This window comes from Pleurodeles waltl, chromosome 2_1 (genome assembly GCF_031143425.1).
Source record: "Pleurodeles waltl isolate 20211129_DDA chromosome 2_1, aPleWal1.hap1.20221129, whole genome shotgun sequence".
Lineage (NCBI taxonomy): Eukaryota > Metazoa > Chordata > Amphibia > Caudata > Salamandridae > Pleurodeles > Pleurodeles waltl.
The window spans coordinates 463,386,396-464,539,828 of NC_090438.1; the positions used below are offsets into that span (position 1 = coordinate 463,386,396).

General features: G+C 45.0%; 1 protein-coding gene across 1 annotated transcript; it reads right to left on the reverse strand.

Annotated features, from left to right (window-relative positions):
- Positions 1 to 260,918: 260,918 nt before the first annotated feature.
- Positions 260,919 to 761,348, reverse strand: LOC138265628 (glycine receptor subunit alpha-4). Its single transcript, XM_069213515.1, has 8 exons — positions 761,235 to 761,348; positions 724,649 to 724,716; positions 603,997 to 604,220; positions 546,009 to 546,091; positions 543,281 to 543,418; positions 525,022 to 525,236; positions 441,168 to 441,317; positions 260,919 to 263,874 (listed from the first exon to the last, which is right to left on the reverse strand). The coding sequence occupies exons 1-8, from the start codon at positions 761,311 to 761,313 to the stop codon at positions 263,581 to 263,583; spliced, it is 1,251 nt and encodes a 416-aa protein (XP_069069616.1). The 5' UTR covers positions 761,314 to 761,348; the 3' UTR covers positions 260,919 to 263,580.
- Positions 761,349 to 1,153,433: the final 392,085 nt, after the last annotated feature.

Sequence of the window (1,153,433 nt, forward strand, 5' to 3'; positions counted from 1 at the left end):
AGTATAGGCACTCGCTAACATGGAGGCCTGCTGACGTCAGCAGACCTCCATGTTAGCGACCTGCTTTTAAATAAAGCAGTTTTTTTTTTTTGAAGTGTAGCCCGTTTTCCCTAAGGGAAAACGAGCTGCACTTTAAAAAAAAACGAAACCTTTAGTTTCGTTTTTTTTCAGGGCAGGGAGTGGTCCCTTGGACCACTCCCTGCCCTGAAAAAATATTTTGGGCTCCAGTCACAAACTGGAAGGGGTCCCATGGGGACCCCTTCCAATTTGCGATTGGGTTACCATCCACTTGAAGTGGATGGTAACTGCGATGCCATTTGCGACCGCATATGCGGTCGCAAATGGTATTGCATCCCAATGCGACTCGCAAATAGGAAGGGAACACCCCTTCCTATTTGCGAGTCTGAAATGCATTTTGCGAGTCGGTAACGACTCGCAAAATGCATTTCTGCATTGGGATACGTGTTTTGCGATTCGCAAACGGCAAATTTTGCCGTTTGCGAGTCGCAAAACGTTTGCTACATCTGGCCCTAGATTCTGTATTCAGTTTAGCTGCCTATTGGCTTTGACATGACATTAGACATGACATTTGATATTTCGGTTAGGCTCCTATTGGCTTTAACGTGGGGTTAGACATTGCAGTTGAGACATTGCAGATGAGCTGTGTTTTTCCAAGCTGTGTTTTTCCACATGATAGACCAAGCTGTGTTTTTCACACCAGACTAGACCTGATAAGAGAGAGTACATTTGGTGTTTTCCTTTCTACTCAGCCTTGGGAAGAGGAGAAGTCTAGGAGATCTGTCCAGTCTTCAAAGGCTTGCGTAGTTTTACCGAGTCTGAGAGGAGGGGGCACGCTTTTGGAAGGATGACTCTGGACTACAGCAAGAGGTAGATTTAATCTGCTTGACTTCAGACAGGAACGTAGACTTCAGTTGCCTGTCTCCCATTTGGGTAGAAAATCTCTTTCTCACAGTTGACCGGATTCATCAACTTGCAGACCCCAGAAAGATGAAGCTGAGCTATAGGCCCTACAGTGATGAATTTTGACTTTTATGCTTTGCTTTGAAGTTATGCTATAGTATAATCACATATATTTGCTGTGTACATTGCAACTGAGAAGTACTTTGATATATTTTGCTTTCATTGCTGCAACTACTTTTGAACGTGTGCTTCCAATCTACTAATTTCGTCTCTCAGGAACCTTGCAATAAAGAAATAATAACAATAAATGTCTTCTTTAAACTCAGAAGTGCATTCCAGAGAGGTTCTGTAAGCTTGGTTTTGAGATAAGAGCAGGAAAGCAGAACAGGGAGGCAGGCAAAAAGTTAGGGGTGACTACCCTAAGGCTGTCAGGTCTAATAGGCTTCATCACTTGCAAGTCCATGTATCGGCAGGTATTTAACCATAGTGCGCATGCATGTGTGTGCTTGCGCATGCACATACACATACACACACCACAAAATTTTATTAACTCCTTTTTGCTACTCTGGGCTGCCAATCTCTCTCACAAGCTAGTGCCTTCACCCAACCGGTACCACCAGGAGGAAGGAGGGCAGATGGCCATGCCTTGGGTAGCCAAAGGGATGTTTGCAAGCTGTAATGGCAAGGGGGAATAAGGGAATACCAGGATACTAGGAGAGTAGGCAAAGATAACAAATGGTGTGCCTGGCGGGAGCAGATCAGTAAGAAAGAGACACACAGCTGGGGAAGGGGGCCATCGGGTTTGCTTGCATGACCATGTGGAGAAAGCCATTGGACAGGCTATAGAATGGAGTTCTCATACCTTCCACTGGTGGTCGAAGCACTAGTGATGCTTGCCAGTTACCAGTGGGAATCTTTGGAAGTTTTTTCCTTGCTAGAAAGGCTTATAGAAGAACTCTTTTGATGCATTCTTCCACCTGCACAGTAACAATAAAATGGGTGGTCCCTTCAAGTGTATCACAACACACTCTTGTGCTCTCTGTACAGTGACTTTGATGCACAGTGCTCATGTTTGTATTTTCCCTGTGGCATTTCATGGCCTCCTGCAACACCAGGATAAACACCCCTAAGGCCCCATGGTCCCACTACACTTAACCCCTTAGCAGGCTCCTAACTAAGGGGCTAAGGCTCATAATTGGGCTACTCCACTCATTGAAAATAATGACCAGGTGTTACATGTTTTTGGAAGGTTTAAAGAGACAATGCATCGTCTCTTTGCCAAAGACACCTTTGTTTAAGCTAGGGATAATGAGTTATTAAACTTAGGTCAGGGCAACAAGGATCTTTTGACGACTTACATTACAACCTTTTGTAAGCTGGTTACAGAATGATTTATGGGAGTGCCAGAAACTCCAGCCTAAAATCTTGATTTGTACCTGCACTCATGCAGGACTTTTGGTAAAGCCTGTAGGTGTACAATATTGTGAATAACTACATAATCTTTGTATGCTGAGAGCGGTTGGTAAACTATTCTTCTCGTTGTTTCCAGTGCACTACATTCACACCAACACAAATGGTCCATGGAGTGCAGAACCTCTTACTCAGTGTAGCAGAGCAAAAGCCCACCTTTACCTAGAGGGCAGTGTATGATTTAAGGGTTTAGGGTTTCTTGATCATGGTCTGCCCTCCAGAGGGATAAGAAGTCCAGCATTGCCTTCAGGGTTGGAACCAGGTGAGTGCATGACAAAGTGTGAGCAATCAGTTTGGGTAAACGTTAGATTTGGCTCAAGGCACCACTAGGCGGTGTTTCTACTTACAAACCTACAAAAATATGTCTAAACAAATCCTCATTTAAGTCAATCAAGTTGTATGTTCATTTTCATGAGGCACCGCAAAAATTAGCATGTAATTTATGAAATATTTTCATATTTTCATGTTTCTTGAAATGAGCCATCGTAAGTCTCACGTAAGCAGCCAGTGCCCTAAAATCACCAACAAAAACTTATCAACAATCTCTCCGATGTAAGGCAAACCGTAATTGCCAAGCCATGACATTAACACTTCCCTAAATGCAATGTAGAGAGGCACTAGAGAAATGTCATAATAAAATCAGTATGCCTTCAGAAACCATTAAATCTAACCAGAGCTTTTAAATTAGTAGATCAAAAGGCTTTTTGTCTGTAAGAAATTGTAGTGAAGTCCTCTCTGCTGTGTTTCTCCTCCTGCATAGCTAACTTCAGAGAAAATAAACCTATGACTGTACAAATTTGACTTTTCTAGGTCACATTCAAAATTTAGCAAGGATCATTTTCTAGCAGTGCTCTTCAGCAATGTCTTTCATTTGTAAGCAAAATCTTAACTGCTTTGCCAACTACTTGCGGCACCAACCAAACCTTAGTTCCTTATTTTTTCTTTTTTGTCTAAAGTCTACCTGTTGTTTGCCATACACTTAACCTGTGTTGATGCGGCATTCTCATTTTTGCCTTGTTTACATTTTTTCTAGAGCTTGATTATTTTGCAGTCTCTTTCGGTGAGACCAAACACAAAAGGTCAAAAAAGGGAGGTGATTATTAACCTCATATAGAGAAGCATTTTTATCAATAACACACATAGGTCCACGTATCTCAAACTTTCACGCAGAGCACCACAGCAAGCCATCTGCTGTTCTGTGTTAAAAAGGAAAGGGCAGGACTGTGTTATTTTTAACATTATCTGGTGCATTCCTGTGCTTTACTTGCTCTGGTGCTGTTTTGGCTGCCTAACGCCAATACAGGCAGGATCGTTCTTCTTCAAGAAGGGGCACCTTCCTGCATAAAAACATTATTCAGTGGCATTTCCTCTTTCTAAGTGTGCTGCAGAAATTGGCAACAAAGAGGAAAAAAATGTTTTCCTTGTTGTGTCTCCCCTGGAAGAGGGAAGCATTGTGATGCACTCCACACCAAAATCCATGGGTGGATACATGGGAACACCCATGCTCCACACAATGGAAGGCCTACCTGGGGCAGAGTAATGCAAGGTAGCAGTTTGGCATGCTTTGCGTTACTCTAGATTTATCAAGCCATGCAGGGCCAAACCTCACTTAGGTTTTGCATCAACCTTGTGCCCCCTTTGCATTGCGCAGGGGTGACGCAAAATCTTTGAGCAATATGCCCCATAATGTGCAACCATTAGAGCTTCGAGGCACCCCTAAATCAACAACAATGATAATCCAGATAGAGGGCTTATCAGAGGCAGAAATGAAACTACTAAATGCCATAAATGTTCTTTCAGCCTAATTTTAAAATAGGAATGTGAAGTAATGAGACGCAAGCTAGGAGTCAAGATGTTCCAGGGCTTGTCACCTACATCACCAAGCAATTAACTGACATATCTCACAATTTCCATTTGGAGCAATACGTTTTGGGTCACTAAAAGAGCGCAACTCTCATGAGCAGTTTTTTTAAGCTGAAATCATGGTTTTACGTAGCTAGGGAAAATACAGTGTATCATAGTCTTTGAGGGAGGAGATGGTCCCAGTCATTTTGGAGGAAAGAGGAGAGGTGACCTTAGTATCCCTGAGGGAAAAGAAGATGGTGCCCAATGCCCACATGCCTTCAAATACTTTCAAGGACAGGTAATTGGTCACTATCAATTAGCACAGCGTGGAGGCTCGGAGGGATGCAGGAGCCTAAAAGACTAGTGTAAGGTGTCATCTGGTGTCCTCAGAGCAGGTGGTATGCAATACATTCCACCAGGTCATAGTCACAGACAACTGTTAGAGTAACTACTCAGTGGTTCTGGTTCCCTTTGAGTGGAAGGAGGGTCTCATGTTCTCTAAAAGTAGTTGTAATCCATGCCACGCCAGTAGATTGTCTGTTAGGCAGTGACCTAAAGCGCACTGTTTGGAAGTGAAGTTCGACTAATACCTGGAGATGTTATTGTTGCCTAAGTGGGTCTGCATGACCACGCAGTTCATGGCTGCCCATGAGGGGAGTTGTAAAAAATTGGGTTGCTGGTTGAGTAGGGAAGTACCCTATTCAAGAAACAGTTGCACTCTTTGCCAGGGTGAACCACAATAAGTCACTAAAGCAACCTGTGCTTAAACCTCTGGTAGCTTGGCACAAAGCAGTCAACCTTAACTTAGCAGCAATGTGTAATGTGTTAATGGAGTACGCAAACATTAATAACATGTGATAGAAATGGGGCCTCTGGTTGGCAGTCAGTTTGCAATCTGTCCTATCAGGGACCCTCACTTTAGTCAGGGCAATGGAGATACACACTCAAGAAAACCCCTGCTCACTCCCTTCCTAGCTTCGCACAAGCAATCAGACTTATCTCAAAGGAAATGTGTAAAGTATTTGTACCAACACACACAGTAATACAGTGAAAACACTATAAAATGGATACCACACCAGTACAAAAAAATAGGCAATAGTTTTCTAAATCAAACAAGACCAAAACGACAAAAATCCAACATACACAAGACAAGATATGAATTTTCAAAAGAATAAGATCCTACTCCATAGAGAACAATAGAAACGTTGCTGTTATACAAAGTACTTGATTTGCATCAAAAGCAAAGCTGCACTGCCGAGTGTACCTCAGAAAAGTCAGCGATGCATCAATTCTTTACTCGCAAGTATGGCCGTGAGTCGATTCTTCTCTGGTTGGGTCATTATTCTCTCCCACAAGAGAGTGATGCATCGATTTGTGGACAGACACCTCGGATCTGCGCAGGCGTGCGTTCATTTTTAATGACCAGGGATGATGTGTGACAAATCCAGCCTCACGGTGTTAGAAAACTGCTCTGTGTGGGGTTTGTGTCGTTATCAGCAGATGCAAGCGGGTGTTGCGTCATTTCACCAGCTGCGATGTGCCAATCTCCTTGTCGCAATGCTGGTGGAGTATCGATTTTAGAAGCGAAGCGGGTGACGCATTGTTTTTAAGGCGCGTTGCAGGATGTGCGTTAAAGTTTTCCCCGCATGGTGTTCTGTGTGTGGATTTCAGTTCTTGTTTTACCAATTTCACCTCTCAATGGCCCAGGGACTGGATGGGGCACCACTTGGTAGGGCTGGAGTCTGAGCAGAGTCCAAGTGCTGGCAGAGGAACTCTTTGATGGCCCTGAGATTTCAGAACAGGAGGCAAGCTCAATCCAAGCCCTTGGAGATTCTTCACAAGCAAGAATATACCACAAAGTACAGTCTTTGTACTCTTTCAGGCAGAAACACCAACTTCAGGCCAACCCACCAAGGCACAGTCACATGCAAAGGGGCGCAGTACTCCTCCTCCAGCAATTCAGATCTTCTCCTTGGCAGAGGTCCCTCTTGATTCCAGAAGTAATCTTGAAGAAATCTAAAGTCTGGGGTTTGGAGCCCAATACTTATACCCCTTTCTGCTTTTGAAGTTGCCCAACTTCAAAGAAAAGTCTCTGTTGTTTACATGATCCTGCCTTGCCCAGGCCTGGCCCCAGACACACATCAGGAGGTTGGAGACTGCATTGTGTGAGGACAGCCACAGCCCATTCAGGTGTAAGTGACCACTCCTCCCTCCACTCCAGCCCTGATGGCTCATCAGGATGTGCAGACTACACCCCAGCTCCCTTTGTGCCACTGTCTTGAGGAAACAGCCCAACTGACAGTCTGACACAGACAGGGAATACACATGCAGGCAGAGTCACAGAATGGGTTAAGCAAATAAAATCCCCAATTTCTAAACTGACAATCTAAAAACCAACTCCACTCAAAGATGAGTTTTTAAATTGTGATTTGAGCGACCCCAAACTCCATATTTCTATCTGCTCTAAAAGGGAAACTGCATATTAAGGATTTTTAAAGGCAGCCCCCATGTCAACCCATGAGTGCGATAGGCCTTGCAAGAGTGAAAACCGAATTTGGCGGTATTTCACTGTTACGACATGTAAGACACATCAGTACATGTCCCACCTTTAACATACACTGCACCCGGCCCATGGGGCTACCTAGGGCTTACCCTAGGGCTGCCTTACATGTATAAAAAGGGAAGGTTTGGGCCTGGCAAGTGGATACACTTGCCAGGTAAAATTGGCAGTTCAAGACTGCACACACAGACACTGCAGTGGCAGGTCTTAGCCATGTTTACAGGGCTACTCATGTGGGTGGCACAATCAGTGCTGCAGGCACACTAGTAGCATTTGAGTTACAGGCTCTGGGCACCTCTAGTGCACTTTACTAGGTACTTACTAGTAAATCATATATGCCAATCAGGGATAAACCAATCACCAATACAATTTACACAGAGAGCATATGCACTTTAGCACTGGTTATCAGTGGTAAAGTGTCCAGAGTCCTAAAGCCAACAAAACCAGGTCAGAAAAAATAGGAGTAAGGAGGCAAAAAGTTTGGGGTGACCCTGCAAAAAGGGCTAGGGCAAACAACATGAAAACACAATACAAGAAAAACCCCAAACTAATTGAGAAAAATAGAATACAATTAAAAATAATTATTTGACAAACAAATGACAAAAAATGTAATCAGTAGAACCACACATTTGCAATTTTTTAGGTTTCAGGTAGGTATAGCGCTTGAAAGCACAAAGTGCCACTGGCAGTTATCTGGTTAAGCCAGAGTGGGTGAAAGTCACAAGTTCATGCCGACCATGATGGAGCATGGTGGGATACAGGAACTAGGCTAGTCCAGTTGCAAAAGTTACCTTCTAGAGTTTAGTGCGAAGAGTTCCATTTGTGGTAGAGTAGGCTGTGATGAGCATGGTGTAGGAGGCTGGCCTGGCTTGTAGTGGGTACCAGAGGTACTTACACCTTGTGCCAGGTCCAGTTATCCCTTATTAGTGTAGAAGAGGTGTTTCTAGCAGCTAAGGCTGATAGAAGGTAGCTATGGCAAAGCAGCTTAGGCTGAACTAGGAGACATGTAAAGCTCCTACTATACCACTAGTGTCATATGCACAATATCATAAGAAAACACAATACACAGAAGTACTAAAAATAAAGGTACTTTATTTTCATGACAATATGCCAAAAGTATTTCAGTGAGTACCCTCAGTATGAGGATAAGATATATACACAAGATATATGTACACAAACCAAAATTATGCAGATAATAGCAAGAAAAGTAATGCAAGCAGTGTAAAGTTACAGTAGATTGCAATAGGAGCACATAGGTATAGGGGCAACACAAACCATATACTCCAAAAGTGGAATGCGAACAACGAATGGACCCCAAACCTATGTGAGCTTGTAGAGGGTCGCTGGGACTGTAAGAAAACAGTGACGGTTAGAAAAATAGCCCACCCCAAGACCCTGAAAGGTAGGTGTAAAGTGCACCTACCACCCCCAGAGAGCACAGAAGTGGTGGTAGGGGGATTCTGCAGGAAGAGCAAACACCAGCAATGCAACAACAGTGGATTTCTGGACCTGAGTACCTGTAAGACAAGGGGACCAAGTCCAATAGTCGCGACAGTGTCGAGAGTGGGCAGGAGCCCAGGAAATGCCAGCTGAGGGTGCAAGGAAGCTGCCACCAGTTGGAAGAAGCTTGGAGTTCTGCAAGAAAGAAGAGAGCTAGGGACTTCTCCTTTGGAAGACGGATGTCCACGTCGCGATGAAGCTTGCAGAGGTATTCCCATGCAGAAAGACTGCAAACAAGCCTTGCTAGCTGCAAGGGTTGCGGTAGAGGTTTTTGGGTGCTGCTGTGGCCCAGGAGGGACCAGGATGTCGCCACTTGGAGGAGGAGACAGAGGAGGCACCCAGCAACTCAGGGAGCCCTCACAGAAGCAGACAGCACCTGCAGAAGTACCTGAACAGGCACTTGGAAGAAGAGTGAACCGGAGTCCACGCGAAGTCACAAAAGGGAGTGCCACAATGCCAGAGGACAACTCAGAAGGTTGAGCACTGCAGGTTAGAGTGTCGGGGACCCAGGATTGGCTGTGCATGAAGGAAATCCTGGAAGAGTGCACAGGAGCCGGAGCAGCTGCAAATCACGGGGTACCCAGCAATGCAGTCTAGCAGGAGGGAGGCAGGGACTTACCTCCACCAAATTTGGACTGAAGAGTCACTGGACTGTGGGAGTCACTTGGACAGAGTTGCTGAGTTCCAGGGACCACGCTCGTCGTGCTGAGAGGGGACCCAGAGGACCAGTGATACAGTCTTTTGGTGCCTGCGGTTGCAGGGGGAAGATTCCGTCGACCCAAGGGAGATTGTTTCAGAGCTCCTGGTGCAGGGAGGAGGCAGGCTACCCCCAGAGCATGCACCACCTGGCAACAGTCGAGAAAGCCGGCAGGATGAAGCGATACAAGGTTGCTAGTAGTCGTCTTGCTGCTTTGTTGCGGTTTTGCAGGCGTCCTGAGCAGTCAGCGGTCGATCCTTTGGCAGAAGGTGAAGAGGGAGATGCAGAGGAACTCTGGTGAGCTCTTGCATTCATTATCTGGTGAGATCCCCAAAGCAGAGACACTAAATAGCCAGAAAAGGAGGTTTGGCTACCTAGGAAGGAGGATTGAATACCAAGAGAGGTAAGAGCCTATCAGAAGGAGCCTCTGACGTCACCTGCTGGCACTGGCCACTCAGAGCAGTCCAGTGTGCCACAGCCACATCTGTTTCCAAGATGGCAGAGGTCTGTGACACACTGGAGGAGCTCTGGGCACCTCCCCTGGGAGGTGCAGGTCAGGGGAGTGGTCACTCCCCTTTCCTTTGTCCAGTTTCGCGCCAGAGCAGGGCTGGGGGATCCCTGAACTGGTGTAGACTGGCTTATGCAGAGATGGGCACCATCTGTGCCCATCAAAGCATTTCCAGAAGCTGGGGGAGGCTTCTCCTCCCCAGCCTTCACACCTATTTCCAAAGGGAGAGGGTGTTACGCCCTCTCTCAGAAGAAGTCCTTTGTTCTGCCTTCCTGGGCCAGGGGTGCCCGGACCCCAGGAGGGCAGAAACCTGTCTGAGGGGTTGGCAGCAGCAGCAGCTGCAGTGGAGACCCCAAAAAGGCAGTTTGGCAGTACCCGGGTACTATGCTAGAGACCCGGGGGGGTCATGGAATTGTCCCCCCAATGCCAGAATGGCATTGGGGTGACAATTCCATGATCTTAGACATGTTACATGGCCATGTTCGGAGTTACCTTTGTGACGCTGTGACCTATGTACATTGCACGCGTGTAATGGTGTCCCGCACTCACAAAGTCCGGGGAATTTGCCCTCAATGATGTGGGGGCACCTTGGCTAGTGCCAGGGTGCCCACACACTAAGTATCTTTGCACCCAACCTTCACCAGGTGAAGGTTAGACATATAGGTGACTGATAAGTTACTTAAGTGCAGTGGTAAATGGCTGTGAAATAACGTGGACGTTATTTCACTCAGGCTGCACTGGCAGGCCTGTGTAAGAATTGGCAGAGCTCCCTATGGGTGGCAAAAGAAATGCTGCAGCCCATAGGGATCTCCTGGAACCCCAATACCCTGGGTACCTCAGTACCATATACTAGGGAGTTATATGGGTATACCAGTATGCTAATGTGAATTGGTAAATTTAGTCACTAGCCTGTTAGTGACAAATTTGGAAAGCAGAGAGAGCATAACCCCTGAGGTTCTGGTTAGCAGAGCCTCAGTGAGACAGTTAGGCATCACACAGGGAACACATACAGGGCACATGCTTATGAGCACTGGGGCCCTGCCTGGTAGGGTCCCAGAGACACATAGACTATAACAACATATATACAGTGAAATATAATGGTAACATGCCAGGCAAGATGGTACTTATCTACTCAAACCCCTCCAAACGAAGGACAATAAGATTAGCCATGACCTGATGAGTCTTCATTGTCTAAGTGGAAATATCTGGTGAGTCCATCTGCATTGGAGTGTGTACTCGCAGGTCTATGTTCCACTGTATAGTCCATTCCCTGTAGAGATATGGACCACCTCAACAATTTAGGGTTTTCACCTTTCATTTGTTTTAGCCAAAGTAGAGGTTTGTGGTCTGTCTGAACAATAAAGTGAGTGCCAAACAGGTATGGCCTCAACTTCTTCAGTTACCAGACCACAGCAAAGGCCTCCCTCTCTATGGCAGAGCAACGCTTTTCTCTAGGGGTCAACCTTCTGTTGATAAAAGCAAATGGTTGATCCTGGCCCTCAGAATTCAGTTGTGATACGACTGCCCCTACCCCTAATTCAGATGCATCAGTTTGAACAATGAATTTCTTGGAGTAACATGGGCTTTTTAGGACAGGTGCAGAGCACATGGCCTGTTTGATCTCCTCAAAAGCTTTCTGACAGCTAGCTGTCCACAATACCTTTTTAGGCATCTTCTTACTAGTGAGATCATTAAGTGGGGCTGCTGTGGTGCCATAGTTTTAATGAATCTCCTGTAATACCCAGTGAGGCCTAAGAAGGCTCTCACCTGGGTTTGAGTTGTGGGGGGAACCCAATCTATGATTGTTTGGATTTTCCCCTGCAGTGGTGCAATCTGTTCTCCGCCTACCAGGTGTCCCAGATAAACCACCTTTCCCTGCCCTATCTGGCACTTTGAGGCCTTGATAGTGAGGCCTGCCTTTTGCAGGGCCTCCAAAACTTTTCAAAGGTGGACCAGGTACTCATCCCAGGTGGAGCTAAAGACAACTATATCATCTAGATATGCTGCACTAAAAGCCGCCAACCCTTGCAGGACTGTGTTTACCAACCTCTGAAAAGTGGCAGGTGCATTTTTCAAACCAAAGGGCATCACTGTAAATTGGTAGTGCCCTCCTATAGTTGAAAATGCAGTTTTAGGTTTAGCATCCTCAGCCAATTTGATCTGCCAATACCCTGCAGTCAAATCAAAGGTGCTTAGATGCTTGGCAGATGCCAGTGTATTTATGAGCTCATCTGCCCTGGGTATAGGGTGAGCATCAGTTTTTGTTACTTGATTGAGACCTCTGTAGTCTACACAAAACCTCATCTCCCTTTTTCCATCTTTTGAGTGAGGCTTTGGTACAAGCACCACAGGACTTGCCCATGGGCTTTCAGAAGGTTCAACCACTCCTAGATCACGCATTTTCTGAACCTCTTGCTTTATGCAGTCCCTGACATGGTCAGGTTGCCTATAGATTTTACTTTTGACAGGCATGCTGTCTCCAGTATCAATTGTGTGTTCACACAAAGATGTGGTGCCTCGCACAGTTGAAAAGAGTTCGGAAAACTGTCCAAGGAGATTTATGCAGTTGTCTTTCTGTTCTGCAGTCAGACAATCTGCCAAAACTACTCCCTCCACTAAAGCATCATTTTCAGTGGTGGAAAAGAGATCAGGGAGAGGGTCACTCTCTTATTCCTGTCCCTCATCTGTTGCCATGAGCAGGGTGAGATCAGTCCTGTCATAGTAGGGTTTTAGGCGGTTGACATGAATCACCCTTAGGGGACTCCTGGCAGTGACCAGGTCTACCAAATAGGTGACCTCGCCCTTTTTCTCAACAATTAGATGGGGTCCACTCCATTTGTCTTGGAGTGCTCCTGGGGCCACAGGCTCCAATACCCACACCTTCTGTCCTGGTTGGTACTGGATCAGAACAGCCTTCTGGCCATGCCATTGCTTCTGGAGCTCTTGGCTGGCCTGAAGGTTTTTACTGGCCTTTTTCATGTACTCAACCATTCTGGATCTTAGGCCAAGTACATAGTCCACTATGTCCTGTTTAGGAGCTTTTAAAGGTTGTTCCCAACCCTCCTTCACAAGTGTTAGTGGACCTCTTACAGGGTGTCTAAAGAGGAGTTCAAAGGGGCTGAAGCCCACTCCTTTCTGGGGTACCTCCCTGTAAGCAAAAAGGAGGCAAGGTAACAGAACATCCCATCTCCCCCTGTGTTTTTCAGGGAGTCCCATTATCATACCTTTGAGAGTTTTACTAAACCTCTCTACCAGACCATTAGTCTGTGGATGATAAGGAGTGGTGAATTTGTAGGTTACACCACATTCCTTCCACATTGCTTTCAAGTATGCAGACATAAAGTTGCTACCCCTGTCTGATACAACCTCTTTAGGGAAACCCACCCTGGAAAAGATTCCCAGGAGGGCCTTTACCACTGCAGGAGCTGTAGTGGTCCCTAGAGGAATTGCTTCAGGATATCTTGTGGCATGCTCCACAACCACCAAGATAAACCTATTGCCTGAAGCAGTAGGGGGGTCAAGGGGGCCAACTACGTCAACCCCTACCCTTTCAAAGGGGACCCCAACCACAGGTAGTGGAATAAGGGGAGCCTTTGGTGTGCCACCAGTCTTGCCACTGGCTTGGCAGGTCACATAAGACTTGCAAAAATCTTTAGGCCCATATTTATACTTTTTGACGCTAAACTGCGCTAACGCAGTTTAGCGTCAAAAATTTTTGCGCCGTCTAACGCCATTCTGAAGCGCCATGCGGGCGCCGTATTTATGGAATGGCGTTAGCCGGCGCAAGCAGACCGGCGCTGCCTGGTTTGCGTGGAAAAAAACCACGTACACCAGACAGCGCCGGCGTAGGGGGAAAATGGCGTATGGGCGTCTTAAAATGGGGCAAGTCAGGTTACGTCGAAAAAATCGTCGTAACTCGACTTGCGCCATTTTTTTTCGACGCCCATCCCCCATCAACATGACTCCTATCATTGTAAAGATAGGAGTCATGCCCCCTTGCCCAATGGCCATGCCCAGGGGACTTATGTCCCCTGGGCATGGTCATTGGGCATAGTGGCATGTAGGGGGGCACAAATAAGGCCCCCCTATGCCACAAAAAAAAATTGAAAAATAACAAAAATTATACTTACCTGAACTTACCTGTACTTCACTGGGATGGGTCCCTCCATCCTTGGGTGTCCTCCTGGGGTGGGCAGGGGTGGCAGGGGGGGTCCCTGGGGGCAGGGGAGGGCACTGTGGGCTCATTTTGAGCCCACTTGTCCCTTAACGCCATCCCTGACCCAGGCGTTAAAAAGCGGCGCAAATGCGCCGTTTTTGGCCACGCCCACTCCCGGGCGTCATTTTTGCCCGGGAGTATAAATACCACGTAAAGGCCTGGGAGTCATTTTTTAAGACGGGAACGCCTCCCTTGCATCTCATTAACGCAAGGAAGGGGTTCACGCTAAAAAATGACGCTCACTCCGGGCACTTTGGCGCCCGAAGCGTCTAACGCCATAGTATAAATATGGCGTTAGTTGGCGTTAGTTTAGCGTCGAATTTGCGTCGAAAAAAACGACGCAAATTCGGCGCAACCAGAGTATAAATACGGCCCTTAGTGTCCTCTGACATCCTAGGCCAGTGAAACAGGGGGACAAGCCTTTCCCATGTTTTGATCTGGCCCAAATGCCCAGCCAAAGGAATGTCATGTGCAAGAGTTAGGAGGAACTCTCTGTACTGCATGGGAATGACCAATCTCTTGGCTGCTCCAGGTTTTGGGTCACTTGCCTCGGTGTACAAGAGGTTGTCCTCCCAATAAACTCTATGTGAGTCACTGACATCCCCATTTTGCTGTTTGACAGCTTGCTGTCTGAGACCCTCTAATGTGGGACAGGTTTGCTGTGCCACACTCAGCTCTTCCCTGGCAGGCCCCCCTCTATCCAAAAGCTCAGCAGTGTCTGCCGCCAGCTCATCTGGTGAAGGTTCTGCACAGGAGAATCATCTGTAGAGGGAGGGATAGTGGGTAGGGATTTACCCTTGCTACCCCTAGCTCTAGGGAGCACTTGGTCCATTGTTCCAGGATCCAAGTTACCCTGTCCTTTTTACTTTTTGGCCTGAGCCCTTGTCAAAGCAAAAATATGCCCAGGAATGCCCAGCATTGCTGCATGAGCCTCCAACTCCACTTCTGCCCAAGCTGATGTCTCTAAATCGTTCCCTAGTAGACAGTCTACAGGTAAATCTGAGGCAACCTCAACTTTCTTTGGACCAGTAACCCCCCACCCCATTTGAGTTTCACAACAGTCATGGGGTGGCTAATAGTGTTGTTATGAGCGTCTGTGACTTGGTACTGCTGACCAAATAGGTGTTGTTCAGGGTGCACCAGTTTCTCTATCACCATGGTAACACTGGCCATGTGTCCCTGTAGGCCTGAACCTCAACACCATTTATTAGGGGAAATTGCTTGTACTTATCCATATTAAGGGGACAAGCAACCAAGGTGGCCAAATCAATGGCACTATCAGAGACTAACACAGCCTCTGTGGTCTCCCTAACAAGGCCACCCCCAACTAAGTTACATAAAGTGAGCCCAGCTACTACCTTGGATTGGTTATTAGTAGGTCTGCTCCTACCACCACTGCTACTACTAGGGGCACTAGAATTTGCAGTAGGGGTTGTGGTAGTGGGAGGTTTGGTGTTTTTCTTTGGACAACTGGCATCAGTTGTCCAATGGCCTTTGACTTTACACAAATAACACCAAGGCTTTTTAGGTTGATTATTGGAAGAGGATTTGGACCCACCACCCCCACCAGATGATTTTTGTGGGCTTGATGATGACTCGGTTTTACTTTTGTCCCCACCCTTGTCAGAAGACTTACCATCCTTCTTCTTGCCATCCTTGTCACCCCCTGTATGCACTTTACTGATCACTCTTGTTCTGACCCATTTGTCTGCCTTCTTTCCCAATTCTTGGGGAGAGGTCAGATCTGAGTCCACTAGATATTGGTGTAACAAGTCAGACACACAGTTATTCAGAATATGCTCTCTCAGAATAAGATTATACAGGCTTTCATAGTCAGAAACTTTACTGCCATGTAACCACCCCTCCAAGGCCTTCACTGAACAGTCAACACAGTCTATCCAGTCTTGTGAGGACTCTTTTCTGGTGTCTCTGAACTTAATCCTGTATTGTTCAGTGATTAAGCCAAATCCATCCGAGAGTGCATCCTTCAAAACTGTAAAATTGTTAGCATCACTTTCTCTAACAGTAAGGAGCCTATCCCTACCCTTTCCATTGAAAGATAGCCACAATATAGCAGCCCACTGCCTTTGAGGGACCCCCTGTACCATACAGGCCCTCTCAAGTGCAGCAAACCACTTGTTGATGTCACCCCCCTCCTTGTAAGGGGGGACTATCTTGTGCAGATTCCTGGAATCATGCTCTCTAACAGGATTACTATCAGGAATACTGCTCCTGCCACCATGGGGTCCTAACCCCAATCCCTGTCTCTCCTTCTCCAGGTCTAGGGATTCCCTATCTAAGGCCAGCTGTTGCTGTTTAAGCTTCAGTCTGGTCTCTTCAACCCTCAACTTTTTGAGTTCCCTTTCTAACATGTTGTCTTCAGGGTGTGTGGGTTGGGAATGCTTGGACACAGAAGATAAATTGGAAACAACAGAGGAGGATCTGTCCCTAACTGACTGAACCCTAATAACTTGGCCTCCAGGAATAAAGACTCCCCTACTATGATGGGAATCTCCATTACTACCAACATTACTAGGTGTCTTGCTAGGGGGCAGATCTGGTACAGAACCCTCCCCACCTCCCTCAAGGAGATCCCCTGAGTCAGAATGGGAACCTTCTATTAACCTCTCATTTGATGTGCCTGCTTGGGACTCATCATTCACAATAAGCATGTTATATAGAAACTCTTTTGTAGGGTTCTTTCCTATCACTAAACCTCTATCTAAGCAGAGACTCCTTAGGCTCTTGTAATTTAAATTGTCATAAGTAGTCTTGACCATTTTAAGAGTAGAGTCTTCTACAGACATGATAGTAAAAGGTTTAGAAATAGTGAGAAGGAAGAAAACGTTTCAGAACTTTTTAAAGAACAGAGAAAAAAATGTTTTCTAACTTTTTAGAAACTTTTAGAAGTTTTAGTAAACTTTTCAGAACTTTGTAAAAAGTTAAAGAGGAGAAAAGCAAAACTTTTTGGTTAGGTATACATACACTGAACTTGTTTTGTATATTATTCTCTTATGAAAAGTACACAATGACAAAGTGGTAAGTAGTTACAAGTGCTTATCCCACCATGCACAACCAATGTAGGAGGCTGGCATTGCTTGTAGTGGGCACCAGAGATACTTACACCTTGTGCCAGGTCCAGTTATCCCTTATTAGTGTAGAAGAGGTTTTTCTAGCAGCTTAGGCTGATAGAAGGTAGCTATGGCAAAGCAGCTTAGGCTGAACTAGGAGACATGTAAAGCTCCTACCATACCACTGGTGTCATATGCACAATATCATAAGAAAGCACAATACACAGAAGTACTAAAAATAAAGGTACTTTATTTTTATGACAATATGCCAAAAGTATCTCAGTGAGTACCCTCAGTATGAGGATAAGATATATACACAAGATATATGTACACAAACCAAAATTATGCAGGTAACAGCAAGAAAAGTAATGTAAGCAGTGTAAAGTTACAGTAGATTGCAATAGGAGCACATAGGTATAGGGGCAACAAAAACCATATACTCCAAAAGTGGAATGCGAACCACGAATGGACCCCAAACCTATGTGAGCTTGTAGAGGGTCACTGGGACTGTAAGAAAACAGTGAGGGTTAGAAAAATAGCCCACCCCAAGACCCTGAAAGGTAGGTGTAAAGTGCACCTACTACCCCCAGAGAGCACAGAAGTCGTGATAGGGGGATTCTGCAGGAAGAACAAACACCAGCAATGCAACAACAGTGGATTTCTGGACCTGAGTACCTGTAAGACAAGGGGACCAAGTCCAATAGTCGCGACAGTGTCGAGAGTGGGCAGGAGCCCAGGAAATGCCAGCTGAGGGTGCAAGGAAGCTGCCACCGGTTGGAAGAAGCTTGGAGTTCTGCAAGAAAGAAGAGAGCTAGGGACTTCTCCTTTGGAAGACAGATGTCCCACGTCACGATAAAGCTTGCAGAGGTGTTCCCATGCAGAAAGACCGCAAACTAGCCTTGCTAGCTGCAAGGGTCACGGTAGAGGTTTTTGGGTGCTGCTGTGGCCCAGGAGGGACCAGGATGTTGCTACTTGGAGGAAGAGACAGAGGGGGCACCCACCAACTCAGGGAGCCCTCACAGAAGCAGGCATCACCCCTAGAAGTACCTGAACAGGCACTTGGAAGAAGGGTGAACCGGAGTCCACACGAAGTCACAAAAGGGAGTCCCACGATGCCGGAGGACAACTCAGAAGGTTGTGCACTGCAGGTTAGAGTGTCGGGGACCCTGGCTTGGCAGTGCAAGAAGTAAATTCTGGAAGATTGCACAGGAGCCGGAGCAGCTGCACATCACGCAGCACCAATCAATGCAGTCTAGCGTGGGGAGGCAAGGACTTACCTCCACCAAACTTGGACTGAAGAGTCACTGGACTGTGGGAGTCACTTGGACAGAGTCACTGAGTTCCAGGGACCACACTCGTCATGCTGAGAGAGGACCCAGAGGACCAGTGATGCAGTCTTTTGGTGCCTGCGGTTGCAGGGGGAAGATTCCGTCCACCCACGGGAGATTTCTTCAGAGCTCCTGGTGCAGGGAGGAGGCAGGCTACCCCCAGAGCATGCATCACCTGGAAACAGTCTAGAAAGCCGGCAGGATGAAGCGATACAAGGTTGCTACTAGTCGTCTTGCTACTTTGTTGCGGTTTTGCAGGCGTCCTGAGCAGTCAGCGGTCGATCCTTTGGCAGAAGGTGAAGAGGGAGATGCAGAGGAACTCTGGTGAGCTCTTGAATTCGTTATCTGGTGAGATCCCCAAAGCAGAGACCCTAAATAGCCAGAAAAGGAGGTTTGGCTACCTAGGAAAGAGGATTGGCTACCAAGAGAGGTAAGAGCCTATCAGAAGGAGCCTCTGACGTCACCTGCTGGCACTGGCCACTCAGAGCAGTCCAGTGCACCACAGACACCTCTGTTTCCAAGATGGCAGAGGTCTGGGACACACTGGAGGAGCTCTGGGCACCTCCCCTGGGAGGTGCAGTTCAGGGGAGTGGTCACTCCCCTTTCCTTTGTCCAGTTTCGCGCCAGAGCAGGGCTGGGGGATCCCTGAACTGGTATAGACTGGCTTATGCAGAGATGGGCACCATCTGTGCCCATCAAAGCATTTCCAGAGGCTGGGGGAGGCTACTCCTCCCCAGCCTTCACACCTATTTCCAAAGGGAGAGGGTGTTACACTCTCTCTCAGAGGAAGTCCTTTGTTCTGCCTTCCTGGGCCAGGGCTGCCTGGACCCCAGGAGGGCAGAAACCTGTCTGAGGGGTTGGCAGCAGCAGCAGCTGCCGTGGAGACCCCAGAAAGGAAGTTTGGCAGTACCCGGGTACTATGCTAGAGACCCGGGGGATCATGGAATTGTCCCCCCAATGCCAGAATGGCATTGGGGGGACAATTCCATGATCTTAGACATGTTACATGGCCATGTTCGGAGTTACCATTGTGACGCTGTACATAGGTAGTGACCTATGTACAGTGCACGCGTGTAATGGTGTCCCCGCACTCACAAAGTCTAGGGAATTTGCCCTGAATGATGTGAGGGCACCTTGGCTAGTGCCAGGGTGCCCACACACTAAGTACCTTTACACCCAACCTTCACCAGGGGAAGGTTAGACATTTAGGTGACTTATAATTTACTTAAGTGCAGTGGTAAATGGCTGTGAAATAACGTGGACGTTATTTCACTCAGGCTGCACTGGCAGGCCTGTGTAAGAATTGTCAGAGCTCCCTATGGGTGGCAAAAAAAATGCTGCATCCCATAGGGATCTCCTGGAACCCCAATACCCTGGGTACCTCAGTACCATATACTAGGGAATTATATGGGTGTACCAGTATGCCAATGTGAACTGGTAAATTTAGTCACTAGCCTGTTAGTGACAAATTTGGAAAGCAGAGAGAGCATAACCACTGAGGTTCTGGTTAGCAGAGCGTCCGTGAGACAGTTAGGCATCACACAGGGAACACATACTGGGCACATACTTATGAGCACTGGGGCCCTGCCTTGCAGGGTCCCAGTGACACATAGACTAAAACAACATATATACAGTGAAATATGGGAGTAACATGCCAGGCAAGATGGTACTTTCCTACACATGGAGAGTGTGGTAAATGGTCGGTGTTGTGGTGTAGAACTGCCCAGGTGTCGCAGAAGGTCTTTGCTGTTATGTGAAGATCTTGTTGGGCATCAAATCCAAATGTTTGATGGAGAGTCAAATTGGCAGTCACAGTGGACTGTAGATGCTCTGGCACAAAGTGCTGATCTCTTGTTGCCAGTTATCGAAGGTGGTCTCTATAGTGTGAAGAGTTAAGTTCACCAAAGATTATCATTGGCGGTTGGCAGGATGCCAGTGACACGGGCCCATTTGTGATCATAAAGAGCCAAAAACCTCAGGATTTCTGCTTTTCTTCAAGGAGGAACTCAACTAATGCCACACCAGGTGGAGGCACCTTTTGTGGTACAGGGACTCAAAGTGGCAGAAGCCAGCAGGGCTCATGCAGGTCCAGTTGTAGGTTCAGACTGGTCCAGTTGCAGCAGGTCAGCTAGGCAGTTGCAGAGAGGTTCCTCAGGAGCTTGTTATGTTCCTGTAGCTCAGAACCAGAGGTCTGTCAGCTGAGCGTTGGAGTCACTTCTGCCTGAAATGAAGGGTGCAGGTCCAGTCTTCCTTCTCAGTAAGTGATGCAGGCCTCAAGCAGCAGGGCAGCAAGATGTTCTTTTTCTGTAGTACCCATAGGTCCATCAGAGGTGGGCTGAGGGCCCCCTTTTTATATCTGGTTCCCACTTTGAAGTGAGAGAGGCTTCTGGACCTTTCCTCTTTAGGGCTGTCTGAAGTTTCCTGCCTCCTTACCCTGTTCACAGTCTATCTGGCGGCACAATTGGCTAGTGTGAATTCCTATGTGTATGAGATGAACCAGGGGCTTTGAGGTGCGAATTTGGTAGCTGACAGCTCTGCCCCATCTTGTCAGAGATTTGTCATCCTGCCAACATCCAGACCTTCTTTTGTGATTCTGTCTGGGAGGAGTACACAACAGTCAACTACACCTAGTCATGTGACTCAGTTACATGCTGCAGGCACCAAATGGTTTGGACAAAAAAGTCAGCTTTCTAAAAGCGGCATTTTCAGAACTGTGACTTATAGTCCGACTTTTCCATTAAACATGATTTTATATTGCAGTTCCTCAGACACCAACATGACTTTCCTACCTGCCCCCACTCAAAAGTTATCACTTATTAAATGTAACAAGGTAACCTAATGTTATCCTTTGAGAGAGTTAGACCTCCTAGTAATGAAAAATGAATTTGTGAGTTTTTCACTACCAGGACATGTACAACTTAAAAGCACATGTCAAACATTTTATTTACAATGCGCCCTGCCTTATGGGCCTTCTAGGGCCTACCTTAGGGGTGACTTATATGTATTAAAAAGAGAGTTTTAGACCTGGCAAGGGGATTATTTTACAAAGTCGACTTGTCAGTTTAAAACTGCCAACAGGTATCAATGGCATACCTGAGACATGTTTAAAAAGGCTGTTAAAATGGGTGGCACAAAGAGTGTTGCAGGGCCACTAGTAGCATTTAATTTACAAGGCCTGGGTACATATAGTACCGCTTTACTAGGGACTTACAAGTAAATTAAATGTGCCAATTGAGCGTAAGCCAATTTTACCATGTTTAACAGAGAGAGCACAAGCACTTTAACAATTTTAGCAGTGGTAAAGTTTGCAGAGTCCTATGGCCAACAAAAACAAATTGAGCATACCAAGAGGAGTGTGGGCAACAGACTTGGGGGAACATCACCCTAAGGCTGACAGGTGTAACATGTGTACCCACAGATGGAAGTGGGGGGAACTACCCAACCTCCTGGGAGTTCTCATCACTAGGCAGGGCGGCATGCTGAGGCAATGACCATCCGTGAAGCTCGGCCTGCTCTTTGTGCTACAGCGACAATCATCCACAACTCTGTCCCTGCTTCTCACTGCTTCTTCCAACCTGAATGGACCTCTTAGCGCTGGAGAATAGAAGGTAACTTTTTCAGTGGGACTAACCTAATCCCTGTATCAGGCCCACACTTCACTGCGGTGGGCCTAAACTTGCGACTTTCACCCTCTTCCACTGCCACCCAGCAAGTCCTGTTGATTTTTTTATGATAGGTGGGCCAAGACCTGGGGGGGCAGTTCAGCAGCTTCCTTCTAGGTTTAGCTACAGTGTGGGATAACCGTTCGTAGCACTGCAGTGCAGTAACCAGGCCCCGGTGAGAATAAGTAGGTTAGTGAGTTTTGTGTGAATTCTTCTTGCATTATTCATTTGGAATTTGGGTGCATTGATTTTATGTGCATTTTGGTGTTTCTTGTCATGCTAATAACTCACAGAAGCAGGCCTTGTTGTATGTGAATGCTGACAGACAGTCTAAGACCAGGCAAGCTTAGTAGGCACGCCTGACAGCGACCCCTCATTTAGTCCTCTCAAAAAGTTCCTAATGTGCATTTAGTTTATTGGGCTCTGAGGCTGACAATGGGTCAGGGGAACAGATCGGTCCAGAGTTGTCTGAGCCCCTTTCTTGGGGTACAATAATGTACAAAAGTGTATGTGCGGCAGATCCCAAAGGTGAAGCCATCCGTTGTTGCAGAGCTCCTCATGTTCCCAAAAATGTCAAGATAAGGCTGTTGAATAATGTACTTGCAGAAGAGATCAATTTTTCTTTGGTTGCAATTCAGGGGTGCGACCAACACTTCAAGCTACACTGCAGGCCCCCACAGTCCTAGCTGTCCTCATAAGAAATAACAGGCATTTACAATTCAATTGGTCTCGCATTTACTTGAGTTAGAGCTATTGGCATTGAACATGCATAACTGGACTTTTGTTGACATGGAGGATGTAAATAATAAACCCTGTGTTCTTCCCATCATCAATTGAGTTGGTGAGCCGTGTATCGTGGCACCAAACACACACACATGCGGCCGTTTACAGTTTTAGGTACAATAGAGGTGGCATCAGGGAAAGAAACAAGCAGGAAACAAAGGCATCTAAGACTGACATCGAAACTCACAGCGAGCCAAAGTTACATTTCTTAAAGTGTACTTTTTTCATGTGGGATCTTCGAGCTCGGTTGCCATGGGTAACAGTCTTTTGCTGGCAGTGGTAGGAGCGAGAGTCGGAATAGGTGAATATGTAGTTGAATTCAGAAGCAGACAGGAAACCAACAAAGCTCTGCGTTAGTGTGCATACCTGGCTCGACTACAAAGCATAAGAAACGACAGGGGGAGAGCGGAGGTTGCTCCTCTGAAAACAGAGTTAGTGAACAGAAGGACGAGGATGGTAAGGAAGTAAACTGCGACCGCCAAGGCATAAAAAAACACACGTATGAATTGCAAATGTAATGACGTTAACGGAAGGACATAGGCATAGCTGGAAAAAACTGAACCCTTTACATCTGCAAGCAGTGGTGTCAGTGAAGGAGCAAAGGCGAATGTGGGAGAAGGCCTGAGAGTGCACGCATGAAGAATAATGACTTTGAGAGCGTGGATGTATGTGTGAGAGACTGCGCCTGTGAAACTGCGTGAGAGATGTTTGTGAGATGAGTATGTGTGCAAGTGCACATGTGAGTATATGAAGGCGTGGGATTGTGTGTGCGCTCAAATGAGAACAAATGACGGCAAAGTGTGTTAATGAAATTGCACACTTTTTAATTTGTGTTCCTGTCCAAAGAGAAAATTTGAAAGCGTGCAAGTCCGTTTCTGCGGTGTGTCACAGCAATTGAAGCAGACTCGTTTTTTAAGTGGGGCTTAAAAACAATTTTTACGGGGGTTGCGCGTAAACAGAAAGAAGAATTTGACAGTGGACGCCTACCATAAAACTTTCCATCCAGTCAGGGGATCCAAGTCAGAGTACATCCTTTGTAAAGCGCCAAGTGGAGCCAGGAGGCAGCGGCAAGAGGACAACAACAAAATAACTATGTGCTTTATGAAACTTCGAAACAGCATGGCTGCCATGGAACAGAAGGAGAGACAAAGTAACTGGTAGTCATGCAAAGCACTCTAATACCGCTGATGAAGTTAGCACTGTCCGTCGAGCTTTATGGAAGTTGAAAGCAGCATAGCTGCCACTGAGCAGAAGGCGAGACAAAGTAACTGGTAGTCATGCCAAGCGCTCCAATACCTCCTATGGAGTTTGCGCTGTCAGAAACTTCAAAGCACCATGGCCACCATGAGCGCGAAGGAGAGACACAAAACAAAAAAGAAGTTCACCCACACTAAAACGTAGCGTCAATCGTGCAATAATCCATGTATCAGGGTCAGTCTGCAAGGCTGTAACAAAACTGCCTCAAGGCGGGACAAACGTGAAGCCTTTATCAACGACATCAAGGGATTTTTGCAAGGGAAGCCCACGAATGAGTGAAAGTGATGGACATTAGGTGGACGTGGTTAAAGCCCACAGATAAATGACAACACATTGAAAAGCAGTGCTTGCACGCTGCTATGCTCAACCTAAAAACGCAGCCTAACAGTTGCCGCTTCTGCAGAGGCTGGCTGAGTTGGAGTGGGTTCCAGGTCTTACAATACATAGTTGGTGGGACCCCTTCAGAGTTCGGTGAAGCCTGTCAGCAGCACAGTGAGCAATCCTCCCCTGCCTTCATCCCAAGAGCAGAGAAACCTGCTGGAGGATGAGGTCCAGGCAGAAGACACATGGAAGGCGTGTACACACAAGCATCCTAGATTTATCTTCTGTTTTTTTTTTTCATAATGCATTGGGGAACCGAAAGAGTGAATGTGAGTGAAAAATAAAAGGAATGAAAATAAAGTGAAAGGAAAAAGAGAAGAATGGGAAAGGACAAAGAAGCAATACAAAAGAAAGAGAAGCCAATAGAGGATAACTATAAGAGGGAAGTTACCAAAAAAGTGGTAAAGGCACCAAAGAAAGATGTTATAGACAATAAAGATGAGATAAGGGCTAAAAAAAGAATTGAATGGGAATGATAGACATGAAAGAGAAAATAGTGAAAAGAGAGCAAAATGAGACAGTAAAGAGAACAAATAAAATGGGAGGGAAGAAAAACTGACGGAAAAATAAATTAAAAACAAATGGCAAAGAGGAAGAATAAAGGGAATTGAGGGCAATGAAAGGAGGCAGAAGAGGATGAATGACAGAGTAAGATAAAGATGAAAAGAATGTGGGACAAGGCGTGAAAGAGGGGCCTGAGAAGAAAGGTAACACAGAACCGGGGCAGACAGTAAAAGAGGGAGGGAACCATCCAGTTAAAGGTTTAGGAGGTAACAGATGGTAGCCCTATGACAAGCAATGTGGGCCCTCAAAATTTCACCACAGATTGCTACTCTGAGTTTAAGTATACAATTCAAGCAAACCGAGGATATTGAGGCTAGTTGCACCACTATATATCTGTGTTGTGTCTTTGGCTGTAAACTGTCTGAATATGGTGCTCTTCCATTGCTCTAAACAATATCAAGTACATGTTGTAGCACCCTGGCAAAATGGATAGAGATTAAATGGCAGTATTTGTGGTATTGGGTCATGTGTGACGTAGTATCATGGTATTATCTATAACCAGACGACTAAAATTGCTGACTGAAACTGCAAGGTTATTAAATAAGGGTAATCCATAGCAGACACTAGATAAGGCACTTTGTGCAGTCATAAGAACAATATGGTATCAAACAAAACCACTGGTAAATTAAACATTCCTTTCTTAATTGATCAGCACCCCTTTGATCCATAAGTGTTGTTTGGCTCCTTCAAGATTTGGATTCATCGCTGCACTAGAGTATTAGAGTACCCTAAAATAGTCAAGCAAAGTTTATATTGGAAGGAATCTGCCATTGTATGACAGCACACGTAACATGCAATTTTGTCTGACAGTAAATAATACCACCCGATTTTCTATTATTCTATTGTGAAATCAACAATATATACGATACTTCACTTTCCAGCACATACATTTTAGGAGCTTATACAGGATTTGCCAATGCAAAGAAATATTGCTTCTGTAGTGGAATTTTGTATATATTTCCACGTGCAGAATAACCCGCTAAATACCCTTAGGATGTATGTTGATTTAAGTTTCAGAAATAACAGGGACACATTCTGTCAGCAGCACATCAGCCTCATTATCAAAATCAAAAACAGTGACATTGTTTTTAATGTCCTCTATTGTCACTCTAATGATAGTGTGTGTTTATCACTCAGGGTTATCAGTATACCTTTTATGAGAGTAGTATCATAAAACTCATGAAATTGAGTTCTGTGCGGTAAGAAGTAAAACACCTTTCATGACTGGTGTCAGTTTGAGGGTTTGAGGACCACTCACCATACCTTGCGCGAGGGGGGGAGAAGGGCTAAAACTTTGCTAAGCCACAGTTGCAGTTTTGACTCATCCTAAAGTGGGGAACAGGATTAATGTGCCTCCTGCAAAGTCACAACATCTATCCAAGAGTGGGTGTGGTGTAAAGGACAGAGCTGCTGACTTTGCAGCTGGGGGGCCAGGTTTGAGTCTTGGTGTCAGCTCAACATTCTGTGACTCAGGACTAATCATTTAATCTCCCTGTGCCTAATAAGCGTTCTCATGCCTTTGAGTCGAGTTTGCAGTCGATAAAACTGCAAAAAAAATCCTGAGGTCACATTACTGTATCTCAGTGGGTTAGTGCTTTTGTTACAGAGAGCCTTTTGGTATCTGCAGTTCATAAGTTACAGTCCTAGTATAGTATAGTGAGCTATGAGCCATCAAACAGCTGCAGGCAAACTGCAAAGCACAGGTTTCTGCAGAACCTTATCGTTTTTTTCCACAAACTTTCATTAGCCTAGGATTTCTAAAAAAAAAGGGTTTTAAATCCCAATCACTGCGTTATGTTTTAAATCTCAAGTTTGTAGTTCCCCAGGCCATGTACTCTTAACATTTAATTCCCACAGGTACGGATGTCATGTGACTCACACACCATAAAGTCCTCATTTTCCTTTGTAGCATTTCCTTTATATTGAGTTGCACAGTTAGATTTTTTATTGTCTCTGTGATTTGCACATAATGTAATGCTCTCTGACACCCTACACTGGGATGAGTAACGCAATGGGCTATCGATATATATAGGGGCTGTGGAGTGGTGCATGCATAAGCAAATAAGGGCCTTGAGGTGTATACACTACACTGGAGTACACTGCATAACCATGAGTGCCTTTACATAATGTGCATACTCCTGGGTGCCCTTAGATGCTTATGTATGGGCACAAAATTGTATGCACTGCAGGGGAGTACACACCATACCTTTCGGTACCCTTTCATATGTACATAGGGGCCCTTGTTGCCCTTACATGAGTAAGTAAGGGTACTGAGGTGTATGTGCTGCACTGGAGTGCACCGCCTACCCCATGGTGTCTGCCCCTGACGTAAGTATGTAAGGGCACTGAGGGTCATGCACTTAAGTGCATAAACCTCAGTGCCTTTAAATGCTTATCTAAGGGCAACAGGGGTATGCACTGCACTGCACTACAGTGCAGCACATACACATTGCTGCCCTTACATAAGTATGTAAGGGCACAGAGGGGTATGCTCTTCACTAGAGTGCCATGCATACACCTTGGGGCCCTTACATGAGTATGCAAGGATACTGGAGTGCAGTGCATACCTCTGGGTGCCTTTACATAAGTTCATATCGCTCGGTGACTTGACATACTTATGTTAGGGCAACGAGGTGTATGAGCTGATCTGTTGTGCAGGGCATGCCCCTTGATGCCCTTACACTGAGGGATATGCACTGGAGTGCAGTGCTTACCCTTCAATGACCTTACATAATTTATTTTCAGTGTGCACGTTTACAACTTCATTTTATCACAGATGTGTGTCCATCATAGGTCCAGGAGGGCTTGACCAGACCATAGGTTCAGGATATCAACAGAATGAAAATCGATACACGTTCAATATAAATGCAAGTTATTTACTTTGTCAGTGGTTTACCTGAAACTACGGTATGGATTCCCTCTGCCTGCACCTTAATTGGACTCTGTGTTCTTGAAATGTTGACTGCATCTATCTGCACCAATTTTTGTGCATTTGGACCTCGGCCTTTCATGTTGTCATGTATTACCTGAACTTACAATTATGAATACTTGTTTGAGGCTCAGTGGGGAAACTCAGTGATCTGTGATGAAATACACCATTAAGTTTATTATTTCTCAGTTCTTTGGAAAGTGTCACACAGGTCAAAAGGAACTTCTTTTAGAAATGTGAAAGGAGGTCCCATCATGGGATTGAAAGCTGTTATCTGCACCCTGCACATGTCTCTGTTGTAACTGCTTAACAAATTGCATTAGTTTGATTTCTCATTTTGACTTACTGTGTGAAACTAGGCAAAGGGCAATCATTTAAACCTGTTTTTGTCTGTATACTTGCCAATAACTCGAGTGGAAATTTGAATATGCTCACTACCAGAATAGGTTTTGTGAGCATCTGTATATGACACATTTGAATGCTTATTAGGAACAGACTAAGGACCTTATCAGTAAGACGTAGTAAAAACATTTTATAGTTACATTGTGTTCTTCTTTTCGTGTGAAGTAATCTATCTTCAGCCAAGCCTGGCTACACATATGCAGATTCTAATCTCTTTGTCTACATCAGCTAAAGGGCCTGTTGTGGTTCAAATGGTGTCATTAGGGTTTTGGGAGCTGATAAAACCTTTTGGTTTATTGCATCCTTCTGTTTCTTCAAGGGGAGCCATCTTCAGCAAGCCTGGCATCCCACACCCAGGTTCTGATCTCTTTCATTATGTCTAACTTACTTGTTTATATTTGCCAAAACACCTGCTGTGTGTTACATAGTGGCTCAAAGGTGTCACTGTATTTAATCTGCCACTTTGAATCAATAAACAGTCGTGGAAATAAAACGTGATGGCCTTATGGCCTACATGTCACCTTGTGGTTTAGTGCACTAATGCAGCCACTGTAGGGATCTGTCTTTCATCCATGAACACAGACTCTAATCCCTGAAACTGATAAAATGAGTACCACTGAAACTGGTGATGGCAAATATTTATTATCTGTCAACGATGCCAAGAGACTTTCTTGAGTCTGAACTTTGAGCTCAGAAATCAACTTGAACTGGCCTCGACTGTGGTAGTGAAAACATGGCATCATAAGCAGACAGTGGTGTCAAAGCCTCTGATTTCATGTGCCTCGTACTGCATTTCCATCAAACCTGGCACATAAAACTGGCATACACTAACTTGGTGTTAGGCCTTTGGTATCTGAGAAGGAGATGTCAGTGGATTATAGCGCCCCTTGGAAGTTGGTACTTCATCCCAGTATTGGGCTATTGGCAGGGATGATTGTGAGAGGACACTGAATGAAACCTACATCAAGAATTTTCCTTCAATCACTCAATCCAGGTCTCCATTGTCCAGTTGGGGAATCTGTCATACCTTAAATGTTGATCTGCCAAACACCTAGGGCCAGATGTAGGAACCACTTTGCGAGTCGCAAACGGCAAAATTTGCCGTTTGCGACTCGCAAATGTGTGATTCCTATGCAGAAATGCATTTTGCAAGTCGGGACCGACTCGCAAAATGCATTTCAGAATCGCAAATAGGAAGGGGTGTTCCCTTCCTATTTGCGATTCGCAATGGTATGCAATTCCATTTGCGACCGCGTATGCGGTCGCAAATGGAGTCGCAGTTACCATCCACTTGAAGTGGATGGTAACCCATTCGCAAACGGGAAGGGGTCCCCATGGGACCCCTTCCCCTTTGTGAATGGACCCCATATTATTTTTTCAGGGCAGGGAGTGGTCCAAGGGACCACTCCCTGCCCTGAAAATTCCGAAACTAAAGGTTTCGGAATTTTTTGAAATGCAGCTCGTTTTCCTGTGAGGAAAACGGGCTGCACTTCAAAAAAAAAAAAAACCTTTATTTAAAAGGCAGGTCGCTAACATGGAGGCCTGCTGACGTCAGCAGGCCTCCATGTTAGCGAGTGCCTATACTCGCAATGGGGTCGCAAACTGCGACCCACCTCATAAATATTTATGAGGTGGGTCTTTGCGACCCCATTGCGAGTTGCAGAAGGTGTCTGAGACACCTTTCTGCATGTCAAATTGCGACTTGCAATTTGCGAGTCGCACAGACTCGCAAATTGCAAGTCGCAATTTGATTTTTTCCTACATCTGGCCCCTAGTTCTGTTCAGTATTCATACTATTTGCGCTAGTTAACTGGCAGCTACATATGTAACCAAACTTGTCAGCTGTCAGCTTCCTGCCTTGAGCTGCCTGACAAGCTCTTAATTGTGTTTCCATGTGGGTCAGTAATTTTCTATTAAGTGTCCCTGGCTATATGATTGTTTTGGGGGTATTTATTTTATTTGAGCTTGAAACAAAATATGTCTCTGGACTGGAGGAGAATGTGTTTAATGATATTGAAATACTAAACAAAGTGGTACTTGCTTTATCTATTTTGTAGTTGGGGGCCTAGAAAGCAGCATGAAAGGAATACTTGACACTCTCTTGATGGATCTGTCTTATGCCATCTAATTTTTTTAGTAATTGCCATGTACGGTGTTACCACCTGTCTGGGCCTTGATGAATTGATCAACCAATACAGTAAAGAGGCAGAGATGTGCTATGGGTAGCAAACACTTGGAGTGCTTGTTTCCATTGGCTGGATGTGCTTGTCTCAGGGGTAAATTTGCAAGCAGTCCAGTTTTACGATTGGGGAAAGTTTTGACTTGTTTCAAATGTTTTCTTCAAGCTTGTGCTTTAAAATGCTATATTTGGATTCCCCTTTTTCAACAATTTGCAGTTAAAATCAGGTGTAAAATCTACAGTTTGAATCAATTTTTTCAGAATTGTTATGCAGGAGGACAACCCCACCGCACTCTCCTTTTACACTTCAGGCTCGCTCCCATATTACATTCTAATATAAAAGTTCTGCCCCACCACTTTGAAAATCCACCAGCTGCCACTGTTAAGCACAGGTTAATTTAGCTACTTTTGTGGTTCACCTTGACAAGAACTCTGGCTGTTGCTTGAGAAGGGCTCACATCCGCTCAACCAACAACCCTATTCTTCACAGTCATAGTAAAAAAAGCAACAAGCAATATGTCCTAGAAAGTTGATAACCTCAATTTTGTCTTGGCTTGACATAAGTATCCTGTAACTCAGTGTTTTACAATTGATATGCTGTTTAAAAACTACAACCTCTGCTTCAGCCTTTTAACAACTCTCATTCCACCACTTTGTTGTGGTAAGCCTTTCAAACAAAAGGAGGGATGGAAGCAGACTGCCCCACATCCCAGCACAGCGTGCCTCTTTGCATTGTGGTAAATGCAGTACCCAATTGGCACTTCAATATTACCTGCAGTTTTTCACCAAAGTTGGTGCAGATAGTACTGTACTTCTCTAGACATGTGTTTCTGGATTTCATCCTTCACCAATAGAGATTAAAAAAACAGTTTCATCTGGAGTTGCTGGAAATGCTGCCTGAGTTTTGACAGGTCTCAGTACCACTCACAGGCAGACAGGTGCATCTCCAAAGGTTTGTCAGTTTGCTGGCTCAAGGGAGCCTTTTAAACAGAAGAGGGGTTGGGAACAGTTTTTCACCAAAGTTGGTGCAAATAGTGCTGTACATCTCTAGACACGTTTCTGGATTTCATCCTTTACTAGAAGAGATCAAAAAACAATTTTGTCTGGGATTGCTGGACATGCTGCCAAATTCTTCACAGGTGTCAGTACCACTCATAGGCACACAGGAGCATCTCTGAAAGCTCATCAGCTTGCTGGCTCAAGGGAGCCTTTTAAATAGAAGGAGGGTCAGGAACACACTGCCTCACTTTCACAACTTACTCGTTGCTTGAGCCTGGAGTCCGTTGAACGAGTGACGAGGTTCTTGTTCTTGTAGGTTCTGCCTTGGTCCAGATAGGGGCGACTCTTTCTGGTAGCCACGGTGCTGCAGGTGATGGGAACGCCAAGGGCAGTCTGTGTCCTTCAGAAGGAGTGCCAGAGGGAAAAAACCCTAAAAAGGGGACAAATCCTCAAAAAGGATCTTCTGGAATAAGAACAAAAAGATCAATAATTTCAGAACACGAGACCAAAAATGAACAGGAAAAAACTGGAACAAAAAGCAGAACCAGTATCTGATGCAAGGGAGAAGGAGCGAAGCCCACCATCCAAAAGGAAGTGTTGCAGCGCAAAAAGGAAAAGAATCACAGCCCTTAAATACATAGAACAGGAAACGACCAGCAGGAAGTAAAAGGACACCATATTGGATAGGGAACAATACATAGAAGGCAATAGACAAGGCACCATAGTGAGTAGGGAACCAAGGTATGCTGGGAAGAGAGGGGAATGATGGGAAAAAAGGATAACATAAAAGGGGAGAAAAAACGAGGGCGACAGCAAGAGATGGAACACAATAGCAGGTAAGTGGGGGAAACGCTGTCATTTAATGGGGGTGCGCTGCGCCAGAAAAGAAACGAGGCCCCATGCCCAATTTGGGGCCTTGAGTAATGCAGAAGTGGCTGGGGCCGCAGCGCGTCCCAGTGACACGCGCCGTGGCCCGAGCCGAGTGTTGGGCTCGTGCCGTGCGTCGCAGCGCAGTACTCACATTCCAGCACAGTTTGCCTTTTTGCATTGTGGTAAATGCAGTATCCAATTAGCGCTTATTTCAATATTTAACTTTAGTTTTTCACCAAAGTTGGTGCTGATAGTGCTGTACGTCTCTAGACACACGTTTTTCTCGATTTCATCCTTCATCAATAGAGATCAAAAATGATTTCATCAAGGGTTGCTGGAAATGCTGCCAAAGTCTTCACAGGTCTCAGTACCAGTCACAGACACACAGGTGCATCTCCAAAAGCTTGTCAGCTTGCTGTCTCAAGGCAGCCTTTTAGACAGATGGTGGGTTGGGAGCACACTGCCCCACATCCCAGCACAGCACACCCCTTTACATTATGGAAAATGCAGTACCCAATGAATGCTTACTTCAATATTAACTGTCGTTTTTCATCAAAGGTGGTGCATAAAGTGTTGTACATATCTAAGCTCATGTGCTTCTGGATTTCATCCTTCATCAGCAGAGATCAAAAAACGATTTTATCTATGATAGCTGGAAATGCTGTCAAAGTCCGCGTCAGGCTCCCATGTGCATCTCCAAAAGCTCGTCAGCTTGCTGGCTCAAGGGAACTTTTTAAACAAACAGGGGAAGGAGCACATTGCCTCACAACTCAGCACAGTTGCCCCTTTTCATTGTTGTAATTGCAATACCCAAATGGCACTTACTTCAATACTAACTGTAGTGTTTCCAGTGTTTGTGCTGGCAGTGCTGTACATCTCTAGACACATGTTTTTTTCTAGATTTCATCCTTCATCAGTAGAGATCAAAAAACCAATTTCATCTGGGGTCACTGAAATGCTGCCATAGTCTTTGCAGGTCTCAGTACCCCTCACATATAGACATGTGCATCATCAAAAACCCATCAGCTTGCTGGCTCAAGTGAGCCTTTTAAACAGAAAGGTGGATTAGGAGCACTCTGCCTCACATCCCAGCACAGTTCATCTCTTTGAAGTAAGCATACTGCATTTACCAGATTGCAATGGATTGAATTGTGCTGGGATGAGAGGCAGTTTGCTCCCTCCCCCGTTGTTTTCAAAAGGCTTCTTTCAGCGAATGAGCTGATGAGCTCTCTTGGGATGCATCTGTGTGCCTGTGGAGTGGTACTGGGACCTGTGCAGACTTGATCAGCATTTCAGTAACCCCAGATGACTTTCCTCTGCTCTCCTACTGCTTCAGCTCTCTACTGATGAAGGGCTAAACCCACAAACATGTGTCTAGCACTATCTGCACCAACTTTGGTGAAAAACTGCAGCAACATTGATGTAAGTGTACTGTATTTACCAGAATTCAATGGGGTGAACTGTGCTGGGATGAGAGGCAGTGTGCTCCCTCCCCCCTTGTTTTCAATAGGCTCCATTGAGCCAACGAGCTGATAAGCTCAATTGGGATGCACCTGTATGCCTGTGGAGTGGTACTGTGACCTGTGACTTGTGCAGCATTTCAACAACCCCAGATGACCTTCCTCTGCTCTCTGCTACTTCAGCTTTCTACTGAGGAATAGCTAAACTCAGAAACACATGCCTAGTGATAACAACATTATATGCAACAACTTTGGTGAAAAACTACAGCAGCTTTAAAATAAGCATACTGCATTTACCAGAATGCAATGGGGTGAACTGTGCTAGGATGAGAGGGAGAGTGCCGCCTCCTTGTTTTCAAAAGCCTTTCAAACAAGCATCAAATCCAGGCTCAGGGGAGACTCTTTACAAAGCTGTAACATTTGCCACCTGACAAGGATTGGTGGACAGGGACTGCTATCGTTTAATCCATACTCTGTGAAAAACCTTTAAAGTTTCCGATGTTCCTCCCTTTCTCAGTACATCTAAACAAGCCAAGACTGTGGATTGGTATTTCAACTGTAGAGCAAAGTTGGTTTTCACCTAATCTGTTGCCAGAGTTGGCACATGTTTTAAATGACAGTGATCGTTCAGGCGAATACCTATGGGATGTATAATTGGCCCCTGAGTTAAAATCTTGATTTGAGTGCAGATAGGAGTTTGTGCCTGAATTAAGACTTGCACAGGAATTAATTGAGAGCAAGTATGGTCTTTCTGACAGCCCATGTATTGTTTCCTGTTTTGTAGGTGAACTAATTATGTATTGTAAGCATTTGATGCTACCTGCTACTGAAAGCTTTTTTATCTTATTTGTCAGAGGACCATAGTGTATTCTTTCCACAATATCCATTAACCATGTTTTGAGTGTTGTATTGGACCAAAAGTAAGTGAAATCTGCTTTAGAGTTTTCAGAGCTGTGTTTGCTCTCTGTTCCTGATGTGTCCATTCTCCCTAGAATGGTGGTAGCAAGGGCAATGGCAAAGATATTGGAAGCCAATTTGGATGTTGCAGCTGCTACCACTGGCTGTCCCTAATTGAGTTCCATAGGTATGCCAAAGCATACCACCTGGCTACGAAAAGGAAAACACATCTAATGGAACTGCATTGGCTCTCCTTGCAGGCCAACACCATCTTCAAAGCCAGCTGTATGGTTTTCGAAGCCATCACAACCAGCCCCCCCAATTATTTTGAAGACAAGTTCATCCCCACAGCTAGGAGTGCAGACTAAGAAATGTCGAAAAGAAAAATAAAAGACAGCAGGACTTTTCCATCTGTGCACCCAGGCTCTTGAACAACATCCGTATTTCCATTAGGAAAGCCCCAAATATGCTCCAATTTAGAAGAGTCTTTTTAAAGAACACTACACCAAGAAGCATTAATAGTCCACAAGCCAGCTGCTCTAGTTACTGCTCCTGGAATTTATGTTGGGCTTTAATCATGTACAGGACTCCGCTATTTGCTGTTTGGGATATAGAAATGCCACATACATACAAAACATACACACACATAAATATACATACCTTTCATCATTACTTTCTCATCCAGACGAGATACTTCAGTTGTTGTTACAAAATGCCTCATTATCCGCTAATCCATGCATTCAATAAACATTCACTCTATATTGAGTACTTGGCTTTTTATGGACAAAATGTTCTTGCTTTTTGGAAAATGCATACTCAGGGTCTATGCACTCTGAAGCAACATCAACGTTTTTTTTTTCAGAGAAAAGCTACTTATTTAGTAATTCATGTGCACATATATTATTTCCTGCCAGAGGGATTAGAATTAAAAAACAGGCCTCTCTAATTTATTACTGACATGTTCAGCTGGCAGCAACAAGCAAGTGCAAACACAAAATAATGAGCTATGGAATGCACTTCTGGAAAAGCAAGTACATGCTTATCCTGTCCTGAGAATATTCACACAGGGAAGATGCTGAATAAAAGAAAACACTAAGACTAGATATACATATTCCCTTCTGGTCCTGAATACTAATGAAAGCAGTTTGAGCGATGAGGATGAAGAACCTCCCAGTGTACAACTGTAATTGTTCTTTAATCGTGTTATTGTGGTATAGGATGAATAGAAGCCCGAGGACAAATAATAATAATGCCTTCGATAGAGAGAACCAGAGGAACATTTTGTCAGTATGCAGTGTGCGTCTCCATCGATCACATTAAAGGTGTGATAGTCCATAGAACCTAGCGTAATTACAGAGATACAGTCCGACCATCCATAGAGGAAATTACTTTCGAAATTCAAACTTTTTTAGGTGCAGAAGGGCTGATAGGTGTATATTGATGAAGAGGATCAAAAGATGTAAAACGGTCCCAAGTGCAGACAAGTTCTAAATTAGGATGTGAGCAACCATGCAGGAGTTTCTGCATGAAGAACTAAAAAAAAGCTTCAAAACAGTCCACCAAAGTTGCGGTCTCGAAGTGTTACGTGCAATTTGCTTTAGTTTGATCATTCTTGTCCCGCTGTTTTGGAGATAGTGAGAGAGAGATCACATTTTAGTAATATATTAATGGTATTTAAGTTAGCATATGGTGATAAGTTTACGCGCATTTAAAGGACGAACAGAGAAAATAACATGAGTTGTAAAATGTGCATGTTTTCAATATGGTGGGCCATGTGGCCGCCATTCGTGTTGTGCACCACAGTTTAACATGAGAGATTTTGCATTCATGTTGAATGGAGTACTAAAATGAGTTCACACTAAAGTGTTTTTATCAATACGTAGATTACGATGAATGAAACGTACTTATATTGAATTAAATTAATTTTATAGATGCAAGTTATATGAGTGCAGAAACAAAAATGGACGCTTAAATTAATTTTAACATGTCATAAATAATATTTCCAATTAAATGATGTGCTTTGCATTTCGATTTCAATTGTAAGGTGTGCAATGGGTTTTACTGAATTATTAATTCCAATAATGTGTATTTAGACTTCTTAGCTTGACTAGGCGTGAATTTTTTTTTTTGCAGCAGTAATGGGAAATTATTTGTTTATTCTGTTCTCCCTGACCTGAATTATTTTCCTAGGATGTTCATGTGATGTTGAATGTTGTATTGTATTGAAGGCAGAGAAACATATTTCAGAATCAACAATGTTGCATTATTTGATCAAGCTGTTGAACAAGACAGGATATTTGTTGTTCTCATGTGAAAAGTATACGTTTAGTTCATTGTCTATTGTGAGAAAGGATCTCAAGTAACAAATAACTAGAGAATGTAATATTTTGTCGGGAACGTGTAAAGTCATGGGATTAACAATGTACTTTAGCTGAGAAGATTTGGAATAGTAGCATAATTGGTCGTGCCATGTGCTGCCATTGGATGCTGAATCTGATGTCCGAAGTGCGCCCATCTAAAGGACCAATAAATGGATTGTGTATATTTTAATTAGTGAAAAACGTTAAACTTGGAGTCGGTCTTCAGATCGTTTTGTCCCCTGCATCGATGTTGATTAGAACTGTGTCTGAGTCTGTTTGAGTCTGCTGTCACCCTCCTATTCTCTGTAATCAGATGAGTTTTCTCATCTTAGCCTTAGTTGTCCTTTTCTCTTCTGTGGTTCAGTACTAATAAGCCCAGCTAATTCTGAACTGCTGATTTGTCTTATGTGCAGCAGGTGTTTTGCACTGCCCGATGCTGCTGTCAACTGACGCCGGAAGAAAGTGACTGTCCTGTCTGAAGAACTGCTCTTGTTTGCTGTCCCATGAGGAGAGGTATAACTAAATGTAGTTTCTTGTTTCCTTTTTAGTTAGAAAATAACACCAGTGTAATTTGTACAGTGAGTTGCCCTAGTTTTAGATGTTTTTCCAAATTATATTTGTCTTTTTTTTATTTTTGCTTTTGTTCGCATGTGTTAGCCTGTTCCCACGCAAGTCTAAATCCATGTTAGTGACAGGACTGGCCCAGCTCTGAAACCTGAAATCTGAAATTGATTATGATAAAAACTGTATTTTGATGTTTTAATGATATCATCTTCATCGGCTGTAAAAAGTCTGATAATAATGTGTATTTTATGTTGTTGCTAACCTATATAATTTTTTGGGGAGTGTTTATCAGTGTTGAGGTTTAGCAGGTTAAATCTCTTCAGACATTTCAGACAGCCTCTGGCTTTCATGTATGTTTAGAACTTAGTTTTGCATACCATATATGTGACATTGATTTTGGGATTGTGATAAATCTTTGAAACTTTATTCAGTTTGGAGTTTGATTTATTATTAAATTGTTCATGGTGTTGAATATTGTTTATGGTTAATGTCAGTGATTCTGACTACTACACTCTTTGCCAAGTCCACAGATTTCAATTGACCTTCAGAGGTGAGAAAAGGTGTGGTGCCTTACCTGCACGCTTAGGTGGTTTATAAACTGGAAGCTGGGAGAAAAATATTTTCCTGGGCCAGCACGCCATCAGTTTTTGGTAGCAGAGTTACAGTTTTGTCTTGTGAGGAGGAGAGTCCGAATTTGCCCACATTATGAATTGTCATGGTGTAGTGTAAGAGTTGATGAAATCCCAGCATTGTGTTACAAGGGTACGGTATATGTTTTGATTAGGGATTTCACTTCCAATGCTTTGGCTAACTTGCAGTGAAGTGGGATGTATGAAGTGAGTTGAGTTTGGAGTTTGCATACTCCAAGCAAATTCAGTAAGGAGTTTGCATACTCCAAGGAAGAGAGTGGGGAGTTGGTGTACTCCAAGTAAATTCTGAGCATTGTGCTAGAGAATTGCCCACATGGTTGCTGTTGATGGATCCTGCGAGGTCTAAGACTCTGGAGTGTTCTACAAGTGTATGGAGACACTTGGTTAAATTATTGTCTGAAGGTAAGGTTTCGGTCGATTGAGAGCTGTCCTCAATACCAGTAGACTTCCCTTGACTCCATGGAGGATTTGTATCAATCAGGGTGAGGTTTGTGGGTCAAATCTTACTTGCATTTGTGAGAAAGCCATAGCCAGAAGAGAAGCTATTTGTCCAAAAGGCCACACTTGAAAGTTCTGTATAGTTTTCAAAGTGTTTGAGTCCTGCCTATGGTGAGTAGACAGGTTTTGATTTTTGTGCTCACAATATTTGCATTTACATACATACATTTGTGTGAGAGGTGTATGAGATGGCTCTGAAGTGAGTCACAGCTGTTGAGTGAAGTGATTGTGACAGCATTTGGCCCGTGCTGGGATAGGTCAGTTGGTGAGAAAAGCCCTGCATGGATTGGTAGACAAGACTGCACTAATATATGTTGAGAACAACTTGTGAAAAGGACTGTGGGATTGAAAATTATTATTACTTGATTTCGTAGATTTTGTGTTTGTGAGTTAGATTTGTGTGGAAATCAAGTTTTTCAGAGCTTTAAGTAGTGTGTTAAGAGTAGATGTGTTTATTCCAGTTAGAGAGGGTGAGCCTACTCTACCTGAAGGTACACCAGCATTCGAGGTAATGGAGGAGAGAGGAGTTTCAGCATGTCATTGGGTAAATCAATGGTGCAAAATAACTAAGAAGGAAGGCACCTTAGCTTTTCCTTGTTATGGAACCTTCAATTTGAGAATTTTGGAGGATTTGAGGAGGATGTTGTATGAATCAAAACCCCTTCCTCAACTGGCACAATTTGAAGCACTTGCAATTTGGGAGCTAGTTGTGAGACAAAAAGAAGCTCAGAAATTTGAAAAGAGAATGAGAAAATCAGACAAGATGCTAGTGGAAGGTTGATGGGATGCAGAGCAAAGAATATGGTAAGCAGATACATCACGTGCAGTGAAGCTATTTCCAGCAATTGCTCAGAAGGTGATGGACGTGTTAAGCCCAAAGCCAAAAGGAAATCTGCGGAAGATACAGAACAGAAATTGAGTGAAAATAAAAGGGTAGTAGATGTTGACAGTGATTCAGATGATGAATATATAAATCAGTTGCTGCAAAATCATTATCCACCATATAAAGCACTCACATCAGTGATCCAGAATGTAGTCTCGCATATTGCCACAGCTCCAATTGCACAAAGTCAGATTCAGATTACTCCAAATATGTCTACTGCAAATGCTGCCCAGGTGCCCGCAGTTTATTCAACCATTCCAAATGTTAATACAATATTCAGTGTTCCAGTTCCATGTATATCACATCCAATTCAGAATGCAGAAATGACTCAGTTTGAATCTACACATAATGTACAGACCCCTGCAGAAGTCATGAACCAGAGACAGACGATGCCAATGTATTCCCCAGTAATGACACTGCAGAATCTTGCCCGAATCAGTCAAATCAGACTTTTGATGCAGTATTGACTAGCCTAAGTAAAGGATTAATCTAATAAGTCAGACACATTTGTCAGGACCAGTAGCATTGACTGTAATCACAGGTCGAGTAGTCCTGTTGTATGCCCAGGATAATACTGAGAATGGTCCTCAGATTTCAGATCCAGTATTGGCAATTAATTCGCCTTTTGGAAATACTGCATAAATGGAGAAACTGAGCACTACTGTGCCAGCAATGATCCCTATGAATTTTTTGGGTTTACCTCAGACACATAACCGAGTGAATCCACTGATTGGTGTGACATGTCCCCCATGCTCAATGGGATCATCTGTGACAAATGCAGCACACACAGAAGTGCCAAAGCATAATTTTCAAATTATTGTTTATGTGCAGGAAGGAAAATGGAGAATATGAGAAATAGGTACTATCAGACAATGAAGATAATTGACAATTGCCGCAAACCTATGCGTTATCAGACTACAAGGTTTTGATTTTGTCTCATTGTAAATGAGAAAAGTTATTTTGTGACAGCATAGATTGCCATCAGAGGAGAGACTGAGAGAGATCAAATTTGATTAAAATATTAATGGTATTGAAGTTAGCATATGGTGACACAGTTATCTGCATTTAAATGACTAACAGCGAGTTAGCAATAAGAAAGCAGTTCACAACACACCTGATACATAAAGCTTAGCTTTAGATTGGCAGGGATATAGGGAAGCTTTGTATGTATAGGCCGCAGTCAAAAGCTGACAACAAGTTTGTAGGAATGAGTGAATGTAGACATGTTTTTCTGTTCAAGAGTGTATGGGAATTTATGTTGAATGGATAAGGCCCCGCTGTCCATTCAACATAATGGACAGGTGTTTATACATCTGTGGTAAGAACGCTTATTAAAAGTTGCTGAAAGGCTGGTAGAGTACATGCTATTTGAGAGTGTTTTTTATGAAAACTTAGCAAATAGACAACATTGGCCATCCAGATGGGATTGAGAGACCGAAAATGAGATTTAGAAGAGGAGAAAGTGGTTCAGAGATTACAGGAGGTATTTATAGAGCTTTTATTCCATCAGTGGATGTGAACTTGAATGACATAAAGATAATAGAGTTATCAATGATAAGTCATCAATAGTAATCAAAAAACGAGTGTCTTGTGTCCGTGGAACAGTGAAGTGCAGGTCATAAATGTTAGCGCTCAGCAAAAAGTCCTCCACGGGCATGAGAAGTGGAGGCCTTGCAGTGCAACAAATTGCCACATGCGCATATTCACACTTACTTAAAGTGTTTTTTAATATTAATGGGCTTGAATATCACTATTCACAATTATCAAAAGCATGGTATTAATTTGACAGCCCAACTGTTACACTTACCGTACACATACAGGCCACAACATATGTTGAGTGGAAAGATAGACCTACACTATAGTTCATAAACGTCAAACTAAACACCTTACCAAACTTGGCATGGGCAAAGCTCATGGCATGGCTTGGTGGGCCAAATGGTCACAAATACAACAGACAAATACATGCAGCATGGTATATTGGGTGAAAGAAAATAAGCTTTAGAGTTTAGACTTTCTTTTGGGTTTGTGAAGACTAAACACATCGAAAAATTCAGCATGGGAGAAGGTCTCATCATGGTGAGTGGCAGTGCTGCACGCACCTTACCCACATAACAGACAGAGCTTAGGTTGGGTGCAAAAAAACAGACCTTCTGAAAAATATGTGAACATAAACTAGACATATCAAAGAACTTTGCATGGTCAAATGTCCTGCCTTGACTCCAGTGAGCTCCATTGTAACACATATCACATACACTTACAGGCCACAATTTATGGTGGATTTCAAAATCCAACTCACTACACTGTATTGTATATCAACCAAAACACATCCACAAACCAAACGTTGATATATTTTAAAATGCATAATGTTAGAAATTGGGTCTTTGGTTGGCATTCGGGTTACCCCCTGTCTAAGCAAGAGCCCTCACTCTAGTCAGGGTAAGTCACACACAATCCAAATTATCCTGTGCCCACCCTCTGGTACCTTGGCACTGAGCAGTCAGGCTTAACTTAGAAGGCAATGTGTAAAGTATTTGTGCAATAAATCATACAATAACACCATATAGCACCACAAAAATACACCACACAGTGTTTAGAAAAATATATAACATTTATATGATAAGATGCAGGTCAAAACGATTAAAATGAAATAAGTATATGTTCAGATATCACTGTAAAAGTGATATAAAGGCCCTCATTACAACCCTACCCTGTCCGCGGCGGAAATCCGCTATGGGTATTATGACCCACACAGAGAAATCCTCCACAATACAGACACCTACACATGTCTGCCACACCAAAGGTGAGTGATAAACTGGCGCATTGTCACGCCAACAGGAATACGCCCACACTATCACGACCCATGAATCAAGGCAGCGGTCATTCAACCGCAGAAAACCATTGGCGGGACACACCGCCGCACTCAAAATACACACACACACTTATAAAACACAACCACATTGAACAATTCAAAATACACACACCTGACACACATACACACACCACACCCACACACTCACACCACTATAAAGCACACACCCATATTACCCACAACCCCTTACAATGAACATTTTTGAAGAAGCAAAGAGAGAAAAAAGCCACACCAGTATCTAGAGGCACACAACACCATCACTCATACACCATCCATGCACAAAAAACCACACACCCCAAAACATCACCCCACACATCACATCACACATCACCTCACACATCACTCACACCACATCATGGCACCTCAAAGACACCCCAGGGTTTCTGAGGAGGAGCTCAGGGTCATGGTGGAGGAAATCATCCGGGTAGAGCCACAGCTATTCGGATCACAGGTGCAGCAGACATCCATTGCTAGGAAGATGGAGCTATGGCAGAGAATTGTCAACAAGGTCAATGCAGTGGGACAGCATCCAAGAACATGGGATGACATCAGGAAGAGGCGGAGCGACCTACGGGGGAAGGTACGTTCCGTGGTATCCAGACACCAGGTAGACATACAGAGGACTGGCAGTGGACCCCCACCTCCTCCCCCACAACTAACAACATGGGAGGAGCAAATCTTAGCAATTATGAATCCTGAGGGCCTCGCAGGAGTAGCAGGAGGACTGGACTCTGGTAAGGCAAATCTTTACTAACATAGCACCCACCCTACCTGCATGCCATCACAAACTCCTACCCCTACCCTCACACCCATCTCCCCACCACCTCACATATACCCCACTATCACAACCAACACATCCCAATACCAAGCCCTGCATGTTACACCAATGCATGGACAGCCATCCCAGACCTGCATGGACACCCATTACTAAAGCATGTCCAAGGGAGAGACTCACCCAGGGCACACAATCACCACTCACACAAGGGGCAAGGCGATATTGCAAGCACAGTAATAGAGGGAAACACACCCATTGCACAAGATGGCACACACAGATAAAATAACAATGCATTTACACCCCAACAGGACCCCTACCCAATGTCACTGGACAGGAGGTGCCAGCCATACCCAGTTCCCCCACAGAAGAGGGCCAAACTGATAACAGCAGCTCTGCACGTCTGGATCAAGATGACCAATCCGGCCCATCAGGGACCTCAGGACAGTCGGTTCCCCTGCCACAGTCCCAAGCCACCAGAGAACCTCCCCCCTCAGGAAACACCACCACAGCACCCACCCAGCGGGCCCATGCCACTGTCCCAGGACCCGTCAATCAGCAGTGTGTCCACCACTACAGAGACCCCAGGCAAACCCACTAACCCAAGCAAATCAGGGATGTGGGGTCAGTGGCAGTGGGCATATGGTTCAAGGGACAGAGGCACAGGACAACAGGGAAGCTGAGAGGACTGCTGTGTGACAGGGGGAGGACAAGCCCAGGGAACCCACTCTCCTCGAGGCACTCTCAAACATCATGAGAGCATACCACCATTCCCAGGATACCATGGGCACGATACTCGCCAAGTTTCAGGAGACCCAGCAGCTGCAGGAGGGACAGTACCTGGCTGATCAGGGAGGACTTGAAGTCCATTAACACCCCCCTGGTCACCATTGCAGGGCTGCTGGCAGACATGACCAACACCATGAGGAAGACAGTGGCATACCATCGGGCCCCTGACACCAGCCCAACGATGAACAGCCTTCCACGTCCTCCGGCGCTAGTGGACAGGAGGCCCCGCCACAGGACTAACAGGCCACCAGCACCCCACCCCCTGCAGAAGGAGAACCACCCCGCAAACGGTCTCTGCGATCCAGGCAGAAGCCAGAGAACATTGCCAAGACCCTATCCAGGAAATCAGACTCTCCTGATTGTCACCCTTCTGTCCCGCTCCGTTACCCTGTCCGCCTTGAACTGCTATTGCTCCCCTTCCTATGCCCCCTTGGACAATGCACCTGTGATACCAAGAGACTGGACTCTACCCTGAACTTTCCTCCACCATCACCCCAGCCCCTTCCACATACCCCTATACACATTAGACCATAAATAAACACCCTTGAATCACAAACCTATCTGGAGTCATTCTGTTCTTTCACAAATGTATAATTACAACATCATCCATAAACATCAATGTAAATGTTCATTTGCTCATACCAATGTTGGGCAGCAGTAAATATAGCAAAAGGCAGAATTAGGTACCCAGATCTGTGAAATGGAAAGCCAAAAGTGAAATGTCAGTGTCCATAGACAGAGGTTAAGAGGCTGAGTTGTACAATGTCCTACAGTAGTCAGATATGAGATGAGCAGTGCCAGTCTCTTACCTGTGTGTCACTGGAAGTACTGCATGATGATGTTCGTGCGGTTGTCAATATCTTCTTCCTCTGCCTCCTTTTCCTCACTGTCCACAGGCTCCACAGCTGCCACAAGACCTCATCAGGCCCATCCTCCTGCAGAAAAGGCACCTGGTGTCGCAATAACAGGTTGTGCACCATGCAGCATGCCACGATTATCTGGCACACCTTCTTCGGTGAGTAGTATAGGGAGCCACCTGTTAGATGGAGGCACCGGAATCTGGCCTTCAGTAGTCTGAACGTCCTCTCAATAATACGCCTAGTTCGCCCATGTGCCTCATTGTAGCGTTCCTCTGCCCTTGTCCTGGCATTCCTCACTGGGGTCAGTAGCCATGAGAGGTTGGGTAACCAGAGTCACCTGCAAATGTCGAGGGATGTCTGTTAGACACACACTAACCCTTAGGGACTACCCTATACCCAGACACCTATTCATACTGTGTGGGGACCTTGGGCTCACCTATTAGCCACACCCGGTGCCTCTGGAGTTGGCCCATCACATAAGGGATACTGCTATTCCTCAAAATGTAAGCGTCATGCACAGAGCCAGGATACTTGGCATTTACTTGAGAGGTGTACTGGTCTGCCAAACACACCATCTTTACATTCATAGAATGGCAGCTTTTTCGATTTCTTTACACTTGTTCATTTCTGGGGGTGGGGACAAATGCCACATGTCTACCATCAATGGCACCAAGGATGTTGGGCATATGTCCCAGGGCATAAAAGTCAGCTTTCACTGTGGGCAAATCCTCCACCTGGGGGAAAACGATATAGCTGCGCATGTGTTTCAGCAGTGCTGACAACACTTTGGTCAACACTGTAGGAGGCTGGACTGGCTTGTAGTGAGTACCAAGGGGTACTTGCACCTTGCACCAGGCCCAGTTATCCCTTATTAGTGTATAGGGTGTCTAGCAGCTTAGGCTGATAGATAATGGTAGCTTAGCAAAGCAGCTCAGGCTGAACTAGGAGACGTGTGAAGCTACTACAGTACCACTTAGTGTCATATGCACAATATCATAAGAAAACACAATACACAGTTATACTAAAAATAAAGGTACTTTATTTTTATGACAATATGCCAAAGTATCTGAGAGTGTACCCTCAGTGAGAGGATAGGAAATATACACAAGATATATATACACAATAGCAAAAATATGCAGTATAGTCTTAGAAAACAGTGCAAACAATGTATAGTTACAATAGGATGCAATGGGGAAACATAGGGATAGGGGCAACACAAACCATATACTCCAGAAGTGGAATGCGAACCACGAATGGACCCCAAACCTATGTGACCTTGTAGAGGGTCGCTGGGACTATTAGAAAATAGTGAGAGTTAGAAAAATAACCCTCCCCAAGACCCTGAGAAGTGAGTGCAAAGTGCACTAAAGTTCCCCTAAGGACAAAATAGTCGTGTTAGAGGGAAAATGCAAGGAAAACACAAATCAGCAATGCAACAACGATGGATTCCTGTCTGAGGGTACCTGTGGAACAAGGGGACCAAGTCCAAAAGTCACAAGCAGCTCGGAGATGGGCAGATGCCCAAGAAATGCCAGCGGTTGGTGCAAAGAAGGTCTTACTAGGCTGAAGAACTGTGAATACTGCAGGAACGACAAGGGCTAGAGACTTCCCCTTTGGAGGATGGATCCCCCACGCCTTGGAGAGTCGTGCAGAAGTGTTTTCCCGCCGGATGGACGCCAACAAGCCTTGCTACATGCAAATCGTGCGTTTGGCGTTTTTGGACGCTGCTGGGGCCCAGGAGGGACCAGGAGGTCGCAAATTGGACCTGCCGAGAGAGGGGACGTCGAGCAAGACAAGGAGCCCTCACTGAAGCAGGTAGCACCCGGAGAAGTGCCAGAAACAGGCACTACAAAGATGCATGAAACGGTGCTCGCCGAAGTTGCACAAAGGAGTCCCACGTCGCCGGAGACCAACTTAGAAAGTCGTGCAATGCAGGTTAGAGTGCCGTGGACCCAGGCTTGGCTGTGCACGAAGGATTTCCGCCGGAAGTGCACAGGGGCCGGAGTAGCTTGCAAAGTCGCGGTTCCCAGCAATGCAGCCCAGCGAGGTGAGGCAAGGACTTACCTCCACCAAACTTGGGCTGAAGAGTCACTGGACTGTGGGGGTCACTTGGACGGTGTCGCTGGATTCGAGGGACCTCGCTCGTCGTGCTGAGAGGAGACCCAAGGGACCGGAAATGCAGCTTTTTGGTGCCTGCGGTTGCAGGGGGAAGATTCCGTCGACCCACGGGAGATTTCTTCGGAGCTTCTGGTGCAGAGAGGAGGCAGACTACCCCCACAGCATGCACAAGCAGGAAAACAGTCGAGAAGGCGGCAGGATCAGCGTTACAGAGTTGCAGTAGTCGTCTTTGCTACTATGTTGCAGGTTTGCAGGCTTCCAGCGCGGTCAGCGGTCGATTCCTTATCAGAAGGTGAAGAGGGAGATGCAGAGGAACTCGGCTGAGCTCATGCATTCGTTATCTAAAGTTTCCCCAGAGACAGAGACCCTAAATAGCCAGAAAAGAGGGTTTGGCTACCTAGGAGAGAGGAAAGGCTACTAACACCTGAAGGAGCCTATCACAAGGAGTCTCTGACGTCACCTGGTGGCACTGGCCACTCAGAGCAGTCCAGTGTGCCAGCAGCACCTCTGTTTCCAAGATGGCAGAGGTCTGGAGCACACTGGAGGAGCTCTGGACACCTCCCAGGGGAGGTGCAGGTCAGGGGAGTGGTCACTCCCCTTTCCTTTGTCCAGTTTCGCGCCAGAGCAGGGGCTAAGGGGTCCCTGAACCGGTGTAGACTGGCTTATGCAGAATTGGGCACATCTGTGCCCAACAAAGCATTTCCAGAGGCTGGGGGAGGCTACTCCTCCCCTGCCTTCACTCCATTTTCCAAAGGGAGAGGGTGTCACACCCTCTCTCAGAGGAAGTTCTTTGTTCTGCCATCCTGGGCCAGGCCTGGCTGGACCCCAGGAGGGCAGCTGCCTGTCTGAGGGGTTGGCAGCAGCAGCAGCTGCAGAGAAACCCCAGGAAGGGCAGTATGGCAGTACCAGGGTCTGTGCTACAGACCACTGGGATCATGGAATTGTACCAACAATGCCAGGATGGCATAGAGGGGCCAATTCCATGATCATAGACATGTTACATGGCCATATTCGGAGTTACCATGGTGAAGCTACATATAGGTAGTGACCTATATGTAGTGCACGCGTGTAATGGTGTCCCCGCACTCACAAAGTTCAGTGAATTGGCTCTGAACAATGTGGGGGCACCTTGGCTAGTGCCAGGGTGCCCTCACACTAAGTAACTTTGCACCTAACCTTTACCAGGTAAAGGTTAGACATATAGGTGACTTATAAGTTACTTAAGTGCAGTGTAAAATGGCTGTGAAATAACGTGGACGTTATTTCACTCAGGCTGCAGTGGCAGGCCTGTGTAAGAATTGTCAGAGCTCCCTATGGGTGGCAAAAGAAATGCTGCAGCCCATAGGGATCTCCTGGAACCCCAATACCCTGGGTACCTCAGTACCATATACTAGGGAATTATAAGGGTGTTCCAGTAAGCCAATGTAAATTGGTAAAAATGGTCACTAGCCTGTCAGTGACAATTTGGAAAGAAATGAGAGAGCATAACCACTGAGGTTCTGATTAGCAGAGCCTCAGTGAGACAGTTAGTCACTACACAGGTAACACATTCAGGCACACTTATGAGCACTGGGGCCCTGGGTTACCAGGGTCCCAGTGACACATACAACTAAAACAACATATATACAGTGAAAAATGGGGGTAACATGCCAGGCAAGATGGTACTTTCCTACACAACCCCCCCCCCCAAACGAAGGACAATAAGACTAGCCATTACCTGATGAGTCTTCATTGTCTAAGTGGAAATATCTGGAGAGTCCATCTGCATTGGAGTGGCTACTCCCAGGTCTATGTTCCACTGTATAGTCCATTCCCTGTAGGGATATGGACCACCTCAACAATTTAGGATTTTCACCTTTCATTTGTTTTAGCCAAAGTAGAGGTTTGTGGTCTGTCTGAACAATGAAGTGAGTGCCAAACAGGTATGGCCTCAACTTCTTCAGAGCCCAGACCACAGCAAAGGCCTCCCTCTCAATGGCAGACCAACGCTTTTCTCTAGGGGTCAACCTTCTACTAATAAAAGCAACAGGTTGATCCTGGCCCTCAGAATTAAGTTGTGATAGGACTGCCCCTACTCCTAATTCAGATGCATCAGTTTGGACATAGAATTTTTTAGAGTAACAAGGGCTTTTCAGGACAGGTGCAGAGCACATGGCCTGCTTCAGCTCCTCAAAAGCTTTCTGACAGTTTGCTGTCCATAATACCTTTTTAGGCATTTTCTTGGATGTGAGGTCATTAAGAGGGGCTGCGATGGAGCCATAGTTCTTAATGAACCTCCTGTAATACCCAGTGAGGCCTAGGAAGGCTCTCACCTGAGTCTGAGTGGTAGGGGGAACCCAATCAATAATAGTTTGGATTTTCCCCTGAAGTGGTGCAATCTGTTCCCCACCAACAAGGTGTCCCAGATAAACCACCTTACCCTGCCCTATCTGGCACTTTGAAGCCTTGATAGTGAGGCCTGCCTTTTGCAGGGCCTCCAAAACTTTCCAAAGGTGGACCAGGTGATCATCCCAGCTGGAGCTAAAGACAGCTATATCATCCAAATATGCTGCACTGAAAGCTTCCAGCCCTTGCAGGACTGTGTTCACCAACCTCTGAAAAGTGGCAGGTGCATTTTTCAAACCAAAAGGCATTACAGTAAACTGGTAATGTCCTCCAATGGTAGAAAATGCAGTTTTAGGTTTAGCATCTTCTGACATTTTGATCTGCCAATACCCTGCAGTCAAATCAAAAGTGCTTAGATACTTGGCAGATGCCAGTGTATCTATTAGCTCATCTGCCCTGGGTATAGGGTGAGCATCTGTTTTGGTTACCAAGTTGAGACCTCTATAGTCTACACAAAACCTAATTTCCTTCTTTCCATCTTTAGAATTGGGTTTTGGTACCAGTACCACAGGAGAAGCCCATGGACTGTCAGAGTGCTCAACCACTCCTAGTTCCAACATTTTCTGAACCTCTTGCTTTATGCAGTCCCTGACATGGTCAGGCTGCCTATAGATCTTACTTTTGACAGGTAAACTGTCTCCAGTATCTATAGTGTGCTCACACCAAGAAGTGGTGCCTGGCACAATGGAGAAGAGTTCTGAAAATTGTCCTAGGAGATTTATGCAATTATCTTTCTGCTCAGCAGTAAGACAATCAGCCAAAACTACACCTTCCACAAGAGCATCTTGTTCTGTGGAAGAGAAGAGATCAGGTAGAGGATCACTGTCTTCTTCCTGTCCCTCATCTGTTGCCATGAGCAGGGTGAGATCAGCCCTGTCATAGTAGGGTTTCAGGCGGTTGACATGGAGCACCCTAAGGGGACTCCTGGCAGTGCCTAAGTCAACCAAGTAGGTGACTTCACCCTTCTTTTCAACAATTGTGTGGGGTCCACTCCATTTATCTTGGAGTGCTCTTGGGGCCACAGGCTCCAAGACCCACACTTTCTGCCCTGGTTGGTACTGAACCAAAACAGCCTTCTGATCATGCCATTGCTTCTGGAGCTCTTGGCTGGCCTGAAGGTTTTTACTGGCCTTTTTCATGTACTCAGCCATCCTTGATCTGAGGCCAAGTACATAATCCACAATATCCTGCTTAGGAGCTTTTAAAGGTTGTTCCCAACCCTCCTTTACAAGTGTGAGTGGACCCCTAACAGGGTGTCCAAAAAGAAGTTCAAAGGGGCTGAAGCCCACTCCTTTCTGGGGTACCTCCCTGTAGGCAAAAAGGAGGCATGGTAGAAGGATATCCCATCTCCTGCGGAGTTTTTCAGGGAGTCCCATAATCATGCCTTTGAGAGTTTTATTAAATCTCTCCACCAGTCCATTTGTTTGTGGATGATAGGGTGTTGTGAACTTGTAAGTTACACCACACTCCTTCCACATGGCCTTTAAGTATGCAGACATGAAATTGCTTCCCCTGTCTGATACTACTTCCTTTGGGAAGCCCACCCTGGAAAATATTCCCAGGAGGGCCTTTGCCACTGCAGGAGCTGTAGTGGTCCTTAAAGGAATTGCTTCAGGATATCTTGTGGCATGGTCCACTACCACTAAGATAAACCTATTGCCTGAAGCAGTAGGAGGGTCAAGGGGGCCAACTATGTCAACCCCTACCCTTTCAAAGGGAACCCCAACCACAGGCAGTGGGATAAGGGGTGCCTTTGGAGTGCCACCTGTCTTGCCACTGGCTTGACAGGTTTCACAGGACTTACAAAATTCTTTTGTGTCCTCAGACATCCTAGGCCAATGAAACAGTGGTACCAATCTGTCCCAAGTTTTCATTTGACCCAGGTGCCCAGCTAAGGGAATGTCATGTGCCAGTGTTAGGAGGAACTTTCTGTACTCCTGAGGAATCACTAATCTCCTGGCAGCTCCAGGTTTAGGATCCCTATGCTCAGTGTACAAGAGGTTGTCCTCCCAGTAAACTCTGTGTGAGTCACTGACATCCCCATTAGCCTGTTTGACAGCTTGCTGTCTGAGACCCTCTAATGTGGGACAGGTTTGCTGTGCCACACTCAGCTCCTCTCTGGCAGGCCCCCCTTCACCCAAAAGCTCAGCAGTGTCTGCTTCCAGCTCCTCTGGTGTAGGTTCTGCACAGGGAGGGAATTCTTCTTCCTCAGAAGTAGAATCCACTGTAGAGGGAGGGATAGTAGGAAGTGGTTTGCTTCTACTAGCCCTAGCTTTAGGGAGCACTTGGTCCATTGTTCCAGGATCCAAGCTTCCCTGTCCTTTTTGCTTTTTGGCCTGAGCCCTTGTTAAAGCAAAAATATGCCCTGGGATGCCCAGCATTGCTGCATGGGCCTCCAACTCCACATCTGACCAAGCTGATGTCTCCAAATCGTTCCCTAATAGACAGTCTACAGGTAAATCTGAAGCTACCACAACTTTCTTTGGACCAGATACCCCCCCCCAGTTGAGATTTACAACAGCCATGGGGTGGCTTTGTGTTATGTTGTGAGCATCGGTTACTTGGTACTGGTGTCCAAGTATGTGTTGTTCAGGGTGCACCAGTTTCTCAATCACCATTGTGACACTGGCACCTGTGTCCCTGTAGGCCTGGACCTCAACACCATTTATTAGGGTTAGTTGCTTGTACTTATCCAAGTTATGGGGGCAAGCAACCAAAGTGGCTAAGTCAATAGCCCCTTCAGAGACTAAAGTAGCCTCTGTGGTCTCCCTAATCAGACCAACCCCAACTAAATTACCAAAAGTGAGCCCAGCTACTCCCTTGGATTGGCTATTAGTAGGTTTGCTCCCACCACCACTGCTATTAGTAGGGACACTAGGTGTAGCAGTAGGGGTTGTAGTGGTAGGAGCTGTGGTGCCTTTCTTTGGACAACTGGGATCTGTTGTCCAATGGCCTTTTATCTTACATAAATAGCACCATGGTTTCTTTTCCTTGTTCTGATTAAAGGAGGATTTGGGCCCACCACCCCCCCAGAGTGTTTTTGTGGGCCTGATGAAGACTCATTTTTAGATTTGTCCCCACCCTTGTCAGAAGACTTATCATCCTTCTTTTTGTTGCCATCTTTGTCACCCCCTGTATGAACTTTTCTGTTCACTCTTGTTCTGACCCATTTGTCTGCCTTCTTTCCCAATTCTTGCGGAGAGGTCAGATCAGAGTCCACCAAGTACTGGTGCAACAAATCAGACACACAATTATTAAGAATATGCTCTCTCAGGATCAAGTTATACAGGCTGTCATAATCAGTAACTTTACTGCCATGTAACCACCCCTCCAAGGCCTTCACTGCCTGGTCAATGAAATCAACCCAGTCTTGTGAAGACTCCTTTTTGGTATCTCTGAACTTTATCCTGTACTGTTCAGTGGTTAAGCCATAACCATCCAGGAGTGCATTCTTAAGAACTTGGAAATTGTTAGCATCATTTTCTTTTACAGTAAGGAGCCTATCCCTACCTTTTCCAGTAAATGATAGCCATAAGATAGCAGCCCACTGGTTTTGAGGGACATCCTGTACAGCACAGGCCCTCTCAAGTGCAACAAACCACTTGTTAATGTCATCCCCCTCCTTGTAAGGGGGAACTATCTTGTGCAGATTCCTGGAATCATGCTCTTTTGCAGGATGACTATGGGGAATACTGCTGCTGCCACCATGGGTATCTAAACCCATCTTCTGTCTTTCCCTCTCTATTTCTAAAGACTGTCTATCCAAATCCAGCTGTTGCTTCTTGAGCTTCAGTCTGGTTTGCTCCACTCTCAATCTATTGAGCTCCCTTTCTAACAATCTGTCATCAGGGTGGGTGGGAGGGACATTTCTAGATACAGAGGTATGATGGGAATGAACAGAAGGAGACCTGTCCCTTACAGAGGGCACCCTAACAGCTTGGCTACCAGTATAATGTGAGAGCACACCATCAGTATGGTGTGATTCAACCTCTGTACCAACTATGCTAGACTGTCTAGTAATGGGCAGGCTGAGAAGTTTCTTTCCTGAACCTTTTCCTGGGGGAGTCCCTGGATCAGATTGAGAACCATTAGCTACTTGTTCTACAGATTGGGCACTTATGGCCTTATCCTGTACTCTAAGCATATTAATTAACAGTTCTAAGGAAGGATTCTTCCCTACACTCAAACCTCTCTCTATGCAGAGACTCCTTGCTCCTTTCCAGCTAAGGTGATCATATGCAAGTTTGGACAGTTCAACTTTTTGGCCTGTGCCAGACATTTTTAGAGAGAGTTAAAGTGATAGACAAAGAGAAAAAAGTTTTCAGAACTTTTTGGAAAGACAGAAAAAAACTTTTTAATCTTTTAAGAACTTTTTGAAAGTTTAGAAGTACTTTTCAGCACTTAGAAAAGAGTGAAAAGAGGAAATGCAAAACTTTTTGGCTATGTGTATATACACTGACCTTGTTTTGTATATTTTTCTCTTATGAAAAGTACAATGACAAGAGTGGTAAGTAGTCTCAAAGCACTTATCCCACCGCTGCACAACCAATGTAGGAGGCTGGACTGGCTTGTAGTGAGTACCAAGGGGTACTTGCACCTTGCACCAGGCCCAGTTATCCCTTATTAGTGTATAGGGTGTCTAGCAGCTTAGGCTGATAGATAATGGTAGCTTAGCAAAGCAGCTCAGGCTGAACTAGGAGACGTGTGAAGCTACTACAGTACCACTTAGTGTCATATGCACAATATCATAAGAAAACACAATACACAGTTATACTAAAAATAAAGGTACTTTATTTTTATGACAATATGCCAAAGTATCTGAGAGTGTACCCTCAGTGAGAGGATAGGAAATATACACAAGATATATATACACAATAGCAAAAATATGCAGTATAGTCTTAGAAAACAGTGCAAACAATGTATAGTTACAATAGGATGCAATGGGGAAACATAGGGATAGGGGCAACACAAACCATATACTCCAGAAGTGGAATGCGAACCACGAATGGACCCCAAACCTATGTGACCTTGTAGAGGGTCGCTGGGACTATTAGAAAATAGTGAGAGTTAGAAAAATAACCCTCCCCAAGACCCTGAGAAGTGAGTGCAAAGTGCACTAAAGTTCCCCTAAGGACAAAATAGTCGTGTTAGAGGGAAAATGCAAGGAAAACACAAATCAGCAATGCAACAACGATGGATTCCTGTCTGAGGGTACCTGTGGAACAAGGGGACCAAGTCCAAAAGTCACAAGCAGCTCGGAGATGGGCAGATGCCCAAGAAATGCCAGCGGTTGGTGCAAAGAAGCTCTTACTAGGCTGAAGAACTGTAAATACTGCAGGAACGACAAGGGCTAGAGACTTCCCCTTTGGAGGATGGATCCCCCACGCCTTGGAGAGTCGTGCAGAAGTGTTTTCCCGCCGGATGGACGCCAACAAGCCTTGCTACACGCAAATCGTGTGTTTGGCGTTTTTGGACGCTGCTGGGGCCCAGGAGGGACCAGGAGGTCGCAAATTGGACCTGCAGAGAGAGGGGACGTCGAGCAAGACAAGGAGCCCTCACTGAAGCAGGTAGCACCCGGAGAAGTGCCAGAAACAGGCACTACGAGGATGCGTGAAACGGTGCTCGCCGAAGTTGCACAAAGGAGTCCCACGTCGCCGGAGACCAACTTAGAAAGTCGTGCAATGCAGGTTAGAGTGCCGTGGACCCAGGCTTGGCTGTGCACGAAGGATTTCCGCCGGAAGTGCACAGGGGCCGGAGTAGCTTGCAAAGTCGCGGTTCCCAGCAATGCAGCCCAGCGAGGTGAGGCAAGGACTTACCTCCACCAAGCTTGGGCTGAAGAGTCACTGGACTGTGGGGGTCACTTGGACGGTGTCGCTGGATTCGAGGGACCTCGCTCGTCGTGCTGAGAGGAGACCCAAGGGACCGGAAATGCAGCTTTTTGGTGCCTGCGGTTGCAGGGGGAAGATTCCGTCGACCCACAGGAGATTTCTTCGGAGCTTCTGGTGCAGAGAGGAGGCAGACTACCCCCACAGCATGCACAAGCAGGAAAACAGTCGAGAAGGCGGCAGGATCAGCGTTACAGAGTTGCAGTAGTCGTCTTTGCTACTATGTTGCAGGTTTGCAGGCTTCCAGCGCGGTCAGCGGTCGATTCCTTATCAGAAGGTGAAGAGGGAGATGCAGAGGAACTCGGCTGAGCTCATGCATTCGTTATCTAAAGTTTCCCCAGAGACAGAGACCCTAAATAGCCAGAAAAGAGGGTTTGGCTACCTAGGAGAGAGGAAAGGCTACTAACACCTGAAGGAGCCTATCAGCAGGAGTCTCTGACGTCACCTGGTGGCACTGGCCACTCAGAGCAGTCCAGTGTGCCAGCAGCACCTCTGTTTCCAAGATGGCAGAGGTCTGGAGCACACTGGAGGAGCTCTGGACACCTCCCAGGGGAGGTGCAGGTCAGGGGAGTGGTCACTCCCCTTTCCTTTGTCCAGTTTCGCGCCAGAGCAGGGGCTAAGGGGTCCCTGAACCGGTGTAGACTGGCTTATGCAGAATTGGGCACATCTGTGCCCAACAAAGCATTTCCAGAGGCTGGGGGAGGCTACTCCTCCCCTGCCTTCACACCATTTTCCAAAGGGAGAGGGTGTCACACCCTCTCTCAGAGGAAGTTCTTTGTTCTGCCATCCTGGGCCAGGCCTGGCTGGACCCCAGGAGGGCAGCTGCCTGTCTGAGGGGTTGGCAGCAGCAGCAGCTGCAGAGAAACCCCAGGAAGGGCAGTATGGCAGTACCAGGGTCTGTGCTACAGACCACTGGGATCATGGAATTGTACCAACAATGCCAGGATGGCATAGAGGGGCCAATTCCATGATCATAGACATGTTACATGGCCATATTCGGAGTTACCATGGTGAAGCTACATATAGGTAGTGACCTATATGTAGTGCACGCGTGTAATGGTGTCCCCGCACTCACAAAGTTCAGTGAATTGGCTCTGAACAATGTGGGGGCACCTTGGCTAGTGCCAGGGTGCCCTCACACTAAGTAACTTTGCACCTAACCTTTACCAGGTAAAGGTTAGACATATAGGTGACTTATAAGTTACTTAAGTGCAGTGTAAAATGGCTGTGAAATAACGTGGACGTTATTTCACTCAGGCTGCAGTGGCAGGCCTGTGTAAGAATTGTCAGAGCTCCCTATGGGTGGCAAAAGAAATGCTGCAGCCCATAGGGATCTCCTGGAACCCCAATACCCTGGGTACCTCAGTACCATATACTAGGGAATTATAAGGGTGTTCCAGTAAGCCAATGTAAATTGGTAAAAATGGTCACTAGCCTGTCAGTGACAATTTGGAAAGAAATGAGAGAGCATAACCACTGAGGTTCTGATTAGCAGAGCCTCAGTGAGACAGTTAGTCACTACACAGGTAACACATTCAGGCACACTTATGAGCACTGGGGCCCTGGGTTACCAGGGTCCCAGTGACACATACAACTAAAACAACATATATACAGTGAAAAATGGGGGTAACATGCCAGGCAAGATGGTACTTTCCTACAAACACGTTAGAAAACATTGGCTGAGACATCCCTGATGCCATGGGCACTGTAGTTTGAAAGGAGCCACTTGCCCAGAAATTTTGCACTGACAGGAACTGCACTAGAGGGAGTATTCCTGTGGGATGGCGGATAGCTGACATCAGGTCTGGCTCCAGTTGTGCACACAGTTCTTGGATTGTGGAACGATCAAGTCCGTAGGTGATAATGATGTATCTGTCTTCTCTTGCCAACAGGTCCACCAGGGGTCTGTACACTGGAGGAGGATGCCATCTCATCATCTGCCCCAGTGGATGTGCCATATGGAGGTGAATGGTGATCAGAGGGTCATGTACCACATAGGTTGCACAAGTGTGTTTTCAGTAATGTGAGTAAATCTGAGTGTGGCGTCGTTTGTTCGTATATCTGCCAAAATGTGCTGTGATGCAGTTAGGTGCCATGCCATGTGCCCCCCTGAAATGGTGGCTGCCTGACCTGTAAGGAGGGACAAGGGGAAATGAGGTAACTGCACTGGCGTTGTGCAGCGTCGCGGTAGGCGGTCGAAGACCGCTGTGCAATTTAGCATTGGTTATCATTGGGCCCTGTGGGTTCCAGGAGCCAATGACGATGTACGCCAGCGTTGATGGTACGCACCGCAACGGACGTGACCGCCATTTTCTATCTATTCACTCACCTGATACCTGACCTTCAACAGGAGAGGACCTACACTGCAAGTGCTGCTGTGACCTCAGTCTGGAAGCAACAATGGCTCATGTGTCTGGGGAAAAGGCCCCTGCCTTCACCGCGGAGGAGTTGGACAAACTGGTGGATGGGGTCCTCCCCCTGTACACGCTACTCTATGGTCCTCCAGACAAACAGGTGAGTACACTGTGAGCATGATGCGTGGGCAATGCCTGTTTGGAGTGGTGTGGATGGAAGATGCATGTGGGGGGGCTGAGGCCTGCATGTGAGGATGGTTAGTGTATGTGCATCAGGGCAGGGATGGGAACTGATGGGCAATGAGTATGATGTCCCGGATGGGAGAGTAATTTCCTTTCATCCTGTACCTTTCCTCTAGGTCAACGCCCACCAGAAGAAGGGTATTTGGCATGCCATCGCCAAGGTAGTGCGGACCCTGGGGGTCTATCATAGACGGTGCACCCACTGCCGCAAGAGATGGGAGTACCTGCGCCGCTGGAGCAAGAAGACGGCAGAGGCTCAGCTGTGGCTGGCCTCCCAATGTGGAAGGGGTGCCAGTCGCACCATGACCCCCTGATGTTCCGGATCCTGACAGTGGCATATCCGGAGTTGGATGGGCACTTGAGGGCATCACAGCAGCCACAAGGGGGTGTGTCCAGTGTCATTCAGCTGACTCTGCGCGCTTTAAGAAGTGTCTGGGTGGGGGATGTGGGCTATGGGTTCCCCCAGGCCATGGCGAACTTGGTTGGGTAGGTCCCTTGTTAGGCAGGCTCTGAGGCACTCCAACCCCAATAGTGTTAGTGGGCATCTACAACTAGTCAGACTCCTGTGGGTTCCAGGTGTGCAGCAAATGGTGTTAGGCATAGTACCTCATGGGCAGGTGATTTTCCTACTAACTGCTAGTGCATGGCCTAGTGCATAGGGCTGCTCCCTGTGTGTTCACCAATGGTAGTGGTATTGCTGGCATTGACCATGTGTCTCCTCTGTCTTTCCCCCCCTTCTTGTTTTGTCACCCTGTCGTTGTGTGCATTAGCATCATCTGGCGGAGAAGCAGAGGCACCGGTGACAGAGGGAGCTGCATCTCACTTGGGCCATGAGGGTGAATCTACGGAGTCTGAAGGCACCAGTGGGACAGAGGGCGAGGGGAGCTCCACGATGGGGACAGGAAGGGACACCAGCGACAGCGACTCCTCCTCTGATGGGAGCTCCGTTGTGGTGGCGGACACCTCTGTGCCCACCCCAACTACAGGTACAGCTGCCACCTCCCCTACCAGCACCGCCCTCCCAGTAGCCCTTCAGCTTGTTTCCCGTGCCCGCTCACCCAGGAGGGTGGGCATCTCCTTTGCCCTAGGCACCTCAGACCCTGCCCCAGTCAGCCCTGCTGCTCTCAGTGAGGAGGCTATTGACCTCCAGAGATCCCTCACTGTTGGGCAGTCAACCATTCTGAATGCCATCCATGGTGCCGAGAGGTATTTGCAGCAAACAAATGCATACCTGGAGGGCATTCATTCTGGCGTGGCGGCCCAACAGAGAGCATTTCAGGCTCTGGCCTGAGCACTGATGGCAGCCATTGTCCCTGTGTCCAGCCCCCCCCTCCAAATTCCACTACCCAGACCCAATCCCCTTTACCTCTGCCTATCCCAAGCACACCATCAGACCAGCATGCACCACATCAACACACAAAAGTGGCTCAGGAAAACATAAGCACCACACATCCCACAGGCACTCACACAAGCACCATACCCATGCAGACACACCAACATCCACTGCCTCTACTGAGTCCCCCTCCTCCACATCCTCCACCTCCCTCCCAGTCTCGTCTCCACTCACACCTGCATGCACTACATCCTCAGCCACTACCTCCATCACCAGCATGCCCATCACTACACACTGCTCACGTACAATAACCACCCCCACCTACTATTCACATGTCGCCTGTGTCCTCTCCCAGTGTGTCTGTAATCCCTCCTCCCACAGTACACAAACCCAGGCACACACCCACTCAACAGCCATTCACCTCACAACAGCCTCCAACCCATGCACCTTCACCCAAATTCAGCAGACATACACCTCCTACAACCACTACCTCTTCCTCCACTCCCAACCCCCCTCCATCTTCCGGTCGCAGTGTGTCAAAAAAACCTTTCCTAGCTAACTTGAACCTCTTCTCTACACCACCCCCCGTCCTTCCCCTTGGGCCAGGGTGTCTAGATCCCAGCCCAGCACCTCAGCCACCTAATCTGCATCCGCTGTGGTCCCTGCTACTCCAGTACGGTCTACGGGGGCACCCGTCAGAGCTGCCAGTGTGCCACTGACAAAAAAGAAGGACCACCCTATTCCACCACCTGCAAAGGTCAAAAGGAGGCTGGCTTCCAGCAGGGGACAGTCACACCACCCACCCAGCAAGGCCTCGCACAAACACCGAGTGGACAGTGCCAAGGTCCCTGCAGCGAATGTCAAGATGGGGAAGGGCCACAAGCCAAAGGGCACATCATCTCTGGGCACGATGTCGCCTGGTGAGGGGCTGGTGACCACCAAATCAGCAGGGATGTCTGCCACATGCACCACAGTCACCACCGCCACCTGCATGCCACCTGCAACGCCCCCAGCACCGCCGCTGCCACAACATCAGTCTGCAGCATCCTCCCCAAGGATCATCCATCCGAGGCTGCCGAAGACGGTATGGTGTCTCCATCCACCACAAAAGTCACTTGCACCACGGCCAGCACTGGCAGCATCTTCGCCGCAGCCACCGCCGCCGGCACCACTATCAGCACTGGCATGTGCACAGCTGATGCCACTCTGTCGGACGTCAGCACCATCTCCAGTGTGCAGCCGTCAGAGTCTGCAGGTGACGTCCTGGACTTTGAACACGCCACTTGAGACACCACCTCCAGCACTGACACGAACCAGCACTTGACAGCCTAAGTCGCCACAGGATGGAGTGTGGGTCTGCCTCCATGGAGTATCATGCTACTTGTTCCAGGTACATTGTGTGGCTGACACACCCAGGTGAGACAAAATCAACTGCCACAACCCAGGTGCAGCATCACTGGGCACAAAGCCCCCTCCAGAACCAATGGAGAAAAACATCCACTAACACAGTCCTTGGCAAGATGAAGCACTCTGGGCACAAAGCCCCCTCCAGACCCAGTGGAGAAAAGCATCCACTAACACAGTCCTTGGCAGGATGAAGCACTCTGGGCACAAAGCCCCATCCAGAACCAGTGGAGAAAAGCATCCACTAACACAGACCTTAGCAGGATGAAGCACTCTGGGCACAAAGCCCCCTCCAAAACCAGTGGCGAAGCCATCCACTTGGAGACAGTGGCCTTGCACTCCCCAGGACCAAGCAGTGGGCAACCCACCCACTTGAGAGACTTGAGAGACTGTGGCTTTGAACTCCCCAGGACCAAGCAGTGGGCAACCCACCCACTTGAGATACTTGAGAGACTGTGGCTTTGCACTCCCCAGGGCCAAGCAGTGGGCATGGAGCCCCCTCGAGGAGCAGTGGCGTCATACCATCATCCGGCTGAGGTGCACTCCCTCCCCTTCCCCCTGAGGTGCACGTTTTTACGACCTGATGCCCCTGCAGCGTTCTCTCCGTTTTGAGGCAGGTGTCATGTGTGTGCTTCTTCCATGCTTTTTGGGACCACTGGTCCACGGACATTTCATGGGACAGTGTACGGACTTGTGTACTTGCTGTAAATATTTGTGTATACTGATTATTTGCTGTTCTCTTGGGCTATCTGATTGTTCGAATATTACGCTAGTTAAAATCATTTCGTTTTGCCCTTGCGTTCTTCCAGGGGGTGACAGAGTGTATCTGTGATGTTATTGGATATGTGTGTGTGTGTGTGTGTTGTTGTGGGTGGGGGGTGGGAGTGTTGCATTTTGCGTGTGTGTGTCTCTCTCTTTTCCCTCCTCCCCTCCCCGGTGTGCTAGGTGTAGTACTCACCGTCGTTGTCGCCGCCGCTGCCTTCTTTCCACTTCGTGGTGTATTGTTGATACAGCAACATGGGCAGGACCTGTGGTTCAGGCTCCATGGCATCCTGGTTCTTTGTTGAGTGTCGAGAGGTGAATGGTTTCCCTTCTGTGTACTGTTTCCGCCGTGATTTTGGTAGCATTGGAACCGCCCGGAAAAGCTGGCAGATTAGTGCCTTGTAATAGTGTGGGCGGTACATTGTCTTCCGCCTGTCTGTTGGCGATGACCGCCGCAGTGTTTGTTGCTACCACCGTGGTGGACAGAGTGTTAAAGTGGCTGTCTGTGTTGGCGGTTTCCGCCATGGTCGTGATTGCATTTTTTTAACCGCAGACCTGTTAGCGGTATTTCCACTACTTTAACACCACCCGCCAGGGTTGTAATGAGGGCCAAAGTGTCTTAAGTCTTTTAAATACAAACAAAGTCTCCCTCAAGCACAAAGTACCTGGTTCACGTGCAAAATCTCTAAAAAGAACAGCAGAGGAGGAGATGCATGGAAACAAAGGGGTGTGCGTCTAATTATCGGGCCCCACACGGCGATGCATCATTTAGTTTTCATGCAGGGATGGCTGTGCGTCGATTTCCAGTGCTCGGTCGTGGATCCTCTTCAGATCGCGGGATTTTGGACACCCTGGGGACGATGTGTGGATTTCCTGCACTGGCAGGATGAAGTCACAGGAGCTGCGTCGATTCGGTGGGCGTTGCGTTGAATTTTCTATTGCATGGCAGGTGTTGTGTCGATTCCTCCCTGGAAGTCAGACTGAGTCGTTCTGGCTTGGCTGTGCGTCGAATTTCCGGTCGCTGCGCTGGTGCTGATCTTCTCTATGCGAAGTCAGGCTGCGTCGTTCCGGTTCAGCGTGCGGTGAATTTTCGCTGCAGGCTGTGCATCATTTTTGGCAGGCTGTGCATCGAATTTTGACGCACAAGGAGTCTTCTTGTAGAGAGGAATTTCTTTTGGTCTTGAGACGTCAGGGAACAGGAGGCGAGCTTCATCCAATCCCTTGGAGAGCACCTCTTCAGCACAGCCAGAGAGCAGCAAGGCAGCAGGGCAACAGCAAGGCAGCAGTCCGTCACAGAAAGCTGACAGGTGAGTCCTTTGAGCAGCCAGGCAGGTCTTCTTGGCAGGATGCAGTTTCTGGTTGAGGTTCTCTTCTCCAGGAAGTGTCTGAGTTGGTAGGGGAAGAGGCCCTGTTTAAATACCCAAATGTGCGGGAGACTTCAAAGAGTGGCTTAGAAGTGCACAAGGTCCCCTTTCAGTTCAATCCTGTCTGCCAGGGTCCCAGTAGATGGTGAGGCAGTCCTTTGTGTGAGGTCAGGCTACAGTCCTTTGACTTGCAAGTGTCAGGCCCTCCACCCTCCCAGCCAAGGAAGACCCATTCAAAATGCAGATGTATGCAAGTGAGGCTGAGTATCATGTGTTTGGGTTGTGTCTGAGTGAATACACAAGGGAACTGTCAACTAAACCCAGCCAGGCGTGGATTATAAGGCAGAGAAGGATTTAAGTGCAGAGAAATGTTCACTTTCTAGAAGTGGCATTTCAAAAATAGGAATATTAAATCCAACTTCACCAGTCAGCAGAATTATGTATCACCATTCTGGCCATACTAAATATGACCTTCCTACTCCTTTCAGATCAGCAGATACCACTCAAACAATGTATGAGGGCAGCCCCAATGTTAGCCTATGAAGGGAGCAGGCCTCGCAGCAGTGTAAAAACAAATTTAGGAGTTTTACACTACCAGGACATGTAGACTAAACAGGTACATGTCCGGCCTTTTGCCTACACAGCCCCTGCCCTATGTGTTGCCTAGGGCATGCCTTAGGGGTGAGTTATATGTAGAAAAAGGGGAGTTTTAGGCTTGGCAAGTACTTGTAAATGCCAAGTCGAATTGGCATTGAAACTGCTGACACAGGCTTTGCAATGGCAGGCCTGGGACAAGGTTAAGGGGATACTTAAGTGGGTGGCACAATCAGTGCTGCCGGCCCACTAGCAGCATTTAATCTACAGACCCTGGGCACATACAGTGCAGTTTACTATGGCCTTATAAGTAAATTAAATAGTCCCATTGGGTATGATCCAATGTTACCATGTTTAAAGAGAGAGAGCATATGCACTTTAGCACTGACTAGCAGTGGTAAAGTGCACAGAGTCTTAAAACCAGCAAAACAGTATCTACAAAGTGGAGGGAGGAAGGCAAAAGGTTAGGGGTGACATCCTAAGGCTGTCAGGTCTAACACATAACTAACTTAAAAGTATGTGTGGGGGGGCGCGACTAATACCTGAGAAGGATGGTCACATAGGGCCGGAGTTCTGGACCTGAGTGGCTCTTGACCCCGGAAAAATGTAGTATTGGGGAACATTCCCATCTACATTCATGAGGTCTCGCTGCTGTGAGTAAACTGGCACAACAAATGCCCTGAAATAAATGCACTTTTCGGCTGATTTGACGTTTTGTGAGCCAAAGATAAAAGTGCCTGGAAGAAGAACTTCTGTGGAGCTAAGATGTCAGAAATATTAGAAAAAAGTTATAATAATGTTTGTTTCAAATTTGATAAACTTAATAGTTGTTTATGTTGTCAGATATGTTGAATTAATATTCCAGGTAATTTGTACCTTATTACTATGGTATTGTATTAGTGTATAGTAATGTGTAGTTAATAAAAGTGCCACTGCATCTGCTGCAACATTCAAATCATGCTGCTTTTAATTGCAAGGTAACCGCAATTTTGACTCCTGGTTAGTAGTAACATATAGCAATATTTGGTGCTTAGAGAAGTTATGACAACTTTTGGCTTAGGTGCCACTGCATTTGCTGCGCCATTCAAATCATGACCCTTTTGCCTGCAAGGTAACTGCACTGGTGACTGCCAGTTTAGTTGTAAAATATAGCAATATTTGGTGTTTAGGGGGGGTTCTTAGAGCTTTTTGGCCCCGGTGTCACTGCACGTGCTGCACCACTAAAATCATGACCCTAGTGCCTGCAAGGTAACTGCACTTGTGACTGCCTGTTCAGTAGTAAAATTCAGCAATAATCTCTGTTTAGGGTGTTCTGACACCCTGTGGCCCTGGTGCCACTGTACCTGCTGCACCATTCAAATCATGACCCTAATACCTGCAAGGTAACTGCACTTGTTACTGCCTGCTTCTTAGTAAAATATAGCAATATCTGGTGTTTAGAGGAGTTCTGACAACTCTTGACCTTGGTGCCACTGCACCGGCTGCACCATTCAAATCATGACCCCAGTGCAGTGGTTTTCAAACTTTTTAATTCCGTTGCCCGCCCACCCCTCTCCCCCCAGTGGGCAGATTAATACAAATCATTACAGTAGTCACACGAAAATAAAGTTTACGTTTTAACATTGAAAGCCTCAATGTTCTGTTTGTTACAATTTACTGAATCAACATAAACAATACATTTTAAATCCAGTGCTAAAAATGTGCTACTTTTGAGACATTTGTGGCCAGAGAAAGTCAGATAAACAGCTATAGTCTAAAGAACGATGTAGTACAAAAGGTTATGCATCGCAAGAGTTTGCGGTTTGCTGTAAAAGCAGCCTTTTCCCTTGCAGCAAAAACTTTGTGGCCCTACAGGAAAGCTGGATGCTGTGCCCTTTCAAAAGTGACATCACTGTGGGAAACAGGATCTAATCCGAAGGATTTAATCGGAAGATCCCTCAGAGCAAGACATAACAATTTATGTCTAAATTGAGTAACAGCTGGACAGGAAGTGTAATGCGCATAAGCGGCATAGGGGGTCTGCCCAGGATTGCTTCCACACGAAAACCTGATCTTTTCATGAAAAGACACCCATGTGGAATAAAAGGAATGAGTGTTGGAAGGGCACTGCATTATGGTTTGTGAGGTACAGTTGTGGGCTCCAAGTGGAATAGGAATGAAGAACTGTCCATTTATGCCTTTTGAGGGCAATTTCTGCTTTGTCAAGGGACCAAGAATGAAGTTCAACTGCCTTATTAGTGATTTTTGGAAGGTGGGGAAAACAAGATTTAGGGGGTCATTACAACCTTGGCGGGCGGCTGAGCCCACACTCCTGCCGCGGCCATTAGGAGATCCCCGCTGGGACGGCTGGCGGAAAGTTGGTTTCTGCCCGCCGGCCCAGCGGGGATCACGGGCGCAACACAGGAGCCAGCTCCAAATGGAGCTGGCGGTGTTGCTGCTGTGCGACGGGTGCAGTTGCACCCATTGCGCTTTTCAGTGTCTGCACAGCAGACAGTGAAAAGCTGCACGGGGCTGTGGCAGGGGGCCCCGCGACTCCCCTTTCCACCAGCCTTTTCATGGCAGTTCATACTGCCATGAAAAGGCTGGCGGGAGGGGGACTCGTAATCCCCTGGGCAGCACTATCCAAATGTAAGTTGCTTAGTGCTTGCTGATGGACTGTTAGCCAGGAATTTCTTTGGTTGGGCTACCTCACCATTTCCGACCAACACAGGGCAGCAAGTGTATCTGGGGAGAGTGAGATTTAAGCTTTCAGGATAGTTTAATGATGCCACCCATCCTAACTGAGGCTTGATGGAACAAACCAAACTCCAGTCTCACCTGTGGTTGTGAAATATGTTGCAGTATCTGAAAAATGTGTTTGAACAGGGAAGAATGAAGCTGGTTTAATGTAGTTGCATTGTGCCCCTTTATTAGTTCAGAGCCATAGGAAAGTGAGGGGAGGGATTTAGCCCCGATAACCTGGAGTAAATAACGTTGTGATGTACTTCCCATCTTTTTTGCAAACAAATCATAGTTTGTTGGCCAGGGCTCTTCTTTGGATTAAGTTGATCTGGTGTCCATTACCACTCCCAGGTAGCTGCATGATTTGATCAGTTCTAGATTCTTTCTGGCTACTTTCCACTTGTACATGGAGTGGTTGGCTCAGGCGTTTGCTGAAAAGCAAATTACTTTTTTTTTTGTATAATTAAGTTCAAGCCCCAGTGTTTGGATGTATTGAACTAGGTTGGTGATTAGGCACTGAAGGTGCAAAGGAGGCTGACCGCAAGAAGACTGGTCATTGTATTCATACCGGCCCTGAAATCCATCTGCTTTTTTGGGATGATATTAGCTGAGGAGGCCCAGGCTCCCAGGTCTAATAAAAAGTTGTGGGCAAATAGCTTGGCTTGGACGTCGATAACAGCAGTGAATCTGTACTTCGCTTGGTCCGTCCTTGAGCATGATTTATAAATGATATGCAAAATATTTCCTCTCCAGGATGCTGGAATTATATTAGTAATGAAGGCCTGGTTGAATAACAGGGTGAGATGTGCGGCCAAGAAATCTTCATCATGCTTGAACAAAACATTTGTTCCGTCTGATCTTAGTCTCTTGAGGGTCTGACTGACTTGTGAAACATTCAGCCATGGGCTTTCTGGGGATTTTGGTGGCGGAGCTTCTGAAAGAGTGCTATTCCCATTTAATATGGAAGTCTGCATCTCATTGTCAGAGACATGCCCCAAGTGTGTGGCTGTTCTGTGAGCTATCCAGTCAGCTTTAGAGATGCCAGAATTGTGATGGCAAAATCAGTCGTCTGCAAGTGTGTTGATTTTGACTCAGAATTGCTTGCTATTTTTCAGTTGACTTGCATTAAGGAGCTTTAGCCATATATTTGTCTGGTATGATTTTTTAGCTGTCCCAATTGCCTTGCTATAGGTGAACCTCAGAGATACAATTTGCTTCTTCGTAACTTGACTGATCTTTGGGTATGCTCACTATTTAAATATCTTTTTTTCAATAGAAGTGATGTAGTAAGCCAGACTACCCCATTCTGAATAGTTTTGAATAGCTTAGTGAAATTTGATGAAAAGTTAGCAATAAGCACCTTTATCAGAGACTCCCAGGCTTGTAGCGGTGTTAAACAGATTCTTTCTTAGATGCTGAGAAGCCAATGGACAAGGTCCCCTGGTCCCCTGGACATCACTAAGAGTAGCACTGGAGATTTTCAATCTAGGTAATTGTTTTATATGAATGACCATGGCAGTCTACCACAAACCATTTGTGCATGTGAAGTTTAATGGACAAATAACCAATAAAGTTTGTCTGTTGCAGGGTACCAGTCCCTTCTCCTTGTTCTGCTCTCAATTGAACTGTTCCTACACTCCATCAGAATTAATGAAAAAGGTAAGGCTATCCCTTTCAAAGGTGGCTCCCAAAAATTGGCAGCTGTAGGAGGATGACCCTCTATGTAGTGAGCAAAACTAGGCACAAACTAGGCACACAGTGCAGGGGGTCCAGGCAACCACACGTTGGTTTCCAGAGGTAAAAATCAGATCACCTAATGCTCCAATTTTTAAGTTAGCTGGTTGAGCCGTTAGGCTAATCCAGGAGATGTGCTAAGCATTTGTTGTAATCACAAAATCAATCATGCACCACACACACTCAATGAATAACTCAAGACCATAACTTATAAAAATACTTCAGGCTTTTATATAATTTTAAGACTGAAATGGTTAAGATATGTTGAGTACTTTTTGAGTTATGATTTTTCAAAGTTTTAATAAAGTTTGTCTTTCTGTGTGTAATTACGCACCATTGGAATCAATGGAAGGCCACCTAGAAAAATGCACATGAAATCACACAGGTGAGTTACCAGTCTCTTCTTTTGCAGGATGGTTGATGAGGTTGGTGGGCACACCATGCCAGCTGGAGAGTCTCGGGTGGATCCCGGTTCCAGTGGGAGCAGTGCTGGAAGTATCTTGGCACAGGCACAGGGCCACTTGGAGGGGCCACCTGGAAAATTAGCTGGTTTGCAGATTAAAAGGTGGTGCCTTTGGGTCCCCTTGGGCTGATGAGGTCACAAGAGGTTAGGGACCCAGGGCACACAGCAGGTTTTGCGATGCAGATGTGAGGGCAGCCAAAGTAGGGCGAGTTGGAGGTCTTGGATGCTGTGCGCAATGGAACCCTTTGGAACTGGAGGTAAGTCTTCTTCCCGGGGCCTTGCAGGACGACGGGGGTGCTCTGGTGGGAGATCCAGGGTGTTCCTGAAGTCCCTCGACTTGGGCTTCCTCCTGGTCCTGTTACAGCTCTAGGAAAGGTGTTTTTGCTATTGTCCAATGTGCACTGACCAGTACCTGGGGAATTGGCCATGGGAGGGCGCAGTGCCACCAAAGTTGGCACACTTGTAGATCTCATCGGGGATGCCATTGGTGTATTGTCAGGTACAGCTGCAACTTCTGGTTGCAGAGATATAATCCAATTGGTGAAGTGACTCTTACTAGTTTGCTAATCCTTTGCAGGTTTCTCTGGTTTTTTGAGTGGTGTGTCTACTCAGGAGGGATACGTAGGCTATTTGCACAGCCTGGAGGTCCTCTAGGTTTTATTAAGTCAGTCCAGTGGTCAGCTCCTCCGCAGCAGTGATTGTCCGGACTCTCCTGGAGCAGCAGGTCCTCTGTTCTCGATCTGTCGGGTTCTTTGGTGCTGTCTTCTTTTCTTCCTGATGAATCTTGTTTCTTGGTCTGAGGGATCCCACTAAATACTGAAATAGAGGAAACCTGGTAGTATCCAATGGGACACTTACCCTTGGGTGGCTACACTCACTACAGTGACCACTTCCTGTGGGAAGGGTCACTACCCTAAACCTCATAGGCTATTTTCCTGCCATCCAACATGGAGGAAAATGAAATGGAAGGTCCATTTCTCCTTCAAGACCCTAGTGGTGGTGCATGCTCAGTGAGACCCCCTCCTCCTACCCTTTGTGTGGTTTCCTGTCTTTGCTTCCGCCAAAAGTGGGGGTTGACAAAGGGGGAAGCCATCTGCTGCTAGCAGCAGGCCTCAGGGCTCGAGTTTTAAGGCAGTAGACCTTTGAAGCTCACCACCAAGAGAGTGAACATTCCTGAGGGAGGGGGTGTCAGCTCCTCCACCCAGGAAGGGCATTGTCTTACAAACCAGAGAGCCAGGGCTCTCCCTGAGGTTTGTATATTGGCTGCTTGGAGGTAGCATGCTGGATGGAACCAGTCAGCAATCATGCCAGTTAGGTTAGCTTTGCAGGGGGCACCTCTAAGGTACATTTAGGGAATACATCCAAATACTGGTACCAGTTTGGATTTATCATCCTGAGTTGTTTGATACCAAACAACCCAGGGTGCAGAGTGGCCATCGTGTAGCTGGGGAACTCGTGCTTGACCAGTGTCCAGTACATGTATTTAAAATGGCTGCTCTGTTCACTGTTCACTATGTCCTGGGTTTGGCAAGGACACAGTGGGTGCATATTGCTCATGCAACTATGCCCTCACATATAGTATGGTGCAACCTGCCTTAGGGCTGGAAGGCCTGCTAGACGGGTAACTTACCCATAACATATGCAGTGTAGGGTGGACAGGGCACACAGGCAGTGTGCCATGTCAAGGTTGCCTCTTTAAGTTTGCCCCAGTACACTCAGCCTGCAATAGTAGTGCTGGGCGCATCTGAGTGCAGGGCCCTAGAGGGTGGCACAATCAGTGCTGCTGCCCTCAGGGGCCTACCCTTCATATCCCATGCCCTGGGTACTGGGGTACCTATTTACTAGGGACTTACAGTGATATTTAAGAGTGTATCCAATTGTGCCAAGCATCACAACCGATTTAGGGAAAGAGCTCTGGCCCAGGGAACCTGTTTAGTAGGGAACCTGGGCCCTGCAACTTCTAGGACACATCAACATCTGGCAAAAAGTGTGGGGCTTACCGTGCAAAAAGATGCCTCCTCTCACAGCGGCCTATGTGGACGATGTTTTGACCCTTTGTACCGAAGCAGACACAGCTCTCCTGGAAATTCTTAAGATCATTGCAAATTATGTTAATGTCTTGGGATACTATTAAAATGAAGAAAAACTGACATTTTCCCCTTGAACATGCTTTATCTACATTATATATCCACCAATTCTAATTTAAAATGGCAAGCAATTAGATTAGAAATTAGATTGAAATATCTTGGGCTTCAATTTGCAGACACAATAGAAGTCACCAGGGTCCATATAGAGGAAACCTTGGTGGTTAGAATCAAAAAGTTAAATGAGGCATGGTCCCAAAAATTCATCACGTAGTGGGGTCGGTGTTGAAACGGTGAAAATGATGCTTGCCCCACAAATGAATTTTTCCTTAAGCATGTTTCCAGCCAGCCTTTCCACTTTCTTTCATAATTTAGGCAATGCAATATTATCATCTTTTATACAGAAAATTAGAGTGCAACTATATTGTTGCAGAAATTACAATTAAATAAATTCAGGGGGGGCCTAAACCTCCTGAATTTTAAGAATTATTAAATAGCTTTTTGGCCTGACAAACCAGCTGGGGGATTCACCCAAATACTATTAACTATCCGGCATAGGTTCATATAGAATCAGATCTTATAAGGCCTCTTTCACTTATCAACACCTTGACAACTAAAGAACTTAGGGCCATATTTATACTTTTTGACGCAAAACTGCACCGACGCAGTTTTGCATCAAACATTTTACCGCCGGCTAACACCATTTGTTTGCACTGCTCGGATGTCAGATTTATACTTTGATGCACGGCGGCACAAACCACTGGTGTGAGTAATTTTTTTTTACTCAAACCAATGCGTCACGTCGTAAAGAAAAACGACGTTAACATGGTGAAAATGACAGTGAGACGGTTTACGACGTCGCAAACCGGATACGTGCCGTTTTTTTGATGCAAGTGCATTAAAAAGCGGCGCAAACACAGCAAAATGTATTAAAGGGAGCCAAAATGGATCACAGATGCTTGCACAGACCCGAGGAAGATGACAGCAGACCAGGAACCAGCCAGTAGGACCCATAGAAGACCCAGGACAGGGAGAAGAAGAAAAGAAAGTGTTGCTTCAGTGCAGAGGAGCAGGAAATTCTGGTGAAAGAGGTGGCGGAACACCAGCACCAACTGTTTGTCACCTCAAAGTTGCCAATCAGTAGGAGAGAGGTAATATGGCAACAAATTGTTGACAAGATAAACAGTGTGACAGAAGTACAGAGAACAGTCATCAAGTGCAAGAAACGCTGGCATGACTGCAAGCGCAGGACAAAGGAAAAGATGGCCAGGAACAGGAAGGCAGCACTGCAGACTGAGGGTGGGAGTCCAGCGCCGCACAAATGCAATATTGACCCCTTCAGGGCCGACCTAGCTGCCTACCACAGTGATGTGGCTGCTATAAGTAAGAAACAGCAGCTCCTCCTTGCTGCAGTACTGCCCTTAGTAGCCTCTCAGTTAGCAGCTACCGGGATGTCTGACTCCACGTCTTCAAACACTGAGGTGTGTTTTGTCCCTTTACAACCACCACCACCTAGGGCAGAGAAGACTACACACACATCAGAAGATGAAGACTTGGGACAGATCACCTTCACCCGTAAGAGTACCCGGTAGCACTAGTCCCTGCCACATGGCCACCTATAACCAAAGTCTTGTGCTTTGTAACATGCCAGTCTTGCAACCACTGCACTCAAGCACTGTTCTTCAACCCACTGTTTATCTTGTCACCCTGCCCTGTGATTGTCTCTCACTAACTCATTGGCAAATCCTGTCCCTCTGCACTGTCTGACACTTAACCCCAGCATGTCCAATGACAGGTCCTTTTGCACTTGTGTAGGATCACAATGGAAGGTGTCACACTAATGGACTCACAATCATGGACAATGCACATATAGCACTACAGCACTTTCAAATAAATAGCACTTACACAGTGCTCTCTGTGTAATGTGACATATCAACAGTGATGGCCATCAGTGATGTTTACCTCAGGTCAATGATTATAGATTGACAATACAACTGACTTGAAAATGTTGGCTGATAACTATGCACTGTGGTCTGGACTGTACCATCATCTGCCCTTCCTGAGGGTTAATTCTGAAGAAAAAGGAAACTATACCCCATAATGTTATGTGGGACAGAATAACGCTTCCTCAAGGAATGTCTAAACCAAAAATGATTGCCTTCAACTTTTTCTTCAAGCCAAAACTTATGTATGTGACATTTGACCCAAATTTTACATAACACACACCATACTGCATGAATGGATGTGTATGAGTGTACGTACAGATATGTAACCTGGCTGGACATTGTAACAAATGGGGTGTGAGTTATGTATACCATACTACATGAGACCATACTACCACTCACCTTATAAGGCTTCGCTTGGACATCAGGCTGCAGGCAGACTTAACACAGTGTCCTCAATACCAATTCTGGTCGCAAAGTATGTGAGATTGAAAACATACATCAAAAATTAATAACACTTTGGGATACATAGTAACCTTGAGTGGTGGGTGCAATGGATGGCAGAATCTTAGCAAAGTAGTTTTGGTGTAACTGCCAATGTAACAGCTCAATTGGGATTTGGTTGCAGGATGGGACACAAAAGCTAATACTAAAGAGATGCTGTTCACCCATGCCAAGGCCCTGATCCCCAAGCATGTGACACAGACTGTAAAGGGTTACCTAAATATGTATTTAACAGTGAAAACAGAAGCTAAAACCAGGGGAAACACCTTACCTAACCTAACCTATCCTAACTAAACATTACCCACAAATGGCCCTAACTAACCTAAGCTAAACTTTCTTATCACATTTAACTTAACACTCTAAACATAAACCTCCACCCCCTTTATAAGACGGGGCACATGGAGGACAACATATACTAACCTAAACACATACTATCTAATCCTAAACAAATATATATATTTTTTGTATTTTTATATTTTATATATATATATTTTTTTAAACACCAAAATCCCAACATCATCCCACACCCACTCACACACACATAATAAAAAACAGATATTAAAAGTATCATACCCCCACCCCCCACCCACTACTACTAACTAAACTAACAGCCTATTCTAACCTAACACTGAGCCCCCTAAACCCACTAATGAAAAGAACCAGGAAAGAGGAGGGAGGGGAGGGAATCATGGCTGAGGGTAAAATGTTTACACGTTCACCCTCCGAAAGGTCTTCCTTATGGCGCGCACCCTCCTATTCACTTGTGCCACCTCCTGCTGCAGCCTGTTCATTTTCCTCAACATACGGTCAATGTTCCGTTGCATCTGCGGAAAATCTGCTGGGTCAATGACTGCATCCCAGTCTGGGTCCCAGTTGAAGATGTATGTCCCCTTGTCGGTGCCATGCCTGTAGGAGGAGGTACAGGTGGTGCTGTGACAGGTCCTGGAGCAGTGGAGGTTGACGGTCCAGCAAAGGTGCCTGCTATGGTTGGTGCCACCTGGGTGGTAGTGGGGGTGCTGGTGGCTGTGGTGGACACCGAAGGGCCCCCTTGGGCAAATGCCCTCCACACTCCAGAGGCTCTTTCATGGCGATAACACCTTACTATGTTGCGGAACCCAGACTCCACATCCAGAATGTGTCGGTAACGCATCGCCCTGAGATGAAACTCCCGCATCTGGATGGGATTCATATTGGCAGCTGTTAAAAAAATATAAAACCAAACATTAGGTACTTCAATGTGTGATATGGCTCCAGTAGTAAATCAGACAATACATTCTAATGTACCAGAAACAGGCCATATCATCATACAGATCACTGATTGTCCCTGAGGAAGTACATGCCAACGCAGCCTACACAAGTCCTATCAAACAGCACAGCAATAATCTAAAAGATGGGTAACAACTTAAATGACCTATGCATCATTGTTCAGCCATTGGTCACGTAAAAAATGCTGCAAGTCCTCTACATGTGACAGGCCAACTAATGACAAACTTCTGGATGACAATCAAGGGCCACAAGTTATGTGAGTTGTAAATGGAATTGCCAGGATAGAATGCAGTTGCTAATCATGAGTGGGTATCCTAGTTTTGAACAAGGGACTTACAGATTTACATGTCTGTGTACTAAACTTGGATCATCAGTCATAGGTACACTTTTCATTACCCTACGCCTGTGCCTGAGGGCGGGGTGGACAAGCAACAAATATTTTCAAACATCAAGGACACCCAGGAAGCTTTGGACAGCTGTACATGGGTTTGGACAGTCCACCACAGGTAAGGAGGATGTCCAACTAGGATACACCCAAACCTTGGACATTCCCACCCACATTTATGTTTGGAAATGCAGCCAATTGTCAACATAATTTCCTACCAGTAACACAGGACTTACAAAAGCAGATAGATGCAAGAACACATCTGGCCATGAGCTGCATGCACACCTAGGCCATTGTACTCAAGTGCCTCATACATGTAGCACAACATGTGGAGCTACATGCTGCTAGGAAGTCAAACATACAGTCAAACATGTTCATTAGTGAATAGAGACGCTCAAGTCTGTGGGTAAGACTTTGGCATCCCTATTCTGTGAGAATCAGGGTCTGACTTGCTGACTAAATCACAAATATGGCCCTCTGCTACATTTTCTTAATACACGTTTTATCCACAAAAGTCACCCTATTCACATGGCCGTGCCTACAGGGCTGCCCTACAATGCTAAAATATGACTATACGCTAATAATTGCCCAACTCAAAGATGGGAAAAAATTATACTCCATTTAAGGAACATATCTGATCATTGACCAGCGCATCATACCTTGCTATGTGTCCAACACACAGGAGTCAATCACACAACAGCAGCAAACACAACACAGAACATAAATATCAACACTTAATAGAGATGTCTGGGTCTGCAAATCGAGCCACCTCTCTGATAGTGTATGGGGCAGGTCCACCTGCAAAGCATGGAAGGGAGAAATGTGCTCAATGTCTGTGCACTGTACAACACTTCCAAATACAATTACTGTGTGTAAGATTAAATCAGAAAATCAAGTCTCTCAGACATGATGATACTGCACCCGACATACCACTGCAAACATGTACAGACCCGGGCACTCCAGTGAGTGATGCACACATGCAGTGGCCCTACCATGTGGTGGCAAACATGCTCCATCATTTGTTTGCAGACTCATTCAAGGAGTGTATTCCTCTCATCATGTGTATCCATGAGAGACATGGAAAACCACTTTCCTGGAGGACTACAGTACCAGTCACCCAGCTATTGTGACTAAGACTGATGTAAAACACACAGGTACAATGTACAGAGGGTTGTTACCCCTCAATTTGTATCCTTTTTTTCATTTTATGTGCCACAGCTATGGTAAGTTGCACCAAACATTTTGATATGAACCTGTGTGCATTACTTTTGGCATCCATCCCTAATTTAATTGTGGCATAACAAAGTCCAAATATCAGTCTAAGATGTTACCTGAGGTCAGCTATAACTTGTTATGTATGTGTCAGAATCCAGTTCAGACATGTATCAGAAATAATTGAGGGACACATTATTTCTTGAAAATATCTGGAATAAAATCATGTCTTTTCTGGTACACTCACAGACCATTCATAAAACATATGTTAGAGCCACATTTGCATCATCTGTTTATGTGAAGGCAGCACTAATTTACAGGCTCCGGTTGTGTTTTGTAAGTTTGTGCAGCTGTTGTGTCAACAAATGACGGTAATGTGTAGCAATTATTGTATAACTCACGACAACTGTATGTTTAACTTGCATTCCACATGTCCAAAAACATTGCCTGCAGCATATGAAAAAATCTGCTACTGTCACAACAGAGCATTTGAATGTGCACATGACTCTGATTTGTACTAACCAACCGGGCCACCAATAACAATCCCCAGGTGGTCCAGCAGGTCTTGCTCCCTGGCAACCAGGTCAGCCCAACGGTGTTTCAGCTGGTGGTCATTGCGCGGTATGTTGTAGATTCTTTAGAGATGGTGTAGGACCTTTGCCCACCGGAGCCTCCTTGCCTCTGTGTGATACCCCTGTATCACACACCCACCTGATTCTATTATTAAAGGTAGGAAGTGACACACCAGCTAAATAAATACCCCCAGCTCCTCCTCTCCCATTCTGCCAAGACGAGGCCTACCCATCATGCTTGCAAAAAAAAATGTGATAAAGGGGTACGGAGGACAATGAAGGGAAAGTAGGAGAGGGAAATGAAAACAAATTAACACAAAACAGCGCAACTATCCCCAAACTAACACTACCCACAACAGACTCCCAACAGTAAAAAGACAAATGTATATACCAGAAATGACAAAAATACACTTACACAGGATACCACAGACACTTAGGAAACACCAAAAGACAATTTAAAGACCACACAGGAGACAAATTCACAAAATGCACAGAGAGACAAGTCAAAACACAGCCACACAGTCACGAAATATCACAGACTGCAAAGTGAAAGTGAAAGTACATCCACTGTACCAATTCTGTAAACAGGATATCCTATTACATCACTTCCTGCCTCAAATGCAGTGCGTTTTTAATCTCATGCGTCAAAATACTATAACGCTTACAGTCTGTGGGTAATTTTTTTTACACACATGCTTAGAAATTACCCTGAATCCATATTTTCAAATATTTTTCATACTTAACCAATTTCATGGGGTACAGTGTGGGAATTACTGCCCAGGGCCAATGGATGTATCATGGCAGTGAGCATCATTTTTTGACGCATATGTGTCATTTTTTGACGCATATGCGTCAAAATATCTGTCTTTGACTGGGTTTGGGTAATTTCTAATTTTTAATAGTACATGACAGGTGTGACAATACAGAAATAGGCTGTTTTCACCTACATTGTGCATTCCGGTGTGTGAGCACATGTGACAGATCATACTACTGCGGACCATGATCCTCTAGTTGCACTCTTCACTGATGCAATAGATGGCCAAACGTGTGGAATACAAATAGGTATTACCCAGTTTGGGCATGTTTTGCATCAATAGAGGATAATAAGACTACGCAACTCAATACAGTAACTCAATGCCTGTGTGCCAATGTGTGTGAATTGGCTCTTACTAATGTAGTTGTCCCACTATGTGAACATCACAAGACGTGTTTTCTCAAATCTGCTTGTATGCATGTGTAGTCAATGTGTCCAACCATCAGATGCTATTCAGTGTGGAAATGAGAAAGAAAATGTGTTTGTCATACACGCAGCAACAAATGCTGTGTGAACTTCCAAGGTTTTTTGGGACATAAGCATTACCAATGACAAACCATGCACAGGATAGATAGAAGACGGTTGATTATGACAATGTTCCAAGGCTAAGCCATCACATGTCCTGGAATGTTAAATACCACTTCCTAGGTACTTGTTTGTTTACTACCCATGAGTCAGGCATTGTAAAATGCTATGTGGGTACGGTGTTTGTGACACCGAGTGCCAAAAACAATCCACAAATGTCATGTCACGACACTGTTTGAGTCATATAAAGGAGCCATGTTTCTCCTATGGCAGTGGAGGACCAGCAGACCAAGCAACACGTGTGCACATATTTTCAGTGGTTAATTGCACAAAGGTGTCCAGTTCAAGTGTGTGGGACCATGTGTAGCCTGAGTCATTATTGGGGTCCATGTTGTCACAGTTACGTGCAGGTCTAGTCATGAGTCTGTGGAGCCATTTCCTGCATTTACAAAATATCCTTCACAGCTGAATTGAAGGAAAGCCGAAGAGGAATTTAGAACACACATGGGGATAGTCCAGCTATGGCACTGCAGACGTGTTATGAGCCTGGCAACAGAGCAACCTTGGTGTGCTGACATAGTTAATGGATCAGGAATTTTAAACCGGCAGGTTTCCTCACAGCATTTGTACACAGGGTGGCCTCTAAAATTCCCACTGCAGCCGGGAACATCAGTGCCTCTGTGCTGATTAATCTCACAGCTATTCACCACGCAAGCCCCATCAATATTTTGGGGGCAATGTGAATCAGCGTGTGGACTGTCAGGGTACTAACATGTGTTGACATTTCATGCACATTATCTGACGTTGTTTGTTGTGCTGGAGGCACCATACCCAATCCATGCATACAGCCATGGTACACTGTCACTATTTGTCACTCATGCATACATGAAACCCAGACAAGGGATGGGCCATGATTAGGCTATTTGAAGACAAGTTCCACCCCATGATACAATAAGTAAAGTGATTATGCTACACAATGTATTTGAGTATTCATTGTAGACCTACATGACACAATGCCCCAGGAGGAAAGTGAGGGAATGGAAAGCAACTATGAGACAAATGTAGCCACAGGGAACTTTTATGGTGACGCTAAGACAGGCACCAGTCAGGCTAACAGGATGCAGGGTCAATCAGGAACAAAAATGAACAAGGCAAATACACAGTGAACAGACTGAGACTGGTCTAAGCTGGAACAACACTGTGGAAAATAAAAACTGTATTTGTCCTGTGTGTTGGAACGTAACACAGTAACCCAAGGCCTGTGTTACACAGGTTATTTTTACGGCAATGCATAACAGTGTCATACATATAATGACAGTTTCTATTCCATTCCAGGCAGCTTCAAGGGCAGTGCATGTTCAAATGGCTGGTGTCCACAGGTGTGTACAGCTTCAGTCTCTCACAAGTCCTGTAGGTGAGAATCAAGTTCAAAGGGGCAACAGTACCTTACATATGGGAAGCAATGTACAGGTGATTACAGGTCCTACAGACTACAAGGCAGTGCATTATTCAACCAGATGTCCATGCAGACAGAAGAAGAATGACTATGGCATACCATACTAAAGAGGGAAGCACACTGGATTCAGAATGTGAGTCTGGATGTTTGTAGATGAGGGATTATCTGGTTACAAATATTCCATTTCGGGGGCACTCTGAAGAAAGGTGGGGTGAGACAGGGAACATGGCAGTGACAGGACTTATGACCTTGGCTGGCATGTGCAGGGGATGTCTTGTGAGCAATGCTAGTCATGCCTGGGGCACTCATGCTATCCATTTGCTGCCTACATGGATTTCTTGTCACACAGACTCCTTGCAAAGGTAGCTGATGTGACACTTACTGATGTCAAGGGGCTGGTCATACCTTCTTGTTACCAATGCAATGGCACATCCACTGCCTCATGTATTAGGTATTTATTGTCCATATTGAATGATGGTGTCTTAGTTGTGTGCCATATGCTGCAATGAACCATGTTGCCAGCATGTACGTGTGAAATAACTGTGCTCCTCTGCTACTGCCCTTCAAATGTGAAATGGACAGGATATATGTAATTTACAGTTTGTGTGAAGTTGGGTGTACATTCATACCCATCAAACAAGATGTGGATTTTTCTATATCATAATCTGTATTTCTGCAATGCTCCATGAGGCTACACTCTGATTATGATTCTTAGGGATAATGTTATACAAAAATGATTAACCAGACCATGATATAGTGATTAGAATATGTGTTTATTGGCATATGGTAAGACAGTGGTGATGGTGAGTAGAGTTAAAAGAAATTTTGGACAATATGTTGTCGCCGACACAATCCTGCAGCTGTGTTTGGATGGTCACCCTCATGTTGATGGACAGCATCCTCCTCTTCCTCCTCTTCAGGCATTTGTGGGTCGGGTTCATATAGGGGAATGTTCCTCCTTACACATATGTTGTGCAGGATGGCACAGGTCAAGATTATTTTGCACACCATTTCAGGTGAGTATAGGAGGCTGCCTCCGGTGATGTTGAGGAACCAGAATCTTGACTTCAGGATGCCAAAGGTCCTCTCGAATATGGTGCGTGTCCTCCAATGTGCCTCATTATAGGCACGCTCTGATGCTGTGCTTGGGTTTGCAAATGGGGTCATGATCAATGGCTGGATCCCAAACCCCTGATCAGCTGAAAGAGAAAATGAGTGAAATTTTTTTGATGTTGCTTGCTCCATGATTCTCACTTTGCATGGCAGTTGTTCTCTTGTGTTGTCTGTGACTCATCTGTGTTTGTGTTATTGTGTTTAATCCTAGGCTTCTAGCATGTAGCATCAGCATTGGGTTGTTTCCTTATCTGAACTGGTGTTTGGCTGATTGACCGATGTCAGCGGTATTTTTGTAGAGTTGCAGTACATTGTGTACTCCCTTGCATTATGTCATGTGAAAGAGGTGTCATTGTGTCTTAACTGGGGCTGACATGATACTTCCATACACAGATTCAATTCCACAGTGGTGGTAACACGGTTGCATCTATATGGCCTGGACACCCCATCCAATTTAACATATGCAATAGAATTAGTTAAACATCAGTGAGGCCCTTAGATTTAGCAAGGTGACAATGTACAACACATCTCCATACATTGTCAGCACTGACATGTTGACAATTGACTATGCACAAATATCCCATGTGTGACAAATTCTCTGCAGACCTATTTCTCTGCCCTTGCCAAGTCGACTCAGGTTCAAACGTGTACCTATACTACTGAACATGTTCTAGTTCAGCTGGCTAACTTGTTTGTGAGGTTGTCATTTTGAGTGTCAGAAGGTCCATATGCCTGTACATCTGTTGTGTGTGTGTGAAATTGTCTCAATCCGTATGTGTAGGAATGTGCACTTTCAATATTGTCACATCAATATGTGTTCTTAGCACAATCCGCTTGCTTATTGGTAGTGGGCAATGTCAGAGCAGGAGTGATGTGAGATATTGGTACAGCCTCAATGATTCCATGTCACCTTCATTTTAGTCATCATCATCCTCTGTGTGTCATGGTGTTTGACCTGCAACAAAACACATCACACACCCCTTACACAGTACTTATTGGTTGGAAGGGTGTTTGATTGAGTGTTATTTATGTGATATTGAAAGATTAATCTTCCAAGTTGTACTGCCAGTTAAGGCCATGTCATTGTCATTGTGTTGTTTTAAATTGTTCCCTTGTGTCTGTGGAGTGGCATCTGTTGTTATTTGGATCTGTCAATTGTCCATAGGTGTGTATCCAAATGGGTGAGGATATCAAACATGCCTAGCGGTGTCACGACCTCAGTGTGTTCCTGGCCACGTGTCAATGTAGTGGTGTATGTGTTGTTTGTCCTAGAGGGTTGTTGTGCAGTGTGTATATAAGTAGGTTTCTGTACTTACCAACAAGTAGGCCATTTACATATCGTCCATCCTGGAAGTGTTGATTGATGGTGCAGTGGTGGAAGATGAATAAATCATGTACACTCCCAGGATACTTTGCCATGATGTTGGTGATCAATCCCCGGTGATCGACAATGGCCTGCAAATTGATAGAGTGTGTGTGCTTCCTGTTGCGGTATAGATGTTCAGTTGCAGCAGGTGGCACAAGGCGTACATGTGTGTAGTCAATGGCACCAAGTACGTGTGGGAAGCCATTGATTTGGTAGAAGCCCTGTTTGGTCTCCTGCTGCTTCTGCTGTGTGTTGGGGAAGCTGATGTGGTGGAGTGTGAGGGAGATGATGGCATCCAGTACCTTAGGTAGGAAGGCAGAGAATGAGTGCTGTGAGATACCGGCAACCAGGGCACCAGTGGTTTGAAAGGAGCCACTTGCCAACATGTGGCATACAGCTAGCAGCTTGGTTTCTGGTGGAATGGCGTGGGGTGTCTGCAAGCTGGGTGCCAACTGTGGCTCAATGTTGCGCAGCAGTTGCTGAATGGCTTGCAAGTTGAACCTGTACCTCTGGATGATGTCTTGTTGCCAGAGTCCCAGAAGGGTTTTCCTGGTGCGGAATATACTCTCCTCCCTTCTGCTTTGCCTTTGGGGTCCCTGCGGGTGTTGTAGAAGCTGCTGTTGTTGGTCCTGTGCTCTGCGTTGGCATGCATGCTGGATGAAAAGCACCTCCATGTCTTCCTTTTGGAACTCTGCTGTTGCTTGTGTGTGTTTTCCTTAAGTACTGGTGTGTTTGCCCCATTTTAATGCCTGCCCTGACCCAGGCGTTATTTTTTGTATGCAAATTGGGCTGTGTGTCATTTTCTGACTCCGCCTCCCGGCCGTGCGGGATTTTCGAACAGTAGCATAAATATGGCGCACAGGTGTTTAAGTCATTTTTTGGATGGGAACGCCTACCTTGCATGTCATTAACGCAAGGCGGTTTCTCGCATCCAGAAAATGACGCACACAGTGGAATTTTGGCGTTCGCTGGCTTGGGCGTCAAAGTATAAATATGGTGCACAGTTTGCGCCAAATGTGCGTCAAATTTTTCACGCACATTCAGCGCAAACGGAGTATAAATATGGGCCCCAGAGTCTCTCATTCCTTCCAAGTTATCAAGGAATCAGGCCCATATTTATACTTATTGGCGCAAACCAGCGCCGGCGCTGGTTTGCGTAAAAAAATGTACCACCGGCTAACGCCATTCCTACGCGTCATTCGGGCGCCTTATTTAAGGATTGACGTTACCAGGTGCTGCGGGCTGGTTAGAGTAAAAAAAAATTAATCAAACCAGCCAGTGCCGGAATAGGGGAAAATGGGGGTTGTGCGTCAAAAAATGGCGCAAGTCAGGTTTGAGTCAAAAATCATGGCTCAAAACAGACTTGCGCCATTTTGTGACACACAACCCCCATTGAAATGACTCCTGTCTTAGCAAAGGGTGGCAAGGGTGGCAAGGGGTGTACCTGGGGGCAGGGAAGGGCACGTCTGGACTGCTTCCATGGTCAGAGACCATGGAACTAAGCCCACAGGTCCCTTAACGCCTGCCCTCACCCAGGCGTTAAAAAACGGCGCACATCAGGGTGTGTGCTGTTTTTTGAGGCCCGGCCCCTCCTGTGCGTCAAAATGACGCGGGAGTATAAATAAGGCGCACAGGCCTTAAAGTAATTTTTTGGATGGGAACGCCTACCTTGCATGTCATTAAACGCAAGACGGTTTCCCGCATCCAAATAATGACGCACACGGAGGTTTTTGGACATCCGCGGGGTCGGGGGTCGGGCGTCGTAGTATAAATATAGGGCAAGGTTTGCGCTGAATGTGCGTCAAAATTTTTGACGTTCATTCGGCGCAAACCAATATAAATATGCCCCTCAGTTTTATCTATAAACTACGTGGACACATGTTTTCTTCACAAAATTAAGGACTCAGAATTTGCCTCCTTGTGGTTTAATAGTGCCATACGATTAGATTCTATCTTGGCCTTCTAAAGAGAATAGGCATCCCTGGGTATTTTTTATGTTAGAGACATTGTTTAACCTGATAACCCTATTTCTTTGCTATGTTAAATGAAAGATTCAGCCTGCAACCTTTGGATTTCTATATTTTTTTAAACTAAAAGTTCCTCTACTGGACACCAAACATCCACATCTAGCGGACTGGTTACACTTTCTTAAGGAATTAATTTTCAAGACTCGCACTACTTCAATAATCTACAGAACCTTACAAAAACAATCCAAACCAGAGACAGTCCAGATTCAACATGCATAGGATGATTCTTGTTCAATATTGAACTCATTTGCTCCACTTCGTGAGGTAATATTTGCCATTCTCTTTTTCATCATAGAATTTTCCCTCTGATACTACAGTGTAAGTTTTGAACTGTCTAAAGATCCTATTGGCCCCCTGAGCGATTACACAAACAAGAGCTACCACAATCAGCTGCTTGCTAGCACTCTGACCACCCTGCAGGTGACTTGGACCACTTACTATTCTACTGTAAACATGTACGGTCTCTATGGAGGGAAATTGAGACCACGCTGACTAACAGTTTTAATAAAATGCCCCCAAATCACCTATAAGTCACATTGGGGATACACGCCTGCTCTGACAGATCTTTGATGGAGATCTGCCTGGGATCGCTTCCTGATATTTTGCCTTCTATAGGCATTAAGACCATACTCTCCAATTGAAAAAAAGTACAATAACATTTCTTATCATAAATGGTGGGCATGGGTACGTCTTATTATGTGTTGATGATACTCTACACAATGATACCTTTAACATCAAGTCCTCACGTTTATTGTGGTCGAAATTAGACCTATACTTACAAAAGGTTAACCTCTTGTATTGTTTACATGATCGTACATCTTTTTCCCTTTTTTCTTTTCCATTCTTTTTTCTAACTTTCTCTCTCATATCTCCTCTTCTTTTTTATCCTAGGGACTCAACTTATAATGTTACTACCATAAGTGTATCTTTGTAAGTGCTGTGTCTGTGATTTGATGTAGCTAACTCACTGTCTCTGTCATTATCGTTGTTCTTTATGCTGATGAATTTCTGCTACAACAAACATACTTGAAAACACAAAAATGTGTATTGTGCGTGTGTCGGTTTCTTAGATGATATTCACCTATATTTGAAGTTCATGAACACAATGTAGAGAAAAATGTTGACACATACCTTTTATAAACATTTTAAAAAAAAGACTCTTGCCTTAACATTTATGAGATCTGTTAATCTATGAATGGCAATGAAATTCCCCGAATACACAAGCGTTACAGTTATTTTAAGACTAAAGGGCTGTCAGCACCCTAAAAATACATGGAATTTACAACTTATGGTTCAATTTTAACCTTATCCTTCACCCCGTCACAACCACTTACATTTAACTCTAACGCCACACCAAACACCAATCATGTTCATACACGTACAATACTACACAATGTACAATATCAGAAATTAAATCTACCATGATACACCTGGCTGCAATTCACAGTTTGTCAAAAATGGGTAACACCATACAATACTCAAAGTACTATCATACACTGACATTTAGAAAGCGTATTATAAAGTATGTTAACAAATTATGACCTCAACAGCAAAACATCTTGTCATATCTTTCATGCCAGATGATTTCACTACACCGAGAAACAACCACACAATCACCATTTCATTTGGTTTTACTCCTCCCACCTAGTCACACAATGATAACAATGTTGCACACTCATTAACATACTCATTTTTTGTGATGATGTAGTAGAAGTGAATTTGAGTAGGTTAGGGGTGGGATATTAGATTAAGGTAGTACATTGTGAATTGTGTCTTTTTATGTTTGCTGCAATTGCCACTATTGACACCGTCATAAAGCAGACTGTTATGTCTGCAGAGATTTAATATAAAAAGCTCAGCCTAAAGAGAGAACACGTAGAATTATCGAACAAATACCACTGATGAATTACGATATTGGTACATGAGTTACCATAAGAGAAATAACAAACACAGCTAAGAACAACAAAATATGTCACTGATGATATTTGTTGGTGCAAAGGAATCACCGCACAAAGCATACGTTGTGACGCGTTAATGAGATAAAAGCCAGTGCATTTAAAAGTAAGATCAGGTGAGTAAACAGTGCAAACAGTGAAATTATGTGAGGAGAAACAATGCACGTCAAGTAAAGTACTTTAAATTAACATTTGGGGATGTACAAATCAATCAGGGCTTCCTTGGCATCTTTGAGGAGGAGATATTTGTAATAACACTTTCTGTAGTAATGTAGGTGAATTATTTCTTATTTATTAGTTTATAAATATGGCATACGCCATGAATATTTCTTCCAATGTTTCTCACTTCATATTCCTTTCAAATGCATTTTCAGTATATCCAGATATAGGGGGTTATTACAACATTGGCGGTAAAAGCCGCTTACCGCCGTGCAGAAGACCGCCAACACACCGCTGCGGCTGTGGAATTCCGCCACAGCTATTATGACCCACAGCACGGAATCCGAAAAAATGAAGACACCCACACAAGTCCGTCACACCACAGGTCAGTGATAAACTGGCGAAAACTAAACCTCCACCGTCACGCCAACAGAAATACGCCCACACTATCACGACACACGAATCCACGCAGCGGTCTTTCAACTGCGGTATTCCATTGGCGGTACACACCACCGCGCTCAAATTCACACACTCTTACAAAACACAACTACATTGGACAATTCGAAATACACACACCTGATACACATACACACACCACTCCCACACATCCAATACAATATAAAACACACACCCACATCACCCACAAACCCCTACGACCACAATTACAGAGAGAAGGCCAGAGAGAGACACCACCATCAACAAACTAGCATCCACAGGCACACAACACCATCACCCACACAACTTCCACGCACAAAACACCACACACCACTACATATCACCACACTTATCCCCACACACACCACCCCACACATCACCCACACCACCCCATGGCACGGCAAAGACACCCCAGGTTCTCGGAGGAGGAGCTCAGGGTCATGGTGGAGGAAATCGTCTGGGTAGAGCCACAGCTGTTTGGAGCACAGGTGCAGCACACCTCAATTGCAAGGAAGATGGAGCTATGGCGAAGAATAGTCGACAGGGTCAATGCAGTGGGACAACACCCAAGAAATCGGGAGAACATCAGGAAGAGGTGGAACGACCTACGGGGGAAGGTGCGTTCCGTGGTCTCAAGACACCACCAGGCGGTTCAGCGGACTGGCGGCGGACCCCCACCTCCTCCCCCACAACTAACAACATGGGAGGAGCAGGTCTTGGCGATTCTGCATCCTGAGGGCCTCGCAGGAGTCGGTGGAGGAATGGACTCTGGTAAGTCAAATCTTAACTATTACATCCCCCACCCTACCTGCATGCTATCACATACCCCCACCCTCGCCCCCACCCCTATCACTCCAACTCCTCACAAATGTACTGCTATCACAAACCACACATCCCAACACCAAGCCCTGCATGCAACAACAACGCATGGACACCCATCACTAAAGCATGGCCACTGCACATACCCATACACCCCCCTAAACCATCATCACACAAGCTCACACACAGGAATGCCAGCACTGGGGTACACGGTCACCCACCCATTGCACAACATGACACACACAGATGCAATAATCATTCCTTTACACCCCTGCAGGACCACTACCCAACGTCACCAGACAAGAGGGTCCAGACATGTCCACTCCACCCACAGAAGAGGCCCACAGTGATGACAGCAACTCTGTCCGCCTGGATCTAGATGACTAGCCCGGACCATCGGGGGCCTCGGGACAGTTGGTTCCACTCACACAGGCACAGGCCACCACAAACCTTCCCCCCTCTGGAAACACCAGCACAGCACCCACCCAGTGGGCCCATAACTCCGTCCCCAGGACACGTCAATCAGCTGTGTGTCCACCACTACAGGGAACCCAGGATAACCCACCACCCCAACAACAACAGGGACCTGGGGGCAGTGGCAGTGGGCACACGGTCCAGGGGACGGAGGCCCAGGAACACAGGGGAACTGGGAGGGCTGCTGTGCGACAGGGGGCGGACAGGCCAAGAGAACCCACTCTCCACGAGGCCCTCTCCTCCATCATGGGAGCCTACCACCACTCCCAGGAGACGATGGCAACGGTACTGGATAAGTTTCAGGAGACCCAGCGGATGCAGGAGGAACAGTATTTGGGGTTTTCCCTGCCAGAAACAGGATGGCGGGAACGGGCGTCGTGGGGCCCCTGGGGGCCCCTGCTCTGCCCATGCCACTGGCATGGGCATGCAGGGGCCCCCTAACAGGGCCCCAGCATGCAGACAGTGAAAATCGCGACGGGTGCAACTGCACCCGTCGCACCCCTGCAACACCGCTGGCTCCATTCGGAGCCGGCTTCAATGTTGCAGGGCCTTTCCCGCTAGGCCGGCGGGCGCTCCCTTGGTGGGCACCCGCCGGCCCAGCGGGAAAGGCTGAATGGCCCCCGCGGTCTTCTGACCGCGGAGCGGCCAATTGGCGGGGTAAGTTTGGCGGGCGGCGGTCTTGGAATGACCCCCTTTATCTTGATTCGTTCACATCTTATTATATCTAAATACAGTTAGATTGATATACACAAAAGGATCACGGCAACTCAGTGTCAAAATTGTGCATGTTGTAGCAAGTAGTCAAATTAAACTCATAATTGTTTATGTTCTGTATGTGAAAAAGACAACTGAAACCATGTGGTTATGAAAAAAACGTACATTTATTTTTCAAGATAATTTTCTCTTATGAACAAAAAACATCTTTTGAAAACATAAACAGTCACTTAGTGACTTTTTTTAAAAAGACTGATTGGGTTGCATATATTTTATGGGTTGGTGATTTTAATATTGCTACTTGTGTGTGTTCCGATACTCTGATTTGTGCTTTTAGCAATGACCAATATAACAATGTTGATATCCTCCAAAGTGCAGAAAATCGTTTTGCCTCTAGACTGCTGTCAGTACCAGGAGAAGCCACCACTGTAAAATCCCATGAAGAAGTAGGGTTAAAAATGTTGGAAGATCTGACTGGCTTGGCCCCGTTATTGCTTTGGAATAAAATCTGGAGAACACCGGAAGCCGGTTTAACTAGAATATGTTTTTACTGACTGCCTGGCATTAGATAGGTCAGACAGCATATTGTCGTTTTCATATTTGAAAAATTCATTCTAAAAACTAGGTTAATCCGAGTTATTTGAAAACCTCTGCATTATTGGGCCCAAGGTCATGTGTCAAGGAACGCTATTTGGCATATCTTAGGGACATTTGCATCGAAGCAGCCGAGGCCAAGAAATCAGTTGTCAACTATGCTGCAGTTTCTACAACACATGGGTCCATATTTATACTTTTTTAGCGCCGCATTTGTGTAATTTTTTGGTGCAAAAGTGGCGCAAACTTACAAAATACAATTATATTTTGCAAGTCTGCACTGTTTTTGCGTCAAAAAAAGATGCAAATGCGGCGCTAAAACAGTATAAATATGGGTCAAAATACCCAGTCATACTAGCCATACCTATGTTTGATTGTCAACCCCACTCATCGCCACTGGCTTACTCTTCTGAGAATGGGTATGTTGCACTGTAAGCCTGTTTTTCCCTTGTCAGAGTCATGGCACCAGGTTCTTCTACCCTGTGTGTGTGACAATATTTCCACACAGGTCACATTATGTTGTTTTGTACCTTGTATTCTGAACCTGCACTTTCTTTCCTGTCCCCTGTTTTGCGCAAAATGAGTCTGAGGCTTCACAATGAGGGATTAATGTACTTGAAATGCTAAGAGACCCATGAAATTTGCTATGCCATATTAAATTACATTAGATCAGCCTTTCGTATCCGGAAAAGGTATGAATTTTAGTCATCTATTTTATGTTACATTGGCTTGTATTATGGTGTTTTGGATGAGGTTTAATGATTTTTTATAGGTGGAATTCTGTATAACTTATTTGATTAATGAATGTAATTGTTTTTATTGCCAGTTGTTTTTTTTAATGTTGAAATGGTAATATATTGCATGAAATTTGCTGTTCTTTTATGGCCTTGGCTGAATAACGTTTTGTTTAACTGACTGAAAAAATAAACTAGAATTTACACATATATATATATTATATATTTTTCACTTAAAAGACCAAACATTACAGGGACGATATAGTTAGGCTCACATTTTTAACATACCAAACCTTATAAATTTACCAGTCATGGTTAGAGTTATCTGAAGTAAAACATTTGTTTTGTTTAAGTGAATTTCTATGTTTTTTTAAAAATTCTATTTCCTAGCTAAAAGTTTCCTGTAACCTTTGTTTTTTTTCAGTGAATTTGTAAGGTTTTTTTAACGTAAAGTAATTTTCATTACTATATGTTAATCCAGCCACCGCCATGCACAGCCTTCTGCCGTGGTGGAAGCAGTTGGCCACAGGGCCTGACCTGTGTCCAGACCCTGTGGCCAGCCACCCAACTCCATGCTGCGTACGGCCCTTTTGATGTGAGAAGTGAAGTTGCCCGTGGCCTTTCTTTCTGGGTGTGAGAATAAGTGTGACAGGGTGTATCTGGATGTGAGAGTGGCTGTGAGAGTGTCTGTCTGGGTGTGAAAGTGTGTGCATCTGTGTCTCAGTGGGTCTGTGAGTGGATGTGTCAGTGTCTTTGTGGGTCTGTGAGTAGGTGTGTGAGAGTTTCAGAGGGTCTGTGAGAGGGTGTGTGAGAGTCTGAATGGATCTGTGAGTGGATGCAGGAGGATCTGGGTGCAGTTGTGAGCGGGAGCATGAGGGTCTGAGTGGGTCTGGGAGTGGGTGCATAGGGATCTGAGTGGGTGTGTGAGTGGGAGAAAGAGATTGAAAGAGAGTTAGAGAGAGAGAAAGAGAGTAAAAGAGGGAGAGTGTTTTTTTGGATTTGATGGATACTTAGACTGAGATAAATCTGGCTAAATTGAAAGAAAAATACATTTGTCAATTAAAAACAGATCACTTTTCAGTATGATCCCTAAACTTTTCAAGTTTAAAAGAGGGAAGTGATCACGGTCACAACTTGAGAAGAACCCACAACCCTCAACTGTCATTGTGAGGGTCTGTGACCTTAACCATTAGGCCACAGGTAACTATTCTGCATCAAAATGTAACTATAACATTCAAACCACACTTGTGCTGGTCTAACTCTTTGAAGTCATTGCTTGGAGAGACCATGTAATGACAATCTCTATCTCTCTCTCTTTTTAATCCCATTATTCGATAGGAGAGAGAGAGAAAGAGAGTGACAGGACTGCGTTGTGATTCTCAAGGCCCCTCGTTCCTAGCCAACCCCCCACATCCTGTGGGAGCTGGCATTGCTCCCACAAGAAGGGAGATGCTTTTAATAGCAACTCCCTGTTTGTAGGGGCAATGTTTTCATCTGTCTTCCCTGATCACATATTTGCATGCAGGGAAGACAGATGAAAAGTCTGCTTTCTGACAGCAGGAGCTGTTTGACCGCTCCTGCTGTCAGAAAGCAGGCTTTGTTTGCTTTTGCTTGGTGGGAGCTATAAGCTCCTACCAAGCAAAAGCAAACAGCTTTGTCCTGGGGGAGGGCACCCCGAGACATAGCAGGAGCTGGCCCTGGGGGTGGCAGTCCCCAGGGCCATCAGTGGCTCCATGAGGGGAACCCCCCTCCAATGTGCATAGCCCCAGGGAGGTGGTGGTCCTTAGGTGTTTAGGGGGTCAGAAACTGACCCCCTTCACTCTTTTGTTATAGACCTGGGGAAGTGGTTGCCCCAGGGCTGTGGGGGGCCAGGTTGTCCCCTGCGTTATATTACTCTTGTGACCCGGGAAGGTGGCAGTCCCCAGGTCAGTGGGGGAAGATGCGCGGTCCCCGTATGATATTAGTTGTAAGCCCTGGGGAAGTGGTGGTCCCTGGGGCTGCATGGGGACACATGTCTCCCCACACACAGTTTAATAAATGCCCTGGGGAGGTGGTGGTGGGGCCCCCTGCACACAATGTACTAAATGCCCCCTTACATTTGTTTTTTTTTAAATGTTTTTTTCTTCTGGGACGCGTCTGAAGCTGAGTCCCTGCATGGCTGCCACGACATTCTTGTTGAATTGTTGGCAACTAATCAGCTCTCATCATGTGATCGGGAGGGGTCGCAAATCCTTTCCACCCTTATCTACAAATTTGGATTTACTTTAATTTCTCTAAAACTGCAGAACGGATTTACACCAAATAACAAAAAAGACACTTTCTGGACCAAAAGCTACCTTTCTGCAAAATATGGTGTAATTCCATCCAGTAGTTTCAGCGCTATCGCTGTTCAAAATACCTATGGAAAAATGAATGAGAAAATGTGTTTTGCCCCGCCCCCGTTTTTCCGGGCTCTCTTTGACGGATCACCCCAAAATCTTTGAGACAGCAGCTGACATGACTTGTGAATTTGTTTGAAAATATTTGTGAAGATTCATCAATGGACAGAAAAGATCTAGGCAAGTAAAAAACATTTTTTCTTTAGTTTGCTAGTGATAATCATTCTTGTCTTCTATATATCTTTGTACTGAAATTTTCTCCTTCTAAAGGGCTTCTCTCACTCCACGAACTGTTGTAGCTCATGCACCTCAAAGTATTACGATAGGGGGGTGGAGATGGTCTTTTTTGAGAGGTGTGGCAGTACGAGTGGGCATCTCTGAATTGGGGTGAGGGTCTGTATGTGTGTTGTGCTAGCTTCAGGTGTACTGGTGGTGTGGGATTAGTATTTGGGTGTGGAAAAGCTTTTGATTTTGGATCAGTGTTTGCGTTTTGGTGTGGGTTTGGGTGGTTGGTTGTTGGTATTTTTGGGTTTGTGCTTGGGTAAGGGTATTTGTTTGCATAAGCGTGTTTTTTAGTGTGCTTGGTAAGGGTGTGGGTTTGGGTGAGGGTGTTTTTGTTGGTGTGTGCTTGATTGAGGGATTGGGTTTCTGTGGTTGTTATGGTGAGGGAGTGGTTTTGGCTGGGTGCTTGGTAGAGGATGAAGATGTTGTTATGGGTGTGTGTTGGCGTGTCTGTCCTTTGCTGCTATCTGTGTGTTGGGTGTGCCTGTGTTGTGGTGGTGATGCTTTGTATTGTGTTGGTATGGTTTCTTTTGAATTTATTTTCATAGAAATTAGGTGATTGATGCTTTAGGTGAGTGTGTTTGTGTTTTCTATGTGTGTGGGGCTGTGTGAGTATAGTGCTGGTATCTGGGATTGGTGGTGTTTGCTGACAGGAGGTTGATGGGGATATTGTGGTTGAGATGGCGGGGCAGGTAGTGGTCAGTGGGAGTCAGTGCTGTAATAGTTGTAATTAGTGGTGGGTGCATGGGTTTATGCAAATCTCACTATGTTTTGGATGTGTCTGTGATGGTGGTTGTGGTGGTGGTACTTTGTGTTGTGCTTGTGTGTTTTGTTTTGTGTTTGTTTCTTTATATATGATGGATGGTTGATGCCGTGGGTGAGTGTTTGTATGTTGGGAGTCTAGGTGTAGTGCTAGTGTCAGAGATTGGGGTTGTTTGTTGAGAGGAGGTTGGTGAGGGTATTCTGCTTGGAGGATGAGTTTGGGAAGACAAACGGACCACAGAGGGTGATCATTTATCTGGGATTGTCTCATGTGGAGTCCTCAAATTCTGAAGATGGTGTGGTACCTTCTCCAGCCTCCCCCCCCTTTGCTGCTGAATCCTTTTGTCTCGGTGGTGCAGACATCATTGTTCCCCACCTTCGTGGCAATAGTCTCCCTCTATATCTCAGAAGAATGCTTACAAGGGAATGGGTATTTAATTATTTTAGCACTGTTTCTTAATATTTTCTATGCACTTTTCTACATTCATAACAATTGATGATGGTTTGCTCTGACACAAAAATTATGATGTCTCTTTTCTTTATATTTCCAATTTTGATTTTATACAATGACCCTCGTAGTAGAAAGAATCTCATGTAGTAGGGTTGTGAAGCAGTTCCTTCTGTACTAAACAGCATTTCAAGTGGAAGCACACCTTTTCAATACTTATAATACACCCTTAAGGTAGGCCATACAAGACCAGAGGCCAGGAAGCATGGCATATTACATTTACAACATTAACTTTTATTGTCTAAACATATTTAGACGTCTTTAAATTAGCTATGTTCTTTGGTGTAGGAGTAGCACTCCCATACTCTTAACACTGCTTAACTTATTTAATCATGATGTACAAGTTCAGGTATGGAAAAGCAAGAAGGATACTCACTGCACTTTTGACTGTAATAAAGTAACATTCTCTGCATTTAAACATTTTAATTTTAATTTTAAAGTAAAAAAGTAAATCCTTTATATCACTTTTCAATGTGCAGCATAAACTTTCAGGGGCCTGACCTGAAGTTTCTTGCTGCACCTGAGATGTAATTTTCTGTTGCCATTGAAAGTATATTTGTACGGAACAGTGCAGAATAGGGGCTTAGTGTTGAGAGGAGTCGAGAATACTGACAGTATATTTTGATTGTAGCTGGTATCTGCTCCACTTGCCTTTCAAATGACAATGAGAAATGCACAAACAAAGGAACATGGCACCAGGCCTCCCTTCAGGCTTCAGGAAGGTTTCACTAGACAAACAGGACACACACTTGGGAAAGACAGAGGAGCTCTCAAGCCAAAGGTACTTTCTATCCACCTACAGGCTGCCACTGGGTATATAGATGGCATCCTCAAAATGTACACTCACATCCCTAATAAGCTCGGTGAAAAACAGATGGAGGATAACCTTGCGGTCTGAGCACTAATATGAAGAGTTGACCTGCTTGCCTTCACTCCAGGATCCCAGCATAAACTCCAAGGGTCACATGACTTACCTCATGTATGACCTACAGGGACACCAAAATTGACAAATGCAAAACAATTGAGCAGAAAATATGCCTCTGATGCTACCTTAACAACTTTAATGCTGTTCTGCAGGGGGCTTCTTGACCGGATGAAAGTGAACACAAACTAGACTTTTCTCTTGCATCTACAGGACTCAAATTACTTCCCACCCACAGTTCCCTCCAAGATCATGGATACTAGTTAATGGTCTACAGTCTATTGTTTGGAATAAACTATATATATGTAAACCACAGGAGAGTTAGATAGAACTACAACTTCTATCTTCTTTGTTGCTGAAATTGAGTTTACGTCATCTCCAAATTATCAGCATTACTGATGTCATATCACTATAGTTGAAGGACAAAACAGTCTTCGAAGTAGGTCCAGTTTTAATTGTACATGTGCACTAAAACAGCACTCAATCTTCTACTAACTCTCTTAAAGCATCAATATTGGCTCAATGTGATTAATCGGTCACTTACTACAAAAAATTGTATTTGCATATTTTAAATTACTATATTAATATAGGCAGGTACAGAAGTCCTTGACATCACACTTTCATGTATTTATCACATTCGTAGACATGGTTTTTGAAAGACAGATTCCCTCAGCGGGACAAGGCTGCAGGTTGTAGCTGAGGAGGACACATCTGGTTATGTAAAGGTTTTCCCTTCCACTATCAAGACTCCAGACTGTCTGGGGTGACAAAACACAGACAGGATTGGTGTTGAATTCTTTTGTGTGTGTTAGAGGCAAAGTCCTTTGGAGTGCAAGTGGGGCTGGTTACAGTACTTCCCAAGCGATTGTGGCAGACTTACTGATTTTCCCTACCCTTAAGCCCCTTTTGTGTCACTTTCTGGGAGGAATACACAATCCCCAACAGCAGATCCATTCTCATTCATGTGACCCAAGACACAGGAGAAGGCACAAATGGTTGGGACTAGAACAAACCCACTTTCTAAAAGTGACACTTTAAGAATTGTGACTTAAAATTTGACTTTACTATTAAAGGATTTAAAATTACAATTCATTTGAGTGTAAACAGCCTACCTCTATCTGTTCCCAATCAAAAGTATGCAAATATTAAATGTAATAAGGTAACCCAATGTGTCAGCAACTGCCCAATCGCTGGGAGAACAAGACTTCAATACGTCCCTATTCTCCCTTGCAGGATGAATACCATCCCTGTAAGGCAGAGTTCTTCAAACTGGGGTGCGGGCCCCCCTTGGGGGGCCTCAAGTGATCCCAGGGGGGCGCCAAACTCTGGCCAAAAGAAATATTATACAGATAACATGCCTTTGTTTTAAGCAGAAGCATGTTATTGCAGCTTTAAAAAGGTAACAGTACTTAACTGCAATGTTTAAATAGGTTTAGACCTATTTAAACATTGCCATCTTTCTAAAATAATTGTGAAAAATTCTGAGGGGGCCCAATTATTATTTTTTTCAACTGGGGGGGCGCGGCATTAAAAAGTTTGAAGACCACTGCTGTAAGGGAAGTTTACATTAAGAAGAGGAGGAGGAATAACTTACGGGTGCTGATCCTGGCGTCCGGAAGAAAAAAGAGGCTGGACTTGGAGACAGCGTCTTCGCAGTGGCAACCGGAGGCAGAGCTAGGAGAGAACAGAGCCAAACAACCGGAAGTGGAACATCTTGTGGACTTACTGGAGCTAAAGAAGACAGTGGGAACTGCCCCCTTCACTGTGACCCAGAGCAGGAGACGATGGAAGGGAAGAAACCTGAAGCAGACCAGGAGACGACTCAGGAGGACGTTTGCCGTGGAGCTGCATCTTCACACCATGCTTCAGGAGGAGTGTGGCTCCATCAGGTGGATGGTCGGTGTGGGGACTGAGAAAGACACTTGCTGCTATCCGACCACCCAAGCAGTTCTAACAAAGACAAAAAATCATGAGGTGGGGGGGGCTCTGTCTTTTTTCAGGAAGGGCTAAGCATAAGTCTTGTTATCCTATTGATGAACTGTATACATTTCTTTATTTCTTTATTTCTTTAAGACCTAAAAGGGAAACAAACTTTTCTATCTCTCCCATTCACCCCTTTAAGCTTTGAGTGCACACTCCTGGTATTTCCGGTGATGGTATCAAACTAAGCAGGAGAACCAAATACTCATTACTCCTTACAGTGCATCTTTCGAGGGAATGGCAAATGGACCTCCTCCGTGGAACCTAGAAGAAAGAAGAAAAAAAGAACAGGCATTAATCTTCATCTGATATTTTTGTGGAGGTGCCGGGGAAAAATAAATATAAAAAGTACAATCCCTAACTAGAGAGCGACTAATTCTTGAGAAGCACTGCCAAAACCTCACAAGTGGTGGAGAATGTGGGTAGCTGCCATCTGATACAGGATGGAAAGCGCTGTACAACAGCTCCAGGAAGGACTGAGATGGCTGGAATCAGTGCTAGAAAAACACATGGCCCAAGCAGAAATAGACAGAACTGTCTTCACAAATGTTATTTGTTCCCAACGGGAGAATATGACCAATATGGCTGAGAGCCAAGGACAAATAAAGTTGGGACTATCACAGACTAGAGCAGGAACCATCCCTGGTCCATTGGTGCCACTACAAAAAATCATGTCCGGGGAAGATCCTATTGCTTTCTTCCTGAATTTCAAATGGGCTGCTAGGGTCAGTGCTTGGAATTTAGATAACTGGCCATTTTATCTGGCTCCACTCGCTTATCAGGTTGCTAATTGCAGATGGGACATCTGCTTATGCCAATATCAAGAAGGTGATTATCAACTGATTAGGCATGGACGATGAGACTTCCCAATTAAAGTTCAGGAGAGAATGGGGACTAGCAGGCGATACACCAAAAATCTTTTTGTTTTAAACTAAAGGATGCATCTGACAGAGGGTTTAAGCCCTCTAAAGCTACTAAAGAGGAAATCATTAGAAAGATATACTGAGAACAATATCTAGGGGCCTTACCTTATCCAACCCAAAGATGGCTTAAACAACATCCCTGTCTCACTGTAGAACAAGCCGTGAATATGGCCACAACCTTTGCTCGGGTTCATTCCCAGGGTTCTCCAACTGAATGGAAGAAAACAAACAAACCTGTGTTCATCCCTACAATCAAAAGCCCCCAGAAAGACCACAACCAAAACTATACCTTGAGTCCCACAAATAAGAAGTACTAAATCCGACCAAAATTCTGCCACTGGGCCACAATGTTTTGATTGTGGGGAATGGAGCCTCATAGCTAGATTTTGTATTAAGAGACGGAAAAGCAAAAAGAGGAAGAACAAATGGATGTCAGTTATGCTCCCTGTTCCATCTTATGTACTCAAGAAACCGGACACATATATTACGTGAGTCTACTACTCAATCATAAGTTGGTCCCTTCCCTTTTAGACTCAGGGTGTAGGCAGTCTGTGATTAGGACAGATCTAGTCCTTCCCTCACAAATTCTTCCTAACCAAATGGTAGCCAATCACTGTGTACATAGGGATACCAAGACTTATACAATGGCATGCCTAGAACTGACCAGCCCTATCGGACAAACCCATAGGGTCTAGGTGGGTGTTATGTCCTCTCTACCTGAAGTCCTGATTCTAGGGACTGATAACCCTTGCTTCTCAGAACTATTGGAGCAAAAAACTGGACCAGGCCCGAGAAATTCAAAATGTATAGAAAGGAAACAGGCAGCCATCTTCAACCAGAACCCTGAGTCTTAGATAAACAATTCTGCTTTGCCCAAGTAAACGTCAAAACATTACAAAACGCTTGGCAAAATGCGGAGTAGACTCAAGGAAAGACAGATCCAATTTTTCCCCATTTTGTCTTAAAGGGCTACTATATAGAGTAATTGGACCTCAGGATGAGCCTCTATTCCTAGTCCCTCTAAACCTCAGAAAACGGGTTCTGTTTTTTGCTCATTCAAACTTGCTGGCTGGACACAAAAGGATAGAAAATACTAGTGATTCTATCCTAAAATGCTTCTATAGGCCTGGTGTTTACACTGACATCAAACGCTATTTCCAACAGTGTGAGATTTGCCAGAAGAAGAACCCATACTGACCCCCACTAGTGCTGTTAATACTCATGCCTATAATAGACAAACTCTTTAAAAGAATTGGAATGGATCTGATCAGTCCCCTTCCCCGTACACCTTGGTGGTATCAATATGTATTAATCTTGGCTGATTATGCAACCAGATACCCGGAAGCCATTCCCTTAAGGACCATTAATACAAAAACCATAGCCCAACATCTGTTGGAAATATTCTCTCAGATGGCGTTCCTCCAAGAAATACTTACAGACCAGGGTACCACTTTTGTCTCCACCTAATAAAACAAGTTTGTCAGCAATTGGGTATAAAACAAATAAGGACATTGGCTTACCATCCACAAAATGATAACGGCTCCCTGAAGTTAACCCTAAAAAAACATTTGTCTGAGAATGGGAAGAACTGGGATCAGTTGCTTCACCTTGGCCCTCTTTGTTCTATGGAGTCAAAAACAAAGCAGTCTGTGGTTTTAGTCCTTTGAGTTTCTCTTCGGATGACAGCCACACACTCTTTTGTAAATCACGAAAGGGGCATGGGAGAAAGATGACAGCAAATGTGCAGAGTCCCTTCTACAATATGCCACCCAGTTAAAGTCCCACCTGGGGAAACTGTGGGCTTTGGCCCAGGAGAACTTAGAACAAAAACAGAAATGTATATATGACAACGGAAAGAAGTGGAGGACCGATGATGTAAACTCAAAAGCGAGAGGCAAGGTCCTTTTAGAATAGTCAGAAAGGTTGGGAAGGTTACCTACCATTTGCAACTGTCTCCGAAAAAAAATATATATACCATATCAACCTCTTTAAAAAATGGTTTGGGCCCCACCCTAAAATGTGTAGCTTACCTCCCTCCAGCACTCTTGGGGAAACCCACATCAATGAAGACTTGGCCCCCAACATGAGAACACTCCTAATCGAAGCCCTTAAAGTCTTTACAAATATATTTTCTGACCTTCCTGGAAAAAACCACATAACTGAACATACCAGCCCAATCCCAAATGGAGTGATTATCGAACAAAAACCCTATAGAATCCCCTAAGCTTTTCGCAAGCTCCTCCAAACAGAAATCCACAACATGTTATGAATGGAAGTTATAGTACCATCAACCAGTAACTCGTGTTCTTCCATTGTTCTCGTTCCAAAACTTGATGGCAGTATGAGATTCTGCATTGACTTTAGAGCCATCAATAAGGTAGCTAAAATGAATGGGTACCCTTTGCAGAGGGTGGATGAGCTAATCGAGAAACTAGAGGAAGCTACGTTCATAACCACCATTGATTTAACTAAAGGTTATTGACAGGTGCCATTGAACTGTCAGGACCAAGAAGAAAACACCTTTGCCACCCAATCTGGTCTGTACCAATTTACTGTTGTTCCCTTTGGCCTACAGGGTGCTCCCGTAACCTCTCAAAGACTAATGAATACTGTACTGCATAATCATCAGGCATACTCCTCGGCCTATTTGGACAATATAGTAGTGTTCAGCAAAACCTGGGACAATAATTGACACTACCTCTCTCTAGTTCTTTCTGAGCTATACAATGTCCATCTACATATCAACCCCAAGAAATCCAGATTTGCGTACACCATGTTCAAGTACTTAGGTTATTTGCTAGGGGACGAAGGCTGATGCACAGACTGGGAAAGACCCTTGCGGCTATCCTACTGCCCCAGTAGTCTAACAAGGATTAAAAATCATGAGTTGGAAGGGGGGCTCTCTCCTGCATGTTGGGGAAGCACTGAGCATAAATCTCACTATCCTAATGGGCACCGTATACATTTCTTTATATTTTTCTTTTTCCTCCCAGACCTAAAAAGGAAACAGACTTTTATTTTCTACCCATTTACCCCTTTCAGCTTTGAGTGCACACTCCAGGTGTTTCTGACCCTGCCTAGTAGTAAGTTACCCTATAATATAGCTGATAACCAATATTTCATGGAACATCAGTGGCAACACTTTTGTGCACATGTATTAATACTCAGTCACATAATGCAATTTATGTTGACATTTTCAGTAGATGTATATGCACAGAAGCTATGCAGATGCATCTAAATGGGAAAATAGAAGAAAACAATACAAAGTAATGAAGATAATGCTACCCAATTCTCCTGTATATACAAATCACACTAAGGCCCGTATTTATCCTTTTTTTGCGCCGCATTTGCGTCGTTTTTTTACGCAAAAACGGCGCAAAGTTGCAAAATACCATTGTATTTTGTAGGTTTGTGCCGTTTTGAGTCGAAAAGCGGCGCAAATGCGGCGCTAAAAAAAGTATAAATACGGCCCTAAATATATGCAAACAAACACAATAATATTGTATTATGGAGTGTAGGCCTGTCTTTGAAAATATTGATTTTTGCAAATATTAATAAATTGGAAAACAACGTTTCATTTAAAAAATGTGCTTCTATTTATGTAATTTGAAAACAGGAAATTGGGCAGTCTAACATTCAGCAAAGTACAGATGTTGCAGCTCTGTTAGCAATTATGCATAAGGTCACACCTCCTCTGATTGTCCATATGCCTTAGCAGCAGTGTATGGGAATTAATATTGTTTTGACCAAGTGCATGTATTTTTATATGTATTGCTGACTATACCACATCCCTTACGTTACACCTCTAATTTTCGAAAGGGTAGACTTCACATTGTTAGTGTTGTGTCTTGAGTACCAATTCTCAGACTTCTTTTGTTACCCTGAAAAAAAATTATGAAGCATACAAAGAACCTTACACTTGCCCCCTTTTTTCTGCATAGAACACTATACAAACAACCTTACATATGTCCCCTTTTTGCTGCTCTGTGCTCCCCATCACGCTGTGGTTAGGCCACTACCTAAATGTGGGCAATTAAGGGGATCAGGGTACGTTACACCCTCTCCTGCTTTCCGGAGGACTTTCCAAGCCGGACCTCAGCTGCTATTTGGTCAAGTGTTGCAGGTCCTCCCACTACTTCCGGAAGTGCAGGGTACTGCACTTATGTACTCCCAGGATCTGTAGTTTCCATGCGATGGCCCTCCAGATTTTCTTCTTCTGATGCATGCTGAACTGCACATAGCAAAAAACGAGAAAAACAAAAAACATATAAAATCAGACAGCATCAAATATGTGAAATGAAAAATGCATTTTGCATTTATTATTTAATGTTAATCAACATGTACTATGTCCATCAAGACTGACAAATTTTCTTCTGTCGAACATACAAATCAGGTAGGAGAACCTTCGCCAGCATGACAAATAAAAACCTCTATCACAGAGTATGTGCGGTTTGACTGCCAAGATATAAATCAGGATCTAAGTCAGATGGTAAAAATATTTAACCAGGAAAAACATGATTGGTGTATTTGGCCTGAGTTTGATCATGGTCAGCCTCAAATTGCTCCTTAGTTCTTATCTCCTGTGACCATTTACTTACCGTTGGTGCTGGTCAGCTGGGCAGTTGCAATGAGGTGTCTGGAATCTTGTTGTGTCCCTGTAGCTCACACAGGAGGTCTGTAGACTGACTCATGGGGTCACTATTGGTAACCTAGAACCAGGGCAAGGAGGTCCAACCTTTTGAAGAAAGCTAGACAGGCCCTTCAAAACCAGGCAAGCCCTTCTGTTAGCAGGGCAGTCATTTTTCTAAACCTTCCACAGTTCTAGGATTGTTCTCAAGAAAGGTTCTGAAGGTTCTCTTTTTTTATACCTGGGGCCAGTCTTTGTGTGGGAAAATTCCTTGACCTATCGCCAAAACTGATTCTGGTGAGTTCTTTCAAAATGGGTTCTACTCAGTTCTTGGTCTAGAGGCACAAAGACAAGGCAGACTTGCTGTCAAGTTACTTTGTGTGTGGTGTGAGCAAGGTCCTCTGAAATAAAATGTAATCAGGGCAGGCTACTGCCTCGCCCCAGCCATCGCCTATGGGAGGAATAGGCCATACAACAGTGGAAAACCACTTTAGGATTTGTTCAATGTCAGGACATGTAAAACTTAAACACATGTCCTACTTTTTAAATACCATGCACCTGCCCTATGAGCCATTAGGTTGCACCTTAGTGCTGCTTATACATATTTAAAAGGAAGGTTTGATGCCTTTTGGCTTCTGATGGACTCAGTAGAACTGTGACATATAAGTTAGAGCATTCTGACGTGAATGAAGATTTAGAAAGTTGAGTTTGCGTTTACATGCAGACAAATAAAGATGTTTAATACACAGCTCCCTGTGTGACATTGTCATTGCTGTGTATTCAGGCTGAGAAAGGTGTACAACTGGTGACAAGATAGGGGATAAGTAACCCAAAGATTGACAGTACTCTCCAAAAGAGTTTGACATGGGCCACATGTGCCTCAGTTGAACTGCAGAACTGATGTTAGGTGTATGTGGAATCAAAGCACAACTCCAGCCAGTATGAAGTTTTTGAAGATAACTAAAGCTTCACTGAGAAGTCTACACATCATTGGCCAAGAACCTGCTGGGAAAGCTGTAAAGAGAGGTACTGCGCTATTATGCAATCTAAAGCTATACATCATATGAAGTTATAACACTGAAGGTGGCTACAACCAGGTTTTGAAAGAGCAGCAAATAGGGGCAGCAAATTGCATGATGATGCTGCGATCAGAAGCGATGAGAGGCCTTGATCAAATAGGTGTCAGTACATAGAGATGCCTAAAAGCGAGTCAACATACTATATGGTTGTGGTGAGGTGGCATGAGAAGCAATGCCTGAGGCTGTGCTTATGAAACAGTCCATACCTGAAGTGGCACACCACCAAAGCTGCTGGGTGGTGGCTCAGAACAACTCCAGAGGTCTCCAGAAACGTTAGGAGCTCCAATGGAGAAGAAGAAAGAGGTCACAGTTCCACAGACTGTCCAAGATGACCCAGAGACCAGCATAGCACAGATCCTTAGAGATGGCAAGAATTAAGCAGGTCCTAGCGGACAACAAACAGTATTGGAGAGAACTCAATATTCAGTGTCAGCGAAGCCCGTAAACAGTTATAATGCAGCCACCTTCCTGAAACCACCATCACCATTTGATACCACCAAACAGCAGAATATCAACAGATGAACTGCTTGGATCTAGACACTTGATTTCATTGATGCGCTAAAAGAAACAGATAACTAGAAGATTATCAGTTACCTTAGGATCCTTGCTGGTAAAGATGTAAAAGATGTCATAAAGAAAATTCAGCGAGCTGTCTGAATGGCACACCGTCAACTAAAAAAAAACTTGAATCTCAAATTCAATCCAGTGTCAAATGTAGATTACAAAAGGTACATTTTCAGTCAAGAATGACAGAGAGTTGGTGAAACCATAGATGGATAGGTTGAGAGACTGGGTATGCTCATCAGTCACTGTAAGTACAATGAGTAGTGAGGAGTAGTGAGGAGGCTATATGTCTATGAGTTATTGGTGGAAGCCTGTCAGATTCATTCAGATGATGCTTGCTGAAAGAAACTTCTAGTCCGGAGTGAGTACTCATGGCTGCCAGAGCAGAAGCACATGCTGATTGACATTGAGGTCAGAGGTGCCCAGAAAGAGTCAGTCATGAACATGTTTGTAGCAATGTGTTTGTGTGTGTTGTTAGTAATCCTTAGCAGGACACTATACCTGCAACATATTCCGCTTTGCATTAGTATCTTGTGTCTCCTTCATTTGTTTCACATGGTCTTACAACTCAACATAGCAAAATGTGGAACAAAAACAAGCAGACAATGACTTTGTGATAGGTGGATTAATTGAAATTTGTATCTTTAAAATAGAATTGGGCATGGTTGAAAAGAGCAGTGAAAGGTTCAGTCATGGTGGATGAAATCATTAGAGTAGATGCCATATAATTGTAAGTCCAAAGTCCAATGTACTCCTCCCATTGGCAATGGAAGGTGATTGAAGGACAGTCAACAGAGGAAATAGGTGGCACACAGAGGAGGTTCTTTAGGAAGAGGTCACTTGCTGGCAGTGGTGGGTGTCTTTAGCAACACAAAAGGATGATGGGCGGAGTGCTGAAACTTTTTAAACACTCTCCCCCAGGCACAGATCTGGGTTTAATCCATCGCTCCAGCTCACCATGCCACTCCAGTTTGGACCCGGCCATAAATCTTTCATGTTGCTAAAAGTGGTGTGCCATCTACACCGCCAGGAGTCTTGGCTGGACGTCCCAGCTTGCATGGGCAGGGGGAGATCTGCTGCTAGAGAGGCAGGGGTGTCTAAGGTGGGTTCTTCCTATGACAGGGCCTCCTTCCAGGGGCTGGCATCGATGAAAGGCCAGGTGTTGCTGCACCAAAGGAAGGTGTAGATTGCTGTTGACGATCTCTGATCAGGGTACTGTTAATGTCACCCAACACCCTTGTTAGGGAGTTCATGTTGGTATTATGGGCCTCCCACTGTTCACACATATCTCCATGGATGTCCCTCTGCAGCTGCTTGATCTCCTGGAGTTCTGCAAGTACCAGGCCCATCATACCTTGGGACTCCTTATAGACCCCCAAGACGTGGATGAAGGGGTCCTGCCCAGGAGCATCCCCAGTGGCCCCATCCCACTTGTCTACAGCATCCTTTCCACATACCCTACTCCCACAGGCCTGTGCCCTTGCCACAGAGTGCCCCCTCCCACTGGTTCCAGGACCATCATTGTCTAAGGTAAGGTGCTACGACTAGGGATCATGGACTGGCGGGCACAAGATGGTAGACACTGTCCTAGGGATACAGATTGGGGGGCGAATGGCTGCCTGTGATGTTGAGGCAACTGGGCTGGGAGGTGATGATGTGGTCACAGTGAGACTCACTGTTGGGGTTTGACCAGGTAGTTGAGATGGGCCTAAAGTGTCCTCCGTGTCCTCCATGTCCAGATATCCAGGAGTGTCTTCTTCACTGAGGGCTTCATCTATGGGGGTAGTGGCAGTCTCTTCAGTGGCCTCTGAGTGCCCATTGGCAGCTCTACCTGTTGATGTGAAACATACAATGTTACTGATTGTATTGTGACATCTACCTTCCAAAGTTTACAGTGATATTTTGCAAAACCCTTGTACATAGTTGATTTCTAGATTATCCTATTGTGACAGGTACCCATTGGTTGTACTGACCTGAGATTGTGGAAGCATGCCAATTCCATTAAATTCAGGCAGCTGCTGAATTGTGCACTTGGGAGGATGGGCTGAGAAGTACATTGTGCCACCAGTGCAGGCAGAACAGTGGCTGGGCAGGATGTGGCTTTGACCATTTTGGAGCCTAGTTGACTGTCATGCAGGAAGACCCAGGACTTTTTTGTATATGTGATTGGAGTCATCATGTGATCAGTGCAGTGTGATTGTGTCTGCTACCAATACCATTCTGGTGATTTATCTTGAGGGCTTTCGGATCATTTTGTTTGCACACTGGGTAAGCTGTCCTTCCTGTCCTCAGTAGTTTCATCTTGGGTTAGCTGTTCAAGAAGTATCTAGGTGTCCAGACACATCTCTGAGTTGAGCATGATCTCTATCTGAGTGAGTAAACTTCAATTGAGAGTTAGCAGTCAAGGGATTTTGGACAATTGACCACTGTTCTACTGTTTGGAGTCATCTGTGAAGTGCCTCTTGGGAGTTGTAGTCATGTCACTCTCTCTACCTCCCAACACTTGACAATTGGTATCCTTCCAGGTGCTTAAACTTTATTTGAGAGTTTACTGAAAGATTAATTCTGACAAGTGGACACTAGGCTGGGGATTGTAGTTAGCAAAACAGGGCCCATTGGGCTTTGCAGTTATGTCACTCCCTCTACTTCCCAACACTTGACAATTGATAACCTCACAGGTGAATAAACTTCATTTCAAAGTTCACTAACAGATGCATTGTGACAAGTGGACACTGGGCTGGTGATTGTAGGTAACAAAACAGGGCCCATTGGGCTTTGCAGTCTTGTCACTCCTTCTACTTCCTAACACTTGACAACTGGTAACCTCCGAGGTGAGTAAACATAATTTGAGAGTTCACTTACAGATGAATTGGGGTAAGTGCACCCTGGGCTGGTAATTGGAGTTACAGGAACAAGCCCTCCTGAGAGCTGCAGTCATGTTACTCCCTGTACTACACACAGTGTACAAATGTTATCCTCCCATGTAAGTGCACTTCCAGTGAAAGTTGATGAACAAAGACACTCCCTCTACTTCTTACATATGAGAAATTTCATCCCCCCAGTTGAGTACACTTCATGTGTGAGTTCCGAAACATATATTTTGGAGAAGAGAACCCTGGACTGATGGTTGGAGTGACGTTAAGAGAGCCTCATGTTATTTGAAGTCATGTAGCTCCCTGTACTACACACACTATACACATGGTGTCCTCCCAGGTGAGTACACCTCAATAGAGAGTTGAGACATAGGGGTCCTTGGACAAGAGAACAGTGTGCTGGTGGTTGGAGTTACAGAAACTGGACCTGCTGGGAGCTGCCGTCGTGTCACTGTATATAGTACACACGCTATACAAATGTTATCCTCCCAGGTGAGTATACTATAATTGGAAGTTAAACAAACAAGGGTATTTTGTAAAGAGGACGCAGGGCTGGCTGAGTGGAGTAACAGTAATAATGACTCCTGTCCCTGGCAGTCATGAAGACCCTGTACTACACCCAATATTCATATGTTATCCTTCCAGGTGAGTACACTACAATTGGGAGTTTGAAAGCAAGGGTATGTGGAGAAAAAGACACATGGCTGGCTGAGTGGAGTAAAAGTAACACTGTCTCCTGGCTGGAAGTCATGTTGGTCCCTGTACTACATACATTTGAAAAATGGTATCCTCTTAGGTGGGTACACTACAATTGGGAGTTAACAAACAAGGGTATTTGGTGAAGAGGACACAGGGCTGGCTGACTGGTTTTACAGTAACAGTGTATCCTGGCCTTGGGAGTCGTGCTTGTCCCTGTACGACACATACTATTCATATTTTATCCTACCAGGTAGGTACATTACAATTGGGAGTTAACAAACAAGGTTGTTTGGTAAAGAGGACACAGGGCTGGCTGAGTGGAATTACAGTAACAGTGCCTCCTGGGCTTGGCAGTCATGTCAGTTCCTGTACTACACACACCATTCATATGTCATCCTCCAAGGTGGATACACCACGATTGGGGGTTAACAAACAAGGGTATTTGGTGAAGAGGACACAGGGATGGCTGAGTGGAGTTACATTAAGAGTGCCTCCTGGCCTTGGCAGCCATGTCAGTCCCTGTACTACACACACTTAACAAATGTTATCCTCCAGGCACTGATGTCAATGTAGAGACTGGGTCTGAACAGACAAAGTGAAAATCCCCTGACTGCTGTTGTTCCTACACCTCTAACACAGATCACGGACACTTCTACTGCCTGTTCCCAGTTTCCAAAGACGCTCTCAGGACGTGTGATCAGAGCACCATGAAGGCTCATTGAAGGGCTATATTTTTGTATACAATTGTACAAAAAATATGTTTTTATTTAACAGAGGAGGAGAAGCAGTGTCTTGTGAGTTAGTAATGACAACCAATTTGGCTCCTGATGGATTCTGTAGAACTGTGACGTGAGTGTTAGAGCATAGTGAAGTCAATGCAAGTTTAGAATGTTGAGTTTGCGGTTACACACAGATGAATAAAGATGTTTAATATACAGTTTTGTGTGTTGGTGAAGTCATTGGCGTGTACCCAGGCTAGGTAAGAAGTTACATTTTTCTAGGTCAAAATGGCAGTTTAAAACTACAGGCTACAGTGGCAGGCCTGAAACATTTTTAAAAGGCTCCTATAGTGGGTGGGACAATGAACGCTGCAACCCACTAGCAACATTTAAATTACAGGTACATGTAGTACCATTTACTAGGGACTTACAAGCTAATTATATGTGCCAATTAGGTGTAGTCCAATCTTACCATGCTGGAAGGAAAAAGCACAAGCACTTTACCACTTGTTAGTAGGGGGAAAGTATGCAGAGCTCTAGGACAACCAAAACAGGAGTTCTGCAAAAATAAGGAAGTGAGGACAAATAGTTAGGGCAATATCATGCCAAAGATGCCAGGTCAAACAAGTACATTGAGGATACGAGCTTCTTTGTGGTCTACCTTCCCCATTTTTTAGCAATTCAAAGTTCTTATGGGGCTTGTAGTTTGGTAATTGCACAAGGGGACACTACTGAGAAAATTAAAAAATGGTCAGACCATATCACAGGAAAGATTTTAAGCTCATATATAGTTTCTGATGGGAGATTACAGAAAATCCTGTGACCACACCTGCAGTAATTGAATTTGAACTGCCCAACCTGGATAGCTACACTGTGGTTGAGCTTAGACAGTTATGTAAGGGAAGAGGACTGCAAATTAAGAAGGGCTCCAAGACGTTGGAGCTTCAGAAAGCTCTGAGAGCCTGGACAGATGCACATAATTTACTGCCAGCAACAGAGGATGGGAATGGGAAGGATGATATAGATGAGCAAGAGCGAGTCCTGGATACTGGGGGTGAACAGAACTTGTGGAGCTTCAGTCTGCGGAATTCCACAGAGTTACATTAAAACTCTGCAAGATTCCACAGAGCTCAGTCAATGGGCAGAAATATGCATGTCCCGCTGCAATTTAGCACTAGCAGCCTGAGCAGTGCAGCAAAAGTCTGTATGAATAGAACCATACTGTGTGCAAGAGCATGCAACCATTTGAATTGATTTTGCTGCTGCTCGAGCAGAAATCTACCTTAGCAGTGGCAAATCTACTCAAGAAGCAGCTCTCTCACGGCGACCACCTAGGTTAGAAAAGGGTGCTAGGGGTCACCAAATCTTGCTCTCATTTCTGGAGCCTTGTAGGAAACAAAATCCAACACGTGGCGATTAGTGGAAGTTAGCCGTAACTCTGTATTATAAGAGTAACATGGAGTTGTTATTCCACCCATACTATGGGCAGATTGGCGCTTGCTGCCGACCCCCTAATGGCTACCAGCCCTGAGATGCAGCAGTTACTGGAGGGTGATGACTTATCTTTTGAGTTAGACCTTCTTGTCACAGCAGAAAGCAGCATATCTTCACATGGCCTGTCCCCAGAGGAGCTGGGGGATAGGAAAGCCAAGAGGGAGTTTCAGTTGCAAATGTCCAAACTCAAGATGGAGAGGAGACTAGCTTTAGAGTGATTGGCTCTTGAAAGGAACCTCGGAGACTTGCACCCTAAAGCCAGTGGCCAGCAACCATAGTGGCAGCATACCCACAGTGTCTGAAGGGGACAAGAAAGTTTACATACCCAAAGATCTGGTGCCCAGCAATATGGTAGAAGAGGACATACACAAGTGTTTTTCTGCCTATGAGATGGCACTTAAGATGCATAGTGTCCCAGAACTATTTTGGGAGGCATCCCTCTGGAAATACATGTCTACAGTGAGGAGGAATTCCTTGCTTACCCTGGAGGTGAGGGACCAGATGACGTTAAGTTCAATGAAAACCATCCTTGTCACCAAGTTTGGACACACCCCAGGGAGGTACTGTTTTAGGTTCAGAGATAGCCAAAACATGCAGAATCAGTCTTGGGTGGATTTTCCAGATTACACCAGCAAAGCACTGAATAGTTGGGTGCAGGGCAGTAACGTGGATGATTTTACTGGATTGTTTAATTTGATACTAAGAGAGAACATGCTCAGTACATATGTTGTGGAGTTGCACATGCACCTTGTTGACAGCAAGCTCACTCACGCCAGAGAGCTTGCAAAGAAAACAGGCCTCTAGATCAGGACCAGAGTGTTTAGGAAGGTACCTAGGGTTGGCACCAATAAGGGTGGTTCAGGTTCCCCGAGCAGAGTGAGGGAAAGATCAAGGAAAATACAGAAAAATCTCACGCCAGAGAGCTTGCAAAGAAAACAGGCCTCTAGATCAGGACCAGAGTGTTTAGGAAGGTACCTAGGGTTGGCACCAATAAGGGTGGTTCAGGTTCCCCGAGCAGAGTGAGGGAAAGATCAAGGAAAATACAGAAAAATCTCACGCCAGAGAGCTTGCAAAGAAAACAGGCCTCTAGATCAGGACCAGAGTGTTTAGGAAGGTACCTAGGGTTGGCACCAATAAGGGTGGTTCAGGTTCCCCGAGCAGAGTGAGGGAAAGATCACGGAAAATACAGACAAATCTCAGAACAAAGGGAGAGGAACAAGTTCCCATGTCCCTTTCGGGAAATAGGGGTAGGTTCTGGTGTGCAGTGTCCCCGGGAATCCCATTCAGCACGCACACATCAATAGCAGACATACACACACACTAACAACAGGTACCCACTGAAAATGCACGCATATGTAAAACACTCACATAAACAATCACAGGAACACACATATGCACTACACACTCCCATAGCGGGCACAAACAGATGTCACACACACACATGACCGATAACAGCACAGACCCACTGCTTAAATTTAGCCAGTGGTTGCAGGTGGGACCCACAGCCATTTATTTTTCTCATCGTACTTTGACCCAGAACAAGATAGATGAAATGCAAGGGAGAAAAAATGAGGAAGAAGAAAATTGAAAACCTATGACAAGGGAGAAAGCAGGAATGAAAACTAACCTGCAAAAGTGAGATTAAAAAGGGAAGGATTGTCTGGTGGTGGCTTAAAGAAGCATAAGGTAGAAACAAGACTATGGACCTCATTGCGAGTCTGGCAGTCCAAGGACCACCAGATTTGCGGTGATGGTGGACTGCTGTACTCCAAGAGGTCTGACCACCAGGAGACCACTGTCACGGCCAAGAACAAGGGGCCAGATGTAGTAATGTCAGGATATGCGATTCTGAAATTACGAGTCATGCGACACGCAATTTCAGAATCGCAAATCCTGATGCAGAACGGTGTCTCAGACACCGTCTGCGACTCGCTATGGGGTCGCAAAGACCCATCTCATAAATATTAATGAGGTGGGTCACATTTTGCGACACCATAGCGAGTCCCTGCATTCACAGGGATGGCGGCCTGCTGAAGTCAGCAGACCTCCATGTCTGTCACTGCTTTTTCAATAAAGCAGTTTTTCATTTTTATTTTGCAGCCCGTTTTCCTTAAAGGAAAACGAGTTGCAAAATAAAAAAAATAACGAAACCATTTGGTTTCGTTTTTTCAGAGTAGGCAGTGGTCCATTGGACCACTGCCTGCTCTGAAAAAACCTTGTGGGCAACATTCACAAAGGGGAAGGGGTCCCATGGGGACCCCTTCCCTTTTGCGAATGAGTTACCACCAGTGTGACACTGGTGGTAACTGCGAATTGCGATGCGAGTCGCAAATAGGAAGGGAACACCCCTTCCTATTTGCAAGTTGCATTCACAATTTGCGAGTCGGTACCGACTCGCAAATTGTGAATGTGCATCGCAGACGGCTGTTTGCATGGCGCAAACTGCGATCTCGCAGTTTGCACCATGCAAACAGCTTACTACATCTGGCCCAAGTTTCCCGATGGGCTGATGGCAGTTGGACTTGTGGTCAGCCCTGGTGGTGCTGAACTCAGCTCCACCGTGCTGATCAGGACTCCTGTTTCCACCAGCCTTTCCATGGCGGGGACCCTGCCATGGAAAGGCTTGTGGAAACACAATGCCAGGAGGGCCCCTGTTCTGCCCCTGGCATGGGCAGTGCAGGCACCCAGGGGCCCCCTTGTCCAGCATTGCCCGAATGTGCATTGTCTGCTTTGCAGACAGTGCACATTCTGATGATGCTGTAGTGCTACGGTATTACCGCAGTGAGGAGGCAGCCATCACATCGGCTGCCCCCCACCTCGGTTGTATTATGATGTTGCTGCCGGGCTGACTGGGTGGAACATTGTATGGCAATGTACCCGCTGGTCAGACCAGAGGGAACAGTGCTACGATGTTGGTCTTAGCTCCCTTTAGTACAAGCAGAGACTTTGGAGGAGCATCTACACCCAATTAACTCAGTGTGTGTGCTGTGGCGATCTGACGGCTACATTTAGACCGTGGCGGTCAGACCACCAGGATTATGCCGACTCTGCCTGGATCGGTGATCCCAACAGGTTGAATACGGATAGAGGTTGCAATCAGCCAGGGCAGCGCTGCATGCAGCGCTGCCCTGCTGATTATGACCTTGTTCTCTGCCAGCCTTTTCAGGATGGCTTTACCATGAAAAGGCTGGTGGAGAACAGGTGCACAGGGCCACGGGTGGCCCTGCACTGCCCATGTGTGAGAGGAGGCCTCTTTTTGCATGGTTAGCCCCTCACTTTTTGCCTGATGTTGACATGTCCTAGAAGATGTAGTGCCCAGAGCCCATGCTAACCAGGTTCCCTGGGCCTGAGCTCTTTCCCTAAATCTGTTGTGATGCTTGGCACAATTGGATACACTCCTAAATATCACTGTAAGTCCCTAGTAAATGGGTACCCTAGTACCCAGGGCATGGGATATTAAGGGTAGGCTCCTGAGGGCAGCAGCACTGATTGTGCCCCCCTCTAGGGCCCTACGCCCATATACACCCAGCACTGCCATTGCAGGCTAAGTGTCCTAGGGCAAACCTAAAAAGACAAATTCAATATGGCACACTCCCTGTGTGCCCTGTCCACCCTACACTGCATATGTTATGGGTATGTCACCCCTCTAGCAGGCCTCTCAGCCCTAAGGCAGGGTGCACCATACTATATGTGAGGGCATAGCTGTATGAGCAATATGCCTCCACTGTGTCGTTGCCAAACGTGGGACATAGTGAGTGAACAGAACAGCCATTTTTAGTACATGTACTGGACACTGGTCAAACACGAGTTCCCAAGCTACATGATGGCCACTCTGCACCCTGGGTTGTTTGGTATAAAAAAACTCAGGATGATAAATCCAAACTGGTATCTGTATTGGATTAATCCCTAAATGTACCCAGGGGTCACCTTAGAGGTGTCCCTTGCAAAAGCTAACCTAAATGGCATGGTTGCTGTCTGGTTCCATCCACCATGCCACCTCTAGACAGCCAATATATAAGTCGTGGGGGAGAGCCGCGTCTCTCTGGTTAGTAAGACAATGCTCTTCCTGGTTGGAGGAGCTAACACCCCCTTGCTCAGGAATATGCACTCTCCTGGTGGTGAGCTTCAGAGGGCTGCTGCCCTTGAAACTCGAGCCCCCTGGCCTGCTGCTAGCTGCAGATGGCTTCCCCCTTTGCAAACCCCAATTTTGGTGGGAGCAAAGGTGGGAAACCACTCAAAGGGTAGGAGGAGGAGTCTCACTTAGTGTGCACCACCCCTAGGGGCTTGAGGCAAAGTGGACCCTCCATTTTATTTCCCTCCATGTTGGATGGCAGAAAAATAGCCATTGAGGTTTAGGGCAGTGACCCTTCCCACAGGAAGTGGTCACTGTAAGGAGGTGTAGCCATTCAAAGAGTAAGTGTCCCATTGGGCACTACCAGGTTCCCCCTAAAACACCCACTAAATTCAGTATTTAGTAGGCACCCGTAGACCAAGAAACTAGATTCATCAGGAAGAAAAGAAGACAACACCAAAGAACCTGACAGCACAAGAACAGAGGACCTGCTGCACCAGAGGAGACCCCAAGACCCCAAGATCCCTGGTTGCTGCACCAGAGTCCCAACAATCGCTGATGCAGAGGAGCTGACCACTGGACTGACCTCAAAAGTCCCAGGCTCCTCTAGGCTTTGCAAATAACTGACATCTCCCTCCTGATCGGACCTGGAGCCCAGGAGTGCACGGTGAAGGAGTTGGAAGCTGTGAGATTGTGTGTGGCGAGCGCAGTTGACTAGTTACCACTGCTGAGTGTATGCCCCGCCTCCCAGCGGAAGCAGCCCAGCTAGGTTGGGTGTGGCTTGTGGGGTTGGTTGGAGTTGGTTGGAGGGTCCTACTCGCCCGTGCTCACCCCACACCCACGCCCACCACTCCCCCCAGTCAGACATACCGCAATAGAGCAAGCAAGCATGCAAGCAAGCAACCAAGCAAGCAAGCAGGCAAGCAAGCAAGCACCAAACTATATAAGTATATAACCAGCATATAACCAGTAACCAGCATGCAACCAGTAACCAGCCAAGCCCAGCCTAGGTCCCGCTAGGTTATATCAGCCACCTAGCCATCTAGCAACCACGTTATTCTGCCCATCCTGCCCATACCTTCCTTAACTGTGGACAGCAGAGATGAGATCAGGTAAAATTCGAGGCAGGTCGTCATTTACAAACAAGAGAAAGGGTTCAGAAGGATAAAGGCTACAACCCCCCGCCCCCAACACTTTCCACAATTATTAGCATCCTGGAGAGTAGAGCTACAAGGGCTAGGTCCATGGACCCGAAAGATACCAAAACCCCTAAAGTCAGCTCTCCTATTCCAGGAGGGTCATGGACCATCACAAGTGGCCAGGAATCAGAACTTCATCCCATAGTGGGGGAAGCCTGACCACACAGAATCCTGCCTCCCCAAACAACTCTACAGATGAGATGAGGAGGACAATGTCCAGTGGGGAGTGGGGAAAGAGGGGAGACAGTCACCCCTAAGGAGCACTAGACCTAAATATTTTCATTTCCCTTCTAGTAGCGCGAAAAACGCAGACCAAGAGGATACAGAATTAAGGACACTGGAAGAAGTTGGGGATATATGGTGTCCCACCCAGATTACCCAAGCCTCCAGGATATTCCAAAGAAGTGACTCAAACATTCCCACTGCCTCCCTGGAGCCCGTAACAGACATATGGGTGGCAATCTTGAATTCGATGCAGACAACAGTAACAGCCATACCGTTCCAGTCTCACAAAATGGACATTCAGGTAGACTTGTTAAACACCCTTTCAGTTTTCGTTGCAGGAATCGATGGGAAACTACAATAACTAAATTCTTTAATAACAAGAACATAACAAAACCAAACTAAGGACTTCACCATTTGCTCCTGTAAAGAGGTAGTAGATTAGATAGGTCAACTGCCAGTAATCTTCAAAGACATCTTAAAGGAGATCCGCCGCCCAAGCAAAGAAGAGAGCATGGTTTTGGCGTCCCTTCTGCCACTGGGGTTGCCCACAACCCCCAAACCTTCAACACCTTCAGAGGAGATTCGGAAAAGCCTGCAAGACCACTTAGCCTCAAGGCCATTCAATCTGGAGGGGGAATGCTACTAGGAAAATAGTGCTGATCACTCAAGGAAGTGCTCTGGATCATTCTCCCCAAATAACAGAACTTAGAGCTTTAGAAAGGCAGTCCGGCCACTGGTTGACCAAAACAGAGAGGAAGCGGGCAAGGAAGGGCAGAAAGAACACTCAGGTGGTGTCCGGATCGGATATGGAAACCCTACCTCACATAGTGCAGGGGGAGGTTGTGGGGACAACAAACCCTCTGACAGAGCAGCCCCGCACATTAGACCAAGAGGGGCCTTCGCCCCAGGACCTGGCAGTGGTAGGATCAGAGCTGTTGGTTAGGACCGCAGGACCCCAGGATCGACAAGCATCCACCGCATTGCGGGCCCAAGCACCCATCCAGGTTAAGTCAAGGCCCACCCCAACAGATGTAAAAACCAAAGTTGAGGGTGCAACCCAATAAAATGGAACCATCACCCAAGGGCAGACTTGGTGGAGACCAGAACAGTACAGTCAAACCTGGAGGACAGTTCAAACCAGGCCATGCTTGACCGCGGTTTGCAGGTGTTATGGATTCCAGAGTATAAATCTAGAGGTCCACAAGATGTGCTTAATCGTTCCACTATTCTCAAACTAATAAAAGCCCTGTTAGATCTGGCAGCAGTGAGCTCTGAGGACATCACCACTGTTAAATGTATTCGAGTAAAGAGTAGCTGGCCCACGAACCCTATGGTGGCAATATTTGCTTCTCCGGAATTACCAATGCAAATCATAAAAAATAAAAGCATCTTGACAGACTGGGGAATTGAGGTATGCTTCTGTTTAGGAGAAAGATACCCATACCCGTTAGCACAGAGAAGCAATATGAACAGGAAAAAAGTAGCCACTCGGTCCATCCTACAAGGAGTATCTGGGAACCCACAGACTGGAGAACTTGGCCAAGAGTCATCAGGACAAGGAGCGGTATCGGCACTAGACTTACAGATCGAAATAAGGGAAGAGGAGGGCTGGAGAAGGATAATAGTTCGAAATTCCCAGAGAGATGGCCACCTACAAGATAATTGGGCCTGGCTCCCAACAGTGCTAGCCTCCAGATTGCCACAAAAAGCCTGAATGACAACCCATCAAACAACTTTGACACAAGGATCATTAAGCATCTGCTCATGGAATACAGGGGGTCTGCAATCGAAACTGGAAGATGCAGAGGTCATCAAATTCCTGGGCTCCTTCGATATTATAATGTTGCAAGAAACATGGGCACTTATGAACCTTCCCCTAATTAATTACAAAGAGTATAATATACCTGCGGTTAAACATAACACGTTTGGAAGAGCAAAGGGAAGTCTGTCAATATATATCAACTCTAAGCTTAAGGCAAAATCATCCAGAGGTCAGACGGGAGATCAGCCTTTTTAGTGGGTTCGCCTGGACAATTGGGCAAAAAACATACAGGACCCCCTGATTCTGGTCAATGTGTACATTAACCCCAAAAAGAAAAACTTGGAAGCTAACATTCTGTTAAAACATCTGCTTCATATAATAAATGCATACAATTCGGCCTATTGGCTAGTGTCCGGATATTTAAATCTTAACCTATTCCATGATCCAAGCATGGACCATGTACAACTAGCAGTTCCATTACCCATTCAAAAACTACCACTACGGAGAAAGCAGGACAAAATTGGTACTAAGTTAATTAAGAGCTGTGAGATAGCAGGCCTCTCCATTAAATGGGCTGCTACCGTCTGATACACCCCCAGCCTGGACAAGAGCCACAGAAAGGGTTGTTTCATATCTGGACTACACTCTGGTAAATGCCCCCCTGTTCAAATGTGTGAGAGACTTTAGAATTCCCTGAGAGGGGCAGGGCAAGGGGGGCACACATGGGGCATAGAAAGGCCATACTCATGCCGCTGTCAATATGAAGGAGGAAAGCAGGAGCAAATAGGCTCCTGACACAATTACAGAAACACCCAATTGATGAATCAATTTTAGGAACACTACGGCAAGAAAGGAAACCTCTAAAGAGGGCCATCTGGCTTTTTAGACAAGTGAAACAGGAGACATTATGGGGAAAACTACACTATGCATCAACATTGGCAAATTTGAGCCGGTTCTGGAGCCTGATTAACAACATTGAGAAAGGTCCCAGAGCTGCGAACAATGCAAATGTCACGGAGGAGGCATGGATGGGATATTCAAAATCCCACTTTAAAGAAATAACCTCGACAGATACCAACATAACCCCATGGGAGATAATTGAGGATAACAGGGAGCCAGAGGAGTCCATTGCATTCAGCCCTCTCGAAATAATTAAGATAATAGAAAAAACATGCCAAGACTGTGCTCCTGGTCCCAATGGCCTGCCACAGGCCCTATTTAAAGTGCATGCATCAAAATGGGCAGCCTTCTTTGTCACAATGTTCAATCATATTTTAATAACAGGTTCTGCTCCAACCAGTTGGAAGGGTTCGATAATTCACCCCATTTACAAGGGAGGGAAGACCTCCCTACCTTCCAACTACCGCCTAATCGCCCTTTTAGTTGCAGACCTAAAACATTTTTCAATAGGTATTTTGCAGCATTTACAACGGTGGGCCAAAAAGACAGGGCACGCTGACAAACCTCATGGCTTTAAGCCTGGTAATGAATAGAGCAAGGGCCACAGGGACACTCCTTTATGTGTGCTTCGTGGATTTTAAGGCTGCATTTGATTGTATCCCTAGAGATAAATTATGGACAAAACTACAGCAGTGGGGGCTGCTGGTGAATTTATTAAGTGCTATTATTATGCTCCATTCTAATACATGGGTTAAAATCAAACTGGGAGACGGCTCTTTTCTATCCAGGCCTATCAAAACCACTGTCGGCCTGAAACAGGGTTGCGTATTAGCACCGTTTCTCTTCAATCTGCATATATCAGTCTTATTCCCTGCACTGGATGAGCAGTCAGCCCATCCACCAAGTCTAGGGGTTGTCAAGTATCCAACCTACTCTATGCAGATGGCCTGCTGCTGCTCAGTAACTCCAGAGTAGGTCTACAGAAACTCTTGAACTACCTAGTAGTCTATGTGCTAGCTAATGACTTAGAAAGTAACTATGGGAAGTCCAAAATAATCCCCTTTAACCGTAAACCAACCTTACGTCGCAAGTGGTTCTTAAATGGGCAGCACGTTGAAGAGGTAGCAGCATACACATATGCAGGATTCAGGTTTGACTCTAAGGGCACATTCACAGCACACAAAGAAGCAATAAGAGAGAAGGCTCAAGCTTTAAACCGGGCATTCGGTAACTTGGCAAAATCCCTTCCCGGTCAGCCCCTAAAACCAACGACAATGAGAGCAAAATTACTGCCAACCCTTGCTGATGGGACAGAAATAATGAGGGGTACGGAGGTAGCTATACTGGATAAGCTTTTAGTGAAATCCTATAAACAAGTCTTCCAGCTACCCAGATCGGCCTCTCTGGCCCAGGTCAGACTAGAATTTTTCTTAACAAAGCAATCCCTGGCAAGGTCAGCAACTTTTGTTAATGGCTGCTTCAAACTTTATTCAGCTCCCATGGGGACTTTAGCAAACCTAGCCTGGCATGAAATCAACCTTGTGAGGGTAACAACTTCAAGGATTACTGGGAAAAAAGCATAGCTCGGCTAAAACTGGGTGATTTGTGGGACAGCACATTACCAGCGTTAGCCTTCAGAAAAGGAGTCAACAAATCGGCTAAGATCTTAAGTCAGCTAGAAGACATGGAGGTTCTATCAAACTGATCCCATGGATTGCTAGTCCTAAATTCATATGTGTGGGATGAGGAACCTCGTATTCTATCCACCACATTAGCGCAGAAAAATAAGTCTGCCCTCTTGCGGATGAGGTTGGGAGATTTAAAAACTGTGGATTTCCTCTGGAAATGGAAAAGAGAGGCAGGATGGCAATCACTGGTCTGCAGACAATGTCATCAGACTAGGGAGACCTTATTCCATGTGGTTTGCATCTGCCCAGTTCTGGGATGCCAGAGAAGGGAATTACTGAAAATGAATTTAAACTTCTAGGTACTGGTCAGTGCACATTGGAAAAAAGCAAAAACAGCTCCTGCAGAGCTGCAACTGGACCAGGAGGAAGCCCCAGTGGAGGGACTTCAGGAACACCCTGGACCTCCCATCAGTATGCCCTCATCATCCTGCAAGGCACCCAGAAGATGACTTACCTCCAGCGCCAAAGGGTTCCATTGTCCATAGCTTCCAAGACATCCAACTCACCCTGCATCCGGCCGCCCTGAGCCCTGTATCACAGAACCTGCTATGGGCACTATCTTTAAGCCTGCAAACCAGATCCTTTTCACAGTGGCCCCTCCAAGTGGTTCTGTGCCTGTGCAAAGAGACTTTCCAGCACTGCTCCCGCCAGAACCGGGAGCCACCCGTGACTCTCCAGCTGGCATGGTGTGCCCACCAACCTTATCGACCATCCTGCAAAAGAAGAGACTGGTAGCTCACCTGTATGATTTTATATGCATGTTTCTAGGTGGCCTTCCATTGATTCATATGGTGAGTAAATACACACATAAAGCCTAGCTTTATTAAAACTTTGAAAAATCATAACTAAAAAAGTACTTAACGCATCTTAACCATTTTGGTCTTAAAAATTATATAGAAATCTAAAATATTTTTATAAATTCTGGTCTTGAGTTACGCACTGAGAGTGTGTGTTGCATGATTGATACTGTGAGTACAACAAATGCTTAGCACATCTCCTAGATAAGCCCAACTGCTCAACCAGCTACCTAAAAAACTGGAGTATCAGGTGATCTGATTTTTACTTCTGGAAACCGGCATGCTGTTGCCTGGACCCCCGGCACAGTGTGCCTAGTTTTGCACACTACATAAAGGGCCAGCCTCCTACACCATGCACTTGGCAAGGGATGTGCAGGGATCCCCCTGCCCAGCACTATCCTAATGTTCACTGTCTGGTGCACCCTGCAGGGGACAACATTCCCGTTGGTGCGATTTTGAGCCGGAGACAATGCTGCTGCCAGTTTCTCGCTGGACTGACTGGCAGAAACCTCGGTTTCCAGCCATCAGCCTAGCGGAAAACTTAAAATAGGTCCGGTGGGGTGGTCACCACTACAACGGCAACCACACTGTCAGGAGTATGGCGGGTGGGTGTTCCCATCCACCGACTTCATAATTAGGCCCATTGTGAGGCAATATCTCTCACAAAGTTATTGATCTGCCTCACATAGATCTAGACTGTAAGAACCTTTTGTCTGTCCAATCTCTGTCTAAGATGTGTAACTCACATTCAGTGACTGGGGATACATTTGAGCTTGCTCTATCCTGGATGGGAGCAAAGTTAAATGTGTCCAGTTTGGGTTTTCAAGAGCTCCTCGGAGGAGTTTGTTTAAACCTGTAATAAACAGATATTTTGTGGAATGTTCTATGTTTATATTCAAATTTGCAACAGTGTAACTATAGATCTATGGTAAAATTAGGGTGATGTTCATCACGTTGTATGGGAAGTTTTTAAGGATTCATAGGGCAATTACTATTTTCAGATTGTATAAATGATAGCCTTTTACCACTGGTGTCCTGAGACTTTATTGTACTATTGTACCAATACCTGAGCACACCTTTAACACTTCAGACTCATGATATTGAAGTGGAACATCCCAAGGCTTATTCAGGGAAATAGTATGGGATAGAGATTCTGAACTCAAGTCAATAATTAATAGCAGTCAATACATTTTTGTCCAACCAGTACATTTACTTGAAAAAACATACTTTAATCACAACACACAACTAAATAGTATACATTAATCATAGAGGAGACAATAAGGCGTTTAACCATTATATTGATTAAAACATATTGTGAAACAAAAATATTGACTGTAATAACATTGTGTTGTTTTTAATATCATTACAAAAAATATAGGGCCTGATTACGATTTTGGCAGACGGAAGGCTCCGTCACAAACTTGACAGATTTTCCATCCACCATATTGCGATCTTCATAGGATATAATTGGATCGTAACACAGAGGAAGGGATATCCATCATGGTTGTGACAAAGTAATCCCTTCCGTCAAGATCGTAATCAGGCCCATAGTTTTCTAAATTATCGTTGTATATAATGTAATTTTTATGATTGTTTCATTGTGTTTTTTTGTAGCATTTATTTAGTGTTTTATGTAAGTTTTGGTGTTAATTATCATTTCTAATTTATTTAATGTAATGTGTAAATATTATGATTATTTTTATATACTTAATTAGAGTGCATTTTTGTTGCTTTAAGTTGTATTATGTAATATAAATGGGGTTCTGGGTTTATAGGAGAAAAGTGTGTGAAGATTTTTAGATATGTGTGCATAATTTTTCTTGTTAAATTAACTGTATGCGTGATCATTTTATATATTATTAATTTAGTTTATAATTTTATTTTTAAACTTTTTGAATAAGAAAATATTGGTCCAAGTATTTGGCATAACTTTATTTTTTTGTTTTGTGATATTTATCTTTTCTCATCTTTTGATATTTATTTAATCATTTTGATAAATTTGATATATAATTTGCAAATTATGTTGACAATATTTTTAAGGTTTGATTTTGAATACTATTTCAAAAACATTTGATCTATAGAGTGAAATTCTTAATATATTTTGGTTTCATTTGAATATTTATAGTTTATTAATAATAATTTATATTTCTACATTTGTATGTAGTAATGTATAACAGTGGTTCCCAACTTGTGGTCTGGGGACCCCTAAGGGTCAGCAAAGCTTCCTCAGGAGGGTCCGTGACTGCTGAGAAAATTAAAAAATATTAAGAGATTAGGTCCCCACCTTTCAGTAATGACTCAGTGGGGGGGGTCCCCAGATTCCAATACTAATTCAGTGGGGGTCGTTGGTTTCCTGAATTGATAAAGTGGGGGTCCACAGAAGTCAAAGGGTTGGGAACCACGGATGTATAATATTTACATTGTTAGTACAATTTTTTATTTAAATTTGGAAAAATAAGCATTACATAAATTATTATTTAAAATGTTATGCATTTTAGAATAATTTTTATTTTATATTAATAAAACAATGATGTATTTTTCATTGTTTATTAAGTTTAATAATAAGGTTTTCAAATTAGAATGTAAGTGATGATAATTTATGTTTATTGGAGTAATTTGATTCTATGTGTGTTGTAAAAAAATGTTAATATTTAGAATTGTTTTACTATATGCGTTTACCGTTATGTTATTTTGGGATATGATTTTTTTTTTTTAAAGTCATAGTATTGTATGATTTTATTTTTGTAGTCATGGTGGTTATAATTTGTTGATTTGGTTACTTGTGTTTTTTAAAGTGCTATTTGTTTGTTTTGTTTGTTTGGATGAAAATGATTAGATTTCAATTATAATTAATAAATATTATTTATATTTGTGCTACTACATAATTTATTATTGATATATGTGTAATCCTTTTTTCTTTTCCATAGATATTCAAATTTCAATTTGTTTATTTAAAACATATATGCATTTAATGATTATTTTAAATAGTAGTTACATAAAATTATATTTTTTCATGGCGTGTTAAATATATATTATGTTATCTTTAGTTTTAAAGACCTTCCAAAAAATATTTTATATTGGACTTGCAATAGGAAATGTGACCGCTTTAGTGTTAAAAACCTACCCTGAAATAGTTAGGTTTTGAGTGGGAATAATAAATGTGAACCCCTTATGGTCAAATACTTCCTCTAAATGATTCAGATTGGAGTGGTAAAGGTTGATTTGCCCACTTTAGTGACCAACACCCCTAAATGGCTTAGGTTGGAGTGAGAGTAGTAAATGTCATGACTTTCATGTCTAAGACCTTTCCTTAAATGGCTTAGATTGTAGTGAGAATAGTACATTTCACCTCTTTAATATCCAAGACCTTCCCTCAAATGGCTCAGGTTGGAATGGGAATTGTAAATGTGAACACTGTAGTGTCCAACATATTCCCTTAATGGCTTAGATTGGAGTGGTAGTAGTAAATGTGAGAACTTTAGAGTCAAACACCTTCTCCTAAATGGATTAGGTTGGAGTGGAAACAGTAAATGTGTACCCTTTAGTGTCCAATACCTTCTGGAGTGGAAATAGTAAAGTCACCCCTTTAGTGTCTAACACCTTCCACTGAATGATTTAGATCAGTGATTCTCAAAACTTTTATTTAGACCCACAGGCAATTTTTTAGAATGACAAATGTTCGTGACCCACCTATCTTTAATGGACATAAGGCAGGAGATTTTTTAATGTAATTAAAGCATAGTGTGGTAGTGCTTTGCTATTTACAGACAACACGTTTCCCATTGAAAAGGCCACTAAATTTGCACATACACTTTTACTGATAAAACTATATTGCACACAAATGATAATGTGTGGAATTCCTGTTTCAGTAAATATTTATCATTTGTGCATCACAAAACAAAGTGTTTTGAGTTGTTTTGATCCTTTTAAAAACTTTGGGGCTGATTATGAGTTTAGCGGTCGAGAAAACCTGACCTCCAAACTCCTGATGAGTTTCCCACTGGGCTGACTGGAGAAAACCCTTTACCAGTGGAAAACAGACATGGAGGCGAGTCCAATGCCGTCGCACATGGGGCCCTGTAGCACCCTTGGAATGTGCGCTGTCTGCTAAGCTAACCATCACATTTCAGAATTACAAAAATTGTTCTTAATTCAGTTCATTAACAAGTATTTACATTTCATCTTGTGCTAGAAAAACTGACACCCCACAGCTTTTTCTTTCACATTCCCTGTAGCACAGCATGATTGTCACACAATTCACTTTATTTTAATTTCTTTGACTGCAAAGTGAGAGGAGCTTGTGAAAAACAACCCACACATTAAAAAATAAGCAGCAATTTGTCAGAACACATAGCCTGACAATTACCCGTTCTCTTTGAAGCCCAGTAATTGTGACAGATAAATACAGAATGTAAATGCATCTTTACTTATTGTTTGCATTGTCCCAACCTTAACACCACTCCCTAAGTGGCTTAGGAATTCATTATGAGTCTGACAGTCAGAAAAGCCAAGTGCCAGACTTGCGGTGAGGACAATGCCACGCAGCTGACAATCTCCCCTCCAGACCCATTACAAGGTTTCTACTGGGCTGACTGGTGGTTACCAAGGCTTTCTCCGGTCATCCCAGTGAAAACTGTGCGGTAGCATTGGTCTCGGCTCCACATGCAGATGAGGTCAATACTGATGCATAGGGGCCCCCCCAGCACCATTGGAATGCGCACTGTCTGCAGTTCACATTCTGATGGTGCTGGGCAGAGGCATGGGCAGTGCAGGGACCCCCCTGTGGCCCCCGGCACTTGCTTTCCACCAGCCTTTTCATGATGGAGTTCCCACCATGAAAAGGCTGGTGGAAAGTGGGGGGGCAGTAATCAGTCAGGCGGCGCTGAGTTCAGCACCGCCATGGCTAGTTATAAGCCCGACTGCCACAACCCTGCTAGAATCCATGATCCTGGCAGTGGCGGCAGTCTCCTGGTAATCCAAATGCCAGGGTTGTAATCTGGTGGTTGGACCGCAAGGAGTACAGTGGTCCGACCACCATCATGGGTTAGGTAATCTTTCGACAGCTAAACGTGTAATGGGGCTCTTAGGTTGGAGTAGGAATAGTAAATATGATGCTTTTAGATTCCATAACCATCCCCTAAATGGCTTCAATTGAAGTGGGAATAGTTAATGTGACCCCAATAATGTCCAACTGTCAACATCAGGGCAGTGCACGCTCTACGGGCGACTGGAATGCAAAAATCCAGCACTCCCAAGATAACGTAATTCATGCATTATGCTGATGTGCTGTTGGTTAACCTTTTGTATTGCAGAGTTTAATCCTGAAGACTTATATTCAAGGTGTTTATAAATACTGTTCATTTGCAATGTATTGCTGCATGCTTTCAGAGTGTGTCAGGGTGTGGTCCCTTTCCAGGGCCTTCTAGAAGCTTCCTCTGCAGCATGACTGGGTGTGGTTGTGGGCTGGGCCAAGACTCTATATAAGGGAACCAGCCCAGCTCCACATGCTCACTATTCACAGGTCCCGGTGCAGAGCAGCAGCAACTTCCTGAGCTCCTGTTCCGGAGGCCTACTTTAATCTTCCAGGCCTTGCCCTTCACTTTGTTGGTGATTCTTGATCAGGGCGGTAAGACGGAGGTCAGGCTGGGCCCCGATCCCGTTCTCGAAGGCTTTCGAGTTCTTGGGCCTAATTTTCATGATAAATGATTTTACCTTGTGCGTGTGAATGTGCGCTTGGCTTTTTCTGGCATTTGCATACTAGCATTCGAATCGGCAAGACGCGTGATTAATTTCTTGTGCTCAATCCATGTTATTCATTGTGCGCTACCATTTCATGCCATTTACAAGGTAGCATTTGAATCGGCAAGACGCGTGATTAATTTCTTGTGCTTAACTCGTGATATTCATTGTGCGCTACCATTTCTTGGCATTCACATGGTGGCATTCGAATCGGCAATACACGCGATTCATTTCTTGTGCTTAATTCATGATATTCATTGTGCGCTACCATTTCTTGGCATTCACATGGTGGCATTCGAATCGGCAAGACACGCGATTCATTTCTTGTGCTTAATTTGTGATATTCATTGTGCGCTACTATTTCTTGGCATTCACATGGTGGAATTCCAATCGGCAAGACGCATGATTAATTTCTTGTGCTTAACTCGTGATATTCATTGTGCGCTACCATTTCTTGTTATTCACATGGTGGCATTCGAATCGGCAAGACGCGCTATTCATTTCTTGTGCTTAACTCGTGATATTCATTGTGTACTACCATTTCATGGCATTTACATGGTGGTTTTCTAATCGGCAAGACGCGCGATTCATTTCTTGTGCTTAATTCATGATATTCATTGTACGCTACCATTTCATGGCATTTACAAGGTAGCATACGAATCGGCAAGACGCGCAATTCATTTCTTGTGCTTAATTCATGTTATTCATTGTGCGCTAACATTTCATGGCATTTACATGGTGGCATTCGAATCAGCAAGATGCGCAATTCATTTCTTGTGTTTAACTCATGATATTCATTGTGTGCAACCATTTCATAGCGTTTATATATTCTTGTGGAAATCAGCAATGTGCGCAATTCATGTTTCTGCATTTTAAAAAACTAGGGTGGTCATTACAACCCTGGCGGTCGGTGTTAAAGCGGCGGTAAAACCGCCAATAGGCCGGTGGTAAAAAAAATGGAATCCCGACCGTGGCGGAAACCGCCAACATAGACAGCCACTTTAACACTCTGACCGCCAGGGCGGTAGCAACAAACACTGCGGCGATCACCGCCAACAGACAGGCGGAAGACAAGGTTCCACCCACTGTATTACAACAGGCCAATCCACCACCTTTTCCGGGGCGGATTCACCGCAAACAAAAACACAGCGGAAACAGAACTTGGAAGGGAAAACGCTCACCTCTACACACCCCATGAGGAACCAGGACGCCATGGAACCTGAGCTCCAGATACTCCCAGCATTTATCTTCCTGCTCCTCTACCAGGAACAACAATGACCACAGTGAGTACTGCACCTACGACACAGGTGAGGGGGGAGGGAAAAAAGAGTGACACACACACGCAACACTCCCACTCCCACTCCCACCCCCACCCTCACCCTCACCCACTACAACACACACACAAGTACATGCAGCAACATTACATTTACAACCCCCAACCCTCCCTGGAAGAATGCAAGGACAAAAGGAAATGAGTCAAACGTTTGTAATCTATTCAAATACAGTAATCAAAAATATATATATATAAATATTCACACTATAAACAAATATATACACCAAGAATACAAGTCCAAGGTATTCCACCATCATAGTCCGTGGACCACTGGGCCCAAAATGTATGGACGAGGCCCGCACTCAATACCCGATCAAAATGGAGAGAGCACTGCTGGGGCATCTGATAGATTTACAACAGGCACCTCAGGGGGAATGGAAGGGGGTGCACCTCAGACGGATGAGTGCACGACGCCAGATCCAAGAGGGGGCTCCATGCCCACTGCTTTATCATGGGGAGTGCAAAGCCACAGTCTCTCAAGTCTTTCTAGGGGGTGGGTTGCCCACTGCTGCATCCTGGGGAGTGCAAAGCCACAGTCTCTCAAGTCTTTCCAGTGGGTGGGTTGCCCACTGCTGCATCCTGGGGAGTGCAAAGCCACAGGCTCTCAGGTCTTTCCAGTGGGTGGGTTGCCCACTGCTGCATCCTGGGGAGTGCAAAGCCGCAGTCTCTCAAGTCTTTACAGTGGGTGGGTTGCCCACTGCTTTATCCTGGGGAGTGCCAAGCCACAGTCTCTCAAGTGGATGCCTTACTCCACTGGTTCTGGAGGGGGCTTTGTGTCCAGAGTGCTTCATCCTGCCAAGGACTGAGGTAGTGGATGTGATACTCCACTGGTTCTGGAGGGGGATTTGTGCCCAGAGTGCTTCATCTGCCAAGGATAGAGGTAGTGGATGTGATACTCCACTGGTTCTGGAGGGGGCCTTGTGCCCAGAGTGATTCATCCTGCTCGTGGCGGCCTCAGTAGCATCGGCAGCTTTGGCGCTCATTGGCCTGCGGTTCTGGTGGAGGCTGTGTCCTGTTCAGCGGTGCTGGTGGCTGCAGTGTCCTGTTCAGCGTGCTTGTGGTGGCGGTGTCCTGTTCAGCGGTGCTGGTGGCGGCGGTGTCCTGTTCAGCGGTGCTGGTGGCGGTGGAGTCCTTGGCAGCAGTGCTTGTGGCGGCGGTGTCCTTGGCAGCGGTGCTGGTGGCGGTGGTGTCCTGCTCAGCAGTGCTGGTGGTGGCGGTGTCCTGTTCAGCGGTGCTGGTGGAGGTCTTGTCCGCCGTGCAGGTTTTCGCTGACTTCCCTGTTTTTCTGTGCCTCTTCCCCACCTTGGATGGTGGCGCAGCTGTCTTCCCACTCCCAACTGTACCCCTGGGAGATGCTTTGGTGGTAGATGTTTTGCCTCTCTCCCACTGGGCACTGGCCAACTTTTTGTGCTTTTGAGGTGGGGGACTGTCTGTGGTCTGGCTCCTTGGCACATTGGCTGCCCTGCTGTTCTGCTGTTTGGCGCACTCCAGAAGCCGGTTACTACTGGAACCATTGTTCCCGCAGATGATGTGGCTGAGGTGCTGGGTTGGGACCTAAAAAGGTGGGCCCTAGGAAACTGAAGGGGTGGGGGAGGTGAGGGGAAGAGCTCAAGGTTGGACAGGAACAGTTTTTTGGACACACCACACTGGGACGGGTAGATGGAGGGGGTTTGGGAGTGGAGGAAGAGGTAGTGGTTGTAGGAGGTGTACGTTTGCTGACTTTGGGTGAAGGTGCATGGGATGGAGGCTGTTGTGAGGCGGATGGCTGTTGGGTGGGTGTGTGGCTGCGTTTGTGTACCTTGGGAGGTGGGCTCACAGACACACTGGGAGAGGACACAGGGGATGTGTGAATGGTAGTGGGGGTGGTGACTGCATGTGAGCGGGGTGTGGTGGTGGGTCTGCTGGTGATGGAGGTAGTGGCTGAAGATGTAGTGCATGCAGGTGTGAGTGGAGATGAGACTAGGAGGGAGGAGGGAGACGACGAGGAGGGGGACACAGTGGAGGCAGTGGATGTTGGTATGTCTGCATGTATATGATGCTTGCGTGAGTGCCTGTGGGATGTGTGGTGCTTATGTTTGCCTGAGCTTCCCTTGTGTGTTGACGTGTGTGCATGCTGGTCTGATGGTGTGCTTGGGATAGGCTGAGGTACAGGGGTTTGGGTCTAGGTGGAGGAAGTTGGAGGAGGGAGGCTAGAGACAGGGACAATGGCTGCCATCAGTGCTGAGGCCAGAGTCTGAAAAGCTTGCTGTTGGGCTGCCTGACCAGAATGAATGCCCTCCAGGTATGCATTGGTCTATTGCAACTGCCTCTCTACACCCTGGATGGCATTCAAAATGGTAGACTGCCCAACAGTGAGGGACCTGAGGAGGTCAATGGCCTCCTCACTGAGGGCAGAAGGGCTGACTGGGTCAGGGCCTGAGGTGCCTGGGGCAAAGGAGATGCCCACCCTCCTGGGTGAGCAGCCACGGGGCACACGCTGAGAGGCTGCTGGCTGGGCGGTGCTGGTAGGGGGGTGGCGGCTGTACCTGTAGATGCAGTGGGCACAGAGGGGCCTGCCACCGCAAGGGAGCTCCCATCAGAGGAGGAGTCCGTGTCGCTGGTCTCAGCTCCAGTCCCCGCTGTGGAGCTCCCCTCGCCCTCCGTCCCACTGGTGGCTTCTGACTCCATTGTGTCGCCCTCCAGGGCCATGTAGGATGCAGCTCCCTCCTGCTCTGCTGGCACTGCTCCTCCACCTGATGATGCTAATGCACACAAGAACAGGGAGACCACAAAAAGGGGGGGGAGACAGAAGAAAGACATGTTGAGTGCATCCAATACTGCTACCGTTGGCGGACACGACAGACACAGAAGCCCCCTGTACTACGCCGTGCACTTAGAGTTCCCTAATTAATCACAGGGACATGGGTTACAAGGCCTATGCCCGATTGCTGCACACGTGGAAGTCACAGGAGCCCGAGTAAGTGTAGTTGGCTCTGAACACAGGTGGGGTGGGGTGCCACAGGGCCTGCCTTAAGAAGGGACCTTGCCTACTAAACTCGCCCTGGCCTAGGGGAACCCACAGCCCACCTCCCCCAACCAGACACCTACAATGCATGCTGAATCAGCAGAATGAGAGTGTACTCACCCCCTTGTGGCTGCTGTGATGCCCTCAAGCGCCCATCCAACTCCGGATACGCCACTCCCAGGATCCGGAACATCAGGGGGGGTCATGGTGCGACAGGCACCCCTCCCGCATTGGGAGGACATCCCCAGCTGGGCCTCCACTGTCTTCTTGCTCCAGCAGCGAATGTCCTCCCATCTTTTCCAGCAGTGAGTGCTCCGTCTGTAGTGGACTCCCAGTGTCCAGACTTCCTTGGCGATGGCACACCAAATATCCTTCTTCTGGTGGGCACTGACCTACACAAATAGTACAGGGGAAAAGGAGAAGATATAACCGTCCGCACTGTCACAGTAATTGGCCCGCATCCCTACCCTTGCCATGACGCACATGCACTCACCGTCGTATCATGCACACCTCATTCTCCCCATCCACTAGTTTCTCCAACTCCTCTGTGCTGAAGGCAGGGGCCCTTTCCCCAGACACATGAGCCATTGTCTCTTCCAGACTGAGGTCACAGCAGCACTTGCTGTGTAGGTCCTCTCCTGTCGAAGATCAGGCATCAAGTGATTGTACAGAGAGAAAATGGCTGTGATGTCCGCAGCGGTGCGTACCGTCAACGCCGGCGTACATCGTCATTGGCTCCTGGGATCCATAGGGTCCAATGTTAACCAATGCAGGATTGTGCAGCGGTCTTCGACCGCCTACCGCGACGGTGTACAACGCCAGCGCAGTTACCTCAAATCCCCTTGCCCCACATTACAGGTCAGGCAGCCGCCATTTTAGGGGGCTACATGGCATTAATTTTGACTGCGTCACACATATCTAGGCCTTGCTAAAACACTAATACAGACTTATATCGATTTTCAAAATTTTGCTATAAAGTTGTGTTTACGTACCTCAGTGTTGGTTGACTCTCTGCTCGCTGTTCTCCTCCATAGAGCACGTCCGCTGGGGCAGGTGAGGAGATGGCGGCATCCTCCGGTGTACAGACTGCTGGACCTGTCATCAATGGAGGAGCGACATGTAATTGTCACATACAGACTTGATCGTACCACAATCCTAGAACTGTGTGCCCAGTTGGAGCCAGACCTGATGTCAGTTATCCGCCATCTTTACCGCCGCGGTCAGAATGCCCTGCGGGGCACCGCCGGCCTGTCGGCGGTGCTCCCGCCGACCCTGGCCCCGGCGGTCTAAGACCGCCGGGGTCAGAATGACCCCCATAGTCTAGTAAAGATTAATCAGATATAATTTTGATATTGTGTGTTTTAACCTTTTGCTTCCTACAGGTCTCCTTCCCAGCTGTTCCCTTCCTAATCCCCTTTCCCCCACTTGGACTCTCTTAGACTCTGTGACATTCTATTCAGAGTATTGGAGCTGTCTTGTGGTGGACATGTTGGGCATGTGTGCAGACCCCGAGGATCTGGTGACTCTGACACCAACCCATTCCCTAAATGGCTTAGGTTGGAGTGTGAATGGTAAATGTGACCACTTTAGTGTTTATCACCTTCCCCTAAGTGGGTTAGGGACTCATTACAAGAATGGAGGTCGGAAAAGCGGACCGCCAGACTTGCAGAGAGGAGACCGTCACGCAGCTGGTGGTCTCCCCTACAGACACATTACAAGGGTTTCCACTCAGCTGACGGCGGTAACCAAGGCTTCCGCCAGGCAGCCTAGTGAAAACTGTGCAGTGGCATTGGTCTGGGCTCCACGTGGAGCCAAAGCCAATGCTGTTGCACAGGGGAACATCCCAGCACCATCGAAATGAGCACTGTCTGCAGTGGAGTCAGTGTGCATTCCGATGGTGCTGGGCAGGGGGGCACCTGCACTGCCCATGCTATAGGATAGGAATAGTAAATATGCCCTAGGTATGGGCAGTGCAGGGGCCCCCCTGTGGGCCACAGCACTGGCTCCTCACCAGCCTTTTCACGGTGGGGTCCCCACCATGAAAAGGCTGGTGGAAAGTGGGGCAGTAATCAGTCAGATGGCGCTGATTTCAGCACTTATACACTCCATGTACTCCCCGTCACCTCCTCATTACACAACACCTAACCAGTAAATCTCTTTTTTAAGTTATTTTCCACCACAATGTCACCAAAGAAAAATCCCTGTTTCACAGATGACCCTTCAAGAGTTATGGTGGATGAAATCATCAGAGTAGGGCCATGTATTTGGAGCCCAAGTCCAGCAAACTACTATTGCTCAATAAATGGAAATGTGGCAAAGGATAGTCAACAGAGTGAACTCTGTAGACAGCTACCCGGGCACAAAGGACAACATCAGGAAGAGCTGGAATGACCTCAGTGGGAAGGTTCGTACCATGGCGTCGAGGCACCAGTGTGTGGACCCCCATGTCCTCCCCTACAACTAACATCATGGGAGGAGAAGGTTTTGGCCATCCTGTATCCAGAAGGCTTGACAGGAATCTTTGGGGGAGTCAAGCTGGGTAAGTCACAACAACAGAAATGGCACCAAACTGTATTGGCATGCATGCTCACTGATCACCTCTTGACACCTACTATGTCACCCCACTGAACATTTCGGTGTCCAGCTGTCCATAGACCCCTGTCTGGCCTCCAACATATCAAGTAGACTCACCTGGGGAAACAACATCTCTGTATAGTGGGTGTTGTACATGGATTGACAGCACTAGAAGCCCCAGCAGGCACTATTTTACCATCACTAAAACCAAAACAGTATAGCCTAAACAAAACCACCTTGTTTGTCTAATCTCCATTGGAGTGTACCCACCTGAGAGGATCACATTAGTATAGTGTGTGGGTAGTACAGGGAATGAAAGGACTGCTAAGTCCAGGAGGCACTGGGACTCTCACTACACTCAGCCACAGCTACTATGACCATTCTCCCTCTAATCAGCCATTCAACTGTTCTCACCTGAGGGGAGCTCAACTTTAAAGTATGTGGGTAGGACAGGCAATGACAGAAATTCTAAGGCCGGGAGGCACTGGGAATCTCTCTTCACTCAGCCACAACTGTGTTCTCTGCTACTATGACCATTCTTCCTCTAATCGGCCTTCAATCTGTAGTCACCTGACAGGAGGAGAACACTACAGTGTGTGGAATACAGGGAGGGAAATGGTTAGTAATCATAGGAGGATCCCTTACTCATACTCCAAGCAACAGTACACTGTACACCTGCCAAAATACCTTTCCCTGGAAACATACTCATGACGTATACACCTGGGAGAGTCAAACTGAAAAATTGCATGAGAGAGAGTCACATGACTGCTGTGGCCAGGAGGTTCTGTCTACCCAATCTAATTACCCAGTCCACTCTGCATATGGTCAAACATCCCTGGTGGTATACTAATTATGAAAGTCCACTCACTTCAGAGGACGGACAATGTGAACTGTAAGTTGTGATAAGAGTAACATCTAAATAAATTCAAGGAGGGCCAGGCCATGTGACCCCAAACATCAGGGCACTGTCGATATGATATTGTGCCATAGTGGAACCAGTGGAAGGGAACCGGCTGCACCAAGGGGACAGGCACGTGGGGGTAGGGTGCGTGGGAGGTATGGTGCTGCCCAGCAGCAAGAGGCTGATGGTGAGGCCCCTGGCCAGGATACCATCAGCCAGGTTTTAGGTGCCTACCAACTTTTCCAAGGCATGATGGGCCAGGTACTGTACAAACTCAGGGAAATCAAGGAGCTACAGACGGATTTCCATTGTGAGATGCAGGAACAGTGGAAGGCCCACAATTCCAACATGACCTCCCTAACAAGGGTGCCAAGGGACATTGACACCATGAACCGGGATAAGCAACAGCATCCCACCCCTTCCTTTGGCGCATCCACACCTGGCGGTTCATTGATGCCAGCCACTGGAAGGGAGGTTCTGCCAGGGGAAGCACCCGCCTCAGACACCCCAGACTGTGTAATTACTGAGCCCCCTACAGGTGGGGATGTCCAGCCAAGCATTCAGGAAGCACCAACCACTGCCAGTAAGCAACCATTTCCTGATGTCACTTCTTTGTGTGCCACGGACTCAGGCTGTTGACTGTTCCTTAACAACTTTCCACATTTCATTCTAGTAGGATACTGGACTCTGGACCCCACATTTTGTGGCCTCTACTCTATTGATTGCATCCACCATGGCTGATCCCTTCACCTTACTTATTGATTTTTATCCAGGATCAATATTTCTTTTTGTTGAAATGTAAAAAAACACCCCTATCACTAAAACAGCGCCTACTACCTCTCTTTTTTTATCTGTCTAGAATGGTGAATCCTAATCACATGTAATGTACATCCTTAAGACATTAGGAGACAATGGATGGAGGGAGATGTCTCAGGCAGCGTCAGGCTGAGGATGACTAGCAAAACAATGTCACAGGTGTGTGGTCACGTCAAACATTTTATTGTACTGTATTCTACAAAAGGTGTAAAAAATGTCTGCCCAGTCATAGCAAAGAACGTCCCAGCCATAAGGAATAGACCAGATATTCTATTACTAACATGCACCAGAAACGACCTGTAAGACCTTGTCCTGAGGCCTGCCAATTTAAAATATGCAATGGCACAGACAGAGGACAGTACAAAAGAGCCTGAGCTCAGGCACTTCCCATAACATTGAACAAGCACCTGATGGAATGTCACAAACCTGTTTGAGTATTGTGGCACAGGCATACTGGCCTGCAATGAGGTAACACGTTGATAGCCACTAACAGGTCATACAGGATCAATATCATCACAATGTGAAGGTAGAAGGAATGGATTGCACAGGATGACATGTTACAAGGCCACATGATCACACCTATGAGACCATTGGACCAAAACGCCACGGCAAACAGGTCTATTGTGTAGCTCAGATTCCTGCCCTCCCACTGTCCAGGCAGCCTTAGCATTTGACTTCTACACTCCAAATCTGCAACAATCAGGACCTGCATCAACCTATGTCCACTTCACATGTCAGACCAGCAACAACCACCTGCCAATGACATAACTCTTAAATGCCCACATGAAGATGGCATGGTGAAGAGACCTCGAAGGAACAAGTGACATACAAGGTGTTTAGGCAGATAAAGGCATACATAAGACACAAACTTTATTTCAAACTTCAGTTGTTTCACTGACAGTGCAATGTGACTGCCCCAAACAAAGGAGATCCTAAGAGAGTCACATCTTCAAGCCTGATGTAGCCAGCAAACCATGGCTGTATGATGCATAGCATGAGATGCCCTGTCTCATGGTGATAGAGATACTCTTCTCAACAAATACTGACCCCTACAGTACCCCATGCAGTCACACTAATCAAAGAACATCAAATACTTACACTCAAGTGAAGTACTGATTGATCAGATCTGCATACATGTCTCATTTTCATCCTCATCATTGTCATCCTCACTTGGCATTTCAGGATTCCCATCTAGTGGCACTGCCAGCTCCCCTTCATCAGGGATGTGTGGGATGTTTCTCCTCAGGGCAAGGTTGTGGAGTATGCAGCAGACCACAATAATCTTACACACTTTTGCAGGTGAGTAGAGGAGGGCTCCACCTGTCTTGTCAATTTGTCTGGAATATTGTCTTCAGAAGCCCAAAAGCCAGCTCCATGACATGCCTTGTTCTTCCACGTGCCTCGTTGAATAGAACTTCCCCTGGCAAAGATCGGTTCCTCACTGGTGTCAACAACCAAGAATGGTTTTGGTATGCAGAGTCCCTGTAATAGAATGTGATATATGTAACCATGAGTCCAAAGCATTTTCTTACTAGCAGCAGACATAGCATACAAACACAGATGACATATGGTACTTCCCGCCCAGCCAGGCCCTTTCTGGGTACAGTTGTGTCATCAGCTGTGGAATAGCGCTATTCAACATGATGAAGACATCATGAACTGAACCCGGGTACCTCGCACAGAATTGTAGAGGTCCACAGACAAACTACTTGAACATTGTTGGAATGGTAGTTCTTCCTGTTACAATAGACCTGTTCATTGCCATGCAGTGGAACCAAGGCTAAATGGGTACCATCAATGGCTCCCACAACATGTGGGGTGTGTGTCAGACCATAGAACTCTGCATTCACATGGTCAAAATCCTCACATTGAAGAAACTGGGTGTAGCTGTTCAGGTGTTTCAACGTTGCTGAGAAAACATCCTTAAAGACCAGACAGAACATAGGCTAGGACATCCCAGCAGTTAGGGCCTCTGTATTTTGGAAGGAACCTATGGCCTGGAAGTGCAACACTGACATGACTTGTGCACTAGGTGGTATGCTATTTGGATGAAGGAAGGCTGTCATCAGATCTGGCTCCAACTGACAACAAAAATCCACGATTGTCTGCCTAACCAGGTAGTAAATCTGGATGAAGTGTCTGTCTTCCATGGCCTGCAAGTCTGCTAGTGGACGGTACACAGGAAGTTGTCTGATCCTTCTCCTCCCAGGGTAGCTATGTGGGGAAAAAGGTAGTTGTTACCATCTTTCATTGTGTACGTATGCGAACTGTGACATGTCATGTGAGTCACAGAAAACACGATACATAGCACTCATCAAGACTAACGCTTTAACATTTTTGTAACACGTTACCCCCTTTCTTTTCAACATCCTCTATCTGGACAGCAACAATATGTGCATCTAGCTTGAAACTCTGACTGTGATTCAATGCCCCAAATCCTGGAATGCCCATGGGGGAGAGGGTAGTATCTCTCCCCCAAATACGTTGTCATATGTGCAGGACCTTATACCGATATGTACACTAAAATGATTGACCTATAAGACAGGACAAGGCCAGCACACAAGATTTGCCAGGACAGCACTTTTTAAAATTGTGATGCAGCTGACATTGCCTTAAATTACATTGTATGCCTCTGAAATGGCAGCTGCCTGACCTAGTCCGCTGGATAGTAGGAACTGCCCGCGACCGCCAGCGGAAGTCTTCACGGTGGTAAGGGAATGCTACCCCAGCAGACTTTGCCACTGGATAATATTGCTGCCTGTGGGGGTCTTGGGCCAATGGCAGTGTCTGCAGGCGGTGACAGTCGTGTACATGGCAGATGTGACCGCCATCTTCTGCTGAATCCCTCACTTGACTCCTGACACTGCTGCCAGCAAGACCTCCACTACCTGAGCTGTTGTGTTCCACCACTGTGAGCAATCATGCCTCATCCAAAAGGTGATAGGGCCTTCTCACCAGAAGAACTTGGTAGATGAGGTCCTTCCCCTGTATGGACAGCTCTGTGGTGCACCAAAGGAACAGGTAAGTGCCCCATGTGTACAATTTTCTCTGTACCTCCACTCATCTTAGCTTTCAGCAGCCGAGGCTTAGGCCCATTTTGTCAGATTGTATCCTCAAAGCCCTGTAGGGGCTGACAGTGTGCAATAATTGTGGAGTCCGTGGGCATTTATCTATGTCAAGTGACAGGTTTGGAGTCCTGAGACAATGTGGTGAGTGTGTATTGGGTGTTCCCTGACCCATATTGTGTTGGATGCACATGGCTAGGTGAGGTGTCATGACAGCCATACCCAGGCAACTCTTGCATTGAAATGTGTTTCATGTGTGGTCACATGTGATTGCATAACAGCAGGAGGCGTGAATGCATGTTGTATGTGTCAGTTGATCACTATTTGTGCTCTTTCTGTGTTTGCACAATGATCTCCGGCCGCATCTGGCTTTGTTGGGCTGTTCTTCTGCAGCCAGGTAATGACTCACAATGCCCCTCAGCTCTGCACATAGACACCCAATGGCAATTGGCTGTAGGCTACAAGATGTACTGCGATGCATCAATTTAACAGATATGGGGGGTCATTACAACCCTGGAGGTCAAAGACCGCCAGGGCTGTTGTGGCGATTTCACCGCCAACAGGCTGGCTGTGCAATCCAGGGAATTATGTCGCACCGCCGGGGCCGGCGGTTTCCAACCACATTTGCCCTGGCGGTGATAATCCGCCTGGGCAGCGCTGCCCAGGGGATTACGAGTCCCCGACCGCCAGGAAAAGGCTGGCGGTGCAATCCAGGGAATTATGTGGCACCGCCGGGGCCGGCGGTTTCCCACCACATTTGCCCCGGCGGTGATATTCCGCCTGGGCAGCGCTGCCCAGGGGATTACGAGTCCCCGACCGCCAGGAAAAGGCTGGCGGTACGGGGAGTCGCGGGGCCGTGTGGCATGGGCAGTGCAAGGGCCCCCTAACAGGGCCCCATGCAGCTTTTCACTGTCTACATAGGACAGTGAAAAGCGCGATGGGTGCAACTGCACCCGTCGCACGGCCGCAACACCGCCGGCTCCATTTGGAGCCGGCTCCTGTGTTGCGGCCGAGATCCCTGCTGGGTGGAAACCAGGTTTTCGCCCGCCCGCCCAGCGAGGATCTCATAATGACCGCAGTGGGGGTGCAGCCGCATTGGCGGCCACGGGCAGTCAGATCTTGGCGGGCGGCTTCATAATGAGGGCCATGGTGTTTTGTGTAGATCTGTCAGCTCAGCCTGCAGAGAGAGGGGCCTGTCTATTGTTACTCAAGAAAAAATTCAAAATCTGGTCTGGTTTGATTTCCTTTTGAAATGCCAGTGTGATACTTTGTCCATACCCTGTACCCTGGCACAGCATGTGATGTTGCTAAATCATGCCTCACTGCCATTATGCAGCTTAGTGAGCCTCTGTTCACTGATTAATATGGAATTGCATTGGAGGCAGGCTGGTGATCTGCGAATAATGTGATCTTTTCAACTCTGGCAATGTGTGTCACATAGCCTTGACAGGTCCCTTGATCCCCACAGCCCTGTTGTCTCTTTCATCCAGCACTGCTGTGTTCTGTGCATGCTCCTTGCACTTTGGACATTGCACATCTGCAAACAGTGTGTTGTTAACTGATTTGCCATGATAGCTGACTCTCTGGTTTGGGCATGATGCTGGATGTGTACAATGCTTGGCCACGTTTCTCTTAAGGTACTCTAGGTTTCATGAACACACAGGTGTTGAAGTTTGTATTGTAATGTTGATGTGACACACAGTCCCCCCGCCCCCTGAAGTAGCAGGTGCCTGCATCTGTATCTGCAAATGTCCACACATGGACAGGCTTGACTCTTTGTGTGCTCAACATGTCACTCACTTTATTATAATCAAAGCACAATGGGTCAGTCTTTAGACTGGCTGTTACCTCTAGGGACTGTATACAGTGGGTGACATTCATAGGTAGTGGATGTTTGTGTATGTTCTTTGCTGGGTAGTTTACATGTCACTTGCTACTTTGTGTGATGTGTTCCATTGTTGTTCCTGGTCCATGTCAAATGGCTAGCTCATGTCCCAGAAAAGTCACAGTTGACCTACCTGGTCAGTGCAGGGCCTGAGCTGGGGGTGTGTAGGGCACCCTATTGGGGAGTGTTTGTAATCACATCCCTGTGTCCAATGACTGCTATGTCCCACAGGTGGACAGGATGGTCAAGACAGAATGTTATTAGCTCTGTGCACTGACATGCATGTGACTCAGCCATTTTGTATGGGACTTGTAGACATACTATGCTGTCTTATCATTAGCATGCATGCAGGTCAATGCCCATCAGAAGAAGGGGATATAGAAAGCCATTGCCAATAAGGTGTGGACCCTGTGTGTCCACAGCTGGTGGAGCGCCCACTGCCGGAAGTGGTGGGAGGACCTGAGACCCAGGGCTCGGAAGACCGCAGAGGCCCAGCTGGGGCTGTCCTCCCAAAGAGGATAGGGTGCCCCTCTGACCATGACCCCCCTAATGGCCCGCATTTTGGCGGTGGCCAACCTGGAGTTGAATGGGAATGTGAGGGCAGCATAGCAGCCACAAAGGGATGAGTACAAGGCAAATTCATGCATGACCCTTTGTCAGGTGATTGAGTGAGGGACAGACTGCTGCTCCCCCTGACAATGTGGGATGTGTCACAGTTCATCTGGGATCGAATTAGTATAGACGGGCTAAGTGTTTCCAACTGGTGTGCCCATCCTTTTGGAGCTGGGACCTGGGGCTATACTGTGGGATACCATCAGTCCAATTGCACAGCAGTGAGCAAATATGACTGTGTTTAGTGTACAAATCTTCTGCTTTACCTACTTTGGTGGGTGTTAGTTTCCACCAACAGATCACTCCTCCCAAATATCACAATCCAAAGGTAGGTAGGATGTGGCTCACTGTCCACTGCCATGTGTCTGGGAATATGTGTAGGTTGACATCTGCAACCATGCACATGTTTTCTCAATTGTATGTTGGGTGCTGGTGCCTCACAGCAGTCTGTGATGTATGGGTGTCCATCAGAGATGTGAGATGACTTACATGGCAAATTCTTGGCAGCTGTAACGTACTACGTTTCCTAGGGAAGTGGGAAATGTGCATTGTCATGGGTGATGTGTCATCAGTTTAGCGAACATTCCAGTTGCCTACGTGTCTGCATGTGCTCCATTCCTGCTAGGATACATGACTATGCATCAGCTAGTAGGCATATGCAAGCCATGCAGATGCAATGTTTTCTATAATCTATAACATACGTGTCCATGGGGTCCTGTTGTTGTAAAGGTTCATCTGCAATGGTTGTCCATTTACTGTGATGCTCTAGACAGGACTGTGTCATCATCATATGTTGTCAGACAGATACACTCATGCCTCATGGTATGTCAATAGTCATGTGTAACTGCAGTAGCCATGATGGATATGGCAGGTATGGCCAGGGTGTGGATCCACTTTATGATAATTTTTACCCTTGATGTGGAATTTTGGATGTAGGTATACATCATGGATTGACTTGCAGTTATTTCTGCATCACATGTGTTTGGGCACAGGGATTCATCCGTAGACAGATGCTATACTTTCCATACCTGATATATGGGTAGTGATATAGGTTCTCATTGTACAACAATTTGGTGTCCTTCAGTTAGTGGTTGAAAGATCTGTGTCCCTCATTCCTGCACGGTACAGTTGTCTACTACAAGCACACTCAGAAGTAAACATGGAAATGGGGGTGAGACGTTGGTGGGGGCTATCCTCGGCCTTACAGGACCATTCTTGTGTGTATTCTGGAGAAGTCTCTCCATGATGTTTAGGACCTGACTTCATTGTTGTTCCTTGCTACATCACATGTGGTGTACATCTGAGTGGCCTTGCTACTACCTCCTGGATTCATTTTGGGCAGGTGTCACTTGTAGGACTGTACATTGTTGGGATCTGTTTATAGTGACATGGGTGTTTCATGTCTCCTAATCCAGGTATGGCATGTTTGAACCAATGTTGTCTGCATTTCCTTAGCAACATCTGTTATTGTTGATACATTATATCAGTGCAAGTTGGCTATGTGCATAGGCTTGTGGCTGTGTAATTGGTAGGATACCTTACAATGAGATCCAATTGTTGGCTACTGTTTCACTGGGGTGTGCTGTATGTGGTACAGGTTTGGGGTAGATGGTCACTGAGTTGTGGTATGGTATGATAGCTAGTTTTCATACATGCTATTGTAGTTGTCTGATACCAAGATTTGCTCTTGTGTTACCGTTGTCATTCAAGATGGCATGCATGGTTTTGTATTGGCACATGATGGTGCCACTTTGCTGGTACTTTATTTGGGGGGCACTTGACATGATTGCATGTTATGTCTCTCAGAGTTGTGACTGAAGTGTTTTTATGTCGATGTCATGACCCTAATTCAATTTCTCTTGGCAGCATCAGCACCAGCAGGTGAAGGAGACAGGGCCACGCGGAGTGGGGACGCATCTGGCCACAGGACCTTGGGTCAAGACACCACTGACACAGAGGGACCCAGTGGCCCGGAGGGTGAGGAGAGTGCCACGGGGGAGACCAAACATACTTCATCATCATCAGATTCCTCCTCCAGTGGCCACTCCCTAGTGGTGGCGGACCCGTTGGGGACCACCTCAGTACCATCTTTGTCCACCACCCCATACTTTCATCACCCTCCTTGTTGCTCCCCAGCCAGTTAGCTATGCCTGCTCACCCAAAAGGGTGGGTGTCTCCTTTGCCACAGGCACCTCTGCCCCAGTCCGTTACCCCTGCTGCCCTCAGTGTGGAGGCTATTGACCTGCTGAGGTCGATCTCTGTGGGTCACTATGTCATCCATTGTGAATGCCATCCAGGAATTGGCAACCCAAATCCAACAGAGCAATGTGTTCCTGGAGGGTATTCACGGAGCAATGGCTGGGCTACAGAGTTGTTTTCAGGCTCTGGCCTCCACATTGATGGCAGCCAGTCACCCGTTGTCTTCTGCCCCCCCCCCACCTTCCTCTTCCCAGTACAAATTCTCCCTTCTCAAACCCATCCAAAGCACACAGACAGGCTTGCATGCATCCACCTCAACAGACAAGGGTAGCACACACAAACATAAGCACCACAAGACACATCAGCATTTACACAGACAACATTCACCCGCAGACACAGAAACAGTCACAATTTGCCCTGACACCCCCAGCATCATGCACACTACATCTGGCACACCCTCAGACACCACATCAACAGTCACTGATACAGCCACCACACCCATCCTACTTGCAGACGCCACCCCAGCAGACCCTCAGACATCCACCCTAGTCACCACATCTGCAGACCACACAACCACAGACACACATACATGCAGCACATCTACCATACCTGCAGTCACCACCCCAACAGACACCCACCCACACACCATGGCATCTGTGCTGCTTTGCTTCAAACTGAAGTAAAATAGTGGCAAGGAAGGCAGCACTCTTAGTTTGAGTATTGAATTTATTAAGGCAATTCCCAGATATCAAATAAAAGCACACTAAAATATGAACATGAACATTTAATATGAATGCACATGTAAATGCCAAAATACTCCCAGCAGTTAAACAATAACTGGCATAAAAAGTGCAATACATCAACAATGAATATATGCAGTGAATATATATATATATATATATATATATACACACATACATATATATATATATACATATATATGTGTGTGTGTGTGTATATATATATATATATATATACACAGGCAACAGCCAAGCTAAATAATTAAGAATAAAAATGCATCACCATGGGGATCGAATCCAGCATCATCCTTGCCAACATCAAGCTCAGCAACCCTGGACAGCCGAGACAGGAGAACCTTCCTGATAGGAAATGATTTGGGCAATGTGCCCACCCCAAAATGAGTTTCTTCTGCCTCAGTGCCAAGGTTCACCATCTTATATACCTTAAACAAATGTGAGAGAAAATTCTAGCAATCAACCCCTTCCTTCAGTTATTGACTTCAAATGCTGGCTGTACTCTGTCTGCATCAGAAACACGCAAATGAAACAGGCCCCACCCCAATCCGCATTCCAGAAACAGAGGAGCAGCACTTTTCCATAATGAAATCATTGAGAACATTCCCAAGCTGAGACTGTCTTATCATGTCTACTATCCACATACCCCTGTTATGTTCCTGCACAGTGTAACCCGGTGCTGGTGAGAAGAAGTGCAAACAAGTTCTCTGTAGAAAACAAGCGTGGTGTGGAAAAACCCTGTGCCACCGATGTGACGGGAGGCACCTGAAGCTAGGCACAAAATGGAGTCAGTGGTCAAGATGGAGTCGGTGGTTGAATGCAGATAGCATTACAGCATCCCCCTGCACAAACCCCTGCCCAAAACATATAAACACCCTCACTCATCCATCCACACACCAATTACACACAAGCACACCTCCCACAAACATGCACCAAACATATCCACATCTACACGTCAGACAACCACTCGCTCAACCTCCAAATCCCAACCTCCTTCTGATGACCATTCTCCTGTATCTAAAAAAGATTTCTTTTGTGAGCGTGACCTTACCCCTGTTCTCCCCTCATGCCTCCCCCAAAAGGATTGTTTCCCTCCCAAAGTCCATCCCTTCCACCTCCAAGGCCACCCCTGCCCTCCCTGCAAGCAGCCATGCTCCTGCCCCACCAAGAAGAAGCCCACCCCTCCATGGAAGGCTCCCCCTCCGAAGCCCAAACCCACACCCCAATCAACCCTGGGGTGCCTGCCTGCCCGCCCCCTTGATGCCCCCACCTGTGGAGGTTACATGAAGTAGAGGCCCAACAAGGTGCCTTTTGGCCAAGACTGTTTTTGTACTGGCCTATGGCCTTGAACTTTGGTTGACAGACATTATATTATAATAAAACCAACCTGTTGGTTTATTGGCTACACCTTTGTTCTGCACTTCCTTCTCTAGCTTTCTTTTGTTCCTGAGTGACATTGGTTGTGAGCCTGTAGTTGTGGGCTGTTTGCTCCTCCATGTGGTGTTTTTAGCAGTGTGTGAGTTTGTGTACAGTGCTATTGTCCCCCAAGGGAAGGGTGTGTATTGTGTTATGGTTATGTGTGTGTAGCTGCGATGTTGGTGTCATCGTATTGTGTTGTGTTTATTGTGGGATGTGTTTCCTTTTGTGTTGTGCAATGTGTGCATGTATGGTGTATGACTTGTCCACCTGATATGGTAACTGTCTACATCTGGTGTGTGTGTTCTTGAGTTTTGTCAGTGCAGACATGGTGTGTGTTGAGTTGTGCTAGTTTGCTTTGCATTTGAGTGTGCATGTGTCCATTTACGTGTTTGTCCCTTGCAGCTGGTTGGTGTAGGGGTATGTCCCATGGAGTGTGAGATGTGTGTGCTTTTTTGTCTTGCCTTTCTCCTTTGTGTGACTGTGTATGACAATTGGTTGATATTGCTTGTCCCTGAGATCCAATTGGGGCCAATTCCTGTAAGCATGTTGTGTGTGGCCCTGTTCAACGTGATATGTGCCCCGGTGCAGCCTCCTTCTATGTATGTTCCTGATGCTCCTATTCCAGCTGTGCAGGTATTGCTGTGGTGGTGCTCTTTGTGTCTTTTGTTTATTTGTCTGTGTGTGTATTGTGCATAGCATTGTGCTTCTGTTGTGCGTGTGTGATGTGTATTTTGATAGCAGGGTTGTTTAATGGTGGTGTTTGTGCCATGGCACATGTATGTATATGTTTGGCCAGTCCTTGGCCAGTGATGGGTGTGAATGTATTTGTAAATATGTAGTAGCAGTTTTGTTGCTGTGTGTGTGAATGTTGTGTGGCCTTCTGTGTCCCTGAGTCTGTGCCGTGTAGCCGTGCATATGTATGTAGTATTGCCGTGCCTTGTGTGTGTGCTGGCTGAAGTATGCGTGTTGTGAATATGTGGGTGTCCGTGTTGTAATATGTAGGTGTGTATGCGTTGAATGTTAGGTGTACCTGCTGCCCGTGTCGTCCCCTCCCTACCATGTGTTTGCTAGTGGTACAAGTTCTTGCTGTAATATCAATGATACAGGTAGGTGTTTGCACTTATGGTTGCTGTCATCCACATCGGCGCTGAATCCATTGTCTGTCGGTGAGCAGGAGCAGCAACATGACTTTTAGGAGTGTCTCCATGGGGGCTCTGGACTTGAATGGCTGTCTGCAGGTGAGTGTCTTCCTTTATACTGTCCATTTATGCCTTCTGCTATGTGTCGGTTCTGCCGCAGTGGTCACATTGGCAGTGTGTAACCTCTTAATAGGTCCGGTGGAAACATAGGCCCTCATTCTGACCCTGGCGGTCGGTGATAAAGCGGCGGCCAACCCGCCAACAGGCCGGCGGTCCAAAATATGCAATTCTGACCCTGGCGGGAACCGCCAACACAGCCCGCCGCATTAACACTCCGCCCGCCACGGCGGAACAAACAAACAGCGCGGCGGTCCCCGCCAACAGCCAGGCGGCAGACAATGTACTGCCCACCCTATCACGACCCACCAATCCGCCACCTTTTCCGGGGCGGGAGCACCGCCGATAAAAACACGGCGGAAACAGACTACGAACGGGAAAACGCTCACCTCCACATGCTCCACGCGAGATTCTGGCAGCATGGAACCCGAGTTGCAGGTCATCCCCGCACTCCTATACCTGCTCCTGTACCAGGAGCACGCCCGGCGGCGCGGAAGACATCGGTGAGTACTGCACCTACGACACAGGGGAGGGAAAAGATTACCGGCACACACCCACCCACCCACACCCACTACAACACACACATCAATGCATTCCCACAGATCACTGTCACAACCCACAAACCCCCCCCCCCTCCGACATAATGCAAAGACCAAAAGAAGAGATCCTAAACGGGCAGATATATTGAAAAATGGACAGCAGTAATCCCAATAAATAAATAAACTATATTCAAAATATATACAGCTACTAAATGTAGTCCAACCACTGTCCGTGGACCACAGGGGTCCTGAGCAAAGGGGCAAGGCCCAGTCCCACGACAAGAACTCCACGGAGAGAACACTGCAGGGGCATCAGAAAGAAAAAAGGACAGGCACCTCAGGGGGAAGGGAAGGGGGGGCACCTCAGCCACTTGAGTACACGACGCCAGATCCACGAGGGGACTCCATGACCACTGGCCCATCCTGGGGAGAGCAAAGCCACAGTCCAAACAGTCCATACAGTGGGTGGCCTGCCCACTGGGCCATCCTGGGGAGAGCAAAGCCACAGTCCATACAGTCCATACAGTGGGTGGCCTGCCCACTGGGCCATCCTGGGGAGAGCAAAGCCACAGTCCAAACAGTCCATACAGTGGGTGGCCTGCCCACTGGGCCATCCTGGGGAGAGCAAAGCCACAGTCCAAACAGTCCATACAGTGGGTGGCCTGCCCACTGGGCCATCCTGGGGAGAGCAAAGCCACAGTCCATACAGTCCATACAGTGGGTGGCCTGCCCACTGGGCCATCCTGGGGAGAGCAAAGCCACAGTCCAAACAGTCCATACAGTGGGTGGCCTGCCCACTGGGCCATCCTGGGGAGAGCAAAGCCACAGTCCAAACAGTCCATACAGTGGGTGGCCTGCCCACTGGGCCATCCTGGGGAGAGCAAAGCCACAGTCCAAACAGTCCATAACAGACTCCACTGCCACTGGAGGAGGCATGTTGGCCAGAGGACATCCTGCAGCCCTGCCCGAGACAGATCCTGCCCTGCCACGTCTTCCAAAGGGCCAGCGGTTCCTGCCTGGAAGGGACCAGTTCAGCGGTTCTTGCCTTGAAGGGCCCAGTTCAGCGGTTCTTGCCTTGAAGGGCCCAGTTCAGCGGTTCTTGAGACGGCGGTCCCCAGCGGAGCGGTGCTGGAGACGGCGGGGCCCAGTTCAGCGGTTCTTGCCTTGAAGGGCCCAGTTCAGCGGTCCTTGCCTTGAAGAGCCCAGTTCAGCGGTTCTTGCCTTGAAGGGCCCAGTTCAGCGGTCCTTGCCTTGAAGGGCCCAGTTCAGCGGTTCTTGAGACTGCGGTCCCCAGCGGAGCGGTGCTGGAGACGGCGGGGCCCAGTTCAGCGGTTCTTGCCTTGAAGGGCCCAGTTCAGCGGTTCTTGAGACGGCGGTCCCCAGCGGAGCGGTGCTGGAGACGGCGGGGCCCAGTTCAGCGGTTCTTGCCTTGAAGGGCCCAGTTCAGCGGTCCTTACCTTGAAGGGCCCAGTTCAGCGGTTCTTGAGACGGCGGTCCCCAGCGGAGCGGTGCTGGAGACGGCGGGGCCCAGTTCAGCGGTTCTTGCCTTGAAGGGCCCAGTTCAGCGGTTCTTGAGACGGCGGTCCCCAGCGGAGCGGTGCTGGAGACGGCGGGGCCCAGTTCAGCGGTTCTTGCCTTGAAGGGCCCAGTTCAGCGGTTCTTGAGACGGCGGTCCCCAGCGGAGCGGTGCTGGAGACGGCGGACATTCTATGGCCAACTGCTCATTGCCTGGTGGTGCCCTCCTGGGCAGCGGGGATGGTGCTCCTTCAATGCCCACCTGGGCTGTGGGTGGTGGGGCCCTCCTGGACAGCTGGGCTGGGTCCTCCCTGGGCAGCGGCTATGGGGGTGGTGGGCTCTCCCGGGGCAGCTGTGCCGGTTCCTCCCGGGGCAGCGGCTATGGGGGTTGCGGGCTCCTCCTGGGCAGCTGTGACGGGTCCTCCATGGGCAGCAGGCCTGCTGCCTGACTTCTCCGCCTTGCTGCCCTTGCCCTCCTTAGTCGGGAGTCTGTGGCCCTTTCCTCCCTTTTGAGCTGTGGCTGTTGACGGTGGCTGGCTAGTGTCCTGGGGGGATATAGAATCCGGGCTCCGGCGGCGGCCCTTCCGCCTTCTGCTCCTCTTCCCAGGGGGTGGGCTGGCTGTCCCCTTGCTGCTGGGCGAAGATCCAGACCTGCGGGCTGGTGGGCTCCAATACCCCTGCACCCTTGTCAAGGGGGCTGCAGGGCTGGTGGTGGCTGAGGTGCTCTTCTTACCCCGACGAGAAGGAGGGGGGGGCTCAGGGTCAGGAAAGAAGGTAGCAGTAGAGAGATAGATTTTCTTGGGACAATGGATATTGGTAGGTACAGTGGGAATGGGAGTGGAGGGAGAGGATGTGGTTGTAGGCGAGACAAGTTTGCTGTCTTTGGGTGCAGGTGCAGGAGCGGGAGGCTGTCGTGAGGTGGATGGCTGTTGGGTGGGTGGGTGGCTGCGTTTGTGTGGTGTGGAAGAGGGGGTGACAGACACAGTGGGAGAGGACACAGGGGACGTGTAAATGGCAGTGGGGGTGGTGACTGCACGTGTGCGGACTGGACTGGAGGGTGTGCTGGTGATGGAAACACTGGCTGATGGTGAGGTGAATGAAGGTGTGAGTGTAGACGTCACAGGGAGGGAGGAGGAAGACGAGGAGGTGGGGGTCACAGAGGTGGTAGTGACTGTTGGCATGTCTGCATCGGAATGTTGCTTGTGTGAATGTCTGCGTGATCTGTGGTGCTTATGTTTGGATGAGCTGCTCTTGGGTGTTGAGGTGTGTGCAGGCTGGTCTGATGGTGTGGGTGGGACAGGCAGAGGAACAGGAGACTGGGAGGAGGGAGTTAGTAGAGGGAGGCAGGAGACAGGGACAATGGCTGCCGTCAGTGCTGAGGCCAGAGCCTGGAACGATCGCTGATGGGCAGCCTGACCCGAATGAATGCCCTCCAGGTACGCATTGCTGCGATGAACCTCCCTCTCCACCCCCTGGATGGCATTCAAAAGGGTAGTCTGCCCAACAATGAGCGTTCGGAGGAGGTCAATGACCTCCTCACTGAGGGCAGCGGGGGTAACAGGGGCAGGGCCTGAGGTGCCTGGGGCGAAGGAGATGCCCGGCTTCCTGGCAGAGCGGGCATGGGGCGAACGCTGAGGGGCTGCTGGGAGGGCGGAGATGGTGCGCTGGGTGGCGGCTGTACCTGTAATGGCGGGGGGCACGGATGGTGCCACCCCCGCAAGGGAGCTCCCTTCCGAGGACGTGTCCGTGTCGCTGCAGGGTCCAGTCGTCCCCGTTGTGGAGCTCCCCTCGCCCTCCGTCTCACTGGTCCAGTCAGACTCTGTGGCATGGCCCTCCTGGGCCATGTGAGATGCAGCTCCCTCCTGCCCCGATGCCACTTCTCCTCCGCCTGATGATGCTGATGCACACAAGCACAGAAAGACAAACAAAAAGGGGGGGGGAGAGAGAAATAAAGAGATTTTGAGTACATGGATCACCGGTACAGTTAGCGGACATGACAGACACAGATGCCCCCTGCACTAAGTTGCGCACTTGGGGTCCGCTACGCATTCCGTGGAACATGCCCTACACGCCTAGAGTTGACAACTGCACCCATGGATGACACTGCCCAGGGATGGCTGTACTGGCACACTACTGAGGGTGGTGGCTGGGGACACAGGGGCTTACGGGGGTGCCCAGCCTACAGATATCGCCCTGGCCTAGGGGGACCCACAGCCCTCCTCCCCCACCCAGACACCTCCACTGCGCGACAACAGAGTAGATTATGCTTGTACTCACCCCCTTGTGTCTGCTGTGCTGCCCTCACGCGCCCATCCAAATCAGGGTAGGCCACCGCCAGGATCCGGAACATCAGGGGGGTCAGTTGACGGCAGGCACCCCGCCTACGTTGGGAGGCCATCCCCAGCAGAGACTCGGCGGTCTTCTTGGTCCCGCGGCGGATGTCCTTCCACCTCTTGCGGCAGTGGGTGCCCCGTCGATGGTGGACCCCCAGGGTCCGGACTTCCTTGGCGATGGCACGCCAAATCCCGATCTTCTCATGGGCGCGGACCTATGTGACACGTACAGGGAGGGAGAAATACCACATTCAAGTTTGTCTGCATTTTCGTTGCCAGTGGCCCAACGCCCCCCATCCCCGCCAGGCCCCCCGCCATGCCCCCCGCCAGGCCCAACATGCCCCCCATCCCCTCCAGGACCCCCGCCAGACCCCCCGCCAGGCCCAACATGCCCCCCATCCCCGCCAGGCCCCCCTCCAGGCCCCCCGCCAGGCCCAACATGCCCCCCATCCCCGCCAGGCCCCCCGCCAGCCCCAACATGCCCCCCATCCCCGCCAGGCCCCCCGCCATGCCCCCCGCCAGGCCCAACATGCCCCCCATCCCCGCCAGGCCCCCCCGCCAGGCCCCCAAGCCAGCCAGTGGCCCCAAATCCATATTGAATTAAACTCACTTGTTGGTCTGGAGGACCGTAGAGTAGCGCATACTGGGGGAGGACCCCATCCACAAGTTTCTCCAACTCTTCTCCAGTGAAGGCAGGGGCCCTTTCCCCAGGCGCAGCAGCCATTGTCCCTTCCAGACCGAGGTCACAGCAACACTTGCAGTATAGGTCCTCTCCTGTGAAAGTTCAAGTCGCAAGTGAATAAGTAGATAGAAAATGGCGGTCACGTCCGCGGCGGTGCGTACCGCGGCGGTGCGTACCGCCACCGCCGGCGCCCTTCGCCATTGGCTCCTGAAACCCATAGGCTTCAATGTTAACCAATGCGGCTTCGCGCCGCGGTCTTCGACCGCCGACCGCCGCGGTGTGCCACGCCAGCGCATTGACCTCACATCCCATTGTCACACTTCACAGGTCAGGCAGCCGCCATTTCGAGGGTCCACATGGCTCAATTTCAACTGCGTCACACAGGCCTAGGCCTTGCATAGCCACTCAGACACGCCATTCACTGCAAAGAGATTCGTTTACTGTGCAAGCTGTGAGTACGTACCTGTGGGTTGCTTGACTGTGTGCTCCATGTTGTCCTTCCTAGGCACCGTCCGCTGGGTTTGGCGAGGAGACGGATGAATCCTCCCGTGTACAGGCCGCTGGTGGACCTGTCGACAATGGAAGCACGCCACATTATCCTGACCTACCGGCTTGACCGTGCCACTATACAAGAACTGTGTGCCCAGCTGGAGCCCGACCTGATGTCCCCCATCCGCCAACCCACAGGGATTCCCCCTCTGGTGCAGGTCCTGTCAGTACTCCATTTCTTGGCAAGTGGGTCATTTCAGACAACAGTGGGAATTGCTTCTGGGATGTCTCAGCCCATGTTTTCGAAGGTGTTATCCAGAGTGTTGTCTGCCCTGATGAAATACGTGAGGAGCTACATCATTTTCCCTGAGGTGGGCGAATTGGCTACAGTGAAGGGTGATTTCTATGCCCTTGGACATATTCCCAACGTCATTGGTGCCATTGATGGGACCCATGTGGCTTTGGTTCCCCCAAGAGACAGGGAGCAGGTGTACAGGAACAGAAAAAGTTACCATTCCATGAACATCCAGGTGGTGTGTTTGGCTGACCAGTACATCTCGCATGTAAATGCCAAATTCCCAGGGTCAGTGCATGACGCCTACATCCTAAGGAATAGCAGCATCCCTTACGTGATGGAACAGCTAGAGAGACACCGTGTATGGCTATTGGGGGACTCTGGGTACCCCAACCTGTCGTGGCTACTGACCCCAGTAAGGAATCCACGGACCAGGGCAGAGGAACGGTACAATGAGGCCCATGGGCGTACTAGGAGGGTGATCGAACGCACCTTCGGCCTCCTAAAGGGCAGGTTTCGGTGCCTGCATATGACAGGTGGATCCCTAATGTACTCACCTAAGAAGGTGTGTCACATCATCGTGGCCTGCTGCATGCTTCACAACCTGGCTTTGCGCCGCCAGGTGCCTTTCCTGCAGGAGGATGGTCGAGACGGTGGTGTTGTGGCAGCTGTGGAACCTGTGGAGAGTGACGAGGAGGAAGACGACGGGGCTGAAACAGACAACAGGGACAGAATCATTGAACAGTACTTCCAATAGGACACAGGTAACAATTCAAACATAATTTAGTAAATGTGAACTACTCTCCTGCATCTCTGCTGCCTGTCTATTTGCCCCAGTGTATGATGACTGAGTTGTGGCTTTTCCCTCCCTATTTCAGATCTGGGGTCCCCACTACGAGTCCTGTGCTTCGCTTCCCCATGGACTACAGCTTTGTGGCAGCTGTTTGTTGACTTCACTATGTACAAGGACATATTTGCACTGTCATGTCAATTACAATATTTTGAAATCACAGCCAGACTCCAGATAGTTTTGTGTAAAATAGGTGTTTATTTCAGTGCTCAAAATGGGATGGGTGGTTTCAAGTGGGTGGGGGCTATGGTGAAGGAATGTCCATGGCAGAGTCCAGAGTAACAGTCACACAGGTGCATTGTCCAGAGGCCTGTGGAGAGATGGAGCATGGGCAGTTCAAGGATGGACAGGGTGACAATGTGGGACAGTGGGATGACATCAGGTGGTATCCTTTGCTGGCGGGGGTCTTGACATCCTACTCTGTCTTCTTGCGAGATCTCAGGGCCCTCTTGCGGGGTGGTTCTTCTCCTGCAGGAGGTGGGGGTCTGGTGGGCTGCTGTTGTGCGGGGGCCTCCTGTCCACTAGCGCCGGCGGAGGTGGTTGGCTGTTCTTGGTCCAGGCTAGTGGCAGGGGCCCTTTGTTGTTGTTGAGTGTCCGTCCTGGTGTTGATGAGGTCCTGCAGCAGCCCTACCATGGTAACCAGGGTGGAGGTGAGGGCTCTGATGTCCTCCCTGTACCCCCGATAGTGTTCCTCCTGCAGTACCTGGATCTCCTGGAACCGGGCCAGTACCGTCGCCATCGTCTCCTGGGAGCGGTTGTATGCTCCCATGATGGTGGTGAGGGCCTCGTGGAGAGTGGGTTCCCTGGGCCCGTCCCCCCCCTGTCGCACAGCTGCCCTCCGAGTTGCCCTGTTTCCCTGGGCCTCTGCCCCCTGGCCGGTGTGCCCACTACCACTGCCCCCAGGTCCCTGTTGTTGTTGGGGTGGTGGGTTATCCTGGGTGCCCTGTAGTGGTAGACACACCGCAGATTGACGCGCCCTGGAGACAGAGGCATGGGCCCGCTGGGTGGGAGCTGTGCTGGTGTTCCCAGAGGGGTTTGGGTCTGTAGTGGCCTGTGCCTGTGTGAGGGGAACCGACTGTCCAGAGGTCCCCGATGGTCCGGCTGGTCATCAGTGTCCAGGTCGACAGAGCTGCTGTCATCGCTGACGGCCTCTTGGGTGGGGGGTGTGGAGAATTCTGGGCCCTCCGTGGCGGTGTGTTGACGGTCGGGTCCTGCAGGGGTATAGAGGTATGGTTATAGTTTCAATGTGTGGCATATGGGTTATCTGTGGGTTCCCGTGTCCCCAAGTGCTGGCATTCGTGTGTGGGGGCTTTGGTGAGGGTGGCTTGTGGGGGGGATGTGTATATGCATTGGGCATGCTTTGGTGATGGGTGTCCATGCTTAGTGGACGCATGCAGGCCTAGGTTTTGGGATGTGTGGGTTGTGATGGTGAGACATTGGCAGGGAATAGGTGTGCTGGGGGTGGGGGTGAGGATGGTGTTGGGGGTGAGGATGGTGGTGAGGGTGAGGGTGGGGGTGAGGATGGGGGTGGGGGTGAGGGTGGGGTTCGAGGATGGGGGTGAGGGTTGGGGTATGATTTGGCATGCAGGTGGGGGGTAAGCAGTAGTGAAGCTTCAACTTACCAGAATCCCTTCCTCCGCCGACTCCTGCGAGGCCGTCTGGATGCAGGATGTTCAAGACTTCCTCCTCCCATGTTGTAAATTGTGGGGGTTGAGGTGGGGGTCCTCCGCCAGTCTTCTGCACGGCGATGTTGTGCCTGGATACCATGGAACGCACCTTCCCCCGTAGGTCGTTCCATCGCTTCCTGATGTCTTCCCGATTTCTGGGGTGCTGTCCCACAGCGTTGACCCTGTCGACAATCCTCTGCCATAGCTCCGTCCTCCGGGCAATGCTGGTGTATTGGACCTGTGTGCCGAAGAGCTGGGGCTCTACCCGAACGATTTCCTACACCATGACCCTGAGTTCTTCGTCTGAGAAGCGGGGGTGTCTTTGGGGTGCCATGGAGTGGTGTGTATGATGGGTGGGGTGGAGTATGTGTAGTTAAGTGTGTTGAGTGTGGTGGTGTGTGTTGTTTTGTGTGTGGATATTGTGTGGGTGATGGTGTAGTGTGCCTCTGTGTGATGGTATTCTGTGATCGCTGATGTGTCTCTCAGTGCTTCTTTTCGGATTTTGGTCGAAGGGGTTTGTGGGTGATGTGGGTGTGTGTTTTATATTGTATTGTGTGTGTGGGAGTGGTGTGTGTATGTGTATCAGGTGTGTGGAATTCAAATCGTCCAATGTGGCTGAGTTTTGTTAGTTTGTGTGTATTCTGACCGCAGCGGTGTGTACCGCCAATGGAAAACCGCGTTTGAGAGACCGCCGCGTGGATTCGTGGGTCATAATGGTATGGGCGTATTTCTGTTGGCGTGACGGTGGAGGTTTGGTCACCTCCACTTTTCCGCCGACCGCTGGTCTGGCGGTCTGTTGTGGCTGTCGGATTTTCGGAGGTTTGGCTGCTGCGGGTCAGAATGACCGTGGCGGGTTACCGCGACCGCGGCGGAATTATGGAGGATTTCTGACCGGCGGTAGGCGCCTTTTACCGCCGAGGTCAGAATGACCACCATAGTCTCTGCCAGTCTGTTTGTGCTTCCAGGGGACTGCGACGGTCTTTGCTGCCTGTCAGTGGCCGTGGACCCCTGGAGGTCTTCACTGTGCTAGACTGCCAAACTCTTAATACAGCAGTCCGTGCCGCCAGCCCGTTGGTAATCTGTTAGATTACCTTGTGTCATTTTTTGTCCCCCCAAACGGGGGAGAGCACCGTTTGCAAACATTATGCCTTGTGCAGGCATAATGTAGAGGAAAGGGTTGCAAAGTGACGCAATGCATGCATTGTGCCACTTTGTAAAAGTAGCATGGAGTTTTTTTGCCTTCTAACGCTACATTAGTGTAAAACAAATTATGCTAATGTGGTGTTAGAATGGCGCTGGGACGCTTAAAGATGCCCCTTAATTTTTTTACAAGAAAAAAAATACTTCTAAGGCACATGTCAATGGCCAGCCCAACCACAACTGTGGCGGATGTTTGGTTTTGGGAGGGGTGGACTTGGTATTGGAAGTGGTGAGTTGGAAAGAGGAAGGGGTGGATTTACATTTAGGAGGGAGGTCTAGGAAGTTGAAGGGTAGGCAAACGTTTGGAAGGGGTACCCTGGGACCTAGAAGGGAAGTATGTGTGGATACTAGGGATGGGTTGGGAGGTTGGAGTTGTGGTCTTGGGTGTGAGAGGGGCAGGAATCTTTTTGGGAGTAGGGGTTTGAGGTTTGGGAGGGTTCAGGGCCAGGGAAAAGGAAGGGTTCTCAATAGGAAACTTAAGAGTAGGTTTGAGAAGGGGTGGGCTCTTGGAGGAAGAGGGGGTGACTGGGTCGGATATGCTCTGGGTCTGTTGTGGGTACAGGTGCATGTGTGTCTGGTAAATGTGCTGCAAGTATGGGCATGTCTACTAAACGTGGTGTGTGTTGGGTGCTTGCTTGTGTGCATCTTTGTTTCTTTGGTGTGTATGAAATGAATGTTGTATCAATGGTGGTTGCTTCTTTGGAAGTGGTGGGTGTGTGTGTTGTGGATGTTGATGTGATGGTGGCTGCAGGTGTGGTTGTGTGTGATGTGTGAATGGATGTGATGGGGTGCACGTGCGTGTGGGATGTATGTACTGACTGTGGATGTGGTGGGATATGTTGTGTGCATGTGTGTGAAGTGTCATCTGTGCTGTATGAGGATATGATGGGGAGTGGTGTGAGTAAGTGAATGTGGTTTATTAGTGGTCGGTGTGGTGGTGATTCAGTGATGGAGTCTGTGGTAGTGGGTGTAGTGACTTTGTGTTTGGATGCATGCCCATTTTTTTGGGAGAATTAACAAGTAAATCTAACCATTGTGACAGCCTAGTTGTGTACAATATAGGTAATCACACAGTGGTTATATATTTCACATTTGTCATCATATGACCAGTGCAGATACAATCGTTCACCTACAATTCCTAGACACCACCAATTGTTTCAGTTGAGGAGACCAGGAGAACATAAAGCAAAGTAGGCAGAAATGTCCCTGAGCAGAGCATTGCATGTTGATTGCTCACTCCATGTGAAAAGGACATCAGTTGTGATATGTCAGACAAGTGAGAATGGTCAAAATCCCAAATTTGTTATGTTTGGTTTGCAAAAACAAAGCCTCATGGTAGTTGTAGTCATTTATATGTCTACTTGTCAAGATCTACAAAATGGTTAGCGGAACATACATGTTCACAAACTGCATTTGGGATGGACCATATAGTTACAGATTGACACATACAATGGCTCCTGAAATTATTATTTTTCTAGGACTACACTTACAAACTCTGTTGCAACAAGTCGCATGTGATGGTAATATGTACATGTGATCGTATCTGCAACAACACACATTGACAATAATAAGACAACTTCACTGCTACTTTGTGGATTGCATGTTAGGAAACCAGGTAGACAACACAATGGCAAAAGCTGGATTGGGCAGACCGAAACACAATTCCATCTCCCAAGTTAAATGAAGAGCCCAGCCTGGGTCACAATGGTTATAAAGTCAGATGTAGCGGTGTAGGGAAATGGCCTTTTCTACACGGTCAGAGCAATGCATAGAACACCCACGCAAGTGTTACCCCTTTGCCTGAACCATGCATGTGCCTGAACCAAGTAAATGCATGGTTTAGGCACCATGCATATGTGTGGTCCATGCACCAGTAGATGCGTCAATGTCACTCCCACAGTCGAAGGATGCATTGAGTTTTCACATTCGTTGATGGCGATGTGTTGGTTTCTAAAGATCAGTGGTGAAACCGCAATGTGTTGATTCCAAATCTGATGCACCGGTTTCTCCATGCTGTCGAAGGGATGCGTTGATCGTCCTTCAGCGATGGCAACGATGGGGTGGTTCGAGTGCTCTGTCAATGTCCTGTACGAAGCTTCCAGCAGGCAGGGGATGTGTTGGTCGATACGGCGGTTCCAGAGATGCTGTTCGGGACCCAACTGCGATGCAATGATTTTACTCTTGCAACGGGTTTGATGCTTCAGTTGCCCCTTCCAGCAAGCAGGAGATGCATTGATTTCACTGGTGCAAGTATCTGGGTCCATTTCCATTGAAGCAAGCACAGGAGCAGGGAGCGAGACTTTGATTTCCGAGTCTCAACAACAAGAGGCAAGACAACAAGCCTTTGGACATTACTTTGGGGTGCAAGGCAGAATCCAGCTCTCACTTAGCAGGGTCAGAAAGCAGCAAGTAGCAGGACAGCACAGCAAAAAGGAAGTCCCTCCAGGTAAGCAGTAGAGCAGAGTAACAATCCTTGATGAAGCACAGCAGTTTTTCTGACAAAGTCCATTTGTAGGTCCAGAAGTGTCTGATTTGGTGGGGTTAGAGACCCATTACTTATACCAAAATATGCCTTTGAGGCCGGGGTGACTTCAAAGAAGGGTCTTTGAAGTGCACAAGTATCCTTTCTTTCTCAGCCGTGGATCCAGCCTATCAGTAGTGGGTGATCAACCATTTGTGTGGGTGCAGGCACTGCCTATTCATGTGCAAATGTCAGCCCCTCCCACCCTTCCTGCCTAGGAAGAGCCATCAGAATGCAAATAAGTGCTCAGTCACACCTAATCTTCCTGTTTGTGGCTGTTTAGAGGGAATGCACAAAGTGTAGCTGTCACCCAACCCAAATTTGTATTGGAGACAAGCTGCAGGCACACAGAGCTGTAAGAGCAGAGAAATGCCCACCTTCTAAAATTGGCTTTTGTACAATAGTAATGTTAAATGCTGCTTTACCAGTAAATGGGATATATCATTACTGTTCCAATGATATGAAACATGACATAGCTACTCCTTTTGAAACAGGACTTACAGCTTAAAAATGTGATAAATTGCAATATTATCCTATGACAGAGGTAGGCCTCACAGTAGTGAAAAATGACTTTGGGAATTTTGCACTGCCAGGACATGTCAACTTCAAAGTACATGTCTTACATTATATTTACCTAGCACCCTGCCGTATGGGCTACCTAGGGCCAACCTTAGGGGTGACATATTTGTAATAAAAGAGGAGTTTAAGGCTTTGTAAGGGGTTTTAAATGCCAAGTCAAAGTGGCAGTCAAACTGCACACACAGGCTTTGCAGTGGCAGGCCTGATACATGCTTAAAGGGTTACTTCAACGGGTGGCACAATCAGTGCTGCAGGCGCACTAGTAGCATTTAATTTGCATGCCCTAAGCACATACAGTGCACTTTACTTGGGGCTTATAAGTAATTTAAACATGCAAATTGTGGATAAGCCAATCTTACCACGTTTTGAGGAGCAAGCACAAGCACTTTATGTCAGGATCAATGGAACGCTCTTATCTGAGAAGAGGAGCTGTTCCTTTTGGGTTGCAGGGATGATAGGGACTCACCTCTTATTTCCTTGTTGTTTAGTTGGCCCTATATCCAGCTGAAGATTTTCTTGTAGGGGGCATGATGGAAACTTGCTGGATATTGTGGGAGCAATAGGAAGAGTTGTGCTGGTAGTTGTGAGGATGAGTTGTTTTTAGGGACAGATACAGAATTCTGTTTTAGTACAAGAACTTCTTATTCAAAGCGTGTCTCAATGAACCAATTATCCATGCAATTACATTTTCCCACTACTAACTTACTGGAACGCTATGAAAAGAATCTCACCTTTTGGCTTGACGTGTCTCCTGATTTAACACGTATATGTAAATTGTGGCTGAGTCCATCTGGTCATGGGGTATTGTCTGCAAAATAGTTGACTTTTTCAAATTGGTTCCTTTCATGAAGACTCAGTGCACCCGATGCTGCACTGATACTAGTGCAAATCAACAGGGGGCGTGCTTGTGCTGATTTCTGTTTCCTATCAAGGCATGTTGTGCAGTGCTGTGGTTAGCGTTTACCTTTTGATCTTGTATTTTCTTGTTTCCTACAGGTGTCCGGGAGTCACAGAAGAAGGTTCTGGTCTTTGGAAGAAACTACTCGCAGTAAATTCTCTGAACTTAGGTTCTTTGAGGGTCAGAGGAGGCTTGACCAGACTCTGGATTCTCATTGCAAAGTGCTGGTTCAAGGGTGGAGCAGGTTTAAATAGTTTATGTCTTTGGTCTGTGATGAGTCATTTAGAATGTTCATGATTACTGAATATGTTCACCATCTAGTAATGAGTCATTTAAAACCACGTGGCTGATTGTTTTTATCACCTTACTGATGAGTCATTCAGGATGAGGTTACAGACGGTTTGTGTTCACTTCATTCTGATGAGTCATTTTGGAATGCTTGTGGGGAGCTCATTGTGCAGGCTTGATTGGGTCTCCACATGTTTCTTTCATGAGTTATCAGCATGCTGTGAAACTGGTCTAGCAGGGGCACTAGGAACAAAGAATTCCAGGCATAATTATGTTCTGGAAAACAAACTTCAAGTGTCAAACAGAGTTCAAACAGGGGTGCCATGAGACTGTATTCTGGTTATTAATGCACACCATTAGCTTTCGAGAAAATGGTCAAGCATGATTCCTGATACTTTAGCACTGGTTAGCAACAGTAAAGTGCACAGAGTCCTAAAGCCAACACACATGAGGTCGAAAAAAGAGGAGAAGGAAGGGAAAAGATTTGAGGTGACCCTTCAGAGAGCGCCATTTTCCAACAGTCGAGCAGCTGAACGGTGCAATCAAGTCTCAACTGGCAAAAGTCTGTGAAATGGCCTGATGCTTTACCTTTGGTGTTGATGAGCCTTTGAAGTACACCTGACAGGAAGATGAGTTTACCTCCTCATGAGATACTCATGGGAAGAGGCATGAGACTGCCTGTCGTACCTGCAAATGCATTTGTGAACAAACAGATTACATGGTTCTCGACTACTGCAAAGGATTAGCTAATGTGGTTCATTCTGTTTCCCGACAGTTTGAAGCTGTCACTGCGAATCTGTTTCAAGTGCAGGGCCACAATTTAAACCTATGGGTCTGGGTGATCATCAAGAAACATGTGAAATATTCCTGTCTGGAGTCAAAGAGGAAAGGCCCCTACCAGGTGATTTTAATCACAAACACCTTTGTTAAATGTACTGGCATATCAAACTAAGTGCATACATTGCATTCTCAGAGAACCATAGTAAGAAATAGTTTTCTATGAGCCAGAACTGAGAACACTAGTGACATACCATAGCATACTGGACAAGTCACACAAGTATGAGGAACAAAACAGCAAGGAGAAAGGGTGAAGAACTGGAGAAAAGTGAAGAAATCCAATTCTCAAATCTCTCACATAGTGGCTTTGGAGTTCTCCATGTAGAAGGTGGAGAAACGAGCTCAGACTGAAGTGATTGTTCAGACACCTTCAGAGCACGATCCAGGAGAAGGAACAACCACCAAATCAAGAACAAAAAGAGATGCCCTGGATGCTAGATGGCTGATAGCCTACAGTTGAAAGAAGTTGAAGTCCTTACTGACAATACTTGATGAGGCGATAGACTCCAGCAGTAAAGGTGATACAGCAGGAGATGAGCAAACTCTGAGAAAATCCAAAAGAGTCAGAGTATCTTGTTATAAGTATTTAGCACCTGAAGGACTTGTTAAGTGAGCCAAGTGCTAAATATCCCAACATCAGATTTGCTTGGTTGAAACAAAGAACTAGCTAAGCCACCTTCAAGTTGTACTGATTACAGTTAATGAAAGTTACTTAATGAGAACTCATTCAATGAACTGTGCTAATAAACTGAAATAAAAGTGATAAGTTGCTAAGCAAAAAGAACTAAGAAGATTTATCTAGGTCCGAGGCTGCAGTAGAAGAGTAGGGATAACATTTTTGAAGAACACAAAGTGAGATTAAAAGATTATATGAAGATTGCTGTAAATAAAACTGCACGGAACAGAATTACAAAAGGAAAGTGCCTTTACTAAAAAGCTTGAACTTACATCCACGGGCAAAAGAAATGGGGACGGCTTGGCATTATTTTAGACATTTTATTTTTATAAACACTGTTAAGGCATGCAAGGATAATATAATCTGCTTAATGAATCCATTAGAGAAAACTTTTATTATGATGTTAGAAGTGAGAAGTACGCACTTAGTACTAAGAAGAAGGAGGATGTTTTGAAGAATATTTGGAAGAAGGAAGAAGATGAGTATAGAAAAAAAAAGTCTTATCCAAGACTAAAGTTAGAGAAGAGACCTAAGGGGAAAATATGTGTTTTCAAAAGAAGAATTCAAAATAGAAAAAGACCTGTAGGGAATTGTAAGCACACATTTGAAGGAGGTTCATGGGAGATTTTACAGGGAGGCGATCCAACTTTAGCTGGAGATTATTTCTTTTTGTAGAGAGATTGCATACTTTAGATTACCAGCTGATTAGGAGGGTATTTGCAAATAAGATTTGCTTTTTTCAAAGTTGCATCATGTATCCTGTTTAAATGTTTAATAATGTCACTTGCACACCGGTAGTGTTAGTGAAGGAACACAGTTAGTGGGAGATATATTTGGAGCTATTATTCCAGCAGTAGGAGTGATACTAAATGATGAAAAGATTACAAAGCCTTCAACAGTAGTGGACAAACTAGCACATCTAGAGCTTTATTAGTTGAAAACACTGAACTAGTAGCAATGAAGTCAATGATTTTGCAAAACAGATATGCTTTAGACATTGTACTAGCAGAAAAGGGTGGAGTCTGCAAGATGATGAAAATAGAAAATTGTAGCATGTACAAAGCTGATGAGAATAAGAAAACTGTATGAGACTTGACTCAGAACCTTTAGCAACTACTTGTATAGTAAACAGCTTCACAAAGGGAATTTTGCAATAGGTAATTGGATTAAAGTGGCAGGAGAAGGAGGCCGGAGGAGGAATCTTCAAAGCTATAGCAGTACCACTGTTAATTGCTGTTGGTTTCTGTCTACACTAGGGCCCTCATTACAACCCTGTTGGTAAATGCCGCCTACCGCAGTACTGACGGCTGCCAACATACCGTGACCGTGGCGGTATTCCGCTATGGGTATTATGACCCACACTGAGAAAACCGGGACTATACAGACACCCAGACAATTCCGCCACACCAAAGGTCAGTGATAAACTGGCGGTAGCGAAACCCACACTGTTACGCCAACAGGAATATGCCCACAGTATCACGACCCACGAATCACTGAGGCGGTCTTTCAACCGTGGTAAACCATAGGCAGTACACACCCCGCGCTCAAAATACACACATTTACAAAACACCACCACATTGGACAATTCAAACTACACACACCTGACACACATACACACAAACCACACCCACACACTCACACCACTATAAAACACACACCCACATTACTCACAACCCTTTCATTGAAAAAAAAGATTGCCAGCAGAGAGAGACACAAGCCAGGAGCACCCACTCAATCTGAGGCCACAGAACACCATCACCCATACAGCATCCACGCACCTCACAGCACACACCCCAACACATCACCCCACACACACTCACACATACCACTCACACTACACCCATGGCACCACAAAGACACCCCAGGTTTTTAGAGGAGGAGCTAAGGGTCATGGTGGAGGAAATCACTCGGGTAGAGCCACAGCTATTCGGATGGAAGTGCAGCAGATGTCCATTGCAAGGAAGATGGAGCTATGGCGGAGGATCGTGGACAGGGTCAATGCCGTAGGACAACATCCAAGAACAAGGGATGACATCAGGAAGAGGTGGAACGACCTACGGGGGAAGGTGCGTTCTGTGGTTGCAAGACACCAGGTAGCCGTACAGAGGACTGGCGGTGGACCCCCACCTCCTCCCCCACAACTAACAACATGGGAGGAGCAAGTCTTGGCAATAATGCATCCTGAGGGCCTCGCAGGAGTAGCAGGAGGACTGGACTCTGGTAAGTCAAATCTTCATACTTTATCCCCCCAACCTACCTGCATGCCATCACAAACTCCTAGCCCTACCCTGACCCCATCACTCCACAACCTCAAACATACCCCACCATCACAACCCACGCATCCCAATACCAAGCTCTGCATGTAACACCAATGCATAGACCCCCATCACAGACCTGCATGGACACCCATCACCACAGCATGCCCAGTAGAGAGACTCACCCAGCCCACAAAATCACCACTCACACAAGGCCAAGCTGACAGGAAAATCACAATCATACAGGGAACCACACCCATGCACAAGACGGCACACGCAGCTACACTAACACTACATTTGGATCCCCACAGGAGCCATACTCAACGTCACCAGAGAGGAAGTGGCAGCTATATCCAGTGCCCCCCCCCCCGAAGAGGCCCACAGTGACGACAGCAGCTCTGCATGCCTGGATCAGGATGACCAACCTGGCCCATCCGGGACCTCTAGACAGTCGCTTCCCCTGCCACAGTCCCAACCCACCACAGAGCCTCCCCCTCAGGAAACACCAGCACAGCACCCACCCAGCGGGCCCATGCCACTGTCCCAAGGACACGTCAATCAGCAGTGTGTCTACCACTACAGGGACCCCAGGCAACCCCACAAACACAGGATGATCAGGGACCTGGGGTCACTGGCAGTGGGCACACGGTTCAGGGGACAGAGGCTCAGGACAACAGGGAAGCTGGGAGGACTGCTGTGCGACAGGGGAAGGACAGGCCCAGGGAACCCACTCTCCACGAGGCACTCTCCAACATCCTGGGAGCATACCACCATTCCCAGGAGACCTTGGGCCAGTTACTGGCCAAGTTGCAGGAGACCCAGCAGCTGCAGGAGGGACAGTACCTGGGGATCAGGGAGGACCTCAAAAACACCATTGCAGGGGTGCTGGCTGACATGGGCAACACCACGAGGGAGGAAGTAGCACACCAACAGGCCCCTGACACTAGCCAAACCGATGAACAGCCTTCCATCTCCACCGGCGCTAGTGACAGGAGGCCCCGCCACAGGAACAACAGGCCACCAGCACCCCACCCCCTGTAGAAGGAGAACCACCTCGCAATCAGTCCCTGCGATCAAGGCAGAAGCCAGAGAACATTGCCAAGACCCCTGCCAGGAAATAAGACTCTCCTGATTGTCATCCTTCTGTCCCACTCTGTCACCCTGTCCACCTTGGACTGCCATTACTCCCCTTCCTATGGCCCACTGGACAATGCACCTGTGATACCAAGAGACTGGACTCTACCCTGGGCTTTCCATCAGCCCAGCCCAGCCCATTGCACATCCCCCTCTGTTTATGAGCACGTAAATAAACAACCTTGGAACAAATACTAATCTGGAGTCTGTCAAATAATTCAAATATGTATTATTTCAACATTATCAAAGCATTGCAAGTCAAATGTACAGTTAAATATACTTTAGAATGAACTTTGGTAGGCAGCAGTACATATAGCAGGAGCCAGAGTGGGGCACAGAGATCTGAAAATAGAGAGGCCAAAGGGTACAGTCAGTGGCCATAGCCATAGGGAAATAGACTACCATGTACAATGTCCAACAGAAAACTGAAAAGTAAAGTGAAGTTATAATGTCTTTCCTGTGTGTCTCTGGAAGTACTGCTGAATTATATTGCTTCTGTTGTCAACATCTTCTTCCTCTGCCCCCTCTTCCTCACTGTCCACAGGCTCCACTGCTGCCACAAGACCATCTCCAGGCATATCCTCCAGCAGAAAAGGCACCTGGCATCTCAAGGCCAGGTTGTGCAACATGCAACATGCAACGATGATCTGGCACACCTTTGTGAGTGAGTAGTACAGGGATCCACCTGTCAGATGGAGGCACCGGAACCTGGCCTTCAGGAGGCCAAAGGTCCTTTCAATAAACCTCCTTGTATGCCCATGTGCTTCATTGTAACGTTCCTCTGCCCTTGTCCTGGCATTCCTCACTGGGGTCAGTAGCCATGAGAGGTTGGATTAACCAGAGTCACCTGCAAATATCGAGGGACAACTGTTAGACACACACTAACCCTTAGGGACAACCCCATACCCAGGCACCTACTTACACTGGGTGGGGACCTTGGGCTCACCTGATAGCCACACCCGATGCCTCTGGAGTTGGCCCATCACATATGGGATGCTGCTATTCCTCAAGATAAAGGCGTCATGCACAGAGCCAGGATATTTGGCATTCACATGGGAGATGTACTGGTCCGCCAAACACACCATCTACACATTCATAGAGTGATAGCCTTTTCTATTCCTGTAAACTTGTTCATTTTTCCAGGGGTGGACAAATGCCACATGAGTACCATCAATGGCACCAATGATGTTGGGGATATGTCCGAGGGCATAAAAGTCAGCTTTCACTGTGGCCAAATCCTCCACCTGGGGAAATACGATGCAGCTGTGCATGTGTTCCAGCACAGCTGACAACACTCTGGTCAACATGTTGGAAAACATTGGCTGAGACATCCTTGATGCCATGGCCCCTGTTGTCTGGAAGGAACCACTTGCCAGGAAATGGAGTTCTGACAGGACCTGCACGAGAGGGGGGATACCTGTGGGCTGGCGGATAGCTGACATCAGGTCTGGCTCCAATTGGGAACACAGTTCTTGGACTGTGGCATGATCAAGTCTGTAGGTTATGATAATATGTCTGTCCTCCACTGTCGCAAAGGTCCACCAGGGTTCTGTACACCGGAAGATGCTGCCATCTCATATTCAGCCTCAGAGGTTGAAGCCTATGGAAGACAATGGTGAGCAGGGGGCCATATTCACACACTACTGCACTAATTATGATTATTTTGCTTTACAGAACCAGTATGTGAATCCGTCAGTCTGTTGCTGTGCCAATGTCTGCTGTGACGCAGTTAGGTGTTAGGTGCCATGCCCTGTGTCCCCCTGAAATGGCGGCTGCCTGACCTGTGAGGAGGGAGAAGTGGAAATGAGGTAATTTCACTGGCGTTGTGCGCCGTCGCAGGAGGCGGTCGAAGATGCCGCGTAACTTCGCATTGGCTATCATTGGGCCCTATGGGTTCCAGGAGCAAATGGCGATGTATGCCGGTGGTGAAGGTACGCACCGCCGTGGACGTGACCGCCATTTTCTATCTGTTCACTCACTTGCTACCTGACCTTCAACAGGAGAGGACCTATACTGCAAGTGCTGCTGTTACCTGTGTCTGGAAACGAAAATGGCTCATGTGCCTGGGGAGAGGGCCCCTGCCTTCACTGCGGAGGAGTTGAAGAAACTGGTGGATGGGGTCCTACCCCAGTACACTTTACTCTATGGTCCTCTGGACAAACAGGTGAGTACACTGTGAGCATGATGCATGGGCCATGAATGTATGGAGTGCTGTGTGTGTAAGCCACATGTGGGGGGGGGCAGAAGTGTCCTGACCAGAGTGCTGCATCTAAGGTGGTCAGTGTATGTGCATCAGGGGATGGGAGGGATCTGGTGGGCCATAAGTATGACGGTCCGGGCAGTCGACTAATTCACTTTTCTGCTGTTTATTCCATGCAGGTCAGCGCCTACCGGAAAAACACCCACTGCCGCAAAAGGTGGGAGGATCTGCGCCACTGGGCAAGGAAGAGGGCAGAGGGCCAGCTGGGGCTGGCTTCCAACGAGGAAGGGGTGTCTGTCGCACCATGACCCCCCTGATGTTCCGCATCCTAGTGGTGGCCTATCCGGAGTTGGATTGGCACTTGAAGGCATCACAGCAGCCACAAGGGGGTGAGTACTAATTCAGAATCCTGACTTTGCATGCGTTAAGAGTTACCTGGGTGGGGGATGTGGACTATGGGTGCCCCTAGGCCAGGGCGTAGATGGCAGGGTAGGTTCCTTGTTGGGCAGGCTCTGAAACACTCCTATCCCAATAGTGTTAGTGGGTATCTACTACTGGGCAGGGTCCTGTGGGTTATAGGTGTCCAGCTAATGGCGGTAGGCATGGTACCCCATGGGCTGGTGACTATCTTAGTAAATGTTTGGGCATGGCCTAGTGCATAGGGCTGCTCCCTGTGTGTTGTGTACGCCAACTGTAGTGTTGTTGCTGGCATTGATCAAGTGTATCCTCTGTCTCTCCCGCCCCTTTTTGTTTTGTCACCCTGTCCTTGTGTGCATTAGCATCATCTAGTGGAGGAGCAGAGTCACCGGCGACAGAGGGAGCTGCATCCCACATGGGCCTGGAAGCCGAATCAACCGATGGTGAGGGCACCAGTGGGACGGAGGGCGAGGGGAGCACCACGATGGGGACAGGATGGGAGACCACAGACAGCGACTCCTCCTCCGATTGAAGCTCCCTGTCAGACACCTCTGTAGCCACCCCAACAACAGGTACAGCCGCCACCCCCCCACCAGTTCCGCCCTCCGAGCAGCCCCTCAGCATGTTTCCCGTGCCCGCTCACCCAGGAGAGTGGACCTCTCCTTCACCCCAGGGACCTCAGGCCCTGCCCCAGTCAGCCCTGCTGCCCTCAGTGACGAGGCTATTGACCTCCTGAGATCCCTCACTGTTGGGCAGTCAGCCAAACTGAATGCCATCCAGGGTGTTGAGAGGCATTTGCAACAAACAAATGCATACCTGGAGGGCATTCACTCTGGTATGGCGGCCCAATAGAGAGCATTTCAGACTCTGGCCTCAACACTGATGGCAGCCCTTGTACCTGTCTCTAGCCTCCCCCCTCCAAATTCCTCTACCCAGACCCAATCCCCCCAACCTCAGCCTTCAGACCAGCATTCACCCAAATCAACACCCAAGAGTGGCTCAGGCAAACACAAGCACCACACTTCATCTCACAGGCACTCACACAAGCACCATCCCCCATGCAGACATACCAACATCCACTGCCTCCACTGTGTCCCCCTCCTCCTCCTCGTCTACCTCCCTCCCAGTAGCGTCTTCACTCACACCTGCATGCACTACATCCTCATCCACTAACTCCATCAACAGCACGCCCATCACAACACACCCCTCACGAGAAGTCACCACCTCCACATCCATTCACACATCCCCTGTGTCCTCTCCCAGTATGTCTGTGACTCCTCCTCCCAAAGTACACGAACACAAGCACCCACCCACACAACAGCCATGCACCTCACAACAGCATCCAGCTCATGCCCCTGCACCCAAAGCCAGCAGACAGACACCTCCTACAGCCACTCCCTCCTCCTCGACTCCCAACCCCTGTCCCTCTTCCCAAGCTGTGCTTTTGATGGCGTTGGTACTGCCCTGGAAAAGCTGGTGGATAGGCGGGTAGCGATGGGGTGGGCAGTACATTGTCTTCCACCTGTCTGTTGGTGGTTACCACCGCGGTGTTTGTTGCTACCGCCGTGGTGGTTGGAGTGTTAAAGTGGCTGTCTGTGTTGGCTGCTTCCGCCGTGGTCGTGTTCCTTTTTTTTCACCGCTGGCCTGTTGGCGGTATCAAAACACTATTGCAAAAGAGGATAAATTGAGAAATGAATAAACAGACAAAGAAAGATTTATAATTAAGTGACCACTGTTAGAAATGGGGTCTCTGGTTGGCAGCTCTATACACCCTTGTCCAAGTAGGGACCACAATCCTAGTCAGGGTAAGTCACACACAATCCAAATTATCCTGTGCCCACCCTCTGGTAGCTTGGCACTTAGCAGTCAGGATTAACTTAGAAGGCAATGTGTAAAGTATTTGTGCAATAAATCATACAGTAACACAGCAAAAACACCACAGAAATACACCACACAGGTTTAGAAAAATAGATAATATGTATCTGAGTAAAATAAGGTCAATATGGCATAGATTCAATAAGCACAAGTTGAAATATCACCTTCGCAAGTTTAAAAGGAGTCTTAAATCTTAGAAATCCACAGCTGTCTCCATATTACACAAAGTACCTGGTTTGCGTGAAAAATAACACTCACGGAAACCACAGGGGAGGAGGTGCATGGAAAAATATGGTGTGTGTCGGATTTTCTGATGCAGCACAGACGTTGTGTTGTTTCTTTCCACTCTACAAAGGGCTTGCATCATTTTTCATTGTGCAGTCTTGTTTCCTCACTACAATGTGGGGATCTTTTTGACGGCCATAGACGATGTGGGGAAATCCTGGGCACGCTGGAAGAAGTCACAGGTGCTGTGTCAATCCGGTAGGACAATGCGTCAAATCTTCTGTTGTGTGGCAGGCGCTGCGTCGTTTTTCCACTCGTGGAATCAGCTGCATCATTCCGATTCTGCTGTGCGTCGATCCACTAGAGCTGTACGTTGAATTTTCAGTCACAAGGCAGGCGCTGCGTAGAATTTCCACTCGGGAAGTTGGGCTGCATCTTTCTGGTTCGGCAGTGTGGCGATTTCTCAGTCGCAAGGAAGGCTTTGGGTTGTTTCTGGCAGGCTATGTGTCGATTTTCGGTGCACAAGGAGTTTCCTGAAGAAATAAAAAGTGTTTTCGGCCCTGAGACTTCAGAAAACAGGAGGCAAGCTCAATCCAAGCCTGTGGAGAGCACTTCTTAGCAAAGTCAAAGGGCAGCAGGGCAGCAGGGCAGCACGGCAACAGCAGGGCAGCAGTCCTTCTCAGCAAAGCAGTCCAGATGAGTCCTTTGGGCAGCCAGGCAGTTCCTCTTGACAGGATGCAGGTTCAGGTCCAGAAGTGTCTGAGATGGAGGGTTCAGGGACCTGGTTTATATCACTAAAAATGCCTTTGAAGTGAAGGAGACTTCAAAGAGTGGTTTTGAAGTGCACTAGTTCCCCTTTCAGTACAGGGTCCCAGTAGGGGGATTTGGCAGTCCATTGTGTGAGGGAAGGACCCTAGCCTTTGATATGTGTCAGGCCCTCCATCCTTCCAGCCCTGGAAACCCCATTCAGTGTGCAGATGAGTACAGGTGTGAGTGAGTGTCCTGTGTTTGTGGTTGTCTGTGTGAAATGCACAATGAAGCTGTCAACCAGCCCAGCCCAGATGTTGATTGGAGACAAGCTGTAATGCACAGATGTTTTTTAAGTGCAGAGAAATGCTCCCTTTCTAAAAGTGGCATTTCTAAAATAGTAATATAAAATCCAACCTTACCAATAAGCAGGATTTTCTATTACCATTCTGGCCATTCTAAATATGACCTGGTTACCCTTTTCTGATCAGAATCTACCACTCAAACAGTACATGAGGGTAGCCCTAAAGCTAGTCTATGGAAGGAGCAGGCTTCACAGTAGTGGAAAACAAATTTAGGAATTTTCCACTACCAGGACATACAAAACACACATGTACATGACCTGCCTTTTACCTACATAGCACACTGCCCTATGGGTTTTCTAGGGCCTACCTTAGGAGTGATTTATATGTAGAATAAGGGGAATTTATGACTTGGCAAGTACTTTTAAATGCCAAGTCAAAGATGCAGTGAAACTGCACACACAGGCCTTGCAATGGCAGGCGTGAGACATAGTTAAGGGGCTACTTATGTGTATGGCACAATCATTGCTGCAGGTCCACTAGTAGCATTTAACTTACAGGCCCTGGGAACATGTAGTAAATCAAATATGCTAATTGGGAATTGTAGGAGGCTGGACTGGCTTGTAGTGAGTACCAAGGGGTACTTGCACCTTGCACCAGGCCCAGTTATCCCTTATTAGTGTATAGGGTGTCTAGCAGCTTAGGCTGATAGATAATGGTAGCTTAGCAGAGCAGCTTAGGCTGAACTAGGAGACGTGTGAAGCTACTACAGTACCACTTAGTGTCATATGCACAATATCATAAGAAAACACAATACACAGTTATACTAAAAATAAAGGTACTTTATTTTTATGACAATATGCCAAAGTATCTTAGAGTGTACCCTCAGTGAGAGGATAGGAAATATACACAAGATATATATACACAATAGCAAAAATATGCAGTATAGTCTTAGAAAACAGTGCAAACAATGTATAGTTACAATAGGATGCAATGGGGAAACATAGGGATAGGGGCAACACAAACCATATACTCCAAAAGTGGAAGGCGAACCACGAATGGACCCCAAACCTATGTGACCTTGTAGAGGGTCGCTGGGACTATTAGAAAATAGTGAGAGTTAGAAAAATAACCCTCCCCAAGACCCTGAAAAGTGAGTGCAAAGTGCACTAAAGTTCCCCTAGGGACAAAGAAGTCGTGTTAGAGGAATAATGCAGGAAAGACACAAACCAGCAATGCAACAACTGTGGATTTCCAATCTAGGGTACCTGTGGAACAAGGGGACTAAGTCCAAAAGTCACAAGAAAATCGGAGATGGGCAGATGCCCAGGAAATGCCAGCTGCGGGTGCAAAGAAGCTTCTACTGGACAGAAGAAGCTGAGGTTTCTGCAGGAACGAAAAGGGCTAGAGACTTCCCCTTTGGTGGACAGATTTCTCTCGCCGTGGAGAGTCATGCAGAAGTGTTTTCCCGCCGAAAGAACGCCAACAAGCCTTGCTAGCTGCAAATCGGGAAGTTAGCGTTTTTGAACGCTGCTGAGGCCCAGGAGGGACCAGGAGATCGCAAATTAGACCAGCAGAGAGAGGAGACGTCAAGCAAGACAAGGAGCCCTCACTGAAGCACGTAGCACCCAGAGAAGTGCCAGAAACAGGCACTACAAGGATGCGTGAAACGGTGCTTGCCGAAGTTGCACAAAGGAGTCCCACGTCGCCGGAGACCAACTTAGAAAGTCGTGCAATGCAGGTTAGAGTGCCGTGGACCCAGGCTTGGCTGTGCAAAAAGGATTTCCACCGGAAGTGCACAGGGGCCGGAGTAGCTGCAAAAGTCGCGGTTCCCAGCAATGCAGCCCAGCGAGGTGAGGCAAGTACTTACCTCCACCAAACTTGGACTGAAGAGTCACTGGACTGTGGGGGTCACTTGGACAGAGTCGCTGGATTCGAGGGACCTCGCTCGTCATGCTGAGAGGAGACCCAAGGGACCGGTAATGCAGCTTTTTGGTGCCTGCGGTTGCAGGGGGAAGATTCCGTCGACCCACAGGAGATTTCTTCGGAGCTTCTGGTGCAGAGAGGAGGCAGGCTACCCCCACAGCATGCACAAGCAGGAAAACAGTCGAGAAGGCGGCAGGATCAGCGTTACAGAGTTGCAGTAGTCGTCTTTGCTACTATGTTGCAGGTTTGCAGGCTTCCAGCGCGGTCAGCAGTCGATTCCTTGGCAGAAGGTGAAGAGAGAGATGCAGAGGAACTCGGATGAGCTCTTGCATTCGTTATCTAAAGTTTCCCCAGAGACAGAGACCCTAAATAGCCAGAAAAGAGGGTTTGGGTACGTAGGAGAGAGGATAGGCTAGCAACACCTGAAGGAGCCTATCACAAGGAGTCTCTGACGTCACCTGGTGGCACTGGCCACTCAGAGCAGTCCAGTGTGCCAGCAGCGCCTCTGTTTCCAAGATGGCAGAGGTCTGGAGCACACTGGAGGAGCTCTGGACACCTCCCAGGGGAGGTGCAGGTCAGGGGAGTGGTCACTCCCCTTTCCTTTGTTCAGTTTCGCGCCAGAGCAGGGCTAAGGGGTCCCCTGAACCGGTGTAGACTGGCTTATGCAGAATTGGGCACATCTGTGCCCAAGAAAGCATTTCCAGAGGCTGGGGGAGGCTACTCCTCCCCTGCCTTCACACCATTTTCCAAAGGGAGAGGGTGTCACACCCTCTCTCAGAGGAAGTTCTTTGTTCTGCCATCCTGGGCCAGGCCTGGCTGGACCCCAGGAGGGCAGATGCCTGTCTGAGGGGTTGGCAGCAGCAGCAGCTGCAGTGAAACCCCAGGAAGGGCAGTTTGGCAGTACCAGGGTCTGTGCTACAGACCACTGGGATCATGGGATTGTGCCAACTATGCCAGGATGGCATAGAGGGGGCAATTCCATGATCATAGACATGTTACATGGCCATATTCGGAGTTACCATTGTGAAGCTACATATAGGTAGTGACCTATATGTAGTGCACGCGTGTAATGGTGTCCCCGCACTCACAAAGTTCAGGGAATTGGCTCTGAACAATGTGGGGGCACCTTGGCTAGTGCCAGGGTGCCCTCACACTAAGTAACTTTGCACCTAACCTTTACCAGGTAAAGGTTAGACATATAGGTGACTTATAAGTTACTTAAGTGCAGTGTAAAATGGCTGTGAAATAACGTGGACGTTATTTCACTCAGGCTGCAGTGGCAGGCCTGTGTAAGAATTGTCAGAGCTCCCTATGGGTGGCAAAAGAAATGCTGCAGCCCATAGGGATCTCCTGGAACCCCAATACCCTGGGTACCTCAGTACCATATACTAGGGAATTATAAGGGTGTTCCAGTAAGCCAATGTAAATTGGTAAAATTGGTCACTAGCCTGTTAGTGACAATTTTGAAAGAAATGAGAGAGCATAACCACTGAGGTTCTGGTTAGCAGAGCCTCAGTGAGACAGTTAGGCACTACACAGGGAACACATACATATAGGCCACAAACTTATGAGCACTGGGGTCCTGACTAGCAGGGTCCCAGTGACACATAACAAACATACTGAAAACATAGGGTTTTCACTATGAGCACTGGGCCCTGGCTAGCAGGATCCCAGTGAGACAGTGAAAACACCCTGACATACACTCACAAACAGGCCAAAAGTGGGGGTAACAAGGCTAGAAAGAGGCTACTTTCTCACACAACCCCCCCCCAAACGAAGGACAATAAGGCTAACCTTGGCCAGTTGAGACTTTATTGTCTAAGTGGTGATAAGTAGAGAGTAGCTCTGCAATAGACTGGTTACTCCCTTTATCATCCACTATATGGTTACTTCCCTGTGGGGATGTAAACCACCCTGTTTGAAGTTTTTTAGCTAAGCAACAATGTGAAGATGTATTTTCAGAGTTTCTATCAGTAAGTTTTAGTTTAGAGCAGTGGGAATTGTCCACTGAACCTATTTGTAATGATGGAAATGCCAGACAGGGATGCTGTCTCAATAAAGCCATAGCTGGGCAAAAACTTTGTCCATATGGCTGGAAGAGAGAACAGGGATGCTGTTTCTCTTTAGTTGGAGCAGGGCAGGGATGCTGTCCTATGAGCTCCACACTAGGGCAGGGATGCTGTCCTAAGTGTTGTGAGGCAGTGCAGGGTTTCTGCACTAAAGTTTCTCTGGGAGGGTTGGAGGGATGCTCCATGTTAACTAAAATGGTGCTCTTTTTGTCACCAATGTTAGTTATCCCACAGAGAGGTACTTCTACCTCAGGGAGTCCAGCTTTGCCAGCTGATGATTCTCTTGGAACAGGTGCCACCCCAGGAGAGGTTTCTCCCACCACAGGAATGGTATCCTGAATGGTAGGGTGGTTAGGGGATACTGTGATACCCTTTTTACCTGTTGATGGAGAGGGATCCTGAGTTTTCAGGCCTTCTCTCCTTTGCTTTTTCGCTTCAGTAGAAATGAGAGGGAACAATTCCTCAGGGATGCCCAGCATGGCTGCATGGGCATAAAACTCTACATCAGCCCAACCTGAGGCCTCTAGGTCATTACCTAAGAGACAGTCTACAGGTAAGCTAGGTGATACCACCACCTGCTTAGGGCCAGTAACTCCACCCCAACTAAACTGAATTATAGCTAAGGGAAGAAACTTAGTGGAGTTATGGACATCAATAATCTTATACTGTTGTCCAATGATGTGTTGATCAGGGTGCACTAGGTTTTCAGTCACCAAAGTGATACTGGCACCTGTGTCCCTGTAGGCCAAGGCCTCAACACCATTTATTGAAACTGTCTGCCTGTACTTATCCATTGTAAGGGGACAAGCAGCCAGTGTGGCAAGGCCAATGCCACTAGGTGTGACAGAAACTGTCTTGGGACTGACTACCCCAGTTTCTACTATGGACCCAAAAGTGAACCCAACTACACCCTTAACTTGACTGTTGCCAGCAGTCCCACCACTAGTACCACTACTGCTAGGGGCACTAGAGCTTGATGTATTAGTGGTGGTAGGCTCAGGGGTTTACCTGGACAGGACTTATCCCCTGGCCTATGGCCTCTGTTTTTACACACAAAGCACTAAGGCTTTTTAATGTGTGCAGGTTGGGAAGAAGAGGAAGAATTTGTTTTATCCCCACCCTCTGAAGAGTGTTTAAGATTTGAAGTGGGATCTTTGGTTTTACCCTTATCCCCATGCTTATCTTGAGATTTTTCACCATCTTTCTTCTTATTGCCATCTTTGTCACCCCCTGTATGAACTTTTCTGTTCACCCTTGTTCTGACCCATTTGTCTGCCTTCTTTCCCAATTCTTGGGGAGAGGTCAGATCAGAGTCTACCAGGTACTGGTGCAACAAATCAGACACACAATTATTAAGTGTATGCTCTCTCAGGATTGTGTTATACAGGCTTTCATAATCAGTAACTTTACTGCCATGTAACCACCCCTCCAAGGCCTTCACTGAATGGTCAATGAAATCAACCCAGTCTTGTGAAGACTCCTTTTTGGTCTCTCTGAACTTTATCCTGTATTGTTCAGTGGTTAAGCCATAACCATCCAGGAGTGCATTCTTAAGAACTGTAAAATTATTGGCATCACTTTCTTTCACAGTAAGGAGCCTATCCCTACCTTTTCCACTAAACGATAGCCATAGGATAGCAGCCCACTGCCTTTGAGGGACATCCTGTACAACACAGGCCCTCTCAAGTGCAGCAAACCACTTGTTAATGTCATCCCCCTCCTTATAAGGGGGAACTATCTTATGCAGATTCCTGGAATCATGCTCTTTTGCAGGATGACTATGGGGAATACTGCTGCTGCCACCATGGGTTTCTAAACCCAACTTCTGTCTTTCCTTCTCTAATTCTAAAGACTGTCTATCCAAATCCAGCTGTTGCTTTTTAAGCTTCAGTCTGGTTTGTTCCACTCTCAATCTATTGAGCTCCCTTTCTAACAATCTGTCATCAGGGTGGGTGGGAGGGACATGCCTTGAAACAGAAGTATGGTGAGAATGGACAGAAGGAGACCTGTCCCTTACAGAAGCCACCCTAACAGCTTGGCTAACAGAAACATCACTACCAGTATGGTGAGAATAAATGCTTTTGCTATGATGTGAGACAACACTATTTATATGGTGTGGCTCATCATCATTACCAACTATGCTAGACTGTCTAGTAATGGGCAGGCTAGGAAGTTTCTTTCCTGAATCTTTTCCTGGGGGAGTCCCTGGATCAGATTGAGAACCATTAGCTACTTTTTCACCAGATTGGGCACTTATGGCCTTATCCTGTACTCTAAGCACGTTAATTAACAGTTCTAAGGAAGGATTCTTCCCTACACTCAAACCTCTCTCTATGCAGAGATTCCTTGCTCCTTTCCAGCTAAGGTGATCATATGCAAGTTTGGACAGATCAACATTTTGGCCTGTGCCAGACATTTTTAGAGAGAGTTAAAGTGATAGTAAAAGATAAAAAGTTTGTCAGAGCTTTTAGAAAGACAGAGAAAAAAAACTTGTTTAACTTTTAAGAACTTTTTGAAAGTTTAGAAGTACTTTTCAGCACTTAGAAAAGAGGAAATGCAAAACTTTTTGGCTATGTGTATATACACTGACCTTGTTTTGTATATTTTTCTCTTATGAAAAGTACAATGACAAGAGTGGTAAGTAGTCTCAAAGCACTTATCCCACCACTGCACAACCAATGTAGGAGGCTGGACTGGCTTGTAGTGAGTACCAAGGGGTACTTGCACCTTGCACCAGGCCCAGTTATCCCTTATTAGTGTATAGGGTGTCTAGCAGCTTAGGCTGATAGATAATGGTAGCTTAGCAGAGCAGCTTAGGCTGAACTAGGAGACGTGTGAAGCTACTACAGTACCACTTAGTGTCATATGCACAATATCATAAGAAAACACAATACACAGTTATACTAAAAATAAAGGTACTTTATTTTTATGACAATATGCCAAAGTATCTTAGAGTGTACCCTCAGTGAGAGGATAGGAAATATACACAAGATATATATACACAATAGCAAAAATATGCAGTATAGTCTTAGAAAACAGTGCAAACAATGTATAGTTACAATAGGATGCAATGGGGAAACATAGGGATAGGGGCAACACAAACCATATACTCCAAAAGTGGAATGCGAACCACGAATGGACCCCAAACCTATGTGACCTTGTAGAGGGTCGCTGGGACTATTAGAAAATAGTGAGAGTTAGAAAAATAACCCTCCCCAAGACCCTGAAAAGTGAGTGCAAAGTGCACTAAAGTTCCCCTAGGGACAAAGAAGTCGTGTTAGAGGAATAATGCAGGAAAGACACAAACCAGCAATGCAACAACTGTGGATTTCCAATCTAGGGTACCTGTGGAACAAGGGGACCAAGTCCAAAAGTCACAAGAAAATCGGAGATGGGCAGATGCCCAGGAAATGCCAGCTGCGGGTGCAAAGAAGCTTCTACTGGACAGAAGAAGCTGAGGTTTCTGCAGGAACGAAAAGGGCTAGAGACTTTCCCTTTAGTGGACGGATCCCTCTTGCCGTGGAGAGTCGTGCAGAAGTGTTTTCCTGCCAAAAGAACGCCAACAAGCCTTGCTAGCTGCAAATCGTGCGGTTAGCGTTTTTGGACACTGCTGAGGCCCAGGAGGGACCAGGAGGTCGCAAATTGGACCAGCAGAGAGAGGGGACATCGAGCAAGACAAGGAGCCCTCACTAAAGCAGGTAGCACCCGGAGAAGTGCCAGAAACAGGCACTACGAGGATGCGTGAAATGATGCTCGCCGAAGTTGCACAAAGGAGTCCCACGTCGCCGGAGACCAACTTAGAAAGTCGTGCAATGCAGGTTAGAGTGCCGTGGACCCAGGCTTGGCTGTGCACAAAGGATTTCTGCCGGAAGTGCACAGGGGCCGGAGTAGCTGCAAAAGTCGCGGTTCCCAGCAATGCAGCCCAGCGAGGTGAGGCAAGGACTTACCTCCACCAAACTTGGACTGAAGAGTCACTGGACTGTGGGGGTCACTTGGACAGAGTCGCTGGATTCGAGGGACCTCGCTCGTCGTGCTGAGAGGAGACCCAAGGGACCGGTAATGCAGCTTTTTGGTGCCTGCGGTTGCAGGGGGAAGATTCCGTCGACCCACGGGAGATTTCTTCGGAGCTTCTGGTGCAGAGAGGAGGCAGGCTACCCCCACAGCATGCACAAGCAGGAAAACAGTCGAGAAGGCGGCAGGATCAGCGTTACAGAGTTGCAGTAGTCGTCTTTGCTACTATGTTGCAGGTTTGCAGGCTTCCAGCGCGGTCAGCAGTCGATTCCTTGGCAGAAGGTGAAGAGAGAGATGCAGAGGAACTCGGATGAGCTCTTGCATTCGTTATCTAAAGTTTCCCCAGAGACAGCGACCCTAAATAGCCAGAAAAGAGGGTTTGGCTACCTAGGAGAGAGGATAGGCTAGCAACACCTGAAGGAGCCTATCACAAGGAGTCTCTGACGTCACCTGGTGGCACTGGCCACTCAGAGCAGTCCAGTGTGCCAGCAGCGCCTCTGTTTCCAAGATGGCAGAGGTCTGGAGCACACTGGAGGAGCTCTGGACACCTCCCAGGGGAGGTGCAGGTCAGGGGAGTGGTCACTCCCCTTTCCTTTGTCCAGTTTCACGCCAGAGCAGGGCTAAGGGGTCCCCTGAACCGGTGTAGACTGGCTTATGCAGAATTGGGCACATCTGTGCCCAAGAAAGCATTTCCAGAGGCTGGGGGAGGCTACTCCTCCCCTGCCTTCACACCATTTTCCAAAGGGAGAGGGTGTCACACCCTCTCTCAGAGGAAGTTCTTTGTTCTGCCAACCTGGGCCAGGCCTGGCTGGACCCCAGGAGGGCAGATGCCTGTCTGAGGGGTTGGCAGCAGCAGCAGCTGTAGTGAAACCCCAGGAAGGGCAGTTTGGCAGTACCAGGGTCTGTGCTACAGACCACTGGGATCATGGGATTGTGCCAACTATGCCAGGATGGCATAGAGGGGGCAATTCCATGATCATAGACATGTTACATGGCCATATTCGGAGTTACCATTGTGAAGCTACATATAGGTAGTGACCTATATGTAGTGCACGCGTGTAATGGTGTCCCCGCACTCACAAAGTTCAGGGAATTGGCTCTGAACAATGTGGGGGCACCTTGGCTAGTGCCAGGGTGCCCTCACACTAAGTAACTTTGCACCTAACCTTTACCAGGTAAAGGTTAGACATATAGGTGACTTATAAGTTACTTAAGTGCAGTGTAAAATGGCTGTGAAATAACGTGGACGTTATTTCACTCAGGCTGCAGTGGCAGGCCTGTGTAAGAATTGTCAGAGCTCCCTATGGGTGGCAAAAGAAATGCTGCAGCCCATAGGGATCTCCTGGAACCCCAATACCCTGGGTACCTCAGTACCATATACTAGGGAATTATAAGGGTGTTCCAGTAAGCCAATGTAAATTGGTAAAATTGGTCACTAGCCTGTTAGTGACAATTTTGAAAGAAATGAGAGAGCATAACCACTGAGGTTCTGGTTAGCAGAGCCTCAGTGAGACAGTTAGGCACTACACAGGGAACACATACATATAGGCCACAAACTTATGAGCATTGGGGTCCTGACTAGCAGGGTCCCAGTGACACATAACAAACATACTGAAAACATAGGGTTTTCACTATGAGCACTGGGCCCTGGCTAGCAGGATCCCAGTGAGACAGTGAAAACACCCTGACATACACTCACAAACAGGCCAAAAGTGGGGGTAACAAGGCTAGAAAGAGGCTACTTTCTCACAGGAATGAACCAATGTTACAATGTTACCATGTTTAAGGGAGAGAGTATGTGCTCTTTAGCACTGGTTAGCAGTCATAAAGTGCGCAGAGTCCTAAAACCAACAAAAACAGTATCAGAAAAGTGGAAGAAGGCAGGGAAAACGTTGTGGGGATGACCACCCTAAGGCTGTCAGGTCTAACAATGACATTACCAAAGAATATAATAGACTCAAAGAAAGGGAACATTTTAAAAGAAAGAGAAGGGACTCAACTCAAGGCGAAATTTTGTGATGGTTGGAAGCCATCTGATGGGGGAGGTTGCAAGAGTGTTTTAAATAATGAAAACAATGCAATTAACAGATAGAAATAAACATGCAGACGCCAGGTGAAAAGTTGTATTTTAAATGCAATTCTGAGCTGTAGGTTTTCATACAGACATGTATTAAGTTGAGAGAAACTTTAGAATGCATTTTCTTTCTTTCTTTTACCCTGGTCGATAATGTGAATGTTAAACTTTTAATTAATTACACAAATGTACTAGGATAGAAAGTTTAACAGAAAGTTGTTATACTTCAGCCTTCCCTTATGAATAGTTTTCATAAAATATAATGTGTTAAAATGTTTAGTTTAAGTTCCATACAATGTTTCTTCATTAATACGTTTTGCTACCTGAAGTGTATGGGAAAGGAATGATTTCATTGAGAAATGCAGAGACCTAACCATGGGCAGTTTTTGTCTTATAGCAACTGTATGGTAGGAAATGTATGTCATCTAGCTAAAAGGAACTAAAATGTTTCTTGTTAGAATTTAATATTTGAGAGTCATTGTCTTTAGACTGCTTAGATGACAGAAGCTTTCCTGTTCCTATTATGACACTGCTGCCTGATTGGATGAGCTGCTGAGAGATGGCAACAAGTTGTAGTGTTGAAATGTGAAACCATAAAAATGTTTGTTGCTAGAGTAGGCTGTTCAGACTCTCAGATTTTGCACATTTACTTTGCTGATTCCATACTCTTTGCAGAGCCCTTTGCAGATACTTCTCAGATTTATTCTGAGAGACCCTTTTTATTTCCCCTGCCTGAATCTACATTGCTCTACAACTCTACTGAATTTCTTGAACCTCTCTGCATGGGAAGTTCTGCTTCATTGATTTGGGATTTGATGCTAAAGCTTTGACTCTCAAAGTTTGAAATCATAACTGTGATGAACAAATGTATTTTTATCTACAGTTACTGTTTAAATCTTACTTGGGTCCAAGGCCTGTCTACCTTGGGCCAGCAGTGTGAGTGATGTCTTTATGTTCTGGATGAGTTGGTAAGATTTACACTCTAAACTGAATATTTATCAAAGTCCCTGCTTCACTCCCACCAAGGGGTTACTCATTGCAAGTGAGAGAAATTTCAAAACAGCAGCTGCATTCATTTGAAAGAAATGTAGATCCCCATCTTGCCTAAATGACTTAATCTGATTTCCATCAGTGGTTTTCTGGAGCCAAACCTGGACTACAAGAGGGGAGTTTTGGCTGTCAAAAAGTATGGTTAAGGCAATACCAACTCTTGTTCTAATGCTGCAATATAAAAAACGAAATTCTCAATATATATTGTACGCTGCGTAACTTACATTGACAGTGTTTAATTTGAGAAGGTGATTACAGGCTGGCTCAATTAGCATGCTTTTCTGAGGCCTGGAACTTACTTTTCTCAGAAAAAAAGAGAGCGAAAGGCAGCAAAGGCAGAAAGAAAGAGAGTTTTAAGAAAAAACAGTGGCAAAGAGAGAAAGCAGGTATGGAAAAGAACCTGAAAGAGTGAGGTAAAGGGGCAAAGAGAGTATTATGGTGGATGAAAGAGACATGAGATGAAATCAAGAGTTGTTTTTCGGCAACCCTGAAATTCAGTAGTTGTGCCAGTGGTCTTTCGAGAAAAAAATGCCATCCAGCACTCATTCTTTTACTAATAAGCACTGCATTAGCTCCAGCTTGAAGTACGGTATGGAGCTGCCATTACATGTTTTACCTTTAAAGCTGACTTCCGCTCTTCAGAATATCTTGCAGGGCAACAAAAAGTCTGAGAAGCAACTCATACCGCAGCCTCCAAATTTTAAATAAGTGATGGTCAATTGATTTTGTGTTTGTCTGTTGCGCCTTACAACTAGCTGCCTGTCTGTGGATAACGGACCAAATGTTTCAAAAACCCAATCTTTGTCGGTTTCAGGAAAAAAATCGTTGCCTGTACACTTGCATAACTGTATTTCAATGTCTCTTGAATACATGTTTTCTTCTTTGACCTATGCTCATTTTTAAACAAGAGAACCCTACATTTCTTTATGGAACAGCTAAAAAAATAAACAGAAATGAGTCAGTGAATCATGTCTTTATCTCTTGCATGCAAGTATTTTGCCACACTTCTTTCAAAGACCATCAGCCTCCCCTGCTATGAGAAAAGGCTGCCTTGGGCTGCAGAAGGGATTCTATACTACAGTGAGCAGATTTGAATGAAGCCCGGTGAGCAGGACTCGGACCCCAACAAAGGTAAACATCAGAGATTCTAAATTAAAATAATCTAGTCAGATGGAATTTCTTATAATAATCTTCCATTTGAACTTCCATACTCTGATACCCACTACAACTGCGCTTTCTTTGCCTCTGACAGACCTCTGTTGTGTATCAGGACAAACATCCCTTGGTTTGTTTTACCTAAACAAGAGAAAAAGATTAGGACAATACTTTACCCGTGTCCGCTGTATCAGACTGAGGTGGGATCTGTATTTTTTCTGATGAATTTCTTTTGCACAGTCCATGGTCCTTTACTGAGAGCAGGAGGCAATAACGCAGGGAATGCCACTCATAAAGATGAGGATGTTGCTAACGTAGAAGGTGATATTTGGGGCTGTAGCAAAACTCCATATCTAAGGAGTCATGTAAATTCATTCATCTAATTTATGGACCATGGTATTTTCTGAGATGCAGCTTGAGTTCCTCAAATGTTGCCAGATCTCCTCCCCTCTCCATGCCCCGACTCTGTATTTCATGTCTAATAAAGTGTCGTCGGAGAATGGAGATTTAGCGTACTGAAAGAAGACGATAGCGCTGAGATGATGTCTTACATTGGAGACTTTAAATAAACAACAATTATTTCCCGCTTTTGGCTCACAATAATCATATTACTTATTTTCGTAGCAACTTTCTTTTATGTCACTTAAGTCTGCGCCACCCTCTAGTGGCTGTCTCTAGTATTTAGTGTTATGAATTAAGATTTTTTCATTTTGCCTTAGTTCTCCAGTATTTCACACAATAGTTACTAGTGTTTATACTCAATTACCTTTATTCAATGGTGTATTAAAGGTACCTTGGGGCCCAATGGAAGCAAGCAAAATGCCTCCGTGCAGTGAGAGACACGCCTAATTTTAGGTACAAAGTGCCCCTCACACCGTGGAGGCCTTCCTTTTTTCACTGCAAGATGCATGTTGCATCTAAAAAACCCTTTAAAAAGATGTCTGTACCACCAACAGAAAACTACCACGCCATCAAAAATAAGGGATTACATGACCGTCTCCTGCTTTCTACATGGCAGTACAATTGTTATGTAGTTTATGATCATTTGAGTGCCTCTGTGTTTACCACGTGTTTGTTTCCACACAAACTGGTCTCATCATCAAAAATATAAATACAAGAAGCGTGCATGCGCGAGTCAGTACACTACTTAGAACATGATAGCGGTGCATGCGTCTTCATTCCTCCTTCTGTCAGATACCACATGTGATTGTCCCAAACCCTTGTAAAGGCCGCTGTGTACAACACAGGGCCCACTTGCAGCAGCTGCCCGAGTCGATTCACCTAGATGAGTCTGTTAACGCGTCCCTTTATGATTAATTTACTCTCTTTGGGACTCGTTTTAGGCCAATGAATCTTTTGACCCTGATTGAAGACACCTTAGGACGAGATAGCTAATCAACATGTCACTCAATATGTCAATAATGTCATCAAAGTTCACAGTAATAGGACAATTTAGATTAACCAAAGACATTTAATAAAACTCAAAACCACCATGACCTTTCAGTCATTAATAACCACACAGGTTTAGTACATTTTGTGAAGTTTATTCCTTATTGATTACAAATCTATTAGCAAGTTTATTAGTCTCAAAACCAAGAAACAAATTAGCATAGTCACAATATGGCAACTCTGATAAGATTTAATCAAAGCAAGAATCAGAAACATTAGAATATAACACAGCATCAGCATTGGTTATTTTTAGCAGAATATCATCATAAAGTTATTCAACAAAGCATAGATTTGGTCATTTGTCTATTTGCGTCAGTTTTAGTGAACCCCTCTGAACTAACCTCGAATTAGCATTGGCATGTTGGGCTTCATGCAAAACAATTTAGTAACATCAATTTAGAAAACCTCTAGCTATGGTCTCTGTCAAAAAGAAGCAGTTGGTACCTAGAAAGGAAGAGCAAACAGACAATTACAATTTCATTGTCATATAGTTACCCTCCGTATTTGGGTCAGCACTCAGGTTCGGTCTTCGTCTTCAGTACATCAGTTGGTTCGCCATCAGGAATTCAGCAATCAGGTAAAAGGGGGCACTTCCCTCATAAGGAGGTAAAGTGTAAACGGGCAATTTATAAGGCAAGAATGGTTTTAAGAACCAAACAGCAAAGTCTCTATGCAAAGTGACAAAGTGTCTGGGTCACAGCAAATCGCATCAGCATCTCCCCTAACTCTCTCTCTCTCCTGTTCTCCCTAGTTCTGATTTACTTCCTGGTGTCAAGGGTTTTTATCCCCTTTTCGTTGTACAGTCCCCTAAAATTTGGTTGGACAAGGGGTTGCACCCCACTATCTTTAACCAATTGTCTTTACATTAGCTCATTGAATTTATCACCCCAGAACAGTTCTCACGTATTTTATTGGTCCTTATGGTTGACGTCTTTAGCGGGTGGAATGTCCCATATGATTTCATAGTCTTGTGGTCCTTTGCACATCTTCGGTCAGTGGCTCCATTGTCTATACCAGTTCAGGCGAACTTGTACCTGCTATTTGTCTACAGTGTTGCATTCAGCTAAAATATTTCTACAAGCAAGTTGAATTTCATGAGAATGGATCTACTACAGTTACATTCAGCTTCTAGTTTGGAAAAACAAGAGTTCATGTCCTTCAGCAAGTCAGCACACTGCACGTTAGAAAAACACATTTAATATGAGAGTCAGGCAGCTAGGCCTCCACCCATGCTAACTAAGGCCTAATGATTTATTAGCAAAACCTTTACATATACCTATTATTATTATTGTAAAATCATATCATTATATAATATTTCAACTTTATTAGTCAGTTTAATTATTCCTCGCATATGTTGGCGGCCACTACCCGTGGGCACATTTCAAGTGCACGTTTTAGCACAATACATTAATACATTTTCTATGCTGCATTATTACACATTAGTTTATAATCATTTAATGTTAATATTGATTATGTAAGCTACGCTCTCTCAAGTCCGACATAACTAAATGACAGGCCACGCGCTCGAATAATAGTCTGCTATGCTCCGCTGTACTGCTCCTGTGACACTTCACTGCGACGCACAGTGATACAGCATGACTGCGCTCATGACTCATCCACATAACGTATCAGGGGGCAACAGTCAAGGGTGAGAAGTGAATTTGTTGTCTTTTTGATGAAAAGGTAAACATGTTTTTTTTTCCTGTCGTGAATCGAGGGCCCCGTGGAGAGATGGACGCAGCCGAATCTCTCCACGGGAAGCTTCGGGCCAAAAGGTGATGGCCTGAGGCGGGATAGGCTGGGGGGGGAGGAAGGGGTGGGATTAGAAGGGTGGCTATAAGAAGGGGGCGGTAACGGGGATCGGCCTCTTTGCAGCTTTTGAGCTGCCCACAGTGAGATGTATTGCGACATTGTTGTAAGGTGCTGTAAATTTTATAAGACAATGATAAGACAGGAATGTAGACTAGGAATGTTAGAGTAGGAATGTAGAATAGGAATGTTCATGTGGACCTAAGGTTTTGGCAGTGACCATTATGTCAGTTGCTGCAATGATCTTGGTGAACTAAGATGTATATTGCTATGTCATGTCATGAGTGCTTTGTACTACAGTAAATCTTACCAGACACAACTTCTTATGAGTGTGACCACTTAATTCATATTAGTGATGAGCAGGAATAGTTATGACGGTACACACTGACCTGTAGAACATCCATCAGTAACAGCTAGTATAATTGTGTTGTGGCCAGCAATTCAGTGTTGACCGCTTTGAAGTGAGATTGAAGTGTCTTGTGAGTATCCCATGGCTGTCTACAGTCCCCAGCTATTTTCTTGCTGTTCTCTGGGCAAAAGCTAGTCTTGTGCATGTGAATCCACATGTGCTGGATGCTCGTCGGAGCTGCGCGTGTCAGAGCTGCGCAAGAGAGAGGATAATTTTCATTCACTCTTGCGCTGATGTTAGTTTGTGTGTGGTGCAAGAGCATCCTGACACAGTTCACCCTGTGCCCTAGAGGACCTTCTCCAATTAGGCATCATTCGGCACGCCACATCATCATGTTTGTGGCATCCCACAGCCCTCTTGTGTGGGCTGATTATTAGGTCCAAAAATGTTACAGGAAAGTCACAGACATCACTGCAGACATCATTATTTTAATATGCTTTGCCTGCACGCAGTGACAGGCACACCTAATTTTACTAATTTATCAACAATTTTCAATGGTGTAACACAACCACAGTGACAGGCGCACCAGAGAGACTACTGCACTACAGCAAGTAAGATTTCTTTCTCCATTAGCTTGCACCACCATTTCTTCAGAACTATGAACCAATTAAATGGAAGCAGTGGTTTAAGCTGTTTGAAAACAGGTTAATTGCAGTGGATGCCACCAGATACCCATCAGTGAAGAAGTTAGCATTGTTATATGGTAGCCTGGGGCATGCTGCACAAGAGGTGTTTGACAATTTGCCAGTCTTGACTCCAATTCGAGGTCAGCAGGGGACAATGATGGTGAGTGGCATCAATTTGAAGAAGCGGTGGAAAGGATGCAGAAGCATTATTTTGAGGAACCGAGTGTAATGCTTGAGAGGCACACATGTTTTAAACAAAAACAGAACATGAAGGAGAGCATGGAAAAGTAGGATTGGGCATTAATAATATTTGCAGAAACATGCGTATTTGGAGAAACCATTGATACATACATTCATTACCATTTTGTGCATAACTGCTATTCACATAAAATTCAGGAAAGGTTGTTGGCATGTAGGAACCAGACTCTCAATGAAGTTATCGATTTAGCGAAATAGAACGATCTACAATCTCCTCAAAAGCTTTCAATGCTGATGTCCCTGTGAACCTTTTCAATACCAATGATGGTGACACAGAAGAATGCAGGGAAGCCTTATGTGCAGTCAATATATGTGGGAAAGGGGAGAAACAATTTGCAAAGAAACAAAATGTTCATTGTTACAGGGGTGGTTCAAAATGCCATATTGGTAATAATCCAAATTGTCCTGCAATTCGAAAGCATTGCATATCTTGTAAAAACGTTGGTCACTTCCAAGCAATGTGTAGAGGTAGCAAAGCACCAGTGAAAGTGAACAGTTTGGAAATTGTAGAAGATACAGGTATTGAAAGACTAAACAATGTAATTTTAACAATTAAATGCAATTCTGTTAAGGATTCAGAGGTTGTAAAGGGACCTTTTGTAGAAGCTAAGGTTGGAGGTGCTCCTCTGCAAGATATTGCAGAATTGGGGTCTTCTATAACAATCTTGAGAGACTTCCCATTTTATGATATGTGGAGTAATGAAGTGAATCTTACTCTAACCGATGTGAGTCCTAAAGCCTTCAGCGAGAAGGACATCAAAATGATTGGGTACTTAAAAACAAAGCAGAATGCTTAGTAAATTGCTATTCACAAAGGTTTATGTCACTGTCGAAGGGAAGAACATCATTGGGTGGAAGGTTTTAGCCAGGATGGAATTGCATTTAGTTTAGTTCTGAAAATCCAGTAAGAATAGTTAAAGTGCCCAGGGATTATGTAGATAGGATCACTAATGAAATACTAGAGGTAGTTAGTGTTGAAGGAGATTCTCAAGCTTTTAAAAATATTTTGCAAACATTTGGAGATGTTTTTCAGGAGCAGGTTTGTGTGGTCAAAGGTTTTGAGCATCACATCAAGCTCAAACTAAATGCTCGTCCTGTGGTCCATAACGGCCGCAACATGCCCGTACTAGTATAAGGGAGGCTTTGAAGAAAATATTAAAATAATTGTGTTCACAAGGTATCATCGAGTAGACTGAGTCCTCTCAGTGGGTTTTTCCCATAGTTGTATCGAGAAATAAATCTGGGGAGTTGAGATTATGTGCCAATTTGCACACATTAAAAAAAGGTTTAGTGATTGATTGGCATCCCATACCTACAATTCAGGGTTTTTTAGCAAATTTAGGTGGGGCTAAATCGATTTACATTCTGCATATCACCAAAATGCCCTCACACGAGCCTCGTGGGAGCTTACAACATTTGTTACACTGTTTGGAGCATTGAAGTGTTGTAGACTTCCATTTGGGTTGGCATCAGTGGCAGGAGTTTTTCAAAAAATAATGGATACACTTTTTGGTGATATGCAGGGTGTACAGGCCTATCGGGATGATATCCTGATATTTGCTAAAGATAGACAGACTCACAATTGCATTTTAGAAAATATATTAAAAGTGTTGTCTGAAACTGGTATGATAATCAAATGTAACAAATGTCAATTTCGCAGTCAAAAGTTAGACTATTAAGCCACAACATACCTTCATCAGGAGTAACACTCACTCTTCTCTTGTGAAAGACATTGAGGAAGCAAAGGCACCAAAAGACAGAGATAGCCTTAGATCCTTTCTTGGTCCTGAAGAATTTTATGCATGGTTTGTACAAGGCTTCTCTCATATTGTCGAACTTTTCAGAGCCTTACTGAGGAGGGGAATGAATTTTATTTGGATGGATGAGTTGGAGGATGTGTTTCATAAGGTGTAGAACGTATGGTTCATGCACCAGCATTAAAGGCTTACACTGCTGGGTTCAAATGTGTGGTCACTATGGATGACAGTCTGATAAGATTAGGGGCAGTTCTCAGCCAGTAGTCAAATGGTAAAGAATGGACAGTTGGCTTTGCCTCAAGAATACTTAACCAATCTGAACAGTATTAAAGTACCATGGAAAAAGAGGCACTTGCTTGTATACGGGCAGTGCAAAAACCTAAATCATATATTTTAGGATTTAAACTGGATTTGTTCACAGATCATAAGCCACTCGTGCATATACTCAGTGGTATAGGATCTAGTAATACTTCTGCCAGACTAATAAGACTACTGTCTAAACTTTAGGAATTTAACTTTCAGATCAAATATCTCCTTGGGAGTAAGAATTTCCAAGCTGATTGTTTATCACACGTCTTTAGATGGTGATGATAATGATGAGATACTTGAGAACACTGAGAGTGCAGTCGCAATGTTGGTAGTGAGATTTCTGAGGAGAGGTGGTTGGAAGCAAGCCAGTCTTATGCAAACTTGGGAAAAGTCATGCAGTTTATTGCGCAGGGCTGGCTTGAAATATTGTGTTTATCTGGTGATCCCAAATCATTTGCTAAAATTTCAGAAAAAGTATCAGTAGTTAATGAAATAATTATTTGTGGAGAAGTATTTGTACCACCTGTAAGTTTGCGACATGAACTGATTGAATTAGCTCATGAAGGACACCTAGGGATTTCCAAAACATGTAAAAGGCTGAAACAATTTATTGGTCGCCATCTTTAGTTGTACTGTAAAATGTAGGTTTGGTAAATGCCCTGATTGCTTAATTACAAATAAACATTGGAAGACAGTAAACTCCTTTGCAACTAGTGCCATTTCCTGCTGCTGCGTGGGACGAGGTGACCTTGGATTTTTCAGGTCTTTTTTGCTTCCAATTGACATGATGTATCTAATTGTTTTAGTAGATTATTATTCAAAATAGATTTATTTTTCATTTACTGAGCCCTCAAATACAAATGTTGCCATCACGTTTTTAGAGGATGTTTTAAGGTAGAAGGTTTACCAAAGGAAATCATTACTGATAATGGTACTCACCTTGTTTCTGAGGATATGTGGTCATTTTGTAAACATCATGACATAAAACATGACAATGTTGCTTTATATTCCCATGGTTCCAATGGTTTAGTGGAAAAAGTCAACAGAATTTTGAAAGAGGGAATACTAATAGCAGTAACTTCTGGGCAAGCAATGTTTTGAAAAACAAAGTGTGGAATCATAACATAACTCCCCATAGCACCACGGATGAAGCTCCTTTTACATTAATGAGAGGATACAAAGTTCATACAAGTTTGTTTCCTAATTGGTTAGAGAGTAAAACTGGGATAAAAAAATAATGGAATCTAGCGAGAATGTTTCTTACCCTGTTGCATAGAAAAAAGTCAATATGAAGGGATATTTTGATCGGAAACACCATTCCCATGACAAAGATTTTAGTATAGGAGATTGAGTCATGGTTAAGAATCCGAGAAAAGCTAAGAAAGATGAATTAAGATTTTCTGTACCAGTTCAAACTGTGAAGGCCACCAAAGGCTCCATTTTATTAGGAAGGAAGGGTAGGCGGACAGAAGGCAACTGGTCAAAATTTCTTCTTCACAAGCTAATATTATCAATCAAAGAAGAAATATGGGCAGTGAGTCTGATTAGCAGACTTGGTTGCAACAACCAAATGTAATAAACAGTTGAGATGTTGAGGTTCATTTACCAGTGACAGCTACCAATGACTTTCCAAGGAATATGGCATTGTCTCATTCACGGGTGAAAAAGATACCATACAAAATTATGTGATGTATTTTACATATAATTTATTTATTTATTTTGTTTTCTTTTGTTATCACAATATTGTCCATCTTGTTTTCATCAGTTTTGTGGCGGGGAAGTTGTTGTAAGATGCTGTAAGCTTAATAAGACAGTGTTAGAATAGGAACGTAGAATAGGGATGTTAAAGTGGGATTGTAAAATTGGAATATTTATGTCGACCTAAGGTTCTAGCAGTGACAAGTATGTCAGCTGCTACTAGGATCTTGGTTGACTAAGATGTATATTGCTGTGTCATGTCGTGAGCTCTTTCTACAACAATAAATCTTATCTGACACAACTTCTTATGAGTGTGACCACTCACTTCAGGCGTCAACCAAAGATGGGGCAAAGGAACGTGTGTGGATGTTAAGGCAATGTGACACACTGAGGGACCCCTCGTCCTCCACTGAGGAAGACATGCTCTGCATGTGGCAAAGCGTGCCACTTTTCAAAAATGTGCAAGTCCATCCTGGCACCCAGGCACCTGCCAACAAGAAAAAGAAAATGAACACATCATCTGTGAGGCACATAGAATCCAACAAATGAGAAAGACCAAAACCAGATGACTCAGAAGATGCTGTCTCAGCAGTTCTAGAACAAGTTCACTTTATGTCAGCACTTGAAAGTCCCAAGTCACCCACCATAAGAGCACAACCGCAGTGCCAGTTGCCTCTTCAAGGACGTCTAATAGATTGTCTGCATCATACCAAAGAATGAATATTGACAATTGCACCCTCTGCCTGCGTTAGAAACACCAATGATAAAGATTTACAACATTGGCAGTTTTGTGCTGATGGACCTTGGAGGTACTTTCATAACTAGTCTCACACCAGCAAAAGTCAATAAAAGCACGTTTACTTGGTACCAAATGAAGGGCACCACACTAATCAGTTGCAGTGCCAATGAGGCTCTGACACCCATCACATTTGCATTCCAGATGCAACAACAATCTGTCACACAGATGCTGGAAGAGTTTGCAGAAGTGTCTCAGGGAATTGGATATCTACAGAAAAAAGTAGTCAAGCCCAAAGACCCCAGCAACAGCTAGTAGTGAGTGCTAGGCTAGCCATGCACCTGCCACCTCAGGTGACAAAGGAACACCCACTGGAATCAGTGCGTGGTAGCCTGTGTAATTAGAACAAAAGGCCAGGGCACACCCAGAGTATAACTTTGTATGGCAGATCCAAGTGGTGCTTCAGCAATTGAATCAACGTCCGGCAAACAGGTAATATTCAGTAATTTATTACAGGAGAGTCCTCCTCGACTGACACCGACGCGACCGGCACGGTTGTACTTCTATTACCACAAGGCTTATCATACTTCTTCTTTGCTACTATACTCCACATCATCGACTCATCAATAGACTTACATCATCCTAATGGATTCTTGGGACTCTGTTCCATCTTATTTTTACTTATATACATCCGTATAGCTAAAGCCTTGATAAAGTCTTGAAGACGAAACATGGTCATGTAAAGTGGGCTGTTTTTGCTGTTTGAACTTGTATTCTATGTGGTCACTTGATTGGAATTTTGACCATTGTGTGCTCACCTGTAATAAATATCGAGTGTTACCTGTTTGCCGGACGTTGATTCAATTCCTGAAGCACCACTTGGATCTACCATACGAAGTTATACTCTGGGTGTGCCCTGGCCTTTTGTTCTAATAGGTTCTCCAAAATTGACTTAAAGTCTGGCTATCATAAGATAAGACTCAGCAAACAGTCACGATACGTAACTAAATTCTCCACACACATAGGATGGCAACAGCACTGTTGATCATATTTTGGCATCTCAGCACTGCAGAAGTATTCCAAAACTGTATACAAGAAGTGCTGTCTGGGCTTCTTGAGTGTTCAACTTTTGAGGCAAAGTTCTAGTTTTCACCACAATGGTCCATCATCACCACTTGCAAGCGTTGCTACAGAGAATATAACAGAGTGGATTAACCCTTCATCAGGAGAAATATGAGTTTGTTAAAACAATACTGAGTTCTTCAGCTACCTGTTCTCAGATAAAGGTGTTTCCCAGACTTCAAAAAGGTTTCAGACTTTCAAGATGTGTATCCTTCCACAAATGTGTCAGAAGTAAGGACCTTCCTGGGGATGGTCACCCACTGTGGGAGAGTCATTCAACACCTCACCGTTTTCACAAAGTCACTGTGTGAACTTCTCAAGAACTTCTTGACATGGGTGTGGGGCCCAGAGCAACAACAAGCTCTTTGGAAGACACCAAGGAATGCTTATTGACTGAGACCACCATGAAGTACTTGACTCTGTCAAATCAACCAAAATAATGCCTGATTTAGATATTGGCAGACGGGTTACTCTGTCATAACAGTGAGAGATATCCTGTCCGCATAAATCAAAATCCCATTATATCCAATGGGATTTAGATTTCTGTGGACAGAATATCCATCACTGTTGTGACGGAGTAACTCGTCTGCTAATTCTAAATCATGCCTATAGTCATCAGTGCCACCCACAGGACTTGGAGCAGTCCTTAACCCAAAGCAACCAAATAACATCTGCCCCTCCATTGCTTACACCAGCTGGGCGCTCACAAGCACAGAGTAACAATGCACCCAAATGGAACGAGAAGCAATCACATTGCTATGGGGCTCCAGACATTTTCATATGTAACTCTATGGAACTGTGTTTCAAGTCTTAGGAACCATAAGGCGTTACAACCATTATTCCACAGATCCAAATCACAAGTCTCTCCTCAGATCAAGACATGGATTCTACAGCTTCTTGAGTACTCCTTTGAAGTTGTATACAGACCTGTCCATGAAAATCCCACTGACTTCTTATCTCACTACTACTGAGCTGCCAACCTGGCTGAACAAGACAATGCCCAAAGGGCACATGAATAAATCCATATAGTGATTGATAGCTCATGTCCTAGACCCCTCAGGACTGTGCAAATTGCCCAATCATCCCAAGGGGATGAGTACCTTTAGCAGATGTGACAAGCTGATGAGGATGATAATTGGTGGCAGATTATGAAAGGGCAAGTGAGCAGGATTTCAGATGTCACAAGACAAATTCAAGCAATGTACAACATCTGTAGCGAGCTGCCAGAGGCAGAAAATGGTGTGAGATTGCAAGGAAACTGTATTGTCACCCCGAATCAACTCATAAGGGCGAGTCATGCAGGCCATCCAAAACACACAAATTGTGTAGACAAAGATGAGGCTTAGGCAAAAAGTCTGGTTTCCAGACCTTGACACCCATGTGGAAGAGACAGGTAATGACTTCTTATCATGCCAACTGATGGGGCAATCAGACTTGCCCTCGTCAGTTATCAACAGAGATGTGCCACATTCACCATTGACCGATCTGAGCTCTGAATTTGCCACTCTTTCTGGGAGTCAGCACCTCCATGTGGTTATTAATGACTTCAGCAGGTATCCTGAGAAAGAAGTAATTTGATCTACATCAGCTAAAGAAGTATTTCCAAAACTTGAGAAGAAATTTGCCACTCAAGGAATACTACTGTAAGTCAAAATGGAGAATGGGCCCAGGGTAGAAAAAAGCTGCATACTTCCAGTTCCTCTACATTAGGAATCAGAAGATTACACTCCAGTGGCTCCAGTTGAAATTAGAAGTAGAGAGATATGTGTAGACCCTTCCTAAGGCAGTAAGAATTACTGATCTAGCTAGTGGTCATGTAAAGTGGGCCATCTACAAATTCTTGCAAGACTACCAAAACACACCACACACCATCACCAAGACAACCCCTGTAGCGATGCTAGGAAAATGTCATGTGAGGGAGCTTGTCCCAAGCCACCCATCATGAATTCTATTTGATGACAACCCCAATGACATTCAAGACAAATTAAAAATTATGATGCTGTAAGTCAATGCAGATGAGCCAAACGTCCCACATGCCAAGTAGGTGACCCCATGCTGCTACGAACGTGCCCAAGAGGGAGAAGGTTCAGAATCTATTTGAACCACATCCCCGTCATGTCGTCAAGATTTAAGCCACTATGGTGATGACAGCACAAGGGGACTGCAGCATAACTAAGGAATTCTTTTACATAAGAAGATTTCCAAACAAACTGCTTAACAAGGAGCATTGACTGAAGGCCAAAAAGACTCACCACTCACACCCCCAGTTACTTTCATTGGCAGTCCCCAGGATCTTCTTGATGGCCCTTAGCAGAGCATCCTAGATTTGGAGATGACATAAAAGACAGTGAGGGGTACAAGGTGTAGGAGCTACATGTCCTTCATAGCTCACTGTACTATTTTAGAAGGACTACAATTTATGAACTGCAGGTAGAAAAAGGATCTCTTTGTTAAAACGCAGTATTCCATTTACCCAGTTGCATAAATCTGTCTAAACCTATAACAACCAAGTGCACATTGTCTGTTTAAATAAATGTGAAAATATACTAACTGCAGTGTCTTTTTGTGCTTGCGACATAATTAAATGTTTATAAATACAGATAAAATTACCAAAAAATAAATATGGATAAATACAGACAGAGATGTTAAAAAATAAATACCATAAAGCCGGGATCCCTCATGTAACCACTGTGTGGAATACACATAGGTGGTCATTACAACCCTGGCGGTCGGTTTTAAAGCGGCGGTAAGACCACCAACAGGCCAGCGGAAAAAAAATAGAATTACTACTGTGGTGGAAACCGCCAACAAAGACAGCCACTTTAACACTCCGACCGCCACGGCGGTACAAACAGACAGCATGGCCGTCACCGCCAACAGACAGGCGGAGGACGTTGTACCGCCCACACTATTACAACCTAACAATCCGTGCTTAACTCATGATATTCATTGTACGCTACCATTTCATGGCATTTACAAGGTAGCATACGAATCGGCAAGACGCGCAATTAATTTCTTGTGCTTAATTCATGTTATTCATTGTGCGCTAACATTTCATGGCATTTACATGGTGGCATTCGAATCAGCAAGATGCGCGATTCATTTCTTGTGTTTAACTCATGATATTCATTGTGTGCAACCATTTCATACCGTTTATATATTCTTGTGGAAATCAGCAATGTGCGCAATTCATGTTTCTGCATTTTAAAAAACTAGGGTGGTCATTACAACCCTGGCGGTCGGTGTTAAAGCGGCGGTAAAACCGGCAACAGGCCGGTGGTAAAAAAAATTGAATCACGACCGTGGCGGAAACCGCCAACATAGACAGCCACTTTAACACTCTGACCGCTAGGGCGGTAGCAACAAACACTGCGGCGATCACCGCCAACAGACAGGCGGAAGACAAGGTTCCACCCACTGTATTACAACAGGCCAATCCACCACCTTTTCCGGGGCGGATTCACCGCAAACAAAAACATGGCGGAAACAGGACTTCTTAGGGAAAACGCTCACCTCTGCACACCCCACGAGGAACCAGGACGCCATGGAACCAGAGCTCCACATTTTTCCAGCCGTAACTTCTTGCTCTTCTACCAGGAACACGAACACCGGCAGCGAAGACCACGGTGAGTACTGCACCTACGACACAGGGGAGGGGGGATGGAAAAAACAGTGACACACACACGCAACACGCAGCACCCCCACCCACACCCTCACCCACGACAACACACACACTAATACAGCATGATACAATACAGTTACACCCCGACCCCTCCGGAAGAATGCAAAGACAAAAGGAAATGAGGTGAACGATTGTAATATATTAAAATTCAGTATTCAAATAATATACATACACTAATTACAAATATATACACCAAGAATATTAGTCCAAGGTATTCCACCCTTAAAGTCCGTGGACCACTGGGCCCACAATGCATGGGCGAGGCCCACACAAGATACCCGAACAAGACGGAGAGGACACTTCAGGGGCATCAGATAAAAATAAAACAGGCACCTCTGGGGGAAGGGAAAGGGTGGGCACCTCAGCCAGTTGAGTACACAATGCCAAATCCACGAGGGGGCCACATGCCTACTGTCCAATCCTGGGAGTGCAAAGCCGCAGTCTCTACAAAGGGTTGGTTGCCCACTGTTCAATACTGGGCAGTGCAAAACCACAGTCTCTCAAGTCTCTACAGTGGGTGGGTTGCCCACTGTTTAATCCTGGGGAGTGCAAAGTCACAGTCTCACAAGTCTCACAAGTGGGTGGTTTGCCCACTGTTCAATCCTGGGGAGTGAAAAGCCACAGTCTCTCAAGTCTCTACAGTGGGTGGGTTTCCCACTCTTTAATCCTGGGGAGTGCAAAGCCACAGTCTCTCAAGTCTCTACAGTGGGTGGTTTGCCCTCTGTTCAATCCTGGTGAGTGCAAAGCCACAGTCTCACAAGTCTCTACAGTGGGTGGGTTGCCCACTGTTTCATCCTGGGGAGTGTAAAGCCACAGTCTCTCAAGAAGATAACAGTCTCCACTGGTTCTGGAGGGGGCTTTGTGCCCAGAGTGCTTCATCCTGCCAAGGACTGAGGTAGTGGATGTCTTTCTCCACTGATTCTGGAGAGGGCTTTGTGCCCAGAGTGCTTCATCCTGCTCGTGGCGGCCTCAGTAGCACCACAGCTTTTGACGCTCATGGGCCTGCGGTGCTTGTGGCGGCGGTGTCTTTGGCTGCGGTGCTTGTGGCGGCGGTGTACTTGGCAGCGGTGCTTGTGGCAGCGGTGTCTTTGGCAGCGGTTCAGCTGCTGGCGGTCCTGTCTTGGGCAGTGGGGCTGCTTCTGGCGGTCTTGTCTGTGGCAGCGGGATGCTGCTGGTGACTTCTGGGGCAGCAGGGCTGCTGCTGGTGGTACTGTCTGGGGCAGCGGGGCTGTTGGCGGTCGCCTCCTGGGCAGCGTGGCTGCTGCTGGCGGTCTTGTCTGGGACAGTGGGGCTGCTGCTGATGGTCCTGTCTGGGGCAGCGGGGCTGCTGGCGGTCGCCTCCTGGGCAGCGGGGTTGCTGCTGGCGGTCCTGTCTGGGGCAGCGGGGCTGCTGCTGGCGGTCCTGTCTGGGGCAGCGGGGCTGCTGGCGGTCACCTCCTGGGCAGCGGGGCTGATGATGGCGGTCCTGTCTGGGGCAGCGGGGCTGCTAGCATTCACCTCCTGGGCAGCGGGGCTGTTGCTGCCGGTCCTGTCTGGGAAAGCGGGGCTGCTGCTGGCCGGCTCCTAGGCAGCAGGGCTGCTGCTGGCGGTCCTGTCTGGGGCAGCGGGCTGCTGCTGGCCGGCTCCTGGGCAGCGGGCTGATGGCGGTTTTCTCCGCCGTGCTGATCTTCCCAGACTTGCCGGATTTCTTGTGCCCTTCCCCACCTTGGAAGGTGTTGCAGCTGATTTCACACTCCCACCTGTACCCCTGGGAGCGGCTTTGGTGGCTGGTGTCTTCCACCTCTCCCGCCGGGCACTGGCCAACTTTTGGTGCTTGACAGGTGGGGGACTGTCTGTGCTGTGGCTCCTTGCCACACTGGCTGCCCTGCTGCCTGGTGCACTCCAGAATCCGGTGACTACTGGCACCACTGGTCCCGCTGATGTTGTGGCTGAGGTGCTAGGTTGGGACCTGAAGAGTCTGGCCCTAGGAGACTGATGGGGTTGGGGAGGTGAGGGAAAGAGGTCAAGGCTGGCCAGGAAAAGTTTCTTAGGAACACTGGGACGGGTATATGGAGGGGGTTTGGGAGTGGAGGAAGAGGTTGTGGTTGTAGGAGGTGTCCGTTTGGTGACTTTGGATGAAGGTGCATGCGCTGGAGGCTATCGTGAGGTGGATGGCTGTTGGGTGGGTGTGTGGCTGCGTTTGTGTACCTTGGGAGGTGGGCTCACGGACATACTGGGAGAGGACACAGGGGATGTGTGAATGGTAGTGGGGGTGGTGAGTGCACGTGAGCGGGGTGTGGTGGTGGGTGTGCTGGTGATGGAATTAGTGGCTGTAGAAGTAGTGCATGCAGGTGTGAGTGGAGACAAGACTGGGAGGGATGAGGGAGACAAGGAGGAGGGGGACACAGTGGAGGCAGTGGATGTTGCTATGTCTGCATGTGTGTGATGCTTGCATGAGTGCCTGTGGGATATGTGGTGCTTATGTTTGCCTTAGCTTCCTTTGTGTGGTGAGGTGTGTGCATGCTGGTCAGATGGTGTGCTTGGGATAGGCTGAGGTACAGGGGATTGGGTCTGGGTGGAGGAAGTTGGAGAGGGGAGGCTAGAGACAGGGACAATGGCTGCCATCAGTGCTGAGGCCAGAGTCTGAAAAGCTCGCTGAAGGGCTGCCTGACCAGAATGAATGCCCTCCAGGAATACATTGGGTTGTTGCAACTGCCTCTCTACACCCTGGATGGCATTCAAAATGGTAGACTGCCCAACAGTGAGGGACCTGAGGAGTCAATGGCCTCCTCACTGAGGGCAGCAGGGGTGACTGGGGCAGGGCCTGAGGTGCCTGGGGCGAAGGAGATGCCCACCCTCCTGGGTGAGCGGGCACGGGGCAAAGGCTGAAGGGCTGCTGGGAGGACGGTGCTGGAGGGGGGGTGGCGGCTGTACCTGTAGATGCGAGGGGCACAGATGGGGCCGCCACCACAAGGGAGCTCCCATCGGAGGACGAGTCTGTATAACTGGTGTCAGCTCCTGTCCCCGCTGTTGAGCTCCCCTCGCCCTCTGTCCCACTGGTGAAATCAGACTCCGTAGTGTCGCACTCCAGGGCCATGTGGGATGCATCTCCCTCCTGCTCCGGTGCCACTGCTCCTCCGCCTGATGATGCTAATGCACACAAGTACAGGGAGACCACAAAAAGGGGGGGAAGACAGAAGAAAGACATGTTGAGTGCAAGCATTACTGCTACTGTTGGCGGACATGACAGACACAGAAGCCCCCTGCACTACGCCGTGCACTTGGGGTCCACTATTCAATCCCAGGGACATGACTTACAAGGCTATGGCCGATATCTGCACACATGGATGTCACAGGAGCCTGAGTAGGTGTAGTTGGCACTGTACCCAGGTGGGGTGGGGTGCCACAGGGTCTGCCTGAAAAAGGGGATTTAACTAGCACACTCACCCTGGCCTAGGGAAACCCACAGCCCACCTCCCCCACCCAGACACCTCCACTGCGCACTGAATCAGCAGAATGAGAGTGTACTCACCCCCTTGTTGCTGCTGTGATGCCCTCAAGTGCTCATCCAAGTCCGAATAAGCCACCGCCAGGAACCGGAACATCAGGGGGGGTCATGGTACGACGGGCACCCCTCCCACGTTGGGAGGCCATCCCCAGGTGGGCCTCCGCCGTCTTCTTGCTCCAGCGGCGAATGTCCTCCCATCTTTTCCAGCAGTGGGTGCTCCGTCTGTGGTGGACTCCCAGGGTCCGGACGTCCTTGGCGATGGCACGCCAAATATCCTTCTTCTGGTGGGCGCTGACCTACAGGAATTGTACAGGGGAAAAAGAGAAGTCATTACCAACTGCACCGTCACAGTCATTGCCCACATCCCTACCCTTGCCAGGACGCACATGCACTCACCGTTGTTTCATGCACGCATCATTCTCCACCCCCTGTCTTTCATCCACACCACTCCACACAGCATTGCCCATACAGAATGCTCACAGTGTACTTACCGGTTTGTCTGGAGGACCGTAGAGTAGCGTGTACTGGGGGAGGACCCCATCCACAAGTTTCGCCAACTCCTCCGTGCTGAAAGCAGGGGCCCTTTCCCCAGACACACGAGCCATTGTCTCTTCCAGACTGAGGTCACAGCAGCACTTGCAGTGTAGGTCCTCTCCTGTCGATGATCAGGTATCGAGTGATTGAACAGATAGAAAATGGCAGTCACGTCTGCAGCGGTGCGTACTGTTACCGCCAGCGTACATCGTCATTGGCTCCTGGGACCCATAGGGTCCAATGTTAACCAATGCAGAATTGCGCTGCGGTCTTCGACTGCCTAACGCGACGGTGTACAATGCCAACGCAGTTATCTCACATCTCATTGTCCCACTTTACAGGTCAGGCAGCCGCCATTTCAGGGGCCCACATGGCTTTATTTTTAAGTGCGTCACACATACCTAGGCCTTGGCTCAACACTCATACAGGCAAATTTCGGGTTATGAATAGTTTTCTGAGTAAGCTGTGTTTACGCACCTCTGAGTTGGTTGACTCTCTGCTCGCTGTTCTCCTCCATAGAGCACATCTGCTGGGGAAGGTGAGGATATGGTGGCATCCTCCGGTGTACAGACCGCTGCTGGACCTGTCGACAATGGAGGAAAGACATGTAATCATCACCTACAGGCTTGATCGTGCCACAATCCTGGAACTGTGTGCCCAGTTGGAGCCAGACCTGATGTCAGCTATCCGCCATCCCACAGGAATCCCCCCTCAAGTACAGGTGTTGTCAGTACTCCATTCCCTAGCAAGTGGGTCTTTTCAAACTACAGTGGCCATAGCATCAGGGATGCCCCAGCCTATGTTTTCCAACGTGTTGTCCAGAGTGTTGTCTGCCCTGCTGAAACACATGCGGAGCTACATCGCTTTCCCTCAGGTGGAGGATTTGCCTACAGTGAAAGGTGACTTCTATGCCCTGGGACATATCCCCAACATCATAGGTGCCATTGATGGGACACATGTGGCCTTGGTCCCCCCCGCAGGAGTGAAAAGGTGCACAGAAACCAGAAGAGTTACCATTCGATGAATGTGCAGATGGTGTGTTTGACAGACCAGTACATCTCCCATGTGAATGCCAAATTTCCTGGCTCAGTGCATGACGCTTACATCCTGCGGAATAGCAGCATCCCTTATGTGATGGAGCAACTACAGGGGCACCGGGTGTGGCTATTAGGTGAGCACCTGGAACCAAATCAGTGGGAATAGTTGTCTGGGTCTGGGGATATCCCTAAGAGTTAGTGTGTGTCTAACAGCTGTCCCTCACCATTTGCAGGTGACTCTGGTTACCCCAACCTGTCATGGCTACTGACCCCAGTGAGGAATCCCAGGACAAGGGCAGAGGAACGCTACAATGAGGCCCATGGGCGAACTAGGAGGATTATAGAGAAGACCTTCGGCCTCCTGAAGACCAGGTTCCGGTGCCTCCATATGACAGGTGGTTCCCTATTCTACTCACCAAAGAAAGTGTGCCAGATCATCGTGGCCTGCTGTATGCTTCACAACTTGGCTTTGCGACGACAAGTACCTTTTCTGCAGGAGAATGATCCAGATGGAGGTGTTGTGGCAGCTGTGGAGCCTGTGGACAGCGAAGACGAGGAAGCAGAAGAAGAGGACATCGACAACAGGAACTCTGTGATCCTGCAATACTTCCAGTGAGACACAGGTAAGAAGACAAACCTGCCTACTACATGTACTTTAACACTACTACCTCTCTACTGTCTGTCCTTTTCACCCAGTATATGGTCACTGAGTTGTCACTTTCCCATACGATTTCACAGATGTGGGTCCCACTGTGTGACATCTGCTTTGTTTCCTCATGGACTAGAGCTGTGTGACATAGGTATGTTGACATTACAATTGAAAGAGCATTTTGTCACTGTAATTGCTAACACACATTTTCGAAATCACAGACAGACTCCAGATTGTTTTGTGATTTAAGGGTGTTTATTTATGTGCTCAATATTGGAGGGTGTTGTAAAATGGTGAGGGGTGATGGTGGAGGAATGTCCATGGCAGAGTCCAGTCTATTAGTCTCACAGGTGCATTGTCTAAAGGGACATAGGCAGTGGAGCTGGGGCAGTTTGAGGATGGACAGGGTGACAAGGTGGGACAAAAGGATGACATTCAGGGTGGTCTCATTTCTTGGCGGGGGTCTTGGCATCATTCTCTGTCTTTGCCCTGGATCTCAGGGACCATTTGTGGGGTGGTTCTCCCTCTGCAGGGGGTGGGGTGCTGGAGTGGTGGTCCTGTGGCGGTGCCTCCTGTCCACTAGCGCCAGCGGAGGTGGTGGGCAGTTCATCATCCAGGCTAGTGTCAGGGGCCCCTTGGTGTGCCACAGTGTCCCTCCTGGTGTTGAGGACTTCCTTCAGCACCCCTACAATGGTGCCCAGGGTGGAATTGATGGTTCCTCCCTGAAACCCAAATACTGTACATCCTGCAGCCGCTGGGTCTCCTGAAACTTGGCCAGTACTGGTGCCATCGTCTCCTGGGAATGATGGTACGCTCCCATGATGTTGGAGAGGGCCTTGTGGAGAGTGGGTTCCCTGGGCCTGTCCTCCCCCTGTCGCACAGCAGCCCTCCCAGTTCCCCTGTTTCCCTGGGCCTCTGTACCCTGAATGGTGTGCCCACTGCCCTCTGGTCCCTGTTGTTGTTGGGGTGGTGGGTTAGCCTGGGTTACCTGTAGTGGTGGACACACTGCTGATTGACGTTTCCAGGGGACAGAGGTATGGGCCCGCTGGGTGGGTGCTGTGCTGGTGTTTCCAGAGGGGCGAAGCTCTGTGGTGGCCTGTGGCTGTGTGAGGGGAACCGACTGTCCCGAGGTCCCACATGGGCCGGGCTGGTCATCTAGATCCAGTTGGACAGAGCTGCTGTCATCACTGTGGGCCTCTTCTGTTGGTGGTGTGGACATATCTGGACTCTCCTGTGCGGTGACATTGGGTAGGGGACCTGCAGGGGTGTAAAAGCATGATTATTGCATCTGTGTGTGCCATGGTGTGGAATGGGTGGGTGACCATGTACCCCAGTGCTTGCATTCATGTGTAGGACCTTGTGTGATTATGGTTTAGGAGACTGTGTGGGTATGTGAAGTGGCCATGCATTGGTGATGGGTGTCCATGCTTTGTTGTTGCATGCAGGGCTTGGTGTTGGGATGGGTGGTTTGTGATATTGGGACATTTGTGAGGAGTTGGAGTGATGGGGATGAGGGCGAGGGTTGGGGTATGTGATGGCATGCAGGTAGTGTGAGGGATGTAATAGTAAAGATTTGACTTACCAGAGTCCATTCCTCCAGCTACTCCTGCGAGACCCTCAGGATGCAAAATAGCCAAGACTTGCTCCTCCCATGTTGTTAGTTGTGGGGGAGGAGGTGGGGGTCCTCCGCCAGTCCTCTGTACCACAAGGTGGTGTCTTGAGACCACGGAACGCACCTTCCCCCGTAGGTCGTTCAACCTCTTCCTGATGTCATCCCTATTTCTTGTGTGCTGTCCCACTGCGTTGACCCTGTCCACGATTCTTCGCCTTAGCTCCATCTTCCTAGCCATGGAGGTGTGCTGCACCTGGGTTCCGAATAGCTGTGGCTCTACCCGGATGATTTCCTCCACCATGACCCTGAGCTCCTCCTCAGAGAACCTGGGGTGTCTTTGCCATGCCATGGGGTGGTGTGGGTAATGTGTGGGTTGGTGTGTGTTGTGATGTGTGGGGTGATATTTAGTGGTGTGTTGCGTGAGGTGTGTGGATGTTGTGTGAGTGATGGTGTTGAGTGCCTGTGGATGCTTGTTTGTAGATTGTGGTGTCTCTCTCTGTGCTTCTTTCGGAATTTTTGGTCATAGGGGTTTGTGGGTGATATGGGTGTGTGTTTTATATTGTATTTTGTGTGTGGGAGTGGTGTGTGTATGTGTATCAGGTTTGTGTATTTTGAATTGTCCAATGTGGTTGTGTTTTGTTAATGTGTGTGTATTTTGAGCGCGGCAGTGTGTACCGCCAATGGAATACCACGGTTGAAAGACCGCCACATGGATTTGTGGGTCGTGATAGTGTGGGCGTATTCCTGTTGGCGTGATGGTGGAGATTTTGTTTTCACCAGTTTATCACTGACCTTTGGTGTGGCGGACTTGTGTGGGTGTCTAAATTTTGGTGGATTCCAAGCTGTGGGTCATAATGACTGTGGCGGAAATCCGCAGCCGCAGCAGTGTGTTGGCGGTCACATTAACTGTTCCGTTTGAGATAGTCTATCTATGATGTAGCCAGTATTTTACATTCTACATGTTGATTCAGACCGTTTTTAGCTGTATCTGCAAGCCAAATCTATCAGTTTTCTCCAATGGCCAACAGGCGGTCCACATTTACACGTCTTTTTGTGGGTTTTATAACATCAAGTACAAACCAGTGCATATCGTTGGGGGCATGTTTCATGAGATTGTAATGTTCAACCATAGGAGCATTTACTGTCACGGTTTCGGGCGGGTCTGATCAGGACTCTGGTTGGGACACCCCTTGAGGTCACCGAATATCCTAAAGAGGTAGTGTACTGGGGCAGAAGAGCAGCTAAAGGCATACACAGAAAGGACAGCTATGGACAGGCACAGGAAACAGGAAAGAAAAAGCAGAGCAAACCTTGTGTGAACAAACAGGAAACGGATTACTAATGGACAAACACGCTGGGGTTGTACACAGAGTAGGGCGCAGAACCTCCCACAGTGACAGGGAATGTCAATGCCTCTGTTCAGTTTGCTCTTACTGATAGTCACCCTGCCAGCCCCATAGAAAGGAGGCAGCAGAATTGATCCTGTCTCTGGACCCTAGAGCACAAACAAGGATAGTACTTACATACACAAAACAAGCTTGTGTGGGTCTAGCTGTATACACCGTGGCGATTCCTGGAAGAACAGTAATAGCACACTGTCACTGTTAGGCACGAAAGACAACGTATAACACTAGACAAGGATGGGGGCTGGAATTGCTTCCTGGAAACCAGGAGCCAACCCCAGAACAAAGGAGGACACCTATACACTGGTGAAGACTGATAGAACACTTACCAGACACAACTACCAAGAGGAAACAGAAACAGAAGTTCAAACTAAGAGACAGAAGCAGGAACTGGGAACAGGCTCAGGCTGAAGCAAAGCCAGGACTAGGACTGGAAAACAGGGCGCAAACTTATGGCTGGAACAAACAGAGAGCAGGCTCTGGCTGGAACAGGCAAGGACAGGGCTGAAATACAGGGAGTAGGAATAAGCAGTAAACAGGACTGGGAAACAGAGAGCAGGTTCAGACTGAAACCAGGCAGGAGCAGAACAGAGAAACAGGGAGCAGGCTCTGGAAGAAACAAACAGGTACAAGGCTAAGAGATAGGAAGCAGACTCTGGCTGGAACAATCAAGAGCAGGGCAGAGAAACAGGAAACAGGATCAAGCTGGAACAGAACAGGAACAAAACTGGAACACCAACCAATAAGGGGTCCGTAACACAAAGGAATTGAACTCCAATGCACGACGGGGATCTTAAGGAAATGGCAGCTTATAAGCAGTTCCAAGCTGGGCTGCACAGGAGAGGTTTCAGGTGTGTGTAATTTCAGACATTTGCAAGTCCTGGAAGAGAGGATCCGGTGAAAAGGAACAACTGGACTTCTCCCATAGAAAACAATGGGAAACAGAATCCAGGCTTTCCTGACTACCAGGCTGAGCATTATGGGATTTGCAGTCCCAGGAAGCAAATGTAGTACTACACAAGTGTACCCTGGAGATAAGAGAAACAAACAGGAGTCAGCAAGGGACTCTAGATAAGTGTTTGAAGTGATTCCCAGGCTTCCGACAGTCCCCTTACAGCGCCCCCTAGAAATGGGACGACAGAGTCGTAACATTTACAACATTACACCGTATTCGTGATTGATGTTGAATAATCTGTTTTCTGACCTCCTGAGTTGTTTTACCAATGTAAAACAAAGAACGTGGGCAATGAATACATTAAATAACATTTTTAGAACCACAATTAGAAAAATGTTTTAGCTACCAAGCTCTCTCATTTAGACAACATGTTTTTACAATTTTAGTGGAAGCGCATGCACTGAGTTCCCACACAGGTAATGTCCAACCCATGGTTTAACTCAGGAGGGCAGAAAACAGATTATTCAACATCAATCACGAATACGGTGTAATGTTATTTATTGTATTCAATGCCCATGTTCTTCGTTTCACATTGGTAAAACGACCCAGGAGGTCAGAAAACGTATTATTCATCATCAATCTCGAACACGGTGTAATGGTGAACATTACAGTATTATGAAACATAAGAAGTTTGTACTTGATTTTATAAAACCCTCAAAAAGACATGTAAATATGGACCGCCTGTTGACCAATTAAAGAGAACCAATGGATTAGGCTTGTAGATACAGTTAAAAAGGGTCTGAATCAACAGGTGGAATCGCAAATACTGGAAATGTCATAGATAGACTATCTTGAATGGAACAGTTAATGTGATGTATTCCACATAGAGGGTTATGGATTTTAACCGCCTTTCATGGATCTGTGCCTGCAATTGCGGACACTGCATCAATATCTAGCAGTTCTACTAGAGAGGGTATGTTCCCTTTCAGGGTTTTCTATTGGGTCCTTTTCTTTCTTATGGTTGGTATGAGGGCTGTGAGTCCTATTATCTGCACTTCCATTTCTGACATTTAGTTGTATTGGTTTTTGTGATTGCTGGCTAATAATGCCCTGAGAATAATTGGCTGGGTCAATCTTTTCTTTCTGTTCTATGGATACACTAGACTCGGGGGCTACCTACAGCAGGGTTGTGAAAGTAGATTTAGTATGGAAGAGCATTTAGATAGGCCATTATTACATTTAAAGATGGCTGCCACAGTTATTGTATTGGTCATGTGATATGTGACTACCTGAATGCTCTGTAATAGGGAGACAGACAGCGTGTGTATCTTACTAACATGGACTGAGCTGATGGCTCAGATGGATATTTTATTTATTAACTTACTAATGTCCACAACAATAAACATACCGTAATTACAACAGCCTCCAAACTCTGGGTATTAGTTAGGCATTTTTACCAGTTTAAGAAGGCCACCATAGTCACTGGAATGGTCACATGACTTTCCACTTCCTTATTTAAACTCCTCAGGAAGACCAGCAATGTTTGATTCTGACTCGCATGTGTTGAGCGGATGCAGATGGAGACAGACCGTAGTGGTCCCATATTTGGAAGGTATGAGTACGTTGTAATGGAGGCAGCATTTTTCTAGAGTTTATGTTGTATGACGGTTAAGCAATTTTAATATTTTAATCTTTGTGGATTTATTTACTTGGGCTTGTAGGTTGAAGTCCCCTTGTGTGTTGCTACAGAGTCTATTTTTGCAACCTGTTGTAAGTAGCAGAATATAGCTATTCTGGTTGGGAGTCTGACACAGTTTAGTTTATGGTGCACGTTTGCTATGTTTTTAAAGTATTTTTTAATTTTCCTTGTCATATAGGTGGTGGCTTATACTTGTATCCACACCTGTGTTTATGGTGTTTTCTTGGGTTCAACAGGAGGCACATATGGCATGATTTCATAGCTTGCACGTACTGTTTTATAATTAATTTTCCTAATGTGTAGGTATTATTTAGCAACACTGAGTCCTGATGATGGTCTGGCGGACCTCTGACTGCCACCACAGGCCGAAACGTCAACATTACCTTCTCATTGTACAAGCTGAATTGAAAGTCCATGATATTGCTTGAACTGGGACTGAAAACCAGGCAATTATTCTGCAGGACTGTGTCATGAGGAGGGTTATAACCCCTTCTTGGATCTTTTGCTGGGATTCAATCTTGTGATCTACGGGGGTTATACACAGTGTTTTTGTTTATGAGATGTACATTTTTTGGATTTGCTGTACATTTTTTGAACTTCCTGAATCCTAGTGAGTACTATATTGGATTTTAACAGTGTGGAGTTGTCTTATTCATTAATTGAAGACTGGATCATATGTACACATACTATATCTAAACAATTCTTCTAGAAGCATTTTTAGGTGAGACACTTTTAGAAAGTGGGAATTTTCTTGCTTAAATCATCTGTGACTCTGTCTGCTTGTCTTTTCCATGTCTGGGTCAGACTTACAGTTGGGCAGTTTGTGAATCTCCACTAGACAGTGACACAAAGGGAGCTGAGGCATAGCCTGCATGTCCTGGTGGGCTATGTGGGCTAGAGTGGAGGGAGGAGTGGTCACTTACACCTGAGAGGGCTGTGCCTATCCTCACACAATGCAGTGTCCAACCCGCTTCTGTATGTCTGGGGCCAGGCCTGGATAAGACAGTATCTTGTGAACAACAGAGACTTTCCTTTGAAGTTTGCCTACTTCAAAGCTAGAAAGGTGTATAAGTAATGGCCCAAACCCCCTGATTTTTAGATTACTTCTAGTACCAAGAGGACCCTCTGCCAAGGAGAAGAGCCGAATAGCTGGAGGGAGGAGTACTGCCCCTTTGATTGTGACTGTGCTTTGCTGGGTTGGCAAGAGGACAAAGACTGGACTTTGTGGTATATTCCTACTTGTAAAGAATCTCCAGGGGCTTGGACTGAGCTTACCTCCTGTATTGAAGTGTCAGGGCCATCAAAGACTTCATCTACCAGCACCTGGACTCTATGCTGAGACCCCTACCCTGCCAAGTGGTGCCCTATCCAGGCCCTGGACCCTTGTGAGGTGAAGTTGGTAGAACAAGGGCTGAACGCACCACCTGCAATGCGGCTGTAAAAACGACGTGCCACCCGCCTCGCAGCTGGGAAATCGACACATCACCTGCATCGCGGCTGGAGAAATGATGCGAACACCTACTTTTGGCTGCTAAAAACATTGCAAACCTCACACAGCGTGGTTTTCCCTCACCGTGCGGCCGAATTACTCATGCATCGTTGCTGAGTGTCAAAATCATCGTGAACCAGCATGGATCCAAGGTGCCCCCTCTGGAAATCGGCATTGCTTTCTTGTGGGAGAGAAAAACGATGCATCACCTACCTGACTGGGAAGAAATGACACATGGCCTTACTTGCAAGTAAGGAATCGACACATCACTGACTTATCCTGCTCACGCTCTCCCATGCGGCTTTATTTTTAATGCAAACCATGTACTTTGTGTAAAAAAAATGTTTCCATTGTTTTCTATGGAGTATGAATCTATTCATCTGAAAATTCCTATCTTGACTTGTGTATGTGGGATTTTTGTTGTTTTGGTCTTGTTTGATTTATATAAATATTGCCTATTTTTCTAAATGGGTAAGGTGTCCATTTTTTAGTGTTTTCACTGTATTTCTGTGGTGTTGGTACAAATAATTTACACAGTGCTTTTGAGATAAGCCTAACTGCTTGTGCCTAGCTACCAAAGAGGTGAGCAGGGGCTATCTGAGTGTGTGTCTCCATTGCCTTGACTGGAGGGAGGGTCTCAGCTTGGACAGAGTGCAACCTGACTGCCAACCAGAGACCCCATTTCTAACACTGAGCAAAATCTTGAAGTCTTTAGTATCAAATGCTTAGTGAAAATGACAGAGAAAATGCATATACAGCAGAGAATAGCTTTTATTTAAAGCACATGCCACCCAACCAGGAATAATATAATTTCAATCAGTGTGATATATATCTTTACAAATTGTGTCCTACACATCTCTTATATACTTTATTGGGTTTCATTAGGCATCCAACATGAAAGCGCAGACTACCGTTAGAATCTCACAAATGGTTATACTCATATAGCGCACACGAAACAGAAACATATCACAATCATGCACTTGAGGTGATCCAAAGCAACATAGCTAGAAAAGAACAGCTGTCACTAGTACTATCAATCACCATACCAACATACAGTCAAACAGATAAACAGATAAAGCTAGTATAAACGCATCTCATCATCAGACAAAGAACATTTCATTTTAAGAAACAGAAATGGATTGTGAAGCATGTAGGCAAGTATAGTGCGCGACTCTAAGCAATGTACAATCGAATAACTGCAATCATAGAAAAAACTGGGTAAACATTCATCCCATGAACTCAGAAACATTAAATACCAAAGGCCATCCAAACTCACTGTACTCCCGCACTCCTGCAATCTATTTTGAATTCTTACAATTAACAAACTCTACTAACCACACAAGCAAACACCCGCAAAACAACATACAATATCAAACAACGATCACTCAAATGACATAGCCGACCCTCCAATTCCGCACGAAAGAGCGTTCATCTAGAGAATACACCGCAATGCATTTACAAAAGCGGTTGGTGCTATACAAATGCAACATAGCATATTTAAATAGCATATGCACATTGCAATGTTCTCTGTATCTCTAGCAGCATAATATGCACCACTGCTCTAAAACCACTCACTGAAGTCAAAGAAGGCACCAAATATTCAGTAACGACACCTCTACTGTTTGTTAAACCACATATGCCCTCTATGGGTTGGATCAGGGGTTGATTCACTCCATGGATCCGAATGTAAAATGGAGGTGACAGCCACATATCCGTTCGCTGTTATCAATGTTTCTTAATTTGACTCAAAGAGCAATGTTAGCACTACTGTCCTATCGACTTGTATCTATTCCTTAGTTCTTTAATATCTGGTAACTCTTTACCTCCCCTGTAAATTTATGACATTTTGGAATTCACAAAGATTTTCAAAAGTACTGGAAAGTGGTGAAATTCACAGCTTTCCTGATGTACTTCGAGACAACTTAACTTGAATTCCCATTTATGTTCTTGCAAATGCATTTTGGCAGGTGTGTTTGTATGTATTAACAATGTATGGAGAAAATTTCTTGCATTTGTGCAACTTCACTTTGTACGCAACTTCACTTTGTATCGTTCTTTTTATTTCTCCTTAGGAAAACATGTCCAAATTGAAATCCCTTTTCTCACTCCCACCTTGGAAATGTGCCCTTGACAGGAGTACATTTGGGATCCTATCCAGACAGGGAATGAGATGAGAGAATGTTTGTGCGTGAAAATTTTAGTGAGTCAAAATTTTGAGATTGCAAAATAGCTATACACTCATAAATACGGGTGGCTGCATGTAAGAGCTACATATGTACAAGAAGCATTGAGGACCAGAACCTAGGCGAGTAAACAATAGCCCATAGAAGCACGTTGGTGCCTTGAGGGTAAGATTCAGATTCACATTTAGGTACACAAGAAGTACCACCAGTGTTTAATTTGTAAATGGTGCGGGTGCCCAGAGACCTCCTCTTAAACACGCGGCTGCTTCATTTAAATGGGCGAGCACAGAATAATACTGAGGCAGCGTAATCCTGACGCAATCTCGGGCGCCTTTAATTATTTAAAGCCATTGCCTGGTCCTTCAGTTCACTCTTGCAGCTTTCTACTTTCTCCCACTGTGACGCTTTTTCGTTTTTGTCTTCCTTCGTCTTTCCCATATGTGTCATTTGCTCGCACAAAATGCTTGAGGCAGAAGAATAAGCTCCGGCCCGGAAAAATAAATGCCGCTGCTGAGCATCGGAAACAACAAGCACAAATTAAGCACAGAGTGCCACGGGGGATGCAAATGGCGTGTTCTAAGTCGTACATTCAAGCTCGCCAGACATTTATCTTAGAAGATGAAATTGAAAACCACTGAAAATTTACAAGTAGGGTTTGTATTTAATTGTTAATTCTGTATAAATTAAGGATTAGGCGTGGGAACATTGTAAATCCCATGGGAGGGCGCGTGGCCAATGGTTAAGTAGACAGTGGCAAATTTGTCGGTTTGTGAGTGTTAAGCAAAGGTACCAAGGTTTTTCGAAGCAGTATGAGCACCAACACGTTCATGGTGATAGAGACCCATGTGTAAATGCTGACCTGGGTGCAGACAACATTTACACCAGTGTTCGCACTTCCACCCTTTAAGAGCTCATCGTGAAATGTGTTTGCTACTGTTGTTCCCGATCACAATACAAGCTTTTTACAGATGGCAACTTCCCATACAAGATGCAAAGGGCATAAACACGCATAAAACGACTTTTATGCACAATAAACTCCATATTTCATCACTTGTGTAAACGGGGCATAAATAACATCTTGCTGGTTTATTTGTTATTTGCGTTGGAAGTTGACTGCGCATGACCTAGTTAGTGCCAAAAATGCTGATGTTTTTTTTTTTTTGGGGGGGGGGGCTTTTTTAAGTCCCCCAAAATGCCTAAATATGTGTTAATAATAGGTTTATACCATGGTAGTGGACCCTGAGATTATGTCGCACTACATGAATTTAAACTTTTCAACTCTTATTGTACCATTAATGACTATTTATCAGCACTGTATGTGACATTAACTTGATTTTCTTAAATTAAGTACGGCTAAACACAAAAGCCAACTTGTGAAGGCGCTTGAAGCAACGTGCAGGTGAATTAATTTAACCGTCCTCTGCCTATCTGAAAGAATAATACATTTGCTTCCTTTTATTTCAAATTAGTAGCTCGTGTACCTTTGCGCTGACGAATTTAGGTTTGTCCCTGGGACGCACAGAAATGGAAACGGGTTTTGGAATGACACTGTAGGGATTACTTCTCTTTGTTTGGCCTTATATGAATGTAAACATAATTGTGACCTTTCATGCAAACCACAATAAAGCCTTCTTAATGCAAACGAAGTGTATAAAGTAGCAATTTCTTCTTTACATGCAGGCAAACATCGAATCCCCCGGAGGACTACTGTTGCATCCTGAACTAACAAGCTATCAGAAGATATAGAGGATTTAAAAACATATTTGAGCTTTGTGCCCCGAGAAACAATACGCTGCCTGCTTTCTGCACAGAAAAAGAGTCTCTTTTAATTGTGTTTAAACAAGAGACAAGTTAGAGAGAAGGAATCTTGCACGATTTATCCTTGAACAAAGATGAGAAGCTATGAGCGAAATTGATGTTCAGCAGACTAGAGAAAACAGCTACGGGCTCTGCTTTCCTTGATCTCAGTGCTGCAATTCGACAGGTCAGTTTGTTGCCGGAAGTCAAGGGTTTTACAACAGATGTTTTCGCGTGGTGCAGGAAATATCCTCGGTCTGATGAAGCGGGCGGCTCATTCCCTTTGTACACCAAGGAAATGAAGCCACACAGTGAGCGGCAGATATTCCAAACTCAGTATGAATTACTTTTCACTTGAATATCAGATTAGCATTTATTATAAATGTGTTCATAGTGTTAAAAAAAAAACATCTTGCAGTTTTTAGCAGAGTTTTCTCACAGCCCCAAATCCAGCCTGTAATTTTCGGAAAATGCACTTTTTATTCCTGAAATATCAACTTTAGCAAACAACCGAATTGTGTTTCAAAAACATCAGCTCATAATTTTCTTCAGTAACACATGTTTCCGCAAATCTCAGATTTTCGTTTTCAGTAAAGGCATTGTTTGTCGACAAACACTTGTCTTCCCATTTACGTAAATCAATACACATGCCAGTCATTGCACAGGTGTGCCCTCACAGGGCATTCTTTTTTGTTTTGTCATTTTTTATTAGAGAATTGCGATAGTTCCAAAAACTGTACAGATTTAGAGCATATTAGATTACACCACAATGTTTTTAGTGAATGATACATGGAGTCAGTAACTTTTCCAAGCATTGTGGAGTGGGGGTGATTGGGAAAGGGAAACAAAAAAAAGGAAAAGAGAGAGATAAAGAAAGAAGGGGGAGGAGCAGAGGTTGAATAATCTTGAAATGAGAGAGTTGTGCGTCTCAGTTGCTGGGGGGCATCCTAGATACTATCTTGCCGGAGGGTTCTGAATAGTCCTGGCGAATTGTTCCTTCATGACAACAGGCAGTTTATCTGCGGACCTATAGCCAACGTGTGGGCTGGCTTATCTGTCTTTCGGGTCAAATGCTAGATGCTGAAGACCATAAACCATAACAGGAGAGGACTGCAGAGGGCTGAGGAGGGCTATAGGTGCGCGGTGTGTTTTTTTTCTGGGACAGTTGAGGCTGGGAAAAGTGTAGAGAGTGCGGAGAAGAACAACCATCGCCGGGGTGTATCACCGGGTCTTTGCTTCTGGTTTGAAGGACAGGTGACCCACAGTGGAGCTGAAAGAGGGCACGTGATATGGAAGAAGGACATGAAGGAAAGAAGAAAAAAGGAAGAGGAAAAGAAGAAGGAAAGGAAAGAAAAAAACGGGAAGGTAAAGGGGGTGGGACAGCTGGAGTAAGGGAGGTGTTGACGGTAGTTAGGCAAGTAGACGCATTCGGGGGGAAGAGGCTAGAGACGGGTAGTATTCTGTGGGTCCAAGTGATGGTAACTGTAATGAAGCTGAAGCTCTGTATTACGGTACATTGGAGGGGAATGGGGGATACCCCGGCTGCAGGGTAGAATAGTCAGTTTTGATGAAGAGGGGTAGCTTGGAGAAGAAGGGACTGGGTGGTGAGAGAGGGATCAGTTTCATGAGGGGGGTGAAAGATGCAAATATTAGGTTCCAGGGAAGAAGGAGACCACAGAGAGAGGAGGCATACATTTGAAGAGTGACAAATGCATGGTCGGGGGATAGGGGTGAAAGGGGAGTATAGTGACATTGATCCAGGGCCGGAGGGCACCCAAATCCCTGTCTGTGCTGTCGGAATGGAGGGGTTTCGGGGTGGTAAGGAAGGGGGAAGGGGGTATAAAGTCAAAGGAGGGGGAGGGTTGGAAGGGGGGGAGGAGGGGAGGGAGGGGAAGGAGGAGAGCTGATGTCACAGCTATGGCAACAGTGACGGAGAGGGACGAAGAGTGAGGGTGATCGGCAGTGAGTGGTCTATGGTGCCCTTGTGAGGAAGGGAGTGTACACCTGACTGAATAGGGCTGCCTGGTCCAGTAAGTTATAAATAACACGTTTGTGTGCAGCTATCCTAACCATTGCCGCAATCCACTCTTCTGGGGCAGGGGAAACGATCGACCTCCAGTGGTAGAGGATGCATTTCTTTGCTGTCACTAGCACTGTGTGTAGCAGCCTCTGTTGTGGTCATGACAGGATGGGGAGAGGTCCCGTATCATGTAGGAGTATGAGAGAGGGGGAGAGCAGAGACCAGAGCAGTAAAGAGGCATCTAGGGTGGAACACACCGCGTCCCAAAAGGGCTGGTCCAATGGACATTCACATGTGATGAGGAGCAAGTCGCATCGGGTCTCCGAGCAGCGGCAGCAGTTTGCATGTGGTAGAAGTCCTACTCCATGTAATTTCGCAGGGGTCCAGTACCAGTCATGGATTATCTTAAAGAGACAGAATTTCAGTCAGGCTTCTCAAGTGCCCCTGTCCAGGGCGTCTAGTACATCTGATCAGTCTTCCACGTCATAGTTCTTTTGTAGGCAGGTTGCCATTTAGAGTGTAGCGTTTCAAGGAGAGCTTGTGAGTATAGATGCTGTGTAATTACCTCGCTGAGGCCTGCCATTACACCTCTATGTTGACCCCATGTTTTAATATAGGCAACTACTGGTGAAGTCCGGAGCACCCAAGGGGCGGCTCCCATACTCTGTTGGAGACAGTGCCTTAGTTGTAGATAGCTCCATTCTTGCCATGGGTACAGATTGTACTCTTCCTGTAGTTTTCCAAACAGTTTGAGTACACCCTCTTCAATAACCTGGACCATGTTGCCAATGCTGGCCACGCTCCATTGCGGCCAGCTGAGGGTAGCTCCCCCTACATACAGACTGTCATTTCCCCGTAGGAGGGCCTGAGTGTGTAGAAAGGGGTGTATTCTGAGTAGTCGATGCACTCTACACCGGATGCATGCATCGCCTTCAGGATCGGGTTGGTTGGGCCGGTTTGAGAAGAGCCGGTACAATACAGTCACTGATCACTGCATCTATTGACCATAGAGTCAAGAGGAGCACCTGGAGGGGTAGCATGCCCAGAACGTAGGTAAAACGTTCGAGCGTGACCATTCTCACCGCTTGTACTCTGCCCCACATGGAAAAGCACAAGTGTGACCACTTCTCAAAGTCCATTTTCATGCGTGCATTGAGAGGGTCCAGGCTATCTGCCACTATACGTTCTAGTCCTCCGTTGACAAGTATCCCCAGATATTCAAGGCGGTTCGGAGTCATCAGAACGGAAAACCATATATCGCAGCCCTTGTCATCACTAGTGAGAAAGACAACGCTTCGCTCTTGTCCCAGTTCACCCAGTAACAGGATAGGATCACAAATCCATCAATGATCTCAAGTAAGGGTGGCAGGGATTGCCCCTAATCTGTTAGGGTGAGTAGGATGTCATCGGCATATAGGTACATTTTTGAGGCTCCCCCCTTCAGAGGTATTCCTGTAAGCAACTGAGATTGATGGTTAGTAGCCACAAGCAGCTCCTTTGCCAGCAGAAACAAAAGTGGCGAGAGAGGACAACTCCACCGCGTCCCTCTACGAATTGGGAAAGGGTCCGATAGAAAGCCCCAGCAGTTAACTTGCGCCATGGGGTGATCATAGAGTAGGCGGACTTTGGAAATGAACTGGCCTCCCAGTCCGAATTTTTCCAGGGTAACAAACAGATAGTTCCATTCCATGCTGTTGAACGCTTTTACAGCGTCTAGGGTCAAGGCGAGAGCTTTGTCTGGTAGGTTCCTGGATTCCCACAGACTTATGGTAAAGAGTGTGCTGGTGGTTCCTAGAAGTACGTCCCGGTACAAACCCCACTTGAGTGCGGTGAATCAAGGACGGAATAACTTTGTGCAAGCCGGCCACCAAGATACTGGCCAGAATCTTGATATCTCTGTTCAGGAGAGATATGGGCCGATAACTGCAGCAGAGTAAGGGATTCCGTCCTGGTTTCGGTATGACCGCTATCTTTGCTCTGTTGGATATTGCACCCAGAGAGCCCTCTCGGCATGCCTCACTGAGGGCCTCATGTACGGCGCTAACCGCCTTCTCTCCAGCCCACTTATAAAATTATGCAGGAAAACCATCCTCCTCTGGCGATTTATGATAAGGAAGGTTGGAGATGGCTTGTTCTATTTCTATCCTGCTTATCTCTCCATCAAGAAGGGCGCGGCCATCATCCGAGAGGTGGGGCAGGCTAGTGTTATTTAAGAAGGCCTGTATTTGGGCGGGGCTAGACACTGAATCTGGGGTATATAGACGTTGATAGAAAGAGGCAAATTCATTAACAATTTCCTGTGGGCGAGTAAGTATCTCCCCACTAGAGGACGTGATAGCCGGGATGGTTTGGGCAGCCTATCTCCGACGGAGTTGTGCCGCCGATAGTCATCCAGCCTCTCACCTTGCTCGTAGTGCCGTCCTTGCAAACGTAGCACATATTTGGCTTGAGACGTGTATGACTCATTGAGGGCCATGCGGGCACGTTCCAGGTCTTGACATGTAGGGGTAGATGGATGGGTTGTGTATTGCCGCGTGATATGTCTTATGTCATCCTCTAGAGTCTTCTGATGGGCCTTTCTGTCCCTATTGGCTAGCGCAGCATCTCGCATCTTTTGTCTTCGCAGGGTCGCTTTAGCTGCAGCCCATAGAACCCTCCGAGAGTCAACAGTACCAGTGTTGTCACTCATATAGGTGGACATGAGGGCCTGCAGTTGCACTTTGCCCTGGGGGGAATGGTAGCGGTGAACGGCAACACGACAGGGCTTGTGGCCTGGGGAAGGTAGACCCGTGTTGACAGATAGGTGAATCAGGGAGTGGTCAGAGAGAGACCACATTCCAGTATTCGGGTGTCTTGAATTTGGGCCACTACACTGTGTGATACAAGGAAATAATTGGGATTGGGTACCATGTACAGGTGACAGGAAAGTGCATTCCCTGTCGGTTGTGTGTGTAAGCCCCCAGTAGTCCACCAACCCAGTATCTGCCACCATATCAGTCAGAATAGCCCTGTCATAATTGCTACTAATGTCAAGGGGACCAGTCCTATCTAACACTGCATCTCTGGCCAGATTCCAGTCTCCCCCTATTACATAGCGGGTTGCCCCTATTTAAGCCAAGAGGCAGTTGATTTATAAGAAAAACAATTGTTTAGGACTGGTTGGCACATATACGGAACCAACGCATATCGAGGAGTCTCCCATCTTTTATATGGCAAACACATATCTCCCCTCTGGGTCATGACATGATTTTGTGACAGTTAGGGGCAGTGTCTTATGGAGCAATATTGCAACCCCGCATTTCCTTGAGACACTACTCCCTGGCACCTGTTGTGCAGGGCAGCAACTAAAGAGTGCCTTTCCTGTACTGGATTCAAGATGTGTCTCTTAGAGAAGAGCTATATAAGCCCATTTAGATTGGAGGTAGGAGAGTATCTTCTTTCATTTCACAAAATGCGTCAGACCATTAACATTCTGGATATGATCTGAAGTGGGCTGGCTGTGGTGGGGAAAGGACCAGCCATGATGGAACCAGAGAGGAGGGGGGGGGCAGGTGGGTGGAGATGAGTTATGTGTGTAGAGAGGGGGGGTGCTGTGTGGTATGGTGTGGGTACGGACAAGGTGGGGTGGGGGAGAAGTTGTCGGGCGTCAGGTACCCACCTGTGTCAGCAGAGGGGAGAGGCATGGTAGGGAGCAGAGACAGGTGGGGGTGGGTATGGGGGGTTGGTACAAGAAAGAGAGAAGGAAGGAAAGAGGAGGGGGAGGGAATAGATGAGATAGCGAGAGAGGGGAGAAAGATGGAAAAGAGAGAGAGGGAGCAAGAAGAAGATTAGATTAAGACCGGTAAGAGAGGGGTGACATTGGATCAGATGGAGGAACAAAGCCCTATGGGTCGTGATCTGTGGACTGCGGGTCTAAACCTGTGAAGCCCACACGCTCGGCTAAGTGGTCCTCGATTGGGGGCGGGGCGTGCACAGCCCACCGTTTTATGTAGGGCAAGTGAGAATATTATATGAGACTAAGCGTAATGGTAGAGGATGAGGGAGAGAGACAGGTCATTGGGGGTGCTGGTAGGGGCATAACCCCTGTGTCAGCTATCACCAGGGCAGGGGTGGGGGGGATTTGGAAAGCAGTGGTGTTACCCTTGTTTGCATGAGGGTCTCTAATAGTCACTAGTGACAATGATGATACATTGTTGTGTGGTTGCAGTGGATGTGGTGGAACTGGGAGGGCTTGGTCTCCTAGGACTGGTGGCAATATGAGCAAAAGGCGTGTCAACGGGGGTGCGTCGTAGTATAGTAGTGTGCACTAGAGCACAGTGCATTTCGTTCTTCATTATCCCTGTGGCCATACTGTTGTGCTTAGTTACCTGCTTCTCCCATGTATCTTGCTATCGTGTGTAGACCTCAATACTCCTATCAGTTGGGGTCTGATATACCAACTAGGTGGTGAGCACATCGATAAGGGGAAGGGGGGGGAGGGGGAAAGAAGAGATGTCGGAAAACAGTGAGAATGGGACAGTGCTATATAAAGCACCGAACAGTGTTATACTAGGCATGGCAAATGAATAAGGCACAGCCATAGCCTGGTTATCACACGTCTAGAACATAATTGAAAACATCACAACATCATAACATCAACATGTGATCAGATACTCATCCGCCCTGGATTTGGTGGTGAAGTCTCTGATTCTCGAGCGGACCTCCGGGCTCTCTAACAGCTCATATCACAGCTGCAATTTCAAGTGGAAGTTGAGATGGGTTTCAGGGGGGAGTGAGACTTGTCCCTGTCTGATAACTTGGTTCGTAGTACCACCACTTGTAGTACTTGCCCCCCGTCATCGTGTGTCCTTGCGAGTCTCTCTAAGTCTCTGCATCTGAGATGATATTGTGTTTCGTGGTGGCCTGTTCCCCCCAGGATGGTTGGAGGGGGTGCTGCACTCCAAATGTCAGTAGGTAGTTCCTTAGCCCGGGCCAGAGTAGTTGTAGCCATGGACTGGGGTGGTAGGCTATCCAGAAAGAGTTGCAGGTCCTCCAGTTTGTAGAAGTCCTTGAATACACCGTTTTTGGTGATCCACACTCTCACTGGCTCAAACAGACCAAATTTCACATCTAATTGGCGTTTATATGATCTTCCACAGTTGCCACTCGGTCCTCCAGCCTCGTCACCCGAGACTGGAAGCCCGCTATGTCTAAGCGCATAGATTTAGTCTCTGCTGTCAATGAGATTATAGCAGAATCCATTCCCTCAAGTCTGTGACGCACAGCTGTGATCTTTTGAAGTAGGCGGTCCATGTTTGCTTTCGGCACTGGGTCAGTCATGGTGTGAGACTGAGCGGCCAAGTGCGAGCCTGTGGCAGAGGTCATGGATCGTGAATGTTGGAGGGCTTCGGAAAAGAGTAGTTGTCTTGCTGGCTTGCCTGAGGATTTACCGGCTGTCTTGCTGCCTGGCATCACAGGACCTATTACGCGTGTACAGTCCACAAGTCTGAGGTCTAGAGGCCACTCTTCCAGTGATTTCTCATGTTGCAGTGTCAACGAAGAGGTGATGGGAAGGGGAGGAGAGGGAAGAGGGAGTTGACACTCTTGTCACCACCAGTGGCGGTCTGGCGCGATCTGTGTGTCCGAGGCTGTCTGGAGTAATGGCATCGCTTGAGGAGAGGGGGGTCAGTTTCCTTTCCTGTATATTGGGATGGCACCGGTGATATAGCGATGCGGGGCTTGTGGGTCTCCTAGATCATGACATTGACAGTAGCTCCCTGGGTAGGGTAGGTTTCTTGGGAGAGAGGAGGGGTAGCTGGATGTCGCATCCAGCACAGAGTCTCTGGCCCCTGGGGGGGCTTCCTCCTTTGGGCACCTCCCCTGACTGGGCTGTACCGTTGGGGGGTCCTTCACCTGGTCACAAAGTTCCTCTGGGGATGGTACAGGAGGAGGGGAGTTGAATCAGGCGTTATTGGGCTCTTGCAGTCGTATCTTGCGGATTGTCCCCGCTCTTAGGACCTCGTCATTTTTAGCAGTCTGTGTTCAGGCTAGTCAGTGTCTATAGCGGCGGCAGTGACCCCAAAGATCCTCATGCTAGGGCTTCGTCGCGGCAGCCTGTCATTGCAGATAATAATCAGGCGTCCCTAGTGAGGGCAGAGAAGAGGAGGACATCTGGTTCTGAGGGCCAGATAGATAGTGAGGTGAAGCAGAGCGTTGTGGGGGTATTGAGTACCTGGCACTAGCATCCAGATGAGCCTCCCCCCCCTCCTTCGGACTGCCAGGCAAAGACATTGTCGCAGGGCCTCATGAAGCTTTGGAGGAGGAAGGGGCTGAATAATACTTCCTACCGCCCGTGGCAATGTTGTGGTAATGTCGACTTCTCCGTGTATGGCTGTGTACTCCCCCCCGGGGCTACAGCCCAGAGCAGCTCCGCATGGAGAGAGCCCAGCAGCTCTTCCCTGAGCTGGATTGATGGGTAGGTGGCGGGGGAGGACAAGAGGTAGAAGAGGTCCCCAATGTAGATGGGAAGGGCTGGGGTCCCCTCCTCCTGTTTTCGGTATGGTTCTGATGTCGGGTGGCGCCAAGGTCAGCTCTCTGGTGCTGCCTGCTGTCCTCCTGCTGCCATGCACCGCCGTTACGATTGACCACGGGCCCGTGCAGTCTCGTAGGCTGCTCCTCCGCGCTCCTCTCTAGATGCTGCGGAATGCACCCCTCTCCCAGCACCCCTATCGGAGAGCATTGTCAGGATGTTCCGCCGGGCTCAGTCAGGAGGATGCACGGTCCCCGTAGCAGCCCCGCTCCCTCTCAGGGCCCGCCGCCTCAAGTTCAGGTGGCCATATTCGCCTGTGGCTAGACCACCCCCCCACTCATAGGGCATTCTTAACCTTCACATATCGCCATGATCCTTCATCACATGCCAGTGAATTTAACTGTATGCCCGAGTACCCATATTTTTTTATTTGATTATTTACCATTCTCAAGAACCATCAGGAACAGATCCATCAACATTTTGCTTACCAGTTCTGCTTCTACATGAACAGGTTGGATCAACAATACAATCTTGTTCGCATGTGAGCAGTTATCAATGCCTTACAGCCAAGTATACCCACCCTGGAGTGTTTCTTCCCCTATGACTAATTCGGGATTGACAGCAGGTGTGCAGTGAGGGGGCCCAAATGTCTTTCGGCCTTGAGGGTTGGGTAGCATCTTAGCATAGCATTCCAGTTGGGCCCTACAGTAGGCCAGATCTGACAGCCATTGTTTCTTAGTGGGTTTTCCTTGTTTACTCCAGTGAAGTGCGACTCTCCACTTTGCCAGCAGGAGTGCCACTGCTACAAACGTGCGATTAACCCGCTGCAGGTCCTTGACCAATCCCAACAGGCACACTCCAGGATCACAGCCCACAAGCTCTAGCCCCATGTCTGTTAGTTCCTGTTAGACTTTTCATCCTTGGCGTGGTCTCCCTTAAATTTTTGCCTCTGTTTCCCAGGTTGTTAATATGTGCTAGACTCTGATTTTGCTGTTTTTGTTACTCTGGGCACTTTACCAGTGCTAACCAGTGCTAAAGTGCTCCTTTACAAAATATGTATGTAACTGGCTTAGCCATGATTGGCATATTTGATTTATTAGTAAGTCCCTAGTACAGTGCACTAGAGGTGCCCAGGGCCTGTAAATCAAATGCTACTAGTGGGCCTTCAGCACTGGTTGTGCCACCCACATAAGTAGCTCTGTAATCATGTCTCAGACCTGCCACTGCAGTGTCTGTGTGTACAGTTTTTAACTGTAACTTCGACTTGGCAAGTGTACCGATTTGCCAGGCCTAAACCTTCCCATTTCTTGCATGTAAGGCACCCCTAAGGTAGGCCCTAGGTAGCCCCAAGGGCAGGGTGCAGTGTATGGTTAAGGTGGGACATATAGTAATGTGTTTTATATGTCCTATCAGTAAAATATTGCTAAATTCGTTTTTCACTGTTGCAAGGCCTGTCCCTCTCATAGGTTAACCTGGGGGCTACCTTTAATTCTGATTAAAGCGTAGATTCCCTTTGGGAGCGGAAGGACATGTGGAGTTTGGGGTCTCTGAGCTCACAATTTAAAAATACATCTTTTAGTAAACTTGATTTTAAGATTGTGTTTTTGAAAATGCCACTTTTAGAAAGTGAGCATTTTCTTGCTTAAACTATTTCTGTGACTTTGTTTGTGTATTCCCTGTCTGGGTCAGTTTGACAGTTGTGCTGGTTGCACTTCACAATAGACAGTGACACAAAGGGATCTGGGGTGTAGTATGCATTTCCTGATAAGCCATCTGTGCTAGAAGGGAGGGGAGGAGTGCTCACTCACCCCTGAAAGGGCTGTGCCTGCCCTAACCCAATGCAAACTCCAACCCCCTGGTGAGTGTCTGGGGCCTGGCCTGGGCAAGGCAGGATTCTACAATCAAGAGAGACTTTGCTTTGAAGTAGACTCACTTCAAAGGCGAAAATGGGTATAAGAAGGGCACCCAAAACCACAGACTTTAGAACACTTCTGGAAACCAAGAGGAACCTCTGCCTGGAGAAGATCTGAAGAGCTGAGGAAGAAGAGCTGCCCTGCCTGTGACTGTGCTTTGTGGAGCTATCCTACAGTTGCTGGACTTTGTGTGCTTTCCATCTTGTGAAGATCTCCAAGGGCTTGATTTAGAGCTTGCCTCATGTTGTTTGAAGTCTCAGGAACAGCAAAGAATTCTCTCTGCCAGCACCTGGAGTCTCTGGAGAGACGCTTACCCTACCCTGTGGTGCCCATCCAGTTCCAGGGACCTTGAAAGGAGAAGCTGGCAGCCTAAGAGGAAGAAATCCATGCACAGGACGGGGAAAAGATCGACACAACTCCGATCTGTGGCTGAAAAATCGATGTGCCACCGGCATTGTGGCTGAAAATCGATGCTCGCCCACAACACGACCGGAAGATTGACGCACGGAGCTGGGGAAATGGCACACAGCATCGCTGACGGAGGCTGGCGAGATCGCAACCCGTGCTACGTGGTTTTGGGATCATTGTGCCACTGGATTTACGACGCAGGTACCGCTGGGTGCGTAAAAACAACGCAAGGCCTAACTGGACCAGAGAGTGCTGACCGGATTGATGCATCGCTCTCCTGCGAAGTGAAGAAACAACACGCCCCAACCCGACGAAAGGAGAAATGACGCAAGGTCTCACTCCTGAGTGAAATCAACGCATCGCAAGCCCTTTTTAAGTGTAAACAGGGGGATTTCTCTAAAGGGCCACAAACTGATTCCCAGGGTAAGGATTCCCAACCCCTCAGTGAGAAGAATCCATGGTTCTCCAAAGGGAAGCCAGTGGCAGGTGGTCCCCCACGTAAGTGCTATGCATGTGACCAGGTGGGTCACATGAGGGGGGACCCCAAATGCCCCAAAAGTACACCGGCACCCACTGGTGCACCATACCAGGGTTTGACCAGTGTAGCACTTGGGGAGGAGTTGGTTCCAGGTAGTTGGGAGCCAGCTGAGATGACCATTGACTCACTAGGGGACAGTGAGATTGTCCAGAGAACCCTTGTGCCTGAGAACACTAAAAAATACAGGCAGTGGGTGATCATCAATGGACAGAGGGTGGAGACTCTGAGAGAAACAGAAGCCAGTGTGACTACAGTAAGGAGTCAGCTGGTGTCTGAAGAGCAGATTGATCCCTGGGTACTTCACCAAGTAGTTGCAGTGGACAACTCAGAGCGCCTGTGCAGAGTGGCGCAGGTTCCCTTTGAATGGGGGAGGTCTCAGGTTCCTTAAAGATAGCTGTGAGTCCAACCAGGCCTGTTGGTTGTTTCCTAGGCAATGACCTGGAGGTTTCACCTTGGAAGGAGGTGGAACACAGGTCTCACTTGGAGATGTTGGGTCTGCCTGGGTGGGTATGCATGTCCACCCGGTCAATGGCAGCCCGGTCAATTGCAGTCTCCAAGGAACCCCTTAAGGGTCCTGCATGTCAACCGCCTCAAACCTCACTTTGAGCAGACTGAACTGTCCATGCTCCTTGAGACAGATGATGGGGTGGAGGAGGAGAGTGAGCCCCTGGAGCCTGAATCAGTGGCCCAGGGGACCTCCAAGAAGAGGAAGGGCGGGGGCACGAAAAACCGGCCCCAGAAGTTCTCACAGTCCAGTAGCAGGCAGAGCCTGAGGGTGACGGCCCAGAGCCTACTGGGGAACAGGAGGTTGAACTGGGGGAGGTCCCTGAGCTGTCGCAGTGGCAGCAGGAAGGGGGACCCACCAGGAAGGCATTCTGTGAAGCACAGAAAACTTGCCATTCTCTAGCGGGCTGGCGAGGAGCCCAGCACTCACCTGATCTATTGGGAGGATGGCCTCATGCATAGTGAGCCTAAGGTTCCTGAGCCTGGGTCAGCTCGTATGCTGGTGGTACCCCAGTGCTTCAGGGCCTTCCTACTGGGGTTGGCTCATGATGTGCCTTTGGCAGGACATCTGGGGCAGGACGAGACCTATAAGAGGCTTGTCTCCAACTTCTATTGGCCCCAGATGCTCAAGCATTCTGCTGTACACTGTAGGTCTTGCCCAACTTGTCAGGCACGTGGCAAGAGTGGGGGGAAATGTAAGGCTCCCCTACAACCTTTACCTGTGGTTAGTACTCCCTTTGAGAGGGTAGGTATTGACATTGTGGGGCCTCTGGACCCCAAGAAAGCCTTGGGCAACAGGTTCATCCTGGTCTTGGTGGACCATGCCTCCCGGTACCCAGAAGCCATTCCTCTGAGGTCAGTCACTTCCCCTGTGGTGGGTTGTGCACAGATGTTTTTTTTTTACCTGCATGGGGTTCCCCAAGGAAGTGGTATCTGATAGGGATACCAACTTCATATTCACGTATATGAAGTCTCTGTGGAAAGTGTGTGGGGTGACCTACAAGTTCACCACACCTTACCACCCCCAAAGTAATGGCCTGGTTGAGAGATTCAACTGCATCTTGAAAGGCATGATTCAGGGGCTGTCAGAGCCCTTGAGGCAGAAGTGAGACGTCCTCTTGCCATGCCTTCTGTTTGCTTACAGGGAGGTGCCTCAAAAGGGACTTGGGTTTAGTCCCTTTGAGCTCATCTATGGCCACCCTGTGAGGGGACCTTTGAGTCTGGTAAAGGAGGCTTTGGAGAAAGCTCCTAGTAAACCCCCTCAGGATGTATTTAGCTACATATTGGCTTTGAGAAACCAGACTGCACTCTTCAGTAGTCTCGCACAGAAGAACCTAAAGCAAGCCAGGAGGATATTAAACGGTGGTACGACCGGAATGCCACTCTGGTCGAGTTTCAACCTGGTCAGAAAGTGTGGGTGATGGCGCTAGTGAAGCCTAGGGCACTTCAGGATAAGTGGACTGGGCCATTTGAGGTGGTGGAGCGCAAGAGTGAAGTCACCTACCTGGTGGACTTTCAGTCTCCAAGGAACCCTTTAAGGGTCCTTCATGTCAACCGCCTCAAACCTCACTTTGAGCGGACTGAACTGTCCATGCTCCTTGAGACAGATGATGGGGTGGAGGAGGAGAGTGAGCCTCTCCCTGACCTCCTGTCTGCAGGAGAAAAAGATGGGTCTGTGGAGGGAGTGATCATCTCCCCCTCCCTGACTGAGGAGCAGCAGGGTGACTGTCGCCATGTGTTGGGACAGTTTGACTCACTGTTTTCCCTGATCCTAGGAGTCACACACTTGTGCACACATGATGTGGATACTGGGGACAGTGCACCCAATTAAACACAAAGCTTACAGGGTGACTGACAGGGTCAGGGCATGCATTAAGGATGAAGTCTCCAAAATGCTTATGCTAGGGGTTATTGAGCACTCCAGCAGTCCTTGGGCCAGCCCAGTGTAATTGGTCCCCAAGGCTGCCGCACCTGGTGCCACTCCAGAATTCAGGTTCTATGTGGACTACCGGAGATTCAATGCGGTCAGCAAGACTGACGCACACCCCATCCCCCGAGCTGATGAGCTCATTGACCGGTTAGGAGCTTCCAAGTACCTCAGTACGTTTGACTTAACATCTGGGTACTGGCAGATTGCCCTAACTGATGGGGCCAAGGAGAGGTCAGCATTCTCCACCCCTGATGGAAACTTTCAATTTAAAGTGATGCAATTTGGGATGAAGAATGCCCCTGCCACCTTTCAGAGGTTGGTCAACCAGGTGTTGGCTGGGCTGGATGAGTTCAGTGCTGCCTACCTGGATGACACTGATGTTTTCAGTTCCACATAGGAGGAACACCTGCAACACCTATGGAGAGTGTTAGAGGCCCTGCAGAAGGCAGGCCTCCCATTTAAGTTGAGCAAGTGCCAAATAGGGCAGGGTTCAGTGGTGTACTTGGGACACCAGGTAGGGAGTGGCCAGGTGGCACCCCTACAGTCAAAAATCTATACAATTGTGGCTTGGGAGCCTCCCAAGACCCAGACTGAAGTGAGAGCCTTTTTAGGTCTCACTGGATACTACAGGAGGTTTGTCAAGGGGTATGGTACCATTGTTACCCCCTTGACTGAGATGACTTCGAGGAAGCAACCCAGGAAAGTGATCTTTACAGAGGCTTGCCAGAACGCTTTTGATGCCCTGAAGGCTACCATGTGCACAGCATCTGTGCTGAAGGCACCGACTTCTCCAAGGAGTTTGTTATGCAAACAGACACCTCAGAGCATGGTATTTGGGCAGTACTCTCACAGCTTAATGAAGAGGGCCTAGATCAACCCATAGCCTTCATTAGCAGGAGGTTACTTCCCAGGGAACGTAGATAGAGTGCCATAGAACTTGAAGCGTTTGCTCTGGTTTGGGCACTGAGGAAGCCAAGAACCTACTTGTTTGGGACTCTCTTCCTGGTTCAGACAGGCAACAGGCCCCTCTAATGGTTAATGCAGATGAGGGGTGAGAATCCAGAACTGCTGAGGTGGTCCATTTCCCTGCAGCGGATGAATTACAGCGGGTCCATTTCCCTACTGCGGGTGCTTGCAGCGCTGCCCTGGGGATTATGACTCCCCTTTCCGCCAGCCTGTCCATGGCTGGAAAGGCTGGTGGAAAGGGGAGTCGCAGGGCCCCTGGGGGCCCCTGCACTGCCCATGCACTTGGCATGGGCAGTGCAAGGGCCCCCAGGCACAGCCCCACCCTGCTTTTCACTGTATGCACAGCAGACAGTGAAAAGCACAACGGGTGCAACTGCACCCATCGCACGGCCGCAACACCGCCAGCTCCATTAGGAGCCGGCTGCAATGTTACAGCCGACATCCCTGCTGGGCCGGCGGGTGGAAACTCTGTTGTAATGCGGGTGGCAGGTTTGCGGCTCAGCGGTCCAACCTTGGCGGGCGAAGGTTGTAATGAGGGCCTGTGTGTTTAAAAATGCCACTTTTAGAAAGTAGGCATTTTCCTTCTTAAACCATTCTGTGACTCTGCCTGTTTGTAGATTACCTGTCTGGGTCAGTTCGACAGTTGGGTTGTTTGCACCTCTCTCTAGACAGTGGCACAAAAGGGGTTTGGGGTGTAGCCCACATATCCTGATGAGCCATCTGGACTGGAGGGGAGGGGAGGAGTGGTCACTCACACCTAAATGGGCTGTGCCTTCCCTCACACAATGTAGTCTCCAACCTCCTAGTGTGTGCCTGGGGCCTGGCCTGGACAAGAAAGGATCTTACATACACTTGAGACTTTACTTTGAAAACTTCAAAGTCAGAAAGAGGTATAAGTAGTAGTCTCAAAACCAGTTCCTGGACCCCTGGAAGTGAATTCCTGGAGAAAACACAGTCTAACAACGCCAGACGACCGTGTGCGGCTTCGCAAAGGACGCCGCTGCCCATAACAGCAATGCCGCTTGCCCTGAGGCCACGCTGAGTGCGATGAATGCGACGACCCTGTGAGCTGACACCGCTACCCCAGAACTGTGACGCCACCTGCCCCGAGGCCATGGACCTCCTGGAAGTCTGAAAACACTGTTGGTCTCGTGTCGCTGCAGCAGCTGATCCTGCCTGACTGCGCTGACACCGGAGTGTCATAAGTCCAACATCCGTGAAGATCCGATACCATTGCAGTGCCTGCGGTGCTGTGACGTCATCGCAACCCTGTAAGGGTGCCCGCAGCATCATGACTCCGCTGGACTTCGCATCTGCCAGAAGCAAGGGACCGACTTTGCATCTGACACTGCTTCATCTCCACTGCCCTGTAGTGAGGAACCGATGCCGCTGCACGACACTGCAGTCCTTCTGCCCTGTGGCACTGGAACCAGCAATGCATCGGATCCAGCAAAGCTGCTCTCCCCGACTCCGTGCACCGGCCTGTTTTCTACTTGTTTCTTAAGGTGCTGTACCTGGGAATCGAACGACTCTGCAAACTGAGCCATTGGCGTCTCATTCTAGGAACAAACTCTGTCACGACGCCGCTTAATACCAACTTGTAGTATTTGTGTCTCAAGGCACTGTTTTCTTTCTTTTAAGTGCAAAAGTTTTATTTTTAACTGTATATTGTGGATTTGTGTCGTATTTGGTCTTGTTTATTTAGATAAAATATTTACTATTTTTCTAAACCTGTGTTGTGTCATTTTGTAGTGGTTCACTGTATTACTGTGTGTGTTTGTACAAAAACTTGACACATCATCTATGAGTTAAACCTGCCTGCTCGTGCAAAGCTACCAAGGGGGTCAGCGGGGCTTAATTGAGTGTGATTCTCCTTTACCCTGACTAGAGTGAGGGTCCTTGCTTGGACAGGGGGTAAGCTAACTGCCAACCAAAGACCCCATTTCTAACAGGCGGGATAGCCATTGCTGGTTGGTGGGTGAGGGGCAGTTTGGAACCCAGGTTGCCTTAAAACACTGGCATCCACTATCCGGATATCAGGGCATGGCATTAGGGTACCGGGATGAGTGTGTATGAATGAGTGTGTGCACGTGCCAGCTGATACCCGTGGCACCGCATCTTGGTGCAGAGTGGACGTGCAGGAGTGAGTGTGGGTGAATGTGAAGGCAGAACTATGGTGCTGCTGGTCACGTTTATCCTGGCATGCAGTTCTTACAGTTGGCAATACCTCTTACTAGTTTGGCCTCGGCCAAAGTGCTACGCAAAGTGTTGTAAACCTTGTATGTACATTTTGCTGCTAATGTTGTAAACCGGGGTGCACCGTGAATTTATGTGTTACACTGTGGAGAATTCTAGGGTGGGTCTTCTGCTGACAACGTTTGGCACCTTATGTGGTTGCGGGGAGGCAATATACAATTTTCCTTATGTGTATATATAGTACTAGTGTTTAGCACAGCTGGGCTTTATATCATGACTTCCATTGTAAAGTGGGGTATAGGCCCAGAGTTACATTATACCTGTACTGTGTTAACAAGGTGTGTGTTGAATATAGTCTTTTTTTATACATACACTGTGTGTGAAGTCTCTTTTGTGCTGTGCATTGTGGTTGTGCAGGGAAGTTTTGTGTTTTTGCTTTACATATTGCCTCTGTAATAAGCCTGACTGCTCTGTGCCAATCTACCCAAGGGTGAGCACAGGTTATACAGTAAGTGGAATCACCCACCCTTGACAAGAGTGGCGCGTTCTGCCTGGCTAGAGTCTTGCCTAAGCCAAACAGAATGTTCTGCCACCAACAATATTTAACAAGCAAGCATTTATTCAAAGGCTAACTGAAGTAAAAGAAAGGAAATAACTATGGTGTCATGTACTGCTTACCTTTAAAACACCTTAATTTTTAAAGACATCTTGCAGCAAATGTGTAAAATTATGTAAAGTCTGTTCAAGATTCAAAAAGTGTATTTCATTAACATGTAGAACCATTTCACCTTAGTATATCAGATTATATCAATGTATTGAGATTTTTTTTTTTTTAATAACATGTTTTCAAAAAAAGAATTTAGAAATGTTCATTCTTCCCTCACAGTTACAACAATGTCAATAGTGAACTAAGAGGCAAGTCAGTCATGTGCACTCTTTGGGTGGGCTATGTTTCTAGTTTACATGAACAACATCATAGTTAATTAAATCAAAGGAGAAGGTTTTGTACAGCACACATCCTGAAGTCATGTTTTTCTAGGCCCTCTTGTGTGATAATGAAGAATAGAGAGAGAAATGGAAATAAAACAATTGCCTAGGATCAGAACATTTGGTTAAGTGGAGAATATCAAGTTTTTGGTTTCAAATTATTCAATTCAGACACTAGATGTGTATGTTTTGCTTCCCGAAACCCACCATTGTTCCTACCCCATTTACCTCACCATGCCATCTCTCACCAAAACCCCTCCCCCCTTGAATGCTATTCTGCAGGCATTAATTCAGCTTTTGGTCACATCACAGACCAAACTTTGCAGAGAAAATGTTTGTGACAACCCTTGGCCCATATGAAGGTGTGCCTCGTAAAGCATGACACATGGGACCTCAGCCTTCTGTAGCTGCTTTTTAATGGTCAGGAATTATCTGCGGATTGCCTGCACCACCTCTGTAAAGTCTGGGAAATAGGCTATCTGATTTCCCTGACATATAATTTCCTTCTTCTCTTGCACCAATTGGAGCACTCTATCTTGATCGTGATAGTTCAACAGCCTAGTTGTGATAGGGTGCAGAGATGCTCCAGAGGATGGTCGCGCTATAAGTGATTGATGCACCCTCTCCACAATATGCAGGTGCAACAGGTTCTCAGAGGCAAAGAATGCGTTGAGCACTGTTTCTACATAGGTCTTCATTTTGCATGTGTTGGTCGACTCAGTGACTCCTGTGAGACAAAAATTGTTTCTGCAGAAGAGTGCCTCCAAATCCTCCTTCTTTGTCTGTATTACATCCAGGACCCTCTCTGTGTTCAAGCATTTCATGATAACGGCTTGTAAGTTGTCCTCAACTGATGATATCCGATGTTCTGTCGCTATGAGTCGCGTCAATTATTTACCTAGTTTTGCTGCCTTACGACCCATGTGCTGGGTTAAGGAGTCTATATTTCTGACTATAAATTGTAGACTGTGCTGCATTGTCAACAGTGTGGCCACTAGGGTGATTGTGCTCTGCAAGCTCAGGTCTGGCTCTTAATCTGAGACTGTAACTTGGGCAGATTTGGGAGTGCACCGACTTTCAAAGTTGCCTCGTTTGGTTTCAATCTGCTTTCCCAATGTTCCCCAGTTGGACTGACACTGAACCCTCTGTAGTTTTCACTGCCTATCCCTGCCCACAACTTGGGGTAGTATCACGTGCAATGGGCCATCCTCCAATGGTGCAGCAATGCAGGTATGGCATGATGGGGCATGTTCCCCACACCAGCTCGGGCATAAGATCCCAATGCTCAAAGTCACTATAGTAAACTCACCAAGAGCACAGTTTGTACCGACTTGTATGCACCGGGGGAGGGGGTCACCTCTTTTCTAGGATCAAGCAGAATATTGGGTATTGCTCCTATCTCGAAGTGCAACTCACCAGGTAGGGCCCCTCACTGTACCTCCTCCTCCCCTGGGTCCCAACTTCGTCCAGCAAACCATGGATGTTGTGGCTAGTAAGTAGTCTCATGAAGCGGCCTGTATCTGTGGCTTCACTCACTTGCCAGGCATACTGCCTGAGGGAGGGCAACCAATCTGCATTCAGTCCAAGCTATGCACTCCCCTTCTCACTTCTCTAACTACAAGTCTCTACCACTACATCCTGGCTCCTCCGTGGCTGATGCGGTCTCTTTCGGACCATCCGTTGCATAGGCAATCAGCTTCATCTCAAGGCACCCGGGTCTCTCACCTGCAGGTTAGTCAGGCTTCCAATCCTCTCAGTACTGCCCCCTGTGCTCCGCTGCTCCATCAGTCCCCCATGTAGTGCAGCCTCCAATCTCTCAGCTTGGCCTTTAGACGCAGCTTGCCTCCATTATCAAGAAGGGTGCACCAGCCATCATGAGGGGCCAGAGGAGTCTCCCCTGCCTCACCGGCACACATCTGTTGCTTTTTCATATTTGTCAGATTGTGCAGCCCAGCCAACAGAGTTGGCTAAAGTTCGGCCATCATATCATGGGTTCTCTGATGGCACTGTCATATTATCCATCTTGTCTTTGTTCATGACTGAGGGTGCTCCAGGTATCCTCCAAACATCAGTTAATACCATGACCGATTTTAGGTATGCTTCATATGCCACCCAAGGCTTTGGTGTGCCCTATTGACTTTTACACATCCTTTTAATAATAAATATGCCAGGCCTTGTGAATTGATCATAGCATTTCATAAGAAACAGGTCAGCCCTACAAGTGTGATCAATGGTTTACCCCCATAATTAACTCACTCCGGCTGTTTGGAGGATGCACTTTACCTTAAACCAAAAAGTGCAATACAATGTGTCTGTAGCAGAAGGACAAAAATTCAACCCTATCACATCCTGTACTCAGGGGATCCAATGTGTGTGGAGCTTAAGCCCCTTTCTCAATATCACTTGAAAAGCTTTTTCTTTGTTGATGACGTAAGGTCTGCAACAACTGCACTGTCAAGCCCGACCTAAAAATCTGTGTAGATTAGTGATGGACATGGCCCTTTTTCCTTCATCCTTCCTGCTTTCTGAATTCTTTTTTCTTGACATACGGACTTTACTACTGTTAACTAGTGTTAAAATGCTTGCGCACTCTTCTTAAAACATGTTAAAATTGGCTCACACCTAATTAGCACATTTAGTTTACATGTATATCCATAGTAAATGCTACTAATGGCCCTGCAGGACTCATTATGCTACCCACTAAAGTAATTTTTTAAAACATCTCATGTCTGCCACTGCTGCCTGGAGTGCATTTTTAAACTGCCATTTTGACGTGGAAAATACACCTTTTGCCAGGCCTACACTAGGCACAGGCAGAAAACTCCACCCCGGTTGCAGAGATTTTGGAATTCAGGCACTAGTGCAGAGTTCACAAATTCTGCCATCCAGTGTGAAGCAGAGTTTTTTGTTTCTGTTTGCGTGCACGAGATTTGTTTTTGGCGCTCGCTTGTGAGCACCACAATATTCTTAAGTCACTAGCAAGTGCGTGTGAGATTTCACACCTGCACGCATGGCTTCTGGCTAGGATGACACCAGTATAGTGCCTCTTGTGAACAGTAACACACCTTGAGAAGACTTTCTACTCGAGGAGCAGCTACATCTACTCTAAAACCCATTTTGGAGTGGATTTTGTTTTTCAGTGGACTGTTCAATTTGCTTTTCAGTGAGAGAACCCTTTTTATTACTTTTTCCCAACAGGAAGGAAGTGCCTCAGAGACTCTAACTTCCTCTTCCTGTCCAGAAGACTCCTCTCAGTGTTTTGTCCATCTCCTGGTCACTTTTCAATTGGATGTCTAGGTTGAAGGATCACTCTCTTTGTCTGCTGGATATATTCCTTTGGATTTAAATACTTTCTATTGTATAAGGGTGTTGTTTGTTTGATAGGGAATGCACCAGTATGTCTTTGTAATTTTATTTGATTTTTGTATTTCATTGTGGTGGGTTTCCCGGAATTTAAGTAGGGGTCTAGTTATTTTTTTGCATTTCATTTTTCATCTTTAGTAAAGGGAACATGTTGCACAGTTCAGTACCTTTCCCCCTGCTTGTTCCATTTGCAATATTCATTTATTTTACTATGTGGCCTAGTCTTTCAATGAGCCATCCAGTGATTCAGCCCAGTACTAGTTATCAGTGAAAGAAAGAAATGTTTCAGTGGTATATGTCTGAAAACGTTGGATTAAATAAAAAATGTTGGCTATTGTTTGTATTTCATATTTTATTTCTGCAAAAAATGCATATGTGGAGTATTAAACCAGGCATCATTTCCGTGTTTTCCCCTGTCTTTTTGCTTCTGATGTCCGTATTTTTGACTGTGTGCTGGACATGTAATGCACTTTACTAGGGACTTAAAGTAGCTCAGAACATATGAACTTTAGCACTGGTTAGCACTGTTAAAGTGTGCAGAGTCCTAAAACCAGCAGAATCAGTGTCAAAAATGTGGAGGGAGGCAAGGAAAAAGTTGGTGGTGACCACCCTAAGACCCTCCTCATTCAGCTATGCTAGGACCGCCCCTATGCCATGCTCTGAAGTGTCTGTCTACACAATGAATTCTTTGGAGTAGTCAGGGCCCTTGAACACAGGTGTCGTGCACATGGCTTCCTTCAGGGAGTCAAAGGCTTTCTGACAAGCCTCTGTCCAATTCACCAACCTAGGTCGCTTTTTGGATGTGAGTTCTGTTAAGGGGACCACTATGGTGCCACAGCCCCTAATACATCTTTGATAATATCCTGTGAGTCCTAAGAAGACTCTGACCTCTCTCTGGTTTCTAGGTGGTTGCCAGGCCTTGATTGTTTCAATCCTGGTCCGGAGGGGCTGCACCTTGCCACTACCTACTAGGTGTCCCAAGTACACTACGGAACCCTGTTCAATCTGGCACTCACTGGCCTTGATGGTCAGGGCTGCCTGTTTTGGGGTCTGAAGCACCTCCTTGAGCTGGAGCAGGTGTTCCTCTCACTTGGAACTATAGATGGCAATGTCATCTAAATAGGCTGCGCAGAACGCATCCTTGCCAGCTAGGACCCTGTTAACCAATGGTTGGAGGGTAGTGGGGGCATTTTTCAGTGCAAAGGCATTACTCTTAACTGGTAATGACCTTCAGGAGCACAAAAAGTGGATCTCTCTTACATGAGATCAAAGGTACTGAGGAACTTGGCAGCGCCTAGTCTGTCTACAAGCTCATTAGCTCGGGGGATGGGGTGAGCATCTGTCTTTGTGACAGAGTTGAGACCCCAGTAGGCCTTGGGAACCAACATCACTGGAATGGACCAGGGACTGCTGAACTTCTCAATCACCCCAAGAGCCAGCATCTTGGCAACTTCCTCCTTGATGCTGGACCACACATTATCTGACATTCTGTAAATGTTATTCTTTACAGGGGAATGTCTTCTGTGTCAATATCATGGACACAGAAGTGTGCGAGTCCAAGGGTGAGGGAAAATAGGGAAGAGAACTGTTCCAATAATTGGTAGCAGTCTCCTCTCTGATCTAGGGTGAGGGATTCAGAGAGATTGACATCCTCCACTGACCCATCACCTTCCTTGGCAGAGAGGAGGTCGGGGAGAGGTTTACTCTCCTCTTCCATGCCCTCATCTGTCACCAGAAGCATGTTGATCTCAGTCCTCTCAAAATGAGGCTTACGTAGGTTCACATGGAACACCCTTACGTGGTTCCTAGGGACCTGGAGGTCCACTAAGTAAGGGGCCTCCCCTTTATGCTCCTTGAACTCAAATGGGCCAATGCAGTGGTCCTAGAGAGCCATAGGCTCTAGTGGGTCTATTACCCAAACTTTGTGTCCAGGCTGAAACTCCACCAGGGTGGCCTTCTGGTCGTAACAGGGTTTCATCACCTCTTGACTGGCCTCGAGGTTGCTCTTGGCCTTCTTCCAGAAGCGTTGCATCTGGTGTCAGAGGGCCAGCATGTAGCTAACCACATCCTGAGGGGATGCCTTGGGAACTTTCACCCACCCCTCTTTTACAATGCTTAGGGGTCCTCTGTCAAGGTACCCATAGAGAAGTTCAAAGGGACTGAACCCTCCCTCCTTCTGGGGTAACTCTCTGTAAGCAAAGAGAAGGCATGGCAAGAGGACGTCCCACTTATGCCTCATGGCCTCAGGGAGGCCTGTGATCATGCCTTTCAAGGTCTTGTTGAATCTCTCCACAAGACCATTGGATTGAGGATGATAGGGTGTGGTGAACTTGTAGGTCACCCCACACACATCCCACGTGGCCTTCATGTATGCAGACATGAAGCTTGTGCCTCTGTCAGAGACAATCTTCTTTGGGAACTCCACACGGGTAAAGATCCCAATTAGAGTCGCCGTCCTTTGAGGGATTGCCTCTGGGTAGCAGGTGGCATGGTCCACCAAAACCAGGATAAACCTGTTGCCTAGGTCAGTTTTGGGGTCCAATGGATCAATGACCTTGATGTCTAGCCTTTTAAAGGGGATGCCAATGACAAGGAGTGGGATCAGGGAGGCCTTGAGCCTTTTCACTGTCTTCCCACTGGCCTGGCAGGAGGCACAAGACCTACAGAATGCATCTGAGGCCATCCACATTCGGGGCCAAAAAAAGTGGGTGACAAGCCTGGCCCCAAATGTCCTCCCAGGGGAATGTCGTTAGCCAGGCACAGTAGCAAGGCCCGGTCACATTGGGAGACCACTAGCACACGTGTTGCCCCAGCCTCCGGTACCTTTGGCTCACTGTAAAGGAGATCATTCTCCCAATATAAAAGGTGATCGCCAGAGGATTCACCTGCTGCTTGAGCTGAGGCATGTTGCCTCAAACCCTTAAGATTGGGGCACTCTCTCTGCACCTTGCAGAATTCTTCCTTGGGTGGCCCACCCTCAACATGCCAGCCAGCAAGCTTGGGTAAGTCACCTAGAGCAGGCATGTCCTCCCCGGTTGGCTCAGGGGCCTCCTCCTCAGGTACCCATCAACCACCGCAAGAACTTTTGGGACCGGTTTCTTGCACCACTTGCCCCTTTACATGACAGCTGTCTGGGCCATTCTTCCAGGCACCAGACGCCGTTGACTTCCCTCCCGGGGAGGCATGGACCTTGTGGTCATGCACACCCACCCAGGCAATCCCAACATTTCCAAGTAAGACCTCAGCTCTACCTCTTTCCAGGTAGTGTGCTTAAGGTTGTTGCCTAATAGACAATCTACAGGCATGGCAGGACTCAGAGCTTCTTTTAGAGTACCACAGACTCCCCACCCTAACTCAAAGGAAACCAGAGCTATGTGTACGTGGCTCTCGTGATTGTCAGCGACTATGACTTGGTGGAATGTGTTCGGGAGGACCTGCTCTGCTGACACCAGCTGACCCCTGACAGTAGTCATGCTGGCTCCTGTGTCACGCAGAGCTTCCACTTATTGCCCATTGATGGTGACCCACTGCGTATACTTGGAAGTATTTGCAGGCATGAGGGCTTTTGGCACCATCTCTATGCAACCTCCAGGGACGCTAGGGTTTCCTCTATCTGTTCCCCAAAACTAACTGGGACTACCTCCTCCCTGAGAGCTACCCTAGCCAACCCAGGTGTCTGCCTGCCAGTGGGAGGCTGTGCCCTCTTGGAGTCGCCCTTAGAGTGACCATACTTGGAGCACTCTGCACACTGGGGTACAAACCTCCCTGTCTTATTGTCAATGAACCCTTCCCACTTGGAATTAGACTGGGACTGTTTAACAGTATTCCCTTGGGAATTATTTTGGTGGCCTTTTGTGAGCTCCTTTTTTGACGTTTGTCTCCCCCCTCTTTCTTCCGGTAGGAACCCTGACCACCTTTGTGGATATCCCCCACCCCCCAGATACCTTTTTGGACACTCTGGTGCTAACCAAGGGGTCTGCCTCCTCAGCAAGTATCCTGGGATCAGTCAGCTTACTGTCAAGCAGGTGCTAGTGCAACTCTGTAAAGCAAGTACTGAGCATATTCTCTCTCAGGATCATATTATATAAACGCATATAATCATTTACTTTACTGCCACACATCCATCCATTCAGTGCCTTGCTAGAAGAATCATAAAAGTCCAACAAAGTCCAACCAAAACCAAGTTTGGTTGGAGAGTTTGGTACTGTCCCTGAATTTCTAGTGATACTTTTCAGGGGTCAGTCCAAACTTGGCAATTAAAATAGCTTTCATGAGCGTGTATGTGTTCTGGTCCTTTCTTTCTAATGTGAGGAGTGTGTCCCTCCCAATTCCTGGAACATGTTTCCACAAGCCCGCCCTCCATTGCTCTTCAGGAACCTCATGAGCCCTTAGTGCAACTTCATAGGCATCAAGCAATTTGTCAATGTCATCTCCCACCACATAACTTGGCACCACATCTTTGGGTATACCAACCTTTTTGTCTCTACCAGGTCCTGTATGTATGCTGCCACCATCACTGCTGTGCTCAGACTGCCTAGACTTGACGTCCAGCTCTTTCAGACTCAGTTAATGAGCCAGAAGTAGTTTTTTTTTGCAAAGGCCCTCTCAGCTGCAGCCTTGGCTTGTTTGGCTTCTCTCTCAGCTTTCCTCTCATCTGCCTCCATGTTTAATCTGGCCAATTGCAGTTGAAATTCGCTCTCCTCCCTCCTTTCCTCTGTGGTCAGGCCGTGAGTTGAGACACTGCTCCCTGGTTTAGCAGGGGGCACAGATCCAGGGGTGTCATCCCCCTCTCTTGTTGGCAAATCCTCTGGAGAGCTATCCTCTAGCTCTTCCACCTCAACATTCTACTGTGAATGGGCTTATGCCCAGGCCCTCAGTGCCTTTTCGTACTTCTCCTTAGAGGCTCCCTGGTAGGTACTCTTATACCCTTGCAGAACTTTTTCAGCTGGCTGACAGTGTATGTCTCCAGCTTAGCTAGGTCAAACTCTCCAGATTCTCCTTGAGACCCTGCCAGAGACATGCTGTACAGGATTAGATTAAAATGTCAAGCAGGAGAAATTGAAGCAAAAAGAGAACAAATCAAATTGACCTTTAACTGTGGGTAGGTAATGTACACATAGCTATTGTATCTCACTGCACAAATACAAGTCCTATCCTCACCACTGATCACCAGTGTTAGAAATGGGGTCTCTAGTTGGCAGCAGTACACACCCTTGTCCAAATAGGGACCACAATCATAGTCAGGGTAAGTCACACACAATCCAAATTATCCTGTGCTCACCCTCTGGTAGCTTGGCACTGAGCGGTCAGGCTTAACTTAGAAGCCAATGTGTAAAGTATTTGTGCAATAAATCATACAATAACAAAGTGAAAACACCATTAAAAATACTCCACACAGGTTTAGAAAATTATATTATATTTGTCTGGTTAAATTAAGGTCAAAACGATAAAGATTCAGTAAGCACAATTTGAGATATCACTTTTTCAAAATTAAAAAGAGTCTTAGGGCCAGATGTATGAAAATATTTTGCACTCGTAAACGGTAACATCGGCCGTTTGCGAGTGCAAAATAGTGGTCTGCAATGCATGAAAGGCATTCGCAGACCACAAAGTAGAAATCGTAAAAATTGCGATTTTTTTGCGTTGCGACCTGGATTTTGCGAATCGCAATTTGCGATTCGCAAAATCCAGGTCGCAAGGCAATGCTGCAAAAAATCGCAAATTGCGATTTTTCGCAGAATGGTATTTTGCACATGCAAAATACCATGATCTGAAACCAGGTGGTAACCTGGTGCAAAATTAAAAAATGCAGTAAAACTGCATTTTTAAATTTAACATGTAAAGCACACATGCCCTTTTGGCATGTGTGTACCTTGCATGTTAAAAATAAATAAATTGCGGTGCAGGAGAGGTGGGCCTTAGGCCCCCAGCACCCTGGCCTTTTGCATTTCCAAAATTGCGATTTCTGGTTCAGAAATCACAATTTTGGAAATGCAAAAAATTCGCAGCAATGGGCCAACAGGCCCATAGCTGCGAATGGGGCCGGTATCGCAATTTGCGATTAGGTAATAGCATTTGCGATTTTTAAGAAATCGCTATTACCGATTCACAAATGTGATACATGGCCCTTTGCGAGTCGGTAATAGCGATTTCTTAAAAATCGCTATGACCGAATTGCAATGGGCCGTGATCATACATCTGGCCCTTAAATCTTAGAAAGCAATAGAGTAGGAGATGCGAAGAAAAATAGGGTGTGCATCTGATTTTCTGGCGCGGCACAGATAATGTGTTGTTTCTTTCCATGCTGCAAGGGGCCTTGTGTCATTTTTGCACATTTTTGGTTCCTCACTGTGATGCGGGGATCTTTTGATGCCCAGGGACGATGCTGGGAAATCCTGGGCGTGCGGGAAGAAGTCACTGGTGTTGCGTCGATCCAGAGTGGCGATGCATCGAATTTTCTGTCGCACACCAGGCACTGTGTCGATTTTCCACTCAGGGGATCGGCTGCGTCATTTCGGTTTGGCTGTCCGTCGATCCGGTAGGGCTATGTGTTGAATTTCAGGTCGCAAGGCAGGCGCTGCATCGAACCTTCACTCTGGAAGTTGGGCTGCGTCATTTTGGCTCGGCTGTATGGCAATTTCCCAGTCGCAAAATGGCTGTGTATCGTTTCCGGCGGGCTGTACATCGATTTTCGATGCACAAGGATTTGCCTGAAGAGATGAAGGGCCAGATGTATCAAGCTCCCGGTATGCATTTCTTAAATAACACATTTTAAGAAATCGCTATTTTAGAAATGCAAAATGGGATGTATCAAAATTGCGAATCGGTAATTGCGATTTCTTAAAATTTGCAAACGCAATTTGCGATTAACAAATACCGAATCACAAATAAATAGTGATTTGGTATCTGAACATCGCAAATTGTGAAAATGGCAAACCGGGACAGCCTGATGACATCACAACCAGGAAGAGAGTCAGCCCATGCTGTTTCCAGGAGCCACATACACAGGTGCAGGCAGAGAGACATAACCCAGCACCATAGAGCCAGCTTTGTGAGCCTGCCAGGACCAAACGGCAAAATGGCCAATGATGTGAAGGTGAAGGACAAAGGAGACAGGAAGCGCACGCTCAAATTCAGTGAGCAGGAATTGGAGGTGCTCACTGAGGAGGTGGTCAGGAACCATGACAAACTGTTTGGGAAGAACTCACTTCAGGTACCTGAAAGTGAGAAGAGGAAACTGTGGTCAGAAATCCAGACCAAAATAAGTGCAGTGGGTGTTGTGCAGCGCTCTGTTGAGGAGATAAGCAACCAATGGTATGACTTGTGTTCCCGTGTCATAGAGAGGGTAGCCAGCAGGCTAAAGGAAGCAAGGAGCACCGGAGGAGGACAACGCACCCAGACACTGTCCACACCAATGGAAGACATGGTGGAGTCCACACTGCTACCTGAAGCTGTCAGTGGTGTCACTGACATTGACACCTAAGGGACACCCAGCACAAGCAAAGGTAAGGCCAGCAATGATGTGTATCCCCATATGTGAATGTACAAATGCCCCTTAGAAGATAGCTATTAGTTAGATGAATTGTAATAAGTAGTCCATGCCACATCTTACATTCAACACAATTATGCCTTATGTGAGTGGTAGTCCACAACCCTAAAGTCAAAATACCACATAAATAGCAAGTTAATGTTCAGCCACATAGAGAAACAACACACACAACTCACAGTGATACGATGTCAGTGTACAATTATTACTATTGTGCAATTTCTTGTGATATATTCATAAATTACATGCTGCACATTGTAGTTGCAGACGCCCCGGGCCCTGCTGCAGCAGAATGTGGAAATGTAGGGGATGTCGAGACACAGCCACAGTCCGACTCAAACAACAGTGAGTCTCTCAGTATTGCACCAACTAAACGCAAGGCAAGGGTGTTACATCTCCCAGAGTATAACCTGGACTCAGAGGAAATGCCGGATGAAGTCCCCACACCATCCCCAGTGGCTTGACCCACACGAACACAGCATCCCCTGCCCCAGCGTCAGTCAACTCCCCTCAGGAGGCGTCACAAAGCGGGCATACAGTGCACAGATGAAGGAGAGGGCCCATCAATCTTTAGTGGCCTTGAAGCTTCCATGCTGAAAGTACAGCGCCTGCAATGCAACACATGAGGTCAATGGACAGGCAATTGGTGTCAATCAATCAGAACATGGGCACAATGCACAGGCAGTTTGAGTCTCACAATATCAATATAAGAGTACTGCACAAGCAGATGGATGCACTCAATGAAAACAATGGATCACTGCACAAGCAGTTGGAGTCCCTGAATGAGGGACAGCAAACAGCAGCAGAACACACAAAGGAGTTGACAAATGCCATTAGGGACCTCTGCACTGAGATTCAGCAAGAGCGTGTCAGCTACCGTAGACACCATCACCAATTTATGGGACGGTCTGATGGGTTCTGCAGATCGGTCAATGGGCTTGCTAGCTTAATTGCCTTGATTTCATGACGTGCTGTGGGCATACAGGTGGAGATGGCACATTGCAGTTGGGACATTGCACAGGGATTGGTGCAAATAACCGATGTCCTGGATGCAATGCAGCCAGCACGCAGTGCTACAAATAGCGAACTGGGTGGTGGGGATAGTGAGGAGCTCTCTAGCTTCATCAGTCTTACAGCCCCTGTGATGGATCGTTAGCATCGCAGTACCAGACACAGTACTGCCTGTGAACCCGCTACAAGAGGTGCCAGAGAAGCCACTGAGCACTCAATTGGAGTGCGTGGACGTAGGAAGTAATGTTGAGGGCTTCAGGGGACTACCGTAACATGTAGCCATACAGTTATACTATGATGCTAATAGTGTGACACTGTTAATCACACATGTTTGCCTATAGTTCATAGCTATGTCCTATTGACACATCTGTTATCTGAAGTCAAGGTAATAAAGTTGCTAACTACAGAAATACATAATATTGAAGTGTTGTCATTACTTACATCAGAAATGGTTGTGCGTGATGTCAGCACGTCTTTGCCTGCCCTTTGCTGCACTGGTCCTGTCTTCTGGGTGATAGGGTGGTAAGGGATCACCATCTTCATCTGAGTCCGGCTCCATTGGTTAAACTAGTATGCCCCTGGTTGTTGTAATGTTGTGCACCATAGTACATGTAGCCGCACCTTTGCAGGTTGTCTCTGGGCTGTACTGTAGTGCACCCCCACTCTTATGGATGCACCTGAAGCAGCTCTTCAGCAATCCGAAGGTCCGCTCCACCACACTGTGGCCCTCATTACAACATTGGCGGTAAAAGGCGCCTACCGTCGTGCAGAAGACCGCCAACACACTGCCGCGGCAGCGGAATTCCGCCACGGTCATTATGACCCACTGCTCGGAATCCGCCGAAATTTAGACACCCACACAAGTCTGCCACACCAAAGGTCAGTGATGAACTGGCGAAAACAAAACCTCCACCATCACGGCAACAGGAATACACCCACACTATCACGACACACGAATCCAGGCGGCGGTCTTTCAACCGCTGTATTCCATTGGCGGTACACACCGCCGCGCTCAAAATACACACACATTTACAAAACACTGCCACATTGGACAAATCGAAATACACACACCTGATACACATACACACACCAATCCCACACACCCATTACAATATAAAACACATACCCACATCACCCACAAACCCCTACGACACAATTACAGAGAGAAGGCCAGAGAGAGACACTATAAACAACTACCAAGCATCCACAGGCACACAATACCATCATCCACATAACTTCCACACACCTCACACAACACACCACTAAATATCACCCCACTTATCACTACATACACCACCCCACACATCACAAACACCAACCGATGGCACGGCAAAGACACCCCAGGTTCTCTGAGGAGGAGCTCAGGGTCATGGTGAGGGAAATCGTCCGGGTAGAGCCACAGCTATTCGGATCACAGGTGCAGCACACCTCCATAGCTAGGAAGATGGAGCTATGGCGCAGAATAGTGGACAGGGTCAACGCAGTGGGACAGCACCCAAGAAATAGGGATGACATAAGGAAGAGGTGGAACGACCTACGGGGGAAGGTGCGTTCCGTGGTCTCAAGACACCACCTTGCGGTTCAGCGGACTGGCGACGGACCCCCACTTCCTCCCCCACAACTAACAATATGGGAGGAGCAAGTCTTGGCGATTCTGCATCCTGAGGGCCTCCCAGGAGTAGATGGAGGAATGGACTCTGGTAAGTCAAATCTTAATTATTACATCCCCCACCCTACTTGCATGCTATCACATACCCTCACCCCCACCCCATCACTTCAACTCCTCACAAATGTCCCAACATCACAAACCACACATCCTAACACCAAGCCCTGCATGCAAAAACAAAGCATGGACACCCTTCACCAAAGCATGCCCACTGCACATACCCATACACCCCCCTAAACCACCATCACACAAGGACCCACACAGGAATGCAGGCACTGGGGTACACAGTCGCCCACCCATTGCACACCATGGCACAAACAGATATAATAAACATACTTTTATACTCCTGCAGGACCCCTACCCACCGTCACCGGACAGGAGGGTCCACACATGTCCACACCACCAACAGAAGAGGCCCACAGTGATGACACCACCTCTGGCCAACTGGATCTTGATGACCAGCCCGGCCCATCGGGGACCTCGGGACAGTCGGTTCCCCTGACACAGTCACAGGCCACCACAAAGGAAACACCAGCACAGCACCCACCCAGCGGGCCCATATCTCTGTTCCCAGGTCACGTCAATCAGCAGTGTGTCCACCACTACAGGGAACCCAGCCTAACCCACTGCCCCAACAACAACAGGGACCTTGGGGCAGTGGCAGTGGGCACACGGTCCAGGGGACGGAGGCCCAGGGACACAGGGGAACTGGGAGGGCTTCTGTGCGACAGGGGGAGGACAGGCCAAGGGAACCCACTCTCCACGAGGCCCTCTCCAACATCTGGGAGCCTATCACCATTCCCAGGAGACGATGGCAACGGTACTGGCCCAGTTTCAGGAGACCCAGTGCCTGCAGGAGGAACAGCATTTGGGCTTCAGGGAGGAACTCATATCCATCAATTCCACCCTGCGCACCATCGTAGGGGTGCTGAAGGACGTCCTCAACACCAGGAGGGACACTTGGGCACAACAAGGGGCCCCTGACACTAGCTTGGACGATGAACTGCCCACCACCTCCGCCGGCGCTAGTGGACAGGAGGCACCGTCACAGGACCACCACAACAGCATCCCACCCCCTGCAGAGGGAGAACCACCCCGCAAACGGTCCCTGAGATCCAGGACCAAGACAGAGAACGATGCCAAGACCCCGCCAAGAAATGAGATCACCCTGAATGTCATCCTTCTATCCCATTTTATCACCCTGTCCATCCTCAAACTGCCCCAGCTCCACTTCCTATGCCCATTTGGGCAATGCACCTGTGAGACTAATAGACTGGACTCTCCCATGGACATTCCTCCACCATCACCTTTGACCATTTTACAGCATTCTCCAATATTGAGCACTAAAGTAAACACCCTTAAAGCACAAAACAATCTGGAGTCTATCTGTGATTTCGAAATAGTGTATTAGCAATGACAGTGGCAAAATGCTCTTCAAATGTAATGTCAACATACCTATGTCACACAGCTCTAGTCCATGAGGAAACAAAGCAGATGTCACACATTGGGACCCACATCTGTGAAATCGTAAGGGAAAGTGACATCTCAGTGACCATACACTGGGTGAAAACGACAGACAGTTAAGAGGTAGTAGTGTTAAAGTACTTGTAGTAGGCAGGTTTGTATTCTTACCTGTGTCTCACTGGAAATATTGCAGGATCACCGAGTTCCTGTTGTCGATGTCCTTTTCTTCTGCTTCCTCGTCTTCACTGTCCACAGGCTCCACAGCTGCCACAACACCGCCATCTGGACAATCCTCCTGCAGAAAAGGCACCTGTCATCGCAAAGCTAAGTTGTGAAGCAACAGCAGGCCACGGTGATCTGGCACACCTTCTTTGGTGAGTAGAATAGGGATCCACCTGTCATAGGGATGCACCTGAACCTGGCCTTCAGGAGGCCGAAGGTCTGCTCTATAATCCTCCGAGTTTGCCCATGGGCCTCATTGTAGCGTTCCTCTGCCCTTGTCCTGGGATTCCTCACTGTGGTCAGTAGCCATGACAGGTTGGGGTAACCAGAGTCACCTGCAAATGGCGAGGGCAACTGTTAGACACACACTAACCTGTAGGGATATCCCCAGACCCAGACAACCATTCCCACTGACTTGCTTCCAGGTGCTCACCTAATAGCCACACACGGTGCCTCTGGAGTTGCCCCATCACATAAGGGATCCTGCTATTCTGCAGGATGTAAGCATCATGCACTGAGCCAGGGAATTTTGCATTAACATGGGAGATGTACTAGTCAGCCAAACACACCATCTGCACATTTGACCCTGCTTGCAGGTAGGTTGCTCCCCGCTCCGCCTTCCGCGCCACCTCCTTTCCAGTTCCCTCTTTGCTTTTTTCCCCGCCAATGCGTCCCCTGCGGCCCCTCCCACCTCCCCCTCCTTCTCACCGTTTCTTCTTTGCTTTTTCCCCGCCGTTGCGTCCCCTGTGGCCCCTCCCGCCTCCCCCCTCCTTCTCACTGTTTCCTCTTTGCTTTTTCCCCGCCGCTGCGTCCCCTGCAGCCCCTCCCACCTCCCCCCTCCTTCTCACTGTTTCCTCCTTGCTTTTTCCCCGCCGCTGCATCCCCTGCGGCCCCTCCCGCCTCCCCCCTCCTTCTCACCATTTCCCCTTTGCTTTTGCCCCGCCGCTGCGTCCCCTGCGGCCCCACCCCCCTGCCCTCTCATTGGACAGGCCCTCCCGGCTCCCAGCTGCCACTCCCACCCTCCCCTCCTCTTATGGCACACACTCATGGCCCCTTCACCTGCCACACCTGCCACTTCTCCTGCTCATCACCCCTCACACCACACACCAACCATTGCGACCCCACCTTCAACAAACACAACACCCCCAACACAAGACTCACCCACCCTGCCCCCACAACCAACCCCGCAGCACACCAGCCCACATCCAGAACACACCCCGCAACAACACCCTCATGCACCACACCAACGCCACCCACCACAACCACCTTAACTGCCTGCTCCTCAACATCCGCTCCCTTCACAAACATGCCATAGAACTCTGGGACCTTATCACATCACACTCACCTGACATCACCTTCCTCACGGAAACCTGGACCAACCCCTCCTCAGAACCCGACATAGCCATAGCCACCCCCAAGGGATACAAACTCCAACACAATGACCGCTTCAACAGGCCAGGCGGTGGCATCGCCATCCTACACAGAGACACCATCAAAGTCACCACCAGCTCCCAAGACACTATCGACAACACTGAACACATGCACTTCCTAATCCACATTAACAACAACTCCACCCTCAGAGGTACACTAATCTACAGACCACCTGGACCACGCCCCGCCTTCTGCGACACCATCGCCGACAGCATCAGCTTGCACGCCCTCACCTCAACAGACTACATCATCCTCAGTGATTTCAACTTTCACTTAGAAAACCCACAAGACCACAACACTACCTCCCTCATAGACAACCTCACCAACCTCGGACTCAAAAAACTGGTCACCGCACCCACCCACTCAGCAGGACACACGCTTGATGCAATTTTCACCTCTAGCCAACTCATAGCCTACACCCACACTACCGAACTCCTCTGGACTGACCACCGCTGCGTCCACTTCTCCTTCACTAAACCCCCCACACACTACCATCAACACACCTCACCCTACCGCATGTGGGACAAGATCCCCACAGAAAGACTAAACTCCCAACTGGCCCATAACCCCCCCACACCAACGACCCCAACACAGGAGCACACAACCTCTCCAAATGGATCACTACCTGCGCAGACACACTAGCCCCCCTCAGAAAACACATCGCCACCCGCAACATCAAGAACGCCCCATGGTTCTCCACTGAACTCCAAGACTCCAAGCGCAAATGCCGCCAAGCTGAGAAAATATGGAGACTAGAACCTTCCACAACCAACTTCTCCACCCTCAAAACCACCATTCGCACCCATCACCAACTCATATGCACTGCCAAAAGAGATCACTACAAGACACGCCTTGACAACAACTCTCAAAACAGCAAAGAACTCTTCACCATCATCAATGAACTTGCCAAACCCAAAGCCAGCAACATAGACCCAAAGTCGAAGGCGAGACCGTCGCACTCATCCTGCTAGACCTCTCCGCAGTTTTTGACACCGTCTGCCGCCACACACTCCACACATGCCTCCACAACATAGGAATTCGCCACAAAGCCTTAGACTGGCTCACCTCCTTCATCACCGACCAGACCCAGAGAGTCCACCTTCCACCCTTCCACTCCAACACTACCAAGGTCACCTGCGGAGTCCCCCAAGGGTCCTCCCTCAGCCCCACACTCTTCAACATCTACATGATCCCCCTAGCTAACATCCTCCGAGCACACGGAATCACTATCCTCTCCTATGCAGATGACACCCAACTCATCCTCTCTCTCACCCGCAACCCCACCACCGCCAAAACCAACCTACACGTCGCTCTCCTCGACACCGCCAACTGGATGACCACTAACCACCTGAAGCTCAACTCAAAGAAAACCGAGATCATCATCTTCGGCCCCAACAAAACCACATGGGACGACTCCTGGTGGCCCACTGCCCAAGGGCCCACACCCAGCCCCACAAACCACGCACGCAACCTCTGCATCATCCTCAACCACTCCCTCTCCATGGCACAGCAAATCAATGCTCTAACCTCCTCCTGCTTCCACAAATTCCACACTCTATAAAAATCCTTTAAATGGATTCTCCCAGAAACCAGAAAGACAGTCACCCACGCACTCATCAGCAGCAGACTGGACTACGGTAACGCCCTCTACGCCGGCACCACACTCAAACTCAAACACAAACTCCAGAGAATCCAGACCACAGCCGCTTGCCTCGTCCTTGGCCTCCCCCGCCATGAACGAATCTCACCACACCTCAATTCCCTTCACTGGCTCCCCATAGACAAGAGAATCACATTGAAGATCCTCATCCACGCACACAAATCCCTCCACAACACCGGCCCAACCTACCCCAAAGAAAGAGTTAACTTCCACACTCCCACATGCTACCTCTGATCAGCCGACCTCGCCCTAGCCACAGTCCCCCGCATCCAACGCACCACCACAGGAGGCAGGTCTTTCTCCTACCTTGCCCCCAAAACCTGGAACACCCTCCCCACCGACCTCCGCAAAACCAAGGACCTACTGGTCTTCAGAAAGAAGCTCAAGACATGGTTGTTCGATCAGTGACCCTCCCTCTCCCCCCACCCACGGTTTCCCTTCCCCTAGCGCCTTGAGACCCTCACTGGTGAGTAGCGCGCTCTACAAAAATGTTTTATTGATTGATTGATTCATGGAATGATAACTCTTCCGGTTTCTGTACACCTGTTCACTCCTGCGGGAGGGTACCAAAGCCACATATGTCCCATTAATGGCACCTATGATGTTGGGGATATGTCCCAGGGCATAGAAGTCACCTTTCACTGAAGGCAAATCCTCCACCTGAGGGAAAACGATGTAGCTCTGCATGTGTTTCAGCAGGGCAGACAACACTCTGGACAACATGTTGGAAAACATAGGCTGGGACATCCCTGATGCTATGGCACTGTTGTTTGAAATGACCCACTTTCAAGGAAATGGAGTACTGACAGCAGCTGCACTAGAGGGGGGATTCCTGTGGGATGGCGGATAGCTGACATCAGGTCTTGTTCCAACTGGGCACACAGTTCCAGGATTGAGGCATGATCAAGCCTGTAGGTGATGATCACATGTCTTTCCTCCATTGTCGACAGGTCCACCAGCGGTCTGTACATCGGAGGATGCCGCCATCTCCTCACATGTCCCAGCGGACGGTGCCTATGAAAAACAACAGCGAGCACAGAGTCAACCAACTCAGAGGTACGTACCCACAGCTTACACAGAACACGAATCATAATCCGAAATTTGGCCTGTATGAGTGTTGAGGCAAGGCCTAGGTATGTGTGACGCAGTGAAAAATTAAGCCATGTGGGCCCCTGAAATGGCGGCTGGGACAATGGGATGCGAGGTAACTGCGCTGGCGTTGTACACCGTTGCGGTAGGCGGTTGAAGACCGCGGCGCAATTCTGCATTGGTTAACATTGGACCCTATGCCAATGACGATGTACGCCGGCGGTGACGGTACGCACTGCCGCGGACGTGACCGACATTTTCTATCTGTTCAATCACTCAATACCTGATCTTCGACAGGAGAGGACCTACACTGCAAGTGCTGCTGTGACCTCGGTCTGGAAGAGACAATGACTCGTGCGTCTGGGGAAAGGGCCCCTGCCTTCACATCAGAGGAGTTGGAGAAACTTGTGGATGGGGTCCTCCCCCAGTACACACTACTCTACGGTCCTCCAGACAAACAGGTAAGTACACTGGGCGAATGCCGTATGGGCTATGCCTGTGTGGAGTGGAGTGGATGAAAGATTGGTGGGGGGGAGATTGAGGCGTGCATGAAACGACGGTGAGTGCATGTGCCACATGGCAAGGGTAGGGAAGGGGGCCAATGACTGTGACGGTGCGGACGGTTATATCTTCTCCTTTTCCCCTGTTCTATTCCTGTAGGTCAGCGCCCACCAGAAGAAGGATATTTGACGTGCCATCGCCAAGGAAGCCCGGACCCTGGGGGTCTACCACAGACGGAGCACCCACTGCCGGAAAAGTGGGAGGACATTCGCCGCTGTAGCAAGAAGACGGCGGAGGCCCAGCTGTGGATGGCCTCCCAACGTGGGAGGGGTGCCTGTTGCACCATGACCCCCCTGATGTTCAGGATCCTGGCGGTGGCGTACCCGGAGTTGGATGGGCGCTTGAGGGCATTACAGCAGCCACAAGGGGGTGAGCAGACTCTCGTTCTGCTGATTTTGCGCGCAGTGGAGGTGTCTGGGTGGGGTAGGTGAGCTGTGGGTTTCCGTAGGCCAGGGCGAGTGTGCTAGTTAGGTCTCCTTGTTCTGGCAGACCCTGTGGCACCCCACCCCACCTGTGTACAGTGCCAAGTACACTTAGTCAGGCTCCTATGACATCCATGTGTGCAGATGTCGGCCATAGCCTTGTAGGCCATGTCCCAGGGATTGAACAGTGGACCCCAAGTGTGCGGCATAGTGCTGGGGGCTTCTGTGTCTGTCGTGTCCACCAACGGTAGCGGTAATGCATGCACTCAACATGTCTTTCTTCTGTTGTTCCCCTATTTTTGTGGTCTCCCTGTTCTTGTGTGCATTAGCATCATCAGGCGGAGGAGCAGTGGCACCGGAGCAGGAGGGAGCTGCATCCCACATGGTCCTGGAGGGCGAGACTGTGGACTCTGAATTCACCAGTGGGACGGAGGGCGAGGGGAGCTCCACGGCGGGGACAGAAGCTGACATCAGTGATATGGACTCGTCCTCTGATGGGAGCACCCTTGTGGTGGTAGCCACATCTGTGTCCCCCGCATCCACAGGTACAGATGCCAACCCCCCTACCAGCACTGCCCTCCCATCAGCCCCTCAGCCTTTGCCCAGTGCCCGCTCACCCAGGAGGGTGGGCATCACCTTCGCCCCAGGCACCTCAGGCCCTGCCCCAGTCACCCCTGCTGCCCTCAGTGAGGAGGCCATTGACCTCCTCTGGTCCCTCACTGTTGGGCAGTCTACCAATTTGAATGCCATCCAGGGTGTAGAAAGGCAGTTGCAACAAACAAATGCATTCCTGGAGGGCATTCATTCTGGTCAGACGGCCCTTCAGCGAGCTTTTCAGACTCTGGCCTCAGCACTGATGGCAGCTATTGTCCCTGTCTCTAGCCTCCCCCCTCCAACTTCCTCCACCGAGACCCAATCCCCTCTACCTCAGCCTATCCCAAGCACACCTTCAGACCAGCATGCACACACGTCAACACACAAAGGAAGCTCTAGCAAACATAAGCACCACACATCCTACAGGCACTCACGCAAGCATCACACACATGCAGACTCACCAACATCCACTGCCTCCACTGTGTCCCCCTCCTCCTTGTCTCCCTCTTCCCTCCCAGTCTCATCTCCACTCACACCTGCATGCACTACATCTACAGCCACTACTTCCATCACCAGCACACACACCACCACACCCCGCACACGTGCAGTCACCACTCCCACTACCATTCACATGCCCCCTGTGTCCTCTCCCAGTGTGTCTGTGACGCCACCTCCCAAGATACACAAACACAGCCACACACCCACCCAACATCTATCCACCTCACAACAGCCTACAGCACATGCACCTTCACCCAAAGTCACCAGACGAACACCTCCTACAACCACAACCTCTTCCTCCACTCCCAACCCCCCTCCAGCTACCCGTCCCAGTGTTCCCCAAAAACTTTTCCTGTCCACCCTTGACCTCTTTCCCTCACCTCCCCCACCCCGTCAGTCTCCTAGGGCCTGACTCTCTAGGTCCCAACCTAGCATCTCAGCCACAACATCTCCGGGACCAGTAGTGCCTGTAGTCACTGGAATCTGGAGTGCATCGGCCACCAGGGCAGCCAATGTGGCACGGAGCCACAGCACGGACAGTCCCCCACCTGTCAAGCATCAAAAGTTGGCCAGTGCCCGGCGGGAGAGGGGGAAGACTCCAGCCACCAAAGCCGCTCCCAGGGGTACAGGTGGGAGTGTGGATTCAGCTGTGACATCTTCCAAGGTGGGGAAGGGGCACAAGAAACTCAGCAAGTCTGGGAAGAGCAGCACAGCGGAGAAGAACCGCCATCATCCCTGCTGCCCAGGAGGCCACCGCCATCATCCCCGCTGCCCAGGAGGCCACCGCCAACACCAGCCCTGCTGCCCAGGAGGCCACCGCCAGCACCAGCCCAGCAGCCCAGGACAGGACCGCCAGCACCAGCCCTGCTGCCCAGGACAGGACCGTCAGCACCAGCCCTGCTGCCCAGGAGGCCACCGCCAGCACCAGCCCAGCTGCCCAGGACTGCCAGCACCAGGCCCACTGGGCCAGACAGGACCGCTAGCACCAGCCCTGCTGGGCCATAAGGGACTACCAGCACCAGCCCCGCTGGGCCATAAAGGACTGCCAGCACCAGCCCCGTTGGACCGCCAGCAGCTGAGCCACTGCCAAAGACCCCGCCACCACAAGCACCACTGAACAGGACACTGCCGCCACAAGCACCGCTGCCAAGGACACCGCCGCCACAAGCACCGCAGAACAGGACACTGCCGCCACAAGCACCGCTGCCAAGGACACCGCCGCAACAAGCACCGCCGGCCCATGAGCGCAAAGGGCACTGACGATACTGAGTCCGTCACGAGCAGGATGAAGCACTCTGGGCACCAGGCCCCCTCCAGAACCAGTGGAGAGATACATCCACTACCTCTGTCCTTGGCAGGAAGAAGCACTCTGGGCACAAGGCCCCCTCCAGAACCAGTGGAGAGATACATCCACTACCTCTGTCATTGGCAGGAAGAAGCACTCTGGGCAGAAGGCCCCCTCCAGAACCAGTGGAGAGATACATCCACTACCTCTGTCCTTGGCAGGATGAAGCACTCTGGGCACAAGGCCCCCTCCAGAACCAGTGGAGAAAGGCATCCACCTGAGAGACCGTGGCTTTGCACTCCCCAGGATGAAGCACTGGGCAATCCACCCACCTGAGAGACTTGAGAGACTGTGGCTTTGCACTCCCCAGGATTAAACAGTGGGCATTTGGCGTCATGCACTCAACCAGCTGAGGTGCCCCCCCTTTCCCTTCCCCCTGAGGTGCCTGTTTTATTGCTATCTGATGCCCCTGCAGTGTTCTCTCTGTCATCTTTGGGGATTGAGTGTGGGCCTCTCCCATGACGTGTGGGCCCAGTGTTCCACAGACTTCAATGGAGCACTACCTGGACTACTATTGTTGGTGTATATATTTGTTTATAGTGTATATATATTTTTGCGTCCTGGATTTTAATATATTACAATGGTTACACTCATTTTCTTTTGTCTTTGAATTCTTCTGGAGGGTTTGGGGGGTGTAACTGTAATGGGATCGCTATCTGCGAATCACAAATCTTTGTCACAGTTTGCATCATGCAAATAGCGATTTGGTAAATCATGTCGTTATTTGCGATACGCTGTTTGTGACACGCAAAACCATGTAATATTTGCTCAAATTCGCAATTTTAGCGCTTCCTTATTTTCACACTGCGAATGCCTTTCATACATCGTGGAAGGCATTTTTGCATTCACAAATGGACAAATTTTGCACCGTTTTCGAATTCAAAAAAGTTTGATACATCTGACGCAGTCTTTTTGGCCCTGAGACTTCAGAAAACAGGAGGCAAGCTCAATTCAAGCCCTTGGAGAGCACTTCTCAGCAAAGTCAGAGGGCAGCAAAGCAACAGCAGGGCAGCTGTCCTTCTCAGCAAAGCAGTCCAGATGAGTCATTTGGACAGCCAGGCAGTTCCTCTTGGCAGGTTGAAGGTTCAAGTCCAGTAGTGTATGTGTTGGTGGGGCCAGAAACCCAGTTTTTATACCCCAAAATGCCTTTGAAGTGGGGGAGACTTCAAAGAGTGGTTTTGAAGTACACAAGTTCCCCTTTCAGTACAGGTCTTTCTGCCAAGATCCCAGTAGGGGGTTTGACAGTTCATTGTTTGAAGGCAGGCCACTAGCCTTTGAAATGCAAGTGTCAGGCCCTCCATCCTTCCATCCCAGAAAGACCCATTCAGTATGCAGATAAGTGCAGGTGTGACTGAGTAACCTGTGTTTGTGGTTGTCTGGGTGAAATGTACAAGGTAGCTGTCAACCAGCTCAGCCCAGACTTTGATTTGAGACAGGCTGTAAGGCACAGATGGATTTCAATTGCAGAGAAATGCTTCCTTTCTAAAAGTGGCATTTCTAAAATAGTAATATTTAATCCAACCTCACCAATAAGCAGGATTTTGTATTACCATTCTGGTCATACTAAATATGACCTGGTTACCCCTGTCTCATCAGACTCTACCACTCAAACAGTATATGAGGGTAGCCCTAATGCTAGCCTATGAAAGGAGCAGGCCTCAGAGTAGTGGAAAATGAATTTAGGTTTTTTACCCTACCAGGACACATAAAATAACACATGTATATGCCCTGCCTTTTAACTACATAGCACCCTGCCCTGTGAGCTACCTATGACCTACCTTAGGGGTGACATTTATGTAGAAAAGGGGGAGTTTGAGGCTTGGCAAATACTTTTAAATGCCAAGTCGAAGTGGCAATGAAACTGCACATACAGGCCTTGCACTGGCAGGTCTGAAGCATTGTTAAGAGGCTACTTATGTGGGTGGCATAATCAATGCTGCAGACCCACTAGTAGCATTCAATTTACATGCCCTGGGCACATGTAGTGCCCTTTACTAGGGACATACAGGTAAAGAAAATATGCCAATTGGAAATGAACCAATGTTATCATGTTTAAGGGAGCGAGCATATGCACTTTAGCACTGATTAGCAGTGGTAAAATGCGCAGAGTCCTAAAACCAGCAAAAACAGTGTCAGAAAAGTGGAGGAAAGCAGGCAAAAAGTTGGGGGATGACCACCCTAAGGCTGTCAGGTCGAACACCACTGGTCAGGGGGCAGCTGATCCTGGGATTATATGCTTTCCAATGATCATACAGATCATACAATGGTGCTAATTTCTTCCTTCTAGGTATCAGAGAGGCAAGCAGACAGCAAAAATAAATGAGCAGTGCAACTGCTATCTTAATGTCACTTTTCGTTTGTAATAGCTTGAGAAAATATATCTTAATACCACACTATTCAATTCCAGTAAGGTTTCACTTTCATTGTATATGCAATTTTGGTGAGATACCCCTTTTTCAATAAAGCGTGGGCCTTATCTTGTCCAAAAGACATTAAAATAAGTGATGCCTGAAGTGGGCTGACCCAGAAAACACTAGGTGTGTATTTGTGTGAATTGGTGACATGATTTCTTGCAGTAGCCAAACATGTAAAATGGCTGTGAATTATAAGAAGACTACAGAAATAGAAGAGTGAGCACGCACATTAGTAAGGAAGCTCAGAATTGAGGCTTGTAATGTAATTTTGGCAATATAGCAGTTAACATACCATCCTGGAAATATCTACATGAGTAGGACTCAGTTTGCATTTTCACAACTGCACCTAAGGTTATGATGGCTTCTATTCCTCTTTGAAATATACACAGCATTGCTTAATAGTATGTAAAAAGTGGAAGACAGCATCATGATAGGTTCTCCTCAGCTCCACACCTGTTATCATTCGCCAGTCTGCATGGACAGCCACTAAGAGATGTGTATTTTCCAACAAATGTAATAATCTTAATGATATTCAGACGCCCTGACAATTTGGACGCTTAGGGTTCAAAGCCCAACAGGTGCTGCAAACTCTCATAGGGTAATCAGTTAATTAGAGACAACCCACCAGAACAGATACAATAACATCTTTTATAGAACAACAGTGGTCATGTTAGAGTCATCTTGTACGATAATAATTTATTTGTTAAAAACACATCTTTTTAAAACGTGATGTAAAGTTTGTCCCAGATATGGTACATGTCCTTGTCAAAGTCCTTTTGGGCATTTGAATTGAGAATATACAGACAGAAAAATCCACCTAGTTTCTTGGGAAGCTTATCCCTGCTGGAAAAATTGAAGGCATGCCAGGATATTCGGACATCTATCTCAAAATGTTATGTTATGTTTTGTTATGCTATGTTATGTTAATCAAACTTGATAAAGTGCAGCAAATCGTATTAAGGGTATATCTCGGCGCTCAGCCAGCACACGTAAATCTCCAGAGACTAAAATTGCCACGTTTTCAACATTTGTTGGAGTTTAACAAAGTCTAGGCAACAATGGAGATTGAGAGGCAGTTGATTCCAGGCAGTAGGGGTATTGAAAGGAAAGGCTCTGGTACCATGGCTAGCGGTTCGGACATGGAGGTCAGTCAGACGCTCCTTATCACTCGATCTTAAAGTGTGGGAAGGTCGATAGCGATACAATTTAACTATTAGGTAGAAAGGGGCATTGCACATCAAGGACTTATGAGTAAGACAATAGATTTGAAATAAAATGTGTTAATTAATGGGAATCCAATGAAGATCTCTCAAAATAGGAACCGAGGGACAGCCTGCCCGAAGATTGCTGACCAGGAAGGCTGCAGTGTTTTTCACCACCTAGACCTTAGACAGTAAGATATCATTAACTGCCATAAATAGCACATTAATCCAGTCCAGGTGGCTTTATGACCAAGGACTGGACCAACATTTTTCTGGCTGAAGATGGTAGGAAAGACCCTCCTCAGAGTGTTTCATAGTTGCAAAACAGGAATCACATAATGCTGTGATGTGATCATTCATGGAAAGTTCTTGATCTATTATAACACCCAGATTTTTTACGGTGTGACATGGTGATTGAATTGCCCCCCACTCCATAGGCCACCAGTTGAGGGTCAAGAGGCACTGAGCTTTTCCGAACAGCAAGATCTCAGGTTTTTCACCATTCAGCTGTAGAAAGTTGGTTGTCATCAAGGCAGCAATATTCCTAAAACAGTCATGGAAGCGGTGTGCTGCATCATCAGTATCCTGCCCCATCGAGATGATTAGCTGGATGGCATCAGCAAATGAGATTATATCAAAGCCACAAGATTTAACAATCTGGGCCAGAGTAGCCACATAGATGTTAAACAAAGTTGAGCTAAGTGATGAGCCTTGAGGCCCCTTATTAATGGAAATAGAGCACAATTTGAATGGGCTCAGCATGATTGTTTGAGCACGGCTCTCTACAATGTCTGCCAGCCACAGTAGAGTCTTGCCTTTGATACCAATCACCTGCAGCCTGCTGATCAGTACTGTCTAACAAAACAAGCATGGCACGGAAACTAGCATCCAAATTACATTGTAAAGCCGGTAACTGCCACCAGTGCAGTCTGAACCTGAATGGGAGGGATCCAGAATCTCATGATCCTCCATGAATGCCATAAGCTGCTTATTTACACAGCTTGCCACCATTTTCCCCAAGAAAGGTAAGATTGGTAAAAGGCGGTAGTTGGACAAACTGTTTGGATTCGGTATTCATTTTTTTCAGAATAAGAGAGACCAGAGCAACCTTCCAAAGTGGTGGTACTTTAGCTGATTCTAGAGGGAGATTGGATAGCGAAAGAATGGAAGGGGCTAACATGGTCGGAAGGTTCGCAGAGACTTTAGGAGGACAAATGTCTGCAGGTGAACTTGATCTGGCATTCATTTGATCCAAAGTACAAGGTTGAAATCTGTCTAGGATCTGGGTAGTGCCCTTGGGAGGAAGACTTACCAAGGTTGAGTTGGTCTGAGTTTGGCTAGAAGTTAACTTCTTATGTATAACTTCAATCTTATCCTCAAGAAGTTTGCCGAGGAGTTGCAGAATTGTTGAGAGACAGGGATGTCCAAGATGGAAGCGCAGGCTTGGTGAACTAATTGAGCACTTCATAAAGTCTTTGGTAGAATTACCTGCTTTCTCAATTCTGCCAGATAGATACCTTCTCCTGAAATTTCAGATATGGGCATGGTATTGGGATAGTTCCTGTTTAAAAACAACTGTCAGTTGGGGTTTTAGTGTGGTGCCAGCGGCTATCCAAGCTTTTTCAACCGACTTCCAGAGCAGACAGTTCTATAGAAAACCAAGGGACATGCGTCTCTTTCAGTTAATGAAAATAATGAAGTACTTCACATTGAAGTAATTTGAGCCAGAGATGAAAAAGTATGTTCTGCACCTTCGCTGAGACAGAGTTATAGAGTAGCAGGGCATTATTGCTCAAAGTTAATGGCATTACCATGATTATGCTGCTGAAAAGTGGGTTTCTAAAGGATTGAATTATATTTCCTCATAACTTTCTCCAGGGGTAACTGAGTCTCTATTTTCAGGTCCCTTTGCCCCTGACCTGGGACCAGGACCTGTGATCTGGTTAAGCCTGTGGCCCGGCCTCTTAATTGTGGGCCCTGTGTGTTCTGAAGAACTGGCAGGTGATGCATGTGTGCCTGGCAGTCAATCAACTTAAAACCTTACTCCCACACGCGGCCACTGTATAGTTCTGACAGTGCGGAGAAATGGAGAATTGCTGCTGAAAGAGAAGAGACGGTAAAAAGAAGCAAGAGTGGATGGAAGAAGAATATTGGTGTTTTCCTGTGGGAATTGAGAGCTGGCAACATGATGAAAAATGAATCAGAAGCCAGGTTACTATTTCTGCAAGGTAGGAGAGCAGTCAGGACTCTGTGAAGCAGGAAGTCAGATGAGTCCAGGTGCTGTCGCTTGTCTCAACCGGAGACAGAGAAGAGAACCAGGCCTTTCTAAGAGGATTTGGAGGAAAGAGACGAATGGATGTTACTAACTGGGTAACGAAGGCCCATATTTATACTTTTTGACGCTAAACTGCGCTAACGCAGTTTAGCGTCAAAAAATTTTGCGCCGTCTAACGCCATTCTGAAGCGCCATGCGGGCGCCGTATTTATGGAATGGCGTTAGACGGCGCAATCAGACCGGCGCTGCCTGGTGTGCGTGGAAAAAAACCACGTAGACCAGGCAGCTCCGGCGTTGGGAAAAAATGACGTTAGGGCGTCTTAAAATGGCGCAAGTCCGGTTGACGCTAAAAAATCGTCTTAACCCGACTTGCGCCATTTTTTTTCGACGCCCATCCCCCATCAACATGACTCCTATCATTGTAAAGATAGGAGTCATGCCCCCTTGCCCAATGGCCATGCCCAGGGGACTTCTGTCCCCTGGGCATGGTCATTGGGCATAGTGGCATGTAGGGGGGCACAAATCAGGCCCCCCTATGCCAAAAAAAATTATAATAAAAAAAAAAAAAAATACTTACCTGAACTTACCTGAATGTCCCTGGGGTGGGTCCCTCCAGCCTTGGGTGTCCTCCTGGGGTGGGCAAGGGTGGCAGGGGGGGTCCCTGGGGGCAGGGGAGGGCACTCTGGGCTCATTTTGAGCCCACTTGTCCCTTAACGCCATGCCTGACCCAGGCGTTAAAAAGCGGCGCAAATGCGCCGTTTTTAGCCACGCCCACTCCCGGGCGTCTCTTTTGCCCGGGAGTATAAATACCACGTAAAGGCCTGGGAGTCATTTTTTAAGACGGGAACGCCTCCCTTGCATATCATTAACGCAAGGAAGGGGTTCACGCAAAAAAATGACGCACATTCCGGGAACTTTGACGCTAGACGCCTCTAACGCCATAGTATAAATATGGCGTTAGTTGGCGTTAGTTTAGCGTCGAATTTGCGTCGAAAAAAACGACGCAAATTCGGCGCAACCAGAGTATAAATACGGCCCGAAGTATTTTCATGTGTTAGGGCGCGGTTGACAGGTTTGAAAGGGTGGCTTTAGTGGCATTCTACGTTTTCTATATCTCTCCATACTTCCCCTTGGGCTGTCTTTGCTTTGCTAAAAGATAGTTTGATGGATAACGTTCTGGGGCGGGAATGACACAGGGAAGAAAGGAAGAGTGTTCTCAATATTATACATCTTTCTTTCATGTTTTAGTGTAGATGCGTTAATGAGGCAGCCCTACAGGGGAATGAGGAATCCTTTAAAATGCTGTGCTGTCGGGCACCGCGTCGTAGTCCCCGACTCATGCCTTACACAGCCCCATATTAAACTAACTTTTTTTAGTGGTACAATGGTGGAAAGCAGTGGATAAAAAATACATCTCTTAATGAAACTGCAAATATTGTAGATATTAATGAAGGTCAACACAGATATAATGCACTTCCAAGAAACAAAATATTAATATGCAGTTCTTTCCATACAACAGACATACTCATGTTTTTTATAAGAAAGGGAAACAAACAAGTCCCTTAGAGCCTCAATTGACCCCACCCCCACTTCTCCTTCCTGTGGTGTGAAAAAAACAGCTTCATTTTTCAATAAATATCCCTTCCCTGAGCGCGCCGGCTGCTGACCCAGCACACTTCCTTCGCTGACTTTTTCTGCTTGTGCATCCGAGTGATGATGATCCTGTGGAAGTGGCGCGAGGTGCAGTTTATCATAGTTCGTTCTTGTCACGTTTGCAGAAAACGCTTTGGAAAGGGAGCTCGTTCCAGGCCCAGGGAACACCTGCAAAATATGCGGCCTCACGCGCCGATCTCAGGAGCTCAATTATCGCAAGGCATCCAGGAATGCAAAGAGCTTCGACTCAGGCTATGTCCGACAAATAAGAAGATTTTGTTTAAAAACATGCTATTGCAGACCAAAACGCCTCTAAGAATAACACTGTGTTTACACTGCTGCCATTTCCCGACTCTAAAACCTATTTCACAGGTGTAAAGTATAGAATAATTTCTAGAATGGCTTGTTTCCTGTATACCCTTAGCCCTAGGTTGCCCACCAGGTCACCTTAATACATTTCTAATAAATAGATCATTGGTTGGTCATAAAAGGATGATGAAACCATGAGCAAATGTGTTATAAGCTGTACTTGCATAACCATTTATTTATGATTCCACACATTTATTCCCTTGTGAATTTTGTAAAACAGATCATATCTACGTTTTTATCGATGATGCGTTATTAGTATAATACCATGTTTGATTGTCAGCACACAGATCTTAATGATTCTCCAACCTATGAGCCCAGTTGCGTCGAACTTCCACCACGCAACATGGTGCATGCACGACACAACTCAAATCTGTGATTTATGAAACCTGAGTGGCTTCATAAATACCGACTAAAGCAACGCAGTGTAAATCGCTGAGTTGCATTACTCTGCCCCAGGGAGAATTACATGAGTGTTTCGTGGGTTTTCCCATGCAACACCCTTGGATTTTGACGGATTTCCTTATTTACCAAAAATGGTAGACCTGGGAATGTGGCAAAATGGAACGCCTTCCTAGGTGAGACGTAAAGAGTAGAAATATCTTTAGTCTACTCACATTTTCCTCTTTCTATGAGTGCTGCATTCTGCAGCAACCACAGAAAGAGTAAAATGCCTCAGGGGACTGTTTTTATGCAGGAAGCTGTACCTTTGTGCATAAAAACAACCTTCCTTGGAATGGACGTACCCTTGTAAGGATGCCTATGTTGCGCTAGGCTGCTAAAACTGCACCACCGCAGGAACAAATGTAGGAATGTGCTGTATTCTTTTTGATGCGGTGCATTCCTGATTGTGTGCCGCAGGGGCAACGCAATCCTTTCCTAAATCTGTCCACAAGCCATATTCTTTTTAATACGGAGCATTCCTGCCTTTTCTCTGTGATGCAGTGCAGGGCAGCAAAGTGACGCTGCCCTGTGCCACAAACTCATAAATATGACTTTGTATCAAGGAGCTCATTACGAATGATGCAATTTTACCAGAACCTCTCCATTAGGATAAGGGTTCTTTGATAAAGAAGTGAATGTTCACCATACACCATCCAGCACAATGGGCTTTGCCATTTGACAAACTCCTTCTTTAAATAGCTCAATTCACCAAAACATGGCAAGAGTGGTATTTTAAGATTTGGGGTATTGGAACAGTGCCTAAGGTATACTTTGCCTGGTAGAATGTTATAAAAACGTTATTCTCTACATAGTGAGAGAACATTGAGAAACAGTATTGTCCAGCTAATTGTGAAGAGATCTTACATTCCTCTAGCTGAGGTTTATCTAATCACAATATAGGCCGTGTGCTCTTTTTATAGCTAATCTAACCTCAACACGAACCATTTGTTGTTACAGGGGGTATAAAACCATATGCTCATAAACCAGACTTCACACTATACTTCTATCTCTCTGGAAGGTGCTAAATAACTGCATGTTCTGATACATTCAAATCTTACAAGGTACACAGAAGGTCCAGTTCTTCTCTTTATGTTGTTATACCCATATTTGAATCAGTTTGCAGTGTGTACATAACAAGGCTTTGACAACAAACTTAGGATACCATAGCACGGCAAACCGATCGTTACTTGCAGGCATTGATGAACCTTTCTGTTCACCAGAGCTTCAGATCATGGCATGGTTAGAGAGAGAAAATTATGTGAGGTTGTGACCTAGTCTCGTTCTTACGCCAGCGTAAAGATTTTGTTAAAGCTGTTAGGTGTCTTCACAATAAAACCATATCTTCTAAAAGAAATGTCTTCTCACTCGAAATTTGATGCAATTGGCAGCATTTTGCCTGAATCATTTTACCATAACCCCAACCCACTTAGAACCTTAGGTATGAAACAATGTTAGGATTGTGGAAAATACTAAATTGAAAGGAACACCACCACAGGGTAGCCGTGTGCACAATTTGCCATCTGTCGATTTTCTACTGATACCTGTAACTGCTAAGCTCTAGAAAAGGTCTAATTTCTCCAAGCTGAAGAGTCTTGGACAAAGGCCATTGCAGTATAAACAGAAGATGGGGGTAATGCTAGTCTCTCATTCTAGTTAAGTCTCTGATAGTTCACAGCACAGCGTGGATGTCCTCCGTTCTCAGCACCTTGTAGGTCAGCCAGTAAAAGATGTTGAAAATGAGAAAAGTGAGGGGGAAGGTGGCTCTGGAGACGGTGTCGATCCGCTTGGCGCGGTCCACAAAGCGTTTGTGAATGACTTCTCTGTCCTTCAGGGGTGGAGGTGGAGGCGGAGGCGGGCTGTACACGCTCGAACCTTCCATGGCTCCCATGTCTCTCAGCTGCAGACAATGGCCGAGGCCATAACCGTGGAAATAAAAGCGGCTCTCCCTCATGACGTCCTCTTCCTGTGCCAAAGCAAGAGAATGACACAACATTTTTGTTACACTGGCAACTCACCCTGTACAGACAGCATCAGACACACTGCAAACGTCTTGGGTTAACTATCTCTCTTTATTAACCAGATTGTTACTCATTAGTCATTTATAAAATGTTGAGTATAATTCCAAATAGCAAACAAAGAGCAAAACAGACAAAGGAAGCTACTTTTCTAAATGTGCAGTCTCTCGCCATGGCAGCATGCACAGGTGCATATTTTCACAGCTCCACATGTGCAGCGTAAGAGGCGGGTGTATCAGGAAAAGGCACGTACAAAAGTTAACGGAGTGGCAAACGCACTTTACATTCATTCATACATAATCCCATGAATTATTGACTGCCTACAAAATCACAAGAGGCTCGCCCAGGAGGAGCCACCGGAAGGTTATGAAAATCCAGCGCTAATGAGTTGAGATAAATAATGTATCCGTGGTTTAGTACATTGGACACTATGATTTATGCAGCGGTGAGTTTTATATTGTACTCGCTGTTGTGTTTCTGCTCTGCAAGCAGTTTCCTTTTTTTAACCTTGCCGAAAGGTACAGCAGAGGTTATAGGGGGCACTTTCTATCTTTAGGAATGTGATACTGAGTCAACTTTTATGTGCATATTTGGGTAGCCTAATTACAAATTTTATTATCTAAACTCACATGCACTGGTTCAGCCGATTGCTGTGCTGGGATAGCGCCTGTAAACTACCTGTCCCACAAGTGTCTTTACTACAGGCAGGGCATCAGCAAAGGACTGTTCCAATGCTAAGTGGCAGTTCTCATGCAGCAGAATAATGCTAAATAATACTAGCGATTTTATTTTTCACATCTAAACACAAAATTTTGAACGACTTTAGTTTTTTTCTTTTATAATACCCTCCTGTAACCTTTTAGTCGCCGGAGAGGTTCTGGAGGTAAATACGAATGAAAAACAGTGTAGGTGGTGAACACTTTAGAGAATAGGGTAGGTACCCTTGGCTGAGGATCTCCTCTCGTGACCTCTGATAGTCTGTATGATTCAAGTAAAAAAAAAGCCTGAATAAAGAACTATCCCAGAGATTTCTGAAGTACTTGTTTAGTTTCGAGCAGTCTCTACCGCTGCCACCTCGCCGCTCCTCTCAAGCACTACAGGCACAGGCTCCCGGCCTGCCCTGCAGCCAATCCGAACGCTACTGACAGTAGCATTCGGATTGGCTGGGAGTGCCCAGAAAAGGTGCTCCCAGGCAGACTGGAGTCCTGTGCCTGATCTCTACAGCCTCGCAACTGTGTTGCTGGGCTGGAAAGACCCCTGTGCATATGTGTGTTTGGCCGACCTGAGACGGCTGGCCAAAAATGCATGCGCACTGAGGGGGAGTGCTCTCCCCCTCCCTCCCATCACAGCCAGTGGCCTCTCCCTTTTACTCTAAAACAATAATAAACATAGTTTGTTATCATTTTGTAGTAAAAGTTTTGCAGCTGCTGCTCTTGGCGGGGGCGGGGGAGGTGACCCACCTCCACCATAGTGGAGGAGCCATACCTGGTGAATACCCTACACTCACCCACTCCACATGACTAATTGGGCTTGGGTACGTGCATGTGCATCCATCAAGTCAGCCTATTTTCCCTAGCAAAACCACCACTGCAGTCAAACTCTGTTACAGACCAGGTAAATGTTAATGTAGGCTATGTAAAAATTATGTTATACTACATTATTTTAAAATGAATGGCCATGAACCCTGAGCTGCCCAGGGACACCAAGAAAAGGCCTCACAAGTTATCAGCCATCCGCTTATGGTGGCTCATGTGCTCTTGAACCTGAAAATGAAGGATCACACACGTTGTTGGCATCATAAATCAATACCTTTCACACCTCACTATTCACTCAGAAGGAAAGTAAGCATAAAAACTCCTAGTGCCCATCAAAGCCAACACAATTCAGATCTTAAAACTAAAAAAAACGTTTTTCTAATTAAGTTGTTTTTTCACAAATAACTAGAGAAAGCTGGTCAGAAAGCTCGTGTAATATTTTGCTCTCTTAGAGAACCTCTCATTTATTTCAGTTTACAAATCTCATAACCCACTGCTGTAACATATCAACAATTGCTAAAAAAAAACTGGTTACACACTCTTGTGATGTCATGAAGGGCTTCCAGGCCAGACTGACAGGGCTCTCTTGAAGCCTTTAAGAGTAGCTCTGCTTGTCTGCTTTAATTGAAAGTAGGAGGGTGAGGATGGTAGGTAAAGTGGTGGGGCATTGTCGAGTACAGCAGGTAAGTTTTTTTTTTTTTTTTAAACTTTTGGGAAAGGGAGACATTACAGAGGCAATGTTATTAAGGGCTCCCCATTACTCCTCTGCCACTGCATTGCAATTGAATACAGGAGCAGATGATTTTGAGGGCCATATATAACAGAAATATATAAATGGGTAAAAAGAGAATTACAGGGATGTTTTTCACCTCAGGGTTCTGAGTGGCATCATACACAACTCAAGGTTTGCTCCCGTTGCCTATTTGATGTCACTCAGAACCCCTCAGTGAAAAACATTCCCATAATTCACTGTTACCCATCCGTTATTCTTTATGTTATATATGGCTCTCCTAGAAGGCCTCTATCATTTATTTCGGTTTCTGAGTCTCATAATGCACTGCTATGACATAGCAACAGTTGATTACAAAATTGGTTACCTACTGTTGTGATACCATAAAGACTTTCCAGGCCATGCTGAGAGGCCTCTTTGACAGCCTGTCAGCACAGCTCTGCTTGTCTGCATTGACTGAAAGCAGAAAAAAGAGCTGAAGTAGGGAGAAGGAATGCAGGGAAGGTGGTGGGGGGTTGGTCAAGGATGGCAGGTAGGTTTCTGTTTTTTTAAAACTTTGGGACAGGGATACACAACAAGAGGCCTTGTTATTCATGCCTCCCCCATTACTCCTTTGTCACTGTAGCAGTTGAAAGCAGAGGCAGATGATTTTGGGGGCCTTACATAACATAAAATTATAGACTGGTAAAAAGGGAATTATGGGGATGTTTTTCACTTTGGTGTTTTGAGTGACATCATAGACAACTCAAGCTTCACTCTCATTGTCTATTTGATGTCACGCAGAACTCCTTGGTGAAAAACATTCCCATAATTCACTGTTACCCATCTATATTTCCATATCTTCTTACTTACTTTTTTTAGTGGTCCTATTTCAGGGCTTGGTACCATCCATAAAACAATACCTGATGTAGTTCATCTGTGGTGATCAGTTATTTCTACGGTTTACAAAAAAATGGGCCAAGACTGTTAGATCTGGCATCCTTGGTGTGGTCTCCCCGGTCTTTTTTTGCCTCTGATTCCCATGTTTTGACTGCGTGCTGGACTTTGTTTTTGCTGTTTTTGGTACTCCGGGCACTTTACCACTTCTGACCAGAGCTAAAGTGCAAGTGCTTCTGTGTAAAGTGTATGTGTAATTGGCTTTTCATTGATTGGCATATTTGATTTACTAGTAAGTCCCTAGTAAAGTGCACTAGAGGTGCCCAGGGCCTGAATATCAAATGCTACTAGTGGGCCTTCATCACTAGTTGTTCCCCCCACATAAGAAGCCCTGCAAACATGTCTCAGGCCTACCATTGCAGTGTCTGTGTGTGCAGTTTTACACTGCCACTTCGACTTGGCAAGTGCACCCACTTGCCAGGCCCAAATATTCCCTTTTCAAACATGTAAGGCCCCCCTAAGGTCGGCCCTAGGTAGCCACATGGGCTGGGTGCAGTGTATGATAAAGGCGGGCCATGCACTTGTGTGGCTTTACATGTCCTAACAGTGAAATACTGCTACATGTGTTTTTCACTGTTGCAAGGCCTATCTCTCTCATAGGTTAACATGGGGGCTGTCTTTAAATATCCTTAAAATGCAGTTCCCCTTGGAGAGCAGATAGAAATATGGAGTTTGGGGTCCCAGGACTCACAATGTAAAAATACATCTGTTAGTGAAGTTGGTTTTTGGATTGTTAGTTTGAAAATGCACTTTTAGAAAGTAGACATTTTCTTTGCTGTAAACATTCTGTAACTGTGCCTGTTTGTGGATTCTCTGTCTGGGTCAGACTGACAGTTAGTCTGTTTGTGAATCTCCTCTAGACAGTGACACAAAGGGGGCTGGAGTGTAGCCTTCATATCCTTATGAGCCTTCTGAGCTGGAGTGGAGGGAGGAGGGGTCACTTAAACCTGAATGGGCTGTGCCTGCTGCCGTCACACAATGCAGTCTCTAACCCCCGGTGTGTGTCTGGGGCCTGGGCAAGGCAGCATCCTGTAGACCACATAGACTTTCCTTTGAAGTTTGCCTACTTTCAAGGCAGAAAGGGATATAAGTTATGGACCCAAAACCCAAGACTTTAGATTTCTTCAAGATCACTTCTGGAACCAAGAGGAACCTCTGCCAAGGAGAAGAGATGTAGAGCTGAGGAGAAGTGTTGCCCTGCCTGTGACTTTGCTTTGTTGGACTATCCTGAAGTTTCTGCTTCTGCCTGTAAAAGGTGATAAAGACTGGACTTTGTTGTGTATTCTTGCTTGAGAAGAATCTCCAAGGGCTTGAGCTGAGCTTGCCTCCTGTTTTGAAGTCTAAGGGCATCAAAGACTATCTCTGCCAGCACCTGGACTCTCTGCTGAAACCTTTGCCCTGCCAAGTGGTGCTCTATCCAGTCCCTGGGCCATTGAAAGGTGAAATTGGCAGAACAAGTACTGAAATCCACGCACAGAACACAGTGCAGTAAAAACTTTCGATGCACCATCTACAATGCAGCTGATAAACAACGAGCCACCCGCTTTGGGGCTGAAATCAGTGCTACACCTGCATCGCGGCTGGGAGATGGACACATCGTGGCTGAAGAAAGCACGCAACACCCGCTTGTGGCTGCTGATAACAACGCAAGCCCCACACAGCAGGGTTTTCTAACACCGTGCAATTGGATTTCTCACGCATCGTCGCTAGGTGTCGAAGTCATTGTGAACCTGCATGGATCCGAGGTGCCCTATCTGGAAATCGACGCATCGTTGTCTTGCGAGGGGGAAAACTACACATCTCCTACCGACCAGAGAAGAAACAACGCACGCCTCACTTGCAAGTAAGGAATCAACGCATCGCTGTCTTTTCCGACGCACGCTCACCTATGTGGCTTTATTTTTTATGCAAACCAGGTACTTTGTGTAAAATCAACTTTTCCATTGTTTTCTATGGATTAAGACTCATTCTTTTGATAATCCATATCTTGACTTGTGTATGTTGGATTTTTGTTGTTTTAGTCTTGTTTGATTTAGATAAATATTGCCTATTTTTCTAAACTGGTGTGGTGTCCCATTTGTAGTGTTTTCACTGTATTACTATGTGTGTTGGTACAAATACTTTACACATTGCTTCTGGGTTAAGCCTTTCTGCTTGTGCGAAGCTACCAAGGGAGTGAGTGGGGGGCTAACTAAGTATGTTTCCCCTGTGTCCTGACTAGAGTGAGGGTCCTTGCTTGGACAGGGGATAACCTGACTGCCAACCAAAGACCCCATTTGTAACAAAGGCTATCTAGACAGTCACAAAATGTGAATTCTTACACAATATTACTATTGGGAAGTTAGAAAATTGGTGGGCTTCTCTGAAAGGAAACTTTAAGCTATTTGTTTTAGAGGTAAATGCTCTCCTAAAAAGCATCATCACCATCCCGTTTCACTACAGCACAATTCCCTTTAAAAATACCTGTGTTACAAGACATAAGAAATATTTACAGAATAGCATAAAATTACTACACTAGGTAGTGTTGACTGCTTGACAGTGTTTCCAAAAGAGCAGGTTTGATGGTTGCATTGCTGACAGCTGATGGAGGGAAGACCAGCGAAACCTCAAGCAAACTACTTCTATACTTTTGCTAGAGTATGGCTGGAGGTGAGAGGGTGAATTTACTAATTTTATTCTATGAAGCACAGTTAATAAAGCTGTGCTGTGTTAAGTGATCTGGAGAGAGCAGGATAGTGTCATATCTTTCAAGATATGGTGCTGCTGGTCCCTTCCCAAATATTGGCACGCTTTCAGGCTGCCTTGCTCCGTGCACTAAACTTTGCACCATAGTGCCAAGCATAGGCACTATGGTGCATAACTAGCAAAGGTGTTGTAGTGGAAGTATAGCCTTCTAATAGAAAATATTATGCAGGCATACTGTAAAACTCTTTCCACTTCGAATGTGTGCTGTATAGTACAGCCCAGATGTAAAGCCTGAAAAGTTAGGAGAAAAAAAATCTTATTTCCTACTTGCACCAGACTAAAGAAAACATAATAAGCCTTCATAAATCTGCCCCAAGATTATTATTCAGTTTCTACCTATAGACAGGATCCTCTCTCTAGAAATCTTTTTGTATAAATGGTAGGCTCTTAAACTTTGTCCTGAACTTAATACCACTGCCACAAGTAAAGGATCTATATGTCTTACTGTAAACCCAGGAGCAGGTTGCGGTGCTTTATAAGGGTGAGGCGGAGGGTGCAAGGGTGTGGGGAATTAAAAATAAATAAAAAAAATACCCATACCGTCACCGCTGCTGTCACTACCATACCGCTCCTCTGCTGCAGGCAGACTGCAAACACAGGCTCGCAGCCTGCCTTGTGGCCAATCCTGATGCTGCTCAGAGCAGCGTTATGATTGGCCGGGAGCGCCCAGCCACGGCGGTCCCAGGCACACTGGGAGCCTGTGCCTGCTCTCTTCTGCCTGGCAACACAGTGCAGGGTTGGAGACAGCCTACTGCGCATGTGTGTTTGGCCAGCCCGAGATGGCCGGGCCAAACATAGATGAGCAATGAGGGGAAGTGCTGGGCACTCCCTCCAAGTGCTTGTCACTGCCTGTGGCCTGCCCCTTTTACCAAAAAACTATAATAACAAAAGGTTTGCAGTTGCTGTTGCTGGCGGGGGTGACCCTCCTCCGCCCTAGTGGAGGAGCCGCACCTGTGTAAACACAAAAACTTTTGACTTGTCTGTATTCTGATTTCTGGACTTCTCTATGATCTGAGGTGATTATGCTTGCTTCTACCATCCTGTGCATCTATTAAAAGGTGACAAAACAAATCCATATGTGCTCAGCATATAAGCCATTTCTATGTAGTAGCCATGTTTCCAACATTGCTTTAGCTTTAGGTAAACACAGCTCTATAGAATGTCAATTGATCTTTGTATATAAAGTAAACTCATTGAACTGCTTGACTGAATGCATACCTTTAAGGCAGGTGATACTAATCACTTTTGGGCTCAACATGTGCACCACATGAAGCAGAATATTCAAATAGAGCATGATGCAGGCCTGCTGAGCTTGTGTAGCATCTCTGGGACTTGAATATTCTCTCTGAATCCAGAGGGAAAGGCAAACATGCTCTTCTGTTCCAAAAGCCTTGTGAGGCTGATATGGAGTCAGATTCCTAGCTTACCACTGTGCCAAGGGTGGTGCTGTACCCACTGCTTACTTTCCTGCTGGTGTAGCAATGTGCACCCATGTGCTGTGAGAAGCTGTGTACTGAAAATTAGGCTATTGTTTTCTGACCACATGCAAGAAACGTGCAAAATAATTATTTCGCGCCCAATTAAATCTATGGTATGACTAGGACAAAGTCGCTTTTTGACCATAATGGAAAGGCTTGATGCCTGTAAACTCTCAAATGTTTACTCATTATGAACTGAGCATAGAAAAGAGCTGCTAAAGCCTGGAGAAATAAAATTTTTTAAAAGGTGCAGACTTTCACCCTTTCTTAGACTGAAGTGGCAAAACACAAATCACAAAGCCTGGAGCATTGACTTCCCCTTGTTATGTTACGTGTATTTTTAGAGTGTGCTAATCAAACCAAGGGTATCCTGGACCTGTAGCAGGTGAGTGAGCCTAGCACTGATGGGCATCCTTGAAGAGCCAAGTCTTCAGCAAGAAGGGAGGAGGAGGAGGCTTTGATGTGTTGTGGGATGTTATTCCAAGCAAGTTCTCAAGGGCCCAATAGTTGACCTCCTGTTTTCCTACTCAAAGACACAAAAACGAAGGATTCTGGACTCATTGAAGGCCTAGTTGATCACTAGGGCTGGACTCTGCCGGGTCCTCGATGGGAGACAGACCTGGTACTTAGATCCAGCCATGAGGATTTCAAGCCTGGAGAAGTGACATGGAGGAGTTTTCTCAGCAGCTGGAGAAAACAGTGCAGAGTGTTTGAGTTAAAGTTTGGTCGACAGAGAACACATCCACTAATGTAGCAGAGTACCCTGTTTGCCAAACCAACAGTCCTCCCTCCCAATTTACAGTCAGGTGGACCATCTTCTTTCTGATGGCAGTGCTCCTGGTAGCTCCACTGTTGGAAGGCTTACACCAACAGGCAGAACGGACCTGTCAGATTAAGGACATCAGACTGCACACCATATTTAGAGTGGATGTCTGATGTATTTTTTCTGTCTGTCTCTCCCAGGAAAAATCTGGAGATTTTGAACTGAGAAAAATGGAAAATGACCCACTCACCCTGGGAGAAAACTCCCAGGTTCTGGACCATTAGTGTTTTGTTTTTCAATGACAAACTCCTGCTTTGTGAGTTTGTTCCTGAAAACCATATATGTTTTGCGTGTGACGACCCAAAAGGCGCCAACAAATATGCATTGCCTTCAGAGGATTCATCATCACAATGGTTCCTCTGAAGGCACAGAGATAATCTGTGGGATGGTGGTGATCTCAAAATATGGTGGTCTTCTTTCCTTCAGGTTGATGGATGCAATATCTATTGCGACCCTGACAGAGTAAGGACCATACACTAAATGAAGCTCTTAGTCATATATCCTACCTCCAAGGTGCTGAGTCTCGCCTATGGAGATTGCACCCTAGGCATGCAAGCAAATATAGGTTTGTCCAATTTGGAGTTTTTACTGTGCTGAAAACAGGTTCAGCAGGACCTCATGATAATGGTATCTGTTATGGGGGGGAAACGCCCTTAAAGCCGACTCCGGAACAACTAAGTACTGGTTAACGAAAGCGGAACAACGCTTTCCTTAACCACGACCTTGTTGTTTTGTGCCTTAACCACGCATGTGCTAAACAACGTGCATGCGTGGTTAAGGCACAAACAAGGGAGTCGGCTAAGGAGGACGACGCGACGAGGCAACAACACAGGTGAGTGGGGCGTGGTGGGGGTCAGGGTTTTAGTTTTTGGGGCGGGGTGGGGGGGTCAGGGTATTTTCTGTTTTAGGGGTGGGGGCCCAGGGGTTTAGGTTTAGGGCCGGGGTATTTTCTGGTTTAGAGCCAGGGGGCGGGGGTGGGGGGTTGGGGTGTTAGGTTTAGGGCCGGGGGTGGGGGGTTGGGGTATTTTCTGGTTTAGGGCTGGGGCAGGGGTGGGGGGTCGGGGTTTTAGGTTTAGGGCCGGGGGTGGTGGGTCAGGGTATTTTCTGGTTTAGGGCAGGAGTTTTATGTTTAGGGCCGGGGGTGCGGGGTTGGGATATTTTCTCGTTTAGGGACGGGGGCGGGGGTGGGGGTTCAGGGTTTTAGGTTTAAGGCCGGGGTGGGGGGTCGGGTATTTTCTGGTTTAGAGCCGGGGGCGGGGGTCGGGGTTTTAGGTTTAGGGCCAGGGGTGGGGGGTGGGGTATTTTGTGGTTTAGGGCCAGGGGGCGGGTGGGGGGTCGGAGTTTTAGGTTTAGGGCCGGGGGTGGGGGGTTGGGGTATTTTCTAGTTTAGGGCCAGGGGACGGGGGTGGGGGGTCAGGGTTTTAGGTTTAGGGCTGGGGGGGGGGTCGGGGTATTTTCTGGTTTAGGGCCGGGGGATGGGGGGTCGGGGTTTTAGGTTTAGGCCCGGGGGTGAGGGGTCGGGGTATTTTCTTGTTTAGGGCCGGGGGTGGGGGTGGGGGGCCGGGGTTTTAGGTTTAGGGCAGGGGGTGGGGGGTTGGGGTATTTTCCGGTATAGGGCTGGGGGCGGGGTAGTTTTAGAGTCAAGGGTGGGGAGTTGGTGTGGTTTTAGGCGAGGGGTTGCAGTAATTTTTAGGGGTGGGGTGGGGGGTCAGGGGGGACGCATGCAGGAACAATGGATGTCTATCACTAACGCCTTTACCAGGAATGCCTTTACAATGAAAAATCGTTGTTAAGGCATTCGTGGTAAAGGCATTAGTGGTAACTACGAGGTTGTTGTTCCGACCTCGTTGTTCAGGCATTCGTTGTTCCGGCAGGCCACGTTCCGACATACATCCGTTATGGGGTCCTGCCTTGCTTGCTTTCAGCATTGCCCTGTTGGAGGATTTTGAGGACCAAAAGTTGTTCATAGTTCTAAGTTCAAAGATAATACTGTGCAACTTGACAAGGCAACAAATCTATCCCTCTGACAAAGTGGACTTAGTGCTGCAAAATCCAGCTTTGTCCCACTTTGTGCTTTTGGCTACAAAATCAACAGTTTTAGCGGGAGCTCAGTGATGACATATTGAATTTTAGAGGGCACTCACTAACTTATGTCATGGACTTTGACCCATTGTATGATTTTAACCTAAGTCAGAATGCAAAACTGAGGACTTGGAGACCTGCTTTATGTATCTGACCTCTGCTCCATTATAGTTGCCTTGATATTGCACCCATGTACAGGCCTACCACAAACTCAGACTTTACATTGATACTTTATTTATTTAGGTGCTTATTTCTTTAAACCTTAAAAAAATCATATTCCATGATCTCCATATATGATTTGTAATGTTTTGGTGTGCGTTTGGTTATTCATTTCTTTATTGTTTTCCAAATTGGTTGGGATATTTATTGTGTTGTTTTGTGGACACTAGATTTGTTGGTATTTCTTGAACTTAACACACATTTCCCTGGGGAATTAAAAAAGTTGCCCAATTTCACTGACACTTGTGTTGAGACATAACCATTTGTTGTTTATTGAGTTGCTTAGGGAATCCCTTCTCAAACTGACGAATAACCCACTTCCTGACCTTCTTAGTGGAGGTGGAGTTACACAAAAATACTAACATGAAATGCATTTATCACTTTGGCAGCTACCTGTGCATGCATTCGGGCCCCAGTGATCTTTTTTAGGGTAGAGCGTGTAAGCGCTATAGAGCCTGTTGTAATCTCTATGTGGGATTTTAAACACACCCACTCTTGCTATTCATTCATTGCTGTGCTTGTCTTAAATGATTCACTTTAATTGATGCATTTTGTGACATGTCCCTCCTTTGTGTGCTGAGTTCCCTCCCCTGGAACTGAGTGAACATTCCTGAACATTTCTGTTGGCCATTACATTACATCACAATTCCTCCTGTTGCCGCGTGTGATGGTCCCTCCTCCGGTTTGCCTTACATCCCAGCTGTGACCCTTTCTAGATATTCAGGCAAGGAGGAACTCTCATGCTCATGGCAGCCGTGGTTCTTTGAATTAGCTTTCTTCTGTCAACTGTTTTACACTTCATTTTCAGTTTATGTGTCAAGAAAAGACCAGTTAGGAACTTGCAATGACAATTGCTCTAACTCGAGCAAATGCGAGACCTGTTGCATTGCAAATGCTTCTTCCTAGTTGATTTAGCCACCTTTCTCTGCTTGCGATAAAGAAAAACCTTTGCCTTCATATTAAGTATTGAAGGAAAGCAACCTATCCTACATATCAAGAGGTTCCTCAAGCTTCCACCTTTAAAATTGTAATGCATGCCATCACCCAATTTCTAAATATAGCCACGTAACCCCAAGACTAATGAAACAGTACTGACACCATTAAAATGTAATTCTGTTGAAGTTCTAAAGTAACTAACAAACAATGGGGATCAAAGTTCCCTTCCACCCCACTGAATGACTGTTGTTTCCTGACAGAAAACAAAGGGAAAAACTGTAAGGAAATACATCTTTGTGGCACGTTCCTCCAGGACCTGTATCATGTTTGCACTGGATAGATGATATTTACATGTTTGGACAATGAGCAACGAGAAACTGCTAAATAGTTTGTATCAGCTTTTACCTTTCGCTAAAACAAGGACATTATTTTGCTATTCAGTTGGAATGTTTTAAATTGTTATAAGTTATATACAGGGAGGTAACCAGTGGCACAGTCTGCTTTAATGCATTGCTTTCAGTGTGCATCTGTTGTGGAAACATCTTCCTCTCACATTTGGAGCAAAGCCTACATCCTGACCAACTGGATAGTTGTATGACACTCTATTAAACCAACAATGTTAGTTGTTTTACATTTTAAATGATAGGTTTAGCACAGCACAAGACAGCTGTACCTGTACCTTGCAAAGTCTATACTCAGATACTCCTTATCTAATCCTAAAATGTGAGATGAGCACAGTCATGTTTAAAAAGGTAATGCAAGTATTAAGATATTAGAAGGCAGCTACACACTTTCACAACTATACAGTGTTTGAAAGCCTATGTTTGCTAACTTGTGTTCGGAAATAATTTGGAAGGGCATTCATGTGGCATGTAGCTAATAAAGTCAAATAAAAACCAAAAGTCACATTGGATATGCAATTCCATTTTCATATTTTACAAATGTTACTTTTATAATGCTGTCGTCTTCCTGTCTAGTAAGCATTGTGGGATAGATGCAGCTAAGCTCTCGCTGACTGACATGTAGCTGAGAGAGTGTAGATTTATATAACCTATATTAGAATAGAATATCTATATTAATGTGTGATGATGTTGCATAGAAAATGACAATAATAGTGACTTTGCTTAAACGTGCATTTGAATAATGACTATTATATGTGTGGCAACCAATGTATACGCAAACTAATAAATAGAATCATTAATGCTATGGTTATTCGAGTTATATTAACGATTACAATATTGCATTTATATTAAAAACCTTATAGGCCTTAAGTTAGCGTGAGCTGCAGTTTAGCTGCCTGGCTCTCATATTAAAAGCATTTTCTGTTTTCCAGTGTGCTGACTCGCAAAGGGCCATGACCCTGCAAATGTTCTTTTTCTTCCAACTTGGTAGATGCATGCATCTTTGTAATTCCGTTCTCATCCGCATGCTTGCTGCTTTAGTATAAGTTTTATGCACAAGATTGAAACAAATGTAGATTAATGTAATGTACAAGGACGTTTAAACCATGGACAAAGGAACTCATGACCCGAGGAAACGTGCCAAGTGATGAACTAACCCCCGGATGTGCCACTTCCGAAGACGTCAATTATGAAGACCAATCAAAGTGTTATGAATTATCATGGGGTGACAATTGGGATTACTTAATGTATAATTTGATAGGTTAAAGATAGTGGGGTATAACAAATGTCCAATAGAATTTTGGGGGAAGGTATAACGAAAAAGGGATAAAAACCCATGTCACAGAAGGGTCGAGAGAACTAGGTAGGGAATGCTATTGATTTTATCCAGAAACTCTGTCACTCTGTTTGGTGACTTTGTGACTTATTAAACCATCCTCACCCATAGACTGCCCTCTATGCTTCTCCTCCTTATGAGGGAAGTGTCCCCTGTCCTTTAGTTAAGTTTAGACTAATGGCGTTTGACTGCTGTCCTGAAGATGAAGACTGATCCTGTGCGCTGACCCGATCCTTGGAGGGTAATTATGACAATACAATTTGTAATTTGTCTGTTTACTTTTCCTTTCTAGGTACCAACTGCTCGTTTTGTTAGAGACCATAGCTAGATGTTTTCCAAATTTGTGTTCTAAATTGTTTTGCATGAAGTCCAACATGCTGATGCTAATCTGTGGTTAGGATAGGAGTTCACTTCGACTGACGCACATAGACAAATGACTGACATTACGCTATGCTGAACTGAGACTTATATGATATTTGTTGTATTCTAATCTATGTTCACGCCGTGCTATGTTCTTATGTTTGTGGTTCTTGCATTAATGAAATCTTATCACAGTTGCCATATTGTGACTATGCTTTTATGTTTCTTGGTATTAAGATTAACTCTTCTGCTCGTAGATTGTAATCAATAGGGAATAAAATTCTTAAAATTCTATCAGAAGGTGTGGTTATTCATGGCTGAAAGGTCATGGTTGCGCCGACAATTTGATTAATGTCTTTATCCAAAGTAAAGTACATTGTGGTGGTAAATATTGATGACATTATTGATATATTGCTTGACATATTGATCAGTTATCTCGTCCTACAGTGTCTCTCCACTGGGTCACAAGATTCATTGGCCTAAAACGAGTCCTAATGTGTAATAAATTAACATAGAAAGACGCGTTAACAGTTCTGGTAGCAGAGCAACGGTTTTGGCCTTTGGGGGCCCTAGGACGGAAAATTATTATTTAATTTGTTTTTCTGTGATAATGCAAATTGGAGGTATGATGGGTTTCTAAGTTCACCATGACTTTCCCGGGATCTCGGAGCCTGCCTAAGTGAGTTGGGGATGTTCTCGGCGCCATAATGTGTGTGGTTTAGGGTTCTTGCGCTTGCTTAGCTTATGCCTTTTTGCAGGTGATTGTGAAATTTGTGTGTATCTAGGCCAATTAAATGTTGTTTTAGTAGGAGTGGGCGTACTCCGTAGTATGAGAGTAGGGAGTCGGCATACTTCACATGAGTGTGGCGCTTGGTGCTCAAAATTATCCACGTGGTTGGTTGTTCATGTTCGGACCCGTCGTGGTCGAAGACTCTGGAGTATGTTGACAAGTGTAGGAGACACTTGGGTTTATGTTGTAATCTGTGCGGTTTAGTAGGTCAATCGGGCGTGGTTGGCAAGTCAAGTTTGAATTGAAATGTATGTGTGAAACCTTCGATGGAGATTTGGCAAGTTCTAAAGTGCACTAGGATGAGCCATTGACAAGTCGAGAGTAGAATTTGCGGGTCGAATTCTGCTTGCGTATGCAGGGACTGAGAAGGAGAAAGTAGCGGCTGAAGCTTCAAGTTAAATCTCTGTAAAGTTCTGAAGCGAATGTGTTACCCTTCCTGTAGTAAACCGGCAGATTTGTATTGTTGTTAAAGGTGCTCGCAGTAATTTTGCATTAGTTGTGTGAATTCAGTGAGGAGGGGACGAGCCGCAAGACTTTGTCAGCTGCCATGTGTATGAGTGTGACGTCAGTGGTGCCGCGCTGAGATAGGTCAGTTGTCGAGAAGGGTCGCGCACAGATTGGCTGCCGTCCGTGAGAGGCAATAGGTTGAGAAAGGTGGGTGAAGAGTGTCCTGGGAACTAAGTCACTTCTGACTAAAATACAAATAAGAGAAAATTGTAAAATGAATTTTGTCAAGGCATTCAAAAGCGCTCTGAAAGGAGACGCATATATTGTAGCTACTAATGGGGAGCCTACACCACCCGAGGGTACTCCAGCTTACTTAGTTATGGAAGAAAAGGGTGTCGCGCCTTGTTTATGGATGAAACAATGGTGCAAATTAACAGAAAAAGAGGGATGTCTAGCGTTCCCAGAACATGGGACATTCAATACGAGGGTCCTAGAAAACTTAAGGTGGATGTTAAGTACACAGAAACCACCTCCGAGACTAGCTCAATATGAGGCTTTAGCGATTTGGGATCTGATGGCTCTCAAACATAGACAAGAAAGGTTTCAGAGAAGACTGAGAAGGGCAGAAAAATCCTATGCTGAGGCTAGATGGGATAACGAGCGTAAAATGTGGAGAAGGGGAATTGTTGACGGACTAAAATTGTTCCCAGCAATAGCACAGGGAGAAGAAACCCAGGGAAAGAAAGCCTCCTGTAAGACAGATAAAGACTCGAGCAATTCTAAAGAAAATAAAAGACCTTGGGAAGAGGAAGATGATTCAGACGATGAGGAATTCATGGACAGATTATTACATGATCGCCCGCCACCTTATGCGGTGAGCGACAGTGCTCCAAGCACTAGTGTGGATCCTGGGAACCAGACGCAGGACAAGGGAGTTGCTGATACGGAACAGACTAGTGATACGGTTTTGATACAGAATGGTGTCAGTGTACCCACTGCACCAGACATACCGATACAGTTGCAGCCTCCACCACAGATACAGAGAATCTACCCAGACGTTCACGTACTTGAGACTACTACAAATCTGATAGTGCCGCCAGACCCGATATATACGAAATCAAAATTAGTGCAGATTGAGTCAACTCCGAAATTACTGTCTCAACCACAGCCACAACTGATACCAGGGTAAAACCCAGTAGCTGGTCCACCATTAGTGCCTGTCCCGGGTACTTTGGAACAGACTTATGGAGTTGCCGGTCCGAGAAGTCTGGGACCAGGTCAGACACCTGCCGCCATATCATTACCGATTACTGTGGGTCCACCAGTGCCATTGTATGCCCAAGGCAAAACAGACGTATGAAACCAGGGAGTAATGAGTCAAGATGCGATAAGAGGAGGGTCTATGGGAACTCCCCAGATAATGGCCCCAGGAGAACAAGCAGTTGAAAAGCAGAGGTCTTCAATAGACATTAGCCCGGTAGGAGCACCCATAGAAGCAATGCGGCAAGCAGGGCTAGGGGTTTTGACTCCGCAGACAATGAGTACAAACACCTCACAGTCACCGATGATACATGCAGGGAGCATCTCACTGCAGGGTTTCACAGTTCAACAGCTGAACGAATGGCTAGAAAAGACATATACTTCACAAAAGGCCGCAGTGACACCGGTCGAACCAGAAAAAGAAAGGCAAGATGAGTACCTAAACTTCGTAAGATTAGGTGCAGAAGCTGCTGAATTAGTGGAAGGTACAATGGGGGTAAATAGATTGGAGTCATACACAGAAGCAGAATTAAGATTCCTATGTCCTAAGATTACCAAAGAAGTGGGCAAGGTGCATCAGAGACTAGCGAACCTGGCAGATAAATACAATATTGATATCGAAAACACTAAGCACCTGAAAAAAAATTACAGATTGGATTTTGACTCCAAAGACTTTGAGCACATGAGGTCTGCGGGAATGAAGGCACATTTGAAAGAATTGTTGCAAAGTGCGCAAGTTTGGGGTGCACTGGAAAAATGGGAAGGCAGATGGGCAAAGAAAAGAGATAGGGAAAAGGGTGACAGTCCAGGGTCTAATCAAGCCAAAGCCTCACCCGATGTGCAATCAGTAAAATACTGCCTATGAGAGAAACAGCAGGTGGTGTCTTAGTACATGTGCCATGGTCCAGAGGAGACATCCTATCTTTTACTAATGATTATCCTAGATTGAGGGAGAAGCCGATCGAGTGGTACCAACAGACAGACAGGTTTGTGAAACTTGCAAAGTGTCTTTGGGAAGACTTGAATACCTTGTTTGAGATCATTGTTCCGCCTGATTTGTGGCTTGAGTGCAAGAGAGGAGTAGACTGGTCGACGAAGGAGCCGGCAAGGGACAAGGTGACAGGGGCACCCTCTGAAGAGGTGATGAAGTACTATCATAAGGTGATTGAGTTTTTGAAGCAATAGGTGTCGCCGAAGGTGACTGATTGGCAGAAGATTGACCGGACCTCTCAAGAGGTTAAGAAGTCAATACATGCTTACTATGAGAGATTGTCAAAGGCATTCAAACACTACAGTGGTACTGAGACTATTGAACCGAAAGACATGAACCACCTTGTGTTCAGATTCGTCGAAGGGTTGAGACCAGAAGTTAGCCAGATGATTAAGAATCATTTGATTTGTTGGCAAGCGAAGCCGATTGACGAAGTGTTGCAGTATGCGAAATATTGTAGCGAAGAGATTGAGGTGAAGCAGAAGAAGCTGAAAAAGAAAGTGATGGTGATGCAGATAAGGGCTGCACAGGCAGGAATACAGGGAAATGGAGTTCAACAGATGATACAGCAGCAACCGCAAATGAATGGTGCGTTTCAGACACAGCCGAGAGGTCGAGGCGGAGGGTTTGTGAATCGCCTTCCAGACTTGAATACTGTTGTGGTTCAAAATGACATACAAGGGACGAAAAAGATGTCACCATGTCAAGCGTGCGGGGGCGTGGGGCACTGGAAACAGGAGTGCCCGAATATGGTGCAGGATGGTGTTGTTCAGCAAAGCACTAATGTTGGTACATTGCAGAATGTAAGAGGCCCAAAAATAAGACATCAAAACACGAATTCTCAGAACAATCTGGTACAAATGCAAGGGGTACAGCCCATGCAGCAGATGCAAATGCCGCGTTTTCAGCCAGCGCAAATGCAACCAGTACAACAGCAGGTTCCCATGGTACCTAGACAGCAAATGCAGTTACCAATGGCTCTCATGGGACAGCAACAGGTGATGCTTCCTCAACAGGTCACAGGCCAGGTAATGAGTCAAAATGGTACAGTACAACAGTTTCCATTGCAAGGTGAAAACGGCACGAATGGAGAGTGGTCAGATGATAGCTCAGACAGTGAAGAGTGCAGGCTTGCAGCATCCCTAGAGGTGGATCAAAGGGGTCCATATGTGGAGGGCAAGGTGATGGGTCACAAAGTCTCATTTCTGGTTGACACCGGAGCAACACGCTCTACAGTCAGAAGTGCAGAGGTTCCAAAACTACCACTTTCAGGGCGTACCATAAGGGTAGTCGGAGTAGCAAACCAATATCTGACAAATCCGATTACAGATCCAGTGCAAGTTGAGATAAGAAATTTTCAGGGGCTACATAGGTTTCTAGTCTGTGATTCAAGTTCGGTATCCCTACTGGGAAGGGACTTATTGTGCAAAACAAAATGCTCGATTACCTGTTCCAATGATGGAATCAAAGTGCAGACAAATAGTGACGATGAAGGAGATGAAGGTCAGTTTTCAGAAGAAGACACAGGAACAACAAATGAGGATTACCCTTTAATTACCCTGTTCCCAATGCTTACCATGATTGAGCTACCTGTCGAATTACAGGGAACGGTAACAGAGAAAGTGTGGGACCTAACAGGAAAAGAAGAGGGACTAATAAAAGGTGTGGAACCAGTTAGAGTCCAGATAAAGCCAAATGCAGTGTTTCCCCAGGTGCCTCAATATCATATGGCACAAGATGTTCTCATTGAAGTCTCACAAATAATCGCAGACTTTTTGAGACAGGGAGTCCTGAAGGAAGTTTTGAGCAGTCCGTGTAACTCTCCCATAATGGGTTTAAAGAAGCCCTGTGGCAAGGTTCGAATTGTGCAGGATTTGAGAAAAATAAACAAGATTGTGGTAAAATGTTGCCCCGTAGTGCCCAATCCAGCAGTAATCATGTTTCAGGTTCCATGTGATGCTGAGTGGTTCACTGTTATAGATCTGTCACAAGCTTTCTTTTCGATACCTCTTCATGAGGACAGCCAATTTTTGTTCAGTTTCAAATTCCTGGATAAGTTGTACAGTTGGTGCAGAATTCCACAAGGGATTTCTGAATCACCGTCCATCTTTAACCAGATACTGAAAAAGGATTTGGAACCCTTAGTACTGCCTTTTAATTCAACTCTAGTGCAGTACATTGATGATTTTCTGATTGCATCTAAAACAAGGGACAACTGTAAATACGATACCATTGCTTTGTTGAATCATTTGGGAAAGAACGGACATAAGGTGTCACCCAAGAAGCTGCAATACTGTCAGAAAGAGGTGAAATACCTAGGGCATCTGATTGAGAGAGGGTCCCGAAGAATATCAAAAGAAAGAATAACAGCCATTTTGCAAATGAACCCTCCAACGACAAAAAGGGATGTCAGGATGTTTTTGGGAATGGTGGGCTACTGTCGCCAGTGGATACCCAACTTTTCGAATATCTCAAAACCTTTGATAAGATTGACAGGAAAAGAAATCAAGGATGAGCCGTATACCATAGTTTTGTCCAAAGAGGAGCTTGAGTCATTTATGGAATTGAGAGAATGCTTGTGCAGGGCACCAGCGTTAGGCATGCCTGATTATACGAAACCTTTTCTACTGTTTTGTCATGAACGTGATGCCTGTTCTTTGTCTGTCTTGACACATGTCCATGGAGATGCAAATCGCCCTGTAGCATATTTTTCAGCTACCTTGGACCCCGTCGCAGCAGCCTTACAGGGTTGTTTGCGCGCAGTTGCAGCAGTTGGTCAGAGCCTTACAGAGTGTGAAGGCATAGTCATGGGATACCTCCTAACAGTAATGGTTCCACATTCAGTTGACATTTTGTTGACTTGAACTAAAACTCAGCACATGACAAATGCTCGACTCACTAAGTACGAAACAATCATACTGGGGTCACCAAATGTCTCGCTAAAGCGATGCACTGTATTGAACCCGGCAACTTTACTTCCTGTTGAGAACGCTGAAATTAACAATGAGGAAGAGTTTGAACATGACTGTCTTGAGGTAACCGAATTATGTACCAAACCACGTCCAGATATTCAGGACACACAGTTAAAAGAAAATGACTGTATCATGTTTGTCGATGGGTCCTGTTTAAGAGATTCTGTTGGAACACTGAGAGCTGGATATGCCGTGTGTACCATAGCTGGTATCATTGAAGCTTCCTGGCTAGAGAAAGTGTTTTCCGCACAAGTGGCAGAATTAATTGCCCTTACCAAGGCATGCCACGCAGCTGTGAATCTGAGAGTCACTATCTATACTGATAGCAGATACGGATTTGGAATTGTACATGATTTTGGCCAACTATGGTCACAAAGGGGTTTTATGGCCTCTTGTGGTTCTCCTGTGAAAAATGGTGAACAAATAAAGGATTTGTTACATGCAATTCAGTTGCCTCTTGAAATTGCTGTGGTGAAATGCAATGCTCATGTTAAGTCACAAGACTTTGTGTCAATGGGAAACGGTTATGCAGATCAAGTCGCAAGGTTTTGCACATTGAACTGCATATCTTTCAAAGAACAGTGGGAATTGTTACTGCAAACTGACAATTACACGTGTTTGAACATTGCATTAAGGGTGGTTGATACTCTAAATGAGTTAAAAACCTTGCAAAGTCGTGCAAGCAAAGAGGAAAAAGGCTCCTGGCAAAGAATGCAATGTGTACAAAGGGCCGATGATCTATGGGTCTCAGAGGAAGGAAAATTAGTCCTGCCAAACAGTCTTCTATCTCAGTTTGCCAGACTGTATCATGGACAGGCTCATCTCGGGAGGGAAGCGATGATCAGGTCATTTAAAATCGACTGGTTAAACCCAAAATTCAGACATGCTGCAGAGGTTATTTGTCACAGGTGCATCATCTGTCAAAAGATGAATGCTGGAAAGGGAACAGTGGTAACCTTGAGCCACATTGGGAGAGCTAGTGGTCCATTCAGCAAAATGCAAATGGACTTCATTGAAGTACGTGTTGGTGATTGTGTGTGTTTTCAGTCACTGGATTGAAGCCTACCCCACACGTAGAAATGACAGTCTCACAGTTGCAAAGCTGCTACTTAGGGAACTAATACTGAGGTTCGGGTTTCTGGTCTCCATAGAGTCAGATAGGGGCAGACATTTCGACAATGAGGTGATTAAACTCCTGTGTGCCGCACTCAACATCGAACAGAAGCTGCAGTGTAGCTACCGCCCCTAAGCATCAGGGCTGGTAGAGCAAATTAATGGTACTCTGAAATCGAGGATGGCAAAAATGTGCGCAACTACCAATATGAAATGGCCAGATGCATTGCCCTTAGTGCTGATGTCAATGAGAAACACCCCTGACAAGAAAACAGGATTATCCCCCCATGAGATCCTCATGGGCAGAGCTATGAGATTGCCAGCAGTACCTGAAAATGCTCTAGTGAATATCACAGATGATATGGTGTTGGACTACTGCAAAGGTTTGGCTGATGTGGTTTGCTCTTTCTCTCACCAGGTTGAAGCTAACACATTGCCACCGATTGGAGATCCAGGCCACACCCTACAAGCCGGTGACTGGGTGGTTGTCAAGAAGCACGTGAGAAAATCGTGTCTGGAGCCACGTTGGAAAGGTCCGTATCAAGTAATCCTGACAACCACTACTGCCGTGAAGTGTGCCGGAGTTCCAAACTGGATATATGCCAGTCACACAAAGGAGGTAACGTGTCATGTTGACGAGGAACTTGAAGCTTCCGGCACAACAGCTCCAGGAAGAGAAGTCTCAGAATTAGAAAACAGTCAAGAAGGAACTGAGACTGCCGGAGGGCCCACTGAGAACAGCCTCGTCCCTCAAACAGTGAATGAGTTCGAGAGAGGTGACAGAGCGCCTATCTCAGTAGAGGCAGCAGGAGAACTAAATCAAGGAGAGGTTCTCCCAGAAGTAGACAGATACGGGTTACAACTTGAGCCCGGTACAGATCCAGAAGGAGAAGAAGAAGAAGAAGGAGAAATAATAGAAAAGGATCAGAGAGTGCCAGCATCCCCTGAGCCAACTGCAGGTCCATCAAGCGAAAACACCATATCACAAGAGGAGGGTGCTGTCCAGCGTTCTGAAAATACACATCGAAAGAAGACCCATTAGGGTGATAACTGGCCGGAGAAACCACTCTTCAGGATAAGAGACACACCAAATGAAACAATAACCGAGGAGAACGATACATCACAAGTGGAAGACCTAAGTGAAGGAAAACAGCAAGGGGCACGAAGGCTGAAAAGAAAGAGAGTCGCAAACAGAAGGTATACAGGTCCTGAATGGGCGTATGCTACAACATCTGAGTGGCAACAAGAATTCCTAGCATTCTGTTTTGACCAAGAAGTACCAGGCCAATACTACGGTGCCTGAACTGATTCAAAGGAAAACGTGGTTAAAAATCGAAATTGAAAACTGAGAAAAGAGACTTATAGATTACCGAATGTGACATTAAAACGGGATTTGACTTGAAAAACCTGATTACGACAAGCTGCTAAACTGATTTGACAAAAGGGGTCCTGGTGCGAAAGAAAACGCTGTAAATACTCGCAGAAGAAAAAAAAAAGTTCTGACTCATCCTCTAGTTGATTGTTATTCTGCTATCTGATTCTATATAGACATGGCTTATAATAGAAATAGTAACAAAGGAAGTAAGGTGTGTGGTTGGTTGGGTCTTATAATAGGTATTGTGTGTGCAATAATCATTGTGGGAGTGATTGTGGGAATGCCATGGATAGAGAAAGAGACTATTAACAGTACTTCAAAACCTGAAACTGCAACCCTAACACCGTGGGAAAGATTTGAACAGGATGCAAGACACTTGCATGAGGGAACTAATTCAAAAGGGGAACTTTCTACTAATGTCTTCTATCGCTTACTGAATGAGTATGTGGAAACCATGGATGCGAAAGACTGTTATGTGTGCACTAAAATTCCTTCATCTGTGCAGGAAGGAGTTACCTACCATAGCCTTCCTCTAATTTACGGGATTAGCTGTAGTTTGCTGTTAACAAGGTTCTATAATCAAGAGCATGTGCAATACTTTTATTCGAATCTGGATGTTGTGTTTTCTTTTGTGCCTGTGATTGAATTCCTGAACAAACTAGCTAAAGAACATGATATAAAAATAGTTAGAGGATTCTTTGAGCCAACGCTTACATTTGGAACTGCTTATGCACATCGCAATAATTTGACTTGCTTACTATCACCTGTAGAGAAAAGCTTTTTAGATCACACTGATGATAGACGCAAAGCATTGAAAGAAAGATTAGAAAAAGGATTAGAAAAACGCACATGTGCAAATGATTACCCTTACACTGCAATCAAGACACAAGGCAAGCTAGCTATAGATGCATTACATGTTGGTAGGCTTTGTATATATAGGCCAAAATCTGAACAGGACAATTTGTTTGTGGGAACGAGTGAATGCAGACATGTGTTTTTGTTTCAGAGTAAATGGACATTTATGTTGAATGGACAGGATCCAGCGATCCCTGGGATCTATTACATCTGTGGGCTTAATGCTTATTACCGTCTCCCTAGGGGATGGTATGGGACATGCTATTTGGGAATAGTTTTCCCAAAGATTTACCAGATTGATGACTTAAAACAAATACCTAAAACGTCTTAATTACAACATGCTAGACAAAAATGAGAATCAGTGGCTGCTGTCATTGGTGACATATTTGGAGCTATAATCCCTTCAGTGGGGGTTATCTTGAATTCTATGAAGATTCAAAAGTTGTCTACTATCGTGGATAACATGCTGACAAATTTTACAGGGGCTATACTCCTGATGAATACTGAACTTGCTGCAGAAAGAGCTATGACTCTTCAAAATCGGCTTGCTTTAGACATTCTTTTAGCAAAGAGTGGAGGGGTCTGCAAGATGCTCAACGAGCGTCATTGTTGCTCGTTCATTCCGGATAATAGTAAAAGATTAGAGGTATGCTGGCTAACCTAACTAGAGATAGTGCAGATTTTAAAGATTTTAAGGAACCTGGAGTTTGGGAGAAATTTGGAAAAGGAATTGCCAGAGTAGGGAGCTGGTTTACCAATATTTGGAATGGGGTACTTGCAAAAATATTAATGGGTCTATTAATTGTTCTGGCTTGTCTATTAGGATTATGGGGGGCATGTAAAATAAATGAGAAAATTAAGAAAAATTGGACTAAAAGATCCAGAAGAAATTAAGAAAGTGAAAGTGAGAAAATGTTCAATGAAATTTGGGAGAGTTCACACAAGGGACAAGATGTTGAAATCCGCACTATGAGCAAAGTGAAAAATCTGACAACATTTAAAGCTTTGTCTGTACAAAGTCCATCACTTTTGTCATGACACCTTCATACAATGGGGACTCACGACTCTTGTCAACTGTGAGGTAGAGGCTGTCATAGACCTAGAAGAGCTTCTCTCTCCAGCTAGCGAAAGCCTATCTACCTTGAAATAATATGATTTTCCCTTTATCTTTATGGTACTGGCTGGGTTAGTTTCATGAAAAAGTAGGAGAGAATTTAGCAGTCAATAATATTTCTAACGGTTGGAAACTAGGAGGTTCTTGGGGAAAGCATGGCATGGTTGCCCTAACTGTGGCTCAAAGCCTTTAATCTATAAAGGTGTTGAGTGGTGTAGGCTATATATGTTCGTAAATGTGAACAGATGCAAGAATGTGCCATTTTGATATATGTTGCCTCATCGCTTGTTATTCAATTTATTTACGAGCTACTATTTGGTCTTGTGCTCAGTCGTAACCTGGGGTGTCCTCTTATGGTTATAGTTGGTGAATAAACCAAGTAGCAATCAGGCCTATCTTCCTAAACCTGGAGTAGGATTTCATCCAAAATTCTGATAATGTGAGTGATGTTCATCACTAGCACACTCCATGTCTGTGGTCTAATTAATTGGCCAAAGGGCATGACAACTGGCAATAGATGGGGCATAGTATCTCACAGTTCAGTGACCATTTCAGGACCATAACTCGATGCAGAAAAAAACGTCTTAAAAGTTTTTTTTTTAAAGTTGTTGCTTGGGGAACACAGTAGGTCAGTTCTCTCTACTTAGTCCTCTAGGTTTCCCACACTACTGGGACCTACATCCTGTGTGAGGGTGGACCTAGGGCACCCAAAAGAATCTAAAGCTTCACCAGCATTAACTAAGAACTAGACAGTAGGTGTGCAGTTTCACCAGATACCTAAAATGCTATATCTTTTAAACAATAACATTTTGGAAGTGAATTCCAATGATACCCGAATCAGTAGCACTACATCCACCTGTGGAGCCAAATTCCATTCTAGGCACTTAAAGTCGCAAAACCCCTTTGCTCCCTTGAAACTAGACAGGCCTTCTAAGTGTACTGAATGAATCATGGATAGCGCAGTCTCTCACAATCAATGTTGTAGTGGTGTCTCTGCAGCTTTGATTCCAGAAAATGGTGGGCTTTGTCTTCTTTGCTGACGAGCTAGGTTGTATGGACCTTGTCACTAATATATAGTCTTTGTCTACTCAGGTGCCCTTCATGTGGATTATCAGTTTATATCTTTGTTATATCAGAGCATTTGGCACAATGCAAATGCTCTGGAAAGCAGGTATGCCTCATTCCCACAGATGACAACAACAAAGCTTTATGTAAAAATCAGCTTGGTGCAGTCTGTAGTTTGCCACTGATTATGTAATTCAGAAGTGATCCAAAAACAAGTGAGAGATGATATGCATATTTCAATCTTACCCCAATACATAGACATCCGTAAAAAATATTTTTCCAAACAATTTCTGTCAGCTGTTTGCAGCCTGTGTGACACTTGTGGAAACCTCTAAAATGAAATGATAGGAACAGAATCATGCAAGCTAGCTAGTTCAAAAATAAGTGGGTGCAGGACTTAGTAGTTGGAAGCCCGCTTCTGTAAACTTACTCCTGAAGAGTTAAATGCACACATCAGAGCAGGCATTACACTTCCATGGTCACCTTTCAAGTGACAATAGAAAACGTTGTTTATTGATGTACACAACTAAATGGAGAAAGGGTCCCTGTTGTGAGTAAAGACACACACATCTTCTATCTTGCCAGTTATATTTCTCACAATCCCTAGGATGCAGAACTCTAGAGTTTGAATTTTCTGATTTTCTTCTAAATTTTCATGTAAAGAAATGTGATTTATTATGTGATATGGTTGTGCAACCTCAATATACAATAAACATATAAACCTATCTTGGGTCAGGGTCTTTTATAAAACCTTAACTCAACCCTGGGTAGCTGTGCCTTCCAGTAGTCAGGCTTTAACAAAGGAACTTGTGCAAACCATTCAGAAGTACCAAAGAAATAAACCAGACACAAAGGAAATCTGACATCAATTCATGAAAATGATACTATTTTTATGAATTTTAGACACCAAATTGGAGAAAATCCACCGGAGAGTTCTGGAGATAAGAATTCTTAAGGAAATCGTAAATCACTGCTTTTCACTTGAAATGCAAACAAGCATTGGCAACTATCGCTGTTAGCAGTTACTTTGAAAACTTTAAAAAACTTTTTATAAAGTTGTATGTCGGGTACTCTGGCCGTTTTAGTTGACCAACTCCAACAAAGAACATGTGATAGGGCTTAGCAAGGCACTTTCCTTGCAGACGAAAGCAGTCACCAGTTTAATTCCAGACTCTATGAGTGAATCACCATAGGCATCAATGGAGTGGACCCGATGCCAAAAATGCTGCGGACACAGAGTATGCTGATCTGATTGATAGGGGTCTTCCTATGGCTACTCCTCAGTTCACTAAGTGGTTGGAGTGAAGTTGGCCATAGAGGTTGATGTCCATCGTAGTCCAGGGGAAGTTCAGCCAAAATGCAGTGTCCACTGGTCTATTGGTCTCCAGTCACAGCAAAATCAGAAATTCCCTTTAACAGCAGTTAGTATTCATTGTGGGTAAGTGAACTGCACATCAGCATCTCTTTTGGGTCTAGAAGGCTTGGGTGCACCCTTTGAATGTCAGAGTTCAGTCTACTGGGCTGCACTTTGGCAGTTAGCAGTGTACAGGCAATTGAAGCAAGCAACTTTGCTAAGGCAGCTTCTTCAGCTTTGATGGTCCTGAAGCTGTAACAGGAAGTTAGTCAACTGACTTTTGGAGTTTAGCTCCTCTGACTGGGGCTTAGGGATGACTTTTCCTCTAGCAGGGCACTACAGGCACAGTCCTTTCTTTGCTAGCCCAGTAGCAGACAGGGCAGTCCAATCTTTGGTACAGCCTTTTTTTGCTAGGTCCGAAGAACAACAGGGCAGTCCTTCTTCAGTCCTCTCCCCAGTAAAGAGATGATCTGAGGTCTGGGTGACAGAGGTGCCACTTTTATACCCACAACTTGCCCTCGGAACATGCTTGTCTACTAGCCAATGGGCTGCTAGGTTCCTTCCGACCTGATGACAATTCCTTGCAATGTGTAGCATGTAACTATCCCAGAGTACAACAGTCTGCCAACTTCCATCTCTCAGTGTGTGAAGCTTTGTAACCTATCCTGAGGGCTACGCACCCATGGAAAAAAACTGTTTGGCAACCGCTTTCCCTCTCTGTCCCCAACTCCAACCTGTCTATATGAATAAAAGAGCAGCCCCTCTCATGTGTGTCCACCGTTTGCCCTTCAAAAACCCCTTTCAAAATCACCTTTTGGTGTCACACCTTGCGTAGCTTCCTGTCAGGAAAAAGTAACACCTCTTCTGATGGTAGGCCTCTATTTTATCATTTTCTAGGAGTTCACACATCTTCCCAAAAGGACAGAAGGCTATTGTGTGACCAGCAACTGTAGAGAGCCACTAGAAAACTATAAGCAATAAAGTGGTAACTGTCTAAAGGTGCCTTTTACTAAAAAGTTGAATAAAATTCTACATGGGCATGAAGTCAGGTTTAATGAAATAATTATTTTGATACCTTGACGTACCAACTTTAGTAGTCCCATTCAGGAGTTAGCACAGCTGAGTTGTCTGCGTGTAACCCTCTACTTGACAATGGGGGTACTAGTCTTTCCACAGAAAAAACAACAATTTGCGGTATTTTATGTTAAGACATATGAAAATGTATGTCATGTTTTAATATATAGCACCCTGCCTTAGGAATCCATAGTACTACCTTAGGGGTGGCTTATATGTATCACAAAAGGGAGGCTTGGACTTTGTCATTAGTTTAAATAGCAAAGTTAAGTTACCAGTTTAAAACTATTCTACCCGTCTGCAGTGGCAGACTCAGAGACATGTTTTACAAAGTTATACTGGTACTGGCACATTAAGTGCTGCAGTCCATTAGGGAAACCTTAGCTCACTTAAGAGTGAGTCTAAGGGTCCTATTTTTATACGTGGTGCCAGCTTTGAAGGGGAAGACACTTTCAGAGTTTTCGACCCATAGATGGTTCTGTTATTACCTTCCTGACTGCCCAGACTCCAAGGGACCTGGGGTGACAAAAGGATAGTGTGAAGTTCTTTGAGGGATTGTTGTGGCAGCTCTTTTGAAATGTAAGAAGGGCAGGGAACAGCTCTGCCCCACATATCCTAGCAGGACGGCCCATCCTATTAACAACTAGTCCCCCTTTACTTTATTGTCTGGGAGGAATACACAAATTCTAACTGCCATGCTAATCACAGTCATGTGACCCAGGATATAGGCTGCAGGCACCAAATGGATGTGGCAAGAAAACACTGGCTTTCTAAACATGGTATTTTCAGAATTGTGACTTAAAATTCAACCTTACTGTTACAGAGGATTTTAAATGACGATACTTTAGAGACCAAGTATGACATTTTATACCTGCTTCTAATCAAAAGTAAGCACTTATTAAATATAATATGGTAACCTAATGTTATCCTATTGAAGAGGTATGCCCCACAGTGGTGAAAAACTACCAAGTTATGTAAAACTTAAAAGTTCATGTCCAACTCTTTAAGTACAATGCACCCTGCCCATGGGCTGTTTAGGGCCTACCTAAGGAGTGATTTATACATATTAAAAATGAAAGTATAGACCTGAAAACATATTTATTTTGCTAGGCCAAATACTAGGGGCCTATATGTAAATAAAATATGCCAATCAGATGTAGAACAATTGTACCGTATTTTAGGGAGAGAGCACAAGCACTTTACCACTGGTTAGCAGGGTTACAGTGTACAGAGTCCTAATGACATCAAAAACAAATTCAGATACAGGAGAGGTGTAGTCTAAGGGAATGGAAGTCTGGGACACCTCCTGTAAAGGACAAATGATAAGTGGTTTTGGTGATTACCACTGGCCATGAGCACCTATTTATAAGATGAATGACTAACTACCTATATTCTCAAAACTCTGGGTTCACTTTTTTCAGCCGATTCATGGGTAGAATCTTGACGCAATGTTGATTTTGACTGGTTGGACATACAGGGGTCAATGGATGGAAATTTGTATCATCGCGTGTAAGGGGGTAGTAACCAGATGTATAGAGTGATGGGGTGCATGGTACTCTATATACTTTGTCTAACTGCACCCACATGCTCTAATGTATACTTTCCTGATTGTTTTATCTGATATCAAGCTGAGAAAAAAACTAAGCCTTCTACTGAAAATTGATTCAGGAATAGAGGTTGCAATTTGTGCACCGACATTTACAGAATGCATTTTTATTTTGCATACCGATCTCTGTATCAATAAGTTGCTTCACAAAATACAGAATCATAGTGGATCCCAATACGATCTACCTCATAAGTATTAATGTGGTAGGCTGCAGATTGCAACCCTCTATGATTGGCTAGAACTTCAGGCATGGTAGCCTGCTGGGGTCAGAACACCACCATGTCTATGATTCAATAAATTATTCTGTCAGCCTGTTTTCTAAATCAAAAACTGGATGTGTTTTTTTCAAAAAGAAACATTTAATATTTCCCTTGCCATTACAAATGGGTTACCACCACATTCGCGGTGGTTGTAAAATATTATTGTTTTGCAACTGGATTTTGGTTGCAAATCATTATTAAATACCATAAGGAATCAGCATTTGGAAGGGACTACTTTAACACGCCTCTTCCAAATGGTCATTCATAATGGATTCTTAAAGTAAACCTTTTCCCAAATCCCTAAGCAGGATTTGTGTATTTTAAAAAGGGATTTAGATTTACAAACCCTCTGATTTACCAAATCAGAGGGTTTGTGAATGCTAAAACCATAAGAACATGAGACCCTGTAAGAAAGTTGGTTATTAGTTGAGAGGGGTGAGAGCCTCACTCAAATAATAAACAGAACCCTTGCCAAGAAGATTCACAAAAGTCACTAAATAAAGCCATGCTTAACCCTTAAGTAGGTTGGCACAAAAGCAGTCAGGTGGAACATAGAGAAAATTTTATACATATTAATGCAGCACCCTACTATTAATAAAGTGAGAACCAACACAATTCAGAAAAATAGAGTACATTTTAATAAATGACATCTGAAAGCAAAAATCCAATCAATAGACCAGGAGTTATCAGTTTTTTTAATTGCATGTGAAAATATTGACAAAAAGCACAAAGCAACACTCAGGCTTATCTGGTAGTGCTAGATCTGTTCAAAGTGACATGTTCAGGCTGATCACCAGTGGGGCGTGTGTCGAATACAGGGACTATGTCTGACCTGGTGAAGAGTTTATCTTCTTGCACAATCCACATCCATGTGAGGAGCCCTAGCTGGAGCTTTGTGCTTCAGAAACCTCAAGAAGATTGTCTGCACAAAGAGCAGGTCACCTTGGGAGGAGACCCGGGCGGTTTCTATTGTAGAAAAGAGCAGGTTGTCATTAGAGCTTTGCTTTGGTGGGAGACGCGGGCATTGTTAACGCAAAAATTCCACTCACAGTCAAAAGCCCCAAACCTCTGGATTTTCCCCTGTGGTTCGGTTTAGAAGTAGGAGGAGTACATTCTGATGCCAGCGAAGGGTCCAGGACTTGGTTGGGCACATCTTGGAGATCAGCACTTACTCCAGCACAGGCAAGCAGCAGGGCTGAGGCAGGACCAGTTGGTGCTTGTCACCTAGCAGTTGCAGGGGAAGCCTTCGGAAGCTTGTTATATCCCTGTAGCTCAAACAGGAGGTCAGGTAGCTTACCCTTGTAGTCACTTCTGGGGATCCAGGGTTCAAATCAAGCACTTCTAGTCTTCCTTCTTCAGACGGTGGGGCAGTCCTTCTTCTGAATCATCCACAGTTCTAGGAGTGTTCTGATAAGAGGTTGTGAGGGTGCCACTTTTATACCCAATGCCAGTGTGGGGATCCCTCTCTTTGCCTACCCCTAAACTAGTTCTGGTCAATTCTGTCCCTTTCTCTGATTTCAGCTCCAAACTGTCTAGGGTGATGAAGGGCAGGCAAGCCCAGGTGTCATCTGCATTTGCTAGTGACAGGCAGGCAGAATTAAGTCAGGTATTGGGTAGGCACAGTCCTCAGGCTACGCTTTGGAGCTTAGGAAGGGCAGAGTACAATCCCACCAGCCCACCCTGCTCAAGAGAGGAACACCCTTTCTCAAGGACCTTTTGTTCTCTGTCTGGAGGAATACACACCACACCATAGGAGAGCTATTTTCAGTCATGTAACCCTGGACACTGGCTGAAAGGTACATTTGATTTAGGCAGAAAAATCCAGACTTTCTAAAAGTGGAATTTTCAGAATAGTAGCTTCAATGCCTATATTGCCAATAAAGATGATTTTAAATTACAATTCAAATGAGTAGCAGAAGTATTTCTGTCCTGCTTCCAAACTGTCATTATCACTTTTTAAGTGCAATAAGGTAACCCAGAGTTAGTCTATGGAACAGATAGCCTTGCTACTGTAAAAACCTACTTTAAGAGGTTTTCACTGGCACAACATATAAAACTGAAGGACACATGTCTTATTTATTAAACCCCTGGACTATGAACCTTTTTGGGGCTATCCTAAAGATGACTTATACGCATTAAAAAAGGAGGTTTTGGCCAAAAGGTTTATTTTAGCATGTACAAATGGCAGATTAAAACTGCACTACAGGCTGAAGACACAGGCCTGAGGCATGCTTTACAGTGCTGCTTTAGTCGGCAGCACAATAAGTGCTGCAGCCCACTGGTAGCATTTACTTTACTGGACCCGGTCACATGTAGTACCATTTACTAAGGACCTATAATTAAATTAAATGTGTCAACTAGGTGCATACCAATTTTACTATGTTTAAGGGAGAGAGCACAAGCACTTTACTACTGGTTAGCAGGGATAAAGTTCACAAACTCTTAATGCCAACAAAAACGGGCTCAGTAAAAACAGGGAAGTGAAGGCAAAAGGTCTGGGGACATACATAATTGCCCCTATGGTTTTTAATTGCACTGTTGCCCTCAAGCGACTTTCTGTTGGTTCTTAAGTCTAAAAGAGACTAACATCAGCAGCAACAGTCAGATTACTTGTTTTTTGTGCAGAATGTGTTTGAGATATATTTATTAGCCATTTATTGGTCTCTTGATGCTAAAGGAGTTTTGCCATTGTTTCACATGATGGTGATAAGTGATAAAGAATTTAAAAAAATGCTATATGTGCATTGTATTAACATAATTCAAGCTAGAAACAAACACATTTAAAAATCAAGTAAAAGAACAGTGGCTAGAGTTTAATCATTTTGGAAGCATCTCTCTGAAGCACATTCTATTTTCTTTAACAGTGTTCTGGAGTATGCGTTTTTTGAGAATCCATATCTCTTTGGTGCGTCTGTTAGAAACCTTTCAGTGAAGGTTAAGGGAAATGAATCGTTAGAGACCTCACATGTTTGTTTGCTACATGTGCGTGCCAGGTGTTTTGTATTATCTCTGAGTCGTTCTGAGCCACTGTGAGTGCTAGAATCTCATGTGTACCCAATTGCAACAACATACACCTGCTCCAGAAAAGATTTGTTCTAATATCCAGAGCAGGGCTGAATCCAGGTTATTATTACTTTCAACAACTAATATAGTTGAACACTAGCTAAAAGTGATCACCACTGAATTAAATCCAGCTGAAACAGCTTTGCTCAATCATGGCCTTTTATTTTGCCCTATGGCATCCTGGGACCTGATCCGTACATATATTGATTTATTCAGATTGACTCGCAGATCAAAGTACAGGCTTTTTTTCATGACAACACCCCTAAACCTCCGCTACATCAACAACAACACCTGGCCTGTATATCTTTACAAGACTTAGAAGACATCAATCTAATCTCCAATCTCTCAGAAAGAGAAGCTGATGATAACTCGACAATAGACACAGCTACAGAATTGAGAATTGATACAGATACAACAGACCACACCAATTTGAGACCTCAGTCCATCTTCCGTCCACATTTACCTCCAGGAAACACCATTGATGAATTTCATCAGGCAGTATGGCATGACCTAGCAAACAACACCGGCAATATCTTCAAACCTCAAATTGTTTTCCTGGCAATCTACCATCATAGCAACGCCAAGCGATGAAAACACTAAAATGCAAAACTGACATCATAACTAAAGAGGCAGATAAAGGGGGCAATGTTCTCCAACATATAGATCAATACCTTATGGAATACTCACAACATCTATCAGACCAAGAGAGCTATCAAATCATTCAACAGGTTCCCACTCAAGAGAATCAAGCACAGAAACGTACATTTGAAAAAGGTTTACTCAGTGATGAAGAGAAGGACTATCTCTATGTTACCCATCCTACCATGCCTACATTGTACATGTTACCCAAAATTCATAAAAAAAGAACACCACCCCCAGAGAGCTCAATCATTGCTGGGATTAACTCAGCCTATTCAAGATTAGAAGAATATATAGACAGACATATACAGAAGCTTATGTTCAGGACATCAAAGATATCCTGAGGAAACTTGAGAACATCAGATAGGAAAAAGATTTGGTCTTGGTAACTATAGATATTGTGAGCCTGTACACTTCGATCCAACATTCTGATGGTATGGAGGCGGTGCAGAAAACACTATGGACCAATCTGGCAAACTTCCTGGAAGCAAACTTGATGATCTTGAACATGCTAAACTTTAGTCTTACAAATAATTGTTTCAACTTCAATAACAAATTCTACAGACAACTACGCAGGACAGCAATAGGAGCAAAATGTGTGCCACTGCCCGGTTGTATTTTCATGGGCATGGTTGAGAGAGTCTGGCTGAGGGATGATGAGTTCACCACATTCAACTCCCACATCAACTTTTGGGGATGCTATATTTATGTCATTCAGTGCATTTGGCAGGGCGATACCAATCTTCTGGAAACATTTTTGAACAAGCTAGAGTCCAACATCTGGAAGATCAACACAACATTGCACTACTCTAAAAAGAGGTTAACTTCTTGGATCTGACAATTTACATACACAACAATAAAAAACACACCAAACTGTTTCGGAAGGAGACTGTTGCAAATGTCGTATTGCACGCTGAGAGCTGTCACCCAGGACACAATATTAAAAACATGAATAAAGGAGAACTCTTGCATATCAAAAGAAACTGCAGTGAGGAAAATATCTTTGGACAAAAAAGCCAAGACCTTCTCATTCGGTTAGAACACTGAGGTTACCACTCGTTCCAACTACAGAAAGACCTTTCAGAAGTCTCCAAGATATACCACACAAACACCTTACAGCCTAAAATGAATGCCCTTTTAAGAAAAGATTCCCTTAGATTCATTACAAACTTCCACCGTGGACACCACAGAATTAGATCAATTCTCAAAAGAAACTAGCACCTTTTACTTACCAATCCATGCCTTAATGGATGCATTTAGGCCTTCCCTGAAATAGGTTTTCGAAAAGCACCTAACCTGAAACATCTGGTCAAATCTGAATTTATTGATAAGGGAACAGCTAAATCCACCTTCCTTACTAGACCAGCAGTAATCTATACCTGCCATAATTGTAACATCTGTAAACATGGCATGAACAGAATACAGGAAATTATGCTGGACACGAGTCAACAAATTAAAATCCAGGAATGGATTAATTGCAATAGTAAACTTGTTATCTATGCAATTATTTGCCCATGCAAGAGACTCTATATAGGCAGCACTATCAGAACCTTACGTATTAGGATTCAAGAACACAATAGGAGCATACAGAAGAATGTGGCAGGACAACCTTTGCCATAACATTTCACCCAGACACACCCATATAACAAAACATTTCATTTTTCAGGCATAAAACTGATACGTAAGAAACCAAGAGGAGACAGCCATGAGCTACGACTAAGACAACAAGAAAGTAATCTAATTTTAAAATACCAAGCTGCCACCAGAGGTTTAAACACATACATGGTGCTACATTTCTGGCTGTATAATGAATAATGATTACAAATTGCCTGCTTTCTCCAGAACACCTTGCACATAAACCACAGATATATTTGTGGATTGCGACCTACGGGGTGACCCACAATAACTGGACAACGTAGCCTTAAATCGGATATTACATTTTTTAGCTGTCCTTATCATTTATTTTCCTTACTGTTTTTAACATATTATTGTCACCTCCTATCCTGCAGTAACATGTTACACTTCACTCATCCCCTAACTTTCTGCCTAGGCTTTACAAACTATAGGCATTTTCCATCCTTATTTATTTGGTGTGATCCTCTGGGTTGACACTTGTAGAATATCATACATTCACTTTTCTACCATAAAAGAGAACAGACTTTTTTTTCATTCATCCTGCTCACATGTAGCCATCGCTTCTAATTATTATACTCTCCCAATAGGGCGCACATACCCTCCCAATATTGATGAACAGGTAGTACATTACTTGTAGAAACTAGCATTGAGGATTTTTACATCCCGAACATGCTTTCCTGTCCAGGACTGCGTGCCTTCTTTCCTTTTTTTGCACATGCTGTGTGGGAATGATACTATTTATATATATTTTTTGCATTCTCAGCATCATTGTAGGTTTACTGCTGAGCGACAACATACTATACTGATCACCCTGTCCTTTTTTTCTTTTGATGACTTGGCTGGAGGGCGGACGACCAACAGTTTATTGACAGAGTTGCCCTTCATGGACCGCCTCTTACGTCAACTCACCCTGGTGTTACAAATATGCAATTTCTCACTTCAGGCTCTTTTGTTCAGACCGCTGAGACTTTAGACCGAACCAGGTACCCCTATGACCACGCTCTGACTTTTTCGCAGACCGCATTGAGACTTTCTCATTCCCTGTTGCATACTAGGTTACTTACTGCTCACTAACTTAGCTTGGCATCTCACTAAATGTGGCCTATTTTTTCTTTCTTTAGTTTCAGGGCCATAAACATGCCATTCCAGACATTCCAGAACTCAATAATCTTGATGGCAAGTGCTATGTGCTACCACGTATCCCAACTAGCTCATACAATTGGAGACTTTCGGTGTGAGGGTCACACCGTTTCCTCTAGGATTCAGCACACCACATGGTTTGGAGTTTTATTATCTTGTCTCTAGCTGGTTCGGGTTTGGCGTAGGTAACCGATTACCCAGTATTCTATCTCTTGTGTTATCAGATGCTCACATTTGGCATTTATCCACTTTGCACCATTGACATAATATGATCCTTCTTTGCTTTGACTATTTCTTACTGTATCACCTTTTGGGTCCTTCCATTTGACTCACCCTCTTTTGACGCTTAGTCACTTTCTGTGTGAGTTTCTTTCGCTTTGACATCCTTACTTACAAGACATTGTTTTCTTTTTTGAACCATTGGTTATTTGTGATGTCCTGATCTGTGGAAATATATTGATTTTTGCACGTGTGATACTATGAAGTCACACATCAAACTGTATGTATACTGATATGGTTATTTTTTGTACCTAATCATTCAACAGGATCTATGAATGTGTATTTATCCAGCACAATATTGCTGCATGTTATTATCTACATGATGGTGATTAATTGCCCCTGTTTGATTCAATGTGCTGTATTCTATATGGTATATTGACATACAATACGAATGTGGCCATGATTTTGAAAATGTGAACTCATTGCATTTTTCGCTCCTATGTAACTTGGTGAACACAATACTTGATATTTTGCCTTGTTTATCATGCTGTGGAACAATGCTTAACCTGTTTGCACTCGCTTTGGCTTACCGAATGCAACACTATTTAATTTACATCTGAATAATGTAATACCCCAATTATATGGGATTTCTTGGATTTCCTTTTTAAACCCCCTCCTTTCCTTCCTTAAAGGCAAAATATCTCTTACTAAGTGCACTGCAGAATGCAGCACACTTAGAAAGAGGAAACAATGAGGAGAACTACAGATGTTTCTCCTCATTGTGCCTCTGGTGGGGAGATGTAGCATTCTGACGTGTTCCTTGGTCTACCAGTGTTGGTTAATCTGGGAATGTGTGAGAATCCATGGGTGGATGCGTGGGAACACCCACACTCCAACCACAGAACACCTCCCTGCTGCAGAGTAAAATAAGGCAGCAATTTGCATTGCTTTGCGTTACTCTTGATTTATCAACACACGCAGGACATGCAAGGTGGACATGCTTGGCTTAATAAATCTCATTTATGTTTTGTGTTGTCCTTGCAGCCCTTTGCGTGGTGCTATTGTGATGAAAACCATGATCAATGTGAGCCTAAATTTATAGATGCATGATTATAACATTGTACAACCATTATAGCCACTTTCATCCAATGCCTTTCCCTAGCAAGCCAAATGAGAATTTGCATGCAACCACATGCTCGCTAGGGGAATTTGATTAGAATATCAAAGGAAAAATACCTTGTGACAGAAACACTGCTGCAGAAATATCAAGGCCAAACAATCATGAAGGTAATTCTCTACTGGTAAATAAAGTTATGCTATACTTAACTCCATGTACCTTGCCAATATATATATTTTCACGGTGCATGGATGTGGACTTAAGAATAGTAAATCTATACTTGCGGATTTGCACTTCTCAATATTTTGGTCCTTGATATTCTTGTTAATCAATATTTTTTTTAATCAACATTCTGATAAACAACTGCACCAGGACTATCATTTACAAGGTCCCCTGCTAAACAAAACTCAACAAATGAAAAAAGCGAAACAGAAGTGAATGAAAGAATCACACCTTCTCATCTGGCAACTGACATCTAAGCCCTGTGCTGTTTCAGTGAAGGCCTATCAATGCAATGTTTTATCTGCTTTTTGTACACTGGCGTAGCTATAGTTTGGTTTTAGTGTAGACCATGTACTCTCTGTACTGCTATAGCCCTTATGATCATAGGGCAGGCGCTTATCATCAGATTTCTGTCAAGCTCATGAGGCTTGTTATTCTTTATTGTGCATGGCTGGAAAAGTGTAAGGTACCCCATCTGTCATATCTCATGAGCCTTAGAAAATGTTTTTTCTCAGATTTGTGACTTTGAACCCACACTACATAAGCAGCCAATATAGGGGCCTTTCATATACCATTGAGTTTGCTAATGTTCCTAACAACAGCTAAATTATAAATTAAAGAGAGACTGGGACTCACAGTCCAGCCTGTCAGCACTTTGTGTGCCCAGCACAATACTCTTCGGACACTTTGGCAAGGAGAAAGAACTATACTCCACAAATGCATAACATAAAACAACTGTAAATGGTCTTTTAGCCATGGTGAACTTTTATGTGTAGTATCTCACACCCCTCAGCAATGGCACTGTGCCTGACATAATGTCAACTCTGTCCCATTGTAAAAGGACATATTCATTGAGAGTGAAGGAAAACCTGAAGCAAATCATTGCTTTAGGACATTTAAGCACAAAAACGCCTTCTGGTACTTGCCTGCTGCACTAATAAAAAAAAGACTTGTGGAACTTCTCTCTCTTAGTAACTCATTCATATGTTAGTGCAGTTTGATAATAACGTGCAGAATTAATGTGTAGGCTTTAATGAAAAATAAATGTGTTTAAATGTAAAAAGTGTAGTAAGCAACCATATTTACTCTTACCAGGCGTGAATATTTAAATCAATTCTATTTGACAAGCTGACACGACTAAAGAATGTGATATAACACAAATTGTTTAATTTCTGACCTATTCATGTACATGTATTTCATAATGAATAATAGTTATCTAAAATGTTTTCATCAGATTCTGCAAATGTTTCTACTTACACAAATACCACTATTAACTAATGACAAATGTAGGAAGGAGAACACCAGTAACTCTGAGCCATGTAGGACGATCAGATGGTCCCTTCAACAGGATTCAGATGGACCTCATTTAGACGCCTGTTCACAATGGGATGAGATATGTCCTAGTAATAATGTGAATTTTCTCTAAATGGGTGGAATCCTACCCAACACTGAGGAATGACAGTCACTTTAGCAAACCTGCTGCTAAGAAAGCTAATAGCAAGGTTTGGTTTACTGGTTTCTCTGGAGTCATATTGTGGGACTCTTTTTAACAATGAAGTCCTGAGGATGCTGTGTGCAGCTTTACAAGTGGAGCAGTGATTATATTGTAGTTATTGTCCAGAAGTGCCTGAGATAGTTGAACAGCTGAATAAAACCATAAAATCCCAATGGGCAAAAGTCTGTGCATCCACTTCACTGATATAACCTGTTGCTTTGCTCTGGTGTATATGAGTATTAGAATACACCTGACAGAAAGATAGTATTATCGTCACATGAGATCTTTATGGGGTGATAAGGTTGCCTACTGTACCTGCAAATGCACTAGTGAATATCATAGATAACATCATACTAACTGCAAGGGAGTGGCTGATGTGGTGCATTCTGTCTCTCGACAGGCTGAAGTTGTTACTGCAAATCGGCACCAAGTGCAGTGCCATGGATTTAGTCCCAGTGACTGGGTCCGACCAAAGAAGCATGTGGGAAAGTCATGTTTGGAACTGAGATGGAAAGGCCCCTTCCAGGTCATCCTCATTAAGAACAATGCAGTTAAGGGTGCCTGAACACCAAACTGGATTCATGCATCGCACACTCAGAGTGTAAAATGTCCATATGAAGAAATAGTGTTATATGAGCCAGAACCAAGAGCACTGGTGACTGTACCACTGCAAGTTGTAGAACTGCAAGGAGCAATACAGCAAGAGGTACAACAGCAAGAAAGAGAAAGAGAACCACAGACTGTTGCACCAATCTAAATCCCTGTAATTTCACAAAGTGGCATTGAAGTTCCTGGTTAAGAAGAAAGGGAGAAATAAGAGCTCAACCCGAGGTAACAGTGGAGACATCACTAAAACAACCAGAAGATCCAGGTGAAGGGACAAGTATTGAATCAAGAAGAGTCACTTACAATGCATAATCGCCAGGAAACTATGGTTGGAAGAAACTGAGATGAAGTGTGTCACTTGAATGGATCGAGGCAACAATTCCTGAAGAGACAGGATCAAGTGGTATAAGTGATACAGAAAAGATGTATAGACACCAAGAAGATAAAATAATCAAGAGTACCTTGTCAGAAGTATTCTGTACCTGAATGGACTTACTAAACTAAACACACCAATATCAGATTTGATTGATTTGAGATTAGATCAGTTGAAACCTCCATGACTTTGCACTGAAAAAGAACATGGAAAAAGTATTTGAAAAGCTTCTGAAAAGCAAATTGGTCAAATCAAAAGTTTGAGAGACACTGTTGAGTGAAAGACAAGAGAGACTGAAATTAGACAAATCAATAAAAGTAAAGGAAGGTAAAATAATTTTTCCCTAGGCCCAGGGCTGCAGTAGAAAAATAGGGGTAACATTTTAGAAGAATACACAGTAGGATTAGGGATGACTATATGACGATTGCTGTAAATACATCTGAAAGACTAACTGTAAAATAGAAGAAGGAAACTTGAGAAGCTGCTTGGTGCCAAAAGTCTGAACGTGGACTATTGACTTTACTTGCTGTATTATTTTACCTACCAGTCCCGCTGTAGACCAACATGTGCTTCCTAACCGAGATTTGATGCAGGATTATTATGGGAATTACATTTTTATTAATAGTAATTGTAGCTATAGCATTATTGATAGTGATGCACTTCACACCAGAGACTGGGAAAAATGTGTCTGTATTTACTACCATGTCATCCGCATATGTATTAGATAATGACAAATTAAAAACTTCCTTTGCACATTATATGAAAGGACATTACTAAACAAAAATGTATGGTAGGTTAGCTCAAGAATACACACAAGCATTAGATGCAAAGAACTGTTATGTCTGTGCACAATTATCTTCATCAGCTAAGGAGGAGATGTTATATCACCACATAACTTTGTCATATGCAGTTACATGTAGTATTGTTCTTATCATAGTATATGGACAAGAATATTTTGAATATTATTATTCTAGTTTTGACAATATTCATTAGAAAGCTCCTTTATAGAAGAGTAGGTATCTTCATCCATTAGCAATGGAAATGGAGAACGCTTGGCATTATTTTAGACCATCTGTATTTATAGGCACTGTTATGGCATATGAAAAAAATGTAAGCTGTTTAATGAGACCATTAGAGAAGACATTTATCATGATATTAGAAGAAAGAAAGAAAGACTCACATTTCCATAGCAAAGTCAGAGAGGAAGATACTTTGACCAATGTTTGGAAAAAGGAGGAAGATGAATACAGAAAGAAAGTGATCCATTCCAAATTGAAGTTAGACAGAAGTTAAAAGGGAAAATATGTACTTACAGAAGATTAAACCAAATTGAAAAAATACCTTTTGGGATTAGTAGTTGTCTACACATACTCAAAATTATGGGAAGTTCAAGACACATTTTACAAGGAGAAGAAACAGCTATTCCAGGAGTTTACTTTGTGTACAGGATGCTTATTTTCAGTTACTAGCTGATTGGAAAGGTATCTGCTACTTTACTTTGCTGTTTCCTAAGGTCTATCATATGAATAGTATAGATGCTTTGCCAATGACACAATCACATAGACACACACATATTATAAGTGTTTGAACACATTTAGTCAGAGACATTTTTGGAGATAATTTGGTAGTAGTTAACCCACCAGTTAGAGTAGTTTTAAATTATGAGAAAACATTCAACAGTAGTGGAAAAATTAGCAATAGGTACTTCTGGAGCTTTGTTAGCTGTTAATACCTAATTAGTGGCTGTTAGATCAATGATTTTACAAAATTGCTTTGACTCAGAATTTTGCTTGCAGTAAAAGGCAGAGTCCACAATAAGCTGAAAGCTCAGCATTGCTGCTCGTATACTCCTGATGAAAGTACAAAAAATTATACAAAATTATGATGCTTGATAACCATCAGAGGGGGACGTTGTTGAAGATTTTTACAATGTCAAGAAAAATGATGCAGTTTTATATTAATGTACAGAATTAACCTGTAGGCTTTAATGAAAAATAAATGTGCTTAAATGTACGTAATGTAGTAGGCAACCATGTTTACTCATACTAGGCCTGAACAGTTAAAGCAATGTCTAATTTCTGACTTTTTTGTGGACATGTTTTTCATAATGAATAATAGGTATGCAAAATGTATTCATCTGATTCTGCAAATGTTTCTACTTACACAAAGACTGCTATTAACTAATGAATTAAGATTTGTTATTTCATGAGGTAATGAAGAAGTTCACACACTAGGCTGCAGCATTTCTGTAGGGAATGAATTGTGAGAAAAATACAAGAGACAGGACATTGTATTTGTGAAGATACTGTTTCATTTGACTACTGTTTAAGTTCATTGCATTCCTGGTGAGAAGAAGAGGAGTGATCCTGTTCCCATGAGAGCATCGAAAGTTGATTGGCCTACTCAAGGAAGAGAAACCAACGAACCGCAACATTGGAAACATGTGATGTCTATAATAGTATGTTTTCCTAGATTAGGTGTACACACAGGCGCCATATTCCTTGCCCCTCTCTTTTAAACAGAGCTATCTCCTTTGCCATTATCCAGGATTAGACTTTACTGAGTTTCTTAAACCTCTCTTCATGAGAAATCATGCTTTGATTGATTATTCAACTAATTTTGATGCTGAAGCTTTATGCTTGTTGATCTAACTCTCTCGAACTTGAATCTGTTGATGGGATTCTGAGACTGACACCTTTTTATTCCCATTCCTAGAATAGGTTTTCTTTCCTTTATGGTAAAAAATTAAAGGATTTATTATGATTTATTGATTAATTTTTTGATTAATGACAAATTGAATGACTGATATTGTCGAACTTATATGATGATCTAATATAGCCCTAGAGCCCGCCGTAGCGGGTTATACCAGCCATAAAAGCCAAAGGCGAGGGACTTTAACTAGGGAACGGGACCTTAATTGACAGTATAGCCCAGCTACGAAGGGCTACAAGGCTATTGGAAAATTCTGCCACTAGATGACAGAATGTTCTAATAAATCAAACAATGTCCTCACAGAGCCCGATTTGATTAAAGCCCCCGCGCTCCGTGAGGCCTTTGTTCACAGCTCTTGCTGTGAACAAAGAGCATTGGAATGTTGATGCTCCGGGCTATTACCAGCCAGTAGAAGCCCACACAATGGAGCCCCCAACATTCCAATGTTCTAATAAAGATGAAATACTATACCTCTTTGAAAATAAAACCCCTTAACTCCTACCAAACTCTAATTATTGACTGAAAATAGACTAGAGACTGTGATGACAATTTAATCTTCTGTACAGCTCCAGATTAATCTCAGCCAACATCAAAGATTTATTGGCCTGAGAAGAAGAGAAAAGCAACAATTTCTCCCTGAAGAGTGGCATATTTTCTTGTAAGCTGACAATTTCATTGACATCCCGCGTCAGCAGGAACTTTAAAGTTCAGAGGAAGTTGAATGCTGATATGCGTGTTTGTTGATAAACATTTTATTTATCAAATGTATAATCCATAGGCCATTAAAACAATTAAGCTCTAGATGAAAAATTGAAATACTGATTTGGGAACGATCAACCAAGACTCAATTGTGGCAAGAGTTTAAAATATGTATTAGAAGGACAGAAATATGTAAAAGCCATCAAACAAAAGATGTCTCTTTGGCTATCAAATATGATGACCTAAAACATGCTCAAAACGTGGCAAAACTGTTAAGATAATGAAGGATATTGTGAAGGGCATTGTGTTGTCGTAGTTGCATGTTTTCACTACCATCTTCAGTAACCTGGTTTCAACCTTGACTCATGACTTATATTGTTCCATGTAGAGCACCACATACTTCAGCGGCTGTATTTAGAAGCGGCCGGTATAGTAAAAACTATTCTGCTGTTCCATGGAGATAAGGAGTGCCTGAAAAAATACACTGGACGACACACTCATGCTTAATGCTCACATGACTCAAGATAAAACTAGCAAAAGGATGGTCCAATCTTTGACTGAACTGGCCCAGGCTCTGCTGGGTGTGAAATTCTTGACAGAAGTTGACCTCATTTGCACGGGGGGTTTGCCCAAACAAAGCAAATCCTCTGATGAGGAAGCATCACAGGTGTTCGCCTTCAACCAAAGGGCGGTGTCAGATGCACATTCTCACACAGCCCAAGATAAGGCTAGCAAAGACAGGTTTTATCTTTGTCGGAATTAGCCCTGCCTCTGCTAGATGTGTAATCCCATCAAGAATAACCAGATTGGCAGAACTGGACTGCATTTGCATGTGGGATGCACTCACAAACGGGATTCTCTCATGTAAAAGGCATCATTGGTTTCACCAATGGTGGAAATAGAACACCAGCTCTACAGTCTTCCCACCATTCCATGAGGGGCAGTACTTTACATGAAAGAGTAACATGGGCCCTAATACTGTTAAGGAAATGATTTTGTTTTCGCAGTTCTCATTGATGATGAAGACACATTCTGATGTACTGGAAATGTATAATTAATTCAATGGCTGCTGAGTTTTTACATAAGGGTGGAATTACCACACTTGCCATAGAAGGCACAGCAAGCTGTCTAATTTGCAGATTTCTCCAAAATATATTGATTCACGTTCAAATTGAACAAAATGCTCTAAAGCTATTCCAAACTGAGGCTAACTTCCAAACTTTAAATAAATGAATTGGGTCATTTTTGCATGTTTCCTGCTAAATCCTGGTACAAATGTGTGAGTACTCTGACTTGATAGTGCCAATATCCTCGAGAAACGGCTTCTGTCGCGCCAAGAAATAAAAATCCAACATGTTTAAATGTCATTTTAATGTTATTTATGAAGGTGGCAAAACTATTTTTATTTTTTTTGCGAAATAGTTTAATTAACTTTTCATTCAAATTCATGCTTATAATGTTGTCATGGGCAGCAATTATTTGAAGCGAACCTTTAGGCTCTCACATGTTTCCAGGATTGCAGAAAATAAATTATGCACACAGTAATTACTGATGTCAATGTTTGAAGTCATTACCAGATGCGAGATTCCCACATTGTTCCGCGGTTTGCAGTTTGAAATGCAAAGCAGCATGGTGAAATTGCACATTTTCAGTGATGCAAAGCTGCAAATGTCGTAATGATGGGATTCTGTGCACATTGAGGGTCATATTTATACTCTGTTTGCGCTGGATTTGCATCCTTTTTTTTACGCAAATCTGGCGCAAACTTAACTCCATATTTTTATTTTGCCGCTAGACATGTCTAGCGCCAAAATATTAGAGTTAAAGTAATTTTTTGCCTGCATAAAACTACCTTGCGTCAATGAGATGGAAGGTAGGCGTTCCCAGGCAAAAAATGACTCAAAGAAATAGCGCCTTATTTAAAGGTCCCGTGCAAAAATCACGCACTGGAGGAGGAGGGCCTTAAATAATGGTGCTAAGCCTCCTTAGCACCTTAACGTCTGGGTCAGGGCAGGAGTTAGGGGACCTGTGGGCCTTTTTCCATGGTCAGAGACCATGGAAACAGCCCACAGGTGCCCTTCCCTGCCCCCAGGGACAACCCCAACAACCCACACCTGGAGGACATCTAAGGATGGGGAGACCCATCCTAGGTAAGTCCAGGTAAGTTTTTAAAAACACATTTCAGAGTGCCATAGAGGGGCCTAACTTGCCCCCCCCCCCACTTGGCACTGTGCCCAGTGGCCATGCCCAGTGGACATCAGTCCCCTGGGCATGGCCATTGGGCTGGGGGGCATAACTCCTATCTTTACTAAGACAGGAGTCATGTCCATGGGGGTTGTGTGTCAAAAAAATGACGCTAGCCAGTCTTCCCTACGCCTCCCATACCTGGTTAGCGTCATGTATTTTGATGCTAACCGGGCCTTAGCGCTGGCTTGCACCATTCCTTAATTATAGCACCCGGGTGGCGTCCTGGAATGGCACTAGCCGGCGCTATACTTTTTGACGCAATCCTGCGCTAATGCAGGTTTGCGTCAAAAAGTATAAATATGGGTCTTTGTCTCCAGGCCTTCACACACATACATACAAGGGGTCCAACATCCCAAACATGATAGTGATCCTGCTTGTGCTTTGAAAAATAACGGGGTAGCTATTTTGCATCCTTAGCTCAGGGCTTGTTTTTGAATTTGCATGGCATTAGCTCCTTGACTGCTCAATGATGACTCTTAAATTCAGTTGCCCTTTCCCCAGGGTCTCGTATTACGTAAACTCTGCATCTTATCACGTTGCTGCTTTTCTAATAAAGAATGGAACGGACAAATCTTGCTATTGTCCTTATTAAGCAAAACAACTTTGCTTCAGGGCTTTTAATAAAGAATCTGATCGGTTGATATCTGAATACAGCACGTGCTTTTCTCTATATTTTCTTTGTGAATACTAGGAATATAAATTAACTGATACTATCCCAAACTAAGTTTTATTTTGTACAATTGAAGGATGTAAACAAGCCGTTTTGTCCACTCCTTACTTCTTAAAGACAACAAAGTGCAGACTGCTGTTGGCTTCAATTTTTTGCACTGATGCAAATCGTTAGTTTCATGCAAATCTTGCTTGGCCAGGATACAAACAGTAAAAAACATGAAATGGGAAAATGCATTTGTTTCATTACTTTGCTGCAAAATGTTAAGTAGCACAGCATCAAGTCCTCTATGCGACAGGTATAGAGAAAGGATGCATCTGCTCTAGTCTTTCCTACACAGTGAGCAGATAAACCATCTTCTCTGCACTGGTTATTCTGGGCTGCTTTACCCATGCCCACCCCTGGCATCCCGTGAACAATGACATGCAATCTCATTCTGCAGAGACGAGCCTTCTGGTGATGGATGAACATGTTTAATCTGCAGAATTCAATGAGTGTCGTGTTGGTTCGCCTTATTTCTATCGGCTGTTTGGGTCTATTTCTTTGCCTCGATTGGATGCACAAGGGACTACTTAATCTGAAAAATGCGGTAAATTATCACAAGGAGGAGGGATTTTTTTTAAATATGTATATTTTGCTGTTTGTTCAAACAGCAAAAGGCTCGCAAAGTCGCACCAACAACAATCAAATAACCAGAGCAGGAGAGCAGCAGCAGCACACTGTTGGTATATACAAATTTCGCAGATGGTAACAGAAAATCAGCTAGGCAACAAGAAATCATACAAATACAATTAAGTGCACACGGACATTCTCTGCTTTAGTGAATCACCTTCTCAGCCGTCATATATAAATCCATCCCCGCCCTCCACTCCTGTAGGCATGGTATCCCACGGGCACCCCAATATTTGGTCACATTCCTCTTTGCTACCACTGGGCTCAGCTGAAAAGGATACCCCTCACAATTTTGCCCAATTCATTCAGTATCACTCGCCAATATGGTTGTATGATAGGGCAGTCCCAAAGAGTTTGCAATAATAACCTCCATCCCCTCTGCATGGCAAGCAGTTAGGAGACTCCACTCTCTCAAACCTGTGCAGGCAGACACAGTCATAATGGACCCAGTGGAGAAATTTGAACTGAATAAGCCTCAACCTAGATTTAATAGCCACCTCCGTAGAGTGGATTAACGCTTCCTCCCAATCTGTATCATTCAGTTCCCCCACTCAATTTTCCCATTTCCTCCCAGTATCTTCAGGGAGTTAGGCATATTATTATTAATAATTTTATAGGTGTAGGAGATCGCTTTTACTACATAAGTAGCCTACCCTCCAGAGGTGAATATTTAGGTAGGTCAGAAACCCCCAGACCCTCTTCACATTAAGCATGACTGAGCTGCATGTATTTAAAGAATTGTGTATCATGAAGTTGATAGCCTCATTGAAGGGAGTGGAAGGGTACAAGGCCGCCATCCTCCAAGAGATCACAAATTTTAGATATACTAATAAGATCACAAGTCCTAAAACCCCTCAGCTTCCTAAATTCCTGAAATCTCACTCTCATCCACAACAAGGTCTCTTGGGTGATTCTAGTCGGCCATCCTATGCACCCGTTTGCCTTGATCCGCGCCTCAATGGCTACCTGATTCACCAGCAGTAATCGTCCCACCCCCTTAGAGGTAATGCAGATAAGACTAGGATTAAAACTGGTCTTCAACGCATATGTGGGATGATCACAGAGCACGTATCCCAATCGTTGATGACAATCAAACTGGGCTGAGGATGTAGTAAGCTCGGATATCCATGAGGGTGAGACCACAATTATATTGACTTTGCTGTTGTACCCTCTTGCTGAAAACCTCGCCTTGTTCTTATAATAGATGTTTTGCAGAACATACAATAATTTGGGCAGGGTGATCATTTTAAACATGGCAGCTCTGCCCATTATTGTTAATGGTAACGCCTCCCAGTGGTCTGCGTCTTCATAGAAATCCGTTAGCACTCCCCTTAGATGCTGTTCTATACATCGCTCTTGGTCTGGGGTTATATATATAATCCCAAGATATGGGAATCCCTTCCTCTCCGTCTCACAGGGAAGGCAGAGAGATTCAGTTCTCAACTCGTAGGATATAAGATCAATGTATCCCAGTTTATGGTGTATCCTGAGTGGGCACCATATCTTTTGAAAACCTGGAACACTGAAGATATCATCTCTTTCGGCCGGGTAATATGCAGCAGGATATCCTCTGCATAGAGCAATATCTTTTCATCCCCTGCAGCAGTCTTGGGTGGCTCAGAAACCTGTAATGTTGGGATGATCACGCACCATACAGACCAGTGGTCCCAGGGTTAGGCCAAATAGGAGAGGGGGCAGAGGGAATCCCTGTGGAGTCCCCCTTTCTATGGGAAACTGTGAAGAGAGGACTCTGTTAACTCGGACCACCGCCATAGGCACCTGATATGGCAATGCTATCCAGGCCTGGAATTTGAGGCCAAAACCAAATCTTTTCAGGGTTTGAATCAGGAATGGCCAGTGTGCGGTGTCAAAAGCATTTTTGGCATTTAGTGATAGGAATATGTGGGGTTTGTGCTGGGGCTGGACCGCCGCCTGTCAGTTGTGAATCCTGCGGAGGTTATACCTGGTAGATCTCTTTGACATAAATCCCAGTTTATCTCTATGAATCAGGTGGGATATCACGCCAATGAGTCTCTTGGCCAAACCTGTGGCCAAAATCTTGGTCTCCTCTTTGAGTAGCAATATCAGGTGATATGAACCACTTCTCACTGCTGGCTTCCCTTGTTTATGGATCACCACTATTGTAGCATGCCTCAGGTCAGGCACCAATGCTCCTACATCTGAGGCTTCAAGGAACATACTGAGGAGATGGGGACCAAGGGTCTTGGAATTCCTCTTAAAGAATTCAGCCAGGAGGCCATTAGGACCTGGAGTCTGGCCTGAGGTTAAATTCGCTATAGCTGCCTATCTTTCAGGGAGTGTAATTTCCTCACCTAGGGCCAACCAGTCCTCCACTGGGATGATGTTCACCTTCACTATATTGAGGTAGGGCGCAATGCACTGGGTCTCTGCAAGAGGATGCACCCTAGAAAATGCCTCATAGTATTTTGCAAACTCTTCAGCTATACTCCCATCAGAGGTGCAGTATTCGCCAGTGCTATGCTACCCATGATACTGCTCACCCATCGGGCCTCAGCCTCCCGCCTACCAAGCCACTTGTCATAGAGGTGATGGTGTGTGGCTAGAATCTGGGTCCTCACCTCGTTTTGTGCCATGCCAATGCATGATATTCAGTACTGAGGGCTGCAATTTTGTGAAGGATCTCGGGAACCAACTGCACCCCAGGAACACCCTCCCCATACACCAATCAACATTCCATGGCCTCTATTGCCCAAGTTTCTCTCTTCTTTTTCTGTGTGATTATATGTTGCACTCAATCTCTGAGCACTGTCTGGTAGGCCTCCCAGAGAGTGACCTCAGAGTCAGCTGACCCTTTGTTTTACATAAAGTACAGTTCAGTATCTACACTCTGCTCTCATGAGACTGTCTCATCTTGCATCTCCTACACATTAAACTCCCATCCCCATCCCAGTCAGTGAGGTACATCCAGGGACAGCCAAAGGGGGGAGTGATTGGACCGAAAACTAGCCGGTATTCAGCTCCCTCGATCCTACCTATCTCACCCGCTGGTGCAAAAAAAGAATCCAGTGTAGAGAAAACTTTATGTGTCCTGGAGAAGTAAGAGTATCCGCTGCACTTTGGGTGGTGGTGGCACCAGAGATGAGAGAGTCCTTGGCTTCTGGTTGGATAGGGTAGGCACCTCATCCAGGCAGAACCCACCACTCTTGGCTATACACCCAAGACAACCCCTACTCACCCCCTTGGTAGCTTGGTCAGAGTAGTCAGGCCTATCTCAGAGGCAATCTTTAAAATGTTTTGCAACACACACACACCAGTGACACAATAAATACACCACGAAAAAGACTCATCAGAAGTCATAGACCAAAATGACATAAACCAGTAATTATTTTGCCAACTAGACAATTGTAAACACCTCACAGTGAGTGCATTAAAGAAAACTGTTACATTTCAAAATAACATGAAAGGGAAAATGACTGTGTATATTATACAGACCCTAAAATAGTACTCATTACCCTGGCCATCATAAGGCATCAAAACAACATACATCCATATCAGAGCATGAATCGCAGCATCTAATGGGTAAGGCACCAACTTTCACCCTAAACACTAAGGTTAGAGCACATTTGGCCTCCTTTTACTCGTGAACATAAAAAAATCCACCACTTCAGGCACAGGAATTCTTGCACACCTATGACTGTTACTATAGTAGCTAAAGCACAAGTGAAGGGCTCTGAGGCACCCACTTGCGTATCGCATGTAAGATGGACTGCTCCCCAGATACTTGCTGACAAAGGGGAACCACACTTCAGGGCCACGCAGGAGACAGGTGTCAGTCCCCATGCCCAGCTTTTGAAAATCAGCTGCCCATGAACACGAGGTGCAGCTGCCAAGACCAGTACCTTTTTGGGTGCCCTGAGGTCTCTTCTGACCTGGGCGCAGTGTCCTTGGTTGCACGGAAGGGCTCAGGAGCAGACAGCAGTGGTGATTAGTGATGTCTTCCTTTGGCTGTCAAGCTCTGCCCACTAGCTGCCATCAGAGGAGTTTCTCCACTCTAGTCTCACCCCTCCTCCTGGAATTTCTCTTGTGCCTGCAGCAACTTTCTCGTCTGGAAAAAGGCAGGACGGGGTTGTAACTCAGGGTCCTACTGTTCTTGACCAGTGAAGCTATATGGGATAGCACTGTACAGGGGACTTATAGGTAGATTATTGTGACAGGTGAAAGCCAACCATACCAAGTTTAAAGGAGAGAGCATATGCACTTTACCACTGATCAGCAGTGGTAAAGTGCCCAGAGTCCTAACACCAGCAAAAAGAGGGACAGAAAAACACGAGGAGGAAGGCAAAAAGATTGGGGATAACCCTGCCAAAAAGGCCAGGTTCAACACTGCCAACATATTTGCAAAAAGATTGGGCAAGCCCGTGTTGGAGCCTGAGCAGTCCATTTCAGAATCCATAACATCATTAAAATCCCTCTCTTGAAGAAGGAGCCTGTTTCTAACAAAATAATCATTACTTTGTCTAGGGTGGGCACCTGCACGTGTGGTGGTGCATAAACACTAATGAGCGTGATATCTGCCCCCGCCCGAGACCCTACACCATGGCAAATGTCCCATTGGTATCCAACCCTAGGTAAATCCTGCATGGGCCCATGTGATGTAACCCCTTGACTTAGTAAAGGCTACTGGGTCCCCAGTAAGTGGGTCTCTTGTTGGAGGACCACATCAGGCTTTAAACGCCTAATAAAAGTTGCAACCAGGCCTCCCTTGACTTTGCTGCTCAGTCCATTAACATTCCAGGTATTATGGAGCTGCCAGCGGTCCTCAACATATTAGCTTATGTCGTACTTTTACTGTAGCGGTTCTAACCACTCTCAGTGGTGTGTAAACTCACCACACCACATTTGTGGCCCGCTGTACTCAAACATCAACACAACCTCTAATAAACAATACTCAACAGAAAACCCATTGAAAATCCCCCCCTCCCCCCCTCACCCCTCTCATGAGTATAAACCCTCAAGACAGACAACTACTTCACAAGCAGGGCCTGAGAGGTCTGTAGCCCACCCCACCCTGCACAGTCAGACAGCACACAACTTCAAATAAGGTAAAAGTTGTAACACACTCTCCCACACTCAAACCAGCATTTCAGGACAGGGAACAAACAGGAAAGGTCACCCACACCAAGCACACATTCCACAATCTCTTTCTCAACACTGCACAGTAGACGTGCCCCACGTACACCAAACACCCAGCTCGCACTGAAGCAGAGGTGGGGAGAGAAATAAGTCTCCTCACACTGGCCACATCCACACCCCTAACAGCCTCATTCTAGGGGGTCAAACCCAAACTCCTCCTGGAGCCCCATCAAATCCCATTGACATCAGGAGTTCACAGCTTCACCAGGTTCATCACACACCCGTTCAGGATTAGACACCACTCAGTTAAAGCTGCAGCTAGGTTCAGACTCAGTTGTCAGCTGAGTAGTCCCATCATCACTACCAGTCAGGGAATGCTGGCTCCCTCTCCTCTTCAGCTCCCCCTCCAAGTCTGACAATTTCTCTCTCGCCACTCAACCTCCATCAGTCTCCCTCAGGGTTAACCTCCACCTCATCCAGCTCAGTCCTGGCATTTATGCTTTGAGGTCCAGAGTTTGGGTCTGACCCCAGGTCACCCCTTTCAGCCAACTATTTTTGCAACCTCTGTGAAGACCGGAGTTGAGGCCGTTCCTCAAGCCAGCTGCAAACTTCCTCCGGTGTATGGAAAAAGCGGGTTTTGTCATTGAACAGCAACTTTAGCTTGGTGGGGAAGAGCAACATGTACTGAAACTGCATGGTCCAGAGGTTGGCTTTCACTGTGTCTAATGTCCTTCTTTGTTTCTGTACCTCACAGGAGTAACCAGGAAACAGCATGGCAGTGGAGGATTCAAACTTGATCACACACATCTGCATTGTCCTCCTAAGTATAAGGTCTAGGTCTTATAAGTCCAAAAATCATTCTGTTATCCCACATGGGGAGGGGTACCAGGGGGACAGTGGGGCAGCAACTGCTCTGTGGACTCATTCAATAATGAAGCAACCAGAAAAGCTAGCAGCTGTGAAGATGGATTGGAGCTACTTTTCTAAGAAGTATATCTTGTTTGACCCCTCCACTCCCTTAGGGAAGCCGATCAGTCTCCGTTTATTGCTCCTCTCCCGGTTCTCCGCATCATCAACCCTCCATAGCAATTCTTTAATACTCGCTTTCACTTCCATCAGGTCCTTACTTAGGGAGTGTGTGGTGTCTTCCAACTGTGGCACTCTGTCCTCTGCGGCCATTACATGGTCCACAGTGTTCTGAGGATCTTTCCTCAAAAGTGCCACTTCCTAGCTGACTTCACCAATCCTGGATTCCAGGGCTGGTCTGGACTGCTGAATCACAGCTAGGATCACTGTGTTATCCATGTCCCCCCAGGAGAGAGCTTGACTGCCTTAGTATGCCTATTGATTTTACCATGGTGGGGCAGGTTCAGATCTTTATCCTTAGCCATTTCAAGGAGTGCTCAAACATAGCGGACTAAGGGCCTCATTACAAGTCTGGCGGTCCTGGGACTACCAGACTCACAATGGCAGTTGGACTGCCACCAAAGCAGCGGTCTTGCCTCCATATGATGACAGTGGCAGAGCCGCCGCTGTCCGACTTCTGGCACTGCCAGTTTGCCACCGGTCAACAACCTGGTGGTGCCACCGGTCCTAATCTGCCAGGGCAGCGCTGCAAGCAGCATTGCCCTCTGGATTATGAGTCCCCCGTCCGCTAGCTTTTGCATGGCAGTTTCACTGCCATGCAAAGGCTGGTGGGAACGGGGTGCCGGGACCCCCATGGGGGCCCCAGCACTGCCCATGCACTTGGCATGGGCAGTGCAGCAGCCCCCATGGACAGCCCTGTTGCGCCTTTCACTGTCCAAATTACGGGCCGGCGTCAATGTTGTGGCCTGTTTCCTACTGGGCCAGTGGGCGGTAAACGCTGTTTCTGCCTGCTGGCCCAGCAGAGAACATAGGGCCAGCGGGCAGCAAACCGGCGTGGCGGTTTTCCATCCGAAAGAACTCAAAATGACCAAGCAAGGCAAAAAGGACCTGGTACTACATGGCAGAGGGGCAATAGTCAATTGTGCTTCTACGAGCACCACTGTTGCTACTGGATGACTGAGAGCAACCACTGCCAGAAAGGGTTTGTGAACCCCACACAATCAGCAACTAAGAGTATTTATACGGCAGTCCACCCATAGCAAGCCTAAAAGACCTCCCCGCATGCCTCCAAGTCAAAATCCGCAAGGGGGAAGGAGCAGGCCACATAGGTCTCCATGTTCCACTACCACCTCCCTGTAATTAGTTCACCAAAGTACAGCTCGGCCATGTACTGCACAGTAGGAAATGGAGAACTCCAGCACTATCAGGGGTCATCCCAGTCAGGCAGCGGCATGAATACTCCAGGGCCCAAGGGAGAGTGGCAGCAAAGAAAGGGATTTTTTCCCCACAATCCCACTCCCTCAACAGTGGCAGTTCTGAAGCATCATGCAGTGGACTGGTACAAAATCTGTACTGCCCCTATGGACAGGGCCATTCGCAGTACTTTCCATCAACATCCAAAGCTATCCTGGAATTCAGGTGCTCTGACACTGGACCCAGTTCTTCAAGTCCCCTGGAGCATCAAAAGTGACCAATGTCAGACCACCAGAGGGGGCCCTCCAGAGCCCTCTTGTAGAACATTCTCCCTGAGCAGCTCATCACAGTTTCATAGTGGGTCGCACCCAGTGCACCATTCCAAGGGATGCACCAGCCAGAGCTCAATACTGCACTCACTGTTTCCCCCAGAGGCCGCTCTCTCAACCACGTTCAGACGAGTACTCCATGCTCCACAGGCCATGCAGCATCAGTGGTAGGAGTCTGATAGCAGGAGCAGCAGCAAAGTCTACTACAAGCACTCTTCAGGCTGTCAGCAGCCACCGCAGTACTGATGACTTCACTGCGACACCTCTCTCCATCGGGGGTTCCACACCACCACTGCTCTCCGCCTGTTGTCAGCTCTTCCACACCACTTGGGCACCTGCGCATCCCTTTGTCCGCGGTCCAGGTGGTGGATCAGTAGGCACCCAAGTAAGACCCCTGGAGACAATGCACCACTGCTGCCAGTCCCCCAGAGTCCTGTCAGAGAGTGGCCAGGGAATGCCACCAGCCCATCTCCTGTGGAGATAAGTTCAAGCATTCACCATTTTGTCGTGCAGGGCCCAGTCCCTTGCTGGAGTTTCCAGTCAGCTCAGGAACTCCGGGGGCCACTGCAGAACCACACAGCTCACTCCCCAGACCGTGGGGTACAGGATTAGTCAGGTGTTTGGGGTCAATGTTGCCCAGGGTTACAGGATTATTGCAGGATGCTGTTAGGCCTAGCCGGAGCTCCGCACAGGTGCATATAGCCTGTCATTTTGTCGGCCACGCCCTCCCCATCAAATGATGTTTTTTAAAAACATTTTGTCAACACTCAAGTTTGTGCTTGACTCTAAGATGGTCATCTTGTGACTCATCATCTTAGTATCCAACACACACATAAGGGCTGACAAAAATAATTAAAGAAATGCGTGATGTAGTAAAAAAAATCAGAAATTATGTGATTTTTGAAAACATTACAGTATAACATAAATTATTTAATGTATCTGGTTTCTAGTTTTGTCAGCACCAAGATGGTCTCGAGCAACTCCTCTAATCTGCCACCAGGATGCTGCTCTCACAGTGAATAAGCCTGGCGACTCCTCTCCCCAGGCCAGCAGCTACTTTCCTTTGTCGTTGGGCTGCCACATTCTATTAGCATGCCAGACAGATCCCTTCTAATTACAAACATTTGCAAAGCTAGTCTGGCTTGTAAGTCACAATGTGAGGCAGTCCTGTTCACTTTGCCATTGTCAATGTTTGTTCTGATTCCCATGCACCTGAAGTATGTGACAGTCCCTAACAACTCCTCGTGTGCATTCTTTTTCGGCCACAACATAATAATAATTTAACACATTACCAATAATTCAGGCATATGACTTGCGATGAATTGTAGCATTTCTCCCATTTTAAGATTTGCCAGTTGTTATTGTACATCTTTCTGAAGAGATCTTCTCCAACAGACCTGTCTGACTTTTGTGACGTGTTCAAGCCAGCTTTGTTTATTAGTTCTACAATTCTCATTTCTTGTTCAAAAGCTCACACTGCTTTATGAAAGACTAACAAGGAAATAAAGTAAGTTTTGTCAAGTCAGTGATTGAGTAGCTTATTTTAAACTCAGATCCAGATCCCTGAGCTAGTTAAAATGCTGGTTAATAGTTAATGCAGGGTTCCCTCGGGTGTTTAAACGCAGACCGATATGTGGGTAGGGGCGTAGCTTGGTCAATAAGATTGGGGGATAGGGGTGTGAGCATCAGCTTTTCCAACAATCAGGCTGGCATGTAGAATTAAAATTTACAGAACAAGCAGGGTGCATGAGAAGGGCCTAAGGAGCAGTAGAAATGGAGAGGAATGCAGATTTGTTGGAGTACTAAGAGAGACATCACAGTATGTTGTAAAATGACAACATTTTGAGGACTTTGAAACCAGTGAGGGGAGATAATTTGTCTGCGTTTGTAGATCGAGTGCGCAAGCGCTTCTGGCCTGTTGTTAGTTTTGTGGTCTTTTAATCATGCCCATCTTACACACATCACTTTCACTCATTCATGGGCTTGCCTTTCAAAAACTCAATGATGTCATTGGTAAGTGCTTTACATTTGTCCTGCCTTGAGGCTGTTTTGTTACCGCCTCAGGGACTGACCCTGTTACACTGATAATTACACGACTGTGGAAATACTTTACTGTGAGCAGACTACTTTTTTATTTATTTTGTCTCTCCCCTTCACGCTCTATGGTGCTTTCAAGTCTTACACAGCGCAAACTCAGCCGACAGTATTGGAGCACTTTGTTTGATTACCAGTTACTTCACATTCTTTATCCTTCTCGCTCCATGGCAGTTTCAAGTCTTACACAGCACAAACTCAATCTGCAGTATTGCAGTGATTTGCATGACTGCCAGTTACTTCACATTGTTTATCCATTGTGCTCCATGGTGCTTTCAAGTCTTACACAGCGCACACTCAATCAGCAGTACTGGAGTGATTTGAATGACTACCAGTTACTTCACATTGTTTCGTCTTTCCTTCACTCCATAGCAGCCATGGTGCTTTTAAGTTTTACATAGCGCAAACTCGATCACACTCGATGTCCCATACAGATGGCAGTTTCTCCATATCAGCGATGTTTTATAAGGTTCCTTACAAAGCATGCCAGGAAGTCTGCGGCAGTTGGGATGTGATTTTTTTTTTTAAAGCCGACATCCTTTTCACTGCAGCTTCTGCCTGCCTTTTCATTAAAGCTGGTTAAAGCTAAACAAAACCACACCCCAAGGGCTTTATCCTGTGGTCTGTGTTGAGCACTCCCATATCCTTGCAGACCTTCTTCCACGGCCAAGGCCGTTAGTAACTCAGACAGAGATTTTTCGCTGTCCTGCTGGAAACCCTTTGCTAAAAAACAACATGGTGTCTTTCTTGTGAAGATGGAACTTCTCTGCATCCACCCTGCCTGGTGCCCCACCTCTCTCCCGAAACACTGTCCTGCGATTACAAAGACAGGGTTCAGTCTCCAGCCAGGCAGCCGTCACTGTCCCACTCGCAGGATTATGACCCCGCCTACCACCATGGTTTTTGTGGCTTCCTTACTGTGACCATGGCGGTAGGCACTTCCCTGACACTGATAGGGGTCTCCCCCACTCCCTCCCCCTCTCCAGAGTCCTCCCCACTCTCCCCCTCCAAACTCCACATGACATACATGCACATTCATGCACCAACATACACATGCATACACACACACTCATATACACATTCACCCATGCATGTATACATACATTCACACACACATCCACACTCACTGACATACATACAAGCACTCACGCATTCACACATCACAACATACACGCACACTCACACCCATTCATGCACACACGCATTCCACATGCCACACACCCGCATGACCACACACAGACACATACACCCACACACACAACACCCCCCACCCCCTCCACTGTCGGAGCACCCGACTTACCTGCTTGCAGTGGGTCCTCTGGCAGGAGACAGCATGTGGCGCTGCTGCCACCAGCAGCGTCACCTAGCGCACACCGCCAGGCCGTATCATGGATCATGATGCAGTCTACGGTGGTCTACTGGCGTGGTGCTGCCGCTGGCATTAGCGCCACCTTACTGCCGTCTGCTGCCATGACCGTAGCCAGAATTCTGCCAGTCTTCTGGTGGAATTCCGGCTACAGTCATAATATAGCAATTGGTAGGTAGCCACGGCGATGGTGTTTTGGTGGTCGTCGCCGCGGCAGTAGGCGGTTTTTACCACCAAAGACATAATGAGGGCCATAGTTGCACCCCTCCCACTCCCTGGACTGTCTGCTCTTCATATGTGACATCTTGCTTCTTCACCAGCAGCAAGTATACATGCAGTCGGTATTGGCCCACCTGAATGCCTTGGCAGATAAATAAACAGACTAGTGTTTTTGCCACCTTTTCAATTTTTAAATTGACGTAGGGTAAATGGCTTAAAATCACTTGGTCACCCAGGTTTGTGTGGCTTCTGAATGCTGCTTTCTACACGAACTCAGTCAGCAGTAGTGGAGTGGGTTGCATGACTACCAGTTACTTTACATTGTTTTGTCTCTCTTTCGCTCCATGGCGGCCATGGCGCTTTCAAGTTTTACATTGCGTGAACTCAATCACACGCGATGTCCTAAACAGATGGACGTTTCTCCATGTCAGGGACATGTGCTATAAGGTTCCTTTTGCCATGGTACCACCATATGCAAGAATTGAGCTGCTCCCATCTACCTTTACATTGTGCAAACATTATGTAAATGTTTTGAGATTAAGTGTGGCTAGTTTAACATTTGTTCACAGTGAAATATGGATTTTCAGACAGGTGATTTTACGACCATCACGGAAGTTGGTAAAATTGCTCTACTAACAACCTGCATGCTACATAAAACAAAATGTGAATTTATATACCAAATCAAGACAAGTGATTATATAATGGTTATATCCAGGCCCCTTTTACTACTGTAAACCGAATGAATGTGAAAGGATCAGAATTGCTCTGCCTTTGCAAATGTTAATAGCCTTCTTTGCTTGGGTGGGCAAAATAGTAATATAAATATAATAATTGCTGCAGATAGCGGAAGAAGGTAAATGAAAGTGCTTAGTTATATGCAGGGCCACTGGCATTACAGAGGGCCACATTATGCAGCAGGGTTCACCAATTTATGTGGCAAGTCCAGTTATGCATTTACAATGCCAATAGCGTTAACTCAAGCAAATGCAAGACCTATTGCATTGCAAATGTTTGTTATCTTTATGTATCTAAATGTTCCTGGTGAAGTCTGACAGACATCTCACCATACCCGCCTAAAAGCAACTGTACCCAAACTATTTATCAGAAAATACGTTTATTAGGAGTGAACCTGGCCTTAGTTAAACCAGCATGGGTGCTATTTGTACCTACTTACCACTGGCTCCTGTTTACCTAGTCACAGAGCTGTAGGTTAAGGGCCTCTTGCTGTAATTTGGTGTCTGCGACCTGAAGTACATTACAGATAATGAAACCTACACCTTTCACACACCACAGGTGGCACAGAACAGGTGAGGACATCTATCCTTTTCCCAGTGTACATGCTAAAGTTACTGGAACATCGCAAATGAGCCTGGTGTTTGACATGAGTGTGAGAGTTGGGTAGAGCCTGTAAGGAATCGAAAGCCCAATTATTACTAAGCGTATTCTCTAGCAGAGTGGTAGCCGACGGAGCAAGAGGCTGGGGTACTCAAAAGAGCTGGGCATGAGAGAGTATCAGGCTTTCTACGCTAGAAAAAAGGGTTCCAGAGATGAGGATATGAGATCAAACGTGTAAGATGGTGGAATGCAGGGTCAACAGAGATCAGATACTAGAGGAGGTTGTGTTAGATTTAGAACAGAAGATCGACATTTGAGAGCAAAGGAGTGGGTGTGTGCCTGACAGTGTATTTGGGGGCAGCTACCATACATTTGACAGCAACAGAGTACTGACTCAGGAGTAATGCATCCACTGCAGAGACTTGTGTTTGACACAATGGTTACAATTTAGAATCCCAGGGGACCCACTTCAGAGATTGCCAAAATGTATACCCTACAACGGATTTGGTTAATAATACCTTTATTTGAACTAATGGATCAAAAGACAAACCACCTCTTTACATATCTCAGCCACTGCCCTCCCTCACAGGACTATAAAAGTACTGGACTATTTCATGAGTATTGTTTCACGGTGCCTTTCACAGCCCATGGATTTTTAGCAAATGTGAGGGGTATTGGGCCAACAAAATGTAGCAACCCACAAAGTCCCCTTGTGGAAGACGGGTTAATCAATTTGCCTGTTCTATTAGCATTGCCTTTAGTCATTGTAAATGTAGGCAAAGGGTGGCACCAGTATAGTGCCGAAGAGGGAGGTGGAAAGCATACGTCTTGACCAATTGTGGACATCTTCAATTATTTTTTTAATTACACACTGGGAAAGTGTTGCAGGTTCTTCTTGGAGATGGTGGGGTAAAGGGCACGGGCAAGAGGTGGCTGGCAAATGTACTGACAAATGGTGCATTGCTAAGCCCATTAGGCCATTAACATTAGTCAAAATGTAAGGACAGTTTTACAAGAAGTGCTGTGGGATTCCTAAAATATCTCTGGAAATTATTAGTGCTGTTTGACCTGGCATCCTTGGTGTGGTTTTCACCATAACGTTTTGCCTTTAGCTCTCTTGTTTGCTGACCAGGGTAGGCCCTGGACAGCCCAGAGGGCAGGGTGCAAGGTATTTCAATAGTAGGACATGTACTTTTAAGCTTAATGTGTCCTGTTATGATAAAAGGATTTGTAGAGTGTGTTTATCCCCTGAGGGGTATTTAGGCTTTGGAGTAGACGAGTATACTGATCATGCTCCTAGTTGAATGGCCAGGTCTTCCATTTACTGCAGAATTCGAGAAGGGATGGGGAGGTCCTAATGTGGTGTAGAAGATAATTCCAGAATTTGTCAGCGAGGTTTGAAAAGGACTGTCCTCCTGACTTGCTCCTGCAGTTGCAGGGTATTTGCCAGATGTGGAGTGAGGCTGAGCACAGTTGCTTGGTGGGTTGGTGGAAGTTGAGGCTGTTGTTGAGCTAGGCAGGTCAGACGTTGTGGAGAACTTTGAATTTGTGGGCGAGCAGTTTGAATTGGCTTTGCTTCTGTATTGATAGCCAGTGTTGCTCTTTAGTTGGGGTGTGATATGTTTGATCTTGCGGGGTGTTGAAGATGAGTCTAGCACCAGCGTTCTGGGGGGTCTGGAGTCTTTGTATGAGTTGATTTGTGATGCTGGCATAGACTGCATTGCCACAGTCTAGTCTGCTGGAGATACAGGCCTGGGTGACTGTGCGTCTGGTGTAGGTGGTTGATCCAATGGAATATTTTGCGGAGCATTCATAAGATGAAGAAGCAGGGAGAGGTGACAGCATTCACTTGTTTGGTCAGCATGAGTCTGTCATCCACAATGATGCTGAGTTTTTTGTCATAGTTGTAAGAGATGGGCATGGGACCTGGGTCCCAGGTCTATTGGCCACCAGGAGGAGTCCCATGGGAAGCTTCTTTTTCCGGACATTAGGACTTTAGTTTTATGTGTGTTGAGCTTTAGGCAGTTCCGCTTCATCCGGTTTCCTACGCTGGACATGCAGGTGTTGAAATTGGTCCTTGTGGTTGTTGTCTGTGAGGGAGAGAATGAGCTGGGTGTCATCTTCTGAGTATACAATGTTGATTCTGTGGGATCTCATAGTGAGTGTGTGGCACCATGAAGGCAGTTAAGAGGGTAGGGATCAGAAATGATCCATGAGGAAAACAGCAGATGAGGTTCTTGGTTTCAGATGTGTAGGGTGGGAGCCTGAATCGCTGGGTAGAAAACTAGTTTCCTGAAAGTGAAAAAATCTGTTCACTACTGCAAGGCCTACCTCTCCCATAAAATAGCATTGGAGTTGCTTTATTGCCTTTAGTTAGCTGTAATTTCCGAATGGGGTCAGGTAACCAGTTCATATTTGAATTCTTAGGAATCGTAATGAAAAATCCTAACTGATGGTGAAGTTGAATTTTATATTATTAGTTTGAGAATGCCACTTTTCGAAAGTTGGCATTTTCCTACCTTAGCCATTTGGTGCCTGCAGCCTGTCTCTGGGTCACATGACTGGGTGTAGTTGATAGTTGGGCTTTGTGTATTCCTCCCAAACAGCCACACTTAGGTATGTGTGAATGGACCATCACTGGCAGGATGGGAGGGAGGAGTTGGCCCCAACCCCACTTGAGTAGGCTGTGTCCTGCCTCCTCACAATGGGCTGCATACCCCCATTGCTAGTCTGAAGCGAGTAAGGCAGGGCACCAGTACATTTTAAAGGCTTGCCTCTAGAAGCTTCTCCCAACTTCAAAATCACAACTGGGTATAAATACTGAACCGCAGACACCAACTCTTCAGTACGCTTTATAACCTGTGGATACTCTGTCAGGAAGAAGGACTGCTGTGCTGCTGAAAGGATTGCTACTTTGTGGGACTGCTGCTCTGAAGAACGGTTTCCCTGCTTTGCTGACCTGCTGCCCTAGTGCCTGGGTGAGAAGGACTGGACCTGCATCTGTTGAGCCCAGGACCTCAGAGTGACTCTAAGGGCTAGTTGCAGAACATACAGAAGGATCAAACAACCTTGACTCCAGCACCTGAACCCTGCCATCTGTGATTCTACCCTGCTAAGTTGTTCCACCCTAGACCTAGACCCCTGGAAGTGGGTCTAAGGCGCTCTGCCAAGTGGAACTGATGCATTGTCTCTGCTGCATGGTGTAACCCTGAGCAGAACCAACGTATCGCATTGAATGAGCTCATTAATGGGACCCTCGACAGTGATGCAGGACATTGCATCGCAGCCTCGCTGCACCACGGACCCCCCCACATTGTTTCTGCAACATGATGCATATTTGACATGAATCCTCACAAGGCTCTGCAAGCCAGGATTTAAGTTTGTTCAGCAGACCCGACTGGGTCCCTGTAGCCGGTCCGCACTCCATCTCGGTCAGCCTGAACTTGTGACTTTGTCCTGATCCGGATCAACCAGATATCCACAGTTTGTGCCTGGTGCATTTTTTCTCTTTTTTTACTGAAATCTTTAAACCTGTATATTTCTGGTTCTACTGATTGTATTTTTATCACTCTGGTCTTATTTTATTTATTAAAAATAACTCTATTGTGTTAACTGGCGTAGTATTCTTTTTGTGTGATTTTTTCACTTTATTACTGTTTAAAATCTTACACGAATACTTCCCACATTGCCTTTAAGTTAAGTCTGACAGCTCTGCGCCAAGCTACCAGAGGGTTGAGAAAAGGTTAATTTAGGGTTCATACATACCCCAGTCAACCAACTACCCCAATTTCTTACAAGTGCCAAATAGTGCATTTGTGAGCATATCAGGCATATAAAATTGGTTAGAAATTGACAAAGCTTAAGGACTGTTCTTGAAGGGTATTATGAAATTGCTCAGAAGGAAACTTTTGGGAATGTGGAATAGAATGGCCAATTTGTAACTACTTTCGGCTAGTAACATTTTACAAAAATTATTGTGCATGTGTAGTTGAGAGTAGGTCCATGATTTTGTTGGCACATTTCATGCAAATGGTTCACATTTAACCAGTGGCACAACAAAACGTAAGGGGCCTCCCTGCAAAGTACCTGTTATGCCACTGCATTTAACTACGTAACGCCAATCTAGTTTTACAAAATCTGAGATTCAAAGAGCAGTTCATAGGGCTGGTTAGAGTATTTATTGTTTTGGAAAATTCTTTGGCAGGTGGCACATTTCGAAATACATTAGACTAGTGTGATTTAATTACAATTGGAAATGGAGTTCTCCAAAGGCATATTAAACACAGTGCAACTACGTAAATTCCAGCTGCTAGTCAAGGAAATAAAGATACTGTGAATGGGTTGTTCATGGTCATCTTTTAATTTTTTCAGATAAGCAAATACTGTCAATACATTCATCCACAAGGTAAATGTTGTGATACAATTAAAAAATAACCCAGAATAGCCTACATTGAACACTCAAGAAAAAGAAGAAAAGAACACACAATGGCACTGACCGAGGGTGTCCCAGGACAGTATGGGACACAGTTATAAGCAAGCACGAAAGACTAACCAACTCATGACAACTTATGGTTCTGTCATCCCCAAACGAACAATGTTAGTGCCAGAAGACGGGTTCCTCTAGAAAGAGCAATATAAATTGTTAATAACGCACAAATGTAGAATAGAGGCAGAAATTAACACTGAATACACAATGGTAACAAACACCCCAAACAAACGGAACAGCCCCATTCATACTCGTTAGCAAAGGTACCCCATAAAATGGTAAGCAGCAATTTTTGTTTAAATTAAAAAAAAATCTTTATCAGTGAAGTCAAGCCATAGGAAAAAATCCATTGTGACGCATACAGTGGCAAAAGAAGAAAATGTCAAGTTCTAAAGGCAAATCTAGGCTCTGATATCATACAAGATAAGTGATGTTACCTAAAGAACCAATCACTCCTTGTATAATAGTCAACTCACAACCCACAGTTATTCATGAGGGAATATGAGGGCAGAGGCTCATGCTTGTCACTTTAAGACCGTTTACATATGAGTAGAACACATGCCAAATATCCTTCATTCTACACCAAGCATTAAAGTGTTCCCAAAAAGACACCTTCCATATTATTAAACATTATTGTATCATCCATTTATTCAATGAATCAAACTTCCCTTATGATTGTTCAGCAGAGAGAACCCCTTATGAGCAATCAAGAAGGCAACCTTAATGCACCTGCTATTACCAATAATGGAAACACCAATCAGTCCCTACAAGCATCGGAGTGGATGCTCAGTCACTGTTACCTCAAGTGTTTTGCACGCTGTCGAAAAACATCATGCCAAAAAGTATACCTGAGTGTTGGACCTGGCCCTTTTTGAAGGGTTATCCCAAAACTGTTTGCCTTCTTCCTCATATTTTCTCTGACCTGCATTTGTTGGCTTTAGGACTGTGGGTACCTTACCATTGCTGAACAATGCTAAAGTGCATATGCTCTCTGTTTAAAATGTATTAGTGATTGGTTTATCCATGACTGGCATATTTGATTGACAAGTAAGTCCCTACTAAAGTGCAGTATGTGTGTCCAAGGCCTGTAAATGAAATGCTACCAGTGAGCCTGCAGCACTGATTGTGCCACCCACATAAGTAGCCCTGTAAACATCTCAGACCTGCCACTGCAGTGTCTGTGTGCACAGTTTGTAACTGCCATTTCGATCTGTTAAGTGCACCCTCTTGCCAGGTCCAACCCTTCCCTTTTACTACATGCAAGTCAACACCAAGGTAGGCCCAAGGCAGCCCAGTGGGCAGGGTTCAGTGTATTTAAAAGGTAGGATATGTACTGGTGTGTTTTACAGGACCTGATAGTGAAATACTGCTAAATTTGTTTTTCACTATTGCAAGGACTATCTCTACCATAGGGTAACATGAAGATTCCCTTGAAATATCCTTTAAGTGTAATTTCCCACTGGGAGCAGATGGAGATATAGAGTTTGGGGTCACTGAACTCGTAATTTAAAATACATCTTTTGGTGAAGTTGTTTTGTAAACTGTACATTAGAAAATGCCATTATTAGAAAGTGGGCATTTTCTTGGTTAACGGTTCTGTGCCACTGCATGTCTGTGGAATAACCTTCTGGGTCAGGATGAAAGTTGGGCTGTTTGTGAATTCACTCTAGACAGTCACACGAAGGGAGCTGTGATGTGCCCTATAAATCCTGATGAATCTTCCTGAGCTAGAGTGGTGGGAGGAGCTGACACTTGCACCTGAATAGGACTGTGCCTGTTCTTACACAAAGCAGTCTCTTACCCCCTGGAGTGTGATTAGGCCAGCGCAGGAAAGGCAGGATCTTGTGCACTTAAAAGACGTTTCTTTGAACTTTGCCTACTTCAAAGGTAGAAATGGGTATGAACACTCAACTAAGTACTGTACCTCTGACCCCACAAAGTTAAAACATGTCTGGACTGAGGACAATCTACCAGGAAGAAGAGCTGGATGCCATAAAAGGGCCTTCCACTTTGCCTATTGCTTTGTTGTGCTGTCCTGCTGCTTGCTGCTTCTGTCCTGGTAGTGAAAGAACTGGACTTTTGTTTCTACATCCTGCTTTCCAAGGCTCTCCAAGGGCTTGAACTGAGCTTGCCTCCTGTTCAGAAATCTCAGGGACATCAAAGACCTTCCCTGCCAGTGCCTGGGCTCTCCGGCTGAGAGTCCTGCCTTGCCAAGTTGTGCCAACTCCAGTCCCTGGGCCCTTGGCAGTGTAAGCTGGTGACCTGAAGACACTGCATCTGTCCCTTGGCTGGAGAATTGACGCTATGCTTGTTTCACCATGGCTCCATCAACACAGCTCGTCTGGATTTATCACACATCATCCCCGGATATCAACTGCTCATAGACCTCGCACCAAAGTAAGCAACTGACGCTGCATGTCTGGAAATCAATGCATCACCTTTCCTGTGAGAAAGGAATCAACACATCATCTCCCCTGCTAGTAAGGAACTGATGCATCGCCTCTCCTGCGAAGAAAGAATCAACACATCACTTCCCCCGCGCGGTAAGGAACCAATGCATTGCTTTACTTTTTGGCGCCTCATCTCCCAAGTGGCCCACATCGTCTTTGTTTTTGACACATCCCAGGTACTTTGTACCGAAAAGATACAATTATTGATTCCTGTGGATTAAGACTCATTTAAACTCTTAAAAAGTGGTATTTTTACTTGTGTATTTTGGATTTTTGCTGTTTTGGTCTTGTTTTACTCAGATAAATATTGGGTATTTTTCTAAACTGGTGTGGAATTCTTCTGTGGTGTTTTCACTGTGTTACTCTGTATGTGTTCAAATACTTTACACATTTCCTCTGAGATAAGCCTGACTGTTCGTGCCAACCTACCAAGGGAGTGAGCAGGGGTTTTCCTAGCTGTGTGACTCCCTTACCCTGACTAGAGTGAGGGTCCCTACTTGGAAAGGGTGCAAAACACTGACAACTAGAGATCCCATTTCTAACACTGAGGCAGAAGTAAGGCAAATTAATGAATTTGTCTGGGTTATGACTGCATCTGTGAAAGGAATTTAGGTAGTTCTCTACCACAGGTTCTGATTGGGAAGGTAGGCAGTCGGGGAGTGATGATGGGCCAGTTCCTCAGGTTCACCTGTGGATTGTTTTTTTAAGGCTTCTGTAAACCATCCCACAGGGACTTAGGCCCTCATCACGACTTCAGCGGTCTTTTCCAAAGACCGCCAAAGCTGCGGGCGCTGAAATAACGCCAGTGCTGGCATTCTTAAGACCGCCCTAATATGACTGATCTCTGACTTCTGCCCAAAATTGGGTGGAATTCCAAGACCTGTCATGCTGGCAGTGGGTGGTGCAGAGGCAGTACCGCCACCGGTACTGCCATGCCAAAAAGAGACGACACACCATATTACAACCCGTACTACGGTGTGGCGGTGTTCAGATGGTGAGGCACTGCTGGTGGTGGAAGCGCCAGGACCTGTCCCCTTCCAGACGACCTCCTCCTCAACAAACGAGGTAAGTGGATCATCCGACAGGGAAGTGTGTGTGTGTGTGTGTGAGTGTGTGTGAATGTTGTGAATGGGGGAAATGTTTGTGGGTGCATGTCTGTGTGTGTGAGTGATTGTATGTGGACGGGGAGGGGGTTGAGTGTTTGTGTGAGTGGATGGGGAAAAGCATGTAAGTGTGTGTATATGGTGCAGGGGGGTTGTGTGTGTGTGTGAATGTATGTATGCACATGGAGGAGTGAATGCATGCATGTATGTGGTGCAGGGGTGTGTGTGAATGTATGTATGCACATGGTGAGAGGGGATTGAATGCGAGCGTGTATGCAGTGCAAGGGGTGTGTGTGTGAATGTATGTATACACATGGGGAGGGAGGAGTGAATGCATGTGTGTATGCAGTGCAGGGGGAGTAAATGTATGAATGTGCATAGGGGAAGGGGGAGTGAATGCATGCATGTATGCGGTGTTTGTCAGTGTGAATGGGTGTGTGTGTCGCATTTGCGTGGGTGAGTGGGGTTGTTTTTGTGTGTAGAAGTGTGTGAGTGCATGTGTGTGGGTATGTGGACGTGTGTGTGAATATATCCTGTTGACAGGAATAGTTATTCCTGTCGCCAGGGTGCAAGACCGCCAGCTTTTTCTGGTGGTGCAACCTCCAGAAAAATGCTGGCGGTCTCCCGCCTCATGATACCACTAGTGGTATCACGCCATTCGCTGTCCTGGAGATGCTCACCTCCAGCCCGGCGGAATGCAGTAATGTGGCAGGATGGGTGGAGGCTCGTGGTTTGGCTTTGGCCAAACCGCCAACTCCTAATTTGGCGGTATTCACCACCAGCCCATCAGCAGTGACATCGCCACAGTGGCCCTAGCAGTCTTTGGACTGCCAGGGTTGTGATGAGAGCATTAATGTCTTCCCCAGTCCCTGTCAGACCACTATAATATGGTGTCACTATAATGAACACTCCCCTGCCATGCTGTCAAACTGAGGCTGGGGACCAGGTGTTGATCTGGGCCTTAGAGCATTCTCACCTCGGGCCCCTGCCTCATGTGACCGGCCCAGCCCAGAAGCAGTTCGCCCGTTGGGCCATCACTTTCAGGCCATGGTGGGTGAGGGGAGACTGGGAATATGCAGGGGCCTTGCAGGAAGGCCATTCTTACCTAAGCTCCCCCTGTAGTTGCAGCAGCAGTCCTGTGTTTTTCTAGACCCCCTTCCCTGCCAGGTCATATCCTGAGGCTATAGTAGGCTGGGGGGGTGAGTAACAGAAATGGCCTTGCTAGAGGCCAGGTGTTGTCACCTCAGTCTTAATATCTTTTAGGCCTTGGTGGATGGGCAGGGGAGTGCTTGCATAGGCGTCCCTGTGCGGCTGCCTTTCACAGAGGAATACAAACATAGAGTGTAGCGTTCTAGCCAGAGCTTCCCATGTTGGATCTCAACATCCTATTATTCTGGTCAAATCACTTAGGCCCTCATTCTGACCTAGGCGGGCGGCGGAGGCCGCCCGCCAAAGTCCCGCCGTCAGGTTACCGTTCCGCGGTCGAAAGACCGCGGCGGTAATTCTGACTTTCCCGCTGGGCTGGCGGGCGGTCTCGTTCAGACCGCCAGCCAGCCCAGCGGGAAAGACGCTTCCACGATGAAGCCGGCTCGGAATCGAGCCGGCGGAGTGGAAGCTGTGCGACGGGTGCAGTTGCACCCGTCGCGTATTTCACTGTCTGCGCAGCAGACAGTGAAATACATGTAGGGGCCCTCTTACGGGGGCCCCTGCAATGCCCATGCCAGTGGCATGGGCACTGCAGGGGCCCCCAGGGGCCCCGCGACCCCCCCTACCGCCATCCGGATCTCGGCGGTCCGACCGCCGGGATCTGGATGGCGGTAGGGGGGGTCAGAATCCCCGCGGCGGTGCAGCAAGCTGCGCCGCCGCGGAGGATTCAATGGGGCCGCGGTACACTGGCGGGACCCCGCCAGTGGTGCCGGTCCGACCGCGGCTTTACCGCCGCGGTCGGAATCCCCATTGAAGCACCGCCGGCTTGTCGGCGGTGCTCCCGCGGTCCTCCGCCCTGGCGGTCAAAGACCGCCAGGGTCAGAATGAGGGCCTTAATCTCCCTCAATAAAATGAAAATCAATTTGATCTTGTGCATTGTAGCTGGTGCTCATAGTAATTGCTTCAATGCATTGGGACGAATTCTAGCTATATAAAACTGCACAAAAAAATTAAAAAACGATTATGGAATGTGGGTCAATTTTCTTGGAGTGACCGGGTCAAATTGTGATCCCAATCTGACCTTGCTCTACCATCTTGTCTATGGCAGATGTATACGATAATCAGGGCCAATGGAATTATGTGTCAAGGGAAGACCAAACTGTGTGTCAGTTTTAACTAAATTATGCTGCAAGAAAGGGCAATTTATGAGACTTAGGGGGTCATTCTGACCCCCGCAGGCGGCAGAAGCCGCCCGCCTGGCGGGAACCGCCAGAAGACCGTACCGCGGTCCAAAGACCGCGGCGGTCATTCTGAGTTTCCCGCTGGGCTGGCGGGCGACCGCCAGAAGGCCGCCCGCCAGCCCAGTGGGAAACCCCCTTCCACGAGGATGCCGGCTCCGAATGGAGCCGGCAGAGTGGATGGGGTGCGACGGGTGCAGTTGCACCCGTCGCGATTTTCATTGTCTGCCACGCAGACACTGAAAATCTGAATGGGGCCCTGTTAGGGGGCCCCTGCAGTGCCCATGCCAAAGGCATGGGCACTGCAGGGGCCCCCAGGGGCCCCACGACATCCGTTCCCGCCAGCCAGGTTCTGGCAGTGGAAACCGCCAGAGCCAGGCTAGCGGGAAGGGGGTCGGAATCCCCATGGCGGCGCTGCTTGCAGCGCCGCCGTGGAGGATTCCCAGGGGCAGCGGGAAACCGGCGGGACACCGCCGGTTTCCCGTTTCTGACCGCAACTGTACCGCCGCGGTCAGAATGCCCATGGGAGCACCGTCAGCCTGTTGGCGGTGCTCCCGCGGTCGTTGGCCCTGGCGGTCCATGACCGCCAGGGTCAGAATGACCCCTTAATGTAGCAAAGTTTGTGGCAACATCACTTAATTAACTTGTCCTATTTACGCCTGTTAACACTACTTAGCCAAATGCTACAACTCATTAGTATCGGTGTAACACCTAAAGAGAACAATCAACAACTCAAAGATGTCCAGTTAACCTTTGCAAAGGGTTGTCTTTTGAGCAGCAACATCCGTGACAGTATGTTTTGTAACCGTTGTTCCGTTTAAGATAGAAACTCATTTTTTTGCCATTTGGAAATGATACATCATATGATTGAATATGTGGCACATGCAGCACATTCATAATTATAAGAAAAATGCCACAGCCACATAGTCACATAATTCCAGTAGTTCTGATCTGCCTTTTGTGCAGTCGTAATGAACAAAACGGGGTTGTGAGCTGCATTTCCCCATTATTGCAGACCCACACATCTTTAGATATATCCTGTTTCCAAATGTATATACCAGTAAATGTTGTGCTGTATTCATCACCTTACTCTGTGCCTATAATCTTTGAGCATACACCCCCCCTGAGTATAGTGGCCCGAGCAATATACGTTGCAAGCAGTGATGTAGCCATAGGGATTCAGGCAATCTGGCTTGAGTGTTCATTAAGATTGCCCCACTTCTATACTTGTGGGATAGTATGGGTGTCAAAGACCGAGGCACTGGTGAAAAAATCTCTGCTTTCCTAGGGGTATCTCCAGCAATAAATCTCGAGCCTTCTCAACCGTCACTGAATCTGTTTATGAAATGGGAACACGCAACCTGGGGTTAGTCACATACTAAGTTCAAATGAGATGCTTGTGTTTTTTTTAATCCACCTGCTGTTTGTCACCAAGTCTGTTGGATACTCAAGGAATTTGGAGAAGCTGCAGCTCTTTATAACTACAGGATTTGAAATGTCAGTAATTATAAACTAAAACATGACTTAATCTACCAGTGAGACCAGATATTATAGTCTCAGATTTGAGACTTTGAGATTGCCTTGAGAATATGGTCTGATTAGCGCATCATAGTGAAATCAAGCAGCTCTGCCTCCCAACTAAGTCTAATGAAGCCTGTCCATAACCTAGTGAAAAACAAAAATAACAGTGCTGCAGAGATCATCTTAAAGAGGTTTTAATGTGTCGGCAATGCTAACAGTTTGATGTTAGCAAAATTTTCTAGCACTGGCAACAGATATGTTCTTTCCTGCCAGAACTTTATTTTTGTTAAAGTTAGATATACATCAGTTGAGGTACAGTGGCACAAGACAAACATAAGCAGAAATCTCCAAACACAAATTTGTATGAGCAATTCAGAATTAGAGTGTGAATGTAGGGTTAAACTCCTGGATATGGTTTTAATTATGATATGATTTTCAACACTATTCATGTGTAGCTTCGGTTATCCATAAATTCCATAATGCTGCTCAAACTTTCCATCAATCTCCTATGTAGCCTTTGGATTTACAAAAGTAATGTATCAGTAAAAAAAGTAAATAAAAAACTAAATGATCGATGAAAATTCCTTGACCTATTGATCAAAATACAATGATTTACATCAAACAAAGGTCAGACCGGAGTCACCCTTATAATGGCCACAATAATAAAGATAGGTAATTTAGACCCTCAAATATAAAAAGGTAGATCACTGAAAACTCTGTGTTATGGATAAAAGTATACCAGATCTAAACATCAGGTTCTGCTTGAGCAAATACAATATCTGACAAACATCTGCGCTTCTATGATAATTACAGCATGAGTCGCATCTGCACCCCCACAGATGCATTATCCTTGGTGTATAACAGATAAAAATGGAGCTTCATAGCATTGTAGTTTAACATGTTTGCAAGTGTTTGATAGCGTTTCTGTTTAACATGTTCGTGCTGACTGCGTGCCCTAGCTGCACGGCTTTTAAGAGTACTCAACACAGTTTCACAATTTCAAGCAGTTACTACTTCTTGAAATTGGATTATCTGGGAAATTGAGCATGAAAATTGATATAAGCACCTAAAGTGATGTTGCCAATGGTCAAACTTGTACTGGGAGTCAATGTAAGCCAACATGGTAATACTTAAAGAACTGTTAAACAGGTCATCAGATGTTGCCACTGGAGTGGAGAGAGTGCCCAATAGGGGTACTGCCTTTCTCACTTCCTATTCTGATAACAGGGTCATGAGTAATCCCTTTGAGTCATTTGTTCTGCCAGAGAGGAGCATAGGACTTAAGCAACACTATTAAAAGATATATTCAACTAACAGCTTAGACCACGGCCTAGCAACACAACAGCAACAAATAAGCACACAAAAGAAGACATTAAGGGGGTCATTCTGACCCTGGCAGTCATGGACCGCCAGGGCCAACGACCGCAGAAGCACCGCCAACAGGCTGGCGGTGCTTCCGGGGGCATTCTGACCGCAGTGGTAAAGCCGCGGTCAGAAAAGGGAAGCCGGCGGTTTCCCGCCGGCTTCCCGCTGCCCCAGGGAATCCTCCACGGCGGCGCTGCAACCAGCGCCGCCATGGGGATTCCGACCCCCTTCCCGCCAGAACCTGGCTGGCGGGAACGGGTGTTGTGGGGCACCTGGGGGCCCCTGCAGTGCCCATGCCACTGGCATGGGCAGTGCAGGGGCCCCCTAACAGGGCCCCACATAGATTTTCAGTGTCTGCGTGGCAGACACTGAAAATCGCGACGGGTGCAACTGCACCCGTCGCACCCCTTCCACTCCGCCGGCTCCATTCGGAGCCGGCATCCTCGTGGAAGGGGGTTTCCCGCTGGGCGGGCGGGCGGCCTTCTGGCGGTCGCCCGCCAGCCCAGCGGGAAACTCAGAATGACCGCCGCGGTCTTTTGACCGCGGTACAGTCTTCTGGCGGTTCCCGCCAGGCCGGCGGCATCCGCCGCCGGCGGGGGTCAGAATGACCCCCTAAGTACTGAATTAGGCATATTGCCCAAACTACCTAAAACGTCGAATGTCTTACAAGATCTTGCCTCACAACAGTTTAGGAGTGGCAAAAATTTTGGAGAGGCTTTTAGGCATGTTGAGCATTTTTCCGACTACAAATTAATTTGTTAAAAGAAGTTTGAATTAAATAAAAAGGATACCAGAATGTACACACGAAAAAGATATTTGAACTTTTACGGGTTTCATCTTGATTAATATTTTGTCTGGCAGGGGAAAGTTGTGGTAAAAATTATTCCACTGCTTACGTTAAAGTAATGGTTCATAAATAGGCTTCTACATGTTAAGAAGATTATTCAATATTGCAGTATTAAGATAGTCAACAGTCTTTGGCATAAATGTGGTATTCAGAAGGCAATTTACCCTAAGAGATTGTTATGTGAATATATGTTCATCTCCTTGTGCATTAGCTGTAGTTGCGCACCATGTTACAGTATATGATTCACTAACAAAGAGTTGGGTGGCATCAGACAGGGGCCTCAGGAGTAAATAGTGTGACTGGGGCACTAAGAGATGGCTACGTTGACACTAGAGATGTGTAGTTGGATCAGTAGAAGACTTGAGGTCCCTGGAAGTTCTGTCCTCTTGTGCACTTCTCTGATGTTGCTGATAAATTGACTCATTGCATGTAGAAAACAAAGAGGAGGATAATAGTACCTGGAAAGTCCCCAAAACACAGATCAAATTAGTACCACATTCCTAACGGCACTAACATTGACATAAAGGATCAAGGTGATCAAATGCCAATTAAAGAGTGAAAAGTTCTATGTGAAAGATACACTACCTGTCAGCACTAAGAGACACAGCATATAAAGGTAGATCAAATTTGTGCCATAGGAAAGCATATTTTGAGATGGACATTGTGTGCAGAGGTCGACTTGTATTTGATCTTTGAATTACATCTTACCTACAGCAGTCAAAATATTTACTCTTGCATTCAGGTGTTAGCAGGGTCTTGGAAGAAAGTTGACAGGAGACTGTTGAAAGAAAGTTGGTGGTATAATTCATGGTTTTGTGACAGGTCTTTCCTTCACCAGCAATTGGTCTTGGAGTAGTAGGGACCTATCCGAGCTTGGTGGAAGGCAGATACCTTAGTGATGATAAAGATTGATTGGTCCTTGTATCATAAGCTAGCAAGAACTTTTGTAAACTATATTACTAGCACACAAGTGCAACTGAATGAGTCACATCTGGCAAGATAGCACTTGTATTTGAAGACAGGTCAAAATATCTTGGCCCCTTGTTAGTTAGAGGTATGTCTGCTCCTTCCCTTTAGCGGCTGTTCCACAAATCGAATTGGTGTCTGATAGAGAGTGCAAGTTATAAAAGTTGTCAGGTTTTTGTATGAATCTGAATTAGACCATGTTCTACTACCTTGTTAAAAAAAAAAAGGAGAGGGATAAGAGGGTATTATGGTCCAGTGTACAACCCCCAATAAAGCTATAGAAAAATATCGGTACACTGTTCCAGTAGAAGGTAAGGAAAACACATGGGGAGGTCCTAAATTTTAGGAGCAAATAACCTCACACATCCAAGAGGATGACATGCTTCATCATCGGTACAGCTCCTCGTCAGACCGGCGCTGCAATGTCTGACGGGCTCCACCCCAGATGGCGGGCTCTTTGCCGGAGATCTTTTACAATGATGGTGCCATGACCCCAGGATTAAATGGGGGGAGAAAAAGGGAAATAGGAGTGAAAAATGATTAAAATTGGTTCTCACAACCTCCAATGGTTAAAAAAGTTTATTAGACCAGATGGAAGGTCGGGACCAAGATTAAAAACAGAGAATATAGTCAAACGAGTGAAATAGAAATTATGATCAATCACTCTATTGGAGTCTAAGAGTGAGAGGGAGGTAGGACAATTTTCAAACCACCCTTTGCATGGGTCAACATGTTTCGCATCCTAGTGGCCCATCCGGGTCCATTGATGCTTCGTCAGGACCAAGTTGACTATCTATGTCTCCTAATAAAAAGGGACTAATGTGTCTTCTTAATTCAAATCCCAGAGTTACAGGTGGCTCACAAAATATGGAACAAACATCAGGTCACTTACATTAGTCAGGAGCATATGTTTCCTAACTAAGACCCTGAAAAATGAAATAAACCAATTAAATAGTTAGCAGGATAAAGCAGACCTATCAAAGAGAGTGCTACAAACGTGAACTCGTGTAAAACAGTGTCCGTGTAGACAGGTGCAAAAGTGCATATAGACATATGTAAACAGAGCTTACCACCCCCATTAGGGGATTATGCTCCATAGGACAACGCAAACCAATGGTCGGGCGCAGTTACCAGTCTAAACAGGAAAGCACAATCACATCAACAAAGAAAAATCATGAGCAGCAATTAATATAATCAAAGTACGTCTTATAAATCAGAAACACGTAGATTTAAAAAGAAATTGATCAATTAGGTTCACATAATCTGTATATATCTATATTAGGTATGCTCAAAGATGGTATCACATGTAACATGGTAATTCCAGTTTCATAAAAGCATATTGAAAGAGGCCAAGATCACTATGGACAGAAAAAAGAAAAAGGGAGGTGCTATTGATAAGAGTATGGACGTAAATGCCGAGGCAAAGCAATCACACAAGGTCCATGGGTGTCCCCCTAGGGAGTCGTAAACAAAACTATAACTGACTCGAAATTAGTCAGTATCATGATTTGCACGTTGTAATGGTTATAAATAAAGGAATCGTGATCGCGAACCCCATGGAGATTCGGGTTAATACCGGCACTTACTTGAAATGCTGCCGAGACCGGAGAGAGGACCTACCCGGGTCCGCGTATCCTGGAAAGTGCCAGGATGCCGGTAGACCGGGATGTTAAATCCTCCGACCCGGAAGGGGAAAGGAGGTGTGGCCGTGGCGCGTTAGAGAGACGTCCGGTCACGTGACGCGCGATTCTATTTTAAAATAGAAATCGAGAAAGGTCGTGGTAGAAAACTCACGGAGGGCATGGAAACAGAAAAGGGATTAAACAGAGTGCTGATTGAGAGCTGTAAATTCAGGAATCAAAGAATGAAATAAAAGCAAAGTTTTACATTGAACTGTGTTAACTAATAACCTGTATCTCAATGTTGGTACAGATATGCCCAAGAATTGCATAGGGACTAAGCTATGTAGGGAGAGCGAATCACCATTTGAAAATACAGAAAATACAGGTTTTGTAAGTTGCAGTAGTCTGGGAAGGTGTTGATATATATTAATGCAAAAAGGTAAAATTAGCTACTGAAGCTAATCCATGGGATATCATCATTAAGTCCCTGGATATGGGTGCGTAGTTTGAAAACCCATCGTTGTTCTAACTTGAAGAGGGAGTTAACATTCCTGTATGGGTGTGTTTGAAGGACCACCCACCACATATCGTCTGGGCTATGTGCAGCCTCCAGAAAATGTTGGGACAATTTAGTAGTTGCACGGCCACATCTGATGTTGCTACGATGTTCGTTTATCCTAAGTTTCACTGCTCTGGTAGTCATTCCTATATACTGTAGACCACATGGACAGGTGATCATGTACACGCAATTCTTGGTATTGCAGTTGGTATGTTTAACTAGTCGCCATGTCCCAATGAGTTCAAAGGTGATGAATTTTAACTGTTTGGTAAGGGTACAAACACTACACTGTCCGCATGGGAAATGGCCAGTCACTGGAGGGATGTCCCAAAGGGGTTGTGTACGAGGTTGTACAGAAGTGGGACGGGGTCTGGTATGAACCAATAGGTCCTTGATAGGTAGATACACAAGTACGATCTGTATAGAGAATGGGAAACTGTACACACACACTTACCATAAAACCACTGACCGCAACAGTCTCCTACTGTATGAGAGCCACCACCCGAAGGCACTTAGAAACAATCTTCCCTACGGACAATTTTTACGCCTCCGACGTAATTGCAGTTCTACTCATATGTTCAAAGCCCAAGCAGATGAATTATCTGATAAACTTGACAAACGTCATTACCCACATACTGTGGTAAAAACCGCATACAAGCGGGCGAGATCTTGCAACAGAGACACTTTGTTATCAAGTACCCCTCACATCTCAGATACCAAGCTTACTTGTGTATCTACCTTTACCCCCTTGTCCAACTCTGTTAAAAAAATAGTTAACAAAAGATGGGCTATTCTATGCAGTGGAGGTCAACAGATCCCCAAACCTCTATTTGCCTTCAAACGTACTACCAATATCAAGGACCTATTGGTTCATACCAGACCCCGTCCCACTTCTGTACAACCTCGTACACAACCCCTTTGGGACATCCCTCCAGTGACTAGCCATTTCCCATGCGGACAGTGTAGTGTTTGTACCCTTACCAAACAGTTAAAATTCATCACCTTTGAACTCATTGGGATATGGCGACTAGTTAAACATACCAACTGCAATACCAAGAATTGCGTGTACATGATCACCTGTCCATGTGGTCTACAGTATATAGGAATGACTACCAGAGCAGTGAAACTTAGGATAAACGAACATCGTTGCAACATCAGATGTGGCAGTGCAACTACTAAATTGTCCCAACATTTTCTGGAGGCTGCACATAGCCCAGACGATATGTGGTGGTTGGTCCTTCAAACACACCCATACAGGAATGTTAACTCCCTCTTCAAGTTAGAACAATGATGGGTTTTCAAACTACACACCCATATCCAGGGACTTAATGATGATATCCCATGGATTAGCTTCAGTAGCTAATTTTACCTTTTTGCATTAATATATATCAACACCTTCCCAGACTACTGCAACTTACAAAACCTGTATTTTCTGTATTTTCAAATGGTGATTCGCTCTCCCTACATAGCTTAGTCCCTATGCAATTCTTGGGCATATCTGTACCAACATTGAGATACAGGTTATTAGTTAACACAGTTCAATGTAAAACTTTGCTTTTATTTCATTCTTTGATTCCTGAATTTACAGCTCTCAATCAGCACTCTGTTTAATCCCTTTTCTGTTTCCATGCTCTCCGTGAGTTTTCTACCACGACCTTTCTCGATTTCTATTTTAAAATAGAATCGCGCGTCACGTGACCGGACGTCTCTCTAACGCGCCACGGCCACACCTCCTTTCCCCTTCCGGGTCGGAGGATTTAACATCCCAGTCTACCGGCATCCTGGCACTTTCCAGGATACGCGGACCCGGGTAGGTCCTCTCTCCGGTCTCGGCAGCATTTCAAGTAAGTGCCGGTATTAACCCCAATCTCCATGGGGTTCGCGATCACGATTCCTTTATTTATAACCATTACAACGCGCAAATCATGATACTGACTACTTTCGAGTCAGTTATAGTTTTGTTTACGACTCCCTAGGGGGACACCCATGGACCTTGTGTGATTGCTTTGCCTCGGCATTTACGTCCATACTCTTATCAATAGCACCTCCCTTTTTCTTTTTTCTGTCCATAGTGATCTTGGCCTCTTTCAATATGCTTTTATGAAACTGGAATTACCATGTTACATGTGATACCATCTTTGAGCATACCTAATATAGATATATACAGATTATGTGAACCTAATTGATCAATTTCTTTTTAAATCTACGTGTTTCTGATTTATAAGACGTACTTTGATTATATTAATTGCTGCTCATGATTTTTCTTTGTTGATGTGATTGTGCTTTCCTGTTTAGACTGGTAACTGCGCCCGACCATTGGTTCGCGTTGTCCTATGGAGCATAATCCCCTAATGGGGGTGGTAAGCTCTGTTTACATATGTCTATATGCACTTTTGCACCTGTCTACACGGACACTGTTTTACACGAGTTCACGTTTGTAGCACTCTCTTTGATAGGTCTGCTTTATCCTGCTAACTATTTAATTGGTTTATTTCATTTTTCAGGGTCTTAGTTAGGAAACATATGCTCCTGACTAATGTAAGTGACCTGATGTTTGTTCCATATTTTGTGAGCCACCTGTAACTCTGGGATTTGAATTAAGAAGACACATTAGTCCCTTTTTATTAGGAGACATAGATAGTCAACTTGGTCCTGACGAAGCGTCAATGGACCCGGATGGGCCACTGGGATGCGAAACATGTTGACCCATGCAAAGGGTGGTTTGAAAATTGTCCTACCTCCCTCTCACTCTTAGACTCCAATAGAGTGATTGATCATAATTTCTATTTCACTCGTTTGACTATATTCTCTGTTTTTAATCTTGGTCCCGACCTTCCATCTGGTCTAATAAACTTTTTTAACCATTGGAGGTTGTGAGAACCAATTTTAGTCATTTTTCACTCCTATTTCCCTTTTTCTCCCCCCATTTAATCCTGGGGTCATGGCACCATCATTGTAAAAGATCTCCGGCAAAGAGCCCCCCCATCTGGGGTGGAGCCCGTCAGACATTGCAGCGCCGGTCTGACGAGGAGCTGTACCGATGATGAAGCATGACATCCTCTTGGATGTGTGAGGTTATTTGCTCCTAAAATTTAGGACCTCCCCATGTGTTTTCCTTACCTTCTACTGGAACAGTGTACCAATATTTTTCTACATGTTCTACTACCTTCCAAAAAATGTTAGCCACCTTCAAATATCAGTCATCAAACATAGTCCACAGATTTAATTTCCATACATCAACTATTGTTCTATGAGTTTGTATTGGTGTCAACATATATTTGTAGTAAATAACAATAAAATCAACAAATAATAGAGCTTCAAAAGGGTAATTAGTTTAAGTGCATTGTAGCATTCTGCCACCTCAAATTGTTTTTAAGCAAGCCCATAGGCAAGAGAGTCAAAAGTAATGAACTTTTATAAGCATTGTTACAAGCCTCTGTTTACTTGAACCAAGGGAATATGCAGCCCACCCCTTCATTTTCACCACACAATTTCAAAATATTATTGTCTGATTTCATTTTTATTAAAATGCAGCACTGGATGTCTATCACCCTATCACATATAGTGGGACTTATTCAATATTGGCCTACTGTGAGTAGTTGAGCAGTCACATGTCTCTTCTTGATCACAATGCAATTTGACAAGTACTTTTAATGTTGACTCTCTTTTCAAACATTCCTCTGTAGGATGCTTATCTCAGCACCACCTGTGTTTTTTATCATGCTCTTTGCCAAGTTTACAGTGGATTCTCTTCACAAAAGATAAAACTACACATGAGCAAGTTTTGACTTGCAAGTTTACTCTTGGGCAGTGTAGTAAATTTACTACTTCAGAAGTGTAGGTTTACTTCTAAGTGTAAACTTCATTTTAGTACAATATAGGGATAACATCAAAAGTTTATAGAAGTATAAAAAATAGTAAAAATATCTTTAAAATAATATTCATGCAAAATTAATTTAAAATATTAATTTTAAATGTAGATCAAAATCAAAAAGTTACAGCATATTGGACTTTACTGCCTTGCAGTGTCACCCACAAGCATTTTGCCTTGACCCCTTCTGCTTTCTGATATTTGTTTTTGTTAGCATTAGGACTTTGTGCACTTTACCACTGCTAACCAGTGCTAAAGTGCTTGTGCTCCCTCACTAAAACATGGCACACTTGTCTTACAACTGATTGCCATGTTTAATTTACTTGTATGTCCATAGTATGTGGTACTACATGTACCCAATATAAACTGAAAGCTACTAGTGGACCTGCAGCATTCATTGTGCCACCCACGTAAGTAGCAGTTTAACACATGTCTGAGGTCTGCCATTTATCCTGCAGTGCAGTTTTAAACTGCCACTAAAACCTGATAAAAAAACTTTTTACCAGGCATATGCTTTCCTTTTATTATCTTTAAGTCACTGCTAAGTTAGGTCAAAGCGTCCCATGATGCAGGATGCATTGTATTTGAAAGTGGGACATGTAGATTTATATTTTGCATGTCCTTGTAGAGAAAAACTCCTAGATTTGTTTCTTATTACTCTAAGGCTCATCTCTTTGGATTACCTTGGTAAATTAAATAAGTACTACTTTTTTAATGGGAGCAGGTAGAAATGTTATGTTCAGGCTCAAACAAATTGTAGTTTAAAATCATTTTCACTAATAAAGTCAGAGTTCAGATTAAAGTTTTATAATGTCACTTTTAAAAAGTTGACATTTTCCTGTCCAAAAGCTTCTTTGACATTTTTGGACCATCCAGCTGCCTGGGCCTGTTAACGCCTCTCTCATTAAGAATAAATATGATGCCCAGACTGTGAATAATAGGAGACTAGATGTGGGCAAAATCGTCCATGGCGCCACAATCATTGGGAGGCAGAGCTGTTCCCTGCCCCACATACATTTCAAGGGCTTTCCTCCAGCACACACAAAGGAACCTGACACTAGCATTTTGTCACCCTAGACTATTTGAAGCTTTGGCAGGGGAAGGAAGGAATTTTCCAGAACCAGATGTGGGGGTACCCTAGAAGAGTGCCCCACTTCAAAGGATGACATCAGCTATAAATATTGGATCTTCGGAATCACCTCTTCAGTACACTCCTGGACCTGAGAACATTACAGAAGAAGGACTGCCTTGCTGCTGCTTGAGGCCTGCCTTGGTTCCCAGAGGACTGCTCAGCTGCTTGAGGCTTACCTTGTTCCCCAGAAGACTTCTCTGCTGCTTGAGGCCCGCCCTGCTTTCTGAGAATGAAGATTGGAGCGTTTCCCTACATTTCAGGCTACCTGAGTAACTACAAGAGACAGTTGGCTGACCTCCTGTTCTGAACTACAGAGATACAGCAAGCTCCAGAGGCCTTGCTGCATCTACCCAGCTGACCTGCTGCAACTGGAGCTGCCTGGACCCCAACTGGACTGCCCTGAGCCCTACTGGCCTCTATGTGAGTGAGCTCCTGATCTCAAAATGGTGCGTCCCCAAGTCATGGACCCTTGGCTGGCATCAAAGTGCACTCTTCTAAAAGAAAAGGAGAAATCCTGAAGTTCTGGACTGTTCAAGGTGGATTTTGAGAAGGCGACTTATTCAGTGGGACTAACCTGGGCCCTGTATCCGCTGAGCTTTGTGGTTCACCCTGACAATGATTGCACTTGTTGCCTGAGTATGGTTTGCACCCAATACATCAATTGTTCGCACAACATTATTGACTTCATTTTGAATTACACATTTAGTTTAAAATAACAATGTTTTTCTGAAGATTTTAAGAAAACCTGCCTAAAGTATATTTATTATGTAGCATTTAATTACTGTATTTACATGTTAAGATTACAATATTTTTTAATTTTAAAAGGTTAACATATTTTCTAATAAACAAATATACGTATATATTCGTTTTTTATAAAATATGTTAATCTTTTTCATATATGTATATATATTAAACATTAATGGCCTCATTGCAAGTTTGGCGGAAGGGGATTACTCCATCACAAATTTGAGGGATATCATGTGCGCCGGATTACAAATTCCATAGCATTTAATGGAACTTGTGATAGGGAGGACGGGATATCCGTCATGTTTGTGATGGAGTAATCTGCTCTGCCAAACTCGTAATGAGGCCCTAAATTACATCTATTTATGTTTTTAAATGTTAAAATAAGTTAATTCAATTTAACATTACTTCCTATGGGCTTTTATTTTCAACCTCTGCCTCCATTATTTTTTATGGGAGTTAGTTGCAGTAACAGTGGTTAGCCATTTGCGGTGCTTCACACACTCCAATTCTGAGCTGGAGTACATTTACAACCCTTTTGGGTCCTTTTTGGCTTTAGTAAATATGTAAGTACTCCTTGCGAATAGCAATGAGCTTACACTTTTGCGTATAGTTTCACATCTCTCCCTGAAGTGAAACATTTGCCAAGATGCATTTTCAACAGGGCTTAAAACCTGCTACTCCTTCTTTTCATACTGGAGAATGTGTAAGAATGATGTTTTACTCTCCAGACCCTAAATCTCCCATATATGTTCACATATTTTGTTTCACTTTATTTTTATCAACCTGGCCCATTGCCTGCTTTCCTTACTGATTTTAATAGTTGGTACCCCATTTTATTTCTCAGTTCCCAACATTCATCTAATGAACACCTCTCATGTTAACTAATAGCCTCTTATCTCTAGGCACTTGTCCATTCCTTGATTTGAACTCACTGCTCCTCCTGCTCATGTTTGAAAAGTCTAGTTTGACTTTATTTTTCTTTGACTGTATTTTGTTTGGTTCCTATTTCTCTAATCCTTGAGATTACCAACTTTCTTTCTCCTATTGTTTTCTCCCACTATTCCTCTTCTGTCTCCCATGCTTTTCATCTCTTTTTTTTCTGGTTTTGCGCTATATTCTCCTGACACTCACCTTCTCAGCTCATATATTCTTTCTTCTCCTGATTCAGCTGAAACCTTTCTCGCTTGTAGTGCCCTGTGCAACACCAAGAGTTGACAGAAGCTATTTACATCACCTTCTAGACTCAAATCTCCATGCTTTTACAACTGCTGAGATAGTTCAGTGAGTTTGTTATGCGCTGGTGCGATCCAAATGTGAAAGGCAAATTGCACATTTGAATTATGGCAAGGTCATCGTACACTTTCATTCTCCACAGATCCACTAAAACAAGTACCAGTTTTATTTGCGTAATAATATTTGTGTATAAAAGTTCAATGTAAAGAACCTTGGATCAAAGTAATATCACTTTAATAGAATATGAATAAATAACATTGTTTTACCCTCTTTTGAATAACAATTTATTTAATTAAGCCCTTTACTTTGTGCTGTTTTAGATTCTATATCCTTTACACTGCCATTTTGTTGTACATCTTTAATTTTCACTCACAATTGTCTGAATATTTGATATTGTTCAACAATATAAACTTTGAGTTTCATTAATTCTGTTACTGTACATTGAAGGGCCACAATGGAAAATAATAGGTAAAGGTGACCTCCAGAAGTGGGAAGATTTATCTTTTTCTCGTTAAGTGTTTTGGGTTTGGCACCACGTTTTAGTTGCAACTAATGACTTAGTCCATATATTTTGTGCCCCAGACTCCTACTAGACCTCATGGTAACTAAAGTACTTTATGACACTGACCTCCCCTCACACATTTTTGAATTCTATTACAAATTGACTGGTAGGAGCTTATTTCCTTTTCTCTGTCTTATAGTTGCTACTCCATCTCTCTTTGACATGTGTCCCAATGTAGACACAAGGAGTGACTATAAACATTGTTGAGACATTTTTTGTTTCACCCACTGATTGGCACTAAACAACATTAAGAGATATGTCATGCCTTTAATGTAGCATAAATCAGCCTTTGTTGGCCTGCTTCAGTTCCTCTGACTATATGATTTATTTGTGTTTCTCTTTTAGGTCGAGCCAAGGCAGTGTGCAGATGCTGTCTGCAAGACCTGCTGTATTCAGTGAAAGGACTTTGATCCAGTCTGCTGCTTACCAGGGGTTGACTGCAGTGTCAGTCTTCTCTGCTGCCTCCTAACTGGTTTGCGCAGTTGATACGTCACTTCCCTTCTTGGCTGAGGAGCCCCAGCCAAGTACAGTTATTTTCTTTACGCTTTGTATTGTTTATGTGTTGTTTGAGGGAATTATTTTGTTTAATTGTATCCTGCCTCAGCTCATGTTCTGATGTGCATGTTTCTGCCCCTGCTTGCTTATCACAACACTTGTTTGCCACAAGACAACCAAGCATCTTCCACGTATAGTTGGAATTCAAAACTGAATTAGAGTGCCATTGCGTATACACACCATAGCGTTTTCCTGTCAAATCTCAACCACTATGCCCATGCTCTTAATCAACCTTTGAAATCGCTGACAGATTTTCTAACTGAGCATCTTCCATGTGTAGTTGGAATACAAGACAGAATTCAAGTGCTATTACGTATACACACCATAGCGCTTTCCTATCAAATCTCAAGCACTGTGTCCACGCACTTAATCATCCTTTGAATTCATTGACACAGTTCTAACTGAGCGTCTTCCAAGTTTACTTGGAATACTAGATGGAAATAAAGCTCTATCCTGTATACCCACCACAGTGACTTCCCGTCAAATCTCCACCACCATGCCCACGTACTTAATCAACCTTTGAAATCATTGATAAGAGTTCTAACTGAGTGTCTTTCATGTGTAGCTGGAATACAAGACAGAATTAAAGTGTCATTGCATATACACACCATATCGCTTTCCCATCAAATCTCAAGCAACGTGCCCAGGCACTTAAACTTAAAATCGGCGACACAGTTCAAAATAGCAGGTTTGTGCATTTACATGGGTGATTGCAAGAATGAGGAAAATAGGCCTCACAGCAAACAAAAAAGGCTTCATAGTACACAAAAGATTTACAACCAAGATTTGTGGCCTCCTATTGACTTCATACCTGCCCACTGATCCAGAGAAGACACACCTCGATAAGCCTTTTGCTGAAAAAGATCAGTTAAGTAACAAGAACAATACATATTTGACGTAGTGCAGAAGCGAGAAAATGGTGGTGGGGCGTTCTGTTTGGATTATATTTTTACTATAGCCCATTGACAGCTCTGCAGTCTCCCCACGCTTGCCATCGTTTTGTGCCTGAAGGTCAAAGCAGTGTATCTATCCTTGCTGCATTTATTTCTAAGGTGTACATTACACCTTTTACTATTGCCCAATTTAATCGCAAGTTGGTCGATAGGAAAATAGTCCTATCTGCATTTAGTCGAGTGCTTGGCAAGTACCGCCAGACAGCTACTGCTCAGAAAGCGGACCGCTCGTGGCTAAAGAAGGAAGCTTGTTTTTCTTGCCCGGCTGACTCAATGTCCACTTCCCCTAGCAGACCCAATAAACTGTTTGCATTAGGCGCAAACAGTTCTTGAGAGCCGGTGTTAGCCATAATCATTCCTTAAATTAAGATACATAAAGTTAAACACGTTTTTGGTAATTATAAAGAAATTAGGTAGTTAAAAGTTGGGCTCATCGTTAACACACAACTTTAAATTGGAAGGACACTTGTTTTAATCTTTCTAGTTTTAAAGTCCTCTTGTGGCTTGCTGGCATGGACGATTATCAGGGCTGGTTAGTTCACAACTGAATACAATGTGACTGATGTACTGCTATGAGAGAGTGCAAGGATGTTTTGTACAGTGCCGTTCTGTGAAGCGCTTTTTATGTTCCCTTCAAGACGTTTGGTGTGCTTGATTGTACAGCCCCGTGCAAATTCCTGTTGCACTTTTAGAGCTCATGTGGTGCTGCATGTGGAACAAATGACACAGCTGGCCATTCACTCACACCTTCTAGTGATCCATGTGTACACAAACCACATAATTCAACTCACCAAAACAATTACATAACTCACCACGCAATTCAATCCACACCACAGGATTCCACATCATGCCACAAAATTCAACAGCACACCACATAATTACACTCAACTACATACCACTCCACAACACAAAATACCATTCCACATAATTACACTCCATGACACACAATCCCACTCCACATAATTCCTATACACTCAATACCACATAATTACTGTACACATAATTCCACTGCACACCATGCCACATAATTTCAGTGCACAAATCCACTCCACACCACACAATTCCAGCACAAACAATTCCACGACTAACAGTTCCAATTCAGCCCACTTTATTCCAATCAACACCACATACATCCACTCCACTCCAAACCAAAACACATAGGTAAAAGGCATTGCCATATACAACGCCAATAGCTCTAACTCTCACAAAAGCTAGAACTATTGTATTACAGATGCTTGTTTGAAGAATGGGATCAGTTGTTCCCGAATGCCCTGTATGAATAAGAGAAGCTGAATCAATACGCATAGTATTCAGGTAAGGACATTATCATTTAATTGTTTTATTTGTACATACCTGTGTCAAGTCCATAGGTATAACTATTTAAAACCTAAAAGAAATGTCATCCTCAATTTCAAGGCCTCCAAACTATTGCCTGCTATCACATAAATTATCTAAATACAACAGAAGGAAGCAAGTGTTTCATTTGATTCACTGGAAATGGATATGGTGTTGCCATTTTATATTTGGACAAAAGGCATAAATGTAACCTTGGTGATGTGTAATTTTGAAATAAGCAGTATTCTTTTTGTGATTAAAAAGCGGCGACTTTGAGAAAAGTTACATGCATTTTTAAGACAAATGCTATTTTCTAGCTGCCTATTGCCGCTGCTGTGCACGTTTTTATAAGAAACACGTAAAACACCAGCGCACATTCAAGGAATCAAGCAAGGACAAGGGGAATTTCACTTGACAGGGAAACCGTGAGGGACTGGGATGGAAACAGACGTGGGGGATGTAAGTTTGTTACCCTTGTGTTGCTTCTGCAGAACTGAGAAAGCGTTCCGTAGGCTGGGTCATTGCTGCTTAGGCTGCTGGACTGTTGATCAGATTCTATGCTCTCCGTCTCGCTATCCAATCCCTTTTTTTCAAGTATCAACCAAACAAAAACAGGATATAATGTGATTGATGGCCCTGCTGGTCGGGTGAAAATTGAATCTGCTAAGCATGGTAAGTATATCATACAAGCTACGTGTGTAAGAAAAAGTCTCTAGTGGGAGGCTGTTGCTCCTATAAACAAAAAGCTAAGCTTGGGACGTATAACGAAAGAACTCCCTATATATTTATTTATTAGCAGTTTTATATAACACGGGTTCGACCCAAATGGCGGCAGTGAGCTGTACATAGGACCAATTTTGGACAAATAGTATAAAACATTATATGATATATAATATAGCATAAATAATATATTAGAAAAAACACATAATAAAATAACAAAAGGTATTTTTGAAATGATAACATTATGATTTTAACATTGTCAAGTACAGAATTTGTTCCATGGTTCTTTCAAGATCTTGTGTTAAGGTATTTCATAGTTGGTTACGGGGTTGAAAGTGAAGGCTTCGGAACTATTCTTTTTCTCAATATCATCGGATGCACTTTTTCATGATCACTGGTGACATGGAATTCATGGAATAGGTGCACTTTTAGAAAATCGATTTAGAGAATGTTCCGTAAATTCAGATCTTTTAAGCAGATGATTGTCCTGCACTTGCAACTGTAACACAATTCTGTTAGTATTTATTTTGTTCTTATGATTAAAACTAATGTGTCCCCGCCAAAATTGTATCCTTGTTACGGAGCCCTTTTTCGAAAGACATCAGCAGTTTCATTGACAAGGTGTTTTAGAGGGTCGCGCGTATTAAAGCAGAGCACCTCCTCTCAGTAACATGAAACCACCAGCAGCTATCTCTCTATTGTCTGTCAGTTCCAGGCATTTGTATGAACCTGTAAATGTTACTGCACTTTAAGGGAAATTTGAGACAATTATGAGTGTTTGTTACATCCCCATTGGGGACTCTTTTACATCAACTCTCTCACTGCTGGCATCCATATTTGATAATACAGATATAGCACAATCTGTCAATCCTAGCTCACACTCTCGAGGTGGGGTATTTTCTACTTTGCCATGTGCAAAAAAACCAGAAGGAACTTAAACACGCATTTGCAAAGCGAATAGGCCTGGCACTGGCTGACAACCTTTTGGCATAATATTCTCTCATGGCTTTTGAGGAATATTACTGTTACAGAAACTTCCATGTACTCATCAATCTTAAAAAAAACATTGTCTAAAGGCCGAATATTTTTTTGGTCTAAAAAAAGCACACATTACCTCATTAGTCCCTGGCACTGATAGGAGCTACTATGCTCCTTGTGAAATGTCAGCATGCTGTATCTCACAGCTGAAGTCAGCCAATGGCTGAAGTGGGCTGACCCATTGTCCCATAATGCATGCTGGAATGAACAGAAGAAAAAAGTGACTGGCATGAAAACAGAATAATGGATGAAGTCTGGCTGAAAACCCCTATAACTAACCATAGGGTACACCTAATGTTAGTAATATAAAAAAGGTATTGACTGATACCTAACCTAAAAAGGCCAATCTATCTGACACTGTCTGCCAACCTCTTGTCTTTACTAATGCTTTTTTTTGTAAAGTTTTTGTAAATAATCATTACAAATACATAGAAGGGGTTGAAAAGACAGATGAACTGAGAGACTTGTAAAAACAGAAAGACTGTTGTATAGATAGATAAATAGTGTTGCCTAAATATATAGATAGCTAGATAGAAAGATAGATAGCTAGATAGACAGACAAACAGGTATTGAGATAAATAGGTAGATTGCGAGACAGACAGGTTGATAGGTAGGTAAATAGAGCTGCAAAGAATATTTATAAATATGTATCTATATATGTATCTGTACATGTCTATAGCTCTACCTACCTATCTATCAATTGGCCATATTGTAGGACCGAGACAGTACTGAGAGAGCGTAGCTTATGTTATCAATATTAACATGAAATGATTATGAACTAATGTGTAATAATGCTGCATAGAAAATGTATTAATATATTTTGCTAAACGCGTGCTTGAAAATGTGCCCACAGGGAGTGGCCGCCAATGTATACGGGGACTAACAAAACTGACTAATAATTATGAAACGTTTTATTAAAATGTGGTTTTACACTAATAATTGAAAGTTATATGCTAGAGTTTTGCTAATAAATCACTAGGCCTTAGTTAGCATGAGTCGAGGCCTAGCTGCCTGACTCTCATATTAAATGTGTTTTCTAAAGTGCAGTGTGCTGACTTGCTGAAGGAAATGAACTCTTGTTTTTTCCAAAAACTAGAAACTGAATGTAACTGTAGTAGATCTGTTCTCATGAAATTCAACTTGCTTGTAGAAACATTTTAGCTGAATGCAACACTGTAGACCACTTGCAGGTACAAGTTTGCCTGAACCGGTACAGACAATGGAGCCACTGACTGAAGATGTGCAAAGGACCACGAGAGGATGAAATCATACCGGACATTCCACCCGCTAAAGACGTCAATCATAAGGACCAATAAAATACGTGAGAACTGTTATGGGGTGACAAATTCGATGAGCTAATTTGAAGACAATTGGTTAAAGATGGTGGGGTGCAACCCCTAGTCCAACCAAATTTTAGGGGAATGTACAACGAAAATGGGATAAAAACCCTTGACACCAGGAAGTAAATTAGAATAGAGACTAGGGAATAGGAGACTAAGAGAGGGGAGATGCTGATGCGATTTGCTATCACCCAGACACTTTGTCATTCTGCATAGAGACTTTGCTGTTTGGTTCTTAAAACCATTCATGCCTTATATTTCCCGTTTACACTTTACCTCCTTATGAGGGAAGTGCCCCTTTTACCCTTCCTGCCTGAGCTGAGTTCCTGGCTGATGGCGAATCAACTGATGTCCTGAGGACGACGATTGAACCTGATTGCTAACCTAATACGGAGGGTAACTATATGAGAATGAAATTGTGATTGTCTGTTTGCTTTTCCTTTCTAGGTACCAACTGCTTCTCTTTTGACAGGGACCATTGCTAAATGTTTTTCCAAATTGGTGTTACTAAATTGTTTTGCATGAAGCCCAACATGCCAATGCTAATTCGAGGTTAGGTGAGGGGTTCACTAAACTGACGCAAATAGACAAATGACTGAATCTATGCTTTGTTGAATAATGCGCTAATGTTACTCTGCTAAGGATAACCTATGTTGATGCCGTGTTATGTTCTAATATTTGTGATTCTTGCTTTGATGAAATCTTATCAGAGTTATCATATTGTGACTATGCTAATGAGCTTTTTGGTTTTGAGATTAATAAACTTGCTAGTAGAATTGTAATCAATAGGGAATAAATATCACAAAATTCATACTAAACTGGTGTGGTTATTCATGACTGCAAGGTCATGGTGGTTTCAGAGTTTTATTAATGTCTTTGACTAAAGTGAATTGTCTTATTCTGGTGAATATTGATGACGTTATTGACATATTGATTGACATGTTGATTATCTATCTTGTCCTAAGGTGTCTTCAATCAGGGTCAAAAGATTCATTGTCCTAAAACGAGTCCCAAAAGTGAGTAAATCAGTCATAAAGGGATGCGTTAACAGTTCTGGTAGCAGAGCGACGGTTTAGGCCCTTTGGGGCCCTAGGGCGGAGGATTATTGTTTAAATTGTTTTTCTGAGATAATGCAAATTGGAGGTATGATGTGTTTCTAAATTCCCCATGACTTTCCCGGAATCTCGGAGCCTGCCTAAGTGAGTTGGGAATGTTCTCGGCGTTTTAGTATGTGTGGTGTAGAATTTGCACTTGCTCAGCTTATGCCTATTGCAGGTGATTTGTGAAGTTGTGTGTGTTTATGCCAGGTAATGTTGTTTTAATAGGAGTGGGCGTACTCCGCAGTATGAGAGTAGGGAAGTCGGCGAACCTCATGTGAGTGTGTCGCTTTGTGCTCAAAATTATCCACGTGGTTTTTGGTGATGTACGGACCGGTCGTGGTCTAAGACTCCGGAGTATATTGACAAGTGTAGGAGACACTTGGGTTTATGTTGTAATTTGTGCGGTTTAATAGGTCAATCGGGCGTGGTTGACAAGTCGAGTTTGAGTCAAATTGTGTGAGTGAAATCTTCTATGGAGATTTGGCAAGTTCTAAAGTGCACTAGAACAAACCATTGACAAGTCGAGAGTAGGATTTGTGGGTCGAATTCTGCTTGCAGGTGCGGGAGCTGAGAAGGAGAGAGTAGCGGCCGAGGCTTCAAGTGAAATCCCTGTAAAGTTCTGAAGCGATTGTTTTACCCTTCCTGTAGTAAACCGGAAAATTTGGGTTTTTGTGGTTAAAGGTGCTCACAATATAGTGCATTAGTTTTGTGTGAGGAGGACAAGCCGCAAGACTTTGTCAGCCACAGTGTGTGTGAGTGTGACGTCAGTGGTGCGGCGCTGGGATAGGCCAGTTGCCGAGATGGGTCGCGCACGGATTGGCAGCCATCCGTGAGAGGCAATAGGTTGAGAAAGGTGGGTGAAGAGTGTTCTGGGAATTAAAGTCACTTCCTGATTAGATTCTAAACAAAATAAAAGATGCAAAAATGAAGTTTTTTCAAGGTTCTAAAGATTGCTTTAAAAGGAGATGCATATATTATGGCGAGTGAAGGGGAGCCGACATGGCCTGAGGGTACTCCAGCTTACATCGTAATGGAGGAAAAGGGAGTTGCGCTGTGTCTTTGGATGAAGCAGTGGCGCAAATTAACAGAGAAGGAGGGATGTTTAGCGTTTCCGGAGCATGGAATGTTTAATACAAGAATTTTTGAGAACTTGAGGTGGATGTTAAGTGTACAAAAACCGCCTTCGAGACCAGACCAGTATGAGGCATTAGCAGTCTGGGATTTAATGGCCATAAGACAAAGACAGCTGAAATTTGAGAGGAGAATGAAAAGAGCAGAAAAGACTTTAGCCGAGGCTAGATGGGACAATGAGAGCAGGATGTGGAGAAGGGGAATAGTTGACGGACTTAATTTGTTTCCAGCAATAACTCAAAAAGATGAGACACAGGGGAAGAAAGCCACCTGTAAGACAGGCAAGGGCTCTAGTAAGCCAAAAGAGACTCAGAGGTCTTGGGTAGATGAAGATGACTCAGACGATGAAGAGTTTCTTTACCAGTTGTTACATGATCGCCTGCCACCATATGCCATAAATGATAACGCACAGGGCACTAGTATGAGTTCTGAAAACCAGGCACAGAGTAAGGGCATCTCAAGTACAGTGCAGACAAGTGATACAGTTCTGATACAGAATGGTTTCAGTGTACCCACTGCGCCAGACACACAGATACAGTTGCAGCCACCACAGATTCAAAGGATTTATCCAGACGTCCCAGTACTGGAGACAAATACGAGTCTCATGGTGTTGCCTGATCCGGTATATACGAAATCAAAGTTAGTGCAGATTGAGCCAACTCCGCAATTGCTGCCCCAGCCGCAGCAACAGCTGCTTCCGAGTTACAATGCAGTCGCAGGGCCACAGTCAGTAGCTACAGTACCTATGACGAATCAAGCTATGGGACTTAATGCTCCACAGGGTTTTGGACCTGGACAATCACCAGCTGCTATATCATTGCCAATTACTGTTGGTCCACCAGTACCACTGTATGCGCAGGGTAAGCCTGGCGTGGGTGATCGGGGAGTAATGACCCAACAGGCAATCAGAGGAGGGTTCACAGGAACTCCCCAAGTAATGACACCAAGAGAACAGACAGCAGAAGGACTCAGGTCTTTGTTAGACCTTAGTCCGATTGGGGCTCCTTTGGAGACAATGAGGCAAGCAGGGTTAGGTGTGCTAACCCCACAGATAATGAGTACAAATACGACACAGACACCATTGATGCAGTCAGGAAATATTTCGTTGCAAGGCTTTTCCGCGCAACAGTTGAATGAGTGGTTAGAAAAGCTCAACGCTTCGCAGACTACTGCAGTGACCGCAGAGAGGTCAGAGAGAAACAAATACTTACATTTTGTGAGACTGGGTGTAGAAGCCATGGAGCTGGTGGAAGGGACAATGGGCGTGAACAGATTAGAGTCATATACAGAAGCAGAATTGAGGTATTTGTGCCCTAAAATCACTAAAGAAGTGGGCAAGGTGCATCAGAGGTTGGCAAACCTGTCAGACAAATATGGCATAGATATTGAGAATACTAAACATTTGAAAAGAAACTACAGATTAGACTTCGATTCTAAAGATTTTGATCACATGAGATCTACCGGAATGAAAGCGCATCTTAAAGAAATACTGCAAAGTGCGCAAATTTGGGGAGCCCTAGAGAAATGGGAAGGCAGATGGGCAAAGAAAAGAGTTAAGGAGAAAAGCGATGGTTCGGAATCAAAGCAGGCTAAAGCCGTACCGGACACGGGGACATAAAAATTTTACCAATGAGAGAAACAGCCGGAGGGGTTCTAGTCCATGTACCGTGGTCTGGGGGAGACATCCTGTCATTCACAAATGATTATCCCAGGTTGAGGGAGAAGCCAATAGAATGGTATCAGCAGACGGACAGGTTTGTGAAGCTGGCGAAATGTCTCTGGGAGGACTTGAATACCTTGTTTGAAATTTTAGTTCCAACCAATTTATGGCTTGAGTGCAAGAGAGGTGTGGACTGGCCGACACAGGAGCCAGCAAGGGATAAGGTGACTGGAGCACCATCTGAGGAGGTGATGAAATATTATCATAAAGTGATTGAGTTTTTGAAGCAGAAAGTGTCACTGAACGTGACTGATTGGCAGAAAATCGATCGAACATCACAGGAAGCAAAAGAGTCGATTCATGCCTACTATGAGAGATTGTTGAAAGCGTGTACAGTGGCACTGAGGTCATTGAGCCGAAAGACATGAATCATCTTGTGTTCAGGTTTGTTGAAGGGTTGAGACCAGAGATTAGTCAGATGATTAAGAATCATTTGATCTGTTGGCAAGCAAAGCCGATTGATGAGGTGTTGCAGTATACAAAATACTGTAGTGACGAGATTGAGTTGAAGCAAAAAAAGTTGAAGGAGAAGGTGATGGTGATGCAAATTAAGGCAGCGCAAGCAGGGATGCAGGGAAATGGAGTACAGCAGGTGATACAGCAGCAACCGCAGGGGAATGGCATGTTTCAGGCACAACCCAGAGGTCGGGAAGAGGAGGTTTTGTGAACCGCGGTCCAGACTTGAATACTGTTGTAGTTCAAAATGATGTGCAGGGGATGAAAAAGGTGTCACCAAGTCACGCGAGCGGGGGCGTGGGGCATTGGAAGCGGGAATGCCCAATGGTGGTGCAGGATGGTGTTGTTCAACAAAGCAATGATGTCGGTACATTCCAAAATGTGAGGGGTCCAAAGATGAGAGGACAAAATCAGAACTTCCAGAATAACATGGTTCAGATGCAGGGGTTGCAGCCCATGCAACAAATACAAATGCTGCGTGTTCATCCAGCACAAATGCAGCAGGTGCAACAGCAGATTCCCATGGTACCTAGACAGCAAATGCAAATACCATTAGCTCCAATGGGACAGCAACAGGGAATGCTTCCTCAACAGGTCACAGGTCAAACGATGAGTCAAAATAACACAGTACAACAGTTACCATTCCTTGGTGAGGATGGAATAAACGATGAATGGTCGGATGATTGTTCAGACAGTGAGGAGTGCAGGCTTGCAGCGTCCCTAGAGCTAGACCAGGGGGGTCCGTATGTAGAGGGAAAGGTGACGGGTCACAAGGTTTCATTCCTAGTTGATACAGGAGCTACACGCTCTACAGTCAGAACTGCAGAGGTTCCGAAATTGCCACTCTCAGGGCGTACCATAAGGGTGGTAGGAGTAGCAAATCAGTTTTTGACAAATCCGATTACAGACCCGGTGCAAATTGAGATTGGTAACTTCCAGGGATTACACAAGCTTGTAGTCTGTGATTCAAGTCCCGTATCCCTACTGGGAAGAGACTTACTGTGCAAAACGAGATGTTCAATTACCTGTTCCAATGAAGGGATCAAGGTGCAGACAAACAGTGATGATGAAGGGGACGAGGGTCCATTTACATAGTTAGAGACGGAGACCGCAAATGAAGAATACCCTTTGATAACCTTATTCCCGATGCTCACAGTGACTGACTTACCACCTGAGCTGCAGGGAACAGTGACAGAAAAGGTGTGGGACCTGACAGGAAAAGAAGTGGGACTGATAAAGGTAGTAGAACCACTTAAAGTAAAGGTAAAGCCGAATGCAGTGTTTCCTCAGGTACCGCAGTACCACATGGCACAAGATGTTCTCATCCAGGTAGCACAGATAATTGCGGAGTTTGTGAAGCAAGGAGTTTTGAAAGAAGTGCTGAGTAGCCCGTGTAATTCACCAATAATGGGTTTGAAAAAGCCTTGAGGGAAGGTCCGAATTGTGCAGGATTTGAGAAAAATAAACGAGATTGTGGTAAAATGCTGCCCCATAGTGCCAAATCCAGCAGTGATAATGTTTCAGGTTCTGTGTGATGCAGAGTGGTTCACAGTTGTGGACCTGTCTCAAGCAGTATTTCGCTGCCTCTTCATGAGGACAGCCAATTTCTCTTCAGTTTCAAATTCCTGGATAAGGTGTACAGTTGGTGCAGAATTCCTCAAGGGTTTTCTGAGTCACCTTCCATCTTCAATCAGATATTGAAGAAGGACTTGGAGTCATTAGAACTGCCTTTCAGTTCGACTCCAGTACAGTACATTGATGATTTGTTAATTGCGTCCAGGACAAAAGATGACTGCAGGTATGACAAAATTGCCTTGCTAAACCATTTGGGAAAGAATGGACATAAAGGCCCTCATTCTGACCCTGGCGGTCGGTGATAAAGCGGCGGCCAAGCCGCCAACAGGCCGGCGGTCTAAAATATGCAATTCTGACCCTGGCGGGAACCGCCAACACAGCCCGCCAACTTAACACTCCGACCGCCACAGCGGTACAAACAAACAGCGCGGCGGTTCCCGCCAACAGCCCGGCGGCAGACAAAGTACCGCCCACCCTATTACGACCCACCAATCGGCCACCTTTTCCGGGGCGGGAGCACCGCCGATAAGAACACGGCGGAAACAGACTACGAACGGGAAAACGCTCACCTCTACGCACTCCAAGCGAGATTCCGGCAGTATGGAGCCAGAGTTGCAGGTCATCCCCGCACTCCTATTCCTGCTCATATACCAGGAGCACGCCCGGCGGCGCGGAAGACATCGGTGAGTACGGCACCTACGACACATGGGAGGGAAAAGATTACCGGCACACACCCACCCACCCACACCCACTACAACACACACATCAATGCATTCCCACAGATCACTGTCACAACCCACAAACCACCCCCCTCCGAAATAATGCAAAGACCAAAAGAAGAGATCATAAACGGGCAGATATATTGAAATATGTACACCATTAATCCCAATAAATAAATAAACTATGTACAAAATATATACAGCTACTAAATGTAGTCCAACCACTGTCCGTGGATCACAGGGGTCCTGTGCAAAGGGGCAAGGCCCAGTCCCACGACAAGAACTCCACGGAGAGAACACTGCAGGGGCATCAGAAAGAAAATAGGACAGGCACCTCAGGGGGAAGGGAAGGGGGGGCACCTCAGCCACTTGAGTACACGACGCCAGATCCACGAGGGGACTCCATGACCACTGGCCCATCCTGGGGAGAGCAAAGCCACAGTCCAAACAGTCCATACAGTGGGTGGCCTGCCCACTGGGCCATCCTGGGGAGAGCAAAGCCACAGTCCATACAGTCCATACAGTGGGTGGCCTGCCCACTGTGCCATCCTGGGGAGAGCAAAGCCACAGTCCATACAGTCCATACAGTGGGTGGCCTGCCCACTGGGCCATCCTGGGGAGAGCAAAGCCACAGTCCATACAGTCCATACAGTGGGTGGCCTGCCCACTGGGCCATCCTGGGGAGAGCAAAGCCACAGTCCATACAGTCCATACAGTGGGTGGCCTGCCCACTGGGCCATCCTGGGGAGAGCAAAGCCACAGTCCATACAGTCCATACAGTGGGTGGCCTGCCCACTGGGCCATCCTGGGGAGAGCAAAGCCACAGTCCATACAGTCCATACAGTGGGTGGCCTGCCCACTGGGCCATCCTGGGGAGAGCAAAGCCACAGTCCATACAGTCCATACAGTGGGTGGCCTGCCCACTGGGCCATCCTGGGGAGAGCAAAGCCACAGTCCATACAGTCCATACAGTGGGTGGCCTGCCCACTGGGCCATCCTGGGGAGAGCAAAGCCACAGTCCATACAGTCCATACAGTGGGTGGCCTGCCCACTGGGCCATCCTGGGGAGAGCAAAGCCACAGTCCATACAGTCCATACAGTGGGTGGCCTGCCCACTGGGCCATCCTGGGGAGAGCAAAGCCACAGTCCAAACAGTCCATACAGTGGGTGGCCTGCCCACTGGGCCATCCTGGGGAGAGCAAAGCCACAGTCCATACAGTCCATACAGTGGGTGGCCTGCCCACTGGGCCATCCTGGGGAGAGCAAAGCCACAGTCCATACAGTCCATACAGTGGGTGGCCTGCCCACTGGGCCATCCTGGGGAGAGCAAAGCCACAGTCCATACAGTCCATAACAGACCCCACTGCCACTGGAGGAGGCAAGTTGGCCAGAGGACATCCTGCAGCCCTGCCCGAGATAGATCCTGCCCTGCCACGTCTGCCAAAGGGCCAGCGGTTCTTGCCCTGAAGGGCCCAGTTCAGCGGTTCTTGAGACGGCGGGGCCCAGTTCAGCGGTTCTGGAGACGGCGGGGCCCAGTTCAGCGCTCCTTGCCCTGAAGGGCCCAGTTCAGCGGTTCTTGAGACGAAGGGGCCCAGTTCAGCGGTTCTTGAGACGGCGGGGCCCAGTTCAGCGGTTCTTGAGACGGCGGGGCCCAGTTCAGCGCTCCTTGCCTTGAAGGGCCCAGTTCAGCGGTTCTTGAGACGGCGGGGCCCAGTTCAGCGGTTCTTGAGACGGCGGGGCCCAGTTCAGCGGTTCTTGAGACGGCGGGGCCCAGTTCAGCGGTTCTTGAGACGGCGGGGCCCAGTTCAGCGGTTCTTGAGACGGCGGGTCCCAGTTCAGCGCTTCTTGCCTTGAAGGGCCCAGTTCAGCGGTTCTTGAGACGGCGGGGCCCAGTTCAGCGGTTCTTGAGACGGCGGGGCCCAGTTCAGCGGTTCTTGAGACGGCGGGGCCCAGTTCAGCGCTCCTTGCCTTGAAGGGCCCAGTTCAGCGGTTCTTGAGACGGCGGGGCCCAGTTCAGCGGTTCTTGAGACGGCGGGGCCCAGTTCAGCGGTTCTGGAGACGGCGGGGCCCAGTTCAGCGGTTCTGGAGACAGCGGCCGGTCTATGGCCAACTGCTAATTGCCTGGTGGTGCCCTCCTGGGCAGCGGGGATGGTGCTCCTTCACTGCCCACCTGGGCTGTGGGTGGTGGGGCCCTCCTGGCCAGCTGGGCTGGGTCCTCCCTGGGCAGCGGCCATGGGGGTGGTGGGCTCTCCCGGGGCAGCTGTGCCGGTTCCTCCCGGGGCAGCGGCTATGGGGGTTGTGGGCTCCTCCTGGGCAGCAGGCCTGCTGCCTGACCTCTCCGACTTGCTGCCCTTGCCCTCCTTAGTCGTGGGCCTGTGGCCCTTTCCTCCCTTTGGAGCTGTGGCTGGTGACTGTCTCTGGGTGGTGTCCGGGGGGGATGTAGAAGGCGGGCTCCTGCGGCGCCCCTTCCGCCTTCTGCTCCTCTTCCCAGGGGGTGGGCTGGCTGTCCCCTTGCTGCTGGGCGAAGATCCAGACATGCGGGCTGGCGGGCTCCAATACCCCTGCACCCTTGTCAAGGGGGCTGCAGGGCTGGTGGTGGCTGAGGTGCTCTTCTTACCCCGACGAGAAGGAGGGGGGGGCTCAGGGTCAGGAAAGAAGTTAGTAGTGGCGAGGAAGAGCTTCTTGGGACAATGGAGAGTGGTAGGTACAGTGGGAATGGGAGTGGAGGGAGAGGATGTGGTTGTAGGTGAGTCACGTTTGCTGTCTTTGGGTGCAGGTGCAGGAGGGATAGGCTGTCGTGAGGTGGATGGCTGTTGGGTGGGTGGCTGCGTTTGTGTGGTGTGGAAGAGGGGGTGACAGACACAGTGGGAGAGGACACAGGGGACGTGTAAATGGCAGTGGGGGTGGTGACTGCACGTGTGCGGACTGGAGTGGAGGGTGTGCTGGTGATGGAAACACTGGCTGATGGTGAGGTGAATGGAGGTGTGAGTGTAGACGTCACAGGGAGGGAGGAGGGAGACGAGGAGGTGGGGGTCACAGAGGTGGTAGTGACTGTTGGCATGTCTGCATCGGAATGTTGCGTGTGTGAATGTCTGCGTGATCTGTGGTGCTTATGTTTGGATGAGCTTCTCTTGGGTGTTGAGGTGTGTGCAGGCTGGTCTGATGGTGTGGGTGGGACAGGCAGAGGAACAGGAGACTGGGAGGAGGGAGTTAGTAGAGGCAGGCAGGAGACAGGGACAATGGCTGCCGTCAGTGCTGAGGCCAGAGCCTGGAACGATCGCTGATGGGCAGCCTGACCCGAATGAATGCCCTCCAGGTACGCATTGCTGCGATGAACCTCGCTCTCCACCCCCTGGATGGCATTCAAAAGGGTAGTCTGCCCAACAATGAGCGTTCGGAGGAGGTCAATGACCTCCTCACTGAGGGCAGCGGGGGTAACAGGGGCAGGGCCTGAGGTGCCTGGGGCGAAGGAGATGCCCGGCTTCCTGGCAGAGCGGGCACGGGGCGAACGCTGAGGGGCTGCTGGGAGGGCGGAGATGGTGCGCTGGGTGGCGGCTGTACCTGTAATGGCGGGGGGCACGGATGGTGCCACCCCCGCAAGGGAGCCCCCTTCCGAGGACGTGTCCGTGTCGCTGCAGGGTCCAGTCGTCCCCGTCGTGGAGCTCCCCTCGCCCTCCGTCTCACTGGTCCAGTCTGACTCTGTGGCATGGCCCTCCTGGGCCATGTGAGATGCAGCTCCCTCCTGCCCCGATGCCACTTCTCCTCCGCCTGATGATGCTGATGCACACAAGCACAGAAAGACAAACAAAAAGGGGGGGGGAGAGAGAAATAAAGGGATATTGAGTACATGGATCTCCGGTACAGTTAGCGGACATGACAGACACAGATGCCCCCTGCACTAAGTTGCGCACTTGGGGTACGCTACGCATTCCGTGGAACATGCCCTACACGCCTAGAGTTGACAACTGCACCCATGGATGACACGGCCCAGGGATGGCTGTACTGACAAACTACTGAGGGTGGTGGCTGGGGACACAGGGGCTTACGGGGGTGCCCAGCCTACAGATATCGCCCTGGCCTAGGGGGACCCCCAGCCCTCCTCCCCCACCCAGACACCTCCACTGCGCGACAACAGAGTAGATAATGCTTGTACTCACCCCCTTGTGTCTGCTGTGCTGCCCTCACGCGCCCATCCAATTCAGGGTAGGCCACCGCCAGGATCCGGAACATCAGGGGGCTCAGTTGACGGCAGGCACCCCGCCTACGTTGGGAGGCCATCCCCAGCAGAGACTCGGCGGTCTTCTTGGTCCCGCGGCGGATGTCCTCCCACCTCTTGGGGCAGTGGGTGCCCCGTCGATGGTGGACCCCCAGGGCCCGGACTTCCTTGGCGATGGCACGCCAAATCCCGATCTTCTCATGGGCGCGGACCTATGTGACACGTACAGGGAGGGAGAAATACCACGTTCAAGTTTCTCAGCATTTTCCTTTCCAGTGGCCCAACGCCCCCCATCCCCGCCAGGCCCCCCGCCATGCCCCCCGCCATGGCCAACATGCCCCCCATCCCCGCCAGGCCCCCCGCCATGCCCCCGCCAGGCCCAACATGCCCCCCATCCCCGCCAGGCCCCCCGCCATGCCCCCCGCCATGGCCAACATGCCCCCCATCCCCGCCAGGCCCCCCGCCATGCCCCCCGCCAGGCCCAACATGCCCCGCATCCCCGCCATGCTCCCGCCAGGCCCAACATGCACCCCATCCCCGCCATGCCCCCCGCCATGCCCCCCGCCAGGCCCAACATGCCCCCCATCCCCGCCAGGCCCCCCGCCATGCCCCCAAGCCAGCCAGTGGCCCCAAATCCATATTGGATTAAACTCACTTGTTGGTCTGGAGGACCGTAGAGTAGCGCATACTGGGGGAGGACCCCATCCACAAGTTTCTCCAACTCCTCTCCAGTGAAGGCAGGGGCCCTTTCCCCAGGCGCAGCAGCCATTGTCCCTTCCAGACCGAGGTCACAGCAACACTTGCAGTATAGGTCCTCTCCTGTGAAAGTTCAAGTCGCAAGTGGATAAGTAGATAGAAAATGGCGGTCACGTCCGCGGCGGTGCGTACCGCGGCGGTGCGTCCCGCCACCGCCGGCGCCCTTCGCCATTGGCTCCTGAAACCCATAGGCTTCAATGTTAACCAATGCGGCTTCGCGCCGCGGTCTTCGCCCGCCGCCCGCCGCGGTGTGCCACGCCAGCGCATTGACCTCACATCCCATTGTCACACTTCACAGGTCAGGCAGCCGCCATTTCCAGGGCCCACATGGCTCAATTTCAACTGCGTCACACAGGCCTAGGCCTTGCATAGCCACTCAGACACGCCATTCACTGCATAGAGAATCGTATACTGTGCTAGCTGTGAGTACGTACCTGTGGGTTGCTTGACTGTGTGCTCCATGTTGTCCTTCCTAGGCACCGTCCGCTGGGTTGGGCGAGGAGACGGATGAATCCTCCCGTGTACCGACCGCTGGTGGACCTGTCGACAATAGAAGAACGCCACATTATCCTGACCTACCGTCTTAACCGTGCCACTATCCATGAACTGTGTGCCCAGCTGGAGCCCGACCTGATGTCCCCCATCCGCCAACCCACAGGGATTCCCCCTCTGGTGCAGGTCATGTCAGTACTACATTTCTTGGCAAGTGGGTCATTTCAGACAACCGTGGGAATTGCTTCCGGGATGTCTCAGCCCATGTTTTCGAAGGTGTTATCCAGAGTGTTGTCTGCCCTGATGAAATCCGTGAGGAACTACATCATTTTCCCTGAGGTGGGCGAATTGGCTACAGTGAAGGGTGATTTCTACGCCCTTGGACATATTCCCAACGTAATTGGTGCCATTGATGGGACCCATGTGGCTTTGGTTCCCCCAAGAGACAGGGAGCAGGTGTACAGGAACAGAAAAAATTACCATTCAATGAACATCCAGGTGGTGTGTTTGGCTGACCAGTACATCTCGCATGTAAATGCCAAATTCCCAGGGTCAGTGCATGACGCCTACATCCTCAGGAATAGCAGCATCCCTTACGTGATGGAACAGCTACAGAGACACCGTGTATGGCTAGTGGGGGACTCTGGGTACCCCAACCTGTCGTGGCTACTGACCCCAGTAAGGAATCCCCGGACCAGGGCAGAGGAACGGTACAATGAGGCCCATGGGCGTACTAGGAGGGTGATCGAACGCACCTTTGGGCTCCTAAAGGCCAGGTTTCGCTGCCTGCATATGACAGGTGAATCCCTAATGTACTCACCTAAGAAGGTGTGTCACATCATCGTGGCCTGCTGCATGCTTCACAACCTGGCTTTGCGCAGCCAGGTGCCTTTCCTGCAGGAGGATGGTCGAGACGGTGGTGTTGTGGCAGCGGTGGAACCTGAGGAGAGTGACGAGGAGGAAGACGACGGGGCTGAAACAGACAACAGGGACAGAATCATTGAACAGTACTTCCAATAGGACACAGGTAACATTTCAAAGATAATTTAGTAAATGTTAACTACTCTCCAGCATCTCTGCTGCCTGTCTATTTGCCCCAGTGTATGATGACTGAGTTTTGGCTTTTCCCTCCCTATTTCAGATCTGGGGTCCCCACTACGAGTCCTGTGCTTCGTTTCCCCATGGACTACAGCTTTGTGGCAGCTGTTTGTTGACTTCACCATGTACAAGGACATATTTGCACTGTCATGTCAATTACAATCTATTGAAATCACAGCCAGACTCCTGATATTTTGGTGCAAAATAGGTGTTTATTGAAGTGCTCAAAATGGGATGGGTGGTTTCAAGTGGGTGGGGGCTATGGTGAAGGAATGTCCATGGCAGAGTCCAGAGTAACAGTCACACAGGTGCATTGTCCAGAGGCCTGTGGAGAGATGGAGCATGGGCAGTTCAAGGATGGACAGGGTGACAATGTGGGACAGTGGGATGACATCAGGTGGTATCCTTTGCTGGCGGGGGTCTTGACATCCTACTCTGTCTTCTTGCGAGATCTCAGGGCCCTCTTGCGGGGTGGTTCTTCTCCTGCAGGAGGTGGGGGTCTGGTGGGCTGCTGCTGTGCGGGGGCCTCCTGTCCACTAGCGCCGGCGGAGGTGGATGGCTGTTCTTGGTCCAGGCTAGTGGCAGGGGCCCTTGGGTGTTGTTCAGTGTCCGCCCTGCTGTTTACGAGGTCCTGCAGCAGCCCTACCATGGTAACCAGGGTGGTGTTGATGGCTCTGATGTCCTCTCTGTACCCCCGATAGTGTTCCTCCTGCAGCACCTGGATCTCCTGGAACCGGGCCAGTACCGTCGCCATCGTCTCCTGGGAGCGGTTGTATGCTCCCATGATGGTGGTGAGGACCTCGTGGAGAGTGGGTTCCCTGGGCCTCTCCTCCCCCCCCTGTCGCACAGCTGCCCGCCGAGTTGCCCTGTTTCCCTGGGCCTCTGCCCCCTGGCCGGTGTGCCCACTACCACTGCCCCCAGGTCCCTGTTGTTGTTGGGGTGGTGGGTTATCCTGGGTGCCCTGTAGTGGTAGACACACCGCAGATTGACGCGCCCTGGAGACAGAGGCATGGGTGGGAGCTGTGCTGGTGTTCCCAGAGGGGTTTGGGTCTGTAGTGGCCTGGGCCTGTGTGAGGGGAACCGACTGTCCAGAGGTCCCCGATGGTCCGGGCTGGTCATCGGTGTCCAGGTCGACAGAGCTGCTGTCATCGCTGACGGCCTCTTGGGTGGGGGGTGTGGAGAATTCTGGCCCCTCCGCCGCGGTGTGTTGACGGTCGGGTCCTGCAGGGGTATAGAGGTATGGTTATAGTTTAAATGTGTCGCATATGGGTGTATCTGTGGGTTCTCGTGTCCCCAAGTGCTGGCATTCGTGTGTGGGGGCTTTGGTGAGGGTGGCTTGTGGGGGGGATGTGTATATGCATTGGGCATGCTTTGGTGATGGGTGTCCATGCTTAGTGGACGCATGCAGGCCTAGGTTTTGGGATGTGTGGGTTGTGATGGTGAGACATTGGCGGGGAATAGGTGTGCTGGGGGTGGGGGTGAGGATGGTGGTGGGGGTGAGGATGGTGGTAGGGGTGAGGGTGGGGGTGAGGATGGGGGTGGGGGTGAGGGTGGGGTTCGAGGATGGGGGTGAGGGTTGGGGTCTGATTTGGCATGCAGGTGGGGGGGAAGCAGTATTGAAGCTTCAACTTACCAGTATCCATTCCTCCGCCGACTCCTGCGAGGCCGTCAGGATGCAGGATGTTCAAGACTTCCTCCTCCCATGATGTGAATTGTGGGGGTTGAGGTGGGGGTCCTCCGCCAGTCTTCTGCACGGCGATGTTGTGCCTGGATACCATGGAACGCACCTTCCCCCGTAGGTCGTTCCATCGCTTCCTGATGTCTTCCCGATTTCTGGGGTGCTGTCCCACTGCGTTGACCCTGTCGACAATCCTCTGCCATAGCTCCGTCCTCCGGGCAATGCTGGTGTATTGTATCTGTGTGCCGAACAGCTGGGGCTCTACCCGAACGATTTCCTCCACCATGACCCTGAGTTCTTCGTCTGTGAAGCGGGGTTGTCTTTGGGGTGCCATGGGGTGGTGTGTATGATGTGTGGGGTGGAGTATGTGTATTTAAGTGAGTTGAGTGTGGTGGTGTGTGTTGTTTTGTGTGTGGATGGTGTGTGGGTGATGGTGTTGAGTGGCTGTGGCTGTTATTTTTTGGATGCTGGTGTCTCGCTCTTGCCTTCTTTACGAATTTTTTAGCGTAGGGGTTTGTGGGTGATGTGGGTGTGTGTTTTATATTGTATTGTGTGTGTGGGAGTGGTGTGTGTATGTGTATCAGGTGTGTGGGATTCAAATCGTCCAATGTGGCTGAGTTTTGTTCGTTTGTGTGTATTCTGACCGCGGCGGTGTGTCCCGCCAATGGAATACCGCGTTTGAATGACCGCCGCGTGGATTCGTGGGTCGTAATGGGATGGGCGTATTTCTGTTGGCGTGGCGGGGGAGGTTTGGTCACCTCCACCTTTCCGCCGACCGCTGGTCTGGCGGTCTGTTGTGGCGGTCGGATTTTCGGAGGTTTGCCTTCTGCGGGTCAGAATGACCGTGGCGGGTTTCCGCGACCGCGGCGGGATTATGGAGGATTTCTGACCGGCGGTAGGCGCCTTTTACCGCCGAGGTCAGAATGACCACCAAAGTGTCCCCAAAGAAGCTGCAATACTGCCAAAGGGAGGTGAAGTACTTAGGTCACTTGATTGAGAAAGGGTCGAGAAAAATATCCAAAGAAAGAGTGACAGCCATACTGCAGATGAATCCCCCGACAACTAAGAGAGATGTCAGGATGTTTTTGGGAATGGTGGGCTACTGTCGCCAGTGGATTCCCAACTTCGCAATTATCTCTAAAACATTAGTGAAGTTAACAGGTAAAGAAGTTCAGGATGACCCGGGTAACATAACCATGTCCGAGAAAGAGATGAAGGCATTCATGGAGTTGAGGGAAAGCATGTGCAGGGCACCAGCTTTAGGTATGCCTGATTACACAAAGCCTTTTCTACTGTTTTGTCATGAACGTGATGCTTGTTCTTTGTCTGTCTTAACAAAGGTCCATGGAGGTGCAAACCGCCCAGTAGCATATTTTTCAGCTACTTTGGATCCAGTTGCAGCAGCCTTACCAGGTTGTTTGCGCGCAGTTGTAGCAGTTGGTAAGAGCCTTACACAGTGTGAAGGCATAGTGATGGGGCTTCCCTTAACACTAATGGTTCCACATTCAGTTGAAATCGTGTTAACACGAACTAAGACGCAGCACATGACAAATGCTAGGCTGACCCGATACGAGACAATTATACTGGGGTCACCTAATGTTTCCCTTAAGAGATGTACTGTATTGAACCCAGCATCTTTACTTCCTATTGATAATGCAGACATTGATAATACTAAGGAAGTAGAACATGATTTTCTCGAGGTAACAGAACTATGCACCAAACCAAGACCTGACATTAAAGATAACCAATTGGAAGAAAATGATTACATTATGTTTGTTGATGGTTCATGCTTGAGAGACTCAGTAGGAGTACTGAGAGCTGGATATGCTGTGTGTACAATCACCGGCATTTTAGAAGCTTCCTGGCTCGAAAGAGTGTACTCTGCTCAAGTGGCTGAATTAATTGCCCTTATTGAGGCATGCCACGCAGCTGAAAACCTGAAAGTCACTATTTATACTGACAGCAGATACGGTTTCGGAATTGTACATGATTTTGGCCAATTATGGTCACAGAGGGGTTTCATGACCTCTTCTGGTTCACCAGTGAAAAATGGCGAAAAGATTAAGGACTTGTTGCATGCGATTCACTTACCTCTTGAAATTGCCGTGGTGAAATGCAATGCTCATGTTAAGTCACAAGACTTTGTGTCAATGGGAAACGGCTATGCAGATCAAGTCGCAAGGTTTTGCGCATTGAACTGTATATCGTTCCAAGATCAGTGGGAATTTTTACCTGAAAAGGAAAATTAAACATGTTTAGGCTTTGCATTAAGAGTGGTTGACACATTAGGGCCCATATTTATACTTTTTGATGCAAAACTGCGCTAACGCAGTTTTGCGTCAAATAAATTAGCGCCGGCTAACGCCATTCTGAAGCGCCATGCGGGCGTCGTATTTATTCAATGACGTTAGCCGCCGGCGCCGTCTGGTGTGCGTTAAAAAAAACGACGTACACCAGGCAGCGCCGGCGTAGGGGGAAAATGGAGTATGGGCGTCCAAAAATGGTGCAAGTCAGGCTGAGGCAAAAAAATCGCCTCAACCCGATTTGCGCCATTTTCTTTTCACTCCCAACCCCCATTGAAATTACTCCTGTCTTAGCAAAGACAGGAGTCATGCCCCCTTGCCCAATGGCCATGCCCAGGGGACTTATGTCCCCTGGGCATGGTCATTGGGCATAGTGGCATGTAGGGGAGCACAAATCAGGCCCCCCTATGCCACAATTAAAAAAAAAAAAAAATACTTACCTGAACTTACCTTAATGTCCCTGGGGTGGGTCCCTCCATCCTTGGGTGTCCTCCTGGGGTGGGCAAGGGTGGCAGGGGGTGTCCCTGGGGGCAGGGGAGGGCACCTCTGGGCTCATTCTGAGCCCACAGGTCCCTTAACGCCTGCCCTGACCCAGGCGTTAAAATCCGTCACTAATGCAGGTTTTTTAGACCCGCCCACTCCCGGGCGTCATTTTTGCCCGGGAGTATAAATACGACGCATATGCATCGGAGTCATTTTTTAAGACGGGAACGTCTACCTTGCATATCAATAACGCAAGGAAGGTGTTCACGCAAAAAAATGACGCTAACACCATGAACTTTGGCGCTAGACGCGTCTAACGCCAAAGTATAAATATGGAGTTAGTTTTGCGTCGAATTTGCGTCGAAAAAAACGACGCAAATTCGGCGCAAACGGAGTATAAATATGGCCCTAGATGAGCTAAACTCACTGCAGGGACGTGCTAGAAAAGAGGAGAAACGCTCCTGGCAGAGAATGCAATGTCTACAGAGGTCTGACGACTTATGGGTCTCAGAGGAGGGAAAAATGGTTTTGCCAAACAGTCTTTTGTCACAGTTTGCAAGGTTCTATCATGGACAGGCACATGTTGGGAGAGACACAATGATCAGGCTGTTCAAAATCGATTGGTTCAATCCAAAATTCAGACAAGCTGCAGAGGTTATCTGTCACAGGTGCATCATCTGTCAACAGATGAATGCAGGAAAAGGGACTGTGGTAAATATGAGCCACATTGGGAGAGCTGGCGGTCCGTTTAGCAGGATGAAGATGGATTTCATTGAAATGCCTATGTGTGGAGGTCTGAGGTATGTGTTGGTGGTTGTGTGTTTTCAGTCACTGGATTGAAGCTTACCCTACACGTAGAAATGACAGTCTCACAGTAGCAAAACTGCTGCTTAGGGAGTTGATACAACGGTTTGGATTCCCGATCTCTTTAGAATCAGATAGGGGCAGACACTTCGACAATGAGGTGATTAAGCTCTTGTGTGCTGCATTAAACATTGAGCAGAAGCTGCATTGTAGCTATCGCCCTAAACCATCAGGACTAGTGGAATAGATGAATGGTACCTCGAGGTCAAGAATGGCAAAAATGTGTGCAGGTACCACTTTGAAGTGGCCAGATTCATTGCCCTTAGTGCTGATGTCAATGAGGAACACACCTGACAAGAAAACAGGACTATCTCCCCATGAAATTCTAATGGGCCGAGCTGTGAGATTGCCCGCAGTGCCTGCAAATGCTCTTGTGAATATTACGAATGATATGGTGTTTGACTACTGCAAGGGTCTGGCTGATGTGGTCCGCTCTTTTACTCACCAGGTGGAGGCTACCACATTGCCACCGATAAGTGATCCAGGTCATACCCTGAAAGCCGGTGACTGGGTTGTTGTCAAGAAACACGTGAGGAAGTCGTGTTTGGAGCCGCGTTGGAAGGGGCCATATCAAGTGATACTGACAACCACTACTGCTGTGAAATGTGCCAGTCACACAAAGAAAGTGACGTGTCTGACTGATGAGGAACTTGAAGTATCCAAAACAACAGCTGCAGAAAAGGAAGTCTCAGGGCAGGAGAGCATTCAAAGGGGAACTGAGACTAAAGGAGAGCCTGCTGAGGACGGCTTAGTCACTCAAAGTGAGTTCCAGAGGGGTGACAGTGAGCCTATCTCAGCTGAGGTAACAGGGGAACCGACGCAAAGAGAGGTTCTCCCAGAAGCAGACGGATACGGGATTGAAGTTGAGCCTGTAACAGACCCTGAAGACGGAGGTGAAGAGGCAGAAGGAGGACAAAGTGCACCAACTCCTCTGGAGCCGCCTGCAGGTCCATCAAGAGAAAACACCATAGCACAAGAGGAGGGCGCTGTTCAAAGTCCTGAAAGACCAAGCAGAAAGAAAACACATAAAGGGGATAACTGGCCGAAGTCACAAGCTGCAGGAGAGAAAGTGGTCCCTTGTGATACAATAGAGGAAGAAGTTGACACAACTAGAAAAGAGGATCTCAGTGAAGGAGAGTTGCAGGGTGAACACAAACTGAAAAGAAAGAGAGTTGCAAACAGAAGGTACACAGGTCCTGAATGGGCGTATGCAACATCAGCTGAATGGCAACAAGAATTCTTGGCGTTCTGTTTTGATCGAGAGGTTCCAGGTCAATACTACGGCACCTGAATTCAACTTGAAAAAGATACTGTGTTAAAATTGAAATTGAAATCGAAAGCTGAAAAGCTGTGAAAAGAGACTGATAAATTACTGGATATGACACTGATAATCTGAATTGACTCTGAAAACCGATTATGACAAACTACTAACCTGATTTGACAAAGGGGTCCTGGAGTGAGTGAAACGCGGTAAATACTCGCAGAAAAAATAAAAAAGAGCTTTTTATATCGTCCTCAAGTTGATTGTTTGCTTGGTATTATTCTGCTATCTGATTCTTTACAGATCATGGCTTACGCTAAAGGTAATAGCAAAAAGGGTAGGATGTGTGGTTGGTTAAGTGCTATCTTAGGTACTGTGTGTGCAATAATAATTATAGGTGTGATTGTGGGAATGCCATGGATGGATAAGAAAGTGACTAACAATGCTTCAAATTCTGAGACTGCTACACTAACACCATGGGAGAAGTTTGAGCAGGATGCAAAATACTTGCATGAGGGAACTAATCCAAAAGGGGAACTCTGTACTAATGTCTTCTATCGCTTGTTGAATGAGTATGTTGACACAATGGATGCAAAGAATTGTTATGTATGTACAAAGATTCCTTCATCAGTACAAGAAGGGGTTACTTATCATAATCTGCCGTTAACTTATGGGATAAGCTGTAGTTTGCTGTTAACAAGATTCTATGATCAAGAACATGTGCAATACTTCTACTCTAACGTAGTGTTTTCTTTTGTGCCTGTAATTGAGTAAAATTAGCTAAAGAACAAAGCATAAAATTAGTTAGGGGTTTCTTTGAGCCGACACTGACATTTGGAACAGCTTATGCGCACTGCAATAATCTAACCTGCTTACTAACACCTGTAGAGAAGAGCTTCTTAGATCACACTGATGATAGACGAAAGGCATTAAAGGAAAGGCTAGAAAAGGGATTAGAAAAACGCACGCTTGCAAATGATTATGCTTACACCGCAATAAAGACACAGGGCAAACTAGCTATAGATGCATTACATGTAGGTAGGCTTTGTATATGTAGACTGAAATCTGAGCATGACACCTTATTGTGGGAACGAGTGAATGCAGGCATGTGTTTTTGTTTCAGAGTAAATGGACATTCATGTTAAATGGACAGGATACAGCAATCCCTGGGATCTATTATGTGGACTTAATGCTTATTACCGTCTTCCTAAAGGATGGTATGGGACATGTTATTTGGGGATACTTTTACAAAAGATTTACCAGATTGATGACTTAAAGCAAATTCCTAAAATGTCTGAATTACAACATGCTAGACAAAAGAGGGAGACAGCGGCTGGTGTCGTTGGTGACATATTTGGAGCCATAATTCCTTCAGTAGGGGTTATCTTAAACTCCATAAAGATTCGAAAGTTGTCTACTATTGTGGATAACATGCTGACAAACTTCACAGGGGCTATACTCCTGATGGATACTGAACTTGCTGCGGAAAGAGCTATGACTCTCCAAAACCGGCTTGCTTTAGACATTCTTTTAGCAAAGAGTGGCGGAGTCTGTAAAATGCTTAATGAGCGCCATTGTTGTGCGTTCATACCAGATAACAGCAAAAAGATTAGAGGCATGCTTACTAACCTAACAAGAGATAGTACAGATTTGAAAGAGCTGAAGGAACCTGGAGTTTGAGAGAAAGTTGGGAGAGGAATTACCAGAGTAGGAAATTGGTTTAGTAGTATTTGGAATGGGGTTCTTGCAAAAATATTAGGGGGTCTATTGATTGTCCTGATTTGTTTATTGGGATTATGGGGATCATGCAAAGTTAATGAAAGAATTAAAAGAAATCTGACAAAACGAAGTAAAAGAAATGAAGAGAACGAAAGGGGGAAAATGTTCAATGAAATTTGGGAAAGCTCACAAAAAAGGGCAAGATGTTGAAATGCGCATAATGAGGAAAGTGAAAGGTTGAAAAGGCAAAGGTTCGTGTGATCAGAGGAGGGACTGAGAGAGCATAGCTTATATTATCAATATTAACATGAAATGATTATGAACTAATGTGTAATAATGCTGCATAGAAAATGTATTAATATATTTTGCTAAACGCGTGCTTGAAAATGTGCCCACGGGGAGTGGCCGCCAATGTATATGGGGACTAACAAAACTGACTAATAATTATGAAACGTTTTATTAAAATGTGGTTTTACACTAATAATTGAAAGTTATATGCTAGAGTTTTACTAATAAATCACCAGGCCTTAGCATGAGTCGAGGCCTAGCTGCCTGACTCTCATATTAAATGGGTTTTTCTAACGTGCAGTGTGCTGACTTGCTGAAGGACATGAACTCTGTTTTTTTCCAAAAGCTAGAAGCTGAATGTAACTGTAGTAGATCCGTTCTCATGAAATTCAACTTGCTTGTAGAAACATTTTAGCTGAATGCAACACTGTAGACCACTAGCAGGTACAAGGTCGCCTGACCCGGTACAGACAATGGAGCCACTGACTGAAGATGTGCAAAGGACCACGAGAGGATGAAATCATAGCGGACATTCCACCCGCTAAAGACGTCAATCATAAGGACCAATAAAATACGTGAGAACTGTTATGGGGTGACAAATTCGATGAGCTAATTTGAAGACAATTGGTTAGAGATAGTGGGGTGCAACCCCTTGTCCAACCAAATTTTAGGGGAATGTACATCGAAAATGGGATAAAAACCCTTGACACCAGGAAGTAAATTAGAATAGAGACTAGGGAATAGGAGACTAAGGGCCAGATGTAGGAAGATAACATTTTGCGAGGTGCAAATTGCGAGTACCAGCGACTCGCAATTTGCACCTTGCAAAATGTTATGCAGAAAGGTGTCTCAGACACCTTCTGCGACTCACTATGGGGTCGCAAAGACCCACCTCATAAATATTTATGAGGTGGGTCGCAGTTTGCGACCCCATAGCGAGTCTTGGCACTCACGGGGATGGTGGCCTGCTGGAGACAGCAGACCACCATGTCCGTGACTGCTTTTGAATTAAGCAGTTTTTCTTTTCTTTTTGCAGCCCGTTTTCCTTAAAGGAAAATGAGCTGCAAATAGAAAAAATACCGAAACTTTTTTGTTTCGTTTTTTTTCAGAGTAGGCTGTGGTCCATCGGACCACTGCCTCCTCTGAAAAAATATTTTTGTTTGCATTCACCAAGGGGAAGGGGTCCCATGGGGACCCCTTCCTGTTTGCGAATGAGTTACCATCCACTTCAAGTGGATGGCAACTGCGAGTTGATTAGCGACCGCTTTCGCCGTCACAAATCAACTCTACATCGCGATGCGGTCGCAAATAGGAAGGGCACACCCCTTCCTATTTGCGAGTCGGAAACACATTTTGCGAGTCGGTACTGACTCGCAAAATGTGTTTCTGCATCGCGTGAGGCCTTTTGCGCTCCCAAACGGCATTTTTCGCCGTTTGCGAGGCGCAAAAGGCTACCTACATCTGGCCCTAAGAGAGGGGAGATGCTGATGCGATTTGCTATGACCCAGACACTTTGTCATTCTGCATAGAGACTTTGCTGTTTGGTTCTTAAAACCATTCGTGCCTTATATTGCCCGTTTACACTTTACCTCCTTATGAGGGAAGTGCCCCTTTTACCCTTCCTGCCTGAGCTGAGTTCATGGCTGATGGCGAATCAACTGATGTCCTGAGGACAAAGACTGAACCTGAGTGCTAACCTAATACAGAGGGTAACCATATGAGAATGAAATTGTGATTGTCTGTTTGCTTTTCCTTTCTAGGTACCAACTGCTTCTCTTTTGACAGGGACCATAGCTAGATGTTTTTCCAAATTGGTGTTACTAAATTGTTTTGCATGAAGCCCAACATGCCAATGCTAATTCAAGATTAGGTGAGGGATTCACTAAACTGACGCAATTAGACAAATGACTGAATCAATGCTTTGTTGAATAATGTGCTAATGTTGACGGCGTTGACTTGCTTGGTCATGGTGAGAAGAGGCTTCATCTTGGACCCTCTTCTCACCATGACCAAGCAAGTCAACGCCGTGTCCTCCGCCTGCTTCCTCACTCTCCGCATGCTCCGTAAGATCTTCCGCTGGATCCCCGCCGACACCAGAAAAACCGTGACCCACGCCCTCGTCACGAGCCGCCTGGACTACGGCAACACCCTCTACGCCGGGACCACAGCCAAACTCCAAAACCGCCTGCAACGCATCCAAAACGCCTCGGCCCGCCTCATCCTCGACGTACCCCGCAACAGCCACATCTCCGCACACCTGAGACACCTGCATTGGCTCCCAGTCAGCAAAAGGATCACCTTCCGTCTTCTCACCCACGCACACAAAGCCCTCCACAACAAGGGACCGGAATACCTCAACAGACGCCTCAGCTTCTACGTCCCCACCCGCCCCCTCCGCTCCGCTGGCCTCGCACTTGCTGCCGTCCCTCGCACCCGCCGCTCCACGGCGGGTGGGAGATCTTTCTCCTTCCTGGCGGCCAAGACCTGGAACTCCCTCCCCACCAGCCTCAGGACCACCCAGGACCACTCCGCTTTCCGGAGACTCCTAAAGACTTGGCTGTTCGAGCAGCGATAACCCCCCCTTTCCCCCCTAGCGCCTTGAGACCCGCACGGGTGAGTAGCGCGCTTTATAAATGTTAATGATTTGATTTGATTTGATTTGCTAAGGATAACCTATGTTGACGCTGTGATATGTTCTAATATTTGTGATTCTTGCTTTGATGAAATCTTATCTGAGTTATCATATTGTGACTATGCTAATGAGCTTTTTGGTTTTGAGATTAATAAACTTGCTAGTAGAATTGTAATCAATAGGGAATAAATATCACAAAATTCATACTAAACTGGTGTGGTTATTCATGACTGCAAGGTCATGGTGGTTTCAGAGTTTTATTAATGTCTTTGACTAAAGTGAATTGTCTTATTCTGGTGAATATTGATGACGTTATTGACATATTGATTGACATGTTGATTAGCTATCTCGTCCTAAGGTGTCTTCAATCAGGGTCAAAAGATTCATTGACCTAAAACAAGTCCCAAAAGTGAGTACATTAGTCATAAAGGGATGCGTTAACAGTTCAAAAAAAGAAAACAATAATAAAACAACCATAACGTGTGCCCTCACCATGCACTGCTCATTAATTTGCATATTACATCACTGCTAACTAGTTTTATGACATAATTGATAACATCAATGCAACATCTGAAATGACAACATTGATGACAATACTATGCAAGGCATGGTAGCAAGTTATAGTTACTTTAGGGAATGAGTTATAGTTACTGGTTGAGCTATAGTTTCTGGTTGCTGGTGAATTTAAGTGGTTCTGTTAGTGTAAGAAACTGATGTTTTCATCTAACTATGATGCCCCTTTGCTTGTTTCAGTGAATTTCTACAGTTTTGTTTTTAATGTAAAGTAAGATTGTAGTAATCTGGCTGGACACAGTTGAGTTATTAACAGGTCCCTGTATTTCATTAGGAAAACACCCCTTCACGCCATCTCCAGCTAGGCACAGCCAACAACTGCCTTGGTACATTTCTAACACATCCCTTTCCCTTCCATGAACCCCACATAACACCTTACCCCATAACACAGATCATTTCCCTTATTACTGCACACAAACAACAAAATAAGTGAAACCAAGACTCTCAACCACAAATAACCCAAGACAATCTTCCAGACACAAGACATAAAAGAAGAACACCCTGACACAAGTGCAGGACATAAATACATTTTCAGGATGATGGCACCATCCACATAGTTTAAAGTTAACTCACAGATGCAATCCCCCAAATGACCTCACTACCAAGCATTGGACCAGCCAAGGTCATCAACAGCCCGACCCCCGCGAGTGAGTTGCCTGTTAGTTTCAGAGGGATGAAACTCTGAATTCTCCATCAATATCCAACCACAACATTTGTCTTCTTCACCAGATGCTGACCTCAAAGTACAACCCTTCTGATACAATGCAACCCTTCTTAAGTTTCAGGTTTGGCCATTCTCCAACTTGACCCGATTGCTTCCCACCTCCAACACCTTAAACGGCCACAAAATCGAGACAAGCTGCCTCTAACGCCACCAAGTTTGATTTTCACACAATCACCCTTCTGAATAAGTACACTGGGTTCATCCTGTGACAACCTTGCATCCTACTTACTGTTCCCAACCATTCTCACCCAAGATGAAGCCAACTTTGTACCAGCTTGTCTTCCCTGCATCCTTTTGAAGGGAGTTTTACTTGTGCTGACATTGACTGTGGTGTGATGAGCCCACAGCATATCTTTAATGGCATCCTGAATAGACATGTGTGCATTATATGCCACTTCCATAGTTCCCTTGGCCAACCTATTGACCCTTTCCACCAATCCATTGCTCTGGGGATTTTCAATGATGTACATACATGCTTAACACTTAAACTGTCCAGAAACAACTTAATTCCATGGAAGTGAGCTGGGTACCACTGTCAGTAACTAGGGCTGAGGGGGTGCCTTCCATCCTGAAGACCGCACCTAAGACCGCTGTAGTGGATCTGGAGATGATGGACCTCATAAAAAACACCTCAACCTATCAAGGTTTAGCATCTACCATGACAGCAGCAAATTTCTCCTGATCAGGCAAAAAACAAATGATCAAGTCAAATTGCATCACTTGGTTGATCCTGCATAGTAACCTACAGGATTCCTGGGTAGTTCCCTGTCCTCTCTTACTACCATACAGGAAGTACCTCTTCGAACATTAAACAATGCTGAAATTATTTCTCCTAAGCTGGGGATGGCGTAGCATGAACTTCTGAGCATACCCTTCCCACTTAGGGCAACCTTAGCAACACAAAAGGATGATGTACGGAGTGCTGAACAAGGCAAACACTCACCCCTAGTCACAGCTCTGGGTTTAATTCATTGTTCTTTTGCTCACCAGGCCACCCCAGTTTGGACCCAGCCATATGCAAATCAGTCTTGACCCTGTTTCTCATAAGAACAGTGCAGTCCGAACTGCCAGGCCAGGTCCTCCCAGACTGGAAACAATCATTCTGGGACCAGTTTCAGAGTATCACCTTTCATCAGCCATGCTGGCTTGAATCCAGCAGCACAGTGTGCAAGGGACCCACGTCTGTGCATACCCTTTCCACTTAGGGCATCTTTAGAAACACAAAAGGATGATAAACGGAGTGCTGAACAGTGCAAACACTCATCCCAAGTCACAGATCTAGGTTTAATCCATTGTTCTTTTGCTCACCATGCCACCCCAGTTTGGACTCAGCCATCTGCAAATCAGTCTTGACCCTGTTCATCATAGGAACAGTCCAGCCTGAACTGCCAGGCCAGGTACTCCCTGGACTGGAAACAAGCATCCTGGGACCGGTTTCAGGGTATCACCCTTCATCAGCCAGGCTTTTTTTAATCCAGTGGCACAGTGAGCAAGGGAACCACGTCTGGGCAAAACCTTCCAACTTAGGGCAACTTTAACAGCACAAAAGGATGATGGACAGAGTGTTGAACAATGCAAATACTCACCCCCCATCACAGATCTGGGTTTAATACATAATTCTTTTGCACACCATGCCACCCCAGTTTGGACCCTGCAATATGCAAATCAGTCTTGACCTTGTTCCTCATTGGAACGATCCAGCACGAACTGCCAGGCTAGGCACTCCCTGTACTGGAAACAATCATTCTGGGACCAGTTTTGGGGTATCACCTTTTACCAGCCAGGCTAGCTTGAATCCAGTGGCACAGTGAGCAAGGGACCCACCTCTGCGCATAGCCTTTCCACCTAGGGCAACTTGAGCAACACAAAAGGATGATGGACAGAGTGCTGAACAATGCAAGCACTCACCCCCATCACAGATCTCGGTTTAATCCACTGTTCTTTTGCTCACCATGCCACCCCAGTTTGGACTCAGTCATATGCAAATCAGTCTTGATCCTGTTCCTCATGGAAACAGTCCAGCCTGAACTGCCAGGCCAGGTCCTTGCTGGACTGGAAACAAGCATCCTGGGACCTGTTTCCGAGTATCATCCTTCATCAGCCAGGCTAGCTTGAATCCAGTGGCACAGTGAGCAAGGGACCCACGTCTGGGCAAACCCTTCCCAATTAGGGCAACTTCTGTTTCACCTGAAGCAGCTCCTGTCTCCACACAGACTGTTTCTGGATACTTTGTCGACACTGATGACTTGTCCTCCAATTCAACAACACCATCACTTCATAGTATACATAAGCTTCTTCATTGGATTTAAAATACTTATCTTATCTGTCCATAGTCCTGTTTGTGAATTATATTCACTTTACTTGCTTTCTTCTTGTGGATTGGATTTGTGACTGCCTTCTCTATGTTTATAAATGGGCATTATCTTCCTGAAGGGTCTGCTGTTGAACTGGTAGATGAGGTACTGAAACCTCACTTGTGTTCCCACAAAGTTCAAAGAGACTTGTCCCCTGTGAATGTTTCTGCTGTTCCAGTTCCTGATGGGATTTTTTGGGACAAAGTTCATTATGATATATTTGGCCCTACTGAGACTATTTAAATTCCGTATGTTTTTTACATTTCTATGAATCATATAATTACCTGGTGTTGTGTCTGATGATTGGGATATGAAAACGGTTTTCTCAATGCTCTCTGAACTTGAACATTACACAGTATTTGAAAGTGAAGATATGTTTAAGAACTCTGCAAATTATGGTGGAATGTTTTATGATCATTATTATGGGCACCATCACCTACATAGAGCTAGTATACCAAGTACAAATATTTAATTATACACACTTGTGTGACTCCAGAAGTAGGGACTAACACAACATATTTAGACAAATTCACATATTTTTCTGGGCATGATGCTACTGATCCTGTATCATATTAATTCAAATCACCAGTAACACAAGCAAGGACAACTTTCTGACTGCTACTAAATTAATGTATTCAATGTATGTTGCTTACCAACTAGCTATCAAGGGCTAAGAATATTGGAAAGAAACAATAGATTTACAATCAGTTTGGGGAACAAAGGATTGATATGCCTTATTTGAAGCATGTCTCATTCCATTACTGATGATTTTTCTGAATGACACCGTTCAATAAACAACTTGACTAGGTCTAGCAAAAGTCAAAGCTATGAATGTGCCAAAATATCCCTTCAACTGCAAAGTTTAGTTAATTCCACTGAAGATCAGCTCAATGGTATGGTCAGAAATGGTACATTTAATTCCCCACTTTCAGGTCCCAGTGGGTGATTATTGTGGCCAGTGAACAAAAATGGTTCTCATACTTGTTTCTTAAACTCTACACAGGGTTTTAAAGCAAGCAGACTAGACCCTCTAAGTCGAGGCACAACATGCAGGGATTGTCACTACCTACATTGTGGGCAAGTTATACCAGTAATAGTTACAACATAACATATTGACAGCTGTAAAAGAATATCTCTCTGTCCTCTCTGAGGACATGGATTGGCAAGATTTCTTGTGAGGTTCTAGGCCACTTGCTCCAAAAGATTCTTGTATGCAATATACAACGAAACATGGAAGCTTTTTCTAATGGAAGCTGCTGCTTGTTTAAGGCAAATAGAACCAGCAAACTTTTAGAAAGCATTAGCTGTTGTCAACAATGAACTGAATATACATTTGCATTTACACACTAAACAACATTGTGTCATCTGCAAGAGACATTATACAAAATGAAATGTAGTTTTTACAGCATGGACAGAGTCAGTTAGGTCCATCTTGCAGTGAAGTTGGACATTACAGGTTCTGAAATCGAACTGCATGCCCTGGAAGCACATGAACTCAAAATTGTTATTTTCACTATTTAACCTAACATGCAAGCAACAGATAATGGTGAAGAAGGATACAGAACACACAATGCTTGATATAGAAAAGTTACAAAAGTTGCCCTTTACAGTAGCTGAAACATTGTTATTACTGTGGTTAGTACATGGAGTAATCTTCCTGTCAATATCTACTTTTCAATTCATTTCATGTTTGAAACATTTTCGGGTAGGTAGATTTTCATCTTTAGGGGAGAGTTTTCTACATGAGGTGTGGGATCTGGCTTTTGATTATATATGTATGAGCAGGGAAAAGGAAATATTTCTCAGTGGTAGTGATTCTGAAACCTCCATAAGCCACTCAAAGATTTGTAACCAGGTTATATTGCACAGCATTTTTTAACATGTCAGCTTCTAATTTACCATGTTACTTCAAGGGAGTTCCCCTTCCCTTGATTCATCCAGTGTTTCAGCTACTTTCTAATGAAAGTTCCTTAAAGTTAAGTGATCAAGGCTTCTGTGAAATGAAAGCAGATGTCCCTTATGTAGTTTTGGTTTCTCAAATAGTGACGTGCTTTGGAAATGTGTTATTACCCCCCACACATGAGATTAGGGGAGCAAGTGTATAGCCTTCTATTCCTACCTCTAATGTTAACATCAACAACCTGAGCAGGCTGAAAGCACTTTTGTTTAAAAAACAAGTGGAGCTTACATCTGCCCGTGGAACATTTGAATTGCAAATGGCGAGGTAATCTGCCGAGATACAGTCACTTTAAAATACCAACATTCCAAGGCACTTCGTTGAATTTGTGAGCCACATTTTTAATGCTTCCAACACTGCGGGTGTTTTGCACTTTTTAAGGTGATTGGGTCTGGTTTTGCCAGCACTCTCCAGACTATTTTTGGAGTGATACTATCATTCATCCGTTCATTATTTTTTAGTGTTTTTGGGGACATAAAGCTTGTATTTTGCTATTGCTATTCTTGCTCTGCAATGGATGCCCCATTTCAAAGCTAAATGGTGGTGGAGCTACCACATGTTCAGCTCTGTCATGAATGCATGATACAGCTTTTTGGAGTATGTTTATTGGAGGAACTAGTGCTACTGCATGCAGCCTGTGTTGCACTGTCTTTGTTGTCCTTTAGAGGATGTACTGGATGTCTATCTTGCCCAGCAATTGGCTCTATTTACGGACATTTGTGGTGTTCCATTGAGGGTTTTTTTCTGGCGGTGTCCTATGAGACTATGGTTGCTCCAAGATGCCTTTTATGATATGAATGCTACAGCTCCTATGATGTTTCTGTCTGGCTCAAGAACTGCTGGCATTACACGGGATGCTACTATCTTGGCTGTGCTGACGCTTTGGATCATGTTTGTTTCTTCAATTTGCTCACTGTGGCTTTAATGGCTCTGTAGTCTACGGATGAAGAATCCTTCTTGGACTCCCTTTCTGTTGATGGTTTGGATGACATCATGGATGCTTCTGATCACTTTAAAATTTGGCCTTTGTATTAAGTAAATTGTCCATTTTTAGTTGGCTTATTTTAATTATATGCTTTGCTTGTTGGAGTGAGCATTTTATGACTTCTAGTAGATTAGGATGGGTTTTTAGAATGTGCCTACTATAACTGGCAAGGGGAGGGTGTCTTGAGAACCTCTAGGACCTGAGTTTGTTACCCCTGTTTTACCTTAGTTTTATCGTTGATATTATTCATTTTGGTAAGGTTGCTTTTAGCAATAGCTTTTACACATTTTATCAGTTTGCTTTTATTCCAGGAAAGCAAAAAACATGCTGGTTATTTAGTTAGCCTTTTCACAACATATAATCAGTACTTTCTGTCCAGGGATATGGAACATGGTACACAATATGCTTGTTTGTGTTTCCCATTTAGGAAACAGGTTCTATCGCCTAGACACAGCATTGCATCAGAACTGTATTTCCAGTGTGGTATTGTTTATTATATAAATGGTGCACTGACCGAAGAAGGGTATAGGGCATTCCAGCTGCGACTATCGTAAGACACACACTGTGTGACATGCAGCTGGGCTGGCATTGATCTGCTAGCTCCCTGAAAGGATCGCCATCAACACCACAGGCTGATTCCTGATACTCTTGGCAGGTATGGGGCTGGGACTAATCCCTTAGATCTGGCTAGGCAGAGGATTACAACCTCTATGCTCTTAGAGAAGACATAGGGTTGGGTAGGAGCCTCTAATACATCTAGAACCACATGCATCATGGTTGGATTTTTCATCATCTTCATAATGATGATTACCTTGCTTTATTTCAACTGCCTAATAATCGCAGCTACCTCTTTAAATGCTAGATTGTAATTATTTCAATAACTATACTGAAAACGTATTTCACATCTTTTTGTTTCTCCTTGTCATGCATGAGTAATAGTATGAAAGGGGTATGATCTGTTTCCGTGGCTTCCATGGGGAGTCAGAGTGCCATGTTCAGGTTGCCACAATTACTTTTAACCCTGGTGGGTTTGGAGGGTTTGGTGAGCACAGTGAGCTAGCCTGGAGTGGGGCCGGCAGTCACTAACTGTTTGGATAGACTCAGACTCCCACATTTTGCTGATCTGCTGTCCTAACCACACATTCCTGTTACCAAAGTAGGAACCACATAACAACTACAGGGTTAAAAAAAGCTCAAAACTATTTTTTCCTGGATTCTCAGTTGTCAAGTCTCAAATGAAATTGTACTGGGTCCTATTAAGGGCTTTGCCACTTTGAGGGCTAAAGTCTTATGAGCCTCCCTGAAGTCTGGAAGCCTTAGCGGAAGAGCTGAGGAAAAATCAACGTACTCATTGGGACTTAGAATAGTTCTGACTTCCAGCAGCTGGAGTACCGGGACCATCTAGCAGCGCAAATCTGGCAAAAGTGCAACTTCACTGGGCTAAATAAACAAATTCTTCCTACCTGGTACTTTTCTGCAGAAGCAAATATGTTTCAGCATGTCCTCAGCAAGAAGGTGCCAGGCCTCATGGAACCCTTGTTGGATACAGACTGCTGTCTTGGTACACTGAACGACAAGGACTTCCATTTTAGAAACTAAGGGCTTGATTTAGAATTCAGCGGACGGGGTACTCCATCACAGCGGTGATGGATATCCCATCCACCAAAATAAAAATCACATAGGAAATAATGGTATTTATTTTTCAGGGGATGGGATATACATCACCATTGAGACAGAATAACCCGACCGCTGAAATCTAAATCAGGCCCTAAGTTCCAAATAGAAAATCTTGACAGCCAGAGACACGAAAGTATCCAGGAGATGGTTGGACCTCCACAGATAGGAATTTCGAATCTCTCCGAAGGTAAAACCTTTGACCAGGCCATCCCGCCTGGTGTATCCTCGGGGTCCATTGTGGTCAGCCTCAAATTGCACCTAGGTGCCAGTCTACAGCGACTATAGACTATCATTAGTTCTTACTGCTTTAAGGTGCTAGGTTCACTTAAATCTTTTAAATGTCATAACTCTGTATCCACCTATTTTGATTTTTGCTGTTTTTATGTCATTGTGCTTGCTAAATTTGAATCTGTTGGTCTGAATTACAGTTAGATTTTGCTGTTTGGTGTCTTGAATGTATTACTTCTTTGGTACTGCATAAATACTTTACAGATTGCTCTAAGTAAGCCTGTCTGCACCATAGCTACTAAGGAGTTGAGCTCAGGTTAATTTAGTGACTGTTGGTGTTTACCCTGTTAGGTTAGTGTTATCATTTCTATACATATGTGGATGATCCTAAATGACCCCCTATTTTTGTCGTACCCAGAAAAGCCCCAGAAAATTTTATGAAATAAAAGTTTAAATTCAGGAAATCTTGGATACATGTTAGAAATGGGGTCTCTAGTTGGCAGAGGTACACCCTTGTCCAAGTAGGGACCACATTTCTAGTCAGGGTAAGTCACACACAATTCAAATCATCCAGCGCCCACCCTCTGGTAGCTTGGCATTGAGCAGTCAGGCTTAACTGAGAAGGCAATATGTAAAGTATTTGTGCAAGAAATCATGCAATAACACAGTGAAAACACCACAAAAATACAGCACACATTTTTAGAAAAGTATGAAATATTTATCAGAATACATTAAGGTCAAAATGATCAAGATTTGATAATCACAAGTTGAAATATCACTTTTGTAAGAATAGGAAGAGTCTTAAGTTTTTAAAAGCAACAATTATCTCTTGCAAGCACAAAGTACCTGGTTTGCATTAAAAGTACACGCACCAAGACCGCAGAGGAGGAGATGCGTGGAAATCGAAGGGTGTGCATCAGATTTCTAGGCACACACAGACGAGTCAATTCTTTTCCACACGGCAAGGACTTTGCGTCAAATTCCGGCGTACAGGCTTTAATCCTCTTTGCGATGTGGGGTCTTTTTGATGCCCAGGGGCGATGCGTGGAAATCATGGGTGTGGGGAATGAAGTCACAGTTGCTGCGTCGATCCGGTGGGCGATGCTGTGGTGTTTCTGTCACATGGCTGGTGGTGCATTAATTCCTCTTGCAGGAAGTCGGGCTGCGTCATTCCGTCTCGGCGATGTGTGGGTCCAGTGGGCTGTGCATCAAAGTTCCGGTCACAATGCTGATGCTACGTTGTTCTCCACTTGGGGAGCCGGGCTGTGTTGGTCTGTTTTGGCGATGCAGTGACTTTCTCACCACTGGGCAGGATGAGGGTCAATTTCGGCAGGGAGTGCATCGATTTTTTCACCTCACAAGGAGTTTCTTGGCAGAGGTGAAGTCTTTTTGGCCCTGAGACTTAAGAAACCGGAGGCAAGCTCAATCCAAGTGCTTCGAGAGCCCTTCTCTGCCGACTCAGAGGCTAGGAAGGCAGCAGGGTAACAGCAAGGCAGCGGTCCCTTACAGGAAAGAAGTCCAGATGAGTCCTTTGGGCAGCCAGGCAGCTTCTCTTGGCAGGTTGCAGGTTCTGGTGCAGAGTGTCTGTCCCAAAAAGTGTCTGAGTTGGTAGGGTCAGGGATCCAGTTTATATACACAAAAGTGCCTTTGAAATGGGGGAGACTTCAAAGAGTGGTTTGGAAGTACATGAGGTCCCCTTTCAGTACAACCCTGTCTGCCAGGGTCCCAGTAGGGGGGTTGGCATTCCATTGTGTGAGGGCAGGCCACTGTCCTTTGAAATGTGAGTGTCAGACCCTCCAGCCTTCCAGCCTAGGAAGACCCATTCAGTATGCAGAGTTGTGCAGGTGTGCAAGAGCATCCAGTGTTTGTGGTTGTCTGGGTGAAATGCACAAGGGAGTTGTCAACCAACCCAGCCCAGATGTGGATTGGAGACAGGCTGTAAGGCACCGAAGGATTTAAGTGCAGAGAAATGCTCACTTTCTTAAAAGTAGCATTTCTAAAATAGTAATATAAAATCCAACTTCACCAATAAGCAGAATTTTGTATTATAATTCTGGCCATACAATATATGACCTGTGTACCTCTTTCTAATCAGAATCTGCCACTCAAACTGTGTATGAGGGTAGCTCTAATGCTAGCCTATGAAAGGAGCAGGCCTCACAGCAGTGGAAAGCAAATGTAGGAGTTTTCCACTACCAGGACATATAAAACACACAGAGATATGTCCTGCCTTTTACCTGCATAGCACCCTGCCCTCTGGGTTACCTGGGGCCTACCTTAGGGGTGACCTATATGTAGAAAAAGGGGAGTTTAAGGCTTCGCCGGTACTTTTAAAGGCCAAGTTGAAGTGGCAGTGAAACTGCACACACAGGTCTTGCAATGGCAGGCCTGAGACATGGTTATGGGGCTACTTATTTGGGTGGCACAACCAGTGCTGCATGCCCACTAGTAGCATTTACTTTACAAGCCCTGGGCACATGTAGTGCACTTTATTAGGGATTTACAAGTAAATTAAATATGTCAATTGGGTATAAGCCAATGTCACCATGTTTTAAGGGAGAGAGCACATGCTCTTTAGCACTGGTTGGCAGTGGTAAAGTACGCAGAGTCCTAAAACCAGCATAAACAGTGTAAAAAAGCAGAGGGAGACAGGCAACAAGTTGGGGATGACCACCCTCAGGCTGTCAGGTCTAACACAACACAAAGTACTGCATTGGAAGAAAACATCTGGCCAGCTCATGTCTTTGAGGAAGTATTGCGAGGTGCCCTAATTGTCACTGCACTTGAAGACTGTATCAATCTCTTCCTGAAATCAAGGATGGAAATCATCTCTTTAATTACCCTTAGTTGTTGTCAAACTTTTTGAAAGAATTATCTTCAAGCAGATTCAGCAAAACTTCTAAATAATAGAACAGTACAAATGTGGCATCTCTGACGCATTGTTGGAATGTGTTGCATTGAGCAAAGCCACGTTTTAGACAAGTGAAATGACATTCCGATATATGTTCACATTAGCTTCATGCAATTTGGGTGCACAGGGTCTGAGGTTAACACAAGTGTGGCAATGGTGTTGGGGCAATGAGTTTACCTATTAGATGCTTTTGACACCATTAACCACAATAACCCTATGTCCAGAGTTTATCATGCCACAACCTCCATCTGGCTGGGATCAAAGGATCAAATTTGTTGCAATGACTGCCTTTCCAAGCCTTCTAAAATATCACTCGTAACATGCCACATGGCTCAATATTGCTACCTGAGTTTTTTTTTTATTTTGCCATTGATGAAGCTAGTTAGGCAGGAAATAGTTTTGCCTATCTCTTAACCAAAGACCACTTTAAAATAAACTCTCACAAGCTTCTGCTATCTCATCATAAACTATGGGACAGCGCACACTTTTATTTACATACATGAATAATCAGAGTTATCATCATGGATACAGAACCTACAATGTACGCTTATGCTCTGTATAAAGAAATTTACCCCCCAGAGACTACACAAAAATCTCATCACTCCCTTACTTTCTGTACAGGGTGTACATTCTGCTAGCACTGGCAGACTATAGAATATCTGCTAGCATTGGCACACTACATCAACATCATTGCATCAAGAATTCTGCTCCACTTCAAGTGCTCAGCTAATGTATTCCCAAATGTGTGGTTTCTCCATTGGTTCCCCATGCAAGAAAGGATCCAATTTAAGAGCATGTGTATGGTGTACTGCCATCAATGCTCAAAACTGATTATTTTTCCATCTAAAAATCTGTTATGCTATGCACAAAAATGTTACCTTCTGCTGACCATGGTATAGTCAAGGTCCCATGGTCATAGGAGGTACAAAGGGTTGGTCCTGGGGCTGTTTGTTCTTGGTCCTGGCAGCTAAAGCCTTCAATGTTATCCAAATGAACCAAGATCAAAGACAATCTATCCTTTAGGAAACCTTTAAACACATGCCTAATTACAGTTCAATTTGTTGACACTCTTCATGCTACATTTCCTCTATGTCTGCCTTTTGTTTGTACTCTTAGGACACAAAGGCCACCTATTAGTGATTGTTTCACATTATAGCCCTCTTTGTCATAACATAACATAACATAACCAAGTGCCATATTAGCTCTTATAATAAAATCAAATACATGTGCTGCTCCTAAACATGAAAAAGGTTGTGAAGGTCTGGCACAAAATATTAGCCCACAAAACAGAGCATTGCCAGAAACGGAGGAGACATTCTGCTGCTATATTTTTATTGCCTCTCTTGCAGAAAATGTTTAGGGCAGAAAAGATTATCACCAAGGAAGATGTTTTTTTTTTTTTTTTTTAAAGCAGTCAGATAGCAGTGTTCTAGGCCCTTACATTCTTTACACAATTCATCATATAGACCTCGTGTTCACCCAACCTTTTCCTGTTAGGGCCATTGTCCAATTGTAAGAATCTTTTTATACTGTACCTTAACAAAAGAAGCTACATAACTGAGGTTTTATAGGTTCAAAATAAACAAAGGGTGGTTGCTTTGAGCATCAAAACATTTTCAGCTTTTCTTGTGACATGCTAAAAGGTTGGCACCACCTAATTACATTATTGAGACTGAGGGGGTCATTACAACATTGGCGGTATAAGGCGCTTACCGCCGTGCAGAAGACCGCCAATACACCGCAGCGGCCGCAGTAGACCGCCACAGCTATTATGACACACATCACGGAAACTGCCGAAATTCAGACACCCACACAACACCGCCACACCAAAGGTCAGCGATAAACTGGCAGAAACAAATCCTCCACCTCCACGCTAACAAAAACATGCCCATGCTATTACGACTCACGAATCCACGCGCGGTCTTTCAACCGCGGTATTCAATTGGCGGTACACACCGCCGCGCTCAAAATACACACACATATACAAAACACCGCCACATTGGACAATTACAAATACACACACCTGATACACATACACACACCACTCCCACACACCCAACACAATATAAAATACACACCCACATCACACACAAACCCCTACAACCAGAAATTCTGAGAGAAGGCCAGAGAGACAGCACAGCTATTGACAACCCCATCAAACAGAGGCACACAACACCATCACCCACACAACATCCACGCACAAAACACCACATACCACTACACTCACCACACTCATCAACACATACACCACCCCACACATCACACACAACACCCCATGTCACGCCAAAGACACCCCCGCTTCTCCGAGGAGGAGCTCAGGGTCATGGCGGAGGAAATCGTACGGGTAGAGCCACAGCTATTTGGCTCACAGGTACAGCACACATCAATAGCCAGGAAGATGGAGCTATGGCGCAGAATAGTGGACAGGGTCAACGCCGTGGGACAGCACCCAAGAAATAGGGAGGACATCAGGAAGAGATGGAACGACCAACGGTCTCCAGCCAGAACATCGCGGTGCAGCGGACTGGCGGCGGACCCCCACCTCCTCCCCCACAACTAACAACATGGGAGGAGCAAGTCCTGACCATCTTGCATCCTGAGGGCCTCGGAGGAGTCGGTGGAGGATGGGACACTGGTAAGTCAAATCTTAACTATCACATCCCCCACCCTACCTGCATGCTATCACACCCCTCCACCCTCACACCCTCCCCTATCGCCCCAAATCCTCACTAATCTACCCATGACACCAAGCACCCATCCCAACACCAAGCCCTGCATGACACAACTAAGCATGGGCACCCCTCACTAAAGCATGCCCACTGCACTTACCCAGAACACGCCCCCAACCATCACCACACAAGCCTCCACACAGGAATGCCTGTACTGGGGATCACGCACACCTAACCATTGCACACCATTACACACACAGATGCAATAATCATGTCCTTATACCCCTGCAGGAACCTGAAGGAACGTCACCACACCAGAGGGTCCAAACAACACCACTCCACCCCCAGAAGAGGCCCACAGTGACAACAGCAGCTCTGCCCCACTGGATCCTGATGACCAGCCCGGACCATCGTGGGCCTCAGGACAGTCGGTTCCCCTTGCCCAGCCACAGCCCAACACCAAGCTGCCACCCTCTAGTAACACCAGCACAGCACCCACCCAGCGGGCCCAAACCTCCCTACCCAGGACAGGTCAATCAGCGGTGTGTCCACCACTACAGGGCACCCAGGCTAACCCACCACCCCAACAATAACAGGGACCTGGGGGCAGTGGTAGTGGGCACACGGTCCAGGGGACGGAGGCACAGGAACACCGGGGAACTGGGAGGGCTGCTGTGCGACACGAGGGAGGACAGGCCAAGGGAACCAACTCTCCACGAGGCCCTATCCTCCATCATGGGAGCATACCACCACTCCCAGGAGACGATGGCGACGGTCCTGGACAAGTTGCAGGATACCCTGCGTCTGCAGGACGAACTGTATTTGGGGTTCAGGGAGGAGCTCAGGACCATCAGCTCTGCCCTGGGCACCATTGTAGGGGTGCTGACGGACGTTCAAAAGACCTTGAGGGACACCGTGGCACTCCAAGGGGCCCCTGACACTAGCCAGGACGACAAACTGCCCACCACCTCTGCCGGCGCTAGTGGACAGGACGCCCCGCCACAGGACCACCACACCAGCACCCCATCCCCTGCAGACGGACAACCACCACGCAAGCGGTCCCTGAGATCCAGGAACAGGACAGAGCAAGATGGCAAGACCCCCACCAGGAAATAAGACCACCCTGATTGTCCCCCCACTGTCCCACTTTGTCACCCTGTCCAGATTGGAACTGCCCCAGCTCCACTTCCAATGCCCAGATGGGCAGTGCACCTGTGAGACTAATAGACTGGACTCTGCCATGGACATTCCTCCACCATCACCCATCCCCATTTTACAACCTTCCTTGATTTTTTTAGCACTTAAATAAACACCTTTGAAAGCCAAAAAAATCTTGAGTCAGTCTATGATCTGGAACTTTGTATTATCAATTACAGTGTCATAATGGGTTACCCATTGTAAGGCTAACATACCAATGTCACACATCACAAGCCCTTGAAGGATGCAAGCAGTTGACACGTAGGTTACCACACTTGTGAAACTGAAATGGAAGGGTACAACTCAATTAACAAATAGTGAGTGAAATGTAGGTACCGGATAGAGGTAGACGTGTGAAAGTTAATGTAATGTTAAACCAGAAAATGTTCTCACCTGTGTGTCACTGGAAATATTGCTGTATGACTGACTCCCTGTTGTCGTTTTCTTCATCCTCAGCTTCATCCTCATCACTGTCCACTGGCTCCACAGGCTCCACAGCTGCCACAACACCGCCATCTGGATCATCCTCCTGCAGAAAAGGCACCTGGCGTCGCAATGCCAAATTATGGAGCATGGAGCAGGCGATGATGATGTCGCACACCTTCTTCGGTGAGTAGAATAGGGATCCACCTGTCATATGGAGGCACTTGAACCTGGCCTTAAGAAGGCCGAAGGTGCGTTCGATTACCCTCCTAGTCCGCCCATGGGCATCATTGTACCGTTCCTCTGCCCTGGTCCTGGGATTCCTCACTGGGGTCAATAGCCAGGAAAGGTTGGGGTAACCAGAGTCCCCCAATATCCATACACGGTGCCTCTGGAGTTGACCCATCATATCAGGGATGCTGCTATTCCGCAGGATGTAGGCGTCATGCACAGAGCCAGGGAACATTGCATTTACCTGCGAGATGTACTGGTCTGCCAAACAGACCATCTGGACATTCATGGAATGATAATTCTCCCTGTTCCTGTACACCTGTTCACTCCTGCGGGGAGGACCAGAGCTAAATGGGTCCCATCAATGGCACCTATGACGTTCGGGATATGTCCAAGGGCATAGAAGTCACCTTTCACTGTAGGCAAATCCTCCACCTCAGGGAAAATGATGTATCTCCTTACATGTTTCAGCAGGGCAGATAACACTCTGGACAGCACGTTGGAAAACATAGGCTGGGACATCCCTGATGCCATGGCCACTGTGGTCTGAAAAGACCCACTTGCAAGGAAATGGAGCACTGACAGCACCTGCACGTCAGGGGGGATTCCAGTCGGATGGCGGATTGGTGACATCAGGTCTGGCTCCAACTGGGTACATAGTTCCTGGATTGTGGCACGGTCAAACCGGTAGGTGACGATGATATGTCTTTCTTCCATTGTCAACAGGTCCACCAGCGGTCGGTACACCGGAGGATTCTGCCATCTTCTCATATGTCCCAGCTGACGGTGCCTAAGAAGGACAACAGCGAAGAACCAGTCACTATTCCTCCAGGTATGTACCCACAGTTACACACAAGACTACACCAGACAAAAAAGCCTTCCTGTATGTGTGTTGAGTATAGGCCTAGCTATGCGTGACGCAGTAGTAAATGAAGCCATGTGTGCCCCTGAAATGGCGCCTGCCTGACCTCTAAACTGGGACAATGGGAATGTGGGGTAACTGCGCTGGCATTGCGCACCTTTGCGGTAGGCGGTCGTAGACCGCGGCGCAATGCTGCATTGGTTAACATTGGACCCTATGGGTCCCAAGAGCCAATGAACAGGTGCGCCGGCGGTGATGATGGGCACCGCCGTGGACGTCACCGCCGCGGACGTCACCGCCATTTTCTATCTGTTCACTCACTAGATACCTGACCTTCGACAGGAGAGGACCTACACTGCTAGTGCTGCTGTGACCTTGGTCTGGAAGCGACGATGGCTGCTGCGTCTGGGGAAAGGGCCCCTGCCTTCACTGCACAGGAGTTGGAGAAACTTGTGGATGGGGTCCTCCCCAGTACACGCTACTCTACGGTCCTCCAGACCAACAGGTTAGTACACAGGGAGCACATTGTATGGGCTAGGCCTGGGTGGAGAGGGCTGGGTGGAAGAGGGCAGGGGGCAGAGTACATAGAACAGTTATGCATGGGAATGAATGGGCCACATGGCCAGAGTAGGGAGGGGGCCACTCACATTGACGGTGCAGTTGGTAATGACTGTTCCTCTTTCCTTGTGCATGTCATGTAGGTCAGCGCCCACCAGAAGAGGGACATTTGGCGTGCCATCGCCAAGGAGGTCCGGACCCTGGGGGCCCACCAGAGACGGGGAACCCACTGCTGTAAGAGATGGGAGGACATTCGCCGCTGCAGCAAGAAGACGGCGGAGGCTCAGCTGGGGATGGCCTCCCAACGTGGGAGGGGTGCCCGTCGCACCATGACCCCCCTGATGTTCCGGATCCTGGCGGTGAGCTACCCGGAGTTGGATGGGCGCTTGAGGACATCACAGCAGACACAAGGGGGTGAGTACAACCTCATTCAGTGGACTTTGCGTGCAGTGGAGGGGTCTGGGTGGGGGAGGTGGGCTGTGGGTGTCCCTAGGCCAGGGCGAGTTAGGTAGGCAAGGCCCCTCCGTAATGTAGGCCATGTGGCACTCAACCCCACCTCAGCAGAGTGCCACGTTGAGGTATAGTTGCCCCTGTGGCATCCATGTGCGCAGATTTCCACCATTGCCATGTAGGCCATGTCCCAGAAATTGCATGTGCAGAGGTCAGGAGCACGGCATAATGCAGGGGGCTGCTGCGTCTGTCTTGTCCGCCAACGGTAGCGGCATGCCATGCACTAAAACTCTCTTTGTTCTGTCTCCCCCCCTTTTCCTGCTCTCCCTGTCCTTTTGTACATCAGCATCATCAGGCGGAGGTACAGTGGCACCGGAGCACGAGGGAGCTGCATCCCACATGGCCATGGAGGGCCACACCACAGACTCTGAATGCACCAGTGGGACGGAGGGCGAGGGGAGCTTCACGTCGGCAACCGGATCACCAACCAGCGACACGGACTCGTCCGCCGATGGGAGCTCCCCTGTGGTGGTGGCACCACCTGTGCGCCCCACTTCTACAGGTACAGCCGCCACCCCCCCTACCAGCACTGCCCTCCCAGCAGCCCCTCAGCGTTCGCCCCGTGCCCGCTCACCCAGGAGGGTGGGCATCACCTTCGCCACAGGCACCTCAGGCCCTGCCCCAGTCACCCCTGCTGCCCTCAGTGAGGAGGCCATTGACCTCCTCAGGTCACTCACTGTTGGGCAGTCTACCATTGTGAATGCCATCCAGGGTGTAGAAAGGGAGTTGCAACACGGTAATGCATTCCTGGAGGGCATTCATTCTGGTCAGGCTGTCCTTCAGCGAACCCTGCAATCTCTGGCCTCAGCACTGATGGCAGCCATTGTCCCTGTGTCTAGCCTCCCCCCTCCAACTTCCTCCACCAAGACCCAATCTCCTGTACCCCAGCCCATCCCAAGCACACCTACAGACCAGCATGCACACAAGTCAACACACACAAGTAGCTCAAGCAAACATAGGCACCACACACACCACAGGAACTCACGCAAGCCTCACCCACATACAGACACAGCAACATCCACTGTCTCCAGTGTGTCCCCCTCCTCCTCTTCTCCCTTCTCCCTCCCAGTCTCGTCTACACACACACCTGCATGCACCACATCTACAGGCACTAGGACTCGCACCAGGACACCCAGCACCACAAGCCGCTCACCTGCACTCACCACCTCCACAGCCTTTTACACGTCCCCTGTGTCCTCTCCCAATGTGTCTGTGACGCCCCCTCCCAAAGTACACAAACGCCGGCAATCACTCACCCAACATCCATCCACCTCACGACAGCCTCCAGAACCTGCACCTGCACCCAAAACACCTAAAGTGACACCTCCTACAACCACCTCCTCTTCCTCCACTCCCAGACCCCCTCCAGCTACCCATCCCAGTGTTCGTAAGAAAATGTCCCTCTGTCAAATTGACCTTTTTGCCCCCACCCCCCCTCCAATTCATCAGTCCCGTCGTAGCTCCTCAGCCAAAAAGCCTCCAGTACCAGTGGTGCGTGTTCCAGGTTTTTGGAGTGCACCGGCCACCAGGGCAGGCAGTAGGACCCGGAGCCAAGGCACTGGCAGCCCACCCCCTGTAAAGGCTCTGAAAATGGAGAGTGGATGACGGGACCGTCTTAAGACTCCTGGTGGTACAACAAGTGACATGGGATCGAAGGCGATTGGTGAGTCAGCTGTAACTCCAACAAAGGTGGGGAAGATCCAGAGGAAGTCTGCCCAGCCTGTTGTGAGTGTCACGGCGGAGAAGTGCGCCATCATTTCCGGCGGTCCAGACACAACCGCCAGCACAGTCGTCACTGGTCCAGAGACCACCGCCAGAGTCACAGCCCAGGAGGGCCCAAGTATCGTCACTGGTCCAGAGACCACCGCCGGAGTCACAGCCCAGGAGGGCACAAGTATCGTCACTGGTCAGGAGACCACCGCCAGAGTCACAGCCCAGGAGGGCACAAGTATCGTCACTGGTCCAGAGACCACCGCCAGAGTCAGAGCCCAGGAGGGCACAAGTATCGTCACTGGTCCAGAGACCACCGCCGGAGTCACAGCCCAGGAGGGCACAAGTATCGTCACTGGTCCAGAGACCACCGCCGGAGTCACAGCCCATGAGGGGCCAGGATGCCACAGCCCCGCTGGGCAATGATGGAACGTCATGCCACACACCAATGCCCAGTGTAGAGATCGTCATGCCACACACCAATGCCCAGTGTAGAGATCGTCATGCCACACACCAATGTCCGTATCAGAACCGCCATGTCAAAGCACCGCTAAACAGGGCAAAGACCGCCATGGCAAAGCACCGCTGAACTGTCCTGAAACGGCATGTCAAAGCACCGCTGAGCAGTCCTGAAACGCCATGTCAAAGCACCGCTGAACAGTCCTGAAACGCCATGGCAAAGCACCGCTAAACAGGGCAAAGACCGCCATGGCAAAGCACCGCTGAACAGGGCAAAGACCGCCATGGCAAAGCACCGCTGAACAGTCCTGAAACGCCATGGCAAAGCACCGCTAAACAGTCCTGAAACGCCATGTCAAAGCACCGCTGAACAGTCTTGAAACGCCATGGCAAAGCACCACTGAACAGGGCAAAGACCGCCATGGCAAAGCACTGCTGAACAGTCCTGAAACGCCATGTCAAAGCACCGCTGAACAGTCCTGAAACGCCATGGCAAAGCACCGCTGAACAGGGCAAAGACCGCCATGGCAAAGCACCGCTGAACAGTCCTGAAACGCCATGTCAAAGCACCGCTGAACAGTCCTGAAACGCCATGGCAAAGCACCGCTGAACAGGGCAAAGACCGCCATGCAAAGCACTGCTGAACAGGGCAAAGACCGTCATGGCAAAGCACCGCTAAACAGTCCTGAAACGCCATGGCAAAGCACTGCTGAACAGGGCAAAGACCGCCATGGCAAAGCACCGCTGAACATGGCAAAGACCGCCATGGCAAAGCACCGCTGAACAGTCCTGAAACGTCATGGCAAAGCACCGCTGAACAGGGCAAAGACCGCCATGGTAAAGCACCGCTGAACAGGGCAAAGACCGCCATGGCAAAACACCGCTGAACAGGGCAAAGACCGCCATGGCAAAACACCGCTGAACAGGGCAAAGACCACCATGGCAAAGCACCGCTGAACAGGGCATGCACTGTGTAGGAATGAATGGACCGCCACATCAGGCATCCTTATCCCATGTGCAGCTGGGACAGTGACAGGACAGGTACTTTCACGTGGAGACTCATCCAGTCTGGGCACCAGTCCCCCCCTAGAACCAGTGGAGACCTGCATCTACTTGAGAGACTGTGGCTTTGCACTCCCCAGGATGGCACAGTGGGCAAACCACCCACTGTAGAGACTTGAGAGACTGTGGCTTTGCACTCCCCAGGATGGCACAGTGGGCAACCCACCCACTTGTGAGACTTGAGAGACTGTGGCTTTGCGCTCCCCAGGATGGCACAGTGGGCAACCCACCCACTGTAGAGACTTGAGAGACTGTGGCTTTGCACTCCCCAGGATGGCACAGTGGGCAAACCACCCACTGTAGTGACTTGAGAGACTGTGGCTTTGCACTCCCCAGGATACATCAATGGGCATGGAGCCCCGTCGTGGATCTGGCTTCGCATTCATCTGGCTGAGGTGGCCCCCCTTCCTTTCCCCCTGAGGTGCCTGTAGTGTTTCTATCTGATGCCCCGGCAGTGTTCTCTCCGATTTTGGTCAGGTATCTATTGTGGGCCTCGCCCATGCATTTTTGGACTGTTGGTGCACGGACATTGTTGTGTACATATCTGCACTACTTCTCGGATTGTATGTGTAAATAAGAGTGATTTTGAGATATATATATCTGTATATTTTTGTATGACATGTATATTGGCACATTACAATGTTTGCCCGAATTTCCCATTGTCTTTTCATTCTTTCGGGGGGATTGTGGGTTGTTACTGTGATTTTTGTGAAAAGACGGCCACAGCACACAGAGAGTAATGTCCAACAATGAAACCAGCAAAGATATTGCTGGTGTGGTACTGTAGGTTCGGAGAGGAATTGTGTTGAAATGAGTCTCAAATCCGGTATGTAGATGTTGTCTTTATTTGTAGATGCTTAGAAAGCATTAAATCATCGTGGAGATACAGCCAACACGTGTTTCGTCACACAGGTGACTTTATCAAGGCTGGGGCCGTTGGTTTTTGAGTGGGTAAGTGGTGGTGTATGGTGACGAAGTATCTCTGTACTTAATGAATAGGGCTGAGTTGGATGGTACAGAACTGTAATTAGAATGTAAATAGAATGCGCCAAGCAGCTACAGGTACGTAGGTAAGAGGCTTGTTTGGTAATGAAGATTGGGGAGGCCCTGATAAGCCTGAAAAGTAACCAGTAAGAAGCGAAGCGGTGAGCACTCCAGTATTCGTACGAGCGTGTATTGTACTGTGATTTTTGTGACTGCATTGGTGTGTATGTTGTGATATGCGAGAGTGGGGGTGGGGGTGTTTGGTGGGTGTCCCCCTAACTTTTGCCTCCCCCCTTCCCCGTGTCGTAGGTGCAGTACTCACCGGCATCTTCTGCGCCAACGTAGCTGTTGGTCGTAAAGGAACAGAAAAACAAGGGCAGGTAGGATTTGTAATTCCGGCTCCATGGTGTCCTCCTTCCTCGTGGGATGTGTTCAGGTGAGCGTTTTCCCATAGCAAAAGCTGTTTCCGCCGTGTTTTTATCCGCGGTGCATCCGCCCCGGAAAAGGTGGCGGATTGGCCAGTTGTAATAGTGTGGGTGGTACATTGTCTCCCGCCTGTCTGTTGGCGGTAACCGCCGCGCTGCTTGTCTGTACTGCCGTGGCGGGCGGTGTGTTAAAGTGGCTGTCTTTGTTGGCGGTTTCCGCCAGGGTCATGATTCCCTTTTTTTGTCCGCCGGCCTGTTTGCGGTATTACCACACCTTTAACACCGTCCGCCAGGGTTGTAATGACTCCCTGAGTCTTTTATAGTAAATAAATTACATATATTCTGCTTCTAAAGGAAGGCAAACTTTTTCCACCAATATAATAATTGAAAGAAGAGACATCACCTGCCATTTAAATATATATGTAACGCCAATGGTGCCAGTCGCGGTGCAGCGCCACTCGCACTGCATTCAGCTGGTTACTTCGCCTGGAATGTGGTCAGCTCACCCACCCCTATGACAGTGCATGGGTGTGACAAACTATGATGTGTCCCAAGGGGTAGACATCAGGCTGTCGTGCAGAATGGGTAACTCAAAGTTCCCCGTGCAGGCAAATGTTGGGATGTACTGGAAAGATGTGTCATGGATGTGCTTTTTATGACATGCAAGTGTGTGGCATGTGTTTTTCATGTGTGAATTGTTCTGCCTACTACGTTGTAGTGTTTTGGGATATCACTTCAACAATCCTTTGAGTCCTTCATGACTCACAGTGCTCCTTAGAGCACTGTATTTGCTTATATCTGTGATTTACATGTTACCCTGCATAGATACATTTTTACAGTATCAAAATGGCTATAGGTGAAGCTTTCCAAACACCAGGCCCTATGATGCATCTTTGTATTTGTCCCTGCTCAAAGTTACGGCCCAGATAAAACCTGGGGCACCTAGGAGGGACACTAAAGGTGAAATCTGTGTCAATGTTCTTTGAACCTACACTTTGTATGTACAATTCCTCACCATGTAGTGTGGCACAGGCTTCACTTTTAGCACACAGTCTGCATAGCAGGGCTGCCGTCAGACAGGAATGGCAGGCAACTCAGCAGTGCACAGTCAAGTGGAGGAATCCTACTGTACATCTAAACCCCCCTGCTGTATTATCTACTATGGACGTGCAGGTTGTTTATGTCAGCCTTGCCCTATTATCTACTACGGACTTACAGTTTTTTTTTATATTAGCCATACCCTATTATCTACTAGGGACCTATAGGTAGTTTGATGAAACACTGCCCTATTATCTACTAGGGACTTAGAGGTATTGTGTTTCAACCTTGCACTATTATCTACTAGGGACTTACAGGAGTCTGTCATTGGGAATTGTGCTTGTTCCAATGTAGCATATGTCTTTTATTCTGAGCAGTGGTCATAGGCCTGCTTAGCAGCCACATGGTACAGCCACGGTCATTCAACACCATTTTCTGTGGCTCTCACATTTTGTACTATATGCAAATTGGATGACTTTCTCACACTGTGACTGGGCAGTTAATTTGGCTAAACACTGGTTGTGATGCACTGTGTAATCTGACACATGTACACTCTTTATTGTTCTCACGCTCTTCTAATATTGTCGCATGTACCACACACATGACTAGTTTTTGTAACCTCAGCAATGTTGATGCCATTGATGTTACATTTTGTGCTTGCTCTCCATCTTCTACATACCCATTGTCTAGCTCTTCCTGCTCATCATTGCCTTTGGGTCATGGGGGATTATGGCCGGTACATGGGTTCTGCAATGTGAAGCACAGTAGTACTGGTTTAGCTGCTATTGGTGGGGAGTAGGTTAAATCTTCCCAAAAACCTATCCTGTCTCCAGGAGTGATACTGGTGTACTCTGCGAGTTCCCTCCACAATGTAGCTGCTTCTGTTTAGAACATGATTTTGACTCTGCTGGGTTTCCATATGGGTGTATTTGTGAGGAGTAGTGACCCACTGCTACAGACTATGGGGGTCATTATGACCCTGGCCATCGGTGTTACAGTAGTACTGCCAACAGGCTGGCGGTACATACCGTCATATTATGACATTGGCGGTTTGGCAAAAGCCAAACCACCAATATACCACACGGACCGCCACGGTGGTTACAACTGCCAGGCTAGAGACTAACTACAGTCTCCAGCCCCATGGCCGTCACTAGACCGCTCACTGGAGTATGACCCCACCCACTGCCATGGTTTCTGTGGCTTTCTTACCACCTCGAAAACCATGGCGGTAGGCACTATCAGTGCCAGGTAATTTCTTCAGTGACAATGATAGGGGTCTCCCCTACCCCCATCCTGAGAGTCATCCCCCACCCTACCCCTCCCTCTCCAGACCCCCGACATACACACACACCTACACGCACAGACATAAACACGCAGACACACACACATATTCACATTCACCCACGCATGCATACATCCATGCACACACACATCCACACCCGCTGACATACATACAAGTACACACGCATACACACAACACAACACACACGCACACTCACATCCATTCATGCACACATGCATTCCACTCGCCCCACACCCGCATGCACGCACATAGAAACATACACACTTACCCCCACACACACACACAACACACTCCACCCCCCGTCAGAGCACCCGACTTACCTGCTTGCAGGGGGTCCTCCGGCAGGAGATAGGATGGGGCGCTGCTGCCAGCAGCAGCATCCGCCAGCAGAACACCACCAGGCTGTATCATGGATCATGATACAGACTGCGGCGGTCTACTGGTGTGGCGCTGCTGCTGGCAGCAGCGCCACCTTACCGCCGCCTGCCGCTACGGTGGTAGCTGAAATTCCGCCAGCCTTCTGGCAGAATTCCGGCTACGGTCATAATATGGCAGTCGGCTGGTAGCCACGGCGACGATCTTTTGATGGCCGTCGCCGTGGCAGTAGGCACCATTTACCGCCTATGTCATAATGAGGGCCTATATCCTTTGTTAGATGCACAGTGAGTAGGGGTGGCTTGGGGGAATGGTCTTTGCAGCTACTGGTCCCGTACACATATACACATCATTCTCTGCTCTAATATACCCAAACATATTTCCAAGAGAATGAGACATGCAATGATGTTGATTGGCATACATGCAAGATGACAAATGATTTGTTGAACACTGTTCTGCACATACAGATGTACTGCCCTCTGTGATACACTTACTATTTGTCTTACATGTGAGTGCAAATTATGTGGATGTTGTAATTTCTCAGCAGTGTTATAAATCGTTCACCCATTGACTTGACACATCTCACACTGAATTCAACTGCTGCTGTTTCTGACAACTGTTTAAAAAGCTTGCCATACAGTGTTGACCAATGCATCACGTAGTGATTTTTATCTATCTGCTTTCCTTTTGGAACAACAGTTCAAAGGCAGATATAAGTGTTTTCAAATGAAGATGTTTGTTTGGCAGGCAATGCAATCATTACACATCACCCTTTCAGACCTCAGCGCATTGTGTATCATACTTAGAGGATGACAACAGGGTTCACTCTGTATTGATGACTCTGTCGTACATTGTCCATGACAGTTGACATGATGCTATCCACACAGCATGCCCTCACACATCCCAATTAAGTGACATGATGTGACAACTGCCATTTCCAAATCCATCGGAGGAAGTCACGGTGGTGTAACATTATGTACATGTGTGATGGAGTTGCACACAACACATGTATCCTGCAGATTTATGTGTGGTGTTCTGCAGTCCAGCAACACAACTGCTTGCACTGTACTACATCTCTAAGAAGGGGAATTGGAACACATTACTTGGGGCCTCCAGCAAATTTGGGGTCCTTGCAACTAGACTTACACACAAGTTAGGGCTTTAGGTGTTCCACTTAGCTTTCAGGATGGAATTTGTGTATGCAGTAACACCTTCCAACCAAGGCTGCTGCCTCCAAGGCATGGTGAGTGATGTCTGTGTGTAGCACTACATTTCACTCAAGTCAGGTGTGAGTTCTGTGACATAGCATTGTGCCTTTGTACAGTAACATGTCCCCTGCCTATGGGCAGTGGTTTGTCAGCTAGCACCTGGATGGCGCAGCAAGTGCCTTGCTGTGCTGCCATGCACCTCCAGGTAAGGGCAAGAAAGTGCCATGTCTACAAGATACAGCACCTTTCTGCCCTCTTCCCCCTGCACTGATGTGCAAATTGCAGCCTGGAGCCAATGCAGGCAGCCTTGATCCATGGTGCCAGGATTCCTGCATTGTGAGGATGATTGTTTTTGTGCAGGAAGGAACACCTTCCTTCGCAAAAAAGATTTACAAGAGGTGTTTCTATCTTACTATGTGTGCTGCAGAATGCAGCACACATGGAAAGGGGAAGATACAAGGAGTGATAAAGCTATTTTTCCCCATTGCATCACTCTTACACCCACCTGAGATGGCATAAACCTGTGCTACATTTGCAGCCTTGTGAACCTGTACATACATCAGATACCTTCAACTTCCTTGGGTTTTGTGTGGGTATACCACAAGCAACAGCCCTGGAACACCCCTTTCACACAGTGTCATGTGTGTAAGTTGTCCATATTTACAAGGCCTTGAAAACCACGCAAGGTGGCTATGCATGGCCTTGTAAATGTTGAGTGGCACACTGCCAGTGAAGCATCCATGATATGTTGCTCTGGTGGCACAGAGTGCCATAAGGCCCTGGTAACTGAGGCCCCTCATCTGTGATGTATGGGCCATGACACAGCTGATGTCCCATGTGTGTTGCATGTGACCATCCCCCAGTATTGATGTTACATCTTCCTTGCACACAGAGAAATAGAGCAGATTCCCTGTCTGACATGCATGGCTTTGTGCCTTTTCATCATGTAACAGGTGCAAAAGTGACTTGAGATGTGTTCACCTGTCTGTCAGGATCATTTGCATTTGATATGTGTACAGATGCATGGTGTAGTCCCTATCAGTGTAGGCAGACAGTCGTCCGTGTATTGTGTCCCCCATATCTATTTGTTAATGTGTGTGTTAGTTACTTGCTGTTTGCTTACCTACAAGTAGGCCAATTCCATATTGTCTGCCCTGGGATCTTCGGTTGATGATGGACTGGCGGAAGATATAAGTGTCATGGATGCTACCCGAGAACTTGGCCGCACACTGATCAACAACCTATGATGGTTCATGATACATTCATCGAGTGGGTGTTTTTCCTGTTGCGGTATACATGCTCTATTGCAGCAGAAGTTACAAGTTGCACATGTATGCAGTCCATGGCTCCGAGCACATGGGGAAACCCAACATAGGCATAAAAGCACTGTTTAATTTCCTACTGCAGTTGCAGGGTGCTGGGGAAGGGCATATGGTGGGGTGTGAGGCGGATGACTGTATTCAAGACAGAGGGCAGGAATGTAGACAGGGATGGTTGTGATACTCCAGCCACTCGTGCTACAGTGGTACGAAAGGATCCAGATACAAGCAGATGGAGCACAGCCAGGAGCTTAGTCGGTGGCGGGGCGGTGTTGTCCCTTGGTGTGGGTAGTTGTGACTGTGGTGGATCTGGTAGATGTGGCGGTGATGGTGGGGGTTGCAGTGGTCTTTTTGATGCCTGAGAATGTAGCAGGAGTAGGTCCATTGTGTACTCCAGGTTACAAGTGTGTTTTGGATGTGTTATCCTTAAATACCAGTGCCTGGGTGTCATTTTAAAGCCTGGTCTGATTTTTATGATAGCCAGAGTTAGTGTGACTTTTCATAGGCACGTGTCATTTTGTGGAAGGCTGGTAAATATGGAACTAGCGGTCCAGCATCATTTCTAAAGAGGGAACACCTACCTTGCATATCATTGTTGGTATCTGAAGCAGTCAGATCCAACGCTCAGGAAAAATTACATACAACCAGGAAAAGTGGCACTACACAGCTCTAGCAACACTTTGTAAATATGTCTTTAAGTTAGCGCCACCACTGCGTTAAAAACCATGATGCGACGGTGGAGCAAAATCCTTGTAAATGAGGCCCTTAATTTACTTGTAAGTCCCTAGTAAAGTACACTACATGTACTCAGGGCGTATAAATTAAATGCTACTAGAGAACCTTCAGCACTGATTGTACCACCCACTACAGTAGCCTGTTAAACATGTGTCAGGCCTGCCAGTGCAGAGCCTGTGTGTGCAGTTTCTAAACTGCCAGTTCGACCTGGAAACTGCACCTACTTGCCAAGGCCAAACCTTTCTTTTTTATTACACATGTCACACCTGAGTAGTTCCTATTTAGCTCCAAAAGCAGGGTGCAGTGTATTTAAAAAGGCGGGCATGCACTTTAAGTTTAACATGTCCTGGTGGTAAAAAACTGCTAAATTCATTTTTCACTACTGCAAAGCCTATCTTTTACATGGGGTAACATTGGGATTGCCTTAAAACATATTTATAGTGTAATTTCTAATTGGGAAAAGATAATACTATGGAGCTTGGTGTCTCTGGTCTCACAATTTAAAATGAGACCTCATGGTGAAGTTGGATTTCAAATTGTAAGTCTGAAAATGTCTCTTTTAGAAAGTTGGCATTTTCTTACATGTCAGGTAGAAGGACTACTGTGCTGCCAGGAGGAGCTGCCACTCTGCAGCTCCATTGCTGTGTTGGCTTACTGCTGTGGTGTGCTGTGTTGTAGGAGGGGCTGTCATTTTGCTGCTTGCTTTGCTGTGTTGGCCTGCTGCCTGCTGCTTCTTGACTGGTGTGAGAAGGACTGGACCTGGTCTCTTTGTCCTTGCACCCAAGATTCTCCAAGGGCTTGTTGGTTTGCCCCCTGTTCAACTCCAGTCTCATGGACATCAAAGACTTCCTGCAACTCTCTTGGTGCTGCTTGACTCGGCTATCTGTGAGTCCTACCTTTGCCTGAGATCCCCTCCTTCATTCCTGGGCCACAGAAGTGGCTTCTGCAGCTGATTTCTGTAAAAATGGATGCACTGCCTCAAGTGAGTGAGAAATTCTGCCACATTGCCCTTCAACGCAGAGGCTGCTCGACAGCATCGAATCCCCAACCTGCACTGTTGGACGACTACCCTTGGCGCGGCTCAAAAATGAGGCTTTGCATTCACTTCAGTGGAGCTCGACAAAGACGGGTGACCCCCTTTTGCACGGCTCAATGATGATGCAGTCAAATCTTGACGTCGACAAAAACTCCATCCAAGATATTTCTTCAGCGGACCCTTTATGGGTTCTGTAGCTGGTTTACCTTCCATCGCGGACAGCCTTGAACTTTGGATTTGTACTTGTCCCTTGTGATCTTAAAAATTCTTTTGACTGCTAATGAAAACTAAGCACAGTTTTCACATTTAATCTTTAAAAACTAATGTCTAGACTTCTACATGTTGAATTTTTAGTCTTGTTTTACTCAGATAAATATACTCTATTTTCCTAAACTGGGGTGGAGCCTTTTTGTGGTGTTTTCCACTGTATTAGTGTAATTTAAGTGTTGCACAAATACTTTACAGATCGCCTGCTAAGTTTCTTTTTTTTTGTTTTTATTTTTTTTATTGAGCATTTTACGGTAAAAAAAATATAACAAACAAACTTGCCAGTTATCATTATTAGTGTGTTACATATAGTATGCTATTAGGTGTCATACAGAAAGGAACATATTACAATAGTCAACATGTCCATATCAATAAAGATTACAAGCCCCTAGACTGGACACGTGGGCTTGGAGGGTCACAACATTCTGCGTTAGTGTGTAAAGAGGGCAGCCGCGGAAGAAAACAGGGGTAGCGATCAGGATCATGCTAGTGTTACGGGCATTTTCTACATGATGTGAGAGGAGAGGAGTGCAATGTATTCCTACCGCCACCCTCTTCCTAGGGATCATACACTTAGAGTATCTCCTACTGATTCCCTGCTCTGATGTTCCCGAGCCCAACTCACAAACGGATCCCTGATCTCACGGGGCCTAGATGCAGCTGGCATTAACTCCCAGAATGTGGTTAACTGCGTGTGCCCGTAAGTTACATCCACCAGCCAATCCCTCACCTCGGGCACCCTCTGCCTACCCCAATGGATCGCCACCCGTCGCTTAGCAAACAGTAGAAGTAATGCATGCAGCCTGCGCACTACTGGCGGAGTGTCCCTGACATAACCTAGTAGCCCAAGCAGAGGGGAAGGGACGTCCGAGCAGCCCACTATCTGGTTTACTGATACAAAAACCTGAGACCAATAACCCTTCAACCTCGGGCAGGACCACGCTATATGTAGAAAAGAGGCCGAGGCCGACCCACATCGCCAACATTCATCCGTCTCCCTAAGCCCCATTCTTTTCAAGCTGATGGGGGTTCTGTAGAACCTATGCAAGTTTTTAAAATGTATTAAACGCAGCTTGTATTTGGCGAAAGTTCAGCAAGCTGCCCACAGCAGTACTCCCACTGTTCCTCAGAAATCTCAGGCTGGAGCTCCTCATTCCAATGCAGCATAGATTTAGGTGCCACTCCCGGTGTCATGTTTTGCATATGGCGATAAATACGAGTTACTAGCTTTCGGGGGGAAGGGGAGCCCACCACCGCCTCAAAAGCTGTAAAGACTGGTGGCGCATCTGGGAACCCCCCGAATAGAGTCCGGAACACCGCACGTAGTTTATGGTACAGAAATTATTCGGAGAAGGGCACCGTACCCCCCTCCTCCGACGCCGGGGGAGGCATAAACTTACCATTGGGAAAAAGATCCGCAAAGGTGCAGAGATGCATCTTGTCAATCAGGTGACCAGCTATCCCATCAGCCACGCAAGGCAGCATCGGGTTATGCAACAGAGGAAGCGATGGAGCATACAACAGTGGGACCCCGGCCCTCCTGCGCAACTTCTCCCATACCCACTGCAGCATCCTAGCCGTATCTACATCTGCTCTAGGACGCCTTGCCTTAGCGCATATCGCCACTCCAAGTGGAAGGGGCGCCACCGCATCTCGTTCCACTGCCACGTGAGGCTGAAAAGGGATAGGGTGGGTCCAAAAATGCAAGAACTGAGCCTGAGCACAGAGGGCATACAATTTTATATCTGGGGCACCCAAACCAGCCTGTCGCAGTGGCCGTGCCAGCGTGTCCCACGCTACCCTGGCCTGTCCACCCGCCCACACCAGTTCCACCAGGCATGACCGCAGAGTGGTAAAGAAGTGTGCTGTAAGTGGTATAGGTATATTGACAAATAGATAAAGGAATTTGGGTAACACTATCATTTTTGTCAACGCGATCCGCCCGGTTAGCGACAGGGGCAGGGAGGCCCATAATTTCACTTTCTCACTCTGCCACATCATAGCCCTGCCAAAGTTAAGGCCACAGATCTCTTGAAGGTCCCAGCTAACCCAAATCCCCAGATATTTGACTTTTTCCGCCTCCCAGCGCAGGGGATATTCAGAGGGCACCTCCGCAGTGCCGTCCGTGAGGGGAAAGATTACCGATTTAGACCAGTTGATGGAGATGCCTGCGAAGCCCTCAAAGCGGACAAATTCCAGCAGGATGGGATCCAAGTTGTCCGCAGGATTGGTAAGATAAAGGGTCACATCGTCCGCGTATAGTGATATTAGAAGGTTTCTAGAACTGAATCCTATACCTCTTGCAGTATGATGTTGCCTAATCCTCGCTGCCAGCGGCTCCATAGCTATGGCAAATAGCAGCGGGGAGAGATGACAACCCTGCCTAGTACCACGCAAGACAGGGAACGGTTCAGACACCAGGCCATTCACCCGCACTCTGGCCGTAGGTAAAGTGTAAAGCAGGTGAATTTTCCTAAGCAGCAGCGTACTGAACCCCATCCTTTTTAATATATGGAATAAATACGGCCATTCAATTGTATCAAAGGCCTTAGTGGCATCTAAAAACACCACAGCAGCTCTAACCTCAGGGTGTAGGTAATGTAATGCAGCGAAGATCGTTCGCAGGTTGTGGGAGGTCGCCCTTCCTGGTCTAAAACCGGATTGGTCAGGGAGTGCGACCATCGACAACATTGGTTGCACCTGGTTCGTGAGCAGTTTGGCCAAAATGTTCACATCTACATTAATCAGGGATAAAGGGCGGTATGAGTTTAGATCGTCAGCAGGTTTATCCGGCTTCAGCAGCGGATAATCAGCGCTTCGCGCATAGTGGCAGGCAACACCCCTCTCTCCAGGGCCTCCTCGTACACTGTCAGCAACCGGGGCGACAGCTCATCTGCGTATGCCTTATAGAAAGCTGTTGTCAGACCATCAGGTCCCGGCGCCTTATCAGGCGGCAGGCTCCTGATAACTTGTGCCACATCTCCGGCGTCCATCGGGAGGTCCATATATTCTCTGTGGTTATTATTGAACCATACCAATGCAATGGAATCTAGATAGGATGTAAGCCCCTCCGGGCATACATCATGGGTGTTGGTATATAAACGAGAATAAAACTTGTGGAATGCTCCTACAATGTTCTCCTTGACATGAAGCAGTTCACCATCAGCCGTGTGCAGTTCATGGATATATGTCGCGGGACGCGGCGGTCTAATCATATTTGCCAGGACCTTCCCCGGTCTCCCTCCCTCGCCGTAAAGCCTCGCCTCCGCATACTTCCCCAGAAACTTAACCTCCCGCGACGCCTCCTCCTCATACTCCAACAATTTGGTTTTCAACAGCCCCGCCACCTCTGATTCTCCAGCCTCTAAGAAAGTACATTCGAGTCGTTTTATATCGGCTTCCAGCGCTACCAGAGTACCCCGTATCGCCCTCAGTACACCCTCCTGCCGGGCTATACACTGGCCTCTAATGATGACCTTGAAGGCCTCCCACAGAGTCGCCTCTGTGTCCACCGATCCCACATTATGCTCAAAATAGTTAGTGATATCAGTTCGTATCTCCTCTCTGAATGTAATATCAAGTAGCGCCTGGGGTGGGAGACGCCACGAGAACGCCGGGAAAGGACCCCCAGGAAGTAGTAACCTCAGCATACAGGGCGCATGGTCGGACAACGTGCGGGGCATGTGCTCTACCTGCGTCGTCCACAGTGCAACATCCCGCGATACCAACCAGAAGTCAAGATGGGACGCGCCGCTATAGGTCGATATACAGGTGCCCTCCCTCAGGTCCCCATGCCTACCTCGCCATACATCAACCAGCGCGCCATCCAGCATTATTTCCCGCAGCGCGGAGCCCGCCAAAGGATTTAATGTGCGAGCTACCCCCTTCCTATCTACTTTGTCATCAAGTACTGCATTGAAATCGCCTCCCCATATAACTGTATCGCATCCAGTAGCTTTCAACTGCCCCCAAAGCTTATGGAAGAAACCTGGAGAGTCAGCATTAGGCCCATACACAGCCATAAATACTACTGAAACTCCGCACACAGTGCCCTGTACCAAGATATATCGCCCCTCTGGGTCGCATTGTACAGCGCCCTCCCGCCAGTCCAGCCCGCGTCATATCAGTATCGCCACCCCCGGGCATAGTTGGAATAGATAGCTGAATAAACATGCCCCCATCTGGTGTGACACAGTCGCTGGGCGGGTGCGGTGTTCAAATGAGTTTCCTGCAATAGGCAGACATCAACACCATGCCGTTCCAAATATGCATGTACCAACCTAGCCTTCCTGTGGTCGTTGAGCCCCCTAACATTCCAGGTGAGACAGTTCAAGGTTTTATCCACTCCTGACATTACCCACACACATTTTGTAAAGTGCAGTAAGACATGTTGACAATGACCAGGCTGTACGCTCAAGACACCACACAGATAGCATACAATAGATATTGGCAGTAAACAACAAGATAACAACCCCAACCAGCCGCCCCCCGCCCACTCCAACCCCCCAACCGGGTCGTAGATTAACCATCCCCATACTATCCCCAAAGTGACATTTTAGTAAACAAGGGAACATTCCCGAGGGGGTGTGGCGATGCCGGCTACTTCCCCGTGTGAAACGGGGTGGCCGGAAGATCTGCAGGGGATCCTCGCCGCGCAAAACCTAATAATTTAGATCTATCTAGAATGGCAGATGACAAGGATTGAACATCAGGCATCACAAGTGCACCACCCCCTTCCGCGGATAAAGGTCACATTTAAATAGGAGCCATTCCCACAGGATATATTAGATTGGATCTACGTTTACTCATTGTCACTGAGCCTGTTATCTATTGTCTCCGCAGCATCCCTGGAACGTTGTACGGATTTGCGTCCCACATGTTTGGCGAACTTCATCGCCTCCTTGGCATCAGTGAATATGTGGGCAGATCCCTCGAAGGACACCTTTAATTTAGCCGGGTAGAGAGGGGGAGTACGGGACCTGCGCCTGCAGAAGAAGCCGCCTTACAGGTAGAAACTCCCGGCGGGCAGCCTGGACAGCCGGGGTGAAGTCAGGGTAAAAGGAAATGTTATTGCCCTTGTGCGTGATGGATCCTCTCTCCCTTGCCAGTTTAAGGATCAAATCACGGTCTTGGTAGTTCAGGATTCTCGCAATTATAGGCCGGGGCTGCGCTCCAACAGGGGGCCTCTGGCCCAGCGACCTGTATGCCCTTTCCACCGCAAACACCGCCGAGAGGCTAGGGTCAAACAATTTGTGTAGGAGTTCAGTGATATATGTTTCCATTTTAGTTATGGCAGGGGTCTCCGGGATCCCCGTGATGCGTAGATTATTGCGCCGGGACCGCGCTTCCAAGTCCTCATTCTTCGCATGGATTATTCCCAATAATTTGTCCATGTGCAGGAGCTGGTCTCTCGTTTCCACTTGAAACTCATGACACTCAGACTGGCGAGCCTCAAGCGTGTCCAACCTCGTCTCGTGTGTGGCCACCTGTGTTTTCACAGAGTCTAACTGACTGGTAAAATTGTCCAGTTTAGTGTCAATATTACGGAGGCTGGAGCGCATCTCTAGCATCAATGTGCGCAAATCTTCGCCCTGATCGTCAGCGGCCAGGTCGCGCCCCTCCGCCGCCTGGGGCCCCTGCTCCACCTCTCCCTGACGCGTGGAGCGCTCATGATCAAAGTTCAGCTTCGGCTGCTTAGCATCATGCTTCCCCATGGCAGCGAGAGCTCCACCGGGTCCTGCCGCAAGCCACCAGCCAAGGCCCACAGCCACCTCCGCTCCCTAGTGGCTGCAGCAGGGAACCCCCACCTCCTTCACGGCGCTCTCGCCGACTGATTCCACACTAACAAACCACGGTGTCGCCGCCAGTACCTCCACTGGGTTCCCTTAGATTGACTCTCCGCATTAAACCAAAACCGTTGCCAGGGTGTAAGCAAATGTCCACTATATCATCTACCAGCGCAGGTCAGCGGGGGGGGAGGGTCCTCCGTTCACTCCCCGCACTCACGAAACAACCGGACAGGCCATAGTAGCGCCTGTCCCTACTGTCCACATTCCGCCTCCTGTTTAGCTGTGTTTGCACTCAGGCTCCCAGTCTCCTCACCTCTGCATCACCGGAGCATGCCACCTGCAGCACCCGGGCAGACCAGGCACTTCCTCCTCCTCCAAAGCTCCAGATTCCCTCCACAGGGTGCCCTCTGCATCCGCGAGATCCCACGCCGGAGTTTAGCTGCTCTCCAGTCCATGCACCACTTCACTTTGATGTCGGTGTTTTGGCCCAAAATGGCAGCCGCCGCCTCCAAAATCTGCTGCACCGGCTCCCGCCGCAGGCCCAGCAACAATTTCCAGTGGGCCACCTCCGTCCGACGGCGTACAGCCCAAATGTCTCACATGTAGTTTTTATAGGGATTCCACGCCCTGCCAGCGTCGTCCGCGCCGGCGAGCAGCGCTCCGAGCCCAGAGCCGCCACCCGGCCTCACGGCTCCGCAAATTCCACTTTTAATCAGCCCGGGTGCCGCCTCGACACCCCAGCGCTGACAGGATCCCTTGGGCTGCTTTCAACAATGCCAGGACCTTACAGCGTCCCGGCGCTGCCCCCGCACAGGCCCCGCCGCCAGCACACACCCCAGGCCCGAGTTACGGCTCCTCCACCAGCGAGCCCCGGCAGGCGCCTCCGTCGGATCCGCCCTCCGGCCGCGCGGTCCCCCAGCTCCTCTCAGGCATTAGGATATGAGAGTCTCATGCCTCCGCCTGTGTCGCACCGTGATCTGCACGGTCTCTACAGGTTCTGGCAGCTTAGGCTCTCCCCAAAGTGAAGGATAATTAAAGGATTTCAATCCGGCCGACGGAGCTCACTCAGAGAGCGGCCATCTCGCTGCTCAGCAGGCCACGCCCCCCGATCGCCTGCTAAGTTAAGCCTGACAGCTCTGTGCCAAGCTACCAGAGGGTGAGCACAGGTTAATTTAGGGAGTGTAACTGACTTACTGTTAGTAGGATTGTGGTCCCTTCTTGGACAGGGTACATACCTCTGCCAACTACAGACCCAATTTCTAACAAAATCAATCATGCTTTACTACAGTGTACTGTTTTGATTTTATTTCTGAGGCACCCTCGGCTAGTGTCCACAGCAGTTAAAATAAATACAAATTGAATCAACAATTATATAGCCATCATATACTATCAAAATCTGCAAAGGCTGACTATAATTGGCTTATATAAGCTCTACATGATAAATATAGAATCTAATCTCTATCAAGCGGTATGAGAAATGGTTTCTGCCCCGTGTAATCCCCCTGGATCGTTTGTGTTTTGGGCTAATTAGTTTATGAACTTTTGCTGTGAGTCCCACTACTGGACTCTGACTCACTGTCAGCCCTTCTGAAATGGATGAGCATGCTACCTTCCAGTGTCTGCAATTTATGATGAAGTGCTCACCTTGGCATGCCTTGTAATATGAGTAGGCATTAATAGTGTGAACATGTACCTCTGTTGTGCTTCACCGAAGTAAGCAGAGTGCTACACTTTGTTATAGACTATGGGTGAAATCAGGACCAAAGTTATGTTTTGTCATTGCTAAGCATAGAGATGAACATAACACAACAATCCTAAGGTATATCTGGATAATGAATGCAGATCTGACATGGATTTCCACTAATCTACACTGCTTTTGTCACTTTGAGATTTATTATCCTTTTCTAACTCAGCTTTTGAGGTTCTGGTATTTGAATCACCCTGCTGGTCCAAGTTAATTACTCTGCTACCCAGCTGGAAGACCAAAGTACTCCCACACAATAAGGCCAAGAGCCAGTTATTTGGCCAGCTCCTGTGAGAGGAGACGGTGGGGACAGAATCTGTCCATGCAAATCACTTTTTAAATTCATTTGCCCTGGGAAGGTTAAACCCCACAGAAACAAATGTAGCTAGGCCTTGGGAGCCAGCCACAGGAGGAGCTCTCCTTTGAAATTTTGGAAGGAAGGGATCAAGCAGCTGTGGCAGTTTGTAGCAGGGCTTAAGCTCTCAGAGAAGTTCTTTCAACTGACCACTTGTCAGAGCTATTTTGAAAATTTCCAAAAGGCTGTGCAGGGGCAAGTGTGGGAGTAATGGTGAGTAATCCCAGCATTAGGCAGAGGTGTCTTACTTCTGAAAACTTCACCTCCACTTAAAACCCCTCCATTTGGGAAAGACGTTTGAGAACAGTCTAACCTGGGTGAAGTGATGTAGAAGGAATACTCAGCTGGAAGAAAGAAGACACCAGATCCCTACTGCAATGATGGATTCAAGAACATCTGACCTCAGTTGGCCTCCAGGGACTGGTGCTGTCTCTCCACACCCTCTGAGAAACAATAAAGGGATGGACTTGCTGGCAGGTACCCTGGAAGGTTCCTCTGATCTTCTGTGGGCTGGTGCTGGCGGTGTTTGACCCCCAAAAGGAGGAGAGCCCTGAATCCTGCTTACAAACATGTGTCTTGCATGTGGCTAGAAAGCCACAGGACACAAGGAGTCCAAGCAGGAGTCCAAGCAGAGAGGGCACTGTCTCTCTGGCTGCTGGGGGTGCTGCTGAGGAAGACTCCGGGCGCAGAAGAAATGCCAGGTGCACAGACAGGTGACAGTTCCTGTATGAGAAGTGAGAGCAGTAAAAGTCAAGCTCCCCAAGAATTTATGTGGTCCTCCATGGCATCGGGTCATGCTGAAACACAAGTTGTGTCATCCTCCTGGTTATCAAATTACCAGTAGGAAGAGCCAAGGAACTCAGGGTTGGAACAAAAATGGAATATAGGAGAAGTCATTCATGGGGCCCTCCCCAAAAAGTCTTTAGTCCTTGTTTCTAGGGACCGGTGTGAACAATAAAATCAGTAAGCCCACAACGCTCTATTTCTGAAATGTCCCCATCTACCTGGAGGCTGAAGAAGAAGGCACTGAGGCTCCAGACACAGGTCAGAATCTAGGAGCAGAGATGGGTGCTTTCCTGCCCTCAGTGCCTGTATCTCGAAGGGGTGGGCACACCTGATTAGCTGTGACCACTGATATGAAGAAAGAACTGCGGGCTCCCACGCTGGCCCTTGATGCATAAACTACGACTGGCGTATTTCTACAACACCGGTGAACTCGGGGCAATGCACCAGCGCTAAATGTGAAAGACAGGTTATTATAGCCACAAAGAAACCCACCCAAGTAATAGTTGAATTAGGGTTATTGATTTTCGGTTACCAGCAATCCCTCCAACAGGATCATGGGCACTGTGGTAACAGAAGCAAACCTATTTCATTCACCATATCATACACACTTTTCACTAAGAAAAATAGACACTTTTAACTAAAAGCATTTATTACAACAGGGTGTTTTTCACTACATCTAAAACAACTGTAAGGGATATCCTAAAAACTCATGAACTTTACATCACCCTGCGGAGTCAGACACAAGCCATAATAAAGGCAGAAGGGGCTGCAGGGGTTACAGCTGTGCATCCCCCACACCCAGCAAGGTAGGAATCTGGGTGCCCAGTTCAAACCATATAAAGTAAAGAGGAAAAAAACATTTTGGTTGTGGCACGAGGTTGCTCATAAAAGATGTATGGTCTTGACTGAAGGAGTATCCAAGGATCCTTTGGGGTGCTGAATAAGATCCCCATATATTGGTTTCTGATACCCTCAGAGAGGCCAAGGTCACCACCAATGGGTACAGGGCGTTTTGAGAGGGTGCCACAGATAAAGCAGCATCTCCCAAAGCACCCTCTTTTATACTTTTTACTCCTCATTTTATACTTTTATGCTTCTCACCTTAACAATACTGAGTCATAGAATCCAGAACTTCGAGAGACTTTTCCATTAGTTTAAAGCACTCATAGAGCCCTAGAGTGTGGGGATCCCTATTGGTGGGTCTTACGGTTGTGCTGCAGCATGTACAAAAATAGTAGAAAGACTCATATATGCAGTTTATTGAAAATTGAAATGCTTTGTTTTCAATGACAAGGTTAAGGGTGCCTCATTACATAATAATATTACAATTATTCCATATAATATTGAAAGTCACTGAAATACATTAATGGCAGTCATAAAGATAACAGTAAGCCATTACATGCCCTAATGAGTGTAAATGTAAGATGGTACCATCTTAAGTGATTTTAATGGCGTTGCATTGGTTTACTGTGACATAAGTCTGCTTTTATTAATGATGAATCCAGTAGGCTTGCTACACACCATTGTATTGTGTCAAGTGTACCTGGAGGGTATTGTGGTAATATTGTTCAGGGTTCGCTAGGGTGTGAATTATCAGGAGGTTGTTCTAATAGGTATTGCCACCTGGCTTCATGATCTATGTGTAAATTAATGCATAATACTGAGCAGCTGGTGCATAATAACGTAATTTTAATTTTATAAGTGAAAGCATTGACAGGACAATGACTTATTGGGTGTTTTTGAGTGCCTGCAGACTGCAGTACTAGCTCACGTCATCTCCCCTGAGCAGGGCTTGGACTGCTCTGTGTCCCCACTCTGAGAGAGCCAAGAGCTGTAACAGAGTGCCTGGTTTCCAGCAGACTGAAGGTTGTGGACGTATTGCCTGAGAACGAGCCCCATCATATGCAATAGATAACCTAGGGCCAGATGTAGCAAGGCATTAGCGCCTCGCAAACGGCGAAAAACGCCGTTTGCGAGGCGCTAATGCCTGTGCGCGATGCAGAAACACATTTTGCGAGTCGGAACCGACTCGCAAAATGTGTTTCCGACTTGCAAATAGGAAGGGGTGTTCCCTTCCTATTTGCAACTCGCACCGCGATGTAAGTTGATTTGTGACCGCAAAAGCGGTCACAAATCAACTCGCAGTTACCATCCACTTGAAGTGGATGGTAACTCATTCGCAAACGGGAAGGGGTCCCCATGGGACCCCTTCCCCTTTGTGAATGATCACAAAAATAATTTTTCAGAGCAGGCAGTGGTCCAATGGACCACTACCTGCCCTGAAAAATACCGAAACAAAAGGTTTCGGTTTATTTTTCAAAGTGCAGCTCGTTTTCCTTTAAGGAAAACGGGTTGCACTTTGAAAAAAAAAACCTGCTTTATTGAAAAGCAGTCGCAAACATGGAGGTCTGCTGACGACAGCAGGCCTCCATGTTTGCGAGTGCCCATAGTCGGTATGGGGCCGCAATTTGCGACCCACCTCATTAATATTAATGAGGTGGGTCATTGCGACCCCATATCGACTCGCAGAAGGTGTCTGAGACACCTTTCTGCATGTGGTTTTGCGAGTTGCAATTTGCGAGTCTCTATGACTCGCAAATTGCAACTCGCAAAACCATACTTACCTACATCTGGCCCTTACGCCATATTAAACAAGTCACACATTAACAACATATTGAATGAATGTCTATGTTTCATGCATTTTCATAGATAACATTGAAATGGAATCACTAACATCAAAAAGCACAGACTCAACAAAGCGCAACATGAAGAAGTAGAAAAAATAATCATTTAAAGAAAATAAATACTTTAAATCAAATTATCTAAATATGAGTCTGTATTTACGTTCAATGCACGGGACTAGATCTGCATACAGAGATGATTTCTCATTTTAGTAACCAGCCCTTTAAAATTCTAGCTTTCATTTCATTTCCATCTCACAACGATGAGTGGAAAATGTGCGTTGACTGGCTTACAAAGATTAAATTAGGATAAAGTAATATAAAAATGACAATAAGGATCAGAAATTATATACTCTTTGAGTACGAAATGCAGTTCATGGTCTCCACTACGATCGTGACCCAAAAAGAAGTTCATAGATATGCTAAACAACAGACTGAGCTACATGTGTCAAAATGTTTATGTCGATGTTTCATTATAGAATTGACAGCTAACGTAACGAAAAGTAATGTTCTTCAGAGCAAATCATTGTTCATATGCTCAGCACCATAGGTTTACCCTTCTTTAGTTACCAATTAAGTACTGCCCTTTGTGCAAGGTATAACTGCAACATTTTATTGATATACATCTAGCCTTTGTGTATCTTTTATTGCCACTGATTAAGTCTGACAAGAAACATGAGTATGCTACCTTGGAAGTCGTACTCAAGCAAACAAAACATAATTGCTGTGTAGTTTTGCATAGTACCGGCCCTAAGACGAAAAAACTTCCAAAGCATGCTGAAAACATGATTGAATGTGTTTCAGGAATTTATGAGTGATGTGTTTCGCTAAACATTTGTGAGCCCTCTCAGCCCTTCTGCTTGTACAGCTACACTATTAAGTAAATAATGTAATATTTGAGAAGGGGATTCGATCTGGTAGTTACCTATCTAATCTGGCAAGGCGATGAAGTGTTTTTGTGGATGAGTAGCTTTCTGCTCCCCACTCAGCAGTGCAGAGGTGCCCTGAGCTCCATTGGTCTCCCTCAGCACAGCCCCCTGGCCTGAGAGCTTCTGACTGAGTCTGAAGGGGGGCCGCTCCATGTAGTTTGCAGGGGGTCCCTCAATTTGGGGTACACTAGTATTTAAAGGGTGTATAAATGCAAGTGCAGCCACTGTAAAGCAAGACAAAAACAAGGCAGCAGGACATTTCCAACTATACATCAGGATCTGGAACAACATCAACATATCCATTAGGACAGCCCCACTGCAGCTCCAATTTCGGAATGACTTAAAGATGCACTTCTTTAAAGAACACTACATCACAATGCATTAACAGTCCATATTCATCTCCCTCTCCTATAACTTGTTGACCTTATGCTTGGCTTTGACCCTGATTGGCCTGTTTCACCAAGTTTCAGTGGTTTTGTTGGCTTAAAACGGTATGTTTTAACTGACATATTCACCTAACCATAACGTCATTTCATTTTAACATCAAATTTGATGTAATTGGGCTGTAGCTGTGTTGAATTTTCCTTCTGAAAAATAATTGGGGAAAATGAATTTTGGACCCCGCTTTTTCTCATCCTCTGCTTGATGGATCAGCCTAAAACTTTCCATGAAGGCCTGAAAGAAGTGATGTGGATGAGGCCTTTTTTTGGAAAGTCTTTTGATGATTTGATGGCTATGTATACAGGGGCATAGCTTTAGGAGGTGTTTGGGGTGCTACACCCCATCATTAAATGTATTTTGTGAGAAATAGTTTGGTACAGGTGATTTCAGTCAGATATGGTGCAGTGTCTGTCGGATTTCACCAGGAATTGTTACACACATGCACACACAAAAACACACAACATGTCTCACTCTCTCTGTTTAGAAAGACTTACAAAAATGTTGGTTATTTCACTAAATAATCTGCTTTCTCTCACGTAGTGCCCAAACTAATCTGCATTCCTCTCCCTTTCTGCAGCCCCTTAAGCACCTCTCGTGCACCATGCTTCTTTTATAATGCGTTTTAATATTTTCTGCAAGCGTGATTGTTTGGAAATCTGAAGCTCACCCCATCCCCAATCTTACTGACCAAGCTACCCCACCCGTGTCCACATATCTAGCTGCGGGTAAACACCAGAGGAAATCCTGCACTAACCAGCACTTTAACTATCTCAGGGATCTGGATCTGAGTTCAAAATAACACATATATATATATATATATATATATATATATATATATACACTGAAAAAAAGGTTACAGGGACGCTATAGTTAGGAAATAGAATTTTTTTAAAACATCGAAATTCACCTGCTGTAGATGGAGTTATCTCAAGTAACTATAACTCGTGCCCTAAGATAACTATAAGTCGCACCCCAGCCATGCAAAGTTTTTTGGTCAAAAATTTTACTGCAAATATTACATTGATATTATCAATGATATTCTCAAAAATGTCATGAGTGTTGTAATTTGCGTGGTAATTAGCAGTGCATGGCGAGGGTGCAAGTGTTGGAAGCCAATCAGAGATGTGCTTTTCCCTGCACAAGCTCATTATTATTTGTGAAGTCCTTGCGACCACAGATATACAAATTTGGATTTCCTTAAATTTCCCTAAACTACTAGACATATTTACACCAAATAAGCGAAAGCGTAACCTGTGTACCGAAAGCTAGCTTTCTGAAAAATTTGGTGTAATTCCATCCAGTGGTTCGGGCTGAATTCGTGTTCAAAGGTACTATGGGAATTAATATGGGAAACACATGTTTGTGTACCCCCACTTTTTCTCAGCCCCTGCTTGAGGGATCACCCCAAAACCTTTAGTGTGCAATAAGAATCACCCGGACACTTTTTGGAGAAATTTTCATGAAGATTCGGCACTCTGTGCCAAAGATACTGGCAAGTCCAAAACGCTTTTTTTAATGGAAACAGGGTCCTAACTATAACTACTTAGTGGCGACCGTCATATATATATATATATATATATATATATATATATATATATATATATATATCTATATATGCACTCCCCATCTGTCCATCACAAACCTTAATAATATAATTTATAATTGCATGTTTGATGTGTGAATGTTCCTTTGTTTTTTAAAGTACTATTTTATTACAGTGCTTGTGTTTTTCTATTATACACTGAAGCTCCTGGTGGGGCACTTATGATGGAGGAAAATAAATATTATGATGTAAGGTCACAATGGCAATGTTAATTATAAAAAACAATTAATAGAACACAAAGGGTACTTTTGGTTGTGCTACAAGGATTGGGATGACCTGTATTTGCTATAGAGCTCAGCAGGAAAAAGGGGACACACCATCTGTGCTTTAATTTTCATCTGTGAACTGGGTTGTCTTTTCAAGGCAAAAGCTGTGTAAGAGTCTAAAAATAGCTGTCATTTTAGAAACCTTATGTGCAGTGACAGGTGGACAGAAATAACACCATAAGCTACTTTGGCAAGCTCTCTACAAAGCAGTTGCCATTTTCTATGGATGCAAGTGCAGTGTCAGCTTAATTGTGTTTCATTGTCAGGAGCACCAAAGAATTTGGGGATTCCCTTGTTTCAAAGGAGGATTCTCAACAACAGCTGGGGCCCTGTCTGGAGGAAGTGGCACATCGGATGTCGAATTGCTTGGTAAAAATAAATGGAAACAAAACTGAACTGATGTTAGTGGAGAACAATGTATCCCCATGGCCAATAATGGACTGGCTGGACAGTCTAGGGACTCTCCCTTCTCCGTCATCTCCAATGAAAAGTGGAGATATGGCTGGATAGCTCCCTTTCAATGGAAGCACAAGTCAAAAAAGTGACTAGTTCCTATTTGCAGTGCTGAGAACGCTACAAAAAATGCTTTACTTAATACCTACTGTTAGAAATGAGGTCTCTAGTCGGCAGTTGGTTTGCACCCTATCCAAGTAGGAACCCTCATTCTAGTCAGGATGAGGGAGATACCCGCTCAGATAACCCCTGCTCACCCCCTTGGTAGCTTGGCATGAGTAGTCAGGGTTATCTCAGAAGCAATGTGTAAAGCATTAGCACATAACACACAGTAATAAATAAAAGTACTACAAAGGGACACCACACCAGTTTCAGAAAAATAGGCAATATTTCTCTATATAAAACAACTCCAAATATGATAAAAACCCAACATACAGTAATAAAAATATAAATTCTGCAAGATTTACTCAAAAATACAGCTCCTTGAAGTTGATAGCTCCACCTGGGGCTATCACAGTGTCATGATAAAAAAAAAAAACAGTTCAGGCCGGACGCGGCATTGCGGGCCAGAAATGGTGTCCGGAAGACCCGCAAACAGTACCTTTGGAATTGCAGGGCATCGTGATCCTTACAGTGAGCTCTGGAGAGCGGCGCCGCTGGCGTTGCGGTGTCAGTTCCAGAGTCGGTGCCGGAGTCGTCGGGCCCTTGATGTCACATCCGGTGTGGATTGAACTCCGGGCTGATGAGGTTAGGAGCACTGGCTTGGATGGCTTCAGGGCTGCGGTGCGAAGCGGGACGATGCAAAGTGCGGTGCCCGCAGGTCACGGTGCAGGCAGAGGCTCAGTAACAGCATTCAGCGATGTCGGTGAAACCAGGGCTGCGGTGTGAAGTGGGGCAGTGTGACATGCGGTGTCACCAGGTCACGGTGCAGGCATCGGCATTATCGTTGCTGAAGTGCTGTCATCGGTAGACCAAAGCCAGTGGTGCGGATGGGATGGTGCTTCCTGTACCTCACAAGCGGTGTCCATAGGCCATGGTGCAGGCAGCGGCGCCAGTGTCAGCAGTAGCGTCATCGTCGGGGATGCCCAGGCTGTGGTGTGAGCAGGCTGTGCCAGAGTCTGGCGTCCACAGGTCGCAGTGCGCGCAGGGGTTCAGTGAAGTCATGCTATGACGGTGTTGGTTAGACCAGGATCGCGGTGCGACGTGGGACAGTGCAGCTCCGTGAGGTGCCAGCAGGTCAGGGTGCAGGCCAGCGATGTCATTGGCGGCATCGCAGTGGTTTCTCCTCTTGAACAGCAAAAAATACACTGTTCCTAGTACTGCAGGTTGAGGAAACTGAAGTCTTTGGTGTCCCTGAGACTTCCAACGGGAGGCAAACTCTACTCCATGCCCTTGGAGAACTCTCTCAAGCAGGACACACAGTGAAGTTCACCCGTTGCACTCTTTACAGGGAGAAGCAGAAACTGCAGGCCAGTCCAACAAAGCAACACAGCAAAGGGACAGCACTCCCCATTCAGCCCTTCTACTGGGCAGAGGTTCCTCTTGATTCCAGAAAGATTCTAAGAGTATGGGGTTTTGGGTCCACTATTTATACCCCTTTATGCCTTTGAAGTTGGCAAACTTCAAAGCAAAGTCTCCAGTGTTTGCAAGATCGTTCTTTATCCAGGCCAGGCCCCAGACACACACCATGGGGTTGAAGACTGAATTGTGTGACGGCAGGCAAGCAACCACTCCTCCCTCAACCCTAGCTCAGATGGCTCATCAGGATATGCAGGCTACACCCCAGCTCCCTTTGTGTCACTTTCTAGAGGAGAGGTGTAAACAGCCCAGCTGTCAAACTGACCCAGACGGGGAATTCACAAACAGGCAGAGTCACAGAATGGTTTAAGCAAAAAAATGGCTACTTTCTAGGAGTGGCATTTTCAAACTCACAGTCCAAAAACCAACTTCACTAAAAGATGTACTTTTAAATTGTACGTTCAGAGACCCTACACTCTATATTTCTATCTGCTCTCAAAGGGAAGTTGCACTTTAAAATTATTAGGCAGCCCCCATGTTAACCTACGAGAGAGATAGGCCTTGCAACAGTGAAACCCGAATTTGGCAGTATTTCACTGTTAGAACATGTAATCCACACCAGTACATATCCTACCTTTTAAATACACTGCACCCTGCCCATGGGGCTACCTAGGGCCTAGGTCGTACTGGCAGTTTAAAACTGAACACACGGACACTGCAGTGGCAGGTCTGAGCCATTTACAGGGCTACTTATGTGGGTGGCACACTCAGTGATGCAGGATTTTTTGTTTCTGTCCAGGGAGGACCTGGCCTGGCAGCTCGGGCTGGACTGTTCCCATGAGGAACAGGGTTAAGACTGATTTGCATTGGCTGGGTCCAAACTGGGGTGGCATGGTGAGCTAAAGAACGATGGATTGAACCCAGATCTGTGACTAGGGGTGAGTGTTTGCATTGTTCAGCACTTCCTCCATCATCCTTTTGTGTTGCTAAAGTTGCCCTAAGTGGGAAAGGTATGCCCAGACATGGGTCCCCTGCTCACTGTGCCACTAGAATCAAGCTAGCCTGGTTGATGAAGGGTGATACCCTGAAACCAGTCCTAGGATGCTTGTTTCCAGTCCAGGGAGGACCTGGATTGCCAGTTTGGGCTGGACTGGTCCCATGAGGAACAGGGTCAAGAGTGGTTTGTATATGGCTGGGTCCAAACTGGGGTGGCATGGTGAGCAAAATAACAATGGATTAAACCCAGATCTGCGACTGGGGGTGAGTGTTTGCATTGTTCAGCACCCTGTCCATCATCCTTTTGTGTTGCTAAAGTTGCCCTAAGTGGGAAGGGTATGCCCAGACTTGGGTCCCGTGCTCACTGTGCCACTGGATTCAAGCTGGCTGGCTGATGAAGGGTGATACCCTGAAACCGGTCCCAGGATGCTTGTTTCCTGTCCTGGGAGGACCTGGCTTGGCTGTTTGGGCTGGACTGTTCCCATGAGGAACATGGTGAAGACTGATTTGCATATGGCTGGGTCCAAACTGGGGTGGCATGGTGAGCAAAAGAACGATGGATTAAACCCAGATCTGTGACTGGGGTGAGTGTTTGCATTGTTCAGCACTCCGTCCATCATCCTTTTGTGTTGTTAAAGCAGGCCCACTAGTAGCATTTGATTTACAGGACCTGGGCACCTCTGGTGCTTTTTTCCAAGGACTTGCCAGTAAATGAAATATGCCAATCATGGAGAAACCAATCAACAGTATAATTTTACCAGGGAGCACTTGCACTTTAGCACTGATCAGCAGTGGTTAAGTGTGCAGAGACAATAAACCAGCAAAAACAGAGTCCAGTAAACCATAAAAACAAGAGGTCAAAAGGCAAAAAGAGAGGGGAGACATGCCAAAAAGATGCCAGGTCTAACACCTACTCTCTTCAGAAGTATTGTGGTCCAGGCACTTACTCTGTCATGCCTGGGCTACTGGAACTCTCTGTATTTGGGTTCACCTAAATCAGCTGTTTAAAGGCTTCAAGTGGTACAAAATGCTGTGGTGAGAACCATCTTCAAGCTTTCCAAATGGTCTTCAGCCAAAAGTGCCTGATTCACCTTGCACTGGCTCCTCATGGAAAAGAGAATACAATTCAAAGCACTATGCCTGACACGCAGGGCAATTAAACATAGAGGACCCTGTATGATTACGACCCTTCTGACATCCTACTCCCCAAACAGGACTCTAAGATTGTCTAATACAGGCCTCATGAGGGTTCCACAATTCAGAAGGCCAGTTGGGGTGGGAAATCTTTTTCCCATCTGTCCCCTAAGTTATGGAATTCCATGCCAAGAGGTTTGAGAACTGAGCCTGATGAAACCAAATTCAGAAAGCTGCTCAAAACTTGGTTTGAACCAAACTAATCTCTTTGGCATAATCAACAGGCATTAAGGAGCATGCTTCAACCTACACAGCGATGGGAAGCCTTTGGGTAGCTACATGCTCTATAAATATGCATAAGAAAGAAAGAAAGGAGCAAGGAGCTCTGTTGTTTTTGCAACTCACTGGCTGCAAGCATATGTTGTATTAATATCAAGCAAGGTGTCCTTGAGTTGCCATCAGTCCACTAGGGAATTTAATGTCAACTGGGGTTGATTTTAGGCAAATGGAGCTGAAAATGCCCACAGCTTCCAGGGTCATATATGTGTATTTGAAATTGGGTAACAATCTTCAATACTACAAGCCAGCGAATTTGATCTGTTTGGGTTTTCGTGGAACAATTTGTTCAATTTAGGAAGAGTTAGGAGGGTCTTGTGGGCCTCAGGCAAGATCTGCTATCCCTTACCACTTACCTTTGTCAGATTCCCTGGGGAGCCAAATGAGTTTTTTTTTAAGATTTGATTAACCCACGCCATCTGTTCAAGCACGGAGGACCTTAATTCAACTAGACATAAAAATATTATTCGGAAAATCCATTGATGTATGTAGAAAGGTAAGTTTTATCAAAGTTTTGCTCGGGATATGATTGGTCCAGAATATAGACCCGGGCACCAAAATAGACATGCCTTCAATTAACAAATGAGATAGCTTAAAAAGTTTTTACATTTGCAAATAGGGCAGTTTTAAACTTGTAAAGACGTGTTGTATATGTGATTTTTTTTAAGGTATGGGACAATGAATGTAGTTGTGCTTTCTACAGGCAATATTTGTGGTATCATCAAGGAAATCAACAAAACAAAACCCATCTGCTTGACATTAAACAGACCCACACATCTAACAAAATCTGCCCCAACACTGCTTGATTGCCCTGTAGGACCAGCCCCTCTGGCACTGCTTGATTGCCCTGTAGGCCAGTCTGACCATGGCTGTGTCTGGTGCGGAAATCAAAAGAAAATCATCTGAAATCCATATGTAAACATTAATGGCATTGCTGCTTACACAGCCCCACTCCTCCTGGACAAACACAACAGGAGAAGTTGGCCACCATGGCCATTTTGAATATAATTTAAATTAATATAAATTAAAGTATTTTAAGTAGTTGGAAATATAAATAAATTAATGTAAAATATATATTTAAACAATACATATTTGTTATTTAATTAGAAAATATTTGATAAATAAAAGTGTAAAGGCCAAATATACAAAAATTGGAATTGCAATTTCCATAATGTACCCTTACCATTTGCAAATAGTTACCACTACCTTTCAGTAGTCAGTCAAGAATTAATGTTTTGCAACTATAGTACAGCCGCAAAACAATAATACATACCACTGAGATTTGCCATTTGGAACAAACGCCATAAAAAAGCCCCTTCCAAATACTGAATCGCAAAAGGAAATTGTGATTCGGTAACAAGGTACTGAACCACAATTTGGTTTTTGTACATTTCAAAATGCTTTTTTGCCGTCACAAATGGCCTGATTCAGCCCAGTTTTCAAATTGGACCGTGTGCAACCTCCAAAAAAGATTTGTACATGAGACTCAAAGTTACTCCAAAAGTGCTTTGTGTGAATACTGAAAAGTAGTAAACGTACTCAAAAGTGTCACCCTACTCAAAAGTGCAGTTTGCGCAATCAAGCCCTCAGACTTTCATTAAGCGAGAGATCTACTGGAAAATGGTACATGCTCATTGAGAGCCCGTGCATATTGCAATCACTGAGCTTCCCCACGCACGTTCAGACATCAACTGGAACACTAATCCTTAACTAAACTAACCACAAATTTTTCCCCAACACTTTCCTAAGTCTTATCTAAAACTAATCCTGATGCTAACACTTACTCCTATCCTAACGTGATCTTAACCCATCACTAAACGTGCTTTTGACCAAAACCATTAACCTAACCTTATACGCAATGCTAATGTTATGTTTGTTTATATTGGTATTTATATAGTGTGAACCTAGCTTGAAATCAGCAAAGCACTGTACATTACTTGAGGGAATGGGAAAGGATCATATAGATCAAGTGAAGATTACAAAAATACATTGCACCACATTTTATTTGGCACAGGAGTCCAGATTTACAAAGCTTTTGCATTGTCCTTTCGTCGCAGTGAAACAAGGACAATACGAAGGCTTCAGCCAGACTAACAAAGCCACGCAAAGTTTGTTTTGCACTTTCTTGCGTGACTTGCACTGTGTTATGTTACAAACAAGCTGTTAGGTGCTCAATGGGTTCCTGGGGTGGTGCATTGGTGTTTCTACACATCAATTCATGGATTTGATGCAATTCTATGTTTTCAAAGGTTTGTAAACCTGAGTTTTCGTCAAATTGGTTTGGGTGCCAGAGGGTGGGGTAGCTACGATAAACATATTTTTTCTCCTTGTAATTTCCTCAGTCTATGTGCGAGAAAGTCCGCAAGCTAATCTTGCTCTTGGCAGGAGTTATTCTTCATCCACTTTGATAGCAGGAATGGGTTGGGAATTTGTGAATACTCACAAACGACTATGTTTGTGTTTGTAATATCCACACAATTTCAAAGCATACCCATCCCGAACTACTCATGCAGAGATTCAGAGGCATGAACAATGTCGTGCGAGTAAATATGCGTCTGTTAAAAGTGATTCTACATCTGTGAGAAAGGTTGTTTTCACATGCAAGCTGAACATACTAATGCATAGTTATGTGAAATCGGCCCCTCAATTTCTGCGTCATGACGTTCTTGGGGATGGAAAGGGAATGAAACGCCTGCTCAAAGCATATTTTTAACATGGATCAATATCTCCAAATTCTGTGATCCTCCCCTGCCAGTCAAAAAACAATGTACATATTATTTACTGATTTATGGAAACAGTGTGATATGTAAAATTCGACATGTTTTTCATGGTTGGTTACAGTTTTCTGTTTTTTATTATTGCTGACAGAATTATTAAGGGACAGCAGGATTATGTCCTACTATCACGCCACCCCAAAAAATATATTATGATCCCTGCCATCCCCGATTTTTTATGTGTACCTCACCTTCTCCGGTAATCAATATGTATACCTGGAGTATTCATTATATGTTTTGCAGGCTGGTCAGACCCACATTCTTTAATAACTTCTCCTGAAATTGGACCAAAGTATGCAAAATCGTCAAGCCGAATTTCTCTTATCCCTCTCCCAAACCTCAGGATTTTCAAGGCCTGAATGAACCAGCTACCAGTATAGTGGTCATTATAACAAGCCTGAAACTAGCTAATGGGAATTGATTAATCATGGTGCCCCATACAAAACTCCAAAATAAAGTAAATAATGACATGTATTAATGATCATGGTGAGGGGTTGATATGTTCTCTCAATTAAATTGCTCACTTTGCCTTAGAAAATAGGCAGAAAGTGGTCTGCGGCTGCTTGTTTTACAGCTCAGAGAGGAACAGGCCTGGTTTCATGAGGGTAGTTCTTGACTTGAGTGGCATAGTGGGCAAAAAACTATGTATTGAGATGCAACCCAGTTACTAATGGCTTAGATCAAACTAAGCATGCTTTTTTCTGAATCAAACCACGACTCAAGATTTGGCGGCAAAATTGATGCTTAAGGGTAGCTCTTTATTTAGTTCTTGACATGCATTTATGGGTGCCATGTAAAGCAATTTGATTCAGGCATTATAACTAAGTTGTTTCTGCAGGAAGGGTCTTTAGCTTGTGATCAATGTAATTGGTGCATTAACGAATTAATGAGGATACAATAGTAGCTCATTTATTGAAGCTTAAGAAACACTACGGAGATTCCTCCTTGTGTGCAAGGAGTGGTGTCTGGGTTAGAAGACCGAATCTATTAAGTTTTGTTCTAAATCCTACCAGTGTACATCCGTTTTGTTCCTCGAGCTTAAAAACTAATAGGAACCATGAGCTACATGTATCAAACACTGGTTTTGCGACTCGCAAATTACGAGTTAGAGCCACTCTCAATTTGTGAATCGCAAAACCAAATGTTGTATAGTGTCAATGACACTATTTGCGACTCGCAAGGGGGTTGCAAATGCCTACCTCATGATTATTCATGAGATAGGTCGCAATTTGCGACCCCCTTGGGAATGGTGGCCCTCACAGGGATGGTGGCCTGCTGGAGACAGCAGACCACCATGTCTGTGACTGCTTTTAAATAAAGCTGTTTTTTTTTTAATGCAACCTGTTTTCCTTAACCGCTTTGGTGCGGGCGTCGGCCACTGGCCGACGCCCACACACCCTCCCTGGTGCGGGTCACGACCAGTGGCCGACACCAGGAAGGGCATTAATAAATTCGCACCCGAGGATTTTTTTTTTTTTTTACTTCCCTGGGGAGACACGGAAGCTACCGTGTCTCCCCCCACCCCCCACCCGCCCCTTTGTGACGTCAGCGCGCCGCGAGGCGCGCTGACGTTGCAAAGGTGTTTTCCCTTGCGGCCGCTTCCTGCTTTGATGGGGAAAACGGCCTTTTACACGTTCGGGAAGGCCTCGCAATTGTTTTTTTTAGATGTTGTAGGGTTTCCCTGGGGGCCATAAAAAAATATATGTATATATCTATATATATCTATGTAGATAGATATATCTAGGTACATGGATATATCTATAGATATATCTATGTAGATATATATATATATATATATATATATATAGAGGTAGATCTGTATCAAAGAGATTTATAAAGCGCGCTACTCACCTGTGAGGGTCTCAAGGCACTGGGGGGGGTGGGGGGTGGGGGGAGGGAAAGGGGCTGGGAGGTTCACTGTTCAAAAAGCCAGGTTTTGAGGCCCTTCCTGAAAAGAAGTAGGTTTTGGGTCTTGCGAAGGTGGGTTGTGAGTGCGTTCCAGGTTTTGGGTGCAAGGTAGGAGAAGGATCTGCCCCCGGTGGTGGTGTGTTTGATGCGGGGGACAGAGGCGAGAGAGAGGTCAGCTGAGCGGACGTTTCGTGTGGGGGTGTGGAAGTTGACTCTCGTTGAGGTAGGCAGGGCCTGTGTTGTGGAGTGATTTGTGTGCGAGGATGAGGATCTTGAAGGTGATCCTTTTGTCAATGGGGAGCCAGTGGAGGGATTTGAGGTGTGGAGAGATGTGTTCGTGTCGGCGGAGGTCGAGGATGAGTCGTGCTGCTGAGTTCTGGATGCGTGTAGTTTGCGCTTGAGTTTTAGAGTGGTGCCGGCGTAGAGGGCGTTTCCGTAATCAAGCCTGCTGCTGATGAGTGCGTGAGTGACAGTTTTTCTGGTCTCTGTGGGGATCCATTTGAATGTTTTTCAGTATACGGAGTTTCTTGAAGCATGAGGAGGTAAGAGCGTTGATTTGTTGGGTCATCGAGAGGGAGGAGTTTAGGATGATGCTGAGGTTGCGTGCGTGGTTGGCGGGGGTGGGTGCAGGGCCTAGCGTGGTGGGACACCATGGGGGGTCCCAGGTGTTTTTGTGTGGGCCAAAGAGGATTATTTCGGTTTTGCTTGAGTTGAGTTTCAGGTGGTTGGCTGTCATATATATATCACTTTTGTCAATATGTGTGTGGTTTCCCTGGGGGGAAAAGGGTCCGACTTGTCTAGTGGCAGTTTTAGTGCCATAAAGAAGCGCAGAAGGTTTATATGCCTACTGCAAAGAGCACATCTGTATTTTATGTAAATAGCTGAGTACATTAGTAAAGTCTATGGAGAGATGAAGGGCACTTTTGCTGGGTGGTAATGAGGGAATCCGAGGAGGAGGGAGTGGGAGCACCAATAATGATTGTTGGACTGGGCGCAGGAGGTGCTAAAGACTGTGACGAATGGTATGTGACAAGGTGTTTTTTGAGTGTCTTGAAAGTACGTGCTGATTGAGGGAAGAAGCGCAGGTAAGGTGGCCTCTACTGTTGCACGTATCTCACACACACCATCGATTTTGTGACTGTCTACGTAGGCTAGTGTTTTAGAGCAACAGTTTAGCCAATAGCAGAGATGGCATCTTGATGGATGACTGCTGCCTGCACTCGGGCTATAGAGGACCGCTCTGACATAGGATCAGAGACTGAGACATCAGATACTGAGACAGCATCTGAGGGATAGGATAATGGCTCAGACTCTGGGAGTGATTTTTCAGTCAGAGGAGTCCCATTCGAAAACTCCTCTTCCAGTACATTATGAGGGAGGTGATGAGGACAGTCCTGCTGTCCCTTCGCAAGCTGTTCGTGCAACTGGGTAATAGTGGGTTAGGCCAACCCAGAGAGCAGGTGAATGCGGCGGCAAGCAGAGAGAGAGTGCTCTCTTGGGAGCTCACCAATTTAGTTCAGCCCCAAATTCCACCACCCAAATCATATTGTGGAGACATCAAAATTGTCTATGGCAAAACAAACTGGTTTTGTAAGGCAGGCACCTGTGTTTTTGGTCCTGGATTCGGCGGCCATATAGAGAAACACACTAAACCCAAACATTTCTGGAAACTAGACATTCAGGGGAGTCCACAGAGGTGTGACTTGTGTGGATTCCCCAAAGTTTTCTTACCCAGAATACCCTGCAAAGCTGAAATGTTGAAAAAAAACTCTATTTTTCTTGCATTTCTGTCACACAAACTACAGGAATATGCTGGGATCCACAACATTCCTACCACCCAGTGACTCCTCACCTGTCCTGATAAAAACACTACCCCACTTGAGTGCCTACATCTAGTGCCTGTGTCAGGAATGGATCACCCCAGGGTCAACAGCTGCCTCACGTAAGGACCAACATTGACCGTTGTGTGATCTATTCCTGTCGCAGGCACCAGGCCTAACCACACAAGTGAGGTATCATATTTATCGGGAGACTTGGGGGAACGCTGGGTGGAAGGAAATTTGTGGCTCCTCTCAGATTCCAGAACTTTCTGCCACAGAAATGTGAGGACCATGTGTTTTTTTAGCCAAATTTTGAGGTTTGCAAAGGATTCTGGGTAACAGAATCTGGTCCGAGCCCCGCAAGTCACCCCTCCTTGGATTCCCCTAGGTCTCTAGCTTTCAGAAATACACAGGTGTGGTAGGTTTCCCTAGGTGCCGGCTGAGCTAGAGGCCAAAATCTACAGGTAGGCACTTCGCAAAAAACACCTCTGTTTTCTTCCAAACTTTTGGATGTGTCCACGTTGCACTTTGGGGCATTTCCTGTTGCGGGCGCTAGGTCTACCCACACAAGTGAAGTATCATTTTTATCGGGAGACTTGGGGGAACGCTGGGTGGAAGGAAATTTGTGGCTCCTCTCAGATTCCAGAACTTTCTGTCACCGAAATGTGAGGAAAACGTGTTATTTTAGCCATATTTTGAGGTTTGCAAAGGATTCTGGGTAACAGAACCTGGTCCGAGCCCCACAAGTCACCTCATCTTGGATTCCCCTGGGTTTCTAGGTTTCAAAAATGTGCTGGTTTGCTAGGTTTCCCCAGGTGCCGGTTGAGCTAGAGGCCAAAATCCACAGGTAGGCACTGTTTTCTATGAAAAAATGTGATGTGTCCACGTTCTGTTTTGGGGCATTTCCTGTCGCGGGCGCTAGGCCTACCCACACAAGTGAGGTATCATTTTTATCGGGAGACTTGGGGGAACGCCGGGTGGAAGGAAATTTGTGGCTCCTCTCAGATTCCAGAACTTTCTGTCACCGAAATGTGAGGAAAACTTGTTTTTTTAACCACTTTTTGAGGTTTGCAAAGGATTCTGGGTAACAGAACCTGGTCCGAGCCCCGCAAGTCACCCCTCCTTGGATTCCCCTAGGTCTCTAGTTTTCAGAAATGCACAGGTTTGGTAGGTTTCCCTAGGTGCCGGCTGAGCTAGAGGCCAAAATCTACAGGTAGGCACTTCGCAAAAAACACCTCTGTTTTCTTCAAAAAATTTGGATGTGTCAACGTTGCGCTTTGGGGCGTTTCCTGTCGCGGGCGCTAGGCCTACCCACACAAGTGAGGTATCATTTTTATCGGGAGACTTGGGGGAACGCTGGGTGGAAGGAAATTTGAGGATCCTCTCAGATTCCAGAACTTTCTGTCACCGAAATGTGAGGAAAACTTGTTTTTTTAGCCACTTTTTGAGGTTTGCAAAGGATTCTGGGTAACAGAACCTGGTCCGAGCCCCGCAAGTCACCCCTCCTTGGATTCCCCTAGGTCTCTAGTTTTCAGAAATGCACAGGTTTGGTAGGTTTCCCTAGGTGCCGGCTGAGCTAGAGGCCAAAATCTACAGGTAGGCACTTCGCAAAAAACACCTCTGTTTTCTTCAAAAAATGTGGATGTGTCAACATTGCGCTTTGGGGCGTTTCCTATCGCGGGCGCTAGGCCTACCCACACAAGTGAGGTATCATTTTTATCGGGAGACTTGGGGGAACGCTGGGTGGAAGGAAATTTGAGGATCCTCTCAGATTCCAGAACTTTCTGTCACCGAAATGTGAGGAAAAATTGTTTTTTTAGCCACTTTTTGAGGGTTGCAAAGGATTCTGGGTAACAGAACCTGGTCCGCGCTCTGCAAGTCACCCCTCCTTGGATTCCCCTAGGTCTCTAGTTTTCAGAAATGCACAGGTTCAGTAGGTTTCCCTACGTGCCGGCTGAGCTAGAGGCCAAAATCTACAGGTAGGCACTTCTCAAAAAACACCTCTGTTTTCTTCCAAAAATTTGGATGTGTCCACGTTGCGCTTTGGGGCGTTTCCTGTCGCAGGCGCTAGGCCTACCCACACAAGTGAGGTATCATTTTTATCGGGAGACTTGAGGGAACGCCGGGTGGAAGGAAATTTGTGGCTCCTCTCAGATTCCAGAACTTTCTGTCACCGAAATGTGAGGAAAACTTATTTTTTTAGCCACTTTTTGAGGTTTGCAAAGGATTCTGGGTAACAGAACCTGGTCCGAGCCCCGCAAGTCACCCCTCCTTGGATTCCCCTAGGTCTCTAGTTTTCAGAAATGCACAGGTTTGGTAGGTTTCCCTAGGTGCCGGCTGAGCTAGAGGCCAAAATCTACAGGTAGGCACTTCGCAAAAAACACCTCTGTTTTCTTAAAAAAAATTGGATGTGTCAACGTTGCGCTTTGGGGCGTTTCCTGTCGCGGGCGCTAGGCCTACCCACACAAGTGAGGTATCATTTTTATCGGGAGACTTGGGGGAACGCTGGGTGGAAGGAAATTTGAGGATCCTCTCAGATTCCAGAACTTTCTGTCACCGAAATGTGAGGAAAACTTGTTTTTTTAGCCACTTTTTGAGGTTTGCAAAGGATTCTGGGTAACAGAACCTGGTCCGAGCCCCGCAGGTCAGCCCTCCTTGGATTCCCCTAGGTCTCTAGTTTTCAGAAATGCACAGGTTTGGCAGGTTTCCCTATGTGCCGGCTGAGCTAGAGGCCAAAATCTACAGGTAGGCACTTCGCAAAAAACACCTCTGTTTTCTTCAAAAAAGTTGGATGTGTCAACGTTGCGCTTTGGGGCGTTTCCTGTCGCGGGCGCTAGGCCTACCCACACAAGTGAGGTATCATTTTTATCGGGAGACTTGGGGGAACGCTGGGTGGAAGGAAATTTGAGGATCCTCTCAGATTCCAGAACTTTCTGTCACCGAAATGTGAGGAAAACTTGTTTTTTTAGCCACTTTTTGAGGGTTGCAAAGGATTCTGGGTAACAGAACCTGGTCCGCGCTCTGCAAGTCACCCCTCCTTGGATTCCCCTAGGTCTCTAGTTTTCAGAAATGCACAGGTTCAGTAGGTTTCCCTACGTGCCGGCTGAGCTAGAGGCCAAAATCTACAGGTAGGCACTTCTCAAAAAACACCTCTGTTTTCTTCCAAAAATTTGGATGTGTCCACGTTGCGCTTTGGGGCGTTTCCTGTCGCAGGCGCTAGGCCTACCCACACAAGTGAGGTATCATTTTTATCGGGAGACTTGAGGGAACGCCGGGTGGAAGGAAATTTGTGGCTCCTCTCAGATTCCAGAACTTTCTGTCACCGAAATGTGAGGAAAACTTATTTTTTTAGCCACTTTTTGAGGTTTGCAAAGGATTCTGGGTAACAGAACCTGGTCCGAGCCCCGCAAGTCACCCCTCCTTGGATTCCCCTAGGTCTCTAGTTTTCAGAAATGCACAGGTTTGGTAGGTTTCCCTAGGTGCCGGCTGAGCTAGAGGCCAAAATCTACAGGTAGGCACTTCGCAAAAAACACCTCTGTTTTCTTAAAAAAAATTGGATGTGTCAACGTTGCGCTTTGGGGCGTTTCCTGTCGCGGGCGCTAGGCCTACCCACACAAGTGAGGTATCATTTTTATCGGGAGACTTGGGGGAACGCTGGGTGGAAGGAAATTTGAGGATCCTCTCAGATTCTAGAACTTTCTGTCACCGAAATGTGAGGAAAACTTGTTTTTTTAGCCACTTTTTGAGGTTTGCAAAGGATTCTGGGTAACAGAACCTGGTCCGAGCCCCGCAGGTCAGCCCTCCTTGGATTCCCCTAGGTCTCTAGTTTTCAGAAATGCACAGGTTTGGCAGGTTTCCCTATGTGCCGGCTGAGCTAGAGGCCAAAATCTACAGGTAGGCACTTCGCAAAAAACACCTCTGTTTTCTTCAAAAAATTTGGATGTGTCAACGTTGCGCTTTGGGGCGTTTCCTGTCGCGGGCGCTAGGCCTACCCACACAAGTGAGGTATCATTTTTATCGGGAGACTTGGGGGAACGCTGGGTGGAAGGAAATTTGAGGATCCTCTCAGATTCCAGAACTTTCTGTCACCGAAATGTTAGGAAAACTTGTTTTTTTAGCCACTTTTTGAGGTTTGCAAAGGATTCTGGGTAACAGAACCTGGTCCGAGCCCCGCAAGTCACCCCTCCTTGGATTCCCCTAGGTCTCTAGTTTTCAGAAATGCACAGGTTTGGCAGGTTTCCCTATGTGCCTGCTGAGCTAGAGGCCAAAATCTACAGGTAGGCACTTTGGAAAAAACAGCTGTGTTTTCTATAAAAAAAATAGGATGTGTCCATGTTGTGTTTTGGGGCATTTCCTGTCGCGGGCACTAGGCCTACCCACACAAGTGAGGCACCATTTTTATCGGGAGACTTGGGGGAACATAGAATAGCAAAACAAGTGTTATTGCCCCTTATCTTTCTCTACATTTTTTCCTTCCAAATATAAGAGAGTGTGTAAAAAAGACGTCTATTTGAGAAATGCCCTGCAATTCACATGCTAGTATGGGCACCTCGGAATTCAGCGATGTGCAAATAACCACTGCTGCTCAAAACCTTATCTTGATCCCATTTTGGAAATGCAAAGGTTTTCTTGATACCTCTTTTTCACTCTTCATATTTCAGCAAATGAATTGCTGTATACCCAGTATAGAATGAAAACCAACTGCAGGGTGCAGCTCATTTATTGGCTCTGGGTACCTAGGGTTCTTGATGAACCTACAAGCCCTTTATATCCCCGCAACCAGAAGAGTCCAGCAGACAAAACGGTATATTGCTTTCAGAAATCTGACATCGCAGGAAAAAGTTACAGAGTAAAACATAAAGAAAAATGGCTGTTGTTTTCAGCTCAATTTCAATATTTTTTTATTTCAGCTGTTATTTTCTGTAGGAAAACCTTGTAGGATCTACACAAATGACCCCTTGCTGAATTCAGAATTTTGTCTAGTTTTCAGAAATGTTTAGCATTCCGGTATCCAGCATTGGTTTCACACCCATTCCTGTCACTAACTGGAAGGAGGCTGAAAGCACCAAATATAGTAGAAATGGGGTGTGTCCCAGTAAAATGCCAAATTTGTGTTGAAAAATTTGGTTTTCTGATTCAAGTCTGCCCGGTCCTGAAAGGTGGGAAGATAGTGATTTCAGCACCAGAAACCCTTTGTTGATGGCATTTTCAGGGAAAAAACCACAAGCCTTCTTCGGCAGCCCTTTTTTCCCATTTTTTTGGAAAAAACAAAATTTTCACTGTATTTTGGCTATTTTCTTGGTCTCCTCCAGGGGAAACCACCAACTCTGGGTACCATTAGAATCCCTAGGATGTTGGAAAAAAGGACGCAAATTTGGCGTGGTTAGCTTATGTGGACAAAAAGTTATGAAGCCCTAAGCGCGAACTACCCCAAATAGCCAAAAAAGGGCTCAGCACTGGGGGGGAAAAGGCCCAGCAGCTACGGGGTTAAAGGAAAACGAGATGCATTTCAAAAACAAAAAATTAAATATTTCATTTTTTCATATAACCACTCCATAGGACCCCTATCTGGTCTGAAAAAATGTTTTTACTGACATTCACAAAGGGGAAGGGGTCCCATTGGGACCTCTTCCCATTTGCGAATGGGTTAGCACCAGTGTGACACTGGTGATAACTACGATTGTTTTGCGATCGCATTCGCGGTCACAAAACAATCATACATGGAAGTGCGAGTCACAATTAGGAAGGGAACACCCCTTCCTAATTGCATCTCCCAATCCCTTTTTGCGATTCGGTAAAGCCTCCTACATTTGGAACATGTCAAAGTGCATTTTGCACATCGCAAAAGACCCAATTTGCCATTTGCGATGTGCAAAATGGTACGTACATGTGGCCCCATGACATGGAGTTGCACCAGATGCCACTAAATGCCTCCAAATTTCTTAACTTACTTGGTAACGAACCAGCCCCTTGAAACAAGTAGCCGTCCAGTGTGACACATACGTTGAGAAAAGTATGCATTTGGCCAATGAAGGTAAAATAGTGTGCAGTAAAACAAATTGAGTTAAGTATATTACATAAACAAAAATAATTCAAAATAGGCGACAACGTTTATAGGTATACTCATTTATGAGGCAAACAGGCAGGATGGAAACGACTGAACACATAGAGACTGGTGAACGATGAAGCAGGGTGAAGTAGGGTGCATGAAATTGTCCGGCCAGCACAATCCTAGAAACAAAGTGAATGTATATCAATGGGGAGATGCCATTCCTAGAAAAATAAGAGAGAAGAATGATAGGGAGAATAGCGTTGTTTATGAATTTCCATCCTTCAAAATAAAAGAGGGGGTAGAAGTCTAGGCAGCCACATATTCTCCTCACCAAAAATAAGGATAAACGTGAGGCCAAAATCCTCTGTTTTGGACATTATATTTTAAACAGTTGAGAATAACACATTGAAAAGAAAGAAAACATGACAGCAGGGAAGACAGGGCAGAGATGTCGGAGCAGGAAGAGACCTGAGAGATGAAAAATAGCCTCACCATTCTGTGACGTCTTTGTCTTCTTCGCAAGCGGATGAACTCTTTGTGCTGGCGGGAGACAAAATTCACTGCGGCGTACTCCAGCAGAGCAGCAAACACGAAGAGCAGACACACCGCCATCCAGATATCTATTGCCTTCACATAGGAAACCTGGAAATCGACCACAACATTAATTGCACTATGCATAACGTGCATTAATCCCCCACAGGGGCATAGTTATCAATAGTGCAGCAGATGCAGTGAAAGAAGGGCACAGGAATCAGAAGAGCCGTGTGCACTGCAATTATGACATTGTCAGAACCTAATCCAGGGACCATTTTGCTGGGACGCATTGGAGCGTTGCACTGAAATATACAAAAAAATGATGGATGGTATGTTTGACAATCTCAGCCACTAAAAAATACTTCAGGCTGCATCCCAGTCCATCGTTATTTAGCTGCCCACTCCACATCAGTTTGGATCCAGCTATCTCCAAATCAGTCTTGACCCTGCTCTAAAAGGAACAGCCCAGCCCGAAGTGCCAGGCCAGGTCCTACCTGAACTGGAACACAAGCAACCCAAGATCCCTGGCATTTTTCTTACCCCAGTGTCCTTCAGTAAATTTTCAGCATCAGTATCTTGAGTAATATCATAAAAAAATTCACATTATGGCAGAATTAGCACACATTAAGGGCCATATGTACAAACACATTTTCCCATAGACACAGAATGGGTAAAACCCTTTGCTACATCTGGCCCTTAGTTACACGCAATGGTAAAGCAAATAGATCTGGCACTGGCCTCCAGCCTTCTGGCAATTCTTGTTTTGTTTTGTCTTGATTTATGTAAAACGTTATTGACTGGATATATGTCAGGCCCTCGAAAATCTAAAAACAATTATAATAATAATTTGCCACAGGCAAAAAAGTTTTGTGGTAAAAAAAAAAAAAAACATACATTACCATAGTACTCAGTGGCACTGAAAGGAAATACTTTGTGTGTGGATGTGTTCTTTGTGAAAGGGCTGCATTCTGTGACTCAGAAAAATGTGAATGACACCAATTACAGTCTAATGGATGAAGTCAGGCTGGAACCCCTATCAGTAATTGTGTTGCACATATAAATGCAGTAAAATCAATAGGTCTTGGCTAATAGAGACCTAAAAAAGTATATCAGTCTGACATTGGCTGGCAAGAATGAAGGCATGCAAGAAAGAAGCAAGAAAGAAAGAATGCAAGAAAAAAGGCAAATAAGAAAGAAAGAAAAAACAGAAAAGGAAAGCGAGAAAATGAAAGAAAAAGAGAAAGAAAGAGAAAAAGAAAAAGAGACAAGAATGACAGAAGCCAAGAATTAAATAATGCAAGAAAGAAGGAAATAGAAAGAAAGAAGGAAAGTAAGACGAGTAAGTGAAAAGTAAAGAGAGAATAACTTAATACAGAACAGTCTCAAAAGGACACAATCAAATCTGGCATGGATTTGATATGAAAATAGCAGTCAGAAAAGCAATATACTCCCAAAGGAATTTACAACAGCATCCACAGGACATGGGATCTGATAAAGACGGAATGTGCATTTGAAGCATCCTGCTGTCACATCAGGCTCTAAACATAAAGGCAATACGAAAGTAATTATAATGCGAAAAATAACACTCCCACCGAAGGGCACTAGCTGGTGTGAGGATGTGCTTATTGTGAGAGAGCAAGATGCAGTCACTCTAATTGACGTCAACAAATGGCTTAAGTAGGCTGACCCACTGCCCATGCTATATGCTGAGGTGGGTAGAACCAAACTTTGAATGCCTTAACAACAAACCAATGGATGAGAAGAGGTGGATGAAAGCCCCTATATGTTTATATATCATACATATTTCAATACAATCAAAAGGTCTTGACTCACACCTGACCTAAAAAAGGATTTATGTAATTCATGGGCACATCATTTGGTTGACTAGGTTTATTTTTCTCTCAGATAGAAAAATACAGCCTCAACATACAAGCACAATTTTGGAAAGAATTCTTCCAAAGGTTAGGTTTAATGGATTGAATAGGAACAATTTAGAAACTCACTTCTTCTCAACCGTTCCACCATCCTAGAAGACTGTGCCCCTTTGCACTCTCAAAGTGATGATGTGTTTTTGAGCTCTTCTGTATTTCCACTCATTTATTCCCATTAGAACTGGATTGTAAATGAACCTGCATGTTTTTACAGCCTCGTGTGTTGGCTAATGATCGTTTTGCTACATATAGAACTATGCTGCCCTTTAATGCCAGGTTCACATTTTATAAACACCTCCAATAAAATAAAATAAAATAAAATGACACAAAATAAAATGGGGTGGCTTAGTGGAGAAGTAACTGTTGTGTTCCACACTTCCATGGAGCACTCACTGAGTAGATCCCCTAAACCCCAGAGGAAATACACTTATTGTACCTTCTTTGGAGGAGAGGGTAACCAGCAGGTGTATCTCACTCCTCTCTCTAGCAGGTTAAGCTCTTTTAGATTGGTAGTATTAGAAGTCTGCCCTTTGAGAGGAACTCCCATCTGCAGGGAATATCATAAAAAACTGAGCATAACGATGGTTCTTGAAAACAGTAGACACACGATAGTTGGTATTTTACCATGTATGATTATTTTATTCATTATTTGTCTATAAATCTTGTGTATATGAATTATTGTAATTATTGTGAAAATGTCAGCAGATACTATAAAAAACACTGATTGTTCTAAATGTCTTCTAGCATATTTCATTACACATCAACTAGTCCAATCTACCTTATTTGCATACGCATTCTACAGATTATGTAGTTGTCTAACTGGGCTTTTTTATGCTAATCATTGTCTGTATATAGGAGTGTGCGAAATGTGCATAATTTGCTTTCATCTAAATATGTGAAATTTCACAAAACTAGGCAAAATGACACAAAATTAAGCATAGTTACGCAAAATGTAAATCTGTACATTTGGGCTACATTTTACAATGTAATGTGTCCTCATGGACGCACTTAAACAAAGCACATGATCAGTAGCCACTTGCATTCTGTTGTCCATTTGCAGTTGCAGTCAATTTCCATTTGCTGTAAAGTTTTATGGTGAATGGTGTGTAATTGCACAAAGTGACATAATGCTGGAATCTCCTGAATTTCGTCTAGCAAGAATAATGTGAGATTCCTGAAATTACACAAAGCATGCCTGCATAATTTAAATTTCACCCAGGCCTAGCACAAGCCCAACCTACCTTATATACTGAAATCCATCTTTCTGCATGGCTGTCTCCGCAATCCCTCCCTGAGTGTCACCCTTTCCTAATCCTAACATTTGTTTTTATACCTTTTTTCACCAATCATTCCACACAGAGATGGCAGAAGGAACTCCTCCACAATGTTTTATGTTAGGTCTTAGGGACACTGACAGTGTCCCTTTCACAGAGTATGGAAGGCAAGAAAATGTAACTATTTCTGCTTTCTTTCAAGTCAGATCTGTGTAAGGCAGTGCGGCACTGACTGTAATCACTACACATAGCTCTTCAGCTTTTGGAAAGGGGAAGGTTTCCAGTTTCTCTTTTTTTCTTAAATTGACTAATAAGGAAGTGCAGTTCTGAATAAAATATGGAGATCAAGCACACACTTGTTCACATTACCAAAGTTAGTTTTTGTAGCGTCCTTCCTAGCCTGGGAGCATTCAAATGAACATGTCACATATGCATCTGTAATAGACATCTTTATTCCTCAGAGTGTACGGTCCTAGCACACTCAGGCCCTGTTAGAAATGGGGTCTTTGGTTGGCAGTCAGGTTACCCTCTGTCCAAGCAAGGACCCTCACTCTAGTCAGGGTAAGTCACACACAATCCAAATTATCCTGTGCCCACCCTCTGGTAGCTTGGCACTGAGCAGTCAGGCTTAACTTAAAAGGCAATGTGTAAAGTATTTGTGCAATAAATCATACAATAACACTATATAGCACCACAAAAATACACCACACAGTGTTTAGAAAAATATATAATATTTATCTGGATATTTGTAGGTCAAAACGATAAAAGATGCAATAAGAAATTGTAAAGATATCACTGGAAAGTGATATAAAGTGTCTTAAGTCTTTAAAAAGCAAAAAAAGACTCTTTCAAGCACAAAGTACCTGGTTGGAGTGAAGAATCTCCGCAAAGGGCCGCAGAGGAGGAGGTGCGTGGAAAATGGTGTGTGCTTCGGTTTTGCCCTTTCACACACAGACTTGCGTCGTTATTTTTCACGCGGGGAAGACGCGTCGATTTCCGGCGTGCGGACAGGTCTCCTCTGTGGGTCGCGGGCTTTTCAGACGCCCCGGGGTCTGTGCGTGGAATCGTGGACTTGTTGTCTGGCTGCGCGTCGTTCCAGTGGGCTGTACGTGGAATTTTCTTACTCACGGCAGGCGCTGCGTTGATTTCCCCTCTGGAAGTCGGGCGGCGTTGTCCAGGTGGGCCGGGCGTCTAAGTTCCGGTTGTACTGCAGGCGCCGCATCAATCTTTTCCTCACGAAGTCGAGCAGCGTCTTTCCGGTCCGGCGTGCAGTTAATTGTTCACCGCGGAACAAGCTGTGCGTTTAATTTTTCGCCGCACAAGGAGTCCAGTTGCAAGAGAGAAGTCTTTTTGTTCCTGAGACTTCAGGGAACAGGAGGCAAGCTCTATCCAAGCCCTTGGAGAGCACTTCTGCAGCAAGGCAAGAGTTCAGCAAGACAGCAGGGCAACAGCAAGGCAGCAGTCCTCTGTAGAAAGCAGTCAGGTGAGTCCTTTAGGCAGCCAGGCAGTTCTTCTTGTCAGGGTGCAGGTTCTGGTTCAGGTTTCTTCTCCAGGAAGTGTTTGAGGTGGCAGGGCAGAGGCCCTGTTTTATACCCAAATGTGCCTTTGAAGTGGGGGAGACTTCAAAGAGTGGCTTAGAGGTGCACCAGGTCCCCTTTCAGTTCAATCCTGTCTGCCAGGGTCCCAGTAGGGGGTGTGGCAGTCCTTTGTGTGAGAGCAGGCCGTCCACCATCCGAGCCCAGGAAGACCCATTCAAAATGCAGATGTATGCAAGTGAGGCTGAGTACCCTGTGTTTGGGGTGTGTCTGAGTGAATGCACAAGGAGCTGTCAACTAAACCCAGCCAGACGTGGATTGTAAGGCACAGAAAGATTTAAGTGCAAAGAAAGGCTCACTTTCCAAAAGTGGCATTTCTAGAATAGTAATATTAAATCCAACTTCACCAGTCAGCAGGATTTTGTATTACCATTCTGGCCATACTAAATATGACCTCCCTACTCCTTTCAGATCAGCAGCTACCTCTTCAATAATGTATGAGGGCAGCCCCAATGTTAGCCTATGAAGGGAGCAGGCCTCACAGTAGTGTAAAAACGAATTTAGGAGTTTTACACTACCAGGACATGTAAACTACACAGGTACGTGCCCTGCTTTTTACCCACACAGCACCCTGCTCTAGGGGTTACATAGGGCACACCTTAGGGGTGACTTATATGTAGAAAAAGGGGAGTTTTAGGCTTGGCAAGTACTTTTAATTGCCAAGTCGAAGTGGCAGTGAAACTGCACACACAGGCTTTGCAATGGCAGGCCCGAGACAAGGTTGAGAGGCTACTTAAGTGGGTGGCACAACCAGTGCTGCAGGCCCACTAATAGCATTTAATCTACAGGGCCTAGGCACATACAGTGCACATTACTAGGGACTTAAAAGTAAATTAAATAGTCCAATTTGGTATGATCCAATGTTACCATGTTTAAAGGGAGAGAGCATATGCACTTTAGCACTGGTTAGCAGTGGTAAAGTGTGCAGAGTCTAAAAGCCAGCAGGAATAGTGTCCAAAAAGTGGAGGGAGGCAGGCAAAAGGTTAGGGGTGACCACCCTAAGGCTGTCAGGTCTAACAGGCCCTAATTAAGAGTTTGGTGAATGGGAAAGCCCATCCGCCAAACTCGTGAAAGGGTGACCGCTGCCTTCGTGGCGACCGCCCCACCGGAGTAATTAAGAGTTTCCCACAAGGCCGGCATGCGGAAACTGAGGTTTCCACCCACCGGCCTAGCGAGAAACAAGCTACAGCATTGTCTCTGGCTCGTAATCGAGCTGGAGGCAGTGCTGCAGCCTGCAGGGTGCACAGACAACCTTTGAATGTTCACTGTCTGGAAAGCAGACAGTAAACACTGTGAGGGTGCTGGGCAGTTGGGCCCCTGCACTGCCCATACCAAGTGCATGGGCAGTTCAGGAGCCCCCCTGTGGACCCCTGCACCTGTTTTCCGCCAGCCTTTTCATGGCAGTGTTACCGCCATGAAAAGGCTGATGGAGAACAAGGTTTTAATTCACAGGGCAGCGTTGCATGCAGCGCGGCCCTGGCGCAGTAGGATCTCCGCCACCACCAGGCCGCCGGGATTATGGATCCTGGTGATGCTGGCAGTTCTGGGTTTTAATGTGGCAGTTGCACCAACACAACAGCAGCAGTCCTGACCATCACTGCAAGTGTGGCAGACTGAAGAGCGCCACACTCGTAATGAGGCCCATAGTTTTGCAACTCTACAGCTTTCTAAGTCTTAAGCATGTCACACACACACACTTTAAGGAATGAGTGCATTAATGTTGGCATACAATCAGGCCTGGCTTGTATGTAAAATCTATCTACTACAGAGAAAGCTCTGTCACAAGTGGCATAACAACACAGCACCCCAGCATGGTGCAGTGTGATGGAAAATCCAAAGTTTCATATGTTTTTGCAAGGGTATTTGGATTTATATCATCCCACAACATTACAGTATTATTTTGAATTTGGGTCACCAGATTTGACCTTCTGAGGCAACCTAAAGAGGCTTAAAACACAATTACTCAGCCTAAATATTATGGCACGTCTTCCCATTGTAGCTATTGCTCTGTTGGATGGGCTGGCTGCCTACCTTGGCTTCGGACTCGCACTGATGAATAATAAACTAATTGTAAGGCATCACTAAAAGTGCAGCCACCCTTCATTTTGTATCTGGGCCATTTATGGAATTGCAGATCAGAATATATTTGCCCACAATTATTCCTCGTACGAATAAATACAAATTGTTTCTTAATTCAGGTTTTGGAATGGGTAGCTATGGTTTCCAAGTTAATCGTACTTACTGTAATCTCAATGAAAAACATGAAAAGTGAAATCAGATTTGAGGCATTTACTGTACGTTTTGAGCCATGGAAAGCTCTTTGCCTCAACGTACATAACCAAATTCATGATATATTAACAATTATGGCTGAAGGACCCCCACCCTTGTGCACCTCTACGAACCTCTTACCAACCCGTAAAAGCCAACCGTCAGCCTAGAGCTTGAAAGGGAGCACTCACAACAGGTTGCAGATGTGAAAGACCTGACATTACACTGCCATCACCGTGTTACATTGAAGATCGGACCCACTCTAATCTCCACCTCTGTTCCGCTTACTGGGACTTCGTGGGTAAGAAAAGACAGAAGTCATTGAAGTGCCTTTGCATTAGACTGGGCGAAACAGTGGGTGGAATAGATGGAATGAAAAGAATTCCTTATCCAGAAGTCAAATATCCATTTTGAATTTTCACATAACAGAAAACTCTAAAAGTATTTGAGTGCCACTATGCACTCGCTCATAACAGGAACTGTAGTAGAATTGGGAGAACAGAGTGAGAAAACGTTTCAGTGACTAGATTTCATATGAATTGGGTTTTGATAAAGCTGTGTTAACCGTTCTTTAATATTCAAGTCTATGACATTTTCCAGATGCCAAAAAGAAACATTTTAAATTCCAGCCATCAGCTCTGCATTGAACTACGGTCTCTAAAAGCCTCCTCATCCAGTTAGAACTTCGATTCCCAGCAGATGCTGATTTGCTGACAACTCTAGTACGTTTATCTGAGTTCCACCATAGTGTAATGTGCTTTGCATAGTGGTCTCACACACTAGGACTATAGTTTCTTTCATTCATTCCCAAATGGATGCCCTTGACTCAGAATTTCTATATCTCAGAGCTGAAGGGAATAAGCAAATAATGGCTGCATGTGTGTGTGTGTGGTGAACCACAACATTGAGCCGCCCACATCTTCATTCAAGAATGGCCTGATGACCAGATCCTCTGGGCTCAGCCTGCTCCACCTCTTTGTGATGAATTCTTGCAGGTTGGAAGGCTGATCCTCCATCCAGCTTAACCCTACATGCAACCCAATCACTGGTCCTCTCCGGGCATCCCGACCTAGCTTGGCCACTAGGACTTTCATAAAGGGACTTTGCTGGTTTTTTTTTTAAACATTTCTTTATTCCCTGCAAATATATCGCACTTTATTTGCCCCTTTGTTTCTTATGGTGAAAAGTGCTTGCCCTTTATAACTTGTAAAAACATTTGACTAATCTCCTTTATTGTTGTATTTTGTATTGTATTGTTGAACTAAAACGTGTTCTGTACCTTACTGATATTTATTTGTTCACATTATTGTTGTTTGATTGGTTTGGTAAACAAAACATCTCACAAACTATTTCTGCTGCTGGAGTTTAGCGACCAAATATGACCCAAAGATTTTCGTTTAGAAACAAGTTTACCTCTGTAGAGTCTTCTGCCTTTGCCGTGTAGGTGTTCAAGGGGAAAGTGCAAAGTTGATGGCTGTAATGCTTGCAAACACGGTCACTGGAAATCTTGTAGAGGTGTTCCTACTGACAAGATTTGCTTAGTGGGTCACTATTGCTATCCACTCACTGGGATATGTCTAAGGACATGAGGAGATACACTATTTCAAACAACTGCAAAGTAAATGAAATCTGGCAAAGAATGAGACATTCTGCTGTCTTCAGTTTTGACATGCTGACAATGCGTTGGCAATGTATATCACTTGTCACACTCTCATTACAAATTGCTCTCCATTAGAAAATAAGGCTTTCTCAAAACTACTGGGGAAGAAAGCTACATCTCCCATACATAAATCCTTAATTAAAAATACATCAGATACTTAGACTATACTTGGGGTGAAATAGGTTATAGATTCTAGGTCGGTAGTTAATCTGAAATTGAAGGAAGCACTGGAAAATCCCAGAGTAGTGGCAATAACGACTGTATTCAGGCTAATCCAGATTAAGAAGTTCTATAAAATGTAACATAGAAGACTTTGTTTGATCAAATTTGGCAGAGTTGTTTTTGATCATTGTCTCTGAGGATGTGGTCAGGTGGGAGCTTTTGTTCAGACTATCCGGTTATGCACTATATTGAGACCCTTTTGGGAAGAGACTGGGGATGTTCTGTCACAAATTACATAGTTCCTGTAAGAAACTGAGTTATTGGTTGAAAACCATACTCAAGCAACAACCAGAGCCCTTGTAAAGTAGAACCACGAAAGTCACAAAATTGACCTGTAATTAATTCTCTGGTAGCTTGGCACAAAAGCAGTCAGGTTCACCTTAGAGGCACTGTGTTAAGTATTTATGCAACACTCAAACAATACTCACTTACTTATGCCTAAAACGCCTCTTGGGACATAGGCCATAAACCAGAAAGGTCCAGCCACCTCTGTCCTGGGATTTTCTTCCAATGTGACTCCAGGTGTAACCCATCTCCTTGCAGTCAGCCTCAAGGCCTCAGTGTCAGGTATTTCTTGGCCTTCCTCTTTTCCTTTTTCCTTGAAGTTCCCAGGTCAGGACTTGCATGGTGGTGTTTGATGCAGGCTTGCGGAGTGTGTGACCTATCCTGCCCCAGCATCTTTTCATGATTTCTTCATGAGCAGGGTGTTGGAAAGTCTGGTGCCATAGGTTGTTGCTGCTGATAGTGTTTGGCCAGTAGATTTGAAGGATTTTCCTTAGGCAGATGTTGATGACGGTCTGGATTTTTTTGGTGGTGACCACGCCCAAAAAAGGCCAGACCTTCATCATTCAAACAGTAGTAAAGTGAAAGACAACACATGAATAATCTCACATCAATTTAGAAAAATAGAGAAAATTGTAATAAATCAGATGGTACAAATGTGAACTAAAACTAATCAATAGAACCAGAATTATGATTTTTTTAAACGTTTTTAGTGAAAATGAAGGCCTAAAAGAACAAAGAGACAATTGTGGACATCTGGTTGTGAGAGACCGGGACAAAGTCAAAAGTTAAAGCTGACTGAGATGGAGCACAAGTCAGATACACAAAGCGGATTGGGTCCGGTCTCGGATTACCTCTGGATTTAGAAGAAATTTTGAAGAAAAATCCAAAAGAACGTAGAGTTCCGTGGAGCAAGGCAGCAGGCTGTGTCAGAGGAGGTCTCTGTGACGCTACCGACAATGGTGGGAAAAAGCTCTGAGTGAGAGAGTCCAGATTTCCAGGTTGTCGCCATTGATGGGGAGTTTGTCGCTCTCATGCCTGGTGAACATTTTTACCTTCAGAGTTAGACAACGTGTTGGAAGCTGAAGATCTCTGCTAAACAGGATTTGCTGCTGCAGAGAAGAATATAGAGGAAAGTACTGCAAAGTCAGGCCGATCGGCAATGCACCTTGTGTGGATTGGCAAGAAGGTTAGTCCAGGTTTTCTGTCACTTCTTCTGGCACTTTTTGGGTAAAAAATGTTGTTATTCCTAAGGTTACGCAAAGGCAGCAACTCTAACATCACTTCAAAAGGGTCCAGGACATGGGGGGCACCACTTGGGGGTTAAGACTCACTCCAGCATAGGCCAGGTGCAGGGTTTAAGGTTTCTGGAGCTTGTTATGCCCATGATGCTCACATAGGAGGACAGCCAACTCCTATAGTTATTCTGGTAGTCCTTGTTTGAAGAAGATGGTATCTCTCCTTCAAGCAGCAAGACAGGCCTCAGGGAGCAGGGCAGTCCTCTGAGGAACAAGGTAGGTCTCAAGCAGCAGGGCAGTCTTCTGGGGTCACAAGAGAGTCCTACTGAGGTTTTCCATATGCCGATGAGTATACTAAGGAGGTGGTCCAGGAGATCCAATATTTATATCTAGTGTCAGCCTTTGAAGTGGGGTGACATGCTGGCTATTCCCACGTCTGGTCCTGGATATTTCTTCCCTTCCTGTACCAAGGCTCCAACAAATGTGGGGTGACAAATGATGAGTGTTAGGTTCCCTTGTGTGTGTGTGCTAGTGACAGCCCTTTGAAATGTAAGTGGGGCAGAGAACCGCTCTGCCAATACCTTGTCCCTCTTTATCTCACTGTCTGGGAGGAATACATAAAGGCAAATTGTCAAGCTATTCACAGTCACATGAACAAGGACACAGGCAACAGGCACCAAGTGGTTAGGACAAGAAAATGCCAACTTTCTAGAAGTGACATTTTCAGAATTGTAACTTAAGATCTGATTCTACCATTGAGGAGGATTTTAAATTACAATTTGTTAGCGTCCAAACTTCACATCTCCTTCCATTCCCAATCAAAGGTTAACTCTTATTGAATACAATAAGGTAACCCAATATTATCCAATGTGGTAGATAGATCTTACAGTAGTAAAAACACTGAATTTAGGGCTTTTCATGGCCAGGACATATAAAACGTAGGAATGCGTGGCCTACATTTGAAATACAATGCACCCTGCCCTATGGGCTGTGTGGGGCCTACCTTAGAGGTGACATATGTCTTAAAAAAGAAGCTGTAGGCCTAGCAAAAGATTTATTTTGCCAGGAAAATTTGGAAGTTTTAAAACTACACTATAGGCTGCAGTGGCAGGCCTGTGACATATTTAAAAATGCTATGTATGTGGGTGGCACAGTGAGTGCTGCAGACCCACTGACAGGCCGTGAGTGCATGTAGTACATGTAGTAGGGATTTATATGTAATTTCAATGTGCCAATCAGGTGTAAGCCAATAGTACCATACTGGTACTGGTTAGCAGTGTTAAAGTGCAAAGTCTTAATGCCAACCAAAACTAAATTCGGAAAACAGGAGGGGTGAAGACAAAATGTTTGGGGGAAGACCACACCAAAGATGACAAGTCTAACATTTTCAAATAGGAGAAGAGGCAAAACACATGCTTTTGGGTACCTGGAGCAACAATACTCTGCCTAAATGTATTAAACTGTTATGTGTCTTTGGCATGTTAGCTGCTACATGTAATCTAGTCTAAGATGACTAAAGAATTCATATGGGCTGGTGCACCAAACTTACATGTCCATGAAGCAAGCAGGTGCACCAAAACATTTGATGAGATATGGGGTTACTGGAAAATACACCTAGGCCTTACTTGATATTATTCCTAGATACCATAGTAAATGATGACTGCTTGTTAGACTTGAGCGATTGTTGTATAGTGTTAGTTTCACTGTTATACACGAAAGCTCACCATAATATACACCTGAAATCTTGATGCTTGATTTTCTTTCACACGTTTGTACGGTTACAAATGCAAAACGGAAATGACGATGGGCTGCAATTTGTTCTTTGAACAGCTCAATAAAATATGTTTAAAGCAACTAATACTTCAGCAAGGAGGTGTTCCATGGAGATTTCCCCTCCATGGTAATAAAAATCAACTTCTATAATTCACTAATAGACACGCTTGATAGTAACCAGGAACCCATAGATGGATCTCAGCTGTAAAAGGAACTCTAACATGGAGCTCAGAAACAAGGAGATTTAACTATTCTCACAGGTTAGTTTATATTAGGGGAGTTTTCAGAAAAGCTTGAATAACGGCAGAGGGTTTTAGTTTTAGGTGTTGGATGTTTAAAATACTCTCACTACCTCCAGAGGTGGATTAACACACATTGGAGGTTCTTTGGTGGGAAGCTGCAAGAACTTTCAATTGCAGGTTTAGTGGATAGTAGGGTCTTGGCACAGATGGGGAACTAATAGGGTCAATGGTTAAGCAGCCATCTGTATCAAAGCATGCAGGGCTTATTTAAGGCTGCATCACTGCATGTTATTACCAACCCGTAATCCTCCACTACGCCATGGGCTTCCTTCCGAAGAGAATACAACAAAAGAATAATTTCTTGCATCACTAAAGATAAAGGCATTGTATGAACAGAGTTGTGCATGAGTCCTAAGGGCCTTGTCATTGTAAACAAATGCTGACTCACAGTTGAAATTTGGGTGGTGGTATGAGTTTTGAAATTTGGTGGCAGCCACACCCTGCCTGGGCTGCTGGTGGCACCTCAGTTCATCTTTAGTTCCGAAGTAAAGCAATTCAAGGATGCAGCGGGGTTTCCCCATAAACAGTAAAGTTACACTGTTGTTTTGTAAGTTAAATGGAAAAGAACACTCCACCACGAAAACCTAATTTTCATGTAGCGGTCCTGACGTTGTATTTACTACTTTGAAAGCCACAATTTTGGTACTGCAGTCACGCCTACCTTGGTCATCCCAGCCACGTGTATATTTATCTGTGGATACCTTTGTATTCTTCACAACCAACAATCGTTTAAAAATATCCAAATAGATAAAACTGCTATTCATAAATCCAAGGAGATAGTTTATAAAATCATTATATTGATGAGCCAATTTTTTTCAAGAGTGCACGCTTTTTGAGTGTCAAAAGCTATTCACACGTTTTGCTAGGGATGGTTCGATAAGAGATGCGTTAAAGAGGCAGTGGCCTGTAATGTGAAGAGGTGACAATCACATGGTGTCATATTTACAAATGGATTCTTATCAACTGGAAAGATGTGCTAATGGCCACTAATGGGCGAGTTGAAGGAAGTTTCAAATCGCTCCGAGGAGGATGCCTAAGACAGCACCAGTATCTGCAAAGGCACCATTACTTTAATTTGACATTTTGAAATGTATTAATGTGTGGCTGATGTGGCCTATTGAATAACCTTCAGTTTCATAATCGAAACATCTGAGTTAAATCCCCCTTTTGATCATATTCAGGTGATTCTGGGAAAACCAAAATGTTTCCCTGTTCCATATTATCCTTATTTGTCAAACTTTGCAACATTTAGAATTAGGTGCTATCTAAAAAAAGAGAAAGCGTAGAATTTGTTAAGTCATACAGCCACTTCAAACTGCTGAGATTTTGACATCATCGTAGAGGTGAAAACGTATTTTCCAAGCAGAACGTGCAAAATAAATTTTCACACAGTTGTATCCTGTTGGAAAAGTAATAATTCAAACTGAAGATGTTCCTTTAATTGACACAGACATAGATTTATATTAGTTTATTAATTCACGTTTTGACAGGAATTGTCTCCTGCACATACTATCCTCCCAGGATCAATATTGACACCAGTTCAGCAAAATAAATAGACACAGCACTTCCCTTTTTTTAACACAACAAACAAATATTAAACAGTAAGCAACCACATACTACCACATCATTCATTTTTCACCATCCCATACATCATGCACTGTTGTGGATAAGTGTGGCTCAATGGTTAGAGCGGCAGACCCTGTGCAGAAATCTGGCCCGGGACCAGGGTTCAATTCCCACCTCAGCAGGTCTTGGACTCAATTTCCTCGGACCTGATAATTCTCACATCGGTGCCTAATCTAATTTATGGGTCCCACTCTGTAACTCTGGGCAATAGCTTGCTTAATCTCCACAATGGCCCCAACAGCGCTGGGATTCCTGGCTTCACCTTGGAGGTTGCCCAGGAGTGGGTACCTCACAGGGAAAAGTCAGGAGGGGTTCCACAGTGGTATGCGTACAGCGCCTTGAGACCCTAACGGGTGAGTAGTGTGCTATACAAGTACGAAGTTTACAGTAACACAACCACAAGTCAAAAAATCCTTTGAATAACTCGAACCTCGCTAATTTTTCCGCAACAACCGTGACACAATCTGGTGGCAACTGCATTCAGGAGCATAGCCAAATACATGCACAAAAGGTGGATGTTAAGGCCCATATTTATGGAGATTTGATGCAGCCATATACCAATGTGAAAGGGCAGGAATGCACTGTATTTATGAAATACCATGTATTCCTGTACTTTCCTCATGCACTGGTGCACAATTGCCTGTGAAGCACCAATGCTGCACCCTTGCACCATAGTGCAAGGGTGCCAGTGTCACATGCAGGATTGTTTTTTGTGAAGGGACACATTCCTGCATAAAAACAAACCTGAGAGGCGTTTTCCTCTTTCTATGTGTGCTGCACAATGCAGCACACATGGAAAGAGGAAAGAACAAGGAGAAATGCAAATATTTCTCCTTGTTACGCCTTCTCTTAGGAGGCGTAATCTTTTGGCACTGCCCCAGGTTTATGTGATTTTGTAAATCTGGGGCAGAGCCAAAATCCATGGGTGTTGCATTGGGAAAACCCACATCAATGTTCGTGGAATGCTTCCCTGGCACAGAGTAAGGCAGCACAGCGATTTGCACTGCTTTATTATACTCAAACCTATGAGGCCATGCACGGGCATGTAAAAGCAGCTTTGCATGGCCTCATAGATATGGTTGAGAGACTTGCATCACCGGAGCGTAAAAAAAAATGAAGCTGCAGTGGCACAAGCCTCTCATAAATATGCCCCTATGTGTTCTACATAGCCAAGAACTAAGACAACTCACAAAAACCAAAGTCCAGAAGGACCAGTTAAAGGGTATATGACAGAATACCGAGAACAACAATATTGTGCAAAAAATATGGTGATAAAACATTTTGAGTTTCCATACGAGTTTGGCGGTTGGACTGCCAGACCACCATGATGGCGGTCCTAAAAAGACCGCCATGTTGTTGGTATTCTAGACTGCCCTGTTAAAAGTTACACAGACAGGACCGGTGATTGCCAACCAATAAAAGGCAGACCACCAGCATGGAAAAAGGCAGTCTGACCTCCAGTCCGAACAGCACCATGACCAACCACTGACCGTATTACAAGCAACCAGCTGCCATGGCGGACCCTCAGGCTGGTCAGTCAATGGCGGTCCGATCCACAGCGGTCTGCGGACACCAAAGTAATACACAACTGCACATTGGATGAATTTGAAAACAACACAGCTGACACACATTGCCTCACTGGACAAACCTGCAAATGACACTATAAAACACACCCCTTCACAGAGCACAATCCTTTGCATTTACACTGAAACACACAGAAGCCAGAGTGAATTTATTTCATGCAGTACAGATACCAGGCACCACTTTTTTTCACCATCCCATACAACACCCTGCACACACTTGTCCAGTCACACCCTTTTGAATTTCCCTCTTTAGTATGTCATTGTCAACCTTTTTTTTGCCCCACCATGGCATGTTTAAAAAAATCTCCTTTTTTCAGAAGATGATTAAGAGTCATATGAGTAGTGCCACAATTGTTTGGAGCACAAGTCCAGCATACTCTTCTCAGTAGGAAAATTGAAATGTGGGATAGGATAGTCAATAGAGCGAATGCTGTAGGCACCACCCTGCACATAAGGGAGGACATCAGGAAGAGGTGGCGAGGTGGCGACCTCAAGGGCAAGGTTCGGTGCCTAGTCTCCAGGCACCAGCTGCAGGCCAAGAAGACTGGTGGTGGCCCTCCCAGTGCCCCATTACATCACTTTCCCTGGGAGGAGAAGGTCTTGGTCATTGTGCAGGCTCAACAGGAATACCTGGGGGAGTGAAGTCTGGTAAGTCACAATACAAAAAATTTCACGAAAATGCAATGTCAGGCATGCCCACAGCTCAACTTTTGCCACTTTTACTGTCACTCCACTCACCAGCCCAGTGTCCACCAGTCCAAAGACAACTCTCATTTGAAGTGTACTCACTTGGGGAGATGACATTTGTATATTGTGTGTAGTACAGGGACTGACATGACTCCAACTCCCACCAGGTACCGTTCGATAACTTCAAATACCAGACCAATGGTCACTTCTCCAAATACCCCTGTTTGGTACCTATCAATTTAAGGGTACACACCTGGGAAGATAACATTCATCAAGTGTGTGTAGTATAGGCACTGGCATGACTACAACTCCCAGTAGGAACTAGTCCAGTAACAACAAATGCTAGCACAGTGGTCACATGCTACAATACATCTGTTAGTGAACTCTCAATTGAAGTGTACTCACCTCAGGGGAGAACATTGGTCAAGTGTGTTTATTAGAGAGAGTGACCTGACTGCAACTCACAGGAGGCACCGTTTAGCAACTCCATACACCAGAACAGTGTGCACTTGCCCAAAGACCACTGTCACAATTTACGTTTACTCGGCTGGGAGTATACCATTTGTCTAATGTGGGAAGTAGTGGTAGTGACATGACTACTAAGGCCAGGAAGAACCTGTGCCTGTAAAGCCAACCATCATCCCTGTGTTCTCTTGTCCAAATACCATTGTTTGGTAACTTTCAACTATAGTGGACTCACCTGGGAGATTAACGTTTGTATACTATATGTAGTACACAAGGAGTTACATGCAATTCCCAGCAGCCCTTGTGTCTATAACTCCAAACATCAGCACAGGGTTCAGTTCCCCAAATACACCTGTTTGTAATATCTCCAATGAACTATACTCACCAGGGAGTATACAATTTGTCAAGTGTTGGCAACTAGAGAGAGTGGCATGACTCCAACTCCAAGCAGATCCTGTTTCTCTATCTCCAAACGCCAGCACAGGGGTCACTTGCCCACATACCTCTTTCTGTCAGCTCACAAGTGAAGTATACTCACCTGGGGGGAGAACATTGGTCAAGTGTGTGAAGTAGATGGAATAACCTGACTGCAACTCCTAGGAGGCACTGTTTCACTAACTCAAAACTCAAAACACCAGTCAGTCCAGTGTCCTCTCCTAAAAATACTCCTGTCTGGTAACTCACAGATGAAATGTACTTATCTGGGGGGATAATATTTGTATAGTGTGTGTAGTACAGGGACTGAGATGATTGCTATGGCCATGCAACACTGTTTCTGTAACTCCAAACACCAGCACAGAGTTCTGTTGTCCAAAGACCCGTGTCTTAATTCTCAATTGAATTGTAGTCACCTAGGGGGATGACATTTGTATAGTGTGTGTACTAGAAAGAGTGTCATGACTGCAACTCACAGCAGGCATTGTTTCTGTTATTCCAAACACCAGCCCAGAGTTCTTTTGTCCAAAGACCCCTGTTTAGCAACTCACTCCCAAATGAAATCTACTCAACTGCGAGGATACCATTTGCCAAGTGTGAGTAGTATGGAGAGTGGCATGACTGTAACTCCTAGGGTCCAGTGTTTCTGTAAATCCAACCACCAGCCCAGTGGTCACTTGTCCAAATACCCTTTCCTGATAACTCTCAATGGAAGTTTAAGCACCTGGGAGGGACCAAGATACAGATCATGCTCAACTCAGGGATGTGTCTGGCCACCTAGCTCTATCTTGACCAGCTAGCCCAAAATGAAACTATTGAGGACAGTAAGGAAAACTTACCCAGTGTGCAAAACAAGGATCCCAAAGGCCTGATGATGCATGACCAGAAATCATTCTGGCAGCAGATACATTCCTAATGCACTAATCACATGACAATGTCAGTCTCATTTACAACAAACTCCTGGGTCTGCCTGCATCACAATCAACTAGGCCTCAAAATGGCCAAATGCATATTTGTCAAGCCACTGTTTTTCCTGCACTGGTGGCAAGATGGCAATTTTAGGCCATCCTCCCAAGGCTAATGATCTGCACATTTTAGCAGCTGCTTGACTTAGGGCCTAATTATGAGTTTGGCAGGCAGACTAGCCGACTGCCAAACTCGAGGGGAAGATGCCACTGTCATACTGCCCCTCCCTCAAGTTTATTACAATGTTCCAATGGGCTGACCGGCGGGAACATTGTATTACGTGTTCCCGTCGGGCTGACTGGCAGGAGTGGTGCTACAATATAGGTCTCGGCTCTTTTAACCCCTTCACTGCCAGGCCTTTTCCCCCTCAGGTTCCAGGCCTTTTTTGTGGCTATTTGGGGCAGTTCGCGCTTAGGCCCTCATATCTTTTTGTCCACATAAGTTACCTATGCCAAATTTGCATCCTTTTTTCAACATCCTAGGGATTCTAGAGGTACCCAGAGTTTGTGGATTCCCCTGAAGGAGACCAAGACATTAGCCAAAATACAGCAAAAAAGGGCTGCAGAAGAAGGCTTGTGGTTGTTCCCCTGAAAATGGCATCAACACAGGGTTTGCTGTGCTAAAATCACCAACCTCCCAGCTTTCAGGAACAGGCAGACTTGAATCAGAAAACCACATTTTTCAACACAATTTGGGCATTTTACTGGGACATACCGCATTTTTACAATTTTTTGTGCTTTCAGCCTCCTTCCAGTTAGTGATAGAAATGGGTGTGAAACCAATGCTGCATCCCAGAAAGCTAAACATTTCTGAAAAGTAGACACAATCCTGAATTCAGCAAGTGCTAATTTTTGTAGATCCCACATGGTTTCCCTACAGAAAATAACAGCTGAAATAAAAAAATATTGAAATTGAGGTTAAATAAACAGCTATTTTTCTCCACAATTTACTCTGTAAGTTTTTCCTGCGATGTCAGTATACCGTTACGTCTGCTAGACCCTTCTGGTTGCGGGGATATATAGGGCTTGTAGGTTCATCAAGAACCCTACGTACCCAGAGCCAATAAATGAGCTGCACCTTGCAATGAGTTTTCATTCTATACCGGGTATACAGCAATTCATTTGATGAAATATATAGACTGAAAAATAGGCATCAAGGAAACCTTTGTATTTACAAAATGGGCACAAGATAAGGTGTTGAGAAGCAGTGGTTATTTGCACATCTCTGAATTCCGGGTTTCCCATAATAGCATGCGAATTACAGGGCATTTCTCAAATGGACGTCTTTTTTACACACTGTCTTGTTATTGGAAGGACAAAATTTAGAGAAAGACAAGGGGCAATAACACTTGTTTTCCTATTCTGTATTCCCCTAAGCCTCCAGCTAAAAATGGTACCTCACTTGCGTGGGTAGGCCTAATGCTTGCGACAGGAAACGCAACATGGACACATCACATTTTTACATTGAAATCTGACGTGTTTTTTGCAAAGTGCCTAGCTGTAGATTTTGACCTCTAGCTCATACGGCACCTAGGGAAACCTACCAAACCTGTGCATTTTTTAAAGCTAGACACCTAGAGGAATCCAGAATGGGGTGATTTGTGGGGCTCTCACCAGGTTCTGTTACAAAAAATCCTTTGCAACCCTCAAAAGTTGACTAAAAAACACTTTTTCCTCACATTTTGGTGACAGAAAGTTCTGGAATCTGAGCGGAGCCATAAATTTCCTTCCACCCAGGTTCCCCAACGTCTCCGGATTCAAATAGTAACTCACTTGTGTGGATAGACCTAGCACCCGTGACAGAAAATGCCCCAAAACACAACATGGACACATCCACATTTTCCCAAAGAAAACAGAGCTGTTTTTTGCAAAGTGCCAAGCTGTGGATTTTGACCTGTAGCTCAGCCGGAACCTAGGGAAACCTACCAAACCTGTGCATTTTTTTAAATGAGACACCTAGGGGAATCTGGGATGGAGTGACTTGTGGGGCTCTCAGCAGGTTCTGTAACCTAGAATCCTTTGCAAACCTCAAAATTTGGCAAAAAAAAAACACTTTTTCCTCACATTTCAGTGACAGAAAGTTCTGGAATCTGAGAGGAGCCACACATTTCCTTCCACCCAGCGTTTCTCCAAGTCTCCCGATAAAAATGGTACCTCACTTGTGTGGGTAGGCCTAGTGCCCACAAAAGAAAATGCCCCAAAATACTATGTGGACACATCAAAATTATCAAATACTAAACTACCTGTTTTTGCAGGGGGTGGATCTGCGTTTTTGGTCCAGGGCTCAGCAGCCATATAGGGAAACCTACCAAACCCAAACATTTCTGAAAACTAGACACCCAAGGGAATCCAGGGAGGTGTGACTTGCGTGGATCCCCCAATGTTTTCTTACCCAAAATCTTCAGCAAACTTCTAATTTAGCTAAAAAATAAAAAAAATCCCACATTTCTGTGTGGGATCACTGCAGAGGGACAAATTTCCTACCACCCAACGTTCCCCTTCAGCCTCCCGGTAAAAATGTACCTCACTTCTGTGGGTCAGCCAAGTGCCTGTGACAGGGAAGAGACAAAAACATGTTGAAATTGAGGGGGAACCAAAGCGGATCCAAAAGGGCAGTTTGAAAAAATCATTTTTAGGCTGACAAGTGGGGCAGAATTTTTATCAGTATAGATGAGAAAATACTGGGTGGTAGGTATTTTGTGGATTCCAGCAGATTCTGGAAGGTTCCATCACAAAAAAGTGGGGAAAACGTGTGATTTCCAGCAAAGTTGGAGGTTTGTAGGGCATTGTGGGTAAGAAAATGGTGCGGGTGCATGTGAAGCAAACCACCCTGGAATCACCCAGATGTTTAGTTTTCAGATGTGTCTAGGTCTTGTTGATTTTTATACATGGCAGTGTTCCAAATTCCTAAAAGTACAGCCCTCACCATTCCAAGTGGGACGATTTTGAGAGTTAGCCAAGCTCTCATGGGCCAAATGTAAAAGCAAAACCCAAAATAATCAAATGTCCTCTTGCTTGCTGTGGGATAAGATGTCTTAGTGTGAGGGGGGAGAGCTGAAAGACTGTTACCCCCTTCAGTGGAGTGAGGGCATAACCAGGCCCATACTGGTTGGTAGCCACCACCCACTATTTATTTATTTTTAATCCCCTGGCCTCTAGTAGGCTTTCTGCCCCCCCAGGATTGGATCGGGGGTAATTGCCCCATCTGCCCACTGGTGGGCAGAACAACTTTGTCCCCATTTATTTGGGTTGGGAGTATGGCCATACCCACACCCTCTTTTTTTTCAACAAAATTCTTCCCTGGTGCCTGGTGGGGTTTTGTCCCCCTGGGGGGGAGATGAGCCTAACAAAAATAGGCCGATCTGCCCCTAAGGGGGGCAGAAAAGGCACAAAAATAAATCTACCCCCAGGGGAGCGACCCTTACTTAAGGGGTCGCTGCCCTTGCGTGAAATTGGCACAAAAAAAATAAATCCCTGGTGTCTAGTGGTTTCTGCCCTCCTTGGGGGCAGATCGGCATAATTAAAATAAGCTGATCTGCCCTCAAGGGGGCAGAAATGGCCTAAAATAAATGTGCCCCCCCACAGGAGCGACCCTTGCCTAAGGGGTTGCTCCCCTTGTGTGAAACTGTCTAGTGGTTTCTGCCCTCTTTGAGGGCAGATTGGCCTAATAAAAATAGGCAGATAAGGCCTAACAATTATTTGCCCTCCTGGGGAGCGGCCCTTGCCCAAGGGCCTGCTCCCCTTATTATATAAATGTAAAAAAAAAACAAATTCCCTGGTGTCTAGTGGGCCTTTCTGCGATTGGGCTGCAGAAATGTTCAGAATGACATCAAAAGAAAGGAAAAGCCTTTCCTTTCTTTTGATGTCTCTGCCTGCCCCTCCTCCCGCGCGGAAGAGAAATGCTTACAATTTCTCTTCCGCGTCACGCTGGAAGCATGGTTCCAGCGTGATGGGAGGCGAACTCTGATGAGGTCAGTACACGATTGCGTGCTGACTTTATCAGATGTCACAGTGGGGGTTGGGGGTGGAAGAGGAAGAGGTTCCCCTTTTATCCCTGACGGGGTGTGTGGGTGGGAGGCCCAGGGTGGGAGAGCCAGTGCTCCCCCGTGGTCTGGGTGCAGGACGAGCTGGGCTCATCGTCGGCACACTGCAACCATGGCCAAGGGCGAGCCCCGCTCGTCCAAGGCACACAAGGGGTTAAGGGAGGAGTGCCATGGGCAGTGCAGTGGCCACCTGTGGCCCCCTGCACTGGCTTTCTTCCAGCCTTTCCCTGGCAGGGACCCTGCCAGGGAAAGGCTGGTGGAAAGCTGAGTTGTAATCAGCCAGGTGGCGCTGAGTTCAGCACTGCTGTGGCTGAGTACAACTCAGACCACCATCAGCCCATTGGGAACTATGTTCCTGGAGGAGATGGTTTTCCCTGGATGGTCCACCTACCAGGATTGTGATGTCGACTGCCTGGAGTGCTGAGGACTGACCGTCACCACAAGTTTTTCAGTCCTCAGACCACCACACGCGTAATGAGGCCCCAAGATGGAACTGGCATGCTTCACAAATGTCAGGTCAATACAACCAATATCATGGCTACTTGCCACAATAAGATTAACTGCACAATAATTTTGTACTAGGTTTAATGTAACACTAAATTGTTGGAGATAGCTGTCACAATGCAACTAGTAACATTGTATCTTTCACATCTACAGGTCGTGCTGCCACTGGGCACACAGAGGCCATAGAAGATACTGCCACTACCCCCCTGGATGAAGCCGTCAGTGAAGAAGACACTCCTGGACTTTTGGACGTGGAGGAAGGTTCTTACCCATCTGGGAAACCAGGTCAGACACCAACAGTGAGTCCAACTTTGGCCACATCAACACCTCCCAGCCCAGTTGCCTCAACATCACAGGCAACCATTCACCCCCCAACATGTGTACCGAGCACATTGTCTACCATCTTGTGCCCCTCAGTCCTGGATCCTGAGTTGCAGTGCAACACTTTCAACAATGAGGGTCAAGGACCCAGTGGCGGAGGACACTCTGGGGGTCATTCTGACCCTGGCGGTAATTACCGCCATGGCGGAGGTCGGCGGTAGCACCGCCAACAGGCTGGCGGTGCACCGCTGGGCATTCTGACCGCGGCGGTTCAGCCGCGGCCAGAAACGGAAAGTCGGCGGTGTACCGCCGACTTCCCACTGCCCTTGAGAATCCTCCATGGCGGCGGAGCGCGCTCCGCCGCCATGGGGATTCTGACACCCCCTACCGCCATCCGGTTCCTGGCGGTTCTCCCACCAGGAACAGGATGGCGGTAGGGGGTGCCGCGGGGCCCCTGGGGGCCCCTGCAGTGCCCATGCCAATGGCATGGGCACTGCAGGGGCCCCCGTAAGAGGGCCCCACGAAGAATTTCAGTGTCTGCTTTGCAGGCACTGAAATTCGCGACGGGTGCAACTGCACCCGTCGCACCTTCCCACTCCGCCGGCTCCATTCTGAGCCGGCGTCCTCGTGGGAAGGGTGTTTCCCTCGGCCCTACACTGTTCAACGTCTTTATGGCCCGCTCGCCCACGTCGCTCGACTACACAACCTTAACATCATCTCTTACGCTGACGACACCCAACTGATCCTCTCCCTTACCAAGGACCCCTCACCGCCAAATCCAACCTCCAAAATGGAATGAAGGCTATCGCCGAATGGATGAGGAACAGCAAACTGAAGTTGAACTCAGATAAGACAGAGGTCCTCATCCTTGGTACCAACAGGAGCCCCAGCCAAACTCCTCAAACAACTGCAATGCATACAAAACACCTCCGCACGCCTGAACCTCGATGCCCATCGCCACAGCCACATCACTCCCCTTCTAAGAAACCTACACTGGCTCCCCGTCAACAAAAGAATAACCTTCAAGCTCCTCACCCACGCACTCAAGGCACTCCACAACACCAGCCTACCTCAACAGACGACTCAACTTCTACACCCCGTCCCGCCAACTCCGCTCAGCCGACCTCGCCCTCGCCACCGTCCCCCACATTCTAAGAGCGACTTCCGGAGGCAGATCCTTCTCCCACCTCGCCGCCACGACCTGTAACAACCTTCCACTGCCCCTATATGACAGACCGAAGACCTGCTGACTTTCAGAAAGCGGCTCAAGACCTGGCTATATGAGCAGTAGCACCAACCCCACCCCTCAGCGCCTTGAGATCCTCGCGGGTGGTAGCGCTCTTTACAAATACACTGATTGATTGATTGATTGAGAACCGTAACCAACCTGAATGGTCCACCTTTTAACACATCATGGCAATGACAGCCATGCAATGGCCCACTACCAGTACCATTTCAGGCTAATCACAGCTACAGCTGTGTCTCATACCAAACCGGACTCTGAGAAAACATCCCTAATAATATCATATACTCACCTGGGGTGGACACCTAAATGGCAAACTGGACGCACTTGCAGTGCAAGCAGACAGAGGCCCAGGCGAAATTCTAACAACTATTTTGTAGGCTAGCTCTGGCACCATTGTGCACTGTACAGCTTCTAGTTAGCTCAATGATCCCATACACCTTACTAGGAGAGAAATGTATTTTGTCATGTCTTCACTTAGACAAGATATGAGGGGATTTGCAGCCATTTAAACACCAATATACTCCAAGAGCATGAAGTATGCTATATGCAATTACAAATCTATGGGTCCCACATTGCACTAACCCAGATTAAGTAGCATCTGTCATTGTCATGTCAGGGGATCATGTAAAGGCAGTGTGTGCAACTCACATACCATGTGTAGTTGTCTAATTAATACAACACTTGTTTCATTACTTACAACAACTGTGTGTTCCACCTCTCCTACAGGTAACCTTGCCATCCCAAACATGGAGAGGATACCAGACACAGACACTACCCCTCTGGATGAAGGCTCCAATAATGAAAACAGCCCTGGATGTCTAGACACTGAGGACAAAGCTGGCCCATCAGGGACACCTGGTCAGTCAACAACTGTCAGCTTCACCCTGCCCACAATGACTCCTCTCAGCCCTGTTGCCACTACATCACAGGCAACCCTTTGCCCCAGAACCTGAGTCCCAACGACAGCTTTTCCATTGTGTGCCCCCCAGTACAGTTACTTGAGTCTCTTCATGTCACCCCTGACAATGATGGTCCTGCCACCAGTGGGAGTGGGCACACAGTGCCAGGGGCACAGGTACATGGGTGTAGGGTGTGTAGGAGGGATGGTATGGTCCAGAAGATGGGGGCTCCATGGGAATCAACTGACCAGGAGACCATCTCCTAAGTCTTGGGAGACTACCAAAATTCCCAAGTCATGATGGGCCAGGCACTGACCATGATGGTAAAGATCAGACAGCTTCAGAGGGACAACCACCAGGAAGCCATGCTGGAGTGGCAGGCACAAAATGCCATCTTCCATTGCTGGGGTGCTGAGTGACATCAACACTACCCTGAGTAGCTTTGGCACCCACCATCAGGCCGCTTCCACTAGCCCTTAGACATGAGGCCCCCAACATCTGTGGCAGCTAGTGGAATTGATGCCCTGCCAGGTGAATGAAATGCCTCAGACACCCCACCCTCTGTAGCCGAAAACCCCAATGCAAACATGGACATCCACCGAGACATCCAGGAAGAGCAGATGCCAAGACCAAACCCACTGCCAGGAAGTGAACCCCTCCTGAATGGTTCCCTGTGTGTGTGACGGATACACCCTGTTGACTGTTCAGATACTTAACTCCATTTTCTATGGTGGTGCAAGGACACTGGGCTTATGTTTGTAAATGGTGTAGAGCTACTGTGATGATTTCATCCACCATGACTGAACCCTTCACTGTTAATTTCATTTTTCTATTTACTCATGTTGTTGTTCACACCCCAATAAATACCAATTAATCAAAGATTCTGTGTAAGTGTGATGTATCAACCATTAACAGCTGATACACATGGCAACTATTGTACCAAAATGTCCCTCTCCAATGTTACACCTCTGTTAGGGTCATCACACGTGTACTGGTAAACCAGGAGACATATTGCATTGGGATTGTAACATGCAGGTCACAGAAGTCACCTGTATTGCACATCTCCAAAAGGCTTATTTGTAGAGTGGCAAACAGCACAGTGTGAAGTCATGCTGTTGACTTCAGTGTTTCTGCTAAGGTGTTATTCACTGCCAACCCACAGAATACAGATGTTATGGACGTCAGTCTATCACCATCCCAGGAGGCAGACATATTCGGTCAATGCATCATCAGCTAAAGCCTTATCACATACTCCTACCTTATCCTCCGAAATAACAATACCCCACGAAACAGACAGAGCTCTGTACTAGCCTCCCCAGTCATGAAACCTTCTACTTACTATGGTGAGCTATCTGTAGGCTTGCACTCACAAATGTCACTCTTCAGACACATGCATATTGCTCTGCAATGAGGAAACACACCGTTGGCTATGCACAAGTTAGGTTAAATACAACACAAACCAAAACAATAGTAGAGTGTCTTGACACCACATTTTGACATGTGTCAGACACAAATGGACACACAAATGCTACCATTTAAGCCACCTCCAATACCAAACAGCTCTATATTGTTTGAAAAGGTCGCTTTCAAACCACTGTCCTGACAGTCTGGGTATAGAAGTCACACACCACAAATCTCATGCAAAACAGTACATGGTCTAATCCATGTCCAGTGCTCATGTAAGTGTGCAATTCCCGACTGCCTGTGACACTGTCTGACAGTGCCAAGTGAGAATGAGCCAAACAGCCAATCCGTAAATCTGTGTTTGACAAAGATAAGGTATAGGCCAGAGTGGAACACAAACATCACATTACCTATTCATAACTACTAATGTGACATTGATTGTCAACAACTGACTATGCACATTACAGTTCTGTACACAATTCGAAGGAACATTCAACATGCAGGAGGGATGACAAATGTGTACCATTTTACTGCTCTTAGTACCCTGGTGGCTGTTCCTTGCCACCTACAGATTCACACTCCCATTATCATGATGGTAAGTTGTCCTGGTCTTTGCCATCTGTCCTTTCAGTTGCCCCTTGATCCATCTCTATTTGCAACATTGAGTCTGACAAGTTGAGTAGATGCCTAATATTCTTGAGGTTTCCAATTGCAGCACTTACTCAGATCTGTTAGACAGTGTCCCCATTGGTAACTGAGGACTATACATTGGCACGTGTGATGTTTCCTCAGAATGGACATCATGCATCCTTTCATTCACAACCTCACATATTTACCACCACTATCATGTCCCCACAAAAACACCCATGTTTCACTGATGATGAGTTGAGGGCCATGGTTGACGAAATTGTCAGGGTAGAGGCATATCTATTCAGAGCACAAGTCCAGCAAACATCAATGGCAAGGTATAGTCGTGAGGGTGAATGAGGTAGGCAGTTACCCACGCACAAGGGAGGACATCAGGGAGAGGTGGAACAACTTTAGGGGGAAGGTCCATTCTATGGCATCCAGGCACCAGCCGGTGGTGGGCCCTCACCTCCTCCCCCAAGGTTCACAGCATGGGAGGAGAAGGTCCTGGACATCCTGCATCATGAGGGCCTGACAGGAGTATCTGGGGACTGAAGTCGGGTAAGTCACAACAACATTCATGTCACCAAACAGTTTTGTCTTGCATGTTCACCTATCACCTTTCCCCACCCCAATGACCAAATCACCCGGCACCCCTTGTCCAAGTCTCCAAATACCCCTCACTGACATGCCATATGCCAAGAAAACTCACCTTGGGCCAGTGTTTGGGAAGGGCATGTGAAGTCCTGGAAACTGCCAGCACAACAACTCTCAGAAGCCACCTTTCCAACATTAACAAAACCAGACCGCGACCTACCACGAAAGCTGGAAGCATGCTGAAATCAAACCCCTACTCAAGAACCCCATGGCGGACCCGAGAGACCTCAAGAACTTCTGCCCCATCTCCCAGCTCCCATTCCCGGCCAAGGTCATTGAGAAGATCGTCAACAGACAACTTACCCACTACCTCAGAGAAAACAACATCCTGGACCCATCCCAGTCAGGGTTCTGCTGCAACCACAGAACCGAAACCGCCCTCATTGCCGCAACCGACGACATGAGGGCCCTGCTTGACCACGATGAAACAGCGGCTCTCATCTTCCTGGACCTCTCGGTCACCTTCGACACCGTCTGCCACCACATCCTATTCACTCGCCACCACAATGCAGGGATCCGAGACAAAGCCCTAGAGTGGAGCACCTCCTTCCTCTCCGGCAGAACCCAGAGCGTCCTCCTCCACCCTTTCTGCTCTGAAGCCTCCAAGATCATCTGCGGCGTTCCCCAAAAATCGTCCCTCGGCCCTACACTGTTCAACGTCTTTATGGCCCGCTCGCCCACGTCGCTCGACTACACAACCTTAACATCATCTCTTACGCTGACGACACCCAACTGATCCTCTTCCTTACCAAGGACCCCTCACCGCCAAATCCAACCTCCAAAATGGAATGAAGGCTATCGCCGAATGGATGAGGAACAGCAAACTGAAGTTGAACTCAGATACGACAGAGGTCTTCATCCTTGGCACCAACCCCTCAGCCTGGGACGACTCCTGGTGGATGACCGCTCTAGGAGCAACCCCAACACCCACCAACCAAGCACGCAACCTGGGCGTCATCCTTGACTCAAAACTCTCCATGACCAAGCAAGTCAGCGCCGTCTCCTCATCCTGCTTCAACACCCTCTGCATGCTCCGCAAGATCTACAGATGAATCCCCACAGATAGAAGAAGAACAGTCACCCAAGCCCTCGTCAGCAGCAAACTTTACTACGGAAACGCACTCTACACAGGAGCCCCAGCCAAACTCCTCAAACAACTGCAATGCATACAAAACGCCTCCGCACGCCTGAACCTCGATGCCCATCGTCACAGCCACATCACTCCCCTTCTAAGAAACCTACACTGGCTCCCCGTCAACAAAAGAATAACCTTCAAGCTCCTCACCCACGCACACAAGGCACTCCACAACACCAGCCTACCTCAACAGACGACTCAACTTCTACACCCCATCCCGCCAACTCCGCTCAGCCGACCTCGCCCTCGTCACCGTCCCCCGCATTCAAAGAGTGACTACTGGAGGCAGATCCTTCTCCCACCTCGCCGCCACGACCTGGAACAACCTTCCACTGCCCCTATGACAGACCGAAGACCTGCTGACTTTCAGAAAGCGGCTCAAGACCTGGCTATTTGAGCAGTAGCACCACCCCCACCCCTCAGCGCCTTGAGACCCTCGCGGGTGGTAGCGATCTTTACAAATACACTGATTGATTGATTGATTGAGAACCGTAACCAACCTGAATGGTCCACCTTTTAACACATCATGGCAATGACAGCCATGCAATGGCCCACTACCAGTACCATTTCAGGCTAATCACAGCTACAGCTGTGTCTCATACCAAACCGGACTCTGAGAAAACATCCTTAATAATGTCATATACTCACCTGGGGTGGACACCTAAATGGCAAACTGGACGCACTTGCAGTGCAAGCAGACAGAGGCCCAGGCGAAATTCTAACAACTATTTTGTAGGCTAGCTCTGGCACCATTGTGCATTGTACAGCTTCTAGTTAGCTCAATGATCCCATACACCTTACTAGGAGAGAAATTAATTTTGTCATGTCTTCACTTAGACAAGATATGAGGGGATTTGCAGCCATTTAAACACCAATATACTCCAAGAGCATGAAGTATGCTATATGCAATTACAAATCTCTGGGTCCCACATTGCACTAACCCAGATTAAGTAGCATCTGTCATTGTCATGTCAGGGGATCATGTAAAGGCAGTGTGTGCAACTCACATACCATGTGTAGTTGTCTAATTAATACAACACTTGTTTCATTACTTACAACAACTGTGTGTTCCACCTCTCCTACAGGTAACCTTGCCATCCCAAACATGGAGAGGATACCAGACACAGACACTACCCCTCTGGATGAAGGCTCCAATAATGAAAACAGCCCTGGATGTCTAGATACTGAGGACGAAGCTGGCCCATCAGGGACACCTGGTCAGTCAACAACTGTCAGCCTCACCCTGCCCACAACGACTCCTCTCAGCCCTGTTGCAACTACATCACAGGCAACCCTTTGCCCCAGACCCTGTGTCCCAAGGACAGCTTTTCCATTGTGTGCCCCCCAGTACAGTTACTTGAGTCTCTTCATGTCACCCCTGACAATGATGGTCCTGCCACCAGTGGGAGTGGGCACACAGTGCCAGGGGCACAGGTACATGGGTGTAGGGTGTGTAGGAGGGAAGGTATGGGCCAGAAGATGGGGGCTCCATGGGAATCAACTGACCAGGAGACCATCTCCTAAGTCTTGGGAGACTACCAAAATTCCCAAGTCATGATGGGCCAGGCACTGACCATGATGGTGGAGATCAGACAGCTTCAGAGGGACAACCACCAGGAAGCCATGCTGCAGTGGCAGGCATAAAATGCCATCTTCCATTGCTGGGGTGCTGAGTGACATCAACACTACCCTGAGTAGCTTTGGCACCCACCATCAGGGCGCTTCCACTAGCCCTTAGACATCAGGCCCCCAACATCTGTGGCAGCTAGTGGAATTGATGCCCTGCCAGGTGAATGAAATGCCTCAGACACCCCACCCTCTGTAGCCGAAAACCCCAATGCAAACATGGACATCCACCGAGACATCCAGGAAGAGCAGATGCCAAGACCAAACCCACTGCCAGGAAGTGAACGTCTCCTGAATGGTTCCCCGTGTGTGTGACGGATACACCCTGTTGACTGTTCAGATACTTAACTCCATTTTCTATGGTGGTGCAAGGACACTGGGCTTATGTTTGTAAATGGTGTAGAGCTACCCTGATGATTTCATCCACCATGACTGAACACTTCACTGTTAATTTCATTTTTCTATTTACTCATGTTGTTGTTCACACCCCAATAAATACCAATTAATCAAAGATTCTGTGTAAGTGTGATGTATCAACCATTAACAGCTGATACATATGGCAACTATTGTACCAAAATGTCCCTCTCCAATGTTATACCTCTGTCATGGTCATCACACGTGTACTGGTAAACCAGGAAACATATTGCATTGGGATTGTAACATGGAGGTCACAGAAGTCACCTGTATTGCACATCTCCACATGCTTATTTGTAGAGTGGCAAACAGCACATTGTGAAGTCATGCTGTTGATTTCAGTGTTTCTGCTAAGGTGTCATTCACTGCCAACCCACAGAATACAGATGTTATGGACGTCAGTCTATCACCATCCCAGGAGGCAGACAGATTCCGTCAATGCATCATCAGCTAAAGCCTAATCACATACTCCCACCTTATCCTCCGAAATAACAATACCCCACGAAACAGACAGAGGTCTGTACTAGCCTCCCCAGTCATGAAACCTTTTACTTACTATGGTGAGCTATCTGTAGGCTTGCCACTCACATATGTCACTCTTCAGACACATGCACATTGCTCTGCAATGAGGAAACACACCGTTGGCTATGCACAAGTTAGGTTAAATACAACACAAACCAAAACAATAGTAGAGTGTCTTGACACCACATTTTGACATGTGTCAGACACAAATGGACACACAAATGCTACCATTTAAGCCACCTCCAATACCAAACAGCTCTATATTGTTTGAAAAGGTCGCTTTCAAACCACTGTCCTGACAGTCTGGGTATAGAAGTCACACACCACAAATCTCATGCAAAACAGTACCTGGTCTAATCCATGTCCAGTGCTCATGTAAGTGTGCAATTCCCGTCTGCCTGTGACACTGTCTGACAGTGCCAAGTGAGAATGAATCAAACAGCCAATCCGTAAATCTGTGTTTGACAAAGATAAGGTATAGGCCAGAGTGGAACACAAACATCACATTACCTATTCACAACTACTAATGTGACATTGATTGTCAACAACTGACTATGCACATTACAGTTCTGTACACAATTCAAAGGAACATTCAACATGCATATCAGAGTCATAGTCCTTGGAACCAGTTAAGACCCCACTGATGTTGGTACAATGAACATTAGATGGCATGCATAACCTCAACAATACCCCGTGGAATCTATATTGTAAGATAACATCATATACCTTGAGTCAGTTGAAGTACTGATTGATGACATCTGCCCTGATGTCTCCAGCTTCATCCTCACCATGCTCATCCTCACTTGGCATTTCTGCATTTCCACCCACAGGATCTGCTGGTTCCCCCTCATCTGGTATGAATGGTATCTGACGTCTCAGGGCAAGGTTGTGGAGCATGCAGCAGGCAACAATTATTTGACATACCTTGTAGGGTGAGTAGAGGGGGGGTCCTCCAGATGTGTCTATGCAGCAAAATCTTGCCTTCAAGAGGACAAAAGTCTGCTCCACAACATGCCTTGTCCTTCCATAGGCTTCATTGAAGCGGACTCCCCCTGGAGTGGTTGGGTACTTCATTGGTGTCAATAAACAAGAGCACTTTGGGTAGCCAGAGTCCCCTGTAAGATATAGTTACACCAATACATACATTAATCTTGGACATCTACATATATGGCAGCAGGAAAAATGGTTCTGACATATTACACATATAACTTACCAACCAGCTAGACCCTCTCTGTGTATAGACATGTCATCAGCTGTGAGATATTGCTGCTCCGCATTATGAAGGAATCATGGACTGATCCCGGATACCTTGCACAGACTTGTGCTATGTGGAGGTCAGTCCAACAGACCACCGTTTATGGGGTGAAGGTTTTTCCTGTTCCTATAAGCCTTTTCATTGGCACTTGAGGGAACCAAGGCAACATGGGTGCCATCTGTGGCTCCAACCACATGTGGAATGTGTCCCAAAGCATAGAAATCTGCCTTCACATGAGCCAGATCCTCACATTAGGGAAATCTGATGTAGCCGTCCCGGTGTTTTAACAATGCAGACAGTACACCCTTCAAAACTTGTCTAAACATGGGCTGAGACATCCCTACAATTAGGGCCACTGTGTTCTGAAAGGACCCAGTGGGCAGGAAGTGCAGCACTGACATGACTTAAATAACAGGAAGTATTCTATTGGAATTGCGAATGGCAGGCATCAGATCTGGCTCCAACTGACGACACAGATCCATAACTGTATGGCTATCTAGGAGATATATGTAGATTACATCTCACGCCTCCATGCTCTGCAGGTCTGCTAGTGGACGGTACACTGGAGGGTGTCTTGTTCTCCTCAGGCCAAGGTGTCTATGTGGGACAACACAAGAATGTATGTGAATGACTCAATCCATACATCATAAGTATGATCACAACAATGTCAAACATATAGCAAAATCATGTCACATGAAACAATTAATATCCGGTATTTGGCACATAACAAGCCAAAATATGAAAGTGTATCGGAATACCCTTGCATGTACCCTACATGGAGATACATGTCACTGACTGTGAAAGTTACAACAACCTTGCAGACATGTAACATATTTTTTGCACCTTTACCATCTTCAGATTGTCATTAGTATGGTGACAACACTGTTTCATGCACAAAACCGAAAATACATAATTTCATGTAAATACTTGTAAACAGTAAGCCTGCACTTCACACTTTGTCATAGATATGAGGTTTCAGTAAACGTCTCAACTTTAATAACTTCATCATACATAGTTGAGCCCTAAAATGGCAGCTGCCTGACCTTCCGTACTGGACATCAGGAAGTGACCTGACTCTGCCGGTGGATGTCATCATGGTGGTAGGCGGTTATAGCCGCGGTGGACATTACCATTGTAACACATTGCTGCCTTTGGCAGACTTGGGCCAATGGCGATGGATGCTAGTGGTAACGGTCCTGTATGTGACGGACGTGACTGCCATCTCCTGCACAATCCCTCACTTGACTCCTGCTGCTAGCAAGACCTACACATCCTGAGCTGCTGTGTACTGCCTCTGGAAGCAATCATGCCACGTCCTGCAGTAGATAGGGCCTCTGACTTCTCTCCGGAAGAGCTGGCCAAGCTTGTGGAAGAGGTCCTACCCTTGTATGGACATCTCTGGTGCACCACAGGGGCAGGTGAGTCCAATGCAATACCAACGGGTGAAAGGTAGAGTGTATGAGGAGGTAGATGAAATTTGCATGAATAAAGGAGTGAGCTATCATTCGTGGGTAGTTGGTGATGTGCACATTTGCATAGGAAGACCACTACCCCTGATACATAGTAGGTAGTATGTGATGTATGTAGTCTGATCCACATATGTACATTACAACATTTACATCAATCTTGGAGTCACACATTGTTGTAGAGATGTACCATTTAAGGACATACTTGGTGTCTGGTCCTATGTTTCTAGCCAGAACCTAGTACTGAGTATGCATGTTGGGGATCTGGCATGCCATCGCCAAGAGAGTGCGGACCCTCGGGGTCCACAACCATCAGAGCACCCACTGTCGAAAGCGGTGGGAGGACCTGAGGCGCTGGGCCCGTAAGACCGCTGAGGCACAGCTGGGGATGTCATCCCAAGGTCAAAGGGGTTCCCGTCAGACCTTGACCCCCCCCCCCCAATGGCCCACATATTGGCAGTGGCCTACCCTGAATTGGATGTGGATTTGAGAGCAGCACAGCAACCACAAGGGGGCGAGTACTGACTGAACTCATGTACATTCCTCGGCAAGGTCAGTATTTGATGTGAAAGACTCTAAACTGTGACAATGCGGTAAGTGCAAAAGGTTTAATGTATCCTAAATCAACCTATATGTGGAGTCCTCACCATTGGCACAGTGTTGTGCACATTGATTTGTGCATAGGGACATATTACTCACCTATGTCATCCCTCCTGTACAGTAGCAATTGATGAAGCACATGTGACTGTGTCAAATGTGTACCATTTTACTGCTCTTAGTACCCTGGTGGCAGTTCCTTGCCACCTACAGATTCACACTCCCATTATCATGATGGTAAGTTGTCCTGGTCTTTGCCATCTGTCCTTTCAGTTGCCCCTTGATCCATCTCTATGTGCAACATTGAGTCTGACAAGTTGAGTAGATGCCTAATATTCTTGAGGTTTCCAATTGCAGCACTTACTCAGATCTGTTAGACAGTGTCCCCATTGGTAACTGAGGACTATACATTGGCACGTGTGATGTTTCCTCAGAATGGACATCATGCATGTACTAAACCATGGTGGTAGGATTAGACTCCTAGTGCAACCCATATAATTGATATGAGAGCTCATACTATTGATACCATGTACATGTTCTTCGGATGGCAAGTGGCTACACAGCAATTTCCTATTTCAATGTGTTGTGGGCATGCTAACTAGGCCACTACATCTTGGTAACTGGTACAATCTGAACTGTTTTTCGTACCATCATGTGTACATTGTTAGTTTCAGACATATATCAACATTGTGATGCAACTTCAACATTCTTACTTTTGCTATTATGGATATGTTTTGATGGCTTTTGATATGGAATCCTATAGTTCGTACTGACTGAATTGTGTTGAAGATGTTGTATTTCACTTTCCCATGTTGTTGGAATGGTATGTGTAGACAGTCATTTGGCTTGTCTCAAGGTGTATGTCTCTGTCATATTAAGCTCAGAAGTGTGTAGCGACGTACTGGTCATGGACAGATGTAAGATTGCTCATGTCTGAAGTTGAAGTAGTGATTTTGCCACTTGAATAATGAGCTATTGATGTTGACAGTCTTCATGATTAGTTGTACCGTGTTTAGCCTTCATGTACATGACATTTGTACATTGTATTTAAGGTGATGGTATGGTAACTGGCCTTGTCTGTGTGTAAATCCTGTTGGCTAAGTTGGCCCCTATAAGTGTACATGACTTTGTTTACAGATGGAGAATGACTTAGATGAGTAGCTCATGAAAAGTTTGTATCATCCTTTCCCACATGACTATTGGGCCATTTGTCTCTGACTTGTTTAGAGTCTGCCATGCTCCAATTATTGGAAAGGCAGGTATAGTTGATGCATGTTTCCATTAGTCAATAGTGAGGGTTGTTCACCCTGTGACATGAAATGGTTTTGGCGTGTATGCAACATGATGTCTTGTTTTTTACACATGATGTGGTTCCTTTCCTGGTACATGACATCAGCTATAAATGTAGGTATGTGTAGATTTTGTGTATGTAATATGTTGAAATCAATGTTTGCAACATTTCCCATTGCTTAGATGTTGTTTGACTATGTTCCTGTGGATAGGGACTGAGATTCATGTTGACAAGTCAGGTTGTCATGGAATGGTTATTGTGATTGCTCTGCTTATTTGATGGTATAGTAGGTCTGTGATAGGTGGCTTAGATGGTGTGTGACATTGTCGAATGTTGGGGAACAGGTGGTATCTAGTTGTGACAGGATGCTGGCACTCAGCTGGTTCTACCTGGGGGTGTAGTACAAGTGGTTGTAATGTGAATGATGTATATAGTGTGATGTAAGTGTTTGAAAAGAACATGATGACCCAACCTCTCTTTCTGTTTTCCAGCATCAGTATTGGCAGGTAAGGGAGACGGGGCACAGCTGAGTGGGGAGGCTGCTGGCCACAGGACCTGAAGTCATGATACCACCGACACAGAGGAACCCAGTGGCCGGGAGGGCAAGGGGAGTGCCAGGGAAGAGACAGGATCTAGGTCTTCATCATTGGAAACCTCCTCTAGTGGACACTCTCAAGCGGTGGTGGACCCATCTTGGACCACCCCAGCACCATCTCTGTCCATCACCCCCCTTTCTACCACTGCCCTCCCTGTGGGTGGTTTCCCACCCAGTTGGCTGTGCCAGCTCACCCAAGAGGGTGGGCGTCTCCTTTGCCACAGGCACCTCTGTCCCAGCCCCTGTTAGCCCTGCTGCCCTCAGTGAGGAAGCTATTGCCCTCCTGAGGTTGATCTCTGTGGGTCAGTTCACCATCATGAATGCCATCCATTGACCAGCATCTCAAATCCAACAGAGTAATGCATTCCTGGAAGGCATTCACAGTGCAATGGCTGGCCTACAGAAATCCTTTCAGTCTCTGGCCTCCACACTGACGGCAGCCAGTCACCTTTGTCTACTATCCCCCCTCCATCTTCCTCTTCCCTATCCCAAATCCCTCTTCACAGACCCAGCCAGAGCACATAAACAGAGAGGTATGCATCCACCTCAACATCCAAGGGTAGCTCAGACAGACATAAGCACCACAAGACACACTACCAGCATGCACACCAGCAACTTTCAGATGCACACATAGCAACAGTAAAAACCTGCCCTGACACACCTACCATCCCCGGCATCACAGACAGAATACCTGACACACCTGCAGACACCACTCCAACATTCACAGATCCAGCCACTACACCTATCCTACCCACAGACAGCACCACAGCAGACCCTCAAACATCCACCCCAGTAACCACACTGTAGACACCACAACCACTGACACTTCTACATGCAAAACATCCACCATACCTGCAGTCACCACCCCAACAGACAGTCACCCACCTATCACAGCATCACCCAGCACCTCCACTCCCCTCATCCCAAGACACATAAACACCCTCACTCACCCACCCAACAGACACCCAACACCCACAAACATACCTCCCACAAACATGCACCCAGGACATTCACACCTCCACCTCAGACAACCACTCCCTCTCCCTCCACACCCAAACCCTTTTGCTATGACTCTCCCCGTGTACCTAAAAAAAGCTTTCCTTTCTGAGTTTTCCCTTTTCCCTACTCCTCTCCCAGTGAGACCCCTTAATGTATTGCTTCCCTTCCCAAGTCCATCCTTTCTTCCCCAAGGCCTCCCCTGCTGCCCCCTGCAAGTACCCATGCTCCTCCCCCTGCCAAGAAGTCTACCCCTCCCAAAAAAGCTAACCCTCCCCTACACCTAAACCTAACCCCCCCCCTCCCAAGGCACACCCCAAAACCCTCCTCCAAAACCTAAGCCCAACTGCACCACTACCCCCTGACAATCCCTGAGGTGCCTGCCTGCCCCCTTGATGCTCCTACCTGTGAAGTTTACATGGCAGTCAGGAGTCAAGTTCGGGGCACATATATGTGCACTGTGTGCATTGTATTCTGTACATACAGGACAGGCCTATGGCCTTTGATTATCACATTTTATAATTTACAATGTATTTACAACCAACGTGTTGGTTTCGTGGTTACATCTTTGTCATGCTTTTCTTTTCCTAGTGTGGACTTGTTCCTGGCTGACATTGGTTGTGTGTCTGTATTTGTGTGTGTGTGTGTATGGCACTTGTGCTACCTATATTGTTTGGTTGTGTGCTGTGCTTTTGTCCCACAGTGCTAGTGTGTGTGTTGTGTGATGGACATGTGTTTGTTTGACACATTTTGTTGTCATGCTATTGAGTTGTGTTTACATGTGTTTGTTGCTCTGTTGTGCGGCTCTGTGTGTTTTGACAGTGTGCGTGTTCGCGTTTAGTGTATAGTATGATAGTTATGATGTGCTGTGTGTGATGTGTTTGTCGATTGGGCAGTTGTTTGATTGTGTGTGTTCGTTGCCTGTTGGTTGTAGGTTGTGTCGCATGTGTGTTGTGACCCTGGATAGTGTCTATAGTGAGTGCTTGCTAACGTATTGACGATGGTGTGGTTGTAGTGTTATGTGTTATTATGAGTAACTGGGCCTATGCTGTGTTTCTGTCCATAAGTGTGTGCTTTTGACGTGTGTGTATGTGTTGGCCGTAGTGTGCAAGTATGTGCGTGGCTGTATGTCAGTGTGAGTGTCAGTGTGTTGTAGCATGTCGTTCCTACCCTTGCACCCTTTTCCTGATGGTGTATAGTGTGTGTACATACATTAACAATATACAACAGTTACAGGTAAGTGTGTGTACTTATGGTTGCTATTGTTGTCATCAGCGAAGATTCCGTTGTCTTTATGCAAGCAGGAGCAGGGGGATAATGTGTAGTTCTGGTTCCATGGAAGCTCTGGACGCATATGGCTTTGTGAAGCTGTGTGTCTCCTTTTATGCAGTTCATTTCCACCTGGGTTTCTGTGATGGTGCGACTGCAGCAGAAATGCTGGTGGTGTACTACTTCGTAAGCTGTCTGGCAGTAACATGGTATCTGCCGACATCCAGCTGCCTTCCGTCGTCCTTTGCGGTCTGACCACAGTGATGGGTGCCAGCGGGGCTTTGGCTGTATTCTGTTGGGAATGCCGCCATGGTCAATATTTGGCAGTCTTCTCCACCAGCCTGTTGGTCCTGAGACCCCCTAACTCATAATGAGGCCCTAAGTGTTAGTCCTCATCAAGACAGAGACATTCAAGAAACCAAGCCCCCACAATTGCTGATGGAACTTTGTAGGCTCCTGGGGTGGCTACATAATATAGCCAGTGAATAACACAAATATTGAATCCTAGATATTGCATGAATATCATATCAGAAATATCACTACTAAAATATTGTGTAGCAGAACATCAAAGTCAAGAATGTTGATATTTCTGTGTATAGTATGGTTTATAAGAAACTTTTATGTGTTTTATTTGGTTTACTTTGATATAGTCATAATAAATATTGTATTCAAATTAATTTAGCATATATTAGTTAATATTTTAGTGTTTGGTGTTATTATTAGTTTAATTGTTATGATTCTTAACAGTTTGCAATTTTAAATGTTTACTTTTTTAAAGGTAGTATTAATTTACAAAGTAGAAGCAAGTTGTGTTTGTAGGAGAACAGGTTGAGAAATAAATAAAAAAAAAAATGTGTTGTTAATTTGATAACATAATAGTATTAATATTTGATTAGTGATAAATTATGTAAATGTATCAATTATTTAAGTTATTATGTTTAACTATTAATTGTGACTTTTTCATGTTAATTTTTAAGTTTGTAACTTAGATCATAGTAGTGAGTTGTTGGGTTTGTAGGGAAAAAAGAGGGAAGTAATTAAACTATATATTTTTTATATAAACCAATCTGTTAATATAATTTAAATATTTAATTGGATTTTTCATAATGCATACTTTATAATTGTTTACTGGTTAGTTTAATTAAGAATAAATTGTGATTTTTAATGTACATTTTTTTAAAGTTGAATTAGTAATTTATAATTTAGTAGCAGGTTGTAGGGATTGCAAGGTAAAATGGCGGAAAATTATTTAATTTATATTTGTGTTAATTCATTTTTCTGTTACTTAAATAGTTAATTATATAGTAACATGATTATTATGCTCAATTTGTAATCGATTATGTGCTATGTAATTTTTTGTATTGAATTAATTATTGATTGATTTTAAACTGGGTTGGTTTGATAATTATTTTAGTAAACTTTATTTGATATTTATTATTATTTTGAATGTTATTTGTTTATTTAAGTAGTAATTTATTTATTTTATTGTTTTATGTAAATTATTTTTGTTTAAGATTTCTTTGTGTGAGATTCAGAAGTAATTTGTTAAAATAGGTATTTTTTTAGTTTATTTCTATTTTTTATTTAAACATTTTTAATTTTAATTTTGCATAGTATTTATTTAACAATAATTTAAAATGTATTAATAAGTTTTAGTTAGTTTCTTTTTAATCTGTTCTTAGAACACTTTCCCTACGACTACTTCGATTACAGAGGGCATAGTAAATCTATAACCTCTGACTTCCAACACCTTGCCTGATGTTGCTTAGATTGGAGCAGGAATAGTAAACCTAACCTTTCAGAAATCCAACACTTCCCCATCTGTTGATTAGACTGGAATGAGAATAGGAAATCTGGCCCCTTTGAAGTCACACACTTTCCCTACTGTTGCTGAGACTGAGGTGGGAAAAGTAAATGTAACCATTCCTAAATCCAACACTTTTCTACTGTTCTTTACAGTGGACAGGGAATAATAAATCTAGCCCCTCAAAAGTACAACACTTCCTCTACTGTTGCTAAGATTGGAATGGGAATAGAAAAGGTAATTTGTAGAAGCTGTAACACTTTTTCCCAAATTTTACTCAAATTGAATTTTAATTATTTTTTTAGATTACTGTTGTTTATAGTGTTTAAGTATTTTTCAATATAGTTTATAAAAAATATTTTTATTTATTATTATTTTTGCTATAAATATTCTTTAAGTGTTTGCAAATATACTTTTGATAAAGTGCGTTTTAATAGTATAGAAATTAATATTAATGTACTTTTTTTTTTTTTTTTTTTTTTAAATATAGATAGATATCTTTTTATATATGGATACATATATTATATAGTTTTTTTAAAGTTCTAATTGTAAAGATTTTTATTTAATGTTGTTACTTTTATTACTTATTTGGTTGTATTGCTATTTATTCATTTTTACTTTAACATTATTGTACATCTTTTAATATATATTTTTACAAATGCTTAATTATGGAGTTGTTAAAATAATTGCGTTATCATGATTTTGAACGTGCTGTTGAATTGTTTCTAATATCATGGGATCTATCAGCATACATATGCAGGATTTTGCAACTACCCAAAAGAATGCAATAATTGCACATGTATTATTAGTTAGCACTTCCATCATGCTCCCAGTTTTTGTAGCATCAATGTTCAGGAAAGTTGCATGTTGCATTTTAAAACCATTCCAAAACGGTGCTTTTTAATGGACCTTTCTTGTATATTGATATTCGGACAATCCATTATTTATGTTTATTATACATGTAATACCAGCTAATATTTGGGCCATGGATTCAGTGTTTGTAGGACATTATGTCCACTTACAAAACTTAAATCAATGTACACGGATATTGAACTTTGCATTTTGACATCACTCCAAAATGGAGCTGATATATTTGACTTTCCATATATATCACTATTTGCACAGTCCATCATTTATGTGTTGTAGCACTGTCACTTTTAAATATCACCTGGAAGTGTTTATTGTGTTGTAGACCCATGAGCAAGGGGAGCAATCTCCAAACATGTTGGGTGCACAGGCTTGTGTTGCCTTAGTAAACCATTTTGCATTTCACTCCATAGCCCTCGGGATGTGTGGCTCTTCAAGTTAGAAAAATCTCAAAATGAAGTAATGGACTGAGTGTTGAACAGAAAGAAATCTGGGTTTAATCCATCGTTATTGTGCTCGCCATGTCACCCCAGTTTGGACCCAGCTATATACGAATCAGTCTGGACCTGCTCCCTATGGGAACAGTCCAGCCTGAACTGCTAAGCCAGGCCCTCCCTGGACTGGAAAGAAGCATCCTGGGACCGGTTTCAGGGTATCACCCTTCATCAGCCAGGCTAGCTTGACTCCAGTCAGCAAGGAACCTGGATTTAAGCCATCATTATTTTGCTTGCCACGTCACCTCAGTTTGGACACAGCTATTGTCATGATCTGCACAATGCTTTTCACCTTTGACTGAAGGATTTGAAAGAGCACCAGGTCTTCTGCTGGTTCTGGATAGACCACGATAAAGGCGACCCTTTCTAATAGCCAGGGTGCTGCTTGACAGAAAAAATGCCCTTGCAAACCGTACCCTTCAGAAGGAGTCCCAGAGGAAAAAAAAACAAAAATATGTGAAAAACCTCAAAACAGGAACTCCTGAAAAAGAAGAAAAACCAAGAGTGAAAAAGGGAAAAAAATGGAAAATCTCAATCAGAGCAACAGGAACTGGAGAAAAACGCAACGGACGGGAGCGAAGATCACCACCAAGAGGAAGTGTTTGCAATGCAAAGCAAATCAGGACTGAGTGACTTATATACTGGAAGACAAGAAGTGACAACACAGGAAGAGAAACAATGCCATCTTGGATTGGGAAAGGTCCATAGAAAAGAATGGGAAAAGTGTAGTAGTATAAAAGAAAAATGCATGCTGGGAAAAAGGAACAGAAAGAAAACAACATAAAAATCAGCAAGAAGACAGTATGGATACCCGAAAAAAGAAAAAGACAAAGTACACAGAAAACCCAGAAGAAAAGAAGAAAACAGAAAAGAAGAGGAGCCCACCACCAACCAGCAAGAAAATGTTAAAAAGACAGGTAAGAACGACACGACCGGGAGCACGAAATGTGCTTCCTGAAACATGCTGAAAATTGAATGCATAAACACGGATGACGGCGCTCCGATAATCGGAGTTGCGGTCCGACCGCAGGTGAAAAAAGGGACGATGCGGTTAAGCTCAGCGTCACAGTTATCTGCAAATCAGTCTTGACCTTGCTCCCTATGGGAACAGTCCAGCCGAACTGCCAAGCCTGGCCCTCCCTGGACTGGAAAAAAGCATCCTGGGACAGGTTTTAGGGCATCACCCTTCATCAGACAGGCTAGCTTGAATCCAGTGGTGCAGGAGCAAGAGACCCACATCTGGGCATACCCTAGCCACTTAGGGTGCACATAGCAACATCACAAAATAAAATGATGGACGGACTGTTAAAACCATTCAAACACTCAAACCCAGTTACAGATCTGGGTTTAATCAATGATTACTTTGCTCGCCATGTTACACTAGTTTGGACCCAGTTATATGCAAAACATCTTGACCCTGCTCCCTAGGAGAACAGTCCAGCCCGCACTGCCAAGACAAGTCCTCCCTAGACTGGAAATAAGCATCCTGGGACAGGTTTCAGCATATCACCCTTCATCAGCCAGGCTAACTTGAATCCAGTGGGACAGTGAGTAAGGGACCCACGTCTGAGCATACCATATCCACTAAGGTAACTATATATATATATATATATATTCACTTAAAAAACAAAGGTTACAGGCACATTATAATTAGGTTCTGAATTTACTCGCACAAAACCAGAGAAATTAAGCAGTTAATGTTAGTGTTAACTTGCGCACTAAGGTAACTATAACTCGAACCCCCTCTATGCATAGTTATCTGATCAAACATTTTACTGCAGATGTTACAGTGACATTATCAATGATGCTACCAAAGATGTCATGCGTGCTGTAATTTGTGGGGTAATAAGCAGTACATGACCAGGGTGCGAGTCCCTGTAACTTTGTTTTTTTAAGTGAATTACTAAGGTTTTTTAGGTCTATTTCCTAACTATAACGTCCCTGAAAACTTTACTTTCTTTCAGTGAATTTCTATGTTTTTTTAATTGTAAAGTCATTTTAATTAATATACATTAATCCAACCGCTGCCACACAATGCCTTTGGCTGTGTGCAGCGGTAGTTGACTGCAGAGCCTGGTCGGTGGCCAGGCCCCGAGGCCAACACCTATAACCACCGAACCCTGTGCCGCCCATGGCCTTTAGCCAGGCCTTGCGGCCAACTCCCTGTAACTACCCAGAGAATTGTTTTAAACTTTAATAAATGATATAGCTAGAAAGAGATATTTTATGACATATTGAAAATGAAAAATGTAATTGTCAAGTAAAAAGAGTGAGATCATCTTTCAGTATATACCTTAAACATTTGAAGTTGAAAAGAAATTAAATTAGACATGTGGCCAAAGACACACTAAAGGCTTCATTAAGAGGCTGGAGGGCCGATCGCGGGCCCGCCAGCCCCATGGAGAGGAGACCCCTGCCAAGCTGGCAGTCTCCCCCTGGCCCTATTACAAGGTTTCCACTGGGATGATCAGTGGAAACCTGAGAAATTGAGGTTTCCACCGGTCAAGCCAGTGGAAACCGTGTGGCGGATTTGGCCTCAGCTCCTCATGGAGCATGGCCTCTTACAGAGGGTGCACTCAGCACTTTCAGAATGCAGACTATCTGCTGTAGCAGACAGTGTGCATTCCGAGGGTGCTGAGTAGGGGGGCCCCTACACTGGCTCTCTGCTAGCCCTTTCATGGTGTAGGTCACACCATGAAAAGGCTGGCAGAAATTGTACTAATGATAAGCACTGACCACAAAACCAACCACCACAACCCCACTAGGAGCAATGTTCCTAGTGGTGGTCCCCTGGCGGTCTGACCGCCAGTCTCGTAATTTGGCAGTCAGACCACCAGGAGTGTGACAGTCCAACCCTGACCATAGGTTAGGCGGTCCTAGAACCGCCAAAGTCATAATACAGCCCTAAGTCTGGGACACTCAGCCTTCAGTGTGAGGGTCAGAGACCTTAGTCACTAGTTCATAGATAGATCCTTAGTGTATAGTGCCCGGGCATTACTTTGACATTCAAACCAAAGAAAAAGACTTAAGAGCTCATTACCAGGTTAGCGGTCCCAACGCGGAACCGCCAAACTCGTGGGGAGGATGCCACCACCATGCCAGTGGTGTCCCTCCCACCCTATTACAAGATTTCCACCGGTCAGACCTGGTTGACCTGCAAAATCCTTGGAATAGAGTGTTCCCACTGGTCCGACCGGCAGGAACAGTGCTACGAGATTGTACTCGGCTCCCTTAAAGGAGCCAAGTGCTATATCGTAGCACAGAGTGAGGCGTCCAGCTCCCTCAGAATGCACACTGTCTGCAAAGCAGACACTAGGCATTCAGATGGTGCTGGGCATGGGGGCCCCTGCATTGCCCATGCCATAGGCATGGTCAGTGCAAGGGCTCCCCTGTGGCCCCGTTCTCCACCAGCCTTTTCATGGTAGGGAAACTGCCATGAAAAGGTTGGCGGAGAACAAGGTTGTAATTAGCTGGGTGGAGTTGAATTCAGCGCCACCCTGTGTGATTGCAACCAAGACTGCTGTCACCCCATCAGATCTAGGATTCTGATGGAGACGATGGTCAGATGGTGGTCTGATGGCCAAAATAGTAATTTGGCTGTCTGACCACCACAGCGGCCACGGTCCAACTGCCACCGCAAGGCTGGCGGTCTTGTGATCACCAGCCTTGTAATCAGGACCTTAGGGCCTGATTACGAGTTTGGTGATCAAACTGCCAGACCACCATGTTGGCGGTCCCAAAAAGGCCGCTCCACCGGCGAACCCAAGACTGCTGTATTACAAGTTATACAGGCAGGACCACTGACCGCCAAGCAAAAAAATGCAGACTGCCAGAGGTGTTCCAGCCTGGATATAGGCAGTCCTATCTCCACCGACGTCAGTGCCGTGGCCAACCACTGAGCATATTACAATCACACAGTCACGGTTGTTGTCCCCTCGTGGTAGTTGACCACGGCGGTTCGCTGTCAGCAAAGTAAGAGACAACTGCACATTGGATGAATTTATAAACAACACAGCAGACACATATTTGCCTGGTGGACACTGCTCCAAAGCACACTATAAAAACACACCCCTTCACAGACCACTATCCTTTGCATTTCCACTGCAAGACAAAGAAGCCCAAGCACCTCTTTTTGTAAAGTACATAGATTAGGCATCCCCTTTTTTTCACCATCCCATAGAACACCCTGCAGACACTTTAGTCCATTCACATCCTATTGCACCTCCCAACTACCCTGTTAAGTAAGTCCCAGTCACCTTATTTTTGGGTTTCTACCATCTCACGTTCTAAAAATCTCTGTTTTTCAGAAGATGAGTTAAGAGTCATGGTGGATGAAAGTAGAGCCACAATTGTTTTGGGAACAAGTCCAGCATACTCCTCTCAGGAGGAAAATGGAAATTTGGGAGAAGATAGTTGACAGAGTGAATGCTGTAGGCACCACTGTGCGCACAAAGGAGGACATTAGGAAGAGGTGGAACCACCTCAGGGGCAAGGTACGTTCTATGGTCTCCAGGCACCAGCTGCAGGCCAAGAAGACTGAGGCTGGCCCTCCCAGTGCCCCATCACAACTCTTTCCCTGGGAGGAGAAGGTCTTGGTCATCCTGCATCCTGAGAGCTTGACAGGAATACATGGGGGAGCAGATTCTGGCAAGTTACAACACAAAAAATGGCATAAAAATTGATTGTCATGCTTGCCCACTGCTCACCTTTACCCACTGTCTTCTTCATCTACCTCACCAACAGTCAATACCCAGAGTATCTGAGATTAAGCACTATCAATGTGTATCATTGAACCCAACATCACATATGGGGCCTGCAAATCTCACAATACTAAAAAAACATTTCAGGAATCATGGTATGTCCCAAAATGTAAATGTATGCTCAAAACTAAATGCAGCCTGCATACAGATATGTAATATCCAAACATTTGTCAAATGTTGGGGAGTAGAGAGAGTGACCTGACTGCAACTCCCAGCAGGCCCTGTTTCTGTAGCTCCAACCACAAGCACAGTGGTAACTTGTCCAAAAACCCTGTTCGTCACCTCATGGGGAGTAAAGAGAGTGACCTGACTGCAAATCCCAGCAAGCCCTGTTTCTGTAACTCCAGCCACCGGCCCAGTGATCACTTGTTCAAAATCCCCTGTTTGGCAACTCAAACATGAAGTTTAATCACTGGAGAGTGATCAAGCACAGATCATGCTCAAAACAGAAATGTGTCTGTCTACCTATCTCCATCTTGACTTGATATGCCAAGATGACACTTTTAAGGACAGGAATGACACTTTACCCAGTGTGTACAATATGTATTCTTAAGGCCTCAAGTTGCATCACCAGATTGGCATTAGTAGCAGACACATTGACACAGCACTGTGCATATGATAACTGCAGTCACATATACAACAAAGTCCTTGGTCTGCCTGCATCCCACTAAATTAGGCCTCAAATTGGTCAAAGCTATATCTTGGCTCTCGACTGTGTTGGCTGTACTGGTGGCAAGATGTCATTTTCAGGCCATCCCCAAAAGTGCAACTGATCCGCACATCTCAACAGCTGCTTGAGTCAAATTGGGCTGGCATGCTTCACACGTCACTTCAAATCACCCAATACCATGGTTACTTGCCACACTGGGATTAACTACAATTTAACTTTGCCCATGGTCTCTGCTTACTGTAACATTAAACCATTGGAGGTAGATGTCACAATACAACCAGTAACAATGTACATCTACATCAATAGGTGGATCTGCCGTTGGGCACACAGTAGCCACGGGACAGACTGCCACTACGCTGTGGGATGAAGCCCTCAGTGACGATGACACTCCTGGACATCTGGATGTGGAGGACCGCTCTGGTCCATCTGGGCAACCTGATCAGATGGCAACAGTGAGTCTCACTGTGCCTACAGTGTCACCTCCTAGGCCTGTTGCCTCAACATCCCAGGCAACCAATCCCCCCCACAACCTGTGTCCCTGCACAGTATCCACCATCTCATGCCCTCTAGTCCTGGATCCTGAGTTGCAGTGACATTGAAGGTCCAGGAATAAGTTGGGGAGGGCATCCTGAGGCAAGGAGAGAGGCCTTGGGGTAAAGGTATGTGGAAGGGATGTTGTGGGTCAGAGGTGTGACATCACTGGGGCAAGTCTTGGCCAGGAAATCATTAGCCACCTCTTGGGGGAGTCTATCAGGAGTCCCAAGGTGTGATGGGCCAAGTGTTGACCGAACACCAGGAAATCAAGCAGCTACAGAGGGACATCCATAGGGACACCAGGGAACAGATGGAGGCCCACAATACCAACATGGCCTTCCTAACAGGGATGTTGAGGGACATAAACACCACCCTAAGCAGGCCTTTGCAAAAACCAGTCCACCCCTTCCGTTGGCTAATTAACATCAGTCCCATCATCACTGGTGCCAGCCACTGGAAGGGAGGCCCTGCCAGAGGAACAACAAGCCACAGACACCTCTGTCTCTGCAGCAGCAGATCCCCCTCACAAGTGAGGACATCCAGAAAAGAATCCAAGAGGTGCAGATGGCAAGACACCCACCACTGCCAATAAAAACCCTCTTCCTTAAGGACCTCCTTTGTGTGTTACATATTCACTCAGGACTGATCCTGAACCACCTACTATTTTAAATGGAAGGAGTACTCTGGATTTGGGACTCCTAATGGTGTGGCATCACCTCCAATGATTTAATTCACTGCAACCACTGACTCCTTCACATTTGAAGCTTTTGTTGAGTTATGTCACATATATATTCTGTAAGTCATAGCTGCACAGTAAAATCACCCTTTCTGACTCATTGTCTTCTGATTTGGATTTCATATTTAGCTATGTAGATACGTCAGACCTTGTAAACCATTCAATGAGCATCCAAGGACCTTTTTAAAGATGGGATATTTTGCATGTACAAAGTGTCCAGCTCAATATTGCAACCCTCTCACACAAACACATACATACATTTGTCTGGCCAAACTAAAAATGTTATTAGTGTTCAGCACCTAGGCTGCCAATATGTCTGTACTATTGGAAATCATGAATGATTGACTCATAATGAGCAAATGTACATATTGACCACAGAAGTAAGGAATTGGTCAGACATTGTCCTATAGAATAGGCAAACATTGATGTGGTTGATGTCATCAGCTTGAGCCTTGTCACATACCACATCAAAGTTAGTCACCATCGCATAACCCAAGATACAGACAGATGGCACTACAACAGTCCTTGATCACAGGGCCATCATAATCCAATGCCAATGCATCTGGTGGTATGACACAAACATATGTCAGTGTTGTGGCACAGGCACTGTGACCTACAATGATGAAACACATATACAGCTATATACAGGTCATACAAAAATTGTGTTTAGCCATTGTGAAGGAAAAATGACTTAGCCATAAGCTAGGACTACTTATTTCCTGACCACATAATAACACACATAATCCATCAGGCCCACCACAGCACATGAAACAAGTCCAATGGGCACTTCTGACCTTCCACCTGTCTTGGCACATGTCTCATATACCCAAAACTTTGTGAACCACATTACCTGGAATAATCCATGTACACTTCGTATGTCAGAACATCATCACATCTCTGCCAGTGTCACAACTCAGAAATTCACACATGAAGATATCATGGTGAAGGTATATGTACAACAAACAAATCAAGGAGTATAGGCTTGAAACCGTACATTTGACACAAGTCACATAGCAAGCATCTGGTAAGCAAAGTATACTGCAATGAAAATGACACAATGAAAGCAACATCATCAAGGAGGGGATGTGTCAAAAGCTATCCTATCAAGCAGCCTTTGGATGATTAGCACAGAGTATCAGCTCCCTAGCTGTATTTAAAACACTCAACTCCACACATTCTCCCAATTACAGTTCATTTTACAGTCACACTCATGACGTCATATGACATACTTTCCCTCATGAGAAGTAGCTGTGAGTGAGATCTTCTCGCAAGCCAGGTACTTTCGCTTTACCACTGTCATACTCTGTTGGCATTTCAGGATTCTCACTGGGTGGCACTACAGGCTCCCCCTCCTCTGGGATGTACAGGATATTTCTCCGCAGGACGATGTTTTGGACCATACAGCATGCCACAGTGATCTGACACACTTTCCTGGGTGAGTAGAGGCGGGCTCCAATAGTCCTGTCCAGACAGCAGAATCTGCCTTTCAGGAGCCCAAGAGCCCACTCCACTGGCCTCCGTGTTCTTCCATGGGCATCATTGAAGCAGACTTCCCCTGGTGTTTTTGGATTCATCAGCGGCGGCGTAACCAAGGATGGTTTAGATATGCTGATTCTCCTGTTAAGGAATTGGACAAAAATGCAACTATGAGTCACTCACTTCATGATTGTAGCACCTGACATTGCTGACACACAATCACGACAAATGTGACTTACCAACCAACCACATCCTCTCTGGGTGCAGTTGTGACATCATTTGGGGTATGGTGCTGTTCTGCATTATAAAGGAATCATGGGCTGATCCAGGAAAATGGGCACACACATGTGAGATGTAGAGATTGGCCCGACAACATGCACGTTGATGGGATGGAAATTCTTTCTGTTGCGATAGACTTGTTCAGTGGTCTGCGGTGGCACCAAGCCAACATGTGTGCCACCAGTGGCCCCCACCGAATGTGGGAGGTGGGCAAAACCATAAAAGTCAGCCTTGACTTTAGCCAAATCCTCACATTGGGGGAACCTGATATAGCTGTCAATTTGTTTCAAGATTGCTGAGAGGAAACCCTTCAACACCAGACTGAACATAGGTTGGTATATACCTGCAGATAAGGCCACTGTATTTTGGGAGGACCCTGTGGTCAGGAAGTGCAGTGCTGACATTACTTTTACAATGGGTGGTATGCAGGTTGGATTACTGTTAGCTGGCATCAGATCTGGCTCCAACTGACGGCACAAGTCCACTATAGGTTGCCAATCCAGGTGGTATAACTGGATTATGTGGTGTTCCTCCATGGTCTGAATGTCTGGCAGTGGATGATAGACAGGAGCTTGTCACATCCTCCCTTTCCCAGGGTACTTATGTGTGACAAGACATGATTTGTTACATTAGTCAGTGTGTCCACAGCAACAAACATGATGCATGCCAACAATGACACATGACAGTGCAATTCTGACTGGATAGACATGACACACAGTACACATGCCAGGTGGCAGGTACACAAGGGTCACATGTGACCCCCATGGTTGTCACCACATGTCAACAACATTGATTCAGGTGAAATCCACCTATCTGCTACACAATTACCCCTTGAAATGTGACTGTAATTTCCGACCACCAAAAATACCATCGGCGGTGGTATAGCATATGCCATCTGTGCCCTGAAACACACTATGCTGGTCGTTGTGTAGTAGGACCTACATGATGCAACAGAATAAGGATGTTTGTGATAATCCAAAACACATATTGTAGGTGTGACTGGGTTTATGAAGACAAATACAGTATGTCAGACCACCAAAATGGCAGATGCCTGACCTACTCCACTCGACATTAGGAACCGCCAGCGACTGCTGGCAAAGTCGTCTACGTGGGAGACGGTTCCATATGCGGCAGACACAGCCATAGGCTAACATTGTTGTCTGTGGTGGTCGCGGCCCAATGGCTGTGTCCGTTTGCAGTGATAACCGCATATGTAACGGACATGACTGCTATGTTGTGCAAAAACAGTCACTTGACTCCTGACACTGCTGCCAGAAACACTTCCACTACATGCGCTGCTGTGTGCCGCCTCTGGGACCAATCATGCCATGCCCAGCAGGTGAAAAGGCCCCTGCCTTCTTTCCAGCTCCTCTGAAGAGCCTTGCGAATGAGGTCTTTCCCCTGTATTGACAGCTCTATGGCTCACCAGAGGAGCAGGTAAGCACCTCATGCACATAATTGACTGTTCAACACCATACTTACCCTCCTCACAGGGTACAATGTGCCCCAGTGTGCCAGTTAGACTTCTTGTTGCAGTCTGAGTAGCATCAATGGGATGTACATGGTGCAGCTATTGGTGAGCAGTACTATATTTTGTGTTCATTTACATTGTGTTGTGTGATTTTATTTGGGGTCTTAGATCCTCCTTGTGTTGGATGCACATAACTAGGCAATGAGACTTTACTGCCATATAGTGATATTTATTTGCTTATGATGGTTCTAAATGCCAGACAACAAGTATGTGCATGACAGCATGAGCTGTGTATGCATCTTGTCTGAGTCACTTGAGGATCTTGTAAGCAATATTCATAGAGCCACATCTGGCCTTGCAAATCTGTTGTGTGGAAGGCATCTCATGACTCACCATGCCCTTCAGGTTGCCACACAAACCACAAGTCACATTGATGATGGTCGCATGATGTACTGTCATGCATAGAAGTGATGGAAATGTGAGTGACATGTAGGTTCTGTATGCTCAGCCTGCAGAGATCAGGGCGTGTCAAATGTATCTCCCAGTATGGGACATAGTCCAGGCTGTGGGAGAGTCACTGTGGCTATGCAACTGTGGCACTGTGCCCACTCTCTGTACACAACATATCCTGTCATGTTGCCAATATGAAGCTCTAATTCCAACACTTGCCCTGAATGCCTCAGTCCATTGACTAGATTAGGATTGGGTACAAAGGTTAATCCCAGAACTAGTCCATATGACTCATGAAAGGTCCCTTACTCCCACAGCTCTGTTGTCACCTTCTTAAAAGTCATATTTCTCCTATATGGCTTACTGCACAAATGACAGAACCACAGTGCAGTCAGTGTGTGGGTTCCTGGAAGACCATAACATGTGACTCAGTAGCTTGGTTACACAGCAGTGTAGGAGGCTGGCCTGGCTTATAGTGGGTACCTGATGGTACTTAAACCTTGTGCCAGGTCCAGTTATCCCTTATTTGTATATTAGTAGTGTTCTAGCAGCTTTGGATGATAGAGGTAGCTACACCAGAGCATCTTAGGCTGAACTAGGAGACATGCAAAGCTCCTACTATACCACTTATATCATGTAGCACTATATCACAAGAATCACAATACTCAGAGTTACTAAAAATAAAGGTACTTTATTTTAGTGACAATGTGCCAAAAATATCACAGAGGATATACTCCCTTAGGAGGTAAGTAAAATAAACAAAATGCACACAAGCCAAAATCAGGTCAGTAAAACTGTTAGAAAGTAGTGCAAACACTGTAGAATACAATAGGATGCAATAGGCCTAGGGGCAACACAAGCCATGTACTAAGAAAGTGGAATGCAAACCACAAATGGACCCCTAGGCTAGTGTAGTGTGTAGAGGGTTGCTGGGAGTGTAAGAAAACACTAAGGGTGTCCAAGATACCCCACCCCAAGACCCTGAAAAGTAGAAGTAAAGTGATACTACTTCCCTAGAAACACACTAAACTTGTGATAGGAGATTCTGCAAAGACCACAACAGACTGCAAAGCACTGAAGATGGACTCCTGGACCTGAGGACCTGCAAAGGAAGGGGACCAAGTCCAAGAGTCACAAAAGTGTCCGGGGGGACAGGAGCCTACTAAACCCTGGATGAAGGTGCAAAATGGCTGCCTCTGGAAGGACGAAGCTGAAGATTCTGCAGTAACGAAAGGTGCTAGGAACTTCTCCTTTACGCAGAACATGTCCCATGGAGTGCTGGAGGATGCAGCGCTGTTTCCTTGGAGAAAGACCGCAAAAAAGCCTTGCTAGCTGCAAAGGTCATGATCAAAGAAAAAGGGTGCTGCCTGGGCCCAGAAAGGACCAGGAGATCGCCACTTGGAAGAGTAGACAGAGGGGGCCCTCAGCAATACAGAGAGCCCACACACAAGAAGGCAGCACCCGCGGAAGTACTTGAACACAGGTTCAAGAAAACTGAGCACAGCAGTCATCTCAACACTACAAAAGAGGGTTCCATGAAGCCGGAGGTCAACTCAGTGAGGTGAGCAGTGCAGGACAGAGTGCTGGGGACCTGGGCTAGACTGTACACGAAGGATTCCTTGCAAAAGTACACAAAAGCCCTAGCAGCTGCAGTTCACGCTGTGCACAGGATTACTGTCTGTAGAGGGAAGGCAAGGACTTACCTCCTCCAAATTTGGACAGTTGGACCACTGGACAGTCTGGGTCACTTGGGTCCACCACCTGTGTTCCAGGGACCACGCTCCTCAGGATGAGAGAGGTTCCAGAGTACTGGTGCCTGCTGGAGCAGGGGGAAGATTCGGTCAACCCACAGCAGATTTCTTCGTGGCTTCCAGTGCAGGGTGAAGGCAGGCAGCCCTCAGACCATGCACCACCAGGAAACAGTCGAGAAAGCCAGCAGGATTGGGTGCTACAATGTCGCTGGTAGTCTTCTTGCTACTTTGTTGCAGTTTTGCAGGTGCCCTGGGGCAGTCAGCGGTCGATCCATGGCAGAAGTCGAAGAGAGAGGTGCATAGGAACTCTGGTGAATTCTTGCAAGTCGTTATCTGAGGAAAAGCCCACAGACCCTAAATAGCCCTCAGAGGAGGATTGGCCACCTAGTGAGGTAAGCACCTATCAGGAGGGGTCTCTGACGTCACCTGCTGGCACTGGCCACTCAGAGGCCTCCATTGTGCCCTCACACTTCTGGATTTAAGATGGCAGAGGTCTGGGACACACTGGAGGAGCTCTGGGCACCACCCCCGGTGTGGTGATGGACAGGGGAGTGGTCACTCCCCTTTCCTTTGTCCAGTTTTGCGTCAGAGCAGGGACTGGGGGTTCCCTGAACTGATGTAGACTGGCTTATGCAAGAAGGGCACCATCTCTGCCCTTCAAAGCATTTCCAGAGGCTGGGCGAGGCTACTCCTCCCCAGCCCTTAACACCTATTTCCAAAGGGAGAGGGTGTAACACCCTCTCTCAGAGGAAATCCTTTGTTCTGCCTTCCTGGGACTGGGCTGCCCAGACCCCAGGAGGGAAGAACCCTGTCTGTGGGGTGGCAGCAGCGGTAGCTGCAGAGAAAACCCCAGAGAGCTGGTTTGGCAGTACGCGGGTTCCATAGTGGAGCCTCGGGGATGCATAAGATTGGCACCCCAATACCAGATTTGGCATGAGGGGACAATTCCATGATCTTAGACATGCTACATGCCCATATTCGGAGTTACCATTGTGAAGCTAGATATAGGTATAGACCTATATGTGGTGCACATGTGTAATGGTGTTCCTGCACTCACAAAGTACGGGGAAATTGCCCTGAACTGTGTGGGGGCACCTTGGCTAGTGCCTGGGTGCTCTCACACTTAGTAACTTTGCACCTAACCTTCACTAAGTGAATGTTAGACATATAGGTGACTTATAAGTTACGTAAGTGCAGTGTAAAATGGCTTTGAAATAACGTGTGCGTTATTTCACTCAGGCTGCAGTGGCAGTCCTGTGTAAGATTTGTCTGAGCTCCCTATGGGTGGCAAAAGAAATGCTGCAGCTCATAGGGATCTCCTGGAACCCCAATACTCTGGGTACCTAGATACCATATACTAGGGAATTATAAGGGTGCTCCATTGTGCCAATTAGAATTGGTGATAATGGTCACTAGCATATAGTGACAATTTTAAAGGCAGCGAGAGCATAAGCACTGAGATTCTGATTAGCAGAGCCCCAGTGACACAGTTAGTCACTACACAGGTCACAAACTATGAGCACTGGGGTCCTGGCTAGCAGGATCCCAGTGAGACAGGCAAAAACAAACTGACATACATGTAAAAATGGGGGTAACATGCCAGGCAAGATGGTACTTTCCTACAAGCAGAAATTGGACAATGCAAACCTTTAATTGTTGGATGCCATCTCTCTAGTTGAGGCACATATGTCCAAAGGAGTGTACTGCAACTCCCCTGAAGTGGCATGAGTCTGCATTTGGTAAGCCACATATTTACACATGCACAGGAAATACACTTTCTGTATCCACCATGCCTGCCCCTTTATTGTCACTCAAGTGTAAGGGTGACATCTGTACTATGGAAGTTGCCTGTAGGGACTGGATGCGGTGAGTCAATCTCACAGAGTGTGTTTTTATGTGTGTTGGTCCAGTCAGGCCTGAGGAGTGTACCCTTCAGAAGCCACATAGGTGTGTAGTGTTTCACTGTGGCTCATATCACAGAACATGTTGCTGCAACATGGGTTACTTGATGTGAGTAGGCTTGCTTGGCCATTGTAGGTCATGAGCAGGGTTGTGGATTAGTCTACAGATGGATGCAAAAGTGTGTAGGCATGTCCCTGTACTTATTCGAATGTATGCATTGCACTTGTGGTGTGTTGAAAAATGTCAATTTTTATGTTTGGGGGTTCTGACATGTGTGTGACACAACCATTTGGACAAAAACATGTGATTGTAATTGCTTGATTTGTCTCTTGCATTCATACAGGTAAACAGCTATCAAAGACAGAGGTATGGAGAGCCATTGCCTGGAACGTACAGGCCCTAGCGGTCCACAGCCAGCGGAGTGCCCACTGCTGCAAGAGGCGGGAGGACCTGAGACACTGGGCCTGGAAGATCATGGAGGTCTAGCTGGGGCTGTCCTCCCAACATGGGCGGGTGCATGTCAGACCATGACCCCCCTCATGGCCCGCATTCTGGCGATGGCGTACCCGGACCTTAATGGTTGCGGGAACACAGCAGCCACAAGGGGGTGAGTGCAGGTTATATTTCTGCCTGTCACATTGCAAAGTTAATGTGTTAGGTTCTGACATCTCCCCCTGATGATTAGGGATGAACCATGTGTGACACAGTAGATGAGTAACTGCTTGGTACATACTGATGTGCCTTGCCTATTGGCCCAGGGACCTAGGACACAGCTGTATACAATCCAAAAGCAATTTTAACTCCAGGGCCAACACATGGCTGTGCACAAAGAACAATCAAGTAATGTTTGTTGATGTGGTGGGTGTAAATTCTACGCTGAAGACCACTACTCCTCAGTGTTACAGGCCAAAGAAAAAGGAGTGATGGAGGACTGTCCTCAGCCATGTGTCTGGTCAAATGTGGAAGTGGCATCTTTCACCCAGATGTCATGTATCTTCAGTGTGCGATGAGTGCTGGTTCACCACTACTGTCTTCAATGTGAAGATGGCCATCATACATGTGACAGAGCATACATTGTTCTTGGGCTCAGCTACAGATCAATACTTTCCCTTGGTAAGTGGGGATTGTCCATTGACATGATTAATGTGTCATCACTGTTGCCAACATTCCTTGTGCCTATATGTTGGAATGTGTGTCTTTCTCTTTTAACAATATGTGTACACTGCGGTTTCATGCACGGTCTACCTGTGTTCATGGGATGATTTCTGTATTCCCCCACATACATGTGCATAACTACCAGTGGTTTAAATAGAACTTTTGCAATAGAGCTACATTTCATGTGGTTCCACATACAGGAGTGAGTCACCATTGATTGTTGGCTCAACCATACCCTCTGTCATAGAATGTCATTTGGCATGTACAACTACAGTTGTGATGAGGAACATGATGGGTAGAACTGGAGTTTTGACACACAATGTGCATTTCCTTGCCATTGATGTGGTATCGTGTGGAAAAATGCACTCACATGTGTAATGGGAAAGGTTTGTTACCTGACTGTTTTCATGTATCATGGAGTGACTTGCATTTATGTTGGAATCATATGTGGTTGGGTATAATCATTTATCCACAGACATCTAGGTTTGCAGGACCAAAACGAAGACAGTGATGTTGCTTCCAATTGGTAACATGTTGAGAGCCTTCTACAAGTCCTTGCAAATCCCTGTGCCTCTCCAACATAAAAAGGACTAATAGTGTCTACGGATGCAATCACAGTATGTCATTGTAAGGGGTGCCAGGCGTTAGTGGTGATTTCCCTAGGGCTTGCTGATTCATTGTGTTGTGGATTTTAGGGACATATGTCCCTGACAATTTGCACATTTTGTCAACAGGGTACATTTCCATGCCAAATGGGTAACATATCTGAGCTATATTAGTACTACATCCATGATTCCATTAGGACATATTACACATGGTGAAGTGTGCGTTGTTGGTATGCTTCCATTGTGACATGAGTATTTCCATGTCATCTTCTCCAGGCTACTGTACTGCTGTCGGCAACACAGCAGGTTTTAGGAGAATCATTTCCTATTATTGTTTTATTGTGTATGTGACAAATAAATGTCTGCATGACCTTGTGTGGGATCTGTGGGAATGAACTTGGCATTGGCCTACTGTTGTGTGACAACAGGTAACTCAGGTATGCTCCATGAGGCAAATCATTGACGGTGATGTGGTCTCCTACTTGTTCATTGGTTACTGTGATTGCACAAGTTCAACTATACCATTGTAGTTGTGTAAGATCCTGATTTTCTTGTGGACAACTGTTGACTGTTCAGATGACATTCATGCATATGGTATTATACATGTAGGGGGCACTTTGATGTAGTTTGTTGCTGGGGCCTACTTGACATCATGGTAATATTTTGCTAATCACAGCTGTTGTTCAAGTGTGGTCAGGAACATGCATTGATCCTTTTACTCTTTGTATTTGCAGCATTTGTGAAGGAGACAGGGCACAACCAAGTAGGTTGGCCAATCTGGCCAATGTACCTCCCGTCATGACACCACTGACACGGAGGGATCCAGGGACCTGGATGTTGAGGGGAATGCCACTGAGGAGACAGGAACAACATCGTCATTATCAGATTCTTCCTCCAGTGGTCACTCCCTAGTGGTGGCGGACACATCAGGACCTGCTCCTGCACCATCTTTGTCCACCACCCCCAGTTCTATTGCCACCCTCCCTGTTGCTCCCTACCCAGCTGGCTGTGCCCGCTCACCCAAGAGGGTGTGCGTCTCCTTTGCCACAGGCACCTCACCCCCAACCCCTGTCACCCCTGCTCAAGCTTGTTATTATTTGTTAGTCCTGCTCATCTCTATGTATCTATATTTCTTTTTCTTTTAATATGTCAAAAACTACTGAAAGGATTTATACCAATTAAGAAAAAGCACTCTTTCTGGACCAAATGCTACCTTCCTGCCAAATTTGGTGTGATTCGTCCAGCGGGTCGGGCTGTGGTTGTGTTTAAAATCCCTATGGGAATTATAATGGGAAACTCAAGGTTTTTGACAACGCCCTTTTTCTCCGCCCCACTTGATGGATTGCCCTCAAACTTACCTTGTACAAGGAAATTCTCAGAAATACTATTTTTGGGAAAAATATTATAAAGTTTCTTCAAACAGTGCCAAAAATCTAGCCAAGTCAATAAATGCTTTTCTATGGAAACATGGTCCTAAGTAAAACTACCTACTGGTGACCGCCACTAAGATATATTTCATGCTTTTCATGGTGCTAGCAATTATGGAGGTTGAATAAACAATATGGTGCTAAACGCAGCAGAGTTTGTGTACTTCTTTTAAACTATGAAGAGCGTCTGTGGATATTTTTATATATATATATATATATATATATTCTATATATATATATATATATATATATACACATAGAGAGAGAAAGAGAGAGATATGCATATATATATATATAGAGAGAGAGAGAGAGAGATAGGCAGATAGACAGATAGACATAGATAGATAGATAGATAGATAGATAGATAGATAGATAGATAGATAGATAGATAGATAGATAGATAGATAGATTTTCTTTTTTAATGCATTTGAGAGGGGAATAATGGAATATTGAGATATAGTATTTATAAATAGATTAATGAATGGCACATTGAATATATGAGAATATGAATGAATCACCTATGTAGGGGACACCTTTGATTATTTCTAATATTGAGGGATATTGTGGACATGAGCCATAAAAGACTATAACAAAAATATGCAAAAGATAGTAAGATAAAATGAATATATGAATAACGTTTAAGAGTCAATATTACTCACAGATAATCTATATGAAGGAGAGTGCTTGGTTGTAACCCAAATGGAATGATGTAATGACATATAGAGGTGCTGTGCAAACTGAGGAAAGAATTCAGGTATAATGGATGCCTCAGTTGCTTACATGTTGTAAATGAGGTTGTAGCTCTAGTGCTCAGGGGTCAATGAAATGGAGAAAGGATTCAATGATAAAAAGATGTCTAACGTGATTAGTAGTGAGGCCCAGTTGAAGGCATAAAGCCAAAAAGTGTAGGCTGTTTCATTTTTTATGTTTATCTGCACTGTTGAGAAACCTGGCGCTTTCCAAATAAAGAATAATACACTGGAAAAAGTGGGCTGTGGACTTGTCTGTGCTGTGCCGCTGTGGTGGTAGTCCAGTAGGGGGACGCTGCTTATTGAAATATATACATGTATATATATATATATATATATATATATATATATATATATATATATATATTTATATATATTTCCAAGCAAAAGCAAACAGCTATAGATCTATTACATGCGTTAATACGAATATTTATGTATTTATGTTGCTTTATTATATTTTACTTAGGTAATATTTTAGAATCAATATGTATAATTTGATATTTTTTTTTTTTTTTAATTGTCTCTTTGCCAAAGCTCTTTTCCATGTTATTGTTGATACAATATTTGTGTCATTTAAAAAATATTTTTGACACAATATTCACGTCAGCCAATATTTCTGTTGCCGATATTCTGTTTAACAACCATTTTAGCCACTTCACCCCCAACCATACTACTATTATAAAGCTGCTCTGTCGAAGACACAAACTAAGTGGGCGTGGAAAGAAAAACATGAGGCTGACTTCGAATTTACTAAATTAGGCCATGCTGTGTGACATGCTCATGAAATACTTTGATCCAACCAGGAGGACTCAAATTGTTAAATAAATCAGTACAAGAAAAACATAAACATAGTAAATGAGCCCTATTGTGTTTGCAAGTAGGGCACTAGTGATTACCAAGAGTAGGTACTTTTGTATGGTAATGAAATGGGGCTGTGCTCATATCCACCGGTACTTACCTGGACAGGAATTACAGTTGTTCATGAACCACACACCACTAATACCATCCATTCAAGGATCAGTGCTGCATCTCCCATGGGCATTAAGGAATGGGAACTATAGCCTGCAAGGGCACAAGTTCACTGTCTCAGAAGACCCTGGCATCAATAACCCTGTAGATTACTTATCACATTAACCCATGGCTTACAACGAATGGATACACACACTATGATACAATGCAGAAGAACTTGTGAAACTTATAATACTAGGAGTCAGTCGGAAACATTATCACTGCAGGATAGAGTGGTGTCTGTCAATAATGCCCACCAGGTCCAGTCCCTAGAAGTCCTTTATGAAAGGACACTGAAATAAAAGTTCTGATACACAAGAATCACTAAAAGCCCTGTGAAGATTGTGAAATGAAATGAGTGTCACTGAACAAGGATTGGTTCTAAGTGGCAACCAGATAGTGGTTCCAGCATTGTTAAGAAATTACATAGTCCTACCGGCCCTTCAAGTCCACCCAGGTGTGGTTAAAACTAAGCCAAATCAAGGGAAAAGATGGTGAAACTGACTGAAGATGTTCTTAGCAACTTCCACCTCTCTCATGCCTCTTCCAAGCTGATAGATTAGCTCCAGTCATTACCCAATATGGGAGCACAACACTGTGGATAAAAGTTAGTGGTAATTTCTGCACACTTCAAGATAAGCACTTTCTGTTGGCACTAATCGACTCCTACTCTGAATACCCTGTGGTAAATGTTGTTTCATCCACCACCTCTGAAACAGTAATATCCTAAACAGAGAGGTACCATGGTGCCCACCATATGCAGGTTTGGACCAGAGTTCATAGAGATAAAAATGATGTAAATGTACACCATGATATCTGTGTGCATAACAACAAACTTGTATTACTATTGTCAATTCCACTTGATGTGACCTCCTCATCAACCCCGAGTCAGAAATACGTGACCAGGAAAGCACTGCTACCTAACACACGAACAGGAAAACCCCAGATCAATTCCTCAGATAGGCAGCAAAACCACAATAGTCATAGGAGATTGGCCACCGATTTAACACATTTGGCCGGAAAGGCACGCATTCTCAAAATACCATAAAAGTTAGATGCTACATTAATTTAGGAACACTCAGCCAATAAGCACACAACACACAGGAATCACGTGCTCCTCATGCAAGGCATCTGGACATCTTACCTACTGGCCCGTGTTTTGTCCATGTAAGGTCGAGACCCACCTGAGCACCTTATCAGATGGTCGGATTTACTACTCCACGACTAGGTCAGGATTCTTTTCTGCAAATAATGTATAGATTTGTTCTATAGCCCTTCAAGAATTGTATATAAGGGTGCTCAGAAATCTGTAACTTTGAGGCACAGTCATCAGACCCGACTGTGCAGCACTCTCTCGGCAGCTGCATTTCATTAAACCACATGTTTCTGTTTTGCCAAACGCCTCTTCAATTCTTAAAGTTAAATCCACATTCAAGCAACACCAGAAACTTTCCATATTTGAAATACTGTTCTCCCAGTTTGAAGAGCTCAGAACAAAGTTACTAAGAACCCTGAAGTAGGAACACTATCAAAGGAATGAGATGAGAATTCCATTAGCACCACTGCCCAACACCAGTGTAAACAGTCCCCACAGTATAGACACTCAGGAGAGGTAAATTCGGGTTTTTGAGGTAAGTATTTATTAGTAATTTGAAATAAGAACCGATGAAAAGTCAGTACGACGTTTAGCGCCGGTTTCTTCTCTGGAGTGGTGAATATCTTCCTTCTAATCTGTGTCCCTTTTCTTCCTTTTCTCTAGGTGGCGTACTGGATCGTCCTCATAAGGTCCCGGATGTGACATACAAGAAAAAGGGAACACATATCGCTGGTGAGTGGAACGAACGCCTTACAAGACGACTTCTACTTATTTGTTTTACTGGGGAAAAGGTTTAAGGAGGGGGGGGGGGGGTTTATGTGTGATATAGGTGCCAGTGAGGACTTCAGGGCTTGTGTATATTCCGTACTTTACCCTTTTGTGCTCTCCCGGTGCTCTTTAAAGTGCCCTTCTCTCCTCCCTCCCCTCACCCTGCCTTCCTCCCTTCCCCAGCGTTTCTCCCCTTTTATTGTGCCCCTCGGTTTGTCCAGAAGGACCGTACCTTGTAGAGCCACGACCCTCCAGGGTCGTGGCTGGCTCTGTGGAGGTCCTCTCGTCGGTCTGGGCTGGTCTCCCCTGCTTCCGGTCGGGCGCTGTTCCTCTGGGTTCGGGTTCCGCCGCTTCCAGGCCACTGGGGTCCTCCTCCGATGTCCTCGTCGCCGTCTCTATCTTCTTTCTTCGGTTCATCGTCGCCGCCGTCGTTCTCCTTCCTCTCTTCCTCTCCGGCTCTCCCCCTCTCGACCGGAGCTTCCGTCTTTTGGCCGCCTGGTGGCCAATCCGGAGCCTCCTCGTCATCGGAGGTTGCCGAGGCAACATCCGGACGCTGGCCTCGTTGCGGACGCGTTCCCAGGGGAACCTGGGAACGCGGCCGTAGCGGTTCCGTTTCTGCCGGTTCCCCGATGTTGCCCGGGGCGGCCCGGTCACACACCCTTCCCCAAGAACTGTCCTACTCCAGGACAGGCGAAGACAGAGGAAACCGGGACAGATAATCAGCGGGGGCCTGGTGAGATCCAGGGACGTGCCGAACCTGAAAGGAGAACGGTTGCAGTTCAAGGAACCATCGCAGTATCCTGGAGTTAGAATCCTTATGCGCAGCCAGCCACGTAAGAGGAGCGTGATCCGTGAATAGTACAAACGGCCGCGCTAGGAGATAGTACTGCAAACAGTCAATGGCCCACTTGATAGCCAAGCACTCTCTCTCTATAATTGGATAGTTACGTTCCCGGGAAAACAGTTTTCTACTGATGTAGACCACCGGATGGTCAAGCCCCTCGCTATCTGGCTGAGTCAGAACCCCTCCAAGCCCAACATCCGATGCGTCAGTGTAGAGGTGAAACGGCTTCGTAAAATCTGGGCAGTGCAGGATGGGATCGGAGGTTAAGGAAACTCTCAACTGTTCAAAACTCGCGTTTTGCGTCTCCGAAAAAGGCAAAAGTCGATTGGGATATTGTTTAGTGAGTAGGTCCGTAAGAGGTGCTGCTAAGGTGGAGTAATGTGGAATGAAGCGCCGATAATAGCCCACTAATCCTAAAAAGGAGCGTAATTCCTTTTTCGTGTGTGGAAGAGGGGCATGTAAAATGGCATCCACCTTCCCATTTTGAGGTTGTAGTGTACCCTGATTAATCCGATATCCCAAATAGGAGATGTCGGTTTTACCTATCACACATTTCTTGGGATTGGCCGTCAAACCAGCAGTTTGAAGGGCTTGGAATATTCTCTGTAGGTGTATTAAATGGTCCTCCCATGTTTCACTAAATACGACTACATCATCTAGATATGCAGCGGAGAATGCAGGATAGGGTTTTAGAATCCTATCCATTAACCTTTGAAAGGTTGCAGGGGCTCCATGAAGCCCAAAAGGTAGTACTGTGAATTGATATAACCCGGACTGGGTGGAAAAAGCTGTTTTTTCTCTATCTTGAGGAGCTAAGGGAATCTGCCAATACCCTTTAGTTAGGTCGATAGTAGACATGTATTTTGCTTTCCCTAGTTTTTCGAGAACATCGTCCACCCTAGGGATGGGATAGGTGTCGAATAGGGAGTTTGAGTTAAGTTTGCGGAAATCTATGCAAAACCTGATGCTACCGTCAGGCTTCGGTACTAGGACAACCGGTGAACACCAGGGACTAGTGGACGGTTCGATGACCCCTAGGGATAACATTGTTTTGATTTCTTCTTCGATTATGTGTTTTCTAGCTTCTGGAATACGATACGGGCGTTCTCTTGTGATCTTCCCGGAGCTCGTGCGTATATTATGGTGAATTAAAAACGTCTTTCCTGGTTTCTCTGAAAAGAGTGGTTGCCATTGTTTTAAAACCTTAAGGGCTTGTTGCTTTTGCCCTTCAGGTAAAGTATCGTCCACTATGGGTAGGGTACTTTCAGTATCGGGGTTGGTAGGGTAGAACTCGATATCTAGGGTCTTGTCGGGACACACAAACTGACCCATTTCTACGGAACGTTCAGGTTGTGCGGGGGTCTCCCATTTTTTTAGCAGGTTTACATGATATATTTGTGTTTTTATTGGACGGGAGGATATTTCGATAAGGTAGGTGACAGGGGAAACTGCTTTGATTACTCGATATGGGCCCTGCCATTTGGCCAGGAGTTTATGGTCGGAGGTGGGTCTCATTATTAGGACCTGGTCCTCGGGTTGGAAGACCCGTAGTTTACTTCCTTTGTCATAATAGGACTTTTGTGTTTGTTGGGCCTGTTCCAGGTTTGCGTGTACGTCGGTCCATAAGCTGTGTAGGTGGTTCCTCAATTTTTTTGCATATTCTAACAAAGGAGTCCCTGCTTCCTCAGCCTCGGCCTCCCAGGATTCTACCGCCATGTCTAAAAGGGAACGAGGTTGGCGTCCGAAGACCAACTCAAAGGGGCTATGCCCCGTGGATGCTTGCTCATGTGTCCGTATGGCGTACAAAACTAGGGGTAACTTTTGATCCCAATCCTTCCCTGTCTCATTGATAGTCTTTCTCAGCAGGGTTTTAATGGTTCGATTATATCTTTCGACTAGTCCGTCAGTTTGAGGATGGTAAACGGATGTTCTGATCTGAGCTATCCCCAATGTTTTGCACACTTGTTTCATTAAGGTGGACATAAAAGGGGTCCCCTGGTCCGTGAGGATTTCATGTGGAAACCCAAGACGAGAAAATATGTTAATCATAGCTTGGGCCACTGTCTTGGTTGTCATACTAGTCAGGGGAATGGCCTCTGGGTATCGTGTAGCATAATCTACAATGACTAGGATGTAGGTGTGTCCTTTTGACGAAGGAATCAAAGGTCCCACTAGATCCATCCCTATTCTTTTGAACGGGATATCGATGATGGGAAGGGGTAGGAGAGGTGCCTTCCTAGGCCGACTAGGTTCGGTTAACTGACAACGGGGACATTGGGCGCAATACCTACGTATGTGGGCGTATACTCCAGGCCAATAAAACCTTCTGAGCAAATATTCCTCGGTGTTCTCTCTCCCAAAGTGTCCTCCCCCTGGGTGATTATGAGCTAGTGTAAGAACATGTTCCCGATAGTGGGTAGGTACCAGAAGTTGGCGTTTACGTTCTCCCCGTCGTGTGGTAGTAACCCGATATAATAAGTTTTTTTGCACTATAAAGTAGGGACCCACCTCTTCTGTCTCCTCTGTTACTGCCGACCTCCAGGCATTGTTAAGGGAGGGGTCCTCTCTCTGTTGTTGGACAAAAGTACTAGGAACTTCATGAATTTCTGCCACTATCTTTCCATAGGTGTTGTCACCTTTCGTCTTCCGATAGTCCCCTTTTCCCTGTCGTTTCTCTCTTCGTGACAACTTTCTACGATATAGCGGACACTCAATATCACTCTCTGAAAAGGGTGCCTCTCCCCACCAATCCTTAGTTTGTTTGGTATCTCTGACGTAGTCTAATAGTTCTTGGAAGTGGATGTAGTCTGTCCCAATGATACATTCCTCGATTAACCGGGGCATTATCCCCACTGGGAGGAAGTCCTGATAGGGTCCCCACCTGATCTGGAGTATCTGTATAGGATACTGGGCCTTGTCCCCGTGTATGCAACATATAGATACCCATTGTTTCTCTTCTATCTCATTATTTATCAAGTCTTTCCTAATTACTGATTGGCTGCAGCCGGAGTCAACCAGGGCATATATACTTTTCCCGTCCACTTGTATCATCATTTTAAATTTTAGGGCGCCCTTCCCGGTACATAACACCCTTCGCCTTGTCATCCCTATCTCCATTGGTTCTCCCATTTCTTGTTTCTGGGGACACATACGTGCGATGTGTCCCCATTCGCCACAACTATAACATTGGGGTCCCATGGTAGGCGGGCCTTCAGGAAACCTACGTGGTACTAGATAGTCGGGTGGACTTTTTACAAATGTCTTTGGGGTCGGTAAAACTGGTTTAATGATACTTCGCGTGGGACAATTTCTGACATCGGTGGATCGATGAAAAGCACAGGCCAAATCAATGGCCGTCTCAGTATCCACTTTTGGGTGTTGTCTTATCCAGTGTTTTGTGGAAGGGGGTAGACCATCTAGATATTGTTCCAGTATAATGGTTTTGATGACTTCCTCCCGACTATCTCCAATATGGCCTAACCATTTTAATGCTAGATCCTTCACACGAAAATAAAAGGTTCTAGGATCTTCGTTGGTGCCCCATTTGACTTTACGAAATCTCATCCGGTAATATTCTGTGTCGTGACCCACCCTTTCTAGGATACTTGTTTTTATGTCTTGATAGGGGGTGACACCACCTGGGTTAGCGGCTTGATATGCTGATTGTAAGAGACCGGTGAGCAGGGGGGCCACATATTGTCCCCATTTATCTTCTGGCCATAGGGCAGAGGAGGCTACCCGTTCAAAGTTGGTGAAAAAGGATTCCGGATCCTCTCCCTCCTGATACTTCTGTAATACGGAACTAGGTACATTCGGATGTACCTTACTAGCGGCTATAGTCTCCGTTAGTTTTTTCATCGCACTTTCATGGACTAACTGGCAGATTGTAAGCTTTCTCGGTCTTCTTTGGCCTCTCTCTGTTGGGCCTCCCATACGAGTTGTAAGTGTCTTTGCCCTTCCGCTAGTTGCTTAATCATGGTCTCTAACGATGGACTTTCACTCACTGTGTATACTGTCTGGACTGTTTTATGGAGAGGGATTAGAAACAAGATCCCACTTCTGACACCACTGTAAACAGTCCCCACAGTATAGACACTCAGGAGAGGTAAATTCGGGTTTTTGAGGTAAGTATTTATTAGTAATTTGAAATAAGAACCGATGAAAAGTCAGTACGACGTTTAGCGCCGGTTTCTTCTCTGGAGTGGTGAATATCTTCCTTCTAATCTGTGTCCCTTTTCTTCCTTTTCTCTAGGTGGCGTACTGGATCGTCCTCATAAGGTCCCGGATGTGACATACAAGAAAAAGGGAACACATATCGCTGGTGAGTGGAACGAACGCCTTACAAGACGACTTCTACTTATTTGTTTTACTGGGGAAAAGGTTTAAGGAGGGGGGGGGGGGGTTTATGTGTGATATAGGTGCCAGTGAGGACTTCAGGGCTTGTGTATATTCCGTACTTTACCCTTTTGTGCTCTCCCGGTGCTCTTTAAAGTGCCCTTCTCTCCTCCCTCCCCTCACCCTGCCTTCCTCCCTTCCCCAGCGTTTCTCCCCTTTTATTGTGCCCCTCGGTTTGTCCAGAAGGACCGTACCTTGTAGAGCCACAACCCTCCAGGGTCGTGGCTGGCTCTGTGGAGGTCCTCTCGTCGGTCTGGGCTGGTCTCCCCTGCTTCCGGTCGGGCGCTGTTCCTCTGGGTTCGGGTTCCGCCGCTTCCAGGCCACTGGGGTCCTCCTCCGATGTCCTCGTCGCCGTCTCTCTCTTCTTTCTTCGGTTCGTCGTCGCCGCCGTCGTTCTCCTTCCTCTCTTCCTCTCCGGCTCTCCCCCTCTCGACCGGAGCTTCCGTCTTTTGGCCGCCTGGTGGCCAATCCGGAGCCTCCTCGTCATCGGAGGTTGCCGAGGCAACCTCCGGACGCTGGCCTCGTTGCGGACGCGTTCCCAGGGGAACCTGGGAACGCGGCCGTAGCGGTTCCGTTTCTGCCGGTTCCCCGATGTTGCCCGGGGCGGCCCGGTCACAACCAGTTTGACCAACATTATCAAATAGGAAAAAGAAAAAGAAGAGCTGATGCATGCTGAATTCTTAATCAGAGACAGCATGCTGAGATGCCGACATACCAGCAAGCAGCATCAGCAAAGTGTATGCTGTCTTAAAGACCAGGAGTCTCATTTAGAGTTTAACACAAAAATGTAGCAGATGTCCTGTCTGCCAAACTCATGCAACCCCTGCTGTATTTAGATTCGGGGAAGTACCATGTTTCTGATGGTGCAGCCTATGCTGGCTCTGCCAGTGCAGACCTTAGAAGAATGGTCTGTCTGACATTGGACTTTTAGAGACTGTGCCTCAGACTATCAATCCTATTTACTGCAGACATTCTAACATAGACAAAAAGTCTAACTTTACTATGAGTAAAGTTAGCCTTTAGGTCTAAACCTAATAGCTGATTTAACAGCCCCTAGTGCCTCTTTGCGTCACATTAGCATACTTTTTTTATGCTAATGTGGCTCAAAGAGGACAAAATCTCTATGCCTTATTTATGAAGTGGCGCAATCCATGCTAGTTCAAGCCTTTTCTATAAGCCGCTATTTTTCACCTTCAATGCATATTATACAACAACTCAGGCAACCAGCTGAATGAAGTTCTATCTAGTCTTGACCTCATTCTGTGCAACTGTCTGACCCAGGGTAGACCACAAGCCAACACGACAATTGATTTCATTCTACTCTCCAATAACCTCCTCCCTTATGTACTTGAGTATGACATCCAAGATACCATATTTAGCGACCATAACCCTCAAACCGTAGGCCTCACATTTCCCCAACACGTTTTTATACACAGGGAAATGGAAGAGATAGTAGAAAATATTGAACTGGGAGCAAGAAATGGTTACACCATCCGATGGTCAGACATTGAACCTACAGGTTTCATGAAACAACTAGTGACCAACTATGCAAATTAATTTAACATCTGCCTTGCAGATAACACGAGCCCACGAGACTGCATTGAGGCCTTCATGGTAATTACGGCTGGTGTAAAACAGTTTCTCAAGGCAAGTTTTAGCAAATCGAAACCGAAGGAGGATAAAGGTTGGTTCAATGCTGAATGCACACAAGCCCGTAAGAACCTAAAATGCCACTTACACTTACAAAACCCGGATAAACGCCAATTAAGTTTAAAGAGGAAGGAGTATAAAAATGCCATAAAGAAAATAAAACAGTACTTAAAAAATGAGGCATGGCAATCCCTCCACGATGCAAGCCTCCGGAATGATAATGTCAAATTCTGGAAAATTGTGAACTCCCCGCTCCTATGTGATGAAGAAATACCAAAAATTGAAATTGCCATCACTGAAAAAGAGTGGGTTGCCTTCTTTTCTGGCATATACTCCTCAGAAAATTTGGCACTGGAAAGAAATCTCCCTAAATTAGACTCTCATGACCTCATCTCACCATTTACCCTAAACGAGGTCACTGACGCTATCAATGCAAGTAAAAGCGGAAAAGCCCCAGGTCCAGATGGAGTTCCAGTTGACATCTATAAATCTAATGTCCCTCTTTGGGGTCCACTATTGATGCAGGTGCTATGCGCCTGCTGCTCAACTACTTTCATCCCGACCTGGGCTGAGTCTATAATCATTCCAATCTATAAAAAGAGAGATCGCCATAATCCTGCATGTTATCGTCCTATTTCATTACTAGACACACTTGCAAAGGTTGCGGGACGTATTATTTTAAACAGACTACAAGATTGGATAGAGGAAAATTACATCCTCTCTGATCTACAATACGGGTTTAGGGCCGGTATAGGGACAACGGAAAAGGCTCTTAACCTAGAGATCATACTTGGTAAATATACAAGGGCCAAGCCCGGAGCACTATACCTTGCATTCGTCGACTTAACCTCTGCATTCGACTGTGTGGTGCACTCAAAATTGTGGCCCATTTTGTTGGACATGGGGGTTGATACTACCATAGTCCACTTTATTAGGGAATTGTACGCTGGTGCAAACGCCAAGGTCCGCTATGGGCGTCAGGGTGAATGCACTTCATCTTTTCCCATTGAACGAGGGGTGCGTCAAGGTTGTGTGCTAGCTCCCCTATTGTTCGCCTTGTATATTAATAGTCTAGAGGGGACTCTTTCCAATGCCTGTGGTGATCTTCCACAAGTAGGCTCTCGGAAGATCCCGGCCCTCTTGTATGCGGATGATGCCGTTTTGATGGCCCGCACCCCAGTCGCTTTGCAAAGACTAGTAACAACCTTTGATAACTGCATAGATGCCTTGGGCCTTAAAATTAATCACACTAAAACTTTCTCTATGACATATCCCAGATGCCGCACAAAGAACTGCCACATAGACTTAAAAGGTGCAAAACTAGTCGACACTGGGATATTTTCGTACTTAGGCATTGTGTTTGATGACAGAGGTACATGGGTACAAGCCATAAAAGCGAGAAAATTGTTATTCACGAAAACCGTTATGGCGATAAAAAATGTTTCCAAAAGGGTGGGGAGAGCAATTCCTAAAGATATGATGACTCTTTACAATGCGAAATGTGTTTCAGTAGCACTGTACGGGGCTGGACTCTGGGGATATCGAGATTGCACTACCCTACAGCTGACCGAAAATGCTCTCCTGAAAACAGTCCTAAGTGTCCCGCAATCAACATCAACAGTAGTATGCCATTCAGAAATGGGAGTAACATACCTCACAGATCTCATTCGTGTCCAACCAATTCTACTCTGGCATAAGGTATGGACCTCGGATCCTGCGAGGTTGAACAGGGCTATCATAGTAGATGCCCTAGCACTTACTTACTCGTCCAAAATCCCATGGCTAAATTACATAAAGCACTTTCTTATTAAACTAGGCCACCCTGAGCTGTTTTTTACTCCAGATGAATTGAAAACAATTTCCAGGAAAGACCTGAAAAACACTTGCCTCACCCACCTGGCCGAATTGAGATGGGATGTGGAGGCAAATAAACATAGTGTCAGGAGAAACCACATGATACAGCAAACGAATGGTATGGAACCATACTTAAGTAAAGTCACGAACCCAAGACATCGGTTTGTCCTTACGCGCTTGAGACTATAGTCTTTTCATCGCCTCGTTAGTTTTCCCCTGATCAATGACTGGTCTCTACAACTGCAAAAATACCCCTGCGATAATGTCTCCGATCAAAATATTATGCACACACTTCTTTTTTGTAAATTTTATTCAACTTCTAGGAAAATGTTTGTGATACCACTTTTAAAATTAATGCATTTTAAACAATGTCGGCCAGCTTTTTTGTATCTTTTATCCATTCCCTCTATCATGGTTTGCAATGGATTAGCCCTGTTCCTGTGTTCAGTGATTAAGGACAGACAATGCCTTGAGGCAAATGGGTGAGACTTCTAAGCGTCATATTTGAGATTACTTTATCTTAATCAAATTGTTTATTAACCTTTATCAGTTTCTTAATCTTTTACCTGTTTGCATTTATATTTATATATTTATACGTATTTTATTCTCTGCATTTTTCTTCCTCTTTTCTCTGAAAACTGTTTTCTTTTTTTTTATGCATAATGACTTTTATGATTGTTAAAAACATTCGAATAAAGTTTCTTTGATGATGATGATACGACATGTCTTGGTAACTTGAAAAAACAATTTGAATAGAAGTAGAGTATGAAAAACAACTCGAAAAAGTATATCCACAGATGTGACTACTTTGCTATTTTTGAACTGGCGAAAGTCAGTTATTGGAAGTCACTTGTGACCTATGTTATGATATACTTTAAACATTCCACCTCCTTGTCAGTACTCTACGTGGGCGACTAAAGTCAGGCTGGAAGCGCACAAGCCCAAACAAATTTAGTCAAACTGCGCTAAATCCACAGTTTTAGGATCTGCGTCAGCAATTCATCTATTTTATCCGTCATTTCAAGGGTGCTAACAACACATTACCTGCTGGAGTCGAACGCGTAGACAAGGACAGAGTCAGCTTTTGGTTCCAAGTTTTCGAAACGCAATTTCAGAATAATCTCACAGTCTAATTCTAAGGACACTTTATAAATGACTCTAGGATGCTTAATAAACACACTTGCCTTCTGCACTGTGCATATCCTACGATGCGATGCAGTACCCATACTTCGACAGTAATGAAGGTGAGGAGTGGATATTAATTCGTCTCCTCAAAGGTACCGAGGAAAAAAGAGAAAAACTTTTTGCCAGCTTCTGCTTTGACACAGTGAAGGTCACATTTACCAATTTAATAATGTCTCTGTTGTTTAACTAAAGCCCCCGCCTTCATTAGCCAATGCCCTGAAGACACCTTGGTTGTTTTTCTGTCTCACTGCTCAACTGGATTTTGCTGTCACCCCAAAGAGACAGTGTGAGAGACAGCAGATGGCTGCATCATGCATGCATCATGCGTGCGATGGCAGTGGCCCTCATCCATAATGTAATTCGAAGAACGGTGCCAGGGATGACGTGGTCACCACGGCTCTATGGCCTGTGAGCTGGGCCATATATAAGACGAAAGACTGGTGGCCTGGGACTTCAGACCACAAAAAGTGTCCACAAACCAGAGACTGGTATTGCCAGGCACGTTGGTAAAAGTATGAATTGCTATGAATCTACCACTGTGTTGGAGATCGGTGTTATACTTCTGGACAAAAGTCAGAAAAAAACATGTTTAAAATTGTGATATGAGAATGTCAGAGAAAAGGCTTGTGGGCTCTCTTGGATACATTCAGAATATAGAGTCTCTGGGTGGCTCATGTCCTCGCTCTGGTCCCTATGAGGCACTGCACTACACAAGCACTGCACTGCTTTCTGTTTTCATCAGGGCTCAACACTTTTGCCTTGCTGGAACAAGTCCCAGGTTCTGCTTCACGTCATGTTCCGCTGCCTTGCAGTCTCTTAACTCTACTGCATGGTCTACTGCCCTGATGACTAACACTGCTTTTAAGGGGAGCTGCTATTACGACTAAAGGAATTCTTTGAAACTCACTGTGATCAATTTCCGCACTGCACTGCGTAGTTCCCTTTCCTGTCCTTTCCTGTCCTTTCGTAGTACTCAAATTTACCTGCAAATTCCTTTACTTGGTTATAAATTAACTATGTACACAAACAGTGAATGAATTCGAAGAAAACTGAAAGTCTAACCACCCAAATAAAAAATCAATAATTGAGTATCATTAAATTCCAAAACTAAATGCTTTGCAGTTATTTAAAATGTACCACAATTATTAACACTAGCTGAGATGAAATGAGGCAAAGGTTAAGGGTCACCGTACACACAGAGTAATGATGGCCTGGTGTGGCACATGACAAGGTCATAGCATAGATGTGGATGGAAAAGACAGGATCTTACACAGGATGTGTGAGTGAGAGAGCAGCGGCATGGTTGAGAGCTAATAAGAGTAGGACTGGCCATTGGTCTCAGATGTGGAGATGCATAGCTCACAGGTTCGGAGTACGGATATTGATCGTTGAGACATCGAAGACAAGCAGTCGTAATATGATAGAAAAATAAATTTCTAAGTAGAGAGGAATGAATCAGAAAGGTAGACAGAGACCCATCATCAAGGAATAGGATACAGCGGACCCATTTGGAGTGTTAGTGGATATCAGTGAATGAGCTCAAAATCAGTGTCCCAGAAGAGACACACAAAAGCTTATACGCAGTGGGGAAGAAAGAAGGCAGCACCAAAGAAGGGGACTGAACTGAAAAAAGACAGACAACTGGAAGGGCTAATGCATCTGGATGTAGGCTTGTTAAATAGAAAATCTACCACACAACCGTGCTGCAAAGGTTAGTGGAGAAGGTATGGTAGAGCAAAAGTTGTTAGTGCTGGTATACACTGCGTGGGTGAAAAGAGATCTAGTTACACATGGAAGGCAGGCACAATTTTTAACCCATAATTGATTGTAAGTTTTAGGTTCAGTACAAATGCATGGAAAGCGTGAACGTCAATTTTCGATGTTGATGACTGAGGTCCTGATTTAGATTTCGGCAAAGGGGTTACTCAGTCACAGCGGTGATGGATATCCCGTCCACCGAAATCTAAATCCCATTGTTTCCTATGGGATTTAGGTTTTGGCAGATGGGATATCTGCCACCATTGTGACAGAGTAACCCGTTTGCAGAAATCTAAATCAGGCCCTTACACTTGATTGTACTGAAAATGTATACTTACTGTTCGATTTTTTAACATACGGTGATCTTGCGGGGACCCTCAGTCAGAGGATAAGCCTTCCCTGCCTTATTAGTTCTTTAGTATCGATGCATGCATAACTTTCAGTGTTCAAATGGCTTATTACCTGTTGTTGCATTTATTGCATTTATTACTGGTTGTGAACTTCTCTACTGGTACTTGGAATGAGGCCCTGTCCTATTGTCAGTTTTACTGTCAAAGGGTTTCTTGATAGTAGTTGGGCACTGAATAGAGGACAGAGGTTGTGTCCTGGGAAATATGACAGTAAAATGTCACTTTGCTTTCTGCCAGACTCACCATTTCAGTGCTGACTTGTTTTCTAGACCAGTTGACTGGAGGAAGTGTGATACCATCACATCTGAGTGTTAGCACACCTTCAAATTTTCAGGCCTGCTGGACTATTCGTCCAACCAAGACACATTAATTTCTTCAATTTGTCAGGATGTACAATATTGGTTACTGTATGGCTGTTGGGTAGGTTCTATGGGAGAAGTTCAGCATTGCTGAGCCTAATAAGCTGTTCTCCTAACTGTAAAGCTAATTGTGAATGTGTATAGCTGTGATGCCTAGTTCAGTCAGCTCAGCTGTCATCTTTAGCTTTATTGATTTATTGATAGTATTTCATTAGAAAGGTCAGCACTTTAAATCTAGGCACTTGGACTTTTTATGGCCACAGGGTATTGTAGCTTTGAAAGATGCTCTTTGATTTGGCTTTATCAGCTGCTGTATTGCAAAGCATCATACAGAAAGCTTTGGATTTCAGAGTGTATTGTTTCATAGATAACATCTGAGCCATCAGGTGTGATTGTAACATGTAGGAGTGATAGAACATTTTAATGGTAATGTTTTTTTTAGGGAGTGAAGTTTGCCTAAATGGTTGGCCCAATGAAGGATCTTCTACAGGAACGGGCTTTATTTGGTTGTATTAGTTCAGATGTGCTATTTTTAGATGGGTAAAACAGGGATATGTTTTGCACCTTCTTTGGGTAGATTTGATGTGGCAAGGCCGATAATTGACCGTTGATGCTAGTAACTAAGACTTTAGTGGCACTTCATACCCAGACTGTGGAAAACAAAGAACAAATTGAAGTTTTGTTTCAACTGTCCTAAGGAATGAGGGGAGAAATACATGACCATTGAGCATAAAGACTTGGCATTATTTTGAGCCAATAGATATTTTTAGTTTTTCTTTTGGAGATTACCCTTAATGGTGCAAATTAAACATATGTTTATGCTGGTGATTTTACTTGATAGGGTTTTGAGTGCATATCACGCCACATAGTGCATTGGCTATTGGGGCCATAGTAGCACAATTTCAAAGTAGAATTTTTCCTAGACTGATGGATAAATAGGAAGATACTGTTGATTGAGTTAGGTGAAATTAGTAAATTAGGGTGATGGTGCGGAAGGTTCAATTTTGACATTGGAAACATACAGTATCTGTTAAGAGGAATGAGATCAGAGTAATAGAGATGAAATCATGTTGACTTTGATCAACGGGAGAGTTCTTTTTGGCCAGTCACAGATGATTGATAAATATGAGCATGTTTGGGTGAATTGAGTTTGGGTGTTGAGATTATATCTTGGGATATATTGATACCTGCTCTTGTGTTAGAAGCCATTTTAGAAGAAGTCAGACAAAGCGCAGGACTAGAGCGTGTTACTGGTGGTTGTTGTTGGAAAGACTGGTGGAGCACAAACTCATGAGGTGTTTAATGTGTGCTGTAAGTGGTAAAGTTAAGTAGTTCATACATACTGAATTAGGTCTCGTTGAAGTTTCTGAAAAACTTTCCATAAAATTATATTTAGATATTGTAGGTTCTGTGATTGGCTTAGGGTTGAAAGGTCAATTTGTTTTGGTCCTTGTTGACTATTGTTTTAGGTGTGTTGTTGCAAGAATATCCATCTTTGTTACCATGAAGGTACTGACTGAAATTCTAAAGGAAGTACTGTTGGAAGAATGGGTGCCCAAAGTATAATGGATAACGAAACACAGCTAATAGGTCTTTATCATGGTTAATAATGTGTAGCTAATGTCTGAAAATATTACTGTTTAGAAGAGCTGTCTATAAGGCATTTTAAAACAGTGCAAAAATGCCCAGAGCAAAGGGATTGGTGGAATTAGTAAAGTGGATGACGAATTATGGTCTTCTGCTTGTCAAGGTGAATTGTGTTCCAGGTAAGTTCAAGGCATGGTTTGGGCCGTGCATAATACTTTCACTGTCCCTAAACTGACATCAATGTGATGGTGAATGTGGATAGGAGGATGGCAATGCAGAAAACAGAGACAAATCAGATGAAGTACAATGTGGAGCTTGGTTTGTTCTTGGAAGACCTGTCAGAGGGTTATAGGTCTGGTCATGATCACGACGAGTTCTCGATGGTTACAGTGTCTTGTGCCCAATGTGACTCCTTCTCAGATTTATTCTGGGAATAGTTGGAAATACAGTCTTGCTTGCTTAATTACTCTTCCAAAATGCAGGAAGCATGAAAAGAACATAGTATATTGATCTGCACCAGAGACCTGTTCAAGTGTATATCAGAAATAACCCTCTGTTTCATCTACATTGAATTGTGAAATATCAGTTGAGCAGTCAGAAACAGTGAAACAGCAAGTGCAGTGTAGTTTATTGAGTATGTGCTAGGTAAGCCTGTGGCTCATAGGGCAGGGAGAGTTTCTGGTGCCTAAGATTGAGCCAGTTGCATTTCTGAAGCAAGTGAACCTAATGAATTTGTGAAAGGCTGGGAGGTGTATTTCGCTGCTGTGGACTGTGTACTTCAAGTCCACAGCCCTACCTGCCTTCTCCGTTTTAGGTATTATTGGGGAGTACCCCTGAGAAGGGCACAAATAATCTTGCATCACCGCCTGTTGAAGGCCTGTGACCCTGATGATCTGAGACTGCTACCACTGCCCTACATTCACTTGGGGTCTGTCTATTCTGACCAGTGGTTAACCTGTGAGTCAAATGCCTTCCTCTGGCAGGCAGCACCCAGTGGCTTTGTGCCTATGGTTGAATGAGGCTAATGCAGAAAAGGCCCGCCTGCTTGTTATATAGGGAATGTGACAGGGGACAAGACCTTGTGAGGATATCTTAAGTGGTAGCCATTAACCACAAGCAAAATAGACACAAGACAAACAGGAAAATCACGAGCTGCTCAGAAACTGTTTGACCTGCTGGAATGACTGAATAAAGAAGCTGAAATGATGAGATGTAGTGTATGATGAAATAGATTTCCTGAATGCATTACTTAACATCTCTTGCATTAGAGCTAGAGTTGGAATAAGAAGGCATTATTGGAAACTTAGTTGAGCCATTGAACCAAATGAATTGCCAAGCAAAGTGACCCAATTGAAAGAGGTATTTACACTTCCAACTTTACCTTAGGTGTGTAAATAGTTTCATTTATGAGTGCAAACTCAGGAACGCTGTTGTTTTTAATAGCTATACATTTACTACAGTCATAAGTACAAGCATACAGGAGATACATTTTGAATATCCTCTGTGAATGAAGGCCAGTGTTTCTTTTCTATATGCTTCATCGTTTATAGTTAGCTGATTGGCTGATGGGAGCTTGATCCATTTCAATCATTTGGTTCTACGTTCCTGCTTTTTTTAAACAATTGTCTGAATTCTGCATGCCACAGATCAGGGTGGAACTGTAAGTTAGAGTAACAGACTTTGTGCTTGGCGTTTGGTTAAGGCAGTGCAATCATCCATTCACCATGCAGCATACCCTGGATCTATGAAAGTTAATCAAAAAATTGACAGTTTTAGTTAAATCTCTTCCTAGCTCTGCTAGACACCATATGTAAAAGGCCCCTGTCTAGACATCAGAAGTTGCCACTCCCCAGTTCACTGTAACAGAAGAATGCGAGACAGGTGAGACTATACCGTGAGAGAAGCACATTATCAGTAATAGGACACATCGTCCCTGCATGTGCGTGGCGTAGCTAGTTAAAGGTGTGCCGCAGTGAAAACAGGGACAGTGCACCCTAACTGTAATTCGGCCCCGGGCTTTTAAAAGGAGGTCAAAACAGAAGAGAAGAGCTTAACCCTGATATCCTTTCTACAAAAAAAGCAATGCACAAGAGACTGCTCACATGGTAGATGCTCGTCAGGGAAGGAACTTGGTCACTGGAACAGTGAACTGAACAAAAACTAACGTAGAATACCACATTGCTCACACAATATATGAATAAAATCAGAGATATGACTTCTGAGTTTAAACACCGAGTGATGGATGTGGAGAATTCTCTCCACAAGCAGAGTTTAGATGTGTCCAGCATAGAAGAACCTACTGTGCTACAGTCAAACTTGCTTCAGAAAATAGACAAATTCTAAAATAACCCATTGGACTGTTCAGTGGTGTGGGGAAGGGGATTCTGCTTTGTGCTTGATGCAATGTGCGATAGGTTTTTTAGTGGGGAAAAATCATATAGGCCTATCCCTCAAGATGCTTCTGAACATAAGGCAACAGTATGACTTTGTAGAATTCTGCAGAGATAAACACTCATTGTCTATCGGTTATTTTTTCAGTTGAATGTTTATGATTCAGGCGTGTACAATGATTTGATGGTTACTAAAAAGCATGAGATACCCAGACTATCTGATGTAAAATACTTTCACGATCAATTTCTGCTAATTAGCAAAGTAGACTGGTTTAATCTCAGTTACCCGGCCAGGTTAAAGGGGGTGGATCAAGTGGAAATCCTCAGCGTGGAAGTACAAGGAGGGGGAGTATTTGACAATATCCAGGAAACAGCATCTGTGCCAGGGGGCCCTCTTTTCCCCTTGTACACTTGTCCTACCCAATATTTCCCAAGAACTAGCCAGCACCACCGTCCCTTTATATTCTAACCAAAGGACCAACCTTTAAAATTGGCACCCGAGGGAAAGATGCAGTGTGGGGCATCTCACCTGTAAAAGACGTGCAGAAACCTTTTTATGATTTGGTAAGACAAAGGGTGCCTCCTCACTGAAACTCAACCTCAACATATTTGATGTACACGACATGGAAAAGCTTGGAACGAAAACGTCGATCCAGAATTTAGCAGACTATAAAGGCATAGAAAAAAAAAGTTATTTGAGACGTTGTCCCTCACAAACACATACTGATCATCTGTGCAACATATTTCAATTGGTGTTCACATGTCGCTAAAAGTGCTCTGTCATTTGTCGTGTTAATACATTTTACCAAATATGTTCGATTTTAATATTTGCTTTTCCCATTCAATACAGAATACAGTGAATTGTGTTCATCATTTTCAAAAATATAGATGCATGGATGCACACATTTTCCACAGGTCCAGATTTGTAGCATTTGCTTATCGAAGCGCAATTTAGGTACGCAAATAAAATATATATTTGACAGAAAATTCCAGACTAATTAAATCTGGATTTGGGAATCTTTATGATATTAAAATGCACTGACAACACCGTGAAAATCCACCACCGTGGCACATTTGTAACCTCCATGTATTGATTCTTGCACGTTTTTATGTTACCAATATTTTAATGATTTCAAAGGTTATTCGCAGCCCAATACAATTTCGATTTTTGTCCCGACTCAATGTGTCCCCATTTCCCCACTTACCATCCACGTCCATCCATTCTTTCCATCTTAACAGTTCCTACAACTGATTTTTTGAAAGAGAGAAATCCGCATCCCCTAACTTGGTGTGATATTTGGGCTAAGCCACTCCCATTGCTCGGGAGTGTAGGGGGTCCTTTTTTATGAACTAGAACTGTGACACTGGTAAATATCAGTTTTAAACCCACCCATTTTAGATCTTCCGGCCAGTGTAGGATTACTGTTATCAGGTAGAATATATTTTGTTCGAATTCATTCTGGATATTTCTTCAGCTTCATTGTCATTTCTGGAACCATGTGTCCAAACCCTAAAACATAACAGGCAGTCCTAAGTCTAAAAAGCCACCGAGAGAAGACTTCAACGCTCCAATGCTCTTCATGTCCCGAGTCTTCCACATTTTCTGTGCTTGGGATCAATGCTCGTACAGATGCATCTTAAAAACCTAAACTCCGATTTTCGTGTTTTTTATGATTTGATATAATGTGTGACATTTGATTTCTATTGTATGCGATGTTATTTTGCACTATAATGTATTACTACGCTGGATGATTTGAGAAATCTCCTACGCTTTTTCTGGAAGATTAGTTGGTGGTAGATCACATAATCTGATGTAGCCTCATCTGAGCTGAATTGCCCCTCTAACTAATCTATCCCAACAGTAATGTAGTCATTTGCCAGCGAATTTTAAAACTACAAGAGGCACAGAAAAGGAAACCAACACGAAATATTATTTAGTTTTGGGTAAAATAAAAAAAGTTAACCTGAAAAAATGTCAAACCAAATAAAAAAATGGCTTCAGCAATCTAAACACACAAACACAGAACTGAAACCGAAAAAAATAGAGACAAATGTCAACAAAAAGGGCGTCCCACTAAAGTTCCTTTGAACTCTTTCTTCGAAATCTCCAGTCATAATCTTCAAGCGATATTTCCGCCCGCGCTGGAACATGTAAGGAAGACAAATATTTTTGCACACCGCTTTATTTGGCATGAAGCAATGTATACAGTCGGGTAACAACCATAGGACACCAGCAAAACTGCTAATTATAACAGGCAACAAAGCGAAAAGCCCTGAACATGAATATCAACATATGTTTGTCAAAAGCAAAACTACCTGATAGAACATATGCTAGAATGGGTACAGTATCTCACTCAATCTATTCGAAGGGGCTAGCCACCGAATTATGTCACAATACATCCCCAAACCCCTGGTGATATCATCAAACAACTTAATGTTGTAGAATTCCTTTAGTGGATGACTGTTAGAGACGCAGGACTCGGAGAAGAATTTTTTTCTTTGTATTGCATGGCCATCTTAAAACCACAAACTCACTGCATGCTGAACGATTTTCTGGAAAGTGCCTTATTTTAGATCTTGCCATGTCTGTGACCTATAATCTACAATGCAATGTACATAGAGTGGGCTTTCCGACTCTTACTTGCTCATGACAGGTTGATGGCTTTCCTGTCTCTCAGTTCCCTGTTCAATATTTAATGGCTTTCCTTCCTATTCTTGTGTTTGTCCTGCCCCTCAAGCATTTCTACTTTACCCCATATCTATTTGAGTGACTTGTCGCGTTCCATTGCAGATTTAGAGGACTGCTTTTTTAATTATCTTTCAGCACTCCATGGGAATACATCGGTTTCCACACTCTCTTTCCCCTCTACTTTTTATCACCCCTCACTCCTCCTGTTCGCGTTTTTTTATAACTGAGCAGGATACAAGATAAGGCAGTGGCGGCCCGTCCTTTAGCGCGGAGGGGCCACGCCCCTCCCACCTTTTGCCCCTCATGAAGAGTGTCTGTCAGGCTGAACAAAGGCCAGCCTGACAGACACTCTTCATTTTCAGCTCAGACAGCCAGGAGTAAGCCATGTGCGATTTGCGCAGACTCCTGGCTGCCTGAGCTGAACTTTGCTGGGCTGAGGAGGTCACATCTCCTATGGGCGTGACCTCCTCGGCCCAGCAAAGGTGCCTCAAGGCCCTCCCCTGGGTGACGAGGAAAGCGTCACCCATTGACACTCGCCCTGGGTGCTTCAGGTTTAAGCCCTGAAGCGCCCAGGGCGAGTGTCTATCAGTGACACTTTGTCACAGAGTGGAGTGGGGTCAGCAGTCTCACTGACCCCATCCCACTCTGTGACGAGGCTGGGACTGCTGCCTTACCTCATTGGCTGACCCAAGGCAGCAGTCCCAACCCTCCTGGGACCTGGAGGCTGAAGGTAAGTGTGTGTGTTTGTGATGTTTTAAATTGAATGTTTGGTGTGTGCATGCATGTTTGAGTGTTATGAGTGTTGTTAATGGATGTGCGTGTGTGCATGTTTGTGTGAAAGAATGAGTGTGTGTGATCTTTTAAAATGAATGTTAGGTGCATGTGTGCATGTTTGAATGTTATGAGTGTTAATGGATGTGCATGCATGCATGCGTGTGTGAAAGAATGAGTGTGTGTGATGTTTTAAAATGAATGTTTGGTGCGTGCGTGCATGTTTGAATGGTATGAGTGTTAATGGATGTGCGTGCGTGCTTGTCTGTGTGAGAAAGAATGAGTGTGTGTGTGTGTGTGTGTGCTTCCCGCCACCCCCTCCCGCCTAAAGCTGCCAGCCGCCACAGCGATAAGGCGGTGTACTCCTTTAATACATACAGCACCAGTAGTCACATCTTCAACCACTTCCTGACTGAAGGACACATTGCCTAAAGACTGAAACATTCACGTAGTTTCTGGATGTAAAGGAGAAAGCAATTGGGATATCATAAACTTACCCCACAAAAGAATATACATTCTGACATATTTGTTAAATTTAGATTATTTGTATGGTGAAGATTCACAAACTGAAGGCACTCTGTAACAGCGTGCTAATCAAATCATCTCATTTGTTTATAGTTTCATCTTTCACACACCATGAAACATTTTCCAAGTTTTTTAAACCTAGACATTTCCATGACATATCCAGCTGGTAGCTAAAGGGATACTGAGACACTACATTCCATTCCACATCACAAATACTGACCTTTGGCAGAGAGGCGCGGGATCCGGAGCTCTGAGTAGTCATGGTCAGCACGGTGGTAATGCCAAGTCCTACTCTGGCTGGGGCAGCGTCCATGTTTATCCAGAAGGAGACCCATGAGAGTATGACGATCAACAGACTGGGAATGTACATCTGAATGAGGTAGTAACCCATCTGCCGCTCCAGGTGGAACTTTACTTCAATGCAGGTAAACATGCCTAAACAGCCAAAAATCACAGCAAAAGATAAAAATTCAGTTCATGTCTCATTTCGGCCAATTTAGGGACTAAAATAATCTGCAGTCAAGTGAGGTGGTTACAAAATAACAAGCTAAAGAAATCAAAAAATGCAACACTAAAGCACAAAGGAAATGATAAACGAAATTACAACCTAAAAACTTCCCAACAGCATATTTTCAAGTACAAGACAGAGTTTGCACTTTCTAGATTTTCCTTGTCTAATTGTCATGAATACAGGAAGTGCAGAATTATTAGGCAAATGAGTATTTTGACCACATCATCCTCTTTATGCATGTTGTCTTACTCCAAGCTGTATAGGCTCGAAAGCCTACTACCAATTAAGCATATTAGGTGATGTGCATCTCTGTAATGAGAAGGGGTGTGGTCTAATGACATCAACACCCTATATCAGGTGTGCATAATTATTAGGCAACTTCCTTTCCTTTGGCAAAATGGGTCAAAAGAAGGACTTGACAGGCTCAGAAAAGTCAAAAATAGTGAGATATCTTGCAGAGGGATGCAGCACTCTTAAAATTGCAAAGCTTCTGAAGCGTGATCATCGAACAATCAAGCGTTTCATTCAAAATAGTCAACAGGGTCACAAGAAGCGTGTGGAAAAACCAAGGCGCAAAATAACTGCCCATGAACTGAGAAAAGTCAAGCGTGCAGCTGCCACGATGCCACTTGCCACCAGTTTGGCCATATTTCAGAGCTGCAACATCACTGGAGTGCCCAAAAGCACAAGGTGTGCAATACCCAGAGACATGGCCAAGGTAAGAAAGGCTGAAAGACGACCACCACTGAACAAGACACACAAGCTGAAACGTCAAGACTGGGCCAAGAAATATCTCAAGACTGATTTTTCTAAGGTTTTATGGACTGATGAAATGAGAGTGAGTCTTGATGGGCCAGATGGATGGGCCCGTGGCTGGATTGGTAAAGGGCAGAGAGCTCCAGTCCGACTCAGACGCCAGCAAGGTGGAGGTGGAGTACTGGTTTGGGCTGGTATCATCAAAGATGAGCTTGTGGGGCCTTTTCGGGTTGAGGATGGAGTCAAGCTCAACTCCCAGTCCTACTGCCAGTTCCTGGAAGACACCTTCTTCAAGCAGTGGTACAGGAAGAAGTCTGCATCCTTCAAGAAAAACATGATTCTCATGCAGGACAATGCTCCATCACACGGGTCCAAGTACTCCACAGCGTGGCTGGCAAGAAAGGGTATAAAAGAAGGAAATCTAATGACATGGCCTCCTTGTTCACCTGATCTGAACCCCATTGAGAACCTGTGGTCCATCATCAAATGTGAGATTTACAAGGAGGGAAAACAGTACACCTCTCTGAACAGTGTCTGGGAGGCTGTGGTTGCTGCTGCACGCAATGTTGATGGTGAACAGATCAAAACACTGACAGAATCCATGGATGGCAGGCTTTTGAGTGTCCTTGCAAAGAAAGGTGGCTATATTGGTCACTGATTTGTTTTTGTTTTGTTTTTGAATGTCAGAAATGTATATTTGTGAATGTTGAGATGTTATATTGGTTTCACTGGTAATAATAAATAATTGAAATGGGTATATATTTGTTTTTTGTTAAGTTGCCTAATAATTATGCACAGTAATAGTCACCTGCACACACAGATATCCCCCTAACATAGCTAAAACTAAAAACAAACTAAAAACTACTTCCAAAAATATTCAGCTTTGATATTAATGAGTTTTTTGGGTTCATTGAGAACATGGTTGTTGTTCAATAATAAAATTAATCATCAAAAATACAACTTGCCTAATAATTCTGCACTCCCTGTATTAGCAGCAAACAGTAGACTAGATGAGCTCATTGAACAATTGAGTCCTTGGGTAAACACTATACAGGACAGGTAACGTCATTGGAAATAATTTGAAAATGTCTCCAGCAACTTTTGTATGAGTACAACGCATTTTAATTGGTGTTTTGATACATCTGGAAATGATGAGCTATTTTCTTATCAACACGTCTTAGCAAAATGCTATATTCCAATACCTGTTTTTAGCACTATAAGGACTCTAGAGTGTCATTGTCAATTTTTATTGATCAGTTAATTAAAACCACTACAAAGGTTAAAAGAAAAAAAAAAACATTGTCTACAGTAAAAGTTGAATAATGAAGAAAACGAAATAAAAGGCAATTAAGAACTAGGCATTGTCTCCATTTGCAGCGAGGGCTGCTTACGCATGTTGCTATGTGGCCCAACTGACTGGGCTAGCAGCCACCAGAGAACTGTCACATATTTTGCACTTCTTGCCAGGGCCCAGGGCGCAGAGTGTGAAAAACAAAGATTGGATACCTCCATACAGGACCACACCTCATGAGCCACGGTTACTGGAATTAGTAGTTGTCTTCTTTTGGCTACTAGTTTGGGACAGCAGCACAGAGCCTGCAGGTGTTTTGCCTGTGATCGGGCCAGGAAGGATTAAAGTTCTTAATTGGGAGAACTAGTGTTCGCAGATACAGGATCTGATGCTGAGTTCCTGCATTTATTGCTTCTAGGTGGTATGGTTGCGGGGCTCCATTCAAATAAGAATCATTTAGCACTGGCACTGTTGTTGGTGATTTGGATGTCAGAATGTCGAGCTCTCTTGAGAGTTCCTTTGCTCTTCTATTAATTGATATTTTCCAAGCAGTGTAGTTCACCATATCTGCCAGCTGAATGGAGTCACTCGTTTCAAAGGTTTTCTGTGCCTTGCTTAAATGCATATGCCACGGGTTGCCGGGAGTTTCGAAAATCGTTCTCAGGTGGAGTTTCAGAGTGAGCGAGTTGGCCTTCCTGAGACTGATGTAATATTTCAGGATGACAGCTTGACAGTCTATCTGCTGTGACATTAGGCTCATTTCCTATCTGAGCCTAGTGCAACATGTATATTTCGGTTGTTTACATTTTTTAAAGTATGCTCTACAATGAGCTTGTTCGATATTGAATTCTAAGCACCCCGAAAATGCCAGGTAACCATATTGCAGAGCAGGAAGCAGGGTGGCCTTTATTACCCTCAATATTGGGGCAGCTGAGGTGCTTCTGAGCTGGTTATTCAATTTAGCAAGTCCCTATGTGATGGCAGCATCTTTATGTCTGATTATGCTTTTCTGTACCCCTACCGTGTTGTTTTCTGAGAACCACACACCCAAGTAGTTATATTTCCTGGCTGTTCGGATGGTCTGGCTTCCCAGTTGCCAGGTTTTAATTTTCTGTTCTTATACCTTCCGAATATAAGGACTTTTGTTTTTTCCTGAGTAACCTGCAACTGATTAGCCTTGTTAAACATGTTCAGGGCATTTAGGGCTTGCTGTAGTCCAGTTTTCGTGCAGTCCATTATCACAATGTCATCAGCATACTGGATGATTTGGAGTCTTGTGAGGCCAATCTTAGGTAGGACCAGACTGCTGACCTTCAGATATTTCTCCAAGTCTGCAGTGTACAGATTGAACAATAGAGGGGCCAGTACGCATCCCTGCTTTAGGCCTCTGTTAGTTTCTATTTTCCGTGATAGTGACCCTGGCCCTGTAAGAACCCGGACCCAAGTGTAGGAGTACAATGAGACGATGGCTTTTAGAAGATGTGGAGGAATACCCCATAAAGACAGCTTCTTCCACAGAGTTTCACGGTCTACCCTATCGAAGGCCGCACTGTAATCAACAAAGCAGCAAAATAGCGGCTGATGGGCAGTGTTGGTTGCTTGGTACTGTAAGTAGGCTAGTGCCACGATGTTGTCCACAGTTGAGGCCCCTGATCTGAAGCCAGATTGGAAAAATGGCTGAATTGGACACTCCTCTACCCAGGCTTCCAGTTGGTCCAAAAGCAGTTGTGCGTACATTTTTACCTCCATGTCCAGGAGAGCAATTAGTCGATAGTTTGCGGCTTCTGAGCGGTCACCCTTTTCTATAAATTGAACACAGTATTGACCCTCTCCAGGATTCCGGGACAGTGGTCAGGTGATTATGCGATGTTAAAGATCTGTGACAGCCTCCCTGCTCAGTCCGATGTAGAGTATTTGAACAGAGAAGCAGGTAAGCCGTTAGGTCCTGGAGCGCCATCCTTCCTAGTCCTCTTTAAGGTGTTCTCTGTCATGCTAATGGAAAAAGTAGTCAAAACCTTAGCTTTTGCATCGTGCTGTGTGGCTAGCTGATCTGCTTCTATCTCTTGTTGTTTCTTGGCCCTAGAAGAGGAGTTATCACTGTGGGAAGTGGGTGGACACTGAATTTTGTCCCTGCTATTACTGGCAGAGTCTAGTACTGCTTTGGTGGTCATGTACCAGAGTGTAACATGCAAGACCCATGCTGACTCTGATACACCATTCTCTCTTGTCTTTTGGCCATTTGTTAACTTATTTACATAGTCCCACAAAAGGGCGTGATTTGGGTCTTTTAGGAGCTGAAATAAGATGCCCCATACTTTCCTATCTTTTTCCCCCTTAAGCTCCCGTATCTGTTTTTTGAGAAATCTTCTGCTATTTGTTACCTCTGCCGCTGTGTCCGGTGTGGGCTTTTGCTTGTGCGTACGTAAGGCTCTACAAAGTGCCTGCCTTGCTTTGAGTACATTTTTGTCCAGTTGTAGTGGTTTGCTTCTTTGGATAAGATGGGATGCATGAGCACACCTTGACTTACCCAACAACAACATGTGTAGATCACCCATCGACTTCGTCCATCATTTGAGATTCGGGTTTGGTTCTAAAAGCTGGGTTTTTAACCATCAGATTATTTTAGATGAGTACTCTGGTCTCCATTTAATTCTTCTCACCTGGTGTGCTTGTTCTATGCCCATTGAGGCCCCTACCGCTGCATACCGCTCTGCTGCCTGTACTTGTGAATCAATTATACATTTCAGGGGACTGTGGTTGCTCTCTTCCCTCTCAGTGATTTCATAGTGGCTAAGTCTCTGCTTGAGTTTTTCTGAGAGGTACACGCAATCAATGGTTGAGCCTCCCTTGAATGATGAGGGAAAGGGGCTCCCATTCCAATTATTCATGTGCTCCTTTCGGGCTGACAATAGTCTGAAGGTTGTCACAAAATTGTGAAGTAGTTGACTGCCTCCATCCTGGTGGGGATCCTCTGTTTGGGTATCAAGCCTGTATACATTAAAATCACCCAGCATAACTATTTCATGGCCAGGGTGCTTGAAGATGACTGTTTCCAAGTTCTCCAGGAGTTCGAGGATCGTTGCTGCCTTTGATTTCCTTGTGCCGTTTAAGTAGCATTTAATTAGTATCAATTCCAAATTTTGTTGAGCAATGTTCACACCGCTAATGGTGATTACTTGGGCCATTTTGCTGGTGACTGCAAGCTCAGTGGTTGCCAAACGGACTGCGTGTTTAATGAAGATGGATAGTCTGCCTGAAGGCCGACCAACGATACTTGGCCGCATGGCTGGCTTGAAAATCTCATAATAGCCTGGCAGGAGAGATTGAGTACATTCCCAGGTTTCTTGCATACAAATGATGTCGTTGGAGCTTAAGTAGGACATGACCTCGCCAGATCTAATGATGCTCCTGAGGCCTGCCACGTTCCATGACAAGAATGACAGAGATTTCGGTGACCACGAAGAATGGTGCTCTATGGTCCCCTTAATGCTAGGACCAATACCTTGGTGCTTCCAGATCCGTCTGCTTACTTTGCGGGAATGATCGTGTGCCCATATGGACCTCTCTTCTATTTTGCTCGCAGACTATAGTTATCTGCGGAGTCACTGTTGTATGTGTCCCATGGGTCCACCCCTCACCTGAGCCTCCTTAGGACAGTTTTCAGCTTTTGAGCAAGGACAATATTTAAGAGGATAAATGGATATTTGTCCGGTGGGGGGATATATAGTTCAATGCCCCAATCTGCAAAAGAATCCCTTTCGTCCCAGACGGCAGCCCTCTGTGCTGCACTTTTCCAAGTTGTTTTTGTGATCTCATTTGTTACATTTGGAGCGGGTGGCTCAAACCTCACCCATTGCATGTCCTCCGAGGTAATGTGCCTGAGAGCTGGCACCTGAGAGAATAAGCACAATAAATTCCTTCTATTTAGGATGTTTATGAGACCCTTTGAGGTATAATGGGGGATGAACACTAGGTCCAGAGAGTCCTGCTCTACTGGGTCTAGTGTAGCCTGTCCGACTGACAGTGCTTCTGAAGTGGCCAGAGGAGTGAAGTCTCTGCAATAGGGGCGTGATGAATTGCATGTGCCACTAAGTGGAGGGCCCGCTCTCTGTTGCCTATAAAGCCAGTGGTACCTACTGTCTCTTTGTGTTATGGTTGTTGTGTCCTCCTTGGGCCCAATTTGCATGTCATGATGGTTGTCCTGTGTAGTGTATGAGATAGAGTGCTCCCTTACACCTTCCTTCCGGGAGAAAGCTGTTGTGGTCCTTACTAGGGTTGTGTTCGGACAGGTCCTTGGATCTTGAGTTCTGTAGTCCTCGGAGGGTTTCTGCGCCCCTCGGCTTCAAGGTATTGCAACTGGGCCGCTTTTACTATTGGCTGATGTCAAACGCAGGCCAGAGGTTTCTCCTGCTTCATAGTTCCTAGGAGCCAGCATTGTTGGCGCTACTGTTTGCTCTTGTGATTGAGCCAGAAGCGATGACTATGGTGTGGCAGGTGTCGATGTTTGTCCCAAGGATGTGGCTTTCCCTTTCCCGCCTCGTGAAGCCGACATCAGTTTGATCACTTGTTCTTGTTGCTGGGCTGCTTGTGATTTGCACGCCTGAAAAATTGGGAATAACTTTGCTGTGCCACTAACTTCCAATACTTCAGGGGCGATCTTTATTTTGTGCCTTTTGGCAGTTCTCGTTTGGCATCTATGTTTCCTGGTTTGCTTTTTTTTGTTTCTTCCTCGCTCTCCTTGTAAGGGTGGTGGGTGAAACCTGGATAAGCTTGATGGGGAGTTACGTGATAGCAGTGCTACACCAACGATTATATTGTTGGTTTTAGCCTCAGATTTCAGTTTTTCACTCGTGCAGGACTTTAGGTCCCTGCCAGGGCAGAGGAAATAACTGAAGTTGGGCTGTCAGCCCCAGGAGCTGTATGGAATGGGCTGCTTGAATTAGCCCTTGATAGGATGATATTTTGTCCTTGAACTTGAGCTGGTTGGGCGGATTGGCACCTTTGGGAGGGCGAGGTTGCTGCTGTGGTTTTGTCGTTTCTTGCTGTCTCCTTGACTACTTCAACTAGCTCAATTAGGATATTTGGTAGAGCATAGCTTGTCAAGAATTGGGAAGCAAGAGCATTGGGTTCCCTTCCTTATGGTGATGAGGAGGCTCTCCATGTGTGTTACCTTTGTTCTGATTTCTAATAGATGTGTGGCCAGGGACTGAAACAAGTCATCTTGTCTGACTGAAAAAGGAGCACCCTTGCCATGATATCCTGCGAGGCTCTAATAGCCGCCAGCTCTTGTGCATTTATGAAGCACCCTGAAGTTGTTCTGGAAGATGGTCCACCTCCTTCTTGATCCTCACCTGAGTGTTTCTTGGGTGCTCTTGCTGTTGTGGTGAGGCCGAGTGTTCTATCGATCTGCTCCTCTAGGTTATTGAGGAACTGCTCAGACAGTGCCCCAAGCTCTTGATCTGTGAGACTGGGCCTGCCCTGGTTGGTGAGCAAGGTTTTTGGTATGCCCCCAGATGCGGGCGATAACTCTAAGGGGTTAGATGCCTCCACCAACATCCCTTGTACTGGGGACCACTCAAGTTTGCGGGCTACTTGGGCAATGGTCGTCATTTTGTGCATTTGGTGGCCAACTCCTGGAGGGGCGCAGACCACAGGAGAGTTGAAGTGCTGAGCAGCGGTGTCTTTTGTGGTAGTGGAGACTTTGTTCAACAGTGTTGATGATACGATCCCTGGGGGGAGCGAACCACTGAAGTGTTGAGGTACTGAGTGGCGCTCTCTGCTGTGATGGAAAGGTCTCTATTCAAAGGTTGCGATGATGCGATCCCTGCTTGAAGAGGGGAGGAGATGCCGGCAAAGGACTCTTGGTGACTGACTATTAAGATTGAGGGGGGGCATGAGAGTGGTCTGTAGGCAATGATCCCCCCTGTAGAGATCGTGCTGTGTGCGGGTGTTTGCCCCACTTTGCTGGATTGGACATTTACATCCTCCTCCTTTGCGTGCAGCCGTACATGCGCACTGCCCCACTCTGGAACCTCTGTTGCTGGTTTACAGAGAAATCAGACTATGGTGTCCTTTCCTTCGGGTCGGGTCTGTATTTTTACATGGTCTGGGGGGGTCGCTGCTTCTTCAGACACCCTGTCAGCCATTAAGTAATCAGAGCAGCCCGAGCATTTTAATTGCAGGGTCAAGCAAACCCCCGCCCCTTGCCGGCGTGTGTTGTATTTCCTCTTTGGCATCGCTGGCAGGGGCTGTGTGGGTTGTTAAACTTCATGGCCTTAGTGCTATGCTGTGAGCGCCCCAGTCTTCGCTGTCCCCCCGCTATGCGTGTTGCTCCTATACTCCTGGTGCCTGTTGCACCTGGTATTCTTGTCCTATTGTGGGTTGTGCTACACTGGACGTCGCCTCACCCCCTCGCCAGCTACGGCTGTCACTGGTGTGGTGGAGGGGCATGAGCACGCCACCTGGGGAGCCTAGGAAGCCTGGGGCATAGGAGATGCTTGATGCTTGGTGGAACTTTCTGGATGGAGGTGAGGCAAAGGTGAAGCAATGGGCATAGGGAGGTGGGAGGGCGTGACACTGGGCAGGCACCCCTCACTTCTGCCTCGCTCTTGAGCCACCTGCTTCTTCTCGCCCTCTTTGCCCCTATGCCTCTTCCTTGCTGCTTCCCTGCAGTTGCCCTACTGGCCCACTGCTCCTGCACCCAGCTCTCCCAACTCCACAGGAGCAATGTGCGCAGACCCTCTGCGGGGGGGGGGGGGTTTGTGACTCATAGGCTCCTGAGCTTCCGATCCTTTTTTTTTCCAGCCACCTGGCCTCCCAGCCTCCTGGGGTCACTTTCCCCCTCACTGGAAGGGGACGCTCCGGAGCTACGTCATGAGCCGGAACTCCCCTGTGGACTCCCCCGTGCCCCCACAAGCCGCACCTTGACCAGGGCATGGCCCGCTTCTGTGGGGTCCGTAGGGGTACTGTGAGGGAGCCCACTCCGCGACCAATGGTTTTCAATAGCACCGGGCCGAGCCGCGCTGAGAACTGCACTGAGAACTCTAGAGTTAATGTTCGAAAAACAAATGTATAAATTTTTTCTCCTAGAGCCTCTTTTTTAAACTTTCATGAGACTTTGATTGGAACTAAACTGCTCAGAAATGCAATCATGGTTGGACATTCCGCATCCAGATTCACAAGTTGTGAAATTTTGTTACATAAATGGCACCTACAACTTGGTAAAATGCACAGACCGTGGAAGACTTTGGAGATAGAAGGGTGTATTACAGGTGGGGATGGCCCTGCAAAATGCATTGACTACCCACAACCTCCACTCAGTACTTTGCTGAAACCACAGGTCGGATAACAATCTTTAGAATACGTTCCTAAGCTACAGATGTGCTCTTGTCAAAAACATGTTCATAAATAATTTGTAGGTATTTTATCTCTTCCCACCCCTACTACCCTAAAATCACACGTAGCTCCCTGTGCCCCTTCCCACCCCTCAAACCTAAAAATCTCCCTTACCTCCTTTTGCCTCTTCCCATTCCTCAACCCTAAAATCACCCATACCTCACTATACCGCTACCCACCCATTAGCCCTAAAATCATCCTTACCTCCTTTACTCTTACCTAAACATTTTGTTTTTTTAAACAACATGAACATGCATGTGATTTAAGAAAATATATATACTTACCTGCGTGGTAAATTACAGTAAGGTTAAGGATGTGTGGTAAAGTTAAAAACCTATAAAATATACTTACATGCGTTGTACTTACTTTCTGACTAAAGACTGCAGGTTAAAGGTAAGGTGGTGTAAAGATTGTGGGGTAAAGGTAACATTCTCTTGTGGAAATCCATATATCTATGTATATGCTCCAAATTATAGGTAATGGAGAATCATAATTTTTGTGTGAAATATGACAAGAAATACCTGGAATTATATGAAGTTGGTTGAAATGTACCCAATGGTATCTTGTATAAAAAACTGAATGTGAGTGTATACGTTGCGTACTGGAAAACACTGGTTCAAGGACAAAGGCCCTCATTATGACAATGGCGGTATTGACCGCTTACCGCCGCGGCGCTGACCGACAAAAAGACCATCGCCGCGGCTACCTGCCGTCTGCCATATTATGACCGTAGCCGGAATTTCGCTAGAAGGATGGCGGGATTCCGGCTGCGGTCATGGCAGCGGATGGCGTTAAGGTGGTGCTGCTGCCAGTAACAGCGCCACACCAGTAGACCGCTGCAGACCGTATCATAACACATGATACGGCCTGGCGGGGTTCTGCTGGTGGACGCTGATGCTGGCAGCAGCGCCCCATCCCATCTCCTGCCGGAGGACCCCCTGCAATCAGGTAAGATGGGTGTTCCGACAGGGGAGAGGGGTATGGTGTGTGTGTGGGGGGGGGGGTGTTGGTGTATGTTTGTGTGAGCATCCATGCGGGTGTGTGGCGTGTGGAATGCATGTGTCAATGCATGGTTGTGAGTGTGCGAGTATGTTGTATTGTGTGAATGCTTGTATGAATGTGTGTGTGTGGATGTGTGTGTGAATGGATGCATGCATGCGTCAGTGCATGTGGGTATGAGTGTGTGTATGCTTGTGTATGATGGTGCGTGAATGTGCGTGTCTGTCGTGGGGGTCTGGAGTGGGAGGGCAGAGGAGGACTCCAGGGAGGGGAAAGGGGCAGGGGAAACCCCTATCTGTGACAGGGAGGAATTCCCTGTCTCTGAAACTGCCTACCGCCATGGTTTACGTGGCAGCAAGGAGCCCTTGAAAACCATGGCAGTAGGTGGGGACATAATCCCGCGGGTGGGACAGTGACGGCCGCCTGGTGGGAGACTGAAGTCTCCAGCCCAGCAGCTGTTACCACCCTGGCAGACGGAGTGGTACATTGGCGGTTTGGCTTGAGCCAAACCGCCAATGTCATATTTTGGGGAAGAGTACTTCCAGCCTGTTGGCAGTACTTTTCTCCAAAATAACATCGTCCGCCAGGGTCATAATGAGGGCCAAAGTGTTTCTCAGCTGCTGTTTCAGTATTCTTGCAAGAGACATTAAATTTCATGGCTGCAAAATAACACAACTTGCAGATTCACATAATTTCACCTACATTAAAAAAGTGTCTCAACTCACTCCAAAACAAAGGGGAAGCATTTTATGATGGAACCCCTGGCCATACGGCTCAGAGCGAAGGGGCACAACTGGGGCATACCTCTAGAGGACATGACTCACTCCAATGTCCTTTATGCTGATGACCTGCTGATCTATTTCTGCGAGATCGCACTAGACCACTCCGAGCTACATCACACCCTGGCGGAATTTGCTGCTTCGGTGGGCTGCAAGTGAACTGGGAGAAGTCAGCGACCTATCTATTTGGGGGAAACCCCCCTCCGAAGGCAAGAAGCAGCAATCCACTACCTGAGAATACACTGACCACACCCCGCTCGATCTCTACGAGGTTAACCTCTATTTGACATTGCCAGGCATTAGGACACAAATACAATTCTAGCAGTCACTCCACCTGGCCCACATTGGACGCATAGCCCTCTTGAAAATGGTTCTGGTGCCTGGACTCCTTTACTATTTTGCCAATCTCCCATTGTCTCATCTTGCACCTTCTACCAGGAGTTGGATACCCTACTAGGCAATTTAGTCTAGAGCTCCTGAAGACACGAGTGGCCCTTTGTAAATTAAAACTACCAATATATGAGGGCAGGCTGGGCACTCCCTTTTAGAGGCCTATTATCTAGTGGCCCAGCTACAGTGGATATCATGGTGGACGGCCGGATGATATATGGGAGACCAATGGAGATAAAGGGATTCTCTCAACATTCACAAACTCCTGACTTCTTACTCCCAAATCCACACCAAATTATCCCCGCCACTAGGGGTAGCAGTGGCCAGAACCTGTGTTTCTCACATTTCTCGCTAGGGTACAGGTACACCGGCATATGCCCCAGAATTCCCTCTGATGGGTCTTACACAGTTCCCCTGCACCTATACCGAGCAAGACATGCAACCTTGGATGATCCAATCCTACACACCATAGGCAATCTGTTAACTGACAGTCACCTCCACTCCTTTGCACAACTCATGACAGATCACATCCTCCCATCTGGCCAATTGCTCTTCCACAGGTAGATGGTTTGTACCTGCTGACTGTTGTGGCACACCTCAGATGCTGAACCTGCCACCCATCCAGTAGTGCAAACTACTCTGATCATGGGCAACGGTCAGCATCTTTTACTTGGCTGTTGAAAGCCATTAGAAGCCTGTTGCTAGTTCTCCTACCTGGACTATGGCACAACCGGGAAGATGACTACAGGAAAGTGCTACATGATAAAGAATGGCTACAATTCTCGCTTTAATAATATACAGTTCTTTATCCTGCATAGAGCATCTCTTTCTCCGGGCCAAATCAACTGATACTTCCCCGATGCACAAACACACTGCCCTCTTTGCGAAACCCCAGACGGGGATCTAAAAACACATGTTGTGGACCTGTCTAGCGCTTCAACACTATTGGTCCTCAGTACACGATATCCTCCAGGCGGTCACTGAATTACCAGACATACATACCTAGGAAGTATACTCACTGGGCATCTTTAAGCATCGGAAACAACAAAAAGTGTTCATCTGCTTTGCCTCCCTGGCCCTACTACTTGCTATTCTCCAAACGCCCCTCCACTAGAGGCCGGGAACGGCGCAGTACTTACATTGGCGGCAGCGGAGGAGGATGTCATTTGGTGTGAAGGTGCGGGGCTCGTGTGAAAAAGGGCAAGACAGTATTATTAATCAGCCTTTCACCTTCTGCCGGTACACCCGGACAAATTCCACTTGCTGCAAATACATTTTTAGGGTGGCTGCTTCATGGATAAATATATGCCTATGCGCAGTGTTTGAGAAATTTAGCACCTTACTAGAGGGTTGGTTCACACAGTAGTGGCATCATAACAGGTTCTCCAATACTTGTAATTGTAATTGTATTGATATAGCCCTTACTACTCCTGATGGGGTGTTGAAGTGCTTTTTGGTGAGTAGCATGGAACCCAAAGGAATAGTGGATTATCATAGGAAAATATAACTTGTTAATTTAGCAATGGGCATATGAGTCTGTTAGTTTGATTGAACAGAATATAGTAGGGGTACAGGAGAAAATAGTCTAGATAGTGTTATTTGGGAGTTCATATTAGATGAGGTTTGGGAGGAGTCAAAGGAGGAATAGAGGATGAAGTAGTCTAGAAAGAGTTTTTAGAGAGAGCATAGTAGTAAAATTAGGTTTGGGATGAGTCAAAGGAGGGATACAGGAGTGAAAAGTGTAGGAAGTGTTATTTTGGAGCTCATAGTAGTAAACTGATATTTGGGTGAGTCAAGGAGAAAAAGAGTAGGGAAGTGTCTAGAAAAGTTATATTGGCGATCATAGTAGTAAACTGAGGTTTGAGGTGAATCAAGGAGGGATAGATGAGGGAAGAATCAAGAAAGGATCTTAGGGAGATCACAGTAGTAGAATGAGATTTGGGGTTCATCAGAGAGTGAAGGAAGAGGATATATGGAGAGAGAGGAATTCCACAGTTTGGTTTCTCGAACAGAGAAAGATGTACCACCAATGTTTTTTCTTGTATGCCGGGATTTTGAATGATTTCTTGCTAGTGGGTAGAGGAGGAGTACTGGGTGAGTGTGTGAGGTCGATGAAGACATTGGAAATGACAGTGGACAGCTTTGGCATAGCACTGGCAGCCCAAAATTTGGAGGAGCCGGTCCCACACTGACATTTATGAGGATTGAGTTGGACTCAGTGGCAAAGATGTTGCAGCTGCCAAGTGACAAGATGAATGTACTGAATGGGCTGATTGATGAGCTACTGCAGAGAAGGAAGTGTGAGCTGCATCTGGTGCAAAAAGTGTTGGGTCATTTGAATTTTGCATGCAGGGTAGTGGCCCTCGGGTGCTTTTTGCAGGAGAATTGCATTTGCGGTGCTTAGGGCTGTGAAGTCAAATTATATAGTTTGCTTGACGAGCCGAGGAAAACTATTTTGTCTGGAAACGGATCTTGAGGGGTATAACGGAGTGACAGTGTGGATGCAAAATTACCCAATGACATGGAAGGTGGAGATTTTTTCAGATTTCTCAGGAATTAAGGTTTGAGGGTGCTCTAGGGGGGGCGCTGGTGTGCAGAGGTCTGGTCTCAAGCCTGGAAAGACAATGGGCAAAGAATTGCTTTTTAGGATTCTTTTTCGTTATTACTGGCAGTGCTTCTGTGGGGTGATAAGCTGAGGAAGAGGATGATGATGTGTGTGTCTTATAATGCAGCAGTGGTACAGGTAATGAAGAGAATAACTGCTTCTGTTGCATGGGTGTTGAATATTCTGAGCGATTTCATCCTGCTATGCATGTAGAAGAACATCTTGTTTTGAGCTAGGCACATTGTGGGTCTGGACAATGGAGTGACTGATACACTTTTTCATTGACAGTGTTTTAGGTTCTCTGGCTTGGCCCGGCATGTTGTGATGGAAAAGCTTTGTGTTCCGGAAGACTTGTGGAGCATTAGGCTGTGAAAGCGAGCTTGCTAGAGGAATATTCACTGGTGGAGTCAAAGAGGAGCATGTGCTGACAAGATTGGAGGGAGTTCATAGCATCTGGTTACAGACAGCAAGACAATGAAAGGATTGGCTTATGGTTTAGACATGAGAAAATGCTGGAATTCATCTTGGAGAAAATATAGTAGGGGTTATCTGCCATTACCAAAGAGGCGAAGTTGGCAGGTATTGCATTTGCGGAAGACGCAATGAGGATATGGCCCCTGCAGTGGAGACATGGGTCAGAGAATTTTAGACAGCTAGTCCCGGCTGCATGGCAAGGTGGCATGGGTATTGTACCCAATTTCGATTGGGGTCCAGAGGGCAATAGTGGAGAAGGAAAGAGTTGCACGCACTTCCACTGGGAAGGCAGGGCTCTTTAAAGCGATATTCTGTCTGATGTTCTTTGGAACCTACAGGGTTTCAGAGTTGATAAGTAGGAAAGGCAGTCAAGAAAGGTGCTGGCCAGTATGAAGGGAAAAGGGTTTGGACATACATTGGAGGAGTTCTAATAATGACCAGAACGGAAAGGGGACAGTGGTGCTCATACACCATTCAGTGGAGGCATGGGAATTCCCTTGGTTGCAGTTATGGGTCTTTTTGGAGTTGAGTGCTGGGGTGAGTGCCTCATTTTCCTACACAGGATTGGCAAAGAAAACACAGGCCTCATGCTGGGAGTACTGAGAGGATGCTTATGGGCTTTCCGGAGATTGAGGAGCAATTGTGTGTGGAGGTATGTTCAGCAAGACCTTAAATAATGGGCTATTTGCTTTGCTGGCAGTGCTCCTAGTGCTGAGACTCACTGGTGGGATGTATGGATCTGCCAGTACTCCTTCGTGAAGTGGGCTGGAGTACAGGCCAAGAGGCAATTTGGAGGAAATCATTTGGGGTTGAAAAAGATGGTGCCAAAATCCATTAGTTTGGATTTGGTGGGATACGTTGGGGGCATTGGTGCCAGCCTTGTGGGAATATAAGGCAAACTGGGGCAAGCCTAATGAGTTAGTTATTCACCAGAGAGAGAATGACTTGGTGCAATCCACTGAGTTGGAATTGCTGAAGTCCATGAAGTGGGACTTGAAAATCCAGAAGGTCAGCTCAGGTTCCACTGATGTGATTTTGACTAGGCTGCTGCCTAGGAGGATGTGGAAGGGCGTGGTTTATGCAAGGTGAGAGGAGTGCAGGTGATAGCACAGGAGAGCATTCGCTTTGAGACACTGCACTTTTTCAGGCATGATGGTGTGCATATGTCCAAGCAGGGCAACAACCTACATTTGGAAGGGTTGAGGAGGCCCTTGGAAGGATTGATTAATGACTGAAAAGGAGCTCTGAGTTGGGGGGAGCAGAAATTACACCTCAGGGGAGGGTCTTTCTGGTGGCAGAGGAAGGCAAACTGTTCAGATGATTGGAGGAAAGATGGGGCTGAGAACAGGCAAAAAACAAGGGAGCCAAGATTTGGGTCAAGGACAAGGGCATGTTCTATTGAGCGGGCATGCTTGACAATTTGGTTAATGTGGGTTCTGGTGTGAAGATAACAAGTTGGTTAATTTGGGTTCTGATGCGAGGACCACAAGGATTTGTGGCATTTCAAAGGTTATGTGCAGTTCAGAAATTTTGGAGGTGGGATGTTGTGGGTGGGAGTTGCTTAGATGAGGCGGGCAGAGCTTTGTGTTAGCATAGGGTCAAGAGGACCACAACATGGGGGAACACCCCCATAGGACACCATAAATAGGTAGAAACCACCTTCAATAAACAGTTCTCTACAGCACTGCAACTTCTATTGATGTTGTGCTGCCATTAAAAATAATCAGTAGCGGTTGGCGAGCCAGTTTCCAAATTTCCCCATATACGGAGCAAACACTTGCTGAACACCTCAAGTTGGAGAAGGGTAATTAATATTAAAAAATAAATTTAAAGAATAAACATCATCAACTCCTTAAATGAGAACTGAGGTCAGGGGGACATTAGAGCTCACAGATCATGGCCGAAAGGCATGAGAAATAAATGTGTAAGGAGTTGGTAATTATATAGCACACACCTATCTGAAAGGCAGCATAGTGGTGTAGAGGATCAAAGATGAATATCACAATAAACTAGTGATTCGAGGAGTAGTGAGCTCCTGAGAACAGAGTGTTCTTCAAAGGTGTGCATCCTAGCTCTTTCCTAAATAGGAGTAGTAATAGGACAATTGATGAATATGGGTTGTTATTCCCTACCCTGGATGCAAAGATCAAGAAAGGATATTGCTAGATTTATTTTCATTTTGCTCTGCTTTGTTTCCAGTTTGATGGTGTTCTGACTGCAGATGTGGTGAGAGCCACCAGAGAAGGCATTGCGAGCTTGTTGGGCAGGTAGTTGAGGGTGCAGTTTGTGATGACTTTGTAGTTGATTAAACTGGATTCGAAGATGGAGTGGGCAGCGAAGTTTCATCGGGGTGGAAGTGATGAGGTCCCAATGCTTTAGCCCCTTGATAAGGTGTGCTGCAGTGTTTATGAGGTCCTTATGGGAGTCAGTGTTGAAACTGGGAGGCCATAGAACAGGCTGTTGCTGCCATCCAGATGTGAGAGTACATGAGCTTTAGCAGCAGTTTCTAAGTTACTTTCTGTGAGAACTAGATTCACTTTCTTTAGTAGAGAGCTGGTACCAATTATCCTTGATTTTCTTGGTGATTTGTTCCTTGGTGGTGAGGTCAGTTCTCCGGATGAATTTATTTGTCCTAGAGTTGGTTTAATTTTGAGACTTTCAGGTTCAAATTGTTGATCCAGGTTTAGGCTAGCTGTTGCTTGTTGTGTTAGACCTGTCAGCCTTTTGGTAGTCTTCTGAACCTTTTGCCTGCTTGCCTCCAAGTTTGCTGAATTCATTTTTGTTGACCTTAAAACTCTGTGTGCTAAAGTGTTTGTGCTCTCTCCCTAACACATGATTTGATTATCATATACCCAATCAGCATATTTAGTTTACTTAAATTCCTACTAAAGTGCACTATGTGTGCCCACGGCATGTAAATTAAATGCTTCTAGTAGGCATGCAGTACCTGTTGTGCCACCCACTTAAGTAGCCCTGTAAACATGCTACTCTGCTGAAAGGGCAAAGGCTTGACTATAACAAAACTTTCTAAAATATGTGTGCTTCATGTTCGGTCCCATGGTTAATATTGCATCATAAAGGATTAGGCATGACGCAAAATTGCACAATTTTGTCACCATATTACCTCTGCTAAAAGTGGTGCCAGAATATAAATTATACCTGATAGCTAAGGGACAGATGTAGCAAAGGTTTTTACCCATTCTGTGCCTATGGGAAAAAGTGTTCGTACATATGGTCCTAAATGCTTACTATTATTAGTGGACATTATAAGCCTTTTACCTGTGTTGTAATGTTTTGTACAATATCCCAGATCCATTTCTGTCTTCAGGATAAACTGAGGCAAAGTCAACCCTTCTGCCACCTGGACAGGTCCTTTTTCCAGCCATTCAAATATGAGGTCATTCATAGTGTAGCCAACTGAAAAGAGAGACACATAGCAAGAGAGATATTGGTGACGGGGTAATGTACTGTCAATGAAAGTGGAACAGAAAATCACAGACTAATAAGGAACGAGAGTGAAAAAATAGCAGAAACATCACCAGGGGGTAAAAAAACGGAAATATAGTAAATAAGATGTGTGGTCGAGATCTGATGGAATGTGAAAGTTCGAAAAAACAGTTTTTTCAAAAAGTGTTAACAGAACTTTAAAGAAGGATCGACATATATATATGCATATATAGACAATTACAATATAAAACGGCAAAAATGATAAAAACTAATTTATTTATTTCGCATAGTCCATGTTTCTCAAATCCAACTTAGGAACCACATTATAAACCACAAGTTAAAGCCCTTACGTTATTACTTAACTTTAGTTTTAATTCAAATTGAAATGCACTTTAACGTCCATAGCTTTGTAGACAGATTAAATAAATTTTTTCTAAGTCTCTAAGAAGGTTTTAACTTTAAGTGTATTCACCAATGTCCTTCTTAATCAGACACAGTGACATATAACATGTACTATACCAAGTGTTACTGTTTTGCAAGGGGCTGTCCCCCTTTTTTCCCAGTGAAGCACTATCAGTCCCTTCGGTCTCATGCCTCGATCTGTGGGTGCATTTTATTGTACTTTCACAGAAGTGGACACTCTTTTTTTTAGGTTTACAGATGCACTATGATGACATAATATGTTATCATGCATATCCATACATAGGGCCAGATTTACAAGGTCCTTGTGCGTCCTTGCGCATCCTTGCGCCACACTAGCCTCGTCTTTTGTTACGCTAATATGGCATTAAGGAGGCCAATTCACCACACCATATGTACAAAGTGGCGCAATGCCAGCATTGCGCCCCTTTGTAACCCCTTGCACCACATAATACCAGCACCAGGTATAATGTATTCAAGTAATAATTGCCACGTAGGGAGGCTGTAGAAAATGGTACAGTGAAATCTACAAGATTTCACTGCCACCTTTTTCCCATAATTTTTAATGCCTGCTCTGGGCAGGTGTTAAAGTGACAGGCCCATAGTAACCTATGGGCCTCCCTGGTGCTTTGCTGCACTAGCTCCATCATTTATGGTGCTAATCCAGCAAAGTGCCAAAATAGCATCATAAATTATGACCTATTGTGGAAACAGGCACCCTGGTGCGCCGTATTGATGTGCCATATTGTAAATATGGCACTACCATGGTGTTATTAGGTGGGGTAGGGGCGGCGCAAGAAAGGTGGCGCATTGGGACCAATGCGCCACTTTCTTGTAGATCTGGCAAATCGTGCACCACTTTTGCCCAAAATGCCTAGGAAACCTCGACATCAGTCTCACACCAGCACAACAATACCTAGACATATTCAGTTTGGTTGAGGGCCATGTTATAGAAATGTATTCATATGGCATGGGCGAAATTTGAATTGGCTAGCGTAACTGGGGTAATTTCAGTAATTCTATGTTACTCTTTGACGTAATTACCGATAAAACTGAAATTAAGTCTCCTCGCTTAACTAGGAGTAATTTGGGGGGGAAACAATTCTACAGCACAGGGAGATTTAGTAACCACGAGCGGCCGCTCACCCTCTCCATTAGTTTATTGCCTCATTTAGTCCTATTTCTTAATGCAAAACGCATCCTTGCGTCACAAGAGTGTACTTTGTACTAAACAATTGCAGTAAATGCTGGGACTAAGCTAGAGGGGGTGGAATTCTACCCCAACAGCACATTTATCACTTTTTCTTAGCACAAAATGCCTTCACGCACCCATTTTGGACGCAAAGGGCAATTTTTGTGAAGACAATAGATCGGAATGCAGGGGAAACTTAAGTGTTTATCCTATCCCAAGAGTACTTTAGCGAGAGACTGCTCGCTCTTGCTATTCGTGTTCTATACCATGGGTACGGGTGTACTCCTGCTATAAGCAGGAAAAAGTCTCCAACTGCATCTTCTGTGGGAATGTTCTTTAACCAACGTTTGTACATAACAACAAACATACAGTCTCTCTCTCATGATCTTCATTCCACTGTCTTCGTGCTGTAGAACACCCCCAGTTTTCTATCCTTGTGATTAGATTTTCCACACATAGAATTACAACATTCTAGTATAATTTTACCTGTCAGTCAATCACTGGGCACCAGCAAATTAGTAAAATATACTCTTAAATGTTCAACTAACATTGAGAATTGGGCCTGTGTTGTGGCTGTGATTTTACATCACAATTTCTACTCCTGGAGCTTGACAACAGTTTGCTCCAGCTCTGCACAATTCCTCCTTGTTGCATGATTTATTACCACACTTTATTATCCTTACTGGAAATTGTTATTTTGCCTAGATTATTAATATTTGGACAGAGAAGATGAACATGAAAGATTGTCATTCGATTTTGTTTATACAGGATTGAGCTATTAACTGCTGTGCCAAAAAAGAGCGCTTTTGGAAAAGAATTAATGGGCAACTCAAATTTAGAATAGCAAATTAATCTAGACGATTCGAACTTTCAATATTTTGAGAATTGGAAGGTTGTTGTGTTTTAATTAAATCCAAAAGCAGAAAGTAAAAAAATGAAAATACTTACAGCTCTCAAGTTGCATAGTACATGTTTGGATGTCCATAGGGAAGTTTTTTAAGTCCATTGGGCATGAAAGGATGAGGGTCAGCCTGTTAGAACAAGAAAAAATATATATTTGCACTTTTTTTACATTTTGAATCAAAAAGAGAAATTGATTGAAACAATAAATAATAGGAAATGAATTCCTTGAAATTATATTCTGAATTAAATATAAATGCTACATGTTCATCCTCAATTATTTAAAAGCACAAATATTGTAAAACATCAGCCAACAAGAACACTTGATTCAGCCCACAGGACAATTATAGGTCTGGCATGATAGCACATCTGTTGTCAGAACGTATGCGACTGACAGAAAAAGGAGCTTTAAGGAACACTACTGAGAGAGGGGGTTGGCTCCACCCACAGGCTGACTGTCTAGAGTAAAGCAGATGCTGTAAGCTTTTATTGAAGCTTGTATTGCAGGTTTTGCCTTACAGGAAAGTTTATGCTGAATACAACAGGACTGAAGTGGCCATTGTGACCATGGTGGGATAGCCGTGATCTGTTCATTATATTAAGTTACGCTAAGAGCAGTTGGCCTGGCATATTTATTATGAAAAGCATATGGTAAAGCCATGAAGGTTTTAAGGGGGGATTGTTATTACACTGTGTTAAAGCCTACAGAGAGGTTTTTTGCCACATGGATTCTGACTTCTCCCTTTAACAAACCCTGGGGGAGGAGGGCAAAAATGTACCAAGTGATGATTCTTGTTAGGACCTCTTGTGGATGGAGGAGAGTTGTATATTCCTTTCCCAAATGTTTACAACATTGTAAAAGTATGCCTAATAGTTTCCTTGAGGGAAAGCATAACATCAATACAGTAGTACTGAGTTGGTTCTGGTGACAAAGTAATGATAAAGTCTGTAGGCCTCATACTTGATTGGGTGTTGTGGAAAGAAATATGTCTGATGCCATAGGTCTGATCTCATCTGCTTATTATGAGAAGTTATGAACAAGGTGGTATTGGAAAAATACATGTGAAAGCCATTATGCCTTCAAGGATGAATTTTTACTACACCATGTTAAAGAAATGCATTTTACTACCTGTAATTCACAGGCTACCATAATAAGCAATGGTTCCAGTGTTAGCTACCCTATCTGGCAAACCCTGGAAAGCAGAAGATTTGGTACAAGAGTTTCACTTTGATAAATACTGATTATTCTTGTTAACAGTGGTGTAACAGGTGTCTTGAGCTTTAAAGTAAACAAGAAAAAATGGGCCCCATCCTTAGGTATGATAGTAAGATGAATATATAATATGGCTCCAGTGGGCTCATCGGATCTCTAGACCCCAATGCCACTGTACTTACTGCTCTATTCATAAATATTTCCCCAATAGGTAACCCTTTTTAGGACAATTGTGTATTGGTTTGCCAACTGTAATTTTACACATATGTGTACTTCTATGACTATGCCTAATAGTTGCCCTGTGGGAAAGCATACACTCAATACAGTAAACCTGAATTGCTTATGATGACAAGCCCATGATAAAGGCTGTTCGCCTGATTGGTTCATTGGGAAAAGTGCATGCCAGGTGCTATAGGTATAATCTGTTTATTATAAAATGTTAAACCAAGGGGAGTAGGTCTGACTTATGCACGGTGAAAAGCTTATGTTAAAGACAATTGGAATTGTATTCTCTGTAGTGAATTATTGTGTTACCGTTTCAAGATGTCACCATGTTTGGAAGCATTATTTTAGCTATCTAGGATTAAAACAGCAGTGATTACACTATGCAAAACATACTGTTGTGTATAATTGAGTGAATTTGAAAGGCAGCAGAGTACTGTGTAGGTTCAAAGACACAGTTAACTTGTGATTTGAGGGATAGCTGGATTCCTAGTGCGCAATTTCCACATGGCCTCCCAATGTGATATTCATTTATTGGCTATCTTGGAATGGTTTGTGCATAGTGTAGCATTGTTTTACTGTTCCAAGATGGCTAACAGGTTGCTTCTAAACCTGAAGGATATTTTGGAACTTTAAAACAATGATACAATACTAATACAGGATGTCTCCTAGCTTCTATGTTTAATTAAAATTTGTATTGCCAGCATGTGCCAGCCACAGTTAGGCTGTGGAATATTTTCCTTTTTTATTATGCTCTTATTTTATATTTTACATGCTGGTTGAGTTTGTGAGCTTTATTGAGTAAATTGGTGAATGCAAAACTGAGCTAGTGAGCAGATGTATGGATGCATGAATGCATGGATAAGTACTATAATGCATGTATGATAGCTTATTGAGTGCCTAAACACACCAGTGGCTAAAGAGGTATTTTCAATTTTAAACGAGGCATGTTGGCATTGCCAGTGTTTGTTTACCTACATAATTCAGCATATTCATGTGTGCCTTTATCATAAGGAAATTAAAATCAGCCTTAACAGAAAAACATCCCCTTACTCAGACATACACAAACATCACACACAGCACATTGGGTTCCCAAGTCAAGTAACTATGAGTTAATTTTAGGGCATGATTACAATGACGGCGGGAAAAGTCCCTCCATCACATTTTCTATGGTCCTCCTGCCTGTTTCCCAGGCGGTCCGACCATCCGATCAGGAAGTGAACAGGAACACTACATCAGGACCACTGACCCTGCTGACATTTCTGCTCCCGGGGCAGTGGCGGCAGAGGCACCCCATGGAGGGGGTCCTGTGCAGCTCACATCTAGCCCAATCAGGACCTACCTTTCCACCAGTCTGTCCCTGGCAGGGACACCGCCATGCAACAATCTGCAGAAGGGCAGGTAGTGAGCCAAAATATTGGGTCAAGAGTGATTGTGCCCTTGTGTAATGTAACTGGTGCCCATGTATTGCTCTCCAATGCCTTTGGGTCGAGTGCAAGCAGTTTCTCTCGCACAACATAAGCAAGGAAGCAGCGAGCCCGACTGGCTGGAGGCGCTGTAGGATGGCCTTCCTTGGCTTCTGACTCATTTCCAGAGCTGAAGTGTGCAGCTGTAATGACTCCACTGCCCACACACAGCCAGCCCCCGGGACACTCATAATACAGTAGGCGGGATGCCACTTGCTTGGTGGCGATTTCTGGACTGCTGTGGCAGCAGGCTGGTGGTAAGGCCACCTAAATTTTAATCAGGGTCTTAAAGTCATAAAGTCATAATTTTCTTGTCAGCTAACACATTGTGGTTTGTTGTAGTGCAGAAGCTTCCAAAAACAGCTGTTTCCTCATCTGTGAGTTCAGATAAATCTCTGTCTTGTGTGTGTGTGTTTCTTGTGTGGGTTGTCTTTCTAGTATTATTTTTTTGGAGACATTTATTCTTTAATGGAGAAATGGCAGGGTACTTTTTGGCATTTTGGGTCATTTGTGATTGACAAACAGTGATTTCTGAGCAGGAAAAGTGTCTGCTCTGGAAATCCTGTTGTGGCATATAATTCATAGATCGAATTTGGGTGGTTGGATTCCCTGTCCGGTAATACAATAATTCTCTGTCAAGTGTTTTAATTGGGTTTCTGACTTGTAATTAGAGGAGCTAGGTCATATAGCTTGGAAAGGCATCAGTTGAGTTTACTAGCTCAATTGTAGGAAGAAAGACAGTTTAAAGAACATTATACAAGACTAGCAGGTAAAATGCAGACAGTATTTGTTTATTGTGTATTTGCTTCTGTTTCTGTATGTCTTCACTTTCTTTGCTCCATCTGAAAGGGATGTTGTAGTGGAACCTTTAGTTGATGTAACTCTTTCTATCCAGGAATTCTGTAAATGTCTTCTCACAAGGGCACACACACATTTAACAGCTATCCCTTCCTGTGCCAATAAGTTCTATAGCATTGTATTACACTATCCAACTATCTCCTTCTTTGCTGTTTTATAATTTTTACTATAATTGTATCCCTCTGTTGTTCCTGTTAGTATGGCACGAAAAAAATCAATGACTCCTAACTATAAAATAATACAAAACATAATATTTTTAATGTTGATGATTTCCGTATTTTCCTTAATTTAACATACATACATATGTTGTAAAGATAATTCTTATTTACGGTAAGATAGGCTAGATGTTTATGAAACTGCTACAACTACTATCTCTTGTGTATTTTGCCGATTACAAACAGCAAGTGTATTACACCTGATGAGCATCTGTGTGTCTTTATATGCATTGTCATGTGTGCCAAAGGTATATTATTATTTATTTATTGTTTTAAAGTTCAAGTATGGACCACTTGATTTACTTGTGGCTTGGCTATACTATCAACCTAAAGATTGTGTTTTATGTTCCCAATGCCTAGCATACCTACCTTGGCCGATTAAGGGAAGGTGGGCCTTTTTACTTATACTCACCAATGACAGTAATAATGAGATCCTATTATCCCTGATGAATGCCTAAGACCTGGTATAGGCTTTTTAGAAGGGCACAAACATGCCAGCACTATAGGGGGACACAGGGGCCATGATACCCCTTTTTGTCCCAAATTAATAGTATTTTATCCATAAAGAAATACCACCAAATAAAGGAACCCTTGTGGTTTATCCCAAGATATTTTTAGTCAGTTAACTGGATCCCAAGAAATATCCAGACAAGCAATGTATAAGAACTCCCACAAGGTAGTCCCCCTTGAGGTTGAGTCTGCACTGGTAGTATTATCTTACCAGGGTGTGATGAGGTGGTCAATAATGAAGCATGTCACATTACGTGAGTGAGCACACTTCATCTAATTCTTGGCATTGCCTAGACATTCACTAGGCAGGTTCCAGGACTGGATATTATTTCTTGGAAATGAGTACTGGAGATAAAAAAACTTAGTACTATATGACTCAATCGCCACATCATGATGTGTTTGTGTTAGTTTACCTGAGGCAGATGCAGGGTTTGTTTTAGCCTCCTTCTCTCCCCAGGTGTTATACAGGGCATTGCCGGTCATTAGTCGGACTAGAATTACAGCTTGGAAAGTGATTTTTACATCTGATTCTGAGAGTTAAGACTTTATTAAGTATAGGAGAAGGAAGCTAGCACCAGGCTGTAATGTTTTTTATACAATGTCTGTTATAAAGTAATAAATTTAAGTGATTTGGCATCAGTGGAAATTTGGGGGGTGCTTTCTTCCATCTTCATGACAGGTAACTTTTCCTGGACGTGCAGTCACTGTTGCACTATCCTGGCAATCCAGATCCAACAACAGTGATTATAGTATTCACATTTCCTAGATCCCACCTACCATCATGCATAGAATATCTATGCAGGTTGGTAGTAGATCTGGGGAAAAAGGAATGAGACTAGAGAAAAAAAGAGACACTGGATATCTTTACCTCCACTGTTCTTACTAGTGGACTCAATCTGTAATGCAGAGGCGCTGATTTCTACAATATAAAATTCCTTGGGCATTTGGTCATTGATGTGATAGTTCAATATTTCTACTAGTCCATCCAATATGCCTTGTGGTTTTCTCTGTATAACTCACTCTCTTTGATCATTGATAGTTCTACAACTTCCCAGAACTGAAAGATTTAAATACCCTATATGAATAAAAAATAAAATACCCTGAACTGTAATACATACTCATAAATACACCTAACTTCAGCAAGTAAGCAAGCAAGACTGTTATTTGGATGATTAATAATACATACAGGTCACCCACTGTAACATAATGAATTCTCGTTAGTATTTTGCTTTCACTCCCAGAAGTATACATTCACTTCACCACCTCTGGCAATATCACAATTAAAGAATAAATATTTTTTTTCTCATGGTTCTCAAGAATACTTCTTTGAGAACAAGGTCCTTTACGGCTCTTGATGAAATCACAGTTAATTCCAATCTTCTGGAAACAAGTTTCCAGCTGTAGCATTTAAGCACCAAAACTGTCTAGAAAGAAATGCTCTGATCTAAGAGGGACTCATACTCAAAAAATCTAAGATGGCTGCCACCATCTGCAGGTCTCTATAGAGTGCTGTGGTACTCTGGCAAATGTAGTTTGTATTTATTCCACTTTAACGTTAGAGGAGTGCAGCCGTTGGAGCTGCAAAGTGTCACATGATAGGCACCAACACTCTGGCGGTACCACTAACCGCCTCTGTGGTATATTTTGGAGAAGTGTACCTTTTTGACTGCCCAGTAATCACAGGTAAGCATGATGCATGCTTGGTTTATACACTACGAAAATGCTTGGATTCTGCTAAACAGTTAGTGGTTCAGTGTGCTACTTCACAATCTGAGGTAATGGATGTGTTAGAACTGGGATGTGTAGTTGTCAGAGTATTCAACCTGTACAAGCAGGAACCACCATTTCTAGTCAGGGTAAACTAGATAGAAACTTACTCTCCCGGTGGTGGCTTGGCACAGAGCAAGCAGGCTTATCTAAAGAGGCAATGTGTAAAGTATTTGTGCAACACTCACATCTATTGAAAACACCACAAAAAGACTCCACAAAGTTAGAAAACTAGAGATGATATGCAGGTTTTGTGGCAAAATAGCTGCAGAACCCATCTTCTGAGGCTAGGGACTGGAAGGGGCAAGGGTAGGACCTACGGATGGTAGAGTCCAGCAGTACCAGAAGGATTGTGGGAAGTCGTTTGTGTCTCTGAGCCTTCAGAAAACAGGAGGCAAGCTAGCAAGCCCATGAAGTCACTCTGGGTTCAAGGGAGATGAGTCAAGAACTTGTCCTCAGCAGGGCAGAGATCAGCAGGCAGCAGGGCCGCTCAGCAACGCAGAGAAGCACTTCCACAGAACAGTCAGTCAAGGCAAAGTGTCAATCCTTACAACACAGCAGTCTTTACTCAAGCAGAGTTCTTCCCAGCTCCAGAAGTGTACTGATTTGGTAGGGTCAGAGACCCAGTTCTTATGCCTAAATGTGGCTTTGAAGTGGAGATTACTTTAAAGAAGGGTCTTTGAAGTGCACAGAGATCCTTTCTTCCTAGCACTGGCTCCAGACAACTAGTAGAGTGTAATCAGTCCTATGTTTGGGGCAGGTCATTCCCTATTCAAGTGTTACTGTCAGCTACCCTCTATCCTTCCTGCCCAGGAAGGCCCATCCAGATGAGTGCTCAGACACCACTTACCTTCCTATGTTCGTGGCAGTCTAGAGGGAATGCACAAAGTGTAGCTGTCACTAGATGTGCATTGGAGACAAGCTGCAAGGTGCCAAGAGCAGTAAGAGCAGAAAAAAGGCCACTTTCTAAAAGTGGCATTTCTAAAATATTAAAGTCAAATCCGACTTTACCATTGAAGAGGATTTAGCATTACCATTCCAATTATATGAAACATTATGTAGCTACTTCTTTCTGACCAGGAATTACAGTTTAATTACAGCTAAAAAGAATATTAAGGAGTTCTTAATAAAGGCCAATTAAAGGAGAAGGCCTCACAATAGTGAAAAATACATGTGGGAGTTTTTCACTACCAGGACATGTAAAACTGAAATGTACATGTCCTGGCTTTTACTTACATAGCACCCTGCTCTGTGGGCTACCTTGGGCCTACCTTAGGGGTGACATGTGTAATAAAAGGTAGTTTAAGTTTAGGTAAAAGGTTTTATATGCCATGTCAAAGTGGCAATGAAACTGCACACACAGGCTCCGCAGTAGCAGGACCGAGACATGTTTAAGGGCCACTTAACCGTGTGGCACAATCAGTTTTGCAGCCCCACTAGCAGCATATTATTTACAGGCCCTGTGAATATGGTATACCACTTTATAAGGGACTTATAAGTAAATTAAATATGACAACTATTTACACAACAGTGTTACCATGTTTAGGGGAAAAGCACATGCACTTTAGCATTGGTCAGAAGGAGTAAAGTGGTCAGAGTCTTGAGGCCTGCAAAAAGATACAGCAAAAATGTGAGGCAATGGGCAAAACGTTTGGGGGTGACCTGCAGAAAGGGCTATTTCCAGCACAGTCCAGCTCCAGCTCAAATGCAGAGTAGGCTAATCAATACCATGATGGACCTCCCTGCATAGGACAATAGTACCTGGACAATGGCCCACTGCTGCAGGGGTACATGCCAGTTCTACACCTGTCTGAACCCAGTTGGAACCATCTGTCTACGGACACTAAGCTAACCCATAGGGAATCCTTCTCCTCACCTGGGAACCCCACCTGTGCAGCACATAATCTTAACATGCTCATAGGTGCATCCCAGTAGGCAGACAGTACCACTATGGCAACAAAGTGATGTGGCCCATTCTACCCCTTGGATCAGATTTCTGTCCCCAACCCAAGGTAAACTCAGTCCACAAGGACAGCAACCAACCAAAGCCACTGAGAGCTGTCAGTGTGGAGAGCCAACCCTGAGCCTGCCAGGGGTCTCTGTCCTCTTTGGTTTATCTGAGATGGGGGAGTATCCCCAGATGTCTTGCATCCTTTTTCAAGTCCAACTCCTACCCGTTCAAGGGTGGTATCCTGCAACTGGTCCTCCAACCTAGGCCTTGTACCCTTGGGCTGAATAGGAGTCAGAGATGAGTCCTTCTTCCCCCTACTCCTACATCTGAATGTTTTTTACCATCCATTGGGGAGTGGAACCCCAGAAAACTGAACAGTCATGGTGCCTGCGGCAGCCTCCCTTCCCATTTCTCCTGACATTGGGGGCAACTCATTCCCCAAAATGCAATCAATGGGCATCTGGGCATTAACTATGACCCTCCTTGGGGCTACTTCCCCACCCCACTTCAGGGAAACCAAGGCTATAGGGCAGAAGTCCTGCTCATTGGATGGAGTCACTCTACACACCTCACCAGTGTACTTCTCTAGGGAGACTAGATCTTCAGCAACCATGGTCCTGCAGGCCCTAGCATCCCATATAGGGGTGTTTGGGATCCATTCATTCCCACCTGGTGGAAGTGATAACTCCTAGCTCATAGACCAATTTTGTCTTCTCAAGAGCCAGTTTCCTTTCCTAATGAGCCTGCTCCACTTTAGCAAGCTACAAACTGAGCTTTTTTTCCTCACTCCTGTCTGTCAGCTCCTGTAGGGACAGGTTCCTGGAGAAGACACTGCTCCCTGGTCTGGGAACTACACCTGCTCCTGGTGAGCTGTTGGTCCTTTCCAAAGGCAGTTCGAGAGCTGCCTCAGGCTACAGATTCAGGTCATCCACCTCCTCTGAGATTTCCATCTCCTCCTCTGGGATGTCATCACATGCAACCTGGGCCACTGGGACATGTTTAAAGGACTGCTTAAGTGGGTGTCACAATCACTTGTGCAGGCCCACTAGTAACATTTGATTTACAGGACCTAGGAATATGGTATACCAGTTTATAAGGACCTTATAAGTAATTTACATATGTCAACTGTGTACAAACAAATGTTACCATGTTTAGGGGAGAAGCACATGCACTTCAGCAATGGCCAGCAGTGGTAAGGTGCTCAGAGTACTAAGGCCAACAAAAAGATACAGCAAAAATGTGAGCAACAGATTAAGGGGCTTATTCTAACTTTGGAGGAGGTGTTAATCCATCCCAAAAGTGACGGAAAAGTGACGGATTTACCACCAGCCGTATTACGAGTCCATTATATCCTATGGAACTCGTAATACGGCTGGTGGTATATCCGTCACTTTACCGTCACTTTTGGGACGGATTAACACTCCTCCAAAGTTAGAATAACCCCCTAAATGTTTGGGGGTGACCCAGCAGAAAGGGCCATTACCAACAGGGCGCACCTGCTGCTCAGTCTGCAAATTCCTCTCCATAACATATATGAGAAAAGGATCACATTAGAAATCTACCACATCTACTGTTTTCCTGTACCTGCTGGTTTACATTTTCCATTACTAAATCCAATGGAGGAAACCTTTCTCACCCAATTTGTTCCTGACTCCACTAGCTTCTTACTTGTTACTTTGTTAAATTTCCCCTTTCTTATGGTCCTCGCTTTTTTTGCTGTTTTGTTCTCTTTTTGTCTCCTCTCCTCTCTTCTCTTTTTCTTTTCTTTTTTTCTTTTCTTTTCTTTTCTCTTCTTTTCTTTTTTTCACCTTTTTTCATTTCTTTCTTTCATTCTAAACTCTATGGCAATTTCCCTATCTCTGAAGTTACAGAATATCAAAATTACATTACAAGCATTTGGTAACTGAAAAGGCCAATCCCTGCTCTGTGCTAGGATCAGGGGCCAAAACTACATGTGTGGAGATTGGGAGTACAGGTTGGTCTGAGGTCTTTATTTCTATGTGTACTACCCACTTCGTTGCCATCTGAGTCATAGCCTAAGTTGGGGCATATCACAGGCTGGCATGCACAGGTCAGGCAATGATTGTAGGGAACCCTTTGGTGGAAATGTTGCTATTGCTGATGTTAGATGATGGAATTTCCACCACCAGATCTGGACATTGTATTTATTTACCCGTATAGCTAGTCTACATTGCTAGTTCCTGTATAATGAGCCTCCTTAAAATATTTGGGCTGTACACCACCATGTTAGAAAACTACTCTTACTTTTATCTTAAAATTCCTACATCATTTTATTGGTATTTCTTCATGTACCTATATATGCAGTGTTGGAAATTGTGTTACTGGTTACGGGGCATAAAATCCTACTCAAACAGCAACCACAATTTCTGTCATGGTGAAGTCACAAGCAAACCCCAAATTATTCTGGGCTTGACCCTCTAGTAGTTTGGGACAAAGCAGTCAGACTCAACTTAGAGGCTATGTGTAAAGTACTAATGCAGCACTTTAAACAGTAATAAAGTGAAAAGAAAACACAAGAAAAATCCTGCTCCAATTTATAAAAGACTGATTAAGCTTGTCTGGGGTCACAAAAGACTAGTGTAAAAATATTTTCTAAGTGTGTTAGGTATGTCCATATTGTATATGTGATCAAGCCATGATTCAAGTCAGCCAACACGTGTTTCGTCTCGGGACAACGTTTCCTTATGTCCCCAACGACTTCTTCAGGGCTGAAAAGATTTTATGAACAGGATTGATACATGAAACCAAAATGCTCCAACTTGAGATTGAGAAAGTGTCTTAAAAAGTCCCAAATGAAAAGATATTAAGAAGATCTAGTACAATCGAGAAGGGCCATCTTATACTCAAAAGGATAGATGAGACAAGTGAAAGAGGGCAAAAATGTATAAAATTATATGTCCACGGGACATTCCCAACCCCAAAACAACCATAAAGTACCCCAAAAGGGGGGATTTTTTCTGACGTCATGCATTGATATTCCACCGTGATATACAACACCCAATAAACTCCTCCGAGTAAAAAGTGAAAATCCCTTAGTGTCTAAATTTCACCTCTGTGTAGCATGCCATTCATAAAAATGAATCCACTCTAATGGCCCAATTAACCAATAATTAATGGTGCATTGGTTTAAACACATCAGGCACATTAGCTTCCTCTGTATTAAAAATACATGAGGTTACTCACCACTCGCCTTTATTGTTATGTCTCTATTATAAAAACGAGAATACACAAGTCCCAGTTAAATAGCCACCTCTTACAATCCAAATCCTTAGTAAAATAATAGCACAAAGAATATATAATACCTACATTGAGTCCTCCAATCAAAAAAGAAATCCATCACAGCTTATACATGAAATACTCCAGTGTTACTCTAAATGTAAGATATATAATAACCGTTAGTTGACATCCAAGGTACCAGTAGTTACTAAAAATGAACTGTCCTAGCTTAGTCGCTCACCTGACTAGTGCACGCGAATGATTTAAATCCGTAGTCAATGGCGCAGGACATCAGCGTGTCGAGTGTACACAATGTGTCAATCAAATCGACCCGAACAAATCTGCATAGAAAAGTTGTACCCTTAACATTGCTCTCAAGTCAAAAAAACTTTCAAGTGAGTGAATTCGCAACATGAATTTACCTTGGAACCACCGATAAGATTCCAAACCGGCATCCACAGTTAAATCCGGCGCCGAGTTGCGAGTACGCACAGTGCGTCTTATGAACCCGGAAGTTAAATACACTTCCGGGTTGCATCTAAATCATCAGAATAAACAACGGACTGCCGGGAATGTCCGTGATGCTCAAATTAACACCATTTTATACACATGTTATACCGAGCAAAACCGCATAAACCTTGCTCCATTTCAATACTGATTTCAGACAGTTATAGAAACTACGATGTGGCTAATAAACGGATATTAGTAATCATTATTAAAGACAACAGTTCCTCAATAAAAATCAACACGTATCCTATTAAATCGAACCAAATTAAAGCCAACACGGAATACGACATCTCAAATGATTTTCTCCTTTTACCAAATATCTCAGAGCACATCACATTTGACCATGAGCCAAAAATAAGAGTATTGATGGTCCAACAACAAATATGAATTTAGTCTAAATAATGATCAAGCGATGATTCAAGTCAGCCAAATAATTAAGTATTGATTATTCTTATTTATTAATAAAATTAGCAACCTAAGGATGTATTCATATTTCAAAAATGTGTTACTTTGTTGGAGAATTTTGGTTGTTGTAATCATTACAGAAAGCGGTGTATTAAAAATGTTACATAGACAAATTATTCCAGTCATAAAATTATAACCATAAGAGAAATTCCAATTTTCTGTCAACCAAAATTAGAAATGCCATCAGTCAAATAACAGTTTTGAGTCAAACAGTCTAAGTCTTGCATATAGTTATGACTTTTCTTATCTATTAACAGATTTGGCAATCCGAGAATATATTTATATTCCATACCTCAATTTGTTTGAGATTTTTAGTTATTATAATCATTACAATGAACAGTGTATTACACAAATTGCGTGAACAAATCTTCTAAGTCATAAACTTATTTCCCTAAGAAAAATCCTAGTTCTCTATCAGAGTTGAGGCCACACTCAACAGTTCTAAGTTTCATAATCCATAATGCTTCTCTTTTTCGCAGGGCCAACTCCCTATTACCTCCCCTAGGGCCTCTAGGAATATGTTCCAATCCAAAAAATTCAAAACATTTCTGCATCGTCTGTGAGTTACAGTCCATAATATGCGAAACAATAGGATATCTAGTGTCAAGATTCTTCAAAGCCCGAACGTGTTCACCTATTCTTGTTTTAAGTGCACGTATTGTGCTACCCACATATATTTGAGAACATTTGCATCTTATTATATAAACCACAAAGGTGGTATTACAATTTATCAGTGACTTGATCGTATAATGTTTGTCATCCTGTACATATTCTTTAATATTGTGGCAAGCCCAACGGCACACCCCACATCCACCACATTTGTAGAAACCCGGTGTTGTAATAGATAACCAAGTCCTATCTACTTCAATAGTGGTGAAACTTGGACTCAAAAGATTACGTAAATTCCTACCTTTTCTAAATGTCGTTAAGATTCTCTCAGGAATAAAGTCTTTTAATGAGGAATCATGTGACAGGATCCCCCAATGCTTAGACATAAATTTTATCATTAACAAGGATGCATCATTATAGTCTGTAATAAATCTAACTTTTTTGTCATGTTCCATTCTTTTGATGGGGCCTTTGTTTTTCAAAGTTTCTCTTCTATCAAGTTTTTTAGCTCTGATCTGTGCTTTTTTTACCACTTTTTTAGAGTACCCTCGTGCCAGAAATCTCTTGCTCATATCGTCCACCTGACTTAAAAATTCCTCCTCCATACTACAATTACGCCGGGCCCTTACTAGTTCAGCAAAAGGAATAGATGTTATTTGATGTCTGGGGTGAGCACTCTCAGCATGAAATATAGAGTTACAGGAAGTCGTTTTACGAAAAAGTCTACTCTGGATCTTATCGTCAGCAATATATATTTCTACGTCCAAGAATTCAATGCTAGCTGCACTGAAATGATATGCAAATTGTACATTCATAGCATTAGAGTTTAGAAAGGTACAAAATTCAATTAATTTCTGTTCGCCACCGGTCCAAATTAAAAAACAATCATCAATATACCGTCCCCAGTACAGGATGTAAGTTTGCCACTGGGTAGACAGTGGGCCCCAAACCCATTTGTGCTCAAACCACCCCATGAAAAGATTCGCATAAGAGGGGGAGAATTTGGAGCCCATTGCCACGCCTTGTTTTTGTCGGTACCAGTCTCTATTGAATAAAAAGACATTGTTTGTTAGAATTACATTAATCATGTCCATTATCATCAATGTGTGTTCCCATAAACTTGCTGATCTTTTGTTAAGAAAAAACTGAACAGCCTCTTGTCCCAGCTCATGATTGATACAAGTATATAAGGCCACTACGTCCAGTGTAACTAATAGCATATTGCTATCCCATTCCAAATCATTTAAGATGCTCAAAATGTGTGTGGTGTCCTTAATAAAAGACGGAAGATTACACACCATTGGTTTAAAAAAACCATCAACATATTCAGAGAGCCTCTCAGTAGGTCCTGATATACCTGATACAATTGGTCTACCCGGGGGAAAGGGTAGATTCTTGTGTACCTTTGGTAAAGTATGAAGACATGGGTATCTAGGATGATCCACCTTCAAGTATAGAAATTCATCTTTGCGAAGTAACCCTTGGTCTCTCCAGACAGATAGCTTTCTATTAATAGTATATATTAGATTTGGAATGGGATTGCCAGTGATCTTCTCATAGCACATAGTGTCATTTAATTGTGATAAGATCTCATTGTCGTAATCTAACTTGTCCATGAGAACCACATTACCACCCTTATCAGCCTGTCTAATAATAATGTCCTTGTTTTGTTTAAGCATTTTAAGTGCTGTTAGTTCTTCAGAATTCAAGTTTTGTTTACTTGTATATCTATATTTATTCTTAATCAAGTGTTTGTCAAAATGATTACAGACCAAGTCAAAAAACTTATCAAAGGGGTTCAGAGCCCAAAATCTTGGAGTCCAGCCAGATTTGTTTTTCAACCCACTTGACATGCTCCTATTTGGGTCGATTTCTAATTCATGTAGGATTTTAGAAAACACATCTGGGTCCTGATCTCTCTCAGCTATGGATACAATAACTGCAGTATCACGTACATCCTCAATTGAAAGAGTACTTAAAGAAACAGTAGTTGTGTCATCTAAAGGATTATCCATGGGATGTAGTTGAAAAAACCTTTTAAATTGAGTTTCCGGACAAATTTAAATAGGTCTATTTTGGATCTACAGGGATCACCAAAGTTACTTGGACAGAAGTTGATTCCCTTGGTTAAAAGGCTCAACGCTCCTAAATTTAAATCCATTTTAGAGAGATTGATTACCCCTATAGAGGAGGATTCTTCACAGTCTAACTTTTCTTGTTCCTTGATCTCGTCTGGACTCCGTCCATTTCTTTTGTTCTTTCTCCCTGTTCCTCTACTTCCTCTCCTTGTTTTCTTGTCCCTCTGTTTTGTATAAATTTGCCTCGTCTCATTCTCATGAGTTCTTGTTAAAAAGTATTCTCATGCAGAGTATCCCGACCAGAAGTCAACGTACCCGCTGCCCCTTCTGTTTCACTATCACTCGTCAAGGAAGTGCTATTTGATGTCGTATCCGAAACATTAGACATACTTGATTTACTGGATATTGGATTAGTATGTATCAGATGGTCATATTTACTAGAAAAAGTAAAAACTCTTCCTGTCATATAATCTTTTTCGTCTCGTTTGAGTTTACGAGCCTTTCTCTGTGTGATGTCTTCTTGGAATCTAAGTAGGACCTCCTCTAGAATTTTATAATTTCTGTCCGTAGCATCCTTTAAATTCAAGTCTTCAATCTCTTTTTCTAGCTCTTTGATTTCAGCTTGTAGCTTACTCACTTTCCTTTCTGCATTCGTAATTAAAATGTCCATGAGTCTCATTGAACTCGTTGTCAGTTCTTCATACCATAGAGCTAGTAGGTCAGAATCTAAGTCATCATAGGTAGGAAATATCTGTGATCTTAACCCTCGGGGAATGCGATTTAATTTTTTGTATTGCTTGAGTGTGGTTCCATCCCACCATTTGGATAGCTCACTTTTTTTTTATTTTTCCAGTCTCATAAATTTACTTTTTAAACCTTCATTTCGTACCTGTGATTTGTTATGACAAGTTTTCTGGAATGTATCACCTCTAGCAAGACTTTCAAATAGTTCTTCAGCTATCTTAGTCCTATCCATTTTACAAGTAAATGTATATTTAAGGTCCTGAAACGAGCAGCCCCCTAATTTCAAATAGACTTAATAATGGGGTGAGAAAGCTAGGAAACACAAGGCGCTCAAGATTCAAAAGGACCAAAGATCTCAAAAAAGAGGATGCCTGCACGAGGGTAATCACCCAACCCTCAAATTGGTTCCTAAGGAACCATGAAACTAATCATGAAAAAGTGCGGTACCTCTTATGACAGTTTGTAAACAATTTAGTTTCTGTAAATAACAAATACGTTTATAACTTTTTATAGATCAAACACTCAATTCCTTGTGATTCATCTACCAAATCCCATCACTACTTATTGTGCAAAGTATCATACATTGTTATATTTCTTCCACAGGTCAAGCCAAATTGTAACCGTCAATTTATTGTAGTATGTCCATATTGTATATGTGATCAAGCCATGATTCAAGTCAGCCAACACGTGTTTCGTCTCGGGACAATGTTTCCTTATGTCCCCAACGACTTCTTCAGGGCTGAAAAGATTTTATGAACAGGATTGATACATGAAACCAAAATGCTCCAACTTGAGATTGAGAAAGTGTCTTAAAAAGTCCCAAATAAAAAGATATTAACAAGATCTAGTACAATCGAGAAGGACCACCTTATACTCAAAAGGATAGATGAGACAAGTGAAAGAGGGCAAAAATGTATAAAATTATATGTCCACGGGGCATTCCCAACCCCAAAACAACCATAAAGTACCCCGAAAGGGGGGATTTTTGCTGACGTCATGCATTGATATTCCACCGTGATATACAACACCCAATAAACTCCTCAGAGTAAAAAGTGAAAATCCCTTAGTGTCTAAATTTCACCTCTGTGTAGCATGCCATTCATAAAAATGAATCCACTCTAATGGCCCAATTAACCAATAATTAATGGTGCATTGGTATAAACACATCAGACACATTAGCTTCCTCTGTATTAAAAATACATGCGGTTACTCACCACTCGTCTTTATTGTTATGTCTCTATTATAAAAACGAGAATACACAAGTCCCAGTTAAATAGCCACCTCTTACAATCCAAATCCTTAGTAAAATAATAGCACAAAGAATATATAATACCTACATTGAGTCCTCCAATCAAAAAAGAAATACATCACAGCTGATACATGAAATACTCCAGTGTTACTTTAAATGTAAGATATATAATAACCGTTAGTTGACATCCAAGGTACCAGTAGTTACTAAAAATGAACTGTCCTAGCTTAGTCGCTCACCTGACTAGTGCACGCGAATGATTTAAATCCGTAGTCAATGGCGCAGGACATCAGCGTGTCGAGTGTACACAATGTGTCAATCAAATCGACCCGAACAAATCTGCATAGAAAAGTTGTACCCTTAACATTGCTCTCAAGTCAAAAAAACTTTCACGTGAGTGAATTCGCAACATGAATTTACTTTGGAACCACCGATAAGATTCCAAACCGGCATCCACAGTTAAATCCGGCGCCGAGTTGCGAGTACGCACAGTACGTCTTATGAACCCAGAAGTTAAATACACTTCCGGGTTGAATCTAAATCATCAGAATAAACAACGGAAAGATCAGCAAGTTTATGGGAACACACATTGATGATAATGGACATGATTAATGTAATTCTAACAAACAATGTCTTTTTATTCAATAGAGACTGGTACCGACAAAAACAAGGCGTGGCAATGGGCTCCAAATTCTCCCCCTCTTATGCGAATCTTTTCATGGGGTGGTTTGAGCACAAATGGGTTTGGGTCTCATCTATCCTTTTGAATATAAGGTGGTCCTTCTCGATTGTACTAGATCTTGTTAATATCTTTTCATTTGGGACTTTTTAAGACACTTTCTCAATCTCAAGTTGGAGCATTTTGGTTTCATGTATCAATCCTGTTCATAAAATCTTTTCAGCCCTGAAGAAGTCGTTGGGGACATAAGGAAACATTGTCCCGAGACGAAACACGTGTTGGCTGACTTGAATCATGGCTTGATCACATATACAATATGGACATACTACAATAAATTGACTTGACCTGTGGAAAAAATATAACAATGTATGATACTTTGCACAATAAGTAGTGATGGGATTTGGTAGATGAATCACAAGGAATTGAGTGTTTGATCTATAAAAAGTTATAAACGTATTTGTTATTTACAGAAACTAAATTGTTTACAAACTGTCATAAGAGGTACCGCACTTTTTCATGATTAGTTTCATGGTTCCTTAGGAACCAATTTGAGGGTTGGGTGATTACCCTTGTGCAGGCATCCTCTTTTTGAGATCTTTGGTCCTTTTGAATCTTGAGCGCCTTGTGTTTCCTAGCTTTCTCACCCCATTATTAAGTCTATTTGAAATTAGGGGGCTGCTCGTTTCAGGACCTTAAATATACATTTACTTGTAAAATGGATAGGACTAAGATAGCTGAAGAGCTATTTGAAAGTCTTGCTAGAGGTGATACATTCCAGAAAACTTGTCATAACAAATCACAGGTACGAAATGAAGGTTTAAAAAGTAAATTTATGAGACTGGAAAAATAAAAAAAAAGTGAGCTATCCAAATGGTGGAATGGAACCACACTCAAACAATACAAAAAATTAAATCGCATTACCCGAGGGTTAAGATCACAGATTTTTCCTACCTATGATGACTTAGATTCTGACCTACTAGCTCTATGGTATGAAGAACTGACAACGAGTTCAATGAGACTCATGGACATTTTAATTACGAATGCAGAAAGGAAAGTGAGTAAGCTACAAGCTGAAATCAAAGAGCTAGAAAAAGAGATTGAAGACTTGAATTTAAAGGATGCTACGGACAGAAATTATAGAATTCTAGAGGAGGTCCTACTTAGATTCCAAGAAGACATCACACAGAGAAAGGCTCGTAAACTCAAACGAGACGAAAAAGATTATATGACAGGAAGAGTTTTTACTTTTTCTAGTAAATATGACCATCTGATACATACTAATCCAATATCCAGTAAATCAAGTATGTCTAATGTTTCGGATACGACATCAAATAGCACTTCCTTGACGAGTGATAGTGAAACAGAAGGGGCAGCGGGTACGTTGACTTCTGGTCGGGATACTCTGCATGAGAATACTTTTTTACAAGAACTCATGAGAATGAGACGAGGCAAATTTATACAAAACAGAGGGACAAGAAAACAAGGAGAGGAAGTAGAGGAACAGGGAGAAAGAACAAAAGAAATGGACGGAGTCCAGACGAGATCAAGGAACAAGAAAACTTAGACTGTGAAGAATCCCCCTCTATAGGGGCAATCAATCTCTCTAAAATGGATTTAAATTTAGGAGCGTTGAGCCTTTTAACCAAGGGACTCAACTTCTGTCCAAGTAACTTCGGTGATCCCTGTAGATCCAAAATAGACCTATTTAAATTTGTCCGGAAACTCAAACTTAAAAGGTTTTTTCAACTACATCCCATGGATAATCCTTTAGATGACACAACTACTGTTTCTTTAAGTACTCTTTCAATTGAGGATGTACGTGATACTGCAGTTATTGTATCCATAGCTGAGAGAGATCAGGACCCAGATGTGTTTTCTAAAATCCTACATGAATTAGAAATCGACCCAAATAGGAGCATGTCAAGTGGGTTGAAAAACAAATCTGGCTGGACTCCAAGATTTTGGGCTCTGAACCCCTTTGATAAGCTTTTTGACTTGGTCTGTAATGATTTTGACAAACACTTGATTAAGATTAAATATAGATATACAAGTAAACAAAACTTGAATTCTGAAGAACTAACAGCACTTAAAATGCTTAAACAAAACAAGGACATTATTATTAGACAGGCTGATAAGGGTGGTAATGTGGTTCTCATGGACAAGTTAGATTACGACACTGAGATCTTATCACAATTAAATGACACTATGTGCTATGAGAAGATCACTGGCAATCCCATTCCAAATCTAATATATACTATTAATAGAAAGCTATCTGTCTGGAGAGACCAAGGGTTACTTAGCAAAGATGAATTTCTATACTTGAAGGTGGATCATCCTAGATACCCATGTCTTTATACTTTACCAAAGGTACACAAGAATCTACCCTTTCCCCCGGGTAGACCAATTGTATCAGGTATATCAGGACCTACTGAGAGGCTCTCTGAATATGTTGATGGTTTTTTTAAACCAATGGTGTGTAATCTTCCGTCTTTTATTAAGGACACCACACACATTTTGAGCATCTTAAATGATTTGGAATGGGATAGCAATATGCTATTAGTTACACTGGACGTAGTGGCCTTATATACTTGTATCAATCATGAGCTGGGACAAGAGGCTGTTCAGTTTTTTCTTAACAAAAGATCCGCAAGTTTATGGGAACACACATTGATGATAATGGACATGATTAATGTAATTCTAACAAACAATGTCTTTTTATTCAATAGAGACTGGTACCGACAAAAACAAGGCGTGGCAATGGGCTCCAAATTCTCCCCCTCTTATGCGAATCTTTTCATGGGGTGGTTTGAGCACAAATGGGTTTGGGGCCCACTGTCTACCCAGTGGCAAACTTACATCCTGTACTGGGGACGGTATATTGATGATTGTTTTTTAATTTGGACCGGTGGCGAACAGAAATTAATTGAATTTTGTACCTTTCTAAACTCTTATGCTATGAATGTACAATTTACATATCATTTCAGTGCAGCTAGCATTGAATTCTTGGACGTAGAAATATATATTGCTGACGATAAGATCCAGAGTAGACTTTTTCGTAAAACGACTTCCTGTAACTCTATACTTCATGCTGAGAGTGCTCACCCCAGACATCAAATAACATCTATTCCTTTTGCTGAATTAGTAAGGGCCCGGCGTAATTGTAGTATGGAGGAGGAATTTTTAAGTCAGGTGGACGATATGAGCAAGAGATTTCTGGCACGAGGGTACTCTAAAAAAGTGGTAAAAAAAGCACAGATCAGAGCTAAAAAACTTGATAGAAGAGAAACTTTGAAAAACAAAGGCCCCATCAAAAGAATGGAACATGACAAAAAAGTTAGATTTATTACAGACTATAATGATGCATCCTTGTTAATGATAAAATTTATGTCTAAGCATTGGGGGATCCTGTCACATGATTCCTCATTAAAAGACTTTATTCCTGAGAGAATCTTAACGACATTTAGAAAAGGTAGGAATTTACGTAATCTTTTGAGTCCAAGTTTCACCACTATTGAAGTAGATAGGACTTGGTTATCTATTACAACACCGGGTTACTACAAATGTGGTGGATGTGGGGTGTGCCGTTGGGCTTGCCACAATATTAAAGAATATGTACAGGATGACAAACATTATACGATCAAGTCACTGATAAATTGTAATACCACCTTTGTGATTTATATAATAAGATGCAAATGTTCTCAAATATATGTGGGTAGCACAATACGTGCACTTAAAACAAGAATAGGTGAACACGTTCGGGCTTTGAAGAATCTTGACACTAGATATCCTATTGTTTCGCATATTATGGACTGTAACTCACAGACAATGCAGAAATGTTTAGAATTTTTTGGATTGGAACATATTCCTAGAGACCCTAGGGGAGGTAATAGGGAGTTGGCCCTGCGAAAAAGAGAAGCATTATGGATTATGAAACTTAGAACTGTTGAGTGTGGCCTCAACTCTGATAGAGAACTAGGATTTTTCTTAGGGAAATAAGTTTATGACTTAGAAGATTTGTTCACGCAATTTGTGTAATACACTGTTCATTGTAATGATTATAATAACTAAAAATCTCAAACAAATTGAGGTATGGAATATAAATATATTCTCGGATTGCCAAATCTGTTAATAGATAAGAAAAGTCATAACTATATGCAAGACTTAGACTGTTTGACTCAAAACTGTTATTTGACTGATGGCATTTCTAATTTTGGCTGACAGAAAATTGGAATTTCTCTTATGGTTATAATTTTATGACTGGAATAATTTGTCTATGTAACATGTTTAATACACCGCTTTCTGTAATGATTACAACAACCAAAATTCTCCAACAAAGTAACACATTTTTGAAATATGAATACATCCTTAGGTTGCTAATTTTATTAATAAATAAGAATAATCAATAATTAATTATTTGGCTGACTTGAATCATGGCTTGATCATTATTTAGACTAAATTCATATTTGTTGTTGGACCATCAATACTCTTATTTTTGGCTCATGGTCAAATGTGATGTGCTCTGAGATATTTGGTAAAAGGAGAAAATCATTTGAGATGTCGTATTCCGTGTTGGCTTTAATTTGGTTCGATTTAATAGGATACGTGTTGATTTTTATTGAGGAACTGTTGTCTTTAATAATGATTACTAATATCCGTTTATTAGCCACATCGTAGTTTCTATAACTGTCTGAAATCAGTATTGAAATGGAGCAAGGTGTATGCGGTTTTGCTCGGTATAACATGTGCATAAAATGGTGTTAATTTGAGCATCACGGACATTACCGGCAGTCCGTTGTTTATTCTGATGATTTAGATGCAACCCGGAAGTGTATTTAACTTCCGGGTTCATAAGACGCACTGTGCGTACTCGCAACTCGGCGCCGGATTTAACTGTGGATGCCGGTTTGGAATCTTATCGGTGGTTCCAAGGTAAATTCATGTTGCGAATTCACTCACTTGAAAGTTTTTTTGACTTGAGAGCAATGTTAAGGGTACAACTTTTCTATGCAGATTTGTTCGGGTCGATTTGATTGACACATTGTGTACACTCGACACGCTGATGTCCTGCGCCATTGACTACGGATTTAAATCATTCGCGTGCACTAGTCAGGTGAGCGACTAAGCTAGGACAGTTCATTTTTAGTAACTACTGGTACCTTGGATGTCAACTAACGGTTATTATATATCTTACATTTAGAGTAACACTGGAGTATTTCATGTATAAGCTGTGATGGATTTCTTTTTTGATTGGAGGACTCAATGTAGGTATTATATATTCTTTGTGCTATTATTTTACTAAGGATTTGGATTGTAAGAGGTGGCTATTTAACTGGGACTTGTGTATTCTCGTTTTTATAATAGAGACATAACAATAAAGACGAGTGGTGAGTAACCTCATGTATTTTTAATACAGAGGAAGCTAATGTGTCTGATGTGTTTAAACCAATGCACCATTAATTATTGGTTAATTGGGCCATTAGAGTGGATTCATTTTTATGAATGGCATGCTACACAGAGGTGAAATTTAGACACTAAGGGATTTTCACTTTTTACTCAGAGGAGTTTATTGGGTGTTGTATATCACGGTGGAATATCAATGCATGACGTCAGCAAAAATCCCCCCTTTCGGGGTACTTTATGGTTGTTTTAGGGTTGGGAATGCCCCTTGGACATATAATTTTATACATTTTTGCCCTCTTTCACTAGTCTCATCTCTCCTTTTGAGTATAAGGTGGTCCTTCTCGATTGTACTAGATCTTGTTAATATCTTTTTATTTGGGACTTTTTAAGACACTTTCTCAATCTCAAGTTGGAGCATTTTGGTTTCATGTATCAATCCTGTTCATAAAATCTTTTCAGCCCTGAAGAAGTCGTTGGGGACATAAGGAAACATTGTCCCGAGACGAAACACGTGTTGGCTGACTTGAATCATGGCTTGATCACATATACAATATGGACATACTACAATAAATTGACTGTTACAATTTGGCTTGACCTGTGGAAAAAATATAACAATGTATGATACTTTGCACAATAAGTAGTGATGGGATTTGGTAGATGAATCACAAGGAATTGAGTGTTTGATCTATAAAAAGTTATAAACGTATTTGTTATTTCCAGAAACTAAATTGTTTACAAACTGTCATAAGAGGTACCGCACTTTTTCATGATTAGTTTCATGGTTCCTTAGGAACCAATTTGAGCGTTGGGTGATTACCCTCGTGCAGGCATCCTCTTTTTTGAGATTCTTGAGCGCCTTGTGTTTCCTAGCTTTCTCACCCCATTATTAAGTCTAAGTGTGTTAGGTAGAGTCTTTGTGTTGTTCAACTTTGGTAGGTGTCAGCTCCTCCCACTCATCAAATCAAAGATGGTCTATCCTGTCAAAACCTTTACCCCCTTTATCTCACTGTCTGGGAGCAATACACAAAGACGCACTGCCAGCCACACCTAGTTATGTGACCCAGAATACAGACTGTAGGCAACAAAAAGGTTGGGACAAAAAATGCCAACTATCTGGCATTTTCAGAATTGTGACTTTAAAGCCAACTTAACCATTAAAGCGGGTTTAAATAAAAAATCATAAGACACCATATTCAGCATTCCTACTTGTTCCAAATTGAAACCTATCACTTATTAAATGGAATAAGTTAACCAAATGTTATCCCATGAGAGAGGTAGGCCTATTTGTAGTGAAATACAAATTTAACCCCTTGGGTGCCCCGGACGAGCTGGTCTCGCCATCGGCATGAGGACGACACCAGCGTGTCCTGCTATGGGCCCCCAGGGGAGTGCTAGCGCTCCCCCAGATGGCCGAGCACCCCCCTCCCCTATGCAGAGATGAAAGGGGAATCGCTTCCCCTTCCACCCCCGCCCCTCCCCGGCCCCCTGTGACGTCATATGACATCATCGCACTTTTGCGCCCTGACCTCATCAGAGGCCTTCCCCCCAGCACTGGAAGCTCAGCTTCCAGTACCTGATCGAAGGAGAAATGCTATGCATTTCTCCTCCGATCACGTGGAGGGGGCAGAGAGGCATGAAAGGAGAGGAAAGGCCTTTCCTCTCCTTTCATGTCTCTCTGAGCATTTCTGCTGCGATCGGGTAGCAGAAATGCCCACTAGACACCAGGGATTTTTTTTTAAATAAGGGGAGCGGCCCCTTGGGCAAGGGCTGCTCCCCAGGGGGCAATTTATTTCTAGGCCATTTCTGCCCCCCCCTGGGGGCAGATAGTGCAAATATTATTAGGCAGATCAAATCCACTAGACATCAGGGATATTTTTTTTTCTTTCATTTTTTTATGTTTGTGAAGCGACCCTTTGGCAAAGGATCGCTCACGGGGGGAATTATTATTATTTGGCCATTTCTGCCCCCCCTGGGGGCAGATTGGCCCTGCGATCTAAACCACTATACACCAGGGATTTTTTTTTTTGGGGCTATTTCAAATAAGGGGAGTGGCCGCTCCTCGGGGGGAAAATTATTTCTAGGCCATGAATCCACTAGACTCCAGGGATAATTTTATTTCTTGTTTTTTTTTCTTTTTTTATGTTTGGGGAGTGACCCCTTGGTCAAGGGTCACTCCTAGGGAGGCAAATTATTATTAGGCCATTTCTGCCACTCCTTGGGGCAGATCGGACACCAGGAATTTTTTCTGGGCTATTTCAAATAAGAGGAGCGGCCCCTTGGGCAAGGGCTGCTCCTCTGGGGGCAAATTATTTCTAGGCCATTTCTGCGTCTCCCGGGGGCAGATCGGCCTAATATTATTAGGCCAATGAAATCCACTAGACACCAGGGATAAATGTATTTCTTGGTTTTTTTCATTTTTTTATGTTTGGGGAGCGACCCCTTTGGCAAGGGTCGCCCCCGGGGGGGAGGGGGAATTATTATTGGGCCATTTCTGCCCCCCTGGGGACAGATCAGCCTTGTGATCTGCCCCCTGGGGGGCAGAAACCACTAGACACCAGGGATTCTTTTTTTTTCGCACTTGCGCATAGGGGAGCGGCCCCTTGGGCAAGGGCCGCTCCCCAGGGAGGCAAATGATTTTTAGGGCATTTCTAACCCCCTGGGGGCAGATCGGCCTAAAATTATTAGGCCAATCTGCCCTTAGAGGGGGTGAAAACCACTAGACAGCAGGGATAATTTTTTTTGTTTACTTTTATTTTTTATGTTTGGGGAGCGACCCCTTAGGCATTTTTGGAAGGCCCATCTGCCCCCAAGGGGGGCAGGAAGCCCACCAGAGACCAGGGAAGATTTATTTTTCAAAATAAGAGGTTGGAGGCATAGACATACCCCCACCCCAAATAAATTGTGCCAAAGTTGTTCTGCCCACCAGTGGGTAGATTGGGCAATTACCCCCGATCCACACCCCAGGGGGACAGAAAGGCTACTGGATGCCAGGGAATAAAAAAATAAAAGTCATGCCCCCACCGGAACTGAAGGAGCTAACAGTCTTTCAGCTCTCCCCCGCACACTAAAACATCTTATCCCATGGCAAGCAAGAGGACATTTGATTATTTTTGGTTTTTGTTTTACATTTGGGCCATGAGAACTTGGTAACTCTCAAACTCGTCCCACTTGGAATGGTGAGGGCTGCACTTTTTTTTACTTTGGGACGCTGCCATGTAGAAAAATCCACAAGACCTAGACATATCTGAAAACTAAACATCTAGTTGATTCCAGGGTGGTGTGCTTCACATGCACCCTGCACCATTTCCTTACCCACAATGCCCTGCAAACCTGCAACTTTGCTGGAAAGCACACATTTTTCCCATATTTTTGTGATGGAACCTTCCGGAATCTGCAAGAATCAACAAAATTACTACCACCCAGCATTGTCTCATCTATACCAATAAAATTTCAGGTGCACGTGTCAGCCTAAAAATTTTGTTTTTTCAAATGCCCTTTTGGACCCACTTTGGTTCCCCCTCAATTTAGACGTGCCTTTGGCTCTTCCCTGTCACAAACACTTGGTCCACCTACACAAGTGAGGAATCATTTATACGGGGAGACTGAGGGGAATGTTGGGTGGAGGGGAAATTTGTCCCGGTGCAGTGATCCCACACAGAAATGTGGGAAAACTTGATTTTATAGCTAAATTTGAGGTTTGCTGAGGATTCTGGGTAAGAAAACATTGGGGGATCCACGCAAGTCACACCTCCCTTGACTCCCTTGGGTGTCTAGTTTTTAAAAATGGCTGGGTTTGGTAGGTTTCCCTAGATGGCTGCTGAGCCCAGGACTAAAAACACAGGTGCCCCCCCCCCCCACACAAACAAGCAGTTTTCTATTTGATAATTTTGATGTGTCCAGATAGTGTTTTGGGGCATTTCCTGTTGCGAGCACAAGGCCTACCCACTCAAGTAAGGTACCATTTTCATCGGGAGACTTGGGGGAATGCTGGGTGGAAGGAAATTTGTGGCTCCTCTCAGATTCCAGAACTTTCTGTCACCGAAATGTGAGGAAAAAGTGTTTTTTTAGCCAAATTGTGAGGTTTGCAAAGGATTCTGGGTAACAAAACCTGGTGAGAGCCCCACAAGTCACCCCGTCTTGGATTTCCCTAGATGTCTGGTTTTCAAAAATGCACAGGTTTGATAGGTTTCCCTAGGTGCCGGCTGAGCTAGAGGCCAAAATCCACAGGTAGGCACTTTGCTAAAACACCTCTTTTTTCTTTGGGAAAATGTGATGTGTACACATTGTGTTTTGGGGCATTTCCTGTCGCGGGCGCTAGGCCTACCCACACAAGTGAGGTACCATTTTTATCTGGAGACTTGGGGGAACATAGAATAGCAGAACAAAGTGTTATTACCCCTTGTCTTTCTCTACATTTCTTCCTTCCACATATAAGACAGTGTGTAAAAAAGACGTCTATTTGAGAAATGCCCTGTAATTCACAAGCTAATCTGGGCACCCCAGGATTCAGAGATGTGCAAATAACCACTGCTCCTCAACACTGTATTGTGTGCCCATTTTGGAAATACAAAGGTTTTCTTGATACCTATTTTTTACTCTTTATTTTTCAGCAAATGAATTGCTGTATACCCAGTCTAGAACGAAAACCCACTGCAAGGTGCAGCTCATTTATTGGCTCTGGGTACCTAGGGTTCTTGATGAACCTACAAGCCCTATATATCCCGCAACCAGAACAGTCCAGCAGACGTAACAGTATATTGCTTTCAAAACTCTGACATTGCAGGAAAAAGTTACATAGTAAAACGTAGAGAAAAATGGCTGTTTTTTTCACCTCAATTTCATTTTATTTTTATTTCAGTTGTTATTTTCTGTAGGAAAGCCTTGTAGGATCTACACAAATTACGCATTGATGAATCTAGAATTTTGTCTACTTTGCAGAAATGTTTAGGTTTCTGGGATCTAGCACTGGTTTCACACCCATTTCTGTCACTGACTGGAAAGAGGCTGAAAGCACAAAAAATCGTGTTGAAAAATTGGTTTTTTTGATTCAAGCCTGCCTGTTCCTGAAAGCTGGAAAGCTGGTGATTTTAGCACTGCAAACCCTTTGTTGATGCAGGGAAACATCCACAAGCCTTCTTCTGAAGCCCTCTGTTCCCATTTTCTTTTTTAAAACAACATTTTCACTGTATTTTGGCTAATTTCTTGGTCTCCTTCAGGGGAACCCACAAAGTCTGGGTACCTCTGGAATCCCCAGGATGTTGGGAAAAAAGGACGCAAATTTGGCGTGGGTAGCTTATGTGAACAAAAAGTTATGAGGGCCTAAGTGCGCCCTGCCCCAAATAGCCAAAAAAAGGCCTGCCACCTGAGGGGGAAAAGGCCTGGCAGCGAAGGGGTTACTAGTTTTTCACTATGAGGACATGTAAACACACATGTCTACCTTTTTAAACACACTGCACACTGCCTGATGGGCAGTTTGGGCCTACCCTAGGGGTGACATATGTACTAAAAAGACAAATATAGGCCTGGAAAAAGGTTTACTTCACCAGGCTTAAATGGCAGTTGAAAACTGCACACATAGGCTGCAATGGCAGGCCTGGGCATGTTTAAAAGGCTACTGAAGAGGTTGGCACAATAACTGCTCCAGGCCAATTGGTAGCATTTAATTTAAAGGCCCTGGATACATGTAGTACTGCTTTACTTGGGACTTACAAGTAAAATAAATTTGCTAATTATGTGTAAGCCAATTTCACCATGTTTAAAGGAGAAAAAGCCTACAAAAGCTGGTTCAGAAAATAGGAGGGTGGAGGCAAAAGGTTTAGGGTGAGCCTGCAGAAAGGGCCAAGTCCAACACGTAGACATCAAGAGCAACAACCGCTTCATCCACAAAAGAAAAAGAAGTAGAGAAATGTATGGATGATCAGATACAATTCCACTCCCACAGATGCTTTATTATAAACATAAATGCATCCTTCTACAAATTCATCAAAGTACAAGCAGCCAACAATGCAAATAACTCTTCAGGTCAGTGAAACACTACATCAGCTCTCTTTATAACGCAATGATACCCAGTCACCCTGACAAATGCAATGGAATCGATTTTTCATTTGCAGAGAATAGAAGTGATGTCAAACTTCGCATCAACAGCAGGAACATACTGCAACCATACCCTATCAAACCACACAAATTCCCCAAGTGGACCTCATTTACATCACTGTCAAGCACTATCTTCACAGGCATCATTATAGTTTCTAAAGCTACCCCCAATAATGCTGACATGCTTCATTTAACCATATTGAAGTCCCTCTCCATACAAGCAGTCATGGTTCTCTACTACCTAGTTTACACCTCCATCACAGAAGATATCTTCCATGATGGACAGCTACCAACTACCAGTCCATAGACAAGTCCTGAAGAAACCAGTGCTGAATTCTAATCACTGCTCAAATTACTACCCATCACACAGCTTGAGTCTATCATAAAGGTAACTGAAATGATTGTGTCCAGCTAGACATCCATATCAACAAGTACTACCTCTTGCATAAATAGCAGTCTGATTTTAGATCATGATGCAGCAGAGACCACAGCCATTCAAACTATGAACAATTCCCTCTTTGGCAAATATGATCCTCAGCTTTCGATCTTAATCAGTCTCCATGTTATTTCAGCACCTCTAACAATCTAGCCCTTCTATGTTTCAAACCAAGACCATCTTGTGCACATTGGCACTTAAAGTTTCCAGATTTTACCAAGTAACTGCAGAGTTTGCAGGCATCCATTCTGTCACCCATCATCTTCAACCACCATATAGAATCCCCAGGAAATCGAATTTAAGAAAATATATATGCCAAATACACATATTGCCCCTTCTGCCTGTCTCTTGTTCAGAACTGGAGGTCAAGTGCCTATCTGATGCACAACCAAATCAAAAGGACATTCTTCCGCTTAGGAAACAGCAACAGATAGGTCATAACCACAACTGACAATTCAAAATAACCCCAGATGAATTCACATCTGAACTGACAAATTACATATATTAACCTGTGACTGCCGCTGCTCTTTCAAACATATTTTAAAATAACATGTTTTAGGGCTGTGTAAAGTTGCATAGCTGTCATCTTTCAATACTGTTCAATTTATTTTTTAAGCATTATAGCTTTCCTAAGAGCGAAATTTGTGAAACAAAAAAATCATTTTCTTTAAACATAAAAGGGGACCCATGCAGAGGCCAAAGTGTTCCATTGCTGGCCTGGGCCGGGAGTAGCATGGCTTACCTCTTGGCTGTGCTATGTTCCTTCTGCATTCCCTGATCTAATAGTTACACTGGTGGATTTCTGAGCTTTGGAAGTCCACTAGGGGGACCCTGGAAATCCCCAGGTGATTGAAAAAGAATGACCTTGCATAGCTTAGCTGAGCCACTCTCCGCAGGCTGGTGTCCCATGATATTGCATGAGATGTTAGACTGTGAAAGCATAGTGATTTTATTTGCAGGGCATACTAAAGGAAACTCTAGAAACTCTGGAATTTCCAAAAGTTGGCCCTCGCGATGGCCCTGTGGATTCCTTCCTTTAGACCAATTGATTTATGAACATTCTCCAGCACATCGCATACCTTTCATTACATCACTCTTAGGCATCCACCATCCTTAAGCATTATGGTCAATGTAGTTCCTTCTATTGCCAAACCTTGAGTATGGGGCTTTGTTCAGTATCAGGCTTCTTGGTTTCCATTGATATTCTGACTCATACATACATGTCATATGGACTTTTCTCTTTCTCGCTTCCAATCCACTGCATTCCTGGATTCACTGTTTCTCTTGTTCAGTCTGAAAATTCCTTGTCTTGTCCTTGTTTGTGTTCAGATGTCTAGACTTGGATTCCAGTATACTTGGTTCGGAATGCATACTTTCAGTCTGGTCCTCGTTTGGTGCAGATTCCTTGTCTAGGATTCCAATGTTTTGTGATCTGCTTACTAGTCTTCTTTTGTATTTATGTTGAAATCTTTTGTTACCCAAGGGTACCAGTCAGTCCCGAGGATTAGTGATTCTTGCTCAGAAACTACCTTAGCACTCTTCTTTCGTAAATGTTACTGGTAGTCTTCATAAACACTGTGAGATTAACTGCTCCTTGTGTTATTGGTTGATTTTCCCCCGACAGACAAATCATTTTCCACATAGCATACAAACTGTACTTTATGATACTTTATCTATTGGTCTTCTGTTTGCATGTTTTTGTTCCATTCCATTTCTTTGTTGAACTGTATACTGTATAACTTGTTGTTCTAGATTTGTGTTTGTAGGCTTTACCCAGTTCATATCTAGTGTCAATCCCAGTAGTTCCAGCCAGTGGTGGTTTCTTCTTGAGGGTGGGGGAGCATCACCCCCGCCCTTTGCGAGCTGTGCAGAAACAAAAATAGAACAGCAATGAAAAGATTTCATTGCCATTTTATTTTTTCCCCCGCAGTGCGCACCAGCCCACAAATATGCTGGGTGTGTTCTCTACCTGGTAGGGATGCTCCAAAATGCGCATGTCATTTTGGCTGGCTGCTTTGCACCGGCCAAAGTGACCTGGGGACTTTTAAGCTCTCCACTCAGTTGTCTAAGACAGCTGGGTGGAGACCATACACAGGCCTTCAGGGCCAGCCAGGAGGCTTCATCCAATCCAGGCACTTCGTTCATGCTGGTTAACAGAATGAGAGCAGCGCCTGGATTGGTTAGGGGAGCTCTTCCGGCATCAGAGAGCAGAAGCACACAGAGGAGGATGTGCAGCCCATGGGTGAATGCCTCTTTAAACAAATTGTGTAATCTTTGTGTAATGCATGTGTGTCATGTTATGTACGTATGTAGTGCATGAGAGTGTGGTGCATGTACGTGTAGTGTTTGTGTTATAGTGTTATTTGGGCTTTAGGGCAGAAGGGTGGTTTATGTTGGGGTTTTTGAGGGACAGGGTGTTTTTTTTTCATTTCTTTTTTTTTTTTTTGCGAAGTGGTGGGGCACTTCACTCACCCCACCACTTTAAAAAGGTACTAGCTACCGCTGGTTCCAACCTGTTCCAGTCTTCAGCTTTTTTCTTGTACTCTTTCCAAGGTTTCATCATCTCCCTTCAGTGTGTCAATACTTTCCTCATGAATTACCTTGTCTCTAGAGAGAGCAGGCTCTTCCTATTAATTGGTCTAGTCTACTCCTAGTCTCCGAAAATGTCATGCTTTATGTGGAGCGCACATTTTCCTGAATTCTCTTGCCTATGTGAGTATGATTAATAATCCACCTGACCCTAGTGAAGCTCTATTTACCTGGAGGGGTGCATTTTCACTATTCAAAAAAGCAGATGTTTATGGTTGATCAAGTCAGTGGGACATTGTCAAGGCATGTCATACAGCCTAGTAGTGTCTTTTTCTGTTGTGCAAGATAAATGCCCACCTCATTATAACCAGTGTCAGAATGTCAGCACAACCATCTTAATCTCTCATCTGTGTGAGTGAAGCACCCTGTTCATCACATCATAATATTTACACTGGGCACTTTCACTGTCAAAATTAGTTAATCTCCCTGTGCCTACAAATGAATCTGACCTTGGGTAATGAATGTAACTGGTGCTTATGTAAACTGGTGCTTATGTAAAGGGCTCCAATGCAACTAAATAAATAAATTAACGTTGAATGGGCTATTGAAAACATAGAAGGAAAACTATGCTCTTAATTTCAAAGCATACTCACTTCTGGGTTAGATCCTCCTCTACGAGGGCTTGTTAAACAGAGGGACTGTTGTATGGCTTCTGTAGGAAAGAGCCCCTTTTTGACATGGCCACCCCCACTTTTTGCCTAGTATTCAATGCTATTTTGACTGAAAGTGCACCTGGCTCCTTCTAACTAGGTCCCCAGTGTCAGAGCTCTTTACCTAAAACTGTGCAAGTGTTCCCCAATGAGCAATACCTATGTCCCCTTTAAATCCCTAAATAGTACTCCTGGTACTTAGCGCCTGGGTACCTTAGAAGGTCACGAAGGGCTGCAGCATGTATTGTGCTCACCTTGCACATTCAGCCTGCCACTGCATGCCACGTGTCTTGGTGTAGCTAAAAGTGAAAACACGACATGGCACATAGCCTGTGTGCCATTTCCCCTAAGACACTGCATGCAATATATGTGAGTCACCCCTACAGCAGACCTTATAGCCCTAAGGCAGGGTGCATTTTATTACATGTGATGACATATCTGAATGAGCAGATGTGCCCCTGCCATGTCTTTGTTGATTCTTAGACATAGTGAGTGAACAGGGAAGCCATTTCCTTAAGTACCAGTGCTGGACACTGGTCAATATGAATTCTCAACTAAGTGACAGCTTCACAGAAAATAGGGATGTTTGGTATCAAACATTTTGGGGCATATTTATACTCCGTTTGCGCCGAAATTGCGTCGTTTTTTTTGACACAATTTCGACGCAAAACTAACTCCATATTTATACTTTGGCGTTAGACGCGTCTAGCGCCAAAGTCCATGGAGTTAGCATCATTTTTTAGCGTGGACACCTACTTTGCGTTAATTATATGCAAGGTAGGCGTTCCCGTCTAAAAAATCGACTCCGAGGCATGTGCGTCGGATTTATACTCCCGGGCAAAAATCACGCCCGGGAGTGGGCGGGTCAAAAAAAATGACGTACGGCCGCTTTTGCGCCGTTTTTTAGTGCCTGCAAAAGGCAGGCGTTAAGGGACCTGTGGGCTCTGAAGGAGCCCAGAGGTGCCCCCCATGCCCCCAGGGACACCCCCTGTCACCCATGCCCACCCCAGGAGGACACCCAAGGCTGGAGGGACCCATCCCAGGGACATTAAGGTAAGTTCAGGTAAGTGTTTATTTTTTATTTTTTTTGTGGCATAGGGGGACCTGATTTGTGCCCCCCTACATGCCACTATGCCCAATGGCCATGCCCAGGGGACAGAAGTCCCCTGGGCATGGCCATTGGGCAAGGGGGCATGACTCCTGTCTTTGCTAAGACAGGAGTCATTTCTATGGGGGTTGAGAGTGAAAAAAAATGGCGCAAATCGGGTTGAGGCGAAAAAAATGCCTCAACCTGACTTGCCCCATTTCTTGACGCCCAAGCCCCATATCCCCCTACGCCGGCGCTGCCTGGTGTACGTCGTTTTTTTTAACGCACACCAGACGGCGCCGCCGGCTAACGCCGGCTAACGTCATTCAATAAATACGGTGCCCGCATGACGCTTCAGAATGGCGTTAGCCGGCGCTAATTTCTTTGACGCAAAACTGCGTTGGCGCAGTTTTGTGTCAAAAAGTATAAATATGGGCCTTTGTATTAACAAAGCCTCCCTGATGCCAGTGGTGGGTTTTTTAATAGATACACCCAGAGGGCACCTTAGAGGTGCCCCCTGAAAACCTACCATCTACCCTTGTATGGACTGACCAGTCTTAGCAAACCTAAAACCACCAGACACAAGTCTGACCCCCCCATGGGTAGGAGCCTTTGCTTTTGGGGCAGTCATAAACCAAGCCTGTTCCGGCAGAGGTGTTTACACATCCCACCCAACAGGATGACCTACAACTCTGCATTCAAAAACCTGGGACTTCAAAGAAGCCCACCACACTTGGTATGTAGATCTGGCTTCACTCACAGGAGAGGTGCCGACCCCCCTGCCTCAGGTCCCATTTGGCAGCAGTAAAAGTGGGCAATTTAGTATTTAGAGAGGTGTGTCCCCCACTCAGATCGGTCCCATCCCTAGGGTGTGCTTCCTGATGTAGAACACAACATTTAGAAATGTGCCATCTTGGTGTTGGCAGATTTAGGAACTCTGGGACACAGGATGTGGTCAGATGGGGGTGTAGTGATCCGAGGGGTAAGTAGCCCATTGCCTACTACCCTACAGTCCCTGAAAAATCCTTAAATTCCGTATTTAGGGGAGTCCCTGGCACCAAGGAAGCAGATTCCTGCTGACCTCATAAGTAGAAAAACACCCAAGAACCAGTGGAAGAAGCACTTGACTTGGCCCCACCCCTGGTGGCCTGTCTGCTGTTCCTGCTGATTTGCACCCACGTCCACTCATCCTGGAAGCTGCTGTGCCTCCAAAAGCCTGGGAGGCCTGCCTACCTTCAAAAAAGATCCAGGAAGTCCTGTAGAGCAGTGGAGCTGCTTCCCTGCATCTTGCTCGCACCCCAAGAGACCTGAGAAGACTCCGGACTGCAAAAACCTGACACCTGAAAGCACCACTGCACCCATGCCACCTAGCCCAAGCTGAAGAGGGTGATCCCCCAGCCCTCCAGAGACAAAGTTTGTTTTGGACTTGGCCACTGTGGACTCTTCAACGCCACCTGCAACCTCTGCACGCATGCCCCATCATCGTCGAGAGCTTTGGTGAAGAAAAACTCAATGCCTCAGGACACCTCTGCACCCATCACCCCTGGCACAAGGAGAAGAGGAGTAAAGGTGTCCCCTCTTCTCCAGACATTGCAAATTTGGAACCCACATGTTGGTTCCTCCCAACTGGATCCCCAGTCCTCACTTACAGCATCTTTTTGACTGGACCGATCCCCGTAGAGCAACATTGGGCACCCAATGCCATGCTACATCTCTGCAGCCGGTTGACCCAGTGCCTCCGGGTATGACCTGTTGGTGTTGGCCTGACCCTTGCCCAATACTTACCTAAAGTCCAGAAGATTGGTCTCATAAGTCTCGGCACAGTACATGTTTTGCCATCTTTGTTTTTCCTCCATAGGATAACATTGCAGCTTCCAGAAATTACACTGGGTCGATTTTTCCAAAGTGTAAAGATTTTTCTTGAAAAGTGTACTTACCTGATTGTATTGATTCTGGTGTCAAATCATATATAAAGATACTTGTTATTTTTGTAAATTGGTGTGGATCTCCTTGAGTCGTGTGTCTTATTTATTGACTGTGTGTGTAATTGCAAATGTCTAACACGCCTCACTGATAAGCTCAAGGCTACTCAACCACACTACCCCCTAAACAGAGGACCATGGGATTGCTAGAACAAGCCCCTGCCCACTTGTAAGGGAACCCCTGGACTCTGTGCATGATATATCTCATTTTGATACATCATATAAGGAGCCAGCTTCCTACAGCTTTTTATTTTCAGAGTTTGTCACTGTATGTTTGAGGCCCCTGTCTTCATTTTGTCCCTATTCAGTCGTCCCTTGTAATGGAGTTAGGCAGGTATGTTATTTTGAATACCATGTTTTTTACCATCTTAATATTACAGATTTTGCAGTGTTCTAGAATTTGATACCTTATTCAGGTTGGGGTTGTTCCAGCACCATCTGCCAATGAGTACTGCAAGACCCATTTCCTTTATTTAAACATGCCTTGTTTGCTTTTGTATGTCTTTATTGTCATGACATTTACTTCTTTGTGTGCTCAGTATCAGGTTTATCTGATTCTACCAGCCTTGCTACTCCGTTCCAGAAGATCTGTAGCAGATGAATACTACTTGTGTCTCTCTCCTCTCTCTCTGTCTCTCTCTGTCCATCTCTGTCTCGCTCTCTCTCTCCCTCTCCCTCTTCCTTTCCTTCTCCTCTCTCCTTTTTCTTCTGGCTCTCTGTTTTAGCTGCATGTGCTTTTCTGGTCGTCAGGGAGTAAGAGGGAGAAGTGGGAATCTTATCAGAGTTAACAATACATGTAAATTCCCCACATCCATAACAATATTAATGCAGCTACCACTGTGATGAAGAAGTCATGAAGATATGCAGTATCAATATCTAGGTGTGACATGGCACTACATAACCAGGATTTGTTGTGTTAGCAATACTGCTAAGTTCTATCTCCCTTCACTATGTTCTGACATCTAGGTCTTACATGGGACTTATGCAATGTTCTGTGTTAAGTGTATTATGCACATTGGTTGCATATCTGTTGACTTTAGCCTGACGACTTTGTCAGCAATAAAGGCTGAGGGCCAGAATTAGATCTCAGAGGAGGGGTTACTCTGTCACAATGGCGGCAGATATCCCATCCGCCTAACTCTAAATCCCATTGAAAACAATGTAATTTAGATTTTGGCGGATGGGATATCCATCACTGTTGTGACTGAGTAACCCCTCCTCCGAGATCTAAATCATGCCCTTAGTTCTGATTTTGCTACTGAGCTGTCACTACTTCATGACTCAATCATTGCTAAGGACTGCTAAATTTCCATGACAGGTATTGAATGAAAACACTCTCTCTTAGAGACTTTGAGCTACTCACATCCTAGTGGACCACCTGTGTGCCTAACCATGATCCATGGAAGTGCCTCACAATCCTAACTATGGTACTAATGCCACTTGATATAGGTATTGTATGCAGTGTCCACCACTGGGATGCTTAGTTGCATCAAGCCCTCCCAGATAAAGATTATACATCACTCACGCACTGTACCCACTTTTCTCACAAAAGATAAGCCTGTCCACCACCCCTCTAACTAGGATGAGCGCCTCCCTCCAGGTCATTATAAACACTGTATCTAGCCCTGAATTTTCCTGTGATAGTATAATGCATTCTGAGTGCTTTAGTATTGTTTTGCTTCCATTCATCTAATTAGATTACTACACTTGAAAACAATGATTTGTAGATGAAAGGTTGAGAAGAGGAGACAGTGTCCATACTGACTGCAGTGAGATGGGCATCTAGCTTCAAATTTCATAGGACCATTTCATTCATATGGATCAAAAAACTACATTTGGTGACAAATATGCTTTAGGAAATCTGCAACTGAGAAACTTTCTCAACATAATTCTTTCTTCCATTTTTTTCAAATAAATGTCATTCAGATGCCAACTTGATTTTGTAGTTTTTCACTTAGCTGTTTTGGAAATTAAGAAGTATTTAGTCACACAATGAGCAAGCACTTACTAATCAAGCAATAGAAAGGACTCCGGGTAGGTGTACATCAGATGAGAAAATTTTGACACTTTTCGGTGAAGCACAACCGTAGGCTTCCATTGTGCTAAAGAAGTTCAGTTCACAAAATCTGAACCTCAACGTCAAGCATTTACAGATATGAACAGAGCATGAGCCCTATTTAAAGCTGTACTTCTGTAGATTCCCAAACAAGCTGAAATCCTTGACTGGAGTAAAGCCATTCTGTGGACTTTAGAGGACCCATTCAGTTCTGTTGTTGAACTCTTAACATTCCTCCTGTTCTGAGTGCAGAGCTGATAGTTACATCTTGTAATCACTTCGGAATTTTGAAGGGCACCATATCACTTATAAATACTACCCTCTGTTTTCTTCCATTTTCATAGTGAGAAGTATAAAAAAGCATTGGCTGGGCCAAAATATGTCAAAGCTGAGACCTAGTGGCCGTTTCAATGTTTGATTCATTTTATTGGGGAAATCACTGTGGCCACTACTTTCTCCTACCTGCTCTATCTTTGTTATCTTAATAAGAGTTCACACCATCCTCTATTCCTCTCATTTCCCTCCTTCCGATCCACTGGACTGCTCCTTCTTCTTTCTCATGCAACTATGTTTTTTTATTCCTGTTCTCTACCCTATCTATAGGCTGGTATATCTACCTATATCTATAGTCTTGACCCCTGCATAAACTCTAATTCCCTTACAATTCCTATGCCCAAATACCTTTACCACTGCCCTTACTATAACATATCTGTTAGACCTGAAAGCCGTAGGGTGGATTTCCCTCAAACTTTTTGCCTGCTTTGCCTAATTTTGGCTGATCTGTTTTTGTTGGCTTTAGGACTCTGGGCACTTTATCACTGCTAACCATTTCATGTGCTCACTCCCCTAAAACATGACAACATTGGTGTATCCACAATTGGCATATTTAATTTACTTGTAGGTGCCTAGTAAAGTGCACTATATGTGCCCATGGCCTGTATATTAAATGCTACTAGTGGGCCTGCAGGATTGATTGTGCCACCCACTTAAGTAGACATTTAAACATGTCCCAGGCCTGCCACTGAAGAGCCCGTGTGTGCAGTTTCACTGCTATGTTGATATGGTATTTAAAACTCCTTGCCATGCCTTAAAATCCCCCTTTATTTTACATAAGACACCCCTAAGGTGGCCCTAGGTAACACATAGGATAGGGTCTGTGTAAGTGGAAGGCAGGGCATGTGCTACTTACTGTTAAATGTCCTGGTAGTGAAAAACTCCCAAATTTGTTATTCACTAGTGTGAGGCCTACCCCTCTCATAGGAAAGCACTGGGGACTTTTTAATACATTTATTAAGTGTAATTCCTGTTTGAGAAGGGGTAGGACAGTCATGTTTGGTACCTATGCACTTTTAATAATAAATCATCTTTAAAGGTAAAGTTGTATTTATGATTACAACTTTAAAAATGCCACTTTCAGGAAGTTGGCATTTTTCTACTTTGAAGCCCTGTGTACCTGCTGCCTGCCTCCAATACACATCTGGGTTTGGTGACAGCCGTGCTTTGTGCATTCCTTCTAGACAGTCACACACAAAGGGAGCGGAGGTGTACCATTTACACCCTGATGTCCCATCACCAGGCTGATGGGCCTTCTTGAGCTAGATAGGAGGGAGGAGCTGACACATATGTGAATAGGGCTGTGCCTGTTTCCACACAAAGAGCTGCATAATCCCCTGTAGTGTATCTGGAGCCAGGGCAGGAAAGGGGAACCTTTGTGCAATTCAAAGACCATTTTTGAATTCACCCCGACTTCAAAGGCACCGCTGGGTATAAGAACAGGACTTCTGAACCTACCTAATCAGTACGCTATTAGACCCGAAGATACCCTGCAAGGAAGAAGGACTATTGTGCTGCTGAAAGGACTCCCACTCTACCTGAACTTTGCTGGACTTTGCTAAACACCTGAGCCTGCCCTGCTGCTTGCTGCCCTCCTATCCTAGGAGTGAGAAGGACTGAACCAGCATCTCTTCATCCCCAGAACCTAGTGACTCCAAGGACTTGCTCCTTGCTCTGAAAGTCTCATGGCCATCAAAGACTTCCCTCAACCCTGCTCCAGCTGATGGACTCTGCCAATGTGAGTTTGGCCCTGCCAAGAGGTGTGAATCCAGTCCTGGGCCTTGAGAGTGGATTCTGTAGCTGCTTTTCCTTCGAAAATGGACCCATCAAGGCTGTTGTACCTCTCGGAACAGCCACAGTACCCTTTGACACTGACGCAGTGCCGATTTGATGACTACACGGGGCCTGACTGTGAGGCTTGATGACGATGCACCACCGATTCGAAGACTTCACTACGAGGCACGACGACAACACCTCATCTGCATCAAAAGGGATGTGACGCCAACACAGAACCCAGCTGTGAGGCTCAATGATGATGCATATATCTGACTGCATTAATGAGAACTGATGCAGCGATGCAACGTTTGCTCTATCCAAGGTACTTTTTCAGCAGGCTCTGCACAGATCCGGTAGCTGGCCTGCTTTCTTTTGCAGTCAGCTTGAACTTTGGATTTACCCAAGTCTAGCATGACCTCAAGTAACCCTTGAGCGCTATTGACTTCTAAGCACGGCATTGCAGTTTATTCTTTAAAAATGAATCTCTTGAGTTCTACTTATTGGATTTTTGTAGTTTTGGTCTTGTTTTACTCAGCTAAATATCCTCTATTTTTGTAAACTGTGGAATCGTTTTGTTGTGATTTCACTGTGTTACTGTACTTTAAGTGTTGCACAAATACTTTACACATTGACTCTTAAGTTAAGCCTTAATTTTCTGTGCCAACCTACTAGAGGCTGAGCACAGATCAATTTAGGCTAGGTATCCAAATTACCCTGACTAGGAGTGTGGCCCCTACTTGGACAGGGTGCATACCTCTGCCAACTAGAGATCCCATTTCTAACATTGGTGCTCAGCGTCAGGAAATAGTATTTCTTAGTTGGGTGAATTCTAGATGTGGGAGGGAAAACTCCCCACCTACATATGTAAAAGCATTGATCATTGTTAAATACATATGAATTGTGTTAGTTAGGGCCAGCTTGCATTTTTTAAATTATGTGATGTTGGGGTAAGCTTTCACACAAATTGTCCTCACTAGAGTATTAAAAGCTAGAGAGTGTCCTTTGAATCCCTGCACTACACACTCTGCCTGTATGAGGAGAATTCTTCTCTATAGGTTTAGGGACTATATTAGACCTGGTTTCCCTGTAATTTGTGCTTCTGACCCTGTGGTTTGGATCCTGTGCTGTAATTTGTTTTGTTGACTTTGATGCTCTGGGCACTTCACCACTGCCAACCAGTGCCAAAGTACAAGTGCTCTCTGTCTAAAAGACATTGGAAATTGGTTATCCATAATTGGCACATTTGATTTACTGGTGCTTCCCTAGTAAAGTGCACTACGTGTGCCCAGGGCCTGTAAATCAAATGCTACTAGTGGGCCTGCAGCACTGATTGTGCCACCCACTTGAGTTACCCTACAAATGTGCCTCAGGCCTGCCTCTGCAGTGTCTGTGTGTGCAGTCTTGCACTGCCAATTTGACCTGGCAAATGTACCCACTTCCCAGGCCCAAACCATCCTTTTTACTACGTGTAAGTCACCCCTAGGGTAGGCCCTAGGTAGCCCCATGGGCAGGGTGCAGTGCAATTAGAAGGTAGAACATGTACTGGTGTGTAAAACATGTACTGATAGTCAAAGACTGCTAAATCAGGTTTTCACTTTTGCAATGCATAGCTCTCCGAACTGCCTTTAAATATATTTTAGGTCCAGTATCGCATTGGGAGCAGATAGAGATTGGGCGTTTGGGATCTCTGAACTCACAATTTAAAAATACGTTTTTTGGTAGAGTTGGTTTTTGGATTGCCTGCTTGAAAATGTCACTTTTAGAAAGTGGGCATTTTCATGCTTAACCATTCTGAGCCTCTGCCTGCCTGTGAATCCATGTCTGGGTCAGTCTGACAGTTAGCCGGTTTGTGAATTCCCTTTAGACAGTGACACAAAGGGAGCTGAGGAGTGTTCTGAATATCCTGATGAGTCTCCTGTGCTAGAGTAGGGAGGAAGGAGCTGACACTTACACCTGAAAGGGCTGGGTCTGCCCTCACACAATACAGACTCCGACCCCCTGGTGTGTGTCTGAACAACATTTACCTTCCTTTGAAGTTTGCCTACTTCAAAGGCAGAAATGAGTATAAGCAGTGGACCCACAACCCCAGATTTTCAGATTACTTCTGGATGAAGAGGAACCTCTGCCAAGGAGAAGAGCTTGATGCTTGAGGAGGACCTGCTACTCTGCCTGTTGCTTTGATGTGCTGGCCTGATGCTACTTCTGCCTTAAGAGGGAAAGGACTGGACTTTGCTTTCTAAAATCCTGTTTATGAAGTTTCTCGAAGGACTTGGACTGAGCTTGCCTCCTGTTAAGAAGTCTCAGGGACATCAACAACTTCACCTTCCTGCACCTGTGTACTCCTGCTGAGGACCCTGACTTGCCAAGTGGTGCCAAACCTGTAACTGGCACTTGGAAGTGAGTTCTAGTGAGAAAATAAGACGATCCAGACACCCGACTTCAGTCGACTCCAGAACTGGCGCCGTAGCATGACTCACAAAGCCTGGAGTCCCCGCTGGAGTGCGAAGACCAAAACCAATACTGAAGTCCCAGCGATGCTGCAGCCTTGCTAAAGTTCTGCGACTCCCTGAGTCCCGAGTGCTGTGTCACTGACGTCCATAACACCTGACTCCGGCACCACGTCTGTAGCCCTGTGGCGTGACCACGACCCCGTGAGGTTGCCCAATGCGTCTTGACCCATCGGATTCATTGACTCTGCCAGATCGTCAGGAACTGATGCCTCGCACCAACGCCGCATCTCCTCCCCTGCAGTAAAAAACTGACACCGCAACGGATCCAGCGACACCATGCACTGGATTGTTTCCTCGTTTGCCAAAGGTACTGAACCTGGGGGTCTGTGCAACTCCATGACCGGCACCACCCTGCTTGTAAGTGGTGATGGATTGTTAGGAACAACTCCGTCAATAATGTTGTGATAACCCAAGTTGCAGCTATTGTGTTTCTAAGCGATTTATTGAAGTTTGATCTTTGAAAATGTGTATCTTTTCTTGTGTACGTTGGATTTTTGTTGTTTTGGACTGGTTGCACTCAGACAATTATTGCCTTTTTTTCTAAACTGGCGTTGAGTGCTTTTGTTGTGTTTTCACTGTGTTACTCTGTGTATTGGTACAAATACTTTACACATTGCCTCTGAGATAAGCCTAACTGCTTGTGCCAAGCTACCAAGAGGGTGAGCAGGGTTTATCTGAGCTGTGTATCCCCCTATCCCTGACTAGAGTGAGGGTCCCTGCTTGGACAGAGTGCAAACTGATTCCCAACAAGTGCCTCATTTCTAACAGGCTACAACAGGTACCCACATCATAGATGTGGGCATAGTTCAAAGGGGTGGTCATCACTTGGTTATTCACAGTTGGCCAATAGCATATTTCACCCCTGGATGTTCCTTTCCATATGACACTTCACATGGCACATCATTAGGCACAACACTGCAGCCAATAGTGCACTTTAACCATAGTCCCTAAAGACTCCTTTTCTGTAAAAACACATGTAATTACAGCCCTTCACCCCTAGAGGGTGCAGTTCTATCACCTTGAAACAAAAGTGCCAGCTGGGACAGAGCTTGAAAACACATTGGTACCCTTGAGGGGGTGATCCTTTTCAAGTCCCCTGAAACTGAGTGTGGAGGTATTTGGAACTTTCTTGGGGGCAGGCTTCACTCCTTCTGCAGCACCCTCCCCCTGCACTTGGAAATCATTTTGGCAGTGACCTCGCCCTCCTGGGGTTACCACAATGCCAAAACAAGGGACTGTGTTGGGCAATTCCATGAGCCTCGCAAGGCATTTTGGGGCGCTCCTCCACAAGCGTACATACTTGAGCAGTGGCTCTCCTGCTGTGCCAGGGAGAGCCGCTCTGATTTTCCTTGTTGGTTGACATTGTTTCTCTTGCGGCCTTGTGCTGTGCGGTTCCTTTATGTTGGGGGTGTCCGGTCCACCTGGACACCCAGCGGCCTTCACCAACATTGGAGACCAGCACAGGGAGTCCGCCCCCGGCTGCTCTTGCCGTCGCCCCCCCTCAGCCAGCACCATCATGTCCTGCATCAGGAGCCAGCTCTTCACTGGAGTCTGCCCGCTGGATCCATGTCTGTGGTGCTGAGGCCAGGCTGGTTTAATGGGGGAGTGCGGCAGCACTCCCCTCTCTCCCAGCTATCGGGGACCAGGGATGGAGTCCTAGGCTCCCCCTTCACCTGTGCGGGAGACGTGACAGCGTTCCCCCTATTTTGACTCTCGTCAGGGCCCTGGGATGGGGCCCGGTGCCCCTGGGCAGCTTTGCAGCAAGCGTGACGGTGCACCCTAACTTCACGGGGAGGGAGCTGGTGCTTCCTGACTTTGGTTTGCTGTGGGGCCCTAGGATGGGGTCCAGGCCCCCTCTCCTTTGGAAGCAAGAGAGTGCAATGTCCCTTACTTGTGCCCATCTTCTCTTTGCCAGGAGATGTGTGACAGTGCTCTCCAGCGGTTTCTTTTCTTGGGTATAGCCCCAGGACTCTGACCCACCCCAAGGGCATAGCTGAAATAGGTGTCAGTGCTCCACACACTTCATCACTGGTCCTTCCCAGGGGTCAAAGGCCACCAATCTTTGCATCAGATGGCCCATTGGGCCAATCTGGAAGTTTTGGTGTCTTTTTGCTCCTGGTGGTGAGCTGTTGCCACCAGGAGCTCTTTCTTCAGGCCTCCTGGCATCAAAGCCCCCAAACTTGGTAGGGAGACATTGTCACTGACTCCCTGCCTTTCACATGGGGCTCTCTCTGGGTAGTGCACACTCCTTGTGCAGAGGCCCAGTCTTTACCTCAACTGGTCCATAGAGGGACTAAGGGGACCAGCTTACCTGATCCTGGGTGTGCCCTACTGGGTCTGGGGTCAATCAGGAGAGAGTCTTTGCCCAAGGGGGTTCTTCCTTTCAGTTGTTCATGATGCCTGTCTTCAATCACAGTGGTCTGCAGAAAAGCCCACCCAAGAGAGTGTTATCTTTCCTGTGCAAGACCATTTAAGTGGGAGCGGAGGTATCCAGCAGTGTTGCGCTTCTTGCCTATCCTGATGTGCCACATCACCTCTCCGCCCCTGTCCCAATCTTCCTGCACAGTCTTCTGGGATAGCTAAAAATGACGTTGTCCAGGAATAAGTTGCCACATGTGCTCTTAGGTCCTCAGCTCCCCTCCTCCCTGACATTCCTGTCAGGGACTCCACCAGCAATTTCTCCAAGGAGCCCCTTCTCACTGAATCGTCTGTGGCTGGCTTGGCTCTTGGCATGGGATGACGATTGATGCACAGCCCTGTTTCTGCAGTTGGAGAGAACAGCAATTGATCCAGCATAGTTGAGTCATAAATGCCTGGGCTCTGATCCTTTGATGAGTCAGAGAAAGATTAAAGTTCTGGGTCATCTATAAGCAGTACAAGTATGCTTTTGTAACCTCCCGCAGTGTGCTTTTCATGCAGGTTACAGTGTACATTGGTGAGACTCTGGAGTCTTTGGATCCTAAGAAACTAGAGTTGCGCCCTAGAGCAGCCTTTCCCGTTGGAATATATTAGAGTGCCACTATAGTCAAAACAGTAATGCACACTGACTACCTCTTACATGAGTACACCCAGATCATAAGGCCTACTCCAGCTCACCACCCACTCTGCATTGTCCCTTCTGCACCAGGCTACCTGGGCGCAGTTCTTGGGTTGTACACAACAGGAGGCTTCATCGCACATTCGGCACACAGGTACACATGCATGCGCACAAGTGTCCATGTGTAACCAGCCCTAGGTCTCGTACCCTTGCTGCGTCGCCACAGCCTCATCTTAGCAAGGCAGCATCAGCGGTAAACATGTGCAGTCCATTTTACCAAGAGGTTACTGTGGATGAGTCCCAGACTATGAGACTCCCTCATGGCAAAAGGTCAAAAACTGGGTGATCCAAAAGCAAAAAATATGGTATGACCAGATAGTCAGAACAGCCCTATCACAGCTAGTCTCCTAGATGCATCTGATCTGCAGCCACATGGTTAGGTGTGTGTTCTTAGCATAGGAGGGCTAGTGGAAGCTTTTAGTGGTAGCAGACAGCTGGCAAATCGTCTGTCTGTTCAGAACCGATTGCCATTTGTTACCGTTGAATAGGTAAGAGTACCCATGAGTGATGGCTATCCCTTCCCTACTTTCAGATGGAGGTTGAAAGTGTTGCACTGGGTTCTGCACCTGCAGGACACCCAGAATTTTTGCATGTGTGATCACCTGTTTTTTGGACTTTTTACTGTAGGTGAGTCTCACTAGCAGTGTCTCACCCACGGTAATCACATGGCAAACAGACTGCCCATGTTTACTGCCAGTGTACACCTTTTAAGATAAGGATGCTGCAACGCAGCAAGGGTAAGGGGCACTTGGCTAGTTACACGTGAACATGTGTGCCCACACATCTGCACATATGTGCGGGCTGCGAATGAGAGACTACTGTTGTGCATAGCCCGGTAACTGTGCACAGGTAGCTGGGCCCAATGGGGTCTCTGCAGGATCAGGTATTTAAATGGGAGGCCTTATCAGGGCACTATCAGGGAAAATCAGTGAGCTTTACTGTTTTAACTCTAGTGGCACCCCATTCTGCACATATTGAGGGAACTGCCTTAGAAAGTAGTTTCACTTCCCCTTGGCCTACAGAGGTCATTGACATCTTGAATTGGAGTGTAACCTGTGCGAGAAAATCAAATTTGTAACTTCCAAAATAATAACTGTATATCTTATAGGTCATTCAGAGTTTCCATTTTTTCCTCAGCTTAGGATCAGAGTCCAGGCCTTGTGTCACCCTGCTATGCCCAGTAATTATATTTTCTCCAACAGCAGGAACAAAGGCTTTACACACAAAATGAGCTACTTGCAGTATTTCAACTAGCTCCTGAGGAGGAAAGATGTGTGGCAGAATTATCTGTATCAATCACTTAGCTGTCACACTACACCAGGGATGGGCCTGCCCAAGTCCACTGAACAAAGAAGAGTGCCCAGACAACTGGAGCCAGCCCACCGGGGGCTGACAGTGATGTCAGCCAGGGGAGGAGCTGAGACCCTAGGTGCTGATGTGACCAGTGGCTCTTGGGTGACTCCATTGTGGTTTGTCCCAAAATGCTGTGCAGGAATGTTTGGAAGGGGGTGGAGAGGTAATGTGTCACTCCAAGATTGACTAGGCATGTCTGTCATTTGTAATCTTCCTCTCCCCTTTATAAACTCTTGCACAAGAGAAAGACTCTCTCTTGCCTGCAGATTTTCTACCAACTTTTATGCTGGGCCCTAGGACTGCCGTTACATTACATTACACCTGATTTATAAAGTAGGTGGTTAACCAAAACTGGGCTTCGCAGCGCTCGTGGAAAGCAGTGAGAAAACAGGCACAGCACATTACAGAAAGAGGTAGCATTTTAGCTGTTTCCTAAAGCACAACCAATAATTTTCGCCTGTCAACTGGAGTGGAAAAGAATTCCACAGCCTGGATACAAGATCGGAAAATGAACAGTCGCCACACCTGGATCTTTTTTCTCTAGGTATCGTTAAAAGATCCTGTGTGCCAGATCCAAGGGCCCAGCTTGGTAGATAGGATTTGATCAATTGGTGAATAATTTTAGAGCCCTGTTTATATTTTTCATGATGATCCATGCAAAGCGCCTTAAACCGGACTCATGGGCAACCAGTGCAAAATTCTTAGTGCTTCTCCCACTGATTGTGATTTTCAAATCCCTAAAAGAATCTGCATTGCGGCATTTTGGATACATTGAGGTTTCCTTATCACCACCATAGGGTTGCCTAAATAAACTGAGTTGCCATAATCCAAGCGAGATAGTATTAGCCCTGGATCCCAATTCTTCTGGAATCCATCGGGAGCCACTTCAGAGTTTTTCTGAGTGCTCTCTAAAGACCAAAGCAGGTGCTAGAAATCTTGTTGGCCTGAAAGCCACGGAGAGCTGTTTATCTAAGGTGAATCCCAGGCTATATACCTCTTCTTTGGGTAATGGATGCTCCCCAAACTCAGTGGGAAAAGCTGATTTGTTGTCAGAGGGATGGGTTATTACCTATCACCATCACCTCAGTTTTCTCTCCATTTAAATGTAGGCACCTGCCGCCATCCATTCCGCCACCTTGCTCAGACTGTTGTTGAGTTTTGTTGCTGTTGTAAAGGTGTCATGGGACAGCGTGACTATCAGAATTGCGTCTTCTGCATAAAACACTAATGAAAACCCAAAGGCACCAATGATGTCTGATAACGGGATTGAAGAGTGTGGGGCTTAATGATGAGCCTCGAGGGACTCCACATCTCAGCTGCTGAGTGGTGCAGTTACATCACCCCTCATTTCCTTGGAAGCCTCGTTCACTTAAAAAGGAAGCAAGCCATCTTAATGCACTCCCAGTGATCCCTATTCCTTCCAGGTGTTGGAGGAGAATAGCATAGGATACCGTGTCAAAAGCGGCACTCATATGGGGCCAAAGTTGTTTTGCTCACTAGTGGGCAGATGGGGCAATCACCCCCGATCCACACCCGGGGGGGACAGAAAGTCTACTAGATGCCAGGGAATTTAAAAACAAAATAGTGGGGGGTGGCTACCAACCAGTATGGGCCTGGTTCTGCCACCACCCCAACTGACTGGGGTAACTATCTTTCAGCTCTCCCCCCACACACTAAAACATCTTATACCACGGCAAGCAAGAGGACAATTGATTATTTTGGGTTTTGGTTTTACATTTGGGCCATGAGAGCTTGGCTAACTCTCAAAATTGTCCCACTTGAAATGGTGAGGGCTGCACTTTTTGGACTTTGTGACGTTGCCATGTAGAAAAATCTACAAGACCTATACACATCTCAAAGCTAAACATCTGGGTGATTTCAGGGTGGTGTGCTTCACATGCACCCCGCACAATTTTCTTACCCAAAATGCCCTGCAAACCTCCAATTTTGATGGAAATCACAAATGTTTCCAATATTTTTGTGGTGTAACCTTCCGGAATCTGCAGGAATCCGCAAAATTCCTACCACCCAGCATTGTTTCATCTATACCAATAAAAATTCTGCTGCACTTGTCAGCCTAATTTTTTTTTTTTTAACTGCCCTTTTGGACCTGCTTTGGTTCCCCCTCAATTTCTACATGTTTTTGGCTCTTTCCTGTCACGGGCACCTAGCCCATCTACACAAGTGAGGTATTATTTTTACCCGGAGACTGAGAGGAACATTGGGTGATAGGAAATTTGTCCCGGTGCGGTGATCCCACACAGAAATGAGGGAAAAATTTGTTTTTTTAGCTAAATTTGAGGTTTGCCGAGGATTCGGGGTAAGAAAACAATGGGGGATCCACGCAAGTCACACCTCCATGGACTCCCTCCGGTGTCTAGTTTTCAGAAATGTCTGGGTTTGTTATGTTTCCCGAGATGGCTGCTGAGCCCAGGACCAAAAATGCAGGTCCCCCCCTGCAAAAACAGGTAGCTTTGTATTTGATCATTTTGATGTGTCCAGATAGTGTTCCGGGGCATTTCCTTTTGCGGGCACTAGGCCTACCCACACAAGTGAGGTACCATTTTTATCGGGAGGCTTGGGGTAATGCTGGGTGGAAATTTGTGGCTCCTCTCAGATTCCAGAACTTTCTGTCACCGAAATATGAGGAAAAAGTGTTTTTTGGCCACGTTGTGAGATTTGCAAGGATTCTGGGTAACAGAACCTGGTGAGAGCCCCACATGTCACCCCATCTTGGCTTCCTCTATGTGCCTAGTTTTAAAAAATGTGCAGGTTTGGTAGGTTTCCCTAGGTGCCGGCTGAACTAGAGGCCAAAATCCACCACTAGGCACTTTGCAAAAAACAAGTCAGATTTCAATGTAAAAATGTGATGTGTCCATGTTGCGTTTCCTGTCGTGGGCATTAGGCCTACCTACACAAGTGAGGTATCATTTTTATTCGGACTCTTGGAGGAACACAGAATAGAAGAACAAGTGTTATTGCCCCTTATTTTTCTCTCCATTTTTTCCTTCCAGCGTAAGACAGTGTGTAAACAAGATGTCTATTTGAGAAATGCCTGTAATATGCTAGTATGGGCACCCCGGAATTCAGAGATGTGCAAATAACCACTGCTTCTCATCACCTTATCTTGTGCCCATTTTGGAAATACAAAGGTTTTCTTGATACCTATTTCTCACTCTTTATATTTGAGCAAATTAATTGCTGTATACTCGGCATAGAATGAATACCCATTGCAAGGTGCAGCTCATTTATTGGCTCTGGGTACCTAGGGTTCTTGATGAACCTACAAGCCCTAAATAGCCCTGCAACCAGAAGAGTCCAGCAGACATAACAGTATATCGCTTTAAAAAATCTGACAACGCAGGAAAAAGTTACAGAGTAAAACGTGGAGAAAAATTGCTTTTTTCACCTCAATTTCAATATTTTTTATTTCAGCTGTTATTTTCTGTGGGAAACCCTTGTAGGATCTACACAAATTGCTTGCTGAATTCAGAATTGTTTCTACTTTTCAGAAATGGTAAGCTTTCTGGGATCCAGCATTGGTCTCACACCCATTTCTGTCACTAACTGGAAGGAGGCCAAAAGCACAAAAACTAGTGAAAATGGGGTATGTCTCTGTAAAATCCCAAAATTATGTTGGAAAATGAGGTTTTCTGATTCAAGTCTGCCTGTTCCTGAATGCTTCGATGATGGTGATTTTAGCACTGTAAACCCTTTGTTGATGCCATTTTCAGGGGAAAAAAACAAGCATTCTTCTGCAGCCCTTTTTCCCATTTTGAAAAAAAACCCTCAATTTTCACTGTATTTTGGCTAATTTCTTGGTCTCCTTCAGGGGGACCCACAAATTCTGGGTACCTTAAGAATCCCTATGATGTTGGAAAAAAAGGTCACAAATTTGGTGTGGGTAGCTTATGTGGACAAACAGTTATGAGGGCCTAAGCAGGAACTTCCCCAAACAGCAAAAAAAAGGCTTGCCACCTGAGAGGGAAAAGGCCTGGCAGTGAAGGGGTTAATAATCTTCTCCAAGATCTTACTCGGCCCAGCAAGTAAAGACGTGGGTTTGTAATTCTCCACTGCTTCAGGATCTAATGAAGTTTTCTTAACTAAGGGGTGGATGACAGCATGCTTCCATTCAGGTGGGACCTGCTGGGTCTTCAGTGACAAATTATAAAGATCTGTCAATGCAGACATTATTACATCATCACCCTTCAATAAAATGTCTATGGAGGCCGGTTCCAGAGGTGTGCCTGAAGTAATTGATTAGGCCACACTAGCTACTTCCCTGAGTCTTGGTGCCACTCTCCACTTCCACATTATCCTTCACACTCGATGTCAGAGAATCTGAGCTGCTGCTCACTTTTTCTACGAGTGTGATGCCAATAGCTCACAGAGCTCTTCTGTGTGGTCTAGACCCATCCCTATAGAGTTAACTTTTAGCAAGGATTCTCTTTTGTAGAATTTCAAGCAGAACTGATCCTAGTGGCAAAATCATTCATTTGGGTTCTTTGTATGGCATACTAATATATGTATATATATATATATATATATATATATATATATATATATAGTTTTTTTTTACAGAGGCTCTATAGATTCGTTTCTTGGCCATATCATAATTATTTCTCCATTTCCTTTCTTTGATCTTGCAATTCTTTTTTTAGTTGTTTCAGTTCCTGAGAAAACCAATTCAGCTTGTGGATTGAACTGACCTCCACTTAGGACCCAGGACCTGTGGGTCTCCTAAAGGGCCAGCGAGGCTGGTCCCCTTACACTTCTGAGGATCACCTGGGATAAGCCCTGGACTCTTTTACACCCATCAACAAAGCACCAAAGGAGAACTGGTGCAGGACTCCAGGAGGACCAGACTTTTGAGGACTGCACTGTTTTGGAGGAGAGGAAGGATGCTGCAATTGCCCCTGGTAGATATAGCTAGCTATAAGAATTTGGATGAGCTCAGAATCATCCAAATCTACCTATCTAGGCCAGAGTTATGACATTCTAAAGCTTCCTGACATTTGATTTATTTTTCCTCCCTCAAAGAGCATAAGGCTCTGCTGCTGTACTCGTCATTTCCCCAGGAGTGGACCAGGGTCCAGGGGACAGCACAGATAAGATGGGGCTCACCAAGTTGAGGGAGAGGGCATGCCCCCTTGTCACTCTTCTACCTCACCCAAGGACTCCATACCCCAGATGCATTCTGAGGAGGGGATCCCACCATCAGTCCCCCAAGTGATACAGTGATGCAGAGAAGAACGTTTGTGCTTCCCTGGAGTTCCATCAATGGGGGGAGCGCTATTGCGCTCCCCCACAGAAGGTGCGAGGGGCCCAGGACCCCATCCCTGTGCTCCGTTATGAATGAAAAGGGGGAGGGGAGTGCTGACACACTCCCCCACATGGTCCACTCTCCCTTCTCCCCATGTCCTGTTTCTTGGGGGCGTGTGACGAGGCCACACAGGATGCATGTCTGCCCACTGGAGTGGGCAGACCTAATTGCAGGCTGCTGGCTCCTGTAACAGCACACAATCATTCTGCAGATTAGGGGAGCCTGTGAGGGCAGCTGTGGGGGGTTCCCGAGCTGCCCTCCACTGAGGACAGCCCCTGAGTTGCGTGGGTGGGACCAGGCACCCCAAAACACACAAAAAAGAAAATTCAGTGAGAGGCTGCTTGGAAAGAGAACAAAAACAAAACGGAAAATATCACTGTGGCTCTCCACGGCACAGCAGGTGAGCTGCTCTTCAAATATTCACTGCTTTTTGGAAACTCGCCCCATAATGCTTTGCCGGACATTTTATTTCACGTACATTTGTGCTCATATCTCTGCTTGTAGTGGTCCAGGAGGATAGGAGCAGAATCCAATTTACTCAGCAACACATTTTCCCAAAGGGCGATGGGGGGAGGGAGGAGATTACCACCTACCCTGGATTTCAGTGTTATTTCAAGCTCTCCCATGGCTCAAGCTTTTGCTCGGAACCTGAAAGTGTTTTGTCCTCTAGAGGCCTTGTATATTGTAACACCCCAGAAGGCCTGGAGGGCATAAAACTGTATAAATGCACTGTTCATGTGGTTAAACCCTTTAGGGGATACATGTATGATTGCAATTAGGCCTGAGCAGATTTCAGGGATTTCCACTCGCCGAATTCTGCATAGTTGATTTCAAACTCTGTGGAATTCTGCACTGCACACGGGGCAGGCTGGTGCACAAGAGGCCTGAAATGGCTGCTTTCTTTCACTGCCCATGGCCCTGTCCTGAATTCAGGCCAGGCCCGTAGGCATCATATGCTGGCCAGGCCTCTTGTGCACTGGCCTGCCCTGTGTACAAGAGGCTTGCCTACTGCCCTGGCCTGAAGTTGGGCCAGGGCCATAGGCAGCGAAAGCTGCAGTTTCAGGCTTCCTGAGCACAAGTGCTCACAGAAGAAAAAAATTAAAGAATGAGAACTCACCTAGGTGCTCATTGCCAGTGGCCAGGCGCTCTACCTCCGTCTGCCCTCTACCCCCTGCTCTCGGGCCCAGCCCCGCTGCTGGCAGAGGGTGGCGTGGAGGATCTCGAACTGGTGTCAGCAGTAGCTCCATGGTGTTACGCCGTCAGGCCGAGAGTGCGCATTGCAGCCCAGTTATGGGCTGCTCAGGGAAAGCGCAGACTGTCTCCGCTTGCCCTGTGTGGCCCATAAATAGGCTGCAGTGTGCACACGGCGAGCTTTGCTAACTAGCTGACCTAACTGAGTTTTTGGCACTCCGCGCTCCACTTCGAGCGCAAAGTGGCAAAAACTCAGTTAGCTCTGCCAGCAGAACGAAGATTGCCACACACCCTTTTTTGCAACACATTACTTTTATTACTATCATGCCCTGAAGAGGCTATTTATATCATTACATTTTAATGCCAAATACACAAACACAAGGTTTTTCGATGATTCATGTTCTATTAGGTTATCATAATGATTGTGTATATTTTATTGGTTCAGCATAATCACAAAATGTGTTGTATTATAAAATAACTGTTGAAACTCAGTTGATGTTTGTGTGACTTCTCAAGGGGTCACCCATGATCACAAAATATCATGTATGGTATGTTCCATTTGCCAATGTATGTTTTTGTAAATTATTGTAATTGTAATTGTAATAGTATTTATATAGCGCTTACTACCCCTGACGAGGCATCAAAGAGCTTTTCGGTGAGTAGCGCGTTACTCTGGAACCCAACAAGAATTAGAATTAGTGATGGATTAGTATCAGGAAATATGAGTACAGTTTTATTATTATTATTATTATTATGAGTTAATTTGAGCCGCAGATATGAGAGTTTGTTAGTTAGATTGACTGGAGTAATGAATGGGTTGGAGGAGGAAAGAAATCCAGAAGTGTTAATTGGGAGTATATCCCTCATTTACTCATCCCAAAGGCTTAGGATGAGTAAAAGGGGATGTAGGAGGGAAGAGTGTATGGAAGGGTTAGGGAGATCGTAGGAGCAGGGTTAGATAAATGAGGGCGAATTTAGTAGGGTTGTTTGGAAGGTCATGGTAGTAGAGTGAGGTTTGGTGAGTTAGATGTGGAAGCGGAGGGAAGAGCTTAAGCAGAGTTATTTAGGAGATGGAAGTAGTAGAATGGATTTGGGATGAGTCAGAGTGGGAAAGGAGGATAGATTGATAGAGACATGACATATGATGATGGCTAGATAAGTGTGATAAGATGAGAGCAGGGATTCATAGATATCTAATATAACAACCCACCCAGGAGCCCTGCAATGACCCACAAACATGCCAAGCACAGAACATACACATATATATATATATATATATATATATATATATATATATATATATACACACACACACATACACACATGAATACACACACATATGCACACATATAAGTACATACAATATTAGAATCATGGGTAAATATATTTAGTCAAAAAGGTTTTAAGAGTGTGTGTGTATTTTATTGTTATGACATAGTAGCTATACATATTTTTTATGGAACTATACATAACTAGAAATATACACATAATCAGAAAAAATATTTATCAACATAGTCATCTGCAGTCCATAGTTGTTTGAATATGGTGGGTATGAAGGAAAGAGCCAACTCTTGAGTAGTTTTCTGAAGACAAGAAAGTTATCTGTGGCTCTTATAGTTGGGGGTAATGAATTCCATAGTTTGGCTGCTTGAATGGAGAAGGATGTACCACCTATAGTCTTTTTCTTGTGTGGTGGTGTTGTAAGGCGGGGTGCCAATCTTGAGCGGAGGTTTCTTTGTTGGATGTATTTGGTTATTTTGTTTCTGATAAAAAGTAGTCCTCTTCCATGTATAGCTTTGTGGGTGATACAAAGCAGCTTGAAAGTGCATCTTCTGGCAACAGGTAACCAGTGTAGTGCTCTCAAGGCAGAGAAGATGTGGGCTTGCGGCTTTACGTGTCATAGTAGCCTGGCTGCGGAGTTATGAATACGTTGTAGTTTTTTCATAATAGATAGAAATGATCCATGGTAGAGGCCATTGGCATAATCCAGTTTGGATAGTACGAGCGAGATAGTAGCTTGCACCTTGTGTGGAAATCCGAGGTGGGGTAAGATGCGTTGTAGAGTCTTTAAGGTGATGATGCTTGTTCGTGCTAATTTATCCACTTGGGCATTCATAGTTAACTTATCACGTAGTCTCCTTTTTCTAAAGAAAAGTACTGAATGGACAAACATATATTGAGTGCTGTTAATATGTGCCAGTGACTGGTGATTACTAGCCCACACCACCTCCCTTGAGTAGGCCTTGGACTGCTCCATGTCATCTACCCTATGAGAGTCAAGCACTACAATGGGGTGTTTGATTCCCACTGAAGACAATTATGGATCTATTGCCTGTGATGGCCACACAACTAATAGCTCAATTTCCAACAATATCTTCCTCAACCTATAACACAGTACGTTTATTCCTGAATACACCACAGTAATGCAATGGTTTGCCATATATTAAAACCTTTACCTTAGCTCAAAACATTAGTATTTCTCACCCCCTTCATTACCCGCACCCCCCTTTTTCATTTCAGGTCTCTTTTTCTTGTGTTTTTGATTATTCCCTCAAACTAGTTTTGGAAATGTGTTATCCTCTTTTAGAAATTCATTTTGAAGATATATGCCATATACTCAACTCTTTCCATGAGGATATTGTTCACCCACTCTCAGTTCCAGCCACATATACAGGTTCTGCCTTTCAACCGCTTCTGGAAAAGGCACCAGCACCAGCATGCCTGATCAAATACAACTGTATGCTAATCATAGCAAGATACCAGAAGACCCTCAAGGAACTGCAGTGACAGCCACTTCAGGTCTGAATCAGCTTCAACCTTTTTTGGCATTGCATACAAAAAAGCAGGATAAAATCTTTTGACTTACTAGAAAAGCTACCAGTTCAGACGGTCAACATAACAGAAGGAATCAAGGCTGGAAAAAATGTAGAATCAAGAAGTGCAAAGTAGAGGAATTCAGAAACAAGTTATTCTCCATTATTGCACTATGAATCTGGAACACCATTTCTATTCACATTTTTAACAATTTAACATTCACTCCTGCAAATAAAAAAAGGAATAACATACTCACCAATCGAGGAAACACCTAACCAACACTCGGTAAAGACCCTTCTGAGTCCTCTGTCTAGCGCCCAACATCAGAACTCCAACTCGCTCCCTCACTATTGTACACAGTATTGAGTTATTCTCAGTCCTTGGGTGCTCCTATGTCTACTGTTATGAACAATACTGCCATGCTCTATAGCTAGGCGTGGGATTTAGATATACTAATGTGTGCACACCTAAGCTCTAACTGTATTGAGATTTAATGATTGGGACAAAGGCGTGTAATGGAGAAGTAAGACACTGATTACAATGGGTCATCTTTACTACTCATGGTCTTTCATGTCCCTGTGTCTAAGGTCTTCCCTCGCTTCCTTCTGCATGATTGGCTTTGACCACTGCGGTGAGGTATTATCATGGCATGTAGACAGTAAAAGTTGGCGGTGCCGAACTTTTCTAGAGCGCTCAATATTTGCTCATGGTTAAACATGGCTAAAATTGGTCTGAGTTACTTTGAGGGAACTTTTATTAGTTTGATCAGCCATTTTTAGTGTGGGATTGAATCTCTACATGATTCAGGTTAAACGTTGGTTTAAAGTTTCTAACCATGACTTCATTGACTTCAATCATAATTCTAGTTAGCAAACAAAGACTCGCTAAACCCTCATTTTGAACACATGCATACATCTTAATTTGACTTCTTATTTTATAATTTGCCATACGATGTCCTGTACCACTTCCCAGGGAATGCTCTAATAAACCTATGGACTTGCTTTTAACTACAAAATGGGCACTTTGACAAAGGGTAATGGAAATGGCTGAAGATATGGTCACTTTACACACCTTCAACTTCGATGTTCGTGGCCTAGTTTTTATTGTTGTAGGCTTGTGGCATAAGTCTTTTGTCATATACATTTAAAGGGAAAAAACAACCGCTTCCTTCCAGCCTCGCCTTCATCACAAAGATTTAGTGAAGATAAGAAATGTTTTTGAATGGTTGTGCCAAGAAATGCTTCAAAAAGTACTTTCACGTTTATAACACATGCATAAAGAATATCCTTGGCTAATGTTTAAAATCATAACTGCGCTGACCTTTGAATTTGATTAAACTCTTGCCTGGGTGAAGCTATGCGGGAAGTCTGCCAGTAAACGCAGCTCAGAACTAATGTTTAGGGATGTCCTAATGAATAAAAAGGGTTTAGACACAGTAGAATGTTTCCTCATAAAGAGCGAACGTGATTGAAACAAGCATTGCATGTCAATGAGTATGTTAAGCAGTGGTTCCCCCCTCTCCTTGTTAGGTTCCATTCACCCCTTTTCCCTCCCTCTCCCCATACTCAGCCAGTACCTGATGCTGTACAGCACATTGCCATTCTTGAAGATCCGGAGCAGCTTGTTGTCCGTGGTGACTTCATGAAAGTTTGCTCCCTTCTCGTTGGCAAAGAACAAGTCCGGTTTCCAGATTGAGTCCAGCATGGAAGGGTCGAGGTCGAGAGAGTCATCGGGGTACTCCCTGTATGCGAGCCGGGGGTCATTCCACTGCTGCCGCAGGAAGACATTTACCCTGTAATCCTGGGATGATAAAGAAACATGAGCATCACACACATGTCAAAGCCAGGACAGCTCTTGTGTTTTTGGAACCGTGCAATATCATCCCTCTAGCAATGTCACTGGCAGTGAGTGAGCATGAGTGTCACAGAGATTATTTTCAGTAAGTGAGCCACTGCTGAGTCACAATATTGAAAACACACAAGGCTGTCCCTGAATATTAGATGTAAACACATTGAGAATTTGGACATGAGTGTCCGTGCACTCTCTGTGATCTGGCCAAAGAGGGCAGGAAAGGTTTTAAATAGGATCATACATTCAAAGCTGTTCTGAACAGTAGCACCCAAAACACTTTGGCCCAGGGCCCCCACAATCCTTAAGATGTTCCTGATAGAGAGAGAGAGACTGACTGAACAGATTAGTCTGCCTTTACAGAAATGAACATTAAAGGTTAATGCACTACCCCTGACCAGTCCATAAAAACAGGTACAATGAGGTAATGTGCATGGGTGTAAGCATTTATGTGTGTGTCTGTGCGCACTCATACATGACTATGCATGCATGTCAGTGGGTGTGCATTCCAAAGCCATAGAAATTCACATGTTATAGTTAGAGTTATCTCAAGTACATATAGCTCTTGCAATAAGGGAACTATAACTTGTGACCCCACCGTGCAGTTTTTTTGTCAAAACTTTTACTGCAAATATTACATTGAATTTATCAATGATGTTATCAAAGATGTCATGAGTGTCATAATGTCTGGGGTAATTAGGAGTGCAAGGTCGAGGGTGCAAGTTATAGTTACCTTAAGGCACGAATTATAGATCCTTGAGATAAATCTGACTTGAAGATGTGAATTTCTATGGTTTTGTATGTTTAAAATGTGAGCCTCACTATAATGTCCCTGTAACCTTTGTTTTTTTATATGAATTTCTATGTTTTAAAAAAAAAATATTTCATAACTATAAAGTCTCTGCAACCGTTGTTTTTTTCAGTGAATTTCCAGGTTTTTTTTAATGCAAATAAATTTTTTTAATTTCTATATGCTAACCCCCTACCGCTGGGCATGGACTTTGGCTATGTGCAGTGACGGTTCACCACAGGACCTGTGGCAAACCACTTATAACCACCCAACCTGCGGAAAGTCACTGCTGCCAAACCCCCTACTTAACCACCCAACCCTGAGAGAGAGAGTGAGAGAATGAGAGAGAGAGAACAATTTAGGCTTTGGTTAATGATATTCTTTGAATGAAATATTTCTGAACAAATTGAAAAGAAAAATGTTTTTGTCAATTAAAAACAGCGAGTTCACCTTTTAGTATGTAATTTCAATATTTATAATTGAAAAGCAACTCAAGCAGGAAATCACCACGGAGTCACATAGACTAGAACTCTTAAGCAAGGTGTGCATGTGTGAGACCTAAACCAGTAGGCCAGAGGTGACTCCTTATTGACCAATGTCCAGACTTACCTATGACTTTTAACCCACATATTTTGAGGGAAAAAAGACTTCAATTTTCCATCACTAGGAACGTTTAACAGTGGGCATACTAGAAAAGAAACAGACACACTGCCAAGCGATACTAGGATTTGAGCCTTCAGCCTACTCAGTACAGCACAAGACTTTGACCATTAGGCCAGAAGTGACTCTGTTCTGCACTGCACCCAAATATAACAATAACATATTTTTCCAAACATCTTGCTAGTCTGACTCTTTGAACTCATTGTATGGAGAGACTATTGCAATAAGAATCTCTCTCTCTTCCTTCCCTTTATGGGATGGAAGAGAGATTGACATGACCTCTAAGGCAGCCTGAAAGCCCCCCCCCCAGTCCTAGCTGGCTTCCTGTGTTCTGCAGGAGCCGGCACTCCTCCCACAAGCAGGGAGCAGCTTTAAAAAGCAGTTCCCTGCTTGTGGGAGCAATGAAAATGTAACTTTCTGTTTGACAGCTCTCACTAGCAGAAAGTGTAGTGTTTCGCTTTGGCTTGGTGGGAGCTGTCAAAGCTCCTGCCAAGTCAGAGTAAACAGCTATGTCCTGGGGGTGGGCACCCTGTGACATAGCAAGAGCTGGCTCTGGGGGGTGACAGTTCCCAGAGCTATCATTGACTCCTCCCCCAGGGAGGTGGTCAGTCCCTCGGGCTGTGGAAGGCCCTGCGGTGTCCCTGCATTGTATATGATTGATGCTATGGGTAGGTGGCAGGTCCCAGCGCGGTGGGGGTTGCATAGCCCCCTGCATTGTATTTGATTGAAACCTGGGGAGGTGGCGGTTTCCACGGCTGCGGGGGAATTTGAGCCCCCCTCATTTTTTGTACTGATCACCCCAGGGAGGTCAAGGCCCAAGGGGCTAATAGAAGCCCTGGGGGCGCCCCGCATGCCTTACTCCTTTGTTAAAGTCCCCAAATAGTCCGCAGGGTGGACCTGGCCTACCCAGGGCCTTATTGAAAGAAAAGGGCAGGAAAACACCCTTTTTAAAAGAAAAAGTTGGGAAAATCTGCAGATCTGGATCTGTGAATTTTTCTAATGTTGCAAAAAAATGCTTTTTAAGCCTTGCGGGGTCCCTGTAGGACCCCAGTACCAAAGCTCAGGGATCATATTGTCCCTACCCAGGCCACTTTACTTATTTAAAAAAATAATAATCTGGGACTCAGATGAAGCAGAGTCCCAAGATGGCTGCCAATACTTCCTGCTTGAAGTGTTGGTGGCCAATCAGATATCAGCACAGGGACAGTTGGATCCATGGAGGATTCCAGTCCCTATATATCTATATTTTTTAAACTGTAATTGCTCCAAAACTGCTCAACAAATTTACACCAAATCTCAAAAAGAGTGTTTTCTGGACAGAGAGCTAGCTTTCTGCCAAATTTGGTGTAGTTCAGTTCAGAGGTTTGGGCTGTATTTGTGTTAGGAAATTTGAAAAATACCATTTACATAAAATGGGGGAAAAGTATTTTGGGACGCACCCCTTTTTCTCGGCCCTGCTTGACGGATCACTCCAAAACTTTCAAGAGATTTCATGAATAACCACACTTTTAGTTTAAGTTAGAAAGTTTATTTCCCTATCTTAACAATGCTAACATCACATATATTAGTCTCAATACCAAATGATAAACTTATATGAATAACACTGGCTGACCAAATCTTCTAAAGAATCTAAATTTAACTAAAGCATTTACAATTAAGCATTCAAGAGTTACAGTACAAATCAATAGTAACAATAACTGCGCAATAGAAATGACATACATCTGGTTTCAGCAGGTGAACAAGATACATTTTCAATTAATAACATTTGTCAGCATTAGGATATCTCACTAACACTCTGATTAGAATAGAATGTTTGGTCTTCATGCAAAAGCAATTCAGTCAAAGTTAATTTGAAAAACATCTAACTATGGCTCTATCAAAATAGCGGTTGGTACCTATAAATCTAAGGAACAAAGGGGGTCATTCTGACCCTGGCGGCCGGTGACCGCCAGTGTCACCGACCACGGGAGCACCGCCAACAGGCTGGCGGTGCTCCCGAGGGCATTCTGACCGCGGCGGTTCAGCCGCGGCCAGAAAGGGTAAACCGGCGGTCTCCCGCCGGTTTACCACTGCCCTTGTGAATCCTCCATGGCTGCGGAGCACGCTCCGCAGCCATGGGGATTCTGACACCCCCTACCGCCATCCTGTTCCTGGCGGGTCTCCCGCCAGGAACAGGATGGCGGTAGGGGGTGCCGTGGGGCCCCTGGGCATGGCATGGGCGCTGCAGGGGCCCCCGTAAGAGGGCCCCGCAAAGTATTTCAATGTCTGCTAAGCAGACACTGAAATACGCGACGGGTGCAACTGCACCCGTCGCACCCCTGCAACTACGCCGGCTCAATTCTGAGCCGGCGTCCTCGTTGCAGGGGCATTTCCTCTGGGCCGGCGGGCGCTCTTTTGGAGAGCGCCCGCCGGCCCAGAGGAAATGTCTGAATGGCCGCCGCGGTCTTTTGACCGCGGTGCGGTCATTCTGCGGCGGTACCTTGGCGGACGGCCTCCGCCGTCCGCCAAGGTCAAAATGACCCCCAAAGTCTACAACAACAATAGCATTATGTTATACCTCTCCTCAGTGGGATCAGCAAGCTGCGATTCTCTTTGATAACAGGCACTGAAAGGAATAGTTCAGACACGATGGGCTCTAAGCTTCTGAACCACTTAAATTTAGCAAGCTAAAGGATCAGCATTAGCACAAATTTACTCTATGAGGGTGATTATATGGAAAGATCAACAGAAACTGTTCAGCTCCCCAAACAGAATAAAACAAGGCACAAAGAAAGAGAATGGGATAATGTCACAGAACTCTCTCTGCAGTCAGGCTAAGTTAGACTTTCCTAACGAATCTTTCCACATCATCATTGGTCAGGAAATCGTACGTTTACAGTTGATCCAATGGAAACTAAAACCCAAATCTAAGATATAACTAAAACGTCTTTCATATGTTGGTGATTGGCTCCTCTTTTCCTGTCCCCATTGTCAGGCTCGTCAAGTATCTCCTTTGTTGCGATCCATACTCTAGTCAGTCCATTGTTGATTCCTGGGAACAATTCAGTCTCACACATCAAGTTAACATAGAATCCGTTCTAGTACAACATGGTTCTACAAGCAGTTCTCATGAGAAAGTTGAAGACATCTGCAAATTGTTTGGTCAGCACAGCATGGACAATGAAGCATTAATTTTTTTAGTCTGGTAATATTTTTACCATCATTTATTAAACACTGCAGCTTAACATAAGTCTTTGCAACTAGGCCCAAACTTTGCCAACTTATGGCCTAAAGTTAATAAATCAGTTACATAATATAAATCCATTAATGTGACACAATAATACATTTATTTTTCTACATGTGCACAATAACTAATAATAATATGCTTTCACTAAATCAGTTACGTAGTTATGGCGGCCACTCAAGTGGGCACATTTTCCAAGTCACACATTATTTTTCTACATTAGCTTACTTCCATGCAAATTCTGAATTATTAATAAATGAAAATCATTAGTAATTAATTCAGCTTTCACAATCCTTCTCCTGATTAATATGTCATCACACTTTACATCATTCCATACAAAATGTTTGTTCATCTAAAATTTGGTTTGACTATAACTTTTAATTCTTCTTTCCTTCTTCGAATTTTCTCTAAAGTATTTCTCCATTTTGATTTCTTCCTTCCTCTAATCATGTTTCAATTTCTTCATTTTAATCACAGGATACAATTTATAAATCCCCCATGCTCCAATTGTACAAATCACAATCATTATTATTATCTGTATTATGTTCAAAATTAAACTTTCCCTAGGTTGCCCTGCCAATTTCCCACAGAAGCAAAACCTTTGCCAACCTTTTTCCAAACTCCAGGCTCTTTCAATTCAGTTAAATCAGAGCTGATATTAGTAAAATTGTTAATAAGGCTTTTAACTTTCTTAGTGTTGTCCGGAATGAAAGTGCAACAATGTTATATTTTCACCAATTTTTAAACTCCGCCCTCTTTTGCTAAAGGATGTCTAATGCAAGGTGGTTCTAAAGAGTCATAGATCTTACCACAGCCATTTATGTATCTATTAGGATCACTGCTCCTGAAAAACTAGTCAACTTGTTATCAACAATATTAGACAACTTCTGGATTTTCACTGAATTCAAAATAACTCCCACTGAGGGAATCATGGCTCCAAATATATCTCCAACTATACCAGAATAATATTCTCTCTTTGGTTTAGCATGATACAACCCTTGAAGACTATCCCCAAGCAACATGTGCCATACCATCCTCTTGGAAGATGGTAATACGCATTTGGTCCACAGATGTTAGAAACCCCTGGAATTACCGTGTCTTTTCCATTTAACATACAAGTCTATTTACTCTGGAAAAGGAACACATGTCTACATTCACTCGTTCCCACAAACAATGTGTCAGTTCTAGATGTAGGCTTATATACACAAAGCTTTCCTACGTGTTGTGCATCTAAAGCTAATTTCCCTTTTGGTTTGATTTCACTAAATGCACAGTCGATACGAAATGTCCTTTTCTCTTTGGCCTTTTCTAACTTCTCCTTCAGTGCCTTTCTCCTCAGTCTGATCTAAGAAGCTCTTTTCTCCTGGTGTTAGCAAGCATGTCAAGTTGTTGCGGTGGGCGTAAGCCATCCCAAATGTTAACCTCGTCTCAAAGAAACCTCTCACTAGTTCTATATTATTTTCTTTAGCTACTCTGCTCCAATACTTAATTATAGGAACAAATGAAAATATTACATCATGGTTCAAATAAATAAAATATTGAATATATTCCTGGTTATAGAATCTTCTTAGCAAAAGAAATCAACTTATCCCCTAATTCAGTAGTAAACTATGATAAGTAACCCCTTCCTCTACTGATGAAGGAACTTGGTTGCATACCTAACATTCTCTCACATTCATCATCTTAACATACTCATTTAATAAGCGATAGAAGAAATTAGAAGAAAGATTTCCTTGTGAATGGTCTAAATGTAAGTATTTCTCATCCCTATTAAACATGTCTAATTCTGTAGTAGCTGTCTTTAAAGAAGTAGCATCATTGACCATAGTCTTTTCAATAAGACTCACACTCACAACCAATATCTATGTATCTACAATACCTACTCTCTCTAATTTGATTGTTAGGGGTTACCCATGGTCTGTGAGGAATTAGAAAGAAGAAAGAACCTAAAAGTTATGTCTATAGCAAAACAAAATTTCCTTTTGCAAAATATTAACTGCTTTCAGTCTCTTTTTCCAGGACTTTGTCAAAAATAGGTAACTTGTCAAAATCAGCACTTGTCACAGTCGGTTTAGCAGCTTGTCAAATTAGTTTCTCTCAAATACCTCTTCTGGATTAATTTCAATTGTCTCTCTTCACTTCTTCGTTTCACCTCTTACACAAATTACAGTTCAGTGATCTTCTTCAAATGCCAAAATATTGACCTGGAATTTTGTGATCAAAACAAAAAGACAAGAATTTACCCTGCCAAATACTAGTTGTTGCATATGCCCATTCAGGACCTGCATACCTTCTACTTGCAATTCACTTTCTTTTCCATCTTCGATCTCCATTAAACTCTGCATCACTCAAATCTTCTCTTCTTGATGTGTCTATTTCTTCTTCAATTGTTGTCACTGTAATTGCTTCATTTATCTTGATTTGTGAGTTCAGCCACTTATATCCTTTCAGTGGACCCTTGGTCAATGCTCTTTTCAGCATTGAACTTTCAGCTTCTTTTAGTTCTGCAGGATTTTGACTTGAGGTACCTGTGGCTTCTGTTGGAGAAGTCAAATTTTTTTGACTTTGACCCACCTCAAATCCTTCAACTTCTTCGGGGTCAGTTACTTACTGTTTCTCCTTCAAGACCATCTGCTTCTGGGAGAGCCATCCTCTGACTAGACTCTCCTGTTGTCTCAAATGAGGTTGGTTCGCTGTTATCCTCCTGTTTGTCTTCAACTTCGTCTCTCACAGGAGTGCCTGAACCACCTTCAGTCCGCTCAGATTCAGCCTCTGATTCTCCCATTCCTGCACCTTTTCTAGAAAGCGTCCAGAAGTTATTGATACTCTCAAGAACTCATCTTTGTTGTTCATAGAACAGGGTACTTTCCGAGTAAGGCTTGCATGAATCCATTTTGGGACTCCGGCACACTTCACAGCTGAGTAATAACCAGTACTACTTGATACCAGCCTTTCCACTGAGACTCCAAGGAAGTCCTCCTCATGTGTTTTCTGCTCACAACCCAATCTCCCGCTCGCAGGTTGTGGCTTTGATCTTGCGACGGTTGCAGAGTGGTGGCTTCCACCTGACGAGAGAAAGTGCGAACCACAAGAGCCAGACCCTTGCAGTAGTCCAACACCACATCATCTGTTATATTCACAAGAGCATTCGCAGGAACCGCTGGCAACTTAATTGCTCTGCCCATGAGCATTTCATGTGGCAACAGTCCAGTCTTCCTGTCGGGTGTGTTTCTCCATTCTCATCAGTACTAGCAGTAGTGCATCTGGCCATTTCAGATTCGTAGATGCACCCATCTTGGCAAGTCATGACTTCAGGGTACCATTAATTTGCTCAACAAGTCCTGATGCTTCAAGGCGGTAGCTACAATGCAACTTTTGCTCAATGTTTAAAGCTGAACATAGCAATTTAATTACTTCATTGTGAAGTGACTTCCTCTACCTGATTTTAAAGAGACCGGAAACCCACAGCGAGGTATCAGTTCCCTAAGCAGTAGTTTTGCTATACTGTAGAAAGACTATCATTTCTTCGAGCTGTGTAAGCCTCAATCCAGTGACTAAAAATGCACACGATCACAGCACATATCTCAATCCTCCACACATTGGCATCTCAATAAGATCCATCTGCCTTCTGCTATACGGACTTCCTGCTCTTCCAATGTTGCTCAAATTGACTACTGTTCTCTTTCCCACGTTTATCTGCTGACAGATGATGCAGCAGTGGCAAACTGCACCGGCAACCTGTCTAAATTTTGGATTGAACCATGTTTGACTGAATGTACGAAAAATGGCATCCCTTCCAACATGTGCTTGACCATGATAATATCTAGCCATTCGAGTCAACAAATTATTTGGTAAAACTACTTGCTCCTCTCCGGATACTCAATCATCTTCCCACTGTACACATTTCAATTATACCCAAGTTCACTTTTAGTTTTTGTCAACATTATCCTGAAGTGCTTTCAACTCTTTAGAAGTGTCAATCACATTCAGGGCAAAATTGGTACATAATTCTTACTCTGATAACAATTCCCATTTGTCCTTAAAGGATAATCAATTCAGGGTGCAAAACCTTGTGACTTGAGCCGCATATCCCATTGATACAAAATCTTGTGATTTCAAGTGTGCACTGCATTTTACCACAGCAATCTTTTCAGGCATTTGTAAAGCTTGAAACACATCATGGATTCTTTCACCATTTCTATTGGCGAACCAGCAGAGGTCAGGAAACCTCTCTGTGTCAATAACTGGCCAAAGTCATGGACTATTCCAAATCCTGGCTATCAGTAAAAATGGTAACTTTAAGCTGCGCATAAACATGACATGCTCTAGTAACAGCCACTAATTCAGCCACCTGAGCGGAATACACTCCTCGAAGCCAGGACGCTATAGGTATACCAGAAATTGTGCACACAGTATATCCTGCCCTCAATGTTCCCACATTATCCCTCAACAGGAACCATCAACAACAAGCATTTACAATGCTCATGTTAGAGCTGATCGCGTTGTAAACTCCTAACCCGACTTTTCACCTATCGGGCAAAAGTGCATTTATGTACATAACCCGAAAAAGTTAAATTAACTATGTAAAGCGCTCGACTTCTGCCAAGCGAGATCGCGCTCGTAAATTAGAGAAAAAGAAGTCCACGAGCCCGATGGAAAACAGCGAGCCTTTCCATGTTTTCTGTACTTGGTCGCTGTGCTCGAGGAGGGCTAGCCACCAGAAAAGGCATGACGTATGCGTGCTTTCGACTAATGAAAGCAAGCAAAGTTTATTAGGCAAGCCCACGAACCAATAAAAAACACTGACGTGAAGTTGACAGGGCTCCGAGCCCTTTTCTAAATACTAAAGCATCTCGCTGCGATACGCATGCGCGAGCGCATGCAATGCAGGCTCGACCCTAAAAATGATTTGGTCATTTTCTTCCAATCGAATATCTTTAATGTAAGGTCGTGTGCACAAATCAATTACCTCCAGACAGCGAGGTTAAATTTCTTTCAATTTATCGATTTAAACGTTTTCGTTTGGAAGCAAAGTTGCTGGGTTAAGCAGTGTTACATTCAGAGAACCTAGGACTATGGTCTCATTTTGAGTCAGTCTGGCATCGGTTAAATGTTGAGTCTTGGTTTGAGTAAGCAAAACTTCAATGGAGTGAGGGACCATGACAGTTGAAAGATGTCCCATTACAATGCTCTCACTCTGAGTAAAGCTCAGTCCAACCGCTGGTATTGTGCACAAACAGCCAGGTAGTGCTGCTGCGACTGGGTCCAAAGTAGCTGAAAAATATGCTACTGGACTTGTGTTAAAACGGACAAAGAACATGCACCACGCTCATGATAAAACAACATGAAAGGTTTGGTGTAGTCAGGAATTCCCAAAGCCGGAGCTTTGCACAGACTCTCTCTCAATTCAGTAAAGGTTTTCATACAGGCTTGGTCTAACACTAAAGGATCAACTTCTTTGGGGGTCAGCTTTTGCAATGGCTTTAAAATAAACAAAAAGTTGGGAATCCACTGGTGACAATAGCTCACCATTCCCAGAAACATTCTGACATCTCTCTGTGTGACAGGAGGATTAATCTGTAATATAGCTGTAATCCTCTCCCTGGATATCTTCCTAGTTCCTTTTTCAATTTAGTGTCCCAAATACTTTACTTCTTTCTGACAGTACTGTAATTTTTCCGGAGGCACTTCATGTCCATTCTTTCCCAAGTGATTAAACAAAGCAATAGTATCACACTTTCATGCCTATCTTGTTTTTGAAGCAATCAACAAATCATCAATGTACTGTACCAAGGTCGATTGGAAAGGCAATTCCAGTGACCTCAGATTCTTCCTCAGTATCTGATTGAAAATTGATGGTGATTCTGAAAACCATTGAGAAATCCTGCACCAACAGCAAACTCTGTCCAGGAATTTAAAGCAAAAAAGAAATTGGCTATCCTCATGAAGAGGTACAGAAAACAATGCTTGTGACAGATCCATTATGGTGAACCATTCAGCATTGCTGGGATCTGAAACAATATCACTGCTGGATGTGGCACCACGGGACAATGTTTAATCACAATGTCATTTACTTTCCTCAAATCCTGAACAATCCAAAATTTCCCACAGGGTTTCCATAAACCCATATTTGGTGAGTTACGTGGGCTACTCAGTACATCCTTTAAAACCCCTTGGTTTATTAATTCTATAATTAAAGGTGCAATCCCTTCAATTGTGTCTTGTGTCATGTGGTACTGCGGTGTCTGGGGACAAATCTCATTTGGCTAGACTGGGAATTTAACTGGCTCAACACCTTTGATTAGACCAATGTCTTTTCCTGTAAAATACCACACTTTCATTTTAACTGTTCCCTGTAAGTCAGAGGGTAGATCTCGGATTGTAAAGACTGGAAAGAAACTGATCAAAAGGTACTCCTCATTCACTGTATCACAATCTGTTTTGGCAGGCAAGTCACCTTCATTGTCACTGTTTGTGTGGATGGCAATGGCATTGTCAAACAAGTAATCAAGCATCTTGTTTTGCATAGCAAGTCTCTCCCTATTAAGGAAACCGGACTTGAGTCACAAACTATGAACTTGTGTAACCCTCTAAGGTTTCCAATCTTAACCTGAACTGGTTCTGTGATTGGATTTGTCAAGTACTGGTTTGCAACTCCTATGGTCTGTACTGTTTTCCCTGAAAGTGGTAAGTTTGGAACTTCTTCAGTCCTCACTGTAGAGCAAGTAGGTCCTGTGTCAACTAAAAATGAGACTTTGTGACCCATATCTTTTCCCCTCACTTATGGACCCTTCTGACCCACTTCTGGTGAAGCTGCTAACACACATTCCTCCTCATCTGAACTCTCACTCACCCAGTCATCATTTGCTTCATCCTCACTGTGTAGTGGGTATTGGTTTATAGTGTTATTACTCTGGTGAAGCCTTTGGTCTGTGACCTGTGACCTGCTGAGGAAGCGTCGCCTGATGCTGCTCCGTTTGGGCTTGAGGTATCTGAATTTGCTGCCTAGGTATCATTTGGACCTGGGGTTGCATTTGATGTCACTAGGGCATCTGCAAATGTGGCATTTGCATCTGCTGCAAATGGTGAAAACCTTGCATCGGGTTCACATTATTTTGGAAATTTGGATTTTGACCTCTCATTCTTGGCCCTTTCATATTTGGAAAAGAATTGATTTCACTCGTCTGCTGAACAACACCTTCCTGACCCACCATTGGACACTCCAGTTTCCAATGTCCGAGCCCTTCGCAAGCATCACAAGGTAATATCTGCTTCAACCCTTGCACATCACTCTGAACTACCACAGTATTCAAATCAGGACCACAAATTCACATTTCCAATTCCACCACAACCTCTACCTTTCACCTGGTTCTGCAACCACATGATTCCCTGATGCTGCTGCTGCGGAAAACCTCCCTGTATCCCTGATTGTGCAGCTTTAATTTGCATCACCATTGCCTTTTCTTTCAACTTTCTCTGTTTCAGCTCATTTTCAGCATTCAACCCTTCAACAAACCTGATCACAAAATGAATCATGTCTTTTGGCTCAATTGTTTCTGTTCCACTGTAATGTTTGAAGGCCTGCAACAATCTCTCATACTATGCATGTATCAACTCTTTCCCTTCCTGAGCTGTTCTGTCTGTTCTCTGCCAATCAATACTCTTGAGCACAATTCTCGTTTTCAAAAATTCAATCACCTTATAGTAATATTTCATTACATCAGGCGATGGTGCACCTGTAGCTGGATCTCTCCGATGTTCTCGCGTTGGTCAGTCTACACTCCTCTTGCATTTGACCCACAAGTCTGCTGGAACTACTGTTTCTAACAGGGTGTTCAAATCCTCCTACAGGCATTTTGCGAGCTTCACAAATCTATCTGTTTGCTGATACCATTCCACTGGCTTCTCACTCAACCTGGGATGATCATTGGTAAACAATAATATGTCACTCTTGCTCCAAGGGACATGAACAAAATTTCCTCCCGGAATTTCTCTCATTGGTAATGTTTTTACTGGGTCCTCAACTTGCTGCACATTTGGAGTAAGATTCCCAGAATCCCTTTTCTTCTTGTCTCTTTTCTTCACCCATCTGCCTTCCCACTTATCTAATGCTCCCCATGTTTGAATGTTCTGAATTAATTCTCTAAGGTGAATTTTAATTCCTGGTACTCTCATGTTCTCAAAGTCCTTTGAGTCAAATTCTAACCTGTAACTCCTCTTTAAATGCTTTGTTTTCTCAATTTCAATGGTATATTTCTCTGACAGATCTGCTGATTTCTGATGTACGATTCCTGTTTGTTGGGGATCAATTTGTACAACTAACACAACTCCTCTTCACGGTATGAGTCAATTCTGTGTATTCCTATCATTCGTTCAATTAAGTCTTCTGCTTCGAGTCTAAGCCTAGTCAAACCCAAGGCACTTCCTCCACAGGAATCTTCTTGTGTGCTACTCAACTTCTCCAACCATTCAGTTAACTGAGCTGTCAAACCTTGTAATGAAATGTTGTTATTGCTGACAATGGACACTTGCTGTAATGTTAGGTTCGGGTTCTCTGGTGTTACCATGCTTGGATTGGAACCTATGTCAAAACTCCCATGATCATTTGGAGGAGTCCGAATAGAACTCAAATCTATCAATGGATTGTTCCATCAAATGTCAGTCTCGTGGTTGTCATCATTCTTGCATTTTCATTAAACCTCTCCCTTTCCATGCTTGGGTTCAGTATTTTCTGTTCACTTCTCTTATTGTTTCCCTGGGCAAACAAAGGTGTAACGGGACCTATGGTAAACGGTACTGACATGGTATCTGGACTTGATCGTATTTTTGGATCTCTGGGGTACATTACTCCTGTATTCTGACTTGTCAGTGTAGACATCTCTGTCTCCGGCCCTGTTATGGGGGTGTATCTTGGGATCATCTGTGTTTGCCCTGGAGACATCACATTTGGGGTAGACTCTATCTGGATCAATGTTGGCTTCTGATAAACCTGTCTCATGTGGGCAGTATTTCTAGTCGGCACAACTAAATTTGAAGCACTATCTATTACAGGAACATCTGGGTAAGTTCTCAGTATGTCAATCTGTTGCATAAGCATTTGAATTGAAGAAGTGGTAGGGACATTATGGCTAACCTGTACCTGTCTCTGTGTATTTTCAATAGACATCAGAGCTGTAGGATCCAAACTAATCCTTGAACCTGGTTCATGCACTGCATCCGGCGGGGGACGATTCCTCAATAATTGCAAAATAAACACTTCATCATCTGAACCCTCATCAAAAGTCAAATTCTTTCTAGACTCGGTCGGTCTCTGCTCCTTGCCATCAGAAGAATAGGAATCCCTCTTCTTGGTACTTTTTCAAGCCTTTCTCTTATTCTCTTGTGTTATTACAGGAAACAACTTAATTTCCTGTGAGGTCTCAGTTCTCCAAAATTTCTGCTCACTATCCCATCTTGCCTCAGCTAAAGTCTTCTCAGCCTTTCTCATTCTCCTCTCGAATTTATGTTGCTGTCTGGCTACTAATTCCCAAATAACTAATGCTTCAAACTGTGCAGCTCTCGGAGGAGGTTTTGAATCATACAATACTCTCCTCAAATTCTCTAAAATTCTCAAATTGGATGTTCCATGGGCAGGAAATGCTAAGCTCCCATCTCTCTGTTTCTTTGCACCATTGTTTCAGCCAAAGACATGGCACAGCGCCTTGTTGTTCGAATACAAGTTAGGCAGGTGTACCTTCTGGTGGTGTAATTTCTCCTATTCTAGTTGGAATTAATGCATCTCCCCTTAGGACACTCTTTAAAGCTTTGAAAAATGGCATCTTCAGTAATTTATGGTACTTCAGTTGAATCAGGAAGTCAATTTAAATCCAAAAATCCTCATGGCCTACCTTCCCAACCAATTACGCTTTCTAGTTGTCCACCAATCCGTTTGCGACCCTTCTCACTAACCGACCTATCCCAGCGTGACTCTAGTGACGTCACACTCACACGTACAGCGGCTGACAAAGCTTTTCGGCTTGCCCTCTCAAACAGAGATCCGCGCAAAATTAAATACAAATATTGCGTGCACTACTTGTCTTTTTATTACAGGTAGGTATCACTTGCTTTAGAAACCTTACTGAATTTTCAACTTCGGCATTTCCCTCTAATGGATACTCCTTCTAACTCAGTTTCCCTGACTCGCAAGCAAAATAAGACGAGCAAATTCTACTCTCAACTGATCATTGGATGCTGCGGGTGCATATAGGACTCACCAACTCTCCTTCGAAAACCTATCACTCACTTTAACACGCACTCTGAGTTTGTCAACCATTCCCCATTGACCTATTAAACAGACACATTTCAACATAAATCAAGTGTCTAATACACTTTCACAATACTCCGGAGTCTTAGACCATTCAGGGGTCGTATACCAACAACCACATTGGCAATTGTGAGCACAAAGCGCCACACACATATGAAGTTCAATGACTTTCCTACTCACACAATTTGGAGTACGCAAACTCCCTGAACAACTTCATCTAGAGTGCACAAACTCCTTGAACAACCTCATTTGGAGTGCGCACACTCCCAATCCACTCACAAACATCACAATTCACCTATGATTTGCTTAAGCTGTGCAAGTGCAAAACCTATTACGTTCACACTCTCATAAGAACTCTGAGAACATCTTCAAACAAGCATTGACAAACTCCAAGGTTTCTGGAAAATCATATTAGATTCTTAGAGAAACATAAACTTAATTTCTTATACTATGGGACAAACCATCCAACTCTTTTATCAAAATAGTGAGGTACTAATTCCCTTGAGGAGATGAACCATTCAAATATCCAAAAACTGGAAGATGACCACCTGGAAAAATGATGGTGTCCTCTTAAGGAGACAAACCATTTGACTCTGGTACCCAAAACTGTGAGTAGGTCTGACCTTATCTTTTCTTTTTTTATAATGTATTTATAAGTGGATGCATTAGAGGTGTGATAGACGTTTTGACTGCACTTACAGGAATCTCACCATCATTACTCTCAACTCTTTTCCCAAACAATTTAGGGACCACAACATATAAACAACTGATTTGTCAAAACTTGAGTCACTAAATGTCACGCACCATGACCTTTGTGCCCATGAATACCCACACTTTTAGTAAAAGTTAGAAAGTTTATTTTCATATATCTGGTTTCAGCAGGTGAACAAGATAAATACTCAATTATTGACATTCGTTAGCATTAGGATTTCTCAATAACAATCTAATTAGAATAGGATTTTGGACTTCATGCAAAAGCAATTTAGTCAAAGTTAATTTGGAAAACATCTAACTATGGCGCTATCAAAATATCAGTTGGTACCTATAAATTTAAGGAACAAAGTCTACAACAACAGTAGCATTATGTTAAACCTTTCATCAATGTGATCAGCCAGCTGCGATTCTCTTCGTAAGTTGGACATCAGTCTGGTCCAATTCAATAACAGGCAGTGAAAGAAATAGTTCAGACATGGTGGGCTCTAAGCTTCTGAACCACTTAAATTTAGTAAGCTAAAGGATCAGCATTAGCACAAATTTACTGTATGAGGCCGGTTATAAGGAAAGATCATCAGACACTGTTCAGTTCCCCAAACAGAATAAAACAAGGCACAAAGAAAGAGAATGGGATAATGTCACAGAACTCTCTGCAGTCAGGCTAAGTAAGAATTTCCTAAAGTACCTTCCCACATCATCATTGGTTAGGAAATCGGAGGTTTATAGTTGATCCAATGGAAACTAAAACTGAAATCTAAGATGTAACTAAATCGTCTTTCACACGTCGATGATTGGCTCCTCTTCTCCTGTTCCCATCGTCAGGCTCATCAGGTATCTCCTTTGTTGCGATCCGTACTCTAGTCAATGCATTCATTGTTGATTCCTGGGAACCTTTCAGTCTCATGCATCAAGTTAACATAGTATCCTTTCTAGTACAACATGGTTCTGCAAGCAGTTCTCATGAGAAAGTTAAAGACATCTGCAAAATGTTTGGTCAGCACCGTGTGTGGACAATAAAGCATTCATTTTCTAGTCTGGTAATATTTTTCCCATCATTTATCAAAAACTGCAGCTTAACATAAAGCTTTGCACTAGACCCAAACTTCGCCAACTTATGGCCTAAAGTTAACAAATCAATGACATAACATAAATCTGTTAATGTGACATACCAATACATTTATTTTTGTACATGTGCACAATAACTAATAATAATATGCTTTCACTAAAGCAGTTAAGTAGTTAATGACGGCTACTCAAGTGGGCACATTTTCCAAGTCACACATTATTTTTCTACAGTAGCCTAATTCTATGCAAATTCTTAATTATTAATAAACGAAAATCATTAGTAATTAATTCAGCTTTCACGCAGCCATGCACAAGGATAGTGAGGCATAATTTTTCACAGTATTTACAAACACCAATTAAGACATCAAAAGTGAAAATACTATCACAACCACATAACAGAAATAAATAACTCTTTCAGGAACACCCCTAAAATTCCAGCGCAAAAAACAAAGAACCTGAGAGCTTGTTTCATTTCTGGCCGCCCAACAACAACGTGCTGGTGAAAAGCGCATCCACCAGCTGAATATAGGACCCATCCACTACTCCTGTCAAACTTCCGCAAATGGTAATCTTCTATCTAGACTGCTACAACACTGTACCCAGGGATCCCTAAGAAATACATTTTGAAACTACAAAGAACTCAGAACAGAGTGTTTATCCTGCGCTTCAACTTTAAAACTGTTAGACAATTCTAGCCCTAACATCCCTGATCTACATCAATCTGGACCAAAAAGTCACATTCAAACTTAAAAGCACCATTCGCGAGTATCCCCTGAGATAAGGTCAGAGGTGTTACAAGGTATGGGCACGATGGGCAATACTTATGACGACTCGTGTAACGTGATGTACACAATAACTTCAACAATAAATAAATAGTCACCGAAAAATGAAGATTTGGGCCTGAACTGTTTCCGATCACCGTTACAAGAGCACTGTGGCTTCATTACTAAGTATAATCGCTAAAACCATGGCCTGGGGCGTTTCATGAACACTCACATGCCACCATAAGCGGTCCAGGGGACTGGAAAAGCCAGTTGGCACTCTCTGACTAGCGTCTCTGGCTACAGTGCTTAATTATGCTCCCATGTACGTCTGCCATGATCCACCATGGTTTATGCCAGGCATGTTGAAATAAATAGATATCATCACATGTACTCTTCGGAACAGTAATTTCTTTCTCTGCTGTTTCTCTAATTAAAGTGCTGCTCTACGCCTTTTTATTCCAGCTTTGTTGGCTTTCAGACCCGTGTGTTGTATCTGGAATCTTGGCAGTCCCTGTTTAGCAGCTGATGCTAATCTCAGTTTTGCCTTTAGACTGCAGCATCTGAAAAACATTTTGAGAATTTTAGAATGAGTCCTTCTTATCCTACCTCTTCTATTGTCACATAATTTCTTCTACAGAATGTCATTCTAGTAGTTGTTACTGATGAGAGGCCTTTCTGATCCTTTATACAGACTGCAACCTCCTCTTCCGTGGAAAAGCAGCCACGGTTGTTGTTTTGAGGAGCAGTGCTGGAAAAGAGTGGGGACCAGTCAGATCCCGTTCCCGGTAGCTTTTGTTGAGCCAAGGTTGGCTGGCCCCAGACTATTGTCCCGTAGGTGGACACTGGGACACATGCAGCAGTGCCAGTCCATTCAGTACGTTTTGCCAAGGGAACCTGTAAAGCCCTTCATATTACAGAAAGCTGCATGATGCCTCCAGTCACACTTCCTTTTCTCAAAGTGGTGGTCTTGCTGGGGACAGCCGGAGATCACAACTGGAAACTCGCACACGGCCAGTACACCCATTAGCCCATAGTCCGAACAAGAACACCCTCAGCGGTGCCGTTTCGCAAGGCGCCTAGCCATGATGGCGAATATACCTTGTTTTGGACTTTTTCAGGATCTGTGTCTATATGAAAGGTTTAGGGCTTTGTAAGATTAGCAAGTACATTCATGCCATGTTAGCATGTTTAATGTGTGTTTTACGGAGTTCCGACGCACACGTCCACATTGTTACAGAGATGTAGACCACAGTACAAAAGGAACAAAGCTGGAACTGGCATGACATTACATTTAAAATATGACTTGGATATGTTCTACGACTGACAAACAAGGAGAAGATGGGTCCAGGCCAAGGAAGCCCTCAAATCAATATGGAAAATGAATATGGAGAGACAAAACATACCATGGAGGTTGAGCAAGATCCTGTTAAAATGAAGTGGAAAAGAGGATCATTCATATAGCACACTTAAGTTGGAACTTAGTAATACAGGAATATCTGCAACAAAAGCATCAACTCACTTGGCTATGTGCAAATGTAAACATGAGACCTACACAAAACATACCTAAGCTCTGCAGTAGGCATGTTTACCAGCTGAGCTATTATACGATGAGGCAGACTTGTGAACAGAGATTGCAAACAGACCTCTCCAACAAATGCATTAACCTCCAGAGTCATCTCACTAGTATAATAGCACTGAACGCTTAGCTCTGCGCAGCAGGTGCCTTATTTTCCTGTCAGTTTAAAATTCAGTTTGTGACCAAATATGTAAACCAGCAGACCGGTGCTATCACATTTTTTCATTTTACAGTAACATTTCTTTGTGGGAAGGGAATGTAAAAAAGTGAATGTATAGGCTTTTGTGGACTTCGTCCCTCATGACACTGACCCTCATGACTCCACCCTTTTTTTGCGGACATCTCACTTTACCACAAGTTATTGGTCCTTGGAGTATTTTTTCAATATCCAGCCAGCCTAAGAAGCATGTATTTTCTGTTGTTCTTTATTATTATTCACAGTTCTACAAGACAAGGGATGCAATAATTCAAAATTCGAAAACGTGAAACCTAGACAAAAAAATGGCTAATTGACATATCTTTTTTCAGATTACCAAGTAGGATAGCAACGTGGGAACCTTTTGTTTAATGCAAGGTGTTTGGAAATTAGATTATTCAGATAAATGCCATCAATAGATGTTTGTTCCTATCCTCAGTTCTTTACCAAGAAAGTCATAGAGTCACATCCTCATTTTCTAGTCTATTGTGAAAAGGAAAGAGCTAAAATCAGTGCCTGCTAACTGTCTGGACAGAATTACTGTCACCACTACACATTCTGCAATACAGATACATTCAGTAAACATTGGGATTTTGGTAAACCTTCTACAGCCCCTAGTTCGTTTGGGTGAGCACACTATTAGCCCTAACTGGGCGGCTGCCTATCACAATTTGGATCATATCTTGACATATTGCAGATGTCTACATTTCTTGGCAGGTGTTTTACATTGTCGAGGAAGCTAAAGAATTATTTCCTATCAGGCATGATATGGCCTCTATATAGAGGCTGGTTGCTCCCTAGATGCTTCCTCTCCCCTTCCTCCCACGGCATGCTCACACCTGCTGTTCCCCGAGGCTTTTCTCTGCATTACTTACAAAATAAATATGAATTAAAAAATATATATTGTGGCACAGGCATAATGCAGGGCCCTGCAACTCCTGTGGCAAGGGAGCCCCAAACTCCATAATGGGGTGCCCAGCTGTCTATGAGCTCCCAGCCAGCCTTAGGCCAATGAACATCTGTGATTTATAGGAAATTCAGGGGCCTCTCATCACTTTCTGCAAGGGGACTCATCATTGTGCAATATCCTACTATCTTGTGGGCTTTAGTATGGGGAACCACTATGTGTTTTCTTTGCAGCTGCAAAATCTTTGCTGGGAGCCCTAGTCTCTCCCCTCATGTCCAATGCAGCTTTTAGCTCTGCCAGGAAAGTAATATCACCCACACATTGCCCCTACTCCTGTGTTATTTTCACATCCTAGAAATGTCACCTGAACCCTGTACATCTGTAGGAAAGCCATCCTTTTTGCCCTGATCAACCCAATGTTTTGACTGATGCTGGTGGTTACTGACTCTGAAAGTGCCCTGGGCTCTGCTTGCCAGTCCCATTGCAGGAATGCCCACTAGATGCCAGGGATTTATTTTTTTGTTTATGCTGTTTTTGTGTCGGGAAGCGGCCCCCTGGGCAAGTGTTGCTCCCATTTGGGGTGCATGGTTGTTGTGGACATTTCTGCCAGATCGGCCTATTATTTTTCGGCTGATCTGCCCCCAACGGGGGCAGAAACCACTAGATGCCAGGGATTTTTGTTTTTGTTTATTTCTGCTGTGTTTTGTGTTGGGGAAAGCCCCTTGGGCAAGGGTCGCTCCTATTTGGTGGGCATGATTGTTGTGGCCATTTATGCCCCCCTTGGGGGCAGATCGGCCTATTATTTTTAGGCTGATCTGCCCCCAAGGAGGGCAGAAACCACTAGACGCCAGGGATTTCTGTTTTTTTTAATAATGCATGATTTTGGTGTATGGGAGCAGCCCCTTGGGCAAGGGTCACTCCCATTTTGGGGGCATGTTACCTGTGGCCATTTCAGCCCCCTTTGGGGGCAGAAACCACTAGAACGCCAGGGATTGTTTTGTATATGTCTATTTATGTCGGGGGCATCCTCTTGGGCAAGGGGCGCACCCCCATGGGGGCATTGAGCTGTTGGCCATTTCTGCCCCCCTTGGGAGCAGATGGGCCTATTTTTTTTAAGCCCCATCTGCCCCCAAGGGGTGCAGAAGCCACTTAGACACCAGGGATAGTGTGTGTGTGTTAATGGATGGGGGGGCGGCCCCTTGGGCAAGGGTCGCCCCTCTTTGGGGGCACGTGTACCAAGGCCATTTCTGCCCCCCTTGGGGGCAGATCGGCCTATTATTTTTAGGCTGATCTGCCCCCAATGGGGGCAGAAACCACTAGAACGCCAGGGATTTTTTTTTAGGTTTATTTATGTGGGGGTTGTCCCCTTGGGCAAGGGGGCACACCTCCAATGGGGGCTTTGAACTGTTGCCCATTTCTGCCCCCCTTGGGGGCACATGGGCCTATTTTTTTTTTAGGCCCATTGCCCCCAAGGGGGGCAGAGGCCACTTAGGCACCAGGGATAGTGTGTGTGTTTTATTTTGTTATTTTGTTTGGGGGATGGCCCCTTGGGCAAGGGTCGCTCCCCTTGGGTACACACTACTAAAGGTATTTTCTGCCCTCCTTGGGGTAGAAGGCCTATTTTTTAGTAGGCCCATCTGCCCCTATGGCAGAATCCACTTAGACACCAATTTCTAAATGCTTGATGGTGGGGTGTTTGTCAATTGACGAAGTATTTGCATTTGTGATAAAAAAAATTCTCCTTTTTGTTCTAGTTCAAAGGTTTTGCTTTCTTTGCTGTGGCTCCTTGCGGTTTTGGCGGTGGTTGACCTGCGGTTTGCATAGTTGCATGTTTTAGGTAAGTAAAAACAATTTACTCCAAAGGAGTATTGTTGCCATGCATGAATGACCTGTTTGTAGGTGGTGTACTAAATGCAGGATTGTGTGTGAAATTGTCCTTAGATTTGTGCACAAAGATATTTGTGTTGTCTTATTTCGCATTTGCTTTTCTTTCTTTCTTTTTAGTGGGATATCATTGGTGATTGCTGTGTCTGTGCAGAGTAGTTGCTGGTGAGTCAAGCTTTTTCAGGCAAGTGAGCGGTATAGTTTTTGAGTTTAGAACTCTTACTGATAAAGCTACACTTTATTACTTATCTTACACAGTGCTGGTTGTTGGTGGTGCATTTGTCCAGTTAATTTTCATAGGAAAGCTCAGCAGGTGGTTGGTATGCTTTTTGAGTCATTTTCTGATCATGATTATGAGACAGACTCTACGTTTGAGGCAGAGGAGGAAGTGAGAGATTCTGGCAGTGAAGTTTCTGTCAGAGAGGAATCTTCTGATGAGGAAGCCACACTCATTGCACATGAAGGGCCAGTTTTAGAGGAGGACACTGATGTGCCATTAGTGCAACAACCTGGGGCTGAAAGGTTTCCCGTTAGAAGACCTGAACTCTGGGTTGCCCCAAACATGGAGCAGCCAGAGTTGCCTGTCTTTACTGGTCTCCTGGTGTGTAGAGTCAATACAGAGAACTTTTTGCCCGTCAATTCCTTTGAGTTATTTGTGGATGATGTGTTTTTGGAAGAGATTGTTGAGCAGACTAATTTGTATGCGGAGCAGCATTTGAGGGACAACACTGCTAGACTTAGGCCACACTCTTGAGCTATCCAGTGGATTCCCACAAATTTGGAGGAGATGAAAAGGTTTTTGGGTTTGACTCTCTTGATGGGGTTGATAAGGAAGCCATCACTGGCTTCTTATTGGTCTACTAGTCCCTTGACGGCAACAGCTATATTTCCTGCAACCATGAGTCGTAATCGGTATTTGCTTTTCTTAGGATGATGCATTTTGTTGACAATGCATTAGCCTTGCCACAAGATCACCCTGATTCTGACAGTCTTTTTAAGATTAGGTCTGTACTTGATCATTTTGTAGATCGGGTTTCAGAGGTCTATGTTCCAGGCAAAGAAGTAGCTGTGGATGAGTCTTTGGTCCTCTTCAAGGGTCATTTGGTTTTTACGTAGTACATTCCTAGCATGAGGGCACTATATGGAATTAAATTGTATATGCTGTCTGAAAGTAGTGCAGGATATGTGTATAGTTTCCGTGTCTACACAGGTAGGGATTCCAGTGTTGACCCCCCTGGTTGTCCTCCCACTTATGGAGTTACTGAGAAAATTGTGTGGGAACTTGGTAGACGACTGTTCAACAAAGGTCACCATTTGAATGTAGATAACTTTTACACTGGAGTGCAGTTGTTCAAGGAATTGTTTAGAGTGGACACTTTTGCTTGTGCCACAATTCATTGTAACCGGAAAGGCTATCCAAGGGAGCTTGTCTGTAAAAAACTTGAGAGGGGACAGTGCAGTGCCTTGCGGAATGATGAGCTGCTAGCTTTGATATTTTCAGACAAGAGAGATGTCTACATGCTAAGTACCATCCATGATGAGAGTACTTCCCCTGTGACTGTTTGGGGCCAGGTTGCTGAAGTGCGCAAACCTGTGTGCATTTTAGATTATAATAAGCACATGGGAGATGTAGATAGAGCTGATCAGAGGTTGGAACCTTATACTGCTATTTGTAAGTCTTATGTTTGGTATAAGAAGTTAGAAATTCACCTCCTCCACTTAGCAACTTTTAATGCTTTTATTGAGTTTAAAGATAGGTCTCCAGAGTCAAAAATGACATGTGTGAAATTTCAGGAGTCAGTGATAGAGAGCCTTATTGTGGTGTAACAGGCAAGAGTTCCTAGAGCAGCAGTGGTGGAATATGTGGCTAGATTGAAAGATCGCCACTTTGCTGAGCACATTCCTCCCACGCGCAAAAAATACTTTCCAGCTAAGAAATGTAGAGTGTGTGCTCGAAGAGGTATCCGGAGGGAGACTCGAATGTACTGCCCAGATTGTCCTTCAAAGCCTGGGCTGTGTGTGGGTAGCAGTTTCAAGAATAACCACACCCAGAAGAATTACTGGGAACAACCATGAGTGTAAACTGCCTGTTTTGTATTTTCATGTGTTCAGTGTCATAGTTGGCATTTCTGTCATGGACTTAGTTAGAGCTTTTGTGTTTGTAGTTTTGTCATTATTTCTATTTTTTTTTTTTTTTTTTAAAGTGATGCCATTGTGTGTGGAGTGGCGCTTGGTTGACGGTGTACATATTGGCTTGCTGTTGGGTACTGCAAAACTCTGCCAGCCAAACGCCAGTCCACACACTCCCATCAGCTGGTGTGATTGCTGTATCAGGCGTGTGGGCGTATGTAAGTGATGGGCCCTTGAGTGGCGCTGTCTGTCGTTGCGAGTGTTGCACAGTCTTGTGCATGTCATGTATGAAAGGTGTGTGAATGGACTGTAAAGCGGTTAGTGCCTTGCCGTGGCTTTACAGCTCACGAGCTGTGAGTCATTGGTTCAGTTTTTTGGCCTTTCAGTTATTAACAGTGCATTTCATTTTTGTGAAATCTCTTGTTTATAAATTTTGATCCACTGAACCATCACTCACACTAGTGCCAAATCCAACCAGTATGTGTGGCAAAAATGACAAAACCTGCTCCGCTGAAATCAGGCTTCGTAGCATACCTGTGATACGCTAGGTGTGTCGGGTGGGACCTCGGTGATGAAGCATGCCACCAACTTGGTTGGTGGGTGAGGGGTCTTCTTAACATAACCTAAGTGTGTTTCTTTTCACAATTTTAGTGTTTGGAACATCACATAAGTATGTGGACACACCAAAATGATCTATTGAAAAACTACCTGTGTTTGGAGGGGAGGGGGAGGCACCTATGTTTTTGGCCCCGGGTGCGGCCTTCATCCAGGGAAACCTACGGAACCCAGACATGTTTTAAAAATATACACCCCAAGGAGTCCAAGGAGGTGTGGCTTGCCTGGATCCCCCAACATTTTCTTTCAGACTCCTCAGAAAACCTCAAAATTTGCTTACAACATCATAGTTTTCTCACTTTTCTTTGTAGGGTCACCACTGCGGCACAAATTTCCTACCACCCAGCGTTCCTCTCGGTCCCCCAAGGAAAATGATACCTCATTTGCATGGGTCCCTAAAGCAGAGTCAGCCTAAAAGATGTATAAAAGAAAAATATGTGCTTATCAACTCGCTGTGCTATCCCTTCAATCTCTACAGGTTGTTGCCATTTTTCTGTTGCAGCACCTGGGTCACCCACACAAGTGAGGTATAATTTTTATCAGGAGACTTGTGGAAACGCTGGTTGGCAGGAAATTTGTGGCTCCTCTTAGATTCCAGAACATTCTGTCACCGAAATGAGAGGTAAAAGTGTTTTTTTGGCCAAATTTTGAGATTTGCAAAGGATTCTGGATAACAGAACCTGGTCAGAGCCCCACAAGTCACCCCATCTTGAATTCCCCTAGGTGTCTAGTTTTCAAAAATGTGCAGGTTTGGTAGGTTTCCCTAGGTGCTGGCTGAGCTAGAGGCCAAAATCTACAGCTAGGCACTTTGCAAAAAAACATGTCAGATTTCAATGTAAAAATCTGATGTGACCATGTTGTGTTTTGGGGCATTTCCTGTCGCGGGCGCTAGGCCTACCCACACAAGTGAGGTACCATTTTTATCGGGAGACTTAGGGGAATGCTGGGCGGAAGGAAATTCGTGGCTCCTCTCAGATTCCAGGACTTTCTGTCACCGAAATGAGAGGTAAAGTGTTTTTTGGGCCAAATTTTGAGGTTTGCAAAGGATTCTGGGTAACAGAACCTGGTCAGAGCCCCACGAGTCACCCCATCTTGCATTCCCCTAGGTGTCTAGTTTTAAAAAAAGTGCAGGTTTGCTAGGTTTCCCCAGGTGCTGGCTGAGCTACAGGCCAAAATCCACAGCTAGGTACTTTTTAAAAAACAGCTCTGTTTTCTTTGTGAAAATGTGGTGTGTCCACGTTGTGTTTTGGGCAATTTCCTGTCGCGGGCGCTAGGCCTACCAACACAAGTGAGGTACCATTTTTATCGGAAGACTTGGGGGAACACTGGGTGGAAGGAAATTTGTGGCTCCTCCCAGATTCCAGAACTTTCTGTCACCAAAATGAGAGGAAAAAGTGGTTTTTGGCCACATTTTGAGGTTTGCAAAGGATTCTGGGTAACAGAACCTGGTCAGAGCCCCACAAGTCACCCCATCTTGGATTCCCCTAGGTGTATTGTTTTTAAAAATGCACAGGTTTGCTAGGTTTCCCCAGGTACCGTCTGAGCTAGAGGCCAAAATCCACAGCTTGGCACTTTTCTTTGTGAAAATGTGATGTGACCATTTTATGTTTCCTGTCTCGGGCGCTAGGCCTACCTACGCAAGTGAGGTACCATTTGTATCCGGAGACTTGGGGGAACACAGAATAGCAAAACAAGTGTTATTGCCCCTTGTGTTTCTCTACATTTTTTCCTTACAAATGTAAGATTGTGTAAAAAAGATGTCTATTTGAGAAATGCGCTGTAATTCACATGCTAGTATGGGCACCCCATAATTCAGAGATGTGCAAATAATCACTGCTTCTCAGCACCTTATCTTGTGGCCATTTTGTAAATACAAAGGTTTTCTTGATATCTATTTTTCACTTTTTATATTTCAGCGAATGAATTGCTGTATGCCCGGTGTGGAATGAAAACCCATTGCAAGGTGCAGCTCCTTTATTGGCTCTGGGTACCTAGGGTTCTTGATGAACCTACAAGCCCTATATATCCCCGCAACCAGAAGAGTCCAGCTGATGTAACGGTATATTGCTCTGAAAAAGCTGACATCGCAAGAAAAAGTTACAGAGTAAAACATGGAGAAAAATGGCTGTTTTTTTCACCTCTATTTCAATATTTTTTATTTCAGCTGTTATTTTCTGTAGGAAACACTTGTAGGATCTACACAAATGATCCCTTGCTGAATTCAGAATTTTGTATACTTTTCAGAAATGTTTAGCTTTCTGGGATCCAGCATTGGTTTCTCACCCATTTCTGTCACTAACTGGAAGGAGGCTGAAAGCACAAAAAAATAGTAAAAATTGGGTATGTCCCAGTAAAATGTCAAAATTGTGTTGAAAAATGGGGTTTTCTAATTCAACTCTGCCTGTTCCTGAAAGCTGGGAAGATGGTGATTGTACCACCGCAAACCCTTTGTTGATGCCATTTTCAGGGAAAAAACCACAAGCCTTGTTCTGCAGCCCTTTTTTCCCATTTAAAAAACAAACAAAAATATTCACTGTATTTTGGCTAATTTCTTGGTCTCCTTCAGGGAAACCCACAAAGTCTGGGTACCTCTAGAATCCCTAAGATGTTAGAAAAAATGGACGCAAATTTGGCGTGGGTAGCTTATGTGAACAAAATGTTATGAGGGCCTTAGCGCGATCTGCCCCCAATAGCCAAAAAAGGGCTCGCCACAGGAGGGGGAAAGGCCTGGTAGCAAAGGGGTTAATGAAAACACTACAAAATGACACAACACAGGTTTAGAAAAATAGAGAATATTTGTCTAAACAAAACAAGACCAAAACGCCAAAAATCTACAATACACAAGTCAAGTTATCAATTAAAAAGCAAAAACAGTCTTCATATAGTTTTAAAAACACATAACACTGTTAGTGTGAAAATGTATCTTGGGTGCGTCAAAAATAACAGCGCACGGGCGTGTGATGCGTCGATTTCACTCACGAACGAGACCTTGCGCTGTTTCTCCTTTCATCGGGTAGGGGTGCGTCGTTCCTTCTCTCCGCATGAGAGCAATGCATCGATCCGGTCAGCACTCTCAGGTCTGGCAGGCCTTCCATTGTTTTTACACACCCAGCGGTTCTTGCGTCGGAAATCCAGCCGCACGATGATCCGAAAACCACACAGCTCAGGTTGCGATCTCACCAGCCTCCCTCAGCGATGCTGCACGTCGTTTCTCCAGCTCTGTTTGTCGATTTTTCAGTTGCATTGCAGGTGAGCGTCGATTTTCAGCCACGAAGCCTGCTGCGCACCGATTTTTCAACCACAGATTGGAGTTGCGTCAATCTTTTCCCCGCATGGATTTCTTCCTCTTAGGCTGCCAGCTTCTCCTTCCAGGGTCCCAGGAACTAGATGGGCACCACATTGCAGAGTAGGAGTCTCTCCAGAGACTCCAGGTGTTGGCAGAGAGAAGTCTTTGCTGTCCTTGAGACTTCAAACAACATGAGGCAAGCTCTAAATCAAGCCCTTGAAGATCTTCACAAGATGGAAGGCACACAAAGCCCAGTCTTTGCCCTCTTACTCTGGCAGAAGGAGCAACTGCAGGATAGCTCCACAAAGCACAGTCACAGGCAGGGCAGTTCTTCTTTCTCAGCTCTTCAGCTCTTCTCCAGGCAGTCCCTAGTACAGTGCACTAGAAGTGCCCAGGGCCTGTACATCTAATGCTACTAGTGGGCCTGCAGCACTGGTTGTGCCACCCACGTACATAGCTCTGTAATCATGTCTCAGACCTGCCACTGCAGTGTCTGTGTGTGCAGTTTTAACTGTAAACTTGACTTGGGAAGTGTACCCACTTGCCAGGCCTAAACCATCCCTTTTCTTACATGTGAGGCACCCCTAAGGTAGGCCCTTCGTAGCCCCAAAGGCATGGTGCAGTGTATGGTTAAGGTAGGACATATAGTAATGTGTTTTATATGTCCTGACAGTGAAATATTGCTAAATTCGTTTTTCACTGTTGCAAGGCCTGTCCCTCTCATGGGTTAACATGGGGGATACCTTTAAATCTGATTAAAGTGTAGATTCCCTTTGGGAGCGGATAGACATTTGGAGTTTGGGGTCTCTGAGCTCACAATTTAAAAATCATCTTTTATTAAATGATGATTGTGTGTTTGAAAATGCCACTTTTAGAAAGTGAGCATTTTCTTGCTCATACCATTTCTGTGACTTTGCCTGTTTGTGGATTCCCTGTCTGGGTCAGTTTGACAGTTGGGCTGGTTGCACCTCACACTAGACAGTGACACAAAAGGGAGCTGGGGTGTAGTCTGAATTTCCTGATGAGCCATCTGTGCTAGGAGGGAGGAGAGGAGTGGTCACTTACACCTGAGAGGGCTGTACCTGTCCTCAAATAATGCAGTCTCCGACCCCCTGGTGAGTGTCGTGGGCCTGGCCTGGGCAAGGCAAGATTTCACATTCAAAAGAGACTTTACTTTGAAATAGGCCTACTTCAAAGGAGAAATTGGGTATAAGAAGGGCACCCAAAACCACAGACTTTAGAACACTTCTGGAAACAAGAGGAACCTCTGCCTGGAGAAGAGCTGAAGAGCTGAGGAAGAAGAACTGCCCTGCCTGTGACTGTGCTTTGAGGAGCTATCCTGCAGTTGCTGCTTCTGCCAGAGTAGGAGGGCAAAGACTGGGCTTTGTGTGCCTTCCATCTTGTGAAGAAATCTCCAAGGGCTTGATTTAGACATTGCCTCCTGTTGTTTGAGGTCCCAGGGACAGCAAAGACTTCTGTCTGCCAGCATCTGGAGTCTCTGGAGAGACTCCTACTCTGACAAGTGGTGCCCTATCTAGTCCCTGCGCCCTTGAAAGGAAAGCTGGTGGAAATCAGAGGAAATAGACTTTGGACGACTTTGGATCGACGTCGCTGCTGAATCCGGTGATGCCGCCTGCACCCGATTCTGTGATCTTCGCTGGAACGTGACGACCTTCGCAGGCTCGACATCGCTGCAGCCCCGCCGAAGTCCACGATTCCGTGAAAGTCACCGCACCACGTCGTGATAGACGCCACTCTAAGTGCTCGGATTCAACATTTCACACATACGCCGCGATCCCCGACTTCGCGCATCGGCTTGTTTTCATTTCTTCATCAAGGTACTGTACCTGGGGGTCTACGCGACTCCGTTTCCGGCGCCGCTGGTGTCGGATTGTTGGGAACAACTTCATTACAACGCTGTGTTAACACCTCATCGAAGTATTTTGTGTTTCTAAGCATCTTTTGTTTTTTGTTTAATCTTCAAAAATTCATAGCTTGACTTGTGTATGTCGGATTGTTGTTGTTTTGGTCTTGTTTTGTTGAGATAAATATTTCCTATTTTTCTAAACTAGTGTTGTGTCATTTTGTAATGTTTTCATTAAGTTACTGTGTGTGTTGGTACAAATACTTTACACCTAGCACTCTGAAGTTAAGCCTACTGCTCTGCCAAGCTACCAAGGGGGTTAGCTGAGGGTGATTCTCTTTTACCCTGACTAGAGTGAGGGTCATTGCTTGAACAGGGGGTAACCTGACTGTCAACCAAAGACCCTATTTTTAACAGCTAGGCAACAATGACAACAAGTGCTCAAGGTCACCACCAAAGTCTCCTCACAGGGAGAACATTTTCAAATTTATACTTGCCCGAAGAGTAGGAGTACTTGCGTAAAGGGGTGGCTCCTCCGTTAGGGTGGAGGAATGTCACTCTCCTCCAACAGCAGCAGCAGCTGCAAAATCTTTACAAGAAAATGATAATAAATTGTGTTTATGATCATATTCTTGTAAAAGGGCGTGGCCACGGGGGTGACGAGCAGTGAGGGGGGAGTGCACAGCACTCCCCCTCAGAGCGCATGTGTGCTTTCTCCAGCCCGGATGCCATGTCTGCTTGCATAGGCCACAAGAGTGCCTGCATGGAGGGCCTCTCCTGCCCCCAACCATAGAAGAAAATTGAAGAAAACATTGTGTAGAGGATAAAAAGCAAGGGTGCCCAAAATTGGTAGGGCTTTCGTCCACAAACAAGCTTCTGAAGGCAAAGGTTACTGGACTAGATTCGGGCACCGGTCTCAAGTACTGCAGCCCAAATAAGAACATTGGCTTTAAAACGCATTGCTAGTAAAAAAAAACAAAAAAAAAAAAAACTATGTAAAAGATGCTCAAATTCTGGTTTCGACACCTCGTGAAAGCGTACTTCTAGGCACACGCTTAAGGGCCATCACCAAGCTTATGCAAGGGGTGCAGGTGCTCTCTTAGAAGTGCTGTGACCCTGTCCACCGAATCAGTGCTGAAACAGAGCGTTGAGCCGTGAGGGCTAGCCACGTGCCACCTGTGCGGCTGCACCATGCTCACTGAAAACGGAAGCAGGAAAACGTGACCACGAGGGCTCGGAGCTACCTCTCGTCAAGTCACCGATAGCAAACATCGTTCTACACTTCTTAAACAATGCTCTCTTTGTTTGTAGATTTACCCCCTTCGCGCCCAAAGGGCGAAGGTGTTTACCCCAAACTGAGAGAGCAGTTTGGACTGATGTCGTTAATTGCATGTAGTTCACCTTTCGGGATTCTAGTTCAAATCTGCTTATCAATTTGCTATTCAAAGAAGCTTACTTCTTTTCTCAGACGCCACTTTGTGAAATAAAAACTGAAATGAAAAGTAAGAAAAACTGATTCCTTTTCATTATAAGAACAAAGTCACAGAATTTAAATGAAGCAGCAATGCAAGAAGCATGAGGCTGTTGTCTGAAGCCAGCAATTATCAAAAGGGTACAGCAACGGAGTAGGTGTTTTAGCAACAGAGTGGTTGTAGGATGTTTTGTTCACCTTTAGCCAGTTCTCTGGCCCTGTTCCTATTCCATTCAGGATCACAGTACCCATACTTGTTTATGCAGTTCAGCCTCTGGATGAGCTGGAAATACTTTGCATGAGGCTTGCATTCAGGCCTTATCACCAGGGCAGCCCAGCACACATCAGTTAAAGAAGTGTGCATGTCCTGGAAGCTTCAGCAGCCCAGGCTGGTGACAGACTGGAACATAAGGGGGAAGGGGGTTCTAAAGCCCTTTTAACCCACAGGATGCTGCGCACCTGTTTGTCAGAGTATCAGCTGATTTAAATATCGTGTGCTAAATATTGCTTACAGAAATATTACCCCATTGAAGTTATAAATAGAAAATCTATACCAGATGGGGCAGAAATTTTGTGAACACAATATTTATGTCCTACAATATTTTTTGATATTTGATATTGTAACATACAGCCATTAAATGCACGTGGCGATATGTTTGTAACACAAAAAAGTGCAATGAATTTACCATCACACCAAAGTTGAAATTTCATCCAAAATTGTACTAGGATGTGTATTGTGATTTATCTTTTTTAATTTAAGAAAACACTAAGCAGATTAGTATAAAATGTACTAAATAAATGCTGAATTTTCAAAAAGGGAAAAAGCGAATTAATAAAAAGGTAGATATGAATAAATAACTTGCAATCTTGTGTACAATATGTCTGCTTTTTCTACCCTTAAGGAGGTGCCCTTGCCTCATTTAGCTCGTCAGACAAAATACATTTCTTTAAATGTTCAAATTATTGATAATTCGTGCACAAAAATCAAATGGAATTCTGAAAAAGGCTAAGGATGACTGGAGGATAAGCTCTTGGGAGGCTTTGCTCCTGAGTCTCGGCATGGCGGTTCGATATCTGAGCTACACACTGAACGGCTGATCTGCTCTATCCAGTCTTCACCAGGGAGCTGAACTGCTTCTTATTCGCTGTGCTTAATGCAGGAACGCAACAGAGGCAAACCGTGGTGAGGATGTTGTGCACAGTGGGGGTGTAGCCAGTCCCACAATAATGCCCCAACATCCACTTCTCAGTGAGAAAGCTGCATGAGGGGGCTGCATGAGGGGGCTGCTGGACAGGGGGTCAAAGATTTTGACAAGTGTGGCGGGGACGCCGAGGTAAGAGAACTACTGACATACCATTCTGATGCAGGAGATGGTGTCTAAGTACTGTTGACCAACTTTTTCAGTAAGAAGTGCTCCTCTGTCCACTACACTTGCTCGCCTGCATGCCTTGCTCAACCCTCTTCACCCTTTAGTCCACTTGAATCCTTGATATTTTCTACTGTTTCTTTGGATATGCAGTCCTTTTGAGCTTGTCGCCCTATGACTAGCGACATTTGCACTTGCTTGCTCTCTCCCTGGCCCCTGAACCATTCACAATTTTCACTTCCAATTTTTACTTCTTGCAGTGATTGTACCCCTTTGATAGGGTCCTGTGTTGGAGGCAAGTGGGAGTAGATATACCCCATGAGGTAGCAAGGCTGGTGGGTTGTTGCGGATGTTATTATTACCAAGGTGAATTACCCGGTACGGCTGTGGGTCATTAAAATTGAACTCGATCTATAGAAAGGGCAGGAAATAGCTGATTAACACCCACCACTTCTCAGTAGGAGACACATTGGAAAGAAACTCCTTGATAAGGATAGGGAAACCTTGCCAAGATATCTCCTCGTTGAGGTCAGGAAACAGTAACTACTGGAGCTAAGCCAACAAAGTAAATTAGGTCAGCACCACAACAGGATAGAGGAGAGACAGCAAAATCTCACACATCTACAGCAACTTTGCACACCAACCCAACCCCAGAGAGCTCACCACTATCCTACCCACCACCAGCCAAGAAAGCCACCTGACAGAATGTGCAATGCTCACCAGAAATGACACAGCTGCAATCATGTAGACCAACCATGCAGGGGCCCCATTGGACTCATGCCCTCACCACATCTACAACCTGGGAACATCACCAGTCAGATCCACCCTGTCCCACATCATTAAAAACTCCATCACATCCTCCACTTTCATGGTTGAATGAAAATGTGAAGAAATCAGCACCCTCCCCAAGAGGCCCACATCTGACCTGAATCAACTGAGCAACTTCCAACCCACCTCCCTGCTCGGCTATCCAGCCAAATTGAAGGATATCAACAAACAACTCGCACCCCACATCAAACTTCACCATTTTCTGCACAATACTCAATACGTATTCATAAAGAGCCACAGCACTGAGCCAACAATTATTAAGGCCACCAATAACATTCAAATCATCCTGGACTGAGGAGAAACAATATCCCTCATCGTGCCAGACCTTTCTGTGGCATTCATCGCTGTCTCCAATAACACCCTCATCAGAAGACTTCATGAGATTTGCATACAAGAATCCACTCTCAAAGGGATATTTTCATTCCCCAAAAAAAGATCCCTAATGGTCAGACTGCCATCTTTCACATCAGGGACCAAGAAATTAATATGTAGAGTCCCACAGCGATCAGTCCTCTGCCCCACCCTTTTCTGCATATACATGACACCGCTCGCCTACATCATCTGATGATAAAACATCACTGTCATCTCTTGTGCCAATGACACAAACTCATCGTCTTCCTAACAAACAAGAAAACCACCACCAGAACCAATTTCACCAACTTCATTATCATGGTAGCAAACTTGATGCAAACCAACGGTCTGGAACTCAACTTCAAGAAGACGGAAGTACTGGTCTTTGAAAACAAGACATTCACACTAAACTCCACTTCGTGGCTGTCAGAGAAAGGACCCTCACCAACAACCACAGACTATACTAGAAATCTAGGGAGCACCCTGGATAAGAAGCTCAACATGATGGTTCAAGTCAATGCAGTGTGACTTCCTGCTTCCATATCGTATGCATGCTACGAAGATCTTCAAATGGTTGTCTCAGAATACTAGATGGACCATTACACAATCACTCATCACCAGCAGGCTGAACTACAGCAACACTCTCTATGCCAGAATCTCAAAACACCTCCTACACAGAGTCCAGACTATCTAGAACATTGCCGCAAGAATCATACTTGACCTCCCATGTTGCGCACACTTCACACTGCTGAGTAAGCCACAAAATGAAGCCTCCTTAGACTTAGCAGGTAATAATGTGGTGTACAAAGGTAACCAAGCAAGCAGAAAATGCCCAGTAAAGCAAGCAGTAGAGTTCAGCTACAATTCCAGGCTCACTCACTGGTGACTCCCTCACTGGTCCAAAACATTCTATTTTTCTTGGACTCTGTAGATAAGGGACTGGGGCTCATAATCTTCATAAGATCTCAATGCAGGAAAGAAAGTGCCGACCCAATTCTATGATTGGAATAATGTTCAGATGCCGAGGAGGGCAACAATTCTTTCTGTCCATGTCCAACATTCAACAATTCTCCCTGTCTAAGCAGGAAACTCTGGGAGGAGCAGAGAGGCCTGCACTATCTCCATCCTCAGCTTAGGCAGTGCCTAAGGTATAGTTTGTGGCTCAGTCTGATCAAGGGCTGCTAAAATGTGCAAACTCCTGCAAACACCTGCAGTGTTAGACCGTAGGGACAAAATGCTTGCAGTGTTTTAGCTTCAAGAAATAAAAGCTGCCCAGACAGTGTTGGTAAGTAAAATAGAAGCCAAACTGGGAATGATTGAGAAAATTAAGAAAAAAAGTGCTGGATCTGAATGCTTCTTATGCAGAAATAGATCAGAGAGTGTCTTCTTTGAAAGACACAATCATCAACCTGTCCAAGGCAGTTTGGCTATTACAGAAATAGATAAAAGGCATAAATGGAAAAATTGAGGATCTTCAAAATCAATCCTGTATGTTCAATTTGTGTCTGGTCGGAGACCCCAAAGGATGGAAGAGAGACTCCGAAATGACAGAGGCGGTTTCTAAGTTGATCTCTACATATGTGCTTAAGGAATCTCTATTGAACCTTTCCATTGCTAGAGCCCACAGGATACTCCCCGCAGAATCACCCAGGGACAAAGAACTCAAACTGTTCTGATGTATTTTCAAGACTCCAGGAAAAAGTCCTGTCAAAGGACATATAAACTGTAAACGAAGAGAATGATTTTTCATTTAGAATTTTTCCTGATGTGACTTTCTAAAAATTGCTCTGTAGATGGGAGTTCAGGCAGATGATTGATGAGTTTACGGTTAGTGGGCGCAGGTTCTGATTGTTCAATCAGAAACTGAAAGTTTTAAGATCCAGTAGATTTTATATCTTTTCAGAAGTATAGCAGACCAAAGTGATGCTCTCCAAGATAAGTAGCACTTGAGGCATTAGCCAAGGTTGACAGTCTACAGTTGGAATGGATGTCAGGTGCCAGGTTGCTCCAGGTACCAGATCAACACACCTATTTCATTTTGGAAAAGGGGGGGGACTTAGTTATCAGGGGTTAGGTGCTCTGGGTGGTTACTTGGTGCTTTGTGGTTGGGAGTTATGGAAGTTATCAAGGGGTCACTGAGGTGTAGGGCTGGAAGGGAATGGGGAAAAGGAAAGGGAAAAGAGGGAAAGAAGAAAGAAAGGGTATCTGTCAATATTAGGATAGTGCGCGCTCTACGGGCGACGTAAATGCAAAAACCCAGTTCTTATGTAAAGGCATATTTCATGCATTATGTTTCTATGCAGTATGTTAACCTTTTGCATTGCAGAGCTTTTACCTTGAAAAGTCATTAATGCTGTTTGTAATTCATTGTTCATTTGAAAGGCTTGTTTGCAGGACTACAGGGTGTGGTCCTTTATTCTAAGACTTTCTAGAAGCCTTTTCTTGCAGCATGGTTGGGTGTGGCTCGTGGGCAGGGCTTGGCTTTATATAAGGGAGCCAGCCCAGCTCCACGTCCTCACTATACAGAGGTCCTGGTGCAGAGCACCAGCATTTTCCAGAGCTCCTGTCCCGGAGGCCTATCCAGTCATTTCCAGGCCTGCCCTCGTTTATTTGGTGATCTTCAAGCAGGGCGGTAAGGCGGAGGTCGGGTTAGCCCCCTGACTCTGTTTTCCAGTGACACTCGAGTTTTGGTCCCAAACTTGAAATCATGTGCGCGATCATTTCATGGCATTTGTATTGTGAATTCTGAATCGGCAACAGTGTGCGCGATTCATTCCAGGCATTGACTTCTTGGCATTCAGATCAGCAGTGTGCGCGATGATTTCATGGCATTTGTATCGTGAATTCCGAATCGGCAACAGTGTGCGCAATTCATTCCAGGCATTTACTTCTTGCCATTCAGATCGGCAGTGTGTGCGATCATTTCATGGCATTTGTATCGTGAATTCCGAATCTGCAGAAGTGTGCGCAATTCTTTCCCGGCATTTAACTCTTGCATCATAGATCGGAAGTGTGAACAATCTTTTCATTGCATGTGAATCTAGATGTTCGAATCGGCAACAGAGTGCGCGATTCATTCCTGGTGTTTAACTTTTGAAATACAGATCGGCGGAGTGCGCGATCATTTCTAGACATTGAAACCTAGATGTGCAGTTTGATTAAGGTGCATAATATTCCCTGAGCATTTGAGTCTTGAAACTCTTAATCAGAGAGTGACGTAGCAGTGTTATTCATGGTACTTGTACAGTTCCTTCATGCAGAGAAAAAAACATGTGCTCTTTAATTCTTGCTACTATGCAGAGATTATTCTAAGAAGTATTTTGGAAAGAGTTTATTGTTCAAAATATAATATGTTAATTCTGGAATGTTCATGAGAAGACCTTGCATAACCTTTCTTGATTTCCAGGTACCTAGATTCTTGAGGCCTAGTTATAGTGAAGCCTTAGGCCATTCATGTTTTCAGCATGAGTGTTTATTTGAAACAAAACTTATTGAAAGTCATTGTGATTAATCTTGCAATTGTGTTGTTTAACTCTTGCTTCCACAGGTCTCCTTCCCCACTGTTCCCAACCCAAAACCCATTCCCCCACTTGACCATTCTTTAACTCTGTGCTATATAACTATTGGAGTTTGGAGCTGCCAAGAGGTGGACATGTTGGGAACATGCGCAAGCCCCGAGGATGTGGTCTCCTTGACAGTATCTTTTTTTTCCAAAAAGGAGACCATGAAGATATCTGTTGGGCTAAGTAAGAGGGGAGGAGAATCCTCTAACTATTAGGCATTTTAAGGCCACCCAAAAGTAAGTCTTGTTTCAATTCATGAAGGAGTTGACAGTCATCAGCTTTAATGCCAATGTGATTACCACAGATTAAAAAGGGAGGATAATCCTAGCATAATATTATTGCAGGAGACACACTGGATAAAAATGAAGGAGAATAGCAAAGTGAAATCCCTCAAGCACCTTGATTGCTTCATCTCCGTGGCTTAAACTACCAAAAGGAGGGATTTTGATTCTTAGACCATCATAGACACACAGAGGCTGCGTTGGACCTTTTCTCTTGGATTTTTGGTTCTAACCCATTTCTGTTTGACAGATGACCTGCCTGCCTCCTTATAAGGTATTATATCGCCTCTCCCTCTTACTGTGGATCTTTTGGTCAAAAAAGGGGAAGAAAAAGGCTGCTTCTGTGGATGTCACATGCCCTCAATCACATCCACGCAAAACAATTAATAGATTTTTAATGCAGGCTTTGGATTTTATTCCAAATGAGATGAAGCTGGTGGAGCGACGTCTATCTATCACGACTGAGGACCTCAATACATCTTCATTACCTATGATGCTCAGGTCCTCCTCTTCAATTAATGATGATTCCACTATCCCTATAGTTAACCCCGCTAGTGTGTCAAACTTATCTGAAAGGGACAGTGTTAGTGACATACTGGCCCGGTGGATGGGTCTGATTCAAATAACAGCACTGTAATTAACGTATGTCTGCCTGAACCAAGACTGGTTGCTGAACACAGAAAAAGAAAGCAGAAATCAAAGCCACACAATTCTAAACAGTCATTGGGGATACGAAGGCCGAATGATTTGCCCATTTTGCCACCACCAGTTGTTGACCCTTGGGGCATCATAAGAGGGCACCTTAGCAAACCTTTGGATGAAAACTAAACCCAATGTATCATCGGCTTGCTGCCACTGAAGCCAGCCTAAGCAAACTGGTAAAACCTGGGGAGGGAGGCCCTTTCAGCTCACAGAAGAAACAGCTGCCTTTAGCGGCTGTTATAGTCCCCTCATCAACCCCTATAATACCTGTTGCATAACCTACAATTAATACTAGGGAAAAAAGGGAAAGAGGTTGGCGCTAACACTCAAACCTTGACCTAAACTTCCAATTCGATCTCTTAGGAAGTGGGCCTCGGCCCCTTTGCCTCAACTTGAAAGTCAGCCTGAAAGAAAGTCTTGATTCACTTCCTGTGATTGACCTTCCCCGGCTTCTTGTCCTTATGTAATTATTCTAACCAATGTACCCAGTTTGCCAGCTGGTTCATCTGAAACAACTTGAGCTCTTAACAATAAAGTGACTTATTGGCAGAACAACATGTGAAGTGCCGGTGGGACTTTGACAATGACATCCTTTTTGTGCACTGGGTGGGGGGTACTGGACTCCTTCAGAGGCAATTTCCTGGTGATACCATAATCATAAATGTTCACAACCTCTTGGTCGCTGGTGAATTTCTGGTGCTAGCAAGAGCTGTCATGGTAAAATCAAGTCCTATAAGGATTCTGCCACTGGGTTTCTTTTATATTAGGCACCTAGGTCCTGTTACCTCGAAGAAGAATAGGGTTCTTCAAGCTTGTAATCACTCTTAACAAGATGCAAGCCATTTTTAATCCGCCCCTCAATAACATATTTATGGCTCTCTTTGGCTTGGAAGACAAAGACTGACACTGTTCAAGGGAGAATGATTGTGATGCTGTTGCTGCAGTCTATGGGGCCAATATCCATCTGATTCATCTGACTCATAGCCCTCTAAGTCGAGTGACCACCCTCACATTGCCCGTAATTCAGGGCTGTCTGCACTCCGATGACAATCCTGCAGGTTTGCGTACTGGATTGTCTGGGTGCATTTCCATGGCAGTGGCTGTTCAAGGGGGAGATGATGACTGTCCCCCACGTGGACAATATTTGATAGGTGTGAATTTTTTTATCTGTGGGGGGTTGCCTGTCTCTAGTTGTAATCACTTTTATCCTTGGCTGGGCCAAGGTATATTTGTCAGGGACAACTTTGATTCGCACCCTACTCAGTCGACCTCTGAAGGAATAAAAGAGGGTGTGATTGGTGGCCCCCTGCGTGGTGACAGCACAAATTTAAAATCCCTTAGCTGGAATGTTGCAGGTCTGGCTTTGAAGATACAAATTGACGGTTGGCAGAGGTTTAATAATGATTATGACATTGTGTTCATGCAGGAAATGTGGGCAGTGACTAAGATTGCCTTTGATGGGTTTATGTGTTTTAAACTTTGTGCCTCTTCTTCTCCTGCAGGACGAGCGAAAGGGGGCTTGACAGCCCAGTTTAGAGTTAATATAGGATGTACAATCTTTGCCATTGCAACAGAAATGAAAGTGGTTCAGGCCTTCGAGCTACGATGGGGAAACAAATTTAGGGTTTTTATGGTGAACTTTTAGAATAATGATTTTTCAACCAAAGGTAATTTTAATTTTCAGGGGCTGTTTCCTTTTATAGGCTCACTAGCTGAGAACAAATCACAGGCAGGAAGACCCTTTAACCTTTTCTTGAGTTGGGTACTATAAAGTTATTTTCGCCCTGAATATTTGACCCACTTCAGAGGAAGTAAATCTTGACACTATGGATGCTAGGGGTTGACACTTGTACTCCTATTTGGCATCTCATGATCTGGAAAATGTGGTCTCTACCACAACAACCTCAGTGATCCCAACATTCATTGGGACGGGCAGCTGGACAGCAATTGATTATGCCGCTTTATTTCAAAATCTGCAATCATTGATCATGGGGCAGGGAGGTTCTTGCTTCAACATATAGCGATCACAATCCCCTTGTATTTCAAATCACAGTCCCCATGAAGCTCCTGTGTGCCACTGCACAATGTCACCAGATATTAACTACTAAGGATGCTAGGTATAAGCTGGTTTGGCACTTTGCTGATATTAAGTTAGTTATGAATCAGGTAATTAACCTTTGTGTGAATCTGGTGAAGTATTGTTCCCTGGATTCTGGATGTCCTAACACTGTCTTAAGCAGCTTTGCTAAATATATGTCTTGCCTAAATGACATGCTGACTAAACCTTTAGGGAGTGGCCTCTCCCCATAGTAAGTCCTGGTTGGACAAAGATTGCAGAAGAGCTAATGATTGTTTGTGTGAAGCTTTGAAGCAAACCCCAAGAAATCAAGGTGCACTTTGGGTTGCAGGAAAGCCTAACTCCTAGCACTGAAAAAAAAGGAAGTCGGTCTTCAAGGATGAGAAATTGGAAGATCGTGTAGTTTCTTGTCAGAATAAAGATTCTCATGGTTCCTGGAAGGCTGTTCATGTTGGTCTAGCCACTGGGCTCCCCTCAGACAAAGTTAGTGTCCACAGCACCTCTGATGCCTAGATAGAAAATGTTTTGGCAGAAGGGCCATATGTAGAATGCCAATTTCCTGTGAGCCTTTCCTTTTCTGAAGAAGAGGCGCTTAAAGCTAATCATAATGGACCCTCTAAGATGGCGGTTAGGATACCTTTGGATATTTCTAAAGAGAATCTCAGGTTCTGGTCTCCTGTTCTTGCTAGTGGTTTTAACTCTGCATCTTGTGTGGGGTTTCTGCCTTCTTGGCGCATATCTGTAGTTGTACCCTTTTAGAAATAGGGTCTCTAGTTGGCAGTCAGTTTACACCCTGTCCAAGAAGGGACCCTCATTCTGGTCAGGATAATGGAGTCACACTCCTAAAATAACCCCTGCTCACCCCCTGGTAGCTGGGCATGAGCAGTCAGGCTTATCTCAGAGGCAATGTGCTAAGTATTTGTAATCACAAACAGTAATACAGTGAAAACTCTACAAATAGACACCACATCAGTTTAGAAAAATAGCCAATATTTATCTAAGTTAAATAAGACCAAAACGTCCAAGATCCAACATACACAAGCATAGACATGAATTTTAAGAGATTAAATCCCAATAAGAGCACTAAGAAATCCAAAAATAGCTCCTACTGGTGCACTCACGGTGTTGTGACAGAATCGTTTCCAACAGTCCTATGCTACTTGGAGGGAGTATGCACTAGTCTCGGAGTTGCACGGACACCAGGTACAATACCTTAGAAATGAGGCAGAGTCAAAGACGTGTCATGGAGTCAGGGAGGTGAGGAGTCTCTGGAGCCGGTGCAGCATTGTATTCGTACTTCTATGCAGGAGGTGAGGCATCAGTTACTTACTTTATAATGGGCCATTAAAAAGAGTATATGTTCCTGTACGGATCTGTACTGTATAAGCACTGTCACTTTATTTGCACAAATGAATTGCTATCAGGGCTGTTAACTTTGAAGAATTATGCAAATTCTGATTAGTACTGCAATAAAATCCAAAGACTGTCCCTACTTTTTTTTATTTGGATACATGGCTTCCCTATGATTAAAGGGAGGCCTCACAGATGATAATCATATGGTAGAAAATGGGATATTAATGGCGAAGGACAGACTGTAACGTATAATTTATAGCACTGTCACTTTAATGGACATATATAGTGGGATATGTGTTTCAGACTGGGGGGCATATTTATGAGTTGGTTTGTGTCACACATGCACCACGCATCATGGTATATGCATGCCGCAAAATGTACATGTGATTTATGAAGCCAGTGAAGGCCACTTTGCATGGCACTAGGTGGCTCCATACATCTGGCATAAGCCAATGCAACGCAAATCTCTGCGTTGCCTTATTCTGCTCTGGGAAGGTGTTCCATGTGCATTGCATGGATGTTCCCACGCAACTCTTATGGTTTTTGACACATTCCCCGATTCAACAAAAGTGGCAACTTGGGAATGTGCCAAAAAGATGCCTACACATCTTAACAATGGGAAATATCTTTATTTCTCCTCATTACTTCCTCTTTTTTTGTGTGCTGCATTCTGGAGGAAAGAGGAATATGCCTCTCAGGATTGTTTTTGTGCAAGGTTGTCTGAATTGCCATTAAGCAGCCAAAAGGGAGCCAGGGCATGGGCAAAGTCAGGGATGTGCCATAACATGTTAAATTCAGCACATTCCTGCCCTTTACCTGTGACTCAGTGCACTGTGTCACATTCTCATAAATAGGGCACTAGGTTTGTACTGTAGTGCATTAACACTTAATGCAGTTAGTAGGTTCTCAGCTTTAGGTATAATAGGGGACAGCATGTAGATTTGAACTTATTTAAGTATAGTTTGAAATCAATGTAAGAATTTGTTAGGCGATGTTCACGGAATCAGGGAAATGTATGTTGTGGTATGCTCTGTAGATTTTTTGTCAGACCCGACTGGAAACATAAGTAATTTTACATTTTGTATTATGAATTTACCTTTCCTTAATTAATTTAAATCAATAAAATATATAGTTGAAAAAGGAAGTCCGGAAATGTAAAAAATAAAGAACTGGCGATACTTGAGATAATATGTTTGGTCCACTCTTATAACTCATTTCAATTATGCTCACAGTAGTCAATTTGTTGTTATTAAATTTGTCTGCAGTTTCTATTACAGAGTGGTCAACCAATGAACCTAAGAAAGTGTCTTAGCAATGTTAGTCTCTTATTGGTTTCCTTTGAAACTCTCTCAGACAACTATATAAGTGTTGGGCTCAGTTCTTGGTCAGGATAATGGCCATCCTCAGGAAGTAGCATCACTATATCCTCCTAGCCAGCCATACCTACAGCATGCTCGCCAAAATGCTCCCACCAAATCCTTATTTGCTACAAAAAACAATCAGACTATCTGTGTCTAGGACAGATCTTGGGGTCATTTTGTAATCAGTACTTTTATTAGTGGTAACAAAAAGCACAATCATGTTATTGTATTATCAAGGCATTCTTTTTCTTCTCCTACAGCATTGGATATTTTATATTTCTTGCTGTGAACTGTAAGCAGCAAGCATAAAGAATGTACTACATCAAATATAACAAACCACACATAAATACAAAAGTTGTGATTTATTCATGACAGTATGTCTGTGCTTCTTCTTTACGATTACTATGATTTGCAAGCAAGAAGCATAGAAAATTCATTATACCTCAAACTTTTAAATACCAGACAAATGTTGTGTTCTTCATAACTTAACATACCATATTATACCTAACACATTGTATCTACGTAGCACGTATGCTTATGAAAATTCTAAAGTGCTAATCTACTTTTTGGCATATGATACCACCCATTTGGCATATTTTTCCACTAGGCTGGATGTTTACTGTATGTATTTTGATGTCTTTCATTTGCATGTACCTACTCATTCATTGATATTGTGTGTAACTCACACACATGTTTTCTTAAATTAATTATTTTTATTCTCTGCCTTTATCACGTAAAGCACTCTCATGAACACTGACGTGGTCCAGACTATATAACATTCCAAACTTAATTAAATGCACATGAATAAAAATGTATCAAAATAACTTTTCATCCCTAAACCCCATACCTAATCTACCTCCCAAACCTAGTTCTCACACCTAACCTATCATACCCACCCTATGTACCAACATACTAAAACTACCTACAATACCTGTTTACAGTACTTAGCAATTGTTAGAAATGGGGTCTTTGGTTGGCAGTCAGGTTACACCCTGTCCAAGCAAGGACCCTCACTCTAGTCAGGGTAAGTCACACACAATCCAAACTATCCTCTGCCCACCCTCTGGTAGCTTGGCACTGAGCAGTCAGGCTAAACTTAGAAGGCAATGTGTAAAGTACTTGTGCAATAAATCCTACAATATCACCATATAGCACCACAGGAATACACCACACAGTGTTTAGAAAAATATATAATATTTATCTGGATAAATGCAGGTCAAAATTATTAAAGATGCTATAAGTAAATGTTGAGATATCACTGAAAAGTGATATAAAGTGTCTTAAGTCTTTTAGAAGCAAACAAAGTCTCCTTCAAGCACAAAGTACCTGTTTCGTGTGAAAAATCTACGCAAAGAACCGCAGAGGAGAAGATGCGTGGAAACAAAGGGGTGTGGGTCGATTTCTCGGGCCGCACACAGCGATGCGTCGTTTAGTTTTCACACAGAGACGGCTGTGCGTCGATTTCTGGTGCTCGGTCGTGGATCCTCTTTGGGTTGCGGGGTTTTCAGACGCCACGAGGACGATGCAGGTATTTCTCACGCTGGCAGGACGAAATCAAAGGAGCTGCGTCGTTCCGGCTTGGCTGTGCGTTGAATTTCCGGTCACTAAGCTGGTGCTGCGTCGATCTTCTTGTTGCGAAGTCAGGCTACATTGTTCTGGTTTGGCGTGAGGTGAAATTTTCACTGCGGTGCAGGCTGTGCGTCATTTCTGGCAGGCTGTGCGTCGAATCTCACCGCACGCACAAGGAGTCATTCTTGTAGAGATGAAGGTGGTCATTCCGACCCCGGCGGTCAAGGACCGCCGGGCCGGGGTCGGCGAGAGCACCGCCAACAGGCTGGCGGTGCCCCGCAGGGCATTCTGACCGCGGCGGTTTGGCCGCGGTCAGAACAGGAAAACCGGCGGTGTCCCGCCGGTTTTCCGCTGCCCTGGGAATCCCCCATGGCCGCACAGCTTGCTGCGCCGCCATGGGGGATTCCGACCCCCTCACCGCCATCCTGTTCCTGGCGGTTCCGACCGCCAGGAACAGGATGGCGGTGAGGGGTGTCGTGGGGCCCAATGGCATGGGCACTGCAGGGGCCCCCGTAAGAGGGCCCCACTTTGAATTTCAGTGTCTGCTTTGCAGACACTAAAATTCGCGACGGGTGCCACTGCACCCGTCGCACACCTTCCACTCCGCCGGCTCCATTCGGAGCCGGCTTCCTCGTGGAAGGGTGTTTCCCACTGGGCTGGCGGGCGGCCTTTTGGCGGGCGCCCGCCAGCCCAGTGGGAAACCCAGAATGACCGCCGCGGTCTTCTGACCGCGGGACGGTCTTCTGACCGCGGGACGGTCTTCTGCCGGTCCCAGCCAGGCCGGCGGCTACCGCCGCCGGCGGGGGTTAGAATGACCCCCGAAGTATTTTTGGGCCTGAGACTTCAGGGAACAGGAGGCAAGCTCTATCAAAGCCCTTGGAGAGCACTTCTTCACCACAGTCAGAGAGCAGCAAGGCAGCAGGGCAACAGAAAGGTAGCAGTCCTTCACAGAAAGCAGACAGGTGAGTCCTTTGGGCAGCCAGGCAGTTCTTCTTGGCAGAATGCAGGTTCTGGTTCCAGTTTCTTCTCCAGGAAGTGTCTGAGTTGGTAGGGGCAGAGGCCCTGTTTAAATACCCAAATGTGCCTTTGAAGTGAGGTAAACTTCAAAGAGTGGCTTAGAAGTGCACAAGATCCCCTTTCAGTTCAATCCTGTCTGCCAGGGTCCCAGTAGGGGTGTGGCAGTCATTTGTGTGAGGGTAGGCTACTTTCCTTTGACATGCAAGTGTCAGGCCCTCTACACTCCCAGCCCAGGAAGACCCATTCAAAATGCAGATGTATGCAAGTGAGGCTGAATATCCTGTGTTTGGGGTGTGTCTGAGTGAATGCACAAGGAGCTGTCAACTAAACCCAGCCAGATGTGGATTGTAAGGCACAGAAAGATTTAAGAGCAGAGAAATGCTCACTTTCTAAAAGAGGCATTCAAAGTAATATTAATTCCAGCTTCACCATTCAGCAGGATTTTATATCATCATTCTGGTAAGACTAAATATGACCTTCCTACTCCTTTCAGATCAGCAGCTACCACTCAAACAATGTATGAGGGAAGCCCCAATGTTTAGCCTCTGAAGGGAGCAGGCCTCATAGCAGTGTAAAAACGGATTTAGGAGTTTTACACTACCAGGGCATGTAAACTACACAGGTACATGTCCTACCTTTTGCCTACACAACACCCTGCCCTATGGGTTACATAGGGCATATCTTAGGGGTGTCTTAAATGTATAAAAAGGGGAGTTTTAGGCTTGGCAAGTACTTTTAAATGCCAAGTTAAATTGGCAGTGACACTGCACACAGAGGCCTTACAGTGGCAGGCCTGAGACAAGGTTAAGGGGCTACTTAAGTGGGTGGCACAATCAGTGCTGTAGTCCCACTAGTAGCATTTAATCTACAGGCCCTGGGCACATATAGTGCACTCTACTAGGGACTTATAAGTAAATTAAATAGTCCAATTGGGTATGATCCAATGTTACCATGTTTAAAGGGAGAGAGTATATGCACAATAGCACTGGTTAGCAGTGGTAAAGTACGCATACTCTTAAAACCAGCAAAAAAAGTGGAGGGAGGCAGGCAAAAAGTTAGGGGTGACCACCCTAAGGCTGTCAGGTATAACAGCAATGATACTTATCATAATTTTGTATCATACCTTTCATACATAACCTATCATATTGACATTTCCTACTATGCCTGCCCCTACCAGATGTAACCTAAAATATATTGTACCTACCATAACTACAGTGTCATACTTACCTACCACACCTAACCTAATATACTTACCCTACCAAGCCTACAGTCCATAACCTACCTTACCCAACATACTTAACTTACCATGGCTAATATCTAACTTATTATACATAATGCATCATACCTAATCTACCACAGCAAACGTACCTTAACCTCTGCAGGACCAATATCTTGCTCCTGTCCTGAGCTCTTGGTTATGTGAAAAAGGGGCAGTTATGCCTATGGGTCCTCCAGTGATGGTTTAAGGTAATGCAGCCTGCTACAGAAAGCAATGATGCCATTGCAAGAGGCCCCTCAAACTTAGACAAATGGTTCTTCAGTCTGAATCAGGAACGTGCCAATTGCAGCTATTGAAGCGCATAAAAGTGTGAATGGCATTGTTTGTTTAAAAATCTTAAGGCCCTGAGTGTTTTTTACCAATGTTTGTTTGCTGTGTTTACCATTCTTTTGCTTGTATTATGGTTTCTTAATATCTTCAGTTTATCTTACATTTATTGTTTTCCACATGCATGCTTGTGGTAACAGTAGCTAAGCACTGTCATGGAATAATTCAAGATATGTTTAGAACCGGTAATGAACTGTAATGAACTGTGTCTAATGTCCTGATTAAGAGTTGTATGGTACCGGTTGGATGAAAACTATTATCGCCCCACTCGTAACTGTGAAGACCTGGTTTTACTGGCTAAACTTTTCTCATGGTGGGTGGAAGTGGAAAATGGTGCTCTGGAGGAAGGCAGTGGGGATGGGGGTGAGGGTCGAGGGGCTTGCCAAAAAAAAAATGCTCAGGCCAGAATGGGAACAGAGGGTTGGCTGCAAGCAATTTTAACTGCCATGTTTTTCCAACAGGTAAAGCTATGTCCAGTGTTATTTCCTCGGTGTAGAAACACAGACCCACTTGTGATGAGTTAGAACAAACATTCGTATGGAAATTTCACTCTGCGCGACTCAAAGTCAGGCCCCAATTGTTTGTCAAACGCAAAATGTTTTGTGCACAGTTTTGTGAGTATTTTCCACTGTGAAAGGTAGTAAAAGTGTAGTCGTGTTTTAGCTTGGGTCTCAATGTATGTCCTTGCTTATCTATGTATGCCTCCTGTCTCGTCTGCATGCACACCTGGTTGGTGCTATGTACCTCCAATAGGCAGCTTAGACTGGTACTCCAGTGAATAACCTTCCAAGGATACCTCCTGTCCTTTTGTGTTCATTACCAGTGGACTTTACTGAGTAAAGGTGAACCAATTGATGATAGGCTCAATCACAGAAAGCCCTGCAGAGAAGACAGTTTGGCTTCAGTTCTAGAGCACCATATGTACCAGGTAGCTCTTCTTTAACCAGTGCTCTGCTGTCTTTTGGCTAGTTTCATGCTATATAAATACCACAAATATAAATACCTACACTAATTATGCGTTTGTCAAGTTTTGTGTCTATGCCTTGCTCATACTCTTCCTATCGAATGGTTGTGGTTTCTTTGCGCACTTAATTACTTGAATGGGTCTGTCCATATCCCAAACTGCCAAATACCTTGACACATCACATTAAGGCCCATATTTATACTTTTTTAGCACCGCATTTGCGTCATTTTTTGACGCAAATGCGGCGCAAACTTACAAAATACAATTGTATTTTATACGTTTGGGCCAATTTTGCATCAAAAAACAATGCAAAAGCAGCGCTAAAAAAGTATAAATATGAGCCTAAGTTCCTACAGAAATCTTAACTATCAGGAGACAGTGACATCATCACATGTCAATCCACTGCAGTAGATCCATTGGTCACTAACTGGGGAACCCACTGAATTTAAAACCCTCAATGCAGTGTATAAGTCAGTTCAGCAGATAAGACTGCGGTTTCTAACTCGCTGCATCATTATAGTTTGTGGAAAAAGGTTCCTTCAAGCTAATACTTTTGAGACAGTTCATACTGGAGAACGTGCATTAGCAGTGCAACCAGTAGATCTTTGGAACTTCCTACTACAAAAGGAATACTATTTGATCTTTAAAAATAAATTGATAATAATGTTGCCCACTCTTAGCTCCTCTACCCACTCTAAGCTAATCTAGTTGGTTTTGTGCAAATGTTTTATGATTTCTTACTTTAGAAGTGCGAAGCTCAAAGGTAAAAGATGCTCTATAAATAAAGTAACTAAATAGGCAGGCCAATACTGCCAACCACCTTCTCAGAATTCTAAATGCCTCAGGCTACATCTTGGGGTCCACTAAATATTATAGCCTCCAACAGTATTGTCCACCACACTTGACCGCCATAGACTGCAATACCCAAAGTATCAATCAGCATTCTTTATCGCTTTATTGTTGGGTGCAGCTAGGCTGGAATGCAGAATGTAGGAGAGGAGCATGGGTAGAATACAGTGGTGCAGTTGTCCTAGAGAGGACGGTTGCAGCCGGTAGAGGAATTGTGGTGATGTACTGGTGATTGCTGGACCTGTATCAGATGACAGAATATATTTTACTTGTTAACTTCTGTGGCTCAGTGTTGTTTTTTACTTATAACGGCTTCATTTTGCATAATCTTGTTTGATCAGGTCCATAAGATTCAAAAGGCTGAATTAAAGATGATATATCTAAGGAGTGTATTTTAACAAATGGTAAAGTTGATAAATGGTCAGGTCAACATGTAGCCAATTATATTTCACAAAATACCAAATTAATGAAAGGAACGCTACAGAAAATAAAACATTTTTACAATTCATAAAGCAATTCATAAAACTAAACTGAAATAACGGTTTGCAGGACAAATTAACTATATGCCTGTTTGAGTGTGTCAGAAGTGGGTTATTAATTTGGAAAGAGCAGCCCTGTTGAAGTGTGAACATTTTAAATAAATTGTGTCACTAAAATATAATACGAAATAATAAAAACCTAATGTGTGTTTAAAATCCTAACTGAAAATGTACTGTTTGAAAATGTACCTATTCAGGTGTCAGTTACAATATTGTTCAAAATTAAAATACTAATGTCTAATGACAATATAGTTTTCTTTAAGCATGTTTAAATATAGTGACTAAGTCATTAATGTATACAAAGAAAATTATGGTTTAAAACATATTATGAAATGTTTTATTCTTCAGGCTTTGCATTAGTTTAAAGGCCTCACATTTTAGTAATTTTCCAGAGGCACATTTTTTTTAATAAAGAATGTTAGCTTTGTAAAAATAATGTTTCAATAAACTTGGCCTGTGTGACTTGCACACAGTGGAAAAGTCATATTCTTTGCTTGATACTGTTTTCCTTCCTGAGATGAGATAATAAGGTACAAACTAAACAAAGTTTAGCCTGTAACATTTATTTTCTGCTCCAGTTTCATTTTTGGCAGGAAGCACATTTTATGTTTCCATGTAGTTTTAAATGCAATTAATCACTGAAGATGATGGAGAAGAGAGAGGAGTGTCAGCCTTAATCCAATTCTTGCTGCAGAAAATGTGAAGAGATACATCTGATGCGGAGAAAAAGATCTGCAAACTAAAACCAGCCCATATTCTGACCAATAGAGGCCTAATTAATAACTTTTGGGACTTTAATATAGCAACGTTTTAGGTGATGTAAGACAGTTCCCCATTTTCTGAGTTTCTATTAAGTTCTTTGTTTTCTGAGTTTCTGTTCAGATGCTGTTTAGCTCTATGCTTAAGAGTCTAACAGTTCAGTTATATTAGGCCCCAACTTGCTAAACTGTTTCCCTTCATATCCTGACACTGTTTCTGAAGGCCTGATGTTCCTGCACTCTGATGATGAAGAGTCTGCTGTTTGCTGATCTATTTAAGAGAGGTAGAGCTAATGTGCATTTGTCTTTCCCACAGGTTTTTTCTTCCTTAGAAAATCCAACAGCTTATTTTGATTAGCACCCTAGTTGGATGTTTTCCAAGTAAATTTTTGTCTTATTTTCCTTTTTGCATGAAGCCCACACATGCTTTTTGAATTAGAGTGTTGGTCAGGGATGCCTGATCTAAATCTAATTATGAATGTATATTAATTGATTGTGATTTCATTCAGTGGCACAATTGAATATGTGCCATTTATATTTTTCACTTAATTCTATTGTTCTGTATTATTCTTTTGGAATGTCTTATGCTTAATGCTTTATTTAGATTGAGAAACTTTAGGCGTTTTGGACAGCCTGTGATATTTCTGTATTTCTGTCATTTGGGCTTGTGCATGATTTACGTGACCTTAGCATTGTTAACCTAAAGGGCAATACATGTTTAAACTTTTCTAAACTGGTGTTGTGATTCATGGCCTCACAGGTCATGGTGTATTCAAATTACTGACTCTTATTGATTATGTCGATTATTTGATGTTATATTTGATGTCTGTTAGATTCGCTGCGTCTATTCGGATGATTTCATACTCCTGTCTGAGTCAAAAGGTCTGAGTCGACCTCTGAGGGTAAGGTCTGACACACCCACATACCTGACCAATGTAAGAAACACACCTTCCTTAGATCTCAACAAACGTCTCTGTAAAATCCGGCTAAACGCATGGTAGCTATGGCAAAAGGCAAAAACAATTTGTAATTTGAAATATGTGTTAGGTTAAAATAGTATGTTAGACTTGTCAACCTTAGGGTGGTCTTCCCCCCAACTTTTGCCTCCCTCCTCTGTTTTTCTGACCTTCTTTTTGCTGATATTAGGACTATGCACACTTTATCACTGCTAACCAGTGTTAAAGCGCTTGTGCTCTCTCCTCTAAACATGGCAGTGTTGGCTTGTCCCCATTTGGCATATCTGATTTACTTTTAATCCCCTTGTAAAGCACAGTGCATGTGCCTAGCACCTGTAAAGTAAATGATACTAGTGGGCCTGCAGCCCTATTTGTGACACCCACTTCAGTAGCCATTTAAACATACCTCATGACTGCCGTTGCAGATGTGTGCGCAGATTTAAAGTACCATTTTGTCTTTCATCAGGTCCAGACCTTCCTTTTTTAAAACATATGTCATCCCTAGGGGAGGCCCTGGACAGCCCAAAAGGCTGGGTGCAATGTATTCAAAACAATTAAGACATGCACTTTTAAGTTTTAATTGTCCTAGTAGTGATAAACTCTTTAATTTGTTTTTCACTTTAGCAAGGTCTATCTCTCCTATTGGATAACATTGGAGTTTATAAATTTATAAATGTAATTTTCAAGTTTGTTGTTTTTGTAATCACAATTTAAAATCCTAACTTATGCTGAACTCGGATTTTAAATTGCAATTCTGAAAGTGCCACATTGAAAAAGTTGGCATTTTCTTGATTTAGCCATTTGGTGCCTGCAGTCTGGTCACATGACTGAATGTAGCTGGTGGTTGGGCGTTTTCCCCCTAGACAGTCACACACAATGGGATCTTAAGTGTGGCTTGATTGGCCCTTCTGGGCAGGATCGGAGGGAGCAGCCGGACCCAGCCTCACTTACACCTGAATAGGCTATGTCCTGTCCCCACATAAAGGGCTGCATTCCCCCCATAGTGAGTCTGGAGCTACAGCAGGGAGGGCAGGGAATCGGTGCACTTCAAAGGTATGACTTTGAAGTCTCAACTACTTCAAAGACACAACTGGGTATAGGAACTGGACTTCAGCCACCACCACTTCAGTACACTTCTCAACCTGTGGATACTCTGCCAGGAAGAAGGACTGCTGTGCTGTTGAGGGACTGCCACTCTGCTGGTCTGCACTCTACATGAATCCTGCTTTGCTTTGCAAACCTACTACTTTCTTGCCTGGGTGAGAAGAACTGAATTTGCATCTTTTGAACCCAGGCTGACTCCTAGGGCTAGTTGGCTGGCCTCCTGATCTGAAATTTCAGGGGCATAAAAGACTACCAACCACCCTGGTTCTGCACCTTGTCTGTGCCATCTATGAGTCTACCCTTCCAAGTGGTGCCACCCCAGTCTTGGACCCTTGGAAGTGAGTTTAATGTGCTTGCCAGTGGAACCAATACATACTCTCAGCTGAGCGACACATCCCTGAGCAGAACCAGTGTATCTGCTTGGCTGAGTGGTGCATCCTCATGCAGAGCCAATGCAGAGCCACTGCTACATGGATTGGACCTGTCACAAAAGACTTACAACACCGCCGTATTCTGAATTTTGGATTGGATGGATTGCTTTTTAAACTGCCACTGCAGGATGCTTCTCGGAGCAACTCTTCACCTCTCTCATCAATGGCAGTCTCGATGCCAACGCCAAAAGCTCCTCACCACAGCTTTACTGCTCATGGTAACTGATGCATCACCTTGATTGCACAGTGCATCCTGAAACTGACCTTTGCATCTCAAGCCCCATGAAAGGAATTATCATCTCTGATGCAACAGGACCTCACACCGCAGCCTCACAGCATCTCAGAACTGATGTATCTCCTCAGTTGCATGATGCATTTTAAATGAAGATCTACACAATGCTCCGCTACCAGGATTTAAGGTACTTTATTCAGCATGCCTAACTGGGTCCCTGTAGCTGTCCACCCTCTATTGTGGTTGGCCTGAATCTGTTACGTTGTCCCAGCCGGGCCCAACCAGATATTCCTAATAGAACTTCTTGCTTCTAAACACTATTTTTACTTAAAAGTTTAAATTCAATATCTCCATCTTACTAACAAAATTTTTGTCATTTTGGTCCTGTTTTATTTATTGAAATCTACTCTAGTTTTCGTACTCTGTTATAGGCTCTTTTTGCAGTGTGTTTTTACTGTGCTACTGTTTGAAGTGTTGCACAAACACTTTACACATTACCTCTAAGTTAAGCCGGACTGCTCTGTGCAAGCTACCAGGGGTTGAGCACAGGTTATTTTGGGGTTTGCTTGTGTCTTATCCTAACAAGGAATGTGATTGCTGTTTGAGCAGGGTTCACCCTGTAGTCATCCAACAACGCACATTGATAAACAGTAGCAACAACTTTAAATTTAAATAGAGAAAGTTAAAACTTTAAATCTGGAAAAGAGAAAGTTAAAATCATAACAGCCACTTTCTTTCTCTCCTAGTTAGCTTTTAATTTTGCATACCATGTTTACAGATAAAATGGCTGTGCACTTCTGTCAATGTAATTATAATGACTAAGTACAATAGCAATCCACTGATCACCATTTTAGCATCTGTTTTACAAACTACTTTTTTTTAAAATGGAAAGTAATTCATACAATCAGTCCTTTCCTTTTTTCACTCCCGTCTAGCTAATGAAGGAGGCCATTTAGCCAAACCATTTTTGATGTGGGTAGCTTTTTCTAGGTCGGCCTCTACTTTGTGTTTTTTTTTTTCGCTCACTTGATTTGTCTTTGTATGGCTATGCAACCGGAACTGCCTGCAGTGAGTTGTTACATGTATGGTAATTATCATTTGAAGTGAATATCTAGGCCAACTACTACTTTCAGATTGTGATTGTGCCGAAGCCACTTAATACAAATATTTCTAGTCCATTAACTAATGCAGCAACCTGGAGTGATGGGGGTATAATATTTACACTTCTTCAGAATACTGCATCATATATGTTTCAAAGGCATTCCTTCAGATTCACCATTAGAGACTTTGTGACTGGCAATGCAAGGTGAACCCTCTTAAGCCGAGCAAATGCACGCAGGCTGACTCAAGCGTGCACACAAAGTGCAGGCCTGGGAATGAGCCTGTCCGGCTGGCTGACTGATTAGAGTAAAATTAGCTCAAGAGCTCACCTGCAGTTGCTAATGGGCATTGAATTCACACAGCAGACACTCTTGCCTCCATGATCGTTCAGTACTCTTCTAGCTGTCCCATGCCACACTTGTCATTCGACTCTGGGTATTTATGTATAGTTTTTATTTTAACTTGCACATTTTGTGCTTTTTGAATGGATGCATTTCTCCTTTTGTAATGGCACAATCCCCCTGTGGAACTAAAGATGACATTAAGCATGTTTAAATTTGATTGCACTTAATTGTGTTTAAAAGGCATTGACCCTCAGTTGCTTAAAGCATAAAGGAATCTAAAGTCTGGCAAGCAATACACTTAGTTAATTTCCTCCGGTGTCTTTTGCTTCACTTGTGGTACTACCAATCAGTCTTTGTTAAACCATGATTACTTTCACTTATCTTTGTAGCCATTTTCTTTTGCTCTTTTGTTGTGGTAAAAGGCTGCACCAATCCTCCCCTCAGATCCTTTCCATAATAATGTCGCAAATGGATGATGTCACTATTACAACCTTCAGTGACACTATTCTTCTAACGTAAAACATGTTGTGAGGTTGAATAGAAGAAGCGGTGAACTTTGTGACCATAACAAAACTTGTACTTAAATACTGCAAGTAAATCCAATATGTTTCGAATAATTTGCCTTTCAGTGTCATTAAAAAAACTTAAAAGGCAGAATGATTCCTTTGGTTAATTTGAGTTATATACAATTTGTACCTTGAAGTCTGAAGCACATGGCATGCATGAGGTCTTAATATAAAGATTGTTTAGAATTGATTGTGGAATATTCCTTTTGCTCATCGATCCTTTAAATGCAGGAATCTGTGAAGCATAATCCTCGGAGTTGCTCCAAGCTGAACTGAGGCTAGATGTTAGTAAGGGCATGCTTTGGAGATGCTTTTTGATCCGTTCTTTAATTGGCTCTAGATTCTGTAAACTTAACAACAGGTATGCAGGAATCAGGTTTGGGAATTGGATACTGAAGGTGGTTCTGCGGTTGTTGTTTTATTTCACTTCTGTTTTTGCATTTGACAATGTAATAACTCAATAACTTAATTGCAGTATTTAAAGCTTGGGCAATGGCAGCCAAGGAACTACCTGCAATTAGCAATTGCTAATAACTCACACAGTTGAGGAAGGAGGTATGGGAGATCAATTTTAATGGGCAAAACCAAGCTACTCCACACTCAGTGGTGACATAATGTCCAACACCTGCTATGGGACTGTTCTGCCGCTGAGAGCCCATATCTCAATAAAACCAGCTCTGATGCCATACACAAATGCATTAACATTGCCAATGACTATAGCTCTCAGATTGCCTAGACCTATTGGCTTTGACAATGCTTGTTTAAATACATGTGCACCCTACCACTTTAACGTCCTGGTGATCTGACATCTTGATAAAAGGCCAGGGCCTCATATTTGCTCATGCTAGTTAGGACTAATACAGCTTTAATTCTGAGAAGCAAGTTTAGCACTCTCTGACTGCATGCCCACAATCTTGTGCCTAGGTACATATGGCAAGGCACTGATTGCTCAGGCATGGCACAGCAATGGTTCCCACATACAGTAGACTACACTGCACTCTACAAACCAAGCACTCTGTCCATGGCATAGCATACTATCAGTCCACTAATACTTTTCTCTGCCTTGTCGGGGGCATGAAAAGATGTATGAATCCGCTTACAATGCAATACAAAAGAGACAGGAACATATAGGTCAGCTAAAGCAAGGTATCTCCAGCCTCTGCTCATTTGTTATTCAAATCTCAGCATGAGGTAGAGGGATACCCAACCATGGTTGAAAGGATGAAATGATTGTACACAAGACCAGCAAGAGGGATTTGACCCTAGATGTGTTGAGGCCCGCCGGAAGAAGAAATAGTATTAGTGGATAATTAAGACAAGGCCTTGTCGTGCTCTCTCTTATCAGATGGGCTGTCATGCAGTCATTTTGTTCTCCCCTAACTTTTTTGCTCAAAATAGTTAAGAAAACTATATGAAAAAACACTCTGTAAGAATTTAAGTCCTCATACTGTGTGGACGGTTTTATCACCCTGAACACTTGACTTTTTCCATCAAAACTTATTCTGCACAGGTGAACTACATATCTGGGAAATAGTGTAGGTACTGGTAGAAATTGAGTCTTTGGGTGGCAGTCAGGCTACCCCCTATCCAAGCAAGGATCCTCTCTCTAGTCAGGGTAAGTCACACACAATCCAAATTATCCTGTGCCCACCTTTAGATAGCCTGGCACTGAGCAGTCAGGCTTAACTTAGAAGGCAATGTGTAAAGTATTTGTGCAATAAATCATACAATATCACCATATAGCACCACAAAAATACAACACACAGTGCTTAGAAAAATATATAATATTAATCTGGATAAATGCAGGTCAAAACGATTAAAAATGCAATAAGTATATGTTGAGATATCAATGAAAAGTGATATAAAGGCCCTCATTATGACCTAGGCGGGCGGCTACAGCCGCCCGCCTAGATCTGACCGCCGGGCGGCCGCCAATGCGGCGCACCCCCGCCGCAGTCATTATGAGATCCCCGGGTTTCCGCCCGCCGGCCCAGGGGGGATCTCGGCCGCAACATAGGAGCCGGCTCCAAATGGAGCCGGAAGTGTTACGGCCGTGCGACGGGTGCAGTTGCACCCATCGCGCTTTTTACTGTCTGCATAGCAGACAGTGAAAAGCTGCATGGGGCCCCCAGGGGCCCCGCGACTCCCCATACCGCTAGCCTTTTCCTGGTGGTTCAAACCGCCAGGAAAAGGCTGGCGGTCGGGGACGAGTATCCCCTGGGCAGCGCTGCAAGCAGCGGATTATCACCCTGGGGCAAATTTGGCGGGAAACCGCCGGCCCTGGCGGTGCGACCGCTGCGCTACCGCCGCGGTCGTAATCCCCTCTGAAGCATCGCCAGCCTGTTGGCGGTGCTTCAGCCAAAACAGCCCTGGCGGTCTTGGACCGCCAGGGTTGTAATGAGGGCCAAAGTCTCTTTCAAGCACAAAGTACCTGTTTCACGTGAAAAATCCCTGCAAAGAACCACTGAGGAGGGGATGCGAGGAAACAAAGGGGTGTGCGTCAATTTCTCTGTCCGCACACTGGGATGCATCATTTAGTTTTCCCGCAGGGGCGGCTGTGCGTCAATTTCCGTCAGTCGGTCATGGATCCTGTTTGGGTTGCGGGGTTTTCAGACGCCCCGGGGACGATACATGGATTTCTGGCACTGGCAGGACGAAGTCACAGGAGCCTGCATCAATCCGGTAGGCATTGCATCAAATTTTCTACAGCACGGCAGGCGCTGTGTCGATTCTTCTCTGGAAGTCAGGCTGCGTCGTTCCGGCTCGGCTGTGCGTCAATCCGGTGAGGCCGTGCGTCGAATTTCCAGTGGCTACGCTGGCGCATCATCGATCTTCTTGTTGCGAAGTTGGCCTGTGTCGTTCTGGTTCAGCGTGCAGTAAACTTTTCACCGCAGTGCAGGCTGTGCGTCGTTTCTGGCAGGCTGTGCATCGAATTTCACCACACAAGGAGTCCTTCTTGTACAGATGAAGTATTTTTGGTCCTGAGACTTCAGGGAACAGGAGGCAAGCTCTATCCAAGCCATTGGAGAGCACTCCTTCACCACAGCCAGAGAGCCGCAAGGCAGCAGGGCAACAGCAAGGCAGCGGTCCTTCACAGAAAGCAGACAGGTGAGTCCTTTGAGCAGCCAGGCAGGGTTTCTTGTCAGGATACGGTTCTGGTTCTCTTCTCCAGGAAGTGTCTGAGTTGGTAGGGGCAGAGGCCCTGTTTAAATACCCAAATGTGCCTTTGAAGAGGGGGAGACTTCAAAGAGTGGCTTAGAAGTGCACAAGGTCCCCTTTCAGTTTGATCCTGTCTGCCAGGGTCCCAGTAGGGGGTGTGGCAGTCATTTGTGTGAGGGCAGGCTACTGTCCTTTGACATGCAAGTGTCAGGCCCTCCACACGCCCAGCCCAGAAAGACCCATTCAAAATGCAGATGTATGCAAGTGAGGCTGAGTATCCTGTGGTTGGGGTGTGTCTGAGTAAATGCACAAGGAACAGTCAACTAATCCCAGCCAGGCGTGGATTGTAAGGCACAGAAAGATTTAAGTGCAGAGAAATGCTCACTTTCTAAAAGTGGCATTTCTAAAATAGTAATATTAAATCCAACTTCACCAGTCAGCAGGATTTTGTTTCACAATTCTGGCCATACTAAATATGACCTTCCTACTCCTTTCAGATCAGCAGCTACCACTCAAACAATATATGAGGGTAGCCCTAATGTTAGCCTATGAAAGGAGCAGGCCTCACAGCAGTGTAACAATGAATTTAGGAGTTTTACACTACCAGGACATGTAAACTACACAGGCCCATGTCCTGCCTTTTGTCTACACAGCTCCCTGCCCTATGGTTTACCTAGGGCATACCTTGGGGTGACTTATATGTAAAAAAGGGGGAGTTTAAGGCTTGGCAAGTGCTTTTAAATGCCAAGTTGAAGTGGCAGTGTAACTGCACACACAGGCCTTGCAATGGCAGGCCTAAAGCATGGTTAAGGGACTACTTATGTGGGTGGCACAATCAGTACTGCAGACCCACTAGTAGCATTTCATCTACAGGCCCTGGCACATGTAGTGCACTTTACTGGGGACTTATAAGTAGATTAAATAAGCCATTTGGGTGTGAACCTATGTTACCATGTTTGAAGGGAGAGAGCATATGCACTATAGCACTGGGTAGCAGTGGTAAAGTGTGCAGAGTCCTAAAACCAGCAAAAACAGTGTCCAACAAGAGGAGGGAGGCAGGCAAAAGGTTAGGGGTGACCACCCTAAGGCTGTCAGGTCTAACAGGTACCCAATGTGTTTTTGCTGCTCCACAGAAAAGCACACTAAACAAATTGGTTGATAGCTAATGCACTGCACCACTGTATAGGTAGACTGATTTTTGGAGACATCTGATTTGTTTGTGCAGAGGTGAATGCCTTTTATCTCCACCTCCAGGTAAGACCTACAAGCCCCATTAGAAAACATCAGTTTAGTGCCCCCCGTATGACTGCACTTGCCTCTAAAAATGCATGTTAAATAATAAAGGGCCAGATGTAGCAAAGGATTTGCGTGTCGCAAACGGCGCACATCGCCGTTTGCGAGGCGCAAATGCCTCTTTGCTATGCAGAAATGCATATTGCGAGTCGGGACCGACAATATGCATTTCAGAATCGCAAATAGGAAGGGGTGTTCCCTTCCTATTTGCGATTCGGAGTGGCATGCAATACCATTTGCGACCGCATATGCGGTCGCAAAGGGTGTCGCAGTTACCATCCACTTCAAGTGGATGGTAACCCACTCGCAAACTGGAAGGGGTCCCCATGGGACCCCTTCCCCTTTGCGAATGGACCCAATACTATTTTTTCAGGGCAGGTAGTGGTCCAAGGGACCACTACCTGCCCTGAAAAAATACCAAAACTAAAGGTTTCGTTTTTTTTTAAAGTGCAGCTCGTTTTCCTTTAAGGAAAACGGGCTACACTTAAAAAAAAAAAACTGCTTTATTGAGAAAGCAGTCACGAACATGGAGGTCTGCTGACGACAGCAGGCCTCCATGTTTGCGAGTGCCTAGACTCGCTATGGGGCCGCAATTTGCGACCCACCTCATTAATATTAATGAGGTGGGTCATTGCGACCCCATAGCGACTCGCAGACGGTGTCTGAGACATCGTACTGCATACCAATTTGCGAGTTGCAAATTGCGAGTCGCATGGACTCGCAATTTGCAACTCGCAAATTTTCTTTTTGCTACATCTGGCCCAAAGTGCTGTGTGAACAGTGTACTCTATGAAAGCATGTTTATTCCACCAAAATATAAAACGATTTTTCTTGACAAACACAACTATCTTCATTGAATTATACCTTGGAAACCAACTACATGCATGCATGTGCTAGTGTTGGGGGAATCGAAATTCATGCAGGAGCGGCTCCTTTGTAATGGCGAAGCAGTGGCGCCCCCTGGCTGAACCAGCAGCTGAAAATGTAAACTATATTTTACTATTGTTTTATTTGTCAGCAAGTACACAGAGGGGTGGGAAGGGGCCAGGGGAGGGGCAAGGAGAAGGACTGAAGCGAGTGCACTAAGTGCGCATGTCAGTTTGGCCGGCCATCCTAGGCCGGCCAAACTAACATGTGCACTTAGGTTTCTCCAACCCGGCTGTGTTGCACAGACTCCAGTGCACTTTCTTAGAAGCAGACCAAGCCAATCAGACCAATTCTGGTGCCACTCTCATGCTAGGTATAGCAAGAGAGCAGTGCCAGGATTGCATAGGGAGCCTGTGCTGTTGTCCCAGGGACTGCTGGGGCACCAGCACCATCGAGGGAAGAGGAGCGAGGTGAGCGGTGGCGGTGGTAGCAGCAAAGGTAAGGTTTCTTTTTATTATTATATTATTTCCCCTTGTCTCCTTCCTTGCCCCCTGCTCGCCCCTCCCCCGGAGACGTGTGACTGCCGCAGCTGCAATCATAGCCTTCCTAGTGTGGAGATCAGCTCTAAGGAATGAATGGGCATCCTCGAGCGAGAAAAAGAAGGGTGAGGAGTAGGCCATTTCTCTTGCTTGTGTCAGAATGACCCAGAGGCAGTCAATCAAGGGGAATGGTTAACCTAGTGAAGACTACAGCAGCCCAAAGTCAAGGTCCTAATGTTCAGGGCATTCTCACAGATAAATAATTAACCTGCTTAAAAATCATCTAACAGATAGTGAACACATAGGTGTAAACTCGTTAACCCTGTTTAGCAAGCAGGGTTCAGGGCATCTGCTTTGTTTGTCACCTCCTAAGTCCCTAATGCAACAGACATGTGAATAATGTGCAATGTAGGTAGCCTCTACCTAGAGCCAAACTGGTGCATCCAACACTATGGGGGTCATTACAACCCTGGCGGTCTTTGGCCGCCAGGGTTGTTTTGACGGATTTCACCACCAACAGGCTGGCGGTGAAATCCTGTCGCACCACCGGGACTGGCAGTTTCCCGACACTTTTGTCCTGGCGGGAGTAATCCTCCAGGGCAGCGCTGCCCAGGGGATTATGAGTCCCCCTCTCGCCAGCCTTTTCATGGCGGTTTGCACCGCCATGAAAAGGCTGGCGGAAAGGGGAGTCGCGTGGCCCCCTGCCACGGCCCCGTGCAGCTTTTCACTCTCTGCTATGCAGAGAGTGAAAAGCGTGACGCGTGCAACTGCACCCGTTGCACAGCCGCAACACCGCCGGCTCCATTTGCTAGCGAAACCAGGTTTCCACCCGCCGGCCCAGCGGGGATCTCACAATGGCCGTGGCACGAGTGTGGCCGCATTGGCGGCCGCCTGGCGGTCATACCTTGCCAGACGGCTTCAGCCGCCCGCCAAAGTTGTAATGACCCCCTGTGTCTCTTCCTAGTAACAGAGGTCACGATTCATAAAGCACTTCACTGAGAGTAAGTGTATCTGGACCAGTGAGGAAATTCAATGATAAGTCATTCAACAGTAGGGGGTGAGACTCAACTTCTTGGAGAACTAGGTTTGTGAATTCTGCCCAAGGGAAGCACTTGCCCCACAAAACGAAAACAAAGCAAGTAGCTAGAAGAGCGTTCTTCCAAAACATAAAGTAACAAAGAATTACACAATATAGAACAAAACTAGTGGTCCACCTGTGCGCCTCTCTCTAGCCTGAAAACACACCTGAAGTATTAAAACAAGTGGCATCCTAGTTTAAGACAAAACAGTTTTTATTCAAATACACCTGTTTAAATACTTTAGCTCTCAGAGGTGTGGCATGGCACATTTTCAGAAACAGATATTTGTCTATATCAATTCACTACTTTTTAAAATTAATTATGATAATCATCCCCCTGCTCTTTAACAAACAGTGGACGGTATAGTCCTCCTATCATGTCACAGAGATCTTGCAGCACACAGTAGCCATGTAAGTGTTTTCAGTGTCTTTATTTCTTCTCCCTCGGGTATGGCTGCAGCAAAGGTCAGACACTCCAACCAGGCTCCCGTACGTCCTCTTTCTGTATCTGGTCTTTGGAATCCTGTGCCCTCCCCCTCATGTCTCCACTACTTCCTGCTTCCCTCACCATTTACCCAGGGAGAGGTAGGTAGGGTCCTGGTGTCCACAACCCAACCCTAGAAAGCAATACAGTACTCTTAATGTGAAATAGAAGTTGCCACATGTATGGATTTCCCGGGATGCAAAGGAAGCATTTTCCAAAAGGCCTATACTTTCATGAAGCAATACCTGTTGACTTTGATTCTCACAGTCCCTATCCAGCTACCAGGCTTACCGACTAAACAATGTAGATTTTCCCCAGCTTTGATGGGCAGAAAATCAGGATTTTTTTAAAGACATGGAGGCTAATATTTGGCAGCATTCTTTATTGCTACTTTTCACATCAGCCCCTTTAAAGAACATAAAAGCCATATTCTTTCTTTTTTGTTACTGCTCACAGAGATAAGCACATTTTAGTTTGTGTTCTACTAATAATGATTGTGTGTTTGTTAAAAGATCTGTTCTATATTGAATATCCTGAAGTATTCTGTGTTAGGTTTGCTTCTATATGGAGAGCACATGAGGTGTACAATGTTGTTTTGTATCTATTAGTGTTAAACTAAGCACTTTGGTAAAGGTAGGTATTTAAAAAAATGTAAGGTCTGTGGGAAACAGGTTTAGGTTTCTAATTTGAATTGGTTACCTGCCATAGGTGAGACCGTTAGGATCTCTCGAGCCTCAGTTAACTGAATAGGCTTGCCTGGGAACATGAGGCATCCGGTGAGGAGGCTGGTCTTGGCCGCCTGCATGCTGATGGATTTTGAGTGAAATGCAGTATAATTTATGTAGTCTATTTGGCGCACAAGCGAGGCAGATAAATATCAGAAGTGCTGTGCGCTAGTTTTGAACTAGCGTTTGGCAACTTTAGTTTTTCCATTGCAACGAGAGTGACAATGGACTGTGGCCCATATTTATACTTTTTTAGCGCCGCATTTGCGTTGTTTTTTGACGGAAAATCAGCGCAAACTTACAAAATAAATTTGTATTTTTTAGGTTTGCACCGATTTTGCGTCAAACTACGACACAAATGTGGCGCTAAAAAGTATAAATATTGTATGTTTTGGTACGCCCACTTCGAATGATCGGCGTAAGACGAGCAACCATTTTAGTAGATTGGGACAGTGTAATAGGTCTCAATAGCACGGATAGTTTAACACATTAGGGTGAAAAACATTGTTACAGCAGTTTCTGCTGTGGCCCTGTTTCTTATTTTTGGAGTTGAGTTGAAGTGAGTTTGCTAGCGATTCAGAGTTTTGGGCCCAAATCAGCAGAGGATAGGAGATATTTGTCACAAAGTCTTTCAGAATAAATTTTACAAGTTTCTCTGTGTTGATTTTGAGTTTTGGAACGTTTTTTCTGTGGTAGTTTCACATTATCTCTGTGAGCAGCAGCAAAAATGAAGGAAGATGGCTGGGGGTTCTTGCCTTTTATTGAGTTGGAATTGTGTTAAGGTTTTATGTTTTTGAAGAGGCTGCTGTGAGAAGTGGTAATAAAGGAGGCTGCAATAATGTTAGCCTCTGGTCTTGCCATAAAAGCCATTAAAACAGAGTTCTTCATACCAGGAGGTGGGCTTACATGGGGAGGCCTAAACTGATCTCTTGGACGGTGCCAGTCTCTGGCCAATAGGAACATTTACTATGGCTCTAAGGAACCAAGGGAATCTCCATGCTAAAAACAGTGCTGCATTATTTAATGAAACAAAACAGAGTTTCAGTGGTCACTCTGTAATGGGTCACCTGTAATGTTTTTGTCACTCATGATCTGTAGCTGTCGCAGTGAGAGGGAGAGGTCTCTCAGACCTTCTGACTTTTACCCTTTTAGGGAGACCAGGCACCCAGTAGCATTTTGGCATCAGGCATTTTATTTCAGAGCTGGTGATTTTATAGAATTATTGGGAGAAAGTATTTGTCATTCTCGGTATCCAGTTAATTTTCTTTACATGGGGGCGGCATGGCATTAGAAAGTTTGAGTTGTCCTTGACCTGCTCTGGCATTTATTCTCACCTTCTGTGACTGCACTAGAGCCTACGCTGCTGCTAATATTTTATTCATCCTTCCAAGCCTTACTTTTCAGTCTCCACTGGGACTTGTAACACATTTGCTGTAGTTCCACATCAAAAGCCCATTGATTGTGTGACTCTGCCAGCTATGTATCAATGATAGAGGGCATGCTTTTTTGTAGATTCATTTGATATTTTCTGCTGCCTGGTAGCACCGTGTGACATTGATAGTAAGTAGAACACCTCAAGGCAAACTGCAATGCTTAAAATGGTCCCTAGTGAATAACGTCACCTTCCACAGGCACTTGTAAGGAACTGAAACAAACTTATGTTTCAAACTTCACATTCAAAGGGGTCATTCACTAATTACACTTCAGCCTCCACAGATGGAAACAAACTAAATTAGACAAAGGAACTCTTAGTGAAGTTGTAGATCACTAAGGCCTCATTACTAATGCCACATTATTTGGTGCAGAAATACTGCATTGTATAAATGCCAGAAACAGTGGGATGCAGTACTTACCAGGGAATACCACACCATCCCAAGCCCCGCAGCTTGGAAAGGTGTAGAATAATGCAGTAAAACCATGTTTTTCTCATACTGAGGTGCAAAACTGAAATGTCCAGCATTTCCCTGTACACATTCTGGCTGGAAAACTTTGTGCTGGAAAGAAGTGTAATATTGTTGTATCAGTTGTGCTCACGATTGGTTAGCACAAGACTCATAGGGCCTGTGTGTCACAAAATATGTGTAATAAATGTCTTCCAAGGACAGCACCAATACTTGGTACCCCAGCATTAAATATGGTGGAGTAAAACAAGACAATGCTTATCTGAGTTCTCATTCTTGGCATGGAGTCTCATTCTCATTCATCCCAAACGATGTTGCAGGTTTTTTTAACCTGTTTATGCTCTCATAAACAACCAATCTCTGTTGGTGCCCAGAGCCATCTTTGTTTTTGTAATCTGTCCATTGACGGCAACCTTCCACCACTTTCTTAGGTCTTTTTTATCTTTCCAAAAGAAACTTGTAAGAAATCTGCATTTTCTGCATGGTTAACCCAGATTTTCCACCTTTTGCTAGACCCTATATTTTTGTTGGCTTTAGAAGTCTGTGCATTTTATCTCTACTGACCAGTACTAAAGTGCTTGTGCCCCCCATAACCATGGCTAAATTGGCTTATTTCTCATTGGCACATTTAACTTTCCTCTGTGTCCCTACTATATGGTGTAAAACGTACATCCAGGGCATGGAAGTTAAATGCCACTTGTGGACAATAGCATCTATTGTGCCATCCACTAAAGTGCAGTGCATATATGAAGCGAGGTCTACCGCATTTAGTCTGTCTGTTGCAGTGCAATCCTGCAGTGCAACCTGTCAAAGTAACCCTTTATGAAAGAAAATGTCTTCTTTTCTAAATATTAGTAAGTTACCCCTATGTAAACCTTGTAGCCCACAAGATAGATTGCATGGTGGTTAAAGTTGGGACAAGTAGAAAATTAACATTACTGTGTCCTTACACTGACGAGGACCAAAAAGCTATTTTTATTGTTGAAGGCATAGCTGTCCTTTGTAGAAAACCAGAGCACCCTCTTCTGAACACTCTCTGGACCTGCAGAAGATCAGGAGAGAAATGGCCTGGCTGTCTGTAACCTGATAGGAGTCCAGCAGGACTTCAAGGGTCAGTTGGCTGACTTCCAGTGTGGCCACGAAGAAACAACAAGCTGCCTTTTCCTAGAAGTAGCAAGCTAACCAGTGACAACTGGACCTGGACTGGAACTCGATATTTGCCTCTGTCTGACACTCTGTGATTCTCTAAGGCCCTCATTACAACCCTGGCGGTCGGTGTCAAAGCAGTGGTAATACCGCCAACAGGCCGGCGGAAAAAAAATGGAATTACGACCGTGGCGGAAAACGCCAACATAGACAGCCACTTTAACACTACGACCGCCATGGCGGCACAAACAAACACTGCGGGGGTAACCGCCAACAGACAGGCGGAAGACAATGTACCGCCCACACTATTATGAGAGGCCAATCCGCCACCTTTTCCGGGGCGGAACCAACGCAAACAAAAACAAGGCGGAACTTGTCACGGGCACTAGGCCTACCCACCCAAATGAGGTACCATTTTTATCAGGAGACTTCGGGGAACGCTTGGTGGAAGGAAATTTGTGGCTCCTCTCAGATTTCAGAACTTTCTGTCACCGAAATGTGAGGAAAAAAATGGTTTCTTTGGCCAAATTTTGAGGTTTGCAAATGATTCTGGGTAACAGAACCTGGTGACAGTCCCACAAGTCACCCCATCTTGGATTCCCCTAGGTGTTTAGTTTTAAAAAATGCACAGGTTTGGTAGGTTTACCTAGGTGCCAGCTGAGCTAGAGGCCAACATCCACAGCTAGGCACTTTGCAAAAAAAAGCTCTGTTTTCTTTGGGAAACACATTGGGGGTCATTCTGACCCCCACGGGCGGCGGAAGCCGCCCTCCTGGCGGGAACCGCCAGAAGACCGTACCGTGGTCAAAAGACTGCGGCGGTCATTCTGACTTTCCCGCTGGGCTGGCGGGCGACCGCCAAAAGGCCGCCCGCCCGCCCAGCAGGAAAGCACCAGCAACGAGGAAGCCGGCTCCGAATGGAGCCGGCGGAGTTGCTGGTGTGCGACGGGTGCAGTTGCACCCATCGCGATTTTCAGTGTCTGCCAAGCAGACACTGAAAATCTTAATGGGGCCCCCAGGGGCCCCACGACACCCGTTCCCACCATCCTGTTTCTGGCGGTGAAAACCGCCAGAAACAGGATGGCGGGAAGGGGGTTGGAATCCCCATGACGGCGCTGCTTGCAGCGCTGCCGTGGAGGATTCCCTGGGGCCGCGGGAAACTGACCGCGGCTGTACCGCCGCGGTCAGAATGGCCACAGAAGCACCGCCAGCCTGTTGGCGGTGCTTCCGCGGTCGTTGGCCCTGGCGGTCCATGACTGCCAGGGTCAGAATGACCCCCATTGTGTTTTGGGGTACTTCCTGTCACGGGCGCTAGGCCTACCCACACAAGTAAGGTACCATTTTTATTGGAGACTTGGGGGAACGCTGGGTGTAAAGACATTTGTGGCTTCTCTCAGATTCCAGAACTTTCTGCCACCGAAATGTGAGGCAAAAGTGTTTTGGGGCCAAATTTTGAGGTTTGCAAAGGATTCTGGGTAACAGAACATTGTGAAAGCCCCACAAGTCACTCCATCTTGGATTCCCCTATGTGTCTAGTTTTAAAACATTTGCAGGTTTGCTAGATTTCCCTAGGTGCCGGCTGAGCTAGAGGCCAAAATCTAGAGTTAGGCACTTTGCAGAAAACATGTCAAATTTCAATGTAAACATGTGATGTGTCCATGTTGCATTTCCTGTTGCGAACATTAGGCCTACCCACGCATCAGAGGTACCATTTGTTTTGGGAGACTTGGAGGAACACAGAATAGCAAAGCAAGTGTTATTGCCCTTTGTCTTTCTCTACATTTTTCCTTCCAAATGTAAGACATGGTGTAAAAAAGATGTCTATTTGAGAAATGCCCTGTAATTCACATGCTAGTATGGGCACCCCGGAATTCAGAGATGTGCAGATAGCCAATGCTTCCCAACACCTTATCTTGTGCCCATTTTGGAAATACAAAGGTTTTCTTGATACCTATTTTTCACTCTTTATATTTCAGCAAATGAATTGCTGTATACGCTCTATAGAATGAAAACCAATTGCAAGGTGCAGCTCACTTATTGGCTCTGGGTACGTAGGGTTCTTGATGAACCTACAAGCCCTATATATCCCCGCAACTAGAAGGGTCCAGTAGATGTAACGGTAAATTGCTTTAAAAAATCTGACATCGCAGGAAAATGTTACAGAGTAAAACGTGGAGAAAAATGGCTGTTTTATTCACCTCAATTTCAATATTTTTTTATTTCAGCTGTTATTTTCTGTAGGAAACCCTTGTAGGATCTACACAAATTTACCCTTGCTGAATTCAGAATGTTGTCTATTTTTTAGAAATGTTTAGCTTTCTGGGATCCAGTATTGGGTTCATACCCATTCCTGTCACTAACTGGAAGGAGGCTGAAAGCACAAAAAATAGTAAAAATGGGGTATGTCTCAGTAAAATGACAAAATTGTGTTGAATAATTGGGTTTTCTGATTCAAGTCTGCCTGTTCCTGAAAGCTGGGAGAATGGTGTTTTTAGCACTGGAAACCCTTTGTTGATGCCATTTACAGGGAAAAAAGCACAAGCCTTCTTCTGCAGCCCTTATTCCCATTTTCCTTTTTTTTTTTTTTTTTTTTTTGCTGTATTTTGGCTAATTTCTTAGTCTCCTTCAGGGGACGCACAAAGTCTGGGTACCTCTAGAATCCCTAGGATGTTAAAAAAAAAGGACGCAAATTTGGCTTGGGTAGCTTATGTGGACAAAAAGTTATGAGGGCCTAAGCGCGAACTGCCCCAAACAGCCAAAAAAAGGCTTGCCACCTGAGGGGGGAAAGGCCTGGCAGAGAAGGGGTTAATACTTTAAGAAATGTTTATTACATTGAAATTAGGTTCAAAGTAATTTATTATATTTATTGTTACACCAACTAGAGCTCAGCTCTGTTTTGCATGGTATTTCAGTTTTATCATGTGTATTTTAATGCCCATTTTAAACTTTGTTCTCATTGATCCACTTAACTTCTCTCCAGTTAGGCCCCCATTTAGGATAACCTGTATCCTCTCCCTTACATATCTTGCTTTTTGCATCCCCTGTGTAATTACTCATCTGTTCAGTGGTAAGTCCAGTTCTTATCTCTCAGTTTCGTATTATCAGAATATGTGTATATTAGGTTTTATTAATCTTCTTGTGGATCTACTTTCTGTCACTCTCTTTGTTTTCTTTCCACTCATGTTCCCACATATCTCTTCTCCTTATCTCAATACCTTCATGCCAAAGTTGCTAAAGGACAGTGTCTTGACGTTTTTCTCTCCTTCAGCAAACCTAGACATTGTCCCTGTTATGCCATACTTACAAACATCTTTTTTTCAGAGGTTTCATATCTTAATCTTTCTCTTTCCACTTGTCTTTATGTCTTTTTGTTTCATTTTGTCTTTTTCATTATTGGTTCTCCATGTTTTCTTATGCCTTACATTTGAATTGATTCAGATATTGTACATGCGCAATTGAGGTGATGCAATTTAGAACAATCACATGGAATATTAAGGGGCTTAAATACCCCATTAAGCAGCAGCGTGTTTTAACTCACTTAGCTCGTTTGAAATGTCATAAAACTTTACTGCAAGAAATGCATCTCAATGACTTGAAATCTGCCAAACTTAAAAGAATGTGGGTAGGTGAGCTCTTCTCATTCCCATTTCACACAAACAGAAGCAGAGCTATCATACTTAGCCACAAATCCCTTCACCTTACTATTCACTCCCAACAGCATGATGCAGAGTGTCAGTGGATATTAGTTAGCCCCACAATCAAGGGCACATCTTTCACTTTACTCAGTATATACGGTCCCGCTTACCCAATCCCAAATTTGGAAGAATTTTGTTACGTCATAACTGAGCATACATCAGATAATCTTTTACTGGGAAGAGATTTCAATCAAGTCTCTGATCCCTTCCTTGACAGACGTTCCAACTCACACTTTATTCCCAATGCCTCATACAAAGCTTTCAGTTCTCTCATTTCCCATCATTCACTTGCTGATTCATGGCGGTTATACCATCGTGACAAACTAGAATATTCATTCTACTCACCCACTTACCACTTTCAATCCAGATTGGATTATATTTTCCTTAGCAAATGTCTAATGCAACATTTAGTTAGTTCGTAGATTAGATCTAGCCTAATCTTAGATCACGCTCCAGTTTTCACTGATCATGACATACTTCCCAACAGAATCAACAGCTCTTCTTGAAGATTTAATAACTCATTCCTTTCAGATGCCACTTTTCTTAAATCTTATACTGGCTTAAGCAAGGATTTTTTTCAGTTTAATGGCAATGATCAAACATCATTTCAGGTTTTCTGGGATGCTTCCAAAGCAGCTTCAAGAAGATTCATTATTAGCTAAACTCATTCAAAAAATAAACTAGCTAAACAAAATTCTATGCCTATACTGACCCATATTAAATCTCTCAAACATGCTTACTACACCAGCAAGAACAACTGGGTTCATAAAATCTTAGTCAATGCTAAGCTCCAGTTTAATAAACTCACAACCGAGCAAGCTTGTGGCACACACCTTTAAATCAATGCAAGATATTATGATAGAAACAATAAAGCAGGTGCATTTCTCACTGGTTATCTCAAATGCAGAAAAGAAAAAAGTCAATGAAATCTATCACTAACCAAAATGATGAAAAGCTGTTCAGAGATCATGACATTGCAGAGTGCTTTGCCTCATACTTCCGGGGTTTATGTTCTCCGGACAGCATTCCATCAGAGGAAACACTTATCTCTTATTTTTCTAACCTAAAACCAAAATCCACACCATAGACTGACTTATCTATACCAGAACAACCACCTTTATTTGAAGAAATACAGTCTACACTCCAATGTCTTCCAAAAGGTAAAGTGCCAGGCCATGATGGCTTATCGGCAGACTATTATCTTAATTTTTCTCAGTTTCTCCTTTCCAAACTCTTTAGGCTTTTGACCTACTTCAGTAACTCAAAGTGTGCTCAAGGCTCCTTTCTAGAAGCCACTTTATGCTTGATTCCTTAGAAAGATCATGATCCAACTCACTGCAAAAATTATAGATTAATGTGGATTGTAAACTTTTTGCCAAAGCATTAGCTCTTCTTTTACGTCCTTTTATGCTAAACCTTGTCAATGTTCAACAATCTGGCTTCAGTCAACATAGAAATGTCGCAGATAACTCTTGTAACTTCTTGAATACTCTAGCCACACTATCTCTAGATGCAGAAAAAGCATTTGATATGGTGGGTTGGGACTTTTTTAATGAGGGCTTTACAATGACATGCAATAGGACCTAATTTTCTCCACCTTATCTCATTACTGTGTTACTCTCCTAAATCTTATTTTCTACTAAATGGCTTTAATTCCCCTATTTCCTCTCTAAAGAGGAACACGTCAAGGCTGTTCCTTATCCCCCTTATTATTTGTTTTACCGTTGGAACCCTTCCTTCACCAACTGAAACATTCTGATTAGTTTACAGGTTTTGAATTTAATAATGCCCATATAAAATTTACTGCCTACACAGACTATATCCTTTTGTTCATGTCACATTCTGAGAGCTCTCTCCCTAATTTTCTTCAGGAACTTCACCTCTTCTCTGCAGTATTCAGCAATAAACTAAACATGAACAAAACCGAGGTATTACCGCTTAATAGATATTGCACGAAAACTATTTTTGAAGAAACAGGACTCTCATGGAACCTGAACAAAATCAAATAGCTGGGTATCTGGTATGGGCAACCTTTTAAACCTACGCTAAAAATGAATTTAGAGGTCCTCTGATAAACTCCTATAACTCACCCAGAAATGGTCTCCGCGATACCTCTCTTGGCGGGGCAGACTCAACATTATCAAAATTGTGCTTCTTTCCATTATCAATTTTTATTTTATGATGCTTCCCATTCGTATACCCAAAAGTTTATTTTTACAAAGTACTTTCTAGATTTGTATGGCATGACAAATCTCCTCAAAGCTCTCTTTCAAAGTTTTTAATAACTTAAATCTTTAGTAGGTGTAAATTTTCTTGATTTCTTAAATTACCACAAAGCTTTTGGACCTGAGCAATTACAACCCTATTTATCTACAATGACTGGCTCTCCACAGAAACTCTGGTTCACTATGGAATGAGCCATGATAACTTCCTTATCACAGAAACACATTCTTTTTATTACAAACCCACCCAGATATTGGTTACCTAACACTATTTCTCATGCTTCCTCCTGAGAGAACGTAGCTTATATAATCTATATTAACATGAAATGATCATGAACTAATGTGTAATAATACCGCATAGAAAATGTATTAATGTATTGTTGTAGGAAAGTACCATCTTGCCTGGCATGTTACCCCCATATTTCACTGTATATATGTTGTTTTAGTGTATGTGTCACTGGGACCCTGCCAGCCAGGGCCCCAGTGCTCATAAGTGTGCCCTGTAAATGTTCCCTGTGTGATGACTAACTGTCTCACTGAGGCTCTGCTAACCAGAACCTCAGTGGTTATGCTCTCTCTGCTTTCCAAATTGTCACTAACAGGCTAGTGACCAATTTCACTAATTCACATTGGCATAATGGAACACCCTTATAATTCCCTAGTATATGGTACTGAGGTACCCAGGGTATTGGGGTTCCAGGAGATCCCTATGGGCTGCAGCATTTCTTTTGCCACCCATAGGGAGCTCTGACAATTCTTACACAGGCTTGCCACTGCAGCCTGAGTGAAATAACGTCCACGTTATTTCACAGCCATTTACCACTGCACTTAAGTAACTTATAAGTCACCTATATGTCTAACCTTTACCTGGTAAAGGTTGGGTGCTAAGTTACTTAGTGTGTGGGCAACCTGGCACTAGCCAAGGTGCCCCCACATCGTTCAGGGCAAATTCCCCGGACTTTGTGAGTGCGGGGACACCATTACACGTGTGCACTATACATGGGTCACTACCTATGTATAGCGTCACAATGGTAACTCTGAACATGGCCATGTAACATGTCTAAGATCATGCAATTGTCACCCCAATGCCATTCTGGAATTGGGGAGACAATTCCATGATCCCCCGAGTCTCTAGCACAGACCCGGGTACTGCCAAACTACCTTTCCTGGGGTTTCACTGCAGCTGCTGCTGCTGCCAACCCCTCAGACAGGTTTCTGCCCTCCTGGGGTCCAGCCAGGCCTGGCCCAGGAAGGCAGAACAAAGGACTTCCTCAGAGAGAGGGTGTTACACCCTCTCCCTTTGGAAAAAAGGTGTCAGGGCTGGGGAGGAGTAGCCTCCCCCAGCCTCTGGAAATGCTTTGATGGGCACAGATGGTGCCCATCTCTGCATAAGCCAGTCTACACCGGTTCAGGGATCCCCCAGCCCTGCTCTGGCGCAAAACTGGACAAAGGAAAGGTGAGTGACCACTCCCCTGCACCTCCCAGGTGAGGTGCCCAGAGCTCCTCCAGTGTGCTCCAGACCTCTGCCATCTTGGAAACAGAGGTGCTGCTGGCACACTGGACTGTTCTGAGTGGCCAGTGCCAGCAAGTGACGTCAGAGACTCCTTCTGATAGGCTCTTACCTGTGTTGCTAGCCTATCCTCCTTCCTAGGTAGCCAAACCTCCTTTTCTGGCTATTTAGGGTCTCTGCTTTGGGGAATTCTTTAAATAACGAATGCAAGAGCTCATCAGAGTTCCTCTGCATCTCTCTCTTCACCTTCTGCCTAAGGATCGACCGCTGACTGCTCAGGACGCCTGCAAAACCGCAACAAAGTAGCAAAGATGACTACTGCAACCTTGTATCGCTGATCCTGCCACCTTCTCGACTGTTTTCCTGGTGGTGCATGCTCTGGGGGTAGCCTGCCTCCTTCTTGCACCAGGAGCTCTGAAGAAATCTACTGTGGGTCAACGGAATCTTCCCCCTGCAACCGCAGGCAACAAAAGACTGCATCACCGGTCCTCTGGGTCCCCTCTCAGCACGACGAGCGTGGTCCCTGGAACTCAGCAACTCTGTCCAAGTGACTCCCACAGTCCAGTGACTCTTCAGTCCAAGTTTGGTGGAGGTGCCTCCCCACGCTAGACTGCATTGCTGGGTACCGCGTGATTTGCAGCTGCTCCAGCTCCTGTGCACTCTTCCAGGATTTCCTTCATGCACAGCCAAGCCTGGGTCCCCGACACTCTAACCTGCAGTGCACAACCTCCGGCGTCGTGGGACTCCCTTTTGTGTCTTCGGGTGAGCTCTGGTTCACTCCTCTTCCAAGTGCCTGTTCCGGTACTTCTGCGGGTGCTGCCTGCTTCTGTGAGGGCTCCCTGACTTGCTGGGTGCCCCCTCTGTCTCCTCATCCAAGTGGCGACATCCTGGTACCTCCTGGGCCACAGCAGCATCCAAAAACCCTAACCGCGACCCTTGCAGATAGCAAGGCTTGTTTGCGGTCTTTCTGCGTGGGAACACCTCTGCAAGCTTCTTCACGACGTGGGACATCCATCCTCCAAAGGGGGCGTTTCTAGCCCTCTTCGTTCTTGCAGAATCCACAGCTTCTACCATCCGGTGGCAGCTTCTTTGCACCCTCAGCTGGCATTTCCTGGGCATCTGCCCAACCTCGACTTTGTCGCGACTCTTGGACTTGGTCCCCTTGTTCCACAGGTACTCTCGTCCAGAAATCAACTTTGGTTGCATTGCTGGTGTTGGTCTTCCTTGCAGAATTCTCCTATCACGACTTCTGTGCTCTCTGGGGAATATAGGTGCAATTTACACCTACTTTTCAGGGTCTTGTGGTGGGCTATTTTTCTAACCCTCACTGTTTTCTTACAGTCCCAGCGACCCTCTACAAGCTCACATAGGTTTGGGGTCCATTTGTGGTTCGCATTCCACTTTTGGAGTATATGGTTTGTGTTGCCCCTATACCTATGTGCTCCTATTGCAATCTACTGTAACTTTACACTGCTTGCAATACTTCCTTTTGCTATTACTGCATATTTTTGGTATTGTGTACATATATCTTGTGTATGTTTGGCATCCTCATACTGAGGGTACTCACTGAGATACTTTTGGCATATTGTCATAAAAATAAAGTACCTTTATTTTTAGTATATCTGTGTATTGTGTTTTCTTATGATATTGTGCATATGACACCAGTGGTATAGTAGGAGCTTTGCATGTCTCCTAGTTCAGCCTAAGCTGCTCTGCTATAGCTACCTTCTATCAGCCTAAGGTGCTAGAAACACCTCTTCTACACTAATAAGGGATAACTGGACCTGGTACAGAGTGTAAGTACCCCTTCGTACCCACTACAAGCCAGGCCAGCCTCCTACAATTGTGCTTAAATGTGCGCTTGAAATGTGCCCTACGGGGAGTGGCCGCCAACATATACGGGGACTAATGAAACTGACTAATAATCATGAAATGTTTATTAAGATTGTGATTGTGCATTAATATTGAAAATCTATATGCTAAAGTTTTGCTAATGAATCATTAGGCTTTAGTTAGCATGAGTCGAGGCCTAGCTGCCTGACTCTCATATTAAATGTGTTTTTCTAACGTGCAGTGGACTGACTTGCTAAAGGATATGAACTCTTGTTTTCCTCCAAACTAGAAGCTGAATGTAACTGTAGTAGATCCGTTCTAATGAAAAAATTTGACTTGCTTACAGAAACATTTTAGCTGAATGCAACACTGTAGACCAGTAGCAGGTACAAGGTCACCTGAACCGGTACAGACAATGGAGCCACTGACCGAAGATGTGCAAAGGACCACAAGACTATGAAATCATACCGGACATTCCACCCGCTAAAGACGTCAATCATAAGGACCAATGAGAACTGTTATGGGGTGACAAATTTGATGAGCTAATGTAAAGACAATTGGTTAAATATAGTGGGGTGCAACCCCTTGTCCAACCAAATTTTAGGGGAATGTACAACGAAAATGGGATAAAACCCCTGGACACCAGGAAGTAAATTAGAACTAGAGAGACTAGAGAACAGGAGGAATAGGAGAGAGTTAGGGGAGATGCTGATGTGATTTGCTATGACCCAGACACTTTGTCACTTTCCATAGAGACTTTGCTGATTGGTTCTTAAAACCATTCTTGCCTTATATTGCCCGTTTACACTTGACCTCCTTATGAGGGAAGTGCCCCCTTTTACCCGATTTCTGAATTCCTGATGGCGAACCAACTGATGTCCTGAGGACGAAGACCGAACCTGAATGCTGACCCAAATACGGAGGGTAACTATATGACAATTAAATTGTAATTGTTTGTTTGCTTTTCCTTTCTAGGTACCAACTGCTTCTTTTGACAGACACCATAGTTAGATGTTTTCCAAATTGGTGTTACTAAATTGTTTTGCATGAAGCCCAACATGCCAATGCAGATTTGAGGTTAGGAGAGGGATTCACCAAGCTGACGCAAATAGACAAATGACTGAATTTGTTGTATAACTTTATGATGATACTCTGCTAAAGATAACCTATGCTGATGCCCTGTTATATTCTAATGTTTGTGATTATTGCTTTGATGAAATCTTATCAGAGTTGCCATATAGTGACTATGCTAATGTGTTTCTTGGTTTCGAGACTAATAAACTTGCTAGTAGAATTGTAATCAATAGGGAATAAACTTCACAAATTTGTACTAAACTGGTGCGGTTATTAATAACTGAAAGGTCATGGTGGTTTTGAGTTTTATTAAATGTCTTTGATCAATCTGAATTGTCGTATTATTGTGAACTTTGATGACATTATTGACATATTGATTGATATGTTGATTAGCTATCTCGTCCTAAGGTGTGTTCAATCAGGGTCTAAAGATTAATTGGCCTAAAACGAGTCTCAAAGTGACTAAATTAATCATAAATGAACGCGTTAACAGTTCTGGTAGCAGAGGATGGTTTAGGCCCTATGGGGCCCTAGGACGGAGGACTATTGTTTAAAAGTGTTTTTCAAAATAATGCAAATTGGAGGTATGATGCGTTTCTAAATTCCCCATGACTTTCCCGGAATCTCGGAGCCTGCCTAAGTGAGTTGGGAATGTTCTTGGCTTTTTAGCATGTGTGGTATAGAAATTGCGCTTGCTCAGCTTATGCATATTGCAGGTGTTTTGTGAAGTTTATGTGGATTTAGACCAGGTAACGTTGTTTTAGTAGGAGTGGGCGTACACCGCAGTATGAGAGTAGGGAAGTCGGCGAACTTCATGTGAGTGTGGCACTTTGTGCTCAAAATTATCCATATGGTTGTTGGTGATGTACGGACCCGTCGTGGTCCAAGACTCCGGAGTATATTGACAAGTGTAGGAGACAGTTGGGTTTTTGTTGGAATTTGTGCGGTTTAATAGGTCAATCGGGCGTGGTTGACAAGTCAAGTTTGAGTCAAATTGTGTGAGTGAAACCTTCGATGGAGATTTGGCAAGTTCTTAAGTGCACTAGAACGAACCATTGTCAAGTCGTGAGTAGGATTTGTGGGTAGAATTCTGCTTGCGAGTGCGGGAGCTGAGAAAGAGAGAGTAGCGGCCGAGCATTCAAGTGAAATCTCTGTAAAGTTCTGAAGCGATAGTGTTACCCTTCCTGTAGTAAAATTTGGGTTTTGTTTTTAAAGGTGCTCGCAATATATTGCATTAGTTTTGTACGAGGAGGACAAGCCGCAAGACTTTGTCAGCCGCAGAGTGTGTGAGTGTGACGTCAGTGGTGCCGCGCTGGGATAGGTCAGTTGCTGAGAGGGGTCGTGCACAGATTGCCAGCCGTCCGTGAGAGGCAATAGGTTGAGAAAGGTGGGTGAAGAGTGTTCTGGGAATTAAAGTCACTTTCTGATCAGATTCTAAACAAAATAAAAGATGCGAAAATGATGTTTTTCAAGGCGCTAAAGATTGCTTGGAAGGGAGATACATATATTATGGCGAGTGAAGGGGAGCCTACACCGCCTGAGGGCACTCCAGCTTATATTGTAATGGAGGAAAGGGAGTCGCGCCATGTCTTTGGATGAAGCAGTGGCGCAAATTAACAGTGAAGGAGGGATGTTTAGCATTTCCGGAGCATGGAAGGTTCAATACAAGAATCTTAGAAGACTTGAGGTGGATGTTAAGTCTGCAAAAGCTGCCTCCAAGACCAGCTCAGTATGAGGCATTAGCAGTCTGGAATTTAATGGCCATGCGACAAAGACAGCAAAAATTTGAAAGGAGAATGAAAAGGGCAGAGAAGACTTTAGCTGAGGCTAAATGGGACAATGAGAGCAGAATGTGGAGAAGGGGAATAGTTGACGGACTTAAACTGTTTCCGGCAATAACCCAGGAAGATGAAACACAGGGAAAGAAAGCCACCTGTAAGACAGACAAGGGCTCTAGCAAGTCAAAGGAGACTCAGAGGTCTTGGGTAGATGAAGATGATTCAGATGATGAAGAGTTTCTTAATCAGTTGTTACATGATCGCCCGCCACCATATGCTATAAATGACTCTGCTCCGAGCACTAGTGCGGGTCCTGAGGATCCAGCACAGAGTAAGGGAATTACAAATACAGTGCCGACAAGTGATACAGTTTTGATACAAAATGGTGTCGGTGTACCCACTGCACCAGACACGCAGATACAGTTGCAACCTCCGCCACAGATTCAAAGGATTTATCCAGATGTCCCAGTACTAGAGACAAATACGAGTCTGATGGTGCCCCCTGATCCGATATATACGAGATCAAATCTAGTGCAGATTGAGCCAACTCTGCAATTGCTGCCCCAGCCACAGCAACAGCTGGTTCCGAGTTACACTTCAGTTACAGGACCTCAGTCAGTACCTACAGCACCCATGATGAATCAAGCTATGGGAGTTAATGCTCCACAGGGTTTGGGGGTTGGTCAGTCCCAAGCTGCCATATCATTACCAATTACTGTTGGTCCACCAGTACCGCTGTATGCGCAGGGTAAGCCTGGCATGTTTGATCAGGGAGTAATGACCCAAGATGCAATAAGAGGAGGGTTCACAGGAACTCCCCAACTAATGACACCAAGAGAACAAGCAGCAGAAGGACTCAGGTCTTTGCTAGACCTCAGTCCGATTGGGGCTCCTTTATAGACAATGAGGCAAGCAGGGCTAAGTGTGCTAGCCCCACAGACACTGAATACAAATACGACACAGACACCATTGATGCAATCAGGAAACATTTAGTTGGAAGGCTTTTCCGCGCAACAGTTAAATGAGTGGCTAGAAAAGCTCAACGCTTCACAAACTACTGCAGTGACCGCAGAGAAGTCAGAAAGGGAAGAATACCTGCATTTTGTGAGACTGGGTGTAGAAGCTGGGGAACTAGTGGAAGGAACAATGGGAGTGAACAGATTAGAGTCATACACAGAAGCAGAATTGAGGTATCTGTGCCCCAAAATCACGAAAGAAGTGGGCAGGGTGCATCAGAGGTTGGCAAACCTGGCAGACAAATATGGCATAGATATTGAGAATACTAAACATTTGAAAAGAAGCTACAGATTAGACTTCGATTCTAAAGATTTTGATCATATGAGGTCCACTGGAATGAAAGTGCATCTTAAAGAAATACTGCAAAGTGCTCAAATTTGGGGAGCCTTAGAGATATGGGAAGGCATATGGGCAAAGAAAAGAGATAAAGAGAAAGGCCAAGGTCCGGAACCAAAACAGGCCAAAGCCATACCAGACACGGGGACAACAAAAATGTTACCAATGAGAGAGACAGCCGGAGGGGTTCTATTCCATGTACCATGGTCCAGGGGAGGCAGAAAATTGATAGAACATCACAGGAGGCCAAAGAATCGATTCATGCATACTATGAAAGATTGTTGAAGGCATTCAAACATTACAGTGGCACTGAGGTAATTGAGCCGAAATACATGAATCATCCTGTGTTCAGGTTTGTTGAAGGGCTGAGACCAGAGATTAGCCAGATGATTAAGAATCATTTGATCTGTTGGCAAGCAAAGCCGATTGATGAGGTGTTGCAGTATGCAAAATACTGTAGTGACGAGATTGAGTTGAAGCAGAGAAAGTTGAAAGAGAAGGTGATGGTGATGCAGAATAAGGCAGCGCAAGCAGGGACGGAATACAACAGGTGGTACAACAGCAACCACAAGGGAATGGCATGTTTCAGGCACAACCGAGAGGTCGTTGTAAACCGCAGTCCAGACCTGAACACTGTTGTGGTTCAAAACGATGTGCAGGGGATGAAAAAGGTGTCACCATGTCATGCGTGCGGGGGCGTGGGGCACTGGAAGCGGGAAAGCCCAATGGTGGTGCAGGATGGTGTTGTTCAACAAAGCAATGATGTCAGTACCTTTCAAAATGTGAGGGGTCCAAAATTGAGGGGTCAAAATCAAAACTTCCAGAATAACATGGTACAGATGCAGGGGTTACAGCCCATACAGCAAATGCAAATGCTGCGTGTTCAACCAGCACAAATGCAGCAGGTGCAATAGCAGGTTCCCATGGTACCTAGACAGCAAATACCATTAGCTCCAATGGGACAGCAACAGGTGATCCTTCCTCAACAGGTCACAGGCCAGATGATGAGTCAAAATAACACAGTACAACAGTTCCCATTTCGTGGTGAGGATGGAATAAATTATGAATGGTCGGATGATTGTTCAGACAGTAAGGAGTGCAGACTTGAGGTGTCCCTAGAGGTAGATCAGAGGGGTCCCTATGTAGAAGGAAAGGTAATGGGTCACAAGGTTTCGTTCCTAGTTGATACAGGAGCTACACGAACTACAGTCAGAAGTGCAGAGGTCCTGAAATTACCACTTTCGGGGCGTACCATAAGAGTGGTAGGAGTAGCAAATCAGTTTCTGACAAATCCGATTGCAGACCCGGTCCAAGTTGAGATTGGCAACTTCCAGGAATTGCACAAATTTGTAGTCTGTGATTCTAGTCCCGTATCGCTACTGGGAAGAGACTTACTGTGCAAAACGAGGTGTTCAATTACCTGTTCCAATGAAGGAATTGAAGTGCAGACAATCAGTGATGATGAAGGGGACGATGGGCAATTTTCAGAGTTAGAGACGGAGATTCCAAATGAGGAATACCCTTTAATAACATTATTCCCAATGCTTACAGTGAATGACTTGCCACCCGAGTTGCAGGGGACAGTGACAGAGAAAGTGTGGGACCTGACAGGAAAAGAGGTGGGACTGATAAAAGGAGTAGAACCGGTCAAAGTACAGGTTAAGGCAAATGCAGTGTTTCCTCAGGTACCGCAGTACCACATGGCACAAGATGTCCTCATTCAGGTAGCACAGATAATTGTGGACTTTGTGAAGCAAGGGGTTCTGAAGGAAGTGCTGAGTAGCATGTGTAATTCACCAATAATGGGTTTGAAAAAGCCTTGTGGGAAGGTTCGAATTGTGCAAGATTTGAGGAAAATAAACGAGATTGTGGTAAAATGCTGCCCCATAGTGCCAAATCCAGCAGTAATCATGTTTCAGGTTCCGTGTGATGCAAAATGGTTCACAGTTGTGGACCTGTCCCAAGCATTCTTTTCGGTGCCTCTTCATGAGGACAGCCATTTTCTCTTCAGTTTCAAATTCCTGGATAAGGTGTACAGTTGGTGCAGAATTCCTCAAGAGTTTTCTGAGTCACCTTCCATCTTCAATCAGATATTGAAGAAGGATTTAGAGTCGTTAGAACTGCCTTTCAGTTCAACTCTAGTACAGTATATTGATGATTTGTTAATTGCGTCTAGAACAAAAGACGACTGCATGTATGACACAATTGCCTTACTGAACCATTTGGGAAAGAACAGACATAAAGTTTCCCCAAAGAAGCTGCAATACTGTCAGAGAGAGGTGAAGTACTTAGGTCACCTAATTGAGAAAGGGTCGAGAAAAATATCTAAAGAACGAGTGACAGCCATATTGCAGGTGAATCCCCCAACAACCAAAAGAGATGTCAGAATGTTTTTGGGAATGGTGGGCTACTGTTGTCAGTGGATTCCCAACTTCTCGATTATCTCTAAACCGTTGGTGAAACTAACAGGCAAAGAAGTTCAGGATGACCCGGGTAACATAATCTTGTCCGAAAAAGAAATGAAGGCATTCATGGAAGTGAGAGAATGTATGTGCAGGGCACCAGCTTTAGGTATGCCTGATTACCCGAAGCCTTTTCTACTGTTTTGCCAAGAACGTGATGCATGTTCTTTGTCTGTTGTAACACAGGTCCATGGAGGTGCAAACCGCCCAGTAGCAGATTTTTCAGCTACTTTGGACCCAGTTGCAGCAGCCTTACCAGGTTGTTTGCGTGCAGTTGCAGCAGTTGGTCAAAGCCTCACACAGTGTGAAGGCATAGTGATGGGACATCCCTTAACAGTAATGGTTCCTCATTCAGTTGAAATTCTGCTAACCCGAACCAAGACACAGCATATGACAAATGATAGGTTGACTAGATACGAGACCTTTATACTGGGGTCTCCAAATGTGTCCCTAAAGTGATGTAATGTATTGAACCCGGCAAATTTACTTCCTATTGAAAATGCAGACATTAATGATGCTGAGGAAGTGGAATATGATTGTCTTGAGGTAACAGAACTATGCACCAAACCAAGACCTAACATTAAAGATGGTTCATGCTTAAGAGACTCAGTAGGAGTACTGAGAGCTAGATACGCCGTGTGTACCATCACCGGTATTTTAGAAGCTTCCTGGCTCGAAAGAGTGTACTCTGCTCAAGTGGCTGAATTAATTACCCTTACTAAGGCATGCCACGCAGCTGAAAACTTGAAAGTCACTATACTGACAGCAGATACGGATTTGGAATTGTAAATGACTTTGGCCAGTTATGGTCACAAAGGGGTTTTATGACCTCTTCTGATTCACCAGTGAAAAATGGTGAAAAGATTAAGGATTTGTTGCATGCGATTCAGTTACCTCTTGAAATTGCCGTGGTGAAATGCAATGCTCATGTTAAGTCACAAGACTTTGTGTCAATGGGAAATGGATATGCAGATCAAGTTGCAAGGTTTTGCGCATTGAACTGTATATCGTTCCGAGATCAGTGGGAGTTGTTACCGGAAACTGAGAATTAAACATGCTTAAACTTTGCATTAAGAGTGGTTGACACATTAGATTAGCTAAAATCACTGCAGGGACGTGCTGGCAAAGAAGAGAAATGCTCCTGGCAGAGAATGCACTGTGTACAAAAAGCTGATGACTTATGGGTCTCAGAAGAGGGGAAAATGGTTTTGCCAAACAGTCTTCTGTCACAGTTTGTGAGGTTCTACCATGGCCAAGCCCATATAGGGAGAGATGCAATGATCAGGTTGTTCAAAATAGATTGGTTCAATCCAAAATTCAGACAAGCTGCAGAAGTTATCCGTCACAGGTGCATCATCTGTCAACAGATGAATGCAGGAAAAGGGACTGTGGTGAATATGAGCCACGCTGGGAGAGCTGGCAGTCCATTTAGCAGGATGCAGATGGACTTCATTGAAATGCCTGTGTGTGGAGGACTGAGATATGTGTTGGTGATTGTGTGTGTTTTCAGTCACTGGATTGAAGCCTACCCTACACGTAGGAATGACAGTCTCACAGTAGCAAAGCTGCTGCTTAGGGAATTAATACCACGTTTCGGATTCCCGATCTCTTTAGAATCAGATAGGGGCAGACACTTCGACAATGAGGTGATTAAGCTCTTGTGTTGTGCACTGAACGTTGAGCAGAAGCTGCATTGTAGCTATCGCCCTGAAGCATCAGGATTAGTGAAACAGATGAAATCGAGAATGGCAAAAATGTGCGCAGCTACCAATCTGAAATGGCCAGATGCATTGCCCTTAGTACTGATGTCAATGAGAAATACACCTGACAGGAAAACAGGACTATCTCCTCATGAGATTCTGATGGGTCGAGCCATGCGATTACCCGCAGTACCTGCAAATGATCTTGTGAATATCATGGATGATATGGTGTTGGACTACTGCAAGTGTCTGGCTGATGTGGTCTGCTCTTTTTCTCACCAGGTGGAGGTTATTACATTGCCTCCGATCAGTGATCCAGCTCACACCCTGAAAGCCAGTGACTGGGTTGTTGTCAAGAAGCACGTGAGGAAATCGTGTTTGGAGCAGTGTTGGAAGGGGCCATATCAAGTAAAACTGACAACCACTACCGCTGTGAAATGTGCAGGCTTTCCGAATTGGATACATGCCAGTCACACAAAGAAAGTGACGTGTGCAACTGACGAAGAGCTTGAAGTGTCCAAAACAACAGCTGCAGATAAGGAAGTCTCAGGGCCGGAGAGTATTCAAAGGGAAACTGAGACTGAAGGAGAGCCCACTGAGGACGGCTTAGTCACTCAAAGTGAGTTCCAGAGGGGTGACAGTAAGCCTATCTCAGCTGAGGTAACAGGGGAACCAACACAAAGAGAGGTTCTCCCAGAAGCAGACGGATACAGGTTTGAAGTTGAACGTAACAGACCCTGAAGGCGGGGGGAAGAAGCAGAGGGAGGTCAAAGTGAACTGACTCCTCCTGAGCCGGATGCAGGTCCATCAAGAGAAAACACCATAGCACAAGAGAAGGGCGCTGTTCAATGTTCTGAAAGACCAAGCAGAAAGAAAATGCATAAAGGAGATAACTGGCCGAAGCAACAAGCTGCAGGAGAGAAGAAAGTGGTCCCTAGTGATACAATAGAGGAAGAAGTTGACACAACCAGAAAAGAGGATCTCAGTGAAGGAGAGTTACAAACTGAACGCAAACTGAAAAGAAAGAGAGTCGCAAACAGAAGGTACGCAGGTCCTGAATGGGCGTATGCAACAACCGCTGAATGGCAACAAGAATTCTTGGCGTTCTGTTTTGATCGAGAGCTACCAGGTCAATACTACGGCACCTGAATTCAACTCTAGAGAGAGACTGTGTTAAAATATTGAAATTGAAATTGAAAGCTGAGAAGCTGAGAAAAGAGACTGATAAAATATCAGATGTGACACTGATAACCTGAATTGACTTTGAAAAAACCGATTATGACAAGCTGCTAAACCTGATTTGACAAAAGGGTCCTGGAGTGAGTGAAACGCTGTAAATACTGGTAGAGAGACTTTTTGCACAAGAAGAAAAAAAAGAGCTTTATATCGTCCTCAAATTGATTGTTCATTCTGTATTATTCTGCTATCTGATTCTTTACAGATCATGAGTTACACTAAAAGTAAGAGTAAAAAGGGTAGGATGTGTGGTTGGTTGAGTGTCATTCTAGGTATTGTATGTGCAATAATAATTATAGGTGTGATTGTGGGAATGCCATGGATGGATAAGAAAGTGAATAATAATGCTTCAAAGCCTGAGACTGCTACACTAACACAATGGGAGAAGTTTGAGCAGGATGCAAAACACTTGCATGAGGGCACTAATTCAAAAGGGGAACTATCTATTAATGTCTTCTATCGCTTGTTGAATGAGTATGTTGACACAATGGATGCGAAGAATTGTTATGTGTGCACAAAGATTCCTTCGTCAGTACAAGAAGGGGTTAATTACCATTCTTGCCGCTAACTTACAGTATAAGCTGTAGTTTGCTGTTAACAAGATTCTATGATCAAGAGCATGTGCAATACTTCTACTCTAACTTAGATGTAGTATTTTCTTTTGTGCCTGTGATTGAGTTTCTAAACAAATTAGCTAAAGTACGTAGCATAAAATTAGTTAGGGGTTTCTTTGAGCCGACACTGACATTTGGGACAGCTTATGCGCATCGCAATAACCTAACCTGGTTACTAACACCTGTAGAGAAGAGCTTCTTAGATCACACTGATGATAGACGAAAGGCATTAAAGGAAAGGCTAGAAAAGGGATTTGAAAAACGTACGCTTGCAAATGATTATGCTTACACTGCAATAAAGACACAGGGCAAGTTAGCTATAGATGCATTACATGTAGGTAGGCTTTGTATATATAGGCCGAAATCTGAGCATGACACTTTATTTGTGGGAACGAGTGAATGCAGGCATGTGTTTTTGTTTCAGAGTAAATGGACATCCATGTTAAATAGACAGGACCCAGCGATCCCTGGGATCTATTATATATGTGGACTTAATGCTTATTACCGTCTTCCTAGAGGATGGTATGGGACATATTATTTGGGAATAGTTTTCCCAAAGATTTACCAGATTGATGACTTAAAGCAAATTCCTAAAATGTCTGAATTACAACACACTAGACAAAAGAGAGAGACAGCGGCTGCTGTCGTTGGTGACATATTTGGAGCCATAATTCCTTCAGTAGGGGTTATCTTAAACTCCATAAAGATTTGAAAGTTGTCTACTATTGTGGATAACATGCTGACAAACGTCACAGGGGCTATACTCCTGATGGATACTGAACTTGCTGCAGAAAAAGCTATGACTCTTCAGAACCGGCTTGCTTTAGACATTCTTTTAGCAAAGAGTGGCAGAGTCTGTAAGATGCTTAATGAGCACCATTGTTGTGCGTTCATACCAGATAACAGCAAGAAGATTAGAGGTATGCTTACTAACCTAACAAGAGATAGTGCAGATTTGAAAGAGCTAAAGGAACCTGGAGTTTGGGAGAAAGTTGGGAAAGGAATTACCAGAGTAGGGAATTGGTTTAGTAATATTTGGAATGGGGTTCTTGCAAAAATATTAGGGGGTCTACTGATCGTTCTGATTTGTTTATTGGGATTATGGTTATCATGTTAAGTTAATGAAATAATTAAAAGAAATTTGACAAAATGAAACAAAAGAAATGAAGAAAATGAAAGAGAGAAAATGTTTAATGAAATTTGGAAAAGCTTCCACAAAGGACAAGATGTTGAAATGCGCATAATGCGGAAAGTGAAAGGTTAAGAAGGGAAAGGTTTGTGTGATGACAAGTGCCATCAGAGGAGGGATTGAGACAGCGTAGCTTATATAATCTATATTAACATGAAATGATTATGAACTAATGTGTAATAATGCCGCATAGAAAATGTATTAATGTATTGTGCTAAAACGTGCGCTTAAAATGTGCCCACGGGGAGTAGCCGTCAACATACACAGGGACTAATGAAACTGACTAATAATTATGAAATGTTTATTAAGATTGTGATTGTGCATTAATATTGAAAATCTATATGCTAAAGTTTTGCTAATGAATCATTAGGCTTTAGTTAGCATGAATTGAGGCCTAGCTGCCTGACTCTCATATTAAATATGTGTTTTTCTAACGTGCAGTGGACTGACTTGCTGAAGGACATGAACTCTTGTTTTCCTCCAAACTAGAAGCTGAATGTAACTGTAGTAGATCCGTTCTAATGAAAAAATTCGACTTGCTTACAGAAACATTTTAGCTGAATGCAACACTGTAGACCAGTAGCAGGTGCAAGGTCACCTGAACCGGTACAGACAATGGAGCCACTGACCGAAGATGTGCAAAGGACCACAAGACTATGAAATCATACCGGACATTCCACCCGCTAAAGATGTCAATCATAAGGACCAATAAAATCCATGAGAACTGTTATGGGGTGACAAATTTGATGAGCTAATGTAAAGACAATTGGTTAAAGATAGTGGGGTGCAACCCCTTGTCCAACCACATTTTAGGGGAATGTACAACGAAAATGGTATAAAAACCCTTGACACCTGGAAGTAAATTAGAACTAGAGATACTAGAGAACAGGAGGGATAGGAGAGAGTTAGGGGAGATGCTGATGCGATTTGCTATGACCCCGACACTGTCACTTTCCATAGAGACTTTGCTGTTTGGTTCTTAAAACCATCCTTGCCTTATATTGCCCATTTACACTTTACCTCCTTATGAGGGAAGTGCCCCCTTTTACCCGATTGCTGAATTCCTGATGGCGAACCAACTGATGTCCTGAGGATGAAGACCAAACCTGAGTGCTGACCCAAATACGGAGGGTAACTATATGACAATGAAATTGTAATTGTCTGTTTGCTTTTCCTTTCTAGGTACCAACTGCTTCTTTTGACAGAGACCAGTTAGATGTTTTCCAAATTGGTGTTACTAAATTGTTTTGCATGAAGCCCAACATGCCAATGCTGAATTGAGGTTAGGAGAGGGATTCACTAAACTGACGCAAATAGACAAATTACTGAATCTATGCTTTGTTGAATAACTTTATGATGATACTCTGCTAAAGATAACCTATGCTGACGCTGTGTTATATTCTAATGTTTGTGATTCTTGCTTTGATGAAATATTATCAGAGTTGCCATATTGTGACTATGCTAATGTGTTTCTTGGTTTTGAGACTAATTAACTTGCTAGTAGAATTTTAATCAATAGGGAATAAACTTCACAAAATTGTACTAAACTAATGTGGTTATTCATGACTGAAAGGTCATGGTGGTTTTGAGTTTTATTAAATGTCTTTGATCAATCTGAATTGTCGTATTATTGTGAACTTTGATGACATTATTGCCATTTTGATTGACATGTTGATTAGCTATGTCGTCCTAAGGTGTCTTCAATCAGGGTCAAAAGATTCATTGGCCTAAAACGAGTCCCAAAGTGAGCAAATTAATCATAAAGGGACGTGTTAACACTCCCTTCTGAAATCTTATTATGTCACATCCCAATCCGCTTCAGACCAATTTGGTAGTAGCCAATTTGGTATATCAAACTGATTAAACAAAACAGAAGAAGATTGTACTGGAAGGCATGGACAAATAAAGGTATCATTCTCATCTCTCAAATCTATCAATCTGCTTCCACACTTGCTTCCTCTTAATTGTCCCATTCGTGCAATCTTCCATCTACTATGCATGCTCAGTGTCACAAACATTGTAATGTCAATCAACAAGTATTTATCAATACTCCCTCTCCCTCCAGCTTGTTTCTTAATCCACTGGCAAATTCCACTCACTCTAAAGCTGCACAAGTATATAAACCTCTGATTCAACCTGATCCAATTAGAGCTAAATCCCTCACTGACACACTATGGGAAGCAGTCTTTAGTTTTTCCTGGTCAACCCGTATCTGGTATAGAATTTGGAGACAAATTCACTACACAGCAAACACTGCCAATCTTACACAAACCTTGTATTTTTTTCTATAACAGACTTTTCTATACCCCTGCATGGCTACACAAATTAAAACTTATTCAACATGACAACCGGTGGTGCTCCCAAAAAGAGCAAGGTACAGATTTCCATATGTTTTTTACATGTTCATACATATCCTCTTTTTGAGTCTCAATAAGGAACCGTATCACAGAAATCACTCAGTGTCATATACCCTTTTCAATTGAGCAACTCTTTCTTAGCAGTGCACATGGTCTCTGGAGTTCGCAAAAATCACTCGGAAGCTTGGTTGATCTTCTTATTTCTATACCCATATCAAGTATTACTTCCAACGGGAAATCTCCTGATAATATTAATCTTCTATGCTAGTGGAATCTTGTATGTTATCATCACAGACTCGATAATTACAAAAGTAACATGTTGCAGTTATAAATTAAGCACACTCAGATTTGGATGCCGTTTGCTAAATGTTTAACATGTCCTGCTAAAAATTATGAATCATCTTGCTCTTGACTGTTTACTTATAATTTCTGCATATACTTCTTAACTTGTTCATATTCACTGTCTATGAAAAAAGTTGTATTTATTGTTACAAGGCCACTAAAACATAATCTTAATATATATTCGCTACCTTCTCTTTCTCTTTTCTCTTTTTTCTTTGTCTTCTTCTCTTTAATAAAAATGTTCCCTTCTCATGTTTACATTGCCTACTCCAACTTTAAATCTCAATGTATTCTATTTCATATAATTTAACTTACTATTCTGTATTGCAATGTATCTTCCTGCATTATTCTGTTCTTGTTTCACTCAATAAAATGTATTTATGAGAAAACAGGGCTGAATGCAGAGGCCTCCTGACTTTTTGCCCCCATTTTTCACTTTTTGTTGGTGTTTTCCTGACTGATGGTGCCCTGAGTACTGCTAACCAGTCCCAGTGCCTGTGCTCTATGTAAAATCAGTATGCAAATTAGGCTAATTATAATTGGCTATGTGAACCTACCTATAAGTCCCTAGTATATAGTAGGACATGTAGGTTTAGGGACCCCAGTGTAGGTAGCGCACCCAGAGGTGCACTGCTGTGGTGCCCAATGTCATTTTAAATGCAGGCCTACCTTGCTGGCTGTTTTTAAATTAAAGTTATATGCAAATTCGACTTTGGAATTAAAAGTACTTCCAAAGTTTTCAACTACCTTATTTTTACATATAGGTCACTCCTAAGGTGTGCCCTACGAGCCCCTAGGGCTGGGTGCCATGTAACTATAAGCAGGGACTTTATAAAAATAGTTTTATAAGCCCTGGTGGGGTAAAACATCCAAATTAGTTTTTCCCTCATTGTAGTGAATGGCTTCCATAGGCTAGAATGGGGAGACTTTATTTTAATTTATAAAGTCGACTTAAGTGTCAGATAACTCATGTTTGGTATCACATTAATTGTTATAATAAATCCTACAACTTACATTTGTTGGATTTAATATAATTTGTTCAGGTAAAGAGTTGTACACTCTACCTAAAAGGTGGCCAACTTCAGCCCTGTGGTGTTCTGCTCTGATTGGCCAGCCTCTGGCAGCCTGGCCAGGCTGCCTTGATGAGGTGTGAAGTAGCCTGAGCTGAACAACACAAAGGAATGTGCCTGTGGGAGGAGAACTTCCCTCAGCAGATGGAGAAGCAGGAAGAGGGGAGAGCTGCCAAACTGGTCTTCAAAGGCAGGGATGGACATTCAAAGCAACCCAGCACCTACCTCACATCCTGTAAATCCAAACAATTAGGTGCCCCCTGATTAGATTAGGAGAGAGCATCTTGTTTAAGATTAATAGACACACCAGTGGATGGGCTCAGCCAGATGTAACCTCCAAAAATCAGTTTCAGCCATGATGCATTATTGAGGAATGTTGCTCCTTGGGATTCATCTTTTGCCACATTTCCCAGGAGTGGTCATTACAGGGGGGAGGACCCTGCATCTGATGTGAAAACCAGGACCCTACTGCTTTTTACCTAGGAACACGGATAAAACTGGTGGAACTGCACACACACCTCAGTTCCCTACCAGATCCTAACAAGGAAGAATGTCAGAAGAAAAAGGACTGCCCTGTTGGACCCCTGACCTGCACCTGGACACGGCAGGCTGAAGGACTGCACCAGCTGCACACATGGGCTTCACCACTAAAAGGATTTTCCTGTCTTCTACTGCTTCAAGAAGGGACTCACTGTTTGCTACAGATACACAGGGGCTGCCCAGAATCCCCTGCATCAAGTCCTGCAAGCAGAGCCCAGCTGACCAGCATCCAGTGGCCATTTGAGGATTCTGACCAGGTGCATTCTGGGAAAGTCCCAACTCCCAAGGAGCAAATCAGAGTTTCTGGATCCTTGGATAAAGTTGTGAACACTTCAAGGAGCCAAAAAGGACAGCTGGAAGAAGATCCAGAAGTTTGGAAACGTTTGGAGCAACTCTATAAATAGAAGAGGTGCACTGTGGGAGTTGTAGTCTCAGGCCCCAGGAGGCAAACCAGAGTCTCTGAACCCTTGACTTGTGCTGTGGACCACTTTTCAGAATCAATAAACACTTCTGAAATTAAGTGTGACAGTGTTAACTCATTGATGGCCTGAGCTCTGGACTTTGTTCCTTTTCAGAGTGACCTTTTTTAACCCTTTGAGCTCTAGTTGCTTCTATGGCTAGAAAGCATTAATTCTTTAAAACTTCATATCTCCAGTTCCCCTTATTGATTTTAATCATTTTGCTGTCATTTTAAAGATAAAAATATAATCTATTTTTCTAAATTTGTGTTGGATTTTTGTTGTGTTTTGTGTTTTACCTATCTACTGTTTTGTGATTTTTAAATGCTCTACACATTTGTCTTCTAAGTTAAGCCTTGTTGCTTGTTGCCAAGCTACTAAAGGTTGAGCTGGGTTTAATTTTTTAGACCTAACTGGACCTAAGTAGAGGTTAGTGGCCTATTGCTAAGTGTAGGCACATACCTGCCCTTACCAATAATCCATTTTCTAACATTTTTGGTGCACAGTGGTGGGATCCAATACTTGTGTTTAAAGTTACACTACAATTTTAGGTGAAATAAGTTACACATCCTGTAAATTGACCTAGAACAAAGTATTTTGAATTTTCAAATTTGGACTCATTTTTTAATTACTTCATTTTTGATGCTTCTAAATTGTTCTGATCAATTGGTGCCAACTTTTTTTAAGTGACACAAAACTTAAGGGAGACCATGGAGCTTGATCTGGCTAGCCTACCCACACTTACTGCATCTGAGCTTAGGGTGTTGTGCAGACAGAGGGGATTACCTGTTGCTAACAATCTTAGGAAGGCTGTGATGGTCAAGTCCCTTGAAGCCTGGGTAGCACAGAACGAGACAAAGAAAGCTTCAGGGGTAGGAAGGGAGAGGGAAGATGTCCTCTCCAACCTCCAGGAGGAGGAGGAGGATGATTGCCTCACTGTAATTTTGGCAGCTCGGGCCCTATCCAAAGCTAGTGGGAGTGGAGGGTCTGTGTCATCAGACCAGGAGAAAGCAGAACTGGACCTCAGGGAGAGGGAACTTGAGGCCCAGGTAGCCCTCATAGCTTTGGAGACAGAGAAGTTGGCACTAGAGAAGGAGAAGTGGGCAAGAATTGAACAGAGAGATGGTGGCAGCAACAGAGACGTTGAGGTATCCATGAGCGTTTTTTTTGTCCAAGACTACCCAAGGGGGTGGTACCTGCTTATGTAGAAGGGGATGACATAGACAAGTTGTTGTAGGCCTTTGAGTGGGCACTCTGAGTGAGAAGGGTTAGGACTCAATACTGCAGTTCACTTCTATGGGAGTTGGTCCCCAACTCTGGGAGGGACAGTCTTCTAACCTTAAGTGAGGAGGGGGCAGATCCATACCCTAGTATGAAGAGGTGCTTAGTCAAGAAGTTTGGTATGACCCCAGAGCAGTATAGGATGAAGTTCAGGGACATCCAGAAGGTCAATACCCAGTCTTGGTCTGACTTTGTAGATACCTCACTTAAGACACTAGAGGCCTGGAGTCATGGTAACAAAATAAATACTTATGAGGGGTTATACAATTTGATCATGAGAGAGGACATCTTGACCAATTGTTTCCAAGAAAGGTTATGCCAGTGCTAACATCTAGTGGACTCTAAGCTGACCAATTCCAGAGAGCTGGTGGAGGCTGCTGATAAGTGGTTGAGAACCAGGGTGGTTGTCAAGTCCTGGGGGAAGACTCCAAGAAGTGGGGGTCAGGTCCCCAAACACCTTAGGGGGGAGGTGGTAAGCCCACCACAGAGACTCCCTCTGTACCCCAGAACCATAAAAAGGCAGAGAGTAAATTCCACTCCTACTCTGACAAGCAAAGGCAGGGAGACCCAGGGTTGAAAAAGCTTTTGTACAGTAAGGCTTGTTTTGCTGTTAGCAGACAGGTCACTTCAGAGGAGGTGCAGACTGCCCAGGGAAGGTGGTTAGCACTGGGCTGTCCAGTGTAGCCATGGAGGAGGACTCCTCAGATGAGGAAGTCCTCATAGCATGAGGCTCGGAGACAGGACCAGATGGTAAGCTGGTGATCCCTGAGGGTGGGAGTAGGCACTTTCACCCCATTCAGGTGAATGGGATCCCTACCACTGGCCTGAGAGACATATGTGCCAGTCACAGTATAGTGAGTGACCAGTTGGTGACCCCAGAAATGTATGTCCCAGGAGAGACCAGGAAAGTCAGGCTACCCACAGGGGAGGTCACCTCCAAACCTGTAGCCATAGTGCCCCTAGAGAGGGAGGGTATCCTTGACTGGCTTAGGGTGGTAGTCAGTGCTGACCTCCCATTGGATTGGATTGTGGGCAATGACCTCCCAGAGGTGAGTCTGGTCCAAGATGGGGCGGTCGCCCAGGGCGCTCCCAACCCAGAGTCCTGGGGAGCTAGTCCCTCCAGTTAGGAGACAGGGGTCCCCAAGAAAAGGGAAGAAGAAAAAGAAGGGTGGACCACTATTAATGAGAGTTCCAGTGAGCCAAAGGCCTTCTGCCCCAGTAGGTGGGGAGCCCAGAGTTGGCACTGGTGAGGCCTCACCTGACCCCTAGTAAGTCCGGAGTAGTCAGGCAGCTGTCCAAATGCAGGATGTTGCTCCTGCATTGACAGAAGGGAAAATGGAAGGAGAATGTCTGCTCAGGAGGTGGTGGTCCCCTACTCTAAACAACCAGAGAGGTACTAGGACACCACAATTGCTACTAAAGCAGCTCAGTCACCTGTCAGTGGAGAGCTTAGTGGGTAGTTCTGGGTGCTGACAGCTGTCAATAGCTTCTGCTGGGTGCTGGCCTTCATGGCAGCACTGCACTTGGCCTGGGAGGCAGACCCCAGGGCCAAAAGCAAGGTAGGACCCCTGACCCTGTTGGTCATGATTGGGTTGCTCAAGTGTTAGGTGACCATTTTGGGTAAGGTAGGTGTCGCCCTGGCAAAGTTAGGGATTGGGGAGGTGGGCACATCACTACTCAAGATGGCATGGAGAGAGGAGGAAGACCCCCCTAGAGGGAAGTTTCAGTTTAAAGTGGGTCCTTTCACTGTTGGGATGTAAGGCAGAGTATGCCCTGCAAAGGGACAGCCAGTTTTCTTCACTGTCTTCCTTGCCTGACAAACCAGGAAGACTCTCTAGGTGTTGGGCTGAGTCTACTGCGCTTGTGGGCTTGTGTGAGAAAATAGAGCTGATTGCAGATCCCCCCTGACTTTTTGCCCTCATTTTTCACTTTTTGCTGATGTTTTCCTAACTCAGATGGTTCACTGAGTACTGCCAACCAGTCCCAGTGCCTCTGCTCTGTGTAAAATCAGTATACAAAGTAGATTAATTATAATTGGCTACGTCAACTTACCTATAAGTCCCTAGTATATGGTAGGGCATGTAAGTTTAGGGACCCCAACATAGGTAATGCACTCATCTGTGCACTGCTGAGGTACCCAGTGTCATTTTAAAGACAGGCCTGCCTTGCTGGCTGCTTCTGAATTAAAGTTACATGCAAATTCAACTTTGGAATTGAAAGTACTTCTAAAGTCTTAAACTACCTTATTTTTACATATGTCACCCCTAAGGTGTGCCTCATGAGCCCCTAGGTCTGAGTGCCATGTAACTATAAGCAGGGACCTTATAAAAATAGTTTTATAAGCCCTGGTGAGGTAAAACAGCCAAATTTGTTTTCCCTCGGTGTAGTGAATAGCCTCCATAGGCTAGAATGGGGAGACTTTATTTTAATTTATAAAGTCCCCTGAAGTGTTAGATATCTCGAGTTTGGTACCAAATTAATTGTTATAATAAATCACACAACTTACAAGTGTTGGATTTAACATAACTTGTGCAGGTAAAGAGTTTTAAACTCTACCTAAAAAGATGCCAACTTCAGCCCTGTAGTGCTCTGCTCTGATTGGCCAGCCTCTGGCAGCCTGGCCAGGCTGCCTTGATGAGGTGTGAAGTAGTGTGGGCTGAACAACACAAATGAATGTGCCTGTGGGAGGAGAACTTCCCTCAGCAGAATGAGAAGCAGGAAGGAGGAAGGCTGCCAAACTGGTATTCAAAGGCAGGGAAGGACATTTGGAGCAATCCAGCACCTCCCTTAAATCCTGCAAACCCAGATAACTAGGTGCCCCCTGATTAGATTAGGAGAGGGCAGGAGAGGGGCGTGTTTAAGATTTTTAGCCACACCAGTGGGTGGGCTCAGCCAGATGTAACCTCCAAAAATCCGTTTCAGGCATGATAGATTTTTGAGGAACGTTGCTCCCTGGGGTTGATTTTTGCAACACTTCCCAGGAAGTGGTCATCACAGGAGGAATCTGCATCTAATTGGAGAGCCAGGATCTCCCAGCTTTTTACCCAGGGGCAAGAATAAAACTGGTAGAGCTGCACCCACACCTCAGTTTCCTACCAGATCCCAACAAGGAAGAACGTCAGAAAAAGAAAGACTGCCCTGCTGCACCCCTGACCTACACCTGGACACAGCACTCTGAAGGACTGCACCAGCTGCACACTTGGGTTTCACCACTAAATGGACTTTTCCTGTCTTCTACTGCTTCAAGAAGGGACTCCCTGTTTGCTACAGCTACACAGGGGCTGCCCAGAATCCCCTGCACCAAGTCCTGCAAGCAGAGCCCAGCTGACCAGCGTCCAGTGGCCATTTGAGGATTCTGAGCAGGTGCATTCTGGGAATGGTAGTCCCAACTCCCAAGGAGCAACCCAGAGCTTCTGGAACCTTGGATCAAGTTGTGGAGACTTCAAGGAGCTGAAAAGGACCTCTGGAAGAAGATGCAGAAGTTTGGAGACGTTTGGAGTAACTCCATAAGCTGAAGAGGTGCATTGTGGGAGTTGTAGTCCCAGATTCCAAGAGGCAAACAAGAGCCTCTGAACCATCGGCTAGTGCTATGGGTCACTTTCCTGAATCAAGAAACACTTTAGAAAGTAAGTGTGACAGTGCTACCTCGTGGGTGGCCTAAACTCTGGACTTTGCTCCTTTCCATTGTGACCTTTTTTAACCCTTTGATCGCTAGTTGCTTCTATGTGCTAGAAGGCATTAATTCTTTAGAAATTCATATGTCCGGTTCCCTTTATCTGACTTTGATCGTTTTGGTGTCATTTGTAAGATAAAAATAAAAATTGGTGTTAGATTTTTGTTGTGTTTTGTGTTTAACTTATCTACTGTTTTGTGATTTTTAAATGCTTTACACATTTGTCTTCTAAGTTGAGCCTTGTCGCTTGTTGCCAAGCTACCGAGGGTTGAGCTGGGTTTAATTTATTAGGACCTAACTGGACCTAAGTGGAGGTTAGTGACCTATTGCTAAGTGTAGGTACTTACCAACCCTTACCAATAATCCATTTCCCAACAGTTTTTAAAACATTAGTCTACTTGTCAGCAGCATTTAACTCAGTTGTCCACTGTGTGCTGATGGCAACTTCCTCAGTTTTGTTAGGGCCGAGCAAACTTTAAATTACTTCGGCAGAAATAAGTCACATAACTTTGCATTAGTCTTCTCACATGGAAGCCTCTGAAGTTACGCCATTCCACTACATCGTGCAATTAACATTGTATAATATAGGAGAGCAGGAACAACACAAACAGCCAGAACGTGTGTGGCTGCTGTTTGTGGCACATGTGTGGCAGTTGTGTTTTCGTGCTGCATTTTTACAGTGAAACGAATCTCCATGTCCAAAATAGACATGAGGGCGCATTTCTTGTTAAAATGTAGTATTAAATGCCAATCTTACATTTTGAGTAATTACATGTAATTTTACGTAAATGTATCAGAATTTCACACAATTTAGTGAAAAAAGATGTAGGAAACTCCTACTTTTCATTTAGTCAAGTAAAGTTGGTAAAAATGCGAGATAATATGTTAACGCTGAATTTTACTAATAAATATTCATGTATTCTGAATGCTGAATCTGCATTGAAAATGAGCTAATATAGAAAAATAATACACAACTTTGAAAATGTGCCTACTTGAGTGGCTGTCAGTAATCACGAAGTGTCTTTATTAATTGCTTATTAATGTGAAACGTTTCACATGTGTAGATTGATGTAGTTGTATGTTATATTAATGATTATGCATTATGTATTTTCTTTATTAATCGTAGGTCTTAAGTTAACGAGGTCTTGGACCTGGTTGCACAGCCTCATGTTAAGTTGCACTGCTTAAATAAGTCACATAAAATGGCTGCATAGAGTAATGAATATTTGTATTTTTCCACCGTGTTGACCAAATGCTAGTAAATGATTTTCTTTACCATGAGAACTCCTTGCTAGAATATGCTGTATTGGCTATTGATACATTGTAGAATTTTGTGACTGTGAAAGCGATGTTCCCAGGAGCTAACAATGGATGTACTGACTGGAGGACAGAAAGATACAAAATTGTTACCTAACGAGTCCAACAATGGGAATAGGAGAACTAGAGCCAATCATCAACATGTGAAAGACAGTTTAGTTTTATCTTAGATTCGAGGTTCTACTTTCATTGGACTAAAAGTAAACGTATGATTTGTAAACCAATTGCAACGTGGGAAGAGTCCAAGAGAACTTTAACTTAGACCGACTGCACCTAGAGGAGAGAGCTCACTTTTTCTTAATCTTTTACTGAGAAGCGCCATTCCAATTATTCCCATTCCTGAAACATTTTCTATTTTGAACTTTATTGTCCCGATGCTGATGTTGACCAAACAGATGACTAATTGACAAAGACTATTGCAGCTTGCTGATCCATACAGAAGAAAAGTATATCAGAATATTAATATTCTTGATGTAATCTGTCTTTTGTCCCTAGGTACCAACCCGCTGATGTTGTCAGAGCCTAAGCTAGATGTTTTCCAAATTTGTGTTGACTAAATTGTTTTGCATAAAGCCCAAACATGGTATTCTAATCAGAAGGTTAGCTAGGAGGCTCAAAGAGAATGTTTGCTAATTATTAACAACAGTTGATGTTGGTTGTTTGCTGAATCTAATGTATGCTACTTCCATTTACTGTGATTCTAGAGTGCGTAGCCATACATGCTTTGATTTAATTGAGATTCTTTAGGAGATTTTGATAACCTGTATTGTTTCTGTATGTTTTTTATTTGACTTTGAGACTAAGTTACATGTTATTAGCATTGCTAACATAGGGAAATAAACATTCTAACTTTTACATAAAGGTGTGGTTATTCAGAGCGGAAGGGGTGATGGTGTGTGGAAATTACTGACTCCCAAGATTATCGATTCCATCGATTGTCATTGTTATTGATTGGTATTGAAGTTGGGCCTGATGGTGGAAATTACTCTAAGCGCAGTCAAAAGGTTCATCGAACCTCTAACGCGTTCCCTTGTAAGCTAAAGATAAAATGCCAAATAAGCTCAGACCTGCTAACAAATACATTTGGAAAGCCAGCTATGCCATTTCTTGTCCTTCAAAGTTCTGGGTCAAAGTTTGATATTTTTCAATATTCTGATGACACACAGCTACATATGAAAACCTATTTTTTAGATGATGGCCTATGTGTAAAAGTCTGCCTTTCAAAATCTCAACAATGAATACACAACAACTTTTTTGAAGCAGAAGGTGCAAAAACCTGATTTCTTACTAATCAATTGATTTCTTCCATCAATCACCTCACCAGTTAAATCATAGAGTTTCATGATCAACACTACTCTCTGCTTCATCCATCACATGAACAGAATGCCCAAACCGCTAAGGAAATGCCTCTTGTGCATGGTAGTATTATGAAAAACGATTAAATGAATTAATAAAATTGTTTTTAGCATGCATGACTTGGTACATAAATTAGAGGCCAGATTTACTAACATTTGATGCAGTGCAATGCTGTGTGAAATGGGGGCTGTAGTAATGGGCCCTGTGTACTAAGATGTGGTGCATTCCTGCTCTCTCTCTGCACTGGCGCACTAGTGGCTGCCTAGTGCCAATGCACACACTGTTGCACCATGGTGCAAGTATACCTGCATTACAGGCACCTTCCTGCACAAAAACAATCCCGTGAGGCTTTCCCTCTTTCTATGTTTGCTACACAATGTAGCACATCTAGAAAGAGGAAAACATGAGGAGAAATAAACATATTTCTCCTTTTTATGTTGCCCATGACATTTTAATGCATTCCCAGGATTACTAGCGTTAGTAAATATGGGAGTGGGCTAAAAACCATGGGTGGATGAATTGGAACACCCAGACTCCACCCATAGAGCACCCTCCCAAGGAAGAGCATTACAAGGCAGCGACTTGCGATGCATTGCACAACTCCAGCTTTACTATGCCATGCAGAGCCACGCAAGGTGGCCCTGCCTGGGATAGTAAATCTCACTAAAGGGCTTTCTCCTTGTGTCACCTTGCACGATGCAAGGGCAATGCAAATCATTGAACAATCTGACTCTGGATTTTCCCGATGGGCAGGGTATTTCTATGATGTTAACTGAGTAAGACATATGCAGACATAATAGGATAATCTGGGCAATTAATCTTAACCCAGGGTATGCATGGGTTTCGCAAAGGTGAAAAATTATTCTAAAAATGTGCAATAATATTAAATGCATAAAACATGTGTGGGCACTTCAGGGTCAGCATGCTGGAGGAGGGATACTGTAATATCAGAAGATTGGTAAATGCAGCATCATGTTTCAGCTAAGCCTACATTTGGCTAAACTCATGCGCTCAATCTCATTAGTCCATAAAACCACTTTACATCTGTGCTGTGAATAATATGCAGAAACTAACGTCCTCAGTAAAGGTCATTAAGAGCTACTACAGTCTTCACTATTGATCAAAACTGAGTAAATCCAACATCATATAAAGATCTATCTAATGAAACCACATTTTAGGTGGCAGCAGTCACATGTCTTCTATGTTTGAAACTCTTTGTACTCTGGTAGTTAGGACTGAGAATGATAGAAGTAATACAGTTAGTTAAGAGTATAAGAGCAATAGCCCTATAACAAAGGTCAACAGTTTCAGAGTTGAAGAGTACCATAATTATTTTTTTCTTATTATTTTTCTTCACAGAACATTGAACACATACAAAATCAGTAACAAAATTCACGAGGTCTATGCTAAACACAAATGAGTATGTGTAGTGCATGAGTCTACTGGAAATCCCACAACTTGAAATTTGTTGTTCAAATTGGGCAATAGTTTACATATCTACGATCAATATATTGAAACTTTTTTAAAATTATTTTTTATTACCCCCTATTCGCCTACTTATTGTTTTGCCCAGACATCTCCATATCCCTTTACCTTCGTGGAAGATTCTAACTCTCCTGTTCCACCAGTAGCCTAGTAAAAGGTGGGCTGGAAGCACACTCACATTCACTCACAGAAGCACGCACATCCATTCCCAACACTCATCAACATTCAAACATACAGGCACGCACCAAACATTCATTTAAAATACACACACTTACCTTCAGCTCAGAGGTCCCAGGAGGGTTGGGAAAGGCAGCAGTCCCAACTTCATCACAGAGTGGGATGGGGTCAGTGAGACTTCTGACCCCTCCGCACTCTGTGACGAGGTGTCACTGATTGACACTCGCCCTGGGCGCTTCAGGGCTGAAACCTGAAGCGCCCAGGTTGAAGTCAATCAGTGCCGCTTCCCCTCGTCACCGAGGGGAAGCGCCTCGAGGCACCTTTACCGAGCTAAGGAGGTCACGCCCATAGGAGCTGTGACCTCTTCAGCCCAGCAAAGTTCAGCTCTGGCATCCAGGAGTCTGCACAAATCGCGCATGTCTCGCTCCTGGCTGCCTGATCTGAACATGAAGAGTGTCTATCAGGCTGACCTCTGCTCAGCCTGACAGGAACTCTTCATGAGGGGCAAAAGGTGGGGGGGAGTGGCCCTCAGCCCTAAAGGACAGGTCACAGCTGGTAGATGGGACCTTCTCTCCCTCGTCCTATTGGATGCATGGGAGCACTCCAGAAAATCTGACTAACCCTTCCCAACATCTCCCCTGTCAGTATGCATTCACATTGCCACAGATATTCAAAACTAGATTTACATCAAGGCAAGTCACGAAGCCCCTTTGGTGATAAAAGGATTATGAACTTTTCTGCTGCTAAACATTTTGCTAGGCCTCACTGACATCTGAAAAATCATAAAAGGACCCCTGACAACTAATTCTGAGATTGGATCCTTTCAAGGTTACATGGCAGAAGGTGTCCGAGATTCAGACATCAACACATGCAGTTCACGTCCTTTTGCAGTCTCAGGTATGGAAATGTTAAAAAAACAAGATCCATATTTAGTTGCAGATCATCTTCTTGTTGTCATAATATTGAGGAACAATTCTTTAGTTTTATAATCCCAAAAATAAATGATGATTGTCCTGGGTTTATGCTCGCCCACGTACTACACATCTGAAGAGTGAGAGCCGGCATTTGAACCTTCAGTACCTGGCTTCTAAAGCCAAGAACGACCTTCTGCTGCATTTTAGAACAGCCAGCTCAGTTCTAGAATTCTATAAAAAATTGAAAATGTGGCTATTCCTATAGACCTCAGTCAGGGCAACATCTCTTTCTGGACACCAGCATACCCTCCCAGGCAATATGAACACCATACACATATTTATATAATTGCAATCATAACATCACATAACACTTAAACATAGTGTTAGTAGATTAGATTGGTGAGTGAGATGCCCAGGAGCTCTTGAATCCCTTAGGATCATTGGAGTCTATACTGCTCATGGCACCTGGAATGACCTGCCTTGATAGGGCAACTAGCTCAGCAGGCTGGCTTTGGCTAGGCACAAATTGTGCTTTGAAGTTGATTACTGGGGCACATAGGCTATATATGTTAGAACATGGAACTTGTATAATTTGGTTGCTACTAACGTCTGCAGTCTCTAAGGTGTAGTATGAATATTGAAGCTAATAAGAGATATCCTTGCCTTGTTGAGTATCATTCTGTATTGGATGACCTTTTAGCAAAGGAACTTGGTTCTTATTGAAGGAGAGGCACAAGAGGTGGTCTTCCTCCAACAAATGTCTTTTTGATTGAGCTTTTAGGGTCTCCTCCTTCATATGTTCCTCATTGTTGTCGCAGAGTGGTTTTATTGATTGATTCTGTTTCCTAGTGTTTGTCATATGTCAGAGTCTCAAGAGCTTCCTCCAAGGGGGCTCCAATTAAAGGAGAGTTAAATGGAGATATCCAAAGTATCAGCATTAGGAGACACTTGATTATTCATATTATTCCTTTTTTTATCTCAATAGTTGCCAATATGGGTTGCCTCTTGTAATTTATCTGAGGCCTTTTCCTGTATCAATAATGCCTCTGTTATAATAAGCATATTCATTGGAGCCTGTAGAATTAGAGGCATCCAGATGATAGCCAGACTATTTGGGCTGGTTGGTTACTACATCCTCCTCCCACTTTAGTCCTTTCCTCCATTCAAAACGTAAGTAGCTCCTTTACTGATAATACATATTCTTTTTGTTTAGCAACCATTGCATGCAGTGTTGCACCTGGTTCTCCCCCAGAAGTACGCCTGGATTTCTTGCTTTTTTCATCACCTACTTTTTGGACTTTTTACTGTAGGTGAGCCTCACTACTGGTGTCTCACCCATAGTAATTTCATGATGAACAGACTGTGGGCCTGATTCTAACTTTGGAGGACGGTGTTAAACCGTCCCAAAAGTGGCGGATATACCACCTACCGTATTACGAGTTCCATAGGATATAATGGACTCGTAATACGGTAGGTGGTAAATCCGCCACTTTTGGGACGGTTTAACACCGTCCTCCAAAGTTAGAATCAGGCCCTGTGTGTGTTAACTGCCAGTGTCCTCCTAGTAAGATAAGGTGGCTGAAACACAGCAAGGGCAAGGGGCCCTTGACTGGTTACAATTGAACATGTGTGCACACACAGGTGCACAAGTGTGTGGGCTGCACATGGGAGACTATGTCATGCTCAGCCTAGTAACAACGTACAGGTAGGCTGGCACAGTGGAGACTCTGCAGGTTTTGGTATTTACCTGGGATAGGCCGCATGAGGGTAGTGTACACTATTAGGGAACGTCAGTGAGATTTAGGCCCATATTTATACTTTTTGACGCAAAACTGCGCCAACGCAGTTTTGCGTCAAAAAAATTAGCGCCGGCTAACGCCATTCTGAAGCACCATGCGGGCGCCGTATTTATTGAATGACGTGCGTTAAAAAAAACGACGTACACCAGGCAGCGCCGGCGTAGGGGGATATGGAGCTTGGGCGTCAAGAAATGGGGCAAGTCAGGTTGAGGCAATTTTTTCGCCTCAACCCGATTTGCGCCATTTTTTTTCACTCCCAACCCCCATAAAAATGACTCCTGTCTTAGCAAAGACAGGAGTCATGCCCCCTTGCCCAATGGCCATGCCCAGGAGACTTCTGTCCCCTGGGCATGGTCATTGGGCATAGTGGCATGTAGGGGGGCACAAATCAGGCCCCCCTATGCCACAAAAAAAAAAAAAAACATTTACCTGAACTTACCTTAATGTCCCTGGGATGGGTCCCTCCGGCCTTGGGTGTCCTCCTGGGGTGGGCATGGGTGACAGGGGGTGTCCCTGGGGGCATGGGGGGGCACCTCCTTCAGAGCCCACAGGTCCCTTAACGCCTGCCTTTTGCAGGCGCAAAAAATGGCGCAAAAGCGGCCGTACGTCCTTTTTTTTGACCCGCCCACTCCCGGGCGTGATTTTTGCCCGGGAGTATAAATCCCACGCACATGCCTCGGAGTCGATTTTTTAGACGGGAACGCCTACCTTGCATATAATTAACGCAAAGTAGGTGTCCATGCAAAAAAATGACGCTAACTCCATGGACTTTGGCGCTAGACGCGTCTAACGCCAAAGTATAAATATGGAGTTAGTTTTGCATCGAAATTGCGTCAAAAAAAACGACGCAATTTCGGCGCAAACGGAGTATAAATATGCCCCTTACTGTTTTAACTACAGTGACACTCCATTATACACATGTGGAGAGAACTGCCTTAGAGCACAGTTTCCCTTCTCCTTAGCCTACAGAGACCATTGACGTCTGGAATTAGAGTGTAACTTGTGCGAGAAAATCACCTTATAACTTCTAAAATTATACCTCTACATCTTGTGAGTCATTGAGAGTTTACATGTTTTCCTGGCTCAGCTCAGAATCAGAGCCCAGGGCACCGCTGCCCGAGCCAAGCATTCGGCACGGGGCACGGCCGCGGTTCATATCGGCCGGGCATGCCACGCCCCTACTGTGCTTTACTTTCTCGCTTAAGACCCCAAATTGGGCATGGGGCCTAGGCGAGTCTTGGATGCGGCGCCCCCTCAATATTCACTTGGGCACCTTCCCCCACACCCATCACTTACCTGGTGAGCCTGCCCTTTTTCTTTCTTTCTTTCTTTTCTTTTTCTTCCTTTCCTCATGTTTTTATGTGCATATTCAGCAGCCATGTTCTTTCTTTTTCCCAGCATGCCTTCTTTTTCCCTGCATGCTTTGGGAACCTTTTACAACGTGGTGTCTTTTCTCTATGTGTTCCTATGTTTCTTTCCCAACCCAATATGGTTATTTTCTACTTCATGTTGGTCATTTCCTGTTCTTGGGTATATAAGGTGAGTGATTCTTGTTCTCCTTGCACTGCAACACTTTCTTTGGTGGTGATCTTCTCTCCTGCTACTTTTTTCTCCAGTTATTTTTCCTCACCCGTTCTAGCTTCTTCCAGTATTATTTTTCCTGTTGGAAGACATATCTTTTTGCTTCTTTTTTGTTCCAGGGAGTTCCTGCTTTAGAGATTTTCCCCTTTGGTTTTTTTTCCTCTGGGACTCTTTCTGGAGGGCACGGACTGCTTTTTGACGTTCCTCCGTCGGCAGCACCGTGGCTACCAGAAAGGGGCGCCCTTACCTGGGTCAAGGCAGAACCTGCAAGAATCAAGACCTTTCTGCAGTTCCAGTGGGTCAAAGACATAAACGATGAGTAGCCCGTGACACAGGCCAGTTGTCACCCTGATGTGTCCAGTAATTTTCTCCAGGAGCAGAAACAAAGACTGTCCCTACACAAAATGAGCAATTAGCACTACTTCTGCTAGCTCCTGAGGAGGAAAGGGATGGGGTGGAATACTTTGTATCAATCACTTAGCTGTCACACTACACCAGGGATGAACCTGCCCAAGCCTACTGAACAAAGGAGAGTGCCCAGACAACAATGGTCAACCCACCAGGGGAGGGGCACCTTTGAAATTCTATTGTGTAAGTCCCTGGCAATGATGTCAGTGCGGGTGGAGCTGATGATGTGACCAGTGGCTCCTTGGTAACACCATTTTGGATTGCCCCAATGTGCTGTTCAGGAGGGTTGGGACAGGAGTGGAGAGGTGATGTGGCACCCTAGGATCAGTTAGGGGTGCCTGTCTTCTGGAACCTCCCTCTTTCCTTTATACACTCTTGCACAGGGGAAAGACTCTCTCTTGCCTGCAAATGTTCTACCTGCTTTGCTTCTGGATCCTGTGACTGCCATGGAACCACCTGACTCCCACTGAGGACCCACAACTTTGTCCAGTTCACCTCAGGCCCAGCCGGTCTCCCCAAGGCCCAGTGAGGATGCTCCCCTTACTCCCCCAGAGGACCAGTTGGGAGAAGAGCTGGACTTTTCTTCACCCACCAACAAAGTCACAAAGGTGAACTGGTGTAGGGAGCCAAGAGGCCAGCTTTTGGAGGACTTCACCGCTTTGGAGGTGAGGAGGAGGGTTGCAACTGCACTGGCGGACAGAGCTCTCGACCAGGAGTAAAATGACCCCAGGATTGTCCAAATCGGGCCAACGGCATTTCAAAGGTTGGTGACCTTTGACCTACTTTCCTGCTTTGGAGCACGTGGGGCTCTGCTGCCGTTCTAATAACCTCCCCTGGAGTGGACCAGGGCCTGGCACTGAGAAGCCAGGGTTCACTAGGCTGGGAGAGAGGGAGTGCGTGAGGTCCTCTCCCCTTTATTCTACCTTGCCTAGGGACCCCATACCCCGGACGAATTCCAGTGTGGGAAGTGGATCCTATCCCTGGACCCTGCGTGCTGCAGTGATGTGGTGAAGTGCTGTTGTGTTTTACCAGAGTTTTGACTATGGGGGAGTGCCATCATGCTCCCTCACGGAGGGCAGGAGTGGTCCAGGACCCCACCCCTGTGCCCCGTTAAAGAGGGTGAAGACAAGGGGAGTGGAAGGCAGCCACCAACGGATGCATGACTGTCCACTGTATAAGGCTCCCACAGAAGAATACGTTTGTGTTGACGCACAAGGTGCAGACCAGGGCATCCGAGGGGGGCTCCTGAGCCGTCCTTCACCAAAGGCAGTAACTTGGGTGCCTTGGTGGGGCTGGGCACCCACCACAAAAATGGAAAATGTGGCTAGAGGCAGCAGCTGAACGTAAAACAAATGGATAACATGAAGCACAGCTGCTGCTATGATATTAACTGCACTTTGGAGGAGCCCCCAATAATGCCATGCAGGGCTTTTTGTTTGAATCACATTTTTTGCCCATAACTCAGCCTGTGATGGTCCTAGGGCGATAGGACTGTAGGAAAGTACCATCTTGCCTGGCATGTTACCCCCATTTTTCACTGTATATATGTTGTTTTAGTTGTTTGTGTCACTGGGACCCTGTTCACCAGGGCCCCAGTGCTCATAAGTGTGCCTGAATGTGTTACCTGTGTACTGACTAACTGTCTCACTGAGGCTCTGCTAATCAGAACCTAAGTGGTTATGCTCTCTCATTTCTTTCAAATTGTCACTAACAGGCTAGTGACCAATTTTACCAATTTACATTGGCTTACTGGAACACCCTTATAATTCCCTAGTATATGGTACTGAGGTACCCAGGGTATTGGGGTTCCAGGAGATCCCTATGGGCTGAAGCATTTCTTTTGCCACCCATAGGGAGCTCTGACAATTCTTACACAGGCCTGCCACTGCAGCCTGAGTGAAATAACGTCCACGTTATTTCACAGCCATTTTACACTGCACTTAAGTAACTTATAAGTCACCTATATGTCTAACCTTTACCTGGTAAAGGTTAGGTGCAAAGTTACTTAGTATGAGGGCACCCTGGCACTAGCCAAGGTGCCCCCACATTGTTCAGGGCCAAATCCCCGGACTTTGTGAGTGCGGGGACACCATTACACGCGTGCACTACATATAGGTCACTACCTATATGTAGCTTCACAATGGTAACTCTGAATATGGCCATGTAATATGTCTATGATCATGGAATTGCCCCCTCTATACCATCCTGGCATAGTTGGCACAATCCCATGATCCCAGTGGTCTGTAGCACAGACCCTGGTACTGCCAAACTGCTTTTCCCGGGGTTTCACTGCAGCTGCTGCTGCTGCCAACCCCTCAGACAGGCATCTGCCCTCCTGGGGTCCAGCCAGGCCTGGCCCAGGATGGCAGAACAAAGGACTTCCTCTGAGAGAGGGTGTGACACCCTCTCCCTTTGGAAAATGGTGTGAAGGCAGGGGAGGAGTAGCCTCCCCCAGCCTCTGGAAATGCTTTCTTGGGCACAGATGTGCTCAATTCTGCATAAGCCAGTCTACACCGGTTCATGGGACCCCTTAGCCCTGCTCTGGCGCGAAACTGGACAAAGGAAAGGGGAGTGACCACTCCCCTGACCTGTACCTCCCCTGGGAGGTGCCCAGAGCTCCTCCAGTGTGCTCCAGACCTCTGCCATCTTGGAAACAGAGGTGCTGCTGGCACACTGGACTGCTCTGAGTGGCCAGTGCCACCAGGTGACGTCAGAGACTCATTGTGAGAGGCTCCTTCAGGTGTTGCTAGCCTATCCTCTCTCCTAAGTAGCCAAACCCTCTTTTCTGGCTATTTAGTGTCTCTGTCTCTTAGGATTCCTCAGATAACGAATGCAAGAGCTCATCCGAGTTCCTCTGCATCTCTCTCTTCACCTTCTGCCAAGGAATCGACTGCTGACCGCGCTGGAAGCCTGCAAAACTGCAACATAGTAGCAAAGACGACTACTGCAACTCTGTAACGCTGATCCTGCCGCCTTCTCGACGGTTTTCCTGGTGGTGCATGCTGTGGGGGTAGTCTGCCTCCTCTCTGCACTAGAAGCTCCGAAGAAATCTCCCGTGGGTCAACGGAATCGTCCCCCTGCAACCGCAGGCACCAAAAAGCTGCATTACCGGTCCCTTGGGTCTCCTCTCAGCACGACGAGCGAGGTCCCTTGAACCCAGCAACTCTGTCCAATTGACTCCCACAGTCCAATGACTCTTCAGTCCAAGTTTGGTGGAGGTAAGTCCTTGCCTCACCTCGCTAGACTGCATTGCTGGGAACCGCGACTTTTGCAGCTACTCCGGCCCCTGTGCACTTCCGGCGGAAATCCTTCGTGCACAGCCAAGCCTGGGTCCACGGCACTCTAACCTGCATTGCACGACTTTCTAAGTTGGTCTCTGGCGACGTGGGACTCCTTTGTGCGACTTTGAGTGAGCACCATTTCATGCATCCTTGTAGTGCCTGTTTCTGGCACTTCTCCAGATACTACCTGCTGCTAAGAGGACTCCTTGTCTTTCTCGACATCCCCTCTACCTCCTGGTCTAATTTGCGACCTCCTGGTCCCTCCTGGGCCAGAGCAGCGTCCAAAAACGCTAACTGCACGATTTGCACCTAGCAAGGCTTGTTGGCATTCTTTCGGCGGGAAAACACTTCTGCACGACTCGACAAGGCGAGAGGGATCCGTCCTCCAAAGGGGAAGTCTCTAGCCCTTTTTGTTCCTGCAGAAACTGCAGCTTCTTCTGTCCAGTAGAAGCTTCTTTGCACCCGCAGCTGGCATTTCCTGGGCATCTGCCCATCTCCGACTTGCTTGTGACTTTTGGACTTGGTCCCCTTATTCCACAGGTACCCCAGATTGGAAATCCAGCGTTGTTGCATTGTTGGTTTGTGTCTTTCCTGCCTTATTCCCCTATCACGACTTCTTTGTCCTTTGGGGAACTTTAGTGCACTTTGCACTCACTTTTCAGGGTCTTGGGGTGGGCTATTTTCCTAACCCTCACTATTTTCTAATAGTCCCAGCGACCCTCTACAAGGTCACATAGGTTTGGGGTCCATTCGTGGTTCGCATTCCACTTTTGGAGTATATGGTTTGTGTTGCCCCTATCCCTATGTGTCTCCATTGCATCCTATTGTAACTATACATTGTTTGCACTGTTTTCTAAGACTATACTGCATATTTTTTGCTATTGTTTATATATATCTTGTATATATTTCCTATCCTCTCACTGAGGGTACACTCTGAGATACTTTGGCATATTGTCATAAAAATAAAGTACCTTTATTTTGAGTATAACTGTGTTTTGTGTTTTCTTATGATATTGTGCATATGACACTAAGTGGTACTGTAGTAGCTTCACACGTCTCCTAGTTCAGCCTAAGCTGCTCTGCTAAGCTACCATTATCTATCAGCCTATGCTGCTAGACACCCTATACACTAATAAGGGATAACTGGGCCTGGTGCAAGGTGCAAGTACCCCTAGGTACTCACTACAAGCCAGTCCAGCCAACTACATTGGTTGTGCAGCGGTGGGATAAGTGCTTTGAGACTACTTACCACTCTTGTCATTGTACTTTTCAAAATATACAAAACAAGTTCAGTGTATATACACATAGCCAAAAAGTTTTGCATTTCCTCTTTTCACTCTTTTCTAAGTGCTGAAAAGTACTTCTAAACTTTCTAAAAAGTTCTAAAAAGTTTTAAAAGTTTTTTTCTCTGTCTTTCTAAAAGCTCTGACAAACTTTTTTCTCTTTTCTATCACTTTAACTCTCTCTAAAAATGTCTGGCACAGGCCAAAATGTTGATCTGTCCAAACTTGCATATGATCACCTTAGCTGGAAAGGAGCAAGGAGTCTCTGCATAGAGAGAGGTTTGAGTGTAGGGAAGAATCCTTCCTTGGAACTGTTACTTAACATGCTTAGAGAACAGGATAAGGCTAGAAGTGCCCCATCTGTAGAAAAAGTAGCTAATGGTTCCCAATCTGATCCAGGGACTCCCCCAGGAAAAGATTCAGGAAATAAACTTCCTAGCCTGCCCATTACTAGACAGTCTAGCATAGTTGGTAATGATGAAGAGCCACACCATACAAATAGTGTTGTCTCACATCATAGCAAAAGCATTTATTCTCACCACAGTGGTACTGATGTTTCTGTTAGCCAAGCTGTTAGGGTGCCCTCTGTAAGGGACAGGTCTCCTTCTGTCCATTCTCACCACACTTCTGTTTCAAGGCATGTCCCTCCCACCGACCCTGATGACAGATTGTTAGAAAGGGAACTCAATAGATTGAGAGTGGAACAAACCAGACTGAAGCTCAAGAAGCAACAGCTGGATTTGGATAGACAGACTTTAGAAGTAGAGAAGGAGAGACAAAAACTGGGTTTAGAAACCCATGGTGGCAGCAGCAGTATTCCCCATAGTCATCCTGCAAAAGAGCATGATTCCAGGAATCTGCACAAGATAGTTCCCCCTTATAAGGAGGGGGGTGACATTAACAAGTGGTTTGCTGCACTTGAGAGTGCCTGTGCTGTACAGGATGTCCCTCAAAGGCAGTGGGCTGCTATCCTATGGCTATCATTTAGTGGAAAAGGTAGGGATAGGCTCCTTACTGTAAAAGAAAATGAAGCTAATGATTACAAAGTTCTTAAGAATGCACTCCTGGATGGTTATGGCTTAACCACTGAACAATACAGGATAAAGTTCAGAGAGACCAAAAAGGAGTCTTCACAAGACTGGGTTGATTTCATTGACCATTCAGTGAAGGCCTTGGAGGGGTGGTTACATGGCAGTAAAGTTACTGATTATGACAGCCTGTATAACTTGATCCTGAGAGAGCATATTCTTAATATTTGTGTGTCTGATTTGTTGCACCAGTACTTGGTGGACTCTGATCTGACCTCTCCCCAAGAATTGGGAAAGAAGGCAGACAAATGGGTCAGAACAAGGGTGAACAGAAAAGTTCATACAGGGGGTGACAAAGATGGCAACAAGAAGAAGGATGGTAAGTCTTCTGACAAGGGTGGGGACAAATCTAAAAATGAGTCTTCATCAGGCCCACAAAAACACTCTGGTGGGGGTGGTGGGCCCAAATCCTCTTCTAATCAAAACAAGGAAAAGAAACCATGGTGCTATTTATGTAAAATAAAAGGCCATTGGGCAACAGATCCCAGTTGTCCAAAGAAAAGCACCAAGCCTCCTACCACTACAACCCCTACTGCTACACCTAGTGTCCCTACTAATAGCAGTGGTGGTGGGAGCAAACCTACTAATAGCCAATCCAAGGGAGTAGCTGGGCTCACTATTGGTAACTTAGTTGGGGTTGGTCTTGTTAGGGAGACCACAGAGGCTATATTAGTCTCTGAGGGGGCTATTGATTTAGCCACCTTAGTTGCTTGTCCCCTTAATATGGATAAGTACAAGCAGCTACCCCTAATAAATGGTGTTGAGGTTCAGGCCTACAGGGACACTGGAGCCAGTGTAACTATGGTCATAGAGAAACTGGTCCACCCTGAACAACACCTACTTGGTCACCAGTACCAAGTAACCGATGCTCACAACAACACACTTAGCCACCCCATGGCTGTTGTAAATCTCAACTGGGGGGGGGGTTACTGGTCCAAAGAAAGTTGTGGTAGCTTCAGATTTACCTGTAGACTGTCTATTAGGGAATGATTTGGAGACATCAGCTTGGTCAGATGTGGAGTTGGAGGCCCATGCAGCAATGCTGGGCATCCCAGGGAATATTTTTGCTTTGACAAGGGCTCAGGCCAAAAAGCAAAAAGGACAGGGAAGCTTGGATCCTGGAACAATGGACCAAGTGCTCCCTAAAGCTAGGGCTAGTAGAAGCAAATCACTTCCTACTATCCCTCCCTCTACAGTGGATTCTACTTCTGAGGAAGAAGAATTTCCACCCTGTGCAGAACCTACACCAGAGGAGCTGGAAGCAGACACTGCTGAGCTTTTGGGTGAAGGGGGGCCTGCCAGGGAGGAGCTGAGTGTGGCACAGCAAACCTGTCCCACATTAGAGGGTCTAAGACAGCAAGCTGTCAAACAGGCTAATGGGAATGTCAGTGACTCTCACAGAGTTTACTGGGAGGACAACCTCTTGTACACTGAGGCAAGGGATCCTAAACCTGGAACTGCCAGGAGATTAGTGATTCCTCAGAAGTACAGAAAGTTCCTCCTAACTCTTGCACACGACATTCCCCTAGCTGGGCATCTGGGACAAATGAAAACTTGGGACAGACTGGTTCCCTTGTTTCATTGGCCTAGAATGTCTGAGGACACAAACGATTTTTGTAAGTCCTGTGAAACCTGTCAAGCCAGTGGCAAGACAGGTGGCACTCCAAAGGCACCCCTTATTCCACTGCCTGTGGTTGGGGTTCCCTTTGAAAGGGTAGGGGTTGACATAGTTGGCCCCCTTGACCCTCCTACTGCTTCAGGCAATAGGTTTATCTTGGTGGGAGTGGACCATACCACAAGATACCCTGAAGCAATTCCTTTAAGGACCACTACAGCACCTGCAGTGGCAAAGGCCCTCCTAGGAATATTTTCTAGGGTGGGCTTCCCAAAGGAAGTAGTATCAGACAGGGGAAGCAATTTCATGTCTGCATACTTAAAGGCCATGTGGAAGGAGTGTGGTGTAACTTACAAGTTCACTACACCCTATCATCCACAAACAAATGGACTGGTGGAGAGATTTAATAAAACTCTCAAAGGCATGATTATGGGTCTCCCTGAAAAACTCCACAGGAGATGGGATATCCTGTTACCATGCCTCCTTTTTGCCTACAGGGAGGTACCCCAGAAAGGAGTGGGCTTCAGCCCCTTTGAACTCCTCTTTGGTCACCCTGTTAGAGGTCCACTAACACTTGTCAAGGAGGGTTGGGAACAACCTTTAAAAGCTCCAAAGCAACATATTGTGGATTATGTACTTGGCCTCAGATCAAGGATGGCTGAGTATATGAAAAAGGCCAGTAAAAACCTTCAGGCCAGCCAAGAGCTCCAGAAGCAATGGCATGATCAGAAGGCTGTTTTGGTTCAGTACAAACCAGGGCAGAAAGTGTGGGTCTTGGAGCCTGTGGCCCCAAGAGCACTCCAAGATAAATGGAGTGGACCCCACACAATTGTTGAGAAAAAGGGTGAAGTCACCTATTTAGTTGACTTAGGCACTGCAAGGAGTCCCCTTAGGGTACTCCATGTAAACCGCCTGAAACCCTACTATGACAGGGCTGATCTCACCCTGCTCATGGCAACTGATGAGGGACAGGAAGAAGACAGTGATCCTCTACCCGATCTCTTCTCTTCCACAGAACAAGATGCTCTTGTGGAAGGTGTTGTTTTGGCTGATTCTCTTACTGCTGAGCAGAAAGACCATTGCATAAATCTCCTAGATCAATTCTCTGAACTCTTCTCTACTGTGCCAGGTACCACTTCTTGGTGTGAGCACACTATAGATACTGGAGACAGTTTACCTGTCAAAAGTAAGATCTATAGGTAGCCTGACCATGTCAGGGACTGCATAAAGCAAGAGGTGCAGAAAATGTTAGAACTAGGAGTGGTTGAGCACTCTGAAAGTCCATGGGCTTCTCCTGTGGTACTTGTACCAAAACCCCATTCCAAAGATGGAAAGAAGGAAATGCGGTTTTGTGTAGACTATAGAGGTCTCAACCTGGTAACCAAAACTGATGCTCACCCTATACCCAGGGCAGATGAGCTCATAGATACACTGGCATCTGCCAAGTATCTAAGCACTTTTGATTTGACTGCAGGGTATTGGCAGATCAAATTATCAGAAGATGCTAAACCTAAAACTGCATTTTCAACCATTGGAGGACATTACCAGTTCACAGTAATGCCTTTTGGATTGAAAAATGCACCTGCCACTTTTCAAAGGTTGGTGAACACAGTCCTGCAAGGGCTGGAAGCTTTTAGTGCAGCATATTTGGACGATATAGCTGTCTTTAGCTCCAGTTGGGATGATCACCTGGTCCACCTATGGAAAGTTTTAGAGGCCCTGCAAAAGGCAGGCCTCACTATCAAGGCTTCAAAGTGCCAGATAGGGCAGGGTAAGGTGGTTTATCTGGGACACCTTGTTGGTGGGGAACAGATTGCACCACTTCAGGGGAAAATCCAAACAATTATTGATTGGGTTCCCCCTACCACTCAGACTCAGGTGAGAGCCTTCCTAGGCCTCACTGGGTATTACAGGAGGTTCATTAAGAACTATGGCTCCATTGCAGCCCCTCTTAATGACCTCACATCCAAGAAAATGCCTAAAAAGGTATTATGGACAGCAAACTGTCAGAAAGCTTTTGAGGAGCTGAAGCAGGCCATGTGCTCTGCACCTGTCCTGAAAAGCCCTTGTTACTCTAAAAAATTATATGTCCAAACTGATGCATCTGAATTAGGAGTAGGGGCAGTCCTATCACAACTTAATTCTGAGGGCCAGGATCAACCTGTTGCTTTTATTAGTAGGAGGTTGACCCCTAGAGAAAAGCGTTGGTCTGCCATAGAGAGGGAGGCCTTTGCTGTGGTCTGGGCTCTGAAGAAGTTGAGGCCATACCTGTTTGGCACTCACTTCATTGTTCAGACAGACCACAAACCTCTACTTTGGCTAAAACAAATGAAAGGTGAAAATCCTAAATTGTTGAGGTGGTCCATATCCCTACAGGGAATGGACTATACAGTGGAACATAGACCTGGGAGTAGCCACTCCAATGCAGATGGACTCTCCAGATATTTCCACTTAGACAATGAAGACTCATCAGGTCATGGCTAGTCTTATTGTCCTTCGTTTGGGGGGGGGGGTTGTGTAGGAAAGTACCATCTTGCCTGGCATGTTACCCCCATTTTTCACTGTATATATGTTGTTTTAGTTGTATGTGTCACTGGGATCCTGTTCACCAGGGCCCCAGTGCTCATAAGTGTGCCTGAATGTGTTACCTGTGTAGTGACTAACTGTCTCACTGAGGCTCTGCTAATCAGAACCTCAGTGGTTATGCTCTCTCATTTCTTTCAAATTGTCACTAACAGGCTAGTGACCAATTTTACCAATTTACATTGGCTTACTGGAACACCCTTATAATTCCCTAGTATATGGTACTGAGGTACCCAGGGTATTGGGGTTCCAGGAGATCCCTATGGGCTGCAGCTTTTCTTTTGCCACCCATAGGGAGCTCTGACAATTCTTACACAGGCCTGCCACTGCAGCCTGAATGAAATAACGTCCACGTTATTTCACAGCCATTTTACACTGCACTTAAGTAACTTATAAGTCACCTATATATCTAACCTTTACCTGGTAAAGGTTAGGTGCAAAGTTACTTAGTGTGAGGGTACCCTGGCACTAGCCAAGGTGCCCCCACATTGTTCAGGGCCAAATCCCCGGACTTTGTGAGTGTGGGGACACTATTACACGCGTGCACTACATATAGGTCATTACCTATATGTAGCTTCACAATGGTAGCTCCGAATATGGCCATGTAATATGTCTATGATCATGGAATTGCCCCCTCTATACCATCCTGGCATAGTTGGCACAATCCCATGATCCCAGTGGTCTGTAGCACAGACCCTGGTACTGCCAAACAACCTTTCCCGGGGTTTCACTGCAGCTGCTGCTGCTGCCAACCCCTCAGACAGGCATCTGCCCTCCTGGGGTCCAGCCAGGCCTGGCCCAGGATGGCAGAACAAAGGACTTCCTCTGAGAGAGGGTGTGACACCCTCTCCCTTTGGAAAATGGTGTGAAGGCAGGGGAGGAGTAGCCTCCCCCAGCCTCTGGAAATGCTTTCTTGGGCACAGATGTGCCCAATTCTGCATAAGCCAGTCTACACCGGTTCATGGGACCCCTTAGCCCTGCTCTGGCGCGAAACTGGACAAAGGAAAGGGGAGTGACCACTCCCCTGACCTGTACCTCCCCTGGGAGGTGCCCAGAGCTCCTCCAGTGTGCTCCAGACCTCTGCCATCTTGGAAACAGAGGTGCTGCTGGCACACTGGACTGCTCTGAGTGGCCAGTGCCACCAGGTGACGTCAGAGACTCCTTGTGATAGGCTCCTTCAGGTGTTGCTAGCCTATCCTCTCTCCTAAGTAGCCAAACCCTCTTTTCTGGCTATTTTGGGTCTCTGTCTCTTGGGATTCCTCAGATAACGAATGCAAGAGCTCATCCGAGTTCCTCTGCATCTCTCTCTTCACCTTCTGCCAAGGAATCGACTGCTGACCGCGCTGGAAGCCTGCAAAACTGCAACATAGTAGCAAAGACGACTACTGCAAGTCTGTAACGCTGATCCTGCCGCCTTCTCGACTGTTTTCCTGGTGGTGCATGCTGTGGGGGTAGTCTGCCTCCTCTCTGCACTAGAAGCTCCGAAGAAATCTCCCGTGGGTCGACGGAATCGTCCCCCTGCAACCACAGGCACCAAAAAGCTGCATTACCAGTCCCTTGGGTCTCCTCTCAGCACGACGAGCGAGGTCCCTCGAATCCAGCAACTCTGTCCAAGTGACTCCCACAGTCCAGTGACTCTTCAGTCCAAGTTTGGTGGAGGTAAGTCCTTGCCTCACCTCGCTAGACTGCATTGCTGGGAACGGCGACTTTTTCAGCTACTCCGGCCCCTGTGCACTTCCGGCGGAAATCCTTCATGCACAGCCAAGCCTGGGTCCACGGCACTCTAACCTGCATTGCACGACTTTCTAATTTGGTCTCCGGCGACGTGGGACTCCTTTGTGCGACTTCGGGTGAGCACCGTTTCATGCATCCTTGTAGTGCCTGTTTATGGCACTTCTCTGGGTGCTACCTGCTGCTAAGAGGGCTCCTTGTCTTGCTCGACGTCCCCTCTACCTCCTGGTCTAATTTGCGACCTCCTGGTCCCTCCTGGGCCACAGCAGCGTCCAAAAACGCTAACCGCACGATTTGCAGCTAGCAAGACTTGTTGGCGTTTCTTCGGCAGGAAAACACTTCTGCACGACTCTACAAGGCGAGGTGGATCCGTCCTCCAAAGGGGAAGTCTCTAGCCCTTTTTGTTCCTGCAGAAACTGCAGCTTCTTCTGTCCAGTAGAAGCTTCTTTGCACCCGCAGCTGGCATTTCCTGGGCATCTGCCCATCTCCGACTTGCTTGTGACTTTTGGACTTGGTCCCCTTGTTCCACAGGTACCCCAGATTGGAAATCCAGCATTGTTGCATTGTTGGTTTGTGTCTTTCCTGCCTTATTCCCCTATCACGACTTCTTTGTCCTTTGGGGAACTTTAGTGCACTTTGCACTCACTTTTCAGGGTCTTGGGGTGGGCTATTTTCCTAACCCTCACTATTTTCTAATAGTCCCAGCGACCCTCTACAAGGTCACATAGGTTTGGGGTCCATTCGTGGTTCGCATTCCACTTTTGGAGTATATGGTTTGTGTTGCCCCTATCCCTATGTGTCTCCATTGCATCCTATTGTAACTATACATTGTTTGCACTGTTTTCTAAGACTATACTGCATATTTTTTGCTATTGTGTATATATATCTTGTGTATATTTCCTATCCTCTCACTGAGGGTACACTCTGAGATACTTTGGCATATTGTCATAAAAATAAAGTACCTTTATTTTTAGTATAACTGTGTATTGTGTTTTCTTATGATATTGTGCATATGACACTAAGTGGTACTGTAGTAGCTTCACACGTCTCCTAGTTCAGCCTAAGCTGCTCTGCTAAGCTACCATTATCTATCAGCCTATGCTGCTAGACACCCTATACACTAATAAGGGATAACTGGGCCTGGTGCAAGGTGCAAGTACCCCTAGGTACTCACTACAAGCCAGTCCAGCCTCCTACAAGGACCACCACCAAAATGTTCCGCACAATGTGCTCTTTCTCCTCTGTGCCCTAATCCTAAATTGGGGGGAGCTCAAAATCATCACCTTTACCACTATTCAAGGCATTTTCAAACTCTCTTATGGCTGAAGCTTCTGATCTACAGCTGTGAGTAGCTCACACTCTAGGGGCCTTGTGTATGGTAGCATTTTGAACAGCCTGCAAGGCCCAGAAATGTGCAATACATTGTTCATGTGGGTATGTACTCTAAAGGCTGATGTATAGTTACACTGCAAAGTTTTGCACTATGCTTTTCCATGGTGTTATGCCTTCTTGGGGCTGATTGTATGGTTGCACTGCAATGTTTCACCATATTGTTTTCATGTGCTCACGCCCTCTTGAAACTCACTATATGGTTACACTGCAATGCTTTTTCACCATATTGATTTACTGTGATGCCCTCTACGGGTTATTCTGATCATTATAATTCAATGTCAAATATATCAAAGAATGGACAAGCACAAAGCTAGTTCCTGATAAATGTATTTTGGGGTTTTCATTGTAATTGCATATGTTTTGTTGAATTATCCCTATCACAATTATGCCAAACTAATAGAGTTACTATATAATAATTGTTGAAATTCACTTGATATGTTTAGGTGATCCCTGGGGGTCATCAATGATTACACAATGTAATTTATGGTATGTTCCATCTGCCAATGTATATTCATTCATTACTGCACAGTGTTTAGTAGAGTGTGCATAACAAAAGTACTTCTCTGTTTTCTAAAGAAAAAGTTCTGACTGGACAATCATTTATTGGCTTATTACTGAGACAAGCAGCTGGGTGACCTATAGTAACATTTAAATAAGCCACCTATTAGCCTTTTATGCCACACCACTTCAAGCAGCTTTATTGTGGCTCAGTGAAGTCCCATAGGCCATACACGGTTGCATCCAGAATGCCGTGTGCAATTGAAGATCACCCTCCATCTGTGGTGGTATGAAGAATCACTGGTTAGTTGAATTGCTTTCCAGTGCCACTAGCCACAGCTGTAATCTTCATAGGCTCTTTTCACACGTGAAATCTTGTAGATGTAGAGCGTCTGCTGTTCCTAGCTCTCGTTCGTTGATACTTGCACAATAACTGGCTCAAATCATACAAATGCGGCTCATAGTAGAAATATAACGGTACATTTATGAACAGGTCCTAATACCAATCATAGAAGGCCCCGCCTACAGACTTAACATATATGCGTACACTTTAGAGATGCTGTGCAGGGAAAAAATGCCACAATAAGCTGTTCTGGTCATGACAGCTAATGTTTCTTATGTGGGGCGACAAGCACATGTATGTGATCGTGAAGAGGCTGGTCTTGCTCCAGAAGCCATTGCCACAAACCGCTCAACTATTAATCTGATCTTGCTAAATTAAAGCACATTCTAGAAATAAAATATGAAAACATTAACAATCAGAACACTGCAAGTAAAAACACCCACATTGCTCGTGTTACTCTAAATACAGCACGGCACTGTGTGCACTATGAGGAGTTGTGTACATCAAGTATTGTATATGTTGTTAATCTCCCTAATAGTGAAATTCATAAAAACTGTTAAAATTAATATATTTAACAGAATCCTACCATCGTAGTCTCTGTCACCGATCCAAAACTGTTGATGAAAATGTTGCATGTAACATTGACAGGTGGCCCTGCGGAAACAAATTCAAGACAAAAAAAACACATTTAAATTATCAAGAACATGTGAAAGTGATTTTTCTCTCCTGTATTAAAACTCATCTGCAAACAGTATATCTACTTGACTTGCCTTTTTCTTATGACATTTTGTTTTTCTGTAAATGGTGATTCCTTAAAGTGAGGAAGTTGATCACGCTATACATGGCGAAAGGGGTTGGGGGAGCGAAGAGGAGAATTTTAAAGAAGGGAAGACAATGGACACGAGAGAAAAGATTGGGAAGGAGAAAGCAAAGAAGGAGAGGGAAATGGGGGGACCAGAAGTGAAGGGAAAGGAAGCAAAAAAAATTGAACATTTGAAATTCATCAAAGGGCAAGTAACAGTAAAAGGAGCAGAAGAGGAGAGAAAAGGACAAGAGTGGAGAAGAAAAAACTGATAGGAGAGGAGAAAAGTAGCAAGATATGTGCACTTCCTACCACATAGGGATAAACATTTACTGCAGCATGCAAACCCCCAAGACAGACAACACAGCTTTCTCCAATTGTCAAATATTGAAAATATCCGATCTGCTTGGCCAAAACAAGGTAAACTGTAAACTTCTTGTGAAATGTTGCAACACAAGGCAGAGAAAATTATTCAGATGGCACACGTGGTATGGCATTTTTTTGTTGTGTCACAGTAATGCTTGTTAATATATACGGCTATTTTGCCTCGTCATTATGTAGAGAAATACTAATCATTAAAAGGTAAGTCTGCATAATCCCACATTACATTTCTTATATGGGAAAATTGTTGTTTCATCATGTGTATGTTAGATCAAATTAGATTAAATGTTTATAGATTTAGTATAGGTGTTTATGCTTGCTTGAATATTGCAGCTAATGACTTAACCATAACCCATGGTTGATTCATTTTAGTGCAATGTTTACTGATGTGGTAGGGATGTCAGCAACAGGCACCTTTCCTTCACTTTTCTTTAACTTGTCTAGGCGCCAATCACCTCACCAGAAGGGAGGAATACAACATTTAGTACCCTTTGAAGACCTCGCTCCAAGAAGAGTCCATTGTGGCAACTTTTGAGGACTACTGTGAGGTGGGGCGAAGATTAAACATGCCACTTCTGTGAGTTATGATCACTGTCCTTTTGGGAATAATCCCTATGAGGGATTACCCAGTTTAGCTATTAAATACAATCGGAACAGAGATATGGGATACTATCTCCATCCTTGCACCAGACCTCATCTTCCTCACAGGGATTATCCACTGTAACCGCACCAACAAACTCGGACGATGCATTGTTATAATACTCAAGGAGTCAATCCACTGCACGGCCATGGCAGACCACAACATACCAGTCATGAAACACCTTAACTTCCACATGGATAACATTACTACCACCAAAGGGACTCACACATTCAGACCTCCAGGACCCAGCCCCAGCTTCTGCAATGCCATCCCTGAAGTCATCACCCCCAATCCACCGACAACGATGCCAGCACCACCAACCCCATAGATAGCATGGAAATTTTCACCTCGGGTAGTCACTGATTACACGCACATCGCAAGACATACTAGACCCCCACCTTCACCTCTAGCAACAGAATCAACTACAGTCATACCCCCAAGCTCACTTGGACTGCCCATTACATCGTCCACTTCACTTGCATTACTACACCCAGCCAAACCGCCAGGCCACCACATACCTCACATCGGAGCTGGAGCAAGGTAACTAAAAGTCAGTGGCCCAACGCCCTCAACTCCCACCACCCAGAAACCACAAATCAGTCACCAGACACCACTTCAGATTGGGGGGACATCAAAAACATCACCACCTGGATATCTAACTGCATAGACATAGGCCCTCATTCTGACCTTGGCGGGCGGCGGAGGCCGCCCGCCAAAGTCCCGCCGTCAGGTTACCGTTCCGCGGTCGAAAGACCGCGGCGGTAATTCTGACTTTCCCGCTGGGCTGGCGGGCGGTCGCCTTCAGACCGCCAGCCAGCCCAGCGGGAAAGAGGCTTCCACGATGAAGCCGGCTCGGAATCGAGCCGGCGGAGTGGAAGCTGTGCGACGGGTGCAGTTGCACCCGTCGCGTATTTCACTGTCTGCACAGCAGACAGTGAAATACATGTAGGGGCCCTCTTACGGGGGCCCCTGCAATGCCCATGCCAGTGGCATGGGCACTGCAGGGGCCCCCAGGGGCCCCGCGACCCCCCCTACCGCCATCCGGATCTCGGCGGTCCGACCGCCGGGATCTGGATGGCGGTAGGGGGGGTCGGAATCCCCGCGGCGGTGCAGCAAGCTGCGCCGCCGCGGAGGATTCAATGGGGCCGCGGTACACTGGCGGGACCCCGCCAGTGGTGCCGGTCCGACCGCGGCTTTACCGCCGCGGTCGGAATCCCCATTGGAGCACCGCTGGCCTGTCGGCGGTGCTCCCGCGGTCCTCCGCCCTGGCGGTCAAAGACCGCCAGGGTCAGAATGACCACCATAGTCTTCTCCTTTAAAAACTATCAATCCCAACAGAACCTCTAAACAAGCCAACTGATACACACCAGAACTCTGAACTGAAAATGGCAACTGCAAACAACACAAGAGGAAATGGCGCACCTCCAAGCACCCCAACTACTGAACCACTTAAAAGAACACTCTCAACCAATACCACAAACTCCTAAAAGACACCAGAAAACATGTCCTAGCCACTCACATACAAACCAGCTCAAACCGTAGCAAAAAACTCCTCAATATCATGAAGTAGTTCGCCAGCCCTCCCTCACAAACTACTTCCACAACAAAATCTCATCTCACACATCTACAGAAACTTTGTGCCCCAACCCACTGCAGTCAACAGCATCAGCCTCCTTACTGACACGTCCACCAACTACAGAATCTCCAGATAGAGTCAGCTCACAACTCAAAATACCACCAACAGCAAGAACTCCATCCATTTAGGACCCCCCCATGGACCCATCCCCTCACCAAATGTTCAACCTCAGCAACAACAGCAATCAATCAGCAGCAAGCTCACAGATATCCTCAACACATTCATCACCTCAGCTACCTACCCAGATGTTTGGAAACATGCAAGAGTCAAACTCCTACTCAAGAAACTCTCAGCTGACCCCAACAAACTCAAGAATTACTGACCTATTTCCCTGCTCTCCTTGCCAGCAAAAGTACTCAAGATAGCCATCAACCAACAACTCACAACATACCTAGAAGACAGCAACCTCCTGGGCTCATCCCATCTGGATTCCGCTCCAAACACAGCACTGAAACAACCCTGATTGCCACCATGGATGATATCAGAAACCTACTAGACCAAGGAGACTCAGCTGTCCTCATTCTCCTTGATCTCTCAACAGCCTTCAACACAGTCTCCCACCACATCCTGTTCAAGATACTCCACAAGATCGGCATCAGAGGTGATGCCCTAAGATGGATTGCATCTTTCCTCATCGGACCAACACAGAGTCCTCCCCCGTTCACCTCAAAACCCAAGGCCATCATCTGTGATGTTTCCCAATGATCATCCCTCAATACCACCCTTTTCAACAACTTGATGCCTCCTTGGCCATCATCATCAGAAACCACAGATTAAATCATCTCCTATGCAGGTGACACACAGTTCATCCAGCGACCCCTCCACGGCAAAGACCAACTTTCACCTCTGCATGAACAGCATCACCTTCTGAATGAAGCACAACTGCCTCGAACTCAGCACTGACGAAACTGAAGTCCTGTTATTCGGAAACTCCACCTCACCATGGGACAACTCCTGATGTCCCGTGGGCTTAGGTCCCCTCTAACCCCCACAGACCATGCCTGAAACCTAAACATGAAGAACTACGCATGAAGACCCAGGTCAACACAGTATCCTTTACCTGCTCCCTCCCCCCACATGCCTCATAAGATTCTGAAGTGGCTCCCAATGATGCCAGATTCACCGTCACCGAGGCCCTCAGCACCAACCACCTGTACTATGCTAAGGCTCTCTACGCTGTGCTCATGACACACCTCACAAAACAACTTCAACTCATTTAAAATGCAGCAACCACACTCATTCTGGACCTCTGAAAAGAAACCCACAAATCCCCCATCTAGGGAACCTCCAATGGCTCCCCATACACAAGCGATGCCAATTCAAGGTGCTGATACTCACCTACAAGGCCCTACACAACCAAGGACTTGCATGCCTCAACCATCGACTGAGCTTCCAACACCCCACCATACACCTGCGCTCCGCCTCTCTCTACCTAGTCCATGCACCGCACATGCACCACAGCAACTATGGAGGCTGTTCCTTTTCCTACTTGGCAGCAAGATCCTGGAACAGTCTCCCGATCCACCTAAGGACCTCTCACTCCATCCAGGAACTCTGAAAGAGGCTGAACACCTGCCTGTTTGACTAAGACCTTGTGCGCACACATACATAACACACACACACACACTGATTTGATATCACCTTATTTAAATTCCCCTCAACACTTATCAAAACCTCTCAAAACAAACACACAGAACACACTCAAGTCCATCAGTGCAGACTCTGAATAAAGTTCTTGTGCACAGTGAACATCCGAGCACATCTTCCTCCTAACGTATAACAAAGAAAACACTATGGACCTTGCCCTCTCCTTCATGCACATCCTTCAATTAGACAGTCACGTTGCCATCTAAACAACCTACAAATTTCAGACTAGCACCTTGCTGCCAACCAAAGCCCTCCATATAGTGGTCCCATTCATTCCGCCCTTAATCTGGGTCCTCTGAAGGCACCAAATGTTTGCTGAGCAGTCTCTAAGTTTCATGAGGCCTCTCATCAAACTTTTTTCTATTACAAAAGCAAACTCTCACAGTGGGAGTATGTTTCTGCAAAACAAAAAAATAATGACAGTGACATCCTGGAAGTTTTCTTCAAGGGTATGGGATCTTTTTCCTTGTTATTCTCCCTTGGACAGCCAGACTTTTGTTGACAGACCAGAAGAGAAAACATGATACATCAGACTATCCTCTGTAAATAGGACTGACAGTCTGATGTACTTATAATGATAAGCCCATGTCCATCAAGTTGTTGGTGTAAGGTTTCCACTGCCAGAGGTAGTAAGGAACCACCGGCAAAAAAATGACATTCCTCCCAACCCTAAATAGAGCAAACGGACCATGAGTGTGGTGGACATGGTACTCTGCCACTGTCTATAAAACTCTATATCAGGCCCCTGTCTTTAATCCGTTCAAGTTATTATCTTGCGTAACATTAAATCGGATAATAGTAATACCTAATATTTACAGTACTTAGAAGAAGCAAAATCATGATATAAAGACATGTATGAAAATTGGTTAGTATTTTACAAGTGTATTTATAATTAGGTGTGCAATCCACTATTTCCTTAACAAATACGATGTGGAATACTAGGTTAACACTAACTATAAAGACTTGTTTGGTGTAAAGTGAGAAAGCCTCACAGATCTTAGATGCTCTCCCTGAATATCTCCAAACCTTTGTGACATCATGTCACTAGAAAAAATAACCAAAAGTGTGTTAATCCATTATACAAGTCCAGGCCTACAAAGTGTCTAAGAATAAATATGTCTTCTTAGAAAATATTGCTTTATAGCTTTTTTTGGAAACAAAACTAGTTTGAAGTTTTAAAAATAATACTCAAGAATGTGGTGATGTCAGTTATTCTTGAAAGCAGGCTTTCCTGGTGAATAACCTACAACTTAAGTGCCTATACTTCACTTATGCATAATAACAACATAAATACTATCTCACAGGCAGAAAAACGTATAATCATCACCGACAAAAGTATGAAATCTTTCATAAAAGAATGGCAAAGATCAGTCTCAAATTTAATGGACAGTTTACTGAAATAATCTTCCTTGGGTTCTGGAACAAATTGACACCTCTCACTCTCTACTCACTTTCTTTGCAAAATACGTTCCCACAAGAACAAAAGGCATACATTTGTATGTCCGATGATGTGACCTCTGTATTGATTCCCATTTTTATGCAGTGGTCAAAATGACCTGTTAGCAACTCAGCCTTCTAAAAGGTATTCTGTAGTTCCTTCCATCCTCCTACTAAAGATCCATGTCCTCTTCACAGATTCCTGATACATTCTATCTTGGTTATTCCAATGTTCTCAATGCAGACACCTCCTGAATACCACATCATCATGCTTTATAAGAAACAGATTGCATCAGGGCTAGTAATCTTTGGCTTGAAAAAAGATACAACCAATCTAAATTTAGAACATTGGAATGTTGAGAGCTCCATTGAAGACAATGGAGTGCTCAGGGCTTGTAATGAATTCTAGAAGCCCGGTGCATCAACATTCCAATGTTTGCCTGTTTCTCTGAACAAAGGACTAATGGACCCTGAGGGGTTTTAACCCTCTTGGGCTCTGTGAGGCATTTTTTAATAATTAGAACATTTTGCACTCTAGAGGTGATATGTTTTAATAGCCTTATAGACCTCTGTAGTGGGTTGAGTGGGCTGTATTGGCCATTAAAGGCCCGCTCCCTTACTAAAGGGAGCGGGCCTTTAATGGCCAGCATAGCCCACTACAACAGGCTATAAGGCTACAATAAAGTTCAAAGAGCTGTAGTAGCTCACATATATATCCATAGAAGTTTCTGCCTCAGGACATGTTCAAGAAAGAATAAACCACTACCATTCCAAATGGGTACTGCGTGCTGCACCTGTCATCTATGCGATCACACCAAAACCAATGACCAGGTGAATTTTTCCGCATCGTGCAAAGCAATGTAAAGCGGTGTAAACTGACAAAAAACATTCTGTCAATGTACTTTCCATTCTATACGCCTGCAGATGAAGCATGAGATTGTGCAGTGCTGCACAAACATCTATATACTCCTTAGTAAGTAGCTCTCTCAATGTTCTTACCCTTCACCTACTCCTAAGAAATGCTGCTCCTAAAACATTTGTGTAGTACTGATACTGATGCACTTAGGAGACTTTCATAAGCACATACCAAATCAGGTATACCTGACATTCATTGCCATCAAGGTAGTCAGCCAGAAAGGGAAAAGCCAATTTCCAAAATATAAGAAGGACTACAATCAGAAGGTCAACAATGCACCAATTGTCTGTACCAAAATAAGACAACAATCACTTCAAGCATGAAGGGTTAAAGGGCAACCTTGGTGCCCAGAAAAGCAAGGGCAAAACACTAGGAAACAACTGTATTAGAGACCCACAAGGGGCACCAAGAAAACCAATAAAGCCAAAGGTAGCTGCAGTAACTCACAAGACATTATTCAGGGTAAAAGCCAGAAAGGACCCAAAACACATCAGCACGAGCACCCTCTAGCATATTAGGCACTTACAAGATCATGCAAAAATCAGAACTCACAGAAAAGAATGTCACTAAGCCCCAACACTTGGGGAAGAAGGAACAGTGATGTCAAATAAGAGTGCACATATCAAAAACAGAAGGCAGAGGTTTGCAAAGTACACTCAACCTCAAGCATCCTTGAATTTACAGGGGAAAGGCAACAAATGTCATTACTTCACAACCAAAACATGCTTAAGAGTACTTTGGCCCTACCAAACGTAAACGAAAGGGAAAACGAGAAGCAGGGCCAAAAGACACCAATCAGTGCTCAACACCTAGAAGGTGAAGACCCACCCCAAAGGAACAGGCAGGTCAGGGTACAAGAAATAATGCCAAGAAGACAAAAGGGACATAGATAGGCCCAGAAAATGAAATGCATGCACAAAATGCACCAAGGAGCGCCTACACACACCAGCGCCTAAGTGATGCCAGGAAAACACAGGCACTCCAAAAGGTAATTTGGCTGGGAAACACTACAGGAAAGGAACCAATGAACCAAACAGCCAAGAGTAGATACAGCCCCTGCCCAAAATGGGAGCATCAGACAAAGTATGTGACCGTGTCAGGGACAGGTAGGATTTCAGGGCAGGAGTGGTGTTGGCAATAATGAATGGGAATAGATTAGATTAGTTGATATGCCTCGTACACAAAATATGGCTCTTGTATTTTTCTTGGCAGAATCTGGGGCTCAAGATGGAGAGACTGTCACCAAGTTTACTGTCTTTCAGGATAAAAGGCCCATCTTTAAGAACCATACTCTCAATATAGAAATTTGCAGGACACTGCGCACGGTGATGAATCTCTTACTTGGTGTTCACAAAAGACAAGTGCCTTTACTTAAATTTTTTCATGCGAATGTTTAAAAACAAAATGATGACTGTCTCACTCCAGTTCTTGTAAAACAAGTTCTTCCTGTGATAGCTACACTGCGGTGGGCATCTTGGGTGTGGCATCTACATAAAAGGTCCTTTTCCACACACATCTCACAGTTTACTAACAGTAGAAACACTTGAGTTCTGGGTTTGTGTTCGGCTGACAACATAGCAGTTGAGAATTGATCATCATCCATTCTTCCAGCAGAGACAAAAGGGATCCCTCCAACAACTTTTACCAGTACATCGTTGAGGAGTTTGTTTATGAACATGGCATATAGATGGGTATATGTTTTGAATGGTACCACATTAGACACAATAGATAATTGCAAGAGTAAAGACTCATTATGTAAGGTACTGCAATGCAGGAACTGCTTTTGAATGACTCGTAAAGGTCTGTTTGTGTTTCAACAAGAAGTGAAAGTGAACTAAACGACCATAAAGCAAATGTAGAACAATGTCTACTCTTTGAGTCAAATGTAATATAGAGAAGAATACCTTTTAGAGAAAGACTTTCTAACAAGTTAGGTGTGATGTGATTACAGCTCAATTTAGAGTGCTAGGAGATAATCATTAATGTGGTAAGTTAGAGGGGAAAGCAAACATTAACAAGAATTGGAGATGAATGCTTTTTGTACAAATTCCCAAGGCAGCTCATTTGTTTCATATCTTTAGTTTGTAGGCACATACACATGAAGTACATTAATGCAAGTTACAAGAAGAAAGTATCACTGAAGACAGTCCAGTGGGGATTGCAGGTATCTATATCAGTGATATTCCAAGACTAAACATATAATGGTGTTTGATCTGTGCTAATGGTATCAGTGATTGATTTTTGTAAATCACAGGCCTATTAAGGAGCCTGGGTAATGAAGAGACAACATGAAACCAGGAAGAAACCTCCTGTGGCGATTACTTCAGTATCTTGTCTTCTTTTTTTCCTGTGTTCCTCCTAGACCTATAGGTACAACCATGTGTTAATCAGGAATCTGGATTTATAGGTGGGAGTGGCTACTCATCTAGTTTTCAAGGTGTTCTTGCAGAAGAGGTAGGTACCTTGTTGACATACTGGACTCATCATGAAAATATGGGGTGGGAGAGGAAACCAAAGTCCCCATCAAGAAGGCATGCAAAAGGAGGCTAAGCATTTCCAGAGAAGGTCAAGCTCCCGCACCAACAGGGAGCAGAGCACAGGGATAGGAACCACCAGAATCCAGACCCAACTGGCTCAACCAAAAAGAGTGCAGCAACTGGAAATACCACTTCTATGAAATCCTATGCTTTAAGAATGATGCCCCATCAGGGAGCCAGGATTGTAGAAACCCGGAGGAGCCACTAAAGGCACAAGAAGGAAGACCCATTAGAATGAGCATAGTGATGCAGCAGAGGAATCCACTCCTGGCAACAGCAAATGGCAAGCAAGCAATGTGGACATGGAAGGACATTCCTATTAAAGGAGGGATAAATACCACTATCCCAGAATACTGCCGGAGCAAGAGGTGATCTGTAAGTCGCACAAACCTTGAGGAGGAGCATATTAGAGCTCTGTACCACTTTGATGGGATTCAGGTGTGCTGGAGGAGCAAGAAAAAAAAGTTGACAAGGCAACCCATATCTTCTCACAAGACCAGAGGCAAGCAGCAATAGGAGAAACAGAACCTGTCAGTACATCAGAAGGGCCAAAGACCCAAACGTCGAGACCAGTAGAAACTGGCATACTGCGTAAAGAGAGCAAGCTGTCAACAAGCAAAGGATGCAAGCACCCAACCTCAAGTATATTGACCCTCTTCCACAGATTTTGACAGAGCAAGGACAGTCATCAGGTATAAACCCCACAGCTGAGACTACACAATGTTGATTAAGACACTTAGGGCCTCAAAAGAAGGCAGTAAAACCCCAAGCATGCATGTGTGGAGAGGAAATACCCCAGACCGAAACAACTGCCAAGATGAAAACAAGGCCACCCAGCCCAACAAGGAGCAAGAGAATCACAAATGGACAAAAGCATCCCACTTCCACTCAGGTCAAGTCACAAAAAGAAGTAAATTTTTAACCCACTACCAAACAGCATGCCAAATAAGCAAGATGGAGGTGAAATACGCTAACAACAGAAACTCAATCAGAAAAAACAAAGACGAACCATTGAGGCAAGAGTGACACAACCCCCTTGGCACCATAAATAAAAAACTTAGAACTCAACAAGAGGGGTAAGTCAAGATAAAAAACAAAAATTGTAAGAAGGCCCCAAGTAGCATGAGGCCAGCAACCACAACCTCTGAATTCAAGGAGAACCCAGAAGTGCACACTCAAAGGAGATCAAAAGCCACAAGGATCCCAAGCAAAACAAGGCAGAGGAACCAGCCTGGAATATTAAAAATGCAAACCCCTTCTGAGGAGCCACATAGTGAGGGAAGAGATGTAAGACTGACCTCACCCACAGCCAAAGCCCAAAATAGAGAGGGGTTGACCAAACCCAAGCAAGAATGCAGAACCAAGTCCACCTCCCTCCAGCACTGCAGTGTGGCGCCAACCCTAAGTAAAGCCACCAGGGAAACTGGAGAGCAATAAAAAAACACCAAGCCCAGCAGCGAGATGTTTGGGACCCAAATAGAACAAAAAAAATAATGCACCATATCACACCAGGACACATGACTCAGCTCCTGGAAGTGGCCATGCACCAGAACAAAGACACAGGTGGTGGAGGAGGAGTTTGTATTCTTTTGATTTAGGTAGGCAGCAGAGTGCTTGTCACCTGGATGTGGACACATCTCATGACAAAAAGACTGGAACGTGGAAGAGATGTGGGGGTAATAGTTTTTCTTCATAAAATAGTTCAACTTTGCAACATATATTTGCTCAGGAGAGGGTAAGTGATGTCACTGTTGATGGCCACCCACTCCCTAGTCAATAGCCCTAATGAACTGAGGGCACAGAAAAACATGTGGACCATAGAAACACCACCAGAAGTACTGTCTTAGATGTGACCTGGGAGGAATAAGGGAAGGCCCTGGAGCTATCTCCCCAAACCCTTCTCAACAATTCTTAAGAGGAGTAAACTGAGAATTCAATCCACTTGGATATGTTTAGGTGAGGAATCAAAGATGGCAGGGCTTGTGGAAGTGGCTTGGAAGTGGACAGAATTTCCCCTCAGTGATGCAACCATCATTCCAGTGAGTAAGGGTAAGACACTGATAGTTTACAGCAATACAATGGATTATTAGAATCACAAAAGGCATAAGAGTGACCCTGTTTATACTGTTATGATCGGGCAAATGGAGCTTCCATATTCATTACTGAGCTCCCTCAAGATAAAGAGAGATTTAAATTGCAATAAAGAACAAATAAAGCTGATGATCAAAGCAAAATGAAGACAGGACAGAAGAAAATTAAGAGGAAAAGAGTAGCTCTTCCAGTCCATTTACAAAGAAAAGTCTAACCGCACACCTCAAAATACCTTAACAAAATCCCCACAAAAGAAAAGAACCATTATCATGCCACCACTTCATTCCGTGCACAATAGCATAATTTCCAACAACATTGCCACTCACGTTTCAGAGGATAAAACTATGGTAACAGACCTGGGGGTGTGGAAAGCCAGCGAACATGGTGGATGTGAGCTGGGAGAGATCCATGCACAGCTAGCTCATCCGGCCTGATCCCCACATGCTGCAAACTTCAGAGTTGGCATAATTTGCCCTGTTGCACCTACAAGAGCTGTTGATCACCAGAGCTGCACCCAGGACAGGCCCTCGGTTCTGTGGTGAAGCGGCACAAGAGTACTGGTCTGAGTGAGGGTCCTGGCCTAGACTAGTGTCACCGTCAACTCCTGGGGTCACTGTGAAGTCAAGATGCAGTGGCCTGCAAACACTATCCTCTCTTCTGCCACTCGGACTGCTGAAGTAAGAGGCAAATACCCCTGCGGTAGGAAGAGATGTTCTGACAGTACTGAGTGTTGGCCCCTCACTGCTTGCCACAGCAGCATCCTCAGCTGGTGTCAGAAGCCAGCTTGGCGCTTCAGGCCTCACACCACCAATCTAGTACGCCCCTCTCTAGGCACCAAGACTTCCTTTTGTTCTTCAGCTCTGAGGTGACCACTTGGGTAGAGGAGGCGGTTGGGTGCTACGAGGGGATTGAACACTTACAATTCTCAACTTCCTGTGACACTGACTCCCAGGACCCGGGCCGGTGTGGGATGGCCTCCATATCATTACCATCCACCCTATCAGCACATCGCTTATGTCTATCCACATTTGGGACACAGAGGTAGGAATTTGCTTATGCAAGGAAGGGAGGGGCCTCTCTGGCACCAATATGTGGAGTCCTCCCTCTTAAATTCCACAGCAGGTTTCAGCTGACATCAGACACCTGCTCAGCATACAAGGCCCTGCACTGGCAGCTTGTCCCACTAGATCACTCTCCGATTCACCCAAGGCCCACCTCAATTTCCACTATTCTGCTGACTTGGAGAAAGATACAGATACAGGAGTGGACCCGGGTGGTGCTCCGTGACCGTGACTCATCTCACTCTCCCCTCATGCTGGACTGTGGGCCCCAAGTAACATGCCATGAAATATTCGACCACCTGCCTCTTTTTGGCCAATGCCGATACTGAGGCCATACTGTTAAACCCACTGTGGGGAACTATTGGTGGCCATACTCCCAAGGCATTTAGATACTGACTGAATTTGGGGCCAGATATATGGTGCAGAAGGAGCCAGTCAAGGCTGTGGTGCAGCTTGCTGCCTGGACTTGGATGCCCTCATCATCCCTGTCCCTAAGTCACTGCTTCCCCTCTATGGCCTCTCTAGTGGAGCAGTCCCTTTACTTTACAGGAGCTCCACTGCCCTCTCGCTGCCCCAAACAAAATCTCCTCCACCGCCATGCTGGAGAAAACAAGCCAGCCATGGGTGTGAACTGATCCCTCTTCACTACGAAATGCTTCAGAGCCACTACCACCCTCTTGCAGGATTCCTCTAGACTGGGTTCAGTGACTATTGTCTACAAGCACTCCATGGTTCTATGATTTTACACAAATTCACCTGTGCTTATAGCTGCTTCTGCTGAACTCCACCCTCTTCTCCCAGGAGGAGTGCCATCAGGCTGTGCACATGAGATTACAGGTCCATTCTGCCCTCCAGGGCCCTGCATATATCACTGGCCCCGGCTGAGCTCCCCGGTACTGTACCACATATGTTTAATTATTCCTCAGCAGTGATATGGACAGGGCACCTTTGCTGTACTAAAACTATGGCAACCACTACTCACACCATTTGGGGAAACACCCCCACAGCAAGCTCTACCCTTCATCCTGTATCTCAGTAGTACCCAAACCAGCAACCCTTGACTGTTCTTGTACCCAGTAAGCTTGATCTTATCCTCACTGCAGTCAAAGACATCTGTATGGCGATGGAGGCTAAAATGATTGTGCTTTCTATTGACAACAACTTGCTCCAAGAAGACCACAGGAAAACGAAAGAAAGAATTGCAGGTGAGGAGCATGCACTCCAAGACACAGCACAGCATATGTAAAACACAGCCAGCTTGCAGGAACTCACTGACTGGATCAGGATACTGGAGGGGCACACGGAAGGCAGATTCCATAACAATAATCTATGAATTGTTGGTTTGCCTAAGGGTCTAGAGGGCACTAATCCTACACTCTACATTGAACACTGGCTACAAACTGTGGTTTTCCTGGAAAGTCTCTCCTCCGTGTATGTGGTAGAACATGCCCACAGTGTCCCAGTCAATGCCCCTGGAGCCTCTCTCCACCCCATAGTGGCCAAACTCTTGAACTACAGAGACCGGACCCATATATTGCAGCAAACCTGGTACCACCACACTATAATGTAGGGAGCGTCCAGAGTTTCCATTTTCCCTGACTTCACCTCAGCTCCACCATGACTCCTTCATGCGATAAAGAAGACTACAGGGCTTGCCACAAAAATATGCTCTCTTATTCCCCTGCTGTCTAAAAGTAGCACACAAGTACAGTTCTTTACTGACCCTGCTAAAATTCACTCCTGGATTCATGAACATTATGGGTCAGAGGAAACCACATCGAGCCAATCCACTCATGGGAGTGAATGGAGACCAAGACTTATGGCGCCAGTAGCGCCATAGGTCTTGGCCTCCATTGCGGCGCCACACCGATAATCTGTCTTCCCAAGCCCAAAAGCAAGCCGACTACTGATAGACCATCATGACACCAACCATACTGTGAAACTCACAAAGGCAGACAAACGTCCTATCCTCCGGAGAGGAATCTGGTGACACCTTGTCCACACAAGACTACAATGGGGCTCCCAGAGTCACAGCACAATCAGTGGATGACTTGATTTGACTGTATGCCATTATATATGACTCTCACCGACTGTCCTTACTCCTCTTCCTACCAACTTTTCCCCTTCTCTTCCCTGTGCACACCAACCCTACACATTACATCTATGCAAGCCTCCAAAATCTTCTGAAGGGAATTCTATAATCAGCTTCAATGCTGTGCTGCCTTCCCCCTTACTCCCTGGGTCTACCATTCTTAGTCTCAGATATACCTGCACTCTGCTGTTCTATCATATCCTACCATATATTAACAAGATTAGCTGGCTTCCCCTTACTGCCCCCCCATGTACTTTACTGCACTCACTCCCGAAAGCTGTGCCTCACGCTCCTTGAGATTCACCTTCACCTTCCCTTTCTTCTTTCCTTTACTTCTCTGACCAGTGCTTGCAACTCGCATGCTGAGAACTCTGAGTTGGCTTCTTCTTTCTTGGCTGGATGCTTGTTTGCTACTGACTCTATTGTTTGAGCTCTGTGAGGGGATGCCATGCCCTGCGTGACAATACTATGCGTGTGACAACCCTTGCTTTCTTTTCCCTTCCCACCATTGAGGCTATTGCCCTCTTGTGGGCACTTTTGTTTCCACAAAATACCCATCTAGCTTGACTACCCTCCTGACTCCAGGAAAATACCCACTTCCCACTAGGAATGACTGGGGAATGGGAGGGTCGAAAAAACATTATCAAATCCTGTCACAGTTGAGATGCTATGGGACTCATGTGGCATTCCTCCAAGAAACCCATCTGAATGGCTTTGAGGTTGTGGCCTTGCGTCTCAGAAGGAGGGACCAAATTATCAGCATGCGTTACACCACCTACGCCAGTGGGGCCACACTTTGATTCACTTTAGTGTGGAGGATACCTGCATTGACCCAGAAGGCAGGTATGCACTGGCCAAGGGGTGGCTCGATGGATTACCTTTAGACTTGGCTTGATTTATGCCTCCAACTCAGACCAGACTCATTACTCGGCCTCTCTCTCCAATGCACTTACGCCGTGGGTGGACACCCCCTGGGTATTGAGGGGTGATTTTAATGCTGCTTTAAATGTGACTTTTAATCATTCCCACCCCCCTGCAAAATACCAAAGCTGCTCACAGACTGGCTCCACCATTGAACACTTGGACATATCTGTGCGTTACACCCTAGTGCGAAGAGTATTCCTTCTATTCCAATGAGCATGATGTGTAGACTGCCTAGTCTATCCTACCTCCCTCCACATACAATTCACCATGATAGACTACCTTGTAAACCTGTCTCAGATTATAAACCATTGAGGGCTGCCTTGCTTAGGGACGGATTCCCACCCGAGTGCCAGTCTAGTGGATGCAGATATTATGGTTAGAAGAACAGGCTTTCCACAAAACGTTGTGAGAAGCCACAGTGCAATACTTCACTGTAAACACTGACACAGCCCCCCTAGAGCCATGTGGTAAGAGGCATATAAAGGAGCAGTAAGGGGCCTCATAATGCGTACCACTATAGGCACTTGTGCGTTGCTGGAAACAGACCTACTGCCGCTAAAACTAGACTGCAGGACTTGGACAATCAGATCCCTGCAACTCCCCATATTAGAAACTGTCTTACCGACTGAAAGGCAAACAAGCAGAACTTACAGAAGGCCTGCGCTATCTCGAATCACAGGCCTATGTGGCCCTTCAAATATGGAGGCAGACAGACTGGGACCAATGTTCGTCTACCTTATACGTCCTCAAGATGCTGTGCCCCATTCATGGACGTTTGCTATAATGATGGTACACAAGTATTTATGCAGCAGAATTTCAATGAGACATTTGTTCACCACTAGACATACCTATACAAGGTCGGCCTTCATTAGACCCTGACACTCTCTGCACTTCTGTGAAGGCTTAGACATACCTCACACGACACCAATTGAGACAAGGGTTCTTGACTCCCCATTTACGGTTTAGGAGATATGGCTGGTAATTTGGACTATCACCCACAGTAAAACTCCTGTCCTAAAAGACCTTTCAATTGAGTTTTATGCCACACATGATACCCTATTATCACTCTGATTCGAAACCCAAAAATAACCTATACTGTGATCCCCTTCGGGACCTGCTGTGCCTTCTTTATAAGACCTTTTGCATTGGGAGGAAGACCGATTGATCACAATGAGGAACCTTTATGAGGATAGTCTCTTACCAGACCTTCCAAGACTGAGTGTCCGAAATGGGTTCCCACAAGGAGAGTTTCTGACCTAAGGAAGGATCCATATGGCAATGTTCCACTTTTAACAAAACCCTCGCTGTGAACCCTTGTAAGAAATTGGGCTACTGGTTGAGGGGGCTGAAACCCTACTCCAGTACTAACTAGAATTTGTGTCTGGGTGAAGTCACAAGCAAGCCCCAACTTAACCTGTGCTTAACTCGCTGGTATCTTGACAAAGCTTAGCTTAGAGGCAATAAGTAAAGTGTTTATGCAGCACTTCAGATAGTAGCAAAGTGAAATCACTACATGAAAAAAAATCCACTGCAATGTAGACAAATAGAGTCGAATTTAATTAATAATGTGACACAAAAATGAGAAAAATCCAATTAGTAGAATCAGAGATATGTAATTTTAAAGACTTAAGTGAAAACAATGGCAAAAAGCCCCAAGTGCCACTTGCAGCTATGTAATTTTGCAAGACCAGGGGCTCAGGCCAATCACAATGGAACATGGGCTAGATACAGGCTAGTCGTGTTGAAAAAGTAACTTTCAAAGTCCAGCACAAAGGGTTCCTCTCATGGTGGAAGAGGCCACAAAGAGCAGGCAGAGCTTTGTGGATTGCCTTCAAAGTAGCGTGAAGAGAAGGCTGGACATTACAGACAGTTGGTGCAGTAGCACGACTTTCTTGTCGACTTAGTGGAGGGTCCTTGCTGGAGCTTCGTGTTGACAATCCCCATGACGGTCGATGCTATAGCATGAAGAGTTGGTTCCCCGTAACTTTGTATTGGCGCATGCATGGTTGGCAACATCTTGGTGGGAATAGGCCCTTTCGTGAAGAGCTCAAAAACTTTACGGGAGTTCATCTGAGGCAGCACCAAGAGTCCAGGACTTGGAAGGCCATACTTGTTGGTTAGGAACTAACTCCAGCAGAGGCCAGCAGGGCTTGGGCAGGTCCAGTTGCAGGTTCAGGCACAAAGTCAGATGGGGAATTTTAGGAAGCCTCTGGAGCTTATTTTGTCCCTGTGGCTCAGAACAGGGGGGTGAGCTAGTTGAGCCTTGGAGTCACTTCATCCTGGGATGAAGGATGAGGGTCCATTGTCCCTTCTCAGCAAGCAGGACAGCAGGCACCCACGCAGTCGATTAGCAGAGCAGCAGAGTTGCAGCCCTTCTGGCAGCAAAGCAGCATAGCAGTCCTTCTTCTGTAGTGTCCACAGGCCCAGAGGAGTACTGCATAGTCGGTGTCTCAGGTCCAGTATTTATACCTGACAGCTTCTTTGAGGGGGGAGAAACTTCTTGAGGATTCTCTTTGAAGTGTCTTGGTTTCCTGCCTCCCATGCACTGACTCAAAACTAATTACAGGGGGTATGCAATCCTTTGTGTAAAGGCAAGACACAGCCTATTTAGGTGTAAGTAGGGCTGTGCCATTCTCAGCCCTCCCATCCTGCCAGCGATGGCCTATATATGCATACCTAATCTCTCTATTGTGTGCAGCTGTCTAGGAGGAATACACATAGGCCATCTGCCAACTAACCAAAGTCATGTGATCCAGAGACAGGCTGCAGGCACTAAATTGCTAAAGCATTTCAAATCTGACTTTATCATAAAATACGTTTTTTGTTACTTTTCCAAAGACCCCAAACATGAACTGTCTACCTTTTCCTATTTGAAAGATACAGCTTAATAAATGCAATAAGATAACTCCAATGTTATTCTATGGGAGACACAGGCCTTATAGTAGTGAAAAGCGAATTTAAGAGTTTTCCACTACCAGAACATGTAAAACTTAAAATTGCATGTCCTACTCTTTAAATACATTGCACCTGCCCTGTGGACTGTTTAGGGTATGGGGACTTAGGCAGACAGGTTTGAGCCTGGAAAAAAGGTTTATTTTGCCATGTCACAATGACAGTTTAAAACTGCGCACACAGGTTGCAATAGCAGGCCTGAGTCAGGTTTTCCAGGCTACGTAAGTGGGTGGAACAACAAGCGCTGCAGGCACACTAGTAGCATTTAACTTACAGGCCCTGGGTACATGTAGTACCATTTAACTAGGGACTTATAAGTAAATTAAATATTCCAATTGGGTGTGAGCCAATTCTACCATGTTTAGAGGAGCGAACACAAGTACTTTAGCACTGGTTAGCACTGTTTAGCAGTGGTAACACTCACAGAGACCTAAGGCAAACAAAAATGAATTCAGCAAAAAGTGAAAAGTAAAGACAAAAGGTTTTGGGGGTGACCAGGCAGAGAGGGCCAGCTCCAACACCCCCCTCTACCCATGATGCACTACTGACTCTTCATATCATCAGCCACGGAACTTGACTTGTGACCAGGCTCTATAGAGGTAAAATGTATGCGAGGAGATGCTGAGGTGTCTCTACAGGGACTAGAGCGCAACTGGGAGGACAAATTAAACATAACATTTAAGGATATGAAATGACCGGTAATCCTACAATACCCATCCCAAATCCTGCACAATGCACACTTTATTTTACTCAGACATGCATACTCCCTAGAGTCCATCTCATCTCACAAAGACTCTAGGCGATCTTCCCCACGGCATCCCAAACTACCCTCAATGCCAGGAGACCCCAGCACAACTGACACACATGATGTGGAGCTGTACATAATTGACGTTCCTCCAAATAACGGTTCTCTCTACACTCACACAGCTTATGGACAGAGCGCTCGAACATTTGTTGCAGGTGATATTCCCTGGGATTTCATTTAGACCAGTAACGGCCAAGCTCAGACCCCAAACCCAGGACCTTGCCCTTCTGCTTGTATGCTGAGCAATTACCCGCCATTAGAAATCCCTGATTCTCCCTTCACTAGCGTCATGGGACGCTGACCTTCAGCAATGGATCTTAGTCGAAAGTAAAGCCTTAAAATACAAGGAACAGTGAGGATTTAGGCAAGTCCTGATGGATGATCTGTAGGACATAATAGCACATGTCCATAAATTGAAATCCCAGACTGAATACACTAGCAGTCCCCAACACGTTGTAGCTAAGGTTAACCTCCCCACCCTCCCAGTACCCCTCTTCACCACGATAGACAAACGGGACCCCCTAGGCTTACCATGCAGAGCAGTTTTTTTATTGTTGACTATTTAATGTAAAAACCCTCAATACCAGCCATTTGATGCAATGTGATTACCACAAAAGATATCTTTAACATATATTACACACCGATGTGCCCAATGTGTATTGTCTGTAATAATCTAGCGTTTGCTTGTAACCCGAATATGATTTATGAAAATCAATAACACGGCTTTGAAAGAAAACATGGTAACAGATACACAGAAGCTCAGACAACCAGGAAAAAAGTTGAGATCCTCACAGATATGAGTTCATTCAATGTTATAGTGCTCTAAATCAAACAGCCACAAAACAAAGGGTGAATCCTGAGGATTTAGAATTATAATGACACTGGTAAAGGGAAAGATAATTGAAGACAATAAAAACTATACAATCACCACAGTTGTGCACCGAATCTTCAAGCACACATTGTGGAGTGCTATAAGAAATTCACTTTTGCAATAATTGTCTTCTAATCCGAGTTTCTCGCTTTGGAATGAGGCATACCATACGTATTTTGTGGTTTTCCACATCAAAAATGCAGGTCCCGGTAGTTACCCGTCTTTTGTGTTTTACTTTTATTTGTTCACTCTTCTGTCACACAGCAAACAAAGGAAAAAAAGTGGAAAAAAATATAAAGAACACAAAATAAAAGGCGTAAGAGCGCTGAATTAAGTATGAATGAAATAAGAGCCTAGGAGAAAAAATACCAGTTTGAGAGAGGTAACCATCAGAAGGCCTTGCGGGTGCTCTTCGAGCTTCTCCCCCGCTGTCAGAGGCTGTCAGTGGCATTGTTTCAAAGCCTGGGGAGTAGCAATTGGAATGCTGGGGAATGCATTCTGCAGCACCTGCGACCATGCTGTTAGCTGCTCTGAAACAAAGCGCCATCATCAAGGATCGCGCGCTAGTCGAAGATGGCAATGATGGCTGATCGCACCGGACTGGTGGACCCCTCTGCAACCTCGGATGCTTTTAATTCTCCACAAGAGCCTTCGGAGGACAAAACCCAATTTGAACCGACAGAGCTTTAAATTGAAAGCTTCTGCTGACCAAGTAAACGTACAATTTCTGTTGAAATACTTCGGATGAATGTGCCCTTCATGACACTCAGTTCCAGCCCCCCCCCCTTCTTCTAGGAACAACACACCTCAATTTACAATGAGCTTTGACTTGTGCTCGCATTCCTCACGCATTCGTTCTTTACGTTAGCATTGAGGATTGAAATCGAGATTGAAATATTCCTCCGCCTGGTGGGTACTAATGGAACAAATAATATTAGAATGTGTGGCTTGGCTATGTCTTTGAGAGGTGGATGCTGCCCCTGGAAATATTTAGCGGTTCGACTTGATGATGCTGATTACTACTACTAATAATAATGCTGAAGCAGATGTCTGAGCTAGAAATTATTTATGAGAGTTTTACATATTTTGAATAATGACATGTAGAAAATTAATAACGTAGAGAAAAATAATGTGCATGTGAAATTGTGACCTCAAAGAATGGCCACTAGTGCTCACAAATTATACTAAATAATCATTAATACTCATGAAATATTGAAAATGTATTAGATTAATGTAGTAATATGTCATATTAAGGGTTATGAAGCATCTTCTACCTTATTAATTGTAGGCCTTAACTTAGCAAGTGTATTGGCCTAGTTTTGCCAGGCCTCATGCAGAAGCTGTATTTCTTAAAGTTTAATAAAAATGCTGACATAGTGAACTAACTGTGAGATGCTCATTGTCTTGTTAAAATGCTTAGCAGAAGCTTTCCATGAGAACCGGAGACAGTGTCCTTAATATGTATCGAGACGTGTGTAATGTGTGCAGGAGGTTCTTTCCCAGGACGGGAACAATGAAGTCACTGACTGGAGAGGAAGATGAGCTGATGAGCTGGATGGTGAGAACATCGTAAAGCAGACCAATCAATGACATGTGAAGTGTGAAATATTAGAATTATTAAAGCTGGTATAGAACTTTCACTGGTCAGAGTAATAACGTACGATTAAATGACCAATTGGGAATTAGGGGATAGTTTGGGTGACTTTGATATAACAACGTGACAGAGGAGACGAGGTTCAGATTAGACCCGACTTTTCAGATCTTAACCCGTTATGAGATACGATATTGAGAAGAAGAGATTCGAGATTCTGTCATTGGGCTCATTGCTCTCTGACTGAGAGCCCGATTTTTGCTGATCGATTGATGACCTGAGGACGAAGACTGATTCTGCTTGCAGACCCATACAGTGGATAGGTAGATATGACAATGTGGCTGAATTGCATTTTTGTGCCTTTTCTTTCTAGGCACCAACTGCACTGTCTTAATAGTTTTTCTAGGTAGATGTTTTCTAAATGTGTGTACTAAAATTGTTTTGCATGAAGCCCCACATGCTGATGCTAATCTGGGTTAGTTAACGCTATTCACATGATGACTGACAAATTGCAGGGACAAATGTTTGACGATCTATCTTGCTTAATTCAATGTATGTGATTACTTCATCACAACTGACTTTACTATTGATCTGTACCATTGCTTTAAAATGTATTGTGATTCAAGCCTTGATTAGATTGCATTTCTTCCATCGCTTTGGTCAACCGGTATTGTTTTTGTATGTGTTTCATTTGATCTTGAGATGAATCTACATGACCTTAGCATTGTTAATATAAGGAATATAAAATTACTAAACTTTTACTAAAGGTGTGGTTATTCATGGCCGAAAGGTCATGGTGCGTGACAATTACTGACTACATTGATTATTGACAATTGATTTAACTAATGATTATTATGTATTGATTATTGTTTCTGTTCTGGAACTATGTTAAGAACATCCTGAACTAGTCAAAAAGTTCATTGACCCATGCGTGTCCCCTTGTAAGTTTACTTATTAAGGTCCGACGCGCCAACAATAATAACAATAATTATAATAATGTTTTGAAGCACACTGTTGAAATCTATAACAGTTGTCAGAGGGGACGCCCTATAACAAGGGAGAGGACCATGAACAATTGGTTTAGAAGGAGGCAGATTGATTATAATGCTATTAAAACAGTGCTTCCCAACCTGTTTAGAGCTATAACCCAATTTTAAGACCGACAATCTTTCTTAATTCACCTGGCTTTAATTCAGTGCTTAACTTGTGCTTGTTGTTTCCGGTGCGGAGCACCGGCACTTATTTGTTAGGGCCGGCGCTTATCTTTCTGCCTTAAGCATTAGCTGCGAGAAAAGACATATATGGGAAAGACGGAGGAAGAGAAAAACGAAAAAGCGTCACAAAGGGAGAAAACAGAAAGCTGCAAGAGTGACCTGAAGGAGCAGGGAGTGGCTTTAAATGGATTGAAGAGGCCTGAGATTGGTTTAGGATTATGCTTCCTCAGCATTCCGTGTTCGCACATTTAATTGCAGCAGCCCCTGGTTTAGGAGGAGGGCTTTGAGCACTGGCACGTTTTTATTTACAAATTAAGCACTGCTTTAATGGACAGGAGGTGTGGGCAACTTTTAAATGTAAAAACTATTGTCTGTAAAAGTCACAACCACGCCTCTTGATATCAGACTGCGGGCAAGACATTGATCTGCCCATAAAAATGTCAGATGGTGAATTGCACTGGAGTCTGGAGTTGGAAAACTTTTCAGAGTGGGGTGCTGGCCTGTGGCAGTCATTCACTAAAATCACAAGACTTCTGAAAAACCCTAGAGTTGATTTTTGCAAATTTGAAAAATGAAAAAGGTCTCCAGCTTTGGCCATTAGGTGACATCCATATTGCTCAATTTATTTGTGAGAGTCATACACAAGTAGTATGATTGTGTATGTTTACATATAGTAAGCACATTCTCTGTTGAAACAGCTTTGTGAAGTGAAAATAGCAGCTAAAAATACTTGAAGGATCACTGGGCATCATGCTTTGGAATGCTTGGAAGGGTATGTTTTAAAACTAGACTTTGGGTTATTGATCAGCACCTTTGCATTGCTGCACAGAGATAATTATACTAAATATTTCTTACATTTCAGACAGACTTTCACAACCCATCATTGCTTTCCGACCCACAGTTTGGGAAACACAAGTGTAGATTGGAAGGGAACAGGCTAAGAATAGTATATACTCCTTCCAGTCAGATATCTTTTAGCCTATGCCACTACCTGCCAAATTGTTATTGGAAACAAAAATAACAGATGATGAATAGATGAACAGAATGCTGAACAATGCAAACATTTACCCCCATTCACAGTTCTGGGTTCAATGCATCATTTTTGCTCACCACGCCACTTCAGTTTGGACCCAGCCAAAGACAAATTAATCTTGTCCCTGCTCATCATGGGAACAGTCCAACCCAGGTCCTCCCTGGACTAGAAACAAGCATCCTGGGACCTGTTTAGGGGTATCACCCCTCATCAGCCAGGCTGGCTTGGTTCCAGTGCACAGTGAGCATGGAACCCACATCTGGGCATACCCTTCCCACTTAGGGTGACTAAAGCAAAAAGAACAGATGATGGACGGAATGCTGAACAATGCAAACATTCACCACCAGTCAGAGATCTGGGTTTAATCCATCAATTTTTTGCTCACCACACCACACCAGTTTTGGCCCAGCCAATGGCATCGTGAGCAAGAAAGCTGGAAAGGCCACAGCACCACATGCATCTGCCTGCAGGAGCCGGTAGACCACAGCGAACAGCAGGGTCCCAAGTCAGCACATGAAGGTGCAGGCAATGCGGAGATGGGCTCTCCGAGCTGCTCTCCAACCTTGTCAAAGGCTGCAGGGTGCCCAGGTGGGACCGGGCACCCTGGGAAAAAGGAAAGCTTGGCTGGAAGCTGCACCCAATGGAGGAGAAACTGCACAGCTCTCCCTGATGCATCGGGAGAGAAGCTGCTCATAAATTGACCAAATGATCCAGAGAAGCATCCCAGAATGCACTGGACTGTTTTCCCAGATTTTCAAGGAAAATCACACATTTGAAGCTTGTGGTGACCCCATGAGCGGGGTCACCACCGAAATGTACCCAAAGCACAGGGGGAGCTATAGTCGCTACTCAGAGTCTCCCCAAAGAAAGAGCTGAAGTCCCCACACTAAGATGGATGGGACACTAGAATAGGCAACCACTCAAGGGTTTCAAGTGTTTAGTAAGATTTCCTCCTTGTTGGAACTTTTGTTTTACAGTAAGGAAGGCAATGGTTCTCTATGGGTAAGGATTATTGCTGCAAACAGTTGTGGCCTGAAAGTGGACAATATGAGGATTCAAGTCAAGAGACAACCTATAGGTGTGAAAGTTGGTGGTTACACATTTCTTATAAAAGTGACATTCTTTAGGGGCCATGTTAAAGTGCAGTGTTTAATGTTGAATGTTCTTAAAAGGGGTTGCAGCTAGCACTCTCTAGGGATGAACGCCTATAATTGCATAGTGATGTAATTATAAATGTGATGGCCTTTAGGAGCTGGGATTAAACTGTGTATTTCATGGTGAGAGTAATCTTAATAGCACAAATTACTCCAACATGCCTATACATGATCCTTTCAAATACTTTTTTGAATTAATGGGACTGACAAGCCCTTTGATAAAGGTGGATATGCTTTATTGCCAGTATTGTGTGCTCTCACTCTAAATTATACTCAAATACTGCATAGTGATGCAGACACAGGCTCCCAGCCTGCCCTGCGGCCAATTCTGACACTGCTTAAAGCAGCATCAGGATTGACTGGGACTGACCTGGCTGGGTGCTTCTAGGCAGACTGGGAGTCTGTGCAGGCTGGGCTAGAGAGAGCCCTGTGCCCATGTGTGTTTAGCCGGTCTGAGACGGCCGGCCAAACATACATGCACAGTGAGGGGGAGTGTTATAAACTCCCCTTCAGTGCACCTCACAACGTGGCCCCACCCCTTTTGAAGAAAAGTATAATAAACACAGTTTATTATGCTTTTCTTTGAAAGGTTTTGCAGCTGCCGCTGCTGGCGGGGATGGGGTGATGCTCCTCCACCCTTATGGAGGAGCCGCCCCTGGTAATATCCCAATAACACTATCCCAGCAATGCCAAACAGCACTTGATGACTGCAAAATCAGAATTGATCAATAAGCTCTGAGAACAAAGTTAAACCACAAAGGTGAAATGAGAGACATATGTCTAATTCTTGACCATATTCTGTTAGCAGGTGACATGTTTTAAGAATTAGGGGAACTGCATAACAATCCCACCACAATGGAGTCTTCTGACAATACTTCCACAACTATGCTTCTGTGTCGATTAACTTGTCTGTGAAGTGTGTGTCCAGGGCTGTGTGGTACCACAATATCATTGTGAGAAAATTGTCTGACACACATATTGTGTCTACAATCATATCATCCAGTTGGAGTCAATAACAGAAAATTCATACCTAATGGAATGGTAATTTTGTAAATTATATCTATGCCGACATTTGAACATACAAACGTGCCGAGGATTACAAGTACTGATTTGTGTCTACTTTGTTATGGCGTAAATGTCGGGTGCCAAATACACTGCATATGTGTTCATAGATTTTGAAATACTTCTGTGCTTATGTCCGGAAATCTGTGTGTTTTACTAACTTTTGCAGACTTATAGAAAGTTGCAATGGCATACTAAGTATCAAGCCTATTGTCACATATATCCTGTTTGTGCACCATACCAGGAAGAAAGTCTTGGTGAGGTGCAACGCACAGTAAATGTTTTTTGGCAGTCGACTCACTTATCACCACCACCTTAATATTATTTTGTATGTTTTCTGATCAAAAATTAATTAAAGTGTATGGAGTTAGGGCCTGATTTAGAACTTGACGGATGGATTACTACGTAACGGTGACGGATATCCCATCCGCCGAAATCTAAATCCGGTAGGCTATGATGGTATTGAGATTTAGGTGGGCGGGCCATCCGTCACCGTTGTTCCCATCCACCGTTGTGTCAGAGTAACCCGTCCAACAAGTTCTGAGTCCATCCCTTAGTCACTGACTGCCTAATTTAGATATTGACGGAGGGATTACTCCATCACAACCGTGATGGATATTCCATCCGCTGATATCTAAATCCCACTGAATATAAGGGTATTTAGATTTCTGCAGACGGGATATCTGTCATTATTGTGACAGAGTAAGCCCTCTCTCAATATCTAAATCAGGCCCTCTGTGACATTTTGAGGGTAGATTTTCAGTTAAGAAAATAAGCTCCCTACTGTCAATAGAATCGCTATTTGTTAATTAAAACATCTCACTGGGTGACACGGGACGTTTCACTGCAAAGCTCATTACTATGCAAAGTAACTTTTTTGCCTCTCCTTGGCTGGGAGGCAAGCTGCCCTTGCAAGTGCCTGCTCACCACCTTTTTCGTTAATGGGGAACATTGTCTTTAAAGTTCTTTGTTATTTTTATGAAGAACAAGCCCTTGAGAAGAACAGAGCAGGCAGCCCTTTCTTAAGTGCAGCATTAGCATGCAGCACAACAGAGCAGCTTGTAGCCCACATGCCGGTTATTCCGCCGAGATCCAGATCTCTAACCCAGAGTACCACTTTCATATTTTAGGACAATGTGTCAAACATGAAGACGTTTCATAAAGACCCTTTTCATCTTACACACGCTAGATATACTCTATACAGCCAATGCATTCTCGAGAGTTTTGTGATGGAAGCCGATGCTCTTCATTCTCTCAAATATTTCACCCTGGAGTCAGCTTTTAATGGATTTGAGCTGTTAGAGCGCATCCTGACTTCTCTTTAATTTCGGCAGTACGTCCTTTGGAGTTTCACATTCAAAGAATGCCCTCCTCCACTTTCAGCTTTTGACTGAAGCATTCTTGAATCTTTAAATGTCCGTGGCTAATTTATTCAGAACCTGATTTTGTGTTGTCACTGCCATTGTAAAGAGCAGTTTCTGCACAAGAAGTGGCGCTCCTTCACTGTCCCCTTCTCCACTATGATACCCCCAAGACAATTTTACAAGAAGTTAAACTACAGAGAAAACGATACTAAATTCAATTTGTTAGTTGTACCTGATGAGTTTAACACGTTGAGGTTCTCGTCTGTACCTTCCTAAGCTAGCATGAGCACACGTCCATGTTAACTAGTCGAGTCATGATTGGAATTGCCCTCAAAGTCATGACAATATGAGAAGTTCAAGGCCCAGATTTAAAGAGTGAAATTATGACAGATATGAACGTGGTGGGTGACAGAGAAATGCAGTTTTAAAAAGGCGTAGTTCCTGAGTCTTCTCAGACAACAGAATATCGTGGGTCACTATTATCATAGACAGAATATTGAGGGACGCAACCATGCCACCCCAGTTCCGGCCCAGTCATATAGAGAACAGCCTTGATCGTGCTCTAATAGGAATGGTCCAGCCTGAACTGCCTGCCCAGGTCCAATCCAAAACCGGAACATAAGCAACCCAAGATTGGTTTTGCCCTAGTTAGAACTCTTCAGTTGAGTGTACCTTGGTTCCAGTGGCATCGGAGCAACATCGGTGCATACCAGGAGCACTTAGGGAATCATAGTGGAGATGAATTCCAGCATTCCATCTATCACTTTTTTGTATAATTCACTTTAATGCCCTAAGTGGTATGGATATGCCCAGATGTAGGTCCCCTGCTCATTGCCCCACTAGAACAAAGCTACACCTGATTGAAGAGCCTCATTCAGAGCAAAGCCGGTCTTAGGTTGCCTGTGTCCTGTTTCAGGGAAGACCTGGTGTAGCAATTCAGGCTGGACAGTTCCTATTGGAGAAGGGTCAAGAATGATTTGCACATGGCTGGGTCCAAACTGAGGTAGCAGCGCGTGCATAATAACAATGGACTGAAATGCGGCCAGAGTAATTACCAGTGGCTCAGATTAATTCAAGCATTCCATCAATCACTTTTTTGTATATTTCGGTAGAAATTATTACTGCACACTATGCCAAAATGTCCAGTGGTCAGGTAGTTATGGAGCCACTTGTATTGGAAAGTCAGAAAGACCTGTGGAGTAAGCTATCAGAAAGGTAATAATCCACCTGCTTTATACCTGATGAAGCAGAAAATGAAGGTTTTGATTTATTAACGCTTAAACGTAGTGCTGAAATAATCATGTGTGACATTAACCGAATTAATTAAGATTGTACGGGGACAAAATGTGCCCTCAGAGTAGTTTGCCATCATTTATATGCGTGCTTTATATAACGTGGTGAATTAGAATTGCACTAATCCGACATAATCATAAACGTGTGCTACAATTTGCTTGTTTGAAATGTTTTAGCTTAGCATTACTTTAGCGGAGGCTTTGGCCTAGTTGCCTGGTCTCACGGTTTAGATGCTCGTATTTTTCCACTGTGCTATTAAACGTGTATTTTTGCTTGAAGCTGTACTTTTCCACAGAAACTGTTCACATGCTTATCTTAAAGTTGGTGCCAGCCTGGCATATTTTCTCTTTAATTCAAGGTCGACTTGCAGGTGCGGACAATGGAGGCTCTGAGAGTAAGCTAATTAGGAGACAATGTTGCGATCTGCGTACCCATCTCCAAGGTTAATGTATGCTTAAGTAAAAGCTTGAGAACTGTCGTTTTGATTGGTCAATTTGAAGCTAACCTATGAACCCTCCAATGGAGACCCTACAGGACTTGAACTGTTGTCTATAAAACCCAGGTGCACGAGGGGAAAGTAGCCATTACCAGCTCGATACCCGCCATTTTGCAGACTTCGTAGCTATTATGGCCCACTTTGCTGCGACGCCATTTTGAGAGACTTTGATGCTTTCTCTAATCGAGAGAAAGAGACTTTAATGATTCTTGCCCTAGAGACTTTAACTTTGATTTGTCCCTTTGCATGAAGTAGTAGTTTTACCTTGCCGCCGTGAGGCATTTGCCCCGTCCACCCCTGCCCCTTTGTCCCGTCCTATGCCGATCGAGAAACGGTACCCATGATGACCGAAGAACGGTACCTGTGAGACGAAGACTTCCTTGTATGCTGATCGTAATTGGTAAATATGAAAGGAAATTGTAAAATTGCATTGTGTTTCTTTTAGGTAACCAACTGCTGATTTTGGTAAGAGCCCTAGCTAGGAGTTTTCTAAATTAATGTTGCTAAATTGTTTTTGCATGAAGTCCCACATGCCGATGCTAATTTGAGGTTAGACGAGGATTCCATATGTTGCACGATGCAATTTGAGATCTTGTTATGCTGACTAAATGTACGCAATTAGTTCATTACAGATTATCGTATTAGTGCTTTGCATTGCCATTATCGAATGCCTTGTGATTCAGATGCTTCATAGATTGCACTTGTTTCGACGTTATGGACAGCTATTAATGTTCATATATGTTTATCATTTGGTGTTGAGACACATTTACATTGTGCTAGCCTTGTTAATATAGGGAATAAATTCACTAACTTTGCAATAAACTGGTGTGGTTATTCCTGACTGAAAGGTCAGGGTTCGCCGAAATGTATTCTGGATTAATTGTAAAGTGTTATGTTGTTCAAGGTGTTGCTTATGTTCGTTATTGATTATTGATTTTGATGAGATTGATCGATTAAGAGTACAGAGAGTTCCCACTAAGTCAAAAGATTCATCGGCCTAAAGAGCTTCCAAACGTAGGTAAATTTGTTACCACGTTCCGCTCTATCATACCCCATATCTGGTTGGATACACGAGGAGAGTAATAGACAATTGAACTATGGTGTAGTGGCATTTTTCATCTCAGTAGCTGTACAGCTATGACATCTTTGTCTGAAAATGGTTTGAAAGAAGTAAAATTGTCTTGGCTGTTCTGAGTGCTTTTTCAAGTTATATACCAGTTTGTCTGTCTCCTACATCAATGCATTGTAAAAGTGATATATGATTTCATCAGATAATATTCCAGGAGCAGCTAGAAAAGGATAAACCTGTGAAATTATCAAGACATTTTGGGTTGGTGTTACTGAAAGCAGAGTTTATGCGGCATTTAGTATCCTACAGGAGAGAAGCCAGGAGATGTTCCAGCAGGTCTCCTGAAGACGTTCATCCACTTGGAAGCCAGGGCAGTGTTTGGCACAGTACACTGTACTAGGCTCTTCTTCAGGCTAGGATGCAGGAATTCCCAGGTTTATTATTACATTATGACCTGATTTGATTTGCCAAACCTTACATCAGCATGGCATAGAGGTGAGAGTTGAACTTTATACTTTTGCAGACCTGTATGTTTACTGTCAGGATTCCATTTTTTTATTGCACTGGCAGAAGTTTATTCTGGTGCTAAAACAGAGGAGCATAGGTAGGATGGAGTGTGTGGGTGAGAATGTTGGTAACTGATTGTTCCTAGTAAATGAGGGGAATGTAGGTCATCATTTAGGGTCGGAGTCGTGGGATCCTTACCGTAAGTCAACAGAGGTGATCTCATACCAGGTGAGTAGAGGTGGGGCCTCGCTGCCCGACCTCGTAAGCAGACTTTCCAATGAGGCCTAAATCACATCCTTACCACCTCACAGAGTCTCCTATGGTCTGATTGTAAACCTTGCTCTGGGGAAAGGGAAATTGTATATAAATGGGATGTTGTCAGTAGTATCTTTTCCCTAGAAGAAAGTCTCAAATTTGCCCCAAGCTGCTAAATGAAAGTATATTTGCTAGACACAGGTTTTATTATGTGAGTAATGTGGAAGGACTTCTCGTTGTGTAAGAAGAAGATTTCTGCTTCTTAGGGGTTAACTGACACATGTAAACCCCTTGGGTGAAAATGCCAGAAATCCATGTCGTACTCCTTACAGACTTTTAAGAATTGTGCTAAACCTTTATTCAAACCCTCGCCAGGTTTAGTTAGGTACTTTGCGTGGAAATTAGTTCAGGCTTGAAAAAGCTGATGAACTGTGCGTTCTGAAGATGAGCAAAACCTCCTGTAAGTTGGGGAGCACTTTACTGCTTTTTGGATTCTAACACATGCACATAATATTCGTAACATGCTTACCTGGCGTTTCCGATGGGTTGAAGTCATGTTCGTCCATCAGTAGTCATTAGCATGGTTGCAGGTCTGATTGGTTTATAAAGACAAATTAATTTAACCTAAAGAAAGTAGTGATCTTTTTAATTCAGGCAGCATGAGTGTCTGTATAATCCGCAAATTAATCTGATGAATTAGTGACACCCGAAGGTGACTTTTTAATCATGGATGGATTTAAGTGCACTACTAGGGAATACATAGTTATAGGTTGTGTTGGACCTGGCCTTTTAACAGAGTCATCCCCAAACTTTTTGCCTCCTTCCTCCTATTTTTTCTGACCTGTTGTTGTTGGCTTTTTAACTCTGGGCACTTTACCACTGCTAACCAGTGCTAAAGTGCATATGCTCTCTGTGTAAATTGTACTGTTGATTGGTTTATCCATGATTGGCTATTTGATTTACTTGTAAGACCCTAGTAGAGTGCACTATATGTGCCTAGGGCCTGTAGATTAAATGCTACTAGTGGGCCTGCAGCACTGGTTGTGCCATCCACTCAAGTAGCCCCTTAACCTTGTCTCAGGCCTGCCATTGCAAGGCGTGTGTGTGCAGTTTCACTGCCACTTTGACTTGGCATTTAAAAGTACTTGCCAAGCCTAAAACTCCACTTTTTCTACATATAAGTCACCCCTAATGTGTGCCCTAGGTAACCCCCCAGAGCAGGGTGCTGTGTGGGTAAAAGGCAGGATATGTACCTGTGTAGTTTATATGTCCTGGTAGTGTAAAACTCCTAAATTCGTTTTTACACTACTGTGAGGCCTGCTCCCTTCATAAGCTAACAATGGGGCGGCCTCATACATTGTTGAAGTGGTAGCTGCTGATCTGAAAGGAGTAGGAAGGTCATATTTAGTTTGGCCAGAATAGTAATACAAAATCCTGCTGACTGGTGAAGTTGGATTTAATATTACTATTTTAGAAATGCCACTTTTAGAAAGTAAGTATTTCTCTGCACTTAAATCTTTCTGTGCCTTACAATCCACATCTGGCTAGGTTTAGTTGACAGCTCCTTGTGCATTCACTCACACACACCCCAAACACAGGGTACTCAGCCTCACTTGCATACATCTGCATTTTGAATGGGTCTTCCTGGGCTGGGAGGGTGGAGGGCCTGCCCTCACACAAAGGACCGCCACACCCCCTACTGGGACCCTGGCAGACAGGATTGAACTGAAAGGGAACCTGGTGCACTTCTTAGCCACTCTTTGAAGTCTCCCCCACTTCAAAGGCACATTTTAGTGTAAAACAGGGCCTCTGCCTTACCATCTCAGACACTTGCTGTAGAAGAAACCTGAACCAGAACCTGCATCCTGCCAAGAAGAACTGCCTGGCTGCTCAAAGGACTCACCTGACTGCTTTCTACAAAGGACTGCTGCCTTGCTGCTGGCCTGCTGCCTTGCCTGACTCTTGTCTTGCTGTAAAAGTGCTCTCCAAGGGCTTGGATAGAGCTTGCCTCCTGGTCCCTGAAGTCTCAGGACCAAAAATACTTCTCTTTTTCAACTGGACTCCTTGTGTGCCGATAAATTTGACGCACAGCTTGCTCCGCGGTGAAAAATTCACCACACGCCGATCCAGAAAGACGCCACTCAACGTGCCGCCTGCGGTTCGACCGTAACTTCGACGCACGGCCCGCCTGGACATCGCCACCCGACTTCCAGAGAGGAAATCGATGCAACGCCTGCCGTGAGGAAGAAAATTCCACGCACAGCCCACCGGAACGACGCGCAGCCGGATAACAAGCCTAGGATTCCACGCACAGACCCTGGGATATCTGGTAATCCCGCGACCCACAGAAGGAGAAGGTCCGCGTGCCGGAAAAGGACACACATCTTCCCCGAGTGAAAAATAACGATGCAAGTCCGTGTGTGAAGGGGCGAAACCGACGCACACACCATTTTTCTTCCCAGAGAACGACGCACGTCTCCCCGCGTGGAAAATAACGATGCAAGTCCGTGTGTGAAGGGGCGAAACCGACGCACACCCCATTTTTTCCACGCATCTCCTCCTCTGCGGCCCTCTGCGGAGATTTTCCACTCCAAACCAGGTACTTTGTGCTTGAAAGAGACTTTGTTTGCTTTTTAAAGAGTTAAGACACTTTATATCACTTTTCAGTGATATCTATACAATTTCATATTACATATTTTTATTGTTTTGACCTGCAAATACCCAGATAAATATTATATATTTTTCTAAACACTGTGTGGTGTATTTTTGTGGTGCTATATTGTGTTATTGTATGATTTATTGCACAAATACTTTACACATTGCCTTCTAAGTTAAGCCTGACTGCTCAGTGCCAAGCTACCAGAGGGTGGGCACAGGATAATTTGGATTGTGTGTGACTTACCCTGACTAGAGTGAGGGTCCTTGCTTGGACAGGGGGTAACCTGACTGCCAACCAAACACCCCATTTCTAACAGGTTGTAAATAAATAAACTAAAACACACCCATGTGCTTGTGTGGACTGTAATTATTGTTTAACCTCTGTTGCCCACAAGATAAGGTTAGTGCAAATACCGATGTAGTAGCCTGAGTTATAGATTTTTCAGTGAAATGGGCATTGTAGACTAACTAAGGTATATCAAGTGATGTGCAATAGAAATGGGAAAAATATACGAAATTGGTAATCTGCGGTGATTTGTGCATGACGGTCTAGAATTCTGGGACATTTTCTGGGGACTAACCCCTCCAGCTCTGACTCCGGCTAACATGTCCCCTGAAACCCCAGTAAACTTAGGGCCAAATATATGAAAAAGTTTTGCACTCGCAAACTGTGCGAATCGGTAAATTCGGCTGTTTGCGAGTGCAAAACAGTGGTCTGAAATGCATGTAAGGCATTTGCAGACCACAAATAAGAAATCACTAAAATTGCGATTTCTTGCGTTGCGACCTGGAAATTGCGAGTCGCAATTTGCGATTCACAAATTCCAGGTCACAAGGCAATGCTGCAAAAAATCGCAAAATACCATGGATTGCAACCAGGTGTTAACCTGGTGCAAAATTTAAAAATGCATTTAAAATGCATTTTTAAATTGAACATGTAAAGCACACATGCCTGTTTGGCATGTGTGTACCTTACATGTCCCCCAAAAAATGTTTGGGGTGCAGCAGAGGGGGCCATAGGCCCCCAGCACCCTGGGGATTTGCATTTCCAAAATTGCGATTTCTGGTACATAAATCGCAATTTTGGAAATGCAAAAAATTCGCATCTATGGGCCAACAGGCCCATACCTGCGAATGGGGCCGGTATCGTAATTTGCGATTCGGTAATATCATTTGCGATTTTTAGGAAATCGCTATTACCGCAAATGTGATACATGGCACTTTGCGAGTCGGTAATAGCGATTTTTTAAAAATCGCTATTACCGAATCGCAAAGGGCCGTGATGATACATCTGGCCCTAAATGCCTTGCCTGTACTACAAGCGTAGAAGGAAACTCCACCTTTCATTCAAATCGCTTTGAAATCGCTATCAAAACACCACTCGTGATGAGAGTCTATGTGAAATCAATCAGCCATCAGTGACAGGGTGGGTCAGTTCACCTTATAAGTTTTTAGGAGGCAGAGCGGAGTTATTAAACTCTTACAGTGGCGTTTAAGTGAGTGCGTCGTACGGATAATTTCCCCTTCTAGCCCATTCTTACTCCATATGATGACAGTTCGGGCTGCTTAGCATTGCTAAGGCAAGAGTGAAATACTTTCTTGTTGTACCTACACAAAGCTATAGTACTGCACGTGTGGTGCCTGGAAGGGGAGAGAAGTGGAACGTATGCACTAAGGAGGCCATAGCGAGCAGCCAGCCACAATATTCCTATCTTTCTGGGAGGCAAAGTTTACACTCTATTGTCTGCAGAGTTCCTTTGCCTAGTATCGAAAGACTGCCCAAAATGACCAGTGGTGAAGCCTTACTTCCCACGTACACACCAGTAGATATAGATTCATACCCATGATCTGCTCTAAAGATCTGTGACCTTCCTAACCAGTAAATGTGGTTGTAAATGCTCCACTTACCTCATTAGATACAGGCTTCAGACAACCACTGCTGGTGAAAGAGAAGTTCTGTAAACAAGTAGAAATCCAAAACATTTCACCTTTTCACTGAGGCAAATGGTCAAGCCTTTTTTTATGGCAAGCACAGGTTCTGCCAAACTTAATACTGCGTCGTTGTCATTATTAACTTGCATGATAATGGCAAAATGGTGTACTTCGCCGTATCAAACGCGCTGAACAAACGGAGTGAAATCAAATGAGAGATTTTTCACGCAATAACCAGGGACAGCTAGGGCAAGGAACTGACATGAAAGGGTACCTGTTGGTCAACCTGTGTGGAGGCAGGGTCCGACTAATGAGCACAGTTCAAAAAAAGCATTCGGGAATATTTCAGCTGTAGTTGAAATCCATTAACTAAGGGCACTAATATTACAATCTGCGTAGTTAGGACATAGTTCACCTAGGAACATATCAGAAATCAGTGTCTGATGAAAGTCGGAGATGTGACTCGGGGCCAAGAATTAATGTGGCTTCATGCAAAGGTTGATTTTTCTGCGCTCTACTGAGGAAAATATGAACTCATCTATTGTATTAAAGGTCCATTTATCAACCTATGGTATTCGCACTACAGGCACCCACCTGTCGGATGCTCTGAATATGCCTTGGGTTCCCCTTCACTTTCTTCATTCCCTAACTGATCTTCCATCTTTGGCTTGGGCTGTTTTTGTGAATATTTATCAATAAAACCCACAATAAAATGTTTAGTTAAACACAGGCTATATGCAATCACTCTTTACCTTTGAAGTTCGGCCTGATACGTGCGTCATAGCCCGACGTCCGTCCCATCAGCTTGTCTAGAAAATCAGAGGGAGACATTGGCTGAGATGATTTAATCTCTTCTTTTCCAGAGACCAACCTAAGGAAGAAAAGAATGCAAGTTACTGCAGGGCAGTGTTTAATTTGTGCTTGTGTTTCCGGTGCTGAGCACCGGCACTTATTTTTCAGGGCCGGCGCTTATTCTTCTGCCTCAAGCATTTGCTGCGAGCAAAATACATATATGGTAAAGACGGAGGAAGAGAAAAACGAAAAAGCGTCACAATGGGAGAAAGCAGAAAGATACAGGAGTGAGCTGAATGGGCAGGGAGTGGCTGTACATTGATTAAAGAGGCCTGCGATGGCTTCAAGATTACGCTGCCTCAGTATTCTGTGCTCGCACATTTAAATGCAGCAGCTACGTGTGTCAGAGGAGAGCTCTGAGCACCTGCACGTTTGTATTTACAAATTAAGCACTGCTGCAGGGCAATCTTGATTACAGATTAGTTTGATAAAATTACTCTTAGATCTGTCAGCTTTAGGGTGGCCGTCCACAAATTGTTTTGCCTCTCCACCACCATTTTGCTGAATCTATTTTGTTGGACATAAAACTCTGGCCAGTTTACCACTGCTAACCAGTAATAAAGTGGTGCTGTCTTCCTAAAACAGGTTAGATTGGTGGATATCCAATTGGCATATTTGATTATTTACTGGTAAGTCCCTGTTAAAGTGATACTACGTCTACCCAGGGCCTGTAAATGAAATGCTATCAGTGGGTCTGCAGCACTCTGCCGCCCACTTATGTAGTCCTTTAAATATGTCTCAGGCTTGAAGTTGCAGAGCCAGTGTGTGCAGTTTTAAACTGCCATTTCGACCTGGTAAAATAAACCTTGTGCTAGTCTCAAACCTTCCTTTTTATTACAAATAAATCGCTAGAGGGTAAGCCCTGAACAACTCAGAAGGCAGGATGCAATGTAGTTAACAAGGTAGACATATGCCTTCAGATTTTACATTTCCTAATAGTGAAAAACTCTTAAATTTGTTTTTCACTACTCCAAGGTCTATCTCTCCCATAGGAAAACATTGGGGTTGCCTTATTACATTTTATAAGTAAAGTTTCCAAATGGGACAATAACCCAGTTCATGTTTTGTGTCTTTGGAATTGGGGTGAGCAGCCCTATTTAGTAGTGAAGTTGGGTTTTTGATCACAATTTAAAAAATGCCACTTTTAGAAAGTTGGCATTTTTTCTGCCCTTAGCCCCGTTGTGCCTATAGTATGGCCTGGGTCACATGACAGTGTGTAACTGACAAACTTTGTGAGTTCCTCCCAAACAGCCACACAATAGGAGGATTGGGTGTGCCTGAGTGGGCTATCTGGTGGCAGGATGGGGGATGGAGTTGAGCACAGACACACTTACACCTGCATAGTCTGTACTCTGCCTCCGCAAAAAGGGCCTAACGACAATTCATTGTCCCTTCAACCAGCTTAGAGCTGGGCAGTGTAGGTAGGAAATTCCAGGCACTTCAAAGCGACTGTCTAGATGCTTCTCCCACTTTCAGGATCCAGGGAACCAGTTTACAAAAAAGCACCTCAGACACCAATTCTTCAGTAATCCTCTGGACCTGTGGATACTCTTCTAGAAAGAAGGACTGCTGTGCTGATAGATGGACTGCCACTCTGCTGCACTGCTGCTCTGAAGGAACCGCTGCCCTGCTGTGCTGACCTACTGCACTCTTTCCGGAGGAAAAAGAACTCAACCAGCAACTCCATCTTGAACCCAGGACCCCAAAGTGACTCAAAGGGCTAGTCTGCTGGTCTCTTAAGCTTACCAAAAAAAACAGATGATGGACGGAATGCTGAACAATGCAAACACTTGTCCCCAGTCACCAGAATCTGGGTTTAATCCATAATTGTTTTGCCCATCACACCACCCCAGTTTATACCCAGCCATATGCAAATCAGTCTTGACCTTGCCCCCCATGGGAACAGTCCAGTCCAAACTGCCAAGCCAGGTCCTCCCTGGCCTATTGATCTGAGCTGCAGGGACACAAAAGTCTCCCCACCAGCCCCTGGGCTGGTCTTCAGCAAGTTCCTGAACCCCAAGTGGTGCCTTTCAGGTCTCGGGCCCTTGGTGTGGCTCTCAAGCTCTTGCACTTGAAATCAAGCTTTTGGACTCTTTGTGACAGTGAACAGGCCCTTTCACATATGGCCCATGCCACTCTCACGAAAATCAGTCCCAGTTGCCGGCATCCAGTCTCTTCTCATTGCAGCATCGACTCCCCCCAGATTCTGGCAATGCAAAGCTCCAGTCTGCCTGTGTACAATGCCCAGTCTGCTCTTCGCAGCATGCCATCTGCCACCCGTGACATTCCCCTTACGACCCTCTTCAACATGGACGGGACTCTTGGGACAAAACTGGAAAAGGTAAAACTTCAGTGGGACCAATCAAGGACTGCAACCAACCCATGCCCCATGACAGTTGGGCTGAACTTTTGACTTTGTCCCGATGCAGCGTAACAAGATAGCCGCGGTTGGTGCTTTCTCCTTTTAGGTGCTATTTTACAGTTTATTCTTTAGAAATTCATAACTCTGGTTATACTTATTCTATTTTTGTTATTTTGTTGCTTTATTTCCTAAACTAAGCTCTGTTTTCCTAACCAGTGTGGGACCTTTTTGTGTGGCGTTTTCACTGTTTTACTCTTCGAAGTGTTGTGCAAATACTTTGCGTATTGCCTTTACGTTAAGCCTGACTACTCTGTGACAAGCTACCACGGGGTTGAGCACAGGTTTATGCATACCCTGATTAGGATTGTGGTTGCTGCTTGACCAGGGCTCACATCCCTACAACTACTATCAAGTGACAGTGATCCATGGTCAGGATTTGACTGTTGGCGATTTTAATTAGAAACCACTTCAATCGCATTTTGCTTCATCTGGCAATCCATGTGGTCATGGGTCAAGAGGTAAAAGTAGGAACAGAAAGTAACAAGCACTGACAAAGCCACACATTTTAATGGATTATTGTGTGCTACTCTCTATCCAAAGGTTTTTCATATACTTGAGAATAAGTGTAGACAAAAGCCTCTTAAAAGTGGATGCTACAGAAAAACGGTTTGTTTTTTTCAGCACCATGCACCTTTCAGATGCTTTTGTCAGCACTGGATCCATAGTGCTGCCATGCTACTCTTCAAATTATTATATACATGTCGGCCATCTTGAAATGGTAGAATAATAATAGAGAATGTGCAGTGCCATTCCAAGATGGCTGCCATGTTTGTAATTATTCAGTGAGTTCTACCAAATCACTGGGGTCCAAGCTCTTTGAAAAGCATCTGAAAAACAAATGAACATAAAGCAACCTTTTTTTCTGTAGCATCTGTTTTTTAGATGTGCTTGTCAGTGCTCATTCCCCAGTACTTCCAGGTCACGCCAAACTGTAAAATAGTGTCTCTTGCATTCCAGTGGAGGTGCAAAGACAACCTAAAGAGCCAATAGGAAAACACAATCCCAAAATATTTCTGTAGGATGGTACAAGCTACATGTACTTGATCTGGGACACCAACTAGGAGAGAACTTTATCAGATGTAATGTTACGGCATGCCAGGGTGGCATCACATGTGAACCAATCCTTTTAAGACAAACTGCCTAGTGATCCCCATCTTAAGTGAACATGTTAGAGGAGAAGTGTCAGATATTAAAAGCAACTGGCATGAGTGGTCATGTGAGGAGACCATCTGAGAGCATGCCTACTGCTTGTGCACACTGATGTCCTATCCCTAACCCTAGACGACTACAAATGATTCCAAGACACCACAGAAGGTATGTCTCCGATAAAGATGTCAACACGTAGAATCATGTTTAATTTATGCCTGACTGGAAAACCATTTGAGAATGTCCTATAACACAAGGTTAAGGCATCTGCCTAACTCAATATATTGTAAGCACCAAATAGATATAAATACTTGCGGGCAGATTTATCAATATTTCATGCAGTGCAACACAGCAAGACACCTTGCTGCACTGGGCTGCTTGAAAGGGTTAGGGCAGGAATGCACCATTTATCAAATTATATGGTGCATTCTCATCCTCTCCTTGTTGTGGTACACTTTTGACGGCCTATTGCCAGTGCAGGCACCCTTGTGTCATGTGCCCCGGGTGCCTGTGCTGCAGGCATCATTGTTTTTATGCAGCAAGGAACACCTTTCTGCACAAATAACAATCCAGGAAAAATAAAGCAATATCTTCTTATTACGCCTCCCCTGGGAAGACATAGCATTTTGAGGCATTCCCAGCTCATGGTAAATCTGACAATGCACCAAAATCCATGGGTGGATGAATGGGAACACCCACGATCCACCCATGGAATGCTTCCTTGGGGCAGAGTAACGCAAGGTAGGGGCTAGCACTGCCTTGCATGACTCTGGATTTACTGACCATCACAGTGATACGCAAGGTGTCTTTACTTGGCTTGGTAAATCTGACTTTAGTGTTGTGTGGACGTTGTGTTACCTTACATGACAACACTTTTATAAATATGGCCCTCAGTGTCTATAAAGTATTGGGTGAAGCAGTTGTCATACCCTAGTGTTACAGGACGGATCAGCCTGTGATTTACCATGCAGTCTCAAACCTATATTTGGACTGCTTGAATTGTGACTAACAAATGTAAGAAAAAGTGAAATCAGGTTGATTTTATTGCTTTTATAGCTTGATGTACATCTGTTGCACTTCATTATCTAGGTTCTTACTGTGGATAAATGGGATTTGTAGCCTATGACAAGTAGGGCTGCAGAAGCGATTATTTAATCTAATTTTAAATAATCTATTATTTCATGACAGATAAATTGTATTTAAGTGTTTTGTCTGTGATAATGACATATTTTGAAAAATCTGTTCTAGTGATTTTATTGCATGTATATTTGCTTATGTTGTTAAGGCTATGCTGCAAAGGATGAATAAACTTTACTATGTGAGAATTATTTATGTGCCCATTATTAACATCTTTGCCTATCAAGAGTTGAAACAAATAGCCCCAAAACGGCTATCACTCATCTTTTGATAATTTCTGCACGTATTCGGTTGACCACACACAAATCTGAGACAAGAACCACACCATTCAAAACAAAATGCTCAGGCTCAGATATTCACTCGCAGTTAGATTATATTCATCACATTCACAAAAAAATGCTAAGAGATCTGTGACAGATTATACCACCCAATGCAATCATTCTTAGCAGACTTGTGAAAGTGCACTTGAATTTCCATCACTGGATGAACAAATAATGATCCTCTAAACAAGTCATGGAGACATGAGAGCTCAAAAGGCCCTCAAAAACAGCAGTCACCAACACCTACACATCCACAGCAAAAACCCAGGAAATACGTCAGTGTCCCAATTCAAACCACATCTTAACACATTCTATCTTGTGTGCCCATTCTAGTCTGGGTTCTTGCCTGATCAAGGAACTGAAACTGCACTTGAACCTGTTTGGACAGATTCACCCAAAGCAGACAATAAAATAATTTGTATTAGAACATTGGAATGTTATGAGCTCTAATGAAAACAATGGAGTGTTCCATGCTTCTAATGGCTGGTAGAAGCCAAGAGCACCAACATCCCAAAGTTTTTGTTCACAGCTGTTGCTGTTGTTAACGTGTCCCTTTATGACTAATTTACTCACTTTGGGACTCGTTTTAGGCCAATTAATCTTTTGACCCTGATTGAAGACACCTTAGGACGTCATAGCTAATCAACATGTCAATCAATATGTCAATAACGTCATCAATATTTATTATAACAATACACTTCACTTTAGTCAATGACATTAATAATGACATTAATAAGACTCAGAAGCCACCATGACTTTGCAGTCATGAATAACCACACCAGTTTAGTATGAGTCTAGTGATATTTATTCCCTATTTGTTACAATTCTACCATTAAGTTTATTAATCTCAAAATCAAGAAACTTATTAGCATAGTCACAATATGGCAACTCTGATAAGATTTAATCAAAGCAAGAATCACGAATATTAGAACATAACACGGCGTAAACATAGGTTATCCCCAGCAGAGTAACATTAGCGCATTATTCAACAAAGCATGGATTCAGTCATTTGTCTATTTGAGTCAGTTTAGTAAACCCCTCACCTAACCTCGAATTAGCATTGGCATGTTGGGCTTCATGCAAAACAATTTAGTAACACCAATTTGGAAAACATCTAACTATGGTCTCTGTCAAAAGAGAAGCAGTTCGTACCTAGAAAGGAAAAGCAAACAGACAATCACAGTTTCATTGTCATTTAGTTACCCTCCAAGTTTGGTCAGCACTCAGGTTCTGTCTTCGTCTTCAGGACATCAGTTGATTCGCCATCAAAAGTTCAGCTCCGGTAAAAGGGGGCACTTTCCTAATAAGGAGGTAAAGTGTAAACTGGCAATCTAAGGGCAAGGATGGTTCTAGGTAAAATAGCAAGTCACCAAACAAAGTGACAAAGGGGGTTATTCTAACTTTGGAGGAGTGTTAATCCGTCCCAAAAGTGACGGTAAAGTGACGGATATACCACCAGCCGTATTACGAGTTCCATAGGATATAATGGACTCGTAATACGGCTGGTGGTAAATCCGTCACTTTTCCGTCACTTTTGGGACGGATTAACACCTCCTCCAAAGTTAGAATAACCCCCAAAGTGTCTGGATCATAGCAAATCGCATCAGCATCTCCCCTAACTCTCTCCTATCCCTCCTGCTCTAATTTACTTCCTGGTGTCAAGGGTTTTTACCCCATTTTCGTTGTACATTCCCCTAAAATCTGGTTGGACAAAGTGTTGCACTGCACTATCTTTAACCAATTAACATCAAATTAGCTCATCGAATTTGTCACCCCATAACAGTTCTCGCATATTTTATTGGTCCTTATGATTGACGTCTTTAGCGGGTGGAATGTCAGGTATGATTTCATAGTCTTGAGGTCCTTTGCGCATCTTCGGTCGGTGGCTCTATTGTCTGTACCGGTTTAGGCGACCTTGTACCTAACATTAATCTACACTGTTGCATTCAGCTAAAATGTTTCTACAAACAGGATGAATTTCATGAGAACGGATCTACTACATTTACATTCAGCTTCTAGCTTTTGGAAAAAACAAGATTTAATGTCCTTTAGCAAGTCAGCACACTGCACTTTAGAAAAATAAATTTATTATGAGAGTCAGGCAGCTAGGCCTCGACTCATGCTAACTAAGGCCTAATGATTTATTAGCAGGAATTTAACATTTAACCTTTCAATATTAATGCAAAATCACATTTTAATAAAACATTTCACAATTATTAGTCAGTTTAATTAGTCCCCGTATACATTGGCGGCCACTCCCCGTGGGCACATTTCAAGCGCACGTTATAGCAAAATACATTAGTACAGTTTCTATGCGGCATTATTATACATTAGTTCATAAACATTTCATGTTAACATAGATTATATAAGCTACGCTCTCTCACTGTCAACAAAGGCCCAATGGAGCTGAGGGTTTTTTATATCCCCTTGGGCTCTGTTAGGCCTTTGTTTTATTTATTAGAACATTCTGCTCTCTTTTGGCAGAGTATTTTAATAGCCTTATAGCCTTCCATATATGGGCTATAATGGCACTTAAGTGCAGCTCCCTTGTTGAAGACAGTCACCTTCTGCTCGGGCCTTTAACGCTAGTGCGAACCTTTAATGGTCAGTATAGCCCATTACAGCAGGCTAAAAGACTATAAATAACAAGACCACAAATTTGTATTGGACTACTTCCATCAAGTTCCAGGAGGCTCCTACTCTCCATCTGTCATAATTTACCGTTTTCATTTCTCAGCTCCAACAGCAACCTAAATTTATGAACTTTTTCCAAATCTTGACAAATATTTATAGAGATCCCACCATCACACATCCCCTTTAAGAAAATTCAATCACAGTTCTGTAAGATCACCAGACGCCAAAAAATAGTTTGCTAGTCATATCCAAATGACATCCAACTTTCACTGCAGACCATTAGCAAGCATGAGTTCATGAACCCAAACTAGCACTGTCTCAAACCCACCAAATCATAAAATCCAAGAGCATCCTACAATTCAATGGCACAGAGAATAAAAATAATGTCCCTCTACTCCCGAATCACTCACAGTCACACTCATATTCAGCAAAAGCATCAAACACTATTAGAACATTGGAATGCTGGCAGCTCCATTGAAAACAATGGAGTGCTCCGGGCTTTTACTGGCCCGCAGCGCCAACATTCCAATGTTCTCTTTGTTCACAGCAAGAGCTGTGAACAAAGCTTCACGGAGCCCAAGGGGATTTTAATCCCCTCAGGCTCCGTGAGGAATTTCTTTTATTTAATAGAACATTCTGCCCTGAGTGGCAGAATGTTCTAATAGCCTTAGAACCCGCCGTAGCGGGTTCTAAGGCTATTAAAGGCCCTCTCCCTTGTTAAAGCGGGAGCGGGCTTTTAATAGCCGGTAGAGCCCGCTACAGCGGGTTCTAAGGCTATATTGGAATGTTGGTAGCTCTATTGAAGACAATAAAGTAGCTCCAGGCTTCTAATGGCTGATAAAAGCCTGGAGTGCCAACATTCCAATGTTTTTCATGCAGCAACCACTGTGTACAAATGCCTCATGAGCCCGAGGGGATTGAAATCTCCTCGGGCTCATAAGGCCTTTGTTTTATTTATTAGAACATTCTGCCATCTAGTGGTGTTATGTTCTAATAGCCTTATAGTCCTTTGTAGCTGAGCTATCCTGGCCATTAAAGTCCTGCTCCCTTGTTCAAGGCCCTCGCCTTAGGCCTTTATCACTGAAGGGGGCCTTTAATGGCCAGTATAGCTAGCTATGGCGGGCTAGAAGGCTAGGAGCAGACAAAAAAATTCAGGATTCCACAAAGAAAGTCAATTTCTGGATTGAGCCAGTAATTGGTTCATGCCAATCCTTGTTACATATACTCAGATGCCACTTATTATGTACACTTAATAAAAGAAAGCAGTAGCTGACAAATAGGTCATAAAAACACCTAGAAATGTAGGCCACTAGTGCTTTGCATTGGATAAGGACCTTCGGCCATATTTACTCACACTACATTCCTCATGATCTTTGTTATTGAGCCCTCTAGTTTACCCTTTACTTACTCAGCACTATTGTCCACCTGCCAGTGTTGTGGGACTATTAAATCATTTACTGAGTTCCTCTCATCTTTTAGAGTCACTCAATATTGCTTTTGTCTTAATCATGTCTACTATTGCTGAAGCATGTCAGACTCTCTGTACATGTACCAAAAATTAAATCTACAATGGATTTAATAATGTTTTTGTTTTTGGACATATGAGCACTGAATTTCGACTGTGGCTTGAGGACTGCTACTTACCAGAGAGAAAAGTAATCATGCTGTTCCTTTGGTGGAAAGGTTGCATTTTTGTGAGTGGAGTGAGTAGAGAATTTGTGCTTGGCAGAGAGCTTTTTCATGGAAGTAGACTTCTCTCATCTTATTGTGTCTCAGAAACCACTGACGGGAATGTCCATAGTAATGTCATACAACAGTTGTTCTTTAATGGCTGGCTCAGCTACACAGGTTGCATGACAGGTTGTTTGACAGACTATAGTCAACATTAATATCAACTTGGCATGAATTGTGTATCATAAATATAATTGACCAAATTATAGTACTGCTGTACTTGTAATATAATGTAATGTTTACAGTGATGGACAAAAATGTAGAGCCTTGTTACGTGTGTAGCAGTCTATAGACTGTCACACTCGCGGTGGTCTGACTGCCACATTACAACCCTGGTGGTTGGACCTCAAGGGAACTGCCAGCTCCGCTAGGATCTTGGATCCCTGCGGTCTGGTGGTGGCTGAGGTCTTAATCCACCAGGGTAGTGCTGCAAGCAGCACTGACCTGGGGATTACAACCTCATTCTCTGCCAGCGGTTTAAAGGCTGACGGAGAACAGGTTCATGGTGCCACAGGGGGAACCCTGCACTGCCCATGCACTTGAACATTGTGAGGGTGCTGGTGCACCCTGCGGGCTACAGCATTGCTGTCAGCTCGATTACAAGCTTGAGACAATGCTGTAGCCTATTTCCCGCAAGGCTTTTGGGCGTAAACTTAAGTTACCGCGCGCTGACCTAGCAGGAAACCCATAATAGCTCTGGCAGGGAGGTCGCCACATAGGCGGCAGCCACCAAGTCGGGAAGTTTGGCGGATGGAGTTTTCCATCCGCCAAACTCGAAATCAACCCTTTAGTGTTAAAATATCATGAAAGAGAATATGGTGAAAAAAACATAAAATGTCCTTTTTTGACAAATAAATATCAATTTATAAGTAATTTATTTAAAATATACATTTAGTAAAATAAAACTCAAAATAAATACAATATATTAGATACACTTAAGCAAATCAATAGTTAAATTTTTTTCAAGTAAAAATTAATACACAACTATATAATGAGAACATAGATATATATGTATATATATATCTGTATCTATATATATATACATATATAAACATATATATAAATATATACATATCTATCTATCTATCTATCTATCTATCTATCTATCTATCTATCTATCTATCTATCTACACACATATCATAATAGAAATACTAAAATTAACATATCAGATATTTATAATTACAACTTTAAACAAAGTACACAGGGAAAGAGCTGGACTTTGTGTAGGTATGATTTTCTATTTGCACTCCAATATAAGCAAATGTAAGCAACAGCAGATAAAGGACTAGATTTCAGAGGGGGTAGATTTACTCTTCTCATTCCAATTTAAGCAACAGTAGGGAAAGTGGCAGATGACAGAGGGGTTAGATTGATTATTCCTACTCTAATCTGAATAACAGCATTGAATGTGTTGGACTTCACAGAGGTTAGATTTACTATTCCCACTCTAGTCTAACCAACAGTAGGGAAAGTGTTGTTCTTTAGAGGGGATAGGTTTACTATTCCCAATCAAGTGTAAGAAACAGTTGAGAATGTGTTAGACTTAGAGGGCTTAGCTTTACTATTCCCATTCCAGTCCAAGCACCAATAGGAAAGGTGTTGGACTTTGGAAGGGTTACATTTACTATTCCAAATCCAATCTGAGTAATAGAATTAAAAGTGTTGGACTTCGGATGTGTACATTGTACTATTTCCACTCCTGCCTGAGCAACAGTAGGAAAGGTGTTGTAATGAGGAATAATTATTTGCTTCTTTTGTTTCTTCTTTCACTGTGTCCCACATTCAATTGCTTCCCTCTAATCCTATTCCTTCCATTTTCTCCTAGGGACTCCTTACCATGGGACCGGATGACTTGGACAGAAGCACATTAAAAGTATGGGTAAGTATACCTGTTTTTCTAATAATGCTTTACTATGTCTTGTTGTTCTTTCAACTGTTTTCCTCTTGTTTCTCTCTTTCCTTTGTATTCCTTGTCTTAGCTGTCTGCCTTTAGAATCTGCTACTCTACTCTCTACAACCTACAGAGTACAATTCTCTTACAGCTCATGAAGAAAATACAAATTTGAGATTCTCTTTCTCTGGATACTTGGCATTTTCTTTGTTTATCTGATAGTGTACATTTTCTTTTTAGAATTCACTCTCCCATATACAAAACAAAAGCAATTCCACCACCTACTGGTGAAGAGAAGAGAAAAAAAGAGTAATAAACCCCAGTCCCTTCCACCTGCTTCACCCACATGCTCCCATCAATATTCACTTCTTCCCTTCCCCATCGGTCCTCATCTCTGCTGCCAGCCCCTTCTATTTGCATTAATCTAGACAAGCCAAGCCCCCCCGGTGAGTGTGGCTAGGGCCGGACACCTCTCTAGTCCCACTGATGCTGGGGAGGCATGGAGATGAGTGTGGGGGCCTCCCGTTGTTTTATCAGGACTCTTCTTCTGTTTGTGAAACCACCAATTCCACCTGGTTGGATTCTTCAACATTCACCTCGCCAACTCTCCAATTTGTGAATCGCTGTATCTTCTGTCTGCCTTCTTGTATCTTCGCATCTCTTCTCCAATATCCAGTCCTTTTTAATTTTTCTCGTCCTTGACTGACTTCCATCTCTCTCCTTACTGTCTTTCCTCCTGTGAAGAAAACGTTTGTTTGCTGTCTATTTCTCTGCCACCTTACTGCCTATCCATCGTCCATTCAAATCAAATCATTAACATTTATAAAGTGCGCTACTCACCCGTGCGGGTCTCAAGGCGCTAGGGGAAAGAGGGGGTTACTGCTGCTTGAAAAGCCAGGTCTTTAGGAGTCTCCGGAAAGCGGAGTGGTCCTGGGTGGTCCTGAGGCTGGTGGGGAGGGAGTTCCAGGTCCTGGCCGCCAGGAAGGAGAAAGATCTCCCACCCGCTGTGGAGCGGCGGATGCGAGGGACGGAAGCGAGTGCGAGGCCAGAGGAACGGAGGAGGCGGGTGGGGACGTAGAAGCTGAGGCGTCGGTTGAGGTATTCCGGTCCCTTGTCGTGGAGGGCTTTGTGTGCGTGGGTGAGAAGTCGAAAGGTGATCCTTTTGCTGACTGGGAGCCAATGCAGGTGTCTCAGGTGTGCGGAGATGTGGCTGTTGTGGGGTACGTCGAGGATGAGGCGGGCCGAGGCGTTTTGAATGCGTTGCAGGCGATTTTGGAGTTTGGCTGTGGTTCCAGCGTAGAGGGTGTTGCCGTAGTCCAGGCGGCTCGTGACGAGGGCGTGGGTCACGGTTTTTCTAGTGTCGGCGGGGATCCAGCGGAAGATCTTGCGGAGCATGCGGAGGGTGAGGAAGCAGGCGGAGGACACGGCGTTGACTTGCTTGGTCATGGTGAGAAGAGGGTCCAAGATGAAGCCGAGGTTGCGGGCGTGGTCTGCGGGGGCTGGTGCGGTGCCGAGGGCCGTGGGCCACCAGGAGTCGTCCCAGGCGGACGGGGTGTTGCCGAGGATGAGGACTTCCGTTTTTTCAGAGATCAGCTTTAGGTGGCTGAGCCTCATCCAATCTGCGACGTCCTTCATACCCTCTTGTAGGTTGGTCTTGGCGCTGGCGGGGTCCTTAGTGAGGGAGAGTATAAGTTGGGTGTCGTCGGCGTAGGAGGTGATGATGATGTCGTGCTTGCGTACGATGTTGGCGAGGGGGCTCATGTAGACATTGAAGAGTGTCGGGCTGAGTGATGAGCCTTGGGGTACGCCGCAGATGATCTCGGTGGGTACTGAGCGAAACGGAGGGAGGTAAACTCTTTGGGAACGGTTTGAGAGGAAGGAGGCGATCCAGTCCAGGGCCTGGCCTTGGATCCCGGTGGAGCGGAGGCGGGTGATTAGGGTGCGGTGACAGACGGTGTCAAAGGCAGCCGAAAGGTCAAACAGAATGAGGGCGACTGTTTCACCGTTGTCCATCAGGGTTCTGATGTCGTCTGTGACTGAGATGAGGGCGGTTTCCGTGCTGTGGTTGGTTCGGAATCCGGTTTGTGAAGGGTCGAGCAGGTTGTTGTTTTCCAGGAAGGTGGTCAGCTGTTTGTTGACGGTCTTCTCTATTACCTTGGCTGGGAAAGGCAGGAGAGAGATGGGGCGGAGGTTTTTCAGGTCACTCGGGTCAGCCGTAGGTTTCTTTAGTAGGGCGTTGATTTCGGCGTGTTTCCAGCATTCGGGGAAGGTAGCAGAAGAAAACGAAGAGTTGATGACGGCCTGGAGGTGCGGGGCGATGATGTCATCGGCTTTGTTAAAGATGAAGTGAGGGCAGGGGTCCGAAGGGGCGCCGGAGTGGATAGAGTTCATGGTGGATTTGGTTTCTTCAGTGTTGATGTGGGTCCAGTTGTTGAGGGTGATGGTCGGGGGTGCGGGTTCGGTGGTGTTTGGTTGGGTCTGGTGTCCGAAGCTGTCGTGGAGGTCGCTGATCTTGCGGTGGAAGAAGGTGGCGAGGGATTCGCACAAATCCTGTGAGGGCGTGACGGCGTTGGCGTTGGCGTTGGCGTTGGGGTTGGAGAACTCCTTGACAATGCTGAAGAGTTCTCTGCTGTTGTGGCTGTTTTTGTCCAGTCTGTCGGTGAAAAAGTTCCTTTTAGCAGCGCGGATCAGGTGGTGGTGTTCGCGGGTAGAGTTCTTGAGGGCGGTCATGTTGTCAGCGGTGTGGTCCTTGCGCCAGGCCTTCTCGAGAGCGCGACAAGTTTTCTTTGATTCTTTGAGGGTGTCAGAGAACCAGAGAGGTTTTTTGGTGTTGGTCTGTCGATGCGTGCGTTTGAGGGGAGCAAGGTTGTCTGCGCAGTTGGAGATCCAGGTTGTGAGGCTGAGGGCTGCGTCGTTGGGGTCGGTGGTGAGGGTGGGTTGGTTGGCGGCGAGTGCGGAGAAGAGTTGCTCTTCGGGGATCTTGTTCCACTGTCGACGAGGGATGGGTTGAGTGCGGAGGTGGCGGGTCTCGCGTCGGAATGTGAAGTGGACACAGCTGTGGTCGGTCCAGTGTAGAGTGGAGGTGTGGCTGAAGAAGATGTGTTTGCTGGCGGAGAAGATAGGGTCGAGCGTGTGTCCGGCGATGTGGGTGGCGGTGTTCACCAGTTGTTTGAGGCCGAGGTTGGCGAGGTTGTCGAGCAGGGTGGTGGTGTTGGGGTTGTTGTTTTGTTCCAGATGAAAGTTGAGGTCGCCTAGGAGGATGTAGTCCGGTGAGGCGAGGGCGTGCGGGGAGATGAAGTCGGCGATGGCATCGCTGAATGGGGAGCGCGGTCCGGGAGGATGGTAGATGTGGGATCCTCTGAGGGTGGTCCTCGGGTCGGTGCGAATCTGAAAATGCAGGTGTTCAGCGGCGAGAGGGGTGTCTTCGGTGGAGGTGGTGACGCTGATGGAGTCTTTGAAGACGATGGCGATACCTCCTCCTACTTGGGGATGGCGGTGGCGATGTCTGGAGCAGAGGAGGCGTTCATCCAGGTCTCCGTGATGAAGGCGACGTCCGGGGCTGTGGAGTCCAGGAGGTCCCAGAGTTCAACGGCGTGCTTGTGGACGGAGCGAGCGTTGACCAGGATGCACTTGAGGTGGTTGGTGGCGCGTGGGCTTGTGGTCGTGGCAGTTGCGTGGTGGAAGATGCGTTTGCAAGAGTTGCAGGCGAAGGGTCCATGGGTGCGTTTGGGGTGAGCTTGGAAGCAGGTGTTGGAGCGTCCTGGGTTGAGGGCGTGGAGGGTGGTGGGGTCGTAGCGGATCAGCGGGGCTTGGGAGAGCTGGGGACCAGGGGTTGTGGCGCTGGGCGCGGGCCAGGCGCAGACGGGCGCAGACGGGCTTGCCTCTGGCGCGCAGCGGCGCGCCCGCTGTGCGATAGCGCAGCGGCCGTCATATGAGGTAGGAGGGGGGGAGGGGTCAGCTGGGGGCGAATGGGAGCTGGGGGGCAGGGGCGTGCAGGAGGTCGCGGCGGGAAAGCGTGAGGGAGGGGGGACAGGCAGAGTGAGAAGAGCTGGGGGAGGGGGGTTTATAGGAAGATAGGAGGAGGTGGAGAGTGAGGGAGTTAGATAGTGGGATAGAGAGATAGAGAGATAGGTAGATAGGAGGAGTGAGGGAGGTAGATAGCGAACGGGTTAGATAGGGGTGATAGAGAGGGGGGAGGCGAGTGAGGGAGGGGGATGAGGCTGGAGCAGGAGCAGGAGGGCAGGCGCGGGGAGAAGAAGACGGAGGAGGCAGAAGAGCCGAAGGCAGAAGATAGAAGACAGAAGACAGAAGAGCAGAAGACCGGAAGAACAGAAGAACAGAAGACCAGAAGAATAGAAGACCAGAAAACCGGAAGAACAGAAGAAAGGAAGACCGGAAGAACAGAAGAAAGGAAGACCGGAAGAACAGGAGACCAGAAGAACACAGAAGAACACAGAAGAAGATACAGAAGAACACAGAAGAAGATACAGAAAACGAAGAACAGAAGGCAGAAGACCACAGAAGAAGATGAGGAAGAAGAGAAGAAGAGAGAAGACAGGGAAAAGAAGAGTACAGAAGAAGATTACAGACAAGGAGCGAGGAGGAAGAACAGAGAAGAAGAAAAGAAGAAAAGAAGCAGGAGCAGGAGAGAGGGTGAGTAGCGCGGGGCAGAGCGAGGGGCTGGGAGGTAGGGGGTACTTACTGTGAGGTGGGTCTCAGGAACTCAGGAACCTGGAGGAGCTGGAGGAGCTGCAGCGGCAGGGGGAGCGACCTACCCTTGGGTCAAGGGTCGCTACCACTGTCGCGCAGCGGCCGCCATATGAGGTAGGATGGGGGGAGGGGTCAGCTGGGGGCGAATGGGAGCTGGGGGGCGGGGGCGTGCAGGAGGTCGCGGCGGGAAAGCGCGAGGGAGGGGGGGACAGGTAGAGTGAGAGGAGCTGGGGGAGGGGGTTTTAAGGGTGGAGGGGGGTGAGTGTTAGGAGGTTTAGGAGATTAGGGAGAAAGATAGGAGTAGGGTTGTGAAGATAGGGGAGGGGGGGTTGTAGAGGTGGGTGAGGGTGAGAGGTAGAGTGAGAGGATAGAAAGATAGGTAATAGAGGGGGTGGCGGGAAGGGGGGAGAGATAGAGAAATAGATAGAGAAAATCGATAGATAGAGAAATCGATAGATAGAGAAATAGATAGATAGAGAGATAGGTAGATAGGAGGAGGTGGAGAGTGAGGGAGTTAGATAGTGGGATAGAGAGATAGAGAGATAGGTAGATAGGAGGAGTGAGGGAGGTAGATAGCGAACGGGTTAGATAGGGGTGATAGAGAGGGGGGAGGCGAGTGAGGGAGGGGGATGAGGCAGGAGCAGAAGGGCATGCGCGGGGAGAAGAAGACGGAGGAGGCAGAAGAGCCGAAGGCAGAAGATAGAAGACAGAAGACAGAAGAGCAGAAGACCGGAAGAACAGAAGAACAGAAGACCAGAAGACCGGAAGAACAGAAGAAAGGAAGACCGGAAGAACAGAAGAAAGGAAGACCGGAAGAACAGGAGACCAGAAGAACACAGAAGAACACAGAAGAAGATACAGAAGAACACAGAAGAAGATACAGAAAACGAAGAACAGAAGGCAGAAGACCACAGAAGAAGATGAGGAAGAAGAGAAGAAGAGAGAAGACTGGGAAAAGAAGAGTACAGAAGAAGATTACAGACGAGGAGTGAGGAGGAAGAACAGAGAAGAAGAAAAGAAGAAAAGAAGCAGGAGCAGGAGAGAGGGTGAGTAGCGCGGGGCAGAGCGAGGGGCTGGGAGGTGGGGGGTACTTACTGTGAGGTGGGTCTCAGGAACTCAGGAACCTGGAGGAGCTGGAGGAGCTGCAGCGGCAGGGGGAGCGACCTACCCTTGGGTCATTAATGTTAATTAATGTTGTTTCTTGTTTTCTTTTTTCTTTAGGGCTGGTGATAACAGAGCCTGGGGACCCTGTCAAAAGGTTATGGGGTAAGAATGTGGTTCCATCTAGTTCTTGATCGCCCCCTTTCTGACAAACAAATAATCACTTTCTATAAGAAAACATAGATAGATAATTAACAACACAAAATATTCTATACACATTGAAATTAAATAATACATATTTTATCAGTTAAAACATTACAAAATAAAACATTATAAACACTTTATGCAATTAAATATATTAAATGGAATTGCTTCCCTCTCTAATACCCAAAAACGTATTAATCAAAAGAATTAACATTAAATTGCAATGTAAATAAAACTAAATTTAAAAAGCTCATAAATATTAGATATTACATAAAACTATATTAAATACACATACTAACCAAATAATGATTAATTACATGTAATAAATAATTAACATAGCAAATAATTAATTGTAAAATTAACATAACTAATTAAAATTTTAATATGTCATTAATATAAAATGTATTTAAAAATATAACTGAGATAACTATTCACCATTTCCTTCAAACCCAGTAACCCACTATTATAATCTTAGTTAGTACATAAACATACGTACAAAAAAGTCCAGAAAGCACAATTTATGCTTAAATAGTTAAAATAATGCTCAATCAATTAATACATTCACCTAAGAAGTAACCGATTACATATTTAAATTGCAAATTAATTAACATAAAAGATATATGTGCTTATAAGTATGTGTCAGGGATTGCTTTTGGTCATTCCAGGTTAGCTTGGATGGTACTTTATCAATTTAAAGCTGTAACACTGTGCCTTGAGTGGTGAAGGGCTTTTGTCATTTTACAGCTTGGCGTGGAAGGCATGGTGCTAATCTTATTCTTAAAGACCTTTCTGTATAAATGGCAAAAGACTTTGGGCCTCATTCTGACCCAGGCGGTCCTAAACCGCCAGGGCCACGGGCAACGGAAGCACCGCCAACAGGCTGGCGCTGCTTCAGTGCCCATTCTGACGCGGTCAGAAAAGGGGATCCGGTGGTTTCCCGCCGGATTTCCCCTGGCTGGGCTGAATCTCCATGGCGGCGCTGCAAGCAGCGCCGCCATGGAGATTCCGACCCACTTCCCGCCACCCTGTTTCTGGCCGTTTTTACCGCCAGGAACAGGATGGCGGGAACGGGTGTTGTGGGGCCCCTGGGGGCCCCTGCACTGCCCATGCCACTGGCATGGGCAGTGCAGGGGCCCCCTCACAGGGCCCCAGCATGATTTTCACTGTCTGCTATGCAGACAGTGAAAATCACGACGGGTGCAACTGCACCCTTCGCACCCCTGCAACACCGCCGGCTCCATTCGTGTTGCAGGGCCTTTCCCGCTGGGCCGGCGGGCGCTCCCTTGGCGGGCGCCCGCCGGCCCAGCGGGAAAGTCTGAATGGCCCCCGCGGTCTTATGACCGCAGAGCGGTCATTCGGGGGAGTAAGTTTGGCGGGCGGGGACCGCCGCCCGCCAAACTCAGAATGACCCCCTTTGTCCCTTTCAAGTTCATGTGGATGGCATTGTGCTAATCCTTTCCTTAAAAACTTTGCAGGAAAAGCAAACAATTGAGATCAGCAAATTTAGAGTGTTGCTGGTGTTGTAGGGTGCTCTATACTGTAGCTGCTCTCCACTTAAACTTTGAAACTACCCAAAGTTATCACTCTAAGCCTGAAAGAGTATTGTTTTGACTCATACTTGTGCTCCTTTGAGTCTGGACAAAGCTAAACCTCTCTGAAGAAGTATAATAATAGTGAAACAAATGTCAGGCTTTCCATTTGCTCATTCAAAGTTGGCACAGATGGTATTTTACCAATTCAAAGCAGTAATACTGTGCCTGTAGTGGTGAAAGGCTTTTGCCATTTTACATTTCCGGTTGAACGGCACTGTGCTAATCCCATACTTAAAGACTTTGCTGGATAAATTACAGAAGCCTTTGTCATTTTCTAGCTCAGGGTGGATGGCATTGTGATAATCTTATGCTTAAATACTTTGCTTGAAAAGCAGTCATTTGAGATGAGGAAATTTAGAGTGTTGCTGGTGTTCAATCAATCAATCAGGATTTGTAAAGCACGACTACTTGCCCGACAAGGTATCCAGGCACTTGTAGGTTCTAGAGAAAGCAGTGAAAATAAGGGAAAAGCAAGGAAAAGGCACACAAAAAAGTGTGAAAAAACAAGGAGAAAGCAGTGAAAATGAGGGAAAAGCAAGGAGAGGGCACCTCAAAAATAGAGGAAAAAGCAGATAGAAAGCAGTAAAAACTGGGGAAAAGCAAGGAGAAGGTGAACAAAAATGGTGGAAAACACAAAGAGAATGCATTGAGAATGAGGGAGAAACAAGAAGAAGGCAAACACAAAAACGGGCAAAAGGAAGGAATAAGCAGTGAAAATGAGGGAAAACCAAGGAGAAGGCACAAACCAAAAGGGGAAAGAGCAAGGAAAAAGCAGTGAGAATGAGTGGAAAGCAGGGAGAAGGTGCACGAAAATGGGGCAAAAGCAAGGTGAAGGCAGTTAAAACAAGGGAAGAGCGAGGAGAAGGCACACAAAAAATGCAGGAAAAGCAATGAGAAAGCAGTGAAAATGAGGGAAAGGCAAGGAGAAGGCACACAAAAAATGGTGGAAAATGCAAGGAGAAAGCATTGAAAAATGAGAGAAGAGCAAGAAGAAGGCACACAAACACAGAGGAAAATGCAAGGAGAAAGCAGTGAAAAACAAGGACAAATCAAGGAGAAGGCACACAAAAAAATGGTGTAAAAAGCAAGGAGGAAGCAGTCACAATGAGGTAGAATTGTTGTAGGGTGCTCTTCACTGGAGCTGCTCTCCACCTAAACTTTGAAACTACCCTGAGTTCTCTATTTTTTTTTGGTCTAATTTATGCAGCACTCTAAGCGTGAAAGGGGATCGATTTGACTTATATTAGGTTCTCCCTTGTGTCTGGACAAAGCTAAACCTCTGTAAAAGCTATAGCGATAGCAAAACATATGTCAGGAGTTGCTTTTGCTCATTCCAGGTTGGTTTGGCTGGTAGTTGACCAATTCAAAATTGTTATACTGTGCCTGGAGTGGTAAAAGGCTTTTGTCATTTTACATCTCCATGTGGATGGCAATGTGCTAATCCTATGGTTAAATATTTTGCTGTATAAATGGCAAAATGTTTTGTCCTTTTATAGATCAGTGCAGATGGCATTGTGCTAATACTTTGCTTAAAAACTTTGCAAGAAAAGCAGAGATTTGAGGTGAGCAAATTTAAAGTGTCGGTGGTGTTGTAGGGTGCTCTATACTGGCACTGCTGTCTAAACTTTGAAACTATATATATAAAATGTAATTAACTGATTAACAATAGTTTTGGCACAGTGTTAATGTCACTCAATATTTAGGAAGCAATATTTGTGTCATTCACTGCCACATATTCATAGGACTGATCCTTTGGTTCATTCTCTGAAAAAAAGGAAGGTGAGAGATTATAACTATGCAGATGACATGCAATTACTCTTTGTTATTGACTATACTCCAGCTTCCAAAATACCCTTTCTAAACACAATGCTGTTCATCCACGATTGGATGAACAGTAATCAACTTAAATTAAACTATGATAAGACGGATATTGTCTTAACTAGCAACACGCATGATCCCTGGCAGTCTACTTTATGCCAGAAACAATGGGTATTCCCCCCGAGCCTAAGTACTTGGTAAAGAGTTTGGGAATGTTTGTCAATAAAAATCTATCTATGAAGCCTGAAGTAGGGGCAGTGACCTCTCCCTGTTTTCTGCAGCTTTGGAAAATCAAGAAAATCTGTAAATGTTTTACCCTCAAAGCTCTTATCCAGGCTATTCTTGCATTAGTCATTTCACTGATTGACTATGCTAATTCACTCTATATAGGTCTCCCTGAATGCATTATCTGAAAATTAAAACTAGTACAGAATCAGGCTGTTAAATTAATTTAACATCAACCTAGGTGGTGTCACATCACCCTCCTAATGGGGAACCTATACTGGTTGCTAGCAAAACAGGCTATAGGTTCCTATTGTATTAGATTTGAGATTATGGCATTATTTTCACCTCACTTCGTTATTGGTCCCTATTGTATTGGAGAATAAAATTGCTGTACCGACATTGTTCGATCTTTATCAATCAAAAAACTTTTAGAGAGATATATTGGAATGCACTTTCTCTGTATTTATTCTTGTAGTTATTAGAATTGTATGATATTAGGATCATTTCGAGATTTTTGTATTGTATTTAATGGATATCTTAGTATGGTGAGAATGTGGGATGACTGAGTTAGGTGAATGTTAATTTTTGTATTAGGTTCTATGCTTTAACTTTTTGCAAATGAATTAAATAAAATCATATATTGATGTAATCCTTATCTTGGAATATTGACTAATATTCAGCCTAAACCATACATTCAAGAGTTCTATTACTATGCGACATACAAAATTATGTTTATTGGTACATATTTTGATGTGGGTTTGAGGAGCACCAACCCAGTTATACTCTTTGTGGATCATAATTTAGATTCATTCTACAGTCTCTATTTCCCTGTACGAGCTACGTAGATCAAGTCAGGGAATTCTCTTTGGTTTCTACCTGCTGGTAAAACAGCGAACAGCTTATACGATAAGATGTATAATTCCCAAATCTCTCCACAGCGACTGTACAGAGTATGTTTTCTCATGTTTTCTAAGGTACACTGTAGGAAAGTACCATCTTTCTTGGCATGTTACCCCCATTTTTACATGTATGTCAGTATGTTTTTTCCTGTCTCACTGGGATCCTGCTAGTCAGGACCCCAGTGCTCATATTTGTAGCCTGAATGTGTAGACCTGTGTAGTGCCTAACTGTGTCACTGAGGCTCTGCTAATCAGAACATCAGTGCTCATGCTCTCTCTGCCTTTAAATTTGTCACTATAGGCTAGTGACCACTTTTACCAATTTCAATTGGCATACTGGAACACCCTTATAATTCCCTAGTATATGGTACCTAGGTGCCCAGGGTATTGGGGTTCGAGGAGATCCCTATGTGCTGCAGAATTTCTTTTGCCACCCACAGGGAGCTCAGACAAATCTTTACACCGGACTGCCATTGCAGCCTGAGTGAAATAACACACAAGTTATTTCGCAGCCATTTTCACTGCACTTAAGTAACTTATACATCACCTATATGTCTAACCTTCACTTGCTGAAGGCTAGGTGCAAAGTTACTAAGTGTGAGGGCACCCTTGCACTAGCAAAGGTGCCCCCACACTGAACTATGGCCATTTCCCCGGACTTTGTGAGTGCGGGGACACAATTACACATGTGCACTACATGCAGGTCAATGCCTATATGTAGCTTCACAATGGTAGCTCTGAACATGGCCATGTAACATGTTTAAGATCATGGAATTGTCCCCCCATGCCAAATCTGGTATTGGGGAGTCAGTTCCACACTTCCCAGGGGCTCCACTATGGACACCCGGTACTGCCAAACCAGCTCTCTAGGGTTTTCTCTGCAGCTACAGATGCTGCCACCCCACACGCAGGGTTCTGCCCTCCTGGGGTCTGGGCAGCCCAGTCCCAGGAAGGCAGAACAAAGCATTTACTCTGGGTACACTTGCACTAGCAAAGGTGCCCCCACACTGAACTATGGCCATTTCCCCGGACTTTGTGAGTGCGGGGATTCAATTACACATGTGCACTACATGCAGGTCAATGCCTATATGTAGCTTCACAATGGTAGCTCTGAACATGGCCATGTAACATGTTTAAGATCATGGAATTGTCCCCCCATGCCAAATCTGGTATTGGGGAGTCAGTTCCACACTTCCCGGGGGCTCCGCTATGGACCCCCGGTACTGCCAAACCAGCTCTCTAGGGTTTTCTCTGCAGCTACAGCTGCTGCCACCCCACAGGCAGGGTTCTGCCCTCCTGGGGTCTGGGCAGCCCAGTCCCAGGAAGGCAGAACAAAGCATTTCCTCTGAGAGCAGTGTGTTACACCCTCTCTCTTTGGAAATAGGTGTTAAAGGCTGGTGAGGGGTAGCCTCTCCCAGCCTCTGGAAATGCTTTGAAGGGCACAGGTGGTGCCCTCCTTGGATAAACCAGTCTACACCGGTTTAGGGAGCCCCCAGTCCCGGCTCTGGTGCGAAACTGGACAAAGGAAAGGGGAGTGACCACTCTCCTGTCTATCACCACCCCAGTTTGTCCCAGACCTCTGCCATCTTGTTTCCAGAGGTGTGAGGGCACTCTGGAGGCCTATGAGTGGCCAGTGCCAGCAGGTGACATCAGAGACCCCTCCTAATAGGTACTTACCTGACTGGGTGGCCAATCCTCCTCTAAGGACTATTTAGGGTCCCTGCAGTGGGCTTTTCCTCAGATAACGACTTGCAAGAATCCATCAGGACTCCTCTGCACTTCTCTCTTCAACTTCTGCCAAGGCTCGACCGCAGACTGCTCCAGGACACCTGCAGAACTGCAACAAAGTAGCCAGAAGACTGCCAGCGACATTGTAGCGCCAAATCCTGCCGGCTTTCTCGACTGTTTCCTGGTGGTGCATGCTCTGGGGGCTGCCTGCCTTCACCATGCACTGCAAGCCACAAAGAAATCTCCTGTGGGTCGACGGAATCTTCCCCCTGCTTCAGCAGGCACCAAACTTCAGCTTCACCGGTGCTCTGGGACCCCTCTCATCCTGACAAGCGTGGCCCCTGGAACACAGGTGGTAGACCCAAGTGACCCAGACTGTCCAGTAGTTCAACTGTCTGAATTTGGAGGAGGTAAGTCCTTGCATCCCCTCTCCAGACAGTAATCCTGTACATCGCATGAACTGCAGCTACAAGGGCTTCTGTGCACATTTCCAAGAAATCCTGCATGCACAGCCAAGCCTAGGTCCCCAGCACTCTGTCCTGCGATGTTCAGCTCCCTGTCGTGGGACCTCTCTTTGCAGTGTTGGGACGACCGCCATGTTCAGACTTCTTGAACCCATGTTCAAGGACTTCTGCAGGTGCTTCCTGCTTGTGCATGGGCTCTCTACATTGCTGAGGGCCCCCTCTGTCTCCTCACCCAAGTGTCAACATCCTGGTCCTTCCTGGGCAACACCCTTTTTCTTTAACTGCGACTCTTGCAGCTAGCAAGGCTTGTTTGCAGCATTTTGCCAAGGAAACAACTCTGCATCCTCCAGCACACCGTGGGACATATTCTGCATGAAGAAAAACCTCCTACCTCCTTCTGTTGTTACAAAACCTGCAGCTTCTTCCAACCAGATACAGCCATTGTGCACCTTCATCCGAGGTTTAGTGGGCTCCTGCCCCCTGGACACTTTAGCAACTCTTGGAATTGGTCCCCTTCATTTGCAGGTCTTCAGGTCCAGGAATCCATCTTCAGTGCTTTGCAGTTTGTTGTGGTCCTTTCAAAATCCTTTATCATGACTTTAGTGTGTTTCTGGAGAAATAGTAGTACTTTACTCCTACTTTCAGGGTGGGGTATCTTTTACACCCTTAGTGTTTTCTTACACTCCCAGCAACCCTACACACACTACACTAGCCTAGGGGTCAATTTGTGGGTTGCATTCCACTTTCTTAGTATATGGTTTGTGTTGCCCCTAGGCCTATTGCATCCTATTGTATTCTACAGAGTTTGCACTACTTTCTGACTGTTTTACTTATCTGATTTGGTTTGTTGTGTATATTTTGTGTATGTTACTTACCCCCTAAGGGAGTATATCCTCTGAGATATTTTTGGCACATTGTCACTAAAATAAAGTACCTTTATTTTTAGTAACTATGAGTATTGTCTTTCTTTTGATATAGTACCTATATGATATAAGTGGTATTGCATGAGCTTTGTGTGTCTCCTAGTTCAGCCTTGGCTGCTCTGCTATAGCTACCTCTATCAGCCTAAGCTGCTAGAACACTGCTACACTCTACTAATAAGGGATAACTGGACCTGGCACAAGGTGTAAGTACCATTGGTACCCACTATAAGCCAGGCCAGCCTCCTACACACTCTTACCCATAATTTGAGATCTACCCACTTGAACCTTCTTTCTACACCTTCTTTTAGGAAAAAGAGAACCAGAGGTGCCAGATTTTCTATACTGGCCTACACATTTGAAACTCCCTTCCAACTGATCTCAGATTAACCTCTTCCTATCCTACATTCAGACATCTTCTGAAAACATGGCTTTTCATACAAGCAAATGAGTGATCTATTGATCAGTAGATTATGTTCCTGTACTCAGCGCCAAGAAACTGGCTGGCGTATGCATGTTCTATAAATAACGTTTAACATAACATTACGTCCTTACTTTTGTATCTATTCCTGATCTCAAAAATGTTTTCCAGAACTAAGAAAGGGTGTTTCCTGATATGGCGTCAAGGGACAGTAAGACCCAAATCTGCTGTGGATGGTTTGATTTACATTCTCTGCTGGAAAATTACCTCCATCCAGTTCTTTTGATTTGAGACATTTTGTAAACTCAGATAGTGTTATAGAAGATTTTCAGTTAATAGAAAGTGTTGGAATCCTGAGTAGACTGGAACCAGTTTTGTAGGAACAAATAATCAATTAAATACAACAGATTCCTACTTAGGGATTTGATGTCTTTGGGTCTGAAATGTTGGTGATGCAAGAACTCCCTCAAAAACAAGATGTATTCTGTCAATGGGAAACAATCCTAGCTACCTGGTGTGCTGGAAAGGACTTGTGTGGACATGGATTCAGAGGGGTGTGGGGGCATTATCGTTCAAAATCCACAGGTCACATGGACCTTACCTTATTTTTTTCTGTGAAGAAATATATTTGAACGTCTGCCATATGACCACAAAATGGAAAACAGACATCATTGTAACTGACATCAACCTAAACCTTACCAGTGCCCATGAACGACCTAGGTTGAGGTTCAATAATACTCTTGTTACTCTGCTGATTTGTTGCACAATATTTTCATATATTACTCTCATCCTCTAAGCAATTGTTATGGTTTTCATTCAACATCTTTGCAGTCAAACAGGTTAAGGTATTGTTACACCTCCAAAGGCAATATTGTTCCTATTAGCTGTCATCAGTATTCTTCATTCATACTGTATCTTTCATATACCTAGTGTATGTGAAAAATATGTGGCTTTGTACTAGATGCTCCATTGCCCACAATAGCTATTTGCACTTTCTCTTGGGGTGTCTTTATTTCTCATCTCACATTATTGAATGTGAGCCACAGTTTCACTTTCTGAAACTAGTTTACCTCTGAGGAAGATCATATATGGGAAGTGTGGGATTGCAGTCACTGTTATCATTAATGTAGCCCCTCTCTTTTGTAGCCAAGCTACAACTTGAGGCTCCCAAAATAACACAATAATTTGTTTGCATGTGGTACGTGTGCTGCAGCATGATTTATAGTGTGTATGAAACCTAGAAGTCTATCACTTATACTTCAGTCCCTCTTATCAAAACCTGCTGCTTATGAAGAGCATGAATGGAACCCTTGACACCTTTCTGCAATGAGTTAAAACAATACAGTTTGTAATTTTGCATCCACACCATATTCTAAAATCAAATACACACTACAAGTATATCCTGTGCCACTAATAGAAGAGGTGGCTTGGGTGACAAAAAAACGATGAACAGAATTGCAGCCTAAAGTAATTACAAATAGAGAAGGTTAATTCAAGCAATCTTGTTTTCCCAAGTGATAGAAGCAAGCGATTTGAGTCCAGACTTTCAACTGTGAAAACACGCCCCAGCAAAAGACACCTGTTCTAGGTCCTTCTTTTAACATTTTACCTTGCCCAGAAAGCAGTACTATAAAAGTATTTGAATCCCAAATGTGCTCGCTCACTTACTCGCTCGATTGCTTGCTCCCTCACTCATTCAGATGTAGGTCTACTGAGTGTGTACAGACCTAATCATCTCTGGGTGATGGTTGCAAGTTGCATCACTTTCTGACTTTCTTACACTGATCTTTGTTTTGCAAGTAACTGCCATTTGCCTCCTGAGATGTCATTTTCAGGGCTGCTAGGGGGAAAAGGGTATCTGGTCTCATGGAACCCTCATTGGCTACAGTCTCCAGCCTCGTCTCACTGGAGACTCACACTCCATTGTGGTGGGCCTTATTTTTCGACTTAGACCCAGTCTTGCACAATTAGATATCCGTGGTTGGTGCTTTGATCTTTTAGGAGCTAGGTTTTATCTTAAACTTTACAAAAATGATATCTCCCTTTCTACTTATTGGAGGTTTGTCATTTTGGTGTCAGAAGGTTATTAAAATGTACTCTATTTTTCTAACTGGTGTGGGATTTTTCATGTGTTGTGTTTTCACTTTATTTATGTCTGTGTGCTGCATACTTTATGCATTGCCTTTAAGTTAAGCCTGACTGCTTTTGTGCCAAACTACAAGAGTGTTAAGCGCATGTTAACTTAATGACTTTTATGGTTTGATACCTGATAGGGATTGTGCTGTTGCTTGAGCAAGGTTAAGACCCCACTCAAGGACCAACCCAATTTCTCAAAACCGTTCCAGCTAGCAGGGCTCAAGGAGGCCAGGGTGGGAGGTTTAGGGGGACACATGCATCAAATCCATCAGAATGCATTGGCCAATGGTTATGGACGCATCAAGTGGAGAACTCTACCTTGGATTATTCATGCCCCTTAAAATCAAGGGTGACAAACCTTCATATCCACCTCCCTGAATCGAGCTGCTCCCAGGCATTCATCCAGACTTCTCTATTCTAATCACCATCTTGCGGACAAAGAATAATTTAAACAGTGTTTTGTGCGTTAAACTGTGTAGTAGAGTAACTTCCAACAATGTTTTAATTTCATTGAAATGAGTAGAATATATTTTTAAATTGAAAATTCTTCTCTTTTCCAAGTCAAGTTAAGATAGTCATGGATAACATTTTCAATTTTCATTACAGAATTCATTCCAAAAGCAAAATATGAAATTCCACCCAGTGCCTCTACAGAAACTTAATCACACAGTATCACAGGCTTGTCAGGTGGTGGTAAAGAGAGCTCATGTCCTGTCAGCCAACGTGTTCATTTATTATGAGAGGCTTATATTTTTGATCCATGCTTTCCTCCTTGAATCTAGCTGCTCCCAGAGATCCGGGTCCACCTCCTTGAATCTAGCTGCTCCCAGGGATCAAGGTCCACCTCCCTGATTGTAGGGGCTCCCAGCGATCCATGTCACCTCCATAAATCTAGGTGCACCCAGTGATCCATACTGCCTCCTGGAATCTAGCTGCTCCAAGGGATCCTTGTCTGTCTCCTTTAATCTAGCTGCTCTCAGGGATCTATGTCCACCTCCCTGAATCTAGCTGTTCTCAGCAATCCATGTCCGCCTCCCTTAAACTAGGTGCACCTAATGATTCGTGTCCCCCTTCCTGAATCTAGCTGCTTCCATGGATCCATGTCCACCTCCATGAATTTAGCCGCTCCAAGAGGTTCCGTCACACTTCTGTGTACTTGTTGTGGACCAAAGGCACCCTTGGGATGAGGCATGGGAGGGCCTACCCCCAGCTCCTAGCAAGTGTCCCACCAGCACCCTAAAACCCTCTTGGCTTGGTCTGTGGTCTGGATTACACTGTGCATATGAGTGCCCGATTTGAACCCTCCAGGTTTCTGACAGACTATGGGTGATGTGACTAGCATGGATTATTCCATTCAGTCTGATGAATCTCCCTCTGTCCATCTCCAAACTGGTCTTCAGGTTAGCGAGGTGTAGGTCAGACAGCCTACTGTTTTCAAAGCTCAAATTGAAACCTTAAGAGGCTAAAGTATCCCATGCTTTAATGACGTCATATGATTTAACCAGCAGCAATAAAAACATTACCTTAATTAGAAGCACGTTACCATTTCATACCTCTCGGTGCTTGGTTAATCTCTTTTGTTCCATCTTTCGGCTTTTTGATTGGTGACTGTGTCTTATGAAGCTCTAAGGGTATGACCCCTTGGGCAGGGCACTCATGTCTGAGCACACTGAGGAATATTTAGCGGCAGGACACTGCCGGGAGCGGGGTCATTTCATGCAGGGCTGATTCTCATTGACAGGGCGCTCCTCGCCCTCTAGGTTATATTGGCATTGGACCGCTCACAGCGCTGTAGTTTAAACAGGCACTGACAGGGCCCTGCCTCGGCCAGACTCTATCTGTCAGCAATTTTATTTCTAATCTCTTAGGCAGAGTTTTGTCTGTCTGTTTCAGCTGGTCTGTAAACACTCACCAAGTTCATACCGTGAAATATATCAAACTGCTATTCTGCCATTGAAATCTTTATCATGGAATATGGGAAGAAGTGACAAAATGAAAGTTCTTTTCAAGCATTGCTACCTATGTTTTACTCTAAGACATGGTCGTTCATATGTACAATCTCACTATGTTTGTTCTTACTGGGCTATTTAGTGAATGTATCACTTCAAGTGATGCATTCTGAAATGACCATTTTGTTGATGTTTTACATAAATATTTTAGATAGTTTTGCACTCCATTTGCTGGGAGGATGGCTCAGTGAACTGAACATTCACCGCTACAACATAGAAATTCCAGAACTGCGGTACGGGGCGCTGCATAAAAAGCAATTGCAGCTGTTATGAGCTTTGAGCTGGGGTGTCCTTTCGGTCGGCAGAAAAGTTACCTGTTTTACCAGCCATATTTTATGCAGTCCTTAACAACCCAGTAGCAGGATTTGACAGCAACATTGCGAAACGTTTTCGGCCTCAAAATCTGCGTGACAAGTAACACATAACATCCTCAGAACTGAAACACAGTGCAGAATGCAACATCATTACTTCCCCTTGTTATTCCTTTGCTGTCTTATTTTGCTTGAACAGACCGATCGGAGTCTTTTACATAAGAACAGTTACAGATACAGAAATACTTTATGGTATATACTACTTTGCTGAGAGCGTATTTCAAGTTGCAAGTTACAATCGAGCATACTTATTTATATTCATCTCGTTTGTAAATGATTGCGCCCAAAAGCTGTATGATGTGGGCGTCCAGACATTCAGTCAGCCCCTTCACTGACAGGGGTGCCCCGTAGAACTGCTGCCCGTCCTGGGATGCGTTTCATGATGCGTTTTCTGCGCTGGGTCTGTAGGTTTCTTTTTGCCATTTTATGAGGAATGCACTCGCTTGAAATATCTCCGAGCTAGCGCATGTTTTACTGACAACAAAGCTGGGAAACTCAGAGCAGTAATTCCCTGTTTGAGTGTCTGGACCTTGCCGGCAATAAAGGATGTATTAACTAGGATATATTTGACTTAGTGTATGTGCTCATGACCAACAAGAGCTGCACAAAAAAATTGTGCAGAGGCACAGTACAGAAAACATACAGCGAACTGCGGCAGAGGACTTAGAGTGATCAATATATACCCGGAGGCCCATATTTATCATGCTTTCACACAACACAATGTAGCAAGCAACCTCGCTGTGCTGCCCCCCTGAAAGGGTTGGAATATGTCATTTTTAACATTGTACAGCATGTTCCAGTTTTTTCTCAGTGCTGGTGCACTTTTGGCTGCCTAGTGCCACTGTATGCACCCTTTCATCATTGTACAAGGGTACCTGCATATTAGGCAGGATTTTTCTTGCGCAGGAAGTGACACCTTCCTGCACAAAAACAATCAAAGGGAGTTGCCTCTTTCTATGTGTGCTGCAGAATGCAGCACAAGTAGAAAGAGCAAAAAAGGAGAAAAACATATTTTTACTTGTTATGCCTCCACTGAGGAGGCGTAAGTTTTTGATGCATTCCCACTTCTACCACTAATGGTAAATATGCGAACGTGCCAAAATACATGGGTGGATGTATGGGAACATCCACTTTCGACCCATGTAACTCCTTCCTCGGGAAGAGTAACGCAAGGCAGCGTTCTGCGATTCCTTGCCTTACGACGGATTTATCAAGCCCTGCAGGGCCACACAAGATGGCCTTTTGTGGCTTGAGAAATCTCACTTGGGTAGCACATGAGTGACACAAAACCTTAATAAAATTGACTCCCAATATAGTGTTCATCAATATGTGCACTGCTTTCTGATACCTGAATATATATATATATTTGACTACCCTACACACGAATAATTAGACAGACAAGCCTTTATAAGCTTCTTGAGTATATTTCAGAAGAATAATTTTAATTTCCCAAAGACCATAACATGTGTAAAACCACAGCAAGAGGAGCGAGTAGTTTGTCCTTTTTGTTACATGCGTAATAGTATCAAGCTGGAGGCCTGAATTCTGAGCATGGGTTGAAATGCATGTTGCCAACAGAAATACATAATAAATGTTCTCTAAAAACTTATAACTTCTGATTCATTGTGCAATTGCATACTTCTGTTTCATAAAAGGTCATATCCAGTCTTCAACGTGTGCTCTCTGTATATATATATATATATATATATATATATATATATATATATATAGATATATATATATATATTCCTATATATAATAAATAAATATATGTATATATATGTATATGTGTGTTAAATATATATAACACACTGGCAATAGCCAGAAAGTAGTTAAAGTTAGATAGTTAGGACCATCTTTTCCATAGACAGAGCATTTTGTGCTTTGTCAATAATTGCTGTTGTGAAAGTTTCAGGGTGATTCGTCAGTGGGGTCTAGAAAAAGGGGAGGGGCCCGAAATACTTTTTTCCCATTTTATGTCTATAGGGTTTTACATTTTTGTTCGACACGGCTACAGCCCGAACCGCTGAATGGATTTACAACAAATTTGGCAGAAAGGTGGATCTTGTTCAAGAAAGCACCCTTTGTGTTATTTGGTTTAAATCTATTCTGTAGTTTTGGAGTAATTAAAAGAAATAAAATATAGCTATCTAGGGATGCAGATTCTTTGCGGGGCTCAGTGTGGTCCCTCAGTGTAAACTTGTGAGGGACCTGTGGATCAATAGCTTTTCCCTCAAACAATACACCTACTGCATCCAATGCCACACTGAGCACCGCCAAAGGCCATTCGCAGAGTGGATGCATGTGGGAGTGTTTGCTGCAGGGCTTGGCCACTGCAGCCAACCCCACATCATGCACGACTGAAGGCCAAGCACTGCAGTGGTAGTATTACCGTGCGGTGAGTAGATATTACTTTACATTAAAAATAACAGAAATTCACTGAAAACAACAAAGGTAACAGGGACATTTTAGTTAGGTTGAGGTTTTACTGTTACAAAACCACAGAAATTCAACAGTTATAGTTATACTTACCTCCACCGGTGTTCTGTTGGCGGTGTGGTGTCGGTGGAGCTGCCCCCATGGCTCCCATCCCCTCCCGGAGGATCGACGGAACAGCTAAGTCGATCGTCCATTAGGGGAGGGGGGTGGGGGGTGTTGTGTGTTGTGTGCGTGCATGGGGGTGTGCGTGTGTGTATGTAGAGGGGGTGTGTGAGTGCGTGTATGCTTGCGGGGGTGTTGTGTGTATGGGAATGAGTGCGTGTATGTCTGTGGGTATGTCTGTATGGATGTGTGCGTGTATGTTTGAATGTGGGTGTGCTTGTCTGACTGTGTGTGTGGATGTAGGCATGTATGTTGGGGTGTGTGCGTGTGTGTGTTGGTGGTGCCTGCATGCGTGTCGGGTGTGTGAGTTATGTGATGTTGGGGGTCGGGGTGGGGAGGGGTGCCCTGCCACCTTTGGGGGGTGGCAGGGGTGGTGGGGGGTGTAGGGGAGGGAGTCGGGGTGGGGGGTGGGAGAGACCCCTATCAGTGCCAGGGAAGGAATTCCCTGGCACTGATAGTGCTTACCACCATGGATTTCATGGCGGTTCAAACCGCTGGAAATCCACGGCGGTATGCCGGGTCAAAATACCGCTGGCGGTATAGTGACGGCCGCCGGGCTGGAGACCCAGGTCTCCAGCCCGTTGGTCGTCTCCTCCCTGGCGGGCGGAACGGAGAACCAACGGATGACCATGGCGGTAACCGCCATGGTCATAATTCCCCAAGGTAAGACCGCCAGCCTGTTGGCGGTCTTACCGCCGGTTCTCCGCCATCCGCCAGGGTCGTAATGACCCCATAGTAATGAAAACTACTTTACATACATAAAAATAGAAATTCACTCAAAAAATCAAAGGCTACAGGGATGTTATAGTTAGGATATAGAATTCACAGAAAAAATCAGAGGTTACAGGGACATTATAATTAAAAAAAAACTAGAAATCGAATTTTAAAAAACATAGAAATTAATTTAAAAAATCAAAGGTTACAGTTATCGGATCAATAATTTTACTGCAGATGTTACAGTTAACATGTCAATTATGTCATCAAAGATGCCATGAGTGGCATAATTTGTGGGGTAATTAGCAGTGCATGTATATTAGGCATGGATGGAGTGCGTTGAGTTGCGCTACGTGGAACTTTGTGAAGTGGGAAAAAAAAGTCCACCCCACTGATTGAAGTTCTGTTAGTGTGTTCTGGTAGCGGGCGAAGCTCTCGGTTATGCCCATTTGCGTTGTGTTTGACATCAAGCACAATTCAAAGTACGTGCTTGCATTCAAAATTGTGCGCAAACGGCGCCACATGCTTTGCATGAGTGCAGCCATCTTGTTTTTCACTCTGTTTATGGTGCTAGACTTGTCAAGCTTTGGCTTTGGGTTACCATCCAGACCAGAGGGGGATAGGGTGCGGCCTCGGTTCTTACAGGTCCGGCTCTGGCTGAGGTAGGTGTGACCCTTTCCGGTAGCCACAGTGCTGTTGACAGTATACACCAATACAGTCCGTGCCCTCCAGAAGGAGTCCCTGAGGAAAAACCCCGTAGGGAAAAAACCTTCAGATGGGAACTCCCTGGAAGAAAGGAAGACATCTGGGAAAATCAGAATCTTGAACCAGGACAAGCGCAGGGAAAACAGGAAAAAACAGGAGAAAACTGGATATCAACGAGAAAACCAGCAGGAGCGTAATCACCACAGAGCAGTGATGCAACTCAAGTAGAAAATAAATCAAGGCCCTTATATACCCCTAAACAGGAAGTGATGAACAGGAAAAGGAAAAACAGCCATCTTGGATTGGGAAAAAGTAATAGAACCAGATAGGAAAAATGCCGTAGGAAGAAGGGAAACAGGTGCATGCAGGGAACCAGAGAAGGGAAAGGCATGATGGGATAGCAGAAAAATGGCTTCCCACAAGATGAGAATAACAAAAAAGAGAAAGAGAAAGCCCAAGAGGAAACCCCAGGTAAGTGAGAGGCCGAGGGAGTGGGCCTGAGGGCCTTCACTTATTTTCAACCACGAGAACCTAAGCCCCCGTCTGGGCTCCCGTCCTCGCCGCAGTGGCGAGGACGTCGTGAGGCCGGAAAAAGGGGGCGCGGTGGGCCCCGCGGCCCGTAAAATGGACTGCAGTCCCACCGCAACGTGAACAGACCACCGGGACACACGGTCCAACAGTAGGTCCCCCCCTGGAGGCTCCATGTTTGTGAGGAAAAAGGTGGAAAAAACGATGGACCAAGAGAAGTGCATGCACCGAAGTGTCATCCTCCCAGGAGCATACACTCATAGGATAGCCCTTCCAATGGATGAGATATTGAAGGCGTCCACAGAAATACCGGGAGTCACAAATCTCCCAGACCTCGTATTCCGGCACGTTGTCTACCAATTGAGGAGGAGGATAGGAGAATTTTCTGTGAAAAGGATCAGGTACATATGGTTTAAGCTGAGAAACATGGAATACTGGGTGTATTCTCCAAGTCCTGGGTAGACGGAGACGGGATTGATTTTTTTTAAGAACCAGAAAAGGACCATAGTACCGGGCTCCAAACTTATTTTGCTTTACCCGTAAGGGTAAGAACTTGGAGGAAAGCCAAACCTTATCATTAATTTGATAAGACGGAGCCTCACAACGTCTCTGGCCAGCCATTCTTTTCATTTGTATCTTGGTGGCTTGAAGATTAGACTGTATGACACGCTGTATGGTGCGTAGTCGTCAAACAAACGTTGTGGTGGCAGGAAGTGTAACTGATTCTCTGAGCATACTAGGAAAGGCTTTAGTATGGTATCCATTTGAACAATAAAATGGGGAAGCCTTTGAAGCACTATGTAATACATTATTATATGAAAATTCGGCAAGAGGTAAATACATGGACCAGTTATTTTGCGTAGCATTGCAAAAGCTTTGTAGATACTGTTCAAGTCCTTGATTTAATCATTCAGTTTGACCATTAGTCTGAGGATGAAAACCAGAGGAAAGAGCCACGTCAATCTTGAGTGTTTTACAGAATTGTCTCCAAAACCGTGAGATAAATTGAGGACCACCGTCTGAGAGGATGTCTTGTGGGAGTCCATGAAGCCAGAAGATTTCTTGAATGGAGATTTGACTTAGTTCTTTTGGCTGGGGGTAACTTTTTAATGTGGTAAAATGTGCCATCTTAGTGAATGAATCTACTGTCACCATTATTACTCGATTCCCCTTTGAGGGAGACAGAGAACACATGAGGTCAGTAGATACTGTGTGCCGTGGAGTTAGTGGAACTGGTAAGGTACGGAGAAATCCTGCAGGTTTATTATGGGATGTCTTTGCTTGAGCACAGATAGGGCAAGAAGTCACATAGCTTTCAGTATCATCCTTAAGAGTAGGCCACCAAAAGGAGCGCAGAAGGAGATTTTGGGTGGTCTTGATTCCGCGATGACCTGCAATTGGGGAGTCGTGAGACATTCGTAGGGCTTCAGTTTGGACTGTTTTAGTTGGCAAGAACAAGGCTTTCTTATGAAAATAGTATTCCTTATCCTTACGTAATAGTGGACGTAATTTATTCATTTCAGTCTCTCATAGATTGGGATACTCAGAGTGAACCTTGTCAAGAAAGGATTGCACAACCCCAATGACCTTATCAGGTTTTGTGTGGTAGAACCATTACACTCTGGATAGCGTCATGATAGTGCATCAGCCAGGATGTTTTGGGATCCAGGGATATATAAGTGATGTAAAAGTCGTATTGGCTGAAGAAAAAAGCCCATCGAGCTTAACGACTATTTTGACATTGAAAGTTTCTTAGACACTGCAAATTCTGATGACCGGTTCTAGCCTCAAAAGGTTCTTTAAAACCCATGAGAAATTGTCTCTATTCTTTACAAGCCATCATTAAGGCGAGCAGTTCTCATTCTAACACTGAGTAATTACGTTCAGAGTCAGAGAGTATGTGGAAGAAGTAAAATACAGGATGTTCAAGCCCATCATCACTTTGTCTTTGTAGCAAGGCGGCCCCTGTGGCTCTTTCTGAGATATCAGTGACAACAATGAATTGTTTGGTGGTATCTGGATGCCGTAAGTTAGGAGCTTGAGTGAAGGTGTGCTTTAGCATTTGGAAGGCTGTTTCCGCTTCTTTGGTCCAATGAAAACCGTTCCGTAGATTTTCTTTTTAAGGGTTTGGGTTATATGACTGGTCTGCTGGGCAAATTCGGCTATGAATTGACAGTAGAAATTGGCCAGTTCTAGAAAACACTGGGTTTCTTTGATGGAAGATGGAGATGGCCAATCCAGAATGGCTTGAACCTTGTCTGAATCCATAGCAATTCCTACTTGGTTGATATGGTACCCCAAGTACCTTACTTCAGTCTGATCAAATTAACACTTTTCTGGCTTGCAGAAAAGATGGTGTTGTATAAGCCTTTTTAAGACTTGGAGCACATGTTTAGTGTTTTGTCCAGGATGAGTGGAGAAGATAAGAATATCATCTAAATAGACAACCACTGTTTGGTGTAAAAGGTCAGAAAAGATGACATCGATAAATCTCTGAAATATAGAGGGAGCATTGGTAAGTCCGAAGGGCATCACCCGATATTCAAAATGGCCAAAAGGGGTTCTGAAAGCTGTCTTCCATTCATCGCCCTCTTTTATCCGTAAAAGATGATAGGCTCCCCTAAGATCTAATTTGGTAAATCTCTTGGCTCCTCGGACTGCTTCTAGAATATCATTGATGTGATGAACAGGAAAAGGAAAAACAGCCATCTTGGATTGGGAAAAAGTAATAGAACCAGATAGGAAAAATGCCACAGGAAGAAGGGAAACAGGTGCATGCAGGGAACCAGAGAAGGGAAAGGCATGATGGGATAGCAGAAAAATGGCTTCCCACAAGAAGAGAAGAACGAAAAAGAGAAAGAGAAAGCCCAAGAGGAAACCCCAGGTAAGTGAGAGGCCGAGGGAGTGGGCCTTCACTTATTTTCAGCTGGCCGCGTGAAATGCGAGGCGAGAACCGAAGCCCACGTCTGGGCTCCCGTCCCCACCGTAGTGGCGAAGATGACGCAAGGCCGGAAAAAGGGGGCGCGGTGGGCCCCGCGGCCCGTAAAATGGACCGCGGCCCCCGCTGCGATCCAACCAGACCACGCCGCCAGGACGCGCGGCGCAACAGGACTTGTTTTCTTCATCCCACTTCAATCTTTGCCATCCCTCACCCTGTACTTAATCTACCCCTATTTTTATTTATTGGTTTATTGTGCCTTTTTGTGTCTGATTATTTTTATGTTTTTTAAAAAAAAATCTGTGTTTTTTGTGACTTTATGTATGTTTGTTTATTTTTCCTTTATTTCTCCTTTGTTCCTTCCCCTTATGTTTCTTTTCTTCTCTTTTTCACCAAACCCCACCCAGCACCACAGCAGAGCAGAGGTGCAGCCTTGGCTGATCATTAGCGAGGAGGAGGTAGCAGTACTGTTTTTTATGTGCAGTGCACCTCCCCTCCATGCTGGCAGCAGGCCTTGGAGTGGTTATCCCTTGCAGGAGCATCAACTGTGTGGGGTTAGTATGTGCAATTGTGTCAGGGCCACCACCAAGGTCCAGCGCACCACCCAGCAGGTGACGCACCACTGGATGGATATAATTGACCGTGAGCATGGACTGCTCGACCTGCTAGGCATTTAGATTCCGGGACTTGGTGAGTACTATATTTTTATTGTGTTTGGGTTCTACAATGCTTTCCTGCACACCGGCGTGTGTGCGAGTGCGCCAACCACGCGCTGGGAAGGTACACAAAATAATTTGCTTTCCTCGGTCTAAGACAAACAAATGACAAAGCACCTTTCCTGTGCTTTAGGATAGAAAAAAATGCAGGGGAACAGGGGATACACCACCCAGCCCCTGGAGACAGAAAATGGGGCACAGGGTGGCAGAACCCAAGCAATCCTTCTCAGTGACCTAGTAGGTCATAGGTCAGCACAACAGCAGAGTCCAAAGGCAGCTCCTGGTGAGTCCCTCCAGCAGCATCCTGTGTCCAGTTCAGTAGTCCATTAGTGTCTCTCTTTCATGGGGAAAATCCACTGTACTTTTACTCAGTTTTGCACAACTTTTACAAAAGTTGAAGAAGAGGTTCCAACTAGTCCTAATTGGTTCTAGGAGTGTCCCCTCTCTCTTCCAGCACAGGCTGCAGACATCAGTAGGGGGTAAACGAGCCCTTTGTTTGAAGCCAGGGCAAAGCCTTTACAAACACAGGTGTGCCTCCTTTCTCCTTCTCTGAAACATCATCCTATACACAGGCGGTGGATTGGAGTCAAGCTGCACAACACCAGAGTCACTTTCTAGAATGGTAAAAAAAATCCACCTACACCAGTAAGCAGCATTTCTCACTGCCATTACAACCATTACAAACATGCCTACACTACCACTCATAGAACAGACAGTACCACCTAGCCATAAGGTAGGGCATTTCCAATGCAATCCTATGAGCAAGGCAGCACTCACAGCAGTGAGAAATCAAATAGTCTGTTTGTTTCTACCAGGACAGGCCACACAACCAGGCATTTATCCCGCCTTTTACATACATAGCACCCTGCCCATAAGGCTGGCTAGGGCCTACCTTAGGGGTGAATTATATGTAGTAAAAGGGAAGTTCTAGGCCTGGCAAGTAAATTTAGATGCCAGGTCCCTGTGGCAGTAAACTGTGCACGCACGCCCTGCGCTAGCAGGCCTGAGCCAGGTTTGAAAGGCTACATCTGTGGGTGGTGCAAGCTGCACCACAGGCCCACTAGTAGCATTTAATTTTCAGGCCTTGGGTATACGGATACCACTGTACAAGGTACTTACAGGTAATTTAAATGTGCCAATTCAGTGCAAGCCTATCAAACCAACTTTATGAGTGAGAACACCTGCACTTTAGCACTGATAAGCAGTGATAAACTGCTCAGAGTCCTGGAGCCCACAACAAGAAGGCAGACAATATCGGAGGAGGAAGGCAAAAGGTTTGGGGATGAACCTGTAAAAAGGGCCAAGTCAAACAATCGGTGAAAGGATAATTGAAAGAAAAGGTGGAGAGTGGGTACTGAATGTATGGATAAAGGATTGTGAATTTGGGTCAACACTAGATGAGAGAAAGTAAAGCTTAAATAATGGTGGCTATGGGTGAATATTGTAAGAAAAATGAAAGGGTGATTAAATAATTGCTTGGGTGCTTGGATGAATAAAGAAGGGTGCTCTTCTGTGGAGGGGCATGCTTAGTTCTCACCTACTTTTCTTACTTTTTCTGTTTTTACATCAGCATTTTATAAATGACAGGTGTGACATATTTATTCATCTGCCTCTGGGAGTCAGGTTAGAAAATGTGTGAAAGGCATGTGGGGAAGAGCAGGGCTATTGGAATTAAAGATAGATAATTGTCAGATACAGCTGCTCGAACTGCAGACAGTAACAAAGTGCTCATAGCACTGACTAGCATTATTTGGTACAACTTGTACTCCATAGTGCATAATGACTTACTCATCATAAATGAGTGGTAATTCATTTGTATTTTTCCAAAAATGCGTCTGCTTAGTTACCAGATTTAAAAGAAAACAAAATGAAATCACTGTTTTTTTAATCTGGTGTTATTCTGCCTCAATTCTTTTCTACCAGACAGTCAGTGCTTTTTATGTGAGGCCTGTGTAGGTAAACAAATGGCCCTATGACTCTCCTAATCATGATCACAATCAAATTGCAGTGTCCCTAAGGGACAAGCAATGTAGTGCTCCTGTGCCACCCAGTAACTATCATTTGAAGAAGTGTTTGTTCAGAGCATTGTTTAAAATTTGTCTTTTTTATTCTTCTTTCTCTCAATATAGCTTCTCTTGCTCTATGACCACCACCAACCACGTAGGAGATAGTAGCCCATCTGCAGCAGCAGAGGCTGACAAACATCCTGGCTGAATATCGGTGGCTGGTGAGCCTAGAGGAAGAAGAGGCTGAAACAGCTACCTCGGACCCAGGAACTAGCAGAGCAGCACGCCAGGCCCCAGCGTCCCGGCCAGTACAATTACTGGCACCACCGCCAGGAGCCAGTGTCCCTGACTGTACCTGTTGCTGCACCCTCCCACTCCAACAAGGCATTACTGCAACACTTCCTGCAGTGGATGGACCGCATGGAGAGCCAGCTCAACAGCACTGAGAAGCGCCTGGACCAGCTCCCGACCCTCACTGACAGTGCCCTTTTTTAAGCCCTTTTTAACTCTTTTGTTTTGGTGGGATGGATTTTTTGTGAGTGGGAAGGGTGGGGAGGGGTTTGGGATGGACTTTGGATTTTTCATTGAACTTTTTGGGGATGTGGTTATTTGTTCGGGGAGAGGGGTAGGACTGTTGTGGGTGGAGAGGGTTTTCTATTTGTAAATAATTAAAGGAGATTTGTTTTACCTAATTTGTGCCCCAAATCTTTATGTTGGTGTTTAAACCTTTAGTTTGCACTGCTGTTGCTTAGTGTAGACAGTTTTTTTAATCTGCTAAAAAGTGAATGTCATTTACTTATACCCTTGTCGTAGTGCCCTCTGCAACTATATATTGACCACTAGCGAATGATTGCCCTTGCCTATTTTGCTACAAAAACTTAGGGCCATATTTATACTTTTCGACGCACAACTGCGCCAACGCAGTTGTGCGTCAAAAATTCTAATGCCGGCTAACGCCATTCTGAAGCGCCATGCGGGCGCCGTATTTATTCAATGACGTTAGCCGGCGTTAGCCGGCGGAGCTGCCTGGTGTGCGTAAAAAAAAATGACTTACACCAGGCAGCGCCGGCGTAGGGGAATATGGAGCTTGGGCGTCAAAAAATGGGGCAAGTCAGGCTGAGGCAAAATGTTCGCCTCAACCCGATTTGCGCCATTTTATTTTACTCCCAACCCCCATTGAAATGACTCCAGTCTTAGCAAAGACAGGAGTCATGCCCCCTTGCCCAGGGGACTTATGTCCCCTGGGCATGGTCATTGGGCATAGTGGCATGTAGGGGGGCACAAATCAGGCCCCCCTATGCCACAAAAAAAATAAAAAAATACTTACCTGAACTTACCTTAAGTTCCCTGGGATGGGTCCCTCCATCCTTGGGTGTCCTCCTGGGGTGGGCAAGGGTGGCAGGGGGTGTCCCTGGGGGCATGGGAGGGCACCTCTGGGTTCATTCCGAGCCCACAGGTCCCTTAACGCCTGCCCTGACCAGGCGCTAAAAAACGACGCAAAAGCGGCTGGACGTCATTTTTTTTGACCCGCCCACTCCCGGGCGTCATTTTTGCCCGGGAGTGTAAATACGGCGCACATGCCTCGGAGTCATTTTTTAGAAGGGAACGCCAACCTTGCATATCATTAACGCAAAGTAGGTGTCCACGCAAAAAAATGACGCAAACTCCATGAACTTTGGCGCTAGACGCGTCTAACGCCAGAGTATAAATATGGAGTTAGTTTTGCATCGAATTTGCGCCAAAAAAAACGACACAAATCCGGCGAAAACGGAGTATAAATATGGCCCTTAGTACACACAGACAACATCTTCTTCATTAGGAGTTAATTACTAACTAAACAAGTTCACTACAATCCATAGTTCTTCTCTCACCTGAATAGATGAAGCAAGGGAGTCTTCTTACTGCAGGGTTTTTCCTAAACTGGCATTTTAAGGGGTGCTAGGAGTAATAGTAGTAGCAGGCTAGCGTGCTAATAGGGAAGACAGAAGCTGCTACTCCCACCTACATAAATTCCAACTGCAGGATTAGTTAAAGGGTTATCCATCATTGTCAAGTAGATTGAAAGAAAACAGTGAGTTAGTGGGTCATATATCATAACTTTAGGAAGACTGAGACAGACTATTAGAATGACAGCATTAGACACACAACAAAGAAGACCATATGATAATAAAATCTAGCAATATCAATTTCTTCTGAGCAATGGTGGGGAGGTATAAAACTAAACTTAGGAAATGAAATCATGGAGTCAGGAGAAAAGAGGTTCAGACTCAAGAGTGGTGGACCAGATAAAGCATTTACGGAATACACACACAAGGCATGGATGATGATGTTGATGGGACCAGTGTGGAATATTGACAGGTAATAGAAGATGAGACGGTCATGCAGTGAGTTGCTGTTGCTTTCACCACATCTGCACAAGCAAGTGTGTGATTCGTTTATTGTATAAAATTAGGTCAAACCTCAATATATCACATAGCCTGGGGGAAAAGGGTTAGGGGCTCGATGAATGAATGGGAAAGGGGATATGGGGAAAGGTCTGACAAAGACAAACAGTAGACAAAAGAAACCACAGCAGCACACCATAATCAATCTGTTGTGGAAGGAAACAAATGGATACGTATGACACAGTTGAACTAAATGTATTGCATACCATCTTTCTGCCCCAGAGAGACCCCATACAGTATATCCTTAGTGTTATGTATTCTAGTTTTAAAATATAGAAGATTGAATTTATCTCACCCAGTTCTAAAAATTATGATTGTTAAAAGGAAAATGATACTGGATTGCCAAATTGGTTGAAGCATCTCCATTCTTCTTGGAATGTCTGTAACTCTTGGGTACCTGTCTGAACCTGTCCAGTAGGTAAGCTGGAGTCCTAAACTTTCTCCAAATTCTGTTCATGCAGGAGAGGCCTAGGAGAGGCCTGTATATTGAAAAAAATCAGAAGCTGTATTATAGAGTAACGGAGAAGGCTAAAAGGAAGCAAGGTAAGCTTTGTGAGGAGTCATAAGTGTACCAAGAAGACTCAGAGTCAGAGCAAGAACATAAGAGGAGTTTCATGTTTGAGCCAGCAATGCAGCAAACACATACTTATCAGCATTTCCAAATCAATGCACCTCTTTCCAGTTCATAGAGCTGAGTGAGAGTTAGGCATAAGTGTCTTACCATCATCATGGTTTCTCTTTGACGTCAATAACTTTCACCTTCTAGCTGCTGAGATAGTCTCACCATGAATCCTTCCATCCTCCTCCTCCAGATTCTGAGAAACTCTGTCCCAGTCTACAACCGAGCAAGCTAGACCTGTGAAGTGCACTGCAATTGAAGAACAAATGGAGAAACAGAACTGGAGTATTTTGTATAGATTCATGTTTGGTAAGTAAAGTGGGTGCTCTGTTCAGAGGAACCAGAAAAAAGGAGTGGACCCTGCAGATAAATTTCACTAACTTTGAAAGGCCAATCACTTTCAGGAAAAAATTATCCCCCATCAGCCCCCAAACATTGCAAATCACCGGAAACAAGTTTACAGATCTGTTGAAGTTGCTCCCTCACTGTCAGCCACCTCATACATCAGTTATCACTCACAAGTTCACAATCTCTCAATATAGCACCATTCATTGGTCCAATAGTTACTTAGCAGTTACCTCTTCAAATCCAAGCACGGTGGTTGATACCTCTTTGATGGTATCAACACATGTGAATTCAGCATTGGCACTGGCTGTCTTTTAATCAATGATCTTCTAGGGCAGCCCTGCTAGGTGATGATAGTATAAGCAATGGCATGTGAGGGAGGCAGCCATCATCTCCAATGCCCTGAAGGGTATGTGAGGGCTTTTTCACTGCACATGGGTCCAACTCCAATCCGGGCTTATATGTGACAAAAATGGTGGGGCAGCATAAATCCAACACAAACATAATGTTCTACTAGCATTTCTTTTTTTTGCAAAGAAAAAGAAAAAAAAAGTTCAACAAGAAATAATTTTAAAGTTCTATGGTGGCACTGATACACTCAGTCAGGGAAGTAGAGTTGATCCTCAAACTCTGGTAGTTCTCAAAGAAGTTGGTCAGCTAACACGCTTGATTCTGACCAATCACCCTATTCCTCCTCCTGTGGTGTTTAGGAACAGTGTAATCAAGTGGCATAAAATGCTGGTTCATTTTGAAAATGGTCAATCTCTCCACATTTTGAGGCAAGAGACTGGTCCTTCTCACTATAACAACTGCACCAGCTGCACTGAACACAAATTCAGCAGACAACTGTCTACAAGACAAGCCAGAAACTGTATTGCCAACCAGCTGAGGTCTGGCTGTTGGTACACCTTCCCATACCAATAGACCAATGGGGTTTGATCCACATACACCTCTTTCAGGTCATCCAGATGCTCCTGGAACATCCTCTGAATGGTCACTAGTGCTGTCACTTGCTCTACCACTTTGTCCTTTGCCTCTACGCTTGACTTAAGAGCTGTCACTTGAAACCAAGGCAATGCAGAGTTTGGGTACAATTCTTCTATTGCTGTTGTTGCCATTTTTCTTGTTGGTTGGGTTGGCAGATGTGAGACAAGACTGCCCTCTCTGGAAGTTGAAGGTGGCACAGTAGAACTGCAGGGTGGTACTCTAACTTCCAGCCATTCTTTGTCCAGTTCTCCTGTCTGCTCAACAATCCATCTCATTGTGAAGCATCCCTTTTAGAAACAGGAATTAATATGGAAAACAAATGTTTGTAGCATGGATCAAGGAGGGTGGCATAGATGTACTCTTTGGAGGAGATAGCAGCCCTGCATTGCAAGTTCAGCAATAGCTTAGGTTCTCAACCAAGGCATGTGCTTCTAGATTTGCGTTTGCACCCCGAATGCAAACCTTTCCGACACCTTCTTTAGCTGCTCCTGTAGCAAATGCAATAACGGGATAGCTTGGCCCATTGCACTGTCCTCCTTGCTAACTTCCCACGTGAAAACCTCAAAAGGGAGCAGCATCCTTGTGAGGCGTTTGACTAGACCCCATTTGTCTGCATCCATGGTCACAGCTTTCTTAATTGCATCATCTCTTCTTTGAATGAGAGAGTAATCGATCTGTTTGTACTGCTCAAACAAACCTTGCAACATATAATAGGTTGAGTTCCAACATGTTGGCACCTCCTATATCAGGGCTTTAACTGGTACTCTGTTACCACGCTGAATAATCCACAACTGTTTCCTGGCTTTAAAATAATGGCTGAAATGAGTGCAGATGTGTGTGCAGGTGGTCAGTATGTTGCTGACTATATCTTCTTTTTTAAGAAAGTCTTGCATAATCAGGTTGATGCAATGTGCCAAAGACAGGACCCTGAATTATACACCATCTGCAATGGCCGTGACTATGTTACCGCCATTGTCAATGGCAAAAAATCTAATTCCAAGATCTCTGGGTCACAGCCATTCAGACACATTTTTATTAAATTTACCCAAGATGTTTGCAGCTGTGTGGGATTTTTCTGTGGCGAACATGGATACTGTTGCATGCCACTGAACACTCTTAAAAATGTCTTCCTGGCCAAGACCTGTAGATAGCATTCGCTTTTCCCCTACAAAAGAGATCCGATGTGCAGTAATGCACATGTAATCCATCACCTGACAATTGGTTCACATGCCTGTCATCAGGTGGTTTGCAGGACATCTTTTTGCAGAACTGGAACAGAAACTCTGGCAAAGTAGGTCTGACTTGGAAGCTTCCATTTCGGGCAGGGGGCCACAACAAACTCTAAGAATCCTACTCCTTACATAGAAGAAAAAGGGAGGAGGTCCAGCATTAACATGTTTGTCAGATTCCCATTGTACAAACGTGCTGTTGCGTGGTTGTGGTCATAGAGCCCCTCCTGCCTAAACATTCCTGTAATTGTAGCTTGGATTTTCTTCTTTTGTGGGGCCAATGATGCAGGTGACTTTTGAGATGTAGGTGATGGTCAGACTCAATGTGCATCGTGGTGCAGTCACCTAATGCTGTGGTGTCTCTATCTGACTCTGAGTCTTCCTGTACCACTATGAGGTCGCTGAGGCGGGTGATTCTGGTGCACTACTGGGGACACTGCTGCTTTGCGTGAAGATGTTGCCCTCTTATTCCTCACATTCCACCATGATTTGACCAGTTATAGCTGATGTTTCCTGGCTCTTCATACCTTCACCACAACAACCATATTCAGCCATTTTTTAAGGTGCACCTTCCACCAGATTGCATGATATTTTTTCATATGGGTCGCATGGCCTCCAGTTCCATAATGTGAAACAGGCTTACCTTGATGAACACTCGCTTGGCAAATGGAGCCTATGGCAATGTTCTCCTCCTGTTTGCTAATCATACAAAAGTTCCAAACTGGGGGGAGTACTTCTTATTGGGCCACTGCCAATGTCTGAAGAAGAACTGAAGGTAGGTAGATGTGTTATTTGCCTTTCTGCAGTGCAAACCTCTGCTGCGGTATGAGTTGGGGCAGGTCTCTTTTGGGGCCTTTGAAATATGGGAGCTCGTGGTGCTGTCTGTGCCACATCCCTCAGAGCAGGTTGGATAGTAATGTCGGACTCCTCTGTGCCAGCTGCCACAATGACTGACTTGTCATTATCATCCCCTTCCATAATTCTAAGGCTTTCTGGAACTTTTCTTTTCACTTGCTTCTCCTTGTGTCTCCAGGATGCATTATCATCAGAAGTGGTACTTGGAGAAAATGGTGGAGAGGAACCCTTTCTTTTTCTTGCTGGAAATCCGAGCTCCATTGATTCTAAAGAATAGGTTCTTGCTCAGCAGGAATCTCAGCCTCTTGTTCTGCTCCAACTTTGGGAAGATCTGGCTGCAGCTTCTGTCCCCTTTGCTCTATTTTGTGAAGCAACCTGGTACTACTTTGTGAAATGGACCAAACCAAATCAAATCACTGCTCATCAACATTGCCATAATTGCAGTGGTTGCCTCACTGGCAGACATGGTCTTGGACCTAGATTGGGCTAGTGCTGTGGATGCGGGATTGCTACTCCCAGGCTCCTCCCCGGAGGTCGGTGTGGCAGGCACATGTTTCCTGAAAAAGGTTGCTGTTAGCTTGTCACTGGAGAAAGCTTCTTCTCTTTCTCATTGGCCACTTTCCTGGGAGCAACTTTTTGTGTGGCCATCTTAAGCTCTAGGTTGGCAGTTCCACTAAGATGAACTAGCAAAAGAGTTTGACGGACCAAAGTAATTGTAAGGCCTTCTCTTTGTCAGTACTGTGGGTGATGTAGGGTCTCTTCTGTTGTTTACCTAAAAATAACCAGGCGAGAAAAATATGTAGTTAGTGAAATGTGCCATTGTTGCAGGTTGAAATAGTACAGACTAATGCAATTTTAGTGTGGTTGGTTATTTATGTCATAAATACCAATTTAAGCAAACATTGTAAAGGCAAACCACATCATCACACCATAAAAAATAACATTTAAAATCAGACAACACAACAGGCAGCTCTAGCTCTATACTTTATCTCTAGCTGTTTTAAAGGAGACACATGGGGTAGTCAGAGAAAGGTCCAAGGGAAAATGGAATAATCCTTTAAATAACCTATGGTGGCAAGGTGGTCCAGGGGAAATGGAATAATCATTAACAAAATAAATGATGTTGTTGATTTGTCTGCAGTGCTTCACAGCCAGGGAGTCCTGGAGGAAAAGGAATTGCCCCTAAAGAAACCGAATGCTGTAGTCAACTGTGCATCTTTGGTGGATGGATAGATGGAGGAATGGATGGATGTGGATGGATGGATGGATCAAGGCAAAATGCAGAATTAAACAGAATAAAAATAAAAATAAAAAAGTATTTAAAAAATATAAAATAGAAAAATTAAAATAAAGCAGAAATTATTAACAACTAAAATTAAAAATCTAAATAAAATAAAAAAACTAAAATTATAAAAAATAAAACAACCAAAATAAAAAAATAAACTTAAAAAAAATAAAAAAAACAAATACAAATAAAAAATGAAATTCATGTGAAATAAAAAAATAAAAAATACAAAATAAACAAAATAGAAAATCACAATAAAAAATTACAATAAATAATGCAAAATTAAAATAGAAACTTAAAAAAGAAATGATCAATAATTAATGATGTTTTTACGTAAGCCTATGTCAAAGACACACTAGCTGCATGCAAAAAATGACTGCCAGCCAGCCACATGGTCAAACAACAAAGAGCAAGGAGGCCAGGCAAACAAAGGACACATGCAAGCCCATGGCAAGGGACACTGGTTGGATGGCAAAATGTGTGCCAGTGACATGGTGAAACAACAACTGCAAACAAGGAGGCATGGGGAGCAAAGAACACATGCAAGCCTATGGCAAAGGGACACTAGCTGGATGGACAAAATGGCCACCCGCCACACGATCAAACAATAAATGCGAACAAGGAGGTATGGAGAAGCCTATGGAGAATAAAATTAACAAATCTAATTAAAGTAGAAAGAAATACTAATGTATGCCCAAGCAAATGTTTTTTTAACTTACTTGTGTGATTCAACAAAAACAAAATCCGTAATTCCAAAAGTATATCCAGGAGACAAAGAGAGTGATCCTTGCATCTCAAAATCCAGGTGAAAAGTGACCAGGAGATGGACAAAGCACTTGAAGGAGCCTCCTGGGCAGGAACAGGAAGATGAAGTCGCACTTCCTTCCTGTTTGGAAAAAAAAGGTTTCTCTATCTGAAAAACAAATTGCAGGGTTCATTGAGAAGAAAATCTAGTCAAAAATCTCTTTTTGACTAGATTTCTTGTGATCTGGAACAGAAAATCTACTCCAGAAATGAGTTCACACTCGCGAGCTGCACTGTTGTGGCCGCCGACACAGAAAGAAGCAGTGCGAGTGAACGTGAAGTCTCACGCACACTCGCTAGCGTCCCATGAGTATCGTGGTGCTCACGAGAGAGGTCCATAACCCAATCTGTTGAACACACATGAACTCTGTTCTGTGCTGGTTTGCGGAATTCATAAACTATGCATTACTCCGCATAGCGAGAAGTGTCCAAATTCCACAAGCTACACCAGTGGACAGAGTTCTGCCAAGAGGCCTAATATATATATATATATATATATATATATATATATATAGATAGATATATATATATATACATGTATTTTTTCTCCCAGGAAATGACATTAGGGATTTGGATTTTGCACACACACACACACACACATATATATATATTTATATATATATATATATATATATAGCTATAGTTAGGATCATGTTTCCATAGGAAATACTTTTTTTGTGTTGCTAATAACTGTGATGCCGTTTATTGAATCTCTATGAGACTTTCAAAAAATACTGCTACTTTTTTAGTAGTTTGAGCATGGAAAGTTTTGAGGTGACTTATCAAGCAGCTCCAAAGTTATTAGCAACATAAAAAATTAATTTCCTATGGAAACACAATACTAACTATATTTACTCAGTGGTCACTGGGTAATATCGATGTCTGTGAGTGTGTGTAAATATGCAGATAAATATGTTTGGATTTGCAAATTTGTAGCAGGCTCTTGCACTAGTTTTTGACAACCCCACCAGATGGGCCAGGGGACAAGTACTATTCTCCTCCTAAAAATAATGCTAGTCACTCACGCCTATATTTATACTTTTTGATGCGTAACAGCGCTAATGCAGTTCAGCGTCAAAAAGTTTACCGCCGACTAGCGCCATACCAAGACACTGGCCGGGCATCATATTTATGGTATGAAGCTAGCCGGCAGCAAGGCCCGGCTAGCGTCATAAAAAAGGATGCTAGCCGGGTGGGGGAGGTGTAAGGAGAACAGGGGGTTCAGCGTCAGAGGATGATGCTAGTATGGGCAGAGGCAAAACAAATGCCTCTGCCGAGACTAGCGTCATTTTCTGATCTTAGAACCCCATGGACATGACTCCTGTCTCAGTTATGACAGGAGTCATGCCCCCCATTCCAGGGGACTTATGGGCCTCAGTTCATCTAATGTGGGTGGTCATTTGAGTTTATAGCTGATACATGTTTAGAATAATGATTTTAATCATAGAACTAATTGAAATCTTGCAAATCTATTTACATTTCTTGCCAATCTTAAAGCCCAGCGCCATACAAATCAGCTATTATGATCTATGGTGATTTTAATGCAAAATGCTTTGCATGGTGGATTTGACATGTTTGACCAGGTACATGCTCTGGCATTTGCGAATACCTTTGACCCAAAACCTCCCTCCTTCCACGGGACAGCCAGTGCCTTAACTATAGATTAAATGTTTGTCACTAGGAACATCTTGCCTTGGATTACTACGGGATGTGTATGTGAAAGTAGATACAGTGACCACAATACCATAGCAGTAGCATTATCACTATCTATACTGAAAGCTGAAATACCATTGAAAGCATTTCCCCCCACCCATGGTCCTGGATATCCAAGACTGCGTTGCTTTATGTGCAACCTAGGTTTGCATGTGGCTAGTTTTGAATTAATCTTTTAGCTTTCCTAAAATATCTTGCTGGCCAGGCGACGGCTGTGATATTCTGTGTGATTTTTTAGGTTTTTTTGTACTTGCATCAGATCGTCCTTGATATACCCAGTTAAGAATACTCGTGCTCACCCTTGATAGTTTGATTCTCAATGTTCTCTTGCAAACAGATGGCTTAGGGAAGCCTTATCAGCTAACCTGGGGTGCCACAAGAGTATTGTGTCAGAGGGGAATACAAGCAATAATTAAAGAGAAGGAAGGCTACGTTAAATGAGGAGAAAGTGACTTACTATTGTTGCCAATCAAAAGGACCATAAGACCTTTTGCTCTACACTTAAATTGTGTAGGTCTAGCGATGCCCCAGATAATAAGATGTGCAGCAATATACATTCTAATAACTGGGTTAAGCACTTATCAGCAAAATATTGTCATCAAGTAGTAGTTTCTATGTCACATTATTATGCTGTGAATTATTTGGAGGAGCACCCCAGATTAACTTTTACTGTAGAGAAATTACTGAAGCTATTTGCTAATCCTCTGGGGTAAAAGTCCCGGGCCTGATGGTCTTCCAATAAATCTGGTTAAATATAATGTGAAGCTTCGGGCCCACTACTTCTTACTAATGCATTTAATAAGCTCCACTCTCATACTCTGCCGGAATCTTAGTCATCTTCAGTATTCAGAGCGAAAGATCGAAATGGAAGTATAACCGACCCATATCCCTGATTGATGCTGGGGTTAAGGCTATAGGAAGGATCATTTTCAATAGAATGCTTGTACGGACCAGTGACCACATTATTCTTCATCCAAGCCAGCATAGGTTCTGAAAATAGTTGGGCATAGTAGAGCAGTGCCTTTATTTGCAACTCATAGTGGGGAAATGTACTATTGCTGGGCGCTGCCCACTATACTGTATTTCATTGTGTTAATTGCTTTAGGCTATAAAAGGTGTTGCTAGAGTTAGGCCTGGGTGGAACATTAGTGCATTTCTTGTATATCTTAATGAGAATTTGACATCCAAGGTCTGGTTCTGTTCAAATGGGGAACGTACTGGCCAACTGACTCTTTTCAGTGGTGTCCGGCTAGGCTCCATGTTGGCTCCATTTGTTTTTCATTCAGTACAGTAACAAATAGAGCTCAATTTGAACAAATGCTTCTAAGGATGTTCCTATGATTTGCAGCACAGCATTTCTAGCACTGTTGTATGCTAATGATGCTGTCTTAATGGCCCGCACACCATTTGAGTACGTTTGTTGGTTCTTTTGTTAATTTTATGGCAGAATTATATTTGTCAACCAGCTTTAGCACATCACAGATTATGATGTGTGGTTCCAAGAGACATAGGCTGCCTTCTTGACTTGAAGGAACAAGTGATTAATTAGTGTGCACAATGCCTCACAATTGGGAAGTGGGTTTGCCTCTTCTGGCATCTGGGGTTCTTACAATTCTGGCAGCATTTTAAAATTGTGCAGAGCAATAGGTTAACTTTTAAGTAATTAAACCAAAAGTACCATGGACAATCTCCACGGTGGGGGACTAGACGCTTTAGGGCTTCAAGGGTGAGCTGGCATCCAATCGAATCCTACCTCAAAAAAATAGACTACCTGAGTGAAATTATGTTTTTTTCAGTTTTACAACATGTTGTTATTGCATGATTATAAGACTATTCCTAGACACATACAAAAAGTTTGAAGCATTAGGTGTCATGCTTCATCATAGAATACCCCCATGCTCTCCAAAGGAATTGGGTTTGATGGAGTGCAGGCCTACACCCTGAAATAAGACAGGCACTTGATTCTAACCTTGGATCTGTGAAATAGATTAAAAACCAATGTAATAACCGAGTCTGGTTTTTACTATGTAGGGTACCACTTGGTAGTAAACATTAGGTCTGGAGTATCAGGGAATCAGTACCTCAACCCCACTATGATGTCAACATGTTTCTGCCTAGTGACTCAACTGAGTCTGTTACATTTATCAGAACAGATATTGGATCCACTTAAAGCATAAATCCTTTGTATATACTATTGCAATGGTGGCCTGACGCTTGTCGCCACCCACAGTTCATAGGTCATTTAGTTACCCTAATAAAGGGTCATCTGGCCCAAAGGAGAAAGGCCTCAGGAACACCTCTAGTCACACTTACATCAAGGTGTGTTCCTCACTGTCTACTTACTCATGATGGGCGGCTAATTAGTGTGTACAATTTCCCATATTTGGGAATTGTGTTTGACTCTTATGGCACCTGGGGCTTTCACATTTCAGCCAGCATTTTAAAACTGTGTAGTTCAATAGAATAAAGTTTGAGACCATTTCCAACTGGCCACAAGGCCTTAACTCCGCTTTTGTCTAAATATAAGTCTCAATGTATCCCAATAGCACGTTGTGGCACAGTAGTTGGGGCTATTTAAAGAGTCATCCTCTCCACAAACACTTTCTTTGTCATGGCACACTGTCGCTTTTGATTTGGACCATGCTTTAAGCTACAGTGAACAGGGCGATCATTAAGAATTGTTCATTTTTAGATAAGAGTTTATCCAACTTGAAGACTGAATATCGATTCCACCTTGGTCTTCCGGAGTTACTTTACTTTTCTCGCCATCTCTTATATGTAAGAAGAACAAAACTGTAGTAAAAGCTCTTTTTGTAGGGAAAAGGTGAATTTTAAGGGTGATCTCCAAATGTTGTAAAGTCACCTTGCAATATTATCTTAACTTGAAAGACAGCAATGGCCTGGAGTCCTGTCTCTTGTTGGTAATGAAAATGTGGGAACTGTCACTTTTATTCCGCTTTAGGGCGAGCATTGTTCCCATCTGGATTCAATGGTGTATTTCATGTGGGTACCTGTTCCTATAGTGGCATCTCAAAGCAAACCTTGTTACACTATGTTGTTTTCTGAAAATGTAATGCATTTTGACAGAACAGCTTTTACTACGGCTATTGAGGGAATGTGGTTTTATTTATCGCTGTGTGGCTATAGCTGAAGGTGTTACAATGTGAAGAGGATTGTTTTGCAGTTCGCTTCTTTATGAAATCTCTGTTTTTTTAAGGAAAAGTCTAGGTTATTGAATTGTTTAAAAATATTTTTTAAGTTTTGCTTGTAGGATGCTTGCTTTTTTGATGTGTTGCATGTTTATTCTTGTTTTATTACACTGCATGTTTTGTACATTGGTAACTTTGCCAGCTTATTGGCTCCAGTATTTGAATTTTGATGAACTATTGTAACTATTTATCCTAATGTTTTATCGTTTTCATTATTTCACTTTTATGAGTGCCTCTGCTTTGTGAATAAAGAAAAATGGATTAATAGACTGATTGACTGGACCTAACAATATAGTAACTTTAATACTTATGACGGACAACCTTTCTCAACGATCTTATTCCTTGTCTTGGGGACAAATGAGCTACTCAGTGGTCAGGGGAGTCAGATGTTTATACTTTTTTTGCCTACTTTTCCAAAAGAGAACTATGTAACACCTAAAATGTTCTCACAATTGCTCTCAAAGATATTGGAGCATGCTTAGAGAGGGTGATGTAGACGGGCAACCATTATAATTTCCAACATGCCGCTGCCATAAGTAGGATAAGTTGGGATAGGTGAATAGTGGTTTAGTGGTTTAGTTGTTGTTAGGACAACAAAACATGACATGACAGTCAACAAGGGAAAATGCGTAGTGTGAGACTCAATGGGGGTCATCATGACTTCGGTGGACGGTTTACACCGCCCTCCAAAGTCCCAACGGGCAGGTTGCCACCAATGTGTCCGCCTCCCCTAGGGTCCCATTACAAGTTTCACACTGGGTCAGCGGGAGGAAACAGAGTTTCCGCCCACTGGCCCAGCAGGAAACCTCCTACACACATTGTCTCTTACTCATAAAAGAGCTGGAGGCAATGCTGTAGTGTGTAGGGTGCACCAGCACCCACTGCGATGTTGCAGACAGTGAACATTGCAACAGGGCTGGCTAGGGGGGCCCTGCACTGCCCATGCCAAGTGTCACCTGGGGCCCCCTGCAACCCATCTCCACCAGCCATTTCATGGTGGTGCTACCACCAGAAACTGCTGGCGGAAAGGATAGTCGTAATTCTCAGGGCAGCGCTGCTTGCAGCGCTGCCCTGGCAGATTAGGACCACCAGCACCGCCAGTCTGTCCTGTGGTGAAAGAGTGGCGATGTTTATGGTCCAACCACGGCACAACCGCCATGGTCATAATGTGGACCACCTCTTTTGCAACGGTCAGACCACCACCTCGACCCTGGCGGTCTTAAGCCTGCCAAGGTCATAATCAGGGTCTATATGTTGGTGTTTCTACCAGATACCCTCTATGATCTCCTGACAGCAGAGATCAGACATTCTTCTGGGAAGAAGACTTTAAATTCAAACTGCCTGAGTTCAATAGAAGAAAGATGCCTGCAGTAACAGTACTTCGGTTAAAGAACATTAGAGTTTGGAATGATGGTATTAATGTGCTTTGTGTCACTACTGCACCTGTGTTCACTCTGCTCCTGCATTTTTAACAGCCCCCCTTTTCAGCAGTTCTTATTTTCTATAAGTGGTTCTGCGTGGTGTAGGAACCAGTATTTATGTACAGCTCTGAAGGCTGTCATGCAGGCTTTATTTGAAACAAATCTATTGTCACCTATGAAAATGTAATAACCTGAGTAACAACACTATCATATGATTTCAGAAACATTGAAATAATCATCACAAACACCACAAAATGAATGATTTTCCTAATTACTCACCATAGAAACCAGAACTACCACCATCCTTTCACTAAAAAGAAGAGTAGAACAAACATTAGACTGAATAAACAGTGGAATCGAAGGACTGTAGTTCTAGGTACATAAAATAGAGAAACCAGCGTGAGGTCAAAGTAGGGTCTTCTTTGACTGTTATCTTGGGTCACAGAGGGGCTTTCGCACCTTATGAGTCTTCCGATGACCGATTTAAGGGCCTTTCTTTTGGCTTGCATTCTTCTAAAGATAGGTTCCCTGGTAATTTCAGTGACTTTGTGAGTAGCTTTCTCACTGTTGCAATACTCAGAACAAATTCAGTAAAACTCTTCTTTCTCTTCCAGGTACTAGCAAGGTTACCGAGGTCCTCTGCAATGACAGTTACAATGGGAATTGATGAAAATTGCTTTTATTTCTGGGGAAAAGCTCCGTGAGGATTGGAAGATGTGGTGTAAACAGTGTCAGGCCTGCAACATTTTCACATTTGCGAATACGAGTGATTCAGATGATTGATAATAGCTAAACGTGACTATTTGTGCCTATCGCAGAGTAACATCCATTTTGAGATCGGTAAAAATTCAACAATGTCTAGAACAAATGTAATTCATGCAGGACTCCGTAAGGCCGTAGTGTATGTGGGTATTTCCTACCTACACAGTCATTGTCATCAAACTTTGGAAGGGAATACTGTGCAGGGGACAGGTCTCCATATCTCTGCTTGAAATGTAGTTTATTGTTGCAAATTGTTGGCTTAATTGTGGGAATACATGATTGAGCAATTAATAGAAAAGATTTTGCATTGAGTCAGGACATAAAGATAGGTGTAGGGAGCTTTTGAATTTTTAATCAGCAGTGATGGATTTAGAATCTGACATCCTTTCCTTGCAATGGGGGTGAGTAACATGTAAGTGATCAAAAAAGAGTTCACAGATGTGGGAGGCTTTGGAATCTAAGGAATCATCTTCCCATTGTGCGATCTGATTGTGGCTTCCTTTCTACCAGGGGGTGAGAAATTGAGTCATCAGAAATAGAAAATGCCTCCTCAGTTTCAGAGAAAGACAGCTTCAGCGTTCTACGTTTCTTTACGGCAGGCAATTCTAGATTTAGGGTGTCAGTGTTCCGTGCACAGTTTCTGAGTGAGATAGCTCGGATGCTCTTGTGTAATGCCTCATAGGTGATGCGTACAAGTTTATAGATAGATACTCACTGCTACCACTGTACAGTTAATCAAATGTGCACAATATAGTTGATTTCTTCAGATCAAGTGACAAGACTGGTGGCTTCATGTAATTCTACTTTGAGAGGGGAAAGGATAATTTTGGGACTTTCCACTAGAAGGGAATTTCCATAGTCTAGCCTTGCCGAACTGAGACCTGGACCACCTGTTTAAAATTCTGATCTTGTAAGAGCTATTTGATAACGCCGAGCAGTCTCACTTGCAACTATGGTCCCTTCACAATATTATTAATTGTCTGTTGTAATTTCTGCTGTTTGTCCAAGGTGAAACCAAAGAATTTCACACTGTCAATAATATTCAAATTGTTTTCTTTTGAACTTGTCCGTCTCTGCGGGGTCACCCTAAAACATTTTGCCTTCAATCCTCCTGTTTTCCGAACATGTTTTCGTTGACTTTTTAGGACTCTGTGCACTTTACCACTGCTAACCAGCGTTAAGGTGCTTTTGCTCTCCTCCTAAAGCATGGTATAATTGGCTCACACCTGATTGATATATTTGATTTAATTGTAAGTCCTTTGATGTGGTGCCAGAGTTGCCCGGGGCCTGCAATTTAAATGCTACCAGAAGTCAGCAGGACTCATTTTACAATACACTAAAAGTAGCCTTTTAAAATATGCCTCAAGCCTGCCATTGCAGCCAGTAGTGCAGTTTTCAACTGCAAATTCAACCTCCAGATTTTAGATTGCAATTTTGGAAATGCCACTTTTAGAAAGTTGATATTTTCCTGCACTAAACTTTCGGAGGCCTTCTAGGAGTTATTTGCTCCACATGAGGAATACGTATTGGTCCCAGACATTGAACAACAGGACCTGGGTGTAGTTGGGATATGGCCACTCTGCCAGGATGGGAAGGGTGGAGCTGTACCCTACCCTACTTACATTTGAAATGGCTGCCTCTAGGACACTCACAAAAGTACATGACACCAGTCGTTTGTCACTCTAGACCTCTTGGTGCCTAGGAAGTGAAAAAAAGGGGAAGGAATGAACTTTCCAAAACAAAATGTGGGAGTGAACTAGAACTGCTTTGAAATTCTGAGGACTACCATGCTACTTGAGGCCTGCTTTGAATCTCAGAAGACTGCCCAGCTGCTACGAGATGATCTCCCTGCTGCTTGTAGCCTTCCTTGTTCTCTCAGAGGGCTATTCTGCTGTTTGAGGCCTGCTTTGGTCTTCAGAGGACTGCCCTGCTGCTATCAGAAGACTGCCTTGCTGCTTGAGGCCTGCCTTGTTCCCCAGAGAAACTGCAATACTGCTTGTACTTTCTGTTTTTTGAGGTCTGCCCTGTTGTCTGAGAAAGAAGACTAAACCTACTCCCTTCATGCCAGGCTAACATAAGTGAATCCAAGAGTCAGTTAGCTGGCCTCCTGTTCTGAGTTACAGGGATACAACAAGCTCCAGAGGCCTTCCTGCAGCTGACAAATTGTCCTGCTTCAACTGGCCCTGTCTGAGCCTGCAACTGGATCTGCCTGAACCTTGCTGGATTCTGCTGGTGTGAGTTCCTGATCCACAAGAGGTACCTCCCCAGATCCTGGAACCCTGGCTGGCATCAGTTGAGCTGCTCCTGTTAAATCCTGAACTTTGAACTCTGTGTTCCATACTTTGAGAAGGCAACCATTTCAGCTGGACTAACCTTGACCCTGTATCCATCCTACACTGTTGCACTTGTCCTTTTCTGTGGGGGCATCTCCAAAGTTTTTGCCTTTGAACTCCACTTTTTGTTGAATTTGTTTTTATTGTCCTTAGAACCCTGTACACTTTACCACCACTAACCAGTGCTAAAGTGCTTTTGCTCCCTGCTTAAAGCATTGCAATGTTGGCTTATACTCTAGTGGCATATTTAATTTACTTATAAGTCTCTAGTACAATCCGTCCAGGGCCTGTAAATTAAATGCTACTAGTGGACCTGAAGCACTGATTGTGTCACCCACTTAACTATCTTGCCAGGGGAAGAATAACTGGACCTTTAACTTCATCTTGAACCTAGGAACTCCAGGGTGACTCAAATTGCTAGACGGCTGGCCTCCTGATCTGGGCCTCAGACACGTATAAGGCTCCACAACCAGCTCCTGGACCGCGCTACAGCGAGTTCCTGACCCCCAAGTGGTGCCTCTCAGGTCCTAGATCCTTGGTGTGGCTCGGGTGCTCTTGAAATCAAGCTTTTGGGCTCCTCATGACCACGAATAGGCCTGTTCCCACTAAGACAATACCTCTTGCACTGAAATCCAGTGTTAGCCACTGCCTGTAAATCAAATGCTACTAGTAGACCTGAAGCCTGATTGTGTCACCCACTTAAATCTCTTCCCAGGGGAAGAATAACTAGACCTATAACTTTATCCAGACTTGAGAAGGTAAAACTTTAGCGGAACTAATCTGGGACTGTATCCGATCCGGGCGCCATTGTAGCCGGCCTGAACTTTTGACTTTGAGCCTGTCCAGCGTGACCAGATAGCCACGGTTGGTGCATTATGCTTTTAAGGGCTACATTGCATTTTATTCTTCAAAAATTCATAACTCTGGGTCTACAGACTGGATTTTTTGTCGATTTTGTCTTGTTTCATTGATTAAATTCAGCTCTCTTTTTCTAACTTGGTGTGGTATAATTTTTGCATGGTGTTTTCACTGCTTTACAGTATGAAGTGTCGGACAAATTCTTTACACATTGTCTCTAAGTTACGCATGACTGCTCTGTGTCAGACTACCTGAGGTTTGAGCACAGGTGTTAGAAATTGGGTTTCTGGTTGACAGAGGTATGCAACACTACAACACACTATGAAGGGGTGAGAGGAAAAACTTTTCTGCCCGAGGTATGCACCCTGATCAAGCAGGAACCACAATCCTAGCCAGCGTTAGTCACAAACACACCCTAAATTAGGTTGCATGACAGAACCATGCAAGGTAGAACCATGCTTGGCTTAGCAATGCAGTTGGGACTACAAACATGTCTTTACCACACATGTCTTTACCATGCATGCCTTTACAATCAATTTCGCTGTAAAAACATGCTTAGTAAAGGTTTCTGTGGTAACGCCATGCGTGGTTGTGTGATACAACTCCCTGCCACCTCGCCCCCGCCCTAAGCCCTAAAAGCTACCCTGCCCCAAAAAATGCCCTGAATCCCCACCCTAAACCCTAAAAGCTACCCTGCCCTGTCCTAAAACCTACGCTGCCCTGTCTTAAAAACTACCCCGACACCCTGCAAGGAACCCTAAAACCTTCCCTGTCCTAAAAACGACCCCACCCTGTCCTTAAAAGTACCCTGACCCCATGCACCCACCCCAAACCCTAAAATCTATACTGTCCTAAAAACTACCCCACCCAGTCCTAAAAGCTACCCGACCACACACCCTCACCCTAAACCCTAAAACCTACCCTGTCCTCAAAACTACCCTGACCACCCCACCCTACCCTAAACCCTAAAACCTACCCTGCAGTGTCCTAAAAACTACCCTGACCCCACTCTAAATCCTAACACCTACCCCACCCTGTCCTAAAAACTACCTTGCACTGTCCTAAAAACTACTCCAAACTCCCGCCCCTGAACCCTAAGACCTACCCCACCCTGTAATAAAAACTACCCAGACCCACCCTGAACTGTAAAACCTACCCAACCCTGTCCTAAAAACTACCCTGAAGCCCCTTGCTCCGCCTTGAACCGCCGGTTCAGGCAAATGCGTGGTTCAGGCAAGCGTGGTAATGCTTGTGTGGCTACGGTACATATTGTTCCGGCCACATAAAAAAGGCCGTTTCCCCCCTAAATTAACCTATGCCACCTTCTTGTAGCTTGGCACAGAGCAGTCAGGCTTAACTTAAAATGTAATGTGCAACGTATTTGTGCAACACTTCAAGTAGTGAAACAGTGAAAACACCACACCAAAAGATACCACACACCTTGTTAGAAAAATAGAACTTTAGTAAATAACAACACCAAAACAAAAAATGGAATAAGTAGAACTTGAGTTATGAATTTTTAAAGAATACGCTGCAAGATAGCGCTTAGAAGCAAAAAGAACCAACTGGGGACATCTGGTCACGCTGGACCGGTGACAAAGTCAGAAGTTCAGGCTGACCGCAATGAGGCGTGGGCTGGCTGCAGGGGACTCCTTGGGCCAGCTGAACAAAATTACCTTAAAATTCTAGTGCAGAAGCTTTGCGCTAGTTTCAAACCATATCTTTTGAGATGCGTCAATTTTCCCCATGCACTTGAGGAGATGCCTCAAAATTTACCACGCTGGGGTGGCTATGCATCGAAGCAGAGATGCTTTAGAGTTCAGGTGCAGGTGCTGGCTGTATAGAGCTGATGCGCTGATTCCGATGAGCGCAGTAGCAGAGGTGTGGTGTTCGGCGTCATCGTTTAGGCTGTTGTCGACGAGGATGCAGAGACCTTGCACCGAAGAAAGTACCATAGTGCATGTTCTGAAAGCAATGCACTGGTTTTACCCACACAACAGCAGAGATGCACCGGTTTTGTCCACACAAGAGAAGAGAAGATCAACTTCCAAGGGCCCAGGACTGGGGTGTCACCACTTGGCAAGTAAGGCTCACATCTGGCAAAGTCCAGTTGTAATGTTGGTTTAGTTGGAAGTTGGAAGTCGTATATATCCCTGAGACTTCAAATCAGGAGACCAGCTCGATGGCCCATGGAGTCACTCTGGGGCTCTGGGGTGCAGAGATGCAGGTCCAGTCTTTCTCACCCAGGTAAGGAGGGCAGCAGGCAGAAGGTCAGCACAGCCAGGAAGCAGTTTTTCCAGAGCAGAAGTCCAGAAAAGTGGCAGTCCTTGTAGCAGCACAGTAGTCCTTCTTCCTGGCAGGTTATCCACTAGTCCAGAAGGGTAATGAACTGGGAGGGTCAAATATCCAGTTCTTATACCCAAAGGTGCCTTTGATGTGGAGGAGACCTCAAAGACGTGCACAGAAGTTCTCACTTCCTTCCCTTGCACCAGACTCACTACAGGGGGCATGCAGCTCTTTTTGTTAGGACAGGACACTGCCTACTCAGATGTAAGAATGAGGCTGTTCCCAGCTCCTCCCTCCCATCCTGTGAGGACGGCCCATAAGGGCCATCAAGTCACACCTAAACTCCCATTGTTTGTGGCTGTCTAGAAGGAATACAGAACTTCCTGGTGTCACCCACCCCAAACAAGATATCAGAGACAGGCAGAAGGCACCAAATGGCTAAAGTAAGAAAATGCCAACTTTCTAAAAGTGGCAATCTCATAATTACGATTTGAAGTCCACCTTCACCATGAATTGTGATTTTAAATGGTGACTCCAGAGACACCAAACTCGACAAACCTTACCTCTTCAAGATTGTGAATTACACTTATAAAATGTATTAAGAATTAAGGTAATCCTAACATTAACGTACGGGAGAGGCAGGCCTTGCAGTAGTGAAAAACGAATGTAACAGTTTTTCATTACCAGAACATGTAAAATGTAAAAGTACATGTCCACATTTTTAAATACCTTGCACCTTGCCCTTGGGGCTTTCTAGGGCCTCCATTAGGGGTGACATTTTTTTAAAAAGGAAAGTCTGGGCCTGGCAAAAGAGTTATTTTGCCAGATCGACATGGCAGTTTAAACTGCACACACAGGATCTGCAATGGCAGTCTTGAGACATGTTTAAAGGTTTACTTAGGTGGATGGCACAACCAGTGCTGCAGGCCCACTAGTAGCGTAAATCAAATATGCCAATAAGGTATATGCCAATCAAACCATGTTTTGGGGAGGAGCACAAGCACTTTAGCACTGGTTTGCGGTGGTAAAGTGCACAGAGTCCTAAAGCCAAGAAAAACAAGTTCAACAAAATTGGAGGAAGGCAGGCAAAATGTTTGGGGGAAGACCATCGTAAGGCTGATGGGTCTAACAACAGGCTATTTGGGGGTCTGTTTGTGCCTTACTGTCACTAGGATTGTGGCTTCTGCTTGACCAGGGCTCACATCCTGCTCAACTAGTAATTTAATTTCTAACAGAAGCTACCTGAAGGAGACCCTATCCCTGCTTCCTTGAAGAGATAGGAGGTAAAAAAAGGAGTAACAGGACCTGCATTACTGGAGAGTAATTGCACTGCTAGCAGCTCCACCGCACCACTAAAGATTGTGGTGTTACCTGTGCCTCCAGAGTATATGCCAGTGGCTGTTCCTGTCTGGGACTTGACCATGGTGATTTGCAGTGAAGGCGTGGTTGCCAACTTCAAGCATCTTGATCCACAAAACTGAGCTAGTCATTGCTCAGTGTTGTGGTGGAGCCACTGACATCCGGAAGTACTTTGAAAGTTTGTGGGTTCTCCAGATAGCGTCTAGAAGTACACCGCTCTTGGAAACCAAACCTGTTAACAGCAGTTCTTCCACTTCCAAGAATCCAAGCATGAGGCCTTATTTGCAAAGCGCTCCTTTGTGCTGTGAACTCTGCCCCTATTATCCCGGCAACCCAGTGACCGTGCAATACAGGCTTGAGGTGACAACAATAATCTCCCCACTGACTCCTGACTCATCTGCTGAAGGAACTTTCTGTTTGAGCGAATGTCTAGTGAGCTCTCCTCTTTGATTGGGTGTGGAGTATTGGGCTAGTGAAAACTTCTGAACCCAACTATTCTTGACTCCAGTACAACCCCTGTCCAAGCTCGCCAAGGCACACGGAAACAGGCAAGGGAAGGATTAGGCTACTGCAATGACTGCATAGTATTAAACTGTCTAAATGAGTGCACTTTATCATTAACCAAAATAAAGCACTAGCTGGAGTTTGATTATTACTCACTATCTTGTGAATCATTGTGTTCTGAGTCTCTTACTCTTGTCACCTTCCTCAGTAGCCCTATGGGACAAATTCTGGGGGCAACATTTGCAGGACTCCAAGTCAGCAGAGGTATAAGGCTTAGTAACCTCTGCTTTTCCTCTGACCCCTGGAGAGATTCCCACAAAGGAACTTAAAAATGATGATCCACTAATTATAGAGATACCAGAGTTGGCCAGAGAGACCCGGTGAAGCAGCCCACTCCACTATGCTCAATTAGTCCACTCATGTGACAAGGATGGAAAATGATGGAGGGAGAACCTCCGAGAGGACAGAATTCTGGTTTATAGATGACAGGCCTTTAAACATGGCTTAAATGTTAGCCATAGGGGCAGTACATGAAATGGAAAACGTGTGGTGCAGGTTTCTGCTTTGTTCAAGTACTTTTCTCCTGTCAGAAAATAAAGTACTCTGTCTGTGAAAGTCAAATGATGTTGTTATTAGGATCGCCAAGGCTGAATTTTGTGGCTCCATCCTTCTCTGGTACAAGACAGTAGACCCTAGTATGTTTTCAAAACACTTTTTCCTGTCACTAGTCAGATGTATGCATTTATCATTATTCCTCCAACAACTTTGTCATGCCACTACTTTCCCCCACACATGAACCCCATTGAAATTTACTCATTAAGTCATCTACAAAAATTCCATAAACATAATTTTGGCTCATTTTTCTTTTAACTCCGTTGCCAAATTGTTTCACAGATTGTATTTCTGTTTAATGTCCTGCTTCTAACAGAGGCCATGGGTATGCTGATAAGTTTGTGAGCTGGCAATTGTAGTACGAACCGAACCGATAAACTAAACAAGTGTCCTTCACCAGCACTTTTTACCGGTGTTTTTTCCAAAACTTGGTATGGGATATGAAACCGAAAACTCTTTTAAAAGCCCTGAATGGTGAGACCTATGCAAACTCTTCCAGAAGGTTTTAGAATGCATCATTTACCACTGATTAATATAGAATTGATTCCTGGAATTCCATATTCTTCCTGGTCTACTGTCCAAAGTAGCTAAGAATACAGTCTTTGCAATTTGCGCTGCTAACATTTCTTCAGCGAGACCACTACACCTAGGATAAAAGTTCTTTTTACACTGACAATACTGTTACTGGTCCACTATATGTGAAAATGCAGTATCCAACAGATAGTGTCCAGAAATATGACATGCCAGCATTGTACCAGATCAGTACCCACAAATAATTTTGACATGGACTCTGAAGAAAGCCAAACCCCAATTGGTCTCTACGTTAGCGAAATGTGGCTAGTTGCACAACCTGAAAGCTACTAATTGGGGGGCAGATTTATGGAAAGTGGCATTACACCAAGTGCAGAGCCACTTTCCCTGCACCCCTTAGCACCTCCTACTGCCACCATATGTCCGCCGTATCTAAAATAGGGTGCACCATGGCACAAGATAGGGGCACTAGCATCATTTTTCATGATGATATTGATGCTCTCTACAGGGGTAGCATCAAAATATTTGTGCTACTCCTACAGAGTACACAGGGCTCCATTCTAAAGAATGGAAGCCCCCTTTTTACACCTCCTTGCGCAGGTGTTAAAAGTGCCATAAAAATGGCTCAAGGAGGGGGAACTCCCCCTTTGCGTACATTATGCCTGGCGTAGGCATAATGTAGTGCAAAGGGTTACATAGTGGTGCAATGCATGCATTGCGCCACCCTGTAAATAAGGCACATGTATTTCGGCCTCGTTGGGCCACATTACCGTAAAAAATAATGACGTTAATGTAGCACAAGGTGGCGCTAGGGCATTATAACTATGCCCCTGGGTGTTTATGTGAGGACAGTGAGTTATTGCATGGCCTAATGACCTACTTCGTTTGCTGTATTGTGCTCCTTGCACCTCCTTCAAACTGACCTCACTTACTAGCCATGCACCACTTCAATGTTGGCGCTACTCAGACGTTTTATCCACATACCCCCTTTTGACCTATGTACAACTGGTTTTATTCATGCAGCGGATTCTCCCAGTTATAGATAATACTGCCCATAAAAATCACTTTTTACCTCTCGTCTAGCCTCCCCACAATGTGGTGCATTAGACACTGGCTTTAACACGGTGGCTTTAACTAACCCGTCCCTTTACCTAATTTATTTTTACAGTATTTTGTGATGCATCTCGATTTTTAAAGCAGCCTGACAAAGAGAGTAGAGCAAATGAGAAATAGAAAACTCTAATGCCTGGACAGACAATATAGTGGACCTTTCATGCTCCCAGGTGAAATACCGATGTAATTATATTTATTCAACTGGTTTAAGAAAACCACATTTTTAAGCCTTTTTTTACTTTTGGGAATTCGTAAAACTATGAAGGCAGGCTTTTACTAAATTGGATCCGGTATCTCTAATGTGCAATACCGATGATGTGTTATCTGCCAGCATCAGAGTAGCTCTTCTCCATGGAGATGTACTGCTCTAAGCAACGAACACGTGATGATGAAGCCGATCGTTTACTGTTAAAGTCCCTCAGAGGGAGGTTTTCATATTTTGCAGCACTGCGAGATGCTTGTTTCTTTATCTCCACCACTGGGGTCATTTGGTCAGGCGAACGCTGTGGCTGGAGAACATTCTTTTAACCTCTTTGGACAGCTATTAATATCGTCGATTCCTATACATTTCACCTGTATATGTAGTATACCACATTTGGTTACAAGATAGAATTTGCAATGTATTGCGGTTTCACATAAATACAATCTTGCTATTAGGAACTTAGTTTACATGAAATGAGGCAGTCTTATGTTGTAGGATATCACATGACATCTTTTAATCCGGCACAAATGAATGTTTGTTGAATTATATAATTAATCGGCATAGTTCTTCAGAAGTAAATGTATGATGTAGTCAACTGTGTAGTGAACCGAACATCACTGAATCACCTTTGAGTACAAGTGGTGAGTAATGGTTTACCGTATGGGAGCACTGGTAGATATATTTCATTTCATACAATCTATCAGACAGTAACGAATAACGATAAATACAACATTAGTAATAAGGAGAATATTAATGGAATTTACATTTACCCCAGCCGGCCATCCAAGCCGTTGGCATTGTCACACCATCATCTGGTCACTTGTCTTATTTGTAATGTTTTGCCAGTGACATTAATCCTAACATTGAACACTCCACATTTGCCTTGTGTGGCTGCTGAGACAGCTCACTCAGAGCTAGAGAGTTGCATTGTGGGAGCGCTCACTCCTGTCACGCTCCGCACTGCCAATGGTACATACAACGAAACGAAATTAGCCATCAATTTAATCGGAGACTATTCAGACTGAGTACACATAACTTCTATACGGTCTGTTACTTGTGCATCTAGTGGCTTAGGAAAAGTGACAAGGCAAATAGAAAGACATTTCCTCGTTCGTCAGTAAAAAATAAACTATATTTGGGGTGCAATGGGTCCCTCACACCACAAGGTCCTAGTGCAAAATTAGTTGATGCACTACTGATACCCATGACCCTTGTCTGAATCTGAAGTGTTTAAGTACAGTTTCACAATTACTGTAACTTCAGCCAATAAAGCATGTGTTGTTCTTCCTAATACATCCCTCTGCAGATAATCCAGGCAGCCTAACCCTCTCCCCAATTGCATATAGTCTTCTGTGCAGGGTGGGGTTGGTTTTTGTGCCCAAGTCTCTAACCAGGCCCCGCGCCCAGATCCTTACTGACGGCCAAACAACTGCTCTGCATGGCCTGCCATATGCAGCATGGGATGGATGTAGGGAGGCCCTGCACCCAACACCCCACAGGCAGACAAACCCCCACTATGCATGACCTTTGGCCATGCCCAGCATGAGGTTTGCTAAAAGGCCTGGCCTCAGACCCGGCCATGCACCCAACTGTTCTGCAGGAAGGTGACCCCCTGCTGTGCTCTGGCTTTACAGTTGGGTCAGTCTCAGCCTTTTAAGTATTGCTTGCACTTTACCGCTAGCAAAAGTGTGCACTGTATAAAGGTTTCCATGCTGAATCAGAATTGGCACCAGGATAACACTATTTCTATTTTCACTATGAACACCTGTGCGTAGAGTTAATCTATGCTGTACAGCTGTCCCACCTCCTTTGCTTTTTTTAAATAATCTAGCGGTTTAACTATATCATCACTTTAAACTTTGATTTTTCTTTGAATTTCCATAGTTCTTTTTAAAGAAAAGTAAGGTATCATTACCGATTTACAATGTCACTTTAACCTTTGTTTTTTTCAGTGAATTTCTATTTTTGTAATGTAAAGTAAGGCAGATCTACTGAGTTTGTCAAAGGGTCAGAGCAAAAAAAATATAAAAGGCAAGTCTATTCATTGTATCAGAGCGTGAGCACATCAACATATATAAAACAAACCTATTCATGCTTTGTCAAAAAATCGCCGCAATTACTTATTAATAACTGTAAACCAATGCATTCATTATTATTATACACATAGCAAATCTTACTAACAGTCACTAAAATATAGCGTTTGTATTCAAAATAACCATTCCCTGTCTGCCTTCTCCTAGGCAGGAAGCCCATATTTCCTCCAGCCCTGGTGGCAGCACAAGTAAATGACGCCCCACTCTCCCACTCGGGCGTGAGCAAGGTTGGATCGCCAACACCAGCCAGCACCACAATGGGTGCTTGTTGGGGAGATGGCTGTGGCTGCAGGGGCCTTGGGGCTCCTCCTGACCAACCAATGAAGGATGCTTTGTGGGTGCCCTAGGTGGGCACCAGGGCACTCACTTTATTTAAAAAAGGCAACTCCACAGGACCCGTATAAAATTATATAGGTGTGCTGGGTGAGGAATGATCTGGGGACGCAGGGCTGTGGGTTTGACCCCAGGAGAGTGTACCACATGTTTTTTTAGGCATTCTGAGCTGCAGCTCTCTGCTCTTAATATGGAGTGCAGCGAACTCTTGTGGTTGGTCTTATGACTACATTTTGTAGGTTGATTTTTTTCTTAAAACAAAGACTCAAAGAAGTTTTATTTTTTGTTTTAAATGGCTTTATTGAACATATTTTTATAACGACCACTTTTAATAAAAGGTGCTATTTGTGAATTTATAAAAATATACATTCGATTATTGATATTTCTAATTCTTTGACAAATACAAGAAGCCTGCTTTGTATAAAGTGATGTAGTGATCCCTTGATAAAGCCAGTGGGATAGCTTTTTATATTGTAGTGTGCTGCCTGTTGACAAAGTTTGTAGGTCTGTCTTATTTAAAATGACACTGTTTATATTGCTAAATCATATAGTTAGCAGTGTGCAACCATGAGGGATGCTGTGGGTGCAAGTTCTGGCCACAAGCCAGGCCCTGAGCCCAACCCCATGGTGCTCATGGCCAAAGGCCAAGTGCCTGGGGGTCTTGGGTGCCCCAACCACACGCTTTGCACAGCTGAAGGACATGTGCTACGGGCTTGGACGACTATGGGCCGTTTGGAAGTAGGGCCTGGCCTTACACAGCACACTGTAATGTATATCTTACTTTATATTAAGAAAGCCATAGAAATTCACTGAAAAAAAAACATTAAAGTGGTTATAGGTAGGAACTGTAATCATATATTGCTTTAAATTAAAATAAACCTGAAAGGTTCACTGAAAAACAAAGGTTGAAGGAATGTCAGTTAAAAAATACCATTTTAAACTAGCAAAATCATTGAAATTCACCTGTTACAGTTATCACAAGTAACTATACCTCATGCGTTAAAGTAACTGTACCTGCTAATTACTTCACAAATTACATCATCATTCATAACATGTTGTATGACATCATAGATAACATCAATGCAACCACTGCTAACCAGTGTTAAAGTGTTTGCGCTCTTTCCTTAAAATATGGTTACATTGGCATATGCACAATTGTCATACTTAATTTACATATAAATCTATAGTAAAGTGCACTACATGTGCTTAGGGTCTGTACATTAAATGATACAATAGGGCCTGCACCACTGATTGTGCCACACACTTAAGTAGCTCTGTAAACATGTCTCAGGACTGCCATTGCAGAGCCTGTATGTGCAGTTTTGAACTGCCAGTTTGACCTGGCAAAATAAACCTTTTGCCAGGCCCAAACTTTCCTACTTAATATATATATAAGCCAATACTAGCTAGGCCTTGGAAAGCCCAAAGGGCAGGGTACAATGTATTAAAAAAAGTAGGACATGTGATTTTTAGTTTTACATGCCCTGGTGGAGAAAAACTCTTAAATTTGTTTTTAACTACTGCAAGACCTATCTCTCCCTTAAAATAACACTGGAATTACCTCATTACATTTTAAAAGCAGAAATTTCAAAGGGGAAGAGATAACCTCTTGAAGTTTGGTGTCTCTGGAATCATAATTTAAAATCCTAACTTTTGGTGAATTTGGAGTTTAAATTGCAATTCTGAAAAGGCCATATTTAGAAAGTTGTCAGTTTCTTGCCCTAGCCATTCGGTACCTGCAGCCTGTCTCTGGTTGCATGACTGGGTGTAGTTGCCATTTGGGTTTTGGGTATTCCTCCTGGACATCCGTAGACAATGGGAGCTGAGGCAGTTGATGGGCCATCTTTGACTTGATGAGTTTCGCTGGGCAGGATGGGAGGGAGGAGTGGGCCACAGACTCACTCACACCTGAATAGGCTATTTCTAGTACTCACACAAAGGGCTGCATACCCCCTGTAGATAGTCGGGAGCAGGGCAGAGAGGACAGAACATCTGTGCACTTCAAAGGCATGGCTTTGATGTCTCCCCCACATCAAGGGCACCACTGGGTATAAGAACTTGACATCAGAAACCAACACTTCAGGACATTTCTGGGCCTCTGGATACTCTGCCAGGAAAAAAGACTGTGGTGCTACTGAAGTACTGCCACTCTGCTGGACTGCACTCTTCTGGACTCCTGCTTTGCTGTGCTGACCTTTTGGGGCTGCCCTCCTGCCTGGGAGTGAGAAAGACTGGACCTGCAAATCCCCAACACAGAACCTAGAGTGACTGCAAGGGTAAGTGGCCGGCTTCCTGGTCTAAAGTCTCAGGGGCATAACAAACTTCCAATCACCTTGCTTCTGCGCCTGGACTCTGCCATCTGTGAGTCCACCCTGCCAAGTGAAGCCACCCCAGCCCTGGACCCTTGGAAGTGGGCCAAAGAGGCTTCCCAGAGGAACCAATGCATCTTCTCTGCTGAGTGTCGCATCTCCAAGCAGAACTGATGCAGCTGCACATTCTTGATCAGAACCAATGCATTGCAGCTGCTGCATTGATTGGACCTAGGTCTGAAGACTCACATCACCACTGCATCCCACGTTTTGAGCTTGGCGCATAACCTTTGGAATTGCCGCTATGTGACGCCTTCCCGGAGCGGATCCTCACATTCATCATTGATGGCAGCCTCAATGACGACACAAACTCCACATCGCAGCTTCACCACACATCTGAACCAACACATCACTTCAGCTGCGCAATGCATCCCTGACAATAGCTTTTGCATCACAAGCCCCAGTGATGGGACCCTTAACGTTGACACAACAGGACCTCGTACAGCAGCCTTGCTGCATCTCGGAACCAATGCATCATAATTGCTGCATGACACATCTTCCCCTCAGATCCACACAATGCTATGGAACCAGGATTTGAGATACTTTGGGGCAGATTTAAGAGCCCCTAGCGCCTCCTTGCTCCACATTAACATAATTCTTTTTTAACGCTAATGTGGCCCAACGAGGCCAAAGTTGCACACCAAATTCACAAACTTTGTAAATCTTTGCGCTACATTATGCCTGTGCCAGACATAATGTATGCAAATTCCCTCATTGGGGGATGAAAAAATGGTGCATAGAAATCTAAGAGATTTCTTTGTGTCATTTTTTTCAGCACTTTTAATGCCTGCTCAGAGCAGACAAATCGTCGAAAAACATGCAGACAATATAAAATCTTGAATCAAGAATAAAAAAAATCTCCATATTACACACACAGATCTCACAACGACACTCATGGCGATGACTTTCTAATTAACAGTAGTAAAATGCTTATCCAAAGGGAGTGATGGCAGCGTAAAATTTATGTTCAAAAGAAGAAATCACAAATTAAAAACACACATTATATTCAGATGTCCACAAATAGTAGAAACAGAATATTTTCGTGAAACACTCACAATAAATTAATTACTGTGGGCGGGGCTAACGTTAAAATATCACAACACATCGGGTCAAAAAAACAAATTGCCTAAAATAAAAGAAAAAAGTTTGAATAGTATATTGTAATTACTTAGGGTTCTTTCATAAACGTAGGCCACCCGAATTTGCCTAACTCTGGGGCCGTTGCCACATTTTATGGAACAATAAAACGTTTTAAAAATTCACGGTGTGTTCATTGTCAAATTAAATGCGATGCTTGCAAAAAGTAACGAAACTTATTTTATAAAATAATGAGGTACTCACTCAGGAGTTTGTATTTGGAATCAGTAAAATAACCATATATGTTGGACATGAAAAAGAGAGTGTGGTTAATTAAAAGCAACAGATAAGTCACAAAAAAGATCTGCCAACTCAAAACAAAAACTGAAATAACACTATTTCAGCCACTGGTATCAACTAAGACCGGATGAAAACTCAAGGGTTGCAAAGGCCTTATAATCAGTAAACTGTGCTACGACCGTGTTAGTTGGATATGAAAAAAGTGCATGTGCAGTTAATTGAAATAATCAAATAAATCACAATAAAAGACCCACCCACCTTAAAGAAACTCAGATAACACTGCTTGACAATTATCCTAGACGAATGTAAAAAGCATTCGCAGATGTAAACGTTAAGGTGAACTGAGCTAACATTTTAATATAACAGGATTGCGTGTTTAAAAGGTGTGGATTCAATTGCAAGTACAGACAGAGAATGCAGTATTTTCACTATTTTAGAAAAATATCAATGATCATCTGTTCAGTGCCCTAAAACTTGCCAATGAGGTCCTTAACCACTCTCCCAGCCTCAATGCCACACATCTTGTCTTCTGTTGATTGAAATATTTACATGCGAGGTGAGGGGCGGAGATGCTGGTCATTAGGCAGCCCTGTCAGAAAGGAATGACACGGTAAGGGCACGTTTTTTGCTGCCCAGGTTAAAAACGTGTTGGCTCGGATTACTATCCCAGACGTCTTTCACGTATAGAGGCTGTTGACAATCCTCTAGATACTGATGATCTAGTATTTCTGGCCATAGCAGAGCTTCAAGTTGGTCATCCCTGGCCATGCACAGCTTTTGACACTAGTTAAGATAAGCACCGGCACTTACGGCCCGCTGGTCTAGTATCCCCACTTCTAACATGAACTGAGCAGCAGACAAAGACCATGGCAGGTGAAGAGCACTTTTGTACATTCTTATAATGAATTTGTTTATTGCACTGCAATGTTTCCCCAACATTATTCCACTGCCATAAGACATGTGGGTGAGATTTTATCTCTCCTGACTTCCAGCAGTAGGGATAGAATTAGCCCGAAAATGGATTTTAAAAGTTTTAATAGAGTCATCTCTGACATTCACACCTTTGCTTCGACTCACCATAGCATATGGTATGACAAATATTTACAGTACAACCAGGCCGTTATTATCCCAAGACAAAGGTAACCTTGAAAACCAAAGCATAAGTCTTACAAGGTCCAAATTCACCTTAATAAGTTATTTCATTTTGCTCAGGATATTGCATCAGTCCCATATAGTCAACATAAACATTCAGAGCTTTTGAGAAACTTTCAAAAGTACAAAACAAACCCTTAACAACCTCACCTCCTGTTGCGACAGAGCGCTGATAGTCATTCTCCTCACACTGGCACACTTTTTAAACCTATCTACAGAAATATGTCTCTCAGTGTCCAAAGTCCGTTTCTTGTCAAAGATACATTTCTGCCTTTCATGGACAATATGTGTGTATGTATATATATATATATATATATATATATATATATATATATATATATATATACGAACACATACACACACTCACTCAAATACTTTTGCTCATCCAGTAGTCCTCTTCCCTTGATACTCCATTTGCAAATTATCTGTAACGCCAATCATTTTCACACAGGGATTAGCCTTCTTAGGCCCTTTGACTTCTTGCACAGTCCAACCTCTTGCATCTTCCCATCCTCCTCCCTCACCATACTTCTCTGTTTTACTCTGCAGAGTTATTCATCCCAAATGTCTGCTTTCCCTTCCCATCTCTCTGAATTTCATGTGCTCCCTGATGCTCCTAGTTCCTGCCCCATCTTTAGCCAATTGGTATAAACCCTTAAGCGTTTCCCCATTCCCATCTTCCAAGAACCATGTTCACTCAAGTTGTGCCAAATCTGCCCATCTACAGTTTCTCTCCTTCCCTCTTGGACTCTTAGGAATACTATATTCTCCTATGGTTTTAAGCAAACATCTAACTCTACTCCAGGATAAATCCTTCCTTTCACTTTTAGGAGCCTAAACCCTGAATTTAGGGACCATGTTTCTACCCCAGAGACAGCACATAGTACCACTTGACACTCTTACAGCACATTTCAGTGCCAAAATAACAATCTTCTACTCCCCCAAAAGGCACCACCAAAACGTCACATAGGATACATCCTAGCTACAAGGGCCAGAATGCCTTCCTCTGAACAACCTCTCCAATTACAAGTGACGGCTTCTCTGACCTCTTAAAGTGTCAATTCAAGTCTGACTCCTCCACCAACTGCTGCCCGAGAAATATTTTCAAGTACATCTTGCTAACAACCGCTACAGTCATCTCCTCAAAGACCACGATAAACACCTCCTGACTTCAGCACCCAGATAGGTCTCATTCAATGCACTATTCATTACACAGGCAATCACTGGCATAAGGCTCACTTTCCACGAAAAAAACACTGAATACAAACCCAGGATGAACCAAAGGTAAAAAATGACACCTTTACTTGGCATCAGCAGGAACTGAATATGTGACATATGTCAGCTTATCAGTATGGACTGCAAGCACTGTAAAATTTCCTGATTTGAATAAGAAAACTCTCAGGCAATCTTGCATTCTGGTAACAGGAAATAGCATGTGTTGTCTCCTGCCTGCAAGAAACTCCATCACGTCATCATTAACTGCCCCAGGGCAACTTGCCAGTAACAAACGGCTGTTCTGAAAACATATGTCCTCCCTTCCACGTCTCCCGTCATAACTTCACAAGGCGTTTATAGGAAAGGGTCCCCACTACATTCAGCAGAAGTTTTATCGCTACTCTCTTCTGCTGAAACTGCGCTGCTCCAGTGTTCTAGTTACGATCCCAAGTTTAAGCATGTAAGACGAGGGCAGGTCAACCTCTATCTGAGCAGCACTTCTTTAGAATTTGCTACCCCTTTCTCTGTGCAAAGTGAAGGACATATTTCATTTTATGAAAGCTCTACAGGCCTGTCTTTCTAATAATAATCTATCCTGTTCTCATTTTGTGTAATTAGTGCTTACCTCAGCGTCAGGATAGCTCACAGGTCACAGTGCACTCTATAAGTTTATAACATAAAATAACATAACAAACTAGTGGTGTCAGAATCACACACTTCAACAACTCTTCCTCTATATCGGACCACCCTTCTATGCCCTACGCCGACCTTCACACACACTCAGACAGGGAAGTCAGAGCCAGAAAGGTCCTAAGTGCAACCCCAACCACTTCACATTGGTCTCGACTCCACCTATCATTGACACGTGTGGAGCCCCTTTGAGAACCACACACTCTTCACTGGCTCTTTCTTCATAGGATGTGGCACACCCACGCACTCCAGAAAGTACCATGCAACCCCATGCCTGCAATAATCAGAAAAGTTCAGCCAAGTGCTACTCGGCCACACTTGTGAGAAGGCTGCATTCAAACGCATGCCTGTTTTGTGACATCTGCCACCCACAGCTTTCCGCCCCTAAATGGGTCTTATTCTGGAATGTTTAAGAAAACATACGTTTCCCCTTGAAAAAATTGATTTACTAAACCAATGAATTTACACCTTCAAAGCTCGCGCTTGCAATTAGTATTCCAGAGTATCTGCTTTGAAAAGCGGCTGCATGGCTTCGCATTAGGGTAAAGCCAGGGCCTGCCAGTTTGTGGCAGATACATTTATGAGAAAATGATACATTTTTAAATCAGATTTGGGAATATTTACAACGGTTTATCCTAGCACAATTCCTTCCAGCCCACCTGGACTGCTCTGCTCTATTACACTATGTTCGTCTAGATATTTCAGACTGAAGACAAAGTGGAAACAAAGCATCCTCCATCAGGTTACTTTTACATAAGAAGGAAAAGTGAAAACTAAAAGTGACGTTGGGCCCTTTATCCTTCTTTCAGTGGAGGTCGTCCAGCAAAACAGTAGAGCACAGGAGAGGCAATATAGTGATTAAAAAAACAGAATGGAGGCAACATTTCGTTCACCATCAGGACGCGTACACCAGCCTCACGCTTCCAATAGCGCAGTCCATCTGCACTCCACCTAATTTCATTCACCATCAGGATCCGTACACTCGTCTCAAGCGACTGTACGACGAAACAACGACTTCAAAAACAACTACTGCCTTAACAACGACGTCGGAAGACCAACCTTGTTGCTACTACTAATGATTTTACCACGAATGCCTTAACAACGATATTTCGTTGTAAAGGCATTCCTGATAAAATCATTAGCAATAGGCACCATTCACCCTACATCCCTCACCCCACCCCCCCAACCCCACCCCAAAACCTAAAACCCTCTGACCCCCCACCCACTCCCCAAAACCAAAAACGCCCCACCCCCCCAACCCCACCCCAAAACCTAAAACCCCCTGACCCCCACCCACTCCCCAAAACCAAAAACCCCCCACTCCCCCAACCCCACCCCCAAACCTAAAACCCCCTGACCCCCCACCCACTCCCCAAAACCAAAAACGCCCCACCCCCCCAACCCCACCCTAAAACCTAAAAACCCCTGACCCCCCACCCACTCCCAAAAACGCCCCACCCCCCCCAACCCCACCCTAAAACCTAAAACCCCCTGACCCCCCACCCACTCCCCAAAACCAAAAAACGCCCCACCCCCCCAACCCCACCCCAAAACCTAAAACCCCCTGACCCCCCACCCCCTCCCCAAAACCTAAACCCACCACTTACCTTCGCCAACTCACTTCTTTGTACCTTAACCACTCATGTTTGTTGTTCAGAACATACGTAGTTAAGGTTAAAAAAAGCGTTGTTGCGCTTTCGTTAACCACGACTTTCGGAAAAAAAAAGTCGTAAAAAAGGATGTTCCCCGTCTCAAGCATTCAAAAGTACAGTCCACCTGGGCTCTACTTGCAGTCAATCTTTACGTGATGGGTCTGGCTCACAGAAACACTCTAAGGCCCATATTTATACTTTTTAGCGATGCTTTTTGATGCAAAAACGGCGCAAACTTACAAAATACAATAGTATTTTGCAAGTTTGCGTCAAAAATTACGCAAAAGGATACATATGGGCCAAAGTGCACTGGAGAGAGTGACCTCATGTGCATGTTACTCCTACACATCGTCAAAACTTACATCTGTTTTAATAATGAATGAAAGGTTGTGACTTACACATGCATGTATAACAATGTGGGAAATCATGCAAACGTACTTACGTTGTGAAAAAACTGATGCACATTTTTTCCCCTACACATTGGGTACATTGCAATTGTAACTGCATTAGGTATATCACCTCCTCCAAGCCGTCTCTGACTTAGGTGTACTTTGAATCACTTTCTGCAGCACTTGCACTTTGATCATTAAATGTACCACAGATGTACTAAAGTGTTTGTTGATTATTCCTAAGATCAGACAAAGTGCCACCACATTTGAACTGGCTATCCCTGGCCACGCCTTCCGATACAATGAAGAAACATCAGTTGTCCTAAATAATTTGCAATGTATATGCCTAAAGAAGTATCTGTACGAGTGCGTTGTCTACATAGACTGCTTTACACGAAGAGAATTGGGCACATACTGTGCATGCATACTTTGTGATTATTTTTTGCAAGTGAGAATGAGTCCCTCTACTGATTCACATGTATGTGGATTCTCTGTGAATTGTTTACATTACAAAGACAGCAGCATCTTCTGAGTTGCTTTCTTAAGAGAACTGTGTAATAGAATATCACATCAGACCCCAACAAAAATAGCCAACTTCACAATTCAACATTAATGCCCTCATTATGACATTGGCAGTAAATGCCACTTACCGCCACGCTGACTGTCGCCAACATACCGCCGCGGATATCCATTCACCATATTATGACACACACACACACCAATCCATCACTATTCAGCCACAGACACAAATCCGCCACACCAAAGGTCAGTGATTAACTGGCAGTACCAAAACCCACACTGTTATGCCAACAGACCTACACCCACCAAATTATGACCCACGAATCACCACGGTGGGCATTCAATGGTGGTAAACCACTGGCAGTACATACCGCTGCACTCAAAATACACACACTCAAACAAAACAACACCACATTGGACAATTCAAACAACACAAACCTAACACCCATACACACACCATACACACACACACCACTATAAAACACACACCCACATCTGGAAACACCACCACAGCACCCACCCAGCGTACCCACACCTCTCTCCCCAGGACACGTCAATCAGCAGTGTCTCCACTGCTACAGGGACCCCAGGGCACACCTCAAACCCATGACAGTCAGGGACCTAGGGTCAGTGGCAGTGGACACACGGTTCAGGGGACAGAGGCACAGGACAACATGGAAACTGGGAGGACTTCTGTGCACCAAGGGGAGGACAGGCCCAGGTAACCAACTCTCCAGGAGGCACTCTCATCCATCCTGAGAGCATACCAACATTCCCAGAACACAATGGTCCAGATCCTGGACAATGTGCAGGAAAACGGGTGGCTGCAGGAGGGACAGAACCAGGGTATCAGGTAGGACTTGCAGCCTATCAACACCACCCAGGTCTCCATAGCAGGGGTGCTGGCAGACATGGCCAATATCATGAGGGAGACAGTCTCACAACAGGGTGCCCTGCCACTACCCAGACATCTGAACTGCCTTCCACCTCGGCTGCCGCTAGTGGACAGGAGGCCCCGCCACAGGACTCACAGGCCACCAGCACTCCTCCTCCTGCAGAAGGAGAACCACCCAGCAAAACTTCCCTGCGATCCAGGCAGAACCAGAGACTATTGCCAAGACCCCGCCAGGAAATTAGATTCTCCTGATTGTCACCCTTGTATCCCACACAGTCACCCTGTCCACCTTGACCTGCCATATATGCATTAAAAAAAAGGTTTAAGCCTGGAAAGAGGTTCATTTTTCTAGGTCAAAATGGCAGTTTCAAACTGCATTACAGGCTGCAGTGGCAGGGCTGAGACATGTTTTAAAAGGCTACTTTAGCGGGTGGCACAATGAGGGCTGCAAACCAACTAGTAACATTTCATTTACAGGCCCTAGGTACATGTAGTACCACTTTCTAGAGACTAGCAAGTAAATTAAATGTGCCAATTAGATGTAAGCCAATTTTGCCAGGTTTGAAGGAGGGCACAAGCAATTTCACAATGATAAGCTGCGGTAAAATGCAGCCCTAATGCCAACAACAACAATTTCAGCAAAACAGGAGCAGTGAAGGCAAAGCGTTTGGGTAATATTACGCCAAGAAAGTCAGGTCTAGCATGGTGACATTTTACTTGAAAATGAAGTTTCAGACTTGAGGTAAACCAGTGAAAATTAGATTATGCGGAGATGATGACAAATTGTGTTGGACCAACAAAAGAGATATCATAGTTATGGATATATGTGTTAGCAATATGCAATCCACAGAAGCCTTCCTCAGATGGTGACTTAGGACCTGATTCAGAGTTTGGTGGATGAGTACACTGTTACAATTGTGACACATATCCAGTCAACCATACTGAAAGGGCATTAGAAATGAATGCACTTGTAATAAGGTGGATGGGTTAACTGTCACATTTGTGAGAGTACCCATCTGCCAAACTCTAAATCCAAAACCATAATCCCTTGTGGTAAAGTCTTTCATCTAAAAAAGTTCTTATGGAATGAAAGAGCTCAATATGCTCCAGAAGGCAGGTTGCCACTTTTGTACATAGGAATTATGAATGCCGTAAGCCTAGAAGCTAGACTTGACTTTTCCCCTGGGGATTCAGCATTAGTAGGCAGTGCGCCTCCAGAGCAAGCATTATCGTTGCATTATGGTACATGTTTTGAGTGGTGTTGCTGGCTGATTGTTTGTGAGTACTTTAAAAACCTGGAGCAAAACACACAGCCACAGTGCTGGCACAGAAAAGTCCTCCACATGGAAATGAACTTGCACCCCTGCCCCAAGTGAACCAACTGTACTGATGTCTGGATCCCTAATGCTGATTTGTTTTGTCATAGCTAAACACATATCATGTGTGTGCACCATGACATAGGCCTGCCTCATTGGTTGCAATTTTGTTGGGCCAAAGTGATACCCTCATAGTGGTGAAAGGCTACTGCCTTTACCAGGAGTTAAGCAGCATGAGTGTGGTAGAGGCAGAATACCAAGTTGTGATCAGCAGGAGTGAACAGTCCCTGTTCACCTGTGTCACTGGAGTGAGATCTACAGGCTTACTCCTCTAATGTTTGCTACTGTGTGCTTAACTTACCTTTGGCCAACATCAGCTTAGTGGGTAGTACTGCGCAGTGCATGCGTGGCGCACATGTGCTGGGGGCCAAGGCCTGCTGATCTCCCAGCTGGGTGACGGGACATCACCCAGTGCATCCAAGACTACCGGTCCTGGAGCCTAGAGCACCAGTGCCTGCTGCTTGCCAAGACTAGTATGCCCTGTGAGGAAGAGGAGAGCGTTGGAGGGAGCGAGGTCTGGTGGGGAATCTTGTCCAGTGGACTCCCTTAGCGACATGTGAGTAAACAGGTGCTTCACCAATCAGGTTGTTGCCTGTGCACATGAAAATGTTGCCGACCCTGTATGCCAAAAAGGGCCATATTGATGTGAGCAGTGACAGGCTGTGCTGAATGGGCCATTGCCCATTCACAGGGAGGAATTGGTGACCCAGTTTGCCAAGAGGAGCCACTGTGAAGTGAGCTGTGATCATCGCTGTGTCAAATGGGTCATCACCCATTTTTAGTGAGGGACCGGTGAAACCGTATGTCAAGAGAGGATGCTGTGCACAGATTGACATGCTGAGTAGGCCGTATACCATGTGTGGTGGTGAGCTGGTGACCCTGCATGCTAGGAGGGACAATTGTGAAGGAATCTTTGTGCAGATCAGGTCGGAGCCCATGTACATTGGAGGGACTGTAACTCAGCATGCCAGAGGGTGTAAGTGAACCAAATAGAAGTTTGACCTGTTCAGGATCATCACCAGATGAGAAAGGCCACTGAGGGGATCCCTGTGGACCTGCACCATGACAGAGGATCAGAATCAGGACCTTCACACTACTTCACCCCCCCACTCAACATGGAAAAGAGCAAATAACTTACCCAGCTTGAAGGAGCCAAGAGGAACCTTCAGTCCCTGCGGCTGCATGACCACAAGAGAGGAACTTGAGCACTGCCAAGTGCAGCCTGCCCTGGCTGCATGCTGTGAAATCACCTGAACCAACTGCTGACACTCAAGTGCCCGCGGAGGATGCAGGCTCAGGGACTCAGGTCGCTCTGTTCCTGCAGCAGTGGGTAAGACTGATTTCGGGATATTTGGCCTGGGGGGGCTTGTTTGATAGATAGAGCTTCGGTGCTGGAACACTTTTGACTTTAACACAGAATCAGAGTGGAAAGCTTGAGACTTGGACTACTAGTGGGACTTACCCTGTTGAAGTTGTTTGTGAATGTTGCATTTCCCTTTGTACTAATTGCAGTTAAATACCTCTTTTTCATAAAAGTAAATAATTGGCTGTACAATCATTTATTGTGCATATTTTAAGCTGTGAGCCTGTGTACACTCATTGTAATTAACTCCCCTCTTGTTCACCCCCCAGAGGGAGCCTTAGACTGTTCAAACCATTCCAATATTGCGGATCAAGTGCTGAAGGTGGACTTTTCCCAGTTGCTCAGGATCCATCAAATGTTGGACCCGGAACTACAGGAGTAAAGGGCCTCAACACCCACGGTTGGGCCCAGTAAACTCCTGCTTGCTCTGTGGCTCTCCAAATGGGCAGACATTGTGGGTGGCTCCCAACAGGTGGCAGCTTTGAAAGCACAGGCAGGTGGTTCTGTTGTCCATCTGGCCTTAATTTAGCATGGAAAAGGTGGTGGCCACAGATAGAGCAGTGCTGCTCTCTCAAGCAAGAGTCTGAGCAAGAAGACTGTCATGTATGGTGGTATCTGACAATGGAGCAGCCCCGCACGTTTATTAAAAGAACCACGGAAGCCAGAGAAGTATTATGCTAAGTGTCATTGCTACCCGATCAGGTACATAACAAAATTGGCTGTTTCATTCGTGCATCCCAGCAAATGTTACTACTCACTATCGGGGTCTTATACAATACAATTGTCTACGAGGCCTTCCTGATGTGTTCGTAATGAGTCCTTGGTGGGTTTCACTTCCGCCATGGAGGTGGTCCACAGCTGAAAAGAAGATCCCACCCAGAAGGCCCAGCAAGCGGAAATCACCAGCATATGCAAAAAAGTGGACGTTCTTTATAAAGTCATATAGCAAGGAACACTCACTGAGGACTGTGTAAAACAGGCGATCCTTTGTTTAAATTAAAAGCTATTTTTTTAAAATACAATATTAGGTTTATATTTGCTTTCTCGAATGTTTATAATTGTATTAACATCTTGGACTATTTTCAGAACAAGGATAGAAAGACGGACACATCTACCACTAAATGTTCGTGTCTGTCTGTGTGTACGAAAGAAAGATGGGGAGAGGGAGTAAGAAATAGAGAGATGTACAAGGAGAGAAAGAGATCGAAAGACTGAGAGAGGTAGAGAGAGAAACAGATGTAGAAAGAGTGAAGAGTATTCTAAAAAAAAAAAAAAACAGTAGTTATGCCATGTCAGTCTTTTCACCTTGAAGCAATTAGTAACGCACGTGCAGCAGAGAAAAGTGTTGCTGTGAAATGCAGGAACCCAAGCAGCAGAACGCTATCCTGGACTTTTAAAGACATCTAAAACGCCCTGGCTCTAGCGTGCTTATCAATACTAGGTCCCAAAACCTTGAAATGCAACTTGAATATGATATTTAGCTACTTGTTATTAGTCCCTGGAAATCCCTTTTGACTGTAATCTATTTCTATGGCAATACAGCACCTATACAACTGTGGCATCACGTCCGTGCGTTAAAAATAACGAAGAAAATCACCAGCTTTTGAGTGACAGATCCCATCTGCTTCACTTTGCAGTTCTCTTGCCAACACGTTCATGAAGGGACATCTTATCACACTACATGTCACACTCTCTTAAGCATAATCATTTATCCATCAGCCCTGCACAGCTGCTGTGCCACACGCACATTAAATCATAAACCTAAATATGAGACAGTGACCTCACTCAGAAACAGACAGCCTGCAATAACTTAGCACAGGCTAACTTACACATGCCTCATCTACACTATTTGGGCGAGATTTTACTCACTCTCTGGGGTCAACTTATTTAGCTGCATGACGTTTCGAAAAAAAATATTTTACAATGGAAAAGTAACGGTGCATAGAAACTTGGATGGGTGATTAACTAAGGATGGGGTTGACAGTATCTGATTAGCAGAAATGACAGGGTTTGTGAATACAAGCAGCGGAAGGAGGCAGAAATATGAATGCGCTACTACTGAGTGTACATACACACATTTCAAAGACAGGCAGCCTTACATGCACATGAAAGCAAGCTACAGAGTTCGCAATATTTACAATGTGTGTGGCTGAGAGGTTTAAAACAACCATTACCTTCCACTGACAAAGGATGAGTTTTTAGGGTTGTTTGAAATTCTTTGGTGGAGGAGCTGGACTTGGCAAAGGAACCAGTATCAAGAGATATCACAATGTGGAATGGGGAGGCCAGAAGATTAGGACTGGCAGATTGCCTGGGTAGGGTGATAAAAAGTCGGGTGGTCAGGTGCTAAGCTATGGGGAGCTTTGAATATGTGCATTTTAGCTTGTAAAGGCCCTGTTTTTTGCAATAGGAAAAAGCGTGTGTTTCTGTGGACACTGAAAAGTGTTCCTGGTGCAAAATTCAGGACTTTGACCAGCGGGGCAAAAGAGTAATGAGGGAGGAGGCTAGATGACATCAATTTACTAAGAACAACGGAGGTTATCAATGCTGTGGTTGTGTCAAGTGGAATGAAACGAGAAATCTTCCATACATTTAAAACTTGATACCGATCTGCAGTAACACTGGGAGTGATAAAAGATTCCAAACACATGGTAGGACTAAATTACTAAAGAAAACATTGAGACCCTGATTCTGAAAGGAAAAATGACGCCTTTGTGTAAGTTTACGATTTTTTGCACTTCGCAAAGCAATGTAACGAGTAGAATCTTTACGACTGCTTAAGTTTTTATGTGTGGAGTCTCCGCCACGAGTGCGGAGACTCCGCAGTCGCTAAGATACTACTTATAAAATTCCTTCTTGAATTGCAAAAAATCGTAAACTTAAACAAATGTGTTGGTTTACTTTTGTGAATTAGGCCCTGAGAATTCTGGCTGAAGGGGGCAATTTCCGAGTGTCAGGAGAGATGATAGGATATGCTAAAGAGAAAAATATAGAATATGTCATGTGATTGTTTGGTATGTGGGATCCTAGTACTATCCTCAAGCACAACTGCTGCCTGATCAAATGAAGGCAAATCAGAAAATCAATATGTGAGTTGGACAAAAGCTAATTTTTCCCACGCTACGTCTTCGAGGTTTTTTTGTCAATTGGTGGCCCGATGTATGATTCCATTCACACGCCAGTGGTCTTAAACCCGTGATTTTGCTACCATAAAAGAGCTTTATTCATTGGGTTCTAGACAAGCTAAAGGTATATATATATATATATATATATATATATATATATATATATATATATATATATATATATATATATATATATATATATATATATCTGCCTCTAGATGGCTAGACGGATCTAAAAATGTACATTAGGAGATATGGAGATATGCACCTGGCTGACCACTATTGACTTATATTTTTGATCCTGAAAGACTTATGGTCCCAAAATGTTATGCATAGAACTGTTTGGATTTTCCCCTAAAACAGATTTATTTCCAGCATTTCACTCATAGAATTCTTTGACATTATTTCCAAAAAGGTAAGCCCATTCTATGGGTGTCATCCATTTTTTAATCTGTCCGAAGTAGGAATCCCTTTTAATAGTTTGGAGACAGTTAAATATGGTGAGAACATATAGAAGACAACATTATTTGAGTGTCATCACCATAGACATGGTATGAGAAACCACAATAAGAGATGAAGTTACAAAGGGGCAGGCATAGAGAGAAAACAAAAGTGGTCCAAGAGCTTAAGAGAAATGAACTCATAAGGCAGTGAGTGTGGACCACTTGGAGTTCCACATAACTAAAACGATTGCTTACTAACATGGGAGAAGAACCAGCTGAGCGCAATTGAACAATTGAATGGCCAAATATGTAAAATGTGGTGGGGACGTTGAGGAATATGAGGATGAATGACACATGATTAGTGTGAGATGATATGGTGAAGTTGGTTAAATATAGGACAGCAGTTTTTGTAAAGGGAAGAGAATGGAAGTCACGTTGAAGGATATTAAGAAGGGTATTTACCAAGAGATACAAAATAAGGAGATTTAATGCAAATCATTCTTGAAAACAGTGAGCAAAGACTCCGATCTGTATTTCCATCTGATAGGTCTGCTGTAGGTTTTCTAAGTATAGGTATTACCACTGAAGACTTGAATCACTCCAGACAAATTCTGGATATTAGGAAGTGAGTAGAGAAGTAAACCAGAGGACACTCTTACAGAATAGTACAAGAGATTTGCAATATACAGTAACGGGTAATACATAAGGGAATACCACAATAGTACTACTCATGTACTTCAAAATTCAGTTCACAAACCTACAACCAAAGACTTCCACCTCTGCCTCCTCTATCTTTTCTGTGTGGAGCTCTCCACCACCGTGTCAATGACCTCCGAACACATTGATGAACGTTTTTGTAGCAAATGGGCCAGGGACTGCGGGACCCTATAGTAAAATGGAGAGCATCAACTACTAAATAGAAGGGAGTTAGCGAAATTTAAGGAAGGATTAAGGGAGAAAATTATAATACAAATACATACCCACAAAAGTCCATTGCTATCCAAAAACTACACTTCTAGAGGTACTAAAGGACAAACGCTGTCAAAATGGGTATAAATATAGTCCACCTATTGTGTAATCTATAACTTTGTCACAGTTTGACAAGGTTTGCATTCCCACCTACAGGTGACACCAGTGAACTCACCCGCACTGAATGTGAAACACAGGTTATTGTAGCCCCGCACACCCCGATCAAATTCTCAGTTGAAATTGATTTATAGCTTTTGGGCTAATAACAATCCCTATAAAGGGATCAGGAGCACCATGGAGACAGAAACATCCCTATCTTGCTATTCACCATAACACACACAGATGCCACAATATGAAGAATGGACCCTTTAAATAAAAAGCATTTATTATGACAGGAATAACCTGTTTCTCAGTACATCTAAAACAACTACAAAGGAGAGCATAAAAAGAGTAAAAAGCACATTGTGAGCAAGGAGGATAAAATGAACATTTCTAACATGGTAAAAATGTAATCTAAAACCTAACACCCTAAAACCTACTTCTATGTCCTACACTGAGAGAGTATGGAAAGCAGAGCAGCTCGTAGTCTAGAGTTTCTTAAGGAGAACCGGCTCACTGAATAACTTGTTGACAACAAAATATATTGTGTCAGTATAGGTGTAAAGGCAGTGCTTCCTGCAAGGGGCACACAAATGCAGAGGTAACAGTCTTCCTCTGGCACTTGGCTTTATGAGCACTGAGCAAGATGTCATACCTTCAAAGTTAGTCAGCCATAGGTAAGATGGTCTTCTGGCAGAATCTCGAGTGATAATTTAAGTGAAGGACCTCTCAATTAAGTGGTCAAAACTTGGTCCATATATGCTCAATCTTATCAGCAATTTGAATTTCTGACATAAGAAGAAGTCAATGCAGACTACATTATTTTGATTAAATGTGTGGACTTGTTCTTATTTGAGGTAGACATGGTGATAAGTAGATACCTGACTGAGACTTGTGACACATCAGGGGTTATTTATATGTCACCATGTGGACTACCTAACATTTTCACAGTTCTTAGATTGATAAGGTCAGACAACATCTGCATCAAATGCCAGACAGGACAATGATTTTGCGCAAAGGGAGAAAGGTGGTGATCTACATGATCTAAGGTGTTGACCTCCATGATCTAAAATGGCGACTCCCATGATCTAAAATGGTGATGGAGCCTATCTAAAATAAAGTCAGAAGAGTCAAACCTTAGGGGCTTTACGTCACATCCCAGTCTTGATGTTAGTAACAGTGGGTTATTTTCTTTTAATTAGATTTTAATGTGCTGTTACATTCAATTTGATTAGTTCCAGGTAATTTATTATTATTTTAAAGGAATTTATATTTTTATGCATTATAACATTTTTATTTAAAAAAATAATATTTTCTAATTTTTTTCTATACCTTGCCATGTAAAGATCTCCATCTCAGTGGTGGACAACTCCACTAACAGGTGAAAAGTTACTATTAGTAACTTTTCATTCATATATTCTGCTATAGGTGGAGCCATCACCTCATATAAGAGGGTGGGCAATGTAAGTCTTCACCTAGGTGTGAACAAACATATTTGTAAGTTTGCTACCAGATAAATTACTTAGTTTAAAGAAATACACCAACATAATGGGCAGTCTTTCCCTAAATTGAAAACCAAAATAACAACCTTAGAGGTGACTGCTAAGTCATCCATTGTGACTATTTTGCATGTCCATTCTCTAAAATCTTAGACCTGCCCTCATGCACTACAAATATAGGCCCTGATTCTGACCTTGGCGGACGGCGGAAGCCGTCCGCCAAGGTACTGCCGCCAAATGACCGCACCGCGGTCAGAAGACCGCGGCGGCCATTCAGACATTTCCTCTGGGCCGGCGGGCGCTCTCCAAAAGAGCGCCCGCCGGCCCAGAGGAAATGCCCCTGCAATGAGGACGCCGGCTCAGAATTGAGCCGGCGTAGTTGCAGGGGTGCGACGGGTGCAGTTGCACCCGTCGCGTATTTCAGTGTCTGCAAGGCAGACACTGAAATACTTTGCGGGGCCCTCTTACGGGGGCCCCTGCAGTGCCCATGCCATTGGCATGGGCACTGCAGGGGCCCCCAGGGGCCCCGCGGCACCCCCTACCGCCATCCTGTTCATGGCGGGTTTCCCGGTAGGGGGTGTCTGAATCCCCATGACCCCCATAATGTTACACAATATCATTTAATTACATTAACAGCATTTCTTTTTCCCACTTGCTCCTTACATTTAGATGGTAGATGGAATAATTTGTCAGACAAATACCTGTCCACTTCTGATTTTGTGTCACTGTTTTTTAAAAAGGCGTTCTAATCATTTTTAAAATGAAATGTATTTACATGTGTTCCTTGGAAAAATAGTGTATGACAGAAACCTGTTGAACTAAAATTGCTCTCTTCATTCACTATTGAATTTTTGCTCTTATTTTGCCAGAATATCATGGATTGAAAAGGCATTTTATAAAAATATTGTGGGCAAAATAATGAGTACAAAAATATTCACTGAAAAAATTAAAGGTTACAGGGATGTTATAGTTAGGAAATATAATTAAAAAAAACATAGAAATTCTCACAAAAAACAAATGCTACAGGTATGTTATAGTTAGGCTCACATTTTAAATGTACCAATCCATAGAAACCATAGAAATTCACCTGTTATAGTTAGATTCATCTCATGTAACTAGAACTCGTACCCTAAGGTTACTATAACTCGTGCCCCAGCCATGCACAGTTTTTTTGTCAAAAAGTTTACTGCAAATATAACATTGATATTATCTATAATGTTATCAATGATGTCCTAAGTGCCATAATGTTTGGGGTAATTAGCAGTGCATTGAGAGGGCACAAGTTATAGTTACCTTAGGGCACCCACCATCTACAGTTTTTTCTTCAATAATCTGACTTCTCATGTTGCATTGATATTTTATTGACGTTATAAAAGTTGTCATGAGTGCTGTAATATCTGGGGTAATTAGCAGTGCATGGTGAGTGCACAAGGTATAGTTACCTTCGGGCACTAGTTATAATTACTTGAAATAAATCTAATTATAACTGCTGAATTTCTATGGTTTTGTATAATTAAATTCAGGACCTAACTATAACTTCCTTGTGACCTTTGTTTTTTTTAACTGTATTTCCTAGCTATAATGTCCTTGTAACCTTTGTTTTTAGAGACCTTTTATTTTTTTTAACATAAATTATTTTAATTACTATTAGTTAATCCAACCACCGCCGGGCAAGGCCTTTGACACACCAGGTGTGTGCGCCAATTGTCTGTACCACGGGGCACTGTAGTATAACAAAAGGGGTCGCTGATGCTTATGTGGTCCCTTTCATAATACAGATAGTGCCAGTGTGCATACAGTGTTTGTGCTACATTAAATAGATGCACTCTCACTTGCATGGGGTTGTGTTGTCATGCAAATGAGGGATACACTTTACCTTTTCACATACGCTGTATAATTTGTACAATTGATATGGTCTCAGAGCAAAGAGGCCTTCAGGGTGTGCACTCACAGTGTGCCACAAAGAGATGGAACACTGTCACTGTGTCCCCTGAGGGCTGTCCTCTGGGGGTGGCATAGGGTGGGTCCCATGAACCACCCCCTGACATCCCCTTGCAGGCAGGTGCAGTCACTCGCCGCAATCACCTGCAGGAGGATTTCCTTTCCCCTTTCATGTGCTGATGGATGCCTCTTGCTCAATAAATGAAGGAGTAAAAGAAGGAGTGGCTGCTTGAAGCAGCCACTTCATCTTTCACCAATAAGGTGTCCCCAGGGCTAGCAGGGATTCACAGGTGGCCCGGGGCAGCGCATGAGTGTAATAGGGCACACTGTTTTCACCCAGCACACCTATTTACATGTGTGCTGTGACATGAACAGGGACAATGCACCCATTTCCTAATAGAGGCCCTAGTCCCTTCTTCAAGTTCAGGTGAGACTTGGAAGCTTTTTTCAACTAGACATAGACATGGTACACTCTCTCTTTTACACATGGAATACTGTAAATATAGATTATATAGTGTTGGACCGGGCCCTTTTTGCAGGATCATCCCCAAACTTTTTGCCTCCTTCCTCCTATTCTTTCTGACCAGTTTTTGTTGGCTTTAGGACTCTGGGCACTTTACCACTGCTAATCAGTGCTAAAGTGCATATGCCCTCTGTGTAAATTGTATTGGTGATTGGTTTATGTCTGATTGGTATATTTGATTTACTATTAAGTCCCTAGAAAATTCTCTAGAGGTGCCCAGGGCCTGTAAATAAAAGCTACTTGTGGGCCTGCCGCACTGGTTGTGCCACCCACATGAGTAGCCCTGTAAACATGGCTCAGACCTGCCACTGCAGTGTCTGTTTGTGCAGATTTAAACTGCCAATGCCAAGTCTAAATCTTCCATTTTTATACATGTTTGGCACCCCTAAGGTAGGCCCTAGGTAGCCTTATGGGCAGGGTGCAGTGTATGTTAAAGGTAGGACATGTGTTGATGTGTTTTTACAAGTCCGGACAGTTTTAAACTACCAAATTCGGTTTTCACTGTTGCAAGGCCTATCTCTCTCATAGGTTAACATGTGAACTGCCTTTAAAAATCCTTAAAATGCAGTTTCTCTTTGAGAGCAGAGTGAAATGTGGAGTTTGGGGTCTCTGAACTCACAATTTTAAAATACATCTTTTAGTGAAGGTGGTTTTTAGATTGTTAGTTTGAAAATGCCACTTTTAGAAAGTGGGCATTTTCTTGCTTAAACCATTCTGTGACTCTGCTTGTCTGTGGATTCCTTGTTTGGGTCAGACTGACAGTTGGGTTGTTTGTGCATCTCCAATAGACAGTGACACAAAGGGTGTTGGGGTGTAACATGCATATCCTGACTGGCCATCTGGGCTAGGCTGGAGGGAGGGGTGGTCACTTACACCTGGAAGGGTTGAACTTGCCCTCACACAAAGTAGTCTCCAACCCCCTGGTGTGTGTCTAGACCCAGGCCTGGGCAAGGCAGGATCCTGTAAACAACAGAGCCTTTTTCTTTGAAGTTTGACAACGTCAAAGGCAGAAAGGGGTGTAAGTATTGGGCCCAAAACCCCAGACTTTAGATTACTTCAAGTATTCAGGAGGAACCTCTGACGGGAGAAGACCTGAAGAGCTGAGGAAAAGTGCTGCCTCTGCCTGTGACTATGCTTTGTTGGGCTATCCTGCAGTTGCTGCTTCTGCCTGTGAAAGGGGACAAAGACTGGACTTTGTTGTGCATTCTTGCTTGAGAGGCATCTCCAAGGGCTTTGACTGAGCTGGCCTCCTGTTTTTGAAGCCTCAGGGACATCAAAGACTTCACCAACCAGCCTCTGAGTCTGCATGCTGTGGACTATAGCTTGCCAGAGCGTGCCATTCCAGTTCCTAGGCCCCTGGAAGTGAATTCCTGGTGAAAATCCTGTGAAACAGCCCCGGATGATGCTGTGCGACTTCGCTAAGGGTGCCACTGCATGAAGCCTGCAACGCCGCCTACACCTGGAGCCGTGGAGCTCGCCAAGGCACGATGATCCCACTGTCAATGTAGACCCAACGTCCGCACAAATTCTTGAGTTGGAGTGCTGTACACCTGATGTTCATGACACCCGACACTGTCGTAGCACCTGTGACCCTGTGATGTGGTTGCGACCCCATGAGGTCGTCCCACAGCATTGTGACTTCGCCGGCTTCAACATTGCCAGAGGTGCTATGGGACCGACTTCTTGCAACTGACCTCCACCGCTCCGCATCAAGGACCCGATGCCTTTTCGTGACCCTTCAGCTCCTTCACCCTGGAGTACCCGAATTGACTCTGCATCAGATCTAGCGATACCTCGCTCCCCAACTCCATGCTCTGGCCTGTTTTCCACACATTGTGCTAAGATACTGTATCTTGGTGTCCGTGTGACTCCGTAAACTGCACAAGTGGCATAGCACTATGGGAAACAACTCTGTCCAGTGCCGCTTTAACAACAGATTGCAGCCTTTGTGCCTATATGCACTATTTTTGTGTTTTTAATTGCTAAAGTCATATTTTTAATCGTGTATTGTGGATTGTTATTGTAGTTGGTCTTGTGTTATTTAGATGACCATTTACTATTTTGCTAAACCTGCCTGGTGTCCATTTTCTAGTGTTTCACTGTATTCCTGTGTGTGTTGATACAAATACTTTACACATTGCCTCTGGGTTAAGCCTTTCTGCTCGTGCCAAGCTACCAAGGGGGTGAGCGGGGCTTAACCGGGTGTGTTCTCGTTCACCCTAACAAGAGTGAGGGTCCTTGCTTGGACAGGGGACAACCTGACTGCCAACCAAGGACCCCATTTCTAACATATAAAAATGACCCTGTAACACTAGAAGATGGTAGATGAAACAATATGGGTTCAGGCAAACAATTTTGAAAAAAGACATAGCAAACAAACAAGGCAGTAAAACATCAGCAAATCTGGAAATAGAGGTAGATGTAAATGAACAGGAGAGCTGTGAAATATACAGCTGACACTCATCAAACTGGTATACCATTTTGAAGGTGTGAGCCTTTATTTTAGTAGTATCTAAATGCCAGATGAGGAGATTGCAATTCTACCTAAAGTGTACAGTGGTTTATTATTTTTTCAAACAACTGACCTTTTCAAAGTCCACTTCATCACATGTAGGCTGAGTGAGTGTGCATGTATGTTTGTGCATACACATGTGTTTCAGCGTATGTCTATGTGTTTGTTTGTGTGTATATGTGTAGAGACAGTGAGTGAATTCTCTGCTTGTAGTCGTCAAAGCCCACTATCGCATAATGCTCCACTACTCATCATTGTTCAATTACGTTCTGTGAGAAATTGGGTTGTTGATTGACTGGGGTTTGAGCCCTGGTGAAGCAGCAGCCACAATCCTTGTCAGGGTGAGGCACAAGCCAAACCCAAATTTACCTGTGCTGAACCCTACGGTAACTTGGCACAGAGCAGTTAGGCTTAATTTAGAGGCAATGTGTAAAGTATTTGTGCTACACCTCAAACAGTAATAATGTGAAAACACCACACAAAAAGAATTCCACAACAAGGTAGAAAACAGAACTTTCTTTATAAAATGAAACAAGACAACATTTTGAAAATCCAGTCAGTAGAACTGGTGATATGCAATTGTAATGTTTTTAGTAAAAATAGGTCCAAAAACCACAAAGTGCCAATTGTGGTCGCAGCAGACCAGAGAAAGTTAAAAGATCAAGCAAACCGAGATTGAGTGTGGGCAGGCAACATGGACCGATTTAGGCCCGCTCATTACAGTACCTTACATTCTGGTTTGAGGAGCATTGCAAGGGTCCGCATTGAAGATGCCTTGGTTCCAAGATGTGGCGGGGCTGCGATGTGAGGGACTGCATCATTGTCATGGATCAATCGATGGGCTTGCAATGCGAAGTCTGGTGTTGAGAATGTAGTGCTCTGTCAGGGTGATGCATCACTTCCGGGGAGCTGACAGCCTGCGATGTGGAGCCTGCATCACCGTTGTGGCTCCTATCAATGAGAGATGCAAGGACCTGCACCAAGAATGTGTCACACAGCATCAGTTCTGAAGGTGATGCAGACGCGTGCGATGCGGGTCCCTGGATGGGTTCAATACATGCAGCAGAAGAAATACTTTGGTTCTGCTATGAGTTGCGCCACACAGCAGTGAAGATTTGTCAGTTCCTCTGGATCCACAAAGTTTGCAGAGCACCTTAGGCTCAATTCCAAGGGTCCAGCACTGGGGTGGCACCAGTTGGCAGGGTAGACTCACAGATAGCAGAGTCCAGGGGCGGATGCAAGGTTGTTGGAAGGCTGATATGTCTCTGATGCTTCAGTTCAGGAGGCCAACCAACTAGCCCTTGGAGTCGCTCTGAGTTCAAGAGATGCAGGTCCAGCACTTCTCATCAAGGCAAGAGGGCAGCAGACAGCAGGTCAGCAGAGCAGCAGTTCCTCCAGAGCAGCAGTCCAGCAGTGTAGTAGTGATTGCAGCAGTTCAGCAGTCCTTTGTCCTTGCAGAGTACCCACAGGTCCAGAATTGTACTGAAGTGGTGGTGTGAGTTCCAGTATATAAACCCAGTTGTGCCTTTGAACTTTGAAAGGGGGAAAGCTTTTAGAGGCATGCCTTGAAGTGCACAAGTGCCTTGAGTTTCTGGCCCTAGTTCCAGACTACCTATAGGGGGTGTACAGCCCTTTGTGTGGAGACAGGACACAGCCTATTCAAGTGTAAGTGGGGCTGGATCCATCATCCTGCCAGTTGTATCCCATTCAGTCACACCTAAGCTCCCCATTGTGTGACCCTACCTAGGAGGAATACACAGAGCCCAACTCTCACCTACACCCAGTCATGTGATTCAGAGTCAGGCTGCATGCAAAAAGTAGCGTAAGCAAAAAATGCCAACTTTCTAAAAGTGTCATTTCGAAAATGTAACTTACAATCCGACTTCACCATAAGTTAGGATTTAAAATTCCCATACCAGAGTCTTCAAACATGAATGGGTTACCTGTTCTCAATGGAAGTTACACTTATAAAATGTAATAAGGTAACTCCAATGTTATCTTATGGAAGAGGTAGGCCTTACAGGGATGAAAAATGAATTTAAAAGTTTTTCACCATCAGGACATGTGAAACCTAAAAGTACATGTCCAACTTTTAAAATGCATTGCACCCTGCCCTTGGGGCTGTCCAGGGCCTACCTTAGGAGTGAATTATATGTATTAAAAAGGAAGGTTTGGGCCTGGCAAATGGTTTATCTTGCTAGGTCAAAATTTCAGTTTAAAAGTGTACACACACAGGCTGCAATGGCAGGCCAGAGGCATCTTAAAGTGCTGCTTAAGTGGGTGGCCGTCAGCACTGCAGGCCGCCTGGTAGCATTTAATTTACAGGCCCTGGGAACAGGTAGTGCCACTTCTCTAAGAACTTACAAGTAAAATAAAAATGCCATTTGAGTGAACTCAAATTCAACATGTTAAGGAGAGAACACAAGCACTTTGGCACTGGTTAGCAGTGGTAAAGTACATAGAGTCCTAAGGCCAGCAAAACAAAGTCAGCAAAACAGGAGGTCTGAAGGGAAAAGAATAGGTGAAAACCACACCAAGGATGCCAGGTATAGCACTTCTTTTTCCCTGAGCTGAGACTAAGAGACTAGTAAGGGGATGCGTTTTGACTGTGACACCATCATGTAAGAATTGCTGTAAGAAACACATGTCTCGCTATGCATTGACTCTAATGAGTTGTCAGCTGTTTCCATCCAGCAGATCCAGATTTAGAAGTCAGCACCTTCCACTGATGCCTGAAAATCTGACGGATGAAATTCTGTACGTAGAACCCCATGCACATGGCAAAGAATTTAATGCGCAAAATGGCTTTGCTTTACCAGAGTACTGGTCAGGTGGTAGGTTATGTAGGGTCTGTCATACCATTCATTTTCAAGGCCCCTTGGGGCTTAGTTCCGATTCCACTCAAGGCAACTAACCCCGCCTCACCCATTTGTGAAGGACAGAGAGCGTGATTGGCCAGAGTGGTTGTAAATCACTGCATTTTGTGCTTTATAACATTTAGAGAGTGAATACACAATGGCAGATGTTCGAACTAATTGTGGGAGGTCAGACAAAGTGAGGCGGTTACCATTTATTTGAGGACGGTAACTGCAAAATGTGCTGCTGTTTTGAGAGCCCCTCTGAGGTGTTAGTGCCCCTGAGGGTCGAATTTCGTATTTCCTTTAATACAAGTATTTGCTGTTTTAAAATCTCTCCCAAAAATCGGCGTCCTAATATTTTATTGCAAGTCCTTGATAACGCATAGTGATAGCCAAAGCAAGGTCTTCACCTTTCGAATCACGTTTCAAACCCATTGGCGCTTAATTCTGGTGATGTCTGTCAGGTATAATCACGTTGGTTTTGCTGCCCCTTCCAAATACCTAATCTTCCTCATCCTTTCAGAAGATGGAACCATATTTTATGAAGAATGAAAGGCGGGGAAAGAACAGTTTACTAAAAAAGTTTGGTCTGTAATCACCTACAACCGTGGGTATGCGCCAGACATTCGACCGCACCGTTACATAATGATTGAACTGCTTTGGGCGGACGGGGTAAGTGCTGATACTGCCCAAGTCGAGCTGTATATGTACCTCAAGTACTCTTAAGGAATGCCTGAACACATGGGTTGCTCCCAGTACACAGTTCTATTGCTTAAACGCCCTTAGCTGCTGGGCCTTTTCCTCCCGAGTGCTGAGCCCTTTTTTGGCTATTTGGGGTAGTCAGCACTTAGGCCCATAACTTTCTGTCCACATAAGCTATCCATGCCAAATTTGCGACCCTTTTTTCCAACATCCTAGGGATTTTAAAGGTACCCAGAGTTTGTGGGTTCCCCTGGAGGAGACCAAAAAATTAGCCAAAATACAGCAAATATTTCCTTTTTTTCATCACAAAAATGTGAAAAAGGGCTGCTGAAGAAGGATTGTGTTTTTTTCCCTGATAATGACATTAACAAAGGGTATGTGTGCTAAAATCACCATCTTCTCAGCTTTCAGGAACAGGCAGACCTGAATCAGAAAACCAAATTTTTTCAACACACTTTTGCCATTTTACTGGAACACACCCCATTTTTACTATACTTTGTGCTTTCAGCCTCCTTCTAGTTAGTGACAGGAATAGGTGTGAAACCAATGCTGGATTCCGGAAAGTTAAACATTTCTGAAAAGTAGACAAAATTCCAAATTCAGCAAGGGGTTATTTGTGTAGATCCTACAAGGTTTTCCTACAGAAAATAACAGCTGAAATAAAAAAATATTGAAATTGAGCTGAAAAAAACTGCCATTTTTCTCCATGTTTTACTCTGTAACTTTTTCCGGCAATATGCTGTTAAGTCTGCTCGACTCTTCTGGTTGCGGGGATATATAGGGCTTGTAGGTTCATCAAGATCCCTAGATATCCAGAGCCAATAAATGAGCTGCACCTTGCAATGGGTTTCCATTCAATACTGGGTATACAACAATTCATTTGCTGAAATATAAAGAGAGAAAAATAGGTATCAAGAAAACCTTTGTATTTCCAAAATGGGTACAAGATAAGGTGTTGAGAAGTGAAGCAGTGGTTATTTGCACATCTCTGAATTCTGGGGTGCTCATACTAGCATGTGAATTACAGGGCATTTCTCAAATAGATGTCTTTTTTACACACTGGCTTACATTTGGAAGGAAAAAATATAGAGAAAGACAAGGGGCAATAACACTTGTTCTGCTCTTCTTTGAGTCCCACTCTCTTTAATATTTATCATTCCTCTCTAGTCAAAGTTGTAAAACCTTACGGCCTCTCTGTGGTCACATATGCCGATGATACCCAACTAGTAGTATCTCTTTCTAATGCCAAGGACCCTTCTTTGACGAATCTTTCTCTCTGTCTGGCGGAGGTTGCCAAATGGATGACTATGTCCAAACTTAAACTTAATGACGGAAAGTCAAAAGTAATGATTGTGGGCAATGGTGCCCCTTCCAACCTCCTGGCACTACGTCCAGAGGTCTTCATTAACCTTCCGCCCCCCAAGGATCATAGGAAGAGTTTAGGCTTCTGGCTAGACTGTCGCTTCATGATGGAGCAGCAATCTAAAAAGATTTCCTCATCCCGCTTTGGCCTCCTAAGAACCTTGAGGAAAATCTTTAACCTCCTACCCCCATTATACTTTCACATCTGGACTATGCCAACTTCCTATTTCTCAGCTCTCCTGATGTTTTGAAGAGACTGCAGGTTGTATAAAATGCAGCCCCACGACTACTTATGAATGTACGCAGACATCAATCCGCCAAGTCAGCTTTAATCTCCCTTCACTGGCTACCAATAAAACAGCAGATTTGCTTCAAGGCCCTATGCATGATACACAAAGCTCTTCATAATAAAGGCCCCAAATTTCTCAGACAAAGCATCTCACCCTATGTTCCTCGTGGGGAGGTAATTCCTTCTCTGTTAGGGCAGCTCGCCTCTGGAACTCCCTACCTTTAGAACTTCGGCAAGAACCCTTGGAACTGCCATTCCGGAAAAAATTAAATACCTGTTTATGTTCAACATAGCTCTTTTGACTCTCCTGTTTCTGGGTTGTTACTTACCTTTTAGCGCTAGGAGGCCTTCGGGTAGCCTTGCGCTTCACAGATCTTTTAAACTAAACTAAGCTAAACTATTTTTTGTTCCCCCAAGTCTCCCGATAAAAATGGTACCTCACTTGCGTGGGTAGGCCTAATGCCCGCGACAGGAAACGCAATATGGACACATCACATTTTTACATTGAATACGGACGTGATTTTTGGAAAGTGCCTAGCTGTGGATTTTGGCCTCTAGCTCACCCGGCACCTAAGGAAACCTACCAAACCTGTGCATTTTTGTAATCTTGACACCTAGAGGAATCCAAGGTGGGGTGACTTGTGGGGCTCCCACCAGGTTCTGTTAACCCGAATCCTTTGTAAACCTCAATATTTGGCCAAAAAAACACTTTTTCCTCACATTTTGGTGACAGAAAGGTCTGGAATCCAAGACGAGCCACAAATTTCCTTCTACCCAGTGTTCCCCCAAGTCTCCCAATAGAAGTGGTACCTCACTTGTGTGAGTAGGCCTAGTGCCTGCGGCAGGAAATGCCCCAAAACACAATGTGGACACTTCACATTTTCCCAAAGAAAACAGAGTTGTTTTTTGCTAAGTGCCTAGCTGTGGATTTTGGCCTCTAGCTCAGCTGGCATCAAGGGAAACCTACCAAACCTGTGCATTTGTGAAAACTAGACACCTAGGGGAATCCAAGATGGGGTGACTTGTGGGGCTCTCACCAGGTTCTGTCACCCAGAATCCTTTGCAAACCTCAATATTTGGCAAAAAAACACCTTTTACCTCACATTTCGGTGATAGAAAGTTCTGGAATCTGAGAGGAGCCACAAATTTCCTTACACCCAGCATTCCTCCAAGTCTCCCAATAAAAATGATACCTCACTTGTGTGGGTAGGCCTAGTGCCCGCGACAGGAATAGCTCACACAACGGTCAATGTTGGTCCTTACATGAGGGCAATTATTGACCCTGGGGTGATCCATTCCTGACGCAGGCACTAGGTACATGCACTCAAGTGGGGTAGTGTTTTTATAAGGACAGGTGGGGAAACATTGGGTGGCAGGAATTTTGTGGATCCCAGCATATTCCTGTAGCTTGTGTGAGAGAAATGCAAGAAAACATTTTCAGCTTTGCAGGGTATTCTTGATAAGAAAACTTTGGGGAATCCACACAAGTCACACCTCTGTGGACTCCCCCGGATGTCTAGTTTCCAGAAATGTCTGGGTTTGGTATGTTTCCCTATATGGCTGCAGAGCCCAGGACCAAAAACACAGGTGCCTGCCTTACAAAACCAGTTTGCTTCGTGATAGATAATTTTCATGTCTCCACAATACGATCTGGGCGGTGGAATTTGGAGATAAACTAAATTGGGGAGCTCCCAAGAGAGCACTCTCTCTCTGTGCTTGCCACTGCATGCACCTGCTCTCTTGGTTGGGCTAACCCTTTATTGTCCCATTGCACAGATTGTGCTTGCGAAGGGACAGCAGGACTGTCCTCATGACCTCCCTCATAATCGCTGGAAGAGGAGTTCTTGAATGGGACTCCTCTGACTGAAAAATCACTCCCAGAGTCTGTGCTATTGTCCTATCCCTCAAATGCTGTCTCAGTATCTGCTGTCTCAGTCTCTGATCCTTTGTCAGAGCTGTCCTCTATAACCCGAGTGAGGGCTTGAGCAGCAGTCATCCAACGAGATGCCATCTCTGCTACTGTCAGGAATAAGACCATGCGCGGTCCAGGTCGCGCCCGAAACTCCGCTGCGCGGCTCTGCAGCACTTTCTGCACACCACTTGTCATCCCCTCTTGCTCCAAAGGTGGCCTTCAGTGTCGTCTGTCCTGTGGCAAAGCTCATAGAGCTGCAGGTTCAGGACATTGATGGACAAGATGCACTTATCAATGCTATTCCATGAAGGGACTACAATTCCCATGTTTTTAAAGGCAGCAGCCATCTTGGGGTGTGGCAGGCCTATAAAGCCCAGCCACACCGAAGCACGTTGCTCACTATTTTGAAGGCTCCGATGCAGTCAGACCTCGTGGGGATTCTCTGAAGGAGAGCAGAGTTCCTGCATGGCAGAGTGGCATCCGATCGAAGTATCCTTGTTTCCATGGTGAATTCAAAAACAAGTAGGTCGTACTCGTAGCGGTAAGGCCTTGATGACTTCAATTTTGGAGGAAGTCATTACTTCCAGATGTAAAGCGCTCTTGGCACGATAATTCAGGCGCTTCAGTCCACATATGTAAACCGCTCTTGGCACGATAATTCAAGCGCTTCAGTCCACAGGTGTAAAGCGCTCTTGGCACAATAATTCAGGCGCTTCAGTCCACATATGTAAAGCGCTCTTGGCACGATAATTCAGGAACTTCAGTTCACATATGTAAAGTGCTCTTGGCACAGCAGTACAGGTGCTTCAATCCACAGATGTAAAGTGCTCTTGGCACGACAATTCAGGCGCTTCAGTCCACAGATATAAAGCGCTCTTGGCCCGGCAGTTCAGGTGCTTCAGTCCACAAGTGTAAAGCGATCTTGGCACGATAATTCAGATGCTCCAGTCCACAGATGTAAAGCGCTCTTGGCACGACAATTCAGGCGCTTCAGTCCACAGATGTAAAGCGCTCTTGGTATGGCAGTTCAGGCGCTTCAGTCCACAGGTGTAAAGCACTCTTGGCACGACAATTCAGGCGCTTCAGTCCACAGATGTAAAGCACTCCTGAGACGACAATTCAAACGCTTCAGTCCATAGGTGTAAAACGCTCTTGGCACGGCAATTCAAGCGCTTCAGTTCCCAGATGAAAAACGCTCTTGGCACAGCAATCAAAGCGCTTCAATCCACAGGAGTAAAAGGTTCTTGGTACAACAATCAAAGTGATTCAGACCACATAAGTAAAGCGCTTCAAGTTCAATGAGTAAAAACTTTTTGGCCTTTATAGTTGTGAATGTAAAAGTATTTCTGGAGAGAAGCAAATCATAGGTTTCATTGTTTTTTGGAAAGCATAATATGTGACAAGCATATTCAATTCTTTGAGATTTTCTAGGTCATGATCAAAGGTTTATGTATAAATGCATAGATGTTACAGGAATGATATTCTGAGTATAATCATAGTCCAAAGCTCTTGCTATCTCTTGGTTCTGAGGTTGTAGTTTATTCTTGTTCCATGACGATCATAGTCTAAAGCTCTTGCCACCTCTTGGTTATGAGGTCGTAGTTTGTTCCATGATTCAAAGAAGGGGTTTTGCCCTCATTTCAAAAGGGGTCTCCATCAGATATTGGAGACGCATTTGAGTCAAGAGTCTATTGATGAGTTATATTTCTATGAATGAGTAAATGCATATTCGTTCTAAGCTTTTCTTTTCAGATCTCTCTCCCTGCTGTTCCCTACCTAATTCCCTTCCCCCGACTGGCTTCATCATAACTCTGTGCTGTAATAGGTTTCTGAGTTGGTGATGCCAGAAGGTGGGCCTTTTGTTCAGCAACGTGCAGATCCCGAGGAAAGGACACTGTGACAGCTACTGGCTAAACTGTTGCTCTAAAACACTAGCCTACGTAGACAGTCACAAAATTGCTGGTGAGTGTGTGTGATACGTGCAACTGTAGAGGTCACCTTACCTTCACTTTTTCCCTCAATCAGCACGTTTTTTCAAGACACTCAAAAAACACTTTGTCACATACCAATCGTCACAGTCTTCAGCACCTCTAGCACCCAGTCCAAGAATCATTATTGGTGTTCCCACTCCCATGACCTCCTCCTCGGATTCCCTCACTACCACCAAGCAAAAGTGCCCTTCATCTCTCTATAGCCCCCCGCACATACATTTCATTTGTATTATAGCACAGGTAATGGCTGACTTTACTAATGTACTCAGCTATTTACATAAAATACAGATTTGATCTTTGCAGTAGGCATATAAACCTTCTGCGCTACTTTACGGCATCAAAACTGCCACTAGACAAAAGTCTGATCCTTTTGTAGCAGAAACATAATCACAAGACTTACTTGACTTTTTTATTGCTGCCTGGAAGTTACAGTTGAAACGCGTCAGTTGAAGAATGTGCATTGCTTTGAAGACGCAAGCTGCAACTGCAAGACAACTGATGGCGAATTTACATATATATATATATATATATATATATATATATATATATATATAATTTCACACATGTATATATATATAAACATGTATATATATATATTTATAGGGAGGTAGTGTGCACTAAAGAGGTTAAATATGATTATTTATTTACCTACCACAATCTCTTTTGCAGTAAGGAGTTGTGCTCGACTGGTACTAGAATTCTGAATCCTGGTGGCATTAAATAACCAAGCATTATCTTTTTTATGTGTGACTATGTGAGTTTGGCATAAGTGCTGTGTATGATTTAGAAGTTATCCTTCCAGTTCAGCAAGAAAAAGCACTACTGGAGAAAGAGAAAGTGCAACAAAAGTTAAGCAATAGTCACCCAATGAGCGAAGAAGTGAAGCTCAAAAACTGAACCGTAGCACTTCCAAGCTAGAACAGCAAGTAACCTGCGTGACACCCACTGAAGCAGTCTGCCTAGAATGGTTCTGATGATGCAGCAGCATGTACTTTAGGAATCTCGCCAAGGTGGTGGCATTGCTTGAGAGAGTCTGATTGGGTACTCTAAAGGGCACCTAAAATCCATAGGATGAACTGTTTGCTTATTGCCCTCTTGAAGGGCCATTGGCAGAATTTTGCAGTGCTTTCAGAAATGTTTATGTGTTTAATAAACTTATTACGTTCATCTATCACTGCAATTTCATAACAACACAAATTTCAATAAGGGAAGTCTTTTACATAAAGTCTTTTGCTCCTTTTTCCTTTAATGTGACTTATGGACCCTCAATTACATTAGCCTAACGAACAATATTGCCAATACATATGATAACACATATTTTAATTAATTCACAGAAACATTATAATTGGATATCTCTGTCACTTTAATAATAAGCTTTACCCCTATGATAGAAACACTGACTTTTAAGGAATGCTGCTGAACCTAGTCTTTTCCACTTCTGTTATGTTTGTTAATAGCTATGGGACAGTGATTTCGAATGCCGGGAGAAAACATTTTCTTTGTAACTAATACAAAACACATAGATGTTACATTATATTAATATATGTAACAACGTGCATCTGAACATCTTTTGAAAGAATGGATTTTTGACGTTTTTGTCTTGTTTCATTCATTGAGGTAAGTTGTATTTTTCTATAGTGGTGTGGGTTATTTGTTTTGTGGTGTTTTCACTGTTCTACTGTTTTAAGTGTTGTGCAAATACTGCACACATTGCCTCCTAAGTTAAGCCTGCCTGCTCAGTGGCAAACTACCAGAGGGTGAGCACAGGTTAATTTAAGGTGTGTATATGGCTTACCTTGCCTAGGATTGTGATTCCTTCTTGGACAGGGTGCAAACCTCTGCCAACGAGAAAACCAATTTCTAACATTTCTCTAATACACATAGCCCTTGCACAATAATATGGTGTTATTTATTTATCTATAAAAGCATGTGTAGTGTTTGCAAGACTCTGGATTAATATTTAGTAGAAGAGTAATGTAAAAACTGTAAAAAAGTTACCAATCCAGTACTTTTTTAAGTAATGGCAGTTTAATTAAGAATTGTTAAAAAACCAACATATTATTTAGGTGGCAACACAACAACATTAAAGTAAAAAACAAGAAACAAAAACAAACAGTAAATAGTGCCATATGATCAGAAAAATGTTTTTCCTTTCTTCACTAAATTTCCCTAAAACTGCAACACAGAAACCTATTCTTTCTCAGCTGTACTTCTTTGTATATTAGCCTCTTAGCCTACTTCATGGCAAGAGTGCAACACATCCAAAATAGGGTGGCTCACCTACACTTAAAAGTAAACAGATGCTCCCTGATCACTCCTCGGATTTCAGTACCGGCTGCCTAGCCAGAAAAGCAGTATAGCCATTCCCCTAGGTCTATGCCATGATGCGCCCTGTGGAACATCACTCAGGTACATGATCTTTCAAAAATGCCCTTATCTTCAGCCACAGGCATGTTCATTCAAGCACAACAGATATTTGCAATATTCCTAATTAAGGGCTAGATTTTAGAACTTGGCGATGTTGCCGCCAAGCTGGGTCCATGGCGGACCCGAGAAGACTGTCAAGTCGACGGTGTTCCACCCGTCTTATTTAGATTTTACAGCTCTGCAAGTGGAGGACTGGTGATGGATTACGGTCGGAGAGAGACGGCAGTGGGGCCCAATGGACTTCATACAATGGCAGAGGCTCTGGAACAGAGGTAAGTGATACACACACTCTACCTTAGCCATAGGTGTCTCCCTACACTACACACTACACCACACACCACGTACACACCATCATCCATCACAATTCCAACACAACATAACCTGTACATGCCGAAAACTCACATTGACATACATACATGACACAACATACACCCACCATTGACACAACTACAACAACCAACACAACTAAACTCTCAGCTACACAAACTCACACTCAAGCACAACTACACACATTACTACATACGTAACAACAATGACTGCCACACAACAATACTCACTTGAATGTGTCACAAAGCAACACAACATACACAATATCGGTCATACATGCAAGTGACACACATAGAAACACAACCGCATCACGCACTCCAGCTCTCTCCACCTCAACCAGCCAATCCACATACACAAACATACTGACTCACATACACAACAAATAGCACTAACCTACCCATACAAGTCCCCCTGCAATGCGCACACAAGGAACCCATTGTCCAGTGTGAGTGTACTATCCTTGTGGTGCCAGCATTCATTTTACAATGAATGATGACACCACAATGACAGTTGTATATATGTTCAATATGCATGATGCACCAGTGTTTCTCCACCCATGCGTGACACAATTGTCTCCTTGACATATGCATGTCACAGTGATTTAAAAAAATGACTGTGACATGCATATGACTGCAGTGGTCCCGACCTCCTGTGCAGTGTCCACCCAACATAACTTGGCAATGCAGCGTCCCTCGCTTTGAGTCCAGCGACAGGGAGGGTTGTGTTTTCTCCGTGGGTTGGTGGCAGCAGTGACAGCAGGTGCTGTCCAGTCATGTCCAGTCAAAGACGGAGGTGTAATGGGGAAAAAAGGTGAGTTCTCACCCATTCCCCCGCACCACCTCAGTCCACCAACTCAGAAGTGGAGGTCGGACCATCACTTTTTCCTTGGCGGTAAGGCACATCCAAATCTGCATGGTGTGAAATGTGGTTGGGGTCCTGCCAGCATCCACTTTTCCCTCTCATGCTATCGAAGTGGGTGGTGTTTCTTGTGGGAAACAGCGATTCGAATGTAGGCTTTTGTCTCTGGGACCACCAACATCTAAATACAGCGGGAGGACCGGTCGCAGCAGCAGATGAGATTTCAGTCAACAACATCTAAATCAGGCATTAAGATCCTGCATATGACCAAATGTACCATGATCACTACATCCTTGAGGGATTTAGGCTCATAAGGTGTTCATTTTGCATATGTACTGTGTTAGAAATGGGGTCTTTGGTTTGCAGTCAGGTTAGCCCTGGTCCAAGCAAGGACCCTCACTCTAGTCAGGGTTAGCCCTCGCTCACCCCCTTGGTAGCTTGGTACAAGCAGGCAGGCTTAACTTCAAAATCTAGGTGTGAAGTATTTGTACTAACACACACAGTAACTCAGTAAAAACACTACAAAATGACACAACACAGGGTTAGAAAAATAGGTAATATTATTCTAAACAAAACAAGACCAAAATGACAAAAATCCACCATACACAAGTCAAGTTATGAATTAAAAAGCAAAAAGAGTTTTAAATCCTTAGAAAACAGAGCTAACGCTGTAAGCGTGAAAAAGTACCTGGGTTGCATCAAAATAACATCGCACGGGCCAGTGTGCATCAGAGAAGGCCAGCGAAGTGTCGATTTCTCACTCGCAAGCGAGACCGTGCGTCGGGTCGGCGTGCATCGTTTTTCCTCTCCACAGGAGAGTGGTTCATCGATCCAGACAGGCATCTCGGGTCCGGGCAGTCTTTGGGTTGTTTTTCCATGCCCAGCGAGGTTCGCGTAAAAAATCCTGCCGCATTGTATCACAAAAACTGCGCTATTTGGGTTGTGAGGTTATCAGCCTCCGTTTTTTCCCCGCACAACGGTCTGTGCGTGGACTTTCAGTCTTGGTCTGCCAGCTTCACCTTTCAAGGCCCCAGGAACTGGATAGGGCACCACTTGGCTGGGCAGGAGTCTCAGCAGAGAGTCCAGGGGCTGGCAGGGGAAGTCTTTGATGGCCCTGCGACTTCAACAACAGGAGGGAAGCTCAGGACAAGCCCTTGGAGATTTCTTCACAAGCAGGAATGCACAACAAAGTCCAGTCTCTGTCCCCTTGCACAAGCAGAAGCAGCAACTGCAGGATAGCTCCACAAAGCACACTCACAGGCAGGGCAGCACTTCTCCTCAGCTCTTCTCTAGGCAGAGGTTCCTCTTGATTTCCAGAAATGATATAATTTCCAGGGACTTGGGTGCCCTTCTTATACCCAGTTCTGACTTTGAAGTCGGCCTACTTCAAAGGAAAGTCTCTCTTGTTTGTGAAATCCTGCCTTGCCCAGGCCAGGCCCCAGACACACACCACGGGGTTGGAGACTGTATTGTGTGAGGGCAGGCACAGCCCTTTCAGGTGTAAGTGAACACTCCTCCGCTCCCTCCTAGCACAGATGGTTCATTAGGATATGCAGGCTACACCCCAGCTCCCTTTGTGTCAATGTCTAGAGAGAGGTGCAAACAGCCCAACAGTCAAACTAACCCAGACAGGGAATCCACAAACAGGCAGAGCCACAGAATGGTTTAAGTAAGAAAATGCCTACTTTCTAAAAGTGGCATTTTCAAACACACAATCTCAAAACCAACTTTACTAAAAGATTTATTTTTAAATTGGGAGTTTTGAGACCCCAAACTCTAAATGTATATCTGCTCCCAAAGGGGATCTACACTTTAATCACATTTAAAGGTAGCTCCCATGTTAACCTATGGGAGAGATAGGCCTTGCAACAGTGAAAATCAAATTTGGCAATATTTCACTGTTAGAACATATAAAACACATTAGTATATGTCCTACCTTAACCATACACTGCACCCTGCCCATGGGGCTACCTAGGGCCTACCTTAGGGGTGTCTTACATGTGAGAAAAGGAAAGGTTTAGGCCTGGCTAGTGGGTACACTTGCCAAGTCGAATTGGCAGTTTAGAAACTGCACACATAGACACTGCCTTGGCAGGTCTGAGGCATGATTTCAGGGCTACTCATGTGGGTGGCACAACCAGTGCTGCAGGCCCACTAGTAGCATTTGATTTACAGGCCCTGGGCACCTCTAGTGCACTGTACTAGGGACTTATCAGTAAATCAAATATGCCAATCATGGAAAGCCGAATACATATGCATTTTATATAGGAGCACTTGCACTTTAGAATTTGATAGCAGTGGTAAAGTGCCCAGAGTAACAACAACAGCAAAAACAGAGTCTAGCACACATCAACAACCCGGGAAACAGAGGTAAAAAGTTAGGGGAGACCACGCCAAGGATGCCAAGTCTAACATACTGAATAGCTCCTGCACATATTTGCACAGGGCACATTTTCTACACCAACTACCGTAAATCCGCTGGATTGCACAATTTGTGCAAGCAGCATTGCACCCTTTGAGGATTCATTAAGTATGGTCTATTCATCTTAAATGTTCTTAAAAAACAAACAAAACTAGCAACAACAACAGGCAAACTTGCAACCCCTGGGTAACTTTACGGGTAAGAGTGTAAGTGAAATGAGATGCCAAATATGTCATGAAATTAACTCCAAGATTGTTTCCAGACTCCTTAGAAAGGCCATTTGGCTACTGCTACTAGTAAGGAAAGTAAAGTGACCCTACCCATTTAATATATCCGTAAAATCTTATACTGCTGCTATTTAAAGGTCTATTCAATTCACTTTTCATGGTACCAGTGAAGATCATACAAAATCAGGTGGATTAAAAAAAAAAAAAGCTCTTCTACCATAGACATCATAAAGGCAGACATCTTAGTGTTACTGACTATTATCACAATACTTCAGAGGGTCAGAGAGAAGGCTTTCCTGAGGTTAGAGCTTTATTTGCAAAGCTGCTCTAAGGGATGGGTAACGTGGGCAATTGCACAGGGCCCCTACCATCTGAGGACTTCCTGTAAAGTGATTGTGACAGTCAAAAGTCCTGCAGTAATAATGTATTAACAATGTGCTCAAGAAAATATTTTTTAATCTGACAACATAATCAATAGTATGCATTGAAACTGGTTCTGTCTTTATTTGACTGCTGGTAGGCATGTTCCACAGATGTTTAGTGTGCTGTGCATGCTTAGACTGTGCCAACTTTACACATTAATATCTCGGGCATCCTTACTTCACCTCATGCCCTTATCCCTCTCTTTTTAACTCTCTTTCTCTCTCTACTAATGTGTACATCTCTGAGAACCGTCCCATCTCAATCGCTATTCTCTCTACCTCAGCGATGCCAACCTCATGTCTGTCTCTACCCCATATCTCTCTCACAACCTCACTTTCTTCTCTACTACTCTTTGTTTCTAACTTATTATCTACCACTCTACCTCCCTTCCAATTCAACCTTTTCCCTACCTCATCTCTCCCTGCACCTCACTGCGTGGCTTCCCTCTTGTTTCTGTGTATCTATACTCATCTACAAAAGCTCTTCTGCTACATTGTCACCATCTTTAACCTACTTCCTTATTTCACTCTCCACCTCACCTCTCTCACTGCCTCCTCGCTTCACTATCTCTCTCCAACTCGCCTCTCTTTCTGTAATTTCTTTAATTTCCTCACAACTCTATAGCTGTGTCCTCTTTCTCTATCCCACCTCTCTCACACCACCTAACCTCTTTATTTACTTCACCATTAATTTGCTACATTAGTTCTTATCCTCCCCATTTCTCTTTCTGTTTCCTCAATTTCACCTCTCTCACCACCTTAACCCTTTCTTACTACCCAGTATCTAGCTCTAACATTGTTTTATCATTACCGCCATTATCTATCTGAACCTCCTACTCAATTTTGACTCAACCTCACTTCCTACTTCACCTCTCTCGATCACTATCTGACTTGTTTTTCACTGTCTCTGTATCAACCTCACCTTTCTTTCTGTGATCTGTATCTTTCTTTCTCACTACCACATCTTTCTCTCTTTACCTTACATCTGTCCCTATCTCACCCGTCTTTCTCTTCTCTTTCTGAATCTTCCTTCTCTATCTACTTTATCACTCTTGCTACTTCATTACTACTTCATCTCAGCAGCTGTAAATGTCAAGGGGAGGCTGTGGGGCAGACGATGGGGGAAGGGGGAAACAATAAAAGAAAAAAACACAATTCTGCTGTTCCTGCCGCCTCCTGCCCCCTTGCTCCTCTGCTCCCAAAGGTATCCCACAATTCACTGGGACACAAGCACAGGCTCCCCAGGAATTCTGGCACTGTTCTCATGCTAAACCTAGCATGAAACCATTGTCAGGATTGGTCTGAACGGCTTCAACTGACGCTCAGACAAAACCCTGGGGTCTGTGCAGTTTCTCCAGTCTGGCTGGGTACACTGTGCTGAGACAGCTGGCCAAAAACACATGCACACTTAGTGCATTCCACTCTTTTCCCCTCCCACCTCCCATGGCCCAGCCCAGCCCCTTCCTGAACATGCAGCTGGCTGAGCGAGCAGAAGAAAGATATTAAATATCATTTTATCTTTAATCTCCTGGCTTAGCCAGGGGGACGGTGCTCCTCGCCATTGCTAAGGAGCAGCCCCTGCAACCATGTCCTGCCCGGGATTTCTACTTCAAGTGCATCCTCCAATATACCTATCAATGAAATGACATCCAACCAGAGTAAACAGTATAAAATGTTTAATTTCACAAAAAAATTGAATGCGTTGTGTATGGGAATATCATACGGTATTCTGCTTTCCCATTGGTTCTGCCTGATTTAATTTGGAGATAGAATTCCACACAAAGTCAGTGCATGCTACTTTAGTAGAACTGGTTTGTGTGGAATCAATGTGGTGTCAAAAATCAGAAATTTGCACTTTCTTCCATGTTTCAATTTCATGAGGTTTTACTTAGTGAAAATAATGCAGAGAAAAACCTGCAGGTGCAGTGAAGTATAAATATCTTAGAATTCAAATTCAGTTGCAAACTCTTCTCTGTGTCTATATTGAAATTCTCACACAATTCAACATTAGTCTCATTGCGTTGGAAGGGAAACAAAAATACGTTTTCTTTGACCTTATTTTTTATTGCAAACAAGAGACTTTAATGAAAGAGGGTGTAAAGCCCAAGTGCCTCAGTTGGGTTGGAGTGGAACATGGGCATAGAGGTGAGTTGTTTGGTTCTTGCTGAAAAAGGCTAGAAAGACAAGCTTGTCAGTGCCAGAGGAAGGTCAGTTAAGAGTCTAGGTACATAGATGATGAAGAATTGTATAATGTAGCCTTTATTATGGTTTACATGTATTTCAGGACTTATACATGGTTGGCAGAGTGGTAATGTGCCAAAGAAAATTTCCATTGTTTGGGTTGTTGTAGGACTCCCATTATTGGAAGAGACTGAAGGATTTGAGGTGGCATCACCACCTTTTGTGGGTAACTGAGTCAATCCCACACCATCTTGGCAGCTCCCGGCCCAGCCCTTTCGGCTAGCTAGCAGTACCTCGCCCAAACATAAAAGCAAGGTGATTTGTGGCAGGGAAAGTCATGGTTGACAAATCTCACCCTTTTCTCTCATTAACAAAGGTCTCATACACACACATAAGCTAAAGAAAGGATGCAGGGTTGTTTTCGATACATTTATTGAAGAGACTGCAATCTATGATAAAGTATATGAGTTGCAATTATTATGGCAATGAGACATAACAGGATTAGGATTGTTATGACCAGTGAGAAGATAATAAACAACCCCAAGATATTGGAATAACATGCATAAAAGAACTCTACCTAACCCCTAAGTGAGAGCATAGTGATGATAGCCCAATATGGCCGTATTTAGTCCATGAGAGGAGCACCCACCTCTTTACCTGGAAGATAGGGGTCTGTCTGCCATCTTCTTGGCTGATTGTAGAGAAAGGGCTGAAATTGCATACAGTGTGGATGGGTATCTTGCCCGGAATGACCTCCCTGTTTTCCCTTGGCCTGTACAGAGTTTTTATAAGAAACATATTTCTGTTCTGTGAAAAGGGCTTGATGTTGACATGTGCCTAAGTGTTGGACTGGTTGCATACACTTGTGGTGACAATGCTAGCTGTATTATCAGGTGCTGGCCTTATCAACCTTGGACAGAAGTTTATGGTGAAATGTGCACAGTAAAATAAGAATGCATTTTCAGAATCACAGCTGATTAGGAAAATAAAACATCCCCTCTGAAAAGTAGGATAACTTAAAATGAATACAACTGAATAGATGAAATCAGAGCACATATGAAGGCCTAAGCTAAGCTATAATATGTGTACCCAAGTAAAATGTAAAAGGAACCAAGGACACTCTCCTCGTTGTCGGGACAAGAGTGCAAATTCTAAAATTAAAGTTCTCTAAAACTTTAAAACCTAAAAGCATGTCAAAATACAAATAAAAGAGATAGATTGAAGATGACAAGCAAGGCAGTCCAACAGGCAGGCCAATGTAAAGGGCAATTTAGTAATTTAAACAAAATGCCAAAATTCAACAATAATTATGGTCCTGCAGGAAATATTCAATGTCCTCAATGGTGATGGAAGCCAAGAAGCATTGCTCCTTGGCAGGCAACTAGTTGACCAGTGCATTAACTGAAAGATACATAGGGCACATGTGAGCAGATGCCTTAAACTGTAGGAACGGCTGAGGGGGCCACATTCCTCGCAGTGGCAGATGTAGAAAGAGCCAGGAAATCCACAAGAGGTGGCTCATAATATGCCTCGCGTATCAACCGGAGTCTCAATGCGCATGTTCATCAATGAATCCTCAACGAGAACATTAACAAATCTATGTCCACAGAAAGCACAGGCTGCATGGCAAGACACACTTTTGGTGCACTCTCGAAGAAGCACCTCAAGCAGTGGGAAAGTGGCTGCACACAGGTCAGTATTGGTCAGAATATCTATGACCAATTCAGCCCCAGCTCCTCCAGCAGTGAAACTCTTAAGTAATGCATCATGTGACCAGGACACAGGTGGGTTTGAGGGTGCTCCATTACTCCGCTTTGCTGTGTTGGGACAGCCATTGCGTATCAAAAATAGTAACAGCTGAATGTAGCACATCAATGCCAATGTTATTGGAATTCAACCAAAGACACTTGAGAAGAGTGAATAAATGGCTAAAAGTATCACTCCAAATACAGTCTGGAAAGTGCTAACAAAGCCCGACTTGACAGCCTCAAAAAGGTGCACAATTTCTACAGTATTGGATACGTTAAAAATCCTGCTCACAAACTCTCCAAAATGATTGGGGAAGTTTGTATTTAATAAGAACTGTATCTCTGCTGATGACCTTGCTATTTGGAGGTCATAGGTCTCTCTAGCTGATGTCAGAGTCACATGTTTTTGAAACAATAGCGACTTTAGTTTACTCAGCTTGTCAAAACTTACATTTGGAGTAGCAATGTGTGGCCACATTTCTGCCACTTTTATCTCTCGTGTGGGGGGAAATAACAGATGGCTGCAGCAAGATACGGTTCGAGAAACTGGAATCACATAGGCAATTCCAGGCTTCATTCGACAACAGCCTTCATTATTCAGGATCACATAGCTTCCATTTTAAAGTATCTGAAATACTGGATGAATCAAAGAGACAGGAGTATCCTTCAGATAGCATACCAACTTTGTTATGGCCACATTATAAGTGCTGTGCAAGGACATTTGCTTACAAATCATAGAATGATGAACAACAGTCTCACATTTGCTTCCGCTATGAAAGACCTCTGTTTCGCTGTTTAGACATTTGTAATCAAAAGGTAACTCCCACACCTCGTGGATGTAACTGTCTCCAAACTAATCAAACCTGTCAACTGCAAAATGTTTTAAACACTTGCTAAACTAAAATGTGGAAATGGGCAGATTAATCACCCCGTGTATTAGCCATTCTGCCGATGGAAATTCTGCTGCAGTAAAAGGCACCTTTTCACATTTCCCAATTTTGAACATGATGTAACTTGCTTCTTTCTCAGCCATTATCTGCTGCTATCTTGTCAAATTGAAGGTGGCAAATAACCCAGTAGAGTTAACATGCTGCCAGGGCACGCAGTCAATTCTAAGAACTTGCAATGTCAATCCACTTGCATAATGGGCCTAAGTTGACTCTGTTCATGACGTAAACATGACATATCATTCTGAATGATGTCTATTCCAGATGACATTATGGTATTTCGAGTGTAAATGTGGTTGTACAATGTGTTTATTCCATTATCAGCAACGGCTAAAGCCTTTACTATGTCTTCTTTATCAATCTGCCCTAAACGTGCAGCAGCTTCCATTTGTGAATTTTTCCAAATTACATTGTATATGGCATATAGAAAAATTTGGAGTATAGATTTCTAGGAACCAACAATAAATCTTGGAAATCTATGTCCTATGAAAGGACCCTAAGGTGTTCTTTGACAGCTGCTAATGTGGAATGATGTAACCATTGTTGACAAAGTTTACCCACACTATATGTAGTATTGATACATTAGTTTTGAGCTGTGACATAGCAAAGGTCTGGTCAGCTTGCTCTAAAACCCTTTGTGGAATTTACAAAATGTGCCTGACAACCATTTGTGTCCACTGGCCACAATAACCACCCACTGGGACATGGAGTGAGGAATTAAAGGTACCATTCTGAACACAGATCGTGAGCTGTTCTTCTGTGACATTTAAAAGTGTCTGCCAGTTGTTGAATTTAGCTGGTGTTAGGATACTGGGTGCATGCAGTTCTTTTATTTTTGTTAACCCCATGCAAGTTGTTTGCTGAACTGTCATTGAGTGATAGCATTTGTAAAGCAATAATGCATGCTTTAAATAAAGCTTCCCTACCCTGTATTTGCCAGTCATACTTTCCCGATATACTCTTCAACTCAACAGAGCTTTTCCAAAATTCAAAGCCCTCAATGACCAATATTTTTCTCACTTCAGAAGATGGTAATTTAAAGTAAAATGACTCTGTTTTTTTAGCATCATGCCCAGAAAAATATGCAAACCTTTCTACATATGTTTTGGAACTCCCCACTGGTGGACCCTGGTCTGAGGGTACTAGCTTGAAGCAGAAAGTGATGTCCTTTATGGTGGTAACAGGACATTTCCCCATAATTCACTTTATTCATATATACATTTTCACTTTCAAATACAGTATATATTCAAGTTCAGAAAGCATGGAATCAACTGTTTTAACATCCCAGTCATCAGAAACAACCTCAGGTGTGATAATATAATTCATAAAAACCTTGAAGACTAATGCAATTTGAATGACCTCAGTAGGACTGAATACATCATGTGGAACCTTATCCCACACAATCCATCAGGAATCGGAACAGATGAAATGTTTACAAGGGACAAGTATCTTCGGACTTTATGGCAAGAAAAGTAAGGTGTCAAAACCTCATCCACCAGTTCAACCACAGAGTGTTCAGGAAGACAGTGACTATTTATCAGTAAAAAGAAAACTATGACAAACCCAATCCAAAGCAGGAAGACAAGCAATGTCAGCAATATTTGTTCATAGTACCATGGACTAACGAAAGAATTGTTTTTAAGCCAGTCACAAAGCTTACATGTTGCTAAAACAGGTGCAGTCACAGAGGAAAGAGTCATTGATGTCGACAAAAAAAACAGAAGCAGTTTGTACAAAACAGGAGCCGTTGCAGAATTGGTTCATAATAAACTATGGTGGTCATTATGACATTGGCGGTAAATGCCGCTTACCGCTGCGGTGACGGCCACCAGCACACATTTGCCAAATTATGACACACACGAATCCGACAGAATACTGTCACATACAAACATCCGCCAGCCCAGAGGTTAGTGCTATAGTTGCGGTACCAACACCCATACTGTTACACCAACAAAACAATGCCCACCACATTATGACCCATGAATCACCATGGCGGTCATTCAATGGTGGTAAACCATTGGTGGTACACACCAGCGCTCTCAAAATGGACACCTATATAACTAAACAACACAACATTGGGCAATACCAAAACACACACTTGACATACACACACCATATCCACTCACCCACAGACTATAAAACACCCACCCACATTACCCACAACCCTTTAGGAATACAAATTATTGCCACCAGACTGACACCAAGAACACTGCGACAACTAGACATACACCACATACCCCGATACATCCCTCACGCACCCCACTTCACAACACCCAACCACAGTACCCAACACCCACACACTTACACACACCACACAACACCTATGTCCCCACAAAGGCACCCTTGATTTACAGATGAGGAGTTGCATGCTATGGTGGAGGAAATAGTCAGGGTAGAGCCACGGCTGTTTGGAGCACAGGTACAGCAAATATCCATTGTCAGGAAGATGGCGCTATGGCAGAGAATTGTGGACAGGGTGAACATCATGGGACAGCATCCAAGAACAAGGGACGACATCAGGAAGAGGTGGAACGACCTAGGGGGGAAGGTGCGTTCCATGGCAGCAAGGCACCGACTCGCCATACAGAGGACTGGTGGTGGACCCCCAACTCCTCCTCACAGCTCACAGCATGGGAGGAGCAAGTCTTCGCATTACTGCATCCTGAGGGACTCACTGGAGTTGCGGAGGACTGGACACTGGTGAGTCAACATTTACTACTTATCACCCCCCATGCCTGCATGCTATATCACCCCCTCACCCTCACTCCCATCACACCACTCCATTCAACACACTGCACCGACACATATGACTAACCCCAATGCCAAGCCCTGCATGCTATACCAATGCATGGACAGCTCTCCCAGCCCTGCATGAACAACCATCACAAAAGCATGCACAGCATGGAGAACTAACAATAGCAACATACATCACCATACACAAAGGTGGCAGGGCAACAACAACAATAGAAGGGAAGCTAGGAATGTACATAATGTCCCAGACATGAAGCATAATACATCACTTACATCCCCACAGGTGCCCCAGCCAATGTCAGTGGAGAGGAGAGGAGGTGCCACGACAAACCAGTCCCCCAACAAAAGGTGCCCCAGTGATGACAGTAACTCTGGACTTCTGGATCTGGATGAACTACCTGGCCCATCAGGGACCACTGGTCAGTCGGTCATCCCAGCCCACTCTCAGTCAACCACAGAGCCTCCCCTTCAGTATCCTACACCACAGCATCCACCCAGCGTCCCCACATCTCTATTCCCAGGACACGTCAATCAGCAGTGTTCCTACCTGTACATGGACCCCAGTCCACACCTCGCCCCCAAGACAATCAGAGACCTGGGGTCAGTGGCAGTGGGCACAGCGTTCAGGGGACAGAGGCACAGGGCAACAGTGACACTGGGAGGACTGCTGTGTATCAGGGGGAGGAGAGGCCCAGTGAACCGACTCTCCAGAAGGCACTCACCAAGATCCTGGGGGCCTACCAACAATCCCAGGACACGATGGGCCACATCCTTAACAACATGCAGGAGAACAAGCGGCTGCAGGAGGAACACCATCAGGCGATCAGGGAGGACTTGCAGGCTCTCAACACCACCATGATCTCCATAGCAGGGGTACCCTGCCTTCACTTTGATGGAGTTGGAGCACTTGGTGGATGGGGTCCTGCCACAGTATGGACAGCTGTATGGGCCTCCAGACCAACAGGTGAGTACACCTTGGCCATGCTGCATGTGGGAGGGTTGCATGGAGATGTGTGTGCAGGCCTCATGTCATTTGTGGGGTGGTATGTCTGGTGGTAGTGTACATGGTGTGCACTGGGAGATTTGTGTGCCAATGGAGTTGGAAATGAGATTTGTGGGTCATATGTGTGACAGGCTGGATTGCATGTGTAATGCTGTCCTCCTGTCTGTATTCCCTCTGCAGGTCAGCGCCCATCAAAAGAAGGGATTCTGCTGGGCCATCACCAAGGACGTGCGGACCCAGGGTGTCTACAGCAGGTGGAGCACCCACTGCAGGAAACAGTGGGAGGACCTGAGATACAGGGAATGGAAGACTGGGGAGGCTCAGCTGGGGATGGCCTCCCAACAAGGAAGGGGGGCCCATTGGAACCTGACCCCCCCTGATGGCCCGCATACTGGAGGTCACCTACCCAGAGCTGGATGGGCGCTTGAGGGCATCAAAGCAGCCACAAGGGGGAGAGTACAGTGGGCCTTACTACAATAATTGTAAGGTGGCATGGGATCCGGGTGGTGGTTGTGAGTTAGTACGTGCCCCTTAATGCCAGGCCAGACATTGCGGCGTGATCCAGCTGAAGGGTAATGTGTGTGTGGCAAATGCAGGTAACCTAGCTTGTTTGCATTCCATGTCAGTCAGGGTTTTGTGGGTCCCAGGAAGTGTGCAGTTGGCGGTGTTTGGCCCTTATCTTGCTGTGGCATCTAGCCAAATCAATGCCAGTGCAATGCATAGTGCTCAATCCTTATCCCTGTGTGTGACGGTGCTGTGTATGCCAACTGTGGTGTTGGTGCTGTAATCGACCCAGTGCTCCCTTTCTCTCCCTCCCCCTTTCTCCTTCTGTCATCCTGTCCATGTGTGCATTAGCATCATCTGGCAGAGGGGCAGGGGCACCGGCGACAGAGGGGGATGCATCCCACGGGATCAGGAGATAGAATCCACTGATGCCGAGGGAACCAGTGGGATGGAGGGCGAGGGGAGCACCATGGCAGAGATAGGAGTTGACAACACTGACTCAGATACCTCCCCAGATGGAAGCTCCCTGGTGGTGGCGGGCACCTCTGTGACCACCCTAGCTGCAGGTACAGCCGCCAGCCCGTACTACCTCCCAGTAGCCCCTCAGTGATTTTCCTGTGCCCGCTCACCCAGGAGGATGGGCAACTCCCTCGCCCCAGGCACCTCAGGTCCTGCCCCAGTGAGCACTGCTGCCCTGAGTGAGGAGGCTAGTGACCTCCTGAGATCCATCTCAGTAGGGCTGTCAACCATTGTGAATGCCATCCAGGAGCTGGTATCCCAGATGCAGGAATGCAGTGCATTCCTGGTGGGCATCCATGGTGGATTGGCGGCCCAAAAGAGATCGATTCAGGCTCTGGCCCCCTCTCTGATGGCAGCCATTGTCCCTGTTCCAACCATGCCCCCTCCAACTATCACTTCCAAGTCCCAGTCTCCTCAACTCCAAACCATTCCTTGCACACATACAGACGAGCATGCACACAAGACATCACACAAGAGTGGCACAGTCAAACACAGGCTCCACACTTTAATCCACAAGCACTCACACAAACAACAGACAGTTGCACACACATCCACATCCACTACCTCCACTGTATCCCCCTCCTCCTCCTCCACCTCCCTCACAGTCATGTCCACACTCACACCGGCATGCACTGATTCAACACCCACCACCAGCGTCACCACACCAAGCAGCACACACACCTCACTAGCAGACGCCTCCACAATCCATCCACACGTCCTGTGTCCTATCCCACCCTGTCTGTCCCCCCTTCCTAAAGGACACAAATGCAGGCACTCAGACACCCAACAACCATCCACCTCACATCAGCACCCTGCCCATGCACCTGCACCCAAGTCCAACAGACGTGCTCCTCCAACAACCACTCCCATCCCTCTTCCCTCATCCTGCCCCACCGTCCCCAAGAAGCTTTTCCTTGTCCAACTTGACCTCTTCCCTCCCCGCGTCCTGCCCATAAGAGCAGGGTCCCAACGACCCAGCCCAGCACCTCAGCCAAACAGTCCACGGGGACATTGAAGGCACCTCCTGGTCATGGAGGCAAGACAGTGAAGATTCCCGCTCCACCAGCCAGGAAAGGGAAGGATCCCACTCCACCAGCCAGGAAAGGGGAGGATCCCACTCCACCAGCTAGGAAAGGGAAGGATCCCATTCTACCAGCCAGGAAAGTGAAGGATCCCACTCCACCGGCCAGGAGAGGGAAGGATCCCACTCCACCAGCCAGGAAAGGGAAGGATCCCACTCAACCACCAATGTCAGAAAAGGTTCCCACTCAACCACCAATGTCAGAAATGGTTCCCACTCAACCACCAATGACAGAAGAGGTTCCCACTCAACCACCAATGTCAGAAAAGGTTCCCATTCAACCACCAATGACAGGCAAGAAGCCTAACCTCCAGCAGAGGCTGCCCTGGAGACACCTCCCCCTGCAGACACAATGCAGCCCTCACCTCCAGCAAAGGCTGCCCAGGAGACACCTCCCCCAGCAGAGACAATGCAGCCCTCACCTCCAGCAGAGGGCATGTAGGCCACCCTCCAGGGACTGTTGTACATGGAGATCCCTCCAGAAGTAATGGACAAGTTCCCCACCTCAGAGACTGCGACCTTGCACTCCCCAGCATTGGGAAATGGCCATGGAGCGCCCTTCAGGAGCAGTGGGTAAGTTCCCGACTTCAGCTGAGGTGCCTCCCACCCTCCTTTCCCCTGAGGTGCCTGTCCACTTCTGAGATGTTGCCCCTGCACAGTATTGTGCGGAATTCTTTAGGATCAAGTTGGGGCTTGGACTGTGACCTGTGGCCATGTGGGTCTTATGAACTCTGGACTGGGCATTGGCCCTTTCTGGACAACTCTTTATTTATCTTTGTTCTAAAATTCGTTCATATGGTGGGTGTTGCCTTGCTGTTACAATGCCAGTGCTGCCAAACTGTAGTCCTTGTATTATTATGCCATGCATCGTGTGCCATTGGTTTACATCTGCAGCTGGTTGTGTGTATGGTTTATGTGTGGATGTTGTGTGTTGTGCGTGTATGTGTCACTCTCCTTTTCCTCCCTCCCTCCCTTGTGTGCTAGGTGGCTGTACTCACGGTTGTTGTCTTCTTTTGGTGTTCCCGGTGGAGCATGGCGTCGAAGAGCATCAGGAAGACTTGCAGTTCTGGTTTCATGGCAGCGTTGGACTTCTCTGTGTCTCTGTTGGTGAGTCTTTGGTCTTCTGTGATGTGTTTCCTCCAGGCTTTTGATGGCGTTCATACCACCCCGGAAATTGTGGCGGTTTGCAGTATCATAATATGGGGGGCAGTACCTTGTCTTCCGCCGGGCTGTTGATGGTAACCGCTGTGGTGCGTGGTGTCAACGCCCTGGAGGATGATGTGGTACATTTGCTGTCTATAGGAGTTGTCACCGCCATTGTCATAATTTGGCGGTAATTACCGGAAGCCACTTTAACAATCACCGCTAATGTCATAATGAGTGTCTATGTCACCTACTTTTGTTGTTTTGAAATAGTAACGATCCATGTCTTGGATATTTCTTGTTGGTGAAGTGGTGACAGAAAGTAATGAAAGTTCATTCTCTGCCCTACCCCAAGCTCGGGGAGGCAACTGTAGCATTGGCACTTGCAGAAGCATTATTGAGTGCTTAAAGATGTTAATTCCCTTGGGTATTGAGGGAGGCTAGGGAACTACCCAGGAATCCTTGTGGTCTACTGTGCAGGATCGGCCACAAAGTGCAATTTGATGCTGTCAATTGAAACAAAGCAGTTTTCTTTAGTACCAGGCATGGTGGAATGATGACAGTTCTGGTAGAGTGTATTTCCAGGACTGGAGGCGGTGCTCTGTATGATAGGCCAAACTCCTTCTTCACAGTAATCATGTCTCATACTAGATCTCCAACTTTGGGAATCCAGCCAGTAGATGTTGTTGGCAAATCACTTGTTCTCAAGGTAGCGGCACAGGGAGATGAATCTTCATCGCGGAATTGTTGTATTTCCTGTGAAACTGCAACATGTTCATTTATGTCAAAAGGTTTTCCTGTTGCCACCTCGTCAGGGCCATCAAGATCTTGGCCATACATAGGTATCCCAAGTAGGAACTCATAAGGGGTGTGTCCTCCAAAGGACATTCTGGGCAGATTATTTAGTGCTCCATATAGGTGGAGAAGCCAACTACGACCAGAACCTAACACCCTTGCCGTTAAAGATTGCTTTAAGTCCCAGTTCTTCTGCTCCACAAGAGAATTTTCCTCTGGTTGATATGGAGACGACAAATGGAGTTGACACCCATTGTTGCCATGGTGTTCTGAATGCCTTGGAGGCAAAGGCAGGGCCCTAATCTGAGTGGAATGCTGCAACTGCATATGTCCCGATGAAGACTAGCAAACCTTTAATAACAGTTCTAGTGTCAGTTGATCGTTGTGTCCATACCCACAGGAATCTAAAACATGAATCAACAGTGACTAAGATGTATTTGTATGCACAATGGTCGAGGTTCACACATTGTAGTGTTTTGTTGGACACTAAGAGGGGTGTCGGAGCTGGGTGTTTGATGGTGGACCCCTTGATTGGTTGACAGATGTCACAACAAAGGACATACTCTTTAGTCTGTTTGTATGGACCTGGCCAACAATAGCATTTTGTAGCTGGGAAATAGTAGCTGCCACACCAGCATGGGCAGAAGCAACACCCTCATGTGCTGCTTGTATGAGATCTGGTCTCTGATCTTTGTTGGGGATCACATAATCACCCACCCCTGGAATTTTTGCAAATGCAATCTTTCAGGTGGTAGGTGTATTTAGCAGGATATGATTTTGGCAAGCGATTGCCATCAGACGAAGCTTTCACAGCAGCCATTGTCTCATTATGCAATATAGTATGAGACTGAGTAATTGCAGCAACAGCAGCCGTAGCTGGTGTAGATTTGGCAGCTTCGCCAGCCAAAGCGTTTCCTACAATGTGTACTCCTACACGTTGATTTCTTAGTTCATGAACTACATGAGCTTTTGGCAGTCAGTCTTTAGGATCTGGTAGCCTCCTCCACAAGTTTGTGAGGCTTTTGATGATTTTCTTTTCAGAGTATCTGAACCCGTTCAAGAGCCAATCATGTAGGTAATCATTGTAGGACTTGACACAATAGCATAAAATCACACACCATTGATGTAGACTGCTCAGGATCTGTATGTTTCAGTGCCAAAATCAGAGCCTTTTGTTCTGCAAGTTGTACAGTGCAAACCCCTAGGGTCTACAAGTAGGTATGTTGAGGGTGGAATGCACCATTCCTAATTACTCTGCTAACAGCTGTGCAAGCAATGAAGTATTGGTGTTTTGCACCTTCAGCTGGTTGTGCTGAACTGTCAGTGTAAATCATTGTTCTATATTGATCAAGAGCTATGATGTTAGAGGGCACAGGGTACTCAAGTTCATATTGTAGAACTTCTTGGGTCTGTAGTTTGGGGTCAAAAGCATAATCAACAACAGTGGCAGTCAGGGAGGCTGCCCATTGAATCCAATGTGCATGCAATGCTTTTGTGTTTGGAACGCTAGCTTGGTAACTACCTCAATGGCTGTCTCTGGGTTATTGACAATAATGTGTTTCCCTTGGGCAAGTGGCCTCTCCTTAATGACAGCCATCTGTAAAGCAGTCAATATTTTTTCTGTTGGTGCAAATCTTTGTTCTGCATTAGAGTACAAACGTGATTTGTATGCTATAGGTACCGTGTGACCCTTATTAAATGTGGTATAGGTGAAACCATTGGAACCAAGAATTATCCTGATGACCAAATTCGTTTTGCTGCTGCTTGCAAGGTTTGATTTTGACCTTTTGAAACACTTATTTTTCACAATGAATAATTGTTGCACAATATGCTTTCTTTCCATTTCTACAGATGTTTCTACTTCTAAAAAGACTACTGTTAGCTAATGAACAGACCTGTTACTCACATCAAAGGGAATCACAGATGTGGTCATTGCCCCACCTGTGATAGTGCAATTGTCAGAGACAATATAACATATGGAAAAGTCAAAATAACACTTGATAATATGTCTAATTGCAGAGGCAGTAATGTCACATATCTGATTGTTTGACCTTGTGATTTAGGCTATGTGGGGGAGACAGGCAGAGAATTTAGAATAAGGTTCAGCAAACATAAATCAGCAATACAGAATAAAAAAAATACAGGCCCCTTTGGTGGAACACTGTCTTGAGCATGGACACACAGAAGACTCTGTGAGGTGGATAGTTTTGGAGAAAATCGTAAATGTTCAGGTACGTGACAACACCGCATTTAGGAAAAAAAGAGAGGTGTTTTGAATGCTCTATCTAGATGTAGTCAAGATGATCTTGAACAACAGGATTCCATGATAAAATTCTATTTCAGGGTACTTTTTTGTATTTTGTTTTGGATTCAGTATTTAATTCTTAGAATAGGACCTATGTCCTTCAAGGCACTTAATTTATGGCAACATAGGGAGCCTTGTCTCCTTTGTGTCTCCTTTGATATTTATTTAAGTATGTTGAGTGGATCACACACAATTTAATATGTTTAGATTTCCACTTCAAGATGGCAGACATGTAGAGTAACTTCTTTCAAATGCACAGAGTGGACTTTGCCATGGTGTCTCTGCTCATTTGGTCCAAATATGAAGTGTCTTAAAATACTTATTTTTAATTTTTGGTAGGTATATGTTTATTTTTTAATATCTTTGAGTAAGGTTTGTGTGGTCTGGGGTGCTCTATGTAGAATAGTCCATTACCATTATTTCTTGATATATGTCTAATAGAGATACTCCTCCTTAAAATAGCCGCCACTCTTCCTTATACGTCTGGGTCCCCGGTGTTCTATATTACGGTAGCCTGTGAAGTCTGTAATTTCTGCGATACCTACATGCCTGAGTTTCATCTTTCACGACACTGAGGAACCTTGATATAGATATGCATTGTAGTTACATTATGATTTTGATATTTTCAGTTAACATTTTTTCTTGGTGTGATCATGATGTCCTTTTTGAATTATAGAAATTCAGGAAAAGCCATATTAATACTCTATAATTTCCATGCCATTTCGAGATGGATTTCTATTTTGATTTTGTACAGCTGAACTATCCCTAAATAAACAGGTTTATATTTTCCAATGGGTTGTTGTTTTGTGCATGTTCTTTCCCTAATATATTTATAGGGATTTAGTTAGAATAAATATATGAATTCGTTTTTGTATATTAAGATTTTTTTTGTAAATGTGGTGTGAATAGACTTTAGTCATAGAGCTTTAAAATGGAGCTGGGTGTTTTCCCTTATTTTGTTCTTTGATCCCTGTTCCGCTCTAATATCTGGTATTTCGGTGGAACCCCATGGTAAGAATAGAGCAGACTTGATATGCAAAAAGATTGATATGAGAGTTCACACACAGGGCTGTGGTCAGAACAGTAGGATGAATCACGAGAAACCAGACAAGTTAGTTGCACAATAAGATTGCAGACTATTGTGTTACTGTGAGAAGAAAGGGAAAGAACATGTTCCTATGGGCGCATCGAAAGCTGACTGGTCAGCTGAATAAAGAAGTGCACATGGGTGCATCGAAAGCTGAAGAAAGAAGTTCAACAATTTTTGCAGCAATTAATTTGTGTGTCTATAACAGTGCCTGTTCCTAGAGTAGGTTAACCCACTTTTCACCTTTGTTCCATACTCCCATGCCATTTTCCATGCTGGAGATTCTACAAAGTATTTTTAATCTCTCTTCATGAGAAGTTCAGTTTTGTTTGATTTGTGAACTATTGAGCTGACTGTTGATGCTAAAGGTTTATGCTTTTGCTTGATTTCTCTCGAAATCAGAACTCTTTAGAGTATCTGAAACTGACACAATTCCCTTTCCTTCTTAGACTAGAGATTCTCTCCTTTATGGAATGTGCCTATTGCAATTTATTGTGATTTAATGATTACTTATTTTCTCTAAATACTTCTAAACTAAATCTAATGACTGAGATTAATAAACCTTGTTTTGTGTCATGAAATATAACTACTAAAAGAATTGAAGAAAGAAAACCTTTAACTCGTACGAAACTATCTTTACAGTCTGAGAAAGAATTTAGAAATTGTAATGGTAATCTCCAGTAACATCAAAGATCTATCGACCTGAGTTGAAGGCAACGGGGATTTTTCTGATGAGTTGTATGACTTTACATACACGAGACTTTTAACTGAGAATCCACACTCCAGCAACTCCAATCCCTTGATCAAACATCAGAAGTATGGTACAGTCACTCGTTCTCAACCATTTAGATGGAGGAACTGCAGTTATTGATGGCCCACCTAAAGCATCCATTCCTCCTGTTAGAGCTATTCCCTGTACTCTGTACTCATGCTTACAGGTGCCAAAAAATGGACCATTTTACATCCATCCTAAAACAAGTCCATTGTCTCCCTGATGTTGCAAGAATCAAAAGCAAGGTTTTACGTATATCTCTCCAGCCTATACACAATGGCTTGCAATCATATTTAAAGAAAAACTGTGAGTCATGGGTGATGAATAAAATACAAGGAACAGGGACAGATTGATCCTCACAATCTTTCAAACCAAGAAAAACAAAGCCTCAAAACAGGTCTTCTAATCCCTTGCCCCAGGTCTATGGAGCTCCAAAACTGAGCACCTCAGACATAACCCACAGCCAATGGCATTTCGAAAAGAACTTTAAACACACCTCTTCAAACTATACTTTACTGATTAAGAAGAACTCATCAGCATCTCCTTCTAGTATTGCTTTTATGCTTGTCCACCAATATGTTACTTTCAAACATGCCACATCTTTATTAGCAGCAGTGTTATATGTAAGACACTCTGCTACCCTAATGGTAGGTCCACACTATATAATACCCCAAATAAGATAAATAAAATAAAAGGCAACATACATTTTTGCTGTTATGTGATTGAAGGTATAAGTGCATTGCTGCTAATTATTGGTAGCATACATTGATCTAAAGTGTTCCTTATCTGTAAGTACAGGACTGCCCTGTACCACCAAGTACTGCCATTCTTCAATAACAATTGTTTTTGTGGTAGGTGCAGGAGGTACTAATGCATTTGGGTTTTTATTTTTTTACCCAATCATATGTTTTCCCCTCCAAGCCCCATGGCCCACTACAAATAAGCCTTTTACGCTTTACTAGGGTCTGCTATGAAGCAAAAAGGAGGTTATTCGTCCACACATAGGGGTAGATTTAGAACTCAGCTGACAGGGTTCTCCATCACAGCGGTAATGGGTATCACGTCAGACGAAATCTAACTCCTGTAGGACATAATGGGATTTAGATTTTAGTAGACTGGAAATCCATTATGGTTGTGACAGAGTAACCCGTCCGCTGAGTTCTAAATCAGGACCATACTCATTAAACTCCCACTTCGTGATAGAGACTTCACTGCATTAGTGAAGTATCTAGAGAATTGTGTATGGGCCAAAGTAATTGTTTAGCATTCCCAATCTACCACTTCTAAGCAGTCCCTTCCCCATGCCTCTAAGGCATCTAGCCACTCTTATGGCAATCTTAGGCAGTTGATCACTCAATAAGAAAAACATTGATTTACAGATTATTCTGGTACATAGTTCTTTCATAGGTCCCACCATGCAGTGTCTCATTGGTATAGGAGCATAGAAGCCTAAAGTGTTCAAAAATACGTTTTGGGCGTGATTACACATAAACTTGTCATTTGTCGCAACTTGCCTTTTTAACTTCTCTTTATGGGGGAGTAATTACATCTTGATTGTAAATATGTTTTCTTTCTTCTGAGCATGAGATCAAATATGGATTGGATGCATATTCTACAGACAACTTTTTTTTTAATGTAATGAGCTTAAATTCTAAAGTGTTTGTTTCTATCTTGTCTTAAGATGATGTTATTTTTACTCCTATGTTGAAGATGGTGCTTTGAACCTTGCAGTGTTCTAGAGGCCCGGATTTCTCCATATTATGCACTTATCATGGCTTTTTACTACTTGTCAACTAACTGATATATTTGTGGCAAAACTGGTCCACCAGATTCTTGGATGTTTATCTTTTGCCCAAATGCATAACAGGTGATGACAATGTGACGCTGAGTACTAGTATAGCATCAGAGACCTTTTTACTAGCATTAATTCATCTTCCTATAAGCTTCACTTTTTGTAGTCTGTTTGAATCACTCCACAGTTTAGCCCAATAGATGGCAAAACAGCTGTTTTAGCATAGACACACACCTTTATTCTATAATCTCCCCTGTGTTCCCTAAGCAGCTGTATTCACGTGTCTCTGATATATAATACGAAGAACAATGGTTCCCTCAGAGGAAGAAGTAAGCCAAAATGTAAAAGGCTAATAATAATTTAAGTGAATTGTCTTATACAGTTACATGTATTTACTGAATATTAATTTCTTATTACGTAAGAGACAAATGTTATGCCATATTCAAGTGCTCCGACATGACAGCACAGTGAAGCTGAATGGTGACAATGGAGAAACAGGTGTTCGCAGTGCTATACGCAAAGAATATAACAAAACCCGCGGCTGATGTAAAAACACACTTCCAGAATATGACTCAAGCTCAAACATAAATAAATGTAATTGATAACAATCCACTCGTGTGGTTCTTGATGTTTCGATCCCAGAGGAAATACTTTGAAAAGGGTCATTTTCAGGACAAAAAATGCTGTAGCAACCAGTGTGGGACGATGAAACACTGTAAAAAACAATTTAGTTTAAAATTAGTCCCCAATTGAGTCAGGACACTGTACGATTGCATAGAATCTTTAAACTCGGGAGGTGCATAAATTGTCCTTACACCATGAATTTGGAATCGTTTAGGCAAGAGCTGTATATGTTATTCTTTTGTCAGACAAGTTAATGGCTCGACACATATGGATTGTGGGTGCACCTAGAATGGGCATAGGCAGGGTAATTTATGTTTTCACTTTATTCTTACATCCCTGATTGCAACTCGTTTAGAGAATTGTATTTGTATTTTATTGGATACATTCAGGATAAATATATTTACACTTTATTCATACAAACCTGATTGGCTTTTGCATATAAATGTGGATTTTATTGCTGCATTTCCCAATCACTGAAAGTGTATCATTGCATGTTTATGATTTTTTCTCTCATATGCTAAATCACTCAAGCCTTCTCATACCCTTTGTGACAAACTATCAGCAGATCAGCCACCAGTATCAGAAAAGTAATTGAATTTTCCACCCTCCCCTCTAAGGAAGAGGCAACTCAAATGCAGTTTGGTCTGAAGTTGGTCTCCCTGATGACACCTGCTAAGTGAAAAATGTTCAGCTCCTGGAAACATTAATCAGCAAGTCAATTTGTGCTTGTATTAACTTCTCTATGTCTTTTGTTACTGTGTCCTATAGGATACATGTACTTTGCTGGTATTGCCTCCAGTTGCCTTTGATCGTTCTTAAAGGCAACTCAGGGTGTATTACTGCCTTCTTTACATTCCGTCCAGTCACTGTTGAATACCCTGGGGCGTTGTCCTCTGCCCTCGGTTATTTAAACTGTATGTAGGAGAATGTCCCTTCACTTAGGTTTACAACCTTCTGTTCCAGCAGTGACATACACCTTCTATGAAAATTTAATTGAACCAGCGCTGAATTGATGTTTAGGAAAAGTTGATTAGTTTGCAATATGGGTATGCGAGTGCCAAAAACAACGTAGAAGTGCGCGCTCTTAAGTGGTATAATCTCCATCAGTGTTTCTTAACCTTTTAACCTCCGCGGACCCCCAACAAACGAATACTGGAAGCAGAGGGGCCCCAGCCTAAACAATTTGTGAAAAGTGAACCTTAAAATAAATAAAGATATAAAAACAATGGTACATCAAAGAAATCCACCAATTATAAATAATTTTATTCAGTTCAGAAACAAATATTTAAAAATTGAAATTGTAACAGGAATGTTGAAGCTTTTAAATATGTTATTTTTAATTCTAAAAAAACTCTAGAATATAACTTTGTTTTTTGCTCTTTAAGCATTTGTGTTTGTCAGTGCTTCGATTGATGCCACCCTTTGCCTGTACTCTCTTCTCTTTGCTGTACTTGCACATCTTGCACTGCTCTCACAATCAAGTTAAAATATTTATCTACTTAGTAATCCACTTATATTATTTAATTTTCTAAACGACTGCGAATTCCTTGAGCAGGTTAAGGACTGCTGATCTAAATTACTAGCCTAGATCACAACATTAGCTCTTCTGATATGTATCTCAGTAATAACCAGTAATTGAATTAAAGTTTTCATACTCAACAGGAAGAGAAACAGTTTCTAATTTCATTGTCTGGATCACCTCTGGTAAGTGTGTGCCATGTCATAGACGATGCTGTGTATAAATGAAACACCTCACTGATAGCGATAATGTATCATTTTGTCGTGCTGTGCCTTCTCATCATTGGTGTATATCCTACTTTCTTGATGAGTTCTATCTAGAATCTCATCGCACATTATGTACTGGAATTCCAACCTATGTGTTACTAAAGTGTGTCATGTCTAGATAGGGCTTGTAGCCTGCTTCCTCTTACCGAAAGTTTATTTTTGCTGCACTTACGAAATAGTAACTATGCAGTAGTTCATTGTGAATTGGTGGATCCTCCAAAGTATATAAACCGTGTCCAGAGAACACTGTCATGCTCTAACATTAGTGTTGGCTAGCACATGTTAAAGACAAAATAAATGTTTGGATCTATGTTCAAAGCAGAGTCAACATCTTTCACTGTAAAAGACATATGTAGACTCTTCAGGTCTCATAAACCCTACAAAATGTTCACAGTGGCTCCTAGGTAGCCTTTTTGTGTCTCAATATTTTGATGTAAGGTGTGTCACCTATCAGGGTAAAAAGCAACAAGTTACCCAGATGGGCTCTCTTGTTGTCAGAGAGTGTTGGGCTAGTGGGGATTCAGCGTGTCACATCGCCCCTCAGGCCTACCTAAATGTTTGGTGGCTTCTTGTGATGGAAATGTTTGGGTCACTTAATTATTTACAACATTTTCTTGGGGAAGAACACATCGAAACTCCCCTGGGTAAGAACAGGCTCACATATATGGTTGCATGCTACAATGAAGGTATCAGTATGTTTGACTGAGCTTATTTTGGTCATCAATCTGACCCAGTGGCAAATACCTTACTAACCCAGCCAATATGGAACTTTGGAGACACAAATTTAGCACATGAGTAACTCCAATCCAGCCATAACAACCTTTCACATACACCTCTAACAACCAGCTGACTATGCTTCCCCCCTGTGTAATATCACAAGTCAGGTAGAACGACCCGGACTACAGTACAAATTAAAGAGTGTTCCAGGGTGGTTTTGGAATTTGGGAGAATCACCAGAACTACAAATGTCAAACATACTATGTCGGTACAATGGAACTAAAGTTTCACCTTTTCCCCAGCCCTTAGAACATCCCATAGGTTTTACGTCGAGCTGTGTGTTCCACATCAGTTTACTTGGTTTTCAGTTGCAGTAGCATATTGTGTGATTGTCTCTGCTCTTGCCTTAACTACCTTCGTGAGGTAGGCTGAAGAAAGGACATTTTCTGTATTCACACTCCATTTCTCTAAGGCACTAACCTGGAATATGAAAGAATTCAACTCATCCCTACTATCTTTTGATAGTTGTGTCTAACATGAGGGTCGTTTAAATATACAGGCCCTCATGCCACGTACAGTAAAAAGCAAAGGATTGTATGCTCATCTCTAAGTTTACTGAGGCAATCTAATCCTATAGTCCAGGCTCGTATTTCTCCCCTGCCTACATTGTACCTTTCCTTGCACCAAGACAGGACTTCTACAGGAGAGTGCACCTGAGTGCATCCTACAAATAGGAGGTAGCAAAGATTTACAGCATTATCCCATTTTATACTTTAAGCATGCATTTTAGTGCAGGATTCCAAAATCCAGAACAGTTCTGAAGCAAAAGTAGTGAGTCTCAAACTTTATCCCCCTTTCTTCTAATTGTTTGTTATAGTCTGTGTTAGAAATGGGGTCTCTGGTTGGCAGTCAGTTTGAACTCTATTCAAGCAGAGACCATCTCTCTAGCCAGAGCAATGGCGATACATAATTAAGATAACGCCGGCTCACCCTCTTGGTAGCTTGGCATGAGAAGTCAGACTTATCTCAAAGGCAATGTGTAAAGAACACAGAGTAATACAGTGAAAACTCTACAAAATAGACACCACACCAGTTCAGAAAAATAGCCAATATTTATCTAAATCAAAGAAGACCAAAACAACAAAATTCTAACATACCAAGTAAAGTTATGAATTTTTAAAATGATAGAATCTTACTCCATAGAAAATGATGGAAACGTTGTTTTTACACAAAGTACTTGGTTTGTGTAAAAAATAAAGCTGCATGGGCAAGCGTGTGTCCGAAGAGTCAGCAATGTGTTGTTTCTACTCTGGTCGGGTAGGCGATGTGTCATTTTTCTCTCCCGCAAGAGAGAGATGCGCTGATTTCCAGATGAGCAGGTCGGGTCTAGGAAGGTTCACGTTGATTTTGATGCCCAAATCAACGTGACTTTGACACGAAATCTGTTCGCACGAGGACACGAATCAACACTGCATGGGGTTTGCATCGATTTTAGCAGCCACAAGCGGGTGTTGCTTTGTTTCTCCAGCTGTGATACAGGTGATGTGTCGATTTCCCAGACACGATGCAGGTGGTGTGTCAATGTCAGCTGTGATGGAGGTGGTGCCTCGTTTTTACAGCTGCATTGCAGGTGGTGCATCAAAACTTTCCTCACAACAGCTTCACCTTTCAAGGGCCCAGGAACTGGATAGGGCATCATTTGGCAGGGTAGGAGTCTTAGCAGAGAGTCCGGGTGATGGCACAGGAAGTCTTTGATGGCCCTGAGACTTCAAAACAGGAGGCAAGCTCAACCCAAGATCTTGGAGACATTTCACAATCAGGAATACACCACAAAGCCAAGTCTTTGTCCTCTTTCAGGCAGAAGCAGCAACTGCAGGCCAACCCAGCAAAGTACAGTCACAGGCAAATGGGCAGTACTCCTCCTCCAACTCTTCAGCTCTTCTCCCTGTAGAGCTTCCTCTGGGTTCCAGATGTAATCTCAAAATCTGGGGGTTTTGGTCCACTACTTATACCGCTTTCTGCCTTTGAAGTTGCCCAACTTCAAAGAAAAGTCTCTGTTGTTTACAGGATCCTGCCTTGCCCATGCCCCAGACACATATCAGGGGGTTGGAGACTGCATTGTGTGAGGCAGGCACAGCCCATTGAGGTGTAAGTGTCAGCTCCTCCCTCTACTATAGCCCAGATGACCCATCAGGATATGCAGGCTATACCCCAGCTCCCTTTGTGTCACTGTCTAGTGGAGATTCAAAAACAGCCCAACTGTCAGTCTAGCCCAGACAGGGAATACATAAGTAGGCAGAGTGACAGAATGGTTTAAGCAAGAAAATGAACACTTTCTGAAACTGGCAATTTCAAACTGGCAATCTAAAAATCAACTTTACCAAAAGTTGCATTTTTAATTTGTGAGTTCAGAGACACAAAGAGACACCAAACTCCAAATCTCTATCTTCTCCCAAAGGGAAACTACACGTAAAAGTTATGTAAAGGCAGCCCCATGTTAACTGATGAGAGGGATAGGCCTTGCAACAGTGAAAATGGAATTTGGCAGTATTTCACTGTTGGCAACTGTAAAACACACCAGGTCATGCTCCACCTTTAACATACACTGCACCCTGCCCATGGCTCTACCTAGGGCCTACCTTAGGGGTGGCGTACATGTATAAAAGGGAAGGTTTGGGCCTGGCAAGTGGGTACACTTGCCAGGTCGAACTGGAAGTTTAGAACTGCACACACAGACACCGCAGTGGTACTTCTGAGACATGTTTACAGGGCTACTCCAGTCGAATTGGAAGTTTAAAACTGCACACACAGACACTGCAGTGGCAGGTCTGAGACATGTTTGCAGGGCTGCTCATGTGTGTGGCACAATCAGTGCTGCAGGGCCACTAGTAGCATTTGACGTACAGGCCCTGGGCACCTCTAGTGTACTTTACTAGGGACTTACTAGTAAATCAAATGTGGCAATCATGTATAAACCAATCACCGATACAATTTATACAGAAAGCATATGCACTTTAGCACTGGTTAGCAGTGGTAAAGTGCCCAGAGTCCTAAAGCCAACAAAAACTGATTAGAAAACATAGGAGGAAGGAGACAAAAGGTTTGGGGATGACCCTGCAAAAAGGGTCAGGTCCAACAGCCTGACTCCTCTATGATTCTGTAGTCGAGATAATAAGACCCTCAACTGGGAAACAAGTGACTGTAAAGTAAGGGAAGCTTTCTAAAAAGTATCCATGTTTTCCTCTACAGGAATATATTCCAGATACTGTACTCCTAAAACATCTAGGGCTATCCCCTTAGAAAATAGTCCAGTTAAGTGTACTTTATTCTGTGACCTTCATGTTGGCAAATATTCACTAAAATGGTTTGGGTGGCCTACTTGCATTAGGCATTAAATAAGTGAATAAAATCAGTTAAGTGCTTGTTTGTTAATTCGAGCATATATTAATTTATGTTGTGTGCGTTATGTGGAGGAAAAGAACAAGACTTCAAATAGGAATTTTTTCTATTATAATTAATTCAGAAGTTGATGATTCAATATGGACTTCTCGAGTATATCTTTTGAGTCTCTTATGAAACCATTGACTTTCCCTTTGCGATGCATGAAGAAAGAATATAGGCCCTCATTACGACCCTGGCGGTATAGAACCGCCAGGGCCGCGGCACGCGGGAGCACCGCCGACAGGCCGGCGGTGCCCCGCGGGGCATTCTGACCGCGGCGGCTTAGCCGCGGTCAGTGAAAGGGAAACCGGCGGTCTCCCACCGGTTTCCCGCTGCCCCCAGGAATCCTCCAAGCCGGCGCAGCTTGCTGCGCCGGCTTGGGGATTCCGACTCCCCCTCCCGCCATCCAGTTCCTGGCGGTTCTCCCGCCGGGAACCGGATGGCGGGAGGGGGAGTCGCGGGGCCCCTGGGGGCCCCTGCAGTGCCCATGCCAATGGCATGGGCACTGCAGGGGCCCCCGTAAGAGGGCCCCTACAAGTATTTCACTGTCTGCTTGGCAGACAGTGAAATACGCGACGGGTGCAACAGCACCCGTCGCACCTTCCCTCTCCGCCGGCTCGATTACGAGCCGGCATCCTCGTGGGAAGGGAGTTTTTCCCTGGGCTGGCGGGCGGTCTTTTGGAGACCGCCCGCCAGCCCAGGGAAAAACTCATAATACCCTCCGCGGTCTTTTGAGCGCGGAGCGGTATTATGGAGGGCTGAATTCTGGCGGGCGGCCTCCTCCGCCCGCCAGAATCAGAATGAGGGGCATAATCTTTAGAGGTAATCATACATATGCATACTATTGTTCAAGCTTTCAATCTATCTACTTACAAATATTGTTTTACTTTAAAAGTAATATATAGGGAATGCAGGCGAGGCAACCTGTATTTTCTTTTATAACCCCTGCAAACATTTGCATTTCCGTTCAAGATCATCAGATCCCGAGGGGGCCCTGGAAAATGAAGATAAACATCTCTTTACTTCATGGCTCTCTTGTTAAACACGTCCCTAACAAGGTTGTTAACACCTCCTGATATAAATGTAGCGCATCACATTATTTCACTCTCTAGGAAATGCTCATTGCCTCTATTTCGGTTAACATGAAATATTATGTATTCATTCGAAAAGAAACAAACACCAGAAAATAATTAATCTTGGAGACGCAAAGCAATTAAACTCTGAACGTTTTTTAAATGAAAAAGAAGAGGTGCTGAGAACATTAACAATGACATATGCAACAATAAATTATTTTCTAGAAAAGTCACAACAAGGCCTTTATTTTCTAATTAACCAATCTGATAGATTAATTAACTTTCTTGAAACATGGTGGGTGTAGCTCACATGGCTTAAACGGAACACCTAGGCCCAGATTATCAAAGGTTTTGCGTCGGTTTTTAACGCTAAACATTTTTTGGGCATTCACAAAGCAACACAAATAGGCAATTGCATTGGTTTGTGTGGCAAAGTAATGCAAAGCTGTGTGAAACACTGCTTTGCATTACGTTGCGTCGAGGAGGACTTACATGGGTGGAACATGGGTGTACCCGTGCTACCACCCATTAATTTTGATGCCAAACCCGATTCGGAAACATCAGAAGAAAGGGTTTAGTGGCAAAAATTATTGCCTTTGAAAAGCAGGCACAAAACTGAGAAATGTTTTAATTTCACCCTGCTTTTCCGACTTTGCATGTGTCCTGCACTGTAGGGCACACATACAAAGTGGGAAAAGCATTTGCACTTGTCTAGGCATAGTATTTTGTACAGGAAGGCTACCCTTCCTGTACAAAACATATGCTTGACACACGCACACACCCTAGCACTATGGCGCTAAGGTGTTATACGTGGCGCACAGCATCTGAAAACAGCACCGGCACTTGGGAATGGGGAGGAGAGTGCCATTTCAATGAGTCTATGGCGCTCTCCAGCTCTCTACTTGTCACTCAAAGTAGCACAGCAACTTTAGGTGCTACGCTGCGTTGCATGTCACCTACTAGAGAGTTTTGTTTCGGCTGGTCCTTGCTGTTCTTTGACTCCCAACACTGCCATAGTTGGCTTTTCATGTAAGGCTGCTAGCAGCTATTTTTGGAGTTGCATGGAAAAAGCAGAAGACAAAGGCGGTCATTCCAACCGCGCCGCCCGCCATGCGGTTACCGCCGAATGACCGTACCGCGGTCAAAAGACCGCGGCGGCCATTCTGGCTTTCCCGCTGGGCCGGCAGGCGACCGCCAAAAGGCCGCCTGCCGGCCCAGCGGGAAAGCCCCAACAACGATGAAGCCGGCTCCGAATGGAGCCGGCGGAGTTGCTGGTGTGCGACGGGTGCAGTGGCACCCGTCGCGATTTTCAGTGTCTGCTTTCAGACACTGAAAATCATTATGGGGCCCTGTGAGGGGGCCCCTGCACTGCCCATGCTAGTGGCATGGGCAGTGCAGGGGCCCCCAGGGGCCCCACGACACCCGTTCCCACCATCCTGTTCCTGGTGGTATTTACCGCCAGGACCAGGATGGCGGGAAGGGGGTCGGAATCCCCATGGCGGTGCTGCAAGCAGCGCCGCCATGGCGGATTCCTTGGGCCAGGGGTAAACCGGCGGGAAACCGCTGGTTGCCCTTTTCTGACCGCGGCTTTACCTCCGCGGTCAGAATGGCCCTGGAAGCACCGCCAGCCTGTTGACGGTGCTTCCGCGGTCCCCGGCCCTGGCGGTCATGGACCGCCAGGGTCGGAATGACCCCCAAAGAGAACTGAAAAAGTGAAGCTAAGGAGATTGCAGATAAGGGTGGTGGGGTGGTATCACTGCCGGAAAGAGGACATTAGATGAGTGACTAGTTGATATTAAAATGGCGAAACTTGCCCAATATTGTGTTAATTTATTCATATCATAATTTTATGTAGCGTCAAACATGCTGGTTTGTGGCCACTCTACAACTATGCCTTATATCATGGGCCTGATTAACTTTTTCTTTTGACAGTGTTTTTGTTGGTATTTTTCTCATTACACTAACGCATGGCAGAATAATATCCTTGACCTCCATGTTTGTAATGCCTATCGAGTGAGAGATATCCCAGTATTACAGCAGTTCTGAGACAAAAGCAATGTAACATCATCTTCATACTTATCATATCCTGTAACAGTATTCCCCTTTCATAACATGGAGTCCATTACCTTGCGTAACTCTTACTTAGCAGTTGGTTACACATTAGCATGAGAAACACCAAGAAACATAAATTAACTAATTCTCTTATAAAACAAGCGAAAGGAAGTGACGGTCCGCCGGATTAGGCCAGGAAGGTATTTTCATCCATCTTTGGGGCGTGCTTGTGTAGCAGGTTGGGGTTCCACACATTGCAATCCATAACCCACATAACTGCACAAGCAGCAGGTCACCACATTCATCCCTAGTCCCTCATGACACTCCTCCCATCAAGGGGCAGCCACCTCTCTCTCATCAATACCTCTACTAAGTCACTCCTCCTCCCCTCACAGAGCCAGGACTACCCGTGAGTGAAGACCTATGACCCCCTCAGGGTTTTCTAATGCTTCCAAAACTTCCTCCCAAAGTGACGCTATTGGCCCTCTTTGCAGTCCTCTTGTTTCTTCCATATGGAGCGCTTGGCCCTCAGCTAAGGCCCATTCCTTAACTGTTGACTTCCAGCTGGCTACCGCCGGACCGTTCACAGATTTCCAGGACATGGAGCTCTGTCTCTTGGCCAACACTAACCCAAAGTCGAGGAAGTGGTTCTCCACTTTCCTATGTTTCGGGCATGGGAAGGTTCCCAGTACGCAGGCCTTCATATGTATGGCACCATCCAGGCAAGAGTTTCACTTAGCCTCTGCACTACTGAAGACCTGTTCACAAAGGTAAACTTACACTTTGTGTAAATTACAATTGTTTTCTATTCACAAATGTATTTTACTAGTAGTATAATCACAAATGTGGACCCTCCACATATAAAAAGATAGGACAATCCTATCTACTATGGTGACAAGTGTAGATCTTCACATGTGTTTGTGGCTTCATCAATTGCATAAGTTCACGGGAAAGAAGGACCTTTAAGATTTCCACAATATGACACATTTGATCTGAGAGTTATTGAGAACTTGAGGGTAATATTGTATGACATGAAACCTCCATCCAGACCAGCACAGTATGAGGCTTTCAACGCTAGTGAGCCTGCTGTGCATGCAAAAGGAGACATACCAGAATATAGCTATGAAAGCAGTGTGTAATTATGCTAATGCTAAGTGGGATGAAGAACAGCATAGGTGAATGTGATGAACAGTCGAGGGAGTTAGAATATACCCTGCATTGACGACTGAAAAGTCTACAAAATAGGAAAGCAGGGAGACAAAGACACCAATGTCACAGAAAAATCTATCACTAATAGTGACTTCAGTGATGACCCCTTAGATGCTTTGCTGTCCTCGCATTGACAGCCTCATGCTGCCCAGTCCATAGATTAAGAGAATGCTACCAACTGTAGTAGTACTGTTGACACAGACCCAATTGACCACAATGTGACTCGGATTGGAGGACCACCTCTAGCTCTTTCCATTGCAGCTGCACCTACTGAGACCACTAGTACTGTATTGCATGGGTTGTTCCTGCCACTGGTATGCCTATTCTTGCACCAATACTACAAGTCATATAAGCTTAGACATTAGCTGTTTCCGCTATACCTTCCCCAGTAAGTGTTGCCCTGTTTTGTGCAGTCCCAGGAGCTGTAGTTGGAGTGGCCATAACAGGGTTTTTTCCCAATATCACAAAATTCCCAGATTATTGCCTGGAGCCCACCAAAAAATGTACAATCCCTGGGAGAAGAAAGGAAATTTGTTTTAACTACACTAATTCCTCAAAATGAGGGGGGACAGTTTGATAATGACATTTTTACCCTGTGGTTTGATGAGTCCCCTGCGGAAGGAGGAATAGATGGGTCTGAGTCACCATCCGCAACTTCAGTTAAAATTAGACCCTTAGATGTGCCAAAGTTGTAGGTAGAATTGAAAGAAATTATCAAAGAATGTTTAGACATTTCACATCTGAACCAAAACCAGGAAACTCAGCTGATACATTTGAGAAAGGAGCTCACTGGGTGTGCAACTAAGGCACATGAAAAGCTATTAGAATTGGCAGGGAAATATAATATAGAACTTTCTAGGAGTCTCCTTTACAGAACTGTTTCAGGGCACTACTAGATGATAATACGATTATTACTATATGATCTTCAGGGATGCAGTTACACATTTCTGAATTGGTGAAATGCATCTAAAAATGGAGTGATATTGACAAGTTGTAAAACAAGTGGCAAAGAAACAAAAAAAGAAGAAGTAATCAGACAGTGTAGAGGTAAATGTAAAACTGCCTCCAACACCCCCAGATGGAAACAAGGCTCAGAAATTCCCTAAGAGAAAGCTACCAGATGAAGGGTATGTTCATGAGCCATGTAGTCTAGATGATCTTATGACATTTACAAACAATTTCCCTAAATTGAGAGAGAATCCTGCCAAGTGGTATACTCAGGTTGACTGGTTTGTGAAGATTTCAAAGGTTCTGTGTACAGACTTAAATATCTTTGAGATTGTGGTACCAACTGTTTTATGAATGTAAGACAGTAATCAGATAGTCTTGCACAGAACCCCGAAGGGATCAAGAGACTCATGCACCATCTCCTGCAGTGATTACAAAGTCTCATGAGATGAATATATTTTGAAGGAAAAGGTCCCAGCAATGGATATTGATTGGCCTAAGATCAATAGAGAGACCCAGGAAGCAAAATAATCAGTGCTCCCCTGTTATGAACCATTGTTGCAGATGTTTATTCAACACAGTGGTCAGGAGAACCCTCTTTTGTGTCACAATTCATTCCTGGATTGCGCCTGGAGTAGGCAAGCATATTCAATAGAATGTGATTTGCTGGTAGACTAAGCAGTTGGATAAGATCTTGAGTTATGCCAAGTGCTGCAGTGATGAGCAAGAGATAAAGCAGAAGAGACTTAAGGAAATGTCTACGCTTTCTGAGACAAAGTTGGCACAGGAAGGTTTTCAAAATCAGCCATGTGGGAAATGTTGGTGGAATGCAAGCTGTTAGTCATCAGAATGGAGGCCAAATGATGTAAGGTTAGAATAGTGTCCTGCTAGGTAGAGGTTGTGGTACTACAGTTGGTTTGAATTCTTGTGTAGCTATTGTAATGCTGAAGCGATCACCTCATTGTCATTCTTATAACGTGTTTGGACATTGGAAGAGGGAGTGCCTTCAGATTTCAAATAGAGTAGTCAGTGATGGGAAAATGCAAAATGTGAATTCTGCCCAATTGCAGAATGCCTCAGTCCAGCGAATGCAAAACACAAATCAGTCACAAAACCCAATGACGCAAGTTCTGCAAGCTTCAATGCCCCAACAGTACATGTGTAACCCCAGGTTTGATGTGAATCCAGCCCCAAGAGTCAACATGTATCCTTTCCAAAATCAGAACCCATTTCAACAGTACCCCATGTTTGAGACTGAGGGTTTCAATTCAGATCAATCAATTCATATCAAACACAATGAAGGTCTGTGAGGAGTGATGAAGCCTGCATGCTTGGCACAGTCTTACAGGAAGACCAGAGTGGTCCATCCATTCATAGAAAATGAGTTGAATGGCCACAAGTGCAATTTTTGATCAACACTGTTGCTACCCGTTCCATACAAAAGAAGTCCATGTCCTACTCTACTCAGGAAAGAAGAGTCTCAGGAAAGTAGGTGTTACAAATAAACAAATAGCTATCCCTCTGTCAAAGAAAGTCCTTGTTAAAATAAGCTCATTTGAAGATCACCAATTTCTTTTATGTGATTCAAGTCCCATAAACCTGATCTTTTATGCAAGTACTATTGTACAATTTTCTGCATACTGGATGGTGTTGAGATCCAAATACATTCCAGGTCTACGGCCTGGCTACCGCCAAGATCTGCATCCTGAGACTTTGGAGATCACCCACATGTCCAACACCAGAGGGCTAGCTGCAAGAATTGTTTAAAGTTGTTGCTTTTGAGCAGATCATTGCTTGACTCACCAATCATTATGACAGATTTCTGGACAGATGGGGAACCTTTCTTCGAGACCCCTGAATCATATCCTTTCCACTACCTGGCTCCTACTTAAGTATACCTTCCACACCCTCACACTGCCTGGTTGCCTCCTGGCTGTCTACTTGGCCCCCTACCCTGCCTCTTCTACTCTGCACCCCCATGCCCCACCTCCTGGAGTATCCATAAAGAGGACCCTGACCTTATGCAGGGCAGGTACTTCTAATGACCTGCAGGTCCATACAATCTTCTTGCTGTGCCACCCAACTGATTGGTTGTCCCACTGCGGAATCCTTGACCTTTCCACCTGCTGCATATTGCCCCCCCCTTCTTGATGCCCCGATGGACTGCCATTTTGTCACCCCAGCCCCTTTCCCATAACCACCCCACCCTCTAAGCCCACACCCAGGGGAGCTTTCAGCCACCCTGCGGACCACTCCCCACTCTGGTTGTCTAAGTGCTAGGCAGGTCCTTCTTCCTGGACCCTGATGGACTGTCGTGACATTTGTGTAGGTTTCCCTTGCTAAACTCCACCCACCCTGGACCCCTTGGCTCCTCAGTTGGTTTATAATGGTGTTCTGTTCAACTTATGGTTTTTACTTATGGTCATGCTCAATATTCTCATGCATGTAGTCACTATGTGCACTCAGCTTGTATCCTTCATGTTTTTCTCAATAAAGAAAGTTAAAAAAAGAGATCCAAATACATAAAGAAGATGTTGAATTGAAAATGGCTAGACAAGGGCCAGTGGTTGGGTTGTGCCTCCTAAGAACAGTAGAAGACTTGCCTTCAGATTTAAGAGATATTGCGAAACAAAGTATGGGATTAGTCGGGGAAAGACCTCAGATTCCATAAACATGTAGAGCCTGTTAAAATAATGATTAAACACAATGCTGAGTACCTGAGACCTCCATCACACAATTTCACACCTGAGGCAGTGGCTCAAATTACTCAAGTGATTGATTTAGTTAATGATATGATAGGGAATTTTAAAACAGATAGTAGGAAGCCAGGGTAACTCATCAATAATGGGCTTGCAGAAGCCAAATGGCAAGTTTAGAATTGTGCAGGATCTAGAAAAAATGAACAATATTGTTGCTCCATGTGGTCCGTGTTACAAATCCAGCCACAACACTATTTCAGAAACCGTGTGATGCCAAGTGGTTCACAGTGGTTGCTATGTGTCTGACATTTTTCTCTATCCCATTGCATGAGGAAAGCCAGTTCCTTTTCTCATTTTCATTCGAGGACAAAGTTCTGGCATGGTGCTGAGTCCCACAAGGGTATATAGAGCACCCTTTGACTTTCAATCAGACCCTAAAGAAAAATCTTGAGCCTTTACTATTGCCCTGCAATGCTATTCTTCTTCAGTATATTGATGACCTGTTAGAAGCCTACAAACAGGATACTGTAGCACTGTTAAACCATTTGGCTGAAAACGGACACAAGGTATCCCCAAGCAAACTGCCTCACTTTCAAAAAGAGGTCCTATACCTAGGACATCACTTTGATAAAGGAGCAAGAAAGGTATCACAAAAGACAATTTTCGCCATTCAGAAAATGAACCCATCTAAAATACGATGAAAAGTCAGTATGTTTCTGGGAATGATGGGTTATTGTAGACAGTGTATACATACATTTTACCTAGGGGCCAGGCTTTTACCTGATCCGCTTCTATTGGACAACAATTGCTTACAAATGTTTCTAGAGCCGAAAGAAATTCTCTGTTGTGCTGAGTCACAGGAAATGCCCGACTATAGTACAATGTTTACAAAGTTTTTCAGTAAGATGAGGGCTTCACTCTTTCAGACCCTCGAAGATCTGTGGCATACTGTTTGACCCCTCTTGACCATGTAGCTAGAGGACTGCTTAGCTGACTTAAAGGGTTGCAGTGGTTGGTGTCAGTATTGAGAGAAGCAAGAGTATAGTCATGGGGCAACCTCTTCCAATGATAATACCCTACTCATTGGAGATTTTGATCACGTGCCCAAGGACGGAATATCTGACAAATAACAGGCTCACAAAGTATGAACAATTCATTTTGCCTGCTGAGAATGTTACTTTGAAAAGGTGTCATACCCTCAACTCAGCTACATTGTTACCATTGCATAAAAATTTAATTGTTGGGGAGGAGGATGAGCATGACTTTCTTGGGTCAGGGATTTGTGCCCCAAGCTAAACCTGATATTATGGATGCACCCCTTGATGAGCCCGAACATGCCATGTTTGTTGATTGCTCATGTTTAAGAGATACCATGGGGGGTCTGGGAGCAGCTTAAGCTGTCTGCACAGTGCATGAAGTGCATGGCTCTGAAGTGTCACCTCTGCTTAAGTAGCAAAATAGGTCACTATTACCAGAGCTTGTTTTCTTTCTGACCAATTGAGGGTGACACTACTTACTGACAGTCAACATAGCTTTGGTGTGGCCTATGACTTTGGACAGTTGTGGTCACAGAAGAGATTCATGACTTCATCCGAATCACCTATCCAGAATGGGGAATACTTGATGCGACTGTTAGAAGCTTTACAATTGCAAAGAAAAATTGCTGTGGTCAAATACAGAGCCCACAGGAGTGGAAATGATTAAGTGATCTCTGGAAACAGATACGTCGACGAAGCTGCTTAGTATTGTGCTACTGTATCATGTGAAATTAATGGTAGTATGCAAATGAATCTGATGAGAACACCAGTTTTGCCATGACGCTGTCTGTTGACACTTGTGAGGAAGTTAAGAGGTACAGGAGGAAATGACAGAGGCATAACAACAAGGATGGATCAGGGCAGGATGTATTAAGAAGGCAAATGAAATCTGGGTGTCAGCTGATGGAGAATCTGTTACCTGACTAGACATTTTCATGGTCCTACACACATTGGGAGAGATTCCATGGTTAGACTCTTCAAACAGAATTGGTTCAACTCTCAATTTAGAGTCATGGATGAGGAAATTTGCCATAGATGTCTGACATGCCAACAGATGAATGTAAGGAGAAGGATGCCAGTAACCATGAATCACATAAGCAGACCAGGAAGACCCTTTAATAGGATGTAATAGGCTGATGTTAGAAATGGGGTCTCTAGTTGGCAGTCAGTTTACACCCTGTCTAAGTAGTGACCCTCATTCTAGTCAGGGTAGGGGAGATGCACAGCTCAAATAACCCCTGCTCACCCCTTGATAGTTTGGCACCAGCAGCCAGGCTTATCTCAGAGGCAAAGTGTAAAGTATTTGCACAAACACATACAGTAATTCAGTGAAAACACCACAAGAGGACTCCACACCAGTTTAGCCAATATTTATCTAAATCAAACAAGACCTAAACAAGACCCAAACAACAAAAATCCAACATACACAAGTAAAGATATCATGTTTTAAAGTTAAATAAGAGTCTTAATCCATAGGAATCAATGGATGTGTTGTTTTAGCACAAAGTACCTGGTATGCATCAAAAATAAAGCCACAGGGGCAAGGGTGCATCAGAACAGCAAGCGATGCATCGATTCCTTACTCACAAGTGAGGCAGTGTGTCGATTTATCTTCCCGCCGGGTAAGGGATGTGTCGATTTTTTCTTCGTAGGGAAAGGATGTGTTGATTTCTGGATAGGCATACTGGGGTCTATGCGGTGATGGTGAAGTTTTGGCACCCAGGGACGATGAGCAGAAAATCGAGATGCACGGTAACAATGAAGCCACGCTGAGCTGGCGATGTGCTGATTTCTGCAGCTATGAGGCAGGTGCTGTGTCAGTTTTACAGCTGTGGTGTGGGTGCTGCATTGATTTTTCTGCTGCCAAGCTCTAGTGCATGGATTTTCACTCAGGTTTTACCAGCTTCTGGTTCCAAATGTCCAGAGATTGGAATGGCACATCAGGGGGTCTCAGCAAGAGAGCCCAAGTGCCGGCAGATGAAGTCTTTGATATCCCTGAGACTTCTTCACAAGAGGGAAAATCAGTCAAAGCCCTTGGAGAAACTTCACAAACAGGATACACAGAAAAGTCCAGTCTTTGTCCTTTCTAAGTCAGATGCAGTAAATGCAGGCCAACCCAGCAAAGTACACACAGCAAAGGGGCAGTACTCCTCCTCACAGCTCTTCACCTCTTCTCCTTGGCAGAGGATCCTGTTGATCCAGAAGTGTTCTACAATTGTGGGGTCAGCGGTCCACTACTTACACTCATTTCTGCCTTGAAGCAGGCAAACTTAAAAGGAAAGTCATTGTAGTGCACAAGACCTTGCCTCTTCCTTGCCCTGCCCCACGCACACTCTACGGTGTTGGAAACTGTATTATGTGAGGACAGGCATTGCCCTTTCAAGAGTAGGTGTCAACTCCTCCCTCCCACTGTAGCCCAGGAAGACCCATGAAGATATGCAGGACATACCTCAGTTCTCTTTGTGTTAGAGTCTAGAGTGAATTCACAAACAGCTCAACTGTCAGTCTGACCCAGACATGGATTCAGCAGCCAAGCAGAGGCACAAAATGGTTCAGTAAGAAAATGTCCCCTTTTAAAAAGTGGTATTTTCAAACTCACAATCTAAAAACCATTTGTACTAAAAGATGCATTTTTAGATGGTGACTTTAGAGAGCCCAAACACCACATCTCTATCTATTCCCCCTGGAAAAAATTACACTTAAAAGGTATTTAAAGGCAATCCCCATATTAACCTATGGAAGAGATAGGACTTGCAATAGTGAAAAATGAATTTGGCAGTATTTCACTACTAGGACATGTAAAACATACCACAATATCTCCTTCCCTTTGAATACACTGCACCCTGCCCATGGGGCTGCCTTGGGCCTAACTTAGGGGTGACTAATATGTAATAAAAGGGGAGGTTTAGGCCTGGAAAGTGGGTGCACTTGACAGGTCGAACAGGCAGTTCCAAACTGCCCACACAGACACTGCAGTGGCAGGTCTGAGACATGTTTACAAGGCTACTCATATGGGAGGCACTATCAGTACTGCAGGTCAGCTAGTAGCATTTGAGTTACAGGCCCTTGGCACCTCTGGTGCACTTTACTAAGGATTTACTTGTGAACCAACTATGCCAATCAGGGATAACCAACCATAATTACAATTTATATAGAGAGCAGTTGCACTTTAGCACTGGTCAGCAGTGGTAGAGTGCACAGAGGCCTGAAACCAGCAAAATAGATCAGAAAAAATAGGAGGAAGAAGGCAAAATGTTTAGGGATAACGCTGCAAAAAGGTCCATTGCCATGAGCTGAGATATCAATCAATCAATCAGAGATTTATAAAGCACACTACTCACCCGTGAGGGTCTCAAGATGCTGAGGAGGGGAGGGGGAGAAGGTGGGAGAGGGAGGTGCTGCTGCTCAAACAGCCATGTCTTGAGACGTTTCCTGAAGGTAAGGAGGTCATATCCTATATCCTAGTCATAGTATGCATTTTCTCCCCATGGGTGGAAACCTACCAAACACGGATGAATGACGGTCTCCCTATAGCCAAACTGTTGTTTGTGCTTTGAGTTGAGGTGGAAAGGACCCTATCAGGTGATATGGTGAATTGCCTAATTGGATACTTGTCTCTCACATCCCTAGAGCAAAATGCTAGCTTAAGAAGGTGGTGAAGCCTCAGGCACAATTTCAACTTCCTGTTCTAGAAACCCGGAAAGACAGGAGGGTGGTGTTGTACACCTGAGTTCTCCAGCCATCCAAGTTCCTGACGTCTCAGAGAGTGGTGTGGAAGTGCCTCAGGTGGAGGAAGATACAAAACCAGAGTGGGGGAACAACACAGAGTAGTCTCAGGTGGAGAAAAGCGACCCTGGTGAAGGAAGGAGTGGGAAAGATAGAGAGAGGAGTGGGCAAGGATGAAAGAGGTAATGAGATCTAAAGTGCAGGTTGAATAAATGCCACAAACTATCACAGAGTCAATTTGTATGAGTGAAGCTGAAGGTGACTAACAGGACCCTATAAAATCAAAGAGAGCAAGAGTGCCTTGCCACAGATAATCAGCACCTGAATGGACTTAAAAAACAGACAGTGTGCCTGACTTGACAAACTATTACTTTGAATGATATTAAAAGAACTTTACAATTATTGATTTTAGAAAAAAAAGAAATTAGAAAAAGAAGAAAGAAAGAAAGTGAAAAAAGAAAGAAAGAGTGAAAGAGCGAAAGAAGGAAAAAGAAAGAAAGAAAGAAAGAAAGAAAGAAAGAAAGAAAGAAAGAAAGAGAGAAAGAAAGAAAGAGAGGAAGAAATTTAAGGAAAAAGAAGATTCCCCAGTACAGTGGAAGAGTAGGGTTTCCATTCTATAAGAAAATGGAGGAGGGTTAGGGATACCTCACAATATTGTGGCCAAGAAGGATGGACTGTATATTTTCAAATCATTTTGGAAGGGCTAAATGACTGAGTACCCTACCATACCCACTTTGTCCCTTTGTACAATTGAGTGAAAGTTTAAGGTAGGAATGGTTTCCAACTGCATGAACACAACCATTTAGACGGAATTTTTGTATTAATTACCTATGAGTTGAATTTGTGTTACTTCACTGGATTACCACTTCATTATAATTGTTGTGGAATTGGGAGCACAAGTGATCACGTATTTGGCCATTGACACACAATTTTATGATCACTATATACAATTTATCAGAATTATAATTATACAAATGATGCAATAATGTTAGTACACTGCACCCTGTTTTATGGTTATTGCACCCTAAAAGATAAAGGAAGTGTTGCGACTAATGCTGTTTGTCAATTGATGTGCCTGGAGTGACAGAATTATCCTGTCTTCGCCCACTTACTCAGATTGCAAAGTAGCGTGCAACGTCCTGTCTTCTTCTGGTTTTTGTTGTTGTAACCTAAGCCCTTACATGAAATAAAGAACTTGGCTCCTATCTGCATGGCTCCAGACTTTTGCACGGTATAAACATTCATCACCACAGCCATCCAAAAGCAACAGAAAATATGCCTTTTTCAAGGACACTGCCAAGTCTAACTCCTGACACAAGCCTGCCAGCACTGAATTTGAACATAGCTCAGATCTTCCACCTAATTCAATGTTCTGTGCTTAGTGAATCTCTGGGCTATAGGTCAGAATGCCATCTACAGAAATATAGTGCCAGATGTACGTAGCTTGACGTTTGTCATTTTCTAATGGTGAATGTTTGTGATTCACTAATAGGAAATTGCAAACAGCTATGTACAACAGTGCATTTAACACTGTTTGCAATTCCCAAATGGGTCACAAGAGACCTGCATCATTAATGTTCATGAGGCAGGTCATAATTTGTGACCCATTTGGGAATGGCCACAATCACAGAGATAGTGGCCATCTGGGGTCAGCAGATTACCATGCCTGTGATTGCTTTTTTAAAAAGTAAACAATTTTTTTGTAATGCATCTTGTTTTCCTTAATGGAAAACAAGATGCATTACAAAATAAAATTGAAACATTTTCTTTTCAGTTTTTAAGAGTATGCAGTGGCCTGTGGGACCACTACCTGCTCCTAAAAAATGTCTTCACCCACATTAACAAAGGGGAAGGGATCCCTTGGAGACCCATTCCCGTTTGTGAATGGGTTATCACCAACTTTAAGGTGGTGGTAATCTGTGAATGTTTTGTGACTACATTGCCTGTTGCAAAACATTCCTACATACCAGTGTGACTTGCTATTAGAAAGGGATGCCCTTTGCACGCCCCTTCCTAATAGGGAGTTGCAAACCCTTTTTTATGAGTCAGTAATAGGTTACCGACTTGCAAAATAGGGTTGGTACATGCCAAAAAGAATTTTACCTGTTGGAAATAGCCCAAAGGACTATGGGCCTGATTACAACTTTGGAGGAGGGTGTTAATCCGTCCCAAATGTGACGGATATCCTGCCCATTATATTACGAGTTCTATAGGATATAATGGACTCGTAATACGGCGGGTGGTATATCCGTCACATTTGGGATGGATTAACACCCTACTCCAAAGTTGTAATCAGCTCCTATATGTGACTGGTAAAAAGCTTTACAGACCTGGCCCATAGTGTTCTTCATATTATTTATAAAACTATTGTCCCATTGAGTGCCATTTTCCTATTACTATCTTCAATGAGGAGATATTTTGTAACAATACTTACAACACTATATTTATGTCAGACGATAATCTAACAATGACGTTCTGGTACCATACCACTCTTGGTTACATTCTCCTTTTCAACTAACACATCTGTGTATACCACATTGCTTGTTTTCCCTTGATTTTGTACATAGTTCCTGCTTCTGTAATGTAGTAGTTTTTTACTCATGTATGCTATCTAAAGCATTCCACTGCTTGTTCTTTGTCTGATACACATTAAATAAAACCACAAGCAAATAAATAAATAAAATAAATACATAAATAATATACACAAGTCCGAAGGGATCATAGAGTCTAACCAGGACGCAAGAAGGTCTATGAAAGGAGGGAGTACCAGTTCCAAAGCTCCTCAATCACTGGGTCTTCTGCTAATACCTCATATTGTTGGGCAATGAAATGGGAAAGAAGAGTGGCAGCTGAGAGAAATCTCATTTTATAAATTCATTAGTGGCACAGAAGCAGCATATGGCAATTAATATATCTACAGATTTAAACGCTCAAATAAAATAATGTATAAACCAAAACGTGCACGTTTGAATTACAGTGAGCTGTTTGTGCCTACCAGTCGTATTCGGACACCATGTTTAACATGAAAATATTTTACATTTATATAAGTGTCAATTAACAATGAATATTAACAAAAGAGTATTATTTTAGGTAACGACAGGAGAAAATAAAATGTACTATGAGCATTAGTTAAACACACTTACACTGATTTCATTAAGAAAATAAGTACACACTTAAAATTGCTTGACATAACATGAAGAATGCTGCAATAAAAACAATTTGTTTGTATACATGATTTTAATTTAAAGGTGTGCAAAGAAATGTATCGAATGTATTAACTGTATTAATGTGTATTAGGCTTCCTTAACATGACTAGGCCTGAAAGTTCATTTTTGCATCGAGCCATGGAAATTGTACTTTTCCCTGTTGTCCTTTAACCTGAATTCTTTTCTCTAGGCTGCAAAAGTAATGCTGAATGTTGTATTGTATTCCATAGAAGGGCATGTTTCAAGTTTAGTTAACCCCTTCGCTGCCAGGCCTGTTCCCTCTCAGGTGCCAGGCCTTTTTTTTTACTATTTGGGGCAATTTGCGCTTAGGTCCTCATAACTTTTTGTCCACATAAGCTACCCATGCCAAATTTGCATCCTTTTATTCCAATATCCTAGGGATTCTAGAGGTACCCAGAGTTTGTGGGTTCCCCTGAAGGAGACCGGGAAATTAGCCAAAATACAGAGAACATTTAGTTTATAAAAAAAAAAAGATCTGCAAATGAAAGCTTGTGGTTTTTCCCCTGAAAATGGCAATGTTAGAAATGGGGTTTCTGGTTGGCTAGGGGTATGCACCTCAGCCAGGCAGAACCCACCCACTCTAGTCAGTGCAAGAGAGTTACACGTCCAACATAACTCCTGCTCATCCCCTTGGTAGCTTGGCACGAGCAGTCAGGCCTAACCCGGAGGAAATGTGTAAAGCTTTTGCACAACACACACAACACACGTGACGCAAAATGTACACCACAAAATAAACACAACACTGAGCTATGTAAAAATAAAATGTATTGCACAAAACATAATTAGACCAACATTACACGTTAGTAATACCCTGCTACCTTAGCAGTTGTCAGAACATTACACAAGTTAGTAATACTCTCCAAGGATACGCAGTTGTCACATTAGAACATGTAAGTATTCAGGATTCTGCAAAATATGCAGTAGTCAGGAATTACAGTAAAGAATTCTATGCACTTGTCATGAACACCTCATAAATATCCATAAAAGGAACATTAGAGAACATATCACAAGTCATAAAAATACATATCAGCATGTCATGCCAATAAAAGGAACATCAGCACATATATGTAGCGTCATAAAAGCAGGTAGCAAACATGAGCCAATATATCCCCCAAAAGTACCTTATTTGATGAAGAAGAGACACTCTTCGTGCCTAGAGGAGGAGCATGGGGGCCCCCGGCACTCCTATGCGTGATACGGGGACCACGCGGTGCTCCTGTGGGAGAGGGGGCAGACTGCACCCTCTCTGTGGAGATGAACAGGCCCCTCCTGGGGCCCACGATCTCTGTGGGGCCCCCCGGGCCTCCAATGGCCCTCTGACAAAGGGGGCTATCAACAATGGTCAACAAGGAAGTTACGGGGCGATCGCGCCCCTAAGGCAGTGGCTGGGAGGAAAGGAACTCCCTTTCCGTCTCTATGCCCTGCAATACTGGAGGCAGTTGCCCTCCTCCCCGGTGCGCTGCCTGTCTGAAGAAGGGAGAGGCCTCGCCTCTTCGCCACGTGCTATGCTCCTCTCTGCAGCCGATCGTGCATCTCCTGGGTTGCGGTGGTGATCCCCTTGGCAACAGGGGAGCCGGCGTGTACCCCGGGGGCACCGCTCAGATTACCCGGTCCCTGGGGGCACTGAGAGGAGCGCGCCAGCTCCTCTCTTCATCTTCCAAGTGCCCTGGGGGCAGAAAACACAGCGTGCTCCGACGCAATTGGGTAATTAAGGAGGCCCGGGCCGCGGCAGTGATTTTGGAACGTGGAGAAGAGCTTTTCAAAGCATGAAGGCACTTTAGTTTGGCCCGGGCTGCAGCGGTGATGTTGGCAATAAATGGAGCGCTTTAAAAAGTGCACAGAGCAACACGGGTGCCCCCGGCTGCAGCAATGATTTTGGCTGGCAAGAAGCGCTTTTCAAGGCGCTAGGGGGGCCACCCATGAAATAAGGTACTTCCCAAAGTGCTTCACTTGGAATCCCACGAAGCTGGAGTGCTCCTTGTGCTCTAAATAAGCCCCTGGCCCTGGGAACAGTGAAAGCAAGAAAAAGCACAGAGCTGGTGGGCCCAGCTACAGGCCAGCACACGGGGTGCAGATGGTGGCAGTTCCTCCTAGTGACCAGGCAGGTCACAGGTCAGCACAGCAGCAGCAGTCCAAGGTGGTTTCCTGGTGAGTTCATCCAGCAGCGTCCTGTGTCCAGTTTCAAGTCCCAAGAATGTTTAAATTGTGGGGAAAATTCCCTTGTACTTATACTAAGTTTACAGTGTGTTTTACAATGAGGAGGAGAGGGGGTCCAACCAGTTACAACTGGTTCTGGGAGTGCCCTTTCTCCTCTCCAGCACAGGCTCCAAACATCAGTGGGTGGTAAACAACCCTATTGTGCGAGGCCAGGGCACAGCCTTTACAAATGCAGGTGTGCCCCGCCTCTCCCTTCTCCCAGCCCAGGAAGGCTATACAATATGTAGATGCACCTCTGTGACACCTCCACCCTCCCTGTGTACAGGCTGTCTGAAAAGTATGCACAAAGTCCCAACTGTCAGTCTGCCCAGATGTGGATTGGAGGCAAGCTGCAAAAACACCAGAGTCATAAGCACAGATAAATGCACACTTTCTAGAAGTGGCACTTCCTTAATAGTAATAAAAGATATACCTACCCCAGTAAGCAGCATTTCTTATCACTATCACAACCATACCAAACATGCCTACGCTACCCCTTATAAATCAGACAATACCCCTTACATATAAGGCAGGGCATTTCTAATGCAATCCTATGAGAAGGCAGCACTCACAGCAGTGAGACACCAAGTTAGGCTGTTTGTCACTACCAGGACAGGCCACGCAACCTGCCACATGTCCTGCCTTCTACATACATGGCACCCTACCCACAGGGCTAGCTAGGGCGTACCTTAGGGGTGACTTACATGTAGTAAAAGGGGAGTTCTGGGCCTGGTAAGTAAATTTAGATGATAGGTCCTTGTGGCAGAAAACTGCGCACACAGGCCCTGTGGTAGCAGGCCGGAGATTGGTTTGACAGGCTACTTCAGTGGGTGGCGCAAGCAACGCTGCAGGCCCACTAGTAGCATTTAATATACAGGCCCTGGGTACAGGTATACCACTTTACAAGGGACTTACAGGTAAATTAAATAGGCCAATTAGGTATAAGCCAATTATACCAATTTTACAAGAGAGAGCACATGCACTTTAGCACTGGTTAGCAGTGAAAAAGTGCTCAGAGTCATAACGTCAGCCAACAAAGGTCAGAAAAATAAGGAGGCAAAAAGCAAACAGTCTGGGGAATTACCCTGTAAAAGGGCCAGGTCCAACAGACATCAACAAAGGGTTTACGGCACTAAAATCACCATCTTCCCAGATTTCAGGAACAGGCAGACTTGAATCAGAAAACCACATTTTTCAACACAATGTTGGCATTTTACTGGGATATAACCCATTTTTACTATGTTTCTGCTTTCAGCCTCCTTCCAGTTAGTGACAGAAATGGGTATGAAACCAATGTGGATCCCAGACAGCTAAACATTTCTGAAAAGTTGACACAATTCTGAATTCAGCAAGGGGTAATTGTGTAGATCTTTCAAGGTTTTCCTACAGAAAGTTAAAATAAAATTATATTGAAATTCAGCAAGAACCCTAGTACCCAGCGCCGATAAATGAGCTGCACCTTGCAATGGGTTTTCATTGTATACCGGGTATCCAGCAATTCATTTGGTAAAATATACAGAGTGAAAAATAGGTATCAAGGAAACTTTGTATTTTCAAAAATGAGCACAAGATAAAGTGTTGAAAAGCAGTGGTTATTTACACATCTCTGAATTCCGGGACCCCCATACTAATTTGTGAATTACAGGGCATTTCTCAAATAGTCAGCTTTTTTACACACTGTCTTACATTTAGAAGGAAAAAATTTAGAGAAAGACAAGAGGCAATAACACTTGTTCTTCTATTTGGTGTTCCCCCAAGTCTCCTGATAAAAATGGCACCTCACTTGCGTGGGTAGGCCTAAAGCCTGCGACAGTAAACGCAACATGGACACACATTGAAATCTGTTTTTTGGAAATTGCCTACTGTGGATTTTGGCCTCTAGCTCAGCTGGCACGTAGGAAAACCTACCAAGCCTGTGCATTTTTGAAAACTAAACACTAGGGGAACCCAGGATGGGGTAACTTGTTGGCGCTCTCACCAGGTTAAGCATTGCAAACCTCAAAATTTGGCAAAAAAAACACTTTTTCCTCACATTTCGGTGACAGAAAATTCTGGAATCTGAGAGGAGCCACAAATTTCCTTTCACCCAGCATTCACCCCAGTCTCCAATAAAAATGGCACCTCACTTGTGTGGCTAGGCCTAGGGCTAGTGACAAGAAATGCCCCAAAACACTACGTGGAGACATCAAAATGATCAAATACAAAACGACCTGTTTTTGAAGGGGGCACCTGTGTTTTTTGTCCCGGGCTCATCAGCCAGCTAGGGAAATCTACCAAATCCAGACATTTCTGAAACTAGACACCCGAGGGAGTCCAGGGATGTATGACTTGCATGGATCCCCCAGTGTTTTCTTACCCAGAATCCTACACAAACCTAAAATTTAGCTACAAAATAAAAAATTTCCCACATTTCTGCATGGGATCACCACACCGCACAAATTTCCTACCACCCAACGTTCCCCTCAGTCTCCTGATAAAATGAGCCCTCACTTGTGTAGGTGGGCCAAGTGCCTGTGACATTGAAGAGCCAAAAACATGTCCAAATTGAGGGAGAACCAAAGCAGGTCCAGAAAGGCAGTTTGAAAAAAAAAGGTTTTCAGGCTGACAAGTGGGGCAGGATTCTTATCGGTATAGATGCAACAATGTTGGGTGGTAGGAATTTTGTGGATTCCTGCAGATTCTGGGAGGTTCCATCACGAAAATGTGGGGAAAATATGTGATTTCAAGCAAAATTGGAGGTTTGCAGGGCATTGTGGGCAGGAAAATGGTGTGGGTGCATGTGAAGCACCCCACACTGGACTCACCCAGATGTTTAGTTTTCAGATGTGTCTAGGTCTCGTAGATTTTTCTACATGGCAGCGTCCCAAAGTCCAAAAAGTGCAGCCCTCACCATTCCCAGTGGGACGATTTTGAGAGTTAGACGAGCCCTCATGAACCAAAACCCAAAATAATCCAATCTCCTCTGGTTTGCCGTTGGGATAAGATCTTTGAATGTGTGGTGGAGAGCTGAAAGACTGCTACCCCCTTCAGTTGCAGTGGTGACATAGCCGTGCCCATACTGGTTGGTAGCTACCATCCCACTATTTTTTAAATTCCCTGGCATCTAGTACTCCTTCTGCCCGCTCTGGGAGTGGATTGGGGGTAATTGCCCCATCTGCTCACTGGTCGGCAGAACAACTTTGTCCCCATTTATTTGGGGTAGGGGTATGGCCATACCCCAACCCTCTTTTTTTTTTTAACTTCCCTGGTCTCTGCTGGGCTTGCTGCCCCCATTGGGGGCAGATGGGCCTTCCAAAAATAGGCAGATCTACCCCCATGTGGGGCAGAAATGTCCAACAGTAATGTGCCCCGATGGGAAGCAACCCTTGCCCAAGGGGCAGCCCCTCAAACAAAACACACACACACCAATACCTGGTGCCTAAGTGGTTTCTGCCCCCCAGGGGCAGATTGGCCTAAGAGAAATAGGCTGATCTTCCCTGAAGGAGGCAGAAATGGCCTAAAATTAATTTGCCCCCCAAGGGAGCAACCCTTGCTTAGGGGGTCACTCCCATCTGTAAAAAACTAAAAGAAAATCCCTGTTGCCTAGTGGTTTCTGCCCCCTTGGGGGTAGATAGGCCTAATTAAAATAGGCCAATCTGCCATGAAGGGGGGCAGAAATGGCCGAAAAACAAAATTTCCTCTCAGGGGATCATCCCTTCCTTATGGGGTCTTTCCCCCTGCTTGAAATTGGTGCTAAAAAATCCCTGGTATCTAGTGGTTTCTGCCCCTCTTGGGGGCACATTGGCCTGATAAAAATAGGCTGATCTGCCCCCATGGGGGGGGGGGGCAGAAATGGTGTAAATACAATTTGCCCCCCCGGGTCTCTCCCCACGTGTGAAAATAAATGATCCCTGGTGTCTAGAGGTTTCTGCAGATTGGCCTAATTAAAATAGGCAAATCTGCCCCCGTGAGGCAGAGAAGGCCCTATAAAAAATGCCCCCCCCCCCCCTGGTAGCCCCCCCGGGTAGCTCCCCCATGCCAATTTCTAATAAAAACTAAACTCCCTGGTGTCTAGTGGGCATTTCTCAAAGAAACATGAAAGGAAAGGTCATCTTTTCCTTTCATGCCTCTCTGCCTGCCCCCACCCCCGATCAGAAGAGAAATGCTTTCATTTCTCTTCTGATTGCGCTGGAAATGGGGGCGACCTGTGATGAGGTCAGTGTGCAATTGCAAACTGATGTCATCAGATGTCATTGGGGTGAAAGGTGGGATAGGTGGAGCGGGAAGTGGAAGCAATTCCCCCTCCATCCCTGCCCATGGGATGGGGGTAGGAGGGGGGCGGGAGGCCCACGGGGGAGCGCTAACGCACCCCCATGGGCTGGGTGCAAGAGGAGCTGGTCTTGTCCTCTGCACACGGCAACTGTGGCCGAGGGCGAGACCAGCTCGTCCAGGGGACCCGAGGGGTTAATGCAACAATATTTGCTGAGTTGCACAGGAAGATTCATGAAAATTATGTGAAAGAATATTGTCTTAGTTTATTGTGTGCCATAGGAAAGTAACTGTGTGTAGCAGTTTATTAGAAAATGCAATATTTTAGTGGAATAATATGAAGTAATAGAAGAAACCATGGACTATTGCTGCGAGAATTTTATAAAATATCAAAACTTGGTGGTGCCATTTACAATGATCGGATGCTGAAATCAATGCCCAGTGAGTGCCCACCATGAGCACCAGTCATATGGATGTTGGTAATTTTAATTAGTGAAGAACTTTGGAAGTGAAGTCAGTCCCTTCTTGAACCTGCTTGATTTTAGATCCCCTCTGAAAATTCTTGAAGTCAGTCCACTCTTGTCTTGAAGCTGTCCAGAACTCTGTCTTAAGTCTGCTCTCTCACAATTTGTTTCTGAGTTTCCTGATAAGTTTTCTCATCATATTCTTAACTGCCCTATCTTGTTATATGGTTCAGTACTAATAAGGCCTACTAATTCTGAACTACTGATCTGTCCTTTGGTGCAGTTCATATTCTGCACTGCCTTGAGGCTGCTGCCAACCGACAGCAGAAGATGGTGAATATTCTGCACAACGAATCAATGCCTACTGCTGTCCCATGAGGAGAGGTATAACTAAATGTGGTTTCTTATTTCCCTTTTTCAGTTAGTAACTTACACCAGCATATTTGTATAAATAGTTATTCTAGTTAGATGTTTTCCAAATTATTTTTGTCTTCTTTTATTTTTGTTTTTGTCCCCATGTGTTAGCCCGTTCCTACTCATGCATGTCACAATTCTGGTTAGTGTTAGGAATGGCCCAGCCCTGGAACCTGAAATCAAAAATTAAATTGCTAAACTATATATTGATATTGTATTGATGTCACCATCATTTGCTTTGAAGTCCGATAATAATGTGTGTATTGTGTTGTTGCTATTCTACTTTATTCTTTTGGAGTGTCTAACAGTATTGATGTTTAGTAGGTTGAATCTTTTCAGTCGCTTTGGTCAGCCTATGATCTTCATATCTATTTATAATTTATTTTTGCGCACCATCTGTGTGACATTGATTTTTGGATTGTAATAAAGCTTTGAAACTTCGTTCGCTTTGGAGTTTGATTTAGTGTTGAATTATTTACGGTGTCTAAAATATTGTTTATTGGCTTTTATGTTATCGTATTGTTGCTTGTTTGATCCTAACTACTGACTTCGTCATCAAGTCCAAAGATTCAGTTGACCTCTGACACTGAGAAATTGGGATGGTGTCTCAGCTGAGCGCTTGTGGTTTCTAAACCTAAGGTGGGAAGAAGACCTCCGCGAACTGCTCTAGCACAGCTATGCTAACGTTCATTCAAATAAAGTACACATTCATTATGTGTGAGCTTTTTAGAGGCATATTTTGATAGCTTTGAACAAATGTTTGTTTAGTATGCTTCTTTTCCATGAGTCACTTGTTTTCTGGACAACATATTTTTGCTTTTAAAAGATGCTTGTAGTAATATTTGTGTAATCATGACTTCTGACAAGTGTGTCACTCTTACTGCTGTTCCTTCAGATGATATTGCTGTGTGCTGATTTATAGACGTCTCCACATTCAGTAGTAAGTGTGCAAATGCCTGTAGGTGTTGTGACACTAGTTTTCAGGCACAGAATCCATGGAGAAATACTCCTTTTCAGAAATCGGAAAGGAACATCTCTCATAGCTCATTGACATATAAGTGACAAGTTGGCTAAAATTCAAATGTAAAATGGAGGGTGATGGCACCACTGATAATAATCAGTGGAGACCAAATATTTTTCTGTTCGAAGCCTGCAATAGACATACCTTATTATCCATCTTGATGAGAGCAAACAATTTGTCAGTGGTTGTGTTTGCACCCAAAATCTTTTTGTTCATTTCCGATCGGATGAGTGTGGCCACTTTAATTCTTTGTTAAGTGTTGCTGTGAGCTTGCACTTGGCTATAAAGGAGGGAAGAAATAGTTATATGAAAACAGAGGTTTTTCATGTCTTTTCTAGATCTAAAGTAGGAAGCAGTGGCTCAGAGGCACTACAGGGTCCACATCTTCTGGCCTCTCAGGAGGATCTCTGAACTAACCAGGGCTCGAGAATTCTTCTTCTTTGATTTTTAATAAAGAAGCTCTGACCATTTGTTTAATAATGGCTCCTAAATGAAATTAAAACTCTTCAAAAGACAACTCTCTGTGGCCCTGTAATATTGAGCAGAGATTTCAGGTTTATGCAGGACCTGAATGTGTACCACGCTACTCTAAGTAACCAATGTAGAAAAGCTAAATGTATTCTCAGAGACTACTATACTAAGTTTGTCAACACACATATCATTGTGAGATATATCACTCATGTTCAAGAATTTGCATTTCCCTGATTGTGGTGAAATAATTTACACTAAGATCACTTAGATAGCGATATTGGCTCACAATCTTTTGACCCTAGCTTTGAACTCTGTGACAACAAGTACTTAAGAGAGTCAAAGTGATTTTTAAGATTTGTGTCTTCCTCAGTTAAAACTAGTATTGAGACCTTTACTCAAACTAATGTTGGAAATGTATGTCTAAGCATAGCCTTTGGCACTCTCAGACCAGCGATTAGGTGCTTCTGCTATTCAATTGAAGGATGTGAAACTGCAGAGAAGTGGGGGATAAAGTAGGATTAAGGAATTTATGAACATGTAGGAAGCGCTTAGTCTAAAGAGATAATTTAACTTGATATGGATAATTTTCTAGAGGAGTTTATGGTTATGAAAAATCAATACTACATGAACAAAGGGCATGTGAGGATTTACAGCACTACACAACTGAACTATGTAATCACAGCCAATATTCACTGAGGATCTTGGTGTTAGCACAAGCAAGCATTCTCTAAATTCGATCAGGATCTATATAAAAGGAAACAGAATCACTTCTCATTAATTGCTACTTACATGAATTCATGTCTGTTCAGTAGAGAACAGGAACTAATATCCATTCCTAACTCTTTTTTAGGTCAAACTGATAATACTGAATCTAACGAAAAATAAAGCTGCTTGAAGTGACAGGATTCCTGTAGAATTCAATAGAACATTTTGAGATGATTTCAGTTCTGCATTCCTAAATGTGATTCAAGCTGTGATGCATTCTGTTCTCATGGATGGAATAATATTATGTCTAAAAAGAATTAAAAAACCCTTTGTATACATTGTAGTGGCCATTTACTTAATCCATTCAGAAGTGTATTCTTATTATGCCTTCTTCCTTCGCAGTGTATTTAGATATTTAGATAATGACAGTTTTAAACTGCTCTGCTAAGCTTTACCATTGCCTTTTGAATAATCAGCATCTTGTTTTATAGAAAGGTAAACTAAACCTGAAGATTCCAATTGCAATAATGTCACATCGACCTTACAGCAAGACTTATATTATTCACAGAAGAAAAAACCGTCACAACATGGACCACCATCACAAATAAAGAGACCATCTTTTCCATGGATCATGACTGCCACAGGGCCCCTTAAGATCAATGCCCCCACCATGCTGTCAACAAAGGAGTGACTTGCATCCTCACCGCCTCCCTCTGCAAAGTTGCATTTGTGGGAACCTGAAAGCACACCATGGTCACTACACCACTGAAGAAAACCAGAGCGGCCCAGCCAAGCTCACAAACACAGACCTATTTTCTACCTACCTTACCCAGCAAAGATCCTTGAGAAAGCAATTATTAGCTGCCTCACTGAACACCTAATCCACTACCAGCTTCTTGACCTCATGCAGTCCAGATTTAGACCTACTTATAGCACAGAAACGACTCTGCAGAGTCCTGAACAGAGGAGAAACTGCAGACCTCATATTACTGAATATCTCTCTGCACCGTTTGACATGGTTTCACACCGCCTTCCCATCAGATGACTACATGAGATTGGCATCCAAGGACCTACCCTCAGCTGGATTTGCCCCTTCCTGATAAGAACACAGAGAGTCAAAATGGCTCCCTACTTATCAGAAGCCTGAGAACTCAGATGCAGAGTACCCTAAGGCTCATCACTCAACCTCAACCTCTTCAATGCCTACATGACTTTTATGGCTAACGTTATCTGCACATACAACAACATGATCCTATTGTATGCAGACAACACACAACTCATACTATCCCTCTCGAGCAAGACCCCTTCATGAGGAACAAGTTCACCACATGCATGTCCAAAGTGCCACATAGATGAAGCCCAACTGCCTCAAACAACTAGACTTAGACAGTGATCTTTGGGGAAAAAAAAAAACACCTCCCCCTTAGACTCCACCAAGTGCTCATCCAGCCTCAGGGCCACTCCTATCCCAAGCTCACACGCCAGAAACCTAGGGATCATATTTGACAGCAAGCTGAACTTGTCTGTCCAGGTCAACCCCGTTGCATCATCCTGCTTCCTCACCCTGAAACTGCTGAAGAAAATATTCATATGGCCCCTGAACAACCCCAGAAGAACCATCACCCTTGTCTTCATCACCAGAAGGCTACACTGTGGAAACACTCTTTGAACAGAGAAGGCCAAACATCTCACATACAATTGTAAACTGTCCAGAAAGCAGCTGCCAGATTCATTTTTAGCCTCCCATGCAGGACCCAAGACACTTGACTCCAGAGAGAACTCCACAAGCTCCTGATAGACAGGAGTGCACAGCTCAAGCTCCTTACCCACACTTTCAAAGTACTACACAATATGGGTCCAGCTTATCTTAACAGCCTCGGCTCCTTCCACCAACATCCCAGGCAACTCTTGTCAGCCATATTCCTACTCATACAATCCAACACATACACAGGAATAGAACTGGAGGTCAGCCTTCTCTTTCATTGCGCATAAAGCCTTGAACAACGTCCTCACTTCTTGAATTCAGAAACAAGTTGAATACCTGGCTCTTCAACTAAACCTGTTCAGCACCAGTGTTCCCTCCTGGGTGATTGCTCGCTTTACAGATATCAGTAACATAATATAACAGAACATAACATAACACATTGTTAGCTGTATATTAGAAACAATAGCTTCCAAATTCGGACTTTATAGATAGAATGTGTTTGCTTCTAAGAAAAGCAATGCCACATTCTTACTAAAGCCCCAATTTGGAATCTCCAAAATAAGACATGTTTATGTTCTTTTTACTACTAACAAGCAAAACATTTTGGCCTTCATTTTGACATTGGCGGTAAAAACCACCTACCGCTGCAGAGACAGCCGCCAAAAGACCATCGCCGCAGCTATCAGCCGTCCACCATATTATGACCACAGCCAGATTTCTGCCACAAGAATGTCAGAAATCCGGCTGTGGCCATGCCGGTGGAAGCCGTAAGGTAGAGCTACCGCCACCAGCAGCGCCACGCCAGTAGACCACCGCCAGCCATATTATGACCTATAATACCGCCTGGTGGTGTTCTGCTGGTGGTCGCTGCTGGGGGTTGCAGTGCCCCATCCTCTGCCGGAAGACCACCTGGATCCAGGTAATTTGGGTCTCCGACAGGGAGGGGGGTTTGTGTTCTGTGTGTGTGTGTGGGGGTTTGTGAATGTTTGTGTGTGCGTGGATGCGGGTATGTGTTGCGTGTTGAATGTATGTGTGCATGTATGGAGGTGTGAGTGCATATATATTGTGTCATGTGAATACGTGTCTGCCTGTATGTCTGAAAGTGTGTGTGAATGGATGTATGCATGCGTGTAAGCATGTGGGAATGGGCGTGTGTGTGTGTGTGTGTGAGAAGTAGGGTGGCAGGGGGGTTGGAGAGGTAGGAGGTTGGGGGGTAACTGGAGAGGAAGGGGGGGAGACCCCTATCAGTGACAGAGAAGGAATTCCCTGTCACTGATATGGCCTAGTGCCATGGTTTTCGTGGTGCTACGAATGCCATGAAAACCACGGCGGTATGTGGGGTCATAATCCCACAGGCGGAACAATGGCAGCTGCTGGGATGGAGATCGATATCTCCAGCCTGGCGGCTGTTACCGCCGTGCCAGTCAGAGAGTTACATTGGTGCTTTGGCAGAATATATCAAAATGAGCAAGTCCTGGAATATCGAGGCATAATCAGTTGCAGTCCGAACATGGAACCAGGAAGTCCAAAGATAACAATAGCGTATCCTTACTCGATAGAAGGAAAAAGGTACGGACACCTTAGGAAAGTTGCAAATATTAACTTACTATCATCAGATATCTCCTGTATATATATATATATATATACACACACATACCAAGCATTGTGTAACACAACCCTTGATTATGTTCCAAGAACATTCAATGGAAATATGTGATACATGTTGTTGGATGCTTTTAATGCACACAGTGGTATTAAACTCTTATTATTTCACAAGCCCTTGAAATATGGAAAGTAGTTAATGGGTAAAATATAGATATCATTGCACAGGGCCTTGTGAAATATGATTTCATCATGATAATGGCAGCCCCAAACCACTGTGCATTGCTTTAACATTGTCAATTGTTTAATTAATTATTTTATTAATCAAAAGTTAAACAAAACCTGGACATTGGAATTCCAATCATTGCTCATTGCTAGCTTTGAGAGGCTTCAACAATATCTCATTCCACAGAGAGTTTGTGTTTTCCTTTATCAAAGCGATGAGTGATTCTCTAAAAGTATGCATGCTTAATGCCATAATTGCATAGTTTTCTCTTGTTTTTCTAAAGACGACCGAACAATATAGACCAGCATTCCGTTACAGGTTTCAGTAAATTTTTCCCTACATGAAATAAAAACATGTTTCGATCTAACTGGTCCAAAATATTCTTGGCATAAAAAAATAAATAATTATTAACAATTTTTATGAGCCTTCATTACTGTTTTAGGGTTATGATGACATTTATAAACCACTCGTCTGTCAGGTTTGTGGTCTATGATGGCACTAAAACTCATTGAGAGCAATTGAGGACTATATTACACATTTACTCACTGTAAATCTGTATATCTTATGTTTATTTTGGTCCAGTTAGTATGACCTTTTTGCTTATATTTTATATTAGGGAAATAGTAATTGAAATCGATCAATAAACATAAAAATCCACACATATGCAGATTACACGCAACTCTACATCAGTAACTGACATTACTTGGATATAAGATTGCCATGTAACTTTACCGATATCCAGGTCTGGATATCTTAATCAGACTGAAAGTACAACACTATCTGATGATAGAGTTTAGGTTTTGGCTAATCACCAATGGCAATCAATAGGAATGAGTGCAGGAACGGCTCTCAGCGATGAGCCTTGATAGCTTCACCCAGCACACTGATTAACCACACCACCTTCAGTATTCAGAAAGCACATCTTAAAAACATAAATTGTCTGGCATTAACTCATCATTCTGCACATATTTGATTCCCAACTTATCAGAAGCAACGACCTTCTTTGAATTGTCTTCAGAACCCCCTCTCTGAAGAGCCTCCTTCATACTCCTTCCTGACTGTTCAAGAGCTTTGCTAATATCTCACCCACAAGGAAATCTACTGGCTCCTCATTCAGCCCTCAGCACATTCTGCTATGAACTATTGAACTAAGCAATACCCCTATGAAGTAAAATCAAGATCTCCAGTAAGCTAACCCTTGCCTCTGCACCCTCCTCAGACCTTAGACGCTCACGATAGGCTCATAGGAACTCCCTCCCCATCCAAGTCTTGGAAAGCTCTGTCACTCCTCTTTGGGAAAAAACTCAAATGATGCATTTCAAGCAGCACCTCATGTATATCTCATCTACATGTAATTCTATGGATGATGGACCGTACATGAATCCCCCTTGTTGAGTATTCATCCTGTCCATGTTCCTCCATCTTAGTACTGCCCTTTGCACCAATACACAGGGCTATGTTATTTGCACAAGTTTCAGGTTTACCAACTCATCAAGCATAAATTGTAGTAATACTCCTGTCATCATAGTGATCATCTATATGTGACAATTTAGGCATTTGATTAATCAAATTACTAATAGTTTTGTTGTAAAGTGGTGCACTGAGAGTCATATTATTGTGCATTCACTGTAGGCCATTAGTCGAAAGTGATGTGGTATAGCCTTAAAATGTTATGTTCAGCAGATTCATTTGTTTCCATGTTGTTCTTTATCATGGAAATTAATAGTGTGCACTAAAACGATAATGATTTTAAGAAGAGAAATGTTAAGAAAGTTATATGCAAAAGCCAATGTTTGTAGTTCTGTGCCATAGCTACATAAATGGGTTAACAGAGTTATTTCATTTTACATCTACTGACCATGAACACTGACATAGTTTATTAATGTTGTATTCATAATTTTGAATGTTAAATGTGCTTTTTCATAAATTAATGTGCCGTTTATATTCACTTTGCTTAGTCTAAGTGAGGCTTGCAAGGTCCTGTTTCCTGACTGTGCAGAAAATTATTAGTCATTTTTGCTAATGTGAGATTTTCTTTCAGACTTAATTCTTATGAGAATGTTAGCTTGGTAATAGATGCTCCATTGTCTTACATATTGTGAGCCTGGGAACCCAACCTTGAGTACAATACATTCAGGAACTGTGGAGTAGATTTTATATACATTTATTTGAACTTGCATGGATGAGATAAAATGGAAGCCTTTTCTCATGATGAACCTGGGAATATCCACTGATGTTGCAGTCCATGTCGTATGGCTGATTTCCATTGGATAATTGCAGCTTTTGCATCATGTGGAGTGATGGATGGATGAATCTTCTTGCTTTATGAACTTTAATATACTTTTCCCCAGTTGGACTTTGGTAAGATTTTCCTCACTCTGTGCTTCTTGCTGAACCCCTTGGACTCTGAAAGGTGCATTCCTCTCTAACCTTGTCCTTTGAGATGCCTTGCTGAGACTTAGAGATTTTTCTCAGAGAAGAAGACTTTTGACTGATCTTCTGAAATGCTGATTCCTTCCCCTTTTTCTTTGTAATCTTTTGTCAACTTTGGTTAGTGATTTGTTCCCCTAGATTTATTTTCTAAATTCTTGTTGTCCTTTTGTGCTTTTTGTCTTTTTTCCAACATGTGCTTCACCCAGCACATGTTAAATGAATTAGCAAATTCGTAAGGTTACCCCTTGCCCAGGTTATTACATTGCTGAAGATAAAACAGCTAAATGACTAACAGAATCACACAGCATTTGTTTCCGCCTTTCAAAATGTTCTTAATTGTCTTATTGTTATAGGCGTAACTTTAATCAAATGTTTAGTCTTTTTGATGTTAGTTCATTTGAAATTCTTTAGGAGGTTTAGACAGCCTCTCACGATTCTGTACCTTTACAGTCTTTTCTTGAGAGTTATCTATGTTACTCTGAGCCTCAACCTGTAATAAGCACCCTTGGACTTTGTTTCAGACTGGAGTTTTCCTTATGTGTCGACATTGGTCATTTTGTCATTCTACATTGTCTTGTTGTGCAGTTGATGCCTCTGTCTCCACACTCTTATGCTTGGTGAAAAGATTCATTAACCCCGTCTGAAGCATAATCCTGCGAAGGAATATGCTCTAGCACACCTCAATCAAAATGGCACAGATATTTCAATTGCTTAATCCTCACACTTTTGGCAATGAAATCATGATATATTTTACCTGATGTTGATCATGAGCTTCATCATAGCTGTCAATATCACTAATATAAACTTTTTTGGGGTTAATGATACTTAAGCTTTAATTAGGAATTCCAAACTTATTAGACATTTTCAAGAATAATATCATGCAGGCGATAAACATATTCATGGAAAACTAAAATATAAAGGGCTAACACTTAGTCCAACCTTTTCTTAGGAATGTGATTTTGAAAAGCGGGGCAGAATTTACAGCAGCTCTTGAGGCTCCCTTAGAGGCAATTCTTTCAATTTCCTCCCAGCTAAATGTTTCCACTTGAAAATCACTCAAATTCAAATTTCTCAGCCACCAGTAGGTACTTTTGCCAATGAATGGTGAGTTATTTAAAAGCGGTCTGACCTTTCTCTACATAGTAACAGTGAGATGTTGTTTTATTAAAACTTAATTGCTTATCCAAACTTTTGTGTTTGTAATACATGTATAAAACAATTCGAAATGAGCTCTTCTGGAGGTAAAGCTGCTAGCAACACCTCCAGTGGCCTCTTACTTTACGATAATATACAGTTTCCACATATATAATCTTGACCTTGAAGGTATTCAAATGACTACATTACCAACAATTGTATAGATGGATCTGAAATATATTTTCTGTTCTTCTTGATGTTATGACTCTGTCGTCCCACCTCTAGGGGGTGCTGTAAAGGGAATGTCTGTAGCCTGGGAATCACCTTGCACACTCATCTAGAGTCCCTTTCTGACTCCTGTTTGTTTCCCTTTTCGCTATGGTATGATTTTGCAGAATTACATTTGCTTCCTGGGACTTCAAATCCCATAATGCACCGCCTGGTAGTCAGGAAAGCCTTGATTCTGCTATACATTGTTTTCTATTGGAGAAGTTGCTCCTTTTTACTGGATTCTCTCCTCCAGGACTTGCGAGTTTCTGAAACTACACACACCTGAGACCTTTCCTGTGCGGCCCAGTCATGTAATTCCACCTGGGGTTTGCTGCAGCCTAGAACTGCTGATAAGCAGCCATTTCCTCAAGATCCTCTTCGTGCATTGGAGTTCGATTCTTTTGTGTTCCAGACCCTTTATTGGATGGTGTTCCAGTCTTGTTCCTGTTCTGTTTCAGATTGAACCTGCTTTCTGTTTCTCTGCCCTGTTCCTGCTTATTTCAGCCAGAGTCTGCTCCCTGTCTCTTAGCCTTGTTTCTGTTTGTTTCTTCCAGAGCCTGCTCCCTGTTTCTCCATCCTGTTCCTGCATTGTTTCAGCCTGAACCTGCTCCCAGTTTCCCAGTCCTGTTTCCTGCTTGTTTCAACTCTCTCTGTTCCAGTTCTGTTCTTGCTTGTTCCAGCCAGAGCCTGCTCTCAGTTTCCCATTCCTGTTTCTGCTTGTTCCAGACAGAACTTGTGCTCTGTTTTCCAGTCCTGTTCCTGCCTTTGCTTCATCTTGAGCCTGTTCCCAGTTCCTGCCTCTGCCTCCTAGTTTGTTCCTTCTGTTTCTGTTTCCTCTTGGGTATTTGTGTCTGGTAAGTGTACTATCAGTCTTCACCTGTGTATAAGTGTTTTCCTTTGTACTGGGATCGACTCCTGGTTTTCAGGAGGCAATTCCAGCCCCTATCCTTTGTCTAGTGTCATACGTAGTGTTTAGTGCCTAACAGTGACAGTGTGCTATTGCTGTTTTTCCAGGAATTGCCACTGTGTTTCCAGCTGGACCCACAAGGCCTTGTCTTGTGTATGTAAGTACAATCCTTGTTTGTGCTCTAAGGGTCCAGAGACAGAATCACTTCTGCTGCCTCCTTTCTATGGGGCTTGCAAGGTGACTACCTGTAAGAGCAATCTGCACAGAGGCATTGACGTTCCCTGTTGCTGTGGGAAGTTCTGAGCCCTACCCTCTGTACAACCTTAGTGATAAACCCAGTGTGTTTGTCCATTAGTAATCTGTTTCCTGTTTGTTCACACTAAGGTTGTTCTGCTTTTACTTTCCTGTTTCCTCTGCATGTCCATATCTGTCCTTTCCTGTGTATGCCTTTAGCTGCTCTTCTGCCCCAGTACACTACCTCTTTGGGATATTCTCTGACCTCAAGGGGTGCCCCAATCAGAGTCCTCATCAGACCCCGCCCAAAACCGTGACACTTGATTTCTATTATGCAGTCCATTGGATTTTGAATGGATCCGATTTTAAGGGTCTGAGTTCATATTTCTTTTAAAATATGTATGTGCTGGGGCGTGGCTGCCGCCAAGATGGCTGCAGTCTTGTGAGGCTCCAGCGGGGGCATCCCTACCATGTTTCAAATCACTGCCATCACAACATTTTGACCCGCCTGGGGGTCATATAGACAATCGAGTGGCCATGAGGGGACCGTGGGCTGCTTGATAGCCTCAAACACCCTGTACTGCAGCTCAATGTAGGATAAATATATTATTTGGAGATATCTCTGTGGCCTCAACACACATGCATCAATGTTGGGATACTTCCTGTGTGCAAAAATGTTTGCTTGCAAATGGGCCACATGTTGCATGCTTATCGATCATGAAACGGCTGCCTTGCTGTTGCTGCTGAAGCAGACTGCCATGACTCGATACAGCCAGTTCGCCTCTTTATCTGCACAACATCTGTGTGTGGATGTTTCCCTGATTCCTCACATACAGCACCTATGAAAGTACATTGATGTTTATAGTGGACTCCACTCCACTGCATATTTGTTACTGCTGACTGTCACACTAGAGTTCTCCCCATGGACAGTTATCATGTCCACAGTGCACAGGTGGCCAGGTCTGTTCTCTCTTGACGGGTTCCTTGAACTCTATGCTCTTGCACTGTTTTGGCCACTGGATAGTACGTGAATTGGGGGATCCTACTGGATGTCTCACGACTGGACAAGGAGATCTTACCTTGTGCCCATATTCCTCGATGGGCAGTCCTATACAAGTGCTCTCCTCAATGCCACCTTGACATACGAAGAAAGGCAAGTCAGATCCCAAGCAGTGCAGACTTACCTTTGACAAAACCCGACCAATGGTGGGAGGGGGGCCCTCAATAGATGCAGAAGACCTAGTGGATCCTGATCTACCTGCATCCTCGACCCAGGACATGGTCGTCTTAATGGTGGAACTAAAAGCAGGCCTTTGCGCAATGGGAAAATGATTTGACACAATTGCTGGCCGGCTTGATAAACTGGGGAAACGCTTTGATCCTCAGGTGGTACAAATAGACAGAGTTGAGGAATGAATATAGAGGTTGGAAGATGGTGCTACAGCGGTAGATAAAAGAGTGGAGAAGTTGAAACGTGTACTCAAATAAGCTGCAATGAGATATGAGGAAAAAGAACCCTGCTCTCAGAGAAATAATATCTGTGTATCTGGCATCACTGAGATCACCAACATGAAGCAGACACTTTTTGTGGAAAAACTCCTCACAGACCTTTTTGATCACTCAAGCTTCTCCACTACATTTGCTGTTGAATGTGCCCAACACTCGTTAGGCCCGAAACCCCCCGAAGGTACACTTCCATGCTTTCTTATAGCCCGTCTGCTCAATTATAATGACAGGGATACTGCATTTTGCCTTGCCTGAGAGCACGGCCCCCTTCGCTACCAGGGAACCTCAATCTCGATACACCTCGACTTCACACCAATAGTGCAGGAGGCCCATTGGAGGTTTAAAGATGTCTAAAACACCTTTAAAGAGATGGACCTACGATATGTTATGCTCTACGATGCCCAATTGCGGGTAGAACACAAAGGGAAGTATCACATGTTTGACACACCAGCAGAAGTGACTGCTTTTTGCAAACAATTACTGCCCAAATCTGCATCTCCCTGCTCGGACGCATCTAAACCTACAAAATCAAGAGACACACATCAGTCATCCTCACCAGACTTACCACGAGTAGTGTACCCATTATGTACACATAGGATAAATACTGTTCAAGTCTCCAGGTTTGGTTCATATGTATGGCTCAGCTGGCTCAGTCATGTGCTCATTATACTAGTCTACATGACGCACTGGCAGTTGATTTGAATATATCCTTTATAATTATTACTGCTAACTGGGCTACTACTCGCTGAGTTGTCACCAGGCCCCAATGGCGAACGCCTTTGTTGTTATAAAGGGATTGTTTTTCACTTTGTTTCTATTGGAAGGGATGCACTGGATGATTTCTTGTCTAGTGTGGGTGGGGGTAGTTGGGGTGTTTTGTTTTCAAGCAATTGATGTTGTATTGTATGGCTGTGCATGCTCGTTAGGTCAGTACACCAACGATACAACACACTAGCTACCACACATCTGCAACATGCTACTGGTTTAGCAGCTTTTCATCATACAAATATGGGCAGAGCACTTGACCTCAAATTCATATCTTGGAATATACTGGGAATCAACAACCCACGGAAAGGGAAACAAGTGTTATCATATTTACACAGACAGAACATAGGGGTGGCATTTCAGCAGGAGATGCACATACCTCCCAGTAATGATACTCCCTTTGCTAAGGCCTGGGACACACACCTCTTTTCTCAGGGTGTAGCTCACACTCCCGTGGCACATGTATTCTTATACATAAACACATGTCCTTTTCGCTTCAGTGTTGCCACTCTGATCCAGAGGGACAGTTTGTTCTTATAAGGGCTATTCTAACTGACAAACAAGTATTGTTACTGAATATCTATGCCCCGATGTGGATGACCCTGCCTTTTTCCACAACTTAGTGGCCCACCTCAGATGGCTGGATGCCAACTATATGATACTTGGTGGCAATTTTAATTTACCTCAGTGTTTGCAGTCTGATTCCACTAGTTCCCAACCTAGTGATAATCTTCAAGTCTGAGCCACGCTTCAGCCTATTATTGGGACCTATGCCTTGCACAATGTGTGGTGCTCCAGGTATCCTAACAAACCAGGTTGTACATTTTACTCTGCACCACATTATATCTGGACCAAAGTGGACTATTGGTTCCTCTCGGCCAACACTTACTTCTGGGTTGAGAACATTGCTGTTCTTCCCCGGGCACTGTCTGACCACAGTCCAGTCTTTCTTAAGCTACAAATACCCTGCAGATGCTGAATGGAACACACCTGGAGGTCCCGTGGAGAGGCAATACATGACCCAGAGTTCCGTGGGGAGAAGCTTAGCTCCATGATCAAATATTTGGAGTTAAACTCTGGAACAGTAGATACACAAGTCACCTTATCAGAAGACATTTAAGGCTTTCATACGCGGAGTCTGCATCTCTAAATACTTAGGCATCCTTTGAGACTTCAAGGCACAGCTACAACGCATCAAAAAGCAATTACATGAGATAGATGTCACTGCCCTCGTGGATCGGGACTCACACTTACATCGCTGTTCTGAACTAATTACGGAGTAGCGTGACCTTGCAGATAGGGAGCTGGCATACCTAGGGAAGAATGCCCGGGCTTGAAGATATGGTGAGGGAGAGCACCCAAGACGTACCATTGCATGAGTAGTGCACCCTAATTGACTTAATAATTACATCACGGATTGGAGGGGAGGCAGGAGGCAGATGGTGGGCAGAGAGGACATCATGGCGGAATTCTGACAATATTATATATGACTCTATACACCACGTACACCTGATGACCCGTCGGCAATAAATGCCTATCTTGATGAAACTGCCTTGGTATGGCTCATGGCGGGGCAGCAAGAATTTCTCTGGGAGCCCATCTCCCTTGATGAGGTAACAGCAGCTATAGATGCCATTAATGGTTCTAAGGCTCCTGGACTGGATGGCCAGACTGGAGCCTTTCACAAGGCTTTAAAACAACAACTGGCCCAGCATTTATTGGCAGTCTACAATGAACCCTTTCAAAATGGCATACTTCCCCTCACGCTTTGTGAAGCGGTCCTGATTTTGCTGCTAAAGCCTGGTAAGAATCCTTTAAATTGTGCCTCTTACCGCTCTCCCTCCCTGTTGAATCTAAACAATAAGATCTTGGCCAAAATTCTTGCCACCAGACTGGCGCCTCTGATGGAGCAGATTATTGCACTGGCACAGTCCGGCTTTGTTCCTCACCATTTGACCTCCTTAATTCTTTGCACTATCTTTGCGATCTTACATTGGGTACCGCTCGAGATCCCAGCTGCTGTTGCCTTGCTGTACTCAGAAGGCATTCGACTCCCTGGAGTGGCTGTTTTTGACGGCTGTCCTGAGCAGACTTGCCATCCCTCCCCCATTCATAACTTTAATAATGCTATTATATGCTTGCCCAGTGGCTCGTATACGGATCAATGGATCGCTTACTGACCGCTTCCCAATACTACGTGGTACTAGGCAGGGTTGCCCTCTTTCACCTCTCCTATTTATAATTGCAATGGACCCCATGGTTTGTATCCTGTAGGACTCCCATTCCTATAGAGGATGGCAACTTACACACAGCCCTCTTTTGCTATCTCTTTATGTGGACGACATCTTGCTTTTTCGTTGCCATCCTTTGACCAACATTGCTCCAATTATGCAGGAGATCTCTGGATGTCTGGACTATAAATAAATTGGGCTAAGCCTGAGCTCTTTCCGTTGACTGATTCTACCCAACAGGTCCGGCTGAGTTCCCCCTCAGATGGGCTACTGATGACACCAAATACCTGCTTTTTATCTATACTATTTGGCAGCTTAATGCCACTATTCACACAGATGGTACCATCCGGATTCTCTGGTCCTATATCTCAAACCTGAACAAGACCAGCTAAATGGACTCCTACATTCTCAAATGTTAACAAAAGGAATACCACTGCATATGTGCAATCTCCAGACAATCTCAATAACATGTTGAGCCTGGCATAGGGTGCGATGAATTTTAGGATGTGAACCCTGTTACTCCCCAGCTCTTCCCCTCTACAAGATTCCATGCTCCCTCTCACTCGGGAAGTGTTGGTTCAATGCACGCTGCAACAGCATAATCTATACACGATAGGTGACCTTTTCCCTGATGGGTATATCATACAAAGCCCATTAAATATGGAAGAGTGTGGTATGTCCTGTATGGATCTCCTCGTTTTCTCAAGAATACACAGTAACCTCTGCTCCTTTTTCCCCACATACTCGCTGGCCCCTGAGGAATTTCCACCCCTAACACATGTAATCATAGATGTAGATGGGGGCCGATTAGTCTCCAAATTATACCGGTTATGCATAGCCATGAAGCCTGACAATTCGAGTTTGAGAATATGGGTGCAAGAATTAGACTTCCCTGTCACAGGCAACATTTTGAAATACTGCTGTAACCAAATACAGTGCATGGTGATTAATCACAGACTTAAATTATTGCATTTCAGGTTCCTCCACTGTTGTTATCTACCTCCTATAGCCATAGCTAGGTTCAACCCTGACAGTTAGAATCATTGTCCGAAGTGTAATATGCTGGGTGCAGATTTTGCACACTCAACATGGACATGCCCCGAAATTTCAACAGACTAGACATCTATATATAGACACATCGCCTGCATGCTCCACACAAATATAACACCGAGCCCTCTCCATGGCCTTACTGGGGTACACTAAACCTGTCCACAACCATTGGGCCGTCTAGACTCCATGGCCTTCTTGCTATCCAAATGTGAGATTGCACTGCAATGGGGAGACCATAGGGTCACAATATCCATGGACTGGTTCCAAAGCATGACTTTCTGCAACAGTGTCAGCAAAGACTATGTACTCCTGCATCCCCCTTGTCTAGGCCAAAGTACTACAGAAAGTAATCAACGCACAACTACGGAATTTCATTGAGGCCAACAACTTCCTGGACAGCTCCCAGTCCAGCTTCCGCAGCAATTCACAGCACGGAGACAGCACTCCTGGCAGCCAGTGATGACATCCAATTACTCCTAGACCGCGGCCACACCACAGCACTCATACTCCTCGACCTCTCAGCAGCTTTCGACACAGTCTCCCATAGCACTTTGCGCACCAGACTCCACGTCATAGGAATCCACATAAGAGCCCTGGAATGGATCCACTCCTTCCTCTCCAGGAGGACGCAGAGGGTCAGACTCCTGCCCTAGACTTCCAGACCCACAGGAGTCAACGGCGGAGTCCCCCAAGGATCCTCACTGAGTCCCACACTGTTCAATGTATACATGGCCCCTCTTGCTGCCATTGTCAGAAGCCACGGTATGAACATGGTGTCATATGCCGATGACACACAACTCATCATTTCCCTCACCAATGTCCCGGACACGGCAAAAGGAACGTTCACTCAGGAATGGAAGCCGTTGCCACCTGGATGAGAGCAAGCTGCCTCAAGCTTAACTCCAACAAGATGGAGCTCATCATCTTCGGAAATGTCACCTCAGCTTGGGATGACTCCTTTTGGCCCACATCCCTCAGCGCCTTCCCTGCACCGACCGAGCACGCCCACAACTTAGGAATCATCCCCAACTCCCCCCTATCCATGACCCGCCAGGTAAACTCTGTTGCCTCCTTCTACTGGCAAACACTCCACAAACTTCGGAAGATCTTCAGATGGAATCCAGCAGACCGCTGCAGGACAGTCACCCACGTCTTAGTCACTAGCAAGCTCAACTACGGCAACGCTCTCTATGCTGGCACCTCAACTAGGAACATCAAAAAACTTCAACTCATCCAGAATGCCACTGCCAGACTCATTCTGGACCTCCCTCGCTGAGAACACATCTCCCAACACCTGAGGACCCTCCCCTGGCTACCGTTTGAGAAGTGAATCACCTTCAAGCTTCTCACCCACACGTACAAGGCCATACACAACGCAGGACCAGCCTACCTAAACCACTGCGTCTCCTTCCACACCCCCTCCTGATCCCTCCGCTCTGCCCAGATGGCCTGGCCACCGTCCCTTGCATTGGCAAAGCCACTGCCGGAGGACGATCTTTCACCTACACTACAGCAAAGAGCGGGAACAACCTTCCCCTGCACCTCAGACAAAGCACGTCGCTCACCATCTTCAAGAAGAACACAAGACGTGGCTCTTCGGATGAGGCCCCTCCCCTCCTACCCAGTGCCTTGAGACCCTCACAGATGAGTAGCCGTGCTTTACAAATATTAATTGACTGATTGATTGAGGCCCCTTGGCCTTATGCCAGCCTTTCCATGATTGCCTCAATACACTTGAACATGACTATTCAGAGTGATAAGCCTTCTCTACCCCTTTTCCCTTTCACTGAACCCCCTACTTGTGTGTTCGAAAATAAGATATGGATATGAATATTTTCAATGTTCTATATCTGAATATGATAATTTGATGTGTTGGTACTATTTAGTTCAGTAACTGCCTTGTGTTGTGCTACGTGATATCTTGTGTTTGTTGCTTGTCTGTTTTGTTGGCAAAAACTCTAATAAAAAGAAATTATAAAATAATATATATACATGTGCTACATGATCTGTACATGATGACATTCATTTCTTCATTGTATTTCTGGCTAAAGAAGAATCTTAAAGTAACAAATGTATTATCCTACGTGGCTCAGGTTTGGATATCCTTTTTTTCTCTACCCTATGCATATCCATCAGCTGCTGATGCCAAATGTGCTGGCATGAGTATTTTTTTCCACACATTTATCTGCACTGGGATATAAAATATTTTCTTTTGCAAATCATTCTATTAAATAAAGGAAAAATACATTGTATTTAATCCTTTCTCGTTAGTCCTTCAACTGTATAGCCAATTATACTTTTTAAGTAGATGTTATCTTTACATTTGCAATATTAATGTTTTCGATTTGCTTCTCTCTCTATTTGTGAACATTGACTTGTATTGACGTGTTACCAAACTGGCTGGGACAGCACGAAGGATATTACCTAGCACTTGATGCCTGATTCAGTCACACTGTGGATCCCTTCTAGTACCCTCCAGCCATTTAGAAGCCTTTTCTCCCGCTGATAGGCTAGAGGAAGGGCTAACGTAGAAATGATAGAAACAGAGCAGGAGTCTTAGAGATCTCTTTACTTTCATTTTCATGTGTTTCCCCCATGACCATTAATTCCAGGGATTGCAGGCATAGTGATGGTGGGGTAACAAAGTGTAAGCCAAGTGTAACTGGTAACCTTCATTAGCCCTGATTGACATTAATGTCTATTTTAGTCAGTACCTCTTGCTTCTCATTGACCTGACTACATACAAGAAGCCATCTCGGGCCATGATACACAAGGTCCTGCCAGCTGATAAGAAAACACTCCATTTTGTTATGTGCAGTTCGTGGATCTTGAGTTTACAGAATGGGCAACGCATGCCCTTCTATAACATGCAATGTAAAATTACTGCTCTCCTGCTAATGCTGTGGAAAGTACGTTTTTCTTCATTTGTACCGTGGTATGCTTTTAGTAAATAAAGCTCCCATTACGGAAGCATCCATAGGGCCAACAACCCCACGAGAGACAAACTAACCATCCTTCACCCGCAGCATGACAAAACATGTCACTGCTATAAAATTATTTCATTGGAGATGCCTGAAAGGATTTCAACATGCAACTCCGCACTCTTATGCAATATGGTTTGATGAACATCAGCAGGGTGAATGCAGCCTGGGAAATGATCAGGCATGGCTCCTCACTAGGGTAGAGAAGCCCCCCCCCCCACCAGCAGCAACAGCTGCAAAGCTTTTACTACAAAACGATAATAAACTACATTTCTTATCATTTTGTAGTACTCCCCCTCAGTGCGCTTTTATGTTTGGCCGGCTGTCTCGGGCCGGCCAAACACACATGCACACTGTGCTCTCTCCAGCCCAGCACTGTGTTGCCGGGCTGGAGAGAGCAGCCACAGGTTCCCTGCCTGCCTGGGAGTGCCCTGCCTAAGCGCTCACAGGCAATCCTAACTTTGCTCTGAGCAGTGTCAGAATTGGCCGCAGGGCAGGCAGGGAGCCTGTGCCTGCAGCCTGTGTGGAGGTGGCGGCAGCCACGACAATGCAGGTAAGTGTTTTTTATTTTTTTAAGTAATTCCCCCCTCCTCAAAAGTGTGCCACCCCACCCCTACTAAGCACCATTAAGCACCAGGAGCCACTCCTGGAAATAATGCCCAAGTATGGGGAACTTTATTCCCAATCAATGGACAGGGTGGCCCACAGAAGGCCACCCCAGAGTTATAGGTAAATCCACCACTCTGTTATTGTGTGTTTGTGAAACAGGCATACACTTTTTCTTTTTCAGAACGGTATTTGGTGCCAGTGAATGCAAGTCTAAATCAGGCAAGTGTGCCTACGTACTTAACAGACTGATACCTTTCACACTATGTCCTGAGTGCTAAAAAAGGGAAAACGTTAGTGTTCACTTCTAAAAAATCACAATTTTATGAGGAGACTGAACTGTTTGACACATGGATTGCTGTCCTCGTACCAGTTGCTGTTTTAGAACACAGGGCCTCTGGTGATACATAGATGTGTTTCAATAATATTGATGATATAGATGATTGATTATTTTTCGTGGTCGGATGTTGCCTTTACCTTTGCAAGAAACCATTGACATTTTGCCTAAGTCCTGGAGAGATAAAAACATTCAAAATCCTTGTTTTTAACGAAAATATTGTACAACTTGTTGACTAAATACCAAAAAAGACTGCAAACATTAAGGAAAGGCTCCTTGAATTCCAGTCAATTAATCTAGGTGTTAGGATGTTGTTCAACAACTTCCTGCCTACTTGTTACCTGCTCTGGCGTTACCGCAGCAGCAGGGCGAAGCCCATCAGTCAGCAGACCCTTTTTCACTCCTCAAACACAGGGAATATGTTTCATATAGGCTGGCTGGAGGAAAGTCACATTACCACTTTCCACTGGTCTTCCAGGTGAATGTAGCTTCCCTTTTCCCCCAAGACCATTCTGCATTCTCTAGCTTAATGGGTAAGCAGGGTTTTCTGGGTGGACCTGGCCCTTTTTGTCCATGTAGGTTAGCAACCGATAGTTTATCTTGTATATTGGTTAAGGATTTCCATCACATATATTTATGTTTGAGCTGAAAATGAAATTCTTCCCACTTAAATCTATTTGGCAAAAAATAAAGGGGAGATTTTTTTTATCTCAGATGCTGACACTCTGCTAGAGAGTGTTTACACAATTGTTTTTATTTTGGTCATAAGTAATCCAAACTAATAATATTGCTTACATTGCTCTAATGATATGCCACATATTCTTATAACAATAACACTCATTTCCTGTTTTTGATTTGGTGCACTACTGCAACAACTATCCAAGGGTCTTTTGTATTAGAGACAACTAAGATGGTGGCATTAAGCATACCTACTGTTCATTTCATCTTTTAAGATATGTTCAAGATTAGTCCACTTATGGGTGAACAAAATATTTGCTCCTTCAGGTTCTAGTTGCTCTCATTCTAAGCTGGCAGGGCTGCGCTGTGGTTAGGCAAGGTATAGCCTGGCTGTGGCGAAGACCCTAGATGCTAACACCTATTGTAATATGACAACATATCAAATATAATCAAGGAATGTAGGTAATCAAAATCCATTGATTGTGTCAAACTACTTTAGCTGCACTCAGTCAATAAAAATGATGTAACATTTTCCTAACTAGAGTTGATAAGATGTGAAACCGCCAACCTGTCACACTCTAAAATACAGGCTCCTATAGTCGTTGCATAACATGTTCTTTTAAACATGTTACGTTGTTATGATCAAAATGTAGAAACACCCCTTCTTAACTTACTTTTCAGAACTGTTTATTGTGCAAAAGCTTTGTTTTACACAATTACAGTTGACCCACCAAGGCATTAAATATGCCAATTTAAGCCCAAAATAGCTTTTATTTCTTTCACACTAAGGGCTGCGAGTGTGTCACACCAGACAGGGGCAATAAGGTATGCTACCCTTCCCTTAGATTCAATAGGGGAAAGCATTCCTTCAAACCTTCAAATCAGGTGTACACTAGAGGCAGTTGTACTAAACAGTTGCACACATTTAGAGCTAATTTATCAAAATGCTAATTTGCAAATGCAAACACAAAAACATTTTTCATTTTTCAAGGAGAGCTAATAAACAGGCCCACATATAACAGAAATCAAATACCTGATGCCCAAAGTCAAAAAATGAAAATAAATTAAGAGATGAGGGAGGACCTTTGGTGTAAACATGGTGGAGACTACTCCGTCGCTGGCATGGTTATACCGCTCTGGCAGAGTAAGGGCCATCAGAGGTTGACTGGTATGTCCACCCACCTAATTAAGATGGGCAGACATTGAGGTCAGTTTTCACTGCGCGTCACAATCAGTAAAACCCTGGTGGTAAGTGGCACTGAATCTGTATAATGTCCCCTTGCTGTGGAATATAAATCACATGGCAAGGTTTTTTTTTTTTTTTTTTTCAAAAAGAAAATCCATATTTGGGATTTTCTTTTTAAAAATAAAAAAGGCACTTTGCTGTACAGGTCCATCATGTTTCATGGAGCCATATGTCAAAGTTACATCTGCAAGTTGTATTGGATTGCAACTTGATGACGGTTCCTGTGAATGGTAGAAATGTCTGTTGTCTCGCCAGACGTTTCTATGGTTGCCAGTCAGGACCTCCAGCAAGAGCCTGATTTAGAATTTGTACTTCTCATCTGCTGTATTACAAGTGCATTATATCCTGTGGCACTTGTAGTACAGTGGATGGGATATCCATCACTTTTGTGATGGAATAATTCTTTTGCTGAATTGTAAATCAGCCTCTTAATATTCAGATATTTAATCAGAGTTGCAACAGAAGGTTTGGTTATAATTTTCCAAATACATTCTTTGCCTTGGGAACTTTTTTATTTGTCTTTCACAACATTTCGTCATGGCTACATATTTTACAATATGCAAAGACAGATAGGCTCCATTTGCTATTTTTTCATACAGTTTACCTTATGTCGCTTTTGCGAAAAGAAATATTGAAGGTTATATGAAATAAATTAACCAGGCAGTCTAAAGCGTGTATTCCTTTCTCCTTAGGGCATTAAGTTTACTTAAATTACTTTATTGTGATAGATGTGAGTAATCCATCAGTAGACATACGTAGTTGCAACATACAATACAGTATTGAATAATTATGTTCAAGAGTTGTAACTGCATCATCAATGCATACCTTGGCAAGAGAACGTCAATGCCAAGGGAAATCAATGTACTTGTGTGGTACCCTCTTGCTACTCACGATACATCATGGCTCTCTTCTTTAACATTCGGAAAAGAATGTGAACATTTTCTGAAGCTTTTAATATTTTTATGATACAGTGTTTAAAACAATTGCAAATGCTTACAAATGCAAATATGTACAGTAAGTCCAAAAAATACCAATCGGGCACTACAGCATAACAGGGTGCGATAGAGCCTTGTATAGCTGCAAGCTTTCTCGAGGGACAAATTGAGGAACCCTAACATCAGCCACAATGACAGACCCACCTTCGATTCGACAATCAAACATTGGATGCAAGGAGGACTAAACATTAACTATGTAACTATTATCCAAGGGTCAATCATTGTAGGAGCACAAAGTGGAAGCAACACCAATACAATGACTAGTACATTAGAGTGTTATATGACAAGCTGTCACATCATTGCATATCAAAATATAGTTTGTTTTAATTGTTATAACATAAACTCCAAGATTTACCTATAATCAGAACATTCAAAAAGCAGGATAAAAAGGAAAGTAATTTTCCAGTCACTATCGGAAGTACTAATTCATACCAGTCAATCTTCCAACATTTCACACTGACACGCTGCACTCCTTTTTCAATGCACAACATGAGTTATTGCTCATCGGTATTATGTACAATGTAATAGCAATGATGGGTTATAGACTTCCATTCTAAGTTTTGGCGGCTCTATTGATTACTGTGTGGCTATTTATCTGGCAATAAGATTTAAAGACATAATAAAGCCTGTTAGCAAAGTCTTCTCTTATCCAAACCTCCTGGTTTATCCTTAAGGTACTCCTGTTGCTACAGGACTCTTTTTGTGGCAGCTTTCCATCAAAGTCACTTGCCCAGAACTGTCCTCTGATGCTAAATGATGGTCGGAAAAGTCTTAAAAGGGCCTTCATTTTATACTAGACAAATCCGCATATGCAGCAAGAAATCTGCACAAATCACAAAAGCACTTCGTAGTCTCTTGGAGAATATGAATAGGGTGGGTGGACGGCTGTTAGTGGCACAAGTATGGCTTCTGGGTTGTATGTCTAAATATCAACTACAGGAACATTTTGCTACTAAAATAAAGTGACCAAAATATCAAATACCAAAATATCAAGAAGGTAAAGGAATATAGGTAAGGACAGATTTACTGTTCTAAAGTCACCTCTGCATACCTTGAAGACATATTTTGTTTTGTTAAGGTACATACCCATGGAGTTAAGCAAAGTTCACCTATATCTACTTTTATGTGCTTACCTTCACAAGATGTTTGTCCTCAATATTTTGTATATATGATATTCTGGCAGAATGATATTCTGGAGTCAATATTCAGGTGGCATACCGGACTTCATGTCTGATTACCTTTCAAACATACTTGTTTTGTTTCAGTTAAAAAAAATAGAATATTGAATTTGTTTCAGTTGAAAAAATGAAAATATTGAATTTCAGAAAGAGGTACATACAGCATCAAGTTGACAAACTTTCAACGTTTAGCCTATAATTCAGTAACTTCACAGGCACTCAGAAGATACCTTCTGGAACTAGTGTCCTAAATGGAATGGAGCGTAACACTTTGTAGAACTTAAGGTGGGTGTGTTTCTTATAATCGTGAATGAGTGTATGATTTTTTATTCAAATTTTATCAAGATAAGACCATTATTTATGATTTTTATGAGCCTCAGGTCAGATTTCCAAAGTGACATGGCATGACGAGACAATGCTGAGAAAGCATGGGTGGGTAATTTGGACTTGCTAAGCCATGCTCCTGACCCCAGATCCCCAGAGCCAACTTAACACCTGGGACCCTGACCCACCCTCTGAGCCAGAGTCAGTCCCTGGTGACACCAACCATCTCTGAGGAGGGCCTTTGGAGCCATCAAAGTGCAGCAGAAGAGGCTCGAAGAGTTTGTGCCCCTGGTGTGCAGGGCCACCGCTCCTTGTCCCAATCCAAGCATTAGTATCACATGCTGCTGCAGTAACTCTGTAGGTTGGAGAAATATCCTCAGTGGGTTTAGAAGTGGCGGCTGGGTTGGATGGGTTCAGTTGTAAAGGCTCACTTCCAGCAAATGTGGCTCCTGTGCTCCTTGTGACTGCTCAGCCGGCTGTACACATGGGGACCCAGTTTGGACATGCAGTGCAGCATTTTAAGCCCACACCACCCAGAAGCATCAGAGAAGAGATTCAGGGAGCTGTATTATTAGTGGCACCCAAGTCAGTAATGAAACTGCACTTGTAGCCATTTTGGACCGACCGCTGGCTGGTGAGTGCCTGAGCCCTGAGAGGGGGGAGGTGTTAACATTTTAGCTTGATAAAAAGAACAAGCTTTTGACTGCCATGTCCTGTTAGCTTTGATAATCAATAGAGACATTTTTTATAGAAGCTCCTTAATCATAAAACAAGCTAACTGCAAAGAGAATGATAGCTCCTGTAAAATATTCCAGAGTTTATCCTGGCACTTGTACTCAACTCTTCTATATTCAAAATCTAAACTTGGCCAAAAATACAAGAGGGCCACCATTCCCTCAAAGACATGAGGTTTGACAACCTTAGATCTGAATTGGGCCTTTTCAATAGACCCAGCAGAAACAAGCAGCTAAAAAAGGCTACTGTCACAGACTAAATACCTGTTCATCCAAAGTGCTCCATAGAAAATGCATCTGACTGCTGTAAGACAGTTGTCATGAAGAGGAGGATCAACAAATATTTTAAAAACCAGCTGGGGCAAGCCCCATTTTTGGCTTTGAAGCACCAAAGCATGGGACCCTCACTGCACTATCAACAAACTGAAACTTATACCGAAAAGAGCTGGGAAGACCGTGATCTACCATTTGTATAGAGAGCACCCCATATACTTTATAGAACAGCTTTGAAGACCTCGAAATTTGCAAAAACTTTGTTTTACATCCAAGTAGGTGAACAGCTCAAAATAGGACCAATAAGCACTCAGCACTCTGCTTTATCTCACTCGGCCCCAGATCTCACTATAAGCTCCCTACACAATCAGACAAAAGCACCTTTCTAGCAGCGACAATCCATGCTGCTAATTGGTTAATGTTAAGAATTTGCTTCTCCACCCCAACTACAGTTGTCACTCCTCTCAAAGCTGAATGAGTCATCAAAGGTTCTGAATTTACAATATCACAAATGAAAACTGCATATTGACTTACTTCAAACCATGGCAAGTACAACTGCAGAGATAGAAAAAAGTTGGATAACTTAATTTCGGCCATCTGCCAAAGCACTTCAACAATGGAAAAAAAAGAAAGACACATGTCTCTGCTCTCCTGTAACTGATACATTTAGCTCACTAAAAGAGATTTTAAGCTCTATAATAGCAGGGATTAAATCTCTTAATAACAAGTCGTATGATCAAGGAAAAGGTGTCATCTTCACTGAACATCCCAAGTATCATGGTGGGAGCTGAGGTCCATAAGGAAGTAGACAACAATGGAATCCTTCTATCACACTTCCCATTACGCCCCATAGGTTGTACCAATTAGATGATCATGTCATAGGACTCTCGTTATTGGAACAAGACTTCTGGACTCAGGACAGCAGCACCACCGCCTGTGGGTGACTGAGTCAATCCCACACCATCTTGGCAGCTGTTGGCCGAACCCTTTTGGCTAGCTAGCAGCACCTCACCCAAACATAGAAAGCTAAAGTGATTTGTGTCAGCCTGCTGCATGGCACTTAGTGACGTCTCAGGGAAATCATTGTCAACAAATCTCACCCCTTTCTCTCATTAGCAAAGATCTCATACACATGCATAGGACATAGGCCTAAGAAAAGATGCAGTATGGCTTTCAATACATTTATTGAAAAGACTGCAATCTACAATAAAAATATATGAGCTACAATTATTAGGGCAACGAGGCATAGCAAGATTAGGACTCTTACAATCAAGCATATTGGAATAACATGTACATAGGAATCCTATCTAAACCCTAACTTGTAGCGAGAGCATAGAGGTGATAGCCCAATCTGTTGGTACTTAGTCCACGAGAGGAGCAGCCACCCCCCTTACCTGAGTATAGGGGTCTTCCCACCATCTTTGTGGCTGGTTGTAGAGACAGGAGGGAGGTCAGCAGTAGAAATGGCATACAGCGTGGAAGGGTATCCTGGCCGGAATGCCCTCCCTCCCTTTCCTTGGCATATATGATGCTTTATGAGAGACATGTTTATGGAATGTGAAATAGGCCTGACGTGAGAATGCGTCTAAGTGTCAGGCTGTTTACATACTCTCGTGGTGACAATACTAGATAGATTGTCCTGTACTATTCTTGTCAATCTTGGGCAGAAGTATATAGTGAAATGTAGTACACAAAAATAATAACAACGCTTTCGCAGAATCACAACTGATTAGAAAAATAAAATATCCCTGCTAAACAGTAAACTGAACTAAAATAAATAATTTAAATCAGAGCCTATATCACAGTAAAAAGGCACAGGCTGCAGGCCTAAGCTAGGCTAAAATTTGTGTGCCCAAGCAAGGTACTAAAATGAACCCATGACAATCAGTAATGAACATAATTTTAATCATTCAAGGGCAAATAATGTGTCCAAACAAAAATCCTGTTCTCTATACACAAGACAAAGGAAAAGCTGAGAAAGCCCACAATAAAAATAAGCCATTGACCAAACTGACGAATGCAGAAGCCTCAAGCCTCAGCAAATAACTCTTCTAAAGTTTTTCCATTTTTTTCAAGAGAGAAGTATTTTATCCCAATGCTCCAGTTCCAAAGCTCTCCAATGCTACAACCCCAGGTGCAACAACAAACACTCAAAAGAGATGAAGCACCTTAAACCAAAACAGCCCTTAATACACCACATGCAAATTATGTCCTTCAAGAAACAGGGTTGATTTATCCATTCGGAAATGGACAGACTTTAGTGCATCATGGGATCACAAGCTTGGCAACACATTCATCTGACCTGTTATCAAGGTCATATAGGAATGAGGCAGACTACACTGACAAATGCAGAGGGCCAAACCCCCCAGGAAACCGAGGTGATGAAACAGCTGCAAAAGTTGGTCTTCTGCCAAAGCAGACCAGTCCAGCATGACAAATGGACAGCACTTCAGTCTTCTCTGCCTCCTCTCCCACTGAAGGACATAGCACAACATTTGGCTAATTCGAGTATCAGCTCTGAAAAAGTTACAGGGGAATCCAACAGTGCCTCTAGGAACCTGATAAGAAACAAACTATAATGTATAATGTTCTTAAACATCTTGAATCAACGGAATGTTTTAATACTCATTGATGCCCATGTTGAGTTGAGACATTTTAAATTAAAGAACACCATTTCAATTAAATGTCTTCCCACATGCCCCAATGGCGAGAATAAAGCAGCAAAGATTTTCTGGGTGTCGGTCAATGACTCAGAATATACACTCGCAAAAAAGGCAATTTTTAAAGAATGGGGAATTGATTTTACTAGGCCAGCCTCGGTTTCTTTTTGAATGGTCCTCCACTCCAACACCAAGCAGACAAAAGATCACCGAAATAGTTCGCAAAAATAATCCTCAACATCAACTCCATAAAACAACTTAATTTCTGAAAAATCCTCTCAGCATAAATCATGACGGAAAAGTGTTAATATATAAACTGGTGATCAGATTAATTTAAGAACATGGAAACCTGAGAAGGTGGATGATGTCTCCTATCCGATCTGACACAAGCACACATGGCCCTGACTCCCATCTACCTTAAGAGCCTCAAAACCTGCTTAAACCAAAGTTACTCTTCTAGAAGCCCGGAGGAATTTATTGTGGAATGTAAGTGGACTGAAGAAATTCATTCCTAATAATGATATTATCTCCTTTCTTGCTAGTTTCGACATTTTGGGCCTTTAGGAGATCTGGTGTGAAACAGTTGTACTGCTGCCTGGCTTCAAGCCATTTCACAGGTACGCAAAAAAGGACACCAAGCAAGACCGAGCAAAGGACAGGCTTGTCATTGTTGTAAATTAGGACTATAAATACAAAATAACCAATTTGATAACCGATAACAACTTTTTCGCAAGCTTTACGAATCAGGAACTGGCTCTCAATAAAAAAAAACGTATCCCTGCAAATAAACACTTACAATAAATCTTACATAATAAATGATATTTAAAAAATAAAGATACCCTTTGCTTCTATAAAAAACAGCCATCTTGACGATAATTGGATCGCTGCAGTTGACTTTAATCTAAACATGATGCCCCATTTTCTAGAAGATAAAAATACCACATCGCAAAACGAGCTTTAGGTGATCCTGGAAATCGTTTAAACTTCCCACAAAAGGACTGGCAAGGTCATACTCTTTCTACCACCTTTCAGTAAATGGATTTGAGAATTTAGAATGGCAGATTTTGGGAAATCCAACCTCTTATTCAATTTACCGGCTGCTATTTTGGATTATACCCTGGTAAATCTTCTGTGTTTATCCCTCTGTCAGGATCTTCCAAGGAATAAAACGAGCAGAGATTGACCAAATAAATGGCTTAAACGCTTGCTATTACAAGCCCAAATGCAGCTTTATTACAAATGTCACTGACATCTGCCAACATTTCTACACAGAATTCAAAAAGGTTAAAGTGGCTAGCTAACCCATATGAACTATTCGAGAAGTCGGCCTGCCTCCTCAGTCATCTAGTCTTTGTAAACTCAACTACTATCAACTGGAACAGTCAGTGGAAAAACTAGTCGTCTGAGATCATGTCTGTCTTTGGCGATGATGCAGAATCTCTCAATAAATGCCAATGGAGAGACCTCGAGAATGGTAACTTACGGTTGTCCAAGGAACCGAGGAAACATAGAAAGCAGCTTCACAGATTGATGATAACACCATATATAAAAAGTTTGAATACTGACCTATTAACTTCTGTGCAGCATATGCAGACACCATCCAAGAAAATGATATCAGATGTCATATGGAAAACATTAGACGAGGACCGAGTTATGAAATCAGGGGGCACTAGCCTGCATCCGTCAGCGCCTTGCCTAACAACCGACCAATGGTTCAAAAGCAATACACTATATTTAGCACAACGATGGCTATCATTCTTCTAGTCTTTATAGGGTGAACAAAGCATGATTTATACACCTCAGTCAATATCCCGACAACCGCATTCTGAACACTCCATTAAGGAATTCTGTGGTGGAAAACATACGACCAGTGTGGGGTCCAACTCAATTAATTACCTCTAATAATAAAAAATGGCCGCCAGACAAGACAGGTCCCGGACCCGAACGTTAGACCAGCAGCTCTCTTTAAAGGTAACATTGAACTCTAGGGCGAAGCACTCACACCTCTTTTCAAATCCTGTTTAGCGACGCCAAGAATTCCAAAGTCGTGGGAAGGTTCTTTAAATGGGCCAATTTGTACAAAAAGACAGTCCTGACAATCCTGGAAAGTACCGTTTGAAAGCCAGCAAGACACTGAGGCAAAGTATTTTGCTTCATGCATTTTACATTGTCTAGAAAAGTAGGCTGAACAACAAAAACATTTTTATTCCAGCTGTGCAAAGATCTTTTCACCCTGGCTCTGGCACCCAGCTAAGGTTACTCATATTGGCCATTCTCACGTAAAAGGTTTTCTCCACCAAGTATTGTATACCTCATTCGTAGACTTTAGAGCAGCATTTGATAAAGTGCTTTTCAAACTTCTACGCGAAAAACGACATAGATGGAAGTCCCATTGCCCATGTTAAAAGACATCCAGTCCCCCGTAGCAACATGTGGGTACAGAGCAGGATAGGGTGTAAGGGAGAAATCTCCAGAAAGATCACAACATACAATGGTTTTAAGCACGGCCTGTGTCCTGGCTTCGACACTGTCAGATTTCATGATTCTGTCAAATAATCGTCAGTCCCCTCGACACCTCCCCCCCCATCCCCCAAGAATGGGAAATGTTCAACTGCCAATCCTAGGACACGTGGAGTGTGCAAATCGTTTAAGTGAAACCCCAGAGGACATGCAATTTTTATTAGATTCCATGGCCACGTACTGCACAAACAATACACAAAAAAATATCCAATAAACAGTATAACCATAGACAAAACAGAAATAGTGATTAAAGACAGGAAATTAGTGAAAAGGGGTCCTGGTACATTTTTAAAAAAGGATTCAAATAGTTTATGAATACAGATATTTGGGTATCACTTTTGATCACTGAGGGACCTTTAGAGACCCTCAGAGAACACATTTCCTCCTTAGAACTAAAAGCGTATTCGCTATGTCATGCCTTTAAGACACTAAAATCCAAGATGCAAGGTCAATCGTTTGAACCTCTGCTTGAGGTGCTCAAAAGCAAGATTCAGCCAGTTGCATGGTATGGACTAGCCACATTGCTGGATCTGTCAGTTTTCAGGATCATTGTATTCATCTGCAGAATATAGAGAGGGTGTCCCTGCCACCCTCCGAATCTCAAGCCCAAATTAGACTTGCATTTGCCTTCACTGACAAACACATGAAGAGGATGTAATGTTTGGTCAAGCTTATGTATCAGATAAATTCAAGCAACAAAAACTCTTTGGGCTATAACATCTGGCAAGATGTGAATTTACAGCCTTCAATGCAAAAAAAACCTTGAACCTTTGCAGTTCTCCTAAAAAGAAAACTTAATTAAGAAGAAACCTGGGAGACTACAAGCTAAGTCCTTTTTTGGTCGAGCATAGCAGAGCACAAATCTATTGTTAACCTGGACGTTAGCAGTGCACTTTACATTTAACAAACATTTCGAGACCAGGGTCTCTAATGTTCAATCAAACAAAGCAAACAATGGCGGATAGTCAAAGCTTCAGAATATACTGCATGAAGAGGGCGCCGGACATGAATAAAGTGCACGGACAAGGGGGTAGCATAGAGTATTTGAGGTAGGTAGGACAACATGTCCCTGATTTGTAGATGAGCGGGGGTTGGGGGGCAGGGAAAATATTGTTCTAGCATCTCAAATCCTCAGAGAAGCTGTTTCACAATTATGAAGCAGTCCCAGAAAAATAGTTTCTTGCAGCTGAGTGGGACTTGCACCTTTTTAATTGTATTCAAAGAATGTTTCGATTCCAATGGTTTTGGCACCTTCAGATACATTTATATTAGAATGGAAATAGCTGTTTGTTGATATCTGAAGGCTTTGAAGCAAGCAAACGTGCATGGAATTCCTGCCTCTCAGTGTAGCCAGTGAAGCTCTTTTAATAGTGAAGTGGGCCTGTTTTTTGCATCTAGCAACCTTTCTGGGTGGCACCTGAGCATAGTAAAGCTTTTTTGAGTGCAAGTCAGGGCTTGAGAGCTCTAATTAGAAGCGCATGTAACTTTTTGAAAGTGCAATGGTTTGAATTTCAACATTCAATTAGTTCTGGTAACGTTTTATGTCTTTTTAAGGCTGCTTTAGTTGAATTCAGTAAGCATTTAATGTGTGTTTTCATGGTGAATAACCAAGATGTTACTTCTTTGACCAGTTTTCGAGAAAAGCAATCCATATTTAGTTCCTCAATACAATTTTTATTACATTTTAGTTGCTATCTAAGGCAATGAGATTTGCTTACGTTTATTATGAGTTTGATTTACGGGCATTTGAGGACGTCAATTTTGGATGTTAATTTGACATTTTGGAGAGTGATTTTAGGAAAGTCCTTCTTTTGGCATGGTTAACCCCCCAGGTTTTGCCTGATATTGATGCTGACTTGACTTAAAGTATGCTGGAATCCTGCTAACCAGGCCGCAGCAGCAGTGTTCTTTCCCAAAACTGTACCTTTGTTTCCACAATTGGCACACCTCTGGCACACAGTTAAGTCCCTTGTAAAAGGTACCCAGGATACTAAGGGCCATGTTACTAGGGAAGGTCACCAAGGGCTCCAACATGAGAAGGACCCTGGGGGTCCCCTCACCATGCACACTGTCTTTGCACCTTGTGTGTGCTGGTGGGGAGAAAAATACAAAGTCGACATGGCAACCCTCTTAGGGTGCCAGGCGCAAAAACCACTGCTTGTAGCATAGGTAAGTCACCCCTCTAGCAGGCCTTTCAGCCCTAAGGCAGGGTGCACTGTACCACGGGTGAGGACATAGCTGCATGAGCAATATGCCCCTACAGTGTTTTAGTCTATTTTTAGATATTGTAAGTGAGTGTAGCTATATAAAGTATATGGGCTGGGAGTTTGTCATTACGAACTCCACAGCTCCATAATGGCTTCACTGATGCCAGTATTTAATTTATTGAAGAATGCACCCAGAGTGCATCTTAGAGATGCCCCCTGTATTTTAGCCAAACTTCTAGTGCAGGACTGCCTAGTTGGTGCCAGCCTGCCACTTCCAGACAAGTTTCTGACCACATTGGGTGAGAGACTTTGTGCTCTCTGTGGCCAAAAACAAAGCCTGCACTGTGGTTCACACCTCCCCCCCTCAGGAACTATACCACCTGGTGGCGAGCCTCAAAGGCTCAGGCCTCTTGTTACAGTGCCCCAGTGCATTCCAGCTAGTAGAGATGCCCTCCCCCAGACAAAGTCCCACTTTTGGTGGCAAGTCCATCAGGAAAATTAGTGAAAACAAGGAGGAGTGACCACTTCAGTTGGGACCACCCCTAAGGTGTCCAGAGATGAAGGGATCCCCTCCTTGCAAAGTTCTCATGTTAATTTGGAGGACAGGGACCAATAGGGTTAGGTTTGGGACACCGGAAGAGTGTAGTCACCCTCGGGGACAGTAGCCATTGGCTCCTGGCCTCTGACTCATGTAACGCCCCTAAATCCAGGATTTAAGGGCTCCCCTGAACCTAGCTCATAGGATTCCTGGTGACCTCAAGAAAAAGGAAGAAGAAAGAAGGACTACTAAGCTGACCCCCAGCAGAGAAGGCTGAATACACCAACTGACTTGGTCCTTGCCCTACCAGCCTGTCTCCAGCTTTTGAAGCCCTGCTACAAAAAGGTAACATATCCTGCCTGACCAGCGACCTCTTAAAAGCATCAAGAGGACTGCCTGCACCCCAGAGGACCAAGATCTCCCATGGACAGAACCGCTCCGGATCTGTGAGTCCTGTCCACTCTGCACCCGATGCCCATGGCCAATGTCCAGGTGGCCCAAGCAACTAGAGCTGGTCTTCAGGCGATTCTGACTTAGTGTCCACCCTGGGTTGACCCCTTCTGCCCAACATGATGACGCCTGCAACCTAAATCCAGAGGACCCCCCGACCGCAAGAGAGATCCGGATGAAGGTTCCCGATCACAAAAGGTACCCCTGCACCCGTAGCACCCCGGCCTTGGGGACTCGAACCTCTGGTGCAGCAAAGTTCAGCAAGTGGCCCTCCTCCTTGTCCAGCCTGTGATTTTCCAGAACTGGCCCCCTGGGACCAGCCTGCAGCATATTTGTGACACCCGGGGTCTCCCTTTAGAGAAGCATCGGGAGCCCGACGCTGTGTCTGCACCCTGCACCTGGCCTCCCCTGCGCTGCTGAGGGTGTGTGTTAGGTGCTGACCTGTGGTCCTCCCCCAGTGCTCATCTAAACCCCCCAGGTCTGCCCTCCATAGACGAGGGTACTTACCTGCAATCAGGCCTGGTTCTGAGTGCCCCCAATCTCTATAGGAGCCTATGTTAACCTCTGCACCCAGCTGGCCCCGTGTTGCTGTTGGTGGGTGTTTGGGGTTAACTTGAACCCCAAACTGTAGACATCCTAACCCCCGCAGACTAGAACTATAAGTCTTGTACTTACCTTGAAACTGTGCTAACATTTCTTCCCCCTAGAACTGCTTATGAAAATTGCACTGTCATCTTTTAAAACAGATATTTGCTATTTTCTTAAAAATCGTTTGACTTGCCAGTTTGAAACAAAGAGGTGTTGATACATATGTTTGATACTTACTTACAAATGTACGTACCTGCAAACTGAATCTTGTGGATCTAGAAATAAAGTAACACAATATATTTTGTCTATATAAAAACATTTGGCCTGGAGTTAGTCAGTGGGTGTGTGCTTCATTTATTGCCTCCGTGAGTAAAACAAATGCTTTGCACTACCCTCTGATAAGCCTAACTGCTCGACCACACTACCACAAAAGAGAGGATTAGTATTATCTACTTTAGCCTCTGTTAAGCCTCTGGGGAACCCCTGGACTCTGTGCACATTGTATCTCATTTTAATATAGTATATACAGAGCCAGCTTCCTACAGTGATGATATTAGAGAAAGAGGACATTTTATCTACAGGCGTATTTGCAAATTGGGTGCCGAATACACCTGGCTCCTCCATCAAGACTCTCAGTGGAACTATCTCCAAATTAGCACTTTAGAGAGCTGGTACTAAATGAAGGATGACTCCGAAGGTTCAGATACGTGAAGCCCCCAAATGACATACTCTGGTGAGAGGCTTGTTTGTGTTGCAAGACTAATGGAATAGGTTTATTACATGAAGTACTCATGACTAAGTCTTAGTCTTGTAGTTGTAAAGATAGTGCTTAATTGGTAACAATATAAGTGCCTATGCTCAAAATAGTTTTGAGGAGAGCACATCCTATTATCCTATTTGTACTATTGGTGCAGCTCACATCCCCTCTCCATTTCACTTGCCATCTCTCAACTAAGGACTGTGCATCTCCCTTGCTTTCAATTGTGGAATGTCAGACCAGCTCTGAAGTGCCACTGGTAAAGGTTGCTAAGTGCCAGGTGCTGTTGGTGTGCAGGTACTACAGCAACAGTAGGAGCAGGACAACAGCACCAATACTAGGTAGTTCGGTACCACACTATCCAAAGCAATCATTGGAGTCAGGGCTGCCTACTTACTTCTGGAATTGACTGCGCTCTCCATGTGCAGGGAAGCCAGCGCCAATAGCAGCAGCCTCCTCGGCAGAAGAAGTAAGGCCCATATTTATACTATTTTAGCGCCACATTTGCGTCTTTTTTTACCCAAAAGTGGTGCGAACATAAAAAATACAATTATATTTTGTAAGTTTGGACTGCTTTTGCTTTAAAATATGATGCAAATGCAGCGCTAAAAAAGTATAAATATGGGTCTAAGTGTCCGCTCTTGACTTGGTTTGAAGTTCCTACATTTAATCTTTCAGTCCAAGCTAGGCATGTGCCAGCAGCTCTGGTCAATGCAGCCTCATCGACGGCATACCATTTTTCAGCCAATTCCCTGCCGCAAGCTATGCATGGCCTGCCTTGACTCACTAAATTTGTTTTGGAGTTTAAAACAGAATTTGATTTCTGGTGAGGGCCTGGGTTGGACTGAAATTTACAGGTCAAACAGTCTTAAAGCACAATGAAACTTGGAGTGTTTTCTTTCTAACTGTGACTGCTGCCTATACCATGGCATGAAGAGTTGCAGTGGGCCAAAATAAGTGCCAGTGATGCCCACCAACAACCACAAATTAAGTACAGAGCAGAAATTATTTTCCATCATTTGAATCTACACACTCTGCAATGGTCTGTAGAACAACCATTGAGGTAATGGTTTCTTATCCTGGAGGGCAAAAGGTGCTCTTTCCCTTGACTTTGCTTTAGTTTAACCATGTTAGGCCTTCAAGCTCCATGCCTCGTGATTATGGGAAATTGTTTTCTTTTCTGCTAAAATGTCATTTCTTTCAGATGCCTTTCACATGAATTGGTAGTTTAGAAATAGCCGTGCATTGTTTTATTCATAGAGAGCCTGAGAAAGCAACCTTGAGGACAGTACACATAGAGAGTAAGAATGTGAAGGCTAGCCCTATTCATATTGTTACAAAGTCGTACAGGACACCAAGGATGAATACCTTCTCAGGACTGTCCTGGGAACTCTCAAGCATGTTGCAGATGTCTGTCATATGATGCAAAAGGGTTGAACAATTAAACCTTCAGATCCATAGGCGTTACCAATGGACAAATCATAATTTACTAAATAATCAATTTCAGTCATTTGCAGGAAATTCTCCTGGCCTTCAAGAGGTACTGACCTCTTTGCCCTTGCCCTGCACATTTCCCAAATGCTTGCTCAGAGAACTTAAATTTTTCTGAGACCCATGAGAAGCCGCTTGACCGAGCTTCTGATATGCTGACTTCTTCTCTTTTTGCCTACATTTGGCCTACCTTAGTCTCTTTTTGCCCCAGATGTTCTTTTTAAAGGTCATTTTTGTCCTTTATTTCCTTTTTATATTTTACCCCATGTTTTGTAGCCCAGTTCATGTCAATTGGTGACGTGCTGACTTGGGAGGATTTCCATTGCAGAAGCTATCAAATTAGATGATTTTAATTTGCACCAATGCTTAAAAGAATTGTTCAACGCTTATTCTCTGAACCCCAAGCATTGTTGTTGTTATTCTGTGCAGCTGTTATTGAGTGCTTGGTTTGCTTAATGTTGATTAGATTACTTTCTGCCCGAGCCTTGGACACCCAATGTAGTAATGATATAATTTATAGCCTGAGTATTAGTTTTGTAATAAAATCCTTCAATTTTATTTCTGACTTAGGTTTTTATTGTGTGGCCAATTGAACATACTGTAAATTAACTGTTAGAGGGATGACATGTTTAATTGTTTTTACCTCCTTCTAAGGTGAAAAGATTTGTCAACCTCGTTTTAGAGCATCATTGGAATTAGCCCTTTCTGCTGGGTCAACTCCAGACTTTGTTGCCTACCTCCTCTTCTTTTTTTGGCCTCAGTTATGTTGGCTTTAGGACTTTGTGCACTTTGTCACTGCAAACCAGTGGTAAAGTGCATGCTTTCTCTGTTTAAAACATTTAATGTTGGTGTATCCACAATTGGCATATTTAATTTACTTGTAAACCCCTGGTGAAGTGTATTATATCTGCCCAGGGCCTGTAAATTAAATTCTACTAGTTGACCTGCAGCACTGAATGTGACCCGTCTGATGTAGCCCTGTAAACATGGCTTAGGCTCTTCACTGCAGGGCCTGTAAGTGCAGTTTTAAACTGACCCTAAGGCAGGCTCTAGTTAGCCCCAAGGTCATGGTATGTTATACTTAAAAAGTTGGACATATACTTTTAAGTTTAACATGTCCGGGTAGTAAAAAACTATTACATTCATTTTCCACTACTGCAAGGCATATCTCTTCCATAGGTTAACACTGGGGTTACCTTAAACATCTTTTAAGTGTCATTTCCAATTGGGAAAAGATAGACATTTAGAGGTTGGTGTCTCTTGAATCACAATCTGAAATCACAACTTAGGTGAAGTTGGAATTTTAAATTGTAATTCTGAAAAGGAAACTTTTAGAAAGTTGGTATTTTCTTTCCTTAACCACTTTGTGTCTCTGCCTGTGTCTGAATATACTTCTGGGGTTGGTGACAGCTGGGCTTTGTGCATTTCCTTTAGACAGTCACAAACAATGGGAGCTTAGGTGTGACTTAATGGGCCTTAATGGGCCATTAACTGGTTTGATAGGGGGGGGCAGAGCTTAGTACTGCTTCACTTTCACTTGAATGAGGCTGCATTGCTGTGTTGGCCAACTGCTTGCTGTGTGCTGTAGAAGGGACTTCCACTTTGCTACTTGCTATTTTGTGTTGGCCTGCTGCCTAGTGCTTCTTGCCTGCAGTGAGAGGGGCTGGACTTGCTCTCTACATCCTTGAACCCAAGAGTCTCCAAGAGTTTGTTGGCTTGCCCCCTGTTCTCTTGCAGTCCCAGGGGCATGAAAGACTGCCTGCAACTAAGGGTGGGTATACCTCATGGAGTTCTACTCCATGGAATTCCGTGGAGTTGGATAAAAACTGTGGAATTCCACAGAGTTCCGCTTTTTTGCGGAATGCCATATGCCCCTCCCACCGGCTAACCAGGCCCCACCCTGCTTAGCACTTCCGATATCGGGCGCATTCAGGCCAGGTGGTATGCCTTAGGCAGCGAAAGCTGCCAATACAGGCTTCCCTTGTGCCCACCAGCCTGGGGCCTGCTGCTCTCAACCACACCTGCACACTTCCCTTCACCAACTACCCACCTTCACAAACTTGCTAAGGATGGCCAAGCACACCCCAGGTCTTGCACCAGCCTTGCAATCACTACCTCTGCACTTATACACAGCCTCAGACTGCCCTTTCTTTAGGGCCCAGCACAAGCAGCAGCAAACCAGCTCACCACCAGCAGTCTGGTATTTTCACAAAGTGCCTAGCCTTGCTTGCCCATGGGCTCTAAAGCATTCTCTTAGGCCACACACATCTCTATCTGGCGGGGGCTACTGGACTACCACTCAGCAGCTGATGCTCTCCCTGCTAGCCTCAGCGTAATACCTCATAACACAACTTCCTTTCCCAGGGACTCTGGGGAGGCATGTTCTTTTCAACTGGAGTTCTGATTGCAAGTTTCCTTCTTTCCAAGCACAGACCCCCCTCATATGTAAATACTGTCCATGCCCAGTGCCGGCCCCCATGTGCACACAAAGAAAGTGAAACAAGGGTCTGACCTGAGTCGAGGGTCCCCGTGGCCAGTGACCTGGCTCTCTGCCTCCCTCTGCCCACTGCTCCTAGGCTGTTGAGGACAGTGAAAGGAGGGAGGCTTCGATCCAGAGTTGGTGCTGGTGCAGCCCCACAGCAGCAACTCCATGCCACAGGCTGGCACAAAGCAAAGCCTGTCAAAGGGCAGATGTTGTCTTCATTTTGGGCTGAGTGTATAGTGAAGCCCAGTTATGGACCACACAGCGCAAGTGCAGACTGGGCTTGTGAGTCTGTGCTTGCACTGTGTGGCCCATAACTGTGCTGCTGTGCATTCCGATGAGCTCTGCTCTGCTGCCTGGAATATCAGAGTTTTTGGATGAACTGCGTGCTCCAAGCAGAGCACGAGTGCCAAAAACTCTGTTAACTCCGCCTGCAGAGCAAAGCTCACCACTCAGCCCTACCTGCAGCTCTCCTGGTGCTGCTGGACTCTGCCATCTGTGAGTCCTTCCCTTGCTTGAGATGCCCCCTCCAGCCCATAGCCACAGAAGTGGGTTCTGCAGTGGTCCCTCGCAATCTCAGGTAGTTTTTTGACTGCTAATGACTTCGAAGCACTGTTTTCACATTTAATCTCTAAAAATTCATATCTTGCCTGATATTTATTGGATTTTTGTTGTTTTGGTCTTGTTTTACTCAGATAAATACTCTCTATTTTCCTAAATTGATGTAGAGTCTTTTTGTGGTGTCTTTCACTGTGTTACCCTATTTAAGTGTTCTACAACTACTTTATATATTGCCTCTAAAGTTAAGCCTGACTGCGCTGTGCCAATCTACCAGAGGGTGAGCACAGGTTAATTTGGGTTGTGTATCTGATTTACCCTTACAAGGCTAATGGTCCCTACTTTGGCACGGTGCATACCTCTTCCAACTGGAGACCCAGTTTCCAACAAGCATACAAAATGCTCCATCACACTCTGTGTTGGCTCCTTTTCAGATGCAGGTTTTCTGTGGATAATGACGCTAAAGAAAGGATCCTTCACTGATAACACCAGATGGTATCCTCACGCTGCCTGATCAGGATGAAGGAGGAGTATTAAAAATGTGACAAAGAGACAAATGAAAATCACTACTGACAGTCTGGAATTTCAAAATGGACATGTCTTTATGCAAATCACATGATAGGTTAGCTCAGAATGAAGTTATAAATAAAGATGTTTTTCAAAAACTGCATTAAAAAGGAGGTGAGAATTAAGGTCACACAGTTGGTAAACCAAGCTTTGTCAAGTAATGTTTGCATCATCTAAAATTCATGTAGGATATAATAGCTTTTTAAATGCAACTCACACAAATGTGGTTATCAGACTTCAAATTTTCTATGTGAAATACACTGTTGTGTATATTTTTTAGTCCAATTGAAAAATAATTTAGTCAAAGGCTTTATTCCAAATTAACTATTATTAAACCTGAGAGGACTAAGGTTCTGATTTACGTGCATTACCATCCTGCATTGCCTAGAACTGACAGTCATCTTTTCTATCTTTCTCTCCTGGGAAAGCAGCTCTTGCATCCATGGAAGAAACAGGTTCAGGAGTTAATTCAGTGGCAGCAGGTCTGCTATACCATGCCAAGGGATCCTGTAGTGTAAAGTGGGTGGTTACCTAAGGAAATTACATATTTAATAACTGCTCCCCCACCAACTAAGAGTTGTCTCCCAGCACGTGTGGGGATTTTTGGTTTTTTTTTCCTATATGGTGCCAATATGGTTTACATAGGGCAGGAGTGAGGCAAGCAGACATTAATTTGAAGAACTGCTGTCGTAAACAACCAGTGATGGTTCCACCAACAGCAAAGAGAGGCAAAACATCCTAAGGTGAGTGTTAGGTAAACAGCAGCAAATGTAGTATATATCACTTTATTGTCTGGAGTCCACGGAAATGCGACCAGCCCAGTCGCTGCTTCTTCTCTGTTAACACACCAAAGTTCCAACCGTGCATAGCAACAGTGGAACACTTTGAACATAAACACAACACATCCCCCCTTCTTTCCAACAAACAATAAGTACAATTATAATGCATTAAGCACTACTCATTGGCATAACTCCAGAATATAATCACAGATTCCTAACTCTAACAAAATTGAGACAAAACAATATACATAAATGAGAATAACATTGGAATTATACCAGCGCATGAAAATACGTTTCTAAATCCAACTCTAATTCTGACTATAACATTTATCTATAATAGGTCCAATTTATACAAAATATCTTTAACTCAAAAATATCTGTTTTCCACACACAAAATCTTTAAGCCAAATTGGCGGTTTCCTTACTCTCACATTTTCTGAATTTTTATATCTATCATTTTCATTTACCTCCACATCCCACATCCTGATTCCTTCCAACAATATTCTCCTCCACATGCTCATTCATTTCAACACCATCCATATTTCCACTTACAGTATCAGTCATATCTTCATCCATCCATCTAAAATCCTGCATTATGTGGTCATTACATACCTTGGCCACTCGCTTAAGATTCCTTACTTCACCATTCCTCACTCTAATTGCATTATTCAATACTTCAATTACTTATTCTGGTTCATAAAACTGACTGTGCCCTTTTTATCACCTTACCCGGTTTCCTAATACCAACCCAATCTCCCACTCTAATGTCAACTGGTTTTGTCCGATGGTCTTTATCATAACGTTTCCTCATTTCATCATGTTTCAATTTTATCCAATTTTGAACCGATTCCAAAGACCACTGTACTAGATTTGGCTTATGCATCCAGTTTAGACTATATTTCGTCTTTGTTTCTCTTCCTCTCATAATTTCAAATGGTGACATTTCCGTTACCTCATTTTTCATCACCCTGTATGCCCATACAGCCCTGTGTAACTGTACTTCCCAATTCATACCGCTAGCAAAGGATGACTAATCACCCTATTGAATCTCTCTACCATACCATTGCAACTAGGCTTATAAAGGGAAGTAGTCTTGTGTTGCACACCAATCTTTTTGAAATATTCCTTAGATGTATTGGATAAAAAGTGGACTCCATTATCACTTAACACTGCTTTGGGTAAACCTTCAGATACAAAAACCTTGTCCAAAAATTCCAGAACACACTTTGTGTCAGCTTTTTACACTATTTCTACAGCAGGCCATCTTGAAAATAAATCCATCAAAACTATAACATATTTTTGTTCTTCACCAAAAGGTCATATGAAGTCAATTGACACAATTTCCCAAGGTCGCTTTGGTATAAAATGTTCAACCATTGGTGGTCTGAATGTATATAATGTGTTGCCTGCATTGGAACACTTACAACAATTCCTCACAAACCTTTCAACCTCAATATTGATGTTTGGCCACCAAAATAAATTCCCAACTACCCCTTTTGTCTTCACAATACCAAAATGTCTTTCATGACACAATTCCACTATTATTATTTTTTTTTAAAAACTTTTTGGAGGAACAATATGCTGTCACCTCACAATTGTGCCATTTTCTACAGACAATTGTGACCTCACTTCCAAAAAAGGTTTAACTTCATTCTGCAACTTATTCTTCTCAGGCCAATCTCCTTGTACAATTTTTTTAACCATGTTCAATACCTTATCCTTATTATATTTAGACGTCTACTCTTCCTTGCAAACTGCATGACTACCATCCACATGCACAAAGGCTACTTGAAGTGAATTCCAACTTTCATCCACACATTCTTCCAATTTGACCGGCATCCTAGATAGGAAATCTGCTATATAAATTTCCTTGTCTGGTGAATATACCAATTTATGTATATAATCTTGCATCCTAATTGATAACCTGGCCAATCTAGCTGAAGCATTCACTGTTCCTTCTGCAGTCAACAGTTTCCCCAATGGTTTATGATCACACAAAATTGTCACAGGTTACCCCCAAACAAATGCTCTAAAATGATCAAGAGCCCAAGCACATGCTAATGCTTCTCTCTCAATTATAGGGTACTTTTCCTCGGTCGGTGATAAGGCTCTGGAAGCAAAAGTTATAATAAATTCCCTTCCATCTTTATCCTTCTGACTTAGTACTGCACCAGGCCTTTACTACTGGCATCTGTTGTGATACAGTTATCCAAGTTCAGGTTGCATTGCAAAGACTGAACTTTAGCAATCTCTGACGTAATACTGTCAAAATCTTCTTGGCATTCATTGGACCATTCAAACTTTACTTGGTTTTTCAACAACCTTCTCCAATGGAAACTTTTGTCAGAAAATCGTGGGATGAATTTGGTGAAGTACTCAGCTAATCCCAAAAAAGATCTGACATCATCCTTGGACTTTGGGATATGAGCTTCTTTTGGTCTGATCCCTTGATATGCTTTTGGTCTGATCCCTTGAGCTCCAATCCCATGACCCAAATAAGTGACGCTGTCCATGTTAAACTTGCACTTTGAAATTTCCACTGTTAATCCACTCTTCTGCAATGTTTCCATCACATCCTCCAACTTTAAGTCATGTTCTTTTTTGTTTTAACATAGACCATAATGTAATCCTGGAAAAAATTAAATCCAGTTTTGTGTCCAAATAAATAAAACATAAGGCTTTGGAAAACTGCAGCTGCAGAGGCTAACCCAAAAGGCATCCTATTAAATTGAAAACATCCAATAGGTTTGATAAACACTGTGGGGGTCATTACAACATTGGTGGTAAAAGCCGCTTTCCGCCGTGCAGAAGACTGCCAACACTCCGGCGTGGCTGCGGAATTCTGCCACGGTCATTATGACCCAGAGCTCGGAATCCGCCAAAATTTAGACACCCACACAAGTCCACCACACCAAAGGTCAGTAATAAACTGGCGAAAACAAAACCTCCACCGTCACGCCAACAGGAATACGCCCACACTATCACGACACACGAATCCACACAGCGGTCTTTCAACCGCGGTATTCCATTGGCAGTACACATCGCCGCGCTCAAAATACACACACATTTACACAACACTACCACATTGGACAATTAGAAATACACACACCTGATACACATACACACACCACTCCCACACACCCAATACAATATAAAACACACACCCACATCACCCACAAACCCCTACTACCAAAAATTCAGAAAGAAGGCCAGAGAGAGACACTACAAACTACTACCAAGCATCCACAGGCACTCAACACCATCTCCCACATAACATCCACGCACCTCACACAACACACCACTAAATATCACCTCACACATCACAACACACACCAACCCACACATCACCCACACCACCCAATGGCATGGCAAAGACACCCCAGGTTTTCTGAGGAGGAGCTCAGGGTCATGGTGGAGGAAATCATCCAGGTAGAGCCACAGCTATTCGGAGCACAGGTGCAGCACACCTCCAAAGCTAGGAAGATGGAGCTATGGCGAAGAATAGTGGACAGGGTCAACGCAGTGGGACAGCACCCAGGAAATAGAGATGACATCAGGAAGAGGTGGAACGACCTACGGGGGAAGGTGCGTTTCGTGGGTTCAAGACATTACCTTGCGGTTCAGAGGACTGGCGGCAGACCTCCACCTCCTCCACCACAACTAACAACATGGGAGGAGCAAGTCTTGGCTATTCTGCATCCTGAGGGCCTCGCAGGAGTAGCTGGAGGAATGGTCTCTGGTAAGTCAAGTCTTTAATACTATATCCGCCACCCTACCTGCATGCCATCACATACCCCCAACCTCGCCCTCAACCCCATCACTCCAACTCCTCACACATGTCCCAATATCACAAACCACCCATCCCAACACCAAGCCCTGCATGCAACAACAAAGCATGGACACCCATCACCAAAGCATGGCCACTGCACATACCCATACACCCCCCTAAATCATCATCACACAAGGTCCCACACAGGAATGCAAGCACTGGGGTACACGGTCACCCACCCATTGCACACCGTGGCACACACAGATGCAATAATCATGCTTTTGCACCCCTGCAGGACCCCTACCCAACGTCACCGGACAGGAGGGTCCAGACATGTCCACATCACCAACAGAAGAGGCCCACAGTGATGACAGCAGCTCTGTCCAACTGGATCTAGACGACCAGCCCGGCCCATCTGGGACCTCGGGACAGTCAGTTCCCCTGACACAGTCACAGGCCACCACAGAGCTTCCCCCCTCTGGAAACACCAGCACAGCACCCACCCAGCGGGCCCATACCTCTGTCCCCAGGACACGTCAATCAGCAGTGTGTCCACCACTACAGGGAACCCAGGCTAACCCACCACCCCAAAAAACAACAGGGACCTGGAGGCAGTGGCAGTGGGCACACGGTTCAGGGGACAGAGGCCCAGGGAAACAGGGGAAATGGGAGGGCTACTGTGCGACAAGGGGAATACAGGCCCAGGGAACCCACTCTCCATGAGACCCTCTCCAACATCATGGGAGCCTACCATCACTCCCAGGAGACGATGGCAACGGTACTGGCCAAGTTTCAGGAGACCCAGCGGCTGCAGGAGGAACAGTATTTGGGCTTCATGGAGAATCTCAAATCCATCAATTCCACCCTGGGCACCATCATAGGGGTGCTGAAGGAAGTCCTCAACACCAGGAGGGACACTGTGGCACAACAAGGGGCCCCTGTCACCAGCCTGGATGATGACCTGCCCACCACCTCCGCCGGAGCTAGTGGACAGGAGGCACCGCCACAGGAACACCGCACCAGCACCCCACCCCCTGCAGATGGAGAACCACCCCACAAACGGTCCCTGAGATCCAGGACAAAGACAGAGAACGATGCCAAGTCCCCGACCAAGAAATGAGACCACCCTGATTGTCATCCTTTTGTCCACCTTGTCACCCTGTCCATCCTCAAACTGCCCCAGCTCCACTTCCTATGCCCCTTTGGACAATGCACCAGTGAGACTAATAGCTTGGACTCTGCCATGGACATTCCTCCACCATCACCCCTCCCCATTTTACAACCCCCTCCAATACTGAGCACTTAAATAAACACCCTTAAAGCACAAAACAATCTGGAGTCTGTCTGTGATTTCGAATTAGTGTATTAGCAATTACAGTGACAAAATGCTCTTTCAAGTGTAATGTCAACATACCTATGTCACACAGCTCTAGTCCACGAGGAAACAAAGCAGATGTCACACAGTGGGACCCACACCTGTGAAATTGTAAGGGAAGTGAAAACTCAGTGACCATACACTGGGTGAAAAGGACTGACAGTAGAGAGGTAGTAGTGTTAAAGTACATGTAGCATGCAGGTTTGTCTTCTTACCTGTGTCTCACTGGAAGTATTGCAGGATCACCGAGTTCCTGTTGTCGATGTCCTCTTCTTCTACTTCCTCGTCTTCACTGTCCAAAGGCTCCACAGCTGCCACAACACCTCGATCTGGACCATCCTCCTGCAGAAAAGGTACCTGTCGTCGCAAAGCCAAGTTGTGAAGCATACAGCAGGCCACGATGATCTGGCACACCTTATTTGGTGAGTAGAATGGGGAACAACCTGTCATATGTAGGCACCGGAACCTGGCCTTCAGGAGGCCGAAGGTCCTCTCTATAATCCTCCTAGTTCGCCCATGGGCCTCATTGTAGCGTTCCTCTCCCCTTGTCCTGGGATTCGTCACTGGGGTCAGTAGCCATGACAGGTTGGGGTAACCAGAGTCACCTGCAAATGGCGAGGGACAACTATTAGACACACACTAACTCTTAGGGACATCCCCAGACCCAGACAACTATTCCCACTGATTTGGTTCCAGGTGCTCACCTAATAGCCACACACGGTGCCTCTGGAGTTGCCCCATCACATAAGGGATGCTGCTATTCCACAGGATGTAAGCATCATACACTGAGCCAGGGAATTTGGCATTAACATGGGAGATGTACTGGTCTGCCAAACACACCATCTGCACATTCATCAAATGATAACTCTTCTGGTTTCTATACATCTGTTCACTCCTGAGGGGGAGGTACCAAGGCCACATGTGTCCCATCAATGGCACCTATGATGTTGGGGATATGTCCCAGGGCATAGAAGTCACCTTTCACTGTAGGCAAATCCTCCACCTGAGGGAAAACAATATAGCTCTGCATGTGTTTCAGCAGGGCAGACAACACTCTGGACAACACGTTGGAAAACATAGGCTGGGACATCCCTGATGCTATGGCCACTGTTGTTTGAAATGACCCACTTGCAAGGAAATGGAGTACTGACAGCACCTGCACTTGAGGGGTGATTCCTGTGGGATGGCGGATAGCTGACATAAGGTCTGGCTCCAACTGGGCACACAGTTCCAGGATTATGGCACGATCAAGCCTGTAGGTGATGATCACATGTCTTTCCTCCATTGTCGACAGGTCCACCAGCGGTCTGTACAATGGAGGATACCGCCATCTCCTCACATGCGCCAGCGGACGGTGCCTATGGAGGAGAACAGCGAGCACAGAGTCAACCAACTCTGAGGTACGTAAACACAGCTTACTCAGAAAACTATTAATAAACCAAAATTTGCCTGTATGAGTGTTGAGCCAAGGCCTAGGTATGTGTGACACAGTTAAAAATAAAGCCATGTGGGCTCCTGAAATGGCGGCTGCCTGGCCTGTAAAGTGGGTCAATGGGATATGAGGTAACTGTGCTGGTGTTGTACACCGTCGCGGTAGGCGGTCGAAGACCGCAGCGCAATTCTGCATTGGTTAACATTGGACCCTATGGGTCCCAGGAGCCAATGCCGGTGTACGCCGGCGGTGACGGTACGCACCATTTTCTATCTGTTCAATCACTCGATACCTGATCTTCGACAGGAGAGGACCTACACTGCAAGTGCTGCCGTGACCTCAGTGTGGAAGAGACAATGGCTCGTGCGCCTGGGGAAAGGGCCCCTGCCTTCAGCATGGAGGAGTTGGAGAAACTCATGGATGGGGTCCTCCCCAGTACACTCTACTCTACGGTCCTCCAGACAAACAGGTAAGTACACTGGGAGCATGCTGTATGGGCAATGCCTGTGTGGAGTGGTGTGGATAAAAGATGGGGGGGTTAGAATGATGCGTGCATGAAACGACGGTGAGTGCATGTGCCACATGGCAAGGGTAGGGATGCGGGCCAATGACTGTGACGGTGCAGTTGGTAATAACTTCTCTTTTTCCCCTGTACAATTCCTGTAGTTCAGCGCCCACCAGAAGAAGGATATTTGGCATGCCATCGCCAAGGACGTCCGGACCCTGGGGGTCTACCACAGACGGATCACCCACTGCTGGAAAAGATGGGAGGACATTCGCCGCTGGAGCAAGAGGACGGCAGAGGCCCAGCTGGGGATGGCTTCCCAACGTGGGAGGGGTGCCCATCGCACCATGACCCCCCTGATGTTCAGGATTCTGGCGGTGGCATACCCGGAGTTGGATGGGCACTTGAGGGCATCACAGCAGCAACAAGGGGGTGAGTACACTCTCATTCAGCTGATTTAGCACGCATTGTAGGTGTCTGGATGGGGAAGGTGGGCTGTGGGTTCCCCTAGGCCAGGGCGAGTTTGCTAGTTAAGTCCCCTTTTTCAGGCAGACCCTGTGGAACCCCATCCAACCTGGGTTCAGTGCCAACTACACCTAGTCAGGCTCCTGTGACATCCATGTGTGCAGAAATCGGCCATAGCCTTGTAAGCCATGTCCCAGGATTGAATAGTGGACCCCAAGTGTGCGGCGTAGTGCAGGGGGCTTCTGTGTATGTCGTGTCCGCCAACGGTAGCGGTATTGCATGCACTCATCATGTCTTTCTTCTGTCTCCCCCCCATTTTTGTGGTCTCCCTGTACTTGTGTGCATTAGCATCATCAGGTGGAGGAGCAGTGGCACTGGAGCAGGAGGGAGCTGCATCCCACATGGCCCTGGAGGGCGAGACTACGTACTCCGAATTCACCAGTGTGACGGAGGGCGGGGGAGCTCCACGACGGGGACAGTAGCTGACACCAGCGATACGGACTCCTCCTCTGATGGGAGCTCCCTTGCGGTGGCGGGCCCATCTGTGCCCCTGCATCTACAGGTACAGCCTCCACCCTCCCTCCAGCACCATCCTCCCAGCAGCCCCTCAGCCTTTGCCCCGTGCCCACCCACCCAGGAGGGTGGGCATCACCTTCGCCCCAGGCACCTCAGCCCCTGCCCCTGTCACCCCTGCTGCCCTCAGTGAGGAGGCCTTTGACCTCCTCAGGTCCCTCACTGTTGGGCAGTTTACCATTTTGAATGCCATCCAGGCTGTAGAGAGGCAGTTGCAACAAACCAATGCATTCCTGGAGGGCATTCATTTTGGTCAGGCAGCCCTTCAGCGAGATTTTCAGACTCTGGCCTCAGCACTGATGGCAGCCATTGTCCCTGTCTCTGGCCTCCCCCCTCCAACTTCCTCCACCCAGACCCACACCCCTGTACCTCAGCCTATCCCAAGCGCACCATCAGACCAGCATACACACACCTCAACACACAAAGGAAGCTCAGGCAAACATAAGCTCCACACATCCCACAGGCACTCACGCAAGCATCAGACACATGCAGGCATACCAACATCCACTGCCTCCACTGTGTCCCCCTACTCCTCGTCTCCCTCATCCCTCCCTGTCTCGTCTCCACTCACACCTGCATGCACTACATCTTCAGCCACTACGTCCATCACCAGCACACCCACCACCACACCCCGCTCACGTGCAGTCACCACCCCCACTACCATTCACACATCCCCTGTGTCCTCTCCCAGTGTGTCTGTGAGGCCACCTCCCAAAGTACACAAACGCAGCCACACCCCCACCCAACAGCCATCCACCTCACGACAGCCTCCAGCCCATGCTTCTTCACCCAAAGTCAGCAAACGTACACCTCCTACGACCACTACCTCTTCCTCCACTCCGAAAACCCCTCCATGTACCTGTCCCAGTGTTCCTAAGAAACTTTTCCTGGCCACCCTTGACCTCTTTCCCTCACCACCCCCACCCTGTCAGTCTCCTAGGGCCCGACTCTCAAGGTCCCAACCTAGCACCTCAGCCACAACATCGGCGGGAACAGTGGTGCCAGTAGTCACCGGATTATGGAGTGCACCAGGCAGCAGGGCAGGCAGTGTGGCAAGGAGTCACAGCACAGACAGTCCCCCACCTGTCAAGCATCAAAAGTTGGCCAGTGCCCGGCGGGAGAGGGGGAAGACACCAGCCACCAAACCCGCTCCTAGGGGTACAGTTGGGATTGTGGAGTCAGCCGCGACACCTTCCAAGGTGGGGAAGGGGCACAAGAAAACCGGGAAGTCTGGGAAGATCAGTACGGCGGAGAAGACCGTCATCATCCCTGCTGCCCAGGAGGCGACTGCCAGCAGCCACACTGCCCCAGACAGGACTGCCAGCAGCAGCCCAGCTGCCCAGGAGGCGACCGCCAGCAGCCCCACTGCCCCAGACAGGACTGCCAGCAGCAGCCCTGTTTCCCAGGAGGCGACTGCCAGCACCCACACTGCCCCAGACAGGACCGCCAGCAGCAGCCCCGCTGCCCAGGAGGCGACCGCCAGCAGCCACACCACCCCGGAAAGGACCGCCAGCAGCTGAACCGCTGCTAAGGATACCGCCGCCACAAGCACCGCTGCCAAGGACACCGCCGCCACAAGCACCGCTGATAAAGACACCGCCGCCACAAGCACCGCTGCCAAGGACACCACCGCCAAAAGCACCGCTGCCAAGGACACCGCTGCCACAAGCACCGCAGGCCCATGAGCGGCAAAAGTTCTGACGCTACTGAGGCCGCCACGAGCAGGATGAAGCACTCTGGGCACAAAGCCCTCTCCAGATCCAGTGGAGACTGTTATCCACTACCTCTGTCCTTGGCAGGATGAAGCACTCTGGGCACAAAGCCCCCTCCAGAACCAGTGGAGATTGACATCCACTACCTCAGTCCTTGGCAGGATGAAGCACTCTGGGCACAAAGACCCCTCCAGAACCAGTGGAGACTGTTATCCACTACCTCAGTCCTTGGCAGGATGAAGCACTCTGGGCACAAAGACCCCTCCAGAACCAGTGGAGATTGACATCCACTACCTCAGTCCTTGGCAGGATGAAGCACTCTGGGCACAAAGCCCCCTCCAGAACCAGTGGAGACTGTTATCCACTACCTCAGTCCTTGGCAGGATGAAGCACTCTGGGCACAAAGACCCCTCCAGAACCAGTGGAGACTGTTATCCACTACCTATGTCCTTGGCAGGATGAAACACTCTGGGCACAAAGCCCACTCCAGAACCAGTGGAGATTGACATCCACTACCTCAGTCCTTGGCAGGATGGAGCACTCTGGGCACAAAGCCCACTCCAGAACCAGTGGAGATTGACATCCACTACCTCAGTCCTTGGCAGGATGAAGCACTCTGGGCACAAAGCCCCCTCCAAAACCAGTGGAGAAAGGCATCCACTACCTTTGTCCTTGGCAGGATGAAGCACTCTGGGCACAAAGCCCCATCCAGAACCAGTGGAGAGATACATCCACTTCCTCTGTCCTTGGCAGGATGAAGCACTCTGGGCACAAAGCCCCCTCCAGAACCAGTGGAGACTGTTATCCACATGTGAGACTGTGGCTTTGCAATCCCCAGGATTGAACAGTGGGCAAACCACCCACTGTAGAGACTTGAGAGACTGTGGCTTTGCACTCCCCAGGATTGAACAGTGGGCAAACCACCCACTGTAGAGACTTGAGAGACTGTGGCTTTGCACTCCCCAGGATATGGCAGTGGGCAAACCACCCACTGTAGAGACTTGAGAGTCTGTGGCTTTGCACTCCCCAGGATTGAACAGTGGGCATGGGACCCCCTCGTGGATTTGGCATTGTGCACTCAACCGGCTGAGGTGCCCACCCTTTCCCTTCCCCCTGAGGTGCCTGTTTTATTTCTATCTGATGCCCCTGCAGTGTTCTCTCCATCTTGTTAGGGTATCTTGTGTGGGCCTCGCCCATGCCTTTTGGGCCCAGTGATCCACGGACTATGATGGTGGACTCCCTTGGACTTGTGTTCTTGGTGTATTTAATTGTATATAGTATATAAATGTATATATTTGTAAATATTTTGGATGTATGTAATTGAATATATCACAATTTATTGACTCATTTACTTTTGTCCTTGCATTCTTCCGGGGGGGGGTGTAACTGTAATGTATCATGATGTATTAGTGTGTGTGTTGTAGTGGGTGAGGGTGGGGGTGGGGGTGTTGCGTGAGTGTTTCCCTCCCCTTTTCCCCCTCCCCTGTGTCGTAGGTGCAGTACTCACCATGGTCTTCACCATCGGCGTTCGTGCTCCTGGTAGAGGAGCAGGAAGATAAAGCCTGGAAAAATCTGGAGCTCTGGTTCCATGGCATCCTGGTTCCTCTTGGGGTGTGCAGAGGTGAGCGTTTTCCCTTCAAAGTCCTGTTTCCGCCATGTTTTTGTTCGCGGTGAATCCGCCCCAGAAAAGGTGGCAAATTGGTGGGTTGTAATTCTGTGGGTGGTACATTGTCCTCCGCCTGTCTGTTGTCGGTGACCGCCATGCTGTTTGTTTGTACTGCCGTGGTGGTCGGAGTGTTAAAGTGGCTGTTTATGTTGGCGGTTTCTGCCACGGTCGTAATTTAAAAAAATGTACCGCCGGGCTGTTGGCGGTTTTACTGCCGCTTTAACATCGACCGCCAGGGTTGTAATGACCACCTGTATTTTTGGGATTCAGGAGACAAAGAAATCTGGTGATAGGCAGAAGACAAATCTATGGTCGAAAATATATTTGCATTCTTAAGAGAAAGCATCATCTCATTAATTCTAGGTAGCGGAAAACGATCTATGATGATATTGTTGTTCAAGGGGCGTAAATCCACACATAGCCTGATCCTGCCATTGCTGCGTCTTGTGACCACCAACGGAGAGATCCATTTTAAAGCCTCAAGTGGTACTATCACTCCTGATGACACCAATTTATCCAAATCCTCTACCACTTCATTCCTGATCATAATAGGTAAGTTCCTAACTTCATGTACTTTTGGAATAGCATTTGTTTTTAACATTATATGGTGTTCAAAACCTTTCAAGTTTCCTAAGGTTGTGTTAAAAACTGAAGGAAATTTACACAACAATTGCTTAGCACAATCTTGTTCCACATCTACAATCTTGACTTGTTCTTTGCTGTTGGTATCAAGAACAATGTGTAATTTACCCTGGTCAATCCAATCCAGAACCGGTGGTCCTTTCTTATTTATATACAACTTAGCTCATGTGGACCTATTTTTAAATCTAATGTTAACCACCTATAGCCTAACATGTAATTTTTTTCTCCACTGTACCCTTGCGGTTGTATGTCTGGTTCACATAATTCCTCACTTATTTTTTTCATGAATTTTTCTCTCCATACCTTCTCATTTACAATAGTGTATGGCGAGCCAGAAACCGCAAAGTTTTTTATTGTGACCCCCACCAATGCTTATTTCATATTCAGGTTTATACCTTTTACACTCTTCATTAATATTCAGAATCAAATTCGTAGAAGATCACATTATATTATCATTTCCATGCATGCCATACTCTTCATCCTCTACATTTACCGGCTCAGTTTTTTTGCACTTTATATTATCTTGGTTTTTTTCCTGCAAATGTTCGCAAAATGACCAATCAAACCGCAATTGCTACATCTCTTTTGGATTCCTGGGCACGTCTTGCTATAAGCTAGATGATCCTTACTCCCACATCTGTAACAACTACTTGTTTCTTTCTAAGAAGACTTTGATTGGGCCTTGAAAGTTTTATTTGCAAATTTGGAATTCAATTTACAAACCATTCTAGTATCTTTTTCCTTTGGCAATAATCCTTTGGCACATCTACCTGACATCTCTGCTTTGCGCACAATATTCATAACATCTTCTAGCAATGAATCACCATCTATCCATAAACGCTCCTGAATGCTTTGATTCTTAACATGCATTACCAATTACTCCCTAATCAATTCATCCTGTAAAGCTCCAAATTTGAAATTAAATGCCAATTTTCTAAGCTCTGACACATAACTATCTACTGATTTATTCTCATTGTGTTTGTGTTGAAAGAATTTGTACGTAGTAATGCCCATACCAACTTTCAGTGTAAAATAAGAATCAAGATCTTTCAATGCAGCCTCAAAAACATTAAAATCTCTCACAATTGGAATTTTTAGCATCTGGTTGTATACTTTTAATCCATAAAGACCCAAAGAATGAAGCAAAATGTGTTTTTTTCTGTTCAGGTGACATCTTATTGGAATCATCCACTGATGCAATGCAGTTAAGGAAATACTCCTTCCACTTCTGCCATTTCGTATTTGGCTCAGTACTGGTTGGCCAAAACGCCTGAGGTGGAGAAATGTTCAAATTCTGTGTTGCCATTGCTTTGTAGGTATGTTAAAATCAAAATATCGTAAAAACTCTTATTTCTAATATAAGATGAACCAACGAGCAACGATGGCAGCCAAAAGCAAGATGCATCGATTTCAGTAGGAATTAGAGGTTGTTGATATAACGTGCAACCAGCCACGTTTGTTTCTACAGGAATTAGAAGTATCCCCATGTAGCGCGTGAGTGTCTTGGACATGAGCTCACAGGTTCTCGTCCATCAACAGATCAGCACGAGGGCATCAAATCCAATATGACACTACTTAAACGGTAAGGCTCCTCTCTGTTGAGATATATTATACATTCAAGTTTTTTTTCATAGATATTTATCACGATCGCGCCACCCCTCATTTCAATTCCTTTGAATATTCCTGAACTCCTTCAAGTTCGCAATAAATTCCTCAGCACGCGTAGGCTCAGGACTCCAGACTAACTCGTCGTCAAATTGTTAGGTAAACAGATGGCAGAAAATGTGGCATATTTAACTCTGGAGTTCATGGAAACGTGATCAGCCCAGCCGCTGCTTACTCTCCATTAACACACCGAAGTTCCAATCGTGCATAGCAATGGTGGAACACTTTGAACATAAACACAACACAGAGGCACAGGAAATTTTCAATTATTCGGTCCCAGGCCTAGCTCTCCCTATGCTGCTACATTGCTCTTGCTCCTGTCTCCTGATTGATTTTCCCACTTTTTTGAGTGCCTTCTGCTTGCTTTTCCCTCATTCTCACTGTTTTCTCCTTGTTTTTCCCCTGTTTTTTTGTGTGCCTTCTCTTTGCTTTTCCCTTATTTTCACTGCTTTTTTCTTCTTGCTTTTTCCGTTTTTTGTGTGCCTTCTCCTTGCTTTTCCCTTGTTTTCACTGCTTTCTCCTTACTTGTTCCTCCATTTTTTATGTGCTTTCTCATTGCTTTTCCTGCATTCTCTTTCTCCTTGCTTTTTCCCTTATTTTTGTGTATTTTCTCCTTGCTTTTCCCTCGTTTTCACTGCTGTTCTTGCTTTTTCCCCCTTTTTTATTGACCTCCTTTATTATCCCCCGTTTTAAGTGCTTTCTCCTTTTTTTTCACCTGTTTTTTGTGTGCCTTCTCCTTGCTTTTCGCTCATTCTCACTGCTTTCTCCTTGCTTTTTTGACCATTGTTTTGTGTGCTTTCTCCTTGCTTTTCCCTCATTTTCACTGCCTTCTCTTTTCTTTTTCCCCCCGTTTTTTGTGTGGCTTCTCCGTGCTTTCTCCTTGCTTTTCCCTCGTTTTCACTGCTTTCCCCAGGACCCGCAGGCACCTGGATACTCTATTGGGTGATTAGCTGTGCTTTACAAATCCTGATTGATTGATTGATTGATTTCCATGCTACTGTCCACTTTTAAATATTCACCTCAGCCATAATGTAGTACATGCCTTTTTCAGAAATCATGAGGGTATTAAAACACTGTTTATTAAGTGTTAAAATGATCATTTTAAAGACACAAATACACAGTTGCAGAATACACTGTTGTCAGAGTATAAGTTATGTTATTGAAGTCATTTTCTAAAGTGCAGTTCTACTGGCTTACATTTAGAGATAAGGAGTATATGGTAAGGTGTATGTACATTGGATTCACTAAAAGCGATGGACATTTCTGCATGACTTTTAGTGAAACTGTAAAATGAACCTCTGTACTAATGGGCCAGTTCACAAAATATCAAATAGCATGGGGTCGCAATATGACCTACCTCATGAATATTAATGAAGTAGGCTGCAAACTTCAACTCACTATAATTCGATTCATCTCAGGGACAGTGGCCTGTTTTTGGTTAGCCGACCACTATGTCTGTGACTGCTTTAAAATAAAGCAATCTATTAGGTTGAGCAAGCAAATGCTCTGGCCTGTTGTAATCTATCTGTGGGCTTTTAACCATGCCCACTGCATGCCCACCACTATCACTTGTTCGTGGGCTTGCCTTTCAAAAATCCTTTTTTATCACTGGTAAATGCTTTACGTTTGTCTATCCTTGGGGCAGTTTTGTTACTGCCTTGGCCATCGACTCTGTTAAATTGATAATTGCACATTTGCAGATATGTTTGACTGTGACAGAACTTCATTTTCCTTTTGCGTCTCTCCTTAGCGCTCACGCTCATGGCGGCCGTGGTGCTTTGAATCCGCTTGCTTATGTCAACAGTTTTACTTTTAATTTTCAATTTATGTGGCAAGAAAAGTCCATTTAGGAATTTACAATGTTAGCAGCTGTAATTCGAGCAAACACGAGACCCAATTCATTACAAATGCTTGTTTTTTATTTTAATGCAGCCTGTTTTCCCTAAAGGAACTCCTAAAAATGCTTTTTAGACCATTCACAGTGGAGATGGAGTCCTTTGGCGACCCCCTCCCATTTGCGAATAGGTTACCAGCTCCTTTGAGGTGTTGGTATAATATTAAAATGTTTTTTGGTTGCAAAACATTAGTAAATATCGCAAGGAATTGCAATGCGGAAGGGACACCTTAAACAAGCTCCTTCCAAATAGCAATTCCTTAAGATTTCCTAAACCACCCAATCACTAAGAATCACTCACTGGGTTTAGAACATTCGAAAACCAAATCTTGTCTCAAACCCTGCGATTTACCGAATCGCAGGGTTTGTGACAAGAACATCTTTTAGTATAGCTACCCCTTATTGACTTGAATTGTGAGATTTTGAATTGCATATTTTGAAATGCTGACACGGGCAAGAAAGAAAAGACACTTTCACATTTTAAGTCTTTCATGCCCAGTAAATCGAAATATCAGGCATCTAAATTAAAATAGAGAGTTCACCAATATTGGTTTCTTTTATTAGAGATATATAAAATTTCGTTTTAATGCTGATAAATCACCCATATTGGTCACATCGCACGAGCATTTTTGAAGATGGATCAAATGCCTAGCAGCCACACATTCCCTGTTGTTTGTTGTACTTTTTGAGATAAATACATAATACATTTCTGTACAGTGCCTGGGGATCTGAGCAGGGATTGCAGGAGTGCTTTGGGGTTGCTAGACCCTGTAGTGGATTGGTAACCAAGGTAACAACTAAACGTACACGGGCTTCTGCACAAAAGTTTTGTATTTTTTTAAAGTTTGCTCACCGGAGTGTTGGGCTTTACATTCACGGCCGCGATTCATGTCCTACTGTGCCTTCTCCGCTTCATGACTAATTCTATAGCCCTTAATTAAGTTAAATATTAGGAGTCCCTGGGGCTCATGTATTTGCATTAGCCAACATGTCCCTTTTATGTATACATTGTTAATGGAATCTGCCTGTTGAGCTGTAAACCTGAACACTTTGCGTAAAGCTGAACATAAAACGAGCAATTTATGTTAAACACATCAACAAACAACAAATAGCTTTAACAAATGCAAAAATAAACATAATGAGGTAACTCTAAAATATGTGTACTATAAAGCACTTATTACACATTTGCCCAAAGGTGAAATGTTCAATCTCTCCTGAAATCTCTGTCAGCCACTTCTGACCATGACTCCGTCTGTCCTATTTATCTCGATGTATTGACGGCAAGACTGCGCATCATGTGGCAATGTGGTGTTGGTATGCATTCTTTCAGGGGTTGTTCAGGCTGCTGCAATACCTGATGCTGCAGGAGAGGTTCTCGATGAGAGGCAGAGTAGATTAAGAATGCTTTGCTGTCCAATGACCCCAGCTGTATCACTCTCCTCGTAATTAACTGGGGCGTCATCCGCAAATATTCAGCCTTCAGAAAAAAGTAAAACACAACCTTTCTCACCCATCAATCATCTTCAATCTTCTTACCAGACAGTTCCCAGAGTTAAATATCGTAAGCGAGTGTGAGTTCCCTAAACTAAGAGAGGGTTGTCTTATTTCATCCTATGATTGAGTGGACTGGCTTTATCTCATCTTGAGAGCTACTAACTAACCGGACAGGTTCAGTATGTCCAATTCTGGCGTTATCAGGTGGCTGATTTACCCTTTGTAGAGACTGAGAGAAAAGTGGGTCATCCTTTTGCATTTGAAACACTATTATTCAGTGACTATAAGGTTCTGAGAACGAAATTAATCCGTATGTTGTCGGCTCTTTAGGCTTACTATCTATGTTTCCCTGCTCTCCTCCTCTTTTCTTAAAGCAGCTTCAGCTCAGAGAACTCAGTGAACTGATGCTATTACCTCACCTTGGCAGCATCTGCCTGGCCTTTGGGAGGGGGGCCTCCATGCAGAAATGCAGTTAAGATTATTCTCCTGCATATTGTGTATTGGTCGGAGTGATTGCTGAAGTGGTCTTTTGCAACCTCCCTTCAAAGGTCTGGACTCAGAAGTCTAAAAGGGCTTGTACTTTTTGTGACCACAACAACTTGTCGTTCAGTTACTTTCAATCATTTGCAAGCAGAATTATGGTCACAAACCATTACTAGCTCTGAATTAGAGTGTTTGTGAATGCAAAAACCTTTCAGACTTCTGGCCAATATCCTTATATATCTCAAAGACTGTGATGTGGAGGGGATGTATCTAGCTAGACTGATTCGAGGATGTGGACGATCTGATTAGACCAAATGCTGCACCACATACTCAACCACATGCTCCCCCAACACATCTCGTTCAATTTTTGCCACTGTGCTTTGGCCAACGCAGGGTTCTATGCAAATAGTTCTGGTTCATTCTAAACTCACACCAGTTCAGCCATGAGTTTGACTGTGACACCCTGGTCCTTTGTTCCTTGGAAAAAAGATATAGGCTTCTGTTGTTTGTTCTGTAAAATCAGTCCAAAAAAATCTGTGTGTGTGTGAGGTCACTATCCGCCTCCAAGAGTGATCTTGTCAGATCAGGTGTGTCCTTCACAGAGCCTGGCTAGCACTATACTCCATTATTGAACTCTTCGTAATTTATATTTGTCCGATTACCATTCTACTTCCATGACTTGCTCCTGAAATGGTTAAAGTACCATTCTCATTGCAAACCCCACCTCAGATTGACTATGCAGAAACTACAGCACACCAGTGATGACAATATTTTACTAACACTTTAAGTAGAAAGTAATGCTGCTGATGGCCTCTGTTAGACCTGTCCCTTTTACAGGGTCATTCCCTAGACTTTTTCCCTTTTGCCTCCTTATTTTTCTGACCTTTGTTGGCTGACCTTATGACTCAGAGCACTTTTTCACTGCTAACCGGTGCAGAAGTGCATGTGCTCTCCCTTGTAAAATTAGTATGATTGGCTTATATGTAATTGGCATATTTAATTTACCTGTAAGTCCCTTGTAAAGTGGTATCCCTGTGCCCAGGGCCTGTAAATTAAATGCTACTAGTGGGCCTGCAACGCTGCATGCGCCACCCACGGCAGAAGCCTGTCAAACCGATCTCAGGCCTGCTAGCGCAGGGTCTGTGTGTTCAGTTTTCTGCCACAGGAACCTGGCATCTAAATTTACTTGTCAGGCCCAGAACTCCCCATTTACTACATGTAAGTTACCCCTAAGGTACTCCCTAGTTAGCCCCATGGGCAGGGTGCCATGTATGTAGAAGGCAGGACATGTGCCAAGTTGCGTGGCCTGTCCTGGTAGTGACAAACAGTCTAACTTGGTGTCTCATTGCTGTGAGTGCTGCCTTCTCATAGGATTGCATTAGAAATGCCCTGCCTTATGTGTAAGGGGTATTGTCTGATTTATGAGATGTAGCGTAGGCATGTTTGGTATGGTTGTGATGGTGATAATAAATTCTGCTTACTGGTGTAGGTGTATTTTGTATTACTATTATACAGGGAGTGCAGAATTATTAGGCAAATGAGTATTTTGACCACATCATCCTCTTTATGCATGTTGTCTTACTCCAAGGTGTATAAGCTCGAAAGCCTACTACCAATTAAGCATATTAGGTGATGTGCATCTCTGTAATGAGAAGGGGTGTGGTCTAATGACATCAACACCCTATATCAGGTGTGCATAATTATTAGGCAACTTCCTTTCCTTTGGCAAAATGGGTCAAAAGAAGGACTTGACAGGCTCAGAAAAGTCAAAAATAGTGAGATATCTTGCAGAGGGATGCAGCACTCTTAAAATTGCAAAGCTTCTGAAGCGTGATCATCGAACAATCAAGCGTTTCATTCAAAATAGTCAACAGGGTCGCAAGAAGCGTGTGGAAAAACCAAGGCGCAAAATAACTGCCCATGAACTGAGAAAAGTCAAGCGTGCAGCTGCCACGATGCCACTTGCCACCAGTTTGGCCATATTTCAGAGCTGCAACATCACTGGAGTGCCCAAAAGCACAAGGTGTGCAATACTCAGAGACATGGCCAAGGTAAGAAAGGCTGAAAGACGACCACCACTGAACAAGACACATAAGCTGAAACGTCAAGACTGGGCCAAGAAATATCTCAAGACTGATTTTTCTAAGGTTTTATGGACTGATGAAATGAGAGTGAGTCTTGATGGGCCAGATGGATGGGCCCGTGGCTGGATTGGTAAAGGGCAGAGAGCTCCAGTCCGACTCAGACGCCAGCAAGGTGGAGGTGGAGTACTGGTTTGGGCTGGTATCATCAAAGATGAGCTTGTGGGGCCTTTTCGGGTTGAGGATGGAGTCAAGCTCAACTCCCAGTCCTACTGCCAGTTCCTGGAAGACACCTTCTTCAAGCAGTGGTACAGGAAGAAGTCTGCATCCTTCAAGAAAAACATGATTTTCATGCAGGACAATGCTCCATCACACGCGTCCAAGTACTCCACAGCGTGGCTGGCAAGAAAGGGTATAAAAGAAGGAAATCTAATGACATGGCCTCCTTGTTCACCTGATCTGAACCCCATTGAGAACCTGTGGTCCATCATCAAATGTGAGATTTACAAGGAGGGAAAACAGTACACCTCTCTGAACAGTGTCTGGGAGGCTGTGGTTGCTGCTGCACGCAATGTTGATGGTGAACAGATCAAAACACTGACAGAATCCATGGATGGCAGGCTTTTGAGTCTCCTTGCAAAGAAAGGTGGCTATATTGGTCACTGATTTGTTTTTGTTTTGTTTTTGAATGTCAGAAATGTATATTTGTGAATGTTGAGATGTTATATTGGTTTCACTGGTAATGAAAAATAATTGAAATGGGTATATATTTTTTTTTGTTAAGTTGCCTAATAATTATGCACAGTGATAGTCACCTGCGCACACAGATATCCCCCTAACATAGCTAAAACTAAAAACAAACTAAATACTACTTCCAAAAATATTCAGTTTTGATATTAATGAGTTTTTTGGGTTCATTGAGAACATGGTTGTTGTTCAATAATAAAATTAATCCTCAAAAATACAACTTGCCTAATAATTCTGCACTCCCTGTAGAAATGCCACTTCTCAAAAGTGCGCATTTATCTGTGCTTATGACTCTGATGTTTTTCAGATTGCCTCCAATCCATGTCTGAGCAGACTGACAGTTGGGGCTTTGTGCATACTTTTCAGACAGCCTGTACACAGGGAGGGTGGAGGTGTCACAGAGGTGCATCTACATATTGTATAGTCTTCCTGGACTGAGAGAAGGGAGAGGCGGGGCACACCTGCATTTGTGAAGGCTGTGCCCTGTCCTTGCACAATAGGGTTGTTTATCCCCCATTGATGTTTGGAGCCTGTGCTGAAGGAGAGAAAGGGCACTGCCAGAACCAATTGAAACTGGTTGGAACCCCCTCTCCGCCCCATTGTAAAACACACTGTAAACTTAGTATAATTACAGGGGAATTTTCCCCACAATTTAGACATTCTTTGAACATTCTTGGGACCTGAAACTGCACACAGGACGCTGCTGAATGAACTCACCAGGAAACCACGTTGGACTGCTGCTGCGGTGCTGACCTGTGACCTGCCTGGTCACTAGGAGGAACTGCCACCCTTGTGCTGGCCTGTAGCTGGGCCCACCAGCCCTGTGCTTCTTCTTTCTTCCACTGTTCCCAGACCCCTGTAATTATCTAAGAACACGAGGAGTGCTCCAGCTTCATGGGATTTTGTGTATAGCACTCTGGAGAGTGCCTAACTTCATGTTTGACCCCCGTAGCGCTTTGAAAAGCACTTCTTGCCATCACCAAAATCACCGCCGCAACCCGGGCTACAAATATGGTCTTAGCACTTTGAAAAGTGCTCTTTGGATGCCCCAAATCACCACCGCAGCCCGGGCATCAGCTGCTAAAGAAGCACGAGTATTGCGCAACTTCCAGTGCCCCCGGGGACCGAGAAAAAGGTAAATGGAGCAAGCATGCTCCTACCAGTACCCCCAGGGCACGGTCCGCTTCTTGGAACGCCACCGGGGCACCAGCCGCCCTCCACTTCTGTTGAATCACCGCGGCAGCCCGGGAATCCACCAGAAACACTTGCGCACCACATCGGATGCGGGCGAGTGTGTATTCATGTGCCCCAGAAGGGGTCCAATTACTGACCCGGAGGAGCTGGACTCGGGGGAGGCGAGGGGAATCCCCCTACCCCCGGTCTGTGCCATAGGAGCTGGACGCTCCTGTTTTGAAACCGGGCATTCTTTTGCTTTAGAGCGGGGAAGGGAGGCCTCGACAGAGGCCCCTTCCTCTCGACCCCATATCTGCTTGTTGGGCCTTGCCTGGCCCCCACCCCTCGTGAAGGGCATGTGGAGGCTGAGGGAGGCCCCCACCAAGATCCCGGGCCCCAGGAGGGGCCTGTTTTCCGCATCAGAGAGGGGGCAGACCGCCCCTCACCCCAGGAGCATCGTGTGGCCCCCGTTTCGCTCATAGGAGCGCCAGGGGGACCCAATGCTCCTCTTCTAGGCATGAGGAGTGCCTCTCCTTCATCAAATCAAGAACCTTTAAGGATATATTGGCTCAGTGAGCCTAGTATGGACCTTGGGGGGGTTTATATGTTTCCTACCTGCTTTTATGATGCTACATATATGTGCTGATGTTCCTGTTATGGGCATGACATGCTGATATGTATTTTTTATGACGTGATATGTTCTCTAATGTTCCTTTTATGGGTATTTACGAGTTACTCATGACAAGTGCAGCCAATTCTTACTGTAATTCCTGACTATTGCTTATGTTGCAGAATCCTGAGTACTTACGTGTTCTAATGTGGCAACTGCGTATTCTTGCAGAGTATTAGTAACTTGTGTAATGTTCTGACAACTGCTAAGGTAGCAGGGTATTACTAACGTGTGATGTTGGTCTAATTATGTTTTGTGCAATACAGTTTATTTTTACATAGCTCAGTGTTGTGTTTACTTTGCGGTGTATATTTTGCATCATGTGTGTTGTGTGTGTTGTGCAAACGCTTTACACGTTGCCTCCGAGTTAGGCCTGACTGCTCGTGCCAAGCTACCAATGGGGTGAGCAGGGGTTATCTTGGACGTGTAACTCCCTTGCCCTGACTAGAGTGGGTGGGCTCTGCCTGGCTTAGGGGCATACCCTGCCCAACCAGAAACCCCATTTCTAACAGCCCCCTAGCCATTTTATGATTAACCAGTGCACCACAACGAGGTTACTGCAATCCTGTGCAATGGTAAGGAAATACATCACCATATTAAAGACTTTGAAAAGTATGCACTACAGAAGAGAGGCCACCAGTATTTTCGGTGAGATTAACTCTCCAAAAATGTAGAGTTCGCTCTGTGGAAGGGGTAAGTGTTAGCAAAATACAGGTTTACCAAGGAATGCAAACATCCTGGACCAAATTGCTGGCCTCAATTGCCCTTTTCATTACTTGCCTAACATTTACAGGGCAGTAAACCACTGCACATCACTGATGATATCATGCTCAATTTATACGCCCACATTTCGGCATTAACAGCAAGTATAATTCATTCAGGAACTGTGACCAAATGAGCATTAATGGTTGTGGGCAAATATTGCACTGACACAGCATACAAGTATCTTTAGCTAAACATGACGAGATTTGTGTGGGGGTGAATAATGCAAGAGTTCTGGCGAAGGATGGCAAGTGTGCGGGTTTAGAGCATTACCCACATTACAATTTTCAGAATTTGTAATGGAGAAGCAATGCTGCACCAGGAAAAATCGCACCATGCAGTATAGATATATCCAAATGCAGTACCACGCCCGAATGCCAGCACGCTGAGATTAAGGACCATAATTGAGATGTCTGGTGGCGCTAACTGGTTTGAGAGCATGAACCTTGTGCACTACAGCCATGCTGGCTGACCATGGCAGTGACTGAAACCCAGCTTGAAAGCAAAACAGTCTTACAGAGGAGTACCTCGATGCCCACTTCAAAGGTGCATGCATTTGGCACGTTAATCTGAGGCTTCAGCAGTTTCATTATTTTGATACATCATGTACTCGGGATCAGAAATCTGTGTTTTCCGTTGTATTACATCAGTATACATTTTCAATCAATGAATATTGTTTATGTATTATGTGAAACTTTATATGATTTTGAAACATCGTAATGCAACATTTTTACTGATTGTAAAGGCAAATTATTAATAACAATACACATTCAAGAAGTGTGTAGCTTTTTCTTCAAAGGCTGACACAAACAGAATTCCACTGGCCCGTTGATAATGGAAGAGCTTCAGTCTAAATGATCTAAGTTCCATCTGTTACGGGGAATGGGCAGTGCATTCGGGATGAGTTTTAGAAGCGCTCCAATGGTACAGGACATCCTCAATTGAAAACAGGAAGATCTCAGTATAGTGAACTGAAACACATATAAGAACACACTATACTATTTGCACCCTGTCCTGGATGGAACTGAAAAAATATACTGCCACTCTCAAAGATGCAATATGATACTAAACGGCACGTCAAAGCAAATTGGTGCTGCCTCATCACGTCATCTCTTGGAAGCAGGTATTTCAGACCTATTCGATGCTTAGATTTGAAGACTGTACAAAGGAGTTTGAATTTCATTCTCTGTGCCAGTAGAGATCTTTTAGGAATGCTGTTACTTTTTTGGCTTTTTCAGACTGAGGGAGATTGGGGCTGCTTGATTTTGTATCATCGGTAGTTTTTGAAGGTCCTTCTTATGTGTACCCACGTCGTTTGAGTTGTGGTCATCAAGTAGGATATGACCGAAGCACCGGCCAGTTCAGGGCTAACATTCTGCTCATCATGAGATTACGACTGGTGCTTTTAACAGCAGTTTCGATTTCAGTTTACAGTAAAGGTTTTTGTCAAAGCAGTGCCCAGGGTTTCTCACAGCTTGAGTTGGATTTGGACCTCGCCTGGTTCCCTTGGGCACGCGAATGCACTTGTTGTGGTCTTTCCAGTTCTCAAGATTTTACAGCCATTTAGTTGAAGGCAGCTATCCTTTATTCAGTGGTAGATATGTTTCAAACATGCCACGTTTATTGTTCAGTTTTAAATATTCCCTAGCTTGAGGTTGATTTGTAAGTTGTTTGTCTACACATAGAATGGAAACTGGAAGAAAGAGATGAGTATAGCCAAGGATCTCCCGTACATGACATGTTATGTTATGTAACATTGCGTTATGGATTGGTGAAGAGCTACTAATACCCCAAAGGGTGTTCGGGCACCAAGGAAAGAGGAAACCGGCAGGAATAGAGGACAGAGGTGCTTTAGGAGAAAAGACAAGTTTTCCTTTTTTTCCGGAAGCAAGTTGTAGAATACATGCTTTTAGGTGCAGGTGGAAGGCTATTCCAGAGCATGGAACCAAGTAAAAGACGGGTTGAAAGCTCATTCAGACCTTATTGGTGGTAGAAACCATAACAAGGTTGATGGAGGCGGAGAGCATCCTGTGGGGAGGATGAAAGATACTAAAACGCTTCCTGAGACCTTTTGAACCTGTATTGTAGATAGTTCTGAAGGTGAGGCATACGTATTTAAACTGGCTATGACGAAGCCAACGGAGCTTCTCGAGATGTGCAGTGACAGGAGAGGTACAAGGAAGTTTCAGAATCAACCAGGCTTCAGAATTACAACTGATGTGTGAAAAAACTGGTAAGTTTACGTAAATAAAATTGCCACAGAACAAATACGATAATGTGAGGTAGGTAATGGAATATTGAATGTGGCAGTTATAAACCCTCATGTACGATTAAAACAACTGTTGATCTGAAGCCATATGCACATTGATTTTGCATCATATTGTATTGAATGTATTTCTCAATGCACAACCAACCAGATAAGAAATCACAGCTTCTAGACACCAAGCAAATATCCATTTGAGCGTGAAACCTGAATAAAATATTAATAAATGAGTGAGTCAACCCTCATAAAATGCAAAATGGAATCAAACACCACATTAAAAACATTGGCTCACAGGCAATCTGCAGAATAAAAAGGCAAATCTTGCATATGGACAATATTCAGCTTCTGGCAGACTAAATTTGAGAGAGGGCAAAATATGGGAATATGAAGTACAAAGGTCCTCTCGCTGATGGTGCAACGATGACAATATAACCATTGAACACTGAGAAGCACCTTAATCTAGATGTTCATGTGCAGAATGGAGGAGGGAAAAGTGTCTAATGTAAGCTTATAAATTGATATGAACTTACTCCTTTAGATTGAAATCTAAGTGAGATTACGTGTTTAACTACCCTGTATGTAATTAGGATCCAATCACTATATTGCATCTTTCAATTGTACATTAGTTAAAACACACAATAAACTAATTTTGCCTACTTCTTTATTACTTAATTAATATGTGTTTAAATCCAAGCCTTTAGTTTGTAACATTTCATCCCATGTATACTGGTAGATCTGCCAGCCTTAGGGTAGTTGATCCTTAACACTTTGCCCTCAAACATCCCCCCTCACCATCCTCCTACTTTTGCTGATCCAGTTTTTGGTGGCCTTAGGTCTCTGTGCACTTTATCACTTCTAACCAGAGCTAAAGTGCTTCTGTTCTCTCCTTTAAAAATGGCTTACAGCAAATAGGCATATTAATTCACTTGCATGTCCCTAGTAGAGAAGTACTACATGTGCTCAGGCCCTGTGATGAAATGCTACTAGTGGGCCTGCAGCACCTATTGTGCCACAAATTTAAGTAGCCCTGAAAACAAGTCTCAGGCCCGCCATTGCAGCCTGTGTGTGCATTTTTAAACTGATATTTCAACCTGGCAAAATAAACCTTTTGCCAGGCGCGAACCAAGTGACCCCATGGTAGGTCCTTACAGCCCAGAGGGCAGGGTGGAGTATATTTGAAAAGTTGGGCATGTACTTTTAAGTTTTACATGTCCATGTAGTGAAAACCTCCTAAATTTGTTTTCTCTCCTTCAAGGTCTACCTCTCCCGTAGAATAACATTGGGTTACCTAATTACATTTAGTAAGTGAGAACTTTCAATTGGTAGTAGGTATAAAGTTGAATTTGATGTCTAAAGAAATGTAATTAAATTCCCTCTTTCATGGTACAGTCTAATTTTTATTCACAATTCTGAAAATGTCACTTTTAGAAAGTTGGCATTTTATTGTCACAACTATTTGGTGTCTGCTGGCTGTATCCTGGGTCACATGACAAGATGTAATTGGCAGTTAGTCTTTGTGGAGTGCTCAAAGACAGTGAGACAAAGAGAAGTTAGGTGTTGGTAGGATGGCCCACTCTGAGTTAATGAAGGGGAGAAGCTGTCACTTACCACAATTGCATATCACAAAGGCTGTGCCTGAACACTCTCATTAAGGGGTTTGACACTGGTCTATTGTGACCCCAGACAATCTTGGGCCAGGGCAGAGAGGTAGGAAATTCCAAGCACCTCTGGAGGGGTGTAATCCATTAGAAGCTTTTCCTACTTCTAAGTGGCAGCAGGTATGAATATTGGACCTCAGACCGCAACTCTTCAGTACACATCTGGACCTGGGGAAGACTCAGAAGAAGGGATGTTGTGTTGCTCTGCTGCAAGAAGGACTACCATGTTGCTACCCTGAGGTGCTGCCCTACTGCCCTTTTGCCTGACAGTAATGGACTGGACTTTCATCTTAAACCTAGGGCCATCAGAGTGGCTCCAACAGCTAATTGGCTGGCTTCTTGATCAGAAGCCTCACGGACAGAACAGGCTTCCTCCATCTTCAACCCAGCACCTGGACTCTGTCTGCTGTGAGTTCTACCCTCCAAGGTGGTGCCACCCAAATCCTGGATCATTGGAAATGGGCTTAAAAGTGCTCTGCCAGCCCAACTGGGGTGCCAGCAAAGTCAATCGGATCCGCTACACAATACATCCCCTCACTAAAACTCCACATCAGACCCTCTGTGTGATACATGATCCATTGTCTCTCCAACCTCTGCATTTGGCCCACTGCATGACCTGGCCTCAGCTCATGATTTCGCAATAATCCCTGCAACCCTCTAAAAACCACTGCTATGTAAAACATCCTTGATAGAGGTTTTCACATTGCAGGCCCCTCATTGACGGCATCCTCGGTGATGGTGCAGGCCTGCACATAGCAGCTTCACCGCTCCTAGGAACCGCCACTCCATGATGCATACTCGATGTGGGACTTTTTGCAACACTCTTCAACAGGTATTTAAGGTGTCTTGTTTGGCATCCCTGGATGTATCCCTGTAGTCCCTACTTGCTACATCGTGATCAGCCTGAACTTGTGACTTTGTCCCAGTCAAGCACAACCAGATTTCCACAGTTGGCGCTTTGTGCTTTGTTGGTGCTAGTTTCACTTAAATCTTTAAAATTGGTCATCTCCAATTTCACCAATTGGATTAATGTCATTGTGGTCTTAAATTATCTACTAAAATTCACCTCTATTTTTCTAAATTGGTGTGGATTATTTCTTGCATACTGTTTCACTTTATTGCTGTTTGAAGTGCTGCATAAATACTGTAACCATTGCCTTTAAGTTAAGCCTGGTTGCTTTTGTGCCAAGCTACCAGCGGGTTAAGCACATTTTAATTTGGAGTTTGGTTATTTCTTCACCATGACAAGGTTTCACCCCCTCAACCACTAACCCAATTTCTTACATATTCATTTTATAGGTTTCTTTATTTAACTAGTTTTCTTCACTTGCATTTAAGCCAGTAAAAGTACATGAAAAACAATTTGGTGTTTCCGTCATAGCTCATACCACCTATGTTCTCAAAACAGTTGGTATGAGGATCACTTTGCTTTCGTTCCTAACCACTCTCATAAGGTACATCCAGGTCAGGACTACTCGTTTTGTGTTCTTGCTTTTGGAAACATTTGTTCAATCTTATCAACATATAATATAGATAAGCATTAATGTAGAAATGATGCTTCTTGAAATAAGCTGCTATATAGTGTCTAAGAAGTTCAGCTTGAACCTAAGATGTCACATCTCATACTCATTGTTCTGCTCCATGCAAATCTCATTGCTGGACAAGATTTTTCAGACTTTGGATGTAGAAGATTACTGGTTCTAAATATTTGTTTACGGAGAAGTGGTTCTACAGAAGATCTTTCCAGAGGCCATCTATCAGTAATATCATTGCATTTAACTGCCAAAGTATTTAAATATACTTGCTTTAATTTCCTTCTTAAGCCAGTCCCTCTTTACTGAAAGTGGATTCCACAGAATTTGAACATTTGGGGCATATTTACAAGAAAGTAGTGCATCATAGATAATGCACCACTTTTCTTGCGACCCATTGTGCCCCCCTAACTACATCATGTGTGCGCTGTATTTACAATACGGTGCACCATGGTGCACGTTAGGTCAATAGCGTCAAATAGCAATGGGGACTCATTGCCCCTGCCAGAGTTGTCATTGACGGTCCCAACACAACTACCAGCCATTACACTCCTACAAGTGTGTCAATTCAGAATATTCTGGTCATCCAAGGCTGCAAGAATGGTGGGGCGGAAGTTATTATTACATTTTAATGTATATTGACTTATTAAACAGTGTTGTTGTACCCACTTCAAAATTACACTGACAGCACCACAGTGTGGTAGACAGTCAGTGCCGGTATTGAGAATTAACTGCTGGTACTGAACACCGGAAAGCAACAGTTACTTAAGCACTGAGTTCTCCAGCTCTTGACAGGCATAATTTAAGTTCATTGTTTGCTCCTCTCAAATATGGAGGCAAGGAGATGTGCTCAAGCGGGTACCATATGAAAAATATTTTCACTTTAGCAGTGGCGACATTGGCTCAATTGTCAGAAAAATAATTACACCCCTTATATGAGATGGGGGAATTTTGGCAGCTGTGCAATTACTGCCTCCTGTCGAACACGTCCAACACTGTTACAAAGGCACTTCCACAAATCTTTATGATTTTAAAATTGTAGCAGTGGCTTAAATGAATGCCCCAGAAAGCCATGGGTTTAATAAAATGTATTTCATAGGAGTGTTTTGTAAGTCACTGGCCTAACCTGAAAATAATAGCTGACAAATAAGTGGCCCATGAAATTCTTTAGTGGATTTGGTGGGTCTTTGCATGTTGTTTTTGAGGCCTTTCTTTATGTGTTTATGTTTACACCTGTCTTCCTCAACCAATCCTTTAATATTCTATTAATGAATATACATGCACATTTTTTCAAAGAGTTGATAGTTTCTAAAGAAGAAGCAAATGTCCACAGGAGAAATCCCAGCTGGGCTTTTTGTGACTATGCAGAAACACCTCACTGATGAGTCATTTATTTAGTTTCACTTACCATACATTTTCCTGGTTTTGCAAAAATATTAAATAACACAAACTCACCCAATCTCATTATCTCTCTATCACGCACAAACACACTTTCACTCACACTTACAGAGAAACAACTATTATTTTTGTTACTTCCCTTTCTTCCTTTTATGTCAAGTCAAAGGCTCTGTGTACATCCTCCAGCTTTTCGTGAGTATGTGTTTTGAGAAATAAATGCAAAATTAGCTGTGAAGTTCGATCACTGCAATTCTCAAGATTGAGCCTGCAATAAGAGCAAATATACTTTAACACTTGTTTACACAGTGGCAAAGGTCAAGAAAGTATGCTTTAAATCTGTCCTGTCTACACATTTGGTCCTTGCAACAACAACAACAAAAAAACATTGGCAAAACCAATAAGTCTCGCCAATGCAAGGTATTGGTTTTGTCAATGTTTTCTTATTAGCCATGTTGTACATGGGCATCATGGCTGAATGTTAAAAAAAGCATTATGACGCAGCCAGCTCTGGCTCTGTCATAACACTTTTTTTTATTCCTGGCTGAAGGTATGGCAGGGAAGAGGCAACACAGAGGCAACGAGGGATTGAATGTGGTATGTGTCCTAGAAGAGTTTGTGCTATAGGGTGATATGTGTCCTATATGACAGTAAGGGGCACGAGGGTGATGAGTGCACCTACAATGCTGCATATGCCACCCAGTGTCTATGGGTGGATTGTATAACTGGCAGTACATATGTTTTCTGCTCTGCAGAGTGTCCCAGCCTAATGTGCTCAGCAGAGTGTCCAGCAGTAGAATGTGCAGCATGGTGTCCCTGTTTGGTGTGTGCAGCAGGATGATCCTGGGTGGTGTGCTCAGCATGGAATTGCATGAGTGGTGTATGACACAGTGCCCTGTGAAGTGTGCAGGATGGTGCACCTCTGTGGCATGCTCAGCCTGGTGTCCCTTGGAGGTGTGCAGCAGGAGGTCATGGGGAGTGTTCTTGGCAGGGTGTCCAGGGATGGTGATGGCCCAGCCCGTTCTTTATGGGTGGCATGCTCAGTTGGATACTCCTGGGTGGTATTCTCAGCAGAGTATCCATTGGTGGTGTGCGCAGCAGGGCAACTCTGGGTGGTGTGTGCAGCTGGGTTTAACTGGGTGGCCTGCTCAGCCTGATGACACTGGGTGGTGTGCTCATCATGGTTAGTTCTGCTTAGCAGGGTGTCCATGTGTGGAATGCTCAGCAGTGTTTCCATCAGTATGGTCGGGTTTTACAGGGTATTTTGGTGAGGTGTGTGCAGCAATCAGCTTAGGGAGAGAGGTGCACCATGGGACACATTTCTGATGTGAGGAGACGGGGAGGTACTCCTTGAAGTTTGCAACAGGGAGTGCTTGTGTGACATGTGCAAGTCAATAGTGGTCTCTTTGTGTTATTCAGTAGAGAAGTCCAAATGTGGTATCAGTAATAGAGGGATGGGTGACTTGTACAGCAGATTTCATTAGTGTGACATCAACAGTAGGGGTGTGGTGTTCAGTTAGGGGTCACTAGCTAATGTGTTCAGCACTGAATTCCTCTGACACCTACAGCAGTGAGTCCACCCATGAAGGTCACAACTTGAATCTGAGGGATGTGCTGCTGTCAGCTCCTGCATGATGCATGAACAGGGATTAGCTGGCTGTATTTGCAGTAGCAGGTTCTGGGGGGTCCCTGGGTAGTGTGTGAGCAACAAGGTCTGGCTGCAGTGAGTGTAGCAACAGATTCTGCAATGGTTTATGGTTCGTTCTCACAGAGGTCTCTGCAGTATGTGTTCAGCAGCGACCAAATGGGTTTGTGTGTGCAGCAGGAGTCCCTGTATTTGTGTAGGCAGCAGCTAGTTCAAACCTGGGGTTAGATTTAAGAAAAGTGGCACTGCACCCAGTGCAACAACACTTTTCTTGCGCCCCTTAGCGCCCCCCTAGAGCCACCACCTGTGCACAGTACGGCGCAACTTGGCATTAGTTAGTGAACTAGTGTCAACATGTTTGATGCTAGTTTGGTGCTTTGCAGGATTAGTGCAAAAAAGTTTGATGCTAGTCCTGCAAATCCGATTGAGGCTCATTATGAATAATGGTGTGCGTCCTTTTAACGCCTTTAGCTCTGGGCAGGAGTTAAAAGTGCTGAGAAAACAACACAAAGAAATCTGTTTGATTTCTTTGTGTCATTTCCCATCCCTCCATAGGAGAATGCCCCTTTTGCACACGTTATACACTGTGCATGCATGATGTAGCACAAAGGGTTACAAAGTGGGGCAATGCATGCAGTGCGCCATTTTGTAAATCCTAGTGTTGCGTTTTGGCCAGCTAATGCCACATTAGCGTAAAACAAAATGATGCTAATGTGTTGTTGGATGGTGCAAGGGTCTCTTAACCCCTTCTGTGCCAGGGATGTAATGGTTATGTCCCGCGGCACAGAGCTCTTGTGCTGAGAACATAACCTTACGTCCTGGCACTGGCTCACGGGGGGGTGCTAGCCCGATCGCATGCTGACCTCATCAGAGGCCGCCCCCATTGTGGTGGTAGCTCAACTTCCAGCATAATCAGAAGAGAAATGCTTCTGGTGGTGGAAAGAGAGACATGAAAGGAAAGTCCTTTCCTTTCATGTCTTTTTGAGCATTTCTGCAGCCCGACTGCAGAAATGCCCACTAGACATTAGGGAGTTTTTTTTAAAGTAAACAATAAAGGGGAGTGACCCCTTGGACAAGGGTTGCTCCCCTGTTTAAAGGCCTTTTCTGCCCCCCCTCTCCCTGGGGCAGATCAGCCTATTTTAATTAGGCCGATCTGCCCCCATGCTCCCAGGGGGCAGAAGCCACTAGACACCAGGGATCATTTTTTTTCTTTTTTTTTCTGGACGTGGGTAGTGACCCCTTAGGCAAGGGTTGCTCCCTGGGGCTCAAATTGTTTTTAGGCCATTACTGCCCCCTTGGGGGCATATCAACCTATTTTTATTAGGCTAATCTGCCCCCAAAGGGGGCAAAAACCACTAGACACCAGGGATGTTTGAATTTTTCTTTTTTTACAAATGGAGAGCGATCCCTTAGGCAAGGGTCGCTCCCCTCGGGGGAAATTTCCTTTTAGGCCATTTCTGCCGACCTTGGGGGTAGATTGGCCTATTTTTCCTAAACCACTAGACATCAGGGATCTTTTTTTGCGACAATTTCACACACAGGGAGCGACCCCTTAGGCAATGGTCGCCCCCCTCGGAGGCAAACTTATTTTGGACCATTTCTGCCCCTTGGGGGCAGATCGGCCTATTTTAATTAGGCTGATCTACCCCAAGGGGGGCAGAAAGCACTAGGCACCAGGGATTTCTTTTTTCTTGTTTACAGATGGGGAGTGACCCCTTAGGGGCAAACTTATTTTAGGCCATTTCTGACCCCCTTGTGGGCAAATCAGCCTATTTCTATTAGGTCGATCTGCCCCAAACCACTTAGGCACCAGAGATTGGTATGTTTGTTTTGTTTGGGGGGCAGCTCCTTGGGCAAGGGCTGCTCCCCATAGGGGCACATTACTGTTGGCAATTTCTGCTGCCCTTGGCGGTAGCTCGGCCTATTTTACAAAGTCCATCTGCCTCTAAGGTGGGCAGAAAGCCCTCCAGAGGCCAGGGAAGAATTTGTTTCTAAGAAAGAGGGTGAGGGTATGACCATACCCCCACCCCAAATAAATGGGGACACAGTTGGGCTGCCCACTGGTGGGCAGATTGGACAATTACCACTGATCCACTCCCTGGGGGGCAGAAAGCCTACTAGATGCCAGGGAATAAAAAAAAAAAACTAAAATAGTGGGGAGGTGGCTACCAACCAGTGTTTCAGTTCTCCCCCGCACACTAAAAGATCTTATCCCAATGGCAAGCAAGAGGACATTTCATTATTTTGGGTTTAAGTTTTATTTTGGGCCATGAGAGGTTGTCTAACTCTCAAAATCGGCCCACTTGCAATGGTGAGGGCTGCACGTTTTGGACTTTGGGACACTGCAATGTAGAAAAATCTACGAGACCCAGACACATCTGAAAACTAATTATCTGAGTCCAGGGTGGTGTGCTTCACATGCACCCCGCACCACTTTGCTTGAAATCACACATTTTCCCCACATTTTTGTGATGGAAACTTCTGGAATCTGCAGGAATCCACGAAACTCCTGCCACCAATCATTATTGCATCTATACTGATAAAAATTCTGCCTAAAACCTTTTTTTTTTAAGCTGCCCTTTTGGACCCGCTTTGGTTCCCCCTCAATTTCAACATGTTTTTGGCTCTTCCTTGTCACAGGCACTGGGCCCACCTACACAAATGAGGTATCATTTTTATCAGGAGACTGAGGGCAACATTGCGTGATTGGAAATATGTGCAGGTGCGGTGATCCCACACAGAAATGTGATTTTTAAGCTAAATTTGAGGTTTGCTGAGGATGCTGGCTAAGAAAACACTGGGGGATCCAAGCAAGTCACACCTCCCTGGAGTCCCTTGGGTGTCTAGTTTTCAGAAATGTCTGGGTTTGGTAGGTTTCCGTAGATGGTTGCTGAGCCCAGGACCAAAAACACAGGCCCCCCGTCCCACAAAAACAGGTAGTTTTGTATTTGATCATTTTGATTTGTCCACGTAATGTTTTGGGGCATTTCCTGTCACGGGCACTAGGACTTCCCAGACAAGTGAGGTACCATTTTAATTGGGAGACCTTGGGGAACGCTGGGTAGAATGAAGTTTGTGGCTCCCAAGATTCCAGAACTTTGCAGCATCGAAATGTGAGGAAAAGTGTTTTTATTGCCAAATTTTGAGGTTTACCAAGGATTCTGGGTCACAGAATCTGGTGAGAGCGCCACAAGTTATCCATTACTGGGTCCCCCTATGTGTCTAGTTTTCAGAAATGTCCAGGTTTGCTAGGTTTACCTAGGTGCCGGATGAGCTAGAGACCCAAATCCACAGCTAGGCACTTTCCCCAAAACATGTCAGTTGTCAGTGTAGAAATGTGATGTGTCCATGTTGCGTTTTGGGGCGTTCACTGTTGCAGGCACTAGGCCTACCACGCAAGTGAGGTGCCATTTTTACTGGAAGACTTGGGGGAGTGCTGGTTAGAAGGAAATGTGTGGCTCCTCTCTGATTCCAGAAATTTCTATCACCGAAATGAGAAGCAAAAGTGTTTTTTGTTGCCAAATATTGAGGTATGCAAAGGTTTCAGGGTAACAGAACCTGGTGTGAGCCCCACAAGTCACCAAATTATGAATTTCCCTAAGTGTCTAGTTTTCAAAAATGTATAGGTTTGCTAGGGTTCACTAGGTGCCAGCTGAGAGGGAAGCCAAAATCCACAGCTAGGCACAAAAAACAGGTCACTTTGCTTTGGGAAAACGTGATGTGTCCATGTTGTGTTTTGGGGCATTTCTTGTCATGGGCACTAGGCCTACCCACACAAGTGAGGTACCATTTTTATTGGGAGACTTGGGGGAATACTGGGTGGAAGGAAATGTGTGGCTCCTCTCAGATTCCAGAACTTTCTATCACCGAAATGAGAGGAAAAAGTGTTTTTTGTCACATTTTGAGGTTTGCAAAGGATTCTGGGTAACAGAACCTGGTGAGAGCCCTACAAGTCACCCCATTTTGGATTCCCCTAGGTGTCTAGTTTTCACAAATGTGCAGGTTTGGTAGGTTTTCCTGGGTGCCGGCTGAGCTGGAGGCCAAAAACTACAGCTAGGCACTTTGCAAATGTGATGTGTCCATGTTGTGTTTTGGGGCATTTCCTGTCGCGGGCGGTAGGCCTACCCACACAAGTGAGGTATCATTTTTATCTGCAGACTTGGGGGAACATAGAATAGCAAAACAAGTGTTATTGCCCCTTGTCTGTCTCTGAATTTTCCCTTCAAAATATAAGACAGTGTGTAAAAAAGACGTCTATCAGAGAAATGCCCTGTAATTCACATGCTAGTATGGGAACCCAGAATTCAGAGATGTGCAAATAACCACTGCTCCTCAACACCTTATCTTGTGCCCATTATGGAAATACAAAGGTTTTCTTCATACCTATTTTTGACTCTTTATATTTCAGCAAATGAATTGCTGTGTACCCGGTATAGAATGAAAACCTACTGCAAGGTGCAGCTCATTTATTGGCTCTGGGTGCCTAGGGTTCTTGATGAACCTACAAGCCCTATATATCCACGCAACAAGAAGAGTCCAGCAAACGTAACAGTATATTCCTTTAAAAAATCTGACATTACAGGAAAAAGTTACAGAGTAAAACGTAGAAAAAAATTGCAGTTTTTTTACCTCAATTTCATTTTTTTATTTATTTCAGTTGTTATTTTCTGTGGCAAACCCTTGTATGATCTACACAAATTACCCATTGCTGAATTCAGAATTTTATCTACTTTTCAGAATTGTTTGGGTTTCTGAGATCCAGCATTGGTTTCCCACCCATTTTTGTCACTGACTGGAAGGAGGCTGAAAGCACAGAAAATCATAAAAATGGTGTATGTCCCAGTAAAATGGCAAAATTGTGTTGAAAAATGTGTTTTTCTGATTCAAGTCTGCCTGTTCCTGAAAGCTGGGAAGCTGGTAATTTTAGCATGTCAAACCCTTTGTTAATACCATTTTCATGGAAAAAACCACAGGCCTTCTTCTGCAGACCTTTTTTCCCATTTAAAAAAAAATAAGTTTTTTTTCACTTTATTTTGGCTATTTTCTTGGCCTCCTTCAGGGGAACCCACAAAGTCTGGGTACCTGTAAAATCACTAGGATGTTGGAAAAAAAGGAAGCAAATTTGGCGTGGGTAGCTTTTGTGGACTAAACGTTATGAGGGCCTAAGCGCGCCCTGCCCCAAATAGCCCAAAAAAGGCCTGGCACAGGAGGGGGAAAAGGCCTGGCAGCGAAGGGGTTAAAACATGTTAAGGAGCAAAATTTTGCTATGTGATCAACTCATTGTGTTGTATGAATGAGTGGTAAATCTTGGCAGGCCCATTGTTTTTGGATGGTTGGTCCCTTTGACTTTTCATTTTTTTTGTCAATGACAGGGGCAGCTCTTTCTCTATGACGAAAGAGCCTCATCCCCCTGGTTGAGCCAGCAGCAGAAAAATGCAACAATAGTTTACTATTGTTTTATTTTTCACCTGCAGGCTCAGCCAGCAGTTCAGGAAGGGGCGGGGATGGGTCATGGGAGGTGGAAGAGGTGAGTAGGAAAGAGTGCACCTAAGTGCGCAAGGATGTTTAGTCGGTCATTTCAGGCCCGCCAAATATACATGAACACATAGCGCAGGCTTGCGGAAAAAAGTATAGCGCTGGCAAGCGCCATTCCTAGATGTCTTCCGGGTGCCATATTTAGCCAGCGCTAAGGCCCTTTTAGCGTCCTTCAAAAGGACACTAACAGGGACTGGGAGGCGTAGGGGGAACCGGGGCTTGTGCGTTAAATTATGGCACTACACTTTTTAGAGGCAATACAATTGCCTCTAAGCATTGTAGCGCCATTTTCTGGTGCACAAGTCACATGGACATGGCTCCTGTCTTAGTAAAGACAGGAGCCATGCCCACCACCCCAAATGTCCCCTGGGCATGGCCATTGGGGTCAGCACCGTGCAGGGGGCCCCATGTCAGGGCCCCTGAGCGGCATCGGACAGAAAAACAAAATACCTACCCGGCCTTACCTTCAGATGGGTCCCCCATCCGTGGGTGATCTCCTGGTGTGGGTAGGGGTGGGTGGGGGTGTCCCTGGAGAAACGGAAGGGTACCTGTGGGCAATTTCCATGTTCTCTGACCATGGAAATCTGCCTCCAGGTCCCCTTACGCCTGCACATACAGAGGTGTTAAATAATGGCGCTAAGGAGGCTTAGGGCCATTATTTAAGGCCCTCCTCCTCCTGTGCGTGATTTTTGCATGGGAGGATAAATAAGGCTCTAGGGCCTTTGAGGCATTTTTTGCCCAGGAACGCCTACCTTTCATCTCATTGACACAAGGTAGTTTTCCAAAGGCAAAAAATGACATTAACTCCAATATTTTGGCGCTAGACTTGTCTAGCGCCAAAAGATAAATATGGAGTTAAGTTTGCACCAAATTTGCATAAATAAAATGATGCAATTCCGGTGCAAACAGTGTATAAATATGGGCCTTAGGTTTCTGCAAACCGGATGTGTACACAGCCAGGCTGGAGAAAATGCACAGACCTCAGGTCTGAGTCTGAGCGGTAGTCACTGCCTCTCAGACCAATCCTGGTGCTGCGTTCATGCTATGCTTAGCATGCTATGTTTAGAATGAAAGCAGCACCAGGATTGTTGGGGAGCCTGTGAAGATGTCCAAGTGAATGCAGGGACACCACATCCAGGCAAGAGGAGCGACGAGCGAGGAGGCAGGAGACGGGTGCATTGTGGCGGAGGTAGGTTTATTTATTTTGTAAATTATTTTTACCCCCACTCTGTCTCGGTCCCTCACCCCGCCCCACCCTTCCCCTTGAGATTTATTGTGGCGGCCGCTGATCAAGGAAGTATGTACCAAAAGCAACATAATTGTTCTACACTACATAATCATGACAGGCTTAACCAGTGATAGCAGCCTTAGAGACAGAAATGCTGTCCCTTGCCTTGAGCAAGTCAAAACTTTCTTTAACAGTACTTAAGGAAGAGGACACATATTTGCATCAAGTGACAGACACTGTTTAATTCCGTGTGAGGTTAGTTAGACTCAAAGCTTTACTTGAAGTCAGAGATGGATATAGGTTTATACCTACATCCGAAATTGTAGAATGAGGTGTATACCCAGTGGATATAAGAGTGCTTTTATCTATCTAATCATATTATGGATGGCCAGTGTGCTGTTCAGTGTGTCACACTCAGTTTAGGCGATTGAATGGTGCAGTCCTTTACAATTAGCCATGAATGCAAAGAAATAACCCAATCCAGTTTTGGATGATTCCCAGCCCCTCCTCTCTCTCTATGATATCACAAGCTAAAGAAATGTTAGGCCCATATTTATACTTTTTGACGCTTAACTGCGCTAACGCAGTTTAGCGTCAAAAAATTTTGCGCCGCCTAACGCCATTCTGAAGCGCCATGCGGGCGCCGTATTTATGGAATGGCGTTAGACGGCGCAATCAGACCGGCGCTGCCTGGTGTGCGTGGAAAAAAACCACGTAGACCAGGCAGCGCCGGCGTTGGGAAAAAATGACGTTAGGGCGTCTTAAAATGGCGCAAGTCAGGTTGACGCTAAAAAATCGTCTTAACCCGATTTGCGCCATTTTTTCGATGCCCAGACGCCATTTCATGACTCCTGTCTTAGTAAAGACAGGAGTCATGCCCCCTTGCCCAATGGCCATGCCCAGGGGACTTGTGTCCCCTGGGCATGGTCATTGGGCATAGTGGCATGTAGGGGGGCACAAATAAGGCCCCCCTATGCCACAAAAAAAATAAAAAAATAAAAAAAATTATACTTACCTGAACTTACCTGTACTTCACTGGGATGGGTCCCTCCATCCTTGGGTGTCCTCCTGGGGTGGGCAGGGGTGGCAGGGGATGTCCCTGGGGGCAGGGGAGGGCACCTGTGGGCTCATTCTGAGCCCACAGGTCCCTTAACGCCTACCCTGACCCAGGCGTTAAATTCAGGCGCAAATGCGGGTTTTTTTGACCCGCCACCTCCCGGGCGTGATTTTTGCCCGGGAGTATAAATACGACGCATTTGCGTCGCCGTCATTTTTTTAGACGGGAACGCCTTCCTTGCATCTCATTAACGCAAGGAAGGCGTTCACGCAAAAAAATGACGCTCTTTCTTCATACTTTGGCGCTAGACGCGTCTAACGCCAAAGTATAAATATGGCGTTAGTTTTGCGCCGAATTTGCGTCGAAAAAAACGACGCAAATTCGGCGCAAACGGAGTATAAATACGGGCCTTAGTGTTTCTTCTTGGTTTAAAGACTGTTAGAAATCAGGTCTCTAGTTGGCAGAAGTTTGTACTCTGTCCACGCAGGGGCCACAATCCTAGTCTGGGCAAGTAAGAAACACACTAAAGGTTTACCTGTGCTCACCCTCTTGTAGTTTGGAATAGAGCAGTCAGGCTAAACTGAAGAGGCAATGTGTAAAGTATTTGTGAACACACACAGTAACACAGTGAAAACACCACAAAAAGAGTTAACACCAGTTTAGAAAAATAACCAATATTTATCTGAGTCAAACAAGACAAAAAAAACAAAAATCCAACATACCTAAGGGAAGTTATGAATTTTCAAAGATTAAATCAAAATGCAGTGCTTAAAAGACAATAGCTTCAACTGGAACTATCTTTCGCACTGGACTGGGTCAAATACAAACGTTCATTCCGACTGTGATAGAGTGCAAGCCGGATGCAGGAGTCATGCAGACCCACTGATAATAACTTTGTTGCATCCATGACACTGCGATGAGAGGAGGGGATGCATTGTGCTTGCAGGTGAGGCTTCTTTTCCTGAGCTGGCAACAACGGTGATGTGTCGATGTCCAGAAGCAATGAGGACTGGTTCTGATGCATTGGTGCTGCGTCAGGCAAGCCAGGGCTGCATTGTAAGTCGGGGTCATTGCATCATGCAGCTGGCCAGCGGTGTCCATGGCTTTGGTGCAGGCAGCGGCAAAGATGCATTTTTGCAGTGGGTATGCATCGGTTCCAAGTGATGCGCCGGTGTTGTTGCGTCAGTTCTTCTGTTGCAGCACCACACTCACCTCCACTGGCAGGACTCTCAGCAAAGGAGTCGAGGTGCTGGTAGCAAGAGGCAGGTGAGGGCTTTATTATTCCTGAGTCTTCAGAAACAGGAGGCAAGCTCAGTCAGGCCCTTGGAGAAACTTTAGATTGCAGGATGTAGAGAGTTAGATCCAGCCACCTCACACCCAGACAAAAAGTAGCAGGTAGCAGGCCAATGCAGAAAAGCAAAGAGCAAACTGGCTGCCCCTCCTGGCAATACCGTTGTCCTTCTTCCTGGTAGAATGTGCTCAGTCCAGAAGTGTTCGGAATATATGGTGTCAGAGGCCCAGTACTTATACCCAAGATTGCCTTCAAAGTGGTTTTGAAGTGCCCCAAATCACTTTCAGCCCAATCCTGTCTGCCAGGAGGTCTGTGGTGGATTATCAGTTATTTGTGTGGAGTCAAGTCACTACCCTTTGATGTGTGAGTGAGTGCCCCCCACCCACCCTTCCTGCCCAGGAAGACCCACTGATATGCAGATGGAATGCAGTGGCAGTGGAGTATCTTGTTTTGTATGGCTGTCTGGATGAAATACACAGAGATAGCTGTCACCTAAACCTTACACAGACCAGACGTGGATTGGAGACGGCTAGGGCACAGAATGGTTAAAGTAAAAAAATGCCAATTTTCTAAAAGTAGCATTTTCAGATTAGCAATTTAAAAAACACGTTTGCCAAAAGATGTGCTTTTAACTTGTGAGTCGAGTCACCAAACTCCATTTTTCTATCTTTTTCAAACTGGAAATTACACTTAGAAGATTTTCCAAGGTAACCCCAATGTTAGCCTATTGGAGAGCTAGTCCTTGCAATGATGAAAAGTGAATTTAAGAGTTTTTAACTAGCTGGACATTTTAAACTTAAAAGTACATATTCAATTGTATAAATACTTTGCCCTGTGCCCGTAGGGCTAACCAGGGCATACATTAGGGGTGACATACATGTAATAAAAAGGAAGGTTTAGGCCTGGCAAGTGGGAACACGTGCCAGGTTGAAATGGCAGTTTAAACTGCACATCTGCGCACACAGGCTCTGCAGTGGCAGGCCAGGGTCATGTTTGAAAGGCTACGGTCAGGGCTGGCTTTAGCGCTGGTGGTGGCTGGTGGCACCCTGTGCGACAGTCTTTTTTGGCACCCCCTCACCTCATGACCAAATCCTCAGATTCACTCACTACCACCTGGCAAATGTGCCCCTCATCTCTCCATAGCCCCCCACCCCTTCCATACACATTCATTTGTTTTAATGCACTTGTAAAGGCTGGCTTTACTAATCCACTCAGCTATCCACATAAAATATAGTTGAGTTCTTTGAAGCAGGCAAATTAACCCTCTCCGGTACTTTATGCTTTTTGGCGAGTCAAAGCTGCCACTAGACACAACTCCCATCTCTCTCTCCCTAGCAAGAATGTTAATTATAAGAGGTATCTTGACATTTCAGTTGTTTCCTGAAGGCTGGATGCACAAGGAACTTTTCAGCTGGTGCTTTTAAATCGAGTTTTGAAAGTCATTGCTACACACAGTTCCTCCATGAGGTCAGGGCCCCCCAATCCAGGTCAGCACCCAATGCGGCCGCACCAGTCGCACTGCCCGAAAGCTGGCCCTGGCTACGGTAGTGGGTGGGTCAATCAGTGCTGGAGGCCCACTAGTATCATTTAAATTACAGGCCAAGGCACACATAGTGAGCTTTAATAGGGATTTGACAGTAAATCAAATATACTAATCATGGACACACAAGTGTTACCATGTTTTAGACATAGAGCACATGCACTTTAACAGTGGGTAGCAGTGGTAAGGTGCCCAGAGTCCTAAAGCCAACAAAACAGGGTCACGGAAATAGGAGGAGGAAGGCAAAAAGTCTGGGGATGACCCTACAGAAAGGTCCATTGCCATCATAGGACATAAAAGAGATGTTTATTCCAAGACTTCTTGGAGAGAGGACATTAACAGTCCACCTGCAGTTGACTAATGGTGTTGGGGTACACCACTGTTTTCTTTAGGAGTGGATAAAGAGTTGTCTTCTTCTGCTTTTGGAGGTCAAGGATTTTCCCCTTCATGAGGGAAAAAGTTAGTAATGTCAGTGGCAAATACAAGGAAATTTGTTCAGTGCCTAATATTGTAGGTTTCTGTGGGTAGATTGCTTTCGTTGTGTTTGCTCACTTAGCACGTGGTGGGTTGTGCAGAGGTGAATCCCAAGAAAGGGTCAGTGCACAAAAAAAAATGAGGGCCTGATTCACAAAGGTAAACATACACTTTTGTGTACGTTTTTTTTTCTTTTTTCTTTAGTATTCACAACTACGGGGACTATCTTTTTATATGTGGAGTTTTTCACCCCGACTGTAGCGTCTCCACAGTGGTAAAATTACTATTAGTAAAATTATACTTGCAGTTTGTAAATACCAAATAAATAGTACAATTTCACAAAAGTGTATGTTTACTCTTGTGACTCAGGCCTTGAATGTTTTGATGGATTGCTTGGGTCTTCTGATAATGACAAATGGTGGGATCTGTGGATAAAAGTATGGGATGCAGACGAAGTTAGCAATGGTATCTTACGATATGTGCTAAAATAATTAGCAATGTTGGCTCTCTCCATGATGCATAATAACTCTTCTACTCGACAGACCTTGATTGTTATAAATTCAATAATAATGTTTTCTAATGAACTAACATGAAAAGCTCATGCCATATTGTTAGAACCAGAAATGCGAAGAATGACTAACTCTTCCATGAACACTGAATGTGAAAGATCTTGTTAGGATATATTCCTCTGGCTATATTTTTCCACATTTGTGTTCGTTGAGGAGCTGTAATCTCGGTCATCTGGAAGACTTTGAAAAGAATTAAGAACAGAGGCAATGTATTTAATAAAGGTGGCAGACATTGCGATATCTTGAGCAGTGGGTAAGCAATATTTCCTTCTATTGGTAATATTCCAACTAATAATCTCCCATGGTGTTTAGAATGTGAGTCAAGTCAGATCACCATGGACCATGATAAGTCTTTTAGCTGTGTGCAGCTCACTGCAAACATCTACAGAACATATATAGAATCATGAGAAAATTAAGTGAAATATACAGCATCTATCCTCGTGTGCCAAAAATAAAAATATATTCTCCTCTTCTGATAATGATAGATTCAGAACTAAAATCTACTACAAATTGGTGGTTCAAATTTCGAAGCATGACATTTGTGCAGAATGAATCTGACTTCAACAATTCAGGAAGAAGATTAGTTATGAAATAATCCTGAAGCCAGACTTCGCAATCCTCAAAATGTTCTTGCAAATACAAATAATTTGATCCAGCATTATCTAAAGAATATAAAATGAACATGAAAGAACAAATCCTTAAGCATTATGTGCTTTCTACAGTCCCCCCGGCATTACCCGAAGGGGGCTGGATGTCCTCTGAAAAATATACACAATGCACAGTGATTTTCTCTGAAGGAATCCTCTCCTCCATTGAAGAAGGGGGCTGTCACCCCAATCAATGGAGCCATCTCAAGATCGCATCTCATAATGAGGCAGCAAAAGGTACTGAAGTTTCAAAAGAATTCAACCTGCAAAATCTCCTACATTCACTGCACCCCAGGGACATGCGGGCTCAGAATAGGTTAGCTTGTTAATTTTCTTCACAGATTCTTGTGACACGGATAGAACGTGGGCGATCAGGACGGTAAAAGGCGGTCTTTGCAGACATTGCTTATCTGTCGGTTTAACTGCTTGCAGGAGCCAGTGGATTCTTTGGACGACGTTTCCCAAATGTTATAGCGTCAAACAGATCATGAATGGACACTTAACCCATTTATTTTAGACAAAGAAATAACAACAAGCTGCTAATCACACAATCATTTATTTGGCTCGGTACTTTATTTGTCAAATATTAATTTCCAGAACCAGCATGTTTCTCATCAGGGCACTGCAGGTCGCACCGCCTTTAGTCCCTGCGAGTGCTGCCACATACCAATACCACTGACATTGACTTACTATTGCACTCCTACAAATGAGACAATTTGGACCATACTAGATGACAAACACCGATAAGAATTTTATGAATACCCCGTTTTTTTTTATAATATCATATATTGAATTGGTAAAAACTTTCTACATGTGCTTTTGTTAAAAAACAGAATGAAAGCGCCTACATGTGGTGCAATGGCATAAACAATGGCATAAACATACACCAGTGTCACGAAATAAGTGCTTGATGCAGAGATATTCAAGAACCTCCCCAAGATTGGGTGAAGTTGGAAAACATCCTCACCTTCTCCAGAAGCGAAAATTCATGACTTTGCTCAGCTTCTTGGGCAAAGAGTAAATCTTCACCCACGCCTAATCAAGATAAAGAATCCCAACGATGTACCATATTTTAGTGTAGGATAAAGGCAGGGACTAACACCCAAAAACCTGACCAAAATATGCAAGTCTAGAGTTCTCTATTCCAGTGATCAGACTCCAAGGAATGTGAGCACGGATTTAGGGCTGCATATGTGCAAATAAGTCAATAATGGATATAGGCAGTCATAAAACAATTATTATTATTATCATCATTATTATCATCGCTCCTTCTATTATTATATTTTTTCTGTTTAAGGCTAGAGCACGAAATAAGAATAATAAGACAGTTCAGCAACACGTTAGAGTATTGAGTGCTGCGTAAAATGGTGTAATTCTTTGAAAACAGTGTCCGGATTCTAAAAATATTTTTCCTTTAAGGGATCGTTCTGTACTAAGGTCCATATTTATACTTGTTTTGAGACTAATTTGCGTCATTTTTGTATGCAAATTGGGCGCAAACTTAATTCCATATTTACATTTTGATGTTAGACATGTCTAACATCCAAAATATAGGAGTTTGCACCATATTTGGGATGAGTGAACCTACCTTGCTTCAATGAGATGCAAGGTAGGCATTCCCATCCAAAATATGGTGCTATCCCCATAGCCTCATATTTATTTACCCATGCTAAAATGACGCACAGGTGGGAGGAGTGGATAAATAATGGTGCTAAGGTTGCTTAGCACCATTATTTAATGCCTAGGGCAGACCAAGCATTATGGGATCTGTTGACCCATTTCCATGGTCAAAAACCAAGGAATGGGTCACAGGTGCCCTCCCCAATCCCCAGGATCACCCCTAGCCCCACCAGAGGGACACCGAAGGATCGGGGACCACATTTCAGGTAAGTCCAGGTAAGTATTTTTAAAATCATTTTATTTTGCCATCAGGGGCCCTTACTTAGGGCCCCGTGCATGGCACAGGGTGCAATGACCATGTCCAGGGGACACTTGTCCCCTGTGCTGGCCAGTGGGGTGATAGGCATGACTCCTGTCTTTCCTAAGACAGGAGTCATGTTTTTGGTGGTTGTGCACTGGGAAATGGCGCTAGTCTGGTTAGAGGCATTTTTTTTGCCTCCAACCAGGCTAGCGGCATTTATTGACACACAACCCCCTCCTTCCCTATTGCCACCCCCACCCAGCTAGCGTATTTTTTAAAGACGCTAGCCCAAGTTTAGCGCCGGCTTGCGACATTGTATTAATACTGCGCCCGGCTGGCGTTGTATAATGACGCAAGCCGGTGCTATACTTTTTAGTGAAAAACTGCATTCCTGCAGTTTTGCACCAAAAACTGTAGATTTGGGTCTAAGTGCTGTAGGTTCAGAAAGCATTCCAAACTCTTAAAACAAAATATTCACCCTTGATGAGTACATATAGAAATAGAGAACAGGCTTTTTGTCTTTCGTTCCTTTTAGGATTATCAACTGGCTTGTTGTCCAGTACTAAATTTGGGAATAATGTATGAAAACCAGAAAAGATGGTGGTGGTGAGAGGATAGCCATAGAATAGGAAGGGAGTCAAATAGGGGCAGAATCATGGAGGACAGAGCAGTAAGGCACATAGACAATAAAAGTCAGCCTAGGGTCTGCAATACAGCAGTTTCATTTTTACAAACTCTTTCCATCAAAGAACTACCAGCAAGTTAAAACGTATCAGTAAAGCCGTCTATACGACTACATTTTAAAATACTTTAGACAGTTTGTGTATCTACTGTATATTTAGATGTCACTCCAGCATGTTTCAGGGCATAATGGGGGTTAAGACAGCCAAGGTAGTAAATGCGTTTGCAGCAGTATTTTGTGTGCATCTACGGTGTTGGTGCTACTCCTACAGAGTACATAGGAACCCATTCTAAAGAAAGGAAGCCCCCTTTTAACGTTTGCTCTGAGCAGGTGTTAAAAGTGCTGTAAAAAATGTTGCAAGGAAATCGCATAGATTTCCTAGCAACAATTTTTCGGCCCCCCTAACAGGGGAGCGTCCCCTTTGCATACATTATGTCTGGCGCAGGCATAATGTAGCGCAAAGGGATACAGAGTGGAGAAATGCATGCATTGCACCACTCTGTAAATACGCCACGGGTATTTTTTCCTTGTTAGGCCACATTAACGTAAAATATAATGACGTTAATGTGACGCAAGGTGGCGCTATGCATTATAAATATGTCCCCTAGTGTCTCCTGCTAAAGTACCTCTCTGCTTTCCAACTCTATTTTCCTCTGTGGGCCTCTTCCATGACAACAGACGGCTTGTTGATGCTTTTTAGCCTGTTATCCTTTCCAGTGAACATGCATAGTGAACGGAGGATTTTTTCACCGTTACATGTTTTATTGTGGTATATATACATTGTTTTGATATCGACCCAGTTCTAACCACATCCTTTAAGGAGCTCTTATGTCCTCAAAGAGACAATGTATTTCTGGGGTTACCAGTGTCTCAACAGTAATTAAGGCTTTAGCTGTTTATCTAAAGTGTATGTGAAATATAAACCGCATTATATTTATAATAATAACTTTAACTTGGCAGTTGTTTACTTATCTGCTGGTGCATTGTGCCACTCTATAATCTGCATCTAGCTACAGCCTCAAAGAGTTCTTCTGGGCATTCAGCTTGCGGAGGCGATGCTATATACCGAGAGGATGGCGCAGTGAGCTGAACATTCACTATTGAAAAGTGCTATGTCCTAGAATTCATGAGCTTGAATTGTGACAAGACAGCCTCAGGCTTCACCTTGCTGAATTACGTAAATTGAGTACCGTAAAGTAAGTGAAAGTGATATTTGCAGCACCTGGAACCTGCAGAAGAGAGGCATTTGGGGCCATATGTACGAAAGCTTTTTCCCATAGACACAGAATGGGTAAAATCCTTTGGTACATCTGGCCCTTGGTGCTCTAAAGTATATCTAACTAACCTATTGGATAACATTCCTCACGTTGGTAATACCCAAACCACCTCGTAGTAGTAATGAAATGTTTAAACTGCAGTGCCCCCTATCTAAAATTTGGCCACCAACACTCCTTACTCCTTCACAGAAGCAAAAGGGCGAATCCTGAGTGGTACACGTTAGCGATACGAGCACCAAAGCGTCAAGACCCAGTGCCCTTCGAAATGTCTCTTAATAATATCTTCTTGTAATATAACATTTCTAGGGACTTACTTCACGAAATAAGAAGTTTTCGAATAAGATGAATATTTACGTCCTTGAAGGGATTAAAACCGCCCAGCTGATGCTTCTTGGAATGGAATATACATCAACCTGCCCTGTGGTAGGTTTCGCTTGAGTGAACCTCATGTAGTTTTATTTATGTCTCAACTTTGCATTTTCTCAAATGATGAAAATAACCTTTAAAACCAACCTTCAAATAGATCTGTACTGAAGTCAAGACAGCTATTGGTCAGCCGCCCTGGTGCTGTGTCTCTGAGTTTGATAGCTACTGTCACCTTTTAAATAATGCCACAAAGATAAGATGACCTGAATTCAAAACTTAAATTATTTTTATTTTAAAGATATTTTCAAACTCATTGGTCCTCGCGTGCAGTGTAAAAACGTGAAACTGGCTAGCACATGGCCATTCTGCTGACCATTAAAATAAACAGCTGTACAGCGCATCTAATCAAGGCCATTGGACGTTTCAGAAGAATACAGTTTTTACATACATGGGGAGGTACCCACACTTTAGACTGGAGATCAAAGCTGTTTGATCACCAGAGCTATATGTGTTTCAACGTTATCAAACAGAAACAAGCCCTGATCCTGCTGGCTTGAAAGAGCGAATTTACATCTGCTGCTTTGCATTTTTGGTTGCCAGCATTCGTGGTGTAAGAATGTTAGAATGAGTATGACCTTGAATTCTGTTATGCTATTGCTGGGATCAAATAGATTTACTTTTCTATTGCTAGAGTGATATCAGAATGCCACAGATTACCACCTTTGGCTGTTGGATACTGTTAGAAATTGAGTCTTTGGTTGGCAGTCAGGTTACCCCATGTCCAAGCAAGGACCCTCACTCTAGTCAGGGTAAAAGAGAATCACCCTCAGCTAACCCCCACTCACCCCCGTGGTAGCTTGGCGCGAGCAGGCAGGCTTAACTTCAGAGTGCTAGTACCAACACACACAGTAACTTAATGAAAACACTACAAAATTACACAAAATAGGTTTAGAAAAGCATAAAATATTTATCTAAACAAAACAAGACCAAAACGACAAAAATCCACAATACACAAGTCAAGTTAAAAATTAAAAACTAAGAGTCTTCCTGTAATTTTAAACACAATACTTACGCTGTTAGCTTGGAAATGTACCTGGGTGCATCAAAAATAACCCCGCATGGGTGATTGTGCGTCAAAAAGGGCTTGCGATGCATCGATTGCCCTCACGAGTGAGACTGTGCGTTATTTCTCCTTCGGTTGAGTCAGCGTGTGTTGTTTCTTCTCTCTGCAGGAGAGCGATGCGTCGATTCGAACCGCAGTCTCGGGTCCGGGCAGGCCTTGCTTCGTTTTTACACACCCAGCGATGTTTGCGTTGGAAATCCTGCCACACAATGATCCGAAAACCAGGCAGTGTGGGTTGAAATTTCACCAGCCTCCGTCAGCGAAGCTGCACGTCGTTTCTCCAGCCGGGGGCTTTGATCTTCTGGTCACGTTGCAGACGAGCGTTGATTTTCAGCCACAAAGCCGGCAGGGCATCGATCAGAGTTGCGTCGATTTTTTCCCTGCATGGCGGTCGGTGCGTGGATTTCTCACTCTTGGCCTGCCAGTTTCTCCTTTCAGGGTCCCAGGAACTGGATAGGCACCACATGGCAGAGTAGGAGTCTCAGCAGGAGCTCCAGGTGCTGGCAGAGAGAAATCTTTGCTGTCCCTGAGACTTCAAACAACAGAAGGCAAACTCTAAATCAAGCCCTTGGAGAGTTCTTCACAAGAAGGAAGGCAACACAAAGTCCAGTCTTTGTCCTCTAGCACAGGCAGAAGCAGCAACTGCAGGAGGGCTCCACAAAACACAGTCACAGGCAGGGCAGCTCTTCTTCCTCAGCTCTTCTGCAGGCAGAGGTTCCTCTTGGTTTCCAGAAGTGTTTGAAAGTCTGTTGTTTTGGGCGCCTTTCTTATACCCATTTTGCCCTTTTAAGTAGGCCTACTTCAAAGGAAAGTCTCTCTTGCTTGTGAAATCCTGCCTTGCCCAGGCCAGGCCCCAGACACACACCAGGGGGTTGGGGACTGCATTGTGTGAGGGCAGGCACAGCCCTTTCAGGTGTAAGTGACCACTTCGTCCCTCCCTCCTAGCACAGATGGCTCCTCAGGAAATGCAGACTACACCCCAGCTCCCTCAGTGTCACTGTCTAGTGAGAGGTGCAACCAGCCCAACTGTCACTCTGACCCAGACAGGGAATCCACAAACAGGCAGAGTCACAGAGAAGGTTTAAGCAAGAAAATGCTCACTTTCTAAAAGTGGCATTTTCAAACACACAATCTTAAAATCAACTTTACTAAAACATGTATTTTCAAATTGTGAGCTCAGAGACCGCAAACTCCACATGTCCATCCGCTCCCAAAGGGAATCTACACTTTAATCATATTTAAAGGTAGCCCCCATGGTAACCTATGAGAGAGACAGGCCTTGCAATAGTGAAAAACGAATTTAGCAATATTTCACTGTTAGGACATATAAAACACATTACTATATGTCCTACCTTAACCATACACTGCACCCTGGCCTTGGGGCTACCTAGGGCCTACATTAGGGGTGCCTTACATGTAAGAAAAGGGAAGGTTTAGGCCTGGCAAGAGGGTACACTTGCCAAGTCCAATTGGCAGTTTAAAACTGCACACACAGACACTGCAGTGGCAGATCTGAGCCATGTTTACAGAGCTACTAATGTGGGTGGCACAACCAGTGCTGCAGGCCCACTAGTAGCATTTGATTTATGGGCCCTGGGCATCTCTAGTGCACTGTACTAGGGACTTACTTGTAAATCAAATATACCAATCATGGATGAACTAATTACATACACATTGTGTATAAGAGCACTTGCACTTTAGCACTGGTTAGCAGTTGTAAAGTGCCCAGCGTAACAAAAAAAGCAAAAACAAAGTCCAGCACATATCAACAACTTGGGAAACAGAGGCAAAAAGTTAAGGGAGACCACACCAAGGATGAAAATTCTAACAGATACAATGGGGCCCATCCCTCCTTATGTATTTTCTGAAATGTATTTTGTTCATTTCAATTGATAGAGAGACGAAAACACCCCAGTCACTGCTGATGAATATTCTAGTGGCTAAACTACACATGGTCTCCACAGAAGAAGCGGCCACATGTGGGTTTTTGGGATATTGGCACCTCATTCTGTGCATTTAGGGGCATATTTACTTACATTGCACACACCGAAGAGCAGCAAGCAAAGCTGCTCTGCTATGTTGTGTCAAATGAAGAGAGCAAAATGCACCATCTCTAATAAGAGATCGTGCACTTCTGATCCCTGCTTGCTCTGGTGCACTTGAGGCTCCCTGGCACAACACAGGGACTCTTATGCCTTGCTGCAAAGGTGCCTGCATTACAAGCAGGGTTGTTTTTGAGCAGGAAGAGGAACCTTCCTGCACAAAAAGAATCAATAAAGGTTTTTTCCTTCTTCTACAGGTAATGAGGTATGCATCACACATAGAAAAAGGAAGTAACAAGATGAAACAAATATATTTCTACTTGTTACACCTGGGTCTGGGAGATGCATGGTTTTGGGTCAATACCAAGCTTATTCAATTTAGTAAATCTGTGATTGCATCAAACTCCGAGGGTGGATGCATAGGAATGCCCATGTTCCACTCACTGAACTCCTCCCTGGCACAAAGTATAGTAGTGCTGTGTTGCACTGCATTACCTTGTAGTTACTAAATCACACACAGGCACATTAAGTGGCTTAGTAAATTCCATATAAGGACTTGTGTTGCCTTGCAAACACTTGCTTCATACAATGAAGCACAAGTCTTAATAAATCTGGGCCTGCACTTCTACCTTACAAATCCCTGATGCAGCAACGTACCTTAGTCCCCTTAGGTTTGCAAAAAGTAATTGAAACGTTTGATAATAGTAGCAGCATGTCCCCAGTTATATAGGATTTGCTACCAAATAACAGCAATTAAGATTTTAGTTAATGTCACCACATCTGCAGATTATGATAATTCAAGTGACTTGCGTTAACCCAACATTCAGTTAAATAATTTATTTCATAATTAGACAAACTGTATTTCATTTAATGTGTTTTTTAAATTAATTTCAATATGGTTGTTTAAGAAGAATGTGTGATACACAAACGTTGTGAAATAAATTTCGAACATAGTTTTCCTCCCTTACACTCCCTCTTGCAGCAGTCTTACAGTCACTCTTGCAGATTACACTGTTTGTTACTTACACAGGTATAATTAAAAAAAATATATATATGATTCATCAAGTTAGAAACTATGACAAAGTAGGTTATTAGTTAAGCAAGGTGGGAGCACTTCTCAAAGAGCAGACACAATCCCTGTCAGAAAGAACCACAAACAGTCAGTAAAGTACACTGCGCATAACCATCTGGTACCTTTGCACAAAAGCAGCCAGGCTTAACTTAGAGGCAAGGTGTAAAGCATTTATGCAGCACACCAACAACAATACAGTGAAAACACAACAAAAAGGTCTCTCACCAAATTAGAAAAATAGAGTAATTATTAAACATGTATTTGTAACCAAAATGACAAAAATCCAATCAATTGAGCCTGAGGTATGCAGTTTTAAAGTTTTAGGTGAAAATAGTGCTGAAAAGCACAAAGGGTCATCTGCGGATATCTGGTCATGCCAAACTGGGACAAAGTCACAAGACCAACTGCCATGGCAAGAAGGCTGGATACTGGGACCAGGTTAGGCCCACTGAGAATTGTACCTTATATCCTTGATGAGTGGTGTTGCACTCCTCGGTGGCGGTTCTGAGAAGCGATGCATTGAGTTGCATTGTGCTGCATCGGCTACGACGAGGAGCTGCAAAGACTTCAGTGCTAGGCCCACATCAAGTTGTGTCATGCTGCTTAGTTTTTGATAGGGACCACGGCTAGGCTGGCAGAGCATCTTTATCCTAATTTTTAAGTGGCCATGACTGGACAGCACCTCTAGGAGAGTTAGGCCTCGTAGAAGGCATAGTCCAGGTGCAGGGTTCAAGATAGCTAGAGCCTTTTCTGTCACCGAGGCTTTGATCAGGAATCCAGCCAACTGGCCTTTGGAGTCACTCTGGTGGGCCTGAGTTAAGGTGCAGATCCAGTTCTTCTACCTAGCCAGCAGGGTAACAGAGCAGCAGGGCAGCATAGTAGTCCTTCTCACTCCTGGGCAGCAGAGCAGTCCCCCTTCTGAGTCTTCCACAGGGCCAGAAGTGATCTGAAGAATAGGGTCTGAAGGTCCAATATTTATACCTGGTGTCAGTTTAGAAGTGGTAGAAGCTTCTGTGGTTCCCCCCTACAAAGGTGTCTGTAACTTCCTGTTCCCCTGCACTGGTCCCAGTGGGTCTGGGGTCACAACAGGCTAGTGTGAAGTCTTTTGTGTATGAGCAGAGCCAGTGCCTTTGAAGTGCAAGTGTGATAGGTGACAGCTCCTCCCCACTTCAAGTCAGAGATGACTCATTCTGACAATGCACAGACCCTCTATTGGGATGCTGTTTGGGAGGAATACACAAAGGCCAGCTGCCAACTACACCTATTCATGTGACCCAGGAACAGGCTACAGGCATCAAATGATTAGGGCAAGGAAATGACAACTTTCTAAAAGAGGCATTTTCAGAATTGTGACTTAAAACCCAACTTTACCATTAAACAGTGTTTTAGAGTACAATTTCTCAGATACCAAACATGTCCTACCTGCTTCCAATGACAAGATTTCATGTATTAAATGTAATAAGGTACCCAATATTATCCTATGAGAGAGGGAGCCCTTCCAGTAATAAAAAATGAATCTGAGAGTTTTTCACTACTTGGACATGTAATACTTAAAAATACATGGACAACTTTTTAAATACAAAGCGGTATGGGCTGTTTAGAGCCTACCCTAAGGATGAGTTATATATGTTATAATGGAAGGTTTAGGCCTGGAAATGGTGCATTTTAGCAAGCAGTCCTAAGATGTGTTTAAAGGGTCACCTAAGTGAGTGGCACAATCAGTGCTACAGGCCCACTCTTCGCATTCGATTCCCTGGGTGCCAGTAGTACCACTTTAGTTGGGACTTACAAGTAAATTAAATGTGCCACTTTCACCAAGTTTAAAGAAGAGAACACAAGCACTTTAGCAAGGGTTAGCAGTAATGAAGTGCACAGACTCTTAAAAGCCAGGAAAAACAAATTCGGGAAAATAGGAGAGGTGAAGGCAAAATGTTTGGGTGTGACCCTGTAGAAATGACCAAGTTCAATAGAAACCTAAATATCTCCACATTTACCAGAGCAATTCTCTCTGGTAACATTAAACACATATAGGTTCCATCCATTCCAGCAGCATTACATATATTTGATACATATCTGAGATATGTTTCCCAACAACACAATTAAACCTCAATGTCCAGTAGAAAGATACACTGGAATGTGTTCCACATGCCGAGACTGAAAGTTCCACAGGATAATATTCTTTCTGAATCCACACAAAGTTAATAGGGAAGGTCAAAAGCCCACAAACCTAAAATTCGTTAATTTTTCAAATCCAGCTGTTATTAAAGTTCTCTATTCCCTAGTCCAAGTAAATAGTACGACTGTTGTTTACGTTTCTGAAAATAATTTGAACACAATAATTATTCTGACTATATTATCCTGAACAAAAGTCAGGAGTCAGCGAGCCAGAGACCATAATGACCTGGTGAAATCATTCAGGCACATCAGCTGCTATTTAGCTCTCAAAATACGATTGACAGTCAACTCACCACGGTCTCTTTAACAATATTTTTTTGAGTGCCTAGTCCTACTTCTGCACACTGCTACAGACCTCTGGCCCAGTCGGTTTAATTAGCCTTGAAAACACAGAGGCGCATTCTCCGGCGCAGTATCATCGGAGCTGACAGTAAAGAGGCGTAACTTGTTGCCACATCACCTAATTAAAGAACAAAAACACATAACTGACTTTTACTAATATGCATTTGCAGTGTGCAGAATATTATTATGAGCATGACATGCATGCATTACAGTCACTGTAGCTTGGGTTTTTCTGCATTTTCCGGCCTAAATTTAACAGATATAACTTGCTGTTTACTCTCATTTTTAGTGTCAAACTTCACTTGCAGCAACAACAAGCATAGGAACTCCGCAGCCAGGCTACTATTACACGTAAAGCCACAAGGCCACATCTCCCCTGCCTTGAGAGCTCTACACTGGTTATCCATTGCCAGAAGATGCACCTTCAAGCTGCTTTGTATCACCCACAAAGCCATACATGGAACAGGACCGTTTTTTATCAGGAACAAAATAACCAAATACATTCAACAAAGAAACCTCCGCTCAAGATTGGCACCCCGCCTTAGAACACCACCATACAAGAAAAAGACTGTAGGTGGTACATCCTTCTCCACTCAAGCAGCCAAACTATGGAATTCATTACCCCCAGTTATAAGGGCCACAGATGACTATCTTGTCTTCAGAAAACTACTCAAGAGTTGGCTCTTTCCTTCATAACCACCATATTCAAACAGCTATGGACTGCATAGGACTATGTTGATAAATATGTTTTATTTGATTATGTGTATATTCTAGTTATATATAGTTCTTTAGAAAATATGTATTGCTACTATGTCATAACAATAAACTACACATATACTCTTTAAACCTGTTTAACTAATGTATATTTACTCATGGTTTAAATAAGTACATGTATGTACATATATGCGTGCAGATGTGTGTGCATTCATGTGTGGATGTATGTGTGTGTGTGTGTGTGTATATATATATGTGTGTATGTTATTCTATGTTTAACATGTTCATAGGTCATTGCATAGCTCCTAGATGAGTTGTTATATTAGATACTTATGAATCCTTGTTCTCATTTTATATCACACTTTGTCACCCATCATATGTCATATCGCTATCAATCTATCCTCCATTCCCACTCTTACTCATCCCAAATCCATTCTACTACTTTCATCTCCTAAATAACCCTGCCTAAGCTCTTCCCTCCTCTTCCACATCTAACTCCCCCAAACCTCACTTTACTGCCATTATCTCCCAAATAACCCTACTAAATTATCCCTCATTTATCTCACCTTTAATTCATCCAACACCCTTCCTGCTACTATGATCTTCCTAATCCTTTCCACAGACTCTTCCCTCTTTCATCCCCCTTTACTCATCCCACACCTAAATTCTAATACCATAAACTCCAAATTAACACTTCTGGATTCTTCCCTCCCAGTCCTCCATTATTCCAGTCAATCCAACTAACAAAATCACATATCCGCGGCTCAAATTAACTCATAAAAATACTAAAACTGCACTCTTATTTCCCTATACTAATCCACCACTAATTCCTTTTGGGTTCCGGAATAGCGTGCTACTCTCCGAAAAGCAATTCAACGCCTTGTCAGGGTTAGTAAAGTAAGCGCTATATAAATGCTATTACAATACAATACAATACAATACAATAGGCGAAGCCAATAGACTTGCCTTGTGACTGAAAGCGCCTCTTTAATGATTGGTGAGATCGGACCCTCAGGGCCTCATTACGACCTTGGTGGAGGGGATTACTCCATCCCAAAAGTGAGGGACATTCTGTCCGTCCTTTTACATGTTCCATAGGATATAATGGAACGTGTAATCCCAGGCGGGATATCCGTCACATTTGGGATAGAGGAATCCCCTCCGCTGCGGTCATAATGAGACCCTCAATAATTCATAAATCTGTCATAGTCTCACTCCTCCCACTTCAGCAGACTTACATTCATTGAATTATTGCAAACACAATTACACACATGCACACTCAAACTACCTGTTTGTGGTGTTGCTTGTGTTTTATTCATCCATGCCATGAGTGGCTTTACCTCAATACACTTTACTGAAGAGGGTTTGTTTATTACCCGTCTTGGGCACTCACCACGACTAATCCGTGTTAAAAAAAAATCTGTAGGGCTTAAATAAAAGATTGAAAAGATGTAAAACGGCAGTTTGAAACACATGACATACTTTGTGAAATACAAAATGTAACTTGCTCACGTGACAAAAAAACAGATTTGCAGAGACAGTATCAGCTTACAACAAATCTGCAACCAAACCAGGAGAATTTTGGATAGGACCAAGCATGCCGGACGTTTTTTTGCGGTGACTCGGCTACTATCCGGAAACAAGGCACTTCAGAGGACAAGAACCTGATTCCACGTTTTTAAAAAATGTCATGGAGAAAAAGAGGAAACACTGTAGATATGGGCGCCCATTTTCAGAAGTGGGGCTGAGGCCGTACTGGTGCAGACAATGTAACACTACGGTGGCCCGCGTGCCACGCTGCGCTGTGAGCCTGCACACCAGGCTGCACCTAAATCTGAGGGAGGGGGGAGCAACACTCAGTCTTGCTATATGTAAACACTTTTCATTAACCTGCAATCAAGTTCTATCTTTCCGTCTTCCTGCATTTGTGCTAAGACGGGGAATTTGAACCGCTGCACAGCACACAGATTTTTAAAACCAAAAGGAATAGGCAAAAGCTATTGCTCTACCCATAGAGGACATACATATGTTTGCAAGCCACCATCAACTGATTCACCTTAGGAATCAGTGCGCTATTACATCCATTCCAGACACTACCTGTTCCGTGCTCCTTTAGGTCTGTCTTGTGGAATGACGGAATGGTGATTAAAAAGGGATGTCAATTGCCAAGGTGTTTAAACCCCCATGTTCAAGTACGAAAACCAAAAGGATTCTTGTGTTTATTGACATTAACAGAGTAACTGTGCTCCAGCTATTGGCCACAGATCAGACAAGTTGCAAGGCAGGTTCAGCCCTAGCCAAGGATTGGGTGATACATTCCGCTCCGCCAACAGAGTTGCCAGAATTTTGCCCACTGCGCATTACGCTTTTAACGTGGACTTCTGGCCAAATTCTAAAAACTGTCACATGGTGGAGTTGGAGAAGCATGAGCGAGAATTTGCATCCCCTACAGCAATTTTCAGGTGCTAGGAGGGCACCTGGCAAGATTTTCCCAACGCGGGTGGCTCACAGGGAGAAAGCTGCTGTTCACGTAGAAAATATACTCCAGATGCAGCAAAACCAACTCGAGCAGCAGAACCCTCTTGTGAACAATGTGGTTCTGTTTGTGGTGATTTTTCAGTGTGGACGAGCTCCCAGGGCTAGAAATCAGAGTGCCCAGCATGAAATACCGATTTCCACCTGTTCACAGATTCTGCTGAGCCTTGCAGAGTTTTCAATTTACTCTGTGAAATTCTGGAGAGTGAAACTCTGTGAGCCCTGCTCACCCCTGCATAGCCCTCATGCACAGAGTGTGTACTGTACAAATACTGATCACCACAATCTGCCCAATGTAAGGGTTTATGACAAATGATTTAACCAATAGAGTAGCTTCAGCTTCGTGATTGGACTACGTCAGACACACACTGGATGGGTGTGAGCACTCAAAGTGATTCCAGATCCCACAGTGAAAATATGGGACAAATCCTAAAAGTATTACATGCGAAGGAATTTGTTCCAAACACACATGTATGAAAGCAGGTGTCAGGCTCATAGCGTTGTGAGGAACTATTGGGACTAACGTTATCTGCAGACAGTCAGGGGGGCTGTAAAAAGGACAGAGAATGCGGTCTTACCAATAGTAATATTGGTGAACATGTTAGAAAGGACCCTTTTTAGCGTCGAGCCTGCGTCGCATGTGCTTACACATGCGTTTTGCTTGCGAGGCACTTTAGTAGTTATAAAAGGGCTCGGAGTCCTGTCCATGTCACGTCAGTGTCTTTCATTGGTTTGTGGACTTGCCTATTAAAATCTGCTTGCTTTCATTAGTGGAAGGCATGTGTACGTAATGCCTTTTCTGGTGGTGAGCCCTCCTCAAGCTCAGCGACCAAGTACTGAAAACATGCGAGGATTGCTGTTTTCCGTCCGTTTTGTGGACTACGTTTTATCTTTTTTCACAGCACGATCTCGCTTGGCAGAAGTCGAACGCAACGACCCTGTTACATAGTTAATTGCACTTTTGCCGGTTACGTAGATCATTGCACTTTTGCCTATAGGTTTCACTACGAGTGAACTGTAGCAGCGCGATCACGCTCTTTTTTTCCATTTAATGTGGCAAGAAAAGTCCGGTTGGGAGTTTACAACTGCTAATAGCTCTAACTCGGAGAAATGCGAGACCTGTTGCATTGCAAATGCTTGTTTACTATACTGTTGGCACAAACTATTGAGCATTCAGCTCAATGAGAGAGTTGACATGCCGCTCATTGGGCTATGAGGCACTGTCATGGCATGTCTGTTATTGGGCTGTCTGCGCTGTCGGTGTAGAACGAAGGAAAGGAATAAATATAAAAGATATTCATATTTGTAAGGACCGGTGTAAGTTAGCATTAACTGAGCTATAGGACTACCAAACAGGCATGTTTTACTGAATGCACATTTTAAACATTTGTAGAACACATTCATTTCTAGAAGTTTCTTGGTGCTATTCACAGTTGATAGATTTTTAGTTTTATCCAACTCAGCAATACTCAAGATTATCATTTTATAAAGATAACATTTGAGGAAAAAAAACGGTATTTGAACCTGTGTCTAAGGGAATAAATATAGATACAAAGGATACATTAGTCAAAGATGGCATCACATTCAGATTAAACGAGCTGCATCATATGTAAATCGAACAATATAATATTCTTCTCTTTAAGGCCTTACTTTTCTCCTAAATCTACTGAACTTTGGCATGTAAGTCACTTGCACAAATTAAGACCTTGTAAAATACAGCTAAGAATTCCAAGGACACTCTTTACCAGAATTCATGCACTTGTATTTTTGCAAACCTCTGTATTTTTCTGCCTTGCACCCTTCGCTGAGATTTTAGGTTTGTGCATTAGCCTAGGTAAAGAAATATTTTTGACCTATTTTCTATTTTATTTAACGATTCTCTGTTTTCTAGTTCTCAGTTACCTTGTACACAACCTCACATTTATTTATCTAATTATTATATCACTCTTTCCCCGTATTACATGTTTATCTCTTGTATAATCTGGTTGATAGATGCGGCTCCTTCTCCCTAATTCCTTCTGCGATCACTGCTCATTGTCAGATGGTACGGTAGGAATAGCTTACTTTCCACTTTAGGCCTGACATTTTCTCTCTGGGCTTTAAATGTATGGAAGGACCATTATGTTGAAACCATCAGACTGTGTGTACACAGTAGTTCCAAATAATTTCATAAAAATCGTGGGGCTATCAGAGCTGTACATGCCCTCACTGTCATCCAAGGGTCGATATTTCCTTTTAAACATTTTGGGCATACCGGGGCCAGTCATGGTAGGAGGTAGGAGGCAGGAAGAATTCCACAGAGTTACACAAAGGAGGCACAATCTTGGATTTCATAGAATATCAAACAACGTGGCAGTTTTTCCCCACATCATGCACCTAAGAAAGGAACCGGATCACAGTGAATTGCAAGATGGAGCATGTGATTTTATTTGGATTGGTTCGGGGTTCATCATAATAAGCCATTTAAAATAACATTATCGATCCATCCCAGGGAGAGAATAACCCAGAACAGATGACAATAAGAAGACCTTGGCTGTACAGAAGTATTCATATGTGCCTACATGAGCACTGGAGAGATGTGTCTCCAGCTTTCCTCTTGATTCTCTGGCCCCAGTACTGTTTTCAGCTACTATTGCACTGGCGTTCTTCTGATCTCATTGAGCTAAAGAAGGCACAGTCATAGCAGAAAATGCTGTCTCCCCTTTGGAACATTTTATTTTTGCAACTGGAATGTGCCTGATGCAGAGGATGTGGGTGGAGGAAGCGATAATTCCTGGAAAGAAGTTCGGAGGACTATTTGGAACAAGGCATTTTGAAACAACATGATATTGCACCTGTATTTGGGAGGAGACATAGTAGGTGCTAGGCACTCAACAGAAAGCACCATGACACAGTTCCTTCGCACACTGCACCTCATCCATGCAGAACACCATGGCCGCTTTCATATAGTGGCCCTGGTGCATATGCACACGTGCTTTGAGGCCGGGGCTGGAGTAGTTTTGTTGTGGGAAAGAGCTGTTGCACTTTTTGAGTCTGTAACTTGAAAAGTATGGTTTATGGGTTATGGTTCTAGGGCCAACATTTACTGCACCTGTGACCATGGGGTATTTCAGGCTGACCCCAGAGCCCCCGTAGTTCCTTTTGCACATGCACACATACTGTGTGTATGTGCGTATTGGAGTCCATGCTTATACTTTCATAATATAGCACAAGATGCAGGTTTGCACACAGCCACAGACAAGAGCCATACACCTAGTGGGCATAATACAGTGTAGAGTCAGTTCAGGAGGCATTCCAGAGACTAGCCACACTCAACCATAGAAAACCAGTAAGCCACATAAAAACACAATTATACAATATTTAAAATCATTATTCTTTTTCTAGGCAAATGGTCACACTCATCTTATTATGATGCACACTTTTAAACAACCCCATCTGTACTATTTATTTCTGTCCAAGTAGGGACCACAGTCCTAGTCAGGGTAAGTCACAACACAACTCAAATTATTGTGTGCTCACCCTCTGGTAGCTTGGCACAGAGCAGGAAGGCTTATCCTAGAAGGAAATGTGTAAGTACTTTTGCAATAACTCATACAGTAATACAGTGCAAACACCACACACATACACCACACAGGTTTAGAAATATACTGTAGATAATATTCATCAGATTAAAATAAGGTCAAAACGATAAAAATCCAATGTACATAAGCAAAGTTAAGAGTTGGTTTCAAAGATTAAATCACTTAGAAAAACAATAGCTCCAACTGGGACTATCACAATGTCGTTAACAGACTTGTTCCCAACAATCCAATGCCACAGGTGCCAATCATGGAGTCACACGGACCCCCAGGCACAGTACCTTTGAAATCAAAGAAACAAAGACATTGCACGGAGTCGTGGACGTGATGTGTCGCAGGAGCCAGTGGGGCGTTAGTACCATATAGCATCCGGGGAGCTATGGCGTCGGTTCTGCATTGCGAGGCAGGGGAGGCGAGGTGCTGGTTCCGTCTGGTTGCAGGGGAAGCTGGTGTGGGGTTGGTGGCAAGGTGTCGGTTTCTTGTGAACGGAGGGGTCGATGGATCTAGTCGGTCAAGATGGGATGTGTTGACTTCACAGTGTTGCGATTACACTGCGGGATGTCAGCGGTGTCTTGCGTTGAAGGCTGCAGTCGTTGCATGCAGTAAGGACCACGGAGCCAGAGCAGGCAGTGGTGTGGCATCGGGCAGCGGCGGCGATACTGGAGTCGCTTCAGTCAGTGAACTAGCTACAAACTAGTAGGTGAAGTGCTTGTTGGCCCTGAGACTTCAGAACAGGAGGCAAACTCAATCCAAGTCCTTGGAGAGCACCTTGGGGGTAAGGTAGAGTCCTTCCAGCGAAGTCAGAGGCCAGCAGACAGCAGGGTAACAAGCATGGCAGCAGTCCTTCTTAGCAAAGCAGCCCAGCTGAGTCCTTTGGGGAGCCAGGCAGGTCCTCTGACAGAGTTCACGTGTAGATCCAGAAGTGTCTGATTTGGTGGGGTCAGAGAACCAGTGTATATACCCAAAACTGCCTTTAAAGTGGGGGAAACCTCAAAGAGTGGTTTTGAAGTGCACAAGTTTCCCTTTCAACCCAACCCTGTCTGCCAGGATCTTTGTGTGAGGGCGGGCCACTGACCTTTGGAATGTAAGAGAGAGCCCCTCCACCCTTCCTGCCCAGGGAGACCTATTCAGTATGCATATGAATGCAGATGTGACTGAGTGTCCTGTGTTTATGGCTGTCTGCATGGAATGCACAAGGGAGGCTGTCAACCAGCACAGACCAGACGTGGATTGGAGAAAGTCTGTAAGGCACATATGGCAGTAAGTGCAGAGAAATGCCCACTTTCTAAAAGTGCCATTTCTAAAATAGTAATATTAAATCCAACCTTACCAGTAAGCAGGATTTTCTATTACCATTCTGCCCATACTAAACATGACAGGGCTATGCCTTCCAGATAAGAATCTACCACTAAAAAGTATATGCAGGCAGTTCTAATGCTAGTCTATGAGAGGAGCAGGCCTCACAGTAGTGGAAAACAAATTTGTGAGTTTTTCACTACCAGGACATGTAAAACACATAAGTTCATGTTGTGCCTTTCACTTACATAGCACCCTCCTTATGGTTTACCTAGGGCTTACCTTAGGAGTGACTTACATGTATAAAAAGGGGAGCTTAAGGCTTGACAAGTAGTTGTAAATGCCAAGTTGAGGTGACAGTGAAACTGCCTACACAGTTCTTGCGATGGCAGGCCTGAGACATAGTCAAGGGGCTATCTTTGTGGGTGGCACAATCAGTGCTGCAGGCCCACTAGTAGTATTTAATTTACAGGCCCTGGGCACATGTAGTGCACTTTACTAGAGACTTACAAGTAAATTAAATAAGCCAATTGGGTGTGAGCCAATGTTACCCTGTTTTATGGAAAGAGCACATGCACATTAGCACTGGTTAGCAGTGGTAAATTGTCCAGAGTCCTAAAGACAACAAACATGAAGTTAGAAAAAGAGGAGGAGGAAGGCAAAATGTTTGGGGTGACCCTTCAGAGAGGGCCATTTTCCAACACTTTTCTTCATCCTTCCAGGTTAATGTTTAGGGTTAGGGCTACTAATGTTTGATTGTTGGGGTCAGATTGATACCTTTTATTTTGAGCCACTGTTAGATTTGAGCAGCATACCTGCAAAGACAGGGTCTGCCTCTTTCTTCACCTGTGCAAAATGGATTCTCCTTTAGACAGTGTTCTTAATTTCCTCCAGTGCCTTTTCAATGATTATACACTTCTAGCTGCAAAGCTTGCTAATCATGCTGAAGAGTCACATGGGGGCTTCTCTTACTGTACCATACATTGTCATTTCCTGTCCACTAAACGTAAGAGAAAGAATGTTATCCTTACACCCACCTGAAAGTGACATTAACTAGAAACATCAATATTCGGGCAGCATTCATATGAGGATACCGATTGCTACCTCTTATGAATGCACTGGCAATAGCACTCAAGAGCACAAGTTCTTTTCTCACTCAAAAGAGCTGATGCTGCTAGCTTCCTCATGCACAGTTGAAATGTGTGCATCTTCAACACACAATAGAAAAGGACGGCAAGTGCATATGAGCTTATGAGGATGAGTAGAGAGTGCTCATTGTTGCCTCAGTCAACAACTATGAGAATCACATCAGGTTAGCATTTCCAAAATTCTGCAATTCTAAATCATATTACGATTTTCTTTTGAAGAAATATTAGTACAGCTGATCCTTACTGACCAAACTCATTGTTCTGTTTGTAAAACGTGTATCTTCATATTTAACACCTCCACAAAAACTCCTCGCCCAAAATAACTAGTTTTCTAAACATAATTTGTGCCTGAGTGTAGGAAGTTGGCTCTGTATGCACTATTTCAAAGTAAGGAATAGTATGCACAGAGTCCAAGGGTTCCCCTTAGAGGTAAGATAGTGGCAAAAAGAGATAATACTAATGCTCTATTTTGTGGTAGTGTGGTCGAGCAGTAGGCTTATCAAAGGAGTAGTGTTAAGCATTTGTTGTACATACACAAGCAATAAATGAGGAACACACACTCAAAGACAATTCCAGGCCAATAGGTTTTTGTGTAGAAAAATATATTTTCTTAGTTTATTTTAAGAACCACAGGTTCAAGATTTACATGTAATACTTCAAATTAAAGGTATTGCAGGTAGGTACTTTAGGAACTATGAATTAGCAAAATAACATATACAGTTTTCACATAAATGACATATGGGTATTTTAAAACTAGACACAGTGCAATTTTCAACAGTTCCTGGGGGGAGTAAGAGTTTGTTAGTTTTTGCAGGTAAGTAAACCACCTACGGGGTTCAAGTTTGGGTCCAAGGTAGCCCACCGTTGGGGGTTCAGAGCAACCCCAAAGTTACCACACCAGCTGCTCAGGGCCGGTCAGGTGCAGAGGTCAAAGTGGTGCCCAAAACGCATAGGCTTCAATGGAGAAGGGGGTGCCCCGGTTCCAGTCTGCCAGCAGGTAAGTACCCGCGTCTTCAGAGGGCAGACTAGGGGGATTTTGTAGGGCACCGGGGGGGACACAAGTCCACACAGAAAGTACACCCTACGCGGCACGGGACGGCCGGGTGCAGTGTGTAAACAAGCGTCGGGTTTGTAATAGAAAGCAGTGGGAGACCAAGGGGTCTCTTCAGCGATGTAGGCAGGCAAGGGGGGGGTCCTCGGGGTAGCCACCACCCGGGCAAGGAAGAGGGCCTCCTGGGGGTCACTCCTGCACTGGAGTTCGGATCCTTCAGGTCCTGGGGGCTGCGGGTGCAGTGTCCCTACCAGGTGTCGGGTTCTTAGAAGCAGGCAGTCGCGGTCAGGGGGAGCCTCGGGATTCCCTCTGCAGGCGTCGCTGTGGGGGCTCAGGGGGGGCAACTCTGGCTACTCACGGTCTCGCAGTCGCTGGGGAGTCCTCCCTGAAGTGATTGTTCTCCACAAGTTGAGCCGGGGGCGTCGGGTGCAGAGTGCCAAGTCTCACGCTTCCGGCGGGATACACGAGTTGTTGCAAAGTTGCTTCTTTGTTGCAAAGTTGCAGTCTTTGGTGAACAGAGCCGCTGTCCTCTGGAGTTCTTGGTCCTTCTAGATGCAGGGCAGTGCTCTGAGGCTTCAGAGGTCGCTGGTCCCTGGGGAGAGCGTCGCTGGAGCAGTGTCTTTAGAAGTGGGAAGACAGGCCAGTAGAGCTGGGGCCAAAGCAGTTGGTGTCTCCGTCTTCTCTGCAGGGTTTTTTAGCTTAGCAGTCCTCTTCTTCTTAGGTTGCAGGAATCTGAGTTCCTAGGTTCTGGGGAGCCCTTAAATACTAAATTTAAGGGCGTGTTTAGGTCTGGGGTGTTAGTAGCCAATGGCTACTAGCCCTGAGGGTGGGTACATCCTCTTTGTGCCTCCTCCCAAGGGGAGGGGGTCACATTCCTATCCCTATTGGGGAAATCCTCCATCTGCAAGATGGATGATTTCTAAAAGTCAGAGTCACCTCAGCTCAGGACACCTTAGGGGCTGTCCTGACTGGCCAGTGACTCCTCCTTGTTTTTCTCATTATCTCCTCCGGCCTTGCCGCCAAAAGTAGGGCCGTGGCCGGAGTGGGCGGGCAACTCCACTAGCTGGAGTGCCCTGTGGTGTTGTAACAAAGGGGGTGAGCCTTTGAGGCTCACCGCCAGGTGTTACAATTCGTATAGGGGGAGGTGTGAAGCACCTCCATCCAGCACAGGCTTTGTTACTAGCCACAGAGTGACAAAGGCACTCTCCCTATGTGGCCAGCAACATGACTCTAGTGTGGCAGGCTGCTAAAACCAGTCAGCCTACACGGGTAGTTGGTTAAGGTTTCAGGGGGCACCTCTAAGGTGCCCTCTGGGGTGTATGTTACAATAAAATGTACACTGGCATCAGTGTGCATTTATTGTGCTGAGAAGTTTGATACCAAACTTCACAGTTTTCAGTGTAGCCATTATGGTGCTGTGGAGTTCGTGCATGACAGACTCCCAGACCATATACTCTTATGGCTACCCTGCACTTACAATGTCTAAGGTTTTGCTTAGACACTGTAGGGGCACAGTGCTCATGCACTGGTGCCCTCACCTATGGTATAGTGCACCCTGCCTTAGGGCTGTAAGGCCTGCTAGAGGGGTGACTTATCTATACTGCATAGGCAGTGTGAGGTTGGCATGGCACCCTGAGGGGAGTGCCATGTCGACTTACTCGTTTTGTCCTCACCAGAACACACAAGCTGGCAAGCAGTGTGTTTGTGCTGAGTGAGGGGTCCCCAGGGTGGCATTAGATATGCTGCAGCCCTTAGAGACCTTCCCTGGCATCAGGGCCCTTGGTAGCAGGGGTACCAGTTACAAAGGACTTACCTGGATGCCAGGGTGTGCCAATTGTGGAAACAAAAGTACAGGTTAGGGAAAGAACACTGGTGCTGGGGCCTGGTTAGCAGGCCTCAGCACACTTTCAAATCAAAGCTTTAGCATCAGCAAAGGCAAAAAATCTGGGGGTAACCATGCCAAGGAGGCATTTCCTTACACTGTGGTACACCAAAGTGACATGTTTTTGTTACAAGCAACACCAATGACCACCTTTAGGATGAGAGGGACTTGAAAAGTTTGAAAGTCAATCAATTTGCAGGATTTCTTGACAGCTTTTGTGACAGCCATATTTAGCACACACCTTCTCTATTCGTGAATGACTCCTGACGTGGAAATAGTTTTGAAACTGAAACTCATTCATGGTTACGATGTACCCAGCTGCAAAGAAGCAATGGGTTGTCTTGGAATCTGTAAGGACCTGTCTCTTTGGACTTTCCTGACTCTGCTATTAATAAAGAGGCACATTAACTTGGTTGTGTTATACTGCTCTCAGGAAAATGAGAAGTTGGGAAAAGAATGTCATCGTTTGTTGTGTGTTGAGTGAAATTTGTGTTCATAAGAGCAAACAAGCATTGGCAAAGCCAATAGATCTAAGCTCTCAGAGCCTGAACCATTGGCCTTGCCAATGCTTTTTAGCGTCCCCATGGGAATTCATATGCCATGGCACATCCTCATGCATTGCTGGCAATCTTACAATGAGAAAACTCATTTCAAGATGGCCACTGATGTGCACTCTTGAGTTGTAATGCAAGAACATACATGCATCATGAGGGGTCCATGCACAATTATTGTGGTACATGGCAGCTTTTTTTACCATTCAAACATGGTGGACAGCCATGTTAGAATGGTAAATTAAAAGTAGAATGAGGCAAAAGAAACAGTGGCCCAGGTTTAAGAGCGCCTAGCGCAAATTTAAAAACACATTAGTGTCATTTTTTCATCCTAATGTGGTGTTAGATGGCCAAAAATGCCACGCAAGATTTACAAAGTGCTTTGCGCCACTTTGTAACCCCTTGCGCCACATTATGCCTGCGCCAGGCATAATGTATACAATGAGGGTGTTCCCCCATTAGGGGGGCTGAAAAAATAGTGTAAACAAATCTAAAAGATTTATTTGCGTCATTTTTTTCACCATTTTTAACTCCTGCTCAGAGCAGGTGTTAAAATGGGGCACACCATTATTTATAATGGGTCCCTATGTACTGTTCATGGTTAGCGCCAACATTTTAGTGCTAACCCTGAACAGTACATCAATAGCATCAGAAATTCTGATCCTATTGCACCCTACCCTGCCCCATGGTGTGCTGTATTTTAAGTACAGGCCACACATGGTGGGGGTAGTGGGGAACTAAGGGCCTTTAGGAAAGTGGCGCTGCAGTGGGTGCAGCAACACTTTTCTAAAATCTGCCCCAGTGTGCTGTAGAGGAGATAAAGGAAAATAATAAGCCAATATAAATAAAATGTAAAAAATAAATAAAAATGAGGAGTGGGATGAGAAGGGTAACAAGACCGGGATGGGGAATAAAAAGAAAGCATGTGGGGTCCAGTAGAACTTTGCAGCTTGAAAATTTGAAAAATTAATAATACAATAAACAAGTACTAATTAAAATGGGAATTGGAGAGGGTGGTAGGGCGGGTGGTGTGGTCAAGGGATACTGCGCTTCCATGCAGTTCTGATAGTTAAAGAAGAAAAACGTCCCCTCAGGGCAGCAATGGAAGATACAGCTCCTCCAGTCAGCGGACTGTGAGACTGATTTGCTACTGGGCAAGACAAATTTAAGACTAGAGGGGAAAGCAATCAGATCAAGGGCAGATGCTAGAGATATACAGCAATGCAATGCAATTCTGAGGAAGGAGCTGACCCGATGGCCATTCTAGGCATCTGATGTAAAGTGCAAACAATATGTCAGCCAACAGACCTGTCTGCAACCAAGACCTAAAACGGGCATTTTAAAAAAGTGGTCCAGATTCTTAAAGAAAGTTATAAATTTGCTTTCACGGGTCTTTGACCATATATGGGTGAAGATTTAAGAATTTCAGGAAATAACAGAAGTTAAGCAGAATCAGGCATGGAACCGGTGGTAGTCACCTATTTCCGGTAGTAATTCTGGAAAACCTTTGGCGGTTCCTATTTCCAACAATGTGGATGCATTTCAAAATGCATAATTGTATTTGTTGTCCAATTTCCATCGGCTTTGTAAAAGGGGACTTTGTTCTCCAAAGAGAAAATATTTTTAAGACTGATTACCCACTTTTTCCTAAATCCCTGTCAATTTTGTAGTGTTCGCTTTGTCACCCTACTCTGGGAAGGGATGTGCCCTATCCCTGTCAAAAGCACACATCCGAGTTTTCCGTGGTGGAAAGTGATTGGAGAGAGTTTGTGAATACCTGCATTTGTGAATCTTTATGGGTGTCCACAGAGCCAGGAGGTATCACATCCCAATAGCAGGTAACAGCTGAAAGTAGATTTTGTCACACAAAACTCTTCATGTGAGCTAAATCTGTTAACGAACGTACATCAAACCTTTGTGGATCCTTAAAAAGCTATATGCAAGTGTAAGCCAAACTTATATGCGCATGTTGCTTTGAGAATTGGCTCTCGGGTGCCTAAAAAAAGGCTTTGTTAATTTTGTAGAAGTGCTATATCTTCATATCATTTGAAGAATACATTAACCATAGTCAATAAATCACCCTTGCCATTTTAGCGTCTTTCTACATACATTGTGTTTTCTTCACGAAATGCTATAAACCACTGTGTATTACTAAGTAATTAAACTGGGCTAAGTATTTTATGAACATTGCGTTTCATGCTCTCTATGGCGGTATACATCAAGACACCCTGACCTCATGTGACATGTGCATTGCGTGCAACGTACCCGAAGGCTTTCAGTCAATCTGTATTCCACTCTAGATCAGAATTTGAAATGGTTTATGCATTCATTTTGCCACTTTCTACGGGCCCGTGAAGTCTATGGTAAACACAGTAAACTATGCAAAACGCATGGCATTAAATTTGCTTTTAAGAGCTACTTTCTCAGATATTTGCTTTCAAGCCTGTTTATATTGTACCAATAAATGACGATTCCAGCGTAATTCATGGCCCTGTTTCAGCGGCCAGAAGCTGCTGGTGCCTGCGGAGAGCCGCGCTGTGCAGCTATCCGCCCACTGCAGGAGCCTTATTAAAACCAGTGATGAGAATCTGATTGCTGGCAGGTAAGGTCACTCGGGATACTAAATGTGCTCCTGTCAATTAGCCACACTATCTGTAACTAGCTGGTCAATGGTAACATATCTCACTACTTTGAATGTAGCAATAAGGAGCCCACAAGGGGCCTTTGCCAAACACCAGCTGAAAAGGCTCTAAGGAACTGTGTGCGCTTTTATTGAAAAGAACATTTAAAAGTGCAGGATCCAGGACAGATACTTAAGGATCACTGAATGAATGTTTATGTTATTTGCCATCCTGTAAATCTGGTACGGGTCTGATCCTCCCAGACATATGTTGAACACTCGGGTGCTAGAGTATTGTGTGGCCTACTGTGACAAATACATTTCAAGTGCCTCTAACAAATGTTACACAAACGGCGAAATAGGGACCAAAAGCGGTCCTGGCAAAAATGCTGAAACCAGCTCTGTTTTCTTCTCTCTACCTCTGCCTTTCCTCTCTCTCTCTCCTTCTGTGCTCTCTCTTCTTCCTCTCGGATCTCTCTCTCTCCGCCTCCCTACTTCCCTCTTTCACTTTCTCTCTCTCTCTTGAAGTCTCCCTGTGCCTGCTGCAATTGACCTTATGAGCTGGTAGAGTAACAGAGGCACCAACAGCAGACCTTGGCTTTTGAAATAGGCCTCCATTGGCTGCAGCCCATCCAGTAAGTGACAAATGCAGTAAAAGTCCAGTCGAGCCTGGAGCACAGATTTCCTTTTAACAGGGCAGGAAAACAGTCAACTGGTTATGTTACAAGGTTTGAAAATTCACCTAATTGGGGCATTTGTTTAATGAACATACAAATATAGTCACCGACCAAAGGTAAGTCACAATACGCCTACATTTAACTGCTCTGAAGTAAGTAGAGACACTCCATTCTGTTTTGCTATATTAAGATTATGTTATGGATGGCTCTCATAGGAAGCTTCTATGGTTTATTTCAGTTTCTGATTCTCATAACCCACTGGAGTGACATAGCAACAGTTGATAACAAAAATGGATACCCATCTATAATTCTAGATAAAAACCATGCTGATAATCTATGATTTCAGTATTTATGGTAAACACATAGGGCCTGAATGAAACCTCTAAGACTTGCATGCAAGAAAAGTCGAAACTGTGCACATAAAATATGACCCTCATTTTAGAAATGCAGGACAGCATTGTTTTTCATGGAGTGGTGACACAAGTGCAAATGGTCCACCATGTATGTGTATTTGTATAAAATTGTATGTGACTCGGATTAGCAGAGTTGGTGTCCTTAGATGGCCATATAACAAGAGTTCTGATCATGTGGGTATTTACCAACACATATAATGAAGTTTCCACATTCATCGCATAAGTGATGCTGTAAGTGTAAGAAAGAGCACAGAAGACCCCAATGCTAGGTTCCTTTAAAGAGAATATTAGCTGTCTGCCAGTTTTATATGCCAGCAAAAAAATACAGTGATTGGTTTTCAGAGTTAATTAGCTTAATCACACATTTAGCATTGTGTTTTTGCATTAATGTGAATGCCAGAACAAGCAATGGCAAAGCCAATAGGTTTTAGCCATGCAAGATCTATTGGCTTTGTCAATGGTGTTTTTTAAAGATGCGGCACAGCAGAGTGAGCTGCTGTGCAACATGGCTTAAATTTTAAAACCAGCACTTTGATGTAGCCAGCTCTGACCTTTTTTCCTTCAAGCTGAGTTGAAACCCCGAACATGGACAGTGAGAGGAGGGTCGGGGTGGGAAAGAAACAACAGACAGCAGAAGGAAGGCGGTGTGGGAAAGGAACATTGGGAGGCAAGCAGGGTTTTGGGAAAAAAGCAACGGACAGTGGGAGGAGGGTGGGAAAGCGGGAAAAGAATCAATGGACAGCAGAAGGGTGCAGGTGTTGGGAAGGAAACAACAGACAGTGAGAGGAGGGCAGGGTGGGAAAAAACATGTACAGTGACAGGAGGGCAGAGATGGGAAAGAAACAACAAAAGTGGGCGAAGGGTTGGGGAAGAAACAATAAAAAGCAGGAGGAGGGCAGGGGAAAGAAAACAACATGAGGGAGAGAGCAGCAACGGTGGGATGAAGTGGGTATGAGGAAGATGGGCTGCAAACTCATGCACTATATAAGAGTGCATATAAAAAGATTTTTGAAAAAGTAGCCACAGAAGCCTGTGGCCAGAGGTAGGACACTGGCTGAAAACAGTAAGTTGTACTTGGTCCGTGTTCCATGGCAGGGACAAACAGGAGGAAGCCAGAGGTGAGGAGGAGGCACTGCCAAATAAGAAGCAAAGAAACAAGAGTGAAACAAGAGTGTCACCGAAGCCAACCAGTCATAAGCAATGTAATGGGCAGGCTGTAAGCCTGTTTTAAGCTTTCTTTTCAACAATAGATTTTTCTGAAAGCGCTGTGCGCTATTCAGGCAAAACCTAAAAAAGTACTGTGTACATACCAGAATCACATAATAAGGCTTAGTTTGTCTTTGCCATTGATTTTTTACTTGCTTTCTTTTCCCTCAGAATGATATTTGGGGATCGAGAAAGAGGCATGGAAGATGTGCTAGTGCAGCATTGTGCCCTGAGTCTGGAGCACCACTGCTGTTCTCTCACTCAGGCCATTTTACCTTTCCACTGGTACAGCAAATGAAAGAAACAGTCCAAGGACACAGGCAGTCCAAACGGTGCATGACCTGCTGCTTGCAGAGGTGTTCAGGTAAGGGTAAACAAGTTTGAGCATTTTACAGTGATGTTTTAGGGCTACCCCTTTCCTCTTACAGGTGTTCCTATATGCTCATCTTCCTCATGTTACATAGTATGTGGCCATTACACAACGTGCATCCTTGAGATTGGAACTGCAAATGGTGTCTTTCTTAAAATCTCCACTGACCAAAGCAAGCTTCAAATGTGGTGGTTCAGAAAGTTATCCAGGGATTTGAGTGACTCCACCTCTGGACAGGAATTGCTGCTTTTAATGGAAGCAGGACATTGGTCACGCAGGCATAAGCAAAACAATAGCAAGTTCATAGTTGCTTAATTTAAGGGTGCGGTATTTATTTAGCCTATTAAACATAATTACCTCGTATTTGTCTTTGCTCACATAAAATTGAGCACAATAATCTAAATGAAGTTTCAATATAGTCAGTGATAACATGTTCTACATTCCATATCTATTTTAGTCAATTGGCACCAGAATGTGTCTATTCCTTTATAAACGCTGGAACATCATTAGTATGGATTCCAACCTATTCTTTTTTTGTAAATGGAATAAAATATACCTTACTTTCTACTACCAAAATGGTGTTGCATGAAATAAATTAATTCAGTACTGGGTGTGGGTGAAGAGAGGAAGGTATATTTGACACCTCTTTACCTTTACTTTGAAAAAATGGTTTTGACCATTTTCAAAAACAAAGCCAACAATTCAATACAGTCACCTAATCATATGTTTTCTTGATTATGTATGGTATGAATTGTTATGCGTTCTTTCGAATAAAATAGTGGTGAATGGATTCCTTAATTCGGTTAGACACTCCTTTGTCCTTCAATAATCATTGTCCCTGGAGTTCTCTAGAGTGCATGTTGAGAGCTCTGCGGGCAAAGAAAGAACAAATCTGTAGATCATGTGGAGATTTTCAAGAGGCAGCAGAACATGTCATATTTAAAACTGTAATACCTCCTTACATACTTACTGGGATTTCCTACAGTCAACTGCATTGCTACTTTACAATAAAGTGTTGCATATGAGCAACATTCAGTCAATATTTTTATTTGACATATGATGAAATGTCAAATTTAGTATGCTTGTTGGGTGTTTACTGCTCATGCTGTAAATTAAGACTTGCTGCTTCACTGTGACTAAGAACTGGCATTTTCCCCAAAAATATAATATGTGAAATCACAAAACATTCCTGGAACTATTGTTATAATGTTGATATGGAAGCGATTCACTAACATGTGTGTCTGAAATAAACTTACATTTTAAAAGGAGTAAGCCGCACTTGGTAATATTTGTAAATCACACATAAACGTCTCAAGTAGTTTACATGCTCATGGACAAATGACATTAGAAAAAAGATGGATTTTCCCAATGTTTAGCAATGTGCACAACAACCACAAAGATGTTCCTCTTTAAGAATTTTTTTTGACAAAAACACATTCATTTGCGGCAGTTTAATTCCTGTAATACCAGGTTGGAACAAGGTCAATTGATTACCACTGGTCAAAAGAGCAAACAGAATTGGTAACAGTAGCAAATTACTTGCTAGTGTTTAAATTCTTCCCACGCTGCAATTTGCTTCTTTAGGGTATTCACGGCATTTCCATTACACTGCATTGCCCATTTAGCATATGGAAATATGATGATATGACAAATCTAACCACTTCTCTGCAGACCTTTCACATTCGTGTTTTGTTTTAGTGTGCATGTGTTACTCAAATCATAGTAAGTTATACATTAGTAATGTACACATAGTATTTCTTAGAGGAAGTGCATCTCCCTCATACATATTTGCAAATTGTTTTCATTTTGTGAATCACATGTTTGTTTCACATACCATAGGCTCTCACAAATGAATGCCTGTAAACAGAGGTAGGAGACATTAGCCGCACTCCTGTAAGTGTAGGTTGCATGTTGTCTAGATCATTCACATATTTTTTACTCAAAAGGGTGTAACTTATACTACGTGAAAGAAACAGGTGTATGAGTACTGTTGGGTGGGTAGGCTAGCCAGATCAAGCTCCATGGTTCCCTAGTTTTGTGTCAACAAAAACTTTTTGCAAAAATTGGAAACAAGAATTTAGAAAAATCACAAAAATTCAATAATTGAAATTAATCCAAATTAAAAATTAAAAAAATGTTTTGCACTAGGACAATTTAAAGGATTTTTAATTTGTTTTACTTAAAACTGTAACGTGATACTGAAGACAAGTACAGGATCCCACCGCTGCCACCGAAAAATGTTGGAAAATGGGTTATTGGTAAGGGCAGGTAGGTACCTACACTTAGCAATAGGCCACTAACCTCCACTAACGTCCAGTTAGGTCTCAGTAAATTAAACCCAGCTCAACCCTTGGTAGCTTGGCAACGAGCGTCAAGGCTTAACTTAGGAGACAGAGTGTAAAGCATTCAAATATCACAAAACAGTAATTAAATAAAACACAGGAAACAGTTTAAAAATCCGAAACCAATTTATAAAAATAGAATATATTTTTATCTTTAAAATGACACCAAAACGAATAAAATCGGATAAGGGGAACCGGAGATATGAATTTTTAAAGAATTATTATTTTTTTCGCGCCTAGAAACAAAAAGCGCCAATCGGGTCATCTGGTTGCACCTCGACCGGGGCAAAGTCAAAGTTTAAGGCCGACCGCGATGGAGCCCTGCTCGGCTACAGGCCACGGGAGGCCTCGGTTAAAAGTTTACCTTCACACTTAGGGCCAGATGTACGAAAGGATTTTACCCATTCTGTGTCTATGGGAAAAAGCTTTCGTACATATGGCCCCTAGTCTCTTTTTCGAAGATTTTTCTTCAGCGGGACGAACCTGCCAGTCTAATCCGACCTCCTGGAGCCCTTCTCCGGATACGCGATGCGGGAATCCTCGGTGGAGATTTTTACCTTCGGACTTAGTCGTTTTTTCGAGGTGAAAATCCTTTGACCGGGGTAAACCTGGATCTTGATCCGACGTCCATGGAGCCCTCCTCGGATACGCTGGCTGGGAGGTCCTGGTCAACTTTTTACCTTCGGACTTAGTCTCTTTTTCAGAGATTTTCTTTACCAGGACGAACCAGCAAATCAGGCCGGGTCGCGGTTGAGGCAAGCCGGCTAGAGTTGCCGCGGCGGGTCGGTCCCTCTATGAGCTTTTTTACAAAAGTTGTCCAAACTTCTCCAAACTTCTGGGGCTTCTCCCAGATGTCCTTTTAAGGTTCTTTTGGGGTCCACAGCTCACCCCAAGGGTCCAGAAGTTCTGAGATGGTCCTTGGGGGGTGCGGACTACAACTCCCAGAATGCACCTGGCACAAACTCCTTTTTGGCCACTGGACAGTGGTCAGCTGGTCGCTTTCTTCAGGAGTTGGTGCAGGGGACTCTGGATAGCAATTTTTCACCTGTAGCAAACAGGGAGTCCCTCCTTGAACCAGTTGAAGCCAGGCAAAGTCCTTCTTGTGGTGAAGCTCAAGTGTGCAGCGGGTGCAGTCCTTCTGAGTGCAGGTTCCAGGTGCGGGCCAGGGGTCCAGCAGGGCAGTCCTTCTTCTTCTGTTGTTCTTTCTTGTTGGATGTGGTAGGGAACTGAGGTGTGGGTGCAGGTCTGCCAGTTTTATCCTTGCTCCTGGGTGAAAAGCAAGGGGGTCCTGGTTCTCCAATCAGGTGCAGGGTCCTTCCCCCTGTGATGACCACTTCCTGGGAAGTGTGGCAAAAATCAATCCCAGGAGGCAACATTCTCTAAAAATCCATCATGGCTGAATCTGATTTTTGGAGGTTACATCTCGCTGAGCCCACCCACTGGTGTGGCTAAAAATCATAAACACACCCCTCTCCTGCCCTCTCCTAATCTAATCAAGGGGGCACCTAGTTGTCTGGGGTTGCAGGATGTGGGGGTGTTGCTGGTTGCTCCAAATGTCCTTCTCTGCCTTTGAAGACCAGTTTGGCAGCCCTCCCCCTTCCTGCCTCACCATCTGCTGAGGGGAGATTCCCTCCCACAGGCACATTCCTTTGTGTGAAGCCAGGCCACTTCACACCTCATCAAGGCAGCTTGGTCAAGCTGCTCAAGGCTGGCCAATCAGAGCACAGCAGCAAAAACAATGCAGGGCTGAAATTGGCAACTTTTCAGGTAAAGTTTAAAACTCTTTACCTGAACAAGTTATATTAAATCCAACAACTGGAAGTTGTGGGATTTATTACAACAATTAATTTGATACCAAACTCTTGGTATGCATCATTTAAGGAGACTTTATAAATTAAAATAAAGTCTCCCCATTCTAGCATATGAAGGCCATTTACTACAATGATGGAAAAACAAATTTGGCTGTTTTTACCTCACCAGGGCTTATAAAACTATTTTTATAAGGTCCATGCTTATAGTTACATGGCACCCAGCCCTAGGGGCACATAGGGCACACCTTAGGGGTGACTTACATGTAAAAATAAGGGATTTTAAGATTTTGGAACTACTTTTAATTCCAAAGTCGAATTTGCATATAACTTTAATTTAAAAGCAGCCAGCAAGGCAGGCCTGCCTTTAAAATGACACTGGGCACCTCAGCAGTGCACCTATGGGTGCACTACCTATGCTGTGGTCCCTAAACCTACATGCCCTACCATATACTAGGGACTTATAGGTAGGTTAACTTAGCCAATTATAATTAGCCTAATTTGCATATTGATTTTACACAGAGCACAGGCCCTGGGACTGGTTAGTAGTACCCAGGGCACCATCAGAGTCAGGAAAACACCAGCAAAAAGTGGGAAATGGGGGCAAAAAGTTAGGGGGCCCCTGCAATCAGCCCTGTTTTCTCACAAGTACAGTATCCATTAAAAACATACCGAATTGCCTGTTTTCCTAGCTCTACGCTGTTATATTTTTCATTCTGAATTACATATGCACGCCTACGGTTAGGAGATTTGAAATATGTATTTTTCACTATGAAATCTTTTTTCATTCCAATAAAATATTTTTTTAATAGTATGTGTTTTCTTCCTACACAGCGTCCTTTGATGAAACATTGTATAATTTAGGCTAAAAGATGAGCCCCTGGTATTTGTGCTTTATGAATATTAAACATAATATAACAATCCCTATTTCTGGCAGCACTTAAGACTAGATTTTTCAGGTTTAACTTCAATGTGCTCTAAAGTGCGACGGAAAAACTTGCACTTGTATGTGGATACACATTTAATTATACCTGAGTATGTGGTCAGGATATCTGGGAAGGATTTCACTAACCTCTAACATGCACAATGGCTTTGTCCCCAACAGTAATTTAGGCCGATAAGCATGACTGCATATTTACGCAGACACACACACACACACACACATCTAGCTTACATATTTGCATTCTGAAAAGTTAAATCTGCACCTACATCTTTGCAAATCAGAAGGAATTTACCGTACCCCAGGTTATAGATTTTCCTCAGTCATACATCTGATTTAGGATTGAAATACATATTTAAGTATAGGTCTCGCAAATTAGTATTTTAATGACACATATGATTAGATGTTTTTTGCCTTTAATCATACAAGTGATGCCTTATTCCAAACAGGCTTTAATGTTCTTACCCGGAAATGAATGAACTGTCATATTTCACAAATTTGTGATCTTCATAGTTTAACGGTTTTACATGTGTCAAAAAAGGATAACGTTCACTTTGTAAAAATGACTTTTATTTCTTTGACGATATACACTTCCTCATCCCAGAAGGGGATAACCTAATTGTCTTAAACCCATGTCTACCACTCATCGTGGAAAATATTTACCACCTATCTGTAATTACTGTACATATGTCCCTGAGTCTAGAGATTATACCAGTAGTGGCAAGAACATGGCTTCCATTGCTTTGTCTTTGAGATGTGAGTGATGAGTGGGGAATAAATGGCTACATGCGTGAACGATAGATGTTGATTGCCTGTATGCCTAGCCAAGACACAAATAGCTAATAAATGCTGGGATTAAAGGAATAAATGAGAGATGGATGTTGGATACATTTGCTTACTATACCTTTATGTTTAATTCGTTAGGTTTAAGAACAAAATATCTTAAGTGAGTTAAACAAAAAAGTAGATGATCATAAACTTTAGTTTAGATGAAACCAGAAAAAAACTGTTCAGCAACTCATCAAATTTCATTCATATTTTCCAAAGTGTGGAAGTAGATTCAGTGGCGTAACAAAGACCACCGCAGCCTCCATGGTGCGGGGGCCAGAGCTCCAGGAGGCCATCTCAGCACAGTACCCTGGTATGAGAGCTCCTGAGTGAGTCTGAAGGGGTGGGGAGCCTCCATGCATTTGCAGGGGAGCCCCCCCACCCAAGTTTTGTTACACCACTGAGTATATTACAATTTTATCTGATTAAAATACACCTATAAAACTATATATATAATCAAGTTTCCCATTTAAAAAAAAAACAGTTCTTTCCTTTTATAATCATAGTATAATTTTAGATGAAACAATCTGCATTGTTTATCCTCAGGCCCATCACCATTCCAATGCTGACAAATGCATCAGGAGAAACGGACTCCTAATTCACTGATTACAAAACATGGTAAATTGTTTATAAATTTGCAGTAATACACAACCACTAGAAGAATGTTTTTACATCCACCTGAAATACGCAGTTTTCCATACAAGACCAGTGATTCACTAGTCTTTTATGAATCTACTTCAGAGGTGACATTGATGGAGTACAGTTATGAATATTTTTTCAACACTAGGAATATATGCCCATTCAGAGAATATTCTAATGCAATGGACTTTTGATGTGGGACTATCAAAATAATATATTACATTATTAGGGCGAGTTATTTTAATTTTGCCTATGAACCATGATGAAGTATCAATGGCCCTAGCCTTGGCAGAGTACAGAGCAAGTTCAAGGTGAATTGCCTGAAGTTAAAGAGAATTCTAAATGCCCCGCACAGCTGTCAGTTTTGTTGAATTCTGCAATTACGAAGGAGCCTTAAGACAGTTATGTAATAACTTTAGTCCTGTAAACCAATATAACAGGTTTCAATTACCTATTTTGAAGAGGTTCACTAAATGCTATTTTTCCTCTCAATATTGATTTAAATGTTGTGGAGCTATTTTCAAACATCACTGCAAGAACAAACATGAATATCTGATAAGATCCAAACAACTATCTGCTCCGGGACTACTTATTATGGCTTCTATTTCTGCTTCTCATAAACATCTAACCATGTTTGTTAACCTTCATTATTTTGCTTTCCTACATATTGAGCATAAACATTTTTATCTTGCAATATTGATGAACTCATTACATTAAATTTTAGATCAAGGATAGTGGATGAATATTTACAGAAATAGATACACAAGTTGATATGCAATGAATGAATAAAGGATTGACAGGTTGTGTGGGTGAATGTTTAGATTTATGGATACGGAAATGAAAAATGGATCTTGCTGATATCCAAAAATGGATAGGACTTTTAAAGGCTGAAGCTAATTGTAAAGCAACCATCTTGCATAAGGGCATTGTACCACAGGGCAGTGTGGGACAGCAGACTGAAGGGGTTCTGGGAAATGCAGATAGAGGAAAGATAATGATGCAGAGAGGGTGTTAGTGATGGAGGGTTGGCAGGATTATGGTGATGTGGAGGGAGGCCAATTGCTAAATGGCAAATAACTAGGCCTGCTAGCTTTTGCACCTCATTCTGCCCAGGTAACAAAACTTCAGAATGAGGTAAGTGGGGAGATTAAAACTTGTTAAAACACTGGGTACATCACGTAGTGGACAGGAAAGGATAGTGGTAGGCCAAAAGAATAGAAGGATTAGTACTCTTAGGGCAGGTCCAGTAAGTATCTGGTTGATTACATTATGATTAGGAACTGGTTGAAGATGAGGGTGTTGAATTATTTTCTAAAGTGGATAAATACATTTAAATAGATACACATATGAGAGACTGAGGTTGTACCAATGGAGAGAGGATCAGGAGATAGACCATGGATGAATGAACCCATGCATGAGAAAATATTGGATAAAGGGAATCACACTTGAGAGATGGATGGTGAGCAAAGGTTTGGATAAATAGGTATACATGAGACATTAATGATTGATAAACAGAGAGTATTGAAAGATATATGTTGAATAAATGCGTGCACAATAGAAGGACTGTTGATGGATAATGAATGAATATTTGATTAAAGGATACCTCAACAAGAGGTGGGTGAATGGAATCCAAAATGACATTGGACAAGTTACTACATGAATGAGTGTTTGAGCTGAACAGCCTTTATTTTGATCTGCTGATCAAGCTAGCAAAGCAAGCTAATTCAGTAAATTATTTGCTTCTAACATTATTGTTTAATCTGCAGGTCACAACTTCGAATCTTGGTTAAGTCAACACAGCCTTAGAACTACCTATCATTTACAGCATTACAAACTGCAAAATGTTCTGCATTAATGAGAATATGAAAAGCAAGCTAATACTATCCAAGTTGAATATATGGCTCAAGATGCTCTGTACCCTCACATTTTATTGTCTATTAGAAAATATACTGATCACTCAGTTTCAAGCAAATAGCCAGCACACTGTAAATGGTACAGGTTTACAATATTGCATGACTGGCATCGCATGACAATGATATTGCTTACACTACGTCGATGTAAGCACTACATCACAGGGTGAGACTAGGTAAGCAGATGTGGAGTTAAGAACTATAAGGATACACTTACTTAGGATTAAATATCACTGTAGGTTGTTTTAGTGACCTTGACGTGGTAACATAAATTCTCTGTAAATGGCCCCTTATTTTGATATTGATCTGGACAATCTCATTTCTACTTGTTTTATTAAATGTCTGTAGGGTGCTATATAAGGTAAAAAAAAGATGGGCGTGTTAATTTTTTTTGCAAAGGTGCACTGCTGTACACATATCTGCCAGATGGGCCTACCAAGATCCCATTCCAAATAAGTGCAACAGTGCAGTTCCATGAGTTGATAAAATGTGTGTAACGGACTTAAACGCTGCCTTATGTCTTGCGGCATGCCCCGGGGTGCAGTTACTGTCCTGAGCTCACCTTCCGATCTCCGTGTAGGTTGTTTTCACATGTTCATTTACAATGTTTCTTTTAAAGCATAATGATAAGTCTGTGTTTGTCTCTAAGCCTTTCAGAATTATGACAAACTGGAAAAAAGAAAATGGAGAAAGAGCGGTAGAGGAAAGGAAACGTGAAATACACCAACAAACATAAGGAGTGATTTAAGACAGACGTACACATTTTTCACCAAAGAAATCCATAAATACAAGCGATTTCCAGACATCCTTGCTAACATCTGTTTTCAAACTTTGCATTAGAAGGCCAAAAACGCTGCGCCATGTTTACAAAGTGGCACAATGCATGCAGGTAGTGACAACATCCAGTGCGTGAGAGGAAGGAGTGATAACTCTGGGACCTAGTATCTTTGCCCCCCCTTGTGGAATTCCCGCTTCAAATCCTGTTAGCCTGCCTACACATCACTGGGCCACCTCATGATAGTGAGGGGAGACCCAAAGCAATGCAACCTCCCTTTTGAACACCCAAGGGAATCGGGTTGGCAGGACACCCAGGAAGATGCAGAAGACAGAGCTGCTGCCCATATGGACCTGGAGCAACTAACTGGGACGGCAGACATTGTGTCATAACTCCGTGCGGACTTCCATTCCATAGATGCCCACTTCGACTCACTCACCAGCCAACTAGATTGCATGGGGGAGTGTATGGATCGACAAAACACCAGTCTGGATAGTGCAAAGGAGTGCATATCGGGCATGGAGAACGACACGGAAAACTCTTTGAAAAGAATGGAAAGGGTTGAAAAACTCCTCAAAGCTGTGGCAATCAAGAATGAGGACTTGGAGGCCAGATCTCGCCGTAATAATATCTGAATTTCTGGTGTACCAGAATCCACTGATATGGGCTGGCCAAAACAATTTCCAGAATGTCTACTGGCTGAAGAATTTGATCATCACAGTTTCATTTCCATGTTCATCATGGAAATGGCCCACCGCTCACTGGGTCCGCACCCACCTCCAGGTGTTCCGGCCTGCCCCATCATCACTCACCTATGAAACTTTCTAGACCAGGATACAATTCTTTGCCTGGCACAAGGCAAAGGTCCACTTCAATACCAGGGATCTGCTATATCCGTCTATCAGGACTACACTGTAGCAGTCCAAGATGCTCAACATAAATTTGCAGATGTCAAAACCCACCTTTGTAAATATGGCTTAAAATATGGTATGCTCTACTCGGCCAGCCTCTGGGTCGAGCTGAATGGGAAGGCTTGCTTCTTCAACAAACCTGCTGATGCAATGGCTTTCTGCATAAAATATGGCAAGGATCATCCCTCCAGTAGACATTGCACCTGTGATGGCACGCTGCTGGATTCACAGACCTCAACAAACTCAGACTCTCACCCGCCAGACAGATTTCCCCCCTGGGACTTATCACCAGGACTGGACCTTTATGGATTAAACTGTTCCTCACACTGCAACTCGAACAACAGAATTTCACAAGTTCCCTGACATTGCCTTACCCACACTACCCCTGCTTTCAACACCCAATTCCAATGTTCTCAATGCTATTCCTCTATTTCAAAGTTGGGCCTGATTGCTGTTACATAGCTTATGCCCCATGGTGTATAATGACCTGAAGCCTGTTGGGGTTTTTGTTTTGTTTGTTGTTGTTTATGGAATTCACTGGGTGGGGAGGGGAGTTGGGTTGTGTTTGGTTTGTTTATGTGTGCTATGTTTGTTTAACTGAGTGACACCTCTGCTATGGTTATGTACATGCAAACCCACATACCCACTCTTAGATGTCTGTACCACGAATAGGCAAGCACCACACTGTCAAACTCACCTTCTTGTCTTGAAATGTTAGAGAACTTAATAATGCCTGTAAAGGCAAACATATATTATTCTACCTTAGTTATTAGGATGTCAAAATTTAATTTCTTCAGGCGACACAAATACCTCCTGGCACCATTCCTACTTCTACTTCTTCCTAGGGCCCTCACAGATTTTTCTCTAGTTACAGCACATATTTCCGTGGGGTCTGAACATATATACTTAAGAGCCTCCCCTTTCATCACACTGATAGCATTATCGATAGGTGGGAGATATGCCACAGTAGGAGGCACCTTGATGGGCCATTGTCTCCTCCTGGTCGTCTATGCCCCCAATGTAGACACCCCATAATTCATCCATGACGTATTGGCTGCATTGAGACTCTCAGAGGCTGATGGTATTCTATTAGTAGTGGACCTTAACATGACCACTGACCCCCCTGTTAGTTTCCGCCAACACTGCAACGGGTACCAAACAATGAGCACTCAGAGTTTTTGGGGATATCATTGACACCTATCTTTTTCAAGACATAACTCAAATTGAGAACGGAGCACACTTTAAAGAGTTAAATTAAATTACATTTTCTAGTTATACCCCTAGAATCTTAAATTCTACTGGAAAGTTTTGTAAATAGACATAGTATAGTCAAAAGATATATATGGCATTGGTGTATAAGGGTTTCAAGACTGTACTGTTACAATTCCAGTTTTAATACAAAGAATACCAATATATCATACATATATACAAAAAGAAAATTGTAGAAATGAAACATATTTGTCAGGACAATATCAAATTACAAACATAAATACCACACGTTTAACACAAATCCTCTAATCTTATCAAAACCAAATATTCTTCAGCAACTAGAGCGTCAATGCACCATGCTCCAGTTAGTCCATAGAACAAATATATAATGTCCAATTCGTTGACTTGTAGTAATGGAAGTTTTTATCATCCAATGTAGAAGATTGGTTTGCAGATTACTGATCAGATTCAGCCGACACGTGTTTCGTCCCGTAAGGGACTTTATCAAGGCTTGTCTTCCTGTACTCTTTAAGAGCTTTTCAGGCTTTGGTTAGCCAATTATATACAACAGCACTGCAAAACTGTACTTTTTTAGACTCCAATGGGAACGTTCACAGATCCGATTTATGACTCTGAAGAGTTTTCTAAAAATCCACACACTATATAATCTTATCTATTATCGACCCGGCTGTGTCGACCACCCTTCCGTGTAAACTGTAAGACATTTCAAGATGCCTGGTACATGAAACATGCATCCACCCATGGCTATACTTTCTCTTCTGCACCCAATAATGTGCATGTATCGATTACTGGTTCCTGTCAATCAATGCCGTGCCGTTGCTGATTGATGTGAAGCACCTTCCACGCACACTGTTGGACCACTCACCAGTGCACCTCATGCTAGAATTACCTTTCTATGGCGGCTTGGAATGCCAGTGACGCTTCCTGTGCCTAGCTATGCACAACATGGTGTTCCACAGTGAGATCTATGACTCCATTGTGAAATACTTCAAGCTTAATGAGGTCTCAGTTACATGTCAGGCTATGCTATGGTATGCATTTAAAACATTTACATGGGGAGCATGCATTTCCAAACATACCGGAGAGCTGCGAAATATTCATAACAAGCTCTCCCATACAGAATCTGAACTTACGAATAGATATAGCCGGTACTCTCAATGACAGCGTGGGCCGCAGCTACATCGGTGTGCAACCCTGCTAGATGAACACTGTGACCTGGCTGAATGCAAGACAGCCTACCTTGGGAAATATGCCAGATCCCGCAGATATGGTGGGGGGGTAAGAGCCCAGGCCATACACTGGTGAGACTACTCCACCCTCTTCTCGGAGGGAATTGCATACCAGAGTTACAGTTGGCGGATGGTGAACAGGTGACAAGCAACCAAGGCGTCCTTGCTGAACTCCTTTGGTATTATACACAATTATACACTTCACATGGATCGGGCAGGGATGAAACTGCACAAGTGCATGAGGTCGCCATAGTTTGGCTTACTGAGGCCCAGAAACAGTTCCTTAGTGAACCAATCTCCAGTGACGAGATAATACAACCAATTGATTCCCCAAATGGGTCCACGGTCTATGGGCTGGATAGGCTTACTGAGGTCTTTTACAAAACTTACAAGCAATTACTTGCACCACATCTTCTAAACATGTGCACAGAAGCTTTGGAGTCAGAGGCCCTACCACCTTCTCAGCATGAGGCAGTGATCACACTTTTCCTAAATCCAGGCAAAGATCCGCACCACTGTGCCTCATATCGTCCATTGTTGTTGCCTAATTTCAACAACCAAATAACCGCTAAAATCCTTGCAGCCCGGTTGACACTCCTGATGGACCATATTATCTCTCTGTCTCAGTCAGGATTTGTCCTCAACCTCTCCACGTCTTCAAACCTGTGAGCTGTGTTCTTGGTGCTAAATAGAATATCACCGGCTGTCCCGGCGGCCATCCCCATGTTGGATGCAGAGAAGGCATTCGACTAGTTAGAATGACCTTTTCTGCATGCTGCGTTACATGAGCTTGGAATCCTGCATGAGTTCGTCTCACTTGTTATGCTCCAGTACTCACACCCCATGGTGACATTGCAGGTGAAAAGCTCCCTATTGGACGCCTTTGCCTTAACTAGGGGCACGAGGCAAGAATGATACCTACCCCCACATCAGTTCATCATAGCCATGGACCTCCTATTCCATCACTTGCAGGAGAAACAGTTGCATCACCCCTGGCCCTCTGCTTGTATCCCTTTATGCAGGTGATATTCTACTGTTCTTATAACACCCCAGGTACAACTTGTTTCCTGTTGTGTGGGATATTATTTGTTTTGAGGCATTGTCCGGCCTCCACATCAACTGGTCCACATCTGAATTGTTCCTCCTTACATGTGTCACCACCCCCCTACATGTGCCTACCCTCTAACTTGATGTGACGGCTGGTTAAATATCTTAGCAATATACTACATTGTGAAAAGGAACAGGTGATCCAACTAACTATGGCCTGGCTGTGGACAGACTCTCTACCCAGGTTGAGCAGAGTCTTCGCCTTCCCCTCTCCATGGCGTGGCACATCACCATCAATAAAATTAGTCCTTCCCTGTTTTTTGTACCTCTTTTGGAATGTACCTACCCCCCTCATGAATGAATTCTTTGACACCCTACAGAGCCTCTTATTGTGGATGATTTGGGCAAACCACAAACCCCTAGTCATGTGGTGCACATTGGTGCTACCCTGTGAGAGAGGTGGGTTTGGAGTGCCTGATTTCCAACTTTATTATCTTGCCACACAGTGCCAGCTTGCACATCACTGGTACCATCCTGATGCACGCCTGCCATATAATAGGCCCAAAAGAGATCAGGCAGCGCCAATTCCCTTGCAATCCATCCTTCTGAACAGGATTAAAGTAGATCTTGCTGAGATCTAAACCTTGTCAACCACTAGCTGGGAATGGAGAAAACTCAGCTGAACACTCAGGGGGAGGACTTTTATACTCTCCAGCCCTCCTGTTAGCTAATAATCCCTGGTTTCCTGCCTCCCCGAGGCAGCTGGTACAATGCACCATAATGCAGTACAATCTCTACTTATTCAAGGACTTTTTCCTAGATGGCCACCCGCTCTCTCATACCAATGATGCAGATTTGCAAATGCTACCTTCATGGATCTCTTTTGTCTTGAGGCGGCTACACACAGCATTACAGTAATTGGTTCCCTCCTACCCATTGGCCCCAGAGGAGTTCTCACCCTTTACTTTGATAGTAGCTGACACAGACGGGAGTAGGTTGATTTCCAGACTTAATAATGCATATGTGGCGATTCTGCTGGTGCAAGACGGAGGGATAGGGAGTTATGGGAAAGAGGCCTTTGACAACGGCTGCCAGACAAGACATGGCATTTCTGCTGCGAACAGACTAAGCTAGTCTCCCCAACCACAGAGACAAACTCATGCACTAAAAGTTCTTACACAGGGCACACACCACATCTGCTGAGCTGGCTAGGATAGACCAGACTAGGTCCTATACCTGTATCAAATGCCAGGCAGAGTGCAGACTTTGTCCACTAACCGTGGTCCTGTCCATATATAGTGGAATATTTGCAAGATGTTTTCCAGAGTGTCCTTAATGTTGGAGACAGTAATTACACCAGACCCCTTGATGGGCCTGTTGGGATATATACAAAACATTCCGAGAGGTGCCCATAGGTGTGTTGCAATAGCACTGTTACTGGCAAAGTGAGAAATAGCACTTAATTTGGGCAGCAAGTACTGTCCAACAACCAAAGCATGGCTCACAAGCCTGATGTACTGTGATAATACTAGCGAAGTCTAGGCTATGCTACAAACTCCAGCTGCTTGACCTAAGGATATTTGGCAACCTTGGAGGGACTACCTGTTGTCTTTGATGGCCTCTGGACCAGACTGAATTACTAGATATCCCCCAGTGCCATATATAGCAGACTCTATGTGGTTTCCCACATGTTGTATGTTCTCCCCTTAAATGTAAAGTGTGAAATTGTTGATGTTGTCCCTCTCTTGCCTTTTGCTCATTTCCTTTATCTCCTAATTGTTTACCTTCTGTCATCAAAAGTGCACTATACTTGTTAACTACTGGATGAGCTCTCAGGTATTCTATATGGTTGTTTCTCTGTGACATGTCCTACTGCTAATTGAACTGCCTGCTTATATCCATTTCTCTGTAAATGCACCAAAATGATATATTAAGTTGTAAAAAACAAGAAAGCTGATCAGACGAATATATTGACTGTGGGTTGAGTGTGGCTAAGTCCCTTCAATATTTCTATTAGCACATACATATTACAAAATATTAATCTAGTGGACTTCCTCTGATCAGAACAAGTGAACACATTGCTTGTATCCTGGGGGAAGAAAAACCTTATGAAGATGGCAGAGTATTTAGATCTGAGTGCTGTCTATCAATGTGTATCAGTCAGGCCTGATCCATTCTCAGTATGGCCTCTGGACAAAAGCAAAGGAAATATCTCGATTATAAAGCAATCCCATGCTGAAATAATTCCTGAGGGCCTGGAATCAATACTACAGATGACCCTATGCTCTGATGGAAATCACACGTTTAATGCAATTTTCATACTGTGAAAAGAAAGGGCTCCTTTCTGGCTGCCAGGAACATCAACTTCCCACTAAAAGACAACCAGTATTCTGTATGCACTAAACTCAACTTTCTGAGGATCGACCACTAAGCATCCTCAAACTACCTTCACTTATAACTGCAGCAGACTTCAATCCCATCACGAGCACTGTTCCAATTCATTCATGCTAACATCACTCCTTCTGACAAAACCTCTTCCATTCTGACTCCCACCAACTCTAATATCCTAATGAACTACTTTAATAACCAAATCCTATCAAATCCTGCTACTGCTACTTCAAACTCCACTGTGGCCTCATTTGCACCAAAATCACCATCGGTTTGTGATTACTTCAAGTGAGCTGAAGCAGAAAGCATCTGAATAGTAATTAAAACCCCCACACCCACCTCTTACTCAATGATCTTATTGGCAACCGTCATTAAGGACAACTTCTTTTTTGCAGTAGCTTGCTGCACAATCCTCAATACTTCCACCATCTAAGCAATTTTTCCTGACTCATTAAAATGCAACAGAAGCACCCCTCAGCTAAAAAAGTCTAACCTCGGTCCTGAACAGCTTTGTAATTATAGAATTCATTCAACCCCACCCCCTTAGTTAGGCAAGACTTTGGAAAAATGCATCCCCTACAGCTCACCAACTACATCAGTGAAATGAACTTTCTGACAGTTCATCAGCCTTGTTTCAGGACTGGTTGTGGCATTGATAAAACCTTCCTAAACATCCTCAATTATATTTACTGTATTCTAGAAGGAGGTGGCACATGCCGTCTTATCCTACATGACTTCATAGCAGTCTTAAGTACTATTAATCATGAATGCTTGCCCTACTTGATTAATTCTTTGGAATCAAAGGTTCCCTAGTATATCCATCGGATCCTTTCTCTCTAGATGTTTACAAGTTGTAAAGAGTGAAAGCAATGTCTCCAACCCTACTGCCTTTACACGTGGTGTCCTGCAAGAATTCCTCCTGGTACCCACACTTTTTAACCTTAACATAGAAGCCCTCTCTGAAATCTGCCAGGATACAGGAATCGGCATTCAGCAATCCATGGGTGAAATAATTTATCTCAAAACTTCAGCAGTTTTCAACATTCTCACTTTGTATTCTGATATGTAAGGAAATGGCTCCCTGTTGCAGTTACCCCCCACTTTTTGCCTGATACTGATGCTGACTTGACTGAGAAGTATGCTGGGACCCTGCTAACCAGGCCCCAGCACCAGTGTTCTTTCACCTAAAATGTACCATTGTTTCCACAATTGGCACACCCCTGGCACACAGATAAGTCCCTTGTAAAAGGTACCAGTGGTACCAAGGGCCCTGTGACCAGGGAAGGTCCCTTAGGGCTGCAGCATATGTTGTGCCACCCTAATGGACCCCTCAACTAACACATGCACACTGCCATTTCAGATTGCGTGTGTTGGTGGGAAGAAAAAGGCTAAGTCGACATGGCATCCCCCTCAGGATGCCATGCACACAAAATGCTTCCTGTGGAATAGGTAAGTCACCCCTCTAGCAGGCCTTACAGCCCTAAGGCAGGGTGTACTATACCACAGGTGAGGGCATAGCTGCATGAGCAATATGCCCCTACAGTGTCTAAGTCTATTCTTAGACATTGTGAGTACAGTGTGGCCATATTAAGTATATGGTCTGGGAGTTTGTCAAAAACGAACTCCACAGCTCCAAAATGGCTACACTAAATACTGGGAAGTTTGGTATCAAACTTCTCAGAATAATAAACCCACACTGATGCCAGTGTTGGATTTATTTAAAAATGCACACAGAAGGCATCTTAGAGATACCCCCTGTACTTTACCCAATTATTCAGTGCAGGACTGACTGGTCTGTGTCAGCCTGCTGCTGAGAGACGAGTTTCTAACCCCATGTGGTGAGAGCCTTTGTGCTCTCTGAGGACAGAAACAAAGCCTGCTCTGGGTGGAGGTGCTTCACACCTCCCCCCTGCAGGAACTGTAACACCTAGCAGTGAGCCTCAAAGGCTCAGGCTTCGTGTTACAATGCCCCAGGGCACTCCAGCTAGTGGAGATGCCCGCCCCCTGGACACAGCCTCCTACTTTTGGCGGCATGTCCAGGGGAAATAATGAGAAAAACAAGGAGGTGTCACCCACCAGTCAGGACAACCCCTAAGGTGTCCTGAGCTGAGGTGACCCCTACCTTTAGAAATCCTCCATCTTGATTTTGGAGGATTCCCCCAATAGGAATAGGGTTGTGTCCCCCTCCCATCAGGGAGGAGGCCCAAAGAGGGTGTAGCCACCCTCAAGGACAGTAGCCATTGGCTACTGCCCTCCCAGACCTAAACACACCCCGAAATTGAGTATTTAGGGGCTCCTAGAACTGAGGAAGATAGATTCCTGCAACCTAAAGACGAGAAAGGACTGCTGACCTGAAGCCCTCAGAGAAGACGGAGACACCAATTGCTTTGGCCCCAGCCCTACCGGTCTGTCTGTCTCCCCACTTCAAGAAAAACTGCAACAGCGACGCGTCCCCTAGGGTCCAGCGACCTCTGAAGCCTCAGAGGACTACCTGCATCTAAAAGGACCAAGAAACTCCAGAGGACAGCGGCCCCGTTCCACAAAGACTGCAACTTTGCAACAAAGAAGCAACTTTTAAAGACCACACGTTTCCCACCGGAAGCGTGAGACTTTCCACTCTGCACCGACGCCCCCGGCTCGACCTCCAGAAAACTAACTCTACAGGGAGGACTCCCCGGCGACCGCGATACTGTGAGTAGCCAGAGTGGACCCCCCTGAGTCCCCACAGTGACGCCTGCAGAGGGAATCCAGAGGCTCTCCCTGACCGCGACTGCCTGCTTCAAAGAACCCGACGCCTGGTAAAGACACTGCACCCGCAGCCCCCAGGACCTGAAGGATCCGACCTCCAGTGCAGAAGCGACCCCCAGGTGGCCCTCTCCCTTGCCCAGGTGGTGGCTACCCCGAGGAGCCCCCCTTGCCTGCCTGCTTCGCTGAAGAGACCCCCATTTGCACTCTGCACCCGGCCGCCCCCGTGCCGCTGAGGGTGTACTTTTTGTGCTGACTTGTGTCCCCCCCCGGTGCCCTACAAAACCTCCCTGGTCTGCCCCTCTGAAGTCGCGGGTACCTACCTGCTGGCAGACTGGAACCGGGGCACCCCTTCTCCATTGAAGCCTATGTGTTTTGGGCACCACTTTGACCTCTTCACCTGACCGGCCCTGAGCTGCTGGTGTGGTAACTTTGGGGTTGCCCTGAACCCCCAACGGTGGGCTACCTTGGACCCAACTTTGAACCCTGTAGGTGGTTTACTTACCTGCAAAACTAACAAATTCTTACCTCCCCCAGAAACTGTTGAAATTTGCAGTGTCTAGTTTTAAAATAGCTTATTGCCATTTTTGCCAAAACTGTACATGCTATTTTGCTGATTCAAAGTTCCTATGATACCTAAGTGAAGTACCTTTCATTTGAAGTATTGATTGTAAATCTTGAACCAGTAGTTCTTAAAATAAACTAAGAAAATATATTTTTCTATACAAAAACCTATTGGCCTGGAATTGTCTTTGAGTGTGTGTTCCTCATTTATTGCCTGTGTGTGTACAACAAATGCTTAACACTACCCTTTGATAAGCCTACTGCTCGACCACACTACCACAAAAATAAAGCATTAGAATTATCTCTTTTTGCCACTATCTTACCTGTAAGGGGAAACCTTGGACTCTGTGCACACTATTTCTTACTTTGAAATAGTATATACAGAGCCAACGTCCTACATTGATGGATCAGCGGTGGGGTACAAGACTTTGCATTTGCTGGACTACTCAGCCAATACCTGATCACACTACTAAATTCAAAAAATTGTCATTAGAAACTGATTTTTGAAATGTGAATGATTTTTCTAAAAAAATTTAAGTCCTGCTAGGGCCTTGTGTTAGTCCCTGTTAGCATTTTTTTAGAGTTTAAAAGTTTTGTAAACATTTGGATTAAGTTCTAGAGATAGTTTTAGAGTCTTAAAAAATATTCCAACTTTTAGAAACAAAATAGAGATAGTGATGGAACTCAACCTCACCCCTTACCTGCATCTTAGGATGTCAGAGTTAAGGTCTCTCTGCAAAATCAAAAAGATAAAAACTGGTTCAAACCCTACCAAAGTACAGCTCCAGGAGCTTTTGGCAGAGTTTGCTAAAAACAACCCCTCTGATGATGGCCTAACAGAAGGGGATGCTAGTGATGTGGAGGAAGCCCCACCTCCAGTCCTAGTTAGGGAGCCCAGGGTTTCTCCAACCCTGACTCAAGAAGTGATAGTCAGAGAAGTTGCTTCTCTTGCAGGAGAGTCCAACAGCTCTGGAAGCATTGAGAGCAGTCTAAATGAAGATGACCTCCTGCTAGCCAGAATGGCCAAAAGATTGGCTTTGGAGAGACATGCTAAAAATCCCCAAAGGGATTGTAACTAGATATGAAGATGGTGATGACATAACCAAATGGTTCACAGCTTTTGAGAGGGCTTATGCAACCAGAAAAGTAAACAGATCTCACTGGGGTGCTCTCCTTTGGGAAATGTTCACTGGAAAGTGTAGGGATAGACTCCTCACACTATCTGGAAAAGATACAGAATCCTATGACCTCATGAAGGCTCCCATGATTGAGGGCTTTGGATTCTCCACTGAGGAGTACAGGATTAGGTTCAGGGGGGCTAAAAAATCCTCGAGCCAGACTTGGGTTGATTTTGTAGACTACTCAGTGAAAGCACTGGATGGTTTGGTAACTGGAAATTAAGTGCATGACTATGTTGGGCTTTATAATTTGTTTATGAAAGAACACATTTTAAGTAACTGCTTCAATGAAAAGTTGCATCAGTATCTGGTAAACCTAGGTCCAATTTCTCCCCAAGAACTGGGAAAGAAGGCAGACCACTGGGTCAAGACTAGGGTCACCAAAACTTCCATTGGGGGTGACCAAAAGAAAGGGATTACAAAGCCTCCCCAGGAGAAAGTGGGTGACACTAGAAATAAAGAAAAAGAGTCCTCTGTAGGCCCCAAAAAACCAGACCAGGTGGGTGGGCCCCAAGGCACAACCCAAAAGAAAGGTGGGTACCAGGGTAAGAACTGGGATGCCACTAAGGCATGGTGCCAAAACTGTAGACAGACAGGGCACCACACCAAGGACATTTCTTGTCCCAAAAAGAAACCCTAGCAAACTCCCAGAGGTGACCAGTGTAGCCATTGGGGATGACTCCTCAGATGAGGAGGTCTTCATAGCCTTCAACTGGAAAAAGGACCCAACAGGTGAGTTGGAGATTCCAGAGGGAAGTAGACACTTCCACCACCTACTGGTGAATGGAATCCCAGCCACTGCCCTGAGAGACACTTGTGCCAGTCACACTATTGTGCATGACAGGCTGGTGTTCTCAAACCATTACATCCCAGGTGAGACTGCCAGAGTAAGAGTTAGCCCAGACAGGGTCACTGATAGACCTGTGGCTTTTGTGCCCATAGAAGTGGGTGGGACTTTTAGCTGGAGAAGGGTGGTAGTCAGTACAGATCTCCCCCTGGATTGTCTCCTTGGAAATGACTACCCAGATGTTAGTCAGAGCCCAAGAGAGGAACTGGTCCAGTGCCAACCCTCTCCCAAGGATTCTGGAGGTGCTACCCCTGCAGTTACTGCAAGTAGGCCCAAGAAGAAAAAGAAAAGAAAACAGAGTAGGAAGGGTGGACAACCTTTAGCCAAGGTTCCAGCAAGCCAAGGAGATTCTGCTCCAATAGGGGAGAACTCCAAAAATGGCACTGGTAAAGTCCAACCTGACCCACAAGAAGTCCTGGCTAGTCAGGCAACTGTTAAACCTGAGTGGGTGGCTCCTCCGTTAACAAAAGAAAGAGTGGAAGAAGGGTGTTTACTACAAGATGTAATAACCCCCCACTTTTACACAGCGGACAGGCACCCTGAACCCAAAGAAGCCTGTAACTTAGCTCCCTCCCTTGCAGGTGAAGAGCTAAACGTGTGGTTCTGGGCACTGACAGCTGTCAGTGGCCTCTGCTGGGTGTTAGCCTTTATGGCTGCACTATCCTTGGCATGGTGGTCTGACCCCATGCCAAATAGCAAGTTAGGCCCCCTGACACTGTTGGTCATGGTGGGGTTACTCCAGCTCTGGGTAACCTCTTTGGGTAAGCTAGGGGTGACCCTGGCTAAGATAAGATCAGCAGAGGTGGATACCTCTAACCCCAAAATAGAGAGAATGGGTGAAGATATTAAAAGCACAGACAAGAGGCAATTCAGACTAGGTCCTATCACTGTGGAAGTGGGTCAGTTCCCCAGGGGGAATGACCTGAACAGGATGATGTAAGGCAGAGTAGGCCCTGCAACAAACCAGCCAATTTCCTCTACTCTTCCTCGCCGACAGACTAGGAAGACTCTCCCAGCTTTGGCTGAGTCTCCTGGCCTGTGGGCTGGGGGGGGAGGGGCTTGTGCAAGGAAATGGCTCCCTGTTGCAGTTACCCCCCACTTTTTGCCTGATACTGATGCTGACTTGACTGGGATGTATGCTGGGACCCTGCTAACCAGGCCCCAGACCCAGTGTTCTTTCACCTAAAATGTACCATTGTTTCCACAATTGGCACACCCCTAGCACACAGATAAGTCCCTTGTAAAAGGTACCAGTGGTACCAAGGGCCCTGTGACCAGGGAAGGTCCCTAAGGGCTGCAGCATATGTTTTGCCCCCCTAAGGGACCCCTCAACTAACACATGCACACTGCCAGTTTAGATTGCATGTGTTGGTGGGAAGAAAAAGGCTAAGTCGACATGGCATCCCCCTCAGGATGCCATGCACACAAAATGCTGCCTGTGGCATAGGTAAGTCACCCCTCTAGCAGGCCTTACAGCCCTAAGGCAGGGTGCACTATACCACAGGTGAGGGCATAGCTGCATGAGCAATATACCCCTACAGTGTCTAAGTCTATTCTTAGACATTTTAAATACAGTGTGGCCATATTAAGTATATGGTCTGGGAGTTTGTCTAAAATGAACTCCACAACTCCATAATGGCTACACTGAATACTGGGAAGTTTGGTATCAAACTTCTCAGAATAATAAACCCACACTGATGCCAGTGTTGGATTTATTAAAAAATGCACAAAGAAGGCATCTTAGAGATACCCCCTGTACTTTACCCAATTGTTCAGTGCAGGACAGACTGGTCTGTGTCAGCCTGCTGCTGAGAGACGAGTTTCTGACCCCATGTGGTGAGAGCCTAGTGCTCTCTGAGGACAGAAACAAAGCCTGCTCTGGTTGGAGGTGCTTCACACCTTCCCCCTGCAGGAACTGTAACACGTAGCAGTGAGCCTCAAAGGCTCAGGCTTTGTGTTACAATGCCCCAGGGCACTCCAGCTAGTGGAGATGCCCGCCCCCCTGGACACAGCCCCCTACTTTTGGCGGCAAGTCCAGGGGAGATAATGAGAAAAACAAGGAGGAGTCACCCACCAGTCAGGACAGCCCCTAAGGTGTCCTGAGCTGAGGTGACCCCTACCTTTAGAAATCCTCCATCTTGATTTTGGAGGATTCCCCCAATAGGAATAGGGATATGCCCCCCTGCCCTCAGGGAGGAGGCACAAAGAGGGTGTAGCCACCCAGACCTAAACACACCCCTAAATTGAGTATTTAGGGGCTCCTAGAACCGAGGAAGATAGATTCCTGCAACTTGAAGACGAAGAAGGACTGCTGACCTGAAGCCCTGCAGAGAAGATGGAGACACCAACTGCTTTGGCCCCAGCCCTACTGGCCTGTCTCCCCACTTCAAGAAAAACTGCAACAGCAACGCGTCCCCCATGGTCCAGCTACCTCTGAAGCCTCAGAGGACTACCCTGCATCTAAAAGGACCAAGAATCCCTTGAGTAGCCAGAGTTGACCCCCTTGAGCCCCCACAGCGATGCCTGCAGAGAGAATCCAGAGGCTCCCCCTGACCGCGACTGCCTGCTTCAAAGAACCCGACGCCTGGTAAAGACACTGCACCCGCAGCCCCCAGGACCTGAAGGATCCGACCTCCAGTGCAGAAGCGACCCCCAGGTGGCCCTCTCCCTTGCCCAGGTGGTGGCTACCCCGAGGAGCCCCCTTGCCTGCCTGCTTCGCTGAAGAGACCCCCGGGTCTCCCATTGAACTCCATTGCAAACCCGATGCCTGTTTGCACTCTGCACCCGGCCGCCCCCGTGCCACTGAGGGTGTACTTTTTGTGCTGATGTGTGTCCCCCCCGGTGCCCTACAAAACCCCCCTGGTCTGCCCTCTGAAGTCGCGGGTACCTACCTGCTGGCAGACTGGAACCGGGGCACCCCCTTCTCCATTGAAGCCTATGTGTTTTGGGCACCACTTTGACCTCTGCTCCTGACCGGCCCTGAGTCTCTGGTGTGGTAACTTTGGGCCCTGAACCCTCAACGGTGGGCTACCTTGGACCCAACTTTGAACCCTGTAGGTGGTTTACTTACCTGCTAAACTAATAAATACTTACCTCCCCCAGGAACTGTTGAAATTTGCAATGTGTCTAGTTTTAAAATAGCTTATTGCCATTTTTGCCAAAACTGTACATGCTATTGTGCTGATTCAAAGTTCCTATGATACCTAAGTGAAGTACCTTTCATTTGACATATTGATTGTACATCTTGAACCTGGGGTTCTTAAAATAAACTAAGAAAATATATTTTTCTATACAAAAACCTATTGGCCTGGAATTGTCTTTGAGTGTGTGTTCCTCATTTATTGCCTGTGTGTGTACAACAAATGCTTAACACTACCCTCTGATAAGCCTACTGCTCGACCACACTACCACAAAAATAGAGCATTAGAATTATCTCTTTTTGCCACTATCTTACCCCTAAGGGGCACCCTTGGACTCTGTGCACACTATTTCTTACTTTGAAATAATATATACAGAGCCAACTTCCTACATGATATATAACTACTCACCCTACACCAAATCCCTCAAAAACGTTGTTAAAAAATGGAGTATCCCCGACTTCTCCACACCACTCTCACCCAGAATTTGTTCAGTTGGGATCACCTTAGATTCGTATCTATCCATGATACCTTACATAATTAAACATTCTAATGCATTTTAGTTCAGTGTTTTGAAGAAAACAAAGCCACTTAAGTCACCATCTTTTCTAAAGTTAACAGCTGATACTTTGATTCTGTTGTGATTAAACTTTGACAATACTGTGTACTTTATGGCATCTCACGAACATCTCTCTTACCTCTGAAAACTGTCCTGCATGCTTCAGCCACAACTTCCCTTAATAACCAATAAATTTAAGAATATCAGTCCAGTCTTCACTGAGTAGCATCAGTTCCCTTTAGGGGGCGAGGATAAGGTCTAAACTGTGTTATTTGGCTCACAAAGATGGCCATGCTAATTTCCCTCTCTACCTCACTACGCTCCTCAAACTGTTTGGTTAAACCAGAACTTTAAGGACCAAAAACACCCCCCTTCTCGAGTCAATATTTTTCACATCTGCTCGGGCCCAGCATCAGTTTTCCAAAAGTGCCCTCCCTTCTTTGGAACTCTCTCCCTGTGCACTAAGCATAAGCAAACATCTAAAAACATATCTATTCAGGCTGCACATAATTTTTTGATCTTTCAAAACTTTGCCTGCTGCAATCATTCTGGGCTCCCCTTTTCCCTCATTCTTGACTCCACCTTCCTTTCCTCTCCTGACTGCATCCTTTCTTGCCCTCCTCCCTTCCCTCTCCACTTCATTTTCCTCGACCTTCTCCTTGCTTATTATCTCTTCCCTTTTTCCCTTTACCACTCCTCTCCCCTCTCTATTTCCTTGTTATATTCTTTCTTGTACCCCTCTTTGTTCTCACTGACTCATTCGGTCTCTCCCTTTTCCTTGCTCCATCTCCTTGCTCCTTCATGTTTCTAACATGTTTACAATAACCCTCTCTTCCTCCCTCTGTTCTTCCTCCAGTCTCTTGGATCCTCCCCTCCTCTGCTTTCACTTTGCTTCATCCATTCTGTGCCCACTTCTTCTCCTACCTTGACTCTCTCCCTCTTGTTTCTCCTTTAACATTCCTCATGTATTTTCATCTGCCTGTCTTATGTATGCTGGCAAGCAGAACAGGAAGCTTAAGGAACCAGTGATAGAAACTGGAATCCTCTTGAAGCAATGCTTTTCCTCTAGGGAAACAAAAGCCCAGATATCAACCCACAGAAAAGCAAGGAGAGATTAAGGTTCCTAACTGCTGAATAATGATCCGTGCCAAAGGAGCACGAACAATGGCTGGCCACTAGTGCAATTTAATAATGTTGAAGCACTTTGTTAACCATAACTTATGTTATATGACATGATGGAAAGGATAAGTAGCATTAAGGATGAAATTCTAAACTTAACTGACAGCAAAGTTTGCCTACATCTTTTCCTCTGCTCTTAATATTTTAGACTTGTCCTAGAGGCAGCATTAGCTATCATACCTGCCTCATGCTTTAAAAAAAAGCATAATCAAAAAGCATACATTTAAACATGCACAAGGGCCTTCAGTCAATCATCTTCAATCATTGGTCTATTCAAGAGTCACTCAAAATGTGTTTCCACCCTCAACTGCCTACACCACAGGGCACTAGGCATTCTCGCTTCAATCATTGGTTCTATTGCAAAGTCATCCTTTTGTCCTGCTCGCCCACATTTGTTTTGTTGCTGACTGGTGCTAATGGTAACTGACTGACTGTGCCCTGTGATCTGTTAGCCAGACACAGGCCAGTGTTATGTTAAAACACACACATGTAGTAGAGTACACTAGGTGTAGAGGACCCCTTCCAATTGGCCTGACAGACCTTGTAAGTCCTTATTATTGGGTACAGCAAGGGAGTGCAATCTGCCTCTAAGCCCGTAGTATATAATAGGGCAGGAAGATTAGATGCCCAGCGGAATCTCTGCGTTTCCATGTGTGCATTGCTATGTGCTTTTTGTCTTTTTAAATTCGGGCCTGCCTGCAGCCTGCAGCCTGTCCTTAAAAGTTAAATTCATTCTATTTACATGATAGCCCCTATAAGTCCCTAGTAAATAATATGGCAAGGGGGTGCCAACTACCTAGAAGACCCTAGTACATAATAAGGCACGGAAGTAGAGACCCAGCAGAATTGCTGCCCTTTGCATGTGGGCACGGCTGGAGGTTTTCTGTCATTTTTAAATGCAGCCTGACTCTGCAAACTGCATTCAAATGGAACTTGTGTCCCAGTTCAGCTTTGGTGCTATGGGACTTTTAAATGTGATGATCCACCTTATTTGCACATATTAGGTACCCCCATGGTCTTCCCTAGGTGTTCCAGGAGTAGGGTGTCATGTAACTATGAGCGGGCCTATTAAAAGATGATTTATAAACCCTGGTGAGGGGAAAAACTGATCATTTCATTTTCCCCCATTGTAGATATCGGGCTCCATAAGCTATCATTGCAATATTGTATTTTATGGTAAATATAGTAAGGAAAAGCATGGAAAAGTATTTCAAGGACTTAAAATATTTTATACGTTTTGATAAATTCAGCAATTTGACATTGGTGAATTTATCACAACTCATACAGAAAACAAGTCACAATGTTTTTCTTTCTGTAAGCCAAATCCCAGCCTTCTGAATGTCCCCTCTGATTAGTCAGTGCTAACAGGAATAGCAGAGCTGTTTGATTAAGTGATAAGTGGCTGTCCAGGGGAAAGCCTATCTGGTGAAGAGCAGTTCAAGTGCTACACAGGAATGCCAGAGCAGGAGGAGGGGTAATAAAACATATAGCCTCAAAGGACAGCCGGACAGGGAGGAATACAAGATCACCTAATCCCCACCTTCTGGACCCCTCTGCCAAATACCAGGCTTAAGGAATGAATTTGCAGATGTTAAGAGAAGAAGAGCTGTGGAAATGAGCCACACTGGGGATTGGTTTAGTCAGCTATTACTGCTCTGTTGAAATTTCAGCCAACATGGATTTTGGAAGATTTATGCTTTCTGGGACAGGAATATGCCACACATTGGAGGAAGTGCTCATGCATCTTGGTGTCACTCTGCATTCTATCGGTCAGGGTGTCCCCCTTCCTGATGCCCAGGAACTGGGAATAAATATGTGAAAGGTGCATAGCTTCTCAGATCCGCTGCCTGAAACTACAAGAGGAAGAAGGACTGCCCTACTGGAATCTGGATCTGCACCCTTGGCCTCCACTTCGGAGTGAACTGTGCCTGCTACACAGTCTGGTACTACAGCCCTGGATTCAGTGCCTTGCTTCAAGGAGGGCTCCCTGCAGCTACAGGCTAACAGAGCTTAACCTGCATCATTTCCAGTGAGTCCCCAGCCTGGAGTGCATCCAGTGGACGTTTAAGGATTTGGCCAAGTGCATTGTGGGAATTGTGGCACAACTTTCCAAGGACCGTCCAGGAGATTGCAGACCCTTGTATTTGTGTTTTAGACCCTTTGTACCTGCACTAGGACTTCGAGAAACACCTCTTGAAGAATGGAGAAGTTTGGAGAATTTTGGTAAAGTTGTTGCTTTGTGTTTTCGATCACTAGGAAGTGTTTATTCTTCAAAACATCATATCTCTGGTTCCCTACATTGGATTTCTGTTGTATTGGTGTCTATTTACTCATAAAAATATCACCTATTTTTCTTAATTGGTATGGGATTTTTATTGTGTGCTGTATCCCACTTATTTATTGTAATGGTGTTTTCGAATGCTTTACACTCTTGTCTCTTAAGTTAGGCCTGCCTGGTTGGTTACAACTACCAAAGGTTGAGCAAGGGGCTAATTTACTGAGACCTTTACTGAACCCATATTTGGTTAGTGGCCTTATTGCCAGTGGTATGTCATTCTTAAAACTACCTATAACACACTTTCCAACAGGCTCACTTCATTACAAAGTGCAAGCATGGTGGTCTTGCACACTTACTAAAACTAAGCCAATCTCTACTTTCATTTCTGATTTCATTTCAAGTGTTTTATTTACTCATTTTTGTGATGGTTCATTTTTCACTCACTTTTTTGCACACACCTTTTATTTTTAGAAATTGGGGCACATATTTATACTTTTTAGCACCGCATTTGTGCTGCTTTTTAACGCAAAAGCGGTGCAAACTTACAAAATACAATTGTATTTTGTAAGTTTGCACCACTTTTGCGTCAAAAAAATGACGCAAATGAGGCACTAAAAAAGTATAAATATGGGCCTGGGTCTCTAGTTGGCACAGTTATGCACCCTGTCCAAGTAGGGACCACAGTCCTAGTCAGGGTAAGCTAGATACAGAACTCAGATAACCTGTGCTCTCCCTCTGGTAGAGCGGTCAGGCTTATCTAACTACCTAATGTGTAATTACACACACACAGAGTAACACAATGAAAACACCACAAAAAGACTTTACGCAGATTTATAAAAATAGGGAATATTCATGGGAATAAACTGAGACCAAAACAACAAAAATCTAACAAGTAGGTCAAGTTATTTCTCTTCAACACATCAAAAGCAGTGCTTTAAAATGGGGCTCCTTTTAGAGCCTTTTACTGTAACTTGGAGAATATGTGAAATCCTGTAGCCCTAGAAGCCGATGCTGTTCTCTCAGGGCAATTGGGGTCCCACTGGGGCTCTGTTGTAGGCACCAACAAAATGTAGGTTCCCTTCAGCGAGGAGTGCGGGACAGTAACATCGGGACCACTCAGGTCCAAGCCAGGAAACTAGGTAAACCACTTTGGCTCAAAGCCGCGGGTCTGGGCAACAAGGTTCCTGGTAAGTTTTGAGGGCATCAGCGCTGAGAGAGGAGTTGTGGTCCTGCTCGGTTACAACAGCACAAGTTGGACTGTGACAGGTCACCGATGATGTCCACAGGCCTCACGCCTGGGGCCCGCATTGTGGCTTAAAGAGGCAGGTGAGGTGTGTTGCAGCTCGGCCTTGTAGAGGCTGGCTAATGCACGTCGAGCACATCTCACTAAGGGTGAGGTTGATGGGGGCGCTCCTCCTGGTTGCTATGAGGGAGCAGATATGCGTCATATCTGAGTACATATGGCACATTTTGCCTTTTCCTTTTCAGTGGCATGTTAAAACGTGAGGGGGGACTGCAAAGTACAAGGAGGGCCCCCCTCAGTCCTAGTCAGAAGCTCTCAGGCCAGGGTACTAAGTTAAGGGGGCCCCCTAGAACTCGGGTTGAGGGGGCTAATGTTACACCGCTGCTCCCTTTGAAGCAGCTAAGTATCTTCCCTAGCTGGTTGCATTGTGTCACAGTTTAGTAAATCTGGGCGGTAAGATATAAACCAAAAGTGTTTTCAATAAAAATAAAAGTAATTGGCAAGCAAATTGTCAGCTTATGGAAAACCTTCTCTATAATAGCTGTGTTTTTCTGTCAAACCCTGAAGAGAAATGCGTGACACATAAGTGACATTTTTTTATCTGAAACGATGTACTATTGCAGGTAATAGAAAGTAGCGATTTAAACCAAATAGAAGACTATTTTATTTATAGAGTCTGGCTATAGACAGCGTTAACGTTCTGTTGCGAGTGCTGATGTGATCAAAGCAAAGCCACAGCATGGAAGGCTTCACCGTGCATTTACATTATGTTTTTTCAAGTGGATATGTAGTGCCTTTCAGCACAAGCAAGCAGTGCAATTCATATCTGTCAGCAGCAGAAGCAACTTGAAAAGTCCTGGGAAGAGCTTCACACTGGGGACTTGTAGCACTTGTGGCTGCACTTGCTCTACTCTCCCCTATTCAAGGTGACGCTACCTGGGTAATTCTATCAATATCTCTTCACACAGTGTAAGTCAAACGTGTTGGCTTTGCCAATGCTTCTTACCTCGTCTACTTCGCAAAAAAAGGTGTTTTCAAATTTCCCCTTCATATTGATGTATTGAATATTGTGTTTCTGTTCTCTATAAAGCATTTTTTTTCCTTGAAAGCATTTCTAGTGAGATTAAAGATTGTAAAATTCATCATGTTATTCATTAGAATAATGAGCGATGTCTTCGGTAGAAATAAAATATTATTGGTGTGCACTTTAGCGATTGCATTTCAGATCTCTTTTGCACTTGGAGGTAGTTTCTTGCTCTCACTTAAACAATATTTTTTTTTCACTTACTACGTATTTTATCAAATTAAACATGGTGGTGCAGGCGTCTCTCATGATGGGAGTAGCCCTCGAGTGTCTCTCATTAGGAGACTTCCGACAAGACCATCATTTGCTTTATTGCTTAAGTTGATATGCTTTTATGCATTGTTTTCTACTGTAATTTCCTTTATCCAGTCACTCACAGCAGTTGACTGTTTTGGTTACTTTAGCATAGGGTTAATGTAGGGGGCGTTCTGATGGCATTATTTCATTGAAATGACAAGGGTGAAACATCAGACAGGAAGTTAATTTACTATTCACTTTTTTGCTTTCATACAAAGAATGCCTCCATATTTGTGCATCATGAACATTGTCTATTGATGGTAACCACAGCACACTGATTACGTGCAAATCAAGATAGCTCCCGAGATGACCTAACGTAGTTGGCACAACCTGAGGTAGGTGGACAGGAGGAATAGCCCTCTTCCTTTGTGACATCCACTTTGCTTATAGATTGACGTTTGATTATATATTGACATCCCAGGTCTCCACCCTTCTCTCTCCTCCACCCATGAACCCCATATTGTACTTCTCCTCATGATCTGGCCATCTTTGATCCCAATTGCCTCATAGTGCTCTGTGCCTTCATCTATTGTGTTACTGCTTTTCACATTGTCCTATCACCCATCAGTCCTATTCCATTCAAGCAAATCAACTCAACCCCATCCTGGTTCTCTGTCACGCCCCACTTTGCCTGTCTGATTCCTTTCCCATTCCTCTTCTGAACCAGCACAACCCACACTTCATGTCAAACCCAGCATGATCTCTATTTATGTTCAGGCCTTTCGTCAACCATATCATAATGCTTGATCCCCAAATTGATCCAACAATGCCAGGACCTCATCCAAAACTGGATGTCCAGCATTTAGATGAAGCTCAGCTCACAAAAACAGACTCTACTATTCACCGAGAACAACCAGCAACTAGTCCACATCTGGAGTAAATATATAAATTTGAAAGGATTCAAACTCCAACTTTCTCCCAATGCCAAGTCTCTTGAATTCCCTTTGAACACCGAACTCATTTCTATCAAATAAAGGGAGAACATTTCTCCCAGATTTTAACTTCAGAACTGTGATTCCAGCCCTCATACTCTGGGCCGCAGTAATGCCCTGCTCAGCAGCTTCCCAGACTTCATACTGGCCGCACTTAAGTGTATCCTTTGTGCCACAGCAGACCTCTTCAAGGACTTGAAGAGATATTACCATATCACTCACACCATGATTAAACTCCACTGACTTCCCTCAACACCCAGGGACATATAGAAAAACAGCTGTGTCATTTACATAGCCGTCACAACTGGTACTTGCCTGACAGGCTGAATAAGTTTCTGGTGGCTCTCCGCACACCCACAGCTAGAATACCATAAGACTGGTGATACAAATGTACAAAAAAAGAAAAAATAATGCAACCGGCCATTAACGTGCACTCAGGATCGGCAACTACATCCCTATCTTTCAGAACATTGGATCATAGCAAGTAACAGCCCACTTCGACTCTCACAAGTCAACTGCTCCCCCAATCACTCTTTCACTATATATTTTTTTACCCTTAATAACCCTCCACTGCCTTTTGGCTAGGTTTGTGCTATACAAATAACACATGCATGCCTGCTTTGATTTCTGTCCCATCTATCCCCTACCCTTGTCATCATGCTCACTCTTCTCAGCCTAATCCCTCTCTGTGTTCTGTCACTCCCCTATACACAGGGTCGGATTGGTAAAGCGGGCACTCGGGCATTATCCGATCGGCCAGTGTCTTACATGCAGCTGTGGATCGCTTTTTAGGGCAGAGTGGTGGCCGATTTGAGATCAATCTGTGCCTGTTCAGATGCTACCAGGGGCCCGGTGGGGGTCTAAGCGTCCTTTCTGGAGGCCTTGTTATCTCCCCTTCACCAACAAGACAGGAGTCATCAATCCCAGCCTCCCGCTGGGCCGGCACATTGATACAAAAAGCTAACTTGGGCCGGCTACGAGCACATTAATGTATGTAGATTGAGTAGGGGCCTAAACAGAAAATGACCTCACTGATATTCAACTGCGGTTCACTAGTGTGAACTAATCCATGCACAAAAAGAGCTGGCAATGTTCGCTTTTTTTAAATCTAAGTGGAGCTAAGTAAACAAAAGTTATACTCATAGATCTTGACAGCTAGGCAGATCATTCTGTTTCTGTTTTTTAGGACATGTCTCTTTTAGAGAACACCTCTCCTTATTTTGTAACTACTTCAAACACTGCATCAATGCAATGCGAAAAAGCATAATCCGCAATTGTGGGACACTTTTTTATTCAATAGGGTGCCGGGGCATGTTTTTCATCCCAATCCAACCCTGCCTATACATGGTGCTTGCCCTTCCTTTCATCTTTTTGCCTATATTTCTTCAAGTACCATACTATCCCTCCCTTAACACTGGCAGAGTCATTTATCTTCCCAACACATGCCTGGCCTTTGCCTGCCTGATTCCTGATCTCTTTCCTCTTCTGAACCAGCATACAGCCCACAGTTCATGCCAGACCTCCCAAGAGGGTAGATATGTGTGTTTGTCTGTTTTGTGTGCATTTGTGTGCGCATATCTGTGTGTTTGCACGTGTGTGCTTCTTTTTGTTTGTGTGAAACCTGCACTCATCTTGCTATGTATAGTGTGGAGCGTGTGATCGGATCTTGTCCTGTTGTTGCTTGCATTTTACCTGTGCTGTGTGACTGAAGGAAGCTTACAAAGTTGTTGCTTCTGCTCTCTCTTTGTGTATGCCCTGCTAGTGAACCATCTGCTGCACCTGTCCTGTGTGTGATGGGTAAACGATGCTGTCCTTGCTGCACTGTTCTCTGTGTACACGGGCGTGCAGAACTGCTGTTTGAGATGTGCCTGTGCTGCATGGTTGATTGGAACTAGCACTGAAGCTACCTGTGCCGTGTCTTTAATAATGTCAAGGTGTTTTTCTTTCTAGGTGTGAGAAGAACTTGCACTGCTTCTGCATTTCTGTCTTTGCTTCAGCTGTATTTTGTGTCTCTGTGTGTTTATCTTTAGGAATAAAAGCTTGCTCTGATTGTGTCTGTAAGGAGCGCTTGCTCTGTTGCTACTTACTATTCCCGTTCAGTGGTGGCAGAGCGTGAGCGGCAGATGCGTGTCTGAAGTGTGCCCGCCTCCTGTCCGTGCTGTCCGTTGAATGTGTGTGTGACGGACTCTAACATTGCTGCCCACGCTTTACCAGTTTTCCGTGTGCATTAGTGGCAGCTGAGAAAACATACCTTAATATTCAAAGGTCAAAAATGTTTGCATTGATCCATTCATTTTACAGTGTCACGACCCATGCTTCATTGCCGAAGGATGACATCTGACCTAGTGGTTAGGTCGCAGCTCTCTTCTTACTGCATCACTTCATAGTTACAAGGGGAGCCAATCTGCTTAGTAGTGCGAGGCTGTTGCGGCTGGACAGTGACTTTTGTCGCACATTGCTTCTCAGTCATGTTGAGAGCAATGAAGTATGGAAGTATGCAAAAGTGGTTTCAAGTATGATATGGTCATCTCTCCAAGGAACCAAGTCGGACGTTGTCACCTTCTTTCAAGCTATGGAACTGGTTGTACTGCAATCTTGCACAGGTGACCCCCTTCTCTACTCCACTCTAATCTCCTCTGGTCCAAGAGGACTGACCTATGCAAACTTCAGTAAGAGGCCACTGTGTGCCTCCAGTGTAGATGGTTATGCTCAGATTCCTGCATGTGCATGCGCATGCGCACCCCGCCCTCTCAGAGCCGCCATTCCTGTCCGGCCCATTCGTGTACCCCCGCCGTTTATCTGAATCCCGCACACAACCACGGGCACTGCCAATCCCATGACACATACCAGGCTTCATCTGCACTCCTCACCTGTCTCGCAGACGTCACATTTGAACACCGTCCACATATCACCATCTCCAACTCTGCACAGGTACTTTCACAAATCATCACCATCCACCGTCAACCTAATCTCTGTTTATACACATGTCCAGCCCCTTGCGAGCAGCCATGTTTAACTATAACCACAACTCCTGCACTCTCACCACTGCACAATACCACTCCGTGCGCAATACGGGTCACTGCAAATGTGCGTGGAATTCACGCGTTAGGAAGCAGTTTAATCCCAAAGTCATTAGCGTGGCATTACAACCTTTCAATGAATATCGTGTAACATTGATCGTCTACACTAAGAATCCAATATTGCTCAGAATGAAATAGAAACCCACAACAATTAATATTACGTATCTGGCCATACACAGGGCAACCTACTCACTGAGATGCCTGTATGTACCATGCGCATCTCACGGGCCCAGGATGGAGCAGCGCGCGCGTTACCTGCCTGCTCGCTTCGCACCTCACTGCTCTAGTAGACATATCAGAGCGCACGGTTTGAAAAACTTTGTGACCTCCTGACCACACTTTTCTTTTCATGAAAGATATACATGTTCGTGATGAATGAATCGAAATTAACTTCATCAAGCCATGCATTGTATGGACATGCGTTTTCCTTCTCCGAGCACTTGAACTCAATGTGAGCCTGCCTGCTGAGCGTGTACGCACGTACCTGGTCGTGTGTGTGCGTGCGTGTGTGTGTATCAGAGAGATAATGCATGATTACCCCGTAGAGCTATAGTGCTTTCAGTGTGTGTATGTGAAATTGTGCGATTGTACCATGTGCTGTTTTCTAACGCGTTTAAACGACAGAAGTGTGGTGTGAAGCGCCGTTATTACTGTTTTACTGCTAGACGATTTAACTGTACTGCACATAGGTATATTCTGCTCAATACACCGATTGTGTTGGTTAATGTCTGTCAGTGTTTGTGTGTGGGGGTGAGTGATTGTGAGTGACAGACAGAACGACTGCACTAGTGCAAACGTGGGTGTAGGTATTCCTGATTGTTCAGTTAGTGCATTTGGGGACCTGGAGTATACATGATTTTAACTGTCCGTATGTGTGTACTGCTACGTTTGTATATCAGCATATGTTTTTAGAAGAATATTTAGAATTAAGCTGTGTACGTTCATGTTAATGTAATGTGTGAGTGTTTTTGTTATTTTGTCTTACACTATACACTGGTGTGCATGGTTGTAAAGGAGCGTGCATGCACGTGTACGAGAAGAACATGCGATCATCATACAATATTTGCTACATCTGTATGTTTCACAGCACTTGCGTTTTGCCTTATTCTTGTTACTCATTACATTGGTGTACATTTCGTGTGTGAGGGTTGATACTTTTATCAAGGTAGAAGCATATCATCAAATACACGAGTTTATACGTGAATACATTCCAGCCTGTGGCTAGTTTGATCTGAATATCAGTAAACACGAGTGCATACCTTTATATCTATGTGTACATACGTTTATGTGAGTAAACTGGCACTGCAAAGATGACTGTGTTCATGAGGTCATGTAGTTTAAGTGCCAGCATGGCATGTTGCGTTCTTGTAAATGTGTTTATGCGCGAGTATACATTATTTTTAAACTTTTTGTTGTATTGGCAAAAACATATATGTCGGTTTATATTCGTGACATCTATTTACACGTTTACATTCGAGAGTACACGTGTATCAACACAAGCTTGCTGTGAATATGCATGTGTGTGATTGAATATGCATTCTAGTACCTGGGTGTAATTGGATGCTTTGTATAATAATATTTGGACATGAGTTTGTAGGCACGTGAAGGCGCGTGCGTGTGGTTCTATGTGTACGTCTGTAGTTTTTATACTACACCCCGTTTTGCGAGACTGTGCATCGTGTTTGGTGGTGGTCTGCTAGCATGGTGTGAGTATCTATGTTGAAAAGCGTCAGTATGTGTGTACCTGTACCTCAGCACGCGTGTCAGCGTGTGCCCCAGAGCCCGCTCCTGTGATAAAGTCATGCAGAGCCCACGCCTCGCGCTCTCCTCACCTCAGCGTGCTGCTCCCGTGCAAAACACACAAGACGACGAAGGAGAGTGCGTCTGGGATGAGAGCTTTCATTCCTTGGAACTGAAGTCCCCTTTTTTCAGTTAAAAAGACAAAGTGCCAGAAAAGAACCAGGAACCCAAACACGAGGAGAACAGAAAATAAAGTCAGAGCCGCTTATGGCACCACAGGCTCCGAGGCATTTTCTTCTTTTCCCGAGTTGTATGCTCGCGCTCTTCCGCTGCACCAGGGTCTAACGGCTCTTCTTTAGACCCTTCTCAAGGACCCCGCGTAAAAGCTGGGCTTTTGGCTGCACTCTTCGCCAGAGCTTGGAGACACAGAGGGGAAGGAAGATGCTCTACTTGCTTCTGGAGTCAGATTTAAAGGCGCAGAGACCAGTTCCTGTGTAGGAAGGTTGAGTGGAAGCGGGGCAGACCCCTCTGGGTGGGCACAGGTGCGTGGAGGGGCGAGGTTGTCAGCTCCAGGTGGCAAGCAGATAATGAATGCAGCAACCAGACTCAGCCGGCAATCACCGTGTCCCTCGGAGGTATGCGATCGTTGCGCCTCTCATACTCCAAAAACAGATTTCAGTTCCTTCTCCAGGCTACATACGTACAGCGTGCCTTGTGTTGAACAGCAGCGCATCTCAGCTGCTCAAAAAATGCAACCTCTAGGGTTTAGGGATTTCAGGGAGAAGTGTGCACGAAAAGAGGCAGAAGGGGCTTTGAGGAACGTCAGTCTCATCACTTTGTAGTTGAATACGGATATCATCCAACAGAATATTAAACGGACTTTCGTTTTTTCCCCTAGACTTCAGTCATAGTTCCTCTAGAGGGTGAGTGCATGAATAGTTAATAATCTACTCTGCCTCTCTAGCAATGTAAATATAAAGTGTGGATATTCTGAGAAAATGTGTTAAACGTAGCTTAGTTTATTAATTTCAATGAAATAGCATTGTAAATGCCATTATTTCATGTGGTAGAACTAATTTTACTTTATTGTGCCTTTAACACACAGGTACGTAGCTCTTCCTTACTCCTTCTTTACCCTTGATTTTTTCTTTTCTTACCCTCTCCCTCTCTCCACCCATCACTGAGTTCCTTCCTTCCTTCCTTACTTCCTTCCTTCCTTCCTTCCTTCCTTCCTTCCTTCCTTCCTTCCTTCCTTCCTTCCTTCCATCTTTACTCCCCTCCTTCCCATTCACCTTATTTCATCCTCCCTGCCTCTTCTCGTTGATCACTGTTTTTGTCTTCTCCGCAGTACTTACATGCTCCATGTCACTCTCCAATTTTTTTTATATTTTTTTCATTTTTGTTCCACGCACCACTTTCTCATGCACTCCCTATTCTATCATTTGTCTTGCACACCATATCTCTTTTCTTTCTCTGTCCTTTTAATCTTTATCTCTTTCTTTTGGGTCTTTTCTCCCATTATCTTCAGAAGCTGCACCTAGAATCCACCCTGAAGTTGGCATCCCTCGTGGTCTTACCTTTCTTTTCTTTTTAATCAATATGTCTCTTGTAATAACCCTATTACATTTAGGGCTGAATTGTGTAAGATTAATTGTTTGCCACAAATGTTGTGATTTGACCTAAATTGTGTCTTGTGGCCAGTTTTCCCCCACAGTCAGTCAATGAAGTCAATCTAGGGTGCCATTGAGCTTTCTTTCCCATGACGCCTCTACTTGTGTGTAGCCACCCACTAGATGCAATGTAACATGTCTGATAAACAAAGTAAAACTAATTGGGTTATTAGTTGAGGGGAATGAAAGCCCCACTCAAGCAACAACCACAATCCTTGTCAGGGCAAACCACAAAAGTCACTAAATTTACCCATGCTAAACCCTCTGGTAGCTTTGCACGAAAGCAGTCAGGTTTAACTTAGGGGGAATGTGTAAAGTATTAATGCAGCACGCAAACAGTAACAAAGTGAAAACACAACACAAGAAAAATCCCAAACCAATTTAGAAAAGTAGAGTAAATATTAATAAATAAAATGAGATCAAAATACAAAAATCCAATCAGTAGAACCTGATATACAATTTTAAAGTTTTAGGTAGGAATACTGCCTAAAACTCAAATAACCACTCACAGTCATCTTGTTGTGCTAGACCGGGGGGAAATTCAAAACTTCAGGCCGACCGCGATGGAGTGCAGGCCAGATACAAGGACAGGGTTAGTCCCACTGAAAATGTTAGCTTCTCAAAGTCTGGCGCAAAGAGTCCAGAACTTTTCCTTTTCTTGTAGAGGAATGCACCTCTAATGCCAGTCAAGGGTCCCAGACCTCGGGATGTTTCTCTTGGGTATCAGGGACTCACTCTAAGAGAGACCAGCAGGGTTAAGGCAGGTCCAGGCAGATCCAGTTGCAGCAGGTCAGCTGGGTAGTTGTAGGTAGGCTTCTGAAGCTTGTTGTGTCCCTGCAGCTCAGAACAAGAGGTTAGCCAACTGGCTCTTGGAGTCACTCAGGTAGCCTGGGATAAAGTGAGTAGGTCCAGACTTTCTTTGTAGAGAGCAGGGCAGGCCCCAAGCAGAAGGACAGTACTCTGGGGAACAAGGTAGACCTCAAGCTGCTGGGCAGGCCTCTGTGCAACAAGGCAAGCCTCAAGCAGCAGACAGTCCTCTGGTAGCAGCAGGGCAGTCCTCTGAGGAAAACAAAGGCATCGAGCAGCAGGGCAGGCCTCTGGGGTGCACAAGAGGCCTCAAGTAGCAGGGCAGCCCTCTGGGGAACAAGGCTTTCCTTTTGATGTAATGTCTGCAGGTCCAGATGCTTACTGAAGAGTGGCTCAGGTAGTCCAATATTTAAATCTGGTGACATCCTTTAAAGTGGGGAAGTTTTCCAGGCCATTTGGCTCTGGAAAGCCCTTCCCTTCCTCTGACAAATGTCAAAGTAGTCTAAGTTCACAAAAGACCAGTGTTAGGTTGGTGTGTGCTGGAGGCAATCCTTTTGAAATGTAAGTGAGGTAGGAAAGAGCACCACCCCCAACCATCCTGGCAAGATATCCCATCCTGCCCACATCTAGCCCCTGTTGGTCACAGTCTGGGCCAAATACACATTCTTAATAGGAGAACCATTAAAAGGCACAGGCAGCTTGAAACTTCTAGAAGGCCTTAGAAGCTTTAGAGCAGGAACATTTAAATTACAATTCATTTGAGTCCAAGCATGACATTTCTATCTGGTCCTAATCAAGAATTAACACATTGAATGTAATAATATCGAATGTGAGAAATGAATATAGGAGACTTTCATTATCAGGGGACATACAACTTAAAAACACATGTCCTACATTTTAAATACAATACACCCTGCTCTATAGGCTGTTTAAAGCCTACCTTAGTGGTGACACATATATTAAAAAGGAAGGGTTAGGCCTGGCAAAGCGTTGATTTTGCCAGATGAAAATAGTAGTTTAAAATTGCACTACAAGCTAAAATAGCAGACAGGGAACATGTTGTAAAGGGCTACTTTAGTGGGGAGCACAATGAGTGCTGCAGGACCACTATCAACATTTTATTTACATGCCCTGGCTGCATGTATTACTATATATCAGCAACTTGTAAGTAAATTAAATGTGTCAATCAGATGTAAGTCACATTTACCATATTTTAGACAGAGAGTACAAGCAGTTTAGCACTGGTTAGCAGTGCTAAAGTACTCAGAGTCTTAGTGCCAACAAAAACAAATTCAGGAAACAGGATGGGCGAAGGCAAACAATTTCGAGAGAGACCAAAGCAAAGATATCGGATCTAACACAAAGCTGTACAAAAGGATACAGGGTGTTTCAACAAGCTACACTACTCGACTGTTCCAGTATGATTTATCATAGGAAACTGATGGTAAATGACAATAGGTAATCCAATGCTAAACTGCACTCTCACCTTAATTTAGATTTTTTGTATTAAAATTATTTTCATAGTCTTACAGTAAAACATATCTGGACTCTCTCTCTCTCTGGCTGTTTGATTGCAGCTATAATTTTATAATTGGCTCATCCTGGACTAATATACATTTGTGTTATAACTCTTAGTAGCGTTAGACAAGGGACAACTCTTTTTCAGGTGTTCTTTAGCAATGGAAAAAGATTCAGGAAGAACAGCACAACTCTATTCTTAGCTTACAGCAAAAAACACACACACTAGTTGTGTACAAGAAAGTAAAGTAGAGAGAAACAGAAAACTTGGAAAAGCATATTATTAATTAAAAATAAGGGTCAATGGCCCTTCTGAAAGTCATTTTAAAGCACAGATGTGTCAAGAGCCAGTTTTCTAATAGGAAAGTTGCTTATTAGGTTTTTGTTAGGCTACGGTGAAAGGCCAAGTGTTCTGTTTCTTCTATAACCTTGCCCTATATAATTGCCACTGAGCCTGCTAGTGTCTTCAATGGAGCGGACCCTATCCAGACAATGTTTCTCCTTCTCCTCCTCTTGGTGTGCTGAGTCTGGGTTCATAGCCATTCATGATTTCAAACTCTGGCATGTTTTTGTTCTGAGGCCAATTCACAAATGTATTTATAAGTATGGGAACAAGTACTCCTGTAGCACTACTTCATGTAGTCTTTTTTTGTTTCTTTTTTTTTTTTAAGTTTCAAAAGTTTTATTAAGAATATATAAGGCGGTACATACAGCATATAAACAAACTGTTTAGCTTTCAAAACATTGTTTTTGTTCGTTTACCACAATTATTTCCATTGTAAGCATATATACATGTACTGTCAGGTAAGTAAAAATTCCCAGTTGCATAGTTGAGTTGTGTACCCTTATTTTGAAGAAGAGTGGAAAACAGGTGGGGGGGGGTGGTAAGGGGAGGGGGAGCGAGGATAGGGTTGTGTAGGAGGGGTTGGTCTTGGTATAGGGGAGAGGCAAAATAGTCATATGAAATGGGGAGGGGGAGAGAAGGGAAAGAAAGAGGGAGGAAGAGGAAGGGTAATCGCGGGGGAATGTAGAATGAAGAGACTCGAGGTAGGCAGGGGGTCTTTGTATCCTGAGACTAGCTTGTTCAGGCCTAAGAGTAGGTCGTTCTGTACTTCTCCGTCTGTAGCAAATTATTATCTAGGGGTAGATAATATGTATGATAGATATGGTAAGGTCGGTTAGAGAGTGTCTACGTCTTATATGAGTTGATTTCTCAGTCCTTGTTTGTGTTAGGAAGCGACTTGTATTACTATGTTGGGTAGTTCAGGGTCTCGGGCATGTGACAAAATTAGAGGCCTATGGATTGATAGAGAGAGAGAAAAAAGAGAGAGAGAAGAGAGGATAGCGTAGCTAGGGAGAGAGAGAGGGGGCAGTAGGAGATTAAATGTGTTTCCGGAGTCTAGGATTCTCAGAGGGTGATTGGTAATTAATATTCCCTAATCATTGATCATTGAACATTGATCATCCGTTGGTCATCCACCAGCCGCTTCATGGTCTCTTCAAGAATGGGACCTCCTCAAATTGTTCTGCTTGGTCCTGTAGGTTATAAATCACTCGTTCATGGGTAGCCGTTTGATACATGGCCGTCATCCATTCCATGGGTGTGGGGGCAATGCTAGATCTCCAGTGCCGGAGTATGCATATTTTGGCCGTGGCTAGCGCCGTGTGGATTAATCGTTTATGTGCCCGCGATAGGGAGGGATACGGGCGAATGTCATGTAGAATGATAAATGCTGGTGGGGTCGGTTTTGGTATCTGTATGAAGTCCGATAAGGCGAGGCGTACTGCGTCCCATAGTGACTGTACCGTGGGGCAGTGGCATAAAATATGAAGTTGGTCGCAATATGGCTCTGTGCATCTCCAACAGTTCGCGTGAGGTATCAACCCTGCCCTGAAGAGTTTAACGGGGGTCCAGTACCATCCCTGAAGGATTTTAAATAGGCAAAATTTCAGGCGTGCTTCACGTACGCCCCTGTCGAGGGCTTCTAGTATGTCTGGCCATTCTTCGTCCGTGTAGGTTATCTCTAGTATGTCCTGCCACTTTAAGCGTAGTCGTTCAAGTAAAGGCTGAGAGTAAAGGTGGTTAGTTAATTCGGCATAGAGGCCAGCCAAGACGCCTTTTTGTCGGCCCCATTTCTGAAGATAGGTGACGATGGGTGAGGTTTTGAGCAGCCACGGGGGGGTTCCTAATGTTCTCCGCATACAGTGTTTGAGCTGTAGATATCGCCACTCCTGGTTACTTTGGATACCGAATTCTTCCTGGAGGGAGGCGAATGTGCGGAAGCTATCTCCATCTATTATGTGAGATATATTGTGGATACCTGCCTCGGACCATTGGGGCCATCTGAGAATAGTCCCTCCTATTTTAATGCTTTTATTCCCTGCTATGGGAGCCTGAGTATGCAGGGAGGGGTGTACTCCTAGTAGTCGATGGGCTCTGCACCACGCTGTGTTTGTAGCCTTGAGGATGGGGTTAGTTAAGGGAACGTGGTCGGCGTATGTTCCTCCCATCTCCGTATACTGTCCATATAGGAGTTTCTCTGTGATCACCCATTGCGGTGGATCGGCTATATCCGGAAGCGTATATATTAGCTGTGAGAGTTGTAGGGCCAGAGAGTATTGTTCTACCGAGGGTAGTCCTAATCCTCCGTAGAGCCGTCGTGCCAGTATTATTGCAGGTTTCAGTCTTGGGCGTGAGGAGCCCCAGACGAAGGCCCTTATGGATGCGTCTATTAATCGGAGTGAGGAAAGAGGTATCTGTAGGGGAAGCATGCCTAACACGTATGTGAAGCGTGGTAAGGTGACCATTCTGACCGCCTGTGTCCTGCCCCACATGGACAGGCCTAGTTGGGACCATTTGGCAAAGTCTTGTTTCATTTTAGATATAAGGGGGTCTATGTTGTCCCTGACCATATGTTCTAGACCTCTGTTAATAAACGTTCCTAAATATTTAAGGCGGGTCGGGGACCATTTGAATTGAAGGCCATGTATCGCTGCCCTCGTCGTTATGCGGGATAATGGTAGTGCCTCACTTTTATCCCAGTTTACCCGATATCCGGATAGGGATGCAAAGTCTTCTATAGTGGGAAGTAGTGCTGGGAGCGAGGTTTCTAGATCGGACATTGTTAACAGAATGTCGTCTGCGTAGAGATATATTTTGGATATGCCCCCGGTGATATGGATCCCTTTTATTTGGTGAGAATTTCGTATGGTGGCAGCTAGGGGTTCCATGGCCAATAAAAATAGAAGTGGCGACAAGGGGCATCCCTGGCGTGTGCCCCTTCCGATAGGGAATGGGTCTGACATGATGCCCCCACAGTTAACCTGTGCTGTGGGGTGGTTATATAATAAACGTACTTTAGAGATAAATTGTTCCCCCAGGCCAAAATGCTTCATGGTTGTGAATAGGTAGGGCCACTCAATGCGGTCGAATGCTTTCTCTGCGTCTAGGGACAGGGCTAGGGCTTCGTCAGGTAATTGTATGGATTCTAACAGTGTATGGCAAAGAGTTCGCATATGATTTCTGGAGGTACGGCCTGGTACAAATCCTACTTGGGTATTGTGAATCAACGATGGTATCACCTTGCGGAGCCGCGCTGCTAGAACACTGGCTAGGAGTTTGACATCCCCATTCAAAAGGGAGATAGGACGGTAACTGCCGCAAAGAAGGGGGTCTCTCCCTGGCTTAGGCAAGATGACAATCGTGGCTTTATTGGATAGAGCGCCCAGGGAGCCTTCTTGACATGCTTCCGTCAGTGCTTCATGTACTGCGGTTATTGCCTCCTCCCCAGCCCATTTATAGAATTCCGCAGGGAATCCGTCCTCTCCTGGTGATTTATGGTAGGGGAGGCTTGTTATAACTTGGGTTATCTCTTCTTTGCTTATGTTACCGTCCAAGAGGGCCCTGCCTGCCTCAGACAGACGGGGTAGATTGGCCGTGGCAAGGAATGTCTCCATTTGTGTTTGATCTGTCGTTGTTTCAGGAGTGTACAAATGTCGGTAGTACTTGGCGAACTCGTTTACAATGTCTTGTGGGCGAGTTAGCACTGCTCCTGAAGAAGATGTTATGGCCGCAATGGCAGAGGCTGCCTCTCTTTGTCGGAGCTGCGCCGCTAGGAGGCGACCTGCTTTTTCCCCTTGTTCGTAATGGCGGCCTCGCAATTTTTGCAGTGCGTATTCCGCCTGAGATGTATAGAGTTCATTGTGTGCCATGCGGGCCTGTTCTAAGGCGTGTCGCAGCCTAGGGGATGGTTGGGCGGTATATTGTTTAGTGAGGTCCTGTATCGTGGTCTCTAAGGTGGTTTGGCGGGCTATTCTGTCTTTGTTGGCCAGTGCTGCATCTCGTATCATATTCCCTCTTAGGGTTGCTTTTGCTGCCGCCCATAGGATCCTTTTTGAGGATACAGTGCCTGAATTCTCGGCCATGTATGTGGTTACATGAGCTTTTAATTGTTCCTTCCCTTGTGGAGAGCGATATCTGTGTACAGCCAATCGCCATGGTTTACGACCAGAGAAGGAGAGTCCCACCTGGATCCGGATTAGTATTGGGGAGTGATCTGAGAGCCCACTGTCTAGGATACAGGTGTCTTGTATATGAGGGATTACAGTGTGTGATACTAAGAAATAATCCAGACGCGATTGGGTGCCATGGACGGTGGATAAGAAAGTATATTCCTTATCTTTCGGGTGTTGTATTCTCCAGCAGTCCACCAGACCGACGTCAGTGGTCAGGTCTGTCAGAAGCGCTCTGTCGTGATTGTTACATACATCGACAGGGCCTGTCCTATCCATTATGGCGTCTTGGACGAGATTCCAGTCTCCCCCGATTATGTATCGAGTAGTTCCGATTTCTGTCAGGAGGCGATTTAGCTGTAGAAGGAATGGGCGTTTTGGGCCGGTTGGTGCGTAAACGGATCCCACGCATAAAACAGTGTCCCCTAGTTTTAATTTAGCAAATATATACCTTCCTTCCGTATCATTCCAGGTTTTAATGATAGTGACCGGGAGGGATTTACGCACTAGTATCGCCACTCCACATTTGCGGGGTCCGTTACTTCCAGATTCCTGACTCGTTGGACGGCAGCTGAAGGCAACCCTCCCTACCCAATCCCGTTTAAGTTTACTGGATTCCAGAGTGTCAAGGTGAGTCTCTTGAATCAGAGCTATATCTGTTTTTTTGGATTGAAGATAGGACAGTATCTTTTTCCGCTTAACATAGCTCGTCATGCCGTGTACATTCCAAGAGAGTATGCGTAATGGTCGCGTCGCTTGAGGGTGGGGCTTCGACATATTGGATAATTATGAGTAAGTAAGCACCCTCGATCCGGGGTTGGTGTTGGTGGGGGGGGGAGGGAGGGTGGGAGATATTGACTTAGTAGTTAGAGTGGGAGTTGTGTTTCGATATGATACAGTGTTTTATTTTATTTTATTTTATACGGGGGTTAGTAGCTGGTGGAGGCCAAGGGAATCCTCTGGAGAAGAAAGAGAAGAGAGAGGAGAGGGTGAAGGAAGAGAGGTAATATAAGTAGGACGAGAGCCAGATGGAGGGGAAATATGAGGGAAAAAGAAGGCAAGGAGAAATGAGAGGGAGAAGAAAAGAGGGAGAAGGGGGGGAAGGGATGGATGCGTGTGCTGAAGTTGAGATTGAGAGTATAGCAAGAGAGCGTGTAATTTGGGGGAAGAAGTGGAGAAGGGTAGGGATGAGGGAGGTTAGGAGTCCAACCTCCTTCGTTCGTTAGGTCTGTAAACGGCAGGACCGATTTCTCTCGGAGCTCTCGTGCCGTCGGGCGGTCTCGATCGGGGGGGGGGGGCGAAGGGGGGAAACAGCAGACAGCCAGTTATCGATATGTCGGTGATAAGGAGGGGTGGGGGGGGGGGCACACAGCAGTGCTTATGTTTATGTATCGGGAAGTGGGTCTGTTCATCGGTGGTTAGTGGCTAGTGTATTAGTTATATAACTAAAGTGTATATTGGCAGAAGTAATGATCGGTTAATAACTATAGTACCTGAGCGGCGCTGGAGAGGAGGGAGGGGGTGTCGGGTGTTGATGGGGTATGGTGTTTAGGATGTTGTGCCTAGTACTTGATGTTGTATGGTATCGTAGGGTGTTTAGGAGTTCATAAGATAGGGTCGTAAATTAAAGTAGGGACTGGGCAAACAGAAAGACCGAGACCGGCTGGCGAGGGGAGGGGGGGGGAGGGCAGAGGAGGGGGGGAGAGAGCTCAAACAGAGTATTATAGTTCTCGCGTATGCATGGGTACATAAAGATACCAATATACAGTATAATATAATAGTTCCTGAGCATTTCTTTTCAACTATAACACTGCCTCGTCTCATCTCGCCTTACAACTGTTCAATGACATATTAGGTTGATCAACATAACATATCCTGGCATCTTATCACATTATCATGTTAGGAGCCATTATGCCAAACGTCTCTCTATTAATCGTAGGATAGGTAATGAGTGTAGCTGAGCCCCGGGTTACGCGAGGATAGTGCGTATCTCATCCTATTACTAACTCCTTGCCGTGTATTATTACATCATAATACTGACCTACTAAGGTCTTACTTGGTATGTGCCACCATCATAGTCGTTCTGTTGTTGGTGATAGTTTAAGATAGTAATAATGATTAGGATGGGGGTAGGTACGAACATCTGGGGAAAAGAATAGCTAATAGTTTATAATTTACATTGTGATGTTATAATGTGGTGTGGAGTGGCAGTGTAGAATGTCATAATATTTCGCTTTGTTATGCGGTATTATGTTGTATTATGTCCTCGTGTTCTATTTTTTTTTCCCCAGTTTCTTATTGTAGAATAAGGTAAAGTCAAGTAGTGGGAGCTTTGATATGTTTCAGGTTATATCGTATTGTGTGTCCCTGTATTGGAATTAATTTATCTTTACGTTGTCTAGTCCCATCCCTTGGGGTGATAATGGGGGCTAAACGGTTCTAATGTCGGCGCTGGTCGAGTGTGGTGTGTATTAGGAAAGTTTCACATACTTTGTTGTTTACTACCATGAGATACTTTGTAGTGTGTGGAATGTAAGGTAAGTTCCATGATAGTTAATTAGTGTTTATTTTTTGTTATCTGTTTAATGCCCCTGTTACCTTGTTACCTTGTTATAGGGTTATAGGGTCGGGACCGGGCCCTTATTCAACATACAGTGAGTTGGTGGGGTCTGATCCCTGTTCTAGTAATCATCATCTGTTGTGTACTGAGGGCAAATAACGATTTACTGGTAGTTTCCATTATAGGGCCTCGGCTCTAGTCATAAAGAGCATATATTTTTCATGTATCTGGTTTTAACATTGATACTAGCAGTCTTAGACAATTACAATAGTAATACACATATGATCTGGAAAGGTACTCATCCTTCCGCGGAGTCTATAGTTGTTATTTTCGACTCTCTGGCGATAGTCCCATAAGTCGTCTTGTCGCGTTACCTTCTCAAGAAGACCCAGTTGTAGGCTTTAAAGGGGAGCGGGATTTGTCTCTTTCCGATAATTGGGTGTGGGTTACTACTGCGTGTAAAATCTGACCCCTGTCATCATATGATCTAGTTAGTCTCTCCATGTCTCTACCTCTATGACTGGCTCCGGTGTCGTGTAGAGCCGTCTTCACCTTTTCTATTCCCGAGTGGGGGGTTTCGGCCCTATCACTGCCTCCTACAATGTCATGCTCACTGTCTGTGTTGTAAGAGTCCATAGGCTGGGATTGGAAAGAGTCAAGGAAGAGTCTCAATTCGTCGGGGTTATAAAAGTCCTTGGATACTCCATTTTTTGTAACCCACATTCTTGCAGGGTCAAAGAGACCGTATTTCATCTCTAGTTTGCGAAGCCGGGGTCGTAGGGCTAGGAAAGCCTTTCTACGTTCGTTGGTTTCCTTGGAGTAATCGGCGGTTATTCGGATCTCGTGCTGGTCTATTCGGAAAGGGCCGTGGTTGCGTGCTACTTGGAGTATTTGTCGGGTTTGATTATGCCGCAGCAAGCATGCGATGATTGGGCGGGGCCTTGAGGAGTTGTCAGAGCGTTTTGGGCCTATCCTGTGTGCCCGTTGGAATTCTAGCGGCGGGTCAAAGTCCAATGAAATCATTTTTGGAAGAGTGGAGGTCAGAAAAGTCTGCATATCCGAGCCTTCTTCGTTTTCCGGGATCCCAAGTATGCGGATATTGTCTCTCCGGCTCCTGTCCTCCATGTCCGTTAGTTTGCTCCTGAGGTAGATGAAGTCTTGTTCTCGCACCTGAGACGTGTTGATCTGCGTCTCTAGTGATCCCATGCGTTGTTCTAGCCCTGTCACTCTAGATTGAAAGCCGGCAATGTCAGATCGCATGGATTTGGTTTCTAGTGTCAATGAAGTTATAGAGGCGTCCATCCCCTCTATGCGGCGGCTGACGGTGGTGATCTCTTGTAGTATCCTGTCCATAGTCGTGGATTGATCTTTATCAGGCATCGTGGTGAACTCGTTTAAAGGTGGCGATGTTTGAGGGTTTATCTTCGTGGGGGTTAGGCGTTTGTGTTGTAGCGCTTCTGAGAATAATAGTTGTCGTGCAGGCTTGCTGACAGGTTTATGGTTCCGTTTGTTGCCGGGCATCGCCTCAATTGTCTACAGAGTCTGACCACGTGGGGCCCGAGATTCCCTCCGTAGATTCCGATAAGGATATAGATGTTCGGTGGCTTACACTGGTGTCAGTCCACTCCCTTCTCCTGTATCTCTGTTCTCTTGGCTCCCTCTGGCTCTCCTCATCCCCGGTGCCCCCCCAGTCGCTCACCCCTCTCGTCCCCTCGCCTCCATGTGCCTCCCGTCGTGCCCCTCTGCCCTCCTCAGTATTAGTTGTCTGGAGGGGGGGGGAGAAAGTTTATTATCTCAGCGGAAGGGTTTTTGTTGTCCCTCTGCGATGGAAAAGAGGGGAGAAGTCGTGCCTCTGCCTCCGGCGATGCCGTTCTTATTTTGAAGAGATTCGATCCTACCTCTCTTTGGGTTTCTCTCCCGGCTGTCGAAGGGGCCGCACCCCTTTGCTGTGTCTTCCCGTCTCCCTGTGGGGGGGGGAAGGTCCACGGGTGTTTGTTGGCGTTGTAGGGAGATGGATGCGGGTCGTCACGACTCCCGCAGTCCCTGCGGCCTGTTCAGCTTGCTCCTTGCCGCTACGGGCACGCCGTCCGCGGTCTTCTGAAGACGCGACTCTGCCCCCTTTCTCCAGGCCTTATCGGCCTGGGGCGAGTCGCGAGTTTCCTGCCTTGCGTCCCGCTCCTACGGGGTCCCCGGACATGGTTCCGTGTCGCCGCTGTTGTAGGGGTGGAGGGGCACCGAACCCGGTGTGTTGTCCGGCTGTCTTCTCGCCCCCGTCGCCCCTCCGGGACCGCCTCGGCGCGGAGCTCTCGCTCTAAGCGGCCATCTTGTTTCGTGGCCCGGCCACGCCCCCCTTCATGTAGTCTTAAACGTCGTTGAAACTTGCCCAAAATATGAAAAATGGGAATAAAATTGACATTTTCATTGATATATAATTTGTCAGAAAGTGGATTATTATTTGGAGTGGATGGTAGTCCACCACAAGTAATAATGTTACTAGTCTTGTTATGTCCAGTAAATGTTTCAGTATTTTGAACCAGTTCTCACCCCATTGTAGATATGGCATAGAGAAGACAGGCTTTATTATAAAGAAATGTGAAAAGAATTCAGGAGACCTAGAATGGTTAAAAAGTTGAGAACATGATAAAATCCCTCTCCAAATTATAAAAATAGAGAATGCTTTAATGAACACCAGTGAGACCAAAACTTCAAAAATCCAAAAGAAGTACCAGAGGTACTCTTTTTAAAGTTTAGACTCACTTTTAGCACCAGAAAGTGTAAAGCACCAACTGCAGGCAACTGGTTGCAGTAGACTGGGTCAAAGTAAAATTCCACTTCAGTCGATCACCGGCCTGATACAAGTCATCTAACATTTTGGCCCCAGTGGGGAATGTACTCAATCTTTCAAAATCAAGAAGAGAATCAGACAGGGCTGTGCCTTGACCTCCTTCCTTTTTCTTTATAAATCAATAGAGTTGAAGTTGTCCTTAGTGCTCTGCAGGCTGACACGTCTGTTGCTGCCGGCCGTCTGGTCCCTGTGTTACTCTATGCCTACGATGTCAAGAACTGCAGTCGGTTAATATATATAAAGCCAAGACATTATCAGTTGCTATGTATGAAGCAAGGTTTTGGGGCTATATGCCTTGCAGTCCTTTTCAGGTTGAGGGGAAGGTCTTCCTCAACTGACTGATGAGTATTCCCTCCTATGTTTCGACTTATATTATGCATAAGAGGTCAGGTTAACCTACTTCAAGGATTTACTATCACTTATGCCGGTCCTACTTTGGCGATCAATTTGGGCCAATCCTGAAACAGCTTTCACAAAAACTGTTATTACAGATTGTCTAGCACTTGATCATGTTTTTAATATCCTTTGGCTTTTCCCTATTAATGAAACCCTTAAAAAGGTGCATGCCCCAGTGATTCGATCCACACATAGGGGGTCATTCTAACATTGGCGGGCGGCAGAGGCCGCCCGCCAATGTTCCCCTTCCAAAATACCGCTCCGCGGTCGCAAGACCGCTGAGGGTATTTTGGGATTTGCCCTGGGCTGGCGGGCGGCCGCCAAAAGGCCGCCCGCCAGCCCAGGGCAAATCAACCTTCCCACTAGGACGCCGGCTCAGAATTGAGCCGGCGGAGTGGGGAGGTGCGACGGGTGCAGTTGCACCCATCGCGTATTTCAGTGTCTGCAAAGCAGACACTGAAATACTAAGTGGGGCCCTCTTACGGGGGCCCCTGCAGTGCCCATGCCATTGGCATGGGCACTGCAGGGGCCCCCAGGGGCCCCGCGGCACCCCCTACCGCCATCCTGTTCCTGGCGGGAGACCCGCCAGGAACAGGATGGCGGTAGGGGGTGTCAGAATCCCCATGGCGGCGGAGCGCGCTCCGCCGCCATGGAGGATTCCCCCGAGCAGCAGAAAGTCGGCGGGAGACCGCCGACTTTCCGTTTCTGACCGCGGCTGAACCACCGCGGTCAGAATGCTCCAGGGAGCACCGCCAGCCTGTTGGCGGTGCTCCCGTGGTCGGTGACCGCCAGGGTCAGAATGACCCCCATAGTGTGTTGGCCTTGCATAGGAGCGAGATGAAAGCCCTTTATTTAGGTACCTGATCTGAGGACATGACCTTCATCAAGGATAGGAAACCTATGGTAGCTTCATATCTGTTGATCTCTTCCGGGGAAGGTTTCCAACTGTATTTGTCTATGGTCTCATGCCCCCAGCATTGATTTATTTTAACTAGGTTGTGGCTCAGTACAAATCATTTCTTAGTTGCCTTTCCAGTTATGAAACAACAGCCCAGTGTCTATGCGATGGAACAGACCCGTGTCTATGCAATGGTACCTCCAAGCAGAGCACTAAGCCCTTAATTCCATTTTGTAGTTTTTATGATGGGCTGCGGGGATTCTACTTGAAACCACATTTTATTGCAAATAATGTTAGGGACCATAAGTCTGCAGTTCATATTAGGAAAAGTACTATTCTTTAGTTTTTTAACATGGATTATATGCACCTTTGTTTCATTTTGAAGCTTTTCTGAAGAGTCTAAGGAATAGCACTTGAAACTGTCCTCTTTAGGAAATATGAGACAGAGTTCACGGTTCTTTTCCAGGTTTGTTGCGTGCAAAATCAAGTGTTTTTATGTCTCTGCATTGTTGTATACATTTACGATGTGGCTGGGCTCAATCAATCAATCACTGCATTTGTAAAGCACGCTACATACTGGCGAGGGTCTTAAGGCGCTGGGGAGGTGGGGGTGCTACTGGTCGAAGAGCCAGGTCTTGAGGAGTCTTCTGAAGGCTAGCAGGTCCTGAGTCTGTCGTAGGATGGTGGGGAGAGTGTTCCAGGTCTTGGCGGCGAGGTAGGAGAAGGATCTGCCGCCAGCAGTGCTTTTTCGGATGCGGGGTACTGTGGCGAGGGCGAGGTTGGCTGAGCGGAGGCTTCGGGTGGGGGTGTGGAAGCTGAGTCGGTTGTTGAGGTAGGTGGGTCCAGTGTTGTGCAGTGCTTTGTGTGCATGGATCAGGAGCTTGAATGTGATCCTTTTGTTGACGGGGAGCCAGTGCAGGCCTCTCAGGTGGAGTGTGATGTGGCTGCGGCGGGGGACATCGAGGATGAGTTGGGCCGAGGCGTTCTGGATGCGTTGGAGTCATCTCAGGAGCTTGTTTGTAGTTCCTGAGTAGAGGGCGTTTCCGTAGTCGAGTCTGTTGGTGATGAGGGCCTGGGTAACGGTTTTTCTCGTGTCGAGGGGGATCCATTTGAAGATCCTGCGGAGCATACGGAGGGTGTTGAAGCAGGACGCGGAGACGGAGTTGACTTGCCTGGTCATGGAGAGAGTGGAGTCGAGGATGACCCCCAGGTTGCGTGCGTGGTCCGTGGGTTCCGGGGCTGTGCCTAGTGACGTGGGCCACCAAGAGTCATCCCAGGCTGATGGGGTGGGTCCAAGAATGAGGACCTCCGTCTTGTCTGAGTTCAGCTTCAGTCTGCTGTCCTTCATCCAGTCGGCTATGGCCTTCATTCCTCGGTGAAGGTTAGCTTTGGCGGTGTGGGGATCTTTGGTGAGGCATATGATCAGCTGGGTGTCGTTGGCGTAGGAGATGATGTTGAGGTTGTGTTGTCGTGCGACGTGGGCGAGGGGGGCCATGTAGATATTGAACAGTGTCGGGCTGAGGGAGGATCCCTGTGGGATGCCGCAGATGATCTCTGTGGTTTTGGAGCGGAAGGGTGGGAGGCGGACGCTCTGGGTTCTGCCGGAGAGGAAGGATGTGGTCCAGGCCAGGGCCTTCTCTTGGATACCGGCGTCAGGGAGGCGTGCTGATAGGGTGCGGTGGCAGACCGTGTCAAAGGCTGCTGATAGGTCCAGGAGGATGAGGGCGGCTGTTTCTCCTTTGTCCATCAGGGTCCGGATGTCGTCAGTGGCGGCGATGAGGGCGGTCTCGGTGCTGTGGTTACTGTGAAAACCGGATTGGGAAGGGTCCAGGATGTTGTTAACTTTGAGGTAGCGGGTCAGCTGTTTGTTGACAATCTTCTCGGTCACTTTTGCCGGGAAAGGGAGCAGGGAGATGGGCCGGAAGTTCTTGAGGTCCTTGGGATCTGCCTTGGGCTTCTTCAGAAGTGCGTTGATCTCGGCGTGCTTCCAGCTTTCTGGGAAGGTTGCTGTCTCGAAGGAACAGTTGATTGTTTTCCGGAGGTGGGGCGCGATGGCTGAGCTGGCTTTGTTGAAGACGTGGTGAGGGCAGGGGTCCGATGGGGATCCGGAGAGGATGGAGTTCATGGTTTTGATGGAGTCTTCGTCGCTGACGCTGGACCAGACGGTCAGGCGAGTGGTAGTCGCAGGGGTGGTGGACTCGGTGGTGGGTGTGAGGGGGTCGGGGTTGAAGCTGTCGTGGATGTCGGTGATCTTGCGGTGGAAGAAGGTGGCCAGGGAGTCGCACAGGTCTTGAGATGGCGGGATGTCGTTGGTGATGGAGCTGGGGTTGGAGAGTTCTTTCACGATGCTGAAGAGCTCTTTGGTGTTGTGTGCGTTGTTGTCTAGGCGGTCCTTGAAGGCGGTCTTCTTGGCGGTCCTGATGAGTTGGTGGCGTCTGTGTGTGGCGCTCTTGAGGGCTGTGTGGTTGTCTCGTGTTCGGTCATGGAGCCATTTCTTCTCCAGCTTACGACAGGTGTGTTTGGAGATCCGGAGGTCCTCGGTGAACCAGGCGGCTTTCTTGTTGGTGTGGTTGGTTGTAGAGGTCTTGAGAGGGGCGAGGGTGTTGGCGCAGTCGTTGATCAACTGTGTGAGGTTGGTCGCGGCGGAGTCTGGGTCGGTGGGGTCGGAGCGTGGTCTCAGGGCGAGGGCGGTAGTCAGTTGGTCCTCGGTGACCTTGCCCCAGCAGCGTCGTGGTAGGTGTTGGGTGCGGTGGTGTGTGGTGGGTTTTCTGAAGGTGAAGTGGACGCATCTGTGGTCGGTCCAGTGTGGTCCGGTGGTGTGGTTGAAGGAGACGTGGGGGCTTGCAGAGAAGATGGGGTCGAGCGTGTGTCCAGCAGCGTGAGTAGGTGTCGTTATGAGCTGTTTGAGTCCGAGGTTGGCGAGGTTGTCGATCAGGGCGGTGGAGTTGCCGTCGTTGTTGTTCTCGAGGTGGAAGTTCAGGTCGCCGAGGAGGATGTAGTCCGTGGAAGTGAGGGCGTGGGTGCTGATGAGGTCGGCGATGGTGTCACTGAACTGTGGGCGGGGTCTGGGAGGTCTGTAGATGAGAGTTCCTCTGAGGGTGGTGTTGGGGTCGGTGTGGATCTGGAAGTGCATGTGCTCGGTGGTGGTGAGGGTGTCATGGGTGTTCGTTGAGATTTTGATGGAGTCTTTGTGGATGATGACGATTCCTCCTCCCACTCCATTGGTGCGGTCTCTGCGGGAGATCTTGTAGCCCTGTGGGATGGCTATGGCGATGTCTGGTGCTGAGGTGGCATTTAGCCAGGTCTCCGTCAGGAAGGCGACGTCAGGGGCGGTGGAGTCTAGGAGGTCCCAAAGTTCGATGGTGTGCTTGAGAGTGGAGCGGGTGTTGAGGAGGATGCAGCGGAGGTGGTTGGGTTCTCTGGCTGGTGGTGTGGAGGAAAACACAGGGGCACAGAATGAAAAAACAAAGTGGCACAGAAGCCAAGCGCAGGGGTAGAGAAAAAAAGGGAGCGAGTAGTCAGGCGGCAAAAGCGGCAACAGAGGTTCACCCACAGGGGGCTGCGTGGCAGATGGGGGAAGCGACCTGCCTGGTGACAGGGTCTAGGCGAGGTATTACATGTTAGTCCATAACATGGTGGAATAGGGACCCTTTTTATAGAAATTATTTTAAACAATGTTTATCCTTTGTCTTATCTGTTTTTATTTGATTTTATTTCTCTAATTATTGCTGTTTTTAAATCATTGATGTTGTATCTTTTTATTGTTTTATTGTCAACTTGTTGAAACGAAATAAAGATTTTGAATCAAATATACTCTGACACATATTTAAGTGACATTGGAGACACCATTTAGAGGGTCAATCTTGACTCCAGTAGAAGTCACCACCACAGTCCAGGACAGATTAAGTTGAAACTCATCAGCTAGGCTCTACAGGAAAATGGGCTTCTAGCAGCTTGTCTGTCCCTGCATCTTAATAGGAGGTCAGCCAACTGACCCTTGGAGTTTACATCTCGGTCCTGTGTGCAAGTGGGTGTAGGTCCAACACTTAGGGTTTTCCTCACAGGGCACAGTGTGAGGTGCAGTCTTCTTCAGAGGTTCAGAGGGGTTCTGAAAAGGCTGAGGGGTCGCAACATTTATGTCTAGTGCCAGCCGCAGGTGGGAGAATCCCTTACCGATCCCAACTATTAGAGAAAATGTTCATAGGAGTGTCCCTACCCTGCTTTGCAGCACTTCCTATGTGTTGTGCTGTAAACTATCCCACGGTGCCCCTCTCTACTTAAATTCTACATGTCAGAAACTGTCTTCCCCTGTGCAGAGCTCCATCTGTGCACCCAGAGGTGTGGCTATGATAGTGGTATCTCAAAACTGGTATTAGCCATTTCCTCTCCCACTGGGACTAGCTGTCTAGCAGGTCAATAGATGGGCTAGGTACAGGTGTAAGCCACATCTGCATTTGACATGGTAGGTACCCTTTGAGGTGAATCCGGTTTATGGGCACAGACCAGAAGACCATCCTGTCAGGGAGAAAAGCCACTCCCAAACCCATTGTCCACTGTTTGGGAGCAATATTCATTTCACCAAAGGGGAGCCACCAGCCAAAAGTTAGGTGATGCTGAACACTAGCAGTAAGTCACATTTGACTGAGGCTTCCGTACCCGGGCTGGAGATATGCTTTGCATGGTCATTTTAGCGGTGGCACAATATATGCTGAAGTCCATTAGTGACAATTAAATTATAGGTCCTGGGTGCACTTCTGTAACATATACTAGAGACTTATAGGTAAGTTAAATATGCCAATAAGGAGTATAGCCAATTTAAACATGTTTTAATGGTAAGGGCAAATGTACTGAGGTCTGATTAGCAGTGTCCGCATCTGCAGAGTCAAAAATAAACAACAGCAACAGTAAAAAAAAAAGAGGGTGAATATAAGAAAGGGACAGTTTCCTGCACAGTTAATATAGACCGAAAGGACTTGCGCTTTCATTGATAGGGAGTTGGACATTATGGGACCGAATGAGAAAGGTATGTGAAGTAGTACTGCATGAGTACAGCATAATCAGACTAATTGTCATGGTTTTCTTCTTGATGGTAATCTTATCTGACATTATTTAATTGCTTTTACAATGATAACGTTATATTTTGAATTGAAAGAACATAACTTTAAGACATTGGGTTACTGGTTTAAGGGTTTGGAACCCTACTCAATTAGTAAGTGCAATTCCTGTCAGGGTGAAGTCACACTCAAACCCTAAATTAACGTTGTGCACAACCCTTGGGTAGCTTGGTACAGAGCAGTCAGGCTTAACTCGGAGGCAATGTGTAAAGTAGTTGTGCAACACTTCAATCAGTAATAACGTGAAAACATGGCACAAGAAAGATCACACGCCAAATTAGAAAAATAGAATACAGTTGAATACATAACACAAGACCAAAATGACACAAATCTAATTAGTATAAAGATTTAAGGGAAAATAGCCCCCAAAAAACAGAAAGAGCCAACTGTGGATATCTGGTCATGCCAGATCGGGATAAAGTCACAATTTCATGCCAACTGCCATGGAGTGCGGGCAATTTATAAGAAACCAATTAGGCCTGCAGAACAAGAGTACGTTAAATCCTGGTGGTGAAGCACTCTGAGGTCCAGCATTGAGGATTCATAGTGGAGTCGAGTTGATGTGAGATCTGTGTCAAAGATGTGTGACACAGCATCAGTTCTGGGGACGTGCATGGCTGTGATGTAAAGTCCTGCATTGGCGTTGAGGAGACCATCAATGAGGGAAGCATGTGATATGAACTCTTGTGTTGAGAATACGTTGTTCACCATCTGGTTTTGAAGAAACCCCGCAACTTGCGATGCAAAGTCCTGTGTTGTCATCAAGGCTGCCATCAACGTGATTTTTCTAGCACACAAAAAGTTTAAAGGAACTGTGTAACTATGTCAGATCATATAAAAAATATGAATGCACAAATGAAGCACATTTTTTTGTTATTTCTGAAGTGTGTTGAAAACAATATCAACAATATACTTTAATATCATCAAAATGACTTATTTAACTAGGTGATGCAATTTCCACACATTGTTGCTTGTGCTCTGCATAGTTTTATTAGTAAAACTGTATGTCTTTGCATATGTAATTGTCATTTCAATTGAAAATGTGTTGTTTGTAATAGCAGTGTGTTAACACACCATGAATACTCCACTCTGCATCACTCCACTCTACTCTGCACCACACCACACAACTGTACTCTATGCTAATCATGCCACGCCTCTCTACTCTAGTCTGTACCACTCTACTCAATGCCAATGCATTCTTCACCACTCTACTCTACACCACTGCACTCTTTGCCACTGCACTCTAGACCACTCTAGTCTAGGCCACACTAATCTACTTTGCACAACCCCACTATACACAACTGATTCTATGCCACTCTGCAACACTGCAGTCTATGCCAATAGACTCTACACCAATGTACTTTATGCTGTCACACTCAACTCTATGTCCCTGCATTCTACACCAATCCACTGCATGCCACTCTAATCTACTCTGCTTCACTGCAGTCTATGCCACTGCACTCTACCCCACATTACTCTACTTCATTACACTCTATGCACTGCACTCACCTCTATGCCACCTCAATCTACTCTGAAAAAATGTACTGTGCACCGCTGCACTCTACTCCACTCTTCACCACTCCACTCTATGCCACTCCACTCTACTCTATTCCACTCTTCGCCAATGCACTATTGTTAGAAATGGGGTCTTTGGTTGGCACTCAGGTTACCCCCTGTCCAAGCAAGGACCCTCACTCCATTCAGGGCAAAGTGGAAACACACCTGGTTAACCCCCACTCACCCCCTTGGTAGCTTGGCACCAGTAGGCAGGCTTAACTCAGAAGCAATGTGTAAAGTATTTGTACCAACACACACAGTAATACAGTGAGAACACTACAGAATGAACACCACACCAGTTTAGAAAAATAGGCAATATTTATTTAAACAAAACAGGACCAAAACATCAAAAATCCAACAGACACAAGTTAAAATATGAATTTTCAGAAGAATAAGAGTCTTACTCCATAGAATTTTTTTTGGATGCAAGCCAGGTACAAACTACCTGGCTTGCTTCCAAAATAAAGCCGCACGGGCAAGTGTGCATTGGAAAAGCCAGCGATGCGTCTATTCCTTCCTCGCAAGGGAGGCCGTGCATCGTTTCTTCTCTGGTTGGGTCAGCACTGTGTTGTTTTTCTCCCTTGCAAGAAAGCGATGTGTTGATTTCCGAATGGTGCACCTCGAATCCGAGCAGTGTCTGGATCACTTTGACACCCAGGTACGATGCGTGGAAAATCCGATCGCACTGTGTTAGAAAACCGCACTGCATAGCGTTTGCATCATTATCAGCAGCTGCAAGCAGGTGTTGTGCTTCATTTCTCCAGCTGCGATGCGTCGATCTCCCAGCCATGATACAGATGGAGCATCAAGTTTAGCCATGAAGATGGTGACGCATCATTTGTCAGCTGTGTTGCAGATGGTGCGTGAGAAGTTTCCCTGCACGGCGTTCTGTGTGTGGAGTTTCAGCTCTTGTTCTGCCAACTTCACCTTTCAAGGGCCCAGGGACTGGAGAGGACACCACTTAGCAGGGAAGGAGTCTCAGCATAGAGTCCAGGTGCTGGCAGAGGAAGTCTTTGATGGCCCTGAGATGTCAAAACTGGAGGCAAGCTCAGTTCAAGCCCTTAGAAATTCTTCACAAGCAGGAATATACCACAAAGCCTAGTTTTTGTCCCCTTTCACAGGCAGAAGCAGCAACTGAGGGATAGCCCAACAAAGCACAGTCATAGGTAGGGGCAGCACTACTCCTCAGCTGTTCAGCTCTTCTCCTTGGCAGAGGTTCCTCTTCAATCCAGAAGTGATCTTGAAGTAATCTAAAGTCTGGGGTTTTGGGTCCACTAATTAGACCCCTTTCTGCATTTGAAGTGAGCAAACTTCAAAGGAAAGTTTCTGTTGTTTACAGGATCCCGCCTTGCCGAGGCCTGGCCCCAGATACACACAGGTGATTGAAGACTGCATTGTGAAAGGGCAGGCACAGCTCATTCAGGTGCAAGTGACCACTCCTCCCTCCACTCTAGCACAGATGGCTCATCAGGATATGCAGACTACGTCAAGCTCCCTTTGTCTCACTGTCTAGAGTGGATTCACAAACAGCCCAACTGTCAAACTGACCTTGAAAGGGAATCCACAAACAGGCAGAGTCACAGAATGGATTAAGCAAGAAAATGCCTACTTTCTAAAAGTGGCTTTTTCAAACTAACAATCTAAAAACCAACTTCACTAACAGATGTATTTTTAATTTGTGAGTTCAAGACCCCAAACTCCAGATTTCCATCTGCTCTCAAAGGGAATCTACACTCTAATAATATTTAAAGGCAGCCCCCCCCCTTGTTAATCTATGAGAGGGATAGGCCTTGCACAATGAAAAAGGAATTTGACAGTATTTCACTGCTGGGACTTGTAAAAGACACCAGTACATGTCTCACCTTTAACATACACTGCACCCTGCCCATGGGGTTTCCTAGGCATACCTTAGGGGTGCCTTACATGTATGAAGAGGGAAAGTTTAGGCCTGTGGGTACACTTGCAAGTCAAATTGGCAGTTTAAAACTGCACATACTGACACTGCAATGACAGGTCTGAGACACGTTTACAGGGCTACTAATGTGGGTGGAACAACCAGTGCTGCAGGTCCACTAGTAGCATTTTATTTACAGGCCCCAGGCACCTCTAGTGCACTTTACTAGGGGCTTACTATTAAAATAGGCCAATCATGGATAAACCAATAAGCAATACAATTTACACAGAGAGCATATACACTTTAGCACTGGTTAGCAGTGCCCAAAGTCATAAAGCCAACAAACACAGGTCAGAAATAGGAGAAAAAAGGCAAAACGTTTGGGGATGACCCCATAAAAGGGGCCAGGTCCAACAACTTTACACAGCTGCACTCTGTCACTACGCTGTATGCCATTGCACTCGACTCTGTATCACTATACCCTATGCCACTGCTATCTACTCTATTTTACTCCACTTTATACCACTGCACTCTGACACTCTGCTTTGCAACACTGCACTCTCCGCCACTGAACTCTATACCACTCTACTCCACATTACTCCACTCTATGTCATTGCACTCTGTGCCACTGCACTCAATGGTACTGTACTCTTCACTGCTCTATGCTACTCTACTATGCACCACTTCATGCCACAGCACCCTATGTAACTCAACTCAACTCTGACCTCTGGAACACTGCACTCTATGCAACTCAACTCTACTATGACATTTGCATCACTCAGTCCTACATCACTCCATCCTGCATCACACTATGCCACTTACACCACTGCACTCTACTCTGTGCTGCTCTACTCTGTGCCACTCTACTCTGTGCCACTCCACTCTGTATAACTCTACTCTGAGCCACTCCACTCTGCATCACTGCACTCTACTAGGCACCACTCCAATCTATCCTTTTACATTCCACAATGCTGTGTTGTATGCTGCTGAATTCAGTACCACTGCACTCTAAACCACTATACTCTGCAAACACTCTACACCAATGCACTCTACACCAGTTCACTCTACTCTATGCCACTCCAGTGTAGGCCACTCTACTCAAAGCCATTCTATGACACTCCAATAAGCAACTGTTACATGTTAATATTAGATTTGTGGTAGCTAAGCAGTGGGATAGAGTTTGGAATGTGAGAGAGAAGCGGTTGGGAAAGGTTGGTGGAGGACAGGCTGTACTGTGCTGCTTGAATAAAGGACAGCATTTCATAAAATCACATGGAAATCGACTAAAGATCTTTACATGTGGCAACAAGGGAAAGAAACGGTATCTGCTACATCAGCAGCAGCACAGGTGCGATACCGCATTATAGAAAGGAGTTACAGTCAATTGAACGTCAATTAGATTTACGGATTTTCACATGGCTATTTTGTTGGGATTTGATCTTTACACACCGGAACTAGATTTTTTTTTGGAAAGGAAAAGGCAAGTGTTAAGTAACGGTGAGTTAATTAACCATGAGTAACTGTGCTGGAGTGAGCGCAATGTATAACTGTACTGGAGCTCGTGTCTGGACCTTGTGCAACTACTTGTAACTACGTGGTTACCCTGGTAACCAAGGCAGCATCGCTAGGTATCGACGCTACGTAACGTAACGCGACTCTCTGATGCGGAGTGAGCACGCTGGAACTCATACATCAAGCTTGTGCAACTATGGGGTTACCCTTGTAACCAAGCAAATCATCGCTACATATTTACGCAGTCTGACTCCTGTTCTTCTCGTTCCTATCCTGTTTCTTTCTTCATGATTGCTAACATCTGGAATTTGGACTGCAAGATGGAAAATAGGTAAACTATTGTTAATCACGTTTGGGACATATTGAATTACATAAATATATAACAAATAATAATAAAGAAGAAAACAAGAGTTATAACATGCAGTTTGAGCCACCGTCAAAATTTCTTCAAAATAAAGGCAAGCAACCTCTTTCATGTGTCAGGTGGAAAGAAGAATTCACAACATATCTTAAAGCCATTGATGGTGAAAGGATGGCTGCAGAAAGGAAAAAAAGTATTTTCTGCATTGTTTAGTTTCAGAGGGTCAAGTGGTATTTAGAACTGTCCCAGCTATGGAAGGTCAAGGTGACAGGAATGTGTATGAAAAAGCTTTACTAAGGATGGAACATAGATGCAAACCCACGTCTAACGTTGCGTTAAATGGATTTAAGTTTTATACTAGAGCACAAGAAGAAGGTGAAACTTTTGATAGAGTTTTGACCAATTTAAGATCTTTTTCTGTTAACTGTAATTTTGGTGAAATTATGGATGAAATGATTAGGGACCAAATTATTGTGCATGTTAAGAACAAAAAGGTTCAAGAACATTTGTGGGTGTGGGTGATCCTAATTTAGATGTAGCTATTCACACTGCTAAAGCATTGGAACAGTCTGGAATGTGGATGAAATTGTTGCAAAGTAGTGACAAAACATGTGATGAAGTACATAGTACAAGGTAATCAAACATATAAGAAATCTGACTGAAAGGTCCATTGTTTTAGGTGTGGGAGTCCCAATCACATAGCATCATCTCCTCAGTGTCCTGTATTACGTAAGGAATGTAGTAATTGTGGGTGTGTAGGACATTTTGCACAAGTATGTAGGGATTTCAGGTTTCAGGAAAACAAGTAATTTTGGTAATGTTAAAGGGAAAGTCTTGTATGTAATAGATAAGGATGATAACGAAGAAGAATGTGAGTGGAATGGTGGAATTATACTTTCTATTGATGGAACAGAAGAATGTAAGAAAGGAAAGATAAAGCCACCCAAGTGTATTGAGCATATATTAAACGTAGAACCGGAATTGTTGCTAGATTCTGGTTCTCCATGGACAATCATTACAATAGAATATTGTCTACACATATTCGGGGATAAAGTGAGTTTGGACTCCTTGAAGGAGTCAGACATAGTTCCAAAAAGCTTTGTTGGTTCAAGGATAGATAGTTTGGTATATTAAGTAGTCGATATTGAGTTCAAAGAAAGGACAGCTGAGATAAAAATGCATGTAGCTAATAAAGGAGTTAGTGCGTTGGTGTGGAAAGATCAGTGGAAGTTAGATATCGTTCTTAGTCCCAGAACTCAGGATCCAGTATTGATAGTTGAGGATGGATCGGATAAGGAATTTGTGGTTAAAACTTTTCCTTAATGTCTTTACTACAAAATTGGTAAAATTGAAGGGATATAACTATAAAATAATTTTGAAAGCAAATGCTATTGCTGTGAAACAGAGATTAAGCAGTATACCATTAAATGTTCGTAAAAAGATAAAACAGAAGCTAGATGACATGGTTAAAGAAGGAATTATTGAGGAGATAGACTCCTCAGAATGGGTATCTCCCATTGTCCTTGCCAGAAAAGCTGATCAAAGTCTCAAATTGTGTGTGGATTTGAGGGCACTCAACGCCAATCTGGTGGTGGACTGTCATCCTCTTCCCAACATCAATGAAGTAGTGTCTATGCTGGAAGGAGCTAAAAAAAATTCTATCTTGGATCTTCGTTTGGTGTACCATCAAGTGGCATTAACAGGGGATTCTAGACAGTTTACAGCTTTCCTCACTCCACAAGGTTTTTCCAATTTATCATAATGCCCTTTGCTCTAGCCTCTGTGGCTTCAGTCTTCCAAAGAGTGATGCATCACATATTTAAAGACTTAGACAAATTTGTAAAGGTATTCCAAGAAGATGTTTTGATCTTTTCAAAGGATGAACAAGAACACATGTAACATGTGGAGGAAGTATGCAAGGGACTGGAATACCATGGGTTGACTCTCAAAGGAGAAAAGTGTAAAATGTTTGTGATTCTGTGGAATAACTGGGACACACATTGTCAGGTAATCGCATAGTCCTAAAAAGATCTGTAATTGATGCTATGGTGAAGGCTCCTGCTCAGGACAATAGAGAGAAAATGCTATCCTTTGCAGGATTATGTGAATACTATAGCAAGATTATTCAGAATTTTGCAACTAAAATGGGACCACTTAGGGAATTAACTAGAAATAAAGTAGACTTTGTATGGATGATAGACAGCAAACAGCTTATCAGCTGATCAAGCATTATATTGCACATGCTCACACTCTTAAACCATTCTGTCTTAACAAAGTTTGTGTTATCACTGTGGATGCAGTGCTTTGCCAAAAGAATTCAAAAAGTGAATGGTGTGTGGCATTTGTATCAAGGACTCAGTGAAACTGAGAGGAAGTATGCTGTCATTGAGAAGAAGTTGTTACGCTGTGTATGGGTTGTGGAACATTTCCGTAATTATGTGTGGGGTAGCAGGTTCATTCTGAGAATGGACCATAAACCTTTAGTAGGAATTTTGTCACCAGGAGATGGATGGAATGCCACAGCACGAATAGCAAGATTTATTTAATGATTACAGGAATACAATTTCACTGTTGAGTATGTGCCTGGGAGCTACAATGTTACAGCTGATTGTCTGTCCCGTCTGCCTTGCATTGATAGTTGCAAAGAAGAGCACAATGAGTTAGAAATGATTGCAAATGTTGGAGATTATGTGAGTGCAGAATTCAAGGTGTTGTCAGAAGAAGCACGGGACAAGGAAACAAGTGTTGATGTTGTGTGGCAGAGGGTCAAAAGATACATTATTGAAGGATGGCCCAGGGAAAAGTATATTGATGCTGAAATACAACCTCTTATAAAAGTTTCTAGTGAATAGGAACTAGAGGGGAATTTAATTTTTAAAAGAGTAAAGTGTATTCCCCCTGTTGCTATGCAAAGGGTAATTCTAGATCTAGCACATGAGGGGCATCAAGGCATGTCATCAATGAAAATACTTTTCAGGGCAAATTTTGGGTTGCCCAGCATGGATGTTATGATAGACAGGTTAGTAAGGGAATGTGTGGTGTGCATGAATAGTGATAGAATGTGTAAAACATTTTCTGCTCCCCTTAAACCTGTGTTATGGCCACGTTCAAATATCAAAGTGGCCTTTGATATTGCTGGTCCCTTCAAAGAATTGCCCTAGGTAGCCAGATATACATTAGTTATGATTGACTACCATTCAAAGCGGCCTGAAGTTAACTTTATCCTTCTCTACTCATCTACAGTGCACTCTATTTCCCTCTTCCCTCTCTCCCCTTCTAACTTTTCATTTCCCCTCTCTCTCCATCTTTCCCACTCTGTCCTTCTTCATCTGCAATTCTTTCCTAATCTTACATCCGCTCTCCTTCCCTAGCTCCCTTGTCTGCTATGTTGTGCAGCACCGGGTGTGAGGCTACAAATAAGAGCATAGTAAAGGTAATGCATTTGGGGGGAAGTTGTTCTGCCTCATGAAAGGATACAAAAGGCCTGATTACAACTTTGGAGGAGGTGTTAATCCGTCCCAAATGTGACGGATATACCACCAGCCGTATTATGAGTTCCATAGGATATAATGGACTCGTAATACGGCTGGTGGTATATCCGTCACCTTACCGTCACTTTTGGGACGGATTAACACCTCCTCCAAAGTTGTAATCAGGCCCATAGTCTGGACTCCACTCCACTTGTCATTGTAAAGTTACAGTGTCTGTGAAAATCCCTCCCTGGGGACAGACCTTGATGCTTGTTAAGAGCTGCTGTTCATGCAAAGCCAATAGGTCTCGACAATTCAAGAGCTATAGGTGCTGGCAATGTAAATTCATTTGTGTACAACTCTGGGGCTCGTTTTATTGATATATATAAATGCATTGATGTTGCCAACACCTAGAACTCTCAGATTGCAGAGACCAATTGGCTTTGCCAGTGCTTGTCTTGTCTCGTTATCATTCGTATAGCCTGTTAGTCTGGCTGGCATTGATGAGAAGATGTTTTGTGATATACCGTACGTCCAATGTTATATAATCCTTGATATAAGAAAAAGCATCTTCCTACTAAGCAAGACTTTAGGAATGGTCTAGCAACAGAGGCCAGATTTTCATCTTATGCCATCAAAACCCAGGCTGTAGGCAGAAGTACATTTTTTGGGGACATAGCTCCTTAGAAATGAACCAAACCATCAATCTCTATCCCGGATCATCTCCACCTACTGATCTCCTCATTTGTTTGTAGTCTGTACAGTAATTCCTTCCATGTCCATCCATATTTTCAGTCTTCTCACCTTTCTCTTCACTTCGTGCTCAATGGCATGCCTTTCATTTTTGTATATAATGCCTGCTACTACTTACTTTATCATCTCACTCGTCGGTCAAAGTCAACAAGTTTGTTAACCTACTAGGTGAAACTCTGGGCCACAGCCCCTCATGGAAACATTTCAGCCTCTTGCACTGGCACTCCTGTTTTTAGAAGATACGATAACAGGAGCATATTGCACTAAATTCAAGTATTCAGTGCATCAGCTCTTGCGTTGTTGTTGGATATGCCTGCTCAGTTGAGGCTGACTATCGATTTTCAATGCAATACGCCAACTATCTACATTCTTGCAATTATACAAGGCTTATTGTACAGTGCACCTGTTCAATTAATGGATTGTGATTGAATGAATCTGGCAATTTTTGTTTCTGCTGGAGAGAGATGGAGTTTTGTCTAGTGGCAGTTTTACTCATCATAAAGTAGTACAGAGGGTTAATATGCCACTTGCAAAAAAAATGTACTATGAAGATCACAGAACTGTATTTAATGTGGCTCGTAAGCTACAGTCCTAATATTGCATAATGATCTATGAACTGTTATCAAAAAGCTGCATGCAAACCGCATGGCATAGGTTAGAAAGTAATTTTTTTACCCCAGTCTTCCATTATCCTAACGTTTGTGAAAGGCTTTGTTTGGTTTGAAATACTTTTTTATCAGTAAAGCCAACCCCAACCACTTTGGTGCATTTTAAATCTTGATTTTATGCCTCTCCAAAACAAACACTCTTAAAATACACTACCCTCTAGTATGGATGGCACGTGATTCCTACACCTTGTATTCCTCATTTTCATATGTAACAGTTCATATAGGCTGATTTACACACAAATAATTAATATATGTATAATGTGTGTGTGATGTAGAGTGCTCTGACACTAAATTGTTATGGGTAGAGCAATAAAACAAATCAAATGCATGTAAAAGAGGGGCTATGGAGAGATGAGGAGCACTGTTAGAAGGTGGTAGTGAGTGCATCTGTGGAGAAGGAGTTCATGGGAGACACAAAAAGATTGTTGCTCAGGGCACCACCAGCAAAAAAGTTGGCCATTACTGCACCAACTTCAAAATAAATATCTTTCTAGATTAAATTGATTAAATATTTTTAAGAATTTAGGTTGTTGGTTGACTGGGGTGTGATCTCAGGGCAAGCAGCACCCACAATCCTTGTCAGGGTCAGACAAAAGCAAATCCCAAAATAACTTGTGCTTAATCTCCTAGTAGCTTGGCACAGACCAGTTGTCCTTAACTTAGAGGCATGTGGTAAGATAGTTCTGCAAAACCTCAAACAGTAACAAAATGAATACATACCACAAAAGGAGCCCACAACAGAGTTAGAAACAAAAGAAGTAGGTTTTCATATATAAAACAATACCTGAGTGACAAGAATCCAATTAATTGAAGTTGAGATATTACATTTTAAAGCTTGAAAACAGAGCACTAGTGAGGATATCTGGTCGTGCCTGATCAGGGCAAAGTCACAAGTTCAGGATGGCCACGATGGAGCATGGTCCTGCTATAGGGACTCAGTTAGACCTGCTGCACAAAGTACCCTAAATCCTGTGGTGTGATGACCTGTTGCATTGACATTGAGGATCCTATCAACGCTTGGGCTGCAAAGACCAGTGTTGGGGATGCGGTGTACAATCAAGGCCATGAATCGGTTCCGAAGAGCAGTGAAGCTGCAATGCAGGGGTTTGGTGTTGTTGTTGAGGCTGCTGCTGATGAGAGATGCGAGGTTCTGCTCCAGAGAATTGTAGTGCAGCAGAAGTTCAAAGGTGATGAGTCAGACCCAAGATGTGGGATGTGGCGGCAATGGCAGTCTTTTGGGACAGGTCCAATCCACGTAGCAGTGGCAATGCATCAGTTCTACTCAGGGGGGCACCATTCAGCCAAGGAGATGCATCAGTTCTGCTCAGACATGCGTCAATAATCAAAGAGGATGTGTTGGTTTCACTGGCCAGCATTATAGGGCCACTTCCAAGGGTCCAGGACTGGGGTGGCATCAGATGGCAGAGTCCAGGTGCAGAAGCAGGGTTTTTAGAAGTCTGTTAGATTCCTGAGGCTTCAAATCAGGAGGCCAGCCAACTAGCCCTTGGTCACTATGGGGTATAGGTTTAAGAGATGCAGGTCCAGTCCTTCTCACCAAGACAAGAGGGCAGCAGGTCAGCACAGAAAAGTAGGAGCACAGCAGAATACAATCCAGCAGAGTGACAGTCCTTCAGCAGCACAACAGTCCTTGCTGGGATACTCTCCCAGCAAGGACTGTTGTGCTGCTGAAGGACTGTCACTCTGCTGGATTGTATTCCAGCACAGGTCCAGAAGTGTACTGAAGTGTTGATGTCAGAGGTTCAATATTTATACCCTGGTGCCCTGGTTCTGGAAAGTGGGAGGACCTTGTAGACAGTGGCTTTGAAGTGCAAGGAAGTCTCTGCCTCTCCTGGTGTGACTCCAAGCTGGCTGGAGTGACAATACAAGGTTGTTATGCCCTCTGTGTGTGGGCAGGACACAAACTATTCAGGTATGAGGCTGTGTCCAGCTCCTCCTTCCAATACTGCCATAAATGGCCCCATCAAGTCCTACCTAGGCTCCCACTGTTTGTGGCTATCTAGGAGGGATACACAAATCCCAACTGCCAACAACACCCAGTCATGTGACCAGAGACAGCTGCAGACACCAAATGGCTAAAGCAAGAAAATAGCAACTTTCTAAAAAGTGGCATTTTCAAAATTGCAATTTAAAATCCGACTTCACCATAAGTTAGAATTTTACATTGTTATTCCAGAGATTCCGAACTCGAAGTAATATGTCTTCCAATTTGGAAATTGCACTCATAGAATGTAATAAAGTAACTTCAATGTTATCCTATGGGAGAGATAGACCTTGCAGTAGTCAAAAACTAATTTAAGAGATTTTCACTACCAGGACATGTAAAAGTTAAATGTACATGTCCTACTTTTTAAATACATTTCACCTTGCACTCTGTGCTGTCCAGGGCCTACCCTAGGGGTGGTATAGCTATTAAAAAGAAAGGTTTTGGCCTGGCAAAAGAGTTACCTGACCATGTTGAAATGGCAGGCCTGAGACAATTTTAAAGGGCTACTTGAGTGGGTGACACAATCAGTGCTGCTGGCCCACTTGTAGTGTTTCATTTACAGGCCCTGGGCACATGTAGTGCTCTTAACTAGGGACATACAAGAGCATTCAATATACCAATAGAGGATAAGCCAGTATTACGATGTTTGGTTAGCAGTAGTAAAGCGCACAGAGGCTTAAAGCCAGCAAAAGCTAAATTAGCAAGAAGTGAAGAGAGGAAAGCAAACGTTTGGGGGTGACCCTGCAGAAAGGGTCAGGCTCAACAATGTGAATAAACTTGCTCCACATAGCATGCAGCTTTGCAACATATATTTTCCATACGTTAACCAGTCACATATCAGATACTGATTGGTGTATTTTTAGTAAGTGTGTGTGTAATGCAATTCCAAAGAGCCGTTGATGCTCTTTTTAGATTTTCTAAAAAGCTGGGGCAAAAACCAGTTAAAGAGATGCTGACTATTTTTAAAAGTAAGTGCTCTTCTATTGAAGCATTTGGAGCAGGAGTTTGGGACTACGAGGACTGTTCAAATCTTCAGGTAGTTGAGAATAAGTTTCTAAGAAGATTTCTAGCAGTTCCACAATCTAACTCTGTAACGTTTTGTCATAAGAAGTAGGCATGAGGGACATATCTGATTATATAAAACTCCAACCAGTATTGCTATGGTTAAAAATGTGGACAAATCCTGAAGCCCATCTGTCCAGATTAGTGATCCAGGACTGTCTTTCATTATCAGGTGCGATGGACATACCTTAGCTCAGATATGTTTACTCTACTTTATCTCGTCTTGGGGCAAGGGAATTATTTCTTTCCCCTGGACACTTTAGTGCAACGGGACATTAATAGGTTTAAGAAGATATACTGGCACTCAATTTATGATCTAAAACCAAATATGGCCATTGCTAGGGATCAGGAGAGGATGTCGCCACAGCAAATACCCTTTATGTTATATTTGGACATTATTACCTCTGAACAACATAGATTTTTACTTACCTGGCTGCGCCTGAACACCATACATTACCTAGTGGCATTTCCCACCAGTGATACTTGGTTTGAGAAACTTCCGCCATGCTTCTGTGATGCAAAACACCCCAAAGCACTTTGCACTTTGTCCTTTTCTGCACGTTTTATATGGCACCTAGAAGAAGGTTTTTACGTCCAATTTTTGTATCAAAGGGAATTAGATCTAGCTATCTTGCTTTTATCTATTTATACAATTTGGGAAACAGAGAAATAATACATGCTCTGTTAAATTATATATATGCTGCCCTTGGTATTCGAAATTCTCATTAACATTGTTATTAATTGTACAGTTGAGAATTTTTATATGTATATATTTTCTGTCTTTTATGGCTTATCTTTGAACCGAATAAAGGCGGTCATTCTGACCCTGGCGGTCTATGACCGCCAGGGTCGCGGAGGACGGAAGCACCGCCAACAGGCTGGTGGTGCTTCATAGCCCATTCTGACCGCGGCGGTAAAGCCGCGGTCAGAAAACCGGGGCCAGCGGTTTTCCGCCGTTTTAGCCCCGGCTGGGCGAATCCGCCATGGCAGCGCTGCAAGCAACGCTGCCATGGGGATTCTGACCCCCTTACCGCCAGCCTGTTTCTGGCGGTTGTCACCGCCAGGAAGAGGCTGGCGGTAACGGGTGTCTTGGGGCCCCTGGGGGCCCCTGCACTGCCCATGCCACTGGCATGGGCAGTGCAGGGGCCCCCGAACAGGGCCCCGGCCGGCTTTTCACTGTCTGCCTAGCAGACAGTGAAAAGCGCGATGGGTGCACCTGCACCCGTCGCACGGCCGCAACACCGCCGGCTCCATTCGGAGCCGGCTTCTGTGTTGCAGGCCCCCTTCCCGCTGGGCCGGCCGGCGCTAACATGGTTAGCGCCCTCCGGCCCAGCGGGAAGGTTGTAATGCCGGCAGCGGTCTTTTGGCCGCGTAGCGGGCAAATGGCGGTTCCCGCCAGACTTGGAATGAGGGCCAAAGTATTTTGACTGACTGACTGATTGGTATATTCTGGCATTTAAAGAGTTGACAATTTTCCTCAGACAACATAAACATTCCCAACTAGATAGAATAAGTTTCCGATGTAAGTTACACAATCTTAAATGCTTATATGTTTTTCAGACAAGATGGAACGAACAATTCCTTTCTTGTAATAAGTGTTCAGAATGTATGAGTCCTAAACAAGGCGCCCCTCATGTTCAAGTCTAATATCTTGAATCCCTAGAGTTCTAGTGAGACACATACATAACAAATATGAAATGCACAAGAATGTTATGTGTGGCTGTTTCGTAAAGGTAAAAGTTGCCCCCGGGCCCATATTAAGAACACAGTGTAACTAAAGCATTTGTATCTGAGAATGGGCAAGGGGAGAAAGGGCACAAAATACATCGGCTGAACTTTGGGTGAAGATTCCAGAATTCCTTGCAGTCTCTACAATGCAATCCTGATCAGTGAATTGATCTATGTTACACTTCAACAACCGTACAGCAGGAGAAGTGTAACAGTAGTAGGCCTATGGGATACATATTCTGCCTATGACCCGAGCTAGCAAGCTTTGAGTCACCCAAGGAATAACTCGACTCTTTGAACTTTGTACTTCTAAATTCTATGTAGTCACCACAAATACAACTTTGCTATCTTCAGTTAAAACCTGTACATTCTGTATCATTTCAGGGAAAGCTCTGCTCCGCAAGGACTGCGCCTGTGCAGATTATGAGATTTGACATAGCACTTCTATCAAACAAATAATGCCTTTAACATTCTTGTAGTGTGGAGGATAGATCTTCTGTTTGAAGCTTCAGTAATTTCTGAAACACCTATGGGATGCCCAAGCTTGAAAAATCTGTCTCATGAGGAAAAGCTTTGCAGTTTAACATAACATCCCGTGGATCTGTGTGGCCCACTGGACCATCCTGTTGCTTGAGCTCTGAGTCTGGTAGTTCTCTGCACTCACAATCAATCAATTAATTCAATCTGCTCCGATGGGCAGTGGGAACAAAGCAAAGTCCCTATTAAAGTTTGCACTCAGCAATGCAAATCAGCTGCTATCTGAACCTTCTCCATAAAAACCATGAACAGCAGCAGTAACCTTCATCTCTAGATGAAGCACCTGAACACTGCAGAACTCTAAGAGTTTTCTCATTGATTTCATGATTATTTCATCCAGCACAGCTTTCTTGTTGTATTATGGTATGGATAGTCCAGAATTTCTATATAGGATAAAATATCCCTGCAGGGCATTATGAGCATAGTGAAAGTCACTGAGGATTTCCTTGATGATTTAGGGCAGTGGTTCCCAACCTGTGGTCCGGGCACCCTGGAGGGGTCAAGAATTCTCCTAAGAGGGTCTGCAACTGCTTAGAAAATTAAATAATATTAACATATTAATAAAGTGTATATAAATACAGTGGCTAAATGTACAACTAAAAATTGTAAAACGTACTGTAAATGTCAAGGGGTTTGAAATTGGAGGATACAAATTAAATTAGTATCCCCAGATTGATTTGTGGGAGCAGTGCAGGTGCATCAAACAGAATATAGGGCCTGATTCTAACTTTGGAGGACGGTGTTAAACCGTCCCAAAAGTGGCGGATATACCACCTACCGTATTACGAGTCCATTATATCCTATGGAACTTGTAATACGGTAGGTGGTATATCCGCCACTTTTGGGACGGTTTAACACCGTCCTCCAAAGTTAGAATCAGGCCCATAGTCTGGATGATGTGTGGCTTCAATTAAATTTAGAAAAGCGCCAACCTCCCTAGTAAAATTAAAAAACATGTTTTATTTATATTTGTTTGCAAATTAAATAAACTGTATTATCATTTGGCAATGTGTTTGAAGAATGCTTGTATCTGTATTTTTTGTGTATTGTTTTGTGGTATTTAGGCGGTGTCCCCCGGCTTCCAATAATGACTCAGTGGGGTGTCCACAGATTGCAATAATAATTCAATGGCGGTCCCCGGGATCCAGTAATGATGAAGTGGGGGTCCACAGCAGTCAAAATGTTGGGAACCACTGATTTAGAGGTACAAGGCTGAAGGCAGAGTCCCTTTATGAGGTCATGGAACTTTGAGTTCACTTGCTAATTTCTTTTAACATATGACAGAGGGTATTTTATTCCTAAGATGGTCATATATCAGTCTTCCCACAAACCACTGAAATCTGTATTGTTATGCTTTGTCATGAAAAGAAGAAGGTGGTGGCAAACATGAAAAAAATAAAAGCACAATATTGAAATATTGTGGTAGCTCAGAATGTGAATAATCATGCAGAACGATTTTAAACTACTGGTAATGATCTGTGTGATACAAAAAATAAACATGGTGCCATAAATATATCCTTTCTGCTAATCAGTGTTCATTTTAGAAAATCAGAGGAGAAGTATGAAAAGCCAGTCTTCATTTCCAACCTGCAGATGAAATTATGGTCTGGGATTTGCCTTTCACCTTGGCTGGTGGCTCTATCAGCAGGCATTATAATGTCATTACTCAACTGTAATAAGTTATTGGAGGTGAGCTGCCATGCCACTTTGTTATTACAGGTGACTAAAGGTGTCACAAATCAACTGTAATCAGGAAATTGTAGACAGGCTTTTCTACTCGGACTGCAAGCTCTCATGTCTAATAATGGGATGAAGAGGACTAAAGGAACCATAGGGCAAACCAAGGGCCGGATTTAGATCTTGACGGAAACGGTCCCGCTTTCGAGTTTCTGCCTGAAAACCTGTCTGCCGCCATGATGGTCTAGCCGCCCTATTACGTGTTACCGGGACCATAGGTGAAAAACCGCTGACTGTCTGCTTTCGCAGCCAATAATCTCCACCCGTGCCAAAGGTGCCATAGGCAAACGCGGCTGGGGCAGGACTCCAACCTCTTTTGCTGCAGTGCCAATCATGATGTGCATTCCTGCAGATGTAACTGTGGCGGATAAACCTCCACAACTGAGTTCACGGTTGGGAAGGATAAAAGGCCAAAACTCACCTTTTTTCCACTTATCCCATTTGCTGCTGCAATGATGCCGTCATAAAAGTCCTGCAATTGCTGCTGCTCCTGGACGAAAATCAACCCCGTCACCACCAGAGCAGAAGGTAAGTCACTGTTTTACCTGCCATCCTCAGAATTGACACTGTACAGTACCACTGGACTCTAGCCAGTTTGAGAAATGTTTGCTAACGACAGTACAATGATGTGTAATGCATATGTCTGTAATGTTGTACTTACAAAAATGTCTCACCCTGGGAAATAAGCAGCACCCAATATTCTGGCACTAACTGCCTTAATGGTATTGGACACCTATACCAAAAGTCACAGCAATCCCAAATAAAATTGTGTCCCTATAGGTGTGCGCAATGATGTCCCTTAAGTTACCATATCATATACATTAACAGCATACCCAATAGGAACTACTCAAATTCATGATAGTGTAGCAATTGAGCTACCAAGAAAGTGGGTGCACACAGAGGCCCTCATTCTGACCCTGGCGGTCTTTGACCGCCAGGGCGGAGGACCGCGGGAGCACCGCCGACAAGCCGGCGGTGCTTCAATGGGGATTCCGACCGCGGCGGTAAAGCCGCGGTCGGACCGGCACCACTGGCGGGGTCCCGCCAGTGTACCGCGGCCCCATTGAATCCTCCGCGGCGGCGCAGCTTGCTGCACCGCCGCGGGGATTCTGACCCCCCCTACCGCCATCCAGATCCCGGCGGTCGGACCGCCGAGATCCGGATGGCGGTAGGGGGGGTCGCGGGGCCCCTGGGGGCCCCTGCAGTGCCCATGCCACTGGCATGGGCATTGCAGGGGCCCCCGTAAGAGGGCCCCTAAATGTATTTCACTGTCTGCTGCGCAGACAGTGAAATACGCGACGGGTGCAACTGCACCCGTCGCACAGCTTCCACTCCGCCGGCTCGATTCCGAGCCGGCTTCATCGTGGAAGCCTCTTTCCCGCTGGGCTGGCTGGCGGTCTGAAGGAGACCGCCCGCCAGCCCAGCGGGAAAGTCAGAATTACCGCCGCGGTCTTTCGACCGCGGAACGGTAACCTGACGGCGGGACTTTGGCGGGCGGCCTCCGCCGCCCGCCAAGGTCAGAATGAGGGCCAGAATGTATAACCAATCTTTCCTCTAAACTGCAAACACATCAGAGATGTAAGAAGGTCACATGTCCACCTGGTTTGTGCAATATATGACAGACATGAGATGCCATTTAACTGTAAACTGTTATGTTTCCTGTGTAGCTCTGTTTTTGTGGTAGTGTGTGCGAGCAGTTAGGCTAATCCAGGAGATTCGCTAAGCATTTGTTGCACTCACAGTATCAATAGATATAGACACACACTGGGAAGAATAACTCATGACCAATTTACAAACATACTTCATATTTTTATAACATTTTTAAGACCAAAATCATCAATATATGATAAGTAGTCTTTTCTTATGATTTTTCAGTTTTTGAAAATGTTCTGTTTTTGTGCGTAATTTCACACCATAGGAATCAATAGGAAAATATTTAAAAATACATATAAAATCAGACAGTGCTCTCACGAATGTCACCTTCTGTTTTTAGGTCAAGGTCGTAGGAGTGTCCAGTGGGCTAGCCGGAGAACATTGGGTGGTTCCTGGTTTAAGCGGGCACAGCGGTTGAAGGTCTTGGAGCTGGAGCCCAAAGTAGAAGGGGACCACTTGGAAACACATAGCAAAGGTGGAATTAAAAGTAAGTCTGCTGTGTTTCCTTGGAGGGTGGAGGTTGCAATGGGTTAGGCACCCATAGAGCACAGCTGGTTGGTCGATGCAAGGGCCAGGGAGGTCGGGTGCAGCACAGATAGGTCAGCCAGGAGTAGTGCATCTTAGGGCCCTTGGAGACAGAAGCAGGTGAATTTGAGGGTGGATTGCAGGTCAGCAGGACTACTCTGGGGGATGGTTCTCATGTGTCATGAAGTCCTGCAACTGGTGCTTGCTTCCGGGCTCTTGGGAGTCCAGAGTGGACTTAGCTTCTGGGTTTTGGGCATGTGGGGGTCGGTACCCCGGGTAGTCAGACGCCACAGCCCTGGAGAGTCGCAGTGCCACCACACTTGGCATGGTAACAGGTCTCATCCTTAGGGGCTGTTGTAAAGAATTTGACTGGGAGGCTTGGTCCGGGTTGTTGGTTAGCAACTGGTCACTTTAGAAGACTTTACGGGTGCCTTGCCTGCAGGGTGCAGGAGAGTGATACCTTCACTCTGAGGGAGATTCCTGGCAATTTTCAGACATCTGGAGGTGATCTGGGGTTTTGTTCAGTCCTTCAGGTTTCCAGGTGATACCTCAGTGGCAATAGTTGAGTCCTTAGAGTAGCAGGCAGCGTTTGGCACCTTTTGCTTTCTGCAGCAGAGCTTCAGTTTGTGTGCATTGGGTCTTTGTCCTGGTCTTCTTTGTGTCTGTCGAACCTGAGGTTTTAGTCCAGGGATGCCATCTAAATATTGCATTTAGGGGGCGTTAGGGTGATTACCTGGTGGTGGCCAATGGGCCACCTACCTTAGGGTGGCTACACCCACTAAGTGACAACTTCCTGTGGGAAGGGGCCACATCCCTAACACTGATTGGCTATTTTACTACCATCCAAGATGGAGGAAAATGAAATGGAGTGGTCACCTCACCTGCCACACCTGAGGGGTGGTGCAGGCTGGGGATGGCCACTCACCCTATCCTTGGTAGGTTTCCCACCGGTTTTCCCACCTAAAGTGGAGCAAAACTATTGGGCAGCCATCTGCTGCTAACAGCAGTGGCAGATGTCAGATTTCAAAGGCGGTAAAGCCTTTGAAGCTGACCTCTAGTGCAGGGTGCCTGCTTAGGGGAGGAGATGTGACACCCCTGTCCAGGACAGGCTTTGTGTTCTAGTTCTTGAGAGCACAGACACTCACACCAGGAGTCCAGAATCATGTCTGGTGGTGGCGGGCTTATTACGACCAATCTGCAACCATGCCAAGACTGTTAGGGTTTACAGGGGGCACCCTCTGGGTACATTTTATAATAAATCCAAAACTGGCATCAGTGTGGGTTTAGTATTTTGAGTTGTTTGATACCAAACATCCCAGGGTTCAGAGAGTCCATCATGTAGCTGGGGAACTTGTAATGAACAGTGTCCAGCACTTGCATTTGCAATGGATTCCCTGCACACTTACTATGTCTAGGAAGTATCAAAGACACAGTAGGGGCATATTTGCTCATGCATACATATACCCTCGCATGCATTATAGACTGTGTCTTACGGCTGTAAGGCATGCCAAAGGGGTGACTTACCTTTATTACAGGCAGTGTTAGTGGATATGGCACTCGTGGTGACTGCTGTGTCGAGTTTGCAACTTTGGATAAACCTTGTCATGCACTTGCAATGACAGTCTGCATGAGGTTGGTGTGGGGCTTCTCAGAGTGGCACTATTGGTGCTGCAGCTATGGGGGCCCTCTTCAGTATCCATGCCCTAGGTTCCATGGTCACCACTAACTAGGGACTTACAAACGTGGCTGAAGTGCCAAATATAGTACAATTTTTGGGAAAGAGATCTGCCCTGGGAGCCTGTTCAGCAGAGGCACAGGAACCAGATAATTGTCCAGGGTAAAAGTGGGGGGCTAACCATGTCAAAAAAGGTCCTTTCTCACAGGTGTGAGGAAAGTTGTGTGTGTCCTCTGGATAGGGCCGGGGTGCAGGATTAAGGATGGGGAAGGGATTTCAGATGGGGCATGAAGTTGGTTATGGGTAGGAGGCTGTTGTCAATAAAGAGGCCAGACCCTTAAATGACCACTCACTGTAGGCCAGACAGGGCCCCATGAATTCCATCCAGGTAAGCCAGCATCTGGGTATTCTGACCACAAAGCCCCTGGATGGCATTCAATAGTGTGGTCTAGCTTACAGCCATAGTCCTCAAAAGATAAACAGCCTCCTGAATGAGCACAGCCTTGGAAACATGAGGGGGGAGTTGCCTGCATCAAAGGTGACATCATAACTTTTATGGGAGCAGCTATGGCCAAATGGGGGTGGCAAGAGGGAGGGTGGAGATTGGAACGTGGATGGCTGACAACGATGCAGATCGAGTAGTTGCACTAGGGTCCACGACCACTAGGGACTGGTCATCTGTGGAGGTCTCTGAAGAAGATGATGAGTCACTTGTGGCCTCTGCACCAGTCCCCTCACCTTCCATGGCACTGGGTCCCTTGGTGTCAGTGGTGTCTACAACAGGACCACAGTACCCAGCTTCTTCCGAGCTGACATGGCCTCTGTCACCTTCGCCTTGCCCAGATGATGCTTTAAAATCAGATACAACAGTTTGAAGGTATCTGTGTAAATGGAGTTTAACATGAACTTTGCTCAGAAAACATTTGCTAAGTCTACAGATTACACCAGCTTCAAGTCACTCAAGCTTTGCTTCCTTGTCACCAATATCTATCTCATGCATGTAGGAAGAATTCCCATCTGCTCACAGTCTAGAAATTCCCCATACTAGCTCCCATACCTTGTATGCCTTTTATCCCTTATCCACTTTTATTTATCCGCATAACAAATGTCTTTGATAGCATTAGTAAAAACAAAGTCCTGGATAAATTACTAAACCACTGCAGGACAGTGGAAAAACCTTTCAACACATCCACAACAGATGTATTTTGGGCTGGATATTGACTCATCAAGATAGGATGTTCCAACATCTATGTGATGGGCCCTTCCATCAGCAAAGGTCATTTCAAGTATCACTCTGTTTTGCATTTCTTTATTGAGCATAGTACAGGAATAAAGTCAAAACAGAGAAGTTATATCAAGAGCAGAAGAGTGAACAACACCCTTTTTGAATACATGTTCATAGAAATATAGTCATAATCAGGGAACAGAACCTGGAAGCATGATGGTATATTGTGGACGGTTTGTGTACGTTGCTGTCCAACAAGGTATGATGGGGGACAATCTGATCTGGGGTGAGGCGTACCTGCCAACTGGTGTGGGGCAGACTTCGAGGCATGGGGTACAGGCGTTGATTAAGGTAATGCCATAGTTGTATATATTTCTAGCCTTGATGGGTGGGGAGGCCGAATTCTGCCTCTATTGCAGCAAAACATTTGAAGGACCCGGCAGTAACAATCTGTCCCAGGTGTGTAATGCCCGCATTGTACCATTCCCTCCAGTCTAGTGTCTGGTCACCTATGCAGAGCCGGGAGTTACCCCAGATTGATGCGTGGAGATGTGTTCCCACCCCAAATAATAGGTGAGAGCGTTGCCAGGATTTTATCATGGCCTGTACAACCAGATGGGTAGTCCAGGCCCTGGCCTCCCGTGCACCATACATCAAGTCCATACTGTGCAAGCTACCCAGGGGGCTGCATTCTATTTGAACCCATTGTGGTGGGTCTACTGGCCCCCGGCATCAGGTAACTAAGTTGTGATAGATGGAAGAACAACTGAATAACGGAGGGGTGGCAAAGGCCTCCACAAGAGCGATGTGCCATCAGTTTGGCGCTGGAGAGGTGGGGGTCTTGCTGTGCCCCAAACGAATAAGTGTATGCTAAAGTCAAGGGCGCGTAGTATGGGGAGTGAAGTTAGAAGATGCAGCATGCTGAGAACATATGTAAAGTGGGGCAGAGTCACCATCCATACTGCCTGCACTCTGCCCGAAAGGGAGAGACCGAGGTGTGACCATTTTGCGAAATCCCTCCGAGTGGTTTCAATCAACGGGTCCAGGTTGTCACCAATAACACGGTCAAGGCCCCTAATTAGGTATTTGCCCAGGTACTTGAGTCAGAACGGTGTTCAACAGGCAGGGAAAATCGCTACAGCAGCTTTGGTAGTAGGGCGTGATATAGGTAATGCTTCGCTTTTGTCCCAGTTAATCTTATATCCTGATAACAATGTGAAGTCGGAGAGAAGGTTCCGTAGTTTCGGGAGCGAGTGCTGGGGGTCCATTAGGGTAAGCAGTATGTTGTTTGCATACAGATATATCTTGGACATGCCCTCTGGTACTGGAACACCCGGGGTAGCAAGGACCCGTCTGATGGCAGCTGCCAGTGGTTCCATGGCAAGGAGGGACAGGAGCGGGGAGAGAGCGAGCAGCGCTGTTGAGTGCCTCATCTAACATTAAAAGGGTTGGACACAAAACCCCTGCAGATCACATGTGCTGTGAAGGACTCATAAAGCAAGCACACCTTGGCAATGTATTCTTCCCCCAGTCCAAAGTGATGTAGCACTCAAAAGTGGTACCACCACTCTATTCTGTTGAACACTTTTTCAGCATTCAGACACAGGGCAAGAGCTTTGGTAGATAGGTCTTTGGCGGACCAGAGTGTGTGGGCCAGTGTAAGTAGATAGTTTCTGGATGAGCGACCAGCCATGAACCCCACCTGATAGTGGTAGATGAGAGATGGGACAACCATCCGGTCAGTTAGCCTGGACCACCATCAGAATTTCAATGCCTCCGTTCAAGAGGGAGATTGGCCTATAATTGCCACTAAGCAAGGAGTCTCTACCCTGTTTTGGGAGGACCAATATGGTTGCCCTGTTGGAGATAGGGCCAAGGGTGCCAGTCGAGGTCACGTCCCGGAAGGCCTCATACATGGAGTCCACTACATCTGCTCTTGCCCATTTATAGAATTCTGGAGGAAAACGGTCTTCACCAGGTGCGTTGTGGTATGGCACTTGGTGATGGCCTAGCCGGTTTCCTCCTTACTGATCTTGCCCTGCAAGATGCCTCTACCTTCCTCACTAAGTGTGGGCAGGTGAAGGTCCGTTAGAAATGGCAAGGCGTTCAGGGGTCCTCTGCTGATTCGGGGGTGTAAAGGTCCCAGTAAAAATTGGCAAACTCGTGGACAATGTCCTGGGGTGAGTAATAATGTAGCTGGTGGCATTTTGTATAGCTGGGATGGCAAGAGCTGCTTCCTGTTGACGAAGCTGTGCTGGCAAGAGGTGGCCCACCTTTTCCCTGTGTTCAAAGTGCAGCCCTCTTAGCCTCTGGTGAGCATGCTCAGCTTGAGATGTATAGAGTTTGTTAAGGTCCATCTTGGCTTGTTCCAGTTTTCTGCAGGTAAGCAGGGAGGGGTCAGTGGTATCCATACGTGTATAGTTTGATATCTGCATTTCCAATTCTTTTTGTTGTGAACGACGTCTGGCATTAGTGAGGGCCGTATCCCTCATCAGTTGGCCCTGAAGGGTCACCTTCACTGCTGCCCATAACATTTTAGGGGAGGAAACAGAGCCTTTGTTAGTGGTGAGATATATGGAGATGTGTGCCTGTAATTGGGTTTTTACTTGAGGGGTACGATAGCGGGGAACATTAAGTCACCATGGTTTGCATCTTGAGGTGAGTCCCAGCTCCAAGGCTAGGAGAGCTGGTGCGTGGTCAAATTGTGTGGCCGTCAGAAGGCAGGAATCACCCACTAGTGCCACTGTCCTATGGGAAATCAGGAAGTAATCAATCCTGGATTGGGAGCCGTGGGTCGTTGAAATGAAGTAGTATTCATTGTCCCTTGGATGGGTCAAAAGCTATGGGTCGATTAGGTCATGGTCGGCTAGTATAACATGGAGGAGGGCTCTGTCTGCCTGGTTAGAGTGATCAAAGGGGCCCATGCGGTCGAGGACCGGGTTGACAGAGAGGTTCCAGTCTCCTCCTAGGAAGTAATGTGAGCCACCGATTTTGGTAATGAGGTGGTTGAGAGAAAGAAAGAAAGAGTGCTTGTTCCCAGTGGGGGGCGTAGATCGAGCCCAGACAGCAAACCCTGTCTGCTATCTTGACTTTGGCTAAGATATATTAACCCTGTGTATCTGACCATGTTTTCAAGATGGTGAGAGGTATGGACTTCCTAAAGAGAATTGCGACACCACACTTCCGGGACAGTCCTGACATGGGGGTGGGTGAGCAGCAGCTATGAACTGATCTTCCTACCCAGTCATGGCTACCTTGTCAGACTCAAGCTGGGAGAGAGGTGCCTCCTGTAGTAGGGCAATATCCGCCCCCTGGGACTGTAGATAGGCCAATACCTTCTTCCTTTTGATATAATGGGTGAGGCCGTGGACATTCCACAAGATAGCTGTCAAGTTGGAGGGGGAATTGGATGAGTTAGTCTGCGACATTCGGTCAATGAGGTGAGTAGTCTGTGGGATGCGGGAGGCCACGGTGATAGCCTGCAAAGAATGGGAATTGGTAGAGGGGGGGCGCATGAGAGCAGGTGAGTGACGTTTGGTGTGAATTTCCCTAGTCCTTAAGGGGGAAAGCTAGTGCTATTGATAGAAAAAGATATGGTGGACACTCCTTGGTTTGTCAGCAGGATTTCACATAGTGTGCCGGGCTATGGGAGGGTGGGGTGAGCACTGATTCGATAGGGGTTGGGGCGGTTAAGGGGATACTGGTGGAGAGGGTTGGGGAAGGGTAGGTGGGAGGGGTGTCATGAATAGGTATCCGGAGTAAAGGGAAGACTCCGATATCTGTCAGGAGCTGTAAGCTTCAGACCTAAGCTGTGAGGCCCCCACGCATTGTGAGGGGGGAGGTGGGGAGGATATTGCAGTGTGAGCTATATCAGTGTGAAGGGAGGAATGGGAGAAGGCTGTTTTTGGTTGTGGGTGAACGCAGGGGAAGGAGGGACTGCTCGTTTGCATCGATTCCAATGGGTGACCATAAGGAGGTGGGATTCCACTCGTGGTCCAGAAGGAGGGTCGGCAAGGGTGCCCTGCCTCAGCGTATAAGAAGCATTTGTCAGGGCACAGGAGGTCAGCCGGTGCCCAAGGTCATTTGCTCCATGGGGTAGTCTCAGCAGAGGGGGAGGAGGGTTGTTGAAGATTATGCTGCAGGAGCGCAAGCCTAGAATGGGTAGTGCAATGTGTCAGGCAAAGGGGGGGGCTAAGGATAAAAGGATGTGTCTGGGAGACTGTGAGTAGAGAGTTAAGCTTTCGATGTTGGGGAGGAAGCCTCCAGGCTCCGTCAATGAGTGTGTCCCATGGAATGAGTAGATAGTAATCCATATCATACCAACTGAGACCTGATGAAGAAGGGTCCTGTGGTGGGGGAGTGGGACCTATGATAGAGGAGAGGGAGATGCTGGTGGGTGGCTGTGGTGGTTATGGGGGGGTGAGACAGTGGATAACAAGTAACTGGAAGCACCCCAACATCAAGGCAGAGGCAGCGATCATCACATGTCATAATTCACGATCCTATCAAAACCAGCAGAAATAGTAACAATAACTGCACACGTATGACCAAGAACACTGAAAGCTAGGGTGGCCACAGTCTCAGGATCGCCAGACAGCAACGCTATATGCTGGTTTGCGTTGTACTTATCCAATCTAGAGAAATGGTGGATAAAAAGTCACTCCGCGAGTTATTTTGCTGCCATGGGGTCAAGATCTGGTGGGGTGGCACTCAGTCCCCCATTGATGTGGGTTTAAGCGGTGATCTATATTTATCTCTGCCACAATCATGGGTGAGGTCTGCCACTGCCTGGAGAGCTGTTTCCCTGTCTTCATTTGATTGGAGAGGTCGATCGGTGGGCCTATTTCTCTTAGGGAGAATTTCTCCTGCAGATACGGGGTGGTCATGGTGGCATTGGGCTAGAAGTCCATGGGTTGTGGTAACAAGTTATCTAGAAATTGGTGTAAGGCTTGAGGGACAAGAAAGTCTTTATACTTTCCATCCTTCGTTATCCACATGTGTGCCAGCTCAAATAGGCCAAACTTGATGTCTAGTTGGCGAAGTTGGGAATGCAGCCCCAAGAACTCATTCTGCTTATTGTTGGTGTCACAAGAGTAATCCGGGGCCAGTCTCACCTCTCAACCCTCGTACCTGTAGGGCCCATCCGTGCGAGCAGCGGTCAGAATTTGTCGGACCTGGCTGTGATGGAGAAAGCAGGCGATAATGGGTCGGGGTCTGTTCTCCTGGTCTTTACGCAGAGAACCTAAGCGGTGTGCCCTTTGTAGTTCCAGCGGGGAGAAAGTGTGAGGCAGGCTTTGACATCCGTGCCTTCCGCCCGTTCTGGAAACCCAAAGAAGCGGATATTATCTCTGCGGCCCGGTCCTTAAGATCTGGGAGTTTGTCTCTGAGATACTGTAGTTCGTCATCCCTGTTGGGTGAAGAGTTGAGGTTATCTTCTGTTATGGAGAGACGTTGGTCCTTACTCGTCACCTTATCCTGGAAATGTCATTGTGGATGGACCTGGACTCCCCTGTGAGGTCGGAGATCTTGGTGTCCATGCCCTCCAACCTCCTGCTGATGGCAGTGATTTTCTGTAGGATGCGCCATAGAGATATCAGGATTAGGTGTCAACGTAGTTTCCGGCAGGTCAGACATCGAGGGCAACAGGCTCACCGGTGCAGTACAGTGGTGGGTAAGGGCCTCCGAGGAGAGCAACTGGCGTGCTGATTTGGCTGTTGAATTGTCCCCAGGCATGATCTTCGCATGGTGAGGCTGTTTGAGGGAGAGGATGTCTCTGCTCATGTCCAGAGCTGTAGTTCAAGTTACTGCCACGGTGGGGAGCCGTATGGCTGGGAGGGTCATCAATCCGGTGTCGCCAGTCGATGAGAGGCAGCAGGGGATGTCAATGTAGGGGTAGGGCCCACAGGGGGTCACAACCACCAGCTCAGGCTGCCAGACCAATCTTTGTGTCCAGGGGCTGTGAGGGACGTGTGCACAAAGGTCCCCATGTGCTAGATCCTCAGTCCAAGGAAGCAAAACATGGTCTTGATGCATTGAGGTGGGTCTTCCCCATCCGTATATGTCTCAACAAATGAGGCAAGTAGCTTTCAGCTGGAGCAGGCCCGACCTTACCATTGCATCCCTGGATCAAGCGATGTTATGAGGCATGGTTGTGGGCTTCTCCCCTAAGGCCTCATGAAAATGGCAGTGGGGAGGGGGTACTCTAGACTCCAGTCATAGGATCTGTTGGTTCTTGTGGCCGCCATGTGTCAGGAGGTGGTCCTATCCTCATATGGTGCAGCTGCTCAGCCCCAGGGACCCTCCTCTGTGTTGTGCGTGGGGCCCAGGGGATGGTGAGGCTGCTTAGTGTGCATGCGATCTGTAGGTGGGCAGTTGTAGGAGAGGTTTCACAGGTTCCTCCGCCACCATCATAGGCCTCCGATGCACGTAACTCCTCTGTCAAGACAGCATCTCTGTCGACAGCCAGGCCTCAGCCCCCAAGTATCACTTTGATCACCATCATTGCTTTCCCATCTGGACATAACTAAGGACAATTGCATGTCATTTGGGGTACGTGTACCTCTGTCACCAATGTGGACACATTCCTGTCTGTTTGAATCAATACACTCTGGCATGAAAAGACATGATGGTTGACACAGACTGGCTCACATGCACATTGGGGGAGGATAGAGGCTTCATGACAACCTGCTACTGTCTACATGAAATTAACTGATTCTTGCTATTGAAACATTTCTAACACCGATGTAATTCTTGGCATGTTTCCATTCCTTTTGGTGCAGATGCTCATGGTAAAATTTTCTTGGTACCAACTTAAAGTCTGAAACTGCAACTGTCTCACATGTGCTTACTATGCCATGTCACCAGTAACAGGGCCTTTATTACCTACTTACGTCTGTGATGAAGCATCTCACCTGACCCAGTCCTCAAATGGGGCATGTTTGGCACAAATGTCCCTCATAAAATGGAGAAAATGCAGCTACCCCTTTTTTTGCATGCTGCCATGCTCGAAATAGTACTTGGCTTGTGATGAGGAATCCAGTGACAAACTTTGACACAATAATACATTCCAAACACCGCATCAGACTATGTCTGAAACACTTACACCTCCAGAAATCCCTGTCTGTGTTGAATGTGTGTCAACCCTCATGTTGATGCCAAACAACATGGCTGTAAACTATAAAGGGTGAACAACAAGATTAGCAACATTCAGCAACTCACCCCCTTGATGGTGTTGTTGTGCCCTCAACTGCTCATCAAGCTCTGGGGAGGCCACTACAACGATGTAGGCCATTTAGGAGGGTCAGGCTGCAACACCCACACTTGCCTTATTTGGAGGCCTGGCAGAGCTGGTTTTGTGCTGACTTCCTGGTCCAGTGCTGGAGGTCTTCCCACCTCTTCTTGCAATGCAGGCTGCACCGCTTAAAGACCACCAGAGTCTGCACCTTCTTCGTGATGGCCTTCCACAAATCATGCTTCTGATGGGCGTCAACCTGTATGGCTGATAACAATTGACAACAAAAGAGGTTTTGAGAGATTTTGGTTGTCTGTTGTGCAGTCACACAATTTAGTAGCAGCTCTCACAAGCATTCCCAGAACAGATAATACAAATTATCTTCATACATTTTAAAGTTCCTTAGAAACACTAATTTGCAGTGGAGTAGCCTCTTCATTCTGTGGAGTAGCCTCAACATTGTTTACCTCATGTTACCAATTCTACTTTGGATTTAGATAGCTACCATTTCAACCTGGGTTGTATGTTTCCACTTAAACTAGTGGTACAGTACCTGCTAGCCACTGGAAGCAAGGGGCCTGCATTTTGTCTCATTAAACCTGGAATTGTGAGCAACATGCATTGAAAACTCAGCTAATTCTTGCAGATGAATTTTCATTTCAATGCCCATACATTTCTAACGTCCTCAAACAACATCCTGTACCCATCTAAATCATGTGGTTCACTACCATCCTATCACAACACTTCAGCCATGAACAAATAGGGGACCAAATAGCCTGTGGACAAAGAGGGAACAAGTTACTTTGTCGAACATTTCCCACACAAACATGTACCTGTTCCTCTCCAGTTCCCATACAGCTGGCTGTACAGGCAGGATCTCCACGTGAGGATCTCCAGCTCCTCAGGGGAGAAGGCAGGGTCCTTGTCATCTGCTTTGCCAGACATCCACCATGCACTCTGTCGGGACACTCATCACTACTGTGGCCAGCCTCTTTCAAATAAAAAGATAATAAACATAGTTTATTGCTGGCGGGGCTGACTCTCCTCCGCCTTCATGGAGGAGCCGCCCCTGAGCCTATGGCAGGGTCCATTGTGGACTGTTCCACTACGCTGTCAACTTCCGCCGAAGACCATCGGGTACCCAATGTCCTTACCACAAGGTCAGACAGCTACCATTTTAGGGTGTGAAGCTGTGCATTTTTTCTTTGTTAGTGAGTCACCAGCACTCAAAATGGAGGCTACTGTCTATACAAATGTCAGATATGAACAACGCTGTTTTTAGCAAGATTTGACACATTGAAAATAGAACTGTTTCTGTGCTTATCATTGATAGTGCCATGGGGATAGTAATACCTCCTTTGATGGTATTTAGAAAACATTTATTTCTTAAAAATAATTTGCCAAAACTTAGGCCCTCATTACAACCTCAGAGGTCTTTTGAAAAGATCATCAAGGCTGCGGGACCCAGAATACCGCCAGTGCCGGTGGTATTTCTGGCTCCCTATTATGACATTTCCACTGGGCCAGCGGACGGTGACAGTGTTACCATCCGCTGGCCCAACGGAAAAGTCACATCAACATTGCTGTCGGCTCGTAATAGAGCAGGCGGCAATACTGATGCACCTCTACTCACCCCACGAGGAATCAGGACGCCATGGAACCCGAGCTCAAGATACTGCTTTTCTACCAGGAACAACAAAGACGGCGGCAAAGATCACGGTGAGTACTGCACCTACGACACAGGAGAGGGGGGATGGAAAAAGAGTGACACACACACGCAACACACACCACTCCCACCCCCTCCCTCACCCACTACAACACACACACAAGTACATGTTGATACATTACATTAACAACCCCCAACTCCCCCTGGAAGAATGCAAGGAGAAAAGGAAATGATTCGAACGTTTGTAATCTATTCAAAAACAGTAATCAAAAATATATACATTCATATACATATATTTACACTAGAAACAGATATATACATCAAGAATACAAGTCCAAGGTATTCCACCATCATAGTCCGTGGACCACTGAGCCCAAAATGCATGGGCGAGGCCCACACTCAATACCCGATCAAAACGGAGAGAACACTGCTGGGGCATCAGATAGAAATACAACAGGCACCTCAGGGGGAAGGAAAGGGGGGGCACCTCAGCCGGATGAGTGTACAACGCCAGATCCACGAGGGGGCTCCATGCCCACTGCTGTATCCTGGGGAGTGCAAACCCCCAGTCTCAAAAGTCTTTCCAGTCTGTGGGTTGCCCACTGCTGCATCCTGGGGAGTGCAAAGCCACAGTCTCACAAGTCTTTCCAGTCGGTGGGTTGCCCACTGCTGCATCCTGGGGAGTGCAAAGCCACAGTCTCTCAAGTGGATGCCTTTCTCCACTGGTTCTGGAGGGGGCTTTGTGCCCAGAGTGCTTCATCCTGCCAAGGACTGAGGTAGTGGATGCCTTTCTCCACTGGTTCTGGAGGGGGCTTTGTGCCCAGGGTGCTTCATCCTGCTCGTGGCGGGCTCAGTAGTGTCAGAATCTTTGGTGCTCAGTGGCCTGCGGTGCTGGTGGCGGCGGTGTCCTTGGCAGCGATGCTTGTGGCGGCGGTGTCCTTGGCAGCGGTGCTTGTGGCGGTGGTGTCCTGTTCAGCAGTGCTGGTGGCGGCAGTGTCCTTGGCAGCGGTGCTTGTGGCGGCGGTGTCCTTGGCAGCGGTGCTGGTGGCGGCGGTGTCCTGTTCAGCGGTGCTGGTGGCGGCGGTGCCTTTGGCAGCGGTGCTTGCGGCGGCGGTGTCCTTGGAAGCGGTGCTTGTGGCGGCGGTGTCCTTGGCAGCAGTGCTTGTGGGGGTCTTGTTCACCGTGAAGGTTTTCCCAGACTTGCCTGTTTTACTGTGTCCCTTCCCCATCTTGGATGGTGGTGCAGCTGTCTCCACACTCCCAACTGTACCCCTTGGAGAGGCTTCGGTGTAAGATTTTTTTCCTCTCTCCCGCAGGGAACTGGCCAACTTTTAATGCTTTTGAGGTGGGGACTGTCCGTGCTCTGGCTCCTTGGCACACTGGCTGCCCTGCTGCCTGGCGCACTCCAGAAGCCGGTTACTACTGGCACCACTGTTCCCGCAGATGTTGTGGCTGAGGCGCTGGGTTGGGACCAGGAGAGACGGGCCCTAGGAGACTGAAGGGGTGGGGGAGGTGAGGGGAAGAGGTCAAGGTTGGACCTTTAACCAGCTTGGGCGGTCCCACTTTAAGTGCTTCATCCTGCATTCCTAAAGCAATCTTTAATCTAGCTCTGGATGTTGATTCTGGCACGCCCACTTGTAGCATTTTATCTGCTTCAGGGAATTTATTGTCCTGGAACGTGGCAGGCATCAAGAGTAAATTGTTTGACTCTGAGTGGGGGGCTTATGTTGACTCCTATTCTATCTGCATGTTTCAGGGGCCCGTCAGGCATTGCAGCGCCGGCCTGACGAGGAGCTGGGCCCTATGATGAAGCATGTCACCGGATGGTGAGTGAGGGCTCTTGCTTCGAAAATTTTGGTTTCCATCTTCTGATTGAACCATCCTCTTGAAAGAAACCTTCTGCATTGTTTGGAACCGTGTGTAATCTTTTTTGATTCTTTGACTATTGGGAACCTTACGCACGGGACCAGGAGTTTGCACTCCGAATATCCCATTTTCTGCCCCTCCTTTTGTTCTTTTTCCGGTTATCTAGATTAAAACAGTGGATAACGAAAAACCAGGTCTTAAGTCATCTTCAGACGGGATTCAGGGACAAGGTCAGTACCATCGATTAGATCTTCCGATTTACCACCATCAAGTGGAAGATCGTAGACGCAGATCAAGGCCACTTATTTGTGGCCTTTGTTGATCTGAAATCTGCGTTTGACCTTGTCCCGCGCGCCAAGCTCTGGGAGGTTCTTAGTACTACTGGTGTTCCGGGTTCTATGATTAATATCATCAGGGATCTTTATTCTGACAATTGTGCCAAAGTTCGCTGGGGTGTGACTGGCGATCTGACTCCAGCTTTTCCAACAGCATGTGGCGTGAGGCAGGGGTGCGTTTTGGCGCCCACCCTGTTCCTTTTGTTTATTAATGCTTGTTTGCCATACCTTTCGGATTGTCAAAGTGATGCCCCTAGCTTGGGCGGGCAGAAGCTGCCTTGTCTTCTGTTTGCGGATGACACTCTGCTACTTTCGCGTACTGATACAGGCCTTTCTAGACTACTCTCCAGATTTATGGAGTTCTGCATCGACCATGGGTTGTCATTTAATTCAGAAAAAACTAAATATATGGTCTTTGGGGACACCAGGCACAAAATGAAGAGGCCTGTATATTTAGAAGGTGTTCACTTGGAAAGAGTGGGCACCTTTGATTATTTAGGTATTAAAGGGAAGACTCACATCTCTGGCATGCTCATCGCCAAAAATCTCTATTGTGCCTGAAGCAAAGGGTGGGCGGCATTGCAAGATTTGCCTCTAGATCCCCAAAATTTGCAATGTCTCCTGCCCTCGAAATATATAAATCTCAAGCCAGGAGGGGCGCCCTATATGGCGCCGAACTTTGGGGCCACTGCAATTTGGCGAATTTGGCAAGGGCAGAAAATCAGTTTCTAAAAATGCTGCTTAAGGTTCCCTCTAGCACTCCATCTCTGCCCATCCGAATGGACCTAAACCTTTTCTCAATTTTGCAGATTGCTGCTCTAAGGCCTCTGCTGTTTTGGATTCGGTTATGGACAACAGATGCCCTAATTCCTTTTCGTTGTGGGCTTCTTAACTTGGTGGGCCATGATTCTACTATTAAAATTAAATGGTGTATTTTTGTTGAACGATCTTTCACCCAGCTCGGCTTAGGGTCCTATTGGCAGGATCCTGCTTCCATTCCTAAAAATGCTGTACAGCTGCTAAAGGATGCTTTTTGGCATAATGTCCAGATTGGCCAATTTGCCAGTTCTGTTCCGCTGTCTATGTCTGACAATTTTTTATCTGTCAAATGTCATTATGAATTTGAGCCTTACATGGACGCAGCGTTATCTCCATTTGCTCGTGCCCTTTTTATTAGGTTCAGAATTGGGTCTCTCCCTTTGTGCTCCTTAACGTATAAATGGTCCAGTTCCACCAATAGATCCAAATTCTGCCCGATGGGTTGTAAAAGTGAAGAGTCTGTTTCACATGTTTTTTTCCATTGTCATGCATATCACAAACAAAGAGCTTTTTGGCTCATCCCGCTTTGTAAACAAATAGGGGTCAGATCTTGTTTTCATGCTGAGAGAATTTTAAAATGTGATTCATCCGTCCAGATAGTTTTATCAGTGGCAAATTTTCTCGAATCAATCTGGCGGTTGAGATTAGCAATTTTAAGGAACAAGACTTGGTAGTTAATTCTTAGTTTTATTTATGTATATTTATTGAATTTGGATGCATGATTTCAGTCTTTACCTTGTAGGATGTAGATATTGGTTTACCATATTATTGACTATTTATTGATCTATGGAACCTGTCTTTTGTTCTTATGTTGAGAGAATTTAAAAATGTGATTCAACCGTCCAGATAGTTTTATCAGTGGTAAAATTTCTTGAATGAATCTGGCGGTTGAGATTAGTAATTTTAAGGAACAGGACTGGGGAGCCAACTCTTAGATTTATTATGTATATTTATTGAATTGAATGCATGATTTTAGTTTCTATCTCGTAGGATATAGATACTGGTCTACTATATTATTAATTATTTACTAATCTATGGAATTGTTTTTTTTGTTGAGTGGACTTTTTCATTATTACAAGGTGTTTATTCTGTTGTTCATTTTGCTTGATTTTTAAATTTTTCCTATTCTTTCTTAATTTTTTTTACTGTGTTTTTATCTCTAGTGTCCTCTTGCTCTTAAAATTTTTTGGGGACGTGTATTGTACTTTTATGGTATGTTTTTACTTACCGAAATAAAGTTAAATGATGATAAATGGACAGGAAATGTTTTTTGGACACACTGGGACGGGTAGATGGAGGGGGTTTGGGAGTGGAGGAAGAGGTAGTGGTTGTAGAAGGTGTACGTTTGGTGACTTTGGGTGAAGGTGCATGGGCTGGAGGCTGTCATGAGGTGGATGGCTGTTGGGTGGGTGTGTGGCTGCGTTTGTATACCTTGGGAGGTGGGCTCACAGACACACTGGGAGAGGACACAGGGGATGTGTGAATGGTAGTGGGGGTGGTGACTGCACGTGAGCGGGGTGTGGTGGTGGGTGTGCTGGTGATGGAGGTAGTAGTTGACGATGTAGTGCATGCAGGTGCGAGTGGAGACGAGACTGGGAGGGAGGAGCGAGACGAGGAGGAGGGGGCCACAGTGGAGGCAGTGGCTGTTGGTATGTCTGCATGTGTATGATGCTTGCGTGAGTGCCTGTGGGATGTGTGGTGCTTATTTTTGCCTGAGCTTCCCTTGTATGTTGACGTGTGTGCATGCTGGTCTGATGGTGTGCTTGGGCAGGCTGAGGTACAGGGTTTTGGGTCTGGGTGGAGGAAGTTGGAGGGGGGAGGCCAGAGACAGGGACAATGGCTGCCATCAGTGCTGAGGCCAGAGTCTGAAAAGCTCACTGATGGGCTGCCTGACCAGAATGAATGCCATCCAGGTATGCATTGGTCTGTTGCAACTGCCTCTCTACACCCTGGATGGCATTCAAAATGGTAGACTGCCCAACAGTGAGGCACCTGAGGAGGTCAATGGCCTCCTCACTGAGGGCAGCAGGGCTGACTGGGGCAGGGCCTGAGGTGCCTGGGGCGAAGGAGATGCCCACCCTCCTGGGTGAGCGGCCACGGGGCAAACGCTGAGGGGCTGCTGGGAGGGCGGTGCTGGTAGGGGGGTGGCAACTGTACCTGTAGATGCAGGGGCACAGAGGGGCCCGCCACAGCAAGGGAGCTCCCATCAGAGGAGGAGTCCGTGTTGCTGGTCTCAGCTCCTGTCCCCGCCGTGGAGCTCCCCTCGCCCTCCATCCCACTGGTGGCTTCTGACTCCGTTGTGTAGCCCTCCAGGGCCATGTGAGATGCAGCTCCCTCCTGCTCCGGTGCCACTGCTCCTCTGCCTGATGATGCTAATGCAAACAAGCACAGGGAGACTCCAAAAAGGGAGGGGAGAAGACAGAAGAAAGACATGTTGAGTGCATCCAATACCGCTACCGTTGGCGGACACTACAGACACAGAAGCCCCCTGCACTACTCTGTGCATTTGGAGTTCCCTAATCAATCACAGGGACATGGGCTACAAGGCTATGCCCGATTGCTGCACACATGGAAATCACAGGAGCCTGACTAGGTGTAGTTGGCTCTGTACACAGGTGGGGTGGGGTGCCACAGGGCCTGCCTTAAGAAGGGACCTTGCCTACTAAACTCGCCCTGGCCTAGGGGAACCCACAGCCCACCTCCCCCACCCAGACACCTACAATGCGCACTGAATCAGCTGAATGAGAGTGTACTCACCCCCTTGTGGCTGCTGTGATGCCCTCAAGCGCCCATCCAACTCCGGGTACGCCACCGCCAGGATCCGGAACATCAGGTGGCTCATGGTGCGACGGGCACCCCTCCCACGTTGGGAGGCCATCCCCAGCTGGGCTTCCGCCATCTTCTAGCTCCAGCAGCGAATGTCCTCCCATCTTTTCCGGCAGTGGGTGCTCCGTCTGTGGTAGACCCCCAGGGTCCGGACTTCCTTGGTGATGGCACGCCAAATATCCTTCTTACGGTGGGCGCTGACCTACATGAATAGATCAGGGGAAAAGGAGAAGATATAACCGTCCGCACCGTCACAATCATTGGCCCCCATCCCTACCCTTGCCATGACGCACATGCACTCACCGTCGTTTCATGCACGCCTCATTCCCCCCCTATCTTTCATCCACACCACTCCAAACAGGCATTGCCCATACAGCATGCTCACATTGTACTCACCTGTTTGTCTGGAGGACTGTAGAGTAGCGTGTACTGGGGGAGGACCCCATCCACTAGTTTCTCCAACTCCTCCGTGCTGAAGGCAGGGGCTCTTTCCCCAGACATATGAGCCATCGTCTCTTCCAGACTGAGGTCACAGCAGCACTTGCAGTGTAGGTCCTCTCCTGTCGAAGATCAGGTATCAAGTGAGTGAACAGAGAGAAAATGGCGGTGACGTCCGTGGCGGTGCGTACCGTCACCACCGCCGTACATCGTCATTGGCTCCTGGGACCCAGAGGGTCCAATGTTAACCAATGCAGGATTGTGACACGGTCTTCGACTGCCTACCGTGATGGTGTACAACGCCAGCGCAGTTACCTCATATCCTCCTGTCCCACATTACAGGTCAGGCAGCCGCCATTTCAGGGGGCCACATGGCATTATGTTTGACTGCGTCACACATATCTAGGCCTTGCTTAAACACTAATACAGCCATATGTAGATTTAAAAATATTTTCAGATTAAGCTGTGTTTACGTTCCTCAGTGTTGGTTGACTCTCTGCTCGCTGTTCTCCTTCATAGAGCACGTCCGCTGGGGCAGGTGAGGAGATGGCGGCATCCTCCGGTGTACAGACCGCTGGTAGACCTGTCGACAATGGAGGAGCGACATGTAATTATCACCTACAGACTTGATCATACCACAATCCTGGAACTGTGTGCCCAGTTGGAGCCAGACCTGATGTCAGTTTTCCGCCATCCCACAGGAATCCCCCTCTAGTGCAGGTGCTGTCAGTACTCCATTTCCTGGCAAGTGGGTCTTTTCAGACGACAGTGGCCATAGCATCAGGGATGTCCCAGCCTATGTTTTCCAACGTGTTGTCCAGAGTGTTGTCTGCCCTGCTGAAACACATGCGCAGCTATATCGTTTTCCCTCAGGTGGAGAATTTGCCTACAGCGAAAGGTGACATCTATCCCCTGGGACATATCCCCAACATCATAGCTGCCATTGATGGGACACATGTGGCCTTGGTACCCCCCGCAGGAGTGAACAGGTGTGCAGAAACCAGAAGAGTTACCATTCTATGAATGTGCAGATGGTGTGTTTGGCAGACCAGTACATCTCCCATGTGAATGCCAAATTGCCTGGCTCAGTGCATGACGCTTACATTCTGCGGAATAGCAGCATCCCTTATGTGATGGGGCAACTCCAGAGGCACCGTGTGTGGCTATTAGGTGAGAACATGGACTCAATACAGTGTGACTAGGTGTCTGGGGATGTCCCTAAGAGTTAGTGTGTGTCTAACAGTTGTCCCTCAACATTTGCAGGTGACTCTGGTTACCCCAACCTGTCATGGCTACTGACCCCAGTGAGAAATCCCAGGACAAGGGCAGAGGAACGCTACAATGAGGCCCATGGCCGGACTAGGAGGATTATAGAGAGGACCTTCGGCCTCCTGAAGGCCAGGTTCCGGTTCCTCCATATGACAGGTGGTTCCCTATTCTACTCACCAAAGAAGGTGTGCCAGATCATCGGTATGGGCAGTGGACATGCTTTGGTGATGGGTGTCCATGCTTTGGTGTTACATGCAGGGCTTGTGTTTGGGATGTGTGGTTTGTGATAATGGGACATATGTGAGGAGTTGGAGTGATGGGGGTGAGGGCGAGGGTGGGGGAATGTGATAGCATGCAGGTGGGTGGGGGATGAAGTAGTTAAAGGTTTGACTTACCAGAGTCCATTCCTCCAGCTACTCCTGCGAGGCCATCAGGATGCAGTATAGCCAAGACCTGCTCCTCCCATGTAGTGAGTTCTGGGGGAGGAGGTGGGGATCCGCCGCCAGTCCTCTGAACCGCAATCTGGTGTCTTGAGACCACGGAACGCACCTTCCCCCGTAGGTTGTTCCACCTCTTCCTGATGTTATCCCTAGTTCTTGGGTGCTGTCCCACTGCGTTGACCTTATCCACGATTCTTCGCCATAGCTCCATCTTCCTAGCTATGGTGGTGTGCTGCACCTGTGGTTCGAATAGCTGTGGCTCTACCCGGATGATTTCCTCCACCATGACCCTGAGCTCCTCCTCAGAAAACCTGGGCTGTCTTTGCGGTGCCATGGGGTGGTGTGGGTGATGTGTGGGGTGGTGTGTGTTATGATGTGTGGGGTGATATTTAGAGGTGTGTTGTGTGAGTGATGGTGTTGAGTGCCTGTGGATGCTATTGTTCTTTCTGGTGGTGTCTCTCTCTGGACTTCTGTCGCAATTGTTGCTGTAAGGGTTTGTGGGTGATGTGGGTGTGTGTTTTATAGTGTATTGGGTGTGTGGGTATGGTGTGTGTATGTGTATCAGGTGTGTGTATTTGGAATTGTCCAATGTGGTTGTGTTTTGTAGATGTGTGTGTATTTTGGATTCGTGGGTCGTGATAGTGTGGGCGTATTCCTGTTGGCGTGACAGTGTCGGTTTTGTCATCGCCAGTTTATCACTGACCTTTGGTGTGGCGGACTTGTGTGGTTGTTTAGATTTTGGCGGATTCCGAGCTGTGGGTCATAATGGCAGTGGGGTATTCCGCGGCTGCGGCGGTGTGTTGGCGGTCTTCTGCACGGCGGTATGCTGCTTTTACCGCCAATGTTGTAATAACCCCCATAGTAGTTTGGGTCCATATCATTTACTTGCATGAACTGAATTGTTTTTCAAACATTGAGAAAATGAACTAGTAAAAAGTCTAACATGGTGGATAAAGTATAGTAGTAGAGGCAAAATAGTTTGGAGTCCAATGTACAAAATACAACTGTCCTCAAAAGATGTGTCCCTGAAATAGTCCACACAGTAAGTGGTAGACACTCACTGAAGGAAATTAGAATCTGTGTCTCCTGGAGGTGGTGGTTGAGATCTTGCCATCCTCTCCTGGTGGTCCGGATGACCATCCCCTCTGGGGAGGGGGTAGGCACAGCTGCAGGGACTGGGGTGGGAGGAGCAGGCTCCTCATGTGACAGGGCCTCCCTGTCTATGGCTGGCAGGAATGTACTTGGTCCAGATGTCTAAGGACCAAAGACAGAGGCAGATGGTATGGGAAAATATGGACTGGATAAGTTACCAATATATGGAATTCTGGTTTGTAAAAGCATTGACTGAAAGAGTGTGCTCTGCTATGATTTTCTGCAATAGCATGTACTGCTTCAGTGCTCTCATAGTCTGGTTACATGCCTTATTACTAGAGGGGAATTTACTACCCTCACATCAAGCTTCAGCCTCTCTGTACTGCAAGTGCACAACTTGGGCTTACTGTGAGTTTATGAGACGAGTCTTCAGTGCTAAAGTGCTTGAGTAATTTTGCAATGCAGGAGCACTCTTACCTTCAGCCCATCATGCCCCAGTGCAATGCAGGGGCACTCTCACCTTCAGCCCATCATGCCCCATGCACTTTAATGCATTTCCCATATCCCCCTCAGTCTCACTTGCTATTTCAGAAGAAGGTGTGGGGAAGCTCTGTGCAAACTCCATCTTAGCATGCTGAAAAGGGAAAGATTATTTAACATATTGGTATCCTAGAACAAGTTGAAAGCCTAACACCTTTCCCTTTTTCCTACAAGCTAATGCTTTCCTTCACTTATCAGAGAGCACCTTTTCTTTCTCTCCACCATGCCTACCAATACAGGGGTGTTTCTTTTAAAACATAAACTTATCCCCAGTCCCCATCTACAGATTCATTTAATTTTTTCTTATTTGACTAAGTAACAATTATTTGTGGGGATGGTTGCTGCAGGTCTCTTGGTCTTATAAGTGATTCCCTAACTTCTTCCAGTTATAAACACAGGTGTACCTTGTGTGGATAGAGCAGGGTGTGCTACTGAAGTTTTGCAACAGGCTTGTGCCAAATGGCTGGCTCCAAAGGTTCACTAGGACTCTTGAGCCAAGAACAAGTCAAACTTTCTTGTGACTTTTATTTGGTGAAAGTTAGACTTGCCAGTTCAGGGTGGCCTTTTCCCAAACTTTTTGCCTTCTCCCCTCCTGTTTTGCTGGCATTTGTGTTTGCTGGCTTTAGGGCTCTGTGCAGGTCACCACTGCTAACCAGTGCTAAGGTGCTTGTGCTCACTCCTTTTAAACCTAATACAATGTTTCTCCATTCAATTGACACATGTAATTAACATATGAGTCATACATGTACGAAGGGCCTGTAAATAAAATGCTGGTAGCGCACCTGCACCACTTATTGTGCCATCCACTTAAGTAGCCTGCCATTGCAGTGTACGTGTGCAGTTTTAAACTGCCTATAGACCTAACAAAACAAATATTTTGTCAGGCCTAGACCTTCCTTTTTAATACACGTCACCCCTAAACAGACCAGAGGGCAGGGTGCTGGGGTTACCTCTTCCACAGGATAACATGGGGTTACCTTGTTACATTTCATAAGTGATAACTGTTGTTTAGGGACAGGTAGAAATGTCATGTTTACACTTAAATGTTTTGAAATTTAAAACTTTCCTTAACAGTAAAATTGGATTTAAGGTACAATTCTGAAAATGCAATTCTTGAAAGTTGAACTTATGCGCCCTAAACATTTGGTAACTGCAGCCTGCATCCTTGGACACATGACTAGGTGCAGTTGATAGTTGATCTTTGTGTACTCCTCCTAAACAGTGACACAACAAGGGTGTTAGACCTGACAGCCTTAGGGTGGTCACCCCTAAACTTTTGCCTGCCTCCCTCCACTTTTTAGATACAGGTTTTGTTGGTTTTAAGACTCTGCACACTTTACCACTGCTAACCAGTGCTAAAGTGCATATGCTCTCTCCATTTCAACATGGTAACATTGGTTCATACCCAATTGGACTTATTAGTTTACTTATAAGTCCCTAGTAACGTGCAATAAATGTGCCCAGGGCCTATAAATTAAATGCTACTAGTGGACCTGTAGCACTGATTGTGCCACCCACTTAAGTAGCCCCTTAACCTTGTCTCAGGCCTGTCATTGCAAGGCCTGTGTGTGCAGTTTCACTGCCAATTCGACTTGCCATTTAAAAGTACTTGCCAAGCCCAATACACCCCTTTTTTTACATATATGTCACCCATAAGGCATGCCCTAGGTAACCCATAGGGCAGGGTGCTGTGTAGGCAAAAGACAGGACATGTACTTGTGTAGTTTACATGTCCTGGTAGTGCAAAGCTCCTAAATTTGTTTTTACACTGCTGCAAGGCCTGCTCCCTTCACAGGCTAACATTGGGGCAGCCCTCATACATTGAGTGGTAGCTTCTGACCTGAAAGGAGTAGGGAGGTCATATTTAGTATGGCCAGAATGGTGATACAAAATCCTGATGACTGGTGAAGTTAGATTTAATGTTACTATTTTAGAAATGCCACTTTTAGAAAGTGAGCATTTCTCTGCACTTAAATCTTTCTGTGCCTTACAAGCCACGTCTGGCTGGGTTTAGTGGGCAGCTCCTTGTGCATTCACTCAGACACACCCCAAACACACTTGCATACATCTGGATTTTGACTGGGCCTTCCTGGGCTGAGTGGATGGAGGGCCTGACACTTGTATGTCAAAGGACAGTAGCCTTCCCTCACACAAAGGACTGCCACACTTCCTGACAGACAGGATTAAATTGAAAGGGGACCTTGTGCACTTCTAAGCCACTCTTTGAAGTCTCCCCCACTTCAAAGGCACATTTGGATATTTAAACAGGGACTATGCCCCTACCAACTCAGACACTTCCTGGAGAAGAAACCTGAACCAAAACCTGCATCCTGCCAAGAAGAACTGCCTGGCTGCCCAAAGGACTCACCTGTCTGCTGGAAATTGACACACAGCCGCCCCTGCGTGGAAACTAAATGACGCATCGCCATGTGCGGCCCAAGAAATCAACCCATACCCCTTTGTTTCCAGGTATCTGCTCTGCATTTCTTTGCGGAGATTTTTCACGCGAACCAGGTACTTTGTGCTTGAAAGAGACTTTGGCACTCATTACAACCCTGGTGGTCAAAGACTGGGCTGTTTCGTCGGAAGCACCGCCAACAGGCTGGCGTTGCATCCCATGGAATTACAACCGCGGCGGAAGTGCCGTGGTAGCACCGCCGGGACCTGCGGTTTCCCGCCGCTTTGGTCCCGGAGGTTGTAATCCCCCAGGGCAGCGCTGTTTGCAGAGCTGCCCAGGGGATTACGAGTCCCCCTCCCGCCAGCCTTTTCATGGCGGTATGAACCGCCATGAAAAGGCTGGCGGAAAGGGGAGTTGCGGGCCCCCCTGCCTCTGGCATGGGCAGAGCAGGGGCCCCCTGCCACGGCCCCATGGATCTTTTCACTGTCTGCTTAGCAGACAGTGAAAAACACGACGGGTGCAACTCCACCCGTCACACCGCTACAACACCACTGCCTCCATTTGGAGCCGGCTCCCGTGTTGCGGCCAAGATCCCAGTTGGGCCAGCGGGGATCTCCAAATGGCCACCGCAGGAGTGCGGCCACATTGGCGGCCGTGCGGCGGATACAACTTGGCAGGCAGCGGTTGCCGCCCGACAAAGTTGTAATGAGGGCGTTTGTTTACTTTTAAAAGACTTAAGACACTTTGGCCCTCATTACAACTCTGGCAGTCGGTGATAAAGCGGTGGTAATACCGCTAACAGACCAGTGGTAAAAAAAGTAGAATTATGACAGCCACTTTAACACTCCGACCGCCACGGCGGTAGAAACAAGCACTGTGGCGGTAACCGCCAACAGCCAGGTGGAAGACAATGTACCAACCACAGTATTACAACAGGCCTATCTGCCACCTTTTCCTGGGCGGTACCAACCTCATCAAAAGCACAGCGGAAACAGTACACAGAAGGCAAAGGACTCACCTCTGGAGATTCAAGGAAGAACCATGATGCCATGGAGCCTGAGATGCACATCTTCCCCATGCTTGTATACCTCTTGATGCATTATGAACATCAACGCCAGCTAAGACGACCACAGTGAGTACTGCCGCCTAGCACACAAGGGAGGGGGTAGGAAAAAGAGAGTGACACGCACATGCAACACCCCCAACACCATGCACACAAACAGATGCACAAACATTACATATCTAGCCCGTACCCCTAAGGAATAATACAAGGACAAAAAGAATTGAGTGTAATAAGATAAAATAGCAGAAATTCGTGCTTCAAAATCAAAACAGTATATACATGTATACAAATGGAGGGACACTGCCCAGTCCTCAATGTCCATGGGCCACAGGGCCACATCACATAGGCCAAGGCCCCACCTCACTCCTGCAACAACACGGAGAAAACACTGCAGGGGCATCAGGAAGAAAATACACAGGCACCTCAGGGGATGGGGAATGTGGGGGCACCTCAGCCGGAAGATGGTACAACACCACTGGTCCTGGAGGGGGCTACATGCTGTGTGCGCTGTCCTGGGGAGTAGTGCAAGGCCACAGTCTCTCTAGTGGGTGGTTTGCCCACTGCTTGGTCCTGGGGAGTGCAAAGCTACAGTGTCTCTAGTGGGTGGTTTGCCCACTGCTTGGTCCTGGGGAGTGCAAAGCCACAGTCTCTCAAGTGGGTGGTTTGCCCACTGCTTGGTCCTGTGGAGTGCAAAGCTACAGTCTCTCAAGTGGGTGGTTTGCCCACTGGTTCTGGAGGGGGCCTTGTGCCCAGTGTGCTTCATCCTGGCAAGGAGTGGGTGAGTGGATGGCTTCTTCCACTGGTTCTGGAGGGGGTCTTGTGCCCAGTGTGCTTCATCCTAGCAAGGAGGGGGTGAGTGGATGGCTCCTTCCACTGGTTCTGGAGGGGGCCTTGTGCCCTGTGATGCAGCACTTGGGGAGTGCAAGGTCACAGTCTCTCACCTGGGTGTCATACCTACAGGATTTGCACGGTCCAGGACGCACTACAGCCCATGGATGCAGGACTACACACTGTCTGCCGGTGTTGATGGCTGCTCAGTAGTTGCAGTGGCGGGGCTGATGAGGGGGGCTCCAGCCCTTCCCCTGCAGCCTCGGACAGTTGCCCACTGGGGCTGCTGCTGGCGGTGCTGGTGACAGTGCAGGCAGTGGTGGGGGGAGGCTCTAGCCCATCCCCTGCAGCCTCGGACGGCCGCCCACTGGGGCTGCTGGCAGTGGTGCTGGTGGTGGTGTGGGCAGTGGTGGGAGGAGGCTCCAGCCCTTCCACTGCAGCCTCGGACGTCTGCCCACTGGGGCTGCTGCTGCTGGTGGCGGTGCTAGTGGCAGTGCTGGTGGAGGTGTTGGTGTGGGGGGTGCCAGTGGTAGGAGAGGCTCCAGCCCCTCCCCTGCAGCCTCAGATGGCTGAACTGCCATGGTTGGTGGTGGGGGCTCACAATCAGTCCCAGCACCAGGCCTCCTGTCATTCCTGCCTCCAGGTGCAGGCCCCTTGCCCTTCCCTTTCGCACCTGGTGGTGCCTCCTTGCTCTTCCCCTTGGCAGGCAGCTGGTGGTGCCTCCTTTCCCTTCCCCTTGGCAGCTGACTTGCCTTTCCCCTTGGCAGCTGGTGGTGCCTCCTTGCCCTTCCCCTTGGCAGCTGGTGGTGCCTCCTTGCCCTTCCCTTTGGCAGCTGGTGCAGGCACACTGTCAGTGCTGATGGCTGTTTCCCTGGAGCCTCTTCCACCTGCAGTAGCTGCCAACACTACTGTAGCAGTGGACTGGGTGGCTGAGGTGCAGTGGATGTTGGTATGTCTGCATCTGGATGGTGTTTATGTGTGTGCCTGTGGGATGATCTGTGGTACTTGTGTTTGCCTGAGCCACTCCTGTGTGTTGTCTTGGGTGCATGCTGGTCTGAATGTGTGCTTCAGATAAGTTGGGGTTGAGGGGAATGGGACAGTGTATAGGAAGTTGGAGGGGGAGGCTAGAAACAGGGACAATGGCTGCCACCGGGGAGGAGGCCAGAGCCTGGATTGATCTCTGTTGGGCCGCCATGCCAGAGCAGACCAGTACATCTCCCATGTCAATGCAAAGTATCCTGAGTCTGTTTATGATGCCTATATACTGAGGAATAGCAGCATATATATGTGATGGCTCAACTCCAGAGGCACCAGGTGTGGCTAATAGGTGAGCCCATGGTTCGCACCCAGTCCATGTTGGTGTATGGGTATGGGGTTGGCCATAAGGGTTAGTGTTTGGCTAACAGGTATCTCTCTATATTTGCAGGTGACTCTGGTTACCCCAACCTCTCATGGCTACTGACCCCTGTGAGGAATCCCAGGACAAGGGTAGAGGAACGTTACAATGAGGCACATGGGTGAACAAGAAGAATAATAGAGAGGACATTCGGCCTCCTGAAGGCCAGGTTTCGTTGCCTCCATCTAACAGGTGGATCCCTGTACTACTCACCCAAGAAGGTCTGCCAGATAATCGTGGCATGCTACATGTTGCTTAACCTTGCCTTGAGACGCCAGCTGCCTTTTCTGCAGGAGGATGAGGCTGGAGATGGGCATGTGGCAGTAGTGGACCCTGTGGACAGTGAAGTTGAGGAGGCAGAGGATGAGGATGAGGACAACAGAACAGCTATTATACGACAGTACTTCCAGTGACACACAGGTAAGGCACTGTAATTGTAACTTTGGATTGACAGTTTTGTATTTGATATTGTACATGGCAGGCAGATTCTCGCACTTCTATGGCCACTTACTATACCCTTTGGCATCTCTATTTTCAGATATCTGTGCCCCACTTTGGAACCTGGTGTGTTGACTGCAGCCAACTACATGCCATTCCTATGCATACATTACTGTACAGTTGTATTGCAGTCTTTAAACCTTGTTAAACAAATACATAGTTAACTCATTTGACATACTCCACACTTGTATTTTTTCAAAGGGTGTTTATTTAAGTGCTAATAAGTAGAGGGGTATGTGCAATGGGCTGGGGTGATGGTGGAGGAAAGTCCAGGATAGACTCGAGTCTATTTGTATCACAGGTGCATTGTCCAAGGGGGCATAGGAAGGGGAGCAATGGCAGTTCAAGGTGGACAGGGTGACAGAGTGGGACACAAGGGTGACAATCAGGAGAGTCTTATTTCCTGGCTCGGGTCTTGGCAATGTTCTCTGGCTTCTGCCTGGATCGCAGGGACCATTTGTGGGGTGGTTCTCCTTCTGCAGGGGGAGGGGTGCTGGTGGCCTGTTGTTCCTGTGGCAGGAGCGGAGGTGGAGGGCTGTTCATTGGTGTGGCTAGTGTCTGGGCCCTGGTGGTGTGCCACTGCCTCCCTCATGGTATTGGCATGTCTGCCAGCACCCCTGCAATAGTGACCAGGGTGGTGTGGATGTCCTTCAGGTCCTCCCTGATCCCCAGGTACTGTCCCACCTGCAGCCACTGGGTCTCCTGCAACTTGTCCAGTATCTGGCCCATTATCTCCTGGGAATGGTGGTATGCTCCCAGGATCTTGGTGAGTGCCTCGTGGAGAGACGGTCCCCTGGGCCTGTCCTCCCCCTGTCACACAGCAGTCCTCCCAGCTTCCCTTTTGTCCTGTGCTTTTGTCCCCTGAACCGTGTGCCCACTGCCACTGACCCCAGGTCCCTGATCGTCCTGTGTTTTTGGTGTTGCCTGGGGTCCCTGTAGCTGGGTGGGTGCTGTGCTGGTATTTCCTGAGGGGGGAGGCTCTGTGGTGATATGGGACTGTGCCTGGGTAACCGACTGTCCGGAGATTCCTGATGGTCCAGGTTGGTCATCCAGATCCAGGTGTCCAGATATGCTCTCATCACTGTGGGTGTCTTCTGGGGGGGACTGGATGTTACTGGCACCTCCTCTCCGGTGACGTTGGGTGGGGGACCTGTAGGGATGTAAATACAGTGTTATTTTTTCTGCATGTAACATCTTGTGCATGGGTGTGTTGCCCTGTATGGTTGTGATTGCCCTGTCAGTTTTGCCTTGTTTGAGTAGTGATATTGTGGGCTAGGAGATTCTCTATAATGTGCATGCTTTAGTGATGGGTGTCCATGCAGGGCTGTGAGTGATGTCCATGCATTGGTGGTGCATGCAGGGCTTCGGATTGGGATGGGTGGGTTGTATGTGAGGTGCTGGGGTGATGGGGTGAGGGTAGGGGTGGGGGTATGTAATGGCATGCAGGTATGGGGGTGAAAGTAGCAAAGAGTTGGCTTACCAGAGTCCAGTCCTCCTGCTACTCCTGCCAGGCACTCAGGATGCATGATTGCCAAGACTTGCTCCTCCCATGTTGTTAGTTGTGGGGGAGGAGGTGGGGGTCCACAGCCAGTCCTTTATACAGCTATCTGGTGTCTTGCAACCACAGATGTCATCCCTTGTTCTGGGGTGTTGTCCCACTGTGTTGACCCTGTCCACGATCCTCCGCCATCGCTCCATCTTCCTAGCTATGGATGTCTGCTACACCTGTGGTCTGAATAGCTGTGGCTTTACCCGGATGATTTCCTCCACCATGACCCTTAGCTCCTCCTCAGAGAACCTGGGGTGTCTTTGTGGTGCCAGGTGTGTAGTGTGTGTGGTGTGTGTGAGCGTGTGTGGGGTGATGTGTTGGGGTGTGTGCTGGAAGGTGCATGGATGGGTGATGGTGTTCTGTGGCTCTGGTTCTGTGGGTGCTCTTGGTGTCTCTCTCTCTCTGTAGTCAATTTTTTGTTGTAAAGGGTTGTGGGTAGTATGTGTGTGTGTTTTATAGTGGTGTGGGTGTGGTGTGTGTATGTGTGTCAGGTGTGTGTAGTTTGAATTGTCCAATGGTTTACCACGGTTGAATGTCCGCTTCCGTGATTCGTGGGTCATAATATTGTGGGCGTAGTTCTGTTGGCGGCGTAATGGTGTGGGTTTTGCTACCGCCAGTTTATCACTGACCTTTGGGCTTGCAGACTTGTGTGTGTGGCTGTATAGTGTTGGATTAATATGTGTGGGCCATAATATGGGTAGCGGTAAACCGCTGCGGCGGCGGTATGTTGGCGGCAGTCTGCATGGTGGTAAGCGGGACTTACCGCCAATGTCATAATCAGGGCCTTTATATCACTTTTCAGTGATAGATCAACATTTACTTATTGCATTTTAATCGTTTTGACCTGCATTTATCCAGATAAATATTATGGTGGTCTTTACAACCCTGGCGGTCGGTGATAAAGCGGCGGTAAGACCGCCAACTTACCAGCGGTAAAAATTTTGCAATTACGACTGTGGCGGAAACCGCCAACAAAGACAGTCACTTTAACACTCCGACCGCCACGGCGGTACAAACAAACAGGTGAGTATTGCACCTAAGACACAGGGGAGGCGGAGGGAAAAAACAGGGACACACACATGCAACACGCAACACCCCCACCCCCACCCTCACCCACGACAACACACACACTAATACATATTGATACATCACAGTTACACCCCCAACCCCCCTGGAAGAATGCAAAGACAAAAGAAAATGAGTGTAACCATTGTAATATATTAAAAGCAAGTAGGCAAAAATATATATATACACCATTAACAAAATATACACCAAGTATAGTAGTCCACGTAATGCTCCAATTAAGTCCGTGGAACACTGGGTCCACATGGTATGGGTGAGGCCCACACAAGATCCCCGACCATGACGGAGAGAACACTGCAGGGGCATCATAGATCAACTAAACAGGCACCTCAGGGGCAGGGAAAGGGGGGGCACCTCAGCCGCTTGAGTGCACGACACCAAATCCACGAGAGGGCCACATGCCCACTGTTCCATCCTGGGGAGTGCAAAGCCACAGTCTCTCAAGTCTCTACAGTGGGTGGTTTGCTCACTGTTCAATCCTGGGGAGTGAAAAGCCACAGTCTCTCAAGTCTATACAGTGGGTGGGTTGCCCACTGTTCCATCCTGGGGAGTGCAAAGCCACAGTCTCTCAAGTCTCTACAGTGGGTGGGTTGCCCACTGTTCCATCCTGGGGAGTGCAAAGCCGCAGTCTCTCAAGTCTCTACAGTGGGTGGTTTGCCCACTGTTCAATCCTGGGGAGTGCAAAGCCACAGTCTCTCAAGTCTATACAGTGGGTGGGTTGCCCACTGTTCCATCCTGGGGAGTGCAAAGCCACAGTCTCTCAAGTCTCTACAGTGGGTGGGTTGCCCACTGTTCCATCCTGGAGACTGCAAAGCCACAGTCTCTCAAGTGGATGCCTTTCTCCACTGGTTCTGGAGGGGGCATGGTGCCCAGAGTTCTTCATCCTGCTAAAGACAGAGGTAGTGGATGGATCTCTCCACTGGTTCTGGAGGGGGCATGGTGCCCAGAGTGCTTCATCCTGCTAAGGACAGAGGTAGTGGATCGATCTCAGAAATGGTTCTGGAGGGCGCATGGTGCCAAGAGTGGTTCATTCTGCCCGTGACGGACTCAGTAGCGTCAGTGCCCTTGGCGCTCATTGGCTAGCGGTGCTTCAGACGGCGGTGCCCTGTTCAGCGTTGCTTGAGACAGCGGTGCCCTGTTCAGCGGTGCTTGAGTCGGTGGTGCCCTGTTCAGCGGTGCCCTGTTCAGCGGTGCTTGAGACGGTGATGCCCTGTTCAGCAGTGGTTGGAGCGGCAGGCTCCTTTGCAGTGACTCAGCTGCTAGCGGTCCTTCATGGCCCAGCGGGGCTTGTGCTGGCGGTCCTCTCTAGCCCAGCGTGGCTTGTGCTGGCGGTCCTCTCTAGCGCCGCGGGGCTTTTGCTGGCGGTCCTCTCTAGCCCAGCGGGGCTTGTGCGGGTGGTCCTCTCTAGCTCAGCGGGGCTTGTGCTGGCAGTCCTCTCTGTTCCAGCGAGGCTTGTGCTGGCGGTCCTCTCTGTCCCAGCGGTGATGACGGCTGTGGCCTCCTGGGAAGCGGGGATGATGGCGGTGGCCTCCTGGGCAGCAGGGCTGGTGGCGGTGGCCTCCTGGGCAGCAGGGCTGTGGCCTCCTGGGCAGCTGGGCTGGCGGTGGCCTCCTGGGCAGCAGGGCTGGTGGCGGTACCCTCCTGGGCAGCTGGGCTGGGGCTGGCGGTGGCCTCCTGGGCAGCTGGGCTGGTGCTAGCGGTGGACTCCTGGGCAGCTGGGCTGGTGCTGGCGGTGGCCTCCTGGGCAGCAGGGCTGGTGGCGGTGGCCTCCTGGGCAGCTGGGCTGGTGCTGGCCTCCTGGGCAGCGGGGATGATGTCAGTCTTCTCCGCCGTGCTGGTCTTCCCAGGCTTGCTGAGTTTCTTGTGCCCTTCCCCACCTTGGAAGGTGTCGCAGCTGACTCGACACTCCCACCTGTACCCCTGGGAGCAGCTTTGGTGGCTGGAGTCTTCCCCCTCTCCCGTCGGGCGCTGGCCAACTTCTGATGCTTGACAGGTAGTGGACTGTCTGTGCTGTGGCTCTGTGCCACACTGGCTGCCCTGGTGGCCGGTGCACTCCAGATTCTGGTGACTACAGGCACCACTAGTCCTGGAGATGTTGTGGCTGAGGTGCTATTCGGGACCTAGGAGACGGACGGGGTGGGGGAGGTGTGGGAAAGAGGTCAAGGTTGGACAGGAAAAGTTTTTGGGACACACTGGGACGGGTAGCTGGAGGGGGTTTGGGAATGGAGGAAGAGGTTGTGGTTGTAGGAGGTGTTCGTTTGGTGACTTTGGGTGAAGGTGCATGCGCTGGAGTCTGTCGTGAGGTGGATGGCTGTTGGGTGGGCGTGTGCCTGCGTTTGTGTATCTTGGGAGGTGGCGTCACAGACACACTGGGAGAGGACACAGGGGACGTGTGAATGGTAGTGGGGGTGGTGACTGCACATGAGCGGGGTGTGGTGGTGGGTGTGCTGGTGATGGTAGTAGTGGCTGTAGAGGTAGTGCATGCAGGTGTGAGTGTAGACGAGACTGGGAGGGTGGAGGGAGATGAGGAGGAGGGGGACACAGTGGAGGCAGTGGATGTTGGTGTGTCTGCATGTGTGTGATGCTTGCGTGAGTGCCTGTGGGATGTGTGGTTCTTATGTTTGCCTGAGCTTCCCTTGTGTGTTGACGTGTGTGCATGCTGGTCTAGAGGTGTGCTTGGGATAGGCTGGGGTACAGGGGATTGGGTCTGGGTGGAGAAAGTTGGAGGGGGAGGCTAGAGACAGGGACAATGGCTGCCATCAGTTCCGAGGCCAGAGTCTAAAAAGCTCGCTGAAGGGCTGCCTGACCAGAATGAGTGCCCTCCAGGAAAGCATTTGTTTGTTGCAACTGCCTTTCTACTCCCTGGATGGCATTCAAAATGGTAGACTGCCCAACAGTGAGGGACCTGAGGAGGTCAATGGTCTCCTCACTGAGGGCAGCAGGGGTGACTGGGCCAGGGCCTGAGGTGCCTGGGGTGAAGGTGATGCCCACCCTCCCGGGTGAGCGGGCACGGGGCAGAGGCTGAGGGGCTGCTGGGAGGGCGGTGCTGGAAGGGGGGGTGGCGGCTGTACCTGTAGATGGGGGGGCACAGATGTTGCCGCCACCACAAGGGAGCTCCCATCAGAGGACGAGTCCGTGTCACTGGTCTCAGCTCCTGTCCCCGCCGCGGAGCTCCCCTCGCCCTCTGTCCCACTGGTGGAGTCCGATTCCGTAGTATGGCCCTCCATGGCCATGTGGGATGCAGGCCCCTCGTGCTCCGGTGCCACTGCTCCTCCGCCTGATGATGCTAATGCACAAAAGAACAGGGAGACCATAAAAAGGGGGGGGACGACAGAAGAAAGACATGTTGAGTGCATGCATTACCGCTACCGTTGGCAGACACGACAGACACACAAGCCCCCTGCACTACGCCGCGCTCTTGGGCTCCACTGTTCAATTCCTGGGAAATGGCCTACTAGGCTATGGACGACATCTGCACACATGGATGACACAGGGGCATGACTAGGTGTACTTGGCACTCCACTGAGGTGTGGTGGGGTGCCACATGGCCTGCCTTATGGAGGGACCTTGCCTACGGAACTCGTAGCCCACCTCCCCCACCCAGACCCCTCCACTGCACGCAAAATCAGCAGAATGAGAGTGTACTCACCACCTTGTGGCTGCTGTGATGCCCTCAAGCACCCATTCAACTCCGGGTACGCCACCGCCAGGATCCTGAACTTCATGGGGGTCATGGTGCGATGGGCACCCCTCCCACGTAGGGAGGCCATCCCCAGCTGAGCCTCCGCCGTCTTCTTGCTCCAGCGGCGAATGTCCTCCTATCTTTTCCGGCAGTGGATGCTCCGTCTGTGGTAGACCCCCAGGGTCTGGACGTCCTTGGCAATGGCATGCCAAATATATTTTTTATGGTGGGTGCTGACCTACATGATTTGTACAGGGGGAAGAGAAACTTATTACCAACTGCACTGTCACAGTCATTGGCCCCCATCCCTAACCTTGGCATGTGGCACATGCACTCACTGTCGTTTCATGCACGCCTCAATCTTCCCCATCCCATCTTTCATCCACCCCATTCCACACAGGCATAGCCCATACAGCATGCTCCCAGAGTACTTACCTGTTTGTCCGGAGGACCGTAGAGTAGTGTGCACTGGGGGAGGACCCCATCCACGAGTTTCTTCAACTCCTCCGATGTGAAGGCAGGGGCTCGTTCCCAGACACTCGAGCCATTGTCTCTTCCAGACCGAGATCACAGCAGCACTTGCAGTGTAGGTCCTCTCCTGTTGAAGATCAGGTATCGAGTGAATGCAGTGATAGAAAATGGCAGTCACGTCCGCGACGGTGCGTACCGTCACCGCCGGCGTACATCGTCATTGGCTCCTGGGACCAATAGGGTCCAATGTTAACCAATGCAGCATTGTGCCACAGTCTTCGACCGCCTACTGCGATGGTGTACAACGCCAGCGCAGTTACCTCACATCCCATTGTCCCACTTTACAGGTCAGGCAGCCGCCATTTCAGGGACCCACATGGCTTCATTTTCAACTGTGTCACACATACCTAGGCCTAGACTCAACACACATACAGGCCACTTTTTAGATTATGATTGGTGTTGTGTGTAAGCTGTGTGTACGTACCTCTGAGTTGTTTGACTCTGTGCTCGCTGTTGTCCTTCATAGGCACCGTCCGCTGGGACATGTGAGGAGATGGCGGCATCCTTCGGTGTACCGACCGTTGGTGGACCTGTCGACAATGGAGGAAAGACATGTGATAATCACATACAGGCTTGACCGTGCCACAATCCAGGAATTGTGTACCCAGTTGGAGCCAGACCTGATGTCAGCTATCCGCCATCCCACAGGAATCCCCCCCAAGTGCAGGTGCTGTCAGTACTCCAGTTCCTTGCAAGTGGGTCATTTCAAACTACAGTGGCCATAGCATCAGGGATGTCCCAGCCTATGTTTTCCAACGTGTTGTCCAGAGTGTTGTCTGCCCTGCTGAAACACATGCGGAGCTACATCGTTTTCCCTCAGGTGGAGGATTTGCCTACAGTGAAATTTGATTTCTATGCCCTGTGACATATCCCCAACATCATAGGTGCCATTGATGGGACACATGTGGCTTTGGTACCCCCCCCCACAGGAGTGAACAGGTGTACAGAAACCGGAAGAGTTATCATTCGATGAATGTACAGATGGTATGTTTGGCATACCATTACATCTCCCATGTGAATGCCAAGTTCGGTGGCTCAGTGCATGATGCCTACATCCTGCGGAATAGCAGCATCTCTTATGTGATGGGTCAACTCCAGAGGCACCGTGTGTGGCTATTAGGTGAGCACCTGGAAGCTAGTCAGTGGGAATGGTTGTCTGGGGATATCCCTCCAGGTTAGTGTGTGTCTAACAGTTGTCCCTCACCATTTGCAGGTGACTCTGGTTACCCCAACCTGTCATGGCTACTGACCCCAGTGAGGAATCCCAGGACAAGGGCAGAGGAACGTTACAATGAGGCCCAGCGGCAAACTAGGAGGGTGATCGAGCGGACCTTCGGCCTCCTGAAGGCCAGGTTCAGGTGCCTCCATATGACAGGTGGATCCCTATTCTGATCACCAAAGAAGGTGTGCCAGATCATCGTGGCCTGCTGTATGCTTCACAACTTGGCTTTGCGACGACAGGTGCCTTTTCTGCAGGAGGATGGTCCAGATGGCGGTGTTGTTGCAGCTGTGGAGCCTGTGGACAGTGAAGACGAGGAAGCAGAAGAAGAAGATATGGACAACAGGGACTCAGTGATCCAGCAATATTTCCAGTGAAACACAGGTAAGAATACAAACCTGCCTACTACTTGTACTTTAGCACTACTACCTCTCTACTGTTTGTCGTTTTCACCCAGTGTATGGTCACTAAGTTGTAACTTTCCCTTACGATTTCACAGATGTGGGTCCCACAGTGTGACACCTGCTTTGATTCCTCATGGACTAGAGCTGTGTGACATAGGTATGTTGACATTACAAATGAAATAACTTTTTGCCACAGTAATTGCTAATACAATATTCCGAAATCACAGACTGACTCCAGATTGTTTTGTGCTTTAAGGGTGTTTATTTTAGTGCTTAGAATTGGAGGGGGTAGCAAAATGGTGAGGGGTGATGGTGGAGGAATGTCCATGGCAAAGTCCAGTCTATTAGTCTCACAGGTGCATTGGCCAAATGGGCATAGGAAGTGGAGCTGGGGCAGTTTATGGATGGACAGGGTGACAAAGTGGGACAGTAGGATGACAATCAGGGTGGTCTCATTTCTTGGTGGGGGTCTTGGCATCGTTCTCTGTCTTTGTCCTGGATCTCAGGGACCGTTTGCGAGGTGGTTCTCCCTCCGCAGGGGTTGGGGTGCTGGTATGGTGGTCCTGTGGCGGTGCCTTCTGTCCACTAGTGCCGGCAGAGGTGGTGGGCATTTCATCGTCCAGGCTAGTGTCAGGGGCCCCTTGTGGTGTCACAGTGTCCCTCCTGGTGTTGAGTACTTCCTTCAGCACCCCTACGATGGTGCCTAGGGTGGAATTGATGGTTCTGAGTTCCTCCCTGAAGCCCAAATACTGTTCCTCCTGCAGGCGCTGGGTCTCCTGAAACTTGGCCAGTACCATTGCCATCGTCTCCTGGGAGTGGTGGTAGGCTCCCATGATGTTGGAGAGGGCCTCATGGAGAGTGCGTTCCCTGGGCCTGTCCACCCGCTGTCGAACAGCAGCCCTCCCAGTTCCCCTGTGTTCCTGCGCCTCCGTCCCCTGGACTGTGTGCCCACTACCACTGCCCCAGGTCCCTGTTGTTGTTGGGGTGGTGGGTTAGCCTGGGTTCCCTGTAGTGGTGACACACTGCTGATTGACGTGTCCTGGGACGGAGGTATGGGCCTGCTGGGTGGGTGCTGTGCTGGTGTTTCCAGAGGGGGGAAGCTATGTGGTGGCCTGTGACTGGGTGAAGGGAACCGACTGTTCCGAGGTCCCCGATGGGCCGGGCTGGTCATCTAGATCCAGTTGGACAGAGGTGCTGTCATCACTGTGGGCCTCTTCTGTTGATGGTGTGGACATGTGTGGACCCTCCTGTCCACTGACGTTGGGTAGGGGTCCTGTAGGGGTATAAAAGGATGTTTATTACATCTGTGTGTGCTATGGTGTACAATGGGTGGGTGACCGTGTACCCCAGTGCTTGCATTCCTGTGTGGGACCTTGTGTGATGATGGTTTAGGGGGGTGTATGGGTATGTGCAGTGGCCAAGCTTTAGTGATGGGTGTCCATGCTTTGTTGTTGCATGCAGGGCTTGGGGTTAGGATGTGTGGTTTATGATGTTGGGACATTTGTGAGGAGTTGGAGTGATGGGGATGAGGGTGAGGGTGGGGGTATGTGCTGGCATGCAGGTAGGGTGGGGGATGTAATAGTTAAAATTTTACTTACCAGAGTCCATTCCTCCACCTACTACTGCGAGGCCCTCAGGATGCAGAATCGCCAAGACCTGCTCCTCCCATGTTGTTAGTTGTGGGGGAGGAGGTGGGGGTCCGCCGCCAGTCCGCTGAACCGCCAGGTGGTGTCTTGAGACCACGGAACGCACCTTCCCCCCTAGGTCGTTCCACCTCTTCCTGATGTCCTCCCGATTTCTTGGGTGCTGTCCCACTGCGTTGACCCTGTCCACTATTCTTCGCCATAGCTCCATCTTCCTTGCAATTGAGGTGTGCTGCACCTGTGATCCGAATAGCTGTGGCTCTACCCGGACGATTTCCTCCACCATGACCCTGAGCTCCTCCTCCGAGAACCTGGGGTGTCTTTGTGGTGCCATGGGTTGGTGTAGGTAATGTGTGGGGTGGTGTGTGGGGTGATAAGTGTGCTGATATGTAGTGGTGTGTAGTGTGAGGTGCGTGGAAGTTATGTGGGTGATGGTGTTGTGTGCCTGTGGATGCTAGTATTGTTGATGGTGGTGTCTCTCTCTGGCCTTCTTTCATGATTTTTGGTCGTAGGGGTTTGTGGGTGATGTGGGTGGGTGTTTTATATTGTATTGGGTGTGTGGGAGTGGTGTGTGTATGTGTATCAGGTGTGTGTATTTCGAATTGTCCAATGTGGTAGTGTTTTGTATACGTGTGTGTATTTTGAGCACGGCGGTGTGTACCGCCAATGGAATACCGCGGTTGACAGACCGCCGCGTGGATTCGTGGGTCGTGATAGTGTGGGCGTATTTCTGTTGGCGTGATGGTGGAGGATTTGTTTTCGCCAGTTTATCACTGACCTTTGGTGTGGCGGACTTGTGTGGGTGTCTGAATGTTGGCGGATTCCGTGCTGTGGGTCATAATAGCCGTGGCAGTTTTCCGCAGCTGTGGCGGGGTGTTGGCAGTCTTCTGCACGGCGGTATGCGGCTTTTACCACCAATGTTGTAATGACCGCCTATATTTTTCTAAACACTGTGTGGTGTATTCTTTTGGTGCTATATGGTGTTAGTGTATGATTTATTGTTCAAATACTTTACACATTGCCTTCTAAGTTAAGCCTGACTGCTCAGTGCCAAGCTACCAGAGGGGGGCACAGGATAATTTAGATTGTGTGTGAATTACCCTGACTAGAGTGAGGGTCCTTGCTTGGACAGGGGGTAACCTGACTGCCAACCAAATACCCCATTTCTATCAGAGGGGTTAAGATGTGAGGGGTGGAGCTGTTAGCAGTCCTACTTACATTTCAAAGGAACTGCCCCAGAACTTACAAAAATAACTGCACACTAGCCTTTTGTCACCCCAGGCATCCTGAGATGAGGGCAAGTAGGAAGGACATTCCAGAACCATCCATATGGGTGGAAAGGGGAGTGCAGACGTTTCTTCCACTTCAATCTGGTGCCACGCTTAAGAATGGGAACTATACCCATTTTTCAGTACAACCCTGGACTGGTGAATTCTAGAAAAGAAGGACTTCCCTGCTGCCAGAGAAGAAATCTTTTTCATCCAGGCAAACCTGGCCCCTGTATCCGGCCCACATTCCAAAACACAGTCAGCATGAACTTGTGACTTCCCTCAGTCTAGCACAACCAGATAACTACAAGTGGTGCTTTGTGCTTTTAGGCACTAGGTTGACCTAAAATTTTGAAATTGTGTTTCTCCAGTTCTACTGATTGGATTTCTGTTACTTTGCTCTCAATTTATTTATTAAATGTTACGCTATTTTTTCTAATTTAGTGTGGGATTTCTCTTATATTGTACATTCAATGCATTAATGTTTGGGTGCTGCAATACTACTTTACACATTGCCTCCAAGTTAAGCCTGCATACTTTTGTGGCAAGCTACCAGAGAGTAAAGCACAGGTTTATTTATTGACTTTGTGCCATTTGTTTTAGGCCCCCTAATGGGGAAACACCCCCTTTGCATACATTGTGCCTGGCACAGGCATAATATAGCGCAAAGGGTTGCAAAGTGGTGTAATGCATGCATTGCCCATTTTGTAAATTTGGCATGGCGATTTTGGCCTTGTTGGGCCACATTAGCGTAAAACTACACTAATTTGGCACAAGGCGGTGCTAGGGGCTCTTAAATCAGCCCCAAAGGGTTTGTCACTAGTCGCTTGTAGAGGCAGGAAATTCCAAAAACCTTTGAGGTCAAAATCTCAGTTCCTTTTCCTTCTTCAAACTGGGCATCAGGTATAAATGATGGACCATCAGACCAAACTCTCCAGTACACATCTGGACTGTGGTAACTCAGAAGCACGGTTGTTCTGCTCTGCTAGAAAGATTGCTACTCTGTTACCCTGCTGCCCCACTGCCTGAATAAAAGGACTGGAGTGCATCTTGATCTGAGTACCACCAGAGTGACTCCAAGGACTAGTTGGCTGGCCTTCTGATCAGAGCCTCAGGGGCCAAAAAGTCTCCAGCCACCTTGAGCCCACCAACACCACTGTCTGCTGTCAGTCTACAAGTGGTGTCACCCCAGTCCTGGACCCTTTGAAGTGGACCTGAATGCGTTCTGCCAGCCCAGCTGTGGTTCTCTGTGCAGAACTAACACAGGGCAATGTATCTCTCCACAGCTTTGCTTTGGAACCGCTACAGCATGACACATCCCTGAAGCAGGACCTCACATGGCAGCCCACAACCTCCTTGGAACTGCCTCAGCATGACACATCCATGACACAGGCTTTTACATCCCCAGTCCCTCATCAATTCCATCCCTGATGATGAGGCAGAACTCAGCACTGCAAATCTGCAGCTTCTTCTGAACCGCAGGCAGGATGGGACATCTCTGACTTAATAGGGGCCGGAGCTGTCACCTACCACACTTGCACATCACAAAGACATGCCTCTGCACACCCACAAAGGGTTTCACAGTAGCATTTTGTGCCCCCATATAAGCTGAGGCCAGGGCAGGGAGGCAGGAAATTCCAGACACCTCTGTTGGGGGAGAACTGTAGAAGCTTATGTCACTTCAACATGGGTACCAGGTATAAATAATGGACCCTCAGACCCAACTCTTCAATACACCTCTGGATCTATGGAGAACTCAAAGTGACTGCTGTGGTGCTCTGCTGCAAGAAGGACTGCTACTCTGCTGCCTTGCCGCCCTTCTGCCTGAATATGATAGCCTGGACCTACATCTTGAATCCACGACCACCAAAGTGAATCCAAGGGCTAGTTGGCTGGCATCCTAATCACAGCCTCAGGGACAGAAAAGCCTCCAACCACCTTAAACCCAGCACCTGGACTCTGTCTACTATGAGTATTGCCCCAAAGTGATACCACCCAATCCTGGACCCCTGGAAGTGGATCTGAAAGAGCATTCAAGTTTCAAATTAGAACTGCCGCTACATGACGCATCTCTGACACAGGACCTCGCAACTCCTCGGAGCCTCCGCTGCATGATGCATTCTCGACACAGGGCCTCGCATAGCATACTCGCAGCTCATTGTAATCACTGCTACACGACCCATCCTCAGTTTGGGACTTCGCAACACTTCCCAACCAGGATTTAAGCTACTATGTTAAACTTGCCTAACTTGGTCTCTGTATTCAGCCTGCTCTCCATTGCAGTCACCCTAAACTTGTGTTTTTGTCCCAGTCCAGCGTGACCAGATAAGCACATTTGTTCTTTTTTGCATTTAAGCTCTATTTTTACCTACATTTATAAAATTGCATATCTCCAGTTATACTGATTGGATTTTTGTCATTTTGGTGTCACATAATTTAATACATTTTACTCTATTTTGCAAAATTGGTGTGGGGTTTTTCTTGTGTTGTGTCGCATGAATACTTTACAAATTGCCTTTAAGTTAAGTATGACTATTTTTTGTGCCAAGATAGTAGATGGGTAATGACAGAATAATTTGGGGTTTGCTTATGCTTTATACTGACAGGAATTGTTGCTTGCTTGAGTAAGGTTTCATCCAAACCAGTAACCCAGTCTCCTACAGCATATCAACAGGATGGAAATTTTGAGACATCTGATTGCCGGTTTTGTTGTTCAATGAAACTTGTAGCGTAAAACATTTTAATGATTTCTCTACCTCTGTCATTTGTCTTTTTTGTGCCTGTAATTCTCCATTTCCTCTTCAACATTTACTCCCTAATCATGTAATAGTGCCCCTTGTCTCCCTCTTCCATCTAGTGTTCGACCTCTAGTTTACCCATTCACTTTTTTCTATTTCTTTTATAATAAAGCACCCCTTTGTCCCATTATTCCATTCATATTATTTCTCAACTTCAACTCTCTGTTGTTGTCCACCAGTCTCTTACACTCTTCCTTTCTGCTCTCTCCTTCTTCTCACTTCTTGACTTTAGAGTCATCTCTTCAGTGTTTTTATGTTCAATGTAGTGTCATTCATGTGCTCTCCACCCACCCTTCGTTCTTTGCTCTTCCATTCTCTCTCCCACTATATATTTTTATGTTTTATTTAATTTTTCTTTTACCCCAGTTTTTTCACACAGACTCCATCTCTGACTTTCCCCACTTCAGCACTCTCTTATCCTTTCCCAGTCGCTCAGAGCAGCATGAGGATTGGCTGAGGCCGCTCAGCCAGAGTGCTTCCAGGCAGACTGGGAGCCTGTGCAGGCTCTCTCCACCCAGGCAGTTGGAGAGAGCCCACTGTGCATGTGTGTTTGCCCAGCCCTAGATGCCCGGCCAAACACAAATGCGCTCTGAGGGGAGTGCTCTGTGCACTCTCCTACCTGGCTGTCAACCTCAGTGCCCTACCCCTTTCACCACGAAGGGATTATAAACCTAGTGAAAGGATTGCAGCTTCTGCTGCTGGTGGGTGGGCGACGCTCCCTAATGGAGGAGCTGTCCCTAGCCTTTCCTCTTTACATGTGGTTTCTGTGCTTCTGTTGGTCTCTGGTGAGTTTGAATCCTTAACTAATTATTTCTTTACCGTCTGCATTCCTAGGTAGGTCGGCTGTGCCGTTCTCTCTCCAGAAATGCGTTCATATACAGGTCAAGCCCTCCCTGAAATTTGACAATCCCGATACAGCAGGGATTCGTTCCTGGATTTCCTTATAATCTTTTCTCCCTTTTGACTTCATTTCTGCATATGTGACGTCACTGAAAGAGGTGATGATGTGGCACCAGCATTGACCAGGATGACTTGACAGGGCAAGCTGGAAAGAAGAGCTGCTGCCCCTGCCTTGACATAAGATACAGCAAACCCAACACTTCCCCAATTCCGCTACCTACACAAGAGTCAAACTGGTTTAATTGTCTTTTTGGAACAACTTTATCTCTGTAATATTTGACTATGATTGTATATTTCTTTGATTTTGTCAATTATTTTCCACTCGATTTGTTGTTTATTATCCCGCAAAAGGGGCAGTTTTGCCGAATGCAATAAAACGTGAAGCTTGTAGAAAGTTTATGTGTAGTTTTGGGGCATGTTTGTCATCATATCGACCCGGTACAGCTTAATTTAAGCCAGAGGTTGCAGGTGGGGCCCACCTGAACACATTCTTAGTGACTGGCACTTATTTTTCACCCTGAATCTTTGACCCAGAGTGAGTAAGAGTGCAAGACAATAAAGGGGGGAAATAAAGAGGAAGACAGAAAAACAATGAGATAGAAGGAACGCACGGATGAAAAATAACCTGAGTGAGATAAAAGGACATGGCGTGCCTAGAGGTGGATGAAAGGGTCATGAAGTGGAATCAAGGCTATGCAGCCTTGATATTCGGTGCCTTTGACATTCAAAAGTGCTGGCAGCAGGTTACTAATCAAAACTTTGGACCTCAGCATTTATCCTTTTACAAATTAGGCACTGCGATCCAGGATGACTCAATATGGTTGCACAATGATTTGGGATATTTTTTAGCTACATCTCTTCTCTCTTGATTTACCTCAGTCTCATTCCCACCAACTCCTTTAATTTTCCTCTTCATGTCTCTTTCTTCTGCTCCTACAGCTATATCTCTTCTCTCACCTCTCGTCTGTTCTATTCTCACTATGCAAATATATAAATATATATTTTCTTTCTTTATTCTCTTCTCTCAATAACTACTTTAACGAAATCTCTTTTGTTCCATAATGCCTTGCTACAGTTCTTATCTCTCTGTTCACAGGTCGCTCCCTTGCTCCTCCAATTACATAACCCCTCCCAGATGTGTGTGACTGCAAGAGCTCTTCCGGCCAATGCAACTTCCTTACCCATGCCCCCTCCCCTGCCCCAAATCACCGGGAGAGACACTGTTGAAAGTTAACATGGCCGTAGTTTATTACAGTCAATATACATGGCTCATAAACATTACAGCTTGTAGTCATGCATATGTTTTATTATGCTCCTGTCCATTGATCAATATTTTATCTTAAATGATTGTTGCCATCATTCCTGTACAGCCTTTGATCAATGACTTTTTCTGCAGTAGTTCACTCTTGACAGCGACTAGGCTTCTCTTGTGACCAAATTCTACATAGGAGGCCCTCAGTCCTTGCCTGCGCTGCAAGTGTTGTGCCTACCCGATGCTGACACCCATTTTATCCATTGCCTGCACCCTGTTACTCTGCTGAGAGGCATCCCAAGGACACTGTCTGAGTTGCTCTTCTTCTTAGATTGTTTATTTTTTGTCTGTCTTTTCTGTATTGCTCCACCATGCTACCTGTGGTATTTCGCCTACGGGCAGCTCCCACTGTCATGCCTTTAATAGAAACATAATTGTTCTAGTGGACCCACTATATTGAGTAACAACATATTCATCCCCACCCAGGTCAGGTGGACTCCATCTGCTGTGTAGTACCCTGGAGTCTTGAGGTTGATGAACCTGTGCCTCACAAAGCCCTTGGAATTGGCCCTGCACACTTTTGCCATCAAGGTGTTCGATTTTCTCCTTGACCTCTCCACAGCCCCATGGTCCCTCACCCCTCTCCAATCTGACCTGGCTATAATTCTGATCACAACACTTATGCTGGGCACAGTGGGTGGCCTTGAAATTGTTGTGGCCCAGATACCATTGCCCGTAACAGATCCTTCCTCCGAAAGCAAGCCAAGTCATTGACCCCCAGGTGTATTAGCATTGTATCAGGTTTCTCTTCCTGAAGCAACAAGCTCTGGATGGCGAGCTGCAGCTGGGCCCATCTCATGGCTGGTTGCCTCAGCCATGTCACCGCTGTTTTACCCAACCAGA

Coding starts and splice junctions, on each gene's coding strand:
- LOC138265628 (XM_069213515.1), bottom strand. CDS start 761,313: ATGTCTCCCTCTGATTTTCTAGACAAGCTGATGGGACGGACGTCGGGC. Junction 604,221..724,648: donor CGGTGACAGAGACTACGATG/GTAGGATTCTGT, acceptor TTATCATCCCAG/GATTACAGGGTAAATGTCTT. Junction 525,237..543,280: donor TACAAAACATTACAACACAG/GTAAAAGGCTTA, acceptor TTGGCTGTTTAG/GCATGTTTACCTGCATTGAA.